The sequence below is a fragment of the Lissotriton helveticus genome, chromosome 1_1 (assembly GCF_964261635.1).
Source record: "Lissotriton helveticus chromosome 1_1, aLisHel1.1, whole genome shotgun sequence".
In the NCBI taxonomy this organism is placed as follows: Eukaryota; Metazoa; Chordata; class Amphibia; order Caudata; family Salamandridae; genus Lissotriton; species Lissotriton helveticus.
The window spans coordinates 1,830,034,818-1,830,945,229 of record NC_136057.1 but is presented as its reverse complement, the minus strand read 5'-3'; the positions used below and the strand labels follow the sequence as shown (position 1 = coordinate 1,830,945,229).

The following is a 910,412-nucleotide window of genomic DNA, read 5'->3' as shown; positions in this document are numbered from 1 at the left end:
TATATAATAAAAACTGCTGCAAAAGTCAGAGGCTTTCATGAATGAGAACGACGGGACAAATGCACCTGGACTCCCGGCTCCTTTATTAACGTCTTTGAGGCTCTTTAAAACCGCTCATAGCGGCCCACGCCATTGAAACTCCGCAAGAACAAGCAAAGCCTTTCCAAAATAAAGAAAATACAGAGTACGCTTTTACGTAAGGTCCGCCGGAGAGGCGCGGAAGCCGTTGGGTCATTTCCGTGTTGTCTCATCGTCGCGTGCACCCTGGTTATTCTCGTGATCTCGTCCAGGCCCAGCTGCAGCGCGCCTGGGCTGCCCGGCGTCTTCCCCGTCCAAGTGAAGTTCGAACCTGCACACTCTGTTATGGAAAACCTACTACGGTACACTAATAACTGCTTAATGCACATATTATTAGCGTGTTAAGCGCTCACAACAGAGGAATGAGGCGACAAGGCGATCATGTGCACATCGCAGGGTGTTCTTCAGCTGTTGTGGAAAGTTGAGTTGCTAGGGTGACCGGGTCTGGTTGAGGGTCAAAGTTGCTGTATATATGTATGTATGCTGTATATATGGAGGTGATTTTGTTACAGGAGAATTCCATGAGCTTGTTGCAGAGGTCTTGAGATGGGGTGATGTTGCTCAAAAATGCAGCAATGGGGACAAAAGTTGCAGACAGAAATAGACATAAAGATTGCAATACATGGGAATTACAATGCCCTTAGAGGCTCGTTTACTGGTAACCACAATACGTGTGGAATGAATGGAAGCACTGTATCTGCTGTGCCTAATACAGTTACGTGTTCTTTAACGGTTAAGGTGGCAAATTACCCAGGACCATCGCCTTTGAGGACAGAATAACAGACACTTTATTTGTACAGCACTGATGTGGAAAGAGGCAGGCTGTGGCGTAAGGGCCAAAGCTGCCAACTCCTCACAACACCGAAGCCACACACATGCCACTGCCCCTATTTATCAACATTTAGCTACTGCTTATTTCAGATTATCTAAAAAAAATATTTATTAATCTTTCTATTGATGACAGGTTTACACATTTTAATGCTACACAAACAAATGATGGACGGAATGCTGAATGAATCATTCATCAATTAATCAATCGGTACATTTATAAAGCGCGCTACATACCCGTGAGGGTCTCAAGGCGCGGGGGGGGGGGGTCCGCTACTGATCGAAGAGCCAGGTCTTGAGGAGTCTTCTGAAGGTCAGCAGGTCCTGGGTTTGTCGTAGGCTGGTGGGTATAGCGTTCCAGGTCTTGGCGGCGAGGTAGGAGAAGGATCTGCCGCCGGCGGTGGCTTTCCCGATCCGAGGAACTGGGGCGAGGTTGGCTGAACGGAGGTTTCGGGTGGGGGTGTGGAAGCTGAGACGGTTGTTGAGGTATGTGGGTCCAGTGTTGTGTAGGGCTTTGTGTGCGTGGATGAGGAGTTTGAAGGTGATCCTCTTGTTGACGGGGAGCCAGTGCAGGCCTCTCAGGTGGAGTGTGATGTGGCTGCGTCGGGGGACGTCGAGGATCAGTCGTGCCGAGGCGTTCTGGATTCGTTGAAGTCGTCTCAGGAGCTTTGTTGTTGTTCCTGAGTAGAGGGCGTTCCCGTAGTAGAGTGCTGGTGACGAGGGTCTGGGTGATGGTTTTTCTCTGGTCTGGAGGGATCCATTTGAAGATCATGCGGAGGGTGTTGAAGCAGGACGCGGAGATGGCGTTGACTTGCCTGGTCATGGATAGGGTGGAGTCGAGGATGACCCCCAGGTTGCGTGAGTGGTCTGTGGGTTCCGGGTCTGTGCCTAGCGATGTGGGCCACCAAAAGTCGTCCAAGGCCGATGGGGTGGGTCCGAGAATGAGGACCTCCTTCTTGTCTGAATTCAGCTACATTCACCCCCAGTCAAGAGATCTGGGTTAAATCCATCGTTCTTTTGCTCGCCCTGCCACCCTATTTAGACCCAGACATATGCAAATCAGTCTTGACCCTATGCCTCATGGGAACAGTCCAGACCGAACTGCCAAGCCAGGTCCTCTCTGGACTGGAAACAAGCATCCTGGGCCTGGTTTCAGGGTATGTCACCCTTCATCAGCCAGGCTAGCTTGAATCCAGTGGCACAGTCAGCAAGGGACATACCCATCCCACATATGGCAAAAAATGCTATGCAAACAAATGATGGACGGAATGCTGAATGAATCATACACTCACCCCCAGTCAAGAGATCTGGGTTAAAGCCATAGTTTGTTTGCTCACTATGCCACACCAATTTAGACCCAGCCATATGCAAATCAGGTTTACACAGTTTAACCACTATACAAACATTAATGTTCAGGGATGCAGTCTTATTGCTACGCTGTAACACCAGCCCCAAATCATTCACACTCTTTGCCAATTCCATGTTCGGCCTATTTCATCGTGAGTTACCCCGGGTCCATCTCCAGCTCCATCTGTGGGGGGTTCACAGATTCCTCCTCTTTAATCATTCAATTTCTCCCAAATCTGTAACCACTTCTTGGGGCATCCTCTGTATTCATATATTGTCTTTTCTGTCACCATGCACCAGTCCATATCCCTCTCCCATTGTAGCAGCGGTGTTTCCTGGGCCCCCACAATTTTGCAATGTTACGTTTGGCTATGATCTGTCCCAATACCACCCATATTATTTCCTTAGGATTTAAGTCACTTGACCCCATATATTTAGGAGGCACATCTTTTTACTGTTTTCTAACTTGTCCCCATCACTTCTTCCATGCATTTCAACACTGCAGCCCAGTAACTTTGTATGTGTGGACAATTCCAAATCACATGTATAAAAGTACCCTCTTGCCCGCAGCGTCTCCTGCACCCTGAATCAGTTCTGTAACCCATCTTTACCAACGCCGAACCCGCAAGATGCATCCTATGGAGCTGCACCAGACTCAACTTGGAGGAGATAGCAATCTCTCTGGGGGAGGCGATTGCCTCTAGCCAGTCTTCCTCCTCCATCTCTGCTACACTTGCTCCAATCTAGCTCGAATCTGTGTGAGAGGGTCAGTCATGTTGTTGATCAACTTCCGGTAGAACTGTGAGATGGATTTACTGGCATGTAGCCATCTAAAATCATATCCTCCAGAGGGGAGGACACCGGGAGTGTTTTCCCTTTTGTAATAGCTGCTTGCAGTGCGTGCTTGACCTGTAAGTACCTAAACTATTCTGTTTTTGCAAGGTTGTATTCAGTTTGTAGCTGGGTGAAAGTCACCACTTCTCCCGCCTTCCATAAATCACATACCTTAGAGATGTCAATCGAGTCCCACCGGTCGAACCCCTTAGTGTTCCTTAAATTAGATAATATGTCTGAGTCCCATAGTGGGGTAAATTGCATGACCCTGCCCTCCCAGCTCAAGCTGTATGTGGCTGTCCGCCATATCTGGCCCGCATACATTGTGGGGCCTGACAGTTTCAATTTATTGGGTTTGGAGTAAAGTACTCTTGTAAAATCTCCCTAGGGTAGTAACCACCTATCCATTTGGTGTTCAGGGTCACCTGGGGGTCTATATTGACTTCGATTAATCGCGAGTTGCGCCGCCCAATAATATCGTTTAATGTCTGGAAGACCAATTCCCCCCTCATACCACCCCCTTGTGAGCTTTAGAGTTGATATCCTGGTTGGTTTCCCTTCCCAAATAAGTTCTCTCTGGGCGGCTTCAATGGCTTTAAAATATTCTGCTTTTACTAGATTTGGGGAGTTCTGCAGGGCGTACAGAAATCGCTGCAGGGACATCATTTTAAAAAGTGCTGCTCTCCCCAGCAGGGACAGTGGGAGTGGTTTCCAGTGATGAATGTCGCTTCTAAGTCTTTGTAGCTGTGGTAGGAGATTTTGCTCATAGAATTTCATCGGGTCTCTAGTGACATAGTTTTCTAATTTTTTGAATCCCTCTAATGCTTCCTTGATAATCGTCCCTCTGGGCAGGGAGGGAAGCTTGCCATTGAGAACAAAGATGACTGATTTAGCCCAATTTATTCTGTACCCCGCATATTTCCCAAAGTTGTTAAAAATATGCAAAGCTTTGTTCAGTGAGGTCTTGGGTGATGCCATGTATAACAGAATGTCATCCAAATATGGCGATATGCTGTCTTCCCATTCCTCAGCCCACTTCAGCCCCCTCATGATTGGGTCCCTCCTTATCCACATCGCCAGTGGCTCTACCATCAAGGCAAAGAGCAACAGTGAGAGGGGGCACCCCTGTCTCGTTCCCCTCCCGAGGGTAAACACTGGAGACTTCCGGTTATTTATGACTTTGTGAGCCAGTGGGTCCCTGTACAGTAATTGGACCCAACTTAAAAATTCGGGTCCGAATTTCTTTAGAACGGTAAATATGTAGGGCCATTCGATCGTGTCGAATGCTATGGCTGCATCAAGGGATACCACCACTGCGTCTTCACATATTGTATCTGCTCGTGCCATCACTCTGTGCAACTGCAGTAGATTAAGAGCCGTGTTTCTGACTGCCATGAAATTGGATTCATCCGGGTGCACCAATTTAGGTATGACCTGAAGCAAGAGGGTGGGCAGTATTTTAGTGAGGATTTTGGCTTCTGCATTGAGCAACGATATTGGTCTGTATGAGGAGCATTTATTCTTAGGCTTCCCACTTTTGTGAATAACTACTATGGTGGCCAGTCTCTGGGCTATAGGGAGTGATCCTTTCTTTTTACTCTCTTGTAACATTGGTATTAGGTATGTTTATGTTTATGTTTTTGCAATTTGTATAGCGCGCAACTACCCTGGGGTGTCTCAGCGCTTAAGGATTCTGAAGTCAAGACAAGTAGGCGCAGGGGTAAATGAGTGAACAACCAGGTTTTGAGTTGTTTCCTGAAAATGATGAGGATGGGGCTGGTTTTAATGATGACGGGGAGGGAGTTCCAGAGTCTGGCTGTAGCAACCACGAAGCACCTATCTCCCCAGGTAGCTTTCTTAGTTTGTTGGATGGGAAGGAGGTGTGCTGAGGCAGAGCGGAGTGACCTGGTGGGTGCGTATAGGAGGAAGGCATTTTTTAGGAACTGAGGGCCAGAATTGTTAATGGCTTTGTAGGCAATACATAAGGCTTTGAATTTTGTCCGGCTTCTGATGGGCAGCCAGTGAAGCTGGCAGATAAAAGGGGAGATGGAACTGAATTTGGGGATACCGAGCAGAATTCTTGCTGAGGAGTTCTGCACCAGTTGGAGTTTGTTTAGGACCTTTTCTTGTGCATTGAGGAGGAGGGTGTTACAATAGTTGGTTCTGGAAAAGATTAGGATAGTGATGAGAGTTTTGCCAGCAGAGGGTGGGAGGAATGGAAGTAGCTTCTTAATTTTTCTTAGGGTGAAGAATGAGGTGGATACGACCGCATTAACGTGGTGATTAAAAAGGAGTTTGTCGTCGAACACGACCCCAAGGTTTCTGACCTTGCTGACGGGTTGCGGTGGGGCGCCCATCTCGCTAGGCCACCAGTAAGGGGACCAACCAGGAGAGAGTTTGCCGAAGGTCATTACCTCCGTTTTATCGGAGTTAAGTTTTAAACAGTTGCTCGTCATCCAGGAGCTGATGGCTAGCATTCCCTCCTGGAATCTGGCAGCAACTGTTTCTCCGTCCTTGTGAACTGATAGTACTAGCTGGGTGTCGTCAGCGTAGGAGGTCAACTTTATGCCGTGTGCTTTGATCACCCTCACCAAGTCCGAAACATAAATGTTAAACAAGGTCGGACTCAGCGAGGACCCCTGCGGCACTCCACAAGGAAGAGAGAAGACAGGTGAGTAAAAAGAACCTAGCTTTACCGATTGTGTCCGATTAGCAAGAAAAGAGGCTAGGAGATCTCTGGCTTTGTGTTTGATGCCCAGGGCTGAGACACGGTCGATCAAGGTGGCATGATCGACCGTGTCGAAAGCCGCGGGCAGATCGAGGAGTATAAGGACTGCTGCGCCGCCTTTGTCTAAGGTCATCCTGATCTCGTCAGCTGCTTTTATAAGGGCGGTTTTGGTTCCGTGACCCTGTCTAAATCCGATTTGTGTGTCGTCCAGGAGATGGTTTATATTGATGAATTCGGATAGTTGTCTGTTCATTAAGTTTTCGAACATTTTGGAAGGAAATGGAAGACATGCAATAGGTCTGTAGCTAGAGGAGGAAGTGGGGTCAAGAGTGGTCTTTTTCAATAGAGGTTTGATAATTGCATTCTTCCATACGGAGGGGTAGGAGCCCGTAAGGAACATCGTGTTGCAAATGTTAGTGATGGAAGGTGTTATGACGTCGGGAATGAGTTTGAGGATGGAAGGTGGACAGGGGTCCAGAGGGGAGCCTGATCTAATGGAGGTAATTAGCTGAGAGATCTGTTCGGGGGGAACCTGGTGGAAGTTTGAAAAGGTAGGGATGTCACTGGTGTGGTAGTGGTCGGAGTTGGTGTGGGTGGGGTAAGGTTGGGAAGCAAAGGCAGAAAAAATGGTGGTGACTGTCAAAAAAGAAGTTGGCAAGGGAATTGCAGAGGGCTTGAGAGGTATTGGCGGGTGGGGCAGGTGGATTGGAGAGATTGTTGACCACTTGAAACAGCTGTTTGGGAGAATTGTTTGCAGAGTTAATTTGTGTTACGTAGTATTTGCTTTTTTCTGAAAAGATGAGGCGTTTGTAGTTGGCCAAGGCGTTTTTATAGGTTAGTTTGTCACAAGGGTTGTAGTGCTTGCGCCAGTGTCTCTCTAGGTTTCTTCAGAATGGTCTCTGTAGCCTAAGGGGTTCAGTAAACCAGGGGGCTGAAGCAGTGCTACGATTGCAGGAAGTAGGCTTCAAAGGTGCCAGGGAACTGAAGGCAGCGGGTAGGTGACTGAGATAGTTATTGGATGGTGTTTCGGGATCAGACTCAAGTTCCTAGAGGGAGTTGGAGAGTGTAGTTGTGAGGAGGGGGATGTCAACGTTTTTCCAGTCTCGTGATCGTAGGGATGGGGGGGATGGACTGCGGAGGGGGGACCCTCTGGGGTTTGATACTGTAAAGGACTGCATCGTGGTCTGTCCAGACGAGAGGGATAGTAGTAAGGAAAGTGATGTCAGAATTATTAGTAAAAATACCATCAAGTGTGTGTCCTGCTTGGTGCGTGGGTGAAGTGACTAGCTGGCTTAGTCAGGCTGATAGTAGGTCGGAGGTAAGAAGGGTGGTGTCGTTGTCAGTAGGAGATTCTAAGTGGAAATTAAAGTGCCCCAGTGTGGTGTAGTCGGGGGGTCTCCCGCTGAAGGCTCGATGAGGTTGTTCAGGCCTGAGAGGAAAGATGTTCGAGGGCCTGGAGGACAGTATAGAAGGGTCCCATTGAAGGACTTATTATTGGAGAGAGCTATGGAGTAAGTAAGTGCCTCACAACCCAGAGAGATAAAGGGTTCGATTTTGGTGAGGTAGAGGTCTCTATGGATGATAGCAATGCCACCTCCCTTTCTAGCGACTCTGTCATGTCTAATAGCACAGAACCCATCTGGTAAAGCAGCCCGGAAATCAGGCCCGGATGAGTTGTCACCCCAAGTTTCCGTTATAAAGAGAAGATCTAAGTTGTGGCTGGTGATTAACTCAAAGATGTCCAGATTGTGCTTTGGAAGGGAGCGAGCGTTAATAAGGGCAGCAAGGGGAGGAGGAGCTTAGCGCGCACCCAAGATGGTCGCGTGAGCTTAGAGCTCCCGGACCTTCGCCACCTCCACCGATTATCCTGTACCCTATCCTGACTTAGAGGACGAGTTCTTAATGGCGCGGCCCTGCTGATCGTTTCTCCATTTTCAGACTTCGATTTGGACCCCGGGAGCCGGAGATATGGACTTTTGAACATTTCCGGCCTGCTCCATGGTACTGCCCCGGGCTTGGTTTCGCTGCCAGCCGGACAGTAATTGAACAACAACGGATCTTGCGATTCTCCCTTGCCCGGTCTTCTACTTTCAGTTTCTCGTGCTTAGGCCACTTTGACTTTGCCTCGACCGCCCTGGTTTATTGCTCTCCACCTAACCAAGAAACACCGTCTGGCGTTCCGGCCGTTCACTACTCGTTGCCTGGTGGTAGGTCCTCATCTTATTCTCCAAATTGCTGCGGGCGCATCGAGTGTAGCCATTTTCACTAGGTCTCAGAATACCCTCCGGGGAGCACGTCCTAAAATGGCCGCCAAGCCCGAGGGAGAAAAACGCAAGACCAAACCGGCACTCTGAGGGGGTCCCGTGCAGTCTAATGTTATGGACAGATATACCCTCGCTAAGGGCTCTCCGGGCGGATCGACTAAACCCCAGGCTGATGTTGGAGAAGACTCCCTGGTGGGTGAAGATCTATCGTTGAGAGACGTAATGGGCGCCATTGCCGGGATGAAGGCCACACTGGGTCAACAGTATGAATCCCTGACCCACAAGTTGGACACGGTTGCAATCGATGTTACCCTGATCAGGGCTGATCTTGCGAAGACTAATGAGAAGGTCAAATCCCTCGATCTAAAGACATCTAGTCTTGTTACCGACGTCTCCGACTTACAGGCAGAGGTTGGTAACCTGCGATCCGCCCGTGACTACCTCTCTCGCAGCTTGGATGATTTTGAGGGCCGTGCACGACGGAACAACGTCCGTCTGGTTGGGGTCCCGGAGACGTTGGAGGCATCACCGGTGGACCTGCTGGTGGAGGACTTAGTCTTGAATCATCTAGCGCCCAAGGGCCTCAGCAAGTTTTTTGCAGTAGAACGTGCTCATAGGGTCCCGGGTGGACCGCCTAAGCTGGGAGCCACTCCGCGTCCCATCATTGCCCGGATCTTTAACTTTCGGGACAGGGATGCGATCCTGCAAGCTTCCCGCCTATCTGGTCCTACGGCTTATGAAAACACCGCAGTTAGTTTCTACCCAGACTTCACCCAGCAGGTTCAGAAACAGAGGCTTGGATTCCAGGGGGTGAAAAAGAGACTGAGGAACAGAGACATGAAATATGCTATGCTTTTCCCGGCCCGGCTACGTGTGGTTTACAATGACCGAACATTTTTCTTTGATCATCCTGGAGCGGCAAGTGACTGGCTGGACACGCTGCCCCCGGGACGAGATCTCTCTGATCTTTCGGGACACTCCGGTGGAGCAGAGGGTGGCCCGGTGGAGCAGGAATAGGGGGCGAAATTGGCTCCCGGACCAACGTATTGACTTTCAACAGTGGTTTGAGGATATGCCACTATTGTTTGCACCATGTTGTCTGATTGGGGTGTGGGTGGGGGTTGGGTGAGTCTTCCTCCTCTGGGGTTCTTTTCGTAGTATAGTTGTATGTTGGGGCGACAGGCACACTGCAAGTTGGGGTGTCTTTTGAGTCTTATGCAGGGGTGCGGGGTGGGGGGTGTGATGTATGAGGTTTCTTGGGGGATTGGGGGGGCAGTTTACGTATCTTTGTTGTTATCAAGGCATAGTATCGATGATCTTCTGTTTTATAGTGTCGCGTCTGGTGTGGGGGGGATGGGGGTGGCCTCTGGGATGGGGGTAGGGGACTAAGGTTACTGTGTTGGAACATTAATGGGTTGGGAGATAGGATCAAGCGGGGTATAGTTTTGCAGCTGCTGCGACGTTTGTCCCCTGATGTGGCTTTGCTCCAGGAGACGCACTTGCCTGGCAATACGTGCCTTGCAATGAATAGGCGTGGCTATCGTCTCATTGCGCACTCAGGTTTCACTTCTGGCTCCAGGGGGGTGGGCATTCTGATTCGAAACTCCCTCCCTCTTGCTGTTGATGATATTATCCTGGATGATAGGGGACGATACGCCGCCATTGTGGGGCGCTGGGAGGGGAGGGTTATCACCCTGCTCTCAGTCTACGTACCGCCCGGTCTCCAGACTACTACCTATGCCGACCTGGGAAGGGTGATCTTGGGATTCCCCGAGGGGTTGCTTGTGGTGGGTGGGGATTTCAACTCTGTGTTGTCTGGGATGTGTGATCGTTACCCTCCCCGTGTACTCGCAAAGTCTCATTCCTGGTTGGGGGACTTCCTGGAGGCTCTGGGGCTTACTGACTGCTGGCGCCTGCTTCACCCTGGGCACTTGCAATATACCTTCCACTCTGGGGCCCACGGCAGTCTTTCGAGACTGGATTACGTGTTGATGCCCTCCTCCCAGGCCTCCTCCATAAGGGAGGTGAAACATCTTGCTAGGGGTATCTCGGATCATTCCCCACTATGGTTGGTCGTGGACGCGCATGTGGGGTCGGAGGGTAGAGTGGCCCCGATAAACCTGTGGTATCTCCGTGATCCCAAGGTCAGAACGGAACTAATTAAAACGATTGACCAATACTTTGCCGAAAATGTTAGTTCTGTGTCCTCCCCTGTCTCGTTGTGGGAAGCATACAAAACTGTTATTCGGGGATAGGCCCTTTCCTTGATCGGCAATGTTAAGAGATGCAGGCGGGAGGAGGTTGTCCGTCTTGAACATGAAATCACTGTTCTTGAAGGGGAGTTGGAGTACGAGGTCACCCCGGAGAGGCTGCACCTTTTGGGTCTGAAACAACTTGACTATAGAGCGTTGGTGACTGACACGGCGAAAGATGAGCAGGGAACAGCAGGGACGTTTGTATGATGTGGGAGATAAGGCAGGTAAATTGATTGCTTGGCTGGATAGGAGGGAATGTGCGAGTCGGGTTGTCCCCGTGATTGTTGATTTGAATGACGTGCGTATCACTGACCCTGCTGATATTATTGAATGTTTCGCTGATTATTTTCGGGAAGTGTACTCCCCTGTGTCCGATAGACCTGAACATGACTCCCACTTGCTTCTGCGCGATATCTCGCTGCCATGCTTGTCCGACCCTGAAAGGGATCTCCTGGAGGCTCCGCCTATGGTTGAGGAGATCGCGACTGCCATACGCTCGGTTCGTTCGGGGAAGGCCTCGGGCCCTAATGGGCTCCCCATTGAGTTTTACAAGCTCCGTCCGGATGTGATAGCACCGTATCTACGGTCGATGTTTTTAGAATCACTGGGGACGGGCTCTCTCCCTCCTGACCAAAGATTGGCTTCCAAAGTGGTTATTCATAAGGATGGTAAGCCACGTGACCGCTGCGACTCCTTCAGGCCCATATCTCTGATTAACGCTGAACCGAAGATCCTGGCCAAAGTGCTTGCCAATCGTTTGGTTTCGGTCATAGGCGATCTGGTTCACCCGGACCAATCCGGATTTATACCACACCGCAACACGGCATTGAACCTCCGGCGCCTGCATGGCGTCCTTGCGTGGGTGGAGACCCTGCGTGAACCGGCCATCTTGGCGTCTTTGGACGCCACCATGGCGTTTGATACGCTGGAGTGGCCATATCTTTGGGCGGTTCTCTCTAAATTCGGTTTCGGCCCCACATTTATTGACTGGGTGAAATTGCTTTACGCTGACCCCTTAGCCCAAGTGGTGGTGAACGGGCGTGTCTCGACCCCCTTTGCTCTCGGTAGGGGAACGCGCCAGGGCTGCCCCTTGTTCCCTCTTTTGTTTGCCCTAGCTTTGGAGCCGCTGGCGGCCTGGCTGAGATGGGAGCCGTCTCTGAGGGGCATTAGATGGACTCCGGAGTTTGAGGATCGTATATCCCTATACGCAGACGACATACTTTTGTATCTTACGTCGCCTCGAAAGTCGTTGATCGTCCTTTTCGACGTTTTGACTTCTTTCCGTAAAAACTCCGGTCTTGTCATCAACTGGTCGAAGTCTTGCGTCTATTTCCTCTCCGGCGAGGCTCCACTCCTGCCTCGTGGCTGTCCTATCTCGGTGGAGCTGGAGGGATTCAAGTACCTGGGTATCTTTATCACCTTGGACCCTGTGCTTCGTTATGAACGCAATTTGCTGCCCCCTCTTCAGCGCCTCCGTGCTGATGTGACTGCATGGGGTAGGCTCCCTCTTTCTCCTCTGGGACGAGCGGCGCTATTTAAGATGATGTCGCTCCCACGGTTTCTTTATGCGCTTCAAAACACACTTGACATTGTACCAGCCAGTTACTTTCGGGAGATTGACAGTCTACAAAGACAATTGATATGGGGGGGCCGTTCTCGTATTGCCCTTTCAAAGCTGACGCTCCCTTGGTACGATGGGGGCATTGCACTCCCGGACATTTGTCGCTACTATTGGGCCTCTCAGCTGGGGGCCATCAACCACGGCACTTATGCTCCTTTGCCGAACCCGGCTTTTGAGATGGATAAATGGCTACTGCCCGGTGGAGATTATAACAGGGCTCTGTACGCGAAATCTGCCGGCAGATCTCTCACGGGCCCCACTAAGACAGCGGTGCAGGTGTGGTATCGTGCTACAGCGGCTATGGGATGGGCTGACAAGCCGACCCGTGCTACTCGCCTTTTTGCGTCGGAAAAACTTGGCTCCCTCTGGAAGTCGAAGGGTTTTGATAGGTGGGATGTGATCGGTATCAGCAGGGTTAATGGTGTATGGATCAAGGGTAGAGTTAAGACGTTTGAGGAGCTGAAAGTTGAGTACGACCTGAGTGATAGAGAATCCTTTCGGTATGCACAAGTCCGACATGCGGTCCTGTCGGTATTTCCCCTGAGTTCGGATATTCCGGAGGCGTCCCCGCTTGAAGATCGGATACTGGATGGACACGTCCCTGATAGCACGATCTCGCTCATATATAAAAAGTTAATTAATACCAGAATTGACCTACTGGGTAGCCTTCGAGAGTTATGGACTCATGATGGTCTAGAACTCGATGATGAAGACTGGCAGGCTGCGATCTCTTCCCCGAAGGAGGTGGCTATCCCGGCACGCCTCCGGTTTGTCCAGCTCAAAATTCTTCATAGGGTATATGTGACTGGTCCCCGTCTGGTACGCATGGGATTCTCGGCGGATGGATTGTGCAGGCATGGATGTGGTATGGTGGGCACGTTTCTCCATATTATTTGGGAATGTCCTGCTGTGCTACGCTATTGGACTCGCGTGCATGAAGTTATGAGTGAGGTCACGGGTGTGCAATCATTGCCTGAAGCGCGGAGATGTCTGTTGAATGTCTGGGAGCCGAATGATTATGACCAGGCGCAGCTTTGCTGGGTGACCTTGGGTAATATGATTGCCAAGAGAGACATTGCCCAGTTATGGGGCGCCCAGAGGCCACCGGCAGTTCTGGTGTGGCAACAGAACATGGACTGGTGCATGTTTAGAGAGAAGACTGTTTATGTTTCCCGTGGCACGCCCCGCAAATGGAGGAAAATTTGGACTCAATGGAACACATACCGTGGTGATATATGTACAAACCCCCCCCCCCCCCCCCCGTCCGGAACTGGATACTGACCTGTCATCCTTCCAACCTGACGTTTCCTCCGCAGGAGTTTAGATGTCTTGTTTGCTTCTTGTCTCCTCCCCCCCCCTCAATCTCATCGTATTCTTCTGACATTTGATTTGCATATGTAACCCCCCCCCGGCAACGAAGTGCCACATTTGTATTATTTTGCCTTGCTTTTGTTTTATTTCTATGTTTCTTGTTATTTGTATTCAATAAAAAGATTTAAAAAAAAAAATAAGGGCAGCAAGACAAGGCTTAGGGGGTTGGGTGGTGGATGGGGAAAGGTACTGTCAGGAGGAGGGGGTTTGGTGTTACATCGGGGGCAGTAGAAAGGACCTGCGATAGGTTCAGAGGTGAGGGCATGAGGAGGAGGGTGGGGTAGGCGAGAGGAGGTGTTAAGCGCTATGAGTTGGGATGAGGTATAGGTTATCCTTGAGTGGTGTAGTGGGGTGAGGTAGGACCCGGGGGTGTGGCCCTGGGCCCAGTCCAGGTGCGGACGGGCGCACACGGGCTTGCCTTCGGCGCACCAGCGGCGCGCCCGCTGAGCGAGAGGGAGGGCATAGGCTTTTATGCAGGGGGAAGGCGAGCAACTAGACAGCTAACCTTCGTGGCAACCGCAAGTGGTAGAGGGACACTTCTGGCTGTGGCGCTAGTTCCCTCCACTCAATCTGAACCTTCAGCGGTGGACTGGGGAACACGCCAGGGCACAGGAGAATAGTGAGTACAAAACAATTATATCAGATTAAAAGAATACAATTACGAGGTAAAGTGCAGTGCGCTAAAATCAGCTAGAAAGCCCTGAGGAGAACTTCCGTCGGCGATTGAAGAGGTACTCTAGTTACCTTTAGCTCGAGTGTGGGGGCCTGACTTGGGCTCAGGAGGTAGTCGCTGCGAGCTCAGAGCGCTCGATTGTCTAAATGAATCCCAAGGTAGGGCACCACCTTGCTGGGAGCTAGCTTAAACAGCTAAATAGGCAAGCCATTTGGGGCAGATACCTTTCCCATTTGCTGCTCTCTAATTGCTCTTTCTACCTCTTAAGTTTTTTAGGTCATTTTCTAGACTTGAACAATAGTCTTCGGAGAGTGCGGGCAGGGGCATGTCAGACAATAAGGAGATTGCTCCTTCCGCTGTTGAGGCTTATGGGACTTTTAGAGTTGGCTGTAGTGTGCCCCAAATTCTTCTGCAATCTCTTGCGGTTTGGTAAGGCGTTTGCTGGAATTGTCTATTAGCTCTACCACTAGTCTGTTGGCTTGCTCTCTCCTATCCAGCCAGGCCAACAGTTTCCCGGCTTTGTCTCTGACTTCGTAGATCCTACTAAGCGTTTCCCTGTATTGTGCTTTTGCTGCATCCGTCACTAGAGCAGCATATTCATTGGTCTTGATTTTTAAGGTGTGTCTAGTTTCGTCTGTAGGCGTTTCCAGGAGTTTTTTCCAATTAAAGTATTTCTGTTTCTAGTTTGATTAGCGCGCCTGCTTTTGTTTCCGGGTTCCTGCAATCAGGGAAATGGCGTGGCCGCTAATAACTACTTTGAATGCCTCCCAAAGTGTTTGTGCTGAATCCACTGATTCTATGTTTTCCCTGAAATAAAGCTCAGTCTCCTTTATGATTTGTTTCCCTATTCAGGGGGCTCCTAAGAAACCATGGGTTTACTGGGGCTACCCTTCCCGCCCGCAGCTCTCCCACCTCTGTCAGAGCCCAAATTGGAGAGTGGTCTGATGTGCCCTTGCTAGGTGGCTCAACTCTTTGATCTGGTCTAGCTGGTCTGCCGGTGTTATGATATAATCTATTCGAGGTATGCTGCGGTGGGCTCCGGAGTAGAATATGTACTGTTTCTCCATAGGATGGAGCACCCTCTAAGTGTCAACCAACCCATCGCTCCCAGGAAGTTGTGGATTTGTGTACGAGTAGATGGTATTTTTTATTTTTTTTTATTTTTTATTTATTCAATTTATAATGTGCGCAGCTACCTAAGTAGGGTTTCCCGGCGCCAAGGGAAAACCTGAAAGAGGAGACAGACTGAGTTTACTGCGAGAAAAGCCATGTCTTAAGGTTCTTCTGGAAACTAGAGTAGGTGGAGGCATTTTTCAGAAATTAGGTAGCGAATTCCACATCTTAGAACCTAGATAGAAAAAGGAATGACCACCCATTCTCACTAGTTTGAATCGAGGGATTACGTAGTGACCGTGAGTGGAACAACGGAGAGTCGAGCTGGAACATAAGGATGAACAAGTTCTTGAAGATAAGATGGCGCGAAGCCTAGTTTTATTTTAAAAATATAACCTAGAGCTTTGAACTTGATTCTACTAGTGAGCCTAAGCCAGTGTAAGTCAAGGAGGGACTGGGAAATGGAGGCACTTCTCGGAACATGGCAGAGGATACGAGCCGCGGAATTCTGCACAACCTGAAGCTTTCTTAAAACCTTCTGGCATGCACCCAAATAAAGAACATTACCATAGTCCGGGCGAGAGGTGATCAAAGCCTGGACTACAGTTCTTTGGGAGGTGACAGGAAGCATCCACAGAATCTTGCGAAGCAATCGAGGGTCAGCAATCTCCCTCGAGGGTCCGCAATCTAGTTGACCTGAGATGACTGAGTTGAAGTTGCCCTGTATAAGGATCCTACCCTCTGGAAGTGCTAGTAAGAGGTCGCCCAGGTCCTTAAGAGCTAGGGCCTGGAGGCCAGGCGGCACGTATACAGATACCAGGTTCAATATGCGTCCCTCCCAGAGATCAACACAAATCTGCCCAGGTTATCTGTTCATACGCGAACAATTGTCATCTGAAAGTTTTTCCACACCATGATTCCCATACCCCTGAACTATTGGTGCGTGGCACAGCCCTGTGCCCGCTTACAATCATTTTGTTGTGAACATAATAACAATTACCAGACGTTTGGAACTTTGACTGTCGGGTCGTTGCGTTTCACCCATGATATGTTCTCGGGGAGAGTCTCTCTTGATTCCACAGGTTTATCTATGCTTACACTCTACTGGGGACTAGTGCTGTAACAAGTTCGAAAAGGGAAACTCTAGTATATCATCCTCTGTAATGATCAAAAGTCCTACCCAATTAGTCATGTCTATCCTCTTCCAAGTGGTCTTCTCCAGACGCAGCCCCTTACTCTGCTCTGATCTTGATTGTCCCGATCTATTCAGTTGGTTTACTTGATTCTTTTTCTTCACAATGCGCCATCCTTCCAGCCAGTCCCAAGTTTCCTCTGGGCTGCCGAAGAACCATACTTTCCCTTCTGCCTCCACATGCAGTTTGGCCGGGAAGATCATTGCATATTTTACTTCTTTCTCTCATAGGGCTCTTTTCACGTCGAGGAAGCTGCACCGTTGACGCTGTACTTTGAGCGTAAAGTCGGGAAAGAAGTTGATTTTACTGTTGTCGAAATCAACTGCCGGTGCCGTTCGGGCCGTTTGCATTACGACGTCTGTCTCGATAGTTAAATACTCGACCCACTATTGGTCTAGGACTGCTCCTGGTTTTGGTCTGCCTCCCGGCACCCTGTGCGCCCGCTCAATAGGAAAAAAAATGGACAAACTTTTGGGTTGTGGGTATTTCCTGACCAGCTCCTCAACAAAAAGGTCAATTGCTTGCCCTTCTGAGCGCTCCGGCACTCCAAGGATTCGCACATTATTCCTTCTGGACCTCCCTTTATACTCATCCAGCAATGTTTCAGTTTTTTCGTTTTGGGTCTTGAAGTCTCTTACTTGCTTCTTGAGGGCCAATGTGTCTTTAACTAGGAAACTTTTTGTTGATTCTACTTCTTTAATTCTAGTGTTCATGTTCCTCATGTCCGCCCTGATCTAAGAAACTTTGGTTGAGACAGAGTTCATTCGGTTCTCCAACGACGTTCTTACCTTGGTAATTACTGTCATAAAATCCTGCAATGTCCGCTCTGATTGCCCATCTGACGCTTGCATTTTCGCTGCCGTTTCGGCAGCGTCTTTCTGATGTGCTCCAGCTCCTTTCTACCAGGCGTATTTTTCTAATTTAGTTTGCATTACCTCTTTGCCACCCTCGCTCCTGCCATCTTGGAACTTGGTGAACCTCATGTCCATCTGAGCGGTGCTCCTGTACCAGCTACTCTCCGCCGCCTGCCCGGAGCTTTCCGCCCTCGTCGGCATGTCGGGTTTCGCTGGTGTACCTCGATTTGCGTTCTATGGCAATGCCTATGTCCGTGTGGTACCTTGGCGCGTCAGTGATTGTAGACGTCTCGATTATGGCCTATGTCTGCTCTCTATTTCCTACAGAACTGCTTCTGGGGGTTCTAGAGTCCCCTTTGTCGCTCCACCTTCTCCTTCGCGTAATGCCAAGCGTATATCGCTGCCTCTCGTTGCCCCTGGGCCCTATCGATTGCCCAGCTCCCCAGGCCGTGTCGGATCTGTCCCACTTATGGCCGTGTTGCTGTGGATTTCTCCCCCTTGTGGCACTGCTTACTTCCCAAGATTACAGGAAGGGATCTTTCAACTACAGCAGCATTTAGTTGCCTCGACAGCACCTTATGCATCACAGTTTACTTCTGTCCCTTGGGACCGCATTAGGAAATCAGCCGTATGCGTTGAGTCTTCCTGGCTCGTCTGCTCGTTGGTCCACTGAGCCATTTTTCTAGTGCCTTGGGGTTATTTCCCCCTTCTAACAGGTGAAATTCCTCACTTATGGGCAAGCTGCAGTAATTTTCTCCGAGCCAGGAGGCCGCCAGGCAACTTCCACCCGCATCTCTTCTAATGCGCACCTTGTTTCCCCACAGCCTCGGCCCAGCGTGGTTCAATTGCGATCACCCTTCTCACTGTGGATCGCACTCCCAGCTCTGTGTGCTCACCCGCTCTCGATTCGGGTCCTGGCTTTATCTGACGGTCGGGGTCATCGTACTGCCGAGTCTCACCACTTTCCGTCTCCACTCACCCGCCGTAAGCTGGCCTTGCGGGCGCCCCATCTCCACATTTTGGTCCTAACTGCTTGGCCTCCCTCTAGCGAACTTGAACTGATCTCAGCGCTCAATTCGCCCGTTTTCTCTCTAAAAGTGATCCCAACAGGTTCCGGTTGCAGCTACAACAGCTTGAGTATCACCGGATACTTATATGGATTTATACAATTAATGGGCGCATTTTGCCGGAGCCGCTCTAGTGAGCGGCCATCTTGCTCGGCTGTTGGCTTGTCTGTTGGCCACGCCCCCCCCCCTTAAAAAACACTATTAATGTGGCAGCCTTTCGATCATAATATCTTAATGAACTGAGCTGGGGTTGCTGACATTTCCATAAGTAGCCACAGAAGCAAGAAGGTGACTCGAGGATTCTGACGTTAATGAAAGGCCTAACCTCCCCCCCCTCCCCTTTAATACAGAAAACATACCCTTCGTCTTGTGAACAATTTTGTATAAAACAATTCAGCTGGAATGCAGTGCAGTCATTTAGTTAAACAACAAGAAGAACCAACATATTAAGTTAATGCTTTACAACAAAGTACAGAACACATGAAGGCTGCAGTTTGGCTTTTAATGTATGTCTCTTCTTCTGAAGCACTGTACTCCTCATAGTTGAATTGAGATTTAGCAGCTATAATTGTGCAGAAGTCTGGCCCCAGCCATATGCCACTGCTTGCTTTTGCACCGGTGGAGAGGATAGGAAGCGTTGTCTCCATAGAGTGAAAAGAAGTTGAGCAAGTGTCCGGATTTAAACTTCTGTATAACATGCTGTCACTCTGGGCAAATCGGGCCTGAAAATGAATGTGACTGTGTAATGGAATCTGGTGTTCATGTAAAGCAATAAGTTTGTGCTATAAAAAAAATGCAAACATACATTTAAAAACCCCACTACTACTGGTTGTTGAGGCGCTTGTGTAGGTGTGTGCTTCTAAGTGCTGACCCGCATAGGCATTTTCTAGGGCATGTATGTGTGCTTGGTACAAAATTGGAGGTGGGCAGACACGAGCCGCTCGGTGCGTCTTCCTGCTTGGGGAAAGGAAACTAGCATTAATGTGTGCTTTAGAGTAATTGTGGAAACTTCATTTTAATAATGAGGGCTTCTCAGGGGTAATCTAGAAACTGACATCATGAAAATATGTCTGAGCAGCTCAATCGACAGGCTAATGAATTCGAGAAGGGCAATCATTAATTTAATTAGTTCCCATGGTTATTTGGCACGCTGCATCAGGGTGCGTACATCATACTGTGATAGTAGGGCCCTGATTTTATATTATAAGCACCCATGCGTATTTGACCATTAGTAAGACCTGCAGCATCACCATGCCATATTCTGGCAGTAGTTCAGTTGGTATTTCAATTTTGACACCAGCATGTTGAGGAAATATTAACTGAGATAGTGACAGTAGCAGCCTTGTATATCCTTAGCTCATATTTAATACTGCTATTCAGTGTTGGTAGTTGGTATGCTGTTTAAGATGTATTTATTTAATGAGTTTTATATAGCGCTGGCTAGACCCGTGGGTATCGGAGCGCTTTACATTAGGTTTCACATTGTTACACAGTTATAACAGTTACCGGTTATATCAGTTATACAAAAAACATTAAAGGAGCATAGAGGAAGGAAAAATAGGGCGGTAAGGGGGAGGGGTGTAGGGGGAAGGAGGGAGATAACGGCAGGAGAGACAAAGGAAGGTCTGTCCAATGACCGGCTGGGTTGGTGACGGCCATGGAGGGGGTCCACAGTCCATCTCCCCTATAGCTATCGAGGTAGCCCCACCGGGCAACGGTCAAAAAACTAGGTCTCACCAGTCGAGGGCAGGATCACAGAATACATGTCTTGATGGGTGAGCAGGATGGGGGTTCTGATCAATGTCGGATGAGGGCTATGATCAGGGTCTGGTAAGACGAGAAAAAAAAATAGTGCGGAGAGGGGTAAGAGGTAGGGAAAAAGGGGGAGGTGGGAGAAAACGGCAGGCAAGACGAAGTAAGGTCTGCCCAATGACTGGCTGGGTAGGTGACGGCTGAAGAGGGAATCCATAGCCCATCTCCCCTATTTATTTATTTAGCTATCGAGGTAGCTCCACCGGGTATCGGTCAGGTAGCAAGGTCTCAGCGGTCGAGGGAAAGTTCACAGCAAAAATGTCCTGAAGGGTGAGCAGGATCCAGGTCGGATGAGGGCTATGATCAAGGTCTGGTCGATGACCAGTTGTTTTATTGTCGAGGAGTAGAAGTACATCGTGGTGAGGTTCACTGTGGCGGCCATCTTGTGGTCAAGCAAGGAGGTTAAGACTGTGCTCTTCCAAAACAGTTAGTACTAATTATTATCTAGGACTCATTAAAGGTTATGCAGACGTGCGGCATGAGGGAAGAGCCAGTGGTCCGTAAGTCTTCTAGTGGGCAAGTGTAGTAGAGTAAAATCCGACAGTAGGAGAGAAGGCTGCCATTTTCAGGTCAGGTGGGGCGCCTCCAGAGTTCTTGCTTATGACAGACGCACATGTCCGTTCCCCTGACATACACAGGGGTGGGTGTTGGGGCGGAGGTAAACTCGCCCCCCCACTACATCGTTTCCATTCGGGGTTCAGTTTCTTCTCCTTCAGCCGCAGCTGGTTTCAGCCTTGAGGCCTGGTCAGGGTCACTGCAGTCTGTTACTGCGTAGTGTCAGGAAATACACGGTTGCCACAGTAATGAGTCAGAATCCATGCAATACATTGAACAAGCATTTACAATGCAATGGTCTCTGCATTATTAAAGGTATTGCTCATTAAAAAAAAATTTTAAATCATAAATAAATGGCACTGTCATTTACATTGCCAATAGCTTAATCGTTAAATAAATGGCATTGTCATTTACAAGGACAATTGTTTAATCGCTCGCAAATGTATGACCTATTGCATTTACACACACCCAGAGCCACACACACCCCCAAAACCACACACACACCCAGAGCCACACACACACACACCCAGAGCCACACACAGGGTTATTTGGCACGCAGGAGAGCAAGCACAGCCAGGGGGCAGGAGAGCAAGCACAGCCAGGGGGCAGGAGAACCAGGGGGCAGGGGAGCAATACACACCCAGAGCCACATACACACCCAGAGCCACATACACACACAGGAGAGCAAGCACAGCGAGGGGGGCAGGAGAGCAAGCACAGCGAGGGGTCAGAAGAACCAGGGTGCAGGGGAGCAAGCACAGCTAGAGCGCAGGAGAACAAGCACAGCTAGGGGGCAGGAGAACAAGCACAGCTAGGGGGCAGGGGAGCAATACACACCCAGAGACACACACACAGGAGAGCAAGCACAGCGAGGGGGCAGGAGAGCAAGCACAGCCAGGGGGCAGGAGAACAAGCACAGCGAGGGGGCAGGAGAACAAGCACAGCGAGGGGGCAGGAGAAACAGGGGGCAGGGGAGCAAGCACAGCCAGGGGGCAGGGGAGCAAGCACAGCCAGGGGGCTGCAAGTGCACTGCAGATATAAGGTGACCTGGGGGCGAGCATTCTCAACACCTATAAGAGGTCAAACAAGTATGGGACAGGGGTCATATTTCCACCGTCAACAGGTCATAGGACATTACGGATAGAACCAGCATAAGCAATACTTTTACGGCAACATGACCCTTAATTCTACGAGCTGAGAAACAAATCTTATTAAAATAAAAAAACAATGTGCACGATCACAGAACACTTCGCAGAGCATATGAAAACACAATTTTTGCACACCCGTTGTTCTCGTTGGGAGCTCATTAACCAAACTACCAGCTTGAGGATTCTGTTGCATTTCTTGGGTAGGTCACAGAGAAATTGCATTGTTATGCGAAGTTAACTGTGAACACTACTTATTTTTCCAATCTATCATCTCACGTTGGAAAGCTTTCTGGACTCACTCTGGAAAGGATATTATGAAGTTTACCACTTCCTGGGTCCCCTTATACTATTGAAATAATGGGTCCAAAAGTACGTCCTTGGCAGCTCTGGGGTTAGCTCCTGCGCGTAGAGTTGGAAAGCTCCTTCGGCCAAAGCCCCAAAACACATTAATTCCCTTCCCGCAATCCCCGATCGCCCACTCTACACCAAAAAGACGGCACCGAGCGGTCACAATTTGCAACGTATAATTAAAAAAAAAACACTGCTTTCGTAACTTTCACATCTCCCCAACCTATATAAAACTGCCCCCATTGCCCCTGCACTACTAAAACAATCCTACACAAGTGACAGACATGACCACTTTCCGGATAGTGGAGGGGGTTAGCAGGGAGGCCGGGCGCGTACACTATTCGTTTTCCTGTCGGGAAGGCACAGGTGACTAAGACGTGGAAACCAGCACAGGAAAGGCAATATGACAGCTATAACTTATAATTTGCCGCTGCGTTCGGGAAACGGCCCCAAGTGCAAATAGGGTCTGGGCAAGGCCTACGCGGAAATTAATGACAGTTGTAGGTCATGAAGACGATAAGGGCCCAGAACATAAGTATCATTTTCTTCCACCCCAACCTTCCTACTTAATACTTACGGGCACATGCCGCAGCAGGACCGCCTTTCAGCAACGGGGCCAGGCCTCTCAGGGCCCCGGCGGAGCAGCGACCTACAGACCCCAACATGGCGACAGCAGAGAGAGGAGAGAGCGGCGAGGGCACTGCAGGAGGAAAGAGAGGGGGCAGGGTCAAGAAGGGCTGGTGAGGCGGGCCCTGAGCGCTTCACTCAGTAAAGCTGAATGCGCGGAGTCTAGGGTAAGTCATACAGAAACAGGATTGGCCAGAAACTAGAGCCTAGGTATTATTGGCGTAGAGTAGGCACGTTCCCAACGCTATTGGGCTAAAAAGATGTCCTACAGAAAAACAGCGCCCGTATTAAGGAAATGTCCGTGAGACGGACACAAGGAAGCGGCCATCCTGGAAAAGGAATTTTGTTTGAACTGCTCGTACAGCGGACAGTCACTGTCATAGGTGCCCATGTTTTCAGTAAGCATATGTGTGGCATTTTCAATCTTTGTAGTATGCCTGTGTATGACATTTACATGCACCACTTGTGAAACTGCATGACAATTTAAACAAAAATATTTAACAAAGAAAATGGTGCAACGCATACTTGCCAATCTCTTGCTTGCTTGTGAATTGAGGCGTTTAAAATGATGGTCCCATTTAGATTAAAAGGGAATGATAAATTTTTTGGGATGGCCGCAAATCTCCAAAAATTTCAGAATCGGGGGCGTGTTTTTTGCGTTCTGTGACGGATGGCGTCACAGGGCGAAAGAACGCAAAAAACACGCCCCCGAATCCGAAAGACGCGGCTTGAACTGAGTGACGCCCCTCTCCTCCAATGGCTGGCTTCCATTTAGGAAGCCAGCCAATGGAGGAGAGAGGCGGGTTCAAGCCCCCATACCTAAAAACATTAAATCTCCCACCGAAGACTGCGCAAGCGCAGCCTTACGGTCCTCGGCCTAAAAAGGCAAGAGTCATTGTTAAACCAAGTTTGGTTAATCTTTGGTATGATTTAGAGTAGGCAAGTGGACATTACAAGATGGCCGCTATATTAGTCGCTGTTATCTGAACACTTAGTGAGCACCTGTTCAGTCTAGTGGTTAAGGAAAGTGCGCACGGTCTCCACTGCACACTTCAACTGAAGTTCCTTAAGAGTACGCACGCTTCTACCATTTCTCCTCAGCTAAGGAGAGAACGGTTTTTGTTTGAGTAATTAGAGTTGCAGTTAGGGATTAAGAAGATTCCCGTTCAAGTATCCTGCGTTTAGCGCTATCCTCCTCAGAGTTCGACTGCATCCATTAACGAGCATTCACTTCATGTCCTGCGGCGCTTCAACTAGGAGTGAACAAGTTTTGGAATTACTATCCTCTTTCAAGTAAGACTCTTCCAAGACAGTAGCGCTAACTATAAAAGTATCTAATGCCAGTTAGCAGAATGCTTCCTACCTGTTGCTAAGTAGTTCTGCTGAACCCTCTCTTGTGCTTACCCCTTTTCTTATCTTCCTCTTTTCCCTCCATGGTACCTTTTTGCGCGCATCTGCACAGAGGATTATCAAACACTGGCCAAAGACAAGAATTTATCAGGAGGACACTACGACCAATCTAAAAGAACTACATTGATTTTAACTATCGTTTATACAATTTGGGATAGAAGGTATATTTAGAAATAGTCGTTATCTTAGTTGATAGAAATGTTTAGTTGAACACAACTCATGTTATCTTCTCTTAGTTGCAGGAATACTCCACTATCTCAGATTGAGCATCCTCATACAGACAATACAATAAATATAGAAGAGAGGCTTAGACTTCTGCTACTGCTGGTAGGGAAAAGGTCCAACTGAGAATCAATAGTCTAACTTAAGCAGTCCGCATGTGTAGTATTTGTTTTATTCCCTTCTGTGTATTAGGCTCCCACTTGGCAGTCAGGAACATCCACATAGAAGATTCCTGAGAGCAGCTCAAGGGTGGTAGCTGAAGAAGGAGTGTCTCTTCTCTCCCATTTCCCCTTTCCTCCCTATTGGTGACGTTGCTCTGTGAGAGCGCGGCGGCAACAGTGGGCGGACATTGAGATCAACGTCCGTTCTGCTTCTGCGAAGTCTACTGGGTTCTGACAGTTTGAAGTGCCCACGAAGCTACTTCGCCCAGGCAGAATGGCGGAGGGATTTAATCTAAAATCATTAGGTGACATGCTAGTAGGAACTCAGAGAGAGATTAGGGAAGTCAGGGAAGAAAATAAAAATGTAAAACAAGAATTAATAGCTTCACGTCAGGAAACCATGTTGCTGTCACAAAAGGTTGATGGGTTGGCCATGGGAGACCCTGCTGCCACTTCCTCCACTTCAGTTAAAACCTCACCAGAGACTGATCCCAGAACAGTAGCACAGGTAATTCATTCGGTATCACCATTAATACCTCTAGCGCCCCCTGAAAGGTTTCAAGGAGATCCTCAGAAGGCCCAATTATTTTTGACTCGATGTTCGTTACATTTTATGTGCTGTCCCACCTTATTTCTAGATGCCCAGTCCCGAGTAGCATTTGTTTTGTCCTATTTGGGGGGAGATGCGGCCAAATGGGCGATGCCATTGGTATCCCGAGATGATCCTTTTCTTTATGATTTTGATTTATTTAAAACCGAGTTTCTCAGAATTTTTGATAGAAGAAGGATATCCCATGTTTTGCTAGAGCTTCGTCAAGGTTCTCGTGACCTAATTTCTTACTTAACTCAATTTAACAAACTGATTGTTGAAACTAACTGGCTGAGGAAAAGAGGGCAGCCCTCTTTTATCGCGGACTACGAGATGATATCAAAGATACTTTGGCACAAATCCCCAACTGTCCTACTGAGCTCTCAGCTCTAGTGGATTTAGTTTTAGAAATTGATTTTCGCTGCTCGGAACGGAAGAGTGAAAAGAAAAAAGAATTTAAGATGAGTTTTCCTCACTTTGATAGAATTAAATCAGGAGGAAGAGTTGCTGGATCCAATTCCGAGGTAGAAGCAATGCAAATTAGAGCCGTCCGTGGCCCTTTGAGTAAAGAAGAAAAGGAACATGGTAGATGAAAAAAGTTATGCTTATATTGTGGATCACCAGGACATTTTGTGAAAGAATGTCCTAAACGACCAAAGACCCCGGTGAAGGGAAACGCCTTGAACCATCAGTAAAAGGTGTCGCTCTGAGGGCAAAAGAAGAAAAGACGATCCCAGATTCTCACTTGATCATTAGCACCCTACAGACATTGGCTCCTCATTTGATTCTGCAAATGACACTTAAGTTTCGAAATCAAACCATCTTTGAAGTGGCCATAATGTTAGAATCAGGAGCTACGGGAAATTTCTGTGACATCAAATATGCTCAACGAATTGGAGTCCAAGCTATCCGGAAGGAAAGAAGTGAACCAGTTAGAGCAGTAGATGGTACTAATTTGTCTTCCGGTCCGATCACTAGTCAAACAGAACCTTTGGAGCTAATTCAGTCTGATGGTCATCAAATTAAATTGTAGAATTTCTCGATCGATGCACCCCAATTCCAACTCATTTTGGGGTTGCCCTGGTTAGCGATTCATAATCCTACCATCGATTGGGAGAATCAAACAGTGAAGATGCAATCTACCTTTTGTTTGGAACATTGCTATTGTCCTACAGATGAGATTCCAGATCCTTCACAAGCTTCGCTGTTATCTTTTGGAGGACAGTCAATTGGGGTGATTGACTCAAATGGAAATTCCAATGGAATATCAAGATTTTGAAGAGGTGTTTAGTGAGCAAGAAGCAGAGCATTTACTTCCACATCGTTCTTATGATTGTGTAATAGACTTGGAACCAGGAACGGTCCTTCCATTTTGCAGAATCTACTCTCTAACAGAAGCTGAAAACCATCATCTTAAGGAATATCTAGATCATTACCTGGCGAATGGATTAATAAGACCCTCACAATCTTCTGTCTCATCTCTGTTATTTTACATTCCAAAGAAAGAAGGAACTCTAAGAACTTGCATAGACTATCGAGCATTGAACAGGGTCACAGTTAAAAATCGTTAACCTCTTCCGTTGATTTCAGTTTTGTTGGATCAAATAAAGGAGGCCCACATTTTTACCAAACTAGATTTGCTCTGGGCTTACCATTTGATGCGCATGAAGGAGTCATGAATGGAAAACAGTCTTCAGAACGAAGTTCGGCTTGTTTGAATATAGAGTGATGCCTATTGGGCTCTGCAATGCTCCCGCAGTATTCCAGTATTTCATCAATGATGTAATGGGAGACTTGATTGATAAGATTGCTGTCATTTATTTGGATGACATATTAATCTATTCTAAAGATCCTTAAGACCACCCTGGGCATGTTAGGACGGTGCTCGAATGTCTTGGTACTCACCGACTCTTCGTCAAACTTGAGAAATGCGTTTTCAGTTCTACCAGTGTGGAATTTTTGGGATTCATCTTATCTTCACAAGGCATAACTATGGATCCTGGAAAAGTGCAAGCAGGGGAGAGTTGGCCTTCCCCAAAAGATGTCAACCAGATTCAGAGATTCCTTGGATTAGCAAGTTTCTATTGGCGGTTTATTAAAGGATTTTCAGAATAGATTGTTCCCATCACTCGTTTGCTAAAGAAAGGAGTGAAATTTCAACAGACATCAGAAGCTGAACAAGCGTTTACGTGCCTGAAGAAAAGCTTTTACTTCAGCCCCAATCTTGTTGCATGCCGATCTCACTGAACCTTTCTTTGTGGAAGCGAATGCTTCCGATCAAGCCATTGGAGTGGTACTTTCACAGCGACATCGGAATACGGGGCAGTTGCATCCAGTCGCATATAGATCTCGGAAATCGAGTCCAGCGGAGATCAATTACACTATAACTGAAAAAGAACTTCTGGCAGTTAAAGGTGCATTTGAAGATTGGAGACATTATTTATTGGGAGCCAAACATACTGTTACAGTATTCTCTGATCATAAAAACCTTCAATTTTTGAAGACTGTGAAAACTCTCACTCCAAGACAATTACGCTGGTCGCTATATTTTGCTGATTTCGATTTTGTTATTACATATCGTCCAGGAAACAAGAATGGAAAAGCGAATCCCTTGTCCCGGTTACAAACTGAGGAGTGTGAACATCCAGTGGAACCGCAGCCAATATTTCCAGAATCCAAAATCATTGGTACCATTTCATTTGGAAATTTCCAAGATGAAGTTCGTGGTTGTCTAACTCCTGAAGAAATGATGCATTGGGCCTCTCAAGGAGCAGAAAGAACAATACAAGCACAGTTACCCTATTATAGAGAAGCCTTGTATCTTCCTACTAAAATTTTTCAAGAAAAGGCGCTTCATGTGTGTCATGATCAACCTTTAGCTAGACACAAGGGAATCTCCAAGACCTTAGATTTGGTGCAGTGTTATTTTCGGTGGCCTGGGTTATCCTCACATGTAAAACAATATGTCAAGACCTGTGAATTGTGTGCTCGAAGTAAACCCAGTCGACAGGCCCCACATTGGATGTTACAACCCTTACCCACTCCACCCCATCCCTGGCATACGGTGACGATGGATCTAATCGTGGAGTTGCCTCCGAGCCTTGGATACAATACTATCCTGGTTTTTGTAGATACCTGCACAGAAATGAGTCAATTGGGGTTCCTTCAGCAAAAGAATTGGCAAAATTATTTAGTGAGCACATTGTGAAATTGCATGGGGTTCCCAAAATAGTAATTTCAGATTGGGGATCTCAGTTTGTGTCCCACTTTTGGAAGGCCTTCTTACATGGATTAGGAGTAGAGGCTAGATATTCTACCAGTTATCATCCTGAGACTGATGGCCAAACCGAGAGGATAGATCAAGAGTTAGAGCAGTATCTTCGTTTGTTCCTCATGGATCAGGGTGGGCAATGGTCAGAATTATTGTGGATGGCTGAATTCGCATTTAATAATGCAAAAACTGTATCCACAGGTTACTCTCCTTTTTATTTGAATTACGGTCGCCATCTTAGCCCTTTTCACACACAGGAAGAATTAGAAGGACCGGCAGTGGGAGATTTAATGAAAAATTTGACTCTTCATAAATCTGCAGAATCTAATTTAACTAAGGCTAAAATAAACTATAAAAGATGTGCAGACAGACATCGAAAACCAGCACCAGAGTATCAAGTGGGAGATCAGGTTTGGTTATCCTCTCGCAATTTTCATTTAAAGGGTAATCGAAAATTTTAAGCCCGCTTTGTTGGCCCCTATGTTATTGAACACATTTTGGGACCCGTCACTGTGAAACTGAAATTGCCACCCAAGTTAGGTGTCCTTCCTGTCTTTCATGTTTTCCTTTTGAAAAAAGCTGCACCACATGTTAGAGTATCAAAACCCCCGGAACCTCTTGAGATCAATGGGCATCCTGAATTTGTAGTGAAAGGAATTTTAGCTTCTAAACTCACTAGAGGAAAACTTTTCTACTTGATTGACTGGAAGAGGTATGGTCCTGAGGATAGATCATGGGAACCTACTGATAATGTTGATGCCCCTCAATTAAAAACAATTTCATTCACAACACCCTCTCAAACCTGGACCGATAAATCGGTCTTTGAGAGGGGGGTACTGTTAGGAAATACACGGTTGCCACAGTAATGAGTCCGAATCCATGCAATACATTGAAAAAAGCAAGAGTCATTGTTAAACCAAGTTTGCTTAATCTTTGGTATGATTTAGGGTAGGCAAGTGGACATTACAAGATGGCCGCTATATTAGTCGCTGTTATCTGAACACTTAGTGAGCACCTGTACAGTCTTTTGGTTAAGGGAAGTGCGCACGGTCTCCACTGCGCACTTCAACTGAAGTTAGTTAAGAGTATGCACGCTTCTACCGTTTCTCCTCAGCTAAGGAGAAAACGGCTTTTGTTTGAGTAATTAGAGTTCCAGTTAGGGATTAAGAAGATTCCCGTTTGTAGATTCAGTTAGTTGTGACGACGTTGTGGAGAGTTCCGTCTCACCTCCTATTCCAGAGAGATATTTCTCTCCTCGTCAGTTCGTCCGAAGTTCCAGAGTTTTCCAGACCAGGTGATGAAATTCCGAGTACCTTCTCGGTTTCTCCTACGGATTCAAGTATCCTGCGTTTAGCGCTATTAACGAGCTTTCACTTCACGTCCTGCGGCGCTTCAACTAGGAGTGAACAAGTTTTGGAACAACTATCCTCTTTCAAGTAAGACTCTTCCAAGATCGTAGCGCTAACTATAAAAGTATCTAATGCCAGTTAGCATAACGCTTCCTACCTGTTGCTAAGTAGTACTGCTGAACCCTCTCTTGCGCTTACCCCTTTTCTTACCTTCCTCTTTTCCCTCCCTGGTACCTTTTTGCCCGCATCTGCACAGAGGATTATCAAGCACTGGCCAAAGACAAGAATTTATCAGGAGGACACTACGACCAAACTAAAAGAACTACATTGTGTTTAACTATCGTTTATACAATTTGGGATAGAAGGTATATTTAGAAATAGGCGTTATCTTAGGTGATAGAAATGTTTAGTTGAACACAACTCATGTTATCTTCTCTTAGTTGCAGGAATACTCCACTATCTCAGATTGAGCATCCTCATACCGACAATACAGTAAATATAGAAGAGAGGCTTAGACTTCTGCTACTGCTGGTAGGGAAAAGGTCCAACTGAGAATCAATAGAGTCTAACATAAGCAGTCCGCATGTGTAGTATTTATGTTTTTATTCCCTTCTGTGTATTAGGCACCCACTTGGCAGTTAGGAACATCCACATAGAAGATTCCTGAGAGCAGCACGAGGGGGGTAGCTGAAGAAGGAATGTCTCTTCTCGTTTCTCCCATTCCCCTTTCTCCCAATGACGTTGCTCTGTGAGAGCGTGGCGGCACCGGTAGGCGGGCATTGGGACCAACGTCCGTTTTGCTTCTGCGAAGTCTACTGGGTTCTGATAGTTAGTCTGTTGTCTCTTTCAGTTCAAGATGTACAGAGATAATCTGGCCGAGACAGTAGCTCACTGTTACAGTCCGTTCACAGTTGCACAGTGGGGGGACAACTGCTGGAGAGCATATGAGCACCCAGGCAGAGACTTGTGGAACATGTGGTGCTGTCCTTGCAGTACCAGGTTTAACTGCAGTCCAGTATGATAGTTCCCCCATGTAACGCTGTGTTTGTACTGGGCATCTCCAAGTATATCTCAAGGCATTAAATACAATAACCAATACGATAACCATAATTCAGTGTGCTTAAAAGTACCATGTGGCATTTCAAGGTAATTTGCAAGTATGCTTGGTATACGTTCAGCCACACCATTCTCTGCAGTGGAACATCCACATGTTTGTATGCACGTGCACATTCCCACAAGTCTCCTTAGAGAAGTAACAGGAAACAAACAGTTGTACTTACCTGGGTGAGCCGTTTATGGGCATTAGTTAAGCAGATGATTTTGTTTGGTGACGATGTGCTACATCACTCCTCTAAAATATGTACCTGACTGTCCCCCCTTTTCTTTCATATATGACATCTGTGAGTGGAGACTACGCACTGACAGCCGAAAGAGGATCTGATCATACCTCCACATAACTGCGAGGACAGAGCACAGCTCATCAGTGCGATTGGGGAAGATTACCGATGAAGTCCACCATACTTCACCCTCCTAGAGCCACGGCTAGTTTTGTCAATCCAGCGCTAAATTTATTTAATTACTTTTTCTTGATGTCATCCTTATGGGTACGGACAACTCCATCCAGTATGTTACTTTTAAATCCGAGCTCATGCTTCTCCAGGCTAAGCACTCATTAAAATTACAATGGCGTACAGAGGATGAATGAATACTACACATTGGAGTCCTTTTTTTATCTTATGTGACATTCCTATATCCTGATTTATAGATAATAGGATTAATTGTCTCTATATTATGCATGTGACATGAAGGGTTCGGACATTCTACTGGGTTATGAGTAGCGCTATGAAACAAGTAAAATTACTTGGGAGGGAGGGGCAAGCGTTGGAGGATGGAAGTGGAGAAATCGCCGAAGAAGCAGGTCGTTGGCGGTGGTAGGCATCGCCAATGTCTAAGCTGGCCCTGGCAGCATCCTATCAATCCTAGTCGAGACTTGATATTGGACACAGCTTTGAAATTAAAAATGTGAGTAGTGATATCGCCTATAATATGAAACACACCTCAAATTACTAACCATATTAATGGAAATAGCTTTGGCAGGTAAGGATTATCTCAACCACAGGTATAAACACCCCTAGCTCTGCCTGAATCGGATGACTGAGCAGGAAGGGAGTAACAAGGATAACCAGTATGCAGTATAACAGATTTGAAAGATATGCGCTTGGTAGTGGTGGCAGCATGTGTTTTTATCCCACATCGCTAACCAGACCTTTTTCCCTGTTCTTTTCTATGGGGGAATGGCCTAAAGGTTGCGCCCATCTTAAGTTCTGTCTAAGCCTTTTGTGGCCAGGATGGTATCCCGTCTCCAACTCAAGAACGGTGTGCTTTGTAACTACCCTGTTTGTACCTTGATCAAAGATGCACCAATGCCTTGTACTATGTGATGAGTATGGACCTAATAAAAAGAGTAACAAAAAAAATACTTATGCAGCCGTGTCCTTAGCTACATTAGGATAACATATATATATATATTGGATAATGTGTGCTAGTAGAGTGTGTGCACTGTGGGAGCGTGAGTAAGTGGAATTATTCTTGGATTGTCACTGAAAGAATGCTGTACAAAATGGACTGAGATAGCCCACAAGACTTGCATTGTGTATTGCTGCATTCCTTAGGGCTTTGTGTGAAAATAAACTGAGTGTTGGAGGATGTAGGCATGGCTTTGTTTAGATGTGCAGAAAACCTTTAACTCGGTCTCACAATCTGTGGATTCTCTAATTAGATAGTTTGGGAATTATGGAGATAGCAGTATACTCTGAAGTGCAGGAATAGTCTTTGTCATGGCCTGCCCCCTGTATTGCCTCAGAGGTCCTGCTTTCAAACTGATGGGTTTCAGGGTGTGAAGGCTTCTCCTCTTTCTGCTTCTGATTTGGGTTACTTCTAATGGAGACAAACAAGTTATTTATGTTCAGTAACGCTCTTTCTGTTTTATACTCTAGCTTACACTCAGGGGTGTGGAATTTAATAAAATATCAACTTGTCCATGTGACAGGTAGCTTCATAAATCTACTTGTCCTGTAACAAAATCCACTTGTCCCTTTTGTGCCACGTAATACGGCAATTCATAATGGAAGCAATCTCATTATATAAGAGCTCTTATAATAGCCTCTCTGATTATGCTAGGGCTCATACAATAGTAGGGATTGAATACTAGCAATTCCCTTATTTCGCCACATTTCCACAGAGCTACATACTGGGTCTGAAGGTAGTGGCAAGCAATAGTTCCAGAGTTGGAATGCCAATTTTGAGTCTATGCAAACCTACTAACTTGCATGTTTTAAGAGTTTTCACCAACTCTTATCTAATCTGTTGCCATACTGAGAGAGGTTGGAAATTTACTCCCGTCAATGGCAGACATAAAATGTCTTCCAGGGCTGGTAAAAACATTTGCTCATATGTAAATGCAGTTGACAAATATTTTCAAATAGTACTACTACTTGGCATACATCTGAAAGTATGTGTTAATTCACGAAAACTATCCATCAGCACTCAATGCACTGACATATACCATAGGTGCAATTTTGAGACTTTTTTAAATTGGGCCCCTAATTAGGTCTAGTGTTAACCATGACCTTTTGTGTTTATTAAAATTCTCTCTCTCTTTATTGGCTGGCTTCATTGTGAGTGACAGTATTCTGCTCTTTCACAAGGAGCGTATCGGCACACAAAGTAGTTTTGTTCAGTGCCAGGAACTACTGTGGTAATGTGTGCTTTTTTGAGCCCAAAAAGTATTTTTGATTTTGCCAATGTTTGTTCTAATGGTGAGAGCTCGGCAGCTCCCACACCAATAAGGATTTACAAAAACCATGCAAAAACAAGATACACAGTGGCAAAACCAAAAGGCTGACCACCAATTTCAGATCTACTGGCTTTGCCAATGTTTGTTTATTTTTTATGTTTCCCATAATCTTATTAAAACTGTTTATACTGATTTTACATTATGAATATTTTTTGGCAAATACTAGCATACATCAACACATGTTACTAAATGATGTTGCAAAAAAATAGTACCTAACATTTTACAGTTATTTAGAGAAATGTTTTTTTCTACTTGCACTTTTTCATGAACATTTTATTTTGAAAGCAAAGAATCATCAGTCTTGCTTTCAAACTTCTGCAAATATTTGCATCTAACCAGGGAGCATTTTGGAAGCATTATACAAAGCCTTTTATTGCTAAACTCTGAAAACGCGTTTACACATTTTTACACTGGAACCGCTGTCAGTATTGGAGTCCAAGCTTACAATATTTACTTAAAGAGCTTTCCCGAATAAATAATCCACATTTGTATAGCGCACAATCACCCGTTAGGGTCTCTAGGCGCTGGGGGCCGTCGGGAAGATTAAGCAAGCTGTTGCCCAGAGTCGCATGGTGCTGGGCTAACCTGCCGCCGGAGCCGGGGATCGAACCCTGATCCCCAGATTCCAGCGTCAGTAGAAAGGCTTTGCATTGATGAACCCATAAATACAAGTTTAAACAGCACTAACACATGGACACGAATATTTCCGTAACTGCAGTCAATGCCCTTGCCTGATCCATAATGATGGACTGTATACTGGCAGTCAAAGGGTTTGTGCTTTAGGGGATTAGGCCCACTTGTCCCAAGGACAAAATACACATGAAAACCTGTTGCCCCTTACCCCAAACAATATGTCCTGGGCGTCGGGCTATAGGAATTTCACATCCCTGTACACTAGATTACTCTCTTTAAGAATTTCCTCAGATGCCTGACTGGGTCTGTACATATTGGCAGCAGTGCTTCAACGTGCCAGTAGATGGTGTCATGTGGCTCTCCAGTGATTCTGCACTGGTCCAGAAGTGGCGGTGTGGCGCCCTATATAAGCAGCAACCCCTCCATGCTGCTATCAGATTCATCAACTTTTTCCTTACAAGCGTGTGTTGAACTATTTGTCGAGATACACAGCTCCCTGAGAATTTTTCAGACAGGCCATATACACTCTTGGTTTACAGTCCTGATGAAGACCCCATAGTGATTTTGGCTACTGTGTTGTGTGTATTATTGATTGATGGTCCTACATTTGAGAAGACAAAGTTATTTCCTTAAAGACATTTCTTACCCCATAGCAGAACCATTGTCCACATATTGTTGATATTCCCCTGGTTTTGGACGATCCTGGGACACCCCTTTATTAGTAGTATTCAGGATATGGGCATTAAACACTGCCTATGTTTCGCCCATATTTTCAATTGGCGCCTCTTCCTTTCCTTTGTAAACGATGGCTTTTGATTTGTCAATAGGCTTAGTAGTCCCTCCTTAGTACCTGCCTCTCTCTTGGTGTTACCTTCCATAAGGACAGCCCCTCTTACACGTGTCCTTACTCTGTAGCTTCATTAATAGTTTAGCAGAGCCATTTACTTAATGTCTTGCAGAAGCAGCACAACATGCTATGTGAGCGCATAGCAATGGCGGCTGCTTCTTTTATACCCAGTGGACACAGCACTGCCTCTTTAAAGCAGCGCCTTGGACTTGTGTCCCCTCCCCCGTGGATTTTAATTAACCATGTTTTTTTTCAACCAGCCCCGCACTTGCGCTTCAGGAGTGGCAGCCGCTTCTTGTGTTTGTTTTCGGGCGCTTTGTTTCACAATGGCAGTACGCACCTTTCATTCTCTGCGGCTTGCCTTTTTTTAAGATCACGGCTCAAGAAGCAGAAGCAGCGTTGGCTCCTCCATATGTGAGGAGATGAGCGGACGTAACGCAGCTCTCTTCGCTCCCACGCTGCTCTCAGGCACCCCACCACTGGTGTTCTGCTAGTTTTTAGGTCTCGCCTTTACCATTCCGCAGGAATGGGAAATGGGGAGAATTATAGTGCTCTATCGACTCTTCAAACTACCGCTTTTCCAGTGGCGTTTTCTTCGAATTCACGTGGGCACATGCACGAGCTTTAGTGCCATAAATTGTTTTCATTGGCTCTTGACTTTGTCCACGCCTCATTCAGGCTGCTTCCTCCGCCCACCATCTCTCTCCCCTGCGCATTCCTCTTGCTTCTTTTAACATCATCCAGTCGTGCACTTTTTGAAACCGTAACACCCTGTCTTTCACTTCCTGAAACACGAACACTCAAACATCTTTCTCTTTCATTCACGCACCGCAAACATGCACCCAAACACGCACAAACGGGCCAGTAGCTTCACAACATCGCGTCGTCCATTTTTTGAAACCGTAACACCCTGTCTTTCACTTCCTGAAACACGAACACTCAAACATCTTTCTCTTTCATTCACGCACCGCAAACATGCACCCAAACACGCACAAACGGGCCAGTAGCTTCACAACATCGCGTCGTCCATTCTTTGAAACCGTAACACCCTGTCTTTCACTTCCTGAAACACGAACACTCAAACATCTTTCTCTTTCATTCACGCACCGCAAACATGCACCCAAACACGCACGAACGTGCCAGTAGCTTCACAACATCGCGTCGTCCATTTTTTGAAACCGTAACACCCTGTCTTTCACTTCCTGAAACACGAACACTCAAACATCTTTCTCTTTCATTCACGCACCGCAAACATGCACCCAAACACGCACAAACGGGCCAGTAGCTTCACAACATCGCGTCGTCCATTTTTTGAAACCGTAACACCCTGTCTTTCACTTCCTGAAACACGAACACTCAAACATCTTTCTCTTTCATTCACGCACCGCAAACATGCACCCAAACACGCACAAACGGGCCAGTAGCTTCACAACATCGCGTCGTCCATTTTTTGAAACCGTAACACCCTGTCTTTCACTTCCTGAAACACGAACACTCAAACATCTTTCTCTTTCATTCACGCACCGCAAACATGCACCCAAACACGCACAAACGGGCCAGTAGCTTCACAACATCGCGTCGTCCATTCTTTGAAACCGTAACACCCTGTCTTTCACTTCCTGAAACACGAACACTCAAACATCTTTCTCTTTCATTCACGCACCGCAAACATGCACCCAAACACGCACGAACGTGCCAGTAGCTTCACAACATCGCGTCGTCCATTTTTTGAAACCGTAACACCCTGTCTTTCACTTCCTGAAACACGAACACTCAAACATCTTTCTCTTTCATTCACGCACCGCAAACATGCACCCAAACACGCACAAACGGGCCAGTAGCTTCACAACATCGCGTCGTCCATTTTTTGAAACCGTAACACCCTGTCTTTCACTTCCTGAAACACGAACACTCAAACATCTTTCTCTTTCATTCACGCTCCGCAAACATGCACCCAAACACGCACGAACAGCCCAGCCCAAAATTGTGATCCTACTCTGTTCCCTGCCTTATATTCACTAGCATTCATTTATCTGGACGTTTCTGCCTTTCTCTGTCGGAAATACGCACCAAAACAACGGACATTTTCTAAAGTCTTTCCACAATTATGCACGACATGGCTGTCTTCTTTTTCCCCTCTGTAAGGTGGGGAGGGGCCGAGAGCAAAACGTCTGGGGCCTAACCACCCCAGGAGGCTGAATTGCTTTCATCACAGTCGTAAAGATTGTAATCTGTTGTCGACCATCCGCTGGGAAATGCAAATGTAAACCAAAGAAACCTAACGTCGCCTTCGCCCTGAAAACTTTAAAACAAGGGAAGCAACTTTCGAAAGTATGTGTCAAGCACGACCTTTTTTTACACATTAGATTACATGCATGTACAATGGTATTTTCTTTATTTTTGCACAGTTTGAAAGTGCAAACTTACACACTAACCATGCATAGCAACATCCGTAAGTGGCTGCTTAAGCCATTCACACACTACACTAATTAGATACGGAATAGACTTTTTACGTTACAAAATTACAATACCACATTCAGTATGCCCCTACAAAATAGCAGTATCTTGAGCCTATTCTGATGCTCCCTCCTAAGGGACACACACATCACACCACTTTGCCACATCTCTAAAACTATGTTGCATCTACATTAAACATTTTGGACAAGAAATACAAAACTTTGACATACTTGACAATACGTATACACATATTGGAAATCACTAAAAAGTGGAAGTGATCCTTAATGTGATGGGGAGCACACAGTGTTATTAAAATGCCCCTCACACACCAACAGGCCCCTTGGTGTCATGCTTCATCATCGGGGCCTTCGCACCCCTCTACGGGATGCGGCGTGCTACGACTCACGTATACGCAGGAGCACTTATAAGTGAACTATGTGTATGTGTGTAAAGGACAAGGTGTGAGTAATAAGGTGAGGTGAAGGTGTGAAGAATAAATACCTTGCTCGTAGGAACAAAACAATTTATTATAACCTCGGCTCTTTCTTAAACAGTAACACTGTCTTTCACTTGCTGAAACACGTACACATTGAGGCGTGCAAAACATCTCTCTGTTCCATTCATGCATCGCAACACGCACACGAATACGCACAAACAGCCCAGTAGCTTAACACAAACAGCCTAGTAGCTTCACAACATTGAGGCGTACAAAACCTCTCTCTGTTCCATTCACGCATTGCAACACGCATCAGAATGGTAAACTTTTATGTGACAGAAATTCTTCAGCCAGAACAATTTAGTGTAACTTCTGCCTCCATAAGGTATGTGTTATTGTTGGGGCACATCCAATACTTAGTGGTGCATTTGCTACATATCAAGCAGACTCCATGTTATTATTGGAATCCTAGGAGGCAGATATGACCAAACTCGCAGTGCACACAGCACTCAGTCACACTGCACGAAGGCCTCACTTGTACTGCATACATCCCTCACTTACACTACACACAGCCCTCACTCACAGTGCACCTAGCACTCAGTTACACTGCACCAAAGCCTCTATGTTGCATGTACATTAAGCATTGTTTTACAAACATCACAATTCACAGCCACTACATTTATACACACATTAGTCACATGCATGCAGAAACTCGTGATACAACTCTGTTCCCTGCCTTATATTCACTATCATTCATTCATCTGGACATTTCTGCCTTTCCCTCGCGGAAATACGCACCAAAACAACGAACATTTTCTAAAGTATTTTCACAATTATGCACGACATGGCTGTCTTCTTTTTCCCCTCTGTAAGGTGGGGAGGGGCCGAGAGCAAAACGTCTGGGGCCTAACCACCCCAGGAGGCTGAATTGCTTTCATCACAGTCGTAAAGATTGTAATCTGTTGTCGACCATCCGCTGGGAAATGCAAATGTAAACCAAAGAAACCTAACGTCGCCTTCGCCCTGAAAACTTTAAAACAAGGGAAGCAACTTTCGAAAGTATGTGTCAAGCACGACTTTTTTTTACACATTAGATTACATGCACGTACAATGGTATTTTCTTTATTTTTGCACAGTTTGAAAGTGCAAACTTACACACCAACCACGCATAGCAACATCCGTAAGTGGCTGCTTAAGCCATTCACACACTACACTAATTAGATACGGAATAGACTTTTTACGTTACAAAATTACAATACCACATTCAGTATGCCCCTACAAAATAGCAGTATCTTGAGCCTATTCTGATGCTCCCTCCTAAGGGACACACACATCACACCACTTTGCCACATCTCTAAAACTATGTTGCATCTACATTAAACATTTTGGAAAAGAAATACAAAACTTTGACATACTTGACAATACGTATACACATATTGGAAATCACTAAAGTGGAAGTGATCCTTAATGTGATGGGGGAGCACACAGTGTTATTAAAATGCCCCTCACACACCAACAGGCCCCTTGGTGTCATGCTTCATCATCGGGGCCTTCGCACCCCTCTACGGGATGCGGCGTGCTACGACTCACGTATACGCAGGAGCACTTATAAGTGAACTATGTGTATGTGTGTAAAGGACAAGGTGTGAGTAATGAGGTGAAGGTGTGAAGAATAAATACCTTGCTCGTAGGAACAAAACAATTTATTATAACCTCGGCTCTTTCTTAAACAGTAACACTCTGTCTTTTACTTGCTGGAACACGTACACATTGAGGCGTGCAAAACATCTCTCTGTTCCATTCATGCATCGCAACACGCACACGAATACGCACAAACAGCCCAGTAGCTTCACACAAACAGCCTAGTAGCTTCACAACATTGAGGCGTACAAAACATCTCTCTGTTCCATTCACGCATCGCAACACGCATCAGAATGGTAAACTTTTATGTGACAGAAATTCTTCTGCCAGAACAATTTAGTGTAACTTCTGCCTCCATAAGGTATGTGTTATTGTTGGGGCACATCCAATACTTAGTGGTGCATTTGCTACATATCAAGCAGACTCCATGTTATTAGTCGAATCCTAGGAGGCAGATATGACCAAACTCGCAGTGCACACAGCACTCAGTCACACTGCACGAAGGCCTCACTTGTACTGCATACATCCTTCACTTACACTACACACAGCTCTCACTCACAGTGCACCTAGCACTCAGTTACACTGCACCAAAGCCTCTATGTTGCATGTACATTAAGCATTGTTTGCAACAATACAAAACTTTTACAAACATCACAATTCACAGACACTACATTTATACACACATTAGTCACATGCATGTACAAACTCGTCATCCAAGTCTGTTCCCTGCCTTATATTCACTATCATTCATTCATCTGGACATTTCTGCCTTTCCCTCGCGGAAATACGGACCAAAACAACCAACATTTTCTAAAGTCTTTTCACAATTATGCACGACATGGCTGTCTTCTTTTTCCCCTCTGTAAGGTGGGGAGGGGCCGAGAGCAAGACGTCTGGGGCCTAACCACCCCAGGAGGCTGAATTGCTTTCATCACAGTCGTAAAGATTGTAATCTGTTGTCGACCATCCGCTCGGAAATGCAAATGTAAACCAAAGAAACCTAACGTCGCCTTCGCCCTGAAAACTATACAACAAGGGAAGCAACTTTCGAAAGTATGTGTCAAGCACGACTTTTTTTTACACATTAGATTACATGCACGTACAATGGTATTTTCTTTATTTTTGCACAGTTTGAAAGTGCAAACTTACACACCAACCACGCATAGCAACATCCGTAAGTGGCTGCTTAAGCCATTCACACACTACACTAATTAGATACGGCATAGACTTGTTACGTTACAAAATTACAATACCACATTCAGTATGCCCCTACAAAATAGCAGTATCTTGAGCCTATTCAGATGCTCCCTCTTAAGGGATACACACATCACACCACTTTGCCACATCTCTAAAACTATGTTGCATCTACATTAAACTTTTTGGACAACAAATACAAAACTTTGACATACTTGACAATACGTATACACATATTGGAATTCACTAAAAAGTGTTACCCTAACAAATAGTTCAACTATTATGCTATTCACTTTTATTTTTGGATAATAGTCTTGTGAGTGGTGCTTAAACATGAAGGCACTTTTTTTTCAACATTTTTTGGGCAACTATAATCGTGCAAACATTACGACATTCAACACACACAGTGCAGAATGCACACACTCAGTGCACACTGCCCTAACTCACACTGCATACAGCAGTCAGCCACCCTGCACCAAGGCCTCAGTGGTACTGCGTACATAAGTTGCAACAAATACAAAACTTTGACAAACATCGAAATACAGCGACACCTTCTTTCTACACACATTACTCACATGCATGTACAAACTCGTGATCCTACTCTGCCGCTCACTCATTTTACGCAGCCAGCTCACACCACTTTGCCACATCTCTTGAACTATTTAACCTGCTATTTATATACGAAACTGCCAAAGACCAGGTCTGCACAGCCTATCGTTCATACTACGCTGCTCCTTCTTTTTGCTAACACACTGGGCACACAATTCCTAAACTTAGTACTAATGCATTTTGAAACAATGATCTACACACAATAACATCCTTCTGTATTTTCCATTAGCACATGCACAAACACTAACACTATACATCGTTTTGTATCACACAGAACTCATTGATACATTACAAAGTAACAATATCTTTTTTTAAACTTAGAGGGTTGCACGTGCTCCTTTATTATACTTTTTTAAAAACTCCTAATTAGGACTTTAAGGCTGATATATTTTTACATTACATGTAGCCGTACGTTGCTTTGACACCCTTATTTGCCTTATTTATTATTGTAAGAAAGCTACATCGTAATATTGCAATATGATAAAAATTTTTTTGGTGTTGCTCGTTTCGTTGTTGCGTCATAGTTTGTAGGCTGTGAAGTCGGTACAGGCGCCACTACCGAAACGACATCTACATACACATTCACATTTTCACACTTGCAAGTTAGACACATTCTCGTAGGAGACATCTCCTGGGGGCAAGGGGATGGTATTTACCCTTTCATCCTTTGTGCACTTCCAAACACCTTGACGGCTACATTTGACACTTCAGCCTATTTAAGATCACGAAAGGGTCATTGGGAGCCATAGCCTATTTCGTCTGTTGACACACTACAGTCCCCGACGGAACGACGCTGTATTTGCTCCGAGGACTACATATTCAAAGACACTACGCTTCCATTAGATCATGTAAGTGCATTTGTGGTTTTTTTTTTTATACAATATTTGCATTTTATTTTACTTTTATACTGACTTATTCGTCTCGACATTTGTATATCTCTTTCTCATATCATCTTCAACATTGCTATTTCTACACATTCTTCACTGTATCTCTCCACTTTCTAAACACATTTCTTTTCTGCTACACTTTTCGGTAGCTTTCACTGCACTCTCTTAACATGTATTTTAGGCTGTGTTTCTGAAACTTTTTATCATTAGTACTCTCTTATTTGCTCTTCCCGTCCTTTTTATGCTTCCTATAACTCCATTCACAGCTCCGGAATTATGTAAAGATATATAGTTTTCTTGACGTCAAACAAATTCTATCGCTCGTACTGGACTTAGCATCAAAAACTAAGGTAATACATGATAATACATTACTCTTTTTCTTTTACAGATACAAGAGACTGTTTTAAAGTCATTCTGTCACAGTTGTGATCGTGTGAAAAAATATTAATTTTAGGTAAGTACATGGGGATGTTAATGTTGTCATAGAATTAACTGTATTCCGGAAACGCTTTTGGAGGGAAGTATTTTTGTGTTGGGTACTATATACTTTTTCTCGCAGGCTGTGTGCTACACATCTCTGAAAATGTACACTACATCTCAACACCTAATTGGCATACACTTTCTTTCCGAAATAGCTCCTCAATCATTTTGGGCAGGCAGCTCACACCACTTCGCCACATCTTACTAACGATTTATCTTGTACATTAGCGGCTAATATTACCGGACCTTTTTAGGGCCATTTGGACCATTCATGCCAAGCTCATCTTTCCTACTACTCCCTTCCATACATTTTATTCACATACAGTTCACAACACTTTGCAACATTTCATTAACGCGTTTCATGCACGCCAACACACACAACATGCACAAACAAGCCACAGACTCAATTTCTTTACCATTCACGCATGTTAAGACGCATACCTTGACAACATTTAGAAGTGCAGCTTGCAAGCATACCCTCCCTCTCTTAGCTTCTGTCTCATTCATTCATCTGCACCTTTCTTCCTTACACTCGCCGAAATACGCACAAACACAAGCAGCACACACACACTCTCTCTTTCACCCCCCCCCCCCAACCAACCCCTAAATACAAGTGTCTCGCACGGAAACACGCACACCATAGCTCGTCTCTCATTCATAGACACGTTCGTACACCCCACCCTCTACTTTTAGTTCCGCACTGTAACACGCACGACAAACAGCTCACACACTATCTTGGAAAGCAACACGTTCTTTTACGCAATATATTACATGCTGGGATATTGGTAGTTTGAAAAGCCTACATTTTTTACGTTCAGTACATTGGCAGGTTAATGCTCTCATCGAATTAACTGTATTCCGGAAACGCTTTAGGAGGAATGCATTTTTTGGGTCTTGGGTACTATAGACTCCTTCTCGATACACATCAAAGAACATGTACAATAGATCTCAACACCTAATTGTCATACACTTTCTTTCCTAAATAGCTGCGAAATCTTTTTGGACAGGCAGCTCACACCACTTCGCCACATCTTACTAACTATTTATCTTGTACATTAGCGGGTAATATTACCGGACCTTTTTAAGGCCATTTGTACCATGCATGGCCAGCTCATCTTTCCTAGTACGCCCTTCCATCCTTTTTATAAACATACAGTTCACAACACTTTGCAACATTTCATTAACGCGTTTCACGCACGCCAACACGCACAACATGCACAAATGGGCCGCAGACTCAATCTCCTTTCCATTCACGCATGTGAACACGCATACCTTCACAACATTTTTAAGTGCAGCTTGCAAGCATACCCTCCCTGTCTTAGCTTCTGTCTCATTCATTCATCTGCACCTTTCTGCCTTACACTCGCGGAAGTACGCACAAACACAAGCAGCACACACACACTCTCTCTCTCTCACACCCCCCCCCCACCCCCCATATACAATACAAGTGTCTCGCACGGAAACACACACACCATAGCTTGTCTCTCATTCATGGACACGATCGGCCACCCCACCCTCTACTTTTTGTTCCGCACTGCAACACGCACGACAAACAGCCCACAGACTTTCTTGGAAAGGAACACATTCTTTAACGCAATATATAACATGCTGGGCTATTGCTAGTTTCAAATGCTTACATTTATTTCGTTAACTACATGGTGATGTTAATGTTAACATCGAATTAACTGTATTGTGGAGACGCTTTTGGAGAAATGCATTTTTGTGTTCGGTACTATAGACTCCTTCTCGCTACACATCACATAACATGTACACTAGATCTCAACACCTAATAGTCATACACTTTTTATTCTAAATAGATGTCATACACTTTCTTTCCTAAATAAATGCTCAATGATTTTGGACAGCCAGCTCACACCACTTCGCCACATCTTACTAAATATTTATCTTGTACATTTACGGCTAATATTTCCGGACTTTTTAAGGCCATTTGTACCATGCATGCCCAGCTCATCTTTCCTACTACGCTCTTCCACACCACTTTGCAACATTTCATTAACGCTTTTCACGCACGCCAACACGCACAACATGCACAAACAGAACATAGACTCAATCTCTTTTCCATTCACGCATGTGAACACGCATACCTTGGCAACATTTAGAAGTGCAGCTTGCAAGCATACACTCCCTGTCTTAGCTTCTGTCTCATTCATTAATCGGCACCGTTCTGCCTTACACTCGTAGAAATACGCACAAACACAACCAGCACACACGCACTCTCTCTCTCGCCCCCCCACCCCCACATTACAAGTGTCTCGCACGGAAACACGCACACCATAGCTTGTCTATCATTCATGGACACGTTCGTACACCACACCCTCTACTTTTAGCTCCTCACTGCAACACGCACCACAACTCACAGACTCTCTTGGGAAGGAACACGTTCTTTTACGCAATATATTACATGCTGTACTATTGGTAGTTTGAAATGCTTACATTAGTTTCTGCAAACTTACACTACAAACATGGCAAATCTGTATTTTAAGCCCATATATATATTACATGGCCAGCCTATTTTTTCGACTACGCTCTTCCCTCATTTATTTAAAACATACACTTCACACCACTTTGCAACTTGTCAATAATAGTTTGGCCTGGGCACACATTTATAACAGCCGGCTTTCATACTATAGACTTCCTCAAGTTCAACGTGTTCTTAAGTAGCACACCCTTCATTCAGACTTTTTATTCACACAGCTAATTGTAACAACTTCATAATAAAACAATAGTTGGCAGATTGACTTTCTCATTGCTCATCTCTCTCGCATGCAAAATATCATCCACTTAATAATAATAATAATACTGGATTTTATACAGCGCGAACAGCTACCTCACAAGGAGGTGTCCCGGCGCTAGTAGAACACAGCAAACCTGGGCCAAAGGTGGGAGAACAAGCGAGGTTGGGTGAAAAGCCAGGTCTTTAGCATCTTCCTAAAACAGGGTTCGGATGGGGCCTGTTGGATTGCTTGTGGCATGGAGTTCCACAGAGCGGAGACATTTGCTGAAAAGGTTCGACCACCAAGTCGGGCCTTTTTTGCTCGTGGGACGACCAGTTGGACACGGTCATTAGACCGTAATACGCGGCTTTGGGAGTATTTTGGAAGGCGTTTTTTTAAGTAATGTGGGCAGGAGCCATGTAAAGATCTGAACGCAAGCGTCAGTGCTTTGAATTTTATACGGTTGGCCACTGGCAGCCAATGCAGGGTTTGAAGATGCGGAGAGACTGACTGCTTGAAAGGGATACGCAGTAACAGTCTCGCAGCCGCATTTTGAACTACCTGTAGCTTGTGAGTCAGGAATTTTGGGAGGCCCAGGTACAAACCATTGGCATAGTCCAGCCGTGAGGTGACAGTTGCATGGACGACCGTTTTCCTGCAGCTCTCCGGTAGAAGTCTAAGAATTTTTCGGAGGTTTCTTAGCTTGCTCAGACAGCATCCGGCCACTTGTTGGATATGGGATGTAAAGGACATTTTATCGTCCCATCTCACTCTGAGGTTTTTTGCCGAGTGACTGCTCACTATCCCTCCTCACCATTTTTTTTTTTGAATGATGCCTGTAGAAAAATGCTTTAAAATAAATGGCAACTTACTTTAACAGGCTTTGACACTTTCATGCTTACAATCTTTCACTTCATACTTCTCAGGCTTCTCTTACTCTCATTCTAGCCAAAATGATTTGGATATTTCTCACTTCATTAATTCTCTCTCTACTTCACGCACTCTACTTATTATGCAGGGCAACAAGCATACACTGTACACATCACACTATTTCTCAATACTAAGTTGATTGTAAAAATACTAACAGACACACACATGCAATATATTATCATGACCTCTGTCACACTCTGAGACATAAGTATCCAACAATTCGAAACTACTATTGCATTCCCTGTTTTGTTTTAGGATTTAAAGTGTTCCTTAATTTAAAGCATATTCTAACAATTAATGTTACTCTCATTTCAGATCAATCTAGTGAGGTTCAATCAACCACAAAGCAAGGTAACTAATATTATTGTTTCTAAATAAAAGTAAGAGTTATTTATTTGGCTTACTTAAGTTAATATACTTTAGAGTAATAAAGTATAGGGAGACTAAAACAATGCATAGATGCTTAAAAGCCAGTTACCATCAAGGTAATACAAGATTTAATTGTAAATCAAAAGGCAAGCAATGCTTACCAAATAGTACCTTTGCTATTTTGCACCATGTATCAAAACCAGTAAATACATGGAAGTCCACCGATCTAAATTATATAATGGACCTTGGAGATGCTTTATATCTACAAATGCATTCTATTAACAAAGAAACACTTATGCATCCAGATGATTTGCCTAAATATATAGAGCACAATAATATGTTTTATTCACTTACGCTCCGCAACCCTTACTATGGTAATGTCCTAAAATCTTTTGATCACAACTATCCAGATATTAGCACGGCATTACATGTAGGTGTTTCAAAGTACTGTGGGGTACTACTTTGTATGAGTGTATATGTTATTTCAATATTTAGACATATGCAAAAATACTATGTTTTCGATTCACATAGCAGGGACAATGAAGGCATGCCTCATTCAAATGGAACATGTATAACGTTAGAAATAAATTCTTTTGAAGGACTTTTGGAATACGTTGTTAATCTTGCAAAAAAATTAGCAAATGCCTCTCAGAGTTGCATACCATTTGAATTAACACCAATAGATATAAAAATAATCTTAAAAAAACATTCCAAAGAGCACTTACAGTGCACATGAAAAATAGTCATTTAACTCCAGTTACTAAAATCTTTGTACATACTACTCAAGGAACTGTCAATTCTATATTCTATGTCTATTTCTATTCTATTCTAATTCTATTCTAATGCCACAAAAACAGAGGTGATGGTTGTCGGGAAGGGAGTGGAGCTCTGGGGCGATCAGTGGTGGCCTTCGGAGCCTAGCCCCACTCCGACCCCAGTGTCGGAGGTGAAGAACCTTGGGGTCTGGCTAGACGCTGGTCTCACATTTATAGGGCACACCAAAAAAATCGCAGCCTGTTGCTTCGGTCTCCTTAGAGGGTTAAGGCCGGTGCTTAAGTTCTTTGATGCCCCGACTAGACAGCTTGTGGTCCAGGCAACCGTCATCTCTCGTCTGGACTACGCCAGCTCTCTGCTGGCGGGGGCTAACCAGGCTGAGTTAACACGCCTGCAGCGGGTGCAGAACGCCGCGGCGAGAGCCATTGTTGGACTTCCTAAGTTCTCCCCGGTGTCTCATGTCATCCGCTCCCTGCACTGGCTCCCGGTTAGGAAGCGTATCCTCTTCAAGGTCCTGTGTCTGACCTTTAAAATCCTTAGAGGCATAGGTCCTGAGATCTTGGCCAACTCTATTTCTTTCTATGTCCCTACCCGCAACCTTCGATCGCAAGGTCAGGCCCTTGCTGTTGTCCCCAGATTTAGGCTCAGCAGGATGGGAGGCCGTTCCTTCAGGGTGAGAGCTGCGTCAATCTGGAACACCCTCCCTGTTGAAATTCGGCTGATAGAGGACTTGCTGTCGTTTCGTAGAGCCATAAAAACTTTCCTATTTTAGCCCCCCTGTTTTAGCACTTTTTTGTAGCATTTTTGCCTTGTTGTGTTATGACTGCTCCGTGTCTCTGCGCCAGGATGCTCCTTCGCTGGAGTCGCTGTGCGCATAACAAATTGTTATAACATAACATAAAATAACATTTCAGAAGCAAGTTCTGTTACTTCGTACGCTTTAGCTCTTCAAAGTAAGGGGACTAATAGCAATACTAGTAAGAAAAATCTTTTGGCAGAGACAATTATTTCCATTTTTGGGACAAATAAACAGTCTCAAATACACTCAGCCAACTTTAGCCTTTCCGAACATAGTGTGCAAAAAAAGAGAAATACTACTGCTGCACTAGGAACTCTTGACAATGTTGGCAACGAAGGTGTTGTAGTGGAAAAATCAACTGTAATTTTGCCTATTGTACTAAAACGCAAAGGAAATAAAGATACTTTTGTTTCTTCAGACACTTTACAGACGCAAAGTAAGGGGACTAATAGCTATACTAGTAAGGAAAGTCATTTGCCAGGAACAAGTACTTCTAATATGGGGCCAAATATAAACTTACAAATAAACGTAGATAACTTTAGCACTTCAGAACCTAGTGTGAAAAAAATGAAAAATACAAATGTTGCACTAGGAGCCATTGCAAATAAAGGCGTTGAAACAAACAGACCAACTGTAAAATTAACGCTGGTACAAAAACGGAAAGCAAATAAAGAAATCCATTTAATTATTAATAAATTCCATCGTGAAATCTTGCATGGGCCAGAGTATGTTTGTACTATTTGCAACCAGTTGTGGCATAAACAAACAATTAAAAATACTCGCACCATTTGTGAAAATGAAATGTTTAAAAGGTGTGACATTAGTAGCAAGAAAACAAATTTAATTTGTATGACTTGCTATGCTTACATCAAAAAAGATAAAATACCACCATGTTCCGTTCTAAATGGCATGTCATTTCCAAAAGTGCTATGCTTACATCAAAAAAGATAAAATACCACCATGTTCCGTTCTAAATGGCATGTCATTTCCAAAAGTACCAATTGAATTAGAATTATACGATTTAGAAGAAAGATTAGTTTCTCCTCGGATACCTTTTTTACAAATTCGTAGTTTACCACGTGGATTTCAAAAATCATTATCAGGTGCTGTAGTTAACGTACCTGCAGATGTAATGACAACTGTTACCATTTTACCAAGGCAAATGAATGATGCAATGACCATCCCAGTCAAATTAAAAAGAAAATTAATCTATAAATCGCACACGCATTATGAAAATATTCGACCAAACACCGTTAAAAAGGCAGCTACATGGCTAGCAACGAATAGTGTCATGTTTAATGAATATGGTGTGACTATTAACCCCGAATGGGAGTATATACCTCCAGAAATGTACAATGTAACTGATAATTCTGAGACAAGCTATTCTTCAGATACATCTGACAACATGGAAGCAGGCAATTTAGATACTATGTTAAATAATGAAACAATTACCAGTAATAGTGTCAATGTATTAAGTTTAGCTCCAGCTGAATATAATACACCAAGAGGTTTATATGAAGATAAAGATTCAGAATTTTTGGCTTTTCCTACCATTTTTTGTGGTGAACGAAGGCCAACCAATAAAGAAAGACATATACCGGTACATTATAGTACAATTTGTCAATGGGAATTAAGAAGTCATGATAGAAGAGTAGCAAAAAATATGTCTAATGTTTACTTTAAACTTAAAAAATTACATATTAAGCAAATTCAAGGAAAAATTAATATTTCTATACGGAAAAAATATACAGATGGTAAAAATATTACTGCTAAAGACATTAAATATAATCTAGAAAATTTGTTCCAGTTTAATGAAGTTTATAAAGTTTTGAAAACTATACGGAGTTCACCTCCATATTGGGAAAGTTGTAAACGAGATCTATTTGCGATGATAAGACAACTTGGAATCCCAACATTTTTTTTAACTTTATCTGCTGCAGAAACAAAATGGCACCATTTAATCAATATATTATTGAGAGTTAAAAACTTAAATGAATGCACAGAAGAGGAATTCAATAACATGTCTTGGGAAACTAAATGTCGATTAATACAAGAAGATCCTATTACATGTGCTAGACAGTTTGACTATCAAGTGAGGCAATTGTTTAATTGTGTTTTGATGAACGGGACAAATCCAATTGGTGAAATAGTTGACTACTTTTACAGAGTCGAATTCCAACAGAGAGGTTCTCCACATATCCATGCATTACTTTGGATTAAAAATGCACCCGTCTATGGTGTGTCACCATTGGAGAATGTCAATGCTTTTATTGAGCAATATATTCAATGTAATAAGTCAGATGACACTATTTTACAGCCTTTAATAAATTTACAAAGGCATGGCCACACTAAAAATTGCCGTAGAAAAGATAAAAGAACATGTAAATATCAATACCCCAAATATCCTATGTCAAATACTCTCATATTAGAGCCATTGACACTTGAAGGTACAGATAGGCAATGGAAAGATAATATTAAACGTATCCATGAAGCAATGAATACTGCAACTTTTTGCACACTTTCTTTTGATGATTTTTTAGGTGTTATTAAGATGGATAATGAAGAATATATAACTTCTATACAAACTAGTTTAGAAAGGACTACCATATTTTTGAAAAGAACACCAGATGAATGCTTTATTAATAACTACAATAGTACAATTTTGAAAGCTTGGCGAGCAAACATAGACTTGCAGTTTATACTAGATGCTTATGCTTGTGCGGTCTATATTATTTCATATATCAGCAAATCGCAAAGAGGAATTAGCAAACTTATTGCACAAGCTGCTAAAGAAGTGAAAAACAATAGTAATGTCAAAGACCAACTTAAACACATAGCAAACAAATTTCTCAACTGCACAGAAATAAGTGCTCAAGAAGCAGCATATCTCATTCTCCAGATCCCATTACGCAAAAGTTCGCGGGGATTTGTTTTTATTAATACTAGCCGTCCAGAAAAAAGAACTTATTTAATGTGCGATATGGCAAGTATTAATTTGTTGCCAGAAAATTCAACTGACATTCAATGTGAACATATTATTGCGAAGTACTGCAAGAGGCCCACAAAATTAGAAATGTGTACTTTAGCTGATTATGCTTCAAACTTTAACTCTGCCATCCAAAAAAAGTATACCAGAGAAATAAATGATTCTGAAGATTTACTTGCTGAAACGAACTTTTTCAGCTCAGATGAGGAAGAAATTGAAATAGAATGTACTGAAGAGGATGTAGGAATGCAGAATATAAATAGCAAGTATTGTTTAAGGAAGCGGAGACGGAGGAAAATTATACGCTATTGCAGATTTAACAAAGACAAGGAGCCTGAAGAATATTATAGAGAACTATTAATGTTGCACTATCCATGGAGAGAAGAACATAAAATTATCCTAAACAATGACACTTACTACCAAAGATATCTACAAGTTAAAAATGTTGTTGATTCACAAGTTAAAATATATAACCATAATCACGGGGATGTTAGGAACATTACCAATGAAGAGTGTAATGAAAATATTATATACCCTCCTCTATCACCTCTATTAATACAAACAGCCAATGTATGTGATGAAGGGAACAATAAAGAAAATTATCATATATATGACGTGTCATTAGTTTTAGGAATTAGAACAATAACTGAAGAACAAAGCTTAACTAACTCCATTCTACCTGATGATAAATACCTAAATATAATGCACAACTTAACTAGTCAACAACTAAATTTTGTTTACCATCACTTGTATTTGTTAAAAACTACAAGTACTCCATGCTATACTTTTTGCACTGGAGGGGCTGGTGTTGGTAAAAGCTTTCTAATAACTGCACTACATCAAACATTACTACGCTACTATAATACAAAGGCAGGTGAAAATCCAGATAATATACATGTCCTACTTACTGCTCCAACAGGCAAAGCAGCACATATTATTCATGGACAAACATTGCATAGTACTTTTAAAATACCTGTCTCACAAAGTTTAAATTATAAACCACTAACTCATGAAAATAGAACTTCTCTGCAAATGAAAATGCTGCATGTTAAAGTTCTCATTATAGATGAAATTTCTATGGTGGGTCAAAATATGTTCAATTTTATACATAACAGACTACAAGAAATAAAATGTTCAAATGAACCGTTTGGAGGAATTTCTATTATAGCTATTGGTGACTTTTACCAATTGAAACCTGTTTGTGACAGATACATTTTTCAGGACTCTAATAATTTGTATGGTCCTTTAAGTATGAACTTATGGAAAGAACATTTTAAACTATTTGAATTGACTAAGATTATGCGTCAAAAAGAAGATCTCCAATTTGCAGAACTACTAAACAGATTAAGAGAAGGAAAGCATACTAAAGAAGATATTCTACTAATTAAGCAAAGAGAAATGCAACCTGATGAGAGTCTATTAGAAACAATACCATATATTATGTCTACTAATGTTGAGGTAAATGAAATTAACAGACTTGTTTTGGATAAACATAGCAAGGAATATCCAGTGTATATTACTGTAGCTAACGATACTGTGAGTTCTGATGTATCAGAAAATGTTAAAAAAACTATACTTAACCAATTGCCTAAGGATCCAACGAAAACTATGGGACTTGCACATACATTACACATTGCTTTACAGCTCCGTTATGATTTAACTTGCAATGTGGATGTAAATGATGGTTTAACTAATGGCGCAACTGGTATAGTACAATTTGTTGACATTATTAACAACACACCTTTTATAGTTTGGGTATCATTTGACAATATTACTGTGGGTCAAAAAGCAAGGCAAGAATATAAGCATTTATATCATGGCCAAATAGAAAAGTCATGGACACCAATACATGCTATAGCTAGACATTTCCAATACACCAAGAAATTTATCACTGTCATACGCAAACAATTTCCTTTACGACAAGCATCAGCACGAACTATACATCGCACACAAGGGGACACTATAGAACCACTTTATATACACTTCAATAAATCCAAAATTCATCATTTACATTATGTTGCCATAAGCAGAGCTAAATGTATACAGAACATATATGTTCGAAATTTTGATGAAAGTAAAATTATAATACACCCAAAAGTTCATGAGGAAATGGAAAGATTAAGGACCGAAATGCTACTTGAAATAACTATACCACAATTAGAGACATACACAGCACATTTCAATATTATAACACACAATATACGATCACTTCAGAAGCATTTCACATCAATGATAGCCAATAGTAACATGATGCAAGCAGACATTATTTGCTTAACTGAAATCAACACGACAAGGAAGTCAACTGTCAATGATTTTATGGTAGAACAATATAATCATATTATATTTGATAAATTTCATACATACAACACTATCCATGGGATGATACTGTACTACAAGAAAGATCTTTGTATCTTACCTATTTATGAAACACACCAAGGGATAGACATTTTACATTACAGATTAATTCGACAGATTACCTTATTATTATAGTCTACAAACCACCACAGAAAAATATTACTGATCTTTTGGAATTTATTACCATTATCACTAATTTTTATCCTGAACACAAATTCATCATTATGGGAGATTTCAATGTGGATGTCTCTCAAAGCAATTCACAAACTCAAAAACTAATTGGATTCTTTGAGACAAAATTGCAATGTATACAACTTATAGACTCTTACACAACAGACTACCAATCTATCTTAGATCATATATATACCAATTACGTACTTCAAAATTATGGAACTTTAGAATACTATTACAGTGATCATAAAGCACTATGGATTTCTATTTAACACTGTTTATAACATTTATTTCTATTTCAGATGATGACTATTGAAGAAATCAATAACATTGCCTCCAATGACAGCAAACCTTATGAAAAACCCATCAGAGTTAATGTGATCAAGTGCTCAAGTAAAACTAATTACAAGAACGCCAAACAAGAAAATAAAGTTCTATTTCATCTGGCTCTAGCAGATAAAACTGGTACAATAAAAGCAACGTGTTACCAAGAAAGTTTATATCAGCAGACACAGTACAACTGTGGGCTACTAATACGCAATTTTATCATTAAAAACAAAACAATTCTGATAACAAAGCAAAGCAAAGTTACAAAATTTCCGGCAATGTCTCTAACTCAATCCCTAATTCAAGACGCTGAAAACATTTTGCAGCCTCCTGCACCATCCGCTTCGCCAATTAAAGAAATAAAGCGTGCATCTGTGAGAACTCTTATGACAGTGTGTGGGACCGTTTCAGAAGTAAGTAGAGGTCTTTTGTGCTGCGTGTCTCGCTGCTTCTGTTGTCAGTTAGTGTGTGTGGTATTGTCAGTGACATTGCCCAGATTTATGTTTGCTTTGTCAGTGTGCTTGTCTCTGTGTGTGTGTGTATGTGTGTACACTATTTAGTGCTTAGATCTTTTTTTTTTTTGAGTGGTTGCTGTTCTGTGTATAGTCTCTGTAACACATTAGATATGCTGTTATGTTTCAGAGGCTTTCTATCAATTATAAATGATCTGTACAGCATCCAAATATTAAAATTTAACAATGCGTGGAAATAGGTGTGCTATATATACTCTGCTATTAGAAATTTTAATTTCTTAGGTTATCAAAGAGGAGCGCTGTACTCAGACATCAAAGTTCTTATTTTTTTTAACATTGTTGGCAACAAGGCCGTTAATTTGAAAATAGCAATAGACCTTAATAACTATGTCTTCAATGCTTGGACAATTATTAAGTCTGACTTCTCTGCTTTTGAATTTTAAACTATAATATTTTGTTTTAGGAAGAGGAAAGTAAACAGGTGCTCATCAATGGACAAAATACTGACATTAAAAGTATTACCTTAAAAGACTCCACTGATGACATCAAAGTCACATTATGGAGAGAAGCTACTCTATTCTCAATAAACATTGGAGAATATGTGATGTTGACTCATGTCACAGTACATGAATTTAATGGACAGAAAATATTGAACACGACAAGGCATAGCAAATTGAAAGTAAGGAACACACCCTCTCTCAGGCACCCCTTACTCTATCACTTCCACACACACACACACTCTCTCTTTCAAGTATACACAGTTTAACTATTCAAGACACTAACTCTCTCCCACACATTATCTCTCTACAACAGCCTCTCTCTACAACAGCCTCTCTCTACAACAGCCTCTCTCTACAACAGCCTCTCTCTACAACAGCCTCTCTGTAGAACACTGTTTCTCTCTAGAAGACACTCTCTCTCTACAACACTCTCTCTTTCAAGTATACACAGTTTAACTATTCAAGACACTAACTCTCTCCCACGCATTATCTCTCTACAACAGCCTCTCTCTACAACAGCCACTCTCTACAACACTCTCTCTCTACAACACTCTCTCTCTACAACACTCTCTCTCTACAACACTCTCTGTCTACTAAACTCTCTCTAACACACACTGTAACATTTCCGTTGAAAAAAATTTAACTATGTATTTCTTTACTACAACAGGTAACAACGCCACCACAAGAAACTATTGATGTTGAAATATATGGAGTGGAAAGCACAAACGGAGATTGGAGCACTATAACAACTAAAATAACCAACACCGATATTTACCAATCAATGGACGTAGAAAATAAAACACTTATACAGTGGTTTATGTTGGATGAAGAGGTGGATGACATTGGTGAAGCCCTAATTCACTATTTGCCTCAAATATGTGAAGTTATATTTTGTAATGGCAAAATTACGAAAATTGTGAAAGAAAAGTCTGAAGATTTAATTTTAAACTGAACAATAAGAAGATAAAAAATGTGTACAAAGTTCAATAAATAAATATTCTTTTGTGTTTAAAAAAAATAAATATACTAACTTGAATATAGCCACTTGCATGGTCATTTTCGTTGGGGGTGGGTATATTTTTAAAAAAAATGAATTAAATATACCACTACAAGATACATTACATTAGCAGTTGCAGCTATGCTTTCACGAAGCATACACACCAACAGCCATTACTGCACCATTTCAACATGCATACACACCACCGGTCGTAAGTGCACTCTTTCAACACATATTTTAACATAACACACACACAATTACAGGTATAAAAGCATGCTTTTTGGCTGATGAGTACTGCAGTAGTGTGCATAAATGAAACTGTTGTTGTGCTACATACGGCTGTGGTGGTGCAGAGTGATGCTGTGTAGTTTTTCAATGGTACTGTGGAGGTGCGGAGTGATAATGTTGTGTCGCTGCGTGTTGCATTGGTGGGGCTCAGTGATGCAGTTGTTGTGAGAAGTGCTACTATTGTGCTGCTGAGTTATGCTGTGGTGGTAATCAATGAACACCATCACAGCAACACTCATCACCAGCACTGCACCACTCATCATCACAACAGCATTACTCAGCACCACACGAACATCACTCGGCAACACAACAGCATCACTCCACACCACCACAACAGTATCATTCAGCAACAACACAATATCACTCTACAACGACACAGCAGCACTATCACCACACCAGCACCACTCAGCAGCACAACAGCATTACTCATCAGACAAATGTCACACAAACACAACATGTACGCTTTCACCAGGCACACACACCAACAGCCATTATTGCACGCTTTCACTAGGCATACACACACACCAACAGCCATTACTGCACACTTTCAACAGGCATACACACCATCGGCCGTAAGTGCACACTTTCACCACATAACACACACACAATTACAGGTATAAAAGCATGCGTTTTGGCTGATGAGTACTGCAGTAAGGTGCAGAAATGAAACTGTTGTTGTGCTACATACTTCTGTGGTGGTGCAGAGTGATGCTGTGTAGTTGTTCAATGGTACTGTGGAGGTGCGGAGTGATAATGTTGTGTCGCTGCGTGTTGCATTGGTGGGGCTCAGTGATGCAGTTGTTGTGAGAAGTGCTACTATTGTGCTGCTGAGTTATGCTGTGGTGGTAATCAATGAACACCAACACAGCAACACTCATCACCAGCACTGCACCACTCATCACCATAACGGCATTACTCAGCACCACACGAACATCACTCGGCAACACTCCACACCACCACAACAGCATCATTCAGCAACAACACAATATCACTCTCCAACGACACAGCAGCACTATCACCACACCAGCACCACTCAGCAGCACAACAGCATTACTCAGCAGACAAATGTCACACAAACACAACATGTACGCTTTCACCAGGCACACACACCAACAGCACACACATCTGTAATTATGTATCTATAATTATCATTGCACGCTTTCACTAGGCATACACACACACCAGCAGCCATTACTGCACTCTTTCAACAGGCATACACACCACCGGCCCTAAGTGCACTCTTTCACATTACTCGGCAACACACCATCATCACTCCACACAACCACACAATATCACTCTACAACGACACAGCAACACTCATCACCGCCACAGCACCTGTCATCACCACGACAGCATTACTCAGCAGACAAACGTCACACAAACAGAACATGTACGCTTTCACCAGGCACACACAACAACAGCTATAAATTCACTCTTTCACAAGGCATACTCCCAATACGCCGATACTACACTACATGACCTGCATCCCAGGACGACACAAGCAAAATAAATGAGTCAATGCATGTCGACATGGACACAAGCAAACTGTGAACACTAGTCGATAATTACATTATCACACAAAAGGTCCTGTATACAACGTACATACTAAAAATCACAAAAGAACGCTTTCATTACATTTGAACAATTTACATTAAAAGCTCGATCGTAGCAGCTCAGTCAGTGAATTCTAATAATAAGACAAACGTGACAAAAAAAGAACTGAGGCAGTGCATACATACTAAGCCAATGGATACCACGACACAAGCCAGATACGGCCCAACAACGATCCAAAGAAGATCCAGGTGCTAAATAAAAATTTTACTAGGTGCGAACTCAGGCGAAACAACACTAAAGGACCCGCATACCATAACGACACGCGCAAACTTGAGTCAAGGCATGCCGAAGAGACAGCATAAATAAGAGCCAGTGATCGCATGAAAAACGGCACTAAGAAGAAAAGAGCCGGACACAAGCACAATTGCAAAATTCTTATTTACATTCAATGCACACTAAAGAACATGATTATATTTTTAATTGTAAATAAAGAAAGGCACTTGTTAAATAAAAAATTAATGGCAATTACCTGTCGATCGGAGCTGCTCAGTCAGTGAAGTGTAGAGATCAGAGAAACACCACACAAATATTACATAGACAGTGCATACATAATAATCTTTACAATAAAAATAAAACATCACAATAAACACGGCAATGCATAGCGGCGACACAAGCCAGATACGGCCCAACAACGATCCAAAGAAGATCCAGGTGCTAAATAAAATTTTTACTAGGTGCGAACTCAGGCGAAACAACACTACAGGACCCAAATACCATAACGACACGCGCAAACATGAGTCAAGGCATGCCGAAGAGACAACCTAAATAAGAGCCAGTGATCGCATGAAAAACGGCATGCGGCACTAAGAAGAAAAGAGCCGGACACAAGCACAATTGCGAAAGAAATAATTGCAAATTTCTTATTTACATTCAATGCACACTAAAGAACATGATTATATTTTTAAGTTTAAATAAACAAGCCACTTTTTAAATAAAAAATTAATGGCAATTACCTGTCGATCGGAGATGCTCAGTCAGTGAAGTGTAGAGATCAGAGAAACACCACACAAATATAACATTGACAGTGCATATATAATAATCTTTACAAGAAAATTAAATAACAATAAACACGGCAATGCATAGCAGCGACACAAGCAAGATACGGGCCCACAACGATCCAAAGAAGAAACAAGATGCGAAATAAACATTTTACTAGGTGCGAACTCAGGCGAAACAACACCACATGACCCGCATACCATAACGACACGCGCAAACATGAGTCAAGGCATGCCGAAGAGACAACCTAAATGCGAGCCAGTGATCGCATGAAAAACGGCACTAAGAAGAAACAAGCCGGACACAAACCAACTGTCAACGAAATTATTTGCAAATTATTTACATTCAATTAAAAAAAAAAAATGTATACATTTTTAAGTGAACAGTCACAGTTACACTTTCAATAAAATATCAAATTAAGCAATTACCTGTCGATCGGAGCAGGTCATTCAGTGAAGTGTAGAAATCAGACAAACAACACACAAAGAGAAGATAAACGTTAATAAACAAAATTGATGTGTGTTGCCGAAAATAGCACTTTGAAGTGACGAAAGATCACAATCAGTACCCAAAAAAAAATAAAGAGACACAGAAGTACTTCGGAAACACAAACATTCCTTAATTAATTCCAAAAATAATTTTTCGTCCTTACCGTTCACATTTCACATAAACTATCGAAACGTCACTTTGACAGAGTCATACAGGAACGGTACAGTCAAAACCTGTAAATTTAAAATTATTATATAAATTTAACGTATTCAAATACAAGCAAAATACAGGATATCACAGCTATCATTTGGCATTACAGCAAGAATTACAGAAAACATATCGATAGCTGACATTTACAGTTCGACATGTTCATATAAACACTGCATCCAATAAATTAATTACAGTTGATCATTATACCATTACCATAATCCAATATTTACAGACGCGCAATAAATACATGACACAATATGTAATTAACTGTAAAATATTATATAAAAAGTAGATATCGTAACGAATAAAGAAGGAAGAATCTCAAAAACGCAATAATACATCTAATAAATTGATCTATTTCATAACAATAGATACACAATAAAAAATAAATTCATATTCATGTTCTAAATACATTTTTTTTAAGCTTACCTGTGAAACGACGCTGGAACAAGAACGGAAGATGAACACGCCTTTCACGGAATAACATTCACACCAATTTGGAAAGTTACACGTTGACGCACGTCAAACGCAACGCTACGTCACCAAAAAGTAGCAATGCGATTGGCTAGAAATTACGTCACACTTAAATTTACATAAAAACAAATAGAAAACTAGAACGCTACATTCTATTACGTAACGGACGTAAAGGGAAAACATAGCCTCCGCCATTTTGAAATACGTAAAATTAGACTTTAATTAAAGTCTATAAACATTAACACATATTAATTGCAAAATAATACTTACCACAGGATAAACACTCACACAGCATCAAATATGTTATTTCACAAAATAATATTTTACTCAATAAATACATGAAAAGTACACTAACAAAAAATGACGAAAATATTGATTTAAAAGTTCATTACTCACATTTCGGAAATACTCAGCACAATTTTACATTTTAGCTAAACCAACACTATTCGCATATTTCAATTCAAACGAAAATAAACATTAAAAACATTCAATAAAAAAATCGACATGTTCATATAAACACTGCATCCAATAAAATATTTAAATTTTATCATACCATTATCACATTTTTACATACGCGCAATAAATAAATTTCACAATATGTCAATAACTAAAATATTATATCAAAAGTAGATATGGTAATGAATTAACAAGGAAAAATACCAGAAACTCAATAATACATCTCAAAATATGATACATTTAATAAAAATAGATACACAATAAAAAATACATTCATATTCATGTAGTAAATACATTTATTTTAAGCTTACCGGTCAAACGACGCAGGAACAAGAACGGAAGAAGAACACGCCTTTCCCGGAATAACATTCGCACCAATCTAGAAAGTTCCACGTTGACGCACGTCAAACGCAACGCTACGTCACAAAAAAGTAGCAATGCGATTGGCTACAAATTACGTCACAATTACATTTACATAAAAACAAATAGAAAACTAGAACGCTCCATTCTCTTACGTAACGGACGTAAAGGGAATACATAGCGTCCGCCATTTTGAAATACGTTACATTTGAAAATTATGACAGTTGATAAACATCAAAAGAAAAATATGTATTAACAAATAATACTTACCACAGGATAAACACTCACACTCACACAGCATCAAATATGTTACTTCACAAAATAATATTTTAGTGACATAGGACATGAAAAGTACACTATCAAAAAAAATATATATAAACTGATAACTTCATTAATATTACATTTCGTAAATACTCCGCACAATTTCACATTTTTGCTAAACAAACAACACTATTCGCATATTTCTGTTCACACGAAAATAAACATTACAATGATTTCATAAACAGTTCGACATGTTCATATAAACACTGCATCGAATCAAAAAATTACATTTTATCATACCATAAGACACTTTTTACATACGCGCGATAAATACATTTCACCAAATGTAAATAACTGACAAATATTAGATACATACATATGACATACATAATGTCAGAAATATTAATTTATTTGGACACACTATCAATACTACATTCCCAAATATAAAAAAAACATACAAATGTACACTTACCTGTCAAACGACGCAGCTACAACACAGGAAACACAACACGCCTTCCTTCCCCTACAATTCTCGATCTTCTGGAAGATTCCCCGGTGACGCACGCCAATTGCAACCCCACGTCAAAAACGTAGCGATGCGATTGGCTGGGAAAAACGTCAATAAGAAATACAACACAGGACTCAAAGGGAAAAAAATTTTGGACGCAAAAAAACATAACGTACATTGCGTCAAGGGGACACATGTAAGTTAAACTTTAACAATTACCTAATAAGAAAACAAAAAACATGCTAAAGGTGGGCCACACAAATAAACATTTTTGGAAGTTGAAAAATGAAATAAAACGCACAGACCATCTCCCTCACAAATATTTAAAACACTTTGTAATATTTGGAAATCGCATTGAGAATGAACAATCACAAACACCATTATAAATTCATAATGTGTCCCAGTCTGCCTCCATTTTATGTTTAATCCAACATACATCCTTTTAAGAAATGACCATCTTACACCTCTAACCTACACAAGTGTAGCTCAAAGTCCTGCTATGTACCAAACCACAAACACAAACCACATTTGTGAATGTCACAAATAACATTCCATAAAAATTAAAATAACAAATGATCTTTTACTCGTTAAAAGAGATGGAAACTACACTATAACCAAATCACCACACTAACCAATAATACGTTCATTTATATCACCTTGAATTATCACTCACAAAATAAAATGAAAAAACATTTAAAAAAAGGACGTCGCAGGATAAATGGGAATAAAGTGAACATTCAGATAAAACGGCACTGCTAACTCAAAGGAACATCCACATTTGCAGTTTTAAAATGTGTTGACTAACATTATTCGCATATTTCATTTACAACGAAAAAAAAAAAAGAAATCACAAATATACATTTAAGCACCTTCATATAAACTATGTGCATCAATTAAAAATTGAACATTTTCAGGTAATAACACCACAATAATTAATTAATTAATTACATACGCGCAATCAAAAAAAAATAACACAATATAGATTACATACAATGCAATATATACAATAATGTAATACACTAAGAAAATATTCATTAAAACATAGCACATCCAATTAATACATGAATAAACTCAAAGTACATACCCCTTCGAAGGGAAAATAAATTTTTTGTACAGAAATCGTCCAATAAAACCAATACATTTTTAAAATTACAGTCCTCAGCAACATATACATAAATATATCACATTTCAAACCATTCAATTACTTTCAAATTAAGTAAATACGCTATTACTAAGACAGTCGCGAACGAAAAACTAAAAAAATAATCGACATTCAGTAATAAACATTAGTAAATTTATTCACACTATCAATAGTACATTCAATTAACTTAAAAAAACACATAAAAATACACTCTTACCTGTCAAACGACGCAGCAACAGGACAGGAACAACAACACGCCTTCCGCGCCCCACCATTCTCGATCTTCTGGGGAATTCCCCGGTGACGCACGCCAATCGCAACGCTACGTCAACAACGGAGCGCTACGATTGGCTGGAAACAAACGTCAATCAAAAATTGAACACGGAACGAGGGAAAAAAAAAAAAAACTAGACCGCTGACCTACTTAACGTAAGCAGCGTCAAGAAGACACATTGCGTCCGCCATTAAAAAAAAAAAACCTCTCTATCACGCCACACAAACAACCAATTAAACACACACCACACACTAAATATTACAACACACACACACACACACATACAAAGTTACATAGACATTACATTTATTACATACTACAATAAAACACTTACACACCTTCAATTCTACACATATACACATAACACACTAACAATAGCAACACTACAATACACTCATACAACACCATCAAAGCATACATTTCAAACACCACAACACAACTCAACACCACCACAATACCACTCAACAAAAATACACCATCACTACAGCGCAACGACAGCAGCACTCAGTGCAACAACATCATCACTCAGCACAACAGCATCACTCAGCATCACCACAGCATCACTCTGCACCACCACAGCAGCACTCAGCACCACCACATAATCACTCTGCACCACCACATTAGCACTCAGCACCACCACATTATCTCTCAGCACCACCACATTATCACTCAGCACCACCACATAATTAAAAAACACATAATTGCACTCTACTAAATGCAACACACACTCCACACAATAACACTCAGTGCCACATAATTAAACACATAATTACAATGCACTCTATGCAACATACACTCAAAATACAAATCAGTGCCACATAATTACACAGCACTCAATGCTACATACACTCAAAATACACCTCAGTGCCACATATTTACACGCAAAATAATTACACTGCACTCAATGCCACATACACTCCAAATAACACTCAGTGCCACATAATTAAAATGCAATCAATGCAACATACATTAGAAATACCGCTCAGTGCCACATAATTAAACACCACAGAATTACACTGCAGTCAATGCAACATACACTCCAAATAACACTCAGTGCCACATAATTACACAGCACTCAATACAACATACAATCCAAATACAACTCTGTGCCACATAATAAAACACCACATAATTACAATACACTCAATGCAACATACACTACAATTACCACTCAGTGCCAAAAAATTACACATCACATAATTACAATGCACTCAATGCCACATACACTCCAAATACCACTCAGTGCCACATAATTACACTCCGAACAATGCAATATACATTACAAATACCGCTCAGTGCCACATAAATAAACGCCACATAGTTACACTACACTCTATGAAACAAACACTCCAAATACCACTCAATGCCACATATTTACACAGCACTCAATGCAACATACACTCAAAATACCACTCAGTGCCACATAATTACACGCCACATAATTCCAATGCGCTCAATGCAACATACACTCCAAATACAACTCTGTGCCACATACTTATATGCAACATACACTCCAAATACAACTCAGTCCCACATAATTACACACCACATAATTAAACTCTACTTGATGCAACACACACTCCACGCAATACCACTCAGTGCCACATATTTATATGCTACATAATTACACTGCACTCCATGCAACATACACTACAAACAATACCACTCAATACCACATAATTACACACCACACAATTACACTCTAAAGAATACAATATAAACTCCCCATATTACCACTCAGTGCCACATAATTATATGCAACATAATTCCACTGTACTCAATGCATCAGACACTCCAAATACCACTTAGTGCCATATAATTACACACCACATAATTATACTATACTGAATGCAACACACACTCTCCATATTACCACTCAGTACCACATCATTACACGCTACATATTTACACTGCAAACAATGCAACATACACTTCAAATTCAAATCATTGTCACATAATTACACGCAACAAAATTACACTCTACTGAATACAATATACACTGCCCTTTTTACAAATCAGTGCCAGACTATTACATGCCACATAATTAGTCTTTTCAATGCAACCTAAATACACTCAAAATATTACCACTCATTGCCATATAATTACACACCTCATAATTACACTCTACTCAATGCAACATAAATACACTTTATCTATCTGTGTATCTATCTCTCACCCTTCTATCTGTCTATATCTCTATCACCCTCACTCTATCTATCTATCCCCCTCACTCTATCTATCGCCCAACCTCTATCTATCTATCACACTCTATCTATCTATCGCATCACCACAGCATCACTCAGCACCACCACAGCATCACTCAGGGGCACCACAACATCACTATGCGCTACCACAGCATCACTGAGCGCCACAGCATCACTCGTCGCCAACACAACATCACTCTACACCACCACAGCACCACCACAGCATCACTCTACACCACCACAGCAACACTCACCAACACCACAACATCACTCAGCGGAACACAGGTTATAGGTGTCACACTTGAAATTGGTAGAACTATTAACATTGTAAATGAGAAAATTATTACTTTAACTAATTTCCAATCCCAAAGTAACAACATTTTTGCTCAATTACAAGACCAATAGCTCAAACTTACCTATTGCGAGACCTATTGCATTGCAAATGCTTGTTTTATTAGTTACTTTATGCATTTATCAATATTGCTTAAATTAACTTGTAAATCATTCCTTTTTTTCCCAACAGCAACCCCCATGGCGTGCATTAACAAATCTCACATAAATTAATGTATAATTTATTTTCTTTTCTTTCAACAGCGCACCATGCAGTGCATTAATGAATACACAAAAAAATCGAGTGTAAGAAATGTAAGTACTGCAAGTAAAAGAAAAAAGTGGAAGGAGAAGTACAGGTGCAGGGAAGAGATTGAAAGTTTTTACATGTGTGCGTACTCGTCTCCCGCTTTTTTCTTTCTGCCGCATCTCGTACACTCTGTTTAATTTTCAACATATCAGTGCTCTCTTGCCTGCAGCAAGGAGAGTGCCTCGCTGCTCAGGACAAGCAGCCACGGCTCCATCACAGCTTATCACTCCCCAAGAAACCCCAGTCTGACTTACCTGCCTGAGGACTCATTTCCGGTCCTAAGCATTTCTTGAGTGTTTAAGCCAGAACGAACTCTCCCCACTGCACAGCCACATTCAGATGCATAACAGACACCCACAGCATGTCAAAAGCAAAGTGCGGCAGCTGGATGGTAAAGTAAGTGACTTAATAATTAAATAGGATCACTGCTTTTCAGCATGTTTATTTCCTTTCCCCCTCTCCATGCCACAGCGCTGCTTTAACTTCACATTCTCCCCTTCTTCCCCCAACACCACCTCCTGCCTGCAGTGTGTATGTCAATATAAATGTTCATGTCATTATGAAATATCCGCCAGCGTGTCCAATTCAGTGTGTAAAACACCAGCTACATGCGACAGCGAACTAAATTTCCTATTAAATAAAAGCATTACTTTTCTTTCGCCCTTTTCCTGACCATGGCGCTGCTTGTTTTAATTACTTTCTCCCCACCCCATGTTTGTTTCTTAACCCCTCTCATCTGCCTTTCCGGTGTCTTCACTCGACCCCTCTCTGCTCATTCTCCTGACAGAAGGAAAAAACAATCATTTGCATTGCTTTAGGTCCCGCATTTGCGAGAGTTTGAGCTATTGGCATTGTACATGACAATGCCATTTATTTATGTGTTTTGAAAACCTGCAAGCGGTGCATAAACACGCACTTTGTACTTATAGTTGTTGCTAACGAGAAGCAAGGCTGGAAGTACCTGCGTTTCTTAGTGCCAGCCTTGCTTCTCATAAGCAAGGACTAGAAGTACAAAGTGCATGCTTACGCACCACATGCAGGTTTTCAAAACACACAAATAAAAGGCATTGTCATTTACAATGTTATGTTATGTTATGTTAATTATTATTTGTTAAGCACGCATACGCCCGAAGGCTTCTTGGCGCTAGAGAGAATCAAACATAACAGTACATAAAAGACACAAATCACTGTTTACAATAAGCCTGAGAAAAGAGAAAAGTTTTAAATGCCTTCCTAAAAGTAAGGAGGTCCCTACTGTGTCGCAGGGTCAGGGGGAGTGAGTTCCACAATGAAGCAGCTAAAAATTGAAAACCGCTACCTCCCTGACGTTTCCTTTTAAAACGAGGGACCTCAAGTAGGTCTTTGTGGGCAGATCTCAAGCAGCGCAGAGGTTGATATTTACGCAGCAATTGTCTAAGAAACATGGGACCCTTACCCTCCAAAGCCTTAAACACAATACAGCCCACCTTGAATGTTGCTCTCTGTTCCACAGGCAGCCAGTGCAAGGTCTCCAGTCCATGTCTAATCGATTCCCACTTCGGGACTTTACAGATAAGTCTCGCAGCTTGATTTTGCAGGTATTGCAATCTTTTCAGTTGGCCAATAGGAGCCCCCAAATAGAGGCCATTTGAAAAATCGATATGAGACAGGACTAGAGCACTGACTGTCTGAATTAAGGCCAAACCTGTGAGGAGATGTGCTATTTTCTTGATCTTCCTCAGTTGGAAAAACCCCGAGGAGACCACTGTTCCAACTTGGCTTTCCAAGGAAAGGTCCTCACTAAGAGTCACTCCCAAACTTTTTATTGTACAGGATTTTTTTGGAGGCGAGCCCATGTCCGGTGGCCAATAGCTCCAACTCTTACAAATGTGAGACCTATTGCATGCTTGTTTATTTATTGACTTTTGTAGCAATGGTGGCAAACCGCTCTTTAGATTTAGATGTTTAAAGCTAAAGGGCGACATGCCGTAATTGCCACAAAAGTCAGAGCTATGTTGTGCAGAAGGGAGGGGTATGCCAGAGCGAGCAATAAATACAAAGCGTTACTGTCGGTAAAGTTACCAAAATACTGTGCTTTATGTCAGCAGCAGCGCAGGAAGGACGGCAACAATGACAGGAGGGAGGGTGTGCGAGCGAGGAGGCAACAGATGGCCAACCAAAAAAAACAAATGGTGATGTCCGATGGGAGGGAACCAAGCATACAAAGGCAGGACAGATGGACAGTATTGACCAACCAGAGTAAAGGAATTTAGAAAGGCAGGCCGGCTAACCAACCGGAAGTGTTGGGCTTGTTGAATACACATATCCTGAATATAGCATGTCTCAAAGAGACAGCGCAGGCACTGTCTAGGTGGGACCTAAAAATGTTCAGTTGCATTAGTAACAGTCTCTCACGCCAAAAGGATCATGTGAGGAGACCACTGAGTCTTTTTTTGGTACAGGGTGGGGGCGATTCAATTGAGTGTCCACTGGTGCATGATTAGAACGTGCTTTTAAAGAGAAATCTTTTTGTGTCATCTTGAGTAGCCCCTGAGATTCCAAGAAATGGTATAGCCTCTGAATGTCCTCTGTATATATTAAGAAGTAGAGATTGTTAACACAGTTTTTTCCGAAACTATTTTATTCAGTTTACATGGAAGGAAGAAATAATTGAGGTGAATTTCAGGAGGACAAAAAACACAAAATTTGAAGTACAAAAACCAAAACTTTGATTCAAAGCTTAGAAAAGTGGAAAATGCAAATGTGAGAGAGAAGAAACTAAGATTAGGAGGAGTGCAGGTAGTCAAGCCATTGATCATATTTTTTAAATGTTTTTCAGATCTGAGCATAAAGATTATTCTGACCGTGACACATCTACATAACCATACGTATTAGAAACGCTTGAGCCAGAAATCTGTATATTAGCTAAATCTAAAAAACTGATCTAAATGACCTACTCTGTCATCAGAACATTGGCATTGTTTCAACAAATGCACAGCTTTTATATCGGCCACAGTTCTGTATGCAGATTCAGTGACCACAAAAGAACACTATTTCAATACAGAAATAGAGCCAAATACAAAATTTCCAAATTACGGTTGTTTATATAGATGTGCATCACATGTACAAAATATATCACCTCAGGCAAAATTCACCCGAGGGGCAGAACCAGCAATAATGATCTTATAGAATATATGCATCAATAGTCTTTAATTGAATATGGATAAAAAGTGCAGACAATATAAACATCAGTGACCTAATGCAGCACTTGAATCTATGACCCTAGGCACTATGGGCCTCATTACACTGTCGGTCAGAAAACCGCAGATCGGCACTGTCTTGGAAATCCGAACTGACCGACGGATTACAATGCGAATGTAAGTCCATGTGGTCGGAGTCCAGTTGTTCCCTATGGGTGCTCATGTTCTGCCTGACAACTGGCTGTGACATAGGCTCCTTAGGGGAAATGTTTTTTTTTGCCAAAACCCCTGCTCCCTGTTGCAGGCACCCCACGGTGCCTGCCACACAGTGCAGGGTTTCACAGGGGGTCTTTTGGGTACCCCCTCGGCCATCAACCTGGGCCTAGGTGGCCCTGCCGGGGATCCCAAAGTCACATCCCAAAAGCCTTTTCTTGTCGGAAAGACAGACTCGGAAAGGCTGTTGGAAATCGGCATCGCAATCCTTCGGTTGGAAACGCTGCCCATTGGGGTGTACGATGCAGTTCCGACTGACAGGAATACTCTGAGGGCCAGTTGGAACTGATTCGGAATAACCACGTGGTTTGCATTCCGACCACGAACATCGTAGCCAGTCGGTCGGAATGCAACGACCTAGTCAATCGGACTGGCTCAGATGTGATCTAGGAGATTCCGACTGTTGGTCGGAGGCTTTCCAACCGACATCGTAATGAGGCCCTATATTTCAAAATAGCTCCAGACAGTATGTGTGTCAATGTCAACAGGCAGTAATGAGCATCATTTACACATACAACACAGTACCTCAGAGGCCCCTGATATTATATGCATCTATGATCTTAGACAAGCTCAAAGAGAGAGTAGTATGTTTACACAAATACCGAGGCACACCAAAAGCAAGCTATCCTGTTTACAGGGCAGTGACCATATTAGTAATCACAAAAATTCATTTCAATTTTCCTTTTCTCTTTATTTTCTGTATTCCTTCTTCTTTAATTAGTACAAAAACACCTGCCGCTCCCCATGCGGCTGGCAAAACCGGAAGGGCCTGGAGGACCGGGGCGCGGCTGCGGCACCGGAGGAGCCCGACTGCATCCGGAGGGCAGCTACAGAAGATTTCCACTGCCACAGAGAAACGGTGAGGCCTGAGTGCGCTCATACCACCGGCGGTGCGGGACGGAACACGGCAGAGGCATACACGGCAAGAACCTGTCGGGGACGAAGCACCCCAGACCACTACTGACGGCGGACGGGAGACGGCTGACCAGGGTCCGGGAGGGCGGCTTTGACTTTGCTCGCTTTGCCCCCCCCTCCCCCGCCACCCCTCTACTCGCGGGCCCACGGCCAGAGAAAGGCATACAGAGGGACCGGCTAAGAGCAGGGAGCCCTGGAGCCCCCCCCCCCCCCTTGAGACAGTAATATCGCGGGCCTCTATGAGATAAGGAAGGCTCCAGGGCCTAGGAAAAGTCGCCGGTCCAGGCATTAAAGGCACCCGACACCTGCACTGGGTACGAACACTAGGAGGGGGCATATGTGAAGCTGCAAGGACAGTGGCAGACGCTGGGAGCTCCCCTCCATCTCCCCCCCCCTCCCTAAACACTGCGAGGGAGTACAGGGTAGTCGGGAGGAGACACTTACCCCCCCCCCCCAGGTGAACTACGCACTGGGACTGCGCTGGGGACTGGGAGTGTGGCCCCCCTGGATTTCCTAACCTGTCGATAGCCGTGTGCCCCACCTGCACCCGGGCCCTGACGGACAGGGTACTGCCGTGCAGCGGCCTCCTTATACGAATTGGTTTCCGGGGAGGTTCACGGGGCGGACTACGAGAGAGCCGTGACTATCGCCCACCATGGTCCGTAGGGGAGTCAAGGCGACTGAAGGCTTGGGGGCCCCACGACGGCCCGTAAATGCAAATCGCCGAGGGAGAGGGAGCCCCGTTGACGTCCTCGGGACAACATCAGGTGGAGGGACAGCAAATGGATAAACAGGACATAATACTACAAGAAATACGAGACTCTAGGATGGTGCTGGAACAACAGATGGGCACCCTGACCACGAATTTGTCTCTACTGAAAGCGGATCACAGTAAATTGTCGGACAGAGTCCAAGACCACGGCCTAGCAATCGGAGAGATCACACCGACAGTGGCGGATCATACCACCTCTATCCAACAGCTCCAAAAACAAGTCACCTCTCTCATGGACCGGGTGGAGGACGCAGAAGGCCGTAACCGCTGCAATAATATCCGCGTTATAGGCCTTTCGGAAAGTTGCGAGGGGGCCCAGGCTGCGGATTTTATGGAGCAATGGCTCCACAACCACGTTGCAGAGGAAGGCCTATCACCACACTTCTGTATAGAGAGGGCGCACAGGATCCCGACGGGTAGGCCCAGACCCGGTCGCCCCCCACGCCCTCTCATAGTGCGAATACTGAACTATCGAGACAGGGATGTCCTACTACAGAAAGCGCGGGAGAAAGCCCTCATCCAATACGATAATCAGAAAATATCCCTCTATCCGGACTACACCAACACCGTCCAGAAACAGCGCTCTTCATATATGGACGTGAAGAAGAAGTTACAAAAAGCAAACCTTAAATACGCATTGCTCTTCCCTGCTTGCTTGAAAATCATACATGGCAGAAAGACACACTTCTTTGAGAGCCCTTCGGATGTCGAGGAATGGCTGGAGGTAATGGGAATTGACAGGAGCCAGGAGATCACCCAGGAACCGACCGTCGATTGATCGAGGGATACCCAGGGGGAGATGGACTCCCCTAAACCGAGACGAGGGGGAAGGCGTCATAGGCCCTCACGGGAACAGCAAAAAGAAAATCAGCTGGACGCCCTGGCGTTGGTAGGCGCTTTTCGGGAAGACCCCAGGAAGATCGCAACGGACTCGGAAGACAGCACTGTCCACTCAGACTCAGACCATAGCATAATTTTGTTCCCCACTGTCACGCCCCGAGCAGCTGAGGATTTGATGGACAATTGTGTGAGAGAGGATCGTGCTGAAACTGGATGAACTGCCTACCAACCGTATTGTATCCTTTGTTTTCCTGACTTGTTCATATAGCGTAACTACTTAGTCGTATTATGAGGGGTGGGGGTATTACAAAATGTGTATTGCTACTATGTAATAATGTTTGGCCTGGATTATTTTACATAACACCAGTAGCACTGACTCCGGTGAGAATGGTGGGGAGGGCTCTCCCCCAACCTTATGTGGTCCCCACCCTCGGCTCCCTGTTCCCCCTTTCCCCATTGGTGAGAGCACTACCCTATGGATGCTGAAGTGGAGTCATACCGTGGAGATTACGTAAGGTGACAAGAGATTATATTTATGTTTTACATTTGTAACATTGCCCTTAAGGACAGAATGCCGTTGAGCCAGCAGAGCCCAACGAGCGGAAGTGAGGACTGGAATGGTGCTAGGCCACCCCCCAAAGGCAAATGCACCGGAATTCGAGAATGTTTGATATTTGTTTTACTGTTGGGCCCAGCTCTGTTAATATGCTGTGCCGTTACTGTTCAGTTCTTTAAGTGGGGAATGGGGTGGGACGTCTCCTGGTGGTTAGTACATAGGGATCGGATCAGAGGGCTTTGGTCGCTACAGAGCCGGTACACCTATGAGTATGGCTGATGCGGTAGGATCCTATAGGCTTACAACTTGGAATGTGCGGGGACTTGGGGCGGTACAGAAGCGACACAGAATACACTCCTTCCTGCTTAGACATCACACGCAGATTGCCTTTCTTCAGGAGTCCCACCTTACTGCTTCTGAGGCCCTTAAAATGCGGAAAAAATGGAGAGGCACAATTTATTCTATGACTTACTCTGCCTTTTCCAGAGGGGCGACAATTTGGGTTAGACACGGTACGCCGTTCGCAGAGCTGGAACGAAAGGTGGATGAGCAAGGCCGCTACATATTAGTGAAGGGTACATTAGATGGTACACTGATAGTGTTAGGTTGTATTTATGCTCCGAACTTTGACCAGGACAAATTTTTAACCACGGTTGGTCTGGCGCTTGCGGACTGGACCGACTTTCCCTGGGTCTTGGGAGGGGACTGGAACATGGTCCTGGATTTGGACCGGGACAGATCGCATCCTCCCCTGCAAGTAGCCGGAGTATCCCGACTGACGGAGTTATTCCAGACGTGGTCGACAGGGGGGGGCCTGAGGGACATATGGTGTGCACTTCACCCGGAGACAAAGGAATATTCTTATTACTCATACATACACAAGCTACACACCAGGATGCATAGGTTCTTCTGCTTCGAATCACTAGTCTCAAAGGTAGGGAACCCGGAGTATCTTGCCAAGACCTTCTCGGATCATAGACCCCTGTCGTTTAGCCTCCTATGGGGCAGAGTCCCGACCCTGGTTCCCACTTGGCACTTAGACCCGCTCCTCCTAGAAGACGCCCACTTTAGGACATCCCTGTCCGGGGTTTGAGTAAATACTTTGCAGAAAACTGGGACTCGGCCTTCACTAATTTGGTGGTGTGGGATGCCATGAAGGTAGTGGTACGCGGCGTAGCAATAGGCCAACTGGTAGGAGCCCGACAGGAAATTCACCAGAAACTCTGCGGTATAGAAGGTAGATTGAAAACACTTGAGAGGGAAGCGAGCACCGACCCTGAAAGCTGCCGAAAGAGAATATAGAACATGCTGACACCCTAGAAACGTTGCGAGTCATAGACCACAAAGAATATCTCCGTCGCCAACACACGAAGGCAGATAGGACAGGGGCACTTTTAGCCCGCCTGGTGCGGGATAACCCGACCCTCCGGTGATAACCCAAATACGAATGGGCGACTTGGTTAGTACACAATCAGAAATTAACAGGGCATTTTACGACCACCTAACCACGCTGTACGCCCAACCTGAACGGGAGGATCTGGACCGTGTGTCCGATTTCCTTGACGACCTTCCTTTTCCGACACTGACAGCGGATGCTCAGAAGGACCTTGAGGGACCTATTACACAACATGAAATTCGGACTGCCATCAAATCCCTTAACGGCAACAAAACACCTGGTATGGATGGGCTCCCAGTGGAGTTCTACGCGACCTAATCTGATACCCTGGTGCCGATTCTAGAAAAATATACCAGACGGCGCTGGAGGAAGGCCACCTACCTGGCTCCACGATGCAGGCACTGGTTGTCTCGCTACCGAAGCCTGGTAGGGTTCACTTGGATATATCAATTTACAGGTCCCTGTCGATGCTCTCCACGGAGTATAAAATACTTAGCAAAGCAATTGCTTTTAGATTGCAGACGTACCTCCCTACCTTGGTTCATAGAGATCAATGCGGGTTCCTCCCGGGAAGGAGCACCTCCATGAATACGCGACGGTTGCATGCTCTTATGGCGACCACTCCACAGGATCTTCCCCGGGCGGGCTGTATAGCATTGGACCTCAGACAGGCATTCGACTCACTGTCTTGGTCGTTCATGTTTGCAACCTTGGAGAAGTTTGGGTTCCCAGTATCCCTCCTGGCATGGATCAGACTGCTTTACACTGCTCCCTCGGCAAGGGCACGTACAGGACGGCATGTCTCTGATAGCTACGCAGTACACCGCGGCACTAGACAGGGCTGCCCCTTGTCCCCACTTTTATTTGTCCTTGCCCTAGAGCCCCTGGCCATAGCCTTACGGACCCGAGAGGAGCAGAGAGGCATCCCGAGCAGAGGCACATATAATTTGCTGTCAATCTACGCAGACAATATTTTATTATACTTAAAAGACCTGGAAGCGGACCACACTGCTATATATGAGATTTTTGACCATTTTGCCAGAATCTGGGGCCTGGCTATAAACCCAGACAAATCCAACGGCTTTTACTTCCATGATACACCAAGCCCAGCTTCCATTCCCTTTGGAGCCTACCTTATCCCGGTGGCTCGGACTACTTTTAAGTACCTGGGGATCCAGGTATATAGGACACAGGAAGACCAGATAGATGGAAATATCAAACGAGCCATCACGCGTCTTCGCAATTCTGTGGGATTCTGGACAGCCTTACCTTTATCTGTGATGGGCAGGATCGCGATTTCTAAGATGGTAATGCTTCCCTGTATACTGTACTTCTTTGTAAATCTCACCATAATCCTGCCGCAGTCCATATTTGATACACTCAATACACTCTTAGTCAGCCTAATATAGGGGGTTGGTAGACGACGGATTGCTCTCCGCAAGTTGCAGTTGGGGACCAGGGCAGGGGGGCTGGGGGCCCCGGATTTTCGGGGCTATTATTATGCTAGCCAGCTCCAGTGGTTATCCTACTGGACGGCAGGACGGAACCTCTACGAAATAGAGTACACGCCAGAGAGAATGAGCCGGGAGGACTACACGTCCTACTACTCCCGAAAAGCCGAATCCCCACAGAATGCCATCCACTCCTACGCACAGCTCTGACGTGCTGGCGGAAAGCCCTGACGTATACATCATCGGCTGTGGCGTACGCGGCTAATATTCCTTTGCTGGAAATCCCGACGCCACAAGGTAGGCTTATTGATAGAGTATTGCACCCTTGGCAGGAGGCTGGGATAACGCGAGTAGGCACATTTTTTGGAGATGACAACCTACTCGATCACTACACCTTCTTACAAGCCACGGGCGCCTCCCGACTGTACCTGCTACACGCCACTGTTACACACTCAAAAACAGATAGGCGCCGCAGCGTCTCCAACTCCCACAACACGAATTAGTTCACTTATTATATTACATGGGCGCAGGGGGGCATCTGGTCCGTTGGTTGTATTCGGGTATTAGGACGCATGCTGCAACCTCGATCTCAACACTTATGCACACTTGGGTCCAAGACACGGACAGACTACTGACGGAGAAAGAATGGCAACTGATCCTAGAACACCCCCGGCGTGTTTCACAAAACATAAAGTTTAGATTTATACAAGTGATGGTCCTGCACAGGGCATACCTAACCCCCAAACGGCTACATAAAATGTTTCCGGACTCCCCTCACAGCTGCCCACGATGTGGAGAGGAAGAGGCTGGATTCTTCCATATGGGTTGGTCTTGCACACGACTTCGAGGGTATTGTTCAGAAGTGTGCCGGACGTTACGGACGGTTACGAACTTGCCAGTGCCAGAAGAAGCATTGCCCTGCCTACTGGGGTTGCGTAGACGATCTAAGTCACTGAAGGCCCAATTGAAATTACTTAACCTAGCGCTCCTATTTGCAATCAGGGCGATAATGATGCGGTGGAAATCTCCCAGACCACCATGCACACCCTTATGGCAGGCAGAGGTGATACAATGGGGACGAGCAGAGTGATTGGCTCTCAGAAGGGAGGAGGCACTGGGCCAGCGGAAATACCCCATATCCCAAGACTGGGAGGTTATGCTATTGGCACTGGAGGGCATAGGCGCAACACTGGCGTCCGGGAGTGGATCGCAGGGATAAGAGAGACAGGACGGGAGCTACCCTGAAAGGATCTGAGAGTTCCCAGGTAACCGCACAACATACCAAGACACAGCACATACTATGTACACATGAGACAGAGGTGACTAAGCCTAGACGGGAGAGATTCTGTGCCCATCAGGAGATAGGGGGAGGGGCTAGAACATGGGTGGAGGGTGGAGGGAGGGAGGCGGGAAGATTAGTGAGTTATTTGTTTAAATCCCATGGAACTGTTGAATAAGGAAACGGGCACATAGCCGGTCTGTAATGCAAGATGTGATGATGTACTATGTTAAAGGCAGAAGATGCTGACGAGTTGCAACGTTACAGTATGCATGTCTTACTGATTACCCTGTAGGGATGGGAAGTTATGTATAGGGGAGAAAAACGGAAAAAAGAAGCTTTTGAAATGATGAAAACGAATGCAACGATAGGTTTCCTGTTATACAGCTGTGAATAAAGAGTTAAAAAATTCTTTTTTTTAAAAAGTAGTACAAAAACACTGGCAGCTGACATGTGTTTCGTCCCATAGACTTTTTCAAGGCCAATCAAAACTTATGGAGGACAGACCAACAGGTCTGGACAAAGTAGGCCGGTAACTGCAGAGAATGGCGGACTCACCCAGTAACGAGCAAATAGAAAATCTGAATAGCTCCCATTTGAGGCAAGGCGATACCCCGTCTATCCTGCTGGAGCAATCGTGTAGCTGATTCAAACAACCGCACGGAGATATCTTGCACTCGAAATTAGTCTATAGGTGCGGTCAAAAGACTGACCCTAGTACGCCTGTATATGTTCGCCCAAGTCCAAGAGGGCCCTCCGTTCAGCAAGTAAATAGTACCTCAGTCTCGTTTCGTCCGGTATGCAGAATATGCACTTGAGATGTACGCAAATTACCCATGTCCTGGAGATCCTTCAAGAATAATGAAAATAAGAAGAGAAGGCTTATTCCCCCAGGCATGCAGAAAATGTAAATTGGCCCTGGGAAGAGCGGTAAGTAGTTGCTGTCTACCCGTGCAGTATCACGGCAAATGGTCAATGCAGGCCTTGATAAGCCTATAGTTCCAAGGAGCAACGAACCACATGTGATTACTAATATGGTCACTGCCCTGTAAACAGTAGGAAGTGGTACAAAAGGGGGTTGTGATGGACGCAGCATCTGAACCAATCAAACGCTCACACCCAGTCAACAGATCTGGGTTTAATCCATCACCGTTCTTTAGCCCACTCTGCCACCCCAGTTCAGACATGGCCATATGCAAATCAGTCTGACCCTGTGGCTCATGGGAACAGTCCAGCCTGAACTGCCAAGCCATGCCTTCCCTGGACCGGAAACAAGCTTCCGAGGACTGGTTTCTGGCATTTCAGCCGTCTTCAGCCCGGCTTGCTTGAATCCAGTGGCAAAGTGAGCAAGGGACTCACATCTGAGCATACCCTGCCAACATATGGCGAACAAAGTGGTACAAGAGGGGGTGGTGATGGACGGATCATCTGAACCAATCAAAGACTCACACCCAGTCAACAGATCTGGGTTTAATCCATCACCGTTCTTTAGCCCACTCTGCCACCCCAGTTCAGACATGGCCACATACAAATCAGTCTGACCCTGTGCCTCATGGGAACAGTCCAGCCCGAACCGCCAAGCCATGCCTTCCCTAGACCGGAAACAAGCTTCCGAGGACCGGTTTCTGGCATTTCATCCGTCTTCAGCCCGGCTTTCTTGAATCCAGTGGCAAAGTGAGCAAGGGACTCACGTCTGAGCATACCCTGCCAACTTATGGCGAACAAAGTGGTACAAAAGGGGGTGGTGATGGACGGAGCATCTGAACCAATCAAACACTCACACCCAGTCAACAGATCTGGGTTTAATCCATCACCGTTCTTTAGCCCACTCTGCCACCCCAGTTCAGACATGACCATATGTAAATCAGTCTGACCCTGTGCCTCATGGAAACAGTCTAGCCCGAACCGCCAAGCCATGCCTTCCCTGGACCGGAAACAAACTTCCGAGGACCGGTTTCTGGCATTTCAGCCGTCTTCAGCCCAGCTTCCTTGAATCCAGTGGCAAAGTGAGCAAGGGACTCACGTCTGAGCATACCTTGCCAACTTATGGCGAACAAAGTGGTACAAAAGGGGGCGGTGATGGACGGAGCATCTGAACCAATCAAACACTCACACCCAGTCAACAGATCTGGGTTTAATCCATCACGTTCTTTAGCCCACTCTGCCACCCCAGTTCAGACATGGCCATATGCAAATCAGTCTGACCCTCTGCCTCATGGGAACAGTCCAGCCCGACCTTTGTACCGCTGTAAACAGTATGGACTGCTTTTGGTGTGCCTCTGCATTTGTGTATACATGTGTATCTCTACAGAGAAGTTTCTCTTTAGAGTGTGTTTCCTCCAAGGTGGCAGTAGGATATTTGCCTGGAGAGCACCAGATTACATGGTAGAATTTTGTTATACTATAATCCGGAGGACCTTACAGATTGATGTGCATTCGTAATTAGGCATTGCCACTGTGGGTGTGTAATATTCAAAGAGAGTAGTATGTTTCAGTACCTTCTGATAGCACTATCCATCTATATCCCAGGCAATGCATCAATAGTGACGGGTAGAAATGCCATCATCGCCTGAAGTAGTGTATACACCACTTATCTCAGACATATGCCTCAGTGGTTACAGGTAGTACATGCATCAGTGGCTCCAGTGAGTCATATGAACCGTTGAACTCCAAGGGACCACTCAATATCTACAAGAGAATGTGGGTACAAGTATAATAACAAGCATTCACTATATCATTCCCAAAGCTACATGTTTAAAAAGATCAATTACTTGGATGATAAGTTAATCGGCTCCTTTACAGTCTTTGCATGATAGCACACTTTGAAACCAGTTCAGATATAACAATACAAAAATCTGCATACAGGTATGGCTGATTGGACACCAAAGATAATTGTTAATGAATATAATATTTAACTGTATAGTTTTCTGATTTTCCTCTTCAGCTATTTTTGTTGACATTTGTTTTGGTTCAGTGCAGTACAGATGTGCACCATCAGCAGGAGGAAATTTCACACACCTGGAAAGACAGCGTCAATAATTAAACATCCTTCTACATAAAAGTGGGAGTGAGTTACAGCCATAAAGAGAAGAATATTTACCAAACTATGCAGAAGCATTGCAAATGACAAATCAATGCCTTGTCAGGTTGTATAATGCATTATTTCAGGTAGTCATGTGGTACAAACAAATTCACTCATGCATCTGCAACAGTACAACAATTTGTAAAGCCAGGAAAGACGTAAACTGTAAGTAGTACCCTGTGGTATGACAAATGTTACTAGCAATGCATATGAACATTCTGCAAGCTTTTAAAAAGATTTAAGTCCGCAAGTACAAACAGTACAATCAGGTTTGCTCATAGGCCCTAAATCACCAGTGATACATAAGTGGTGGTAATATTGAAGAAGCAATTCTTCCAATAAGTGGAGGATCATGCAAGTGCAAAGACTTTATTAGCGGACTGAGGTCAAGGACTGTTGCGTGAAGCAAAATAGTTTACAATAATCAACTCATTCTGCTTAGTATGTAATGAAAACATCAGGACAACTTACTTAATCTTACCTTATTTGAGCATGACCAGTGGTGCAAAAGTCCCCACTTAGCGAAAAATCAAACAATCGAATAATCAAAATGCATGCTTTCTTCCTGCAGTAATTAAGATTGGCTCAGTCAGTATAAGCCAATAACAGGGATATAGACATTAGTTTGATGCAAATCTCCTGGGATACGAAAGCGGTGTAGGAAGATGAATGGCATACTGCAAGGTGTAATGATAACGCCCTGCCAGATCTCAAACTAATGGGTGGTGCTGAGGTATAATTATGTCATATATTTTTGTAATTGGAGAGAAAGGAGAAATACTTTACTTTCAAAACTAATACTGGGTATTCTGGGCTCCCGTAGTCAAAGCTTCTGCATTTTTGAGGTCCTGTCTAATTCCAGATAGCCATGTGCAGAAACAGCCCCTGGCAGTGACTTGCGTTAATGGCAGTAGATATCAAGATCATCAATTGTCTCGTGCCTTAATGAGCATTGAGGGCCTTGGGCTGTAACCAGGATCAATGGTCCCACAATAAATGCACCAGTGGTACCAAGCACCGATGAAGATCAAGAATCCCTGAAAGTTATATGCATCCATGCCGCCAAACTGCAACAATCATTACGCGCACTAGAGTCAATCAAGCGCCAATGGCAGCACACAGTAATGAGCATCAATGGGCCAAGCAATTATGAGCATCCAGAGGCTGTACCAAACATCCAGGCGGTAACCAACATCAATTACCCTAGAGATGACAATCCATGGCCATAACAGTAACCATCATTAATGACCCCAGCCAGTAGTGAGTATTAGAGGTCTCGGGCTGGATCAAAAATCAGTGTATTTAGCAACAATGGACTGTAACTAGTTTTGTCAGCCTTAGGCAGTAACAAGGATCAATGGCCTCCATAAAGTAAATGCATCAGTGCCCCAAGCAAGGAGAATCAGTGGCACCAGGATTGTCCATCAGTGCACCCCATAATTAGCATCAGTGACTGCTGAAATCCACCATCAAAGGCCCCTGTAACAAACATCAATGTGTCAACACAGTACATGCATCAATGGATCCCCCCCCCCAAAAAAAATCAAGAACCCCATGCTTTAATAAGCATCAATGGGCGCAAACAGTAATGAGCGTGGAAAGTTGCACCTATTGCTGAGTCACTCTACTCTCATCTGCTAGGGTCTTGTACATAATTGAAAGAGGCAGCACTTACATCGCCAACGGAAGTCCAGATATTTATATGGTCTGGAACATATGGAAGAGAACATTTTAAGCTTTAAAGCTCTACCCGTCTGCAAATGAAAACACTACCCGAGGGCTGCTCAAAAGCAGGTCACATAGTTTAGATGTGGGTGAGTCCAGCTAGATGGTCACCATCTGATGCGTCTTACTCACCATGATTCACACATTGCTCAGTTGCATCTGATTCAGTTAAGCAGACACCAGTGTCTGGGGTCAGACATATGTGCCATGTGGGAAATAAGAGGCACTCTAAACAGGAGATGGCACCAACCACGGTTTCAGAAGGAGAAGGCTGAGCTACTCGAGAGCCAGTTAGGGTTTCATACATTCACTCTGCAACTAAGGCGTCTGCAAATAACCATAATGACCCTCTTGCTAGACTGCCCATATCAGTAAAGTATAGGACTTTTTTTTAATGGTTTTACAGACACGTAAGGTGCTTTCGGATATAGTTCTACTTATCATTCCATCATCAACACAAAAGTCAATCAATATACAGATTTTATTAGGGTATCTAACTGCCAGGTTAGGAAGAGCTGCCTACCTGCCTTTGTAGGTAATTGTGTCTATATTATGGTAATGGGGGATTGTTATATGCATGTACAATTGATGGGTGGTTTTCCCTTTGCACACAACTCTCACTTTCAATGTATGTGAAAAATGTTTTTGCTCCAACAGATCTATGAGCAAGGTTCGTCAGATTGCTGCAGGAGTACTAAGCCAGTGATGGAGAGAAGATCTTCCCACAAAAAGTCATGCCTATTTTGAAACTACATGTCAGCACAAATTGGTTACGTTTCTCAGCCTTCACCTTCAGGGTGGCACTTCCTGCAGAGAATGGAGCAGTAAGATATGGTGGGGATGTGGCGGGGACACTGGTGTGGGTTGTGAAATGAGGGAATTTGAAGGTATGTGGGTGTTAAATGGCGATAGAGGACAAATTGACTTTTCTGGAAGGGGGAAGAAGGCTTACGAACACTGTGTTGGAGAGGGGCAAGCGCCACACTGGGAAAAGTGCTGCCACAGTGTACTGGTGAAGAGTGTCTGCAGATCACCGGCTATCCCTCGCAACTGTTGGGATTGGTTCCCATTTATGAGAAGGAATGCTAGCCGGTGTGTGGCTTTGTTTTCTAGCACCATGAACACTAGCTAAGGGAATTTGTGGCACAGGCCCTCTTTTATATATCATAATCCTGTACTGGCCAAACACCTCAATCCCTTAACCTGCAAAGGCGATCCAGGACTATATGGTGAGAATTTTTGTTTCCTACAACCTGAACCTGCACTGCTCCAAAGTGATCCAGGATTGTAAGGTGAGGTTTCTGCTGCTTAACTTCAGCAAAGCCCGTATCTTAGCACATTGCCAGCTCACTTGCCTTCTGCTTCTTCTCAGCCTGCTAAAAGATGATATTGCAAACACAACAAGATGGACGTAGTGCTCAAACATTTCAACCACTCACCCCAAGCAAGAGACCTGGGTTGAATACATGGTTCTTTTGCTCACTATGCCACCCAAGTTTGGACCCAGCCATACACAAATCAGTCTTGACCCTGCTCCTCATGAGAACAGCCCAAACTGCCAGGCGAGGTCCTCCCTGGACCGGAAACCAGCATCCAGGAACCGGTTTTGGGGTATCACCTCATAAGCCATCCTAGCTTGAATCCAGTGGCACAGCGAGCAAGGGACCTACGTCTGGGCATACCCTTAGCTACTTTTTCCGAACATAGCAAACACAGCAAGGTGATAGATGGAGTGCTGAAACTTTTCAACCGCTCACCCCCAGGCAAGAGATCTGGGTTGAATCCATCTTTCTTTTGCTTATTATGCCACACCAGTTTGGACCCAGACATATGCAAATCAGTCTTCACCCAGCTCCTCATGGGAACAGTCCAGCCCAAACTGATATTGCACCATGAGTCTAGAAACACTACCCCAATTGGAGGAGGTCACACCCTCCTTCCCTCTGATTGTGGCCTCAACAGTGCCTGTCTCTTATTTGCTGCTGCCACTTTGGGTCTGCCTTCATTTTTAGACTTTTTGAAATATTTATTATAAGCTCAATTTGCTGGTGAAGTCATATTTCTAATAAATATTTTGGAAAGATGACTTTCAGAAAGTTACCTTTTCCCTGCAGAAGTACCTGAAAGCTAACGCTGCATGATTCCCTCCAACTTCTGTCAGCCAGTATTTAGCATTTAAATAGGCATGAATGAAGTTGGAACGTGCTCCCAGAACCAAACAATAGGCTTACCTCAATGGACAGACATTGCCCATCTGAACATGACAGAAATGAAGGGTGGGGCTGTGAGTATCCTTGTTGACAGTAAAGTGGCAAGTCCTGCTTGAATGTCACATCCTGCCTGACCGTTGTGCTGGGTTTTTTCATTGGACACCTGGGGCACATTTCAATGAGGCCTCCTCTGTCACAGGCAAATGGTACCTGACACTTCGGCATGGCCCCTATTTTGTTCCACCACCCAGTCAGGCTGCAATCACAGTGGGCATCTGTTTGACATTACAGTGTCAAAGCCTATTTGAAAACATTGTTGGGTTTACATATGACATCTGGGGCGCACTTCAAAGGAGTTAAACAAGATGTCAAAACAATTCATGTGTATCTACTGTCTGGTTGCTGAAAACTCCACTTTTGTTCTACTAGACGTCTATCTCGGAGGTTGTTGTGGGTACAGGACGTGTCACAAACTAGATTTTAGTGTTTGTTGTGTGAAGACACTAGGAGTACTATAGTACAATCTCCACACATACACACCTCTTACCCTCAGAACATCAGAAGACTGAACCTGCTGTTTGAGACCTGAGAAGAGCCTGGGAGACTAGATGTGCTCTCCTACTTGTACTCAGGGTAAAGAAGTGAACTTCAAGGTTCATAGGGCTGACCTTTTCAATATACAGGGAAACAACAAGCTACAAGAGGCCTTTCCTACAACTGCCTTGCTGATCAGTGGCAACCGATAAGTCCCTCCCCTGAGATCCTATGGTACTTAAGAAATGTACTTGTGTAGTAGATTGGGACTTAAAAGACTAAAGTTAGAAGGTAACATTCTTGACTAGGACAAACCTGGTTGGTGTATCCACTTTGCGTTCCATTGCTGTCAGCATCAAATTGCGCCTAGTTCCCGGTCTACTGTAACCATTGAATATCCTTGGCATACATGCTTCTCAGTGATTTTTTTTACTTAAAAATTAATATCTCTGGTTTCCATTATTTTGTCATTTTTGTGTCATTTTATTTATTAAATTGTATTAATTTTTTTCTAATTGCATTTTAACTTTACTATTGTTTTAGTACTACCAAAACATTGCTTCTAAGTCAAGCCTGTCTGGTCTGTGCCATAGCTACCAGAAGGTTGATCGTAAGTGTATTTAGTGCCTTTTCATCCTGACAAGGACTGTGATTATTACTTGAGGTGGGTACTTACTCCCTTCAACTAATTAATGCTATTATTGTTAAATAACCTATTTCTAGAGGCTCTAGAGGGGTTGCTATCCTACTCAAGAAGCCTTTCCTGTTTATGCTTACTAAGCGTTACTCTGAGTCAGGGTTGATTTGTGATAGTTGCAAACACACTTGGAGGTAGACCTACACATTTATCAATAGCTATGTAACTCCCCATTATCACACGTTAAGTTGAATGAGTTAGGTTCCCTTATCGCTAAGGCACCTCAAGGGACCTTAATATGGGGCAGGGATGTTAATAGTGTAATATGTCATCTGATAGACACATCTAGCCGCAGATTCCGTACCTTTGAAATTCCCAGGCGTCAGACTAAATCGGGAAGATTTTTCTTCGAGCAATACCCCTGCTTGCCTGTAGTTGGCGAAGGCCGGCTCCCTGTAACACCGCCGGCCTCGCAGCGCAGTTGTGAGGTCTGCGTCACCTATATAGGAACCACCTCAGTGTGATGACGTCATTTCTTTTCTTTCCATGCCATCCGGTGCAGATCCGAGAACCACCCTCGGTCACTTTTTGACAGGCGTTTTTGGACATTTTGTGAACCCCTTTTTTGGTGTGTAGGTTTTTCCTCATGTCAAAGAAGACTTCTGGTTTCTAGCCATGTAGTGCCTGTCACAGCTCAATGTCGGTGACAGACCCAAACCTGTTTTTTCTCTGGTGCCTGGAGTGCAACCACGAAGTCGTGCTCCAAATGCCAGGCCATGGCTCTGAAAACTTTGAGGGAGAGGTCCTAAAGCTGCTTGCGGCTCGGTACTCAGCACTACATCGTTCTCCTCAGAGGTCTTGTTTATGGTCGAGAGGAAGTTTGAGCACTGCTCTGGAAATCCTACATTTTCATCCTCCCAATCTAAATTGGTGAGTTGGTTGTGTAAGAAGCACAAAAAACTTAAGAAACATAAGAAGACGAAGACTTCTCCCCATCCTTTGGACAACATGATGGAGGAGTATCAGTGTTCTGGTCTTCGTTCCTCTGAACCTGTGCCCTGGGTCTGCTCTACACTTCCTCGCCTTCCTGAGAGCTGGAGCGACCCCCTCTCAGCTCAAAGAATTTTATGATGCGATGTACCTCATATTCCGGTGGCTTAACCCTGCTGGCCCGCCTTCGGGACCCGGAGGCTCAGAGGGAGTTCCATCGGGTTCCACGCTGACTGCTTTTGCCCTGGCACCGATGGATCCCGACTGACGCTGGTTGTGCCATTGCGACCTTGTGTGCCCCGACATGGAGACTTCTGACACCACCGGCATCCCACGGCGGTGCCAGCCCCATTCTCATTCCCAACAACCCAAAGCCGGATCAGCGCCTACCGCCGCTGATATCAGCTCCTACAAAACTCAGGTCCTAGGTTGGTTCCTCAGCCTTATTCTGAAAGGGCTAGGAATGGAGGAAGATTGGGAGGGGTCGCTAGACCCTTTAGTAAACCAGCCTTATCAAAACATGGATTGTTATAAGGAATTGGGTGAGATCAGTGGACTGGATACCTATCCAGCTTCTGCCCTGCTTTCTCCTGCTACCCTGGCTATGGAGGAGGGAGCTTTCAGCTCCTTTCTGTGTCAGTCAAGACAAATTTCTTGTCAAAGGTCATGCAGCCAAGTGTCTTCTCTGCGGAACCCTTCGTTGAGGCCTTAACTGAATTCCTACAGGAAACCTGGTTCAAGCCTAGCACTGGGGCTCCTCTAAATAGGATAATCGCACGCTGCTCCGGGCGATCCAAATATCCTTACCAGTCACCCTACCACCGAGAACTTGGTGGCCCAAGCCTCTACCTCCCACAGTGCGTTCCCTTCCGCACCCCTGGACAGGGGATCCAAGAAACTGGACATTTGGGGTAAGAAATGTTTTTCTTCCGCAAGGTTTGCATTACGGTTGGTGAATACCGCGTGACTATTGGGCCGTCAGTCACACTTGCTGTGGGAAACGGTTGTGCAAGTGCTGTCCCAGGTCCAGGAGGATGCCCGGGCCATCCTCTCCCAGGCAGTATGAATGGGAGAGATGCAGCAAAGTTCACCATTCTTGTGGTCTTGACACAACCGACTCACTGAGCAGAGTGATTTTATCGATGGTGGCTATTGAACGGCACGCCTAGTTAAGAACTTCTGGCTTTTCAGGGGCTGTCAAGGCCTCTCTCATAGACATGCCCTTTGATGGCACCCGTCTCTTCGGAGACCAGACAGATATGGCGCAGGAGCGCTTTAAAGACTCACAGACTATGGCCAAGTCCTTGGGCTTCTCAGTGGCCACATGTCATTCGTCTGCCTTTTACCCCTTTTATGGCTACAAATCCCCCACCCTCTCTACAGCTTCAGCCCCGAAACCTTCTTAGTCCAGTCCTTGCAGATCACCGGTGGCCAGTTGGGGCAGGATCAGCCATCATTTCGACCAATGGCAGATCATCACTTCGGACAGGTGGGTCTGCGAGATAGTCCGAAGGGGCTACTCCCTCCCCTTCGATAATATCTCTCCCTCCATGCCTCCAACTTATGACTGGCTGACGGAGGATCACCTCATTTTGTTGTAGAAGGAGGTCATGACTGTCTTTGCCAAAGGAGCCACAGAGAAGGTTCCGGCGACAGAAGTAGGCTGTGGTTGTTATTTCCGCTAATTTTTGGTCCCAAAAAGGACAAAAGCCTTTGTCCTAGCCTACATCTGTGAGCCCTCAACTACTTTCTCAAAAAGAAGACTGAATGTTACCGTTGGACTTGCAGGATGCCTATTTTCACATTCCGATCCTGCCTCCTCATCGGCGCTACCTGCAGTTTTCGGTAAGCCATGAGCACTTTGGCCTTACCTGTGCCCCTCGGGTGTTCAACAAGGTGATGTTGTTGTCGCAGCTCATCTGTGCAGATCCCGGGTGGCAGTCTTCCCCTATCTTGAGAACTGGCTGTTGAAGGCGGTCTCTCCCAAGGGCGGCTTTTCCCACCTCCACACCACAGCAAACCTCTTGCATTCAATGGGGTTCACTGTCAACATGCCGAAGTCACACCTGACCTTTCAGACGCTCCCTTTCATTGGATCTATGATACAGATATTTCAGCCTCTATCCTGGATTTCAGTGAGAATGACTCTGAGGCTGCTGGGCCTCATAGCCTACTGCTTTCTGCTAGTGACACATGCCAGATGGCATATGAGAGCTCTGTGGTGGGACTTGAAGTTCCAGTGGGCACAGCATCAGGAGAATCTCCCTGACATGGTCCAGATCTCAGAGGCAACTGCACAGGACCTGCAGTGGTGGCTAATCAACTGTGATTGGGTCAGAGGCAGACCCCTCTCCCTTCTCCAACCAGATCGCGCGGAAATGACAGATATGCCAAACCTGGGACGGGGCGGCCATCTGGCAGAGGTGGAGATCAGAGAACTCTGGTCTCCGGCAGAATCAGGACTCCACATAAACTTGCTAGAGCTCCGAGCATTTCATTTGGCATTGAAAGCCTTTCTTCCTTCAATCAAGGGAAAGTGGGTTCAAGTGTTAATTGACAACACCATTGCCATGTGGTACTGCAACAAACAGGGTGGGCCAATAGGCCCTGTGTCTCTGGACATGGCTGGAACAGCAGGGCGTATCTCTGGTGGTTCAACACCTAGCAGGTTCTGTGAACACCAGGGCGGACAAACTCACCTGTCAATGCCTAGAGGATCTCAAATGGCTTCTCGAATTGGAGGTGGCGCAAGGTCTCTTTCAACAATAGGGAGAGCCTTTGTTAGATCTGTTCGCCTCTCCAGAGAACGTGCAATGTCAGCAGTTTCTCACGCTGCAGTTTCCAAGGCGGCTCTCGCTATGAGACGCTTCTCAACTCGAGCTCAGGCCCCCTATATACCTTTCCGCCCATATCACTCCTATCTAGAGTGTTCAAAAAAATCAGAAGCGACCTGGTCCAAGTCATTTATATGGCTCCGTACTGGGCACAGAAAGTCTGGTATCCTGAGCTTCTCCAATTGAGCATCGATCATCTGATCAGGCTGCCCCTTCGGAAAATCCTCTGTCGCAACAACAGTGGAGGATTCTCCACCCAAACCTGTCAACTCTGCACCTTGTTGTGTGGAGATTTAGCAGCGGCAGTTGATAGCATTCAACCTTCCTCCCGTAATTGTGAATGTTATTTTGGCAGCCAGGCGGCCCACCACCAAACCATGTACTTCTGCTGGTGGAAGAAGTTGTAAAATATTATACAGAAAGGTCTATTGATCCTCTTTCTGCTTCCCTTACTCATGTTTTGCTTTTTATTTTGGCACGAAGAAAGGTCTTGCGGTACAGAAGAGAACTATCTTGTGATGGGTTGTCCTCTGCATCAAAATTTGCTATCCTCCGGCCAAAAAGAAGACTCCTGAAGGCTTAAGGGCTCATTCTACCACAGCTAAAGCTGCTACCACGGTGTTGCAACGTGGAGTTCCATTCCATGACATTTGTCAGGCAGCAGCTTGGGCATCCCTGCACACATTGACCAAACACTACTGCCTAGACAGACAAGTCTGCAAGGACAGCTTTTTTGACTGCTTTGTCCTGCAGGATGTCCTGGCCGAAACTTGTCCGCAGTCCCTCCTCTGGGGATGGCATTGCTTGGGTATCTATTCGAAGGTAAGGAATCTGCGGCTAGATGTCTCTATGAGATGGACAAATTACTTACCTTCAGTAGCGCCTTATTTGGTAGAGACATGATCTAGCCGCAGATTCCCTACCGACCCGCCCATCCTCCCCGCACTACAGACCGGTTTCTCATGTCAGGACCCAAATTGTTCAAAATACACCAATGTCAGTGGTCGATGAATACTTTATTGTTTGATTAATAAAGATCATTACTATAGTGGGCATGCATCAATGATAAAAAAAGACATGTCAAACAATTGCTAACATTTTTACACATAGAACAGTAAACAAGTGTTAACTAACTCTTGTGTTTTTGCTTACATTATTTCATCTTGATTTTTTTAGAATCCGCCTAAATGCATCCACTTAATGCATTAATACCATAGCAAGCAAAATAGAAAAATGTGAAGTTCATCAATAAATAATAAATGAAAAAAACTATCAATCTATATTTATTCATGGTGTTAAAATGTAAACTTCATCTAGACAATTGGGACTTTTTAAGAGCAATGTCAGTGCACTTCATGGCTCCACGCTTCCGGCATGGAAAGTTTTGAAAAGTAACTGACGTCAACACGGCAAGATGATGTTTATATGGGTGATCCAGATGTCACTGTGGTGCAGATGACGCATGTGGAGCTGACCAACGCCACCTACCGGCGCGCAGGGGTATTGCTCGAAGAAAAATCTTCCGGATCCAGTTTGAATCCTCGGAAATTCAAAGGTAAGGAATTTGCTGCGAGATATCTCTATCATATAGTGTAATACACCATTTATACTTGTCCAGCGAGTGTGGTTGGGAAGGAGCCAACCCACCACAGTCTTGTCCTTTATCTAGCTGCACTGTTGCTCTGAGGTAAGAGAGTGACCTTCAGGACAAGGCATTTACCTATTGTTCATCGCAGTATCACAACTCCAACCTGGATTATTTTGTTATGCACACTCCTGATTTGATTTGCGTGACTGGAGTCTGACATCTGCCTTTGGTGCTAGGATCTGAACATGACATTGGTACCTGTACATTGTGCCAGAAGATGCACTGCAAAACATTCAAACATATTGGCTTCCCATGCTTTATGGCCAGAGTGCGTGAGGAACAAGGTGGATGCTGTAAGTCGCCTAATGTTGAAGTCCCCAGAGTCTCCACCTTCTTCCAAATCTTCTAGGAAAACACACTAAAAGACGACATGAATCTCATCATCACAGGTCGAGAAGAAAGTCCCCATGACCGATGACTTAACCATACATGGTATTGGATCACGATTGGAGGAACATATGGAAGTCCCTGCTTCTGTGACTCCATCTGACTCGGTGCCAGAAGATGCACTGCAAAGCACTCAAACATATTGGCTTCTTATTCTTTATGGCCAGAGTGTGTGAGGAACAAGGTGGATGCTGTAAGTCGCCCAGTGTTGAAGTCCCCAGAGTCTCCACCTTCTTCCAAATCTTCTAGGAAAACACACTAAAAGACAACATGAATCTCATCATCACAGGTCGAGAAGCAAGTCCCCATGACGGATGGCTTCACCATATATGGCATTGGATCACGATTGGAGAAACATATGGAAGTCCCTGCTCCTGTGACTCCATCTGACTCGGTGCCAGGTCCGTATACTCGACCAACACCTGGGACAGATTCATTCAATATTTCTGAGTACAGTGTTAAACATATTCAGCAGAGCCATGATCACCTCTGGAGTATACAAAAAAGAGATAAATGGAATGCTTGAATTAATTGCAGCCACTGGTAATTACTCAGGCCTCATCCCTATCCATCGTTATTTTTCACAGCATGCCACCTCAGTTTGGCATTGCCCATATGCAAATCAGTCTTGACCTGGCTCCAGCGGGAACAATCCAGCCTGAATTGCCAGGTCAGGTCCTTCTGAACCGGAACACAAGCAGCCCAGGGCTGGTTTCCCCCTGGTTAGGGTTCATCAGCCAGGTATAGCTTGCTTCCAGTGATGCAGTGTGCACAGGACCCATGTCTGTGCATACCCACTTCACTTAGGATGACACACTAAAGAATACAAAAAAAGAGATTAATAGAATGCTTGAAGTAATCTCAGCCACTGGTAAATACTCAGGCTGCATCCCAGTTCATCTTTATATTGCTTACCATGCCACCTCAGTTTGGATACTGCCATTTGCAAATCAGTGTTGACCCTTGTGAGAGGCTGGCCTGGTATATGATGTCCACTAATGCAAGTAGGCACCTTGCACCAATCCAGACAACCCTTATGGTGATTTAAGAGGTCTCAGACAACCTTAGACAGCTATCCAAGTGGTAGCTGTGGAGAGCAGCCTTCAGGCTTAGTCTTGAAGGAGTGCAAAGCAGCTTGTTTTACCAGAATACAATCTTATAGTATAGGTTAAATGAAGAGAACCACACAGTAGCTATAAAAAATATATATTATATAAGACTAACTAGTACGTTACAGTATCTCCTACATGGAGATAGACATAAAGCACACAATAGTTTGGCAAAGAAATGACAGTAAATAGCACTAACATGCATAGGCCGGGGGGTTGGGGACCAAACTATATACTAACAAAGTGGTATAAGAACCACAACTCAAGTCAGGACAATGTCGAGAGGATGTAGAATTGCTGGGACCCCAAGGAACCAGCCAAGGTGAGTAGACGGGGACCCCATGGAGTGCATGTGCAGTGTGTGAACACGACCGCGTGTTCCGTACAAGTATATGTGCAAGTCACGGTTGGAGCCCACGAAGTCAGGAAGGGCTCGGGATCTGTAAACCGGTCATCTTTGTTGCGGTGCCTGTGAATGCAGGGGAGGGACTCCTTCACTCTTAGAGAGATAACTTTGGTTGTCCTTGATGCTTCACAGGCCTTGGAAGGTTCCTGGAGGATGCACAGGCACAGACGATGCAGCAGACTGGAAGGGAGATGAAGTCAGGCCTAAACGAAGTGCAGCGAAGTCCAGAGTGCCCAGAAAGCAGTGGTTTCTATTCTGAATTTTGTCCTCGACGAATCTAAGGTCCTGCAACCAGGTAAGTCCTTAAGTACTCACAGGAGAGGGTTGGAAAGATTCAGGGGACCCTCCCAAGGAAGGGTTTGTACAGTGGGGAGGTTACTCCCATGTCCTTTGTCCAGTTTCGTGCCAGAGCGGGAGCCAACGGCTCCCAGGACTGGTTTGACTGGACTATGCACAGGAACACAAAATGTGCCCCTCCTGCAGGTTTTCAGGTGCTGGCAAGCACATCCACCCAGCCCTCATACACTAAATCCTGTCTGGGAGGTGGTCACACCTGCCTGTGACAGGATGCCTATTGTTCTGCCTACCCCTGCTCGAGTTTGTTCAGCAGCAGGAAGGCAGAAATGTGTCTCTGGTCGGCAGCAACAGTTTTGTGCTGTTCGTAGCTAGAAGGCTGGTACAAGGAACACTGAGGGCCCCACGAAGGCCTTCCAGGTGGGTGGAATTATACCTCTCACACCGGTATGGTTTCATCATGTTTGACACCAAACACAATAGGGTTGGTTTTAGCCGTTTACGAGATGGTCGTCACGCGGTCGCGTAATGCCACTCTATTTTAGTATATGGCTGCTTCCCTGACAACCGGGTAGAATGGACTCCGTAGGCTACAGGGGTGTCCTGCGCATGCAGGCACCCTCTCACTTAGAACCAAGCACCCTGCCCTCAGGATTGTAAAGGACTGCTATAGGGATGAGTTTAAGTGCAGTGACCCTTAGATATAGTAAACCTATATTTTAAGTAAGTGGTGCATGCACCGATTTATACAGGCTCCAATGGCAGGCCTGTAGTTCCATTTTGAATGGTCTTTCATGGTGCACATAATACATGCTGCCGTCCATGGGAGACCTCTGGGGTACCTATGCCCTGGGTACATGTGTACCATATACTAGGGACCGACAAGCGTACCCCAGTATCCAATCTGGGATGTACCTAAGTACATGCACAATCGTTTAGGGAGAAAGCAGATAGACTGGGATCTTGATTAGCAGGATCCCAGTCAGACTAGTCAAAAACAGCATTTCATCTAGCAAAAAGTGGGGGTAACCATAGGAAGCAGATCCCACAACCCTGCTCCAATAGGAGCAATCCAACCCGAACTGCCAGGCATACCCACTACACAAATAAAGAGGACAAGTCAAAAATCCTCGCCAAATGTCTTGTTAAGGTGATTAATGCCTTGTTACACCCTGATCAAAAGGGCTTTATGCCTCTCAGTGTGTTTACTACCAAAAACAAGAGAGGGGTCCAACAACCCAAAGGGACAGTACACCACAAAGATGCTTAAGTCTAAAAAAGATTCCCTTTGGGATATTCTATTGGCATACAATTTACACATACAACACTTCAGCACACATTCATACTTCACTGTTCAACAATATTGTTAAGCATACAGTGGGTCAGTACCGTCAGTTACCAGAAAGTCAAAATATAAACAGTAAAAAAAAAAAAATTGTTGGAAAAATGTATTTACCTAATTGATATAAAATCATTAAAAAGCACTAAAAATAGCACATCAATATACACAATAAAAACATAACCGAAACCAAGTCACAAAAATACAAAATAATTGTAACGACAACCTTCACATTCATATATCATTATTTGCATATGTTACGAAATAGTGTACAAATACATTTTTACATAAGTAAGCAAAAGACAGCGGCGCGTTTCGGAGGATTATATTGGTCCTACCTCCTTCAGGCTTGCTACAAATGTATTCCAACACTGAGTATCATATTTGGCACAGATTACCCCAACAGTCTTCAAGGGCTCTCGGCTTATTGCCTCCAGAATATGTTGTAAGGACACTTCTTTACAATTGCCACAGCCAATAAGATTCTGGCAAACTTAAGAGGGGATTTTTCAAATTCCACCAATAGTAGACAACCAATCCTGTAGATATTTTATGTTTTTCACACCGTCTTCCTTCTGAATTCCTTTCTGTATTTTACGTTTTATTGTAACCAAGGCATCTAGCAATCCAGCCGGGATTCAACAATCTCCTGCATCGAATGCCACATGACTGTTCAGTGTGTTTAGACACAAGCTGCACACACTACACCTTGTGATCCGACAGGAGCACAACATTTCTGATCCAGCAACTTTTATTTTGATTGACTTCGAAAAAGGTTTAGATTCCCTTTACTGAAGGTACGTCTCAAAGATGCTTCACAGAATTAATTTAGACCCTCGCTTCCTTTCATATAGCCAGCTCCTCTATAAACATTCGATGGCTAGAGGTGTCTCTTCCTTTCCATACTGAGCATCATGTACAGCAGTGATGCCACCTTTTAGCAGCTGCTGTTTTTTGTTCTTGCCATTAAGCTACTTAGATATGTCTAGATGAATTTGTCTAAGGCCAATATTGGGTAATGAGGTGGATTATTGTGTTTCCTCCATGCCGACGACCTGCCTTTATTTGCTAGATGCCCTTGTTGGAAGAACCAAAGAATCAGGGAGTTGTTAATATGTTTGAGAAGACCTCAGGGTTGGTATTTAAGTGGGACAAATCTGTGGTCTCCCCAATATAAGGTAATACACTAGCTGCTACCTGAGAATCTTGGCCAAGTGGCTATTAACAATCTCAAGTATTTTGGAATAAATAGCTGACTAGGCCCACAACAATGCAATAAACTTAATTTGGAGCTTTAACTGAATACTCTATGCAAGGACATTGTGAACTGGAACTCACTTCAGATTGTGATTCATGGTAGAGCGGACCTATTTAAAATTGTTTCCCCACCCCTTTTACTGCATGTACTCCAAAACTGGAATTCTGACAAAATACTGTTTAAAAAGGATTGTGAATATCATGTCAAAATATTGTGATATCAAAAATATTGTCAGACAGAATACAGATAGTAAGATGATTGTTTTTAGGTATTTAATAGTGTTTTGTTTTTTAAATATAGATTTATATAATATCATTTTGCTTAACACAGTTGTAGAAAATATATTTTTTTAATGGTTTGGTAAATATTAGGTATTTTAGTATTAAAAGTTATTCGTTTTTGTGAGAAAGGTGGATTATTTGTTAGGTTAGGTTAGGTTTCTTTAAATTAAACCTTAGTTTAGTCCTTGCTGTGGCACAGAGCAGTAAGGGTTAACTCACATGAAAACTAGGGTGAAGCATTTATGAGTACTATAACAGTTAATAACTAAGGGGCACAGTACAATAAAAACCCCATACCAATTTATAAAAAGTGTTTTTTTTATGTACCAAAAGGTTTCTTTAATCTATTATACATACAAAAAATGAGTATTGAAAACCTATCTTTAAAATGACAAAAATCTGTGAAGGGAACCATAGTTGGACTTTTGCGAGGTTTTCACAAATCACTGCAATTAACTCCAAAACGTTTTCTAAATCACTCCTTTCCACTCTTATCAGTAGTCTATGAGCCTCAAACACTAGGGTTCAGGACAAAGTCAAAGTTTCAGATCGACTATGATTGGAGCATGGGTTTGATGAAGACACAGATTTCGACCTGGTCAAAAATGTACCTACACACTTAGAAAAAACTTAGAGACGGTAGCGGCCTCTGCAACTTGCGTACTGTGTTGGGTTCAACGTCAGCAGACGGGTGAAGTACTTCGGTTCAGTGAAAGCCTTGGTTCTCAATGGTGTTCGAGGGTACCTACAAACTGGCATGTAGCTGCCTGCAGAATATAAGCCTCAGAGTCCGTGCTAAAAAACATTTTGCTTTGCTTTAGGCTTACAAGTTGTAGATCTGTGAGGAGAAAGAGTATACTGTTGCACCAGTCAAGAGTCCACGACCTGTGGGGCACCTTTTGGAGCCTAGCACTTAATCTCACGGGCTACACCAGCACAGTCCAGGACAAGTTCATTGGCAACTGTTCAGCTGGGCACTGTGCAGGGCTTCTTTAGCTTTTCTATCCCCGAAGCTTTTTTTAAAATTATTTATTGGGTTTTTGCAACTTACAGCTTACAGTCTAACGCATAACTCGTCAATTACAATTTAAATGACACAGCATTACATATTGCATCATACAGCTGATTCATTCAAGGTTCTAGCCCATTCGATTGTCTGTTCACTTGATTTATCCACTTCCTATGGGCATATTACATACAATGCATTGACAGTTCCTACCGTAATCATTTTTACTAACATTTATATATCCACAAAGTCCGCCTATCCTCCATTTCCCACATTTGAATGCAAATACTTTATCAGTGGCCCCCAGTAGTCTTTTGGTCTCGATGCCATTGGTTGTTCCTCCACATATATTTCTAATTGCGCCTTGCAATACGCCACATCCTTAAGCCATGCTGCTTTTGTGGGACTCACCTTACTCCCCCAATGCAATGCCCCTCTACGTTTCGCAACTACTAGGCATACTAGTAACAGCTTTTTTGCATGTGACTGGAACAGGCCAAGAAGGCACTCTTCCAGAGTACACTCCACTCTCGCATTGATCATTACAGTTAGTGCACCCGTAACCTGTATCCAGACGTCATTTATACTCAGACAACTCCAGGCTAGATGAAAAAAATAGGTCCCTCCATATTACACCGAGTACAATTTGCGCTGCTCCTTAGTCCATATTTTTAAAATTGTTGTGGTGTATAATACATTTGATGCAAATATTTAAACTGGATTATTCTCAGATTACAATTTGATGTTAACATTCTCAATTGTGAACAACATCTTTTCCATTCCACCTCTTCCATTTTCTTATCCAATGTTTTATTCCAATTCTCTATCGACTTCCCCCCACCCGGCCTACTTTCAGCATGTACCGAATTGTATAGCTTAGTCACCATATGTTTTCTTGTGGTGCTAGCTAACAGTGTTTAGAGAGACTTAAATGTGGGAGGTTCATCTGGGAAACATGGACAGTATGCAATATGGACAGTATGCTCGTGTCGCTGGTCTCAGTCTATAATACAAGAACATGAAAAGTGTCCCTATATCTGATAATGACAAAAACGTTCCATTTATATATAAATCAACCATTTATGTCAACCCAGCCTCTTGTAACACCTTAATTGATTTCTCTTCCGACATTACTGATATGTCCGGGTGGTGCAAGAGCGGCATTTCGGGGTCATACACTGGGTCCCTGTCCTACTCTTTTAGCGATTGCCTTCCATGCTCTCCACGTTGTATATACTGAGTTAATTTCCATGCGTGGAGGGGAGTTTGCTTACTTGTAAGTACAGCTGTGAGTGGTAATGGCGCTACTGTGTCATGTTCATTTGCTATATGTGGTATAAAATCATGTGGCATGTACCAAAAATGTGCAAATTGTGCCTGCGCACATAAATAATATAGTTTTAAGTCTGGTGCACCAAAGCCTCCATCTTCATATGATGGAGCCAATACCTCCCAGCCAATTCTTGGTGTTTTGCCTGCCCATGTCAATGTTATTACATGTGTTCTCAATTGTTTGAAAAAACCTCTGTTAGTACCACCGGTACGTTTGTAAAGAGATATAAGAATTGCAGCTAGATTATCATTTTAATAACCGCTATCCTATCCGCTATGGACAGTGGGAGTGAGGACCAACGTATCACCTGGTCCTCCAGTCTAGACATAGCCTTGCCAAAGTTTTCGCGGAACAGTACCTCCAGATCCCTGTGCAACCATATCCCAAGATACTTGACTGTGTCCGTCGCCCATTCCAGCGGAAAGTCTACAGCACATGGTGTCGTCCCTGTTATGAGAGGCAATATCACCAACTTTGCCCAGTTTATACTTAGCACAGAATGGTAGTCAAATTGTATATATTTGCAAATTATAGCTCCTAAATGCTTCTCTGCATCTCTAATATACAGGGTCATATCGCTTGCATATAATGATATTATCAACGGGCGGGATCCTGCATTTCTCCTGCTGAATCCGCTAACTGGACCCTGAACCGAGACCAAATTCAGGCTGGAACAGTCAAGCACGGAAACGGAGGACCTGAGAGCAACGGAGACCCACCCCGGTGCCGCGTAGAGACAAAACCACACAACGGAACCCCGCCATGGAGGCATGTTAAAATGGCGGCTGCTCCTGGAGTACTGCTAAGGGGGAGATGAGCACAACGAGCTGGTGACACCGTGACAGCAGCGCCTGACCAGACAACACAGCCGCGGAGCGAGGGGGTGCACGGCCGGGAACGCGGTGTCAGAAGTGGAAGCCGAGTCACGCTGAGCCCAGGCGAGCGGAACGGAGCCGGAGGAACTGACCCCTAAAATGGCGGCGACTGTACAATGAGAGCGGGCACTGCGGAGTGCGCGACACGGCCTGGGGAGGAGAAGAGCACTCACTGAGGTCGAGCGTGCAGGACGCCTACCCCCTGAGGATCGCTGCCCGACTCGAATGGGCTGGGACACCATAAACGGAGCGAGTGGTGCAGGATTAGAGCAGGAAGTAGCGGAGACCTACGATCGGGACTGAGAGGCGAACAATCTCCGGAGCACCGCTGGGATACGGAGGAAAAGCGGAGACGGCGGTGGCTGCTGGACTATACACCTGCGGCGGCCCGGGTGGGTGGGGCGCGGTGTGCCTGGGGCCCTGCACAAAAGTGGTGGTAGCGGGGTGCAGGCAGGCCAGCTGACTGGTGGAGGCCTTAGCTGACGTGTGGGAAGCGGTGAGAGCAGTGTTGGGGCCGCCGGCGATCTAAGGAAGGGATAGTGGACACCGTAGGAAGGGCTACCAAGGACTGCCAAGTCTCGTAAGAGCGGGGTGCACAGCGTACTGGAGAGGACACTCTGCGAGCACCCCATAACCAGGGCGCATCTGGAGCGGAGGTTGCGGACACTGGCATGACAGCGGCAGCGCACGCCGAGGTAACGGCCTAGCGCAGGGACACTGGAGGTGGCGTACTACCGGGTGGGGCTGAACTGACCCTGAGTGGGAGTAAGATATCGCCCATAAAGCGACGGAGGGTACTGATTCTCTAGACGCGTGACCACACAGAGGGGACATCAGCGCCAAAGTGGATGGAACTGGGCCACTGCGCACACGGATGAGGGTCAACGGAGCTGCCGTGAGGTCGCGTCACACTGCATAAAGGCGCTTGAGGTTAACGGCGACAGGGTGCGCCGAACAGTGACAGCTGCCGTTCGTGCTACGGTGCAGAAGAACTGGGCACCGACCACACGTGGTCGGTGCCCAGTGACTGCGGCTAAGTGACTGCGGCTACTAATTAAGGCCAGGGAGATAGTGGCATCACCGCGTCACTGCTGATATTGTCCTGCCTCCTCGCCGCGCAACATCGGCGGTTTTGTGGTTAAGCAGCTAAAGACTACGGTAACGAGAGGGGCACAGCACGCAGTTAACTCTACGCGACCTGATAACACTGACTGAAGCCGAGTAGCGACAACTTGAGTATGGTCAAGCCCAAGGAGAAGCCAGACGGAGTCATGGAATCTGAGGCACAGGGCCAGACACTGCAGGGACCTGTAGACCTACAAAAACAGTTGGACCGCATATTGAAGGCTGTCACAGCAACACAAGAGGCCCTACATCAAGATATTGCTCAAGTAGCGACGGGACTGGGGCTCCTACGAGCGGATCATTCCAAACTGACAGACAGAGTAAAGACACACTCCAAGTCCTAACCCCGGCCCAGGCGGCCCTGGAGAACAAAATGACGATCGCCTTGGAACGTATTCAAGCCCTGGAAAAGAGAGCTGAGGAGTCCGAAGGCAGGAACAGGCATAATAATATACGCGTCGTAGGTCTGCCAGAAAGAATTGAAGGGAAAGACATGATTTGATACCTGGAGTCCTGTCTCCAAACAACAGTGGCCCCTGAGGGTTTATCCACTTTCTTCACGCTCGAAAGAGCACATTGTGTCCCTGCGCGGCCTCCGAAGCCAGGCTGCCCGCCAAGGCCTGTAGTTGCACGGCTACTTCACTGTAAGGATAGGGACCTGTTGCTCCAAAAAGCACGCACTGATGGGCCCTTCACAGTAGACAACAACAAAGTGACTTTATTCCCGGACTACACGTACGAGACTCAGAGGCTCAGAGCGTCTTTTCTGTCAGTCAAGCGGGAACTCAGAGCTGAGGGAATTCAATACTCATTGCTTTTCCCAGAAAAGCTAAGGGTCATACTGGACGGCACAACACACTTCTTTAGTACGCCTGACGAGGCTTGGGCGTGGCTGGAAACTTACAAAGCAGGAACGGACCGCAAAGGGAACCGTGACCTGGTACCTCAGAAGCCCACGCAAGTGCGGAAATCGCAGAGAATACACCGGCGATGACAGTAATCGCAGAAACCATCGACTTCCCAGACTGGTGCGGAGAGGCGGGCGGCCTTGCAAGCGCTGCTAGAGCTCTCTGGGGCGCAAAATACGACGTCGACGCAAGGAACTGAATCGGAGGGGCACAAAACGTGCTCAGAAACTGAACTGTCAGAAACGGACAGTTTCAAGGGACCGAAAATCACACCGCGAACGGCAGATGGAGTACTGGATGCGTGAGATGGGGGAGGCCGCACGGCTGATGGACGCTGAAGCTGCTCAGTAATACAGAGACGATGGCCTCATGATTGTTGGAGATAGGGTCCGACTGGCGAGGCCTTCCACTATGGGGTCGTGGCATTGGGGGCTGTGGGAGAGCGTAGCTGCCTGTTGGGCCGGAGTTACACCCCACTTGCCCTTAAGGCACATCCGCAGTGAATACTGCGGAATATAGTTGAGCGTTTGAGTTGTTTTTTGTGTTTGGATGGGAGCTGATACTCTGATATTGGGTCCTGTTCTGGGGGGGGTGGACTGTGGGGAATGTTGTTTTGAAGCAGGGAATGCACGGTGTGGGCGGATGCTTAGAAATCACTAGGGAGGGTTGGCTTGTTAGTGATGGGGGCATTACCTGAATTGATTTACGTTTCCTTGAATGTGCGTGGCCTACACACAATGACGAGACGACACAAAGTACATGCCTATTTACTCAGGAGGGGCGTCCAAATAGCCTTCCTATAAGAAACCCATCTTACCAAAGTGGAAGGGAAAGCGCTACAGCGTAGGTGGAGGGGTCAGGTTTTCTGCATGTCGTACTCGACGTTTGCGAGAGGTACCTTAATTTGGGTGCAAGCTGGGGTTCCTTTTCAGGCTACACAACATGTTGTAGATCCAGGGGGCAGATATGTGGCAGTGGGGGGCCGACTGAATGCAGTATATGTGCACCAAACACGGATCAGGCGCACTTCTTCGAACATCTGTCGGGCGCCCTGGCGCATTATTTGACTAATCCGATCCTGGCGGGAGGAGATTCTATTCAATTACAGATATCGACCTGGATAGGTCTCACCCTCCGCTAGCGGAATCACCGGTACGCTGGCTCACACAGAACAGGTTGAACTAGCAGAACAGGTGGGGCCTGGTAGATGTTTGGCGTAATCAACACCCCCAAGATAGGGACTACTCATTTTTCTCGGCCCTCCACGAGCTCCATGTTCATATAGATACGATTCTGTGCTCAAGACCGTTGGCCGCCAAGGTGGGAAGATCGGAATACCTGGCCAGAACCATATCTGATCACAACCCTTTGCTGATATCTCTTAATTGGGAATTAGAGAGATCGACCATTCCTACTTGGCGTCTACGCCCAGAAACCCTAGAAGATCACGCCTACCAGGCAGCGATAGGGGAAGGCATAGAACAATACTTTGCAGAAAATGAGGGAACGGCGTCATCCAGAGCAGTAGAATGGGACGCCTTCAAGGTGGTGGTCCGAGGGATATGTATTAGCAAATATGCAGGGATGAGGAAAGTGCTGTTGACTGATATAGACAAAGCTGAAAGGACACTGAGGACTCTGGAACAACAGAGGCCGGGGCAGCCGACACTGAACACACAACTGATCGAAGCGAAGGAACAGGTAGCGATAGAAGTAGAAAGATTGCGCAGTTTTGACTATAAGAAGTACACGGCTAGAGTACACGCAGAGGGGGACAAAGTCGGGGCGCTGTTGGCGTGGCTGGCGGACCCAGCACCGAAGGGATGCCCGGTGCTAGCGCTGGAAAAAGAGCCAAACGCTATAGTGCATGCCCAACGCGAGATCCTGTCGTGTATTTCTATAGGTTCTGAATCGATCCCCCTATTCCTGACCCTATTCTGGTTAAACTAACTAGCTAGTTAACTAACAGTCAGCCCATGAGGCAAGAAATCCCCCATGATGCAGATACCGTTATCTGACGCAGTCACACTACGGCACAGGAACGTGTTATCTGATTAGGTCATAACGCTTGAGATCTAATTAGACAAGCGACATTCCTCCAGCCCCTGATAAGGCATACAACGTTCTCATAACAAATCAAACCTATGACAACCTGGAAAATCCGTGCGGCCATTGTTTTGATTTCACAGAGAACTTTTGCAAAAGAATGTGCTAACGAGCAAGTCGTATGACATCTTTATTGACGTACCTATGTCCATCCTTACGTCAATCTCGGCACCTTTAAGGTATAAATATTGCCGACCTTGCCCTATGCAAACACACGCGTGGTGACAAGACGGAGCAGCCATACTTGCCGAAGCCGAGAGCAGAAGCAGACCCCGCTGGCAGCAGCCCCGCCTTCCTGACGCGCTGAGAGACGCGCTGCTATCTCAAGCCGAGAGACCCAGCACCGGCGCTTCTGGGCAGCCCTCGCAGGCAGCCTGGAATATCGAGAGCAGAGAAAGAGATACCATTCCTCATTCATCCTAAATTCCAGGTACAGAACTGAATAACCCCTCCTAGAGAATTCTTTAGTTATTCACTTGGCAAAAACAAACTTAACTTAAACTGTAACTTTCTATTCCCGCCCACGCATTAGACTTAGGTCAGGTACACGGGGTAGGCGTATTTAGAAACACCAGTTGAGTACGTTTAGTCAAATGTATATGTGTATGTAAATATATTTTAATCATTTTAAACATCATATGGCTCAGAAACCATATCAATGTTTTTACAGTATTATTTTATACTATTGCTTTTAATGTATGCACTTTACTTAACTATAAGTATTGCAATAATATCGATCCATTTCTCATGTATGAGAAAAGAGACTGATCAATAAATAACATCTTTTATTGAACACGCCCGTCTCTTCCTTTTCTCTACATTCTGATGAGACTAAGAATGCACGTACTGACTGAGTAAAATAATTGCCTTGTGCTCACACGACTCTTGAGATTGACTCTTGATTAGGGGAGAGCAAAGTTGTCATGTTCTATGGTTGTCAGAAACTAAATCCCTTCTTGTCTAATCAGGGGAGTTAATCCTTCCTTGAACATTCGAGAAAGTTTCTAGCGAACTCTGAGCTTAGCTGGCAAACCCAAAAATTAAGTCTAGTTTCGACAGTAGTAGACCTAGTTAACGTCTGGCCTAGGCCTTTACTGCTGTAGGTACTATTCCAATGCGCAGAGCCTATTGGGAAAATAGGAGCTACACTACATGGCGCCCAACGTGTTTGGAAAGGGCGATAAAACTAACGTAAGACATTTAGAGTAACTCAGTCGTGCTTTCTCACTCAGACCCCTTTTCCCAAATACTCCAAAGACGTCTGGAGTGGGTGAAAGGTTATTATATCCTCCAAAACCTCGCAGGAGGGAACTCCTATGTATGGTTCTTGGTCTAGTCAACGTTGAAGGATAAAACAGTTCCAGAATATTGTGCATCTAATCTCTGTTTCCATAAGAAACCTGATCTGCAAACAAACATAATACCATCCTGTCTGTAAAATGGCAGAGAGTGATGATGAAAGAGAGGCAATTAGATTAGCTACTGAAATAGCAGATGCTGATGCTACCATGCAAACAGCAGACCCGGATATAATACTCATCCAGGTCGCCAAAAGGAGATCTATAACCTTAAAACTTATAGAAAATGGACTGACACCTAGAGGTGGCACAGTCATATTCGTAATTGAGGCACACGAATATCGGCAGACAGAGGTATACTATACATGGATACATTTTCCAGCAGCAAATGCTGTAACAAAGTACTTCCACTATTACAAAGTAGAGGAACCTCCTAATGAGTACACTCCTTTCGAGGAGGTGGAAGTACCACTCAAATTCCAAGAGCATTTGCTCTTATTTGATGGCGCCCTAAAACATAACAATCACATTACAAGGCTCGGTCCTTTAGGAAGACCAGGAGCAACGTGGCCGGTCCTAGCCGGATACACACCACATCCAGACATCGAAAGAATGCCTGCAGCAGAGCTGTTAATACAGCTAAAACAACTACTAAAAATTCACAGACAATTAGTTCAGTATGTAATGCGGACTTCAACAATTCAGCCAGCGATTAAACTTCCACAGCTGACCCCTCACCAGGGGAACACAAATAAAATTACACCACAGAACATCCAATCCTGCCTAGGTAAAGTTCCAGCTAAACGGGAACAAATACCATTCTGGTTGGCACAGAAAATTACCCAAATAGAGGCGGTGTTTCCTGACACCACCCCATTAGAAAAACACAGGATTCGGACTATATGTCTCCCAATGGGAATCGCACCACACATTGAGGACTGTGACACTTGGGGTACAGTCTTTGCTTCCATCTACACAAAAACGCACGGTGTTCCATCCATTTCGGTAATACCAGATGTGCTCAAACAAATTCAAGATGAATACGGTCCAGAACCTGCTTTAACTCTTGGTATGAAATTACTGAAAGACTTCAAGCAGGTCTCGGCTATATTATTAGCCAACATAAAAGGTGAAGCAGCAAACGTGGCGATCCGCCAGAGGTTAAAAGAGACAGATATAGCAGACCAACCAGCTGAAATTGCCAGAATCATAGAAAAATCCTATGAAGAACTAGGCAGAGATAGTCTAGGTGGAATACCAGTAAAACCGCAACTGACTACAAGTCCAGAAAAAATATTTTTTAATAATAATAATTCACCGAAAAAGAACTGGGATGGAAACAAACAATCCAATCCCAAAGAAAAGAAATTCCAGTCCAGAGGAAGGTCTCCTAGGCGAAGAGAGAAATCTCCAAACCCGAGACAAAGGTCACCGCAGAGTGACCCCTCTGGGAATAGATATAACCTTAGAAATAGGGATAATATTAAAAAACCTGATAGATATCAAGACATTGATACACGTCCCTCTCAATCTTTTCAGAATTCCTCGCAGAAATCGGAAAGAAGAGGACGATCAGAAGAGCACGCCAAGTCCAAAGACAAGGAACCTGCTCAACTGAAAAAGAAATTACAATTTCCAAAAAAGAAGGTAGCCAGTATCAAGGTAGTTAACAATGCCGAGAATACTGAGGACACAACTGAAAAACGGAGAGTGGGCTCAGACAATGCTAGACAGCGCAGCAGAGGTGAGCATAGCTCGCAAAGTCCTTATGAATCATCTGGAGACAGTGGACACGAATGAATACCTTCAAGTGGAAACTGCAGATACCAGAGTTAGCAAGCCCCACAAGATATACGAGATAACATTACGTATAGAGGGAGATAAGACTAGGAAAATAAGGGGACTATTTTGGGATAACCTCTCCAAGGGTTATGACATCCTTCTAGCTGAAAAAGACTGGCCACCAGAGTTTGTCAGGGAGTGCCCTCATGGCGAAGAAGTAATTATGCCTGCCTTCTCGAATCAAATCCCGATTCATAAAAAATATACACTTGCTAGAAAGTGGGCAGTGGCCTTAGCACCTGCTTTATATAAAAATCATGTAGGATGGGATGAGGATTCTCCTCCTCACAAAATCCAGTTAAAATCACAACCAACTGCACAAAGGCAGTACCCAATTAAGCAAGAAGCTAAAAAACAAGTAAATGAAATACTAGATCAGCTAGAATACCAGGGGGTGATTGAAACTTGCACCTCACAAATGAACAATCCTTTGTTTCCGGTCTCCAAACCAGACAATTCATATCGCCTAGTTTTGGATTACCGACACCTTAACACATGTTGCAAAACTTTTGCAGTGCAAAACTCACACAGTGCTGCACTAATGAATAACATAGTGCGCAAAAAATACAAAACAACCTTGGACATCTCCAATGGATTCTTTTGTCAAAGCATAGCACCAGAGAGCAGATATTTAACTGCATTCTCAGTAAATGGCACTCAAAAACAATTCTGTCGGTTAGCCCAGGTGTACAAGAACAGCCCGGGGGTATTCTCAGCGAGAGTAACAGAATTACTACAACTATATGATGATGAAGCATTATCTTATGTCGATGACATTTACTTAACAGATGATGACTTGGAGACTCACTTGAAAAGAGTGAACACCATAATACTTGGTGTCGCTGCAGAGGGTTACAAATTCAACTTCAAAAAGTCCAGAATTGCCCATCTGACAGTCCTATTCTTAGGATATGAGCTATCAAGTGAAGGTAAAAGCCTGGCAGACAATTTCCTAGAGAAATGTGCCGTTATCCAAGCTCCTAAAACACTAAAAAACCTACAGTCAATTTTAGGCTTCCTAAATTTCGGAAGAACATACATTGCAAATTACGCAGAAAGGGTGAAACCCCTTTACGATCTAATTAAACCAGACTTTAAAAGATCCAGTTGGACTCAAGCACACACAGAAATTTTGAGATCCTTACAAACAGACATGCTAATTAAAACAAAATTAGAAACACGTGATAACACACGCAATCTTGTGATCCGAGTCATCCCAGGGAGATGCGGATTCACATACCTGACCTCTAATGAGGGAGAAAAGGTACCAATTGCATTCAAATCACACTTGTACACAAAAGCTGAACAGAGATTCAGCAACAAAGGAAAAATTGTTCAAGCAGTTCAAACCGCAATAGCTAGAGAAAAAGACATAGCTGACGGTAGACATATCACAGTCAGAACAGCTGAATCAGCCTTTGAGGCATTAACAACACCGTGTAATTTACCATCATCAACATTGGATCCAGAATGGATACAATGGGTGAATTCAATCACAACGGACAAAGTATACTACTACTTTGATCCAGAACTAGAAGAATTAAAAAATCTAAAATATGAAAAGACGTATCCTCTGCCAATCGACATTCTGCCTCTAAGACATTACGCCTGTGTTATCTATACAGACGGACATGCTCAACCCTCCGTTTGGGGAGAACAAGCATACAATCCCACATGTGAGATTACAAAAGAAGTGTGGCGCGGAGGTAAACTAAGACCTCTATTAACAAAATCACACTCAGTAGAAACTAATTCAGAACTACAAACTGAAATAATAGCTTTGAAAATGGCGCTAGATAATGCGGATCGCGAATTCCCGACACTTATAGTGTCAGATTCATATTTCTGCGTCAAAGCATATAACAAGGATTTGCAGACATGGATTCAGAACGGTTACAAAGATGACACAGATGCACCAATAAAGCAGAGACTGCTCTGGGAACAAGTAGCTCTTTTGAAAAAAGAACTACCAAAGACTCACGTGACACACTCACTGAGTCACCAGCGTGATGGCGTTCACGTTGTAGGGAATTCATTGGCTGAAACAGCCGCAGCGGCAGCCAGTAAACCGGCTCCCGTAGATCGGAAAAAGCGTACATTAAAATACATTGACGGCGAAACATTGCTGGCGGTGAAAACGTCATCAAAAGGCGACTGCTCAGCGTTACCGATCAATTATCCACTCAATTATACATACATAATCGATGCAAACTCCGTCCCTTTTGCTCGAATCCCTGGAGTGGGGGATAGAGTGATTCCAAACATGGACAGGAGAAACTTGTTAATCGCAGACACACACATGGGCGAGGGTCTCAGACACCTTAAATTAAAAGATTCTCTGGAAGAATTACAATCACGGTACTGGTGGCCAGGCATGAGCCTGCACTACACCATGTTTGTAAAAAACTGCCCAAACTGCAACAGAGATCGCAGTGGGGAGAGAAACAGTTTAATACCTCGTCGTATCAAGGCAGATAATATTACCAGCAAAAAGAATGGCTTGCGATTAACATATACAGGCTAGTTTCCACTTATAATGTAGATCACCAGCACTCGGCTGACGTCCGGACTATTATACAAGATTTACGAGTCTAAATGGCATATACGCTAAGAGCATGCTACGTTCGACCATTGTTTTCACTCAGGCAATCCAGCCTGGGGGGGAAACATGGCCAAATGAGCACAGCCCAGCGGGAATCTTCTCACTTCCTTCCTGAGGGTACGGGATGGTGTAAAGAAAAAACCAAGGCAGAAAGCAATCTATAATAGAAAGGATATTAGGTTCGGGAGCTGGGTGGGTCAAACATCTAATAAGTGTCCAACGTAGTCTAAATAACTTGCCAAGAAATTCTCTGAAGGGATTCAGTCCGTACGAATTATTATTCGGAACTAGGATGTTGATCTCTGACCTTGATAGTCAGACTTCAGTGGTAATAGAAAAAACCTTTGATGTCAAAGACCGTTTGGCTATTTTGCAGGACTTAAACAAAACAAGAAAAGACCTGAGCAACATACAGTTGAAACAACAGCCAACAACCACTGAAGAATCACCACCTGTCCCAGCAAGACCTGTCTGGATTCCAAAAGTCGGGGATCTAGTCAGGGAGAAGATCGCGGTAAAGAAGGAATTTGGGCCTTCTTACAGAAAAGCAGTTCCTGTCTTGTCTGTCAACGGGACAAGATCAGTTGTACTACCGCCACTTGCTGGTAAAAAGGAGAACCGAGTTGTATCCATCGACCTGGTAAAACCACAACATGTGGCCGATAACAAACAGTAGGCCAAGTGGACTCCCAATAAGTAGCAGAACACCAAGGTTTGCTACCAGTACAGAGGTCCTAACAAAGAGGCTCATCACATTCGAAACGCCTACAGAAGAACAACAAGGACTATGCAACAATGCAATAGAACTAAGACCTCTGAAAACCCAAATAAAGACATTTAGCAGAGACACACCAATCTACAATGAAGTTCCAAGTGAAAATGCAAGAAACAAAAATCCTGAACCAATTGGAACAATTGACAGAACTGCATCCGGGTACTTCATCAACTTCGATGATTCCTCTGAAGGTTTCAGCGAACAAAAGACACAGCCATCATCAAAATCCTTTAAAGACAAAGCTAAGGAACTTTTGAAACAACTGAAAGAAACATATCTGGTTACTCCATGGATTGAATTTTGGGTGGGTTTTGGTGCATTTATCCTCATACTTTGGCTCATCATGGTATTTACCTTGGGACGCTTCATTGAGGGAAAATATGCTAAAATGGACACAGCAAGTCAGAACATCAACTTGGTCCTCAAACCACACACATCTTCACACGTCGAGAAACGAGAACTTTCTTCAGAACTTTCTTCAGCCAACTTCACAGCAATTCCAATACCTGGTGGGGTAGCCTGGGACAACACTGACTATGAAATTTATGGTCCGGTCGAGTTCCTGAAATATCCACACCAAATCAAGATCTCCTTGAGTGACTTTGCAAAACCAAACTCATTTGCTGATGATTGGGACTTTGAAAGTATAAACAATATGATGTCTGACTTAGTAATGTCTGCTAAATTTACAAAACATGATTATTTGCAAGGTTCTACAAATTATGATAGTATGTATTGCTATAACCATTATGGTAACCATTTCTTGCATAAATCTGCACAACCTAGAAATATTTTAAATTATAATCAATGGGAACATTGTGCTACACCTCCAAAAGGGAGCTCTAGAACCGTTTATGACAAATATTCATATTTTTCAGGTTTTAACATAACTAATGCTGAAACATTTTATTACAAATTGTCAAACAAGACAGGGATGAAAACCATGATAACCAACACGAAATTGATATATTCAGATTCATTCTTTGAAAAAATGAATACTTTTGGATTTGATTATTGGGACAAAAATGTTGATTTGAAAAGTGTTTGGGGTACAAAAGAATGGCAAGTACAGGGTATAGAAGCTTTGTTTAGAGCCTGCATGATCCCAGAACAAATGATATTTTTAAATGACACTGTTCAACAAACCACCTGTCTTGGCTTAGCCAAAATCAAAGATTTAAATAACCTGTCTATTCCAAAGCCAACAATGTTTAGCAATAACTCTGATACAGATGAAGAAATAGACATAAGCCATATACTTAACCAAAACAGAACACATCCTGATTGGAAACAATGGTTGATCTGGCCCACAGATACAAATAACTGTCAAGATAGATTCCTGAATAAAACACAGGGTTTCAAAATGACAAGGCCAGACCCTAGATATCCTCAAAGACATCACCCAGGGATAATAACAACCTACAGTGTGGGCAAATTATGCCTTCAATGGCTACAAACTTCCACACTGCCTGAAATTAAGCAACACCTAACTTTACTTACTGACGGTGCTGACTTGCGTGATTTCATACTGGGACCACGCAAACAGCGTCAAAAGCGTTTCATAGCAGCCTCTGTATATGCAGCATACAATGAGGCCTGGAAGGTTACTCAAATTGAAACAGCAGAGAGAATACGTGAAATTGATCGTATTAATTTGGAGAAATCACTTTCTGTAGTGGACAATGGGTTAATGACTCTGTCCTCCAGAATATTTTCATTGGACAGCATTGTGTCTTCAGCAATCGACATATTATCGCAAGACTTACTGTTATTACAACATGGTCAGTCGCAATTGCGTTCTATTGTACAGCTTGGCTGGACGTTACAAAATCTGCGTTCAGGCTATGTGCCTTGGCGTTTAATCAACACAACGTCACTATTCCAAATCTTTAACCTTACTGATAGACAAATCGGTATGGCGCAGAAGGGTGCTGATTATACAATCTTGAGCATTGAAAAACTAGAAAGATTACCAATGACAATGTCAGAACGACCTGTCAGTGAATGGATAATCCACGGAATCATAAATATTCCAATCTCAACCTTCAGGTTTCAATACTGCCAAAAATATATACAGGCTGGCATGTACAAGAAATTGGGAAAGGGGTACCTTAAAACAACTTGGAACCTGCCCTATTCACATGCATGTGTCAGTAACAAAGGACAGAAAGTGTTTCTTAGTGGCAACAATTGTGCTATGTCACTAAGCGGCACGCTTCTGTGTAACGGTATTAGTTTGCACGGAGCCTGTGAAGGGAATTCATACAACCTTTCATGTCACCAGCAAGGCGCACCTGCAACTGAAATAGAACCATTCTTTCAAAGACTCTATAATGGGAGTTACATTCTTATTGTAGACCGCAGATGTTGTAGTCTTATGCCCGGGACTCCTTATCTCGTCACCACGACGGCGAAGGTCAAGTGCTGTGGACGTTCTTTGTTCCCCAGCTCCTTTCCAGACAGGGAGGCAAGGGCATGGCCCAGTTTGAAAATTACTTCTATTCGAATAGACACTTTAAGCAGAATGAAAACAGTGCTTCTTCAGACGCCTACAAGGCTCACGTCATCAAAAGAAACGTATGATCTACAAGTCGCAAGGACGACTGCAGAGATACATACATTATTATCAACTAATTCCCCCGTACATTTCGCGGAAATCCTAAGCGAAATCTTAAATATTTCTGATACCACTGGGGTCTCAAAGGTATTTAAGACAGTATTTTCGATGGCATTAACACCATTCAAAGCCATACTGGGTATTTTTCCAGATTTCGTCCATTCGATTTTTGGCGGACTTCCCCTGATCCTGGGACTAATTGCAGGAATCCTATTCCTAGTCCTTATTTTTCGTTATGGCAACCCATGTCACAGATCAAACTCTCGCGACAATGGAAGATACGATCCTAGCCATTGGATACCGGGACCGGATATCAAAAATCCTGGGACTCTCCCGGCTTAGAGACCTAAATATGACTTGGTTTCTATCATTTCGACCAATGTGGCAAAGGTGTGTTTTACCTGTACTAAGGTGTCTGCTATGCGGAGAAGAATGCGTGTTAGACACCTGTCTGACGCTACAATCGGATGCGCCGGTGGATGCAGATACACTGTTGGTTCCTACCAAGGTTCACGCACTGTGCTGCCCTCAAAGGCTGCCAATTCTGATGACGGCATTCCTGGAATCTTCACCACTACGATTGAAGAGTAGTGAAGTTCAAGATGAAAGCAGCATCGAACAGGTACGACCTTCTGTCAGCAATGCAAATCAGAATGTCAATGGAGACAATCATGCGCACGAATGCATGGTTACCCCTATTTCCGACTTAGTGGAACTTTCCCATGAAGCTGTTGACAGTTTTTTCGAAAGCCTGAATGATATGATGTTCTCTCCGGAACAGAAATAGAGACTTTTGAGTAAACTCGCACACGGCGTTCCCTGAATTCGGCCTTCAACCTTTAAAAATAAAAGTCACATGAACAATTACAATCCAGTTCACGGACAGCAACTTTTTTCAGCAAGCCCTTAAAATATTTTTCTATATATTTTTTCCCCGGGACACTGATCTTCTGCTTAAAGTAAGAAACTATTCCTAGAGAACTAAGATTTCTATTTTTAGATACTTTATATAGACTTTAGCTGCCCGCTGGTATGTTCACAAATATTTTATTATGTGATGAAATGGTCTCGAACTTCCTTTCTGTATAGCCATATTAAGAGCCATTTCATGTGTATTTCTCATATACCAATAAGCAATAATGCATAACAATGCGTGTTTACTTTTGCATTTAATTCATGGCTTAAGTGCATACAATATATATGACTGCAATTTTTCAGTATATTTGAAAATTTCAAAATGCATTTATGTATTTTGGGGTGGTAAGGTATACACTATACTCTATAGTATGTTGTACTATGTTATACTATGCATAGATTAGTAGATATGACCATAGTTAGCGTGGAGTGGGTGTCGTGTATTTCTATAGGTTCTGAATCGATCCCCCTATTCCTGACCCTATTCTGGTTAAACTAACTAGCTAGTTAACTAACAGTCAGCCCATGAGGCAAGAAATCCCCCATGATGCAGATACCGTTATCTGACGCAGTCACACTACGGCACAGGAACGTGTTATCTGATTAGGTCATAACGCTTGAGATCTAATTAGACAAGCGACATTCCTCCAGCCCCTGATAAGGCATACGACGTTCTCATAACAAATCAAACCTATGACAACCTGGAAAATCCGTGCGGCCATTGTTTTGATTTCACAGAGAACTTTTGCAAAAGAATGTGCTAACGAGCAAGTCGTATGACATCTTTATTGACGTACCTATGTCCATCCTTACGTCAATCTCGGCACCTTTAAGGTATAAATATTGCCGACCTTGCCCTATGCAAACACACGCGTGGTGACAAGACGGAGCAGCCATACTTGCCGAGAGCAGAAGCAGACCCCGCTGGCAGCAGCCCCGCCTTCCTGACGCGCTGAGAGACGCGCTGCTATCTCAAGCCGAGAGACCCAGCACCGGCGCTTCTGGGCAGCCCTCGCAGGCAGCCTGGAATATCGAGAGCAGAGAAAGAGATACCATTCCTCATTCATCCTAAATTCCAGGTACAGAACTGAATAACCCCTCCTAGAGAATTCTTTAGTTATTCACTTGGCAAAAACAAACTTAACTTAAACTGTAACTTTCTATTCCCGCCCACGCATTAGACTTAGGTCAGGTACACGGGGTAGGCGTATTTAGAAACACCAGTTGAGTACGTTTAGTCAAATGTATATGTGTATGTAAATATATTTTAATCATTTTAAACATCATATGGCTCAGAAACCATATCAATGTTTTTACAGTATTATTTTATACTATTGCTTTTAATGTATGCACTTTACTTAACTATAAGTATTGCAATAATATCGATCCATTTCTCATGTATGAGAAAAGAGACTGATCAATAAATAACATCTTTTATTGAACACGCCCGTCTCTTCCTTTTCTCTACATTCTGATGAGACTAAGAATGCACGTACTGACTGAGTAAAATAATTGCCTTGTGCTCACACGACTCTTGAGATTGACTCTTGATTAGGGGAGAGCAAAGTTGTCATGTTCTATGGTTGTCAGAAACTAAATCCCTTCTTGTCTAATCAGGGGAGTTAATCCTTCCTTGAACATTCGAGAAAGTTTCTAGCGAACTCTGAGCTTAGCTGGCAAACCCAAAAATTAAGTCTAGTTTCGACAGTAGTAGACCTAGTTAACGTCTGGCCTAGGCCTTTACTGCTGTAGGTACTATTCCAATGCGCAGAGCCTATTGGGAAAATAGGAGCTACACTACAATCCTGGCATGATTCCGGGGATACTATGAGGTATTGTACGAGAGTGGCTTACGGACAGAGAGGGGCGTAATAGTTGACTATCTGGAGGAATCCCAGCTCCCACAATTGACAGAAGAACAGGCTACACAACTGGGACGGGACATCACGCTAGATGAGATCCGCAGTGCAATCAAGCAAATGGCTCGGAACAAAACTCTGGGTGTAGACGGGTTACCGATTGAGTTCTATGTAAAGTACATTGATTTCCTTGCTCCGCGTTTCCTTGCGGTTTACAAGGAAGCTAAGGTGTTAGGTCGACTACCATCCTCCATGGGAGAGGCGTTGATTATACCTCTCCTAAAACCGGGCAGGAACGGGGTGGACGTCACGTCGTATAGACCGTTATCTATGCTGACGATGGACTATAAGATACTGAGCAGGGTAATAGCTACTAGGCTCTTGCCACACATGACCACTCTCGTGCACCCAGATCAGGCTGGATTTATTCCAACTAGGAACACTTCCACGAATATACGCCGGCTCATGGGGATACTGGACACGGACCATCGTGGCCTGGACGCACTGGCGGTGCTCTCAGTGGACATAGAAAAAGCCTTTGATAGCCTGGAATGATTATATCTTTATACAGTGCTTGATCGCTTCTGTCTGGGTGAGCAGTTTGGAGCCTGGGTAGCAGTTCTATATTCCTCGGCGGTGGCAAGGGTGCAGCTGGGGAAACTGATCTCTGACCAGTATCCGGTCATGAGGGGGACAAGACAGGGGTGTTCATATTCCCCGCTGCTGTTTGCTTTGGAGATAGAACCTCTGGCTGTGCGAGGGAGATTGGGACAGTGCTTTGGAGGGCTCTGGCGGAATGAGATACCGCATCGCATCTCGCTGTATGCAGATGACATGCTCCTATACCTGGAAAACACAGGAGAGGCATTACGGGGGGCGATCGCACTGCTGACTCGGTTTGGGGATCTGTCTGGGCTTAAATTGAACTGGAGTAAGACGAGCCTATTGCCGGTGCGGCCGGGTGCGGTGGCGCCGGCCCTCCCTCAGGAGATAAAATGGGAACCGAGATGCATCACTTATATCGGGGTCAGGGTGTATCATGACGCCGCAGATGTCCTGGAGGGAAATGTAGGGCGGTGTATAAGAGCCTTGAAGGGGAGCATAACATTTTGGTCCACGTTCCCATTATCAGTTATGGGGAGGGTAGCCCTACTTAAAATGGTGGCGTTACCGAGGCTACTTTATTACTTCCGGACACTGCCTGTCTGGGTCCCGCCAGCGATGTTCAGGGAATTACGAACATTGATCATAGGCTTTTTGTGGGGGACCGGTAGGAAACGGATAGCATTGGACAAACTGATGAGGCCGAAGCTGGAGGGAGGACTGGCAGTTCCGGACTTCGAAACCTACTACTTAGCGGCGCAGCTGCAGGTTCTTACGTAGGCGATCGCACTGGAGTTCAGAGGCCCTGAACACATGAGAGGTACAGGGATCCCGAGGCATGTCCTATCGTATATAATTCTACAACAGACGCTCCGATTAAGGGACTTATCCCTAGAGGAACGTACATTGAGATCATGCTGGAATCGTAGCCAGCACAAAGCAGGAGTCATACATCCCTATGCTCCGGAGATCCCTTTGGGGATGCTAACTGCACTTCCCCATGGGAGTGACTGGTCGGCCCTCGAAGAGTGAGAGCGGTTGGGAATCCAGATGGTAGGAGACCTCTAGGAGGAGGGAGAACTGCTGTCCTATCAGGCCTTACAGGAGAGATATGACCTACCGACAGGCGACTTCCTGATTCATGCCGCGATGGTGACGGCGTTCCGGAAACATTGGAGGGAAGGGCAGACGGAACCACAGACGACAATGGCATGCCAGTATGTGGTAATGGCATCAGGGACCTTTAAAGCAGTTACATGCCTCCACTCCAGGATGCTGCGCAAAGGGATACGGCCGCTGACTGATCTGAAGTCAAAATGGGAGGCAGGAATAGGCAGACCAATACCAGACACGACATGGGGGCATATCATCAGAAGAGCATGGAAGGGTACACGGAATGCGAGGCTCCAATTGATACAATTTTTTATACTACATCGGGCCTACCTGACACCGGGGAAAATTCAGAAATACTTCCAGGCGCGGGACGCAGCATGCCCCAGGTGTTTGGAGGGGGGAGCAGAACTGGAACACATGCTCTGGGATTGCCCGAGACTAGGGAGCTATTGGACGGAAGTGGGAGAACTATTAAATGAAATCACAAGTAGGGATCTAACCTATGACATGTGTGTTACTTGGATGTATGACATTACAACGCATGCTTTTACATCGCATGCCTTTACAACGCGGTATTGACAACGAATATCTTTACAACGCATAGTGCTTTTAGGCGCTGGATAGTGAATTGTTTAATTTACTATTCCAACTCCAGTCCCCGTGGATAGTAGGGAAGGTGTTGGATAGTACATTAAACCTATTCCCTATCCTAGAGCGCCCCCCAGCGCAATGCGTTGTAATGGTTTGCGTTGTAAAAGTTGCGTTGTAAAGGCACTGCGTGGTAAAAGTTGCGTTGTAAAGGTTGTTTACCGTGTTACTTTGGTTCCCCCACACACCCAAGACGAAAATAACAAGTAAGTTTATAGATTTTTGGGCTCATATTGGCAAAGAGGGAGATCACCCTACATTGGAAGTCAAAGGAGGGACCGTCCTATGCACGCTGGAAAGCGGAATTTAGCAAATGGGCAAAGGCCGAGAGCACTGTTAGGATGAGGCAGGCGCAGAGTTCAGGTTATGACAAGATCTTAGAGCACGCCAGAGCATGGGAAGCGTTAGTGCAGGCCCTGTCAGACCCACCGACGGATGAGGAGAATTAGAGCACTGGGAAGCGCAGATAGCATGTGGAGTTATTAGGTTGTGCACCCTTAGCTGACGGCTACGCATCACACGACGTATCCTTTTGAATTTGCACGCCCACACTGCTTGAGGGAGGGAGGGGGGTGGGTATTTGAATCTGTTGGGGTATAAATGAAGCGTCAATTAACTATTGAGAGTGCTGAGTATTGCAATATTGCTGTATGATAATTAGCATTCAATAAAATATGTTAAAAAATAAATGATATTATCAACGGGCGTAGTTGAAAGTTTTGTGCCACCACTGCATGTTTCTGCCTTATTTTGAAATCTAGCTGCTCCATTGCAAGTGTAAATAACAATGGGGACAGCGGGCATCCCTGCCTAGTACCCCTGTAAATTCTAAAAGAGTCCGACGTGTGACCATTAACTCTTACCCTTGCTGCTGGAGCTTCATATAGTATTCTGATCCATTTGAGAAAAGATTCAGGTACTCCCATACGGGTGAGCACCGTAAACATATATTTTATTTATTTAGGTCATTTGTAGCGCGCACGAATCATCCCCAAGGGGATCTCTCGGCGCCTGGGAAAGACAAGCAGTCTGTGAGGAGCGACTTAATGTTCATGCATTATTGAAATGTTTTATATAAGCATGTGTACATAATGTTCCTGACATATACGCTTTTGATGAGAATACTTTGATAATGTATGAGTACTTCACTCTGTAAATTAGTAAACTACACAGATTATGTATAGACAATAATTCATGATATGAAGCAAGGAATAGCAGGTAAATAAGGATTTACCATGTTACAATATTGTCATCATCTGTTATGTTATTGTACAGATAGAGGTTGCATGTATCATGACCATCTAGGATATAATCTTATGTATATATTTTTTATGTTTCACTTGCAAATTTACGACAATATACAGGATTACCTCTAAATATAAAACTAAAAATACAAGCTGGGACTCGCATGGCGTCTAGGTTACATATCAAGACACACATTCTTCTCGCGTGTGTATACTACAAGTCCTAGAATTCCCATACGAGGCATTCCGACGGTTGCTCGTTTCGCACGTTGCTTGCACTTATTTAGAGCCGTATGGTATCCTTCCGCGTTTCATTGCTGCCCGAATTCAAGACGTAGAAACATACAGCGTTGAGCAATTCTCGTACACGTCAACACTAGAATCTTAGGTAAGGAGAGAGACTCATCCTTATATTTAGGGGCAGATCTATGAAGGCCTTGCGCCGTCGGTGCGTCATTTTTAACATGGGAAAAAGTGACGCACCGGCGGCGCAAGGCCTTCATAAATCTGCCCCTTAGTCTTCAACTAACAAATTCCTGCACACACACATAGATCGAGTTGTGACACCCCTGTCTTAATTCTATTTACAGCAAGAAGTCTTGTAGCTTCAATATTATCTTGTTCGAGTCTATTTACATTTTCTCGGCCATTCTCCTATCAGGTATGTGACTATGTCTAGCACGGATGATATTGGTCTATTTATCACGTTTCAGCTTAATAGTCTCACGAAAATTATGTATGCACGTTTGTAATGCAACAAAGGATAATGTTTACATATAACGTATCCCCAGTGACAGCTGCACAATAAAATAAATATTAATATTAAGATACTAATTGATCAACACTAAAAGTTGCCTCTCCTATGATTCATTAATTGGATAACTTTTAAATCTTAATTAAAAAATACATATATTGTAAGCAAAGTTAAGTTATCCGCTTCATCTCTAGGAACACCACGTGCGATATATTTAGGATTTTGGAGTTCGTGTATATTTTGAAAGAACTAGAAAGCCAGCATTGTTCTTTCCAGGTATATTTATTGATTAGCACACGAGTGCATGTTCGTTTATTTATCTATATAAGCTGTGACACCTTGATATAGATAGCTATTTATTAGCTACACACGAGCGCATGTTCATTTATTTTTAGATAAACCATGACACTGTTTGAATACATAATCGTGTACTATTTCCTAGATTAATTACTTACGCACAGTTTGCACGCACAGGCATTACTCATATAAACAGAGTAAGAGAGACCGTGTAGCTCTTTACTTGCATGTGTTATTGGGGAGATAAGGTTTCTTATCTTTATCACCAAAAGCCACCCCCGATTGTGTCTCTAATCTGCATTTTAAGTGACAAGCAATAAGATATCTTAAACCATTTGCACTCATCTTTATAGGACATCGCCCCTGATGAAGGGACTAGTTCCCGGAATGCATTGGGCATCGGCCTTAAAAATAGGATCTGCATGAAGAAAAGATTCTTCTGGATTTGTTTTTCTGTAAATAGGTTCAATGAGAAAATAATGTGACATGCTATGAAATGAAATAGTGTCAACCAGAACACGTTTACAAACATTTAAAATGATGTAATGTGAAGTAATATGAATGAAATATGGAATTATGTTACACATACATGACTGATGAAAAATTTGAATAAATGTTAACAATATGTTAAAACTTTAAGACTACATAAACATTGTGGAAATAATTTTCTTTCCAAGGGAACAGTGCGCATTATTTGTAGATTCTTTCTGCATCTTTTTGCCTCGCCAACTCCAGCCACCACACCTCAGAGTGCGGGCTCATTGCTGTAGGTCTCTTGCGCACTTCCATATCCAGCCTCGGTATGCGTCGCAGCTCACCTTTGCACTGGTCGGCTCACATCCCACTTCCTCAGAGCTGCGGTGTTGCCCTGCTTTCAAATAGGGTGCACCCAGTGCCGTCCACCATCTTTTGGGCAGTCAGCCTTTGGCTCTCTCCGCCACTTTTGTTCTGGAGCCCGCCCCGATCTCCGCTGTTGGGCCTCGCCTTTACTTTGCCGCTATTCTTTGGGCAGCACTAACTGGTGGCTGCTCCCACGATGCCTCTAGCTTTTACACAGCAGTACTTTTTATGTGGTTTCTCGTGTCCGATGCGGATATTTGTCAGATATTTAGAACACGGCCGGCGGAGCTGCACTAATGTGCTGCCATCTTGCCGTGGGCCCTCTGGCGCCCCCCACATCCCTGAAGCTTAACAAATACCTCTTGGAGTCCACTCACTGGTTCTTCGCACAAGTGGGTGCAACCCTTGGGGTCTCTCGCAAAAGGTTCAACAGCAGAAGACATTTCTTAGTTCAGCAGGTGCAGGCTTGTCGTACGGTTCCTACTAGTTCAGTAAGATTGTGCATTTGGACAACATACGCATCAAAACTATGAGGGTACTGTATCTGCTCATACTATCAAAATATGTTGACCTAGTTTCTGACTAGCTCACCGTGCGCCTTCTGCACCCCTAAATCTTACAAGGTACCTGATAGTGTCTGCAACCTCAGAACATGACGAACCTGATCCCCCCCCAAGGAAATATTTTTTTATTTCACTTTCTTCTGCTTGTAATATAAAATTGATATTTTTACATTTAAATTTATTTGTCTAATAGTTAATAAATGCATTCTTTTACCTATTTGAAAAAAAATTTTTGGTCTATATTTACGTACGGTTCCTACTAGTTCAGTAAGATTGTGCATTTGGACAACATACGCATCAAAACTATGAGGGTACTGTGTCTGCTCATACTATCAAAATATGTTGACCTAGTTTCTGACTAGCTCACCGTGCGCCTTCTGCACCCCTAAATCTTACAAGGGACCTGATAGTGTCTGCAATCTCAGAACATGAAGAACCTGATCCCCCCCCCCCCAAGGAAATATTTTTTTATTTCACTTTCTTCTGCTTGTAATATAAAATTGATATTTTTACATTTAAATTTATTTGTCTAATAGTTAATAAATGCATTCTTTTACCTATTTGAAAAAACATTTTTGGTCTATATTTATGTACGGTTCCTACTAGTTCAGTAAGATTGTGCATTTGGACAACATACGCATCAAAACTATGAGGGTACTGTGTCTGCTCATACTATCAAAATATGTTGACCTAGTTTCTGACTAGCTCACCGTGCGCCTTCTGCACCCCTAAATCTTACAAGGGACCTGATAGTGTCTACAACCTCAGAACATGACGAACCTGATCCCCCCCCCCCCCCCCCAGGAAATATTTTTTTATTTCACTTTCTTCTGCTTGTAATATAAAATTGATATTTTTACATTTAAATTTATTTGTCTAATAGTTAATAAATGCATTCTTTTACCTATTTGAAAAAACATTTTTGGTCTATATTTATGTACGGTTCCTACTAGTTCAGTAAGATTGTGCATTTGGACAACATACGCATCAAAACTATGAGGGTACTGTGTCTGCTCATACTATCAAAATATGTTGACCTAGTTTCTGACTAGCTCACCGTGCGCCTTCTGCACCCCTAAATCTTACAAGGGACCTGATAGTGTCTGCAACCTCAGAACATGACGAACCTGATCCCCCCCCCCAAGGAAATATTTTTTTATTTCACTTTCTTCTGCTTGTAATATAAAATTGATATTTTTACTTTTAAATTTATTTGTCCAATAGTTAATAAATGCATTCTTTTACCTATTTGAAAAAACATTTTTGGTCTATATTTAAATGTTTTATTAAAAAAATTAGGAGTGGAATAGTAAATCTGACCACTCCAAAGTCTTACACTTTCCCTACTGTTGCTTAGATTGGAGTGGGAATAGTTAATCATGGAAACAGATCTACCCTTTCATTGTTAACTTAGGCATGCCCGAAGACAGACACAAGAAATACACAAATTAGCAATTCAAAGTATTGATTGAAGCAGTTGGATTCTTGTGTAGAATAAGTGTGCAGTATTGATTAGTAGAAGAAAACAAAGCATGGTAACCAGCATTACAAGAATGGTGAAGAAGATGAATAATACAACCATCATAATTATTGCATTAATCATATGAATGCATAGAATTGTACTCCTAGCTAGCACTGCCTATGCTAGAGAGCACAGGATGGATGTGATTCTGCCAGATACATTAAGGTGAACTAACTCCCCATTTACCTGCGTGTGTGTGTCATCTTGTAGCTTGGTACTGTTGATATAATAAAACATGACCCGTTGGTTCTGTGTCTGAGCTCTTGTCTGACTGTTAATTCTACCCACCCAGAGCTCTTGTTGAATTAACAACAACAAACAAGGATAGTTTGCACAGTGTATCCAGTCATTGGACAGAATGTTCTACAGTATGGTAATGTGCCTATGAAGAAATGTATCTATAAGCAGACCTTTCCTGAGTACACTATCTCATATGGGGGCACAAGTAAATGTGTGCTAAAAGTCATTATTTAAAAAGATGTCAACTTTAAATGTAAACATGTAAAAACAAAGTGTTTGTGCACAGGGCATATTAACCTCACAACAGTCTTTCTTGGTGCAACCTTTTCTTCTGAGGTCCACAGGTTCATCAGGTGCAGTCCTTCTTCTGTTCATTCCAAGGGCAGTAGTGTTCTGAGGATGGAGACCAGGGTGCCACTTGTATGCCGAGTTTGAGTTTGTGGGTGGGGAGGACTCCCTAACCAAGGGTGCAAGGCTCCCACAGGGCAACCATACCTACTCGTATATCACTTCTCGTGGTGTTGGCACTAAAACGCCCCAGAGTACCCCTAGCTGCCCAAATCCAAAATGTTGGGAACCTTCTTCCATGGCAAAGAGCTTTGGTCACTCCCCTAAGGTGTGTCCAGTATAATGAGCAACATGCCCTGGAAAATCGGTTTTGCTGCAATGGGTTTTCCCTCTTTAGGAGAGATGCCGGCCTGTCCAGCTGCACAAAGGACACGGCAAGCTACAGTGTGACACACATATGCCTATCACAGGCTGCTGTTCCTTTGAAGCTGGGCCATCTGTGGCTACAGCCCTCTGGCCAATCTGTCAGGAGGAGGTCATACCTCCTCCTACTAACAATCATTTTATACCCTTTACTGGAAACACTTCACACCTCCTGGCAGGAGAGTAGCAGGCTGTCTCAGGTTACAACTGCTGCAGCTAATGAGAAATGGCTACCAAATATTTGAGTCTGGAAAGTCATGATTTTCTAAAATCACCTTGATATTAAAAGTTAGTTTCTCAACCGTAAGTAGGGTTTACTGTAACAGTTAATTTGATACCTTGAAGTAATATATTTAGCTGTCCCAAATGGAAGGTAGCAGTTAATGGTGGGACTACTGTAACCCCATGTTAGCCAGTGGGACCATCAGCCGTGCTATAGTGAAAACGACAATTGCGAGTTTTCATTGTTAGTACATGTAAAACATAAAAGAAGCATGCACTTATTTTTAATATTTCAGACCCTGCCTCATGGGCTACAAGGACCCTCCCTAGGGATGGCTCATATATGATAAAAAGGAAGGTTTGGACTCGGCCAAAAGGGGTTTATTTTGCCATGTTGGAATGACAGTTAAATACTGACAAACTAGGCTGCAGTGGCAGACCTTGAGGTATGTTTTCTCTTTATCACTGCAGTGGTGGCACAACTAAGTGCTGAAGTCCTCTAGTGACATTTAATTTTCTAGCCCTGGGTACACCTTGTACCACATACTAGAGACTCATAGGTAAGTTAAATCTGCCAATTGAAATTGCGAGCTGAAAATCAACTGGCGGAGTCGGAAACGTTTTGTTACTTACAAATCCGCAATGCCCTGTTCTCTGTTATGACCAACGTTGAGGCTCTGCCCAAGCCATCCCCACTGGAGGACCGTCTCCTAACAGACCCCTTGCCACGCAAAGCCATTTCCCTCACGTATCGTAAATGAATGAACAATAAACCTGACCCGTTGGTGCGCCTCCGGCAGCTGTGGGAGTTGGACCTTGGGTACCTAGATGACGATGATTGGCAAGAAGCCCTTGCCTCTCCCAAAGAGGTTGCAATTCCAATCCGATTACGCCTGATCCAACTCAAGACCCTCCACAGAGTTTACTTAGCAGCACAAACACTGGTCAAGATGGGGCGTCGTACGGATCCCGGATGTCTTAGAGGATGCGCAGCTGAGGGTACTGTCTACCTTTTGGGAGTGTTCAGCCCTTCAGCCATACTGGGTGCGGGTCGTCACCACACTTGCTAGGTACGCAAGAAAAACAACACCCACTCCCCGAGATTGTGTTTGCTAAGTGGGTGGGAAGCCACAGATTTGACTCACACGGAGCGCATATGGGTATCGTTGGGGTTCGCTCTCGCCAAAAGTAATACCGCTCAAATGTGGGGGACCAGGGATCTACCGACATTTCAAAAATGGGCTAATGATATGGACACTGCGATGATTACTGAAAAATATGTTTTCAAGCATAGAGTCTTCCCTAAAAAAATTAACCATAAATGGGCTAAATGGAATGTCTCACGTGGTAAATTGTGTGTGTCTTCGACTGTTGAATTACATAGAGCAACTTTGGACATTGACCTCTCCCTACCCGAGTGACATGTAATGTCGATGCTTGCACACCATATTGTCGATAATCCCTTTGTAAAGAATGTTGTTAACCTTGTGGACTCACGGTTGTTTTCTGTACTATCGCAAAGTTTCAATTAAAAAAAAGATTAAAATTGCACATACACTTGGAGGGATCAGAGCACATGCAGTGGGGCCTGATCAGCTGAGGCCATTGCGCTTCAGTGTCTATAATACCATTAGCATCAGTCCAAAAATTTGGGGGCGGCGGTGACTATTAAAAAATGAGCATTTCCCTACAGTTTTACAACAATATTTGTTTTTAATTTGTTTTAGTATAATTTCTAAGATTTTATATTAAATTCATTTTTTATTTAATTAGAAATTGTTAATTTAGTAGCATGTTGTTGGGATTGTAGAGGATTAATCTGGGGTGTTTTTAAAATGTAAATTATGGTATTTCGTTTGTTATTAATTTTTATATAATGTATTTTGTAATTGAATAATAAATTATGTAAATTGATTAATTTAATTTGATTAATTATTTCAATTATTCATTTATTTTTAATTGTTAATTAGATGATCAGTTTATGTAATGATTGCAATTGTGTTAACTGAATGTTGATTAATTGATTTCATTGTAATTGTTATTTAATAATTAGTTTAATATTAATACATTTACAGTTTATATTTATTTTTTATTGTTTGTCTCATTTTTCAGGGCAGCAGGGAGGAAGTTTCACTTTAAAAAACACTTTTTAATAGTTTTTTGTATTTCGCTTTTTTGTGCTTCTAACATACAACTGACATTTTTACATTTAGTTGTATTTGTTTGATAATTAATAAATATATTCTTTTAAATATACGTTTACAATTTTGTTTTTGTTTTTTTGTTGAAATTTTTATTAAATTCAAGACATACATAAACAAATAAAGAAAACCAAACACAAGGCAGTACATTATAGATGTGTCGCTGCGGCGTCGGGGGTGGGAGTACACTAGCAGTACAATCGGCAGGGCCATACATTGTGAAAGGGGGGGAGGGAGACCAGGAGCAAGCAAGAACACCTAATCAATAGTGGAGGAAACAATAGGTTGGGGGGAAGATAGGTCAGTTTGAAAGTCTGTGGGAGGGGGGTACATATATCACCACGGTATGTGTTCCACTGATTCCAGATCATACCCCATTTACGGGGTGTGCCACGGGCAACATAAACTGTCTACTCTCGAAACATGCACCAATCAATGTTTTGTTGCCACAGCAGAACCGTCGGCGGCCTCTGTGCACCCCACAATTGGGCAATGTCCCTCTTAGCAATCATATTACCCAGGGTCACCCAGCGAAGCTGCGCACCGCTGTAATCATTCGGCTCCCAAACATTCAACAGGCATCTCCTCGCCTCAGGCATTGACCGCACACCCGTGACCTCACTCATAACCTCGTGCACCCGAGTCCAGTAGCGCATCACGGCAGGACATTCCCAAATAATATGGAGAAATGTACCCACAAGACCACAGCCACGCCTGCACAGACCATCCACAGAGAATCCCATACACACCAAACGGGGACCAGTCACATACACCCTATGAAGAATTTTGAGCTGCACAAACCGAAGGCGCGCCGGGATCGCCACTTACTTCGGGGAAGAGATCGCCGCCTGCCAGTCCTCATCATCATGTTCCAGACCGTCACTGGTCCAGACCTCTCGAAGATGACAGAGGAGGTCAATCCTGTTGTTGATCAATTTTTTGTATATGAGCGAAATCGTACTGTCCGGGACGTGTCCGTCCAGAATCCGATCCTCCAGCGGGGACGCCTCCGGGATATCCGTGCCAGATGGGAAAACAGATAATATGGCATGTCGAATTTGCGCATAACGAAAAAACTCCCTATCATTCAAATCGTACTCAGCTTTCAACTCCTCAAACGTCTTGACCCTACCCTTGGTCCACACATCATTCACCCTGCTGATGCCGATAACATCCCACCTGTCAAAGCCCTTCGATTTCCAGAGGGACCCAAGCCTATCAGACGCGTAAAGCAGAGTCGCACAAGTCAGTTTATCTGTCCAGCCCAGAGCCGCCGTCGCACTATACCACACCTGCACGGCTGTCATAGTGGGGCCCGTGAGGGTCTTGCAAACAGACCTCACGTACAGTGCCCTGTTATAATCTCCGCCGGGCAACAGCCACTTGTCCATTTCAAACGCCGGGTTCGGCGAAGGACCATAAGTACCATGGTTAATCGCCCCCAGCTGAGAGGCCCAGTAATATCGGCGAATGTCAGGAAGCACGATGCCCCCGTCGTACCACGGCAGCGTCATCTTAGCCAGGGCAATACGGGATCGACCCCCCATATTAATCGCCTTTGTAGACTCTCGACCTCCCGAAAGTAGCTAGCAGGCACAGCGTCGAGAGTGTTTTGAAGCGCATAAAGGAAACGGGGCAGCGACATCATCTTGAACAGTGCAGCTCGTCCCAGGGGGAGAGGGGGAGCTTACCCCACGCTATAACATCAGCGCGAAGGCGCTGGAGCGGAAGCAGCAAATTGCGCTCATAACGAAGTACCGGGTCCAAGGTAATAAAGATCCCCAGATACCTAAACCCCACCCGCACCACCGAAATAGGGCAGCCGCGGGGCAAGAGAGGAGCCTCGCCCGAAAGAACATAGACGCACGACTTAGACCAATTGATGACGAGACCAGAGTTTTTACGGAAGGAGGTCAAGACGTCGAAAAGAACGAGCAACGATTTCCGAGGCGACGTGAGATACAGCAGGATATCGTCAGCATATAAGGACACCCGGTCCTCAAAGTCCGAGTTCCATCTAATGCCCTTCAAAGACGGCTCCCATCGCAACCAGGCCGCCAGTGGTTCCAGAGCGAGGGCAAATAAAAGAGGAGACAAAGGGCAGCCCTGGCGCGTCCCTCTGCCGAGGGCAAATGGGGCGGAGACACGGCCGTTGACGACCACTTGTGCTAAGGGGTCGGTATAAAGCAGTTTCACCCAACTAATAAAGTTCGGGCCGAAGCCAAATTTAGAGAGGACCGCCCAAAGATATGGCCACTCCAGTGTATCAAACGCCATGGTGGCGTCCAGAGACGCCAAAATGGCCGGTTCGCGCAACGTCCCCGCCCGCGCACACCATGCAGGCGCCGGAGGTTCATTGCCGTGTTGCGGTGCGGTATAAACCCGGATTGATCCGGGTGAACCAGATCGCCAATGACAGTCACTAAGCGGTTAGCCAGCAATTTAGCCGGCATTGATCCGAGATATGGGCCTAAAGGAGGTGCAGCGGTCGCGTGGCTTACCATCCTTGTGAATCACAACTATGGTGGCCAATCGTTGGTCAGGGGGAAGGGAACCCGACTCCAACGATTCCAGGAACATCGACCGTAGATACGGGGCTATCGTATCCAGACGGAGCTTGTAGAGCTCAATGGGGAGCCCATTGGGGCCCGAGGCCTTCCCCGAGCGGACCGAGCAGCTGGCAGTAACTACTTCCTCCACCGTGGGCGGTGCCTCGAGGAGCCACCTCTCAGGGTCTGATAAACAAGGCAGCGAGAGGTCTCGCAGAAGTAGCTGGGAATCATACTCGGGTCGATCGGACACGGGGGAATACACATCCCGGAAATAGTCTGCAAAACAATCTACAATGTCGGCGGGGTCAGTGAGACTCTCTCTGTGCACATTCACAACCACAGGGACCACCCGACTCGCGCGCTCCCTCCTATCCAGCCAAGCAAGCAACTTCCCAGCCTTGTCTCCCACATTATACAGACGCCCCTGCTGTTCCCTGCCATTTCTTTTGCAGCATCCGTAACTAGCACTCTGTAATCAAGTTGTTTAAGACTCAATAGGTGCAGTCTATCCGGGGTGACCTCGGACTCCAACTCCCCCTCGAGAACAGTGATTTCCTTCTCGATCCAGACAACCCCTTCCCGTTTAACCTTCCTAACATTGCTAATCAAGGAAAGGGCGTGGCCCCGAATCACAGTTTTGTATGCTTCCCACAGTGTACCAGAGGAGGAGACTGTGCCCACATTATCAGCAAAATAATGGTCAAGCGCTTTAATCAGTTCAGCTCTCACCTTTGGATCACGGAGATACCAGGGGTTAATCGGAGCCACTCGGCCCTCAGTCCCCAGCTGCGTATCTATGACTAACCATAATGGGGAGTGGTCCGATATACCCCTAGCAAGGTGTTTTATCTCCCTGATGGAGGAGGCCTGTGAGGAGGGCATCAACACATAGTCTAGTCTCGAAAGACTGCCGTGAGCCCCAGAGTGGAAAGTGTACTGCGACTGCCCTGGGTGGAGCAGGCGCCAACAATCAGTGAGCCCCAGAGTGTCCAAGAAGTCCCCCAGCCGTGCATTTTCCCGGGGAGGGTAATGGTCACACATCCCCGACACTACAGAATTGAAATCCCCTCCCACTATAAGCTGACCCTCAGGGACCCCCAGGAGTACTCTTCCCAGATCGGCAAAGGTAGTGGCCTGCAGACCAGGCGGGACGTAAACAGAGAGCAGGGTGATGACTTCCCCTCCCAGCGTCCCACAATGGCGGCGTAGCGACCCCTATCATCAAGGATAATGTCGTCAATAGCGAGAGGGAGGGAGCTCCGTACCAGATGCCCGCCCCCCTAGAGCCAGAGGTGAAACCAGAGTGGGCCAGAAGACGGTACCCACGCCTATTCATTGCGTGGCATGTATTGCCAATCAAATGCGTCTCCTGAAGCAACACCACATCAGGGGATAAACGCCGCAACAGTTGCAATACCACTCTCCGTTTTATCCTGTCCCCCAACCCGTTGACGTTCCAACACAACACAACACTTTAAGTCCCCTACCCCCATCCCAGAAACCAACCCCGAACCCACCCCACACCAGACGCAACACTATGTAGCAGGAGCACATCAACACTATGCCTTGAAGAAAACAAAGAAACACAAACTGCAACCCCCCCAGCCCCCAAAAAAACCCTGAACACCTCGCCCCCCACCCTGCACCCCTGCGTAAGACTCAAAAGCCACCCCAACTTGCAGTGTGCCTGTCGCCCCATCATACAACTAGTCTATGAAAAGAACCCCTGGGGAGGAAGACTCACCCAACCCCCGCCCACACCCCGAAAAGATCAAACATTAGCAGGCAGTAGTTGCATAGCATCAAACCACAGCTGAAAGTCAATGCGGTGGCCCGGGAGCCAGCGTCGCTCCCTATTCCCGCTCCACCGGGCCACCCTCTGCCCCTCCGGGATGTCCAAATTGTTCAGAATGTTCCTGCCCGGGGGGCAGCGTGTCAAGCCACTCACTTGCGGCCCCAGGATGGTCGAAGAAGAATGTTCGATCTCTGTACACCACACGTAGTCGGGCCGGGAAGAGCATAGCGTACTTCATGTCTCTGTCTCTCAGCCTCCTCTTCACCCCTTGGAATCTGAGTCTTTGTTTCTGCACCTGCGGGGTGAAGTCTGGGTAGAAACTGACCGTAGAGTTTTCAAAAGCCACAGGACCAGATTGACGCGATGTTTGGAGGATCGCATCCCTGTCTCGAAAATGGAAGATTCGAGCAATGATGGGACGTGGAGTGGCTCCCTGCTTAGGCGGGCCTCCCGGTATCCTATGTGCACGTTCCACGGCAAAGAACTTACTGAGGCCTTTAGGCGCCAGGTGGTTCAGAACAAGGTCCTCCACCAGCAGGTCCACCGAAGAGGCTTCCGACTTCTCCGGGACACCAACCAGACGGATATTGTTCTGCCGTGCACGGCCTTCAAAGTCCTCCAAGCGCCGAGAGAAATAGTCATTGGAGGCTCGCAAGTTGCCGACTTCTGTCTGTAAATCGGAGACGTCAGTAACGAGGCTGGATGTCTTCAGGTCGAGAGATTTGACCTTCTCGTTGGTTTTCGCAAGATCAGCCCTGATCAGGGTAACATCGATGGCAACCGTGTCCAGCTTGTGAGACAAGGCCTCATACTGTTGACCCAATGTGGCCTTCATGCCGGCAATGGCGCCCATAACGTCTTTTAGCGACAAGTCCTCACCCATCGAGGAATCCTCTCCGACATTAATCGGGGATTTGGTTGGTCCTCCCGGGGAGCCTTTGGCGAGGGTGTATCTGTCCATGACGTTGGACTGCACGGCACCCCCCCCCCCCCGGAGAGCCGTCTTGGTCTTGCGTTTTTCGCCCTCAGGTCTGGTGGCCATATTGGATATCGTGCCCCGGAGGGTTGCCCGAGACCTGGTGAAAATGGCTACACTCGGTGCGCCCGCAACAGTTTAAAAGCAGAAAGTGGGCACTCCACACCATTTAGTGAGCCACCTTAGGCAGGTCCGCAAATGTTGAAATATGGTAGGGTGGAGGGCAACTGAGGGAGGCCGATCCGGACAGAGTCAGAGAGGTCGCAGTTCGAGAAACGAAACCGAGAGTAGACGACTGAGCCGAGGTGACTCAGGCGATCCGTTGTTGTTCAATTACCGTCCGGCTAGCAGAGCAGCAGAGCCCGGGGTGGCACCAGGGAGCAGGCCAACAAGATTCAGAAGTCCGTAACTTTGGTTCCCGGAGTCCAAATCAAAATCTGGAAACAGATAAATGATCAGCAGGGCTGTGCCACAAACGACCCGTCCTCTAAGTCAGGATAGGGTACAGGATAAACGACGGAGGTGGCGAAGGTCCGGGAGCCCTGTGCTCACGCGACCATCTTGGTTGCGCGCGAAGCTCCTCCCCTACATTTACAATTTTTTGTCTATATTTAAATGTTTCATTTCAAAGAATTTGGAGTTGAAACAGTAAATCTGACCACTCCAAAGTAAAACTGACCACTCCAAAGTCCTACACTTTCACTACTATTGTTTAAATTGGACTGGGAATAGTTAATCTGATCCCTTCAGTGCACAGCACTTTCCCTAGATTTGCTTAAGTTGGAGCGGGAATAATAAATCAGACTTCTCCAAAGTCCACTACTTTCCCTACTGTAGCTTGGGTTGGAGTGGTAAATCTGACCTCTCCAAAGTCTACCACACAATTCCAGTGTCCCTCGACTTCTCTGGTCCAATAAATACATGCGCACCCGCCTTCTCTATGCTTACTCCTCGTGGATCGCCATAGTTTTATCTCCTTGGCCTTCCTCTACCGCCAACACCCGGTGTCCTACCCCGCCTCCTGCTCTGACACTGAACTCACACACACATAGCCTTGGGTGCCTCGCAACCACCTGCCGTCACGGCGTTCCCGCCTCGGCCCATCTTACCTTTGCCTCAGCCCACGACTTCATACTAGTCAGGGGCCCCCACGATCCACCCGCATATGCTACCTGATGTGAGACATTCCAGCAGTTTCCATGGACTAGTACCATCGCATCGCACACCCCATACCGGGTTGGAATTATCACCGGTCACATGGGGCCCGCTCTTCTTTTGTTTCCAAACACGGAACAGCCCTGAAGAGTCACAGCATCACTCCTTGTGACGAAACAGTTGTCGGCTGGTTGTTTGGTTTAATACAGTCATTACCCTGTGATAAATAACTTTTTCAAAACTTACACTGGTGTCGACCTCCGCATTGTCAATACTTGAAAAGACTTGTACTAACTTTGAAATATCCTCGCCACGTGTGCCCAGGACTGTGCTCATTTTCCAGTGTGGATCTTTCGACTCACACAAATCCGGGGGTTATCTGGTAAATCTCCTGACCTGGCAGCACCGTATTTACTTAGATCCATATAAGACACCACACGCATTAGTCTGAGTACCATTCTTCTTGTCTTCACGAAAAACCCCACCCCTCGTTTTTATTTTCACAAGGTCTACTACTAATCTGAGCACCTCCAGAAGATTTGTCACTGGTGGTCCAGCACTCACAATCTTATTAGCAGTATGTCCAGTTATTGAGAGTCCGGCACATATTCATCAATGATTTATACTTAAAGCATTTCCAAGAGTATGATAAACGACTAAAATCACTGCATCGTATATATCACTGATGATTTTATGCCGTACTCTCAATAACTGGACATACTGCTAATAAGATTATGGGTACTGGACCACCAGTGAAAAATGCTGTTTTGAAAGTTTTTCGATTTGGAGCAGAGAGGGGTTGTACTCCTGGTCCAATGCACCACATATAGAGTAATAATTTGGCCTACTCATTTGGTTGTTAGGTGCAGTAGTGTATTGCCTCGATCTCTTTGTACATAGACCTTCTGAAGATGGTTAGGAGTGTCGGGAGAGGGGCGTGGCTTGACCCCCTACAAGATGGTTGATGATCTCTGAAGCTCCCATTCCCCTGATGCATAACTGAGGATTTCTGCTGCCTTCCTGAAGCAAATGAAGCGGACAGAGGAACGAGGGTGGCAGATATCAGAGGGTGTAGCCCAGTGTATTGTTGCAGGCACATTTGTGACTTTTAACAATTTTTAATTTTGTTTTTCTGCCGCACCTCACATCCTGCCATTGCAGCTGCCATCTGGCTGCATTTGTCTTAGAAACGCATGTTGGGCATGAAATGCCACCAGATGTCTGTTTACAATTGAGCAACTCCTGCTTAAGGGTTTTATTTAAATTCTGCCTATGACTAATGATGCCTCTTCTTAAAGAACTTTTTTCAAATTGCATTATCCCATTTTGAGGCATGATAACTTCATTCTGCTTGTTTTTAATGGAAGATAAATGTTTTCTCATTACATCTAATCTATGCCTGCACACATACTATACTTAAGTTACCTTCGCCCAATTGTGCCCCTTAGTCATTAACTTTTTTGTTTTTATTTCATTTGCTTATTTTGGGGCAGAATATCTTTCTTCTACATGCTTCTGACACATTATAAATCAAGATCAAAAATCCAGTTACTTTCCTGAGCAGGCTCTTTATCATCTTTATGGCACTGTGGTGTTATTATTTCTGTTATGTCAGAGTCTACCTCACCTGTGATGGATACCTTAAAAACCTCTATCTTCACACCTTTCACCTCTCCTGCTTCAGCTGCCCACCCTCGTGCAGATAGTTTAGTTGAATGCAATAAACACCCGAATAAGGACCCAATCTGTACTACCTATGCTCATCTTGGAGGACCTTAATGAGGATGTCCAGAAGTTAAAGCTTTTTGGAGTAGAAAACAATATTAGCCTGCAATAAATTGAAAAGAAATGATGTAGTTTGGGTTTGGGGTAGCGGAAGTTCAACCATACATCAGTGATGCAAAAGATGCCATCCCCAAAGGTAGTCTACATGACTAAGGAAATCACTCTTCTCAAAAAGCAAACCGAGTTGGAGAATCGAAACAGGTGTAACAATCAATGCATATATGGAATTCCTAAAGGAGAAAATTGTTCTGATATCATTAATTGTATCTACTATTCCAAAATTGGTTGGTATTTCGAACACTACTCCTTTAAACATACAAAGAGCACATCGACTTGGCCATTGAGCACCCACATCGGCTCAGTCTGCAAAACCTAGAGGTAACATTGCTGTGTTCTTGCATTATACTGACCATATGATGATACTCTCAGCGGCAAAAGAGAATAAACAGATGTTCTGGCAGGGTTTAAAGGTCTTTTTTACTCAACAAGTGGCAAAGGTCACAGCCGCTCACCATATAGAGTTTCTTGAGATGTGTCCAGCATTGAGATCAATGAACTCCAGATTTGGTCTCTTACATCCTTGTTTATTCAATTACTTTCAAAGACAAGACTACTGACCATGAGGCTCCAGCTCAACTTACAATTTCTCCCTCATCATTGAGGAGATGCTTGATAGTTATTTTGCTATGTACTAAAATTCCCCACACCCGGTTATTTGTCTCTTCATTGACTTTTTGTTCTTCTCTTCTTCACTACAGTTTTCATTCTGTCATGTCGGCTGAAGTGGATAAGATGTCCTCATCATGTCAATGCGTCTTTCACATTTCCCGTCTCCTCATACATTTGTCACTAGCCTCCTTTTGATTGGTAAGTGTTTCCAGTCCCATTCAATTGGCTTTATTTCAACAAAAAATGTCATAAAAGCAAAATAAAAGCCACATAAACAGAAGTAGGAGAAAAGAAAAGCCAATAAAATTGAAATAAAACTTAGGCAACTTGCCACTCATAAACATGAACATCACATTTCTCTCAGCAAGGTGTAATGGCTAAATATAAACTAAATCATACATTAAACATTACAACACATAAAACAAAGCCATTTTATTTAAATGTGCTTAAAATATTTAAACATTAATATAATCTTATAACATTCACTTATTATTAATTCGCTGTCTAATCACCCACATCCATCTCAGGAATCTGGCTGTGGAACATGCAATTGGAAGGTTAAAGTCTGTAATTAAGATTCTCAGTGCTTCACTGCTGCTTCTGGTCCACAGCAATCTGCATGTGGGTGAAAGTAATTTCCTTCAGGGGGCTATTAAGACAAACAACACATGAGTGTGTTTCCTCTCTCGTTTCCTATCAAGGGGGAAAGATATAGCGTCCCAATACCGCTCCAAGAAACAACTGGTTTTAAATTCCAAAAACCTTCCCATCAGAGATGAGCTTAGCACCACACATCTCAGCTGCAATTTTTGCTTGCTAGAACTGCTCTTTTAAAATTGAAACAGGAGGAATAGGAGTTCCCGAAGGGCTATCCCATAACTCCTTCATACTAATGTCTTGTAAGGGTTTTTTAACTTTTTGTAACCACCCTATCTTTTTGGAACAGTCTGCTGCAATAACATCTCTAAGAGCTGTTGTAAAGTCGACCAGTTCTGGGGTGGACCATAATCCACACCAATAGAGTAGAGAATGAAGTCTTACTCTGCTGGCTATTGCTTTCATAATCATACATTCAACACTTCTGCATTATATTACTATCTTTAATACTAATTCTTCTGTTAACTGTGATGATCTGAGTTGTCTTCTCTCTATTAAATATAAATAAAGATCTTACGTAGTTTCGCTGCACATTTTCACAATACGCCAGATAATGTATCAAAAATCTCGCTTTGAAAGCATCCAGTATGAATTCCTTAAAGATCTATACACTTCCCGTTGAAGCCAAATGGTGTATCACCACAAACATCTTCAAGATAAAATATAACATTTAGAATAACATTACCATAGCAGTTGACACCAGAAGCATTTTCTAATTGGTATCCAACAACATCATCACTTGTATTTTCTGCTTCTTTACATCTTTTCTTTTCTGTTGATTGTCTTTCTGGTTTTCAACCATAGTTAACTTTTCAACATGTTTACTTTCTGAACACACACCATGTTTCTCATAAATAGGATATTCACCAAAATGGGGAGCATAAAGCCTTCTCAAACGATTATATTCTCTTACACAATTAACATCAACACTAACCTTGTTCTCATCAAAATCAATTAAATACAAACCAGACAACGTTCTAACTCGAGATAATACAACATATACCATTCCCTCTTCAAACACAGTTCTTCCAACATTTACAAAAGCATTATCTACACTTAAACCTTGTGATTTGTGAATAGTTATTGCAAATGCTAAACAGAAGGGAAACTGTTTTCTACGAACATACAAGTCTTTTACAAGCAAAAAACGTGCGGCAGAACGTTGAATCTGTCTGCAATCTGATCAAATTTAACTTTCAAAAATTCAATTCCAATTCTATTTTGATATTTCACAAAATCAACAACTTTCCCCATTGCTCCATTCACTAAACCTTCTTCTGCATTCAGATTATGCTTCAAAATTACCCGACAGTTTAAACATACATCTAATTTTTTTCCTAAGCCAGCAGTTTTTGATACAGACTTTTCCAAAGAATCCAATTTAGTCTGTAGTTTTTCTGATATAACAACTGTTATTCCTTGATGCTCGATTTTATCAATAGCTTCAATGTGAACTATTTCTTGATTTTCCAATTTCATAAACTCTCTATTACATGTATAACACTCTTCCACTGTAGACATTAAGCAAACTGTAGACTTTTTTTCTTTCATTTTCTTGTACATTACTTCTGCTGGTGAGTTTTCATTTCTAAACAAGTTCTTTAGTAGACGACTTTGAAAAGATTGTTTACCATGTTTGCTTAGAACACCAATTATTACATCTTTTAGAATATTTGCAAAATCTTCATCCCTGGCTTGTCACATATTCTGAGTGTGTTCTTTATATTCAAAATGTAACCACAGATTCACATTTGCAATACTTCCCAAAGATTTCTTTGTGCCTTCATGTAGAAGAGTTTTAAACCCTGGTTCTCCTTTTACAGGGGTTAGTTATAGCAGATCTCCAAATACAATTAAATGTTTTCCCACAAAGAGAACGTCGTAATCTGTTTTAATACCTGTTGCATTGTTAAGTATAAAAAAGCAAGCATTAAGTTTGAGACCATGCTCACCTCATCAATAATTAAAAGTTTCATTTTCTTCAGCACTCTTGACACTTCATCAGAAGCTTCTCCAGACGACTTCTGATATTCTAATTTATTGTCATGCTCCACGTGTAACATCAATAATCTATGCAAAGTAACTCCTTTAACATTGTGTGCACCTAATCCAGTTGGAGCTGTTACCACACAACATAAATGTGAACCAGTAGTTTTTAGAAGATAACTGGTCAAAACTTTCATTAAAAAACATCTTCCTGTCCCAGCTTGACCACTGATGTACATCAGAAGAGGTTTAAAAGATGAACATAGACATTCTTTTTTTTCATGCAACAAACCATGTTCTATCCGTTCTCTCACTTGCACATATATTTCTTTCTGTTCAACATGTAATTGTTCTTCTAACTTTTCCAATGTAATATTCTCCTCGTGTGCTTGTTGCATTGCAATTTTGACTTCATGCATAGCAATCACTGCTTCATTTTCCAGCATTGGTTGTCCAAGAGGATTTTGACTACATGGACCACTACTTTGACTATCTTGAGAACTTTCATGAGCTATTTCAGCTATAATAGTCTTTTCCTGTTCAACTTCATCATTCAACATTTTTAAATATGTAGGGAAAATTGGACATTCAATGCAATCTTTACAAGCATTAAAATAATCTTCGTAGCAGTCAAACTCTCCAAGTAATTCAATTTCACTACGCTATGGTTTAAACAGTTGCAAAAGTGCTAAATAGTAAAATTCTCTTATCTGGAGTTTCACAACTAAGGGGCCGATTATGATCGTGGACGGACTTGAGTCCGTCCGCGACCCCTGAGCAGGAGGGAACGTCCGCAAGGGTTTCGGCGTTCCCTCCGAGCAGATTAGGATGTGACCGCCAGGGTGGCGGTCACATCCTCTATCTTTAACATTGTGGCGGGTGCAGCTTCAAGCTGCACCCTCCGCAAGGTTAAAAATGCATGCATCGGACAAGCCGACGTGGAAAAGCATGCCTTTTACACCATCCTAATATGGCTGGCGGTGTCTGATAGACACCGCCAGCCATGTTAAAGCTTTTCCGCCGCGGTCGGAAGGCGACCGCGGCGGAAAAGCTGCGGATGGAATGCCCGACCCACCAGCCATCCTAATATGGCGGTGGGTCTTTCGAGGCTCCGCGGCGGTTTTCCCGTATCCTCCGGGCCGCGGTGGCTTCCGCCGGCCCGGAGGATGCGGGAAAACCGCAATCATAATAGGCCCCTAAGTTTCTTGTTGTTTATAAGATTACCCTTTGCATGTTTTACTAAACAACCATGATATCCAACTACTGCAAACTTTCCTTCTTTCAAATTCTGTTTAACATTTCTTTTGAAGCTGTAATGTTGAAGTACTTCATACAGACATAGCTGTTCCAGATGTGACTTCTTTTCGGATAGTATGTGTCCAACATATTAGTTTTAAGAATGTCTGTACTATCTGTCTCATTTGCTGCTAATTGTTCAATTTCTTCCAATAATTTCAACACTCTATTTCGTTTGCAGGCAAGACCTAAACTTACCCAAATGATTCCTCGTGACTTTGAATGTACACTTGAAGAGCACAAGTAGTCTGAACATTCATACGATCCAATTTCTTGGTGGGAAAGCATTTTCAAACTAAAGCTGTACAATTTTTTGCTAAGGCTCTTCTCTTGTGCAATTTCTTCCCACATTTGTTTCATCTCTGTTTTTTCAGATTTTGTTATGTACGATGTAACATAACGTGCAACAGCAATTGAGTTATCTGTAACATACTGGATGTCAATGTTCGCGTTCCAGATTTTTAAAATGACTGGATTGCAGTCATTGATATACTTTGACACTTCTGTTCTTTTTAAGTTGTAGGTATTCTTTGGAGATTTACGAGTTATTGTGTGCCTTACAGAAGAAAAAAATGAATTTACTCTTCCTTTAGAAATGACTGGACGGAGAAAACCAAACCGACATTTGGTGTAAAATGTTAATTTATACTTGTATTTTGTTCTGCAATACTTTCCACAACGATGACTTTGGAAACTTTAAACTTGCTGTCTCAAGCTTCTATCTCCTCCTTCTCTTGGAATCTCACATCACATACTGTTCGATGAAAGACAATACTGTTTCATCAGAATCATTTCCAAATTTAGGTGCATCCTTGATCCATACTAGCATATGTATATAAGGTGCACCTCTTGCTTGATACTCCTTTCTCCAAAAGAAATCAGTAACTTCTCCAAGAGGTGGATTCTTTTTATTACAGATAAAAGACATCATAGCTTGAAACTTATGATTAAAATATCTGCACACATTTACAGGATCCAATGAACACAGTTCACCAGGAGTTTTTATTTCAACTTTTTTTATATTGGAATTCGTTTCTCTTAGAAACTCAAGCAAATCTTCCCATGCATACTCTGCACAGCTAAGTGTGACAAACCATGTTGGTAGACCTACGTTCTGTAACATACACTTGAGTTCTCCATGACGACGATACCAATACTCATTTGTTCCACGTTGACATGCCATCAAATTAATTAACTGTGCTTCTAAATTTTCATCTGTTTCTTGAACTTTCTCCACAAATTACATATGAGAGAGAAGACAGAGCACTTTAAAACAAAAGGTGAAATATGTATGGAATGCACTGTCGAAATCTAGGTTCTTCAGAATATAATATTATTGACCGATATTCTGAAGCTGGAATCCATACAGGTCGGTCATCATATCGTCCACCTTCCCCAGTAGGAAACAACTGTGGAAAACAACGAGTTTCCAAGCTTTTCTCCCATACACTCATTGGAGTTCTCTGTGCTTTTTTAATTTGAAATAACTCAACGCTACTTCCTATCACTTCTTTTGACTGCAAAGAACATATTGTGTAATGTTCATAAATCTCTTCAGTCTTTGACTTGTCCACTTTCTCTATTTGACCACTTGAAATTTCAGATTCATCTTCTAAACTTATTACCTGGTTTTTATAATACATATTGTTCTCTATAAAATATAAGGTAGCCTTTTCAACTTTATTAACATCCTTAAACTCTTGCCATATTTTCCGACTCTTTGTTGGTACTCCATTTACTAAAATAACTACTGCCTCATTTTCCTCTTTCTCTCCAGTAATAGTTTCAATGTTTTTCTTAAAATCCAAAGGTAAGTACACCACTCTTCCTTTCAGCCCTCTTTGCAAGTCTGTTGGTGACAGTTTACCTGTTTTAGGCTTCATCCGAATTATAGTTTGAAAAGGATGAACAGATGGAATTAGAACCGACTCATATGTATTCAATTTGGCCAGCTCTGCCGGAATTGCTACTAATTCCAAGTTATTATGTACTGCTCTAGCAGGCATTTTATTCTCTTCTAATGTGTTGTAACAATATTTACATATACGTTGATCACTACCTAACTCAAATCGACCTTCAACAAACAAGTAAGTTGCAAATTCTTCCCACTTACTATTGTTCTCCTTTTCACTTTTCAAATACAAATCAACATTCCTACTTTGACTTTTATAATGAGTACGTCAACAACAAACACAAACATAGTTTGGTATTTCAGAACACACTACATTAAACTTTCCAATTTCCTCTTCAAACTGATCAGTGCTAATCACTTTCTCATCTCCTCCAACATCTGTAATTGTCAAACTTTCACTTTCTATGAACTGCTCTTCTGAACCAAAATATTGCATTTCAATATCATCACACTTTTTTTGAACATCTGATAAAGAACCCTATAAAAGACTTGTATTCAGTTCACTTAAACGTAGTGCAGGACTTTTTACATAGTACAGTTTCTTTACAAACTTCCGCATTTCTGAATGGTGTACTGCTAACATCCTCAAATGATGAAAAACACTTTTACAAACTTTTCTTGAAAGACAAGCCAGAGGATGCCCATACTTCTCAGTATATTTTCTTACATTACATGGATCTAGTCCTTGTAACAACTTCATCTTCTGTTTTATACTTTTCTGAGTACATTCCCGTACCAAATTCTGCATTATATCAATGGATTCCTGTTGAATACTACAAATACTACTACAACTCCACTTATATACAGGAGGTTGTGGACGTTTCCCTTGCACTTCTTCAGCTATGAACTCTTCTGTACTTTTACCAAACATTTCCTCCTTTGGAAGAGGACAACCACCCTGAACTTCGTAGCAACGACCTCCAGTATCAACTGCAAATGTTAAACTATTTTCCTGGAAGTAAATTTCCTCATTAAAAAAAGGCTCAGTAGTAGAAGTATGTCTCCAATGTCCACTAAAATGTTTACAAAAGTTGGTTCTGTTCACAAGTCTCTTTTTTCTACTTTTGTCTTTCAATACTTTGACTATTTTATCCAATATTTTCATTCTCTTTAAAATCAAAATGAATAACTTCTGTTTTAAATTGAAAGCAGTATCCACTATACTTTCAATACGCTGCTTCTCTTTGAATTGCATTACTCACAAAAAGGGAAGAGGGTCAAAAAAATTCTCCACTACCCGGAACCCCATAATATAGCATGTAAACACAGAAAGGGGTAGAGAGGACAACACCCAACACAGATATATAAACAGGCAAGCAGTGACACAAATCCTGAGTTTTGAAAAACTGACCTCACTCACACACAACTGTGTGTGACATGCTTCATCATCGGGTCTGCTAACAAAACGCCCTGGCATAGCCACGCACAGGGCGGAGCATGGGGAGAGGAAACAAAATACAAGACAACACCAAAGTGACAAAACCGTTATAACCAAGTGAGTGTTACCCTGTGACTGGGTATAGTGATAGAAAAAGGTGCACCGGATAGAAAGTGCTTTTAAAACTGTCTCATGGATATCTGTCAGGCCTTTATTCATAGGTTCCACGGTCGGGATTAAAAATAGTGAAGGATGGGAAGTGTTTATAGAGAAAATCAAGTTCCCAAAACACCCCTCCTTAGACTGCAACATTTTTCTTTTATATGTGCAGCATGTTTTCATTAAATTCTGAATCACTCTCGATCGAAAATTACTTGAGTCAGCTTGCAACACAGGAAGAAACTCCAATTATAATGTAGTTGTATTAGGTAATATATTGTGTTGGTGATTATGCTCATGGAACGCCCACTGGAGGGTGATGATACACCAGAAACAATTATCTGAAAATATTATTGGGATTAAATATAACGCAGATAGAAAACCCACTGGAGGGGGATATATCCGGAATATAATGGGACACATGACACAAAATAAGTGTGTAGAGGAAACCCAATAACCCACCGGAGGGTTAATACTGACAAAGAAATTTCTGTTGTGCATAAGCGAAATATAGTTATGTAATGTAAATGTAGGTGTACTTATATAGCGCAAACCTGTCACCCAAAGGGCATCCTGGCGCTTGCTTAGGGAACCCGTCCTGGTATTCCCCTGTGAGAAACCCCAGCAGGGTGTCCACAAGGTGAAAGCCAGGCATCCCGCCGCGAGGGGCCGTAGTGGAGATTAAGCAAGCTATTGCCCAGAGTTGCAGAGTGTGACCCCGTGATTCGAGTAGGCACCGGAGCGAGAATTGTCGAGTCCGTGGAATTTTGAGCCCGAGACCCGCCGAGGCGGGGAATCGAACCCTGGTCCACGGTCGATCTCAGCTTCCGGGTCTGCCGCCTCTAACCACTGAGCCACGCTATGTACGTTATGAATTCAAACACGTGTAACATACCACCACACAACTTCGACAATAGAAAGTAACTTTAGTTTATTGTTGCACAAAACCACATGTACCAGAATGCCTAGCTCTCACACACAGGATGTGATGTCACACTATGTTTGTAAAGTTTTTTTATATATTGCACGAAAAAAAATTGTGGTTCCATGTCAGTCTCGTGAGCAAGGTCTCAGTAGAGACCGAAACGCGTAGAGTTGTTGCTGGCTGAGCTGTAATGAATTAAAGAAAATCTAACCACGCATTGGGAGTGAATCTTTGTACATATCATATCCGGAGTGCAAGAGAATATATAGTCGCTAGTTGTAATGTTTCTTAAAGTTCTTTTCACACTGTTCTGTTAGTTTTCTTTCTATCCGTATTAACGCCTTAAAACAAGCTTTTCTAAATATTTGTCAAGTGCCTTTTTCTTTCTATTATTTGAAATATTTATCTTCACTCTCTCTTATTTTGGTGGTTAGAACTGTCATGCTTATGTTCAAAGTAGTACTATTGAATACTGCTTTCACTTTGTCTTTGTCAAAAGAGGCACTAGTCTCTCACAAAAGAAATGCCTTTTCCAGATTTATGAAGTTTGTACTTCAGACTCTGTTCACTCATAATACCAGGAACACGTTCCTGATGTCTACTGCTAATGCTCTGAAGTCGCTACTCTGAATACTGAATTTTCTCCTCACAGAGTATGTACAGCCAAAGGCACTACCTGCCGCCTCAATAACTACATTTGATGAGCACAGCGCAACGTGCGCACATTAACAGAGGATGAGGCTCTCCATGCTGCTACAACTAGACCGCATCTGGGACTTCAGTTAAGCGGGGGCCACCTTAGGATTCTCGCTACTCATTCCCTGAGAGTAGCGCAACAACACTCACATCATTAGTCTCCAAAAAGGATAGTTCCTTCTCCAACAGGAGTATTTCCTGCCCTTGGACATTTTATGGTTGGTCATGCCAGTACAGGTCAGTGCCCTCTTGACACAGATTCATCACAATTAATTCCAGAATCTTCCTTAACGTTATACATTCTGGATTGTGTAATTTATTACAGATCGCTGCAATTACCCTAGATGCTGAAAAAGACTTTGACCGAGAACACTGACATTTTTTAATGAAAGTATTGCATTGGCATGGATTTGATTAAAATATTCTATGATATATCAAACTGCTTCATTCTGGAACCCCATATTTATTAAATGTTTAGGTGTAAATACTTTCCTTCAAAGAATAAAACTAATGCCCTTAATTTTGAGGAGATCAAGCAGAACCTCCATTCCTTCAGTACAAGATGGCCACCACTATTTGTTTCCTGGTGTGTCAGATTAAACACTGTTAAGATGTTAATGCTAACAATTATTAATTTTCGGTTATCGATACTGCCCATTGAGATTACTCAAACATATTTTAAATCCATTGATTCCACTTTAAGGAAATTTTTATGAAATTGTAAAACACCACCATTTCTTTACACAAACTCAAAAGGCCCAAATCTAACTGTGGGGTTAATTTCCCTGAGTATATAAGCTACATTTTGCCCTAATCCTCAAATAAATCTGTACCTCACTTGCTTTGTTCTCGGATGTTACCCCCACGGTTTGAAGACACATTGAACTTAAATTTATTTTCCCTTTCTATTATAGAGATTTAGGCATAGATTCATCAACCTAAATTGCGATCGCAATAGCTGCGAAACAGCTATTGCGATCGCAATTACGGCTTCCACAATTAATCAAGCAAAAAAACAGTAAATTGCGAATTCGCAAACTTAAATTCGCAGAATCAATGTGGAACCCCCTTAGCGAATCTGTAACAGCGATTTTCCACTTATTCTGCGAATTAATTTGCGAATTCGCAAATAAATCACAAATTCAATTCATCAAATTGCGAAAAAGCCCAAAATGGCTAAATGCGAGTCGCAATTTAAGGAGAAGTCAAACCAGGTGGTAACCATGAAGTTCAATTGGAAAAAAAATATAAAATAATTCTAACAAGAAACAGGGGCGGGGCAAAACAAACACACTTAAGGAGACACAGTAGTAGCATGAGGACATTCACAATGCCAGGTCTATACATCGTGGCAAGGCGGCTGAGGCTCCAGGCTGCATCCCGGAACCAACGCAGGATCCAGGAGCGCATCTTCCGGCTGCGGATAACACTCCTGGGCCAGACTGAAGAGGAGATCTACTCCAAATACAGGCTGAATGGGGCAATGATAACAAAGCTAATCCGCGACCTTGACCCCCTGATGCAGCACCCAACAAGGAGGACCAATGCCGTGCCCACCCATGTCCAGGTCCTGTGCTGCCTGCACCTCCTGGCCTCCGGAAGCTTCCAGGGGATAGTTGCATATTCAGGGGGGATCTCCCAGAGCACACTGTCACGCTGCCTACGGAGTTTCCTGGACGCCATGCTGAGCCGGATACACCACTACATCACCTTCCCAACCACCCAACAGGACTTAAACCAAACAAAGCTTGGCTTCTATAACACCGCGCAATTCCCCCATGTAATTGGCTGCATTGCCTGTACCCACATCCACATCTGCCCACCCTCTGAGACAGAATACATGTACCGGAGCCGCAAGTCCTACCACTCACTAAACATCCAGATGGTCTGCAATACAAAGACATTCATCACCGACATAGTGGCCCAATACCCGGGGAGCACGCATGATTCGTTCATCTTCAGGCACAGCGGCATACACACCCGCTTGGCCAGGGGTGACTTTGGCAAAGGACATCTCCTAGGTAAGTACACATGCCCACATACAGTATGTCAAGACCATGTAGCTGTGCAAAACAGGCACTGACCCTCTGCTCCCATCCTTCAGGTGACAGCGCCTCCGGCCTCCGTGAGTACCTCCTCACACCATACCTCAACCCTGCAACACCACAGGAACGGCATTACAAAGCTGCGCACATTCACACAAGAAATGTCATTGAGCGGACATTTGGGATGTTAAAGAGCCGATTCCGCATCCTACACAAGACTGGTGGGGCCCTCAAATACCAGCCTGAGGTCTTCTGCCACATCGTGGCCGTGTGTGCCATACTGCACAATATTGCTACCAAGCGGAGGATACCTGTGGAGATCTCTGGTAGTGAGTCGGTGGGGGACAACCGGCCACCTGCACATGTGCATCATGCACGCGGGGAGAATCCTGCAGAAGGACACAGGCGCCGCAACAACATTACACAGAACTATTTCTAGTGCACCCATACCCCTCACACAACACTGCACTCATGCATGCCACATGAAATAATGACACGAGTAATATTTGAGTTCAAAATAAATTCTCATTCTATATTTTGAACAAACAACATAACTGCTGTATTGCATTATACAGCCTCTTGAATGCACAGCAGGCGTGCTTGGTATATCAGCATGGCACTGCTGCTAATGTTCAGCCATTCACTGGCGCCTCCTACCGGACGCACCCTGTCGCCTCTCCGAATCCACGTCGGCAGTTTCCGGCCGTGATGCTGCACTGGGTTGGTACTGCGGTGCCGTTCTGGTGCCACCAGCACAGACAGGCTGCTCAGGCTGGATGTGCCCTCACTGGCATCATCACCCACCCTTGCATGGGCATGGCCACACACCTGTTGGTTCTGGATAGCGGTGGTGACCTGCTCCAGGGCCCTTGCAACATCCTGGCTGCATTGCACCATTTGAATTTGCATTGCCAGGGACCGGCGTGACAGTTGGGATGTTGCATTCCCGATCAGGTGGTTTGACCTGGTATATGCTGATAGCCGGGTCAGCAGCTGGCAGTGGCGGTGGCGGGTGATGTCCTGCTGCGACACCATCAGTTGGCTGTTCTCCTTAACAGCAGCAGTCAACTCCTGCACACTTTCGGTGAGCCGATTCACATTGCGTGCAGTCTTGTACAGCTGCAGCTGCATGGCTGCCATGTGCTGTGCCTGCTTGTGGTGCACAGCTAGCATCCGGCGTTCGATCCCTAGCCCTGGATCTTGGGCCTGTTGCTTCCTCTCTGCTCGTGTGCCCCCATTGCGCCTCGGCCTCAACTGGCCGCTTGCCTGCGCCCGCACAGTGGCTGTGCGGCGTGTCTGCCTCCTGGGTGGTGGTGGGGACTGTTCCACTGCCATGCGTGACGCATGGGGTGTTTGCACTCCTCCTGTTGCTGCAGGGGTGGTCCTGTCCACATGTGGAGGTGGTGGCACTGGTGCTGGTGCAGGTGTGTGTGACGGTCCAGGTTGTGGGGCAGGATGGCTCTCTCCCTCCGTCTCCTCTGAGATCTCCTCGATGTGGAGTGCCTCGCTGTCTGTTGTCTCTGCTTCTGCAGCACCTGTGATGTAAATGGGTGCATAATTATTGAAATGAATCTTGCACATGGGATGTTGCAACATGACTGCAGGCTTGCATTCCCTGACTGGCTTTGGGATATGTTTTGCTTGACAGTTCTGGCTGTGTGTGGCCATCAGGGAACTATTGTCATACTACAGGTCCCACAATGCAATAGTGCGTTTCTGATGTGCAGGGACTGCATTACTGGGGTTGTCAAATGGCTAGCTCGGGGGGCATGGGCATTCTTAGGGGACGGGGTCGCAGTTGCATGGCTCTTACCTTGTGATTGTTGTGTGGGTCGGGAGGTGTCCAGCCGAGTGACCCCCATGCAGGGTTGATGGTGTCCTCAACCAGGTCTTCAAGTGGTGTGTTGGCGGCAACTGTGGGGTCTCCTCCTCCCGTGGCATGTTGCTCCCCCAGCCTCTCTGCTATGCGCTCCTTGGCATGCCCTCTGAGGTCATACCACCTCTTCTTCAGGTCATCAATTGACCGCTGGGTCACTCCTACGGCGTTTACCTTCGCCCTGATGCGCAGCCAAATGCACCTTTTGTCGGCCTCAGGCACCTTTCTGGATAGCTTCCCAAAAAGCTTATTATGGTCCCTGCTGACTCCCTCAATCAGGAACTCCAGCTCCTGTTCTGAAAACTTAATTTTTCTTTTCCTGCCCGTTTCAGTGGCTCCTGCTGCCTCCTGGGACATTCTGATGTTGGATGTCTGTTCTGTTTTGGGGCTGCAGGGTGTTTCTTCTAGAGCTCAGGGCTGTGCCTCCTCCTCTCTCCAGCTCTGTGTTCAGAATGAGTAAGGGAACTGCCTACTTCCTGGTTGTGATGTCATCATTGTGCTCAAAATGCGACTTCCCGTTTTTGCGATCTCGCAATTTGCGAGATCGCAATTTGGGATTTTGGTAATTGCGAAATCGTAATTTCAGGTTGGGAGAACAAAAGATTCTGAGAATTTTCAGCGATTTTTGGAAATTCGCATTCGGCGATTGCGGCCTATTGCGAATCGCATTTTTTAATCGCATTTTTTGATGCATCCCATTCTGCGAATTTCAATTTGCGCTTCGGTATTTTTCACAAATTGGAATTCGCAGAATGGGTGCTTGATGCATCTGGGGGTTAGTAGATTTTATTCATAGCCCCCATTTTATTTCCTCACCTATTATAAATCATTACATATTCCTTCACCCTCAATCTCTATTATACACCTTTAGACTTTCCCCCGATGGCATAATAAAAACATCAGAATTGGCAATAAAGTAATATTTGGACAGTATTGGGTTCATAAAGGTATAAAATATATTGGCCAATTCATTACACATAATAAAATTCATGTCCTTCCATGCATTTCACCATACTTATAATGTACCCTGTTATTCACAGTAAAAATGTGACCATTTGATTTACTCCATTATACAAGTCCTACCTATGACATCCTTACAGAACTTACTAATGACCAATCCCTTCTTCACTGTTCACAATTTTGTATTGAATGAAGAGCATCTCAAAATTACACTGCTTTTCTTCACTCCGTCATCCCCAGAGATAAAACCAAAGTGGAATTACAATGGGGAAAATAATTCAGCCACTTCTTTCCAATGCCCTTGTGGAATAGAATTTGGTCTAACATCAACCCCATTTCCGATTCAGCTAGTATCATTCAAATGTTATTTTTCCTTTAAAAACGTTTATTCTTAACCCCTTACTCTTTCTATAAAATGAAACTTTCTATTGATAATGAGTGCTGGTCCTGTAATTCTGATAATAATGATGTTTTACATGTGTTTTTCGGATGCCTGCAAGTTCACCTTTTTTGGTTACAGGTTTGGGTTAAGATTTTTGATAGAACTTTTGTATGATTACAATTCCACAAAGTTGATATTTTTCTAGTAGGATCCTCTAATGCCTGGAATGTTAACACTATGACTGGAAAGTTTGGTAGATCTTCTTATTGCAGCTGCTTTGCAAATAATAACATCATATTGGAAAAACAGTATGCAGGTCGTTTTCACAAAATTGTGGACCTTACATTGTCATAATCATAGACTTGACAGAGCTTTTTCCTCTTCTGTCCAGAACATGATTAAAAGGGACATGCAATGGAGGTCTCTAACTTCCTTCTTGTGTACACAGGCTCTAGGATCATCTCAAGAAAGCAGGGTATTCGATCCCCTTAATGCTTACCAATTGATATACTAGATGTACAAGTTCATTCAGTCAGTCAGTCAGTCAGTCACTTTTATTCGATTTTTAAAAAATCATAAAAAGACACAGGATACATTTCAAATGTTACACGTACAAAAAAATTAAATAACACAGGGAGAATATTTACATAATATATACATAACAATTCATAGTTCATAGCAGCAAAATGTAAAGTGACATGAGCGCACGCAATTCCTATATACAGAAGAAATAAATAAAGAGGTTAAAAAGGTACATTTAAAATATATAAAACATCGCTAAATCTATTTTCATGTGAGAGTTTGATTCTTAAGAACAGTTGCCTTTAAAAAATTTCGTTCATTCATATTACTGATGGTTTAATATATATTTCCATTATTGGTTCTTTGTTAGACCCCCCTTTCTTTATTTTCCCCTTTCTCTTTTCCTTCTTGTTTTTCTTAAACCATAAAAACCATATAAAATGCTTTATATATTTTAATTTAGCAAGTCCAGGATCGTATTGGATTTTGATGTCATCACCTGTATAGCTTTTGTATGGGAACATAGTGTGTAAACAAGGCACGGGAGTTGTATTGTCTCTTGGTTATATTAATAAAGAATTTTCAAACTGAAAAAAGTAGGTCGGAAACTGCTTGAGGTGCTACATTGAAGTCCAAGATTTTCTTCATGTTACATTGGGGAGGGCGGGGGGTGTTATTCAGATTCATCAGCTTCACATATTACAGGTCTTATACGAAGCTAGCAGGTTAACCAGTCTCCCTAGCTTGTAAGTCTGGGTATGAATGAGCAATAGGGATACACAAATAAACTACAAAAGGGCTGGTCTAGGGCTTTTGCTGGCCGAAAGAGATGTACTAAATATTAGAAATCCACCACAGCACTGGATGTTGGAGTGGTTAAGGAGGATAGACCTATTCTCCTTGACTGAATGTTATATGGGAAGATAGTTGGAAATCTTTCCCATTGTAGTGACATAAGCCTTGTATCCATGTCAGAATTATTCCTCCTTTCCAAATATATTCTATTATATTTTCCATAATGTATGTGCTGAACCATATGACTGCTATTACAATACTATTGTTTCACTATTATCTCAGTATCTGAGCCTTTTGATGCTGCTACTAAATGCCAATAAAATGTATTAAAAAAGGCCGCTGAAATGGTCCGTTTTTAAAAAGTTTGTAGGCTCCACACTTCTCAAAACTCAGCAACTTAAAAAAAAAGTGAAGTTTAATTCTGAAAACTCGTCAACATTAAACACCTTGACCAGCTGCCTACGATTATTCGCCTTGTTGGTGAATATTGCAGGCTAAAGGGAGATAATACTTCTGTCTCCTAGCATGGTCTCTGGTGCTCGTCTATCTGTTCTGCCGCTAGAGTAGCATGCATGAGGTGAAACATTGGTGCTGTTCAATTTAACAATCCTTTTAAACATAAACCCTGCACACTGTTTGATAACTGAGCTACAACACTCATTCGATTCTTTCAACTCAGATTTTGTTGTTTGAAATATCTGACAGTGGTAGTCCTTCCAGCACAAAAAATAAATATATAATCTAAGCAGAATAACAGGTACCTTACTCCCACTTTCTGAAAAGGGCCTACTCCTTTTGCGGTACATAATGTGTTCAGTAGCTGGTATCTTACAATAAACTTTCTAAACTGAACTTCGATGTGCTCCTCCCACTGTTGAAATTAAATGTGTGTAGCTTCTGGCGTGTGAAACACTAAATCAGTTCAGTGTAGTCAGTATTCACATTTCCCTCTAGTGTAGTACCCACTCCATATTTGTAGACTTGGGTTAGAGACCAGAGCCCTTATTATACATAAAAAAGAAAAGAATGCATACATCCTAAATAACACATGGAAAGGATTCTGCGTCACCTCCTGTCAAACACAACTTGTTGTAAGTGTAATTCACATTTTACTCAATCCAAAGGACATCATCCTAAAAATGGCCAATATTTTGCCCTCCTTCAGCCATTGCCTTTTTAGGTCGAGCTTAGCGGCAGTGTTCATGCGCTGCTTGCTCTGCGAGGCATGCTGTATTAGAGTATGCACTGGAAGCCCTGCCCACTCTCTGCCCATATTTGTCATTCGCTTGTGTCATTGCCCTTCTTAAATGCTGGCTTCTGATTAGTAAATCGGCTTGTTAGTCCCTCCTTGGTGCCGCCTTGTCTGCATTTGTTACCTCCCATAACGACTGGACCTTTTACTGGTGGTGTTACACGGTCTGCTTTATACGTTGGTGAGCACTATTTTCTTTAATGCTCTTCCCCTATTCTACACATAACATCACAGCACCCGCCCACTTTTATATTATTAATGTATTTATTTACTTTACAGCGCAGTTGCTTCACCTATAGAGGCCCGCATATTTATTTATTTAATTTACAGAGTGGTCTGCTTTGAAGCGTCCATTCGCATTTAATAGTTATTTATTTTGGGTTACGGCGTGGTTGCTTTCAAGCAGCCACTCGCCTTTATTCTCCTATATAAAGTACCGCTTGTCTCCTGCTCACACACAGATGCTCCCACATCCTCACACCCAGCAGTCATTGGTGTTGTAAAGCTCCTGGTACCCCTCCTCAGCTCAGCAGGCATTACTTACTTTCTCTAGTAAGGGGGACTTGCTAGTGGTTAGCATCGCAACCTGAAAACTGCAGGCTGCATGCAGACCTCGGCAGTAAGCACATGAACCTCTTAAGCTATGCCACACTGTTAGGATATTAACCAAAGTATGGTTCTGCGTTTTCACCCTCCCTCCAGGCACCACCAGCTTGACATGCTATCTTCGTGGCTGGGTGACTGCCCTGTAATGCGGTTTAAAAAGCATCAATGGGGGTAGAAGGGTCTGCGGGCCGGTGCATTGGAAGGCGGGCTGTGCATCGAGGAAGTAATGCCTTTTATTTATGTTTTGGTCTTTAAAACATAAATAAAAGGCATTGTCATTTACAATACCAATAACTTAAACTTGTGTAAATGTGAGACCTATTGCATTTCAAATGTTTGTTAGAAGTGGCATTCAGATTTTGGATAAGCTCACAAGACAGCACTTAAGTGTCAATTATCATGAGTGACCACATTTAAGTTCACATTTTGAATTGGGAAGCCCTACCATGGTGCTCTGCATATCAGCCTTACAAAATATAAATAACTGCACCTCAATCCCCTTTTTAAGCAGTGAGCATACCCCCAAGCTAAATTGCAAGTCCTAATCTTGTAAGATGCCAACTCCTTGGAAGTTACATGGACTGTGTCACAACACACTGATGGCTTATGCAGTACTGCAGAATAGACCGTGATTGTTTTTGTTAAGCTACTCTGTTATATCAGTTTTACTTCTTGTCACTATTGTTCAAATCATACAACATTTACATTTAAAACTAATATCTTCATATAATGAATGGTTAGGAACTGAAATCCTAAAACAAAAACTTAGGATGTGATGTAAGTATTTCTTTTATTTCCATTAGGTGAGAAGAGGCATATACAAGTCTCCCCATTCTGGAAATACATGTTTCCTCACATGACTCATCAACTGTCAACCTTTCTTGCTTAAGTCCTCTACTACCATTAGTTAGAGTTGTGATGTCACATACACACCAATGATGGATCCCATCAGCTAAGCCCCTTGCTTCCCAGAAGAAAGCATACATATGCTTACAGTAGAAACAAGCACTAGATACCTCAACAGGAGATACATGGAAGGGGTAGGAAAAGCACTGGCTGCTCGAACACTGGGGTGTCCAGAGAGGCATCTAGCAAGACCTATGGTTGCCAAGCAAAAAGCGGCCCATCTTTCTGCCTATTAAATGTATGCGTCTGGTCTTTAACCAAACGCAATCTGTCCTCAAGCTAGCACCATATACAATTGGGCAGGCACCAATGCTGCCTCCTTGAGCCACCATCTTGGAAAAGGTAAAACCCCACAGAGTCCCAAACTCCAGTTCTGAGCAGAAAACCAGAGAAACCAGCCCACACTCCCACAGTAAGGGTAAGGATGTGGACTTCGGCTCCCAGAAACCATGGTGAATAACTTCACAAGGTCAGACACATGAGCTACAAAGTCCTGGACCAATCAGGTTAGAACATCATGGGCACTACAATTTAGAAGTTTATTAGCTATTTTTGGTCGTTTGCAAGTTACATAAATGGGGACCTCTGCTGCCACATTCCTGCTGTCCACAATGGAGGATTACCAAGAACTCCACACAACATGGGCAGTGCGTCATGCAGAGAGTTTAAGGAGTGTGAAAAGGAAAACAAACAGCAGTGTGAGCAAGGAGATGTGAGACGGGTTGGTCACAGAAGTCCCGCTTGGCAGGACAGATGATCTTACCGCACAGATGAAGTTTCATGTATATTCATGTTCTCATTACTAGCACTCTCTCTCCTTGGGGGTTTGACTACAATATTAAACCGAGAATTGTTGTGATAGAGGCTTGGGGAGGGAGGACCCTAAAGGTTTTATGCACTAAGCTGCAGGAAGTTTGTTGACAATGTAATCCTGAACCCTCATTCTTTTTAGTGTGGATTTTTCTATGATGCACTGAATTTGGAATTTCTTGTCTGTTTATCAATAGTGCTTAGTACTGGCATGGTGTAGCTCTGGCAATGATACAACATGTGGTGTCCTTGAATTTGTGTAACAGCTACGTGGAAAAGCAGGAGCTCTAAGGTTTTTTTAACGTCTGGGCCTTAGCTTTAGCTGTCTCCCAGAGTTTTTGAACTAGGAAACTAAAACAAATGAATAACACATGGAGAAGGCTTTGAGTCCACCAACCACAGCCATTTCTATGTTGAATGTGTTATTTGATTTCATATCAGCCCTCTGAAAAGCCATACAGTGACTGAATTGTCAGTCTGCCATCAGAAAGACTCTGACTCTAGAGAGAGAGAGAGAGACTGAGAAATCCTGGCATCAGAGAGTCTGCCAGATCCTGGCAATTAAAAGAGCCTGTTAGACACTGTCATCAGAGAGAATCTGACAGGCTGTGTCCCAGGGAGGCCATCACACACCTTGGCAGCACCACTCTCCTAAACATTCACATCAGCAGCCACCCCCGAAAAAAACTATTTCTCACAGCATTGACTCAACAGTCTGTTACAAAACATTGCATATCCAAGAATAATTTAATACCTCACAATATAAATTACCACATTACACTTTGACCCAGTGTGTCATGGTCAAAATCATACAACCCTAACTACATAACTCATTGAACAAGATGCTTATAGACCAGGTCAAAGTCAAAAGTTAAGGCAGACCGAGATGGAGAGCATTTCAGATGCAAGAAGTGGATTGGGCCCGGTCAGCCCTTACCTTTACACTTACTCAAAGAAAAAGGCCTGAGAAGGTGGAAGTTCAGCTGGGCAAGGCTGCAGGAGTGTCCGAGAAGGGAGTGTCGTTGCTGGATGGCCGGGGAGTGAAGACGTCGTTTTACCTTTGGACTTAGTTGCTGAACTGGAAGTTGAAAATCTCCAGCAGAACAAGGTAGACAGCTGTAGTATGAAGGTAGCTCCATAAGGTTGGATACCCCTTTGGGAAAGACCTCCTGAAATGGATTTGCTGCATCGTGGAAGAATGTAGCGGATAGATAGGTGAGCAGTTTGGCTCTGGTCTTCCCCTGGTTCTCAGAGCACTTGTTGGGCAAATTTTGGCCAAGTCCTCAGTTTTGGAAATTTACCATCTGGACACCTGAATGCCGCAAACAAGGTTCCAGGGGTGGATGGAGACCACTTGGGGGTTCAATACTCAGGCTGGGTCTGGGTTCAAGATGGTGGGAGCCTGTTACATCCCTGTGGCTCTGAACTGGAGTCCAACAAACCAACCCTTGGATTCACTTCTGGTAGCCCTGGGTGCAGGTGTGGATGTAGGACTCAACAGCATGGCTGACCTCTGGGGGTTTAAGGCAGGCTCCAGGCAGCAAAGCAGTCCTTCCAGGTACAGCAGCAGTCTTGGAGAGTGCACACCAGAAGTCAGTCCTGCAACAAGTCCAGTGGGTCTGAATGTCCTATTTTCATACACTGGTGCCCTACTCCTGGAAGTTGGGAGAAGGTTCTGGAAAGGTTATTTGAAGATCTTGGAATTTCCTGACTCCACTACCCTGGCTCCAAGCTGGCTGCAGTGACAATACATGGTCGTTAGGCCTATTGTGAGGAGACAGGACACCTAATCCTTCTGCTGTGTGACTGTCTTGGAGGAATTCACATAGTCTAATTGTCAGCTACAACGAGTCATGTGACCCAAGACAGGCTGCAGGCACAAAGGGCTATGGGAAGGAAAATGCCATTTTCTAAAAGTGGAAGTTTCACAGTTGTAATGAAAAATCTGACTTTACCATTAAAGAAGGAATGGCGGCAGATCATTTTCTTATTTGGCTCCTGCTTTCTGGAATAAACTCCCTTTACAACTTTGCATGCTTACGGACCACAAACTGTTCCGCAGGAGGCTAAAAACATGTCTCTTTCGACCCCTTCTCCATTACGATCAGTCTGCTCCCTCACCTTTTATTGTTTTTGCCAGCAGTCTAAGACCCCTGCGTGATATGTGCGCTCAACAAATTCTTATGACTTCTTACAATTCCATAAGTACCAAACATGACTTATCTTCCTCCTCTCAATTAGGAGTTACAGCTTCTTAAAGGTGATAAGGAATCCCCAATGGTTTTTAACGGGTGGGGTATGCCTCACAGAAGTGAAAAACTAATTTTGGAGTTTTTCACCACCAAGATATGTACATCTTAAAAGTACATGTCCAACCTTTTAATTACACAGCACCTTGTCCAATGGGCTACCTAGGGCCTATCTTAGTGGTGGCCTATATGGAATAAAAGGGGAGTTCAAGGCTTGGCAAGGAGGTTTAAATGCTAAGTCGACATGGCAGTGTAACACAGCATTCAGATTTCAATAGCAGGCCAGGGATATGTTTTAGATGGCTACTTGAGTGGGTGGCACAATCAGTACTGCAGGCCCACTGGTAGCATTTAATTTACATGCCCTGGGTATATGATATACCAGTCTACAAGGGATTTACAAGTAAATTCAAGATGCCAAACAGGTGTAAGGCAATTATACCCCATTTTAGAGGGGAGAGCACAAGCACTTTAGCACTGGTTAGCAGTGGTAAAGTGCACAGACTCCTAAGGTCAACAAAATCGAATTCAGCAAAAAAGTGGAGGGTAAAGGCAAAAAGTCTGGGGATGACCCTGCAGAGAGGCCCAGGTCCAACAGCTGCTTACTTAGGGGTGGGCCAGTGACTCACCTAGTTCTGCTTCATGGTTGATTGTGGTAAGTCGAGTCTTAACTTGTGGTGGACTGTTTGTGAGACCTGGGAGGTACCTGCAGTGTAAGACTGGAGTTAACACAGATTTGTATAACCTGCAGAATGATTTATTGTGTGAGGACTGAGATAACAATCAAGTTAGATTATCCCTCGAGGCACAGCTCTGCTGTTGAGGGCCAATGACTGTTGGTCTGTGTGTCGTAGCAGTGGTCTGCTGTCCAAGGTCAGATGAGTCACCTCAGCTTTATATCACCTGTGGTTCCATATGTACCATATTTGTGCTTCTACATATCACAGGTCCAACAACAAGCAAGTCACATTGAACAATCAATCAAAGTATGCACAATGCCCCCTGGCGGGATGGCGGTCTCAGGGGAGAGTTATTGGGAGGGGGGGGGGGGAATGGAGGTCCTCATTACCTGTTGAGGAAAGGGCATTCCGGTATCTGGGAATCTACGCTACCAACAGATCTTCTTTGAAAATCATGTGGGCAAGTATAAGTGGGTCGTGGGCTACTGGCGTAGGCTACCAATATCCCGGTTGGTTGTGCTGCCCTGTATAAAATTATATGTCTCCCGAAATTCCTATACACATTTAAAAACTAGCTCTTCATGGTACCGGAGCGCTTTTTCGCACTTATCTATTCCACCACCAGGCTCCTCCTGTGGAATGGAGGTGCCCCATGGATAAAGCTGTCAACACTTAAATGGATGCGCTTTGACGGAGGCATTACACTACCTACCGTGCATGCATCTCTACTACTGGGTGACCCAATTGCTAGTAATAAATTACTGGTCATTCACACAGCAATGCAAGCCCACACTGATGGCGGACCAATGGGCTAGGACCCACAGGGGGACTTGGAACAGCTGTACAGGAGGGGGGAACTGGACTCAATACCTTCCCTAACGGCGATGGTGATCAGGACATGGAGGAAAACCAATAATAAGATCGGTTGGGGAGGCAAAATCATGCTAGAAACGCCCCTGTGGGAGACAGCGGTCTTGGCCCCACTACAGACGATAGAGGGGGTAGAAAGTGGAACCTGCTGGGGATCTCCAAATTGGGGGACATTTGGACGGAGCCAGGCATAATGTCATTTGCAGATCTGCAGGCACAGTATGAGCTCTTGTGGGCGGTATTTACAAGTCAAACTCATCATGCTAAACTGTACTAACACACCAGAGGATGTGCCTGATGAAAGCCCTCTAGAATATAGAGTACTAGGGGCTTCATTCCACCGCCATGCTATCTCGCTAATATATACAACACTGCTGGCCAACAACTCCTCCGAAGGGCACAATGGGGACAAGTGGGAGGGAGATCTGAGGGGGGGTCATCGAAGATGATGACTGTGGTGATGCCTGTAGATACCCACATGAAGTGGCAATCAGGGCAGACTTCAGACTCATCCAGCTTAAAGTACTGTACAGAGAATACTACAAGAGGACACAATTATTCGCCATAGTCAAGGCTGCGACAGATCTATGCTTGAGGGGGTGCACACAACAGGATACTTTGAGACACATACTGTGGGGCTGCCCTGAGTTGCGCCCATTTTGGTGGGAGTACAAAATAATATATCACAAGCCCTTGACCAGCTACTAGAGCTTAACCATACGGTGGTTCTCATGGGAATATGGGGAGAGAAGACATTGTACAGATACACACTTATGTTTTGTAATATTGCCTCAATGGTCGCTCAGTGAGGCATTGTTCAGCTATGGTGGTAACTAGCATATCAACAGTCTCCAGGTGGGAGTCCAGCATTGACTGGTGTTTGATGGCTGAGCGGCAGATCTATAGGGCAAGAGCATGCCTGGGCAAATTCATCAAGATATGGGGCCCCTGGCATAGCCTGATGGAGGACATGGAGTGGGCAACCTCTCCCTGGTGTGGTAGATCTAGCTTCCACAATGCAATAGAGGCTTCTCTGTACTGCAGTAGGGGTTGGAAGCGATGGCAAATTATCCAACACCTACTAAGGGAAGGAGGAGGAATCTGAGAGGTGTGAAGGACTCTGTGGGACTGAATTCTGGCTTATTATGACTTGATGTGCCGGTTCTATCCCTGGCTTGTTGTGGGGGAGGAGGGGTTAAACAATAAAAAAGTGGGGGTCCTTTCTGTTTATACATGTATTAACAAGTAAACTTGAATAAAAAGAGTTTATGAAAAAAAAGGTATGCATGAGTAACCTAACTGGCTGGGTTGGTGGCACATGTGCTGCTGCTGAAATTGTGTATTTAGCAAGTTAATCTGTTTAGCTTGACATGCAGACTGTTGAGCTATAGTTAGATGGAAACCTTTTAAAAGGGCATGATCTTGATCCAGGAAGCTTATTTAGATTAGCTTTCTGGCATATTAAAAGTGAGTGCAAGGGATTTGTATCGTTAATCTTTTATGGGTGCTGCCAATTTCCACATTTTTCAGTTGTGATGTAGTTGAGACATGTTTGTGTTCGCATCGGGAAAACCTGCATGAGTACCGGCAAGGCATGTAAGTTTTAGCCGACGCGTATTTTTTTCGCGATGAATGTATCACTACAACATTTCTCGCACCAACACAGGGCACATTACGTTGCTTTAATGCACACATTTTGTTTCACGAATTTCACGAGTGAATCACAAAATACACTAACACCCAGTATGAAGGATTGTACAAATGGTTAAGTAATGTATCATATATTTTTTTGATCTATGGCGATGCTCCCTGATGAAGGGCTCTATACCCGAAATGCATAGGATCTGAAGCTAGATGGCAACAAATGATGTGAATTTGTGAAGTAAAAGAAATCAAATAAAGTTATGATAATGAAAAGCAAATCTAATGAGTGACTTTGTTTTTGAAGTTCTTGGGCAAACCTGAGAACAGGAAGGTGTGCACAAGGGGATGTGACCAATGACCCATAGGAAACATGTGTGTCGGATATAAAGTAGGCGCCCAGGACAAGAGGCGTTACCCTCGTAGCACCCATAATTTACATAAACTGCTTGAACTTTAATCTAAAAGGAAACCAAGGCTGTGCACTAGTCTCACAATTATACCAATAATATTTTAAAACCATAATTGTAAAGCCAGCATATTTGTGTTTTTACATGGTGCGTTCTCTCAGATACAACAGTGAGAAAGATTACACATACACACAAACACATATACTGACAGAGCAATGCACAGACACCAATGCATGCACAAATCAATGTAACTGCATTACCTGTGCACAGAAAAAAAAATCCTCATGTACACAGACAACCAGATCTAGATGCACTAATGCACATGAGATATGATTCTCAGTCCTTGCTCTGAATCCATGTTTCCAAGTTTGGCAGAGGTCTAGTTGCTTCTTTCCTGATGTGACCAGTTGGATTCTTAGTGCCAGACCGCACTGCAATTGGAACCACGTTCAGTCTCAATGAAATTAAAGTGCTGCTTTGACTTGCTCAAAGAGCTTCATGACCCCTTTTAGAAACATGCCACCAATTGTTGAGCAACCTTTTTCTTTTCACTGGGAAAAAAGCCTTGTCAAGAATGGCTGGGCTAAAGTTTGGGTTAGACCCAATCAGAGTAAAGGCAACGAGTTGAGTCTACTATATGCAGTGACCTTATCCCTTATTGCCATAGCTACTCTCGTCATCAGTGAATTAAAGATTCCTTTTCCAACCTTGGGGCAAGCCAGGGCAGCATGAAGCAGCATGGCCCACGCACCACCAAAGCTTCTTGGTCCTCTATCAACTCAGTTCCTCTATACAGTTCCTCTATAAAGCACAAACGAGAAGCTTGGAAATAGCAAATCATATCCGGGACACCAAGCCCTCTCTGGCAAGGACCTGAATTTGCCCGTCCCCACGTGGCCATCAGAGTTTTCCCTTCCCAGAGGAAATTGTTTAATGCTCCCTGTGTAGGGGCCTGTGAAATGTAAACTTTATTATCGTAATGACAACCCCAAACGACTCTTCACCACTGTCCATTGTTTAATCAACATTGTATTAATCAAAAGTAAGGAAGACCTGAACATCCTAATTTAATTCAGTACCCATTGTTAGTTACACACTGCAGAGAACAATTGTAATAATCTCTCACTTTTACAGGGTGAATGTGTTTTTTAACAAATTAAATGGTGTGTTTTCTAAAAAGTGTCATTTAAATATTTTATCGACACCCAAATAGTATGGTTCAGCATTTCACTGGTGTAAATAAACGTTTCACTGTTTGAACAAAAGAATAATTCAAGCTAACTGGACAAAGAAACATGTTAAATATAAAATACATAATGGGTAACAACTGTAATACAGTCCTATTTACTGAGGTTAATGTTAAAAAAGTACCAACAGACAGTATAGAAACAACAGAACGCTTTGATGCACGCAAGATCAAATAATTACCATAGAGTACAAATTAATTATCTCTTGATATTCAGAATGATACTGTGATAAAAAATATTATAACGAATCATAAATGACAAATGCAAAAATACTTTATCATATTACATGCATTTCATACATATGTAAGCACAGCTACGTATAACAATGACCCCATCATCAAAAAACCTTCCAGAAGTCCGATTAGCCCTTCTCAAATTTTGTTGCCCAGCATAAGTCCTACTAAAAGAGAAAATGGCACAAGTTTGTTATACTTTTGTAGGTCACCAACAATGGATGGTCAGAAAACATCAACATCTGTTTTACTGAAAAAGCGCAGGTACAGCATCCACCTTCTTCAGGACCATTTTAAACATTTTCTGCAGTGGCTGGTGTATGTTTGTTTTGTTTTTGTGCTGCTTTTCTCTTTAAAGCACCCCTCCTTGTGTTGCTTTGGTGTCTTCTACCCTATGCGTTTCATATAGGTAGTATGGACTTTATTTCTGGGTAGGGTAGGATACAGTGGTGGCCTATTTATGATCGATGAGTGTATCTATTCTTTATTCTCAGCTGTGTCGTTGACTGTGTAAATGTTGTACCCCTCTAATTTACAATGGTGTACCCGTCCTAGTTGCATCTTGCTTATAAGGCATGGCTTCCCTCTTGAGGTCGGTCCAAACGCATTTTTTCCTGATGCTGCTAGGCGAACAGAGGGTCTGGTGTCTGGATTTTTATAACGTGACGTGTATACATCTGACACCATCTCCTGATGCAGAGAAGGTATGTATAGAATGAGGGGCACCAAGTTCGCCTTGGTTCCCGTTTATGATGAATTTTCGCCTGTTTTCCTGGGTAGTTTAGATCTTATTGATGGCTTTTTTGTATTTCTCTCCCTTGTTGATAGCCACTGACCGGTTTCTCTAATAGTTGAGTTTGCCAGTACACTGCTTTCTTGTCTCAGGGATTTCCGCCCCGATCATTAGCTGTTGGTGTATTTCCTCTGTTTTTCTTGTATTTACAGCTGGTGGGCCAGTTTCTTTGGTTATGCAATTGTTTTAGCTTTTTTTGTTTTTCAGCAGCATTTCTATTGCATTGCTGGATAGCATGGATCCATTGCTGTAGTGACACCTTCATTAGTTTTTAGGTCTCACGTGACGAACTGCGCACATGCGCAGTTGAGCTCGCGAGATTTTATGTTTTAGAGTGAACTTGACTAGCGAGGTTAAGCCCTGCCCCTCATCTCCATTGGCTGGCGTCCTAAACGGTGGCCAGCCATTGGAGAAGAGGTCCTAGTGACGTTCTTCTTTCTCTGTAAGCCCCGTCCTTTTCAGACTGGCTTACTTGACTTACTGCTGCAGTAAAAGCGTTCTTATCTTCTTTATGGGGTGTAACAGATGGCCCCATAAAGAAGATAAGGATCCTTTTACCCCAGCAGGAAGTCACGGCACCCAGTCTGAAAGGGACGGGGCTTCCCAGAGGTCCAAACAAGAATGCGGCGAAAATACCTCGAAGGGGGCAGAGGCCCCTGCTCAGCAGCCCTGGAAGTGCATCAGTCTGGCTCTGCCGTGTGCCTCCAGCCACTTTCAGCTCAGGAACAATTGTGTCAGCACGGGGCCATGTGCCGGGGGCTGCATCGCACACAGCTGCTCGCTGCAAGCTTTATGTGCCAAGCCAGAGCTCACCCTTGCTGCTGCCTCAGACCAAGAAAAGGTGCTAAGTGCAGCCCTCCGCAGTGTAAGAGGGTGGTGAAACTGCAATCGAGCACTGAAACAGAGGCTCAGGGAAGGAAAAATGCTGCCCCGAATACAAGTGTGAGTGTCATCAAGATTGCTCCCCTCCGCAGTGTACCGCTGGATATACCTTGAGATCGTTTTACAACGAGGAAGAATGCTGCTGCCCTCAGTACACCTGTGAACCGCCGTGTTTCAATGTAAAATGTGATGACCCTCCGAAATGCACAAGATAGGTGAAACTGCAGAAGAAGTGGAAGGTTCTGGGCAAGATGACCAATGTTGTGCTGAATACAACTGTGTATGTCATGATTGTGCTCCTGCACCCGAATGTCCTGCCGGATTCAACTTGACAACGTCCTTCGACCCCAATATAGAGTGCTGTCCTCAGTTTGCCTGCGAGCCACCGTGTTTGGGTGTCACATGTGACGAGCCACCAACCTGCAAGATAGGTGTAATTGCAGTCATTCAGGAAGGTTCCGGGCAGGACCCCTGCTGTCCCGAGCAAGTGTTTTCGGTGTGCTTCAGCCCCTAATTGTGGACCTGGATTTGTTGCTGAACCCGTTGGGTGCCATTGTTCCTATTTGTATTTAATTCCCCACTAGCTAAAGAGCCCTGGGTTGTATCTGCCAAGAGGCGGCCATGCGAGGCGGAACGGAAAGGGAGAAGCAAGCGTTAATTGAAGAGAATGAACCCCCAAGCCCGCACACTGGAGGCCAGGGAGCAGGGGAGAGCCGTGAATAGGCAGGCATTGAAGAGAAAACACTAGCTTTGTTGGGTCGCCTGCTCCTCGCGGTGCTGCCCATTGAGATTCTAATGTCTGAAGCTGGCAGGTCACTTCACCAAAATCAGGGCCTGCGCCCCAGCTCCAAGCTCAGCCTCTGCAGTCAAAGACAAACGCAAATACCTCAGAGACTGAAGTGTTTACGCCCGTTCCTCCCGAGCAAAACACAAACTACACTTACCGAGGAGGGGGAGGGATGTCAGGCCTTCTGCATAGACTCATTTGCGGCTCCGTGTGTGCCACGCCTTAATTACAAATTTTGTAATTTACAATACCAATAGCTCTAACTTTTGCAAAGGCGAGACCATTGCATTGTAAATGCTTATTTCCATATGAAAATCATTGTTGTGGGTATCGGTGTGTGCATAAGGGGGATAAGGTTTGTCTTACGAGGAAGACTCTTATTTATTACCCTTCCTCATTCCTCCACAGTTTTCATACTGCCCGTTTATTTACAGTTGTTTACATCTATGCTTTTTTAGATGTATATCTCCATTTCAGTGTTCTGCATCGTCTGTTGCTATTGCGACACAGGTTACTGTTTTTTTTTATTAATATACCTAAACTAATCCCCTGAAGAAGGCTATATCTAGATCAGATGTTCGAACAAGGAATTGGGTGCTTGATGCAGCAGCCCTACATTTATCAGATAGGGGAAAAACGTCTGGAGTTTGAGCACACGCGCTGTGTCCTGTTAATTTTGGTATTAATACCAGGATTACATCACAGAAAGGGGACATCTCGGGTACGTTTCCTCGGTTCTAGGTATTTGATTTGCATTGGATATTTTTGGGGAACAATTTGGTTCATTGACCGACTTCGATATTTATATGTACTTAATCTTGTGTTTGAGTCTTTCTAGAATCCATGATACTTGGATATGTGGTTTGGAGCGAAAAGGTTTCCATATGCAGCTATCGTACCCTGAAATTTTAATCATGAGTAAGTTAATGACGCCAGTCTATAATGAAACTGGGTTATCATAATGCCAGATTTTGAGTTTTTTAATGCTATATTGTAAAACATATATACTTGCTATGTCTGAGTTTTTTTTCTTACTTATACTGTTACTTAAAATGTTGAGGCATAACATAGGACTGATCAATGAGAATTTTGAAATTGAAGGGTAGTACATATATTGATTTGCAACTGCATTACGTTTTGAAGTTTGATTTGGTTAGCAATGTCATCCCTGCTGCTCATGATGTGAACATGTTTCATGAATTTTAAGTGTAGATAGTTAGATTTATTGATCTTGCACAACTGTTAATAATACAATGTATTGTGAGTAGACTTAGTAAACAAAAACTTTTGTGCTAATAATGAATCATTCTTCGATCTGGCTGAGGCAATCCACACAATGCATGTGTAGGATTTTTAATGAAAGTGAGGTTATTGATATGTCCACTTCATTGACGTTTGTGTAAGATATGGCTCACATATAACATGATATAGGGTTGCTGTGTATTTGCTTGGCCATATCAATTTCCTTCATTATATTTTGTGTTAGACCCCAATATGATTTATTAGATTCAAGAACTCAAAATTGATTAACGTAATCAGATGATCCTGAAGAAGCCTGATTTCATACCAGAGTTTTCCATCGAATCATGTATCAATGTTTTTTTAACCATTCATCATGCTGTCCTACAAATGTGAAACTAAACTTGTGTCTTTTTATCTTTTTTAGTAGGACTTCTGCAATGCAACATGGACCTTGTTTTTAACTTAACTTCAGAAGGATATCAGACTTTTGGTAGGGGTTTTTGTGAAGGGCGTCATTGATATATATATATATATATATATATATATATATATATATATATATATATATCCTGGACCAATTAATACATTTTGCAATACTTGAATTGTATTAAAATAATAAGCTGGAGTTTTATATTTTCACTTATGAAATAATGTATTCACACACAAAATCATAATGGACAGAATTGAGTTTTTCACTGAATATCAGTGACAGTAACTGATATTAGAACTATTGTGTATCAAGAATTATTGAGCATATAGAGAAAAAAAGATGTTTTCTATTTCTATGAATTTTTGTGGCTACACCTTTAAAAGGTGGTATGAGATGAACGCGGGTCATGTGACCAAGAACAACTTGTTGTTCGAAACGCGTTATCCCTCAACTTTTGGTTTTGCCGAATAAAATTTACTTTGGAAGAACTACGGGCTCGTCTGGATTCTCTGACCTGAATTCTGCTTTTGCATGTAACGGTGGCGGCGTCCGCCTGACGAAGCCCTCACTCGCTGGTGGGTGTCCTTTCCGTCCAAATTGGATTCCTGATTGTTTTGCCTTCGTAAAGACACCCGCCGATCAGGAAAGGAAAACAGAGCCAATAAAAGTGGTCTCTTAATCAGGGAGAGAGACGTGAAGACCGAAGGATCTGCAACCTGGTCAATCGTCGGCAGTCACAGGGAGGGAAGCCCGTTCACGGCAACTTTCCCTAGGAAGTCGACGGACCGGTAACAGCGGGACCTGCAAGAGACGTACTGCTTGACTTCCGGGTCAACCAAGTAAAACTCAAGCATCAGATTCCCTTCTGACCAGAGTGCGCATTGGTTAGTGTTAAACAGCCGAAAAACGCGAGTTCAACCAAACGTGGCATTGGAGATTCTCCTAACTTTCACATCAGAGGCATAATCAAGATGTCGAGCGAATTGATGAAGGAACGAGAAAAATCAGCCCAGACTATTTTTCAACCCACCAAGTCTACTACACTGCCACAATTCAACCTGACGTGCCCCAGAGCTGGAGAAGCAAAATTAACTCACTGGAGGGATTGAAAAGGAAAGAGATCAGTCGGTTGTGGGAGGCAACTTCATTAAAAAACTATTTGGAAGTAAATCGCATCCCACGAGGCTTACGCATTTTCATTATTCCAACACTAGCGGCGCCCAAACCTCATGTATTGCAAAACTGAACAGATAACACTAACGCTTGCTCCAGACGCATGATTGAAATTTTGATTGAAAATGCATGGGAGGAACAGGGCGAAATAAATAAACAAATTGACGACATTATGGCAGACCTAGGCAAAGAACTAGATCAGAAGGAGATCAAACCAATACTGAAGAATATGGAGGAAAGACTTAAAAAATACGAGAAAGAGATCATACAAAGAAAACAACGAAAATTTGTACGTGATGAGAGGGATTATGCCGCAGGGCGTATCCTAACATTCGCTGGAAAATATGATAAACCACGCACATATATGCTGAAAGAACAAGCACTGACCACCTTTGACAAACAAAAGAGTGGATCTCAAATGGAACTCACAGATCTAAGTTCAGACACTGATTCCATCGCCAGTGGTTCATCAATAACAAACCCCCAACAGGTTTTTTCAAAGGAACTATTGATTCTCCAGAAAACGAGAGAGCACACAAACAGGGGACGTACAAAAACAAAAACCCAAGAATACGGAGACTTAACCAGAAAAGGAACACCAGGAGAAAAAACTGTGGAAAAGGCCAGTATGGGAACAAGGGGCCAATCGAACAAGAAGCAACAATGATGGACAACGCCACAAAACTCACGGTAATCAATCTCACTAACAAAATATTGTCTGTGAATGAGATTAATGTATTACAATTGGGACTGTAATTTTGCCCCGAGTCAAACTTTGATTATGCTGACGTAAGAGTAGACTTATATAAATTTGAAAGGAAACTGAAACTGTACAAAATACATGCAGGCAAGGACACAATGAAACACACCAGAGAGGAAATGGAACCAAATGTGGGATGACTAGCAATAGGAGACATTCCCACTCTTGCAACTTTAACACTATTAGTAACTGAACAAACTCAGGTTGACCGCCCTAGTATATTGGACCCCTTTGATATTACACATGGGACACAAATAGCACACCTCACAGACGGAGATACAAGGGCCCCGGCTGGGACTACCTTTAGAAGGAAATCAAAATTTGTGCCAATTACTCCCAGAGATAACATTGATGTATTTAGTGATCTAGTCAAAGGGGATTTAGATAAACTACTAGGAAATCGAACAGTTTGCAGAAATGTAAGCAACGATCAATGGAGTGCCATTAAGAGCCTTCAGCAGAACGCTGACATTGTAATTAAGCCCTCAGATAAGGGTTGGAATGTTGTTCTTATGCCTAGAGATCTATACATGGAGGAAGCAAAGAGACAACTTTTGGATGAAACATGCTACTGCAAAGTAGACAAACGATATCTAGCTAATCTACAGGAGACTTATTACAAACAACTAGAGCACTGGCGAGACAAAGGGTTATTAACATGGGATGAAGAAAGATATCTCCATAAAGAAAATCCCAAAACACCAACTTTTTACCTATTGCCGAAAGTGCACAAGAACATGTCAAAGCCACCAGGGAGGCCCATAGTTTAATCCATAGACAGCCTCTTCGAACACACAAGTATATATATAGACCATTTTCTCTTTTCGTATGTAAAGGAACTATCTTCCTATGTGAGAGACACCACTGATTTTATTCACAAAATCTCTGAAATCAGATTGGATGAGCATTGCTGGCTGGTATGTCTTGATGTCGAGTCCCTTTATACCAGCATTAGGCACAATGATGGCATCAAGGCATGCCAGTTTTTTCTGAAACAGCGCAAATTGGAATATCTGGAACATACCCTTATGTTATTGGAAATGATTCGGCTGTGTCTGAACGAAAATGTGTTTGTATTTGACAAAGTACACTACAGACAACAACAGGGGACTTCCATGGGCACCTGCTTTGCACCAAGCTATGTCAACCTCATGATTGGCTGGTGGGAGATGCAGGTGCCCTGGAACGACCTTACAGAGAAATGGGCATTGAATGTGGTTAAATGGATGAGATACATAGACAACGTCTTCTTTATCTGGTGGGGGTCTGAGTGTAATTTGAATTTTTTTTTTGATTGTCTAAATATCAACAATGTAAACTTAAAATTTACGAGACATTACAGCAGACACTCTGTAGATTTCTTAGATGTCAGAGTTACCAAGATAAACAACCAATTGACCACTACACTCTTCCGCAAAGAGACAGCAGGGAACTCGTTACTCCACTCCTCCAGTGCTCACCCCCCAAGCGTTCGATGGGGAATCCCTTTCAGTGAGTTTTTAAGAGCTAAACGCAACTGTTCTACTGAATTACTTTTTCAAAGAACGAAGGAAGAGATGAAAGAGAGATTTAGAGTTAGAGGGTATTCTAAAAAATCACTCATGGAGGCAGAATCTTGAGTTAATAAGATGTCAAGAGAAGAGGCACTAACTCCCAAAACCAGTACTTCTACGACCAGTCTTGAAACCCCTAAAGTAAGATTCATAACAAAATATTGCAGCCAGTCCAACCTAATACGGAAAATACTGAAAAATAGATGGGATATATTAAGGCAAGATTCCATCTTGAGGAATGTCGTCGGTACTACTCCGGGCATTTCGTACAGACGAGGCCAGTCTTTGAAAGACTGTCTAGTACAGAGTCATTTATCCCCGAAAGAAACTGACTGGTTAAAAACTACGAAAGGGTTCAGGAAATGTAGAAATTGTAAGGCGTGCAAGTACAGTCAGAACTGTAACGAGATCTTCCTACATAAAACGAAAATGAAATGGAAGATTAATACCCTAATCACGTGCACTACGGAGTTTGTGGTGTACCTTATTCGCTGCCCTTGTAACTTATGGTACATAGGGTCAACCACAGCATCTGTAAAAAAGCGCATTCTGGAACATTGGCGTGCGATTACCAATCTGGACTTCTCATACAGGACTGGGAGACACTTTAGTCGATTCCACCAGCATGACGTATCAAAAGCAAGTCATATAGGGATTGCCACGATTAAAAGTAATATCAGAGGTGGAGACAGATTGGGAGCACTACGCAAATTAGAATCACGGTTGATTCTATTGGCAGGCACCTGCTTTCCCGATGGTTTAAACATGGATGAGAAGTTACATTCCCACCTTAAAAAATGTACAACATGCGTAGACATTGGAATTGTTAGTAGGAGAGCTGAATTCTCACCATATACATTTAACTTTTAAACTTCCCCTTCCCGCACACCCTCACACCTTTGTCACTTATACCAGCTAGATTAACTATAGAAAATATTCTGTAAGGATGCACGTGTCCTTTGGTCCTCGAAGTATCAATATGGATATCAGAGACTAACCTAATGCTTATCTTTTTCATAGTAAACCAATACTTTTTCCTTTGTGTGTTCCTTTTCTAGGTTTGGAATAGGAGATAACCTAACCAACCTCCAGCTGTACTTGTTCACACCATTAGTTAATTAATCACTGTTTATTGTTACTGTACCAACATTGGCTTAATGTAAATGTACACATATGCATATATTGGATTGTTCAAGCTGGATATATGGTACTACACCGTAATTTGTTTTTGAGATCGGATAGCTAATTCCATATTTTTGCATTGGTACTAAACCATAATCCTGGACCAATTAATGAATGTTTGCAATACTTGAATTGTATTAAAATAATAAGCTGGAGTTTTATATTTTCACTTATGAAATAATGTATTCACACACAACATCACAATAGACAGAATTGAGTGTTTCACTGAATATCAGTGACAGTAACTGATATTAGAACTATTGTGTATCAAGAATTATTGAGCATACAGAGAAAAAAGATGTTTTCTATTTCTATGAATTTGTGTGGCTACACCTTTAAAACCTTTACAACTTGTTGTTCGAAACGCGTTATCCCTAGACTTTTGTTTTTGCCGAATAAAATTTACTTTGGAAGAACTACGGGCTTTCTGGATTCTCTGACCTGAATTCTGCTTTTGCATATATATATAGCCCACGCCCAGCGCCAGACCCCCTGGCCCCCGTACAATCCTCCCCACCCGCATTACATACGCCGCCTCCACCCTCTTAGCCCTTAACCCCGGTCGACTCCCCAGCTGCGCCCAAGCCGCACCTGGACACACCCATGGACCCTTCACATGCTACTCCTGCAAGTTTGACGTCACCAAGACCAACTCCTCATCCACTAACACCAAACAGAGACCTGACACCAACCACCTAAAATGCATCCTGCTCAACACCCGCTCGATCCACAGACACGCCATCGACCTCTGGAATCTACTAGACACCATCTCTCCGGACGTCGCCTTCCTAACAGAAACATGGATGAACGCCTCCTCAGCCCCAGACATCACCATTGCCATCCCAGAAGGCTACAAGAACATCCGAAAAGACCGCCCCAAGCAAACAGGAGGAGGCATCGCCATCGTCCATAAGAATTCCATCCGCATCTCAACCAACTCAGACGTCAACCTCGCTAGCGCCGAACACCTTCACTTCCAGATCCACACCGACCCCAAGACCACACTCAGAGGCACCCTCCTCTACAGGCCATCAGGACCCCGTGCACAATTCTGTGAAGACATCACTGACTTTATCACCCCACACGCCCTCCCCTCCGAGGACTACATTCTATTGGGAGACCTCAATTTTCACCTGGAAAAGAGCAACGACAGCAACACCACCACCCTCCTGGACAATCTCGCCTACCTCGGACTCAAACAACTTGTTAATACCCCCACCCACAATGCTGGTCACACACTCGACCCTATCTTCACCTCCAGCAAACATATTTCCTTCAGTCACACCACAGCCCTCCATTGGACGGACCACAGCTGCGTTCACTTTATCTACAAAAAGACCACAACCCACAACCACCCTCAACCTACTCTGCGAAGAAACTGGAACAAAATCACCATCGACCAGATCTCCTCATCGCTTCTTCAAAACCCCCCTGCCCACTCTTCGAACCCCAACCAAGCAGCCTTTAACCTCACTCAATGGCTAACAAACTGCGCCGACATCCTGGCACCCCTGAAAAAACGTCAAATTAAACTAGGCAACAAAAACGCCCCCTGGTTCAACGATGAGCTTAAGAATTCCAAAAAACTCTGTCGTTCACTTGAGAAGGCCTGGAAAAAAGACCCAAACACCAGCACCAGGGACGCCTTCAAAAACGCCACCCGCATACACCACCAACTGATCCGGACTGCCAAGAAAGCCGCTTTCAAAGACCGACTTGACAACAACGCCCACAATAGCAAGGAATTATTCAACATCGTCAAAGAGTTTACCAACCCCACTGCCAACTCCGACATCACTCCCTCTCAAGCCCTCTGTAACTCCCTAGCTTCGTTCTTCCACGACAAAATCGTAAACATCCACAACAGCTTCCACAACCAACCCGGAAACCAACCCACCCAACCTTCTGCCGTACCTTCACTCCCCTTGAACATCCTTAATGACTGGAACCCAATCTCCACTGAGGACACCATCCGCCTGATGAACTCCATCCACTCAGGATCCCCCACAGACCCATGCCCTCACCACATCTTCAACAAAGCAGATTCCATCATAGCACCACACCTCCGAGACGTCATCAACTGCTCCCTCAACTCCGCCACCTTCCCGGAAAGCTGGAAACACGCCGAACTCAGCGCCCTTCTGAAAAAACCCACAGCAGACCCCACCGAACTCAAAAACTACCGCCCCATCTCGCTCCTTCCATTCCCGGCCAAAGTCATCGAGAAAGCTGTCAACAACCAGCTCGCCGCCTTCCTCGAAACCAACAAATCCCTAGACTTCTCACAGTCCGGCTTCCGAGCCAAACACAGCACTGAGACCGCACTCATCGCAGCAACGGACGACATCCGAACTCTACTGGACAATGGAGACACAGTCGCCCTCATCCTGCTCGACCTCTCCGCAGCCTTCGACACAGTCTGTCACAGCACCCTGTTACAACGCCTCAGAAACATCGGAATCCAAGGAAAAGCACTGGATTGGATCACCTCGTTCCTTGCCGGAAGAACCCAGAGAGTCCGCCTCCCACCATTCAAGTCAGAGGACACTGAAGTCATTTGCGGCGTGCCACAAGGATCCTCACTCAGTCCCACTCTCTTCAACGTATACATGAGCCCCCTCGCGGCCATCGCACGCCAACACAACCTCAACATCATCTCCTACGCTGATGACACTCAACTGATCCTATCACTCACCAAAGACCCTAACACCGCCAAAACCAACCTGCATGAAGGAATGAATGAAGTAGCCGAATGGATGAAGCACAGCCATCTGAAACTGAATTCTGACAAAACAGAAGTCCTTATCTTAGGTACCTCCCCCTCTGCCTGGGACGACTCTTGGTGGCCAGTGTCCCTTGGAAAAGCACCCATCCCGACAGACCACGCAACGAACCTGGGCGTCATTCTGGACTCCTCACTCTCGATGACCAGACAAGTCAACGCCGTTTCATCTTCTTGCTTCAACATTCTTCGCATGCTCAAAAAAACATTTAGCTGGATCCCCACTGAAACTAGAAAAACGGTCACCCACGCACTGGTTACAAGCCGACTGGACTACGGAAACACCCTATACGCCGGCACCACCGCAAAAATTCAGAAAAAACTCCAACGCATCCAGAACGCTTCAGCCAGACTCATACTAGACATCCCGCGTAATGAACACATTTCTGATCACCTGAAAAACCTCCACTGGCTCCCCGCCAATAAGAGGATAACATTCCGCCTCCTAACCCACGCACACAAAGCACTTTACGAACTTGGATCCGAATGCCTAAACACACGACTTTCCTTCTACACCCCCTCCCGCCAGCTACGCTCCTCCAACCAAGCCCTTGCTGCGGTACCTCGCATCAACAAAACCACCATGGGAGGAAGATCCTCCTCCTACCTGGCGGCTAAAACCTGGAACTCTCTCCCCATTCACCTTCGCCTCACTCAGAACCACCTAGCATTCAGAAAGCAACTTAAAACCTGGATATTCGACAAGCAATTCCCCACCCTTCTCCAAGCGCCTTGAGACCCTCTGGGTATGTAGCGCGCTATATAAATTATTTTAATTGAATTGAATTGAATTGAATTATATATATATATATATATATATATATATATATATATATATATATATATATATATATATATATATATATATATATATATATATATATATATTACCTACTGGCGATAGCCAGTAGGTATATATAGTTAGGATTTTTTTCCTATGGGATTTTTGAAAATTCTATGTCGAATAACTTTGGCGTTTGAGGACAGAATTGGCTGAAATTTTCAGGAAAATGGAACATTCTGTTTCTGAGCAGCCCCTGAAAATTTGGGGGGGTTTCGTCAAGGGGGGGGCCGAGAAAAAAGGGGGGTCCCAAAACGTGTTTTTCCCATGCAATTTTCCATAGGGCGGTTGGCCTCACTTTTAGCCTGAACGGCTGAATGGATTTACACCAAACTTGGCAAAATTGTAGGGACTGGTAGCCCGATGTGCCTTTGCTATGTCTCAAGATATAGGCTCCAGTGGTTTTTACGAAAATTAACTTTGAAAAATATATATTGGGCTACATTGGGCTATATATATGTTAGAGCCTAAATGTAGCCCAATGTAGCCCAATGTAGCCCAATGTAGCCCAAAGATGGCCACCAGAGACAAAAAAAACAAATGTAGCCCAAATATCAGCCAGATGTAGCCCAACTATAGCCCAATGACAGAATGTCCCAGAGTGTTCTAAAGAACAACTAGAGTGCTAACAGTCCTACTTATTACAAAGGTATGGCACACCTGAAGCCATCTTGATTAGAATAAAGTGGTAACTCTTAAAACATTTAATTTAAAAAGGAACAAAATGAGGGGGTTCATTTTGCCATAGAAAGCATGATTAGCGAATATATGACGAAATCCCGCATACCATCAGTCCGCAAAAAAAATCCCGCATGTACTATTAGGACGCAAATTAAAATAACGAAAACTTTTAGAACGAATATGCCTTTAGCATACACTAAACAACTAAACTACCCTAAACCCTAATACACTACCCCCAGCATGACCCTACACTACACAAACAGTACAACACTACCCTAAACCCTAAAACACTACCCCCAGCATGACCCTACACTACACAAACACTACAACACTACCCTAAACCCTAAAACACTACCCCCAGCATGACCCTACACTACGCAAACACTACAACACAACCCTAAACCCTAAAACACTACCCCCAGCATGACCCTACACTACGCAAACACTACAACACTACCCTAAACCCTAAAACACTACCCCCAGCATGACCCTACACTACGCAAACACTACAACACTACCCAAAACCCTAAAACACTACACCCCAGCATGACCCTACACTACGCAAACACTACAACACTACCCTAAACCCTAAAACACTACCCCCAGCATGACCCTGCACTACGCAAACACTACAACACTACCCAAAACCCTAAAACACTACACCCCAGCATGACCCTACACTACGCAAACACTACAACACTACCCTAAACCCTAAAACACTACCCCCAGCATGACCCTACACTACGCAAACACTACAACACTACCCTAAACCCTAAAACACTACCCCCAGCATGACCCTACACTACGCAAACACTACAACACTACCCAAAACCCTAAAACACTACACCCCAGCATGACCCTACACTACGCAAACACTACAACACTACCCTAAACCCTAAAACACTACCCCCAGCATGACCCTACACTACACAAACACTACAACACAACCCTAAACCCTAAAACACTACCCCCAGCATGACCCTACACTACGCAAACACTACAACACAACCCTAAACCCTAAAACACTACCCCCAGCATGACCGTACACTACGCAAACACTACAACACTACCCTAAAACACTACCCCCAGCATGACCCTACACTACGCAAACACTACAACACTACCCAAAACCCTAAAACACTACACCCCAGCATGACCCTACACTACGCAAACACTACAACACTACCCAAAACCCTAAAACACTACCCCCAGCATGACCCTGCACTACGCAAACACTACAACACTACCCTAAACCCTAAAACACTACCCCCAGCATGACCCTACACTACGCAAACACTACAACACTACCCTAAACCCTAAAACACTACCCCCAGCATGACCCTACACTACGCAAACACTACAACACTACCCTAAACCCTAAAACACTACCCCCAGCATGACCCTACACTACGCAAACACTACAACACTACCCTAAACCCTAAAACACTACCCCCAGCATGACCCTACACTACGCAAACACTACAACACTACCCAAAACCCTAAAACACTACCCCCAGCATGACCCTACACTACGCAAACACTACCCAAAACCCTAAAACACTACCCCCCAGCATGACCCTACACTACGCAAACACTACAACACTACCCAAAACCCTAAAACACTACCCCCAGCATGACCCTACACTACGCAAACACTACAAACTACCCAAAACCCTAAAACACTACCCCCAGCATGACCCTACACTACGCAAACACTACAACACTACCCAAAACCCTAAAACACTACACCCCAGCATGACCCTACACTACGCAAACACTACAACACTACCCAAAACCCTAAAACACTACACCCCAGCATGACCCTACACTACGCAAACACTACAACACTACCCTAAACCCTAAAACACTACCCCCAGCATGACCCTACACTACGCAAACACTACAACACTACCCTAAACCCTAAAACACTACCCCCAGCATGACCCTACACTACGCAAACACTACAACACTACCCAAAACCCTAAAACACTACACCCCAGCATGACCCTACAATACGCAAACACTACAACACTACCCTAAACCCTAAAACACTACCCCCAGCATGACCCTACACTACACAAACACTACAACACAACCCTAAACCCTAAAACACTACCCCCAGCATGACCCTACACTACGCAAACACTACAACACAACCCTAAACCCTAAAACACTACCCCCAGCATGACCGTACACTACGCAAACACTACAACACTACCCTAAAACACTACCCCCAGCATGACCCTACACTACGCAAACACTACAACACTACCCAAAACCCTAAAACACTACACCCCAGCATGACCCTACACTACGCAAACACTACAACACTACCCAAAACCCTAAAACACTACCCCCAGCATGACCCTGCACTACGCAAACACTACAACACTACCCTAAACCCTAAAACACTACCCCCAGCATGACCCTACACTACGCAAACACTACAACACTACCCTAAACCCTAAAACACTACCCCCAGCATGACCCTACACTACGCAAACACTACAACACTACCCTAAACCCTAAAACACTACCCCCAGCATGACCCTACACTACGCAAACACTACAACACTACCCTAAACCCTAAAACACTACCCCCAGCATGACCCTACACTACGCAAACACTACAACACTACCCTAAACCCTAAAACACTACCCCAGCATGACCCTACACTACGCAAACACTACAACACTACCCAAAACCCTAAAACACTACCCCCAGCATGACCCTACACTACGCAAACACTACAACACTACCCAAAACCCTAAAACACTACCCCCCAGCATGACCCTACACTACGCAAACACTACAACACTACCCAAAACCCTAAAACACTACCCCCAGCATGACCCTACACTACGCAAACACTACAACACTACCCAAAACCCTAAAACACTACCCCCAGCATGACCCTACACTACGCAAACACTACAACACTACCCAAAACCCTAAAACACTACACCCCAGCATGACCCTACACTACGCAAACACTACAACACTACCCAAAACCCTAAAACACTACACCCCAGCATGACCCTACACTACGCAAACACTACAACACTACCCAAAACCCTAAAACACTACCCCCAGCATGACCCTACACTACGCAAACACTACAACACTACCCAAAACCCTAAAACACTACCCCCAGCATGACCCTACACTACGCAAACACTACAACACTACCCTAAACCCTAAAATACTACACCCCAGCATGACCCTACACTACGCAAACACTACAACACTACCCAAAACCCTAAAACACTACCCCCAGCATGACCCTACACTACGCAAACACTACAACACTATCCTAAACCCTAAAACACTATGCCCAGCATGACCCTACACTACGCAAACACTACAACACTACCCTAAACCCTAAAACTCTAGCCCCAGCATGACCCTACACTACGCAAACACTACAACACAACCCTAAACCCTAAAACACTACCCCCAGCATGACCCTACACTACGCAAACACTACAACACTACCCTAAACCCTAAAACACTACCCCCAGCATGACCCTACACTACGCAAACACTACAACACAACCCTAAACCCTAAAACACTACCCCCAGCATGACCCTACACTAAACAACTACCACAACTCTACACTACACTAACACAACACTACACTACACAACACTACACTACACTACACAATCACTAACCCACGAAAAAATTAACACAAACCCACTTACCTCTCTCGTCATCGTGGTTTTCACAACGCAAATGCATTTACCATACATGCCTTTAAAATGTAATTCTTTGTAAAGGCATGCGCGATAAATGCACATGCGTTTTGAAAAAATGCGGGATAATGGTATGCGAGGTCAATGACCTTGCGGGATAATGGTTTGCGGACTGAAAGTCTGCGGGATAAAAAATGCGGGAAAATGGCTGCAAACCATGATTAGCAGCAGACTTCCCTGGTGAGCACTAGCTTTACTACAGTGATCTAATGAGCAACTAGAGTGCTAACATTCAGAATTTATGGCAAATGTGTGACACATCTGAATGCCTTCTTGACAGAACCAAAGTAAACAAGCATTGAAAATGCAATAGATCTCGCCCTCGTTTAAGTTAAAGCCATTCTGTTTGTAATGAGGTGGCTTTTTAGCTTTGCTTTTATTAGTGTTTTTAAAACTTTCATGTAAATAACATGCATATGTATGCATATATGTATATGTATGCATGCATTTATATTTATATAGATATGCAGATTATATATGTTTATATATGTATATTACCTACTGGCGATAGCCAGTGGGTATATATAGTTAGGATTTTTTCTCTATGGGATTTCTGAAAATTCTATGTCTAATAACTTTGGCGTTTGTGGACGGAATTGGCTGAAATTTTCAGGAAAATGGCACATTTTGTTTCTGAGCAGCCCCTGAAAATTTGGGGGGGTTTTGTCAAGGGGGGGCCGAGAAAAAAGGGGGGTCCCAAAACGCGTTTTTCCCATTCATTTTTCCATAGGGCGGTTGGACTCACTTTTAGCTCGAACGGCTGAATAGATTTACATGAAACTTGGCAAAATTGTAGATATGGTTTGCCCGACGTGCCTTTGCTATGTCTCAATATAAGTGCTCCAGTGGATTTTGAGAAATTAACGTTTAAAAATATATATATCTGTGACAGCGCTCCGGTTAGCGCCCCGGTTCGCGTACCTGACGCGTAACGGAACTTCGCGAAGCGAAGCTGATTGGCTCTCCGGTGTCTGTCAACATTCTAAACAGTCCGGAGCGGCCGCCATCTTGTCTCTCGGTACGATCGAGAGACAAGATGTGGTGAAAAACGAAGGGGGAAATGAAGGAAAGGGGGCAAGGTAGACCACTCCTGACCCCCTAGGATTGATGAGGGGGATATTAAAGTGCCCCGCGGGGCAAAAAAAAAAATGTAGAGGCGCGTCCCGGTACGCGAACCGGGCAGCTCACTGGGCAGCTAACCGGCAGCGTAGCTGTCAACATTGTAAACAGTCCGGAGCGGCCGCCATCTTGTCTCTCGGTAGGTTCGAGAGACAAGATGTGGTGAAAAAAGAAGGGGGAAATGAAGGAAAGGGGGCAAGGTAAACCCCTGATTGATGAGGGGGATATTAAAGTCCCCCGCGATTTTTCGTGGTAGAGGCGCTTCCCGGTACGCGAACCGGGCAGCTAACCGGCAGCGTAACGGGAGTCCGCCATCTTGTGTTTTTGGAGCGTCCGGTTCGCGTACCGGGTAGCGTCCCGGTAAGCGTAACAAGGGGAAAACCAAGAGAAACAGTAAAAAAAAAATTAAGGGAATAGATTTCCAGCAAACTTGGCAAAATTGTAGGGACTGTTTGTTTGATGTGCCTTTGCAAGGCCTCAAGATATGTGCACGTGTGGATTTTGTCTAATTAAGGTTAAAAAAACAATATATATATCTGTAAGCGTGCTCCGGCACGCTTAAGTTACCGGTTTTGTTTGCGCTGCAGAGCCGATACGTCACGGTTATGCGACGCGTCATGAGGCGTCTCACGTGGCTACGTGATACGTCACGTAATAAAGAATATATTTTACAGCTATAGATATTAGCTTTTAAAAAACCAATGAAATTCACTGAAAAAACCATAGGTTATAGACCATATATAGTTAGGAATTTGCATTTACAAAACCTTGAAAATTCACTGAAAAAACCATAGGTTAGAGACCATATATAGTTAGCTGGACATTTTATTGACATAAAACCAATGAAATTCCATATATAGTTAGTTGCACTAACTATATATCGCGCACCCGCAATCCACTGCTGATGATGTCACATATTACATCATTCATGACATGGTCAGTGACATCACTGATGACATCACTGATGACATCTCAAATGACATCACTGATGACATCACTGATGACATCTCAAATGACATCACTGATGACATCATGACACACCAATACCAGTTACTACATATGCACTCACTGATTCCTACGTCTACACACACATTCACTCATTCACCCATACAATCACTCATACATACAGTCACTCATTATTACAACTCTATCATATGCACTCATACACCTATGCAGACACTCACACACTGCCACTCATCCATGGAGTTACTCACACACCTAGTCAGTCCTGTAAAGAATCAATCACACTTCCATTTCCTCATCTATACAGTTAAACACAGAACACCATACTTCAGTGACATCACTGATGACATCACTGATGACATCTCAAATGACATCACTGATGACATCTCAAATGACATCACTGATGACATCATGACACACCAATACCAGTTACTACATACGCACTCACTGATTCCTACGTCTACACACACATTCACTCATTCACCCATACAATCACTCATACATACAGTCACTCATTATTACAACACTATCATATGCACTCATACACCTAGTCAGTCCTGTGAAGAATCAATCACACTTCGATTTCCTCATCTATACAGTTAAACACAGAACACCATACTTTTCACACATATACTAACACATACTTACTCTCTTATACAATTACTGATACAAGTACACATTGATATGCACAGAGTCACACACCTCCCAGCCAGCCACACACACACTCAGTCTTCCATACATCCACTCATTCTTCAATATGTAAAACATATTTAAACTTTACAAAAACACACAGACACTAGATGATGTCATCAGTGATGTCATTTGAGATGTCATCAGTGATGTCATCAGTGATGTCATTTGAGATGTCATCAGTGATGTCATCAGTGATGTCACTGACCATGTCATGAATGATGTAATATGTGACATCATCAGCAGTGGATTGCGGGTGCGCGATATATAGTTAGTGCAACTAACTATATATGGAATTTCATTGGTTTTATGTCAATAAAATGTCCAGCTAACTATATATGGTCTCTAACCTATGGTTTTTTCAGTGAATATATATATATATATATATATATATATATATATATATCAGTCCCTGTTCCGTCAGTGGTCGGCGGAACACAACAGGTTTTAGACCTCCAATGGCCCCACAGAGTGCAGCGAAAATCCGGCCCAGAAATCAATTAGACCTCAAGTGAGTTGCAGAATGGAGATTTATTAAATGAAAGGATGACGCGTTTCACTCCACTAGGGAGCTTGTTCACATAGCGCGCTCAGAGCCATTTAGACATATATATAGTAAAAATAAAGGTGGGACAATGAAAAAGGTGTACACGCCCTCTCTGCATTACATGATAGACATAGTGAATAGACTAAATGAAATGCAAGTGCAAAATTAAATTGAAGAAAGACAGACTGGTATATACAAGATCAACACACAATTCATATGTCGAGAGTGTAATAAAAAATTAGCAAACAATGGGATTAAAGCATTAGATGAATAATTCATTAATCAACAATGTAATCAGATGAAAATTCAATCTTTTATTTGAGAAAAAAAAACAAAGTTTCATTTTCACAAAATAACGGCATAGTGCCCTAAATATAGAAAGAATCAAAAAGTATTCACCATAATTCATTGAAAACCATCATAGTGAAATAAGCCAAAGTAAAGCAATGATCACATTGTAATACTCAAACTAAGATCTCCTGTCTGTCTAATGAGAACAATCTAACACAGAGATGTGGTGACAAATAATGTGTGAAAAAAGCAAATAAACCGATTTTGTTTTAAAAACCTTGACATAAAGAAATTCCAAGTCTAAAGAAAGCACACAGCGAAGAAATAATGAGTAAATGACAGTCTTGATATAAATTGATATGAACTGATGTAGAAATGGCACATTTAAACACTTCTATTCCCAAATAAAAATTCATTATGATACTATTTACAAAGTGTACAGGTAGGAAAGTCACCAGCCGGTGACTGAACCAAAATAGTCACACCCTAACGGCCAACAGTAAAGAGTAAACAAGATGGTATCAGTGAAAAGGGACGTCCTAGGAATAGACATAGATTGTGAATAAGGCAGCACAAAAGCCAGATCATAGGAAGTTACTCAGGTCTTCCTTCAGATTAAGACCATTTGGGGCCTTAGTGTCCAAGGACAGTATAAGGTGTGACTCTTTCTGCCTCAGTAGCTTCATCCGGTCACCTCCACGGCTAGGCTAAGGTACCGAGCATAAAACAGTATACTCGAAATCATTGAGTTTTTTATCATGTACAGCACAAAAATGTCTGGCTACAGGATAATTACTGTCGCTATTGACAATTGCACGAATGTGCTGAAGAATACGTTGATGTACAGGGAGCTTAGTGCTTCCGATGTATTCAAGATTGCAAGTGCATCTTAATTTGTACACAACGAAATCAGACCTACATGTGAGGTATTCGCGAATGGGTACCGGTGTTGTACTGAAGGCTGTAACATAATGTGTACTGTTTTTGGCGAATGTGCAAGCGCGACAGGAGGAGCACTTAAAGAAACCCGTTTTGTACACAAGGCTCTTTTTGAGTGGACCTTCTGGCATAGGCCTGTCTAGTGCTTCACGCATGGAGGGCGCCCTTCTGAATGTTATAGTAGGTGTTTTGGAAAGTAATGGTCCAAGGATGACATCAGTCAAGATTATGGGCCATTCTGTGCAGATGATACGTCTGATCTTACGTTCCTGTGAACTGAAATTAGTTATGAGTCTCACAGTACATTCAGAGATTGGAATGTTGGGGACCTTAGGTGCAAGGAGTGTTACGCGTCCAATTAAACAAGCTTTCAGAAGTGCTTGTTCTAAAAGTTGATTAGAGTAACCTCTGTTGAGAAATCGTAGTTTGGACTCTTTAAGGCTCTCATCAAGTGACTCTTTGTCACTGCAAATCCTGCAGATACGAATAAACTCCCCATAGGGGATGCTTCTGATAGTGTGAGCAGGATGGGCGCTCTGAGCATGCAAAATTGCATGCTGTGGATTTGCGGTGAAGACGAGTCTCAATTTTGTTATGTTTAATGAAGACTCGGACATCCAGAAATTCTGCTGCATCAGTTGTGACAGTAGATGTGAATTTGAGATTCAATTCATTTGTATTGATATCACTCACAAATGCATTAGCTTCCACCACTGTACGCCGATATATATATATATATATATATATATATATATATATATATATATATATATATATATATATATATATATATATATATATATAGGATGGTGTCATATATATAGGAGGATGTCATGAGTGATGTCACTGACCATGTCATGAGTGATGTAATATGTGACGTCATCAGCAGTGCATTGCACGCGCATGTTATAGTGAGTCCAACTAACTATAACGTGGGAATTTCAATGGTTTTATGCGAGTAAAATTTCCAGCTAACTATCACTGGTGTGAAACCTATGGTTTTTTCAGTGAATTTAATAGGTTTTTTAAACGCTAATTCCTAACTATAACTGGTGTGAAACCTATGGTTTTTTCAGTGAATATATATATATATATATATATATATATATATATATATATATATATATATATATTACCTACTGGCAGTCGCCAGTAGGTATATATAGTTAGGATTTTTTCTCTATGGGTTTTTTGAAAATTCTATGTCTAATAACTTTGGCGTTTGTGGACGGAATTGGCTGAAATTTTCAGGAAAATGGCACATTTTGTTTCTGAGCAGCCCCTGAAAATTTTGGGGGGGTTCGTCAAGGGGGGGCCGAGAAAAAAGGGGGGTCCCAAAACGTGTTTTTAACATTGAGTTTTCCATAGGGCGGTTGGCCTCACTTTTAGCCCGAACGGCTGAATGGATTTGCACGAAACTTGGCAAAATTGTAGGGACTGGTAGCCCGATGTGCCTTTTGTAGGTCTCAATATATGTGCTCCAGTGGATTTTGAGAAATTAACGTTTAAAAAAATATATATATCTGTAACAGCGGACCGGGCAGCGCTCTGGTTCGCGGACTTTTCGCGCAACGGAGCTTTGTGAAGCGAAGCTGATTGGTTCTCCGGCGTCTGTCAACATTCCAAACAGTCCGTAGCGGCCGCCATCTTGTCTCTCGGTAGGATCGAGAGACAAGAGGAGGCCGAAGCGAAGGGGCAAATGACCATAAGGGGGCATAGTACATTGTCGCTCACCCCCTAGGTTTGATGTGGAGGTTTTAAAAGGGCCCCGCGGGGCAAAAAAAAATAAAAATAATAATAATCGAACAGCTGAATGGATTTGCACGAAAGTTGGCAAAATTGTAGGGACTGGTAGCCCGATGTGCCTTTGCTAGATCTCAATATATGTGCTCCAGTGGATTTTGAGAAATTAACGTTCAAAAAAAGATATATATCTGTAACAGCGCACCGCTTCGCGTACTTTTCGCGTTACGGAGCTTTGCGAAGCGAAGCTGATTGGCTCTCCGGCGTCTGTAAACATTCCAAACAGTCCGTAGCGGCCGCCATCTTGTCTCTCGGTAGGATCAAGAGACAAGAGGAGGCCAAAGCGAAGGGGCAAATGACCATAAGGGGGAATAGTAGATCGTCGGTGACCCCCTACGTTTGATGTGGAGGTTTTAAAAGGGCACCGCGGGGCAAAAAAAATAATAATAATAGTAATCGAACGGCTGAATGGATTTGCACGAAACTTGGCAAAATTGTAGGGACTGGTAGCCCGATGTGCCTTTGCTAGGTCTCAATATATGTGCTCTAGTGGATTTTGAGAAATTAACGTTCAAAAAAAGATATATATCTGTAACAGCGCTCCGCTTCTCGTACTTTTCGTGTTACGGAGGTTTGCGAAGCTGATTGGTTTTTCGGCGTCTGTAAACATTCCAAACAGTCCGTAGCGGCCGCCATCTTGTCTCTCGGTAGGATCGAGAGACAAGAGGAGGCCAAAGCGAAGGGGCAAATGACCATAAGGGGGCATAGTAGATCCTCCCTGACCCCCTAGGTTTGATGTGGAGGCTTTGAAAGGGTCTCGCAGGGCAAAAAAAAAATATACCGTTTTTTTAGTTTTTTTGCGTGGAGTGCGCCCGGTTCGCGAACCGGGAAGCGGTCTGGGGAGCGTACTTTCTTGAAAATTAGTGAAAAAAGTTAGAGTAAAATAATAATTGTGAGTGATCAGATGTAGGGTAGCTCTGAGAAGAGCTTTTGGGTTTATGGTACATTTAGGTACTTATAAGTAGGTACCAATGCACAGTCTTAAATTCAGAGTGAAAACTCTGTTGCCCTCATCTGAGAAGTGAACTCCATCTGCTCTGTAGATATCTTGCATGTAGTAACGCAAGTTATTGTTGTACAGGGAGCCCATTCCATGGTCTCTCATGTAAGCTGAAACAGATTTGTTTACATGCTTCCTCGATTTCTCAATTTGTGGACAAAATTGGTTCGACCACCTCCACTCCATTTCTGTCTTTGGCATATATTTGAATATACCAAGGCAGTCTGAGGAAAAAGTGCCATCAATTGCTCAAAGGTGTCCTTTAAAAGCATTTCCAGACCTACCCCAGTCAAAGTGCCCAAATCATTACCTCCACAGTGCACAATTAACAGGTCAGGTTTTGGCAAATGCATAAAGGTTTTCACCAATGGTATCAATTGGTGACATTTTAATCCTCTGTGGCCAAACCACTTAATTTCCACATCTTGTAAATTGAGGTTAGGTAAATTCCTGTTTTCAGCGTACCTTTGAGCCCAATAGATGTAGCTATGTCCAACAATCCAGACAGAAAACATGGCGAGAGAAGGTTCTCCTGCAGTCAGATGAAGTGTGGCAATGAAATGGCAGTTGAAAAAATGAGAGTGTAAAATGAAAAAAACTGAGGAGTTTCTGTGTTAATGAAGCAGTAAGAGTGATTGGTGGATTTTGATTGCTGAAAACAGAAAGTTAGTGTGCATGGATGAGTTCGTTGAAAGATGTATTTTGAGTGGCGAAGAAAAAATCATTAAATGAAAGAATGCTTTGGATATGCAGGTGCACTGAGAGTTCAGAGTTCAATTGCAACATTGTTGTGTGAGAGGTCTTGCAAGAGGTGGTTGCTATGCAGAAAAAGCAGAGAGGGGGCAGAGGGGGGAAGGGTTTTGCTTTGAAAAAAAGTGAGGGAAGAGTTTTGATTGGGTGACATGAGAGATCTGTGTGAGGAATTACAGCATTTCTGTGCTTTTGATAGCTGCAGACTCTGGAGTGCATACCTTTTGCTCTGCTGAAGACAAATTGGTGTGTTTCTGAGACTGTTTTGAAACTCAAAGTATTTGCTAAGGTGAGAAAAAATTTCTTTAATTTAGATAGAAAATAGTGTGCTTTAAGGAGAAAATTATGAAGAAAGTTGTGTTTTTCAAATGTTGCTTTGTCTCAAGTGTTTCACAAATAGATTTTGTTTCTTTGAGAAATTGTAATTGGAGAAAATGTGAAGTATTAGTACTGACAGGGCTTTTATGTGCATAGGAGCTGTGGAGTGTTTTCAAATTATGACTTGTAAATCGTTTTTGAGAAAAAGCAATGGTTTTAATATTGATGAGAAGGACATAATGGTGTCTGCTTCTTTATAAGGTAATTGAGAGTCTCTGATGTTATTTTTCCCATTTCAATGTAAGAAGTTTGTGTGTGGAGCAAATTGCTTGTAAATATGCTCCCACCTGTGCATGGCAAATTTAGATTTTGAATGTTTCCGTTACATAGGCATGTTAAAGGTGACTGAAACATGCTGCAAAGGCAATCAAAAAATGCTTTTATGTGTCTTAAGGACATTTTAAGTCATTTCCCCATGTGCAGTGTTTTCAAATTATGAGTTGAAAATCGTTTTTGAGGTAAAGGAATGTTTTCAAAATTTATGTGCGCCATATGACCCCAAATTTTTTTTTCAGGGGTGCAGCAGGGTGTTCTTGAGACACCCCTGCACCGTCGGAAAAATTCGTAATTTGCGATGAGGTAATTGCTAATCGCAAATTGCACCTTCATTCCTATGGGCCTCCTGCTGCATGGAAATGAATGGGTAATCTTGCTGAAATGCAAAGTCGAATCTGTATTTAAAAGGGTCTGCACCTCTGTACGGGTGTTCGCTATGTGAAGCACGAAAGTTTCACGGGCCGAACTCAAGGCCACCTCTCTCTGAGACAAAAGAGCTCTTATTCTTGCCATGCTGTTGAAATGTGCTCCCAAGGTTGGTATTTGTGGCCAGATTGAAAACTCCCTATGTTCATGTGTGGGAGGAAATAGAACATTTCTGCAGCAAATAACCCGTTCATTTACTGTTACGATAAAATGAATACTTTTAATTAACCCAGAACAATCTTCATTATTGAGCATCAAATAACTACCATTTTCCAAGAACTTGAACGTGGGGATGATAGCAGGAACTGGCGTGCCTTGCAACACGCAAGCCATATTTGGTCGGTGTTTGTTGCATGAACCGTGTAACTGTATGTGCCTACACATTAGTGAATGATCTGGCGTCTCAGTGCATTCCTCTCCATTCAGATAAAGGTCTTGATCATCTTTGAAAATCTGTATGTGTATGGAAGCGACCAGACCTCATGAAGAAAACCACTACCTAAAGGTTAATAACGACCTATTGGTATATATTTCATACAATTTGAAAACTTATATAAAGCAAAAGGCAGCGTTATTAAACCGTGGATAAGGCACGTTGCCAAAGCAGTGAACCTTTTGGATTTATACTGGAAATGTTAAAGGAAGAATTACGGAGTAGGGCCTGTAAATCTTTAATGGACAACGAGTAAAATTACTCCAACCATCATATTCCTCTAACTCCGGGATAGTAGGGGTGTTTAATTTTTTAGAAGTAGCCAATCCAAAGCATTTGGTCTGGGAAATTGTTTCATTCACAAACAACATATGATTTGGGATGAGACATGCACGGTGGAAAGCCTCAGTGCCTTGTACCTGCCAGGTTCGTGAACCCCAAACTGATGTAGATCCTGGATATTTTTACACTGTGTTACGTTAGCATGGGCTCATTACTGGTTTAAACGCCATTTTTCCTTTTTTGTAACTTCTGCACACGATACTTAGTTGTTGCTTTAGCTTTCAGCCTACCTGCGTCAAGATCTATGCCTGCTTCAAGCAGGCGCAGGGTTTTGATGTAGCTTTGTCCTATCTGATTGTAAATGCGGCACACCGTGGGTGGCAGAGCAGCGGTGCACGTTAACTGGTGCATCCCTGGGGATGTGCTAGTTAATATAAATCTGCCCCTTTACATTTAATTATGTGCAGGGGACACAGAGTAGGTGAGGTTTATCCAAGGTTAAGAAGAGATGAGTCCTGTTCAGTGAAAAATTGGAGATAGGCTTCAGTATATTATATACTTAAGTAGTGTGTTAAGTTTTTGATGACTGTTATTAATTTACTGTTGGGTAATAGTGGTTAATAACATTTTTTATTATATTTTACCACAGATTCAACTGCAGATTATTTCAAGATTTTAGGATGCCTAGCAAAGAAAGAGTAAGAAAGGCTGCAAAACGTCAAAGACAGCAGGACCATGGAAGAATGCAGCAGTCCTCTAACAAAAAGATTTGTCAAGTCACCAAGAAAGCACCGGGTAAGAGTCGAAAAACAGTCATAAGAAATATGTGTAGTAAAAAAAATATTACTACAGAAAATGTTTCACTCCAGAAAAGGAGACAGAATTCAAATGGTAAGGAAAGGCCAATGAGAAATGTTACTGCTAGAGTAAGAGATAACTCTATGCATGAAAGTAGAAGGAAACAAGAGTTTAGGGATATTCGTAAACGAATGTTCCGCAACAGGATAATTGGGAATTTGTTAAAAAATATTAAGAAAGGTCAGCAGAAAGTGGTTTTTTATAAGAGAAAAAAAATTGTTGAGAAAGTTATTGATCAGGCATTTGAAATTAAACGTAAGTTATTTATTTTGACAATCAATAGAATTCGGAAGCTAAACAAGGTAATTTATGATTTCAAAAGAAATAGTAGATGGAAGAGAATAGTTAATCGTAGTAATTTTTGTGAAGTTTTTTCTGGAGAATGGATGCATAGTTCCAGCTCTGAGGCATTTTTTAATGAGGAGAGTTATTTCCAGGATAATGATTTGGTGCATGCAGTTGACACCAGTGGTCGAGCTTATGAAGTGAAAGATGGTTGTCCAGTTGAAAAAGAAAAACTTGTGACAACAGAGATAGAAGAGGTGTTAGGTAATGAGGTTTTAGGGAGACGTCCTAAGGGTCCTGTGTACACCTGGAAGTGTAGTAGTATTTGCAGTGTACGACAGGATTCCATCAATTTGCTTTGTGATTTTATACGGTCATTTAGTAAGAACAGTTTGAAGCAGAAAATGAAGTTGTTGCAAGAATTAGATCCTTGCAGAGTGAGAGAAGTGATAGGTTTGCATGGTCATTCACTGGCTTGTCTTTCCAGGAGAGTATGCCAGAGTGTTTTTCATCATTTCAGGATGCTAGCAGTGCATCATAATAAAGTGAGGAAATTAGTTAGAATGTTGTATTATGCTAAGAGTCCAGCAATTATGCTTAAACAATTATGCGCTGCTCTTTTGCATGGTTCTGAAATAGATGTGAAGAATATATGTGAAGAAATTGAGTTTTGTTACTTTGGAAGTAAAGAGGAGAATGTTGAAATTGACCAAGAAGAAGAGAGTAATGTGGAAGATAGTGTACAGGTTTCCAGTACAGATAATTTCCAGAGGGAAATTGCGACGTTTGAGGTGAAATAAATTTCACTTGTGTGTGTTGTCGACGCACTTATTATAAGAATCAGACTAAGTTAGTGGATTTATATGGAAAAAGTGAAAGGGAAAATAATAGTGAATGGAAGGATTTTACAACATACTTGATGGTAGAAAATTGTTTTGATTTGGGATTGGATCAACGTGTGTGTACTTATTGTTGTAACAAATTAAATCAAAACCAGATGCCTGCTAGAGCAGTTCATAATAATCTGGAATTGGTTGAGATTCCTTCTGAATTGAAGGATTTAAATACTTATGAATCTATTTTGATTCAAAGTATCCATCCCTTTCAGGCTATTGTAAGAATGGAGCCAAAGACAGGGAAATTGCCTCCATCAGATTTACAGAGAGGATTAAAGGGAAGAGTTGTTTATTTGCCTCTAGATTTGAAGAAAAACATTAACACAATTGGAGTAGAAAAAGTGGAAGAGGAACCTCTTGTTATCTTAGTTAATGGGGTTCCGACAAAGAATAAGAAAATATGGCAAGATTTAGTAGATGTTAGGAAAGTCAAAAGGGCAACATTGTATTTGAAAAAATATAATAAGTACTATAAAAATGTATATGTTGCAGAAGAGGAAGTAAGTGAGGAAGAGGATAGCGATTTGTGTGCTGGTCAAATTGAGAAAGTAGAACCCTGTACTAGTGAAGAAATATATGAACATTATAGTGTTCATCCTTTGCATTCCAAGGAAGTCATGGGGAATGCTATTGAGTTGTTTCAAATGAAACAAGCGAAAGGGAGTCCCATTAGTGTTTGGGAGGAAAGTTTGGAAGCTCGGTGTTTCCCACAGCTTTTTCCAACAGGTCAGGGAGGAAGATATGATGAGCGACCTCATCAAATTCCTGCTTCTGAATACCGGACTTTGCGATTGTATGCAGGAGATCCTAGGTTTCGACAATGCATTCCTTATTTGTTTCATCTCCTGTTTGAAAGCGATCTGTCTGGACTGTCATATGCAGTGAACCACATCTTGAAAAGTGGTATACACATGCAAAACATCTCGGCAAGTGACTTTATGGATAAAGTCAATGTCCAAGACAGTATTTTGGATTCTCACCTGATTAATCTCATGGCGTGTCAGCGTGGTACTAATGAGTACTGGTACCGTCGTCATGGTGATTTAAAATGTATGCTAAGGAACTTAGGAACTCCCACATGGTTCCTCACTTTGAGCTGTGCTGAGTATGGCTGGGAAGACTTACTTGAATTTCTACGAGAGGCAAATGCTAACGTAGAAAACATCGAATTCAAGACACCCGGAGAACTGTGCTCTTTGGATCCAGTCAATGTATGTAGGTACTTCAATCATAGATTTGAAGGTATGATGTCTTTCATCATGAATAAGAAGAATCCACCTCTTGGAGAGGTGTTGGATTTCTTCTGGAGGAAGGAGTACCAAGCAAGAGGTGCTCCTCATATACATATGTTGCTGTGGATCAAGGATGCACCTAAATTTGGAACGGATGCAGAAGACTCAGTGATGAGTTTCATAGAACAGTATTCTACGTGTGCTGTTCCAAACGCAAAGGAGAAAAAAAGCCTACGAGAAAAAGTTCTACGTTTCCAAAGCCATCGATGTGGAAAGTACTGTCGTCGTAAATTCCGGAACAAAGACAAGTTCTACACCAAATGTCGTTTCGGCTTTCCACGACCGGTGATTTCTAAAGGAAGAGTGAACAGTTTGATGTCTTCGCTGCGACATAATGTGATGAAGAAATCACCTAAAAACACATACAATTTGAAGAGGAACGAAGAGTCTAAGTACATTAACGACTACAACCCGGTGATTTTGTCCATGTGGAATGCTAACATGGATATACAGTTTGTGGCTGATAACTGTATGGCTGTGGCTCGGTATGTGACATCTTACATCACCAAAAAAGAGAAGACAGAATTGAAGGATATGTGGGAGGACATTTCCCATGAAAAGAGCCTCAGCAAGAAGTTGTACAGTTTCAGTCTGAAGATGTTGTCGCATCGAGAAATCGGAGCTTACGAATGTTCTGACCGGTTGTCTTCAGCAAGTCTCTATGCCAAGTCCAGGAGTATCGTTTGGGCGAGTGTTGGTCTTGCTGCAACGCGTAATCGAGTTCTGAAACCTGTGCGGGAAATTGAGTATTTGGCGGAAAAGGAGCCAAACAGTACCGACATTTTGAAGAGCAACATGTTGGATACATATTATCCAAATCGAAGCAGTCACCTCGAGAATGTTTGTCTGTATGAGGTTCTGCAAAATTACATATTCAAGAGGAACATCAAAGAAGATACTGAGAAAGGAGTGTATGCTGTAATAGGAAGTGAGGGATGTCTGGTCAAGCAAAGAAAATGCCACTTGATAAACCATCGAAAATTGAGTGGCGAATCTCCTGAAAAAAAGGAGTTTTTCTATTTAGCACTTTTGCAACTTTTTAAGCCTTGGCGTGCAGAAGAGGAACTGCTTGGAGATTTCCTTTGTTACGAAGACTCATTCAATGCTGCCAAGGAGACCATAGAATGTCCTGCTTTTCCCAAATATGTAGAAATGTTGAATGTGGAAATTGAGCAGGAAGCAACGATTGCAGCCGAGATTGCCAGAGACAGTTCTCAGGACAGTCAGAGTTCTGCTTCATTGAGTCAGGATCCACTAGGAGGACCTCTTATCGAAAATGAAGCTGCCACTGCTATGAATGAAGTGGAAAGAGCCATGGCACATGCTCAGGAGGATGCGGTTAACTTAGAAGAGTTGGAAAGACAACTCAACGTTGAGCAGAGGAAAATATATGACGAACTTACCATGCAAATTGATCATGGATTAAGTCATGACAAGAAAGAGTGCTCATGTACGTCGTTGAAGCCTGTCCGACTCTACGTGAGTGGAGAAGCGGGAACTGGAAAAAGTTTCCTTATTAAAGCAATTTCATGTTATTTGCAGGAAAGGACAGAGTCATCGCTGTCTTGTGTTGTCACCGCTCCAACTGGACTGGCAGCACATAACATTAAAGGGATTACTTTACATCGTTTACTGATGCTGCCAGTGGAGCATGACAACAAATTAGAATATCACAAGCTATCTGGAGATGCTTGTTTTGAAGTTTCAAGAGTCTTGAGGAAAATGAAACTTCTTATCATTGACGAAGTAAGCATGGTTTCCAATGTCATGCTTGCCTTTGTGCATTTGAGAATGCAAGAAGTTCTCAAAACAGAGTATGATGTGTTATTTGGTGGCAAACACATCATTGTTTTCGGAGATCTTCTGCAGCTGACACCAGTGAAAGGGCAACCTGTGTTCAAAATGCTCACGCATGAAGATACCAGGAAGTGCTGAGGGAGTATTGGCAACGTCAATATATGGTTAAACTTCAATTATGCTGAACTGCATGAAAATATGCGTCAGGCAAAGGATGAAGTTTACAAGACTATTCTACAAGATGTTAGAATTGGAAAAGTGACCGAGCATGGGAAAGAAGCTTTACATGCACGATTACTGACAAATTTATATCCAGACGAAGATGTTGTGCCTGAGAATATTTTTCAGAAAGTTACTGAGAAAAAATCTGGAATATGTTTGATGCCAACTCTTGCAGAATGTGCCAAATTCAACAACAAAATGTTGCATTTAGAAAAGCAAGAGATTGTGAAATTGGAAGCTATTGACAGAGTAGAGCATATGGGATCAACAATTATTTTGTCTGAGAATCTGAAAACAAAATTGGATTCATTAGAGAAGAGTATATCTAAAACTGCGGGTTTTGAAAAGACTCTGAATGTGTGCTTGAACTGCCGTATAATTTTAAGAAGGAATTTACATGTTGAAAGAGGTCTGGTAAATGGATCAATGGGTAATGTTGTTGATTTTGTGAAATACAGAAATAGAGATGGAATTGAATTTTTAAAAATTAAATTTGATGGCATTGAGGAAGTACAGCTAATTGCTCGTTGTTCTGCTAGATTTTTGCTTGTAAAAGACTTATATGTTCGTCGTAAGCAGTTTCCTGTTTGCTTGGCATATGCGGTGACAATTCATAAATCGCAAGGTTTAAGTGTAGACTGTGCATTGGTGAATATTGGCAGTTCTGTGTTCAAGGAGGGTATGGCATATGTGGCATTGTCACGAGTTAGGACTTTATCGGGATTGTACTTGATTGAGTGTGATGTCACAAACATTTGTGCGGATCTAGATTGTGTTAAGGAATACAATAGGTTGAGAAGAGAGTATGCGCCACATTTGCCTCAGTATCCTTTGTTTGAGAAACGTGTGGTAGGCCGGAAACGAAGAAATGTGACCAATACTGGGGAGGTTGTAGCAAAAAGACGAAAAGTCGATGAACCTGAAATTACAAGCAGAAACAAAAAGGATTCTGTTGAAGATGTTGTTGGTTTTCAATTTGAAAACAGTTCTGGTGTCAACTGCTATGCTAATGTAGTAGTTAATGTTTTGTTTTCTCTAGAAAATGTAAAAGAAGAGATTGTGGTCAATTCTGATCAAAGATTTTGCAGTTTGTTAAATTCTGTGTTAGAGAAATGTAGCACTGATAGAACAAACATAGAAAGTGTGTCTGAAATTCGAAATCTGTTAGACAGATGTTCAGGCCAAACACAATTCTCTCAAAATAGTCAGCAAGATTGTCAGGAGTTTTTAATGTACATGCTTGATGTATTGCATGATGAAGGTGTAGATGTAGATCACCTGTTTGGGCTTTCTTATCAATGGCAGCATGACTGCGAGAACTGTAGGGTATCAAGTACTACTAGTGTAGACTCAGAAAGATTTATATATTTAACTTTGCCAGACAGTAAATCAGTCTCTTTTAATAAGCTAGTAAAAGCAGCTGATCACAACATGGAGTGTAGCCAATGTAAATCTGAAATGATGTCCACATTATTTATACGAACATATGGCCAGTATGTCATTTTAATGTTCCAACGATGTAGGCCTGATGGAACAAAATTGACAACTTTAATTAAAAATTTTGTGGCTTCACAGTTGTCAATATCAGGAAGGACTTTTGTAACTGTAGCAATTATATATCATGATGGTCCTTCAATAACATCAGGACATTATACAGCTTATTTAAAGTGTAGAAATGGCTGGTCATTCTGCAATGATTCTGTTTTAATTTTCAAAAAAAATTGCCGTTTGACCTTAAAAACTCTTACCTGGTGTTTTTAAAACCAAAATTTTAGGGAAAGAATCTCGGGATGTGCTCTGAGGAATTTCAAGAAGTTCTCATGGCTCCTACACGATTTGGCCTTGAGGATAAGTGTAGTACAGAGACATAACTTCTTACCATAACACTGGACTTTATGGAGAAATACGTGCACTTTGAATGAGTTCAGAAAAACTGTTTCTTTTTATAAGCTAATTGAAGCAGCCAATCAAAACATGGAGTAGAGGGAATGTAAGTCTGCAATGCTGTCTACTGTTTTACATTGCTTTGTGATTAAAAGTGATGTAGAGAATTAAATAATTGTACTAGTCATAAAGGTAGTGTAAGTCTGCTTCATAGTAAGCAGTATCAGTGTGATAGGAAATGTAGAACATGATTGAGGAAGAAGGGGAAGATATTACTAGTCCAGGATTGTGTAAATGATCTTCAACATTTTAATTCTGAAAGTTGTGGAAATGCGAAAAGACGGGATTGGCTAACAAGAAATCCAAGAGTTATACATGGCTCTGACAAGATTTGGCCTTGTGGAATCTTGTGGTAGAGAGCAAGAAGTCATTTATTGTATGTAACATGTTTTTGAAAACGATGGAGGTTTTCTTTCAGAAAGTGGCGGGTTGAAAGTAATAACAGCACAACAGAGTGTAAGCTGTTCATAGGACATCCTTGGCCGTCATGGAAAGTAAGTTAACTTTAAGGAGTTCTGAATTCTGATTTCTAATGTTGTATGGGTTTTTTAAACACAATCATTTTGATTGTGGTTTTTTTTCCCCGCTGTTATATGATGAATACCTTCAAGTCACTGTTTTAGTGAAATTTGATACATTCTGAGAACAGCAAAAATAAACCATTTAACATGTATAATTAATTCTGTTCTGTTTGCATTTATGATGTACATGTAGAACTGTGTAGGAGGCATGGAGAAGGTGAGGCTTCTGTAAGTGTCAAAGTTGTTGCATACAGTCCTCATATTCTACGTAGTCTTTTATATTTCATTACTTTCACTGTTTCTGACTGATCTAAAAATTTTTTTTTAAAAAGAACAGTAAGTATAAGGGAAGGAAACAGACAGTTATGTTAAAAGAAACACAGCTATAGGGAATAAACTAGGGATACTGTTACCCGCAATCCTCTGCTGATGATGTCACTGAGCATGTCATGAATGATGTAATATGTGACATCATCAGCAGTGGATTACGGGTAATAGTATCTCTAGTTTACTCCCTTATAGCTGTCTTTCTTTTAACATAAGTGTCTGTTTCCTTCCCTTATACTTACTGTTCTTTTTTTAAAAAAAATTTTTTGGGTTCGCTTCCGGTTCGCGTACCGGGGAGCGAACTGGAAAGCGAACTAAGAGAAATAGAGGTTGGCACAGTTGCAAATATTGTACCAATTTTTTAATAACGGGGAGGTAGTTCTGAAAAGAACTTTTTTTTAAATTGTTTTTGTTGTTTTATATTTTTTTTATTATTTTTCTGAACATTTTTTTACTTTTTTTGAATTTTTCTGAACAGTTTTATAATTTTTTTGTTTTTTTTTCGGAGGGGGCAACGAAAACGATTCATTGTAAAGGGCTCAACAGGAGCAAGAAAACAAAAAAAAAGAATTTATTGTTTGGGGAGTTTCGGACAAACATGAGCATGATTGTCAATAGCTCTGTTGATCAGAGTGATGCTACTTTCTGCGTAGCAAATGAATCCACTGCAATGTAGGCAGACTTGTTTTACTTCACGAAATCTCGTTTGTATATTTGGCACCATCTCCCTGCCCTCTGGTCCCGTTACTTCCGGTACAACAGATCTTCTGGCCATAATAGGGAGATTATCTAGGTCGTCCTCTTCCTCTTCTTCGTCTTCTTGCTGAATTATAACTTTAGCAGGTGGTCCACTCTTCCTTGGATGTGGTGGAGGTGGTGGGGAAGCACCAGCTGAAGCTAGTAAAGAAGCCATTGCTCACTGGTAACAAAGGGTCTTTCTCTCACAATGATGAAAGTCAGAGTGAGGAAAGAAGGAGGGATTTTCACCATTTGGGAAAAAAAATAGTTCTCAACCAATGAAAAGTGTTCATTTTAGATCATATGACCTAGTCTTACATCATTAGGAAACCGAAAGTGAAATGAACCAATGAAAAGTGTTATTACCAAGTCACATGACCTGCTGTGTGTATGTTACGCGCTTTGCAGGGCCTCCCGGTTTGCTTCCAGAAACCTGTGCTTTGCGACTCGGTAAGCGTACGAGTTCGCTAACGTAGCACGTCATATGACGTATCACGCGACAACGCGAAACGTCATGCGGACGGGAGGCGTCACGATGTTGTTTTCTAACGCGGCAGTTGCGGTAAAGAAACGTTTACCGGCTCGTGGTCTATTTCGCGGCATCAAGGTCAGCTAACGGGAAGCTTCCCGATTCGCGAAGCGGGAACGAAGAAAAAAAAATATTTAAAAAAAAAGTTATTAATAAACATATAAAATATATTTTTGGATTTAAAGAAGAATACATTTTACAGCTACAGATATTAGCTGTTAAAAAACCAATGAAATTCACTGAAAAAACCATAGGTTATAGACCATATATAGTTAGGAATTTGCATTTACAAAACCTTGAAAATTCACTGAAAAAACCATAGGTTAGAGACCATATATAGTTAGCTGGACATTTTATTGACATAAAACCAATGAAATTCCATATATAGTTAGTTGCACTAACTATATATCGTGCACCCGCAATCCACTGCTGATGATGTCACATATTACATCATTCATGACATGGTCAGTGACATCACTGATGACATCACTGATGACATCTCAAATGACATCACTGATGACATCACTGATGACATCTCAAATGACATCAATGATGACATCATGACACACCAATACCAGTTACTACATACGCACTCACTGATTCCTACGTCTACACACACATTCACTCATTCACCCATACAATCACTCATACATACAGTCACTCATTATTACAACACTATCATATGCACTCATACACCTATGCAGACACTCACACACTGCCACTCATCCATGGAGTTACTCACACACATAGTCAGTCCTGTAAAGAATCAATCACACTTCCATTTCCTCATCTATACAGTTAAACACAGAACACCATACTTCAGTGACATCACTGATGACATCACTGATGACATCTCAAATGACATCACTGATGACATCTCAAATGACATCACTGATGACATCATGAAACACCAATACCAGTTACTACATACGCACTCACTGATTCCTACGTCTACACACACATTCACTCATTCACCCATACAATCACTCATACATACAGTCACTCATTATTACAACACTATCATATGCACTCATACACCTAGTCAGTCCTGTGAAGAATCAATCACACTTCGATTTCCTCATCTATACAGTTAAACACAGACCACCATACTTTTTCACACATATACTAACACATACTTACTCTCTTATACAATCACTGATACAAGTACACATTGATATGCACAGAGTCACACACCTCCCAGCCAGCCACACACACACTCAGTCTTCCATACATCCACTCATTCTTCAATATGTAAAACATATTTAAACTTTACAAAAACACAGACACTAGATGATGTCATCAGTGATGTCATTTGAGATGTCATCAGTGATGTCATCAGTGATGTCATTTGAGATGTCATCAGTGATGTCATCAGTGATGTCACTGACCATGTCATGAATGATGTAATATGTGACATCATCAGCAGTGGATTGCGGGTGCACGATATATAGTTAGTGCAACTAACTATATATGGAATTTCATTGGTTTTATGTCAATAAAATGTCCAGCTAACTATATATGGTCTCTAACCTATGGTTTTTTCAGTGAATTTTCAAGGTTTTGTAAATGCAAATTCCTAACTATATATGGTCTATAACCTATGGTTTTTTCAGTGAATATATATATGTATATATATAGAAAATTTGTGTACATATGTATGAAATGCATTAATGTAATAATTGAAATATTTTTGCATTGGTCAACTGTGATTCGTTATGAAATATTTTTCATCGCAGTATTATTTATTTTGATGATTTTGAATTAATTAATTTGTACTCTGTGATAATTATTTGATCTTGTGGGTACACAAATGTTAAGTTGTTTATATACAATCCTATAAAACTATCTTGGGGTTCTAGTGGCATTTACATACCACGTGGCCTTCTAATTCGTGGTCTAGGATCTAGAGGAACCAAAAGTAAAATTTCTGTGAAATTTGGAAATTATGTGGTAAATGTGTTAAATCCATAAGTATGTGATTAACACTGCAGCCACATAATCAAATAATTTCAATAAACGTCAGCACTGTCATTATTTTATCAACAGTTTATTCATGAAACATAACCTTAACATTCAAATTCCAAACAGTGGTAATTGTTAGATGTACTTTGAAGAAAATTGGTTTTTCAAGCTCTCTACCCCCCAAAAATTTAATATAAAATTCATCATTGGTAACATGGACCTATTTTGCATCACGATGTTCTGGTAAAACAAACCACTCGGCCTGTAGAATCAAGATTCATAAATGTCACCTGAAGTACTAGATGCTACAAAAGGACCTTGTTTCGCAGTTACCCATTCTGTAGCCCCTGTATATGTACAGATATACACATGCATATATATTTTATACTATTTATTGTCATTCTTGAAAGTGGGGAGGTGCAGAAGTTGTATGATGTGATGAGAACAGGTGTTGCTTGATATGTTGATTCTGTGTCAAGACGATTATGCTGAACTTTTAGTACTATATATATCTCCAGCAGACTTCCACATGTAAATAACAAAGTACCTTTCCCAGAAAAACACAGGAAAGGAACCACAAAACATTTGAACCAATCACAGTCTCTATAGTCCATTAAAACGAGCCATTCCTCTTGAAACTTCCTCTTTTTTTCCTGCTCCAGCGGATAGATAAGTGCTTTCGTTTGGAACTCGTTTCGTAAACGACTTAAATGCTCTTTTAATGGTATTGAGGCTTCGTACATTGGTTTTTATGTCGCTGCTGGAACGCATCTCAGCGCTCCTTTTGCAGCCAACTTTCGTGCTATTCCTATTGTGTGGAGGACTGTGCGAGTGCAGTGATTGAGGCGGCCCGCTAGAGGGCTTATAGGTGAACGAGACGCACTACGTGCTTCTTGATGCTTCACAGCTGACACGCATTTGCTTCCTTTCCTTTGAAGCGCCGTCATTGATGCAGAGCCTGTGCCTCAGCAGTCATCACCCAGGACGCCTGGAAGCCATAACGCCCCTGTCAGGTCTGTACTTGCATATTAAAGCGACACGAGGCCTGTTTTTGAGAACAGGTCTGTATTGCAGTCGTTTCCCTACTTTGTGATGAACACGCAATGCTGCTACTAGGGGGCCCATTCCAGGGGCCCAAAATGTAACTCTTGTAGACCCTACAAGGTGCAGAAGGGCCCCAGGGCAAGGCCCATTGTGCGTTATCTAGTGTGGCTAAAATCCATGGGTGCTGTCCAGTATCACAGTGACAGCACTAAGCAGGGCTTTTCAGATATATATGCAATCTTGCAGTGTAGCACAACATTGACAGCTCTACGCAGTGCTCCTTCATATCTACGCAATCCCACATTGCAGTTATAATGTAGGCTGAATACATTTAGGCAGTTAGAACGGTGTTTGCTTCAGATCATTTACTCTTGCCATTTCATCTGAACATTTTGGTTGACCCACTCAAACCCAGGGGTGCCATCACTAAACCTACCCAGGCCACCCAGCGCCAGCCCAAGTGCAAGGCTGACTCTGGGATGGACCTGAGCATAGTTGAACGGTTCAAAAAGGCGTTCTTGTCCAGACCACCCCCTTCTGGCCTTGATGAGGACCCAGGGGAACTCTTGGGTCCGTCAGATGGCCTAACCTTTACGCCCTCCCTCCCGGTTGGGGACGATGACGACTCCCAGGTGATTCTAATGATTAGACGGGCCCTCCAGGCCATTGTGCCCATCCCCCTAAATCCACTCCTGCCCATTCAAATTATGACCCTGAGGGTCCATCGGACATGCTGGATCACACGATCTTGTGCTCCCCAGGTCGGCAGAGTGGGCTCCCTCTGCCAAAGTTTCTAAATATGTAGCGGAGCGCATCTGCCAGCTCCTTGAGAAAGAGGTGCATGCCCGCTTACTGCCTGAATGCCCGCACCTGTCCCTAGTGACAAGGTGGCTCTCATGCCAGATATTGATCCTCGAATGGCACCTTTTGGGCTACTTACATCCGCAACCTTAAAAAGGGCATCAGTAGGTCCTTGATCTGGGTGAGGGGGCAAAGCTTCAGGTATCAGTGTCTCGCTGGAGTCCCTCTCTCGCAAAGTGTGACAATTGTTGTTGAGAATTCTATTCACACACCCCCAGAGTTCCATGGAAACCAGTCAGGTTAGTGTTTGACCTTCTTCCTGACAAAAGGTGGGAAGTTGGTTGGCTTTATTCTTCCACAACTGGTAAGGGTTGACCTTGGACTCATGGGTCCTACAGGCAGTTCAGGGGTTCCACATCCAGTTCTATGGTTCCCCAGTGCATTGCTGCTGTCCACATCCGCTAGTAATTTCTGATGCATAGTGCTTCCTGGTGAAGCAGGAGGTGATGGACTTGTAACACAAAGGCACTATTGCTCCATCTTCTCTGCACCCAAGGTCTTCTTGGTGGAGAAACGGGATGGAGGTCAGCGTCCTGTGATAAACCTCAGGGAGTTCAATAGGTGGCTTGTTTACCACCATTTCAAGATGGAAGGCATCCTTCTGCTACGCAACCAGCTACAACCTGAAGACTGGATGGTTCGCCTCAACCTCAAGGACATGAATATGACCATTCTCATTTTCGCGCCCCATTGCAGATTTATGCAATTGCTGTAGTGCCGTTAACTATTTGTGTTCCAAACTCTACCTTTCGTGGGCACTGTGGTGCTTCACCGAGGTGCTCAAACCAGCGATGGAGTCCCTCCAGGCCCAGGGCTTTCGACTGATTATCTATTTGGGCGACCTTCTCCTTATGAACCAGTGTCTGGTCAGACTGCAGGATAAACTGCAGATGACCATCCATCTGCTGGAAAGCTTGGAATTTGTCATAAACAATCTAAAATCCCTTTTGACCCCATCCAAACAGATGATTTGGGTTTTGTCATCAATTCCACAGACAGAATTCCCAGTCTAGCCTCTCTGAAGACGGCAAAAATTGCCTGAGAGTGGAAAAGCACCCTGTTCCATCTATCGGCGTGCCTGCACCAGGTGGCTTGGGTGGTAGGACTCTTATCGTCTTCCATACAAGTGATCCTCCTGGGCCCATCACATTACAGAGCACTTCAGAGACTTGGGACATTTCACCTACGCAGCAGGCTTCAATATTCAGAGCAGATTCCTCTGAAGCAGGAAGTCCAGGAAGAGATGCATTGGTGGCTAGCCCGCATAGAAATGTGGAATGGTAGAGCCATTTTTGGTTTCAATTCAGATATTGTTATAGAGTCAGTTGCCAATAAATCCGGACGGGGAGGCATGATATGGGGACTCCCTCAGAGGAGCAAAGTGGTCCATGGCAGAGCAGCAGCTTCACATTAATTGACAGGAATTAATGGCAGGTTCCTTTGCGGTCCAATGCTAGTATGTCGGCGGTCTGAGATATCAATCACCTGGGAGCTCCCTGATCAAAACTTCTGGTGGACTTGGCCAAGGAGTTCTGTATGTTTTGCCTCTCCAACAACATATCGGTCACAGCGGAGTATCTAATAGGAGTGTTGAACGAAGTAGCAGATGGGTGCTTGAGAGAGTGGTCTGATTTAAGCCTGTGGCAGCTGGATCTGCAAGTTTTCAAGCAGATCGACAATCAGTAGGGACAATTTACAGTGGATCTTTTTGCATCACGCCTGGAACACCAGGTGGATTGTTAATTCAGTTGGAAATCGGATCCTTTAGCGAAGGACACCTTCTTACAGGACTGGTTGAGGTAGCGGGAGTATGCCTCCCCCTCTCCCCCTGCTTTGCAATGATAATGAGCTTGTCAACTCAGGTGAGGTGTCAATAGGCATGGGTAGTCCTCATCACACTGTATTGGAGGTCGCAAGTCTAGTTTCCAGTTTTTCTGAAACTTTCTTAGTATTCTGTAGGGAATCCTCACCCATTAGTCCTTCAAGGGCGATTACCATTCATGACATGGAAGAATACAGGGAAAGATAGAGTCCCTGGACTTTCAGGAGAAGCTGAAAGGATGTTGTCTGCAGTATGGGCCGACAGTACCAACAAACGATATATGTTAGCATGGTCGAGATGGGTTTGTTGGTACGTACAAAAACGTTGTGATCAACTGTGGTCCGACATTGTCCAGATCTTCAATTTTCTGGCATCCTTGGCTTCGCAAGACCTGGCCTATAGGATGGTAAACATATTTAGCTTGGCTATTTCGGCAGGTCATATCCCAATTCAGGTTTATCAGGTAGGTGAGCATCCTTTAGTATCTAAACTGCTGAGGAGCATCTGCCTCTCCTTACCTCCAGAACCAAAGTTTTCTATTTTAAGGGATGTTAACTAAGTCTTATGCCTCTTTCAATTCTGGCCACTAAATGATCTTCTGTCTCATAGCAGATCTCTGGTAAGCTGGTTATGCTATTATGCTTGATATCCTGCCGCAGAGTCTCAAATGTATGGGCTCTTAATGTGGCAGGTAGAGACATCACCCTGGAAGGTGTGATGTCTCATATTTCCCATAGGACAAAAGAAAATTCTTGGGTGATTTCCTATCCGGTGTTTGATGGGTCACCTAAGCTGTGTGCAGTAAGATGTTTGAAAGCCTATGAGAGTATGACAGAGGAGTTTTGGCCTCCAGGTGAGAGACAATTATCGATATCCCTCAAAAACCTTTCAGAGCGGTGTCTTCTCAAACAGTTGCAAGATGGATTCAATGGATCATCCAAGAAACTGGCATTGATGTGTCACATTTTGGAGCTCGCTTTGTGAGAGGCGCCATGACCTAAAAGGCATTCACTTAGGCTGCCCGTTTAGTTGATATTCTTAATGCAGCTGATTGGTCTTTGGATTCAATGTTCAAATGGTTTTACTTTAAGCGGATCTTGGATATGGCGTCATTCGTGGTTGACAAGTTTTGAAGGAGAATAACCCCCCCCTCCGGAACTGACATAGAATGAAAAAAATCCTAGCATTCAATTCTGTTAATGACACAGAGTCGAGGATTATTTCCAACCATCGTTTCTGGGGATACTGCCCACCCATCTCTGAATGTAATGAAATCATGAATCTTTCAGTTCTTAAGAAATGTTTTCATCGTAAGGTATCAGTTGTTTGAGGCTGGAGGTTTACCTATGTTTCTATGCTTGATTCTCTTTTCCAATGATAATGTAGAGGAATATATATATTGTGATATCTTTCCTGCATGTTAATTGTTTTTTTTCATGTTTTGGGATGTCGATCTCAGTAAGTGTTTTTTTATTTCAGGTTCCGACATCACTAAAGGAGAATAAGAAAATTACAGAGAATGCCTCATGTCACAGGAACAACAGAGGAAGTGTCAAGACGAATGGCTAGTTATAATGGACTAGAGACACTGAGATTGGTTCAAAGCTTTGTGGTTCCTTTCCCATAGTCTGCTTGGAAAGATAGTTTTTTTATTTACATGTTGAAGTCTGCAAGAGATAAATAAAGGATAGAAAGCTGAGCATAATCCTTGCCTCAGTGTCCTTAATAGAATTGAAACTTTTCCTTTACGAATACTAGGACATTTTTCATTATTCTTTCAGATAGCGCAGGATATTGTGGTGTTTGTAGATTAGACAGACTGCTTTCAGAAATGAGCCAATAGAGGTTGGCACAAGTGTAAACTGCTTTGACAGATGCATGTCTATTTTTGCAGGGCTCCCTCAGTAGCTTGTTTCTGTAGTTCAATCTGGACAGGTTTATGTATGTTGACTGTGCAGAGCTCATTTGTGGAGAAGCGTATTTATCTTCTAGAGTAAGTTTAGGCAAAATACTGCTTCATTTTCTCCGTTAATGCTGGCGTGTTCAACACAAACTTAGGAGAATTTGAGTGTAATGGTTGCTGGGATGCCCATTTGCTGTGTATGTGGTCAAATATTTTTGAGTAAAGTGTGAGAAGGGGGTGTTTACAACAAATGCACTTGTTGGCAAAGTGAAGTTGAAGGCAGAAATGTATTTGAGGTAATGCTTGTACATCCCAGATATGAGCGCGCTTGGGTCTCGGGATGGATTCCTTGGGTTAGGAATGGCAGAAGACTAAATGGTTTCTCTTAGGATACTTAGAGCCTGATTACGATTTGGGCAGATGGAATACTCCATCACAAACATGACTGATATCCTGTTCGCCGTTTTACAAGTTCCATTATATCCCATGGAATTTGTAATACGGCAGATGGGATATTCTTTGTTTGTGACAGAGTATCCCATCCGTCAAGAACGTAATCAGGCCCTAAGTGAACATTGATGGCTGACTTTGATTGGCTTTCCCCTCCAGTGGAGGCCTACATTGCAGCTGTGCTTGCTAACCAGCTACTCTCACATGTATGTACTAACATTTTCTGCTGTGGCCACATGAAGATACGGCAGTGTTCCCACTTTAAAGCTCAATTCCTGGACGGGCTCTTGAATACTTATGCATTCCTTTTCCCGCTTCTCCAATGACTCTGCAATCTTCTCTTCAAATTCAGTCTGAAGTCGCTGTTGATTTTCTCTGAAAAAGATACCAAATCATGGGTTATCTTCCATTGCACAGTGCTGCTTCATAACCCTCGTCAGCATCTAAGATGAGATCTTAAATGGTCCGATTCTATCACTAATGACAGATTCTCTGCTGCCAGACGGAGCAATATTGTACTGTGCTTGACAGACAAGGACCCTGCCTTCGGGTCCCAATCTTTTTTTTTTTTTTTTGAAAAATTTGTTTTATTAGCAAGTATGTAAGAACAGTTACAGTCAACACACACTCAAGACCAGACACAAATGGAGTCAAAACCCCTGCATGTGTGATATCATGTTTCACTAACTCAAAAGATCTCTGCTGTTCATCATTCCAATCAAACTTCCTTCCACGTCTCAACAATTCCCTCAACGGCTCAGTCTTTCTTGCAAAATCAAACACAAACTTTGCATAATATTCAACAAGACCCATGAAAGACCTTAATGAATCTCTATCATGAGGGGCCTTAGCATTAACAATCGCACTGACTACATTTTCTTTAGGTTTAATCCCCTCACTTGTGACTAAATGACCCTGGTATTCCACCTCCCTTGTCAAAAATTTACACTTTTCCCTACGCAAGGTTAAGCCAGCCCTATCTATACATTCCAGGACTCTTTTTAAGGAGATGTTATGCTCTTCCTCTGTCGCCCCAAACACCAACACATCATCTTGGAACACCACTGCTTTCTTCACCCCAGAAAGAACTGAATTCATCAACCTCTGAAACACGCTTGCCGCTGAGCATAATCCAAATCCCTCCTGACTCAACTGCCAAGTCTCTTTATACATACTCTGAATACAGGCCTGCACATTGAAAGGGAGACACGATTTTGGTATTATAAACCAATTCTTAAGGAAAAAAACATTTGTTTTAAATGAGTTTTTTTTCTTCTCTATCTTAGGAACAGTATATGAGATAAAGCATCTCCTGCTCTGATCTGTAGGTTTATTGCGTAACCATATGGATATACAAATCTGCTCAGGACGATATCCTTCATATATGTTTGTAATTCTATGGAAATGTGCAACATCGTCACTGAGCATATTTGAGGTTTCTTTATTTCTAATGCAATGTTCTAATTCTGCCATTAAATGTCTGTGTCATGCTTTTTTTCATCTTTTCTCGTGTCATACCTTATCTTTCACTTTGATCGAACCCACCTTCTCAAACTTTCAATTGTTATGCTGCACCCAACACAAAAATCACCTTGTCACTTCTGACAAATCCCCGATGCGATTCTCCCCCTACACCAAAATTGTGGTGTCCGACTCTAGTTCCCCAAAACACTGGTGTTTTGTTCTGTTACCAACAATGATTTGTTTTTATGTCTCATTGACAACAGTGGTGGTAAAAGCAATAGCCCTATGCACCCACTTACCCTCAGGCACCATGGTACTTGGATTTGAAAGATCCATGAAAACATCCAAAGAAAACAAAAATGACCGGTCACTTCCTCCAATCTAATTGTAAACCAATATAATGATTTGAAACAATTTCAGAAAATTCAGACTATAACTGCAAAACATGCTGACAAAAGTTTGGGTATGTATGTATGTTGCATCTGTACAGCCAAAAAGCGGCAGAGAGCTTTAAAGAGTCAAAGGCAAAGATAGAGTTAAAATTGGAGTAGTAGCTGGGTTTGACGTGCAGAATTGGACTGTTACTGCATCATAATACAGTACTCTTTAATGCACCTTGTTTCAGACCTTTGCCAAGTTTGAGCTGGGTTGGGGCAATTCTGATTGGCAGAGGGATTTTGTTCCTGATCATTGGTGAATATATGGTGAGAAACGCTTATTTTATTGTTCTTTTTTCTGTTGCACTCTGTTGCCTCCAGCCTCATGCCACCCTGGCTTCAGGTGTGCTAAGAGCCTCTAAAGATGGTAAGCGCGTTGGCCAATATGCAGGGTGATGGTTGTGATGCCTTTCTAAATGACGCAACTCCCTTTGAAGGTGGTGGGCCGGCAAGGGGAGTCAGTGGGGTTCCATCAGTATAAGGTGATGCGGTGATGTGTCTTCAGGCTCCGGATGAGGTCTGGTGGGGATATGTCAGATGCCCTTAGGAGGGGGGCCAGTGTGGACTTTGGGAGGCAATGGAGCAGGGAGTTACCAACAAACTTTTAAATGCAAGAGTACAAGTGTTTCAACAGCTGTTCTGAAGTCACTTTCTAACAGGAATAGTTTCACTTTAGTTGAGAGCTATGAAACGAGGTCATCATAGCTTTCTTGGCATTGTGTTCCTTTAGGGTGAGGTTGGTGTCCTAGGTGAAACCAAATGACTTGGCGTGGGTGACATTTGGGGTATGAATCTGCCCACGTCCCTGTCATTCATCCAGGCTTGGATTCGTTGTTGATCGTAGTTCGTTGTTCGTCTTAGTCTAAGCATGTAGTTTGTAATGAGGTGCATGAGGTGTTCGAGGAGTGGGTTGTTTGGAGTGGAGGAGAATTTCAAGTAGAGTTGTGTATCGCCAGCATATTGGTGAATTTTGATGAGGTTATCGGTGAGTAGAGCTACATGGGTCTCCATACAGATAGATAATGCATGTTTATTATTGTAATGAAACAGGTATTTAGACAATTAAATGTTGGTATAAGCTATATATCATTACTAAATGATCCATCATTTGTATTATCAAATGAAAATGATTGATTCTGGAAAAAAGTGGTGAATTATATTTACAAAAGATTTTCTCTATCATTATCAATGTTGTTCATGCATCTAAATTCCTTAACACTATTATATAATTTATTTATTGATGCTATTTAGGGAATGAGGTCCTAGCCATAGGGGAAGCAAAGTGATTTTCATAAACACAGTTCAAAGCCTACAATATTTATTAACACTAACTTCCAGTAACAATTTGTTTGACTATTTATGACAGTTATTGTAACTTGGCCTAGCTATAAAGAAGATAGAACTATGGCAGAAAGAGCCTGAAAATGTGGGCTTTTAGATTTTTAAGGAATGTTAGGAGATTTAAGCTTGTAAATATGGATTCAGGTGTCTGTTTCCTTGGTCTGGGAGCCAAGCAAGAGAAGACCTTTTTTGGCCTTGGTCTGCTTCATTTTGGGGCTTTACCATCAGTTTCACTTGTCCTCTTGTTAGTGTAAGTCAACCCTTGGTATGTATTTTTTCTTGCAGATAGCCTAGAAACCTGAGCGTATCACTTTGTGCATTTCGCAGGCAATCTTGTTAATGATACAAACTTCAAGTGGCAGCCAGGGCATTTTCTTAAGGCTTCTGGATATATTATGTGATTGCTTGTATTTGCCACAAACTGTGCTGCAGCATGAAGGGTCGCCACCAGAGGCGTGCTTGTGGATTTGGGTAGCCCTGCTAAAATGGTTTTGCAGCTTTCTATATGGGAGAGTATCAGAGATTACACAGCAGATCTAAAGATTCCTGGTGGAACCGAGTTTTTAATTTCCTTTGAGAGGTGCAGCTGGTACAAAGGCGGTAGTGATGGATTACTTCAATCAATACTGATTTAAATTGACATATTAGTTGAGTTCCTTCAGATCTTTGCTTAACTGGCTGAACTGGAGAAAGGAGAGCTACCTAGGACTATATTTCCAATTCATGAGCAGAGTTTATGTAGCTCAGCCCATCGCAAGGTAACAAGCATTGGCAAAGCCACTATGTCTCACCCACTTAACAGCTATCAGATTTGCCAATGCCATTTAGCCATGTTGTACAACAGCGTGGCTGCTGTTCAGCATGGCTAAAAGTTATGGGTGTAGTGCCGAGTAGAGTGGGGTAGAAGAGAGCTGAGTAGAAGAAAGTGGAACAGAGTGGCATAGAGTGGAGTGGAATGGCATAGAGTAGTGTGTGGTGGTGTGAAGTAGACTGGAGAGATGCAGAGTAGAATGGAGTGGTGTAGAGTGGTGTGACGTGGTTTAGAGTAGAGTAGAGTGGCGTGGAGTTGAATGGAGTGCCATAGAATAGCGCTGCATAAAGTGGATTGGCATGGAGTGGAGTGACGTGGAGGGGCAAGTACAGTGGCGTTTAGTGGAGTGACGCAGAGTAGAGTGGAGTGGCGCACAGCTGAGTGGCACAAAGGGAAGTGGAGTGGCATTTGATAGATTGGGTAGTGTGTGGAGGGGAGTGGCATGGAATAAAGTGGAGTGGCATAGGTTAGAGTGGCATGGAGTGAAGTGGTATGGCATAGAGTGGAGTGACACAGAGTAGCGTACAGTGGATCAGAGTGGAGTGGTGTACAGCAGAGTGTCATACAGTGCAATGCTGCAGATTCGAGTGGCCTATACTGGAGTGAAGTTATGTAAAATGCCATTGTATGGTGCACAGTTGGGTGATGTGGAGCAGATTGGTGTATATTGGCGTGAAGTGGTTTAGAGTAGAAAGGAGTGGCATGGGGTAGAGGTGAGTGGATTAAAGCAGAGAGAATTAAAGTAGAATGGAGTTACGTAGAGTAGAGTAGAGTGGTGTAGCATGGTCTGAAGTGGAGAAGCACAGAGTGGCACAGAGTGATGTAGAGGTGTGTAGAGAGGAGTGGCATAGAGTACCGAGGAGTGGAGTGGCATAGTTTAAGTGGCAAAGAGTAGAGCGGAGTGGTATAGAGTCGAGTGGCATGGAGTGGGGTAGAGTGGAATGGCATAGAATAGAGTGGGGTAGAGTACAGTGGCATGGCGTGGCATAAAGTGGCATTGTGTGGAGTGGCTTGGAGTAGAGCAGCATAGAGTGGAGTAGCGTAGAGTTGCACAGAGTAGAGTGGAGTGGCACAGAGTGGTATAGAGTCAAGTGCTGTAGAGTAGAATGGCATAGAGAAGCGCAGAGTGGCATTAAGTAGAATGTAGCGGTATAGAGTGGAGTAGCAGAATGGCATGGAGTATTACAGTAGTGGGTGTAAGTAACTTAAACAAGAAGCCAAACTTAAAATCAACGCAAAGTTATGAGGCATAAAGAGGATGAATGGTTGAAAAGCAAGGACAATAGGTGTGCAGCAGCAAGCATTATGAAGGTATAAATGTGTTGTTAATGTGGCATGTATACATTATATAACGACATAATCCAACCAACGTAAAAAGTAATTTTCTTTTAGTTGTACGAGTAATCCAAAAGGTGCAAGCAGAGATAAACAATGTTCAAAAATGCATTTGAAAGTAGAATAAATAGAGAAAGCAGCACAAGAACTAGAAAAAGAGAAAGTGTCCTGAAACGTATACATGTACAGGCCCGGACTGGCCGTTGCGGGGGTGGGGGCCGGTTTTGGACCCTGGGGGCCGTTTTTGTTTCAGGACCATTTTTGCAGCATAGCTGCAAAATTGGTCCTGTGAAAAAATCGGCCGAAAACCGGGGGGGCCGGCCGAGCACTTTGCCAGGGCCGGTTTTGGTTCTCAGTCCGGCCCTGTACATGTACAGTGTTACGTGATATAAAAATATTGTAAAAAAGATGTATATAAAAAGACAAGCCACCCAGGACTGGTTTCACCCTCATTTTGGGCTCAGCTTGGTTCCAGTGACACAGTAAGCTAAAGAACGATGAGTTGGAGTGCTACCTCGGTGGTTAGGTTTATTGCAAGCTGCCTCCCATCACCTTTTGTGTGTTTCATGTACCGTTCTAAGTGGTATGGGTATGCCCAGAAGTGGGTCTCATGCTCACTTTGTCACTGGAACCAAGCTATACACAGCTGATCAGCCTATACCTAGGGCAAAACCGGTCCTGGAATGCTTGTTTTCCAGTTCAAGAAGGACCTGGCCTGGCAGTTCGGGCTGGACTGTTCCCAAGAGTGATTTGTGTATGGCTGGGTCCAAAATGAGGTGGCATGGTGAGCAAAAGAACTATAAGCTGGAGTGCTACTCCGAGCTATTGTCAGTGGTTAGACTTATTGGAAGCAGACTCCCATCACCTTTTGTTTGTTGCTGTTTAATGTATGGCACTATATAGTACAGTTGGTATGACAACATAATAACGTATCTTATATGGTGTGTGCTACTGCAGTTTTGCAGCTTACTAGCACATAAATAAGGTGTGACAATTACCTGCCTTAATGACAATTTACTGGGACAAAGAAAGGGTTAACTCCAACTGCTGTGATTCGAACTTTTGGCCTTCAAGTTGCAGATCCCAGCAGCGAGGACATCACCCACTAAGACTAGCACATGAGTTTTTCCTAGTGCATTCTTGTTTGCTCGGCAGATATGTGCAGTGCTACATAAAAAACCATAAAGAAATAATAAATAAAAGGTTTGGGCTTATTTTATCTCATATCAGGGGAACACATGTGTACCAAAACACTACCGGCCTTTCGGGTATTCTACGTACTTGGATATCTGTGGTTTTGCCTGCCGAGGTGCGTTGGTCACTAACTAAAATAAATGCAATCATATACTTAAAAGCATGTGTGAGCTGTTGTAACTGCTAATAATAAAGAACAACAAAACTGCGGCCCAACCAGGGAATCAAAACTAGCTTTGGCAAAAATGCTCAAACCAGCCCGCACCCTTCGTTTACTCGTGCTCGTTCTCTCTTTCCATCTATCCACTCTCTGCTCCCTCTCTGATGGCTTTCTCTCTACCTTCGTCCTGCCTATGTCCCTTTTTTCTTTCTCTCCTGAAGCCTCCCTGTGCCTGCTGCAGTTAACCTCCGAGAGCTGTGGGACAGCAGGGCCGGACTGGGAATCCAATGCAGTCCTGGCAATTATGTTGGCCTAGCAGGGGGTGGGGTGGGGTGGGGTGGGGTGGGGTGGGGTGGTGGGGGGGGTGTGCAAGAAAGGGGGAGAGGAGTTGGCGCTCGACCTCGGACCTGGAGATCTGGGTTCGAATCTCGGTAACGACGCCAAAAACCTCCTGTGATTCTGGGCAAATCACTTAATCTCCCCGTGCCTAAAATGAATGCGTGTCCTCATGTAACGAAACTGGTGCTATGTAAAGTTTCAGTTCGGGTCTAGTTCGCGCTATATATAACTCTGCAAAAAAAATAAAAGAATGAAGCACTGCTGCTTTTGTTACTGGGGGCCGATATTGCAGCACTGCACCCCTCCCCCTCAGGAACAAAACCAGCATCCACTGCTGCAAAATGTGCCCCCCACTCTTTCAGTCTCCCAGGGAAATGCGGCTGCCCGTGACCCCCGCAGTGGTCCACCGAAAAGGGCGGCCCTTTAGTACATTTGGGCACAAACACCACCCCTATGGCCAGGTAGGCTCTGGGGGACAGTTACAGAGGCACCAGGAGCAGCTCTAGGCTTTAAACAAGCCTTCAAGGGCTCACGACAACCGTGGAAATGCCCAGTGGAATAAAAGGCGTTTCCGTCCCTAGACATAACTTCTGGTAGCATATGACGTTGTTATACAAAGTGAGGGATATACGTAAGAGATCGAGGTCAAATGCCATAGGTCACAGGGCCCTTGCACAATACAACAATGTGCGTACTATATTGCTTTGCTCTAATAAGACTAGAAACCACTTCTATTGAGGCGATACGATCGATACCTAGAACACAAACAAATCCGTAAAAGTGGGAAGGCTAAATATTTCCCAACTGACTCTAACATGGTTGATGTGATCTCCAGTCCGGTCCAGCCCTGATCTTCTTGGCCTCATTCTCTATAAGGAGATGTCAGTTGCGGAACTCAATCTTCTTGTGATCATGAAGAACATTAATTCAGATGGAAATTGTCCCTTTCTTCTGGTCCTCCTAAAACACCTCTTCCGAACACTGTGCATTACAAAAGCCCCCTTTGTAATCCTTAACTTGAGCTTATGGTTGCCGGGGCATCCCACCGCCGCACTTTTTTGGAAACTGGTACTTACTTTTCCTCGTCAAACCTTGACCCAGAGCAAAAAATGAGAAAAACTCAGGAAAAAGTGAGAAAGCAAGGCAAAAAAAGAACCTTTAAGTATGATATAAATGGGCTGCGAGTGTATGTAGATGGAAGAAAGAGGCATGAGGTGGAATCAACACAAAGTTGCCTTGGTATATGCCATTCCCGACACGTCATCACCGGCAGCTGATTTCAGTTCGGAGACACTTAATTTACAAATTAGGTAGTGCCTCTTTTCTCACTCTCTCAAACAGTCCCAAAGCTCTACTTACGCAGAGGGTGGTGTCGGCAGATGGTACTCTTTGTCCTTCTCGCCTGTGAGCCAATATGTGGTCTCCAATCCTTTCCCCTGAAACCAAAGTATTTTAGACAGTAAGCAATAGCAGTATCTAATAAAACTTAATATAAATCACTACAAACCCACTGTACTATTTTCTTCAGTTAAGATCCCCTCTTTCTGATTTAGTAGCCAATTAGGATACAGTACTCTACCATTAAAGTGCTATATTTCAGTCGATGTCTTCTATTTGTGCATTGTGTGTACGGATTGCCTTTCCCATGTGTGTTATCTTAAGGTATGCCCTTATCCAGCAAGATTTGTACTCCTAACCGGTCATTATGTCCCTAGCATATTATCTGTAGGAAGGTCTCGCTTAAATAAAGTGGAGCTTGTAGTTAAGATTTCCCTTTCCCTTCTGCAACTCTCTCTTTTATTTATGTGCATTACCTTTTCCGGAATGACATAATCTTTAATATATTTCTCTAAATTTTCGATGGCTGTTTCTGCAGATAGGATTACCTTCTCTAGGAAATCTACTTTTAGGCAGTTCAAATTACCAAGGCTGTCATTTATAGATCATCCTCACATTTCTTAGGTGAATTTCCTTTTTGTAGGGCTTCTACTGTTTGTATCCTGAAAGTAGGTCTCTTATCCTTCCAATGTTGGTCTCCCCAATGCTGGTCTCCCCTCTCTCTTATATGCGCTACCTTTAGGAAGAAACCCACCGTCAAGCAATGTGGCCCGTATATGGTTATGTCCTGTATCACGTGTGATATTTGTATTTAGCTATGCTCACACACAGACATGATAGCTGTTGATAGATCATTATTTCTCGCAGGCTGGTTTTCTGTCTGTAAAGATATTCTATTCAGTGTGTGCTTATGGAAAATTAGACACTTCAGTCTCGGTGGGATTTCTTCACATTGTTTTTTTTCTTTCAATTGTGTACCTTTAGGTAGGTCTCGCCTCACTTGAGTAGGCTGCCTTGTGGTAAGTTTTTCTTCTCCCAGGTTTCTTATTTGTAGGTACATTCTTCCATCTTTCAGTTATCTTCCCTACAGGTAGATCTCTACTCTCTCTAGTGTGTTGCTGTATGTTGTATTGCTACTTAAAGTATATTCCCTACTTGTAGGCATCACATGTTTCAAACATAGTACCCAGAGGTAGGTTTTCTTTATCTAAAATGTGCTGCCTTTAGGTATGTTGCCATATGGAGGTCTTCTCTATGTTTGGCCTGCAGGTAGGTATCTTCTCCCTCAAGTGTGCTATGACCAGTAGCTAGGTATCTCTTCTCTAAAAGTGCTGACTTCAAGATGCTGTTTTGCTTATTGTGATGTCTTATATATAGGTAGCTTTCCCCTCTTTCAAGTGTGTTGTCCATGGGCTGGTCTTTCCTTATGTAGGTATATCATGAGCAGGTAGGTTCTCCTCCCTCCAATAGGACCATCTCCCATCACTTGTGCATGTTACCTAGAAGTAGACCTCTCCAATTTCAGGTGTTCTACAAGTATGTAGATATCACCTTTCTTTGATGAACTATTAGTAACCAGCCTTCCTTTAGCTTTGTGGGCTAGGTGTAGAGGACTTACTTTTCAGATGTGTCTCCCTTCTCTCCAAAAGGTTAAAGGACGTTTCAAGGATATATAAAAAAACACTGACAATCTTCGTATGTGTAATCATGCCAATAAAGAATTATTGTATGTTGTTTAATTGTTGTGTATTACTTGCACTCTCCGTTCTCTCAGGTATGTTATCTGTAGGTTGCATTCTCTTATCTCAGGTGTGCCACCTGTAGGTTGATAACAAGCCAGTGGGAAACCCAATATACCCTTGGAGGCCTGGGCGAAGAAACTAATAATAAGTGATAATGCTTACAAGGGATTTCATAACAATTCCTCATCCATCAGACCATCTTCAGGACATATAGGTAAATGTTAAAAGGAGTCCCCTGTATAAACATAATGTATAAAATTACTTGAATAGTCTTATTACATCTTTGGGTTAAGGTTAAACTGTGCACTTTTGGCAGAACTTAGTTACTGCTATTATCTTTTATTTTACACAGGCTATCTTTTATTTCTTCTTAAAGAAATGTTGGTCATAACAGACCATTCAAGTAATTTTATACATTATGTTCATACAGGGGACTCCTTTTAACATTTACCTATATGTCCTGAAGATGGTCTGACGGATGATTCTGCCACAACAGACCGAAACATCGACTGTTACGTCTATTTCCTTAGCATTTATTGCTTCTGAGGAATTGATCTATTGTTTTAGATTCATTTTCCCTTGACATATTCATTTAGAATAGATGTATACACTTATGATCTGTAGGTTCTTTCATGCTTCCTCCATCATGGTGTTTTATTGTTTCTGAATGTACCCTATACATTTTTCTTCACATAAAAATTGTGTATTTTTGAAAAAAAGATATACCTGTGTTTCGTAAAGTGTCTAGTTGAATATTCATGATATGAATAATTTCATTGATGTTTAGATTCATTCAAGGTTGAGCTACCTATTGGAGTTCAACACCTAAATTATGAGTTGAATCAAAATCAGATTAAGATCAGTAAATGAAATCCCTTGTAGGAATTATCACTTATTATTACCTGTAGGTTGGGCTTTCTTTGCTTGGCTGTGTTAATGATAGGTCATCTCCCTTCTTCCTGGTGTATTACCTATAAGGCAGTACCTCCTCTGACAGTTGTATTAGTTGTCATGATTCTACCATCCTTATGGTGTACTACCAGTGGTGAGGTATATTTATTCAGTTGGTTTACCTGTAGATAGATAAAACCTTCTATCAAGCCAAACCCGAATCGCGAGGATTTTCTTGACCACGTACAGCGCACTTAGCCAGAATCTTATACCTAAAGCTAAGATACAAAAATTACAGATCAATAGCCATGCTGCAAACTGGGGGGGAAAGGAAGACCGTTCTTGCACTTTATGCACTATACACACTTTAGGGTCTATAGATAATACAGAAAACATAGCACATATACTGTTCTTCTGTCCGGCATTCGATAGGGCAAGGGTGAAATGGATCCGACCATTATGTAATTCAATGGGATTCAGAAAGCCCTAAGAGGCACTTAAGGTATTGATAACTAGCACCTTACCACTTGTTATATTTGCCCTATCTAGATATCTGTTTATAGTGGGATTAATAAGGAAGACAGTGGGGTTAAACCTGTGACGCGCTAAAGATTAAGATATCTATGACCGCGGAAACCACTCTGGATTGTATAAATAACCAGATACTTATTCCTTTTAACATATTACCAGAATTTTAATGAACCTTTTTTGGGGTGGTATCAATGGAATGTTATGGTGACCAGTTTATACTGCCTTACATTGATCGAAATTGTTTTATTGAGAACATCTGACCCTTTTTACTGAAATCATGTGATATATGGCTGGATGCATTTTAGATTATTTTATGAACAATTGTATTATTATGAAATCTTTTATGGCCTTTGGCCGAAAAAAAATATTTAAAGAAAGAACCTCTCTGAGGTTTTACACCGGTATGTAGGCATATTGCCTATGATTTTTTTTTACCTATCGGTAGATCTACCTTCTCTCAGATGTGATACCTTAGAATGTTTCTACCGTGTCTGTGGGGTGCAACTTCTAAGTAGGTAAGTCTCCCACTCCTTGTGCACACAGCTTGTGAGTACATATCTCCTATTTATTTTGTACCTACCGCAGGAAATTCACGCCTCTCACATTTGTGCTCTACCTATTAGAAATGATATGTGTAGAGAAGTCTCTGCCCTGTGTTACCTTCAGGTAGGTCTCTCCTCTCAACTCATACTGAAACTGGCATTCTGTCCTCTGCAATATGTCAATGGCTGACTTGCTGACATGGATTCGTAGAGCTGAGAAAGAAAGAAAGAGTGGCACACACTTAAAACAGGTTTATGTTCTGTTGTCTTTTCAGTCACCCATTACCTATTGCCCACTCAGGCTGTGCTACACAAATAGCCCTTTTGCACTCAGACAAAGAAAGATTGGCGAAAACATCAAGGGTGGGCAGAAGAGCCAGAGGAGATGAGCCATGTGTCTGCAGTGATAAGACACTTTACTCTTGGTCTTCTGCGATTAACTTTTTTTTCTCCCACATTTTGTCAACACACTCACCAGGGTTGTCTATAGATGTTGAAATGAGGGGGACTGAGACAGGATGTGCTAAGAGGTTCCCTGTTGCCGCAACAAAGTGATGGACTGAGTGTGCCCCGGGCTCCCACTGGTTCCCTACTCTGGGGCAAAACAGTGATAAAACTGCTAAACTAAAAGGAGCCATGAGGGAAATAGTTTACTGCAGTAGCACTGCAAAGATGAGGAAGGCTGGGGAAGCAGTGGGAGACCCCATGATAAGGCCAAGGAGGTCCTGTGACATCAATGGACTGGTTGAGGTATAGCAACTAGTTGAACCACTTTGATGTAAAATCTCTGATGGCTAGAGCTACAATGGTGGGATGATGTAGGGGCAAGCATGGAGATGACAGCGATCTGCCTTTTGGTATTCTCTCTCTCCACGCCTCCCCCCTCCAAAATTTTCTGGTGAAGAGGGGCCACTCTTGAGGCACCTTTATTTAGAGTATAGGGCCCCTGGCATGCCTGATGCAGGAGTGGAGCATAGTGTTCAAGCAAGCCCTGATGCTGCACGGTCCCCAACCTTGGTTGAAAAAAACTGGTAGCATTGGCAAGCTTTAATTAGTATAATTAATTATTAACCAGTAATGTTATGTTATCTTTGACACAAATGACATCACAGGAAGGGACACCACATGAAGTGTCGTAACAGAAATGATATCAACAAAATGGTTAAACTATGTCCAAAGCAAATGCAAAATGGATACAACTTCAAAAAAACATATAAAAGTTACATTGCCAAAAAGCGCACTGGGTGGATAACCACGACAAAGTGAAAAAATCTCAAGGATGAGGCAAGGTATAAATTCTTCATTAGATAATGTCCTGATGACTCATCAGAATCATTATCAGTCTTAGTCCAACGTGTCACAGTTATTACTCATGGGGTGAACCCACCTCAGGACAAAAAGAAAAAACTGAAGTATGTTATCATCATTGGTGTTATAACCTAGCTAACATCCCAGTATTCCTTCTGACACGTCCAAGCCACCCAAAAGGCAGGACAGTCAAGTGACAGCGGTTTGATCATAATGACTGACAAGGACAAATGGGAGTAAGAGCGATGAAGATTACCAGTAAGTAATCAAGATGTTCCCCGTACGTCCAATGCCCTTGTCATTCCCATGAGAAATACAAAAGCCACATCCCACCATTTAGGCCCCAATAGATAATGCAGAGAAGCCACAAATTCTGCATCACCCAGAAAATTTATTAGTGACATGCATGCAGAAGACAGGATGAAACTCAACATTTCCATAACAAAAGCTAATCTTTCAGCTCTATTCCTTGACGCAATGGTACACAAAGCTATGAGAACATGTCCAAGTAGCTGCACAACAAATCTAAGGTAAAGGATCACCCTTTACGTGCACCCACAAAGCAAGCGAAACCCTACTACTTCTACCCTCAGTATCCTCAGGTAGAGCCATCTCTGCCAGGGAATAAGCCAGAACAATGGTAGCTCATATCCAGCGGCTTATCATTCAATCAATCAATCAGTGTTGGTAAAGCGCAGCTACTCACCCGCGAAGGTCTCAAGACGCTCGAGGGTGTGGTAGGGGGCGGCTCTGTTGAGTGCTCGGGTCATCCGAAGAGCCAGGTTTTGATGTCCTTCCTGAACTGGTGTAGTGAGTTGGATCTAATATGCTATAAATGCACTGTGGGAATGCACAGTTGCTGCCTTTACAGAGCAGTGTCACGGATCGCATTGCATTAGGCACTCGAATTAGATAAACTCTGGAGCGATTGACGTTTCTTTAGTATGGGGGCCTGGACTATCAAAGCTTGAACTTTTGCCCTGAAGAAGTCCTGTGAGAATGGAACGAAATACGTAGGCTGTGTCTTGGATGTATTGTGTCTTTTGTGCAAAAATATGAAGATATATGAATAAAAAGAAAAAGGACTTGAACAGCTTTCATTTTTATGAGAACAGAATTGTTATGCTGTCTCATGTGCAGAAGATATTTCTAATATGAGTGCATGATACATGTCTTAGATATGTAGGACTCTTTGAAGTCAGATGCTAATACTTCAGGTTACTAAGCTTTCCTATCCTTGCAGTTGTCCACTTTGTTAACTCCGGGTTCTGTAATGGTTAACCCGAAGAGTGAGCACTATTTAAGTATTTGGACAAATAGTGTGCAGGCGACATAGGGCACAACCGTTCTTGCTGCTTTATATTGAGAAATACTTCCCCCTACCAGAGTGGTTAAAGTAAGAAGGGAAAGCAGAGGCTCATTGTTTGGAGCCTGTAGAAGGCTTTTCTGCTTGGACAGATTGGTGCTCATCTATTCCCTTCGGTTGACAGCTTTGGTGCTGCTGGAAAGATCTTTGCTGCTTCTGTTGTTGGTGTTCTTTAAACCACTGAGGGGTCTGAACCCTCTATGCATAGAAACACTTTTCATAAAGCTTGTAAGGCTGCTTTCGAGGCACCTTACATTTCTCCAGACCAACTGTCTTCAAGGTCTTTATGCCTTTATGCCTCCCAAACAGAGTATTACTAGAGAAAGGAAGGTTGAGTATTCTCTGTTGAGATTCTTGCTTGAGCACCGTGAGATGAAGCAATGTCACCCGAGTGCCAAAATTTGACAGTAACCATGAGTTGCCAGCAAAGATGAATCAGCAGCAGCGCCTATCACTTGGTTAGAGACCATCATGCCTTTCTTCATGGTTTCAATGAAGTCCTCCTTGCGGTCTCTTGGGAGGTCTTTTACAAAATACTGCAGGGAGTCCCATAGAGATCTATCACACCTGCCTGGGCAGATGCACTCACTGCTTTCATGGTTGTGGCAGCTGTGCCACATACCTTGCATCCCATTTAATCCAGTTTCCTGCTTTTTTTCTATGGTGGAACCGTGGATGAAAGCGTAGTAAAATGAATTTTCTTTGCAGCCAAGATAACAATTGAATCATGGGAAGGATCTGACCGCAGGAATAACAGGTCCTTCTCCGGAGGTTTATATTTTTTCTGAAGCCTAGACAGAGCTGCTTTGGCTGCAGCTGGCGTAAGGAAAAAGTTCCATGGCTGGTCCTAAGTAAACAGGAATTAAGGGTAGAAGGGGTCTTGATGCTGCACATTGGTGAAAAATCTATATAACTGATGTAGCCGTTGATGGACCAGACAATGAAATATTCAATTTTGTAGCTCCTCCTACAAGCACCTCCTGATTTTATCAACTGGTGAGACCCTTGGCTGGGGAGAATCAGTCAGTGATGGTGAGTATATTCCATTGTTAGAAGAAGAGGTGGAATGAAATTACCTCCATCTGGATCGTAACCTAGTTCTGGATCTGGACCTAGGATGATATTTTCGTTTGTACCTAGAGGACCGTCTCAATGAGGAGTGCCAAAATCAATGACAACGCTATGTGGAAGTCACTCTTGGTTGCAATCTATGAGAAATCTGGACTGAGGCAACCTTGATCGCTGAAGGGAAGCTGGAGGCCTTCCCGGAGAAGGAGCTCCCAAAGGTGCCTGTCTGAGAAAGAGGTGGAGGTGAAGTAAGTGGTACAAGCACTGAATTGGCTGGCAGAGGTGGTGGAGAAGGCTGCGGAAAGTCTGGAATAGGGACCTTCTAGATGGGGAGTATGCCCTGGAATATTCTGAGTCAGAAGTTGATGGCAACCTTCTTGATCTCGATCTCCTGACCCTTTCTGCAGGTCTAGTATGTCTCACCCACAACAGGCTTCTCGATGTTGATTTCCCTATATGTCTTGAAATCGACAGATTTTTCCATCGTTTGGAATCTATTGACGTAGACCTCTGGTGTCTTAACACTCGATTTTGTTTCCTTCTCAATGTCGACCATGCTCTCAAGGGTGAGCAACTAGGCACCGTAGTCTGTCTCCACATCAATGTAATTGACCTGGAACTACATTGATTTTGAGGATTTCTTCTCTTATTGGATCTCCCTCTCCTGGAGTCTCCTGAGAAAGATGCAGAACCCTGGTAGTGGATTAACTCTCTCCCCGCTCACATGACATCCCACAGTCAAACTGAGCCTACAGCTGTTTGTGTCTCTCTTCAGCTCCAATAAGGCAAATCTTCTCTCTGTCCCTCAGAGTACACATAGAAAAGGTCTTGCAATGCTGACATCTATCAGGGATGTGACTGTCAGGAAGGCAGATAAAACCCACATCATGAGGATCTGATTTGGCCTTCTTTCTGCCACAGGCAGGACTTTTGTCAAATAAAGATGGCACTTTATTTGACTAGAAAAATAATTTTCCTTTCAGAAAATGGCAGACAAACACTGGAAATGTTGAAAACCGTCATGTGAAGGTGTTGACAAAATGTCCCTAGTTACACTTTTGAAGACAAAAGCCAAAGAAGGTTGAGCTTAATGCTCCAAGATCCTGAGGTAACTGCCAACTACTGGGTATGATGGGATATTGGTGGGCTGTGAGCTCTGAAAGGCACAGAGTCACTTTTCTTATCTGCAGAGCTGCAGCCTATATGTTTACATTGTTCTCTTCCTTCTTCCCCATTTTTCTTTAAAAAAAGGTTTGTGAATGATATTTATAAGGACAAATTACAAATCTCCTCTAGTGTCTATTGTGTGCCACTTTCTACTGCAGTCTTCCAGCAGTTGCCGATGCAGAAGGAATTGTCCCCTGAGGAGATCCATGTCGGCCGCCAGTGATGCAAACGTCTGCAGTTTCCCGTTTGTGTATAAGGAGCCTACCTCCGTGACCGAGCGCTCAGTCCACTCTCACAGCGCTCGCTCCGTGTAGTGTGTGCGACCCCTGGGGAACCGCATTAGCAGCAGGACTGGGGAATACATGGGTACTTTGCGGTGCATTCTATGTACACGGGTTAGGCAAGCGCACGCCACTGTTACCTGGAGGGGACACTACTGTATAGGTGATGCCCCTGGCAACAACATGCGAATTATGGTTGGGATCAGAATAAACCCGGTAGCTGTGGTTGTTTTCCCTAATGCATGGCCTGCTGTCCACCTCGACACCCATTGAAGCTGGGCCGCAAGGAAATATGCCTCAAAGGAAGGAGCACCTAGCCCTCCCAGATTCATGGGTAGCTGCAGCTAAGCAAGGGCAAAGCGCCGCTGTCCTGAGCCCCAGATAAGGTTACAGAGGAGGGTGTCCAGCTCCCGGAGAAGGAGTGTGGGGGAACCACCGGGAGGTTTAGAAATAGTATAGTAATCTCGGAACTAATATCATCTTGGCAACTGCGATTTTGCCAAAGACAGCCAGGGGGAGAGCTCTCCAGAAGTGCACGGAGGACCGTCTACCAGCCATAGCCCGACGATAATTCCCCTCATATAGATCCTGCGGCGTGTGGTGTAAGCGGACACCCAGGTACCTCACTGATTGTGGGCTCCATCATATGCCTTTTCCGCCCAGTCGTAGTGGACAAGGGGGGAGATTGCTGGCGAGAGGGTAGACTGTTGACTTGGACCAAATCACCTTGAGTCCCGCCACCGCCTCAAATTCCCGCAGCATGTGCAATATGGGGGTCAGATCCAACGCAACATCGTGGACGTCGAAGAGCACGTCGTCCGCATACAGTGAGGCGGCGTGAGTAGTTTCTGCAAGTGGGATGCCCCAGCTCTCGCCCTCTTTGCAGAGATGGATCGCCAATGGCTCCATCACCATGGTGAAGAGCAGAGGAGAGCGCGGGCAGCCCAGGCATGTACCTCTAAATATGGGAAACAACGGCAACATATAGGGACCCTAAATGTTGTTGTGGAGTATATAAGCTTGGTGTGTGCAAGTAAATGAGGTCCCGCTCCCATCCGGCGTATGACCTGGAATGTAAGGCCATAGGAGAGTATCAAAGGCCTTCTCGAGGTCCAGGGCCAGACACACTGCACAAGGAAAGCGGTCACGGATCTGGTCCTGAACGTGAAACAGGCGCCGTATGTTGTAGGAAGTATTTCTGCCCGGCACAAACCCACACTGGGTGGATCAGCTTCGGTAGGACTGTGGCGTACCTATCCACTAGTATCTTCCCATATATTTTAGAGTCATCTGGTAACAAGGCTATTGGCCAGTATGAGCCCCTGTGCTGTGGATCCCTGTCAGGTTTGAGGGGTAAGACTATAACCGACTCACACATGGATTGTGGCAACCCATCCTGGTCCAAAGGTGTCTGGAACTGCTTTACTAGTTGGGGGTTCATTGTGCCGCAAAGGTGCGAAAAAATTCTAGTGGGAGGCCATCTAACCCTGGGGCCTTACATGTGGCCAAGGCCTGTAGTGCCTGCTTGACCTCGGTAAAGGTTATGTGCTTGTCGAGGTCTCATCTGTCGCTGCGCGCTATGCGAGGCAGGGGATATCTGCGCAGAAACCAGGTGAGTCGCTCTATGTCCACTGGAGCTGGGGCCGCTGTGTGTAATGGCGGTGAAATGTCTAGAGGATGGCAGCCTGCGAGTGCACCAGAGTGCCCTTTTCGGTGCATATCGCTGTGGTCGGCGGGAGAGTTGTGTCTTGCTGCACCAACTACGCTAAAAGTGTGCCCGCTCTGTCCCCCTCTCCATGTGCACCCAAGCCGCGTATGCCCTAAAATTATATCTGCGGAGGTCCGCTAGCGCCTCTGCGTAAGCGGTTTTGGCATCCGCTACTTGGGATGGTGTGGCCTCATTCCTGTCAGCTGCGCGTGTAAGTGTAGCCAGTGTATGCTCTGTTTCTTGGATGCTACGCTCAAAGGGTTTGTGGACACCTGGATGTGTTGGATACAAACGCCTCTGATAACAACCTTGAATGAGTTCCATTCTGCGGCGCGGTTGGTGGCAGTGCATGTGTTCTCCCAGAAATAGTTTTGTATGTGCTCCGCTTGTGTTTGTCGAAAGACAGGGTCTTCCAAACAGTCTTTGGGCAGAAGCTGAGGTTCTGTAATTCTCGAGTCTGACTCCATTTTGTTCTGTGCCACCATTTTGTGTTGCCCTCACGTAGGCCTGTGAAGGTAGCCTGGTGAATAAAGTGGCCTGGCCTTCTTAGTTCATGTATACATTAACTAAGGTTTCTCTTTTACTCTGAAATGAACTGTAAGAAACTGACCTCGCAAAGCCAATTTCCCTGATCGATCTTTGTCTGAGATTGCCAATCAATGTTCAGGACATCGTTAACTTTTAGTTTCCTTGCACATGCCTTATCTTGTTCATCATCTGTTACTGTTTCTTTTTATGTTTCTTCATTACATGGGTTATGCTTTCAATTATAGGTTTGTCCGGCTTTTGGAGGTTGAATTTGGGACATTCTTAATGATTAACTTTTGGGTTGGGATACTGTACATGTAATCATGCCATGCCCTGCAGTGCCATCTAAATCAGATTAACCTTTGTGAACTATGTAATTATAATGTTTTGCCCATATCCTGCTAAAACCCCAAAGGCTACTCACCTGCTGACTCTCCAGATTTTCCATTTGTTTAGGAATGTAATTGGTACAACTCCCTTACATGCCTGGGGCAGGATAAAGAGTATATAAGACGTGAAGTAAGACCAATCTGGCAGACTGCCTCATTCAGTTGCTAAGGCTTCTGTGTGACGTAGTCTCACTCATTTGAGGTTAATAAAAATTTACTTTTATATTCCAGCTTCTGTGTCAAGTTCTTCTTTGTGAGTTTAAAAGGACTAAGTATCAGTGGAACCCCTGAGAAGTGGATTTCTGATTTCTACAAATGGCGCGACCAACGCGGGCCTCATCAGAGAAGTGGCTATCTGAGGGAGTGATCTTGTCAGAAGACAGAAATCTACTGAGGAGGACAGGACAGGACTCTACTAAGGAGGTACTCTGTGCACGGAGGTTCTGGGGATTCTTTGTCTCTGCAGCCCAGTATATTTCTGATCTTCCTGATTTTGATCCTCCACATGATGTCACTCCTGACTGAGAACCTTTTTGGTGTGAGTATTCTAAAAAAGACCGTTAGGTCATTTAGAACTTGGCAGTTAGAATTTGGACAACCTTTTGATTGGTAAGAGTAAGGTAGTTTAGTAACGCTTACTGTAGCTTTGGAATTTTGGAATTTGTGTTGGCCAACTTTGGATATGTATTTGATATGCAAATTGCAATTTGTGTAGGCAGGTAATGAGGAGACTTTTCTCTACTTTGTATAAAATTTGAACGGTGCACGTACGAAGAGTACTTTAAGCACTACTTGGGGTATAATATTGTATATTCTGCAATATTTTTGGCATGCCTGTTTCAAGCCCACATCAAAGAATGTGTTGCTTTTTTGGAAGGTACCATAGTGAGATGTGAATTAAATTATCCGGCTCCCTTAGAGGAAATACCTAAATAGGTTTAGGTATAAAAACATATTTCTTCCTTGGTGATTTTGTATCCCCAGGGAATTAAAATATGGACATAATACAAACAAGGATCCTTTTTTCTGTGCAATTTTATGAATGGGGATATGCAGGGCAATTTTTGGTGTTCTGCCAGCCAAAGCTAGTGAATTGAGTGTATTTTGGCTTCTTGGACATACAGCAGTCTGTTGGACTGTTTTTGCAGTCTTTCGGAACACTATTGAGAAGCGTTTCTTGTAAATATGACTTACAACTAGTATTTACAAATGGTTTGGTTTAAGTACAGTCTGTGGGCTGTCCTTTGTTTCCGTTCTGAGTGTTGATCTGTGGGTTAAATGTGTGTTTAAATGTTTATGTGATTTTCCCATTAGTGCAACTTCTGTACGTGAATAGCGATGGCGCTATTTATGAAATGTTGTTAAGTGTGCTATATTGTGCGTCCTTAGTGTTTTCACCCCTTTCTGTATATGTCTGATAATGTGCTCAATATGTGTTTGTGGGCTTTCTTGTTGTCTTTAGTCTGTTATGCAAAATGTTAGTTTATTAATATTAGTTAGAAATGAAATAAAATTCAGAAATGAACCATATTATATGCTACAATAGCTATATGTTGTTATTTCATTTATAGAGTAGCAATTGCGCACATGTACAAAACTGTTCAATGCTTAAAAAAAAAAGTTAGAATTAATATTCACTAGGAATGAAAGGCCTCAAAAGGGAAATTGTGTGTTTTGTAGCTGTTTTAAATAAGACTGCCACCGTGCCCACGTTTTCAACACTAAGAAACAGCTGTTGCTGCCGCTAAGTAAGCAACATGAAGCAATTACGAATAGACAGGAATGTTTACTCAGTAAGGACTTTCCCAGTTAAACACAGGTGAACCTTTGCATTTCAGAATGCTGTTTTGAAAAAGGTTACAAAAATAAGGTTCATTATTTTGTATCACAGGAAGACATTTCAAGTGCGGTTTTCTTCTCTTTAAGTATTTTCTGTAAGCATATTCTTGGTTTTAATGTTAAAATAATTGTCCTTTTAAAAAAAAGGTGGGGCAAACATTTGCCATGTTTTAAGTTATGCTTGTGAATGAATGCGTCTAAAAATGATAGGCAAGGGATGCAGCTTGCTTTTCATGTGGAATTATAAAAAATGATTGGTTTTATTGAAGAAGAAGGAATTATTATTAATTATGAAAAAAAATATTAAAAAAATAAAATAATAAGTGCTTCTAAAATCGTTTTTTATTATTCATGAAGCTTACTACTCATACTATGACCTCCTAGCATTAAAATTTAATTTAAGTTGTGTTGAACAGCAAAAACGAGGACATTTGCACATGGAATTTCACTTGGCGCAGGCGTAAAAAACTCATTCATCTAAGGATTTACATGAGAGATGTCCAATGTCCAATCTCTGCAATGTGTAAAGAACATTCTGAGGATGATTAATATGTAATACAATCATAGGATATTAATTTTTAAGTGCCCCAAATACCAAAGTCGAAAATGGGTAAAATAGACTTTTTAAACAGAATTCTTGCTATTTAGAGTAGCTTTTAAGGTGCCTTAAGCTTCAGTAAATGCATACATTTAGGTATAATACAAGTTTCCAGGTTGTTCTTATTTGGGGTTGCTTTCAATGGCTCAGTGAGCCAATGTGCCCGGTGCAGAGGTTTGAGTTTAATATCAGGGTTGAAGGTTCTAACTCTAGCTAGACCTACTGAGACGTTCATCCATTTAAGGTTGATGAAATGAGTACCATTGCATAGTTTGTTAACAAGCATTTGTTCTAAAGCTGGTATGTTGTGTTGTTGAGTTCTGCGAATTATTCACAGTAGATGCTTTTGAGTCTGGGAATAGGAGTAGATTATGGCCCCTAAAGGGAGTAATGTATATGGTATGTGGTATGTGGCTTTGGATAGGGTTGGTTATTGCAGGTTAGAAAGAGTTGGAAAGGCTTTTTTTTCTTTGACAGCCTCAGGGTGAGGAAAAAGGTTTGAGGAGCGCAGAGCGCGAGGCAGATTTTGACCTTAAGGTCAGTGAGGTGGGAGTTAGGAGTGAGTGTAAACAGATGGAGAAATAATTGCTTGGAAAAGCAGGGCCTCAAAGGGGGTGATACATTCATATTTCTGCTTTTGAGAAATAGTGTCCATGTAGTTGCCTTAATTTAAGATGGTTAGTTACAGTTGATATTTTGTGTGTTATGTGAAGTATCAGCAGTATGTTGAAACAAGATGAGTATTTTTGTATGACTCCTTTGAGGGAAAAAAAATGTGTTCGTGTGTTTTTCATTTTTTTTTGCATGTTGTCCTTCTGTGAGTTGTTCCTGCTGGTCCTGTGTGTCAGAAGCGACACAGTAAGTTGTATTTGACAACCGATCACCACTAACTGGTGACCAGCTGTTAAAAGGAGGGAAAGTAAAAGAAAGTGTAATTTTGGTGTGATTTTGATTTTACGCCTGACAAATTAAGCAGGCCCGAATATTGGGTTTTGGGCTGCAGGTTCACAGAGCATGAAGTGCGTGCGTCACCGCTCATTTACATGTGCTATTGTAATTTGTCTATGCTTTTTGTGCTTGGTATACAGCACTTGTATCTGATGGCTTGATATGTGCGTTTTTTTATTTTATGCATGTTTTTGTTTTATGTTGCTGCTTTTGATACTATTACAAGTTCACCTGTGTTGTGAAGGGTTCTACATGACGATGTATATCGCTGCACAACAGTTGGGTGAATTTGCTCTGACACTAAATTTCACAGATATTATATTGTCATGCTGTGAACAAGACAGACAACACTTCATCAGTGTATGTCAAATTTGGCCATAATAGTATTGAAGTAAAATAAAAGAGATATACAGGATCAAAGTGTGTCACCTGCAGTTAGTCATGTTACTGCCCCCTTCCCTTAAGGAACAGGCAGCCCTAGATTTATGTTTCCTTGATTGGACCTAAGGATGAAACTATAGATCTGTGACTCTTGTACAAGGTGACCTAATTTCTATATTGCATTAGTTAATCATGTTCTGCTTCCTAAATAGTGTATGGCTTTGTTCCTCAAAGGGAACCAAGCTTCATTTTTTCCCTGAAAAAGGAACTGGAACATTAGCTGAGATTACCGTATATGGTGTAGGGGCCAGCGGTAGAGTTAAAATTTGTGTAATATTTTGACTTTTGTGCATCACCCATACTCTTGGTATTATGTCACAAACTTGACTATCACCCGAGTAATTTCTTGTTCTTCCTATAGATTTTTATTTTGCCGCTTCTCCCCTTGATCAATGTCGCATTGTGTCTAGTTATTGGGGATTTTAGCTGTGTCCTAGTCCCATTTCCCTTTTTCCATATTCCTTTCACTACTCAGCCAATTTATTATTATTATTGGTGTATTGTTCAGGTTCATACTTCCAGACTGCAGTGATGTACCAAGGACCCCCATATTATGTATAATTCCCATTTGTATGACCAGACTGGTTTTCAAGAATTTTCTTTAGGCCTACTTCGATGTTTTCCAGTCTGACTGTCAGGGTAGTAATAGACTGGTTAATTGACTCAATACTATAGTAAGACAAGTTTTCCACCTCAATAGGAGACACCTTACGTTTTTTTTTTAATATGACAGATTCAATGCCTATTCTAATTTGGTTTTTAGTTTCTTTTTTCTGCTGCTTTAATTTTTGGTGGATCAGATGTGTTCTAATCATGGAAATGCCAGAACTCTCTAGTTCTTGTCTTTCGTCTCCACATTTGATCATTAGCCTGTGTATTGCATAGTGCACCTGATGCACAATTATTAAAGGGAGGTATCTACATGTCTCTGATAATCTGTATCATGTGATTTCTCTTTTGAGGTGTTCTAGATAAGGAATTTAGGAACACCTAGACATAATCATTGAAAAAGAAAGAAATGTTTACCCCATTAGACAATGCCACTATGTGTGAGGACATCCATTCAGATAGAATTCCCATGTAGCTATCTACCCTTAGATGGCAGAGAATAATGAAGAGAACCCAATTGAAGAGGCTAGAGGCACTGTTTTGCCTACTGCCTTTGTCTTTGTATTCTATGAGAATGACAGTGTATTTTAGATCACAATAGTCCCATGGCGTATGGCCATTCCTTTGAAGATTGCAGGCCACTTGCTTGCAGTCCCCTTGTTAAAACACTGAACTGTTTTTGTACTGAATTGAAGGAAACTAACAACTGTGTTACATTTCCTACGTCACTAGGTTCTGCGGGATCGAGTCATGACCTGCAGAACGCTGATAAGCCTAATTCCCATCAGTGACAGCTGCAGATGAATGGCAGAAGTCTTGGCCCTACAGTCCCAGCACCCAGAAAGTAGCAAGGCTGGACAGCGATCGCCAGCGTGCCATCAGTGGTATCTTCAAAGTATTGTGCTTGCTTCATCAGAAGGCGTTGACCATCAAAAAAGAAGGAGGAGCTGGTTTTGCCACAGAACCAGAGTTTCAGTGCAAAAGAGCGAAAGAATTGAGGCTTGAGTCTTCTACCTGTCATGTGCTGGTAACCTCTGACAGTTTGCGGTCCCTTGAGCCCCTTGGCCTGAGTTTTTGGCTACCACCTCTTTTTCTTTGCTCCAAAGGAAGGGCAGTGCACTGGAGTATCTACGGCACTACATTATGGTGTCCATGAAAGAGCAGCTTGAGCGTCCTCTGACACTGAATAATGAGTGTTGGAGCCTGAAAGTGCTGCTGAGTGTGAACGTCTGTTGCTCTTTTCAAATTAATAGTACTTGGGTCTGCACGAGATGATCTGTGCCCATGATCAATGAAGAGCACACTATCTGTAGTGCCTGCCGCAGAGGAGAGATATTGGTGCACTGCCTTGAGACATTGAGACTTTCGAGTGAGCTGTGAGTGTTTGCCAGGAGGGCACTCCAACTAAACAGTATTATTTTCATGAAGAGGCCTGAATCGAGAGGCCCAATGCGGAAGAAGACAATGGAAGCAGATTTGATGGACGATAGAAGCCTGCCAGAGAGGCTTTGAACGGACTTTGGGCACAGTTGCACAAGCGATTCCAGTGCAATTGTATAAAGTAAATGTTAATTAAGTTCTCATTTGACTGAATTGCCATGGAAGAGGAAGTGGCTCCGCCTCTAGCATCCAAAAATGGTCCACCAGAAGCGAGTCTTTGTGCTACTATGTGTGTTCGGAGACCTGTCCCGAGAGAAGTAGAGAATAATAAGATGATGTTACAGCAACACCTTGACGACCTAATGAATATCAATATAGACCTAGATTTAGATTAACATGAGTCTTAGGTTATTGCCTACGTAATGGCAAAAGGAGGGTCTGAGGTTCTGTAATTCTCGAGACTGACTCTATTTTGTTCTGTGCCACCATTTTGTGTTGCCCTCACGTAGGCCTGTGAAGGTAGCCTGGTGAATAAAGTGGCCTGGCCTTCTTAGTTCATGTATACATTAACTAAGGTTTCTTTTTTACTCTGAAATGAACTGTAAGAAACTGACCTTGCAAAGCCAATTTCCCTAATTGATCTTTGTCTGAGATTGCCAATCAATGTTCAGGACATCGTTAACTTTTAGTTTCCTTGCACATGCCTTATCTTGTTCATCATCTGTTACTGTTTCTTTTTATGTTTCTTCATTACATGGGTTATGCTTTCAATTATAGGTTTGTCCGGCTTTTGGAGGTTGAATTTGGGACATTATTAATGATTAACTTTTGGGTTGGGATACTGTACATGTAATCATGCCATGCCCTGCAGTGCCATTTAAATCAGATTAACCTTTGTGAACTATGTAAATATAATGTTTTGCCCATATCCTGCTAAAACCCCAAAGGCTACTCACCTGCTGACTCTCCAGATTGTCCATTTGTTTAGGAATGTAATTGGTACAACTCCCTTACATGCCTGGGGCAGGATAAAGAGTATATAAGACGTGAAGTAAGACCAATCTGGCAGACTGCCTCATTCAGTTGCTAAGGCTTCTGTGTGACGTAGTCTCACTCATTTGAGGTTAATAAAAATGTACTTTTATATTCCAGCTTCTGTGTCAAGTTCTTCTTTGTGAGTTTAAAAGGACTAAGTATCAGTGGAACCCCTGAGAAGTGGATTTTTGATTTCTACAAAGCCATGTTGAGGACTGGTGGCTTGGGTGGGCGCCACGCGAGAGTGATCGTATGGGCCTCATGATCTGAGATGACCCTGCCCAGGTAGTCCGACTCCTGAATGGTGGGCAGAATGGAAGGGGAGCAGAGAAAGAACTCCAATCGCACCTTAAGATCATGTGGAATTGAGTGGAATGAGTATAGCTGTGTATGCAGGTGTTTTGAGCACCAGGCATCCATCAGGGACCAGTGAGTCGCCCCGCTGCGAAATGTTTAGCTTGCACTACAATTTGAGCGGCTGGGTGGGGGGGATATGATCTGTCTAAAGACGTGTTTTGAACACAATTGTAATCTTCTCCCAGGATCCATGGATCTTGGGTATGCAAGCTTAGCGGGAGGGAGAGCGTGTCCCAGAATTTGCACTGATCTGCATTAGGTGCGTAAATGCTCCCTAGAACTACCAGATGGCCATCCAGTGGGCCTTGCATAAGGTCATAACGCCCCTCTGGATCGATTGTCCGAGACAATTCTTAGAAGAGGTTCCCTGGACATACCCAGATAAGGGTCCCCCGAGCATAGGCCGAATATGTGGTAGTACAAAAAATTCCGCACCAGCGCGTGCACAGTTTTGCCAATTCCCCTGTGGTGAGGTGGGTCTCAGCGCGATCTGCGCATTCTGACACTTTATGTATCCGTATAATGAGTATCGCGTGCACGCTGTCTGCATGCCTCGCACATTAAGGGTGAGGATAGTGATGGTACCTGCATGAGCCATTGGGAATCGGGGGATGTTGAGGAAAGGGGCACAATGGAGCCCAGCCCCAAGGAATGACCCACCTTACCCCTCCCAAGCGCATATGTTGGCCCGGTGTAGCTGCAGCCTGCTGTTGGTGCAGACATGTTGACACAGTGTAATGTGGTATGGAAACATGGGGAATAGCGGGGGTAGGGGTACAGCCCCAATACTGGGGACCTATCGTACAGGTGAGACATCCAAGCTGACTCTCATGTAAGAAGAGAGCGTGAACATAATGTAAATGTAAATAAAATGTAAATGTTGGAAACTTGTAAAGCGCACTGTTACTCTACCCGAGTGTCCTGGCGCTGTAGACCGCTGGGGAACCCGTCCTGGTTTTCCCTGTGAGATGGTCCCTTTCTGGGTATCTCCAGGGAGAAACCAGGCATCCCCGGCGTCTGTGGGGGGCCGTTGTAGAGATGAGGCAAGCTTAATGCCCAGAGTTACCGAGTGTGTTCCCTGGTTAGAGTAGGCACAGAGGCGAGAATTATCGAGTCCGTTGACCCTGGTCCAAGACCCTGCCGCGTCGGGAATTGAACCCTGGTCCCGGGCCGTTCTCTGCTTACAGGTCTGCCGCCTCTAACCAGTGAGCCACACCTCTCCACGAGGTGGGGGTGGCATCACTTGCCTGCGAGGTGGTTCTCCGTAAGGGCATTTGTATGATCATTGTGCGCCAGCAGGCCTTTAGTAAAGATGTGTGAATGCTGTGCTGGTGGTGCATGAATACTCATACCGTGAATTGTACCATAGTTCTGCAGGCCTGGAATCCCTGCTTACATGGTCTGCTGAAGTCCAGTTCAAATCAAAGTGTCAGCAGTCTGTGGTGTGACCAGGGGCGGAGTCACCGAGTCCACTCTAGATCGCGTAACCTCGCTGTCGCCTTTGCCATCAGATGAAAAGAGGTGTGGACCTTGGCCTATGTCCGTTGCAGGGGAGGAGGGTCGGAGCTCCACCGCATCTTGCAGGGCTTGGCGACGTTCTCGTATGATTTGTTACAAGTCGGGCGATCCCAAGGAGCGGGACAACGCCGCTGTGTCTCCTGTTCTCTTCCGCTGCCGTGAGCGATGTCTTTTGGAGCGCAGTGTCTTCTGGCGCCGAACGTGTGTGGCCTTTGCGCTAGGGCGCTGTGTGCAATATTGATCCACCCAATCATGGGCCTCCTCCATGACCATGAAGAAGATGATGGAACCTTCGTACATACTTTTGAGACGTGCCGGGAACAGCAAGGAATATTGTATGTTTCATCTCCAAGAACAACGATCTCTGTCGTTGTACGGCCCGGGAGTAGTCAGAGAATAACATGATCTGTTTGTTCTCGACACGGATGGGGACAGACTGCCGGGCTGCTCTGAGTACCCCATCACAATCATGAAAGTGCAGGAATTTGGCTAACATTGGTCGGGGCGTGGCGCCGATCGGTAGCCTACGTGCTGGGACCCGATGGGCACTTTTAATGGAGAAGAATGCAGTATGGTCCGTACGTGGAGTGAAGGACTTAGTCCATGTTTCCATAAACTCCACAGGGTTAGCGCCTTCAATGCCCTCCGGGAGCCCCAGAACGCGGATGTTGCAACGCCTCGAGTGGCCCTCCAGGTCATCTATGCACTCCTCCATGGTGGTCATATGGCCTAGGAGAGTTTGTATTGTCTCTTGATGGGCGCTGACTGAGGGCTGCACAGTGGCCAGCAATTTCTCCTAGTCTGACAGTTTGTCAGCCAGTTTGCAGTGGTAATCCCGGAGTAGGCTGATGTTGGTTGTCAGTGTACCCAGCTGTTCTTGCATGGACACCCTGGAGTGTTCGATGTCTGCCAGGACTTTGTACAGTTTGTCCGATGGGGATGGATCCAATGAGGCTGTAGCTTCTTTATACGATGATGATCCGGCACTCGTGCCATTGTCTAGTGCGTTCTCCGGCACCACCATACTCGTTGTGGCCCTCTGTTTCCCCATTATGCTGGGTGTAGGAATGCGTGGTACTCGGGGAATCATTTGTGCTATTAGTGGCCATAGCTGAACCGCCATTTGGTGTGGCGCGCTGCTGCTGGCCCAAGCGGTCTCCCGGGGGTTGCTGCAGTCTATGGCAGGGAGATGCGTTAGAGGGGGAGGCAAGGAGATGCCGCCAGCAGGGTGCAGTGAAGGCCTACTCAAACCATCTCAGTGATGATCTGCCAGTCTGCGGTCCAACCTCCCTTCTAGAGTGAGGCGGTGCGTGTGGAGAGAGGAGGAGCAAGCGGCCAGGAGCTGGGCACACTGGTGACCCGCAAGCCGCACACAACCTAGGTGGGCCGCTTCCGCAGAATCACTGGGCACACTCTCTGCGGCGGCCGCTAATGGCGGCCACGCTCACTGCACTCAGCTCCCACTTTGGTGTCCACCGCGTGACAACTGCAGCTGATATGGGCTCCCGCTGACGGCCTCCAGGGGGAGTTTGCCAGGTCTGTGCTGGATGAGCAGAGTTTGCGGCTAAGAGCCCCACAGGTCCAGAAACTCAGTGCGCAGGTATGTACCGTGGCCAATAGTAGGCTGGGCAATGGTCCAACTGTAACACTCTGTGGGCGTTTATTCCCCGGCTATTGCAGGCTGTTGCTGACTTCAGTCCGTTTTCCCTCAGTTGATCACCTTCCGTGAGGCTGGGTCTATGGACCCCACGCACACTCAGACAGAAACGCGCCCCGGGGCTCCAGAGGCCGCCATTATAGAGCCCCCCACCATTTTAGAGTCCTGTGCCATCCGGTGAATTGGTAGGTGATGGGTTGTCCTTCGGTCAGCCAGGCCGCTGTTCCTCAGGTGGTGTCCACCTGTGCAGGTCTCGGTCTTGACCCCCCCTTCACCATGCAGCGGCCAAGAGGGGAGAATCTGGTTAGGCAACTTGGCTCAGCGCGATCTTCCTCCACACATGTATGGGGCTGACGAATGCTAGTCCGCGCCTTTACATACCCGAGCACAGCTCACGGCATCCGAGCACCGGTACCAGGGCCAGTGACCGCTCTCGTGGTGTCTCTGCTCTGCATGACCCCAAAATCCTGGCACGGTGGGGGAGCGGGCGATGGGCCCCCTTCAGCACTCCGCCGCAATCAATCGTCACCCCGCTGTCGGCAGCTCTCAGTGGATATATTGCTTCACCTGGGTCAGACTCCGTTTGTGGACCAGGACTCTTGGGCCCCGCTCACTCTTTGGCAGGTTCCAATAGCCGCCATCTTAGAGTCAGGCATGACCCACAATATCCGTCATTCCTGTGTGGTCACTCGGTCACGGAGGGGCCTTAATGTCAGTACACTGACCTCTTCACCACGGCATGGGTCTTCCATCCCCCAATCGGCACCTCCATGATCAGATTCAGGCGCGATCCCTCACTCTCAGCCTAGGGACCGGTCCGGATGGCATGCTCCACTCGGCATGGCCCTGCCTCCACCTGCACGCCGCTATCGGGTAAGTCGCTGGGCATCGGGGCATTTTCCGCAAGTTCCGGAGGTCAATGCAAGGGCTGGTAACCAGTCCCACAGCTCAGTTGTTTAGTGGCGAGCTCCAGGCAGCCATGGCCACCATTTTGTGTGTAGGATCACCGCCGCCATAATCCCTGATTCCTTAAGGATCACTGGGCAGAATATCGGAGAAGGTGTCCGGGGTGAAGTTATCTCGACACGATACACCTGCAAGCTCTATTGCACAGCTTCTAAAGCACAGCGTGATGGGTGAGATTCGTGCCCGGGTACGGAGCCTCAGCTCGGCACGTCTGCCATCATGGGTTGCTTAGCCACGCCCCCCTCAAAGACCACTGATGAAGTTTCACCCAAGACCATTATTGCAGAGCCCACCCCCCATTGGCGGGTTGATATAAGCTTTAGCCACAACCCTGTCTATCAATACCAGTACTTGGAGGCCACTCAGGTAGACCAGAAAATGACAGCAATCTAAAAGAACAGGTCCAATGCACCTGAGTTGAGATGCTCTCTGATGTTGCCCCCTTCCTATGGCACTTGCATTTGTGTTGACAAAAAAGGGTTTGCCCTGGATGACAAGGAAACACCTTTGCCAAGGAAATGGTATCTAGCTACCAGTGAAGTTCCAAGAGAGGGAGACACTAGTGGGCCCAAGGGATGGTAAAATCATGTGCGGCCTTCTGACCAGCCACCTGTAACCAGAGTTGTCTGACTAATCAATGAGGAGAGAGAGTCTCAGTCTCTCTTCTTAGGGTGCAAGAAGGAATACCATCTCCATATCAGTTTGGAAGTCACCCACAATGATATGTCTGTCCAGGGAAGACATCAGCTGACACTTGGGTAGGGTGAGAAGAAAACTGTGCTGAGCTAAACAGGATCGTAGGATGTTCATACCACTCAAAGCCTCCTCTGTAGAAGAACATGCAACAGCTAATTGTCCAAATAGGGCTAAATTGGTTGATGAAGTAGAGACACAGTGAGTGCCAACACCTTTGTGGACGTGTGAGGCAGATCAGAGTCCAAAAAGACAAGTCCCAGAATCAATACTGTTGACCCAGTAGAAATTCCTAATGGCATGCTGCTAATCGAACATTAAAATACCCATCCATGAGATCAAAAGTCACCATGTTAGCTCCCTCTGACATCAGAGGAGTAATCTGGTGCAGGGTATCTTTTTTAATTGGGACTTTCCTTTGCTCGATGATCAACAGAAATTCTCAAGCCACCTTGCCCATCAGGAGATCAGCCCAACTCTCGTATTACTGGTTGACTTTAAGCTTTAATTTGATCATGTACAGTGCGCTGCTGCCTTTTGGCTAGTTTCATGCTACTTATGCCTACTATCCCTCCTGGGGTATAGGCCATCAACAAGGATTCTACAGCCATATCTGTCCTGGCCTGCGCTTTTCTTTCAATATGACTCCAGGTGTAACCCATCTCTTTGCAGTCAGCCTCCAGGACTCTGCACCATGTGTTTCTTGGCCTTACTCTTTTTCTTTAGTTCTTGGCTTGCTTTGTGTTTTACCTATCCAGGCGGGCATCTTTTCATGATTTCTTCAGAAGCAGGGAGTTAGAAAGTCTGCTGCCATAGGTCGTTGTTGCTGATGGTATATGGGCAACGTAAAAAGATGGGCAGCAAATCTGGAGGATTTTCCTCAGACAGGTGTTTATGAAGGCCTGTTCTTTGTTGGTGCTGGTCACTAACGTCCTCCAAGTTTTTGCTCCATACAGAGGAGCTGATTTTATTATATTTTTGTGTTAAAAAGCCTGATCTTGGTTTGCAGTATTAGGTCCTTCGAACTCCAGATCTTCTTTACCTGAATGAAGGCAGTCCATGCTTTGCTGATTCTTGCCTTGACATCGGCGTCTGTGCCGCCCTGCTTGTCTATGACACTACCCAGAAAGGTGACGGCCTCAACCTCTTCTAGTGGAGTGACTGCAGTTGTGCTAGCTGTGTTAGCCTTTAGGTTCTTGGTTTTTTCCCGGTGGATGTTGAGGCAAAGTTGTGCTGACATTGCTGCCACCTTGTTGGCCTTCTCTTGCATCTGGAGATGGGTATGAGAGAGTGGGGCCAATTCATCTGAAAAATCCAGGTCGTCAAGCTGAGTCCAAGGTGCCCCTGGATCCCTTTTCTTCTCCTTGCTGTGGAAGTTTTCCTGACCCAGTCTATAGCCAGAGGAAGAGAAAAGGCAACAGAAAACAACCCTGGCAGACTCCGGCCCTCATCTGGAAGGCTTCTGTGAGTTGTCGTCCATGGACTACCTTCATACCATCATGGTGAAGGAGTTTCCAAAGGGCCTCTCTGGCCACACTGTTGAATGTCTTCTCAAAAAATATGTTGGATAAATAATTTGATAATATCAGTATATGTAGCATCGTATATGTTTCTCCATTTAGAAGCTATTACATCATTCCGGTACTAGATTTTCTTGCACACGCTTGTATTTTTATTGCCTTGCCGACGCTTTTTTCTTCAATTGCAGTGTTCCAATGTGGTCTGTGCAGGATCTCTCTTTTTTAAAATAATATTTATTAAAGTTTTTTTTCCAAACCAATTTAAAGCAGTATATTAGTCACAATTGAATACATTGTTTTTGTACGTTTCAATTCTCATTTTTATGCACAATTGGTGGGGGGGACCGATCATACATGATGCTACAGTCGAATAAAAACAATTGATTCATCACACGATTTCTCAACATATTTGCGTATCGGAGCTGTATCAAATCATAATACAAAAACATAATACAACATAACTAGTGTGTCTGTCCTATCATTACTATACATGTGCAGCTTATTAATAATGCAATCTGTGAGACATACACTCTGATGTGAATTTCAATGACGGGGAGACAGAGGGGGAGTTGCCCAGTTTAGGTACTGTTCAATAACTTGGTGCAACTGGACCTGCTCTAGGGTGTGAGCCAGCTGATTCTGTGTGCTGCATGCGCGTGTACACAGCTTAGCGCCTCCCTCAAGAACATACCTGAGTGAGTGTGCTGAGCGTCTAAGATGTATCTACGGTCTGTGGTGTTAGTACCACTGGTATGCTACAGGTTAGCACGTGTTTCGCTAAGACAGGATTCTATGGTAGTTAAATAATGTTGCCAATCCACAGGTTGTGCCTTAGACATAGACCATGGAGCTTGGGTTGCCGGTATCTCATTTTCGGCCACCAGGGCCCGACATAGGGCCACCAACCAAACCTTGGTGGCGAGGCCCGCTAGGGATTTCCAGGCCTTAACAAGTGTGCGCATGGCTAGGACCAGCACTAGGTCCAGGAATTTGTTGAAATTCTTGCGACGTGCATAAAGTTTTGTAATGTCAAGCAGATAGTGCGTACCCTGGTCTGGGATTGGGGTTCCTGTTGCTGCCGTTAATGTGTCTGAAACTTTCCCCCAGTATTTGTGCAGGATCTATCTTGTTGCAGGGATTCTGCACAAACACAGAACTATACATAGGATTATGGGACCTTAGTGTATAGGGACTGAGTCATCCTACCACCTTAGTACCCATGAGCCCAGAACCGACTAGCTATAGTGTCTCACTTGCTCTCCTACTCACGCACAGAGAAACAAGTGATTAAACACCCCAATAAACAACACTCCTGACTCTCTCAGGAATCGCGGTTGCAAGACACACCCTTTTGCTCAGACTCTTGTACTTGTCCACAATAAGATCTGACAGAGACACAAACAAGTTTAAAATATTTATTTTAACTAACGTGCTTTAATATGCAGTGTACGTGCCACAATAAGCAGGAAACTGCATAACACAAATAAGGTCAGCATAGCAAGTAGTCTGTAAATCCTGAAAGGAGCTGTCATTATGAGAAGACAGAGTAGTCTAATCTCCCTCCCCTTGTATAGAAGCAGAATGACTATATATTAGAAGATCTCTGGCCGTTATATGCAGACCCCATACCTCCGTCTCTAGACGGCAGATCTACATCATAGGCGCTGTCTTGCTCTTCTCCCTGGAAAGGTCCCTCTCCAAATTATGTATTCCCAAACAACAGCTGCATTGATATGTTTTGTCTAGGTGCTAGGGCCTGACCAGAACAGAATAACAAGGGGCATTGCTGATCGACCTTGCTCCCAATGTTCAGACTAAATCCCAGGAACCTGCAGAGTGTGAACACAGCAGTACGTTCTCTTGTGAAAGTGGCAAAAGAGATATTTGCAAAATAAACTTGTGTATTAACATGCGTAAAGCAGCAGGCAGTCTGCAGCGTGCTCATGCTAACTTAGAGAAGACGACAATGTCCCCATGGGCCATGTGACAATTTTTCAGGAATCCAGCTTGCTGGTCTCGCAACTGAAAGTCAACTTATTCCTTCAATCTGTTCAGGATGACTCTGTTGAATACTTTGCTTGGGGTTGGTAGAAAAGTTATCCCTCATTAGCTTGTGCGGTTAGCCAGTCTGATGACACCTTTTCCTCTTGCCAGATCCTTCCAAACATGGAATAGAGCATGCCTACAGATGTTTCAGTGTCTGCCTTCAGTGTCTCTGCTGGAATATTGTCAGGTTCTGCTGTCTTCCCATTTCTCAGATGTTTGATGGGTTGCCGTGTTTCTTCCTTGCTTTGTCTGCTGCATTCTATTGACAATACTTGTCAGCTGGCTGTATGTCTGGTGGAAACTGAGGCACAGGCTGGTTCAGCAGTTCTTCAAAGTGCTCCACCTATGTTCCTTGTTGGCCTTCGTTACCCATGATGGTCTTCCAAGCTTTGTCTTTAACAGGTCATTCTGGCTTCCTGTATCTGCCAGAGAGTTTTCTTGTTATGTCTTTGTAACCTTGAGGGTATACAAGGAGGGACGGAGCCACTATTAAGGTTTTTTTGTAGGTGGGTTTATTGGGATTGTTATACAAGACAGTACATTTACTATACAGTTCCAGGGGACTTGGTGTGACTTCCTGCTTTATCTTTGGGTGTAGTCTCCGCAGATTGGTCTTTGCGGCTTGCCCGGTACCCACAGGAAAACAAAGAAAAGTGGCAATTACTTCACTGCCTGGCTTTACGAATGTAGAAGGGGAAGGGAGTGAGGATAACTAATGTGAGAAGGAGATTGAACCACCATCACCAAAAACGACCTCACGGTTCGAAACCCGAAGTGCTGTGCAGTGCACAAAGTATTTGGTGTGCCCTGGTCCCTCCCGCTTCCTCCGTTACCCGGTTCCCCCTTTCTTAAGGTACAGAAGGTTACGGAAACGACCCTGTACCTGACTGAGCCACGCGTCTTCCTGCGCGTGGCTGGGCGGTGCGTGGGTCCGTTGGCCTCCTGGCTTCTCCCTCGGCGGGGCCGTAGTCGCTCTCTCTGACTCCAATGTTCCGGTGTCGGCTTGCTTCGTCCCGGGTTCTGTGCTTCTTCCGTCCGGCTCGACGTCCACCATTGCTCCTTCTCCACGTCTGCTTCTCCTCACGGGCTCGATGTCTCTTCGGCACAGCAGCAACACCGCGTCTTCTGGGTCCTCCTTTTCATTGACGTCTCCTCCTGGTGATAGGTGGATCTCTGCTGATGTCAGAGGGGCGTAGTATCGATCAAGGGACTCCAGGCTTCCCTTAAAGGGCCCGGACCAATCCTGCAGGGAAGATGGACAATCAGTCACGGGGAACGATCCTGTTGCGTTCGTGACCCGGTGACAAATCTCCCCCCCCTAGCTTTTCCCGTTCGGGGGAAAGAGGATAACGGGACAGGAAATCAGCGTTAGTCTGTAGTGTGCCTTTTCTATGGCGAAGTCATAGGGTTGAAGAGAAAGAAACCAACGCAGTATGCAAGGGTTTCTTCCCTTGTTTTGTTGCAACCAAGTCAATGGGGCATGGTCTGTGAACAGGGTGAAATGGTGGCCCTCCAGATAATAACGGAGTTTGTCTATGCTCCACTTGACCGCCAGACAGTCTTTTTCTATCGTCGAATATGCAACCTCTCTGGGAAACAACTTCCGACTCAGAAATAGGATAGGTTTCTCTCTGCCTTCAATGTCTGATTGAGACAAGACCGCCCCCAGACCTACGCCCGAAGCATCGGTTTGTAGGAAGAACGGTTTCTGGAAGTCCGGAGCTATTAGAACTGGGGCGGAGGATAGGATGTCCTTAAGGTGCTGGAAGGCGGTACAAGCCTGTGGTACTGGGTTTTTGAAGTGTGAGGAAGAGGCCGTTTTTTTAAGCATATCCGTTAAGGGAGCAGAGACTGAAGCGAAGTGGGGAATAAAACGGCGATAGTAGCCGACCAGGCCTAAGAAGGCCGTAAGATCCCTTCTGGTGGTAGGAAAGACCTGTGCTTGGATGGCTTTTATTTTTTCCTGCTGCGGAAATAGATGACCGTTCCCCAACACATACCCCAAGTACTTTACTTGTGTAAACGCCATTCGTGTCTTTTTCGCGTTTATGTGTAACCCTGCACTTTGTAAGGCTCCTAGTATCTGTTCTAGGTGTAGTAGGTGGGTTTCCCAGCTGGGACTATGAACGACTATGTCGTCCAATGAGGCAGCTGCAAACTGGGTGTAGGGTGTCAACACAGTATCCATAAGACGTTGAAACGTCGCTGGAGCCCCATGCAGGCCGAATGGCAGAACGGTGAATTGGAATAGCCCGTCAGGTCTCGAAAAAGCTGTTTTCTCCTGATCTTCGGGGCGAAGAGGCACCTGCCAATAGCCCTTGGTGAGGTCAATAGTTGTTATGTATTGGGCCTCACCAAGGCGCTCAATGAGTTCGTCCACTCTCGGGAGGGGATAACCATCCTGTTCGGAGACCTTGTTGACAGCCTTGAAATCTATACAAAATCTGGTGCTCCCGTCCGGTTTCGGTACTAACACAATGGGAGATGACCAGTTGCTTTTGGAGGGGACTATGATGCCTGCTTCTAACATTTGCTGAACCTCGGCTTTCAACAACGCTCTTCGTGCCTCAGGGACACGATACGGCTTTTGTTTCACTGTCACCCCAGCAATAGTAGGGATGGAATGTGTTGCTAAGCTTGTTCTATATGAACAAAAAGGGGGGACGGAAAAGGGACAATGTTTAAAGGGGTCCAGTGTACCTGTCCTAAGAACATGTAACAAAAAGGGTGTACAAAGTTCCCCTAGGAATAATCCTGTAATAGAGTCTCTCTCTCGGAAATAATTAGTGAAATTAACAATCTGGGAAGTCAGCAAGTTCCTTATCGGAACTAAGGAGCCTCACACAACTAGTAGGCTGGATGACATGTTTCGTTCAGCCTTTGTGGTGTTGTTTGCATCATCGGCTTCCTGCTCCAACGTCAAGCCGGCGCTGCAATGCCTGACGGGTAACAACAAGTGTTACACTTTTATGGAGATCTTTTGTTCCTTGCCGTGGTTTGCTAGCGTGTGAGGGACCTAGAAAAGTGAGGTAGTGAGCAAAGTGTGAGTTTAAAAAAGGTTGGATAGTCCACAAAGTAACCTTTATTCGTGTGGCTAGCCACCTTATTAAAAAGTGCAGAGAGGGGTATTGAGGACCAAGATTTACATTAATATGACCTCATTTCAACCCTCAGATGTGGTCAACATGTTTCATGCCCTAGAGGCAATTCTTCAGGACCAGATAGTGCTCATAAACTCATTGGGTGCCTGGAGGTGGGCTAAGGGGTATAATTTATACAACCTGAAAGGTCTATGACTGGAGCAAGCTAAAAGTCCTGCATCACCGTCAGACCTAGGGATAAAACAAAGATAACCAAACACTGTATGTCAACACGCTAAATTATTATGCGTCGCAATTATCCCAAGTTTAAATATAGCACCCAGGCATCAGTGATCCTCTATGTGCTAAAAATACAAATGTGACTTCGTGCAGAGAGAGAGACTTTTATTACATTCGTGAGTATATGACCCAAAACATTTTTTGGAACATTTATGAATACTAATCATTAACTCGAGGTATGTTTCTTTGTAACAACACGACCTCTCTGGTCAAGAAGTAGTAACTTATTATGAATGGCCAGTGTCCCCCAGATTAGAAGACAGGGACTCAAAGCAATGAGGCAAAGGATGACAACCAGCACGTGCTAGGGCTTACCATTGCAGAACCCTGTGTCAGTCCACACGGCTTGTTCGTGTGGGACCTGCGCTAGCGGTAACTACCTGTAGAGTTAATGAGTAAGGGATCAAGACAGCTTGTCAGAAACAGATCGGAGTAAAGGAGAACTAAATATCTGGACGACCAGTAGCCCTCACGGAGTCCTGGCCCGCCAGGCTGTATTGCATGGTAAGGCATACCACCCGTCAAGACCCGCCGCCCCGCCCGCGGGCGCCGAGCGAATGCGTGGGGGTCAACCGCTGGACCAGCGGTGTGAATGGCTGTAGGTATGGGAGCCCGTGTGAAGGCGCCAATCACCCTACAGGTGGAGCCGCAAGGCCAGGCGGGGGCAGTCCCCAATGACCGCAGCCCAGCGGACAGCAAGGACCCGTGCGGTCTCCATGCGGGGTCCGTCAATAGTCAGCGTCAAAATAATGTGAAAGACACTTTTGGCTTACCTTAATGGCGCGAGGCCAGCGCCATTCATAACCTACCCCCACACACTCAGGCGTGTAACTACACGCGGAACAGCCGGTGGAGTGTTGTGACTCTGCCGCCATTAAATGCAGCGCGTTCGAGTCCCAGGCGGGGGGCGTGTCCATGATGACGTTGCTGACGGGGCGGCCAATCAGGTGCCACTCGTGTTAGTCGATGGGAATTGTAGTCGACTAAGGTGCCACTAACATAAGGGATTAGGAGTCATGAGCTTGGTTAGAGCGGGGAGGGAGATGTCTTAAGTATCGGACCCCAGAGTCCCACTATAACGTACTGTAGGATCTCAATATCGGTCCATCCCTCATAGAAGAGATCCCCGGAGGTAGTATTATACATGGAAGCAGCGGAGTCAGGGGACGTCCCAAAACTAACAAGACCATCAAGGAGCGAGTAGTCCGAATGCGCCCAGTGGGCGTTATCCAAGGAGGTAATCAGCCCCCCGGATGTGTCATACTCTGAAGTGATGGTGGAGCTGTGGTAGTTTGGGTGAGGTGAGGGTGAGGTAGGAGTAGGGAAACCAGAGTGTGCAAAGGGACTAGTTGGGTTTGTCTGTTTGCTCGATAGTGTAGTGTCCAATCTCAGCATCCTCAAGGTCTAGGTAGAGTGTTGATGGAGAGTCATGAGAATCATCTCGCTAGCTGATTCCAAGGGACAGAGTCATTAAGCCCACAGGTGTCTAATTGAAGGTGGTGCACCCACCTCTGTTCCAATCTGTGTAGTGCTTGTTGACTGATGGATGGGTGCCATTCTAAGACCACCCATTTCATGCTTTCTGCTGAGTGGCCAGCTTCTTTGCAATGTTCATATAGCCTTGTGTGTGTCTTAGCACAACTGATATTGCTGTTATGTTCAATTATGCGTATTTTCACAGTGCGCATCGTCATACCTATGTATTTGAGCCCGCAGGGGCATGTGAGCATGTAAATACATCTGCTGCTGTTGCAATTGGTATGTTTGTTTACGTGCCAAGTGAAAGATGCTGATAGAATGATTTCTTTGCTTTGTATGGACTGAGGACAGACGATGCAGTTACCACATCTAAAATGGCCGACCACTGGTGGTAAGTTCCAAAGCGTATTCTGGTGGCGAGTACTCGATTTCTTAGGTCGAGTGTGGGTCAAGGTATCCTTCAGGTTGGCAGTTCTTTTAAAGGCAAAGCGTGGACGAGGGATGTCCAGTCCAGCAGAATTAAGAGTACCCCAGTGGGAATTAATTATCTTCTTGATGAAGGTGGAATTCTTGGTGTAAGTAGTTACACATGTGATGACATCATCTGCAGGCTTTGTATGTGTCTCCAAGAGGGCTTCTCTATTATTGTTAAGTGCTCTTTTGACTGATTGTTTGAGGAGTCTGGTCGGGTAGCCCCTCTCCTGGAGCTTGTGTTGTAAGGTAGATGCTTCGCGTTTGTAATCAGTCACTGACGTGCAGTTTCTACGAATCCGCAGGAATTGCCCGAAAGGTAGATTCTCCCTCAAGGCCCTGGTGTGGTGGCTCTGGTAAAGGAGGAGACTGTTCCTATTGGTCTCTTTCCTGCTAAGCTTGTTCTGCCAGGGTGATCCGAAAAAATGGGATGATGTTTCAATAGAACGTCGCGTAGTTCTTTTGTCATCCCTTCGGTCAGATCAGAGTTCAAAACGGTTTGATCCACTGTGTGTGTAACTGGTGTGGTGACAGACACAGAGTGGCCGGTTCTGGGGGGGTCCCAACCATTTTTTAAAGATATTAATATGGTATATCTGAGTTTTGGAACCTGACAGTTTTAGTGCATAGGTGGTTTTCCCTATTTTCCGGACCACAAGGAAAGGACCTTGCCATTCCTTTCTGATTTTATGAGTAGATGTGGGTAGGAGGACAAGGGCCCAATCGCCTATGACGAGTTCCCTCCATTTCTTACCTTTATCGTAAAAGGTTTTCTGCTTAGTTTGGGCTTTCTCAAGGGTATCCTACGAGAGGGTTCTTAATTTATGCAATCTCGTTTTTAGCTGTTCTGAATAGTCCAGGAGTTCTTGGGCATCCTGGGCCCCTGTTTTTCCCCAACTATCTCGTGTAATCTCTAGCAGAGTGCGGGGTTTTCTCCCAAAAAGGAGCTCAAATTGAGATGCCCCCAGACTACCTTGGGTTTGGCTTCTGAGAACAAAGAGTGCCAGGGGAAGCAACTGGTCCCAGCGTTTCCCATCCCCTGTTAGAAGCTTCTTTAGAGTGGTTTTTAGGAGGCCATTGTACAGCTCGACTAAACCGTCGGTTTGCGGGTGGTAAACCGAGGTGCGAAGATGTTTGATTTTTAGCAGAGCGCAGACCTGCTTCATGAGGCGAGAAACAAAAGGAGTACCCTGGTCAGTGACCATTTCCTTAGGGAAACCCATCCTCGTAAATAACTCTACCAGCCTCTGGGAGATAGCTGTCGTGGTAGCCGCCCTTAAAGGGAACGCCTCCGGGTAACGGGTGGCGTAATCCACGATAACCATTACTTACTGGTAGCCTCCTGTTGTTTTAGGAAGGGGTCCCACTATGTCTACCCCGATCCTATCAAAGGGCTTCCCTATGATCGGGAGGGGTACCAGGGGAACCTTGGGGGGTATATAAGCACTACGCTTCTGGCAAACGTGACACTCTTGGCAGTATCCCCGGCCAAAAGAAATGTTGAGTGATCGAGTCAGTGGTTTTTTCAGCTCCAGAGTGCCCTGCTAGAAGATGGGCATGGGCATAAAACATGACTTGGTCACGAAAGTCGGAGGGCACGATCAGTTGAGGGGAGGCTTGGTCCGAGCCTAATCTATAGAGGAGACCCTTCTTTTCCAGAAAAGCGTGGTAGACTAGTTTCCCTTTGGTTTTATTGTCCTGGGCATTCTGCCAGGCTTGAGCTAAAGAGGCATCGTTCAGTTGAGCAGCTCGGAAGTTAGAATCGATTGCCCAAGGTTCTGATACCAATAACCCGGTTCTACTTATCCCCATGTGCCTACTCTTTTGTAACGCCTCTGCTGAAAGAGTGGAAAAACATTAATTATCGGTACCTATGATAACGAGTTCAGGTAGTTCAGGGAGGACTCCTAAATCACATTGTACTCGAGCGCCGTCTTCGGTAGTGATGCTTACTCTAGCTAAAGGATAGGTACGGGTGTCCCCATGTACACATTTGATTCTGACTGTACGCCCGGACAATAGGAAGGGTTTGTCAATCAGACGTTTCCTAACAACAGAATGGCGACAGCCTGAGTCCAATAAAGCTTTAGTCCTTTGATCGTTAAGAAAGACACCTACGTAAAAAGTGGGACCGGTCTCCTGAGCGTACATGATAGCTCTTGGAACGTATCCTACTTCCATTGGCTCCTCGTCTTTCTCTTTCTTTTTTCGACAAAACCTCGCAATATGCCCCCATTCCCCACACTCATAGCATTGTGGATTGGTCATGAGGGGAGGTTCTAACTTCGGGGGACGGGGCTTGAAGGGAGGTTCTGTAGGGGTCTTGGTTACTTTCTTCTCAAACTTTACCGGGACCTTATTGCTGGTATACTTTTCTACTTCTCTTATGGTAGGGCGGATTTGGGCTCTGGTGTATGAGGTGGCCATTTCTATGGCATGCTCCAAAGTTAGTCCTGCATGCTGTCTGAGCCACCTTTGAGTCCCATATGGCAAAGCTTCAAGGAATTGCTCTAGGTATATTTTACTCATCACGTCGTCCATGGTTGAATCTTGCTGCTTCAGCCACCTGTCGGCCGCCTCTTTTAATTTATAGAACAATGTTTTGGGTGTGTCGTTTGATGCACCTTTTTCTTGGCGAAAACGTAACCTATGGCTCTCATCGTCAACCCCAAGTCTGTCTAATATGATCTGTTTTACATGTCCATAGGCCGCGGTACCGTCTTTATTGGCCAGCTGGTATGCTGCCTGGGCTTCTCCTGATAGAAGAGGGGCAAGATAGAAGGGCCATCTTTCACCTGGCCAAGCGCTGGCCCTAGCAGCCCTTTCAAAGTTTAGAAAGAATGACAGGAGGTCATCACCTGATACATATTTCTGCAGAGGCACCACGGCTCCTGGAGGGGCAGCGGCGTGGGACTGCGTAAGGGCTACTAAGAGTTGGTTTTGCCCCTCAGCTAATTTAGTCAGATTATCAGCCTGCTGTTGTATAGCGGTTGCGAATGCAGTTCTATCGTTGTCAGCTTGTTCGGTGGATTGCCCCACGGCCCATTCCAATTTGGCTTGTCCATCCCTCAACTGTGTAATTATGGTCTCCCTCTTGTCAGACGGAAGGCTCCTATCTGGCTCGCCACTTGTAACCTTGAGGGTATACAAGGAGGGACGGAGCCACTGTTAAGGTTTTTTTGTAGGTGGGTTTATTGGGGTTGTTATACAAGACAGTGCATTTACTATACAGTTCCAGGGGACTTGGTGTGACTTCCTGCTTTATCTTCGGGTGTAGTCTCCGCAGCTTGGTCTTTGCGACTTGCCCGGTACCCACAGGAAAACAAAGAAAAAAGGCAATTACTTCACTGCCTGGCTTTATGAACGTAGAAGGGGAAGGGAGTGAGGATAACTAATGTGAGAAGGAGATTGAACTACCATCACCAAAAACGACCTCACGGTTCGAAACCCGAAGTGCTGTGCAGTGCACAAAGTATTTGGTGTGCCCTGGTCCCTCCCGCTTCCTCCGTTACCCGGTTCCCCCTTTCTTAAGGTGCAGAAGGTTACGGAAACGACCCCTTACCTGACTGAGCCACGCGTCTTCCTGCGCGTGGCTGGGCGGTGCGTGGGTCCGTTGGCCTCCTGGCTTCTCCCTCGGCGGGGCCGTAGTCGCTCTCTCTGACTCCAACGTTCCGGTGTCGGCTTGCTTCGTCCCGGGTTCTGTGCTTCTTCCGTCCGGCTCGACGTCCACCGTTGCTCCTTCTCCATGTCTGCTTCTCCTCACAGGCTCGATGTCTCCTCGGCACAGCAGCAACACCGCGTCTTCCGGGTCCTCCTTTTCATTGACGTCTCCTCCTGGTGATAGGTGGATCTCTGCTGATGTCAGAGGGGCGGAGTCTCAATCAAGGGATTCCAGGCTTCCCTTAAAGGGCCCGGACCAATCCTGCAGGGAAGATGGACAATCAGTCACGGGGAACGATCCTGTTGTGTTCGTGACCCGGTGACAGTCTTAGAGTGCTTTCAATTTTCCTTGGCTTGGTTCTTCCTGGGCTTCTGTGGCAAGACCATCGATGAATCTTCGCTTGTCTGCTCTTAAGCTTATTCTTTGCTTCCTTGTTGTTTTCTGTGTATTCACCTTGAGGTTTCGCTTTCTATGCTATTGTTCAGCTGGTGTTGACTGCAGCTTTCTTTTAATTTCTCTCTTGGATTTCGTGGAGAGTCTTGGTGGAGATCCATTCTTTATGCTGGTGTTTCTTGGGACTCCGTATTTCCTTGCAGGTTGATGTCGCTGTTTCTTTGATATTCTCCACTGACTTTCTACTGGGTCTCTATCGTCCTCTAGTTCTTGCAGGACGTGAACCTGATTACTGTAGGTGACTGAGTATTCACTCCATTTCAATGCATCTTGGAGGAAGGTGGTGTAATATCGATGGCATTGGTTTGTCAGTTCCATCCATTCTTTCTTCAGTTTTAGCTTGAGCCTGATCACTACAAGGTGATTGTCAGATGCCGCCTCTCAATACTCTTACATCCTGTAGGTACCTCTGGTACAATGCAGACATGGTTGATCTAATTTCTCTGCTGAATGGTCTGATGACACCCACATTGCTTTGTATATTCTTTTGTGTGGGAATACACGACTGCTTATCAGCAGACTGTTCAGGGCACAGAGATCCGCAAGCCCTTGACCATTCTCGATCATGTTGTCAAGGCCATGACTTCTTTGTGTTGTTGCTTCCAATCTTGGCATTGAGGTCCCCCATCCGTATGGTGATGTCTCTTTCAAGGTATTTCTCCAGGATGGACTGAAGTTTACGCTATGAAATACCATATACCTACATACAACCATGCATACAGTGAAGTAAACCCTTGTCACATGCTCCTTTAAAGAGACTGATACCACTGCCTACTTTAGTAGCAAGAACTGCACTGCCTGATCAATATTTATATATATTTAGTGGACATTAAGGCCAAGGTGTAAGAATGACACCTAAATCTGGTGGAATGTAAGGCATTTAAAGGGGATACATTTCTCACACCACCTGCGAGTCCCAATCTTCTGTAGTAGGCCATTACAGGTTTCTGCAAACCATTGATTCCATCCACCACAGGCCAGTTGAGGATATGCCATTTTCAGGAGAGGAAAAATAATTTTTCCCATGTAAAATGCCTGGAGAAACCCCTTTCCTCACTGTTTTGGGGTTGGTGGCGGGACTGATCTTCTAGAAGGCTATTGAAAAGTGAATCTTGTCACAGTACCAGAGGTAAAAGTCTGGGGATGCTGCTGAAATGTCAGAGAAAGTTTCCAATCTGCAATTATCAGTAGGGATTTAGGGAGTTTTCATTGTCTTAGGTTAATGGGTAGATTCTCTTGATTTCTCATTGATTGTAAGGGCGATCGCTTCACTACCTCTTGAGAGACTGAAGTACCAGATGAAGAGCCACTGTCTGGTGTAGTAGCTGTGTGAAAAGGGGGTGGTGGTTTAAGAATGAAATGCTCCTACGGCCTCAGCAACTATCTGGAAAGATGTGCATCCTGAAACTCCTCCATATGCCTGCAACCTTTAATAATGTTTGTGGGGTGGAGAGGAAGACTGGGTGCTGGAGAAGTCCTCCAAGTGCCTCTTCTTTTGAAAGTGTTTGCCTATGGTGTCCTTAAATGATACACACACGCCACAAGAAATACCAGAGAACAGCGGTAATCACCAGCAAAAATAGTGCCCTTGAGTAAAACTTCCATCTCCAAAACACACTGGGAGCTGAAAGTCAAATTAAGTATCCAAATTGAAGGCACTTTACCATTTGGCCCAAAGTGCATGCACAAAGCATGACCGCTGATTCCTACTCCTGTAAGTCTCAAAGGTGCAGGCCGAAAGACAAAAAAACTGGCACAAAGGGATACCTTGTGCAAAGGTCCCGAAAAATGATCCCTAGACCTCGAGAGATAACTCCTAGGGTAATTTATGTTTTGTTTTAAAAAAATGAAGGGAGTTTGGTTTTGTAAAAGGAAAAAGGTTTGGTGCACGGTTGCCTGAAACATGGTGGACATGCACCAAACTTTCAGTGCAGCTCATCTAGCACTACCAGGTAACATAGGTGTGCTGCAATTTGGTAGATGCTGACACTACACTAGGGTGGTGTGGACTGTGCTTCTGTTACCATCAGGTGTCTCCTGCTCAGTGGGTGACTACTGAAATTGCAGACTGCTTTATGAAACATTATGGTGCTGCTCAAATGGGGCTTATAGGAATATTAAGGTGGGACTCAATGGGTGCTATCTGAAACATGATTGCAAAAAGAGCAGATGATGCACAGAATGCTAAACCAATCCAACATTCCCCTCCAGTCAAAGATCTGGGTTTCCTTTTGCCTAGTCTTTGACCTACACCAACTACTCAAAGAAGTCTCATAAATAATTTGACAGTTTTATTGAAAGTATGGATGTCCATAAATTAAATACCGGGACCACTACACCACAAATGCATGCTGATGAGTCGCTCTACCCCTTTCTCTTCTGTGTTGATACTGCCTTCCCTTTCTTGGCAGATCCTTCCCTGCCTTAAATTCAATCATTGTCAGATACTCCATCACAGTGCAGGCCTAGTGGCCTGTTAAAGAGAAAGCTATGTTCTTACGCATGCCGGTCGATTCCATCCGCGAGGCAGTGTTTACGGTATCACCAAATAAACAGTAACGGGGCATCTTAATCCCGACTACGCCAGCAGCACATGGTCCTGGAGAAAAAGAGAATCATAGTTTGTTAAAAAGAGGAGAAAGCTCCAAAATGACTTTCAGTTATAAAGGTGTACACAGAGCCTGCAAGGTGACCTGACCAAGGATTAGTAACGACTAAATGAACTCATTTTTATATGGCTATCAGAGCACCATGTAGGCCGCCTGCTATCACACCATTTTCCACCAGAATCCTTTTGATGATCCATTACCAGTGCGTTGGCCTGTTTTTACTGAGGATTATCCAAGCCGTACCCTCACCAGGCAATAGCACTCGGTTTGTAGCAGCGGATGATTAACTAGATGCACATATATTTTTTAACAGAACCGCTGGGAGAAGGGGCCTACCAACTCACTCAATGAAGATCCCTCTCCTCCATAGCTTGTGGACGTTTGCTTCTCAGTGAGCACACATTGTGTGACATGCCTGCAGAATCCTAGTGTGGTTTGGGAATAGTGTCCATTGTGGGAGCATCGTGACTGCAGTATAAGATATAGTCTACCTTTCACCTTGCTTTCATCATGGTGGATTAAAAAAACCCTACACATACCAAATCCTTGGAACTGCCCCTCGGAGACATGTAGGTATCTGAACAAGTCAGGTGAATCCAGATACATATCTTTACCACCCTGGAGATCTACCTGGAATTAGTACCTGGAGAAAAACAATTTGAATCAAGTGAGCAGGGCGCCCCCTGTTCTATTTAATACCAGCCGTACCCTACTTGGGGTGTCACCTGTTTCAACCCATTACACATCCAAGTTGGCCGTTTCACTTGATCGTCCCTCAGCCCTAGAAAAAGCTGAGGCCATCCTAGTTGTTTTGGAATGTCTTATTTTAACTCCCCTACCTTTTCATACCGTAAATAACAGCTTTCTGTGGTGACATGTCCCATTACATCATTGGAATCTTCTCGTGTCACTGAGAATGTCACTCCGTGAGCATTCCCTGCAAGGCACTTCATTACACTTTATCATTCTGTAAACTGGAGTGTTTATTCACAGCGGGTGACTACTGCATCAGGATTCCAAACCTATTACCACCTCTTGTTGCTGACCCAAGCTACCCTTTAAGGGTCAAGAGTTCAAAGGAATTGTTTGATCAACCAAAGAAGACAGTTTAAGGCTTCAGGGCACCGAAACCAAGTTTTAAACACCAGTATATTTGTCAGTAGGAAGTCAGTTCAAAGTTGGCTGACATTCCACACCAGTATAGGAGTCTATGTTTTCAAGGCACATTACCTACCACTTATTGCAGTTGAATGTCAGCTGAAAATAAGCAATTTCAAATATCTGTTTAACATTGTAGGACTCCTGTTGTCACCCCTCTTACCAGAGTGAATCCCGATGCGTATCCACACCGGCAGGCCTGGCAGGTGCTGGAGCTGGAAGGTCCCCATAAAGCTGAGGATGTCCAGTGCCATACGGCAGATATCCACTGTGTGCCGGTTACCGTTCCTATCCGGTAGTCCACTGGCCACCATGTAGGCATCTCCAATGGTCTCCACCTGACGACACAAAACAGACAGTCTAGCACAGAGGGTTTAACGCAACACACTACTTTGAAACAATCTCTCCCAACTGAGTCTATCCTTCTAGACAGAAGTTATCATAAAGACCTAAAAAATCATGGCTGTTCCTTAAAAATACCTGTGCTTTTCATCTTCAGAAAGGAAGTAAAAGGAAAGTAGCAACAAACATTAGGCAGCTCCTTATTAAAAGCTGAACGGTGTGCTGTGGGTTTTCAGTCGTATTTTCTTAGTCATGTACCGTGTCATTGTTAGTGTGAAGTTTTAAGTATGCAAATTCACAGAAAAAATACTCCAAACCCATTTTGTTTTAATATCAAAGTTGAAAAAAGAGGAGGAGACAGGATAGGGAGAGGGTCAAGAGGAGAAATAAGAAAAGGTTACAGATGCTGTCATTTAACAAGTATTGAGTGACGTAATATGTGAGGTCATAAATAGTGCATGGCGGGGGTGGAATTAATCCTCAGCTCAGTAAACTTTACCTGTTGAATATTATCTTTTTTTGCTTTCTAAATGTTAGTTTTTGTGTTATCTTAACACATAACTATAACAGCACTTTAACCTTTGTTTTCTTCAGTGAGTTTCTAGATTTTGTTTAATTTTACGTAAGGTAAACTCATATTACCATACATGACAATAATGTCACTATACCCTTTTTTTTTTTTTAGTAAATATCTGGAGTTCATGAGTGATGTCACTGACCATGTCATGAGTGATGTAATATGTGACGTCATCAGCAGTGCATTGCACGCGCAAGTTATAGTGAGTCCAACTAACTATAACGTGGGAATTTCAATGGTTTTATGCGAGTACAATTTCCACCTAACTATAACTGGTGTGAAACCTATGGTTTTTTCAGTGAATATATATATATATGGCCCGGACATTCTGTGACAACGCTTCGGCAAAGTAACCTCCAAGGTATTGGATTCTGCCTGGGCCCGCCTCGGTGCACAATGAGAGAAAGAGCGGTTGTGAGGACATTGTCCTAGCAGTGGGTGACATACACGGTGATGATTACCCCCGCGAAGTATTGAACTTGAGCATTGGGGTTGAAGCGGTTCTGGGGCACAAGGAGACATTTTACTTACCACTACAAGGCAGATTGGACCCCATCTGCGCAATCTTGCTTCGCCATCCGACCACTGTGTCGAAATTCCGCTCCACCGATTCCTGCATGCAAGGCTTTGCATGCTGGTACTTGCAGTTCTGGACTACTCCCGGATTGTGTTACAGGTAGGGAGAATCACATCTTGGGCGGAGCCTGAGCCACTGGGCTACAGAAAGCAGCAGCACAACTTTGCAGCGCAAGATGGAGGGTTCCCAATCGCTTGTGGCGCTGAGGAAGGCTAAAGAAGTGCCGAAATGCATTCGCCTGTGATCTGTGGAAAATAAATGCCTCCAACAATGTCCCCAGGTGTGGTCTTCGCTCTTTCTTCAGGAGGAGTTGGCAGTGATATATATATATATATATATATATATATATATATATATATACATATATATATATATATATATATATATATATATTACCTACTGGCGGTCGCCAGTAGGTATATAGAGTTAGGATTTTTTCTCTATGGGATTTTTGAAAATTCTATGTCTAATAACTTTAGCGTTTGTGGACGGAATTGGCTGAAATTTTCAGGAAAATGGAACATTTTGTTTCTGAGCAGCCACTGAAAATTTGGGGGGGGTTCGTCAAGGGGGGGCCGAGAAAAAAGGGGGGTCCCAAAACGCGTTTTTCCCATGTTAATTTCCATAGGGCGGTTGGCCTCACTTTTAGCCCGAATGGCTGAATGGATTTGCACGAAACTTGGCAAAATTGTAGGGACTGTTAGCCCGATGTGCCTTTGCTAGGTCTCAAGATATGTGCTCCAGTGGATTTTGAGAAATTAACGTTCAAAAAAATATATATATCTGTAAGCGCGCTCCGGGCAGCGCCCCGGTTCGCGTACTTGACGCGTAACGGAACTTCGCGAAGCGAAGCTGATTGGCTCTCCGGTGTCTGTCAACATTCTAAACAGTCCGGAGCGGCCGCCATCTTGTCTCTCGGTAGGATCGAGAGACAAGAGGAGGTCAAAAGAAAGGGGGAAATGACCATAAGGGGGCATAGTAGATCCTTCCTGACCCCCTAGGTTTGATGTGGAGGCTTTAAAAGGGCCCTGCGGGGCAAAAAAAAAATAATTTTTTTTTTGTTTTTTTTGCGTGGGTAGCGCCCGGTACGCGCACCGGGAAGCGGTCCGGGGAGCGTGCTATAAGGAAAAAAGAATGATAGACTATGATATTTTGAAATATTGTATGTTTATTGATTGTTCTTTTTGTGTTTTTTTTATTTTTTAATTTAAGTAGCAGTATTAATGATTATTAAATATAAATGTATTTTTGAAATTGTGCACAGTATACTATAAGTCTGACTTTACATTATAATCAATTTGGTACTAGTTTATGAATTACATATAAAAATGATTAAAGACTCAAACAATTTTTAAATATTAAATATAATTTTATTTTTCTGATTCTTTTTCAAAATTTAATAGAACGTCTAACATTTGACTGTCCGATATGTCCTCTTGTTGAGTGAACATAACTTCCCACATTTGACCGTCATCATAATGAAGTAAATGATCCACAGATTCTACACATTGTAGAAGTTCATGGTCTCGTGATTCATCCATGAATTCCAAGTCAATGGGTTCAATTATTTCCTCATTATTCATGTCTAGGACAATTTCAAAGGAAACGTTCTGTTCTCTTTGCATTTTTGTGCTGAAATTTGAATAAAAAATAAATATATCAGTAGAGATAGGGCACTGTTGGGTTTAAGTTCAGACAGGTACTTTTGAGGCATGAAGTAGTACTATTAAAAAGTGCCTGTGAGAAAGCCTATGTAAATTCATAATAATACCACAGAAACCTAAATCAATCCATAATTATAATAAACAAGCCTTTCTCAATGTCTAACTGTTACAGAGGGATATTATATAACTATCTGAAAATGTTTTCAAATTTATAAAATAATATCTTACCTTTTAAAAACAAGTTTAAGTTGTGAGTGAAAATGATCTTGCAATGTAGTTCAGGAAGTAGTAGTCAAAATGGCTGTGTTTCTCTCACTTTTTTATATATATTCAGGTACATAACCAATCAAATGTCAGGTAAAAAAAGTAGAAAATGAAAGTAACATTTTAATTGGTTGTCAATACCAACACTTCAGATGTGTTTTGTGAAGTAATTTACCTCAGGGTATTTAGAGAGGTCTACAGGCTAAATGGCTAAATGGAATTCCAACCAAATTTGTGAAAATGGTAGGGATTGGTATGTAGTATGAGTTAATCTATATTTGGTGACATTGTCTCCAGGGTTTTTTCTGTAAATTACTTTCCCACCTTTTTTAATGGAGCGCTTCCCGGTGAGCGACCCGGTACGCGAACGGGGCAGCGTTACGGGAGTCCACCATTTTGTGTTTCGGTCGAATTAAGATACAAGATGGAGGGCAAATAATGTTCAGAATGGGTAGAAGGGGGCACGGTAGACTTATTTTGACCCCCTAGGTTTTCCGAGGGTGGCTGAGGAGGCCCATATGTGCGAAAAAAAAACATTTTTTTAAACAATTTCGCGCGGTTAGCTTCCGGTTCGCGTACCGGGTAGCGCTTCGGGGAGCGTACTTTGTTGAAAATTAGTGAAAAAAGTTAGAGTAAAATAATAATTGTGAGTGATCAGATGTAGGGTAGCTCTGAGAAGAGCTTTTGGGTTTATGGTACATTTAGGTACTTATAAGTAGGTACCAATGCACATTTTTAAATTCAGAATGAAAACTCTGTTCCCTTCATCTGAGAAGTGAACTCCATCTCCTCTGTAGATATCTTGCATGTAGTAACGTAAGTTATTGTTGTAGATGGAGCCCATTCCATGGTCTCTCATGTAAGCTGAAACAGATTTGTTTACATGCTTCCTCGATTTCTCAATTTGTGGACAAAATTGGTTCGACCACCTCCATTTCTGTCTTTGGCATATATTTGAATATACCAAGGCAGTTTGAGGAAAAAGTGCCATCAATTGCTCAAAGGTGTCCTTTAAAAGCATTTCCAGACCTACCCCAGTCAAAGTGCCCAAGTCATTTCCTCCACAGTGCACAATTAACAGGTCAGGTTTAGGCAAATGCATAAAGGTTTTCACCAATGGTATCAATTGGTGACATTTTAATCCTCTGTGGCCAAACCACTTAATTTCCACATCTTGTAAATTGAGGTTAGGTAAATTTCTGTTATCAGCATACCTCTGAGCCCAGTAGATGTAACTATGTCCAACAATCCAGACAGAAAACATGGTGAGAGAAGGTTCTGCTGCAGTCAGATGAAGTGTGGCAATGAAATGGCAGTTGAAAAAATAAGAGTTTAAAATGAAAAAAACTGTGGAGTTTCTGTGTTAATGAAGCAGTAGCAGTGATTGGTGCATTTTGATTGCTGAAAACAGAAAGTTAGGGTGCATGGATGAGTTCTTTGAAAGATGTAATTTGAATGGCCAAGAAAAAATCATTTTATGAAAGATTGCAATGGATACGCAGGTGTACTGAGAGTTCAGAGTTCAATTGAAACATTGTTGTGTGAACTTGCAAACATGAGAGGTCTTTCAGGAGGTGGTTGCTATGGAAAAAAGGCAGAAAGGGCAGAGGGGGGAAGGGTGTTGATTTGAAAAAAGTGATGGAAGAGTTTTGATTGGGTGACATGAGAGATATGTGTGATGAATTACAGCTTTTCTGTGCTTTTTATAGCTGCAGACTCTGGAGTGCATAACTTTTGCTCTGCTAAAGACAATTTGGTGTGTTTCTGAGACTGTTTTGAAACTCATAAAGTATTTGCTAAGGTGAGAAAAGATTCATTTAATTTAGATAGAGAATAGTATGGTTTAGGGAGAAAATTATGAAGAAAGTTGTGTATTTAAAATGTTGCTTTGTGTCAAGTGTTTTACAAATAGATTTTGTTTCTTTGCGATACATAGCCATGTTAAAAATGACGCAAAAATAGTGCAAGGGTCTTACAAAAATGCTTTCATGTGTCCTAGGGTATTTTAAGTCACTTCCCCATGAATGTATGAATATAATTGTTTTAGAAGATGTGTTTAAAAACGTTTTTTGAAATCAATCAGGTTTCTTGATATGTACTGCTAGAGTTTCATAGGTTGCTTGGGGCATATTTTCAAGGCTTTCGACTTCCTTTGATGTAATTTTTCCCATTTTAATTTAAGACCTTTCCCTGTGGTGCAAGGTCCTTGTAAATATGCTCCCATCTGTGCTTGGCAAATTTAGATTTTAATTCTTTGACTAACATAGCCATGTTAAAAGTGACCCAAAAATGTTGCAAGGGCCTTAAAAAAAACGCTTTCATGTGTCTTAGGCCATTTTAAGTCACTTCCCCATGAATGTATGATATAATTGTTTTAGAGGATGTATTTAAAAACGTTTTTTGAAATCAATTAGGTTTCTTGATATGTACTGCTAGAGTTTCATAGGTTGCTTGGGGCATATTTTCAAGGCTTTTGACTTCCTTTGATGTAATTTTTCCCATTTTAATTTAAGACCTTTCCCTGTGGTGCAAGGTCCTTGTAAATATGCTCCCATCTGTGCTTGGCAAATTTAGATTTTAATTCTTTGACTAACATAGCCATGTTAAAAGGGACCCAAAAATGTTGCAAGGGCCTTAAAAAAAACGCTTTAATGTGTCTTAGGCCATTTTAAGTCACTTCCCCATGAATGTATGAATATAATTGTTTTAGAAGATGTGTTTAAAAACGTTTTTTGAAATCAATTAGGTTTCTTGATATGTACTGCTAGAGTTTCATAGGTTGCTTGGGGCATATTTTCAAGGCTTTTGACTTCCTTTGATGTAATTTTTCCCATTTTAATTTAAGACCTTTCCCTGTGGTGCAAGGTCCTTGTAAATATGCTCCCATCTGTGCTTGGCAAATTTAGATTTTAATTCTTTGACTAACATAGCCATGTTAAAAGTGATCTAAAAATGGAGCAAGGGCTTAAAAAAACGCTTTCATGTGTCTTAGGGCATTTTAAGTCACTTCCCCAGGAATGTATGAATATAATTGTTTTAGAAGATGTGTTTAAAAACGATTTTTGAAATCAATTAGGTTTCTTGATATGTAATGCTAGAGCTTCATAGGTTGCTTGGGGCATATTTATAAGGCCTTTGAGTCTCTCTGATGTTATTTTTCCCATTTTAATTTAAGACCTTTTCCTGTGGTGCAAGGTCCTTGTAAATACGCCCCCATCTGTGCTTGGCAAATTTAGATCTTGATTATTTGACTTACATAGCCATGTTAAAAGTGATCTAAAAATGGAGGAAGGGCTTAAAAAAAACGCTTTCATGTGTCTTAGAAAAAAACAAAAAACACAGTTGATGGACAGAATGTAGATCAATGTCATACATTCACCCCAGTACAATGATCTGGGCCTAAATCCATAGTTTTTTTCACTCCACACCACCCTGGGTTAGACACTGGCTATATGCAAATCAGCTCTGACCCTTTGCCTCATGGGAAAAGTCCAGTCCGAACTGCCAAGCCCTGTCTTTCCCAGACCGGAATCAAGCATCCAAGGACCGGTTTCTGGCTATCAGCCTTCATTCAGCCTGGATAGCTTGACTCCAGTGGTGTGGAGAGCCTGGGACTCACGTCTGAGCATACCCAGCCCACTCGGGGTGAAAATTACAAAAAACACAGTTGATGGACAGAATGTAGATCAATGTCATACATTCACCCCAGTACAATGATCTGGGCCTAAATCCATCGTTTTTTTCACTCCACACCACCCTGGGTTAGACACTGGCTATATGCAAATCAGCTCTGACCCTTTGCCTCATGGGAAAAGTCCAGTCCGAACTGCCAAGCCCTGTCTTTCCCAGACCGGAATCAAGCATCCAAGGACCGGTTTCTGGCTATCAGCCTTCATTCAGCCTGGATAGCTTGACTCCAGTGGTGTGGAGAGCCTGGGACTCACGTCTGAGCATACCCAGCCCACTCGGGGTGAAAATTACAAAAAACACAGTTGATGGACAGAATGTAGATCAATGTCATACATTCACCCCAGTACAATGATCTGGGCCTAAATCCATCGTTTTTTTCACTCCACACCACCCTGGGTTAGACACTGGCTATATGCAAATCAGCTCTGACCCTTTGCCTCATGGGAAAAGTCCAGTCCGAACTGCCAAGCCCTGTCTTTCCCAGACCGGAATCAAGCATCCAAGGACCGGTTTCTGGCTATCAGCCTTCATTCACTGGGGATGCTCAGACGTGAGTCCCAGGCACTCCACACCACTGGAATCAAGCTAGCCGGGCTGATGAGAGGTGTTACCTCGAAACCGGGCCGGTCCTCGGATGCTTGTTTCCGTTCTGGGAAGGACATGGCTTTTGTAGTTCGGACTGGACTGTTCCCATGGGGCACAGGGTCAGCACTGATTTGCATATCGCCATTGTCTAACCCAGGGTGGTGTGGAGTGGAAAAACGATGGATTTGGGCCCAGATCTTTGGACTGGGGTGAATGTGTGACATTGATCCACATTCTGTCCATCATTGTTGTGTTTGCAGGTACCGCTCTAAGTGTACTGGGGATGCTCAGACGTGAGTCCCAGGCACTCCACACCACTGGAATCAAGCTAGCCGGGCTGATGAGAGGTGTTACCTCGAAACCAGGCCGGTCCTCGGATGCTTGTCTCCGTTCTGGGAAGGACATGGCTTTTGTAGTTCGGACTGGACTGTTCCCATGGGGCACAGGGTCAGCACTGATTTGCATATCGCCATTGTCTAACCCAGGGTAGTGTGGAGTGGAAAAACGATGGATTTGGGCCGAGATCTTTGGACTGGGGTGAATGTGTGACATTGATCCACATTCTGTCCATCATTGTTGTGTTTGCAGGTACCGCTCTAAGTGTACTGGGGATGCTCAGACGTGAGTCCCAGGCACTCCACACCACTGGAATCAAGCTAGCCGGGCTGATGAGAGGTGTTACCTCGAAACCGGGCCGGTCCTCGGATGCTTGTCTCCGTTCTGGGAAGGACATGGCTTTTGTAGTTCGGACTGGACTGTTCCCATGGGGCACAGGGTCAGCACTGATTTGCATATCGCCATTGTCTAACCCAGGGTGGTGTGGAGTGGAAAAACGATGGATTTGGGCCCAGATCTTTGGACTGGGGTAAATGTGTGACATTGATCCACATTCTGTGCATCATTGTTGTGTTTGCAGGTACCGCTCTAAGTGTACTGGGGATGCTCAGACGTGAGTCCCAGGCACTCCACACCACTGGAATCAAGCTAGCCGGGCTGATGAGAGGTGTTACCTCGAAACCGGGCCGGTCCTCGGATGCTTGTTTCCGTTCTGGGAAGGACATGGCTTTTGTAGTTCGGACTGGACTGTTCCCATGGGGCACAGGGTCAGCACTGATTTGCATATCGCCATTGTCTAACCCAGGGTAGTGTGGAGTGGAAAAACGATGGATTTGGGCCCAGATCTTTGGACTGGGGTGAATGTGTGACATTGATCCACATTCTGTCCATCATTGTTGTGTTTTCATGTGTCTTAGGGCATTTTAAGTCACTTCCCGATGAATGTAGGTATATAATTTATTTAGATGATGTGTTTAAAAACGATTTTTGAAATCAATTATGTTTCTTGATATGTAATGCTAGAGCTTCATAGGTTGCTTGGGGCATATTTATAAGGCCTTTGAATCTCTCTGATGTTATTTTTCCCATTTTAATTTAAGACCTTTCACTGTGGTGCAAGGTCTTTGTAAATACGCCCCCATGTGTGCTTGGCAAATTTAGATTTTGATTATTTGACTTACATAGCCATGTTTCATACAGTTCTAATCTTCTGCGTAGTCTTTGATATGCTAGACTCCATCTGCACTATGAGATACCTAAGTAAAGGAAACACAGGTGATGTGATTGTGAAATGAGAAAAGAAACTCCATATTTTTCAATTACATCATCTGTGTTTCCTAACTTTACGAATAACATTGTGCAGATGAGGTTTAGGTCTGTCCACGGACACAGAAGAGGTCTGGCCTTTGTTCAAGAGTGGAGTGGATATGACTTACTTCATTGGTGGGCCTTCACATGTATTATCTCCTCTGTACTCTTCAACAAGCGTAAATTTCATCTGCAACCCTGAGTAGGCCTCACCTCAAACAAACCTCTGGATAGGCCACACCTTATCGTCATCCTGAATCAATCATTTAAAATGTTAGGGACAGATTTATGATAGGTGTGTGCCTCTTTTGCGCCACTGTGCGTGACTTTTGTGACGCAGCGGCGGTGCAAAAGATTTGCTATGTGGTGACATATTTACAACTTGATGCATCTAGGCAGATGTATCATGCTGTAAAGTCGCGTGCCACATGAAACCGATGCAGCAGTGATGCAAAAGATGCACCATGTTGCAAGACAGGCCTAATTTCATCTCCAACAAGATAAGAAGCTGAATCTTCTGTAAATGTCAAAATTGTTGTATACACTGCTCAACTTATGTGTACTCTTTGATATGCTAGAGTCCATCTGCACTATGAGATACCTAAGCAAAGGAAACACAGGTGATGTAAATTGTGAAATGAGGAAAAGAAACTCCACATTTTTCAATTACATCACCTGTGTTTCCTAAGTTTACGAATGACATTGTGCAGATGAGGTTTAGGTCTGTCCACGGATACAGAAGAGGTTTGACCTTTGTTCAAGAGTGAAGTGGACATGACTTACTTCATTGGTAGGCCTGCACATGTATTATCTCCTCTGTACTCTTTAACAAGCGTAAATTTCATCTGCAACCCTGAGTAGGCCTCATCTCAAATAAACCTCTGGATATGCCACACTTTATCGTCATCCTGAATCAATCATTTAAAATGTTAGGGACAGATTTATGATAGGTGTATGCCTCTTTTGCGTCACTGTGCGTCACTTTTGTGACGCAGCGGCGGTGCAAAAGATTTTCTATGTGGCGACATATTTACAACTTGATACATCTAGTCAGATGTGTCATGCTGTAAAGTCCTGTGCCACATGAAACCTGCGTCAGGTTTCATATAGGTGTTTTGTTGCAGGGTATGCATTTCTTTGCATGAAAGCCCTGTAAAACTAACACAGTGAAATTTAGAAGATTTCACTGAGTCAGCTTTATAGCATTGCTGAATCAAATCCTTACGCCTGTTTGAAACAGGCATAAGGAGTGATGCACCATGCAATGTGAGGCTTCCTCCTGTGCATTGCAGTAGACATGTCGCGCTTATGACGTGATTCCTGCAATGTGCTGCTTTTGCGGCACAGATGCGTGACGCATCTGTGCTGTTTTTGCTCAATGGTGCTCCACATTGTAAATGCGGCACACCATGGGTGGCAGAGCAGCGGTGCACGTTAACTGGTGCATCCGTGGGGATGCGCCAGTTAACATAAATCTGCCCCTTTACATTTAAGTATGAGCAGGGGACACAGAGTCGGTGAGGCTTATCCAAGGTTAAGAAGAGATGAGTCTTGTTCACTGAAAACTTGGACATAGGCCTCACCTCCTCAGCATCGCTGGACATGGCTAAATAATAGCTGCAAAATGTTACTCTTGTTAAACAATTTCACTATTATAATCTCTGAGATTTGTCTCTTACTCTGCAACATCTCATTGTTGTTCTCTTTCTTTAAAGATAACGACAACATCAAGCATGAGTGATAATGAGCAATCTGTTGATCTCGATATTATCATTGAAATTGTGATTGAAACATCAGTGGAAGTAGATCCCTTGGATGATTTAAATCCTGAGGATGATGAAGAACATGATGAGGATGCCGATTTGTCAGAATTGTATGACATAGGGTGGGAAGCTGACCTGCTCGAGCCTATGGAACTATAAACATTTATTTTAAAAATTTACTTGAAATGAAAAGTAAAAATGTAAACTGTTTCATTTAAAATTAAAAACAATTTAAAAAACAGGTTATGTGTAGTGTCTTTAATGAAATAGTAAAATATGCTCATAAAATTAGATCAGATTCACATATAAAACAGAACAGGTAAAATGTAGAATCATTCCATTTCTTTGCTACTATTTGTGATTTCTAAATTTGCCAATGCACTAAAAATTATTCTATGTAAAAATAACAAGTAGTGTGTTAAATTTTTGATGACTGTTATTGATTTACTGTTTGCTAATAGTGGTTAATAACATTTTTTATTATATTTTACCACAGATTCCACTGCAGATCATTTCAAAATTAAAGAATGCCTTCAAAGGACAGAAGGCGAAAGGCTACCAAACATCAAAGACAGCAGGTCCAAAAAATATTGCAGCAGACCTCTACAATAAAAACTTGTCAAGTCACCAAGAAAGGTCCGGGTAAGATAAAGAAATCATTCATAAGAAACATTTGTAGAAAAAAAAGTAGTACTACAGAAAATGTTTTAGTCCAGAAAAAGAGAAGCAATTTAAACGGAAAGAGAAGGCCAATCAAAAATGTTACTGCTAGAGCAGGAGATAACTCTGTGCATGGTAGTAGAAGGAAAAATCAGTTTAGGGACATTCGTAGACGAATGTTCCGCAACAGGATAATTGGCAATTTGTTAAAAAATATTAAGAAAGGTCAGCAGAAAGTGGTTTTTTATAAGAGAAAAAAAAAAATTGAGAAAGTTATTGATCAGGCATTTGAAATTAAGCGAAAGTTATTTATTTTGATAATCAATAGAATTAGGAAGCTAAACAAGACAATTTATGATTTCAAAAGAAATAGTAGATGGAAGAGAACAGTTAATCGTAGTAATTTTTGTGAAGTTTTTTCAGGAGAATGTATGCATAGTTCAAGTTGTGAGGCATTTTTTAATGAGGAGAGTTATTTCCAGGATAATGATTTGGTGCGTGCAGTTGACACCAGTGGTCGAGCTTATGAGGTGAAAGATGGTTGTCCAGTTGAAAAAGAAAAACTTGTGACAACAGAGACAGAAGAGGTGTTAGGTAATGAGGTTTTAGGAAGACGTCCTAAGAGTCCTGTGTACACCTGGAAGTGTAGTAGTATTTGCAGTGTACGACAGGATTCCATCAATTTGCTTTGTGATTTTGTACGGACATTTAATAAGAAAAGTTTGAAGCAGAAAATGATGTTGTTGCAAGAATTAGATCCTTGCAGAGTGAGAGAAGTGACAGGTTTGCATGGTCATTCACTGGCTTGTCTTTCCAGGAGAGTATGCCAGAGTGTTTTTCATCATTTCAGGATGCTAGCAGTGCATCATAATAAAGTGAGGAAATTAGTTAGAATGTTGTATTATGCTAAGAGTCCAGCAATTATGCTTAAACAATTATGCGCTGCTCTTTTGCATGGTTCTGAAATAGATGTGAAAAATATTTGTGAAGAAATTGAGTTTTGTTACTTTGGAAGTAAAGAGGAGAATGTTGAAATTGACCCAGAAGAAGAGGGTAATGTGGAAGATAGTGTACAGGTTTCCAGTACAGATAATTTTCAGAAGGAAATTGCCACGTTTCAGGTGAAATCAAGTGAGAGGCCTAATTTCACTTGTGTGTGTTGTCGACGCAGTTATTATAAGAATCAGACTAAGTTAGTGGATTTATATGCAAAAAGTGAAAGGGAAAATAATAGTGAATGGAAGGATTTTGCAACATACTTGATGGTAGAAAATTGTTTTGATTTGGGATCGGATCAACGTGTGTGTACTTATTGTTGTAACAAATTAAATCAAAACCAGATGCCTGCTAGAGCGGTTCATAATAATCTGGAATTGGTTGAGATTCCTTCTGAATTGAAGGATTTAAATACTTATGAATCTATCTTGATTCAAAGTATCCATCCCTTTCAGGCTATTGTAAGAATGGAGCCAAAGACAGGGAAATTGCCTCCATCAGATTTACAGAGAGGATTAAAGGGAAGAGTTGTTTATTTGCCTCTAGATTTGAAGAAAAACATTAACACAATTGGAGTAGAGAAAGTGGAAGAGGAACCTCTGGTTATCTTAGTTAATGGTGTTCCGATAAAGAGTAAGAAAATATGGCAAGATTTAGTAGATGTTAGGAAAGTCAAAAAGGCAACATTGTATTTGAAAAAAAATAATAAGTACTATAAGAATGTATATGTTGCAGAAGAGGAAGTAAGTGAGGAAGAGGATAGCGATTTGTGTGCTGGTCAAATTGAGAAAGTAGAACCCTCTAAAAGTGAAGAAATATATGAACATTATAGTGTTCATCCTTTGCATTCCAAGGAAGTCATGGGGAATGCTATTGAGTTGTTTCAAATGAAACAAGCCAAAGGGAGTCCCATTAGTGTTTGGGAGGAAAGTTTGGAAGCTCGGTGTTTCCCACAGCTATTTCCAACAGGTCAAGGAGGAAGATATGATGAGCGACCTCATCAAATTCCTGCTTCTGAATACCGGACTTTGCGATTGTATGCAGAAGATGCTAGGTTTCGACAATGCATTCCCTATTTGTTTCATCTCCTGTTTGAAAGCGATCTGTCTGGACTGTCATATGCAGTGAACCACATCTTGAAAAGTGGTATACAGATGCAAAACATCTCAGCAAGTGACTTTATGGATAAAGTCAATGTCCAAGACAGTATTTTGGATTGTCACCTGATTAATCTCATGGCGTGTCAGCATGGTACTAATGAGTACTGGTACCGTCGTCATGGTGATTTAAAATGTATGCTGAGGAACTTGGGAACTCCCACATGGTTCCTCACTCTCAGCTGTGCCGAGTATGGCTGGGAAGACTTACTTGAATTTCTACGAGTGGCAAATGGAAACATTGAAAACATCGAATTCAAGACACCCGGAGAACTGTGCTCCTTGGATCCAGTGAATGTATGCAGGTACTTCAATCATAGATTTGAAGCTATGATGTCTTTCATCATGAACAAGAAGAATCCACCTCTTGGAGAGGTGTTGGATTTCTTCTGGAGAAAGGAGTACCAAGCAAGAGGTGCTCCTCATATACATATGCTGCTGTGGATCAAGGATGCACCTAAATTTGGAACAGATCCAGAAGACTTAGTGATGAGTTTCATAGAACAGTATTCTACATGTGCTGTTCCAAACGCAAAGGAGGACAAAAGCCTAAGAGAACAAGTTCTACGCTTCCAAAGCCATCGTTGCGGAAAGTACTGTCGTCGTAAATTCAGAAACAAGGACAAGTTCTACACCAAATGTCGTTTCGCCTTTCCACGATCGGTGATTTCTAAAGGAAGAGTGAACAGTTTGATGTCTTCGCTGCGACATAATGTGATGAAGAAATCACCTAAAAACACATACAATTTGAAAAGGAACGAAGAGTCCAAGTACATCAACGACTACAACCCAGTGATTTTGTCCATGTGGAATGCTAACATGGATATACAGTTTGTGGCTGATAACTGTATGGCTGTGGCTCGGTATGTGACATCTTACATCACCAAAAAAGAAAAGACAGAATTGAAGGATATGTGGGAGGACATTTCCCATGAAAAGAGCCTCAGTAAGAAGTTGTACAGTTTCAGTCTGAAGATGTTGTCGCATCGAGAAATCGGAGCTTACGAATGTTCTGACCGGTTGTCTTCAGCAAGTCTTTATGCCAAATCCAGGAGTGTCGTTTGGGCGAGTCTTGGTCTTGCTGCAACGCGTAATCGAGTTCTGAAACCTGTGCGGGAAATTGAGTATTTGGCGGAAAAGGAGCCAAACAGTACCGATATTTTGAAGACCAACATGTTGGATACATATTATCCAAATCAAAGCAGTCACCTCGAGAATGTTTGTCTGTATGAGGTTCTACAAAATTACATATTCAAGAGGAACATCAAAGAAGATATTGATAAAGGAGTGTATGCTGTAATTGGAAGTGAGGGATGTCTGATCAAGCAAAGAAAATGCCACTTGGTAAACCATCGAAAATTGAGTGGCGAATCTCCTGAAAAAAAGGAGTTTTTCTATTTAGCACTTTTGCAACTTTTCAAGCCTTGGCGTGCAGAAGAGGAACTGCTTGGAGATTTCCTCTGTTACGAAGACTCTTTCACTGCTGCCAAGGAGACCATAGAATGTCCTGCTTTTCCTAAATATCTAGAAATGTTGAATGCGGAAATCGAGCAGGAAGCAACGATTGCAGCCGAGATTGCCAGAGACAGTTCTCAGGACAGTCAGAGTTCTGTTTCATTGAGTCAGGATCCACTAGGAGGACCTGTTATCGAAAATGAAGCTGCCACTGCCATGAATGAAGTGGAAAGAGCCATGGCACATGCTCAGGAGGATGTGTTTAACTTAGAAGACTTGGAAAGACAACTCAACGTTGAGCAGAGGAAAATATATGACGAAGTTACCAAGCAAATTGATCATGGATTAAGTCATGAGAAGAAAGAGTGCTCATGTACGTCGTTGAAGCCTGTCCGACTGTACGTGAGTGGAGAAGCGGGAACTGGAAAAAGTTTCCTCATTAAAGCAATTTCATGTTATTTGAAGGAAAGGACTGAGTCATTGCTGTCTTGTGTTGTCACCGCTCCAACTGGACTGGCAGCACATAACATTAAAGGTATTACTTTGCATCGTCTACTGATGCTGCCAGTGGAGCATGATAACAAATTACAATACCACAAGTTATCTGGAGATGCTTGTTGTGAAGTTTCAAGAGTCTTGAGGAAAATGAAACTTCTTATCATTGACGAAGTAAGCATGGTTTCTAATGTCATGCTTGCCTTTGTGCATTTGAGAATGCAAGAAGTTCTTAAAACAGAGTATGATGTGTTATTTGGTGGCAAACACATCATTGTTTTCGGAGATCTTCTGCAGCTGACACCAGTGAAAGGACAACCTGTGTTCAAAATGCTTACGCATGAAGATACCAGGAAGTGCCTAGGGAGCATTGGCAACGTCAATATATGGTTAAACTTCAATTATGCTGAACTTCATGAAAATATGCGTCAGGCGAAGGATGAAGATTACAAGAATATTCTACAAGATGTTAGAATTGGAAAAGTGACTGAGCATGGGAAAGAAGCTTTACATGCACGATTACTGTCAAATTTATATCCAGAACAAGACGTTGTGCCTGAGAATATTTTTCAGAAAATTACTGAGAAGAAATCTGGAATATGTTTGATGCCAACTCTTGCAGAATGTGCCATCTTCAATAACAAAATGTTGCATTTAGAAAACCAAGAGATTGTGAAACTGGAAGCTATTGACAGAGTAGAGCATATGGGATCAACAATTATGTTGTCTGAGAATTTGAAAACAAAATTGGATTCATTAGAGAAGACTATATCTAAAACTGCAGGTTTTGAAAAGACTCTGAATGTGTGCTTAAACTGCTGTATAATTTTAAGAAGGAATTTACATGTTGAAAGAGGTCTGGTAAATGGATCAATGGGTAATGTTGTTGATTTTGTGAAATACAGAAATAGAGATGGAATTGAATTTTTAAAAATTAAATTTGATGGCATTGAGAAAGTACAGCTAATTGGTCGTTGCTCTGCTAGGTTTTTGCTTGTAAAAGACTTATATGTTCGCCGTAAGCAGTTTCCTGTTTGCTTGGCATATGCGGTGACAATCCATAAATCGCAAGGTTTAAGTGTAGCATTGGTGAATATTGTCAGTTCTGTGTTCAAGGAGGGTATGCCATATGTGGCATTGTCACGAGTTAGAACTTTATCGGGATTGTACTTGATTGAGTGTGATGTCACAAACATTTGTGCGGATCTAGATTGTGTTAAGGAATACAATAGGTTAAGAAGAGAGTATGCGCCACATTTGCCTCAATATCCTTTGTTTGAGAAACGTGTGGTAGGCCGGAAACGAAGAAATGTGACCAATAGTAGGGAGGTTGTAGCAAAAAGACGAAAAGTCGATGAACCTGAAATTATAAGCAGAAAGAAAAAGGATTCTGTTGAAGATGTTGTTGGTTTTCAATTTGAAAACAGTTCTGGTGTCAACTGCTATGCTAATGTAGTGGTTAATGTTTTGTTTTCTCTAGAAAATGTAAAAGAAGAGATTGTGGTCAATTCTGATCAAAGATTTTGCAGTTTGTTAAATTCTGTGTTAGAGAAATGTAGCACTGATAGAACAAAAATAGAAAGTGTGTCTGAAATTCGAAATCTGTTAGACAGATGTTCAGGTCAAACACAATTCTCTCAAAATATTCAGCAAGATTGTCAGGAGTTTTTAATGTATATGCTTGATGTATTGCATGCTGAAGGTGTAGATGTAGATCACCTGTTTGGGCTTTCTTATCAATGGCAGCATGACTGCGAGAACTGTAGGGTATCAAGTACTACTAGTGTAGACTCAGAAAGATTTATATATTTAACTTTGCCAGACAGTAAATCAGTGTCCTTTAATAAGCTAGTAAAAGCAGCTGATCACAACATGGAGTGTAGCCAATGTAAGTCTGAAATGTTGTCAACATTATTTATACAAACATATGGCCAGTATGTCATTTTAATGTTCCAACGATGTAGGCCTGATGGAACAAAATTGACAACTTTAATTAAAAATGTTGTGGCTTCACAGTTGTCAATATCAGGAAGGACTTTTGTAACTGCAGCAATTATATATCATGACGGTCCTTCAATAACATCAGGACATTACACAGCTTATTTAAAGTCTAGAAATGGCTGGTCATTCTGCAATGATTCTGTTTTAACTTTCCCAAAAAAATTGCCTTTTGACCTTAAAAATTCTTACCTGGTGTTTTTAAAACCAAAATTTTAGGGAAGGAATCTCAGGATTTGCTCTGAGGAATTTCAAGAGGTTCTAATGGCTCCTACACGATTTGGCCTTGAGGATAAGTGTAGTACAGAGTCAAAAGTTATTTATGAGTTTTAAATAGTTCCTGGAAAAAAAGAAGATTTTCTTACAGAAAGTGGTGGGCAGAGATTAGTTGAAGGACAACAGAGTATTTCCCAAAGCAAACGGTGTTCTTACCATAACACTTGACGTCATGGAAAAATAACTGCACTTTGTATGAGTTCAGAAAAACTGTTTCTTTTTATAAGGTAATTCAAGCAGCCAATCAAAACATGGAGTAGAGGGAATGTAAGTCTGCAATGCTGTCTAGATTATTGGTCCAAACTTTTGATTATAATGTCATTTTAAAAATCCAACTATATAAACCTGATGAAAGTAAGTCTTCAACTTTAATTACAAATGTTGTGGCTACACAGTCGTTGATTTTAGGAAGAACATTTGTAACTGCAGCATGTTATATGGCATGATGGTCATTTGACAAGATCCGCTTATTACACAGCTTATTCAAAATGTAAAAAAATTTGCTGTTTCGGAAATTATTCCCATTTGACTACGATACAATGTTGCCTTTTTATTTAAAAATATTCTTACTTTCTGTTTTCAGAAAAGAGAATTTAGGGTAGGTAACTGGCATATAATGATTCTAGGGGTTGATATAATTTTATCTACTGTTTTATATTGCTTTGTGATTAAAAGTGATGTAGAGAATTAAATAATTGTAGTAGTCATAGAGGTAGTGTAAGTCTGCTTCATAGTAAGCAGTATCAGTGTCATAGGAAATGTAGAACATGAGTGAGCAAGAAGGGTAAGATATTACTAGTCCAGGATTGTGAAAGTGATCTTAACGTTTTCTTTCTGAAAGTTGCGGAAATACAAAATGACGGGATTTGCTTACAAGAATTCCAAGAGTTATAAATGGCTCTTACATGATTTGGCCTTGTGGAAACATGTGGTAGAGAGCGAGAACTCATTTATTGTATGTAACATATTTTTCAAAGCGATGGAGGTTTTCTTTCAGAAAGTGGCGGGCTGAAAATAAAAACAGCACAACCGAGTGTAAGCTGTTCATAGGACATCCTTCGACGTCATGGAAAGTAAGTTACTTTTGAGGAGTTCTGATTTCTGATTGGTTATGTTATATGGGTTTTTTAAACACAATCATTTTGATTGTGGTTTTTTTCCCCGCTGTTATATGATGAATACCTTCAAGTCACTGTTTTTAGTGAAATTTGATAAATTCTGAGAACAGCAAAAATAAACCATTTAATGTATAATTAATTCTGTACTTTTTGTACTTATGATCTACATTTAGAAATGTGTAGTAGACATGGAGAAGCTGAGGCTTCTGTAAGTGTCAAAATTGTTGCATACAGTGCTCACATTCTACATAGTCTTTCATATGATAGACTACATTTCCACAATGAGATACCTAAGCTAAGGAAACACAGGTGATGTGATTGTGGAATAAGCAAAAAAAATTGCACGTTTTTCAATTATATTACCTGTGTTTCCTAACATTACACATCACATTGTGTAGATGAGGTTTAGGCCTGTTCCAGGAGACAGAGGAGGTCTGACATTTGTTCAAGAGTGCAGTGGACATGACTCACTTCGTTATTAGGCCTGCACATGTATTATCTCCTCTATACTCTTCAACAAGCCTAAATTTCATCTGCAACCCTGAGTAGGCCTCACCTGAAACCAACGTCTGGATAGGACACACCTTATTGGCATCCTGAAACAATCATTTAAAATGTTAGGAACAGTTTTATGATGATTGTGCACCTCTTTTGCGCTGCCATTGCGTCACTTTTGTGAGACAACAGCAGTGCAAAAGATGCACCATGTTCCAAGATAGGCCTCACTTCATCTGCATCAAGATACTGTTAGTTTAAAATGTATATCTTTAGGACTGTGTAGGGGGCCTGGAGAAGCAGAAGCTTCTGTAAGTGTCAAAGTTGTTGAAAAACTGTTTGTCCTTCAATCTTTTCCCTTGTCTTTTCTAATTTTTAAATACATGTTTTAATATTTTTCAAATGTTTGTTCTCTCTTTCACAGATTGAAAGTATAAAAATAACAAGTGACTAAGTTAACGACAATTATAAGGTAAATGTTTTGTACTCTTTTCGTTACATTTCTATCACATTTAACTACTATTAGTTCCACTGCTTCATTTCTTTAACCATCACTTTCCTGCCTTTGCTACTTCCCTCATTCCTTTCTCTATTACTTACTTACTCTACTACTTCCACTCCTTTTCTCAGTCCCTCTCTTCTCATAGTTCCTCACTCTTGTTCACTCACTCCGTCTCTATTACTCTTAGTGTCTCTGACTGATCACTCTTTCACTACTTGTTCATTATGCTTTCTCTGTGTAGTTGAAGAACAATAAGGGGCATATTATGAACACAGCCAATAAAATTATTGCTGTTTTTATCGGCAGAAAACTGCTGCAAAAGCGGTTTTAGCGGCAGTTTTCTGCCGCAAAAGCGGCTTTAGCGACACATTTCTGCCGATAAAAGCTTCAAAACTTTTATTGCCTATGTTGATAATATGCCCCTATGTTATTTAGATTTCTTTGCTGTTTCAATTATTCTTTTTCTGTTACTTCTTCTTTTCTGCTTTCTGTTTTTTCTCTCTGTTATTCCACATGTTTTAATCTTATTTTGAACATTCACTCACATTCTCTAAGAAACTCTTCTTTGTTATTCTTCTACTCTCCTTTTTTTCTTTCACTTCCTTATCTATTTTGTTTTTCACAATTATATCCTCTTCCATCTTTTCTTCGGTAAATAAATCTATTAAACAGTATCTCTGGTTTAGTCCCTATAGCTGTCTTTCTTTTAACATTACTCTCTGTTTACTTCCCTTATACTTACTCTTCTTTTTTAAAAAAAAAAATTTTTTTTTGGGTTCGCTCCCGGTTCGCGTACCGGGGAGCGAACCGGGAAGCGAACCAAAAGAAATAGATGTTGGCAGATTGCTAACTATTCTACCAATTTTTTTATAAAGGGGAGGTAGTTCTGATAAGAACTTTTTTTTTATTGTTTTTGTTGTTTTATATTTTTTTAATTATTTTTCTGAACATTTTTTTACTTTTTTTTGTATTTTTTGAACGGTTTTATATATTTTTTGTTTTTTTTGGTGGGGGAAATGAAAACAATTCATTGTAAAGGGCTCAACAGGAGCAACAAAACAAAAAAAGAATTTATTCTCTGGGGCGTTTTGGACAATCATGATTGTCGATAGCTCTGTTGATCAGAGTGATGCTACTTTCTCTGTAGCAAATTAATTGGTTACAACGCACGCACACTTGTTTCACTTCCCCGAACCTCATATGTATATTTGGGACCGTCTCCCTCGCCTCTGGTCCCGTCACTTCCTGTACAACTGATCTTCTGGCCATAGAAGGGGGATTATCTTGCTGGTCACGTAACTGTGCAGCACTGTAGTTGATAGGATGCCACCTCTCCATATGGCGATGCATAGTATAATTCCCGTAACTGTACTTCTTATCTGTCCCTCTGGACAAATCCTTCTTACAGATCAGGCAAGTTACGTACCGTGCATTGACTTTTTTTTGGCCCCGAGGATATTTAAAAAATTGCCAAATAAAGTTTTCTTTCAGATGAGACCTCCTGGGCTCCTCACGCAAAAAATGCCTCTCTTCCTGCTGTTCCTCTTCTTCTTCTTCTTCCTCCTCTTGCTGAATGATAACTTCAGCAGGTGGTCCTCTCTTCCTTGAAGGTGGTGGAGGTGGTGGGGGTGCACCAGCTGAAGCTACTAATGAAGCCATTGCTCAGTGATCACAAAGGGTCTTCCTCTCACAAAGATGAAAGTCAGAGTGAGGAAAGAAGGAGGGGTTTTCATCATTTGGGAAAAACAATACTTCTAAACCAATGAAAAGTGTTACTTTTAGGTCACATGACCTAGTCTTACATCATTAGGAAACCAAAAGTGAAATGAACCAATGAAAGGTGTTATTAACAAGTCACATGACCTATTGTGTTTACGTTACGCGCTTTGGGCCGCTTCCCGGATCGCTTCTGGGAAGCTGCGCTTCGCGCCTCGTTCGCGTACCGGTTCACTTCCGGGTACGCTAACGCGGCGCGTCATATGACGTTTCACGCGACAACGCGATACGTCACGCTGACGCGACACGTCACGATGTTGTTTTCTAACGCGGCAGTTGCGCAAACGGAACGTTTACCGGTTCGCGGACCGGGTCGCAGCACCATTTTGAGCTAACGGGAAGCGACCCGGTTCGCGGACCGGGAGCGAAAAAAAAAATAATAATAAAAAAAAATATTAATAAACATATAAAATATTTTTTTTGATTTAAAGAAGAATACATTTTACAGCTATAGATATTAGCTTTTAAAAAACCAATGAAATTCACTGAAAAAACCATAGGTTATAGACCATATATAGTTAGGAATTAGCATTTACAAAACCTTGAAAATTCACTGAAAAAACCATAGGTTATAGACCATATATAGTTAGGAATTAGCATTTACAAAACCTTATTTTACTCACACAAAACCATTGAAATTCCATATATAGTTAGTTGTACTAACTATATATCGCGCACCCGCAATCCACTGCTGATCATGTCACATATTACATCATTCATGACATGGTCAGTGACATCACTGATGACATCACTGATGACATCTCAAATGACATCACTGATGACATCACTGATGACATCTCAAATGACATCACTGATGACATCACTGATGACAACATCCAGTGACTGTATGTTTCTGTAAAGTTAAAATATGTCTTACATATTGAAGAATGAGTGGATGTATAAGTGTCTGGATGAAGGATTTAGTAGGTGCATGACTGACTGTATGAGTGAGTGAATAAATGTGTGTCACTGAGTGTATGGGTTAGTGACTAAACTGTCTTAATTTGTGCATCATTATGTCTGTTGTTCTGTAAACTGCTGCATGTGTTGATCAGTAGCTATATGAGTAACTATATGGGTTATTGATTGGTTGCCCAAGTATTTGTATGGGAGACTGAGTGTGTGTGTGTGTGGGTGGCTGGGAGGTGTATGACTCTGTGCATAGATGTGTGAGCAGTTGATTCACTAGATGTATGGGTTCAAAAGTGCATGTAGAAACACCTGTATGGGCGGTTGACTGAGTGCATTGGTGAGTGAATGGATATCTCAGTGCTACATGTCAAAGTAAGTACATATGTAAAACACAGTACATGTGACAGTTGACATATATAAATAACTGTGCATAAGAGTCAGTGAATGTGTGAGTGGCTGTATGGATCATTGTGAACTTGTATCAGGCATTGTAAAAGAGAGTAAATATGTGTTAGTATATGTTTGAATAAGTAAGGTGTGTATAACTGTATAGTTGAGGAAATGGAGGTGTGATTGATTCTTTGCATGACTGACTAGGTGTGTGAGTAACTCCATGGATGAGTGACAGTCTGTGAGTGTCTGTTTACACTGAGTATATCTAAAGTTATATTAGAGTCTGAAGAGGTTCATCGTATTATCACATGAATGATGTCATCAGTGATGTGATCAGTAATGTCAAATGAGATGTCATCAGTGATGTTATCAGTGATGTCATTTGAGATGTCATCAGTGATGTCATCAGTGATGTCATTTGAGATGTCATCAGTGATGTCATCAGTGATGTCACTGACCATGTCATGAATGATGTCATATGTGACATGATCAGCAGTGGATTGCGGGTGCGCGATATATAGTTAGTACAACTAACTATATATGGAATTTCAATGGTTTTGTGTGAGTAAAATAAGGTTTTGTAAATGCTAATTCCTAACTATATATGGTCTATAACCTATGGTTTTTTCAGTGAATTTTCAAGGTTTTGTAAATGCTAATTCCTAACTATATATGGTCTATAACCTATGGTTTTTTCAGTGAATATATATATATATATATATATATAATTTCTATGGCAAAATGAAACCCCTCATTTTGTTCCTTTTCAAATTAAATGTATTAAGTGTTACCACTTTATTCCAATCAAGATGACTTCAGGTGTGCCATACTTTTGTCATAAGTAAGACTGTTAGCGTTCTAGTTGTTCTTTAGAACACTCTGGGACATTCTGTCATTGGGCTATAGTTGGGCTACATCTGGCTGATATTTGGGCTACATTTGGGCTCTTTTGCCTCTGGTGGCCATCTTGGGAGACTGCATATCAGAATTTTTTTAATGAAATATAAGAGGATTTGAGAAGTCACTCAAAATGTGCCCTAATTTTTCTTTCTTCAGCACTAATCATAATTTCTACGGCAAAATGAACCCCCTCATTTTGTTCCTTTGCAAATTAAATGTTTTAAGTGTTAACACTTTATTCCAATCAAGATGACTTCAGGTGTGCCATACTTTTGTCATAAGTAAGACTGTTAGCGCTCTAGTTATTCTTTAGAACACTCTGGGACATTCTGTCATTGGGCTATAGTTGGGCTACATCTGGCTGATATTTGGGCTACATTTGTTTTTTTTTGTCTCTAGTGGCCATCTTTGGGCTACATTGGGCTACATTGGGCTACATTGGGCTACATTTGGGCTCTAACATATATATAGCCCAATGTAGCCCAATATATATTTTTTCAAAGTTAATTTTCGTAAAAACCACTGGAGCATATATCTTGAGACATAGCAAAGGCACATCGGGGTACCAGTCCCTACAATTTTGCCAAGTTTGGTGGAAATCCATTCAGCCGTTCGGGCTAAAAGTGAGTCCAACCGCCCTATGGAAATTTACATGGGGAAAACACGTTTTGGGACCCCCCTTTTATCTCGGCCCCCGCTTGACGGATCCCCCCCGAAACTTTCAGGGAAGGAGCGGAGCGCAGCGAGGCAAAGTCAAGGAAAATTACAGGCAGATCCCTCATTCGGCGCCAAAGTTATTCCCAATAGAATGTTGCGGATTTCCTATGGAAAACGATCCTAACTATAACTACCTACTGGCGACCGCCAGTAGGTAATTACCTACTGGCGGTCGCCAGTAGGTATATATAGTTAGGATTTTTTCTCTATGGGATTTTTGAAAATTCTATGTCTAATAACTTTGGCGTTTGTGGACGGAATTGGCTGAAATTTTCAGGAAAATGGAACATTTTGTTTCTGAGCAGCCCCTGAAAATTGGGGGGGGGTTCGTCCAGGGGGGGTTGAGAAAAAAGGGGGGTCCCAAAACGTGTTTTTAACATTGAGTTTTCCATAGGGCGGTTGGCCTCACTTTTAGCCCGAACGGCTGAATGGATTTGCACGAAACTTGGCAAAATTGTAGGGACTGTTAGCCCGATGTGCCTTTTGTAGGTCTCAATATATGTGCTCCAGTGGATTTTGAGTAATTTAGGTTCAAAAAAAGATATATATCTGGGCGGAGCCTAACCACACATCTGATCTGATTGGCTGTCAGCACTTCATCCAAGAAGTGTTGGCAGCCATCTTGGGACCAATATACATGATAGCACCTCATTAAAAAGCATTGTAGTTAATAGAGGGTTTTAGGACTTTAGTTACATTATAAATCATTTGTTGATGGTACCATACTCGTTTTAGGAATTGTGGTGGGTTCTAAGGTGATTTTACCATGTGAAAAAACCTTCTGCTGTGATATCATGAATATTGTTTGAAAGAAAACTAATATCTCATGATTTTCCCACAGTGGTTTGGAAGGGGATCTATAAGCTAAACTGAAAGCATATTTTCTGTAAATTCACATTATCTTTCTCAGTCATGTGAAAATGAAGTCAGACATTCTCAGTAAAACATGTACATCCAACAAGGACAGAGACTGTCAGTTGATTCCTTTGTGTTCTACTGCAGCCTCCTAGAGTGTTCTAAAAAACAACTAGAGCGCTAACAGTCCTACTTATTACATAGGTATGGCACACCTGAAGCCATCTTGATTGGAATAAAGTGGTAACTCTTAAAACATTTAATTTAAAAAGAAACAACATGAGGGGGTATATTTTGCCATAGAAAGTATGATTAGTGCTGCAGAATGAAAAATTAGGGCACATTTTGAGTGACTTCTCAAATCCTTTTCTATTTCATTAAAACATTCTGACATGCAGTCTCCCAAAATGGCCACCAGAGACAAAAGAGCCCAAATGTAGCCCAAATATCACCCAGATGTAGCCCAAGTATAGCCCAATGACAGAATGTCCCAGAGTGTTCTAAAGAACAACTAGAGCGCTAACAGTCCTACTTATTACAAAGGTATAGCACACCTGGAGCCATCGTGATGGGAATAAAGTGGTAACTCTTAAAACATTTAATTTAAAAAGGAACAAAATGAGGGGGTATATTATGCAATAGAAGGTATTATTAGTGCTGCAGAAAGAAAAATTAGGGCACATTTTGAGTGACTTTTCAAATCCTCTTCTATTTCATTAAAAAATTCTGACATGCAGTCTCCCAAAATGGCCACCAGAGACAAAAGAGCCCAAATGTAGCCCAAATATCACCCAGATGTAGCCCAAGTATAGCCCAATGACAGAATGTCCCAGAGAGTTCTAAAGAACAACTAGAGCGCTAACAGTCCTACTTATTACAAAGGTATGGCACACCTGAAGCCATCTTGATTGGAATAAAGTGGTAACTCTTAAAACATTTAATTTAAAAAGGAACAAAATGAGGGGGTATATTTTGCCATATGAATTATGATTAGTGCTGCAGAAAGAAAAATTAGGGCACATTTTGAGTGACTTCTCAAACCCTCTTCAATTTCATTAAAAAAATTCTGACATGCAGACTGAAACATGCACTTTGAATACCAGCAGCAGACGTCCCTGGTGAGCAGTAGCTTTACTACAGTGATCTAATGTGCAACTAGAGTGCTAACATTCAGAATTTATGGCAAATGTGTGACACATCTGAATGCCTTCTTGATGGAACCAAAGTAAACAAGCATTGAAAATGCAATAGATCTCGCCCTCGTTTAAGTTAAAGCCATTCTGTTTGTAATGAGGTGGCTTTTTAGCTTTGCTTTTATTAGTGTTTTTTCAACTTTCATGTAAATAACATGCATCTGTATGCATATAAGTATATGTATGCATGCATTTATGTTTGTATTTATATAGATATACAGATGATATATGTTTATATATGTATGTATATATATATATTCACTGAAAAAACCATAGGTTATAGACCATATATAGTTAGGAATTAGCATTTACAAAACCTTGAAAATTCACTGAAAAAACCATAGGTTATAGACCATATATAGTTAGGAATTAGCATTTACAAAACCTTGAAAATTCACTGAAAAAACCATAGGTTATAGACCATATATAGTTAGGAATTCGCATTTACAAAACCTTATTTTACTCACACAAAACCATTGAAATTCCATATATAGTTAGTTGCACTAACTATATATCGCGCACCCGCAATCCACTGCTGATGATGTCACATATTACATCATTCATGACATGGTCAGTGACATCACTGATGACATCACTGATGACATCTCAAATGACATCACTGATGACATCACTGATGACAACATCCAGTGACTGTATGTTTCTGTAAAGTTAAAATATGTCTTACATATTGAAGAATGAGTGGATGTATAAGTGTCTGGATGAAGGATTTAGTAGGTGCATGACTGACTGTATGAGTGAGTGATTAAATGTGTCTCACTGAGTGCATGAGTTAGTGACTAAACTGTCTTAATTTGTGCATCATTATGTCTGTTGTTCTGTAAACTGTTGCATGTGTTGATAAGTAGCTATATGAGTAACTATATGGGTTATTGATTGGTTGCCCAAGTATTTGTATGGGAGACTGAGTGTGTGTGTGGGTGGCTGGGAGGTGTATGACTCTGTGCATAGATGTGTGAGCAGTTGATTCACTAGATGTATGGTTTCAAAAGTGCATGTGGAAACAGCTGTATGGGCGGTTGACTGTGTGCATGAGTGTATTGGTGAGTGAATGGATATCTCAGTGCTACATGTCAAAGTAAGTACATATGTAAAACACAGTACATGTGAGAGTTGACATATATAAATAACTGTGCATAAGAGCCAGTGAATGTGTGAGTGGCGGTATGGATCATTGTGAACTTGTATCAGGGATTGTATAAGAGAGTAAATATGTGTTAGTATATGTTTGAATAAGTAAAGTTTGTATAACTGTATAGTTGAGGAAATGGAGGTGTGATTGATTCTTTGCATGACTGACTAGGTGTGTGAGTAACTCCATGGATGAGTGACAGTCTGTGAGTGTCTGTTTACACTGATTGTATCTAAGGTTATATTAGAGTCTGAAGAGGTTCATCGTATTATCACATGAATGATATCATCAGTGATGTGATCAGTAATGTCAAATGAGATGTCATCAGTGATGTCATTTGAGATGTCATCAGTGATGTCATTTGAGATGTCATCAGTGATGTCATCAGTGATGTCACTGACCATGTCATGAATGATGTAATATGTGACATCATCAGCAGTGGATTGCGGGTGCGCGATATATAGTTAGTGCAACTAACTATATATGGAATTTCAATGGTTTTGTGTGAGTAAAATAAGGTTTTGTAAATGCGAATTCCTAACTATATATGGTCTATAACCTATGGTTTTTTCAGTGAATATATATATATATATATACATACACACACACAAACGCATACCCACACAATTGTACACACATCTCATTTCAAGCATGATTAACTGTGCTTCCTACCTCTAGCGATCACTCTGAAAATCAATATATCACTGTGACCGTAGTATCTTTTGCTCAACATTGAAAGCACACAAATGGAATAGATTTCAAACATATTCCTTATGTTTTATTGTTGCAATAACTCACATGACCATTCTGCAAAGTTATTAAGAAAAGGATTTTCATCATTTCAGCTGATCAGTATATTTATACTCATTTTGGAGACAAATTAAAATTTATTATACCGCCTTATCCTTTACTATATAAAGTTTTCTGGCCCCAAGAGCTGAATCGATTACGCCTCCTTCCACGAACGCCTGGTGTGGGAAATTTTCGAGTTTCTTAATGGATAAGATCCGATCTATACAAGTGTTGTTCATTATCTGCAACTAGGCCACAGCCACGACATTACCCCCGGTGGGTCCGCCTGTTCCACCTCCTTCTTTGGTGGCATTTACACGGATCAATCTGCATGACTCACTTAGGGTCCTGAAGCCTTGAAATCAGGCTCTCCATCTGACCCTTGCGCACTCGACTTCTGACTTTGATCGCAGAGACAGTTAACCCGGAAGTAAACAGGCTCATCAATCTGTCCCCCAGAAGGCACTTGGTCGGCTGCGTGGAAACAGGCTAAGATTCTGCCACTTTTAAAAAAGCCATCATTAGACCCGCTGAACACAGCGAGCTACGGTCCCATCTCTTTTTTACCCAGCATGGCAAAAGTTTGTGAAAAAGTTGTTAATAAACAACTTACTGACTTTATCGAAAGCTCAGACCTACTTCCTCCAACCCAATCTGGATTCAGAGGCTCTTATAGTACAGAGTCAGCTTTAGTCAAAGTCTTGGAAGCCATTTGGGAGTGCTGGACCTTTCGGCAGCATTCAATATCCTTCCCCACTACCTGCTGCTTGCTCGATTTGCGGACACAGGAATATCAGGCACTGCCTGGTGCTGGTTGAAATCATTCTTGGAAGGTTGCACGCAACAGATATGGCTCCCCCCGTTCGCTTCTACACCGCAGAGGGTGTCCATGGGGTGCCGCAGGGGTCCTTTTTGAGCCCCTTCTACTTAACATTTATGTGACTGCCTTGGTTCAGTTGGTGGAGGATCTTGGAGCCAAAATTATTGCTTATGCCGGTGACACACAGCTCCTGTTTACTTGGGAAAAATCTGAGTATTCAACCTCCTCTGCAAAAAACTGTCTGACAACTGTCTTTCATTGGCTTTCCTCTGCCTAACTTAAATGTAACGAGGACAAATTTGAAATCCTCCTTTATGGAAGTTTCCCGCCCCAGTTTAGGGAAGCACTCTGGCCGGCGGACTATACTTTGCCGGCCTCAACAGGGCAACCCGCCAAGAATCTTGGGGTCTGGTTCGAAGAGAACTTGTCTTTCTCCACTCAGATTAAGAAACTTGCTGGGAACTGTTTTGGGATGCTCAAATCCCTCAGAAACCTTTTACCGCTCCTCCCTAGGGCTGCCAAAGAAATGGTTACTCGGGCCTTGATACTTTCACGTATCAACTATGCCAACGCCTTGTACGTTGGCCTAATGGGCTACCTGCTTAACAGACTACAGAAAGTCCAGAATGCTGCAGCCAGGCTTCTTTTCAACATCTCAATAAGAAGCAGTGTAAGGCAGCATTTGCGCACTCCCCACTTGTTGCCTGTAGCCAAACGGGTAAAGTTCAAAGCCCTGGTCCTGGTGCACTGTGCCGTGCATGACTCCGGCCCAATCTATTTAAGGAAATGCTTTATGTTGCACACTCCAGCTAGACAGCTTCGCTCAGATTCTCAGCTACTAAGCTTCTAGCACATATTTCTCGCTTTCGTTTGCAAAGGATGGGTGACAGCTCTGTTTCTTTTAGGGCTGCGGCAGCCTGTAATTCACTTCCATTTGCTCTTCGCAGCATCCAGGACCACCACTCTTTAAAAAAAAAAAATACTGTAAATGTTCCTTTTATTTAACCAGCCACCCTTCACTTTTCAAAGTCTGTGCCGGGACACTCATTGGAATATCCCTGCGCGCTACAAGATCCAATGACGTAACATAACATAACAATTATCCTAGATCGTTTGATAGAGTAGCTAATTGTTTCCCCTCTTATACAAGCTTTCATAGTATTCCAAACTACTGCCGGGGAATCAGTCCCTCTATTTATCTCAAAGAACATTTTAATCCATTCTTTCATCTGGGTGACATATTTAGGGTCCTGTAGCAAAGCTCTCTCAAATGTCCAGTTTGTTACCTGTTTTTGATAATTTGGGATAGATACATCCAAGGTAAGTGGATTGTGATCTGACATCACCCGTGGCAGCTTATTCACTTTAGCAATGGTTATTATCACGGGTGACACCAAGAAATAATCCAACCTTGCTAAAGCTTTATGTGGAGCAGAGTAATAGGTGCTACCCCACCCCGATGCTTTTTTGCTGTTCCCATATGTCAACTAGCCCATTATCTTGCATCAGTTGTATCAATGCCCTATGGCTTTTCCTCTTTCGTCCTGAGAATCTTGCTGGTTCATTTTTCCACAATCCATTCAAGCCATTAATATTCAGATCCCCACAAACTATAATTGGAAAGGGCCAGCTGGTCATTTGTGTGTTAATATGATCAATAACCGCCGGATCATCCACTGTGGGGGCATAGATCGAACAAAGAGTGGAATTAAACCCCTGCACCTGACATTCCACCATGACCCTCCTGCCATGGGCATCTACCTTCTGTCTATTTACTACCACAAACCCTCTTTGCGCCAATACTACCACCCCCGCGTCCTTGTACCTTGTGTTGTATATGCTAATAATTGATAGCCCAGTTGTTCTAATAAGCCCTTTTGAGATACCTCAATGTGAGTTTCCCGCATACATATAAGATCAGCTCGCATTGTCCTTAGATCCTCTTTCAGATCTCTTCGTTTTTTAGCATCATTCAATCCGCATATGTTCATTGTGGCTATCCGCATACATTTTTTTTTTCACATTCGCTCTCCATCTTCCTGCATTTATCACTCTGATCTTTCCTGTTTCCTGTTTCTTGATGTGATGATGTTTTTTTCCCCTTTTTTCCCCACTTGTTCCCCTTATCCCCCACTGTGTCCCCCCCCTCCTCGATGGACCTCCCCCCTTTACCCCCCCTCCCTCCCTGCCTATTAGAGCAAGCAGACCTAAGGTCTCTATGATGGAGTCTGGTCGGCAGCCTCCCTCTGCCACGTATTATATTCTGTGCTTGGTGCATTGTTTGCAAAAGGGACCAACCCTATAGTTTCCACGTACCCCCAATCTTTTCTATATTATATATATATCCTGGTGCTGTCTATTATTCTCGCCCCCCCCCCCCCCCGGTTTCTACCGTGATTGACCCCTGTCGCCCCGTGATCCTTGTTTTCCCCTTTGTCCAAAATTTCCAAAAGTCAATTATCCTTAATCCAGTCATTCAAATACAGCTGGGTAATAGAGCCATCATGGATTATCTCTAGCTGATCCAGCCGATCCACCGGGGCTTAGTGTATCCATATATGCTCTGGCTTGTATTTCAGACATGAAGACTCTAGTAGTATTTTTGTATATTATTTTCAGTCTCGCTGGATTCAATAGATACGCTTGCAGACCCATCCGATGACATGGCTCCAGCAATTCCCTCAGTCTCCATCGCCTTTCGACTGTGCTATGGCAATAATCCGGAGTTGTGAAGAAAGCTTGATTTTCATATGACCGTCTGGCATTGGGTCGGGCTTTAGCATATACCTCCTCCCTTAGTAAGAAATTACCAAAGTATATCAATATGGCTCTCGGCCTCTGCTCTCCTCCCAGAGCCCTCGGGTGGTTCTTCTTCAAAGTCATTGGGAATCTATGCACTCGTTGGACCTCTTTTTCCCAGTCTCAGTGACTCAGCTCAGGGAATGCACCTTTCAGCATCTTTAAGACATAGGCTCTGACATCCTCCCCCTCCACGCCTTCCTCGATGCCCAAGATCCTGAGATTATTTTGCCGCTGTGGGTTCTCTAGGTCTTCTAACTTCCATTGGACATCTACCATTTGTTTTTCATATCCACTTAGCTTAGCCGAGTCCTTTACTTGCTGATCTTCCAAGATGCTAGTGCGGTCCTCCAAATGGGTGACCCTTACAATTGTATCTGTGCAGATTTTAGCAACTTTTTTAATTGCACCTTGTAGGTTCTTAGTAGCGAGTCGATTTTTCTTCCCCTCCATCTTTGTTGCATCTTGCAATTGTTTTATTGAGTTTAAGATCAGCTGTAACGTGGGTTCTTCAGCAACTCCAGCACCCAATACTGCTCCCTGTGCTATATTCTCCGCGTACGTCATCCGAGTAGCTGAATAGTCCCATCTCAGAGCTGCTTCTGTCTCTGCACTAGCCACACTGACTCGTCCATGGCCGCTAGCTGCCTTCTCCTGTGATTGCGAGTCTCTTTGCCGCCTTGACCGACTTTTCTTCCTTGGAACTAGATCTTTTTCTACCGGCGACGCTCTACTATTCCCTTCTGAGCTTAAAGCCAAACTAGTGTCTGTATGGACCCCCCCACCGCTCTCTTCGACATCAGAAGGGGTACCCTTGGAACCATCAGACCCATCCGTGACTGAGTAGAAATTATCAGCTATATCAGCTATATACTGATTGTCTTCCGCACCACTTGGCCCGCTGCTCGCCGTGATCTCTTGTACCAGCAGCTCCGTCGACAGCTCTGCCTCCCTTAAAGTTGCCATGTCTGTGGGACTTAGCTCAGCTTTTTCCTGCTCTAGCATATCCTGGGCATCCATGACTTCCCCCATTGAGCATCGGGTTGAGCCGCATCTGTGCCTGAGATCGGTCGTAGACCCCCCTGCATATTTGTTTTGCTTTTGGGAGTAGCCACCTTCTTCTCAGCGTTCTTTTTAGCTATATTTGCCTGGTTGGCAGGGGAAAAGTAGCCTGTAATATGGAGGTCCCTGTATTTACTGCCGTATTTGTCACCCCCTGCTTCTTTCCCCTGGTCTTGCTCCAGGCACCGGCACCTTCATCATTCATGTTCTTGGTATCTGCCCCACCGCTCTCGCCCCCGCTCTCACCGTTGTCTTTACCCTTAGCCGGCTCCTTCTGGGATACAAGTAGCTTAGAGGGGGGAATTTCAGCATCTGGTACTCTCCCTTTCCCTCCACGAATAATTTTGGGGGCCATTCTAATAGCTTCTATGTAATAGCTCAGTCTCTCTTTGCCTTTATTCTTGTACCTCCGGATCCGTCTGACCCGCCTGTGCAGCCTGCTACGTGATACACGACTACCGATCAGCCCGACCTCGTGGGCTCCCATGTAAATGCCTATGATAGACTGTGTGGGGACCTGTGCAGTAATACAAGGGTCTCGTGCCCCCTTTGATGCAACGATACCAAGTAGGCAGCCTGTTTCCTCACAGCCTGTTTCTTCGCAGCCACTCAGCCTGTACTGTTCTTACCGCTATTGCCGCAGTAACTCTTCCAGAACCCTCGGCCCCCTCTGTGCCGGGAGCCGTGTGCTTCTCTGCATCCGACTCTCTGAACTCCGCTAGCTCGTCTGGCTCCGCGAGCTCCTCTCTGCACACCAGCTCCGGTTCCGCCCCTGTCAGCAGCACTGTCGGCAGCCCCGCCTAAGGACCGGCCGGCTCTGCGTTCTCGCAGCTCCACAGACTCGACAAGCCTCACCACCGCAGCCGCGGCTGTTAGAAGCTCAAGAAGGAGTTTTTCGGCAGCCTTAAGGTAATTATCCTTGCTCCAAACCACATCCTTGGGGTAAACAAGTTCACGGTGCACCGTCCTCTTTATTCTTCATGCCGGCATCGGGAGTGTTCTCACCAGCCGTCAGCCAGACGCCATCTTGCTCTCTATCAGTCACCTCCCTTTTTCAATGTAAGTGAGTGTGATCATCTCCTTTGATGTTTTATGTATAGCGCATTGCAGGAAGCTGCGAGGGAACACCAGCTCTATCCATAGAGGCCAAACACCATGGACCCTACTCATAAAAAAACAATGCTACCTCCCACATTATGATATAAGAAATCCAAACGCAATCTATGGCCAGGCCAGGAGGGAGGCAGTGAGGAAAAAGACTGGCCTATAGGGCAATCTGGCTGTGCCATAGAGGCTGCTCTGAGAGGTCGGTGTGTGGACCGAATTTTGGGTTGTTTGTGTCATTTGTAGAGCGCTTCTGCCCCTGAATTAGGCCATGAAGCGCTCCAATTGCATCAGGAACAGGCGCCCTTCGGAGAGCATTATTAGAAGGGTGTTAGGTCAAGTATGCCCTATGTGGGAGATGTTGGTTGAGGTGCGTGAGATATGGGTGATTGATGTGTGTGACAAAAGGGGGGGTTCCGGTCCTGGATCAGTGGCATTCATGTCAATCTTTATCTTTGGGGCCAGGCAGTATGTTTTTCTTTTTTTTGGTATAAATCTTTATGCCATTCAAGTTTCTCCTCAGTTGTGGAGACGAATGTAGAGAGAAAGGGAGGTAGGATGGAAGCAAGCGAGAGAAAAGTCAAGTGTTGAAAGAGGAGACGAACAAAACAGATGGAGTGATGGAGACAGGGTGTAACAAGCATTTGCAATGCAATAGGTCTTGCATTTACGCAAGTTTAAGCTACTGACATTGTAAATAACAATGTGGATTATTTATGTTTCAAAAACCAAAACATAAATAAAATGCATTGTCATTTACAATGCCAATAGCTCAAACTCGTGTAAATGCGAGACCTGTTGCATTGCAGATTCTTGTTTTTCCAGATATTGTTTCTGAAATTGAAAGTTTAATCTATTGTCTATGTATACCCCCAGGTACATATACGTACTTACTATTCCAAGGCTCGTCTCTCCCAGTTTGAATTGATACTGATACCGCGTGCAGTTGGTGACTGACATAGTTTTTGTTTTAGTATTGTTCATTTCAAATGCATTGGTGTTAGCAAACATTAGGAGCTCATTAAGTGCTCTTTGTAGGCCTATTCGGGTCAGACTAAACAAAACTATATCATCTGCATACGAAAGATACGTTATGGGCACTGTTCCCAAGCGCGGAGGGCGTGTATTTGCCTGATCTAGTTGGGGTGAGAGATCTGCCATAAAGAGGTTAAATAAGTGGGGGAAGGGGGGGCTAATACACTGCCTTGTTTCAGTCCAATCTATGTTTGTATCTTTTGGGACAATTTTGTACCATTCGCTATTTTCACACGGACCCACGTGCACGTATACAGTTGTATAATGGGTCGTACCATTGTTTCCGGAAGACCCAGATTCTGTAGTTTAGTCCATAACAGCCCGCGGTTCACACGATCAAATGCGGCTTTGAAGTCTATAAAACAAAGTTGTAGTGGTCTTCGCTGGCGTTTGCACTTATCTGCTATTGTGGCAAGGGCTAAAATATTTGTGGTTGTGCCACATCCTTTGCAGTACCCTGTTTGGTTAAATGGGATCAGACCTTTTATGTTGGACCATTCTACCAAGTCCTCCAGGATTAATGAGGCAAAATATTTCGCTTCTACATCCATGAGTGCAATTAACCGATAGTTTGACGGGTCTGCCCTGTCACCTCCCTTAAAGATCGGATTAATGATTGACCCTTTCGGACTTGAGGGAAGGGTATTTGTTAGACTGATTTCATTGTAGAGACCTGATAACGATTTTGACAAGTAGTTGGGATCAGCCCTGAAGATGGCCTGGGGGATGCCATTTGGGCCTGGGGCCTCATCGTAACGACTCTGTTTTATAATTCTGGAGATATCTACTACTATGTAGTGTTGACTTTCCAGGACTAGGGTGGTACCGAGATCTTGTGATCCAGGGTGATTCTTCCCAGTGTTTAGGAACAAGAGTTTTGCTGTTACTGTTAGTTATGCTTTTCGAGAATGCTGTGAGAAAATGTTTTACTTAAGTGAACTACCCAACCATTCTCTGATACCGAGGCGTTATTTATCACTTTTTTTAATCTTATTATGCCCTTTACTTATTCCCAGAAGAGCCTGTTGTTCGCTTGCTTGGCACAAAAAAGTAGCTTCGTCCAGAATGTCTCCTGTTGTGCTTTCTGGTCCTTCAAGATTTTATTTTTATACAGCCTCTTGATATTCTTTATTTCCCGCCAGGTGTGATTTGGGACTTTCTGTGTGTAGTTTTTCCTCACCACCTTTCTCAGTTCTTTTCTTAGCGAGTAAGCCTTGCTGGACATATTTGCATTGGGCTTGAACCTTCTGATCTGTGCATAATTAATTTTAGGTTCCTGAATTAGTAGTTTGTTTGTGAAAGTGGACCAGTTCTCTATGAGTTATTGCCGGATATGATCTTTGCTACAATTATTTATTTTGCTAGTGATGGTAGTTCTGGCAGAGTTTCCGCTGACCATCTTATTCGTTTCAGATTTGTTGTAGTCTCTATGGGAGCCGGGTGAGATTTTAGATAGCCTGTTTCCAGTTTGAATACCTGATATGAATGATCACTTCGAGTTGAGTGCTTGATCGTATATTTTATCATGCGGGCGAGTAAAGGAAGCGTTAAAATTGTATAATCTAAGATTGACTAGGAGTGGGCACCCTGATAGGTCCACCGCGGTGGAGTGTCATCTTTTGTTCTACCGGTTAAGACTCGCAAGCCTAGATGTTCTCGTGCTAGAACCAGCTTTTGCCCATTCAAATCATGTCTCTTTATTGAAGAGAATGATTGTGAGGGAACAGACCAGAGCTAGTTGTCCGCTTTCAGCTGGTCATCATCATCTGGTGTGTGGATTAAATATGAATTGAAATCGCCGGTTATTATTATCTCCCAGGCTGGGTTATCAAATCTGATTGAAGTGATTATCGACATCAGTTTGTCAGAATGTGACTTTTTTTTCCCCTGGCATTTGGATGAAAGTAGAGGTTTATTAATATTACTGTTGTATGATTTTTAGGCCCCTGGACTAATTTAATTACTTGTAGATCTGATGTCGTACTCTGTAGCTGTTCAGTTTTTATATTTAGAGCTGTTGATATATATATTGCCAAGCCATCCTTTGGCCTTCCATGTTTATGTGTTCTGGTTGCCGTTACATGGTGGAGTGTGTAGTTGGCCACGTCCTTGCACTCCATCAGCCATGTTTCTTGGAGTGCGATGATGTCATAATACTTCCAATATGCTGGGGCATTGTCTTCCTGTAGTTCTCTTTTTGCACCTGCGATGTTCCAGGATCAAAATTTTAAGGTACTATTATTGGTGCTTTTACCCTTCATGGCAAGTCATTCTAATTTCCGGACATTTAGGGCTGTGACCATCCAATTCCATTTATTACTGTCTTGTTGTGAGGTTTGACTCCCTGTGACGTCTTCGGAAGAGTTTGGTTTTCCTCTTGCGTTTTGAAGTACTGAGTACACTGGGACATTCTGTTCCTCTTTTTTTGGTTTCTTTGGCACAATTAGTAGAGGTGATGGATATTGTTGCTTTGTCGGTCTTGTCATGGTAATGCCCCAACCTTCAAACTCTTGTCTGGCATTCAATATTAAAGCCACTATTTCATCGTTTTTCCATGTCGATAGTGTTTTTTCCGTGCTACTATTTTCTTCTTGAGGAATACATTCAATTGACAGTAGATCTGTGGTGGTCAAATGATTTAAGATCGGAATTTCAGCAATAAGTCTCAATATGTTCCCTCTGTTAAGGAGGTCTTGTTGCCCCTGAGAAAATAAAATGGGGGGTTAATATGATCTGTTTGTTCCAAATGTTTTCTTGATTGTTGTCCGATGTTTTAACTGTAGGTGCTGAACGTTGAAGTACCTCTCTTTGATTGATTCCGTGTCTGTCGCCTGTTTGCGGAGGATTGATTTTGATTATTGAATTTTTCTTTCGATTCATCTTCTTTTAGGAGGTTTCTTTGCTCCATCTCAAGGGTGCCCTTTGTTTGCACTGGGTAGTCACTAAAATCAGATGATCGCTTCACACGAGTCAGTTCTGATACCTCTCTTCGATTGATTCCAGGTATATCCCCTGTTGATTTATTGATTTTACTCGTGAAGTTTTCCTTCCTTTCAATTTCATTTGGGGGGTGTCTTTGCTCCATCTCAGGGCTGCCCATTGTTTGCCCAGGGTTGTTCCTGATATCAGATGGACGCTTCGCGAGAGTTAGTTCCGATGCACATTTCATGTGCTTCTGTCTTTGTTCAATATCCATGCTACCGCCATCTCGTGTTGTGTTGACAACGTCCTCCGTTGCTTGATTTACCATTATTCTATCTTTCTGTACTTCCCGACTTCTATATCTGGGTTCCTGATTTGGTCGAGATTCGTGTTTGTGTTGGGACTGATGGTTTCTTATTTTTGCTTCCAATGGTTCACTATTGGTGGATGCTGGTTGGTTTTGGGTTTGAATTATCTGAATCGTATTAAATGATTTGTCCATTTGTAGATTATGACTTAATGAGGTTGACAGGTATGAAGTCCTTGTTGTTGCTCTTGCTCTACTGTAGACCTTTGATCTATGTGTGTACTTGGCATTTCTGGACCTGTGTGAATTTGTTTGGTTTCAAAGATATGGAACCATTTCCTGCTGGTATTCGTATCTTGTATTATGTTCTGATTGAATCAGATAATACTCATTATGGTGATGAAACCATGACCCGGGACTGACTTCTTTTATAATGTTTGTGAAGCTTCAATATGCATGCACTTCCAATGTTCTCCAATCTTTATGTAGTTCAGAACACACTTAAGGCACAGTACCTATGTATTACTGAACAGGTAGGGAAATATAAGGTTCACAACTGGATCGTGCTCACAAAGCTTTATTTGAACACTGTAGTAAAATTGAGGACTGCAGTCTTCCAGCAAAATGCATTGCTTTGCATCTCTTTGGTGTTGGTTAAGGGTTGTGTCCCGAAAGGTGCACAAATATGTAAGTAACACAGAAAAAACCCCATCATAGTAATTACACTGTCAAAATGTGTGTGTGTTTTCTTTTTGGGCACTCGGGAAGCACTTCTACACCTAGGTGCCAAGATGTACCCAAGGCTACATGCATACTTGGGACCCAGAAATCACCAGTTTGATGGAGGAAGAGGGTGTGCTCCCCCAGTAGATTAACCACCCATCTCACAAGCACCTGTAGCAGTGGAGTTATCGTTCATCCCACCTCAGTCTCCTAGCTAAGGGGTCAGAAGAGCTCCATGGATATGTGTGGGAATCAGTTGTTGTAGTGGTGGAATTTCAAGCAGACTAGCTCCATCTTTGGCTTTCTTTTCTGGTCTTCTTGAGCTGTCTGGGGCCCCCTTGGAGGAGAAAAGACAGGGTTACTTCATCAAAAGATGTCCAGGAAGCTTCCTAGAAGATCCAGCTTGCATTCTATAGCCAGGGAATGTTATGCAGTGTCCAGTGAATCCTTCCAGTTCAAATGTCCTGCAACTCAGGCTGTGCTACTCTGTCCTCAAACCCTAGCAGAGTCTGAGGAAGGTAATCTACCCCTAGGCACTCTCAACCAATGTGCAGAGGCCAAAGCGGACATTTCAGGAGCTGTTCTGGCATTGAACGATGTGAGTACCTAACAGATAGACAGAAAAAAACAAAAACACCTGGAAGAAGTAGGGAATCAGTTTGTCATTCTCATCTTGCAAGCGGCATTTTGTATAGATAAATGTTTGTAGGTTTTAGGCCTCTCCTCCTCCCCCCACCCTCCCAGTGGGTAATTAATAAGGATCCTCTTGGATAGAGGTCAAAAGATGTACATCAACAAGTCTTCAGTCTGTTATCTGGTAATTGGAGCGCCCTGTGTAGCACTGGGAGCCATTATCGGGCAAGGCCACATTTTTCGACCGTCTGCTTATAGACGGGTAGGAGTAGGGATTTGCTGAGGCATTACTGGAGAGTGGTGAGCCAACCCCTGGAATGGAAAATGGGATTCAGTTGGAGATCATACCTGAGTCAGTATGGCCAAGTGGTTCATGCCTCATGGTGTGGTATAACTCAGTGCAAAGTTGGACCCAGCGATATAGAGAAACATTTTCAAACTATTTATCTATTTGGGGCGCAGCTATTAGTACCATCGGGCAAAAAGATGACTCGGGGTTCAAGAATGCAGAGCAATCTGCCAGTTGGGGCGAGGCGGGTCCGGCAGCATCAAGATACAGATAATGCACAATAACACACACTATTTAGAGTGGTTACAAATACAATAACTCGCTGCTTGTAAAGCTGTCTTTTTCTTTATACATGTGTTGTAAATGTTGCTTTGAAAGTGGGAGCACCTGTAACAATGTTAATGTTCACACCGTTCGCACTGTTCTTGTCCATCAACCACTATAGCATACATTTCTTCAAACATCTCATTACTTTGGTTATGAAAGTAGATATTAAACTATATCTTTAACACAACAGCAAGATTTGATCTAAAATAATTCACGATTTTATCTAACGTGTCAATGGAGCGAGAGAGAATGGCGGCCAACGCGAATGGCCTTTACACGTGCACCAAGACTTGTGCTCCCAGAAACAAGAAACTTGTAAACTTGCTGCAAAGAGCTCGTCTGTACATGGAGCGCTTCAATTATCCCTTGTTTTTTTCTAATCACGGCACACTGAAATGAAGGCGCGCTGCGAAAACTGAGAGATTTAATTGTAACATTTATATAGCGGTTTCTACCTCTGTGGGGAGCTAGAAAACTTGTCCTCATATGCAGCACTCTACAACCACAGCCGGGAGAGCAGCAATGAGCAACAATGAGAAATACACATGCACACACTTCAGCACTTTTACTTCCTAGTGAATAAAACCAAGTTAGTCTCACACCTCTACAAATAGAAATACATGCAGTGCATTGTTCCCTAAAAGAGGAACACTTCATCAATTAGGGAAGTCCTCCTTTGCAAAGAAGGGGAAATTATGGCTTCGTTCCTCTTCTAAGAAAAAAACAGTACTTCACATATGTTTCCTCTGGTTTGACAATAAGCACCATCCAACTTAAACATGGTCAAAAAACGAATACTTAAGACAAACAGGAATAAGTTATATCATTCGTTTTCGTCACTCATTAGATTTTCCCTGAGGAATTATGCGATTTAATAGACGCAGAGTCTTCTGCTTAATTAATCAACCACACTACATAATTTACCATCTGCTACAAAATGTGCAGATTTTCAAGAACAACTATTTGTTTCTGGCTCAAACATATCCAAACTACATTTTTAAAAAGTGCCACGTTTGAAGCCAGGGTGGCAGACTCAAGGGTTAACGTTGTCACGTTTCACTTCCTCATTGCTATACACACACTAATGAGTTGATTTTTTTACCCACACATTAATGTGTGTAAAAATAATTAAACAACCAATTAAAATTGTCGCAGACTGTCCCACTTTACGCTACGTAATTTGGCTTTTTTGCTGCATAATTTAGTCAACCCTATCATATAGTTTAGTCCTCCACTGCAGCATAATATCCGGGCCCCACCTATAGGTGAACAGGAGAACTATCTACCTCTGACCCCACACCTGAATATAAGAATGTCATGTTTATCAAGATAGAGGAAGCTTCTCTGGGCAATGGTTGCATGATCATTTCACACGTATGCATGCAATTTGCACTTCTATTTCTTTTTGTGACTCAGACGTATTTCATGTAAGTTTTAAATTACTAATTGTTAGAGGCTGTAAATATTTTTGTAAGAAAGTATTTATTTTCATGGCTGGGTTTTTGCTTTTTATCTTCCTTGAATGCATTTCCGAAAATACCAACTTTTCTCTTGTATGCGTATATTTAATGTATTCATATTTTACACATCCTAATATAGCACTGAGGGCTTGATGTACCATCTTCAGGTCGATGCAGCGTGAGACTGTTTTTGCACTGCTGTGGATATACTAATCCATTTTAGCCCAAAATGCCCACCGAAGTCCTACCTCATGTATATCTATAAAGCAGAGATCCTTCCAAGAAGCTCCCCTCGCTGACGCTTTGCAAACAGATATCACCCCATTTGGGGAGCTTTTATCCCAAACAATTGTTACCTTCGAAAAGAAAGCGTGAGGTCAAACCTTTCACACTTTATTTTCCTTGCGAATTGATAGGAGCCTCAATGTGTTAACTGAGATTTGCTCCCCGCCCTCCCCCCTGCCCAATTGGAGGGTGACGATGCCTTTTTGGTACATTGTGACTGCGTGTTTTCAATTTACCAAGCCTGCAGTTTGGTGCACTGAAGGTACATAATTTCACGGCGTCACTGAAGAGGAGAATTTTTACTCCCAAGTTAGAAGTGAACACATTCTAGATCTGCCTCATGGCCCTGATATGGTAAGATGCCAACTTACTCCAGTAGGGCTACAACTTAGGTTAAACCATCTGCAGTAGTTACCAAGAAACAGATCAGATGACAACCCGGCAAGCATAGGAATGACTGGTTCCTTGGTCACCCAAGCTGGATGTAGAGACCGAATATTGCTCCCTGGACCTTTTGGTTGATAATAAATTGACATGGAAATCAAACTTCTGCTCAAAAACGCTCTGGGCCCTAGTCAAATAACGCCTTCGACCACACCACCGAACTCCACTGGACCGACCACCGCTGCATTCATTTCACCTTCAAGAAACCAACCACGCACCACCGCACCCAACAGCTGCCTCGCCGCTGCTGGAGCAAAGTCACCGAAGACCGGCTGATCACCACCCTCGATCAGAACCCACCCACCGACCCCACCAACCCAGACGCCTCAGCCCGCAACCTCAGACAGTGGATCGACGACTGCGCCAACACCCTCGCCCCGCTCGAGAAACCCTCCAACAGCCAAGCTAGCAAGAGAGCCACCTGGTTCACCAACGAGCTCCAGACCTCCAAACGCGCATGCCGAAAACTGGAGAAAATATGGCTCCACGAACGCACACCGGACAACCACGCAGCCCACAAGGACGCCACCCGCAGACATCACCACCTCATCAGATTAGCCAAGAGATCCTCCTTCAAAGACCGCTTGGATAACAACGCACACGACAGCAAAGAGCTCTTCAGCATCGTAAAGGAACTCTCCAACCCCAGCGCCAACGCCAACGACATCCCACCCTCACAAGAACTGTGCGACTCTCTAGCCATCTTCTTCCACCGCAAGATCGCTGACATCCACGACAGCTTAAACACCACAACCGCCTCCCCTGCGAACACCACCAGCCCCATCCGCCTGACCTCCTGGTCCAACGTCAACGACGATGAGACACGCAAGGTCATGAACTCCATCCACTCAGGATCTCCGTCAGACTCGTGCCCACACCACGTATTCAACAAAGCAGACGCAGTCATCGCACCCCAACTACGGAAGGTCATCAACATCTCCTTCGAAACAGCGACATTCCCGGAAAGCTGGAAGCACGCCAAAATCAACGCCCTCCTCAAGAAGCCCAAGGCGGACCCCAAGGACCTTAAGAACTTCCGGCCTATCTCTCTGCTCCCGTTCCCGGCAAAGGTCATTGAGAAAATAATTAAACAACAAATTAAAATTGTCGCAGACTGTCCCACCTTACGCCACATAATTAGTTTTTTTTGCTGCATAATTTAGTCAACCCTATCATATAGTTTGGTCCTCCACTGCAGCATAATATCCGGGCCCCACCTATAGGTGAACAGGAGAACTATCTACCTCTGACCCCACACCTGAATATAAGAATGTCATGTTTATCAAGCTAGAGGAAGCTTCTCTGGGCAATGGTTGCATGATCATTTCACACGTATGCATGCAATTTGCACTTCTATTTCTTTTTGTGACTCAGACGTATTTCATGTAAGTTTTAAATTACTAATTGTTAGAGGCTGTAAATATTTTTGTAAGAAAGTATTTATTTTCATGGCTGGGTTTTTGCTTTTTATCTTCCTTGAATGCCTTTCCGAAAAAATACCAACTTTTCTCTTGTATGCGTATATTTAATGTATTCATATTTTACACATCCTAATATAGCATTGAGGGCTTGATGTACCATCTTCAGGTCGATGCAGCGTGAGACTGTTTTTGCACTGCTGTGGATATACTAATCCATTTTAGCCCAGAATGCCCACCGAAGTCCTACATCATGTATATCTATAAAGCAGAGATCCTTCCAAGAAGCTCCCCTCGCTGACGCTTTGCAAACAGATATCACCCCATTTGGGGAGCTTTTATCCCAAACAATTGTTACCTTCGAAAAGAAAGCGTGAGGTCAAACCTTTCACACTTTATTTTCCTTGAGAATTGATAGGAGCCTCAATGTGTTAACTGAGATTTGCTCCCCGCCCTCCCCCACGCCCAATTGGAGGGCTACGATGGTTTTTTGGTACATTGTGACTGCGTGTTTTGCATTTACCAAGCCTGCAGTTTGGTGCACTGAAGGTACATAATTTCACGGCGTCACTGAAGAGGAGAATTTTTACTCCCAAGTTAGAAGTGAACACATTCTAGATCTGCCTCATGGCCCTGATATGGTAAGATGCCAACTTACTCCAGTAGGGCTACAACTTAGGTTAAACCGTCTGCAGTAGTTACCAAGAAACAGATCAGATGACAACCCGGCAAGTATAGGAATGACTGGTTCCTTGGTCACGCAAGCTGGATGTAGAGACCGAATATTGCTCCCTGGACCTTTTGGTTGATACTAAATTGACATGGAAATCAAACTTCTGGTCAAAAACGCTCTGGGCCCTAGTCAAATAACGCCTTCGACCACACCACCGAACTCCACTGGACCGACCACCGCTGCATTCATTTCACCTTCAAGAAACTAACCACGCACCACCGCACCCAACAGCTGCCGTGCCGCTGCTGGAGCAAAGTCACCGAAGAACGGCTGATCACCACCCTCGATCAGAACCCACCCACCGACCCCACCAACCCAGACGCCTCAGCCCGCAACCTCAGACAGTGGATCAACGACTGCGCCAACACCCTCGCCCGCTCGAGAAACCCTCCAACAGCCAAGCTAGCAAGAGAGTCACCTGGTTCACCAACGAGCTCCAGACCTCCAAACGCGCATGCTGGAAACTGGAGAAAATATGGCTCCACGAACGCACACCGGACAACCACGCATCCCACAAGGACGCCACCCGCAGACATCACCACCTCATCAGATTAGCCAAGAGATCCTCCTTCAAAGACCGCTTGGATAACAACGCACACGACAGCAAAGAGCTCTTCAGCATCGTAAAGGAACTCTCCAACCCCAGCGCCAACGCCAACGACATCCCGCCCTCACAAGAACTGTGCGACTCTCTAGCCATCTTCTTCCACCGCAAGATCGCTGACATCCACGACAGCTTCAACACCACAACCGCCTCCCCTGCGAACACCACCAGCCCCATCCACCTGACCTCCTGGTCCAACGTCACCGACGACGAGACACGCAAGGTCATGAACTCCATCCACTCAGGATCTCCATCAGACCCGTGCCCACACCACGTATTCAACAAAGCAGACGCAGCCATCGCACCCCAACTACGGAAGGTCATCAACATCTCCGTCGAAACAGCGACATTCCCGGAAAGCTGGAAGCACGCCAAAATCAACGCCCTCCTCAAGAAGCCCAAGGCGGACCCCAAGGACCTTAAGAACTTCCGGCCTATCTCCCTGCTCCCGTTCCCGGCAAAGGTCATTGAGAAAATCGTCAACAGGCAATTGGCCCGCCACCTGGAAGAGAACAACATCTTGGACCCGTCCCAGTCCGGATTCAGACGAAACCACAGCACCGAGACAGCCCCCATCGCCGCCATAGACGACATCAGGCGCAAACTAGACAACGGCGAAACATCAGCCCTCATCCTCCTGGACCTGTCGGCCGCCTTCGACAAGGTCTGCCATCGCACTCTAAAGACGCGCCTCCTAGAAGCCGGAATCCAAGAGAAGGCCCTTGACTGGACCACGTCCTTCCTCTCTGGCAGAACCCAGAGCGTCTGCCTCCCACCCTTCCGAGTCGAAGCCACCAACATCATCTGCGGCGTTCCCCAGGGCTCATCCCTCAGCCCGACGCTGTTCAACATCTACATGGCCCCCCTCGCACAAGTAGCCTGCCAGAACGACCTCAACATCATCTCCTACGCCGACGACACCCAGCTCATCCTCTCCCTCACCAAGGAACCACACACTGCCAAAACCAACCTCCACGAGGGAATGAAGGCCGTCGCCGACTGGATGAGGAGCAACCGTCTGAAGCTGAACTCGGACAAGACCGAGGAACTCATCCTCCGACCCACCCCCTCAGCCTGGGACGACTCCTGGTGGCCAACCACACCCCGGAACAGCACCAACACCCACCAACCATGCACGCAACCTAGGATTCATCCTCGACTCCTCCCTCTCCATGGCTACGCAGGTCAACGCCGTCTCCTCCTCCTGCTACAACACCCTCCGCAGGATCTACAAGTGGATCCGACCGAAACAAGAAGAACGGTGACACAGGCCCTCGTCAGCAGCAGACTGGACTACGGCAACGCACTCTACGCCAGAATCCCAGCCAAACACCTACAACGCATCCAAAACGCCTCCGCCCGACTAATCGTCAACGTCCCCCGCCGCAGCCACATCACCCCCCACCTGAGAGACCTACACTGGCTCCCCGTCGACAAGAGGATCACCTTCCAGCTCCTCACCCACGCACACAAAGCAGTCCACAATGCTGGACCAGACTACCTTAACAGCAGACTCAGCTTCTACACCCCCACGCACCAGCTCCGCTCCGCTTCCCCAGCCTCGCCCTCGCCGCTGTCCCCTGCATTCAACGAGCGACCTCCGGTGGCAGATCCTTCTCCTACCTCGCTGCCAAGACCTGGAACACCCTCCCTACCCACATACGGCCGACCCAAGACCTACTCGCCTTCAGAAGACTCCTCAAGACCTGGCTCTTCGAGCAGTAGCAGCACCCACCCCTCCCCTCAGCGCCTTGAGACCCTCACGGGTAAGTAGCGCGCTCTACAAGTACTCTGATTGATTGATTGATTACAAAAGATACAGTGCTCTTTCTCTTTGTCACGCCAGTCAGGAAAGACTTCAGTGCCAAAAAAGTGGCAGCCACCATTTACGGTGCTGCTGCTTGTGCATTCAGTGAGTGGCAAACTAATAGGCGAGTGGTGGCTCTCTCTGGCTTCCTTTTGTTTTCGGGTGTTCCCCTACATTGAGGAGCTGAGAAGTATAGGAGCTGTCTTGGGTATGTGTTTGCAGCATGCAAGCCTGCATGTGTTTATGAGCGCATGTCTGGCAGTGCGAGTCTCTTCGATTGCCTGTCTGTCTGTGTGTGTAAAGAAGCGTGTACAGGAGTGACTGCCAGTGTCTCTGTGAGTGCGAGTCTCTGTGTATATATGGGAAGAATGTGGGCGTTAGCAGGGCTGGACTGAGAACCCAAAGCAGCCCTAGAAATTTTGAGTGACCAGCCCCCCCCCAACTGCTTTTGGTAGGGGGGCTGATAGAGCAGCACCGCTGCAAAACGTGTCCCCAGTAACAAAAACAGCCCCCACAACTGCAAAATTGGCCTCCTCCCTTCCAGCCTCCTGGGAAAATGCCCGATATCCGCTACGACCATCTGACCCTGGGAGTGTGTCTGCCCACCTCTACTTTTCATTATCTGATTCTAAAGATCCGTCCTCCCGAAAGCCACATTTCTATACAACATGAATGGGATCTCTGGCATGGAGAAGTATCAAGCTAACACCTTCTACTGGTGCCTCCTCACCTCCCTGCACCAGCCTCCTCACATTTAGCTTTTCTTTACACATGCGCAGAGACTGTGAATCATGCGAGAGTGTGGATCTAAGATATGGGACAAGTTGCACTGGGCAATGGGGGCTACAAGGTGTGAATCAAATGGAGTTTTTTGAATTGCGGCACTCTCTATTAAAACAATGTTGTTTTGATTCTTTCAAAAGGCGAACCGGGTGTAAGGTGCCAGTGGGTATAGCCCTATGATCCCGGGCATGAAATCCAACAAGTTGAGTAAATGCATTGTCTAAAATTAGATCAACGTCCCCACTTAGCACACCCAAGGAATATATTAATGGTGACAACTTTTTCAGATGCTTTTAAATTCTTGCACTTTATTGAATCATGACTTTGATATCACGTTCATTGTGTTCAGTATTCACACGCAGAACTGTAAATTGCTTTTCCACTTTTTAAATCAATTCCAATGCATTTTGGGACATCCCTTCATCAGGGTAACTTGTCCTATAATGTAACAAACAACGCATACTTTCAGAGATCCAAACGAAACAATTGTTAGGCAGTCAGATTGGTGTATGGTGTCTGTAAATCAAACAACGTAGAATGTGCTCCCTGTCTCAATGGTGGGAAAGTAAAAAGTGAAAAAACAACTATTTTTAAGAAACCGTGCGACACTGTGCCAAAAAACAAGAAACCCACCCATTCAATAGAGCGATAGAAAGTACATAGAAAGGTCAGTGTTGATTAACCAAGCGTGAGTAGAAAAAGCAAAAAAAAGTGTCAAATGTAGCGGTAGTCTCAAACACGAACCAGCGTCTATTAAGCGTATCCATCTGTAATGGCATGCAGGTCAGTTAAATGCTTAGAAAGGTCAGTGTTGATTAACGGAGCGTAAGAAGAAAAAGCAAAAGAAAGTGTCAAACGTAGTGGTAGCCTACCGTTCAAATATGAACCAGCGTTTGACAAGCGTGACAATCCGCAGTGGCATGCTGGTCATTTAGTTTTGTGACCATTAATCAGCTTGATTCCAGTGAAATAAAAAGTGGACTAGGTGCTAGTGGCCCAAACATATAAGAAAACCTGTGTCGGCCATCTTGAAGAAGGCAAAACGTGCAACAAAAATTTCCAGAAAGTGCTAAATGAAGTGACAGTGGCTAGGATATCCAGACAGTGATAAAAGTTCAAGATTAGACTGAAAGTGCAAAATAAAATGTCAGTGACTAAGATATCAACAATGAAAAAACTGAAAATGAAACAGCTGGAGGTGAACTTCGTGCATCCTTGATGGTGCATCAACAACAGGAACATACAACATAGCGTAATAGGATGGATAAAACAGTACAACGAAAAAACAATACAATGGGAATAAGAAATTGGGAAATAGTACTCAAGAGTTGCGTATTATAAATAACAGCTTAGATCTAATCTTTCATTTAAGCCTTTCAGATTGCATGGGTCAAGTTTGATTATCCAAAATGATTCTCGCTGAAGCAACCATTTTTTATTGTCTCTTCCATCTTGGACAGGTACAGTTTCTAGAATAATAAATCGCAGTTGGCAAACGTTGTGCTTTTGTTTAGAAAAATGTACAGCAACCGGTGATTTTTCATAATGATAGCGGCTATTGCTTTCATGTTCTGTGATCCTTGTTTTTATCTTATGCTCGGTTTTACCCACATAGACCAAACCACATGGGCATTTTAGCATATAAACAACGTTTTTAGAGTCACACGTAGCTGTCGTGTACAATTTGATGCGTTACTTTGAGTAAGGTGAATAACAGTATCGCCCTTAATGATATTATTACAATGCCCACATTTCAAGCAAGGTCTTGTTCCTTTGTAAACTGGGCCGGACGCTTCCCACATGTGTCACGGCTAGAGTGTTTCTCCCTGGCTACGTCCCGCCCCAGAAGTAAACTTGGAGCTGGAGAGGGTGAAGGACGGAGCTCGCGGTTGCAGAGAATCATGGTGTTCCAAGGGAAAAGTTTTGGCAACTAGCGAGGCCCTTAGATGCGATGAAACCGGAAGAAAAGGCAGCGCAATTAGTAGTTGGTCGGTCAGGGACTCCTTGAGACTCCACATCTCGTTGCTGTTAGAAAACGCCAGTGGCAATGGGATCGGTTAAGCCAGGATTGCGGCGGAGTCTTAATGAGGTGAGCTGTTGCTGTGCAAACTCATTATCTCCTCCTCCCATAGTGAGCCAGTCCTACAATAGTGAGTACTGAGTGGCGCACATGGTTCATATGGTTAAAGCAGGTACGGCAGCGCCCTAATCTAAAGTGCAGAAATGCAGGGTGGGGAGAAAGTAGAATCAAAAGAGGGCACTAATGCACCAGCTCTGTCTGTGGAGAAGAAAGGCAAGGGCAGAAAAGCGGGTTCAAGAGGAGAGTGAATAAGAGGACTGCTGACAAAAGGAAGCAGCAAGGTGTGTCTCAGAAGTATGCATACGATTAAACAAAAGAATTGAAGCGCAAGCCCTGTTCCTAGTACTCAATCGGTGACCAGCCACTTGTGACACAGAGAAAGCTTCGTGGTAAACTAGGAGCGGAGAAGAACATGGGCAGCTCTTGCACACTTTGCAACGCACAACAAAGAATGGACTTGAAAGTCCAGCATCTAACTGCACAGGAAAAAACACAGTCTTTGGGGGGCGCACGCAGACTGCTATGTCTGAGAACAGGTCCAGTAGCAATCATCGGATAGTGCTAGAACCCATTCAATCACAAGAGGAGGGCTCCTCAGATCAGAAGAAGTGAACACCAGTATTGGAAGGGCGGTCCCCATAGAAAAGGCCTATGGTAGAATCCTTTTCAACTGCCGTCTGCTGCAAGCAGTTTCCGCTGTTTTCTAAGTCTCACTTCGCAACAACAGCCACTATACCCCCCAGTCAGCCCTCAGTCTTGTTGCTAATGCAAGCCACTCCACCACATGCTCCTGCACCTTTACTTCCCAGCATGCTGCAATTGGATTATACCGAAGAGCCCACAGCTCACCTCTCATCAGCAAGGCTCCCACATAGAAGATTATTTGGGGAAAATTCCAGAATGGTTGAACGAAGTTGAAGAGCGTGTATCTAATCTTGAAGAAAGGATAACCACTTATGATCAGAAATTCTCCCAATTCAAATAAAATACAGAGGCTCTTGAATCCAAATTGCAGGATATGGAAAATTTCAACAGAAGATCTAACCTACGGCTGGTGGGTGTACCCGAGGCAAATGAAGGGCCCCAGGTGCGAGAATGGGTCAATATCCTACTCAAGAAAGCAATTCCGGAACTTGAAGGGGACTTAACCATTACTAGAGGACATAGAGTCCCCTTTCAGCGTTCCCCAAATGCAAAATTTCCTCGCACCATATTACTAAACTTTGCCGATTTCCGAATAAAGGAAAAGATTCTCGCCAAGGCCATCGAGAAAAGAACATTGTCTACACAAGAAGCACCAAATTTTAGAATATTTTCAGATATGTCAGCTGTGGCGGCAAAGAGATGTTGGGAATTCATAAGACCAATTGACTTGTTTAAATCAAAGGACGAGCAAACAACTATTGTCCAACAATCATAACTGAAAGTTTTGGCAAATGTAAAATTCTATATATTGAACAATGTTAACGAAGCAGATTTCGAACCTAGGCTAGGGTTATCAGAATGAAATAAATCATAATCAGTGCACTATAGGCTTGAGGTAAAGGAATTGCTTAGCCTCTTAAGATATAATGATTGTACACCTTCCAAATAAGCATGACAGGGTGAGCCAGGGTTCCAGAAGCAGTTTTAGCCTCTGGCAGGAGAGACGCTCAAGTAGAGGGGTGCAGTCACATGGCATCCAGAGATCTCTAGGGGGGAACGGGAGGAGAAGTGGGCTACTTTTCCACACACAGGGGGGGGGACTTTTCAAGGGTGGGGCGGGTTCACAGGGTGTGAAGGGGAAGCATAGGAAATCGTTTTTTTAAATCTTGAAGTATCCACGAGATGGCAGGGAAAGATACTTGTAAAAATCGAGCACGAGCCTTAGGAAGTACTGTAAGTTTTCTAGGCACTTTAGGCACTATTTACACATTATGGTCACTTTATTTGGACTTTTATCGGATGGACACTTTATTCGTGCCAAATATTTCTAAATTACAAAGTGTATTAATCATTTTGTGGGCGGTCACAAATGTCAAAACTTGCTTTGGATGGCTTAACAACAAACCTATTGTTGCTGACAGGGCCAAATCCTTAGGTGTTAGCCTAGACAAAAGGCTCAACCTACATTCCCATAACAATACCATCGCCAAGAATGCATGTTACCAACTGCGCCTTCTCTGGGGGGTTCGGCGTTTCTTTCCTGAACAAGACCTAAAAACTTTGGTCCAATCATTGGTTTTCTCCAGATTGGACTACTGCAACTCTCTCCTTGCTGGTCTCCCAAAACCCACCTTTCCCCTCTAAAATCCATCCTTCATTCAGCGGCACGTTTCGTCTATGGGGCCAAAAGAAATGATCACATCACACCCATACTGTTTTGTCTTCGCTGGCTTCCCATCGAAGCTAGGTCAATTTACAAGACTGCCTGAGTCACCCACAAAGCCTTGCACACTTCCACCCCTCATTATCTGGCGAATAAACTCTAAAGCTCTGGCGGCTCTAGACATTCACGCAATGCTGAAAACGTACGGCTCGGGTCTCCTACTTTCAAAAGGGAAAGATTTATGTCTCTATCCTTATATTTGGAACTCGCTTCCTCCAATCCTCTGAACCACCTCCTCTATCTGGACTTTTAAAACAGATCTTAAAACTCTTCTCTTTCAAAGACAACTGGCATTCACTTGAGCTCAACTTTGTAAATATGTATTCTATACCTGTATTGATCTAATTTGGCACCTTTTAATTTTTTTATTGTCCTGATTGTATGTGTACCTTGTAAGTGTGTAAATCTCCATATGTAACTTACTTGGCTCCATTGTAAAGTGCTCTGACACCTTTGGGTAAAGTTTGTGCTATATAAAACTGCATTAAATAAAGAAATAAATAAAATGCTTGGCTGAGGGAACACAGCGTGGGATTTGGTATGTGACATAGTGGTTGGTTTTGTTAGAATTTTTTTTTTTTAAACTTTGTTTATTGGTGGTTTTGTAACAAAAGAGAACAAGACAAAACACACATTACGACATTACAGTGGCTGGGGTACAAGGCTCGTGGGTCATCATCTAATTGGAGATAGTAATTATAGCATAGCAAAGTACAATAGTTCGTTCAGAGCATCAACAGTGCAGCAAAAGGCAGGTTCCATACAAAGATCAGGGGTAGTGCAGTGGCATCAATACATAGGAGGTAAGCGAGAGGGTAGAGTACATTGCACTAAGGGGCCAACATAGACATGTAAATAGGCATGAGCAAAATAACAATAATCAATAGCGAAGCGGTAGGGAAGCATAGGAATACAGGCGTCCGTAATGCAGTGCAATAGCAATAATAGCGTAGGCAGTACAGGATCATTAGATGACTGAAGTACATTATATCAGATTATCATTACCATCTCCATTGGCATCCCTCCCCGGCCTGTCATCTCGGGTCATCTGGGCTTGAAGATAGGTAACCAGAGGTCCCCAAATGTCTCTCGGCCTGCTAGACAGTGGGAGCAGGTCAGCAAAAGTCGTATGTTGGTCTTGACTATACGTCATATCAGTAAGCCATTCTTTGAATTTTGCTGCCCTGCCACGACCCCATCTGCATGCTACGCGCCTTTTTGCCAGAAGGTGTGCAATATCTACAAATTTTCTGTATTGCGAGGGAATTTGCAGTGTGTGCCCCAACAGCATTAGTAGCGGGTCTGGTGGTATGGATGACCCGATCATGGATACTAGGGCAGTGTGTACTTGTTGCCAGTAGGTCTGTATAGAGGGGCATTCCCAGGCAAGATGCAAGAAGTCGGCATGTTCTGCGCGGCAACGGTCGCAGCGGTCAGTGTCAGATAAGTGAAACCTATATTTTTTCATGGGGGTATAATACAAGCGCTGCAGGTATTTGTAATGAATTATTTTGAGCCTGCAGCTTGCCGATATACGAGCCGTAAGAGTACAGCAGTATAACCATTGGTCATCAGTGATGTCAATAGCTAGTTCGGTAGCCCAGCGCGTCCTCGCTGAGGCCTCTGGCGACAGGCTACACACTCTTATGTGGCGGTACATTCCCGAGACCAAATGAGAGCCGTCCTGCGAGCTCAGCAGAAATTGAAGCGGGGGCGTAGTGGCAGGTTCTGTTGGGAAGTCAGGAAGTATAGCGCGCATGCCTTGGCGGAGTCGCAGATAGTAAAACACCTCAAGAGGGGTACGAGCATGCATTTTGAAGAACGCATCTGCAGTTTTAAATCGACCCGCAGAGAAGAGGTCACCCCAGCAAGTAATATTTAGGGGCGCACAAAATTTTTGAAATCCTTTCTCCTGTAGGAGTTCAAGCTCAGGATGATATATCAACGGTAGTAGGGGGGAGTACAATAGTCCGCAGTTCAGCCTTTTAGCCAGTCGACGCCATGCGTCAATAGTACATGTGACCGACGTATGAGGTGTCGTTATGGCCGAGGGCTGGCAGTGAAGGAGGCCATTCAAGGGCAGGGGGTTGGCAATCCAGTCCTCCACTGCCAACTGAGGCATAAAGGGAGTAGGGAGAAGCCAGTGATATGCATAGTGCGCCTGTGCGCATAGATAATAGGCTTTGAAATCTGGGAGGTCAAACCCCCCCTTATCATATGGTAGTATCAACATTGACCATTTAAGTCGCGGACCCTTGCCTCCCCAGAAAAGGCGGCAGAGCTCCGACTTCAGAGTCTTGAAGAAATAGGCTCCCGGGTGAAAGGGGATATTGAGAAAAAGGTAGAGAAAGCGCGGGAGCACCACCATTTTAACAAGAGATGCTCTTCCTGGCATGGAAATGGGAAGGGAGATCCAGCGGTCCACCAGGGCAGTAAGTTTGGTCACAGCAACGCCGTCATTTGAGCGAAGAATCTCATCTTTGTCGCGTGAGACCTGTATGCCCAGGTACCGAAGGTCAGACCTGCACCGCTCCAAAGGATAATCCAGGGGAAAGTCGGGTACGGCATCTGTGAGCGGAAAAAACTGGGATTTCGTCCAGTTGATCTGCACCCCCGACATTCTTCCAAAGACCACAAATTCTCTGAGCAGAGGATTCAGGTTGTGCACTGGGTCCTTGACGAACAAAGTCATATCATCTGCATATAATGATACATCAATCTGGCGCTGGAGGCAGCGAATCGCACCCTCACCATGAAGCTGACGGAGCCGGCATGCAAGGGGTTCAATGGCGATCGCAAATAACAGGGGGGACAGTGGCCATCCCTGTCGGGTACCCCTGGAGATATTAAGCGGTGTGGAGAGATGTCCGTTGATCAGGACTCTCGCAGTGGGTTGGGTATATAGTAATTGGACCCAGGAAATGAATATGGTGGGGAACCCCATGCGGGCCAAGACGGTGAACAAATAGGGCCACTCGACAGAGTCAAACGCTTTTGTGGCGTCCCAAAAAATCGCCGCGACAGGGAGGTCAGGGTGGACTGTATGAAGCAGGGAAAAGAGAGTGCGCAGATTATGTGAAGTGGAGCGGCTTGGGACAAAGCCAGATTGGTCAGGCAAAACTATCCGGGTCATAAGGAGAGACAACCTGGTGGCCAGAACTTTGGCCAATATTTTTACATCACAATTTAAGAGCGACAGGGGACGATATGAGTCACAGGATGTGGGATTTGTGCCGGGTTTCAATAAGGAGGTGATGACGACTTCGCGCATGGAGCATGGGAGGATGCCATCCGCAAGGGATTCCTCGAACACCTCTTGGAGGACCGGGGCCATGATGTCTACATAGGTCTTGTAGAATTCTGCGGGAAGTCCGTCCAGTCCAGGCGACTTCCCGTTTTGAAGCGACATAATCGCATCTCTAACTTCATCTAATTCGAAAGGGGCGGCAAGGAATTGCCTGTCTACATCGCTGAGCCAGCACAAGACTAGATCACTTAGAAAGTCATCGTATTGGATATCAGGAGTAGTGACTGTGGTGTACAGTGTGCGATAATGGGAGACAAAGGTGTCTAACAAGTCATCTGAATTCCTGATAGTGTGACCCTGGTGATTGACCACTTCAATGATAGTACTGTCAACGCGCTGCATCCCTGTCAGTATAGCTAACGCTTTGCCAGGCCTATCTCCCTCACAGTATTTCCTCGCTTGCCAGTGTTTACCCTTAAACCTAGTCTCCCTGTTTGCCTCTGCTTCATATTGTGTAAGCTTATCCCTGAATGCAGCGTGTGCGGCAGTGGCATCGCCCTCCACCATCCGCGCCTCCAACACCCTCATCTCGCCCTCGAGCTTCCGGATCGTGCGTTGTATGTCGCGCAATACCCCAAAACTCTTAGACATGCAGTGTCCCCTAATAGTGACTTTGAATGCCTCCCAAATAGTTTCAATAGATTCAACAGATCCCTTGTTTCTTGGGAAGAAAGCAGTTATCTCATCCCCCAGCTCGACAGGGAATACCTCGTCTAGCAAGGCCGCCGGTTGTAGGCGCCAGCGTGGCCTAGGGCTATCCCAGCCAGGGACCAATAAAGTCAGCAAAACCGGGCTATGGTCCGAGTACGATCTCGGGAGGTGAGTTACATTAGTCACTCCAGTAAGCGTTTCTCTGGTCAGGAAAAAATAATCTAGGCGCGCCCATGTACCAGTCTGTGATGTGAAGTGGGTACCCTCCATACGGCCAGGGTGTAGCTGTCGCCAGGGGTCCAACAGGTTACCTTCCGAGAGCACACCTTCTAACGCTTCTCTCAATCTGGGTTTGTAATATGTCGCTCTATCAGCTCTATCCAATTGAGGCACCAATGCTATGTTAAAATCTCCCCCCCAAATGATATGGCGGGACCCTATGTCCAGAATTTTACCCCATAGTGTGGTAAAGAAACAAGGTACATCAAGATTAGGGGCATAGCAGTTAACCAAGGTGACAGTATCGCGGCCTAACCGCCCCCAGAGTAACACATAGCGGCCTTCCACGTCCGCTAGTTCACCACATACCTGAAAGGGAACAGTGCGTTTAATCAAGATAACAACTCCTCTTGCATACGAGGAATATGAGGAGAATGACCGGGTACCGGCCAATTTACAGCCAAAAGAAGGGCGTCCCTGTGAAGCCACGTGCGTTTCCTGTAACATAGCAATTTGTACCTGATGGCGATCTAAACATGCTATAACATTTCTGCATTTTTTAGCATCGTTGAGCCCTCGGACGTTCCAAGACAAGCATTTCAATTGTGCATCAGATCCAAAACTAGCCATAACCCTGATACAATCGGAAAAGAAAGTTTTGCCGCTGCGGGTTCCAGAGTTGCAGCAGCTCATGCATTAGATCACGGAACACTTCTACCATCCATCCAAATGCTGTCTTCAACAAAACAACCTCCCCTGTAACAGATCCCTCCCCCCCACCCACTACTGCATCCCAATCATGCCAGCAGCCATTCAGTCCCTCACCCACCCACCTCCCACTCCCCCAGAACTCCCACAACTGGAATTTAATAGCGGGGTACTCCCGTAGGGGGAACATCAGCAACAGCGCGCAGCCACCCCCCTTCCCGATAGCCTCACATTCGGTACCGTCCACGGTAGAGGCAGGGATAGAGGGGGCGGTTCCTACATATCGCGCACCACTAGAGCAGTTTCAACTCCCAGTAGGTGCAGCAACGCCATCTGAGGCAGCGGGTGTAAGTCAAGTATAGTAAGGCAGTCCCAGGACAAAGACGTCCAGGGAAGGCAGGGTACATCAATCGTCATTGTTCACCGGGGGCAAATCCTCATCGGGATCCGCATGATCATCTCGCCTGCTTCTCTGTGCCCTTCGATGCAGTTTCAAATAATCCTCAACTTTACTCGGGTCCGTGAAAAATCGTTGCTTACCCTGGTGTGTCACCCTCAGCCTCGCTGGGTATAACAGAGCATAATCCATCTGAGCCTCTCTCAGCCTCTTCTTAACAGACAAGAACTTTCGCCTTTCCTCCTGCACAAGGGGAGTGAAATCCGGATAGAGAGAAAAAGCAACGCCATTGTAATGCAGGGTACGTTTGGTTCTGGCAGCTCTTAAGGCGACATCACGGTCACGGTAATTCAATAGGCGAGCAATAATTGGCCTGAGTGGCAACCCAGGCTTCGGAACAGGAGCCAAGGATCTGTGTGCTCTCTCCACAATGAACTGAGGTGAGAAGGCATCCTCCCCTATGGACGCCCGGAGGAGTGACTCAATGTAGATTTCCATTCTACCAGTGTCTGTGGACTCCGGAATACCCGTGACGCGGATGTTATTGCGTCTGCTGCGGGCTTCCAAATCCTTGTTCTTGGCTGCTATGACTCTAAGAAGATTGTCCATACGAGCGAGTTGGGAGGTGTGAGTAGCAGTGAGGTCATCGTTGTCCGAGATACGCTGCTCCGTCGCGGCAATTCTCTCCTCGTGTTGGTCGACTTTGTGTACCAATGCGTCCAGTCTGGAGGACATCCTGTCCACCTTCTCCACCACAGCCCTGGCGCATTTCTTGAAACAGGCCGTGTAGATCCAAGGTAGTCGAGGGTGAAGGTGCAGCGGCAGGATCCGCGCCACTAGGCCCAGGTTCCACCATGCCCGGTTTCGTTCCCTTCTTGGAGCTTTCAAAGCTGAGCTTCGCTTGTCGGTGCTCCGGGCGCACCATCGTGCCCCTGCACCGCTCGTGAGCCACCTTTGCAGGAACTGACAAGGTAGAGAAGGCCTGCTATTTGATCAGGCAGGATGGCAGGTCCCACTCCCCGTGGACCACGCACAGCACGAAGCAATGTAGAGGCGTCTGAGAATGTAGGCCCTGATAACTAGCTGTGCCCGTGACTGGCCGGTCAGTCTAGGGCCGATGGCTGGACGATAGAAAGGAGAGGCAGGGATTAGGGGTATCAGCAGCGCCCGCACGCCACTTACAGGCCGGAGAACCCCAGACCGGTCAATGTGCCCCTCAGGACCTACAGCAGCACACGGCGAGCACAGCGCCACAAGCCCCCAGGTCGACCTGAGCAATGTAGACGGGCCGGCAGTTCCGAGGTGAGGGCCGGGCTCCGGTGAACTGCAGCGGGAGTGGGACAGCGCACCCCCCAGGGAGCACAGGCACCGCCACCCCAGGTATGTCAGCGAGTGGTAGCGTGGTCCGCTACTAATGATCTTCGTTAGCGGGATAGTGCCAAGAGTGTAGCCGATTACTCACTACGCAGTGGCCAAGTCCACTCAGACGGTTGTATCACAGCAGGGGCAGATCTCCCCACACTCGCTGTGTTCTGCGGCCGCCATTGAAGGGTGGACGAGCTCGCCGTGTGTCACCGTTGCAGCGTCGCTCTCAGCCAGACCTCACAGTAATGCAGCGTGCAGGAGGGCAGGTACGTTCAGTCCTATGACGGATTCCGCCGTCGCTGAAGGCAGGATCCGTGGCTCAACCCGTCTGGTGAATCGCGGCGGGCTCCAGCAGCAAGGCTCCCGCCCGGGGCCCTCCGCCTCGTGGTCCGCACCGGCCTCACGTGCGCGCCTGTGGCCAAGTCCCTCACCTCCGCGGGTCCAGGGATTGTGCCGGTGAAAGTTTCAGCGCTGGTATCTGGAAGGAGGAGTCCACCAGCGGTCTGCAATTTGGACCGAGCGTTGTCGAGGCAGCTTCACGTCGGTTCCGCTTAGTTAGGGAGAGCCAACCCTCCAGGCGGTGAGGATTAGTGCAGGATCAGGGCTGTAGGAAACGGGAGCCGTTCAGTTAAGCGGCCATTCCGTTTGCGCGCCAAGCCACGCCCCATTTTTGTTAGAATTTATTAATACTAACAGGAACATATTTGACAAACTTGAAATAGTGAAGGATCAAAATAATAAGAAGAAAAGAGGGTTCTGTGATAGTGGTTTTGAAGTTTCCATGAAGCGCTTTAATGCAGCAGTGTGCCCAGCGACATTCCCTTTGATCTCGGAGTGTCTTTTTGTTTCAGAAGACGAGGCACGATGGACAAGTCCAGCTATCCTGGCTGAAGACGGCTGATAGAAAGAAACCGGTCCTAGGATGCTTGAGGCCGGTCCAGGGAAGACATGGCTTGGCAGTTCGGGCTGGACTGTTCCCATGAGGCACAGGGTCAAGACTGATTTGCAAATGGCCATGTCTGAACTGGGGTGGCTTGGTGAGCAAAATAACGATGGATTAAACCCAGATCTGTGACTGGGGGTGAATGTTTTGCCTTGTGTAACATTCCGTCCATCATCTTGTGTGTTTTACGATGGTCAAGAGGCATCGTTGTGGTCAGAAGACAGGTACAGATTGCACACCTCGTGCTGGTCTGCCCGGGGATACGACATGTGGCAGTGAGTGCAGTTGTGAAAGGGTGTCTGTTTCGTCACCAGCGTAGAATTCTCTGGTGAGGAAAAATTGGAGACTGAGGGGTGCGAGGTCTTCAACACACAGGAATGTCAACGATGGTCTTCAGTGCTGCTCTACGTTCAAGTTTTGCAAGTTCAAGTTTATTTTATTTGTTTTGGTACTCTACTGAGGACCACAAATTTTATACTATAAAATTCAATTATAAATACTTTTAGAGTTCATATTAATACAGAGCTAACAAAGGTTTTAAAAATTTATAAAAGTTAAAACAAACTAATTCGTTAGGGGGAGATTTACATACTTTGATCAAGTCCTTTACAGTAGTGATACGGCATTTAATGTATATAGGTTTCAGATATTTTGTCCTCGCTGCCACTAGTTTTGGATTTGGGCATGTGAATAAAAGATGTTCTATGTCCTGCTCCCCTCCGTAACAGAGGTTACATAATGGTGAACTATTTGTGTTCCATCTTGATGTTAAAGTTAGTGTTGGTAGAATGCCTAATCGTAACAGGGTGATTGTTCTCCTAGCGCCGTGCGAAAGATTAAAGTCTATGTAATTTTGCACTTGCTTAGGTGCAGTTGTTTCAGCAAAGTTTTTATACAAAGACAATTTGGCGCAGTGTGAAAAATCAAGATCGTAACTGAGTCTGGGTGTTAGACATTTTAAAAAAAGTTTCAATTGTGATGGTGTCCACGTAAGCAACAGGTTAACGTTGATCTCAGCTAGTTTAAATGCGGTGGACATGCTGCTGAAGAATACTTGCTTCAAAGCATCACAGTCGAAGGTTTCGGCTTTGAGTAGTGAACGGAGGGTTCCATCCTTTGCGTGTAGCAGATTATATGCCCACCTGATGACATTAGCAATGGCTCTTGAAAATGAACTGGTGATTGAGAATTCGAGGCGGAGAGCTTGCACCGGAATGGATTGTGATACCTTCAGCATTTTCCTCAATATCTTCCCTTCTTTTTGGTCCAGAAATGACCACTGTTTTATTGGGATGTATTCCAAAGCAAATGATAGAACTGGTGGTATCTTTGTACTATATACTTTGAGAAGGGATGAGAAATGTCTATTACCTGAAGCCGTGTATAGTCTTTGGAGGGCTCCAGCATGCACCTCGGATTTCTTTGTCAGGTTGTTAACATGTGAATTGTTATTTAATGTCTTAGTAAAAATCCTGCCCAAGTAAGTATATTCGTCTGTCTCTTCTATTGTTCCGGCGCCGAGTCTCCAGCAGAATTTAGTACTTCTTTTTCTTCCTGAGAAGGAAACTATTTTTGTTTTTGTAAGATTTGGAATTAAAAAGTTTTCCTGAGTGTATTCAAAGTGTCTAAAAGTCTTTGCAGACCAAAGGGCGTAAGATCTAACACTACAATATTGTCTGCGTATAAGAGGACGTGAACGTTTTGAGCAGCGATCTTTGGTGGCAAACTAGGCACTTGTTGCAGATGCTGAGGCAAATCACTAAGGTATAGTGAGAATAACAAGAGGGCTAGGAGACACCCTTGCTTTAGTCCATTTGCTGTTGGAATTGTGTTGGTCAGGCCCTTATCACACCCCATTTGCACTTTGCACCAGGTGTGCGAATGTAGTGTGATTATGATTTGTAATAATTGTTCAGGTATTCTTAGCTTCCTCAGTTTTTTCCAGAGAGATGGTCTGTCTACTCGATCAAATGCGGTAGAAAAATCGATAAAAGCTGCGTATACCGGTTGGGATTTTCCTACAACGTATTTGTCGAGTATTGTTTGTAGTATCCCGATGTTGTCAATAACCGAGTGCTTTGGTCTGAAACCGGCCTGATATAAGGGAATTAGATCCTGTGTAAAAGCCCAGTTTTTAAGTTGGTCCAACACTTCAGCGGCGAAGATTTTCCCCGTAGCATCTTGTAATGCTATTTGGCGATAGTTGCCAGCCTGAAGTCTTGATCCTTTTTTAAAGATCGGTATTATAATACTCCCCTTCCAAGATTTTGGCACTATTCCGAGGTCTACGTATTTTCACATTGGGAAGACGAAGGTACCGGGGCTGGAACAAATCTGACGCAATAGGATAGAAAGGTAAGCGAACAGGGTAGATGAAAACATGTTCACAACATGACAAAATCAGATGGTGGAAAAAGCCAATCTAACACGGTGTCAGTGCCCATGTTCAATGTACGGTAAGAGGAGGAGTCGCACCACATCTCATGACTCGAGAGATTTCTTCGACAAAAAACATTTGCAAATGTCAGAGCTCAACACTAGATGGTAAGAGTATGCTAAGCATGTGTATCTAGTCCATAGTATTTTTATCTGTATTTCTGTATTTTAATTAGGACAGACTCACGTGTCCCCACCAAAAATTGCATTCTCTCCCTGCAACGCCTGGGCTCGATCTTACCGCCTGCCCGCCTCGTTCCGACTGGGCAATTAGTGCCGTTGTGCGGAGGGTGGACAGGCAAGAGCCAGGCAGGCAGCACTTCCGGTTCTGCCGGAGCTGAGGTTAGCGCTCTAGTGGCTACCTCACTCCGGGCTATTTAGGCCGACCTGACCCTCGGGCCAACGCGGTAGGGAGACGGTGGCAGTGTCTCCCAGACCCGCTGCTGTGCCTGTGAGTGTTTTTTCACTGATTGCTGCTATAAGCGAGGGCTGCGAGAAGCGTTTGTACTAGCGGACTGATTTTATAGTCCATAGTATTTTTATCTGTATTTCTGTATTTTAATTAGGACAGACTCACGTGTCCCCACCAAAAATTGCATTCTCTCCCTGCAACGCCTGGGCTCGATCTTACCGCCTGCCCGCCTCGTTCCGACTGGGCAATTAGTGCTGTTGTGCGGAGGGCGGACAGGCAAGAGCCAGGCAGGCAGCACTTCCGGTTCTGCCGGAGCTGAGGTTAGCGCTCTAGTGGCTACCTCACTCCGGGCTATTTAGGCCGACCTGACCCTCGGGCCAACGCGGTAGGGAGACGGTGGCAGTGTCTCCCAGACCCGCTGCTGTGCCTGTGAGTGTTTTTTCACTGATTGCTGCTATAAGCGAGGGCTGCGAGAAGCGTTTGTACTAGCGGACTGATTTTATAGTCCATAGTATTTTTATCTGTATTTCTGTATTTTAATTAGGACAGACTCACGTGTCCCCACCAAAAATTGCATTCTCTCCCTGCAACGCCTGGGCTCGATCTTACCGCCTGCCCGCCTCGTTCCGACTGGGCAATTAGTGCCGTTGTGCGGAGGGCGGACAGGCAAGAGCCAGGCAGGCAGCACTTCCGGTTCTGCCGGAGCTGAGGTTAGCGCTCTAGTGGCTACCTCACTCCGGGCTATTTAGCCACGACCTTCCTCCAAGCGCGCAGCGGTTGCGCGCTGGGGGCGCCTTCGAGCGCGCCTAAGAAGCGCCGAAGAAAAGCCCGTCTGCGCCCGTCCGCGACAGGACGGGGCGATGGACTCTGTAATTGCCCAACGAGTCTCTACCGGTAAGGGTACACGGATAATTACCTACTCTGTCCAAACGCTACTGACTCTCAGACCATCTATGTTATGTAGCACTAAAATTCCATGGCACCGTGTAGAGGGAGGTTTCTCTTGTCTACAATGTCGGCGTCTTTGTAAAAACAGCATACCTCCCTCAGACCCTAAAACTCCCTCATTGGGCCTCAGGAGCTTCTTTCTAAATGTGCGATCACTACCCAAACACCAACATGAGGTTTGGGATTTAATTCATACTATGCAGCCAGATATCTGTTTCCTTGTTGAAACATGGCTAAAACCCCACACAGTCACTGCCATAGCAATGGGGATCCCCTCTGGGTACAAAATCAAACATTTAGATAGAGAAATAAAAACTGGAGGTGGTCTTGCAATTATACATAAAGATTGTATAAAAGTTACTATTAGTGAACAACATATGCACCCACAGCTAGAAATAATGATTTTTAAAAAATGTTTTACTAATCATATAACCTGGAAAGGTGCTTTGGTCTATCGACCCCCAGGACCCAACCCGAAATTTGCACTTACCCTCCAGGAAATTTTAGCCCCTCACATTAAATCCAAAGAAGACTTTCTTCTTTTGGGTGATTTTAACACACATGTTGACCTTCCAACACTCTCTGAATCCACTGCCTTGATTACAGACCTCTCTAACCTAGGTCTAGAATTACAAAATCAAGGACCTACTCATAAAGGAGGACATATGCTGGATTTACTTTTCTGTAATTGTGCCAAAGTAATCTGTTCCCCGGTAAAAGAAATATCATGGACAGATCATTCCATGCTAGAATTTTTATTAGTAACTCCATTAAGAACTGTAAAGAGTGTTTCTCTTCCCCCTACCTGGCGACGACAATGGCACAAAGTCACTGCTAACAGCATCCAGGAATGCTGGAAAAGTCCGGAAATTTTGGCAACAGACACAGCTGATACGGCCTTAGCTAAGCTCAACATTTCTATTAAGCAAGCGATTGACATTGTAGCTCCTTTAAAAAAGCATAGACAGTATCCTGTGTCCAAACAGGATAGCTGGTATACCTACGAATTGAGAGCAGAAACGCAAAACTGTAGGCGAGCTGAGAAAGCTTGGAGAAAAAGGAAAACCGAGAGTAGCAGAGCAGTCTTTTTAGATGCTCAATCAAAGTATTATAAGAATATAAAGCTTGCCAGGAAACAGCACCTAACGCAACAGATAGCACAAGCCGGCAATTGCTCTAAGGAGCTTTTTAATATCCTGCAGAATTTTATTAAACCGACTGCATGTGAGAGCTCAGAGGACTTCTCACAAGACTTATGTGATGAAGTTTCGATATTTTTTGAGGATAAAATAAATAATATCTATGGAAAAATAGTAGCAGCTATCAGCGCTATAAATAAAACCAACAACTGCCATCCTCAGACCCCGGTAATAAACAATAAAACCCCTCTGACATCCTTTCCTCCGATTACCAACACAGAGCTCCTCTCCCTCTGCAGTCATATTAAATCAGGGTCGCCAAGTGACCTTATTCCCGCTAAGATGGTCGGCCCCATGATCTCCCTCCTGGGACCTCCCATATTGGATGTGATTAACATCTCCCTAACAAAAGGCCAGGTCCCAGCAGACTGCAAGAGGGCGGTGGTGAACCCGATTAGAAAAAAAGCATCTTCCCCATGGACAGACCTCTCCAATTTACGACCTATCTCCCTCCTACCCTACCTGGGTAAGGTTACGGAGAGGCACGTGAACACCTATCTCTCTCAACATCTTGAAGCGACGGATGGCCTGGACTATTCACAATCTGGGTTCAGGCCAAACCACAGCACAGAATCAGCCCTTCAGACAGTGACCAATAACATCAAAATGGCACTGGATGATGGCAGCTCAATGATTCTGGTGCTGTTGGACCTTTCCGCCGCTTTTGATACGGTGTCTCACACGGTGCTTCTCAACCGCCTAGGTGAGGTGGGTGTGGAGGGAGAGGCTCTGGCATGGATGGAGAGCTTTCTGACTGGTCGTCTCCAAGAAGTTAGGCTGGGCTACCACAAATCCACTCTTAGGGAGCTCAATAAGGGAGTGCCACAAGGCTCGTGCCTAAGTCCTACACTCTTTAATGTGTATGTGGCCCCCTTAGCCAACTTAGCAAGATCTTTCGGGTTCACCCCGGTGTCGTATGCCGACGACACCCAACTCCCTTTTCCCTTCAAAAACCTCACACCTGCAATAAAAAGATCTTTTGCAGATGGCATGAGAGCCATTGCAGAATGGATGTCATCAAACTGTCTGCAGTGTAATGTGGGGAAAACGGAGGTTATGTGTTTTGGGCAAGCGGCAACACACTGGGCATCTGACTGGTGGCCCTTAGAGCTAGGCCCTGTCCCCATTCCCAAGAGTACAGTCAGGAACTTGGGAGTGCTCTTTGATCAGCAACTTACATTCAAAGGCCACGGAAATCAAGTTGCTGGTACCTGCTTTCGGGCTATTGGGATGTTAAGACGAGTCTTCCCCTACATACCGGACCATCACAGAAAGACGCTTGTACAGGCTCTTGTCATCAGCAGGGTGGATTACTGCAACGGTTTGCTCCTCGGAGCTAACGAGGAGCAACTTAGTAAATTACAGGTAATCCAAAATACAGCAGCAAGGATTATCCTGAATGTTCCACCAAGGACTCCCTCCTGTCCCCTGCTGATGAGACTCCACTGGCTTCCAGTGAGAAAACGAGTCCAGTTCAAAACCCTATGTACTATCCACAAGAGTATGATAGGGGAGGGCCCAAAATACATGACCGAAATCTTCCAGCCTTACATCCCAGGGCGCCTTTTGCGCTCCAGTCACCAGCAGTTACTGCAGATACCCAGAGTAAAAAAGACCAGACAAGGCGGCCGTGCACTAGCCTATGCCGGACCAGCACTGTGGAATTCTTTGCCCCCAGAACTAAGATCTCTCTCCAGTCACTTGACTTTCCGGAAAATTTTAAAAACATATCTGTATCCGGGTAAATAATGCCTTGTAGCCTATATTTCCTCTCTGGACACACAATCAGAATCAGAACACTCTCTTGTTGCAGCAATAGCGCGGAGATACCCCTTCGGGGGTCTAGTCTGGCGCTTTATAAGAATATAAATAATAATAATAATAAATAATATCTACACACGCTATGAACAATATGCTTTTATGACCCTGATGGTTCAGAAATGCCAAGCCTTAGTGAATTCCCTTTAGACATGAGTGTTTCACAGATGCTGCATATTCACATGTCTGGAGGTGATTCGTATCTTTCTGTGGTACACACGTACTTGCTTAGGTGTCAAGTTTGTGTGAGAAGTATGATAGTATGTATGCAGAACACATTATGTTATTTTCCATTGGCATATGGTATGGACTATGTCATACAGATGTGGTTAGAGGAGATGTATTAAGAGGCAAACTAGCTTGCTGAATGTTTGGCTGTATTTCCCCAAATTACTTGGAGGGGCTTGAGATCTTACAGGAAATCTCATCGTAGAAATCGAGGCCGCAGTAGCAGTACCAGTAGAGCGGTAGTAGCAGCAACGACAGTAGCAGTTTTACCAGGGCTAAGTGCTCAGTTTATGTGTTCTTACTTTGTTTTACAATGTTCTTCAGTGCTTGATACAATGTCCCTTAGTTCAGTGTACAAATCATTTGCTTGCAAATGTTCTATTTGAACCTTTCAGCTGTTCTTCCTCCCAAGCATGACTCGTGCTGAAGGAGAACTATTAATAGTACTGTGTAAAAAAAATAAGGGAAGCTATTTCATCAACCTTTCTCAGCTCCTTCTTCCAGGTGCTGCTACTACCCTTCTCGCTGTTTATTTAGTTGTCATTGATTCCATGAATGGCCTGTCTTTAATATTAACAACACAGCTATTGCGTAAACCTTTGCATTCCAAACATACATGCTGTTAGCTGCACCCTAGGCCAGATTTGTTGACTGGAATAGATGCATTCTACTTAGGTGTTGATTGGACATACACAATTCTACTTTCACCATGTCAGATGGTTAATACCCATGCATTGATCTCTACATGCCACAGACCATATGTTGCAAATACCCTCTCATTGAACTATGCAGTGGAAGGTGCCTATACCTTGTAGACGTCATGGTGGTCAAGAATATAATCAAAGTTCTTGTAGATGCTGTTGAGCATGTCCACCACCTCCATGGGCATGCTGTACTTGCAGATTGTGGTGAAGCCCACAATGTCGCTGAAGTAAATGGTAACTTCCTCAAACAGCTCGGGTTCAACTCGCCCTGTCTCCTTCAGGGACTTCACCACTGGCCTTCAAAACGTAAAGACAAACAACCGTCAGATAAGGTGAAGAGATATATACAATATTTAATATTACCCTCTAGCAGAAATGATGGGCGATATACATTGCAGCTTATACTTAAATTTAGGTGGCAATATAAATTGCAGGTTAATTACCTCTAGGTGAGGTTAGGTGGGGCGTAAGAAACAATGCAACTTGTCAACCTACGAACAATGCCGTTTACAAACCTATGGACAAAGTGAAGTGCAATTTACAATGCAGTCTCTTAACACATAGGTAAACTCATGTACAATACAGAATGAGCTATATTAACCTACAGGTTAGACGAGGTGTGAAATATAGTTGTGCTGACACACCCCTAGATAAGGTGAGAAACAATATACAATTAAGATTAAATATGTCACATATATATATATCTAACAGCCTTTTAATCCCTAGTTAACGTGAGGAGTGAAGTATAACGCAATTTATTATCCCTTAGAAAAGGAGAGGTGCAATATAGCATACAGTTCACTATCTCCTAAATACTGTGTACTCAATGAAATAGCTTATAGTCCCGGCTAATGTGGGCACAATATACAATGCAATACAATTTTAAAAATATATATATTTATTGCATTTTCCAAAAATTAACAGAGGAAATGTGCAGTAACACAGAAATGGAGGAGACACATAATGCAATTATGTTACAGCGTGCCAAATGACATGTCACTCCGCCACTGGAATCAAAGCAAGCAAATAAAAAAAAGAAAATACATAACAACAGTGGAGCGCATTCAAACATACAAAGCAATTGTTTAACTCCACTATATTATGTGGGGTGCAATAGACAATTCAGCTTATTCACACGAAGATAATGTGGAGTGCATGTACAATGCAGTTTATGAACCCCTAGAAAAAGGTAAGATGTAATCTAAAATGTATTGATCCAACCCTGAGGCGAAGTTAGGTGTCATCTACAGAGAAGTCTAGCAGCCCTAGGTAAGTTTAGTTTTACTTCACAAGCCAATGTAGCACTGCTCACATAGAGTGAGATGTGATACACAAAGGAGCTTAACTACAATTTGCTTGATTGAGATGCATCCTTAGATGAGATAAGGTGTAGTATATTATGTAGTTTATCCCACCTACGATAGAATGCAGAACAATGCACCATAAGCATTTCCTATCTTAGACAAGATACAGTGCTGTATACAATGTGGACATACCACCTTTAGATGGTGTTATATGTAATACTCGATTCTATCTTAACCACCCTTAGAAAGAGTAAGTGTCAATAAATATATGAGACAGTTCAGCAATCCTTAGATAGAGTGAGGTACAATACACAAAGAAGCTCAGCCACCATTAGATAGCATGAGGTGCAATATTCAATGCATTTCAATCACCCTTACGCAGTGTAACGTTCAATAACAAATCAAAATAATAGCCCTTAGATGGAGAGAGGACCAATATACAATGCAGGTTAACTGCCCTTAGATTGTCTGAGTGTACTATAAGCAGCAGCTTAAACATCCTTAATTGGTGGTGAAGTGCAATGTACAATGCAGTTTATACTCACTTAGATGGGCAGTATAAAGTACAGGTGAATGATCCTTATGTTGTGTGAGGTGCAATATATAGTGCATATTAACTACCGTTAGAAGGGGTGAGATGCAATACATAATGTTAGATGGAATTAGGTGCAACATACAATGCAGCTTTATGCAGTTATTTGATAGCATGAGGGGTAACAGATGAACAAGTTACTTACATTTGGTAACGCCTTATCTGGTAAAGACTCTATCTAGCCACATATTTCTTACCTTAGATTTATCCCCAGGTATCAGATCTGGATCTGGGATTTGTTCAGGAGAGGTACCTCTGAGCACCAATAGGTGGCGTTGCTCGATTCCACGTGGCGTCCTCTGCGACAGAAGTGATGTACACCACCCCAGCACACTGACATCAATTTCTTTTTGCGACTTTCTATGCTAGGAGCGCGGAGCCACGAAGAACACTGACCACTGGGACCACTAGGGCCCTAAAAGGGGAAATACTGTGTCCCTAGAGATCCGTTCACAGTGCAGGGACGATGGGTGGGTGAGAAAGGACTCTGCGGCTAGCTAGAGTGCCTACATGATAAGGCATTACCAAAGGTAAGTAACCTGTTTATATTAAAGAGACTTCTGGCTGCAGTTTCCTTACCTTAGAATAGATACCTAAGCAATACCTCCCGGTGGTGGGTCTGTGGAATGAATTCACACTAGAAAGTCCTGCAGGCCCAAATGGACAAAGTGCACATCCCAATGGACTCGACTGTCCCGGCAGTAGTGGTTTGTAAATGTGTGCAGCACGCCCATGTTGCTACCTGGCAGATGTCCAGGACTAGAACTCTGCATGCTTATGTAGTTGTTGCAGCCTTAGCTCCGATGGAATGAGTCGCATACCCTCAGGGGGTTGCCATTTGGCCAGTGCGTAGCAGATTTTAATGCAGAGCACAATCCATCGGGAGATGGTTTATTTCTGCACAGCCTTCCCCTTCTTGGCTCCGACATATCCCATGAAGAGTTTGCCGTCCACCTGGCACTCTTTACTGCAATCAAGGTAGAATGACAACGTTCTTTGTGGGTCCAGTCAATGGAGTTACTTCTCTTCCTTACAGAAATGTGGCAGAGCATAAAAGGTAGGCAGGGTAATGGCCTGACCTAAATGAAAGGGAGTGACAACTTTTAGCATAAAGGAAACTCTGATGTGAAGAACCAGCTTGTCTGGAAAGATGGTTAGGTATGGAGGGATAGATGGCAAAGCCTGGAGCTCACTGACATTTCTAGCCGGTGTTATCTCCAGTAGGAAGGCAGTATTAATGGTAAGGAGCCTGAGAGGACAGTTATGTAGCATTTAAAAGGGAGCGCACATCAGAAATGTAAATACGAAAAGGAGGTCCCAATCAGGCATGTTAAAGGGAGAAGGTGGAAACATATGTTGGAAACCTTACAAAAACCTGTTTACAAAAGGGAATTTGAAGAAGGATAGCTGATCTGGCAACCGCAGAAAGGCTGAGATGGCAGAAAGATGGCTATTTAAGGCGCCCAAAGCAGAGCCCTGTTAGGCAAGAGAAAAAATAAACAGAAGTATCTGAAAAAGGCTAGCAGTAAGGGGATCAAATTGCTTTTCAGCACACCTTGCCACAAACTTGCCCCAGCGGCAGGAGTATACCGTCTTGGTGGAGGGACGCCTGGCTACCAAGATAACATTGTAGACTTGGGGGGGGGGGGGGGGGGGGGAGGTCAAAAGCTGTCAGCTGTCATCGCTCAGTCTCGATGCATGAAGGTGGAGCATTGCAAGGTTCAGTTGGAGAACACTCCTCTGCTGCTGTAACAGAAGATCCTCCTGAAGAGGTAGTCTGATCATAGGACCGATGGCCATGCTTAACATCTCGGAATACCAAACTCTCTGAGCCCAGTCCAGAGCCAAATGCAAAACTTGGGCCTGGTCATTCCTGATCTTCTTGAGAATTCCAGGCAGAAGTGGTATTTTCTCCACTCAATATGAAAAGCATCTACGAGCGAAAGCCGTCTTAGATTCCAGCACGCAGAAGTGCTGACATTGTGTGTTCTTGGCGGTGGCAAACAGATTTAGACAAAGTTCTTCCCACTGCTGAAAGAAACTTGCACCACCGCCGGATAGATACACCATTCGTAATCCACTAGGCATCTTTGCTGGGTTTGTCCGCCTGGTGTTCAGAGTCCGCCAGGTGTTGAACCACCTGGATATGCCCTGATGTGCCAGCCATATCCAGAGGCACAGGGCATTGTGACAAAGGGTCCACGACCCCACCCCGCCCTGTTTATTACAGTACCACATGGCGGTGGTGTTGTCCTTGAATATCTGCTCTGACCTTCCCTTGATGGAGGGTACAAAGGCTTTCAATGATAGCCAGATCACCCGGAGCTCCAGTCAGTTGATGTGGAGTCCGGATAACGCCGGAAACCAGAGGCCTCTGATCTCCACCTCTCCCAGATGGTGCCCCATCACAGGAGTGACACATCTGTCACCACTGTCAGATCTTGTTGGGGAAAGGAGAGAGGTCTGTCACTAACTCAGTCACGGTTCGTTAACCATCACTGCATATCTTTTTCAGTTCACTCTGAGATCTGGACCACGTCAGAAAGATTCCCCTGCTGCCGTGCCCACTTGAACATTAGGTCCTACTGCAGAGCTCCCATTGCCAGTGGGCATGTGTCACAAGCAGGAGGCCCTGAGTCCTAGCAGCCTCATAGTCAGTCTCACCAAAACCCAGGATAGAGGCTGAAACATCTGTATCATAGCCTGAATATCCTGGACTCAACGTTTGGGGGATAGGCCCAAACCTGCACCGTGTTCAGAACAGCTCAGAAGAAAGGGATTATCTAAGAGGGAGTCGGATGTGACTTCGGCAAGTTTGTTTTTTAAAGATTTATTTATCATTTTCATAAATATACAGTAATACAGAGAAGGCCCAAACGGCACTAGATAGGTAACACATATTTTAACATCATCTGTCCTGGTTCAATTATTAATATACAAGGCACTTTGGTAAGTACTTAATCATTATTCACACATGATGGGATCACTACATGTCATCCTGAGGTTTATCTACCTGAGAGGTTTGCTCCGTCTGTGAGCCCACTGTTGTTTGTGCCAGTAAGTGTGTACCAAAGGGTTAACATATATCTAGTGGTCTGGATGGTGGGGGTTGCAATTTTGCATAAACTTTACTATTGGTATTGCAGTAGGACATACTGAACGTCCATCCCTGTAACGTTGGCAGGCGTTTACTCCCCGAGTTCAATGCTACTTTGTGTTTTGCCAGCAAAAACGCTAGTGCACTGAAGCGCCAAGAGGACTTAGGAATGTCTTGATGGTATCCTAGTAATGCTTGCAGGGGTGAAGGAGAAATGTTCATGTCTATCATGCGAGATAGTTCATTGAACACCCTTGCCCAAAATTGGGCCACCTTGTTACATGTCCATGTCATGTGTGCAAAGACTGCCATCGGGCTTTTGCATCTGGGGCAAGTGTGAGGGAATGCGGGGTCCATTCGGTGCACTTTAGAAGGGGTGAAGTAAGCCCTAAGTAAGAACTTATAATGCAGTATTTTATGCTCTTGATTAAAGGAGACTTTAGATGTTTGTTTGCAACAATATCACCACTGGTTGTCAGTAAGGTGTTATCCCAAGTTCTGCTCCCATGCCCGTCTCGTCTTCTAATCCTTAGTTGGGAGCATTGCGATGGCAGCTCTGTACAGTCTTGACATCAGATGTTCCTCACCACTGTCTTTGATGTGCAGTGTCAAGGGGGGGGGGTTTCTAGTGGGTAGCTAATAACTTGTGATCCGAGCGCCCTCTGCAGCCTACACAATATGAACTGATCCATGAATGTGGCTTCACTAAACCTGGTCTCCTCTAAATGAGAAAAAACGTGTCCACCAGAGAACAAGTGCCTTATTGTGTCCAAGTCATATTTTTTTTAAGTGCGCTGCACCGCCTTCTCCTGCATGATGGAAATCCAGAGATTTCCAGCAAATGGAAGCACAGAGGAGTAAAGGTGCTGCGCCCCGTTCGCCCAGGAGAGATTCTTCCAGGCCCAGCTGGTTGTCGATAATGTTCGCAGGTCCTGTGGGTCTCAGGCCAATCCTGTCGGCAATAATGCCGACAAGGGTGTGGGGTGGGATAGGTCAGCTTCTGGCCGCAAGTATGGGATCCGTGCGTCAAAGTGAAACCAGTGCCACGTGAAGCTACACTGCGCCACTAAGTAATAAATGAGAAACCTCAGGACCCCTAGGCCCCCCCCACACACTAATCATATGAGATGGGAGCAGAGCATTGCAAAGAAATTCCCATACAGAGGTATTGGTATATTCTGAAACAGATAGAGAAACTGTGGGAGGACAACCATTTTATTCAGTACGATTCTGCCTGCCATAGTGACAGGTAGTTTCAGCCAGCGATCAACCCTGTCGCTCAGTTTGTTCATTGCTGGGCCATAGTTAAGTTGAAGGATTTATGACAGGTCTTTATGAATGTGTATGCTTAAGTACTAGACTGAGTCCTCGCACCACATTAACAGGAATTCTATGTTTTGTTCACAGTGGGCCGGTGTCAGTGGGAAGACTTCCGACTTGGACCAATTAATATGAAGACCCGATGGGGTGCTGTACCATGTGATCTCTTGAAGGATGGGCCCTAGGTTTACGTCTGGCTGCCTCACATAGAGAATAATGTCGTTGGCATATAGTGTTATTTAAAGAGGGCCCGTCTTAAACTGTATGCCTCTATGGGAGTGGTTAACATGGAGATGGCACACCAGTGGGTCCATGGCTACTACAAATAACAGCGGTGAGAGCAGGCAACCTTGACGGATCCCCCTCGATAGTGTGAATCAGTTAGTTAGTGAAACAATCAATCTCACACATGCAACCGGTCGTGTGTATAAAAGGGACACCACCAATATGAACCGTGGCGGAAGCCCCAGCCTGATAAGTGTTGCACAAAGGAAGAGCCATTTCAGCGAATCGAAAGCCTTTTTGGCGTCCAGTGGGACTGCCTCTGCTGGGAGTGTGGGGGAGATCCTGTGGAGGGTAGCAAAAAGTCTACGCAAATTCAATGCAGTTGATCTATGCAGGATAAAACCTGCCTGTGCTAGAGATATCATTTGATCGACTATCAGAGCTAATCTGGTAGGTAACATTTTGGCCAAGATTTTATAATCAAAATTTAATAATGACAGCGACCTATATAAGCCGCAGGTCTTTGCCTGATTTGGGGAGAAGCATGACAACTTCTTCACGCAGTGTTGGTGGATGTTCACCAGAGTCTATGGCTTCCTGATAAACATCAATTAAGTATGGGGCTAGTGTTTTCTTAAATGCTTTATAAAAACTGCCCGTGAAGCCATCAAGGCCAGGTGCCTTTGAGCCATCCATGGCCTCTATTGCTTGGACAACATCATCCACTGTGAAGGGTTCAGCTAAAAACTCCCCTTGTGTATCTTCCAGACAGACCAGTGCAACTTCATTCAAATAACAGTTGCTGGCCGTTGTATCTGGAGAGACTTTAGTGGTGTATAGGTCTTTATAATACGCTAATACCCTCTCTTCGATGCCTGTGCAGCTCGCCATCATCGCCAAGCAAGCCTGTGATGTATGTTTGCCCTCTGCTAGGCTGTATGAGTCTAGTGTGAGCCCCGGGCATTCGCCCTCCCCGTATCGCCTCACAACAGCATATTTCCAGAGGATATAGGATTCTTGTTTTGCCGCTTCCTGAAACTTAGTTAGTATTGCCGCCCGGCGTCTCAGATCCACAGTGGTCCAAGACTCCGCCTATATGGCGTTGATCGCCCCAAGCTGGGCCCAATCCGTGCCAGTGTTCATCTTAAATCCCTAAGTATCCGTGTGCCTTTGGAAATGCAAACACCCTCTATGTACGCTTCCCATAGCATGGCCTTAGTTGTCACCGATTCTGCATTTAGCTCAAAGTACTCTTCTATCTCCAAGGTTAGTTCGGCCCCAAAAACTTGGTCTCAGAGGGCCATCTCCGGGAATCGCCATTGTCTCGCCCTCTCTCCAGCCTCAGGGACCTTCAGGCCAGCAACCACTGGTGCATGTTCTGACAAGGTATGTGGTAGGTGAGTTATCTCATGCAGCCACATAACTACGCTGGGAGTAAAAAGCCAATAGTCCAGGCGAGTACATATATTGTGAGCGGCTGAATAATACGTATATGCTGCTTTCTCTAAATAGAAGTGTTGCCATGCATCTGTTAACAGATATGCCTCCCTCAAAGTGATTAATGCACGCTTGGCCTTGGGTTGCTCATTTGGAGTTGTGGCTGTACTGTCTCGGTGTGTGTCTAATAAGATGTTTAAGTCGCCACCCAAGCATACTTGTTCCACTCCTATCCTATCCATGTGAGAGTGAAGTTCATCGAAAAATCTGGATCGTCCACATTAGGGGCATAGTCATTAGCCAGTAATATAGTATTCCCCATTAGACACCCTTTCACCGACAGGTATCTACCTGCCTGATCAACGTATATCTCTACTGCCCTAAATGGCTGTTGCCTATGAACTAAAATCGCCACTCCTTTTCCGTATGCACTAAGGTCTGCAAAATATCGATTCGATCCCCAACTGGCTGCAAAGCTGGGGGGCACTTGAGGTGGTAAATGCGTCTCCTGAAGAAATGCTATATCTATCTGGGGGCGCTGTAAATAATGCAATACCTAGGATATGACAAAGGCCTCACTTTTAACTGCCCACCAAAAAGTAGTGGAAATAAAAATCACAACCTACTTCTGGCATAGGCATCCTCTCTATGGCTCCCTTGGCCAAGAGAGCCGCCACTTCCTGGCGGAGTAAGGATAGATGCACCTTCGACAGCCTGTCACAAATGGTTGGCATGAGTGGAGGGGTGGTCACGAAGAGCAGTGGGTAGCCCCTTCAGAAAATCTGGAGAGCTCAGCGGTATGATGTTATCAACTTCCAGTGGTGCAGGTGATGGTGTATCCTTCCTGCCACTCATTGCCCATGATGGCTGGAGGGCACATTAAAGAGGTTTGGAGGCTGCAGCTGACCAGACCTCTGTCTGCCTGAACCACAAGGTCTAGGAGTGTCGCGCCATTGGCTATGCAGAGGCAGAGAAACTTTCATGCCGTGGTGGTTGGGTAGGTAAAGATTCATCTGGAATACACTTCCGTGTCCATGAAAGGATGAAGGGCGGACTGGGGATGGGGGGTATGGATAGGCTCAAAGACCAGGCCCTAGCTCTGCTATCCTTGAAGCGCTACAGCGTTGAGTCCGCTTTGTCTCTGAAGAGACGGGTCCATCAAAGGGCATGTCCATAAGCAAGGCTTGGACATCCCCTGAAAGCAAGGCTTGGTACTGTAAGGTCACCGACAAAGAAACGGCTCTGCCTAGCGAATTGGTCTTGTCCAGCCCACATCTGAGTGAGAACTTGGCTGCATCTCTCCCGTTTGCCATTGCTTGGGGGAGTATGGCTGGGGCCTCATCAGGGACCATGGGTAGCACCTGTGCAACCAAATCCTACAGTGCATGGGACTAACGGTCCAAAAGACACGTGGCGTTCACGGAATGCAGTGCAAGGCTGGTGGAAGAAAACATCTTCTTGCCTAAGGTGTCCAGCCTCTTGTATTCCCTATCCGGTGGGGTGAAAAGGAATGCGCCAGAGTTTACACAGGTAGGCTTGAACCACCAAACTGTACAAGTTATGTTGTTATGTTGTTTTGAGGAAATTGGGGTCCACTGGAGTGGGGCAATGGTAGTGGGCAATTGTCCTGTTCACAGGAACCCCTCTGCAGGGCTTGGCCAGGTCCCAAGCAGGACGTCTGTAAGTGCTTCACTAAATGGGAGAAGCAGTTCTCAGGGGGTCACTCCCGGCTAAGCACCTCTGTCAAGACATTAGAGGGCAGGCTATGGTCAAGGTCCTTGACTGCCCTACTCAGCACCATAGCAAAAGAAGCTCCCTCCTCTATAGCCACGGTTAGGCGGAGAGACCATGCCAGTATCTGGGGGCGTGTCCAGTCCAGTCTCACACCAGTCCATGTTGGGATATAGGGACTGATATTTCTCAGTCTCTAGTGGCCCCTCCCAATCTTCCCCACATCCTTGCATGTAGGAATAGGGGTCAAGGTCAGGGGTGGAGGGCAACGCTCCAGTTGGCTCCAGAGTCAGCATCGGGTGACGTCCCTCTGGTTTTGTGTCGGAGTCACGGATGAGATTTGGGATGGTGCCTCCAGAGGGCAACTGTGCTGCCGGGAGCATTGGCATTGGGACCTACGTCCGTGAAGGTCGAGGTGGTACAACCAGAGCCTGTCTGGATCCATCCGTGAATCCAAGGGGCCAGACTGGGGCTGTGGGGCAGACCTGCCTGCAGAGAAATAGTGGGGGCCCCTACGAACCCGTGAGGCCCAAGGCGCGACTGCAGGGATGCGCTGCCTACATATGAGGTGCCTGGCTTCATAACATTTTGGAGTTAGGCGAGGGGGGTTGCTCCGGCTACTGGAAACTAGGGGAGGCACAGAGCCGTCCAGGCGCAAATGCGGAGCCAGGACTTGAATGACGCTCCCTTGTCTCGTCGGATGACTTCGACAGACAAGGTGAAGTTGATGACCTCTTTGACTTCTTACTCTTTTTCTTCTTGTGGGACTTACCCGAAGGCCAGGATGACTTCGACTGCAACGAAGATTGACGACTCTGTGACCGATCCCGGGACCTTCCGCTCAAACAGAGGTCTAAAATCCTGCCATAGGGTAAAACTAAGAGCGCAAAATAGGGTGTTTCAAGGTGTCACCGTGGTAAATGTCCCGCACAATTAGATCTAAAACTCTACCAATGGGTAATTATTAATATTAAATGGCAAATAGCACAAGAAGATTACTAGTGTTACCCGCAACTTCAATAAGCGCTCTGACATGACATGTTCACCCATTTACAAAAACCCCACTGAATACTTCACTGCAGTATATACCATTCTTACCACGAACATGTATGATGTATTGGTAGCCACGAACCGCATGAAGGGTAACATAGGATGTCGACTGGAGGCAGCTTGTTAAGCAATTCGTATCTGAATGATGTTTCTTCCAAGTGATGTGCACGGCTAGTGAAACCGTGAGATTTAACCAATCTGGCTGTTCTCAATTACTAATTAACATGCTGAAGCTGTGATTTTTCACTAAGGATTGCTTGAAAAAGTACAGTTGTTATGCAATGTCACTTCTTTTGAGGACATTATTGAACCAGACCTCACCAAACATAAGGGTCCATACTCCATTGAGGGCACATAAAGAGGAGATGGGGAAATAGCTGTTTTTTTAATATCATTAATGGGTTCACTTCCAATCCTGAGTGGAAGTAAGTTGCAAGTAGTAGTTGCAGCACATGCGAAAGAGCAATTCTGAGTAGAGAAGTTTTTTAACATGTATTCTTCACTGTTTAAAGCCTTCCAGCTTTGAAGTTTTCTTCAGACACTGAAGATGGATTGAAGAGTAGCGAGGTAGAGATGGTTAGTGAGATAATTGCTTTATAGGCAATGCAGCAGAGAAGGAAGGTGATCCTAGAATTTAATGATAGCCAATGGAGTAGTCTCAAAATGGAGGAAAAACGTTTGAATTGTTTTAAAAGAGGTAATCATCTGCCTACAGAAATAAAGTTGGATTTGAGTAAGGCCAGAAAAGATTGTGGTGCCTCCGCAAGGACAGAATGCCAATATTCAGCTTGGAGATTACCAGGGCATGCACTGCCTTCTATAGTTGCTCTTAAGAGAATTTTGCTTTTTTGCAAGACTGGAGGCGGTAACTCAGAGCTTTAGAAATGTTACTGATGTGTGGAATCAATGACAAGGAAGAATCCAGGGTGAAACATATTGGCTGTTTTTTGTGAGAGTAGGTGACAGACTCCAGGAGGGTGAGATCCAGCTTGCACTTCTGTGCCAGGAAAATCAGAGGAACTCCTACTTGTCAGCATCAAGTAAGAAGTTTTCTGCTATTCTTTTTTGGAGTGTGTTTAAGCATAGGCACATCATAGCTACATCAGTAACTCATGGTGTTTTAAGGTATATTTGATTGTAAATGGACACTCCTGTAATATGGAGTTTATATAGTGTGGCTACTCACCCGTGAGGGTCTCAAGGCGCTGGGGAGATGAGGGGGGGGGGGGGTGCTGCATATCCGTCTGGATGTAGAGGTTCAGTTGAAGAGCCAGGTTCTTGAATTGGGTCAATGACAGGGATTGCCTGAGGTGGAGGGGCAGGGTGGTCCAGGTCTTGGTGGTGAGTACGGAGGAGGATCTTCCACTGATTCAGGTCTGGTGGATCCGTTGGACAGAGGACAGGGAAAGTTGGGCAGAGCAAGGTTGTCTGGCGGGTATGTGGAATGAGAGGCGGTGGTTCAAATATTCTGATCCTGCGTCGCGGAGAGCTTTACATGCATGTGTGAGAGTTTGAAGGTGATTCTCTTGTTGATTAGGAGCCAGTGGTGTTGTGTTATGTGGCTGCAGCGGGGGATGTCAAAGACCAGTCTGGCTGCTGCGTTTTGGACATTCTGTAGTTTCCTGAGCTGTTTCTGGGTGACACCAGCGTGCAGTGCGTTGCTGTGGTCGTATGCTGGTGATGAGTGCATGGGTGACCGTCTTTCTGGATTCTGTGGGGGGTCTATTTGAATGTCATGCTACATACAGATTTCTTGTGAAGTGTAGCTTTCCCTTCTGCCATGACCCCTAAGTGCTAACAGATACAAAGTATCCAACAGAAACAATAACTATGAATCTACAGAAATAGATAGTAAAATGGTATGGCTTTGGAGGTGTCTAAATGAGGGATAGACATCAGGGAACTTGAACTATAGAAGTGGCAGGTTTTCGAGCTGAGCAGGCAGAATAGAAAACACTGGCCCCCCACCATGTAAGTCCTTTAATTTGGAAATGACCAGACTAAAGCCTAGTTGTCTTTAGCCCAGCGAGGCCTTGCATTGGACACTGTGAAAAGTTCTTTGCCAGCCCTTTTAGTATATTCACATTTGTCAGACCAACTGTCCTTGTAAAAATAACCTCCTGTAAGGAGGTTTATTAAACATTTGACACTTTCCTTCAAAGCCATTTGTTAAGCCCCGGTGCGACCTTAACCTAGTCTTAACATTCCTTATGTGTATGCCCTTTGAGCCTATTCATAACTGCTCATTGGGTCTTCTGACTTTGAAGCCTGTCTTCCTCATTGCGTTCGTTTATATCAGTCTGTCACATGACATGAGTGATTTGCAGACACTTTCAGTGCAACTGCCCTACAACACCTTCTTTCCAGACAAACTGGTGCTGTGGACTCAGGCGTTCTTCTTAGAAAAGTTTTGACTACTTTCCATGTTGGGCGATAGATCACTCTACCAGCATTCTTTGCCCCCTCTCCCTTTGAAAGAAAGGAGAGGCTCCATTGATGGACCCAAAAGGGATTTAAATTTTAACAATGATCGTACCAATGTAAAACTGACAGTCAGCTTTTTGGGGGGTTTTCTGTGGCCCACAGTAGTGAAGGCTGTGCAGAAAAAGACCCTGTTAAGGTGGATAGTTCGCTGCATCACGATCTGCTATGCACTGGCAAAGAAGCATCCCCTGGAATGTATGAGAGTTCATTCCACCAGATCCAAGGCCACTATCACTGTGTTGGTGCAATTTATTTTATACAGCTTGTAAAGCGCATGGTTACACTAGCAAGTGTGTCCCCGCGCTATTGAACTGTTGCCGCTTCAGCTATAGCTTACATCCAGCCTAAGTAGAGTCTTTCTAAGGTATGAGTCTTAGGCTTTGGGGAAGAGAATTGTTTTGAGCTCTCTTCGGAATGTGGGCTCTGACGTCTCCAATCTCAATCTCATTGGCAGTTTGTTCCACTGGATGGCGGTCTGGACTCTAAAGGACCGTCCACCCATTGGCACTCTTTTGAACTTAGGGACCTGAACCTGCCCCGTACCACCAGATCTCAACTGGCAAGAGTATCTGTCCTAGATATCTGCCAAACTGAAACGTGGATGTTGGTGCTTACATTAAAAAAACACTACTGCTTTGACAACCAAGTACAATCGGAAAGACTCTTCACCCTCTTAGTTCTGCAATAATTTTTTGTTTGAGTCCACTACACAGATCCTCCAACTTTGGAAGTAATGCTTTGATAGCTATTCCAAGCGGAGGAACCTGTAGTTAGAAGTATCCATCTGACGTACAATTACTAACCTTTTTAACGCTCCTTCTGGTGGATACTCTATCTAACTGCAGATTAGTTGCTGCTCTCCCACCACCCTGTTCTAAAAAGGTCTCAAGCTTGTGCTCACCGCACTGTTACCAACAATTGTTCAGGCTCCGCATGTGTGAGCAGGGCAAGGAAAGGAAATCAGAGACTGATATCAGCATGCGGGGATGGTGCATATACGCGACTCTATTCCATCACTTTCAGGGCAGTTATAGTTAGTGCAGAGGAGCACAATGCCACCTTTCAACACATGGGTCCACTGCTACAAAATTATTCGGCCCCAGTCTAGCATCTGGGGATATTCTAAGGTGAAAAATCTGCAGTTAAATTATCCACCGGAAAGACTTACTCAAGGTACTTAAACTTGCTCATCTAGTTCATACATTGCAGAGTGGACCTTACAAAAAAATCTGATGCCATTTTAAACCTTTTTTGGGACCTGGAACAAAAGTGACTACAAGACTGAGGGGATACAGTCATTACATTTGAGATGTATTAAAGCATTTAGAGCCTGTTGTAGTATTCCTGTTCAGAAACCAAGGATGTGCAAGTTGCACACCCACCACTCTGATATGAGAATGTACCTATGAACTGGCCGTGAGCATTACAGAGAGCTAATTCACAGGGGTTCAAAAAACAATCTGCCTAATGAATATTGATTAGTAAGATCGCAAGCTGCTACCCCGTAAAAGGCAGCAAATGCAGGGATGGTGGTCTGCAAAGGAAAGGAGATCATCCTCCTTGCTTTTGATTTCCTAAACACGAAACTTTTTTTTAAAGCAACTTGGATCCATAATAAAGAAAAGTGCTGCTTTAAAAAAAAAAATCGAATTTTGGAACACATCTTAGGGCCTAGGCACTTGTCCCCTGGATCAGTGCCTGATCCCACCGAGGCTTCTCAACAAAATTTCCAAAGGTGAACATGCACCTGGTGACAGCTTGCCTTTGCAAATCAGCCCCTCCTTTATGTTGTTGGTAATTTCTTAATGGCTTGCAACCGCATTTATGGCAGGAAAATAGTGATACATTCCATTATAATTCCAGATCGGAGGAAATGCCTCTCTCATGTCCCTTTCTTCTTCCCTTTTCTATTTGTGATTCGGAATTGGTTGCAAAACTCTTTTAAGAGTTTGGGAAAATAGTCCTGACTTGTGAAAGGGTTTTTGTGCAGTTAAAACATTTTTGCAGTCGCACAGCCTGTTTTTCGCACTGCGTATGCATTGTGATAGCCAAGAAGGTTTGTAAATGAGTTCTGCGGTGCTGAGGTTTGAAGGCTTAGTAAAACAGTAAAGCGCTGTTGGGATAGCCAGTTCCTGGCAGCACTAATAGTTTCCTGGTCTTGAAGGGAAAAGATTAGAAAGCCAAATATCTTTTTCACTAACTGAACCTGACTTTAATTCCACTGAAAATGTGGGGTTCTATGGTCAGTTGTGCATCCATGACATTACCCAGATTACCCAAGTTTTTAACCGCAATGAATGGAGTGGTAGAGACTCCTAGCGCCAGATGTACGAAATTGCATGTTTGCGATTTCCTAATAGTGAATTTTAGCGATTCGTTATTAGGGATTTGCAAACTGCGGTGTACAAAGTGTGTATGACACTGTTAGCCATTCGCAGTGGGTCACAAATGGATCTGCCTCATCAATATTCATGAGGCAGGTCGCAATTGGCGACCCATTGTAAATGGCTACAGTCACAGGGATAGTGGCCTGCTAGGGTCAGCAGAACACCATGTCTGTAATTGCTTTTTAAATAAAGCAATATTTTTTTCGCAATGCAGCCCGTTTTCCTTAAAGGAATACGGGATGCGTTTCAAAATTAAAAATTAAAAGCTAACTTTCCATTTTTTAAGAGTAGGCAGTGGTCCATAGGACCACTGCTTGCTCTTAAATAATTTTGGCGCCCTCATCCACAAAGGGGAAGAGGTCCCTTGGGGACCCTTTCTAGTTTGCCAATTGGTTACCACCAACTTGAAGTTGATGGTAACTGCAAATGTTTTGTGACAGCATTCCCAGTCGCAAAACATTCATACATGCCAGTGCTATTCGGTGCTATTCGGTATTAGGACGTGATGCCCTAAACACACCCCTTCCTAATACCGAATCGCACAAGCAAAATGGGATTTATTAACAAGTCACTGAGTCACATTTTACCTTCCATACATGGCAAAATGTTGTTTGCGACTGGTTAATTGCTTCATAGATCTGGCCCCCAGTTGTCATGGCCTAGGTAACAATAGCTCACAGGGTTTTTGGTGCTCCTACCATCGTTATCTCTGTTTACAATGGGTTCAAATTCTTAATATTTAAAGCTCATTTACTCATCAATGACTAGTAGGTCTCATCTTTATGCACCATTCTCTAGAAGAAGGACTAATGTTAAAGTGGAGCCAAGTTTCATAAACTTAATTATAATATTTGATCGCAAAGGAGAAAAGGTGCGTCGTATGTGTGATCATATGTCCATTGAACAAAAATTGAATGAGGCGCAAGATAGGGCGCGGGTCATGGAATAAGGGGCTAATTGATAGGATTGCAGGATAAATAAATGTGTTCTTCTGGATAGAAAAATATGACGCAGCCCAGCACGAGCACTAGTCATTGGAGAACGACAAACAGTGAGACACCAGGACCGTAAACCCCCCAGGATTTTTCTGATCACGGATTCCATGCATGAGACAGGAAAGGTCCATCAGGACTTCGTCAAGAAATCATTGCCATTCTATAAATGACTGTAGTTGGTTAACAGCAATTGGCTCCAGAATCCCAGTTGGGTATAGTAAAGTAGGTACTGAGCTGCAGTTTGTTAAAGGAGTAGGGTCTGATACAAAATCAAAGTTGTTTTGTTTTCAGCGAGGAAGGGACAATACCAATAGTTAAAGAGAAATGTAAGCAATTTCCAAGGGTGCCTGCAATAGCAGATCTTTGAAAATACCTTCTGCTCATACCGAACTGGGTGACCCCAGAGAGTTGAATGTTCTTAATAATGTATTTTAGTGGCTTAGAGGAACTTAATGATATACAAATATTAGGTGTTTGAGTGAAATACGATTTGGGTCTGTGCTCGGACTACAGAAGCCTTGGGTGCCTGTCAGAGGAGCTCTGTTTTGTGAGAGACCACCTGGTACTGAGATAAACTGAGTATCTGAAAAGCCTTGTGATCTAAACAAAATCAAAACCTCCAACTGAAGTCCACTTTCTCCCAGACTTACCATATTGAAGAATTGTTGGATTTCTTTCTGCTAATAAATAGCAATACACTTGCTGGCAGCTAGGCACTTTACTGCCTATGAGGCAAGTGTCTTGCTACACTATTTCAATGTATGCCACATATAGAATATTTTGACGTACTTTTACCCAAAAAGAGCACTGACATGTATTGATGGGGGAAACAATACGAGGTGACTCTTTTCCACATACCCCGGCAGCAACATGAAGTTCAGGCGGTCGGCGCGGTCCCTCTCCGCCTTGAACAGCTCAGTCCGCTCCTCCACCAGGTGCTCCAGGTTCCTGGAGTAGAGCTGCAGTCGTCTTATCAGGGTGTCCATGTAGCTCTCATTGGTCTGGCTGTGTAAATAAGGACATTTAAAACCAATGCCTAGGTGTAAAAACCACAAAGGAAGACAGCGCTCATTGATAAGTCACTGACAGTCATCTGTAAAAGGTGATGTAAAACACAATGGAGGATGCCTTGTTGGCAGACTCTATGAAGATGCATCAATAACTGATTTGCAAACATGTGGTTGGTTAAATGTTATGAAAGGCCAAACTGATGAAGGTATTCTAAGGCACAGCAATGATGCATGCACTGCTCAGCAGTCCAGCAGCATGGTTTAGCTAAGATAATTGTACCTCAGAGGAAGCATTTGGCATACAACCGGTAAACCTATCACTCCCGGGTATTGTAACCTACACACCTCTAGTTGTGGTTGTGAACTTGTGCATGTGTTAAACAGTATGAGAGACGGAGAGGAATTTCGGTCCAGCAGGTTCCCTCTATGTAATGTGTATCAAACTTATGGAGCCTGATTCACAAAGGTAAACATACACTTTTTTGTTAACGATTTTTTGCTATTCACAAAGGTATTTTACTAGTAGTATCTTTTTTAATTTTTACTTAAAAAGATATGACAGTCCTCTCTTTGTGTGTGCTGAGACTCTGCAGTCATAACGATACTATTAATAAAATACCTTTGTGAATAGCATAGAATCATAAACTTACAAAGAAGTGTACGTTTACCTTTGTGAAGAGGCCCCTTGAGTGCAGTTCCCTGGTGAAAGTTCCAGTCTTATCACTTTAGATGCCTGGACCTGTCAGGTTATCAGAGACGTCTTCTTCTTGAAGCCCGAGCCCTCACCCATCAAGAAGCCGCATGCGTCATCATCGGCACCTCCGTGTTGGGATGTCGCTGCAATGCCCAACCACCCCTTGAGAGGACTCTTTGCTGGAGATCTTTTATTTTGCTTTCAAGCCTAGAATAACCAGACCTCCAGAAGTGTGGTTGTGGGGAGGGTATCTAAGTGAGAGATAGCTTGGTTTTTGGTATGGCGATTACAATTGACAAAAGACCCCATATAGAATAATTTATTAATGGGGCCATTGTTAAAAGCTAAAAAACTAGAGAGAATCCTAAGAATATAATGCTTCCAGGATAACTCACACACTGGTCTAAATGTCTCATGCCTTCTATGTCCTACCCTGATCAAAGGCAATTCATCAAGACCAATGTATGAACCTGACCTACTCAAATGGAATTCCTATTTGGTACCCAGTTCTATTCTTATGTCATTAATGTGTGAAATTCAACTCAGAAAGGTGATAACTAAATCTTGTGACTTACGTCCCTGATGTACAGTCTAAACAGACACTCACGAACAATGTTCCCTCTAATTTGTTTCCCTATGTGCAGCAATAAAGGCGCTTCGTGCACTGCAACTAAGGCTGTTCACACTGAAGATAAGCAACAGCTTAATATGCAAGCATGTGCGGTGTGCAAGCTACCGAAATCAGTGGCATATTAAGGGTGCCTTGGGCCCTAATGCAAACAAGTACAAAAAAGACCCCCCCCAAACACACACATCTCTGGGTTGGTATTAAAGGATGCCCATTACTGGGGCGAAGAGGGCTACTGCAATCCGGGCATGGGTGGCACTGCATCATGTTTCCTAATCATTCTACCTATAATTCCTCTCTATTTACGATCTCCATGCCACTCTTATCTCCTCCTCGACCCTTTTCTTACCTCTGTCCACTTCCCCTTGATCTCCTAGCTTGTCCTTATCGCCTTCCTCCCTTTTAATAGTTTTGTCTCTCCTTGCTCTTCCTTACACTCCCACGTTTCTTTCTTTATTTCCGCTCTGCTCCACTTTTGCTTCATTCTGTCTCCTCTCTTCAATCTACGTCTTACTCTCCTCTCTCCCACAAAGTCTCTCTATTCTCCCTGGTCTCTCTCATTTCACTCTTACTCTGTCAAATCTATACCTTAACTATACATCTCTCATCTTATTCCTCTCCTTTGCTCTGACCTCCTTGCCTTGGTCTATCTATCTCCTTTTGGTTATTTTATTGCCCTTTCCTTTTTTCTCTCCCTCCCTTTTTTCTCTCCTTCTATGTTTCACTCCCCTTTCTTTCTTTTCCTCTCCCTTTCTTGCTTTTTATCTCACTTCCATAGCTCTTCATCTCCATATATGTTTCCTTTTCACTCTACACACATATCTGCCTTCTCCCTCACACTCCAAAATCATCTTTCCTCCCCATGTCTCTATTATTTCTGCCCTTGATACTTTTCTCCTTTCCTCTCGATTACCTTTTCTTACTTTCCATATCCCATTCTCATCCTTGCTCTTTTTCTCTGCTCTCAGATCTTTCTGTCCAAACTGCCTTTCACATTTCCTTGTTCATTTTCTTACCCTGTCTCTCCTCTTCCTTTATTCTCACTACTACATATCTCAGTCCCATCCCTCCATTCGTACCCACCTATATCTCATTGCACCCTTTTGTTTTTCTTAATTTCTGCTGCCTTTTCGCCATATTCATCAACTTCCACACTGTCTCCTTGTCTTTTTTCCTACCTCATGACAAGCTCCTTCACAAACCCATTGAATTAAACTTTTATCTCTGCTCTGCTACAGCCTCTGTTCTGAGTTTTACTAGTGCCTGCCTGGGACCGGTTTCACTCTCTGTGATAATGACCCTTCCACAACCCCTCCCAGAGGGAGACCACACAGAGCTAAACCCAGGGAGACACGTCAAAAGAATAATTGCAAAATTGTTCTTGGGTTGCTTGTGTTTTGGTTCAAGTAGGACCTGGCCTGGCAGTTCGGGCTACAATGCCCATATTGGAGCCAAGACTGAATTGTATATGGCTGAGTCCAAACCGAGTTGCCCTGGTGGGCAAAAGAACAGTCGTTTGGAATGCTACCCCAAGTGATTGCCATTGGTTAGACCTACTGCAAGCATCCCCCCCATCACCTTTCATGTGTTTGATGTAATACACTAAGTGGCCAGGGAATGCCCAGACATGAGCTCCTTTCTCACTGTGCTACCGGAACCAAGCTACAGCAGACCAAAGAGCCTCAATCCGTGTGAAACCAGTCTTGGGTTCCTTGAGTTCTGGTTATGGAGAACCTGGCAGTTCAGAGTGGACTGCTCCTATTGGAGCAAGTTTAAGGCTGATTTGCATATGGCTTGTCCAAACTGATGGGCATAAGAAGAATGGGTTAAAATGCCACTTGAGTGACTGCCCATGTTTAGACTTATTGCCAGCATTTTCTATCACCTTTTGTGTCTCAGATGTTATATAAACTGCAGCCAGTGCAGAGAAGCCTGGGCCTCTCTCATGTCTGGCTTGTGGTGCCTGTGCACTGGTTGCAGTAAAAGTTGCCAAGCCCCTGACTAAAATCACATGTTAACATCACAAGTGGAAATCGCTGCCTCCTCTGCCCCATTTGTCTAACCTCCTCTAGAATCCTCAAAAGGTAATGGGACAGGCAGCCTTGGTCAGGCCCGGTGCCATCACCCTTGCTACCCCTAAGTGGCCTGCATCCACACCTCACCACTTGTGACGGCTATAGAACAGGAACACTGATGTGGTTGTTTCGTACTCTTTTATTTATATAGTGCTTAATACTCTGGACAAAGCTGTGAGGTATTCTGATTTGCCTTGTGATTCTAGGTACCCCTTTGGAATGCATGGCTGATAAGGATTTTGGATGTAGTGTATCCTATATGGGAGATGTTGGGTGTGGAGCATGAAGTTCAAAGACATGGTTGAAACATGTTTCGGTGAAAATCGCTGCAGATAAATATGAGGTGCCACAGAGAGAGTGAAAATTGACCTACCATTTTGATAAAAGCACTATTGTGCAGTTAGATGATTTGGCACACCTACATTTTTAGTCACCCCTGAGATTTTAGGTGTTTGTAAATGGTATGATTTAGTACTCTTCAAGAACCAAAAATAAATGATAGCTGTTGGAGCAAGTTTAGACCTTCATTACAATACTGAACGTGTCTACAGACATTTGGCATGCTCAATGTTAGGCACAAACCATTTTTTTTCATGCTCCAGTGGCCCCTTCTCTTTGGCATCTTCATTGCCTTCTGATTTTGCAACATTTGCTCTGTATTGGTCATTTGGTAACCTTACATTAGCTTGCAGGAAGAACACAATTTGTCCTCATAATATTGACAAGTACCTCTTTAGACTCTTTGTGCTGAGTTAGCATTACAAAAGTGATACAAACTCAGCACACAGTGTTGTGGTTGGATTTACTTTCCAACGCAAATCATGATTTATGTAGGAACGTTGCCCACAGTAACGCAAAGTAGCACTATGCCCTAAATTGTGCTACTTTGCATCAAGGGGGCTTACCATAGGTAGTACATGGAAGTTCCTATGCAACCACCCATGGGTTTTGAGGCATATCCCTAGCTAATAACATTTATAGACAGGAATGTCATCCAAAACATCTTAAAGGATATTTTTGACCTGGAAGCATCCCATTCCATTACAAAACCTATGCTTGGCAGAACGCGTACATTCTTGTACCAAGGTCAGGCATCAAAATTATACGATTTTTTTGTTGTGGCCTTTTCTGCATGAGTATGGATTTGCCACATGTGCCACATAACCCATTATCTGCTGTATAATTTGCAGATTGTAATCTCCCAAAATCTGTTTCTAGTTCGAATGGATAAAAAGTTACTAAAAACAGGTCTATCCGTATCGCTGCGAAGTGGAAGCCCCTTTGCAAAGGTTAACTGGTCACTTCTGAAACGTGCAGCATGCCATTCTTCTGTGCAGAACGGCATGCTGCATGTTTCAGAAGTTTAAGGAAATCTGTATTGACGGCCTACACACTGCCAGAGCCACAATACAATACACGGGCTCATGGTGATTCACAGTTGCTGAGTGGGAGCTATACTCTGATGAATTGAACACAGACATTTGATTTTTTCTGCTCCACATGATTCCTAATCCAATTACTGATTGCTTTTGCCATTGTGCTCTGGAAGTATTGGACAATAGTCTGATGAACTGAACATAGATATTGTTTTTTTTCTGCTCCTCTTGATTCCTAATCCTATTACTGATTGCTTTGCCTTTGTCCTCTGGAAGAATTGGACTAGGAGCACAGAGATAGGCCAGACTAAGCTGCTCGTACCGTTGCTTCACTGATCAGACACTTTTGTCAACTTCCATGTGATCTGGGTCTACCTATTTTGCAGCGTCCTAAGCTGTAAAACAGCAGCTTACGCACGTCTGAATCCAGCTGATTGGTACGTTGGATCTCGATTGGATCGATCATTTATGCGTGGTCGGGGATAGGACAAGATATCCAGAAACAGGAGCAGATGTGAAGAACACTTGGGCCTCCAATACGACGACTGGTTCATTGCTGGACTACGAGTTTTTGCACATTGGATAGATATTAGCTGGAATTGAACAGTGCCATTTGATACTTTCTTTGCCCTGAGGAAGCTCTCTTTGTGGGAGCGAAACGCGTTGGCTGATGATTTGAATTAAATGTGCTTTTAAGACGAATAATATGAAATAAAGAAGTGACTTTTTAAAATATTCCTGGTTTTCTGGACTTTTTGAGCTGTGCAACCCCACTTATCATTTTAACCTTTTGATCTGGAGCACAGCAACGCCACTCAACGGCTGGCGTAGAGGTCAGCTGCACAGCATCTGTATACAAAGGAACTGGCACGAGGTGCGGCACTGAAGGTCCGCTGTTACTGTTAGCTCTTTAAATTCACTAGATAAACCCAAACGACCATCACTTAATGAACAAATTATCTAAAATTCCTTGTCTGTTCAACATTGAGAATATATACATCTTATTTCCACTTTGACTGAAACCAGCGAGGTATCAGCTTCATCACTCCTTATCCTGAGATGTGAACTAGGAATTGATACCTCATACACCATGACCGAACATCATAAAAATCAAATTACAAAACCCCCAAAACTTCCGATAGTGAAAAACACATACCATTCGCATGCCGGAAACCTTCCCCAATTCCTCCCCTTGCCTGCACAATAACACCCACCATTCTCAAAGGCAAACCCGGGCATCCGGACATGTTCTCTTCGTCACACAGCTGCCCGTGCCAGACCAGTCTGTTTTTTGATTTTGGTATCTAAACTTGAACTGCACGATGAGGCGTCCCGGCATCCTGCCAACGAATCACCACCTGGACCTTAGAGCCGACTACCTCCGTAACTCGAAATGCACCAAAAATACAACCAAACCATAATCATACCGAACAGGAGTGCCTTCCAATCATCCCTACAAAAATGCGGCAACATTCCAATCACCTGCTTCAATATGTCCAGCATGATGGGGCGCCGCACCCTCTCCCCACTGCCCTTCTTTCTTGACCAATCCTCCAGGATACACATGTCCATTTCCTCTGCTGACGGTTCAAACCCCCACAACAGTTTCCCAAAGAATGCCACTCCTGCCAACTTACATGCTAAAGTGTTGGCCGACAGACCCTTGTAAATCAGAGACATAATGAAGTGTACCACATCATTCTACCTGGCTTGCCTTCTATCCGTGCTGCTATTTTGCACCACCCTGTCTACACAAACTCATCCCATGTAAGCTCATAGGCGCTGCGGGTAGACTCTGACAACAAGCCAAGGATTAGTTGCGCCACGGTTTTTGCCCACCACCACAAATGAGCCTGCACCTCAGTTTTCCTCTTATCTGCCCATATTGCATGCCCACTGGACCTCGTCCACTGTAAACGAGAAAGAGCATCAGCAATTTCATTATTTACTTCCACAATATGTTGTGCTTTGTGTCATTTGCACGCAAACACTCTAACACAAAAACCCCCTACAATTGCCATATCTTCGGGTCCTGTGCTGACTGGCGGTTGACAATGCTCTCCACTGACATGTTGTCCACGCTGCACATGACCGTTCTGTTAGAAAATTGGCACCCCCAAAGATAGACTGCAACCTCCAATGGGAGAAACTCCAGGTCAATGCTCTGTCCCCCGCTTCCATGCCTCCAGCCACTCCTCCTCACACCACAGACCTTGCCAAAAGAGTCTGAAGCCGTGGCCATCTGCTGCCTCTGAAAACAGCTCAACAGACCACTCCACCTGCTCACCCAATCTCACCATGGGAGTACTATTGCAATCACTCAGAAATACTTGCCATAGCCGCAAATCTTCCTTCACTCCAACCTTGAGGCGCACCCTGTGGTGTGGGAGGGGCATCCCTGCCAGAGCCCAACCTCCTACAGAACATCCTGTCTGCCCTTACTGCACTGCACACACAATTCAAATGACCTAGCAGGATCTATATGTCCTTCACCTGCACCTTAACCTTGCCCAAGATCCTATCCAGGAGTTTGAGACAATGCTGCTTTTTCTCTTCTGGCAATCTGATCTCCATCCTGTGGGAATCCAACTCAATGCCCAAAAAAGTAAGCACCTGCACAGGCACAACTGTCTTTTCGGGCACCAAGGGAACACCCACATCATGCATCAAAGCCGGAAACAACAACAAACTTTCTTGACACCAACCATGAAAACGTCATCCAGCAATGCAGAGAAAGTGGTGTTACAGGGGAGAGGCTGCCCAAAGAAGTGTGACAAAATATGGGGAGGCTGGGTACAATACAGAGGACTTTGACTGTCGGCTAGTTAGCCGTGAGTAGGAGTAACAGGAGTGACTGTCCACAGTAACACACTGAATTATACTTAACCTTGCCTTAGTAAACTGCTCTTGTCTAGTATGCAAAAGATGTTAAACAATACAAGAAAAAGAAAACAGATCAAACGAACTGTGCAATGATGCAAATGTATGGAGTGTACTTGTTGGCAGGTTTGTTCATTTAATAAACAGAATCAAAAAATTAATAAAAATATAATGTCATCCAAATAGTGTGTCATTACCTTCCTTCCTGCCACATGTGTGAAACGTTTCTGCAAAAAACAACTGAACGCCTCAATCAATGAACATAAAATTGAACACTCCATAGGCAACTCTTTGTCCACAAAAACCGTCCCCCAAATTGCATGCACATCTCATAGTCCTCAGGGTGAACTGGCAGCAACCGAAACAATGATTTCATGTCACATTTTGCCATCAACCAGCCCAGGCCAAATTTATTCACCAACTGAACAGCTGTGTCCACAAATGCATAGTGCACCCTGCTACACACCTCATGACCTCAGGAATTAAGCTGCTTGACCGGCAGGCCCTCCGGCAATGACAGATGATGAATCAGATGGAACTCCCCAGGCTCTTTCTTAGAAACCACTGAATCAGTGAAATCCTTAAGTTCTCCAGGGGCCAGTCATAGAACGGCCCTTCCATCCTCCCTTCACTTACCTCCTTCAACAGGTTGCCCCAGACCAATTCCTCCTGCCCTTTCATCAACTGTAAATTGTCCGCCCGTTGCTGCACCCTGGGACCATCACAGCACAAATGAAACCCAAATAAACAAAAAAAGCAAAGGTTTTGGAAATTGTCCATCTAGTGGTAACTTAACCCGTTGCGGGCAGAATAATGAGTGGGCGGGGCTCAGACAGCCCCCAGCCATCCTCCGCACATGCCCAATGTGACGTTGGACGACCGGGGGCCGTCCGACGCATGGAAAGGTTTAAACTAGGGAGGCTGGTCAGGAAAACACTTAAATACAACTAGGGCAAATAGAACAGCCAAATAACCTTTTAGAGGGACTGCTGCTAGTCTGTGCTTGGCAAGAGACAGTGCAAAGTGCAGAATTTCGGAAAGACGTTACTGAAATGTGTTTGGAATTTCCAACTTGATCATTAGTCAAATCAATTTCCATGACTCTCATAAATGGATTTCGTGGCATGTGTTGTAGCAGTCAAGATGACTTAAGGTCAAGCAGGACTCTTGCTTACACTGTTCAATCTCCAGGTGTGCAATAGTTGCCCTTTGAGGATTGTACTTAAGGGCATTACCATTCTGATGCAAAAGCCGACCAAGCTGTGCGAGTGCTGAATTCCAACAGCTTGGTGTACCATATCGCCATCATACAGTCAGCTGTTCTCAATCACCCTGTACCTTCTGTAGGACTCTTGGCAGAAGCTTTATTGGTGGGAATGTGTAGCGTAGGCCCATGTCCAATCGAACCTGAAGGTATCCTAAGGGAAACATTCAGAGAAAAGGATATGGGTCAAAGCGGAAGATACTTCCTGTTGTGGTCGGTGGCAAAGAGTTCCGTGAGGTGCGCCACAAATGGGAAAATACCTTGCAGCTGGGCCCACTACGGCAGTCGAACTACAAGGTCCATGCCGCACAATACCTAAAATGGTGATTTGGTAGGCAGTGGTGGTGTAGTCAGACAAAACGTGAATGGCACTCCCTGTGCAGGGTAACTTAGGCTCCATTGAGGAGAAAGGTTGCAAGTTTTCTGTATGACCCCAATCTGTTAGGCATGACAACAGCATCAAAGTCTGACTCAAAGAGTTCCTTCAAGTGGGCAACTCTCTTGTCCCTGTGGACATGTTGTGCTAAAGATTTGTCATCAAAATAGGCCTAAAGTTGTTCTTTCACAGTTCGGATAGTATCCATGAACTTCAGAGTTTCAAAGGAAGCATTGATAATGGCTTTGAGGTTGGTACTGGTATCAACACCATAGGCGGCGCCAATCTCATGGGGTTGACGACTTGGAAGTCATAGACTTTTTCTGGAGCAGTGCCAGGGGCAGAGTCTATGGAGGCACAGAGTTAAGAGGAGTTGGTGTCTGAGCTGCCAGAATCATCCAATCCGCATAATAGCCCTCACCTCTGGAAAACACCTTAGAAGGTTCCAGAGTTATCATAAAATCATCCAGTATGGCAAGCCATAAGGCCAAGACTTGCACATGGTTGGTCGATAGAGTCAGAAATTCCAGCTTCATTTTTTTATTGTTATAATTGACTCCAAGGAAGAGCCTGGCACTGGGAAATTACATCAAGTCCCTGAACGGTCCCAGAAGTGGAACTGTTTCTTTGAGGAAATGACCTCTTCCTTTGGCACCTCTATTTTTTTGTGGGAAGAGCCCTTAGGAAACTATTTCCTATCGAGGGAGTTACCTGAAGGGGAAGGGGAACACTTTGGGGTATCCGTCTGAGCATTTGCCAAAAGTAGCTTTGCTCCCTGTCCCTGAAGGCTTATAGGTGCATCAATAAACAGGAGTCATAGTCCCCCGGTTCATGTTCAGAGGCAAGGTACAACAAGCACATGTTGTGTGGTTCCTACAAAGACATCTTCTTGCAGTTTCTGCAACTGCCTTTTGAACTCTGAAATCACGGGAGAAGACATTTGACCTAGATGCTCATGAAGCAGAGAGATTTATTCTGTGAAGTAGCAAGATGAGCTCTGGACCAAGTTGATGAAGTCCAGAAAAACAGGAACTGTCAGGAGGGCACCACTTGGGACCTTGTAAACTCAAATGTCATCACATTTTGGACTAATGCAAAAAGAACAAATGATGGACAGAATGCAGAGCATTGTCATGCATTCACCCCAGTATAGAGATCTGGGCCTAAATCCATCGTTTTTTTGCTCACCATGCCATTCCAGTTTGGACCCAGCCATATGCAAATCAGTCTTGACTATGCGCCCAATGGGAACAGTCCTGCCCGAACTGCTAGGCCAGGTCCTCCCTGGACTGGAAACAAGCATCCTGGGACCGGTTTCGGGCTTTCAACCCTCATCAGCCAGGATAGCTTGACTCCAGTGGTATAGAGAGCACATCACATTCTGGACTGGCAGAGTTGCTACTGAAGCCACACAATGCCACCTGGCGGTCCTGCAGAGCTGTTGCCTGGGGAAAATATTCTGGATCTAGTCAGATGCCTGGGGGATATTCATAAGATGAGGAATATGCAGGAAGAAGTAGCAATCGGAAACAGCTATCTGCATGCAATGGACATTACAGTACTGTTGTCATGTTAAAGCACAACACCATAATAGCTTCAGCACAGAAGGAGCTGTGACAAAGGAAACTATACTACTGCAGCAGACTTGCCACAATGGACCCTGTTTATATGTATGTGTTTTTTGTAGCGCAAACCTAGCAAAAAGGCAGGAAAGCACTGTACTGGGCCAAAAGCAAAAAAACAGCCAACGAATAATGGGAGGAAACATCACCACAGTAGTCTTTTCACAAGGAGAGATGTCTAAATGGAACACTACTACAAAAACCTTTTCACTTCACATCAGCAACTTTTCAAAGAAAGATCTGCCTTCACAAGAGCTTTTAGTATCAACTGAGCTGTGTCACTGAATCAGATTTCTAACTGTACTCTACAGCAACACAGCTGACTTGTGTCAGCAGAGGCAGCATCTTGGTTCTTAAATATGAGGAAAGGATTGAGGAGAAAGGCTACAACTGTCACAGATCTGCCAAAAACTGAGGATCTTTCCTTGGCTCCTTTCACAGTTATGATTGACATGTATGGCAAAGTTAATTGAGAAGATTATGAGTTGCGGAATGGCTTAAAATACATATAGTTTGGGGAATTTCTGTTCTACATTCACTCCTGTGTGTTTCAGGATGTTTCTTATTTCTGAATTACCCTGCTCAATTCAATCCCCCTCTCACAGGGCCTTATTGTTGAAGGCCTTGCGCCACCGGTGCGTCACTTTTAAAATGGGAAAAAGTGACGCACTGGTGGCGCAAGGCCTTCATAAATAAGGCCCACAGTATTTAGTGCTGTTTTACGTCAGATCCAGTCTCTTTCACCTGAAGATTTTGGCCAAGGTATTCTCAATTTTCTTGAAGTCCGGTCTCTTCTCTGGGTCCTCCTCCCAGCAGCTTCTTATCAATAGGTAGACCTTTGGACAAAAAACCAAGGGTCATTGAACATAAATAATGAGACAGGGATATATGAACACATTGTAAGAATATGAAACAACATGTAAAACTACAAGGCTCAAGAAAGTATTCCGAAGGAGCACTGCTGAAAATTGGCACTGAATCTCGTTTAGTCAGAACTGCCTTGCTCAATAGTTCACAAGCACTGTAATAGACTGTAAAAATGTAAGTGGAAACATAGGTGCGGTTATCACAGCTTAAGTTGTCTATCTCTAGCACAGCCTATCTGAACTTTAGCTGCACCTTATTGTATGCATTACCATTCCTGGGTGGAAGCAAATGTTCTCAACCCGTCAGCCGCTTCGCTTGACACTGCACTCTCCAAAGTCCTAGTTTATCTCTCCCAGACTCTGTGAAAGAAAGGAATTTAATGCACTGCTGAATGACTGTGTAACTCAATTGTATTACCAGAGCCTGCTTGTGGTGCTGTCTTTACATACTTGTAAGCATCAATTTCTAGAGGGCCACTTACTTGTGTATTACTTAGCTCTTAGTTGTAAGAACTGCTACTAACATTACTGTCATTTCCTCATTGTGCTTTAAGCCAAAGCCTGTTTCTTCTCATTTGTGCTTGCTGCTGCAGGTGTTACAGGCACAACCACTGCAGTTGCTAGCTGTTCTCAGCTGGTTGCCATACCACAGGTGCTCTTTTTATTAGGGCCTAATCATTTCTTGTTTCCACTGCCTGGGGAGTGCAGAATCTGTTTGATGAAATGTAAAATACAAGAAGAGAAGCAAAGAAATGAAAGGGAAGGGAAACTATAAAAATAGAACATTCTAAACTAAAGGACTGACCAACCAGCCTGGACACTGAAGAGCACTCATTTTTAGGTGGATGTGAGCATGTGATCAGAAAACGTCAACATTCAGAGGGCAAGATAACCAAAGACTGGTGAGGACTCCACCATTACCCCATGCAGTGATCTGTCATGGATGGAAGCAGAGTGTAAATGACACTCAGAAAGACCAATGGCAGAAGAGGACTGACCCAAATACCCTTTATGTACCTAAATGCATACATATTTATATATGGATGTATTTAATATAATTACTATAATATATTATTATTTTTATTACAAAACCCAAGCAGACTGCTGAGCCGGTCTGGCCTTTCGAAGAGATTCTAGCAAGGCATATTACAGTGCAAACCTACCCCATGAGATTGTCAGAAGGGTAACCACCATCAAAACCCTTTCTGCGAGATTTCAGGTAACAAAATACCTGACTTCAGTCTTTAACACGGTGCAAAATCAATCCACCCCTAAAGGCCTATTTGCTATAACATATGTTGTATTAATAAATAAATTAGGCCTTTTGCCTTTTTCGTAACTTTTCATAATAAACAGGCCCCTTTTTTTCCCCAGGCACTGGTGCAAAAAAGCTGCCTAGAACCAGCGCAGGCACCCTGCCGCCATGTTGCAAGGGGGCCTACACTGCAGGGGCGATTGTTTATTTGCAGGAAGGGACACCTTCCTTCACATAAACAATCAATAATGGCGTGTTGCTCTTTCTATGTGTGCTGCAAGAAAGACACAAAATGAGGAGAAATTTCTATTTTTTCCTTGTATCGCCATCCTAATACCAGTTTTCGCTTGTAAATCTGGGGCAGTGTCAAAAAGCAATGGGTGTTGCAGTGAAACGCCCATTGCAACACCCATTGCACGCTCCTTTGACGCAAAGGACTTTGACGGAAAGGGGCATATTTACAAGGTGGCATTAAGCCAGGCTAAGTGGCTAAGCGCCACCTTGTATATATGGGAAATGCCGCTATGCCACCGGTGCATCACAAAAAGTGATGCTCCAGTTGCAAAAGGGGATTGCAAATATGCCCCCTTATGTATTGAGTTTAAGCTTTTCCAGAAGGTAATCATGAGACATGCAGTCATAAAATTATAAAAGTATGCACAAATATAGATGGTAAGGCAACATAAAATCTCTCCTAAATGAATATGACAAGGATTCACACAGTGCAAATCTTCTAAACCCATGGCTTGGCAGGGGGGTAATCAACACCAACACCCTTGCCTACATGGGTAAATTGTGTGATTCCATCTAATAAAATAAATACCTGCAGGCTGTAATACAGAGTAATAACAATCCACCCTCTTCACTTTATTTTATTTGATTTATTTTAAAGGTTTTATATAGCGCTGGCTAGACCTGGAGGTTTCAGAGCGCTTAACATGAACATCAGATTGTAGTTACCTGTTACATCGTTACAAATGTTACACAGTTATTAGAGCATGGCAACATAGTTACTTGTAAGGTCAAGATAAACAATAAGCACAAATACGAAAGGGGAAAAGCAAGCAAGGGGAAAGATTCAGTGGAGGGGGGAAGGAGCTGGGGAAGTAGATAGGTAATAAAGGCGGGAAAGAGGAGGAGGGTGAAGGACATCGCAAGGAAAGAGGAGGGGAAGGGCGACGGGGACACAAACCGGTAGACGAGTCAAAGCAACGTCCAAAGTCCAGTAAGCTGTGATGTTTATGTTTATGTTTATGTTTAAAGATTTCTAGAGCGCATGGCTGCCCGTGAGCGTCAAAGCGCTAATGATAGGAACGAGCGAGAAAGAAGGAGAATTAAGGGAACAGCCAGGTCTTTAGGAGTCTACGGAAAGAAAGAAGGTTGGACTGAGAACGAATGTCCAGAGGGAGTGAGTTCCACAATTTGGAGGCATTATACGAGAACAGACGGCCTCCTGATCGAGCCCTTTTGATCCTGGGTGTTAAAGTCAGGTGGAGGTGTGTGGACCGAAGTATTTTGTTAGTTGTATAGGGGACAATGAGGTCTTTTAGAATGGGGGGAGCCTTCCCATGCAGAATATTGTGTGTTGTGCAAAGGGCCTTAAAATGGACTCTTTCAAGTATTGGCAGCCAGTGAAGTTCTCTGAGGGCTGGTTTGGCCGAACAGCGGTTGTTGGCGCCTGTGAGAATCCGGGCAGCCGTGTTTTGCACAACCTGAAGTTTGGCTGTCACTTTCTTTGGGGCACCGAGGTGGAGGGTATTGCCATAGTCTAGTCTGGAGAATATTAGGCCCTGAATCAGGAGCTTCCTGGACTGAATGGGGAGCAGAGGTAAGATTTTGCGGGAGGTACGGAGGAGGCCGTAGCAAGCTCCGGCCGTTTTCCTCGCTTGGGTTTTAAGTGTAAGCTCTTGGTCCAGCCAGATCCCAAGGCTTTTGATGTCAGATTTTGGGGTCGGGTGCGGACCCATGCAGGGGGGCCACAAGGTCTCTGGGCGAAAGAGTGACGGGTTGCCCATGACCAGGATCTCCGTCTTATCACCGTTCAGTTTTAGGTGGGACCTGTCCATCCAGCTGGTTATGTCCCTAAGACAGGAATACAGATCGATGGAAGGGTGGTCCTGTTGACTAAGTGACACAACGAGCTGGGTGTCATCGGCATAGGTCAGAAGCTTGATTCCATATAGGGTGACAGTTTTTTCGAGGGGGGACACGTTAAAGAGCGTAGGGCTCAGGGATGAGCCCTGAGGAACTCCACAGTGTACTAGGGTCGTTTTAGAGATGTGATTCCCCTCAGCCACCTGGAACGAGCGGCTGTGTAGAAAAGATCTCAGCCAGGATAGGGCGAGTCCGGAGATACCTAGGTCCCTAAGCCGGTGAACCAGCGTAAGGTGGTTGATGGTGTCAAAGGCCGCACTCAGATCCAGGAGGATCACTGCCACTGATCCTCCTGAATGGATGATCTTCCTGGCCTCTTCAACTACCGCGATCATCGCAGTCTCTGTGCCCTGACCCGGGCGAAAGCCCGTCTGTGAGGGCTTGAGTAGTTCACTTGATTCGAGGAAGGTAGATAGCTGACCGTTGATAAATTTTTCTGCCACCTTGCTGATACCTGGCAGGAGGGAGATAGGCCGGTAATTGTTCAATTCCAAGGGATCAAGGTTAGGCTTTTTAAGTATGGCCTTAACAACAGCCTTCTTCCAGCTTGGAGGTGAGAGGGAGGAATTGATCAGGTTTGCCATCGGGGCAAGGATGGTAGGTGCTACAAGTTTTAGGGCGTTCAATGGGGCTGGGTCTAGCGGGGAGCCACTTTTAATTGACTAGAAAATGGGGGAGAGGATATCCTCTGTAATTGGTGCAAAAGTATCCAGTCCTGGTTTGGCTTTCTGTAATGGTAGCGGGGACAATTCAAGTAGGTCGGCAGGGTTATACAGGGGAAGATGTTTCAGAATATTTTGGATCTTCTGATCAAAAAACTCGGCTAGCTCATTGCAGCGGTTGCCTGAAGGGTCCACAGGGCAAGAGGGTTCCGGAGTTTTGAGAAGTTTTTTCACAATTTGGAAGGTTTCTCTTGACGAGCTGGAGGCGGTTCTTATTTTTTCCTCAAAGAATACAGCTTGCGCCGATTTGAGGGCTTTTTTGTAGTTAAGAATCGTAAGCTTATAGTCCTGCTTGCTGTTGGAGTCATAGTCCTTCCTCCATGCCCTTTCAGACTTTTTACAAAGTTTTTTTAGGAGGCGAACCTCCTTGGTGAACCAGGGCGAGGTGGCTTTTTCCCGGGATGTAAGGGAAAGTTTTTTTGGGAGGATTATGTTCAGGGAGTTTTCAATTCACCCAGAAAACATGGTGTCCGACAATGCAGGGCCTGACTCTGAGGTTGGAGAAGAAAGCTCCAGGACATGCTTCCATTTGTCGGGGTCTAGTTTAGACCAGGGACGTGTGGGCTTACGGAAGACTGGTCTGGGGCGGGGGGTGGTCGGGATACTCCAGCTAAACGGGATAAGCAGGTGGTCGGACCACGGTACCGGGATTGGGACCATCACTTTAAGATCAGAGATATTAGAAAAAATAGGATCCAAGATATGTCCCAGTGAATGAGTGGGTTGATGGCTCCCTAGATGGAGCTGGTGCATTGCTAGGTCCAATGACAGTTCAGAGGCTAGATTATCTTTGCATTGTCAAAATGGATATTTAAATTCCCTAGGATCATAAAGTTGGAAAGGATGCTGGCCAGGGTCATTGAGGTTTCCAAGAGTGAGCTGCAAAATTGTCCAGTAGCACCTGGGGGGAGATAAATAAGAACTCCAGAAAGGGATTTACATGGGGAGACTTGGATGGCAAAATAGACATTTTCACAGTCAGATAAAGGGCTGCAGTGAAGCCGGCACGAGAGGTTGTCTCTGTAGATTATGGCTATCCCCCCTCCCCTCCCCTTTGCTCGGTCCAGATGTTGTATAAGGAAGCCCGAGGGCAACGCCTGAACGATGTCCGGGTCGGAGTCTGGTGATAGCCGCGTCTCTGTTAGAAACAGAATCTCTAGTTTGTGCTCTTCTAAGAGTAAATAGATTTCTAGCGCGTGTTTAGGCAGGGATCGACAGTTTAACATAGCCATGTTAACAACAGTCTGAGCGAGAGGGCAAGGCTCAGGGGAAGATAGTTTATAGGGGCAGTAATCACAGTGATTACAAAGGCCATCAGGTGTAATTGAGTGTGTGCAGAGGGGCAGAGGGGGCTGATTCAGTTGGAATAAGAGGTCCCTAGGATAATCTATAGGGATGTAAGGGTTTGTAGGTAGGAGGCTAGGCCCAGGGCCCGGTCTGGCGTGGACGGGCGCAGACGGGCTTACCTCTGGCACACCTCCAGCGCGCCATCGGCGCACCCGCTGCGCTCGTCCGCTGCGCGTACGAGATATGGAGGGCATTTTGTAGTGGGAGGGCCAAGTCGCCCTCAGCACTAGACCGCCGACCGTTCCTACCCCAAGATGGCGCCTGTGCCAAAGATGCTCGAATGCCTGATCCCGCGGTCCAGGAGACCCAAATCGGCCACCTGAGAGCGCGTGGACCCTCGGGAGGAGTGCGTGGAAGGGTAGGGGTGAGTGAGGTCGTTTGAAAAAAGATGTGCACAAAAACACAACATACTTCAAGTAATTTTTAAAATAACTAAATGTCGCAAAGATCAAAAGTTGTATTAGTTAAAAGTATTCAGCCCCTGACTCAAGAGTCGCAAGTGATCCCAGGGGAAGTGGTATCACTTCCCTATCTCTGTTGCGGGAGGCTCCCTTTACGCAGTGGACTCTCTCAGAGGGGTCTCTGAGACTCCAGGCCTACATACTGGATCCTTCCCCAAAAAGGGGAGAGGGAGTGCTTTAGCAAAGGGTGCAATACCATACCTCAGCTGTGAGTGGCTCCCTTGGAGCAGTGGACTCTCTCAGCGGGTACGCTGAGACTCCAGAGTATAAATATTGGATCTTTCCTCAACAAGGGGAGAAGGAGTGCTTAGTCAAAGGGCACAAAGGACAGGGGGCTAGGCAGACTAGCAGGTAGATTCAGGGGAGAGAGGATAGGAGCTAGAAGCTAGGGAGGTAGACAAAGGGAGAAAGAGTACTAAATGGGAACACATTTAATTAATGAGTTATTATATAGCACTGGCTAGACCCGATGGAATCAGAGCGCTTTACATAAGGGACAATAATGTTGCAAATTACATCAGTTAAAAGTTACATAAGTATCAACAAAAGCATTTAAAGAACATAGGGGAACAAGGTGAATGGAGCAGGAAGGGTAAGGGGATACCAGAAAAAACTTTTTAGGAGCATGGAAGAAAAGGAAAATGGGGTGAGGAATGGAAAGGGGGTGAGGGCAAAAGGGGTAGTGTATAGATACAGCGGAGAGACGAAGGGAAAGTTTGTCCAAGGTCCGGCTGGTTAGGTGACAGCCGAGGGGGAATCCTCGGTCCATCTCCTCTTCAGCTATCAGGTAGGTCTACCGGGCATCGGTCAAATGGCTAGGTCTCAACAGAAAAACATTAAAGGGGAAGAGGGCGAGAAGAAGGGAGCTGTCAGAAGGCTCCAAACTTCGCAGAGGCAGTAGATGCTGTACCCAATCACCCTCCCACCAGTGACTCCGCCACTTGGGCGAATCCACTAGCGAAAGGGAAAAGGGGAAGTGGACAGAGAAGAGACACCTTGAGAACTTCTGGCACCTTCACCGATTGGGTAGATCAGTCTGAACCTTAACTTCGGTTACTGTAGATGCACAGAACAAGGAGGGAAAGAATAAACAACAACTTCCACCTACCAATATTCTCACTCTATGTAATAATCAAATCTTATCCTACCAGTGGTTCCCAGAGGTATTGCTACTCTTCATTAGGATGTGTAGAAACATTCAGGGAGCTTCATGCCTGTGAGACAGAGACTAACATTACTGCATGACCTTTCCTGTGAGTTGCGAACTATAAACTAATACCCTCTCACTCTCTCTTTACCTGTAAGCTCTCTGTATTTGCCCCAACTGGGGTTCTGTAGTGTCTTGCAGCAAACATGCGGCTCCAAGGTCCCAATGCTGAGTGGTCTTTAACGCGCAAAAAGGAACAAGGGAGGCAAGACGGGGAAAGGAAAAGAGCAGGGAAAGCGCAAGAAGGGAATAATTACTCAGTATATAGTTTGCTGGAAAAGGGGGTTCAAGGGGGGAAGCTGCCGCTGGCTTACTGTTTCTCTCGAACACTCCGCAGGAGGTCAAGGAGTCTGTGGAACCTTCTCTGAAGGAAAACCTGTCGAACTTCAGCAGGGCGAATTGACTCCCACGACGACGGCGGATGGAGAAGAACGTAGACTCAGTCACTGCAGCTGACGGAAGAACATTTCTTCCCGAACTGTAAACTGTCTTCAATGAATTTACCCAAAAGTAATCTTTGACAAATGTTCTCGCACTTTGGCGAGTAGCCCGGTTAAGCGGACTCAAGAATTTGACTAAACGAACTCGACCAACTCCTGTCATGAAAAATAGACACGGAGCGTGGAACTCTAGCTGCTCCCTCAGAAACCCGAACAGTTGAAGTGCGCAGTTAGAATGTTGCGCGAGGCACACATCAACTAGCCCTCCCGTGCTAACTTCTAAATGGCTTCAGTGGCCACAGCGGCGGCCATCTTGGGAAGGACCTAAAACCCACTATTACCTGAATCTATTTACATGGTGCTGAAAGGAATCTATTTAGTACTACACGGGTACCAAACATTTACCCGACAAGGCTTCACTATTGTTTTTCCACCATTCACCAATTTAGGAACATAGATAGATGCGATTTGTAAATTCCTGACAGTACCCCCTCTCAAAGACCGATTCATCGGTCCAGGTTTGAGAGGTTTCCGTGCATGGAACTCTTAAGGAGTTGTGGAGCATGAATTTGAGATGCAGGTTCCCACGACCTTTCCTCAGGACCGTACCCCTTCCAATCCACCAGATAAAATAGCTTACCCTTCTTGAGTTTAGAGTCTAGAATGTCATGTACCTCATACTCAGGGTGACCAGAAATAACAAGGGGTTCAGGTGGTTTACCCAACCTCATGTGGAGTTTAGCCTTTTTTAGTACAGAGACGTGGAAGACTGGATGGATCCCCAACTTAGCTGGTAATTTTAATCTCACTGTTACTGGACCCAAAACCTGCTCAACTGAATAGGGACCCACAAATCTTGGTTGGAATTTCCTATTCCCTTTTAAATGGAGGTTCTTTGTAGAGAGCCACACCTGATCTCCTACTTGATAGTGCGGAGCGGGCTTTCTATGTCTGTCTGCACTTTTCTTGTAAGCTTGTTTAGCTTTTATCAAATTTTCCTCTGCAGATCTATGTAAGGTGGACATATCTGTCAACAAGGTCTGAGCTGCTGGGACTTCTAAATCTTCCTGAGGGCAGAATGGATTGGGATGGCGCCCAGAATTCAAATAAAAAGGCGAGTAACCTGTAGAAACACTTTTAGCATTATTACTAGCAAATTCTGCCATCCACAAGTGATCTGACCAGTCACTACCTCTCTCGAGAAGAAACAAACGGAGATACTGTTCCAGTTCTTGGTTAATTCTCTCCGTCTGTCCATCCGACTCAGGGTGATAGCTGGTAGATAACCTCCTCTCAATTCCCAAACCCTTAAGATAGGCTTGCCAGAAACGGGAGATGAACTGAGGACCTCGATCTGAAACCACTATCTTAGGGACCCCATGTAATTTTACAATGTGCTCGCTAAATGCTTGTGCTAACTCTGGAGCAGTAGGGGTACCGGACATGGCAATAAAGTGACTCATCTTGGTGAAGGTATCCACAATCACCAAGATAGAATCGAATCCCTTACTAACTGGTAAATCTACAATCAAATCCATTGATACCGTATGCCATGGATGGGTCGGAGTAGGGAGGGGTTGCAGAAACCCTTGTGGAGCTTGCCGACTAGGTTTACCCCGGGCACACAATTCACAAGATTGTACATATTGCTTGACATGAGAGGACAACCCAGGCCACCAAAAATAGCGCTGAACTAAATCCATAGTCTTAGAAACTCCTTTATGACCGGCCAAAGGATGATCATGGCAGCTTTGCAAGGCCCTTTGTTGAAGAGTAATTGTCGGGAGATACAATGCTCCTTTGTAGTAGGGTAAACTTTGGTTTAACTCTCTCCCTTCACCCGATTGAACCCACTTCTGAATTTCTTCTGGAGATATCCCTTTCCGCACCTCTTCTTGAAAGTTGCTCAGGGAAAGAACACCAATGATCTTAGTCTCAGGAATTATAGGTTGAGATTCAACAGGATGTTCACTATCTTCAGTATTCAACTGGGAAAGTGCATCAGCCTTACCATTCTTTGTTCCAGGGCGAAAAGTGAGCACAAAATCAAAATCTGCAAAGTACAAGGACCAGCGTAGCTGTCGAGGAGTTAGGGTCTTTGCGGATTTCAAGAATTGTAGATTCTTGTGATCAGTAAACACGGTCACAGTATGCTTAGCTCCCAGCAGATAATGCCTCCAATCCTCAAAGGCGTCCTTAATCGCCAACAATTCTTTTTCTGCAATCGTGTAATTCAGTTCCGCTGGATTTAATTTTCGGGAGCGATACGCTACTGGATGCAACTGACCAGTCTGGGAATGTCGTTGGGAAAGAACACCTCCGATTGCCTGATCTGACGCATCTGCTTCTACGAAGAAAGGTTCTTCTGGATTGGCATGCAAAAGGATTGGGGCCGACACAAATCTTTCTTTGAGGTGACCAAATGCTAGAGCTGCCTCTCTGGTCCACTCGAACCGCACCCCTTTCTTGAGTAATCGAGTGATAGGTGCGATCAAGTGCGAAAAACTCTGAATGAAGCGCCGATAGAAGTTAGCGAATCCCAGAAATCGCTGTATCTCCTTGATATTCTGTGGTGCTGGCCAGTCTTTAACAGCTTGCACTTTTCCTTGGTCCATGGTAATTCCATGTGGAGAAAGGACGAATCCTAGAAACTCCACCGTGGTTGCATGAAAGACACACTTTTCCAATTTTACATATAAATGATGTGTTCTCAAACGTTCCAACACCATTCTGACATGCTTGGGATGGTCTCGTGTGTTCTGAGAGTAGATCAAAATATCATCCAGATAGACAATAGCCACCTTGTCAATCAAATCACTTAGAATGTCATTAATGAAATGCTGAAACACAGCAGGTGCGTTACATAGCCCAAAGGGCATTACACAATATTCGAAGAGGCCAAATTTGGTACGAAAGGCCGTCTTCCACTCGTGCCCCTCCTTCATCCGCACCAAGTGGTATGCTCCTCGCAAGTCCAGCTTGGTGAAAATCTGTGCTTCTTTGAGTTGGTCCAGAAGAACAGCAATTAAAGGCAGGGGGTATCGATTCTTGATGGTGACTAAATTCAAGGCACGATAGTCAATACAAGTTCTCAGACTTCCTTCTTGCTTCTTTGGAATGAAAAATAACGGGGAGGATACTGGAGACTGAGAGGGTCTGATGAACCCATTGGCCAGATAACGGTCCAGATACTCCTTGAGATGGTCATTTTCCGCTTCAGTCAGGGCATAAATCCGACTACAAGGCAGTACCGCTCCTGGGACCAGGTCAATCGTACAATCGTAAGAACGATGCGGTGGTAGCACCTCTGCTTCCCGTTCACTAAAAACCATTTCCAAGTCCCGATATTCGGGGGGAATTTCTCCGGCAGCAATTACACAAATTGACTGACCTCCAAAAGATAGTAAAGAAGCGAGGGAAGACTCCACTGAGGGTTCTTGGTGTCCAAAACAATGTTCCAGACAGAAACTTGACTGCATACTGACTGTTTGATTCGCCCAATCAATGGTCGGATTGTGTGTAGCCAGCCAAGGTAATCCCAAGATCAATTGAAACTGAGGGGCGTCAATTAGGTTGAATTGCATCACTTCTCTATGCCCATCCGCTTGAATCAGCTCCAATTCTTCCGTATGACTGATAATTGGCCCAGACGATAAATTGGTTCCATCAACGGCTCTCACAGGTTCTGGTCTTTCCTTTTTTATGGCTTGGATTCCCATGCTTCGAGCATACTTGATATCACAAAAATTTCCTGTGGCCCCGGAGTCTATCATGATAGCCACTCCAGAAACCTGTCGTCCACGGAATTTTAAGGTCATGTGAAGGATTACGTGTGGGATGCACGACTGTAAAGTGTTAAGGATTAAATGAGATTCCGGAGTCGTCTTGTTCTCTTGCACCACCAGAGCGACTCCGCCTACTGATGGCTCACCTTGTTTCCCTTAAAAGGTACTTTTGGGCGTTTAGGGCATTCCTTCACGAAGTGACCAGAGATCCCACAATAAAGACACAATTTCTTTAAACGCCTTTGCTCTTTCTCTTCTTTGCTCAATGGCCCACGAACGGCTCCAATTTGCATGGGTTCAGCTTCATTACTTCCTCCGGAACCTTTCTCAAACCGGGCCCGATCGAACAGAGGAAAATTTACCCTCCAATCTTTCCTCTTTTCTCCCTTACGCTCTGAGTTACGAAAATCCAATTCCAACACTAAATCCACCAATGCGGACAACTCAGTGGGCCGATTTGGAACTTGTGCCAAGGTGTCCTTGATCTCATCTTTCAGACCTCGATAAAATAAAGCAGCCCGTTTCTCTTCTGGCCAATTGGTTTCCACAATTAACTTGTTAAATTGCGTCAGATATGATATCAAGTCTTTAGAGCCCTGACGCAATTCCAGCAACTCATTATCAGTGGCCTGAGAAATCCTTCTCCTGTCAAAAATCCTGAGAAACTCAGTTTTAAATTTAGCAAAATCACAAAGGATTGGGTCATCTTCGCTCACCAAGGGCATGGCCCAATTGGCAGCATCCCCACTGAGATAGGACAAAATAAATGCTACTCTAGATTGAGCATCGGGAAAAAGGGTTGGGCGGCACATGAAGTGAAGGGAGCATTGAGTTAAAAAGAGCTGGGCCTTTTGTGGATCCCCCGAAAATCTCTCTGGGGCTCCTAGAGGAATTAAAGGGGAGACTGAGTGGATTACTTGAGCTACCGACTTAGGATCTGAACTTACAGGACTGATATTGAACGGGGAAGGAACCTGAACGGGATTTCCCATTACTAATCCATCCATCTTCTGAGCCAACACTCTAGTTTCTTGTCGAGAAGCCTCCAATTCTGATTTTAAACTTTTATTTTCCTCCCTTACCGCTCCTATCTCTCTCTGAATCCCCACTAAAATATCTCCCAAGTCTTTTAGATTTAAGCCCTCAGCCATACTGCCTGGGCGAAGTTAACACTTGGGCACTTCAATCTGTCAGAAGGCTCCAAACTTCGCAGAGGCAGTAGATGCTGTACCCAATCACCCTCCCACCAGTGACTCCGCCACTTGGGCGCATCCACTAGCGAAAGGGAAAAGGGGAAGTGGACAGAGAAGAGACACCTTGAGAACTTCTGGCACCTTCACCGATTGGGTAGATCAGTCTGAACCTTAACTTCGGTTACTGTAGATGCCTAATGCACAGAACAAGGAGGGAAAGAATAAACAACAACTTCCACCTACCAATATTCTCACTCTATGTAATAATCAAATCTTATCCTACCAGTGGTTCCCAGAGGTATTGCTACTCTTCATTAGGATGTGTAGAAACATTCAGGGAGCTTCATGCCTGTGAGACAGAGACTAACATTACTGCATGACCTTTCCTGTGAGTTGCGAACTATAAACTAATACCCTCTCACTCTCTCTTTACCTGTAAGCTCTCTGTATTTGCCCCAACTGGGGTTCTGTAGTGTCTTGCAGCAAACATGCGGCTCCAAGGTCCCAATGCTGAGTGGTCTTTAACGCGCAAAAAGGAACAAGGGAGGCAAGACGGGGAAAGGAAAAGAGCAGGGAAAGCGCAAGAAGGGAGTAATTACTCAGTATATAGTTTGCTGGCAAAGGGGGTTCAAGGGGGGAAGCTGCCGCTGGCTTACTGTTTCTCTCGAACACTCCGCAGGAGGTCAAGGAGTCTGTGGAACCTTCTCTGAAGGAAAACCTGTCGAACTTCAGCAGGGCGAATTGACTCCCACGACGACGGCGGATGGAGAAGAACGTAGACTCAGTCACTGCAGCTGACGGAAGAACATTTCTTCCCGAACTGTAAACTGTCTTCAATGAATTTACCCAAAAGTAATCTTTGACAAATGTTCTCGCACTTTGGCGAGTAGCCCGGTTAAGCGGACTCAAGAATTTGACTAAACGAACTCGACCAACTCCTGTCATGAAAAATAGACACGGAGCGTGGAACTCTAGCTGCTACCTCAGAAACCCGAACAGTTGAAGTGCGCAGTTAGAATGTTGCGCGAGGCACACATCAACTAGCCCTCCCGTGCTAACTTCTAAATGGCTTCAGTGGCCACAGCGGCAGCCATCTTGGGAAGGACCTATAACCCACTATTACCTGAATCTATTTACATGGTGCTGAAAGGAATCTATTTAGTACTACACGGGTACCAAACATTTACCCGACAAGGCTTCACTATTGTTTTTCCACCATTCACCAATTTAGGAACATAGATAGATGCGATTTGTAAATTCCTGACAGGAGCGTAGAGGGGGAATGGGGTGGGGTGAAAGGGTAGGAGGGGAAAACGACAGAGAGACGAAGGAAAGTCTGCCCAAAATCCGGGTGGGTAGGTGACGGGCGAGGGTGAATCCACAACGCATCTCCTCTTCAGCTAACAGGTAGCTCCACCGGACATCGGACAAATAGCAGGGTCTCTCCGGTCGAGGGAAGGTTCAGAGTACATGTCCAGGAGGGAGAGCAGGATCAAGGTCAGGTGAGGGATGTGGTTAAGCTCAGGACGCTGACCAGTTCTTTTGTCCAGGAGCATTAGAGCATCGTGGAGAGTCCGACTGAGGCTGCCAACTTAAGGTCAGGCAGGGGGGCTGAGACCTTGGTGTTAAGTTCAGTCGGTCCCCAAAATTCCCAAAGCATAGGGTGTGTAATCTATGCCGTGAAGCGGTAGGAGGACAGGGTCAGTGTCCGCATGTCTTCAGAGGGGGTGAGTGGCAGGTCTGGCGTGGCGTCTCCAGAGTCATTCTGCAATAATCAGTGAGCCCTCCCGTTCTGCAGCCCCATCGTGCATAGAAGCTCCTCGCATACATAATTACATCAAAGAACAGGCACAGTAGCACATAAGGCGAGAACTCTATTCTGCACCAACCTCATAATCCTAAATCTAGTAGACCACAACTCCTAAACATCATTTGCATTAGGAAATAAACTTAGTAACATAACCTGCAGTAGGGAATAAATCAAACCTAGACCACAGTAGAAAACATAAGACAATAGGTAAAACCTAGTAAGCATAAAAGCACATCTATAAGCATAAATCAAGGTGCATAAATCACACTACAAACATTACATTTCCTAGCGCCTATAAAAAGTACACTAGGGCCTTGCGCTCTATAAACCTAATAGTCCCCTGGGCGAACTGGCCATCTGCCAGTGCCTGCTAACATAATATCTCATCGCTCTTTCCTAGGAATGTCCATTTAGTGCCAGGTACATTCAGGATCCATCTAGCACTTTTTAAAAATTTCTGTTGATTGAGGTGTGTTGAGCAAACTTTGAGGTCACTAAACTCAGCCTTGTTGAAGGAGATCAAATGGGCTACTTCAACCCAACAGTCAAACCAAAATGGCTGCTCTGTGGCATAGGACCAATCGGACACAGTAAGAACAGAGCTCTGGCTCGCAGACATGTATTACTCAATGTGCCTGAGTAAGACTACTTCTAAGCTAAACATGAGTCTATTATGGTAAATTTCTAAATGGGTAGAACAAATATTTTTTTTTTGCTGTAATATGATGTAGTCTAATAATGAATTAATCAGAGAACAGGGGGTCACTCACTTAACATAATCAAATAAAAATCTTACAGTATAAGGTTTTTCATATACCTTCAGTTGTCACTGCGTGTTTCTTCCCCATTTCTTGGAGACAGAGCCCATTAACTTGAACCAATTATGATTGGGCTGTTAAATTTCGAGGTGTAAGGTAACTCCTTTAACCACACGTCAGTGGAACACATCAGTCCTCCAGATTTTGCGGTAAACTTTTCCAGGTCAAATGTGTCAAAACGTAGTTAGAGGAAAGTACCAAGCAAACACTAATATATGTCGAATTTAATGAAGTAAGCACCACATTCCATGTTATGCCCCATTTCTAGGAAAGAAATGGGAACAGCAGTTGTTTACAGCATCTGCTAAATACCTCATCCTGTGTTGTTCATACGCACTGGGAGTGTTATGACCCACACACCACCCACCCCACTTGTAATTTTGGCCTAGAACTTTCTTAAAAACTTTACCACAGCTACACATTTCAACAAATCTCTTGATAGGTAGCCACAAGTGCCTCACCTCCAACTCTTCTGTGCGCACCGAGTCTATCTTCAGGTCTGGGCGGAAAGGAATCAGCTCCTTGGCATCATGAACTCTGCACAGTTTCTCTAACATATTGGAAAATTATAAACTTTTTATTTTAAAATACATCATTATCAACGTTTCTCAATTTGGACAGTTATTGTGAACATCGCAAGCATACATCTCCAATCGACAAACTACAAGACAAAGCTGCTTAGATTTCTGGTGTGTTTACATGGAGGTATTGACAATAACTATAACTGACATAGCTGAGAGTTATTTAATTCCTACACCTAACCATAAAGCTCTTTAAAGGATGTCTTGCCCTCATATATAAATGTTTAGGAAATCCCTAAATTTGCTGATGTGGGGTGCCTGGCTGACCAATTTCTGGTCACATCAGTTAATAGTTTCACATCAATTTGGGGTGGAAGGGCACTGGCGGTATCATAGACGCTAAAATTGCTTTGGTATGACTTGCATGTATTTTCCATATTAGATTTAACTTCTTAAGTTGACATCTCTTTTTCATGGTGCTCTTTGCCCCACTTCTCTACTTTTTTACTTTTCTTCTAATGTGTGAATGTGCGTATGTGTATTTGCGATATGCATTGATGCCCTGTAGTCTGTACAGTTAGTTCCAGGGTCGTACATGAAGAACACAATGTCACTATTTTCCTTTCTTTCTGTGCACGTTAGGAGACACTTCCTTTTAGCCAGACAAAACCAAATGAGCTGCTGATAAAACAGTGTTTTGCTATATAAACATCTTCCATGCTAAGGCTGTTTGAGAGGAGCATTCCAATGATGGGAATTATCATGGAACCGCTGCAAACTGTGACTGAGATGCATCTTTGCTGACTCCAACCTCCATCCAGCTAAGGGAGATCACCTGTACACTGCGACCAGCTTCCTGACACCTAAGACCAAGGATTGGGGATTAAACTATCCCAATTGATATGACAGAATAAAGCCATTGCTATGCTCAACAATTAACATGGCTGAGTTGTTCATCCTATTTACCATTCTACCAATGCTGATTGCAGTACCATGGCTCAACTTTCTGATAATCACAGCTCACGCTTTTTATGCAAGAATACGATCATATCAATAAATGTTTGAAAATGCATTGTATCTTTCTTGTGTTTACCTTCGGTGTGCAAGAGTGGCAAACAAAGGGGTTAGCTCAGTTTCCATGGATTCCTTGGGAATCAGAGTGTCATGTTCGAGGTTGCCAACAACATCTGTTACCCTGGTTGGTTTAGGGGTTAGATGTGGTACTGTGAGCTAGCTGAAAACCACTATTGCTCTTGGATGGTATTTGTGGACAGAGTCCCTATATTCTGAAGTTTTTGTTGGTCTAATACACAGTCCTGTTATATTTGCAGGAATCATATAACGTGGCACCACCAACATTTTACGTCAGATACTTATTTAATGGATCTCCAGAGTAGTTTTCTTGCGTGTGCCCAAGGCTCCTTTTCGCCTCTACATGGAGCCGACAGTGGTGAAAATGATCCATCCTCCTCAGCTTAATAGGAAGCATCTATTTATGCCTGTAGGTTGTTCAAGCTTGAACCTTGAAAAGGATCACCCCACTTAAGTGCTTACCTTCTTTGAATTCCATTCATTAAAAATGGCGTTTGCAGTCAAAACAAGCCCCTGAATTATATCGCAATCAAGCAGGCTGGGATAAGGACTCGCCTTATCATATTATACCCACAAGGTCCAGCTCGCAAGTGCAAACACAATATCGAATTAAGCATGAAACTAGACAACCCATTGGGGAAATTCACCATTTGAATATCATGACAAAATTGAGCCTTGCATCCCTCCAATAAATAATCCTCTATTTTCTGTAGCTAATCCTGATCATTCGTATTGTTTAGTCTTAGACTATAGACATTCAAACAGTCACGCATGCACTTTTGCAATACAAAATTCACATAGCACAGCTTTGATGAACAACACTGCGCAAGAAATACAAAACTACATTGAACATTTTCAATGTTTTTTTTCTGTCAAAGTATAGCGCCTGAAAGCAGACATTTTATGGTGTTTAGGACTTTAGGGGCCCAAAGAAACATTTTTAGGCTCCCACAAGGCTATAAGGACAGTCCAGGTCTATTTACTGCCCGTTCAACATCAATTTTACAAGAAACTGACCTAGAAGCGCTATCATAGGTTGATATTTACCTCACAGATGGTTGTTTAAAAACACAATTGACCAGAGTAGATCACATAATTTCGGGATTTGCTGAACATGGCTACAAATGAAATAAAAAGAAAATCTAAAATTGCATTTGTAGTGACCTAATTTTAGGATATGAATTATCAAATGAAGGCCGACACCTTGCCCAGCACTTCCTAGAGAAATGTGCTCTTCTCCCACCGCCAAATGCTTTAAAAAATTTGCAACCACTTTTAGGCTTTCTCAACTATGGTAGAAGAACATACCAGATTATGCACAGAGGGTTGAATGGTTGTACGATTACATTTTTCCAAATTTTTCAGACAAACATTGTACTTCAGATCATACTACTATTCTCAGAACATTGCAAACACACATGCTTGCATCCAAACACCTACATACTCACATAAACAAAACTAATGTAGTCATCCACACCAATGCAGGTTCTACTGGCTATTCATACATTACCTTTAATGAAGGCGGGACAGTGCTGATTGCATGTAAATCACATTTATATTCTAATGCAGAAATGCGCTTTGCATTCATTAAAAAAATTCTGACTGCAGTTCAAATAGATGTCCGTAAGGAGCATCCATTGGTTCAGGGGAAACTTATATTCCAGCCTTAGAGACTGTCACAAAGGCAAGCATTCCTAAGGCTAAAGCCTTACATCCACAATAGATCCAGTGGGACACCTCCTTGATAGCTACTGATGTAGATTATGTCTTTGACTCGAGCACAGAGATTTCTTCAGTATGACCAGGAATACCCCATTTCAAATAAAATGTTACCTCTAGATCAGTACGACTTTATTATCTATAATGATCGTTCAGCTCAGCCAGCAGCATGCGCTGCCGTGAAGAGAGTAATGTAAGATGGTGATTTTCAGGCGCAAAAACCATGTACAGAAACTTTAGGTGACTGTACTGGTCAATTGGCTAAATTGAAAGCTTTGGTTCTGGCACCGCAGAATACGGACCCTGGATTCCTGACACTTAAAGTGTTGGATTCCTATTACTGCGTCCAGGGCTACAATGATAATTTACACTATTGGCGCTTGAATGGAAGTAGAGATTCTAAAGGTAACACACTCAAACATAAGTTGCATCTGGGGAAAAGTGGCAGATCATGTTATTCACACATTGGGCCATCAACGTGTTGGTGTACACATTGTAGGGAATTCACTGGCTGATGAACCTACCAAAGTGGCAGTTAAGACAGTCTTAGTGGCTGCGATTACTCATTCACATACGAGAAAAGATGGGGACATTAAGGCTGTGGTTCCAACTTCAGCTAGTGACATGCCCCTACCTAAAACCTTTCCCCAAAAAATACTCCTGTCTGTTGAGTGCCCAAAACAGTTGATTTGTATGCATTCCCGGGATGGATATCAAGTGATAGCCAACCAGGACAGCAGGTTACAGTTAATAATTGCTGCACACGAGAAACCAGCGTCTGCCCATGCTAATGTGGCGGCTACAGTTTCTTTGATACAGAATCGCTACTGGTGGCAGGGTCTTTATAAACAGACTAAACAATATGCCCTTTGCTGTGACATTTTCCAGCAAGCTAGAAGTTTGATCATAGCCCGTCTATCTCAGACACCCCTTCTAGTATCTAATAAACCACTAAATTGTGTGTATTCGGATCATTGTGGACCACTCTACTCAAATGGTGTGTTTTCATTTATTTTATTGAGTGTTGATTCATGTTCTCGATTTCTATGCGGTGGCAACAGCGATCGGCTGACGTTTAAACTGTTAATAAAGATTTGCAAATCTTTATTGGTACATATGCAGTAGCAGCATTCCACCCAGACCAGGGACCAGCCTTTGCCTCTAAGATTATCAGGATACTATGGGCACCCTGGGTGTTGTTGTGCATTATTCCTCTTCCTATCATCCTGAGGGAAATGTAATAGTGGAGCGGAAAAACTATGACTTAAAGCAGCCCCTCACAGCTAGAGTGTTGGGGCAGGTTGGAGATGGATCCCTCACCTGTATGGAGTCCATAGAGCTTTAAATAATCTGCCTAGATAGAAGTTCTTTTGGTGGTTGTAGCCCCTATGAGCTCCTATTCTGGTTCCAGATATATGTTCCAGATCTTGTTACCCCTGGCACAGCAGCGGTCCATGTGCACTTTGACATCACTGAATATTTTGCTGTCTTGTAGGAATTATAAGACTTCAGAAATGAGCACTCGAATTTGAATACTAAATGTTCTGCCAATGACAAAGTGAAGGAGCAACCAATGACTTCTGGCTGGATCCCTAAAGTTGGGGATCTAGTTCTGCAGAAAATTACAGAAATAAGGGTATTCGGACCATCCTATCATGCCCCGCGCCTGTGCTTGCTGTTCAAGGTACTCAAACTGTGATTTTGCCACTGCTTGCTGGTTGTAAACAGAAACAACACGTTTTCATTAATTTAATTAAGCTCCATCATGTGGCCAGACCTGCACAGTAGACCACAAGGTTATCTGGGTAGTTCCTCATCTCCTCTCTTTACCCTGCCAGGGATCCCTCTCCATGCTCTAAGCCAGTGGTTCCCAATCTGTGTGCCGTGGCTCCTTGGTGCGCCGTCAAAACTAGTCAGGGGAGCCATGCACCAAGCACTTAAATGCATTTAATGTCGAAGGGTTTGTTGGCTTCAGTTAAACTAATTAGACTTAAACGCATGATGTAGATGATTTGTAAGTGACATGCTTAAAGCAGGAAATGTAGTGCTTAATTGATGGCATTTTGAGGGAGATGACCTCCCTATTTCACTGGATTCCCACGTTTCATGCTCCCTAAGTAAGCGAAGGAAATCTGATTAATTTTGTTAGACTTGTTAATGCTTTTGTTTTTTTCCAAATGCATTTTATACCAATGCAAGTTATCAGGAAAGTAAAGCTGTCCTGTCTCTCAAGCACACTATGGGGTCGATTCAGTTGTCGTTCAGAAGGGCTCTGAATCGGATTTGTGTTTGCCGATTCCAATCCAGAACCCTTGTTTACGACCGAATCATACACACTTCCCAATGACCGAGTACGATGTCTGGAAACCGGTAGGGCTGTCTTAATCTGTTCCAAAAGGCATTCAGACAGATTGTGGTTTCGAAGCTGAATCGTACAGCTCTATGGACTCGGTTTCCGAGCGAGCGAGTATGATGACCGATTCGGACAGCCGTTCCGATTCAGTTTCTCCGAACCTGTCTTAGGGGACTCATAGCAGGCCCCCCTTCACCAGGGGCCTTCCGAATCGGGCCTGTGGGGTTACTCATGGGTCCCCCCTTTCCAACCATGCACATTGTGGCAGGCACCATGGGGTGCCCGCCAATGGGTGCAAGGCTTTCCCCAGCCACCCCTTTCTTCAATGGGAGCCTGTGTTCTCGTTCAGAACACAGGCACCGAATCGTACCCGGAAGCATCCGGATTCATCCAAATCGCTTGGTTGGACTCCCCCGATCCAAGTCGTCCAGAGAGCATTCCGGGGCTGATTCAGTAGGAATGCTTTCCGAACGAGATCTGAATTGGGCCCTAAGTGTTATTAAGTATTGACATGTGTACTTGAACCATAGGTATTTAAAGTACACATTTCTTCCAGTACACACATATTTCCAGACAGGCCTGCTCTCTCCATGTGCACAGGGAAGTAAAACATGATATACGTCATAATACCAGCAATTTTAAGCAAGAAAGAGGGACATTTATAAAAAAATCTGAGTAATTTATTTGGCTTGAATTGAATTGGAGGCAATTTTAGGGAAGAGACAGCTAAAATAAAGCTGTCTCTTCCCTAACTTGAGGTTGGTAGGGTTTCCACGTGTGCATATATCACGTTATTCACTACAAAGGGCTGACGTTGTAAAGCCCTTCAGTTGTTTTATTTATTTTGACAAATTGATACTTTATTGCCATTTATTGTATCCATTCCCAGCCCTGAAGAAGTTGCGGAGCAATACTCCATGTGCGACACAACACGTGTCGGCTGGCTTGTTCTACGTGCCTTCACGCTTTAAATGGAATATAAGACTCAACTCGAGTGAACTACACATTGACATTACTTCAAGCCCTTTTTTTCTTCGATCTGGATGATACATTGTGCTTTGTTATATTGCTACTTATATGAATGTTACTCTCTCATATGTGTGCCTAGGCGCCTGTTTTCTGGTTTGCTGTGTGTGGGATTTCTCATACTATAACAAGGGGTTATAGGGCTTATCCCCTTGCCTAGCTTGCACCATATCTTGTTTATTTTGTGACTTTACACACTTTAGCGTGGATTAGCTGAGGGCCTGAAAAAATCCCTGACTTTTAAAAAAAAAACTTTTCTAAGTGCATCTTAAAATAAAGCTGTATTTGGTGTAAAAAATCACGAGTCACCCTGCTGAGACAGATGAGTTGGCATGTCTGATGTGGGTAGAAATGGAAGAGAATGCAAATATTCTTCAAGCACAGAAACACTTTGGCAATGGGGCCTACATGCATAGGGATGCTATCTTGTACTGTAAGCAAGATCCAAAAGTTTGAGAGTGTTCTCTAAAAAAAAAGACATGGGAAAAGAAGTGTAATTAGGAATATTTTATTAGCGGCGTCGGCATAGTAATATGAAACACCCTGCGTATATGATTGTAATGCCTTCATCACCTTTATCTCAATTATATTTAGGGAGAAAAATTGAAGTGCTCCTGAGGCCGTGCTTACATCCCCCCACCCTCCTAAAAAATGTATAGTGGGCAGCGGCGGCCAACGGCCCATAGGTCAAGGGAACCAAAAAAGTTTTGGAACCACTGCTAAGCAGTCCTACTTTAACTGCTCCCCAGCTTGGAACTTCTGCTGCTGAACCTTTGTCTGTTTCTACTGTGGCACCTAACAATGAAGTTATATATTATCAACCACCTTTGGAGTTACCAATGTGCTCTCCTTTGCCCAATAAGGTTCCTGTTTTTTTTCAGACTGCATCTGCTTACTTGGCCGACATTGATGATTTTTCTTCAGATTCTTCATAGTCTACTTTGCATGGTGCACGCACACTAATCTCCTGGTTTAAACAGACTTGTCTGGTTCCTCCAGTTCCTCCATGGTACTTCCGATAGATTTTCCTGCCCTTGGTTTTTCTCTTCATCTGGATTGGATTTGTTACAGTAATTTTCCTACTGTTAAATAGACACTATCTCCCAGAATGATCTTCCCCAGAACAGGAACTGAAGAACTTGCACCCCATTCTTCTTCACATAAGGGCTTAATAGTCTTGTCCCTGGTGAACATTACTGCATTTCCTGTCCATGATGATATTGTTTGGGATGCATTCCCATATGACATTTTCGGTCCCACAGACATTTTACAATCCCATACATTTTTAAAATTGGTATGGACGATATTATAACCCCCGGCTCAATATCTGATGAATGGGACGTTATAACTGTATGCAACATGTTATCTGATTTAGAATCCTATATAGTATTTGAAAATGACTATTTGTATTTAAATTCTCCAAACCATGGTGAAATGTTTTGCTATCATCATTATGCTCATCACTACTTACACAGAGCTAGTACACCACATGTTATTTCTAACTATACATAGTGGGAACACTGCCTAACACCACGCATATGGAGTCCCCAACTGTATTTACATTTTATTTTTTATTTTAACAATCATGTCCCCCAGACCCGGTTTCATTTTATTTTGAAGTTACTCCTTGTCAAGCAATGAAAAACATGCTGACAAAATTAATTTATTCAGATTCTTTCATTTCCAAATTGACAATCCAAGGTTATGATAATTGGGAAAACAATAATGATTTTATATCAATTTGAGGTGCAAGATACTGGCAGGCCTAGGGCATTGATGCCTTATTTGAGGCGTATTTGATCCCTAGACAAATTATATTTTTAAACAAAACATTACAACAGACTGCGTGTGTTGGACTAGTTAATGCTAAAAATTTAAACACATCTAGCATTCCTCAAGTTCCACGTTTTGATAAGTGGCAACAATATATTAATATTACAGAGCAACAACTTAATGAGATGGTGCAGAATGGTACATGTATCTCTTCACTTTATGGTTCACATGGGTTGTTAGTCTTCCTCTTGACACTAATGGCTGCAAAGCATGTTTCATAAACTCCTCTAAGGGTTTTAAAACTAGCAGACCAGACCCCAGATATGTCCAGACACAACCCTCTGGTGTAGTAACTACGTATAGTGTAGGTGGTTATGCCAGCAATGGCCAGAACACTCCACATTGTCTGCTGTTGAGCAACATTTATACATTCTATCAGATAACATAGATTTGCAAGATTTGTTATTAGGTCCCAGATCTCTCCATTCTAAACATTTCATATATGCTACATATAATGAACTGTGGAAGATTTCACAACAAGAAACTACTGAAATGTTGTGACAAATTGATCAAGAAAATTTGGAAAAAGCATTATCTGTTGTCGATATTGTCAGGACCACAATGTGTACATTTATTCATTGAATAATATTGTGTCATCTGCAATTTATATTATACAAAATAACATGCCTGCTCTTTTACATGGACAAAGTCAATTAAGATCAATTTTGCAATTGAATTCAACATTGCAGGTTTTAAAATCAAACTGCGTGCCATGGAAATGTGTGAACAAAACAAAATTGTTCTTGCCTTATAACGTATCATGCATGGAACAGGTCATGGCATAGAAAGAAAAAACCTAAACAATTCTTAATATAGAACATTAGAGAAACTGCTCTTTACTGTAGCTGAAACTCCTTGAGATACATGGCTGGTGCATGGTTTATTTTCTTTGTGAATTTCTACCTTTCATTTCTTGTCATGTCTGAAACACTTTCAAGTGGGCAGATACAAATGGATGGGCGGTAACTTTCTGCATGAGATTTGGTTTCTTCCTTTCGATTACAAATGTGATAGTGGTGAGAGAATGAATACAGAGTTTTCTTGAACCATTCAGTACGTAAAGACGTAACACTGCATGAGGCGTGCAATGCATCCATGGCAAATGTGCAGTGTTATTAGAAGGGAGTTCCCATTCTCATGATCAAGCCAGTTTTCTTGTTACTTTCTAATTAAATTTACTTGATTCTGACTGACCAAGGTTCTTGTGGAATGAAGCCAGGTGTCCCTTACACTAAGAATTTCCAAGGATGTGAGTTGTTGAATGAATGTACTCTATCCATCCACAAACACGGCTGGGGAACTTGTCTTGTGGCCAAAAGTTCCAATTTCAAATATTAACTTTGATAGGTTAAGCCAACTCAGAGCCTTATTGTTTCAAAAGGATGTGGTGCTAGCTTCTGCCCGTGAGACTTTTGATCTCCAAGTTGCAAGGTCTTCCACAGAAGTGCAATTGTTGTTGCGCACTAATTTGCTGCTACATTTTGGTGAACATGTGCACCACATTTTTAATGCTTCGAACACCGCTGGTGCTGTACACTTTTTTTTAAATGATTGGTTCTGGATTTGTTTCTGCATTTCAGACTGTACTTGGAGTGAATCCATCCTTTATACATTCACTCTTTTCAAACATTTTTGGAGGCATTCCTTTGGTATTATTCCTGTTAATTTCTGTTTTGTTTCTAATTGTGTTGCTCCGCAATGGATGTTCCACAACATGCCCAAATGGTAATGGATTTACCACATGTCTGTGTGTGCCATGAATGCATGGTGCAGTACTTTAGATTGTCTCTGGTGCTGGAACTAAGTGACAACTGGTGTTTGTCTTTTCGGCCCACATGGTTTCAGAGTGTACTGCCTGTGGTTGGTTGCCGCTGGTGCTCTTTCTACTGTGCTCTAGACACATGCCTTGCTACACAATTGGCACAAACTATGGACATGGATCAGCTTGAGTATCTGATGAGGGTGGATCTCCAGTGTTGTCCTATGTTGCTACAGTTGCTGCAAAATGCTTCTTATGAGGTGCCTGTGCCAGACTGGATGGATGCTTCCGCTCCAGGATCTATGGCATCTAGCTCCTTATCTGAGGCTACACTCCTTTGCTGACGGGGCTGGTACTGACAAAGTGTGTTTTTTGGAACTTGCAATTCAGGCTGAAGCGGATCTGTCATCTGCGGATGCAGGTTCCTTCCAGGAAGCAAATTACTTTTTGGACACCATCCTGTAGTACGGATGCCTCATTTGACACTTTTTAATTTTGGTCTTTTGCTTTTAAATTGTTTTTTTTTAGTAGTTTACGGAAATGTTTTTATTAGCATATTTTAATGGTTGTTAGTGCACTTGCAGTATTAAGGTTTTATATTATATACTACTATGCTTTCTAAAGGTTTTTATATTGCCTAGTTTTTAGTAAATAAGTCTCCATCACAACGAAGGAGAGGGTGTGGCATGGCTTGTATGTATTCTCCATATCAGATTCAACTCCTTAAGTTGACATCTCTTTCTTGTGGTACCCTTTGCCACACTTCTCTACTTATCGACTTTTCTGCTAACATGTGAATGTGCTGTATCTTTATTTGCGATAGGCACTAACACCCTGTAGTCTGTACATTTAACTCCAGGGTGGTACATGTAGAACGCAATACCACTATTTTCTTTTCTTTCTGTGCTCATTATGAAACACTTCATTTTAGCTAGACAAAACCAAAGGAGTCTCCCTGTGCTTCTGCAACAGTTTTTAAGAACAGTGTTTTATTATATAAACAGCGTCTGTGCTACAGCTCTTTGTGAGGAGCATTTTCATGCTGGGAATTATCACAGTAAAGCTGCAGACTGTGACTGAGATGCTGCCCTCCTGACTCCAACCTCCTTCCGACTAAGGAAGATAACTTGTGCACTGCGACCAGCTTCCTGACACCTAAGACCAAGGTATGAGGGTTAGACTATCCCAATTGATCTGGCAGAATAATACTATCGCTATGCTGTCTTTAATATAGTGTAGCTACAGATAGGAGTAGGCAAACATTAGCAACAATTAACATGGTTGACTTGTTTATCCTGGTTACCATTCTAACAATTCTAATTAAAGTAACATGTCTCATCTTTGTGAGAATCGCAGCTCACGCTTTTTATGCAAGAATATGATCATTTCAATAAATGTTTTGAAATGCATTGTCGTATCTTTCTTGTGTTTACCTTGAGTGTGCAAGAGTGACAAATTAAAGGATTAGATCTGTTTCCACAGATGCCTTGGGATTCAGAGTGTCATGTTCGAGGTTGACAACATCTGTCACAATGGTTGTTTTCGGGCATAGATGCGGTACTGTGAGCTATCTGAAACTCACCAACATTTATGGCTGGTATTTGTGGACTGAGTCCCTATATTCTGAAGTTCTTGTTGGTTTAAAACAGTCCTGCTATATTTTCAGGGACCGTGTAACACTGCCAAACAACAACAACAGAGCATATCACAAACATCACTAAACAGAAGAGCACACTGGTCCCCTTTTTTCCAACTAACATTTTTGTTTGGGAGCCAAAAGACTTTTTATTTTAAGGCTAAAAACCTGTAACGTACATATCTTACATTTGGGAGCTGTCAGGAAAACAGTTCAGCAATTGGTCCTCCTCACACTCAACAACAGAAGGACTCTGTCTGAGAAATCTACCATCTTGAGCACAGAATGTAGAAAGGGTTCAATGGAATCCGTGAAACCAAATAACATGGGGTGTGGGTAAGGATCTGTACAAAAACTGCAGTTTGTGGTAAAATGTGAGATGTGGAATTTCCACTTTATTTCAGATAGTAAATTGCACATGTATGCCATGTCCACGATGCATGCAGACAGCCACTAGATGAACCACACAGATTCACAGGGAAGAATGTAAAGCAGTGGTAACTAACTAAACCATCACACTCTACTGTATTTCCAAATGCATTATGCAAGGATAGACTACACCCACACAGCAATAAAGCTAAAAACTAAGGGCCCGATTCACAAAGGTAAACGTAGACATGTCGTAAAGTTAGACTTTTTGTCTCAGTTAAAGTTACGTTTTGGTCTTAAGTGTAACTGAGACCAGAAATTTTGCTCTCAGTTACACTTAAGACCAAAACTTAGGTTTAACTGAGACGAATGTCTAACTTTACAACTCGTAAATGCCTTTTGTGAATACCGAAAGTTGTAAAGTTAGACTTTCATCTCAGTTTACCGTTGTGAATCGGGCCCTAAGTATTTGCGCTGAGCACATCACCTTGTGTAATTCAGTGCCTGCACAACAGCAAAATAAATACCTGGGATACAAGCCTTGTGAACTTCCGCGTATTAGAAAACGTAGAGGATTTCCAAAATACGAATTTAGTGCTGGAGTTACCAAACCGGGAGAGGCTCCTCTATAGAGTATTTTGCATAATAACCAACCATAATGATTCCCCATGTAAAAATAAGGGGAGCATATTTTTGGTCCTTGTGGTATGAGCCACACTCAGGGGATCCTTAGGACTGATAGACTTGCTGTTCCCATAGCTAGACACTGACCTTGTGATAGAGGTTCTGGTTACCTTTTGGGTCTTGCCAACATTCAGTGTAGAAAGCTTCCTTCCGTTGGATGATCTCTTGAGCGATGATTGCATAGCTGTAGACGTCGCCTTTCTGAGACACTCCTTCCTGACGAAGATGCTCGGGAGCCCTCCACAAGTCTGAAGAAAGAGATAAAGAGATAGGGAATATTGGCAATTAATGCAAGGTATGCTGCACTTCTGGGAGAAATTATGAAAAATTAAATTGTGTGAAAATGTAATGTGACAGCACATCTTGCATTCAAAAGTCATGAGAGTTACAAGTAAGGGGCAGTCAGAGCAGAAAATGCCTGCTGTGAGACATTTTCTGCTCAAACCAATTTTCCACAGAAAATAATTGTGCTCTGATCAACTGGTCAGTCGGATTGCTTGGATTGTCAATGGCTTCGCTGCTTCCACGGTCCAGATGCTGTTCGCAGCGGGTGTTGGTGCTGGCCATGTCGGACCCTGGTGGCCCTTGATGGCCCCTGTCGCCTTTCTGCCTTGCACTCCCCCAAGAGGTACAACTCGAGGCCTCCCTTGCACTGCATGCATTGTGCCTGAAGTGAGAAATACACTAGGTGTCGGGCACGGGAGGTTATTGGCAGGGCACAAGTTGTGGGTACACGATGGGTGGACGGCGTCCACCCACTATTTTCACAGGGTGCTCATCATCCACCATACGAAGAACTTGAGCCCCACTGAAAAATTTGCTGAACTCGTCCCAGTGTAATTTCCAAACAGCAGGACACATTCAGCAGCACCTGCAAGTTGCCTGCCTTTCTTTCAAACAGCAACGTGCAGTCTCCAACAGGGTGATAACAAAAGCCAAATTTAAGGGGTCATCAGGACTTCTTTTGTTGGAGTCTGGTGGCTGGGAGCAATCAGGAGCCTCACACCTGATGCAAAAGCAGTGGAGGGGAAACAAAGGCTCACACCTTGTTAGCTCTTCACACATACTTCAGAGTCAGCTTTTCACTTTGTTCAGTCCCTGTTACGGAGATATGCATGCACTGTGAGAATGTCAGATGTGTTGGTCTTTCCCTGTATTTACACAAAACAAATAGGATTTATATAGCACTTTCTTCCGATGAGGAGGCGTTGAAATAATTTAAATACAACTAATTCTTCTTGACTAGCACTACTCGTCCCAATACAGGGTGTCAGAGTGCTTTACATCACATGTACATATTGCAAATACAATACATCATATGCTTGTAAATCAAAGTACATTATGTGTTACATACAACAGTGGGGGTTACAAGGTGTAGAAGTCACATATCATCTTTCATTGCTCACTGTGCTATATTTGAAAGATTACAATGCAACTGCAAATATCTTCATAAAATACCATCTGTCATTAAAATTTTACATGATGTGCTTTGCAGAAGGCACATTAACCTTCTCTGCTACTTTCAGTCAAGACTGGCCAGACAAAACTTGGATCTTTCCAGCAAGTGAATTAACCTCCAGAGTTATCTTATCATTATTATTCACTTAGATTACTGGGGCCATACAGATTTCTTCAGTAGGTGCTTTTACCCGATAAGAGATTTTAAAATGCAGGGGCAGATCTACAAGGAAGTGCTGCAGTGTGGCACCGCAAGCCCTTCGGCTGCGCCACACTGGGGCACTTCTGAAGCACAGGGATGCAACATAATAACAAGAATATGTCGCACCTCTGTGCTTCTCCCTGCGCTGGCACACAAATTGCAGCCAAGCGCTGGCACAGGCACCCTTGCACCATGGTGCAAGGATGCCAGCGCCGTGGGGAGATTGTTTTTTGCGCAGGAAGGGGTACCTTCCTGCACAAAAACAATCACTAAAGACATTTTCCTGTTTCAATGCATGCTGTAGAATGCAGCACGCATTGAAAGAGGGAAAAACAAGGAGAAATGAAAACATTTCTCCTCCTTGTGCCTTGCTACGCCACCTCTAGGGTGGCGTAGCATTCAGACGCATCTCCAGATTTACGATTTCTCTTAAATCTGGAGATGTGTCTTGTTCCCTGGGTGTTGCTTGGGAACACCCAGAGAAACACCAATGGAACTCCCCTTACAAGCAAAGTGCTGCGTGTGAAGGGGCCATATTTACAAGGAGAGGAAATGTCATGCAGGGTGACTTTTCCTCTCCTTGTAAATATGGAGGAGCCTCCTGCGCCACCAGTATTTCACGAAAAGTGACATACTGGTGGAGCAGTTGGCTTGTAAATCTGCCCCACAGTCTTTGCAAACAATTAAGTAGAACAGATTTAGCTTCAGTTTTCTCCTTGTTTCCCCTTTTTGAGCTGTCAGGTTGCGTCACTAAATGTGAGGGTGTTTGAGATATAGTTATGCCAACAATAAGAACATGAGAGATGTCTTCTGCTAAACGTGGGGGTGAAATTTTGGGGGGCAGTGTGTAATTTATATAAACATAAATGCAGAGCTCTGATTTTTTTTCTTAGGGTCCTATTGCTGAATGCCAAGGTCACTATAACCCTATTCTTTCTCTGCCCTAAAATTTCTTGCAGGTTGGTTTTTCCCCCCCTTTTCTGCCTTCATCATGTTTTTTTTATCTCTCTCCTTTCTTCCCTTTCTGTCTTTCTCTCTTGCTTTGGGTCATGGTCTGTTGGTGAAAAATGAGCTCCAATCTCCTAAATTGAGTGCAGGTGGGTAAGACTGAGTAAGAATACTTTGCATAGGAGAATGGTCTCACCTCCGGAGAGCTCAGGCAGCTAAAGCAGTCACATCTACATGGAAATGTGCTGCACATGGAATATTTTGCCTGGTTGAGTAGGCAGGCGGTAGAGTTAGGTTGTTCAATTCTTGGATAAAGGAAGCTTTACGCTGACAAAAGGCAACATTGGTTTATGTGTAGCTTACAAAAGTTTGAATCTTCTGCCTAAATCAGGAGGGTTGCGTGTATACTCAAATGTACTCATGATAGACCAGTTAAACATACATGTTAGGGCTTAAGACTGCGGTGTCCATTCCTGTGATACCATGGGTGATGTCACGTGCTGTGATGTCACTTGCATACTACCGTACTAGGTTAGTCCCCCCATTTCTTTTTTTAGGATTTGTGCCTTGGTTATAGGGCTAATCTGCAGGTCAGTTAAGCTGAGAACGGGGAGCTGGAAGCTGAGTGCAGACTGAGGGGGGAGTAAAAATAACTTGTGTGTGATGACAAAGCCAGGAGCGTGGGAGGAGCATAGTGTTGCTCCAAGGGTTGAGTCCCTGCTGTGCGCTCCCCTGCACTGGTTCCTGAAATTCAGACTACTCTTGGTCTTTCAGCCCTGCAGAGACCCCTAAGGGAGGACAGTAATAAACTCCAATTGCTGCTGGAGGATATATATTGGAGATATGGCACAATCAAATGCTAAAGCAATACCAGTCTGCAGTAGACGAAAATGTCAATAAACACAAGCAAATCAGCAAAATTCCCACTGCAAAGGAAAGGCACCTGGTGGGACAATAAGGTCACCAGGACAGGAGATCATGAGAGCAGGGTAGATAAGGGTGGTGACAATAAACACGAGGCGCAAGAAGAGGCGTACCTGCGCGCCTAAAAACAATGGTGCTCCTGAATCCACTCTGCAAATGACATGGCAGACACAGCAGGGTGAAGATCTTCTACTTTCTCCTATACCGACACACCAGCTTAATGTACACCTGTCAAGTACCTTGAAGAAATGTAACTTTAAAAAACAAAACAATGGACGTGGTATTCTCACACAATAAGGATGGAAGAGACGTACAAGCGTCCCTGCCGCTGCAACTCCACTCCCTCAATCGCACAACAACCATCAGTTACCCAAGACAACCCATGGCTAAGGAAACCAACAAAAAGGAAGAACAATACACTCTTCCAATGGGAGTAATGGGATAGAAAAGGTATGGAAGCAAGAAAAAAACAGCTGAATTAAGCAGTAGACAACAGCCTACCTGCTGACTTAGTAGTGGAAACATTGGGGACTGGACCTAAGCAGGTACTGTCGGCAAATTCCACAGAAGGGACATCACTCTTTAGTTCCACCACAATATGTTCCAAAGTCACGTCAGCTCAAGCCAAGCAACCTGAAGAAAGGAAAGGAAGGGATGCTTAGCTGTCACTGAGGTGCATAATGTGCTAACACAATCAGCACCAGCCATGGAGCTCTTGAAAACTCCACCTGAAGAAGAAAGAAACCACTGTGCCCCCCCACCCTCCAGCACAATCTACCTGGCCCCTAGAACAGTCACCTAACAAAACAGCAGCAGCTTCTAGGCAACAAAGGAGCAAATCTAGAAAACCCATCTACTTTGTCATTAGAAGCTACTCCACTATTACAAAATAGGAGCCTGACAGCAACCAATCTAAATGAGCACATAGTGGGACTCCTGGTAATCTCTCCCCCTCCGTTTTGGACCAACTCAGTATTAACCTAGATGACATCCACAACTCCTCAATAGGAAAAAAAGAGGGAACAAGGAACACCTGGGACGTATTGCTACACTCATTTCAATCAGTAGTAAATGCATTAACATATCAGTCAAACAAGCTTGATTAGTAGGTGGATCTCCACAACACCATGCCAGTTGATGTCACGGCAATCAACTCTAAAATAGGTGCATTTAAAAACACTGATACAATGTGCGCAGGCTGAAGAAGTACAGCCTGCCTTAGCTTGCTTATGTGATCCAGTGACTGAAAAACGTGCTAGTCTACTTGCTACATTAGGCTCAGTACTAGCAGAAATAAAGCCCCAATTCGCTGGCGTGACGAAACTTGAGGGGGCCTCCATGCAAGGCACGCGGAGGGGCCCCCACTGGGCTCAATCAGGAGCTCTGCAGCCAGAGTGCTGCGCTGAGGGGGCCCCCTGGAGCTTGGCCACCCCCCCACACTGGGGGGGCTGCGGGGGCCTGTGTTACGCCCCTGCCCCAATTAAACCCAGGACTCCCAGTAATACAGGAAACAGCGCCGGGACACCTCCATGTGAGGTAGCTGTTCGCGCTTTTATAAATGCCAGTATTATTATTATTATTAAAATGTTATGCTCAGCGGCCCTAACAGGAAGTAGCACATGGAGATCTCGACTAACCCTTGCCATCAGAACAACCCGAGTATCCGACTTTCCTCAAGAATGGCAGGACATAGTATCGGCCCATCTATCCTTCACCCTAGCGCTAACTTGCCTCCATAAAAAAAACAGCTTAAAAGACTAAGAAAGGCCATAATAAGCCGCTTACAAAAGGAGGGCCAATCAAACAGCATGAAAAAGTGTACTCAGTAGTTAGATCAGTTCCCAAGGCCATATCCACAGTCCTAGAATCTCCAGTGGAAGAAGCTGCTTCTGGATTACAAGGGTACTTGCTTAGTGGAACAACCTCCTTTAACACAGGTAATGGCAATATAGAGATGGTCCATGAACCCCCGTGCAAAACAAACCTTTAACTACACGAACCAATCAACCAGTAGCACAGGCGTCCAAGGAGGAATTGATTAAGCCTGCCAGAACATCGGCCATAGATGGGAGAATGCACTTCTCTGTAGGTGAAGTAAGCTCATCAGGTACTCAAACTTTACAAATGGCCCTATGGGCACCACAGAGGGAAGAACCCTGAAACAAACAGCAGTACCAAACAGACAAAAGAGAAAGCCGGCACTTCAATTAATTGTCATTTGGCTGTCCTCTAGCTACAATCGGTACGACGGAGCTCACAGGCATCATAAAAACTAACCCTCTAGTAGCTATAACATTCATTCCTTTCTCAGAGATCAGTTTGTATCAAGGCGAGAAAAAGGGGTTGAATGTTTATAATACTTCCAAGAGATTAAGTAAAATAATTTTCATGCCAAAATACAAGTCTCACGGGTAGTTTGACGTAATCAACAGAGGCTCAATGCTCCGCATAGTTCAGGAAATCTCGATATTATGACACATTAAATCTGCAGACATTTACAAAGCTGCATTTTCCTATAGTACACTATCTAACACTGAAAAGTCCATGATAACTACCTGAGCAAATCAACTGCTTGGCGAGCAGGTCTGGAAGGAGAAACTGACATTTGAAAAATGGGGCACTGAGATCTCACACCATGAGGAAGTAGCATATCCTCAATTCTGAACATAGGCTTTTGCTCAGAACTTCGCCGAGAGTAAAGTGTAAACAAGCGGAATTGGCACCAGAGCACGAACAAGTCCAGACAACATTGGTTCTCAAAGGGGTAAGGAGTCACTCAGTGTCGAACCAAAACCCTAAGGCTAGCATCAGAGGCAGCAACGGAGAATTGAAGCGGACCCTAAGTTAAGTCCCAACAGACTGGGCATTGCTCCTGGTGTGCTGTAGTGAACTACAAACAGCTACAAAAAACTCCGACAAGAAAAAAGGAATCAGGCAGGCAGTCATAGGAAAGTTTAGCAATTTGCTCATAGACCGTTGAGGGCCTACAAAGTAAAATAGAGGATGAGCACTTTCTAGCCTACATAAACTCCTCCCATTGGCAAAACTACAGGAATCTTGGGCGCTGGTCCAGTTGGATATACCGGCATCTATTGGATTCAATAAGCTGGCTGTAAAAACACATGTGTAATGATGCCCTGCGGGGGGCCTAGACATCTATGCGGCGGCAGGCATTAAGGGTAAAATAGAATCTCTATAAGTGGACCATCCAAGCCGTGAAGCTATTAGAATGCTTCAATGACAACGAAAACACTCTGTTGATAATAAATGTCTATATTCACTTTTCACCTGCAAAGAAGAAGGCATTTTCAGATCTTTTAATGGCATTCATTACTGAACAAATGTCAAACAACCGTTGGCCACTTATTCTCCTGACAGGGGACGTTAACATGAATTTGTTGGAGGAAGCTGGTCAAGTACAAACTTTGGAAATACAAAGTCAAATATGACAAATGCTGATGCTATACCCCTGGATGCAAATTAGGGACAGCTGGAGTTTTGCTCTCATGGACAACCTGGAGCACCTGAGGTTGAGATCTCTAAATGGGCGAATAAGATCTGATGTCCCTGCATAGTTCACTTTTTATTCAGTAATGACTCAATCAATCTTAGATTATACCTTAGTGTCCTATTTCAAATGATCAGCTACTTTAAGATAGGAACCCGACTGGAAAGGGAACACCAACCCTAAAGGATCCAGTAGACCTACACTGCAGGCTCCATTACCAAGCGCATTATCATCTTGGAACTGTCACCACTCTTAACTATAGAAGGCCAAATTGATCAACAAGATCTATTACTCGTATCGAATCCAAAGCAAGCACTCAATGGGAAAGGATCATTAAGTAATCTACAGACCTGTTAGAACAATGATCACATATTTCGGTGCTCCTCCTGGCCGATAAAGGTTGCAGCTCAAAAAGACCAAACTTACAATTAAGTGACTGTCCTAGGAGGCCTTTAGCTGAGCCTACTGTAGCAAAAAAGTAATTAAAATGTGCACTTGGGCTACTTTGAAATAGGTCAAGCTCAAAAGCATGGAGGCCCACCTTAACTAAGCTGAGAAACGTATATAAAAGAGCAACGTGGGAATCAGGTAAGAAGGACATGGAATAGTACTGGCACAAAATTGTTAGCAGCCTCGAGAAGAAAAGAAGCAAGATAATTCTGGAGGCTAGTGGACTGTGCCGCACGACGTAGGTTTTTCCCTGCATCTTCTAAAATATCAGAAGAAGCATGGGTCGCCTATTTGCAAGATATGTTTAGGGGCAGCATGACTGTTCCGGCGAAGCAAGAAAGTACCCAAATAGTAGGTCAAACGACAGCAGAAAGCCATCTCCCTTGCTGGTGTAGCAACAGTAATCTCCTTAGGGTGTCATGATGGAGACCCTGATCCTAACAGACTCCCACAGGACATCTTTAAAGAAAATCCTCAATATTGGGCAAAATCTCCGTGTCCTCTCTTCAACCACGTCCTCCTCCAGCAGGTCATAGCTAACTGTTGGTGGCAGTCAATAATAGCCCAGATTTACAAAGCAGGAAAAGGTCACTGCCAGCAAATTACAGGTTGATTGCTTTGCTAAATGGGGAAGCAAAATATTTTGCTAAAAGTTTGCTGGCAGACCTAACATAATGGGCAGAGGAAAATGCGTTAGTTCCAGTGAATCAATCTGGGTTTATCAAAAATACAGGACAATCATGAATATCCAAATGCTTTACCTATTAATAGAGTAAGTAAAACCCCTCTCTCAGAACTTGCTCCTTCGCTTTGTGAATTTTCGCTCTGCCTTTGATACGGTAAGCAAAATATTCTCTGGTGGACACTTCTGAACTGGGGAATTTCTCCAATGCTCCTCAAAGCTCTACAACTATTATACACCAGCACTTGAACATGAGTCAGGCTAGGATTGGAATAACAGTTCAATGGAAAATATATACCAGCAATGGCTTGAAACAAGTCTGTGTCCTTACTCCTTACCCATTTTCTCTTTGATCTGTATCAAGCAGAACTGACAACAATTCTCAGCAAAGTAAATTGGCAACAGTCAGACTTTAATGCTTCCCATATGTTGTTTGCTGATGATGTACTACTGATAAGTCATATGCAGGTTGGCTTATAAACGCCACAGCAAAGTATGCCCTTGAGCATAGACTCACAGTTAATCTTAAAAAAACAAAAACAAAGCTAGTCAGCACAAGACGAAGCCCAGCACCGAAGTATCATATTGAAGGTTCTGCTCGGTAATCGGTGCCAGAGTACAAGTATTTGGGGATATTATTCGATTCAAGAGGCTCTCTTACAATGCACAGTCCCTCAATATCAAGAAAAAGCAACACCCTAAAACCTGCCTTTTGCTCTTTAAGGGACATATTAAAAGGTCTGGCTCCTCAACCATTAGTGCAAGTCATAGATGCAAACTTGCTCCCTACGTAGCGTATGGAGCAGAAGCACTTGGGGAGAGCAGACAGAGTAATTGACAATGCAGTAATTGGTATTTACCGGTGGGTGTTCTGCCTTCCACAACACAAATCTCGAGCCCAAATAGGGTTAGAGTTTAAATTATGGAGGTAGAACTTGTGTAGATTGGGTGCCTCCTTAAAAACTTGTTCTAAACTAAACAAAGCGCAGGGAGTCACATTAAGCAATGTTTTGTGGCATGTAATATCTGACTCTGGAAATACTCAGGCACATGAATATATGAAACTGGCTACACAAACAGTGCAGGTTGAGCTATTCTGGGAATTAACTCTTATCCAGGTGGCTTACAATAAAGCAACCAACTCAGCAGTTAAGAAGCTTTCTTCTCTTTCAGATTAAGCCCAGCTGGCAAAAAGATCCCATGTCAATTCTTTGTTCGGCTGAACAAATTCTCCTCAGCTGATCTATTCTGTACTGTGTTCCTACTTTTGAATCACTCAGAAGTTATACCGATAGGACGCTGCCCAGCTGGGTGAGGGCTGTATTGAAAATAAATTGCTTCAAGTCATTTGGGATAACTAGTTATGATTTGTTTTATCTAGCCTCCTCCTAGGACACATTATTTACTTTATTACATCATGCTAAATCCATGCTAAATCCAGGCTATTAGTATTTAATTCAGTATTTAGATATCTTCAATCTGTCGTCCTGACATACATGGCTACAGTTCCTTCTTCTACTCAGTCTCGTTTTGGATGAATAGACTGAACACAGATGGACACCTGTGCAAAATCAATCCTTCTCGATATTCATTCAAATGAAGATGGTAACATTTCCCCTTTCAGACAAAATGGAGAGTGGGAACGAAACAGCATTCATTTGCTTAGCCTCTTCACACTCTTTAGGTGGAGTCTCCAAAAAATCTAATGCTTCCACTTCAGTTAAAAGGCCAAAAAGTGATGCAGACTATCGTCCTAAATCTCCTCTTCCACTCACATTGCAGGGTCTTATAGAAGTGATCAGAACATTGAAACCTTTAATGGTGGAAACCATTGCTTCCCTACAAAGAATTTAGGAAAAGTAGCCTACTCATAAGAGAATATTTGCTGTCGAACGAAGGGTGAGTGACACTGAAGACTCTATACCAATTGAGTCAAAAATGAATAAGGAGATTGACCAGCTTAATAAATTGATAGAAGATTTGGAAAAGTCTTCATCTGCATGGTATTCCAGAATGATCAGAATGTTTGAATATGATTCCCATTTTGCAAAAGATCATTACCTTGACTGTACATATGAAAGGTCATGGTCCACTTAGCACCCAAAAACCTCATTGTGTGGTCCCAAAGTTTTCTACATCTAATATAAGACCTAGGGTTAGCATTATACTGTTCTTGCAATTTACTGATGTGATGGATGTCTTCTCAGCTGCCAGGAAAATTGGAAATCTGCAATGGTCAGGAAATATAGTTTTCTTCTAGCAGCATGTCTCAAATATGACTGATGGTCGAAGGAAACAATTTCTTGAGTTACGTCGGCAGACCAAGGCAATCAACACTAGGTATATTCTTGTCTATCCCTGTTTTTAAAAAGTTACCTACAAAGGTTAGACTATTACAATCGAGGATCCCAATCATCTTAGAGATTTCATTCGACAGTATAGATCAGAAGACCTGGAATTGGAATATAAAGTTATTACATGATTGATTGGCTTTTTTCTTGGTGTTTTATTATTTTCAATACAGACATTATCTGTATTCTTTTCTCTGATTATGCCTAGGTGACTGTATTTAGTTTTCATCCTGTGTTTTCATTTGTTTTTCATATTGGAAATCTCATAGTCCTCTTCAGGTTTTGTTGTTCTGAATTCATCATATATGAACTCCCTTATGCTGTTAATTTCCTGATGTTCCTAGACCCACTCACTTTTCAACATTGGTAAATTAATGTCATTGTAACTGTTCTATTACCTTTTTATTTATTATTGAGTCACTGTTTTTCGCATTTCTGATGTTTATTTTTTTTATATAATATGCCATGTCTTCTTATTGCAATTAGTTAGAGTCTGCATTTAGGTATTACCCTTTCTTCGTATCCAGCAGGATGTTCTAATTAATTCAGCTTTTCTGGGTTTCATTAGTGACAAGGATCATTTTCCTTTGCAGTCACCTTTTTAGTTTATGTCTTCATGTTGGGGGTAGTTCTCTCACTCTTCCCTTCTTATTTCTGTTGTTTTTTCTCTTTCTCCACTTTGTCTTATTCTCTATCTCGGGTATTTCTTTTAACTGTGTTTATGGAGACAGCTGTTTAGTATTAACTTTAAATGTAATGAATCTTAGAACAGTTAGGTGGAATGTAAAGGGTCTAAACATTCTCTTAAGAAACAGAGTTTGTCTCATTCAGCTCATTCAGTGGATAAATTAAGGAAACTATTGGTTGGCAACGTATATTCATCAACGTTTTTTTCTAATAAGAACTCTGTTGCTATACCTGTCACAAGATACCAAACAGCGGTGGAAAAGACAAAGAAAATGATCACTTGACAAGATTAAGCAAATATATTTCTCAAGGGAACCTGTTCTACTCGAGGATCTGTTCTAGCATCTAAATCCAAACAGTAGAGTTTGGTAGAAGTGTGAACAGATCTCCATGTAGCTGCTTTACAGATTTCAGCAATTGGTGTATTTCTCTTCCTTCTTATAACATAACAGAATACAAGACACTGTCCATCGTGATATGGAAGGTTTGGACGTGGCTAAACCTGTACGGACTAGCACATAGTTTACAAATAATTGGGCTCACTTGCAAATTTCTTTTGTTTTGCCCAGTATAAACTTTAAGACTTGCCTAATGTATAGAGAATGGAGAGTGCTTTCAGCTGGTGTAGAAGGGTGCTGAAAGAAGGTAGGTAAAGAATTGGCCTGATTAACATGAAAATCCAAAATAACTTTTGGTAGGAATTTGGGATGATTCCTCATAACCACCTTACTAGAATGAAAAACTGTGTATGGTCGATGAGAACGTAACACCTGAATTTCACGAACCCTATGTGCTGATGTGATCATTAAGAGGAAAGCAGCTTTTCAAGGGAGATGTTGCTAAGAGGATTTATGAATGGGTTCAAAAGGGGTCTGCATGAAGCATGAAAGAACTATATTCAACTCCAAGGGAGGAGATGGATGCCGTATGTAATGTAATGTAATGTAAAGTGCACTTGTATAGCGCGGCTGTCACCCCAAGGGTATCCTGGCGCTTAAATTACCAACCATCAAGAACAGAACAAGATAAGCAAGATCTCATTTCTGGGGAACAATCTAGTTTTCAGTTCCTTCTTGAAACGTGACAAGGTATTCAGTGTCCTGAGCTCCAAGGGCAGTGCATTCCACAGCCTGGCTGCCGTAAAGCTAAAGGATCTGCAACCCATTCAAACTTTTTTGACGTGGGGAACACAGACCAGATTACCAGCAGAAGAACACAGAGATCTAGCAGGGAAGTACCATACAAATGCCCTTTGTAGGATTTTAGGCCCGGATTTGTGTACTGCCCTGTAGACAATACAAAGTGCCTTAAAATTGACTCTTTGCTCAACAGGCAGCCAGTGGAGATCCTTTAAGGCCAAAGAGGCCGAGGCTCCACGTGGCCGGGTCAGTGCCAGTTTAGCCGCCATAGTCTGTATTCTTTGCAGCTTCTTTAACAGAGAGACTGGGGCACCCAATACAATCAATTCTAGGTTTCCTGAATTTCGGAAGAACTTACATTATAAATTATGCAGAGAGAGTTAAACCTCTCTATGATCTTATAAAACCAGATTTTAAAAGAATCAATTGGACTCAAAAACACACAGAAATTTTGAGATCTTTACAAACAGATATGTTAGTTAAAACAAAATTACAAACACGTGACAACACATGCAACCTTGTGATTCGAGTCATCCCAGGAAGATGCGGATTCACATACCTGACCTCTAATGAGGGAGAGAAGGTACCAATAGCATACAAATCACATTTGTACACAGAAGCTGAAAATAGGTTCAGCATTAAGGAAAACATTGTTCATGCGGTTCAAACAGCTGTAGCAAAGGAAAAATACCAAGCCGACGGTAGACAGGTTACAGTCAGAACAGAAGAATCAGCTTTTGAGGCATTAACAACACCATGTAATTTACCAACAACGGCACTGAATCCAGAATGGATACAATGGGTAAATTCTGTTGCTACAGACAAAGTAAAATACTATTTTGACCCGGAAATGAAAGAATTAAAATATCTAGAATATGAGAAAGAATACCCTCTGCCAATCAACATTCTGCCTTTACGACAGTACGCCTGTGTAATATATACAGACGGTCATGCTCAACCCTCAGTTTGGGGAGAGCTGGCTTACAACGCCACATGCGAAATTGTAAAAGAAGTGTGGCGCGGAGGTAAATTAAGACCTCTACTTACAAAAACACACTCAGTGGAAAATAATTCAGAACAACAAACTGAAATAATAGCGTTAAAAATGGCGCTAGATAATGCCGATCGCGAATTCCCGACACTTATAGTGTGCGATTCGTATTACTGCGTCAAATCATACAATAACGATTTACAGAAATGGATTCAAAACGTTACAAAGATGACACAGGTGCAACAATAAAGCAAAAAGCGCTTTGGGAACAAGTAGTTCTTTTACAGAAAGAACTACCAAAAACTCACGTGATACATTCACTGAGTCACCAGCGTGATGGCGTTCACGTTGCAGGGAATTCATTGGCTGAGACAGCCACAGCGGTAGCAACTAAATCGGCTTCCGTAGCTACAAAAAAGCGTGCAGTTAAAATACATTGACGGAGAAACTGTGCTGGCAGTAAAAACGTCATCAAAAGGCGACTGCTCAGCGCTACCGATCAATTACCCACTCAATTATACATACATAATCGATGCAAACTCAGTCCCTTTTGCTCGAATCCCTGGAGTGGGGGATAGAGTAATTCCAAACACGGACAGGAGAGGCTTGTTAATAGCAGACGCGCATATGGGTGAGGGTCTCAGACACCTTAAGCTAAAAGATTCTCTGGAAGAATTACAATCAGTTTACTGGTGGCCAGGCATGAGCCTGCATCATCACATTTTTGTAAAAAACTGCCCAGACTGCAATAGAGATCGCAGTGGCGAGAGAAACGGTTTAATACCATGGCGTTTCACTCCAGAATGTATCAAATCACCAAAAAGAATAAAAACCCAGTATGAATAATGCGTCACATTAACATGTAAAGACTATTTTCACTTATATAGTAGACCCCAACTTTCGGCTGACGTCGGAACTGTTATACAAAGATTTGCGAGTCTAGAATGGCATATACGCTAGAAGCATGTTACGTTCTGACCAAAATCTTTCCTTTAGCTCTAAAACAGCTTACCTGGCCAGAATGAACATTGCATTGCGGGACTCTTCTCACTTCCTTCCTGAGGGAAACGGGATGGTGTAAAGAAAAAACCAAGGCATAAAGCAATCTATAACAGCAAAGATATTAGGTTCAGGAGTTGGGTGGGTCAAACATTTAATAAGTGTCCAACGTAGTCTAAATAACCTGCCAAGAAATTCTCTGAAAGGACTCAGTCCGTACGAACTATTGTTTGGGACTAGAATGTTAATCCAGGACTTAGATAGTCAGACTTCAGTGGTTAAAGAAAAATGCTTTGACATCAAAGATCGCTTGGCTATTTTACAGGACTTAAATGAAACAAGAAAAGACCTGAGCAACATAAAGTTGAAACTGCAGCCAACAACCACTGAAGAAAAACCACCTGTCCCAGCAAGGCCTGTCTGGATTCCAAAAGTCAGGGATCTGGTCAGAGAGAAGATCGCGGTAAAGAAGGAATTTGGGCCTTCTTACAGAAAAGCAGTTCCTGTCTTGTCTATCAACGGGACAAGATCAGTAGTACTACCGCCCCTTGCTGGTAAAAAGGAGAACCGAGTCATATCCATCGACCTGGTTAAACCACAATCATGTGGCCGATAACAAATAGTAGGCCAAGTGGACTCCCAAGAAGTAGCAGAACACCAAAGTTTGCTACATCCACAGAGGTTCAAACTGAAAGACTGATCACATTTGGAAAATCGACAGTGAAACAACAAGGACTATGCAACAAAGCAATGGAACTTGAACCTCTTAAAACCCAAATAAAAGCTTTTCATCAAGAAACAACAACCTACGATGATGTAACTACAGACTTTTCTAATGAAACAAAGCAAAAGCCAAAAGCAAGAAGTAATCCAGAAGCAATTGGAACAATTGACAGAACGGCATCCGGCTACTTCATCAACTTCGATGATTCTTCAGAAGAACAAAGCGAACCAGAAGTAAAGCCATCAACAAAAACTTTTAAAGACAAAGCAAAGGAACTTTTTCATCAACTAAAGAGAACCTATCTGACTTCTCCATGGATTGAAATTTGGGTGACCTTAGGTGCATTTATCCTCATACTTTGGCTCATCATGGTACTATGCTTGGGACATTTCATTGAGGGAAAATATGCTAAAATGGACACAGCAAGCCAGAAAATAAACTTGGTCCTTAAACCACACACATCTTCACACGTCAAGGAAAGAGAACTTTCTTCAGTGAACTTCACAGCCAACCCTATACCAGGCGGTGTAGCATGGGACAATACTGATTATGAAATCTATGGCCCGGTTGAAATCCTGGAGTATCCACACCAATTTAAGATCTCGTTAAGTGACTTTGTAAAACCATTTGCTGATGATTGGGACTTTGAAAGTATTAATGATATGATGTCTGACCTAGTAATGTCTGCTAAATTTACAGAACATGATTATTTGCAGGGTTCGTCTAATTATGATCAAATGTTCTGCTATAACCACTATGGTAACCATTATCTCCATAAATCTGCACAACCTAGAAATGTTTTAAATTATAACCAATGGGAACATTGTGCTACTCCTCCAAAGGGTAGTTCTAAAACATTTTATGATAAATATTCATACTTTTCAGGGTTTAACACAAGTAATGCAGAAACATTTTATTTCAAATTGTCAAATAAGACAGGTATGAAGACCATGCTTACAAACACAAAATTGATATATTCAGATTCATTTTTTGAGCAAATGAATACATTTGTTTTGAATTCTGGAACAATAACATTGAAGCAAAAACTGTTTGGGGTACAAAAGATTGGCAAGTACAAGGTATAGAATCATTGTTCAGAGCCTGCATGATCCCAGAACAAATTATATTTTTGAATGACACTATTCAACAAACTACCTGTCTTGGCTTAGCCAAAATCAAAGACTTAAACAAACCGTCTATTCCAAAGCCAACAACGAACAGTAATAGCTCTATAGATGTTGAGATAGACGTGAACCATATTTTAAACCAAAACAGAACACATCCTGATTGGAAACAATGGTTGATCTGGCCCACAGACACTAATAACTGTCAAGACAGATTCCTGAACAAAATACAGGGTTTCAAATTGACCAGGCCAGACCCTAGATATTCCCAAAGACAACATCCAGGGATAGTAACTACTTACAGTGTGGGCAAGCTCTGCCTTCAATGGCTACAAACATCCACACTGGCAGAAATTAAGCAACACCTAACTTTACTTCAAGAAGGTGCTGACTTGCGTGATTTCATTATGGGACCACGCAAACAGCGTCAAAAACGTTTCATAGCGGCCTCTATATATGCAGCTTACAACGAAGCTTGGAAAGTAACTCAAATTGAGACAGCAGAAAAAATACGGGAAATTGACCGTATTAATTTGGAAAAATCACTTTCTGTTGTGGACAATGGGTTAATGACTCTGTCCTCCAGAATATATTCACTGGACAGTATTGTGTCTTCAGCAATCGATATAATATCGCAAGACTTACTGATGTTACAACACGGTCAGTCCCAATTGCGTTCTATTGTACAACTTGGCTGGACGTTACAAAATCTGCGTTCAGGCTATGTGCCTTGGCGTTTAATCAACACAACGTCACTATTTAATATCTTTAACCTTACTGATAAACAAATCAGTTTGGCACAGAAGGGTGCTGACAATACAATTCTGAGCATTGAAAAACTTGAGAGATTACCATTGACAATGTCAGAACGACCTGTCATTGAATGGATAATACATGGGATAATAAATATTCCGATAACAACTTTCCAGTTTCAATACTGCCAAAAATATATACAGGCAAGCCAGTATGAAAGGTTGGGTAAAGGATACATTAAGTCAACATGGAACTTGCCCTATACACACGCATGTGATAGTAATAAAGGACAAAGTGTGTTCCTTAGTGGTAATAATTGTGAAAGGTCACTAAGCGGTACACTTCTGTGTCAGGGTATTAGTTTGCATGGAGCATGTGAAGAGACTTCAAATAACCTTTCATGTCACCAGCTAGGCACACCTGCAACACAAATACAACCATTCTTTAGGAGACTCTCGAACGGGAGTTACATTCTAATTGTAGATCGCAGATGTTGCAGTCTGCTGCCCGGAAAACCTTATCTCATAACCGTGACTACGAAGGTCATGTGCTGTGAACGAGTATTGTTCCCAAACGATGCCCGAGACAGGGAGGCATGGTTATGGCCCAGTTTGAAAATTTCTTCTATTCGAATTGATACTTTAGGCAGAATGAAGACTGTGCTCCTACAGACGCCAACCCAGTTAATGTCATCAAAAGAAACGTATGATCTCCAAGTTGCAAGGACAACTGCTGAGATTCATTCACTGTTATCAACCAATTCCCCCATACATTTCGCAGAAATACTGAGCAAAATCTTAAATATTTCTGATACAAGTGGAATCGCGAGTGTATTTAAGACACTGTTTTCGGGAGCTTTAACCCCATTCAAAGCCATCCTGGGTATTTTTCCTGATTTTGTCCATTCCATCGTTGGCAGGCTTCCTCTCCTTTTGGGACTAGTGGCAGGCATCCTATTTTTGATCCTGTTACTTCGCTATGGCAAACCACGTCACAGACAAGACACCAGCGATAATGGAAGAAACAATCCGAGCTATTGGCTACCGGGACCGCATAACTAAAGTCCTTGGACTAGCACGGCTACGAGATTTAAACATGACTTGGTTTCTTTCATTTAGACCGATGTGGCAAAGTTGTGTTATGCCTGTATTAAGGTGCTTGCTATGCGGCGAAGAATGCGTGTTGGACACCTGTCTGACACTACAATCGGATGTGCCAATGGACGCAGAGACTTTGTTGGGTCCGGTAACGGCTCATGCATTGTGCTGTCCCCAGCGGCTACCAATCCTGATGACGGCATTCGTGGAGACTTCACCACTACGATTGAAGAGTTGTGAAGTACAAGATGAAAGCAGCATCAATCAGGTACGACCTTCTGTCAGCTATGCTGATCGAAACATCGATGAAGGCAATCATGCTCATGAATGCATGTTACAAAATTTTTCCGAGTTAGTGGAACTTTCACAAGAAGCAGTTGACAGTTTTTTTGAAAGTCTCAACAATATGATGTTTTCACCAGAGCAGAAAGAATGACTTTGAACAAACTAGCACACGGCGTTCCATACACCCTGTATTTGGCCTTCAACTTTGAAAATAAAGCAATAAGAAATTTTCTCACCAGTCTTTACAGAGAGCGAGACATTTTTTCCCCATCCATTTCCAAAAATATTTACGATTTTTTGGGACACTTATCTTCTGCTTAAAGTAAAACTATTCTTAGAGAACAAAATTTCTATTTTTAGCTACTCTAGAGACATTAGCTACCCTCTAGCATGTTCACAAGTATTATGATTTTTGTGATGAGATGGTCTCGAATTTTTTCTTCTGTATTAAGAGCCATTTCATGTGTAATTTCCGCATTTCATTCATGCTGATTTCAAAATATGCGTTTAGATTTAGCATTATTATACTGCTTGAAGTGCATATAGTAACTATATTCATCTTTTCGTGTATTTCGCATTTTCCAAATTTCAAAATGCATTTGATTGTATTTTGGGGTGGTTCGGTATACACATGCACTACTAGTTTTGTGTACTATGCCTAGATTTGTAAATATGGACATAGATTACGTGGAGTGGGTGTGATGTATTTACTATGGGTACTATATCGATCCCCCTATTTCTGACCCTTGTCTGGTTAATAATTAACTAGTAGCCATACAACGGCACAGAAGCCCGTTATCTGATTAGGTCATAGCGCATGCCATCTCATTAGGCAAGCACTATTTCTCCAGCCCCCTAATAGGCATACGGTGTTCTCAAAACAAATCAAACCTAACACGACCTGGGAAATCCCCACAGCCATTGTTTTGATTTAGCCGAGAACTTCAGCAAAGAATGTGCGAACGACCAGTTCGTATGACATCCTTATTGACGTATTTATGTCCATCCTTACGTCAATCTCGGCACCTTTCAGGTATAAATAATACCGACATTGCCTTAAGTAAACACACGAGGTGGTGACAAGATTGGAGCAGCGAGACTTGCCGAGGAGCCCAGCTGACAGCAAAGCCCACAGTCGCTGCCCCTCCTTTCTGACGCGCTGAGAGAGAGACGCTGTCTTTTCTCCTGCCGAGAAATCCAGCTCCGGCGCTTCCAAGCCGCCCTCGCAGGCAGCTGGGATATCAAGACCTGAGATAGAGATACCAACCCTCCAGCCTTCTAAATCCCAGGTACTGAACTGAATAACCCTTTGTAGAGAATTCTTGAAGCAGACTCTTGGCAAAGCAAACTTAACTTAAACTGCTACTTAGCTACTCCCGCCCACGTATTAGGCTTAGGTCAGGTACATTGGGGTAGGCGTAGTTAGAAGCACCAGTTGAGTACGATTAGTCAATGTATATATGTATGTATCTATTTTATCCATTTTAAGTATCATATGGCTAAGAAACCATATCAATGCTTTTACAGTATTATTTTATAATTCTGTTATTACTGTATGCACTTTACTTAACAATAAGTATTGCAATAATAGCGATTCATTTCTCTTGTATGAGAAAAGAGACTGATCAATAAATAACATCTTTTTATTGAACACGCCCGTCTCTTCCTTTTCTCTACAATCTGGTGAAACTAAGAATGCACTGAACTGACTGAGTAAAATAAGTTGTCTTTTGTTTTCACACGACTCTAGAGATACACTCTTGATTAGGGGAGAGCAAAGTTGTCATGTTCTATGGTTGTCAGAAACTAAATCCCTTCTTGTCTATCCAGGGAGGTTAAACTCCTCCTTGTCTATTCGAGAAAGTTTCTAGTGAACTCTGAGCTAGCTGGCAAACATTAAACTTTAAGTCTAATATCGACAGTAGAAGACCTAGTTAACCTCTGTCCTACGTCTATACTACTGAAGATATTATTCCAATGCGCAGAGCCTATTGGGATAATAGGAACTACACTACACCTCATCTCCAGGGGATTTAAGACCATTTAAGATTTTATAATTTTTCTCCTCGAAGAATATTGCCAAATCATCACATAGTTCCTGTGATGCTGGAGTGTTAGGCTTAATACATTCTGGATTGGACAGGCCTTTCACTAGACTAAAAAGAGTTTGAGATGTATTAGCCGAGTGGAAAATAGTCTCCTCAAGGTACTTGGCCTTGGCCTTGCCTATCAACTCCTTGTAAGTGTGAAGTAGTTTTTATAAGCCTACTTTATCTGATTCTAGGTAATTCCTCCTCCATTTCCTTTCCGCTTGTTTACAGCTGGTCCTCATTGACCTCAATTCTACGTTGTACCAGGGAGCAGAAGGTTTATTTTTACTTTCGACTTTCCTCAAAGGCGCTAACTGGTCTAACGAACTAGTGATCTGATGGCATAAATTCAGATAATTCACTTCCACTGAGTCGTGCAGAACATAACTGTCATCAACCAGCCGGGGAAGGTCCATCAGTTTTGATATTTTGGACCATTCCCTACTAATACGAGTAGATGACATACCAGCATCGTGTTGTTGAAGACTATCAACTTTCAAGGCGAAAGAGACTAGAAAATGGTCTGTCCAGCATTGAGGAAGTATATCCTTTACAACTATGTTGTTTTCATCAGCAAAAATAGGGTCAAGCACATGGCCCTTCTGGTCGGTAGGATGTAGCACCAACTGTTGTAGTTTGACATTATTACAGGTCTGGCAAAGTTCCTTAGTAGCTGTGTCAAGGGTGCCATTCTTTCAGAGATTAAAATCTCAGAGGATCAGTAGCTTAGAGTGAGAACATGATAAGTAATATATGGCGTCAATCAGTTCTTGATCAACATGAGCAGCACTCACTGGTGGTCTGTAGCACAGTAAGCCTGTGCACAGAGCACCACTGGCATCTTTGAGTGAGAACCCCAGCGACTCAATTCCCGGGATGTCCTCTGCACAGAGGTAATATTCCAGATGTCTTTGTATATATAGCCTACTCCTCCTCCTCTTCCATCCAGCCTGGGCTTATATGGGAGGGAAACCTTTTTCAAACCCTCTAAAAAATCCTTGATAACAGGAATTTTTAAGAGGTTTGTGAAGGGCATTTTCTATAGGCAGTAATTATCACCAAAAGAACTTTTATGGAAGAGAATTGTAAGCCTGATTTGGCCAGATGAAGTAAATATGGAAGAACACATTTATTTGACAGGTCATTGGATTCACCTTATTGTCAGAGCATCATATACAGAATCTCTTCCATTTAAATGAATATGCTGAATGCGTGTAAGGTCGTTCTGCCTACTTCAGAATGTCAATGCATTCCTGTGGAAGACTCAAATATCCATGTTTCAATATCTCAAAAGCCATGCTGACAAACTCAAAGAGGAGAGGCTGGGATGAACCATCTGGCCTCTGAACTTAGTGAGAAGATCCAGTCGGCATAGCAACTTCAGATGTGGACGCTCCAACATGTGGAGAAGGTCTGTGAGCCACCATTGCCGGGTCTACTCTGTAGCAACCAAGATCATTCTGACCCACCTCGAGTAAGACAGCTTGAGAGAAATTATGGAATCAGGGGGATCGGAGGAAAGGCATAGAGAAATTTGCCAGACCAGTCAATCCATTGGGCATTCCCCAGTGTTCCTGGTTGGAAGTACCTTGAGGCGCAGGCTGAGCACTTTTTATTTTCTGCTGTAGAAAATAAATCTATGTGGGGAGTGCTCCATGTGCTGAAAATGCTTTACACAAGTCCGTTGTGAAGGGCCCATTCGTGGTTTTCCTGAAAGACTCTTCTTAGGGAGTCTGCTTGAACATTTTAAATACCTGGGAGATGAGTTGCAGTGATCCACAGGTCTCTTGGTATCAACCAAATCCAAATTGTCTGGGCTTCATGAGACAATGGTCTGGATCTTGTTCCCCCTTGCCTGTTGAGGTACTACATGGTTGTCTTGTTGTCTGTCTAAACAAGCAGGTAGTGTGTCTTGAAGAATGGGAGAAAAGCCTTCAACGCTAGGTGAACAACACATAGCTCGAGGAGATTGATGTGAAAAGTAATCCCTCTCGGAGACCATGTTCCCTGGATTTGAAGGTGATTCATATTTGCTCTCCAACCTAACAGAGAGGCATCTATCACTAATGTCTGTCATGTTCCTCTAAACTCTGACGCGCTACTCCTAACAATGAATAGGGTTACTGTGGTTGTCAGACAGTTTCCTACTCATGCCAACTACTGATGATGTCACTATTGAACTGCTTTATTTAAACTTGGTAATGAGGAAAATACCAAGCTATTTTGGACCTAAGTATGACTGCATTGTTTTCCCCCACGTATTCATTCTTTTGCTCTTATTTTTTTATTTTGTTTAAATACTGCTGATTTTCAGAATATGTTCTCATGTGCAAAAACTCTCCGTTTGTCTTTATGTATAAAAGAGCTTTGTTTATACATATGATAATCACGCTCCAAATGCTCTGTTTGCTTATATGCTAATTACGATCCAAAGTGTTTCTGCCTTTCAAGCTATTTCTTCCTTCAGCATCCTCCGTACTTGTGTTCTCGCTATTTAAGGCGACCGTGCCCTACCACACCCTGCAGGTTATTCCGGTGTCAATTCAAAAGGCGTTTCCCTGCTCTCATGTCTCGCGCCTCTAGCCCTGTTGAAAATAGACATTAATCTACCGGTAAGATTAGCCAGTTATCCAGTTCGAGTTAGTTGTCTCCTCCTGGTAAGGAACGTTGTTTCCTTTTTGATTTAGTGACAGCATTTCCTGGCAGCTCTTCATATTTTCAAAGTTAAAGACATTAAACAAGCATTATTCTCTGTCTTTCCAGTTCCACAAAGGAAGTCATTAATCCTGTTAAATGTCAACGCGTGTTCTGGCTGAAGTATTATTAGAAATCTTACTGGGGAGTATTACTTTGGAACTATTATTTCAAGAAATTTCTTTTATGTAATTAAGAACTATTATTTAAAGACTTTAGATCTACTCATTCCAGCAATTACTAAAACTAATGAGTGCTAATAGCTGAGAAAAGAGTAAATTGTTTTTGGTATTTATTCTTCTTTGTTGAGCCTAATTATAAGAGGATTTATGTGTTTTTTGATCATGGAAAAGTCAGAGTTTACGGACTAAGTTGGATATTTGATGAGAACACATTTTGGGAACTTTTCTAAAAGACTTATAAATATCCTCAAGTACTTTAATCAAAACATCAAAATCAAGACATGCGCATATAAAGATCAAACTCATAATTTTGAAAGCACAATAATCTACAGCAACTACAACAACACTTCGTTTGATCTTTTTTTCTTTTCAGGAAAAGATTGTTACAGACTAACTAATAGACTAACAAACATTTAATGTAATATTATGCCTGTGAATAGAATTAGAGATTGAAGACTTTCACTCAGCATATATTTAATCTCTGTTCAAGATCTCCCTCCCCGCAGTATCCTACCTAATTCCCGTCCCCCCATCTGGCCATCTTGATACTCTGGTGTTTTTGAGCGCAGAGTCAAGGCTGCCTGGAGGTGGGCTTCTTAGGGTACTGCTCCTGAGGAACCAGTCCTGACAGAATAACTTGCCCATGAAAGATCGTTCCTCCTGAGCAGAATCGCCAAGATGGCCACTTTAGGCGATCTATGCAACATTTTAGGTAATATGCAAAAGGAGTTGACTGCAGCTAGACTGGAAACAGCCACCTTGGCAAGCCGAGTCTCACAAATTCAAAGTCAACTTCCAGCTAGTCCAATTAGTCCTACCGGATCCGGAGGTGCTCCCTCAGTTCCTACTCCTACAATCTCAGTAACTGTATCTTCTACCGTACCTTTGGCTTCTCCAGAACGATTCTCAGGTGATTCAAGTAAAGTCCAAACCTTTATGATTCAAATCCAATTACATTTCATGGTCAAACCAACCTCCTTTCCAAATGTACAATCACGTATCGCTTTTCTCATTTCCTATCTTAGTGAAGATGCTGCCATGTGGGCTATGCCCTTAGTGAATTCCGACAATCCTTTGCTTTATAATTGGTCAAATTTTAAAACAGAATTTGAAAAAGTGTTTGATAGACGCACTATCACTGTGTCAGCAGATCGAGAACTCCTCGAACTTAAACAAGGAAATAAAGATTTGATTAGTTATTTGACACATTTTAATCTACTAATTGCTGAAACTAACTGGCCAGAGGAAAAAAGGTCAGCTCTTTTTTTATCAAGGTTTAAAGGACGATCTCAAGGATCAAATAGCTCCCCTTGATCCTCAACCCAGAGACTGTACAGAACTAATTTCTCTTACACTACGATTAGAGCATAGATTAACTGAAAGGAAAGGAGATAAAAAGAAAACAGATTTCAAGATCCCAATACTCTTCAGAATGAGAGTTACTCCACCAACTTCAGACCATAGTGAACCCATGGAAAGTGGAGGATTAAGAAAACCTCTCACTCAAGAAGAGAAAGATTATAGGCGCAAAGCAGGTCTATGCTTATATTGCATAAAGAAGGGTCACTTTGTTAGGGAGTGCCCAATTAAACCCAAAGGTTTCAAAACAACTAATGCTATTGCGTCCAATCAGGAAAACTAGAAGGCTCGAGAAAGAAATAGGGGATCTCCTTGAGTAGGCCTCATGATTCCTCTGGTCAAATCATCGCCAATACTCTCCACAGTAGTTCCCCACATTTGACTCTCAATGCCTTATTTATTGTTCCTGAGGGTTTCAAACGAGAAGTAACCAGTATGGTGGTCTCAGGAGCCAGTGGAAATTTTATCGATGTCAACTTCTGTTCTAAGTTACAAATTCCAACCATCAAAAAGAACAAACCTGAAGCTGTTCTTGCAGTTGATGATTCTATACTTACCTCTGCCATGATTACTCATACCACCGTTACCTTAACCATGATCATTCAATCCACAGAACATGAACATACGGAACTTCTTGTTCTTGATTTGATCGATGCACCACAATTTGGGGTAATTCTTGGTATGCCCTGGTTAACCCAGCATAATCCCACCATAGACTGGGCCAGAGAAACATCACATTTAATACAGAATGGTGTCAACAAGAGTGTCTCACGTCTTTAAAACCCAAAACTCAGGAGTGACAAACAAGAGCACATTTCATAGCGACTGCTGCTGAGCAAAACATTGAGTTACCTACACAATATGTCTCCTTTGATGATGTTTTTTGTGAAAAGAGTGCAGAAATCTTACCCCCACATTGTGAATACGATCGTGAAATTGGGGCTAAGATACCTTGCAGCAGAATATACGCACTCGCCGAAAAAGAAAACCAGTATTTATGGGATTATTTGGATAAATGCCTAAACAATGGGTTTATCAGACCATCTAAATCACACGCCGCCTCTCCTCTTTTCTTCATGCCTAAAGCCAATGGCAATTTCCGCCCTTGTATCGATTATAGAGCACTAAACAACATCCCGGTTAAGAACAGATATCCGTTACCACTCATTCCAGTGCTACTTGATCAGGTTCGAACAGCTCAAGTGTTAAGATTTAAGAGGGGCATACCATCTGGTTAGAGTTCGTCCTGGTGATGAGTGGAAGACTGCCTTCCGCACTAGGTTTGAATACTGCATAATGCCGTTTGGCCTATGCAATGCCCCAGCGGCTTTTCAGTTCTTTTTGAATGACGTATTGAGAGAATTTTTAGACAGGTTTGTCATCGTATATATCGATGACATCCTTATTTAATCTAACTCAAATACTGCACATGAGCTCCATGTTAAGACCATTCTAACCACACTAAGAAAACATGGCCTCTACTGTAAATTGTCTAAATGTGAATTTCACGTTAACAAAGTAGAGTTCCTAGGTTTTATAATTTCTTCTGAAGGAATCATCATGGCAGATCGAAAGGTACACGCCATTCAAGATCTTGCCAGAACCTAAATCAATCAAAGATATACAAAGATTCTTAGAATTCGCCAATTTCTACCGACGATTTATCGAAAAATGTTCTACCAAAGCAACTCCATTAACGAAGCCACTACAAAAGAATTGACCTTTTCAATGGACTTTGGAAGCACAAAAAGCCTTTCAAGAATTAAAGAAGGCCTTCATGACGGCCCCAGTACTAAAACATCCGCATATGTCAAGACCCTTCATTGTGGAAGCTGATGCTTCAAAAACAGCTATAGGGGCTATTCTTTCACAAAGAGAAGAAGGTACCAATCATCTTGATCCAGTAGCCTTCCTCTTAAAAAAGTATCTACCACCCGAAAGAAACTATACTATAGCAGAATAAGAATTGCTGGCTATCAGATTGGCTTTTAAGGAATGGCGACACTATTTGCTAGGTGCTCATCATCCCATCACTGTATACACTGATCATCAAAACTTAAAATTTTTACATTGTGCAAAAGCACTTACCCCTCGGTAGTTACAATGGACTCTTTTTTTTTGCTGAATTTGATTTTACCATTAAATTTAGACCTGGAAGTAACAATAAAAAAGCAGATTCTCTATCTCGCTATGAAGAAGTAACTCAATCTAATCCTCAACAGGAAATTAGATCCATAATACCGAGCAATCATATCATTGGAGTAACCATGTCTAGACAGTTTTTGAACAAAATCAGAGAAATCATGCCTATGAATAAACTCATGTCTTGGAAAGCCTTAGATAAACAGAGAACTATGATTGATGGGCTTCCTTTTCAGGGCCGTTTACTGTACAAACCAAGAAATACACTACAAAAGCAAGTTTTACAGTGGTGTCATACTCATCCTTTAGCTGGTCACCCTGGGTGCACAAAAACCTTAGAGATGGTACATCGAAATTTCTGGTGGCCCAGTTGAAAAAAGATGTTATCAAGGATAGCTTTATTTGGTAACAGGTATCCTTAAAGCAATAACATACATACAATCATCAATAAAAATACTAGTTATCAGATGAACCATGATCTAAAGAAATATACAGTCCATAAAAACAGTCAGTTCAAATTTCCAGAGGAAGATAATGGCAGACTGTTTCAGATAAAAACTTTGTACAACCATAAAATTGATTCAATTCCAGCATGTGTATGTAAAGGAGTATAAAGTGACAGTGCAATAAAAATAAGCAGAGCAGTTTAAGAATATAAAAAGCACAATAATTCATTTAGAGTGTCAGACGTAGGGATTTAAGCCTTACTACGCCACAGGCAAAGAGGATCCGTGTGTCAGTTTTCAAAATGCGTAAAGCAACACTATGTTCATAGGTGCCCAGTAGCCATCTTATTCTTGCCTTCTTATAGGCGGGGCAGGCAAACATAAGATGAGCCACGCTTTCAGTTGGTGCCTTACAGCAGGGGCAGTCCGCTGTTGTCTGATGTGTAAATGTAAATGTACATGTATTTATATAGCGCAAATCACCGACACGGTATCTAAGCGCTTGCTTAGGGAACCCGTCCTGGTATTCCCTGTGAGATATCCCGGCAGGGTATCCACAAGGTGAAAGCCAGGCATCCCACCGCGAGGGGCCGTAGTGGAGATTAAGCAAGCTATTGCCCAGAGTCGCAGAGTGTGACCCCGTGAGTCGAGTAGGCACCGGAGCGAGAATTATCGAGTCCGTGGAATTTTAGAGCCCGAGACCCGCCGAGGCGGGGAATCGAACCCTGGTCCACGGCCGATCTCAGCTTTTGGGTCTGCCGCCTCTAACCACTGAGCCACACTTCTCCAACTGCACTCCACTTTGCAGTTAGCTCTCGTATTGGGAGTGGGCCTACCCTAAACTGAATATAGAGTGCCCTGTCTCGTGGCGTCTGAATAAAATTTAAGTAAGGATCTAAAAGTATGTGCTGCTTGTGAGAATAAAATTCTTCTGTGAGTCTTCCTAATCTCAAATTACTATGCTTTTGGGCATCTACCCATGACCAATATCGCTTTTTGAGGTCGGCCTTACTAGGTGGGGTTTGGGTCTCCCATGACTCCTTCAAGCCGAGCGCAAAAACTGACTTTTTTAGATTAAGGAGCCAGCTGTTTCTTTGATTGCCATCCAGGGCCATCAATTCCGTAAGCGCGGAGGTATAGCTAGCAAGCTCAGGGGGCCGAAGCAGGCTGGCCCAGAATAACAAGGGCCGTAGCCTAGCTATATCTTTAAAAGGGCGCCTACCCATGTCGCTCATCAGGGGTTTTAATGGTACCTTGCTAGGAAGCATCACTAAATCTCTAAAGAATTTGTGTTCTGATCTACTAATTCCATCGACATTGTCGAAGCCCCATACTTCGGCATCATAAAGAGCTGCACTAACTGCTTTGGCTGCATGAATCGTAAGAGTGGGAGCCACGGGTCTGCTCTGTGAGGAGCGATGTTCTTCGAGTAGTGTTCCTACCACACTTTTGTGGTTCAAAAGCATTTTATCCATGTGATGACGCCAATGCATTTTCTCAGCAAGCCAAATACCTAGATAATCGAACGTTGAGACTCGCTCTAAGTGGGCTCCGTCTAATGTAAAATTACCTTTATATGTCCTATAGGGATCAAACACCATAAGCTTAGTTTTGGAGGTGTTAACAACCAGCCCCCTTCACTCACAGAAGAGGTGAAATCTATCTAAGAGCTTCTGGTGCCCAGCCGGAGTTTTAGACATGAGGAGAGTGTTTTCGGCGAAGAGCAGGGTAGGAACCCTGTCTCCTGCCAGGGAAGGAGCATCAGATGGGAGTTCTTGTAGAAAACTAACCACCCCATTGATGTATAGGGAAAACAGGGTGGGCGCCGTTACACAACCCTGGCGCACTCCCCTGTTTACAGGGATACTGTCTGTCTTCTAGTCTTGAGCTCTCCACCTCACTTGGGCATAATTGCCCTCGTGCAGGCATGTGAGCAGATTTAGAACCTTTGGAGGGATCTCCATATCACCTAATAGCTGTCACATCCGGTCACAGGGTACTAGGTCAAAAGCAGTCTTTAGGTCAATAAAGGACAAATAAAGACTGCCCTTGCCAATTAAAACAACCTTCCAACAAATTAAAAGCAATCTAAATGCTTGGTCCACTGTCCTTGTCCACGCCCTGAAACCCGCTTGATACTGGGAGAGGATATCCTTATCATCCACCCAGTGGTGAATTCTCTGAGGCAACACCCTGCCAACTACTTTCGGCATGGCATCAATCAGACTGATTGGGCGGTAGTTGGCGGGGTCATCCCTTGCACCTTAGGTACCACCTCTGCACCTTCCCATGAATCAGGTACTGCGCTACCCTTTGCAATAGAATTGATTAAAAGCATAATATAGTTTGCCCAATTGGGTGGGTCTGCAAGAAAAAGATCTCCCAGAAGACCATCCAAGCCTGAAGCTTTACTGGGACTATTTTTTTAATGGCCGCCTCTATTTCTTTTGTGTTAAAAGGATGAATGACATTGAAAGTGGGACAGCTGCTTAGGTGATTAACTGACCCAACTTGGGGAATTGGACTGGACCCCGAATAAAGTTTCCCAAAGTGGTTAAACCAGTCTTGGTTTGTGATATGGTTAGAATTAAATCAGGATCTTTATTACCTGACCGCCTGACCATATCCCAAAAAAGATTAGGATCCCTGGTTACACTTGCATCCTTTAAGTTTTGCCAGTGTGTCTCATCCCACTCACGCTTTGTTTGGATGACAGCAGTTTTGTAGTCCTTTCCGGTTTTCCTACTTAAGGGATAGTGTCTGCTTTTTATTGCTAAGATCAAAGCCTTTTTCTTCTGTCTACAATCCTCAATGAACCAAGTCCGGCGGTTTTTACGGCACACGACTGGTTTACCAGGATGATTCTCTATAATAAATAGAGACCCCATTTGAGTCATCATACTTCCATATAACTCTGGGACCCTGGACAGACCATCCTTTTCACTCAAGGCCTCTTGCAATTTAAATGTGCTTTCACTGAGTGTGCGCCTAATCTCAACCATTTGAGATTCTTGTGCCTTAACTCTTGGCCTGTCTACAATCCCCATTGAACCAAGTCGGGCAATTTTTACGGCACACGGCTGGTTTACCAGCATGATCCTCTATAATAAATAGAGACCCCCAGCTGAGTCATCATACTTCCATATAACTCTGGGAACCTAGACAGGCCTTCCTTTTCACTCAAGGGCTCTCGCAATTTAAATGTGCTTTCACTGAGTGTGCGCCTAATCTCAACCATTTGAGATTCTTGTGCCTCAACCCGTGGCCATTTAAGGTATCTACTGCAGTTTGAAGGGACCAATTCTTTCGTCCTCATGAGGGGTCCTGTGTCCTGGATTGAGGGAATAGAAAGAGCCCAGGGCGATTCCATAATCAAGGTTAGTGTATTATGGTCACTATCAGTAGAAGGAACCACTTCCATATCTATTATGGATCTCCAAAATCTAACACCAACTAACATGTAATCAATTCGAAAGGGGCAAGACACTCTGTTATATGTGTTAGCTCCTGCGACGTCAGAGGGGGTTCTACCAGTCACAGCCCTTAATCCAGCTTCTAAAGTGAGTGCACTGATCTGAATTGCCACCTGGGACCATTTCTTGATAGGGGGTTTATTTAATAATGGGACACCCCACTCGGCGTCGTCTTCATCTAACGCAAGCAAATCTTCAAAGCTTAAAGGCTTGAAGGTACAGTTAAAATCCCCAGCAATCATAACATATGAATCTGATGGGCTGTTAGATAACTCCTGTTCCAATGATATGACAATATTTGATACTTTGCCCCCTGGGGTCCCCGTTATGTAGACATTAACCAGCTCAAGGGTTTCACCACCACTTGTACCCTGGATCGAGAGCCACATAATATCCGGGCTTTCACATTGGTGTTCATTGATTTTACAGCTCATGTTGATCTAAGCCCAAACAATAAGACCTCCTACCCGTGTGAACAGCAGGGGTAAAGAAACAAATATAGCCAGACTTATATAGTGGTACTAGGCTCCATGTTTCTTGGTATATACAGATGTGGTGTTCCTCAATCAAATTATTCCAATCAGGTAAAGACATTTTATTTTGGAGCCCCACCAAATTCCAGGAAAGAATCTTAAGCTGGGAAGTTGAAACTCCGTTTCTCGAAGGGATTGGTTGGACCAAGGGGGGTAGAGTAGAAGACGGAACTGAAGTATTACAAATTACTGCCACCCCATGATCTCTCGCGCTACAAACAGGGTGACTACTGTTTCTATTGGCTGTTACCCAGGTTTGAGATTGTTTGGAGACAGTACATGATTGAATAGTGTTAGGGGGCTTTGGATGTTAGCGATTGGAGTGGGTTCTTGTTCCTGCCATGGGTGTGAATCATGACATAGTCAATCAACCGCCTCGAGTGAGGACCCTCTGAATGTAGGCAATTATAGCACATCATTATAGGCCCTTGCTGCAGTGATTGTTGGGAAGCGCCTGATCTGGATAGATGAGTCTGGGGGCAGGACCTATTCTCTAATGCCAAAAGATTTTCCGCTAGGTCAGGGATGGTCAGGGTTAGTTCGAAGCAGTCTCTAGGATTATTTTTGGACGTGCATCTCCGTGCCCTAATAATATCTTCCCTGATCCGCGAGCGGCAGCCCCTGACGTGACGTAGCCAATGAATAGATTTATTTTTCAGAGATTCAGCATTTTCAATTCTACTGCTAGGGGAAGTTTTGTGGACATTAACCAAGAAGCATACAGAAAAGCAAATCCCTGTTAAAATAGTCGCAGGCTAGGATTGCTGTAGGAGAGCTGAACAGGGGTGTAGGGCTAGTCTGATACTCAGCACATTGTCCACTGGACACAATAGACAATAATACAGGGCTGAAACTAATCAAATTCACACAACATATAAAGTAAAAAACGCTAGTACTGAAATGATTAAAAATTTGTACACAATTTATTAGGAAACCTCCCAACTGGGTTACAGTCTAAAAAAATATTTTTTTTTTTTTTTTTTTTTTTTGCAGCAGCAGCATATACAGAAATAAAAAACCATTGAAAAATTGGCAACCTTATAAAATTTATACAGTCAAAGTATTGTAAACAAGTCGACGCGGCGTTTCGGTGTTATTGGTCTTGACACCTTCTTCAGGACACAAACATTTGACTTCTTTATCTATAAACAGATAACAAGATTTAACATCATGGTCTATTATCATTACGTTTTCTACATACCCTGTCTATTTTTTATATATATAACATCGATTGTCTAATCTTCTCATATTTATTATGCTCCCCCTTTGCCAGCCTCTCAGTTAGTTATAATCCAGTAAGTCAACACATATAGGGTTTCAAATGTGAATTCAGCCCATGCCCTGTCGGCGGTGAATGAAAAAGAACTGATCTACCTTTTATCTTGATTTGAGGAGGCTTTTCAATTGCGCTCACTCTTTTCTGATTGTCATATCACCAAGGAATCTTCATGATATTCCATACATAAACGAAAAATCTAAGTGCAATAAAAAATGGACAGTGCCACTCTTTAATATTAATACTAATAATCCACTTGCCTAAGTTCATTCGGCAATGACAGGTTAATTTACCTTATGTTGCGGACTGAGGATTGTCGATATGCACGGAGGAACCACCGTATTTGATAAAGGGTGCTCTTTGTGGTGTTTGATATAGCTCATCCCCTTAGAGTCTTTGTCTATAAAATCTCGTCCTGGACATGAGAATAATGCAATTAGGGGACTCCTGTGTTTTAACGATCACACAAATATATATGTAAGGTCCCTATTACATTACTCACCCCATACATGCGGGTAGAGATTCTGGTTAGAACTGTCCGAGAATTCTCAATTGTTCCGGTCTTCTCTCTTGTATAACCCGGAAGAAGCGTAAACTGCAGACATAAACATTAAAAAGGAATTTTTAGCTCTCATTTTAGAGCACACCTCGAGTTGATATTCCTATCCCATACTCCGTAGGTTGTGCTTCTTTTGTCTGCATCCCGCTAATATATTTAAATTGGTAAAGACATTATGACCACTATGTAATCTCAATAGTATGTTTTAGCTTAAAACATGACGCTCATTTTGTATAGTCAGCGTTCTGTTTGGGCGGACTGTCCTAGATCCCAGGTTGTATTACTCTCACTGTCGTGATTACACAACGCTAAATTTAAATCGTAAAGATGGCATAATTTTCCATCTTGTATGATTATCATACAACGGGCTGCCACCTACTTTATATCTAAATACAAGTATCTAGGGGCTCGTCTGTACACATACCTTAATTATTCAGGTCGGCCTCCCTGTTCCTCCGTGTCCTCCTCCTTCGCATCAGTCGAAAGGAATGAACCGGTACCTTACAAAGCACTTATATTCGGTTCCGGACCGGACTAACCCGGAAGTGGTTATATTCAATTACTATGCGGGCTTTCAAAGATACAATTATTTTGTGTAACATAATTTACCACATATTGCACTCGTTCGGGTTTAATTCAGATTATAAGTGCAATCTGTTTCCTTTGATATTAATTCTTTAAGCCACGACCCAGGGCTGTGGTACCGGAAGAATTACAGCTCTGATCGTTCATGGCGGCTCTAGTTAAAGTAATGTTAAGAATAGTTAATATTCGTGATCTTTACAATACTATACATCTCAAAGACCTATTAGGCCTTTTTTCTATGTGCTGGTTATATATTATAGAATACCCGGTCTACTGTAATCACGAACGACTTTATGTGGTGGCCATTTTGGTATGGGAACACATTATCCTATCTGCGGAACAGACCTTCCTATATTGTTCGAGAAATTACTTTGCACTATTAATAGTAATACAGTGTTGTCTACTCTGGCTCCATGGACATAAACTATCTTTAAAAAAATGCCGGCTCGCGGGGTTAGATGTTCACTGTGTTTCCCCGTCGTAATAAGACTATCAGACACCAAATTTGGAGCAAACACGCCAATAATTTGTGGATGTATATACTAAAAGCGTATTTGCAAACAGACACGATCATGCATAACTTTTCTTATATATTACAATGACAATACTTGAACATATTCAAACATTATATAATCATTGATACAGCCAGTTCATAATATTCTTGCAGATGGGAGTTCAGGGTACATGATATTCAAGAAGGAACTTATCATACAGGTTACACTAAATTCCCATTTTTACTTTCAGGATTTCCATTTATCTACAGGATTAGTCTTTCCCACTCCTCTCTGTTATTAAGTCCTGTTCTGAAAGTATTAAAAAGGGACATGTAGAACTGTTCTCTTTTCTTTCTTTTGATATTCTCGTTGCCCCCCCTAAAATTATGGGAGATGGCTTCTACTCCTCCCCATTTTAAATCTTCTATTTTATGATCATGTTTAATCCAATGTTCCACCAGGGGAGCAGTCAGTTTTTTGGTTCGGATTGCAGATTTGTGTTCTGTTATCCTCACCTTTACTTCTCTCGCTGTCTCTCCTATGTATGCCTTATCGCATGGACATTTTATCATGTATACCAAATTTTTGGTTCTACAATTGATAAAACTTTTGATTTTATGATCAATCCCATTGTGGGTGATGCTGTTACCCTTCATCATTGCTTGGCAATTTGTGCACATGTTGCAGCAAAAGTTCCCGGTGGGCAAAGGGTTCCTATCAATAGTTCCCTGACTGCCCTTGATATCATCTTGAAAGGTATGGACTAAGCAATTTTTTATAGTTTTGTTCCGTCGAAAGCTAAACATAGGTTTAGGGATGTTCATTTCTTGCCTGTCATTGAGCAATGCCCAGTTACGGTTAATGATGTTTTTAATCTTGTTACTTGCTGCACTGTAGTTTGTAACGAAAATTAATTTGTCCTGATTCTTGTCATTTCCTTGTTTATCCTTATCGAACAGAGTATCCCTGTTATAATATTTGGCCCGTTTATAGGCTTTTCTAATTAGACTTTTGGGATAGCCTCGAATTTTTAATTTCTCTGACAAGGCATCGGCATGTTTGTTAAAATCAGTTATATTGGTGCAGTTACGCCTAATTCTTAAAAATTGGCCGAATGGTATGTTATCCTTTTGGCATCTTGGATGGTTGCTTTCGTAATGAAGTAAAGTATTTCTATCCGTGGGTTTGGTGTAAAGATCGACACCTAAAGTTGCATTCTCCACACGGATTTTGATATCCAGGAATTCTATGCTTTCCTTATTATAATTAGAGGTAAAGCGAAGATTATTATCGCCTAAATTTAGCCAAGCAATGAACTCAGTAAGAGTTTCAAGATCGCCGGTCCAAATAAAAAAAATATCGTCAATATACCTCGACCAACATGTTACATTCTCGCTAAATGGTGCCATCTCATTAAAAATATGTTGGTCCTCAAAGGCTGCTACATATAGGCATGCCAGGCTTGGGGCACAGGTAGCCCCCATGCTGGTCCCTTTGATTTGTTTATAAAAATCATTTTTGAATAAAAAAATATTATTTTTTAAAATTATTTCAGCACATTCCAAAATGAATGTTGCGTGATTGCTAAGATCTTCATATCCTGTTTGTAAGAGACCCTCTAACATTCTGATGGTATCATCCTGCGGGATATTAGTGTAGAGGGCCTCTATGTCTAAGGTGACTAACCACTGGTTATTTACATCATATACTAACCCTTCAATTTTGTCGATCATGCAGGTGGTATCCTTGATATATGCTTTTTGACTCGTTACCATGGGTTGAAGGAATTTGTCAATGTATTTACTCAGTGGCTCAGTCACAGAGTTAATGCTCGAGACAATGGGGCGCATGGGTGGATTGGATAGGCTCTTATGGACTTTAGGAAGTCCATAGAGTGCTGGAATAACAGGGGCCTCATTTTTTAAAAACCTATATTCGTCAGGACAGATAACTCCGTCTTCCTTGGCGAAATCCAGTAAGTTATTAACTTTTACAATTAACGCATTCCATTCTTGTCTGGAGGATGAACAGTAGTGTTCAGTATTATTTAGAAGGCCCATCATCCTATTATTATAATCATCTGTTTTCATCAGGACAATGCTGCCCCCTTTATCTCCTGGTTTAATAGTTATATTCTTATTATTTTCTAGATTTGTAAGTGCTGATCTTTCAGCAAAGTTTAAATTATTGTGACCTGCCACAGGGTGACTTAAGAGGTTAGAAATATTGCTCTCTACAACTTTTTCAAAAAGGTCTACTTGTTTGTGCACCATATTTATGTTAGGGGTCCATTCTGATTTTGGCTTTAAGCCCGATTTATTTGTGGGGCCCTCTTTAGGGGGTTTATCTCTAAAGTAGTCCTGGAGGCGGATTTTTCTAAAAAATCCCTGTAGGTCTCGTTCTAGGTTATATTTGTCAACTCTAGCACTAATGGCAAATCCCAGCCCTTTTTCTAGAACATCTGTTTCTATTTTATTTAAGGAAAATTCCGAGAGATTTATGATCGCAGCTTTATGATCTAGTCCCACTTGGGTTGGCTCCTTGTATAATACCTCCTCTGCTGTTGAGGTTGAGGGAAAAACTTGCCCCTCCCATTGCCTCGTGACTGGTTTTGGTGATGTTGTGGATTCCCTCTGCCTCTCTGTCCTAAAAAAGATAGTGAGTCTCTGTTAGGTGTTGAGGTTGATTCTCCTGATTTATTCTTATCATGCGGGTTTTCATTTTCAGAATCTGTACTTGTGTAAGATGAATCTGTAAATGTCACCCTTTTCTTGGGATATCTATGCCTAGGTTGTTGCCATTGGTTCCTGTTAGAGTAGTTTTCCCTAGGGCGGTCGAAGAAGTCTTTTTGGGTGTATGGGTAGACTATCTCGGTATTATAATTGGTCACATCTTTATTGAATTTGTTACTTTTTTTACCAAAAAGGTAGTCCCTGTAGCCAGAGACGTCCTTTTGGATCTCATCTAGTTTTTTCTTGGCGTCTTCATACGCAGATGTGTCCAGTTTTGCTTCTAGGTCTTCTATCTCCCTTCTCTCTATTATTAAAATGGCAGTGGCAGTTTCAATTATTAGCAGCATCCAATCCCTGCTGCACCTATTGGCAATCAGGGTCCAGTTTTCAATGAACTTTTCGTGCCATATAAACACTCCAGGTTCATTTTTCACATTAACCAAGAAGACCGTCTGTACCTGAATAGGGGGGAAAGTGGGTTGTTTATTCTGTTGAGCTGGAACATTGATACCCATAAGTGGATCTATTAAAACATTTGTAGGCCTATTATGAGTTGTGGTAACTTGAGAATAAAGTTGCTTTTGTGAGGTGTTGCAAGGATGAACTTCAAAGGGACCTGTCTGCTTGGGAGTTGAAGCATTAGTGGCTCGTCTAGATGGAATTGCAGGAAGGTGTGACTGGCCACTAGTTTTAGGATCTCCTGCTTTAGGTGACTGTTGTGGATTTCATGATAGAGGAACTGCTGGCGTATGAAGTGTACTATTATGAACTAACATTCTAACGATGCCCACAAGGTCCTCAATCATGACTTTCAATGACCCAACCTCCTCTTTAAGTGAGATAACAATCTGGGTAAGGGTCTGTGCTAAAATAGGATGAGTGGAGACTACCTCAATTGAGCTCGTATTGCTGGTGGGGATAGACTGTGGGGTTTGCGCTTCCCCACAATCGATTCGTGCCGATATATTGTGGGCTCAAGGTAGCCTACGGCATCATGAGTGGGAGGTGAGGGCAATGGGGGGAGTATCGGATAGCGAGTCTGATTCAGGACCCGGTGTAGTGGTCTCGTGACCGCTCCCTGCTCCTTTTTTTTAAAGATTTTTGGAACATCTGGGGGACAGTAGTTGGGCGCAAGGGAATAGAATCCTTATTGGTATAATCAGAAGGGACTGGCAATCCAACTCCTAAAAGCCCTTCACATTCCGTGATCAGATTATCAATTCTGTTCATTACACAGTTATTGGTAGCAGTTGCACTCTTTGCTGCTTTCCTTGGCCTTTCCCCTTGCCCACCCTGCTAGCAGGGCAGATAGCCTCGCTGCGCTCTCCATAGTTTTCCTTTTCCCATTCCTAACCTAAAAATAAGCTAACTTGAGTCACCAACAAAGTCACACGTGGGATAATTGTATCAACAAGGAGGAAGCCGAAAGTAGCTTTCACTGCACGTTAAACTGGCTTCTGGAGACAAGAAATTTGCAAGGGGTTTAAAACATAGTCGAGATGGCACATTTTGAAGGTTGTGAAAAAATACCTTCAGCAGCCATCCTTGTGGATCTATTATTAAATCACATAGTACGGTTACATGGATTACCACGTTCCATAACCACTGATCGTAGTTCACAATTTATTTCCAAACTATGGACAGAATGGTGTAAGGCCTTACAAATCCAACGGAACTTGTCCACAAGTTTCCATTCTGAATCAGACAGACAAACTGAATGAATAAATCTAATACTAAAACAATATCTTTGATGTTACTTAGCTCATTCTCCAAAGTCCTGGGTGGATTTATTATGGGAAGCAGAATTCGCATACAACAATTTAATGCATTCATCTACCAAAATGTCAACATTTCTCGCTACACTTGGATGAAATCCAAGTTCTGTGCCTATGTTAGATCAAATCACAGCACAAGTTCCTCATATAACCACCAAATTACAACAAATTAAGAATCTAATGCTAACTCTCTGACAAAATGTAAAATAGGCTAAAGCAACATACAAAAAATTTGCTGATAAAAAATGACAACCAGGTCCCATCTATAGTCCAGGAGACAAAGTAAGGTTATCTACTCGGAATTTACAATGTAAACATAAATATCCTTTTAATCCGCTATTCATAAGACCATTTAAGATTCTCAAATACATTAACCCAGTGTGTTTTAAATTACAACTTCCACAATCAATGCGGATACATCCGGTGTTCCACACATCATTATTAAAACCGGCTACTACGGCTATTCGTCCAAAAACTCCTCCTGTGATAGTTGGAGACCAACAGGAATACGAAATACGACAAATAAAGGACTGCGAATGAAGAAAAGGCACACTTTGGTATTTGATCTTCTGGAAAGGATATGGTCCTGAAGAAGATTTGTGGGAACCTAAGGATGCAATTCATGCACCACGATTACTTCATCTGTTTCACCAACGAAATGCAACGGCACCCCGCTCATAACAGTGTGGGTCTGTTTTTGGTGGGGAGGACTGTCATGGTCCTCTAAACTCTAAACTCTGACGCGCTACTACTAACAATTAACAGGGTTATTGGGGTTGTCAGACACTTTCCTATTCATGCCAACTACTGATGTTGTCTCTATTGTACTGCTTTATTTGAACTTGGTAACAAGAAAAATACCAAGCTATTTTGTACCTAAGTATGACTGGATTGTTTTCCCCCACGTATTCATTCTTTTGCTCTTATTTCTTTACTTTGTTTAAATACTACTGATTTGCAGAATATGTTCTCATGCGCAAAACCGCTCTGTTTGTCTTTATGTATAAAAGCGCTTTGTTTATACATATGAGAATCACACTCCAAATGCTCCGTTTGCTTATTTGCTAATTATGCTCCAAAGCGTTTCTGCCTTTCAAGCTATTTCTTCCTTCAGCGGCCTCCGTACTTGTGTTCTCGCTATTTAAGGGGACCGTGCCCTACCATTCCCTTCTCCCCATCTGGCCCTTTGATACTCTGGTGTTTTTTGAGCACAGAGTCAAGGCTGCCTGGAGTTGGGCTTCTTGAGGGTACTGCTCCTGCTGAACCGGTCCTGACATGTCTGAGAAGGAACATCCTGATGAAATGGCATCCTTGGAATTAGTTGCCCGAGTATTGATTCTACTTATCCTCCAGGCATTCTTGCAGAGGTCTTGTGTGGAGATAGGCCTTTGGAGTCAGAAAAATACACTAAGACATGTAGCCGAGAATAGATGACATTGTTTTCACTGTGGGATGAGAAACTTTCATGAGAGAGTGACACTTCAGATGGATTGATAACAGTCTCTCCTCTGAAGGATACACTCTTTTTTTTCTGGTGCTGATAGTGGTCCCTAAGTAATGCGGAGACTGGACTAGGGTAGAGTTCAATGTGCTGTGATTGACATGCAGTCCTAATCAGTGGAGAAGACGGCTCGTGAACTGACAACAAAGCTGGGCTTCTTGTGGGGTTGACACCTTGATAAGCCAGTTGTCTAGACAGGGCTAGATTAATATTCTGTGTTTTATGAGATGTGCAGCGACCTCTCCGAGGCACTTTGAGAAAGATCGGGGGGCTAATTTGAGGCTGAATGGAAGCACTTTGGCCAGGAAATGATTGTGACCTGCGACAAACCTCAAGAATGTGCGGTGCTTTTTGTCTATAGGAACATGAAAGTATGAACACTGGAGGTCTATCGAACAGAGCCAGTCTCCCTGGTTTATTTGGCCATAGATCTCATGCAGTTCCATCATTCAAAACCTTTCCCTTCTAATCCATTTGCTGGCTAGTTTTAGATCAAGAATGGGTCTGAATTTGTTTTTGGGGCCTTTCTTCTTCACCAGAAAACAACGGAAATAAATACCCATGCCTCTTTTTTGGGGGGGAACAGCCTCCACTGCAGAAGGATGTTTACTTCTGAGCGCAACATCTGTAGATGTTAATTGAATGGTTTTGGTGGGCTGGTTGGTTGAGGACCGGTAAATCTGAGGCAATACCTATTCTTACACTATTTAAACCCCAATCGTCTTTCGTGATGGATTACCTCTCTGTCAGAAAAAGAGAGATACTTTCGCCTACCAGAGTGAGTAATGGAAGAGGGGGAAGTAGAGATTCATTGTTTAGAGCCTGCTGTAAGTTTTCCCCCTTGAGCAGGCTATTGGCTAGCTCTTCCTCTGGGTTGGTGACATTGCTGTTGTTGGTAAGGTCTTTGTTGCTGCTATTGTTGGCAACTTTGGTACCATTGAGGGGTTTGACCCTCTAAACGTTGTTGATAAGTCTTTCAATGTTTTTGTTGTTTCTCAAGACCTACCGCCCTCAGGGTCTCCATCTCAGACTTCATCCAAGACATCTCATCATCGTTATGACTGCCAAATATGGTGTATCCTGAGAACGGAAGATTAAGAATGTGTTGTTGGGATTCTTGTTATGGGCGGTAAGACGAAGGCAAGAGGGCCTTCTTAGGGCCACACCATGACAGTACTCGTGGGCTGCCAATAATGACGAGTTGAAGGCAGCACTAAAGATTTGGTTGGAGACCATCATGCCCTCATTTACTACCTTGAGAAAGTCCTCTCATCAAACTCTGGGGTGGTCGTCTGCAACATTTTTTAAAGAGTCCCACAAGTCTCTTTCATATTTGCCCAGTGGCGCAGGAGCACCTGCTGCTTTCATGCTGGTGGCAGCAGTACCACAAACCTTGCACCCCACTGTATCTAACATATTACTCTCTTTGTCTGGTGGCACTGTAGATGAAGGAGTAGTGAAATGTAGTTTCTTTTCTGCAAGAATAACCACAGAATCAGCAGAGGGTTTGAGCGGAGAAACAGTCAGTCGTACTCATGAGGTCTATATTTCTTTTGTAGAATCAAAAGAGCAGATTTGGCTGAAGCCGGTGTAAAGAACAGCTCCATGGCTGGTTCCAATAGACCCTGAATCAATGGTAGGATTGGTATGGATTCTGTTCGGTGGTGAAGCGTCTCAAAAATCACTGATGCATTGGCACCCTAGCCAACACTAAGGGCTTCAGACAATGGGACTTAATAGGCATTTCAAAGATTGGGGACATGTGGACTCAGGGAGCAATTATCACGTTTGAGGCCCTAAAAGACAAGTACGGAATGGCAGACACCAAACTATACCGATATATACAAATCAGACATGCCCTACAGGGCGCTATTCCCCCAGGGACCACACTAGCGGACTCATCCCCACTGGAAGATAGACTCCTTACTGATCACCTGGACAAAAAGGCAATCTCGTTGACATACCGTAAGCTCATCAATAATCTTCCAAACCCCATGGTAGTACTCCGAAGCAAATGGGAGGTGGAACTGGGAGACATAGACGACGAGGATTGGTTATATGCGCTGGCTTCGGCTAGAGACGCCTCCATACCATCCCGGTTGAAACTTCTACAACTAAAAGTGTTACACAGAGTGTACTATACACGCACACTTCTACACAAACTAGGACGCATACCTCAACCAGACTGCCTGAGAGGTTGTGGAATGCGGGGTACATACTATCACACGATATGGGAATGTCCCTCCATACAAACATACTGGATGGCAGTCATGTCAGATATATCTGAAGCGAGTGAAGTGGAACTAGCACCAGAGCCCAGGTGCTGTCTACTTAATATATGGGCTCCCACGGACCTCAACCGTGGATTGCAAACATGGGCCACACTGGGCATGACTTTAGCAAAGCGGAATATCGCTAAGAACTGGGGATCTAGCTCTACACCCTCACGAACACAATGGGGAAATGATATGGATGCGGCGATGGTGGCGGAAAAAGCCGTTTATATGAATAGGGGATGCCCAAAAAAAAGGTCCCGGATATGGGAGAAATGGAATATATACCGCGGTAACATATGCGAACCCCCACAGGAAATACCAGACCCGGACGTAAGCCCGTAGGGTGAGATGGGGAGTACACGGGGTACATGATATGTCATGATCAAGAATAAAAAGTGAACTGTAAGAAATGTACGTAATGGTTGGATGATATAAATATCCGGTGTGAGAATTAATCGCGGACATGTGATACACACTGTTTAAATAATAGGATACGAACTGGTATCATGAAAACTTGATGACCGAAAATGTGGTACTGAATAAGACTATACACCATAAATCCGAGCAGCGATCACACTTTAATGTAAACGTATATGAAAGAGAGGAAAATGTATGAATGTATTGTAACAATGCTAACAAAAAGCCAAAATAAAATGTTTAAAAAAAAAAAAATCACTGATGCAGATGGACTGTGAGCCGGTATTGGAATGTTCAATTTTGAAGCTCTTCTTACAAGTACCTCCTGAAAGGTGTTTATGTCAGCCACTGGAGAGACCATTGGTTGGAGAAAGTCAGGCAGTGTTGGTGAATATCTGCCAGTACTGGAGGAGGAAAACTAAGAATAGGAAGTTGAATGATGTCTTGACCGTGTTCTAGATCAGGACACATGATGACGATGTGTGCTTCAAGAGGATGATTGTGACGAGGAATGACAGGGCCTGTGGCAATGCCTGTAATGTCAGAAACGATGGCGAGATCTGGAATGTGATTATCAAAGACAAGGTAGAAGCCTTGGGAGAGGGGCTTCCACAGGTTGTGGTTGTGGAAGCAGCGCTGGCGCAGCAGGTGGAAGAGGAGGTGGAGTTGGAGGAGTAGGAGAATCTAGAAGCAGGATAGGTGGACGATGGAGAATATCCCCTGGAGTATTCAGAGTCAGGAGAGGGTGGTAGGTGTCTAGGTCCTGATTTTCTGACTATCTCCACAAGTCTGGGTTGTCTCGACGTCAACAGACTTCTCAACGTCGATTTTCTCCTCTGTCTCAATGTCAACAAACTCCTTGACATCGAACTTCTCCTGTGCCTTGAGGACATTGTCTCCTTCGACGTCGACCTCCTATGTTTCGATGTTGAACATCGTCCCCTCGTCGACATCAACCCAGCCCTTGATGACAAATGTGTAGGGATTGTACCTTGCCTCGACGTCAATGCTCTCGATGTCGACCTGGAACAATGTAATTTTTGATGTAGGCTTCTCTTTTTGGATCTCCCACGTCCTCAGAGGAAGGTGCAAGAGCCCTGCTGAAGGGCTAACCCTCTCCTCGCTTTCTGGGTGTCCCATCTTCTGATTGCGCTTGTTACTTGTGTCGCTCCTCTGTACCATGAAGGCAAATCTTCTTCCTGTCCCTCAGGATGTGCCTAGGAAACTTCAGGAACATGCTCTCAGGAAACCAAATGATGCAGACATCATGACGGTCTGACTTAGCCTTCTTTCTGCAACAGTCAGGACTCTTATCAAATAAAGCAGACATTTAATTTGACCAATGAAAAATTAATTTTGTCAAAAAAAGATAGAAAAACACTAAACCAGATCAAATCCGGTGAATGAAACACTGGTCAAGAATTTCCTAGTGAGATTTGTGAGGAAAAAAGGCCAAAAAGGTTGTGCTCAGTACTCCAAGATCCCGTCACGAGGAGTTGGAAAAAAATAACTAATGCAACTGACTGCCACCTGTTGGGCATGATGAGATACTGGTAGTCTCTGGGCCCTTAAAGTCCAGATATTGTTTTTCACATATACAGAATGGCAGCCTATAGGGCTACACTGCCCTCCTTTTCTTCATCGTTCTTCTTTGAAAAAGGGTTTGTGAACGAGATTTAGGTAGTCAAAAAAAATTCCAGTTAATTTACTTTCAATTTACATGTATATATCAGTCGTGGCTGGTGAACTTTGAAAGTGGTGAGGCATAAATGCCTGCATCAAGATTAGCAGAGCAAGGTAAGCAAGCAAACCGAAGTTCCTCTAGAAGAGTTAGAGAGGCGAGTGTTCTATCCACCCACCCCCTCCCAACAAAAATGACAAAATGCTGCTATATGGATCCAAATGGCACATTACTAACACAAATTCCACACAAATTGCTTTACAATCCAAACATTCTGAAGAGACATTAAGTAAATATTACAATACATTCATGATGTGACAGCAAAGCCCTACACTCCTGAGGACTGTTGGTCGTTCACCATTGCTAAGAAAACTTTCCAGAAACGGGGACACGACATTGTGTTTTCAGCACATTTTCTCTATGTATTCGATTTCTGGAGATTATCCAGGTGACACTACCATCTTTGATCAAAACTTACCTTGTATTGCTGAAAATATGATCAAATGAGAACACTGACTTCTCAGTACTATTAAGTAGAGGCAGAGCTGACCCAATGCTCTGGCTTCACTTGAGAGCCTGTGCAGAGCCATGAAACTGTTTGGCATGTAAATCGTGCAAGAAACATCATGAGCAATATGATAAAGTCGCTTCAGAATTCAAGCAGGTGTATTTCTTTAACAAAGGGAAGCATTTCACCCTAGTATTTTAGATTATATCAGTACACTGAGGGGCGTTTATTAGAAGTGAGAGTTTTAAAAAATATATTCATGTCCCTTCCTCCCCACCGACAATGCCAGTAGTGAACGAAGATGCAGGTAATTTGTCATGCGCAGCTTAAATATGGTGTAAGTTGTTTTCATACAAGGAGAAACATTGTGAAGTAAAGACGAGAGGTAAAAAGGAGGCATGATGAAGTAAAATAATTGCCTGAGATCACACAATTTGGTAAAGCGGAGAAGCCAGGTTTGAGAACAGTGTTTCAGGTTTTACAATGTGCAATTCAGTCACTTGATGAACAGCTTTTTCTCCCACCTATTTTACATCAATAGTTAATGCTCTATCTTTAATTTTGAGAGATGGGTGAGAGCCTGTGTGGGAAGCAGAAGCCAGACACTGTTTTCAACCTCTGCCTCTAGCGGTTTTTAGGTTTCGTAACCTGGCGAGGGGCGAAGCCCCTCCCAGATCGAAATCTGTTGTTTTTAATAGTGAGGTTAGGACAGCCTCTGTTTCCAATTGGCTAGCTCCATAAATGGAGGCTAGCCATTGGGAGGCAGAGGCTGTCAATCGCGTTTTCTCTCGAAAACGCGATTCGGGGGCGTTTCTGGTGCTTTTTTTAAGCCCCGCCCCTTTGTCCCGGGCCGCGCTGCGATTGGCTGCCGGCCCGGGACACCCCCGTGACGTCATTCCCGGGCCGCGCTGTGATTGGCTGGCCGGCCCGGGACCTGACTTGTTTACTCAGGTGCGATACCAAAGCTGTTCATTCATAGTTTGCTTTAAAAGTAAGTGTTCGCGCATACAGGGGAGATGGGACAACTAGAAATCACTAGGCGAAGCAATGTTAAAAATAAATTGTGTTCTTTACAAGGAAATATCCCCTTATTTGCTTTATTAACGAACTCCTCGATCCCATAGGAACAAATAAGACCAAAATATATTTAAAATGCCCGTAAGCTAGAAAAATATACGCATATTACGTTGCCATGAAGCAGATGTGACTTGCAACTGCACACCTCCCATTTTGAATACTTTTTCGACAACTGGGGAAACCTGTTCTTTTATCTGTGCATGCTGATAAGGAGTCCAGTGCCTGCAGCTGAAGGTGGTGGTGACTGCGTGATGTCACTCCGGTACAGCTCAGACTCCTTTTGTTTACTTATGCTGAGAGGCTTCCCCTGTCAGCAGTCGAGATTTTGCCTGGCACCCTGCAAGTTTGTTGTTACAGAGGCCAGGCTGCCCAGGGCAGGGCGCTCGCGCCCGGAGCGGGAGTCTCTATAGGCCGGCGTTGCAGAAGCACGAGAAGAGGGCGGCGCAAGAATTCCTGCAACACTTGGAGAACGGTGAGGGAAGGGCTATGACTGTTGAAACATGGGAAATGCGCGTAGAGTGAACAGGGAAGGTTGGGAGGTGAAGCTTGGGGTCGTGTCAGGGTGGGTTGGTGGCGCAGCCCAGGCTTACTCGTTCAATGCTGTACATTTGTACAACTTAAACTGTAGTTCGGGGGAGGTCTGTTGGGGGCATGGGGTAACCGGAGCGAGGCTAGTATGAGGCACTGCCAATTTTTGTGTTTAAATATTTGTTATTTCCAGTTTTACAGTGTACCTTTGTGTGGCGCTTCCATGTTGTATGCGTGGCATTTTATTGTAAGCTAAACGAATGTCTGCTGCTGTCATTTATTAATGCTAATTTTTTACTAGAAAAATCTAAAAAAGAGACGTAAATATGTGTTCGTCTTCCCGCGCCCCCCCTCCCCCCTCCCCCTCCCCCTCCCGCTGTCCGTGTGCCCGTAGGTGCTTGTCTTTTATATGTATCTACATAAAAAAAAGCTATGCACAGTGCAGGACGTTTTTAAGTGGCACGTTAAAGTGAGGACTGTTGCTTATGCTGGAAAATAACCGTGTGATGTGGTGTTAACAATGATTGTAATTGGTGCACCGTGGATGCTTCAATCGTTACCACCAGCCTCGTTAGTGTTTTAATGGGGCTCTCATTCTGCACTTCTAAATCCCACCTTTATTTCCGAGACTGGCGGGTTCCTCGGCTGTACCGGGAAAACTGAAACGTGTTCTTTGGTGAGAAAGTGACGCCTGCAACGCAACTGGTACTCAAGTTAAGCGCTCTGATGCCTTCGGGACGAGATCACGCTATGTAAAACTGCCAAAAAATTCCTGTCAATTTCATTTTCATTTTAGGAGACGAAGGCAAGGTATGTATGGGTCGTAAGGGGAGTTCAGCCCACCTTGGCAGTTAAGGGAAGGCCTCCGCAGTGTCATCCATGCGTGTACCCGGTGTGGAGACAGGCGGGATTTACTGTCTCTCCCCCCCCCCCCCCATTTTGCAATAAAGGTTCGCAGGGAACAATAACCCCCCGCCCAGCCCCTATTTATTTTTGTACGTGAAAACGGATTCTAAACAGTTATAGACCGCTTTTCTGAAGCCGTGTTGTACATGGCCAAAGTCTCCATGAGCGCTGTAATCCGAAATGCAAATTCCGAGGGCTCCAAGATGGTTTTTGCGCAATTGGTTATTTAATTGCGGGCACTGAGGCGTTGAGCCTCTTTAAAGTTGGTCTGTCAAAGATGACGAGCCATCCGTGTAACGATATGTTTTCTGTTGACGTTACTGCCGCCCCCCTTGAATTGAGAAACGTTTTATGAGGAGCCAGCACCTCAAGGACTGAAATTAAATGGCCCAAAAAAGTCTCAAAGCCCCCGCAAATTTTGCTCCTGCTGCATGAGTTTAGACGGGCATGTTATGTCACTGTTTGATCTTTAGTGTCTGTGGCAACACCTTAAACAGAAAACCCACCTTTAAATCTCATTACTACGCAAATGTGTACAGCAGCATTTTGATGATGTGATAAGTGTATTCATTGAACGCCATATATTATCACTAATGAAATGATGTGGGTTGAATAACTGAACACAACGCAATTACCTTCAGTGTTAAACGGAAGAGATGGCACAACGCTACAAACTCTATGCTGTACAATATGCAACCCTGTACTCCAATCCCACCAGCCCACTAATACATTGTGTGATCCAGGGCCCATCAGTTTATTTGACTGTGTATACCTTTTCTTACTCATCCGGTTTGAGAGCACAGTGAAGTAATTCATTATAGTATATGTGCTCTACAAACACGTCACTGGTAAATGGTTAATATAACATATATCTTCACATTTAATAAAAATATTGGTTATATTAATAGAGAACATGAAAAACACATTTTTGGTGACTTGTGGCAACGTCATCAGAACATCTAGCCCTGCTCCAGACCCCCCCCTTTAAACTCAAACGCTCTGGTGGATGTAGATTTGCAACACTAGCCCCCTGCCTATGGAACACCTTCCCCCTGGAGATTCGATCCTGCCAAGACCTTCTACCTTTTCGGAAAGCACTGAAGACCTGGCTCTTTAGACAAGCTTTTTAATCCATCTTTTCCACCCTGGTTTGTGTTACTGTCAATTCAGCGCCAAGATACTAATCAGTGTTGGCGCGCTCTACAAATGACTTAATAACATAACATAACATGGGGTATCCTTGAGTGTTTCATTAATAAACGTTATTACCCGGTCTGTGATATAGCATGGACTTAAGACACAGATGTTAAAAATACACCTTTTTCATTATAACGTTTTTATCCCTTTTATCACACTTGTTGCCATATGTCCATATTTTTATGGCTTGGGGTTTGCCCCTTGAAGCCAAACCTCCTGCTTGGCTCTCCCTAAGGCAATTTGTGGCCCTCCCTTCTCCATAAGAAATTTAGTGTCTTCTATACCCTTGGTGTAAACCCATTAAAGAGAGTGGCCGATTGGCTGTGTAAAGGCTTGGGGAAGGTAAGTAAAGTGTTTCCAGTCATATCCCTCCTGTGCAGATAGAAGATAACTCTAATGACTAGTATCCTATGTGACTCTTAGATTGTACCCATGTGTATCCCCTCCCTGTGTTTAGAGTTATAGCTGTAACGACTAGTCGCCTGTGTGACTGTTGGAATATAGCCAGATGTATCCCTTCCCCCGTGTGAAGAGATAACCCTACTCACTAGAACAAAAGAAATGCGCTCCTGAAATGTGTACGTAACTGACTCTATGTAAAGTGCTTTGATAACATGTAACGGAACGGGTGCTATGTAAAGCGCTGTGATAACCTAATCGGTTCAAGTTCCTGAAATGTGTAACGTAACTGATGCTATGTAAACTGCTGTGATAACTTGTAACGGAACTGATGCTATGTAAAGCGCTCTGATAACCTAATCGGTTCAAGTTCGCGCTATAGAAAACTCTAAAATAAATAAATAAATAAATCGAATAAAACATCCAAAACACTTTCGTATCTTTGTGCATTCACCGGGGCTTTGCAGATAGAGCATATGGTATGTAGTGATCTCTGTACAGCACAGTCCTGTATCAGGTTTTCCTCTCCATCTTCTTGTTGGGAACAGGTGAAAAATATGAAAACTTTCAAGAACTGAAAGCGCAGCACCGGACAGTTCTAAACAGAAAGAGGCTAGAGTGGAAATGCTGGCTTGCACAGGTGGCGCTGTGGCTTAGTTGGTTAACGCGCCTGTCTAGTAAATCTAGACAATCTATAGAAAACGAATTAACTTAAAACCTCACAAATTATATCAAATTCACGCTTTTTCTATTAAAATTGTGCGGTACACGATAATTCTCCCTCGGACATAAATGATTTTGATCTTAAATTCTACTTGCACTTGATCCGTGTTGCCTATGGCAGCAATTAGGTTTAAGTGGGCACAAGTAGGGGTGATGCTGCTATCTGTATCAAAAGCGTCTGTTTCATAGGCACCGACATGTCTTAGATAATGGGGTATTTTATTGCTTAATACGTTCTAAGTGTGCACAACACCATATGCACTTAAACAACTGTAAATAATTTAAAAGTAGTGGCCCAAGAAGCGATTTTGGCCTACGGATGGATTATATGTCTAACTAGCTGCATTTTACTGACGTCACCATCTGCACTAAAAGCGTCCATTCTAGATGCTTTGCTCAGTTTCGAAATGGGCCCTTCCTACGCCTCAATAAATTATAAATTTGCACTGCACCATATGCACTTTAACTGCTGGGTGACTGCAGATGTTCTAATCGACTCACAAATTAATTTAGGCAGCGATTGCTGGGCATTGGGTTTATGGAAATACTCGCACTAGACGCAAGAATTATACATGTGATGGTTTAAATCATGAAATCTTTTTAATCACCCACGCACGGTAAATGATCGAGTTAATTTTGATGTTAAATTGAGACTATATTGTGTCACCAACTCGAGTACCTTTCACTTTCAATGACCTATTGACAAAGCCAATCAGTTTGGCTTTGTTTAGTGAAAAGATTTTTCCAACATTAACTAACATGAGCAAGCTCATGTTAGTTAATCAGGTGCAGTGCAGTGGGAGTGCAGAGCGAGAGATTAGGCTATTGGCTTTGTAAATGACAATGCCATTTATTTGTTGTCAAAGCCAACACATAAATAAAAATGTTGTCATTTTCCAAAGGCGAAACCGTTGCATTGTAAATGCTTGTTCAATCTGTTGTTACTCATGTTTTTATGACAGTTGATGGGGTTATATTGAAGAATGGAAAGTTTCACTGCAAGTTAAGTCAAATTAAAATCAATCTATAATTATTTTTGCAAATCTTATCTGTGATCAGCTTCAAGAACGGCATCAGGAAGGGGAGTTGAGTTTTTTTGTGTAGGATGGAACATCTGACATAATCAGAATTATGCTCAGCTGTAACGTCCTGTGCCCATGAAGCTTCTGTTATGCTGGTTTGCTTCCCCACCTTATGTCCCAGTCGAGTTTAACGTGTCTCCCTGGGTGATATAGGGATGGTGAAAAGAGCACCCTGACATGCGCAGGTAAGACAGTTTGTTGGTATAAGCTGCAGGTTTAAGCAAAGAGCGAAACACTCTTGACAAAAGAGAGTAATATTACACTTTTTGCTTAAGAAGCGTAGGATGGTTTTCTTAAACAAAACACATTATCCTGCTGCTCCTTAAGCAAAAAGCGTTACAGTACTGTCTTTTCTTAAGAGTGTTGCGCTCTTTGCTTAAACGTAGAGCTTTAAGCACTCTCAGCTGCTCCAGAGGCGTAGCTAGAGCTTGTGGCACCCGGGGCTAACCCTCGGATTGTCGCCCCTGAGGGGGGGGGTGGGGGGGGGGGGGGGCTGCTGGGGGAAAAAAAGACGGCGAGCACTTGAAAGAGGTGCGAGAGACACGTAGTATCGCCGCTAATAGTTACCTCGATCATGCAAGTTACATGCACATACATGACGCGGTCCAAGGCTACACAGTTGAATACACTGGTGACTGGCAGTACGAGAGAGAACACACAGACTGCATGATCTATCTGGGGACTCAGTAAAACCGCACGTGACATCCATCAGAGAGCTGCATAAACAATTGCCTGGTAATCCCCTCAACACAATGCAAACATGCAAATACATGACACTGTTCAAGGATCCATCATCTACAGCTGACATTAAATGACCATACATCATGGTCCCCCCATTAAAGCAGTGGGGACCTGCACAAACGTGATGTGCTCTGGGGACCCAAAACCAACGTAATAGTGTCGAAGGCTGTGATTCTTTAGCTTTCGAAAACAGCAAATTAATTATTCACAGGGAATGACTCACTGTGTGCCCTTAGAACTACACGCAGCACAAAGGAGTCAGCCAGCTCCACTTTGCCAACACAGACCGGATCCAAAGCCCACTCTGGTGGCCCAAAGGCAACAATCAGCGGTCGCACTCTGTTATTACTTCGAAGCAGCAGCAACCAACTCCCTGGGAATGAAAAGACGTGTGCTCCTGGGACCCAAAACCAGCTTGTAATAGTGCATCTCTCCTTCATAGCAGCCTCAGCACACACGTATCAGAAGGTGACCAGTCAACCTTAGGAAAGAACCTTCCACTCAGTGCCAGCACATGTCAATGCAATTTTATAACTTTTGAACCATTTGATCTAAAAACAACCTCTTTAAATATCTGCAGGTTATGCAGAAGATAATGGATTATGTGGCAAATGCGGCAAATCCATAGCTATGCGAAAAATGCCACGCCTGCACAATCACATAATTCCAGTGGCCCTGCCCATAGGTCCCTGCTCAAGGAATCATTCTATCACTTGTAACAATCGACATACAAATTATTGTGGTGTGAATTAATGATGAGTAGAATGTTTTTTCTTTAGCCAATGGAAAGATAATACATATTTTTGTTTTACTTTTTCCATTAATTTATTTTTATGAAATACTGCAAGTGAGTAATGGCCTCAGAGTAGGAAGAAATAAAAAAAAAACCTGAGTAAATCTATATGCTAATTATAATCACATTTTCACTAACTACCCTTTGTTAAATGCAATCTGAAGAAATTGGCCATTGTAACCTTTCTGATAGGCTGCACAATATTCATGTCTTAAGTCACTCTCCAGGCCTTCCTGAGAAAAGGCGAACATCTACACTTAAGAAGACATATTATAGAAGGTGCTCCGGGATGCCCACACGTGGCCGGGACTATTCAGTGCCTATGACTATCCATGGAGATCCCCTGAGAGACAATTGGGATTTATGGGTTAATTAAGCATCTTGAATTATCCTTAATGTGATGACAGTGTAGGACAACTTTGGGAACTTTTTATTTTCAACACGTACCTGCTGTACTACTGAAACAATAAAGATATCAAATAAGACTATGCTGTAAAAAACTGTTAAAGATAAAAAAGTAGATGGAGATAAGAATTTCTGACTAGCTTCCTGCTCTGGCCTGACTCAAAGATAGACGGTAGCTACAGGAGGAAATACCAGGCTCAAAGTTACTGTTTCTGACTAGTATCTCCACTCCAGTTACCAGGCAACATGGGTTGTCGTGTGTGTTTTTATTCTGCTTTCAGCACAAGGCAAATCTTTGCAAAATCACCTCTGATTTTATCAGGTGTGTTTCCACACCTAGTAAAGTTTGGAATATGCTGGGGCATTATCTCTCCTGGAACCAATGGCCCGCTCTGAATCAGATACTCCGTTTTTTAACAGGTTAGAACTAAACACCTCTTAATAACACACATGTTGGCTACAATTCCCTGGACCAACACCCAAGCAATTACTGCGGATTTCTGGCCCTAGAAGAGGCTCATTGCAGTTGGGAGTAAAACAAGCTGTCAACCATATGCTTCTGTACCTCTACTCCAGGGCAGAATGGTATTGTAGCCAAAATCTGTGATCTTTACCACCATGCGGCTGTCCACCACGCAATTTGTTGACTTGAGACGGCCATGGACCTCGGTTTTGCTGGAGTGGAGGTAGGACATGCCCTGTGAGAAAAGAAAGGGAATGAGGTTACTGTATTTGTGTATGTAATGTGCTCTAGCGACATCTGGGTTAAACCAAAACTGGAACAATACGTATAGGAAAAAAACTACCTCCTAAAATGAACACAAATGCTCAAATATACAACCCCTATTTGGAAGAATTTGCAAAGTATAATTATTTTATATACATATGGTAGCTGGACCAACAAATAATTAATCTAAGCCTCTTGAAAACTACACTTGGATGCATTTTAGTCCATTGCTTTCTTCCCTCAATGTGCCACCTCAGACAGGTGCCAGCCTTATTCAAATCAGCCTTGCTCCTACCCTAAGTTGCACTCTCTTTCTACAAAATTCAGGTAGGAACTCAAATTTTACATCTTCCCCTGTTTCTGCCCTGAGCACCTCCAAATCCAAAGGAACTTTACCCCAACTACATCCTACAAAGAAGCTAATCTATATGTCCACTCTCTTGATATTGAACAGCCTTGCATGCAATTTGATGTCTGCATAGCCATAAAAGTATTTCTCTTTCTCTGTGAAGTACTACGCTGTACCCTGGTGCCGAAGTGACGTACAATAAACATATTAAAATTATTGTAATACATGCAGAGTTTGGACCCTACTGCTTGGTCTGCTGGAGTGAGAATTGACCCCCCCAAGCTGTCCTCAAGGTCTGAGACCCTTATTTTTGTCACGGTGGACTGCTCCTAACACCTCCTGAAATCTGGGACTTAATTACTTTTTGGCTCCCATTACCGCAGAAGGATAAACATCAACCTGCCAAGCCGATCCAACAAAAGTGTGTTGTTGCTGGGCTGAAGAATCTGGTTGCTCCCGCTCTGAGCTTTTCTGCAGCAGCAAATCTGATTCAGCTGTACCTCATATTGAAGGTATCTGGCATTGTGGAACCCTATTCAGCTACAAGCTGCAGCCTTGCCTGCTAGAAGAATCTGAGCTACAAAAAAGTGCCTAAATCCGAATGTAGAAATTTCTACCGGGTGAAGGAGTTGACAGTGTCCAGCCGGCAAGAGACCTTCCTTTGGCACGAAATTCAAATTTCTCCTGCTTGGATCTTTTCCGCCAAAAATCAATGTCTTCATTGTCCAAAGGCTATCCCAACTTGTGGAGCCCTTCTCAGCCAAAGCCTGCTGCTTTGTCCCACTGAAGATTTTTTACTTCAATTTCAGAGACTAAGCCAAAGGTAAACCTGACTGGATCGAACCTGATTTCTGTTACCAAACCACACTCCTAGGTATTGGTCACCCGCGAACAGATGACTGCAGTTGGCTCTTAATACTTTCTGGCACTATTTTGAACCTTCAACTTGGAAATTCATATCTCCAGTTCCCTTTATTGAATTTTTGTAATATTGGTGTAATTGTATTAGTTTAAATGTTCTCTATTTTCCTATAGTAGTTTGGGATTCTTCATGTCTTGTGTTTTGACTTAATTACTGTTTTAGTACTACATAAGTACTTTATACATTGCTTCTAAGTTAAGCCTGTCTGCCCTTTCTCTGTGCCATAGCGGCAGTGGACCATTTTAGGGATTCACATATTTTAATATAGACTAAAAGAACAGTATATTCTTTGGGTAGTGGCATAGAACATGTATTCTTTGCATAGTGGCATAGGACATTTAGAGAATGAGTACAAGTAATTCAACAGTCAGACTTGAGTTGTGACTCCATTTATTTATTTCTTAATTTTCGAAGCAGTTAAAATCACTAAATCACACATTCATGTACACTGGTAACTCAGTCTTGAAACAGCCAACACGTGTCTCCGAGAGCACTTCTGATCTTTCAGTGCCAAACCTATTATCTATTTTTGATGCAGAGCAATGTTTTAACTATTATGAGCCTATTTTTGAATCAAGTCGATTTAAGTTTCATATCTTTCTAGTGGGCTGAGCCCTGGAAACTTGTACAGTTTGTCTGAAGTACCCTACTGTTTTAAGGGTTTCAAACTCTAAATCCTCAGAAGCGAGGCTGTGAGATGCAACAGTCATGTAAGTTATTTGTCTCCTCAACCTCAATAGAAGTGGTTGTTCGCAGCAGATCATGTTAGGCTGGTAATTTCATTATTCGATACCACAGAGGTCCTTGCAAAGCCCATGGGGGTCCCTCTTCTTGATGCATAGAAGGCTTTTGCCAGGGTGTCGTGGAGTCATCTCTGGAAGATCTTGGAGGCTAATGGCCTTGGGGCATCTTTTATTAAGGTAGTACTGGTTTTGTACACCAACCCTACTGCCCGATTATGGGAGAAGTATCTGAGCCATTTTCAATCGAAAGGAGAACAAGGAAGTGATGTCCCTCCTCCCCCTTCATGTTTGCACTGTATTTTGACCCCCTCCTTAGACAGCTGGAAGCCTCCATCGACATTATCCCTGTCAGCCTGCAGGGCTGGGACACTAAGACATCGGCTTATGCCGACGATGTGGCTCTAATTACTACCGATCCTGATAGAGAGCTGCGTGCTGTGGAAATCATAGCTGAAAATGTTGGGACTCAATCAGGCTTTTATTGAATAGGGCTAAAGCACAGGTTTTCATAAACAGATTCACCTCTGCCTTCGATAGCAGTATTGTCGAGGATGCAGTCAATCTAGGAATAAACATCACAGCAAAGGTCGAAGCAATAGCTGATTTAAACCTTGCCCCCATAATGGGGAAAATCAAGAAGGATTTCAGCCGATGGGGCAATCTGAAGCTCTCAATAATGGGGAGGTGTAATCCATTCAAAATGATGATCCTGCCAAAACTATTGTATATTTTTCAAATGATCTCCCTGGAGATACCCAATGATTGGTTTAAGCTTATTGAGAGGGCGGTCGCTAAATTCATTTGGTCCTATGGTAGGACCAGGAGGGCCAATGCATTTTTGTGCCACCTCAGGGATAGAGGGGGGTGGGGGCTCCCTAATTTTAGGCTATATTATTTAGCAGCAGCAATGCAATATTATGGGCCTTTATTTAGTAACAAGGCTAGGGAAGCGGATGACAATAGCTATGTCTCCTCAATATTTGAGCTCTTGATTGGGGCAAGGGCTAATGGCTGTCTAGTGACATTTTATTAATCAAATTATTTTTAACAAATGCAGTTTAAGACCTTAATTACTGCATTTTGGAACTGGGCAGGTGTTCGGAAAAGACTTGGGGTGGGTAGATTCAATAGGTATACTCCCTTGCTTAAGAATGATCAGCTTCCAAGGATTCTACAAGATGACTGCTTGGCAAGGTGGGAAAGGGGTTGTTTCTACAGTAAAGTTTTTTCAGCTGAGGGATTTTCTTCTTAAAAAATCAGGAGGCGCGGCAGGTTTTGCACAGGTTCCCTTAATGGAATCGTTAATAAAGGATACAAACCCCTCAATTGCACAACTATATCGAAAAACAAAGAATTACAAACTATATCGAAAAACAAAGAATTACAAGCATTGGACGATATAAGCTGTATCGTCGTCCAATGCTGTCTGGGGCTATCTGTATCATCTTGTAACGCTCTATTTTCAACTTGTGGAGCATTCTTATTAGCTGGAATGTTGGGAATATCTACAAGAATGCTTCTTCCCAAACCATGGAGAACGCCTCCCCATTAACCCTGGATGTGGCCATCTGCTTGCAAATAGGGGATCTAGTTGTTTAGGTGGTTAGAAACATATTCCAATGCGACCTTTGCTGCATGTGAAACACTAAATCCAGTTGCCTGTTGTCTAATTGAAATTCGTGGTTCACTGACACCAGTCTGCCTAAACCAGCTGCTCATGTTGACTGTCTCTAGAATGTCTTCTGCTGAGATGGGTCCAATGTATTGTGTATGACAGAAACACACAGTGTTGAGCTTTTTAGGATAAAGGTACGGATATTGGGCCTCCTGTTTTTAATATAAAACATTGTACTCACAGTGCCTGGATGGACAATCACTTGCTTGTTCCTCTCGAAGGGTAGGAATGCCTTGTGCAACATTCTGGCAGATCTTAGATGCTGTAAATTTACATAAGGTAGAGACTGTTGTTTGCACCAAAGACGACTGGCATATAAATTGCCCAGGTGAGCTTTTCAGACTTTCAAGGATGCATCTGTTATGTGATACTCAAGTATGCATCTTCCAGATCTATTGGCTACAAATAATATTCTTTCACTATGCACACAGCAACATCCTATAAATGCATAGTGTGAGAATGGTTAACACCAATAACTATTGGGTGAGATTCTGTAAATCTAGAACTGGTCTCTATTCTCCATTGCTATTCAGGATGAATAAGAATCTCAAATACAATCCTTAATTTGTTGACTCTTTGGAACCTTTTCTACAACCCCTTCCTTAAGATCTACCTATTTAGCAGTATTTAAGGCCTGCACCTTCTCTACCTTGGTAGTTTCACAGGTTAGTTTCACCAATATGTCCTGCTCCCACGTGTCTGATTTCAAATCTTGCCATTTGTCGAGAGAGTGTAGAATCCCCCACATGTTTGCTTCCCCCCCACCCAATGGCATTTAAACTGTGGTCGCTGGAGATGAAGGGGAGTCAGACGGGCTTTTACTGGAGTTGTGATTTGAGGTTGGTTAGTTGTTCTTCCTTGATTGGTTTGACCCAGTCTGTTTGACACCATCTGCTGCCTTTGTGACTGTTTATATTAAGATTCATAGCTTTCTCCTGGTGGCATGTAGGTTCAAAAACTACCTCCTTTCTGGTAATACCCACTCTGTTGTGATGCACGCTTGTAAGAAGAGTCATTTTAATGAAGATAAAGAGTACCTACAGATCTGGTGACACCTGTATCTGATTTAATTGATTGAATTGCATCAACATGCTTCGCAAATAATTTTCACTTGCACACTCCTTCTAAAGGACATACTTTTTAAGCAACTATTATGTCTTACTGCAGCGGAATACTACCTTCTTCAGGCAATTTCTATAAATATATATGTAAAAATGGTAGCAGAGGTACTGCTGAAAAGTTTCCAGATCCAGTCTGACGCCTGGGAAATATTCAAAAGGTGAGGAATCTGTGGTTAGAAGTCTTGATCAGAATGTAAAGAACACCAACCCCCTAAATTGATTTTTACAGATTGCCATTAACCAAACCTACACAGTTAGACAAAATGTAGATGTTTCATGATACAACCCAAACTTGGAACAGGTAAAATGGGACAATGCCATACCTGAAAAACATGTTTTCGATATTTCTGTGCAGCTTATTACATGGCAATTAAAAAAAGGAAATTATGTAACAGACTGTTAACAAATCACGCAGACGTTTGACTGAAATGTTGCTACTACAGACACCAAAAGGGGCATAACAATGAGGTCACCCAGAATTAAGAATATGTGGTTCACAAGGGCTCTAAAAATGGAATAGTACATCCTACAGAATTGTTTACAATATAAGAAACTACTCAATTTAAAGATAAAAAATATAGAAAATCAGTTTGAACTGCAAAAAAAGGCTATTGAGACAATTTTGGGCAAATATGCACCTCATCATTAAAAAACAGAAAACAAAAGAATTCTATACGATAATAAATAACCTCAATAAAGGTAGCTTCAGATCAACTCATGCAAATATATCCAAGAACTTATGGGAAAACTATTTAAGTACACATTATGACATCTCAAAAAATATTTCCGAAATAAACTGTGTCAATCAAAATATGAGAAGTCTTATGCTAACACAAGACCCCTGGGGAAATTTGACATGGAAACGTTTAAAGGAAAAAACATGTTAAATAATGATAAAAGTCAAAGAATAATTTTAAAAAGCCGCACAGGTGGAGTAGCAGAACCAAATGGCCACCCACAAGCATTTTTTAAGGCAAATCCATTATATTGGTCAACAAAATTAATTCAGCTATGCAATCATACTTTCCGCATTCAACAAATAGCAGAAAGATGGTTGGGGATACTCATTGGAGTTATAGGTGCCAAACCCCTTCCAACAAACACATATGGGTGTGATATGCTACTGTGTAAACAAGCTGTCTTACTAAACAAAATGGTTTGTAATACCTACAGAAAAACTTTTGTCTGTCAAGAAATGCTTCTCAACACTGAATGAGATGGCAGTTTGGCCAGAGAATAGCTCGGTAAGCGTCATTTTTACAAGAATGTAAAGAATTTGGGGGCATATTAGCAAGGGCGATATCGCCGCTTTAGCTGGACTTATTCCCGCGAAAGGGGCAATATTTTTATCGCCCTATTAGCAAGATGTTGCTAACAGCAGTTAGCGACATCTTGTAGGTGATAGCTACAGGTTTGGGGCCCGCTTTGAATGTCAGCGATATTTATCGCTAATGACATGCAAAGTGGGCGTACCCAACCTGATAGCGACTGAAAGCAGTCGCTAACACAGCTATCGCCTATTAGCAAGGCAGGATTTCCAGCAATATTCACACATTGAGCCTCTATCGCTGGATATTTTATCGCTTTGGAGATAAACGTTGCTAATAGCATGTTATCTCTGCAATAATATCCGGCGATAAAAAAAAATGCGCTAAGCACATTTAGCGATAATTATCGCTATTTGTTGCTAATATTCCCCGTGAATCTTTAAGCGACCAAATATTGGATTACCATGCGTGGTTGGAAATAGACTTTGTAAACCTTTCCCAAAACATGTAAAGTACATATTGATGATGTATATCTGTGGGGGTTTTCAACATATGACTGAAATCCATCCTGGATCACACCAACTGTTAATAAGCAAGGACAAAATATTGAAAGAAAAATATCGACAGGTAAGTCTTGATTTTTTTCTACCAAACTCCCCATATATGTACCTACGCAGTACATATATCTTCAAGCTGCGCAGATATAGAGTTAGGAATACTAAATCTTTTCTTCCCTATTTGAATTTACCTTTCGATATTTTGTCCCTTGATATTCGGTCCTCAATAATCTTATATGACGATATTCTGGGGGTCGATATTCAGTAGTCCAATCCTCAAAGCCAACCGGCACGTCTTATGTACATGCCCCACGTCTCTCAAGAGCACAGACACCTGCTTCAACATATATTTAATCAAATGTATTTGTATTTGAATTTATAAACGTGCTTTATGCTCATAGGCTTCAAAGCGCTACCACCGGAAAAGAAGCTGCTAAAAGACGATGCATTTACAGAAGGGAGAATAGCCAAGTTTTCAGTTGCTCACGGAAGCACATGTGAGAAACTACACTGCCAATAAGGATTGGCAGTGTTTTCCACAATTTTGACTCTGCTACTGAAAAGGTGCGACCACCCCATCTAGACTTCCAGAAACTAGGCTTGATCACCCTCGTCAGAGTGGAAGATCTCGGCTGTCTCTTAGGAGGGTACCAGTGAAATACTGACCTCAGGGGTAATGGCTCCTGGATGTACAACGCCCGATGGACCATGCAGAGTGCTGACAGATAGTCAGTGCAGAGAGCGCAAGCCTTCCCTAACTGAAAGGCGCTTAGGTACATTCAACACCAGTTTGAATGACCTGAAGTTTATTGAGAGCTGACTATTAATGTTTAAATATAGTGCATTGCAGTAGACAAGGCGAGACGTAATGAGTACAATAACTACTGCTGTTCTGAGCTCCACTGGTATAAGAATGAAAAATCTTTTTCAAGACCTTGAGGATATAAAAACATAAACTTATTGTGCTATTCACCTGGGTTTCAAATGTGAACTTATTGTCAAAAAATGCCTCATAGGTTTTTAGCGGAAACAAGTGAAGTAGGTAAGGGGCCACATGTCTCTGGTCACCACATTTCCTCTAGTGAGCCTCATGTCAGGTGCATGAGCAGATTTTTTATTTGCATGCATGATGTGGGGGGACAGGTGGGCATAGTTGGGATGGAATCCTGAACAATGGGAGCCTCAGCATCCCAAGGAAGAGGAAGTCTATCCTAATTAAATGGAAATCTATACTTGTTGTCAGGCTTTAATAAAAAATGTAAGTGGTGTAAATAGTCATTTTAACATAGGTTTATTAAACTTCATGATAACAAAGGACAGAAGCTTGTGGGAAAAACACTAAAGTTTACAATGTCCTCTGAGAGGAAACTTTTCTGGAAACAGTATTATACTTTGTAGAAGCAGCTCATCTTGAAAAAAGCAGCGTCCAAGTTTCTTTGTTATCCGATTTTCTCTTTTTTAGTAATGAACCGTGGGGCATATTTACAAGAAACTGGCAGAGCACGCTGTTACGCCAAAATTTTGAATGCCGTCACTTTCAAAATGCTGTCATGCGCTGTATTGACAAGAATATGGTGCACCCCTGCGTTTCCCTAGCGCTGACTCTAAAGAAGCTGCCTAGCGCTTATTGTTTATGTGCAGGACAGGACACCTTCCTGCACATAAACAATATTTACAGGCGATTTGCTGTTTCTATATATGCTGCAGAATGCAGCACGCATGGATAGAGCAAAATACAAGGAGAAATTGCCTCATACCTTGTAAATTTGGGGCAGCATCAAAAAGCAATGGATATTGCGGCGGAACGCCCACTGTAACACCCATTGCACATCCCTTTTACGATAAGGGCTGCGCAAAAAGAGTAATTTTTACAAGGCGGCGTGAAGCCATGTTAAGTTGCTTAACACTGCCTTGTAAACAAGGCGAAGAACATAATGGCACCGGAACATTGGAAAAAGGACGTTCAGGTGGTGTTAACTCCTTGCAAATATGCCCCCTGGTCTCCCAAAACCTAGGAAAAGAGACTCTTGAGGAGACATCTATTTAACTTTGAAAAAGTTTGCTATATTGTTAATAGTGCTATAAATAATTTATATAATTTCATGCTTTTTAGATGAACCCAAGCTTAACATAGTTCTAGTACACTCATATTAAAGACCATTCTATGATTTATATGTTATATTGTAATGGTTTTAATTCACCAAATAATACGGTTTGACTGACTACTAATAAGCTGACTATGGGTATTAAACATTCCAGCAGTTACTGTATTTTCACCTTCTCACAAAAGCAAAAAAATAGAAAATAAGTGACACAACTGAAAGGTACGTATAGAATCTTAAAAACTAATAGCCAGACCTGTCAGAGGGATGGGAACACATAGATGGATATAACGTTTGAGCTATTTAACTAATCTGACAAGGAGCAACTAGCTACTGCTAGTGTTGTAAACAGCATCCTTGACCACAGTACACTTTTATAAAGATTAAAGGATTGCAGGAGTTTCCTGTTGTAAGACTGGATCCATGTATTCCCTTTTTATAGTTGGGAACTAAAAAAACAGAATAAACGCACACCATCCATAAATCTTTAAGAAATGGGGCATCCTTCAAGGATCATCATTTCATCACTGCAGTTTACAACATACTTGTGCATATTAATGTAGGATGAACAAGTTACTTACCTTCAATAACGCTCTTTCTGGTGGATACTCTATCTAACTGCAGATTCCTCACCTTGTGAGTTTCCCCAGGTGCCAGACTGGCTCCAGAAATCTCAAAAGAAGTGCTCCTTCATGTAAGAACGTCATGCCGTTTGACTCCGTGTTGACCCCATTCCACTCCAGAAGTGATGTCCAAAGCTTGATATAATGCACCATCCATGCACGCTGACTTCAGTTTCTTTCTTGAACTCTTTTCTGTCCTCAGATGCAGTCTATTCACAAATTGAATGAATCAGAGAGCAGATTCCTAAATTGGGATCTTTTTAGATGGAAGAGACCAAACCATAGAATGGAGGAGGTGGAAGAGTGATGAGGAATCTGCATTTAAGAGTATCTACCAGAAATATTATTACAGAAGGTAAGTAACTTGTTCTTCTGATGAACATTGCTAGCCGCAGAAATATGAGTACCAGATTTAAGTCTCATTGTGGCATCACAAAGGGCTTAGGTGGAAACATATGCTGTACACCTTTTATGAAATGCATCAACATTGATCTAACCAAGGACGGTTGGTCTGGCAAATGTGAAAAAAGGTGGAAAGGACCGACAGGTAACATTTAACTGTGTCCATAGCAAAACTTTGTTGGGCCAAAAACAAAGCAAGCAAACAACAGATCCAACAGTTTTGCCAGTAACAAGTCTAACACCAAACCACACACCCTTCATACACAGATTTTGTTGACTGACACCTGGTTCCAAAAATGACAATGATGACCTCGGGAGGAAGATCAAACGGGGATGAACTGTCTCTGTTCAGCCTCCACACATGAAGATGCACGTTGTGCAGGCGCTTGTTGAGGACCCTGGCCTGGTGCTACAACACGAGGTCCTCCTAAAGTGGTTAAATTGTTCCTGATCTTCAGACCTTGGGGTATGAGAGGTAGAAGAGGGAAGGCATATAGGAGTTCCAGTGCTCCACTGTCGATGGGATGCATTTCTGATAGAGAACCTTCTTGGGAACTTCAGAGAGCAAGAGTGCTGACATTGCATGTTCTCGGCAGTGGTGAATAGATCGAGCCATCATTTTCCTCATTGTCAGAAGATGCCCTGTGCTACCTCCAGGTGTATTTACAATTCGTGATCTGCAATGTGCTGCTGGCTGAGTTAGTAATCCCTACCATTTAAAGATCTTGCCAAGCAGTGTACAGTGAGGGAAATCCCATGGGAATTCAGCAAGCTCCAAAGGTGTAAAGCCTCTTGGCACAGGACCAAGGATCCCACCCGCCCTACTTGCTGCAGTACCACTTGGTAGTGGCGTTGTCTGTGAGAATCTGCTCCAGCTTTCCCTTGGTGGAGGGCAGGAAAGCCTTCAACATCAAACAAGTTTCTCTTAACTGCGGCCAATTAATGTGGAAGAAGGGCTCTAACAGAGGCCTCTAATCTCCACCTCTCTCAGATGACCTCCCCAACCCAGTAGCAATGCATTTGTTACCACCGGCAATGCTGAGAGGGGGGGGTACAATGTGAGTAAACAGGAGTGGGCCCTGACGCTGGTCCATTTGCTGGTCAGCAACCACCCTTGCAGCTCTTTTGCAGTCTCCTCCGACACCTGAATGGAATCTGACAGGCTCCCCTGGTCCTGGGCCCACTGAGACTTCAGGTCATGCTGAAGAGTTCACATGCACCATCTGCCATGGTCAGCAAGCAGGATGCAAGTGGCTAGAAGGACAAGAAGCCTCAGAGCCATCCTCAGTGAAACCCATGATAAAGGCTAAAACATCAAGATCATAGCTTCAAAAGCACATTGTATCCCGGATGACTCCAATGATGGGGAGCCTTTTCAAAGGAGTCAGGTGTGATTTTAGCAGGTTGATTTAGAATCCCAATGATGTCAAACGTTTACCATCACCTGGAGGTGATTTGGGACTAACTGGGGCAAGCCCGCCTTCAACAGCCAGTGTCGAGTTAGGGGAAGATTAGTACTCCTGGACTCCGAAGATGGGCAGTGACTGCCACGTCACCTTTGTGAATACCAGGAGGGCACTGGTGAGTCTGAAAAGGAACAAGGAAAACTGAAAGTGCTTGTGGCTCACCTTGAAGTGCAGGTAGCATCAGTGGGCCTGCAGGAACGGGGATGTCAAATTAAGCATCCTGCACGTCTAACACCACCATCCCGTCTCCGGGATCCAGGGCAGACACATCCTGAGCATTTTGAATTTGTTCTTGCGCAGAAAGGTGTTGAGGGTGAAGATCTAGGATAGGATGGAGGCCTCCATCCTACTGGGGCATAAGAACGTAGTGGGAATAGAATCCAGTCCCCACCTCCAAAGCCGGTGCCATCTCTAGGGCCACAATGGACAAAAGAGCCTGCACTTAAACGGGCAGATGGTCCTCTGAGAAATGGTCTGACGCAGGTGCCAGGTGCAGTGTGTGACAAAGAACTGGCACAGCATAGTCCTGCCGGACAATTTGCAGAACCCATTTGTCAGATGTAATGTGTTGCCACGAAGGCAAGATTGGCTGATCCTGCCTCCTACTGGATGGCTTTGTGCTGGTAAGGGCACACTAAAGGGGCTTGGAGGTTGTGGCCAGAGGGGTAGAGGCTTGAAATGAGATCTTCCCTCGAAGGGCAGGCTGTTGGGCGCATGACCTGACTTTCAAAAGGGCTGGGAAGTCTGCTGTGCAGGCAGTGTAGGTTGACATTGATGATATGCCAATCCACAGGCAAATTCCTGAAAAGGGTAAAAAGTTACTTTTAAGAGCATGTATTAATAAGATACTGTCACACATTTAAATACAAATAAAAGAGCCAAATGTAGTCTAATTCTCTAAAAGGCTCTAATAGACAACAATTCTAACCATTTAACATTTGTTTTGTCTTGGCAACACACCTCTGATCATTCGCCATCTCATAAGTGGTAAACCACCATCAATGCAAATGATGTGGACCCCTACCACCCATTTTCCCTGGTACAAACCTTGGCAATGTCGTACAGGACCGATATTTTAAACTCCCAGTCCATGAAGGTGCCATCGGGATATGAAATGTTATCATTCAGGACATCCTGAGAGGAAAGAAAACATAATTAAATATGCCCTTGATACCACTTCTGGGTTTTGCCAATTAATGGGTCACAGGTTCTTTTTCCAGGCACATCAATCAAGTAATCATAAGAATGTTCCCAGGTCTTAAGATTAAAGTAAATTCCCTGCCACTAGGAAGTGTAATGGAGATAGCAGTCATCTCAGTTCCTTTTCAGATCTGAGTTGACACAACAGAGGTGCCCAAAGCAGTAAAGGCACAAAGGAAGAGTGAAATGGAAAGTCATAAAAATTCTATATGTGACATGGAGAGAAATATGTTAATTGATTTAGGTATAGCCATGGGATCCCATCTTGGAGAAGTAGGTGTAGGATTCTGCAGGTATTTCTAGATACAGTTTATAAACAGAACGGGCATGGTCCCTACCCTGGCATGTAAAGGTGAGTTTAGCAGTATGCTCCTGATTTATTATCATTGGCTGTGGCAATGCTCCTCAGATGGACTTCTGTCCTCCTGACTGTATTCACAGCCTATCTAAGACATTCAATGAGTGATTGAGCTAAGAAGCAGTGCAGTAAAAAGTGTGCCCCCAATGCAGCTATGATGGGGTGTACCAGTGCTTGTGTCATTGGTGGGCTGCCTGGCATGTAAGGTGCACCAAAACTGCCAAGATATCAATAGGCTTCAGCTAAAATGCTGCATGAGAAACACAAAGATATTTTGGTTGAGGACAGCTACCCAGAAAAGCTTGGAATGGGGCTTTGCGGGGGGTGGCCGGCCGGAGGGAGGCTTGCCACCCCGGGGAATTTGGGGCCCTGGGAGGAAGGGTGGGGGGAAGAATATGGACGGGGACAGGAAGAGCTCTAGGACTGGTTGGGCTAGTTGGTGGGATTTGGGCTCTTTTTGGGCTAGTGCCTTTAAGAGCGGCCATTTTGGGTCACTGTGCACCATTTCGTGGGACAGTGACCCAGCAGCCGGGGGGCTTGTTGATCGTTGTCTGTAGTCTCGTCGTGTGTGCGGTAGCAGTTGTCTGGGCGGGTAGCGTCGGGTTTCTAGGGCAATTGTTGCATGCGGCGTGAGCCTGTAGGACCGGGGTGCCCAGGGTCGGTTGGTGGAGCGGAGAAATTTGAGGCGGTGAAGTGGACGGCGAGGGAGCGTTACCTGTTGTCATGGCGGCGGAGGCGATAGCTGATCCCCGTGTGCGCGAGGCCCTACGCCTCTTGGGGAAGCTGGCAGGACCGATCTCTTGAGAGGCAACGTGAGGGTAAGGCCACCGCGGCGCGCTGCTGATGGCGCCACGGCGGCGGTAGCAGCTTGTGAGCTGCTGCATTCGCGGGTGAGGAGGGAGGAGGGGGTGGGGGCGAGGGGAGGAGCGGCGCACAGAGGCGCGGAGCGCGGTGGCGGCCAGCAGGCGGCTGGGGCGCCGAAGCGAGGAGGAGACGCTAGGAAGAAACGCGGCGGCCGGAGGAAGGTGCCGCTTAAATTTGTCGATGGAGCGGGGGGGTGGGGGGGGGGGGGGCGGGGAGGCGAGCGGGAGGCAGGTGGGAGACGCGGCGAGGGGAAAAGGGCGTAATGAGGATGTGAGGGTTGGAGGGGCCCAGAAGTCGAGGAGGAGTGTCAGGCTGGGGGGGCGCGGGGGGGGGACGGGGGTCACTTACCAAGTGAGCAGGAAGGGGGGGTGAACTGGGGGGGGAGGGGTTGCCGTGGTGATGCCTGCAGGCCAGGAGGGGGAGGGTGGGGGCGGCCCGGGGCGCGGAGGGAGAGGGGGAAGCAGGGGGGTTGGGGGGTGGGGCGGGGGTTTCCCCACTGCTGATTGAGGAATCGGAGGAGGAGGAGGAGGGGGAGGGGGCAGGGGGGAGGGTGTGAGTGGGCTGGACTGGGGTTCATCCTCAGGGGAGGACATGGTGGGGCCGAGTAGGCCGGTGTCGCCGAGGGGAGGGAGGGGCAGGGGAGTGGAGGTACCAGGGGGTTGCGGGGCGGAGGGGGGTTGGGGGAGGGGAGGGGAGAGGGGGCATTTCGGGGGGAGGGGGCATGTCGGGGAGTGGGGGCACGGGAGGGGGGATCGGGGGGTAGGGGGGCGTGGGGGTGCGGGGCTTGCGGGAGTGGGGGGGTAGGGGGTGGGGCGGCTCGGGTGATGTGGGGGGTTGGGGTGGGGAGGGCGACCGGCGCGGCGGGGAGGGCATTCGGCGGCATGGGGGAGAGGTGCGCCAGGATTTTGGGGGGGTGTAGGGGGTGATTTTGCCTCGGCATGCTGGACTTCCCCGCTTTTTTCTTGGCAGGGGCAGTTGATGAGGGGCTCGGGTGAGCAGCATGCGGCTCCAACTCGCCGAGAGGATGGGCCGGCTCTGCCTAGTATGGGCGGTCGCGCTCCAACGTGGGACCACGTGCGTGCTGACAGCGGATGGCAGGGACATAGGTCTCCAACGCCACCCTCCCGATGGGTCGATCCGGCCGCCGGGGGACGGGGATGGAGCGGAAATTTGGCAGGCTAATCTGACTACCAAGCAGAAGATAGGGGAAGGGTGTGTGTGGATTTAGGGACACTGATGACGGAGTGCAGGGACAAGGCAGGTTTGAGTAGGGTGCAGGTAGGAGGGGTCTTGGTGGAGGGAGATGGAGAGCTGGAGTCGGAAGAGGAGGGGAAGCTTCGGAAGGGGGAGGGGGAAGCGAGTAATGTTGTTGACAGTGTTTTACAGGTACGCCCCCGGCAGACGGTGCCGCGAGTGACGGCCCCCCCAGCGGACCTGGTTAGGCGGCGGGATCCGGTGAGGACGCCAGCCTTGACGCCAGGTAAGACCGGTGCACGATTGGGGAGTGGCTTGGGCGGGCCTCATTGAGGCCAGGCGGCTGGGGGTGTGGATGGCGGATGCCAGGTGTCAGTGGGGACGGATGCTGGGGGGGGGGATGAGGTGAGATTGGTGAAGGGCAGGTACGTGATGGATGCCGGGGTGTGTACGGAGGCGTGGGGTGATGCGGCGTCGGTGAGCGCGGGGACGGGAGAAGCTGCGAAGTCCGGCGGGTCGGCGGCGTCCAGCGCCGGGGCGAAAGAAAGCTGTGAGGTGCCGGTCAGGAAGCTGCCGTACATGGGGGTGGCGAAGCCACTGGGGGCGCATTTATCGATGGCGACTCGAGAAAAGATCTGGAAAGGGGAGTATGTGGAGATTTTGAGGTTGCTCCACAGGGAGTTGATGGCCAAGGAGGGGTCGAAGGAGGAGGAGCAGGAGTTGGCGAGGCGGCCTAAGGTGCCGTTAACCATTGAAAACTGGTCGGCGGCTTTCCTGATATATGCCAGTGTGTACTGTGAAAAGTACCCCGACAGGGCGGTCGCACTGTTCAAGTATATGGACGTGGTGCGGCGGGCGCAAGTGACATACGGAGTATTGGACTTGGCCCTTAGGGCAGGTTCACCCCTAATCTTTTTGCTTTTATTTATGAGCCTGTGTAGTGATTTTTGGGTCTCTGCGCACTTTTTCCCTGTGCCCCAGAGTAAAGTGCGTGCGTGTAGTATGCCTGGCCTGCTCTCCCATAGGAATGCATGGGGAATGTGTGTGTCCATGTTAGTTCCTGATGCGTGGGGAGTGCAGGCTCGAGTTTAGTATGTGTGAACTCGTGAGAGTGAATGCTGCGCGATGGTATGTGCGGCTTGTATGTGTCTAGAAGGGAAGTGCTACTTCTGGACATTGATGTATGTGTGCAGTGAGGGTGCTGGAGCGTGATTGGCTGGAGCTGGCTGGCATGCCAGGCTCCAGGAAGTCTGGATGGGTCTGCCCGGTGGTGAGTGTGAGATCAGCATGAGTGATGTGTGGGAGGAGTGCACCTGGGTCCTGGATGGGCTGGGTTTTTCCCCACACAATGCTGGCTCCGCCCCCCTGTGATTTGTCTAACGACCCAAGCCTCCCCAGTGAATGAAAGGGGTGGTTGGGCCATCATGGGTACTCCCAAGCCAGCTGCAACTGGTTTCCTCCCACCCTGCACCCTGAAGACAAAGGAATTTACAGTATAAGAAGGGGCTGTGTCCCCTTACAATTTGTTCTCTCTTCTGCTTTTGGATCCTAGCTGAGGGGGCTGCTGCTGCTGCTGCTGCTGGGGCCAGGAGGACCGCCACTTGGACTGTCTCCCTGCCTGGAGACCCAGTGTGCTGGCTCTGGCCCAGCCTTGCCCCCCTGCCTGCCTCCAGACCCTGCTGGAGCTTTGCTTTTGGCCAGAGCGCCTAGAAGCGCTTTATTTTCTCCCCTCAGCGCTGGGAGCGCTTTGCTTATATTTCTAGCGCTGGGAGCGCTTTATTCAGCCCCTAAGCGCTTGGGAGCGCTTTGTGTGCAGCCGGTGCCCACCCGGCGTCTGCCCGTTGTGTTTTGCCGATTTTCGGCATAGCGAGTGCTTACCTCGCTTTATATTTAATTGCCAAGAACAGGTGCCCACCCTGTTTTATTTAATTATTTAGCGGCTGCCCACGCCGCATCCTTACTCCTCCTTGGATATTTCACGGGAGCCCACCCCGTGTAAACCACTGCGCCGCCATTCTCCAGCGCGTCCCGAAGTCAGGGGCCTGTCCCCAGGGCCGCGCTGCCATAGGCGGCCCGAGGAAGAATTCCCGCGCTGTGATTGGTCCCGACCTCAGGGACTCCCGTCGCGTCATCCCGGGGCCGCAAAGGGATTGGCCAAGCCTCGAGGGCTTCCCCGTGTGCACCCAGGAGACAGCCAAGCCGCCCATAAGGAGAGCCGACCGAGAGTGAGGACGCCGCCGGAGCCACGAGGAGAGGGAGCTCCCGTCCAGCGTCCCTGAGCAGCCGGTGAGTGTGGGTGGGCCTCGTTGGTGCTCCTGGGCGACCCCCATTGCTTCTATGAGCCCGAGAGGCTCCAGGCATCCCGGGGGTGACAGAGCGGCCCCGGTTGGCAGCGGGCCGCTCCGACGTCCATTCCGAGTCCACGAAGGACTCCAACAGCCCAGCATTCGTAATTAGGAGCCCCGAGGCTCCTAGGGGCAAGCTGTTCATCGAGCCCGAGAGGCTCTGAGGTGCCATTTCTTTCCTTCCGAGTCCACGAAGGACTCCAACGACGCCCGCAATTGTGTGTTGAGCCCAGAGAAGGCTCGAGGGGGCAGTTCTTTGTTGTGTGAGCCCACCTTGTTATTTAGAGCCCAGCGAGGCTCTTGAGAGGGCATTTCATCGTTTTAGAGCACTGAAGCTCTTGGGTGCCATCATATTCGTTCAGAGCCCAGAGAAGGCTCACAGCGCCCACATTTGTTTTAGAGCCCCAGAGAGGCTCTTGGGCGCCATTCCTGTGTTCTTGAGCCCACGAGGCTCCAACGTTGCCCAGCATTATTTACAACTGTCCAGCACTTAGTGGACAGTTGCTACGTTTAGGTTTGTGTCTGTGCTGCCTGCGCAGCTTCCCTGACATTGAGACTCAGGGCATTCCAGCCCTTGCGAGGCCAGTTGGCCTGGGGGGACAATTCTAGTGTTGTGCTACGTGCACCCTGCGCAATTTATGATTTACTGCTTATGTGATTTCTGTGCAAAAGTTCTACCTGCACCTCTGAATGTGTTTTAATGTTTCATGTGCAATTGTCTATGTTATTACCTTTGCTAAAAGTGACCTGCTTAGGTGATTCTTTATGTTTTATTCCCCTTTGCTAAAAGTGACCTGCTTAGAGGAATGTTTGTTGTTACCTTTGCTAAAAGTGACCTGCTTAGGTAATTGTTTATGTTTCATCCCCTTTGCTAAAAGTGACCTGCTTAGAGGATTGTTTATGTATTTCCCTTTGCTAAAAGTGACCTGCTTAGAGGAATGTTGATGTTTTATTGCCTTTGCTAAATGTGACTTGCTTAGGTGATTATTTTAGGTTTCCTTCCCTTTGCTAAATGTGACTTGCTTAGGTGATAGGTTTTCCTTCCATAGGTCCTGATGATAAGGTCCTAGTTCCCTGCGTGATTTCCCTACAGTGTTTAGGGTGGCGTAGGAGGTATTTTCCCTTTACCAGTAGTTACTGGTTGTATGCTACATTTACTATTTCTGTGTTACAGTCATTATATGTTTATGTGCTAAGTGTTATACCTACAAGTGCTATTTCTAAAAAGTGCATACCCCTGACAGTGGTCCAGGTGGCCCTGTCCTGTACATAATCCCTTGTAAATCTTGCCCGTGCCTGTTGGCACATTGTAAAGTGTGTGTGTTATCTAATGTGTTTTTTTATTATAATACATAGGCTATTTTTGATGTAACCTTGTGTGGAGTTTCCTTTGTGGGGGCCTAGGGTGTTGTCGCTGGGGTGCGCGCGCAAACGCTTTACACATCGCCTCTGAGATTAGCCTTGCTGCTCGCGCCACGTTACCTAGAGGGTGAGCAGGGGTTATCTTGGTGTGTGACTCCCTTGCCCTGACCTTAGAAATGGTGATCCCTGACTGACTCTGGCGTGAGCTTTGGCCGGCCAGGGGTCCCGTTTCTAACACGGAGGTAACGCTTGATCACATTATGACGAGGAGTTTAGGGCGCGCATGGCATCGGATCCGGAGGCAAAGTGGGGGGAGTTGGATGCAGACTTGTACCAACAGACGATGAGTGGGGCGAAATTTGGCCGCACCATCTATACGGCCAGTGGTTTGCCGCTGGCGCCGCCCCCCTTTTCGGCCCGCCCCACCCGTGGGGGGTGGGGGCGGGGGGATCTGGGAGCATTCACAGCGTCGGGGCCTGCTGGGACTTCAATAAAGGTTCCTGCCTCCGGCAGGTGTGCCGTTTCCGACAAGAATGCTCCACGTGCGGGAGACGCCACCCGGAGGCGCGCTGCTGGGGGACTGGGGGGGGCCCCGCTCAGGGCCAGAACCCGGCTCCCGGGACCAGTAGGGGGAGGGGGGTGGCAGGGGGGGAGTCCCCCGGGAAAAGGCTCATACACCGGTTAGGCTGGACCGACTGGAACCTCTTTTGGAGGCTTATCCGTGGTCGGATGATGCGGCCGTGCTGCGTCGGGGTTTCAGGGAGGGTTTTCGGTTGGGCTACGAGGGTCTGCGGATCGCTCGATGGGCGGAGAACCTGAAGTCCGTGAACGCGCACAGGGGTATCGTCCGGGAGAAGCTTTTCAAGGAGGTGAAGGAAGGGAGGATGGTGGGTCCTTTTGAGGAGGCGCCATTGCCGGATTTGATCATTTCACCAATCGGGGTGGTTCCGAAAAAGGAGCCGGGTCAATTCCGGCTGATTCAGCATCTCTCATGGCCGGAGGGCACGTCAGTGAACGACTTTATCTCAGCGGAGTTGGCGTCGGTGTCATACTCGTCCGTGGACGTCGCGAGGAGGTTAGTGACGACGGCGGGCCGAGGGGCGCTCATGGCAAAATGTGATGTAAAATCGGCTTTTCGGTTGCTGCCAGTACATCCGGCAGATCATCAGTTGCTGGGGATTCAATTTGACGGGCTCATTTTCGTCAATAGAGCGCTTCCCATGGGGTGCTCCGTGTCGTGTGCCTTGTTTGAGAGATTCAGCTCATTCTTGCAGTGGGTTTTTTCCTGGCGCACAGGCTCTGAGGCGATAACGCATTACCTGGACGACTTCTTCCTGGTGGGTCGACCCAGTTCAACGGACTGCCAGCAGCGACTGGACAGTTTTACGGACCTGATGGGTTACCTGGGGGTTCCTTTGGCGCCAGAGAAGACGCAAGGTCCCAGCACGGTGCTGTCGTTCCTCGGGATAGAGCTCGACTCAGCGGCCATGGAAGCACGCCTACCAGAGGAAAAGCGGGCGGTGATGATGGACCTGGTGAAGGGCATGTTGGCCAAGCGAAAGGTGACGGTGCGAGGGGTGCAGGTGTTGCTGGGGCATTTGAACTTCGCGTGTCGCGTGGTGCGGGCGGAGCGGACTTTTTGTCGACGGCTGGGGTTGGCCTTGTCCGGGTTGACGCTGCCCCATCATCATGTGCGCCTGTCGGCGGGCTCGAGAGAGGATCTGAGCATATGGCTGGCTTTTCTGGAGCGTTTTAATGGAGTGCCCATGGCGCCCCCGGAAGACTGGGAGTGAGACGTGACGATGTCGTCGGACGCGGCGGGAGTCGGAGGTTTTGGACTCTACTGGGCAGGCAGGTGGTGCGCGGAGCAATGGCCAGAGCGGTGGCAGGCGGGGGCAGGAGCATTGCGTTCTTGGAGCTGTTCCCGTTGGTGATGGCTGTGACAGTGTGGGTGCAGGAGTTGGCGCACAAGCGTGTTCTGTTCAGAGTGGACAATATGTCGGTGCTGCAGGTGGTGAACCGGCAGTCCGCGAGGGAGCCCCAAGTGTTGAAGCTGATGCGTGTTTTCGTCTTGAGGTGTTTGGAACACGATATTCTGTTCCAGGCTCAACATGTGCTGGGAGTGGACAATGACATTGCGGATGCTTTGTCTCATTCACAGTGGCGGAGATTCCATGGGCTAGCCACGGAGGCAGCAGCGGACAAGACACAGGTGCCGGAGGAGCTGTGGTTGGTGGGAGAGCGCGGGTCGTTCAGTTGGTGAGGTCGTCCCTGGCAACGTCCACGTGGAAGAGTTATGAACAGGCCTGGCTCTAGTTTCTGCGTTTTGGAGCGGTAAGGCAGTAGTGCAAGTGGTGTCGGGAGGAGCATGTGGTGCGGTTCATGCTGGGTTTAATGGACAAAGGACTGGCGAGAGTGACGATCGCGGGGAAACTGGCAGGGGTGGCTTTCATGGGCAAGCTCTGGTGGGGTTATGCTCCGTCGGCGGGTGAATTGGGGGGGCGTCTTCTGGAAGGTTGGGAGAGGGAGAAAGGGGCTCGGGCGCGGAGGAGGCGGCCGATTACGGAGGCGATGTTGGTAGGTTTGGTGGGCCGTTTACCGGTAGTGTGCAGGGACCAGGCGGAGACGGTGTTGTTTTCCACACTGATGTCATGGATGTTTTTCGGAGCATTTTGGGTGTCGGAGTTGGTCGGTTTGGCAGGACGTCCGGGGTTGACCTGGGGGGAGGTGGAGTTGCGCGGCCGGGAGGTTGCGGTGCGGCTTCGGCGGTCCAAGACTGATCAGCGTGGGGAGGGTACTTGGGTGTTGTTGGGTCCGGGGGTATCGGAGGCGGTGTGTCCGGCGGAATGGGGGAGAAGGCTGGCCGACGGAAGGGTGCAGGATGGCGCGGAGGTCTTTGGCAGGAGAGGGGCGAGTCGGGTGACAGCTGCGCAGTTACTGTGGGTCCTGCGGCACGCCCTACGGTCTATGGGTGAGGACCCGAAAGAGTTTGGGACGCATTCCTTTCGCATCGGGGTGGTGACGGAGGCGGCGTGGAAGGGTTGGGGGAAGGAGGAGATTAAGAAGCTGGGACGCTGGAAATCAGACTGCTATAAGACATATGTCAGGATGCGGGGCTAGTGGTGGAGTAGACTTGAATTTTGGGCTCGCTGCTTACACATGTCTCTTTACAGGTGCGGTGGCGGGGCCTACGGCGGCAGCAATGAGCATATACATGGTGGGACATTCTTTTGTAAAGAGAGTGGAGAGGGCCGAATGGGAGAAACACAGGAACCTGAATCTGGAATTGGATGAGCAGTTGTTTAGGTGTCATTGGAGGGGAAAAGGGGGCATGCGTTGGCACGAGTTGGTGCCGGGTTTGAGCAATGTTGTGCGGGGGGGAGTCTGTCCGGATGTGGTAGTCATCCACTTGGGTGAGAACGATTTAGTGCAGTGTAAGGGACTGGCACTGGTGAAACAAACGAGGAGGGATTTGCTGGAGATCAGGAGGCAGTGGGCGGGGTGTTATGTCATCTGGTCGGAATTCATACCCCGGAGGTGTTGGAGGGGGGCGGAGAGACCAGGGGCTATTGACAGGACTAGGAGGAAGATTAACAGGGCCTTTTGTGAGAAGGAAGGAGTGGGTAGAATGGAGCACCCAGAGCTGAGGTATGGGGCGGTTTACTTTTTTCTGGAGGATGGAGTACATTTGTCGAGATATGGGATGGAGCTCTATATTGTGCAGCTGAAGGAGGCGGTAGACCGGGCGGTAGGGGTGCACAGGTATCCAAAGGTGAGGGGTCCTAGGGGGGGGTCGAAAGCCGTATGGGGGGCTTTCGAGTGGTGCTTTTTCCTAGTTAAACGGGGGGGGTAGGATAGGAGGAATGAGTTTTACTGGCAGGGGGGAGGGACTGTACATATGGCAAGTGTTTAAACAGTTGAGGCAGGCGTTTGGGTAATTGGTACTGATTTTTATGTTGTTGGCGGGGAACTGTTTAGGGGTGGGGGTGGGGGGTTTTGGTCAGGTATATGTATATTTAGTTAGGCCTAGTTTTGTACGGCAAAGGCCAAGGATGTGGTATATTTTCAGGATGCACCTGTTTCCCAATAAAAGCGGCCTTTATCACACTTTACATCTGTCTCGGGTCGGTTCTTCCCCTACCCGTCTCCCGATGGGCCCCAGGTTACGGTATAAACTGGTTACTGCATGCTGCCACACTAGCACCATGGCTAGATGTGGGGCGCCTATCTACCACTTTCATGGGTCAGTGTGACCCATCTCCACGCCTTTGCTCTGTGGAAGCCTCTGTCCTAGGAGAACACACAAGTGCTCACCGCTGCACACAACCACTACTTTCCTACAATCTGTTTTTGATTCTGCTAGGTTCAGAGATGCCTCATGCCTACGAACAATCATAACAACACATTTTTCATCAATTCAAGAGGTAGCTCTCAAGGGAAACATCCTGAACAACGAATCATTAACAACTGTTGTATTAAACAACGAATCCTTTACCACGACCTTTACCAGAACCACGACCTTATTAACCACTACTGTTCACGAACAACGACCACCTGAAACACGACTTACTAAAAGAAAGTGTCAAAGTGTAAATAATTAATCTTAAATGCAAATGCAATTATAATTTAATAATTTGGAAGTGGATGTTGATATTTGGATATATTTAATAATTTAGGAATGTGTAATATTATTTTAAAAATAAATTAATTTGATACATTTCCTGATTTTAATTACGATGTAGAAATATTTGAGTTTGTTTTAATTTAGCGTGTTAGGCCAGTAGATGACACTGTTGGTTTGTTTTTCAGTGATGTAATTAACAGCCTGATTCATCATTCTCCCGTTTTGCGAGCCCCTAATAGCGAATCATAAGGAATCGCTATTAAGGACTTGCAAAACGGTATTCATGTAGGAATTGCAAAAAATATTGCGATTCCTACATGTTCCTTATTTGCGATTAGCAAATTGCTAATCGCAAATAAGGAATAACTCCCGATGCATTCCTATGGGCCTACAGGCCCATAGGAATGAATGGGGAGTTATTCCTTATTTGCGATTAGCAATTAGCTAATCGCAAATAAGGATGCGATTTCAAGGGTGCAGGGGTGTCCAAAGGACACCCTGTAGCACCCCTGAAATGTAATCTACATTGGTGTTGCGCACACACATGTCCAAAGGACATGTGTGTGTGTGTAACATGCAACTTAGAAAAATGCATTTAAATGCATTTTTCTAAGTTTTTGCTATTTACCGAGAGGTCTGACCTCTCGGTAAATAGCGGCCCAAAATTGCATTTTTCGCAATTTTAAAATGATTCATGAATTGCATTTAAGGAATCTCAAATAGAGATTCCTTAAATGCAATTCTTCGCAAATGTGCGAATTCTTACCTAGCGAATTTTGCATTTGGGATGATGAATCCCAAATGCAAAAATTGCACTCGCAAAAGGCAAGATTCTGAGAATCTTGCCCTTTGCGAGTGCAATTTAGCTTGATGAATCAGGCTGCTGGATCCATGCTCGATGCGACTGTTACCTATGGTTGTAAAAGTTGAAAGGGTTACAAAATGGTGAATGCCCATTTTTTTCTGTTTCATTTAAGTGAATTGTTTTTACAAATAAAAATATGTACTGCAATCCATTTAAAAAATATATATATGTTCTGTGAGAGCTGTATTTTTGTAAGTACGTCAGTATTTGTAAGTTTAATTTAAAAGTCTTGTTTAATTTAATCAAATTTGTTTTAAAACATGCAATTTTTTATAAAGTAGTGGTACATTCCGGTAAAATGAAAAATAATAAATGTTCTGGGTTTAGTAATTCGTGGTACAAAACGTGGGGGCATATTTACAAGGGCCTTATCTCCGTTTTTTGGCTTTAAAAGCCAAAAAAGCGGAGATAATATTAGGGCCTTATCTACAAAGGGACGCTAACATGCAGTAGCGCATGTTAGCACCCTTTTTCCCGATGCCTCACTTTGCATCTCTAATGAGATGCAAAGTGGGCATCACTGGGCAGTACAACCTGTAAAATATCGCTGATGTACACATCGCGATATTTACAAGGCAGCCCACACATTTTAGCAGACATTAGTTTTGGGCGAAAACCACTGTTTTCGCAAAATCTAACGTCTGCTAAAATCCTGACTCATGTATGTTTAACATGGTGGGTGGATTCTTGTGTTACGACCACAGGGTCGTATCATTAAGCATAGCGCCATTTTGCAGGAAACATCGCTGGAAAACGAGCAATATTCCCTGCAAAACGCCGATTTCACCACTATATTTGGAATTTACAATGCCCTGGAGAAACGCGTTGTTAATAACGCGCTAACAAGGCGATAAATTCCAGCGAATGACGGCAATGAATACAAAAGTGCTAAGCGCGCTTTGCGTTATTTATCGCCGTCCGTTGCTGATATGCCCCGAAGTGGTTTGGCTTTGGTAGTGGTTGAGCCTTTGTGGGTTAGGCATTTGTTGTGTAAGTGGTAGTTGTTTAGTCATTTTAAACGTTCTGTACAACGAATTACTAAACCATGAAAATTAATATTTTTTCATTTTACTGGAATCTACCAATACTTTTAAAAAAATGCATGTTTTAAAAAAAATGTAATTAAATTAAACAAGACTTTTAAATGTAACAATGTTATTTAAATAATCTTTAAACTATCAATCTAATTATAGTGTTTTACAAATACTGACATACTTACAAAAAATACAGCTCTCACAGAAAATTTTAAAAAAATTAAACGGATTGCCGTACATATTTTTATTTGTAAAAATAATTTACGTAAATGAAACATAGATGAATTTTTCAAATATTATTACACATTTCTAAATTATTAAATATATCCAAATATCAACATCCAGTTCCAAATTATTTTATTATAATTGCATTTGAATGTAAGATTAATTATTTACATTTTGACACTTTCCTCTGATTCAGTAAGTCGTGGTTCAGGTGGTCGTTGTTTGTGAACAGAAGTTGTTAATGAGGTCGTGGTTCTGGTAAAGGTCGTGGTTAAGGATTTGTTATTTAATACACTTGTTGTTAAGGATTCGTTGTTCAGGCTGTTTCCCTGTGCCCACATGAGAGTAGATCTTTAGTTGGAGACAGCCACCCTTTGCAAGCTACATAGCAGCTAATGAGATAGTTCTGTATATGGATGGTGAAGATCTTTACCCAGAGTGAGCCACCTCCTGCACCCTGCACACTACAACATCTCATGAAGTTGCACAATGTACCCTACAGAGCAGGAGAGTATGTTCTTACCTGAAGAAAGACATTTCCTGCCAACCGCACACGCTACATCACTTGGATGTACAAGAAGAAGATTCAGCTTTAGGAAACATATGTACTTTCAGGGGTTTTGGAAACTGTAAGAGATTACGAATGGCTTGACAGGAGAGAGCTTCAGGTGTTTCCCACGCAAACTAGGAACGGTCGCAGACCACAATGGACTTTTGCAAAAGAAAGCGTTATGAAAAAATATGCCATTTTCAAACCTGAAAGAACTTTACTCAGAGGGAACCACATCTTATTACTCACACACACTACAGTAGCTCGTGAGATTGTACCAGACACAGGAATGAGAGATCAGGTCCTTACTGTGACGCGCCCATGTCCTTACAATCTCATGCTCCTCAAGATATTTTACAATTTGCAGGCAGGGAAGGCAGCCATGCCTAGTCATTTGTCTACTCTACAGCTGCTTATGTGATTGTCTGACACACATACACGCACATACACACACACACACACACACACACAAACACACGTGAGGAAGTACACATATTTACCCGAAGGGAGCCCCTGTCACCGTATTCAATCACTCCGAATATCTTGGCCTCCATCTTCACTGTCCCATAGAACTTGGTCAGGTTGTAGTAGTCAATCTGTAAAATCTATAGCACAAGAAATCAATCTCTGAAATTATGTAGCCTTATGGTAAACAAGTAGGGGATTGTTCAGAGAAGGGACTGCACTGTACTGCAGCTAAACATTGTAGACCAACTGAAAACTTTACAGTTCTGAACTCAAGGTTGACTTGTCTCATGAAGTGAGACTATTAAGAGGCACACACAATGCTTTAAGTGGGATAAAAAAGGTGGAGACTCTAAAAGTGGTTTGGCTAACAAGTGTATCTAAGAAACCTTCACAAGAGTAGCTGTTGCATGGCACACGTGTAGTGTCCATTTTAGATTCAACTCCTTGGGTTGACATCTCTTTCTCTTAGTGCTCCTTGCCATACTTTTCTGCTAATGTGTGAATGTGCTGTATGTGTGTCTGTGATAGGCACTGACGCCCTGTGGTCTGTACAGTTAGTTCTAGGGTTGTACATGAAGAACACAAAGCCATTGTTTTCCTTTCTTTCTGTGCTTGTTAGGAGACACTTCATTATAGCTAGACAAAACCAAATGACCTGCTCAGCCAAAGTTGATCATTTTAATGTTATTGTGCTACAGCTTTTGGAGAGGGTCATTTCCATACTGGGATAATCACGGAACCACTGCAGACTGTGACTGACATGCAGCTCTACTGACCCTGACCTCCATTCTGCTAAGGAAGATAACCACTATGCTGCGACTGGCTTCCTGACACCCAAGACTAAGGTATGGGGGTAGGCTTTCCCAATTGATCTGGCAGAATGGTGCACCTGCTATGCTGTCTTTAGTATAGTATTAGATACAGATAGGAGAAAGCAAAGATTAGCAACAATTAACATGGTTGAATTGTTAATATTGTTTACTATCCTAACAATGTTGATCACAGTAACATGTCTCATCTTTCTAACTATCGCAGCTCATGCTTTTTATGCAAAAATACGATCATTTCAATAAATGTTTGAAAATGCATTGTCGTACTATGAGCTAACCAAACTTACTGATGGTATACATGGACTAAGTCACTATACTTTGAAGTTTGAGTTGGTCCAATACACAGTCCCATATTTGTAGGAACGGTATAACATGGTGGCCTGTACAATTAAGGTTGCAGACGAATGTATATGCAATATTTTTATCTATACATTTTGCTCTGCTCATCTGTTCAACTTCCCTTACCCTTTTGGACAACTGTGCACACTGACCCCAGTCTTGGTTGTAATGTGCTAGATAAAAATGTAACCTAAAAAACATAAAGATAAAAATATGTGTAAATTGATACATTCATAAATGTACTAACTGGGTAAAAAATAACCGGTCAACGAGCAAGAAGGCAATTATTCGCCCTGCGGTGCCTTTCTAAGGCTCACTGCCTGGAACTGCAAAAGCACCTCCCGCCAGACCAGGAGAAAATCTGGAGGGCGGTCCGCGAACGAGTTTGGTGATGTGGAAGCGGGGCACTGGCATAGCGGCCTAGTCACTCACAGCCAAACTCGTAACCAGGCCTGAAGTTCTGCAGGGAATTCTCTGTCAGGGAAGCGGAGGCCATTGTCTCTGCTGACCTGGTGAAATGATGGATTTTCTGCGGGGGTCTAAATGACCTTGAAAGTATGTCAGCGTTACTTACTCTGACTTATCGGCTCATTTTTACTTTATTCATTTAAATGTGTTTTTGTTCATTTATACTTTGCATTTTAAAGATGCAAGCCTTAGTTGAAGGGCAAGGGAGGCACTGCATGTTTTAAATTAAAACTGTAAAAGAGTGTAAAACATATGAAGCAAATAGAATAGAAAATAGCACAAACACAATAAAATACATAATTCAAACCCCATAGAAAACTATGAAGGTAAAGGAGAAATGCAGAAAAAGGTCAATAACACAGGTCTAATGATAAGTTGAGAGCAGGTGGAGAAGGGAGATGGGTTTGTAGAAAAGGAGACGATGGCTGAAGAAAGAAAGAAGGTGAGGGGTGAAATCGAGATAGGGTGAAAGTGAGATCAGGATACAGAGCATACAGCTAGGGAGACAGTAAGAAAAGAAGCTAGAGAAAGGGTAACAGATGAAATAGAAAAAGAAACCTGTGCATACAGGGATTATACAAATTGGAGCAAAACAATATGAATATCAGATGGCAAGGCATTCCATACATGTGAAGCAGCTGATGAAAAGGTCTAAGAAGAAAACCTCAAACTTAAAAACCTAAAAACATCTTTGCTTTTTGCAGACCCTAGGGGCTACTACTTCAAGGGAGACACTCAGTGGCTACTGTGATCAACTTTTACTGCATCCAATTAGAAATTTGGTATTAAAGAATAAACAACAGCAGAGGGTGGATACTAATAAACTTTCATTAATTATATCCAGGCTAGAGGCAAATACACAGCTCGGACGAAGCATCTGAAATTTGATGGTGAAAAAACGAAGAGAGTTTAAACCTGCAAGATTCTTTTGATTTCAAATAGTTTTTATTGAGTTCTCCAGAAAGAACCAACAAAGTAAACAACCAAAATACAGTGATGAAATGAAATAATCACAGAATTTAGTAATACCACATCGGTATGTAGGAGGATACAGTTGGTGGAGGAAGAAAGCTGTGTATATTCTGCCAATCAAGTCAGTTCTAGCATCAACTGTATTGGTACGCAGATAGTACAGGGATATTCTATACAATTACTAATGCGGCGCTATTCTTTGTAACAACAAATCATATTGTGAGGCATATACACAGGTGAAAAGGAAAGTAGACTGTCGGCAGGCTGTCAGTTCTAAGTTAAGGAGAAAGAGTGGTGTTAGAGTGGCTATCTGACCTGAGTAAGAAGAACCATTAGAATCATTAAAGGGCCCCAGTATTGAGTCCGTGGTTTATAAAGCTCTGTGATAGGGGGATATAGTGTGAAAGTCCCAGGGAAGTGTAATAAGGGCTTGTTCAAGGAGACTTGAAGTTAAAGGAGGAGGCATTAAGTGAGCCCCTCATTTTTCTGAGAGATGAGCGCCAAGGTGTGACGTGGAGTGTTATATTACCAGGACCTCTAAGAAAGGAAAGCCATTTCTGCCACAGTTGGAAAGAAACCACTTTAGAGTTTTTCCAGTTGTTAAGAATTTGCAGGCAATTGTGAGCATCAAGTCTAAAAGGTATCGGTCATTTTCATTTCGTAGTTGAGGATCGAGGTAGCCCAAGAGTATGTATGAGAATTTTCTTGTGGGTTCGATATGGAAAGTGTGTTTTATGCCAGATAAGATCTTGCCCCAGAAGGGTTGTAGGATAGGACAGTAGAATAACATGTGAGCCAAATCTCCTACAAGAGTATTGCAGTTCCAGTACATAGGGTTTGACTGAGGTTAAGCTTGTGCAGTCTGAATGGGGTCCGGTATGTTCTATGAATAATCATATTTTGCTTGGGAAAGCATTGGAGAGATCTTATTTTCAACGGGAGTCATATGTATGCACTTCCAGTCAAATCTGATAATCCTGGTGTTAGGTTCTGTTTCCCATTTCCGTTCGTTCTTAGAATGTGCTTTATGGGGATTTGGGAGAAGCAATTTAGATATTCAAGACACCATGTGCCCTGATTTAATCAGTTGACTCACCCTGGGAGGCATCAAGGCACTAATCAGTCTTATGAGGTGTTTTGAGATCTGGACTTTGAGTTTCAAGAACTTGTATAAGTCTATGTTATCTAAACAAAATTGTTTTTGCAAATTAGAGAAGGGCTTAGGAGAAGTGTCCTCGTAGATGTCTTTGATCATGTTAATACACTTTTTTGGCCAGTCTTGCCATAATGTTAGTTGATCATCTATTTTTAGTTTGGGGTTGTACCAAATTAAGCCATGTTAGAATTGCATATTCTGACATGTGATCGCTTGTCTACACATATTAGAGCTTGGTTGGTATTCTGGATGATGTACTTAGAGTGTGGAAGTTGGGAGGTGTGCATTGTTAAGATTGCGGGAAGTGGGATAATATTTATGAGGCTTTATTCCACGTCCACCCATATTGGTTGGTATTTCAAATCATAGGCAAACAAGGTAGTGCTTTGTTTGCAAAGGAAAGCCATTTTGTATTTTCTGAAACTAGGGAGGCCTACCCTTTCTTTATCTTTGGCCAATTTGAGTTTCATGAGAGAGATTCTAGCTTTCTTTCCTTGCCATAGAACGTTGTAAAAAGCTTTATCTATCTTTTTCAAAAAAATCTTCAGACAGGGTCATAGGGATCATACAGTGATAAGATAGGTAAATAACAGAGTAAAATACGGTGTAATCATAATTTTTTGTGTTTTAACTCTACCCCACCAGGACAGGAATTTCTGCAACCAACTGTCTAGTGGTGAGTAAAAAAATTTCAGAAGGATATTTTCATTCATTTCTAACATGGTGATGAGATTGTGGGTAAACTCTAATCCTAAATATCTAATGCTGCCCAGATGCCAAGGCAATACAAAAGGGGGTGGTGATGGACGGAGCATCTGAACCAATCAAACACTCACACCCAGTCAAAAGATCTGGGTTTAATCCATCACCGTTCTTTAGCCCACTCTGCCACCCCAGTTCAGACATGGCTATATGCAAATCAGTCTGACCCTGTGCCTCATGGGAACAGTCCAGCCCGAACTGCCAAGGCAAGCCTGATTCCCCGATTATTTCTTTGTTGCTCAAGCCGTTAAGTAGTTTGACTTCTGTTTTATCATTAAGCGTGTATCCTGAGATCTCCAAGAAACTTTGTATTGCGTTCATCATAGCTGGAATGGCTGTGCATGCATTTTCGGAGACTATCAAGATATTGTCTGGCATTTCTTGGCCATCTCTCAGGTGGTGTAGGAAAGGTTCTATAGCTAATAGAAATAATGAAGGGGGAGAGAGGGCAGCCTTGTCAGGTGCCGTGTTTTAAATGTAAAAGTGGAGTAGATAGTTCCAACAGTTCTGAATGTTGCCCTTGGTCCGTGATAAAGGGTCATAATCATGTGGATTAGCGTGTCTCCTAGGTTTAATTTTTCTAATACAGATTTTAGGTATGTCCAGTCGACCTTGTGGAATGCTTTTTCTGCGCCCAGTGTGATCGGGCCTATGGGGGGAGGGGTTTATTAGCTTTGCCTTTTCAATTGCGTGGCATAAAATTCTAGTGTTATCACTGGAGTGTCTGTGTTTTAAAAAACCCACCTGAGAGAGGTAGATGAGTTTAGCGATATGTTTTTGTAGATGGTTATTGTGGCATAGATGTTACACAATCAAAATGTATAAACGAGATCAGTCTATAGTTTTTTGGAGAGATGGGTATGATGGCTTCAGCTGAATAATTGTTATGATGGCTTCAGCTGGTGTGCCCGAGACTTGGCCAGTGATTGCGAAGTGATTAAAGAGTTTAAAGAGAAGATGGGATGGGGAAGTGTAGAATGCTTTAAAAAAAGGTAGCATTATATCCATCAGGGTCTGGGGTTTTACGAGTTTTAAGTTTCTTAATAGTTTCTTCAGTTTCCTGGCTGGTGATTGGTCCATTTATGAAGTTCTTTTCTTGCTCTGATAGTGTGGTGAGGTGGTCTTATTTAGGTAATATTTGTGTTTAGTATGATTTAAAGTGGTATTTTCAATGTATAGTTTTTGATCAAAACCTTTGAATATGTCTGCTATTTTATTTGGATTACTATGCACAGACTTGCCCCCATCCTTGATCACGTTGATAGTGGGTTTTTGAAGTTTGTATTTCAAGTAAGACTCTAGGGATTTACCAGCTTTGTTGGCTTGCATAGACGTAGGCTTTTTTGTTTCTTAACCCAAATACCTACCATAGTACTAAAAATGTTGTTGCATTCGTATTTTTTGCTCATTATTTTATTTAAGAGGAGGTGTACTCTGCTGGAGATGTGTTGTTTTCTAGTTTTAAGATTTCTTTTTCTAACACTAGGAGTTTCCCGTTATTGTCTTTATTCATCTTAGATCTTATCTTTAATATCATTCCTGAGAACTATTTCTTCAAAGCTGCCCATCTTATGAGATCTGAGGTCACATTTTATTTGTTCTCAAGATGAAAATTCTTTATTGAATCTTCGATAAGTTGTTTATTGTGTGGGGTTGTAAGGATTTTATCATTAAATCTCCAGAGGGGTTGCTTTAAGGAAGTCGCTGGGTCAGTGATAGATAAAGTTATACATGAGTGGTCTGAGATCACTCTTGGTTCTGTCGCGGTCTGATCGACCTTACTTTTGGAGTTTCCCGATATGAGTAGGTAGTCGATGCACAAGTATGAGTTGTGTGGGAAAGAACAGAACATGTAGTCCTTCTTTGTAGGTTTCTGTAATCTCCATTCCCAATCATGTTAAATTTTCTACATAGATTTCTGAGGTGCTTTATGAGATTTATTAGGGAGGAACGGACATAGTGAGTTTCTATCTATTATGGGGTCAAGAGGTAGATTGAAGTCACCTACAAGAATGAGTGTAGCCAAGTTGGGTATCAACTTAACTTGTGTGGATAAATCATCCCATAATGAGGGGTCATCATAGGTGGGGTGTATGTGTTAACCACATAGAACTCTATGTTGTTTTTGATAGTTTGGAGTTAATCCACCTTCCCTGTTTGTCAGTGTTATTCGAAACTCATTCTATCCTGGCATTCTTGGAGACCCGAGTTAGAACCCCGTCTTTTTTGCCTACCACTGCAGAGCAGGCTATGTCCAAGAATTGGTGAGTCCTAAAGGAATTGGCTAGAGTGGAGTCAATTTTGGTTTCTTGCAGGAGGTTGTTGTCTGGCTTCTGTTTTTGTCTTTAATTAAAGATCTTCTTCCTCCTAATGGGGTGGTTGAGACCTTTAACATTCAATGAGATTTTTTAAATATTTTGTTGTGGTTGGTGCATCACCCAAAATTAGTGTATAGGTTTGTAAACAACATTCTCAATGGTACAAATTTTTATCACATCTATAAACCACGAAACAGTGTGGAGCATAGGCCACGAGCTTGGACTGTTACACATGGGAGCAAGAGCCCCCCGCTGGGGTAAATATGGAGCTTGAGTAAGGGCCCACTATGGTTCTGGAGAAGCTTCAGTTCAGAAAAGTGGTGTGTTGCTAGGTATCTTTTGTGAGACGGGTATGATTTGGTGATTGCTTTCTGTGAAGTAGAACATCCCACCTTAGTGCCGATAAATAATATGAGAACATTAAAGTTATGAGAACAACTAAAAAAAGATAAAATACAAAAAAGTAACACAGTAAATATAACCCTCCCCCTAATGTGCCTCTCACCACCCACCCTCCCCTACCCAAGTATTCAACAGTCTTGGCGATTGTAGGAAGAAATGCTCCTCCAGGGAGATGAAGTATTAGGGCAGTTAAATGTGGCCACAAAACTTAAACATTATGACATCAGGACCAATGAACCAGTGTTCCCAACATGCATTAGTTTCTAAGCTTGGCTAATTAGACTAGATATTATCTTGAGATGGAAAAATTAAGTTATTGCCATCCAAATTGATGGTGTCTCCTGTTTAGAGATAAAAGCCACAATGTAGTTGAACATGTCATACAGAACCTTATTGAAAATTGATCAATTCAATCTATCTGAACCGCCGGGCTAGTAAGTCCATCCCTAGATGTAAGCAGCAACTTGTTAGGAGGACTATTCATCAGGTATCACCTCATGAGCTGTAAAGGAGACAAGGGTCTGGTGATAGCAGGCCTGGGGGGTAGCAACAGGCGCATTGTTCCAGAAATAGTGGATGTATGATACGCACGAAAATTGTATCAGAGATCAAGCTTGAAAAGTTGGTAAGATTAGTGTTTGGGTTGTATAACAGTTTCTCTATGGTTCAAGGTGTCCATCTTTGTTTCTTCTTTGTCATTGAGAAATTTCTTGAGAGTGGTCAGAAAAAATATGTGGAGTGCCTTGAACCACTACTCAATAGTTTGCAGGGCCTGCAAATTGTAACCAGATTACTAATTTGTGTTTGCAAAGAGAACTAGATTTCAAGACTGAAGTCCAAGGAAAGTGAAGAGGAAGCTAGAGTGAGTGTGATACCTTGACCGTATAGTGCAAAACAACCAAAATTCAATGAGCAACATGACAATCTGTTTTGATGACACTGAGACACTCCTTTATGCTTGGCACATCATCCAAAGATCACGCCTTAAAATAGAACAGGGAATCATTCATGCACTTGTGGATAGACCTTCTTAAATCCTACAATATAGTCTGCCCACAGGGGGGCGTGGCCTGGAGCCAATGTGAGAGGATGCGAACTGCCGAGATCCGGCCGGCATACCCCGATAAACAACTATCCTGAGCCCCAGGCGCATCCACTTTGTGGCCATTGAACGACTGACCCAGAAGGGTGCCTCTCCAACTACCGCAGCACGGCAGACCAATTTGCTGTGATGGATCAATAGAATCTGAACTGGCAGCGAGAGGCCCTGTGAAGCGCAAGATGGCGGCTGATGATGGGCGGAGAAATTAACCCTCTGCAGCGCAGCAGTGGTGTATGCAGGCAGAGGCCAGGAACATTTAGCTGTGACTGATAATGGAGGGGTCAAGAGCAGAGACAACGCGCCAAGTAAGCTGACAGCAGAGAAGCTGTCAAAGCCACCGAGCGCATCATGGTGAGATGAAGTCGGGAACGGTGGACACGGCCGAGTGACAGAGAGGCCCGTATCGGCGACATCGCTCACCGGAGAGTGGAAATCCCTGGGCGAGCGCTGTGAGAATTTTCATCGGAGGCCTGCTGGCTCTACTGTCTCTGCCACTGCCCGGTAATGAGCGACCTGAGCAAGGAAGGCATAACTCCACTAGCAGGGGTCACAAGCAAAAAGCAACACAGAAACGGAGCGCTCGAAGGACGGAGAAGGGCTTCCCCTTGCGTCGCCATTTTAGAAGAAAGTACACATGTGTGGGAAACTGGCTGAAGAGTGACCAAATCCCCGGAGGAGTGAGTGAAGCAGGGCAGTACTAGGGAGCAAAAAATAGGTGGAGATTGCCTAGGCCTATATTCCAGCACTGCAGGCCAAGTGACGCAAGAAGGCGGTGGGTGCTGAACTGCGGGAGAGGGGGCACTGGGAGAGGGGCCCTCGTCTCCCCAGTTGCACAGGCATCCTAGATGACTGTATCGGCCCAATATTCAGAGGAAGATAACATTGCCACGGTGAAAGGAAATTGCCTACAGGGCTACCTGCAATCCCTGAGAGATAGTGTCCCTGATCAACTAAGGTGAGATCAACATACGCTGGCGATTCCTGGAAAGACGACGAGAAGAAATCTACAGGGGACTGGGCGATTTGCCTGCTCTGCACCACAGCGTATAATGGGAGAACGAGTGCACCCGACTGACACAATAGTCATTACGTCCTAGGTCCCTGGAGTGCACAAGTCCTGGCCAAACCAGCAATCAATCTGTGCAGTTGGTCGGAACAGCACTTAGAATATGACCTGGGGAAGATCCCCTCATCCAAGAAAAAAGCACGCCCAGTATCTACCAGTGGGTCACATGAATAGAACCCTACAACGATCCGAAGGTGGAAGTACACAGGTAGAGATGGGGAAACCGCTGAATGGGAGTGGTTTTAATGCCCTCAGCACCCGGGGCGCAGGAAACCAAATAGATGAGTAAGAAGATTGAGTGGAATCGGGGAAAGAGATAGATGCTCAATTAATGACATAGTTCGCCTTCGCTATTTTGGGTACGCCTGAGAAGGACACCCGAATTGGCAAACTATGCAGCAGTGTTTGATGAACTTATCAATTTGAACGGCTCAAAGAAAATCGTGTGGCTGAACAAATTGAGACAGTTGGTCATAAACCTGGGGATGGGCGACTTCTGGGTGTCCCAATCTCCCCCATCCAAACAAACTGTTAAGAAAATCTATTGGGAGTGGGCGAAGGCTGAGGAATTACACTGCTCTAAGTGGGGGACTCTAACTGATCAATTTCTAGAGCACAAACCTCTTGGGAAGCTTGAACCCTTTTTAAATTTTATTCAAATCCCAAGAGATAGATCGCTCTTTTTAAAGTTGAGGCCCGGGACACTCCCACCAAATGAATTTACTGAGAGTTGGAAAAAGCCTCGGTCCCATCAAGCTACCTGTCCTGGTTGTTCATGCCCTAGCGAGTCTTTATCACACTTTTTTTTGCCTGTAAAGCTTATAGGGGGGCTAGAAGAAGATGGCTGAAACCAGTATGTAAAGAGTTGGGAGTCAGACAACATAAGATGGCTCTACGCATCCTTACAACAGACACATCATCTTTGACTATCGTATGTGGGGTTGCACAGTACCTGGGAAAGGCCTGGCAGATACGTACAAAGCTGTTAAAGAATAAAATGAACTAGACAACTGTAGTTCAACCAGATTAGTTGTACATGATTACTTTGCCGCAGCACTTTAGGCCCTCTGGGTTTTTCTTTTTATTGTATATAAGTCTTTTTATTGTATTTATTTGTTGTAATTTGGACATATGAATTTTATGGCATGGTTTGTTTTATGAGCGAAAATGTTCCTACTCTTATGATAAATTTTTATCGAATAAAGTATTACAAAGAGATAGTCGCCATGACCCCCACTCTAGTGGACATTATGCAAGCTATTACGGAATCCAGAGAAGCCCTAGAGGCGAAAATCAATTTAATCTTCCTGAAAAGGTAGTGATGCTCCAAAAGTCACTTAGCACGGTCGAGGCCCGAGTCAAAGAGCTTGATGTGCGGGCAGAAGACAGTCAAGGAAGGTCATGCAGAAATAACATAAGGATAATAGGAATGCCAGACACATGGCTTAAGGATGTGAGGGAATGAACACTCGCAGAGGAAACACACATGCAGAACACTAGGAAAGATGAAAAATTGCAAGAAGACCTGCTGGCGTGGCGTGCCATGTGTATGACAGGATTAGCTACGGAAGGGCACTCGTCACACAGTGACTCTGAGGGGACTAGTGGCGAATTATTTTCAGCACATGAATCGGAGTCTGAGGGGGAGAGGGGAGGAGTCCACTGAGGGGTTACTTGCACAGTGCACGGAGTTGGGCCTGGCCTGTTTTCCTCACGATGTCAGTTGTTCACTGATTGTTATTCTGTTGTACCACATAAACTTACGTGTTTCCAGATGTTGTCCTAATCCGTGATGTGCCATAATGAGTCTGTTGATCTGTATACAAATGTTTTTAACAATGCCTTTGGGGGGGTGGGGTGTTCTTTATTTTGTACTTTGCAAATTTGAAAAAAAAAAGTAAAAAAAAAAAAAGGATAATAGGAATGCCAGAACAAGTGGAGGGCACGGACATGGTGAGCTTCCTTGAAGTCTGGATCAAAACAGAAGTAGCACCAGAAGGTCTCTCTCCCTTCTACGCGCTAGAGCGTGCCCACAGAGATCCGGCCAGACCGCCTCGACCAGGAGCACCTCCCCGGCCCATAGTGGCGAGACTACTTCATTTTCGAGGTTGTGACCATGTACTATTTAGGGCTTGTCAAAAACAAGAGCTGCAGATAGACAACAGTAAAATCATGATTTTTCCAGACTTTATAAGACACGTACAGCGTCAAAGGCCTCACTCTTAGCTGTTAAAAAGAAACTGAGGCAACTTCAGATTCCCTACGCAATGCTCTTTCCGGCTCGATTGCGAGTGCCAGACCAAGCGGGACACAGTATTTAACACACCGCAGGAACCATTGGAATGGCTGGAAACTCGGCGAGGCCAGAATGGAGGGGCTACCTCACCGGAACACCCGGAACAGCTCACAGAGAGTAGTAAGACTACCACACGTGCTCCATCCTCTAGAGAGGCCAGGTCTGAGTGGCGCAAGGCGCTGCAAGTGATGGCGGAACTTATCAGACAGGACTCCAGTCCTGGTTCGAGCAAAACTGGACAAGATGAGGATAAGTCAGATGGATCGTTAGCTATTAGTTCTAACGAAAACTCAGATGAGGATTTATCAAAGGTCACACCTCAAACAGCAGATGATATTGCTTAAATAGGACAGATCGAATGGATTAAATGAATGATTAATGATACTACTGATGGGCCTGAGGTCGAAAGGGATGGAGGGATGGGTCGGAACTCCTAGGGGCCGGATCTTTAAAATTGCCATTGAGTTCCGGGCAATGTTTTCCCGGGTATGGCTTGGTGGAATTCTGAGGTCTGCAGAGTACGCTACACAACCCCACCACCAGAAGAGGACATTGTTTTGGAGATTACTCCGAGGTTGGATGGGAACTCGTTTGTTTGGACCTGTCCTGGGGAAGGGGAGTTGGTGTTTTCTTATTGTTCTACCTAGGGGTTTGTTTCTTGGTGCCAGGCGTGTCATAGATAGGGATACCACAGGCCAGATGTTGCAATTAATACAATGGTACCCCCCATAGATCTTAAATGTATTTCTTGAAATGTACGGGGGATGCATACATTGTCGAGACGACATAGGATACAAGCTTACCTAGTAAGGAGGGGAGTACAGATTGTGTTACTCCAAGAAACTCACGTTATAGCAAAAGAGGGAGCTGCACATCAGCACAGATGGAGAGGACAGGTGTTTTATCCTAATTATTCAGGTTTTGCACTTGGGTCCTGATTTGGGTGATAGCAGGGGTGTCCTTCCAATGTACGAGCCAAATGATTGACCCAAAGGGCTGGTACATTTTAGTCTCATGTAAACTGAATGGCAGAGACAGCGCCATGGGCAGCCTCTATAGGCCTAATACGGAGCAGCCTGCATTCCTGGCCAGCTCTCCAGAACCTCAGCCACCGTACTGACAGGCCTGGTAATTTTAGGAGGGGATTTTAACTGTGTCACTGATATTGAGTTGGACCGATCACATCCGCCACTCCCAGATGCTTCTACACACAAAATAGTGGAAGCGCACCTTAACTGGCAACTGAAGTGGGGATGGTGGACTCCTGGAGGGCGCAGCATCCTGGGGATAGGGACTATTCCTTCGTTTCTGAATTACACAAACTCCATATTAGACTGAATTCTATATTATGTTCCCGAGACATTCACGAAAGTGTACAAACTAGCGAATACCTCACTAGAACAATCTCAGATCATAACCCAGTATTACTGGGAATAACTTGGTCCCGTGAGAGGCCTAAAATCCTGACTTGGCAATTGAAACCAGAAGCATTGGAGGATCAGGTCTCCAGAACAACAGTGGGTACTGCTATTAGGCAATATATTGCAGAAAATTCCAACACAGCGTCATCTAAATTAATCGAGTGGGATGCATTTAAGTTGGTTATTCGAGGGCGGTGTATCTCAGAGTCAGTGAGGGCACGCAGGACCTTGCTACAAGACACAATAACTGCAGAGCAGAGATTTCAAGAATTGGAGAGGGAAAGGCCAGAAAGGAGAGAGAAACAAGAGGAACTACAGGCAGCTAGGGAGGCGGTGGTTGAACAAGTTGAACAGCTCTGCTGTTTTGACTCTAAAAACTATATAACTAGGGCCCATTCTGAAAGGGACAAATCTGGAGCCCTGCTGGCCTGGCTGGCCAATCCGGCGAAGAGGGGGTCGGTGATACTAGAACTAAAGGGACGAGGAGAAGAAACATTTTACTGCCAGCAAGACATTAACAATGGATTCTTTGAATTCTATATGAATTTATGTAGGAGCAAGCAGACCCCAACACTTGAAGACTTGGCCGATTTTTTAAATGCTGTAGAACTCCCGGTGGTGTCAGAATAAATAGCAAAGGATCTGGGGGGTGACATAGAGCTGAATGAGGTGAGGGGAGCCATAAAGAATTTGGCCAGAAATAAGATGCCAGGTACAGATTGACTCCCGGTGGTGTTTTACTCATCCTATGCTGACAACTTGCTCCTAAACCGGTAGAACTGTACAATCAGGCAGTGCAGGAGGGACACCTTCCCTGTACAATGAGAGAGGTGGTAATTATTCCATTATTGAAACCAGGAAAACCAGCATGGGACACGGCAGCCTACCAGCTATTGTCTATGCTTAATCTAGACTATAAAATTCTGAGCCGGATACTGGCGACCCGTCTTCTCCATCATATGACAACATTAATTCACCAGGACCAGGCGGGCTTCATTCCCAACAGAAACACTGCGTTAAACATTAGGCGGCTTCTTTGGATCTAAGAGGCGAGATCCAACTGTGAGGATGATGAGACCATCTTTGCAGTAGACATTGAAAAGGCCTTTGATAGTCTTGAATGCGCTTACCTGTTCGAGGTGATGAAGAGATTTGGATTAGGTCTTGCATTCATTAAGTGGATGGCTCAGTTATATGCAGATTCTACTGCCTGGGTCATGATGGGTAGACTGATCTCTTGGAGTTGTAGAATAGAGCGAGGTACGCGACAAGGATGCCCTCTGTTGCCCCTACTGTTTGCCTTGGCCATGGAGCCGCTGGCAGCCAGAGCCTGTACGGGTCAATATTTTCAGCAGTTAGAGGAAGCCGGCCAGATTCATCATATTGCACTATATGCGGATGACCTGCTGTAATTCCTGGCAGATGTGGGAGGAGCACTCAGAGGGGCAAAATAACTTCCTCATGATCTGGGGCAAGTAGCGGGCCTAAAAGTGAACAAGGCATAGTCGTCTCTCTTTCCAGTCAGAGCGGATAGGGCTGGCCCACTAGAAACGGAGGGAGTGCGGTGGGAATCCCACTGCTTGACATACCTAGGCACCTGTAACAATATGGGGTTGTCACAAGTGCGAGACTGTATACAAAATACAAAAGGACACTTGTCTACTACTACCTCTCACTCATTGTACTTCCCACAGAATGTCGAAACTGAAATAGACACGCAGGAAGAACAGTGGCCCTTTAATTCAGAATGGACCTATGACTGGGAGGAGTCTCGTCAGGACGCGGAGACGTCTTATGCCGGAAACGAGGAGTCAGGGGTGTGTCTTTTCACCAGGAGAGAACAGAGTGGAGAGGAAGACAAACGTAGAACGGAGCAGGAGAGCACAGAATACGAGGAAAGAAGACGGGGAGTCGCGGAGGAGAACGCGGAGCCAGAGAAGCCAGGAGGCCACCGACACCACGAGCCGCCCAGCCATACACCCGCGGGAGGTGTATGGCTCAGCCAGGTACGTGAGAGATTATGGGGCTGGGTTTCTCGTAAGACAGCAGCTAACGATTAAAGCCCGGGAAATACTCACGCTTCCTGGTATACCCTTTTCCCTGAGCACAAAACCCAACTCACTACGGCATTAGTTCAGGGGGCTGCACTGTTAGCTGGATCCTCACTCCCTTACCCGTAGGAACTAATATATAAACAATCCGACAACTGATACGCCGTTTGTCTTCTCTTTGTTTTGTTTGAGAGGCAAGACGGAAGCTGAAGGAGAGTCACCTCGGCGGAAACCTGACCGAGGACACAGGGCTGCGTCTACTGAATCCGGGGTCCGAAAGACTGCAAGAAGCCGCTCGCCACGAGGAACCCCCACCAACAGGAAGAAAAGCTCAGACTCGCTATATCTCAAAATAAAACCCTTAAAGACTAAAATTAGTGTGCTGCCTATTCCTCCCGCAACTGTCACAGCACCCAAATCTATCACCCTCCCGGTGACTTATTGGAAGGGGATGTAGGAAGGGCCCTAATTGGAGTTAAGAACAGCTTTGACTTTTCGGGGACCCTGCCTCTATCGGTGGTGGGTAGAGTTGCCCTCCTAAAGATGGTGACGCTCCCAAAGCCACTGTATTAATATGCAGTACTGCCGGTTTGGATCCCAACGTGAATGTTCAACCAACTAAAATGGCTCGTGACGACATTCATTTGGGGACCCGGTAGATGGTAGCACTCAATACCCTTATGAGGCCGAGACCAGAGGAAGGGTTAGCAGCTCCTGATTTTGAAAACTATTGCATAGCAGCACAATTGCAATGGCTCACGAAATGGGTGGTGGAAAAACTTAGGGGGCCAGAAGAGCAGAGGGGAGAAACCCCAAGCTTGCGACTTTTGACGAGAATAATTCTGAGACTTCCTTGCCGAGACCAGGACCTCTCTACAGACCTAAGGACATCACTTAAATGTTGGAAAAAGAGCCTGAGATGGGCCAAGATTACACATCCCTATGCACAGGAAATCCCGTTGATTATATGTGAATCACTCCTTCACTGAGGTGCCTGGCGTAGAGTAGGAGCTTGGGCAAACCTGGGAATATCTACAATGGAAGATCTCTAGGAAGAGAGCACTTTGATCCCATTTAACGATCTCAGGAAATGCTATGATATACCGGGAGAAGACTTTCTGTTACACACAGCCCTTATGACAGCCATGAGGAAACATTGGAGGGAGGGACTCACTGAGCCAGGGACCTCGACAGGATGCCAGTGTATGGTCTCTGCGGCGGGGACCTTAAGGCGGTCACATGTATGTATAGGCGAATCACATATACAAAGCTCCCTCCCCTGACTGAGGTACATAGAGAGTGGGGAGCAGATCTGGACAAACCCATAGCAGACAAGGATTGGGGACACTGATGGAAAGAGCATGGAAAAGTACCAGAAATGCAAGGTTTCAATTGGTAAACTTATACGTGCTGCACAGGGCCTACCTTACGCAAGGTAAGATTAATAAATATTTCAATACGCAAACAGCAGCATGCCCGCGCTGCCATAAAATAGGGACTGAATTCTTACATATGTTCTGGAGCTGTCCGAGCATAAGGGAATTCTGGGAGGAGATAACCACGATAATGGCAGTAATGACTGAAAAAGAGATAGTAAATACTCCTGATTACTGCCTCCTACATTCGTTCCCCATACTGTTAAGATCAAAATAACAAGTAGGTTCCAAGACCTTGGGCTAGCTTGGCTAAAAGAGATATCACGAGTCACTGGAAATCGAGGGATGGCCCTAGCTTGCTTAGGTGGAAAAAGGAGTTCATAAAATGGGCTGAGTGCAAAAGTTCGGTTCAATTGCAAATAGCTAGACGGAAAGTGAGAAGTCGCTGGAGACAGCAAGAGCATGGACAGCGTTGCTGGACTTGTTAAAGAACCCCGAAACCATGGGAGGGAGAGACCAGGAGGGAGAGATCCATGATGAAGTTGACTGATTCTCCTGTATCAGACTTAACGTAAGCAATGACTCCATGATAGACAAACCTCCTTTGGGTCTGAAGAAGACTACTGAGTGTATTCCAGAGACTCACAAATTAGGAGTGAAATGCCTTTAAATCGGCTAGATAGATAGGTGACTAATATGACACACCTGGTTGGGAGAACAAGGTGGGGGTAAAGTTGGGGAACGTTATTGTAACTATATAGGAGCTGCAAAGTTACAAGTAAGTTCATGTGCACATTTTATAATTCTATGCAAGTTAAGAATGCCCTAGTAGCGGGTATTTAGAACGATGATGCGGATATATACACCTATATGCACTACATTTGTGAGATATCCCCTAATAAACTGTAGTAAGGTGTAGACAAATGAAGTTACACTGCCATGGTTTACTCCTGCCATTCTCAAACCTTTGTAGAAAAGTCCATAGTAAGACATTAAGATGCGTTTCAATCTGCCTTTCATGGCCATACAGAACCTATACCATTTGCTCCTTCTCAAACTGTATGCCCCTCACCACACTTTCCAAGGTCTTATTGTCCCTCATGACCAGAAATTAGACTTAAACCCATTCTCTTCCCCTTAGTTTATAGTCCACAGCATGCATTGCCATAGCAGCACTTGTTACTTACAGCAATATGAAACAGCAAATCTGTGAAATGAAATGAAATGAAATGAAAAATTCCACTTATATAGCGCATAACCACCCGGGGGCCTCGCAGCGCTATAGACTGATTACTATGTCCGGCTACAGGGTGAAATTAGTACGCTTTTGAAAACAGGTGAGTTTTTAAATCTCTCCTAAATGACATCAAATTGTTGTTTTGTCTGAGGGATAAAGGCAAGGAGTTCCATGCCTTCGCCACTGAGTGAATAAAGAAGCGGCCACCCCAACGGGCTTTCTTAATTTTTGCCTTGGTTGCTAAATGCAGTGAAGCCGAACGAAGGGTTCTAGGCGGCACACAAGGCAACACTAAGGGGTACAGCACTGCCGGGCCGGTTCGATGAAAAGATTTGTGCAGAATGCACATGGCCTTAAATAGTGTTCTGGCAGCTACTGGGAGCGAGTGAAGCTCTTTTAGGGCAGTCCTCGCTGACTGCCAGCGAGGGATGTTAAACAATAGACGTGCGGCACAATTTTGAGTGACTTGGAGTTTTTTTTTCACTGTTGCCGGGTCCCCTAGATATAAAACATTTCCATAATCCAGGCGAGAGAGTATCAGGGCCTGTACCATGACCCTTCTCGCCTGGAATGGAAGTAAGGGGAGCACTTTCCGGAGCATTTTCATTAGCCGCACACATACGGAGGCAGTTTTAGTGGCTTGGACCGAGAAATCCAGCGCTCTATCCAGCCAGATTCCTAAGCTCTTTATCTGGTATTTAGGAGGAGGGGGAGTGCCGAGACACGAAGGCCAGTTAGATACCAGGGAGGTAGGAGAAGAGTTACCTAGTAACATAATCTCAGTCTTCTCCCCGTTGAGTTTGAGGTGGGAGAGTTGCATCCACCCAGCAACAGCCTCTAGACACGGGCCCAAGGTGTTAGACGAGCCCTCCTCGTGGTCCAAAGAGACCACAAGTTGGGTATCGTCTGCGTAGGTGACAATTCGCACACCAAAAGGGAGGACTATCTTCTCTAGAGGCTGCATATAGACATTGAATAATGTGGGGCTCAGGGAGGAGCCCTGTGGAACCCCACAGCTGAGCGGATGTTTTGATGATGCCACCTCGCCTTCAAATACCTGAAAAAAGCGTTCCTCTAAAAAAGAGGTCAGCCACATCAGGGCCGCGCCCGACACCCCCATACCCTTCAAACGATGTAATAGTGTGGCATGGTTAACAGTGTCGAACGCGGCACTGAGGTCCAGAAGTATAATAGCAGTTTTTCCACCTCGGTCCATTATAGCTCTGGCTGCCTCTGTGACTGCCAGAAGGGCAGTAGTAGTGAATGCTACATAAATAACAAGTAATTGTTCTATGACTCCTTCTTCCTGTGTTAAACATAGCTATGAAATGTGCTCATTCCTTTGCCTTACATTAAAGGATGAATATCGCTCGATGAATCTGATCACAGCGAAAACACAGAATAATTCCATGGCCATCTGGGTTCTAGGTCCATGGTTATCTGGGTTCTAGGTGGTCAGTTACAGCACACTTCTGGGAGTTGAATCTGCCACAAAGAATGGCCAAATATCCTTGAAATACGGTGACTTTTTGATTATAAAAGGAGATGTGTGCATAATTACAGGAATGGCAAGAAGATGGTTTGCCTGTGTATTACAAGAAGGTTTCCAGCAAAGGCATACCTTGCACAGAAAAGAAACTGCAGATACCAGTCGTTGAGTGGGTAGAACAGAAAATATCTCTCGGTGGGACATTTTCCGCTAGAGCCGGTCTTCAGAGGGCGAAAAAACGACGTAAAAGGGCATACTGTGAAATTGCATACATTTTGAGTAGTTCAAAATTTACAAATTTTGCAAATGTCTCAAGCATAATTTGAAAGTGAAAGCATTCCACATTATACCAAAGATACCTGCTACTCTGTTGCCCAGGTATGTAAGACATCAGAGGCTTAGTTTTGACTTAATTTCTAACTCATTATGTCTTCATTGGATTATGTCTCTGATCAGCAATGAACTATTAAGCAGGTTTCAGTCTTGCGACTCCTGCACTGTGCCTTGATTCTTGTTTTGATCTGCATCATTTCTATAAAGCCAAGAAAATGCATTCCAAAATCATCATCAAAAAGAGGGATGAAAAGGAACCAGAAAGAGTGATCTAACAAGACAAGAGATGTTGGGTGTGTGGGTAGAAAGAGGCATGAGGTAGAATGAAAACCTAAGCAAAATCGTTGGGCCATGGCACTTGTTTACTTACAAATTAAGCACTGTGGCTACTGAATTTTTGCATTACAAGTTGTACCTGTAGGTTCCACTAAGGAATGAGGATTTACTGGGGTATCGGTAAGTACATGCTCATCTCTTGATGTAATGCCTCATTTTGGCCCACACTTTCACCCGGACTGATCTGCTGATTTCAGCATCCAAATACTATGCATTAAAGCAAACATCTCATATGGATCCAGTGAATGCTATTACCACCCCATCAGCATTCAGTGGGCACTGGTAATCAAGGAGGTCCTAGTATTTCACATTGAACTGAAACATCTGCTTGTAACATTCATAGGTATGAATTCTGATATTGGACTAGAACTTGGGATCACGGTACTGGAATATCTCAAACGCTAAGTTTTCCCTTACCTTATTCAAGGCAATCGTCTGTCTCTCAGTGAAGTCTCCATCATCGTGTTTGAGCTCCTTCAAAATAACAATCTAGAAGAAATTCATAGTTAGAAAAGTCAGTGAGGTCAAAGAAGCATCATCTGCTAATTCAACCTATTGCCAAGATAGTTCCATGTGATTAGATGTATGACTACATGTTACAAACACAAAGTACAGGCCTTGTGTGAGTCAGTCCCAATACAGGGCTTGATTTATATTTTAGCAGAGAGGGAACTCCATTGCAAAAGCGACTGAGTTTCCCGCCCGCTAGGACTCACATTCGGGTGGAACATAGTTTGACGAAGGCGGAGACTACTCTCTCGCCTTCGTAGTCAAATTCCTTGATGGTATAAGGGCTGTCTGTAGTGTGGCTGTATGTCTAACCGCCAACGTTAGATGGGTGGACATTTAGGCATTTTTTAATGCTCGTCACTGCCAGGAAAAACCTGGCAGTAAGGGGCAGGGAAAGTGCTCAACGCCCACCTGGCCATGGGCGGCAACTCCCATTGTGAAGAGGACAATGGTTTTTTTTTAATTTTCAAAACTAAAAATCTCACTTTGGGATTTATTCTTTTTATGTAACTTTGATGGAGCCGCCCATCAAAGTTATAATGTGTTGGCAGGAACTGCTGTGATGGCGGTTCCTGTCAATGCTTGAAATGTCCGCTGGTTCGGCGCACATTTCATAGTTTGGCGGGTGGCACCTCTGTCAGGTCTACTTTGTAATTAACTCAGTCAAGAGCTGTCCCCCAATTTATGTATGTGGCCCACAGGCCTCAGAAATGAGGCTATGGAAGCCAGATTGTGCTGGGAAGGGTACAAGGCTAATTAATATGAAGAGATGAACAATGAAAGGAGCAGAAAATGAAGGGATTCTTGGAACAGCAGAAAGGAGAGAAAGAACTAGATGAAGATAAAGTGATCAGACTGCTTATGGTGTGGGCTGAGGTAAAGGACATGAACATATGCTAGGCGTGAAAAGCCACGATTACAGGTGGGCAAGATGTGGTTGAAGTATGTACCGCACCCGATAAATGCCGACATCCTGGGTGTTGCGTTCAGTGTTTTCCAGGCTAGGTGAAAATGAGGAATTACAGTGGTGCTTTCCACATGCCTCTGAATTTACCACAGGTCTTCATAAGATAAAGTAATCTCACGACCCCTGTAGATAGTTTAGGTACCCTAACCGTCTCATACAGCAAACCAAAAGAGAAATTGAAACACCTTAGATGTTCACCACTTATTTTTTCTGGAAAACAATACCACGAAAAAAATAGAAAAAAAGTTCTTCACTGAAAAACAACCAAGATTTTCTCACTCGTGTGGCGCTTTGGTACAGCCACAACTAACATATGATACGTTATAAATTGGTTCTGTCGGATTCTCTAAAAAAATACAAATAATTACTTTATAGCAGACATTTGTTAAAGTACTAGTGCAATCCACAATATCATTGTAAAGGCGCTCTGTGTTTGGTGAAAGTGTGCTAGTGCAATGTGTGAAAAAGTGCACCAACAAAAATGGCATATACATTGATGTATTTATTAAGTTTTTGTGTGCATAACTTCTACCTACATGACATCATGAATGTAATCAAGCAAATGGAGAATCATCTTTTCCATCCCATGCAATCTATTAGTCACTATGGATATATCATCCCTCTATAACAATATCGCACAGCAAGCAGCTCAAAATCTCATCAAGGAGGTTCTAGCCACTGGTACCCACTGACTTCATAGTAGTGCTATTGGACATTGCTCTGAGGGTGGGTCTTCCCGAAAACGCAGCGGACAAGATGCAGTGGCCACCTTAGAAGCATGGTTCTGCAGTTAGGTTCCTACTACCACCTGCTCGCACTTCTTCACTATCGACAAGAGCACGGGTTCCGACGAGGAGGCACCTCCATGGTGCCCTGCTGAGACTGCTAGTGGAACGGCTGCTACACTATAAGGACATTGATGTCACCCTGAGAGATGCAAAAAGACCAATTGATAAATGGAATGCTGAACAATGTCAAACATTCACCCCCAGTACAGAGATCTGGGCCTAAATCCATAGTTTTTTTGCTCATTGTGCCATTCCAGTTTTGATCCGCCCATATACAAATCAGTCTTGACCCTGCTCCTCCATGGGAACAGTCCAGCACGAACTGCCAGGCCAGGTCCTCCTTGGACCGGAAAACAAGGATCCATGGACATCTCCACAATAAGGGAATTCCATATAGACAAATACGCAATTCAGTGCAGCAAATAATTAAAAAATAGTTACAAGCATATTGCATTTGTTTATGATAGAGCACATATGAGTACCTCCCTGCTAAACAGAATCCAGTAAGGCAAAAACCTCAGAAAGAATCTGAAAATCAACTCTAGGAGGGCCCGCTATGATAACTGTGATGTCTAGCCTTGTGCATTGGTTCCGGTAGTCATAAAGTGCATAGCGCATAAAGTAAAAATGCTTAAGACATCAATCAAAGCAGCTCTTGTTTCAGTTAAAATTACCATAAAAAGCACACTAGCCTATAGCACTGGATGAAATTACCCACAATTATTTACAATTTTTTGCAGTTCATCATTGTGCGATATAAAAAGGACGAATAGAAGATAAAAAGTAATTTGCAATTTTTTTTTTTATTTCAATCCTTTCTTCCTTCGCATATGACTCATGGCAAGCAAAAATCTGCTTACAACAAATACAATCAATAGTGAACTCTGTTTTCAAAATACTTAGGGCCTCTGAAAATGTTCTAATCCTCAGACCCATACACATTGGTTTTACCCATTTCCTCCAGCATATTGCAGGCAGAAAAATAAAATGTGTGCAATATTTTCTTTGGCATCCAACTCACATAAAGGGCATTTGGTTTCTCTCCCTGCTATTTGACCAGGCGACCGTTTGGCTATGATTGAGTTAATCTGAAGAGTGTCACATCAAAACTTCATGAAAAAGGTTTTTGCTAATTGGGGATAGATTTCTTCACGATAAGGCTCAAAACTTGGCAATGGTTTAAAGCTTACAAACTGTGTAGTGAGTCTACCCATTCTATAATCAAGATGGACTTTATCCAATATAAATTCCCATTAGATGAGCTTTAAGTGATTCTTAGAGTATACAGTCAGTGAACTAGGGGAAGGTCCAGAAAGTACTCAGGCCCAGCTCATGGAACCAGTTTTGCACATGGCGTAACCAAGGAAAGGAGAGCTGGCCCGTAAAGTTCCAGCAGCTGATTAAATCCTTGCCTATAGGGGTTTAGTTCTTCAGTAACCCAAAGTCTTATCCAGTATAATAGGGGTCTTAATACGGCTAGATGTTCCAGTCTCTTAATACCAGTATCATGGAACAGTAGGATCAAAGGTGTATTTTGGGGGAGACACATTAACATCCAGATCATTTTATTTTCTCCGATGACAAGTGAGTTCAAATTCTCCCCACTTCATAGTGCCACCCTGTAGAGGGCTGCTGTCTGAGCTCTATATCTATAAACCTCTTGAGCTGGAGACTGCCTGGGCCTTGGTAGCTTGCTGCTTTTTGACAAATGGCATGGCGTTTTGCAAGATTACCTTTGCCTTATTAATTTGAGGTTTCCATTACAGTTTTGAATCGATTGGTACACCAAGATAGCTCAAATAAGATACATGTTCCAATGGTGTTTGGTCAATCACTATATCATTCTTGAAACTTTTATGTAGTCTAATGGTCATATATCTGGTCTTGCTGGAATTTATTTCGAAACCCTTCAGTCTGCAGTAATTACTAAAGCTATCAAGTAGTCTTTGTAGCCCCCTCTGTCTGAGACAGCAAGATCGTATCATCTGCGAGCAGAAGTGCACATGTGGGGGCCCCTCCTAGTTTTGGTGAATCATGAGTGCAGTTTTGTATGTGCTGGACTACATCATTAACATACAATAAAAAGAGTGTGGGTGCCAAGACGCACCTCTGTCTCACACCCTTCATTACAGGAATAGCCTCTGTAAGTTCGCCCCCGGCCCCCATCACACCTTTGCATAGTTGTCTTGGTGAAGTCTGATTGTCTGTGTCAGGATCTCTTTCGGTACCCCTTGCAGCTTTCAGATCAATGAAAGCAATGTACAAGTGGCTGACCTTTAGTTTGGCATATTTCCAGGCTATACAGGAAAATCTGAACACCTGATCGATCATGCTGGTCTTAGTTCTAAAATCCGCCTGGCATGGATAAGAGAATATAATTATTTTGTATCCAGTAGGTTAATTTATTCAATATCTGCTTTGCGTAGAGTTTTTAGAGAATCTCAATTAAGCTTATAGATCTATAATTGGCTGGGTCTTCCTTGCTGCCCTTCTTGTGGATGGGGACAATTTCGCCCTCCTTCCATGATTCTGGAATAGGCGCACCTGAAGCCACTTCTTTGCTTAGTAAGTTGACATATGGTACCCATATTTCTAAGTCATGCTTTAAAAGGTCCCTGTGTATTCTGTCGGGTCATGGGGCCTTGCCTGATTTCATGGAATCTATGGCTCCCCTCGTCTCTTCTTTACTAAAGTGGTGGATTGGTTCTAGCTGTTGGTGAGATGGGGCCTCAGGGGGTTCAGTTGGATATGTGCAAGGCTCGAGGGACCTAGAATATAATTCAGAAAAGTGTCTACACCAAGTGCCTGGATCCAGATAATGATCTGTATTAGTCCTGCCTTTACACCCATGCGCTAGTATTCTCCAAAAGGTGTTCTGATCTTTAGTTCTGGCTGCAATAATAAGATCATCCCAATTGTCGTCATCCCAGCTCTTTGAAGAAGTTTTTAATACCTTTTTGTATTTTGTCCTAAATTGGCTTATTTGTACCACATTGTTGGTCTTGACTGCCACTAGTAGTGAGCCCTCATTATTATACCAAGGGGTGACAGATAAGCTCCCAGGAGCACTTGAAGTCAGACCAATTTTTTAGGCTTAGTCAGAAAAACTTTCAAGTTCTCAACCAGACAGTGGTGGATTTGCACTATCGGTATATCAACTGGACATACATTAATGAAGGGGATACGAGCATTGTGAAAAGCATTATAAATGCCATCAGGAGCTCAACTCTATTAACAATATAGGACAATTTAACTGACCTGCGAATATTACTAATCAACAGCTGTGAAAGCTTATTCGCATTGGCAACAGCTCAAGCTTCAAACAACCTCTCTGTCACAGTTAAGCACAATGGAAAATGATCACTCTCTACCCTGTTGTCCACCCTGAAATCATTCCGATAGCCCAATGTGCGGCACTCACCATGATATAATCTATTCTAGACTTGATAGCACCCCTTTTGAAAGTGTGGGCACATGGACTATCCAAAGGGAACCTGACACTCACTTTGAACATGCAACTCAGGGTGAGTTGTTTAACACCATGATGACTGATTATAATATGTCTGCTCTGAATGATGGTAATATGAAGTCTGGCTCTAGGAGTATTACGCCTATGTTTATAGGGAGAGGCGCCTTCATTGTAATTGATTTTATTTTCTTCTCTGCTGCATTTGTCTTTTCTCTTATTAAATATAAGGGGGCCGATTCACAGAACTAATCTGAGACAAAATTCTAAACTTACTACTTTTGACATTCACAGAAGGCATTTAGTAGTAGTAAAGTTAGGATTTTGTCGCAAGTTAGGATTTTAAGACCAAAACTTAAGACAAACGTAAGTTTAACTTAAGTTTAACTTAAGACAACATCCTAACTTAAGATAGAATCCCAACTTTACTACTACTAAATGCCTTCTGTGAATACCAAAAGTAGTAAGTTTAGGTTTTTGTCTCAGATTAGTTCTGTGAATCAGCCCCAAGGTTCTTTTGGACACAAGAAGTGACCATAATTATTTGTAAGTTACCTTCCTTTTTGGGTACTACATGGCCCCTGTCACGAATTTGCCCTGTGGGCTGGTAACTCCTCATGACGAGGAGTGCAGACTCAGATGGGAGGATATTAACCCTGACTCTTCTCCTCTTAAATTATTTAGGATTTGCTCTGATGCCCTTTCATCATGTTTTGACACACAGGGGCATATTTACAATAAAGCGGCAAAGCATGTTGTTAAGCCAAGAAGGCTAACAACATGCTTCGTCACTTTAGGAATGCAGGGCTGCACCATATTTACTAGAATATGGTGCAGACCTGTGTTTCTCTCTGCGTTGGCGCTAAATTAAGGGAGACCTTCCTGCACATAAACAAGGCAGCACACATGGAAACAGCAAAAACAAGGAAAAATAAAGCATTTCTCCTCGTTTCACCTGTTTAAGATCAGTTTTTCCCTGATCCTAATGTTGGCGCTGCCTCCTATTTATGCTACCCTTGTAATTAGGGGGCAGCGTCAAAATCAATGGGTGTTGCGGTGGAAAGCCCACCACAACACCCATTGCCTGCCTCTTATTTACAAGGCAGCGTTAAGCCACGTTAACATGGGCGGGCAAGCAAGCACGTATTGAACTGAGAACGCTCACACTACCCTACCTAAAAGGGGGCTTTGTGGTGCCGGATGTTTTACTCTTCTATCTCTGTGCACAGGTGCATAACGCGCATTATTGGTTCTGCCCGGTACGCTATATGAGACATGTAGCGGTAGAAGATGGAGATGCACACCCCATCCCACTTAGTAGCATAGTGACATACCAGGTGCACATATAGCCAAGAATGAAATAAATACCATACGTACAACTAATGCAGCATGGCAGAAAATGGGAAAACTAGCACATAAACTACCATTATATGCACCAGCACTGCCATTGCGACATCATCCCGCTATATCTGTGACACAAGAGGGGAATGGAATGTCTATGCTACAACAAGTTGGTATAGATAGGATGGGAGATATATATATATATAAAGACGGCAGGTTCATCAATACTAATGACTTAAATTACATCAGTATTCAAACTTTATTATTCAAATTTGCATAACATTGACTACGAGGAGCGGTAAAGAACTTATATCCCGTTTTTCACAATGAGCCGCCGACATTAACGGCATTACAAATGATTATTACCAACTCCAATATTGCACGTCTTTTATCAAAACTATATAAACTATTACAAGAAGACATAGCTGGAGACACTGCTAGAAGTGGCAGACTGGTATAACTGCTGTGCATTGACCGAAATGCTCACCCCTACTGGCAACCTACGACTGGTACACTATAAATAGTTACATCAAACATATCACACTCCCATTAAACTACAGAAATGTGGGCTTAGATCAGATACATGTTGCCGAAGATGTGGGGAGGAAAACACGGACTTTATGCATTTAGCATGGAATTGCATCAAAGTTAGGGATTACTGGGTGGAAATAACTGAAATACTAGGCAGAGTGCTAGAAACTATTATCAACTGTACAATACAAACATGGCTGTTGGGCCATGTGACACTTTTGCGCTCTCTAAAAACGAAGTTGTGTACTATAGCGTTGCTATTGGCGAAGAGAAGAATATCAATGTGTTGGGATAGTATAAAATGCCCTAGCAGTAAGAATTGGATACAAGATATGGTATATTGTAAAGATACTCTGAAAACATACGAAGAGGAACTCCCAGCAAACTCCAAACCTAAAGATTACTGGGCACCCCTCACAGATTTTTTAAGGACTCACCCAGATATGTTGAAGTTTTCTGCTGTATGACTATCTATCCACTGTACTGCAATATGTATAACGGATATATAGGTCACTTGCAATGTTGAGACGAGTGACACCAAGGCCTGAATTGTTCTTTTGTTGTATGCGAAATTTGGAATGTAATCAAAAGCCTCAATAAAAAATAAAATGTAAAAAAAAAGATATAATTTACCATGTCACGAGTTGTGTAATATGTGATATTAGGTTATAAGCAGTGCCTGACGAAGTTGCAAGTTATCCATAGTTTACTGACCTGGTTATGGTTTGTTTACCGATCTATAAAGTTCCGTTTTCTCTTTGGTTTTATTTCCTAACCATAACTGCAAGATTGCCTTTCAAGCAGGGAAATTCAGATTGTGTTACCTTTTTGTCATATTTTGCTTGACGGAGCCTCTGAGTCGAGTCTCTTCTCTTTTCCTCTTCAAGCTAAAGAAATACAAAAAACAAATTCAAATTCGCCATTCTCATATTTCCATCCATGGCTGCTGGCTGTGTTGTCAAGTGATCATCTTGAAGTTCCTGATTCACAAAGCTGTGAATAGCTGTAACTTAATTTATGCCTGACAACTATGAGCAAAAGGATACGTTCTAGAGGGCGATTTTACTACTGTATAATTCTCAACCACAACTATGTAGAATTACTCAATAGTATACCCCCTACCAAGGATGGAGAGTAGGCAGACTGAGGATTGGTTTGCTTCATACGTTTTTGAACACCCAGAAACTGGCATTCACAAACTGCTATTCGATCCTTTCCTACCCTGGAAATGATTGGAGTTTGAATCCAGCAAAATATTGAATTAACTCCTCTTCCAGAGTGTAAAGGGGAATGATCATATTCAAATTTGAAGGGGAATAACATACATAACAATTATCATCAGCACGCAAACAGACTTACTTAAATGAGGAACAAATGGCACATCGACATTGGGGACAATGTGGATGATTAGTAGAGGGATACATTACGATTCCCCAGAGAAGTGGCCATGAAAACCAGTTACGTACTAGTGCAACTAAAAATGCTACACACAGTACATTACAGCAGAACACTGCTTAAAACACTTGGTAAGGCAAAGTCGGAGGCATGTTTGAGAAATTGCAGGGGGAGGGGTACATTCTTTCACTTGTGTGGGAGTGCCCCAAAAGGAAAGGTTACATACATATGGTCCTAGATCTGCATGGTAGGTATCTTCATTGAAGTCATAAATATTGAATAATTCCCTCCTGCTTACGTGACCCCTGAACACATTTTTAACATAAATAATCTTTGGAGAAATTTTTACCAGAGAATGTTCCTCATTCAAGGTAATTTCCGATGGATTCTCAGTGTAGTCTGTCCTAGATGTCATTTTCTTTCTGAATGCTGGAAACAACAGCTTTTTGAATGTACACCATTTGTCATGGCCCTGGGCCTGTACACTAAATGCTACTCGTGGGCCTGCAGCAGTGATTGTACTACCCACATAAGTAGCCCTTTAAACATGTCTCAGACCTTCCACGGCTAAGCCTGTGTATACAGTACACACTGCCATGTCGACTTTGCATTTAGAACCCCTTGCCAAGTCTTACACTTCCCTTTTATTGAATATAAGTCACCCTTATGTTAGGCCCTAGGCAGTCCATGAGGCAGGATGCTGTGTAACTAAAATGTAGGACATGTACTTTTTACTTTCAAGTTTTGCATGTCCTGGTAGTGTAAAACACCCATATTCATTTTTCACTATTGCAGGGCCTACTCTTCTGGTAGGTTAACACTGGAGATTCCTTGTTACATCTAATAAGTTTAAGTCCCAAATTGGAAAGGTGTTGATCTGTCAAGTTTGGTAACTATGGACTTGTAATAATAAATCCTTTTTAATGGCTACGTTGGATTTATTATTACAACTTAAAAATTTCACTTTTAGAAAGTTCGCATTTTTATGCTATTAGCTCTGTTGGTCTGCTGCCTGTCTCCCATACACGTCCTGGGTGGGCCACAGCAGGGCCTTGTGCATTTCCTCTATACAGTGACACATAATGGGAGCTTAGGTGTTACTTGATGGACCTTAATGGGCCATTAGGTGGTTTGATGGGTGGGGCGGAACTGAGCACAGCCTCACTTACACCCTAATGGGCAGTGTCCTGTCCCAACACAAAGGGCTGCATACCTCCCTGTTATGTTATTTAATTTTTTTTATATATAGCGCACGGCGACTCAAAAAGAGTATCCCGGCGCTTTTTGGTAAAGGAATGCTGCATCATAATAACATAACACGTTTAAAAGAGGGAAATAAAACAAGGAGGACCTGGAAACAGACAAAAAAAGATCTACTGAGTAAACAGCCAAGTCTTAAGATCTTTTCTAAAAGCCAGTAAACTGGTTGCTCCCCGCAGAGAAAGCGGCAGGGAGTTCCACAGCTGTGGTGCAAGTAAGCCGAAAGAGCGGCCACCCACGCGGGCCTTCTTCACTCGCGGGACAACCGCCAGAAGCAGAGACTCCGACCTCAGGGAGCGAGTTGGATAATAAAAAGACATTCTCTTTTGAAGATATTTTGCTCCCACCGCATGGAGGGCTTTATAAGCCAAGGTCAGAGCCTTAAAGGCAATCCGTTTCCGAACTGGAAGCCAGTAGTGGGTCTGGAGCCATAGCTGGGATGAAGGACTTCTGCGCACTTCAAAACCTTTCTTTGAAGTCACCCCCACTTCAAATGCACAACTGGGTATAAGTACTGGACCTTTGACCCTACCAACTCAGTACACTTCTAGACCCAAAACCAACTTACCAAGAAGAAGAACTGCTGTGCTAAGGACTGCCACTCTACTGGACTGCTACTCTGGAAGACTGCTGCCTTGCTGTGCTGCCATGCTGCCTGTTGCTTTCTCTGACTGGATCTTCATCACTTGACCAAGAGTGACTACAAGGGCTAGCTGACTAGCTTCGGGGTCTTAGAAGACTCAGGACATCAAAGTCTTCCCTCCTGCTCCAGGTTCATTGGAAGTGGACCCAGGTGCTTGCTCCAGTGGGATTGAGGCATCCGCTCTGCTGTGCCTGGAGAATCAAAGCATTGCCGCTATTGGGGAAACAGCACTGGTGCATTGTGCGGAGAACCAGCATATTGGAACCGCTGAATCGGAGCCACCTCAGAAGGATGATGGATGCATCCTTTCGACTGCGTGGCGAAACCTTGAATAGTGGGCTCAGAACCAACGCATCACAGAAGCAGTGGTTTACTTCGGAGCATTGCCATTGTTGCGTGTTGAAAACCAACACATCTCCTTGACTGCCGGATCATCGACACCAACGCATCGCTTGGCTGCACCCCGCATCTTGTTGTTTGCAACCAGGATTTAAGTACGTTTGTTCAGCAGGGCCTGTGTGGGTCATGTATCCGGCCTGTGCTCCATTGTGGTTGGCCAGAACCCTTGACTTTAGCCCAGTACACTGCAACAAATTAAGTCTTTATGCTCTTGTTGCTTCTTAGTGCTATTTTGCATTAAATCTGTAAAGATTCATATCTGGACACCTACTTATTGGGTTTTTGTGATTTTGTTCTTGTTTTATTTATAAAATCATAATCTATTTTTCTAAACTGGAGTGAAATCGTTTTGTGGTGTTTTCACTGTGTTACTGTTTGAAGTGTTACACAAATACTTTATACATTGCCTCTTAAGTTAAACCTGGCTTCTCTGTGCCAAGCTAGTGGGGAGCACAAGTTTATTTATGGTGTGTATCTGACTTACCCTGACTAAGATTCTGGTTACTAGTTGGACAGGATGCATACCGCTGCCAACCAGAAACCCAATTTCCAACTAGTTCTTATCAGTTCCTTTCTGGGGCTCCCTCCTGGTTTTCTCCTGCCATGGGACCCTTGCAGGTTGGGAATTGGGGTGGGGCTGGTGGCCTGTCGGGGTGAGGAATGTTAACTTTGATTTAACGCTCGTGCATGGTGGTATTGTCTAGTCCCTATACCATATCCGTTCCCTATCACTGTACAGTGCTTTCCAGTTCCATTTCCTTTGGATCAGGAACCGTTTTCTCCTCACTTCTGTTGAACGTCATAGATCTCCTTTGAAATAGGCACCAAGGTTTATAGGGCTCAGGGCTTGTGACTTTGGGAGTGCTACTCATCTGACCTTGACCTCTATGATGCACTGTGAGCAGCTCCAAGCTCTGTCTTTTGCCAGGAGTATGACTGCTGTTGCAGCTTATTGATGTGGGATCCTCCTCCTTACATTGTGTCTGAATTCCTTTTCATCAAGCAACACCTGGAGGTTGTGGGAGGGAGAAGGTTCTCCATTGTATTGCACAAGGATATGTGGTTTCTGGGATTCTACATGTAGGAATCCCTATTCACCCTTTACATCCTCCTATTAGCTCCTGTCCTAATGCCAAGGATTCGAACTCGATGGACCACTATTGCCTTCTCAACACTATGTCACTCACACAGGTTAAAGTGTAATCCAGTCCCAAAGGATTGCCCCTCTGGGTTTTCACCGGGGTACAACTTCCATGACTGGTTGCGCATATCATTGGGTCCCATGTTTGACTGAGGTTAATGCCTTACACAAGCTGTTCGCAAGCTCTATGACTTTGACTTGTCATTGGCCACCTTAATTAAACTTCTGCCACTGCCTACCTTCAGGCTGATTGGGCTGGGTGCATGAGTGTCCAGTGGGAGGATTTTATCACTTGGGATGTGGGTCCACTTCTTCAGACGCTGCTCTTTGTCCATCCGGTACTTCCTGTCCTCCCAAAGAAAAATTATGATCAGTGTCACAGGAAAGATGGAGTACAGGTCACCAGTTCCACTCTCTTCAAGGCCCAGGGAAATCAACACTAATTTTATCAGAAGACGTTACAGCAACCATCTACCTGCAGTTCTACTTCTAGATTTCTGTAAACCTCACCAGACCACCTAAACATTAAGCCTGCTTGAAAGTTTCAGTGGCACCTCCTGCAACACCCATGTAAAACATTTTGGTTTACAGAAATAATGTTGGTGCATCAGATATGCTGAGGATCACGAAATGCAATAGCTTGTGGTGCACTGGATCAGTGAAACAAAGTGTTTATGAGCAGTAGGTGATTGTACTGTTCCTATGCATATACAACAACATACATAAAACCTCAAATCTACCTCCAACTATATTCCATAAGGAAGAGATTGTGCTTTGTCCTTCAAGAGTTCACTCTCATTCTTCATGTAGGTGAAGACAAAAAAGTTTCTTACCTTTAGTCATTCATAAGGTGGGGAATCTGATGATCGATACATATATATAATCATAACTGCTTTTCGAAAGGTTATTTTTTATTATGGAGAAGATGATCTGGTTGAAGCACCACTAATGGAGGAATGCACTAACTTTTCAAGGATATCAACCGAAAAACTAAGATAAAAGTATATAGACAAGGATTGTGGGGATCAAGGCAGGGTAATTGTGAGCATTGTGGGACATCAAGGCAGGGTATGCCAGGATGTTCTGCCACACTTTGTCTGTGCCAGGGCAGTCTAGCTCAAAGTCCCAGTGGTGGCATAGTGAAGTCAGTGGCACTGCAGCGTGTGTGCGTGAAAAGATGGAAAGCCATCTCATTAAACGGCGGCCCGTCCCCATGACATGCAAATATTGGATCGTTAGGTGCATTGTGTGTTTATGCTTTATTGCACCTCAGTGTGCTCCCATAGCCCAAATCAGGGAATTGTATAGCAGAAATTTGCCCGGGTGCAGCCCAGCATCTGTGATTAGTTCCTCCAGTGAGATGAGAATGTCATCCTGATAGACATCTCCCAGACTGTGGAGTCCCCTGCCATGCCAAGGGCCCCCCTTTTCCATGGAAGGACCAACCCACCCGGGGTGTTCCGAGCAACGGGAGCGCAGGACCAAATGGCATCACTGACCAAGTAAGGAAAAGACTTCTCCAGGCATGCGACCCACATGCAGGGAGGGTGGGGCAATACTGAAAAAGGACGGAAAAGGTGTAGCAGTCTTGTTAATTCCCATGGGGGGAGGTGGTCACAGTGTCAGCCAGCTGGCAGCCCAATAGCCATCTGGCCACCCATTGTAGCCGAGAGGCTAAATAGTAGTGTCCAAAATTTGGTACTCCGAAGCCTCCATGGTCAGTCAAATGATAAGGATTATTGAGAGCAACCCTACAACGCACAGCATGCCAAATAAAATCCCCTGTTAATAGTTCAAGCCAGCAGAAGAGGGGCTTAGTGACACAAAGGGGAAGATTAGCAAAAAAATCAGTAGGCATGGCAATGTCACCCTTTTTGTGAGTGCTATGTGGCCGCCACTGCAAGAGGTAGTAACCGCGAAAACGTCATTTGAGTCCACAGGGAGATCACCATCTGTGTAAGATTGCCATCCAGGAGATCAGTAGGGCTATGATAAACTCTTATCACCAGGTAGCAAAATGTAATGGGCTGCCATGATAACAGGGTAAAGTTTATTCAAAGAGCAGGATCAATCGCTGTAGTGGTATATGAGAAGAGGTAAGATTTAGCCCAGTTAACCTTGAGGCCTGATACACCCGCAAATCTAAAGAGTGTCAGTGCTATATATGCCTGGATGTCATGAATGTACAGTAGCCTATTGTCCACAAGGAGTGACACTGAGTGGTGTCCGTCACTTAGTGGTATACCCCAATGCTGTCCCTGCATACGGAGAATATGAGCTAATGGTTCTATTGCTAAAGAAAAGAGTAGTGGGGACAGGGGACATCCCAGGCAGGTGCGCCTGTGGACTGGAACCATGTCAGAAATGAGGTAGCCCATTTTTACCCTAGCAGAAGTGTGAGTATAAAGACGTTTAATTAAGTGGATGAATTGGGTCCCCAGGCCACATTAAGGAAGCACCTCAAACAAGGTATGCCCACTCCAGGGAGTCAAAAGCTTTTTCTAAGTCTAGCACCAGACAACCTGCTCAATGCCAAATGGCAGGGTAATACTCCAGTATGTGGAAGAATCTGCATAGGTTGAGGGAAGTATTTCTGGATGACACAAGCCCATTTTGATTGGGGTGGACCAGATGTGCGACCAAGGGGGCTAGACGATCTGCTAGGATTTTAGCGAGTATTTTATAATTTACATTGAGGAGCACTAGTGGTCAATAGGACTCTAGTGCAGTAGAATCTCTTAACAGGTTTTTGTACTGATATAAGAAGCATTTCGCGAAGCGAGGGTGGAAGACAGACCGCTGACATAGCCTTGTCAAATAGAGGTTTCAGAATAGGTCAAGAGGGGAAGGGTAAGCATTCTAGAATTCAGGTGGTAGCTTGTCAGGACCATGAGTCTGGCCCCTGGCGAACGCATATATAGCCTTCTTAAAATTGACGAGTGTGATGTCACTGTTAAGCTCCTCCCTCTCTTCCTGTAACACTCGGGCAGGACACACTAGTTAAGAAGGACTCCGCTGATGCAGAAGACACCAATGCGTATGGGAAAGTGTAATGCCACTTTAATGCAGCATGGATATCCCTCTGTGCGTGTCTGAAAATCCCAGACTGTGTGTATGGCCAATATGGGATGTTGTGTCTGTTCTTGCTGGACAAGCCAGGCAAGTGGCACTCGTGATTTTTTCACCTCAGAGTGTGTTTCCGCTGATTGGGCGGCATAGTTGAGGCAGCAAAGTCTCTGCAGCAACGCAGCGTGCTCACGGTGTGCTTGTTTAAGGTGCTTCCTCTGCAGAAATTGTGCCTGCTTCTCATATCTGAGCAGTGCTCACTTCACCTGAGAGACATCTCAATCAAGCTGATGTGGAAACTCAGGACGCTACCCAGGCAATGTCCTCTGGTCTCCACATTAAAGGCATCCCACACGATCAATCAGGAGGTGGCAGTGTTCGCATTCATGTCGAAATATTCTGATATGTTACTGCTGAGGGAAGCTCGAAAGAGAGAATCTTACAGTGCTGCCACCTGCAAGCGCCACACTAGAATAGGAGGAGGACTGGGGTCCCAGCATAGACACAAGTGATGGGGGTATTGATCTGAGTGGCTGCTGCTGAGATAGTCAATGAGAGCAACATTCGGAACTAAATCCTGCATGCTAACTAGATGATCTAAAAGAACATGGAGGTCATGAGCATGTAAGTTGAATGAATATACTCTTGTAAGGGCATTATGCAATCACCAGACATCTAATAGATTACATTGACTTAGCCAGACAATGTGTGGGCATTTGAAGTGGAGATTGTACGAGGAAGAAGGGGAAAGGAGCGGTCCAAATCAACATTCAGGACACTATTGGAATCTCCACCCAATAACCAGGGGAGTCAAATCCAGCACGTTGGGACCCCAGACAGGGTATCCAGGAAAGCTGTCTGCTCAGAGTTAGGAGTATATATGGCTCCAAACAGTATATAATGACCCTCTGGCCTTCTCTCTACAAAGACGTAGGGCCCCTCTGGGTCCACAGCTGCAGTATCAGCAACAAAGGGGACCGGGCCTTTACCCACACCAGGACCTTACAGGCATATGCAGGATTGTTAGTAGAGTATACCTGACCTCTCCAGCACTTTTGTAACCACACCGCCTCTGCCTGAGTGAGGTGAGATTCCTGCAGGAATGCTATGTGATTCAACCGACGGCGTATGTAAGAGTACTAGCATATCTACAGGAAAGAGTGTGAATGCCTCGAACTTTGTTAAACCCGGGTGTTTCTTGCTAAGAATGCAGTCAATGCAGGTCTGCAGAGAATGGGGCAGAAAGCATAACCCTTGCGTTCCACGGAAGCCACATGATATCAAGCATACTGACCTGCATTGCCTTTTGAAACACCATGAAGCAACTCTTGATCACTCGCTTAACCACTAGTTGCCTCTGGGAGTGACCAAAGACCAGCGGCTCCACTCAGGTAAAGACAACTCTGCTGCCCTTGGCTGTGAGTAGGAGGTTACCAAGATGGTGGCTGAAACAGAGAGTAGTTGAGAGCTCTGCCAGATCTACTACATGGCAGATTGCACACTATCATTCACCTGCCACTGTGGACATGGTGAGTAGCAGCATTCCATGTCAAGCAGTGAATAGAACAGTGTAGAAATGCTGTTGTTACCTTTGCTGCTAAGTAGAGCAAACCAACTTCAGACAAACTACTCTGTGGTGAGAGGGCTCTGTCGAGGAGCAAAATAAAGTACACATGGTGGAGTCCCACCTAATTTACCCTTCTGGTGGATGCCCTGGGGAACAGTGACCAGCCTGAGCATCCACATGTGTGCGGAGCGAAGACCGAGCCCATGAAACCAGAAGATCCCAGAGAATACCCAACCTGCCTGCTGGAAAAAAAGGTAAATGGCAAAGTCAGGGAGCAGCATGAAGGTATGATAGGAGGGGATAGTGTTCCTTGGTACCCTGTTGCTATGAATGTATGACTGATGGCCCAGACTGCACCACATAAGGTGGAGCATAGACAGAAACAGAAGCACCAGGCCTAGAAAAGCTGTGAGCCATGACCCTCCTTTCTGTTCTACCATCATGGAAGGATGCTTGTAAACCTGGGACCTGGATGCGGGTTGTCAGACATTTAACCCAAGAAACTGGAGAGGAGAGAGCTAGTAAATAAGAAAGAAGTGGTGAGTGGAAATGCAACAAGGCAATAAGGGATTGATTGCATGGGTCAGAACCTAAGACTAAGTTTAATGTTGCTGCAGCCAAAGTAACCAATGGACCAATAACAACGGGAAGCACTTCAAGAACAATGTAAACTCTGTGAGGAGGAGCCCTACTGGAAGCAGAAGCATACTGCATGGATAGACAATTAAAGGATCACTAGTATTGTCATCACCTCCTCTAATACTATGGGTGATGGCTTCTACGCCTCCCCATTTCAGATCCTCTATTCTGTGATTATGAGTAATCCAGTGTTCCACTAAGGGAGCTGCAAGTTTTTTGGTTCTAATAGCGGATTTATGATCAGTAATCCTAGTTTTAACTTATCTTGCTGTTTCACCTATGTATGCCTTATTACATGGGCATTTGATTATGTAGATCAAATTTTTAGTTTTACAGTTAATAAAACTTTTGATCCTGTGATTGACTCCATTGTAGGTGATTGTGTTGCCCTTCAACTGTGATGTGCAATTACAGCACATATTACATGTAAAATTTCCTGTTGGTAGTGGATTGTTGTCCATGGTGCCTTGGGTTATACGACTATTTTCTTTAAAAGTATGGACTAGGCAGTTTCTTATTGTTCTATTCCTACGAAATATATTAATTTTTTCGTATTTTTATAAATTGTATGTATCATTGTCAGTTATTCTTTGAGTTGTAGTGTACTGCATACCCCATAGAGCCAGGTAGAGTGTTTTTGTGATATACCCAATTGTAATAGAAGATACACTTTTTCACCTCCCCTTAGTTTCTCTCCAGCGATCCAAGTCTGCCACATTCTAACAGGGACTCTCTTCTTCTGACTGAATTTCCCCCTCCCTGATATATATCTCTCTGGGGAACCTCCCTTTACTTTGAAGATTACTATGAGAAGACCAGTGGAAGTTATCCGACCGAGTCAATCAAATAGAGGATGAATTATCCAAACTTTGTGAGGTTACCTGAATAAGTGGAGCGAAACAACATGCTTTTATTCCTTCAAATATGGCTCAAACTACATTGGCACCACAGGGAATTCCATCTTTCTTCACGCTGGAAGGAGCGCACCGAGAGCAGGTTGTGTGAGCACTGCCAGAGTATCTCCCGCGCTCTCTGGTGATCAGGCTGCTAAACTATCGAAACAGATATACGGTCCTGCAAAAGGCAGACCCCTGGCGAAACTACAAGTACAAAATGAAAATAGAGCTGCCATCTACACCTGGAGCTCCCACCTGGAGACTACTATACTATAATTGACTGATGAATGTATCCTTTAACATGAGTGCACAAAGTACTCCAGTGCAGCACCTAGTAATGAAACAACTATAGTTGATGTGTGGAGTGGTTGGTGAAGGGTATAAATTGGTCACAAGAGGTCATGCCATCAATTCCTTCCTCATCTGTGGGTAAGAGAATTGCATAGTAATGGTTTAGTTGTTAGGATCAGAGGCCTTTGTCTCTCTGTTTAGGGTCTTGGGAGATGGGATTCGTTGTAGCAAGTGGTATGAAAGTAATACTGCTGAATTTTTTCAGAAGGTAGTGAATTGGTACCTAAAAGTGTTTCATACACTCTAAACCCAAAAAGCTAATTGATGAAATACCTGATGGGTATACCAGTCTAAACAACCTTAAAATTAATCGATGTGCGCAAATGAATAAAATACAAGTTAATCACATGGGATATTAGAGGTGTGGGAACACCCTCCAAGTGATTTAAAATACACATCTATATTAAACATAGGGGTACACATATGTGGTGTTTCTTCAAGAAATACATCTAAAAAAACACAGAAATTGAAAGGCCGCAATGTAAATGGGAGGGTCTGTCATTTGCCAATGGATATCCAACATATGCAAGAGGAGCACTGATTTAGTAGAGGCCAGGTATCTCATTTACTGCAACTGGAACTCACACTGATTAGGAGGGGTGATATGTTTTAATATGATGGTGCAGATGTGGCCCAGGGTAGTAAATGCATCCCTAATACAAGACAGCCAGCTTTTTACCAGGCAATTTCTGACATATTTTCTGATTGATCACACATACCACTGATACTAAATGATGACTACAATGGTGTGCTGAACTAGACTCAGACAGCTACAACCACTACCTGATGCCTCAGCGGAATGGGTAGCAAAATGTTTAAATACATGACTGATTAACTGGGATCTCACTGATAACAAGAGGAGTTTACACATAAAGGCTTGGGAACACTCCTTTTAGTTTATAGTACATGACAAAGATTGTATCCTGTGCACTAGCTCACTTCAGCCCTCTTCACTACAGTATGACTATCTAGGGCAGACACTGCCTGGTCATAACCCATTAATATTAGTGATGACATGGGGCAGACAGCATATAACCACCCTCCTGGAAACTGCAAAATAGTATGTTAGAAGATGATCAATTTAGGCAATGATTAAGAGACACAACAGAGAACTACTTTACTCAATATAAAGGAAAAGCCTCTGTCTCCTAAAAGTAGTAGGAGGCCTTCAAAGCTGTAGTAAGAAGGGCTTCAAAACTGTAGTCAAAGGCCATTGTATTAAGAACTTGATGGGAACAAGGAAAGTGCTGGACTGCAAACTGCCTAAACTTGATTATAGTCTACATAAATTAGAACAACTAGTAGTTAAAGACCCCACACAGAAACAGGCTTTATTAACAGAAAAATAAAAATATGCTACAATAGTTGAGAGGTTATTATGATTGCATCATACTGGATATATTACTAGAAGTCATACTGAAACTGCTTCTAAAACTCCCTCTCATCCCATATGAATTATTATTTGATGTTAATGAGGGCTCCACTCCATCTTACTTTTGATCCCGGCAAAAGCAATAGAAACACGCTGGAACTGGAAACATCACAAAGTGATACTGGGGAGCCTGCAGGAGGCAATGTTTTAACATCAATTGGAGTGACAACACCATCCTTGAGATGAAAATTAGCTTTATCAGTATTGACTCCAAAACTGATTTTCTGATGTGATAATTGAATGACATGAATGAGTGATTGGACAACCAACTCACACGCATAAACATGGCGGAACGAAGAATATTTGACATTGAAGATAAATCAATATAGCAGTCCAAGACTATAAAAAAGAGATGGTTAACAAATGGCAAAAATTACACTGAAAAAAGACTTGGAGGCTTGCTCATAAAGGTACAATCTACAAATAACTGGTATCACTGAAACATCAACTGTGGGGCTCACAGAAGATTATATCGAAAAACTGCTGTGTGATATGTTTTGCACAGATCAGTTATCAAAAATTCTGGTGGTTGAAAGGACACATTAATCGTTGACTTCCAGACCTGTGCCATGTTCCCTGCCACGTCCGATAATTGTAAAACTCCTACATTACTGTAACAGGGATAAAATCGTAATGTTAGCCAGGAAGAATAAAGACATTCATTAGGCTGGGATGACTATCTCATTCTATTCTGACCTCACTCAAAACTGCCAAGAAGCCAGAAAGAAAATCACTCCAAAGAAAAAGCTTCAAGAACGCAGAATCCGTATACCAAGCTTTACCTGGCCCACCTACATTTTTCCATGCACAGCGAAACTCGTGTTTTTTTCAGACCCTAAGGAAGCCAATTCCTGAAAAACACCCTAAGCCTGGACAAACTTTACCAGGAAAATACAGCAACCAACCTTACTGATGTGGAATCATGGGTTTAGGACAGTTTAAAGTTTATCACTGCACTAATATTGATTACACCACATGGTAACAAATATATTGATAAAAGTAGATGGTTTATGAACAGCTTGAACTACAAACTGTAAGTTATGATGTGTGTATGATGGACCAGTGTCTCCGGAAGCAATGACTAAGTGCATCGGCTCCCTGTTTGACATAGAGACAAGTTCCTGCAGCTTTAGCCTGGGGGAGATCAGTGCAAATATAAGTTGTAACTCTGGCCCTACTTAGGTACTTGCCTATGTGGCACACTCTATAAATACTTTGTTGTAATTATTTAGAAAATATGATGCACTTATTGGGGATTCCACTTAGAGGTTAGGGCTCTATGTTGGATGGTAGGTATGAGTTCAACAGTCACAGCGGGCTATAATCCAAGATCAGTACAGAGAATACCAAAGCAGATGCTCCTTCTTAGAAGGCATATGAAAATCTCACATGATGGTCCTCATGGGATCTAACAAAGAGCACCACATACAACGAAAAGTTCTGAAAATGATAGTATGGAATATTAGGGGACTGGGTGACCCCAGTAAAGGTAGATAAATGCTAGCATACCCAAATTGGCATGACATAGAAGTTGTATTTCTACAATAGACACACTTATCACCTGACATTCATACTGCCATTACCAGGGCTTGAGGGGAACATTGCTTTTTCACTTCTTATTCCAAGTGGGTGGCAGTCCTGGTCAAAAAGACTGCACAATTTAAACACATTAATACTTAAGTAGTCGAGGAAGGTGGTTACCTTATAGTGCTAGGTATGATCAGGAGAACACACCTTACTTGTACTTACAACACAAAAGCACCCTCATTTGCTGCACAAGCTTTCTTTTACATGGTCTAAGGGCCATATGTACAAAGTGTATTTGCGTTCTCAAATGGCCCAATCGGGCTGTTTTCGAACAAAAAATTGCTTTAACATACGTTCAAAGCTCAAATTATGATTCAGTATTTGGAAGGAACTTGTTTTGGGTGTCTTTTCCAAATACCAAACTTGAATGGGATTGTACTAATGTTCTGCAACTGAATTCTTGTCGCAAAACATTATTAGTTTACCGACTCCTTGAAGGGGGAGGTAACCCATTCGTAAATGGGAGAGAGTCCTAATGGAGCCCTTACCCTTTGAGAAAGGAAATAAATTGAAATGTCAAAGTTTAATTTTCTTTTTGCAAATGCATCCTGTTTTTCTTTAAGGAAAATGGTTGCTTTATTAAAAAGCAATCACAGACATGGTGGTCTGCTGACCTGTACAGGCCACCATCCCTGTGATGCCTATCAGTCCTAATGGGTCACAAACTGCAACCTACCTCATTAATATTTATGAGGGATTTGTGACACACTAGGAATCACTATTTGAAAGATGTACTTTTTCTTACATCAAGAATTGGGATTTCCTAATTGCGATTCAGTAAGAATTGCAATTAGAAAACCTCAATTCTAGATTGTTGTACATGTGGCCATTAATGTGTTACTCAGGGGCTCGAAATATCTCACTTCTCTATATAGTAAATGGAGTAGCATTGGCCCTTCTTATCCTTGTCTGGAAAATTCAAAGGACCTTTGATTATGGAGCACGTTTTTCCAGCAAGTAAAGGAAGGCCACTGAAAGGACACATTTCTGCAAATGTGGAATCTTCTGAATAAACACAGATTTGCTGCTTTTGCCACATAATTCAGCATCTGCTGCATAATTTGCAGATTTTACACACAAAAAAGGTTCTAGTTCAAACATATCAACAAGCATTTACAATGCAATGGCCTCGGCATTGTTAAAGGTAGAGCTATTGGCATTGCTCATAACATTTTTTTTTTTATCATAAATAAATGGCATTGTCATTTACAATGCCAATAGCTTAATAGCTCGCAAATGCATGACCTATTAAACCCCAGTTTATGTTTTCAGGAAGCTGGCAGCTTTGAGCTGCTCTGCAGGTCCCGTTATGATATTTCTTTTGATCATAGTCTAGTACGCTGTCTACTGCACTGGGTTGTCCAGTCTGAAATGCTCTGTCTAGTTTTGTCCCTGAGGAGGCATGTTTGCAGTGTGGAAACACCCAGATAAACTTGGCATGTGTAACATACAGATCTGCCACCCTCCTGTGCGCCAGTTACAGAAGACATGACCCCACTTTTTGAATTAAACACAGGTTAAGTGTATTTTTGCAGTTTCCGAACATGGCAGCCAATGTTCAATCTTCATGCATAGACAAAAAAAATCAAGTTTACCATCAAGCACGAGAACCTCTCAGAAAAGCAAGATTCATTCAATTTACTTGCACTCCATTCTTTCTGGGTCCCGGCAATACCACGCACATCTATTCTGTGGGGTCATCCTGGGAAGCAGCCGACTGGACACAGGACTTCGAGGCACCAATCGCCAATACCAATATATATATATATACATATATATATATATATATATATATATATATATATATATATATATATATATATATATATATATATATATAATATGTGTGTGTGTGTGTGTGTATCTGCACATATAGGCGGGAGGGTGCTGGTCTGTCTCAGACTCTGTCAGTGTATTGAACCCTTCACGAGTTGACCGTTATGAACAGGTTAAGATTTCAAATTTTATGGCAAGACCGGAGGCTCCTATTATGCTTTCTTATCTTGCTTTAATTACACAGCAGCCAAGATAAGTAAAAAACTACAGTTCCCAGAGGGCCAGAGAACAAACTGGGCCATGGGAATGAAAAAACGCGAGAACACCATAACCAATCATAGGTGAGCTATCAGATAAAGACCCTAACTGACTGCGCAGCTTCCTCTTTTCTTGCTGCTCGCAGTCAGATAAGTGCCTTTATCTTTTGCTCCCAGTATTTTATGCTTTGTTTCATATTAATTGTGACCGCTTTTGTAATATTTGCATTCTATTTGTTCAGCGCGTCCTCGCGCTAGTGCTTTTGCGCTACACGCGCGTGTCTACACGAAGCTCCGGCGCTTCGTTTTTCCTCCCCCCCCCCGTTTTTCAGACGCTCTTGGTAGCGTCTTAGCGCGCGCGTCTTCGCGCGTCTTCCTAACCTCTTCAGGGTCTCTCTCTCCGGTCACCGTCTCCTGCGTGTGACTGCTGCTCCAGTCCTGTGCTCCAGCCTCTGTGCCTTCTTAGCTCCGTGTGAGACGTCGCTTCACGCTCTGCCCGGCCCTCCTCTTGTACACGCCCCCGCTCTGACAATTAACCCTCGCCTACCTCCTGTGTGTGATATTTTTGGTCCTCATTCACAGCCTAATTATGGAACGTGATAGTTCCTCAGAGGAAGTCCCTACCCAGGACTCTCATACTTTTAAAAGAGATTTAAATAAATTCATTAATAATTCTGTGGAAACAGCTGTGGAAGTCTCTATGAAGAGAATGTCAAAAAATATGGAAAACTCCATGTTAAGCATCATGTCCAAAATGTTGGCCCAGTCTGCGGGGGAAAGCAGAAAGAAAAAAGTGGAATTCTCTGCTCAATCTCGTGCCCCTAAAAAAGCGTCTTTGATTAGCGAGTCTTCCTCGCACTTGACTGAGGACCCAGTTCCTCCCAGGCCTCCTACTAAGGAGGGGTTTGTTGGCTCCGAGGGTAAACGCAAACAAAAAGAGAAACATGCAGAGTCTCCTAGGAGAAAATGAGTAATTTCCACTATATTGGACACAGATGACAATGATGATGATGCTAATTTCGATGACGCTGATCAATTGTTTGACCTGTTTGATAACACTGACCCTTCCCCCCCCTGCTAAATCTGCCAAATTGGATTCTTTTTCTTTTGAGCCTGTTTTTGACTCCGAGGGTTTTCCCATGTTTGATCCCTCCACTATTCGTCACCCTAATTCTACCGAATGGTTCCCTTCTCACCATGTGGGAGAATATATCTCTGCCAGGTTGCGTCTCCCTTTGGAAGCACCGGTAAGAGCCAGGCTTAAATCTGAATGCCCTAAGCCTTCTCTCCCAGACAAAATTACGATGGTCCCTTCCATCGACCAACCTCTCCTCACATTCTTTTCCAAATTCGGCAAGGACCCCCGCAGAGGGGTGGATAAAGCTTGGACCACTTGCCAAGACAAACTACTGGACATTGTGGGCCCTCTCGCCCGCATCTTTGATTTAGCGGAAGCTTCTCGCTTAGAGGGTTCTGAACTTTCTGCAGAGGACATCTCCATGTGGGCTCAACGCGCCTTCTGCCTTCTAGGAAATGCTAACTCCGCAATCACTCATGAGCGCCGAAAAGGTCTCCTAATCAAATTGGATCCTAAACTTTCAAATCTGGCACCCATGGATCCTGGCCCCAAGGCGAATGGTCTCCTCTTTGGAGAATCTCTGGTTCGTGACCTTAGTAGATTTGTTTCTACTTTTGCTTCTTTGGACAAAGCCCAGCAAACAGTAAAAAAGGTTTTCGCCCCTCGGGTTTTTGGACGGGCCGGCAGAGGCAGGGGTCGCTCTTCCGGCCGTCCCTACAACCAAGGCTCCAGAGGTTCGTTACACAACAACCAGGACTACAAGCCTCAATTCTATCCCCAACGTGGCCGTGGCTTCAGAGGCAAAAGTCAACGAAACTATCGTCAAAACTCCAACCAACAAGGTAAGCCTTTCTTCTTCCCCTCCTGTGGGGGGTCGCTTAAAACTGTTTCTTCAAAAATGGTGCACCCTCAGTTCAGATCCGTGGGTCTTAGACACGGTACAAGGCTACCTGATAGAATTCCTTTCCCCTCCCGTCCAATCTTCTCTTCCCCCCCCTCTCGTCTTTTCAACTCTAATGGCATCTCAAATTTCAAACGAGATCGAGGCTCTTCTCCACAAAAGAGCAATTCAAGTTTTTCCCTTCGACTCCTCAGGCTTTCTAAGCTCCATTTTTCTTGTTCAAAAGAAAAACAAGAAGCTCCGCACGGTCATCAATCTGAAATGGTTCAATCAGTTTGTGGTTTACCGCCATTTCAAAATGGAGACCATTTTACATCTGAGGGACACTCTTCGTCCCAGCGACTGGATGGTCCGTCTGGATCTTCAGGATGCTTACCTCACGGTCCCCATTCATCACTCTCAATGGAAATTTCTTCAGTTCCAGTGGGCAGGTATCAACTATTGTTTCACCTCTCTTCCCTTTGGCCTATCATCCGCGCCCTGGTGCTTCACAAAGCTTTTGAAACCAGTGGTCGCCTATCTTCGCTCTCTTGGCATAAGACTAATTATTTACCTGGACGATATCCTGCTCATGAATTCAGACAAACAGTCTCTCCTATCCGACCTTCTTTTGACTCAGTCCCTTCTCCTGGATCTGGGTTTTCTCATCAACAAGGACAAGTCGTCTTTGACTCCTTCTCAGAACACGGAGTTCTTGGGGTTCCTGGTGGACTCTGCTGCAGCGTCCCTTCGCCTTCCCCTATCCAAAGTTTCCAAGATCAAAGCGGAGATCTTATCTGTTCTTCAGTCCTCTCTTTTGTCGCTCCGATCTCTTGCACGGATTGTCGGCCTCCTCTCCTCCTCCATTCAGGCCATCTTTCCGGGCCCTCTCCATTATCGTGCTCTTCAGCGCCTAAAAATCCGTCACCTTCGACAAGGCCTCGCATATTCAGATCTCGTGGCGCTAGACCCCGAGTCCCGCACCGAGCTTCAATGGTGGATAGACCATTTAGATGCGTGGAACGGGCGCACTATCTTCGCCACGGCCCCAGATCTAGTCTTAGAATCAGATGCAAGCCTGTCGGGTTGGGGCGCCCGGTGTGGACCAATCTCGACTGGAGGTTCATGGTCCGCCGAGGAGTCGAAGTTGCACATCAACTGTTTAGAGATGCTTGCAGGTTCCTTTGCGATCAAAAGCCTTTCCAAAAACAGGATTCACTGTTCTATTCTCCTCCGCATGGACAATGTTTCTGCGGTCCGCTACATCAACCATCTTGGCGGAACAAGGTCCAAACCCCTGGCGGACTTGGCAAAGAGTCTATGGGAATTTTGCCTCGCCCATCATCTTTCTCTGACAGCCGAGTATCTCCCTAGAGATCTCAACAGCGTGGCGGATTGGCACTCGAGATTTCTTCGAGACTCCAGCGATTGGAAGCTTTGTCCATCCGTCTTCCTCTCTCTTTCCCATCTTTGGGGCCCTTTCTCTATCGATCTTTTTGCTTCCCGTCTCAATTCCCAATTGCCCCGGTTCTACAGTTGGCGCCCGGATCCCCTGGCTTTGGCGACAGACGCTTTCCTGCAAGATTGGTCTCGTCATCTTCATTATGCCTTCCCTCCTTTTCTGATGATCAACAGGGTTCTTTCTCAAGTTCGCCGCCAGTCTTCGTCCCTGGTTCTAGTTGCCCCCTTCTGGCAAGCCCAGGTTTGGTTTCCGACTCTTCTCGAAATGGCAGTGGACTTCCCGGTCCTTCTTCCCTCTTTCGGAGATCTACTTCTCAATCCTCAGGGCGAATAACACAGTCTCATTCTCGACTCCTCCCTGCAACTCTCGGCCTGGAAAGTTTCCGGCCTTCCTCTTCTGACCTCCTCATTTCACAAGAGGCTTCGATCTTCATCAGCCAGGCTTGGGCTCCGGGAACATCCAAAGCATACAGATCCGCCTGGTCTCTTTGGACAAGCTGGTGTTTGGAAAGGGACCTCGATCCCATTTCAGCCTCTCTGAATTTCATAATTAATTTCCTTGGTTCACAAGCCAGTGCCGGTAAGGCTTACCGCACCATCAATCTCTATCGCTCTGCCATCTCCCTCTACCATTCCCAAATCGATGGTAAACCAGTTGGTGCTCACCCTATGATTTGTCGTCTACTCAAGGGTGTACGTTGTGCGAAACCTCCGTTGGCTAAGTATACCTCTTTATGGGATGTTACAGTGATATTTAAATTGTTTAATAGTTGGCCAGACAATGCTGTTCTTTCACTAAAAATGCTATCTGCTAAACTCACCATGTTACTGTGTCTAGTTTCCATTAAGAGAGTTTCTGATGTTAAGGCTCTAGATGTTTCTACCCGCCAATATTCTCCTTCAGGTGTGCTGTTTCAGATACGCAGACGTACTAAGACTAATTTGGATTCAGTGTTTTACCCCTACTTTCCAGCTCATCCCAAACTGTGTGTGGGACAATGTTTAAAAGTGTACGAACACCGAACTGCTGATCTCAGAACGCCCTCTCTTTCTCAACTCCTTATTTCCTTTCGGAAACCCCATCTCCCTGTCTCTTCTCCTACCCTTGCCCGTTGGGTCCGTTGGATCATGTCTCTTGCCGGAATTGATGTCTCCGTTTTCGGGGCTCATTCGGCCAGGGGAGCCATGGCTTCTACAGCCTTTTGGTCTGGCTCTCGTCTAGAAGACATTCTGAGATCAGCAGACTGGTCAAATGACAGTATATTTCGTATGTTCTACTGTAAACCTGTTCATACGGTGGCTTCTGATGTTATTAATATGCTTTGAACAAGCATAATAGGAGCCTCCGGTCTTGCCATAAAATGTAGATTTTTCTAGTATTCATGACGGAAAATCTTAATTTTATTAAAGACACGGAGGCGAGTATTATCCCGCCGCAACATTGTTAACATTTGTTCTCCCTCCCTACAGCGAATCCAGCCCTGCCACCGGCTTCGTCTTAGAAGATCTACCCTTCAAATCCTTCGATCTTCTCCTTCGAGTTCTCCAGTTCCAACGCTCCTGGATCCTCCTCCTGGACTCCTGTTTGGTCTTCTTCCTTGGATTCCCCTGATACAAGACTTATGTTCCTGGACTTTGGCTATATCCTTAATTTTATTCATTTTCCCTTTGTTTAATGACTATACTTGATCTGCTCGCCAGCGAAAAGAGGAAGCTGCGCAGTCAGTTAGGGTCTTTATCTGATAGCTCACCTATGATTGGTTATGGTGTTCTCGCGTTTTTTCATTCCCATGGCCCAGTTTGTTCTCTGGCCCTCTGGGAACTGTAGTTTTTTACTTATCTTGGCTGCTGTGTAATTAAAGCAAGATAAGAAAGCATAATACTCGCCTCCGTGTCTTTAATAAAATTAAGATTTTCCGTCATGAATACTAGAAAAATCTACATTATATGGCACAGAACATTCATAGACGGGACAAGAAACCCCTACCAGCACGTCCCGCCACCAATCTCCACTAAGTCGTGTTTCACACCCAACGCTTCCAAAGGTAGGTGTGAAGTGAAGAACCCAGAGGCCTCCCTCAAGGTCAGGCCCAGAGACGTCTTATGTCTGTGTCAGGCCTTTGAGGTCAGACACCGGCGCCACATGACCTGCGGGAACTTGGCGGCCTTTAGCAGGTGCAAGTTGTGCCCACGCCCAGGGCGCCGACCTCCAGCTGGGTGCAGGAGCTGCCTGCAGAAGTCTCGCGCCGACCTGGGACACATAGATAATTAAATAGGACACATGTGGTTTGGCCCGGGACATAATCGGAGCAAAGGGCAGCTGTGTGTAGGGAACCATGGGGCACCCGCTCGGCTGGTGGAGCTCGTTGGGCCTTTCATAAAAGCTGCTGCACTATGCTCACAGCAGCTGGAGGGCAGTGTTGATAGTTTGTGCGTACTATATTCGTGTGTGTGGCTTACATAGCACCAGACAGACCCGGTCGAGGATAAGGGTGCTTTGAATAGGAAGGCATCATTCAAATTCTGTTTTTCCTCTGTCCGGTCCTCCGAATACCTATTCACCCTTCCCCTGATCCCTCCTCCCATGCTTTTTTCTCTCCTTCGTACGTTTTTTCTCCTCTTCCTATCTGTAGTCTCTTCCTGTTTCTGGGTTTCTTTCAGCCCCCGCATCTTGTGAACTTTCTCATTACCTAACAGCCGCTGGGGCTTTCTCTTTTTTGCTTTTATTCTCTCTCTCTCCCTAGTCTCTTTTCCCATTGTTCTGCCTTCCTCTGCACCTGCCCTCTTCCCCCTGCCTTGTTACACCCGCGCCTCGCCCCTTTCTGTCAGGAGAGCAGAGATAAGGAGAACATTGAGAGAAAGAGGGGGTGGTGAGAGGGACGGTGTGAAAGGCATATCTCCTGCTGTCACTAAAGGGTAGACGAGTCTTATTGATAAAGTGGTTTCTGCAGGTGTTCTGTTTCAATGCACTGTATGCTGCTGCGGTGCTGCCTGCTTGTGCCCTGAATCGTCACACATGCTGACAGGGCCCCGCTTATTTTTTGCATTGGATTCTGAAGACCGAGCTGCAGCTCTGAGGACTTGCAGAATGCGCCACATCCGCGTGAGATTACAAAGGATGTCGGTAATCCCTCTGCCTGGAAGGGACATTATATCACCGACTAATGTCCTGATAACGCCGAGTGTGGTGTCTCTCATGCACGTGTTAACTAAAGCGCAGCGTGCACAGCCGGCATGACCCCGCTTCAGATCTTAGTAAAACCGCGCTGTACTTTAAATGCTCCCCTTCAACCGCGAAGCCTGTTAACCAAAAGCCCTGGGATGCAGAACATAGCTCAAGAGGCGAAGGCGCCTGCTGCAGGGAGTAACATAGCTCAGCGAGTTAAGCCCCGTGTGGGGCGATCTGATCACAAACTGTAGGACTCGGGTACTTTACTTATTGGACATACTTATTTTTCAATCCTTTTTGATGAAAAGAGTACAATTGGGTTATGTAAGCAGCGGCTACAACCTTAATGTTAAAGGACAGTATATTTTCTTCTAAGGCGCACACATTTCTACCATAAATACACCTGACTGCAACACATAATTTCTTTAAATACCACCGCAATAATATTGTCGCCAGTGGCACCGCAGACAGCTGTTGTAAATCATCACAGAGCCTTGACAGGGGCCAGTGAGTGGTTCTCACTTTCAAGGTATGCGTATCCCACCCACCTATCTACTGAAGTTCAAAGGCCCCATAGTGGGACGGCCTTCTGGGTAAAATGATGCCGCTGAACCAAGAACAACTTTATCTAATCTAACCGCGCATACTTTCCCCTTCAACACACTCTGTGATCTTGGCCAAGTGACTTGCTGTTCGGTTCTCGCATCTGACAAAACCGGAGAGAGCATGCAAACCATCTGAACAAATGAACATTTGACTTTTTCTGGGAAATAGATGAAGTGGCGGGCTTACTTTTTGCTACCAGGCTCCTGAGGACGTCTGCGTTCTGTCCGAGTGGCGTGTGCTTTTTAGCCCTCTTGCCTCCTGGCTGCAACCATTTACTGATGCCTTGTCCTGTAAAGGCGAATTATCTGAAATCGCTCTTGGAATAAGTGAAAATGTGAACTCAGTTGCAGAACACAACAACGGATGCCTTGTCCTGTAAAGGCGAATTATCTGAAATCGCTCTTGGAATAAGTGAAAATGTGAACTCAGTTGCAGAACACAACAATGTAATTGAGTTGAGCAGTTGGGCCATGGATTTGTGAAACTTGAACATAAGGTCAGTTTGCGATTGGGTCCTCGACCCTGACCTGGGAATGACCCTTTGCTCACAAAAGTCACATTTACTGTCTCAACAAGCGCTTTCTATCCCTCAATTGCATTTTATCAGGGACCGAAAAAAACTCCTATCTTAAAGTGGGCCATTTTTTTGTTTGCTTTTGGATTTGAGGGCGGGGGCCGGGGAGCGGCAGAGCATGACGGAGGAGAGCTGCAGCAGAGAGAGGGGGGGGGAGGCGAAAGCACGACCGTCGGAGGATGCAGTTTCCGGAGTGGCCCTGTCTGGACCATTTTGAGCCGGACTTTCCTGGGCGCTGTGTTTGAGAGTTGTGCGCACCTGGCAGGAGGAGTCCAGGGCAAACATTGCATGGGACACCTGCTCCTATACCGCATCGCTGGACAGCGCGCCTCCGGCGTACCTCTAGTGGGGCACAGCGCCTGACAGGTGAGTAGACTGCGGGTTCCCTGACCTGCTGAAAGTCTTCTGGCTTGGAGCCAAAACTAGCCTCTCCGTGAAGAAGTGGACCAAATGCGGTCCGATGTGATTTTTATTTATATATTGCACTGCAACCATTTACTGATGCCTTGTCCTGTAAAGGCGAATTATCTGAAATCGCCCTTGGAATAAGTGAAAATGTGAACTCAGTTGCAGAACACAACAATGGATGCCTTGTCCTGTAAAGGCGAATTATCTGAAATCGCTCTTGGAATAAGTGAAAATGTGAACTCAGTTGCAGAACACAACAATGTAATTGAGTTGAGCAGTTGGGCCATGGATTTGTGAAACTTGAACATAAGGTCAGTTTGCGATTGGGTCCTCGACCCTGACCTGGGAATGACTCTTTGCTCTCAAAAGTCACATTTACTGTCTCAACAAGCGCTTTCTATCCCTCAATTGCATTTTATTAGGGACCGAAAAAAACTCCTATCTTAAAGTGGGCCATTTTTTTGTTTGCTTTTGGATTTGAGGGCGGGGGCCGGGGAGCGGCAGAGCACAATGGAGGAGAGCTGCAGCAGAGGGAGGGGGGGAGGTGAGAGCGCGACGGAGGAGGCCAGAGGGAAGGGAGGAGGCGAGCGGAGCCGAGCAGCTCCTAGGGAGGCGAGCAGCTCCGAAAACACCACCACGTTTCTCCGAGGCAAGGAGAAAATGCCTCGGAGAAACGCACGGCCATTTTCGGATTCGAGGCGTGTTTTTGCTGTTTTGAGTGACAGACAACGTCACTGTCTAAAGAACAGCAAAACTTACGCCCCCAGATCCGAAAAAGACGGAGCCTATTCGGAGGGACAGCTCTCTCCTCCAATGGCTGGCCTCTGTTTAGGAAGCCAGCCAATGGGAGAGAGGCAAAAATAGAGGCGGGACAAATAGTCCCACTAAGAAACATTAGATCTCGGTACTTCCGGTTCTGCCTTCGGCAGACCGGATATTACCTCGACCTAAAAATGACTAAATAAAGAGTGCTGGACTGAGTTCTGCACAGTGGCAGATCATGTGCAATGGTTAACAGATCACCTTTGAGTTGCTGATTCCTCTACAGGTGTTAGACTGACACTATGTAGTTTCAATTATATCCAAGCAGTATTAATAGTTGTTAAAATGAAAATATAATTATATAATACTGCTACAGAACCTGCTGCATTACTTGCCTCTCCTTGCCATGTAATTTTGTCACAGTAGTTTGTTCCTGCATGACTAAGATTTTTTACCAGTAAATACTTTGAGGCCTTAAACGTTTTATCAAATGATTGTATGTAACACTATTGTGACGGTTTTTATTAACTTATAACAACAAACTTTATATGTACTGTGAAACCTATGTGCGGAAGTGACAGGATTACATTTGAAGCTCCTTCATTTTGCTCTGTTTAACTACTATTGAGAAAAAGAACTTCCTTCTGGTAGGTTTCCTGCTTTAGCATCGGCAGGGAACCCAGCGGTTGTGAAACAGTTTGCACTGGAGCGACATTTATCAGACACCTGACTCAGAGCAGTGACGGATGCCCCTTCAAACAGTGGAGTAGGAAGCCTGAAGTGGGCTGGGTGCAAGTAAGGCAAATGGACTCCAATACTGCTGGAGGGCTGCAATAAAACGGGGTCGGTAGGCCCCAAAAGCCTCCGGGACCTGGTGCCACTGCACCTGCTGCACCACTGGTAGCTATGCCCTTGTCTTCAAAATCTCTTTGGTGATCACAAGTTGGGTCAAGTGCAGTCTATTTTGGTAGAAAGTACTCCACCTGATTTCAAGTCCCTTGATTTCACCTGGCCCTAACATACTGGGAGCCAGATTTACAAAGCCCCTGCATTGGCCTTGTGTCAAGCAAGGCGATGCACGTGAGGTTTACTAAGCCACGCAAAGCCACCTTGCGTGATTCTGTATGGCTTGGTAAACAGAGAGTAATGCAAGGTAGCGCAAATCGCTGCCTTGCGTTAATCTGCATTTGGAAGGCATTCCATGAGCAAGTGTTCCCAAGCATCCAAGCATAGATGTTGGCACATTCCCAAATTTACAAAGACTTGTGACACTTTTCCAACAGAGGCGTGAGGAGAAATATCTTTATTTCTCCTCGTGATTTCCTTTTTTTACATGTGCTGCAGCACACATAAAAAGTAGAAAGAACAAAATTCCTCAAATTATTGTTTTTGTGCAGAAAGGTGGTTCCTCCCCAAAAGTAATTCTGCCAGTAACGCAGGCACAATTGCACCACGGCGCAAGGGGGCCTGCTTTGTTGTAAATATGCTTTGGCGCTAGGCAGCGCTCCTGGGCGCATACTATTTTGTAGAAATGGCACGTTCCTGCTCTCGCTGTGTCACACAGTGCAGCACGTTGTCATGTTGCGTTTTGTGACTTTTTCATAAATCTGGCCCTGGGGGTGGTCGAAGGAGAGCTGAATTTCCCCTGGGTCGCTGGGTCTCACAGCTGGAAAAACACGTGCGTAAATCAGGGCGGTAAATCCAGGCCTGTGAGGTATGTCCCAATTCTGGGCCACTATCTCGTCATGGCAAGATAAAGCGCAGATTTTTCTGGAACTTAGTCTTAAATACTGACCACCACACGACAGTCAAATAAAGCACACATTACATATCTACTCCCAAAACACACTGTAATAATAGATCGAAAATATGTTGAACGTACCTGAGTAGGATCAAAGCAACAACGAGGGCAACCATCACTGTGATAGTCAGGGCAAAAGTGGCGATTGTCAGAATGTGAGGACCTGAAAAGAATATAAGGCGAACGTGAGGTACGTCATAATGCAGTGACACACAAAGGAGAACCTGATGCAGGGCCTGATCTCACTTCTCGTAAACAGATGATATAAACCCGCGTCATGCTAAAGGTTTTTTATGTTTATTTTTATCCAAATAATATGCATATGGGACAAAATTAGAAATCGTTTGTTCAGTCCCACGAGGAAATGTATGTCATTTTCCCATCCTGTATATTTTAAATTGCTTAACTTTACGTCAGTTAAATAATTTATCTAGAATGTTTTTTTTTATTGTTTATTGTGCAAAATACCCATTCTTAACTACACAAGTTCTTCCACAAGTAATTTCCACCCACCTGCAAACCAGTATCCAGGATGTGCACACTGACATGTTGGCGCATTAATGTGCAATCTGTATACAGCCTGTGTATCAACAGGTCACATTGCAAATTCTACATTCAGTTGCTTTCAAACCTACCTGCCTATTGAAGGTCAATTAGGCAGGTCGGAGGATGCCAGCCCTCTGATTGGCTCCCAATGGAGGAAGGATGCAGGCAAGAGACAGCAGATCTCAATCCTGCATTAGCATTCTTAAATGCGTTTTTTAAGTACCATTAGTCTCTTAAAGGTGCAGGTGGTAGTTTAGAAACAAAAAAAGGTTCCTGTTTGGGAAGACTTCAAGGGAGGAATGGTGATGGTGAGTAGCACTCTGGGGAATGCTGCCTGAACCACTGGACTGTCCACCAACTTCTCAAGAGAGAATCTGTTCCACACGGCACGGACAGCTCCCCCTTTGAGAACCAGGTAGCACTCCAAGTCGAGGCCGGTAATTCATCAATGGTTCGTGATTGTAATTGCGGTTACTAACCATTGTTAGATATACCTTTCAGAATCACAAATGGAGAGGAAACGCCTCTGTCATTTCCCCTCTTGCTTGTGATGCAAACAGAGGTCGAGAAGCACTTTTACAAGTCAGAAAAAGTTTTCCGACTAAGGGCCATATGTATCAACATTTCGTTTTGCGATTCCTAAATAGCGATTTTTAAGGAATCGCTATTTAGAAATCGCAAAATGGTATGTATGTAGGAAATCGCTTCTTTTTAGCAATTCTTTAAAATTCCTTAATTGCGATTAGCAAATTGCTAATCGCAATTAAGGAATAATTTCCCATTCATTTCTATGGGCCAGGAGGCCCATAGGAATGAAGGGGAAATTTGCGAATCGCAATTTGCTAATCGCAAATTGTGAATATTTTCAAGGGTGCAGGGGTGTCTCAAGAACACCCTGCTGCACCCCTGAAAATGACATGTGTGCCCATATGGCGCACATACATGCCCTAAGGGCATGTATGAGCTTCACATGGCACCTTTTGATTTTAAAAAAAATGCTTTTTTAAAAGAATTCGCAATTTACCACCAACTAGAAGTTGGTGGTAATTTGCGATTCCTTAATGGCATTTTGGAATGTTTTTTTCCTTGACAGATTGCATTTAAGGAATCGCAAAATTTGCAATTCCTTAAATGCAATCGCAAAATAAGGAATGGCAAATTAAGCGATTCCTTATTTTGCACCAAAAATGTTTCATACATACCATTTAGCGAAAATGGGTTCGCAAACGCCGGAATTCTGCGAATTTCGGCGTTTGCGAACCCATTTTGCCTTGATACATATGGCCCTAAGCCCTTTGTGGTCGCAAAAACGGTTCTGTAGGAAATCGCAGGGTTTACAACCTAAAGAAGCTTTGTACACAATGCACTATGGGCCAGATGCATCAAGCTAAAAACCGGTCGCAAAGGGGCAGATTCTCAGAATCTGCCCCTTTGCGACCGGTATTTTTGCATTTGGGATGCATCAACCCAAATGCAAAAATCGCAAATAGAGAATTCGCTAAATTGCGATTGTTTGCATTTAAGGAATCTCAAATTGAGATTCCTTAAATGCAATGCATGAAAGTTTCTAAAATAGCGAATTCGCTAATAGGGCATGCAAATTACCACGAAGTACAACTTCATGGTAATTTGCAAAAACTTTGAAAAATGCACTTTTGTGCATATTTCAAAGTTTCATGTTGCGCACACACATGCCCTAAGGGCATGTGTGTGCGCAACATATGTGCACAGATCAAAATCAGGGGTGCAACAGGGTGTCCTTTGGACACCCCTGCACCCTTGAACTCGCAATCTCAATTTGCGAATCACTAATTGCGATTCGCAAATTGAGATTGTCTTCCCATTCATTCCTATGGGCCTCTGGGCCCATAGGAATGAATGGGGAGGTATTCCTTAATTGCGACTCGCAATTTGCGAGTCGCAATTAAGGAATTCTAAGGAATCGCTATTTTTGTAGTGATTGCTTGATGCATTCCATTTTGCTATTCCTTATTAGCGATTCCTTATTTTTCGCTAATAAGGAATCGCAAAATGGATGCTTGATGCATCTGGCCCCATGTCCTCTAAATATATGTCTAAAAATACATTTAATTTGTCTTTGATGTTTCTTTCTACAATTATTCTGCAATTCATGAAATTATTCGAGAAAAACCAGATATAACAAAGTGTGAAAAAAGTGCAAAGAAATAGTGGTGAGTCGTGAAAAGGTCAAACATGATCTTATTCTTGTCACCCAATAAATTGCATTAACTCAGCGAATTGTAGATGTGTTACCTTAAATTATGACATTTTCTTATTTAGAGGTTTGTATGGCATATACACTCCAAAGCTAAGAATTAATCGGACAGCAGAGCTTCAAAACACTCTGTTCCATAAGTTTTCTTGGTCAGAATCGAGGGCTAGAAGTGGGACACCCCGTAAAAGGGTAAGTTGACTTATACTGGGTATATTAAAAAACTTTCATGCCATACATGTAAATTGAATTGAATGATCTTCATTCATAACTATTTATACAAGTTTTGGAGACAAAGCCTCAATTCGTCTTCACTATTTCATAATGGAGTGGTGTGGCACACTGGTTAGAGGCGGCAGACCCGGAAGCAAGAGTCGGCCCGGGACCAGGGTTCAATTCTCGACGCGGCAGGGTCGTGGACCAGGGTAGCAGACTTGATAATTCTCGCCTCGGTGCCTACTCTAACCAGGGGTCCCATTCGGCAACTCTGGGCATTAGCTTGCCTAATCTCCACAACGGCCCCATCAATGCCAGGGATGCCTGGCTTCACCTTGGGGACTCCCAGTAGGGACCATCCCACAGAGAAAGCCAGGATGGGTTCCCCAGCGGTATACCGCGCCAGGATACTCCGGTAGTAATTGAGCGCGTTACAAAACAGCTTATAACATAACATAACATAATTGTAATAGTCTCGAATCAATAGTTGACTCTAATACTGGACCAATGAAAACCCTAATAGTGTAATTTACAGTTTAGTGGGTGCCCACGAGCCTACAGGCCTGCGAAGGCTTCGACCTCCATTCCCGACAGATGGCAGGCTGCCAGGAGGGGGTCAAAGTTTTATCCGTCGATACAGCGGATGCACTTATGTCACTGATAATGCAGAGCACACACATATTCTTTTTTAAAAACTGTTTGTCAATTTTTCCTTTTTTAGAAATAAACCCCCAATGCTTGCAGCAGAAATAAACAATCTCAATGGCACTTGTGTGCAAGGAGATTTGTTCCCTAAGCCCAGGGGGCACTGAGAGTTTTCTCTGCATGAGTGTGCTGTGCCTTTCGAGGTGGACTTGGCAGGGGAAATCATTGATGGTAATCCAGCACTTCACAGGGTGTGGCAATTGTCCTCCTGACCTAGTGGCACACTGGCTGTGAGTTCAGGGGTTTCTGATGACAGAGCGGGCTGTGGATCCATGGGTGGAAAGTCAAAAGCGTCCACACCTCTAAATGGGGTAAGGGAACCATAAGGTTTGCGTTCATGACATCTGCCCACCTCTACCTGACCCCATATGACATTGAAATTGATGCCCACACATAATTTACCAATGGATTGTGCCACTGAAACTAAATTTAGGAAACTCTTGAAGACCTACTTGTATACCCTCTAGTTTCCAGCTTCTCACTAGCATCTGCCTCTCTCTCCACAGCGCGGGGACACGCCGGGATGGCGTCACCATGCGCTTTATAAACCCCTTTATTATTATTATTATTAATATTATTATTATTATTATTAATATCCACATAAAAGTTTGGAGTCATATCTTCTTTCAGATGATAATAGGAGCATAATGTTTGAAAGAAAGCTATTGATCAAAGTTGGGGCTGAGCAAAATATGACTTTGGTGGTTTTATTCCTAGAGCTTGGAATAAGGAAAGGTATATAGACATCATTTATTTTGTTATCAGTGATATTTATGTGATTGCACTCCATTAGAAGAGATCAGTTTTTTGCTCAGTATATACTGTGGCACAGGGGTTTCCAACTTTTTTAGTAACAAGAGCTACTTATGCTCGATGAAAATCATCCTGAGCTACTAACATTATTAGTATTCTAATAGTGTCCAAGTCACACAAGATTGCATTTCTGGCCACAAATACATCATTTGATCATCTCTGTGCATTGGACACAGTTGCCAGCAGTAATGTAAAAAATGGTGTTGTTAATTTTAAATGCAATTACTGAAGTAATACCTAATAGCTGTGGCTGCAATGTCCCTGACACCAAAGTAATTAAGTTAGTTACAAGTCTCATCAATGCCACATGATTTTCACTCAAATATCAGATCTGAATACATTTTGGAATTTTACCAGTTTTATCCGAACATCATTCATGAGTTCTGAAAATACACACATTTGTATCGTGGATACACTCAATTTTGGTATACTTAAATTAATTAATTCAACCATGCAAACCATTCTAAATAAATATGGCGGACTACACACAGAAGAACTAGTTACAGGTAACTGGAGAGCTAGTCATTGGATAAGTCTGCTTTGGCACTTTTTACTTTAGTTAGATCATTGTGTAAGGTTATAACTTGTATACCAAGGTATGGAGGGTATGTAGTTTAACCAGTACCTTGTGTCAACTGTAGGTCATACAATACATACAGAAAACACCAAATGAGATATAAAAAACAATTAAAACATCCAAAACATACACATCATAAGAAGATCTAACAATACAAATAGAATGCAGAGGTGCTAAACTCTCAAAGTCTGCACACGAAATTACACCTAACATCTTGTGTTATTAATGAAGGTAGACAGGACACTAATGAGTGATAAACTGCTGCTGCTGAATCAGGCCTTTAGCATAATGCCAAAACTCCTTTACATCTCTTAATGTCATAGGACTTAAACAGATATATCAACCTTCTTCTGCTCAATATTTGATTTCTACATGAACATTAAAGAACTCTGCCAAAGGGCTGTGTCATAGGTTGTTAAGAATAGCCCCAATGACCAGCTGATACTGGACATTATAGTACAGTTGATGATGAACAAATGAATGGGTTCACATTTCATCCAGGTGGCACATCAATGCAAATATGAAAGAAATGTGATATTGTTTCAGAGCTGCTGGTCAGAGAGTTGAACTTTACTTCTAGAATTAAACTTTCAGATACAGCTATATCTCAGAGTTGAACTCAAGCCAGATGCCACCCAGAGTAACTGTTGAAAACATACAATGGCTAACTTCATACTATTAATGGATCTCTCCATAGCAAGCAAATAAACCCTGGTCCATATCACAATAGCATATTGGGACAGTCCTGGATTATCTTTTTATGCGAACTAAAAGGAGTCCGCATACCACCGTAGACTGTGGGTGTCCAAGTTGGACTGGTATCGTCAGGGGCATGCCAGAATTTGAGGATATCCTCTTAGGACAAATGTACATACAAATATTATGAATAGGAACCATTTACACTGTCACTCAGTGTCATCAATATATGGGATAGAGCCATCCTTCATATATCAGCATTGAAAAAATCTGCTTTAGACCTACTGAGCAAACAGGGAATCATGTCACACATCCACCTAAAGACAGATGACACACCTGCAGAAACAATGGCTCATCACATGCTTAATGAATAATTCTATTTTCATCTAACAACATTTAAAGAAACAAGGGATGACATTTTAACAGCTACTGAACGAGCCTGTGACAAGTAAAAAAGACAGCGGTCACTTTGTGGTTCCTAATGCGACCTACAGTGGTCTTCTCTGCACTCCTTCTGAAGAAGCAGGGGTTCACTTGACAGTTTTTACTGGCTCATTGGATGGTTACTGATGAAGAAATAAAGGCCCATCCAGATTGTTCTTGATGGTCCAATGGGTCCACAGAAAACATTCAGTATTAGAGATACTTCCACAAACTTTTGAATTCTATTGCAGGGGCTCTAAAAAATGAAATACCATCATTGGTATAGTTACTATTGGGATTACTCACCTCCATTAGGAATGTCACTGGGTAGCTGGTGGTTATTCCAGATAAAGGACGGCTGGCTGTTTAATACTGTTGTTTCATTGGTGCTTGTGTCAAACTGCAGTAATGGGGTGAACTGAAGAGAGTGAACAAGCAAAAAAGTTAGTGCTCCTGTCTCAAGCAACCTTCACTCACTCAGGTTTTACAAAAAGTAAGGGATCATGGTACAAGAATACTGAGGGACAAAATATCAAAAGGTACGTTCATATAGGGAAGTATAGATTTACTAAACCTAACTTCACATCTACGTACCTTAACGGCATTTATATCGCTAAGGTACATATGTGGAGTTGGGTATAGAAAATCTAGACCTATTTACCTGTTGACATTTTATTTTCAATATTTTGTCATCCATATTGGGTCCCATCGACATTCTGATGTCAGTATTCAGCGTGCACATCCTCTCTGGCTCAGGGACAAAGAAGAAGTCTCCACCATCTTACGAGGTAAAGTCAAACAACAAGGAGAAATGATCCTAACGTTATCACAGGAACGAACAGTGGTCTTTACTTTATGAACCCCAAAGACAGTTTACAGAGTTATAAAAATGTGCAAGTGCAAGGGACCCAATGGATTATTTTGTTCAACCTCCTGCTATGGTAAATCATGGCGACTCTGCTATCACACTCACTAGTTACTTTCTGAATTGTAATTTCTATTGAAAAATTATACTTGCATCTTTGGAGTAATAAGAAAATATAAAACAATTAAACATTTGAAAAGACAAATTCGTTTGATACATACAAATGATTAAGTACAATAAAAATATACTCAAAAAATACAATATTAACACAACGATAACATCTAATTATTAACACATCTCATTCAAATGTAAAAAATGCATTATTTTTTAAGATTTTGAACGTGTTTGTACGGAAAAGAAATTGCAAAATAATACAAAAATAATATTCCATCATTCATACTTGTACTGAATATTTCTGCACTTTTAAAGGATTCAAAGTATTGAAGTAACCACACCATGGGCATGATATTACATGACCTTTGATTCATTCTATCACAGGAGTTGTCATTATGTGAACCATGACCCCAATGCCTTACACAAAGTGATTTTGGAAGAAAAGGGAAAGCTTATTCAGCTTTCCTTTGTAGTGCGAGTGGATTTATATTGATGGACAGGTAGCTATTTGTAGCCAAATAACATACTTAGGGCCTGAATTACAGTTTGTTAGACAGGGTACTCTGTTGCAAATGCGATAAATGACCCTGCCCGGCAAAGTATTGCGTTGAAGGAGCCCCTGTTGTCTCTGGCAATGGAAGGTAGATGCCATCAGAGGTAGTACGTTGCACCGCCCGCCCTGCTTAGAGTGCATGGTGTACTACTTTTTTTTCCTGTCTGTCAACACTAGGAACATCTGGCAGTGAGGTAAAGGAAATAAGCTTTAATGACCCCCCCCACACCCAGGGGGAAAAACTCCCCTTTTTGGTTGGGGGGGGGGCATTCGTTTTTTCCTTTTTTCAAAAACAACCTCTGACTTTGGGAGTTTATTTTGAAAAAACAAAAAAAAACGTTTAAAGCTTGGTTGCCAGTTGTTGCAACTTATGTCCACCACTCTTTCAGTACATTGAAAGGAACTGCAGTGGCATTGGTTCCTATTAATGTACAGAGATGACTGCTGGGCTGGCAGTCATCTCTAAATTGGGAGGGCAGTATTCTTCAGGACGACAGACTGTATTTCGCGTCTCAAACCCTAAATCAGGCTGTTAATTCTTTGGATTGTATCCATTTCCTCAAATTACATCTGGAAAAAATATTTATAATCTGAGTTTAAAAAGCTAAAGCAGACAGTTGTCTTTTAGGACAGATTAGTTAATGTTAACCGAGGAAAGCAAACGAGAAATATAGAGAAAATGTCAAAAGTTATGGGAATTTTGCACATGGTGAGGAGATATTAACAAAATCATTAATGACAACACTAACTCAAAGAATCAGCTCAAAAGAAAGATTATTCCTGAAATATATTCACGTAAAAGTGTTGTTTGTAAATATATGCAAAACTTCACTTTAACTCATATTGTAAGATTGTTTTATATTTCGCTGTAATTAGTTGTATACATGTATGGCTTCATAAACATAATGATTGTGTCAAAATGGCTTAAAAGAGATATTTCTGGGTTAATTACAGTGAATTAAGAGCTCACTCTCATGGTTGTACAGCTTGTAAAACGTCCTGAACAACAGCAGAAAATAATATCTATTCATGATCAGTGGATGCTGGAAAGAGGCCGGGGGTTGAATAACCAATGGGAGCAGCAGCTGCTACCTGTGCCGACCATTATTCAGGCCTCTAAATATCATAAACATTTTACTAGACTTGCAGGTCGAGTAACTTGAATAAACCTACTCGACCTAATTCTACTGTACTTGACCCACAAACTGGTCTCAAACTGTGTGATCAATGGCAAATATTTTATTTTACAGAGTCGCCTTTTTCTTTATTCTCACACAAGTGCACCTTCAAATATGCGAGTTCAGTATTTCGGCTGTACAAAACAAAACTCTTTTGTTTGATTAAAATGGCCTAAGTGTTTGCTCCATGTGTAATAAGAATCTAGCCCACATATAAGATACACATGATCCCTAACTTTCCTCTCAGTTTACTGATATCATTGCCATCAGGGCAGGGGCAGGAGTGCTTCTCAGTTTATGTTTAAACAATCACTTTTACTAAATATATTACAAAAGCATTATGTTTTAGCGCATTGTAATTTACAGACAATAGATTTCCTAGAGATGGCCAAAAACCTTCGCCCTACCTTGCAGTTTTACTGATATAACTATATAGTGGACTAGCAGCCCGTCCCGACGTTGTCCAGGTATGAATTGCTGCCGGCCAGTAGTATATTGTTTTGTAGGATTTCGTTTTGATAGCATTTCTTATCTGTGACAGGCCTGTGAAACACTGCGCTTCACAGTGCACTGCTGATGCACTCAAGAGTGCGCGTTCAGTAGTGTGTGAACTCGAGTTTCCCTTCTTTATTTTTCCTTGCAATATTATATAGCGCGAACTCGACAACATGGCATGAGCACAATTTACATTACAGAAGAACACATTCATTTGTGGTAGGCACGGGGAGACAAAGCAATTTGCCTGGAATCACAGGATGTTGAGCTGATGCCGAGATTCGAACGTAGCTCCCCAGCTCTAAAGTTCGCAATTCTAGAACTTGTGGCGGGAGGTGTGTCTAAAAGTGTATGTCAGTGCTGGCCATCAATGAGAGAGGCCTGTGCATTTTTCAAATGGGTGGTGAAAAAATATGAGTATGTTGCGGGAGATGTGGGCTGCCGTGCCACCAATGTACTTATCGGGGGAGGGTAAACACCCATTATTCCACAACTTTCTTTCCGCATAATAACACTCCGCATACTTTCATTACGAAAGTACCATGACTCCGCAATGCCATTATAACGCATGGCATTACATTTTATATGCTTTTACCATGCATACATTTACAACGAAATTTGTTGTAAATGCATGAATGGTAAAAGCATGTTTTTTTTAATGTTTGGATAAGGTAAGTATGGGTATAGGGGTATATGTTTTGGGGTACTGAGGTATATGTTTTGGGGTGCTTGGGTATTTTAAGGGTACAGATATAGTTTGGGGTTATGGGGTACAGGGGTAGTTTTAGGGTTTAGGGATAGGTATGGGTTTTAGGGTACAGGGGTACTTTTAGGGTTCAGGGCTAGGTTTGGGTTTTGGGGTATAGGGGTATTTTTAGGGTTCAGGGGTAGGTTTGGCTTTTGGGGTGCAGGGGAATTTTAAGGGTTCAGGGCTAGGTTTGGGTTTTGGGGTACAGGGGTATTTTTAGGGTTCAGGGCTAGGTTTGGGTTTTGGGGTACAGGGGTATTTTAGGGTTCAAGGGTAGGTTTGGGTTTTGGGGTACAGGGTGATTTTTAGGGTTCAGGGCTAGGTTTGGGTTTTGGGGTACAGGGGTATTTTTAGGGTTTAGGGATAGGTTTGGGTTTTGGGGTACAGGGTATATTTATAGGGTTAAGATGGGTTTGTGTTTAAGGGTGTTGGGGTATTTTAAGGAGTAAGAGTGGGTTATGATTATGGGGTACAGAGGTATTTACAGGGAGCAGGGTGGGATCAGCACATGATATGAGACATGGCATGAAGGGCGGAACGTACCACACGCCCCCAGCTTTTGTCAAGCCCCCAGCACACGCCCACAGCACAACGCAGTCATGCCCACAAGGGACTACTTTGCTGGCACGGTTCTTTTACCTTTTAAATGTATATGGTGGGCGTCTGCTTAGCCTATGTCCTTCTGCTGCAACTGCCCTTTCCAACGCTGTATTGGGTGTTGTGATTGGTGCTGTGGTTCCTGAGATTACCCGCCTCAAAAGTTTGGGCTCTCTCTTTATTATATTAGTATGGATTAACAATAATCTGTGAAAATTGGGTTTCAGGAAGCATATTTATCATTTGCACCAAAAAAGTTTTCTGATTTGTTTTTCATCCTATAACAAAAAAAAATTCATCACTAAAATACTAGAACAAATAGGCTTTCACAAACTACTGAAATGTATTTTGATATGTTTGTACAGTTGACTTGTTATTTATCTAAAGTGTGTTAGGAAAATCTGATACCCTCCAGCCTTTCATTTCACACTTCATACAGCTGGTCAAACAATTTGCTTTACAAAATCCTGGAACTCTGTAGTCAGAGAAGGAAAAGTAATTGTAAACTGACTTCTGACCTCTGTCTCTGAACACAGAGCAAATGAAACACGATAAAACAAGACTTAAAGGCATCTTGATTGCTCCTTCACTTTCTGACTCAACAGAACAACGTGCCAGAACGGGCGAGAAGGTCCTAAAGATAGCTCAATCTGATCCAATCTGACTCGCCATAGCGAGTGGGCGAGTAGATTTTTTGAGGGCAGGATCCAGGGGTGAGCATCAAATGGCCAAGGCTTTCAATATATTTTATGTCATAAACATTAAGGATAATAGTTTTAAAAAGATGCATATCCCTGAGAAATGAATTAATGGAATATAGATAAATAGTTCAAAAGGACTAGAAAACCCAATCTAATAGAATATAGATAAATAATACACAAATCAATCTATACTAGTAGAATTGTCTGTCAAGGATGATTAGGTATCTATAGTGGAGCAGCGTCATTTTGGCTCTAACTTTTTGTTTGATTAGGCCACATATATGTTTATGTATACCTCATGAATTTGTGTGATGTAACATTATTAATGTAATGTAGTGCACTTGAAGAGATACAGAACATGCATTTACTGTGTAATCTTGATATATGTGTGTATATTACAATTTTCTTTGCAGTAACATCGAATTGCAGTTCTCATATATATCTGCATTTGTGTAGATTGAATAATATTGTTAATTCTTATGTATTCGCGTACTCATTTGAATAATGCTCTGCATTTATTTATAACTGAAAATGTATCCATTTGAATATTACTCTACAGATACATATATGGTTACAGTATAGATGTAATCATGTATTTAAACATGTATAGAGATGCTTACCACACTGACTCCATCAAAGGCCATAAGCATTTGGATTTCTTACTGTTTAACTTTCAACATGAAAGATTGCTTTAGAATCAATGTTATTTTCTCCTCTGCAGGTGCAGTCATGGGATCTTATTAATAGAGAAGGCCCATTGTGTGAAAGAGATAGTGAGGTTCAGGAGGAGTATTTTTGGCATGGATGAGAGCTTTAAAAAGCAAAGGGAGGACTGCTGCCCATGCGGAATGAGGAGATGGGAGGAATCCAAGGGCGTTCTGATGTGTGGACCAAAGGAAAGGAGTTTCAAAGTGTAGTTGCCAAGTTTTACTGTTTAAAGATGGAAATAATGAGATGTGAAATGGGATTCTCAAAGGTTCCTTAATGAGAGTTTCCCCATCCAGCATCATTTAGAGCAGGCTACGGTCACGAGATTTAGATTATCCTAGTGCATACCAGGCAAGAGAAACCCAAATCGGATACGAATCATCAGATCTTCTTTTTAAAATTTTGCATTGCGATCACCAAATTTCTTGTAGATTTCATGTTGCTGCGGCTTAACTTTATTAATAATTTTGGCCTGCCTGTAGTAATCCTGTATTGTTACAGTATATTACTGAGACGTGTGTATTTCAGTCTCGCTTTGAATTTGTAATAAATCCATGCTTAATCCCATCCATCAACTCTGAGCTTTCCTGTGTGGCAGATGGGTGACACTGTAATCATTAAATTATAATTGATCCTAACTCCATATATTATTTAGGCAACTAGCAAGTTCCATCACAGGGGACAAGGGAAAAGGGGCTCAAACATGATGAGTTAGCAATGGTATTAAAGGATTTTAGAATCTTTGAAATGAGGTGAAGCACTTAGATCTCTTGCCATAGCACTTCTCACCTCTGAGTTTGGCATGCTCAATTTTACCAGCTTTGATATGTTATGGTTCAAGCATTGTTTGACTTTAAGGTCCTCATTTTTCCACTCTTATGTTAGAAGCATTGCAACTTTCAACCACCTCAATGGGAAGTATTCAACTTAATAAATGATCAACGAGTTCATCTAGGCCATCATTTTCAAATATAAGGTATAATTCCATCCTTTGATAGCATGTCCACTGTTTTGGGCTTCATGCTTTGAAGCGCTGTAACTATCAGGTGCTATCATTAGGTTATTTTGTATTACGCAGTTATGGGTGGATGTAAGAAAATGCCTCTTTTTGCATGATCACCCCCAACGTTTTGGCCTGATGCTGCTGTTTTTTTGACTCGGAGTGCACTGAGGCCTGCTAGCCAGACCTCAGTGTAAGTGTTCTGACCCCTTGCAAAGTGTATGCTACATTGGCTACTCCCAATAGGCATAAGCTGACTTACTCCTAAGTCCCTAGTACATGGTACCAAAGGTACCCAGGGCAGGTAAGACAAGAGTGTCCCAGGGGCTGCAGCACTGGATATGCTACCCTAGGTGCCCCAGGAGGGACAAAGTACAGAATGTCTCCCAGCTTGCCATTGCACCCTGGTAGAGCAGTTTTAAACTGCTAGTTTGACTTTGCTATTTAAACCAATAGCAAAGCCCCCACTGCCCTTAATAATATATATGTCTTCCCTAAGGAAGGCATATGGAGCCCTGAGTCAGGGAGCTATATTATTAAGTAAGGCATATACGTTTTACATCTCTTAACATAAAAACATTCAAATTGACGTTTTTGCTGAGGAAACGTTAATATCCCCATTGGCTAACACAGAGTTATCGGATGACCACTCAATCCGGCTAACTACTGAATGTGACTACTAAAATGGGTACTACGAGGTATCAAATTAATTGTGACATTATACCCAGTTTAATGCCCAAGTTGAATTTAATGTCACTTTTATGGAAAAGCAACTTTTAGAAAGATCCCACTCAGTAGCCCAGTTCATCCAGTGGCCTCACATGATCGCTGGCCACTAGACAGCCTCCTGCCATCCTGGGGAGTAGTGTGAACAACTCTCAGGCTCAGGAAAAATAGTAGCCTGCCACTGAGGGAGGTATTACCCGCCTCTTGCAATGAGCCATTCAGGATGTGGTCCAAAAGGCCAGCTTCAAAGGTGAAGCCGCCTTTAGTGGGCAAATGGCAATCCCACTCCTGTAGGGGTGCCCCTTTGTTTAGATAGACAGGCTGGTGGCTGGAAGAGAGAGGGGAGACCAGTGCCCAAACCGGTTTTCTCATGGGTGTGTAGCTCGCAGGTACCCACACCTCTATGGTGGGCTTCCAAGCTCCTGGCATGTAAGGTAAAGTTTAGACATCTTGGGAGTGGGCAGAATAGAGCACTCTGGGATTTTTAGATGCGGGAAGTCATCATAGGGCAGGAGGGATCCTGGTAACCCATTGGCTATTGACCACATCATTCCCCCATGGCACTTTCTGGACATAGGGATGGCACCCCTGACACCCTGAACCTCAGATCCCGGCAGAATCGGAGAAAGGACCGAAGGACTACCTTGCTGACCCCTAGCAAAAGATGCTGCACAGACTGCTGGACTATGCAACTTAAGCTAGCAAATTGAAGACTATGCCTATGGCTCTGCCTTAAAGAAAAGTTGCTTTTGAGCCCCAGACCAAAGAAGTGACTCCAAGAGTCAGTCGGACAATCCTCTGGAACCAGCACCAGGGCCATCAAAACTGAAGAAGCACCATCCAGCAAGTTGGTGGCCACTTTCCTGGAATCATCGTCAACTGCCGCTGGGCATCCCAAGACACTGATCCTCAATGGTCAAAAGTTATCTCGAGTCCCGCTGCACCCCGGAGTATCATCTGAGTTCAAATTGGTCACACCCAATGGGCACAAACCTCCATTAAAGGATACCACTGGACCCCTGTGTGTGGAGACTGATCGCACAACAGCAGCTGGCCTGCTATTGACTCAAAGAGGACTTTGAGGGACCCTGACCCCTGTGGCTAAAGTCACCCCACATCAACCATGGACCGTGAAATTTCCACAAGGACACCTCCATCAACAGCACAGTACCCAGAGCATCTTCAGCAACCTCAGCATCCTGCATCCCCAGCATCTGGACAACTCCATTAAGGTCTTCAAAAGTAACACCTGAGGGTTCCTGGAAACGGATAAAGTGAGAGGTAGGTAGGGAAATTGGCATTTCGATATTTGTGTCTACATTGTTGAACTTATTCTCCCTTGCTGAGTTTACCTTTGGAGACGCTGCCTCCTATATATTTATCTACACGAATGGGAACCGACGTTTAGTCCGTACACTATATAACTGGGTAGTCCGTCCCCTGTATCAGTGTTCCATCCACCTTCCCATATGCCGAGGGACTGAATGAATTACACTCGGCCTCTAGACTCGTGCCATCCTTCTTAAGATAGGATTTGGGTTCAGATTATTTTCCTGAATTTTGATTGTACCCTGCATGACCCTAACATTGGAGGGAAAATTTTGCATCCTCAAATCAAGAATAAGAAATATATGTATTGAAACAATGATGTATTTGCGCCCTGACAAAGGAATTTAGGACCAAGAGTTCCTTTCCGAAATGCGCGTCGGCGCTTCTTCTTCTTTTTCCTGTGTCTTTGTATTGTATATTGATATGATTTGTTTTTTGTAATTTCTTAGTTGTTTATTTTTTAATTGTTGTTGTGAGCTTGTGATATCGGTGAGACTGAGTGGTCGGATGAAATGTATTAGTGGTCTTGACTGACTGGGTATGTTTGCTTGTTATCATTTGGTTGGGGGTCTGTGTGTATATATTATAAATATGTATATATAGAACATTTGTATTATATTGTGGTCACGAGTATGAGCTTATGTTGCTATTATGTTCTTATGCATCAGATAAAAGTGTAAATAAAAATATGACAATATCTTTTCAATAATTTCTGTCTGTGGGACAATGTTATTTTTAATGTGAATGTAGGATATATTACCTAGTTTAAAGAATATCTCAGTGAGGGGTTCTGTTCTTGTTGCAACTCCATTAAAGTCTACATGGTTTTGATATAATGAGTGGAACTGGATTTGAGACTGCTTTTGTGACCAGGTAACTATCAACATACTGCTTAGTGGCCCTCATGACCTTCTCCCTGCTGGATTTGGTCACCCCTCTTAGGCATGAGTAGCCAAACACAACTCTTCCAAACTTTTAAAAAGTTTCTAAACTTTACGGTCACCAATTTTTGTTTTCAATTTGGACTAAAAAGTTGAGATTTAGGTTTTACTCTAAAATCTATATATCCGGAAACCTCCATGTATTTTTCTCATCATGGTGTTTAAAAATTCATAAAAATATCATCTTTTTTTATAAATTGGATTTAGATTTCTTACATGGTTTGTGACTTTCTTATTTTGAAATATGGTGCTTCTAAATGCTTTACACTAGTTTGTTTCTTTAAGTCTTACCCCTCAAAGGCACAGCTACCCAGGGTTGAGCTTAGGGATTTACAAAAGGCCCGAGTGGACCCAAGGCAGTTTTGAGAGTGCATTACACAGTAAGGTTGCACAACCACAGTGAACATACTGAGACATATACCTGTGCCCTTCATAGTAGATGGTTATTTCTGTAGTGCAAACCTAGCCAAAGGCAGTGCACCGTACATAGTCAAAGGCAAGCTTAAATTGGGTGAGTAATGTGAGAGGATGCTGAGTTGTGGGCTGTTAATGCATTGTGCTGGAGTGTTCTTAAAATGGGTAAGCCTTAACTCTTTCCTAAACTGGATCAGCGTTGGAATGTTGTTCCAGATCATGGATGCATATTTGAAAAAGTTCCCTTTTCTTTTTTCTTTTTTACACTTCTTAAGTCTGCAGTCTGATGGTATACTGGCTGCAGGTGTGACGAGTTGGTGAGCTTCTCTACAAGGTAATCGGGGCTGTTGGTTGTGCTGCCTTTGTAAATGCTGTTGCTGGTTTTGAAGTTAGCTGGCAAGTGGAGCCAGTGATCATGTTTCTTCAGGCCCTGGATGAGATGTGCTTGGTGTGTAGGATGCCTCCAAGGGGTGCTGGTGGCGAGTTTGACATGCCAAAGAATAGGGCATTACCAACATGCAGGTCTTTGGCTGGTACCACCAGTCTTCCATGGTTCCACCATAGTTGCCAATGGTATCAGATATAGGACTGAGACGGTCTATAGGACAACCCCTGTACAATCACGCAGAGTTCCATAGGGATTGTTAAAGCTGCTTTTTCAAAATGGACCATCTTGCTCTGCAGGGACGCATTGGACTGGGCTCCTTTACTGATAAGTTCACCATTCATAAGCTATCTCTCAGGTATGAAGCATGTGTGGATTTTATTCAACCACTGTTGGCTAGGATACTGTTCATGAAGATGCGTTTTGGAGTCCTCAAAATCAATATTCATATGGCTAAAGTGGGCCAACGGCTCAGACGATGCAGCCTTATATGATCTGTGCACTAATAATGTTGTTAATGTCCTATTGTGTTGTCCAATGTATGTAAAACCCAGACGCAAACGGATTAGACCTCTGTGCCTTACTTTGGGTTTCAACACTTTCAAACCAGCACTTAGTTTACTTTTAACTGATACTGCGCCTCTTGTTGTCTTTGGCCTGGGCTGATTTTTTCAAATTGTACATTTAATTAGAAAGATGAAAGGAAAATAGTTTTAATTTTTTCTAGCACATGGTGGGGCCTTTGAATAGATGTTTTATTGAAAGTATTTGTATCATTTTATGAAATGTATATATTAGTTTATATTTTGAATGCGCTATTTGATATTTATTTCTGTATGTTATTCGTCTCACTCTTGCTGTATACAGTTTGTCGCATTGTTACTGATTGAATGTCACTCACTTATGTTTGGGCATGAGGGGGGGTATCCTTTAGGACACCAGGTTTATAGGTTCTACCGGTAGATGTTGAGCATAGGTGGACTGTTTTCTAAGTTTTTGTCTCAGCTGCGCTTCCTTTTTTTTCCTCCCCCCCTATGCTATGAAGTGCATTGTTGATATTATGGCAATGAATTGTGTGATATTGCATGTTTGTATCATGGCATCTTTTTAAGGTTTTTACCCTAAATGAAGTATTTTAAGATAAAGGAATAATGTGCAAGGAGTGTTTGAGCTTTTGGATGTCTGAAACACAGAAGACCTTCAAGTGGATTTGTATATCAACAGCATATTGTTGAATCTTTTTGCTGTTTTCTGTGAGTAGAGCACCATGCAGTTCAATGTAAAGGTTGAAGATTACAGGAGACAATATGGAACTCTGGAGTACTCCACATCTTTTGAGACATGGAGGTGGCCATGTGAACAAATAGTTATCAGTTGGAAAGGTAGGAGGAGAATCAGTGAAGGACATTGCAGGTGAATCCTATTTGCGACTCGAAGGTGCACATAAGGGTGGGGTGGTCGACTGTGTTGAAGCCAGTTAAAAAGTCCAGCAATATCAGGAGGTCATCTGTGGTTAAGAGGACATCGTTTATGATGAGTAAGGTGAACATAGACTACTTTTTCTATGACCTTGCAGATGAATGGTAGGTGTGTGATGAGCTGATAGGTGGCGTGCCAGTGACTCTCTGATGAGTCTCTGGGGGGACGGACCCTCAGCTCCTTTTAGTCACTCTGGAAGTCAGCACCTTCAGCAGGGTTGTCTCTCTCCTTCCCTCTTCTTCACAGGCAGGTCTGCTTCCAGGAGGTCAGAACATAGAGACAGCTTTTGCTTCCAAGTCAGATTCCAGGCCATGTCCGCTCACCTCTGAGAGTATGGTTGTCAACTGACAACAGCCCTGGTTACACAACATACTCTTGGTACTCTCGTAGCATCCCCTCTCCTAATCAAAGAGAATCACCAACTGGAATAACACCAAAGGACTCCTACATATCAACTAAGCCCTAACACCCATCCTCAACACATCCATCGACTCTGCACCATTCCTGGACACCTGGAAGCATGCTAAAATCATGCCCCTGCTCAAGAAACTATTTGGTGACCCAGCCATGCTTTCCAACTACAGACCCATCAACCTCCATCCATACCCGCAAAGGTCTTTGGGGTACTAATAAACTGACAGCTCACTGACCACCTCTACAACCACGAGCTCCTCTACACCACAAAGTCCGGATTCAGGCCCAACCACAGTACAGAAACAGCACTTGCTGCTACCACAGATGACATCTTCATGATCCCTGATAGAGACCCCATTCTCCTGGACTTCTCTGCAGCATTTGACACGGTCTCTCAATCCATCCTCATCAGGCGCTTAATTGAGATTTAATATACCAAAGAGAATGAAAGGTCTATGATGCGTGGTTGTACAAGTGGCTGTGAGATCAGGCTAAAGCAAGTGTTGGAATAGCAGTAGGCTGAGATATTCCCATCATTGATTGAGATTGGCATCCAAGGACCTGCCCTCCGCTGGATCTGCTCCTTCTTAACAGACAGAACACAAGCTGTAACCCTGGCCCCTTATTTCTTTGAAGCCCGCAAACTAATCTTCATCGCACAGCTCCAACCTCTTCAAAGCATACTTAATGAATTAACATAAAATTACATTAAATAGATTTTAATTTACGTTCCACCTTGTTCCCCCACAAACCCAACAAGCCACTACCAAAATATAAATTACTAACATAAAATAAACTTAAGCACATAAACACAGATTGCCTCATATCATCTATCACTTCACCACTAAAAGAGCTCTCTGCCTGAAATAGATGTCATAGTTACAGTTCAAGAGATAGCTGCCAACATCTGGGCAATTTCAACATCATGCTCACTTGGATTTCTGACTCTACCGTGCCTTGCCTTGCTGTGTCATATCTCGAAGCTTAGAAACAGAGAAAAGCCTCAGGGGATTGTTTTTGTGCAGGAAGGTGTCCATTCCAGCCCAAACACATTCCTGCCTGCAATGAAGGCGCCCTTGCACGATGGGGCAAAGGTGCCTGCGTTGGCACTAGGCAGCAGGTTGGGCGCCAGCGTAGGTAGAGAGCAGGAATGCGCCATGCCTTGATAGATATGGCGCATTCCTGCCCTCTCCCTTTCATGCAGCCCAGTGTAACAAGTTGTCTTGCTGCTTTTTGTGAAAGAATTATAAATCTGGCCAAGTTTATTGCCATCTGCCTAAACCCAAAGGACTTAGCCTATTTCCGTCTTGTAGACCAACCTAAGGAACATCAGCCATAAAGTTCTCATGCAGTCCCTCATCAAAAGATGCTGCTTGACAGAATAATTTTAGAAAGAGGGGGGTTTGGGCCCTTTGGGAAAGAGGGTAGGTTGGGCCTCTATGTCTGCAAAAAACGGGGGATTTTACCTATGCCTCTATTTTTAATTTCAAGTGGTTACTCTTTATAAGGATAAACCAAGATTCAATTAGTTATCCTGACATGTTTATTATGTCATTTTATTTATCCGTCGTACATTTTTTTTGTGATTCATCAGAGAAAGTACAATATCAACTCAACGTTTTGCCATACATTTTTTCAAAAAATTCAAAAACAATAATAGACATTACAAAAAACAATTCACAAACACAATACTAGTTGTATACAAATTGTGATCAAAAAACAACTTCATACAGTTACCAAGGGACAATTGGACACACAAAATTGTTTATGCAATGGTAAATCAATGACCATCATTTGTTGCTTAATGCGGAGCAACAAAGTTTTTTTCAACGTGAACAATGCCCCTACACTCTGAACTATATCATATTTCATCAAAATAAATCAGAGTGTAAAATGCCAAATAAATCAGAGCATGAATGCCAAATAAATCAAAGCATGGTGGCTCAAAGTGAATCAGAGCGCGGATGCCGACGCGTTTCGAATCCTGCTGTGTGCATCACAGGATTCTCATCAGGGCTGGACGAGTCAAATCCTTGGGGAACTTATTTATTATCAAGGAATGCGCTTTTCTTTAAAATGTCGTCTATGTGGTGGGTGTCGTGTTCTTTTAGAAATTGAAGCAGCGACTTAGTGTTAAACCGTCCTATTTTCAAATGAACTTCAAGTGCTGTTTGGTTAAGAAATGCATCTCTGAAACAATCAATCAAAGAGCTGGCGGGGAACAGGAAACAATCCCGCTACTCGTCACTTCTACCGTGGTCTTGAGACCTTATTATTTTCCGATATCAGGCGCTAAAGGTCGTGTTCCACTCTCAGGTTTGTTTGTGAGAAAAGCGAAAAGAGAAAAGCCTCAGGGGATTGTTTTTGTGCAGGAAGGTGTCCATTCCAGCCCAAACACATTCCTGCCTGCAATGACGGCGCCCTTGCACGATGGGGCAAAGGTGCCTGCGTTGGCACTAGGCAGCAGGTTGGGTGCCAGCGTAGGTAGAGAGCAGGAATGCGCCATGCCTTGATAGATATGGCGCATTCCTGCCCTCTCCCTTTCATGCAGCCCAGTGTAACAAGTTGTCTTGCTGCTTTTTGTGAAAGAATTATAAATCTGGCCAAGTTTATTGCCATCTGCCTAAACCCAAAGGACTTAGCCTATTTCCGTCTTGTAGACCAACCTAAGGAACATCAGCCATAAAGTTCTCATGCAGTCCCTCATCAAAAGATGCTGCTTGACAGAATAATAGCATAATTAACATCTGATGTATAAAAAGAGTCCCCTCCAACCAACCAAGACCCACAAAAATTTACACGGAAGTCAAATAGGTGAGCTTTTACCCAATCAGTAATTATAAGGTGGACTGTCTACGCACTATATGAAGAAGATTATCTAAAGCCAATGAAACCAAAAGACAGCAGGATTGGCATGCAAACAGAAAAACTTAAGGTCAGATGTACGACCCTTCTAATTTGCGATTCATTAATTGCATTGTTTTGCGACTTGCAATTTGCGCCTCACAAATTGGAATTTACAACAGTGCCTCAGACACTGTTTGCAATTCCTAATAGGGTCGCATATTTCCTGCCTCATTAATATTCATGAGGGAAGTGCAATTTGTGACCCCCATTGGGAGTTGCTAGCACTCCCAGGGATGGTGGCCTGCTGGCGTCAGCAGACCGCCATGTCTGTGACTGCTTTTTAAATAAAGCTGGTATTTTTTTTTAAATGCAGGCCTTTTTCCTTCAAGAAACAACTTATTATAAAAGGAAAGACCGCAGCACTAATGGGACCGCTACACCATGTGTATGTGCACTCCTCCCACAGTTAGTTTTCATGAACCTTACATCATGTCATGCATACTTGATGAGCACTTATCTGTGTCTGTGCAGAGCGCCATTGGATGCAGTCAGTAAGCAGTGTCCCAGTACTGTTCATAGTTCAGGAAACGCTGTCATTTATTCAACATCTGAAGTGTGTCCCTGTTACTCCTCTGCACCTCTCGGCGATCTTCTACATGGTTACTGGGTGCTCTTGAGCTGCAGGAATTTGAGGACATCTTCATGGTCATTATAGATCTTACTTTTCCCCCATCAGTGATCCAGAGCCGGGCTGGGTAAATCATTGCGTACGGAATGTTCTGGTCCTGCAGTGTTTTCTTGACTGCTACAAACTTTGTTTGCCCTCCTGGACTTGTTGCGTGAAACCTGGATAAATGGAAATGTTCATCCCATTGTGCGTTAAGTTTCCCAGCTCTCTGGCATTCCGGAGTGCTGCATTGCGATCTCTATAGTTCAAGAGTCTTGCTATGATTGGAAGCGGTCTGGCCCCCAGTGGAGGCGGTGGAGCGAGTGATCTGTGCGCTCTCTCAATGATGAAAACAGCTGAGAAAGTGTCTTTGCCAAATAGAGTCACTAGCAAATTCTCGATGTTGCGCTCCATATTGCCCGTGTTTGTCGTCTCCGCTATGCCCATAACGCGTAAGTTATTACGGCAGGATCTCGCTTACAAATCTTCTGACTTCGCCATAATAGCAGCACGTGTTTTTTTGGTAAACAGTCAAAATATCGACTACAAAATATCGAATGGACATAATATCGAGTTTTAAATATCGAATGGACAAAATATCGACTGGACAGAATATAGGCATAAAAAATATCGTTTTTAAGGTAAGTAATGTAATATCGAATGTTAAAAATATAGACAGTTAAAATATCGAAGTATATAATATAGGTTATTAAAATTATCTAATTTTTAATAATATCGAATTTTTTATAGTGTTTTTTATGTTATTATATGTGTGAAAAGTGTGTATTTATGTTTTCAATTTTTGCGTAATTTAATTCTGTAGCGGGTTGTGGGTTTATAGGGGAATAGGGTGGGAAGTAATTTAATTATAATTAATCAAATATGTAAATTTATTTATTGGTATTCATTTTTAATTAATTGTGAATTAATTTATATTTGGTAATTAATTAAAATTTAATTGGCAATTAATTTTAATTAATTGATTAATTGTTAATTATGTTAATTTTACTAATTTATTTTCTGTAGCGGGTTGTTGGTGTATAGGGGAATAGGGTGGGAAGTAATTTAATTCTAATTAATTAAATATGTAAATTTATTTATTGGTATTCATTTTAATTAATTGTTAATTAATTGATATTTGGTAATTAATTAAATTTTAATGGGCAATTATTTTAATTAATTGATTAATTGCTAGTTATGTTAATTTTACTAATTTATTTTCTGTAGCGGGTTGTGGGTTTATAGGGGAATTGGGTGGGAAGTAATTTATTTATAATTAATTAAATATGTTAAAATATTTATTGGTATTGTTTTAGAATTAATTGTTCATTAATTTTTTATGGGTAATTAATTAAATTGGAATTGCCAATTAATTTTCTTTAATTGATTAATTGCTAATTATGTTAATTTTACTAATTTATTTTCTGTAGTGGGTTGTGGGTTTATAGGGGAATAGGGTGGGAAGTAATTTATTTATAATTAATTAAATAAATCAATTTATTTAATTGTATTTAATTTGAATTAATTGTTAATGAATTTTTAAATGTTACATTATTAATTGTTAATTTGTAATTAATTTGTATTAATAGGTAAATAATTGTAATAATTAATTTTTATTTGTAATTTTAATTGATTAATTATTATATTATATTAAATTGTTAATTACTTTTAATTAATTTTTCTAGATATTAATTTATATTTATTGAAATAATATATGAAGTATTTAATTTCCCTACTATTGCACTCTCTGGAGTGGGAATAGTAATTTTAACCCCTACGCTATCCAACGCTTTCCCTACTGTTGCACTCTTTGGAGTTGGAATAGTAATTTTTACCCCTACGCTATCCAACGCTTTCCCTACTGTTGCACCCACTGGAGTGGGAATAGTAATTTTTACCCCTACGCTATCCAACGCTTTCCCTACTGTTGCACCGACTGGAGTGGGAATAGTAATTTTTACCCCTACGCTATCCAACGCTTTCTCTACTGTTGCACCCACTGGAGTGGGAATAGTAATTTTTACCCCTACGCTATCTAACGCTTTCCCTACTGTTGCACTCTTTGGAGTGGGAATAGTCATTTTAACCCCTCGGCTATCCAACGCTTTCCCTACTGTTGCACTATTTGGAGTGGGAATAGTAATTTTTACCCCTACGCTATCCAACGCTTTCCCTACTGTTGCACTCTTTGGAGTTGGAATAGTAATTTTTACCCCTACGCTATCCAACGCTTTCCCTACTGTTGCACCCACTGGAGTGGGAATAGTAATTTTTACCCCTACACTATCCAACGCTTTCCCTACTGTTGCACCCACTGGAGTGGGAATAGTAATTTTTACCCCTACGCTATCCAACGCTTTCTCTACTGTTGCACCCACTGGAGTGGGAATAGTAATTTTTACCCCTACTCTATCCAACGCTTTCCCTACTGTTGCACCCGCTAGAGTGGGAATAGTAATTTTAACCCCTATGCTATCCAACGCTTTCCCTACTGTTGCACCCACTGGAGTGGAAATAGTAAATTTAACCCCTACGCTATCCAACGCTTTCCCTACTGTTGCACCCACTGGAGTGGGAATAGTAATTTTTACCCCTACGCTATCCAACGCTTTCCCTACTGTTGCACTCACTGGAGTGGGAATAGTAATTTTTAGCCCTACGCTATGTAACGCTTTCCCTACTGTTGCACTCTTTGAAGTGGGAATAGTAATTTTAACCCCTACGCTATCCAACGCTTTCCCTACTGTTGCACTATTTGGAGTGGGAATAGTAATTTTTACCCCTACGCTATCCAACGCTTTCCCTACTGTTGCACTCACTGGAGTGGGAATAGTAATTTTTACCCGTACGCTATCCAACGCTTTCCCTACTGTTGCACTCTCTGGAGTGGGAATAGTATTTTTTACACTTCTGCTATTGTACGGTAATAATATTGGATATTATTTAATTATATTATGTTACTATATATATATATGTTTTAACAAATATGATTGTAAAAAAACATTTTGTAACTTTCATTAATTATTTAATTATTATAAGTTAATTTAAGTATTTTTAAGTATATTTTAGTAATTAATTTTTACTATTAATTTAATTTAACACTGTTTTTAATAAAGTCGATATTTTTTTAAACTATATTTTTGCAAACGATATTTTGTACTCAATATTTTTGTACTTACCTGTTTGTAGATACAAACTCGATATTCTGTCTGTCGATATTTTGTCATCGATATTTTTGCTAGTCGATATTCTGTCCGTCGATATTATGTCAGTGATCCGTTTTTTTTACCTTCTCCTGTTTTGTTTCCGTTTGGCGTTGTGTGTCTTCTGAGTCCAAGATCTGCCTTTCCGCCATATTTATTATCTCTGTGTGGTGATCCCAACGTTCAGACATCCGATCTACTCTATAGGTCAGGGTGACGATCTTCCCATCTATGTTAGTCAGTGTAGCTTGAATCGTCACGAACATTGACTGGAAGTACACTGACCCAGTGGAGTTAGCATCCACCGTAGTTTTTTGAGTGGAAGACTGTTCTGCCATGCCATTTTCTGTTGTTTTCTTAGCTTGCTCAAAATGTATTTTTGGCTGAGTTTTATCTGCTTTCCCTATCGTTCAGCCCTGTGTTCTGTCTAGTGTTGTGCTGAAATGGTGCGTCTCGTGGGGGCAAGGCTCTGCAACTTGGTGGGTGGCATGGGTAGCCGGTCCAGAGCAATATCCGCCCTGCCGCTCTTGCAATTTATTCTATACAGTTATGGAGTCCAGTGAGCCCTCGATCAGCACGTGTATACCAGGCCAGAAGCTACTGTGTGAGGCTGCGAGAGTTTAGGCGTTGCGCAGCAAGTTTTTTAAGAAGTGGGGCCGCCAGAGTTCAGAGCGGTAGCGTGCTTGCACCATATGATGCCTGTTAGTCTCTGGGTATAACATGCGGGCACAGCCAACCCTCTTGGTGTGTTTAACGCAAGCCCCAGCAATGCACAGTCAAGTACGAAGTGGGGGGGAGGGCTCCAACTTGACACTCCCCAGCCGACCGATGGAAGTCCTCCCCCAACGTGCACACCTTAATAGCTTCAGCAGAGGTTGCATGCCATTGTGAAGGCCCTCAAACACATGCCGCTCAGCCCAGCTCAGATTGCAGCTGCCTCTTACCCTGCATGTAGCCTCAGCCAGGGGGGAATCACTGATAGAGAAAGTTAATATGCCTCCTGCTGGCACCCAAGACGTCTCGGACAGATTGGATTCCACGGTGCAGACCATCAGCGCATCGGTTGCTTTCAGCAGGCAGTCGCAGCAGCCGCTGCGTGAAGATCGCGGATTTTCCCGGGCATCCACCCGCACGCATGCCGCACGGTGATCACCTCCAGGGACACAGGTCCGCGTGTCAGATGGCACTGACCTCCTTCCTGTCGAGCCACCCGACCTCCGCAGTAGACACTATACCGGCATCGGGCTCTCCGCTTCCTGGGGGCACAGCACAAGCGCTCTATCGCTGCCGCCCGGTTCCAGTCACAGAAGCGCTCCCGGGGCCTCCGCACCACGGCCTCTCCAGCAACGCCACCACGGGTCGCGGGCTCTTGCGCATGTGCTCCTTCCAGGCCTCGCATTGGCCTCGATGCAACAACATGTTTTCAGGTATTGCATGAGCGATTTTGTGCACCTTTGTTGGTTTATCTCATCGCTGCGGCCTTCCGGTGCCGATATCTGTGTATCACAACACATGAAACAGGCTATTACTGCAGGTTATATGAAGGATTGTGAAGTGACTGCAAGAGCTCACTTATAAAGCACCCATTAGCAGGCGTGGCTAGCTCCGCCTCATTTATGCAATGAAACTTAATACTATACAGTATTAAAAAAACTGAACACTCTCTATCTGAATTGTAATTTCGACTTTCATTTAAAAACCCATATAAAGGCTATGAAACGTATGCTATTACAATATTAATGAACTTGTTTAGAAAATGTCTCAATATGAGAGTAAGAAGAACTGAGGAGATAGCAAATCTGAACACGAATACTGTTGCATTACTGTCTTACAGTCCCAAACTTTTTTAAAGAAACATTTTGCAAAGTGTACACCCTTTCCTGTTCCGTAACAATACAAAAGTAATTCCCTTTTAGAATAATGTCCACACACAGGATATATTATTCAGTTACTCTACCATGCATACAGTTAAAAAAAAAAACTTTTCAAGGAAAAGCTAGAAATTAACTGTAAAAAGCAAAGGTTACAGTAACGTTATAATTTGGTGCATTTGTTAGTGTCAAGATTAACATTTTGAACTAAAAAAACCCACAGAAAATCACCAGTTATAGTTAGCAGCACTAACTATAACTTGCGCCCCGCCACGCACTGCTTATGACCTTACATATGACCTCACTCATGACATATTCTATGACATCATTATGGCAAAACTAATGATATATATATATATATATATATATATATATATATATATATATATATATATATATATATATATATATATATATTCAGTGAAAAAACCATAGGTTTCAGGGGCGTTATAGTTAGTTGGACATTTCACTTGTACAAAACCATAGAAATTCCTCAGATATAGTTAGTTCAGCTAACTATAACTCACGAGCCCGCAATGCACTGCTGATGACGTCACATATTACATCACTCATGGCCTGGTCAGTGATATCACTGATGACATCTCAAATCACGTCACTGATGACATCATCCAGTGAATGTGTGTTTTTCTGAAAACTAAATATGTTTTATATATGTATATCTCAAGGTCGATGGAAAAATAAATGGGTATATAAGTACCTAAATGGATGATTTGTTTTTGTAAAATTGATTGTATAACTGACTGATTACGTGTATCTTAGTGAATACATGGGTTACAAGTAATGTTTAAATATGTACATATCTGTATTAGTCTCTCACTTTGTGTATAAGTGGCTGCATGGGTTGGTGAGTAGCTACATGAGTGTCTATATGTGTTATTAGTTGTTTTTTGAGTGTCTGAGTGTCTGTATGGTTTGGTGGGGGGTATTACTTAGCGCATAGATGCATGAATGAGTGACTCACTGTTTGTATGTGTTGAAGACAGCATGTGTGCAGAACTGTATGGGCGGATGAGTGTGTCTATGGGTGTGTTAGTGAGTGAATGACGGTCTCAATAGTGTCTTTATGAGTATGTTTTAAACTAGTATATGTGAGTTTAGATGTATATAAGTGAGTATATATGAAAGTGAGAGATTGGAAGAGTATGTATAAATAAATATGTGTTTCTATAAGTGATTGTTTAAGAGAGTAAGTATGTGTAAGTTTCTGTAGAAGTAAGTGTGGTGCTGTGTATATAACTGTATATGCAAGTTAATGGCTGTTTGACACTTTATTTGCATGTGTGACTGTGTGTGAGTAACTCTATTGATGAGTGGCAGTGTGTAACAGAATGTATAGGTTTATGAGTACATATGATGAGTGAGTACATGTATGAGTGACTGTATAGAACTGTTGCTGAATGAGTGGATGTGTGTGTAGATCTTAGAATTACTGAATAGGTGTGTTGTAACTGGTATTGGTGTGTCCATTGTTTTGAAAATGTTAGTTTCTATTTTTTGAATGTGTGCATCAAATGTTATAATAGGGTGAGAGGAGGTCTGCCACTCTATCACAAGGATGATGTCATCATTGGTGTCATCAGTGATGCCATTTGAGATGTCATCTGTGATGTCATGAGTGATGTCACTGACCATGTCATGAGTGATGTAATATGTGATGTCATCAGCAGTGCATTGCGGGCGTGCGAGTTATAGTTAGCTGAACTAACTATAACAGGGGAATTTCTATGGTTTTGTACAAGTGAAATGTCGAACTAACTATAAGGTGCCTGGTTTTTTAAGTGAATTTCTAAGGCTTTTTAAATGCTAGTTTCTAACTATGCCTACAGGGGTAGGACATGTGAAGAAATAAGAAAAAGGAACAGAAAGAAGCAAAAGAAATGCAGAAAGAAGCAACAGAATTCCTCGAAGATGAAGAAAAGTGCAGGAAGAAGCAAGACATGTGCAAAAAGAACCAACAAAGGAGCAGAAAGAGGCCTTGTTACAAAATCATCCTGTGCCCACAACTTTTTCAGATGGGTACTGGTGTTAACTGACTCTGACTAACCAGGCCTAGAGCCAGTGGTATGCTAAAAGACACTTACAATACAGTGAAAACACCTACATACACTAGGGAACACTATGCATTGGGGTACACCTGTGATTAGCATGACCTTCTTCGTAAGCCCCTAGTGCATAACAGGGCAGGGGGTTTAAATCTACCTCTTAAAATGTGCTACGGGGTGCGTTTGCACACTGGTGAAGGGAGGGGTGCAACCTGAAGTGACATGTGTGCAAACACGGCCTGTGGGCGTTTTAAGTTGGGGGGGTAGAGTTCCCTTGAATTCTGAGGGTCCCTGGGCGCCAACTAACCCACCAGGTATGTCCAGTAAGTGCCACAGAGTTGCATTGCAGAGAGGTGTAAAATGGGGCATGGTCTCGGACAATCTCTCTGCAACGCAGCTCTGTGGTGCTTACTGGAAGTACATGGTGGGCTAGTTGGACCCATGGACTCTCAGGATTAAAACGCACCACAGGGTGTGTTTGCACACATCACCTCAGGCCCCATCCCCTCCCTTCACCATTGTGTAAACACGCCCTGTAGCCGTTTTAAGTTGGGAGATTAAGTCCTGAGGGTCCATAGGGTCCAACTAGCATACTAGGTACCTTCAGTAAGTGCCACAGAGCTTTGTTGCATAGAGGTGTAAAAAGGGGCATGGCCTGGACCACCTCTCTGCAACACAGTGCAGTGGTGCTTACTGGAAGCACCTGGTGGGCTAGTTGGCCCCCAGGGGCCATAAGGATTGAAGGGGAATTATTTCCACAGCAAACAACGGTGTCCCAGGGGTAGGCACCCCGGGACACTGCAAGAGCCGGCCTTGGGGTGTGGAAGTCCCCAGGGCCATCACAGGCTCCAGGAGGGGGGCCGCGCGGGCCCCCTCCCAACATTTCCAAAGCCTTGGGGGTGGTGGTCCCCGGTGCTTGGGGGTCCGTCCCGGACCCCCCAATTAAAATAATTAGAGCCCCATGGAGGTGGCGGTACCCGGGGTGTGTGGGGGGTTTGAGCCCTCCCCACACAGGTAGTTATTATTTTTTTCAAAACAAGCCCCGGGCGTTGGCGGTCCCCAGGGCTGGGGGGCCCCTGGGAGCCCCTCATTATAATATAAACATTGCCCCCGGGACTTGGCCCACCCGGGGGATAATTAATAATGAAGCGCGGGAACCCGCGTTTTGTTTTTTTAATTTTCGAGTTTTTTTTACTGTTTTCTGAGGCACAAGATAGCTGCCAACACTTCCTGGTTTGGAGTATTGACGGCCAATTAGCATGAAGCCCGTGATCGGGAGGGTGTGCGGATCCTCTGCGGTCATCGATTTTGAAACTTTTTTAATTTTGATTTTCTCAGCAAGTACTGAACGGATTTACACCATTTAACAAAAAGGTCTCTTTCTGAAACAAGGGCTACCTTTTTGCTAAATTTGGTGTAATTCCGTTCAGCAGTTTGGGCTGTAGCCGTGTCTAAAGTTTCCTATGGAAAATTGCATGGGGAAAACAAGTTTTGGAACCCCCCTTTTTTTCTCGGACCCTGTTTGCCGAATCACCCTAAAACGTTCAAAATAGGAGCGGACCAGAGTGCCCCACAAGTGTCGGCGAAGGTTCGTCAACTGGCGCCAAAGTTATTGGGAATAGAATGTTGCGATTTTCCTCTGTATATATATATGAACAGAAAGTGCCTCACGGGTCAGTTTAGCACAAAGGAGATTGCACTCAGTGTACTTCTTTCAACAGAGTGTATTCCAGGCAACACGTTTCAACCTCAACAGGTCTTCGTCACGGCCATATTACTAATGCAAGTATAAGAAAATAAAATGTCAATTCTAATTTACAAATTAAAATAAAATAACAAATAAATAAACAATTTAAATTATTAGTCATCACAATCTTAATTTACAATGAATAATTAATTAACATACAGAATAAATTATAAACATTTTAATTTACTTCCTACCCTGTTCCCCACAAACCCAGAAGTCCACTACTAAAATATAAATTACTAACATAAATTAAACTTAAGCACATAAACTTATAACTAAAAAGTAATCAATTTACATTATTAATGATGAGTTAAATATCTAATTAATGATAAAAAACATTAAAATGTAATTTATTGTAATTTAATTTACTTCCCAGTCTATTCTCTTACAAATCCAGAATCCAGTGACCAGCTACTACACTATAAATTACAAATTAAATTTAAAAATAAGATAAATGACACATTAAAATTGCAAACTATACACTGTATGAAAAATTCATAACCATTGTACTAACAATAGTAGCACATAAAATCAATATACTAATATAAAAAAATAATAATATGTTGGCTATAATAAAGTAAACAATATTAAATATGATATTCCTCAAAAAACAATGTTATATACCCAAAAAAATATTGTTAATTTAAATATTCTTTTCCACAATAATTTGGTAATCACAATATTTTTGACACAATATGCATATCATATGATATATTATTTTTACTAGAAATCTGTTTATTGAAGTTTTATAATGACGTAAAATAAGGCATGGTAACAAAGTCAATTCCACAACTCTAACACACAGCATACCACGCTAGGAACCAACGCAACAGGAATGCTACAATATTAAATTAGAGCAGCTGATGTGGAGCACATTACAGCTGTGAGCAACCAGCAAGTCTACATGTCAAAAAACAGCTAACAGCAAAATGAAGAAAACAACAAGTACCAGGTCATACCACACTCTCGGGAGGGCCAATCCCACATTACTCCATTTGGGAGATGTGAGTCAGTACCATTGCACGGAATGTGCAGGGTGTGTAGGTCCAGTACATTTGTTACAGCCACATTGAAGAATGAGCCTCTTACCCAAAGAGTTTCAGAGCTTTGAGCTTGGTCGAGGTGAAACAGATATGCTCAGTTTGAGAGAGGTAGTCACATACGGATTGCCAGACACAGTGAAGTTTTATCAGTGTAGGCCAGATTGTGGGACAACTGCTCCATTGCTAGCACATTCCAGAGACGTGTGAACCAGAGGACTATGGGAGGGGCTGTGGATTTCTTCTATACGAAGATAATCTGCTGTCTAGCAGCATCAAACATATGATTATTAAGCCTCCATTCTGCATGTGCCATAGCCTCTAGTGTAAGAGGTCGTATGCCTAACATGACAGTGAGATACGACGCAGGAATTGGAAATCCTATAGAGCATGTTAAGTGCCTAAGAATCTCCTTCCAATAAGTGCTGATAAGGGAGCAAGACCACCATATGTGGTCGAAGTTGCTTAATGCCGATTCGAATCCCCAGAGGTGTGGAAAATTACATGCTGGCATGTTGAAGTGTAGTACCATAATTTTATAAGCTGTCTCTTGTTGGGATATACTTTTGTATATCTTGAGTATGTTGCGCCTGAGTGTTTCCCATTGTTTTTGCAAGATACCCTGTCACACAATATTTTTAATTTGATACTTTGGTCATTCATCTGGCCCTTTTCAGTCACATTGATGCACTAAGGCGATGGCCCTTATTCTTCCCTGCGGCCCTCACGTGTAAGCGACAATCAACAGCACATTTGACAATGATCTCTCCGGTATGGGGGTCCCAACGTGGACTGGAATCTCACACTACACTTTAGAGATCCACTCAATAGGATCCCCACTAAACCTATCTCTTTACAGGCACTCTCCTCCTCACAGGGTGTTCTGGTCTCGGCAAGCAGTCATATGATGGTAAGTCCAGTGGGTCGCTCACTACTTATCCTACCAGCGTGTAGCCCCGATGCGTTGTGGTCCTTGTAGTCAGCATCAGCGGGTGCGCCTCTGCCTGGGTCTTGAGGAAAAATCAGTCGCGTTGGCCATCCCTGGACACCGGTGTTTCGAGGTTGTTGCCTCTCGTCAGCAGGGAGTAGGAAAGTGGGAAGGGGTGCTGCGTAGGCTGCCAAAAATATTTTCAGGTTTGGTACCGCTCGTGGCACGTAGGAGCGCAACCCGGGCTCGTCAGCCCCACCGGCTCAAGGGAGCCTGAATGTACAAGTAAGTCCAGTGGGTCGCTCACTACTTATCCTACCAGCGTGTAGCCCCGATGCGTTGTGGTCCTTGTAGTCAGCATCAGCGGGTGCGCCTCTGCCTGGGTCTTGAGGAAAAATCAGTCGCGTTGGCCATCCCTGGACACCGGTGTTTCGAGGTTGTTGCCTCTCGTCAGCAGGGAGTAGGAATGTGTGAAGGGGTGCTGCGTAGGCTGCCAAAAATATTTTCAGGTGTGGTACCGCTCGTGGCACGTAGGAGCGCAACCCGGGCTCGTCAGCCCCACCGGCTCAAGGGAGCCTGAATGTACAAGTAAGTCCAGTGGGTCGCTCACTACTTATCCTACCAGCGTGTAGCCCCGATGCGTTGTGGTCCTTGTAGTCAGCATCAGCGGGTGCGCCTCTGCCTGGGTCTTGAGGAAAAATCAGTCGCGTTGGCCATCCCTGGACACCGGTGTTTCGAGGTTGTTGCCTCTCGTCAGCAGGGAGTAGGAAAGTGGGAAGGGGTGCTGCGTAGGCTGCCAAAAATATTTTCAGGTTTGGTACCGCTCGTGGCACGTAGGAGCGCAACCCGGGCTCGTCAGCCCCACCGGCTCAAGGGAGCCTGAATGTACAAGTAAGTCCAGTGGGTCGCTCACTACTTATCCTACCAGCGTGTAGCCCCGATGCGTTGTGGTCCTTGTAGTCAGCATCAGCGGGTGCGCCTCTGCCTGGGTCTTGAGGAAAAATCAGTCGCGTTGGCCATCCCTGGACACCGGTGTTTCGAGGTTGTTGCCTCTCGTCAGCAGGGAGTAGGAAAGTGGGAAGGGGTGCTGCGTAGGCTGCCAAAAATATTTTCAGGTTTGGTACCGCTCGTGGCACGTAGGAGCGCAACCCGGGCTCGTCAGCCCCACCGGCTCAAGGGAGCCTGAATGTACAAGTAAGTCCAGTGGGTCGCTCACTACTTATCCTACCAGCGTGTAGCCCCGATGCGTTGTGGTCCTTGTAGTCAGCATCAGCGGGTGCGCCTCTGCCTGGGTCTTGAGGAAAAATCAGTCGCGTTGGCCATCCCTGGACACCGGTGTTTCGAGGTTGTTGCCTCTCGTCAGCAGGGAGTAGGAAAGTGGGAAGGGGTGCTGCGTAGGCTGCCAAAAATATTTTCAGGTTTGGTACCGCTCGTGGCACGTAGGAGCGCAACCCGGGCTCGTCAGCCCCACCGGCTCAAGGGAGCCTGAATGTACAAGTAAGTCCAGTGGGTCGCTCACTACTTATCCTACCAGCGTGTAGCCCCGATGCGTTGTGGTCCTTGTAGTCAGCATCAGCGGGTGCGCCTCTGCCTGGGTCTTGAGGAAAAATCAGTCGCGTTGGCCATCCCTGGACACCGGTGTTTCGAGGTTGTTGCCTCTCGTCAGCAGGGAGTAGGAAAGTGGGAAGGGGTGCTGCGTAGGCTGCCAAAAATATTTTCAGGTTTGGTACCGCTCGTGGCACGTAGGAGCGCAACCCGGGCTCGTCAGCCCCACCGGCTCAAGGGAGCCTGAATGTACAAGTAAGTCCAGTGGGTCGCTCACTACTTATCCTACCAGCGTGTAGCCCCGATGCGTTGTGGTCCTTGTAGTCAGCATCAGCGGGTGCGCCTCTGCCTGGGTCTTGAGGAAAAATCAGTCGCGTTGGCCATCCCTGGACACCGGTGTTTCGAGGTTGTTGCCTCTCGTCAGCAGGGAGTAGGAAAGTGGGAAGGGGTGCTGCGTAGGCTGCCAAAAATATTTTCAGGTTTGGTACCGCTCGTGGCACGTAGGAGCGCAACCCGGGCTCGTCAGCCCCACCGGCTCAAGGGAGCCTGAATGTACAAGTAAGTCCAGTGGGTCGCTCACTACTTATCCTACCAGCGTGTAGCCCCGATGCGTTGTGGTCCTTGTAGTCAGCATCAGCGGGTGCGCCTCTGCCTGGGTCTTGAGGAAAAATCAGTCGCGTTGGCCATCCCTGGACACCGGTGTTTCGAGGTTGTTGCCTCTCGTCAGCAGGGAGTAGGAAACGCTGGTAGGATAAGTGGTGAGCGACCCACTGGACTTACTTGTATATTCAGGCTCCCTTGAGCCGGTGGGGCTGACGAGCCCGGGTTGCGCTCCTACGTGCCACGAGCGGTACCACACCTGAAAATATTTTTGGCAGCCTACGCAGCACCCCTTCACACATTCCTACTCCCTGCTGACGAGAGGCAACAACCTCGAAACACCGGTGTCCAGGGATGGCCAACGCGACTGATTTTTCCTCAAGACCCAGGCAGAGGCGCACCCGCTGATGCTGACTACAAGGACCACAACGCATCGGGGCTACACGCTGGTAGGATAAGTGGTGAGCGACCCACTGGACTTACTTGTATATTCAGGCTCCCTTGAGCCGGTGGGGCTGACGAGCCCGGGTTGCGCTCCTACGTGCCACGAGCGGTACCACACCTGAAAATATTTTTGGCAGCCTACGCAGCACCCCTTCACACATTCCTACTCCCTGCTGACGAGAGGCAACAACCTCGAAACACCGGTGTCCAGGGATGGCCAACGCGACTGATTTTTCCTCAAGACCCAGGCAGAGGCGCACCCGCTGATGCTGACTACAAGGACCACAACGCATCGGGGCTACACGCTGGTAGGATAAGTGGTGAGCGACCCACTGGACTTACTTGTATATTCAGGCTCCCTTGAGCCGGTGGGGCTGACGAGCCCGGGTTGCGCTCCTACGTGCCACGAGCGGTACCACACCTGAAAATATTTTTGGCAGCCTACGCAGCACCCCTTCACACATTCCTACTCCCTGCTGACGAGAGGCAACAACCTCGAAACACCGGTGTCCAGGGATGGCCAACGCGACTGATTTTTCCTCAAGACCCAGGCAGAGGCGCACCCGCTGATGCTGACTACAAGGACCACAACGCATCGGGGCTACACGCTGGTAGGATAAGTGGTGAGCGACCCACTGGACTTACTTGTATATTCAGGCTCCCTTGAGCCGGTGGGGCTGACGAGCCCGGGTTGCGCTCCTACGTGCCACGAGCGGTACCACACCTGAAAATATTTTTGGCAGCCTACGCAGCACCCCTTCACACATTCCTACTCCCTGCTGACGAGAGGCAACAACCTCGAAACACCGGTGTCCAGGGATGGCCAACGCGACTGATTTTTCCTCAAGACCCAGGCAGAGGCGCACCCGCTGATGCTGACTACAAGGACCACAACGCATCGGGGCTACACGCTGGTAGGATAAGTGGTGAGCGACCCACTGGACTTACTTGTATATTCAGGCTCCCTTGAGCCGGTGGGGCTGACGAGCCCGGGTTGCGCTCCTACGTGCCACGAGCGGTACCACACCTGAAAATATTTTTGGCAGCCTACGCAGCACCCCTTCACACATTCCTACTCCCTGCTGACGAGAGGCAACAACCTCGAAACACCGGTGTCCAGGGATGGCCAACGCGACTGATTTTTCCTCAAGACCCAGGCAGAGGCGCACCCGCTGATGCTGACTACAAGGACCACAACGCATCGGGGCTACACGCTGGTAGGATAAGTGGTGAGCGACCCACTGGACTTACTTGTATATTCAGGCTCCCTTGAGCCGGTGGGGCTGACGAGCCCGGGTTGCGCTCCTACGTGCCACGAGCGGTACCACACCTGAAAATATTTTTGGCAGCCTACGCAGCACCCCTTCACACATTCCTACTCCCTGCTGACGAGAGGCAACAACCTCGAAACACCGGTGTCCAGGGATGGCCAACGCGACTGATTTTTCCTCAAGACCCAGGCAGAGGCGCACCCGCTGATGCTGACTACAAGGACCACAACGCATCGGGGCTACACGCTGGTAGGATAAGTGGTGAGCGACCCACTGGACTTACTTGTATATTCAGGCTCCCTTGAGCCGGTGGGGCTGACGAGCCCGGGTTGCGCTCCTACGTGCCACGAGCGGTACCACACCTGAAAATATTTTTGGCAGCCTACGCAGCACCCCTTCACACATTCCTACTCCCTGCTGACGAGAGGCAACAACCTCGAAACACCGGTGTCCAGGGATGGCCAACGCGACTGATTTTTCCTCAAGACCCAGGCAGAGGCGCACCCGCTGATGCTGACTACAAGGACCACAACGCATCGGGGCTACACGCTGGTAGGATAAGTGGTGAGCGACCCACTGGACTTACTTGTATATTCAGGCTCCCTTGAGCCGGTGGGGCTGACGAGCCCGGGTTGCGCTCCTACGTGCCACGAGCGGTACCACACCTGAAAATATTTTTGGCAGCCTACGCAGCACCCCTTCACACATTCCTACTCCCTGCTGACGAGAGGCAACAACCTCGAAACACCGGTGTCCAGGGATGGCCAACGCGACTGATTTTTCCTCAAGACCCAGGCAGAGGCGCACCCGCTGATGCTGACTACAAGGACCACAACGCATCGGGGCTACACGCTGGTAGGATAAGTGGTGAGCGACCCACTGGACTTACCAGTCATATGATGGTGCTCCCGGTTCCAGGGCCAGTAGTCTTGGTTCTCCTAGGTGATGTCCCCTCACCAGCAAGGAGATTAAAAGGCCTTGGTCCCAAGCTCTGGTCATAACACGCAGAAGTTGAGCTGAGGTTCTCCATGCTGATGTACAGCTACAGTCTGACAGGCTCCCCTTTTTAAACCCACTTCCAGGTACAAATGTGAATTAGGCCCTGATTACGATGCCGGTCGGACGAGCGTCCGACTGGCATCGTGTCAGAATGGAAACAGAGCGACTAGTAGTCGGCGGTACCATCCGACGAATTTGAATGTAACCTCTCAGGAGGCAGTCAGAAACATCAATTTTTCCTTTGCGGCTTGTGCTGTGGTCCGAAAAGGCAGCTTTACTAATTATTTGATCAACCAGGCAGCATGTCTACAGAGCCTGTAGAAGTATACAAACTCATCACTAATCTCATCCAGAAAGCATACATGTAGTTGTCTTGTGTCAATGGAGGTGCAAGAGAGGGGGACGTGTATATCCCCTCTCTACCACAGAGCACATATGAATGTCACTATTGCCTAGATAGGTGTGCAAGAAGGGGACGCTCACACCTCCTCCCACCCGGACAACACACACGTACTGGACTGGTTTCAGTCGAGTGTGCACAATAAGATGAATTCAGCTCTCCTCCCCCCAAACAGAATGCATGTAATTGACTGCTATCAGTTAAGATGCACAAAAGAAAAGTTCATGTCTCTACCAATCAAACAACACACAAGTACTTGACTGGAGCCTGCTGTGGTCCACAAGAGAGTGAAGTTCACTTCTTCTGCCACCTGAAAAGCATGTACGTCCTTGAGTAGTGTCGGTCGACGGACAAAAGAGGATGAAGTTCACATCTCCTCCCAGTCAAAAAGCAAGCTTTTGCTTCAGTGATGTCTGTGAAGATACACAAAGTAGAATGTCATGCCCCGCCCCTGCCTCAAAATGCACGCTTGTCCTGGACTGGTGTCGGACAATTAGCACAATAGGGTGAGTTCAGGTGTCTTCCACCCCAAGGAGTATGCATCTACCTGACTGGAGTGTGTTCCAAGTGACAAGCAGGGCAAGTTCATGTCATCTACATAGAGCATATATGTACCTGATTATTGACTGTCGAGGTGTACAAGAGGGTGAAGTTCGTGTCTCGATCTCCAACGTCGTCCAAGATCAGGTTTCCCCATACTCCTAGAAATCAAATGCATTAAGATGAATATCGTCACTTAGTGTACACATGGTACTGGTTTCTCAGACCACCTCTTGTTTCTTCTTGCGGTGTGTACAGAATACCTTGAGCTGCGTTTGTATAAGAAGTATACAATACAGCTAAAATGGGGTTTATAGCTTTTACAAGGCAGTCATTACAACGCACTACATTTACAACGCAGTCATTACATCGCAACATCCTTTACAAAGCATGTCACTACAACGCAGCCATTACATTGCATGTCACTACAATACATGACACTACATGCGTGTAGTGTCACTACAACGCAGGCATTACATTGCATGTCATTACAACGCATACCATTACAACGCATAGTACCCCTACACTATCCAACACTTACACTACTGTTGCACCCCCTGGAGTTAGAATACAAATATTTACCCCAACACTATCCAACACTTACCCTACTGTTGCACCCCCTGGAGTTAGAATAGTAATTTTTATCCCTACACTATCCAACACTTACCATAAAAGCATGTAATGGTATGCATTGTAATGGTATGGATTGCAATGGTATGCGTTGTAAAGGTATAATGCGATGTAAAGGAATGCGTTGTAAATGTAGTTTAAAAACATTCGTTGTAATGGCATGCAATGTAAATGTATGCATTGTAAAAGATGTTGCAATGTAAAAACGGCTTTGTAAAGGCATATGTTGTAAATGCATGCATTGTAACGCCATACATTCGTGCCTGGTTATTCTTGTGAATTGTAGTATGCTTTAGTAGAAAGCTGTATGTTTATAAGTGTGCATGGAAGAAAGAGGGACGTGAAGAATGTGTCATGTGGCAGGGAGACAGAGCTACTAGACAGGAAACTGTGCGTCGCCACACTTAAATGCCCCCGAGATGAAAAATAAAATGGTATTTCATCATACCATCTTATTTTTCATACTGACATCCCCCAGTCCTGGGCGAGTGTCAGGATGGGGGGGGGTGCTGCTCAATCACAGCAGCAGGGACTATGAGGAGGGTGGGTTGTATGTGCGCTTTTCAAAGTGTGCACTTTCTTTTTGGCCAGCCGCCTTGCAATAGCCAGCCAGACATGCACACTTTGAAACCTCTAACCCAGCTGTCTCAAGATAGCTGGGTTAGAGTAACTGCAGGCCTCCATAGCGATGTGGAGTGCCGAGACAGGCCGTTCCCTCCAATCAGAGCGCTGCTCTCATGTTGGTGAGAGCAGCACCCTAATTGGTCAAGGAAGGTTCCTGGGGTCCAGGATGTAGCGTGACAAGGTCTGGAGGTGGAGGTTCTGTTGTCAGGTAAGTGTTTCTTTTAATATATTTTAAGTTTATATTTGCACGCGCACATCCATTTATTGTGATTGTTTTTTTATTTTATTGGAGCTCAAGTCCACCCCCTCCCGTTGATGCTACCTGCCATTGGTGACAAGGTCTACTAGACAAGAATCTGTGACAGGTTCTATGAAACAAGGACACAGGGCTTTGAAACACACAGACACCCATGGGGTTAGCTCAGGGAAAAGGAAACACTGTGAGGGATGTACCTCGGTTAGGGAGCCATTATTGGTGAGGTCAGAAAACGGCAACAAAGGAGGAGCCAAGATGGCGATCGGAACAGTCGCATGAACGCTTAGCTCCGAGATCCTTTCCTCCCCGCTTCGATATCCTGTCGATAATCCTGTTCGAGGCCCGCTGTCTCTGCTACTAGAGAAAAATTGCTCACTTACCGTCTGATTTTGGTGCTCCAGCGTGCGGTGGTCCCCGCGATCTGCCTCCGTCTGCGGGTCGGCCTTCCTGGCCCTGACGCCGGGGCCTCGAGTGCTGCGTCTGCCCGGCGGTGTTCGGAGTGTTGGTGGCACTGGTCCGGGAGAGAAGCCTGTTGTGGGAACCTGAGAGACGGGTGAGAGGGTGCGGACCCGCCCCCAATAGCGGGTCGCCCCGTATTCCCGAGTGGTCGGTGAGCCGGAGAGGGGCCGTGTGGTCCGGTCCCCCTTGGGGGGACGATCGCTCCTGTTCGTGGTCCCGTCTGAGAACCGGTGCCCGGCTCCCGGAGAGCTGCTGGGAGCGAGCCCGGCCTTCTGGTGACTCTCCCTTCTTCGCCGAGCGCCGCCCGACACTGATCGGCTCTTGGTCCTGTTGCCTCTGGCGGTCGGGGTGGACCTGGAGGTGGAAGGGGCAATGGCGGCGAATGATGTCCTCAAGATGGCGGACGGCCCCTTGAAGTGCGTACCTCCCGGAGTTGGTGACATTGCTACGTTTAAGACCCCCGGTCCACGGTTACTTGGGGCGGCGCCTACACGAAGTCATGTGCTGTTTGCGCTGGAGACTCTACGGTCCGACCTGCGCTGGAGGTCCCGGGACTTGGAGTTGCGGATCGCTGCCATTATTGATCCGCCATCTTGTGGCGCAGTACGCTCTCCCCGAGTTGATCTCGTTGACTCTCCTCCGGTTCCTGAGCCGGGGTCCCTGGATGTGTCTCGGACTTTGGGGGGGACAGATGGACCTGGCGCCAGTGCTGCACCGTTTCCCATATTCTGTGATCTCCACTCCGTGCTGGGCAGACCTGACTTTGGATTTTGCCGCGTTGGTGCTTGGCGTATTGTTGCATGCTGGCAGCTGCCATGTATCGTTGACCACCTCTTGGTGGCTGGGGCGATGTTGCATGAAGATACCGCCTGCCCTATTTAACCGGTATGGACTACTTGTGTTGTACTGTCTCCTGATTGCCCGGATGCTTGGCGGTTCTACTATTCACAGAAGTGGCCAGGGGTGACCTTGCTTAGGTCCTGGCGGGACTTTCTCTGAATTAATGACGTATCCTGGACTAGTCTTGTGGCCTTGTGAGTTGGTTGTTCTCTGTATCCTTTCTGGCCTTGATCTGTAAGCCTGTTGCGGGGAGGGGGGAACCGAGTGTTTCCGTCGCCGGCTCCTCTCCTCATTCTCTCTTTTTCTTTTTCTTTCTTTCTTAAATTGCCTTCTTCTTTCTTACATTTCTTCCTGTTGGGTGTTTCTGGGGCGACAGACACGCTGTTAGTGGGGTAGGCCATAGCCATTACAGTGATGTAGGGTGGTGGGTGAGGGGGGGGGGTTTATTTTAATTTGTTTTGTTCTATGGTCCCTTTTTCTCTCCTTTTGAGGGGGTGGGCTATGTCTTCTTTCTTTTCCTTTATTTCCCCGGTGTCTGCACTTGTCTTTCTTCTTATTGTTTTGGGCGGGTGGGTTTTTTGCACGACATCTTATTATATTGGTTTTTGTGGCTTGTTCTATCCTTTTGGCTCGCCTTCGGTGGGCTTAGGGTGTATTTTGTTACATTACTCCTTATTGCATTTTGTTTGTGTGGGAGGATATTCCCTTCCCGTCTCTCTTTCTCCGATTATGTTGCATGACGCCTTGGTTGATGTAGCCGCTGCCTCCTCTTAAAATCATAAAATTAAACCTCTTTTATCCTCGCGCCTTCCTGTGTAACGATCACAATTTGCGACTGTACTGTACTTGACTTCTATTGTATACGTATAAATTGCTTCATCTTTTTGATCTCCTGATTTTGCGGCCGGCCCTTGTGGTTGTAGGCCTGCGCTTGTATTGATCGGCTTCTACTAATAAAGGTTTAAAAAAAAAAAAAAAAAAAATGGCAACAAAGGGAGTTGGAAGTCTTGCCCTCTCTTCAATGCCTTCTCAACCATTTGCCTACTGCCAGGATTTCAATTCTGGAGTCTTGGACAACAGAAAGTTCAAAGACCTGACCACCCACTGAGCCACCTGCAATCAAAATCCACAACAAGAAGATAGCATCCGTGGAACGGACACAACCCAACTAAGATGTCAAATATCCAGAATCAAGGGAACATGTATCCAGCAATTAGGGATAAAATAAATTCAGGATCATACAGCACTCTTCAGAGAGTGGTATGAACACCTGGGCACTGGTTAAGGCAAAATGTTGTTTGATCAGGTCCCCCACTGGAATATCCCTCTGCATTGGAGGAGCTAATAGGGAGGCTAAGGATGCCATGGCCACTCTGGCTTGCTTTCGTTTCTGATGTGCCCTGTGCCTAGCGTTCGTGATCAGAATGTTTGCTTACATTTTACAATTGAAATGCAAGCACGTCATTTGATTAAGCATCACACAATGGCCCAGATTTACCAAACCGTACCAAACCAAACCAATGAAAGTTGCTGTGCTGGGTGACAGGGAGAGATCAGAAAAAGCATCATATCGACCGGGATATGGCACTATCCTGCTCTCTCCTCAGCGCTGGCGCACAGTCACTGTCCCCCCACACACAAACACACACACACAAGCACACATACCCACAAAAACACACACCTTTGCACCATAGTGCAAATATGTCTGCATGAGTCTTCTATAAGATTTACACTGGAAAGGTACGCTCTCTATACAAAATACTATGCTTAGACTAACTTTAGAGCTTTTCACATTTTGGATGCATACTGTACAGTTCAGCACACATGCAAAGTGGGAAATGTTTATAGAAATAAAAGCACTTCTCCTTTTTATTGCCTGCTCCAGAGTGTCATTACTTATTGGTGTAAACCCCTTTCTAGTATTTTTTGTAGTTATGGATGTGTGCCAAAAACCATAGCTGGTTACATGGGAAGCCCATATACCAGAGAATTATTTAACTTTGTTTGCAATTAAACATCCACTGCCCCCCTTAAATTTACTGCCTCAACTAATAGATGTGTGGAACTTCTTCTCGGATAAATTCACCAAAATTGATCACTCCTTCCATCTAACTCAGATCCCACCCAATTCCCCTTTTGTCGATGACATTACATTAAATGATCATCCCGTCCTGACTCTGCCTCCTTACTCTTCCACTCTCCATCACGCTGCTACCCCTCCAGAACCCAGCCTTCCCCTCCTGCAACTCAAAAACAATGCATCCTTGGCTAACTTCCCCCTGTGACTGAGCTCGAAGTGTATAACATCATGGCCAAACTTAAGCCGAACTCACACACCAAAGACCCTATCCCCTCTAACCTTATCCAGAATCTTAACCACATTATTGCCCCTTATAGGACCACCATCATCAACAGCTCCTTCTCCACCCGATGTGTCCCGGACTCACTTCAACTCGGTCAAATTACGCCTGTCCCAAAAAATCCCACATCAGACCTCAAATGACCCGAACAATCTCGGCCCCATCTCGAACCTACCATTTCTTTCCAATGCCCTTGAAAATGTGCTTTGCTTCAATTGTATAAACACATTAACAACTTCAACCTTCTAGACTCCCTGCAATCCGGCTTCAGAAAAGGCTGCAGAACTGAAACCGCCATGCTAAATATAGTCGATGACTTCCAATCATCGACATTCGAATGGGTTTTCCAATCCCTGGTACTCTCTAAAATCAACTATGGTAACACTATCCTCACAGGAACCCCCAAAGTCCACCTAGCCCCACTCAGATCTGTGCTTCACCTATCAGCCAGGGTTAACACTGACTGCAAAGGTTTTGACCACATCACCCCAGTCCTGAAGGCTCTCAACCGGCTTCCCGTTGAAGGTAGATCCTCATACATGACAGCATGCAACAAGCATAAAGCTCTACACCAGAATGCTCCTCTGTACCTCACAAATAAACTCAAGGCGACTCCAGACCGATGAGGAGCACTAACACAATCTTGCTCCTTCTCTGGAAATGTGCAGATCATCTGGAATGCCCTCCCCAAGGAATTGCGTTGCAACCCCTCCTACATTGGCTTTAAAAAAGAACTTAAACTGCATCTCCTCAGTAAATACTGGGGCTTTTAACCTGGTATCTGACCCAACACTCTGCCTCCACCATCCTTATCTCCTCTACTTCACTCCTTTTTCTCACTTCTCCCCTCCCCCCTTTTCTCTCTCTCCTTGTACACCCCTTCTTCTTTCCCCTCTCCTCCCTCCCACTTCCCTTACCTCCTTCCTCCAAAAACCCCTTCCGGTTGACCATCCCACTCCCCTCCCCCCCAACTTGGTTTTCCCTAGCCAATCCTTATATAATTATTGCTTCACCCACAGCTCAGCCAAGAATCTCTTTCCTCCCTCTGCCACTCTTTACGTAAATGTATCTGTTTTTTGCTGTTACTTTGTTTAATAGACCTCAGTGTGTGCCTTTTTCATGTATTTGCCCTCGGATAATTTCAGGTTGATTTTACTTACTGTTATTCTCTGCTTTTGAACAAATCCTCTCTCTGTCCTGTAATCTTGTGTGTGCACATGTAAAGTGCTCTGATACCCCCGGGTCTAGCCAGCACTATATAAAACCTTTCAAATAAATAAATAAATAAATACCACCCATGGAACGCCATCTTGATGCAGAGTAAGGCATAACAGTGCTTTGCACTGCTTAGTGTTACTGTATTGTGCCGGAAATGCAATCCACCCAAAAACATTTTGCACAGGTTTGTTTCTGTTTTGTGATACAAGCCCAGCGGGAAAAGCTTGTAAATCTTGTACTAAGTGGATGACTTTCTAAAATAATGAATTACACTTCAGAAGTAAAATGCATCACAATTCATGCTGCTTAACTTTAATTGAAGGGGGCCAAACATGGTCATAAAACAAAGAAACAGATTTATCAAGACTTTGAACTGCAGCAAAGTCACACCAAGTGACATAAAGCTGTACAAAGTCTTGATGGGGGATTTACGTTAAAAAATGTTTTGTGCTGGAATGTTTCAATATTTGTAGCCCAAAGAGCGCAGGTTACTGGTTTGCACTACATTGCATTAAAGTGGCATGCTATGGGTAGTAGTTACGTCTTCCAACACTACCAACACTGTTTTTTGGTGCAAAGGTTGTCAGACCTGGCTTTGTGTGAAAAAATAATGCCTCCTTGAGAGAGTCATAAAACAATAATTTTTTCTTTATTTCATCCTTTCACACATTGCCTTTGTGCTGCTCTATACAACACACATCCAATATGTGGAATGTTAAAACATTGTTTAAGCACAGTATGTTATACTCCTAGAATACCCTTCCGGTACAAAACTTGTGCTAAACATCTCACGCACCTTTCATGGTGCAAATGGTGCTTTGCACATGCTGCAAAGGAGTGTGCCTTGCTCTGGGTTGCCAGTTTGTGAGCAGCAGAAGAGAGCAGCAGGTCATATTTAGTAAATATGGCTCTACACTGTTTTCTCTCCAGTGCAACAAAGTGCGGCAACTTTGGCTGGTGTGCCGCATCTCACAATAATCCAAAATATCTGCCCCAAAGTGTTATTAACCCGCATGGTAAGCAAATCGGAAGGGTACTGTTAAGCCCCAATAGTTCACACATGCAAAGTGCACAGATATGGAGAAAGACAATGGGGGGACTTACTAATAATTTACACAACGGAGCGCAGCAATCAAAGTTGCTGCATTGTGTAAGAGACCAGGACAGCCACATATCTAATTAGCTGGTGCAAGTTTTAGTTCCTAGCGTCCCCCCACTCCCCACACATTTTAACCAATAATACAAAGGTGTGTATATGTGTGTGCACATATGTTTTTGGACTGGAAGGGTACCCTTCCAGTACAAAATGCTATGCTCAGACATACTTTAAAACTTTTTCCACTTTGCGCCTCATTCAAGGAGGAGTACTTTTTATTTATTTATTTATTTATTTGAACTTTTACCGCGCACAGCTACCCACAGTGGGTTTCCCGGCGCTAGGGACAGACTGGAGAAGAAGATGTCAAATAAGCCAGCAATACTGGAACCAGCTACTTATGTGAACAACAGCGTTTTCAGTGCTCTACGAAAGCGAAGAAGACTGGTCTCTAATTTAATGGCTGTGGGCAGGGCATTCCAATATTTGGGACCAAGGTAGGAAAAAGAACGTCCCCCCATCCTTACCAGCTTAAATCTTGGTATGATGAAGTTCCCAATTTCCGAAGATCTTAAGGCACGTTTGGGCCTGTAAGGTTGCACCAGCTTTTGTAGGTATGTGGGTGCAATGCCTTGCTTGATTCTAAACATGTAGCACAGTGTCTTAAACTTTATGCGGCTAGAGATCTTAAGCCAATGAAGATCATGCAAGGCAGATAATGCCGAAGTTCTTCTAGGAACATTCTTCAGAAGTCGCGCAGCTGCATTTTGTACAACCTGCAATACTTTAACAGTGGCTACATCAGCGCCCAGATATAATATATTGCCATAGTCCAGGCGAGATGTTATCAATGCCTGGACAACCGTCCTACGGGAGGGAATGGGAAGCATCCATAAGATCTTTTGTAGCCACCTAAGAGTAGAAAAACAGGTTGCTGCGACCTTAGTGGCTTGCTGCTTCATTGTTAGCTTGTCGTCAATTTGGACACCCAAATTACGTACAGCATGTGTGGGTACAGGGAGTGAACCCATCTCATTTGGCCAGTGCTGCGGGCCCCAGAGGTTCTTATTTTGACCCAGAATGACCACCTCTGTCTTCTCCCCATTCAGTTTGAGACAGTTCCTCTGCATCCAGTCAGCCACAAGAGCGAGGCCCGACTTTAGTGCAGAGGGGTTATTCTCGTCTCGCCCTGATAGGGAAAAGACGATCTGGGTGTCATCCGCGTAAGAGAACAGAGTCAGCCCCGCCTGCTCTACGATGTTAGCCAAGGGTTTTACATAAAGATTGAACAATAGGGGGCTGAGTATTGACCCTTGGGGGACACCCCGCACTGATGGACAAACCGCTGATGCAGCCTTAGGGGAGAACACTTGAAAGGTTCGCTCACAAAGGAAGGAGGCCACCCAGGCTAAGGCCATACCAGTCACACCGAGAGACCGCAGAGAGTCGAGAAGGATGGAATGTGACACGGTGTCAAAAGCTGCGCTCAAATCCAACAGGATGAGCGCCATAGTTTCACCCTGATCGACACCGTGTCGGAGACTCTCTGTTACCCCAAGAAGGGCAGTCTGGGTCGAGTGGCGGGACCGGAAACCAGACTGGGATGAGTGTAAGAAGCCAGAACTTTCCACCAGTTCAGTAAGCTGGGTATTAATGTGTCTCTCTAACACTTTAGAAAAGATGGGTAACAAGGATATGGGGCGAAAGTTAGCAGGATTCAAAATATCAGCACCAGTCTTCTTTAACAAGGGCACTACCATACCGTGTTTCCATGGCTGGGGGACATATGCCTCAGTAAGTGAGGTATTTAACAATTTAACAAAGATCTGATGGATGGAGGAATCTAGTTGTTTCAGTATTTTCACTGGAAGTGCATCGCACGGAGAACCAGAGCGCACACTATTTAGACAAGAAGAAAAAGAAACATCCTGTTGGATTTGAGCGCAGCTTTTGACACCGTGTCACATTCCATCCTTCTCGACTCTCTGCGGTCTCTCGGTGTGACTGGTATGGCCTTAGCCTGGGTGGCCTCCTTCCTTGGTGAGCGAACCTTTCAAGTGTTCTCCCCTAAGGCTGCATCAGCGGTTTGTCTATCAGTGCGGGGTGTCCCCCAAGGGTCAATACTCAGCCCCCTATTGTTGTGACGGGGGAAAACATGGCGGCCGGCTAATCAGCGGGTCGCGGATGTCGGAATAGTGGTGGTGTCAGTTTGAAGAGAAAGGTCGATTGTCGGTGTTTTACTGAGGGTTTGCACGTACCGGGGTGTAAGGCAGACCTGGTGGAAGTCACGGCGAGCTACCGGCAGATCCTGGAGGCTGTCTGCCGGCTGGGTTCGGGAGACCAGCAGCAGCGGCAGCGGCGGATGGCGGAGAACCCAGCCCTGCAAGCTGCCGAGACTGAGAGTGAGGGGGCGGAGTCGCGTTACTTGCCGGCCGGGAGCTGGGAGCGAGCGGCGCAGGGGGTCAGTAGAGGACGCCGAGTGCTTGCGAAAATCGGCACTCCAACAAGCGGAGGAAGGGGTCGAGGGCTGGAAGCTATCACGATCAATCCCAACCCCAAAAGTATACCGCAAAGGACCCGTGCGGAGCAAGTAAGCAGGGGGGTGAACGAGGGAGGTAACCCCACAAGATACCAGTTGAGGAGTAAGAGGTTGGGAAAAGACATTCTTGTGGGGTTAAATAAAAGCGATAGTACACAAGGGGGGGTGAAAAACGCTGAGACAGAGGAAAAAGCTTTCCCTAAGTCTACAGCATATAAATCTAAGGTTTCACCTTCAAAGAGAGAAAAGAAAAAAAGACAAAAAAAAGAAACTGGATTTAAGACCCCAATAACTCCTTCACTTAACCTCTATTTTAAGCCAGTCCCGAAGGTGCTGGTGTTGAAGCCTGACTCTACCCCTCAGCCTCAAGTTAGGGCTGGTGAGGCAGTAGAGCTCGAGGAAAAAATTGAATATATATCAAAATCTATGGAAGAAGAGGAACGTGAACAGGACTGGTCAACTCTTTCAACACCAAACCCATTTCAGGTTTTGGATACAGAGATGGAGGCAGATAAGGGGGCTAGTTCTGATGCAGAGGTATCTATGGAGCAGATATTCCAATCTACGACATCAGTTACATTAAATACGTTAGCTGAAAGTTCACTTGCTGTCTCTGCTGAATTGGGAGAGAAGGCGGTAGAGGATATATTTACAAGGAGGGATGAAACCCTTAGTAATGAAAAGACGATGTTCTCCATAATTGAGTTGGGCTCAGGACAGCAAGAGAGATCTGCCTCATCAGAGGTGTCCGTCATGGAACTCTTAAGAAAACTGGAACAGGATATCCATTTAGGTTTCGAAGCCTCTAGGAAGAATCAAGAGCGTATTAGTGCCACATGCGCGCTGTTAGAGGATAAGATAGATAAATTAACGACACGTGCAGGAGAGATGGAATCCGCAATGAAAGTTGTGCAGGGAAGAGTTCTGGATAACCGTAAGGAGATAGAGACTCTATATTCTAAAGACAGGCAAATGGATGAAAGGTTAGAAAGGCTGGAAAATATGCAAAGGCGCAACAACCTAAAAATTCTCAAACTTCCAGAAGGAAAAGAGGGGACAGATATAAAGACTTTTGTAGTGCAGTTGCTGAAGAAGGAGTTAGCACTAGAGGAAACTGAGGAAAATTTAGTCCGTGATATTCAACGAATACATCGAGATCCTTTTAGGTTGAAGCCAGACCGGGCTAAGCCAAGAAAAATTTTGATTAATTTTGCGACATACTCATTAAAGGAGAAAATTCTGTCACTTGCTTTAAAGAAAAAATCTATTGTGATAGATGGAGTAACAGTTGATATCAGGTCTGATTTGTCACCAGCTACAGCAAACAGGCAATGGGAGATGGGAAAGCGATTGACACCCTTAAGAGAGATAGGAGCTACGGCTCAATTAAAATTTCCCGCCTTTCTAAAAGTCATGTGGCACAATAAAATGTATACATTCCGTACAGTGGACGAGGTAGATGCTTTTTTGGATGTTATTCATAATGAAAAGGAATAGAAATAGAATATCGGCCATAATATTTGTAAAATAATAAAAAGATACACCACCACTGAGACATCCACAGGCCTAGGCCATGGGAGTAATGGATGGGTTTTCCAGGGAGGGAAGTGAGTGTAGGGAGAGGGGAGGGATAGGGGCAAGGGAGAAAATAAAAAAAAACATTCCTCATGAGCGGTCTTGCTGTGACTTAATCAGAAAGAAAAAATGGGCAGTATGGGACAAGTATGACAAGTATGATGAGCAGGGCTAGAAATAAGGAGTTAAGGTTCCTTACATGGAATGTCAATGGGCTCCGAGTTAAATCTAGGAGATTACTGATTTTGAAATATTTAGAAGATTCACCAGCGCAGATCATCATCTTGCAAGAAACACATTTAACACAAAAGGAAAGCAAAGAGATATTTAGTACTCAAAAATGGATTGCAAATGCTACCTTTACATCCCAAGACTTGGTTACAAAGGGAGTAGCTATTTTGATTAGAAAAGGATCTGATATAGTAGTCGAAAATAGTGTAGTAGATGGTAGAGGAAGATGGGTGATTTGTAGATTACGACTGTCGAGTGAAGTGCTGACAGTTGTAGGCTATTATGGTCCGAATATAGATGATCCCACAGTTTTAGAGAAAGTGGAATTGGAGTTATTGGATTTTCCAGGTAAAATCATTATGGCAGGGGATTTTAATACAGTATTAGACGGTAAGCTGGATAGAGCGGGCAACGCCAGAGCAATAATGAATAGTAAAATGACGGCCAAAGTTAAGTCAATGATGGGGCAACTAGGACTCTGTGATGTTTGGAGATTTAAATTTGCACAACAGCTAGGGTTTACTTTCTACAATAAAAAGTATAAACACAACTCACGGATAGATTTTTTTCTGATTGATAATAGACTGAAAGAGAGAGTTATAGGCGTAGATCACATAGGGGCGCATTTATCAGATCATTCTGGTGTGAGTCTAAATTTGAGGTTGGAAGCAGAAGAAATCATTTCAGTTTGGAGACTAGATCGGACAATTTTAGCTGATGCAGAGGTCCTAGAAACTCTCAAAGAAGAGATACAAGTTTTTCTAGAAGTAAATGTGGGCTCAGCTAAGGAAGACACAGTATGGGAAGCGTGTAAAGCCTTCATGAGAGGTAGAATGGGAGCTCAAGGGGCAAAGAAACGAAGACTGTATTATAGTCAGGTCTCAAAGTTAGAAAAAGAGATTCGAGAGTGCGAAATCAATCGAATCCCCCAGGATGTGAATACTTCAGATGGCCCATGGGAGAAAAATCTTTTAGACTTAAAGGTTCAACTTACTGCAATACTTACACAACGAGTTAAAGAGAGATGGGAAGCTAGTCAGTTGGCACATTTTTCATATGGAGAGGGATGTGGCAAGTTACTAGCGTGGAAAGCCAAGAAAGATGTCGTACGGAATCATATTAAAGAGATCAAGAAACCGGGCATAGATCAAACTATAACAGAAAACAAACAGATTGTAGAAGCATTTCAGGAATACTTTACGAATGTTTATACAGAAGACCTTTGTCCAGATAAAGATGAGATTGAGACCTGGCTACCCCTAATAAAACCACTGTCAGATGAGGATATGCTTGGGCTTAATAAGGAAAGTACTCAAGAAGAGCTGATGAAAGTGATTAAGGATAGCAAAAGAGGGAAAGCCCCTGGACCAGACGGTCTACCCGCAGAAGTGTATAAAGCCCTAGGAAATACGTTGGCCCCCACTCTGTGCCACTGTATAATAGAATTTTTAGGGGGGAAGTGAAAATTCCAAGCTCTTGGAATGAGGCAAATATTGTTTTAATACTTAAACCAGGGAAATCTCCAAAAAACATGGATGCCTATAGGCCGATTTCACTTTTAAATTGTGATTATAAATTCTTTTCTAAAATTTTGGCTGACAGGCTTGGTAAAATCATCCATAAATTGATACATGAAGATCAAAGGGGTTTCATTAAGAGGAGGTACTTAAAAGACCTTACCTACTCTTTGATAGGTTTGATAGATTTAGCCTCTAAATATGAATATCCCTTGGCAGTGATAGCATTAGACGCTGCCAAGGCCTTTGATCGAGTTAATTTTGTATACTTAAAAACTCTCCTGCAATATCTCAACTTGGGAGATAAATTTACGCAATCCATTTTTTCATTATATTGTTCCCCGACTTCGCGAGTACTTATAAATGGAATTCTTACACTTCCTATCAGGGTAATGCGGGGCACCCGGCAAGGATGTCCCTTATCACCTTTACTTTTTAATATATATATAGAGCCTCTCGCTTGTAAAATTAGAGCCTCAGAAGAGATACCTCCTTTCGCTGTGATGGGCTGGGCAAAGAAATTAGGTTTATATGCGGATGATATTATTGTTTATTCTACTAATTTAGTTAGATCTTTGGAAAACTTAGTAAACACAACAAAAGACTTTGGTAGGATTTCTGGTTACCACTTAAATCAAGAAAAGACCGAGATAATGACTTGGAATCTTAACACGAGAGGGATAAAAACTACAGCAGAAATGAGATATCTTGGTGTTAGGATTACACAGAAGATTGAGGACTTGGCTAAAACTAATTTTGATAGAGTGAAAAAAGAGGTTGGTGATATGCTAAAAGGCTGGATAAACATACCTTTGTCAATATATGGGGGATCTAACCTTGTAAAGATGGTGATTATACCAAAAATTACTTTTTTGTTTGAGACTATTCCGTTGTGCTTTAAAAAGGAATGGTTGGCGAAGATACAAAGTATGATAACTTCATTTATTTGGGCGTCAAAAACCTCTCGAATTTCATGGAAGAAAATAAGAAGAAGTGTAAATAAAGGAGGGTTGGCAGCTCCAGATTTACAAATATATGCATGGGCTTTTTGTTTAAAAAAATTGCAGGATGTTATTGGGTACCCTTGTTCAATCTCAGATCGGCGGACTTTTTGGGATAATGCTGAAGATATCAGGTTATCACGAGTTTGGATACTTATATAAGTTTGGAGATCCCAAGTTTTTTAAAAAGGTGAAACTCAAGACTCTGAGGGACCTGGCCAAGATTTGGTATAAAATAAGAAAAGTATCTAAGATCCCCTATCTAAGTTATATGGCTCCGATATGGGAATCGCCGGGAGCTCCTTCCTGGACAAGAGACGCGTTAGCTTTAAATTTGATAAAGGAGCCCGCCTTGCAAAGATGGAAAGATTTATTTCTAGACGGAAATTTAATTTCTTGGAGTTCTTGCCAACAAAAGTGGGGCCCAGTTTTTTCAAAATACAAGTACTTACAGATCCAAAGTTGGGCAAATCAGTTAGAATCTGGGATTGGACGGGAAAATGATTTTGAACTAAAGTTGGAGTCAATGGTTTTTAAGAAGGAAGTTGCTTGCTGGTACTGGCGAATATTGGAAATGGAGGATGGAACATTTGATTTACCAGAGACCCTGTGGAAGAAAAGCTTGCCAAGGATCGCGACAGAAGACCAATGGCAAGTAACTATGAGCATGCTATACAGAATTGTTAAACCTGCAAACCTAAGGCGAAATGTTTTATTTATCATTCACAGGGCATACTGGTCCCCGCACAGGCTCTCTAAATTTAAGGATGGAGGAATAGTCGAATGTCCAAAATGTAAAGCTCCAAATGTCGATGATTTACACATGTTTGTATCGTGTCCGAATATCAAACAATTCTGGATTGAAGTGAGTAACTCCCTTTCCAAAGCATTGAACCAACCCATTGAGGTAAGCCCTGAATTAATTATTACTGGGAGATATGATTTACAAAATAGAGTTTTGGGTAACAATGTTAGACTTATTTGTTATGCTATGTTATTAGCACGCCGAGAGATATGTAAATTATGGGTCTCACCACTCAGTCCTACTTTATTGGACTGGATCTTAGCCATGAGATACATGGCTAAGCTTGATATGTTAGATCGCTCTAAAAGAAATAGAGGTTTTTGGATACCCTTCCTGCTAAATTTTGGTTAAAGTTATATTTATGTTAAAAGTCCGATGATTAAGCCCGTGCCTGTCTAGCTGGTATATGGATCACCCGAGGACGAGGAATAGAGATGGTGGAGGATACACATCTTGGGTCGGATGGTCAAGAAGGACAGTTGAGAGGAGACCAGAACCAAAAATATGTGTTGTCTACGCCCCATAACTCTAGACCAGCCTAATAGACAATAACAGCCCAGTGGTGGATAGGTACGAAGTTATGGGCGGCAAGACGGCAAATGAGGATAAAAAAAAAAGAAAAAAAAAAAAAGAAGAAAAAGAAACATTGTCTAGTGGCTGCCATACAGAGAGTTTGGTGCCGTCATCGACACTAGCAGATGACTGAACAGAGCCAGATGCAGAAGATGTTACCACCGGTGACGGGGTGAAAAGATCATAAATCATGTCGACTTTCTTGATGAAAAAGTCAGCTAAGGATTGACATTGAACCGCATCAAGCGCGGGGGGGCGCAGGAATAGAGTCTGCTCCTGTCAGTTTTTTTACAACTGAGAAGAGCACCTTAGGGCAGTTTTGTGCATCTGCAACTATTTTTTTAGTAAAGTCTGCTCTGGCTGTTTTGCAGCTTTTATAATAGCCCTTCAGAGCTTCTCTATATGCTACTTTGCGAGTAGGGGAATAATTATACCTCCACTTTCTTTCTAGAGTCTTACATTGAGTGCGAAGGCACTTAAGCTTGTCGGAAAACCATGGTGCAGGAGGGTGATGAGGCATAGTTTTCTTAGATGTCAAAGGAAGCGTGAGATCAACAGCATTATTTAACCACTGACCAACTGCGCAGTTTAGTGCAGAGAGAGGTAGGTCAGTGTTAGGAAGTGTCCTCAATAATTGTTTATTAAGTTCTGGCATATTAATTTTCCCCCAACTGCGTGTCCGTTTATCTGTACCCTTTCTGGTCTGTGATACTATCCTGGTAGTATCTAGTGAAAAAGGAACAGCAAAGTGGTCAGACCATTCTATTGGACGTGCTTTCTGAGAGCAGTACAACTGCATATTTGACAGGATGGGATCTAATAAATGACCAGCATGGTGTGTAGGGGCAGAGTTCAGTAGCTGAATGTTGAAGACTTCAAGAATAGAAATAAGCTGTTTACTAGACGTACAATCAGAATCTTCAAGATGGATATTTAAATCCCCAAGAATCGTGAAGTTGGCTGCTCTAAGCAGCAAAGGGGCAAGGAAATCTGGCAAAGAAGAAACCCAGGAATTAGCATTCCCAGGAGGGCGATAGATTAATAAACCTGTCATTGTAAACTGAGGACTAATAGTTAACCTAAACAGGGCTGCCTCGCAACCTTTAAGAGAAATGTCTTCAAATTTGCAGGTGTACTTAGATTTAAAGGACATGGCTATCCCCCCCCCCCTTTACCAGAGACCCTATCCTTTCTTACGATGACATAATTAGGGGGAATTGCAGCGGCAATATCGGGGCCAGAACTGTCATGTAGCCAGGTTTCCGTAAGAAACACCGCATCCGGTTGCTCATCAGTGATGAAGTCAAAGATATTATTCTTGTGTTGTGGGAGAGATCTGCAATTAACACTCCAGAACTGTAAAGAGGAGTGTGAAGGGACAGTTTTTAATGAGACAGGCCTACTGCGTCTGCAGTGGCGCTTGAGCGATCTGCAGCTCGCTGGCATTCCCAGAGCAAATCCGCATTGGTGACATTTGAATTTGGGGAAGGGCAGTGTACATACAGTGCAGTTCTTGTTAGAAGTACAGCGCCATAAATATAGTTCCTCTGCAGAATAGGAGAGGACCATGGTGTGAAAAGAAAAACAAAACACAAGTTACTCACAAATGTAAATAGGGAACTGGCCAGAGCCCAAAGCCCGTCAGAGCGCGGACGGGCGCAGACGGGCTGACTCAGGCAAGACTCCGGCGCTAGGGACGGCGCTTCCGCAAACGCGACCGCTAGCGCGATAGGGTAACCGTTTCCTTTAATATGTTCCACTAGAGCGCTCACACCGCTCTGGGCCACACTAAAGATGGCCGCCGTGGGATGAAATTCCCTAACCCCAATTTAGCCCAAAACGGCCGCTAGAACCGTCAAATGTTGGCGAAAATGTGTGCAGGTGGCCTAGGAGTATGCTGTCTGCAAATACAGAGTGGAAATGTACAATTTTAAAAAACGAGTAAAACGAGTAAAATGACTCGAAAACAGCTAACAGAGACTGAATAAATGTTGTCCCTTCACAAATAACGTTTCCAAGTGGTTGCAGGCAAGAATCACAAGAGCACTGTCACAGGGCTCCTTTATATGTTCCACTAGAGCGCTCACACCGCTCTGGGCCACACTAAAGATGGCCGCCGTGGGATGAAATTCCCTAATCCCAATTTAGCCCAAAATGGCCGCTAGAACCGTCAAATGTTGGCGAAAATGTGTGCAGGTGGCCTAGGAGTATGCTGTCTGCAAATACAGAGTGGAAATGTACAATTTTAAAAAACGAGTAAAATGACTCGAAAACAGCTAACAGAGACTGAATAAATGTTGTCCCTTCACAAATAACGTTTCCAAGTGGTTCAAAGCCCTGTCTACCATTGTTAGTAGATAGAGATTTGAGTTAAATACCATGGATGGTAGGATGGGAACACCTAAATACCGCTCATGGGATGCTCCCTTGACGCAAAGTTATGCAAAGTAATTCAAAGCCCTACTCTGCATAACTTAAGGTAGCTTTCGTGTGCAGAAAAAGTTTTGTGCTCGAAAGTAATCCCAAATCAACACTTTCTGCTGATTTACATCGCATTTGGTGTCTCTACAGCATTGCAACGTGTCAACACATCTGTCTGAGAGTGCCAGGGTGGTCTGCAGTACATCTCACTAACAGGAATGTTGCAGTATGCCTCCCTACCTTAAACTTGAATTCTCCACAGGTCTACCGCTTGTCAGGATCAGGTATGAAGAGGTTATTAGCAGGGCCAGACTGGGAACAGCAACCAGCCCTGGCAGATTGCTGCTTGACCGGCCCTGGGAGCTTGAACGGGGTGGGTAGGGAGTGGTGAAGGGGCAGCTAGCACCGCTCCCGCTTTTATTACCAGCCCCCAGTGACATAAGCGACCCCCGTGGGCCCAAACCCAGCCCCCACCCCTCCTGCCCACCGGGTAAATGTCCGGTGCCTGCTACAGCCAGTCCGGCCATGGTTATTAGTGTAGATCTAAAGAGGCTGTATGAGATGTAAATGTTGTTTCCAATGGCGAGGTAGCCAGATGTGCCAATAGGCTTTTCTTCTCATTCAAATACTAAGAGCTCTGATGCAATTTAATCAGTTAATACGAAGCAGATTTGAGTGAAACAATATGTATTGAATCCTGACGCTCTCATATCTGAGATCCCTGGCACATGCCTCAATGCTGTAATTTTCACAAAAGTTGAGGTACTGACGCAAGGGATAATGATAAGTATAAAAAGTAGCAATTTTTATCCTTTTAGGCGAATAACAGAATGTATTAAGTGCAGCGTTTGTAAGAGCTCGGTGACTTAATGAGGGGTAGAGGGGCGGTTGCCTCAGGCACAAAATTCTAAGGGGGGGCACAACATTTTAAAAGAATAAAAATGTGTCCTACTTTTTTATTTCTTTTAAAATTTGCCCCAAAAAGTGCCTGCAGGCCACGGTCCGGGGGGAGCAATACTTGCCTTGCCCCTGGTGCTGACAACCCACGCTACGCTGCTGGAAGAACTGTAACATATCTATGTTATTATTTGTAATCCTATGTGCATTTTAGCCATCAGCAGGGGGTCGTAGATTTTTATGAAGAATTGCCAACTCTGGCAAATATTTGAACAAATGTTCATATTTGTTCACTTTGTTCTAATTCTTTTTCACTCTTACCAAACAATAGCAATGCAATGTTTTGCAGAAAAAGTGGTAAGAAAATGCACACAAATTCAAGCAGTATAAAAGGTACAACTCCGTTGACAATCTCCATGCCAGATTCCTTTACAGCCCTTTTTAGGTCGAGTTTAGCGCAGCGCGCATGCAGTGCTCTATGGGGAGGTTTCTTGTAAGCACTCCAAACTTCCCAGAGACTTCTCGGTGTGGGTCGGGCAACTCCCACACATTCCATTGGCCTTTGCGTGTGACTTTCAATAATGAAAGCATGCACATGGCCAAAGACGGGTGCATGTCCCGCCTTTTCATTAAACGTTCACTCCCACAGTGTTTGGGTCTCTGGAGCAGGGTGCCAGCTGCATTCCTGGATCATGTTACTAAGTAACACAGCACAGTGCTTTCACTTTCGCGGCAGCGCTTATTTTTCTTTGTTCCTTGGCACCCACAAGCCTGACCTGACATGTTCATTGACTCGATGGTGGCCCTCGTGGCATTAATGACATTCTAGCTCCACTCATATCTTGAATATGAGGGAAACAAGCACGAACAAAACAACTGGCAGCAAAACGATTAATACTTTACCGCCCAGAAGTGTTGAGGATCACACCTACACTCTAAACAAAAATGATTTCATGCATATTTTAGAAAGGTTTAAAGGCTATGGTCTACCATTGTTTGAATCAAATGGTCAAAATAAGAGTGGGCCATAGGTTTACTAACTAAACAACTTATGCATATGTGGCTTAATTACAATATTCTTTATTGTAATTAGGCCACATATGTGACTATACAAGACTTCATATGTTAGCACAGACTTAGCGGTATTGTCAAAACGTCAATAAGTATTCTACCCATCCAACTACACACCACACACCTCAGTTCTCTGGTTAGAGGAAGGCCGTACAGTCTCATAAATCTTTTTATTGGAATACTGAAAATGGCACGTGCACTCCCTGCAAAAAATACACCCTCGCCTATCAAATTAGTAGATATGATAGTCTACAGTAGGTTCACTATATAACGTAAATTCAGCTCAGCAAATGTCTCAACATATTTTATCTTTAAACATGTTTGCTTAATTATATGATCGGTTGTTGATTAAAATTTATGAGAGACTTTTTAAGTGTTTTATGACACGCATAAACAAATGCAGCTTTATACTTGTCAGGTCATTTTACATCAAGAACACAACAATAAAGTTTCTAGCACTAGGACAAGACAGCAAGAGAATTACAATGAAAAATGTATTTGGCATTCGAATGATCTTTAGTATACGTAATTGTATGTTTTTTTCATTATAAATTCTGGAATTGCTGTCTTTTGCCAGACATTACTGTTGTGCATAATTGTGATCAATTATTGTTAAGGTGACAGTATTGCTTTACATAATTCAATGGCAAAGCAGGGAAAAAGACAACAATGATTTTTCTGGTATATCAATTTTTGGTGATTGGGCTGGGCTCAGCAAAGTTGCTTTATTGCAGACATTATTTAGTGCAGTATGCAGTATTATGCAAGTTGTATTGGAGTAACTTATGTGAATTGAGTCCAAGTTACACTTTTTTGCTTTCATTGTATTTGGATTGCCGTCCTCGTGTCAATCCTTGTTACACCCACTTTGGCAGCGAATGCTCTCTTATAAGATCCCAAAGGCGAGACCTATTGTCTATGCCAATGCTTGTTAAGCAAAGGATTTCTCAGTAGGATTGATACAGCGCATACAGCATTCTACATTATAGGGATGCATTATACTCATAGGTTAGAGACGCTCCTTTATATTTTATCGTGTGCAGTGTATTATTTTATCAAATGCATTTATTTAATATCATAATTTTAGGATTATAATGTGTATCTTTATATTAGGATTAAGATGTATTAGAAGACACCATTATTTTGTATACACAGGTGCAGAAAGACATTATATTCATAATAATGTAACTGTGTAGTGTTAAAGTTGCCTGAACCGTAGGCCCAAAGTTAGAAGTTGTTTACAGTTTCAAAAGCCTCAGCTACTAAAAAATTAATTAAATGTATCTTTGTATGTGCCAGAACAGTATGCTCTCATCCCATTGCAGGTATAAGGAATTTACCATCATTATTTTTAGTTTAAGGAGATAACTGGAATGTCTTTGAACAGTCTGAGAAGCGAGAGGGGAGGATATCTTCTGTGCCTGGCCTATCTACACTCAAAGGGCACAAGAAGCAAGGAAGGTTTAAGTAAGGAAGTCATGGAAAATCACCGCAGTACTGGAGAAGTGAAATAACTGGTCACGTGATACTTTTAGGAGGGGGCTGAATTATTTCTTTTTGTATTATGCACAGGGACAGAAAGTCAAGACTTCTAGATTTTCGGAGGAGAAGGAGTATCTTAAGAGCGAGCTCTATAGCTTTAATCTATTTGACCCATTTGACGTGAGTAATTCTAAGGAAGTCTACGACGTGCTGACACCGTTGAGAACTGAGAAAAGGGAACCAGCCAGAACCATCATCTATGAGAGTAGTGTAGGGAAAGATATTTCATGCTTTCCTTCCTAATGAAAAAGGATTTGGATTCCGCCTCCATTTTGGATTGTGTACTAATCTTGGAGTTTATTATTCTTTGTCTCCTTTGCCACATCAATTATATTCGTAGATTTGGCTTTGTATTAATTTTTCTCTACTTATACGCGCTGATTTTGCGGTGTGTATCCAATCAGCTATTTTTGCCCTTATAATAAAACCCATAAATTAGAATTTGGAGTCTGTGGTCTTTAACTCATGACAACATGGTAAGTATAATCTTGATGTGTTTATTCCCCTCAACAACTTTTAGCAGGCAAATAAAAGACCATCAGTGCCAAATTTGGAAGGCAAGGCGAGGTCCAAATTTGGCTCAATCAAATGGTAGCAGGGGATGGTTTGCCTCTAAAGTGATGGGAAATTGAGGGATTTAGAGTATTCTGGCTCTCGACTTGGCGTAGAAGGCGGCGGAGGAACGACGATAGATGGAGATCAGCGGATACTGACAATGTGGCAGAAGCAGTGGTAGAGTGAGTATGAAACTGTGTGGCGTGTTAGATTGTGGTGATGATTTAAGCGTGTTGTCTTGCAAAGTGAGAATGCAAGTTGAGTGATTGTGGGTTAATCGGTTTACTGGTCTAGACACGTGCAGGTCCGGAAGTTGTGGTGAGCGGACTCAAGAGAAGTCCATGATCCCTGGATAGTTGTGTAAGTAAGTGTCTGATTGAATTGTGGGTATCGTGAAGTGCTATCGACGATCCACTTGTTGAAGGGAACTTTGTGTGAATGAAAAGTAACGTCTCTGTGGAAAGCCTCAGGTACCAGGGGTTGACTACAGTGAATGGGTGACCAACGCAGGTAAGGGGGTCACAGCGGATGTTCTTGTAAGAGTGTTCTATCGATCTTTTAGTAGAAGGACAATTACTTGTTTATGTGCCTGTTAGTTATTGTGGCTGTAGTAGGAAGCAACTACTTGGTTAATAACTTTGGTTATGCAGTTACTTGTGTATGAATGTGGGAGCGAGAGTGTAAGAAGAGAAATTGTAAAGATGGTGAGCTGCTGCAAGGAGGGATTTGTGACGTCAGTGCGAGCCACGCTGGAATTGGTCAGTTGGTGTAATGCCGCGCTGGGATTGGTTGATGTTCATTCATAGCTTTAATATTTAATTCAGAATTGTAATTAATTGATTTTAGAATGAGGTGTTTTAAGGTGTTGCGCGATATGTGTAGAGGTGACACAGAAGTGGTAACTAGGGTGGGAGAGGAAGCTCCACCAGAGGATACTCCAGCACATTATATGGCAACCAATGTAGGGCTCCATACTACAGTGTGGTTACAAAACTGGCACAAGATTACAGAGAAAGAGGGAGAATTAGCTTTTCCTCGTTATGGGTCATTTCGGATGGAGGTGTTGTATCAGTCAAGAGGAGTGATGTCTTCTCTAAAGCCTCCACCCAGACCAAAGCAATTTGAGGCTTTGGATGCATGGATTTGAGCAGCAATGGCAAAGAGAAGAGAAGCTACACAGGGAAGGATAAAGAGGGCAGTGAAGGCATATCAGGATGCTAGGTGGGACGCACAGTTGAAGAGGAGGAGAGTAGACACCATAGAGGGAGAACGCCTATATCCATTTAGGTTGTTAAAAGGAGGATCTGAAAGACAGAGTATGACAGAAGAAGATAGTGATACAGATGATAGCTTTCTAGAGAGACTGTTAGCAGATCGTCCTCCACCTAGTGACTCCAGGTCAGAGCAAGAAGGAATGCAGCAGCCTGGGGGAATATCAGAAGTAGATCGAATAGGTTCAGAAGAGCAGACCGCAGGAGTACAAGGGAGAGTGGCAGTAGGAATCAGAATTCCAGGAGGTTCTGGAGAACCCGGATATGTAGATACCGAGCACAATAGAAGTGCATGTGCTGGACAGTTGCCAGACTCTCAAACAGTACCAATCACAGTTGGACCTGTGGTTTCGAATTTTAACCCAAACGAGAAGGAAGATGAAAGACTACAACAATAGATCAGAGAGCGGGAAGAGACTATGACAGGGGGAAGTCTAACCATGAGTGGGACAGGTATGGTTCAGAGGCCAGTGGAAGCTAGCACTCAGGCCTGGTGTGTCCATTGGGGCGTGGGGGCGTAGCCCCCCCCGCCCGCAGCTCCCTCGACGTCTTTGAACTTGAGTAAACTGAGCAGGTTACTCAAGTTCAAAGACGCCGAGGGAGAACTCACTGACAATCATGTCAATCAGCATGACGTTGGACCGCCCACCCCTTCAGAGTCTGAAGGGGTGGGCGGTCAGGCGGCATGTTGATTGATATGAAAGTCACCAGGGCCAGCACGCAGCAACTCAAGTGCGCATGAGTGGGGATGGAGGGCGAATTTTTTACCCGTGCCCACTCATGCGCACTTGTGTTTTCGCTTAATTGCGCATGCCCATTAGGAGCCCTTCGGTCTCCTAATGGGCGTGCTGCGGGCGAAGAGAAACCTGTGCCCCAAGCCAATCCTGGCGCTGCTGGCAGCGCCAGGATTGGCTGAGAGATACTGCCAGTCCCCTCCAGAGGCCCGTTGGTGAAGGTGCCAAGCCAGGGGACCAGCAGAAGTAGCGCGGACCGGCGGCTGTAAGGTAAGTTTAAAGTTTTCCTTTTCATACTTATTCCCTCGCAGTCTCGCACCCACCCCCGCATGACCCCCAAAAGGAACAGCGTAAGCATTTGTTTTATATTATGCGAGGTGGCTCAGTGGGTTCACAGCCTGCTGCTGTGATTCTGGCTGCTGAGCTGGGAACCGATGGCCTTGCGGTATTGGCTGTGTAAATTTGAAACAGGTTTTGAGAAAAGCAGTGGTGGTGGATATGTGACCGAATTCGACAAAACACAGTATGCAAGATTTACGTTCTATTGTGTTTTCTATTACAAGCAGGTTTCAATATGCTTTGCCTAGCTTTAAAATGACAAATTTTACTGTTACATCTACGGTTCACTCCATGAGATTGAAAATTTCACATAATACAATTGTTAAAATAAAGCGAAAGGTAGGTATGGCCTTCGTGGTGAAATAATTATTAGAGTGCAGGGGGAAAGAGAGCCGCGAGCCGCTACCTCGCACCAACGCAGGAGACGCTGACACAACAAGCACAGACACTGAAGTGGCGCAACACACTGCTCTCTTCTTCTCCGCCATGGCAGCAGTGCCACATAATTGAAATGCTATTCAGCTGCATTTAACCCCGTATGCATCATCCGATGGCACATGGCGTGAAACAGTTCTTCAGTGTGCTGGCATATTCTCGACAGCACCCAGCATGGCTTCCGTGCGAATTACTTCAAGGAAACTGCTCTACTGATGACAGCTGAGGAAATTCGGAAGGGGATGGATGAGGGAGGCAGGGTCACATTGGTTCTGCTGGATCTTACAGCGGCCTTTGACACCGTAAATCGCGAGGTACTCATCCAACGGCTGCAGGATATTGGTGTCAAAGGCCTAGCGTTAGATCTCCTCTCTTCCTTCCTGTCTGACAGGGAACAAGTCATCTTCTGGAACGGACTTCAGTCAGACAAATTTTCCCTTCCAGGAGGAGTTCCCCAGGGTTCGGCGTTTATCGCCTACTCTGTTCAACATCTATGTCTCCCCCCTGGCCAAGCTAATAAAGAATCTGGGTTTCAAGCTGGTGTCATATGCTGATGACACTCAGCTGATCGTTTCCGTGTCCCACCCCGTGAATTCCATGGCTGCTGACTTCGCCGGCTGTATGTCCGAAGTCATGCAATGGATGAACTCGAACTTCTTAAAATTAAACACTGAAAAGACGGAAGTCCTAGAGTTCGGACAGAAAGAGTCTATCTGAAACCACAACTGGTGGCCCACATCGGCAGGAGTCTGTCCGGTCCCAGTGGCGAAAGCAAGGAACCTGGGGTTTATCTTTGATAAAGATCTGTCATGGAAGCCCCAGGTGAATCAGGTGGTTTCTGCCTTTTTTTTATGCTTAAGGGGCTGAGAAAGATCCTGCCGTTTATTCCTTACCATCTCAGGAAAACGGTTATCATTGCCACTATCTGTTCCAGATTAGACTATGGAAACGCCCTCTATTTAGGAGCAGGGTGTGCTCAACTGGCCAAGATGCTATCAATCCAGAATGCAGCAGCCAGGATGTTTCTCCACCTGCCTAAATACCATTCCACCTCACAGGTTATCAGGCAGCTACATTGGCTCCCTGTACAGAGGCGGATAGACTTCAAAGCGCTCTGTCTGGTGCATAAAGCCTTGGCTGGTGTGGGGGCCTCAGATCTTCAACACCTAGTCATGAGGTACCTGCCAACTCGACCCCTGAGGTCTGCCTTGCAAGGGCTGGCTTTGGTCTCTAAGATCAATAAACAACGAAGGGGCGGGAAGGGCGGGTAGGGATTCTCCCATCTAGCCTCAAGGCTTTGGAATTCATTACCTCAGCAGACAAATTGCCGACCACAGGAGGTTCAGGAAGGAGGTTAAGACCTGGCTTTTTACTCGATAGGACAGTGGCCAGCGCAATCTCAGTTTACCCTGCACAGCGCCAAGACACCTCGGCATTAGTGCGCTTTAGAAATACCATCACTCACTCACTCACAAAGAGTTAAAGACAGGCTTTCAAAGCCAGTGCAGCAGGTGGGAACGTGTGCTCCTCTGCACTTATGACCATTCTCTCTGTAAGCAAGCGGGAGTGCTAGGCACAGACTGTGCTTTTTAAATGCATGCCGAAGGTGCTGTTCTTGTTTGATTCATCTGAGCCTGACAGTATTTCAATGAACTCATAGATACTTGTGTAGATGTTACATTGCCTCATTACATTGGCTTAGCATCTTCTCAACAGTAAACCATTTGTTTTCGTGTCATTTCCCCCCCGTTAAATGTGATTTTTAGTATGTGTTTTTGTTCCTGTGTGAAGTGATTTATGCCCGACCACGGGTGGCACTCTTTTGCGAACTGTAGTGGATTGTGCAGTTCACACTGTGACACAGACTATAATTACAGCAGGGTCCTTTTGTGTTTTATTATTACTTTCCTCCTGAGTTAGACCACCCCTGCTGGGGGGTGGGGGGGAGGGGAGGGCTCCTTTCATCCTGACAGCAGAAGGAGGTGTGTGCTAACTTGGCATTGTTATCTTCAGTCTGTTGTGAAGTTCTGTAGTTATACTGAATAAGCAGCTTCCTACGTCATTAAGAAGTTTTTTTTTTTACTTGATGTTATTAGTACACTTTCACAATTCCTTTATCAACCTTCTTGCTTTCTCTAATTTGCTTAAAAATAGACCATTTGTCCACTCTTTTTTCAGAAATTTTTGGGGGTGGGGAACCCCGCAAGCCACCCTTATGACAGTCATGCTTGCTCTCTACTCTCCCTCGCCACCGAGAACTCAACCAGAACTTTTACGCCCCACTACTTACAAATGTCACCAGCCGCCCCTGCTAGCACTCCATTACCAGCTGCTGATCCGTCAAGGATGGACAGTGGGTCAGAACAAAGACGCACAGGAGCTTTGGCCAATTTGAGGTCAAACCTCAGTATGTGGGTCCAACCAATGAGAGAGTCAATGCTCCCGAAAGAAGAGCGGGATATGTGACAGGAAACCCCTAGAGTAACGTTTCCACCGCAAGGTTTGTGTGAGGGTAACCATTGGAGAAGTCGAAGTTGTGAAAGGGAAAGTCGTCCAGTGTTGAGAATGGAGGAATGTGTAAGTCCAAGAAGGGCACAAAGTTGTAGCAGGGAAGACTTTGGAAGTGAGCAGAGTCAGAGAATGATACAAGTGGCAATAAAGGCACCATTGTTAGATGTAGTCAGATTGAAAATTGAAATAGACAAAGTGATAGAAGGGAATCTGCCGTTGGAAAGAATTGAAACATATGATCCCAGTGAATTGCTTTTTCTAGCTAAGGATGTTAGTAAAAAGGCAAAGCGAGCTCATGAAGCATTGGTACAATTGGCAAGACGGTATGAGGTGGATTTGACCAAAACAAAATTGGATTCGGATTTCAAAGCTTTATTCGAGCAATATACTCCTAAAAGCACAACATACATTTAAAAAATACAGGACATTAAAATTAACCCATTTATACATTCAATAGTAAAAAACGTTGTGCCAGCTTTGACAAATAAGGAAAATATACAGTTAAAATACACACTTACACAAAAATCAATGTTCATTAAAAGAGATAGCCCTCCGTCTGATAGATCAAGCCCACCCGAGATATTTTGCTGTTCCCAAAACAATTGGCAAATCAGTAGAGGTACAAATAATTCTTAACGCCTCAACACCACTAGATGTCCCCAAATTCCTACAAATGGGTACTAGCCATACTCTTCGAGGGGTTGCATATGCCTTGCAGAGAAATAAAAAATGGCCTATGCTTTCCTTGGCTGCACCACACACCGGGCAGCACGAGGTGGTCGTGCTCCTCCACCTGCCTGTCAGAGATCTCAGGGGGAGAGAACCAGATCTCAACTGGAACATTAGCTTCCTGTCTCCTGGGACGGTGATACTGTCCCAGTATAATTCTAGCAGTGGACACTGTTTAATTTCCAAGAAGCGCCCCCCATCGTGTCAGATCTCGATCTACTCCAGAGCCTACCGCCAATCCTACCCCAATATAAATTTTTGATGGTATTTTTACTGGGAACAACTTCCCCAGAAGGATTGTTCCAAAAATTGAAAAGGCCGAGGTTGCCTAAAGCAGCCCTAAGGTGTTTGAGCCATACTATCTTGTGAAAAACATCCGCTTTAATTATAGCAAGAAACCCATCGGCATAGTGCCGTATTTCTGGGGTGGTCCAGAGGCGTCGCCAATAAAGGATTGGGCGCAATCTTACTCGGTCACTGACTGATCTTCTTCCAAGATCAAGACCAAGCGGGATTAGTGGGGTGCTCTGGGGAAGTCCCGTTATACCCCTAATAAACCTGCAAGGGGAGAACCTTGTTGAAACCCCATAATTTCGCCCCATACAGGGCAGACCCAATGGCCTTTGCGTCGTAAACTGCCAAGACTGGTTTAATAGGTTTAGATTTTGATTTTTTTGTGTTCAACCCTTAATGCTCCCGCGATCTGTTGGTGTTTCAGGACCGCCTTTTCTATATGGTAAGACCACTTTAAATTATTGGTGATCTGGACCCCAAGGTAAGTAAATACACTAACTACCTCTAGCTCGCTGTTATTGAAAAGTATTTTTGGGCGGGTTCTGCGCTTAGGCGAGAAAGTCATCCGCTTGGTCTTGCCCACATTTACTTCCAAGCCGTGTTCTCCGCAAAAGCGGTCGAAGATATGCAAGGCGCGCTGCAGGCCACCCGGTGTTTTGATCAGAATCAATGTGTCGTCGGCGAACATCAGGATCGGGACCCTGAGGCCCGCCAACGAGGGTGCATCGACACAGGCATCCAACAACTGAGCCACAATTCCGTTAATAAATAACGAAAAGAGCAAGGGTGCCATATGCGCATTCCTGGCGAACACCACGTTCAACGGGGAACTCGGCGGAAGATTCACTGTTCGTGGCCCATTGGACCCTGCCAAAATTAGCCTCATGCAGCCTCATAATCAGAGTGAGTAACTCGGCCGGGAGGCCAATTTCACTCAGGACAGCCCAAAGTTTTCCTCTTGGGACCAGGTCGAAGGCAGCCCGCAAGTCGACAAAAGCGACATACAGGCTGCCCTCGCCAAGCACCACCGTTCCCCATTGAAGTAAAGCAAACCGAAACACCTGGTCTACCGTACTTGTGGCCCGCCTAAAACCTGCCTGGTAAGGGGACAATGCACTATTCTCTTCAACCCAATCCATTAGCTTGTTTACCATCATTCTCCCCACCACTTTTTGAATGGTGGCAATCAAGCTTATCGGCCTATAGTTAGCCGGGAGGGACCTATCCCCTTTTTTATATATAGGTAAAATTATCGCCCCCTTCCATACTTCCGGGACTTCAGCCCCTTTGGCAATTGAGTTTCCCAGTAGGGAAACATACCTGGCCCACCGACCTGTGTCATTTTTAAAAATGTCAGAGGGTATCCCGTCAAGACCCGGGGCCCTTCCCCCTTGGGCAGCACATATTGCAGCTTCTGATTCTTTAAAAGAAAATAAATTCCCAATTGCAAACACAACTGTAATCGTTTTCGCAAACCCAGCCTCCTTGGACTCTGCATATTGGGGTTTAAAGTATTCTACCCAGGCACCATCGGCGACATTATTATCGGGTTTGTTCGGAGTGCCACCTCTTCCCCACTTTAATAATCTCCAGAACAACTTGGAGTCCTTGGCCCCTGACGCTTCCTTCAATTCTGCCCAATACTCCTCCTCCCATGTTTTTTCGCTAGTAAGATACTAGCCTTGTAGTGCTTCCTGGCCTTACTAGTGGCTTCCCTGTCCTTGTTCCTAATAGCGCTACCTAAGGCTAACCTGGCTTCCCTACACTGGTGGTTGAACCACCTAGCTAGCTTAGGTGATTGTTTCCTGTTTGACTTACGCGCTCTCATAAAGTGTGGTCCTATAAGGGTAAAGAGCTTGTTGTGTATATCCGTTATTTCCCTAGACCCTGGGTTAACGGAATTTTCAGATTCCATTGCAGCAATTGCAGCATCCAACTCGGAACTTATAAAGTCCATTGAATCTGCATTCGCCAAGACACTTGGCCAATTGAGTCTAAGCATATCGTTGGTCATTATGGGCATTAGATCGTTATTCGATTGCTGGCTACCAGACGTTATTGACCACCAATTATGGGTCACACAGAGGGGATTGTGATCACTTTCCAATCTACCCTCAACTTTCATGTCCCATACCCACTGCCATAGACTAAGGCTGCAAATGACATAGTCTATCCTACTATGGTTAAGACCATTGTCAAAGGTAGAAGCACCTTCCCTATCACCTTTCGTTCTCCCGTTGAGAGCTCTCAACCCATGTTCCAGGCAGATAGCATTCATTAATAGGGTATCTTTCGTCCATCGTTTGACAGGAGCCAAGGATAGGGTCGGGCCACCCCATTGTGTGTCCTCATCCTGCCCCAATGGATCATCCATACTATCGAGTGGCTCGAAAGTCCTATTCAGGTCACCAGCTACTATAATTTTGTTCCCCAAGGACTGCGATTCTAGGAATGTGGACAGGGCCTCTAGGATGGGAGAGCTTCCTAAGTTGGTACCCCTAGCAAAGATATTATAAATATCTATCACTCCCCCCTTTTCTGAAGCTAATCTTAACAATTGTATATTCCTACAGACCAAATCAACCATTTTTGCTTCAATTTGTGAGCTTTGTTTCACCCAAATTGTGAGGCCACCCATTGGTCGACCCCTAGCACCTTTACTTGCCGGGATTGAGAAGTTTAAGTAGCCATGGAGGAAAATAGGATCACATGCCCATGTCTCCTGGAATAGACAGACTTCAAACCCGTTAACAAAATCTATCCAATCCTGGGACATCAACTTGCCGGGCAGGCCAGCAATATTCCACGAAAAGAACTTCCCTATACTTGGGCTGTCCTTGGGCACTGATCCTACAGGGGACCCCATTGTTGGATTTTTCAGAGTTGTATCTGTTCCCCTCCTGTGCCATGTAACGTCTGCATTATTATGCTCAAACCCCTGATTAGTTAGGGTGCTTAAAATCGTTGAATCCTCACCCCCAGAAATTTGGTTAAATTCCTCACGTAGATTGTCTGAAGTCCCAGACCCCAAACCAGTGCTCATTCCGTTTGGTTCCACATTTTGGTCCTTAACAAGTTTGACAAGATTACAACATTGGTTCCGGCTATTCATGCCCTCTACTTTGTTCGTGCAATTATCAAACATCTGTCAATACCCCCACCCCGGCTCCCTCAATGATCCAAAGCAATTGATATTTGTGCCACCATAGTAGCTATTCGATGAAAAAGGTGCAGTGAAGGGGGCAAACCCTAGAGGCGGGACACTGGTTAGGGATCTTGGGTACATTGTCATAACGGATTCAACACCCCCTGGTCTCAGATAAGAGAAAGTGAGGTCTACAATACCAATTCCCCCACAGCTAGTACCCCCATCATGTTTCGTTATCAAATTTACCACCCTAGGATCTTGAAAATTGACAACTATACAATCACCGCCCAGGTGCTTGGAAGTACAACCTATCCACTCCGTCCTTCGGACTCCAATAATCAATCCATCAACTTCCCCGGGCAATGGTCTGTTTACCCTTAGCCAATGCATTACCTTATTTTTTAACATTTGGAAGGATTCCTTTTGCCCAGCCAATAGCGGTGGCACATTTATAAGGACAGCCACGTAGGGAAAAGAATCTGGAGTAAGATTCATGGGAGGTATCCTGCGTGGCACCTTCACCAGTAATGGTTTGAGCAAGCAATAGGGAGGGACAACAAATCCGGATGAAGGGATGTCATGTAGCGGATGGGAGCTATTCGATAGAGTGTTTTTATTCCCAAGAGTTGGTTCTACTACTGCTGGCTGTGGTGCTATTACAGGGTATTAGGTTATTCGATGAGGCTTGAGGGGCATTGGGTGGGGGGCTAACACTGCTAGAACAATCTTTTGTACCCGTAACAACTATAACAGGGAGCTTAACTTCTTTAGCGATCTTACCACTTGGGTTGTTCGCTAGCTCCGAATTGTTCTTTTTCGTTTTTCCTTTTTCCTGAGGCCTACTTGGAATACCCTCCACAGGTAAAAGGGATACAACAGCCGACACACCTTTCCCCTTCCCCCCAGGTTGGTGACAGTTACTACACCCCCCTATCCTTGGGTGGGACTTAATTAATAATTTCGTAACGAAAAAATTGTCCAAGGTTACCTGCTCAAAGTGGTCTAGCCTATCCGCTAGTTTTTTGACTTGTTCCTCTAGTGGATACAAAAGAGACCTCATTAACTTCTCCAACTCAAGTAACAGGTTAGGGGTGACGTGTAGAGACTCAACCACTCCCAGTTGTGGGGAGTCGTTGGTCTTAGAGCTGGGACTAACTGGCACACTACCCTCCTCAGGAGGCAGGAGGGGAGCTGCGGGTGGAAGCTCTGGCAAACCCGTAACTAGTGGGTAGATGACATTTGAGCCAGAACTAGCCGCCTCAAAAGCAGCCCCCTCCTCACATGTCATTTCCCCGTTGGGGCCAGCCCCGATAGATTCCTGGGAGGAGCGGGAACATGCTGTGACTTTCCTTAGTTTTTTCGGAGGTTTGGGCAGATAGCACTTCTTTGGAGCAGGACATCTCTTCCTTTTGGAGCCTGACTTTGCTCTTGCTATTTGGTTTAACACACTCCGTTGGGCCGGGTTCGACTGCCCTTTTGGTGGATCAATAGATAAAGGAGGTGTACTTACAAGGAGAGAGCAAATATCAGAGTCCACATGCGAATCAGTCAACAACTCCACCGTAGGGGGAAATGCATAAGGTGTTTCAGCTACCTCTGGCAGAATTAGAGATGACCTGGGGGGAACCAATCCCGGGAAAACCTGCGGTTGTCTTTTTTCCATCGGTATTTTAAGAAGTTCAATAGACAACCTACGCTCAGCGCGTCTCTCCGCCAATGCAATCTCTTTGTCGATGTCGTTGGCTACCCAACAAAAATATTTGTCCAAAGGGCCCGAGGTTACTGGCCCCACCTCAGCCGGAAAAGGGATACCGGTGGTGGCGATTGCAGTTGATGTCATATTTGATGACCTAAGTGCTATGTTATACAAGTAACAATACCTACGATCTATGTAAACACACAAACGCAAAATAAAAAAAGGAAACCTAAATGTCATAATTACAATATGTCAGAGGGGGGGCCCGACCCGGCCTCCTTCGGCCCCTGACGGCCACAGATGGTTCCGCCCTTGTCCCGGGCTTCTCCCGGGATGCTCCAGCGCAGCGGGGAAAGCTGCTCCAATTATAGGAGGGAGGTGTTCGGGGGGCAGGGCAAACAGGGAGAGCGTCCAGGTGCAGGTGATGACAGCGCAGGGGCTCCTGGGCAATGGAGTCCCTGTCCCTCACCTGGCGCTCGCAGCCCTGTTAGTCCGCTCTCAACCCAGGTTTCTGGTCCAAAGTTCTAGCCCCAACAACACAAAGCACCCAGACAGACGGGCGATGCGGGACCCGCGCAGCGGGTTCCGCGAGGTTCCTCGGTGGCAGAAGCAGTCCGCAGCAGAGGCAGAAGCGGCAAACAAAGGGCTCTCCCACTACCAAACGGTAAGGCGTCTCCCAACGATGCAGGGGGAGGCAGGCACCTTTCACTCGGTGCTCGGGGGCGGGGCAAACAGGGAGAGCGTCCAAGTGCAGGTGATGACAGCGCAGGGGCTCCTGGGCAATGGAGTCCCTGTCCCTCACCTGGCGCTCGCAGCCCTGTTAGTCCGCTCTCAACCCAGGTCTCTGGTCCAAAGTTCTAGCCCCAACAACACGAAGCGCCCAGACAGACGGGCGATGCGGGACCCGCGCAGCTGGTTCCGCGAGGTTCCTTGGTGGCAGAAGCAGTCAGCAGCAGAGGCAGAAGCGGCAAACAAAGGGCTCTCCCACTACCAAACGGTAAGGCGTCTCCCTTATTAATTGATGCAGGGAAGTTGAAGATTGAATTACACTGATCAGGATTTAGAGGAAAAACGAATGACAGGATTGAAAGCGCAGATTAGAGACTTGATTATAGCAATGCGACCATGGAGAGAATTGGATAAATGGGAAGAAAGATGGGCTAAAAAGAAAAGTGCCAATAAGGTGATAGGAGATATTCTGCCTCCAGGTGGAGGGACTGGAGCAGCAGGAAATTTCCCTCAACGAGTTTTGAATGGAGGGTATGTACATGTGCCTTGGAGCCGGGGTGACTTGGCTGCTTTCACTAATGATTTTCCTCAGCTAAGGGTAAAGCCTGCCGATTGGTCTAAACAAATTGATTGGTTTGTCAAGATCTCGAAGGTGTTGTGGATTGATTTGAATACTTTGTTTGATATAGTTGTTCCGGGTGATTTGTGGACTGCATGTAAGGTTGTCGTTGTGGAATCAACTAGAGATGCGTTAACAAATGGTCCTTCAGAGGAAGTGATGGACAAATATGAACAAGTGATTACATGGTTGCAGTCTGAATTAGCTCCGCAAATTGTCGACTGGCTTAAAATTGATTGAACTACACAAGATCCTAAAGAATCAGTACATGATTATTATGAGAGACTTTTAGTGGCATTTAAACAACATAGTGGATTGGATACTGATGAGCCAAAAGATATGGGACAGTTTGTGTCTAAATTTGTGTTAGGATTGAGAACCGATATCAGTTTAATGATACAACACCACTTGATATGTTGGCAGAATAGGTCTGTTGACGAAATTTTGCGATATGCAAAATATTGCAGTGAACAGGTAGAATCAGCACAAAAGAAAACAAAGGAAAAGTTGATGTTAGTACAGTTTAGAAATGCTGAACGGCCAGATTGGGGGCAAGGAGGTGGAGGAGCAATAAGTTGAGGACAAAGAAGTGGTGGAGGAATGTACCAACAACAGATTGTGCCACAACCTGGACAGGTTAGAGGAAGGGGTGCAGATGTCGGTGTGGAAGCTGAGTGGGTGGCAAATAAAAAACGAGTGACAGCGTGTCATTATTGTCACAAAATCGGGCATTGGAAGCGCGATTGTAGATTAAATCCAGAAAATCAACTGCAATATGAAAGAGAGGGACAAATGTCAGAAGGGGTGAATACTGTGACAAGACCCAGATCCATGTATGGAGGCAATTGTGAGTCTCAAATGCAGATACCACAACCTCCAAGAACACCTATGAATAATCAAACATATCATCAAATGCTTTACTTTGAGATAAAAGACATATTAGATCAAACACAGGACCCTCATGAGTATCAGAGGGGGGAGCAGGGAGAATGCACTTTGGGTGCTGCCCTGGAAGTGGATCAAAATGGACCGTTTGTAGATGCAAAGGTGAATGGACATCCTGTTACCTTTTTGCTAGACACCTGAGCTGCGCGCTCCACAGTTTGGACAGAAGTGGTCCCGGATCTAACCCTATCAGGAAAGTTGATCCAAGCGGTAGGAGTAACCAATTTGAACATGACTAACCCATTGACAAATGAATTATCAGTGAAAATAGGCCCATTTCAGGATAAACACCAATTTGTGGTATGTGATTCCAGCCCAGTCTGTCTATTGGGACGAGACCTTTTGTGTAAACTAAATTGTACCATATCATGCACTCCGAGGGGCGTGAAGTTGCAAACATATGATGACGATGCTGATTTTAAAATGGCCAACATGAGTTTGTGTACAGAACTGTTTGTGATTCTCACAATAGACGATTTACCATATGATTTGAGAGATTCCGTTTCACCGAAGGTCTGGGATTTAACAGGTGAGGAGATTGGATTAATTCGAGGTGTTGAACCTGTGAAGGCACAGGTCAAACCCAATGCTGAATTTCCACAAATTCCGCAGTATAAATTGACTCCAGAAACTATGGCTGGAATAAGACCTGTAATCGAATCCATGATTGCACAAGGCATTCTGAAGGAGATAAGGGGAAGTCCTTGTAATTCACCTATAATGGGACTGCAGAAGGCCAGTCGCAAGTACAGGATAGTGCAGGATTTACGCAGGGTTAATGAAATCGTGATCCCATATTGTCCTGTGGTGCCGAATCCAGCTGTATATTATTTCAATTACCATCTGAAGCCGAATGGTTCACAGTCATTGATTTGTGTCAGGAATTTTTCTCTATATCATTGCACAAATATAGCCAGTACATGTTTGCGTTTAGGATAGATGACCGTGTGTTTAAATGGAGCAGGATCCCACATGGGTATACAGAAAGCCCCTCTAGCGTTAGCCAATGTTGGAAAAAGAATCTTGAAGGATTGGTAATGCCCCAAAACTCAGTCCTGCTTCAATACACTAATGACCTGTTGGTCGCATCAGAGACTGAGGATACTTACAGGATTGATACAGAAAACAGACACAAAGTGTCTCCAAATAAGCTCCAATATTGTCAGACAAAAGTGCAGTATCTAGAACATCGAATTGAGAAAGGAAAACGAAGGATGTCACCAGATTGTATAGAGATGATTCTGCAAATGGGAACTCCGAAAACACAAAAAGAAGTCTGCACATTTTTGGGAATGGTCAGCTATTGTCGACAGTGGATCCCAAACTTTTCCTTGCAAGCAAAGCCACTTTTGAGATTGACTCGAAAAGACATTAGCCTATGTCGCGCACCAGAACTGGGAATGCCAGATTACAATAAAGCGTTTTCACTCTTTTGCTGTGAGAAAGAAGGATGTGCATTAGCGGTCCTCGTACAGACACATGAAGGTGCCCGCAGACCAGTGGCTTATTTTTCAGCTACACTAGATCCTGTAGCTTCTGCGCTGCCCGGATGTCTTAAATCCGTTGCTGCAACAGGTGTCAGCGTTGAAAGGTGTGAAAGTTTAGTAATGGGTCATCCACTTGTAGTATATGTGCCACATTCAATAGAATTGTTAATGACAAGAACCAAAACTCATCACCTCACAAATAATAGGCTTACCAAATATGAACAAGTCATTTTGGCTGCTGAAAATGTTAATCTAAAGCGCTGTGCTACTCTGAATCCTGTTACATTGTTGCCTCTTCCACAAGAGGAAGGAGAAGATTGTGAAGAGCATGACTCTCTGGATGTTACTGAACTGTCTACCAACCCCAGATCTGACATTGTTGATGAACTGCTTCCCAAATCTGATTTGAACCTTTTTGTTGACGGTTCATGCTTAAGAGACAATGAAGGGTATTTGAGAGCAGCTTTTGCTGTATGTACCATTTTGGGAGTGGTTGAAGCTGCCTGTTTAACTAGAGTATATTCTGCTCAAGTGGCCGAAATTGTTGACCTGACACGTGCCTGTACCATTGCAGATGGAGTTCGAGTGACCATTTATACAGATAGCCAATACGGGTTTGAAGTAGTTTACGACTTCAAACAGTTATGGTCTCAGAGGGGATTCTTAACGTCATCAGGATCCCCTATACGTAATGGAGAATATGTGCACCATTTATTGGAAACCTTACAGAAACCGAAGACTATAGCAGTTGTTAAAGGTACAGCCCATGGGAAAGGAGAAGATTTTGTCACCAAGGGTAACAATTATGCTGATGAAGTAGCTCATTTTTGTGCACTACATGTTTGTATATTCAATGGAGGATATGTAGGAGAAAGTGCAGAAGAGACCGAGCTTAACATGATGTTGGCTGTGGCCGATACATGGGATGAGGTTAAGCGACTGCAGGATGAGATCAACAAAAGATCATTTCAGCACTCTAAGAACAGTAAGAAAAATATCATTCCAGTATTGCATTCAAGGTTTTTTTTAACTATTGACAACAAGCACATAAGATAGGAAGAAATCCAAAATGAGTCGATGTGTTTTCTTGTTCCAAATTTTTTCTCTTTTTTATTGTTCATGAAACAGACACTTCTTCCAAAGTTAAAATCATCAAAGATATAGCCAACGCGTTTCGTTTTACTAGGAGACTTCTTCAGGGCTTCAAATCAATAATGTATGTAATCCTCAAATCACATAATTGAAAGAAATTCTCAACAATAGTTCCACTGAAGTATTCATTCAGTATATTCTTATCATCTTAAGCAGTGGCATAGTAACCACGTAATCTTCCATATGTTCAGAGGTAGCGTTGCAGGATGAGGTCCCAGAGGAGGAAGCAGCTTCATGGGTTAGAGCAGGCTGTCAAAAGAGAGAGGATGGCATCTGGGTATCGTCAGAAGAAAGGGCAGTATTACCTAACTGTTTATTGAGCCCAATGGCAAGGCAGATTCACGGGGCAGTTCATCTTGGAAGAGATGCAATGGTGCGAGTGTTTAGGCAAACATGATTCAACCCCCGATTTCGTGTGCATGCTGTAGCAGTTTGTCACAGGTATGTTACATGTTAACAAATGAATGCGGGAAAGAGAACTGTAGTTGCATTGAGTCACATTGGAAGATCAGGAGGTCCTTTCAATAGAATACAGTTGGATTTCATTGAGATGCCAAGATGCAATAGGTTGAGATATGTCTTGGTGGTGGTCTGTACCTTTTCACATTGGGTTGAGGCATATCCAACTAGGCGATGTGACAGTCTCACAGTGGCAAAACTGCTCTTAAGGGAACTAATATCGCGGTTTGGAATTCCGACCTCGGTGGAGACAGATAGAGGATCACATTTCCGTAGTGAACTCATGAAATTGTTATGTGCAGCCTTAAAAATCGACCAAATATTACATTGCAGCTACAGGCCCAAGGCTTCTGGTCTAGTGGAATAAATAAATGGCACAATCAAAATGAGGGTGTCAAAGGTGTTTTTGTCAACTTCATTGAAATGGCCTGATGCGCTCCCCTTAGTTCTAATGAGCCTGCGAAGTACACCTGATAGGAGAACAGGACTCTCTCCCCACGAGATATTGATGGGAAGAGCTATGCGACTGCCTATGGTGCCAATTACAGCAGTGATAAACATTACAGATGATTTGGTTATGGATTATTGTAAAGGACTGCTGATGTTGTTAATTCTGTGTCCCACCAGGTTGAGGCTGTCACTGCATCCACCTCGAGAGACCTGCTGCATGATCTAAGCCCTGGTGATTGCGTCGTTGTTCGAAAGCACGTGAGGAAGAGCTGCCTTGATGTCCGTTGTCGAAGACCATACCAGGTGCTTCTAGTCACAAGTACAGCGGTGAAGTTTGGAGGATTGCCAAATTGGATCCACGCTTCCCATACTCGCAAATTCCCAGAAACTTTAGATGAGATGACTCCTCTTGTTCCGAGACATGCAATCGAGAAAGCAACAGAAACAGAAAGTAAAAGCCCAACCGTGAGAACTCTTGATGAAGCGGACAAACCAACCGAGTAAGACAGGATAAATGAGACAACTCCTGAAGTGAATGCAGACTCAGAGATTGATGATATTGTAGAAGTGAACTTCGAACCAGAACAGAGTGAACCGTCTGGTGCAGAAGGATCTGATCAAGAGGAAGAACATAGAGCAGATGTTGTAACAGCAAAGTGGCCAACAAATAAAGAAAGGCTGAATCTAAGGCTTACATCTGAGAAATATCTTGCTCCGATTCCTGAAACATCTGAATCTGAACAAGTGAAACCGAAGAAAGACCGGATGGTCTGAGACGATCCAGAAGGGAGAGAGTACCGTCTCGAAGGTACGCTTCTCCTGAGTGGATGTACCTGGCTGCAGATGCAGAGCCCGGGAGCATCTGGGAGACTGGGGACAGGCACAGTGAGTCAAGGAGAGAATACCCTGACAATTGATCTTCAGATAATAGTCCTTGGAATCGATGCATTCGGAATCCTGACTCTGACAGTTCCCGATCAACCAAGGCTGAGTGGGTTGCGCTTTTTGATCCTCAATCAAGTTCATTTCCCTACTTTTGGTCGTCAGCCAACTGCACAAGAAATGGGAGAAATTTGTGCTGAAATACTGCAACTTGTTCTTGCTATGCTTGGATCAAATATGATAAATGACGAAGAGTGAACTTGAAAAATAACTTTTATTAGCCTTAGAAAGAAGATAACCTTGCCCCAAGAGGAAGAAGATTTAAAATTAGGGACTTTTCAATAGAGAGAAGAATTGAGGGTTTGGGCTGACTACATCTCTTCAATAGGTTTAGCATTGTTAAACTGAATATTGAGAAACCAATCAAATGGAGAAAAGACAATAGGCACATTGTAAAGAACTCAAAAGAAGCAAAAGTAAAGAAAACAGAGATTTTGTTGACTTCAGTTACGTTTCAAGGCAACACAGTGATTCAAGATGGAGTCCGAGAAATCAGGACGCAAACAAAAGTGCATAATTGGTACCCTTATAGTTGTGGTGCTTATTTTCACAACTGTGGTGATTGTTACATCGTTGGTGGGGTCTCTCGGTGTTGAAAAGAATGAAATGACACCTAACCCAACTACAGCAGACATAGAAGAGGATGCATCAGCTAAGGATAGAGATATGATTAGAGAAACTAGTCGAATGTTACACGTAGATTTGTCAAAAGGAGATTTTACCCTGAATGCATATGTTTGTTTATTGTATGAGTATGTGGACACAATGGAAGCGAAAGATTTGTATGTGTGCATGCAATTACCTGCATCAGTAGAAGAGGGCATCCGATACCATCACTTACCTTTGACTTACGGCATCACATGTAATGTGTTGCTAAGCATGTTTTATAGTAAGGCCCACTTTGAGTACTACTTCTCCAATTATGAGGTGGTACTCTCGGAAGTCCCAGTTCTAAAGTACATGAGTAAGTATGATTATTATAAGGCTGTAGAGAAGATGTCTACATATTTCGTGCCTACTATTACATTTGATACTTCGTATGCTCACAGGCACATCTTAACCTGCATGCTAATTGATATTGAAAAGAAATTTGTGGATCAGATAGAAGATCGACATAGACAGACCTTATTTTGACCAGACCCAAAGCATAAGGTTATTCCATGGACAAAGAAAGAACTAGATCATAAGGCAAAGGGAACTTGCTGGTCCCATAGCTTTAGACTTTCAGCAAAAGGGGAAGTTATGCATTAGACACCCGTCAACTTATTATAATAAAATATTTGTGGGTGAGAGTGAGTGTAAACATATTTTCCTAATTGAAGAAGCAATAAGGAAAGCATTACTGGATAAGTTGACCATAGTACCAAATGTGTATTTTGTGTGTGGAGAAAGTGCTTAGGTGAAATTGCCCAAAAAGTGGTATGGTACCTGCTACTTAGCAGTGGTATTCCCCAAAATCTTCCATGTAGAGGATCTATGGCCCTTAGAGGAAAAAGCGTTCACAGAGGAAAGAGTGGTGTAAGTGCTGGAGAAGTTGTTGGTGATATATTTCGAGCCATGATACCGAGTGTGGGTGTAATTTTGAATGATGTGAAAATTAGAAAACTGGCAACAATAGTAGATAAACTCTCTGCGAATACAGCCGAAATCTTATTAATTGTTGATGGGGAGATGGTGTCGATAAGGGCTATGGTTCTTCAAGATCGACTTGCTTTAGAGGTTCTCCTAACAAAAGCTGGAGGAGTCTGTAGATTATTGAAAGTCCAACAATGTTGCACGTATATTCCAGACAATAGTTGGGATATACGAAAATATATCAGCAACATTTCAGAGATACATCAAGATTTGCATGATTTTGCTGCAGATCGCCTATGGGAACAAATTGGCAAGGGCTTTGGGAAGATTGGAAACTGTTTTGGAAGCCTGGGACAAGGGATAATAGGATACATCTTGAAACCCATCATAATAGCAATCGTTTGTATCATTTTGCTATTGGCAGCCATTAAGGCTGAGAAATGGCAAAAGGCACGTCATAATGAAAACTCCTTAAAGAAATGAGAGCAGCAGTTAGAAAGACTGCAGGACAGTCATTATCTGCATCTTAAGGGGTTAGGGTAATTCAGACAGGGACGGCAGGCTACAACTTCTGTTTAGGCTGATCTCTTCTGAGAAGAAAGACCTGTAAGAGAATAAGATGTTGGTGTTATGACACTAGTCATAAGAGAGGGGAACTGTTAGAGCACATACAGCATTCTACGTCATAGGGATGCATTATACTCATAGGTTAGAGGTGTTCCTTTATATTTTATCGTGTGCAGTGTATTATTTTATCGAATGCATTTATTCAATATCCTAATTTTAGGATTATAATGCGTATCTTTATATTAGGATTAAGATATATTAAAAGACACCATTATTTTGTATACAAAGGTGCAGAAAGACATTATATTCATAATAATGTAACTGTTTGTTAAAGTTGCCTGCACCGTAGGCCCAAAGTTAGAAGTTGTTTACTGTTCAAAAGCCTCAGCTACTGAAGAAATAATTAAATGTATTTTTGGATGTGCCGGAACAGTATGCTCTCATCCCATTGCAGGTATAAGGAATTTACAATCATTACTTTTAGTTTAAGGAGAAAACTGGAATGCCTTTGAACAGTCTGAGAAGCGAGAGGGGAGGATATCTTCTGTGCCTGGCCTATCTACACTCCAAGGTCACAAGAAGCTAGGAAGATTTAATTAAAGAAGTCATGGAAAATCACTGCAGTACTGGAGAAGTGAAATAACTTGTCAAGTGATACATTTAGGAGGGGGCTAAATTATTCCTTTTTGTATTGTGCACAGGGACAGAAAGTCAGACTTCTAGATTTTTGGAGGAGAAGGAGTATCTTAAGAGCGAGCTCTATAGCTTTAAACTATTTGACCCATTTGACGTGAGTACTTCTAAGGAAGTCTACCACGTGCTGACACCTTTGAGAACTGAGAAAAGGGAACCAGCCAGAACCATCATCTATGAGAGTAGTGTAGGGAAAGATAGTTCATTATTTCCTTCCCAATAAAAAAGGATTTGGATTCCGCCTCCATTTTGGGTTGTGTACTAATCTTGGAGTTTATTATTCTTTGTCTACTTTGCCGCATCAATTATATGCATAGATATGGCTCTATATTAATTTTTCTGTACTTATACTCACTGATTTTGCAGTGTGTATACATTCAGCTATTTTTGGCCTTATAATAAAACCCATAAACTAGAATTTTGAGACTGTGGTCTTTAAAGCATGACTACATTGTAAGTATAATCTTGATGTGGTTATTCCCCTCAACAACTTTTAGCAGGCAAATAAAAGACCATCAGTGATAAATTTGGAAGGCAAGGCAAGGCCCAAATTTGGCTCAATCAGGATCCAGCACAGAGAGAAAATGAAAGAAAACTATTTCTCTGCAACAAATAGTGCTCTTAGGTGTTACTATGCTTCCGTTCTTCCAACCTTTCACAAGTCCTACAGTGTAAGGTCCATATTTCACCACATTTCACTGCTCTGTATAGCAAAGTAACTAAGTGACTCTTTTTCTTGAAAGACAACCAGTTAGGCTTGAGAGGGCTGAGCCGGAAACGGCAAACAGAGTGGAAACAAGAGGAGTTGGAAAGAAAGAGGTGTCACGTAGAGCCTCATGTACTCACCCAACACCTGAATAAGTTCAAACCTTAAGGCACAGTCTGAATTCTGAAAAGAAGCCAAAAACCTGATGTTGGTGGGAGCACTTTGTGGCTTCACTGTGAGTATAAAGTGCTATATAAATTATGTAATGCAATAAAATACTAAAGAATGAACTGCTAAAAAGTAGTGGCTGGAAGATGAATGCAGCTCAGGTGCCTCTTTCTGGGAAGTGAGTGTTGTGTCAATGTAGTGAGTCGGGCAATTTGCATTGCTATCAGGAGGCCCTTCTTCAGCCCATCTTACTTTTGGACAATACTGCTTTGTAATCTTGGACTTATAGCCCATTCTTAAGTGATAAAGAATCCCAACACGCAAAGTGCTGCTAACTACAAAGACAGATCTGGCTGCAAGTGCCCCACATGACTCCTGGCCACTTGACGGTTTTTCATTTGTAGAGAGCATGTGGCAGACAAGACATGGTGTGAAGTTTTCCGGTGTTGGTATAGCAGGGACGTTATAGAATCCTGGGAGCGGTGCTTAATTTGAGCCAATGGTTTCTGGTGCTCAGCACCAGCACTTAATTGGTTATCGGTCCTCTGCACCAGCACTTAATTGTCAGCACCACATCTGTGATAGTCTGCAACATGTTGGTGCTGCTCATCTAATTTAGAGAGGAGCAGAACAACTGTTGTTTGTGAATAGAATGTACTAAAAAATTACTAATACCTGCCTCCCCAGTCATTCCTTTAGCTTTGGGGACCTGGAATAATCCTAACTGCCCAACTTCCAAGTGAGAGAGATGATTAGTAGCTGTTTGGTACCACCAGTGGCAATGATGAAAGGGGCGGTGGGTGGTGCAGATGCTCCTGGTCAGGGTCCTGGCCCTTAATATTTTACACATTAAGCACTGCCTGGGAGGGTATGATATAAAAGAAAGGTGGCTGATCACAGAGTAGTTGCTAGTGTTGTGTAGGTGAGGTGGCTATCTCACTCACTATGTTATAACAGACACCATTTCCAACCCTGATTATTCATCTGGAAATCATTGCTATTAGGAGTTACAGTCTAAATAGATAAATGGAAGTGGACCAAGCCTAAAACAGAGATACTGCATTTCAAAAGATCAAACGTGGCAGCAGTATCTGTACTGATATAAAGTGAGATTGCACTCTATTGTAAAGTGAAGGGCACTTGTGAGAATGTGTTTGGATGTGATAGAAGGGATTCAGGATGTATGCTAGTAATTGATAATATTAAGGTGTGTTGAAGGCTAGTTATGTGCATGAGGTGTGAAAACTCATCTCTTCAAGCAACACTATCTCAGGCTGAATTCTCAAAACGTTACCCAGCTCCATCTGCTCGCTCTGTCCCCTGCCCCCCTCACTAAGGCTTGCCTCTGTACAGTGCTCTGTTGATAGACAGCTAGGATCACATTCTAGAAATACCAAAACATACATGCATGTGTTGCTAACTGGCATAGAAACAGTGGTGGCATTTTTCCGAGACACACTATTTAATACCAGTGGTATTCCTCCTGATGCTTTCTCTCTCCAAAGTGTAGCTGAAAAAGGGAACGATTAAACGTAGATTGTTTACGTTTTATTTATCTTTCATGAATACGTTGCTGAGAAAACAACAGACAGTTGCACTGGCCAGTAGTTTTATGCGATTACCTCAGTTGAGACGGGAATGTTCCCTGCATGATGTACAGTCATGTCCCCTGCCCTGCCTGTCTGAACTGCATTACTGTGATTCTGTTTTTTAGTTTTTTTTATGTATGGCCATGATACACACTGATGACGAGTGTGCATTGACCTAGGCCCAGTCTGATGACAATGATAGACTCTATACCTAGTCCCAAATTGGAAGGAGTGCACCAAGTGAACTCTCATAGTGACGGAGAACAACATTTCCTGTTGCTGGTTGAACGTGTTGAGCTCTGTGGTGGCAGCATACTGTGTAAATGAATTATAATAACAGGCCGTTTTACCTTAGCCTGAGTAGCCCACACTAACATCACTAAGAAGCCTGTGACTGCTTGTGCACACTACTACAGGGAGCCAAGTGCGGAAATAGTTATACTTGGTTCAGTAAGAAGAGGCCTCTTTGCACTGGTCCTGGGAAAGCCACAGTAAAAGGCCTCAACCCTCGCGGTTATTGTCCAGTATCCCCTGCCTGCCCCAGGCCTCCCTAAAGGAGTCTGACAACCAAATAATCTATTTACTGCATTTACAACATAATTTTCCACATAATTTGCAGATTTTCAAAAAATATATTACAGCTAGAATGGATAAAATAATACTGTTAGAGAACGAGCCACATGGTTTGTGTTTTTTCACCTAATTTAGATAACTTTGCTTCAAATGTGATCCTCCGTGCTGCATGATCTCAGTAATCCTGTTAGATGGTAAATCTCTACAAACTGGTTTTGAAGGCTGTCAACATATTATGACAAAATACCTATTTCACAGGGAACCATGAAATATTTTCCATATTCTGTGGTTTCTTTGTGTGTGTATATGTGTGTGTGTGTGTGTGTGTGTGTGTGTATGTGTGTATGTGTGTGTGTGTGTGTGTGTGTAGTTTGTGTGTCCGTATGCCATTTCTCAGTGTTGAGAAATGGTCTAGGCTTGTGCCCGCAATGAGGCACCATACAACACTAAGGAGCCTTTGAAAGTGGTGGACATAAAACAGCATATCATAAGATAACACAGATTGTGTAAACTTGGAAATTGGCTCACCCTTTCAGGAAAGGGCACATTACACATTCAATTTTCTTGCTGTGCCAGAAGGAAATGTAGATGGTGCTGCGGTGTAGCAAATACTAAATACTCAAGCCCCAAGAGGACATTTGTACCAAAGAAGTACCTCACAGCTTCTTATGCAATGGCACTACATTGCATACCTTGCCCTCTAGTAAGGACAAGCATTTACAATGCAACGGTCTCGCCTTTGCAAAGGTTGGAGCTATTGGCATTGTTAATGACAATTTTTTTAATGTATGTGTTTGTTTTGAAAACAGATAAATAAATGGCATTGTCATTTATAATGCCAGTAGCTTAATCTCTCGCAAATGTGAGACCTTTTGCATTTGCAACCACACACACACACACACACACCCAGCCACACACACACACAGAGCCACACACACACACACACACACACACATAAATGTGGTGGATGTGGATCTGGTGGATGTGGTGGTGTTGGATGTAGTGGTGGTGGATGATGTGGTGGTGGTGGATGTGGTGGTGGGTGTGGTGGATGTGGTGGTGGTGGATGTGGTGGTGGTGGATGTGGATGTGGTGGATGGGGTTGTGGTGGATGTGGTGGTGGTGGATGTGGTGGTGGTGGATGTGGTGGGTGTGGTGGTGGTGGATGTGGTGGTGTTGGATGTGGCGGTGGATGTGGTGGTGGATGATGTGGTGGATGTGGTGGTGGATGTGGTGGTGGATGTTGTGGTGGATGTGGTGGTGGATGTGGTGGTGGATGTGGTGGTGGTGGATGTGGTGGTGGATCTGGTGGTGGTGGTGGATGTGGTGGTGGTGGATGTGGTGGTGGATGTGGTGGTGGTGGATGTGGTGGTGGATGTGGTGGACGTGGTGGTGGTGGACATGGTGGTGGTGGACATGGGGGTGGTGGATGTGGTGGTGGTGGACGTGGTGGTGGTGGACGTGGTGGTGGTGGATGTGGTGGTGGTGGATGTGGTGGTGGTGGATGTGGTGGCGGTGGATGTGGTGGATGTGGTGGATGTGGTGGATGTGGTGGTGGTGGATGTGGTGGTGGTGGTGGATATGGTGGTGGGGGATGTGGTGGTGGATGTGGTGATGGTGTTGGATGTGGTGGTGGTGGTGGTGGATGTAGTGGATGTGGATGTGGTGGATGTGCTGGTGAATGTGGTGGTGGTGGATGTAGTGGATGTGGTGGTGGATGTTGTGGTGAATGTGGTGATGGTGGATGTAGTGGATGTGGTGGTGGATGTGGTGGAGGTGGTGGTGGATGTGGTGGTGGATGTGGTGGTGGATGTGGTGGTGGTGGATTTGGTGGTGGATGTGGTTGTGGTGGTGGTGATGTGGTGGTGGATGTGGTGGTGGATGTGGTGGTGGATGTGGTGGTGGATGTGGTCGTGGTGGATGTGGTAGTGGTGGACGTGGTGGTGGTGGATGTGGTGGTGGATGTGGTGGTGGATGTGGTGGTGGTGGCTGTGGTGGCTGTGGTGGATGTGGTGGTGGATGTGGTGAATGTGGTGGTGAATGTGGTGGTGTTGGATGTAGTGAATGTGGTGGTGGTGGTGGATGTGGTGGTGGTGGTGGTGGATGTGGTGGTGGTCTTTTAATTACTTAAAGTTCCGCCATACATTGACAACAATGTGCGTGTCGAGTGGGAAGTCCGCTGAAAGTTTACTTCCCAGACCATTAACAATAACAGAGCCTGTCACCCTCATTGAAATAGGCACGTGCTGGTGGCAGTAACAAAGCCACCTGTCCGTAAACACTGAACGCACCTGGTTTTAAACCCAACCCATATTTAACCTCCCAGACACATACAGCCATTAAACGTGCAATATTTACAGCAGCCTATTTTTCTATGATCTCAAGTGACGGTTTGCCACAGAAAAGATTGTTTGTTTCCCTATTGGTTTTCACCGGGTTGAGCAGTGAGCTAAGATGGGCCAAACGAGAAATACAAACGTTTGACCCAAGGGGCCATTGGGAACAGCTGGTTGTTGAAAAATAACTTCGCTCTGCAAAAACAACACGAGACTTTTAATTTTCACAGCTGTGAGAGCAGGGTGGAGCTCGCCGCCGATCTTGGGGTAAAACCAATGGAGCTGACGAGACCAGGCAGTGAGTGATCAGCACTTCGAGCCGAGCTAGCCGCACACTGCTCTTGGGGTGAAAGCACTGAGGATGACAAGAGCGGGTGCCTATAAAATGAAGACATCCATCAAGCAGAGACTGTGTATACTTACTCGTGCCAGCCTGGCAGACTGAAGGCTCTGAAGCAGGGAAGGGGCAGGGATCCTCCAGGGGCCAGGACTCTCGCAGATCACCCCCACCGTGCCACGTGCAGAGTCTGGACACCTAACTCCCCGGTTAAGTTGGTTCGTGTAAGCAACCGAGAGGAGGGGAGAGTCGTGGCTGCCTGCAGCCAGCGTTGCTCTGCTGTTACTGCCCGAGCTCAGGTTTCCTGCAGCCTGCCTGCCTGCTGCAGGAGCTCTCACAGGACACAACCTGCAAAAACTTGTTTAGAGTGGCGCTGAAGAGGGGGCGCATAGTAATGCATAAAATGAGTTAGTAGAAAAGTGACGGGTAGGAAGAGCAGTCAATGTTACCAACAAGTCGGCCTGGAGCGAGCCTTGGAAGAGACGGGGGAGGGCAGAAGCGTGACGCCGTGAGCGTGCACATTGGTGTTCCCTGCGGCTCGCGCGTTCACAGACCGGTGTCTGCTCGTGCACCGGTCTGTACCACTTGGGGAGGCAACACAGCGACAATAAGGCTCGCTAGCGGCAGCGCTTTGCGCTGCAACACCAGGCGAGCCCTAAATATGGGGAAAGATGGCGTCAAGGGCGCTCTTGACAGAGGGTATGGATTTTCATAGGAGGCCGCGGGAGCGCGCCGGCTTCAGCACCTGCGTTTCTGTTGCTCGTGCATGTCCACTAAGAATAGCTGGACGGGGAGGTTTGCATTGGATATTTACATTGAGGGTTGTGTCAGTGGAATGGGGTCGGCCAGGAGGGGTGCTTTTGCTGCAACACGTAATGCAAATAAAGAGAGATAGGAGGAGCAGGGGACTGAGGACCTGAGCGTCCCACTCACGGCCTATTGGTTTTGCCCGACTCTGCCTCAGCCGATACTGCTAAACTGGACCAGAAAGAAGCAGCCTTCTGATTCAACGGTTCCTACTCCTGGATGCAGAGGGGAGGTGCATTGTGGGAAGCTCCCAAGCTCAGAGCATCCTTGCTGGCAAGGTGGGACCGAGGCAGGAGCAGCATCCTGGAGAGAGCAGGTAGGGAACCTGAGAAAGAGGAGGAACAAAGTGAGTGCTGGGAAGGACTACATAAAGGCGAGGGAAGGGAGGTAGGGGCAGGGCTGCATCAGGGGGGAAATAATGGATGTACTGGAGCTGAGGAGAGCAGTTATGGTCGTCATCTAAGGCTGCTGGGAAAGAAGTAGAATTGGCTGAAGCGGCGGGAGTGATAAGTGCAGCCCAGGAAGGTATTATATGTGCTACAGGAAGGAGTATATAGAAGGAGTGGGAGGGGCGCCCACTGCAACCTGGAGAGGAGCAGGTTTGGGCTACAGCACGGGAAGGAGGGGGCGGACGCGGGACTGCGGCCGAGGGCTGCTGGGCCAGGGAGGAGGAAGATGCTGGCGGACTGCAGTTTAAAAAGCTGAGGGGAGGCGAGGGAAGGGGCTAGAATAGACGGAAAGCATACGGGGGGAAGCAGGAACTGACTGATGAAGTGATGTCTTAAAGGGCGGGGAGGGGTCGGGGTTACTACAGGTGTAGATAGTGGCCTGGGGGAAGTGACTGACATGGACAGTAGTTAAGGAGGGCATGAGCACGGAGCGATGTAGTGCAGTGTGGGAGAGTGGAGTGCAGTATGGGAGAGTGGAGTGCAGTGTGGGAGAGAGTGGAGTGCAGTGTGGGGGAGAGTGGAGTGCAGTGTGGGGGAGAGTGGAGTGCAGTGTGGGAGAGAGTGGAGTGGAGTGCAGTGTGGAGAGAGTGGAGTGCAGTGTGGGGGAGAGTGGAGTGCAGTGTGGAGAGAGTGGAGTGCAGTGTGGGAGAGTGTGGAGTGCAGTGTGGGGGTGAGTGGAGTGCAGTGTGGGAGAGAGTGGAGTGCAGTGTGGGAGAAAGTGGAGTGCAGTATGGGAGAGTGGAGTGCAGTGTGGAGAGAGTGGAGTGCAGTATGGGGGAGAGTGGAGTGCAGTGGGGGAGATTGGAGTGCAGTGTGGAGAGAGTGCAGTGTGGGGTAGAGTGGAGTGCAGTGTGGAGAGAGTGGAGTGCAGTGTGGAGAGAGTGGAGTGCAGTGTGGAGAGAGTGGAGTGCAGTGTGGGAGAGAGTGCAGTGTGGTTTGGGAAAAATTGGGTTGCAGTCTTGGAAAAACGGTAACCTGAGCCCAGGCGGGATATATTGGAAGTCATGGTCTGCGTATTATTTACTGATTGTGGGCAAGCGCAGGTGTGTGAGGCGCACCATCGCACGTGCGTATTTGAGGGATGCGACCCACTTTAAAATACAAATTATGTATATGCTTCAGTCACTCGTAAGCACTCCGAATTCCCCAGGGTTGAGTTCCATCGCACAAGGGGGAACAACCGTTTTCAAATCCTTTTTTTACTACTCGAGAAGGAGTGCAGACCGAACTGCTGAGATCACACGGTGCGATTTCTGCAGATACCTCACGCTGGGATTTTCACTGAAGTGCAGGGGTCGCAAATGTCTGGCAATATCTTGTGCCCAGGCCTGGTAACGTTCAGTGCTTGTACTGCACTTAACCCATGCCAACGCTGCCAGGGGCGACTCCCTCCCTGAACACCCCCGCAGGTCTGCAGACGGCACTGCAGCTCCGTTCCAAGTGCGCAGCAGCTCTCTGCTAATAATGACCGTTTGCATAACCCCTACCGGAGAGAAGCATTATCTTGACTGGTCTTTACCGAATAGTTAACGGTGTCGATATTAATATAAAATAAACACATATCTCTGAGTGGGTTGACCATTTGCTGCAGAAGTCTATGCTTAATCTGCATTTTACAGTTTAGAATCAAGGCGTGCGGCCATTCCTGCGAGCACGATGGACAGATCGCTATTGGCTCAGTAATATTTATTTCTATTATGAAAAACTAAAATATTGTGGGCAACAGTGGTAGTGTGTTTGCGTACGCTGAGCCTACAGCAGTCTCTGAGCTGAGATATATTTGACGTGAAGCACAGCGTAGCTTTAGAAACAGCACCGACGATGCCTTATTTTCAGGGTCGTTTGCGTGCAGTACACCTCGAATGCATTTTACTAATACTGTTAAAGGAGGACGCGATCTCTGTTTGAAGGTAATTTCCAGTCGGTATATCTACAAATCTCGCATGGATGGACGACACAGGCTACGCGCGGATTATTACGTCACTAATGCACAAACTGGGCTGCAGAACTCTTATTGCATTCAGAATATCTGCAAACCAAAACAAGTCGGCCTGGAGCGCGCCTTGGAAGAGACGCGGGAGGGCAGGAGCGTGACGCCGTAAGCTTGCACATTGGCGTTCCCTGCGGCTCGCGCGTTCACAGACCGGTGTCTGCTCGAGCACCGGTCTGTACCACTTGGGAAGGCAATACAGCGACAATAAGGCTCGCTAGCGGCAGCGCTTCGTGCTGCAACGCCAGGCGAGCCCGAAAAAATGGAAGCACATTCCTCCATAATCTCCAATTTCTTCATGAGATGAGATAAATAAGTCATATCTGACCCTCTAGTAGTGGAACGTGGTAATGCAGTAGAGACAACCCTTAGCAAAAATCATGTTACCTATTCTTTGTTGTTTATTGCTGGACCTGGCCCTTTCAGCAGAGTCTCCTGAAAGTTTTTATTTTCCTCCTCCCCTTTTTGCTGACTTTGTTCTTGTTGGCTTTAGGACTCTGGGCACTTTACCACTGCTAACCAGTGCTAAAGTGCATGTGCTCTCTCCCTAAAATGTGGTAAAATTGGCCTATCCACAATTAGCATATTGAAGTATAATTCACTAATAAAGTGCACTACATATGCCCAAGGCCTGTAAATTAAATGCTACTAGTGTAGTATGTTTATCTAGGGACCTGTATCGATACTCCTATTCCTGACCCTTGTCCGGTTATAAATCACTAATATCCATACAACGGCACAGAAACCCGTTTCATAAATTAGTCATAGCGCATGCTGTCACATTAAGCAAGCACTATTCCTCCAGCCCCCTAGAAAGCACACCGAGTTCTTAAACAAATCCAAGCCTCCCGCAACCTGGGAAATCCCCGCCTGCTATGTTTTGATTTAGTCCGAGAACTCCTGTAAAGCACTGCAAGAACGATCAGTTCTTAGTGACATCTTTATTGACGTCTTATGTCCATCCTTACGTCAAACCCAGCACCTCTCAGGTATAAATATACCAACGCTGCCCTAAGCAAACACACGGTGGTGATGAATCGGGAGCAGTGACTACTTGCCGGAGAGCCCAGCTGATGCGAGAGCCCACGGACGCTGCCCCTCCCCTTTTGACGCGCTGAGGAAGACGCTGTCTTTTCTCTTGCCGAGAAATCCAGCCTCCAGCGTTTCCAGCCCACCTTCGCGGGTGACTGGGATACCGAGTCCTGAGAAAGACATACCAGCCCTCCAGCCTTCTAAATCCCAGGTACTGAACTGACTAAACCCTTACAGAGAATTCTTGAGTCAAATTCTTGGCAAAACAAACGTAACTTAAACTGCTACTTACTTACTCCCTCCCACGTATTAGGCTTAGGTCAGGTACACCGGGGTAGGCATAGTTAGAAGCACCAGTTGAGTACGATTAGTCAATGTATATATGTATGTATATCTTTTATCCATTTTAAAGTATCATATGGCTAAGAAACCATATCAATGCTTTTACAGTATTATTTTATAATCCTGCTTTTACTATATGCATTCTACTTAACCCTAAGTATTGCAATTGTAGCGATTCATTTCTCTTGTATGAGAAAAGAGACTGATCAATAAATAACACCTTTTATTGAAAACGCCCGTCTCTTCTTTTCTCTACAATCTGGTGAAACTAAGTATGCACGTATTGACTGAGTAAAATAGCTGTCTTTTGTTTTCACACAACTCTAGAGATATACTCTTGATCAGGGAGAGCAAAGTTGTCATGTTCTATGGTTGTCAGAAACTAAATCCCTTGTTGTCTATCCAGGGAGGTTAAAATCCTCCTCGCCTATTCGAGAAAGTTTCTAGTGAACTCTGAGCTAGCTGGCACACAAAACTTAAGTCTAATATCAACAGTAGAAGACCTAGTTAACCTCTGTCCTACGTCTATACTATTGAAGATATTATTCCAATGCGCAGAGCCTATTGGGAATATAGGAACTACACTACATGGCGCCCAACGGTTTGGTAAGGCGATAAATCCAACGCAAGGCATTAGAGTAACTCAGTCGTGCTTTTTCACACAGACCCTTTCTCCCGTAAATACTCCAAAGACGTCTGGAGTGGGTAAAAGGTTAAAATCCGCCAAACTTAGTAGGAGGAGACTCCTATGTAGGGTTTTAGGTTTATTCAACGTTGAAGGATACAGTGTTCCAAAATATTGTGCACCTAATCTTTGTTTCCTTGGAAACCTGATCTACAACAAAAAACCTTCCTGTCAGTAAAATGTCAGACAGCGAGGGAGAAAGGGAGGCAGCTAGAATAGCAGCTCAACTCCTAGCAGACGACACAGGTCTCCTGCAAACTGACCCGGAAGCAATACTCATCCCGGTCAACATAAGAAAAACTATAACTTTAAAACTTATAGAAAATGGACTGACATCGAGAGGTGGTACAATCATATTCGTAATTGAGGCACATGAATATCGGCAGACTGAGGTATTCTATTCATGGATAAACTTTCCAGCAGCAAACGCTGTAACAAAGGAATTCCACTATTACAAAATAGAGGAACCTCCGAATGAGTACCTTCCTTTCGAGGAGGTGGAAATACCATTAAAATACCAAGAGCATCTCCTCTGGTTTAAAGGCGCCCTAAAACATAATAATCACATCACCAGGCTCGGTCCACTAGGTAGACCAGGAGCAACGTGGCCGGTTCTAGCCAGCTACACACCACATCCAGACATTGAAAAAATGTCTATACCAGAACTTTTAACACAGCTTAAAATAATGTTTAAAATACATAGACAATTAGTCCAATATGTATTGCGGACTTCAACAGTCCAACCAACTATTAATGTTCCACAGCTGACCCCTCACCAGGGGAACACAAATAAAATCACACCACAGAACATACAGTCCTGTCTATGTAAAGTACCCGCAAAACGGGAACAAATTCCATTCTGGTTAGCACAAAAATCACTCAAATAGAGGCGGTATTTCCGGATACTACCCCTGTTGAGAAACACAGAATTCTGACTATCTGTCTTCCAATGGGGATCGCACCACATGTGGAGGACTGTGACACTTGGGGCACAGTCTTTGCTTCCATTTACACAAAAACCCATGGTGTTCCGTCCATGGCGGTAATACCAGATGTACTAAGACAGATTCAAAATGAATACGGTCCAGAACCTGCTTTAACTCTGGGTATGAAACTACTGAAGGACTTCAAGCAGGTCTCAGCTATATTACTAGCCAACATAAAAGGGGAAGCAGCATCTGTAGCGAACCGCCAGAAGTTGAAAGAAACAGATATAGCAGAACAGCCATTTGAACTTGCCCGAATCATAGAAAAATCCTATGAAGAACTAGGAAGAGATAGTTTGGGTGGGAAACCAGTGAAACCCCAACTAACTGAAAATCCTGAAAAGGTATTTATTAAAAATAATCTAAACACTCCAAAAAAGAGCTGGGATGGAAATAAACAATCCACTCCCAAAGAAAAAAGATTTCAGTCCAGAGGAAGGTCTCCTCGACGGAGAGAAAGATCTCCGGACCAAGGACACAAGTCTCCCCAGAGGGAGCCCTCTGAGAGAAGATACAACCTTAGAAATAGGGATAATTTGAAGAAACCTTATAGATATCAAGATATTGATACACGTCCCTCTCGATCTTTTCAGACTTCCTCGCAGAAATCGGAAAGTAGAGGACGGTCAGAACACAGGGAAGAGCACGTCAAGTCCAAAGACAAGGAACCTGCTCATCAAAGTAAAAAGTTACAATTTCCAAAGAAGAAGGTAGCCAGTATTAAAGTAATCAAACATGCCGAGGATACTGAGGACACAGCTGAAAAACGGAGAATGGGCTCAGACAATGCTAGACAGCGCAGCAGAAGTGAGCATAGCTCGCAAGATCCTGATGAATCATCTGGAGACAGTGGACACAAATGAATACATTCAGGTGGAAAGTGCAGATACCAGAGTTAGCAAACCTCATAAAATATACGAAATAACCTTACGTATAGAGGGGGATAAGACTAGGAAAATAAGGGGTCTATTTTGGGATAATCTCTCCAAAGGCTATGACATCCTTTTAGCTGAAAAAGACTGGCCACCGGAGTTTGTCAGAGAATGCCCTCATGGCGAAGAAATGATTATGCCTGCCTTCTCAAATCACATTCCAATACATAAAAAATATACACTTGCAAGAAAGTGGGCAGTAGCCCAAGCTCCTGCATTACATAAAAACCATGTGGGATGGGATGAGGACTCTCCTCCTCACAAAATCCAGTTAAAATCTCAACCAACTGCACAAAGGCAGTACCCAATTAAGCAAGAAGCTAAAAAACAGGTCAGGGAGATCTTAGATCAACTTGAATACCAGGGGGTGATTGAAACTTGCACCTCACAAATGAACAATCCTTTGTTTCCTGTCTCCAAGCCAGACGATTCACATCGTCTAGTTTTGGACTACAGACACCTAAACTCATGTTGCAAAACTTTTGCAGTACAAAACTCACACAGTGCAGCACTAATGAATAGCATAGTGCGCAAAAAATACAAAACAACATTAGACATTTCTAATGGATTCTTTTGTCAAAATATAGCACCTGAAAGCAGATATTTGACCGCGTTCTCAATAAATGGCTCGCGGAAAAATTTCTGTCGTTTGCCACAGGGGTTCAAGAACAGCCCAGGATTATTCTCAGCTAGAGTAACAGAGTTACTACAAATGTATGATGATGAGGCATTATCTTATGTCGATGACATCTATCTAACAGATGATGACTTGGATACTCACTTGAAAAGAGTGAACACCATAATACTTGGGTTCGCAGCAGAGGGTTACAAATTCAACTTCAAAAAGTCAAGAATTGCCCATTTAACTGTCCTGTTTTTAGGATATGAATTAGCAAGTGAAGGCAAAAGCCTGGCTGACAATTTCCTAGAGAAATGTGCTGTAATCCAAGCACCAAGAACGCTGAAAAACTTACAATCAATTCTAGGTTTCCTGAATTTCGGAAGAACATACATTATAAATTATGCAGAGAGGGTTAAACCTCTCTATGACCTAATAAGACCAGATTTTAAAACAATTAATTGGACTCAAAAACACACAGAAATTTTGAGATCATTACAAACAGACATGTTAGCTAAAACAAAACTGAAAACACGCGATAACACACGCAACCTTGTGATTCGAGTCATCCCAGGAAGATGCGGATTCACATACCTAACCTCTAATGAGGGAGAAACGGTACCAATAGCATACAAATCTCATTTGTACACAGAAGCTGAAAAAACATTCAGTATAAAGGAAAACATTGTACATGCGGTTCAAACATCTATAGCAAAGTAAACAGCCCAGGCCCAAGGCAGACGGATTACTGTAATAACAGCAGAATCAGCCTTTGAGGCATTAACAAGCCTGTGTAATCTAACTACCGTGGCACTAAATCCAAAATGGATACAATGGGAAAATTCCCTTGCTACAGACAAAGTAAATTACTACTTTGGACCGAACATGAAAAAATTAAAAAATCTAGAATATGAAAGAGAATACCCTCTGCCAATCGACATTCTGCCCATACGACAGTACGCCTGTGTAATATATACAGACGGACATGCTCAACCCTCAGTTAGGGGAAAGCAAGCCTACAACGCCACATGTGAGATTGTAAAAGACGTGTGGCGCGGAGGTAAATTGAGACCTCTGTTAACAAAAACACACTCAGTGGAAAATAATTCAGAACAACAAACTGAAATAATAGCGTTAAAAATGGCGCTAGATAATGCCGATCGCGAATTCCCGACACTAATAGTGTGCGATTCGTATTACTGCGTCAAATCATACAATAACGATTTACAGAAATGGATTCAAAACGGTTACAAAGATGACACAGGTGCCACAATCAAGCAAAAATTTCTTTGGGAACAAGTAGTTCTTTTACAGAAAGAACTACCAAAGACTCACGTGATACACTCACTGAGTCATCAGCGTGATGGCGTTCATGTTGCAGGGAATTCATTGGCTGAAACAGCCACAGCGGAAGCAACTAAATCGGCTTCCGTAGCTACAAAAAATACATTGACGGGGAAACAATGCTGGCGGTGAAAACGTCATCAAAAGGCGACTGCTCAGCGCTACCCATCAACTATCCACTCAATTATACATACATAATCGATGCAAACTCAGTTCCTTTTGCTCAAATCCCTGGAGTGGGGGATAGAGTAATTCCAAACACGAACAGGAGAGTCTTGTTAATAGCAGACGCACATATGGGTGAGGGTCTTAGACACCTTAAGCTTAAGGATTCTCTGGAAGAATTACAATCAATATACTGGTGGCCAGGAATGAGCCTGCAACATCACAGTTTTGCGAAAAACTGCCCAGACTGCAATAGAGATCGCAGTGGCGACCGAGACGGTGTATTGCCATGGCGTTTCCCTCAAGATGGGATTAAGCAATAAATATAAAAATACCCAGTATGAATAATGCGTCATATTAACATGTAGAGACTATCTTCACTTAAAATGTAGACCCCAGCTCTCGGCTGACGTCTGAACTGTTATGAAAAGATTTGCGAGTCTAAAATGGCATATACGCAAGGAGCATGCTACATTCTGACCAGGGTCCTGCTTTTAGCTCTCGAGCTTATGGGGGGGCATGGCCAGCATGGGCATTGCATTGTGGAACTCTTATCACTTCCTTCCTGAGGGAAACGGGATGGTGTAAAGAAAAAACCAAGGCATAGAGCAATCTATAATGGTGAAGGTATTAGGTTCGGGGGCTGGGTGGGTCAAACATTTAATAAGTGTCCAACGTAGTCTTAACAATCTGCCAAGAAATTCTCTGAGAGGTCTCAGTCCGTACGAACTATTGTTCGGGACTAGAATGTTAATCCAGGACCTCGATAGTCAAACTTCAGTGGTGAAAGAAAAATGCTTTGATATCAAAGACCATTTGGCTATTTTACAGGACTTAAACGAAAAAAGAAAAGACCTGAGCAACCAATGAAGAGAAACCACCTGTCCCAGCAAGGCCTGTCTGGATTCCAAAAGTCGGGGATCTGGTCAGAGAGAAGATCGCGGTAAAGAAGGAATTTGGGCCTTCTTACAGAAAAACAGTAGCTGTCTTGGCTATTAACGGGACAAGATCAGTTGTATTACCGCCCCTTGCTGGTAAAAAGGAGAACCGAGTTGTATCAATCGACCTGGTTAAACCACAATCATGTGGCCAATAATAAGTAGTAGGCCAAGTGGACTCCCAAGAAGTAGCAGAGCACCAAAGTTTGCTACAAACACAGAGGTTCAAACTGAGAGACTAATCACATTTGATAAACCTACAGTGAATCAACTAGGACTATGCAACAAAGCCATGGAACTTAAATCTCTTGAAACCCAAATCGCAATAATGCATCAAGAAACACCAATCTACAATGATGTAACCACTGACTATGCTAATGAAACAAAGCAAATTCCAAAAGCAAAAAGGAATCCAGAAACAATTGAAACAATTGACAGAACTGCATCAGGCTACTTCATCAACTTCGATGATTTTTCTGAGGATCCGAGCGAACCTGAGGAACAGCCAACAACATCCAAGGCTTTTAAAGACAAAGCAAAAGAACGCTTTCATCAACTACAAGAAACCTATCTGATTTCTCCATGGATTGAATTTTCGGTGGCTCAAGGTGTATTTGTCCTCATACTTTGGCTCATCATGGTACTATGCTTGGGACATTTCATTGAGGGAAAATATGTTACAATGGACACAGCAAGTCAGAATATCAACTTGGTCCTGAAACCACACAAGTCTTCACACATCGAGAAAAGAGAACTTTCTTCAGTAAACTTCACAGCCAATCCTATACCCGGTGCGGTAGCATGGGACAAAACAGATTACGAAATCTATGGACCGGTCGAGCTCTTGAAGTATCCTCATCAATTTAAGATTTCATTAAGTGACTTTGTAAAACCGAGCACATTCGCTGATGATTGGGACTTTGAAAGTATTAATGATATGATGTCAGATCTAGTGATGTCAGCTAAATTTACAGAACATGATTATTTACAGGGTTCATCTAATTATGACCAGATGTACTGTTACAACCACTATGGTAACCATTATCTGCATAAATCTGCTCAACCTAGAAATGTTTTTAATTATAATCAATGGGAACATTGTGCAACTCCACCAAAAGACAGTTCAAAAACATTTTATGAAAAATTTCCATACTTCTCAGGGTTTAACACAAGTAATGCAGAAACATTTTATTTTAGAATGTTAAATAAGACAGGAATGAAAACAATGCTTACAAATACAAAATTAATCTATTCAGAGACATTTTTTGAAAAAATGAATACATTTGGGTTTGATTTCTGAAACAATAATATTGAAACGAAAACAATCTGGGGTACAAAAGATTGGCAGGTCCAAGGTTTAGAATCATTATTTAGAGCCTGCATGATCCCAGAACAAATTATATTTTTGAATGATACAATTCAACAGACAACCTGTCTTGGCCTAGCCCAAATTAAAGACTTAAACAAACCGTCTATTCCAAAGCCAACACATGAGAATAATAGCACTACAGATGTTGAGATAGACGAATCCCATATTTTAGACCAAAACAGAACACATCCTGATTGGAAAAAATGGTTGATCTGGCCCACAGACACAAATAACTGTCAAGATAGATTCCTGAACAAAATACAGGGGTTCAAATTGACCAGGCCAGACCCTAGATACTCCCAGAGACAACATCTAGGGATTGTAACAACATACAGTGTAAATAAACTCTGCCTCGAATGGCTATAAACATCCAAACTGGTTGAAATTAAGCAACACTTGACTTTACTTAAAGAAGGTGCTGACTTGCGCGATTTCATTATGGGACCACGCAAACAGCGTCAAAAACGTTTCATAGCGGCCTTTATATATGCAGCTTACAACGAAGCTTGGAAAGAAACTCAAATTGAGTAAATACGGGAAATTGACCGTGTTAATTTGGAAAAATCACTTTCTGTAGTGGATAATGGGTTAATGACTCTGTCTTCCAGAATATATTCACTGGACAGTATTGTATCATCTGCAATCGATATAATAGAGCAAGACTTACTGATGTTGCAACACGGTCAGTCCCAATTGCGTTCTATTGTACAGCTTGGCTGGACGTTACAAAATCTGCATTCAGGCTACGTGCCTTGGCGTTTAATCAACACAACGTCATTATTCACTATCTTTAACCTTATTGATACACAAATCAGCTTGGCACAAAAGGGTGCAGAATATACAATTCTGAGCATTGAAAAACTTGAGAGATTACCATTGACAATGTCAGAACGACCTGTCATTGAATGGATAATACACGGAATCATAACTATTCCGATAACAACTTTCCAATTTCGATACTGCCAAAAATATATACAGGCAGGCCAGTATGAAAGGTTGGGTAAAGGATACATTAAGTCAACATGGAACCTACCTTATACACACACATGTTATAGTAATACAGGACAGAGTGTATTTCTTAGTGGTAATAATTGTGAAAAATCACTAAGTGGTATACTTCTGTGTCAGGGTATAAGTTTGCATGGGGCCTGTGAGGGGACTTCAAATAACCTTTCATGTCACCAGCTCGGCACACCTGCAACGCGAATAGAGCCATTCTTTAGACGGCTTTCTAACGGGAGCTACATTCTAATTGTGGATCACAGATGTTGTGGCTTGCTGCCAGGAAAACCTTATCTAGTAAGCGTGAGCTCCATGGTCACTTGTTGTGAGCGAGTATTGTTTCCGAATGACACTCCAGACAGGGAGGGAAAAATTTGGCCAAATTGAAAAAATCTCTTCTATTCGAATTGATACTTTAAGCAGAATGAAGACTGTGCTCCTAGAGACGCCAGTTCACTTGACGTCATCAAAAGAAACGTATGATCTCCAAGTTGCAAGGACAACTGCAGAGATACACACATTATTATCAACAAATTGCCCCCTACACTTCGCAGAAATGCTAAACAAAATCTTAAATATTTCTGATACGAATGGTATCGCGAGTGTATTTAAGACTGTTTTTTCGGGACTATTAACGCCATTCAAAGCAGTCCTGGGTATTTTTCCCAATTTTGTCCATTCTGTCTTTGGCGGACTTCCACTCCTGTTGGGACTCGTAGCAGGCATCTTATTTTTGCTACTCCTGCTTCGTTATGGCAAGCCATGTCACAGACAAGACTCCAGCAACAATGGAAGAAACGATCCTAGCTATACGCTATCGGGACCGCATAACTAAAGTCCTTGGATTAGCCCGGCTAAGAGATCTGAACATGACCTGGTTTCTTTCATTCAGACCCATATGGCAGAATTGTGTCTTACCTGTGTTAAGATGTATGCTATGCGGCGAGGAATGCGTGTTGGACACCTGTCTTACACTACAATCAGAAGTACCATTGGATACAGATACTTTGTTGGGTCCAGTAAAGGCTCATGCATCGTGTTGTCCCCAGCGGTTACCTATCCTGATGACGGCATTCGTGGAAACTTCACCACTACGATTGAAGGTTAGTGAAGTACAAGATGAGAGCAGCATCAACCAGGTACGACCTTCTGTAAGCAATGCTGATCGAAACATCATTGAAAGCGATCATGCGCACGACTGCATGGTAGCAACATTCTCCAACCTGGTCGAACTTTCACCTGAGGCAGTAAACAGTTTTTTTGAAAGTCTGTCTGATATGATGTTTTCACCCGGACAGAAAGAATAACTTTAAGCAAACAAGCACACAGCGTTCCCTGAACTCTGAATTTGGCCTTCAGCTTTAAAAAACAAAGCTACTGAGAACTATTTTTTTCTTCTTCCCCTGAAAACGAAAACTTTTTTCCGAAATCCAAAATATTTACCTTTTTGGCACTTATCTTCTGCTTAAAGTAGAACTATTCTTAGAGAACAGAGCTTCTATTTTTAGGAACTCTAGAGACAATACATTACCTCAGCCTCTAGCGTATTTACAAGTAACTGTATTTATATGTGATGGAGTGGTCTCGCACTTTTTCTTCTGTATTAAGAGCCATTTCATGTGTAATTTCGCAGATAATTCATGCTGATATAAATGTGCATCTTTTTTGAATGATTACACTGCTTGAATGCATACAGTACCTATACTCATTTTCGTGTATTTCGCATATGCCATTTTTCAAATGCAAAAAACTTATTTTGGGGTGGTTCGGTATACACATGCACTATTAGTTATGTTTACTATTGCTTAGGTTAGTAAATATGGACATGAATTCGTGGAGTGGGTGTAGTATGTTTATCTAGGGACCTGTATCGATACTCCTATTTCTGACCCTTGTCCGGTTATAAATCACTAATATCCATACAACGGCACAGAAACCCGTTTCATAAATTAGTCATAGCGCATGCTGTCACATTAAGCAAGCACTATTCCTCCAGCCCCCTAGAAAGCACACCGAGTTCTTAAACAAATCCAAGCCTCCCGCAACCTGGGAAATCCCCGCCTGCTATGTTTTGATTTAGTCCGAGAACTCTTGTAAAGCACTGCAAGAACGATCAGTTCTTAGTGACATCTTTATTGACGTCTTATGTCCATCCTTACGTCAAACCCAGCACCTCTCAGGTATAAATATACCAACGCTGCCCTAAGCAAACACACGGTGGTGATGAATCGGGAGCAGTGACTACTTGCCGGAGAGCCCAGCTGATGCGAGAGCCCACGGACGCTGCCCCTCCCCTTTTGACGCGCTGAGGAAGACGCTGTCTTTTCTCTTGCCGAGAAATCCAGCCTCCAGCGTTTCCAGCCCACCTTCGCGGGTGACTGGGATACCGAGTCCTGAGAAAGAGATACCAGCCCTCCAGCCTTCTAAGTCCCAGGTACTGAACTGACTAAACCCTTACAGAGAATTCTTGAGTCAGATTCTTGGCAAAACAAACGTAACTTAAACTGCTACTTACTTACTCCCTCCCACGTATTAGGCTTAGGTCAGGTACACCGGGGTAGGCGTAGTTAGAAGCACCAGTTGAGTACGATTAGTCAATGTATATATGTATGTATATCTTTTATCCATTTTAAAGTATCATATGGCTAAGAAACCATATCAATGCTTTTACAGTATTATTTTATAATCCTGCTTTTACTATATGCATTCTACTTAACCCTAAGTATTGCAATTGTAGCGATTCATTTCTCTTGTATGAGAAAAGAGACTGATCAATGAATAACACCTTTTATTGAAAACGCCCGTCTCTTCTTTTCTCTACAATCTGGTGAAACTAAGTATGCACGTATTGACTGAGTAAAATAGCTGTCTTTTGTTTTCACACGACTCTAGAGATATACTCTTGATCAGGGAGAGCAAAGTTGTCATGTTCTATGGTTGTCAGAAACTAAATCCCTTCTTGTCTATCCAGGGATGTTAAAATCCTCCTCGCCTATTCGAGAAAGTTTCTAGTGAACTCTGAGCTAGCTGGCACACAAAACCTACGTCTAATATCAACAGTAGAAGACCTAGTTAACCTCTGTCCTACGTCTATACTATTGAAGATATTATTCCAATGCGCAGAGCCTATTGGGAATATAGGAACTACACTACACTAGTGGGCCTGCAGCACTGATTGTACCACCTGCTTTAGTAGCCCTTTAAACATGTCTCAGACCTTCCACTGCAAAGCCTGTGTGTGCAGTTTGTAACTGACATTTAGACCTGGAAAGTACCTACTTGCCAGGCTCAAACCTTACTTTTTTTTACATGTAAGTCACCCCTAAGGTAGGCCCTATCCAGGCCTGAGGGCAGGGGGCAATGTATGTAAAAAGTAGGACATGCACTTTTCATGTTACAATTATAAGTGTAATGTCCAAATGGGAAAAGATAAGAAATTTGGAGTTTACTGTCTCTGGAATCACAGTTTAAAATCTTTACTTATGTTGAAGTCGGGTTTTAGATTGTAAGCCTGAAACTGCCACTTTTAGAAGTTGGCATTTTAACTTACTTTAATCACTCTGTGCCTCTGCCTGTCTCTGAATACACGTCTAGGGTGGGTTACAGCTGGGCTTTGTGTATTCCTTTTAGACAGTCACACACAAAGGGAGATGGGGTGTGTCATCCAAAGGCTAATGGGCCTTCCTGAGTTTGATTGGGAGGAAGGAGTTGACACTTGCACCTGAACAGGGCTGTGTCCGATCCCCACACAAAGAGCTGCATACCCCCCTGTAGTGAGTCTGGAGCCAGGGAAGAAAAGGCAGGGGCCTTGTGTTCTTTAAAGGCCTCTTTAAAGTCTCCTCCACTTCAAAAGCACAGCTAGGTATAAGTACTGGACCCTGACACCGCCATGTCAGTACACTTCTGGATCTGAGGACATTCTGCCAAGAAGAAGGGCTGCTGAGCTGTCAGGAGAGACTGCCACTCTGCTTTGCTGTGTTGGCCTGCTGCTTCTTGCCTGGGAGTGAGAAGGACTGGATTTGCATCTTTACATCCTCCACGAACTTAAGTGACTCCACATGTTTGGTGGCTTGCCTCCTGTGTTGAAGTCTCAGGGCCATCAAAGACTTCCTTCAACTCTGCTTCAGTTGCTGGATTCTGTCAGCTGTGTGTCCTGCCCTATCAAGAGGTGACAATCCAGCCCTGGGCCTTGAAAGTGGGTTCTGCAGCTATTTTTCCACAAAATTCAACACAGTGGCGACTTTCCACCAATTGGAACCAACGCAGTGCCCTTCAATGCCAATGCGGCACTGCTTCAAGGACATCCCTGCACAGCTCGACAATGATGCGAGACCTGAATGTGGGGCTCAATGAGGATGCACTGCCTGCATCGTAATGAGTTTGATGATGACATGGGACACGACTGCGAGGCTCGAGGATGATGCAGCCCTTTCATCATAAGGGGTTCGATGACAAAGTAGGACCCGACTGCGAGGCTTGATGGAGAAGGATCTAACCAACTGCGTGGATCGGAACCAACGCATCAAGTCTTCAACGCCGATGCTTGCTTCATCCAAAGTACATTTTCAGAAGGCCCTGCCTGGGTCATGTATCCGGCGTTCCCTCCAAAGCAGTTGGTATGAACTTTGGATTCATCCCGGTCCAGCGCGACTGAAAGTAACCCCAAGTTGCTATTTTCTTTTAACACTTTCTGTGCTTATGACGAGCTCAGCTCATCATGAGGGACGGTTGCGCTGTGCTCATGACGAGCTCAGCTCTTCATGACCGTTAGAACGCTCGCACGCGGGGATAATTTCCCCGCTGTGCTGAACGTTCGAAAACGGGTGTGGTCATGACGAGCGGCTCGTCATGAGCACAGCGCCGCCATGCAGCGTGAGGAGCCAAGCTCATCACAAGCACGGCGGCGCAGCGCGCGGCCACCCCACCCGCCGCGCAGCAGGTGAAAAAGCCCCACAGCGAAGGGGTTAAGCACTATATTGCAGTTTATTCTTTAAAAATTCATAACTCAAGTTCTACTTATTGGATTTTTGTTGTCTTGTTTTACTCTTAAAAATATTCTATATTCTTCTAAACTGTTGTGGAGTTTTTTTGTGGTGTTCTCACTGTGCTACTGTAATTAAAGAGTTGTACAAATACTTTACACATTGTCTTTTAAACTAGGCCTGACAGCGCTGTGCCAAGCTATCAGAGCGTGAGCACAGGTTAATTTAGGTTGCGTGTCTGACTTACACTGATAAGGATTGTGGTCCCTACTTTCCACAGAGTTCATACCTCTGTCAAGCAGTGACCCAATTTCAAACAGTGGTGATCAGCGGTGAGGTTAGGATTTGTGTTTGTGCAGTACCTTACAGTAATTTGGTGTACACTACTATCCACTTATAGACGAATTCGAATCAATTGTCTTCTATTGTTATTGTTCTTCCTACTCGCTTTGATTGGCATTTTTAATCTTTCTATTTTCACTGACCAAGGGTTCTAGAAAGTCAGTTTGATTGACATGTCTAGTTTGGTTGTAAACTTTTTATGGTGAGCTACTAGTGGCAATGGGTGTAGAGAGAGGACAGGAACTGCTCTGTACCCAAGTACAAGTTAAGGGTTTACAGTCTTTATCATTCATCCAAAGCTAGAGATAGCTTCACAGAGGGAATTTGTTTTGCAGACAAACCTGAGGGAAAGGGTCTGGAAACATTATGTATACGTGTGTGCAATCAGAGAACATTATGCATACGTACCAGAGAACTCTCACATCTTTCACCCTGAGTTGCAGGGACCTTGCCCACTTCTCAGGATGTCGGGGACATTGGAAATTTTCTTAGGGTAACTCAAATATCTTCCAAACTAATAGTAATTCTGGCTGCTACACATCTTTGCAGCTTTGTAAATTTGTTAATGGGTGTTTCATAGGAATCCCATACATCAATTTGTTACACATACTCTAATTAACTGACTATATTGCAGAGTTTAGTGTGATGTACGTTAGTTAGAATAGGCTGCTCTTTCTCGTTGTTATGGTATCACCTGCCACTCAAAAGTATCTAAAAGGGAAACATTAGAACACGCTTCCAGGTGTATGTAGATAACTTAGCCTTAGAAGTCGTTGCTGCAGAACAAGCACACGAGTCAAACTTGCAACAATTCACATGCACACAACCTATGTCAATTAGAACCACAAGTGCCTATGGACATTCATTGCTTCTGGTTATTTTGGGAACAAACATATCTGTATAACAATCCTAGAACTCTCAGGATTTAGTCACAAGCAACGTGTGGCTCGATGTCATTCCTTAGTGCTGGGAATGACGGAGACAGACACTGGACATATAGGTTAACGCACACTGGGTGAATGCTCCTTCAACGAGTGTGAGACACATACGCAGAGCTGGTGAACTGAGGCTAACTTTGGCTGAAGGAACATGGACGTGGCATAACAAAGGCCCCTGGCAGCCCCTGATGTACGGGAGGGCCCCGAGCTCCAGGGGGTCCCCTCAGCACAGTACCGTGAGAGCTCCTGAGTGAGTCCGGAGGGGGGCACCTCAATGTATTTTGCAGGACCTCTCCTCAAAATTTGTTATGCCACTGGAACATGGCAGACAGGACACGCACTGGCAGAGCTACCCTTAATCTGTGGAGCTAGTTTATATGTTTTCGCTTAGAATTTTTCTTAAAGACTCAGTCAAATAAAGAAAGTGTAATGTTTAACATGTCAGCACTGTAGAACCTTACAAACCTTGGTGTGACCAATGCTGACAATGCCATCATTATATCTCACCTTGGATTGACAAGTTACGGAATTTATTGAGGAAGGCGTTGGGCGTAATCACAATCTTGTCTTCTAGAAGACTCTGAAGCACGTGTTCAAATACCAGGACACCCTCCAAGTAACCTGAGACATACTGGTTCTTGAGCTGCAAGAGAAGGAAAACTGTGAGGCGGCAAACATGGGAATAACTCATCAAAATGTTACCACAAAACGTTGTATGATGTTTTATACTCAGAAACTAGCTACTTAACCATTGCACTTACACCCTGAACATGTAGTGGGTGAATAAGAGATAGATCACCAATTCGAATGAAGCACAAATATATTTCTGGAAGGATCACAAGCAAAGGTGAGCTGGGAGCTCTCTCTAAAGGTAAGGGGCTAAATATTTGGACACATTCAATGACTGATTTCTGTTATAATTAGTTTCTTTAATTAAGATCTTATAGATGTTACCCTTTTGGGTTGTACAGGCTTGCATTTCCCTTCCATTCCTTTCACGCTTCCCATCCCTTCCCTTGCCCTCTAGATGATATCTCCTGATTTATTCCAATGAATTTCCTGTGGGAGAAATGATGTTTAGGGATGAGATGGAAACAACCGGGTCTATACTCCTTTACTATCTGATTGGGGACGGATCAACTTTTGAAATGATCAAAATACTTTCTCGGTTCCATGCAAAAATGTGAGAAACAGGGTAATACATTTCAATGCTTTTTTTCAGGGATTTCCTATTTTTTCTGTCTGGGGTGGAATTTTTCTTCTTACTTCTGATTTTCATGACCCTCAGGCCCATAGAATTCACTGTCAAAGGTGCCATATAACACTCAACATTTTTCTGTTGAATTTAACACCATTATAACATGCCCACTCAACAACATGAACGCACTACTACCACCTTTATGGTTAATGGGAGAAAAATATATAATTAGTGATGTTACTTCTTTTCACAAATGCAATTTATTTACACCACAAGCCTAAAGATACTGTCTCTAGATGGGACATAACATTTTCCTCACATAAGTGATGACATTGAAAATGCAATGATTAATAATATTATGCAGAGGCAAGCCATACACCTCCTCAACAAAATGACCTGTGAATTTACCCACATTTAAGGGGCTAGACCCTAGCAGTTACACAAATAGGCCATGGAATGTTGCTAATCTAAACAACACACGTTTCATGCCCCCACTATTGGCATTCTTTGCCTCTCCTCAAGATGAATACATGGAATAGTTTCCAAGCGAGGTACAAAGGTGCCTCTACAAGTCAAGTATGCCATAAAATGCATGAAAGTACCACTATTGGGCTGATAACATTGCCCCACAAGGCCAACATATAGAATTATACATGAGTAACAATTAATTAGATAAAAGATTCCCACCAAGGTGTTCTGAGTGACATCAAATATTAAACGAGAGTGAAGCCTATCTATAATTGTATGTTATGTATGGCCCCCAAAATTATCTCCCCCTGCTTTCAAGAGCTACGCAGGGACAGAGATGTAATGTGGAAGTTGAATATCAGACTCTTCTCCTTGTTTCATATAAATAAAATACATGGCCTCCTACAACCCACACCCACCACTGTCTGTGCCTTTCCTTTGTTTCCATCCACAAGCTGTATTCCATGCTTTCCATCACTGCTCTGACAGGCCCTTGCAGAGCCCAGCCACAGCAGTCTGGAATTCCTTAATGACACAGCTACAGTGGTTAACACAGTTCTTTTACCCTTGAGACTGGCCGCCTGCCAGATTCCACCATTCAAGCACTGGTCACGTCCATACCCAAACCAGGGCGATACAATTTAGAGATGTCTAATTACAGACCCCTGTCTATGTTATCCACTGAATATAAAATCCTAAGCAAGGCCCTTGCCAATCGCATACAACCACACCTTAATACCTTTATTCACAGTGACCAATGCGTTTTTCTACCAAATCACAGCACCTCTCTGAACACCAGACGGCTAAATTATGTAATGAAGGCCATCCCACAAGCTTACCAATACGCAGGATGGGAAACAACCTTTACAACGCAACTTTTACAACGAACTGCCATTACAACGAAATTTTTACAACGCAAAAACTTTTACAACGCATACCATTACAACGCAGGATTTTACAACGCAAGTACCTTTACAACGCATACCATTACAACGTAAGTATTGGTAAGTATATAATTATTTTTAATATATTATATGTTTGTGTTTTTGGGTATGGGGTATTTTTAGGGTTCAGGGTCAGTTTGGGGTTTTTGGGTAAAGGGGTATTTTCAGGGTTCAGGGTCAGTTTTCAGTTTTTGGGTAAAGGGGTATTTTTAGGGTTCAGGATCAGTTTTCAGTTTTTGGGTAAAGGGGTATTTTTAGGGTTCAGGGTCAGTTTTCAGTTTTTGGGTAAAGGGGTATTTTTAGGGTACAGGGTCAGTTTTCAGTTTTTGGGTAAAGGGGTATTTTTAGGGTTCAGGGTCAGTTTTCAGTTTTTGGGTAAAGGGGTATTTTTAGGGTTCAGGGTCAGTTTTCAGTTTTTGGGTAAAGGGGTATTTTTAGGGTTCAGGGTCAGTTTTCAGTTTTTGGGTAAAGGGGTATTTTTAGGGTACAGGGTCAGTTTTCAGTTTTTGGGTAAAGGGGTATTTTTAGGGTTCAGGGTTAGTTTTCAGTTTTTGGGTAAAGGGGTATTTTTAGGGTTCAGGGTCAGTTTTCAGTTTTTGGGTAAAGGGGTATTTTTAGGGTTCAGGGTCAGTTTTCAGTTTTTGGGGTACAGGGTTAATTTGTAAAAATAAATTAAAATGATTTTTAAATTAAATTAATTAAATTAAATTAAATAAAATTTAATTATATTTTAATAATTTAAATTAATTTATATTAAAAAAAATTATATACTTAGCAATATTTACGTTGTAATGGTATGCGTTGTAAAGGTACTTGCGTTGTAAAATCCTGCATTGTAATTGTATGCGTTGTAAAAGTTTTTGCGTTGTAAAAAATGCGTTGTAATGGTAGTCGTTGTAAAAGTATGCGTTGTAACGTCATACATCCACTCAGGATGTGTAGCACTGGAACTTAGACAGGCATTCGATTCCCAATCCTGGAACTTCATGTTTGCAACATTGAGACGGTTTGGATTCCCGGACACATACCTTAAATGGGTTCGCTTATTATATACGTCCCCTACGGCCAGGGCTCGCACAGGTCGCTACATCTCAGACCAATATAATATTCACAGAGGCACGAGGCAGGGGTGCCCTTTGTCTCCCCTGTTGTTTGTACTTGAATTAGAACCCCTGGCTCTGGCCCTTTGGGACTCGGCAGGCCGGCTTGGCATTCATATCGATGGAGTACATCATCTAATATTCATCTATGCAGATGACATACTCCTATACCTGCGGGACCTGACTGCTGACAATGCCCTTCTCCCTAATATATTCGCCATCTTTGAACGCTTATCAGGCCTGGCCATAAACCCAGAGAAATTGACAAGTTAATTCTTCCAAAAGACACCACACCTAACCCACCTGCAGTTCGGCACTTACACCCACCACTCCCACCACATTTAAATACCTAGGCATTCACGTCTACAGAACACAAGAGGATCAAATAGAGGGCAATAATTAGCGGGCAATAACACAGCTCCATGCTATTGTAGGGTTCTGGTCTTCTCTACCCTTATTGGTGATGGGACGGATCACTATCTCAAAAATGGTGATGCTGCCTCGCATATTATACTACTTTGTGAATCTGCCAGTTGTCCTCCCACAGTCCATTTTTAATACATTGAACACCATACTGGTGAATCTTATCTGGGGCGCTGGCCGTGGAGGAATAAGTCTTCGGAAGCTCCAACTGGAGACACAAAATGGCGGCCTGGGAGTCTCCAACTTCCGAGGTTACTAATACGCTAGTCAGCTCCAGTGCTATCATACTGGACCGCAGGAAGGAATTTGCAAGAAATTGGGTTTACGCCGCAGAGGTTAGATCGAGGTGAGCTGCCTTCTTTGCTACTGCCGAGGGCTAGGATCCCTCCAGATTTCCCTCCCCTGTTGAGGACTGCCCTACTCTGTTGGAGGAAGGCTCTATCCTACACATCTACAGGGATCCCATACACCACAAACATTCCAATACTAGGCATCCCTACACCACAGGGGGGACTTACGAAGACCAGAATACAGGACTGGATGGACAATGGGGTAGAGGAGGTAGGAGCGTTCTTTGGTGATGGCCCTATGTTTGGTCACAACTCCTTTTTGCAGGCCACAGGGGCACCACTGCACCTATATCTTTTACACGCTAATGTGACACATTATATCAGAACCACATGGGCCCCACAGAGGAATGATCCTCCACAACATAACTTGGTACACCTCTTATACTACATCGGACCTGGGGGGCATTTAGTACACTGGCTATACACTGGAGTTTGGGCACATGCAGCAATTGCACTTCCCTTAGGGCACACTGGGCAGAGGACTCTAGAGTTGAGATCACGGACAAAGCATGGAAATGTATGTTGGAACATCCCAAAAAAGTAGCGCTTAATGCGAAACTCAAATTTATCCAGACGATGATACTTTATAGGTCATACCTTACCCCGAAAAAGATACACCATATGTTTCTGGACTCCCCCCACTGCTGCCCCCATTGTAAAGGAGACGAGGCGGACTTTATCCACATGCTCTGGTCTTGCCCTTGCCTGCGGGGCTACTGGGGGGGAGTCCGCCACTCTTTAACAGTAGTGACGCAACTCCCGGTTCTGGATGAGGTCCTAAACAGCCTTGTAGGCCTTCGTAGACGCTCAAAGGTACAAAAGGTGCGGTTAAAGTTCTTGGACCTAGAACTCAACTTGGCGATCAGGGTTCTCGCTATGAGGTGGAAGTCCCCCAGATGCCCGGCGGTCACTACTTGGCAAACTGACATGCTTCAATGGGGAAGGGCGGAGGGTGCAGCTCTTCGAAGGGCGGAAGAGAGAGGGCTGAGGAAGCAACCCGTCTCCCTGGATTGGGAGGCTATGATAATTGAACTGGAAGCACTTTATTTGTCCCCCACACAAGCTACCGCGACCCAGTAACATACAAGGGCGCCTTGTGACTTTCCGCCATTAGGCTCTGAAGACCCGAGAAATTGTGACTTCACCATGGAAACTACATTCTCTAGAAGGATATCTATATATAGACCTCCTTCGACTACCGTGTAAGTTGAAGTAAGACTGATCAGGAGAGGAATAGGCAGGGTTAGGGTGGGGGGGAGAATGGGTTTGTATAAGTTCTCATTAGTTGAATGTAAATATACACAACTTTGTAATGACGCTAATGATATAACATGTCCACTGCTCGCTTGGTAGCATTGTCAATACAGAATACGACCTTCGTTTTCCTTTTATATCAGAATGAATAATGAGAACAGAATTTCTATGTAACACATATACTGTGATTGTTGTAATAGAAAAAGGACTGTATCTAGAGAATTCTCCTTCCAATGCACATTCTTTAATGCGGTCATCAATAAAGTGTGTTAAAAAAAAACACAGTTCTTTTACCCACCGTTCCTACATCATAGCAGCAAAATACTCGTTTTAGAATCCAGTCATTCATGCTTATGGTTCTCTATGAGAGTCAAGCATAACATATAGAATCATAAATGGGTAACAGTGAATAACATGGATGTTCTTTACCGAGGGTTTCTGAGTGACATCAAATAGACAAAGAGAACAAAGTACAAATGAACACTTCTCAGGATTTTTCTCGGTACATGCCAATGAATGCACAGCCCTAGGTTGGATGGAACAAGCCTGTGCAGACGTTTAGAAACCCGGCACCATTCATTAAACTGGATCCAGTCATTTATGGGTAACCAATACAGTAGCAGCAGGTTCTCTTCGGATGAAACAAACATCCAATATGCAGTTGTTTTTTTGGTTAAGTGGCAGAGTTCTGCTGAGGGTGGCGTTTTTGACACTGTGCTGGCTCTGACATATGCATAGGGAGACTATTGTGATAACGTATCACTAAACTGTAAATAAATATCACAGTACCACAGTCACATAATTTTCTTATTACAAGTGATTATTCATATTACAGCGGGCCTATAATAAGGAAAGTATGGAGTTATAGGCCTTATGGAATTGCAGACGCTTATACATATATTTAGGACATTCATACATTATATTACCATTTCTTTCTGTCCTTGTCCAACCAGGCGAGAGTTATAATTGGATTTAGGTGGTAACGTCAAGACCAGCACGTGCTGCATATATGTGGACGAGGTCGTATTCTTGAAGTAGGCCTCACTGCAAACGTAAAACACAGGAGAAGGTAAGGAAATTACTCTGATAAGTCTTTATCAATCAATCAATCCATAGTTATTAACGTAAGCAATTTTCCATAAAACATATACATAATTTCATTTTCATAATAAAAACTCATACACAAAATCAAAGTGTTCATAGTAAAATCCAAAAGTACCTAACATTTATCAATATTAATCAATATTGTAAAAACATTATCAGCTAAAAATAGTAAAAAGTAAGATTATCATAAAATAATTTCAGCTAAGGAAGATATCACAAAAAACACAGTTGATGGACAGAATGTACAGCAATGTCATACATTCACCCCAGTACAAGGATCTGGGCCTAAATCCATCGTTTTTTTGCACTCCACACCACCCTGGGTTAGACACTGGCTATATGCAAATCAGCTCTGACCCTGTGCCTCATGGGAACAGTCCAGTCCGAACTACCAAGCCATGTCTTTCCCAGACCGGAATCAAGCATCCAAGGACCGGTTTCTGGCTATCAGCCTTCATTCAGCCTGGATAGCTTGATACCCAGCCCACTCGGGGTGAAAATTGCAAAAAACACAGTTGATGCACAGAATGTAGAACAATGCCATACATTCACCCCAGTACAAGGATCTGGGCCTAAATCCATCGTTTTTTTGCACTCCACACCACCCTGGGTTAGACACTGGCTATATGCAAATCAGCTCTGACCCTGTGCCTCATGGGAACAGTCCAGTCCGAACTACCAAGCCATGTCGTTCCCAGACCGAAATCATGCATCCAAGGACCGGTTTCTGGCTATCCGCCTTCATTCAGCCTGGATAGCTTGACTCCAGTGGTGTGGAGAGCCTGGGACTCACGTCTGAGCATACCCAGCCCACTCAGGGTGAAAATTGCAAAAAACACAGTTGATGGACAGAATGTAGAATAATGTCATACATTCACCCCAGTACAAGGATCTGGGCCAAACTCCATCGTTTTTTTGCATTCCACACCACCCTGGGTTAGACACTGGCTATATGCAAATCAGCTCTGACCCTGTGCCTCATGGGAACAGTCCAGTCCGAACTACCAAGCCATGTTTTTCCCAGACCGGAATCAAGCATCCAAGGACCGGTTTCTGGCTATCAGCCTTCATTCAGCCTGGATAGCTTGACTCCAGTGGTGTGGAGAGCCTGGGACTCACGTCTGAGCATACCCAGCCCACTCGGGGTGAAAATTGCAAAAAACACAGTTGATGGACAGAATGTGGAACAATGTCATACATTCACCCCAGTACAAGGATCTGGGCCTAAATCCATCATTTGTTTGCACTCCACACCACCCTGGGTTAGACACTGGCTATATGCAAATCAGCTCTGACCCTGTGCCTCATGGGAACAGTCCAGTCCGAACTACCAAGCCATGTCTTTCCCAGACCGGAATCAAGCATCCAAGGACCGGTTTCTGGCTATCAGCCTTCATTCAGCCTGGATAGCTTGACTCCAGTGGTGTGGAGAGCCTGGGACTCACGTCTGAGCATACCCAGCCCACTCAGGGTGAAAATTGCAAAAAACACAGTTGATGGACAGAATGTAGAACAATGTCATACATTCACCCCAGTACAAGGATCTGGGCCTAAATCCATCGTTTTTTTTGCACTCCACACCGTCTGGGAAAGACATGGCTTGGTAGTTCGGACTGGACTGTTCCCATGAGGCACAGGGTCAGAGCTGATTTGCATATAGCCAGTGTCTAACCCAGGGTGGTGTGGAGTGCAAAACAATGATGGATTTAGGCCCAGATCCTTGTACTGGGGTGAATGTATGACATTGTTCTACATTCTGTCCATCAACTGTGTTTTTTGCAATTTTCACCCCGAGTGGGCTGGGTATGCTCAGACGTGAGTCCCAGGCTCTCCACACCACTGGAGTCAAGCTATCCAGGCTGAATGAAGGCTGATAGCCAGAAACCGGTCCTTGGATGCTTGATTCCGGTCTGGGAAAAACATGGCTTGGTAGTTCGGACTGGACTGTTCCCATGAGGCACAGGGTCAGAGCTGATTTGCATATAGCAAGTGTCTAACCCAGGGTGGTGTGGAGTGCAAAAAAACGATGGATTTAGGCCCAGATCCTTGTACTGGGGTGAATTTATGACATTGTTCTACATTCTGTCCATCAACTGTGTTTTTTGCAATTTTCACCCCGAGTGGGCTGGGTATGCTCAGACGTGAGTCCCAGGCTCTCCACACCACGGGAGTCAAGCTATCCAGGCTGAATGAAGGCTGATAGCCAGAAACCGGTCCTTGGATGCTTGATTCCGGTCTGGGAAAGACATGGCTTGGTAGTTCGGACTGGACTGTTCCCATGAGGCACAGGGTCAGAGCTGATTTGCATATAGCCAGTGTCTAACCCAGGGTGGTGTGGAGTGAAAAAAAACGATGGATTTAGGCCCAGATCCTTGTACTGGGGTGAATGTATGACATTGTTCTACATTCTGTCCATCAACTGTGTTTTTTGCAAGGAAGATATCACAGCACATTTCGTCTGAAACAATAATTAAGTTCAAACAAAAAACACAATCTAGTAAATACAGAAATACCCTCGCTGGCACTCAATAAAACTAATATCTACGAATGAGTAAGACATCCAAAATGTAAGTGCTGAGCAGAAAACTGATATTTAGAAATAGCAAACATATCTTGCACAGTGTCTGATTTACATAATCTTAGGGCAACCCTATGGTGCTCTAAACCTACATTAATAGGCCAGGTAGTAAGAATTGATAATACAACTCCTACATAATAGACTGAGAATAGAAAATGGCTTTTAGTTTCCAATAGACAGGGAAAATGGACAATATTGAGTGGAAGTAAGATTCTGATGACCAGAACTTTGTTACATTAGTTCCTTGCGTAATTGCAATAGATTGTTTCCAACTAGCTTCAACCGTAGATCATGGGAACTCACAAACTTTCTCTCGGGGGCCAAATTTACAGTGTGGGTTGTGGCCGAGGGCCGCACTGGTGGGGTGGGGTCAGTGGGGGTGGGGCGGGACAAGAGCAACAAAAACAACTGTGGACATGAGGTTGAACACAGGCCCTGCAGCGGACGCCTTCGTCCACTGAGCCACCAGACCCGGCATACACACATCTTTCTCTCTCTCTCTCTCTCTCTCTCTCTCTCTCTCTCTCTCTCTCTCTCTCTCTCTCTCTCTCTCTCTCTCTCTCTCTCTCTTAATCTCTGTCTCCCTCCCTCTCTCTATCTTTCCCTCCCTCTCTCTGTCTCCCTCTCTCTCTCTTTCTCCCTCCCTCTCTCTGTCTCCCTCTCTCTCCCTCTCTCTTCCTTCCTCTCTCTCTGTCTCCCTCTGTCTCACTCACTCTGTCTGTCTCTCTCTCTGTCTACCTCTCTCTCTCTCTCTCTCGCTCTCTGTCTTCCTCCCTCTGTCTCCCTCCATCTGTCTCCCTTCCTCTTTCTCCCTCTATCTCCCTCCCTCTGTCTCCCTCACTCTGTCTTCCTCCCTCTGTCTCCTCCAGCCTCCCTCTGTCTCCCTCTCTCTCGGTTTCCCTCACTCTCTGTCTCCCTCTCCCTGTCTCCCTCTGTTCCCTCTCTCTCTGTCTCCCTTCCTCTGTCTGCCTCCCTCTGTCTGTTGCCCTCCGTCTCCATCTGTCTGCCTCCCTCTGTCTCCCTCCCTCTGTCTCCCACCCTCTGTCTCCCTTTCACTCTGTCTCCCTCCCTCCATCTTCCTCCCTCCATCTTCCTCCTCTATCTTCCTTCCTCTATCTTCCTCCCTCTATCCTCCTCCATCTTCCTCCCTCTATCTTCCTTCCTCTATCTTCCTCCCTCTATCCTCCTCCCTCTATCTGTCACCCTCTGTCTGTCACCCTCTGTCACCTCACCCCAGCTTCCCAGACACACACGGCTGCACCCGAGAACTTCACAGGTCTTTAAAAGACCATTTACTTGTTAATGAGGCTTTGTTGTGAATCGCCCGGCCCCGTAGAGCAGAGTGTCTCGGAGTCAGCGCTGCTGCGGCAGTGTTTGCTGACACATTTAATTTTTTTTTTTTTTAAACTCAGGTACAATGTCTGCAAGGTCCGCGGGCCACCAAGGAAGGCTTGCCGGGCCACTGGTGGCCTGCGGGCCGTATTAAGAGTACCCTTGCTGATGTGCGATGTGATGTGAAAGATTCTTATATAGCGCGACTAACACCTGAAGGTTTTTTGGCGCTTGTGTGGGGAAAGCGGAGAAGAAAAAGGGTAGAGAGCTAATTGTAGGCTTCAGTGAACAAAAAGGTTTTAAGGAGAGATCTAAACCTGGTGTAAGTGGAGGGTAGCCTTAGAGAGAGGGGAAGGGCATTCCAGAAAGAAGGAGCTAAAAAAGAAAACCTGAGGCCGCCATGTTTCTTCCTCTTAAATCTGGGGACTGTCAGCAAAGCCAGCTGGGACGAATGAAGGCTACGAGAGGGAACATAAGGGTGAAGAAGGGAAGAGATAAATGAGGGGCCTCCGCCTGCAAGGGATTTGAAAATTATGCAGCCTAGTTTAAACTTGCAGCGAGCAGTGACCGGAAGCCAATGTAGGCTTTTCAAAAGGGGACGGACGTGTTGATGTCTGGGTTGGTGAAAAATAAGGCGGGCGGCCTGGTTTTGGATCAGCTGCAATCTTTTGGCTTGGTAGTCAGGGATGCCTACATAGAGTGCATTTGCGTAGTCGATTCGTGAGATGACTAGCGCCAGCAAAGCCAGAGTGAGGGCCTCGGAGGTGAGGAGGCGGGAGATTTTACGGATCTTCCTAAGCTGGAAATGGCAGGAAGATACTACCGCACTGATCTGGGACTTCATTGAGAGGTCACTGCTAATAATGACCCCCAGGCTTTTTGCAGAATTGACTGGGCAAGGAGGACTGCCCAGTCTTGTCGGCCAAAAGGAAGGTTGCCAAGGGTTAGGGGATCCCCCGACAAGAACCAGCTCGGTCTTGTCGGGGTTGAGCTTAAGATGGTTTGAGCTCATCCAATCACTGATAAAACAGAGGGTGGTTTGGAAAGTGGAGATTGACTGATCCGAAGGGTCGATGGTAAAGACCAGTTGAATGTCATCCGCGTAATTAAACGCGGTGACATTCAGGCTGCGGAGGGAGCGGATCAGGGGAGCCAGGTATAAATTAAAAAGAAGTGGGGACAGGGAAGATCCCTGGGGGACGCCACAGGTTAGCCCAACCTGGCCAGCTGAGAACTGAGACAGCCTGACCGCTTGTTTGCGATCAGACAAGAAAGAGTGGACCCAGTCAAGGGCAGTGCCCCGAATGCCGGCTTCTCTGACACGGTCCACAAGGATACCATGGTCGACCGTGTCAAAGGCGGCCGACAGGTCCAGCAGGACCAGGGCTTGACAGATGTTAGCGTCGGCCCCTCTGCGCAATACCTCCATAACAGAGAGTATGACAGCCTCTGTGGAGTGCGCAGGTCTAAACCCGGCCTGCTGGGAGTCCAGAAAATGTAGATTAAAGATATGGGGCCATATGTACAAAGGTATTTTGCATTTCCTAATGGTGCAAATCGCACTTTAGGGAAATTAGGAAATGCAAAATGCCATTTTGGTTTGTAAGTAAGGCATTTACCCAGTAGAAATAGCATTTTGGAAATCGCTAAATAGAAAATCGCAAATAGGGATTTCTAAATTTCAAATTACTTACTGCATGTGCATAGGATTTCCTCCTACTTGTGACTAGTCGCAAAAAGCCATTTAGGAAATGCAATTACCATCAAGGCGTATCTGGTGGCAACCAGCTGCAACCTATAAAAAGGCACCTAAAATATACAATGGCATTCCTGTATGTTTTGGCAAGGAGGATGAGGAATTTGGCTGGTAGGCAGAGAAGGATGAGGAGACAGGGGAGGATATTTAGGGTGAGGGTCCTCCTGTTTGAACAGACAGAGGAGGAGATTTAAGAGAAGTACAGGCTCAGTAGTGAGGTAATGCTGGATTTAATGACTAAATTACAACCCCAGCTTCAGACCCCAACACTCAGGAAGAATGCAATCCCAGCACAGGTACAGGTATTGTGTTTCCTACACCTCTTAACTTCTGGCAGTTACCAGGGGGTCATATCAGTGGCAGGGGGGTGATATAAAGTGCCTTTTCGAGGTTCTTTAACAAGTTCCTGGACGAATCACTGTCAAAATATCGACCTACAAAATATCGACCTAAAGGAATATCGATGCAGAAATATCGAAGGCAAGACTATCGACATCCTATCTACAACATGGTAAGTACAAAAATATCGAGAAAAAAAATATAGATGTTAAAAATATCGATGTTAAAAATATCGTTTTTTTCTGTAAAAATATAAATGTTAAATAAAGTAAATACCACTAATAAATAAAATAAACATAATAAAAAATATCTAATAATGTTTAAAATTAATAAATAATGCATATATAATAATAATACATTAATTAAAGATATACATAAAATATATAATATATACATACTTAATAAGTTGTAATAATTATTAATAAATTAATAAAAAAATATTATAAATTACAAATACATTTACAAACATAAATAAAAATTAAAGAATTACGTTTAATAAATTAAAAAAATTAAATATATACTTTTAATATTTTTAAAATTAATTATATACTACATTATCTAAATTTATACAAAAAAATTAAATAACTAAATAAATAAAAATACTATTCATAATCAATAAGTAAAAAAAATACAGTAATAAAAATGTTGGATAGCATAGAACTTAAAATTACCATTCCCACTCCAAAGAGCGCAACAGTAGAGAAACTGTTGTATAGCGTAGGGGTAAAAATTACTATTCCAACTCCAGAGAGTGCAACAGTAGGGAAAGCACAGTAGGGAAAGCGTTGGATAGTGCAGCGTAGGGGTTAAAATTACTATTCCAACTCCAGAGAGTGCAACAGTAGGGAAAGCGTTGGATAGCGTAGGGTCAAAAATTACTATTCCCACTCCAGAGAGTGCAACAGTAGGGAAAACATTGGATAGCGTAGGGGTAAAAATTACTATTCCAACTCCAGAGAGTGCAACAGTAGGGAAAGCATTGGATAGCGTAGGGGTAAAAATTACTATTCCAACTTCAGAGAGTGCAACAGTAGGGAAAGCGTTGGATAGCAGAGGCGTAAAAATTACTATTCCCACTCCAGAGAGTGCAACAGTAGGGAAAGCGTTGGATAGCATAGGGGTAAAAATTACTATTCCAACTCCAGAGAGTGCAACAGTAGGGAAAGCGTTGGATAGCGTAGGGGTAAAAATTACTATTCCAACTCTTGAGAGTGCAACAGTAGGGAAAGCGTTGGATAGCGTAGGGGTACAAATTACTATTCCAACTCCAGAGAGTGCAACAGTAGGGAAAGTGTTGGATAGCGTAGGGTTAAAAATTAATATTCCCACTCCAGAGAGTGCAACAGCAGGGAAAGCGTTGGATAGCGCAGGGGTAACATTTACTATTCCGACTCCAGAGAGTGCAACAGTATGGAAAGCGTTGGATAGAGTAGGGGTAAAAATTACTATTCCCAATCCAGAGAGTGCAACAGTAGGGAAAGCATCGGATAGCGTAGAAGTTAAATATAACATACTTATAAATAATTGTTGTAAATAAAATATTTAAAAATGTAATTTTTAAATAACTCTACATCATTTGCAAATACCCATTTATAATTACTAAAACATATTTAAAATTGAATAATTAATTAACACTAAATTAACATTAAATACCAATAAATATGAATTAATAAATATAAATTACCAAATAATAAATATTGAACACTAAAATATTTTTCAAAAGAAAAAACATATTGATAATTAAAAATTGATTAACAATTAAAAAATGGTAAACAATACATTTATTTTTAAATAAAAACATTTTTATGAAAAATGAATTACCAATTAATAAAATTAATTTACAATTAATACAAAGTAATTAATTAGAAATATCAATTACCAATTGTAAAAAATTAATTACCAATTAAAAAAATTCATTGCCAATTAAAACATTTCATTTCCAATCAAAAACCTTAATTACCAATTAAAAAGAGTAATTGCAAATTAAAAAATGTAATTTTCAATTAAAAACCTTAATTACCAATTAAAAAAATGAATTGCCGATTACAAAATGTAATTACCAATTAAAAACCTTAATTACCAATTAAAAAAATTTATTAGCAATTAAAATAATTTACCAATTAATAATTAATTAGAAATAAAAAAAATATCAATACCAATAAAAAATAAATAATTACTTAATTACAACTAAATTACTTCCCACCCAATTCCCCTATAAACCCACAACCCGCTACAGAACTTAAACGAAAAAATTAATTAAATTAAATTACAATTACTAAAAATGAATAATTAATTTACTATAATTAAATTACTTCCCACCCTATTGTTCCGCCTGTTAACCGGTCCAACACCGCAGGAGTGAAGAATGTACCAATCCCCTACCCCCGCCGTAGCCCCCCAACACCCACAAGTATAACTCCAGGTGATGGGAAACCACTACGCAGGGAGAGGGTGGGTTAACAAAACAGGGAAACATAAGGTCCTGGGTAATGCAGCGTGTCTCTTCGGATCCCCCGGCAGTGGACTACTCGACCCCAGCCGAGACCTTAAAAACAAAAAGGGGAACAAGATTAAACACACCGGACCCGCCTAATACGTACCAAGTACACACAAGAACCCACCAACTTTCCAGCTTATCCTAGTCGCTGCTCAGGAGTAGCTCAAACAAAACAGGAAAAAAAACGTCTGTTTCCTGAATAAAAGCTCCACTTGGTAACCCAGACCAACCATGCACGGTCGGAAAGACACTGAAAGTAACAAAGGGGGTGGCGTAAACAAGAGAAAGGAAAAAATAGGGTAAGGTAGGGGGAAAAAAAGGTGTCCACAAGACTAGGAAAGCACCAAAAAAACCCTGTGATCTAAAAACACAAAGGTAGCACAAAAAACGGCCGTTATTCAGCCCCTTCGTGAAACCGCCCAAAAGATACACAACAAGGCGGTTGGTCTGCAAAGACCAGGAAGTCGAGACGCCAAGTTCTTGATGGAACACGCAGCCGCGTGTCCCCTGGCATCACCCGTTATCAGAAATGGTCCCAACTGACTGTTCCGAAAAGCCAAAAGCCCAGGATAACAAAAAAAAGGAGAGAAGAAGGGGATGTCGGCAAACAGCCCACTAGAGGCCAACAGCCGTAGACCTCACTAGAGAAGGAACAAGGTAAGGAAACAGGAACAGGAAATCCCAAGGCAAGGGACCATCATAGAAACCAAGCACCGGTTTCCTGGAGGCAGGCCCATTTAAAGCGAGCCCAAGGGAGCGTCCATAAATTCATGCATGCACTTGGTACGCAGAAGAAGCCGGAGGACGGGAAACTAGACAGAAGGCACCGCTCCCCCTGAATCCCAACAGTACCCACCCCCAAAAGCCTTCCCACTGGCCTAGGCTTCCCAGGGTGCTGACGATGGAACAAACGCACCAACCGGGCTGTTTGCACCTGACTCGCCGGTTCCCAGGAGCGATCCTCGGGGGCATACCCCTTCCAGTCTATAAGATAATACAACCTCCCCCCTCTCCTCCTAGAGTCCAGAACTGCATTGACCTCATACTCCTCGTTATCATCAATCAAGACAGGAGGAGGAGGTGGTACGTCCTGAGTAGTGGTGACATACGGCTTCAACAAAGATATATGAAACACCGGATGGATACTATAGTCATCCGGTAGAGTCAGCCTCATCGCAACAGGATTCACCACCTTCTGGATATCAAAGGGACCCACAAACCGAGGCTGTAATTTCCTCGGTCCCGGCAATCTCAGATGTTGGCTGAGTGCATACTGTTATTATAGGCAAACTCAGCCACAAGAAGAGCACGTACCCAACTGCCTGTCAACGATACAAACAAACATCGCAGGTACTGTTCCATGGTTTGGTTGGTACGTTCCGTTTGCCCGTCACTTTGTGGATGATAGGCCGATGACAGCCTTACGTCCATTTGCAGAGACAGGCATAAGGCAGACTAAAAGTGAGACACGAACTGTGCCCCCCTATCCGACACAATGGCAGAAGGCACCCCATGTAGCCTCAACACTTGAGCGATGAACACTTCAGCCAACTCCCTAGATGTTGGCAGCTTGAGTAAGGGAATAAAATGCGCCGTCTTAGTGAAAAGATCCACTACTACCAGAATGGTCGTAAACCCCGAGTCAGGTGGCAAATCGGTCACGAAATCCATACTGATAGTATGCCAGGGGGAGGGAGGCACTGGCAATGGATGCAACAACCCAGATGGGGACATGTGCGAGGACTTACTAACAGCACACACCGGACATGAGGCCACAAATACCTGCACGTCATGTGCTAAGGACTTCCACCAGAACCAACGCAAACACATCTCCTTGGTCTTATTGACCCCAGGATGCCCAACCAGAGACGAAGAATGACAATAGGTAAGAACCAGTGTACGCAACTAAGGGGGCACAAACAACTTGTCTGCCGGGTACAACAACCTGTTCTTTAGAGTAAACCCTGGTTCTGACAACCACGGAGACAGATCTAACCGTCCCACTTCTTCCTGTACTTTAACCAAAAATTCGTCCATGGAGGCACATCCTACAATCTTTTCTGTAGGTATCATAAATTGGGTCTCACTAACCCGCCCTCCCTCTGATGGACTTACATAGATCCGGGACAAGGCATCAGATTTCCCCTGTTGGGCTGCTGGCCTATAAGTGCTATACGTGATGGTAAAATCGTATTTGTTGAAAAACAACACCCACCTCATGTGCCTTAGTGTCAAGGCCCTGGCAGAACGAAAAAATTCCAAGTTCTTGTGATTGGTATATATTGTAATGGGGTGCCGAGCCCCCCAGAGGTAGTGACGCCATTCCTCAAATGATAGCTTTATGGCCAGTAACTCCCTCTCCGCCACAGTGTAATTCTGCTCCGCAGGTAACAGCGTCTTCGAGAAGAACGCGATAGGATGCATAAACCCTGTTACACTGTCGCGCTGGGACAATACACTCCCTACTGCCAATTGAGATGCATCCGCCTCCACGTAAAACAGGGGGCTGGATCAGGATGCATCAACACCGGGGCAGATGTAAATTGCCCGATCAATAGTTCTAACGCTGACTGCGCCGCCAATGTCCAAACAAAAGCCACTCCCTTCTTCAACAAAGATGTCATAGGTGAAACTATTTCCGAGAAATGACTAATAAAACGCCTATAGAAGTTGGAAAATCCAAGGAGGACCTGTATATCCTTTGCACATGCGGGCATAGGCCAGTTGATAATGGCGTCTATTTTCCGGGGGTCCATCTTTATTCCATCCGCCGAAATCAAGAAACCCAAAAACTCCACGTGTGTCGCACCAAAAGTGCACTTGTCCAACTTAACGAATAAACGGTGTTCCTGCAACTTAGACAAAACTTGAGAAACATGAGTATCATGTTCCTCAGGGGACTGGGAAAAAACCAAAATATCGTCAATGTAAACGATCACACTAATATCCAAAAATTCAGCAAAACCTCATTAATAAAGAACTGAAAAGCGGCAGGGGCATTACATAAACCAAAAGGCATAACGCAGTACTCAAATAAACCAAACTTAGTGCGGAACGCCGTTTTCCATTCGTCGCCCTCTCGGAAGCGAATGAGATGGTAAGCACCTCTCAGATCAAGCTTCGTAAAAACCCTGGCATGTCGCAGCTGGTCTAACAACACCGGTATGAGAGGCAGTGGGTTCTTGTTTTTAATCGTTACCATATTCAATGCCCTGTAATCCACGCATGCGCGGAGATCTCCCTCCTTTTTAGGTATGAAAAAGATGGAGGAGGAAACAGGCGAAGAAGAAGGTCGAATGGAACCAAAACCCAACATTTCGTCCAAGTACTGCCATAAGTGCTTCTCCTCCGGCTCCGACAGCGCATATACCCGACTACAGGGCAATACAGCCCCCGGTACCAAATCGATGCGACAATCAAAAACATCCTTGTAAGCAACAAAGGAAGAAGGCAGACTATTCTGAACGTTACCACTCGCCGCACAAGACAAAGGAGTCACCCAATCGGTCGCCTCACAGTAACAGTGCAGAAGGCAATATTCCAAATCTAGCGTGGCCAACCTCCGTGCCCAATCGATCCTAGGATTATGGGCCTGTAACTAAGGCACCCCAAGAACCACTCCAAACGCAAGTGCGTCTATAAGATCGAAACAAATGGTCTCGGAATGCCAGTTATCGAAGGTCATCAACAAAGGTTCTGTCTGCCGAACGATTGAACCAGAGGAAAGTTCCGTCCCGTCGATAGCCCTCACTGGTTCGGGTTGTCTCTTCATAACACATGGAACCATCAACTTCTCGGCCAATCTAATATCCATGAAGTTCCCTGTGGCCCCACAGTCCAATAACACCGACAGAGTGGCTCTACTGCTAGATGAAAACGCAAAGCAGGCTGACACAGTGAAATGGCGTGGGACCCTCTGAACTACCCCTTGTACGTCATAAGGATTGCTGCTGCTACTCTCTAGGACAGAAGGCCTCTCACACCCCCCTCCTACGAAAGCCACAGCCTTGTTCATATTTAACCGAGACGGCTTCACTGGACACTCTCGGGCATAATGCCCGCTCCGCCCACAATATAAACACAATTGCAGCAGCCATCTCCGCTCCTTTTCCTCCTTAGTCAAGGGACCTCGTACCCCACCTAGCTGCATCGGTTCTGGATCCGACTTTGAATCCCCAGCCTCAGGTATCTCTCTTTTGGTCACAATCACCCGTGATGGTTGAAACCTAGTCCTCTCCCCCTTCCTCTCGGACAACCTATGGTTGAGCTTATTAACCAAATCGATTAACTCAACACATTCCTCGGGGGGGGATCCACCACCTGCGAGACTATATCTTTTAGTTCCTCGCACAGGCCCTGATAGAACAAAGACGTTCTTTTAGCAAGAGGCCATTGGGTTTCCGCTACTAGGCAGTTAAAGGTGGCCACATACACAAGGAGTTCCTGCTTTCCCTGCCTCAGTTTTAATAACTCTGCATCACTTGCTTGCATAAACGCATGCTTAGCAAACAAACTGTGCATCTGGTTTTTAAATGCTGGAAAGCTACTCAGTACAGGGTCATTTCCTTCAACTAAGGGGACCGCCCAACTGGCTGCAGTACCTGAGAGATATGAAATCACAAAAGCGACTTTCGAGGTGTCATCGGGAAAAGCAGCTGGCCGACACATAAAGTGCAGATGACACTGATTCATAAAAATGGCATATCTGCTGCTGTCCCCGGAAAACCTCTCAGGAGCTGCCAGTGGCACCGGCACAGGAGTGTTAACGGTAACAGACAAAGGAGGCCCACTCTGACCCACACCCCGCTCATACTGAAAGGTAGCAGGCTGTAGCACCGGGGACTTGGGTTTGACCGAGGGATTCCCCCCTTTCCCCCAAGTATTCTCCTTAGCGCTAACACTACTCAAAGCCACCTGTAACCCATGGTTTTCCTGTCTAAGGGACTGAACCTCAGCCTGGAAGGCCGCGATGGCCTGCATCAGGCCCTGCACAGAAGGAACCCCTCCTCCGGCCTCTTCTTCCATTCTTCACTCGGGCAGTGTGCAAATACGTGGGCTTGGTATTCTGTTCTGCCTGCCAACTGGCCCAACACAGCAGGAGTGAAGAATGTCCCAATCCCCTACCCCCGTCGTAGCTCTCCAACACCCACAAGTATAACTCCAGGTGATGGGAAACCACGACGCAGGGAGAGGGTGGGTAAACAAAACAGGGAAACACAAGGTCCTGGGTAATGCAGCGTATCTCTTTGGATCCCCCGGCAGTGGACTACTAGACCCCAGCCGAGACCTTAAAAACAAAAAGGGGAACAAGATTAAACACACCGGACCCGCCTAATACGTACCAAGTACACACAAGAACCCAGCAACTTCCCAGCTTACCCTAGTCGCTTCTCATGAGTAGCTCAAGCAAAACAGGGAAAAAAACGTCTGTTTCCTGAATAAAAACTCCACTTGGTAACCCAGACCAACCACGCACCCTCGGAAAGACACTGAGAGTAACAAAGGGGGTGGCGTAAACAAGAGAAAGGAAAAAGTAGGGTAAGGTAGGGGGAAAAAAAGGTGTCCACAAGACTAGGAAAGCACCAAAAAAAAACCTGTGATATAAAAACACGAAGGTAGCACAAAAAACGGCCATTATTCAGCCCCTTCGTGAAACCGCCCAAAAGATACACAACAAGGCGGTTGGTCTGCAAAAGACCAGGAAGTCGAGATGCCAAGCTCTTGATGGAACACGCAGCCACGTGTACCCTGGCGTCACCCGTTATCAGAAATGGTCCCAACTGACTGTTCCGAAAAGCCAAAAGCCCAGGATAACAAAAAAAAGGAGAGAAGAAGGGGATGTCCGCAAACAGCCCACTAGAGGCCAACAGCCGTAGACCTCACTAGAGAAGGAATAAGGTTAGTAAACAGGAACAGGAAATCCCAAGGCAAGGGACCATCATAGAAACCAAGCACCAGTTTCCTGGAGGCAGGCCCATTTAAAGCGAGCCCAAGGGAGCGTCCATAAATTCATGCATGCACTTGGTTCGCAGAAGAAGCCGGAGGACGGGAAACTAGACAGAAGGCACCCGCCCCTCCTGAATCCCAACACCTATTCCCCTATAAACCCACAATCCGCTCCAATACTAAAACATAAAATTAAATTAAAAATAATATTTTCAATATACAAAAAATAGTGCACATATAATTTAAAACAAATAAAATACTTTAAAAAAACATATAACACATACATATAAAATACATAATAAAATACATAACAACAAACATATATCGATATTAGTAACATTAAAATTAGTAACATCGATATAATTGATATTGATATTACTAACTTCGATATTACTTACATTACTTACAGATATAAAAATTACTTACCTTAGGGTCGATATTCTGTCCAAAGATATTCTTGACCTCGATATTCTTCACCTTCGATGTTTTAAACTCGATATTAATGTAAGTCGATAATTAGGAATCGATATTTTGACTGTGCACCTTCCTGAACATCATGGTTAGCAAGTTAACCAAATACATATATTGCACAAATACACCCCAAACATTGCAACAGACCAAATTAATGTTCTACCGGGTAGCACAGTTCCCCAATGACATTGGCTGTGCTGATGGCACACATATTGCCCTATGTCACCCCTCAGCTACTGAATTCATATACAGAAACAAGAAAGCTCACACTCAATCAATGTGCAGGTAGTGTAGATGTCTCCTGTATCATAACAGACCTTATGGCCAGTTCCTAGGCAGCACCCATGACTCCTTCATGTTCCACCACAGTGGAATACAAAACCGACTGCCACAGGGTGAATTTGGTGATGGTTTTCTACTAGGTAAAACAATTGCAGACTCAATGAATACAGTGCCCGCTGCTTGTGTAATGTGACCTAATGGTTTTCCTTCTTATGCTCTTAAAGAAACAGTGCATATGCCTTGCGTCCCTGGATACTCACACCATACCTGACTCCAAGGACAAGAATTGAAAGGCAGTACAACAGGGCACACAGGAAAACACGTTCAATCATAGGGAGGACTTTGGGATACCAAAGTCAAGGTTCCACTGCTTCCACAAGAGCAGTGGAGCACTTATGTATAGATGCGCTGTAAGATCATCACCACATGTACCATCCTGCAAAATATCGCAATGAGGAAGGATCTGCACAGCATCACCATTGAGGGCAAATCTGACTCAGATTTTGAATTACCATCACTACAGGTGTAGCAGGACGGGACATGTGCAGCAGAGGGATGAACAAGATGCACAGAGATCAACAACAACTATTTTTGAGATAAGAGTGAGTACAACATCTAATAAATAGACATCACATATGGGGGAAGGGCTAGAGGGTGCCAAGCAAGATGGTCGCAACTCAGTGAGGCTCCTGCTGCTTGGGACATGATCCATCTGCCATCCTCTTCTGATCCAGCCCCACATGCCTGAAAACAAACTATTGAGGCAGCTCTAGTCCTCTGCTACCTCCCGTAGCAACTATTGAGCAGCAAATAGCCCGGCAGCTCCAGCAACGGCCTCCCTCTGTGCCACACCGAGCTACATCAAAATGGCGGCTGTGACGGACGGGCCGCTTAAGCAACCTGTGGCGGCGTGATCCGCTGGTTCCTGCTGCATACTGAGCCTGGTGGAACACACTGCATACATCACTTCGATGGCATGATCATAGGGCAGGCCTTGTCGACTGCAGTGTGTCGAGCCCCTGCTGCCGGCTCATCGCTCGGCTCCCACTGAAACTCGGAGGATCCAGACGGGTGCTGACGGGAGGCACGCCTGTGACCCGTGCTTCCACCGAGATGCCTTCTTGCCCTGGAGATCCTGGACTGCGGGCCCGCTGGCGGGGGAAATGTGGTGAGCGCCTGCACTGCTTTCGTGTCTCGTGGCGGGGGCTCTTTCCCAGATCTGGCGCGGTCTTGCCTGGGTCTGGGAGCGGGCCGGTGGGGCATACGCCGTTTAAGTGCACATCCTATGGACGGGGAGCTGCCCACACCGGAGAAGTGGCGCCCTGCCTTCGAGACCCTGATGAGTCTGCTACGGTGATTTGCTGTCCTCATCTGCCGCCCCGCGCCCTTCTGACATTCCCCGCTTGAGACAAGTGGCCCGCCGACTTTCCCCAGCGCAGGCTGATTGCAGTAGGCCGCTGCCGGCCTGCAAACTCTCCCTCTGTTTATACCTGATCCCTGCCGGCTGCTGACGCTGCCTGGAGCGGCCCTTATACCATTCTGCCCGGCTCTCGATGGAGATCTCACCGCTCACGTAAGCTGCTGAGCATAGGCACTGACAGACACTGCTTGTGTGCGCTTTTGGGTCCCATGGGGCACTGGTGGCGCTACTCTCCTGGCGCTCTCCCCACCGGTCTGCCCAACCGGGAGGAGTGGGTGGCTTGACCCCTCAGAATTAGGAGGCCGCAGACTCTTCCAACCTGCACACAGTTGTGCCATTAGGCTCCGCTGCGACAGGTAGGGGCACTGTGTGCGGCAATCAATGCCCTCCCTTTCTTGACTAACTCACGACTGCCTTTCTAGCCTGATCAGGCGCTACCTGTCCCCCCACGGAGCCAACACCCCACCATGGGCCACACAGACAACCCAAACTTACCTTCGAAGCCAGGAAATCTTCACGCTTCCAGGCAGAAATGGAGGGCGAACAATCCACCGCCTCTGATCAACCCAAGTCCACAGATGATCTGAAGGCCCTTCTTCTCTCCATACAATCCAGCCTAGCCTCCATCGATCCTAAAATGGACACTATGAAGGCGTGCATTGACACCGCACAAAAGCGACCAACATGAAGAGACGCTCATGGAAACTGAACAACATATTTCTAACTTAGATGATGCCTCCGCCACCACCATTACTAAAACACTGGCTATGGAGAAAGTTCTGAAGCTCATAGCCACAAAAAACTAGGACTTGGAATCATGCTCCAGGTGCAACAATTTACGAATCCTAGGAGTACCAGAATCCACCGCCACTGGTAGAATGGAGGACTATGTAGAATGTATGCTCTAAGCCGCCTTTGGCAGAGAGGCGTTCTCCTCGGTGTTCATCGTAGAGAGAGCACATCGCTCACTGGCCCCCAGCCCAGTGCTTGGCGCCCCTCTTCGCCCTATTATTGCGAGACTACTTAACTATCGGGATTGCGGCGCTGCCCTCTGACTCGCCAGGGAACACAAAAAGGCACTCTTTGCGGGCATAGAGGTCCCATTATACCCGGACTTCACACTGGGTGTTCAGGAGGGGCGCAGAAAATTCGCCGTGGAAAAGCAGTTTTACACATCCATCCTAATATGGCGGACGGTGTCTCATAGACACCGCCTGCCATGTTATAGCTTTTCCGCCGCGGTCGGAAGCCGACCGCGGCGGAAAAGCGGCGGACGGAATTCCAGACCCACCAGCCATCCTAATTTGGCGGTGGGTCTTTGGAGCCTCCGCAGAGGATTTTCCGCCTCCTCCGGGCCGGAGGTGGCTTCCGCCGGCCCGGAGGAGGCGGAAAATCCTCCATCCTAATCGGCCCCTTGATGTGGGGGGGGGGAGATTTTAATGTCACCTTGGATCCGACAATGGACCGGTCACACCCACAACCCCATCACTAACGCACAATACACCCTCAACCGCATTGTAGGGGATCATGATCTAATGGACGCCTGGCGAGCCCTTCATCCGCAGGCTCGTGAGGGCTCCTGCTTCTCCACTGCTCACTCCTCCTGGTCGCACATCAATGGGTGGCTGCTGACTAATGGATTAGCACCCTGGCTGTCACACGCTTCTCACCTCTTGCGTACATACTCCGATCACTCACCTGTCCTCCTCACCCTTGTGCCGCCTCATGAGGAATCACCTTATATCTCCTGGTGCCTTGCCCCACAGACCCTATTAGATCCTGTCTTTAAGGAGGAGCTAGAGCAAGAAATAACAGATTTTTCCCCCAGAATGACAACTCTGTCCCACAATATTCCACGGTGTGGGAGGTCTTTAAGGTCACCATATGCGGAATTTGAATCCCGAAAAGTGGAGAGGTCTTGAAGGATATTTGCGCCACACTTCGGACTTTAGAACTTGGGCTTAGGAAAACAGAATTGCTGATACAGGCTACACCCACCTCTGAATTTAAAGCACACTTGCAAGACCTACTTACGGACTACCAGGAGACGGCTGAATGGGAATGTAAATGCAGGGGAAAATACCACCAAGCGCGCCGCTATGGAAAAGGGGAAAGGCCGTACAAAGCGCTAGCCTCCGTGATTTGCTTCTCCAGTACCGTCCTAGAAATCGTTGACGAGGACGGCCAACTACATAGAAACACCCCAGACATAGTAGACGTCTTCAAACGCTTTTACAAAACCCTGTACAAGACACACAGAACGAAGCCTGTAGACTTCACCCCTTTCTTTGAATACACTGCCATAACCTGGCTGGGAGACAACCAAAGAGAATTCCTCCTTGCGCATCATGAGGACGAGGAGATCATATCCGCTATAATGCAACTACAATCAGGCAAGGCCCCAGGGCCTGATGGCCTCCCGGCCTAATTTTACAAAACATACCGTCACTTACTCATCCCTGTGCTGCAGCATGTCTTCAAAGAAGCCCATGAGACGGGCATCCCACCCCAAACAATGCGAGAAGCGCTCATTATCTCCCTACCAAAATCGGGTAAGCCAACTTTGCAGTGTGACTCGTACAGGCCCCTATCCCTCATTAACGTTGACACCAAGATCCTAGCTAAGCTGATTGCGAATCGCTTCAGTCCCCTTATGCCCGCATTGGTCCCCAACGACCAGTCGGGGTTTGTACCGATCAGAGGCACATCTCACAACCTGCGTACCCTGTTTGCGGTCCTCCATGATATCGACCCTGACATGAATGCTGCAGCCATTTTCCTCGACGCCACTAAGGCAGTTGATTACCTGGAATGGATCTATCTTGCCTTTGTCCTGCACGGTGTGGGATTCCCCACCCCTTTTTGGCCTGGATAAATCTATTATACACTGGCCTGCGGACCACCATGATGCTCAATGGTGCTTGATCCTCCCCCTTCACAGAGGCACTCGACAGGGGTGCCTTCTTTTGCCCCTTCTCTTTGCTCTGGCTATTGAACCTCTGGCCGCTAAGGTCCGGTAGCACTTCCGGGATCATGCTCTCATTTATCCAGAGAGACAAATACTAATCTCCTTATATGCGGATGACCTCACCCTTTATTTACGGAACCCGGGTGAAAACCTCAACCCCATTCTCAGGTTGTTATCCTATTTGGTTGCCTCTCCGGGGTCAATATCAATTGGGGGAAGTCTCAGATATATCCCCTCACCGAAGCCACTCCGCACTTTGAGCCTGAGTATCCCCTTATGTGGTGCGACGACACACTTACCTACCTTGGTATAGTCATCTCTCGCAATTGAGAGGAGTTGATGAAGGCCAACAATGGTCGTGCACTTGACCTACTAACCGTGAAAATTGCCAGATGGATCGCGCTACCCCTCTCCCTGGCAGGGAGAGCTGCCCTTATAAAAATGGTGGTCCTACCCAAACTGCTCTACCTCTTCACTAATATCCCCTACGCCCCCAGCCGACACTTTTTCAAAGCTGCTAAAACTCAACTCATACACCGCATTTGGGGTGGGAAACTAACCAGGCTGCACTGGGACACTCTCACACGACCCTTTGACGCTAGAGGATTTGATGTACCGGATCTGGAGTTATACCTCACTTGCGCTCAAGCTCACTTTGCATCATATTGGATAAATCCCCCCCTTACATGCCCCATCTTGCAATAAAGAACGGATACATGGCCCGACTCCGTGCCCTGCCTATATGAGCACCCCTGCTGTCCCGCTGCGCTTCGCCTCCACCACTGTACAATGCACTACCAGTGCTTGGCACGATCTAGCTAGATTGCTGCAATGCACCCTGCTATACTCCCCCCTCCTTCCTCTCCTCGGTAGACATGACCTCCCGGTCACACAAGGGGGAGGCTGTCTTCGACTCCTTCAGAAATTGTCCATCCAGACCTGGGGGCAACTCTACATTGGTTGCAATTTTTGCACCAGCGAAAACTTTTTTGGCTTCATATCTCCTACCCCACTAGAGTGGTTTTACTATGTCAGTCTACGTCAGGATGTGAAGGCCCTCACTCCCTGCTTTCTACCCGAGCCCCCATCATGTCTCCCCTGCATGCCCTTCTGCAGTAAACTGCACCTACACATGTTGTGTCACTACTATATCGCACTGTACAGAGACAGGACACACGACCCCCCCTCAGCCAAGGATAGATGGGAGGAGGAAATGGGTTTCCCACTTACTGAAGACAAATGGTCCTTCTGCTGCAGACAAACGGGCATTTCCCCCTTTGTTGTTGTACTAAAAAAAAACATATCAGTGTTGGCATTTCCCCCTTTGTTGTTGTACTAAAAAAAACGTATCAGTGTTGGCATTTCCCCCTTTGTTGTTGTACTAAAAAAACATATCAGTGTTGGCATTTCCCCCTTTGTTGTTGTACTAAAAAAACATATCAGTGTTGGCATTTCCCCCTTTGTTGTTGTGCAGACAAACGGGAGGCATCTCTGCCAGCAGCACATTGTGTATCATTCATTACAAATATATTCACATCTTTACTACACGCCAGCATGCTTGAACCCCCTACGCCTCCGAGATAGTAACCGGTGTGATCGCTGCGGAGGTGAAGGAGCAGACTTTAGGCACGTTGCCTGGGACTGCGCGCCCATTCGCAGTTTCTGGACGGAGGTGCTAGCAGCGCTGGACCTCATGATAGGGCTACATTTTCCTGACGACACCCCTAACCACACTTTTAGGATACACTGAGTCACTAGCCGTCAAGGTGCTGGGATACGTTTCCCTAGCACTGCTCCTCGCCAAAAGGCGAATTGCTTGTAGATGGGGAAGAGGGAGGGCACCCAAATGCAAAGACTGGCTCCAAGATATTATCTACTGTCAATAGCAATTACACATCTATGCAGAGCTCCTGCCTCCCTCCTCCCGCCCCCGGGATATATGGGCCCCCCTCCAAATATACTTATTGCAACACACCACCCCCACAGACTTACCTGCTGACCCTCGCATCAACAAGGATTGGTCACACACCAGAGAGGTGAACTGATGCATGAGGGACCTCACTCAGGCCAGGGTATACAGCCGAAGGGGGGCGACAGAATACCGGGTAACATCATTCCATAGCTCAGCGATCCGAATATGTCAGCATCTCCCACCTGCAAATGTGCTTAAGTGGTACTGTTGTTCTTTTGTTTGTTGTTTAGGAGCAAAATGCTTATGACCTTATTCTGATACTAACTCAACTTGTCCCAATTGACGTGGCCTGCCCGAAGTGGTTGTAGGTGGCTTGCCGTGTATCCCTTCCCCGTCTATAATGCTTTGAAAAACAATGCTTTGCGATGCCGGCCCATCCAGGGATGTAGGCACCATGCTGTGGTCAATACTTCTTGCCTCTAATAAAGGGTTTTGAAAAATCCAAAAAAAAATAGACATCACATATAATGGTAATACAGGGAAACATCCTTAACAACGAAGTTTTAATTACGACTTACCTAAACAACGACTTTCCTAAACCACGACTTTTCTTGAACAACGAAGCCCAAACACTGAGGAATGCACAATGCATGGCACGTTACTCCTCTCCGCCCCCACCCCTCATCGACCCTTGGAAGCATTCTTTCAGCAGTGCATAGGATTGCCAAGTCCTGACCTTGCGTACTCTTTGCCCCCTGGCACAATGAGTGACATGTCACTCCTGTCTGTCCCCACCCCTCATCGACCCTTGGAATTTGCCTTCACCAACCAGCACCACTTAATTATCTGCCATATATAATAGAGTGAAAACTGGGGAAAACACCCATGCACAATTTAATGCAGACTAAGACAAGCCATACTACACGGCAAAGTATGGAATCAGATCGACGAGGAAGGAGAAACTGAAGTAGCCATCGCACAGAAAAAAAGTTATATGGAAAAGAAGTTTTGTTCTACATTATTGCGAAAATCACATAATTATTTTGTGTAGAAAAGCGATTACATGTCATGCTGATTAAAGTGGTTAATAACCCAAAGCAACTTTGTTCAATTTGGTAGTTTTGCTTCATAAGAAAGTCATAGATATTTTAGTCAGTCACTGTCTTTTTATAACCCATTAATCTAACGTGCTTGGCCCTCAATTTTTATTTGACAGACACACACTGTTTCAGTATAAAAAATAACAAGATTCTTGGTTCTTCATCTACGATCTCAACTTTCAGTAAAATGTTATAAATCTTTTTTTTCTGTAAGATGAAATGTAGCTCAAGAACAGTCGACATGCCACTAGATTGCGCCTGTGAGTTACAATTCAAAACTTAAATAATTCATTATGATAGCGTGGAATATAACCGTTTTCACAACATTGATGTTGGGAGTATTGAAATGCAGGACAATATTCAAGCATGCATGTGAATAGATATCCACAAATGGGTTAAGAGTAGCATCCGAGAGGGGTGTAACACTGACATTGCACTTAGAAGAGGTTACCTGTCCTGTCCTGCACCTGTCCTGACCTGTTGGCTCCTGTCTAGTCGGGAACCCTTTGTTTCCAGCCCTTGGCTGGGGTTGGTCCTTGCACCATTCTAGGTAAATATAAATCTGTGTGGTATGTCCTTGTACGGTTTTTCCTTTTTCACCCTTCCCAGGTACCCATGTCTAGAAATGTAACTAAGGGGCACATTAGGATGGCGGGCGGATTGCCCCTGGCGGGTCGGCGGTAGCTACCGCCAGCCCGGTGGGGGCAATCCGATCCCCATCCTCAACAAAATGACCCCGCCACATTAGGATGGCTGAACGTCCACGGCGGACGGAAAATCCGTCTGCCGCATTACCGCCGGTCGCACGCGGAGGACGGAAAGTCCGTCCGCCGCATTTCCGCCGGTCGACTTCCCGACCGCCGGAAAAAGTGCTTTTCTATGGTGTCTGCGAGACACCGCCAACCATATTACGATGAGGGCGGTCCGATGAAGCATGCAGTCGTTACCTTGGGGGCCCATTGCAGGCCCCCATGGTGAAGGCGAGGTGGGGGGTGCACATGGGGGGTACCTGTGGTACCCCCCTGCATTTGCATACACAATGCGGCAGGCACCGCGCGGTGCCTGCCGCTTTGTGTATGCAACATTGTAACATGCATGCATTGGTAACATTGCGGCGGGTGCTGGTGTAAACACCGCCCGCCGCAATGTTACAAATGCATGATGCGCCCGACAGTGTTGCGGGCGCATCATAATGGGCATGGCGGGACCACCACTCAGATCGCGAGCGGTCTTAATTTGCCCCTAAGTCTCTAAAGATTTTTTGCTTTGATCATTATTTTAATTCTTGAGAAACTATTGATTAGTATGTATTGGCACTTGACTCACAAAAAAAGTCTGTGGTCATTCTATAAAATTAAAAGCAATTTGTTTTATTTATGCCTATTCTAACTACTTGATCCATTTCCCAAATTAACTTAAAATTGCAGCGACAAGGAATTGGTAAGTTATGGTGTACAGGTATAAGTCGATATAAGGTAAATAATTCCTGATCGAGAGCGGCAAATAGATTACCGGCTTACTGTGTGTATGTTTATGGGCCCAGGTGAGTATGTTGTGATATGAGTAAACCAAGCTGGTAATCTCGTGTCATCAGTAAGTTCTTGGTAGCAGAATGATGGTTAAGTTTTAGTTAAGATAGGTAGTTAGTAGTAATTTGTATATATTATTGATTTTATGTAATTAACCAAACCCGTTTGTATTGTTATTTGTCCAGAATTCCCGGGGATATTGAATAGCAGGTGGTAAATGGAAGCCACACTGCAGTGAAGTTACTTGCCTTGATGAAGTAAGTGTGGAAAGTTAGGTAAAACTTGAAGCACTAGTTAGGGATATTTCCTTGTGCAAAAGTGAAAGTGATTGCTGGTGAAATTTTGGTCTTAAATCACCTAGAAAGGGTAAGTCTAAAGTAGTAGCAAGTTCTTAAATGCTTGAGTCAAGGGTAAGCGGAAGAGGTTTTACTCGTAGTATGTGATGGGTAAACGGAAAAGCATTAACCCGCCGTGAAAGAAATGGACTTTTCTTTGAATTTAGTCAATCAGGCACAGTAGCAAATGTTTTTATGTTGTTAATTAATGAAATGCGTAAGAAATTGAGTTTTTGCATTATCTTGCAAAGGAGGGGTCAGTCGTGGGTGCTGTACTGACGTCACTGAGAGCCAAGCTGAGATTGGTAGAAACAGCGGGTGGGTAGTCGAGGCAAAATTGTAAAGGTGGGGTGAGTGCAGAGAGTAAAAACTCACATCACAGGAAAGCCGCGCAAGAATTGGTTAAAAGTGTTTCTGTAAATCAAATGTTGATTGATCGATTAGAATAAGAGACTGATTGATTAGAATAAGATTGATTGATTAGAATAAGAGACACGCTGGTATTGGAAAAGCATTTAAAGTGAAATAAACAATTGATTATTTGACAAAATAGAATTTACAGTATTAATAGATGGTGGAGATTATGGGGCCCATTATGATGTCAGGCGGATTGCCCCCGCCAGCCTGGTGGGGGCAATCCGCCCGACATCCGCATTTGTTTCCCCCCCCGCCATATTAGTATGGCGGGGGGACCTCGGCGGACGGAAACACAGTCCGGCGCTTTTCCGCACCGGTCGCCTTGTGGCCGGGGCGGAAAAGGAATAATATGGTGGCGGTGTCTATCAAACACCACCAGCCATATTATGATGGCCAATTGTGGATGCCTTTCCGTGGCAGCAATGCTGCCACGGAGAGGCATGCGGAGAATCCCTGCGGGGGCCCGTTGCGGGCCCCCAGGGACTCCGGGGGGGGTGGGGGGTGCACATGGGGGGTACCATGTACCCCCCAGCAGTTCCATGCACAGCATTGCAGGCACCGCGCAGTGCCTGCCATGCTGTGCATGGAAGTGCATAGCATGCTTTCCTGCCATTGTGGCGGGCGGTGCTAAGTGCACCGCTCGCCACAATGGTAGGAATGCGGGATGCACCCGCCACTGTGGCGGGCGCATCCTAATCCTGCCAACTGGACCCCCACCCTTATTGCGGGCGGTCTCTACTACCGCAAGGATGGCGGGCGGGCAAAGGCCGCCCGCCATCCTAATGAGGCCCTATATGTGGAACCCTGATCCAACTATAATAGGGTCCCGACCAGAGAGAAGAATGATAGGTTTTGCCCATGAGCAGCATATCCGAGGAAAACCAAGAACCATGTACGGAGAGAAAAGAAAAATGTCATTCATGCAGAAAATAAAGAATTATTTTTAAAAAGATAAACCCATTTAAACTAGAGAAGGAATTATTATTCCTCCCCCGAATACAGCTGCATCATATATGATGATAGAAAGAGGTTACCACATTTGTGCATGGTTAGAAAATTGAATAGAACACACAAAATATGATGGGATATTAGCATTCCCAGAGTAGAAAACATTTAATAGTAGAATATTGCACAATTTACGAACTTGCATGAATGAATTAGAACCAAGACCTAGATTAATTCAGTATGAAGCTTTAGAAGAATGGGAGACTGAGGCTTTTGAACGTGACAGACCACGAAGTAACAGAAATTTGAGTACGTTTTATCCCAGATTTCCCGGAGAAACTAGAGATAAGCTGATGAAGCAATGGAGACAGGCCATGGTAGTAAAAGGGTTGTATCCTGTACTGACCACCGACGAAATGACAGGAAATAAATGTACAGAGAAGACCAAGCACTTACTGACTGGTAGTGGAGATTCTGAGGATGATTATCTTGAAGACTTTTTAATGAAAAATTCTCCACCTTACCAGGAAGAAACAAATTGAATTACCCCTAGTGCCCCAGTTCCAAAAACTCCCTTGGTTCCGCAGATTGTACATGAACATACTATAGAGAAGGTGTTACAAGAAAAAGAAAGAGAAGCAATAAATAAAAACAGAAGTGAGTTAATTCAGAAAATAACTCAATTGAAGCATTAACGATCCCAGTGACTATAGGTCCTGTAGTTCCCTTATATGGGGATAAGCAAATTGGTCCTAAAACTCCTGTTCTGACTACTCCAATCATGCAAACCAGAAAAGAACATATAATAATTGATGACCAGGTAAGTGAGTGTGAGACAGTGATTTCTTTAATGGATTTACTTATAAGAGAGCCAATAAGAGAACCAATAAATTATTAATTTAGAAACAATACCCCTGGGTGCTTAAGAGAGGTTCAGATTGAAACATCCACAGGAACGAGGCGTGCCACTGTAGTAACCCCTGAAGAAATAGAGAGATGGATACGAACAATAGAAAGGCCAAATGCACAGCTAAAGATATTAGATATCTTTAAATTAAGGGTAGAATTGGAAGAAATGATAGCAGGGAATGTAGGGTTAGAGAGATTAAATTCTTTTAGCGAAGAGGAATTGTTATTCATATGCAGAAGTATCACTTGAAATGCAAAAGTATTCCATGAAAAATTGATGAATTTGGCATCAGAAATGGGAATTGACATAGGTAAATCTAAAGTATTGCAAAAACCATATTGAGCAGAATTTTCTGACAACATGAATGTGTCAGAAAGAAAATTACAGATTAAGGAATTATTGACATTGTTACAGAAATTGGGAGACTTAGATAGATGGAAAGCCAGAGGGCCAAAGAAAAAGGAGGAAGCACATTCAAATCGAATGACATCTGAGTATGTAATGAAAGAAACAGAAAAGGTTGAAAGGTTGTGCCCAATGAGAGAAGTTCCTGGAGGAGGTTATGTACATGTTCCATGATCCGGACAGGATATTTTGTCATTTACAAACGATTTCCCAAAGCTTAGAGAAAAACCAGTAGAATGGTATAGGCAAGTTGAAAGCTTTGTTAAGGTTTCGAAAGAGCTACTAAAAGATTTAGATGGTTTGTTTGACATAGTTTTTCCTGCTGACTTATGGACAGAATGTAAACTTTCAGTAGATTGGCCTAATGATGAATACCCAGGAGATGCAAAAACAGGAGCCCCAACAGATGATGTAATGAAAAAATATCACCAAGTAATAACTTACTGTACATGCATATTATGAATGCCTTTTACAGGTATTCAAACAGTACAGTGGGTTGGAAAACATTGATAATAAAGACATGACACATTGTATATATCTTTTGTATCTGGGTTGAGGTCAGACATAACTCAAATGATTAAAGAGCATAAGTTATGTTGGCAGACAAAACCTATTGATGAAATCCTCAAGTATGCAAAATACTGTGGGGATGAAATTGATAACAGATGAAAGAAATTGGAAGAAAAGGTAATGTGGGCCCAAGTAAAATTAGCAGAACAACAAGAACTCCAACTCAGTAATCAGGCAAGTAATCAAGGAAAATGAGAAGGACAAGGCGAAGGTAGTGGGGGCAAACTAAGAAGGCGAATGAGCATAGAAGATGCAAATAAAAAGTTTCTCTGTCACGGGTGCGGAAAATTGGGGCATTGGAAAAACAAGTGTAAATTTGTACAGAATAATAATGTCCAAAATCCAAACTTAAATCCACAGACGCAGAATGAGAAGTTAATGAGATCCTCGCAACAGGTAATACAGAACCAATTGCCACCTGCTCCTATGACAGATTTTGTGAGTCAAGCCAAGTACAGTGTGGACACCAGATTCCAGGAAGAAAGTGGTAAGAAAAATTCTGTAACCCAACAGTTACTTTTACAGGACACATTTTTTGAAGAAGAGACTTTATGACGGTGCCTGAGAGTGGGAAAGAGGAATGCACACTTGGTGCATCCTTGCCGGTAGACCAGTCAGGCCCATACATAGAGGGTAAAGTTGAGGGAAATTATATTACCTTTTTATTGGACACTGGTGCTACCCGTTTTACTGTGAAAACAGCAGACATCCCAAGCCTAGCCCTCTTGGGAGAAGCGATCCAAGTAGTGGGCATTTCCAATAAACAGAATAGGAACCCAATTACTGAACCAATGAAGGTAAGTTTGTAGTCTGTGACTCAAGTCCCGTAAACTTGCTAGGAAGGGATTTGTTGTGCAAAATGAATTACACAATATTTTGCACACCGGATGGCATTGCAATTCAAACTCCTGATAAAGGCGGAGTATATAAGATCATGTTAGCCAGACAAGGAACTGCAGTAAATGACACCGTTAAAAAGATGACCCCCGATGAATTACCAGAAGAGATCCAAAATACCGTAAATCCTGATGTATGGGATTTTACCGGAAAAGAAGTAGAATTTTTGGCAACTGTAGACCCTGTAAAAGTAGCTGTGAAAGAAGGTGCAGTCTAACCAAATACTCGACAATACAAGATGAGCCCAGAAATAAAAGCAGGTGTTGCGGCAGAGATTGAACGACTGGTCGAACAGGGCATATTAAAAGAAATCATGAGTAGCCCCTGTAATTCACCTTTAATTGGCATAAAGAAACCAAACGAAAAATATAGGGTGGTTCAAGATTTGCACAAAATAAATTAAATAGTTGTATCATGTTGCCCAATAGTACCAAATCCACCAGTGATTCTATATCAGATACCCTGGAGTGCAGAATGGTTCACTGTAATTGATTTATGTCATGCCTTTTTCTCCATCCCATTGCATCCAGACAATTTTTATTTTCGTTCAAATTTGACGAGCATGTTTATGTTTGGAATCGTGTTCCACAAGAGTACACAGAAAGTCCATTGATCTTTAATCAGATTTTGAAAAAGTGTCTTGAACCGTTGGTGTTGCTCAGACAATCTGTCTTGGTGCAGTACATAGACAACTTATTAGTCGCCTCCAAGACCCAAGATGATTGTGCCATTGATTCAATTGCATTGTTGAATCACCTGGCTGAAAGTGGACATAAAGTGTCACCTGAGAAACTACAATTCTGTACCACTTCAGTCAAATATTTGGGACACCAAATAGAAAGGGGGGTCAGAAGAGTGACTACAGAAAGAATCAAAATAATCAGAAATATGAAACTACCTCAGACTCAGAAAGAAATCAGGATGTTTCTCGGAGTGGTAGGATATTGCAGGCAATGGATTGTGGGATTTGCAGAACTTGCTACACCGTTGATACAAATGACAAAGAAATGAGCAAGGGATCCAGTAGAATTGGATTATGAAAGCATGACAGCTTTTGTGAAATTACGAAACTGCCTATGCGAAGCACCTGCATTAGGTATGCCAGATTATTCTAAAGAATTCGCATTATTCTGTGATGCAAGAGACAATTGTGCTCTCTCAGTTCTAACGCAGAGACTTGGCCTGATGCGACGTCTTGTGGCATACTTTTCTGCCACTTTGGACCCAGTGGCATCGGCATTACCAGGGTGCCTAAAATCTGTAGCTGCAACTTGCATGAGTTTGGAACAAAGTGAATTCATTGTAATGGGACACCCTGTAACGGTATTTGTCCCACATGCAGTTGTGATTCTGCTAACATGAACTCGTACCCAATATCTTACTCCTAGTCGGCTGACTATGTATGAGCAAGTTATACTAGGTGCAGAAAATGTAACTATAGTCAGATGTACTGTCTTAAACCCAGCAACTCTGTTGCCTACTTCACCTTTCAAGAAAGTAAAAGAAGAGGTTGAACATGATTGCCTTGATGTTACTGAATTGAGTACCAACCACGCCCAGATATACAGGAAGAACCTTTAAAGGATGCAGAACATGAGCTGTTTGTGAATTGCTCGTGCATGCGTCATGAGGAAGGAGGATTGAGTGCTGCTTACGCTGTGTGCACATTGGCTGGATTAGTCAAAGCATCCTATTTACCAGGAGTCAAGTCTGCACAAGTAGCCGAATTGGTCGCTTTAATCAAAGCTTGCAAAATTGGGAAAAATCAGAAAGTAACCATTTACACTTACAGTCAGTATGGTTACGGGGTTGCGTATGACTTTGGCCAGCTCTGGATGCAAAGGGATTTCATGACTTCTTCAAGAACCCCTATTAAAAATTGACATTTTGTAAAAGAATGAATTGAAACAATTCAATTGCCAAAAGAAGTGGCCGTGGTCAAGTGTGCTGCTCACCAATCTGGAACCGATAAAGTGACAGCTGGTAATTGTTATGCTGACCAAGTGGCCCAACATTGTGCTAAATATAAAATAGCAGTAAACAAGAAAATTGATGCATCTGGAATCAGCTGCCAACTAATGCTACTTGGGGGCATAAGAACATGGGAGGAAGTAAGAGATTTACAAAATGAAGCAGAACCAAAAGAGAAAGAGGAATGGGAGAAAAGAGGTTGTCAGAGAAGAATTGATGATGGTGCAATGATATATTTAGATGGGAGACCTGTGTTACCAGACTGTATGCTTGCACCCATGGCTAGAATGTATCATGGAGACACACACATAGGCAGAGATGCAATGATTCGACTTTTCCAACAAGATTGATTTAATGCAGGGTTCTGGAATGTCGCAGAGAGTCTTTGCCAAATATGCTTAACTTGCCAACAAGTGAATCCAGGCAGAAAAACTGTAGTTTGTCCCGGGAAAATTTGGTCCATTTATCAGACTCCAGATTGATTTCATTCAGTTACCTGCTTGCCGTGGGTTGAAATATGTACTTGTCAATGTTTGTTTATTTTCCAAGTGGGTGGAGGCATTCCAGACCAGAAGAAATGACAGTTTGACTGTGGCCAAACTCCTTTTGAGAGAGCTCATTCCTAGATTCGGTTTTCCAGTAACGATTGAGTCAGACCGAGGGTCTCATTTTAATAATGTAATAATTTGATTAATTTGTGAAGCATTTAAAATTGAGCAAAAGCTGCACTGTGCAAACCGCCCAGAGGCTTCTGGAGTGGTAGAACAATTAAATGGCACAATCAAGTCAAGAGTGGGAAAGGTGTGTGCATCCACCCCACTGGAGTGGCCTGATGCTTTACCTCTTGACTCAGAATCATTCCAGACAAGAATACAGGCTTGAGTACCCATGAGATACTCATGGGAAGGGCAATGAGGCAAACATGTATACCAGGACACAAGCTGTTGAATATGTCTGATGATTTGGTACTAGAATATTGCAAAGAGTTGGCTGACCAAGTGCGTTCTATCTCTCACCAGGTTGGGGAAGACGCTGTTGCCAGGCAGCCGAACCATGCACATGACCTGAATCCTGGTGATTGGGTAGTAGTGAAAGAGCACACTTGAGAATCTTGCCTAGCACCAAGGTGGGGAAAACCACATCAAGTTATATTGGTTACGACAACAGCTGTAAAATGCGCAGGATTGCCTAATTGGATACATGGAAAGATAAAACGTGCCTTCAAGGGGATTTGTTTTGAAAATATATTTAGGTTTGTTAGAAAATCTAAAGGACAAATGAATGGTCCTATAGTAGAATGAATCTAAAGAGAAGAATTCTTTCAATTATACAAAATATACAAACTGTTAAACAACATAAAACAAATACTAAAAAACAAACACTAGACGGGTGTATAAGCAAAAAATTGAATTTTAAAAAAGTCAATCTGTTGGAGATACAAATATATATAAACAGGCCTACAGGGAATATGGTAATACACAAATAAATAACTCTGTAGGTCCTGATGACACCTTTCCTGATTTTGATTTTGATAAATGTTGATATCAGTCTGTAATTCTTTATATCATTCTGTGAATTAGATGAACTTCTGTGTCTTGAGCTATCACAATTCAATTGAGATGTGTATTAGATAAGATCACGATAATATGACATGTGATGTACGCCAATTTTTTTGTGTTTTATATCCATCCATGAATTTAAACGTTTTCTCCAAGTTTTACAGATAGGATTATTACCTTATTGAAATCCTAAAAACCATGGCCCCTCAATATAAGCCATGAATAAATGTGAACATCTCTATGTTCTATATATGTATTTTGTGTATGTTTAGGTTTGTTTTCTATTTTATTGTTATGTATGTTGTCATGTTTAAAAACACGGGTGATATATACAAATTTAGATCTTAATCATGGATAACATTGTAATTGTAAATATTTTTGTTTCATATTACATTAGGGCATTACAAATATAGATCCAACAGTCCTGAAGATGGTCTCGCAGATAAAGACATCGGAGACCGAAACGTCGACCAACGCCTTTTTCCTATTCATTTATCAAAATCAAAATCAGGAAAGGTGTCATCAGGACCTACAGAGTTATTTATTTGTGTATTACCAATTTTCCTGTAGGCCTGTTTATATATATTTGTATCTCCAACAGATTGCCTTTTTTTACCTGACGATAAATTAAATTTTTTGCTTATACACCCGTCTAGTGTTTGTTTTTTAGTATTTGTTTTATGTTGTTTAACAGTTTGTATATTTTGTATAATTGAAAGAATTCTTCTCTTTAGATTCATTCTACTATAGGACCATTCATTTGTCCTTTAGATTTTCTAACCAACCTAAATATATTTTCAAAACAAATCCCCTTGAAGGCACGTTTTACCTTTCCATATACTTTTACCCAAGCCCTCAAGGGTATTTTGGGTTGCTCACTGATATAAATCTAATTGGATACATGCCAGCCACACAAAGCGGATACCAGCACCTGATGAAACTGAATCACCCGAGCTAAAGTGATTGAAAGGGCAGATGGTTGTACAGCTGAGGAATCACAAGTAATAGATTCTGGAGTAGCTGTTCAAGAACAACCTAGCACTAGTCAGGATGATTGGATCCTAATAGTGGACATACCTGAAATAACTGTGAGGACAAGAAGCCAAACATATCTAGACAGACAGAGTGATAGTGAGGACGAAACAGGAATAGAAAAACGCACTCAGATTACAGAAAACAAAGCTAACACCAAATCTGAGGAGGACCAGATAAGGAAAGAGCAACACACTCAGACAGACGAAAATAGAAGCCACACTCGCGAGATTGAGGAGGGACAGATAGGCACTAGAGAAAACGCCCAGGCAGAAGACAATCAAAAATGAGTACGATCTGAGCAGGACCAGTTAGGACCAGAAAAACAAGTTCAGGAAGAAGGAGAACATAGTCAAAGTAAACAAATTCCTGAACAGGGTAAGAATAGAGTAGAAGAGCAAATACAGGCAGAAATGGCAAAAGTAATAAGCCCTGGACAAGGTCAGATAGAGAGGAATACTGAAGACGGAAGTAAACAAATTGTGCCACAAATCAACGAAAACAAAAGATCATCTGAAGAAAGTGAAAGCACGGTGCCAGCTAAAAGACTCGGAAAAGGTGATACTTGGCCTAGAATTATTAAAAGACTGAAATATCGCCTAAAAACAGTAACTGAAGAACCAGACCAAGTAGATGAAATAACAAGTCAAACTGGACCATCAACCGAAAAACCTAAAAGGAGAAGTCGACGTTTGAAAAGACTGAATAATAAATTCAAGGGTCCTGAATGGACATATGTGATTCTTGAGGACTTTGAAAATCTAGAAATAAGTAGAGACAGTGATGAAGAATTAAGTGCTGATCGAATTGACGAAGAAGTGAGACCAACTTGAAATAATGAAACATTTATAATTTGTATTCCATACAAGTTACAAAGAGGGGAATACATCTCCTTAATCAGAAATGGCTGATAATAGAGCTGCTGGAAAACCGAAAAGAAATTGTATAAAGACATGTTGTAGAATATGCATATGTAGTATATTCATAGTGCTCATAGCATGGTTAGGACTGACAATAGCCATACCTTATTTAATGACTGCAAGTAAACAGAATGACACTAATACACATGGAAAGGTAGCTAACCTTAAACATGACAGAGTACAATTAGAAGCACCAGATGAGACAAAATTACACCACAGTATAAATAGAAATGAGATGGATTTAAATGTTTTCGCTAATCTGTTAGTACATTATGCAGAAAAGTATGGTGTGATGACCTCTCCCCGTCCCACTGTCCAATCAAATGAAGGGAATACACAATATTGAAACATTGGGGGGTGGTACATACCCTGGAAATTGGTATAACGAAGGCAGGCTCAGTCAGTTAGATTGTCCAACTTGCCATAGACCTGTCACTGACCTGTCACTGACCCAACCTATGCTGAAAAAGATCGTGGATGTAATCGAGAGCAGAGGGCTGGTCGAGCACTCTGACGGAAGAATCGGGAAATTGCTGAAGGAGAAGAATCGATCCACCTAGAGGAGTCCGAGAGTAGCATCAGAGAGGGTGTAACGCTGGTGTTGCATTTAGAAGAGGTTACCTGTCCTGTCCTGACCTGTTGGCTCCTGTCTAGTCGGGAACCCTTTCTTTCCAGCCCTTGGTCCTCGCACCATTCTAGGTAAATATAAATCTGTGTGGGTTGTCCTTGTACTGTTTTCTCTTTTTCACCCTTCCCAGGTAACAATGTCTAGAAATGTAACTAAGTCTCTAAAGATTTTTTGCTTTGATCATTATTTTTATTCTTGAGAAACTATTGATTAGTATGTATTGGCATTTGACTCACAAAATATGGCATAGATGAAGGTTTTAAAACTTTCCCGAGTCTGTGGTCATTCCATAAAATTAAAAGCAATTTGTTTTATTTATACCTATTATTCCAACTACTTGATCCATTTCCCTAATTAACTTAAATTTGCAGCGACAAGGAATTGGTAAGTTATGGTGTACAGGTATAAGTCGATATAAGGTAAATAATTCCTGTTCGGCAGCGGCAAATAGATTACCGGCTTATTGTGTGTATGGTTATAGGCCCAGGTGAGTATGTTTTGATATGAGTAAACCAAGCTGGTAATCTCGCATCATCAATATCATTGCTACCCTTAATTGATAAAAAAAGAATTCTTGAAAAACAGCTCTACAGTTTTCAAAGTCAACTCTTCTACATAGGCCTTAATCATAGCCCGAACTCAAAATGGATGGGAACATAAGGTTTGCTCTACGGTAAACAAAATTAAGTTTTCAAGAATCTAGTTTCCATCATTGATAGCACTTAAACATTGGCAGGCTTTAATGGGACATAGAAGGCAAGATAGCTCTGCCCCTGTGTTCTGACAAATGGAGTAACAACACCTGCTCCTTGTGGGTGAATTATGTCACTTCTTTGGATTTGATCATTCCCATTTCTAATAGGATTAAACCTAACTGCTAGATGATCAAAATCCATTACGCTTTCCATAGTACTATTATTCAATGTTTAAATGGCACTAAAGGATTTCTAAGGGGTATACATCAGGATTTTCAATATAGCCTGGTTAATTATTACAATTTAACACTGATCGGTCTTTATCACAAGTCACTTCTTGTTTAGACTGCAAAATGGCAAAAAAACAGATTACTGGTAATATTTCCAAGGTACTGCCCCTGAGAGACATATAGAATTTACAGAGTGACTCTAAATATAGCAATCAAAAATGGTGATTTTACCCCCACAAATTATTAGTTCAACCAAATCTCATTAGCATGTGCATGGGTATTTGTCATTTAAATCTCAATATTACAATAGCTGTAAGTGTATTATTAAAGAATTATTGACATTATACACCTTCAATATCTCTCTCTAATTTACCTTCATGGTATATCTTTAGACAAAGATTTATTTTAAACATTAACCCTAGCCATGAGTACCGGCTCGCCCATCCCCAAGCACTCCAAAAGGGGAAGAAACATGTGACACTGCAACGAAGAACGTTGAATGGGTGGGACTTGCAGGTTCGAGTCGCCCTAATGGATAACGATGTGGGACTATATGTGATGCGGATTGTATATGTACGCCTCTGCACAACTGTAACTGATTGTGATATGCTTTCTTTCGTTTATTGTTTGGTACAAAATACAATTAAAAACATTTATAAAAAATAAAGATTTATTTCAAACAATGCTATAAACAATGTATTCAATATGTGTGAGGGTACAGTAAAACTGAAAGGATTGCTTACTTTAAGTTTCCTCTAAATTAAATATTTTATTATAAGAAACTTCAATCTACTACAGTGCAATAAATATTCAGAATTAACATAAATACGGTTGTCCAAATACTCAACTGTTTTATGTAGGCCTGAGAGCTGAAGTGATTTTGAAAGCACATGATGATTTACTTGAAAATGTTGACATATTATGGTGTCATTATCAGATTTTTTCAAGAGATAAAGAGTGTTTTCATTTCAGGTGGTGATTATTCGAAGGATGCTAGCTTCAGTAAACAAATTATGTAAACTTATTGTTACAGACTCAAAATGTATTTAGGATCAATTTCTGTTTCACACCGTTAATGTAGATCACTTGTAAATGGAAGTTAGTAGAAAGGAGTTAAATTCAGTTACAAAATTAGGTGAAGTTGAACAAAAAGATACTTACCTTTGATTATGTTGTTTTTGGCAGATACTGTATCTACCTGCAGATTCCTCATCATTCTGGATCTGGAAACTCTTCAAACGTTCTCCCATGCAACTAGGGGATCCCGGCTCCACTTCATGATTCAATGGAGCCACAAAGCACCCGCATCAGGGTGATGATGTCAATTACCATCCATTCCTTTTAAAGTGCCTTCGAGGAAATCATTTCAAAATAAAATCCATAGGGCAGGTGCAATTTTTGTATTATGTTGAGGCCACATCAAAATAACATTTGTTATTACGAGCCATGCAGTGGGGAGGTAAGAAAGCTGGTGAGGATTCTGCAGGTAATTATAGTATCCACCAGAAGGAGTGTTACCAATGGCAAGTAACTTTTTCTTCTGGTGGTGATTTCTACCTGCATATTCCTTGTCTTTTGAATAGATTCCCCAAGCAGTCCCCCTGGAGCTTTGTTGGGGAAAATTCCCCTAATTACCAAATGTATTTCCACCACTTAAATGTCCGTGGACTCCTCTTCTTGTGAATAGGTAATGGGTCCTGTGGGGACAATCTTGGGACTCACTACACCTTGTACAAGCGACTGGTGGTTTTACCCAACCCCCAACTGTCTCCCTGTGGTATCTTGCTGATCTCCCTTCTGCGTGCATATACTGGAGACGTATGCCACCCAGTCCTTAACTTCAGTTGTATGATTCTATGATGCTATATCCATTCCTGCTTCCTGTTCTACCACGTTCGAGAAGGAACATTGGTCTTTCGTATTGGCAGCATCTAGGAGAGCCTCCCAAATTCCCTGCTCCTATTCCATTTTGGCCTTCAATAAGACAAGCTTATAGCTCTGCCTGGCGGCCTGGATCAGTAGTCTATCACTCTGTCTGATCGTAATGACTAGAGCAGACTTAGATTCCCAACATTATTTGTTACCTCCCCAAATGACTCAGGAGTACTCCCTGTGCTAATCAATGGAACCATACCCTCCATACCTACTGCAACCGTCCTGTAGATCTCACTGATAGTCTCCTGAGAATATTCTATTATACTCCATTTGATGCTACGGCTGTTGCTAGTAACTATCAGATGCAGCCTTCAGGGGTGCCATCAAGTCATTTCCCAAGAGGAGTGCTTTGACGAAGGTGTGACTACAAACCCTCTACCCCTGCGGATCATGAGGCATATTTCTGCCTAAACAAAAATACAGCGTGTCAGTGTACAACCGTATGTATCAAGAATCAGGTGAACACACATTAGGTGTGCACTGCATTGTTTCCTATTCACAGGATACTTTAGGAGCGATAAGCATGAGGCTGGCTCTTTTGTAGTCCTGAAGAAGGGCTTTAGGGGAAAGCTCGAAACATGTCGACCCAGTACTAGGGACACCATACTCATTACAGTTATGCCTTTCCCTAGTATTAACCCCTGATTTACCATACCGACTAGGAGCAGGAATAAAGTTTTAGCTCACTAGCTAGTTATTTTAAACCTATTTTTCCCACTCCACATTACTGCACCACACACATATATATATAATTGCTCCTGCATAGTTCGCAAGTCGCAGCACAACTCAATCCGCAGCAGATTGAGAGGACCCCAATGATGAAGCATGCCACCTAGAGGTAACCCTGGTGGGTGAGGGGACTCTAGAAAAGATTTTTTCTTTCTGGAAGGAGAGTTTTTTACACATGTTCAGTGGAATCCCTGCTCTTCCTATGGTTAGGTTTCTAATTCCGGTATTCCGGATATTGTGGAACTGCATTCAGTAAGGAGGGTGAAACTAACCTTAACCTGTACCTCCCACCGTTTTTTGATTGTAGTAACTATCAGGGTCAGATTATGGATCTGGCGGTCCTCAGACTGCTAGATGCATGGTGGTGCGGCAGTGGCGGATCCAGCCACCGTTGCACCCGCGGCCCGACCGCTCGATTACGACTCGGGCAGTCGGACCACACTATGACAGCTGGCAAGCATACCATGAGTTTTTACTCTGCTAGGCTTTTCATGACCGTTTCACTGCCATGAAAAGCCTGGTGGAGAGGAAACAAAGGGGGCCCTACAGGGCCCCCTGTGCGTCAGAAATTTGTGGATGCACACAGGGGATATAACATGTCCATTCCGTGCAGGAACCTTGTGAGTTGTTCCCATTACTGTGCCTTTTGAAAAGGCACTGCCACCTTTAAAAGGGCACCGCAATGGGAACCGCCACGACGCCCACTCACCAGACTACGAATAAGTTGTAATCTGGAGGCTGGGCAGGGTGAGCTTTGGCGGAGCTGTGGCGCAGGGGGGCAAACCGCCGTGCCACCGTTCCGCCAAATTCTTGTCATTTGAGCCTCAGTCTTCTATCGAAGGGGTCCACAGAGGAGTTATGTTGTACACTAAGCAACAGACTTAGCTTGAGAGTCATGGCATTGTGGTTGCTGTTCAATCATGGTATTTCTACCATATCCACAAAAAAGGGCAAAAGCTTAATGTTCAACATTATGTAATGAATTAAGCTGGTGTGATTCACCTGGTTAAATGTGTGCTTACCTGATTTACCAGAGACTGACCTGTCATTACGAGCATTGAAACCCTGGTTTAAAGTAAGGGCATTTATTTGGACTGCAAATTCTATTTCTGATAGGTCTACAGCATACATTGTATATGTAATATGTCACATCCGGGTGGGTGGCTAAGCTAAAGCATGTGATGTCTGGGAAATTGACTGTAACCTCCTTTACCAGGCCTGTGATGGGGGTTTTAATCTATGTCGTAAGACCCCTTGAAGGCCTTCCTGCTCCTGTGAATGTGGCTGCCTTGAAAAAAATTCACATAGCATGTGTGGTAGAAAGGCTGCAGAGACCAAGGGCCCCATTAGGACGTCGGGCCAGTGGTAGTCATCGCGGCCCGGTGGGGGCGATCCGCCCGCCATCCTCGCAGCAAAGACCCCCCCCGCCATATTACAATGGCTGGGGGGTCCACGGCGGACGGAAAGACTGTCCGCGGCTTTTCCGCCCGGTCGACAAGTCGACCGGGCGGAAAAGGGTTCAATATGGTGGCGGTGTCTGTTTGACACTGCCAGCCATATTAAAATGTGTGCTGGGATATGCCTTTACATGGTGGCATTGCTGCCACGGAAAGGCATGCAGAGTCTGCCTCGGGGGGCCCATTGCGGGCCGCCAGAGACTCTGGGGGTGGGGCATGCACATGGGGGGTGCCTATGGTACCCCCTGCAGTTCCATGCACAACATGGCAGGCACTGCGCGGTGCCTGCAATGTTGTGCATGGAAGTGCACGACATGCCTTCCTGGCATTGTGGCGGACAGTGCTGAGTGCACCGCCCCCACAATATTAGGAATGCAGGATGCGCCCATCAGTGTGGCGAGCGCATCCTAATCACTGCAACGGGACCCCTGTACCTATGATGGGCAGTCCCATTCCATGGGAGGATCCGCCCACCATCCTAATGACCCCCCAAGTCTCTTGAAAGAGACAGATGTCATATTGTCCAATAAAATCACACAATTCTGGAAAGACTAATTTTGATGCCAAACCAGTTACATTTCAGGACAAAAATCAACATACAAATGAATTAAGGGAGCAATCGGGGGGGCACAGTATGATCTAATATTCCTGGTGAGTTGTGGTAAGTAACTTGCTTAATTTGAATACTGTGATTACTAAGGGTAATCCCTGTAAATGATGAACCATCAAACCGTTTGCATACAGCATGGCATACAGCAGCTTCCCTTGCCGTGTTCAGCACAGTGTTAGGGGAGAGTCAGTCATTATTGTCCAGCCCAGATAATGGTGTAAATCTGTCGCTAGTTGGTATGGTGTAACCTCCTGCAGCATTTTGTTGTTGTCTTATAGACTTTACTCTACTAGGCTGACTGGGGGGATTCAGTCTATAAAAGAATCCAAGTGGAACAGTGCTGATTACGGCATCTGTCTCGCTCAACCTACAACCAAATTTAATCAATCGATATAAGCCTGGATACCAGCAGTTTATAATCATATACCCTATAGTTTTGGGGGTATGTCTAGTCCAACTAATTCTCCTTATTAGTAGGATGTCATCATACTCAGTGATGGAAAATGTAATGTTCCGGGATATCCAGTGGCACACTCTGTTCTTCAATTTGCAACGGCTCTCCTCTCTATCGCCGGAAAATGTAGAAAGTCCAACCAGGACTGCCAAATAAGGGCAGCAATCTGGTGGTAAATTGAGTTTGGGCAGGGGCCAACGAGGATGGGAATGTGTTGACCTGTCCTGTGACATCCACCTGCCTCCTCTATTGGCCTCATCTTGGTCCAAATTTCCCCTCCTTACACGGGAGAATACAGATAGGTCCAATCTGACCGACGTGGATGGATTTACATGTGAACCTGATGGTAGCGCTGGGTTCTGAGGCAGCTGAGATATCTGATACACTGGGGTGAAGGCGATGTTTTTACTGCTCCCCACATTGGCCAGCGCTTGATCAAAGAAATGTTTAAAAGCTGGGAGTGCAAGCAGGGGCTCTATTTTAGATGACAAGTCCCTTTCTGCTCCTTCCAAGGCCTATCCAGTAGAGGAGCAATGACGGTTCTCACCATAGTAGATACTTGATCCCGGACACTGTACCATCCTGGTATCGCCTCCCCTTTTTCCCCACTGTCAGTGGGAGCGAGTGCTTACTCAACCTCTACGGCGCTTGGGCCTGTTGGTTTGCTGGCATGAGTAGATGGACAAGAAGTGGTCCTCGGCATTTTACGTTGCCTGTTATTTAGGCCATGTTTAGCCTTCCTCTTCACCCAGACCACTGTCTCACTAGGTGATTTTTTCGCATTTTACACAAGGATTTTGGCCCCTTCTATCATCACTGATTTGTCTTGACTATTTATCTTGTGCCCCTCCATGTGCGGTGGCCTTTCCTTGGTCAAGGAGAGTGGATGGTCTACAACTTCAGACGTGGGTTGAGGTGGTGAAGGACAGTCTGTGCAATCCTTTGCTGGTGATGCCATCTGTGTGTGTTCCCCTCTCCGAGAGGGAAGGCTGAGTGCCTCCCCTACACCAAGGGATAATCGTTTCTCTGACAGGTCTATCTCCTTAGCGGCAACGCTCACTGCCAACGCCAAAAAGGAATCCAAGGTGGTTCCACTTCTTGATCCGCTGACCTCTTTTTTCTTGCCCATTTTTTGGGAGACCGGAAACCAGATCAATGGGCAGTGAGCAATCTTTTTGGTTTTGGGTTGCCAATGTTTATCAATATCACTGTCAATATCAATGCCAGTGTCAACAACAGCCAAGTCGATGTTCAATGAATATTTTTCCAGGAGGGTCAGCAGGGGCCAGCGGCTCACTACTCTCTTCAGGGTTTAACTTGTACAAAATCCCCGAAGACACCAGGCGGTAGCTGTGCTGCAACCCTCTACAGCTTTCCAACCTGCCAACCAGAGGTAGACTGAGGAGGTGCTGACGTGGTGTCCTGTCCCAGCCCCAACTAGGGAAGATCTATCAGACGGTCAGTAACTTCCCCATAGATCAATAACTTTCCTATAACTTTCCAATGGCTTTTCCAGGAGATGGCTAACCATAAGTTCAGCAGTATGATGCTTTAGCAGCAGCAAGCAGCGAACAGCAGCAGCAAATCAGAAACAAATATGCTGCATGTGTGGCATCAACACAAAAACAATGGTTCTGTCGGGTGTTGGACAAACAACGTCGACGTTTCGACCCTAAGATGTAGTGCAGATTCATAAGCATCTATGGCGGGTCTTCATCAGGACAGGGAAGGAAATGACAGCCTAATAACACAGGAAGTGTAGTAATTTGCTTCCGTGTGTCCTACTTGTGGGGGTGTCAGCCAACACCTTTCATGCACTTTGGGAAGGTCTGTTCTTTACAGACACTAGAAACTTTAATCACCAGCCGGTGGAATAAATAAGGTGGGTTGCCGCCATAGCGATCACCAAAGATTGATAGATTTCAAGCAGTAGATGTCCTCTCACTGAATGACAGCTCGTACGAGAGATCAGTCAGTATAAGTTCAATGTTATAGTGATAGGGTGGTGTAACAACTGTCTCTGCAGCTCACCGACATAGGCGCAGCTCAGGTGTATCATCCACGGGTGAACAATGGTGTACAAGGAGGCATGTCTCTGCACAGCTCAGCTCCGGCAACCCTTCTAACAACTCATCCACTCCTCTTTACTAAGCTGCCCTGCCGCACACACGCACCCGTCCCCCAGCCAGGCACAGTGACAGCAAAGAGGAAACAGACAGGAGCCGGCGCAGCCAAACCGGGATGAGCGGCAATAGCATGTCCATGTACACAGGCCTGGGAATCGAGGGGCATGAGTCAATCGCTCCTCCCTAGACACACCGGCAATTTTTTAATAGGTAATTAATTTTTATTAATTGGTAGTTTTTTGTAATTAACTTGTTTGGGTATTGATAATTAATTTAATTTAATTTTAATATTAAATCATTACTTTCTCTACTGTTGCACTCTCTGGAGTGGGAATAGTAATTTTTACCCCTACGCTATCCATCGCTTTCCCTACTGTTGCTCTCACTGGAGTGGGAATAGTAATTTTTACCCTCCCACTATCCAACGCTTTTCCTACTGTTGCACTCACTGGAGTGGGAATAGTAATTTTACCCCTACGCTATCCAACGCTTTCACTACTGTTGCACTCAATATTAATTAACATAAAAATTATTATTGTAATTATTTAAGTTATTATATTTTAGTTATTTTTATATTTAAAGAATGTTTATTTATATATTTATGTCAATATATTTTAATTAATTTTATAAATATTTTATAATTAAGATGAATAAATATTATTAAGTAAATATGTATTAAAAAAATGTATATTTAATTTATTATTTTTACATTTTAAGCTTTTTGTTACATTATTTTAATGATATTTTATTTAATTGTATTCATTATTTAATTACATTTGTAGTATTTTTATTACATTTAAAAAATTTGATATTTTAGTTAACTATATTTTAACATTCTATATTTTGGAATCGATATTTTAGTACTTACCTGTTTGTAGATAGGCATTCTATATTCTGTCCCTCGATATTTCGATACTGAACCCTGATATAAACTGTTTTCTTTAAAGGTTGAGGCTTCAAGGATTCCATTGTTGCCTCATTAGCACTTGCATAATGGCCTCCAAAACTCTAAAGGCTTAAGTTACAAAGCTATTTATGCCTGAAAGGTAACCAACAATAAAGTGATAAAGTTATTTTCAAGGATTGGATAATTGCTGAGCACCTTATACTGCTACTGGGTATTATTTGGGGGAGCAGTGGACACAATTAGGTGTAAATCAACCAAAATGCCTTCTCACAAATCAATCACTGTGTGCTGATTCTGAATGTCAGAGAATACGAAAAAAGTAAGTTACTTGCCATGGCATGTATTAAGAACTGGGACACTGCAGCTCAGAGAGAAAGCAGTCCAAATTCAAGATGAGAAGTTACTTACCTTAAGTAACACTCTTTCTAGTAGAGACTCTGGGTCTCATTATGATGTCGGGTGGAAACTTTCCGCCCAATACTGATTCAGAATCAGGACCGACCGACTTGCGGTTGGTGGTTTCCCCAGCCCCATTACGATGCAATTGAACACTGTTCGGTCGGATTCCCTTTGTTTCCTAAGGGAGCTTTTGTTCCACCCGACAACTGGCCATAACCCAGGCTCCTATGGGGAAATGAAGTGTTTGTGGAAAATCCTACACCCTATTGCGGGCACCCCACAATGCCTACCACACAGTGCAGGGTTTTACAGGGGGGTCCCTTAAGTATCCCTTCTGCCCCCAACCTGAGGCCGCAGTATGAAGAGGGCCCTGTCAGGGGCCCCCAAAGTCACTTTCCGACAGCCTTTCGTGTCGGACAGACCGACGCAGAAATGCTGTTGGAAAACGACATTGTAATCCCAAAGTCGGAAACACTGTTTAATGGGGTGTACGATGTGGTTCTGACCGACACGAATCCTCCGAGAATCAGTCAGATGATAGAAGGGGCCAAAATCCTTGTGTAAAATGCGACAAGGTTGGTGTAAATACTGGCCAAAACCAGTAACTCTAAGCCTAGTATCTTGACTTTTAATTACTGGCCAACTTGTATTAGTCTTTGTATGGTTGTAAATCTGAAGGTGGCACACTTTCTCTGTATCAAAAAGGTGTCCTCGATGAGCTGGCATTTTAAAGTCTGACCTTTGAGACAGCTTTAGATTTCTTGCCAGACTCGTTTGTCCAAACATATACATAATACACATACATTGAGTGGTTTTGGATGAGTTGTCTACACATCTTGGTCAGTCAAACTGTTATTCACATTTTGCTGTCACCGTTCAAAGAATGCACCATGGGACACTGAGTCAGCCTACTTCAGTCAATTGCTCTCTTTATTTTTAGTGACTGCATTTTTTTGGTGCATTTGTGCACATTCTCTCAAAAAAAAAAAGTATTCTTCAATCCTAGGGTTGGTGGGATATTATGATGGATACTTCTAACTATAGATTCCTCACCTTCTGAATACGCCCAGGCACCACATTGGATCCAGAGATGTGAGCAAGTCCTTTGTATTTCCTTAGGTGGCATTGTGCAGCTCCCAGTCAGGTCCATACTGCCCTCTTGTGACGTTAGTGCCCATACATAACTGCCTGACCTCAGTTCCTTTCTTTCCACGCCTTATGATGATGATCCGGAGCTTGCTCCACCAAATTCTGTTAGGCGTGACAGCCATTTATCTTCAAACTTTTCCAGTGTGCAAGGGATATGTCCCCCCTTAAAATGACAATGTTTAAACCTTGTAAGGGTTGCTACAAACCGATGCTGGTGATGGACCCTCACAAGTTCTCTCTCTAGTGTATGGGCTCCTCACATGATTCCATGCTATGCCTGAAGTGTGTGAAGACAAATCTGAATGCCATACAGGTTCACAAAGTCATGTTAGACATTGTAGAACAATGACAAAAAGCTAGGAAGGCCTTTCCCTTCTTAAAGTTGAGCATGCAGATGCATTCCTGATCCCAAGGCCGATCCAGTGACCAATCTTCTTCAAGGTCCAAGTAAATGTAAATGTACCGGTATTTATAGAGCGCACAGCTACTTCCCTGAGGTAGTGTCCCGGCGCTGTCTGTATACCGATTAGGAACCCTTCCTGGATTTCCATGTGAGTGTCCACTCCTGGGCACCCCCCAGGGTGAAACCAGGCATCCCAGCGCTTTTGGGGCAGTTGTGGAGATTAAGCAAGCTATTGCCCAGAGTCGCAGAGTGGGACCAATGATTAGAATAGGCACCGAGGCGAGAATTGAAAGGTCCGAGGAAATTGAGCCCAAGACCCGTCAAGGCGGGTATTGAATCCTGGTCAGGGTCTGCCGCTCTAACCATTTGAGCCACACTTCTCCACAGTCATCAGGTAAGTCAAAAAAGAAGGACACAAGGGGCCCAAGCATAGTTCCCCTTCATTCTGCCACCCCCACCAAGCGAAGTGGTACAACGCCACAGGTACCTCCAAGCTGCAAACCTAGACTCTGTCTTCGAAACTTTGCAGGTCCATCCACGACACTGCAACTGATTAAAGAATTTAGGGATGCCATGTTGCAGCTCTTCCTTACTCTACTGGATCCCTCTGGTGTGTCTATGGTTCCTAAAGGTCCAAGGGGGTCTCCAGTCAGGTTACCATGGGTGCATGCATCCCAGACACTGACTGTGCCCTTGACCTCGCTTTGAGGGTCAGTCCCCACTTCGGGACCTGATTCACGGCTAATTCAGCTCCAAGACTGATGCCGGCATCCTGTGTGTTGAATCTGGCACCAACAGCGCTGACGTAGGAGGGGAAGCTGATAGTTCTTTCACCCTCTGAAGTGAATCCACTGCAACCTTCACCGAAATCACAACCTTCACACACATTACCCTTCCCTGATTCAGAGACGCTTCTGCTCCATTATGACTTGCCTGACTCTGATGATGTCAACAGTCATGTTTATGATGATTTACAATTATTTTCTGTATTCATAAGATGCCAGTGGGCTTGATACCTCACCTAACAATGGCCTACACTCCCCCACTCCAGGCCCAGCCACTGAACAGTCAGCCTTTTTTTGCGATAGTGATTAGAAGGGCAGCAGAGGTCCTTGACTTGCAGCTTCCTGCCACTGAGGTCAAAACTTACACCATTGCAGAGGTACTACAACAAGGACATGCAACACCGTAGCTTCTCCTGAAATGTAATGGGACCCTGACTGATACCCTGCTGGGCACCTGGGTAAAGCCAGGATCTTGCCCTCCTGTGAACCGCCAAAAAGTGAAGAGACACAGACCTGCTCCAGGAGGATCCTACCTTTCTAAACCAACACCCACACCAGAAAGGCTTGTATTCCAGGCATCTATGAGCAGGCTGCACCCAAATGCATTTTCCGTCCACCCAGCCAGATAGAGTCAAAAAAGGGGAAGCTTTTTATCAATAAACCTGTGTGCAGGCAGGATGCAGCATGTGGCTTCACATTGACGCCATTCTGCTCTGGAAAGGATGTGTGGAGCATACATAGGTGCCACTCCTGTATGATGAAGTCAGTTCCTTTTTTCCTGTGCCAGCAGACTGGATCTGGTGCTCTCTCTCATTTCTCAGAGACACTTACATCAACAATTGAGCCATGGAGTCCAAAGGGAATGGGAATAGCGTCCCAGGAGACAGTTGGCATTCATGGTGGGAGAGAAAACTCGCTTCCCAAATGTCTCTACCTATTTGGACTTCCTACTAGGGAAAGTAGTTGGAAAAGGATTGGGGTTAGATCTGCTCATGGACGCCTGCACCACTAAACGTGATGAAAATGATTGATTTAAGTGCTTTAAGCTCTTTGTTATCTCGTATGAGAGATCAGTCAGTATAAGTTCAATGTTATAGTGATAGGGTGGTGTAACAACTGTCTCTGCAGCTCACCGACATAGGCGCAGTTCAGGTGTATCATCCACGGGTGAACAATGGTGTACAAGGAGGCATGTCTCTGCACAGCTCAGCTCCGGCAACCCTTCTAACAACTCATCCACTCCTCTTTACTAAGCTGCCCTGCCGCACACACGCACCCGTCCCCCAGCCGGGCACAGTGACGGCAAAGAGGAAACAGACAGGAGCCGGCGCAGCCAAACCGGGATGAGCAGCAATAGCATGTCCATGTACACAGGCCTGGGAATCGAGGGGCATGAGTCAATCGCTCCTCCCTAGACACACCGGCAATTTTTTAATAGGTATTTAATTTTTATTAATTGGTAGTTATTTGTAATTAACTTGTTTGGGTATTGATAATTAATTTAATTTAATTTTAATATTAAATCATTACTTTCTCTACTGTTGCACTCTCTGGAGTGGGAATAGTAATTTTTACCCCTACGCTATCCATCGCTTACCCTACTGTTGCTCTCACTGGAGTGGGAATAGTAATTTTTACCCTCCCACTATCCAACGCTTTTCCTACTGTTGCACTCACTGGAGTGGGAATAGTAATTTTTACCCCTACGCTATCCAACGCTTTCACTACTGTTGCACTCAGTATTAATTAACATAAAAATTATTATTGTAATTATTTTAGTTATTATATTTTAGTTATTTTTATATTTAAAGAATGTTTATTTATATATTTATGTCAATATATTTTAATTAATGTTATAAATATTTTATAATTAAGATGAATAAATATTATTAAGTAAATATGTATTAAAAAAATGTATATTTAATTTATTATTTTTACATTTTAAGCTTTTTGTTACATTATTTTAATGATATTTTATTTAATTATATTCATTATTTAATTACATTTGTAGTATTTTTATTACATTTAAAAAATGTGATATTTTAGTTAACTATATTTTAACATTCTATATTTTGGAATCGATATTTTAGTACTTACCTGTTTGTAGATAGGCATTCTATATTCTGTCCTTCGATATTTCGATACTGAACCCTGATATGAACTGTTTTCTTTAAAGGTTGAGGCTTCAAGGATTCCATTGTTGCCTCATTAGCACTTGCATAATGGCCTCCAAAACTCTAAAGGCTTAAGTTACAAAGCTATTTATGCCTGAAAGGTAACCAACAATAAAGTGATAAAGTTATTTTCAAGGATTGGATAATTGTTGAGCACCTTATACTGCTACTGGGTATTATTTGGGGGAGCAGTGGACACAATTAGGTGTAAATCAACCAAAATGCCTTCTCACAAATCAATCACTGTGTGCTGATTCTGAATGTCAGAGAATACGAAAAAAGTAAGTTACTTGCCATGGCATGTATTAAGAACTGGGACACTGCAGCTCAGAGAGAAAGCAGTCCAAATTCAAGATGAGAAGTTACTTACCTTAAGTAACACTCTTTCTAGTAGAGACTCTGGGTCTCATTATGATGTCGGGTGGAAACTTTCCGCCCAATACTGATTCAGAATCAGGACCGACCGACTTGCGGTTGGTGGTTTCCCCAGCCCCATTACGATGCAATTGAACACTGTTCGGTCGGATTCCCTTTGTTTCCTAAGGGAGCTTTTGTTCCACCCGACAACTGGCCATAACCCAGGCTCCTATGGGGAAATGAAGTGTTTGTGGAAAATCCTACACCCTATTGCGGGCACCCCACAATGCCTACCACACAGTGCAGGGTTTTACAGGGGGGTCCCTTAAGTATCCCTTCTGCCCCCAACCTGAGGCCGCAGTATGAAGAGGGCCCTGTCAGGGGCCCCCAAAGTCACTTTCCGACAGCCTTTCGTGTCGGACAGACCGACGCAGAAATGCTGTTGGAAAACGACATTGTAATCCCAAAGTCGGAAACACTGTTTAATGGGGTGTACGATGTGGTTCTGACCGACACGAATCCTCCGAGAATCAGTCAGAACCGATGCAGAATGACTGTGCAGTTTACGTTACGACCACAAACATCGTTATTGGTCGGGCGGGTTGTAAACCGACCGAGTCGGTCGGAAGGACTCTGACACCCTCAAGGAGAATCTGACTGTCGGGAGGAGGCCTTCTGTCCGACATCCTGATCAGCCCCTCTATATAGCTGCAAATTCCTCACCTTTAAATATTCCAAAGGTTACAGACTGGATCTGGACCCTTTTCAGCAGTACTTCTGCGTGTGGGCAGATGGCAGCATGCAGCTCCACACTGACACTGTTCTGCTCTGGAAATGATGGGCAGAGCCTGGTGTTTAGACAAAATGTAGAATAAAAAATAGTGTGATACAAAAATATTGTGTCAAGAATATTGGGATACCAAATATCCTCGACATGAATATCGAGCTAAGAATGTCGTTTTAAGAATTGTTTTTACAATCGTTGCAAAAAATATTGATTTAGAAAATATTGTTGTATGTAATATCATTTGTGTTATTTTGTATGGGTTTCTTAATGTGTTTATATTATGTATGTTCATTCGCTTTTTTATTTCTGTTTTTAGTAAGATAATTTATTAATTATGAAATTGTTTAAATTTGTCTTTTTAGTTGTATTAATGTCTTAAATCAATGGATTTATATATTTTTGCTGCAGCAGGATATTGGGTTTTTATGGAATAAGGATTGGGAGATCTTAAAAATGTGGATATTTTAATGTGCATTATCTTAACGATATGCAAATGAAAACTGTAAAACTTTTAAGTGTACATTACATTAACAATTGGTATAAATAATAATGTATAATTCATTAGAATATATTAATTCTGTCACAGTAAAAAAAAATTGTTGAAAATATTAAAATAAATATTTGAATTACAAAAAAGAAAACAATTATACACATTTAATTTAATTAAGCATAATAATGTCAACATTTTTAAAAATAAAATATTTCATTTTACAATAATTTTTTTAGTTAAAATGCAAAAATTTGTAAGCTAATTTTATATTGAAAATTATGCTGCTGTAAAATTATTTTTGATACACTTTAATTTTTGTATTCATTCATAAGTCTTTATTGTGATTCGTCATCAGAAAAAGACAGTAGTTAACAAAATAATACATTATTACACATATCATCCATTGATAATACTCCAAGGTTATAAACATATAAATTCACAATGATTACACCATCACAATAATAAATACATACATATACAATAACATTAGCATTATTAAAATCAGTTAAAAGTGTATTAACTGATTTTAATTAATTTATTTATATTTGCATTTGTTTCAGACATTTTTAAAATGTTGCACAAGTAAATTATGCAAATATATTATATATATGTATTATATATGATGTTGAAATTTGTATTTTGTTGTATTTTTATTTGTTATTAGGGGCACAAGATAAATAGTCAAGACAAATCAGTGATGATAGAAGGGGCCAAAATCCTTGTGTAAAATGCGACAAGGTTGGTGTAAATACTGGCCAAAACCAGTAACTCTAAGCCTAGTATCTTGACTTTTAATTACTGGCCAACTTGTATTAGTCTTTGTATGGTTGTAAATCTGAAGGTGGCACACTTTCTCTGTATCAAAAAGGTGTCCTCGATGAGCTGGCATTTTAAAGTCTGACCTTTGAGACAGCTTTAGATTTCTTGCCAGACTCGTTTGTCCAAACATATACATAATACACATACATTGAGTGGTTTTGGATGAGTTGTCTACACATCTTGGTCAGTCAAACTGTTATTCACATTTTGCTGTCACAGTTCAAAGAATGCACCATGGGACACTGAGTCAGCCTACTTCAGTCAATTGCTCTCTTTATTTTTAGTGACTGCATTTTTTTGGTGCATTTGTGCACATTCTCTCAAAAAAAAAAGTATTCTTCAATCCTAGGGTTGGTGGGATATTATGATGGATACTTCTAACTATAGATTCCTCACCTTCTGAATACGCCCAGGCACCACATTGGATCCAGAGATGTGAGCAATTCCTTTGTATTTCCTTAGGTGGCATTGTGCAGCTCCCAGTCAGGTCCATACTGCCCTCTTGTGATGTTAGTGCCCATACATAACTGCCTGACCTCAGTTCCTTTCTTTCCACGCCTTATGATGATGATCCGGAGCTTGCTCCACCAAATTCTGTTAGGCGTGACAGCCATTTATCTTCAAACTTTTCCAGTGTGCAAGGGATATGTCCCCCCTTAAAATGAAGGACACAAGGGGCCCAAGCATAGTTCCCCTTCATCCTGCCACCCCCACCAAGCGAAGTGGCACAACGCCACAGGTACCTCCAAGCTGCAAACCTAGACTCTGTCTTCGAAACTTTGCAGGTCCATCCACGACACTGCAACTGATTAAAGAATTTAGGGATGCCATGTTGCAGCTCTTCCTTACTCTACTGGATCCCTCTGGTGTGTCTATGGTTCCTAAAGGTCCATGGGGGTCTCCAGTCAGGTTACCATGGGTGCATGCATCCCAGACACTGACTGTGCCCTCGACCTCGCTTTGAGGGTCAGTCCCCACTTCGGGACCTGATTCACGGCTAATTCAGCTCCAAGACTGATGCCGGCATCCTGTGTGTTGAATCTGGCACCAACAGCACTGACGTAGGAGGGGAAGCTGATAGTTCTTTCACCCTCTGAAGTGAATCCACTGCAACCTTCACCGAAATCACAACCTTCACACACATTACCCTTCCCTGATTCAGAGACGCTTCTGCTCCATTATGACTTGCCTGACTCTGATGATGTCAACAGTCATGTTTATGATGATTTACAATTATTTTCTGTATTCATAAGATGCCAGTGGGCTTGATACCTCACCTAACAATGGCCTACACTCCCCCACTCCAGGCCCAGCCACTGAACAGTCAGCCTTTTTTTGCGATAGTGATTAGAAGGGCAGCAGAGGTCCTTGACTTGCAGCTTCCTGCCACTGAGGTCAAAACTTACACCATTGCAGAGGTACTACAACAAGGACATGCAACACCGTAGCTTCTCCTGAAATGTAATGGGACCCTGACTGATACCCTGCTGGGCACCTGGGTAAAGCAAGGATCTTGCCCTCCTGTGAACCGCCAAAAAGTGAAGAGACACAGACCTGCTCCAGGAGGATCCTACCTTTCTAAACCAACACCCACACCAGAAAGGCTTGTATTCCAGGCATCTATGAGCAGGCTGCACCCAAATGCATTTTCCGTCCACCCAGCCAGATAGAGTCAAAAAAGGGGAAGCTTTTTATCAATAAACCTGTGTGCAGGCAGGATGCAGCATGTGGCTTCACATTGACGCCATTCTGCTCTGGAAAGGATGTGTGGAGCATACATAGGTGCCACTCCTGTATGATGAAGTCAGTTCCTTTTTTCCTGTGCCAGCAGACTGGATCTGGTGCTCTCTCTCATTTCTCAGAGACACTTACATCAACAATTGAGCCATGGAGTCCAAAGGGAATGGGAATAGCGTCCCAGGAGACAGTTGGCATTCATGGTGGGAGAGAAAACTCGCTTCCCAAATGTCTCTACCTATTTGGACTTCCTACTAGGGAAAGTAGTTGGAAAAGGATTGGGGTTAGATCTGCTCATGGACGCCTGCACCACTAAACGTGATGAAAATGATTGATTTAAGTGCTTTAAGCTCTTTGTTATCTCGTACGAGAGATCAGTCAGTATAAGTTCAATGTTATAGTGATAGGGTGGTGTAACAACTGTCTCTGCAGCTCACCGACATAGGCGCAGCTCAGGTGTATCATCCACGGGTGAACAATGGTGTACAAGGAGGCATGTCTCTGCACAGCTCAGCTCCGGCAACCCTTCTAACAACTCATCCACTCCTCTTTACTAAGCTGCCCTGCCGCACACACGCACCCGTCCCCCAGCCGGGCACAGTGACGGCAAAGAGGAAACAGACAGGAGCCGGCGCAGCCAAACCGGGATGAGCAGCAATAGCATGTCCATGTACACAGGCCTGGGAATCGAGGGGCATGAGTCAATCGCTCCTCCCTAGACACACCGGCAATTTTTTAATAGGTAATTAATTTTTATTAATTGGTAGTTATTTGTAATTAACTTGTTTGGGTATTGATAATTAATTTAATTTAATTTTAATATTAAATCATTACTTTCTCTACTGTTGCACTCTCTGGAGTGGGAATAGTAATTTTTACCCCTACGCTATCCATCGCTTTCCCTACTGTTGCTCTCACTGGAGTGGGAATAGTAATTTTTACCCTCCCACTATCCAACGCTTTTCCTACTGTTGCACTCACTGGAGTGGGAATAGTAATTTTTACCCCTACGCTATCCAACGCTTTCACTACTGTTGCACTCAGTATTAATTAACATAAAAATTATTATTGTAATTATTTTAGTTAATATATTTTAGTTATTTTTATATTTAAAGAATGTTTATTTATATATTTATGTCAATATATTTTAATTAATGTTATAAATATTTTATAATTAAGATGAATAAATATTATTAAGTAAATATGTATTAAAAAAATGTATATTTAATTTATTATTTTTACATTTTAAGCTTTTTGTTACATTATTTTAATGATATTTTATTTAATTATATTCATTATTTAATTACATTTGTAGTATTTTTATTACATTTAAAAAATGTGATATTTTAGTTAACTATATTTTAACATTCTATATTTTGGAATCGATATTTTAGTACTTACCTGTTTGTAGATAGGCATTCTATATTCTGTCCTTCGATATTTCGATACTGAACCCTGATATGAACTGTTTTCTTTAAAGGTTGAGGCTTCAAGGATTCCATTGTTGCCTCATTAGCACTTGCATAATGGCCTCCAAAACTCTAAAGGCTTAAGTTACAAAGCTATTTATGCCTGAAAGGTAACCAACAATAAAGTGATAAAGTTATTTTCAAGGATTGGATAATTGTTGAGCACCTTATACTGCTACTGGGTATTATTTGGGGGAGCAGTGGACACAATTAGGTGTAAATCAACCAAAATGCCTTCTCACAAATCAATCACTGTGTGCTGATTCTGAATGTCAGAGAATACGAAAAAAGTAAGTTACTTGCCATGGCATGTATTAAGAACTGGGACACTGCAGCTCAGAGAGAAAGCAGTCCAAATTCAAGATGAGAAGTTACTTACCTTAAGTAACACTCTTTCTAGTAGAGACTCTGGGTCTCATTATGATGTCGGGTGGAAACTTTCCGCCCAATACTGATTCAGAATCAGGACCGACCGACTTGCGGTTGGTGGTTTCCCCAGCCCCATTACGATGCAATTGAACACTGTTCGGTCGGATTCCCTTTGTTTCCTAAGGGAGCTTTTGTTCCACCCGACAACTGGCCATAACCCAGGCTCCTATGGGGAAATGAAGTGTTTGTGGAAAATCCTACACCCTATTGCGGGCACCCCACAATGCCTACCACACAGTGCAGGGTTTTACAGGGGGGTCCCTTAAGTATCCCTTCTGCCCCCAACCTGAGGCCGCAGTATGAAGAGGGCCCTGTCAGGGGCCCCCAAAGTCACTTTCCGACAGCCTTTCGTGTCGGACAGACCGACGCAGAAATGCTGTTGGAAAACGACATTGTAATCCCAAAGTCGGAAACACTGTTTAATGGGGTGTACGATGTGGTTCTGACCGACACGAATCCTCCGAGAATCAGTCAGAACCGATGCAGAATGACTGTGCAGTTTACGTTACGACCACAAACATCGTTATTGGTCGGGCGGGTTGTAAACCGACCGAGTCGGTCGGAAGGACTCTGACACCCTCAAGGAGAATCTGACTGTCGGGAGGAGGCCTTCTGTCCGACATCCTGATCAGCCCCTCTATATAGCTGCAAATTCCTCACCTTTAAATATTCCAAAGGTTACAGACTGGATCTGGACCCTTTTCAGCAGTACTTCTGCGTGTGGGCAGATGGCAGCATGCAGCTCCACACTGACACTGTTCTGCTCTGGAAATGATGGGCAGAGCCTGGTGTTTAGACAAAATGTAGAATAAAAAATAGTGTGATACAAAAATATTGTGTCAAGAATATTGGGATACCAAATATCCTCGACATGAATATCGAGCTAAGAATGTCGTTTTAAGAATTGTTTTTACAATCGTTGCAAAAAATATTGATTTAGAAAATATTGTTGTATGTAATATCATTTGTGTTATTTTGTATGGGTTTCTTAATGTGTTTATATTATGTATGTTCATTCGCTTTTTTATTTCTGTTTTTAGTAAGATAATTTATTAATTATGAAATTGTTTAAATTTGTCTTTTTAGTTGTATTAATATCTTAAATCAATGGATTTATATATTTTTGCTGCAGCAGGATATTGGGTTTTTATGGAATAAGGATTGGGAGATCTTAAAAATGTGGATATTTTAATGTGCATTATCTTAACGATATGCAAATGAAAACTGTAAAACTTTTAAGTGTACATTACATTAACAATTGGTATAAATAATAATGTATAATTCATTAGAATATATTAATTCTGTCACAGTAAAAAAAAATTGTTGAAAATATTAAAATAAATATTTGAATTACAAAAAAGAAAACAATTATACACATTTAATTTAATTAAGCATAATAATGTCAACATTTTTAAAAATAAAATATTTCATTTTACAATAATTTTTTTAGTTAAAATGCAAAAATTTGTAAGCTAATTTTATATTGAAAATTATGCTGCTGTAAAATTATTTTTGATACACTTTAATTTTTGTATTCATTCATAAGTCTTTATTGTGATTCGTCATCAGAAAAAGACAGTAGTTAACAAAATAATACATTATTACACATATCATCCATTGATAATACTCCAAGGTTATAAACATATAAATTCACAATGATTACACCATCACAATAATAAATACATACATATACAATAACATTAGCATTATTAAAATCAGTTAAAAGTGTATTAACTGATTTTAATTAATTTATTTATATTTGCATTTGTTTCAGACATTTTTAAAATGTTGCACAAGTAAATTATGCAAATATATTATATATATGTATTATATATGATGTTGAAATTTGTATTTTGTTGTATTTTTATTTGTTATTAGGGGCACAAGATAAATAGTCAAGACAAATCAGTGATGATAGAAGGGGCCAAAATCCTTGTGTAAAATGCGACAAGGTTGGTGTAAATACTGGCCAAAACCAGTAACTCTAAGCCTAGTATCTTGACTTTTAATTACTGGCCAACTTGTATTAGTCTTTGTATGGTTGTAAATCTGAAGGTGGCACACTTTCTCTGTATCAAAAAGGTGTCCTCGATGAGCTGGCATTTTAAAGTCTGACCTTTGAGACAGCTTTAGATTTCTTGCCAGACTCGTTTGTCCAAACATATACATAATACACATACATTGAGTGGTTTTGGATGAGTTGTCTACACATCTTGGTCAGTCAAACTGTTATTCACATTTTGCTGTCACAGTTCAAAGAATGCACCATGGGACACTGAGTCAGCCTACTTCAGTCAATTGCTCTCTTTATTTTTAGTGACTGCATTTTTTTGGTGCATTTGTGCACATTCTCTAAAAAAAAAAAGTATTCTTCAATCCTAGGGTTGGTGGGATATTATGATGGATACTTCTAACTATAGATTCCTCACCTTCTGAATACGCCCAGGCACCACATTGGATCCAGAGATGTGAGCAAGTCCTTTGTATTTCCTTAGGTGGCATTGTGCAGCTCCCAGTCAGGTCCATACTGCCCTCTTGTGACGTTAGTGCCCATACATAACTGCCTGACCTCAGTTCCTTTCTTTCCACGCCTTATGATGATGATCCGGAGCTTGCTCCACCAAATTCTGTTAGGCGTGACAGCCATTTATCTTCAAACTTTTCCAGTGTGCAAGGGATATGTCCCCCCTTAAAATGACAATGTTTAAACCTTGTAAGGGTTGCTACAAACCGATGCTGGTGATGGACCCTCACAAGTTCTCTCTCTAGTGTATGGGCTCCTCACATGATTCCATGCTATGCCTGAAGTGTGTGAAGACAAATCTGAATGCCATACAGGTTCAGAAAGTCATGTTAGACATTGTAGAACAATGACAAAAAGCTAGGAAGGCCTTTCCCTTCTTAAAGTTGAGCATGCAGATGCATTCCTGATCCCAAGGCCGATCCAGTGACCAATCTTCTTCAAGGTCCAAGTAAATGTAAATGTACCGGTATTTATAGAGCGCACAGCTACTTCCCTGAGGTAGTGTCCCGGCGCTGTCTGTATACCGATTAGGAACCCTTCCTGGATTTCCATGTGAGTGTCCACTCCTGGGCACCCCCCAGGGTGAAACCAGGCATCCCAGCGCTTTTGGGGCAGTTGTGGAGATTAAGCAAGCTATTGCCCAGAGTCGCAGAGTGGGACCAATGATTAGAATAGGCACCGAGGCGAGAATTGAAAGGTCCGAGGAAATTGAGCCCAAGACCCGTCAAGGCGGGTATTGAATCCTGGTCAGGGTCTGCCGCTCTAACCATTTGAGCCACACTTCTCCACAGTCATCAGGTAAGTCAAAAAAGAAGGACACAAGGGGCCCAAGCATAGTTCCCCTTCATTCTGCCACCCCCACCAAGCGAAGTGGTACAACGCCACAGGTACCTCCAAGCTGCAAACCTAGACTCTGTCTTCGAAACTTTGCAGGTCCATCCACGACACTGCAACTGATTAAAGAATTTAGGGATGCCATGTTGCAGCTCTTCCTTACTCTACTGGATCCCTCTGGTGTGTCTATGGTTCCTAAAGGTCCAAGGGGGTCTCCAGTCAGGTTACCATGGGTGCATGCATCCCAGACACTGACTGTGCCCTTGACCTCGCTTTGAGGGTCAGTCCCCACTTCGGGACCTGATTCACGGCTAATTCAGCTCCAAGACTGATGCCGGCATCCTGTGTGTTGAATCTGGCACCAACAGCACTGACGTAGGAGGGGAAGCTGATAGTTCTTTCACCCTCTGAAGTGAATCCACTGCAACCTTCACCAAAATCACAACCTTCACACACATTACCCTTCCCTGATTCAGAGACGCTTCTGCTCCATTATGACTTGCCTGACTCTGATGATGTCAACAGTCATGTTTATGATGATTTACAATTATTTTCTGTATTCATAAGATGCCAGTGGGCTTGATACCTCACCTAACAATGGCCTACACTCCCCCACTCCAGGCCCAGCCACTGAACAGTCAGCCTTTTTTTGCGATAGTGATTAGAAGGGCAGCAGAGGTCCTTGACTTGCAGCTTCCTGCCACTGAGGTCAAAACTTACACCATTGCAGAGGTACTACAACAAGGACATGCAACACCGTAGCTTCTCCTGAAATGTAATGGGACCCTGACTGATACCCTGCTGGGCACCTGGGTAAAGCAAGGATCTTGCCCTCCTGTGAACCGCCAAAAAGTGAAGAGACACAGACCTGCTCCAGGAGGATCCTACCTTTCTAAACCAACACCCACACCAGAAAGGCTTGTATTCCAGGCATCTATGAGCAGGCTGCACCCAAATGCATTTTCCGTCCACCCAGCCAGATAGAGTCAAAAAAGGGGAAGCTTTTTATCAATAAACCTGTGTGCAGGCAGGATGCAGCATGTGGCTTCACATTGACGCCATTCTGCTCTGGAAAGGATGTGTGGAGCATACATAGGTGCCACTCCTGTATGATGAAGTCAGTTCCTTTTTTCCTGTGCCAGCAGACTGGATCTGGTGCTCTCTCTCATTTCTCAGAGACACTTACATCAACAATTGAGCCATGGAGTCCAAAGGGAATGGGAATAGCGTCCCAGGAGACAGTTGGCATTCATGGTGGGAGAGAAAACTCGCTTCCCAAATGTCTCTACCTATTTGGACTTCCTACTAGGGAAAGTAGTTGGAAAAGGATTGGGGTTAGATCTGCTCATGGACGCCTGCACCACTAAACGTGATGAAAATGATTGATTTAAGTGCTTTAAGCTCTTTGTTATCTCGTACGAGAGATCAGTCAGTATAAGTTCAATGTTATAGTGATAGGGTGGTGTAACAACTGTCTCTGCAGCTCACCGACATAGGCGCAGCTCAGGTGTATCATCCACGGGTGAACAATGGTGTACAAGGAGGCATGTCTCTGCACAGCTCAGCTCCGGCAACCCTTCTAACAACTCATCCACTCCTCTTTACTAAGCTGCCCTGCCGCACACACGCACCCGTCCCCCAGCCGGGCACAGTGACGGCAAAGAGGAAACAGACAGGAGCCGGCGCAGCCAAACCGGGATGAGCAGCAATAGCATGTCCATGTACACAGGCCTGGGAATCGAGGGGCATGAGTCAATCGCTCCTCCCTAGACACACCGGCAATTTTTTTATAGGTAATTAATTTTTATTAATTGGTAGTTATTTGTAATTAACTTGTTTGGGTATTGATAATTAATTTAATTTAATTTTAATATTAAATCATTACTTTCTCTACTGTTGCACTCTCTGGAGTGGGAATAGTAATTTTTGCTGCAGCAGGATATTGGGTTTTTATGGAATAAGGATTGGGAGATCTTAAAAATGTGGATATTTTAATGTGCATTATCTTAACGATATGCAAATGAAAACTGTAAAACTTTTAAGTGTACATTACATTAACAATTGGTATAAATAATAATGTATAATTCATTAGAATATATATTAATTCTGTCACAGTAAAAAAAAATTGTTGTAAATATTAAAATAAATATTTGAATTACAAAAAAGAAAACAATTATACACATTTAATTTAATTAAGCATAATAATGTCAACATTTTTCGAAAATTAAATATTTCATTTTACAATAATTTTTTTAGTTAAAATGCAAAAATTTGTAAGCTAATTTTATATTGAAAATTATGCTGCTGTAAAATTATTTTTGATACACTTTAATTTTTGTATTCATTCATAAGTCTTTATTGTGATTCGTCATCAGAAAAAGACAGTAGTTAACAAAATAATACATTATTACACATATCATCCATTGATAATACTCCAAGGTTATAAACATATAAATTCACAATGATTACACCATCACAATAATAAATACATACATATACAATAACATTAGCATTATTAAAATCAGTTAAAAGTGTATTAACTGATTTTAATAATTTTTTTTATATTTGCATTTGTTTCAAACATTTTTAAAATGTTGCACAAGTAAATTATGCAAATATATTATATATATGTATTATATATGATGTTGAAATTTGTATTTTGTTGTATTTTTATTTGTTATTGGGTTGTTAGTGAAAACATTTGATAACAAAACTCAAATAATCAGATTTCTACCATATTTAGGGGTCGATTCCGATTTGGGAAACAAATCCGTACGACGATTCGAATTCGTAGCCTTTTCTGTACGAATCGTACAAATCCGTCTGAATCGCGTAGTATGATCCATAGTAAAAAAATAAGTCCGAATCGTTGCGAACCGTACGAAAAGCAAGGGAAAATCCGTACGATACGGACCCTGAAAGTGAACCGTACGAATCGTAAACATGCCGTACAACCCGACAAGTACGATACGGACCGGGGAATGAGTACGGGATTCATACGGTAAACGTTGCGTATGAGCAATTCGTACGGAGAGCCACACAATCACATAGGGTACGGTTCGTACACCGTAGGGGTACGGTTCGTACACCCCATGATCATAGGAGTACGGTTTGTGCACCCCATGATCGTACGGACATCACGTACTGCGCGTTCCGAATGCGATTCATACGGATTATTGAGTCGTACGGGCTTTGGTACGATTCAGAAGGAGAAGTGCTTTGGGTACGCATCGTACTACATCGTACGTACGGGGGGTTTGAGGATATGATTCGTACGGGAAAAATGCTCTGTACGGCTATTCGTACGGGATTTTACCGAATCGGAATCCACCCCTTAATATTTGAGTATATTTTCTAAAATGTATTCATTTTCATTAGTTTATGAAAAACATGTTATTTTAAAATGTCGTTTTATTTGTTTTTCTAATTTTTTATTGTTAATTTTGGACAATGATTTTATTTTTAATTTTATGGTTCAATGTGTAGAAATGGTAGTAAATATTCTACTATACACATTAATTATTATTAGTAATATTCTATTTTAGGTTAATGTTCAATTGTGAATATATAGGTTTGTAGTTGCGATTACTGTGTTTTAGGTACATTTTAGTTTATATTATGGATCAAAAATGATGTGTGAGTATGGAATATTGATTGTGTATATTAAATGTTAAGTACATAGCACCTTGCATAAAATGTTTTCGATTGCAGTGGAAATAGTAAATTTTACCCCTTTAGTGTCCAACACCTTCCCTAAATTGGTTTAGATTAAAGTGAGAATAGTAAATGTCACCCTTTAGTGTCCATCATTTTGGGAATGGGCTGCACACCATAATTACGTCAATTTTTTGTTCGTCCTAAGTTTTACAAGCGTGCTCATTGGTAACGCGCCCAGCTCCAGTGGCACGTGATACTTCAAGTTACAACGCAGGGACACTGTGGAACTGCCCCAAACCATGGCACAATCGCTGCTGCATCTGCAAATATTAATCCATTGTCATCCATTAAGTCATTTGTAATCACTTATAATCCATCTTTTGATTTTCTTCACTTATGTTTTCGTTCTCAAACCACATGCAGGAAAATGCAAATTTTCATATATTTCTCATATTCGTGATGGGCCATCCGAACCTCTTCACTCAAGAATACGTACTAAGGCATATTTCATCAAGAGCAGTTTATTAAAAAACCCAATGCATTTCGGGCCTCAACGGGCCCTTCGTCAGGGGTACTGCAAAATCAATTAAACATACATTAATATACAATGCGCCATAATTTTCACACTCACGTAATTGTAAAATCTAGTTTGTAAAAAGCCATGATAATACATTTCTGTGATTCACTGTGCACTTAGAGATCTGTTAGTTTTTACCATAATTGATACTTTTTACCATAATTGATACATTTGCATACTTCGGTTAAATCCTAAAAAATATTGATTTGTGTTCCTGTATAATCACAACTCCGTTTGTGCATTCAAATGACTCCCATCATATAAACCCACCCCTCCTTTCAGGCACATAACTGTCTTCTTATTTACCTACTTTACTCCCTCCGACTGTTCCCTTCGTCTGCTAACAGAAACGTGTTACCCACCCATGCACTTCAAAGATCAGCTGCTACTACAAACGTGCTCATTCAGCCATCAATCTTAATTTTAAAATGCAGACTGCATGCACAAGTGCTCCGAGGCTCTGTGAGAATACATCACTGCTGCTTTAACCTGACGTCTTAAACCAACTCCTTTCTGTTTATTCACCCCCCAGGATTCAGTTCTTGCAGACTAGTGAGGAGGACGGATGTTTTTTTAGCAGGTACGTGACAAGAGGGGTGAATAAACAGAAAGGAGTTGGTTTAAGACGTCAGGTTAAAGCAGCAGTGATGTATTCTCACAGAGCCTCGGAGCACTTGTGCATGCAGTCTGCATTTTAAAATTAAGATTGATGGCTGAATGAGCACGTTTGTAGTAGCAGCTGATCTTTGAAGTGCATGGGTGGGTAACACGTTTCTGTTAGCAGACGAAGGGAACAGTCGGAGGGAGTAAAGTAGGTAAATAAGAAGACAGTTATGTGCCTGAAAGGAGGGGTGGGTTTATATGATGGGAGTCATTTGAATGCACAAACGGAGTTGTGATTATACAGGAACACAAATCAATATTTTTTAGGATTTAACCGAAGTATGCAAATGTATCAATTATGGTAAAAAGTATCAATTATGGTAAAAACTAACAGATCTCTAAGTGCACAGTGAATCACAGAAATGTATTATCATGGCTTTTTACAAACTAGATTTTACAATTACGTGAGTGTGAAAATTATGGCGCATTGTATATTAATGTATGTTTAATTGATTTTGCAGTACCCCTGACGAAGGGCCCGTTGAGGCCCGAAATGCATTGGGTTTTTTAATAAACTGCTCTTGATGAAATATGCCTTAGTACGTATTCTTGAGTGAAGAGGTTCGGATGGCCCATCACGAATATGAGAAATATATGAAAATTTGCATTTTCCTGCATGTGGTTTGAGAACGAAAACATAAGTGAAGAAAATCAAAAGATGGATTATAAGTGATTACAAATGACTTAATGGATGACAATGGATTAATATTTGCAGATGCAGCAGCGATTGTGCCATGGTTTGGGGCAGTTCCACAGTGACCCTTTAGTGTCCAGCACCTTCCCCAAACTGGTATAGTTTGAAGTGGAAATAGTAAATGTCACCACTTTAGTGTCCAACGCTTTCTTCAAAATTGCTTACTTTGGAGTGGGAGTAGTAAACGTCTCCAAGTTTCACTTAGCAGCCGCTTCTTTTTTACCGCTACCTTCTATTTGTAGTTTGTGTCATTTTTAGTCTACTTTCTTTGATCAGAACAGGTAAGTCCTTTTTAAAGGTTATTTCAGGGTTTTGAGTTTAGGGGGTGTAAGAGGGACATCTAAAGGTTAGTTCTAGAGTTGTTTGTGGGTTGTTTTTAATGTTAAGTTGTATTAATAGGAGTGTTTTAACTAGTGTGTAGTTTTGGATTTTCGTACACTGTACTTTGATAGTTTTGAATAATATGTTATTTATGTATACATTTATGAATATTTAGATTGTTTTATGAATGTTTTTAGTTAATGCAAATATGTTGTTGTCAGATTGTTATTAGTTTAGTTATATATTTTAGTGGGGTGAAATGTAAGTATTAAGGTGATGTCATAATTTTTTATTCAGACGTCTATATACTGTTTAATGTTAGTTTTAAATACTTGTTTAACCTAAAAAGTGGTATTTTTTAATGATAATGTAATTACTTTGGCTATATAATTTTAGTTGATATTGTGTGATTCTATATTTTTAACATATTATGGGGCCGATAACGATGCGTCCAGGATCTGGGCTGCATCGTAATCGTACTTTCCGACCGCTGCATTACAATGCTGGCGGTCAGAAAATAAACCTGCCGGTCATTCCAGCTGGCTTCCAACGGGCTCATGTTGCCAGCTCGTAAGAGCCTTTTGGCCTTGGGACTACGATGCATGGGTTCCGGCATGGTTTTCATGCGGGCCTGTCCAACATGGAAACCATGCCGGAAAGCGTGTTTGGAGGGAGCACCCACAGGGCCCCCTTGTGCGTGCAGCCTCCTGTTGGGGGCCCTGTTGATCCATGCACCTTGTGGCATGCACTTTAAGGTGCCTGCCATGGGGTTCAAGGATGAACAACACCTCTGATTCCACAATGGGAGCTTGTGTTACGGCTGTTTTATGGGAGAAATGGGAGTATGCTACCAAACAGTGTTTGGTCGCATTGTAATTAGCTGGGCAGGACCGCCGACCAAAGGTCAGTCGGTCCCAGAATCAAAACAGTGTCGGGCAGATGCAAGTCTGCATGACATCAAAATCAGGCCCAATATGTTTATTTAAAGGTGGCAATATTTTCAATATAAGTAAAAAAAGATATTTTTAACAATGTTGATGTTTTTGATGTTTGTGGTTTTATTAGATAAGCATAGGAAGGCAATATTTGTTTCCAATTTTTTGTATTTCAATATTGTATGCATTGATAATATGTCAGTGATCTGCAGAGCTTTCATAGGCCACTCCAGCTCGCTGACGTCAATTGCTTTCGAGATTGTCCCAGACGCGGCGCCCCTAAAGCAAATTGGTGTGACCAATGTGCAGATTCCTAGACTTTGGATCTTATTAATGAATATGGTCCAACCACAGAAGGGAAGGATGGAAGGGTCAGTGAGGAATCAGAGGCTAGTTAGTCTCTACCAGCAAAGAGTGTTCTCCAAGGTAAGTCACTTGTTCTGGCAGAGACTTTTAGATGCAGATTACTCACCTTTTGAATAGAAACCAAAGCAGTACCTATTTGGAGGTGGGTCTGTTTGTGGACTCCAACCAGAAAGTCCTGCAGTAACAAGCGGGCATAATGCCCATTTCAGCGGACATGACTGTCCACATGAAAGTGCTTTATGAACATAGGGAGGGACGCCTACATAGCTGCCTGGCAAATTGCTAGTACAATTACTTTGTGTGCTAACACAATGGTAGCAGCTTTTGCCCTGGTAGAATGTGCACCTCGCCATTCCGGAGGCTGCTTTTTAGCTAGTGCATAGCAGTTCCTAATGCAGAGTATGATCTAGCAGGAGATGGTTTTCTTCCTCACTGCCTTGCCTTTTTTCACTCCAGACAACGTCACAAAGAGCTGGTCGTCAACCGGTATTCTTTGGTACAATGCATGTAAAAGCTTAACCCTCCCTAGCGGTCCCAGCAATGTAGTCTCTCCTTAGAAGGGTGAGATGCAGCTCAGAATGCCAATACGATGTTCTGGCAGATGTAGTACAGAGTCACAACTTTAGGCAAGAAAGATGCTAGTGTCTTCAATACCAGGTTACCTGGGAAGAAGGTGTTGTACTGCTGGTTGACAGGAAGAGCTTAAAGCACTTAAATCAATCATTTTCATCACGTTTAGTGGTGCAGGCGTCCATGAGCAGATCTAACCCCAATCCTTTTCCAACTACTTTCCCTAGTAGGAAGTCCAAATAGGTAGAGACATTTGGGAAGCGAGTTTTCTCTCCCACCATGAATGCCAACTGTCTCCTGGGACGCTATTCCCATTCCCTTTGGCTCCATGGCTCAATTGTTGATGTAAGTGTCTCTGAGAAATGAGAGAGAGCACCAGATCCAGTCTGCTGGCACAGGAAAAAAGGAACTGACTTCAGCATACAGGAGTGGCACCTATGTATGCTCCACACATCCTTTCCAGAGCAGAATGGCGTCAATGTGAAGCCACATGCTGCATCCTGCCTGCACACAGGTTTATTGATAAAAAGCTTCCCCTTTTTTGACTCTATCTGGCTGGGTGGACGGAAAATGCATTTGGGTGCAGCCTGCTCATAGATGCCTGGAATACAAGCCTTTCTGGTGTGGGTGTTGGTTTAGAAAGGTAGGATCCTCCTGGAGCAGGTCTGTGTCTCTTCACTTTTTGGCGGTTCACAGGAGGGCAAGATCCTGGCTTTACCCAGGTGCCCAGCAGGGTATCAGTCAGGGTCCCATTACATTTCAGGAGAAGCTACGGTGTTGCATGTCCTTGTTGTAGTACCTCTGCAATGGTGTAAGTTTTGACCTCAGTGGCAGGAAGCTGCAAGTCAAGGACCTCTGCTGCCCTTCTAATCACTATCGCAAAAAAAGGCTGACTGTTCAGTGGCTGGGCCTGGAGTGGGGGAGTGTAGGCCATTGGTAGGTGAGGTATCAAGCCCACTGGCATCTTATAAATACAGAAAATAATTGTAAATCATCATAAACATGACTGTTGACATCATCAGAGTCAGGCAAGTCATAATGGAGCAGAAGCGTCTCTGAATCAGGGAAGGGTAATGTGTGTGAAGGTTGTGATTTCGGTGAAGGTTGCAGTGGATTCACTTCAGAGGGTGAAAGAACTATCAGCTTCCCCTCCTACGTCAGCGCTGTTGGTGCCAGATTCAACACACAGGATGCCGGCATCAGTCTTGGAGCTGAATTAGCCGTGAATCAGGTCCCGAAGTGGGGACTGACCCTCAAAGCGAGGTCAAGGGCACAGTCAGTGTCTGGGATGCATGCACCCATGGTAACCTGACTGGAGACCCCCTTGGACCTTTAGGAACCATAGACACACCAGAGGGATCCAGTAGAGTAAGGAAGAGCTGCAACATGGCATCCCTAAATTCTTTAATCAGTTGCAGTGTCGTGGATGGACCTGCAAAGTTTCGAAGACAGAGTCTAGGTTTGCAGCTTGGAGGTACCTGGGGCGTTGTACCACTTCGCTTGGTGGGGGTGGCAGGATGAAGGGGAACTATGCTTGGGCCCCTTGTGTCCTTCTTTTTTGACTTACCTGATGACTGTGGAGAAGTGTGGCTCAAATGGTTAGAGCGGCAGACCCTGACCAGGGTTCAATACCCGCCTTGACGGGTCTTGGGCTCAATTTCCTCGGACCTTTCAATTCTCGCCTCGGTGCCTATTCTAGTCACACATGAGGCAGCCGCCACACTGATAGTGACCCACAATCTTCTCAAGCCCCCACATTGAAGTCAAAGTTGGTGCTTCAATCCTTGGTATTGTGGCCACTAATTAAGGAGGACACATTGTTTTGTGTACTGGAGTTCTTATATGTTTCTTTGAACTCTTTTGTTTATGTAACCTCTGTGTGTCTGCCACTTGTTTGGTTTTATATGTCTTCTTAATGTTCTTTGCCGTACCAACAAAAAATCTGAGCTTTACATATTTTTAAATTTCAATAAATTTTGTATTTTTCTATAATCACCTGTACACTTTTCCACTTTCTGTTCATGGGCCGAATTAATTCTTTTACTGTTGTTAATGTTGATTGTATTCATTTGAACCTTTGTTTGCTGAAATCAATATAGCCCCTGGTTCAGGTGGTTAGGGCTGCCCCTGTGGTGGTAAATATTCTAATCATTGGTCCCACTCTGCGACTCTGGGCAATAGCTTGCTTAATCTCCACAACTGCCCCAAAAGCGCTGGGATGCCTGGTTTCACCCTGGGGGGTGCCCAGGAGTGGACACTCACATGGAAATCCAGGAAGGGTTCCTAATCGTATACAGACAGCGCCGGGACACTACCTCAGGGAAGTAGCTGTGCCCTCTATAAATACCGGTACATTTACATTTACTTGGACCTTGAAGAAGATTGGTCACTGGATCAGCCTTGGGATCAGGAATGCATCTGCATGCTCGACTTTAAGAAGGGAAAGGCCTTCCTAGCTTTTTGTCATTGTTCTACAATGTCTAACATGACTTTGTGAACCTGTATGGCATTCAGATTTGTCTTCACACACTTCAGGCATAGCATGGAATCATGTGAGGAGCCCATACACAAGAGAGAGAACTTGTGAGGGTCCATCACCAGCATCGGTTTGTAGCAACCCTTACAAGGTTTAAACATTGTCATTTTAAGGGGGGACATATCCCTTGCACACTGGAAAAGTTTGAAGATAAATGGCTGTCACGCCTAACAGAATTTGGTGGAGCAAGCTTCGGATCATCATCAGAAGGCGTGGAAAGAAAGGAACTGAGTTCAGGCAGTTATGTATGGGCACTAACATCACAAGAGGGCAGTATGGACCTGACTGGGAGCTGCACAATGCCACCTAAGGAAATACAAAGGAATTGCTCACATCTCTGGATCCAATGTGGTGCCTGGGCGTATTCAGAAGGTGAGGAATCTATGGTTAGAAGTATCCATCATAATATCCCACCAAAACTGGGATTGAAGAAGACTTTTTTTTTTGAGAGAATGTGCACAAATGCACCAAAAAAATGCAGTCACTAAAAATAAAGAGAGCAATTGACTGAAGTAGGCTGACTCAGTGTCCCATGTTGCATTCTTTGAACGGTGACAGCAAAATGTGAATAACAGTTTGACTGACCAAGATGTATAGACAACTCATCCAAAACCACTCAATGTATGTGTATTATGTATATGTTTGGACAAACGAGTCTGGCAAGAAATCTAAAGCTGTCTCAAAGGTCAGACTTTAAAATGCCAGCTCATCGAGGACACCTTTTTGATACAGAGAAAGTGTGCCACCTTCAGATTTACAACCATACAAAGACTAATACAAGTTGGCCAGTAATTAAAAGTCAAGATACTAGGCTTAGAGTTACTGGTTTTGGCCAGTATTTACACCAACCTAAGGTACTGGTCTTTGTGAGTTACTGAGCCAGAATAGGCAATAACCCTCTGTACCTGGAATTATCAGGTCCATTATTGAAAGTCGCTCTTGATTCAAGGTCCTTTCCACCTACACTTTTCTAACCCTGGGCGGTGACCTCTGCTCTGCTCGCGGAGTTTGCAGAGTTTTCCGCACTCCACGTTACAGAGGAGAGGTTTTTTTCTCACTCGCGGTCGTGCACGTCAAGTTGTCAAGCGAGGAAAATCCACCTCCCGGCTAGATTTTTCCTCGTTCGCGATCATCAACTTCAAGTTGAGGAGCGCGAGCGTGGAAAATCAAACTCCTAGCAAGATTTCTCAACAGGGTGGTCGGATTTCCCATTGCAAGTGGTCGCATATGCTCCCAACCGCTCACGTTGAGAAACCATCCGTTCGCATTGAGAAAGCTGCCACTCGAGTAAAAAATCAACTCCAGATGCAGAAAGGAAGAAGCACCCTCTTGCACTGTGCATGGTGCCATTTGCGATGATTGCACAGTGTGGACAAACACCTGTCACTAAAAATCGCCACGAACGGCATTTCTCTAACGTACTCTGCCGTTCTGCATAGCGTGGCAACACTTTGTGGAGTTCCATGTAGCGGAACTCTGCGAACTCCGCCCAGGCTTACACTTTCCCACAGCTTTCAGCAGAGAGAAAACATTCAAGAAAACACATTAGGTTTTACAGAATCCTTTGCTGCACCCAGTAAAATTCATAATTGGATGGGATGGTTGCTCCAACGGAAATACCACTCTGTACAGCTCATAATGGGTCCCTTTGTCATGTTTCAGCATCTAATTAGCAATACAATTGGCGTCTATGGCTGATATACATGTAGAGGGATCTTTTCCAGCTGTAACATTGTTCTCTGTTAATGAAAAGCATGGTGAGATTTCAGTTAGCAAAACCTTTCTTATAAACTTAAAGTAAGCTTACGTTTTTGGGAATAGAGTACTGCATTTTTGCCACAAAACTAGCACTAATTATCACTACACCAAACAGTAAATTGGCACTCGTTAATTTCAACAAACTCAAACAAGGAAACATGAAAAACATCTAGAACTTACTTTGATATATCAATGAGGATAATCACGATTTCTGGGGAAATGTTTCCCATGTTCAAAAGCTGCTGCAGGTTCTCCGGTTTCCCGCACAAAATTATTACTACAGGAGAAACAAGAAACGACAAGCATGCTAGAGATTAAAAAAACAATGGGTGAAGCAAAAGAGATCCCTGCATACGGACACAATGTAAGGTTAGGATTATGATCAAAGAGAGTCAAAAGTTCCTATGCAGATTACGTTTTATTAGTCTTTGCATCGTTTTCATTAATGTTTTCATTGTACAATTCTTACATTGTTTTTATAATGCCCGCACTTTAAATATATAGAAAAGAACATCTTGTCATCATTGATTTAATTGCAAATGTTGCAGCAATGTTATCAATAGTGTTATGGACCATGTCATAAGTGATGTAATATGTTGGGGAATTAGCTGTGCATGGCCAGGGCACAAGTTATATTTACTAGAGATAACTATAACAGTATTTTTCTGAGTTAAGTTGTCATTGACATATTCCGTTTTTTTTACATAAAGTAAAATGTTATTACCGTACATAAAGTCAACTCGCTGCCTTTGGCCACGCGCAGCAGAGTGTTGGCAGGTGGGCCTACTCCCACAGGCAGCCAACCCCACGTCATGCATGGCCTTTTGCAACACCAAGGTATAAAAAGTGAGCCTACTGGCTTAGTGAAGGGGTGAGCATATCAATATTAGGGTTGGATGGAACTTGTGGAGTTTTACCCCGTGGAATTCCGTGGAGTTACATAGAAACTCTGTGTGATTTTAAAGAGTTTCACGAGCGGGCAGAAGTTGGAACGTTGTGCTGCCTGTGCTGATTTTTAGTGCCTGCAGCTTATTCCGCCTGATTTTACAGAATGGAATACCCTAATGACACCATACAGCGCTCTAGAGGGCACTTCTTCTTTCTGCTGCTCGAGTAGATTTTCTACTTGAGAAGCAGCTTTTCAACGCGAGCGCTCGCGACCTGCCGCTACAGCCTGCAAAGGAAAATCTTGCCAGATGACGTTCTAGCACCCGAAAAGCATGCTAGGCGATGCAAATTCTCATTCGCAATCAGCAACTTAATATTGGCAAGCCGTGCACACAAAAAAAATGATGGAGATTCCCGGAAGTCTGTGTTCCACGCGGAGTGGGCAAAACGCTGCAAACTTTGCAGGCAGAGCGCAAATATTCACCCACCCCTGATCAATGTATTCAAAGCAGATCTATGATCTTTCTCCAAAAATCACCAATATTTTAAATCAAATGTATATTTCAACAATTCCCACAATGCAATGTGTATTGTAAAAATGTTTAATACATTTTTTGAAAAAAAAGACATTGGGCCCGATTTACAAAGGTAAACTGAACCAAAAGTCTAACTTTACGACTTTCCGTATTCACAAAAGGCATTTACGAGAAGTAAAGTTAGACTTTTGTCTCAGTTAAACTTAAGTTTTGGCTTCATTTAAACATAAGACCAAAACATAAGTTTAATTGAGACAAAAGTCTAACCTTAATACTCTTAAATACCCTGTGTGAATACCGAAAGTCGTAAAGTTAGACTTTCATCTCAGCTTACCTTTGTGAATCAGGCCCTTTGTCTATGACTCTTTCATTTACATAGTTTTTATCATTGCATTTTGTGGATGAAAAATTTCAAAATAAAAAATAAATAAAATAAACATGTCTCTGGGTTTATCTTTTAACATTTTTCAGCCCAAAAAATGCAATTATAAATACAACCACAAGAGGGCCTTGCACTCCAGCTGAAGAGCATAGAGCTCCAGCTAGCAGTGCTTCAAAAAAATATAGTAAGTTCTCCTCAGGTCGTGGATTTAATGACCCAGAAGACTTAAGGGGTCATTAGGATGTCCGCCCGCCACCCTAACGGAGATCGGGACCGCCCGCCATAAGGGCGGGGGTCCCGTAGGGGGAATTAGGATGTGCCCGCCACAGTGGCGGGCACATCCTACATGTATATCATTGTGGCGGGCGGTGCACTCAGCACCGCCCGCCACAATGAGAAACATTTCAGCACGCATTTGCATATGCAAAGCGGCAGGCACCGCGCGGTGCCTGCAGCCTTGCATATGCAAATGTGGAGGGGTACCATAGGTACCCCCCATGTCCCCCTCCACCTCTGCCATCACCTGGGGGCCCCGCAGGGGGCCCCCGCATCAATCGCCGCCTGCCTTTCCGTGGCGGCATTGCCGCCGCTGAAAGGCCCCTACATTTTGCCATTGTAATATGGCTGGTGGTGTCCATTGGACACCACCACCATATTAATCTATCACCGCCACGGTCGCAGGGCGACTGCGGCGGTAAAGCGGTGGAGGGTCTTTCCGTCCGCCGCTGTCCCCTCCGCCATCCTAATCTGGCGGGGGGGAATCAGGACATGGATGTCGGGCGGATTGCCTCTGCCAGGCTGGCGGTGGCCACCGCCAGCCTGGCGGAGGCAATCCACCCGATATCATAATGACCCCCTTAATGTTTTATTTTTTTTTAATGTTACTGAAGTGCTGCTGCGTTCCCAGCAGCCCTCCACAACATTAACGAAATGGTTGGTGGTGCCCTATCCCCTTCTAGGGGCACCATTAGGATCCAAAAATATTATTAAAAAGCCGTTGCAGGGTGCTCCTTGCATGGAACAGTGAAGAATAAATGGGTAGCTCCTGACACTTATTTATTCTTTCTATTTTTGTTTATTTATAATGTGGGTATCCTGGTTCAACCTGGGACAACCAAACTTTAAGTTTTATTATCTTGGGCATCGGAGGGGAGCCACGTGTCCCTTGCAAACTGCTCAACTAGCACCTATAGTGTGTGCTGGTGGAAGCCCAATATTATTTTAAAGTGAGTGCCCCAGTTCCCACCTAATGTGCTCATAAAAAAGCAGTGGGGAACCCAATGCCCTCACAACCCCTGCCGGCTCCCCAGCCAGTACCCGTAGTGGGTGCAAGCAGGAGCGGGCTAATATTTTTAAGTGGGTGTCCCAGTACCCATCTAGTCTGAAAACAGACATTGATGCAGAGGAACACATACACATATATTTCTACAATGAAAAAACAAATTAGTCCCTATCTATGATTCCTTAATCACTACACTTATTTCCTTTATACTAATCCAATACACGCTCCAAAACAGTTATTAAAGAGTATATTTTATGTTTTATACCACAAAACACACACAAAAACACATACAGAAAAACCCATGTACATAAATAAATACATACGCGTTGTCATTACATACACATGCTGAAAATAAACAGAAAACGTAATTCAAGAAAAGCAATCCGGAAAATAAAGAGGTACTCCATTACACACTCCAGGGGATAAATCAACCCTCCACTTGGTACAAGGAACGTGTAATCAAAATCTTTAATGCATTAATCATAATCTGTCATGACTACTGCATGATGTAAGGTCGACGCATTTCGGTCCATTCATTCGGGCCTCATCAGGACAGGCGAGACAAGAAATGACAATGTCTACAAAAAATTTGTCATACAAATCAATACCAACTCCTATGTATTATTTAAAAACACAAAACTAGAGTGAGCATGACAGTACCACACCTTTATAGAGCATATGACCTTGGGTGCTAGACTCAGTTACACCAGCCGAAATGATGGATTTGAAAAGAAAATCAAGTGGAAAAAGAAATCAAGTGGAAAGCCCACAGGTAACAACGCAAAACAGTTATAGTTATATATTTATCACATTCCACCAGCCGTGTGACGTAGAGAGGCTGGAATATACAGACCAAGGTACGCACCGAGGAAGAATCAATAATCAAGCACTGCCAAAATCCAAGGGTCTTCGATATGTACGAAATGCAGTGGGTGCTCCTCTAAAAGACTTTCGTATTGTCATATTAAATAACCAATGGTAAGTCAATGAATCCCCAATAACTACAAAAACAATAACAATTCTAATACAGGTAAAGACGGGGACAAACCTGAAAATAATTTGAAAATATGAGCGTTGCGGTCCCTGCACAATAAATGAAAAAGGTCCACTTCTGCTGGGCAAATGTCCTATATGTTCAAGCTGCACAGAAGCAAGCAGAGGCACAAATGAAGCAATGCTTGGCAAAGTTTAGAATAAAGGTACACAGGAATACTAATGCGGCACACTTACTTGGGAGCTCAAGAAAGTTCCTCAAAGCCGCCCATCCTCCATCGTATTGCCGCTAATTAAAATGAAGGGTTGGTGGCTGTTCAAATTCATGGGTGCTCTTGTCGGCGTCTTCCGTGTCGGAATTGCGATCACATGAAGCTGGGAGACGCCCGCCTAACGTTCTAATAATGACGGGTCTAAACATAGAGAGAGTACTAAGAAAATTGCCGGTCCTCCACCTAATGAACATACAGGATGGACAAGTGGAGCGCCTGACTAGTGTGAGGCCTGCTCCAAGGTTTATAAGTACGGGCCTCACAACACCGAGAGAGGGCTAGTTTATGGTTGAGCCTCTCACCCTGGTAACCGCTGAGGAACAGATCTCGTGCCCAACTTTGAAAAGGACAAAAGCCCTCAACCTAAACAAGCATTTGCAATGCAATAGGTCTCGCATTAGGAAAGTTTGAGCTATTGGTATTGTAAATGACAAATATTTTATTTATGTGTTGGTTTTGAAAATAGCAAACTTAATAGCTTTGTCATTTACAATGCCGATAGTTGTAAGTTTTGCAAATGTGACACCTATAGTATTTGTAATGCAAAATGTGTTATATTTACGTGCCTTAGATGTATTGATATTACAAATAACAATGGCTTTTAATTTTTTTAAATAATTAATACTTAAATAAAAGTTATTGTAATTTATAATGGCAATAGCTTTAACTTTTGTAAATAACTTTTGTGAACATTATGTTCGTTTATGTACCAATTTTAATTAATTGACATATTTAAATAAAGACTTAGGCAATAACAGCAGCTGCCGATTGGCTGCCCTGTAACAAAGCACACATCGTTCGAGTCTCCCACATCCTCTTGAACTTGGCCCATGGGATGCAAACCACAGAAAGAGACAGTGGTAACAGTCTGCACCAGGAGCCAGTAAGTACCAGGAGGGTTCAGCGCGCAGCACGACAGCCTACTCGCAATCCGAAAATCTCAGATTATGGCACAGCAAATGGATTAGGGACCCACACAACCTAATCTTCACATCTTCTTGTGACTCACTAATCTGTACGGTGGACGCGCGTGGTTGGTGTTTCCTGTTTGAAGAAATCTGTACCTGAAAGATGTGATAAACGGAGGTGGACAGGCGGGCCAAAGAGTCCTTTAGTGCTAGACATATGCCCTGGGTGTAGCATTGGGATACGTTTTAATGGCAGCATTAGTAAGAAGCAGAAATCATCTTATCAAAAGCTGGCGGCCCAGAAAGGTCCTTCCTCTGTGATCAGAACGTCACACAAACCTGGTCTGTCCACAAACCTGGTTGAAGTACATTCTATCCTGGAGCTTTCAGAACATGAATGAGACTGCCCGCTACATGCTACAGTTCAACTCAAAGGGACCTCATTCGACGTCCAGTATTCGCTCAACAAAGGACTGTATTAGAGTGGAATCAAGTTGCATCACCAACAATGCTACTGAATACGAAAAACAACTGCCCTCCTGGCAGCAGCGGTGCTGGAACAAGCAGAGCGGTAGGTACTGCAGCACCCCCATAAAACTTTAAAGAGTCTGATGGAGAATGAACAATAAAGTTGCCCTTTAAATGTTTTCCTCCTGGTTTTCTTCTGGCACCTTTTTTTGAATTTTTGCAGAAAACACCATCAAATACTTCCCATGCCTTTTTTGTGGTGTCCTTATTGGAAAGCACCCCCATTCTAAAAATTGTTCCCGCACCACTACCTGGCAGAAAAACTTGCAATTTGTTGTGATATTCACAAAATCAGGAACCAAAGCTTGGCAAGGATGCAACTACAAGTGTGAACTATGAAAATCTAAACGAAAAAAGACGTGTTCTACATTCCAACAGTGTGAAACATCCCACTCCTGATCGGGAAGGCTGAACCATCCTACACTTCAGCAAGGAGACCCAATACCATCCTTTTCTATCACACCACTGAGGTCAAACCTACCCTTGTTCCCAAATCTTGGAAAACAAGCTGTCTACCCCTCCCCATTTAGCACCCCTACTCTAAGAACCCATCTTCAATATACCTCATGTACCTTATGCTTTGCCTGATATTGTATACAATCCCTTTACTAAATACATTGCTTCACTGTTTTTTCAAACTTAAATAATGCTTTATAAGTGGTGCAAAAGAAACCTTTAAATAATAATTACATGTGTATTTAGTGTTAGCTTGGTCTTCTTGTAGTACCCTAAACAGATAAATCCATTATTCAACTTAATGGTACCAAATTTTTTGACCTTAGACGTCTTAAGCACTTTATAGTCAGTTTACGAAATGGCGAATATTTAAACAAGGACGCCCCATTGAATAGGCACATCAGCTGTGGAGTACTGTTAGCCCTTTCTTACAAGAAACAAAGATTCGAAAATTGGAGTGCAGAATCAGCGAGGAAAAATGCAAGACAAATCTGGGGACTGGACAGCAGATACACATCATGGTAACTCGGCTTCATAACGAAGCTGTCGGCAGGGCGGAGACCATCGGATCTGCGTCTTGGTGGATAGGGCATGTGCAGACAAGGTGCACGCCCACATCTTTACCAAGTTACATGCAATGTCTTAAGGCAGCCCTAAACAATGCAACGTGTGCCTGGCAGCCAGTCTGTAGTGAATGCTTCGAATGTTGTCCATGTTAGTCTGCAAAGTGGCGGGTCTGAGCCCTGTATGAGTGAAGTCAATTGGCGGCACTGCAAGGACAGGGAAGCTATCCCACTTCCTGAAGGACAGGGAAGCTTTCCAGCTTCCCGAGGGGGGTCCTCTTTGTACCTTAATACTTATATCAGCATTACCTTCTGAAGCTACCAGCTTGTATCTGAAGTGTCTGTCTGCTGCACATTGTTCTACTACAGGATTCCTCCTGGATTCAACACGTCCAGACTAAAAAGGGTTAAAAGACTGGACAGAAGGGCTCTAGCAATCAAGAGATTAGCACAATAGAATGTTTGCATCAGATGTCCAGACTCGAGAGATGAAAGACTGAATCTCCATCATCACCTCCCCTGGTACAGGTCACATGCGCTCTCCTGTGCACGTGCCTGATACTGGAAACTAGGGCCTTTGCATGGCAACAATACCTGAGCAATGAGCGTGAGGTTGATGTCCCTATCTCCAGGCTGTCATATGAATGGCGGCTGAATTCACTCGTCATTGGCTTCCTTTCGTGCTTGATCATATAAGCTGCTCTCTTATCTCCGGCGAGAGCCTTAGCTTTTTTTTAATGTAGTCATAAACGAGCGGAAGCCTGATGGAGCAAGGATCGCACATAAAGCGACTTGCTTGTATCAAGAACCTCAAATAATGTTAATAAGTATAATCAACCTGTTCGTGTTACTAATATTACACATGTTACATTACACGGGGTGTGCCAGCAAAGCTTGCATATGTGTTTACTCATCCTAAAACGCTTGCCACTAAAATGGCTGCTGCTACGCGGGAATTTCTTCTGCGCATGCGTCGGTCATACCCATGTGACGTGACGTACTCGCAGTTCTGGTGGGAATCTTTTGCGCTTGCGCATTGGCAATAAGATGGCTGCTTTATGTTCTCACATGCCGAAGCTTGCACTGCAGCTATTGCAATGCTGTTCGTTTTGCACTAATCCTAATGCTATAGTTATTATAGAGTAATGGGAGTCATATAGGGATTCCTGGTATACAGTGTACTCATTTATTTCTATGTTCTAAATTGTTTTCCTTTACTTTTCATGTGACGAATCTTTTGGGCCTGGGAGGTGCTTATTACTCCATCTTTGAAGTCCCTACTGCGCATGTCACCCTAGCAGAGGGGAGAAAAACCTTGTACCAGTGGAACCCAGCCAGCTGGCAGCCACAGCCAAGATGCTCCTGGGAACCGACCTGTAACCCAGCAAGACGAAGCTGAACTGTACTGCATTTGAAACAATTGTAATAAGATTTGTATTAGCCATTGTTAGGTGAAAAGTAGATGTCATGGGAACCCCGAAATTCAATGGGAGGTCCCAGTAATGTAAATTTGTGGCTTGAGAAAGTCAAATCCTAGTTGGTGTGATGACCTGTCCTTTCTTTTGACCAATCGAAATTGGGGATTCTTACACTTGCAACATTTGGGGGGTGGTACACTGACCTGAAAACAGTATAACTAGCCTAGGTTTAGCTAGAGAAATTGTCCGACTTGTCCGAATAGCTGACCTGTCACTGACCCAACGCACTCAATAGCTGATCCTGAAACAGAGGTGCTGCGGAGCACTCTGTCCGTAATTTCCAGAGACCCAAGCGGGGTTTTGGAAACTTTAAGTCCTGGTGGAGCACTTTGCTGGGGAATTCGATAACCCAATCGGGGTTCTGACTGATAGCTGCAGAGAAGGTGTAGCGCAGGCGTTGCAACTGAACTGCGGGTGCTGGTCTTACCTTGGTGGTCCTGTCCTGATCCTAATCTGGTTTTCCTGTCCTGTCCTGGGTTCCATTCTGCACCTGGTGGCCTACTGGCGACTGTCTTTTCTTGGGTTCCTACTGTCCTTAACTGACCCGTGGCCAGGGTTGGTCTCCACACCGTGCTAGGTAAATATAAAACTGTTAGGGAAACACACTTGCATCCTTTATCCTTATCCTTGCCTGAGCTTTTGCTAAATCGTAATTGCATATGTCCCTTGTTCTTACCCTACCTTTTTATAAAATATTGAAATCGTGAAAGTCCTTTCATTTGCTTGTTCCATTTTTCCCCTACCTTATAGGTGAATAAATACTGTCTCTGAATAAATAGATGTTCCTTCTTTTTACTCACCCTTTACTGAATTAAAAGTAATTACTCTGAATCACTGTACCCAATAAGCCGCGCGGCTGAGCGCCCGCGCACTACTGTATTACTGAGCGCGCAGTGCAATGTGTGGAGCGCGCACACACAGCACATCCCACGAGAGTATTCGCGCCGCCGCTTTTAAAAGGCGAGCGGCGCGAAATACGGGGATTTCCTGATTGCGCAGTACGGCAAAAGTGACCACCTTGAAGTGAACACTCGGGAGCGGCAGGCAAGTTTTACAATGAGGGCACTTGCTGTCTTTTGTTTCTTTCCCCAGTAGCGAGACCTGCCGTGTGTTCTTTTCGATGGACGTGAATCGCATGCATTGTTTGCATACTTATATTAGTAAAGCAAGGCTGCGGGGGAGATGACCTGCTTTTATTTAAGAATTTATGGTAATTGTAGCCCCTTTACAAACTGCGATTAACATGAATACTCTAAACAAAAGCGCACCATCTCCCCCGCAGCCTCGCGTTACTAACACAACAATACAGCAAGTCTGCAGCGGCTGGTGAATGTACTAAGTACTAGTGGGGTGAAAACATGCATAATAAATTGCTCTGAGTGAGCAATCGACTTGAACTAGTATTTCTCTCCCATTTGGGATTAGTGAGGCGTCTGGCATTCACCTGTACAGTAGCGCCAGTGGCAAAATGCATTACACGCCTGGCTTTAAAAGGGCCTCAACTGCTCCGAATTTCTGTCTCTCGCTGATGCTTTTCCTTTGCAGCGAGAAGCCAGTACTGGTTTCTGTGGCAGGGTGAGATCCCGCGATGCCCGACTCTGGATTCCAGGTATAGAAGCGACGAGAAAACACTACTCAGCGAGGTTTGCTAAGGGCCATGCCACGAGAGTCAGTGTGTACAGAGGCATTAAGTGCACCAATTACAGCGGCGAGAGAGTGCAGCGTCTGACCCGTCACAGGAAGGGGAATATGTTAAGTTATCAGCATGAAAGGAAAGGCAAAATTGTCATAGTAAAGCCAGTATTACAGAGCACCACACAGAGAGGGAGTTAAATCACAAATACAACATGTGACACCAGGGTCCGATTAACAGACAATTTACAGAAGCTTCACCTGGAGGTAACAGCACTTCTTTACAGCGTAAACGTGACCCGAACATATTGAAGCGCTTTACATGGGCACAAGTTAAATTACACAGAGTTTCAGACACTGGTGGATTGAGTGATTTGCCCAGAATCTTAGGCTCTTGAGGCCCCGGAAGTGTCTGTGTATGGTATGGATAAACCGCAGGCTGCACGGTCCATGCTGAGTCTGGGAACTGAGCCCATACAGCGATTTGCACCTCAGCACAAGTCCCTCCCGCCTCAACTGGCTTTTAATCTGTCTGCTGCCTTTGAATAGTGTGTTCTGTGCGACGCACTTAACTTCCCCCTAGAAATAGAATGTTTACATGAGACTGAACACCCAGACTGCCTTAGTTAGCTGATTGCTTTTTGTTTTCTTTACTGATGAAGTGATGATACCCGTTCGTGTTTTCATGTGTCACTAGGATGGGTGTGAAATTGAAAACCAGCACCGCCTCACAAGTGAAAGGCTGTTATGTCCATGCAGATTCCACTTGGTATGCACAGAGTCCTCAAATAATTGGCACCATCCAGACCGCTAAATGTCCGGATTTACGAGGAGCATTTACACACAGGGACGAGTAAAGACTCGCGCCAATGGTGCCTGTTTGACTTTGTGCTTCCTTCTGTGTATTGGGTGGCTCGCAATACTCGCAGGGGGTGGGGGGGTGGGGAGGTTGGTGGTGTTTAGAATAAAAGAAAATGTACCTGTCCGTGCCGCCTCAGCTCCTTGGCAGGGATCCAGGTCTTTTCTTATTGCAACTCTTTTTCTTATAACACAGTAATTTTCATTGGCTGGATCATTTGCAGTCCTGGTTTGTGGAAATGTTCTACGTGGCCCATTTACTGGTCTGGCCAGTTCTGTCGTTCTTGCTTTCATTCCACCATGGGAAAGACATGGTACTTTGAGCAACACAGCTTTATGATGGGCTCTGGGAATTTCTTTCCCTTGACAATCTACCTTCCAGGCCTGCATAGCATTTAAGCCACAATACTATAAGTCTTAATCAACAACTGCATTAATAATAAACAGTGTCAAAAATACAGAGCCGTCTGCTGTATACCGAGGAAGTGAAAGAACAATTCCTCACAAGAGCACCAAGGCTAGACAAGCGGGTCAGCAATGCACCAAAACTCTCTGTATCATTAGAGTCTCTCTCAGCTACAGTGTGCTAAAGGCACTGGTTCTCGGTGTTTTGAAGGGGGGGGGAAGGGGGGGAGCATTTGTTTTATTACAATTTTTTTCCCCAAACAGTTTTCTCCTGTGCAGTCAATACCCAAGCTCTGGAATTGGCTGCAACAGTGCCATTGAGGTGACTTTCAAACTTGTCTCTTACAAATATGTTCTTTACTCACCCACTCTGATGGTAGTCTGTTTTGCATATAAGGATTGCATCTTCTGAATATGCTTTAATCCATTAACTAAACCCTGAGGTGTAACATGATTTTCTTTAAGGTAGCCTAACTGAGTGTTCAGTGCTAACCATGCACCCTTCCCAACCACTTTCACTGCTGTTGGTATTCTCTTCCCCAGCAAGTTTTTTTCTTCCCCGCCCCCTTGCACCAAGGTTTTTCCATTTCTGCCACCTCCTGATCTGTGACTGCACTACTCCCCTACCCACTTGTAGCAATGTTGCCTGTTCTGTCACTGAACTTCGTCCCTGCATACCTGCAGCAATGTGTCGATTTCCTGCCAGCTTGCATTTTTTAGCTGAAAGTCTTGCGCGGTCTGGTTTGCTAAAGACATTTTGGAGACATTCAGAAAGCTGACCTAGGAATGCATTCTGCCCTTTGCTTACCGTTGGCTTAGGGGTTTGTAACTCACATTTTCATGCTTTTTATTAGCTGGCTTTATTTGCTTTAGGCTGTTCAGCTTGAGTTTGTCCCTCCTGTTGCCCAAACTTTGATTACTGTATTATTCCGCAAACTCACTTTCTGTAAACAGGCCTTTACATCTTGGTCTTATCTTGTCACATTTGCTGTGCATTCAAAGACAGAGGTCGAAAGTCAAGCTCTCTCTTCAGAGGGGACTTGGTTTTTACTTTTTTTTCTCTAACTTCAAAGTGAGTGAATGTATGCGACAATCCTGCTGAATGAAGCAATTTCTTTTGTTATTCTAAAGTGTGCTGGAAACAAATATTTGATTATGATAAAATCACATCAATACACTAGGTGATGACTTATGCACACATTATTGTTTGAGTTTTACCCTATTTTGATATACATGTAATGTTCATTTAAATTGAAAATGTGTTGTCTGTAATGGTAGTTCGCTACCACACCATGCATACTCCACTTTATACCACTCTACTTTGCTCTATGCCCTTCCACTCTGACACGCCACTCCATTCAACGCCACTCCACTGTACAACATGCTACTCCACTCCAAGGCACTCCACAACATGCCATGACACTCCACTCCCCTCCACACCACTTACCCCACACTACTCTACCCCACCCCACCCCAATCTATTACACTCAAATTCACCCAATCTACCCCGCTCCTACCCAATCTACCAGTTGGAGTCTTGTGCTTTTCTAAACCTGAAATGTACTTGCCTGTATAACCAATTCATGTAATGGTGTGTTTATCCAATTTGCAAACTGGCCTTAAGACCCTTAACGTGGAGCTCCGTGTGAAAATGTACCATCTTTTCACTTTTTTAAGTAAACGTTTGGAGTGACATTTGTTGCTGCACACGCGCGCGGTCTGGTTCCTGGCGCACATAGCCATGGTTGTAGCGCTCAGAGACCCTCCAATGCCGCACACAGAGAAAAAAAATTAGAGGGAACACTGCTCTGAATGTTAGCATGCTCCAGTCTTACCTTCCCTATAGCTACATGTTATCTTCGAATTTCCTATAGACTGATTAACGTTCTTTTGCCTTATCCACCTTCGAGGGGTAAATTTAAACTGTGACATTCTAGCATGTTCCTGGAAAGGGGCGACCACTCGGTCCCCCCGAACGTATGGATGGGTGCCTCGAACCTCCCGGGAAACCATTTTGGGCGGGGTGGGCGTAGCCCGGCTGGTATGCCCGAAGCGGCGTAGCCGGGGCGCGCCTTCCCCCGCCCAAGAGGGGTTGTCCTAGACACCTCAACGGAAGACGACCACGCCCCGTAGGCGTACCGGGGACGGGTACACGCCCTCCCGCAGAAGAATAAAGGAGCGGGAATCCAGAGGAGCGTCCTCTTGTTCCTCGGATCGGAAGGCTGCACCCACTCGTTGCCCGTGAGCCCTCGACGGAACAAGCAGCAATTTTGAACTTGGTAATCGTGTTTTTTCTCTTTCAGTTTCGAGGCTCACAGATTTCAGGACCTCGGGGATCGACCAAGGGCGGGAGACTCGAAACCATGCCTAACAAGAAAGCAGTAAAGGGTTCCGAGACGGAGAGGGTGTTACGCCTGTTGTCGAACCGGATGGCTTGTATGGACCGAAAGCTCGGACAAGTCCAATCGCTCGGGAGAGGTTTAGCGGAAGTGAAGAAGCAATTGGCCGCATTGAACGACCCAGGTCAGCCGAAAAAGGTAATAGGCCCGGCCTTGCCGGGAGTCGTCCCCGGGGTAAGAGGGAAGCGGGTCAAAGAAAGGGCGGTTTCGGGGGGGGTCCCGGTCCCAGAGGTACCCCCCATCGCCCCCCTCGTACCGGCTGGTAACCCGGTTCAGAAACCAGATTTAGGCCAGCCTATCCTGGTGGTGATCACCTCGACCGAGGATGATGAAATGCCCCCTGAATTGGCCGCACAGTTGACGGCATGGCTCAAAACAAAGGTGGGGGGCACAGTGACCCCGGGTGATCTGGCCGAAGAAGCCAGAGTATTAATGAAGCAGTTGCGGCAATCGAGAGATGTCGCAAAGGCGAGTGTTCCTCTTGTTCCCCCACAGGTGGCACCTGGAGTACCAGCAGCTGGTCAGGAAAAGACGGCGGCAGCAACGGCCGATCCGGGTAAGCTCGCTTTGCCGATGGCGGGGGAGGGCTCAATACCCTCAAGGCGGGAAAAGGTTGCACAGCACATTCCCATGGCCACGAAAGAGTTAATATGGGGAGACAAGTATGTCAACATGTTTTCATTGTTAACTGACCATCGCGAGATGGAGTATGCTAAAACGCAGAAAGATTTGTGGCACCCGAGTGTCTGGCGCGCCAAGATGGCCGAGTTCAGGGTGGACGAGACAGTGACGAACTGGGTTAAGGCCTTCTCTATATTTACCGCAGTGATGGGGGAACGTAAACCCGAGGTTATGACTGATTTGATTTGCTATCAGAATCGCGTTATGGATTTCTATTCAATGTATGAGGGGGAAGAGTGGAAAGGCTATGACATGAAATTCCGTAAAGCAAAAGAATATGATGCTTCTTTGTCTTGGGATTGTTTGGACTCGGTGTCATGGCACAAACAGCTCCTGCCAGGGGCGACAGGTACGTCCTCGCCAGGCGGGAGCGGGTCCGGAGTGGTCCGCCAAAAGCCCGGGGTGCCCTTTCGAGCAGGCACAGGGGGGGGCTACCAGCCTAGAGTTGGCGGGAATGGCGGAAAAGGGGGGGTCTGTTGGGGCTTCAATAGAGGCAACTGTAACAGACCACAGGGGACATGCAAGTTTAAGCATGTGTGTGCCGGCTGTGGGAATTCCTCACACCCAGAAAGTGCATGTAGATCGAAAATTAGCGGGACGGGGGGTAAAGGCGGGTCTAAGCAGGAGTAAGGTAGAGTTTTGTGACCGATTGCCTACACCCGTTGATCTCATGGTTATGATTCCTTGGTTAAACAAATACCCTGATCATGTATCCGCTGGGGTGTTGAGGAAGGGATTCTTACATGGCTTCCACATCCCGGCGGGGGATTTTCGGGGGAACTCCTTTTGTAGAAACCAGTTATCGGTACAGCACAACCCAGGCGTGGCAGAAAAGAAAATAGCAAAAGAAGTCAGTTTAGGGCGAGTGGCTGGGCCCTTTCGTTGCCCGCCGGTGGCTGAGTTCATCTGTTCCCCGTTGGGGGTTGTCCCGAAGAAGGACCCAGGGGAGTTTAGACTCATACATAACCTTTCTGCTCCTAGGGGTTCCTCGGTGAATGATGCCATTGACCCAGAAGTTTGTGCAGTACGATATGCATCGTTCGACGATGCCGTGGCCATGTTGAACCACCTAGGCCCTGGGGCGCTGATGGCGAAATCTGATATCGAATCAGCGTTCCGGTTGCTTCCGGTGCACCCGCAGGATCAGCGCCTGCTAGGTTTTGCATTTCAGGGAAGTTATTACATGGATAAATGCATGCCCATGGGTTGCTCCATTTCTTGTGCGTATTTTGAAATGTTTAGCTGTTTTTTAGAATGGGCATTCACCGAGGCTACAGGGCATAGACATGTTATGCATTATCTGGATGACTTCCTGTTTTTGGGGGCAGCCGGTGATACGAACTGCGCGCAGGCGCTGTATGATTTCTGCATCCTCATGAGTGAATTTGGAGTCCCATTGGCACCAGGTAAGACGGTTGGACCATCTACTTCACTGGAGTTTCTGGGAATTGAACTCGATTCTGTGGAGGGGTGTTTCCGATTGCCGATGGAAAAAGTGGTCAAGTTTAGGGCTTCCTTGATGCAATGCCTGAGTGGGGAAAAAGTGACCCTGCACCAGTTACAACAAACAGTGGGTCAGCTTAATTTTGCCTTAAGGGTGATGCCTATGGCCCGCCCCTTTTCGCGCTCTATCGCGCAAGCCATGGTAGGTCTCAAGGAGGGTCACCACCGTACGAGACTGTCAGGGGAGGTTCGCCAGGATATGCGTATTTGGATGGCATTTCTGGCGGACTTCAAAGGTCGAGTCGTGTGGAACTCCCCGCCGGAATCTTCAGATGAACTAGGTCTATGGACCGACTCAGCAGGGAGTGTGGGTTTTGGCGCCATCTTAGGTAATCGATGGTCGGCACAAACATGGCCAACATGGTGGCACTCCAACGGTCTCACAAGTAACATTGGGTTCCTGGAGTTATTCCCCATCTGGGTTGCTCTGATGACATGGTCTGACGACTTCAGGGACCGCTCAGTGGTGTTTTGGTCTGATAATATGACTGTTGTCGAGTGCATTAACCAACAGGCAGCACGCTGCAAATTGATCTTGAGATTGTTGAAAGAAATTGTGCTGCTTTGCATGAGATTGAATGTACAGTTCAGGGCGAAACATGTGCCGGGTGTACTGAATCATGCGGCTGATGCACTCTCTCGTTCACATATGCAGGCATTCAGGGGTTATATACCCACAGCGGACCTAGAGGCAGCACCATTCCCCGAAACAATATGGCTAATCGGTGCCCCGGATTACAAGACCTCGTGGCAGCGAGTTTAGCCCCCAGGACAAGGAAAGCATACGAAGGAGCGTTTCGTTCCTATTGCACATATTTGGGTCCCACAGAGAGTCAGAACTGGGGTCAGGAGGAATCCTTCCTGGGGTACTTGGTAGCGCTGCACAGAGAGGGCCGATCAGCGGCAACGGCCAGTAGGCATAGGGCGGCCATTTCATTCATGGCCCAGGTGAACGGCATAAAAGACCCTACAGTTTCCGTTTTGGTGAAAAAAGCCCTTCGCGGCTGGCAGCGCCTTGAGGGTCGCAAGCTAGATACGAGGCACCCGATTGGCTTAGACAGACTGTCTCTGCTTTTAGCAAAGCTGGATGAGACGTGTTCCTCCCATTTTGAAGCAGTTCTGTTCCGGGCAGCGTTCACATTGGCATTCCATGGGGCTATGAGGGTGAGCGAACTTGTCGCAAGGAACAAGAAAGATATGGAGGGAGGCTTGTGCAGGGATCACATCCAAATAAGGGGTGATTCGATGGTGATCGTGATAGCCAGGTCCAAGACTGACCAGGGGGCTATGGGAAACAGTGTGGTCGTACAGCGCAAACGTGGGTCCCCCATCTGCCCGTTGAAGTGTGTGGAAGACTATTTGGCGCTAAGGGCGGCCGCATGGGGGGGGAGTTTGCTCCGACACAAGGATGGCACTCCACTGACGAGATTTCAGTTTCAGAGGGTGCTAGCACTGTCAATCGCTGACGCGGGCATGGACCCGTGCGATTTTGGGACCCACTCCTTTAGGATAGGGGCTGCTACTGAGGCTACAGCCAGGGGTCAGAGTGCTGAGGAAGTGAAACAATTGGGCCGTTGGTCCTCGAATTGCTTCAAGAGGTATGTGCGATTGCACATGTTGTGAGTGATCAATTGACATGCACTCACGTTTTCTGTCTTTTGTTTACTTTACAGTTTCGCGAGCCTGCAACGCGGGGCGGAATTTGAGGTCGACCCGGCACCAGGAGACCAGCGGTCAGAGGCCACCGACTGGAGAGAGGATGGTATGGGTCGTGGGCCACTCATACGTGAGGCGCGCCGGCGTCGTATTCAAGGAAGGTGACGCGATTCACGCACCTGGGGAATACGGGTTCAGAGTGGCCTTCCATGGGAAGGGCGGGCTCGTTTTTGACCACTTTGAATCATTTTTCGAAGGGCTTCTAGGGCGGTATAGGTCACCGCCATCTGTAGTCATAGTACACCTGGGAGGCAACGACTTGGTGACACTGGGTAGACGAGTGTTACTCGAACGAATTTTGTCGGCGGTTAGCTGGTTGGCTAAAAGAGTCCCGGGGTGTACGATTGCCTGGTCCCACATGATTCCTAGGAAGATGTGGCAGGGGGGGCCTTTCGGTGTCAGCACTGAACCATTCAGTTAAACGGGTCAATAATAAAATAGGTAGATTGTTCCGTTCTGCGCAGTTGCATAACATTCCTCATGGGTGTATTCGGGGTGATCAAATGTATCTGAACGATGGGGTTCACCTGTCCAGGGAGGGGAATGACTTATTCATAGGAGACTTCGTTGCATGGCTAAGGGGTTTGAGGAAGCATGACCTATAGGAGGAGTAGGGGGGACCGGCTAGTCGGTCAAGTATCCGGTCTGTGGCGGTAAGGTCATGATCGGTGAGCAGTAATTTCAAGGTCCCTAGAGTGGGGCGCCACCCACAATGGATGGGAGCGCCCGGGGGAAGACGGCCATTGGCCCCTTCCACGGGGAGGCGGCACCCACTAAGGATGGGGCGCCTAGGGGGAGATGGCCATGGGCCCCTCCCAGGGGGGGAGGCGGTTAGATGCCCCTCCTACTAATTTCCCGGGGCCGGATATCCGCAACGGCGGATAGAGAGTGTGGGGATGGGGGGAGAGTCCACGCTGTCCTTCCTACAGAGACCTCATACGGGTACTCGGACGACCCTTAAGATGGCGTCGAGTAGAAAGGGGGCCCCCACCACGACAAGGGAAGTTACAGTTGGCAATGAGGGTACAGTCCTCTGCGCATGCGCCGCTCACACCGTGAGGGCGGGAGTCTGGTAGTAGGGATCTAACACCGGTTAGGACCTTGCCGTTGGCCCTTAATGCTAGGATGTACAATTTGAGTTAGAGTGTATGCATTTTCAGGATGTTAGCCAAAAGTACATGACTGCATCGAAATGTAATAAATAACAAATTGTACATAATGCATAATGATGAAACTTTTATTTAATGTTTTAAATTTTGTTTCATATTTTAATAAATACGGCCGGGAGGGTGACTCCCTCCCGCCTTCCAAAAGTTCAACTATTGTCCGACTTCCCATTCTTGGGGAAATGTGTTGGGAGGGGGTGGCGGGCATCCCGGCCATATGGAAAGGGGCGACCACTCGGTCCCCCCGAACGTATGGATGGGTGCCCCGAACCACCCGGGAAACCATTTTGGGCGGGGTGGGCGTAGCCCGGCTGGTATGCCCGAAGCGGCGTAGCCGGGGCGCCTTCCCCCGCCCAAGAGGGGTTGTCCTAGACACCTCAACGGAAGACGACCACGCCCCGTAGGCGTACCGGGGACGGGTACACGCCCTCCCGCAGAAGAATAAAGGAGCGGGAATCCAGAGGAGCGTCCTCTTGTTCCTCGGATCGGAAGGCTGCACCCACTCGTTGCCCGTGAGCCCTCGACGGAACAAGCAGCAATTTTGACCCACCCACCAGCCCCTTATGGCAAATGTTTGGAGAAATAAAGTCTTGCAGAGAGATGGAAGTATAGGCCTTTTTTCCTTGATAGAACGAATAAAGGAATGTTGAGAATAAAGATTGACCTTTTGCAAAGATGTCTTCTTGCAGGAAAGAGCAATTGATGGCACAGTAGGATGATGTCGAGTTTTTTTTCTTTCCTTAGTAGGTAAACAACTGTAGTATTTATTTGTCGGGCGGTAAGGTCATGATCGGTGAGTAGTAATTTCAAGGTCCCTAGAGTGGGGCGCCACCCACAATGGATGGGAGCGCCCGGGGGAAGACGGCCATTGGCCCCTTCCACGGGGAGGAGGCACCCACTAAGGATGGGGCGCCTAGGGGGAGATGGCCATGGGCCCCTCCCAGGGGGGGGAGGCGGTTAGATGCCCCTCCTACTAATTTCCCGGGGCCGGATATCCGCGACGACGGATAGAGAGTGTGGGGATGGGGGGAGAGTCCACGCTGTCCTTCCTACAGAGACCTCATACGGGAACTCGGACGACCCTTAAGATGGCGTCGAGTAGAAAGGGGGCCCCCACCACGACAAGGGAAGTTACAGTTGGCAATGAGGGTACAGTCCTCTGCGCATGCGCCGCTCACACCGTGAGGGCGGGAGTCTGGTAGTAGGGATCTGACACCGGTTAGGACCTTGCCGTTGGCCCTTAATGCTAGGATGTACAATTTGAGTTAGAGTGTATGCATTTTCAGGATGTTAGCCAAAAGTACATGACTGCATCGAAATGTAATAAATGACAAATTGTACATAATGCATAATGATGAAACTTTTATTTAATGTTTTAAATTTTGTTTCATATTTTAATAAATACGGCCGGGAGGGTGACTCCCTCCCGCCTTCCAAAAGTTCAACTATTGTCCGACTTCCCATTCTTGGGGAAATGTGTTGGGAGGGGGTGGCGGGCATCCCGGCCATATTATCTTTCCCGTCCTTTAGACATCATACTGAGTCTAAGCTCTGAAATCCTTATTAGCATGTTCCTTGTTCTCACCTTCCCGTTAAAGTTCTAATGATTGGCCTAATCTATTACTTGCAAAGTTACACGATATTCATGATCTTGGTTATTGATAGTTTAATTGCTGTAAATCTTTTACTTTCTGACTTTGAAGAAGATTAGATAAAGACTTTGAAAACTTCCCGTGTCTCTGGTTATTACATGAGTGCAAATATAGTAAATGGTATTTTGTATTTGGTGCCTGCCTTTCTTTTACAGCTAGCTCCCTGCTCCATTGTGATCATAGGTACCCGTAACAGTGGATTGGTAAGTCGGGTACATTGGAAATAAATAGGAAGGAACTGGGTTACTGGTAGTAGATTGTAAGGTTACCCGATTAATAAATATGGTGAATTGAATTTATGGGCCCAATGTGTATATGGTAAAATTATAGTCGGGTGACCTGCGCGCTCTATCAGTAATTTTCTGGTAGCAGAGGAAATGGTTAGGGAGTAGTTAAAGTTAGGTAGGACTAGTTAAGATAGGTAGATAGGTTATTTGCTGCTAAACTGTGAAAATGTTATTGCTGCTAAAAATATCGATTGATCAAATGTAAAAGTGTTTATTGCTTTGAAAAAATTATGAAATGTTTTAAATTGTTTTTCTTGCTGTTATATTGATATATGTACTAATACACTTGTTAGTGATTTGTTACATGTTTGTCTGGAATCCCCCGGGGCAGAATAGCGGGTGGTGAGGAGAATCCACGCCGTAGTGAGGTCACTTACCTGAGGAAAATTGGTGCAGGTTAGGCAGAACTGGAAGCACTAATTAGGGTTTTCTGAATAAATGTCTGAATAAATGGTAGCAAAGAGTTTGCTGGCAAAACTTCTATTGTGATATAACCTAGTAAGGGTCACACGGAAGGAGTAGCAGGTTCGTCTGAGCTTGATCGATAGCAAAGGGATTCACTGGTGAAACTTTTGGCTTAGTATATATCCCAAAGTGGATGAGTCAAAGAAGTAGCAGGTTCTCTAATGCTAGTGTGAAGAGTAGGCAGAAAGGTTCTACTGGCAGTATTTGAAAAGTAAATAGAAGAAGTTTACTAGCAGTGAAACAAATCTTTTCTTTCTAGACACTCGAGTACAGTGGCGAATGTGTTTGCGTTGTAAATTAAACAGAGCACTTGCACTTTAAAAAGGTAGAAATTGAGTTTTCCGTTACCTTGTGAAGGAGGGAGTCATTTGCGGAGCTGCGCTGACGTCACTCAGTGCCGCGCTGGTATTGGTCGAGACAGCGGGCGTGTAGCTGAGACAGCATTGTAAAGGAGGGGTGAGCACAGGAGCGTGGGAACTCGTTTACGAGAAACGCCGCGTACCCATTGGTTGAATTATTTTGAAATCGCGCAGTTGGTTGGTTGCAGAAAAATAGAAGACGCATTTGGATTGGAAGTGATTTTTGTAAACAAAAAGTAATTTGCGAAAAGGTATATGTGGTATTCGAGACATCCAGAATCCCGACCGGATCCTAGATATCAAGGGTTTGTAAGGGATCAGTGAAGAACATCTAGAAATTGTATTATGTATGGAAGCAAGAGGAAAATGACTCTTGTAAACAAAGTAAAGAATTATTTTAAGAAAGACAAGCCTATCAAAACTAGAGAAGGAGTTATCATTCCACCTCCTAATACTCCCGCATCATTCATGATGTTCGATAGAGGCTACCATTCTTGTGTGTGGTTAGAAAATTGGGTGGAATACACTAAAAATTATGGATATTGGCATTTCCGTTAGAAGGTACATTTAATGGCAGGATTTTGTTCAATTTGAGGACCCGAATGAATGATTTACATCCCAGACCCAGACTGACGCAATATGAGGCCTTAGAAGAGTGGGAAATAGAGGCTTTTGAGCGAGACAGACCCAGAAATGACAAAGGGTTGACAAAATTTTACCTGAAAGTAAATAGAGAGACCCGAGAAAAGAGAATGAAAGAATGGAGACAGAACATGATGGTAGAAGGACTGTACCCTGTAATAACAGTAGAAGAGCCCATGGGAGGGAAAAGGACAGAGAAAACTAAACATTTGATGACCAGTGGGGATTCAGATGATGATTATCTAGAGGAATTGTTAATGAAGAATCCACCACCTTATAATGAAGGATCAAGATCCTTAAGTGCACGAGATACATGTCTAAGACCTCCTCATCAGGAGGAACCAAGACCCTTAAGTACGGGAAATCCATTCCTGAAACCTAATTATGGTGATGGACCAAGTATGACACACCCAACTGCCCCGAATTTTAGTCCTCCATTAGTTCCGCAAATAGTACATGAAACCTCCATGGAAAGGGTACTGCAGGATAGAGAACGAGAAGCTCTAGTTAAACAAAGAACAGAATTAATTCAGAAAATAGCCCAACTGAATACCAGTCCTGAAGTTTTGACAATTCCAGTAACTATTGGCCCAGTTGTTCCTTTGTACGGGGATAAACAGGGGAGTCCAAAGACTCCAATTATTACCCCATCTGTAGTACAATCGAGAAAAGAGCCCTTAATTGTAGATGATCAGGCGAGTGAATGTGAATCTGTGATTTCCTTGATGCATTTACCGATAAGGGAACCAGAAGGGGGTTCACAGAGGATGAACACTCCTTTCACTTCGAGAGAGGTGCAGATTGAGTCCTCTACGGGTACTAGAAGTGCCACGGTAGTGACTCCTGAAGAAATTGAAAGATGGAGCCGAGAATTAGATAAACAAAATCCTCAGCCGAAACCATTAGATATTTACAAACTGAGAATAGAATTGGAAGAACTGATGGCTGGAAATGTGGGTTTAGACAGACTGAACTCCCTGACCGAGGAAGAACTGCTATTTATTTGCAAAAGTATCACCCGTAATACCAGAGTGTTCCATGAGAAATTAATGGACACTGCGGCTAGTATGGGAATAGATATTGGAAAATCTAAAGTGTTGCAAAAGCCCTACAGAGCAGAGTTCTCAGACAAAGATTTGGAAAACATGAATGTGTCAGGGAAAAAGGTACAGATCAGAGAATTGTGAAACCTATTACAAAAATGGGGAGAATTAGAAAAATGGAAAGCCAGGTGGGCAAAGAAAAAGGAGGAAATTAGATCCAAACAAATGGCTTCTGAGTATGTCTTAAAAGAAGAAGATAAGGCAGAAAAATTATATCCTATGCGAGAAGTGGCAGGTGGAGGATATGTACATGTTCCATGGTCCAGACAAGATATTGTGTCCTTTACAAATGACTTCCCAAAATTACGGGAAAAACCTGTAGATTGGTATAGACCGGTCGAGAGATTTGTGAAGGTTCAGAAATGTCTCTGGAAAGATTTGGATGGTTTCTTTGACATTGTAGTTCCTGTAGATTTGTGGACAGAATGTAAAATTGCTATTGATTGGCCTAGTGAAGAATTCCCGAGGGACCCAAAGACAGGGGCTCCTTCAGGGGATGTCATGAAAAAGTACAACCAGGTAATGTTCTATTTGAAGAAGAAAGTGCCTGCAAAAGAAACTGATTGGACCCGAATAGACAGAACTACCCAGAATCGAGATGAAACTGTACACTCTTATTATGAACGACTGTTACAGGTGTTCAAGACATACAGTGGTCTGAACAACATTGAGATGAAGGACATGACCCACTTCATTTATCGATTTGTGCTAGGGTTAAGGCCTGACATTTCTCAGTGGATCAAAGACAATAAAATTTGCTGGCAATCTAAACCAATTGATGAGGTCCTGAAGTATGCTAAATATTGCGTGGATGAGCTGGCAGATAAACGAAAAGAGTTAAAAGAAAAAGTCATGTGGGCTCAGGTAAAATTAGCAGAACACCAGGAACAGCAGCTAAATAAATTGACCAGTAATCAGAATCAAGGCCCCGGGGTGGAGGAAAGCCCAGGGTAAAGATGAGCCGAGAGGAGGCCAAAAAGAAGTTTCCATGTCACGGGTGCGGACAAATAGGGCACTGGAGAGACGAGTGTAAGGCTGTGCAGAATGGAAACGTGCAAATTAATGATTTAAATCCACAGATGCAGAATGAGAAACCACGGAAGACCCAACAACAGGTCAAACAGAATCAGTTACCTCGTGCACCTAGACCCAATTATAGGAGCAAACCACAACAGGGTGAAGACACCGAAGTGTGGGAAGGAAGAGAGGATAGAAATGCAGCAACTTCACAATTTCTGTTAAATGACACGTTTCTCTGTGATGACACCTACTGATGGTGCCTGAGGGGGGAGGACGAGGAGTACATGCTTGGCGCCTCCTTGCCGGTGGACCAGTCAGGGCCATACATTGAAGGAAAGGTTGAAGGAAATGACGTCACCTTTCTGTTGGACACTGGTGCTACCCGATCTACTGTGAGAACAGCAGACGTTCCAAACCTATCCCTCTCGGGAGAAGCGATCCAAGTAGTGGGCGTTTCTAATCAGTTAATTAGTACCCCTGTTACACAACCTATGGAGATCAAAATAGGAAATTTTAAAGAAATGCATAGATTTGTTGTTTGTGATTCCAGTCCTGTAAACCTTCCAGGACGAGATTTGTTGTGTAAAATGAACTGTACTATCTTTTGCACACCAAATGGCGTCGAAATTCAGACCCCAGACGAAGACGGAATATACAAATTAATGTTGGCAAGACCTGATTCAGAAATTAAAAGACTGACAATGCAAGACTTACCTGAAGAACTGCAAGAGACAGTGAAACCGGAAGTATGGGATTTTACTGGAAAAGATGAAGGATTAATGGCAAATGTTGACCCAATTAAAATAGCCATAAAAGAAGATGCAGTCTACCCAAATACTAGACAGTACAAAATGAGTGCAGAAGTAAAGGTAGGAGTTGCTATTGAAATAAAAAGATTACTGGAAGCAGGAATATTGCAAGAAATATTGAGCAGTCCTTGTAACTCACCGATAATTGGCATAAAGAAACCTAGTGGTAGGTACAGGGTAGTACAGGATCTGCGCAAGGTTAACAAAATTGTGGTTCCTTGTTGTCCTGTTGTGCCAAACCCTGCAGTGATTTTATACCAAATTCCATGGAATGCTGGATGGGTTACCGTCATTGACCTATGTCATGCATTCTTTTCAATTCCATTGCATCCAGACAGCAAATTTCTTTTCTCATTTGAGTTCGACAGTCATGTCTACGTCCGGAATAGCGTCCCTCAGGGGTACACAGAAAGTCCCTCAATTTTTAATCAGATTCTAAAAAAATGCCTTGAAACCCTAATATTGCCCGGAAAATCAGTTTTGGTGCAATACATAGACGACCTCTTGGTGGTGTCTAAAAGTCGAAGAGACTGTGTAACTGACACAATTGCCTTGCTGAACCATTTAGGCGAGGGTGGACATAAAGTGTCACCAGAAAAGCTGCAATTCTGTACCACATCAGTAAAATATCTGGGGCACCAGATAGAGAGAGGTATCAGGAAAGTCACCACAGAAATAATTAGGATAATTCGAAACATGGAATTGCCAAATACCCTGAAGGAAATCAGAATGTTCCTTGGAGTTGTAGGGTACTGTAGGCAGTGGATTGTGGGATTTGCAGTCTTAGCAAGACCATTTATAAAAATGACAAAGAAAGGAGCAAAGGATCCTGTAGAATGGGATGACGAAAGCATGACTGCTTTTGTAAAATTGCGAGAATGTCTCTGTACTGCTCCTGCATTAGGAATGCCTGACTATTCAAAGGATTTTGCACTGTTCTGTGACACACGAGATAATTGTGCACTTTCAGTCCTGACCCAAATTCATGGTTTGACTCGACGTCCAGTGGCATACTTTTCTTCCACATTGGACCCAGTAGCAGCTGGATTACCTGGATGCTTGAAAGCAGTGGCTGCTACATGCACGAGTCTTGAACAGAGTGAGTCCATTGTTATGGGACATCCAGTAACCGTGTATGTTCCACATTCGGTTGTAATTTTACTGACGAGAACAAAAACACAGTATCTCACACCTAGTCGGCTGACTAAGTATGAGAGAATCCTTGTAGGTGCAGGACAGGTGACCATTGAACAATGTAACATTCTGAATCCAGCTACCTTACTACCTAGCTCATTCGCAGCAGAGGTAAGGGAAGAATTTGCACATGATTGCGTTGATTTAACTGAGTTCAGTACCAAGCCACGCCCGGACTTAAAGGAGAACCCTCTGATTAGTGAAGATTATGAGCTGTTTGTAGATGGCTCATGTATGAGGCAGGAGGAGGGTGGCCTAAGCGCTGCCTACTCAGTGTTCACTCTAGAGCTGCCAACTTTTGATGCTAGAGGGAGTGAATACATGGGAGGAAGTGAGAGACTTACAGGAAGCAGCAGAGCCACAGGAAAAACAAAGATGGAGAAACTTTGGTTGTCGAAGGAGAAATGAAGATGGTGTCATTGTTTACCTTGATGATATGCCTGTGTTGCCAGACTGTATGCTTGCTCCAATGGCTAGGTTAATACATGGAGACACACATGTAGGCAGAGATGCGATGATTCACATGTTCCGCCAGACATGGTTCAATTCGAAATTCAGAAACGTAGCAGAAGCACTCTGCCAGAGGTGTTTGATTTGTCAACAATTTAACCCTGGAAAGAAAACTGTAGTGTTACCAGGGAAAATTGGAAAAGCAGAAGGCCCTTTCATTAGATTACAACTTGACTTCATTCAGTTGCCCCCTTGTCGAGGAATGAAATACCTACTTGTCATTGTCTGCCTATTTTCAAAATGGGTAGAAGCTTACCCTGCACGTAGAAATGACAGCATCACAGTAGCAAAATTATTGCTTAGGGAACTTATACCTCGTTATGGTTTCCCAGTCTTAATTGAATCTGACAGAGGAAGTCATTTTCAGAATGAAATAATTAAGCAAATCTGTGAAGCATTCAAAATCACGCAAAAACTGCACTGTGCATATCGCCCAGAGGCTTCTGGAGTGGTAGAACAGATAAATGGCACAATCAAATCAAGATTGGGAAAGATGTGTGAATACACTCAATTGGAATGGCCAGATGCTCTGCCTCTCGTGTTGATGGGACTCAGAAGTATTCCAGATCGGAACACGGGCTTGAGTCCCCACGAGATTGTGATGGGAAGAGTAATGCGGCAAGCATGAGTACCAGGATACAAAATAATAAGCATATCTGATGATTTGGTACTGGAATACTGTAAAGAGCTGGCTGACCAAGTGCGTTCTATCTCTCACCAGGTTGGGGGAGATGCCGTCGCCAGGCCGACGACTCCAGCACATGACCTGAATCCAGGTGACTCGGTCGTAATAAAGAAGCACACTCGGAAAAGTTGCCTTGAACCAAGGTGGGGAAAGCCACGACAGGTGATCCTGGTAACCACCACCGCTGTAAAGTGTGCAGGAGTACCTCGCTGGATCCATGCCAGCCACACGAGGAAAGTGACTGAACCTGACGAAACTGAGGCTGAAGGTTGCGCAGCTGAAGGATCCCAAGATATCGGTCCTGAAGTAGCTGAAGGAGAACAACCGAGCTCCAGTCAAGAAGATTCGGTCCCAATAATCGATCTGACAATCGACCCTATACGAACCAGAAGACAGACCTATTTAGATAGACAGTGGGATAGTGAGGACGAGACAGGTAAAAAAGAAGCTACTCAGATCATCGAAATCCATGTTAAATCTGATTCTGAGGAGGACCAGATAGGGAGAGAGCAGGTAATTGACACTCCACCAAGAACACCTGCACCAGAAGAGGGACAGATAGAGATTAGGGCGGAGGTTCAAGCGGAAGAAAATCAAGAGTTCAAAGAGCTTGAGCAGGAACAGATAGGACTAGACAATTATGTTCAGGAAGAAGAGATCGAAACAGATCAAAGCCAAAATTAGCATACACCTGAACAAGGCCAGTTTAGGGACCAGGCAGAAGAAACAGATGAAAGACCTAGACCTAGTCAGTTAGGGAACAATACATAAGACGAATTTGATCCCAATGTGCCACAACTAAACAAAAACAAAAGAGTGTTTGAAGAAGGACAAGACACAGTGCCAGTTAAAAGACTCAGAAAAGGTGACTCAGTGCCTAGATTTGTGAAAAGACTGAGATTGCGTCTAAAGACGATAAACGAAGAGCCTGAACAGATAAATGAGGTCTCAAGTCAGACTAACCCAATTGTAGTAAAAACCAAAGAGAAGAAGTGCTCGCATCAAGAAACTGAATAACAAGTACTCGAGCCCTGAATGGACTTACTTTGTATTGGAGGAATTTGAGAATCTGGAAATAAGTGACGAAAGTGATGAAGAATTGATTGCTGAACAGACCGAAGAAGAAGCAGAACCAACCTGAAAAGTTGCTCGAGTAAGCAAGCTGTGCAGAGTTACAAAGAGGGGTTAAAGCTTCTTTAAAGCCAAAATGTCTAATTCTTCCGTGAATGGGAGACCGAGACGAAGTTGTTGTAAAACATGCTGCCAAGTATGTTTATGTAGTATAGCAATAGTACTGATACTTTGGATAGGACTAACTATAACTATTCCTTCTATGATGAGTAAAAACCCGAGTCTGTACCCAAATAATAACCTACCTGATGACACTGTAGAATCACCCACTAGAAGTACACCACAAAGAGTAGACGTACTAGACAAACCACTTAGCCTGAAACAAACAAAGCTAGACTTAGAAGCACCAGATGAGGAAGGATTACACTTTAACAAGATTAAGAACAAAACTAATTTAAATGTTTTCGCAATCCTGTTAGTAAATTATGTAGAAACTATGGAAATAGACGACTGTTATGTCTGCATGAATCTACCTACTTCTGTAGCTGAAGGTGTGACTTACCACCACTTGCCCTTAACCTATGGAATTTCCTCTAGTATACTAACTAGTTTATTTTATAAAAGAGGACCTTTACAGTATTATTACTCAAACCTTGATGTAACATTTTCTGAACTTCCTGTTCGAAGAAACCTGAACCCTGTACATACAACTAGAGACGTAGCTAAATACATGAGTGATTATTTTCTGACTGTAGGAAAAATAAATATAGATGACGCACACAAAAATAACTTGACCTGTTCTTTACATGAAAAGGAAAAAAAAATCTGGATATGGTAGAAAAGAGAGGAGAAAGTTTCCAAAAGAAAGCCAAAGACAAAAACCAAAAAGTTGATAAATGGGCAGAGAGTATAGGGAGCACCTCAAATGGTGGAGCTAACGCTGCAATGTTGCTGGATTTCGAAAAGAAAGGGAAACTTTGTCTTCATAGAGAAATGACTAGTTTTTATAACAATATTTTCATTGGTTCCAGTGAATGCGAACATAATTACAAGGTAATTGGGGGATGGGGTTTCAAAGATTGGTCAGAGCCTGTATTTCCGAGAATTTATTTTAAATGTGGAAATAAGGCTTATTTCAAATTGCTCGACCACTGGTATGGAAGCTGTTATTTTGGTATTGTCTTCCCAAAGATATACCATGTGGGGAAAATCACTGGAAGCACTGAAAAGACTAATCAATTAGTACGCACTAAAAGAGAAAGTGCTGGTGAAATAGTAGGAGATATTTTTAGTGCACTGATACCTACAATGGGAGTGGTTCTGAATACACACAGAATTTGCAGATTGTCAACAGTTGTGGATCGGTTATCAACTGACACTGCTGGAGGTTTCCTGATGGTCAATACCGAATTGGTTGCGGTGAGATCAATGGTTTTACAGAATAGACTTGCTCTTGATACCCTATTGGCAAAAGAGGGCGGAGTCTGCAGAATGTTGAAAGCGCAACATTGTTGCACTTACATACCTGACAAAAGTGTGGAAATCAAAAGGTATCTGAGGAACATTACAAATTTGGAAAAAGAGCTCAAACCACTTGAGGTTGACAGTGCCTGGAAGAGACTTACTGATGGTCTCTCCGCCGTAGGTCATTGGTTTTCTAACCTAGGAAAAGGTATTTTGAGTAAAGTACTGATGCCAATTGCAGGGATAGGTATAGCAGTATTCATCATATTCATCTGCTGTAAATGTCGCAAACACCAAAAGAAGTACACTGTGAACAAGAGAGGAGTAAAGAGAAATGTGGATGAACTTGAATTAGAGGAACTGAATAATCAGATTTATAAAAGGGTGAAAAATTCTAACCCTAATAAAGAGACTAAAGAAAAACTGAATAGAATGTTTGAAGAGATTGAACTGGGAAAAATTTGAAAAGTTGGCATCTGGTTCTATGAATTTGTGATGTTATAAAATATCATCAAAGAGGGGATTGATGGAGCAAGGATTCGCACGTAAAGTGACTTGCTTGTATCAAGAACCTCAAATAATGTTAATAAGTATAATCAACCTGCTCGTGTTACTAATATTGCACATTTTACATTACACGGGGTGTCCCAGCAAAGCTTGCATATGTGTTTACTCATCCTAAAACGCTTGCCACTAAAATGGCTGCTGCTACGCGGGAATTTCTTCTGCGCATGCGTCGGTCATACCCATGTGACGTGACGTACTCGCAGTTCTGGTGGGAATCTTTTGCGCTTGCGCATTGGCAATAAGATGGCTGCTTTATGTTCTCACATGCCGAAGCTTGCACTGCAGCTATTGCAATGCTGTTCGTTTTGCACTAATCCTAATGCTATAGTTATTATAGAGTAATGGGAGTCATATAGGGATTCCTGGTATACAGTGTACTCATTTATTTCTATGTTCTAAATTGTTTTCCTTTACTTTTCATGTGACAAATCTTTTGGGCCTGGGAGGTGCTTATTACTCCATCTTTGAAGTCCTCAAGCCTTGATCAAAATGGAGAGGGGAAATCATGAGTAAAGTATACAAACAAACCAACTCTCGAACCGACATTACTAGGGTCGGAATGGGAACGAAATTAGGCCCAGGCACCAACATAAAAATGTCTGCTATTAGTGAATCAGATATCTTAAATACATTTTAAACAAGCATTACGGGCACTCTATTAAATAAATAAGTCAGGTATTGCGAAACTCACCGCTGCAGCCCGGCTCGGACAGGAAGCCAGGCAACCTGTGTTGGGACGGGGGCGGGGCCGCAAAAAAGACAGGAAACAGACGATAGCCTACCCCGCGCTCCTGTGCCTGTGAAGCCAACTGGAAGTGAGCGTGTGAGCTAGCGGGTCTCCCGTGCTCATGTAGAGCCCCGCATGCTGCCAAGACTGACCCGCTGCCGAGGGAGAGAGGAACACGAGGAAAGAGCCCGGTGAGTGGAGGGGGTGGGGAGGGTGGGAGAGGGGATGTGTGCGCATGTGTGTGCGTGTGTGTGTGTGTGTGTGCGCGTGTGTCTTTGTTCGCGTGTGTCTGTGTGTGCACGTGTGTGTGTGCCTGCGTGTGTGTGCATGCGTGTGTGTGTGCGCGTGTGTGCCTGCGTGTGTGTGCATGCGTGTGTGTGCCTGCGTGTGTGAGTGTGTGTGTGTGCACGCGTGCGTGTATGTGTTATCCACTTCCTGGCAATGTAGGACAGAAGATGTGCACGGCGTGTGGGTGATCGTGCACACTCACATGGGGGAATCTCCTGCGCGTGCACATCCCCTGTCTCACATTCTCAGGAAGTGGATGGCAAAAGATGCTTCGCTGGACGCAGTGCTTCGCACTGCTTACACCAGCTCGACCTAAAAAACGAGAGTGTAACAAATAAGAAATAGTAAAAAATATAAATAGTGGAAGAAAAAGCAAGAACCAAGTAAGAAAAAAGCCATAATATGCTCCAGTGATCCCATCACCCATCATGTCGCCCAAGGTGGGTGGTCTGAGTGCATATAGGAGAATAATCAGCCATAAAATTTAAAAGCATAGGATGAAAGCGTCAAATATTTTACAGACTCTGTAAACAAGGTAGCAATGTTTAGCAGAGAGAAAAGCAGTACCCATCTAGGGCACCCACAACATTGCCACATGTTGGGGTCACAGGGGGGAACCCCAATACCCCACAGCACCTATCTTCTCCCCTGCCGGCATGCATGGCCCCGTCCCTGAGCCGTAGATCCTCTCCGGGGACCCCATCTCCCAGGCCTGATGAGAAAAGTATCCTGGGGACCCCATCTCCAGAGACACTGCTGTGTTTCCTGCCCGGGAGAGTGTGGGCAGGGAATATAAACTCTCTGTACTCTCCCTGGCAGGATCAAAACTTTGCTCCCACCTGATGGGAGCACAACAATAAGTTGTGCCCGCCAGGGCGGGAGCAAAGGAATCAAGCCAGCTCCCACTGGCACACACGAAGGGAGCTGGCTGGAAGCTGACAGAGGTGGGGGCCATGAGGCACCCCTCGAGGCCCCCAGGGATTGGGTTGTTGTGGGTACCCTGGGTGGTCACCCACTGTAAGATAATAGCTCGAACCCCCGCCATGCACAGTATTGTCAATAATTATTGCATTTCAGAAGTGATTAGGGATGTTATAAATGCAATCAATTAATATGTCATGAATGATTTAAAATGTAAAAGTAAAAGCAGTGCATGGTAAGGGCATGAGATATAGTTACTTTGGAGCATGAGTTATAGTTGCTTGAGGTAACTATAACGGGTGAATTTTGTTACTTTCAACCTGTTCGTTTAAGTGACACTTTCACCTAACATCCCTTTATCCTTTGTTTTTTTCAATGAATTTCTAAGTTTATTTAATGTAAAGTTAGTTATTCTTATAATTCCTAACTATAACTTCAGTTTAACCTTTGTTTTTTTCAGTGAATGTCTATGTTTTTTAACGTAAAGTAAGATGTCCATCACCGTTCCCGGTGACGAGTTGGATGCAGGACCAGTCCATACTCCTGGTCCCTTACTCCAGTTCTGTGTGGTCTTGAACTATGACTGCCCTTCTCGCCTGCCCTACATGGTTAGCTTGCTGCCCCTACAAACCTTCTCCCTGCCCTCCGTTGTCCGCATCCATGCACCTACTCCCTCCCTCCTGCCCTGTATGATTAGATTGTTGGCCCTTCCCATTCCACCTGACTTTCTTTGCCCACGTCTATGCCCCTGTCACTGACCTGCTGCTAAACCTCTGTGCTTAGATTTATTTTATTTTTTTACGGCATTTTATATAACGCAAACTTGATCCGAAGGTATCGGGTATCAGAGGACTTTACACAAGCTCCAGCTGCGTTACATGAGGACACATTAATTTTCGTTAGGCATCTGGAGATTAAGTGATTGGCCCAGAATCACAGGACGTTGCCCTTCCCTGCCAAGGCTCAAACCTGGTTCCCCAGCTCCAAGGTCAACCGCCTTAGCCGTTAGGCCAACTCCTGCTTCCCCCACCCTCCAACATCTGTATGCATTCCCCATGTTCCATTGAGCTGTCACCGCCCCTCTTGTCAACTCTATGTGTTCCGTTCCACTGCCCCTTACGCCGGCCCAGCATGGTCAGATTGCTGCCCCTGCCCCCTCCACCCTGCTTTCTATTGTCAGAGTCCGCCAGATGCACGATCTCTCTTGCCCTCCATGGTCCATTTTGCTAACCCTCCCTCCTGCCCTCCATGCTCTGTTTTGCTGTAACTGCCCCTTCCGCCATCCTGCATAGTCTGTTGTGAAGCCCCACCCCTTCCCCTGCCCTATGTTTTCTGTGTCCAGAACCTACCCCTCCCTTTTGTCCTCTATGGCCCTTTGTGCATGCTCCTGCCCCTTCCCTCTTGCCCACCATGGTCCGTTGTGCTGGCACTAACACTACCACCTGCAATTCTTGGTCTTTTGTGCTGCCGCTGCCCTTTCCACCTGGCCTGTGTGGTTAGTTTGCTGCCCTTGCCCTCCTCCCTCCTTTCCTCAGTTTTCCGTGTGTATGCTCTTGTAGTCTTCCTTTCGCCCTGTGTATTGTGCTTCCACTGCCCATCCTGCTTTCCCTGCATGGTTAGCTTGCTTCCTCCGTCTTTCTGCCGTATCTCTCTCCTACCCCTTTACCCTTACCCCCTTCCCCTCTACACTTCACTTATCTCGTCTTCTATGATCTTGTTATTGTTTGTCTAGTAACTGATGTAAATTGGAACTGATGTAATCTTGTAACTTTGTGGAACCTCATGTAAAGCGCTCTGATACCTCCGGGTCTAGCCAGCACTATATAAAACTCTTAAATAAAAATAAAATTAAAATAAATGTGCAGGCCCCTATCCTCTCCCTCCTGCCTTCCATGGTCTGTTGGTATACTGCTGCGCCTCCCTCCTCCCTTCCATGGACCGTAGTGCTGCAACTGCCCTTGCTGCTTGTACTTTATGGTCAGCTTGCTGCCCTTGTCTCCATTCCCCTCTGCTACCTGTGTGCATGCCTCTATCCCCTCCCAATTGCTTTCCGTGATCTGTTGTACTACACAGCCCTCCAGTTTGCCCTCTGTGGTGTAGTGTGCTGCCGCTTCCCCTAACACATGCCTTGTGAGGCCAGTTTGGTGCCTCTGCCACTTCCTATGGTCACACCTAGAGGGAGCACTTTGAAAGCTCCTGTTAGATTGGAGCAGACTAGCCTCCCTGCCCGCGCTCTTGAGTGGAGGAAAATAGAGTCATGAGAGTGGGCTCCCTGGACACCATAGTAGAGCCACCCACAGGCTACGGGCCCCCTCCCCTATACCTGTATATGTCAGCCTCAGGGGATAGGGACCACGGGGGCTTTTCGTGCTTGGGTAGGGGAACGTGCACCCTACTCCCCTTCAACTTTATCCAGGCCTGGGGAATAGGGTCCTTTGGGCCTCAGTAATGGAGGTGGAGGGGGACCACTTGTCCACCTTCCCTTTAAAATAGTGCCGGGCCCTAAGGGATGGGGACTTGATTGGCTATGTACCTCCCTCCCTAATTATTACATTTTGTTCCCAGGGGATCGAGCCCCCTCCCTTATGTTGCAGACGGTGTGCCCCAGCTCTGATTTTGAAAAGAAATTTGTATATATGATGCAATCCCATGGGATTCCCTTGGGATCATAGCTTTAATAATTTCTTGCATTTATTTTGCCCCCACCACAAGAGCCTGGAGGGTAGTGCATCCCTACCGAGGCCTCTTATATCTTTTTTTTTTAATACTCTCAGCACAGGGAAATACGTCCACAAGTTCAGTAATGGCTTAATGGCTGCCTGCAACTTTTTCTTATGTTGCAGACAGCCAATCAGAGTGCTCGCCCCTGTGGGAGCAAGTTTGCATAAGAGAATAAAAAAAAAGCCCCCTAGGCCAATCAAAATGCTCTATTTTTTTTAACTGGGTTTGAGGGACTCTCGCGAGAGTACTCAAACCTAAATGTCCAGATATATTATTATTTTTTATCCCTAATATCTCAAAAACAGTTACAGTTTTTGCACTATCGCTGTTCAAAAAATCTATGGAAAATGCTGGGGATTTTGGGCCTTGAGACCCTCCCTTTTTCTTGGCTCACACTTGATGGATCACCCCGAAACTTTCCATGTAGACAGTAGATAAAAAAAGAGTACTGTTTTGGAAGGTTGTGGGAAGATTCGTCCAAAGGCACCACTTATTAGCAAACCAAAAACGGCATTTCCTATGGAAACACAGACCTAGCTATCTGCACAGTGACATCCGCCACTGGGTAATATATACAAATACAAATTCCAGCTCTGCGTGGCTGGCACTGGGCTAATGCTATGCTTAAAAATTCTGATAGAAAAACAGAAGACATTTGAGGTGAGCAGATTCAGAGTGTCACTGGTGTTTTAGGGTGCTCCATATAAAGGAGCTCCTCTCTGTCTAAGCTTGGGAACAACCCATAGTTCCTTGCTTCCTGTTTTGCATAATTTATGCAGCACTCTAAATCTGAAAAGGGATTGTCTTAAATTATACTGGGCACTCCTTTATGTCTGGTTAAAGCAATATGAAACACGTCAGGGGTTGCTTTTATTCATTACAGGTTGCCTGGCGTCCTGTACAAACCAGCGCTAAAGGTTAGACATTCAGTGGCCAGTGGTCAAACCCTTTTCTTTCCCAATCCTAGAAAGTCACATTGGTAACTCAAGACAAACATAAGTGCTGTGTGAAGCTAATGCTGGGCTTTCACAATTCAACATGCTTTGTGTTAACCGGTTACACAATTTTCTAATGGGTCAAAAATTTATTTCCTGTTGCAGAGGAACTATTCTCCTAAATCACTGGGCATTCGAATATATGAACAGCTCTACTTCTGAACCGTTTTCAAAATCTGAGGCTTTTTTCAATACTGTACCAGGGTAAAACGATTCACAAGACATACCTTGGCCATATTTGTTTTTGTAATAAAAGCCTTGGGACAAAAGCCGTAAAACAAGCTTTGTAAAAGTATGTCTGTGGATGCGCTTGACTTCATTGTTATATGGAAGTTGTTTACTACCCCTAAAATGTAGGTGAATTATTACCAGTGATGGGGTCCATCGAGACATGCGCCTTACCGTTGCTTTTACGCTTTGGGTCTGAAAGTATTCTTTTGAAATCTTTCTCTGTTCGCAGGATCTCCTTGAATGTCAACATCTGGCTAAAGTAGGCAGGTCCGGCCTCCAGAGAATTAATGTACCTGGAAAAGCAAGTGCTTTGTTCAGGGAGCAACAAGGACACGAATTAGGATCTAAAGAAATTGGGATGTAGAGGAGTGAAGCAGTGATATAATATGGGAAACAGCAGGATGCACCATACAAATGGAATAGGCATTCATAGGTACATTCGAGATTCCGAAACATAGACAACCCATGAACTCTTACCTTAGTACACCAGAATGTATGATTTTAATACAATCACTGCATGCATGCTTCATGACACTCAGTTAAATCCTTCAAGATCTGCAGGAAAGTTGGTGTTAGAGTCACATTTAAACCAAGTGTATGTCGAATGAATTCTTCAATACCCTTTCGTAAATTATCTAATTGAGGACAGAGTGCAAAAATATGAATACTATCTGCTGCCGGAGCGTCGCAGCGAGCACAAGTTGTCCCTGTAATCGCACCCCACTGTGCAATGCGGTCCGGTGTATGATAAAGTTGATATAAAGTTTTAAAATGCTGCGATTGAAGAGAAGCAGAGCACAAAGCAGAACAACCTAAATCCAATGAATCCAAAAAGCACTGATTCTGTACCCCTAATTTTCCTGCCCACTTATCCCCGAATTTCCCAGTGTCATCCTTCTTTAATTCTGCTAAACTAGCATAAAAAAATCGTATAGAGCACTCTCCACCCTGATCTATGGATTCCATAAGATTATTTTTCCGAAATCCACATTCTCCTCCTTTTTTCTTCTCCAAAAAGCTCCTAACTTGCAAATATTTAAAAAAGCTATTTCTTGTTATATCAAATTTCGCGATCAAATCTGAAAATTGTAAGATGTTCCCATCCATCCCCATCAGGTCCCCTATTTTCTTTATACCTTTCATATTCCAGTCTGCCATTATAGAGTCAGAGAAGATCAAGGGTGGTAGTGTTCTATTCCTATATATTCTAGTATACCTATTGTATCTTCCCAATCCGCATTTTTTTACTACCGCTATCCAGATATTATATGCAGCTTTAACTGTTTTAAAACGTGTATGTTTATAGTAAAGGAAATCCGCACAATTTAGAAAAGCATTTGAAGCATCTGCCCCCAATACGATAGAGTATACCATTGTCGAAAATGATCTAACATTCAAATCTAAATCGCCTGCACCCAGCAAGCCCTGAGTGAATTGTAGTACAGATGCCCAATAATACAACCTGAAATCCGGGACCCCCCATCCTCCAGTAGCCCTCGGCAAAGTCATAAACTTATAGGCCCTTCTAGTCTTCCCATATGACCATATAAATTTATTTAGTATCGATTCCAACTTATTAAACCAGATTGATTAAAAAAAAAGAGGGATGGTGCGAAAGAGATAAAGGAATTTGGGGAGTATAATCATTTTTATAACATTTGTACGCCCGACTAACGTAAGCCTAAGATTATTTATTCTGACCAATTCTGTGCTTACGTTCCTAATTAAAGGGGAGATATTCCGTTCTACCACGGTGTCCAGATTAGGTGAGATCTCGACTCCTAAATACACTGCTGCTGGAACCACCCGTGTATCGATATATTGAACCTTTGTATTTTTAATAATCTGTGTTTTTGCGCTATTTAATTTGTATCCAGATATTCTGCCAAATTTACTAGCCTCCAGCTCAACCTCCCCCATTGCTTTAGATGGATCTGGGGTGATTATAGCAACGTCGTCTGCATACGCTAATACGTTAACCTCTAATCCGTTTGAGACAAGAGGTATGATATTAGGATTCAACTTCAGATAACGCAAATACGGATCCATATATAGTGCAAATAGGAGAGGAGAACTAGGACAGCCCTGTCTAGTACCTCTTTTTATTTGTACAGGTGCGGTTAAATCTCGATTTACTTTAATTCTAGCTGTAGGTGCCTTGTATAGAGCCTGGATTGCCCTAATATATTTGTTGCCAAAGCCATATAATTTCATTATTTCCCACATATAATCCCATGCGACCCTGTCAAAGGCCTTCTCGGCATCGAGGAATAAGGCTGCCACAGGGCCGCCGGCAACTTCCATAGCATCAAAGCAAGTAATCACTGTTCTAACATGTGTTGTGGTGCCTTTCCCGGGGATAAAGCCATGTTGTTCCGGCAAAACTAATTTGTCTATGACAGTGGACAGCCTTGTTGCCAAAATTTTTGAATACAGTTTCACATCTGCATTCATAAGGGCGATTGGTCGATATGACCCTGGGGCTGTGGATGGCTTGCCTTTTTTTAAAATAACTATAATCTCAGTGCCTCCCCAGGAATCTGGGACTGACACTTCCCTCTGTGCTTGTAAAAGGGTATCCAATAACTCCAGACTTATAGATGAGGAAAGGCTACACTACTAGCAAATAAGAAATTGGGTAATTAATCCTAAAATCAGACTAGCAGCCATAAGATATAAGATGACCTGCCAAAAAACTATTCTCTTTCTACTCTGGTCCTAAGGGCAAAAGTTTTAAAACATTGTAGAGTGCTATTTTAATCGCAGACAACACATTCTTGATCTTGCAAAGTGAAGTGGGAGCTCTACCTGAGCGGAGAAGTTACTAACGCAGACGAGGAAACGTTACTTGTAGACATCACTCAGGGTAAGATCAGTATATAAATTAAAGAGGTCCACCACCATTTACTTTATGGTTGATACTGTATATCTCAACCGTATGTATCATACAATCAGCCCTAGATGCTGGAGGGGATGCAGCCAAAGGGGAGATTTCACTACACATCTAGTGGTCATGATCTGGTCTAGCTGGGTTTTGCAAAGATCTACAGGCAGAAAACAATATAATATTTTTTAAGCATCATAAACGTCTGTAGTTTGTTACATGTACATACTTCTGTTTGCCAATCAAACTGGGTGCTGAGCAGAAAATACCTTGGTTTGAATGGACTTTAGAATCAAGCCTGGGCATGACACTTTGATTCGCTTGCACTGCACTACGGTTGGTCTCCAAAGATCTGGAGGGACGGTACAATGACTGGGGTCACAGGGCTTCAGGGAGCTGGAAGGTTTACACATTGGAAGCGTTCTTTAGCACCTTGCAAAATAGTTAGTGTTTTGAACTTTATTGTAAAGAGTGTGCAGTATGCTTTCACTGTGTTCGGCTGTATTGAATCCAGGGGTAGAAAAATGTTTATGAGCAGCATCAGGTAGCTCTAAGTATTTATATTTGGAAAATGACTTTTTATTACAGAGGATGTAGAATCTTCGAGGTCAGTATTTGGGTGTTCGTAATAGAATAAGTGTTTTGATTTAAGGGGACATAGAGCCTCAAATTGTTGTTGAATAAAGGGTACTTCATTTTGTAGAACAAGTGAACTCGCTTGAAAGCGCCAGTGCAACACAAGTTGTTTTAAACATAGTTTTCTTTTGTAGAAAAATGTCAACTTGTGGGATAGTAATATTCCTCAGTGCGACAGGACATTTGAAAATCTTGAAACAATATGTTAATGAGTATTTCTTGGTAAACAACCTTTACAACGCAACTTTTACCACGCAGTGCCTTTACAATGCAACTTTTACAACGCAAACCATTACAACGCATTGCGCTGGGGGGCGCTCTAGGATAGGGAATAGGTTTAATGTACTATCCAACACCTTCCCTGCTATTCACGGGGACTGGAGTTGGAATAGTAAATTAAACAATTCACTATCCAGCGCCTAAAAGCACTATGTGTTGTAATGGGATGCATCGTAAAAACCGCGTTGTAAAAGCATGCGATGTAAAAGCATGCGTTGTAATGTCATACATCCGTATTTCTTTTCTGTCCCACCTGAACAGTTTTTCTGAACATGTTTGAATGTACCCACATATTCCCTGCCAAACCTAAGAGTCCCTTAATTCAAGATTTTATTGTTGTGGTATTGGTATTCCAAAAACGAATAATGCCTGACTGTATAAATCACTTTAAAAATGAATCTTTTCTTACTTCTCTGCTTTCAAGTTTTGCTTTCATATTCCACCCATTTTTTGATGCAAAGTTGAACTTTCGTGAAAAAAAACAGTGATTGAACAAGATGATGTCATATATATGAAGCCAAATAATATTTCTGTTTAAGGACCTGATTTAGAGTTGGATGGTAACTGAAGCTGGCTCTGGTGGCTCAGTTGACTAATGCATCCACTGCAAGGGCCTGTATTTGACCTTATGGTCACAGGTTCAAATCTTGATGGGTCCTCTCAACCTTTCATCCATCTGAGGTCGATAAAATGAGTACCATTGAGTTGGGTAACAATAGACATCTGGTATTCAGCGCCAAGATACCCCGTTAGAGTTGAACCTATGCTTTACAAATACATGTTATGTTAAAATCTCCAATATGTGGAGGAAGTGGTAAGTCTTCCCCTGAGGTAGTCTCATCCGGTGGGAAATGCGCTGGCGCTGGGGTAATTAAGTCTGTCATACCATTCTTGTAATGGCAGGAATTCTGCTTGCAGAGTCTACACCTGCCTAAAAAAATCCAATGCCACGCATACCATTTCCACGGTAAATATTACTGATTTAGTATTATGGATTAAAGCTAGCCTGGCTGATGAGGGGTGTTACCCCGAAACCTGTCCCAGGATGCTTGTTTCCGGTTCAGGGAAGACCTGCCTTGGCAGTTCGGGCTGGACTGTTCCCATGAGTCACAGGATCAAGACTGATTTGCATATAGCTGGGTCTGAACTGAGGTGGCGAAGTGGGCTAAAGAACAATGATGGATCAAACCCAGATCTGTGACTGGGGGTGAGTGTCTGAAAAGTATCAGTGCTCTGTCTATCATCTCTTTGTGCTTGCTTTGTTTACCCTAAATTGGCAAGGTATGCCCAGACATGGGTCCCTTACTCACTTTGCCACTGGATTCAAGATAGAGTGGCTGATGAGGGGTGTTACCCCATAACTGGTCCGAGGATGCTTGTTTCCGGTTCAGGGAAGACCTGGCTTGGCAGTTCGGGCTGGACTGTTCCAATGAGGCACCAGGTCAAGACTTATTTCCATATAGCTGGGTCTGAACTGAGGTGGCGAAGTGAGCTAAAGAATGATTATGGATTCAACCCAGATCTGTGACTTGGTCTGAGAGTCTGAAAAGTTTCTGGGTGTGAGTTTCTGAAAAGTTTCAGTGCTCCGTCTATCATCTTGTTGTGTTTGCTAAATAATAGCAGGACATCATTACACTATGACTTGTTAAGAAAATGGCAAGCGGGTCGTGTAGTCATGGGTTTCCAATATATCTTTTTACCAATGGATGTATATGTTATGATTTCTGTATATGTTTGAATCAACCTTATTCTGCTTGATATTGTTGGGGAGGAGGAGCTGTGTGATTACCTTTCCAGATTATTTAAACATGCCATAGGTAAGTCCGACAGAACCACCATTTGTTTCTCTGTACAGTTATCCAACACAACATATCAAAATTCTTAGCTTGCATCTTTGCATGGAGAAAACTGGACGGGCGCTTTATACTTTGACATTTGCAAATCAGCATGTCCTGGCAAAATCTAAGAAGGTGCTACATGTATGTATTGCACCATCTCTCCTTACCCCTAATGCACTGCAAACATCAAATACTCCCAAGAACCCCTACATTTCCCCTGACATTTCTGTTACCTAGAACATCTATGGATGTATGACTTATATGGACCCCAACACCTTTTCCGACCCATAATGCCCTGCAAACGACAAGGCATTGCTAAATAAATACAATTCCCTTGCATCTTGGTGATTTTGTGTCCAATAGCATTCAGCTTTACCGTCAATTATTCCCACACTTCTGCTGAATAGAACAGTAGCCAAAAGGGGTGGGTGGGCCTAGAGACACAAAACGAAAGGCAAGAATAGTGACTATGTGAAGTCAATGAAAGTCTTTACATGGGAGTAAGCTGCAGTGTTTGGGCCCAGATTAGTTATAATTCTGGGAACCCTACAATCTCAGGCCTTTGGAAAAAAGAGATCCTGCAGAGGTGTGGCTTGTGTAGATCTCACATTATTTTCATACCCTGGGTATGGTAAACACAATTTATTAATAATTCACATGGGCAAATGGGCCTGTGGTTGAATGACACCCAGAGAAATCAAAAAACTCCTTGCATTTCAGAAAAGTAGAGATCCCGGATAATGGTGGATCCTACCAGTTTCCATGGATACCGCTAGTTATATTTAATCAGAATACACTGCAAATGTCAAACAATGGTTCAAAACCAATATTCTCCCAATTCTCCTGAGGGAGAGGGATAACTGCCATATTTGAGCCCAGTCTGCTGGCAGCCAGAGAACACTACTAAATATGGGCACTAGAGACCAGAGGGAATTCAGGAGGATGTGACTTTTGCAGATCCCACTTTTTAATACCCAGAATGCGCTTCAAGTATGGATAAAAAAACAAACTTTTTTGTCAAATTTTGGTGCCATAGAACCGTTAAATATGCAGCCAACAAAAGCAATCCTAAGATTCTGATTTCCCATATTTAAAAAAAGGTGTCAACACTGTATTCATGTGGTTATTTTTTGCCCTTTGCTGTACCTTTTGATAAGCCCACCAAAACATGTGAGAAGCTGTTTTTATCAGAGGGTATACGTGAATGCCTGATCTTGGTACTGTTGCAGCTGCCAATAAATTCTGTTGTTCACCACTGGGTAAATGTGAGTATTGAGTGATTTTCTAAAATGTTTGATGTGTGCAGGACAAGGAGAGATTGTGTGATGCACTGAAATCACATATCCTCAGATTCTCCCAGATATCTACTTTTCAAAATGGTGTGGTGATGGCATGTTTCTCTGGGTCTCATGCAAAGGCCAAAAGGGGTAAACGTATTACTTTTCAAATTGTAAATGACAAACTGTATATCTTAACTTTTCAATGCAGAAATGCAGTTTTTGTGTGCTCATCTCCAACGTGGTACAGCCCACCATATATGTGGTTTCATTATGCCAACGTAATGTATGGGAGAGCCATGTGGGGGTCCTCAGATGGCCAGATACTAGATCATGGTGTAGTATCCCTGCAAATTCTCCAGGTATACAGAGGGATAGGACTTGCCGGTGTCTAAGAAAGGCTGCAAGTCTTGTGTGCTCTGGTGCAGCTCTACCTTTGCTGCCACTTCTGGACCTGTAGAGACTAAAACAAGCGTGAGATTGGCTTCTCTAGGGAGAGGGGCTAGTGGTACCCAAATCAGATGGCTCTGTGATGGCTGGGGGCTGAATGCCAGCGTGGACAATCCGAAGTCCCCACCCCATTGGGAAACAGTGGTGATTGCTGCGGGGACCTGCTGACCCATACTGGGTGGGGAGTAGCACAGCAGACCACTGTGTTCTATATGTGAGGTCTGGTGTGTGGAGGAGTACTCGGGTTGGAGCTGCACCATGAGAGTCTTCCAGGGACCAGCAGTGACTGTGGCATAAAAGGTGTATGGAGTCGGTGCCACAAGAGGGGTGCAGGAGATTATGCCGGGCGAGCCCTTGTTTTCTGTCCCTCCACCAATGTGCTGACTAGACACCATAGCACCCAATGAGAAAAGTCTGGGGCTGTACTGTGCAGGGAGAATATGCATCCACAGGACCAGAGATCGAAGCACTGGAAGAATCCTAGGAACTTTTTCTCCCAGAAACTGCCCCCTCCAGAGACTTTTCAAATGGATGATGGGGAACGGCCAAGAGAGAGCGAAGTATCGATGACATAAGGTGAAGCGCTGATGAAGACGGCTTTGTAAGAGATGTAAGGTTCTAAACAACACATGGAGGGCAGAATGTCATCTATAGAGGGTGGTGGGATTCCCTCATAAGCTCTATCTCCAAGACCGAAAGGGAGGCTGGAGGCTTGGACTGGAAGGTGGCCTTGACGGAGATCAAGATGCAGGAATAAAAGACTCTTTCCCAGCATAGTTAACCATTTGAAAACAACACAATGACTGCCATCATCTTATTTTAAACGAAAGTTGAAAACTCGAGAATTATTCGTGAGGGCATATAGCAGAGTTCTGGGATTCCCAGCAGCATCTAGACACAGAGTTCAACACCAGAGAGCTTTTTAAAAGCAGAGGCCCTGTATGGCACAAAGGTGCGATCTGTGAAACTGATCAAAGAATCTAATTTGCCTGCCAATGAGAGCTACTCATATTACTCTTCTGGTAGAGTTGGGTAACGTGCATCAGAGAGAAACTGTGAACTAACTGACAGCTAAGAAAGGAGTCATGCTGGTTAAGGGGGCAAAAGTTCACGGAGTTACGGATCCGAGCCGTTCAGCCTTACCGAGGAGGCAAAACCCGCAACATTCAAAGAAGGACTGTGTCTGTGGCGAAAAAAGTTAGTTGTTTTACTCTCCACGCTTGAGTGTAGTAGATTGTGAGGCAACATGTGTTCCAGCACCAGTGCAGTGAGGAACTACTTAAACTCTGTGGGGCTTATTTACAAGCCCCTTGCGGCACCGGTGAGTCACTTTTAATATCTGTGTCTGTAGCGCAGTCAGAGGGAGGTGCTCCCTGCGGAGATCTGACTGGTGTCCTCTGGTCCGATGCTTGTCGTGTGGTGGTATGTCTCAGATGGACGGTCAAAACTGAGAGGTCGTCCCACTTTAGGCAGAAGGATTAGCGATATATGTTTGGCCTTTTTTTATTTTTGTAATACATGTTTGAGTTAACTGGGGCGTTGTATATTATACAAGTGTGATTGTTGACATAGCCTCTGTTCCCTACTCGTCCAATCTGAGTATATCTTTATTGAGAATAATTTTCTGTGTGGCTAGCATGCCGAATAGCAAAATGTAAAGGAGACAGACTATACAAATAGTTTATCTTTGTTGTAAATTAAGCTGCTTGCAACATTTGTTATATGTGTGGGATTTTGCTGTTGCATAGCCCATTGATGCTGCCTTTCTTATTCTGATAACAAACAAATTTAAAGCTAAAGGGGCACATGCATCAATGGAAATTGCATTCGCAAATGGTGCGAATCGCAAAAATCGTCCGTTTGCGAATGCAATTCCAATTTTTGGGATGCATTATAATTTTTGTAATTTTCGCAATTTAAGAAATCGCAAAATTGTGATTTCTTAAATTGCGATTGCATTTAAGGAATCTCAAATTGAGATTACTTAAATGCAATGCATCAAACTTTTAAAATTTGCGAATTCGCAAATAAGGGGAGCAAATTACCATGAAGTTGACCTTCATGGTAATTTGCGAAAACTTTGAAAAATGCACTACAGTGCATTTTTCAAAGTTCCATTTTACACACACACATGCCCTTGGGGCATGTGTGTGTGCAAAATGTACTTATAGGCAGATTTCAGGGGTGCAACAGGGTGACCTTTCTCAATTTGCGAATTTCTAATGGTGAATCGCAGATTAAGAATGTCTTCCCATTCATTCCTATGGGCCTCTAGGCCCATAGGAATGGATGGGGAGGTATTCTTTAATTGCGATTCTCAATTAGAGAATCGCAATTAAGGAATTTTAAGAAATCGCTATTTTTTTGCGATTTCTTGATGCATTGCAGTTTACAATTCCTTAATTGCGATTCCTTATTTTTCACAATTAAGGAATCGCAAAATGCAATATTGATGCATGTGCCCCAAAGTCTCCAGTTATTGAAAACACATGATCATTGTCGCTAGCGGGCCTTGGCTTCTCTTTGGAGCAGTATGGGGGGTGAAGGCTACGATCTAATCGCACAAGAGACCTGAAAGGCAGAAGGAAGTAGAAGCCAAAAAGAGCCACAAGGGTTGCCAGGGCACTCTGCTCCCCGTTACTAGGAATCAATTTTGGTCAACATCCGAAATGAGACATATCAGGGGTAACCCTGGGTCTGCTCCAATTCCTATAAGCACCTCCCAAAATGAATCCTACTCTGGGATTATTAGAGAACCCAGAACACTGAGGAGCAATCCTGCCAAATTGGCATTGGTGCCCTGCCCAATAAGTTATATGCTCGGGATCATGCTCCTGTCGCAGTCTTTCCAAGTAGTATCACTGACACAGAAGGAGTCTCCACATTCTAAGAGTACATCTCACTCTATCTTTGTGCCTGGGATTCTGTAATCAGGGCCACTTTCTTTGGCAGCTATGTGGCTAAAATAACTTGCCGCCTAATGGGCTTTCCCCTCCCATACGGGTAGGGGCAATTTACTCTCCTGGCATGGAAAAACTCTGTTTGCTGCTGTGTGGAGTCTGGCTCTGTGCCATGGGGCCTGCTTCTCCAGTGAAGGTCTCTGGTACAAGTGTGAAACAAGCTTGGACATTGCAACTGGACCACAGAGCCCTATCAGAAATCTTCTTTACCACTCCACCACAGACTCCCAAAGTGGGTGGCATGAACTGGAGTATAGTTCCTCCGATCTGCTCCCCAGAACAATAGAAATAACTAAGCTTTACTATAGTAGGGGTAAGCCAGTTTTACTCAGGGGTGGCACTCCCCTCATTTCATTCTTCACTGGTGACCAGTTGGCTTTACCTGCCGCTGGTCGCCCAGTCAGGGGAGTAACTTCCCAATTGGTCCCACATAAGTGGAAAAATCACGGGGTAATTTATGCCCTCAGGGGAATTAACCGCTAGGCATTTCATACATCTAGGGTGTTTAGTGGTATTTCCTCCCTTGGCGGTCTGTTAGGAGAGAGTGCTATTCCCATCTCACTGTGCTCCCAGGGGTGTGTGTAAAACACAGGGATTGTTTTTGCTCTGTGGGAAGACTTGATCTTGTTGTCAGAGAGGGGTACTTTGTACAATTCTAACACATTATAATGTGTTCAGTGGGCTTCGACTATCCCTGGATGCCCCAAATAGGTGCCCAAGGGGTTGAAGAAGCTTACTGGACAAGAGGAAGATATGAATTGGCCCTGGCGTAATGAGATGATTGTCCCAGGGCACATTTTCCCTTAAGATTCTCTCCATGAATGGGAACTGATTGGAGGGGGTGCTTCCCCCCAGTTTTTTCGCATGGCATGGAAAAGCCTATGGACTCCAGAAAATAACCAAAAGGTGGAGAAATCTCCCCAACCTCGGTGGTAATTGCTCTCTAAGTGTAAAAATCATCCCCAAGCCTTTCCTGTCAGTAGTTGTGACCAGTCAATTGGGATTATCTCTGATCAGTCCAGGGTATGCAGGAAGACACGAAGGTTTATTTTGGCTGAAACAAAAATTATACCCTGTGCCAAAGAGGCCACTCTCGCTTTTATAATCCCAGTCGCCCAATGGGAGGATACTGGCTTAAGGACCGTAGTGGTGATGTATTTCTGTTTGGTATGTTTTGTTAATGCTTGCTTTATTGCGCAACTTAGAATGTAATTCTTAATACAGAATGTTTTCCTTTGAATGTATGGAGTCTTCTTCAGTCTTGTATTTGATGGGCTTCAGCAGTTGCCTGTTGGACTCTGGACTGAAGAGGCACTCCTCCTGTGGGTGAAACAGTTTGGAATAAATCTACTTAATTCAACTTTCGTGGTCTTCTGGATTGTGTGCCTTCCTACCTCTAAAGGGACCATGGTCTTTTTTACAATCGATGAGCAGGAAAGCATTCAGGAGGGGGGGGGTCTCTCTCTGTTCCATTGATGGCTTTCCTGTGGAACTCGGGCCAGTGAGCAGTATTATTGTGCCAGAGCTGCCCTGCATGGTAGTGTTTTCATAGTCAGATGAGGTATCTCTAGATTTCTGGTTGTGTCACAAATCTGATGCCTGAAGTGCTTTGGGGCGGGCACAGAAGTGCTTCTGCTGACAGCACATGCTGTCACATGCAGCACGGAAGCAGCCAGTCTAAGTATCAGGGTCTCCCCTGAACCCTGATACCAGGATATGACGTCCTTGTCCTTAGCACTGATATCACATTCTTTGCACTTGAGGGATTGAAGGACAAATACCTCACCTTGGTACTGTGCTACTCTTTTAAGAAGGGCTGCTAAAGCACCAAAGAGAGCTTCCTGCCAGAAATACTGACCGAGAATCCAATCAGAAAAGGGTAAATTACAGTTGAGGCACAACAGTGGTTCCACATATTGGTGGAGGAAACAGTATAAGCACAAGCAGAATTATTGCTAAAATAAGGCTACTAGACAGAGATAATTCCACCAGTGGATTTTTCACCGGCAGACAAGACTCCCACCCCCAATGGAGCACTCCCACTTCCTCCCCAAACCATTAATTACATTTGTCATCTAACTCTAAGCTTCTTAAAGTTAAAATAATTGCAGCTTCACATGTAAGACATGGTCTTCTTCTTCAACCACTATTTTTCACAATGGTTAAGGTTTGCATCAAACCATGAGAAGAAAATGCAAATTTAGAGAAATCTGATTTTAAAGTGATTCATTTGGTCGGAAACAGAAAAATGTTATTTATTGTTCCGATATGAATTTTAGTAGATTGCAATGTTGAAATATCAGGCACTTGGAGTAAGGAAGTATAAAAGGATTATTTCCCCTTTTAAATGCATTCAAAATAAATCCTTAGGCGAGTCAAAAGAGGGAAAGGACATTAATAGTTTCTAAATCTAGGTTTTCAATTGGTGACTATTCCACAAAGGCATCATTACTAGCAAAAGAGTTAAAAAAGACATGTGAAATCCTTTCATGCAGCACTTTGCCTAAAGGGGCGTTCCATGGGTGTTGCTGTGGGTGTTCCTACGCAACACCCATGGATTCTGCTGTAATCCCAGATTAACAATGTTTCATAAACCTGGGAATGTGTCAGAATCCTAGGCCTCCCCAGGGGAGGCGTAAGGATGCACAACGAGGAGAAATACTTTTGTTTCTCATGGTTTTTCCTCTATCTATGCGTTGAAAGAGAAAAACACCTCTTGTGATTGTTTTTGTGCAGGAAGGTATCCTTTCCTGCACAAAAACAATCATCCCCGCAACGCAGGCAGCCTTGCACCATGGTGCACGGCTGCATGCGTTGGCGCATGGCATCCAATTGTGTGCCAGGCAGGGGAGAGCTCAGGGATTCGTCATATTGTTGATAATACGACGCATCCCTTTGCTTTGAAAGTAACACAGCGCAATGCAGGGAAATGGATTGCGGCATCGTGCTGCGTTACTTTCTTGTGAATAAGGCTCCAAGTGTTTATGGAACTAAGATAAAAAATGCAGTATTATTGTTGAGACCATACTATTGTTTTATTGTTTATCATAGCCAATGGAGCCTGGGAGTATATGCTGTTTCATGTGCTGAATATGCTTAGTGGACCAGAGTAAATATGTAGTACTTTTTAGCAGGGCATTGGTTCTCCTGTTTTAATAATTGTAGGAGATAAGCCCTGGTGTCTTGATACAATCACACAGAGGTTTTTGGGGGGCTTCTTTGTCGCACATAGCATCAGTAACTGGTTTAGTGGATATTGTAGTTGTTTTGGTGGACAGTTTATATCTTTTCTAATTTTTAGAGTTGTTTTTTTCTTTTGATAAATTTTTTCTGTACGCGATCAGCATTGCACTTTGCACTTTAGGGAAATAGGTTCCTAACTGAGTCACGTGCTGCTATATTTATTGAACAATAATGCTATGTTCTGCTTTATCTTGACTGTGGTTTTTAGATTGTGATGGTTTTTAATAACTTGAAACAATAAAATTGTATCTATCATTTGCCTTATCACACAAATCAATGTGCATGAAAGATGGACCAATGATTTACTTATGCATTAACCTGATACCACAAACCAATTGGATTGTATACAAACCAGCTTAGTACATGCAAACTAATGTAACTTCTGTAAACTAATGCACTATGCACATCCACTATGTTTCATACACAAGGCAACGTATTGTTATGTGAACCTGTGGTTGATATAAACCAATATGGGTCTGTTTTTGAGATGTGCAAGCTGCTTCTCTCAGGTGGGATAGCACTCTGCTTAAGTTTAACTAGCCTGATGTTCCCACAACTGGATTTTCTGCAAAGGTTGAGTGTGGGGAGTTAGAAGTAGAAGTAAGTTTATTGTTGATTAATTAAAATCTTACAATATACATTCATAAAAAGCATGTTAAAAAATAAAAGTTGGGGAGTTTAATGCCAGCTAAAAAGTGAGTGGTTGCATTGTGGAGACACAGCTATCTTAGGTCAGAGCACACTGAGGATGAATGTCCGAGCACCGTTGGGTCTCAGCTCAGAAAAAAGAGGGGCAAAAAGTCAGCATGAGCCAAGAGACAGGCCAAAGCTAAGGCGACATGAAGATGAAGAAACAATAGGCAGCGTTTGCAGGCCAGGTCACACGATGCCCTGAAGCCTAAAAACAGTGGATCCACAGGAGAAAGGCCAGTGGGATTACTGGGAGTTTTTAAGAAGGCTGCAGGTCACAGGATCAAAGCAAAAGGGAATCTAATTTTTCCAACCACCACCCACCCAAATCATCCTCTGAAATCAAAATGAAGAGACAAAAGTCACTAGCCAATAACATCACTGTTAAGGTTCTCACCACATGCAGTCCTCCGTGTTTTCAGGCTTCTTATAAATGTAGACGGACTCCCATTTATAAGGCTTCACCGGGTGGCCATTGTACTGCCAGAGCTCATAAAAGAAGTACACCAGCTTTCTGGCGGGTGTCAGAACTCGAGTCAGGTTGGCATAGTAGTCACAGGACAACGCAAAGCTTCCCGCCGAGATCAACGGCACGCCTTTCTTGGCACCAAGTCTAATAACAATAATCAGAAAAGAGGTTAGAATTGCTGTTAGAACTGACACAACCAAGATAGTGGTCACACAAAGTGACATCACACCAAACCGAATTAGAATACAGATCCCTTTCTAGGGTTACAGTCTTAGGATAGATGCCATTTCTGTGGGAGATTGGTTTGATGAGGTAGGCAAGAGATCTGAAAAGGTGCTAAATAATCAACTGAGTGATGGTATGAAGAAGGATTGTGTAGCAGCAGGCTTCATTAAGTCAGTGGCGGAATGCCATATGTGTCTGGTTAAAAATAACAAAAGGACAGCCTTTCAGCCAACTTGAAGTGATTTAAGGTATGTTAATTTACATAACGATAAAAGTCAATTACTAGTGGGTATGTGGTTCAGGGGCTGCTAGTTGAAACTGTAAACTACAAAGAGTTCTGTCGGGTAGCTGAATTCTTTGAGAATTTGTGAAGAATGTTGAACATTCGGCATCACTGACAAAGGGTCAATAAATGATCCCTTTAGAGAAAAGAATGAGAGTTTTTTTTAATAGACACAAATTATACCCCAAACATGACACAAAGGACGCTTTCTAAGTTGGCATATTCAGCGTCATATATCAAATCCTACATCTAGCATAATATTTTTTTACTCTACGCTTCTTTTTCACAATAAGCTGGCCATAACACTTCAAAACATACAGTAAATCAAAAAACACGACTCAGTGAAAAAGTGATAAATGGTGAAAATGGAATAATCACAATATACACACATACATAACATACAAATTTGAAAACATGAACTGTCTGATGCCCAAGACTCAAGGTTCAAACTATGCTTTATCCTAATCTTATTTTCTGTTTTAGGATAGCTGGCGCGGACATAAAACGATGCCATTGACGTTTCGACCCTATGGTCGAAAATCTAGGTAGCTCCTTACCTAGATTTTTGGTCTGGTTTCTTAGTACATTTTTTTTCCTACCTTAAGTTAAAAGGACAAGGGAAATTAGCCTACCATTCCACTTTGAAGCCTGTAAACTCCAGAATGGTCAACAGGGAGAACAAATTTCAGGTTGTACGTCGGTTCTCCATCAAAACTATAAGGTTATAACATTTCAATTTAATGTCTCATGGCACATATTTACACCTAAGAATTAAAGGATTTCTAGTTGAACGGAACCCTTCCATCATCCCAAAGTATGTGTAATTCTGTTCAGCCTGATTCACAAGCTGGTGTTCGCACGCTCGATACAATTTCACACTTAGTTTAACAAACAAAAAAGTCTCACTATGCAAATCTTAAATTAACAAGCATTTACAATGCAACAGTTTCGCCTTAGCAATGCCTCGGCACTGTCAGGTCGTGCATCTAAGGATGGAACGAGTAGTACAGAAGAATTCACTTTAATAAACGTTTACTTCGACTCAAGGTGAAGATTTTAGATGCAGTTGAGGGGCACTGGTCATGGTCCCCACGCAAGAAGACAAACTAACCTCCTACCTCTGGTTTTAGCTACAGGCGGCCATAAATGCCAGTACCTGCTGTGCTTATGACAGCTACGTCCCTAAACATTTGATTTAATGGCCACACTCAGCTTGATTGATGTGGTTCCCCGACTCATTTTCAAATGCCTTTCCGTCACGTGTGATCCTCGACCAATAAAGCGGAACACGCGCTCAGTGTCTTGCTGCATGTGTGTCGTTTTCTTGCGGGTCACTCTTTGATGTTGGTTGCCCTTATGGTAAATGGTTCTCGCGTCTTTGGTGCATTTGTGCATATTTATCAACACTTAATTAGCAACACAACCCTGTGTGAGGGGAAAGGGTTCAGATATATATGCGTGTCAAAGTTGTAAAGGCCGGTGCACGAAGGGGCAGGGAAGGGTACCGAAGATACAGGTGCGTCCGTGCCTGTGACACCTGTTGCAGCGGTGACATGGGAGGCTGTCGGAAAAGTTGCACTGTGCCCAGATAGAAGCTGTGTGTCACCTTCCCTCTAAAGGACGGTGGGGGGTGGGGCGGTGCTGTCACTAGCACAAGGTGACCGCTGTCACTGTAAGCAACGTGTTCACACACCCGATGCGCTCCATCCCTCTCGGCGCAGATGTTCCTTCCATAGTACATGACAGTATGAACATAGAGCTATTCGTCGCCGCGATCCATTGGTGCAGCAGGTGCAGTGGCACCGAGGCCCAGTGCCTTAGTGTGGTGGGGGGGTGCATTTCCTCTCTAGCACTAGGGCTCGTGACACACTGGGTGCTCTAATGAGTGCACGCATGTTTATTCCACCTCAACCATGAGCGTAGTGGAAAAGGTATGTGGCCACTGTCACCCAGAAGTGTGAGAGGTCGACACTACTCAACCAGGAGGCAGGGGGAAAATGTACCTCTTTTGCCCTGGGACTCAAGGAACCATTGCTACTCCAAAGCATCTGTCCTACGCATGGGTAGTAAAATATATCAATAAGTGGGGTACAGAGGGCCCATCACACGTGCCCCCCGCTCCGTGACACACTGATGCACTAATGATGTCGCCTCTGTCGCTGGCCAAGAAGAGCCATGTAGAAGCGACGGGGGGGGGTATTGGGGTGGCTCTTCAGTGCCAATCCAAACGCATTTGAAAACCCCCTGAAACCAGGCGGCCGCAGAGGGACTTTGATGGGGCCATACTGTTTCTGGTAGAACCGTGTTAATGATGACAGTGAACTGCACAGCGCTGCATGGTAAGTATCGGCCAGAGAAATGACTGGAAATGCAACTGGCCCAAAGAGGATAGAGCGATTATTAAGGAAGAGGGAACAGATACGGGGCACTGAGGCGTGTGTCCTGGTTGTCAGGCCTCGTTACTGGTTGCGCAGCGCCTCCGTCACCGCGCATAAATAACGGGACCCAAGGACACACTGCGTGGTCTCCGCGTGGTCCGGAATAGCCCCGTGACCACGCCTTCTTTATTTATACATCACGCGGTCGTGACGTAGCACGACCGCACTAACGCACGGCTGCGTGCGTAACAACTAGACTGCCACCGGCAGTCTTTAAACATTACACTCCTTTCAACCTTTATTAAAGCAAAAGAAAACTTGAGTCCACAGTCTATTAAAAAAAACACTTGCTTCACCTGGACATGTGAACAAAACCAAAATTGGCCGGCAGGCCTGTTACCAGTCTGATGATCAGGTTCCGCAGGTTCACCCTACAGCAAAGTCTGCCAGCTGCGAGGAGGGGGCTGGGTTCCTCCTCAGTCCGTAACCGGCAGCCTCTCCTCGGAACAGGATTCTTCGTGGGGTGTCTTGTCTGGCTCGAGTGGGTGACGGCCTGCCTTCAGAGGGGAGAGAGTGCTCCTCACTGGGCCTCTCAGGATTCGGCGGGCTTCCCATGGATTGTTCCTCAGTGTTTCCATGCCCACTCGCCGGGGAGATGGTACCGGGTGTTGCAGTACTTGGTGTCGCTCTGCTCGGTTCCTGACTGGGCTGATCTCCGGGTGGGCCAGAGGCCCGCTTAAATAAGGACACATTGCGTGTGACAGTTTCTCCGTCTAGTTGCGCCGTTACCATTGTACCTGATCGGCGTGTGACTGTCCAGGGTCGGGGTTCGAACGGGAGCCTGAACTTACTTCCTGGGTATCGGTCTCTTACATAGACACGATCTCTTTCCCAGATGGATGATTCCTTGGCTCGACGTCTGAAGCTGGCGTATTCGTTTGAGCGTTTCCTGTTGAGCAGAGTTTGCCGGGAGTCCGCTTCAGTTGGGGTCCAGGTGTGATGGTGAGGAATGGTGTCTCGGACTATTCTACCCATGGCTGACGGCCCCGGGGCGGCTGTGGTAGTGCGATGAGGCGTGAGCCGGTATTCCCTCAGGAACGTATAGATGGCTTTTTCCAGGGGTGCTTCTTCCGCGTGGGCAATCCGAATTACCTTATTGAGGGTCCTCATGAATCTCTCTGCCTCGCCGTTGGCTTGAGGCCATCTGGGGGTGATTTTCTTGTGCTGGATCCCCCACTCCTGGAGATAGTCAGCAAACTCCTGACTTTGGAACGGCGGTCCGTTGTTGGTCTTGACCAGTTCGAAAATGCCGTGGGTGGCGATGATTTTCTCGAACTTTGCAGTTACTTCTTTGGCAGTAAGCGATGTTAGTATTTCTACCTCTGGGTACTTGGTCAGGTCGTCAATGACAACGAGCATGTAGCGTCCATCCGGGAGATGCTCGAAGTTGGCACTCACTTGCTCCCAGGGCCTTTCCGGGTTCTCGTCGGTGACTACTGAAGGAGGTGGTTCGGGTGGACCTGCCGCTTGGCACCAGCGGCACTCCTTGACCAATTGCTCGACTCTCGTGTCCATTTCCGGGAACCACACTTTTGCCCTGAGTCTGCTCTTCGTTTTCACCATTCCCTGGTGGCCACTGTGCGCTAACTCGATTGCCTGTTGTGTCAGGCTCGCTGGCATCACAATTCTAGGTCCACGGAGGACGCATCCTTGGCTGTCCACTGACAGTTCGTCCTTTACCTTGAGGATGGTGTCCAGCGTCCGCTTAGCTTCGGAGGTTCTCTGACTTAGCGATGCCTGGAGTGTTCTCCAGTCATTTTGTCTCAGGGCGGTTATCACCAGCTGTAGAACTTCATCATTTCGGGTCGCGTCCACAATCATATTGATGCTCATGGGCAGTGCTCGTGTTCGCTCCAGGATGATCTTCACGTACTCCTCCGTGTCTTCGGCATCTTCTTTTTCCTGGGTGGTTGCCGCTCGGGGATGCCTGGAGAGGTAGTCGGCCGGGTTATTTGCACCAGGCTTGAACTCCAGCTTGTAATCATATTCTTGGAGTTGTAGAATCCACTTTTCAATTCTGGGGGTCGGCTTGGAGACTGATCCTCTGAATAAAGGGAGCAGAGGCTTATGATCGGTGGAGACAGTGAACGGATGTCCGTAGACGTACACATGGAAGTGCCTGCAGGCCCAGTGGATCGCGATGACTACCCTCTCAGTTTGTGAGTAGCGTTGTTCTGTTTCCGTGAGTGACCGGCTTGCATAGGCTATGGGTGCCCAGTTGTCACCACCTTGGCTCTGTGTCAGTACCGCTCCGAGTCCATACGGGCTGGCGTCTACTGCTATGTTAGTTGCCTTGGTAGGGTCGAAGTATGATAAGGTCATGTTAGCTGACAGGGCCGCCTTGGTGTTCTGAAATGCCTGCTCCTGGTCTTCTCCCCACTGCCATGGGGTGGTAGACTTTGTGAGCTCTCTCAGTGGCCTGGTGAGATTGGAGAGGTCTGGGATGAATCGCCCGCAGAAATTCACCATTCCGAGGAAACTCCGAACCTCTGACGTGTTGTTCGGCGCTGGGGCTGCTTGCACGTGGCGAGGACGGGTGCACCATGAGGCCAGACACGTCGGCCCTTCTGACAGCGGCCGTCCAAAGCACAGCCAGCACGGGGGGACAGCCGTTCCGGGGAAGAGCAGCAAGCCTACCTTTGATCCTCCCTTTGGGCCCACAGCGTCACTGAGCCACCCCTCTTTTCACTATGGCGACCATTCCGCCAATAGAGCCCTTCACTGTCGATGGAGCACCTGCGTCCCTAGCCCCGAGATGGAAGGACTGGGCTGATCTCCGGGTGGGCCAGATGCCCGCTTGAAGAAGGACACATTGCGTGTGACAGTTTCTCCGTCTCGTTGCGCCGTTACCATTGTACCTGATCGGCGTGTGACTGTCCAGGGTCGGGGTTCGAACGGGAGCCTGAACTTACTTCCTGGGTATCGGTCTCTTACATAGACACGATCTCTTTCCCAGATGGATGATTCCTTGGCTCGACGTCTGAAGCTGGCGTTTTTGTTTGAGCGTTTCCTGTTGAGCAGAGTTTGCCGGGAGTCCGCTTCAGTTGGGGTCCAGGTGTGATGGTGAGGAATGGTGTCTCGGACTATTCTACCCATGGCTGTGGTAGTGGCTTGCTGCTCTTCCCCGGAACGGATGTCCCCCCGTGCTGGCTGTGCTTTGGACGGCCGCTGTCAGAAGGGCCGACGTGTCTGGCCTCATGGGAATGCACCCTCTCAACCCGCCGAGCTGATGTGGCGGTAGAGGATGAGTAAGTCCACAGGACGCAGGGCAGCGCCAGTACCTGAATCCCGAGTCTGGGCTCCTCTAGGACTGGGATCACGCACTGAGTAGCCCTTGTTGAGCAGGCTCAAAATCGTCCCCTGTGAGGTCCGACTGCCAGGCTGCCTGGCGCGTGTTGCCGCTTACACGTGGCGAGGACAGGTGCACCATGAGGCGCGGGCCGCGTGATCTGCCTGGGACGGGATCGCCGAAGGGAGGGTGGCGGAGCGTGGCAGAGAGTGCTTCGAGGCACTGCCTGGGCTCGTCAGGCCCTCGTCGCCATTGTCAGGCCTCGTTACTGGTTGCGCAGCGCATCCGTCGCCGCGCATAAATAACGGGACCCAAGGACACACTGCGTGGTCTCCGCGTGGTCCGGAATAGCCCCGTGACCACGCCTTCTTTATTTATACATCACGCGGTCGTGACGTATCACGACCGCACTAACGCACGGCTGCGTGCGTAACAACTAGACTGCCACCGGCAGTCTTTAAACATTACACTGGTATATCCAGAAGCCCATCGGGCTGAGGGACGTGTGTCTGTCGCGCACCCTCTATTCCCATAGCAGATATTAAACGGAAGGAAGGACGTGTCTGCAGCTGTCACGCTTCCCCACCCGCCCCCGCCTCGTCTCTTCTGCCCTCTCAGGCACTCTCCTCCCCCGACTCCCACATAAACATTCGCTCATGCTGAACGGCCCGAATAAGTGATGGCGGTGGGGCCAGAGTTCAGCTCCACCTTGAACGGCGGAGCTAAAGGCCACGGGGCCTGTGATCAGCGAGATGAGTAATAACGCCTGGCGAGCCATGCTGCATTCAATCACAAGGAGCGCCCGGGGCTGCGCCGCCTCTGGAGGCCCCGCCGCTGGACACTGCTCTGACAGCCTGATCCAGAGAACGTGTGTAAATTAGCAACACGTCCGAGGCGCGGAGATTCAGAGTTTACACACATCTTAAGACAGCATTGCAGATGTTATCAAAGCGCAGCAGCTCGCAAGCCCAGACCTGGACTGCTATACACAGATTAGAACGCTTTTGTCTTTGTTGCAGATGTCTGTGGTCCTGTTTCAAATGGAAAGTATCCACTCCAGTACCATTGCAAGGGCTGACATTTCAGGGCTGCAATTATTTTTGACCTTTTATTTCCATAATTGAAGTAAAACCAGCATGGGGAGAGTGAGCTCTGTACACATCTTCCCCTCCACACGGACAGCGGGAGGGGGGGCGGGAATGGACAGTGGGAGGGGGGGCGGGAACACGACCAGCGGGAGGGGGGGCAGGAACGGGAACACGAACAGCGGGAGGGGGGGGCAGGAACGGACAGTGGGACATCACGCAACCCACCCCTGCAAACGACGCGTTAAAAATGGCCAACACAAACATTTAAAAAAAAAAACACCCGCCCACCGCCGCATGACGTGCGAAAAGGGGCAGGATGAGAAAAAGATCGACGGAACGCCCACAAATCGCCTCGGACCCTGACGGACAGATCTCAATTCCAATGGCTAGCCTCCATTTATGGAGCTAGCCAATGGAAGTGAGAGGCGGTGACCAAGCCACATACTCTTCTCAAAAGTTTTCGCCTGGGCCGAAAAGCTGCGCGGCGCAGCTTTTGACGAGGCGAAACCTAAAAAGGGGTTGTTTATAAAAATAAAAACGGCAAGTGGTGCTTGGCATACGCACAGAACCCACTTGACACAACCTGTACTGGGCACACCTGGTTGTGACAGCAAGGGTACAATGAATAAGGCATAACTGAAGGTCATGCCCTTTGTCCACCTTCTGCTGGAATAACCCCATTCCGTTTCCTGTGGAATTTGTGGCAGAGAGCCAGGGAATATGGCAAGGGCATCTTTTGACCAAGCAGTCGTGAAGTAAAATCCTAAAATTGGCAGCAATACTGTGTGCATGGCATAACCAAAGGCCAAGTCCTGTGCCCAGTATCATAAAAGCATGGCCTACTGGCCCAGCAGGTGATATTGTCACAGATGCCGAGTTCAGCGCATGACCCATGGCCCAGCCCTGGCACTGATGGGGGCTCAGCTCCAGCGTTCTCAATAGTGCCACATCATGTTGTATGTTGTAGTACTTGTATAGCGCCCGAATCACCCCACATGGGGTCTCTCCGGCGCTTGTACAAATACCGCTGTGGAACCCTTCCTGGCTTTTCCCTGTGAGGCGCCCACTCCTGGGCACCCCCAAGTTACAGCCAGGCATTCTAGCGCTGTGGGGGCCGTTGTGGAGATTAAGAAAGCTATTGCCCATAGTTGCAGAGTGGGACCCATGATTAGAATAGGCACCGAGGCGAGAATTATCAGGTCCGAGGAAATTGAGACCAAGACCCGCCAAGGCGGGAATTGAACCCTGGTCCCGGGCCAGACCTTTGCATCAGGGTCTGCCGCTCTAACCATTGAGCCACACTTCTCCACCTAACCATTGAGCCACATTTCTCCACACCCTCAACAAACTGAGCTCACCCAGATAGACATGTCGAGGCAAGTAGGAACTGTTGAACAAATTTAATGTAGTGCAATAGGGAGCAATCTTTAATGCTTTAAATATTTCAAGATGACACATTTAGAATTGCATTATAAACCTTGCTTTTCACCACAAATTTTTGTATTAAAATTATCTTCAAAGTGTGCCATTTGCCCATTTTTTCAAACTTTTCTCAGGCGAACAACCCCCGAAACCCACCCTAATGTCAGTGGGCTCCTTCGTTTGTTGGCTTACTACTTAAAACTCATCCACAACTTTAACGCCCTACCACTTTCAAATGTCACCTGCCGCCTATACCCATGTTGAGTATCCTAGAGCATTGCCACTGTCCATTCCAGATGGGTACAGTGGGCATGAGTACTGGCTTCAGGCGGATAAAGGCAGTGAGCTGCAACCAGTATCTCTACATGTAATATTCATAATCTCACAAATGACATCACATATGTCATCACAAGTGATGTCAATGAAATCACATCTGCAAAAATAACAGTTGTTGGACAGAATGCAGAACGATGTCCTACATTCACCCCAGTACAGAGAACTGGGCCTAAATCCATCGTTTATTTGCTAACCATGCCATTCCAGTTTGGACCCAGACTTATGCAAATCAGTCTTGACCCTGCGCCCAATGGGAACAGTCCAGCTCAAATGCTAGGCCAGGTCCTCCCTGGACTGGAAACAAGCATCCTAGGACCAGCTTCGGGCTTTCAGCCCTCATCAGCCAGCACCACTTGACTCCAGTCAAACTGGAATGGCACGGTGAGCAAAAAAACTATGGATTTAGGCCCAGATTTCTGTACTGGGGCGGATGTATGACATTGTTCTGCTTTTTGTCTATCAATTGTTCTTTTTGCATGAAATTACCTCGAACATCACATTCTGACATTTGGAATGGCATCACTGATGCTGCATAAAATTGCACTTTTCACATATTATAGAACATGATGATGGAACATTCAAAACGCTTGCCAACTATTAGCCATCTACAGTGTGCATTACATTCTGGGAACAGAGATCAGCTTGCAACCAAGCTCTGAATCAGCTGTGTATGGCCACTTGTACATGGGGGGGGGGGGGCTGGGGGGAGGGGTATCTAGCAGCAGAGCATGGCCTGCAGCCCTGTACACGAGCCAGCTGCACAAAGTGCCGGATTACCAAATAGGCAAAGTAGGCACCGGCCAATGAGCCCCACTCCTTTTAGGGGCCCCAAAACAACGGATCAAAGTAATATTGATTTGTTCTTGAAAGAAATTACAATCAACTTTGCTTACATTTTTTCCAAAAGATATTAAAAAAATGCATCAACTGAAGGACACGAAAACTCTACATTAAAAGTTTCTATAGAAAATAGAAAATATTGTATTAAAATTGTTGGTTGGTAAGATTAAAAACTTATTTGGAGATAATTTGTGGGGGCAACATTTCGACTGCCTAAGAGCCTACACAGGGTTTAACCTGGCACTGCCTGCACACAGGACACAACATATCCTTTACAATACGCCTCAGTACTTACGTGACCATTTGGTAGGTTGCATAGGAGCAGGTGGGGCCGAGGATTGCGCAGCCCAGTTGACCTGTACTCTGTGGGGGGAAAACAACACAAGTTTTTATCAAGATACTGCATTTGCTAATCAAAAGGTATTTACAAGATTCACTGTTATTTTAAGACATTAGCCAGTGTGCACTGCCCTCTGCTACGGTTCAGGAAGAAGCTACGTAGTGGTAGGTAACAGGGAGTTTCTCTTTAAAGCGCTTTTAGGGTTTCATTAAGGGCATTTTTTTGTCCGAGGCAGGCACGTCTCTGGATTTCACACTACTGACACTAGGCTTTCTGTATCTTATCTTTGTTCCACTGGATTCTCGAAATAGCATAGCTCAATAACTTAATACCTCCCTAAAGTAATACTCTCCTAGTGCCCAAGGGGTGTCCAGTGCACACACAGGAGGGCTGAGCTCTACTAGATTTTGAGGATACACACATGAAATACATTAAATTACTATTTGGGCTCCCAGTTTCATGGTATTTATTATTTTAACATTTCCCTCTGTATGTATCTATATTTATTTTTTCCTCATTATATTGTTGTTTATCCATATTTATTTTATTTTTTGAGAATAAATGGAGTCGTAAAATGGTATATTTCCACATTTATTTAACTGATAAACATGCACTCATACTTTGATGCCTGTTGCGTTTTAGCAAATTAAGCAGGCAAATATAACAAAGCTCTACTCCGGCAGGTAAATTAACATTGTATGCAAATATATGCTAACATATACCTGTGTTTAAGGGAATCTCATCCTGTTTTAAATACCCATGGTGACTATCTGCTTAGCAGTTGGTCTGGAATTCATGAAGGACAACAAGGAAGTCACTCACAAGAAGCATAATTTTCTGTATTTTTCAGTTTTCGAAAAAAACAAACTGAGAGGAACTATATTGTTTTCGGTCTGTATTTATCTGTAAAAATCAGTAAAAACAGAAAAAAGGAAACTTTACAATTCATCTCGAAGGACATCCTTTAGATTGTAAGTGGTTATGTTGAAAATCTGGAATCAATTTCTCCTTGTGGCCCTACACTGGACAGCTCAGCTGCAACACCTCTCGACTTTTCTCTGCACTGAGAATGCTTTGAGACTTGAATCCACATTCTCTGAAGCAGTCTTAGGGATACATGGTTGCAGGGCCAGCTTTAGCACTAGTGGCACCTGGTGCGACATTCTTTTTGGGCACTCCCATTACCTCCTCTTTGGATTCCCTCACTACCACCTTGAAAAATGGTCCCTCTTCTCTCCATAGCCCCTCTCTCACATACATTTCATTTGTTTTAAAGGGCCAGTAAAGGCTGGCTTTACTAACCCATTCGGCTAGCCACATAAAATATAGATCTGTTCTTTGCAGCACGCATAAGAACCCTCTGAACTATTTTATGGCCACTAGACAAAAATCAGATCTCTCTCTTTAGCAGGAACATTAATCACAAGTTATCTTGAAATATTTTTTTTACTGCCTGAAAGGTGGATGAACAAAGAACTCTGCAGCAGGTGTTAAATGTAAGTTATGCTAAACACAGTGCCCCCCTGAGGTCAGCCCCCCCCTTCCAGGTCAGCGCCCAGTGCAACCGCACCAGTCGCACTGCCCTAAAGACGACCCTGTATGGTTGCACAGTATATGAACGGATAACGATGACACCAGGGCTTTAAGTACCCAGGGTCTCACTGGTGCTGAGCACCAGCAGTTTTTTAAAGGGGGCCTCGAAACTGGTCTCTATCGGGCTCTGTTTTGTTCCCTGGCAAAGGCGGTCCGTGTTTTTCTGGACCGCAGTGACAGCAGTCACATTTATGTGCACATGCTCACACTACTCACTTCTCACTAGTAGAGAATTTACGGCATGACAGGTGAAAGGTGTAGGGAAAGGGAAATCCTTTAAAAAGAGTTATTTTCTCTTTGGATTTCCCTTTTTAAAACGCAGGAGCAGCAATATTGTTGTGGTGTCACCAGGGCTTTAAGTTAAAGATTTTTCATGATTATATACAAACCATAGTTGCTGCTTATTTATCTTATGCAACTAACAACCATTGGCAAAGCCAATAGTCCTGACTTGTAGGTATGATGTTACTTTTTGTATCATATATCTGAATGCAATAACAGAAACAGCAAAATACAAGTCGGGCGGCACACTATGCTAAGCACTGATTTCGAGCTTGCATGTTTTTAAGCCACGTCCTTAATTTCATTGGCCACGCCCCTTTGAGAGACCCATGCCCCCCGTTTTTTCATCCCATTAAAATCACTGAAGATGACTATAATACTATTCATACAACGACTGCTGTGGCATTCGTCTGTATGAATATCAATAAATATGTTGTTCGTTTTTCCATTTACATTACACTCTGACTATCTGTATGTGGACTTTGTATGGTGTCATCTTTGCGACAGTCATTTCGCTGCCTGCACTGCAGCGCCTAATTAAAAGAGCCCTGCAGTTGTAGTTGGCGAAATGCCCATTCTGCAAGGTGAAAGGCAGAACCGGGGCACATCCATAAAAAATAATTAAAATAAAAAGCGGCAAACTCTGCAGGGCAGACACTTGAGTCAAGAGTGTTATACGGAACCCCTGGAGCAGGGCTTTAAGTGGGCCGGGTCTCACCGGTGCTGAGCACTGGCAGTTTTTCAAAGGGGGCCTCGAAACGGTTACCTATTGGGCTCTGTTTTGTGCCCTGGCACAGGAGGTCCATTTTTTTCTGGACTGCAGTGACAGCAGGCACATCATGTGTGCGTGCTCACACTGCTCACTTCTCACTTGTGGAGGTTACGTCATGACACCTTGCCAGGTGAGCTTTGTAGGGGAAGTGAAATCCTTTAAAGAGAGTCATTTTCTCTCTGGATTTCCCTTCTCTTTTTGAAACCTCAGGAGCAGCAACATTGTCGGAGTTAATATCACAAATGGAAGCGTTTTCAATACTATTAACAAGCCATAGTTGCTGCTTATTTATGTTATGCAACTAACAACCATAGACAAAGCCTATACCCCTGACTTGTTGTAGGAAGTGCTTTAAATGGGAAAAATAAGTTCAGGTACACATTAATATGAGCTAGAGGTGTGACAAGTGGGCCGGGCTAGGGGCAGGGCTAAGGGCAAGATATAATAATACAAAATGACTTCTGTACCAGTTGAAGCACATATCAAAACGCATGAGAAATGCATTCATGTAAACAAAACAGGTTAACTCATTACAGAAAATGAAAGCCAAACAGGATGATATGTTAACAGTTCATTGCTTTGTAATATTTGTTGCTTCTTAATGCCATACTGTTATTTGCTGTTGTGTGGCACAATACTATATACTCCCAAGCGTGCGCACACACACACACACACACACACAGAAACAAGCAGACATGTACACAAAGATATGCCACACATTCCCTTTAAAATATCACCTGAGAGTGCCCTGATTCTCTTCCTCTTTCTCTCACTTTTCTCACATTCAAAAACAGACACACGCAAGTTGGCAAGCACACAGTTATAAACAAATACTCACACAAAGTCCCAGGTGGGATTAAAGCCATTTTAAACCACTTGCCTCCCACAGCTTTCTAAATTGCCACTGTCAGTGTGCTGCCTCCATACCTGTGTATAGAGTTAATGTGATTAACCGCATAGGATCTAAATGGGACCTCCACTGTCAAACACAGTGTGATGGTGAACACAGGGACATCAAATTTCAAACCTTTATTTCGATCGGAAAGATCATAAAAGATATACAATAGCACATCATTTTTAAAAATTTCAAATCATCAATAATTCATTTGTATTAAGTACATAAATTTAAAAGATGTTAAAATGTGAATAACAATATATCAAGGAGAAAAATTTTTCAAGAGTCTCCTGCCACCTTTAAATAGCGAATTCGAGCATACCACATTGCTGTTAAAAATTTGGCTAGGGCGAACACAGTTGGTGGGGATAAATCTGTTTTTAGGACTCTAAATGCGGGGAGATATGTTCTGAAACCCAAGTTTCTAAGCAGGGGGACAAGCCAGAATTGCCTGCTTTTTCGGTAGGCTTGACAGAAAAAGATAACATGTACTTCGTTCTCCTTGGTGTGAGCACAAGCAGGGCACTTCTCGTTTGGGGGCCGGCCAGACCATGCTGAGGTGAAAGACATTAGAGGTAATATCCCATACCTCCATAGCAGGAATAGTTTTCTTGTTAAAGCAGGAGACATTCCGTCCAGGACACTTTCAAAATTGTAAAAATCTTTGATTGTGATAAAACGATGTGTCAGGGAACCCTCTCGTGCACTGTCCAGGACTCTGGAAAGCATTTTGTCATAATATACTCTAGAGAGTACTTTCCTTGGGATCCTGGTGCTTGTTCGTTCTGGGTCGGACCACAGTTCTGGTATTCCAATGGTCTCGCATGTTCTCTTGATGTATTTTAACCAAGGGACCATGGTTGCATTAGGTAGAGATAAATATTCCTTAAGCTCAGCTCGATATGAGGTGAGGTCTTGGCTACTCCAAATGCGACGCTAGAATGATAAGGGTTTGAGCCCTAGTTCCTCCGTGATGGGCCTCAGGCCCAGGTCCAATCTTAGTGGTAGGAGTGGGGTGCTTGGCGGAAGAGCGGTCAACTGCCTTAAAAATTTGTTTTCTGTAGTTTGCAAATTGGAGGATGAGGTGTAGCCCCATAACTCTCCCCCATAAATTACTCCCGCCCGCGCCTGGGCTTTGTATATTTGAATGGCAGGGGTCAGGGGGCGATAGGTTGACTTAGTCGCGATTCTCATAATGCCACCCACCTTCTGGGCCAGCTTCATATTCGCTTTGGTCTGATGAGCCCCCCACGTGAGGTTTTGGTTTAGGGTAATCCCCAGATATTCTATTGTAAGAACCCTTTCCAGTCGTACTGTGCCGAGCATGGGATTTGGGCGTTTCGGGGACTTAGGATTTAAGATCATGAATTTTGTTTTATGTGGGTTGATTTCAAGACCCCTTTCTGTGCAGAACTCTAGAAAGCCATCAAGCATCCTCTGTATGCCCATAGGGGTTTTGGACAGCAGCAGGGTGTCATCCGCAAACATAATTGCGGGCACCCTGCTGCCAGTCAGTTTTGGGGCATCGGTATTGGCGATCCCGGTCAGGTGTGCGATTACACCGTTCACAAAGAGGCAGAACAGGGTCGTGCGAGCACACAGCCCTGCCTCACCCCTCTGCAAACGGTAAATCTTTCGGTTAGTTTACCACTTCTCCCACACCTGACCCTTGCAAAGTTGTTATGGTGTAGTTTTATCAGAATTGCAAGAATGTCTTTTGGGACGCCTAGCTCGGCCATTACCTCCCACAGTTTTGATCTTGGCACTAAATCGAAGGCGGCACGCAAATCCACAAAAACCGTGTATAACGTGCCGCCCTCGATAAGTGCAGTCCTCCAGTACATGAGGTTCAGTCTAAGGACTTGGTCGATTGTGGAAACCCCCCTCCTAAATCCTGCCTGTTATGGACTAAGAGTGTCCGTCTCCTCCAACCAATTCTGCAGCCGATCCAATATTAGCCTACCGAAGAGTTTCTGTGAAACATCGATAAGGCTTATCGGACGATAGTTGGCTGGGAGCAGAGGGGATCCCTTTTTAAATATTGGGACCACCTCTGTGCCCAGCCAAGTATCGGGGACCTCCATGCCCTTGAGAACCGCGTTGAATATCAACAGGAGGTACGGGGCCCATATCCCTGGTTCCTGCTTAAAAAGATCTCCTGGGACCCCGTCCAGCCCTGGAGCTTTCCCTCCTGCCAACCCCGCAATTGCAACACGGACTTCTTTTTCTGTGAAGGGATCACCCTCCTGATCACTCAGAATGGTGAAATGGGGGGTGCTCTGGGACGCATCCGCCATTGCATATAGGGATTGGTAATGCTCCTGCCATATGCCAGGGGCTATGTTGGGTTCAATTGCTGGGGGGAGATCTTCTGATCCATGATTAACCAGCCGCCAAAATTTGCGGGAATCTTTAATGGCTAATGCACCAGAGAAGTCCTACCAATATTTATGATCCCATTCGGCCTTAGCGTTTGCCAACAATGTCTTGTGGGCCCGTCTTTTGGCTTGTATCAACTCCCGACATCCCCGCGCTTTAATTGCGAGTAGGAGCTCTCGCTTTGAATCCCGGCATGTGGCATTATACCAGGACTTTTTGTATATCTCCTTGGTTTTGCCTGCTCCTTTAAGAAATAGGTCTAACTCCAGGGTGTTTATTAGTTCTTCATGGATTTGCCACAATTGTTCTCTATTTTCCTCCTTATCTAATTCTTTTGCATGAGTAAATGCTTTTTCAAGCACTGGGGTGATTCTATCATAAAGCATAGGAAGCTTAACGTCACTTGAGGCCAATTTTGCCCACCTCACTCTCCTCCTGTTATTCTCCAGGAGTAATCCTGTGGTTAAATTCTCTTTATCCAGTCCCATGTCCTCGATGCCTGGCATGGCATATTCAAGTTCGAGGGCGTTATGGTCACTGTCCTCTCTATCCAATACCCTAAAGTCAATAATACGTGACCAACATGACAATTGGACTAGGATGTAATCAAGTCTGGATTCACTCCCTAGTTTATTAAAAGTGTGGTTACTTGGGTTATCTGATTTTGTGTGCCCATTACATGCTCTTATGCCGTGGTTGAGGGTCAGTGCAGTTATCTGGAGAGCAAGGGGAGTCCAGGCTCTTGGTGGGGGTGCCACCGTAGCTGGTATCAGCCATCTTGAGTCCTCCTCTTGAGAGAGTCCATCAAGCAGGCCAGGCAGTGGCTCGAAATGTGAGTTGAAATCCCCTGCGACCACGTGGGGGAGGTCCCTTGGGATTTCACTCAAAAAGGCTGAAAGCTCATCAATGGTATTCGATTCACACGATATGGCAACCGGTCTCACAAATAAACATTTATAACCATCAGCTTTGCGAGGTTAGGCCATTCTAACAGGACAGGTAATATATCCTCGGAGTCGACAGCTGAGCACCTAGCCTTGCAGCCCAAGTGGGATGCAATCATGGTTATCAGCCCTCCTGACGGACGTCCCCTTCCCGCCCATTTAGCTTTTTTTGTAAACACTGCAAACCCCGGACATAAGTACTCCTCTCTTGCCCAGGTTTCTTGGAAGAGGCAGATACTTTTTGAGCTAACGGACGACAGCCACTCCGGGCATTCCGTTTTGTTACCAAGGCCAGCTATGTTCCATGAAATCATGTTAAGTGCGGCAGGTCTTAAAGATGGTAACTCAGTACTGGAGAGGTTGTACTCCGTAATGGCAGGATTTGGGCTTGGAATTATGTTTTGTGACAGTTCCCCCATTCTAGCCACTATATTACTAACATTACCCTCTAGCTCTGCTGTGGGATTTCCGAGGTCTTGGGCCAGGGTATTCTCTTTGGCAACAATTGTCAGTTCTATTGGGGATTGGATTTGTTCCCAGGGGACGGAACTATTCTCTATGTGGTCTGTTAAGTGGGGACAGTCCTTGGCCCTAGCATTAGAGTAAGATAGTCAGTCAACCATTTCGAGGCTGCTGTATCTATTGGAAGTTGAGAGGTAGGCAGGGTGGTGCATTCTATGTGGCCCTGGAACTCCTCTCGGTCTTCCACCCCAACCACCCCTCCTCTTAGTGCTATACTCTCACCCTTCATCATCTCCATAGGTTGGTAAGTATTCAAGCAGCGTACTCCTCTGATAATGAGGCTCCCTCCTGGCTACATTATTACTCTCCCAATCTCCCAATAACTCCTGATGATACCCCCATCTTGGATCTTCTGTTATATACATGCATGATGGGTAGAAGAATGAGAGATGGAGAGCCTGAATGAGGTTCCCTTGGTCATCAGGGGGCCAGCTATAGATGTACGAGGCTGTCCTCGGTTCCCTGAAACTGACCACGATGCAGTCGCCTCTAGTTGTCTTTCTCCGATTTCCCACCCAGGCGACACGTCTCACCATAAGAACATCGCTGGTTGTGCCTTGCGGAAGAGGTCTATATAAAGACAACCAGTTAATGACTTTGTTCTTTAGTGAGGCAGTCGACTCTATGGCAGTGGGAGATAATTCAGGTGCGCCCACCAGGATCACTGTATAGGGGGACGCCTCGGGTGGTAGGTTCACAGTTTTGATATTGCGAGATTTATTTTGCATATTATCTGGAGGTCTTGTATCGCACTTTGTTTTATCCGGAGGGTTAGGATTTTCTATGGGCTTTATGGATATGTTTGGTGGTGGTGGTTTCAGCATCTGAGTTTGTATGGATGGTGGAGTTTCATTTGGAATAACAAGTGATTGCGGAGTATTGTTTTGACTCGGTTTGTGTTGTGGATTTAGAGGAATGGATGACCCCGTTTTCTTCACTAGAGTTGTGGGGTCTGTGCTCTTATTGGGCTTTTGAACTGAGCCCCCTTTGGCTCCCTTGATTTCTGTTTTGAGGCTGTCTGCCAGCTGAATTGTGGATTTTTCGATGTTCACCAGCCTGGCTTCGATCTTTATCAGCCGAGCTTCTAGTGGGCTTAGGAGTGATCTTAACAGCGTGCCTATATCTGCAAGTGTAATATCCTCGTTGGAAGATACTATAGAGATGTTGGAATGAAAGAGTGTGTCTGCTGGTAGAGTAGCTATTGGTTGTAACTCCATAACGTTCTTAGATGATAGGCCCAGGGTATTCCCACCAGAGCTAGCAAAACTCTTAGCAGGGTCGGGTTTAGATGTTTTAACCTTGCTACCTCCTTTGGTTTGTCCCCCTTTCTTCCTTTTTTGGACGGCTCCATCCCTTTCCCCCCACAAGATATCAGAGGGATTCTCACTAGTGCTAGGTGTGGCCTTGTCCTTGCTAGGGATTGGGAGTGGGGCAGATGGTACTTGGGCTGTTGGTAGAGTCATGAGGCTCATATCCTCAAAATCATTGGAGTCCTCTATAGTGAGGTCTGGGATGGTAACTACCTGATTTGTCTCTGGACCCTCCTGGTCGATGTTGTTGGGTTCTGGCCTTCCTTCAGGAGTCTTAGCCAGAGCCATTGGGCCCAACGATGATCTTCTTACCCACTCGATTTCTTGGGAAATGCGCCTTTCGAGAACAGTGATTTCATCTATCAGGAGTAAACCAGCTTTGACAAAGTAGTTGTCGATGGGACCTTTAGTGGCTCCAACCACAGCCTGAGCGGATTTGCTCCTCGTTTCCCTGGTGCACATCCCTGTGTCTGGTGGTCAAAATCTGTAGCAGGCAAGTGGGGCGATAGAACGGATCCGACCAGGGGGAATGGCCGGGTCCCGGTCTCTCAGGTCCTGGAACGGCCTCAAACGGCCCGCCCTTTGCCCGGGCTTCGCTCCGCGCTTTGCCCCACGCACGTCCCGCGTGCGCGTCAGCCGCTGTCTGGATATAACGGGAGGGGGGCGGGAAGAGGACCAGCTGCGGCGAGTCTGCAGGCGCGGCGCCCGCTGATCCTCGCAGTCCCGCAGGGGCAAAAGCGTCTTCAGGCGGCTCCTCTCGCTGTCAGGGAGTCACCCGGTGGTCGTAGCCTCGAGGGGCCGCGAGGAGTGGGGGTAAAGCAGAAGGAGAACCACTTGGCAGTAAAGCAGGCAAACCACGTCGTCCCTCAGTTATCAGTGATACCCCTCAGTTACAGGGACATCATTTACACACCTGATGGAGCTGGGAGGGGGGGAGGCTAAAGCACTTAAGTGAAGTGAAGTGAATGGACGTTGTGTCCCTGATCAACGGTGCAACGGTGCAGAGTCTGTCTAGTTAATCACAGCATGACGCAAGACAAGTCCTCTCAGACCCCTGCAGTCTCAGGGCATTCAAATAGATGCTGCTGGAATCTCCAGCAGGGACTCTGTTAAAGGCTACTGCGCTTACACGCTTACAAGCTCCCGAGAAGCTTGTCCTAGAAGAGTATCTCTTCTAGCACAAGCTTCTCGGGAGCTTGTAAGCCTAACAGGAGCCTGCAGAGCCGTGTATTAGCCTACCAGTACTCTCCCTGGCTAAAGAGAAGTGCCGGTACTGACGGCCAGATAATTCGGCTCAGTACCGGTGAGTACCGGCCCATTTAAAGCACTGGTTGTAGGTATGATGTTACTTGTTGTATCATATATCTGGATGACAGAAACAGCAAAATACAAGTCAGGCGGCACACTACGCTAAGCACAGATTTTTAAGCCTATGTGTCTTTAAGCCACGCCTTTAATTACATTAGCCACGCCCCCATGAGAGCTCCAAAGTTTTTTCATCCCACTTTAAGCTCTGCCCTGGAGAGACTACCGGGGGCCTACCATAGTCCTATCTACATGACACAGATCACGCGTGCAATACATTTCATCCGGCTAAATGGTGGAGGGGGAGGGATACGGGACTTATATCATTGTACTACCTATATGATTATACTGGGTTAAGCGCCGCATTTTACCAGCAGTAAGGTTTCTTTCTTACAATTTAATTAAGAGAACATTTATTAAAAAAATTAGTGATTTGTTGTCTGCCTTATGGTGAAATGTCCGACATCCTGGTTATCAATATATTTCACCCTCTGAAAAGCAACTCTCTCGCAAATGTAAACTTTGGTACACCAAGCCCTCTAAATATTATTCCTGTGATGCTAGTTATCCTGAAAACCTCCAGACACTGCATATATGCAAATACACTATGCAATTTATTACCACTTCTAATTGTCGGGGGAGGCCATGACACTAGAGCCGAGGCTTGGAGTGAATCATGCTGCCTCTCTCCTCCCTCATCAATGGTCATAAATAGCATGTTACCTAATGAATTTCATTAAACAAAAAAGGAATTTAACTAAAACCTGAAATCAAGGAGTTAAAGTCATGTAGTGAGATAAAATCACGTTGAAGAGGCTTCATGACTTTTACAAGAGTAGGTAACATGCTATTAGTGTTGTAATAAAGTGTTTTTCTCATGCCAATTTCGCTGAACTGTGCTAAATTGACTTTTGCACTGTGAATGTGTCTATGTGCGCTTATTTAGTAGCCCTAATTATCGTTTCATTGTGCCAAAGTAATGTTTACGGACATGGCATCAAATACATTATACGACCCGAATACTATTCCTTCAATCAATCAATCATATCACTTGTATAGCGCGCTACTCACCCGGATGGGTCTCAAGGCGCTTGGGGGAAGGGGGACGCTACTGCTCGAACAGCCAGGTCTTGAGTTGTTTCCTGAAGGCGAGGTGGTCCTGGGTCATCCAAAGGTGGATGGGGAGGGAGTTCCATGTCTTGTCTGCCAGGTAGGAGAAGGATCTGCCTCCGGCGGTGGCTCTTCAGATACGTGGAACGGTGGCGAGGGCGAGGCTAGCTGAACGTAGCTGGCGGGTGGGCGCGTGGAAGGTCAGGCGGTCGTTGAGGTACTTGAGGCCCAGGTTGTGGAGAGACTTGTGTGCGTGGGTGAGGAGCCTGAACGTGATCCTCTTGTTGACGGGGAGCCAGTGCAGGTTCCTCAGGTGGCCGGAGATGTGGCTGCGTCGAGGGATGTCCAGGCTGAGTCGGGCGGAGGCGTTCTGGATGCGTTGAAGTCTTCTCTGTAGCTTGGCTGTGGTTCCGGCGTAGAGGGTGTTACCGTAGTCCAGCTGGCTGGTGACGAGGGCCTGGGTAACCATCTTCCTGGTTTCGATCGGGATCCATTGGAAGATCTTGCGGAGCATGCGCAGGGTGTGGAAGCATGAAGAGGAGACGGCGTTGACTTGTCTGGTCATGGAGAGGGAGGAGTCCAGGATGAAGGCCAGGTTGCGTGCGTGGTCTGTCGGCTTGGGGGCGGTGCCCAGGGCAGGGGGCCACCAGGAGTCGTCCCAGGCGGAGGGTGATGGTCCAAGGATGAGGACTTCCATCTTGTCTGAGTTCAGTTTCAAGCGGCTGTTCTTCATCCACTCGGCGACGTCTTTCATCCCTTCGTGGAGGCTGGTTCTGGTGGTGTGAGGGTCTCTGGTGAGGGAGAGGATCAGCTGGGTGTCGTCGGTGTAGGAGATGATGTTGAGGTTGTGTTGGCGAGCGATGGCTGCGAGGGGTCTCATGTAGACGTTGAAGAGGGTGGGGCTGAGTGATGATCGTTGCGGGACGCCGCAGATGACTTCGGTGGCCTCGGAACGAAACGGGGGGAGGTGGACTCTCTGTGTTCTTCCAGCTAGGAACGAGACGATCCACTTCAGTGCCTTCTCTTGGATGCCGGTGTTGCTGAGGCGTTGGACTAGGGTGTGGTGGCAGACAGTGTCGACCGCGGCGGAGAGGTCCAGGAGGATGAGTGCCGCTGTTTCCCCGTTGTCGAGGAGGGCTCGGATGTCGTCGGTGGCTGCAATGAGGGCGGTTTCGGTGCTGTGGTTGGCTCTGAAACCGGACTGCGAGGGGTCGAGGGATCCATTCGTCTCGAGGAAGGCGGCAAGCTGTCTGTTGGCGATCTTCTCGATGACTTTGGCAGGAAATGGCAGGAGCGAGATGGGGCGGAAGTTCTTGAGGTCGGTGGGGTCCGCTGTTGGTTTCTTCAGTAGGGCGTTGAGCTCGGCGTGCTTCCAGTTCTCCGGGAAGGTGGCGGTGTCGAAGGAGGTGTTGATGATGTCTCGGAGTTGGGGTGCGATGGAGGAGTCGGCCTTGTTGAAGATGTGGTGGGGGCAGGGGTCAGTCGGCGATCCAGAGTGGATGGTGTTCATCGTGCGGGCTGTGTCTTCGGTGGTCACTGCGGTCCAGGTGCGAAGGGTGGCAGTGTGGTGCGTTGGTTCGATGGTAGGGTGCGAGGATGGTGTGTCGAAGCTGTTGTGGATGTCGGCGATCTTGCGGTGGAAGAACGAGGCGAGGGAGTCGCAGAGATCTTGTGAAGGGGTGATGTTGTTGTTGCCGGTGCTGGGGTTGGAGAATTCCTTGACGATGCTGAAGAGTTCCTTGCTGTCGTGGGCGTTGTTGTCCAGACGGTCCTTCAGTGATTTCTTCTTGGTGGTGCGGATGAGCTGGTGGTGCTTGCGGGTCGCGTGTTTGAGGGCGGTCATGTTGTCAGTGGTCCTGTCGAGGAGCCAGGCTTTCTCGAGGGTGCGGCAGGTCTTCTTGGAATCCTTGAGTTCTTAGGTGAACCAGGGGGCCTTCTTGCTTCTGGGTTTGCTGGGGGGGTTCCTGAGGGGTGCGAGGTCGTCGGCGCAGGCGGTCAGCCATTGCGTGAAGTTGCGGGCTGCTTCGTTGGGGTCCGGTGTGCTGGCAGGTGGGTTCTGGCTGAGGGAGGCGGTGAGCTGGTCGGCGGTGATCTTGTTCCAGCTCCTGTGAGGAACCTGTTGCGGGTGGTGGTGGGTAGTGGATTTTCTGAAGCTGAAGTGGACGCAGCTGTGGTCGGTCCAGTGGAGTCCGGTGGAGTGGCTGAAGGTGATGTGCTTGCTGGATGAGAAGATGGGATCAAGCGTGTGGCCGGCGTAGTGGGTGGGGGTGTTGACCAGTTGCTCGAGTCCGAGGTTGGCGAGGTTGTCCAGCAGGGTGGTGGTGTTGCGGTTTCCTTAATGTTAGTCATGTTTTACAAAGAGCATAACAAACAATATCATACATAGTCAATGATAAAACCTCTTCCACTTCCATCTATTCAGACATTCCAACATGCCCGAATACCAAAGCGTGGACTTAAGTATGTCTGAATACAGGAACAAAATACTCCCTGATGAGTTATAATGGAGCTCCGTGCAGGGTAGTGACCCCTCCATTCTTCGGGCCTATGAAAATCTGTGAGATATGGGAGATTTTAGGGGCCTTCAAGACACTCTGCAAGGGGGCTGCACCAATGTTCGCTACAGTACTGCCTATATTACAAATGTCATCTAACTGAAACGGGTCTACACTGTGATAATATCCCTACTTAATAGGCTGTGAGGAACATCAGTTGCCATATTATGTAGGTCACCCTGCCCTGGTCTGTGCATGCCACGGTGTAACTTTAAATTGGTACACCAGAGGCTGACGTGGTCAGTGTGGCCTCTTATGCATAATGTGCTACTCTCAATCCAGCCTCAAAATCAGGCCTGCCCTGGGGAATCCTCTAAAGGTAGACTATCCATTGAAGCTGTTAACCCGTCTTTCAAAGGGCAGGCCGAACCTAGCCTGCTCGGAGATCTCCTTGCAGGTGGTTGCAGTGAGTGACTATACATAGTACGAAGGGCATGTCTGGGGGGCCATGGGACCCCCTTGCAAGGCTCACCCCTGGGGGGGAAAGGGGCACACTGACTGTGCACCCCTTCTTTGGTACCACTCTGTATTATGTGTGCAGACACAGAGGTAAAATGTGTCCCCATGCTAATGAGGGAAGGCCCATTTAGTATCGTACTAGAGCTGCATGTGTGCCAGCGTGATTTGTAATAAGGAAGGGGTAATGCTAGCATCTGCAGTCTCTTCTGTACTACAAAAGTGCATCGGGATGGAGTGGGGACATTTACCCATCGTGCCCCTAGGCACTTCATGCAATATGATTGAATTTGAAAGACTGGCAGGTAGATTCATGAAGCCGAAATCGGCTCGCAAAGGGCCAGATTCCGAGAATCTGGCCCTTTGCGAGCGCAAATTTTGCATTTGGGATTCTTCATCCCAAATGCAAAATTCGATATTATAGAATTCGCAAATCTGCGAGGAATTGCATTTAAGGAATCTCTATTTGAGATTCCTTAAATGCAATTCATGAAACATTTAAAAATTGCGAATTCGCAATATTGGGCCGCTATTTACCGCGCAGTCAAACCTCGTGGTAAATAGCGGAAACCTAGAAAAATGCACTTAAGTGCATTTTTCTAAGTTGCATGTTACACACACACATGTCCTTGGGACATGTGTGTGCGTAACACCAGCATCCAATATCATTTCAGGGGTGCAACAGGGTATCCTTTGGACACCCCTGCACCCTTGAAATCGCAAACTCAAAATACGAATCGCTAATAGCGATTCGCACATTGATATGTCTTCCCATTCATTCCTTATTTGCAATTAGCAATTAGCTAATCGCAAATAAGGAAGCTGTAGGAATCGCAATAAATATTGCGATTTTTACATGAATCCCATTTTGCGAGTCTGTAATAGCGATTCCTTAATAATCGCTATTACAGACTCGCAAAACATGCCGATGATGAATCTACCTGATAGTGACTCTCTACTTTCGTTGTTGGAACACCATCATAGTTGTGTTTGATGCTTTGCAGACAGTGCATTAACCCTTTCACTCCCTGAATGGAACAAACTCAATAAAAACATTATATAATCTGAACTCCCCCTTTAACTCTCCTTACTTACAAACCTCATATCCACCTTGTAGAAACAGACTGGCAGTAGAGGATTCAATCCACAAACAAGGATAGTAGGATTTTCAATTCTATAGGCAAAGTGATATTTTGCTGCTGTGTTCCCCTAGCCAAGTGTCTCGTGAACGCTAGACACATTACGTTGCTCCCACAGAGTGCAGTTAGAATCCTTTTGCTCTCAAACCATAGCCTCGGACAGGGCGGTGCCACAGGTATCCTCCTTGAATCTCACCCTCTCCACTGGCTCAAGTGATAACATCTTTTGGTTTCGATGTCATCTCATATACAGACGCCACTCAACTAGTTATCACAATGGGACCTAATCAAGCCTCTACCAAAGTAAGATCCGTGACTGTATGGAAAATATCGCCTCTTGGATGTAGTTCAATTGTCTTCCACTAAATAAGGGCAAAACAGTGATTGTGCTCTTTGGGAAGGCCCACTCGGTGTAGTCGGAGTACTGGTGGCCCCAGCATCTGGATCAAGCTCCCACCCTGAAATCAGTAGTGAGAAACTTGTGTATCATGGTGGATGAAAATCTTTCCATGAGAGAAAATATGAATGCCATATCAGGTTCCTGAGTTGGAACAATGCACCTTCTCATGAAAGCTTTCCAATGGCTACCACTCCAGTCAAGAAAATCACTAGTCCAGGCTCTCATAGTCAGCAGCCTGGACTATGGTAATGCACTTTGATACACACATCCCTGCATCGAAGTGAGCATCTCTATCTGCAGGGTAAACTGCAGTTGTATGCCCCCACTCGAAATCTCAAATCCAGTGGTTAAACTTCCTTTACACCCTCATGCATCCGCACTACCAGAGTACGGGGGTTGGTCATTCTCATACATGGCCCCCCAGCACTGGAATCAGCTTCCGCTACATCTACGTGCATGTACAGATTTCAACCAATTAAAAAGTCTCTTAAAACATGTCTTTTTAAGTTTCACTTGATTCATGTATCTATCTTAATTTGTCAACCTTAGGACCTGTAGAGATGCAATAGTGCAGAGCGAACCTACCTAGGGTGATACGCAGCACTTAACAAGTAACTTTAACATAACATAACACACAACATACTGGCAATGCCTACTCACCAAGCCAACAACCTTACTTTGAACTTATCATGATTAACCAACAATTTAGTCTATCTACCAAGCATATTAATATTGTAACTCTTACAAGAACTGAAATTCTCCCTCTACAGCAAGTACGGATGATTGTCCTGGAATAGCCCACACACAGACACATACTGGACACGCGTTGTCATTGTTCACTGATTCGTAGGCCTCCGGCTTCTTCAGGGCACTGATTTCTCTTTTCATTTAAATGCTACCTGGGTTCAGAGGGTCACTTACATGCAGCTGCTTCAGCTTCTCTATTCCTTCACAGGTTGTAGTGCCGCATCCCTTAAACTCATAGAGCGAGGTGTCAAATCCATGGTAAGTTGCATTCAATGTGACATTCCTGTCTAAAAAGACAGAGTTGAGAAAATGAACATGCAGAAGGCATCAGAAGTGATTACAGATAATAGTATTCAGGCTAGAGAGGAATCAACTTATGGGGTGGAGAAATCTACCACTAGGCTGCATTGAGATATGCAGTCTAGATGCCTGAGATTACCCTCTGGCAGAGAGGTGAATGAACAGAAAGAATACAAGCTCCTCAGACTGTTGTTGTACATCACAGCCCTGCTCTGAGCGACCAGACTCAGCCCAATAATGAAATCATCAGCAATACTGTATCCATCATACATCATCGTAAGCAATCCGTAGACGGTACACCTCTGCCTATTTAAACATAAAATGGTTAAAGATATCTCCTTCAAAGTGTGCCTACGAAGAGACTCCTCAATAAAGAAACCTCCTGTTTTGCCTACCTCATTTGGGAGGCAGCCTCCTGTGTTTCCCATTTCTGGATGGGAATTCCTGCTTACCATTTGAGGCCCTGGTTGGACCTGTTCACCATGCTGCTGGAAGTTTGTTTCAGTAGTGGATTGTGTTGCTGCTTTTCTGGCTTTTTGGGACGCTTTTAGTCTTCTAGTCTGAGTTCTTTTGTGACCTCTGCACCACAGCCTTCATGTTGGCTTTGCTTGGGGTTGTGTGGTGCTGGTTCCTGTGTTTGGTCTGTTCTTCCCTGGCTCCCTGGAGGGCTTGGGGCTGGGGCTGTGGTTACTGTCTTTGAAGCTGCTTTGGGTTTTAGTAGATTTATGTGGATTAACCCCTTTCCACTCAGGCTAGGGGCTAGAGGGGGGAGCTGCAGGAAAAGGGGTCTCAGCCTGACTTCAGGGAAGCAGTGTAGCCTCCTTGGGGGTAAGGCAATGTATTGATATACAGCACATTTTGAGAGAGAGAAGCCTTCTCCCATGTTGTCCTCTCCTTCTTTTCATTTTAATGGGTATGCTTGAGGGATCAGATCTGGTATCTGAGGGGACACTGTAACAGCATTTAAATGCTAGCACTGCCAGCCACCTCATATGTGAATTGATTGCCTGCAAGAGCATGCCCACCGTCTCCCTAGACTGGGATACGGCCAAACGGGCCCAACATTGTCAATGTACTGCAGACCTCATCAAGTTTGTCTTTCCTGCAGCTGGTGTGCTATTGAGAACTGATCATCAACATAATACACTTCACAATTTGATTGCTTGTCAGTTATTGATAGGTGTTAATTCATACCCAGCTTCATGGTACCCATTTTATTGACATCAAAAGAATGAACATTTGAGATAACCTTACCATATAACCAACTGAGCTACTATGGCAGGATCTGAGCTTGCTACCAGAAAATTATACACAAATCACGGCGACGGAAACATAAATCCAATGACCTCTCTTACTGGGTTTAAAATGTAGACCACAACTTTTATACTGTGTTCTGAAGCAGGCTTGTTTATCCTCTGAACTATTTTATGATGATGTATCATCAAGGGATATGTCACAATAGTGCGGTAATTGATGATAGTAGATATGACACTGGAAAGAGTGCTGGGTCCTAACACTCTGCGTTGCAACATGCGGCTGGCGCGATTAAATGCGATCGCGCTGAATACCACGGTTGCATAAACCTAAAACCACCTCAGACTTCTTAAATCCACCAACAGACACTCTCTCTGCCCCTTCAGCTCACTCTTGCAGGTCCCTGCTGTCTCCCTCAGGCAGTTTTTCATCTTTCTCCATCTTTCCCATTTTTGTGTTTCCCTCTTTTGTTCTTGGTAAATATCTAATGCAGAAAAATAATTGCTGGTTCCCAAAAATAAGTGCTGGTGCCCCCCATTGGCTCAAATTAATCACTGAGGTGTGGTACTCCCACCCTCCGCCTCCTCTCTCACTGAAGCATCTAGACAACAGGATTTTCTCACTGTGGCAAAGCCCATTGACCAGTGATGGCTGGCATCTACAGGGAGGGGATACCAAACGCAACGTCCTCGCTCCTGACCTCTTTCCAGAAACTGGAACTGGATGCTGAAATTCTCTTGCCCAATCCTGGCGCTGCTCACATGCAACATGTGAACAGCACCCTGATTGGAGGGAGCAGCTTCACTCGGCGCTCCACAGCGCACTGGAGGCCTGCACTTACTCTCAACCCAGCTGTCATAAGACAGCCGATTTGAGAGGTTTAAAGGAATATGTCTCTTTACTCCGCAAACGTTTACAACACGTGCCATTACCCCGCATTTTTTACTCCGCAAAACTTTTAAAATGCAGGGCTTTACAACTCATTTCATTACAACGCATTATTCATTACAATGCAATTTAGTATTCTTACACCATTGGGGCGTTGTAATGGGGAATGAGTTGTAATGGTCTGCGGTGTAAAGCCCTGCGATGTAAAAGTTTTCATGGAGTAAAACATGCGGGGTAATTGACTTCCTTGTCACGCAGTCGTTGTAAGTGATGTTTACCGGTTTAAAGTACACATGTGTGGCTGGCTGTGGCAAGTAGGCCGGCCAAAAAGACATGCACACTTTAAACAGTATATTAGACAGCCCACCCTCCTCCCTGCTGCTGTCAATCAGCAGCGGCCCCACCCCGGTCCAGACACACGTCTCGGGATGGGGGATGAAAAATAAAATGTTAATGAACTACCATTTTATTTTTCAACTCTGAGGCTTTGTGGAGATTTTAACTGGGGCGACGCTCCTCTGCTCCAACAGAGGAGCCGCCCGTGCCATTGACAGACTAGGTTCACTCAGACGGAGGTGTACTTTAGCACCTACCTCTGAAAGAACATCTTGGCATGCCTATACTTGGTGGATTTTGAATATTTTGAGAATATAAAAATACTAAAATTATAAAAATGCAATAATCTTCCAGTTGCATATTCATTTGACTAGATAAGTACTAATGGTGCAACAGTGAAAAATGCAGCCTAAACATCATCACCCTGTGGAAGCAATTTTATTACTGACACAGTAACAACTAAGGAAGTTAGTAATGTATCTGCTCGGACCAGGGCACAAGTCGGGGATTCATGCAGGTACACCGCGTCCATCCACTCTTTTCCCAAGGTGGACGCCGTTCCTCCTGCCAAAAAGTTGGGCCCCACAGGAATATGCTGAACTTGTCCCGGTGTAATTTTCAGACACCGGAACACGTTTAGCAGCGCCTGCACTTTGCTTTCAATTCCCAGCAGCAACGTGCAGGCAGGGAGGGGGCTTTTTTCACCTCCAGCTGTGCCGAAGTTAAGGGGTCATCAGGCCTCCTTTTGTTTGAATATCCTGACTTGAGGCTGCCTGGAACCTCACACTTAAATGTAAATGTCACGGAGGGTAAACAAAGGCACACCGCCTGTTATTTCTTCACAGGTACATTAAGAGAGGCAAGCTTTTGCCTTTGTTCAGTCCCTGTATATAAGTGATGCATGCACTATAAGAATGTTGGGTGTGTTGGTCTGTCTCAGTATTTACACAAATTACAATTTCAATAGCACTATTTTATTTCTTTTATAGCGTTAAGCAAACAAATGCAGGGTATCACAGCTCTTTATATAGGATACACATTATACATTTACAATAAATCATGTACATGTGTAAATTAATGTACAAGCTGAGTTACATGAGAATGTGAGGGTTACAAGGTGTAGGAGCCACATGTCCTTCATGCCTCACTGTGGTATTTTAGAAGGATTACAATTTATGAACTTCGGGTATCAAAAGGATCTCTGTGTTAAAACACAGTAACCCACTTTACTATCTATATAAAATAAAAATCTGTCATCTGCGTGTTAGATGATGTGCTTTGCAGGAGACACATTTACCTTCTCTACTACTTTAATTCAAATCTGGGACTTTACAAAACACAGATCTCTCCTTCAAGTGCATTAACCACCAGAGTTAACTCGCCATTATTAATATTCCCCTAGATTTACTGGGCACCTTCACAGCAGAGGCCTTAACCCCATCAAATAATTTAAAATGTTGACTTTGCAACCAATTAAGCATAATAGATCTACTACCATGCCTCTCCTTTTTGCCAAATTCTTTGTGGCTGGGTTTTAAAAAAAATGCATTAGTTGATGCCCAGATTCTGAGTCCGGATTGCGCCACTTTTTTGGCACAAACCCAACACGAAATCTCATTTGTTAAATCTCATAATGTGCTTAAATGTACTCATGATGTACCTGATAAACATATGTGTGAGGTCTTAATATCTGATGTCACTTCTTGTGATGTCATTTCCAGTGAGGTCACTTCCTGTGATGTAACATGCAATGTCACGCATCGTGACATCATGCTCTGTGATGGCACGCGTCATGATATCACTTGCATACTGCCTAACCTTGTTAGTCCCCCCATTTCTTTTTTTAGGACTTGTGCCCTGGCTAGGACAGGGTGCAGAAAATGTGCATATTGAATTCCACCTTTATGTTCATTTATTTGCTGTCTGGCGACCTCGATTGTAATTGTTGTTCGTATTCAGTAATGTGGTTCAATGCAGTTGCAGCAGAAAATTTGCTAAACGAAATTCAATAGATGAAAGTAAACTGATTAAGTAAGCTAGGACCTGAATCCCAGGCTTGTAGATGAGGTATCAAAGAACATTTCAATATTATCTACCTGCAAACATATCTTAATCCACTATCGTTCACTTGTGTTCAAATTTAAGCAAATCGCCCAACATGATGGGGGTAAGCCTGACTGAATTTAGGGATTTTTAATATGTGATTTTTGTATAAGGTACCTTTTTATGGTCTTTATTTTTGCAGTAGGATTTTTTCAAGCTTTATTGTGGTGGGATATGGGCCCGATTCAAAAAGAAAGTCAGCAAATGAAGGGCAGAGACTTCAGTCTCCATTCGCACATAATATCCCAATGTTTTAGACTTAACAGACATTCCCAGAAGTATATCTGGAAAGCTGTGCTAGGCACAGCTTTTCAGGCGTACTTCATTGATTTCCTTGAGGGGGACAGGAGCGCCTGTGTTCCCTTCCTCTCTTGTTGTTGCAATTGTACTTCTAGGAATGTCTCGTGACATTCCCAGCACAATCTTATCCCTGCTCTGTGGAGTTTTCCACAGCAGCGATGACTATGGGATCCCCTGTACAAAGGCACGCATTTTACGTTTTTTTTCCTTCTTAGTGTAGGAAATACATTTCCCCCCGTGGAGAAAGCACCTTCCCTACACCCTCAATAAATCCGGGGGTAATGTGTGCCCATTCCCACATTGGAGGGGGAGTTACATCAGACCTGTGCTAGACGAACTTCACAACTTTGTCAAGGCTGGAAAATGGAGAGAATGGAGTTTGTAAATAATGTCAATTGTCCGTTGCCCCAGTACAAATTTGTCATGTTGATCGTATCACTGATCAATGACTGCCTTTGCTCCAGTACAGACTGGCCATAGTACCTTTATTCAGACCACAGATACCCTTTGTGCAAATACATGATGGTTATGCACTGTTAATGCAGGTCCACACCTCCTTATCCACATGGCTTCCCCATTACAGACTGGCCATAGTACCTTTACTTACACCACAGATACCCTTACAGGGTTATTATGTACTGTTAATGCAGATCCACACCTCTGTTTCCCTGTAGCTTCCCCATTTCAGGTTGGTCCTGACCCAAATACTGCCCTCTCCTCTCTACCCCATTTCAGGTTGGTCAGGGTTCGGTTATAAATAGGATTCTGGTTTTATGGTATTCATTTTTTTGTACTCTTCCTTCTTTTTTTGTCCATACTTATTTTGCAATGAAATAATGAAGCTGTAACTCGCATATTTCCCCTTTTAATTAACTGATAAAGGCACTCTAACTAGGACATCTGGTGGTTTTTAGAGATATAAGAAGACATATACGATGGATTAAACTATACAATATGGCCATACGAAGACATTAGCATGTTAGAACAAACACATGCACCCGTACAACTGTTTAAAGCTTCATTAGGAAACCTTATCTCTTTTGTAACTCTCCTTTCTGTAAGTAGGCACAGACGCTGGCCTGGCAGTCATGATTGAAAGCATGAAAAAGCTCAAAAGAAGACTTATTTTCCGGTTTTTCGCTCCCATAAATAAATACAGAGAAACAGGTTGGTTTCTGTCTTTATTTATCTGTAAAATAATGAGTAAAAATAAAAAACTGAGATCTCTAATTTTAAATGAGCCATGGCAGACCTTGCCCTTTCCTAATTCAGTGCTAGATAATCACGGTACATTTATTCTCATCTCCACTCCCCCAATACAGGTTGGTCAGGGTACCTTTTTCCTTGAGCCAATCGTTCACCTTCTCAACTCCCAGCTCGATGGCCGGCTTCACCTTCGCCAAAGTCCACTCGGACGCGTTGTCGTCCAGGAGGACCACATTGAGTGTCACCGAGTTGCCCATGCACTTGCCCTCCCCAGTGGGCATCAGGAGAAGGAGGGAGATGCAGATCGCGGCGAGTGGTCCTCCAGGGCCCATCTCTTCTGATTTCAGAGCCTCTTCACCTTTCCTGCAGAATGGAATGGTCCAGCAGGAGAGGACAATGGAGTGGCATGGAGGACACAACAAGTGAAGGGGTCTTATGCGTGAATGAAACACGTTTCCCCCACACCTCTGCTGTTCCTAAATCATTACCAATGGCCAAAGGTCGCTATGGTGCACAGCCTGTGTTTGTTCCTGATTAGGGCCATAATATGAGATTCCGCTTTGACACTATACTCTGTCTGATTACATTGTTTACAGAAGCAGCGGTTGTGACCAGAGAAGGCGGGTGCGAGTTTGCTAATATGCAGACTACTCTCATATTATCTTACTCAATGTAAATTCTGCTTGGACAGACATGTCTCCATGTATTCATTTACTCAGTCATATATGCACTTACTCCATTCACCCAAACATTCATCCATCCATGCATTAAATCATCGATGCATCCACCCCTCTCTACCCACTGCCTCATCTTCACATTCACCCGTCCCAACAACGGAAAATTTCCAGTGTTCTTTCATTTACAAATTAAAGCCAGATCAATTGGCAGCAGGTGTTCAGAAATTGCTGGTGCCTTCATTGAAAGTAAAAATTGGCGCATTTGAGCTATAAAGGTGAGGTATATCCAGCAGCCAAGATATTTCCTTCACAAATCTGACACTACAACCAGGAGAACTTACAGGCGTTGCTGTGTGTACTGTTGGCTGCACACCTTAGGTGTGTAGCCTACAAGCAAATCCGGGGTCTGTAACCACCGCCACAGGACATTCCCAAGTCACATCTTCCTGTAGACGGTGATCTATTTCAACATTTTTTTAATCTGGAAATACAATTTATCATAATGATACAAGACAAACCTATAGACAAATGGTCATCTGTGCCATCCACTGTTTATCAGATAATTACTAGCTTGTTAACGAATCAACAGTGTCAGTCTAATGGGGATAAAGGCAGTTGAACTCAAGCTAACCTCAAGTTAACCTACTCCATGTGTGGCAGGCTTAGGACATGAGACTCAATTTTAGATGACATTTCTAAATTATTACCATGGTAAAGTATGCAAACATGTCTTCTGCAAGTCTAATTGGAAACAAAGGCCTCTCGAAAAGCACTGTATGAGACAGTTGAGGCAAAGGGGGTAAGCAAGAGCTTCACACCAATGCATCATTTGTAAATAACTTAGTAAATAGGTCCGTTCAAGTGCAGTCTCTTCTGCCTGAGTGGGCACTGAACACAGTCTGGTGCAATACCTGATCTGAAACAAGTGAAGTTAGCAAGCCCCCCTTCCTGCAGAGGAGCTCGTGGTGAAGGGGAGGTTCTTTCACAGAAAAACAATATAAAATGGAGTACAATCATGCATTTTAAAGCCAGTTTTCACTTACATTTGCTTAACCGCCTAAGTTGTTGAAATGGCCCTTATGAAATATTCCAGTACTTTCAAGATCTGCATTGCGGTGAGTGAAATGGGTTAATCTAGCTCACTACTGGTGAAAATCGCTGACCATTTTCAGGATGGGAAAAGGTTAGAAGAATGTGTTCATGCCCACAAACATATATGCTTGTCTGGGTTCACAAATCTTCAAGTGAAGCGATGCCTTGAACTGTTCACTCTCCATTTCATGTATGGGATTTACTCCCAGTAATATTCTGGAAACATAGGATAATATTATGCAAGAGTAACTGCAGGGTTTTTTGGGGGGTTTATTTTTAGAATGCCTAGCAGTCACACATCCAGCCATTTACGCATGTAACGTAATTTTACATGTGCAAATGATTTTGTGAATCAGACCCTGTATTTCACTGTCCAGACGATGAAGTCATCAATTGGTTTGGGGAAGAAGGCCTGAAATAAGATCCAAGCGGTTCCAGGGGATATGCGTCCCTCAAACCGCCCCTGCCCAAGTGGTTGGGCCGTGTAAACTATGGCATTTTATGAGGTGCTTGTAACTGGCAACACAGATAGCTGGTGTTTGTTTTCGTAAATTGTTCCGTCAATATGCTCCGGGAAAAGTCAACATTCATTACAAAACGGAAATTAACCAATTAGGTAAGGTGGTCACAGATGCCGTTACCAGATGACAGGTACCACTTGCAACCAGCCCGGGGCTTCCATTTAGCAAAGCAGTGCAAGCCAGGAGTTGTAGTTTGGGTTCAATGCAAAAGAACGAAACAGTTTTAGTTCAGGTGAAAATAATGATTTGTAAAATAGAAGCACAGTCTTGTAAAAATCCAAATAACATTGAGTCATATTGTAACCCTGACAGCGTGCCATAAAATATGGGCATAAAAAGCAAGTTTGCATTTGTATGCGTAGATTTGAATCCGTACCATTAAAAAAGTGTTTAAAAAAATCGGATTCTTCCGAATAGTAATAGGCGCACCTCCACCAGGCCCTTGAAATGAGTCAATGAGGGCCCGGCCTCATTGAGGGGGGTATTAGACGTATATCGCGAAGGTTTCTACAAGGAATCCATCATTATTAAAGTGTATCTCCACCAAACACATTGCGACAGGTCTCCGCCTGGTATAAATCCAGGTGTAGGCAGAGAGTGAGCAAGTCACACCTGATCACAATTGCTCGCACCAGGAATCGAGCACAATCTGAAGCAGTATGTATACACCCCTCAGCGGATGATCAGTCCCCCCCCACCCCCTGTGCTGTGTCATTTAGAGTGAGAGGCTTGGCAGATTCAGCATGACGCAGACCACCCCCTCAAGAGAAGCTTCACTTGAGGAGAAAGACAGGCATTGTAGTCAAATATGTAACTGATCACTATGCTGAACTACCAATGGTGTCACGAGACTTGAGGGGGGGCCCTGCAAAGTACAAGGAAGCCCCCCACCCCACCCCCAGTACTCCTCCCCCCGTACCGCGGGGGCAGCAGGGTGTAATGTTACACCACAGTGAACTACATGGTTTGACTCCACTCGTCCTCAGTGGACTGGACTCTGGAGATGGGCCATTTGACAGGATATCACTGACAAGGTGAATGTATTAGGGGTGGAGGCAGGCTCGCAACGCCCATAGGGCTGAAGCAGCTTCAGTACCCCCTGCCGTGTGTCTCAGCCCGGGCTGCTACAGCTCGAACTGCTGTGGGCTCGGCTGGGCAGTGTCTGGAGTCTTATCTCCGGCACGCTTGAGTTTTTCACAGGTCTTTAAAGACCATTTGTATATTTACATACCTTTTGTGAGCAGCTGGTTTGGTATATGGTGTACTCTTATGTAAGTGGGCACCTTGCGCCAATCCAGACAACCGTTGTGGTGATTTTAGGGGTCTTAGACAACTTTAGAACATTCTCTAAGCGGTCGCTGTAAAGAGCAGCCTTCAGGCTTAGCCAAGAAGGAGTGTAAAGCACCTTGTTTTACCAGAACATAATCTTATTGATATAGATTGAGTGAAAAAAAAACACACAGTGTATTTATAAAAATATGTATTTATAGTATAACACTCGCTAACGCATACAGGTATCTCCTAGCTGGACATACACACAATACATTTAGATAGAAACAGGTAAGTAGCACGTAATACACAGTAGTCACCAGGAGGAGAGCACACCATTTACTAAAATAGTGGTATGCGAACCATGACTCAAGTCAAGACTATACCCAGAAGACGTAGAAGTGTCGGCCCCAAGGAACCACCCAAGATAAGTAACCAGGAGCCCCACGGAGGATGTGTGTAGAGTGGTAACACAACCATGGGATTAATGCAAATCAATGGGTAGTCGCTGTTGCAATTTTAAAGAAGAAGGATCCTTCCCAGTGGACGCTGAAGAAACCCAATGGAAGATAGTGTAGTGTAGTTCCTATCATCCCAATAGGCTCTGCACATTGGAATAATACCTACAGCAGTAAAGGCCTAGACCAGACGTTAACTAGGTCTACTACTGTCGATACTAGACTTAAAGTTTTGGGTGTGCCAGCTTAGCTCAGAGTTCACTAGAAACTTTCTCGAATGTTCAAGGAGGACTTAACTTCCCTGATTAGACAAGAAGGGATTTAGTTTCTGACAACCATAGAACATGACAACTTTGCTCTCCCCTAATCAAGAGTATATCTCGAGAGTCGTGTGAACAAAAGGCAATTTATTTTACTCAGTCAGTACGTGCATTCTTAGTCTCATCAGATTGTAGAGAAAAGGAAGAGACGGGCGTGTTCAATAAAAAGGTGTTATTTATTGATCAGTCTCTTTTCTCATACAAGAGAAATGGATCGATATTATTGCAATACTTATAGTTAAGTAAAGTGCATACATTAAAAGCAGCAGTATAAAATAATACTGTAAAAACATTGATATGGTTTCTAAGCCATAAGATGTTTAAAATGAATAAAATATATTACATACACATATACATTTGACTAAACGTACTCAACTGGTGTTTCTAGATACGCCTACCCCGTGTACCTGACCTAAGTCTAATGCGTGGGCGGGAATAGAAAGTTACAGTTTAAGTTAAGTTTGTTTTTGCCAAGCGAATAACTAAAGAATTCTCTGTGAGGGGTTATTCAGTTCTGTACCTGGAATCTAGGTTGAATGAGGGATGGTATCTCTCGTCTCTGGTCTCGATATTCCAGGCTGCCTGCGAGGGCTACCCAGAAACGCCGGTGCTGGATTTCTCGGCAGGAGAAAGCAGCTTCTCTCAGCGCGTCAGAAAGGCGGGGCTGCGCCAGCGGGGTCTGCTCTGCTCTTCGCTTCGGCAAGTATGGCTGCTCCGTCTCGTCACCACGCGTGTTTGCATAGGGCAATATCGGTAATATTTATACCTTTAAGGTGCCGAGATTGACGTAAGGATGGACATAGATACGTCAATAAGGATGTCATACGACTTGCTCGTTAGCACATTCTTTTACTGAAGTTCTCGGTGAAATCAAAACAATGGCCGCAGGGTTTTGCCCAGGTTGTCATAGGTTTGATTTGTTATGAGAACTCCGTATGCCTTATCAGGGGCTGGAGGAATATCGCTTGTCTAATTAGATCGCAAGCGTTATGACCTAATCAGATAACACGTTCCTGTGCCGTAGTGTGACTGCGTCAGATAACGGTATCTGCATCATGGGGGTTTTCTGCCTCATGGGCTGATTACTTAGTTAACTTGTTAGTTTGCTAACCAGAATAGGGTCAGGAATAGGGGGATCGATTCAGAACCTATAGGAATACATCACACCCACTCCACGCTAACTATGGTCATATTTACTAATCTATGCATAGTATAACATAGTACAACATACTATAGAGTATAGTGTATACCTTACCACCCCAAAATACATAAACGTATTTGGAAATTTTCAAATATACGGAAAAATATTGCAGTCATATGTATTGTATGCACTCAAGCTGTAGAATAATGCCAAAGTAATCGCATTTGTATACATTATTGCTATTCGGTATATGAGAATTTACACATGAAATGGCTCTTAATACAGAAAAAAGGTTCGAGACCATTCCATCACAGAATAAAATATATATATGTGAACATACCAGCGGGCAGCTAATGTCTATAAACTATCTAAAATTTAGAAACCTTAGTTCTCTAAGAATAGTTCTTACTTTAAGCAGAAGATAGTGTCCCGGAAAATATGCAAAAATATTTTGGGGCTGCTGAAAAACTTGCTGTCCGTGAACTGGAGGGAAAATTGTTCATGTGACTTTATTTTTAAAGTTGAAGGCCGAATTCAGGGAACGCTGTGTGCGAGCTTGCTCAAAAGTCTCTATTTCTGCTCTGGTGAGAACATCATATCATTTAGGCTTTCGAAAAAGCTGTCAACAGCTTCCTGGGAAAGTTCCACTAACTCGGAAATAGGTGTAACCATGCATTCGTGCGCATGATTTTCTCCATTGACATTCTGATTTGCATTGCTGACAGAAGGTCGTACCTGATCGATGCTGCTTTCATCTTGAACTTCACTACCCATCAATCGTAGTGGTGAAGCTTCCACGAATGCCGTCATCAGGATTGGTAGCCTTTGAGGGCAGCACAAAGCGTGAACCTTGATCGGGCTCAACAATGTTTCTGCATCCATTGGCGCATCCGATTGTAGCGTCAGACAGGTGTCTAACACGCATTCTTCTCCGCATAGCAGACATCTTAATACAGGTAAAACACATCTTTGCCACATTGGTCGAAATGATAGAAACCAAGTCATGTTCAGGTCTCTAAGCCGGGAGAGTCCCGGGATTTTTGATATCCGGTCCCGGTATCCAATGGCTAGGATTGTTTCTTCCCTTGTCGCAAGAGTTTTGTCTGTGACATGGGTTGCCATACCGAAAAATAAGGACCAAGAATAGGATTCCTGCAATTAGTCCCAAGATCAGTGGAAGTCCGCCAAAAATCGAATGGACGAAATCTGGAAAAATACCCAGTATGGCTTTGAATGGTGTTAATGCCATCGAAAATACTGTCTTAAATACCTTTGAGACCCCATTGGTATCAGAAATATTTAAGATTTCGTTTAGAATTTCCGCGAAATGTATGGGGGAATTAGTTGATAACAATGAATGTATCTCTGCAGTCGTCCTTGCGACTTGTAGATCATACGTTTCTTTTGATGACGTGAGCCTTGTAGGCGTCTGAAGAAGCACTGTTTTCATTCTGCTTAAAGTATCTATTCGAATAGAAGTAATTTTCAAATTGGGCCATGCCCTTGCCTCCCTGTCTGGAAAGGAGCTGGGGAACAACGAGCGTCCACAGCACTTGACCTTCGCAGTCGTAGTTACTAGATAAGGAGTCCCGGGCATAAGACTACAACATCTGCGGTCTACAATTAGAATGTAACTCCCATTATAGAGTCTTTGAAAGAATGGTTCTATTTCTGTTGCAGGTGCGCCTTGCTGGTGACATGAAAGGTTGTATGAATTCCCTTCACAGGCTCCATGCAAACTAATACCGTTACACAGAAGTGTGCCACTTAGTGACATCGCACAATTGTTGCCACTAAGAAACACTTTCTGTCCTTTATTACTGACACATGCATGTGAATAGGGCAGGTTCCATGTTGTTTTAAGGTACCCCTTTCCCAATTTCTCGTACATGCCAGCCTGTATATATTTTTGGCAGTATTGAAACCTGAAGGTTGAGATAGGAATATGTATTATCCCATGTATTATCCATTCACTGACAGGTCGTTCTGACATTGTCACTGGTAATCTTTCTAGTTTTTCAATGCTCAAGATTGTGTAATCAGCACCCTTTTGTGCCATACTGATTTGTCTATCAGTAAGGTTAAAGATTTGGAATAGTGACGTTGTGTTGATTAAACGCCAAGGCACATAGCCTGAACGCAGGTTTTGTAACGTCCAGCCAAGCTGTACAATAGAGCGCAATTGTGACTGACCGTGTTGTAATAACAGTAAGTCTTGCGACAATATGTCGATTGCTGAAGACACAATGCTGTCCAAAGAGAAAATTCTGGAGGACAGAGTCATTAACCCATTGTCCACTACAGAAAGTGATTTTTCCAAATTAATACGGTCAATTTCCCGTATTCTCTCTGCTGTTTCAATTTGAGTAACCTTCCAGGCCTCATTGTATGCTGCATATACAGAGGCTGCTATGAAACATTTTTGACGCTGTTTGCGTGGTCCCATTATGAAATCACGCAAGTCAGCACCATCAGTAAGTAAAGTTAGGTGTTGCTTAATTTCTGCCAGTGTGGAAGTTTGTAGCCATTAAAGGCATAATTTGCCCACACTGTAGGTGGTTATTATCCCTGGGTGATGTCTTTGGGGATATCTAGGGTCTGGCCTGGTCATTTTGAACCCCTGTGTTTTGTTCAGGAATCTGTCTTGACAGTTATTAGTATCTGTGGGCCAGATCAACCACTGTTTCCAATCAGGATGTGTTCTGTTTTGGTTTAATATATTGTTTACGTCTGTTTCTTCATCTGTAGAAGTGTTGCTAAACATTGTTGGCTTTGGAATAGACGGTTTATTTAAATCTTTGATTTTGGCTAGGCCAAGACAGGTAGTTTGTTGAACAGTGTCATTTAAAAATATCATTTGTTCTGGGATCATGCAGGCTCTAAACAAAGATTCTATGCCCTGCACTTGCCAATCTTTTGTACCCCAAACACTTTTCAATTCAACATTTTTGTCCCAATAATCGAAACCAAAAGTATTCATTTGTTCAAAAAATGAGACTGAATATATCAATTTTGTGTTGGTTATCATGGTCTTTGTCCCTGTCTTGTTTGACAATTTAAAATAGAATGCTTCAGCATTACTTGTGTTAAAACCTGAAAAGTATGAATATTTGTCATAGAAGGTCCTTGAGCTTCCTTTTGGAGGGGTTGCACAATGTTCCCATTGATTATAATTTAAAACATTTCTAGGTTGTGCAGACCTATGTAAAAAATGGTTACCATAGTGGTTATAACAGTACATACTATCATAATTTGTAGAACCCTGCAAATAATCATGTTTGGTAAATTTAGCAGACATTACTAAGTCAGACATCATATTATTAATGCTTTCGAAGTCCCAATCATCAGCAAATGAGCTTGGTTTTGCAAAGTCACTCAAGGAGATCTTAATTTGGTGTGGATATTTCAGGATTTCGACCGGACCATAAATTTCATAGTCAGTGTTGTCCCATGCTACCCCACCCGGTATAGGATTGGCTGTGAAGTTGGCTGAAGAAAGTTCTCTTTTCTCGACGTGTGAAGATGTGTGTGGTTTGAGGATCAAGTTGATTTTCTGACTTGCTGTGTCCATTTTAGCATATTTTCCCTCAATGAAGCGTCCCAAAGTTAGTATCATGATGAGCCAAAGTATGAGGATAAATGCACCAAAACCCACCCAAAATTCAATCCATGGGGAAATCAGATATGTTTCTTTCAGTTGTTTCAAAAGTTCTTTAGCTTTATCTTTAAAGGTTTTTGATGATGGCTGTGTCTTTGATTCACTGAAGCCTTCAGAGGAATCATCGAAGTTTATGAAGTAGCCGGATGCAGTTCTGTCAATTGTTCCAATTGGTTCAGGATTTCTGTTTCTTGCATTTTCACTTGGTACTTCATTATAGATTGGTGTGTCTCTGCTAAATGTTTTTATTTGGGTTTTCAAAGGTCTGAGTTCTATTGCATTGCTGCATAGTCCTTGTTGTTCTTCTGTAGGCGTTTCGAATGTGATGAGCCTCTTTGTGAGGACCTCTGTACTGGTAGCAAACCTTGGTGTTCTGCTACTTATTGGGAGTCCACTTGTCCTACTGTTTGTTATCGGCCACATGTTGTGGTTTTACTAGGTCGATGGATACAACTCGGTTCTCCTTTTTTCCAGCAAGTGGCGGTAGCACAACTGATCTTGTCCCGTTGACAGACAAGACAGGAACTGCTTTTCTGTAAGAAGGCCCAAATTCCTTCTTTACCGCGATCTTCTCCCTGACTAGATCCCCGACTTTTGGAATCCAGACAGGTCTTGCTGGGACAGGTGGTGGTTCTTCAGTGGTTGTTGGCTGTTGTTTCAACTTTATGTTGCTCAGGTCTTTTCTTGTTTTGTTTAAGTCCTGCAAAATAGCCAAACGGTCTTTGATATCAAAGCTTTTTTCTTCTACCACTGAAGTCTGACTATCAATGTCAGAGATCAACATCCTAGTTCCAAATAATAATTCGTACGCACTGAATCCCTTCAGAGAATTTCTTGGCAAGTTATTTAGACTACGTTGGACACTTATTAGATGTTTGACCCACCCAGCTCCCGAACCTAATATCCTTTCCGCTATAGATTGCTTTATGCCTTGGTTTTTTCTTTACACCATCCCGTACCCTCAGGAAGGAAGTGAGAAGATTCCCGCTGGGCTATGCTCATTTGGTCATGTTTCCCATCAGGCTGTTCGGCTAGAGTGAAGACAATGGTCAAACGTAGCATGCTCTTAGCGTATATGCCATTTAGACTCGCAAATCTTTGTATAACAGTCCAGACGTCAGCCGAGTGCTGGTGATCTACATTATAAGTGGAAACTAGCCTGTATATGTTAATCGCAAGCCTTCTTTTTTACTCTTGCTTTTTTCTGGAGTAAAACGACGAGGTATTAAACTGTTTTTCTCCCCACTGCGATCTCTGTTGCAGTTTGGGCAGTTTTTTACAAACATGGTGTGACGCAGGCTCATGCCTGGCCACCAGTACCGTGATTGTAATTCTTCCAGAGAATCTTTTAGTTTGAGGTGTCTGAGACCCTCGCCCATATGTGCGTCTGCGATTAACAAGTTTCTCCTGTCCATGTTTGGAATCACCCTATCCCCCACTCCAGGGATTCGAGCAAAAGGGACGGAGTTTGCATCGATTATGTATGTATAATTGAGTGGATAATTGATCGGTAACGCTGAGCAGTCGCCTTTTGATGACGTTTTCACTGCCAGCACTGTTTCACCGTCAATGTATTTTAATGTACGCTTTTCTCGAACTACGGGAGCCGACTTAGTGGCTGCCGCTGTGGCTGTCTCAGCCAATGAATTCCCTGCAACGTGAACGCCATCACGCTGATGACTCAGTGAGTGTGTCACGTGAGTCTTTGGTAGTTCTTTTTGTAAAAGAGCTATTTGTTCCCAGAGCAATTTCTGCTTTATTGGTGCATCTGTGTCATCTTTGTAACCGTTTCGAATCCATGTCTGCAAATCCTTGTTATATGATTTGACGCAGTAATATGAATCTGACACTATAAGTGTCGGGAATTCGCGATCCGCATTATCTAGCGCCATTTTCAAAGCTAATATTTCAGTTTTTTGTTCTGAATTAGTTTCTACTGAGTGTGTTTTTGTTAATAGAGGTTTTAGTTTACCTCCGCGCCACACTTCTTTTGTAATCCCACATGTGGGGTTGTATGCCTGTTCGCCCCAAACGGGGGGTTGAGCATGTCCGTCTGTATAAATTACACAGGCGTAATGTCGTAAAGGCAGAATATCGATTGGCAGAGAATATGTCTTTTCATAATCTAGATTTTTTAATTCTTCTAGTTCTGGATCAAAGTAGTAGTACACTTTGTCCGTTGTGATTGAATTCACCCATTGTATCCATTCTGGATTCAATGTTGTTGTTGGTAAATTACACGGTGTTGTTAGTGCCTCAAAGGCTGATTCTGCTGTTCTGACTGTGATATGTCTACCGTCAGCTTGATCTTTTTCTCTAGCTATTGCGGTTTGAACTGCATGAACAATTTTTTCTTTGTTGCTGAATTTCTGTTCAGCTTCTGTGTACAAGTGTGATTTGAATGCAATTGGTACCTTTTCTCCCTCATTAGAGGTCAGGTATGTGAATCCGCATCTCCCTGGGATGACTCGAATCACAAGATTGCGTGTGTTATCACGTGTTTCTAATTTTGTTTTAATTAGCATGTCTGTTTGTAGAGATCTCAAAATTTCTGTGTGTATTTGAGTCCAATTAGATCTTTTAAAATCTGGTTTTATCAGATCATAAAGGGGTTTGACCCTTTCTGCGTAATTTGCAATGTATGTTCTTCCGAAGTTTAGGAAGCCTAGAATCGACTGTAGGTTTTTTAGTGTTCTAGGTGCTTGGATTACGGCACATTTCTCTAGGAAATTGTCAGCCAGGCTTTTACCTTCACTTGATAATTCATATCCTAAGAACAGGACTGTCAGATGGGCAATTCTGGATTTTTTAAAGTTGAATTTGTAACCCTCTGCAGCGAACCCAAGTATTATGGTGTTCACTCTTTTCAAGTGAGTCTCCAAGTCATCATCTGTTAAATAAATGTCATCGACATAAGATAATGCTTCATCATCATATAGTTGTAGTAATTCTGTTACTCTCGCTGAGAATACTCCCGGGCTGTTCTTGTACCCCTGGGCTAACCGACAGAATTGTTTTTGAGTGCCATTTATTGAGAATGCAGTTAAATATCTGCTCTCTGGTGCTATGTTTTGACAAAAGAATCCATTAGAGATGTCCAATGCTGTTTTGTATTTTTTGCGCACTATGTTATTCATTAGTGCAGCACTATGTGAGTTTTGCACTGCAAAGGTCTTGCAACATGTGTTAAGGTGTCGGTAATCCAAAACTAGACGATATGAATTGTCTGGTTTGGAGACCGGAAACAAAGGGTTGTTCATTTGTGAGGTGCAAGTTTCAATCACCCCCTGGTATTCTAGCTGATCTAGTATTTCATTTACCTGTTTTTTAGCTTCTTGCTTAATTGGGTACTGCCTTTGTGCAGTAGGTTGTGATTTTAACTGGATTTTGTGAGGAGGAGAGTCCTCATCCCATCCCACGTGATTTTTATATAAAGCAGGAGCTAGAGCTACTGCCCACTTTCTGGCAAGTGTGTATTTTTTATGAATTGGGATATGATTTGAGAAGGCAGGCATAATTACTTCTTCGCCATGAGGGCACTCCCTGACAAACTCTGGTGGCCAGTCTTTTTCAGCTAGAAGGATATCATAGCCCTTGGAGAGATTATCCCAAAATAGTCCCCTTATTTTCCTAGTCTTATCTCCCTCTATACGCAATGTTATTTCGTATATTTTGTGAGGTTTGCTAACTCTGGTGTCCGCAGTTTCCACTTGAAGATATTCATTCGTGTCCACTGTCTCCAGATGATTCATAAGGACTTTGCGAGCTATGCTCACTTCTGCTGCGCTGTCTAGCATTGTCTGAGCCCATTCTCCATTTTTCAGTTGTGTCCTCAGTATTCTCTGCATTGTTAACTACCTTGATACTGGCTACCTTCTTTTTTGGAAATTGTAATTTCTTTTTTAGCTGAGCAGGTTCCTTGTCTTTGGACTTGGTGTGCTCTTCTCTTTGTTCTGATCGTCCTCTTCTTTCCGATTTCTGCGAGGAAGTCTGAAAAGATTGAGAGGGACGTGTATCAATGTCTTGATATCTATCAGGCTTTTTAATATTATCCCTATTTCTAAGGTTATATCTTTTCCCAGAGGGGTCACTCTGTGGTGACCTGTGTCTTTGGTTCGGAGATTTTTCTCTTCGCCTAGGAGACCTTCCTCGGGACTGGAATTTCTTTTCTTTAGGATTGGATTGTTTGTTTCCATCCCAGTTCTTTTTTGGTGATGTAGAATTATTATTAAAAAATATTTTTTCAGGACTTTCAATCAGTTGCGGTTTTACTGGTATTCCACCTAAACTATCTCTACCTAGTTCCTCATAGGATTTTTCTATGATTCTGGCAATTTCAGCTGGTTGGTCTGCTATATCTGGCTCCTTTAACCTCTGGCGGATCGCCACATTTGCTGCTTCTCCCTTTATGTTGGCTAATAGTATAGCCGAGACCTGCTTGAAGTCTTTTAGTAATTTCATACCAAGAGTTAAAGCGGGTTCAGGACCATATTCATCTTGAATTTGTTTTAGCACATCTGGTATTACCGAAATGGATGGAACACCGTGCGTTTTTGTGTAGATGGAAGCAAAGACTGTACCCCAAGTGTCACAGTCCTCAATGTGTGGTGCGATTCCCATTGGAAGACAGATAGTCAGAATCCTGTGCTTTTCTAGCGGGGTGGTGTCTGGAAACACCGCCTCTATTTGGGTGATTTTCTGCGCTAGCCAAAATGGTATTTGTTCCCGTTTAGCCGGTACTTTACCTAGGCAGGACTGGATGTTCTGTGGTGTAATTTTATTTGTGTTCCCCTGGTGAGGGGTCAGCTGTGGGAGTTTAATCGCTGGCTGAATTGTTGAAGTCCGCATCACATATTGGACTAATTGTCTGTGTATTTTTATTAGTTGTTTTAGCTGTGTTAAAAGGTTTGGTGCAGACATCCCATCGATGTCTGGATGTGGTGTGTATCCGGCTAGGACCGGCCACGTTGCTCCTGGTCTACCTAAAGGACCGAGCCTGGTGATGTGATTATTATGTTTTAGGGCGCCATCAAATAAGAGCAAATGCTCTTGAAATTTGAGTGGTACTTCCACCTCCTCGAAAGGAGTGTACGTTTCAGGAGGTTCCTCTATTTTGTAATAGTGGAAGTACTTTGTTACAGCATTTGCTGCCGGAAAATGTATCCATGAATAGTATACCTCTGTCTGACGATATTCGTGTGCCTCAATTACGAATATGACTGTGCCACCTCTAGGTGTCAGTCCATTTTCTATAAGTTTTATGGTTATAGGTTTCCTTTTGATGACCGGGATGAGTATTATATCCGGGTCTACGTCTTGCATGGTAGCATCAGCTGCTGCGAGTTCAGTTGCTAATCTAACTGCCTCTCTTTCTTCATCACTGTCCATTTTACCGACAGGATGGTTATTTCTTTTGTTTGCAGATCAGGTTTCTTATGGAAACGAAAGATTAGATGCACAATATTTTGGAACAGTGTATCCTTCAACGTTGACTTGTACCAAGAACCATACATAGGAGTTCCCTCCTGCGAGGTCTGGCGGATATAACCTTTCACCCACTCCAGACGTCTTTGGAGTATTTGGGAAAAGGGGTCTGAATGAGAAAGCACGACTGAGTTACTCTAAATGTCTTACGTTAGTTTTATCGTCCTTTCCAAACACGTTGGGCGCCATGTAGTGTAGTTCCTATCATCCCAATAGGCTCTGCGCATTGGAATAATACCTACAGCAGTAAAGGCCTAGACCAGACGTTAACTAGGTCTACTACTGTCGATACTAGACTTAAAGTTTTGGGTTTGCCAGCTTAGCTCAGAGTTCACTAGAAACTTTCTCGAATGTTCAAGGAGGACTTAACTTCCCTGATTAGACAAGAAGGGATTTAGTTTCTGACAACCATAGAACATGACAACTTTGCTCTCCCCTAATCAAGAGTATATCTCGAGAGTCGTGTGAACAAAAGGCAATTTATTTTACTCAGTCAGTACGTGCATTCTTAGTCTCATCAGATTGTAGAGAAAAGGAAGAGACGGGCGTGTTCAATAAAAAGGTGTTATTTATTGATCAGTCTCTTTTCTCATACAAGAGAAATGGATCGATATTATTGCAATACTTATAGTTAAGTAAAGTGCATACATTAAAAGCAGCAGTATAAAATAATACTGTAAAAACATTGATATGGTTTCTAAGCCATAAGATGTTTAAAATGAATAAAATATATTACATACACATATACATTTGACTAAACGTACTCAACTGGTGTTTCTAGATACGCCTACCCCGTGTACCTGACCTAAGTCTAATGCGTGGGCGGGAATAGAAAGTTACAGTTTAAGTTAAGTTTGTTTTTGCCAAGCGAATAACTAAAGAATTCTCTGCGAGGGGTTATTCAGTTCTGTACCTGGAATCTAGGTTGAATGAGGGATGGTATCTCTCGTCTCTGGTCTCGATATTCCAGGCTGCCTGCGACGGCTACCCAGAAACGCCGGTGCTGGATTTCTCGGCAGGAGAAAGCAGCTTCTCTCAGCGCGTCAGAAAGGCGGGGCTGCGCCAGCGGGGTCTGCTCTGCTCTTCGCTTCGGCAAGTATGGCTGCTCCGTCTCGTCACCACGCGTGTGTTTGCATAGGGCAATATCGGTAATATTTATACCTTTAAGGTGCCGAGATTGACGTAAGGATGGACATAGATACGTCAATAAGGATGTCATACGACTTGCTCGTTAGCACATTCTTTTACTGAAGTTCTCGGTGAAATCAAAACAATGGCCGCAGGGTTTTGCCCAGGTTGTCATAGGTTTGATTTGTTATGAGAACTCCGTATGCCTTATCAGGGGCTGGAGGAATATCGCTTGTCTAATTAGATCGCAAGCGTTATGACCTAATCAGATAACACGTTCCTGTGCCGTAGTGTGACTGCGTCAGATAACGGTATCTGCATCATGGGGGTTTTCTGCCTCATGGGCTGATTACTTAGTTAACTTGTTAGTTAATAGGGTCAGGAATAGGGGGATCGATTCAGAACCTATAGGAATACATCACAATAGAAGGTTGGAGAGCCATCACATTAGTGGATACTTTAGGAACCAGGATACCTGCCCTAGGGTTGCCAGTTGCATAGGTGTGAAGTGGCGTCAGAAACCACAGTCGAACCCAAGGGAGGACTTCAGGAAGATGCCACTGCTGGAGAAGGTGAAAGTGTCCAGTGGAACCCAAAGGTGGATTCAAGTCGTGAAGTACCTGAAAGCAAAGGGGACAGAGTCTATGCCACTTGGAAGTGACCAGGAGGCTCAGAAGACGAATGCCAACCAATGTCGGGTGCTGCAGGAGAGTTGATAGTGACCTTGGAGCTGCAGCTGTCAGGACCAGGCGATGCGGTGGAAGACCAGGAGCCATTCACAAGCTGTCCCACTTTGGATTTCGAAAGTTATGGGGTTGGTGTCCGTCGGGAGCACCAACAAGGCATCGCAACTGCAAACAACGTTGAAAGAGCAGAAGGTACAAAGTCGGGACCAGCAAGATCCAGGTGACCCCCCACAACTAGGGGAGTCAGGGCAGGCCCAGAGCAAACAGGGGAGCCCAAAGAATTTCAATATGACCCTCAAGAGGACCAACAGGCCAGAGACATTGGAGTCGTGAGAAGACCTTGAGTAGCTCACCAAAGAAGCAGGCCCACAATACAAGTGTTGTGGTGAGGACAAATATCTGTGTCACTGGAGATGCTTGAAGTTGGGGCTGCTTGAAGCCTAAAGATCTTGGTGGAAGGAAGCCAACAAGCCTTTGAAACTGGAAGTCAATGAGGTGCACAGGGGTTCAGTTCCTGCGGTTCTGATGAGGGATACTGGCCTCAAAACCTCAAACTTGGTGAGAGGACAGGGCAGGCCTCGATGGATGTGAAGAACCACCACCTGTGTTGCTGAGCCTTTCAGGGGCCGTGGGAGCCCAGGATCAGCAGACCGGTCAGCTTAGTTGCAGTGCCTGCAGATGCAGGGAAGTGACTCTTTCACTTCAAGGGAGAGTCATTCAGGTGTCTTGAATGCCCATAGGCTTTGGAAGGTTCCTCTATGGTGCATAGGCACGGACGTTGCAGCAGACGAGCAGGGCGAGGAGATCAGGAGCAGCAGGAGTCTTCCTGGTTGCAGCCTTGATGCCCAGAGCGAAGTCCAGAGAGCCCAGACGGTCGAAGAAGTGGTGTCTGAAATTAATCATGTCCCACGATGAATCTAGGGACCCAACATCAGGTAAGCCCTTAAGTACCTAAGGAAAGGTTTGGGACGATTAAGGGGTCCCTCCCTAAGGAGGGGCTGGACAAGGGGAAGGATACTCCCCTGTTCTTTGTCCAGTTTCGCACTAGAGCAGGAGCCAACGGCTACCTGAACTGGTTTGGCCTGGACTATGCATGGAGGTCACCAAGTGTGCCCTGCACGCAGACTATGTGGCGCTGGCAAGCTCCCCCACCCTGCCCCAATACACTAAACCCTGTCTGAAAGGTGATCACACCTCCCTGTGACAGGATGCCTATTGTTCTGCCTTCCCCTACTCGAGCTTGGCTCAGCAGCAGGAGGGCAAAAACGTGTCTCTGACCGGCAGCAGCCCTAGCTTGATGTCCGGGTCTAGAAGACTGATACCAGGAGCACCGAAGGCCTCCCAAAGTAGCTTTACGGTGCATGGAATCATACGCCCCCACCATTTACAGTCTGGAGGTATGATGCCAAACAAGACAGGGTTCGTTACAGCCAGTTTTGAGGTGGTCATCGCGTAATCACGTGGTGCCCCTCTATATGTCCTATGGCTGTCTCCCTTACAACCCAGGAGAATGGACTCCATGGGCTGTAGGGTGTGTCATGCTCATGCCGGATCACCCTCACCCTTAGAACCAAGCACCCTGCTTTCAGGATTGTAAAGCCTGCTGTAGGGGTGACTTATAGGTTTTAAGGGCAGTGACCTTAGATATAGGTAAACCTATATCTTTTGTAAGTGGTGCTAGCACCAGCTTACACCGGCTGCAATGGCAGGCCTGTAGTTATAAAGTGAGGTTTTTCCCAGGGGTGGCATAATACATGTTGCAGCCCCTGGGGGGACCCCTGGTGTACCTATGCCCTGGGTACCTTAGTACCATATTCTAGGGACTGATAAGGTTGCACCAGTGTCCAATCTGGGATGTACCTAAGGACTTACAAAACCAATTTAGGGGAGAAAGCACAGAGACTGGGGTCCTGATTATCAGGATCCCAGTCGAATGTAGCACGTTACAACCTGTGCTTTTACCACGTGGTAGGTAACAACGCGGTTGTTACAATGACCGCGTTGTAACCACACTTGGCATTACATCGCAAGTCCTTTCAACGACTTGTGCTAGGTGGCGCAACAGCAGTGAAGGTGTTGGATTTAAAATCCAACACATTTGCTGGTGTTGCACGCCACTTAGCGCAAGCCGTTGAAACGTCTTGCGATGTAAAGGCACGCGTGGTAACAACGCAGTCGTTGTAACGACTTCATTGTTATATACCTGCGTGGTATTGACAGCATTGTAAACACTGTTTCCCTCCCAGTCAGGCTAGTCATAAACAGCATTACATCGAGCAAAAAGTGGGGGAAACCATAGAAGCAGATCCTACTTTCCTACACCTTTGTAAACTGATTACTGAGGCTTAGATTTTTTTCTGGTTCCAGTACCCTTTGGGACCCCACTCTGCCTATTCCTTACATTTGGATTTTACGTTTACTGCTGTAGTGTGAGAATGCATTTCATGAAAAGAAATAGAAAGTAGGGTTGTTAAAAGAAAACTGCCAGCCATCTGTTGTTTGAAGAGCCTGCAAAGGCCTTGTCTTGACACCAAATAGGGTTATACATAAAATCATATGTATTCACTTGTAATATGACTTTTCTGTCTTTGTTCCCTTTAATTATCAGTCATGGATCATTCAGGCAACCCTAGAACACAATTAAAAATGTGTTCTATTTATATTTGCTGTTCCAAGTATGCACAGATAAGTGCTGAAAATAGGCTTTAGGTGACTGCTAATTTTTGTAATGTCTGGGACATCAATATAATGAGCTGGCAACCCTAATTACAAGACTGGAAGTTTGTCGCAGGATGAGCACAATATTTATTTCCTCCACCCTCAATCCCTGAACAGGGCTGGACTGGAACACAAACCGGCATTGGCAATTGAGTCAGACCAGCTGCAGGGGAGGAGGGGTGCGGCCTGGGGTGAAAAAGGGGTGTACGTGGAAAACACGGCCCCTGCTTTTGGTACAAGTGACCGATATTGCAGAACTGCTGCAAAACTGGACCCCTGTACCAAAAACAGCCCCCACCAGTCCAAAACCGGCCACCACCCTTCCGGCCCACCGAAAAAAAAAACTGTGCCCGCTACGGCTAGTACAGCCCTGTCTCTGAATAATGCCATAATAGCAATAGTTTAACTTGTATCTGAAACCCTACTCCAGCCCTCAATAACATGCTGAGTTACTTCAAGTGTCAGGGAATGCACCTTGCATTCCGACAACTCACTCCTCATTCTTGCCCTTCACTTTCATACTCATCCTGCACTCACAGCGATCACAATGTACTCACACTGATCACCATGCACTCACCCCATTCACCCTGCACTCACAATGACCACACAGCACTTATGCTACTGAGCATGAACTCACACCACTCTCTCTCCACTTACCCTGCGGTCACATGAGCACACCGCTCCCTCTGCACTCACAGTGATCACTCTGCACTCACAATACACTTGCGCTGTTCACCCTGTACTTCACCCTGCAGTCACACGAGCACACTACTTACTCTGCACTCATGTGACACTTCACTCACCTATCCCCCTCACTGCTCACTCTTCAATCTCACTCAAACAAGCCCATCACTAACCATGCATTCATTTGTTCTAATCTGCACTTACATCTGCACCCAAATTCATATGTTCACCTCACTCACCCTGCAGTCACTCCTCTCACTGTCGCATCACTCACCGTGCACTCACATGGGCACTACTGTCACCCACATAGCGCAGAGGGTTAATGTGCCTGCTACAAAGAACGTGTACCTTGCAGATCACAGAACTAAGTGTGGGTAAACTACGAGTATACCTATAAAAAAATGAAATTTTTGTCAAAAAGGGGCAATAGCGAGATAAGGTTCATTGTTGGCGAGTGGTAGTGAGGGAATTCATGGAGAAGGAGGAAATGGGGGAGGGGCGCCAAAAAAGACTGTTGCACCGTGCGCGACCTGTGCTAGGGCCAGGCCTGGCTGAGTCTTAGCCCCCCTAACCCCCGAAGTTCGGGCCTAGTTGCGCCCCTTGGTGGAGGTACACACTGTGTGGAACATCAAGGCAAAATGGCAGTAAGAGAGGAGCCATGGGAAAGACACCCTTTGCCAAGATATAGGTGGCGGCTCTATGACTCAGCAGAAGACTCCGATTACCTCTTCATCTCCCTCCCGTGGACCAACACATTTCCCACCACACATCCTCACAAGCAACTTGGCTTACCTGTTCCGGAAACAACCATCTGCAGGTCGGGGAAGATGCATGCAGTGTCACACATAGCAATGCATCACACCCAATGCAGATGTCACTGTGTCCACAGAGTGCACATGTCAGACACCCATACACATGCACATAATTCCACTGTTCCTGCTCTGTCTGCAGGGCCAGGTGGACTGGCCATTCAGAGAGAGTCTGCTAAGTCTATTTCCACACGACCAATTAAATGTCACTTCACATCTTGCTTTGCACGCTATTATTCGTGAATACACCCCCATATTATTCCTTCACATAAAAGTACATTGCCTCTATCAAAGATGATACTGTGGGTGACTGAACATGTCTCTCATCTACACTGGGCTCAGAACACACCCCTTTGACATTACAACCAGGACAAACACCAACCCCAGGTCTCCAATTAACGAATGTGAGTCTACACAAGGTATATATCACAACATTGGTGTGCAGTGTAGCAATTCTCGTGGGGCCCACAGAATGCTAACCTGCCATTGCCTTTTTTGTCACCGCTTGCTGAACCCATCATCAGTCACCAAAGGTAGTTTTTTGCCATACTGTTCCAGAATCTTCCATGGGCCCCCAGTTGCCAGAATCTGTCAACCAGGACACAACAATGAGAGGGGTCAATGGCTTAAATCAATGATTTTTTCCCCTAGCACAACACACTCCTGGATCTTGTAATGGTAACGTGGGTGAGTGTGAGTGTATTCATAGTTGCATTTACCCAACATCACCTGGTAGCAGCACTATGGCCCACCCATCGCGTAGGCTCAGAGGACACTCTTCCTGCAAGACAGCAGCCTTCTGTGGTCTGCCAGCCAGGTACATTCAGCTCACCATCTGCTTTACTATTCCATTCAGAAATTAGGAATGCATGGATATAGATTCATAAAACAAAAACGCCCCTATCACAGAACTAAATTCTAAAATATGTGAACAAATTAATGTCACATAAATCAGAGCTAGAACGGGAACACTAGTGCCACACGAAATTCGACCAGAGATAGGTCTACACTGTGTATTTAAATCCCGCCGTAATTGCCCGTTTTTTAGGTCTCGGCTATTAAATTCCGCAGGAATTAATAGCTCAAGACTATTGGGGCTAAACTAAGAGCTAAACTAAGCTCTCAAAAAATGCGGACTCCCAGAAGTGCATGTGTTCCGTGCACGCTCACGCGCTTCTATCCGCCTATCCGCCTGCCTGCCTGCCTCGTATCACCACATCAAAGCCAGCCATCTGTTGCTCCAGCCTCCTGCCTGCCTCCTGCCTTTTAAGTGAAGCTTAGCTTCACTTCAAAGGGATCCGCTCCCCCGCCCCCTGCTTCACACTTTTCACGGCTGCCAGGCCATGTCTCGCCTTTCTCCTCCCTCCCTCCCCACAGCAATGCCAAGAGCTTGTATTTCCCACTACCTGTATTTCATGTTTTGTTTGTGGGATCTGCCGTTTTGCTGAGGAAATGCCGTTTCCAACTCTTTTACAATTGTAAAATTGTAAACAATGTGGAGAAAAGGAAATAATAATGTCCCCCGCCGCAAATCAAATGCTCCAGGCTGTTTCACTTTCACGGCCGCGAGGCCCTGCTTTGTATGTGCGCGCAGCGACGACACACTGCCACAAGCAGTGGACGCACGGACTGGAAAGCGTGCTACACGTTTAAGACTATCTCCTGATGCGTGCTTGTTTATCAATGGCGGATATGTTTAATATGTTCTCTTGTTTGTTTCTATCACACAAGTCCAGCCTCCTTCACAGTGAAGGGACCATGTCTCCTCGCAGAGGGCTCGTACTGAAAGCTTGTTCGTGCCTCCATGTCCCCAGCATATCTCACGCTGCCTCTTCTCTGCGCGGAATAAGTTCGTTTTCCGTTGCACCCTGGCCTCGCTTAATTTAAAGTCCAAACGGGTCAACCAACAAACTGTTCTCCAGAAAATCCGCGCACAGGACTGCACAGGATGCAATCGGCTGGGGTTGGCAGAACCTCGGACCCAGCTCTTCGGAACAGCTGTGGATCACACCTATCTGAACCTTCTCCACTAGGGTGACCAACTGTCCGTAAATTTCACGGACAGTCCGTAATTTCGTCCGTCTGTCCGTTGTCCGTGAAGGATTCTTTAACGGACGCCATTTGTCCGTCATTTTAACAGGGCACCGGTCGCACCACCCTAAAGCCGGCACAGCTTGCACCCACCTCCCTTCTTCACTCCGATGCTGCACCAAAGCTCCTCAGATACTCAGCAGCATTGGAGAGGCACAGCGGGATGGCAACCCTCACACCTCCAGCCCTTGATGACCTGTTAAGAGGTGCTTCGAAGGTGACTGAGAGGGAGGGGCTGCAGGTTCAGGAGCAGCGACATCTATTCACATGCAATCAGCCCTGAATGCATCATGTCTCTACTATTTAGAGGGTGGCTCACAGATTCCATTTCTACCCAGGGCCCCAAGCATTCTAGACTCGGCCAGATTACACCCCTGATTACACCGAGGCAGCATGTGCTTCTCTTCACCGAGCTTAATTACTGTCACTAAATCGTAAGCAAACCTCGGTTCTTCAAACATGCAGTCTATAATGTAATACAATAAAGAAATGGCACAATTGCACCCACACCGATTAACAAAGTATGGAGGACAATCAGTTCAATCAGTTCTCTTAGAGGGGGGCGAGGAGCCCAAGATGATACTAGAATACTGCATGCCCACCCCTGTGCCCACTCTGGTGGATCCTGTTCCCTCTCCTGTGATGGCTCCTGTCCCCCCATGTTGTGGCTCCAGTCCACCCCCGCCATGGGTGAATGAAAGATTGAATACATGGATAATGAGAGAGGATGGATGGATTGATGAGTGAGGGGAAGGATGGAGAGGAAATGTAAATAGCTGGATGTATGGGTGGAAGGGTAGCTGGATGATGGATGAGGGGAAGGATGATGGATGAGAAGGATGGATAGATGGTTGGAGGGGAAGGATGGATGGATGAGGGGAAGGATAAATGGATGGATGGATGGATGGATGGATGGGTAAGGGGAAGGATGGATGATGGATGAAAGGAAGGATGGATGAGGGGAAGGATGGATGGATGAGGGAAGGATGGATGGATGAGGGGAAGGATGGATGGATGAGGGGATGGATGGATGAGGGGAAGGAAGGATGGATGGATGAGGGGATGGATGGAGGGGAAGGATGGGTGAGGGGAAGGATGGATGAGGGGATGGATGGAGGGGAAGGATGGATGGATGGGTGGGTGAAAGGATGGATGGATGGATGATGAGGGGAAGGATGGATGATGAGGGGATGGATGGATGGATGGATGATGAGGGGAAGGATGGATGGATGGATGGATGGATGGTGAGGGGGTGGGTGAAAGGATGGATGAGGGGAAGGGTGGATGGATGGATGGTGAGGGGAAGGGTGGATGGATGGATGATGAGGGGGTGGGTGAAAGAATGGATGGATGGATGATGAGGGAATGGATTGATGATGAGGGGGTGGGTGAAAGGATGGATGGATGGATGATTAGGGGAAGGATGGATGGATGATGAGGGGAAGGATGGATGGATGATGAGTGGGTGGGTAGAAGGATGGATGGATGGATAAGGAGGGAAAAGGATGGATGGATGGTGAGGGGAAGGATGGATGGAAGATGAGTGGGTGGGTAGAAGGATGGATGGATGGATGATGAGGGGAAATGATGGCTGGATGATGAGGGAAAAGGATGGATGGATGATGAGGGGAAGGACAGATGGATGGATGGATGGATGATGGGTTGGTGAAAGGATGGATGGATGGAGAGTGGGTGGGTGAAAGGATGGATGGAAGGATGATGAGTGGGTGGGTGAAAGGATGGATGGATGATGAGTGGGTGGGTGAAAGGATGGATGGATGGATGAGTGGGTGGGTGAAAGGATGGTGGGTGAAAAGATGTATCAGTGGATTAGATGGTGGGTGGGTGAAAGGATGGATGAGTGGGTGGGTGGATGGTGGGTGGGTGGATGGTTGGGTGGATGATGGGTGGGTAGGTGGATGAGTGAAATGATGGATGGATTGATGGATTGATAAGTGCAAGGGTGAATGAATGGACATATGAGTGAAAGGGTGGATGTAAGGATGGATGAGTGAGTGAAAGGGAGGGTAGATGGACAAAAGGATGAATAGATGTGTGAAGGAGTGAAATGATGGATGAGTGATAGGGTCAATGGATGGATTCATGAGTGGATGAGTAGATGGATGGATGGGTGGGTGGATGGATGGATGGAAGGAAGGATGGCTAAGTGAAAGGGTCGATGGAGAGAGAAAGGGAGGATGGATGGATGACTAAAAGAGTGGATGGGTGGAAGGATTAGTAAGTGAAAGGATGGCTGGATTGGTGAAAGGGTAAATGGCTGAATGGATGAGTGAATGGATGGATGGGATGAAGAGTGGATGGATAAGTGCACAGATGGATAGGGTGAAAGGGTGGATGGATGGATGGATAATGGAGGATGAGTGAAAGGATGGATGAGGGGATGGATGAAGGGATGGATGAGTGAAATGATAGATGGAAGGATACATGATGGATAGGTTTGCAAATGGTTGAATATGTTTGGATATGGCTGGGCTTACTTATATACTATTGCACGACCTCTGATGTGTCTGTAAAACGTACCTATTGTCCTGGAGTTTTGTCCTGAATTTTGACCTCCTATCCTGAATTTGTGTCCTGAATTTTGACCCTTTGTCCTGAATTTTTACACTCACCGTCCTGAATTTGCACCAATGCCAGTTGGTCACCCTATTCTCCACATGTCTCCTGCTCGAATTCTCATAGCGCCTAGAGGCAGAACGGATTGTATTACTAGCTGGATAAATAATAAATGCAAACACAACAAAGAATCGCCTCCTTTCTTGTACTGGGCTTGACTTTCAGGTGGGACATAAAAGAATAAAATCAAGAACTGGAAGGATTCCCGTAATAACCTAAGAAATGTGAGCGCGCTACGAGTCTGTTAGGGTTGGGGCTTCTGGGAGCTGGGTACTGCAGTGAACAACTACGGGCCAGATGCATAGGTGGGCTGTGTCCTTGCCAAGCCTTGGAGGAGCATCATACCATGTGGGAGCAGTTTGTGAATAAAATGTTATTTTAATTGTATTATTCATAGCAGTGCATGCCCTTCATTTATAATTGTATGTTGCCGTTTGGAAACTAAAGAAATTAATTACTTTGATGCATTTGGTGAAATTATTTTAAATTCATAAGATGACCTCTCAAGTGGGCCGATTCCAACTTTGACGTGCCAGGCAGTCTCAACTTGGCATCATTCATGACGTCACCGTTGCACATGTGTTGCGGCTAGACTTAAGGTGTTCTAATGGTTGACGCCCAGTCACACTGCATAGATGCTGATAATATGTAGCTGCAGCGATGTGGACATGTATGTACCTTGTGTCTACCACCCCCGAATAGATTATCCGTGCGAAGAGTAGTGTGACCTCCTCACGCAGCACAGGTCACCAGCCAGGCTATGAATGCAGATAGAACAGTAAGGTGACTCTCTCCTGGAATATTCTCAAATTGAGGTTTGCTTTTATTCACATTCTTTATTTACATAAATATATTTTGGTTAATATATGAGGTGTGCACCAGAACATTATTTCAGTTCAAATTGCTGCTAATTTGTAGAAGGTCTAACATCCAGATTACACTTTTATGGCACAGCGTGCGTTTCAGTGGAAAATCCGTGCATGTGTGAACAGCATGGACTGTTCTGCCCTCGGGCGAATCTCGGGTTATCAAACTTTGCTCGATTGTTATTAAAAAAAACAGACCACCAAATTCTGTTTCTATGTTTTTTTTCTCACAAAAGTGTCATTGTGCACGACAATGCGGCACAGTGCAACCTGTGACAGTGCGTTTTCACCATTGTGTCGCCTAAGCACACATTAATACCAACTGGGCAAAAACCTTTTAGTACCAGTTTACTAACTTCCTATAGCCCCTGGCAACCTGAAAGGTAACCACTTTCTTCTTTGGAAAGGGTGTGCCACTATTGTGCGTCACCAAACGCGGCACTTTGTGGTAACTTTGTATCCACCTGAGACAGATTTTATTTTAGTGTAATCTGGAAAATTATGCGGCAGAGGGTGTAATATGTATAGTGCTTAATGCTGATGCTGGCCAGCTTTTAAGTGCTCAAATGATGCCAGACACGGGAACTAATGCAGAAGGTGTGTCCAGAATCACACACGTAGCACTTAGGTAACGGGCGGTGCTTTTCTGTACTATACGAGCATGTCATTGCGGGAACCCCGAAACATCACGACATTTAGGGATGTTTAATTTGAGAGTCGTAACAATATTCTCATCTGGGGATCAATGTCACAAGGTTTCTCTGCAGAGCAGGAGGAGGGCACGTCACTGTGTCACTGCTTCAAATTACCTATAATCTCCTAACGAGTCTTCCTTCTCCCGCATGTGACCCTACTTGCACCCCACTCGGATCCATCTTCATTCTTTTCTGCTTTTCCCTGTTACCGCCACACTCCACTCCGTTGTGTCTCCTTTCTGGCCTCTTTCCTACTTAACTTTTCATCCTTTCTCCTTTAATCCCATTTCCACCTTCTCACAACCCCTTCGAGCACTGTTATCTTAACATTTGTGTTTCTCTCTGTTTTATGATGTCTGCCCTGCCACCATTTACTTCGGACCCTCACACACCCTCACCCTCACTCCTCCTCATCCTCACACACCCTCTCACACCCTCACCCTCACACCTCCTCACCCTCACACACCCTCACACCCTCTTACCCTCACACAACCTCACTCACCCTCACACACCCTCACCCTCACACACCCTCCCTCACCCTCACACACCCTTACCCTCACATACCCTCACTCACCCTCACACCCTCACCCACCCTCACACACCCTCACTCACCCTTACCCTCACACACCCTCACACACCCTCTCACCCTCACACACCTTCACACACCCTCACTCACCCTCTCACCCTCACCCACCCTCACACACCCACCCTCACCCTCACTCCTCCTCGCCGTCACACACCCTCTCACCCTCACACACCTTCACACACCCTCACTCACCCTCTACCCCTCACCCTCACTCACCCTCACCCTCACTCACCCTCACCCCCACACCCCTCAACCTCACACACTCTCACCCTCACACACCCTCACCCCCTCACCCTCACACCCCCTCCCTCACCCTCACACACCTTCACACACCCTCACCCACCCTCACACATCCTCACTCACCCTCATCCTCACACCACTCCCCCTCACACACCTTCACTCACCCTCACCCACCCTCACACACCCTCACTCACCCTCACCCTCACACCCCTCACCCTCACACACACTCCCCCTCACCCCCCTCACCCTCACACACCCTCCCTCACCCTCACACACCTTCACACACCCTCACTCACCCTCACACACCCTCACACTCACACACCCTCACACACCCTCACACCCCCCTCACACACCCTCACACACCCTCACCAGCATAGCATAGCAAAACATAGCATGGCATAACAAAACACAACAAAACATAGCATAGCGTAACAAAACACAACATAGCATAGCATAACAAAACAAAGCTTAGCATAGCATAACAAAACATAGCATAACAAAACAAAGCATAGCATAGCATAACAAAACAAAACATAGAATAGCAAAACACAACAAAAAAGCATAGCATAACAAAACACAACAAAAAAGCATAGCATAACGAAACACAACACAACATAGCATAGCTTAACAAAGCATAGCATAGCAATAGACAACAAAACATAACATAGCATAACAAAACACAAAACATAGCATAGCATAACAAAACAAAGCATAGGATAGCAAAACTAAACATAGCATAGCATAACAAAACAATGCATAGGATGGCAAAACAAAACATAGCATAACAAAACATAGCATATCATAACAAAATATAGCAAAACAAAACACAACAGCACATAGCATAACAAAGCATAGCAAAATTCAACAAAACATAACATAGCCTTACAAAACACAACAAAACATAGCATAGCAAAACAAAACATATAATAGCATAGCAAAACATAGTATAGCATGCCAAACACAACAAATCATAGCATAGTATAAAAAAACATAGCATAGCAAAACAAAGCATAGCACAATAAAACACAACAAAACATAGCATAGCATAACAAAACATAGCATAGCATAACAAAACATAGCATAGCATAACAAAGCATAGCATAGCAAAACATAGCATAGCCTAACAAAATATAGCATAGCATAACAAAACACAGCATAGCATAGCATAACAAATCAAAGCATAGGACAGCAAAACATAGCAGCACAGCATAACAAAACAAAACATAGGATAGTAAAACAAAACATAGCATAGCATACAGCATACCTCAGCACCACCACAGCATCACTCAGGGGCACCACAACATCGCTATGTGCTACCACCGCATCACTGAACGCCACAGTATCACTCGTTCGCCACCACAACATCACTCAGCGTCACCACAGCATCAATCTGTGCAACCATTCAACAACAACTGGTTCAAATATGTTCTCTCAATGTTTCAAGCTTTATTACAAATGTAACAAAAAGATGTTAATATTTCACTTCTGTTCTTGGATTTTCGTCACAATAAAATACACTGAACATCATCTTCACAAAAGTTATTTACAAAAGTTTAAGCGATTGGCATTATAAATTACAATAACTTTTAGTTAAGTATTAATTATTTAAAAAAATGTAAAGCCATTGTTATTTGTAATATGAATACATGTAAGTCACGTAAATACAACACATATTGCATTACTAATGCTATAGGTGTCACATTTGCGAAAGTTATAACTATTGGCATTGTAAATGATTTAGCTATTAATTTCGCTATTTTCAAAAACAAAACATAAGTAAAAAATGTGATATTTACAATACCAATAGCTCAAACTTTCCTAATGCGAGACCTATTGCATTGCAAATGCTTGTTTCGCTTCTCATCTGAACGAAGAACGCACATACGGAGCTGGGAGGCCGTACAATAACTAACGGGTAAGCTTTAATCACGGCAGTGGCAGCGCTTTAATAGTATAAAGTTCTCGTTGAGAATGTAGTTTACACTTATTACTGGAAGTGCCATACTATTGCCAGTCAAGACTCCAACTATATAACATTGCGACTGCGGCAGCGTTTCTAATGCAGTAAGTTTCCCGTCAAAAATGTAGGTGACATTAACTATCTACAGTGCTACGTTGTTGCAAGTCAGGGCTCTAAGTATAAAAACACGCGGTTTTAAGCACAAATGTATCCGCATGTGAGTCAGATTAGGCTCTAGATCGAAGGAGCAAAATGAGTAAACAGATATTTAGTCAATAATAGAGGCTATATGTTTTTATTACTGTATGTTTTGCCGACTGCATTACTATTACTAAGAACAGAGGGCTTGTGGCATAAACACGTGGCAGTATGGAAAATGCACCCGTATGAGTGCTCAATTTAATATGCGTGAAGTGCTAAGAACCAAGCATTAACGGATATCTATTAGGACAAAATAAGTCCGGGAGCATAGACTATTATATTATTGCTTGAAAGTGGCTAAAACCTTTGATAATAAGATGTAAAATAAATATTGATTTATTATTAAAACAAGAATTTTTCATTTTTAGATAGGCATATTCCTTCCCAGGAGGACATCATCTGAAAATTGTGGATTGCGAATAATTGTAAAAGTCGGATCTTATATGCATCGGGTTATTGCCATGCTCAAATGTCTATCGGTAAGTTCTGGATTAAAACCTTTGGGTATAATTCAACAATGTATAGTACAGGGCCAGATCGTTGACATTGTGTATATTCATTCTTTTTTAGAAAATCCTTTTTAATTGATGATAACGGTGGCTCCAGTGTACAAGTACAAACCTTGGAAATTTGATTAGACCCAAGGTAACCAATATAAATTCTTCATCCGATTGATAAAACTCAGTAAATCTAAATTTGGAAGAGACACACAGTTTGATGTTTTGAACATCATTTTTTCTCTGAAGGCTATTGGTCTTAAGTGAAGATTGGTATCTTTAGAATACGTATCCTACCAATAAAGAACCAGAAGACAGGTTGGACACAAACTTAGTACCTTTCGAACTTTATATTTCAGGTATGTGAAAGTACTGGATGCTGTGTAGAATTAAAGTTAATAAACATCACAATAGTAAGCACACAAAATGAATATATTTAATAAATAAATGACGAACAGAAATGCTATCTTTTCATGTTTGTAGTGAAGTTTGTTTCATGTCACAGAGTTTAGAACTAACTGTTGTGTCTATAGATAAATAAGTAGGGGACCCGAATAACTATTGTACATAAATCTGATGTTATTTACTTCATATGTTTTAGAAAAACCCTTTTCCTAAAAAAGAGATTAATTATATGTTTTTCACCATTCAGAAAATAACTGTCCTGAAGAAGTTGTTTTACCGAAACGCTGCGTCGACAACTACTGTTATGCTCAATCAAGAAAATGTATTTTTAACCAAATGTTTTTATTGGTATTGTTTTTTATGAAATTGTACCACATAATGGGTTGTATTGAATAAATGATGATGTTTTAGTGACCATTTTTGTTTTTAATTTTTTTCTTTATGATTTTTTGGGATATCATGTTGTAGATACTGTGGCACTAGTGTTCCTGTTCGAGCTCTGATTTATGTGACATTAATTTGTTCAAATTTTTTAGAATTGAGTTCTGTGATAGGGACGTTTTTGTTTTATGTACCTTTACCCTGTCCCGTATTGGATTAAAAGGGGACCTCCCTCTTTTTTCTTGGATATAGATTCAAACAGCTGGTCAGGGCTTCGGTTTCAGCTGTATCCATTTGTAAGGAACATACGTCATCAAAGCAATGTCTGCTGTCAACAATCACACTGTGCTCACCGACACTCTGTTTCTCACTTTTCTATTTGACAGCTGCTTTGTCTGGACCCATCCAGAGAAGCATCACTCATGGCGCTAAGAGGTGAATTATATCATTCTGTGTTGTCACTGCTAGCACCATGAACTCAGTGACTTTCTTTTTTATAAATGATTTTTATTGATTTTAAAAAAGTAACATCCAGAGCGTTTGCATAACAATTGTAGCATACTATTGACAATATAGATTAGCAAGACAATTGAATGGCTTAGGAAGGAGCAGAAGGAAACTCTCAGTCAATTAGCATTTCCATGGCTACTGGGCTGGGTGGCTCACTGCTTCACTACGCAGCGACGCACAGCCGAACATAGGCAAATTACAGCAAAATTATCAAAAGGAGAATCGGGCATTGCTCCGCAAATCCAGTTCTGCAATAGACCGCATACCTCTGAAAGAGACAATATCAATTCAGACACAAGAAGCACAACAAACGAAGACATTAAAAAAATAATTTACACGTAACGTGAATAAGAGAACAAGAGCCGATCTCTATATATAAAGCTCATTACAACTACAATCGCCAGTCAGGTGCGATAGAAAGTGAAGTGGATACAGTGCTTTAAATGGGCCGGTACTCACCGGTACTGAGTACCGGCACTTCCGAATTTTTGGACCGTCAGTACCGGCACTTCTCTGTAGACAGGGAGATTACCGGTTCCCTGATCGACGGCAGGCTCAGGTTAGGCATCTCCTCCAGGACAGAGCTTCTGTGCAACTTGTAAGTTAATGAGCTGTTAAGTAGACGCCCATTCGCCGAGTTGCTGCTCAAGATTCCATTTCATTGTTCCCAAACTGCAGGGGTTTGAGTGGGCTCTTGTCACACTGTGATTAACAAGGCAGGGTCTCTAGACAGACCCTGCCCTGTCAAGCAGCTGTGCAGCGACCATTTGGATGAAAGAGCTTTAGCCCAGTGCGATTCCTCCATGGGGGCGTTTGGGCGCCGCCCCCCCTGCTTTCTCGCCGTGCGAGAAGGTAGAAACAAATGGTAGTTAATTATTGCAGTAATAATATAACAACTATTTGTTTCTGCCTTCTCGCACGGCGAGAAAGCAGAACTTCCTGGTTTTGGTTTACAGTGGGCGGTGTTACTCGAGGGCAGGGGGGAGTGGCTTGGGGGAGTGGCTTGCTGACTGTTGTTAATACTAACTGTTTGGGCAGCCTGAGGTCACCCAAACAGACAGTATTAACAACAGTGGGAAAGCCACTCCCCCAAGCCACTCCCCCCTGCCCTTGAGTAACACCACCCACTCAATCTCCCTGTTCTCTCTGTATGCTGCAGCAGCTGCTAATTCCTAACTATAACTGATGTGAAACCTATGGTTTTTTCAGTGAATTTCAATGGTTTTTTAATAGCAAATCTCTATAGGTATGAAAAGTAATATTTTTTATAACAAATTTTATATTGTATAATTATGTAATATTTTATTTTTTATTTTTATTTTTTGCCCTGGGGTGCTCCCGGGGCGCGTACCGGTGAACGCACGGGTAAGCGCAATGTTACGGCGCGCCCCGGGACGCGTACCGGGGAGCGTCCCGTTAGCGCTATTCCCGCGAACGAAAACAACATCGTGACGTTTCGCGTAGCCGCGTGATGCGTCATATGACGCACTGCGTAAGCGCACCCGGAAGCACGCGAACACATACGATCGCGCAACGTCCTGACGCGCTTACGCTACGTGCCCCGGGGCGCGACTACGGGCGCGCCCCGGGGCGCGTAGCGTAAGCGCGTCGGGTCATGTGATCTGAAAATAACACTTTTCATCGGTGCAGATCAGTTTTGGTTTCCAAATGATGAAAGCCCGGATCATGTGACTTGAAAATAACACTTTTCATTGGTCAAGAACAGTTCTGTTTTCCAAATGATGAAAGACTCCACCTTTTTTCCTTATTCTGACTTTGTCCTTTGACTGAGGAAGACCTGTTTCAACAACAAAGAGAATTATTTTGTACTTTAAAATGGCTACAGTAGCAGCAGCAGCTGGAGCATCTGCACCACCACCACCACCACCACCACCACCACCAAGAGGACCACCCCAACAGTACATTGGTGGTCAAGAAGAGGAGGAGGAGGAAGAGGAAGAGGAGGAGAGGAGAAGATGGCTGGCTGAAGACAATACCCCATACCAGCCAAGGCCACACATTGTATGGGAGTTTTTTTCAATCCCAGAGGGCAAGAAAAAAGTCAATGCGGCCAAGGTAACTTGCCTAATCTTTGGCACGGAACTCTCAAGGGGCAACCCAAACAAAAAATATTCTTTTGGTAATAATACCATGATTAGACATATGACCCACAAGCATCCAAACAACTATTCTCGTGCAGAGATCAAGGAACTGGCCAGTAACCTCCCCCAGTCTTCAAGGACCACCTCCAAAAGAAAGCAACCCACTCCATTGGGACCAGAAACAACGGAGACGATGCTTTGTATTCAACCTCGATTTGCAGATTTTAGAATCACATGTATTGAATGTGGCAAGCTCATCGCCTATGGTGAAAAGAGCGTAAAGCTCGTCGTCCTTGCTGGTGACAATCACAATTGCCCCCAAAAAAGTAATTTTTTCCATTTTTTATTTTTTGCTCCAGTTGAGCCATTTTCAATTCCCTTTTTTTTGTTTCTCCCCATAAAAAATACAAAAAAATATATAAAACTGTTTTGAAAAGCCAAAAAAAGTACAAAATGTTCAAAAAAAACATTAAAAAAATGTAAAACAACAAAAAGAATGAATCTCTGTCAATTTTTTTTTCTTAGGGAACGCGTACCGGGGCGCACCCCCAAAAAAAATAGAATTTTTTTTTATGAAGGAGTTAGCATGAGGGAAGAACACAAAGAGAGTAATGTTAAGAGAAAGAGAGCTACAGGATGAACACAGTGGGATTGTTTATTACATAGTAAAAAACAGAGAAGGTGTAATAGAGTGAAAGTGAGAAAAGTAAAATGACTAAAGGAGCGAAAGAAGGGAAGAGAGAGGAAGAAGACTAAAGTAGAGATAGTGGGAGAATGTGAGTGGGTGTTGAAAGAAAAATAAAGGACAGTAAAAAATTGAGAATGAAGGGTAGTGGCGTAACCGGGATAAATGAAGAACGGTGAGGGAGGCTAAGAAAAGACCTGTTAGTATAAGTAAAGAGGGGTGAAAGAGGGTGAAAAATTGAATTAGGATAAGACATGGGGAGTGACAAAGAGAAAGGACAAAGAGAGTAAAGGAAACAGTACCTGAATGGGTTTGAGTGAAACAGCAAAGAAAGATAAGTAATGCAGTGTATGTGACTTATAGGGAGTCAGTGGGTGTGGGTGTGTAAGGTGTGTCTGTGGGTATGGCTGTGTGGGGTGTTTTGGTGTGGGTGGAGGTGAGGGTGTGTGAAGTATGTGTGAGGAGTACATGGGTGTGGGGTGTATATGTGTGCGATGTATGTGTGTGTATGGAATGTGTGTGTATGTGAAGAGTGTGTGTGGGGGGATTTTTTGTGTGTATGAGGTGTGTGTGTGGTGTGTGTGTGGGGTGTATGTTAGAGGTGTGTGTATGTGTTGAGAGGGGGATGAGGTGTGTGTGTAGGAGTAAGGTAAATAATTAAGAAAAACAGAATGAGTGAAGAAGCAAAGGAAGGGAACAGAGGGTAAGTGAAGTAAAGAATAGGGATTGAAAGAAGTTGAATATGAGAGGGGAAATAGGGAAATTGGAGTAAACATGGAGAATAAGAATAAGTGAGGGAAGCAGAATAAAGACACAGGAGTGAGGTTGGTTAAGAAAATATTAGTGAGCTTAAAGCAAAGGGTGATGACAAAATACATTTTTATAGTCATACTTACCATATAATAAATGTAACTTTAATTACATTTTTTTACTACACTTTGTATCTGTGAAAGAGAGAAGAAAAAATAAGTTATAATTAGTCAAATGTGTATTTTAAATTAAAAGATATAAATGAAGAGGTTAAAAATCGTAACAGTGTATTTAGAAATACAGTAAGAGTGAAGGACACAGAAAGGGAAATAAAGTAAGGTAGAAGGATAAAAAGAGAAAAAAAGAAATAGAATGAGAGCAAATTACTAAGAGTAAGGCATATAGATTCACTGACACAGAGGAAGAGAAGAACAGAGAAATGAACTGAAGGTAAGAAAGATACTAAAACAATGTGAGTTAGCAAAACTAAGTCAGGAAACAGTAGTAAGTAAAAAGATAATAACAGAGACGGAAAAGAGTCTAATTAAGGATGCATTTAGAAGATTGAGAAATAGAAGATAACTGAGAGTAAGTGAAGAACAGTCAAAGTGAAGGGATGAAGGGAGAGAGGATAATATACAACGATTGAGGGAAATGGAGTGAGGAAGTTAGTAGACAGACACACTAAGAGAAAAACTGAGTGAGGTGGAGTACAATGAGTGACAAAAGGAAATGAGTAAGGGAGCAAAAAAAGGAAAGAGAGGAGAAGACGACTAAAACAGTGGTACTGAGAGAAAATAATTTGGTGATGAAAGTAAAGAGAAGGACATTGAAAGAAAGGAAATGAGGCATAGTAATGGAACCAGAGTAAAAGAAATGGGATGAAGAACGATGAGAGAGGAGCAGTGAAGTTGTTGTAAAAGAAATGATAGAAGGTAGATAAACACAAGTGAACATAACACAAGGAGAGTGAGGCACTGAGGACATAGAGGTAGTGAATGAAAAATAGAGAGAAGAGGTCAAAAGAAAGGAGCAAACAAAGATAAGCGAGGGAGAGTGGGTGAGTTATAGTGATAGAGTGCGACAATACTGCTCAGTGAGTAAAGAGGAATTACTAAAAGAGCAAAGGAGGAAAAGACGGAAAAGGGAAGTAAAGCAGAGAGACTGAAAGCTAAAAAGTGGTGCAAGGGAGAGAGGGGATGCAGACAGTTGAAATGAGAATGAGGGGTTGGGAAAGAAGTGGAGTAAACGAATGGGTGTGAAACAGAGTGAGAGAAAGGCAGTGTGAGTGAGTAAAGAGAGCTGAAAGAGAGAGGAAAAAGGAAAGTGAGTATCAGAGAATGGGAATACAATTTAATTTACACAATCCAAAGTATAGAATAACTTGTACAACATGTTACATAGTTTAATTTTTGCTGTTCTCAGAATATATTGAATTTCACAGTGAGTTCAAATTACTCATCATATGACAGCGGGAAAAAAAACACAATCTAAAAGATTGTGTTTTAAAAAAAAACTTAGATACTGACAAATGACAAATGTACACTAATCTTTGATTGACTTACTTTTCCTTGAGGCCAAATAGTATATCATGGAGGTCCTCGTTGCAAAGTACTCTGCTGTTCACTAAAAAATCAATTTCATCGACTTTCTAGAAGAAAAGCTCCAAGAACATCTGAAATATTTTCATTATTTTCATATACTCTCTTTTTTTTCAGTCATGACTCTTTACTCATTCATGTACCTTTCCTTTTGGCCAAATAGTGTCAGATGTATGAGTATATTTTCAAATTAATTCTAAGAAACTCTGAAATTACCTTTTTTCCGATGTTCTGAAAGAAAGGCTCATACAACATTTTCACAATATTTAAGTATTTGTAAAACCATCTCTGACTCACTCATGTTCATCATTTTGTATAATACTAATATCACTTACTATGAGATCCACTTACAGTACCGATATGACAAGTCAATTTTTTATATTACCTGGATCACTTTTACTCAGAATATATTTTTAAACAGCAAAATAACCTTTATTAACTGCTCCCGTCTTCATAGGCCAATTACCTTTACTTAAATTTTGGTTGTAAAAACACTAGGTATGAATTTTTTAAGCCAAAAGGCAAATGTTGTTTGAAAGTCAAATGAGTGTCGTTACAGTGGGTCCAACCTTTACAACTTTTTAAATAGCATGTGTAATGCCCTGATGTTGTAGAAGGACCGTCATGAAAAATAATAGCTACAGTTGCAAAGGTTCTTCCTGATATTGATAACTGAGAAGCAACTACATTTTTAATAGAAGTTGTCAATTTAGTTCCATCAGGTCTACATCCTTGGAACATTAAAATGACATACTGACCATAATTTTGTAGAAATAATGTGGACAGCATTGTAGACTTACATTGGGTACACACCATATTGTGATCCGCTGCTTTAACTAGATTATTAAAAGGCACTGATTTGCAGTCTGGTAAAGTCAAATATATAAATCTTTCAGTGTCTATTCTAGTAGTACTTGATAAAGTACAGTTGTCGCAGTCATGCTGCCATTGATAAGAAAGGCTAAAAAGATTTTTTATATCTACACCTTCATCTTCCAATACATCAAACATATACATTAAAAATTCCTGACAATCCTGCTGAATATTCTGTGAAAATTGATTTTGACCAGAACATATGTCTAGAAGATTTCGAATTTCTGAAACAATTTCTATTTTTGCTCTATCACTGCTACATTTCTCAAACACGGAATTCAACAAACATCAATATCTTTGATCCCGATTTTCAACAATCTGTTCTTGTATATTTTGAAGAAAAAAAACAACATTAACCACTACATTAGCATAGCAGTTGACACCAGAACTGTTTTCAAACTGAAATCCAACAACATCTTCAACAGAATCATTTTTCTTTCTCCTTACAATTACAGTTTCATCTACTTTTTGTCTTTTTGCTACTACCTCACTGCAATTATTCTCATTTCTTCTTTTTCGGCCTACCACACGTTTTTCAAACAGAGGATATTGAGGCAAATGTGGAGCATACTCTCTTCTTAACCTATTGTATTCTTTAACACAATGTAGATCTGCACAAATCTTTGTTTCATCACACTCAATCAAGTACAATCCTGATAAAGTTCTGACTCGTGATAATGCCACATATGCCATACCCTCTTTAAACACAGAACTTCCAATGTTCACCAAAGCGCTATCTACACTTAAACCTTAAGATTTATGAATTGTCATCGCATATGCCAAACAAATAGGAAACTGTTTTCGGCGAACATATAAGTCTTTCACAAGCAAAAATCTAGCTGAACAACGACAAATTTGTTCTATTTCATCAATGCCATCAAATTTAATTTTAAAAATTTCAATTCCATCTCTATTTTTGTAATTCACAAAACCAACAACATGACCCACTGCTCCATTTACCAGACCTCTTTCAACATTTAAATTCCTTCTCAAAATGATACGACAATTTAAACACACATTCAGAGTCTTTTCAAAACCAGCAGTTTTAGATATAGTCTTCTCTAATGAATCCAATTTTCATTTCAAATTTTCAGACAAAATAATTGTTGCTCCCATATGTTCAATTTTATCTATAGCTTCCAGTTTCACTATCTCTTCATTTTCTAACTTTAACATTTTGTTGTTGAACATGGAACATTCTTTCAGAGTTGGCATCAAACATATGCCAGATTTCTTCTCGTTAATTTTCTTAAAAATATTCTCTGGAAGAATGTTTTCATTTGGGTACAAATTTGAAATTAATCGTCCATGTAAAGCTTCTTTCCCTTGCTGACTTACTTTTCCGATTCTTACATCTTGTAGAATATTTTTATAATCTTCATCCGTTGCCTGCCGCATATTTTGAAGCAGTTCTGCATATTTGAAGTTTAACCATATATTAACGTTTCCAATGCTTCCTAGGCACTTCCTGGTATCTTCATGCATGAGCATTTTGAACACAGGTTGTCTTTCACTGGAGTCAACTTCAGTAGATCTCCAAAAACAATAATATGTTTTCCTCCAAATAAGACATCATAGTCTGTTCTAAGAATTTCTTGCATTCTCAAATGCACAAAAGCAAGCATTATATTTGACACCATGCTTACTTCATCAATGATAAGAAGTTTCATTTTCTTAAGGACTCTCGAACCTTCGGATCACGCATCTCCAGATAGCTTGTGATGTTGCAATTTGTTATCATGCTCCACTGGCAGCATCAGTAAACGATGTAAAGTAATCCCTTTAATGTTATGTGCTGCCAGCCCAGTTGGAGCGGTAACAACACAAGATAGCGGTGATTCAGTCCTTTTCTGCAGATAAGTTGCAATTGCTTTAATCAGAAAACTTTTTCCAGTTCCCGCTTCTCCACTTACGGACAGTTGGACTGGTTTAAATGATGTACATGAGCACTCTTTTTTCTCATGAGTGAATCCATGTTCAATCTGATCTGTGACTTCGTCATATATCTGTTTCTGCTCAAGGTTTAGTTGTTTCACCAAATCTTCTCAGTTAACTACATCATCTTGAGCTTGTTCCATAGCTCTTTCCACCTCATCCATGGCAGTGGCAGCTTCATTTTCAATAATTGGTCCTCCAAGTGGATCCTGACTCAATGAAGCAGAACTCTGACTGTCTTGAGAACTGTCTCTAGCAATCTCTGCAGCAATTGTGGCTTCTTGCTCTATTTCTTCGTTCAACATTTGCAGATAATTTGGAAAAACAGGACATTCTATGGTATCCTTGGTTGCATTAAAAGAATCTTTGTAACAGAGAAAATCTCCAAGTAGTTCCTCTTCTGTACGCCATGGCTTAAAGAGTTGCAAAAGAGCTAAATAGTAAAATTCCCTTTTCTCTGGATTTTCGCAACTCAATTTTCGATGATTAATCAAATGGCCTTTTTTCTGTCTCACTAGACATCCTTCACACCCAATGATAGCATATATTCCATTGTTGATATCTTCTCTGATGGTTCTCTTATAAATATAGCTTTGAAGAACTTCATAGAGACAAGCGTTCTCAAGGTGAGGACTTCTATTTGGATAGTATGTATCCAACATGTTTGTCTTCAAAATATCTGTACTTTCTGGTTCTTTCTCCGCCAAATACTCTATCTCTTGTACAGATTTCAAAACTCGGTTTCGTGTTGCAGCAAGACCTAGACTTATCCAAATGATGGTTCTAGATTTGACATAGAGACTTGCTGATGACAATCGATCAGAACATTCATATGCTCCAATTTCTCGATGCAACAACATCTTCAGACTGTAACTGTATAATTTCTTGCTTAGACTCTTTTCATGTGAAATGTCATCCCACATTTCCTTCAGTTCTGTCTTTTCTTTTTTTGTGATGTAAGACGTCGCATATCGAGCCACAGCAATAGAGTTGTCAGCAACAAATTGAATATCCATGTTAGCATTCCACATGGACAAAATCACTGGGTTGTAGTCGTTGATGTACTTGGACTCTTCGTTTCTTTTTAAATTGTATGTATTTTTGGGTGATTTCCTCGTCACAGTATGTCGTAGAGAAGACATCAAATTATTGACTCTTCCTTTAGAAATCACTGGTCGTGGAAAGCCGAAACGACATTTTGTGTAGAACTTGTCCTTGTTTCTGAATTTTCGACGACAGTACTTTCCACAACGATGGGATTGAAAGCGTAAAACTTGTTGCCTTAAACTGTTTTCTTCGGTAGTTTTCGGAACAGCACATGTTGAATACTCTTCAATGAAGCTCATCACTGTCTCATCCGAATCTGTTCCAAATTTGGGTGCATCTTTAATCCACAACAACATATGTATGTGAGGAGCACCTCTCGCTTGATACTCCTTTCTCCAAAAGAAATCCAAAACCTCTCCAGGGGAGGATTTTTTTGTTGGTAATAAAAGACATCATAGCTTCAAATCTATGATTGAAATATCTGCATACATTCACTGGATCCAAAGAACACAGTTCTCCAGGTGTTTTGAATTCTATATTTTGTATATTTGCATTTGCCTCTCGTAGAAATTGAAGTAAGTCGTCCCATGCATACTCGGCACAGCTAAGAGTGAGGAACCATGTAGGAGTTCCTAAGTTTCTTAGCATACATTTCAATTCCCCATGACGACGGTACCAATACTCGTTTGTACCTCGCTGACATGCCATGAGATTCATTAAATGAGATTCCAAAATATTATCTTGCAGATTCACTTTCTCCATAAAGTCCCTCGCCGAAACATTTTGCAGATGTGCTCCACTTTTCAGTATATGGTTTACTGCATAAGAAAGCCCAGACAAGTCACTTTCATACAGTAAATGAAACAAATAGGGAATGCATTGACGAAACCTTGGATCTTCAGCATATAATCTTACAGTTAGATATTCAGATGCAGGAATTTGAAGTGGTCGATCGTCATATCGTCCACCTCGACCTGTTGAAAATAGCTGTGGAAAACAACGAGCTTCCAAACTTTCTTCCCATACACTAATGGGACTTCCTTTTGCTGCTTTCATTTGAAACAATTCAATTGCATTCCCCATTACTTCTTTGGAATGCAAAGGATGAACAGTATAAGGTTCATATATTTCTTCACTTCTAGACACATCACCTTTTTCAATTTGGCCGCCTGAACAATCACTGTCTTCATCTGCAGCTGTTTCCTCTGCTGCAACACATACATCTTTGTAATACTCATTGTTTTTAACTAAATACAACGTTGCCTTTTTGACTTTCCTAACATCCACTAAATCTTGCCAGATTTTCTTACTCTTTGTCGGAACCCCATTAACTAGAATAACTAAAGGTTCCTCTTCTACTTTTTCTATACCAATTGTATCAATATTTTTTTTGAAATCTAGAGGCAAATAAACAACTCTTCCCTTTAATCCTCTCTGCAAATCTGTAGGAGGCAATTTCCCTATCTTAGGCTCCATGCGAACAATTGCCTGAAAAGGATGGACACATTGAATCAAAATAGACTCATATGTATTTAAATCCATCAATTCACGGGGAATGTCTACCAACTCCAGATTATTATGAACTGCTCTAGCAGGCATTCTGTTTTGATTTAATTTATCATAACAATATTTACAAATACGCTGATCAGAACTCAAATCAAAACAATTCTCCACCCACAAATAAGTTGCAAAATCCTTCACTCATAATTATTCATCTTTTCACTTTTTACGTATAAATCAACTAATCTAGTTTGATGTTTATAATGACTTCGTCGACAACACACAAAAGTAAAATTCGGCCTTTCACTTGATTTCCCCTTAAACCTGGTAATTTCCTGCTCAAACTTTCTGTACTTGAAATCTGTACATTGTCTTCCACATTACCTTGAATTGCTGTGTCAATTTCTACACTGTCCTCTTTTTCACCAAAATAACAAATCTCAATTTCTTCACAAATCTTCTTCACATCTAATTCAGTTCCATGCAAAAGAGCACTGTTTAATTGTTTAAGCTTAAGTGCTGGACTTTTTGCATAATACAACATTCTCACTAATTTCTTCATTTTGGTATGATGCACTGCTAACATCCTAAAATGATGAAAAACACTCTGACAGACTTTTCTAGAAAGACAAGCCAGTGAATGCCCTTGCAAACCTGTGTTTTCTCTCACTCTGCAAGGATCCAAGGGCCAGATGTAGGTCGGTCGGTAACGGCCGAAAATTGGTATTTTCGGCCGTTACCGACCGGTATATGGGTGACAGGTATGTAGGGGGCATTATTTTAACGAATCGGTAATTTTACCGATTCGGTAAAATAAAAAATCGGTAAATTTACCGATTCTGAGGCACCGAGATGTAGGTGGGACTCTTCAGAGTCCCAGAGGCCTTACAGAATCTGTATTTTACCATCAAATCCAATTTGATGGTAAAATACCGATTCCGGTGTGCATGCACATGTGTGCATGCACACCTATGCCATGTGACAGGCAGACCTGCCCTTAGGGCATGTATGCCTGCCACATGGCACCCGAGCCTGTTTTGGGGGTGCCAGAGGGTGTCAAAGTGACACCCCCTGCACCCTTGTGCAAATCGGTATTTACCGATTCGGTAAATACCGAATCGGTAATGCCCATTCATTCCTTTGGGCTTCAAAGCCCATAGGAATGAATGGGCATTACCGATTCGGTATTTAACGAATCGGTAAATACCGAATTCTTCAGAATCGGTATTCCAGCACATCTGGAATACCTACATATCCACCCCTTAGATTTACCGATTTTTAATTACCGAATCGGTAAAATTCGGTAATTAAAAATCGGTAAATCTATTTTACCTACATCTGGGCCCAAGTCTTGCAACAACTTCACTTTCTGCTTTAGACTTTTCTTACTATATATACGTAAGAAATTACAAAACAAATCAATTGATTCCTGTCGCACACTACAAATACGACTACACTTCCAAGTGTACACTGGACCCTTAGTACGTCTCCCTAAAACTTCATCAGTTAACACCTCTTCTGGTTCTCTAGGCACAAGTTTCTCTTTTTTAATCGGACAACCGTCTTTCACTTCATACGCTCGACCACTGCTGTCAACTGCATGCACTAAATCATTCTCCTGGAAGTAACTCTCCTCATTAAAACATGGCTCACAACTTGAACTGTGCATCCATTCTCCTGAAAAAACTTTACAAAAATGAGTCCGATTAATTACTCTTTTCCATCTACTGTTTGATTTGAAAACATCAATTGTCTTGTTAAGTGTCCTAATTCTATTGATTATTAAAATAAATAATTTTTTCTTAACTTCAAAAGCCTGATCAACAATCTTCTCTACACTTTTCTTTTTCTTATAAAAAGCAGCTCTCTGTTTACCTTTCCACCCTATTGCGAAACATTAGTTTACGAATGTCTCTAAACTGATTCTGCCTTCTATTCCTATACATATTATTCTCTCCTGCTCCAGTTGTAGGATTCTTTGAGGTTCTCTCCTTCCTTTTCAAATTTACTCTCTCATTCTCTTTTTCTACATGCTGTCCAACATTTTTTTTTGATCTACATATGTTCCGTAAGAAAGACTTAGTTGTCTTACCAGGAGCTTTGTTCCTGTTTTTTGAAGTATTTGTTGTGGAAGAGTGCTGTAATTCCGTTGCTATTTTTGTTTTTTTGCGGTTATCATGTTTTCTTCTCCTTTGCCTTGAGGGCATCTTTCCTTACTCTTGAAATCTTGATTTCAATCTGTGTTAAAGAAAAAAATAGCACATTATAGACCACTATTACCAAACAACAAAGCAATGACAAAAAGCAAACGGTCTATTCAGGGTTACAGATCAGGTGAGGATTCTCCAGGGGTGCAGAAGAGGTGAGGCCTGTATTGAAGAGTGTAGTGGAAGACAGCTCTGTCCACAGGTACAAAGAAGATGAGACCTGCGTCTAAGAGTGCAGTAGGGGATAGGCTTCATGAAGTCTAGTCCACTGCACTCTTATACACAGGCTTCACCACCTATGCTTCCCAGGAAAGGCCTCTCTCCCACTACAGTCTTGAACATAGGCCTCACCTCCTCTGTCCCTCTGGACATGCCTCACCTCATCTGCACAATCTACTTCCTAATCTGAAGTAACACAGGTGACATTATTGTGAAAGGATGAAATATATGTATTTAATCATGCAGACATTATTTATTCCTTCTCACTAATCTAAAACTCATTGATTTGCACCAAAATCGTTTTTAAATAACATTTTAGACACACACTGCAGGTCCTATGTACAAGCATTCAGTGTCCATGAGTACAGTGGAGAGGACTGACCTCCTCTCACCCTTGGACAAGCCTTACCTCATCTGTGTCCTCTGGACAGGCCTCAATGTATTGAGTATAAATGATGGTAACTGGGTGCACATGAGGTGACGCATGTCCAAGGGTGTAAATAAGCTCAGGCCTGTCTAAGGATACAGATTAGTTGAAGTCCATTCAGAGTTGCAGATAAGGTGAGGATTGTCTAGGGGTGCAGGAGAGGTGAGGTCTGTATTAAAGAGTGTAGTGGAAGAGAGGTCTGTCCACGGGTACAAAGAAGGTGAGACCTGTGTTTAAGAGTGCAGTGGGGGATAGGCTTCATAAAGACTAGTCCACTGCACTCTTAAACACAGGCCTCACCACCTATACTCCCCAGGAAAAGCCTCTCTCCCACTAAAGTCTTGAACACAGACCTCACCTCCTCTGTCCCTCTGGACATGTCTCACCTCATCTGCACAATCTACTTCCTAATCTGAGGCAACACAGGTGACATGATTGTGAAAAGGTCAAAACATTTTATGTAATCATGCACACACTATTTATTCTTTCTCAAAAATGTAAAATACATTAATTTGCCCCAAAAATGTTTCAGTAGTGTAATGAAAAGATTGTACATATGACCTTTTCTCTGTTTTTCAAATGTTATTCTAAAAAAAGATTATGAGGCCTAAGCAGGAGATGAAGCCTGTCCAGGGGAGCACAAAAGGTGAGGCTTCTGTCCAAGAGTGCAGTGGACAGGACTAAACTGGAGTAGTCTGCAAAAAAAAGATGATCCTCATTTATAAATCCCTGCATCAGTTTTCCACTGCTGATGCGTCACTTTTTGTGACGCATCGGCGACATAAAACATGCGCCTTGTTCCGCCATATTTAAAAGGTGACGCATGTAGGTAGATGCGTCACTTTTTAAACCTCTGTACCACATTATACCTCTGTCAGGTGTAATGTACACAGAGGGGTCATTTCTCTGCAGAAAGCCTCGTAATAGTGACGCAGTGAAATCTATGAGATTTCACTGTGTCACTATTAGGACACTGTTACATCAAAATCTTGCGCCTGCCTCACAGCACACATAAGACTGAGGCAAACGCTTTCACATGGAGCTTTCCCCATGTGAAAGGATGCATTGCTGGAGTACAAGCATTCCATTTCAGTACTGAAAACTCACTATTTTACAAAATACATTTCCTCTCTCTTGCAAACAATCCTACCAAGCATTACCAAAAAAATGACACAATCCAACAGCAAAGAAGCTCAGTGTGCTTCCTAATCTGAGGTAAAACAGGTGACATGATTGTGAAAAGTTCAAATTTTTTTATGTAATCATGCACACACTATTTATTCTTTCTCAAAAATGTAAAACTCATTGATTTCCCCAAAAATGTTTTAGTAGTGTAATGAAAAGCTTATACATATGACCTTTTCTCAGTTTTTCAAATGTTATTCTAAAAAAAGATTATGAGGCCTAAGCAGGAGTGCAGATGTGATGACGCCTGTCCAGGGGAGCACAAAAGGTGAAGCTTGAGTCCAAGAGTGCAGTGGACAGGACTAAACTGGAGTAGTGTGCAAAAAAATAGATGAGCCTCATTTATAAAGCCCTGCGTCAGTTTTGCGCTACTGATGCGTCACTTTTTGTGACGTATCGGCGGCATAAAACATGTGCCTTGTTGCGCCATATTTAAAAAGTGACGCATGTAGGTAGATGCGTCACTTTTTAAACCTCTGCGCCACATTATACCTCTTTCAGGTGTAATGTACACAGAGGGGTCATTTCTCCACAAAAAGCCTCATAATAGTGATGCAGTGAAATCTATGAGATTTCACTGCGTCACTTTTAGGACACTGTTACGTCAAAATCTTGCACCTGCCTCACAGCAGATATAAGACTGAGGCAAACGCTTTCACATGCAGCTTTCCCCATGTGAAAGGATGCATTGCTGGAGTACAAGCATTCCATTTCAGTACAGAAAACTCACTATTTTACAAAATACATTTCCTCTCTCTTGCAAACAATCCTACCAAGCATTACCAAAAAAATAACACAAACCAACAGCAAAGAAGCTCAGTGTGCTTCCTAATCTGAGGTAACACAGGTGACATGATTGTGAAAAGTTCAAAATTTTTTATGTAATCATGCACACACTATTTATTCTTTCTCAAAAATGTAGAAGCCATTGATTTGTCCCCAAATCGATTTTTCAATAACATTTTAGAAACACAGTGCAGGCCCTACTATTTATTCTTTCTCAAAAATGTAAAACTCATTAATATGCCCCAAAAATATTTTAGTAGTGTAATGAAAAGCTTATACATATGACTTTTTCTCTGTTTTTCAAATGTTATTCTAAAAAAAGATTATGAGGCCTAAGCAGGAGTGCTGATGTGATAAAGCCTGTCCAGGGGAGCACAAAAGGTGAGGCTTTTGTCCAAGAGCGCAGTGGACAGGACTAAACTGGAGTAGTGTGCAAAAAAAAGATGAGCCTCATTTATAAAGCCCTGCGTCAGTTTTGCGCTACTGATGCGTCACTTTTTGTGACGCATTGGCGGCATTAAACATGTGCCTTGTTGCGCCATATTTAAAAAGTGACGCATGTAGGTAGATGCGTCATTTTTTAAACCTCTGCGCCACATTATACCTCTGTCAGGTGTAATGTACACAGAGGGGTCATTTCTCCGCAGAAAGCCTCGTAATAGTGACACAGTGAAATCTATGAGATTTCACTGCGTCACTTTTAGGACACTGTTACGTCAAAATCTTGCACCTGCCTCACAGCAGGCGTAAGACTGAGGCAAACACTTTCACATGGGGCTTTCCCCATGTGAAAGGATGCATTGCTGGAGTTGCGTCATTTTTGTGACACACTCCAGCAATTCGTCACTTTTGCGCTTACAGATACATCAGAAATACTGACTTATCTGTAAGTCCTACAAACATGATGAATCATACATTAAATATAATGCATCATTGGTGTCACAAGGAGTGCACAGTTAAAAGTGACGCATTGCTGTTTTCATAAATAAGGCTCTCAGTGTGCTTCCTAATCTGAGGTAACACAGGTGACATGATTGTGAAAGCTTCAAATTATTTTATTTAATCATGCACACACTTTTTTTATTCTTTCTCAAAAATGTAAAAGCTATTAATTTGTCCCAAAATCAATTTTTCAATAACATTTTAGAAACACAGTGCAGGTCCTATGTACAATAATTCCATTTCAGTACTGAAAACTCACTATTTTACAAAATACATTTCCTATCTCTTGCAAACATTCCTACCAAGCATTACCCAAAAAATGAAACAAACCAACAACAAAGAAACTCAGTCTGCTTCCCAATCTGAGGTAAAACAGATAACATGTTTGTAAAAGATTCAAATATTTTTATATAATTATGCACACACTATTTATTCCTTCTTAAAAATGTTAAAGCCATGGATTTGCATTAAAATCGTTTTTCAATTACCATTTTAGGAACAGAACACAGGTCCTATGTACAAGCATTCATTTTCACTACTGAAAGCCATTAATTTGCCCTAAAATCGTTTTTTATTTAATATTTTATGAACAGAGCACAGATCCTATTTACAAGCATTCATTTTCACTACTAAAACCGATTGTTTTGCACTAAAATCGTTTTTCAATTAACATTTTAGAAACACAGCACAGATCCTATATACAAGCATTCATTTTCACTACTGAAACCCATTGATTTGCACTAAAATCGTTTTTCAATTACCATTTTAGGAACAGAACACAGGTCCTATGTACAAGCATTCATTTTCACTACTGAAACCCATTGATTTACCCTAAAATTGATTTTTAAAATAACATTTTAGATACAGAGTGCAAGTCCTATGTACAACCATTCAACTTCACTACTGAAACATCACTATTTCACAAAATACAAATCCTCTATTTTACAAATATAGAAACCATGCATTTTTAAAAAGCATCACACAAACCAACAGCAAAGAAAATCAATGTGCTTCTTAATCTGAACTCTCTATCTAAATGAATCATAACTCACCTTTACAAATGCTTTAGGAGATTCAGAACAGTGTCAGATACACACACCAATATTTCTTTAGCAGAGCAAAAGGTATGTTCTCCAGGCACTGCAACCATTAATGGCACAGAAAACCTCTAATTCTACACACATATTCCTCATGGTAACCAATCAAAACTCTTCCCTCTCTATTTTCAAATCAACACCCTTCCCCCCCCCCCTCAGCCCTTTCTACCTGTTACCATAGCAACTCCCTCCTCACTGAGCTCCCAGGGTTAAAAGTTTATTCTACAATGTTGCAAATGAAATCAGCAAGCATGTTTGACCTCTCAATACACCAGCTTATCCACTGCAATCTTTCTTTAAATGACTTTTTCTTAACCATTCAAATTACTTCTTTCACATAACAGAACCATGCACCCTAACTTTCAGTTTTCAACTATCTGAATCCACCAATCATTGCTTGTGATTCAAGAGCACTGAAACTCCACAGTTTTTTTTGTTGCAAACTCCTACTGTTCCAACTGCCATTTCATTCCTACACTTCATCTGACTGCACCAGAACCTCCTCTCACCATGTACTCTGTCTGGATTATTGGACATAGCTACATTCACTGGGCTCAAAGGTATGCAGCTACCAGAAATTTTCACAACCTTGATTTACCAAATGTGCACATAAAATGGATTGGCCAAAGAGGATTGAGATGTCATCAATTGATACCATTGGTGAAAACCTTTTACCATCTGCCACACCCTGACCTCATAATTTTGCACTGTGGTGGAAATGACCTAGGCACTTTGATTGGGGTAGGTCTAGAGATGCTTTTAAAGGACACCTTTGGGCAATTGATGACAATTTTTCCACAAACTGCCATGGTATATTCCAATATATGCCAAAGACAGAAATGGAACTGGTCCAACCAATTTTGTCCACAATTTGAGAAAGCACGGAAACATGTGAATAAATCTGTTTCTGCTTACATGAGAGACTATGGAATGGGTTCAATATACAACAACAACTTGCGTTACAACATGCAAGATATCTACAGAGCAGATGGTGTGCACTTCTCAGATGAGGGGAATAGAATATTCCTCCTGAATTTAAGACTGTGCATTGGTACCTACTTGTAGGTACCTAAATCAGCCACAGAACCCAAAAGCTCTTTTCAGGGCTACCCTACCTCTGATCACTCCAAATGATTATCTTTTTCTAACTTTTTCCACTATTTTTCACCAAAGTACGCTCCCCAGTACGCTTCCCGGTGCGCGTACCGGGCGCTCCCCCCGCGAAAAATTAAAAAAAATTTTTTTCGCCTACATGGGCATTCTAAGACCCCCTCAGAAAACCTAGAGTGTCAGGGAGTGCCTACCATGCCCCCTTATACCCATTCCCAACATTGTTTCTCCTCCATTTTCTGTCTCAAATCTACCGAAACACAAAATGGAGGACTCCCGTAGCGCTGCCGGTACGCGTACCGGGGCGCGCACCGGGAAGCGCTCCCAAAAATTTTAAAAGTTAATTTACACAAAAACCACTGAAGACACTTTCACCAAATATAGAATAGGCCATACTACATACCAGTCCCTACCATTTTCCCAAATTTGGTGGAATTCCATTGAGCCATTTGGCCTGTAGCCCTCTTTAAATATCCTGAGGTGAATTACTTGACAAAAACACATCTGAAGTGTTTAAATTTACAACCAATTAAAATGTTACTTTCATTTTCTACTATTATTTCATGACATTTGATTGGTTATGTACATGAATATATATAAAGAAAGATAGGGAAACACAGCCATTTTGACTACTACTTCCTAAAGTACATTTCAAAAGGATTTTCACTGAGAACTTAAACTTCTTTTTCAAAGGTAAGATGTTATTTTGAAAACTGAGGAATGTTGTGCACTTTAAGTTAATTTGGAAAACATTTTCTGATAGTTATATACTATCTCTCTGTAATAGTTATAGATTGAGATAGGCTTCTCTGTTATAGTTATGGACGGAGTTAGGCTTGTCTTGTATAATTATGAATTTACTTAGGCTTTATGATATACACTATTTTATATTTCTACTTACAGCCTGATACCATACACTGCCCAAAGATAACTTCACTGTTAAAAAATCAAAACGACCTGTCTGAACTTAAACCCAACAGTGCCTTATCTCTACTGATATATTTATTTTTTATGCAAATTACAGCAAGAAAATGGAAGGAGAGCAGAATATTTCCTTCAAAATTGTTCTGGAGAACAACGCTGAATTTTTTTTGTAGATAATGAAGACTTAGATTTCATGGATGAATCACGGGACTATGAATTAGTTCAATGTGTAGAAGCAGTAGTTTCGCTGATTGAAAATGAGGACATTTCCGACAATGTGTTGTTAGAAGTTCTGTTAAATTTGGAAAAAGAATCAGAAAAATAAATTTATATTTAATAATCAAAAATTGTTCGAGACATTATTCATTTTTATATGTAATTCATAAACTAGTACCAAATTGATTATAATGTAAATTCAGAGTTATAGTATACTGTGCAACTTTTTTATGTTACATAGTAATTTTGCTCATAGTTACTTCCTTTCTCCAACTATATTATATCCAATGTGTATTTGACATCTCTTTTTTATCTCCTGCCTCCATGTTCTTTCTGCTTTCCTGACAGACTATGATATGGATTCCATATACCACAATAACTTCTGTAACAACATGCAAGATATCTACAGAGGAAACGGTGTACATTAAATTTAAGACTCAGCATTGGTACCTACGTGTTGGTACTTAAATCACCCACACAACACAACAACTCTATTCAGAGCTACCCTACCTCTAAGCACTTTAAATTATTATTTTACTGTTTCACTGAGTTTTCCCCATGTGTGGGGGGAGGTGTGTGTGGTGGATGTGTGGGGTGTGTCTGTGAGGTGTGTGTGTGTGTGTGTGTGTGTGTGTGTGTGTGTGTCTGGAGGGATGAGGTGTATAGGTGTGTGTGTGGGTGTGGGTGTGTGGGGTGTTTGGGTGTAGGTGGGGGTGTGGGTGTGTGAGGTGTGTGTGGGGTGTGTGTGGGTGTGGGGGGTATGTGTGTAGGATGTATGTATATGTGTGGGATGTGTGGGTGTGTCTGTGAGGTGTGTGTGTGTGTGGGGGGGGAGGTGTGTGTGTGGGATGTGTGGGGTGTGTCTGTGAGATATCTGTGTGTGCGTGTGTGTGTGTGTGTTGGGGGGGTGAGGTGTGTGTGTGAGTGTGGGTGTGTGGGATGTGTGGGTGTGGGTGTGGATGTGTAAGGTGTCGGTGTGGGGGTGTGGGGTGTTTGGGTGTGGGTGGAGGTGTGCATGTGTGAGATGTGTGTGGGGAGTATGTGGGGGTGGGGGTGTGGGGTTGTGTGTGTTTGGGTGTGTGTGAGACGTACTTGTAGGTACGTAAAACAGCCACAGAACCCAAAAGCTCTTTTCAGAGCTACCCTCCCTGTAATCACTCAAAATGATTATTTTACACTATTATTTTCACTATTTTTCACCAAAGTACGCTCCCTGGTACGCTCCCCGGTACGCTCCCCGGTCCGCGTACCGGGCGCTCCCCCCACGAAAATCGAAAAAAAAAATTTACAAAAAATTCCCCCGCGGGACCCTTTTATGGCCCCCACATCAAACCTAGGGGATCAGGGGGGGTCTACCCTGCCCCCTTTTGGTTATTTCCCCCTTTGTTTTTGCCACTTCTTGCGTCTCGATCCTACCGAGACACAAGATGGCGGCCGCTCCGGACTGTTTGGAATGTTTACAGACACCCGAGAGCCAATCAGCTTTCCGTGCGCAAGTCGCGTGGCGCGCCCGGAGCGCTCCCCGGTGCGCGTACCGGGGCGCGGCTATAGATATATATATTTTTTTAAACCCAAATTACTCAAAATCCTCTGGAGCACATATCTTGAGACATAGCAAAGGCACATTGGGCTACCAGTCCCTACAATTTTGCCAAGTTTGGTGAAAATCCATTCAGCCGTTCGAGCTAAAAGTGAGTCCGACCGCCCTATGGAAATTAACATGGGGAAAACACGTTTTGGGACCCCCCTTTTATCTTGGCCCCCGATTGACGAATCCCCCCAAGCTTTCAGGGAAGGAGCGGAGAGCTGCAAGGCAAAGTTGAGGAAAAATTCAAGCAGATTCCTCAACCGGCGCCAAAGTTATTCCCAATAGAATGTTGCGATTTCCCTATGGAAAACAATCCTAACCATAACTACCTACTGGCGACCGCCAGTAGGTAATATATGAGTGTATGTGTATATATGTGTGTGTGTGTGTATATATATATATATATATATATATATATATATATATATATATATATATATATATATATATATATATTACTCCAACCGGTCACTGTGCATTCAACCTCATGCACGCTCACCAGTACGCAGACGACAGTATACACGTCACAAAGCCAGTCTTCAGTATATGATTTTTTTATTTGCTAAATCATAAAGTGCAGGGGTGCAAAAATCGTCGGACAGACGCGTTTCGGGCGTGAACGCCCTTGCTCACTGTTGACGGGAAAAAGGACTTTGTACATACTTAAGTATCAATCAATTTGAAAACGCGCGCCCAATCCAAAGTTAGAATACATCAACATAAACGAGGGACTTGAATCAGTGTCTTGTATGTTATATACAATGTCTATGGGGGCCATTTTGGAGTGGTGTTACCTATTGTAAAAACTATAACAGTGCAAATACAGAATGAATATGAACACGGATGATAATCATTAAACAAAAAATCAATTGTCTCGAAAATAGCATCAAATCTGATATTTGTACTTCATCATACAATATGAATCATAATATAAAGTCTAAATACTTATTATGGACAATTCTTGCCTAGTAAATGAATGCATCTGTACAAATACAGTGTAACGATACGCGTAATCACAAGGTTAATTCATCCAACATATGTGCATTCCTCGATATATAAGAAATGCCATAGAAAATTATAAATGGTCACATGTGTCCAATACAAAATCTGGAAATGGCTGCCCCGCGGCGGAACTCGCATAATATTTAGATCAAAGTATGTGGTAAACAAATTAATTGCACACAATCGTGCTGATCAATAGTCCATTATATACAAACTCATAAATCAAATAAATTAATAGTGGAGAAGTGTTCAGAATGTGAATAACTGACAATAGATTATCATAATGTGCGTTAGAAGACAAATATGGCGTTAAAATCTTGATCTTAAGATGTTACTTCACATCTTAATTTGCAACAGTATCTGACAAAGTGGAATGGAAAAATATTAGACTAAATAACACATGGCTGGTATTGGAATTTTAGTACATAGCATATTGTTCAGAAATCTGCATGATAAAGTAACTATTCGTGTATAGATGAAGGATTGGAATATCTTCAATAGTCACAGAATGTACTAATTTGAAAACTCCGTGTACTAGCGATAGTATACTCACTAAGTTTGGAGCACAGATTGTAAAGAAATACATTAAATTACAAAAAGTTGCTCAAATCCTCTCCCATATTTAAACCTCCCGGGGTTTTACTATTTAGTCGTACAATGTATAGTGACTCTAGTTGTCTAAGTCTTTTTTCATAGTCGCCACCTTTCTTGCTGGTTTTCACGGCATCAATCACAAAGTAATTTAGGTGTGACAAATTCCTATTGTGATGTAGGTCAAAATGTCGTGCTACCGGGTAGCTCTGGTCACAATTGACTATGGCCCTCAGGTGCTGGAGGATGCGCTGGTGCACTGGAAGTTTCGTGCTACCCACGTAACGCAGATTACACGTGCAAGTGAGAACATATACCGCTAGCTCAGTTTTACATGTGTAGTGGGCCTTGATGGTAACCGGTTTAGAGTCAAAAGGAGTCAGATATGTTTTGGTGTTCACACCAAATTTGCAGGCACGGCATGTAATGCATCGAAAAAAACCTTTTCTGGGTGATAGCCAATCATCATTTTTGGGTACCTCAGGTGAACTTGAGACAAGTTCATTACGCATACTGAAAGCCCTTCTATAGGTCACAATTGGTCTACTGGGCAAAATGTCTTTAAGGACAGGGTCTGTAAGAAAAATAGACCACTGACCTCTGACTAGGTTGAAGATTTGACGTGCTTGACGGCTATAGCTTGTGATCAGTCTTATGGCACTATTGTTATCATTAGGTTTTTCTGACTGGGGGTCAGTGATGGGTGCCCTTAATAGACTATTCCGATCTGCTCTGTTGGCTCTCAGTTTAGCTTTGTGGAGTGCGCTAAGTTTGTAGCCTCTGGCTTGAAGCCGTTGAGTTGCTTCCTTTTGGTGTTGGTCCCTGAGTTCCACCGAGCTGCATGTTCTGTGAATTCTGAGAAATTCCCCATAAGGGATTGCTCTAATGGTGTGCTCAGGGTGAAAGCTACGTGCATGCAGGATAGAATTACCTGCCGTGTTCTTCCTAAACAGGCTCGTGGTAAGTGTGTTATTAATTATTTCTACCTGCACGTCCAAAAAGCTGATCTTTTTATCACTTATTTCAGCACTGAATGTCAAATTAAATTTATTGATATTGATAGTTTCCACAAAGTGTTGTGCATCTGTCAGACTTCCTCTCCAAATGATGAAAATATCATCTATATACCTCATATACTTCACAATATTGGTGTTCCAAGCCTCCGCGTGTTGGACCCTGAGGACATGTTCCTCCCACCAGCCCATATGCAATGCCGCATAGCTGGGGGAGAAACATGCCCCCATGGCCACACCTCTTAGTTGTCTATATACTTTGTTGTTAAACAAAAAAACATTGTTATTCAGACAACGTTCCACCATACTAATTAGCATGGCATTGTGCCTATAAAGCTCTATCGGTCTTTTATCTAAGTAGAACTTAATAGCTTTGAGGCCATCTGTGTGTGAAATACTAGTATACAGACTAGCAATGTCCATTGTCATTAACAAATAATCAGCTGACCACACGCATTGGTTAATTTCCCTCAAAAATTCAGTTGTATCCTTAATGTAGGCCGGGAGGGTGGTGACAAAGTCCTGTAAATGATGGTCAATGTACTTGGAGGTATTTTCAAATAGACTGTTAATTGCTGACACTATGGGTCTACCCGGGATGGGTGTAGTATTTTTATGAACTTTGGGGATGAAATATATGTTTGGCAGCACAGGATGGTCTTTGTGCAGAAATTTCATCTCATCCCTAGACAAAAGGCCTTCACGTTTCCACCCATTTAGTTCTTTATGATATAATTGTTGAATGGATTTCGCAGTTCTTAGATCAGTCTCAGCATAGCAGGTAGTGTCATTCAAATGTCTCAAAGTTTCTTCCATATAGTGTGCCTTGCCCCACAGCACCACATTCCCCCCCTTGTCAGATTGATTGATGATTATTGCTTGGTTAGTTTTCAGCTTCTTCATCAAAATGTTATAAGGCCGCATGTTGGCATTGGTAAAGCTTTGTTGCTTTCTGACCTGGGTGTGCAGTTTCTTTAAACCATCCGTTAGAAGTTCTGCATATGTGTCTATGGCGTCTTTGGGCATTTGTGGTATGAAAGTAGAAGGGACTTTGAAAGCGCTTGCCGTTGTTTGGCTTATGTCGATATCATCCTCTTGGGCAATGTCTTGGGTGCTCTGACTGGATGTATTCACATTGCGTAATGAATGTAGCGTTTTCATTAACGGTATGTCCTTAGCCTGGAGCCCACTTCTCTTGGGTGTGTGGGTTATGTTTGTAGATTTGTTTGCTAGGCCTCCCTTGATGGCATAATATTTACGCAATTTGAGCTTTCTGATAAATTTGAATACATCTACTCTGGTGTTTTCGTAATTGAAATTACTCTCAGGGCAGTAGGAAAGTCCCAAAGTAAGTAGTTGTACTTCAGCCTGTTCAAGTTCGATGTCAGTAAGGTTAACAATAGTGTTATCAATGCCTATTTTTTGTTCCCCAATTCTTCTTTTTCTGTTGTCGCCCTCTTCCTCTTGGTGCATTTCCTGCGTTGCCGCCGCCTTGCATTCCTGCGTTGTTTGTTTGCACGTTTCTGGAGCGTAGAGTGCTCTTCCTTTGTAGTCGCATGAATTCTAGTTCTTCTCGCAGTGTCAGTTGGCCCATATCCCCTTCCTCTGCACCTGGGCCCCCACCGCTTGATTCCTCACTGCTCGGCACTAAGCTCTCATTGGAGATTGAGGCGATGGAGTCGCATAAGCCTCCTGTTGTGGACTGGACTTGAGGTCGCATCTGTGTTTGTTTAGGCATATTGCCTCCAGTTATCCGTTGTTTACGTAAATGATCGTATTTTCTCGCAAAAGTATAAATTTGCCCCAATTTGTAGTCCTGTTCATCGCGAGCAAATTTATAGACCTTTCTCATTTTGATAGTGTTTTCATGCTTACTGAGACGTTCTTTTATGTCTTTCCTTGTTTGCATGATCAGATCTTTGTCTTTCGAAAAAAGTTCTTTGCTTAATTCCTCATTAATGCGAGCTATTTCAATGAGGTCTTTGTCACGGTCAATTTTGGCATATTTGACTAGGAGACATAGCAATCTCATAGACGCCTCCAGGTTACTTTTGGCCCAGTCCTTAAGTAATAAGGGGTTCGGATTTTCAAAACATGGTACCAACATTATCCGCAAGCCTCTTGGGACCCTGTTCACCTCGCGGTATTTTTCCAACGAACGAATTTCCCACCACTTAGTGAGTTCGCTCCGCATATGTTTTTCCAACTCCTTGAGTAGTTTTTTTACATCACTGTCCTTATCCACTGTAATGTTTTTATTTTTGTTGCCATTGTCACTTTGACGTACTGTTGGCAAATGCAAAAACAGTTGGTCGAACGCCTCCTCCCGATCCCGTTCCTCCGACATTACAACCCCTGAAAAGATATGCACTGTTCGATATGTGAAAATTAAGGGAACGGCACAAATTTCGAATGCCTCTCCTTACCGCTGGCTTGAAGGACACCTTTCCAACCTGTCTCGGGATACACATGCTCCAATGTCCGGAAATCGATGTTCCCCGCTGGATAACTCCGTCCTCCGACGGTCAATTCAGCAGCAACAAAATCCGATCGCCGGAACTTCGTCCCGTGTAAATCCTCAAAGGCAGGGGGATGACGCAATTTGCTTCCCAGCAAACACTCCTTTTCGGTCCGTTTTGATCGTCAGCCAACTCACAAGGAAAAGGGTCTGCGTAAACAGGAGCCAACCTCGTCCTGTGTTGAATATTACTCCAACCGGTCACTGTGCATTCAACCTCATGCACGCTCACCAGTACGCAGACGACAGTATACACGTCACAAAGCCAGTCTTCAGTATATGATTTTTTTATTTGCTAAATCATAAAGTGCAGGGGTGCAAAAATCGTCGGACAGACGCGTTTCGGGCGTGAACGCCCTTGCTCACTGTTGACGGGAAAAAGGACTTTGTACATACTTAAGTATCAATCAATTTGAAAACGCGCGCCCAATCCAAAGTTAGAATACATCAACATAAACGAGGGACTTGAATCAGTGTCTTGTATGTTATATACAATGTCTATGGGGGCCATTTTGGAGTGGTGTTACCTATTGTAAAAACTATAACAGTGCAAATACAGAATGAATATGAACACGGATGATAATCATTAAACAAAAAATCAATTGTCTCGAAAATAGCATCAAATCTGATATTTGTACTTCATCATACAATATGAATCATAATATAAAGTCTAAATACTTATTATGGACAATTCTTGCCTAGTAAATGTATATACACACACACACATATATATATACATATACACACACACACACACACACACACAAAAAGTGAAATATAGCAGGACAAAATAGTGGCCAGGTGGCAAACTGAGGAGATGAGTACAGCATGGAAGGGAGAACTGGAGTCAAGTAGGGAAAAAACAGTGAGAAAATGTAAGAGACTTGTTGAGAGAGTAAGGCCGAAGTGATAGTAAGAGAGACAGAACTCGCGAGAGAAGGTTAGAGGCTAGAGGCTGGGTAAAGATGAGAGGCAAGTAGAGAGGATATATGTGAATGTAAAAACACAAAACCAGGAAGAGCCTGGTCGTAGGGGAAAGGGCAATGGCAGCGCTTTGGATGGGCCAGCACTCACAGGTACTGAGTACTGGCACTTCTAATGTTTATCACTATAAGTACTGACCTTCTCTATTGTGAAGAGCGTACCGGTATTCATGAAAGGTAGGCTGATTGGCTGCAAGTGCTGGTGAGCACTAGGTTGTCAGTGTTGGAACCTATCTGACAGCCAAAACCCACTGTATTCCTGAGCTGCAGCTGAACTATTCAGCATGGTCTTTTTTTTTTTGCATGATGCCCCTGTGTTCACCATCACACTGTGTTTGACAGTGGAGGCCCCATTTAGGCCCTGTGCTGTTAATCGCATTCACACTATTGTGTGGATTTGTGCAAACACAGGAAGGAGGCAGCAGGCTGACAGCGACTATTAAAAAAGCGATTGGAGGTAAGGAGTTTAAAATGGTTTTAATCCCACCCGAGACTTTGTGTGAGTGTTTGCATATGGCTGTGTGCTTGCCTGCTTGTGTGTGCCTGTTCTTCTGTGAGAGAAAGAGGGAGAGAATTAGAACACGCTCAAGACATATTTTAAGGGGACTGTGTGGAATGCTTTTGTGTACATGTGTGCTTGTTTCTTTGTGTGTGTGTGTGTGTGTGTGTGTGTGTGTGTGTGTGTGTGCGCGCACGCTTGAGAAGTTATAGTATTGTGCCAAATAATAACAAATAATAGAATGGCATGAAGAAGCAGCAAATATTACAAAACAAGGAAATGTTAACATATCATCCTGTTTGGCTTTCATTTTGTGTGATGAGTGAATCCGTTTTGTTGACATAAATGCATTTCTCATGTGTTTGATATGTGCTGCAATTGGTACAGAAGTTATTATGTATGATTATATCTTCCTGTAGCCCTGTCCCTAGCCCCGCCCACTTGCCACACCTCAAGCTCATTTGAATGAGTACCTGCACTTATTTTTTTCCATTTAAAGCACTGAGTGGATATAAGCATAGGAACGTGGTGGGTTGTGTACTGTCATGTTGTGCACCTTGGGGATGAACATAAGAGTAAATGGAAGAGGGGGGGGAGTAGGCACGCAGGGCCTGGGGAGATGATAATAAGGCAAGTGGGGGAAAGCAACCCAGAAACCCTGTCAATGTAGGAAAAAGTTCAGGGGGAGGAACGCCCGCAGCAGCTCTAGCTTCGATTACTGTTAAATATCCCTTCCACTGCGCAGGGGTTTGCCGCAGGGGGAGTGGCGCCCGCGCCTCAGCCTTGCTCTGATTTATGCATTCCGAAACCAGTGCCCTCCGCAGATCCAGCAGCCACACAGCAATCCCGGGGCACGCCTGCGCCTTCCAGGCCAAGGCAATCCTCGGTTTAGCCAAACCCAGGGCGAGATACAGGAATTTGTTCACACTCTTGCGAGTCAAGTTACGTCTATTAACTCCCAACAGGAAGTGGAAGGGTTCTAGCTCCACCCACGCATCTGCCGCTGCTGTAAGCACAGTAGCAACCTCCAGCCAAAATACACGAATGGAGGGTGCAAGTCCAGACCATGTATGTAAAAGTAGCTTCCTGAGCCCTACATCTGGGGCAGATGTCCATGTCAGTTGGGTACATGCGTGCCAGTCTGTGTGGGGGGGAGGGGGTGATAGGTATGGTGAAGGTAATTCAATTGATTATATTTCATCTTGGCGTTAGTCAAGATAATTTTGGGGTGGGTAAGACATTGTTGCCATTGTTTATCCGACAGGGTAGTGGACAATTCGCCATCCGAGTATGCTCGCAGTGTTATCAATGCAGGAGGGTTGTCTAATCTAATGGAGGTGTATATGGTTGTTATGGCATGACGACCGCGGCCATGTGTGAGCAGGGTGTGCAATAAGTGCAAAGTAACAGGTTCTACCCCCTCAGCGTCCCAGGTCTGCAAGGACAGGCGAGTCAGTAGGGCATGTAGTAAAAAGGAGCCCTGTTGCACCCCATACGTTTCCACTAGGCCCTCAAACATCAGTAGCTGCGAGTCAGCAAACATATTCCCCCATGTGTTCAGTCCACTCTCCCTCCACGCCCCCCAGCTCCGGGCGTCCATGGCATGAGTACGTGCCAGGGAGCTGCTGCAAGGCTAGACTAGGAGTGTAGGGTGGTGGTCGGCCCCTGGGCGTCATGTACCTAACCCAATGCCGTCTGGCTGCTGTCATTAACAGATTGCCTCATTGCCTCTGGGTTGGCGTAGCCGTTCCCGAGAGCCACTCCAGGAGTGTTGGGAGGTCCCAGGTCACGGCACCAGTGATCAACTCAGTAAGGTTTCTTTTGGCGAGCCACCGCATTGGCCACTATAGCGGTGCTGCTGCATAGGACCACTCATAATTTGGTGCGCCCAGGCCACCGTCCGACAGCGGCAAGTATAAGTTATGGAGTGCCACTCTAGCCCGTGAAGCACCCCATATCAGTAATACCAGCAGTGATTCCAGGTCTCAGAAGAGTTTCTGGGGTAGTTGATACGGGAGTACGCAGAAAAAATATAAAAGACGAGGAAGAACTAACATCTTGGATATTGCTACCCGGCCCATTGGAGACAAAGGGAGACCCGTCCAAAACGGGAGGGTCGAGCGAGCTCGCGTTATTGCTCGGCCTAGTTTCCCATCAATTGTGTCTGATTCCAAGTGGTAAATCTGAACCCCCAGGTATTTAAAGGTGTCGAACACCCACTTCAGCGAAGTAAGCGGCGCCAACTGTATTTGCGCCGGTGTCATTGAAAACTTCACCAATTTAGCCCAGTTAACCTGGAGTCCAGAGACGCCCGCGTCAGCATTTAAGAGAGCCATGATGAATTGTAATATCTCAGCCTCGCCACGGAGGTAAATGAACGTGTCATCGGGTACAACGAGATAATGTGCCATCGTTGATCGACCCAGTCCCCCACCCACAACATTTATTCACCTGCTAGCGGCTCTACGGCTGTGGCGTGTCTTCCTCGCTATCGATAAAAGCGGTGAGTAAGTGCAACCCGTTTTCACCCTAGTCTGTGGTCCAGAGTACAGTAGTCTTATCCATTTTAGGAATTGGGGGCCTATGCCAAACCCTGCCAGTATCGCCTCAAGGTAAGCCCAGCTTAAGGCGTCAAACGCCTTTTCTATATCAAGTGCGGTGATCCAAGGCCGTTCCCCCCCACTCCGTGCCCACTCCAGGAGCATGAATAACCGCCACAGGTTTAGTCCCGTATTGCAGCTTGGGATGAAGCCATTTTTGTCCTTGTGGACCAGCAGGTGGACAGTAACGATTAGTTGGTTAGCTAGTAATTGCCCCAGGATCTTATAGGCGATGGTTAGCATCGACAGGGTACGATAAGAGGCCATGAGAAGGGGGTCTCTAGTCTCGACCTGGTTTAGGTAAGATAACCAGCGTCACTTCTCTCATAGTGGGCGGTAACTCTACCGCCTCAAAGGCCTCAGCATACACCTTGGCCAGTGTAGGTGCTAACTGTGCAGAAAAGGTACAATAGAATTCTGCTGGCCACCCATCCGTCCCCGGCGTCTTGCCCGTGGCCAGCAGTCGGATGGCATCCATGATCTCATTCAGCACAATGGGCTGTTCAAGGGCATCACAGTAGGCCGCGGTGATCTGTGGGAGCTAGACTCCCGCCAAGAATTCCCGAATGGGAGCAGGGTTGTGTGGGGCAGGGGTTGCGTTCAACGTAGTGTAGTACTCATAAAAAGAAGAGGTTGATAGGTGCCTGTGTGTTCATCATGGTCCCAGCGCTGGTGTAAATGGTAGTAATGGAATGCTGGGTAGTGTCGATCAAAGGAGCCATGCCAGGAGCTTCCCCACCTTGTCTCCCTCTCCATGCCTACGTGCCAAATACATTCTGTAGTCCAAGGCACACAGGCCAACCATTGTGTTCTTATATGCCAATCGAGCCTGGGCAAGGGAGGGGGCAGGCCGGGGATCATTCGGAATACGCTGCTCATGGTGACAAAGTCCTGTAAATGATGGTCAATGTACTTGGAGGTATTTTCAAATAGACTGTTAATTGCTGACACTATGGGTCTACCCGGGATGGGTGTAGTATTTTTATGAACTTTGGGGATGAAATATATGTTTGGCAGCACAGGATGGTCTTTGTGCAGAAATTTCATCTCATCCCTAGACAAAAGGCCTTCACGTTTCCACCCATTTAGTTCTTTATGATATAATTGTTGAATGGATTTCGCAGTTCTTAGATCAGTCTCAGCATAGCAGGTAGTGTCATTCAAATGTCTCAAAGTTTCTTCCATATAGTGTGCCTTGCCCCACAGCACCACATTCCCCCCCTTGTCAGATTGATTGATGATTATTGCTTGGTTAGTTTTCAGCTTCTTCATCAAAATGTTATAAGGCCGCATGTTGGCATTGGTAAAGCTTTGTTGCTTTCTGACCTGGGTGTGCAGTTTCTTTAAACCATCCGTTAGAAGTTCTGCATATGTGTCTATGGCGTCTTTGGGCATTTGTGGTATGAAAGTAGAAGGGACTTTGAAAGCGCTTGCCGTTGTTTGGCTTATGTCGATATCATCCTCTTGGGCAATGTCTTGGGTGCTCTGACTGGATGTATTCACATTGCGTAATGAATGTAGCGTTTTCATTAACGGTATGTCCTTAGCCTGGAGCCCACTTCTCTTGGGTGTGTGGGTTATGTTTGTAGATTTGTTTGGTAGGCCTCCCTTGATGGCATAATATTTACGCAATTTGAGCTTTCTGATAAATTTGAATACATCTACTCTGGTGTTTTCGTAATTGAAATTACTCTCAGGGCAGTAGGAAAGTCCCAAAGTAAGTAGTTGTACTTCAGCCTGTTCAAGTTCGATGTCAGTAAGGTTAACAATAGTGTTATCAATGCCTATTTTTTGTTCCCCAATTCTTCTTTTTCTGTTGTCGCCCTCTTCCTCTTGGTGCATTTCCTGCGTTGCCGCCGCCTTGCATTCCTGCGTTGTTTGTTTGCACGTTTCTGGAGCGTAGAGTGCTCTTCCTTTGTAGTCGCATGAATTCTAGTTCTTCTCGCAGTGTCAGTTGGCCCATATCCCCTTCCTCTGCACCTGGGCCCCCACCGCTTGATTCCTCACTGCTCGGCACTAAGCTCTCATTGGAGATTGAGGCGATGGAGTCGCATAAGCCTCCTGTTGTGGACTGGACTTGAGGTCGCATCTGTGTTTGTTTAGGCATATTGCCTCCAGTTATCCGTTGTTTACGTAAATGATCGTATTTTCTCGCAAAAGTATAAATTTGCCCCAATTTGTAGTCCTGTTCATCGCGAGCAAATTTATAGACCTTTCTCATTTTGATAGTGTTTTCATGCTTACTGAGACGTTCTTTTATGTCTTTCCTTGTTTGCATGATCAGATCTTTGTCTTTCGAAAAAAGTTCTTTGCTTAATTCCTCATTAATGCGAGCTATTTCAATGAGGTCTTTGTCACGGTCAATTTTGGCATATTTGACTAGGAGACATAGCAATCTCATAGACGCCTCCAGGTTACTTTTGGCCCAGTCCTTAAGTAATAAGGGGTTCGGATTTTCAAAACATGGTACCAACATTATCCGCAAGCCTCTTGGGACCCTGTTCACCTCGCGGTATTTTTCCAACGAACGAATTTCCCACCACTTAGTGAGTTCGCTCCGCATATGTTTTTCCAACTCCTTGAGTAGTTTTTTTACATCACTGTCCTTATCCACTGTAATGTTTTTATTTTTGTTGCCATTGTCACTTTGACGTACTGTTGGCAAATGCAAAAACAGTTGGTCGAACGCCTCCTCCCGATCCCGTTCCTCCGACATTACAACCCCTGAAAAGATATGCACTGTTCGATATGTGAAAATTAAGGGAACGGCACAAATTTCGAATGCCTCTCCTTACCGCTGGCTTGAAGGACACCTTTCCAACCTGTCTCGGGATACACATGCTCCAATGTCCGGAAATCGATGTTCCCCGCTGGATAACTCCGTCCTCCGACGGTCAATTCAGCAGCAACAAAATCCGATCGCCGGAACTTCGTCCCGTGTAAATCCTCAAAGGCAGGGGGATGACGCAATTTGCTTCCCAGCAAACACTCCTTTTCGGTCCGTTTTGATCGTCAGCCAACTCACAAGGAAAAGGGTCTGCGTAAACAGGAGCCAACCTCGTCCTGTGTTGAATATTACTCCAACCGGTCACTGTGCATTCAACCTCATGCACGCTCACCAGTACGCAGACGACAGTATACACGTCACAAAGCCAGTCTTCAGTATATGATTTTTTTATTTGCTAAATCATAAAGTGCAGGGGTGCAAAAATCGTCGGACAGACGCGTTTCGGGCGTGAACGCCCTTGCTCACTGTTGACGGGAAAAAGGACTTTGTACATACTTAAGTATCAATCAATTTGAAAACGCGCGCCCAATCCAAAGTTAGAATACATCAACATAAACGAGGGACTTGAATCAGTGTCTTGTATGTTATATACAATGTCTATGGGGGCCATTTTGGAGTGGTGTTACCTATTGTAAAAACTATAACAGTGCAAATACAGAATGAATATGAACACGGATGATAATCATTAAACAAAAAATCAATTGTCTCGAAAATAGCATCAAATCTGATATTTGTACTTCATCATACAATATGAATCATAATATAAAGTCTAAATACTTATTATGGACAATTCTTGCCTAGTAAATGTATATACACACACACACATATATATATACATATACACACACACACACACACACACACACAAAAAGTGAAATATAGCAGGACAAAATAGTGGCCAGGTGGCAAACTGAGGAGATGAGTACAGCATGGAAGGGAGAACTGGAGTCAAGTAGGGAAAAAACAGTGAGAAAATGTAAGAGACTTGTTGAGAGAGTAAGGCCGAAGTGATAGTAAGAGAGACAGAACTCGCGAGAGAAGGTTAGAGGCTAGAGGCTGGGTAAAGATGAGAGGCAAGTAGAGAGGATATATGTGAATGTAAAAACACAAAACCAGGAAGAGCCTGGTCGTAGGGGAAAGGGCAATGGCAGCGCTTTGGATGGGCCAGCACTCACAGGTACTGAGTACTGGCACTTCTAATGTTTATCACTATAAGTACTGACCTTCTCTATTGTGAAGAGCGTACCGGTATTCATGAAAGGTAGGCTGATTGGCTGCAAGTGCTGGTGAGCACTAGGTTGTCAGTGTTGGAACCTATCTGACAGCCAAAACCCACTGTATTCCTGAGCTGCAGCTGAACTATTCAGCATGGTCTTTTTTTTTTTGCATGATGCCCCTGTGTTCACCATCACACTGTGTTTGACAGTGGAGGCCCCATTTAGGCCCTGTGCTGTTAATCGCATTCACACTATTGTGTGGATTTGTGCAAACACAGGAAGGAGGCAGCAGGCTGACAGCGACTATTAAAAAAGCGATTGGAGGTAAGGAGTTTAAAATGGTTTTAATCCCACCCGAGACTTTGTGTGAGTGTTTGCATATGGCTGTGTGCTTGCCTGCTTGTGTGTGCCTGTTCTTCTGTGAGAGAAAGAGGGAGAGAATTAGAACACGCTCAAGACATATTTTAAGGGGACTGTGTGGAATGCTTTTGTGTACATGTGTGCTTGTTTCTTTGTGTGTGTGTGTGTGTGTGTGTGTGTGTGTGTGCGCGCACGCTTGAGAAGTTATAGTATTGTGCCAAATAATAACAAATAATAGAATGGCATGAAGAAGCAGCAAATATTACAAAACAAGGAAATGTTAACATATCATCCTGTTTGGCTTTCATTTTGTGTGATGAGTGAATCCGTTTTGTTGACATAAATGCATTTCTCATGTGTTTGATATGTGCTGCAATTGGTACAGAAGTTATTATGTATGATTATATCTTCCTGTAGCCCTGTCCCTAGCCCCGCCCACTTGCCACACCTCAAGCTCATTTGAATGAGTACCTGCACTTATTTTTTTCCATTTAAAGCACTGAGTGGATATAAGCATAGGAACGTGGTGGGTTGTGTACTGTCATGTTGTGCACCTTGGGGATGAACATAAGAGTAAATGGAAGAGGGGGGGGAGTAGGCACGCAGGGCCTGGGGAGATGATAATAAGGCAAGTGGGGGAAAGCAACCCAGAAACCCTGTCAATGTAGGAAAAAGTTCAGGGGGAGGAACGCCCGCAGCAGCTCTAGCTTCGATTACTGTTAAATATCCCTTCCACTGCGCAGGGGTTTGCCGCAGGGGGAGTGGCGCCCGCGCCTCAGCCTTGCTCTGATTTATGCATTCCGAAACCAGTGCCCTCCGCAGATCCAGCAGCCACACAGCAATCCCGGGGCACGCCTGCGCCTTCCAGGCCAAGGCAATCCTCGGTTTAGCCAAACCCAGGGCGAGATACAGGAATTTGTTCACACTCTTGCGAGTCAAGTTACGTCTATTAACTCCCAACAGGAAGTGGAAGGGTTCTAGCTCCACCCACGCATCTGCCGCTGCTGTAAGCACAGTAGCAACCTCCAGCCAAAATACACGAATGGAGGGTGCAAGTCCAGACCATGTATGTAAAAGTAGCTTCCTGAGCCCTACATCTGGGGCAGATGTCCATGTCAGTTGGGTACATGCGTGCCAGTCTGTGTGGGGGGGAGGGGGTGATAGGTATGGTGAAGGTAATTCAATTGATTATATTTCATCTTGGCGTTAGTCAAGATAATTTTGGGGTGGGTAAGACATTGTTGCCATTGTTTATCCGACAGGGTAGTGGACAATTCGCCATCCGAGTATGCTCGCAGTGTTATCAATGCAGGAGGGTTGTCTAATCTAATGGAGGTGTATATGGTTGTTATGGCATGACGACCGCGGCCATGTGTGAGCAGGGTGTGCAATAAGTGCAAAGTAACAGGTTCTACCCCCTCAGCGTCCCAGGTCTGCAAGGACAGGCGAGTCAGTAGGGCATGTAGTAAAAAGGAGCCCTGTTGCACCCCATACGTTTCCACTAGGCCCTCAAACATCAGTAGCTGCGAGTCAGCAAACATATTCCCCCATGTGTTCAGTCCACTCTCCCTCCACGCCCCCCAGCTCCGGGCGTCCATGGCATGAGTACGTGCCAGGGAGCTGCTGCAAGGCTAGACTAGGAGTGTAGGGTGGTGGTCGGCCCCTGGGCGTCATGTACCTAACCCAATGCCGTCTGGCTGCTGTCATTAACAGATTGCCTCATTGCCTCTGGGTTGGCGTAGCCGTTCCCGAGAGCCACTCCAGGAGTGTTGGGAGGTCCCAGGTCACGGCACCAGTGATCAACTCAGTAAGGTTTCTTTTGGCGAGCCACCGCATTGGCCACTATAGCGGTGCTGCTGCATAGGACCACTCATAATTTGGTGCGCCCAGGCCACCGTCCGACAGCGGCAAGTATAAGTTATGGAGTGCCACTCTAGCCCGTGAAGCACCCCATATCAGTAATACCAGCAGTGATTCCAGGTCTCAGAAGAGTTTCTGGGGTAGTTGATACGGGAGTACGCAGAAAAAATATAAAAGACGAGGAAGAACTAACATCTTGGATATTGCTACCCGGCCCATTGGAGACAAAGGGAGACCCGTCCAAAACGGGAGGGTCGAGCGAGCTCGCGTTATTGCTCGGCCTAGTTTCCCATCAATTGTGTCTGATTCCAAGTGGTAAATCTGAACCCCCAGGTATTTAAAGGTGTCGAACACCCACTTCAGCGAAGTAAGCGGCGCCAACTGTATTTGCGCCGGTGTCATTGAAAACTTCACCAATTTAGCCCAGTTAACCTGGAGTCCAGAGACGCCCGCGTCAGCATTTAAGAGAGCCATGATGAATTGTAATATCTCAGCCTCGCCACGGAGGTAAATGAACGTGTCATCGGGTACAACGAGATAATGTGCCATCGTTGATCGACCCAGTCCCCCACCCACAACATTTATTCACCTGCTAGCGGCTCTACGGCTGTGGCGTGTCTTCCTCGCTATCGATAAAAGCGGTGAGTAAGTGCAACCCGTTTTCACCCTAGTCTGTGGTCCAGAGTACAGTAGTCTTATCCATTTTAGGAATTGGGGGCCTATGCCAAACCCTGCCAGTATCGCCTCAAGGTAAGCCCAGCTTAAGGCGTCAAACGCCTTTTCTATATCAAGTGCGGTGATCCAAGGCCGTTCCCCCCCACTCCGTGCCCACTCCAGGAGCATGAATAACCGCCACAGGTTTAGTCCCGTATTGCAGCTTGGGATGAAGCCATTTTTGTCCTTGTGGACCAGCAGGTGGACAGTAACGATTAGTTGGTTAGCTAGTAATTGCCCCAGGATCTTATAGGCGATGGTTAGCATCGACAGGGTACGATAAGAGGCCATGAGAAGGGGGTCTCTAGTCTCGACCTGGTTTAGGTAAGATAACCAGCGTCACTTCTCTCATAGTGGGCGGTAACTCTACCGCCTCAAAGGCCTCAGCATACACCTTGGCCAGTGTAGGTGCTAACTGTGCAGAAAAGGTACAATAGAATTCTGCTGGCCACCCATCCGTCCCCGGCGTCTTGCCCGTGGCCAGCAGTCGGATGGCATCCATGATCTCATTCAGCACAATGGGCTGTTCAAGGGCATCACAGTAGGCCGCGGTGATCTGTGGGAGCTAGACTCCCGCCAAGAATTCCCGAATGGGAGCAGGGTTGTGTGGGGCAGGGGTTGCGTTCAACGTAGTGTAGTACTCATAAAAAGAAGAGGTTGATAGGTGCCTGTGTGTTCATCATGGTCCCAGCGCTGGTGTAAATGGTAGTAATGGAATGCTGGGTAGTGTCGATCAAAGGAGCCATGCCAGGAGCTTCCCCACCTTGTCTCCCTCTCCATGCCTACGTGCCAAATACATTCTGTAGTCCAAGGCACACAGGCCAACCATTGTGTTCTTATATGCCAATCGAGCCTGGGCAAGGGAGGGGGCAGGCCGGGGATCATTCGGAATACGCTGCTCATGACTTTGGTTCACGGACTCATGCGTGGCAAGCGCCGCAGTCAGGGCTTTACGAGCCCCATACGTGGTCTTGATGGCATGGCCTCTAAGAACAGACTTGAAGGCGTCCCATTCCACCCCTACCGATAAGGCAGCCCCCTCATTCTCTTCAAAGTAGGAGGTAATGGACTCCAGCAGGGTGGCCCGATAGGAGGAATCAGCAAGTGCTGCCACAGGCAAGCGCCAAGTCGAGATCGCAGGACGTTGAGCACCCCTGGTCGGATGTATGACGGCACAATGCGTGGTATTACCACGCGTACCGTTACAACGCGTCTTTTACAACGCAAGTCGTTACCACGACTTGCGCTGTAAGGGTGCGGACTTAGGAATAGTTAAATTTACTATTCCAACACCAGCCTACGTACAGTAGGGAAGGTGTTGGAATAGTAAATCTACTATTCCTTATCCTTGAGCGCCCTCCAGCGCAAGTCGTGGTTACGACTTGCGTTGTAAAAGACGCGTTGTAACGGTACTGTGGGGTAACATCCACATTGTAAAGGATGTTCCCCCCCAGGTCAGGTTCAGAAGTAAGGGAGTATGGTCAGAAAGCGAGCGCGCCAAATACTCAGCGTGAACCTCACTGTGTAGAGCATTGTCCGAGCAAAACACCATGTCGATCCGTGTATGTAAATCATTCAGTGTCGAGTAATGAGAGTACACGCACGTCTCTGTAATCTGTGCCATACATCGTGTACCTGCAGTTGAAGCGCCCATTCCTGCATATGGTGTGCTAGTGTAATAGATTGCGTCCCTGTGGGAGGGGGGCGGGAGTGATCCAAGGCGAGATCCCATACTCCTTTAAAATCACCTCCCCAATATGTGGGGCTGTAGGGTCCATAAGCAGCAAGGGTATGAGAACTCGCAAGAAATTGGATTGACCCAAGTTTGGGGCATACAGGGAGACCAGCACCAAGGGGAAACCATTCAACATGCCCTCCATGGTGGCATAACGGCCCTGTGAGTCCACCCTGGAGTGTGTGATTTGAAGAGGAGTCACAGGAGCCACCCAAAAAAGCACTCCCCTGGCGTAACCAGAGTACATCGTGCCCAGGACTGTGCCTCGCCAGCGCTTGCGGAGCGACGCTAGTGTCTGTGTCGTGAGATGCACCTCCTGAAGCAACGCAAACGTGATCTTGTGACTGCGTAGGTATTGGTACACTTTGTGACGCTTGGCACATCCCGCTAGCCCCCTTACATTCCAGGTCCAAAAGGAGTAATCTCTGTGTGCCATCTACATAGGTGTGTAGAAGGACATTGCATAGAGCCTCCCATTGTGTGACAGCCCGCACTCCCATTGATACACTCACAGTCTCATAGTACCGGACCACCCTAGGCCTGGATGTCAACGGGCAATTCGCACTGAACTGCAAATGCAAGAACAAACAAATTAAAACATATGGCCAAGGAAAAAACCAAGTGAGTTGCTGTATCAGCTAGTTATCACTCGTTGGGGAGGGTACCACAAAGTTCATGTGCAACATCCATTCCACCTCCCATGAATCAGTCTGGCCCTAAGCGGGCGTGTGATGGGCGTCCGTCCCCACATCAAAGAACAGGCCCAACCTAGTGTGTCTGCCATTTGTGGGCTGAGGGCCGGGCCGCCCCCGCCAATGCCTCGATCTGTGAGTCCGTGGGTCGCTGCGTGCGGTCCATTTGGGCATCAGGTCCGAGTCCTGTCAAAGAGATGAGCCAGGAGAGCCCAATTGTTCCACCAACCTGACGGCCCACGCCCGTTCCTGCGCAACATGTGTCTTCGTTGGGCGCTGTGTTCGAATCCCTCCCCCCCGGCCCCTACGTGCTGCCATCAAGCTCCACGGCTGTGTGGAGACCTCCTGTGGCGTAGGAGGGTCATGTGCCATACCCTGCTGAGTTACAGATGACCGTGCCCTCCTTGTGATGAATACATAGGTGTGCGGGGTACTGTAGGGCGTATTGGATATCATGGTCTCTCAAGCCCCTCTTGTCCTCCAAGTAGGAGGAGCCGTGGCATTGCACGGCCGGGTAGATGTGGACTGTAGTGTTGTCGACCCGCCAAGAGCCCCTAGTCCTGGTGACCTGCAGCACGTGGTCTCTGTCGTGATAATTTAAGAACCTGGCCACCACTGGCCGAGGGAACGCGCCCGGGGGCAGGGCCCCCCCTGGGACCCTGTGCGCTTGTTCGATGGAGAAAAATGTCAACATCTTGCCCTGTAGGAATTCATGTGAGAACCAGTCGTCCAAGAAAAGCTCCATGCTGGGACCCTCCGGCCGCTAGGGGAGACCCACAAGGCGCACATTATTGCGGCGCGAGCGCCCTTCCTGCAATGAACTCAGTGACTTTGATGTAATGTCCAATTAGTCCCTGCCAATGAATCCTGTTTACTACACAGTTATACCATGTTATGTATATCAGTAGGAGCCAGTCCTTGTCCAAATCCCATTAGACTTTCTCTGAAACAATTCCGAAAACAATGAGGCCAAATTGTCCATTTTGCATTTCGATTTTCAAAGAATGTGGCCAAAAAAGCAAGGCCTTTAGGCAGCTCTGCATGGGAACGCCTCAAATAATAATATCCATCACCTACTGTGGCTGGCATTCCTCAAAGATTAATGCCATGTCTCAATTCAGAGAAACTTTTGAAAAAAACAGGGGCACAGTGTGCATTTTACAGAACAATTATCAAATAAATTAGATAAAAAGGTTACAAGTTTCACAGGTAGTTCTAAAGAGGCCCTCATGTGCAAGCCAAGGCTTATCCACAAGAGGGATGTTCCCCCCAATAGATCTTTCCTTATTTCCATCTTTCTATCATTTATCTTTCATCTTGCCTTCCATCTGCCTTTCCTTGTTCCGATTTTCTTACCTTCTGTACTTTCCTCCTTTCTATTTTTCCGGCGTTGAAGTAAAGAGGAGTTCATTGTGGTGTATACAGTAATCAATTCTCCCAAACACCATTTGATTAATAATTTAACAGTTGAAATTAATGCATGTAGGTGTAATTTTGCATATAAAAAGTGTTGAAATTTTCACTGTGAAACTACTCATTTTGTACATTCCACGGGAACCATGGGTGTCCATATGTTAGTGATCTGTTGCGACATGAGATGTCTTCAGATGGCCATGTTTGCTTGTGATTGCGCCAGATCCTTTTGTCTATTTTATCTGATCTTACCCTTTATGAGGATCTCGACTGGATCTTTTTATCTGGTAAGAAGTGTAAAAGGGAGAAATCCAATAAAGTCACCTTCATCAATAAACTCCTCAATGTAAACTCGGAAAAATCACTGACTCTATCTTAAATGTAAGAGTTTTATTACAAAGCCAAAAATAACTGAACATACAAGCACCTCATTAGGAATTTGAAGAAATACATAGGCACTACTACAAAGTTCATTCTCCTGATTAACCTAATTCGATGGAAAGTGAAAAGAATAAGCAATTCTAAAAAGATTAAACAAGTGACAATTGATAAAATATCCAAAGTAGTCTTCATCAGATTACAGAAAGCAAATTAATTTGGTTAATTCTGTCCCTACTCTAACTCAAAGATGATATCCCTACATAACATCCTTCTAGCAAAATCGAAAAAAGGTGTCAGCTTGTGAAGACTTCCTCAGAAGCGCATTCACATTGGAAATTAGTCAAACTGTCTAAATCTTCACTCCTAGATTCGAACCCTTCTCTTACCCTTCTAATGGCTCTCAACTCTCGTCAACCCTCCCTGCCTCTTCTGCCTCTCCTCCCTTGGGGCACTGTCCCTAGTACAATAATGCACAACTCCTAAAATACACCCCGACACACCTCCTCTGGACGCACATCTTCGGCAGGTGATTTTCCACAACTTTTGCTTCATCCAAGAACGGTTGAGCTGTCCTTGAGTCCCAAGCATCTTCAGCAAGAATGCTTCAGTATCACATACCACTGTAACTATGTGTCAGGTCTCCTCAATACCTAACTCCTAAAACAATGAGCATCTGTCTAGCTAACGAGGAAAATGTCCTTGCACCTGAAGTGGAAAACATGTAAACAGAACAACTTTGCACGTACAAATTTTGCTGACTACATTCTATTGAGAGCCTTCCCAAGGAAAAATACATTTCAGGCCTTTTCTGCTCTGCTAACATAAGAAACCACGAACATGCCTTTCATGGCAAAACGTGGATATTCATTTAATGCAGGCCTTTATACATTCAAACTTACACAATGTTAATAATATTACATTTCTAAGCATTGCATTTCTCATATTTAAGGCACTATAATCATTCCTACACATGCAGACTTTTATATTGCACGTTTAAATCTACTAACTACATTAAACATGGATTACTTCCTGAAGCACTAGCAACTAACAGTCATATTTTATAGGTCGATTACATTTTCAATTAATATGAGCTAATTTTCTAGGAATACAGGTACACAATTCATTATTACATTTACATTCTCTAATGATTGTCAAATTCAATCTGGGTTACACATGGGTGCGGACTAACGGAGATGTTGATGCACCCCCACAAATGTCAGACTAACATGATGCTCTATCACTTGTCACGTCATAGTGTAGCCTAAAATGGAGCCTTAGAATGTCATGTGTGCAGTGTCATAGCGCACCCTACATCTTTGATTCAACACTGCCCTAAAACACAAACTTGCTGCTGGAGTCAAGTGTGTAGACACATTTTGACCACGTATATGCAGAGCCTGAAGTGATCAATGGCCCAGTCCATGGTCGTGGTTGGAGCCACAGAGCAGGGGGTGGGTCTGTGTAAGCCCTGATGCAAAGCGATATTATACAACACGCATTACATATCATTTACCCTTCCTATTCCTTAGATATCCCAAAGAGAGTGATCCTTCATCTGAAAGTCCTCTCTCTTCTGCATTAGTAGTTGTTCCTCAGAACAAAGGATGCTATAAATACATTTATCACCACTGTTGGAGAAGGGATATATATGTGGCTTGCTTTCTTTTTTAGTGCCACTGTGTGTGATGTGCTGTTGGTCTATTGAGCCCTAGATGTTGATGGGTGTAATGCCGGTGTGGTCATTGGTCTTCACCCCTTCCCTTGCATAGACAGGTGTCTGCTAATGTAGATATGAAATGATAACATTCTTTTTTTTGATTTCTGATTCTGGGACAAAATATTCCTGTGCAAAATTTGAGCTGTGTGCTGAAGTGAGGGTGTGTGTGTCTTTTTCATGTTTTGGTGTGGAGGCGAGTGTATCTGTATGTTTATGTCCTGTTGTGGTCATATGTAGCACGTCTCCTGTGCTAATCTATTTTTTTAACTATATTTTACCACTTTTTGGGACATATTGTGTAGGCTTTTGAAGTTTATTTTTCATTGCCCTTATGTTATCCCTTTGTCCCCAGTGGTATTCGTGCCTTTATATGTGTCTGTGTGAATCCCCTGCCATTCCTCTGAGTGGCCTGCTGTGGTGTGGGACTTTGTGAGTCTGGGTTGAGGTAGATGTGAGCTCATTTTACTTGTTGTGCTAGTTAAGTAGATTGAGTGTATTTTTTAAGTTGGCAGTGACTTACTCTTTTGTAGGTGGGTTTTTCCATTAGCACAGCGCCCCATGTGTCCTCCTTGATACACCCCCTTGCCTCTCTTCATTTAATGAAGATCTGCCCCATTTTTTAATGACTCCACATGAACACACCCACATTCAGTCATTAACAATTCTTGTAACCTGCACAACTACCCCCATGCAGCAACGGAGTAGCCAGAAAATGAAATACCCCCTCCCACTTTGAACCATATTCAAAACAGTACTAAGCAAGTGAGTGGCGCTAGGGAGCGTGGCACTCGTTCTGGGGGCTGCCATCTTTCTTTTTTTCTTCTTTCAATCCTCCTTTATGTTTTCTTTCCATCCAACCATCCATCCGTTCATGATTTTTTTGTGTATTGTATCCCCCTTATCTCATACCTTTCCTTCATCCGTCATCCATCCACCCATCTATTTATCTTGCATGCTACTTTTTCCTTAAATTACACATATTTTCCCGGTAACACTCCGCCTCATTGAAGCTGCTGAAGTGAGTGGTTGATGATGCCCTTATTATGCAGGATGTAGTTTTAAGTTAAAGTTAAAAGATTTATAAAGCGCTCGTAGATCAGGCGGTTTCTTGGCGCTGAGGACGGAAGTAAGTGGAGAGTAGAGAGACAGCCTACTCTGCAAAAGCTTGCAAGAAAAGCCAGGTCTTCAGAGCCCTGCGGAAGTCCATGTAAGAAGCAGTCATCCTAATACTGAGGGGTAGAGAATTCCAAAAAGAGGGGGGCCAAGAAGGAGAAACTCATGCCGCCATGTTTCTTCCTTCTACAACGGGGAATGCACAAAAGGTGTTTGGAGGAAGACCGAAGGTCGCGGGTGGGGACGTAAACCTTACGTTTAGCGGCTGTAAAGGCAGGAGCTGTACCGGCTAAAGCCTTAAAAATCAAACAGCCGAGTTTAAAAAAAGAGCGTTCAGAGAGAGGTAACCAATGTAAAGCTTTTAAAAGCGGGGTAACATGGTAGTGTTTGGGGAATTTGTCGACTAGCCTGGCAGCCTGGTTCTGGATTAGTTGGAGGCGGTGAAGCTCCTACGCCGGGATACCGACGTACAGAGCATTTCCGTAATCCAGACGTGATATGACCATGGCTAGCAAGATTAATTTGAGTGCCGCATTAGAAAAGAAACGAGAGATTTTACGTATGATACGTAAGTTAAGAAAACAAGATGAAACCACCGCACTGACTTGAGAGTGCATGGAGAGGTCACTGCTGACTCTAATACCAAGACTTTTGACAGAAGCTGAGGGAGAGGGGGGGGCAAGAGAAAAGGGCCAAAAAGAGGAGGACCAGGGGCTGGAGGCACCACCAGTAAGCAATAGCTCGGTCTTATCAGGATTGAGCTTAAGGTGGTGGAAATTCATCCAGTCGCTGATGAAAGTCATAACTGATTGAAAGTTAAGGACAGAAGAAGGAGAAGAAGAAGAGATGTTGAAAATAAATTGGATGTCATCAGCGTAATTAAATACTGTGACGTCCAACTTTCGAAGAGCAGAGATGAGAGGGAGAATGTACAGATTGAAAAGGAGGGGAGAAAGAGAAGAACTTTGGGGGACACCGCAGGTGATGTGGCAGGCAGCAGCGGAAAAGCCGGCCAGCTGAACGGCCTGCTGGAGATCCAAGGCAGGGAGGATCCCCGGAGACCAGCACCTTTAACACGATCGATCAGGATGGTGTGATCGACCGTGTCAAAGGCGGCTGAAAGATTCAGGAGGACCAAGGCCTGAGAAGAGTTGGTGTCGGCTCCGCATCTGAGTTCATCCAACACAGAGAGGATGACAGACTCTGTGAATGCGCAGGACGAAAGCCTGCCTGATGGGGGTCTAGAAAATGCGTGTTCTCTATGAAGGAACTAAGGCAAGCTGTAACATTACTCTCCAAGATTTTCCCCAAAAAGGGAAGCAAGGAAATGGGGCGAAAATTGCAAGGAGAGGACAGATCGGCCCCTGCCTTCTTCAGGATGGGGATCATTTTAGCAGATTTGAAGTGGTCAGGGGCCGTCCCCAATAAAAGGGAATTGTTAAGAAGTAATAACGGGGGATCAGGACAGGCAGAGAAGACCTCTTTTAATAGGTGAACAGGACAACTGTCAGAAGGAGAGCCAGATTTGACTTTGGTGAGTAAAGAGAAGAAAGTTTCCCTGGATATGTGGGGGAACTGTTCCAGAAAGTAAGGGTTAGAGGAAGGGTCAGGGCAAGAGAAATTAGGTGAGGGAGGAGGGATGTTTGCTTTGATTATACTGATTTTATCAATGAAATACTCGTTGAGAGAGTTGCAGAGGGCTTGTGAAGGGGAAGGCTTAAGGGTGGCTCTTGCAGAAGTGGACAGGTCGTGGACAATCGAAAAAACGTTTTGGAGGTAAAGTAATCCGATTTAGCCTGAAGAATAGATTTCTTATAATCATGTAGCAAAGTGAGGTACAGCGATTTTAAAGTAGGGCAGTACCTAAGCCTCCAATGACGTTCAGCCTGCCTGAGAGCCAACTTTTTAGATTTTATCTCAGGAGTAAACCATCTATTGGAGTCATGAAGGCAGCGAGTCCTGAGGCGTTTTAGAGGGGCCAACTGATCGCAGGCTGAAGATAGCCAGTTGTTAATTGCGATGGCCTAGGAATGAGGGGAAAGGTCAAGTAGGGTAGGACGTGAGGATGAGAGGGAAGAGCAAAGGAGGGGTATGTCCACTCATGCCCAATTTTGAGCCCAGATGTTAGAAGGGAGCAGGGGTTTACTAGCCTCCACAAGGTCAAAGGAAAATGAGATGAAGGAGTGGTCAGACGAAGGACATGGGCTGATGGTAGGAGTAGGGGTGTTCAAATTAATTGACCAAACCTGGTCCAGGATGTGACCATGAATATGAGTCGGGAAGTGTAGGTGCTGGGAAAGATTCAGATTGCAGAGCAGGTCAGTGAACTCTTTAGAGTGGGGATCCTCCCGTGGGTCAGAGGGCCAGAAATTGAAATTGCCCAACACCAATAAGCAAGAGTTGTTTACAACAAGCGTAGCCAACAGTTCCTCAACTGCCTGAAGAAAAAGGGGCATGGACTGCGGTGGGCGATAAAAAAGAACGCAGGTTAAAGGAGCAGTGGTGGAGGTGGAACGGACAACGAGGAAATCAACCGCTATAATAGTGGGGAAGGGCATAGGCAGAGACTGAAAATTTGAATGAATAATTATCACAACGCCACCTCCGGCTTTCCCATCCGGACGGTCTGAGCGTAGAATGTAGTAAGGGTCGGGATTGCCGCTAATATGTCTGGTGAGGAATCAGAGGAAAGCCATGTTTCAGTGAGAAACAACACGTCAGGCTTAACAGTATCCAAAAATGTAAAAAGTTCAAGCTGATGTTTGACTACAGAACGAGTATTAAGGAGATAGGCTGACACTATCGTGGAGGAGGCTGGGCCAAGGGTGGCTGGAAAGGCACAGATGCCGTAGCATAGGGCGGGGAGGGAACCAACTGACCTATGTGAAGTGGAAGGGATGCAGTGGGGCTGGGGTTTAGAATACCAGTATCTTTCATGCGTAAAAGAATATGACCAGGAAGAACCCAGTTGCCCTGAAGCACAACTAGTACTTGGGAAGCATACGCATAAAAATGGGAATAGTGCCTGGCCCCTAGCCCCGGCCGGCCGCGGACGGGCGCAGACGGGCTTGTCTTTGGCAGCCCGCTGCGCGTGCGCATGGGCAAGAAATTAAATAGGTCTGGGTGCGCAGAGGCTAGATCGCCGACCCAACAGGAAGTGAGGCTGAACTCCCCGGAAGCCCTCCGAACAATCGGCACTCAGCCGCGTCGGACCGAGGCTAGGGGGTAGAGCAGGTAAGCACAGATAAAAGGATGTGAATTAAAATAACAATTCCTCACATGCAAAATGGTAAACCAAACATGAGCAGCCGCACGAGCAGCTAGCGTCAGCCCTCTGCCACTGGGAACTGATCGTGTTAAGGGTTTGGGGAATTCACCTACACTCCCATTACTAGACCGAGGAAGCTGTGCTAATTACAGGTTTCAAGGTGTGCAACTGGGAATGTCACGTGACATTTGCCAACTCCCCAATGCTGAGTTGTACACACAATACAACACGGTACAGGAAAAAGGCAGCCTATGATTATACAGACACATACAGATTCAGCAGCTTTGGTTATACTTATGTTAAGATTCTATAACTCATGGCATAAAGTTACTTAATGGCACAAGTTATGATTTCTTCAGATAAGTATAACTATAAGTATAACTGCTGAATTTCTATGGATTTGTGTGGGTAAATCTAACTATAACATACATGCCAACATTTTAGAAGTAGACAGTGGGAGATTCTAGAAAAAGAATCAAGAGATTGTTTTTCCTCCCATTGACTTCTATAGAGGCCTGAATTGGTTTGATTGTTATGTATGGGGCTGGAAAGTCTGCTGCTGCAAGATCGGATATCAGAAATGCAGACATGTTTTTCCCCTAACCTGTCAGGAGCATGGAGAAAGCGCTATATGGCAGGCAGAAAATGTGTGACAGAAAGGTTGTGCACTAGCCTGCAGGAGAAGGTTACCGGCAGTGAATACTATGTGTTCCAATAGACCAACCCTGCTGAAGCCCTCAGAGGAATTGGGTCTTTGAATGCAAAAAACAGGAGGTGGGAGACGAGATTAGAAATCGGTAGACTCCCATCTGAATCGGAAGGATTGGCATGTATGCTATAGTGCCCCTGTAACCTTTGGTTTTTTTTGGTGAATTTCTATGTTATTTTTAACATAAAGTAATAGTGGGTGAGTTTTTTTCCCAATTGGGCTTCAGATCCACATCCCTAGCTATCGATACATTTACTTCTTTAATAACTACCAAACTACTGAACGGATTTACACCAAATTATAAAAAGGTCACTTTGTGGACCAAAATCTACCATTCTAGCAAATTTTGTGTAATTCCGATCAGCGGTTCAGGTAGTAGTCGTGTTCAAAAAATGCAAAATCCCCCTAGACATTGCATGGGGAAAAACCATTTTGGGACCCCCCTTTTTTCTTGGACTGTGCTTGACCAATCACCCCAAAACTTTCCAAATAGCAGCTAAAGTAGTTGGGACACTAGTTTTGAAACTTTTGTGAAGATTCGTCAAACAGCGCCAATGTTTTTAGCAAAACAATAAATGCTTCATCTTTGCGAAAAGCTGATCCTAGCTATAACTACCTAAGGCTACCACCAGTCGGTAATTTGATATATATACTGCCAGTAGGTAGTTATAGTTAGGCAGTCAACTAGGATTCCCTGGGTATATACTCACTATCCTTTCATACCACGGTAGGTTAGCATACACACTTAGGCAGGGAATACTGGTACAGTACAATAAGTAAATATTAATTTCCACAACAAAATTGGGACGTTCACAGTCTAATTTTAATAAAAATGTGTACATAAATTTTTTTTTAGCGCTTTACAACACAATTTAAAATTTTCAAAGAAAGGGCTCTTTGAAAAGGGTAAAATTACAGCATTTAATTACAACATTCCATTACATATACATGTCAAATTCAAATTCAAATTAAGAGGCAAAAGAGAGATTCATACATACCACTTCATCACATCAAAGAATACACATGAAAACAGTTTGTCAAACACCTATTGGTGAAAGTAAGAGAAACCCCCTCAATAAATTGTGGCCTCTTGCTATCTCTGCCACTGCTCGTATCTAGATCCAAAGGTCTATAGTTTTATACAACAATGGACAACAGTAACAGTAGTGCTTGTATATCAGTTGTTCATTAGACCTAGTTGGATTCTCTATGTGAAAAAATGCGTCGACGCGTTTCGGTGCAGTTCAAAAGATGTTGTGGCACCTTCTTCAGGACTTTCGTTTTTGGGGTTATTCGCTCCAATGCGTGGTGGCTTACACCCTCTCCTTTATTTATGTGGACAAGTATCCGCATCGATATATTTATAGTGCTCGGAATACTTCTTCTGTTTCCCACTCAGAAAAGTGAATGATCCTCTATTATGTATGGTCGACCCCCCGATGTGGGGTATCTTCTCTGTTTGTCAACCCTTTGCAGTACTTGGTTGCTTATCTCTTAAAACTTTATACAACTTTTCTCGGACGGGCATAGATATATGTTTCTCCTTCACAGAACTGGATATGTTCTTGTTGTTTGCGGAGTCGCGTCTCTGCCTCGTCTTAACACCCTCCACCCAGGAGGGTGTTAAGGAGAAACATATATCTATGCCCGTCCGAGAAAAGTTGTATAAAGTTTTAAGAGATAAGCAACCAAGTACTGCAAAGGGTTGACAAACAGAGAAGATACCCCACATCGGGGGGTCGACCATACATAATAGAGGATCATTCACTTTTCTGAGTGGGAAACAGAAGAAGTATTCCAAGCACTATAAATATATCGATGCGGATACTTGTCCACATAAATAAAGGAGAGGGTGTAAGCCACCACGCATTGGAGCGAATAACCCCAAAAACGAAAGTCCTGAAGAAGGTGCCACAACATCTTTTGAACTGCACCGAAACGCGTCGACGCATTTTTTCACACAGAGAATCCAACTAGGTCTAATGAACAACTGATATACAAGCACTACTGTTACTGTTGTCCATTTTTGTATAAAACTATAGACCTTTGGATCTAGATACGAGCAGTGGCAGAGATAGCAAGAGGCCACAATTTATTGAGGGGGTTTCTCTTACTTTCACCAATAGGTGTTTGACAAACTGTTTTCATGTGTATTCTTTGATGTGATGAAGTGGTATGTATGTATCTCTCTTTTGCCTCTCAATTTGAATTTGAATTTGACATGTATATGTAATGGAATGTTGTAATTAAATGCTGTAATTTTACCCTTTTCAAAGAGCCCTTTCTTTGAAAATTTTAAATTGTGTTGTAAAGCGCTAAAAAAAATTTATGTACACATTTTTATTAAAATTAGACTGTGAACGTCCCAATTTTGTTGTGGAAATTAATATTTACTTATTGTACTGTACCAGTATTCCCTGCCTAAGTGTGTATGCTAACCTACCGTGGTATGAAAGGATAGTGAGTATATACCCAGGGATTCCTAGTTGACTGACTGTCACTGTACCCTGTTCCCTGGAAGCTAGTGGGGTACCCTCTCTCTTGATACCTAGTTATAGTTAGGACCTAGTTTTCATAGACGGAGTGTATTTTCTTATGCCAATAACTTTGAAGCCGTTTGACAAATCTTCACAAAAGTTTCAAAACTAGTTTGCCACTCACTTCAGAATCTGTCTGGAAAGTTTTGGGGTGATTCGTCTAGCCGAGGTAGAGAAAAAGGGGGCATTGAAACATGTTTTCCCCATGCAATTTCCCATATGGATTTTAGACACAACTGCAGCGTGAGCTGCTGAAAAGAATTGCACCAACTTTGGCAGACAGCTAGATATTGGTCCTGAAAGAGTGCTTTTTGTATTTTGGTGTGAATCTGTTCAGTAGTTTTGAAGTTATTTAGGAAAGAAAGATGTATGTATATTTAGAGAAGTGAATTCACTGTGGAGGATTTGCAGAGCCACATGCCAACAGTACTCCTTTGATTGTGAGACAGCAACCTGAGAGAAAAGTCGTCGACCCTTATACAACAAGGAACTCTTTTTATTGTTTAAATTAGACTCAGGAGCTTCTGTCTTTGTTGTCAATGCGATGTATATATTTTAAAAGTCACCTTCACTTGTCACATCACGCTTGCTGTCACCCTCTTGTGAGCACTTGAACTATAATTTCAGAAAAAAAGTTGCAATATTGTTTATAAATAAATACTACACAATGTAAAAGCCCATCTGTGTCCCTGCCTACATTTAAATAACTGCCTACTATTGCTCTGTCCGGCATTAATTGCCATTATATGCCTTTTGTTACAGGCATATTGATTAACACTGCTTTAAACCCAACTGCTCTCATTTTGTTGGAAAAGATCCAGCCCTGCATGAACTACATACTCCCACTCACAGACCCACAAAACCACTCTCACTCATACAGCCACTCTCACCCCCACTCACAAACCCAAAAAATGCTCACACACCCATTTACATACCCACACAACCACTCACACATCCATACCGCCACTTACAGAACCACAAAACCACTAACACACCCATTCACACATCTACTTTCATACCCACTTACACACCCACACAGCCACTCACACACCTACTTACACACCAACAAAACCACTCATATACCCATTCACACAACCATGGAGCCATTCACACAAACACTCAAAGACTCACACAGCCGCTCAAACACCCAGTTGCACAACCACTCACACACCGATACAGCCACACTCATGGACCCATAAAACCACTACCACACCCACTCACATACCCACACAGCCACTTACAAACCCATTCATACATTCTTGCATCTACTTACACACCCATACAATCACTCACACACTCGCTCACAGTCCCATCCAACCACTCACAGACCCACATAGCCACTTACACACCCACTCACACACCCTCTTAAACATTCACACACCTGCCTATACATCCACACAACCACGCACACACCCACTCACACATCCATACACCTACTTTCACACCCACTTACACACCCACACAACTTCTCACATACCCACCGACAGACCAACAAAACCACTCACACACCCATACAGTCACTAACACACCCATGCAGTCACTCACATACCCACTCACAGACCCACAAAACCACTCACACACCCACTCATAGACCCACACAGCTATTCCCACACCAACTCACACACCCAGTCACACACTCACAAACCCAAATACACACCCAAGCAACAACTCACACAACCACTCATAGACCCACAAAAGCACTCACACACCCACTCACAGACCCACACACACCCACTCACACCCCCACACAACCACTCACACAACCACTTGCACATTCATTCACCCACTCACAAACCCATACAGTCACTCACACACCCATTCACAGACCCACACATTTATTAATTTAAGAGTCTTATATAGTGCTGGCCAGATCTGAAGGTATCAGAGCACTTTACAAAATTTATCATGATGTAATCGGACACACATTATTTCAATAAACAGCATTGTTTCCTGTTGAATTCTATTAAGGCCTGGAGGGGATCATAGGAGTGAATCAAAAGGTAGGCGATGTAAATGCCTTCTTATTGAAGTGTCTATATTATCCGCTGGATTCCTGTGGCAGAGGAACTCTGTCTCGTTGGGTGGAAGCTATCCATTCGGATGAGTTTGGTTGGGGAAGAGGTCTTTGAGCTGTCTTTTGAAGTTTATGAAGGAGGGGTTAGCCCTGATAGGGACTGGGATGGAGTTTCAAATGTTAGGCGCATTTCTGGAGAAGAAGCGTGATAAGGTTTTTTGTTTGCGAGGAATGAGGAGTAGTGTGTTAGTGCTCCTGAGATTCCTCGTCTGGCCTGCCTTTTTGAGTTTGGAAGCCAGATAGGCAGGTTTACTGGTGTGAAGAGCTTTGTGTGAGACATGCAGTTCTGAAGTTGGAACACGCTTCAATTGGGAGCCATTTTAGTTCTCTTAGACAGTGAGAGATGTGGTCGTATTTATTTACTCCGGTGACCATCCTACCAGCTACATTTAGAGTTGTTCCGAGGGGAACTAAGTGAGATTTTGCTGTGCCTGTGAGGGTTGCATTCCATAGTCCAATATGGAAAGAACCAAATATTGTGTGGCCTATTTAAGGTCATTGGGAGGGATGAAGGGTTTCATTTTGTTCATTAGTTTGAGGTTGAAGAATGCGCTCTTCACAGTGCTCTTAATATGTTTGCTCATGTTTAGACGTCCAGAGTAATTCCCAGGGATTTTACAGAGTCGGCCAGGGTAAAATTGCAATTAAGAGCATCGATGGATTTTAGGCATTCTGTGACTTGCGGAGTCTGCTCATTGTTTGATATGAGAAAGATTTCTGTCTTATCTTGGTTGAGTTTCAGGTGGTTGTGAGATAGCCAGGGCTGGATTTCTCTTAGAGTGTCATTTAGTCTCTGTATGTCTCCAATTGAGAATGTTTCTAGGTAGATCTGGGTATTGTCCGCATAGAGGTGGAAGGGGATGTTGGCTTTTTTGAGTATGGCGGTGAGGGGCTCCATGTAGATTTTGAACAGTTATGGGGAGAGAATTGATCCTTGTGGGACACCCCTGGTTATGGGGAGTAGGTCAGAAGTGTAGTTGTTAATTTTTATTTGTTGAGAGCGGTTCTGTAGGAAGGAGGTAAACCATTGTAGAACCACCTCATCCGCTCCAATCCTTGGAGTACATTTATGAGCAGTTTGTGGTCAACCGTATCGAAGGCTGCTGATAGGTCAAGGAGTATGAGTAGACAGCATCGGTCTGCATTGAGTGATTTGTTGAAATCATCTATGACATTCAGGATCGTTGTCTCGGTGCTGCATCCTTTTCTGAAGCCCGATTGGTGAGTATCCAAAAGGTTGTTGTTTTCAATGTGTTGGTTAAGTTGGAGGCGAACACCTCTTTCCAGGATTTTGTCTAAGAAGGGGAGATTGGAGACAGGCCTGAAGTTATTGGGGTGGTTTGGGTCTGTACCCGTTTTTTTTAGTAATCGGGTGACTTGGCTGATTTTAAGACAGTCTGGCATGACTCTGGTTCTCAGGGAGCTATTTATAATCTTGGCCCAGAGAGGGGCTAAGGCGAGGTTGAGCTTTTTTATTAGTTGAGCAGGAATAGGGTCAGCTATGTGTGAGGAGGGTTTGAACCTGTTAATAATGTCAGTGATTTCTGCTTCTGAGATGGGGTTAAATGTCTTCCAGCTGTTGAGGGGATGCATGGGGATGTTTTTTCCTTCTTTGCTGGGAGGCGGGCTTTTGCTGGGTGACAGGAGGTGTTCATCAAAGGAGCACTTAATCTTGGTGATTTTCTCATTTAAGAAATTGGCAAAGTTGTCACATAGATCTTTGGAGGCCTGAACGGTTCTGGTGGGAGGCTTGGATGTTTGTTGTTTAATGATATTGAAGAGTTCTTTGGGATGGTTTTTAGCATTGTCTAATGCATTGCGGAAGAAGGTAGTTTTTACATTCTTGATGTGTTTTTTATAATTCATGCATTCTGTTATGAGTTGGTCAAGGTGGATTGCGAAGGTGTTATTCCGCCAAAATCTTTTGGCAGTTCTAAGTTTTCTTCTTTCAGAGTTTAGGTCTGTATTGAACCAGGATCTCGATGGGTTGTGCCTACTCTTTTTTGTTTCAAGGGGGCTACTTGGTCTAGTATGGTTGTCATTGTTGCGTTGTAGTGTGTAGTAAGTTCGATTGTAGAGGTCACTCGTAGTGGGAGGAAGTAGTATCCTCACCCTTTCTTCCAGGTTGGCAAGGGGAATCTGTCTTAACTTTCTTGCCCAATGAAGGTATTCCTGTGTACCGGGTAGGCGATGAGTCAATTGGTTAATGTGAAATAGTATGATGTGGTGATCTGCAGGAAGGATGTGGTCGATAGTAACTGTAGCTTCATGAGCTATAATGGCGTCAAGGGTTGAGCCTCGGTTATGAGTTTGCTCCGTGCAGTGTTGGATAAAATTATTATTGGGTAGAGGTCCGTTTAAGGATTGGATCAGAGTATTGTTTTTGTCGTTCCAATGAAGGTTGAGGTCACCTAGTATTATGTGTCCAAGAGTGAACAGTGTGTTATCAAGTCGGAAAGGTGTTCTCTGAATGTGAGTGTGTTGCCTGGCGTATGGTAGAGGAGAGGACAGTATAGCATTTTGTTGTCATTCTTCTTAATGGTGGAGGTTAGATATTCAAATGTGTTATAAGTGATCCACTCACACACCCACTCACAGTCCCACACAGTCATTCGCACACCCACTTACACATCTACTTAAACACCCACACAACCACACAACCACATACACATCCACTCACACACCCAATCATAGACCCACAATACCACTCACACACCCACTCACAAACCCACACAGCCAATCACTCACCCACTAGTACATCCATATACCAACTCACATACCTACTCACACACCCATACAGCTACTTACATACCCGCTCACAGATCTAGTAAAACCGCTCACATGCCCGCAGACGCACTACATAGCTATTGGTACACCCACACAGCCACTCTTACACCTAGTTATACACAGTCACTAACGCATCCACTCACACACCCATGTAACCCCTCACACACAGAAACTTGCACAGCTACTCACACACCCACACACAGGCAGTGATACAGTTATATAATTGTTATGGGACATGTTTGCATTAAATGTGTTGCTGTTTTGTATTGAATGTATGCTTTGGGTTTGGAACGGATACGCGGATCCATCACGGATCTGCATGCAGCATAGCTGGCAGAACCCTTATTTGATAAAACACATGTAAGGTACTAAAAGTCTGAAGAGAAAAGTCAGTAACAAATCTCTCTCTGGAACCTAATAGTGTCCCATTTTATACCCAGACCACACAGTTGATCTAGAAAGTTAACATTGTTATGCCCAGAGACATGAAAGGTAGAGAAGATACAGAATCTGAGAAAAAGTGGGTACTTTTTCTCAGATTCTGTATCTTCTCTACCTTTCATGTCTCTGGGCATAACAATGTTAACTTTCTAGATCAACTGTGTGGTCTGGGTATAAAATGGGACACTATTAGGTTCCAGAGAGAGATTTGTTACTGACTTTTCTCTTCAGACTTTTAGTACCTTCCATGTGTTTTATTGATTAGTTGGGGGACTAGGTACTATTGGGTCTATAAAAATTTCTCCCCTTGGACCCTCCTCCACTTGTTTGTCTCTCTGCAGAACCCTTATTTGGCCAAATGCGGATCCGAGTAAGAAATTTGAAAGAAAAAAAAAGAATCAGTGTTTGGAAAAAGGGTTGGCTCTGAAAAGAAGATTTTTGTTTATGGGTGTGTAGATGATAATTACAAATAGAACAGGATGCAGTCTTTTTAGTTACTGGGGAACACCCTGTTGCCTGTGTCTGTGACATGTATTCTGTCTTTTCAATATATTCCATCCATGTCGAAGCGTATATTTTTATGGTATATGTAGCCCATGTTGAAGTCTCGGAGAAAAACAGAAACAGCCTTATTGACACGTTTCTTGGTTTTCTCTATCTGCGCACAAAATTGGGTTGACCGCTGCCACTTCTGTCTTTGGAAAAACTTGGAGAACATCAAGGCAGTAAGTTGAAAAAGTGATATTGATTTACCAAAGGTAGCCTTCAATAGGATTTCCAGTTCTATCCCAGTAATTGTGCATAGGTCATTGGCACCACAGTGCACAAACATGAGGTCCAGAAGTTGGCAATCCGCAATGCTTTCAACCAAAGGCAGCAATTGATGCCACTCTCTCGCCAACCAAAGAAATGTCTACATTAGTTAAACCTTGGTCCCTCGAAATGCCACTCTTTCTATCACTCTTTCTGTACCAAAACACAAAACTATGGTCCACAATCCAGACTCTGACCATTTTGCAGACAAGCAAGAGTAGCACGCAGGAAAAAGCTGCAGTATAATGAGGCAGTTTTGAAGATGAAAGTTAGTTACAACAGAGGACGGCAAGTCAAATATAAAAGAACATACTTGATTGGATGGTGGAGATATGCAGGGAACTACAATTAGGTAGAGACGTTAAGAAAAAAGTGGCTAACTGTGATTGGCTTTGGAAAAATAAAAAAACTTTATGTTGTTTGGGATGAGCTAGTATGCTGTTGAGAGAAAGGCTTGTGTACCTTTGACCTACTAGCAGGCAGAGACTATTGGAAACATGGTTACTATGGAAACAGAGCAAAAAGAGTGTGGGGTAGAGAACAAAAGAGACTGCAGTGGGAAACTAAAAACCAATCTGGTGTACAAAAATTGCTCAGCAGGGAGGGCATGTCTTGTGCTTGACAATATATTATAAAATAAAAATATAAATGAAAAGCATTAACAGCAGATTGTTGAATGCTTTTAAGGGCTATCATGTGGATTCACAGATCCGCCATGGATTTACATGGGGGGCTGAGCTCCACAATGGATCCGTGATTCACAAAAAAATAATCAAATTGGGCTTCTTTACAGGGAACATGGAATGGAAAGGTTTAGAAAATAGTGACCATTTAGAAGTGGTATAACAAAAATAAAATATGAAAGAATGCCTGTGATTTGCTAATTACAGAAGTAAGAGTGAAAGCACAGTGGGAGGAGTATTCATTATTGGTACTTTTGTATTGAGACTTGACGAGGATTGCCATATATCTGACTTGAGATTTGCAGTGGAAAACAGATGTTAACAAATATTAAAATAAAAGTTGGACAACAGCAAAGATATTTTACAGGTATTTCATTAGTTTGTACTATAAAAACGTATATTTAAAAAACAATGTATGAGTGTGTATCTTCGAGACACTATAGTAAAGGCACAATACCGAGGGAGGTAAGATGAGAACATGAATTGAAAATGTTGTGAGCAGCAAAGGAGGAAGAGGGGTTGCTATACTGAACACGTTATTTTATTAAGCCACTATGAATGAATGCGTTTGAAATTAGACGTGGGTGGTTGCTTATAGTATGTTATTTAATAGTATGTAATTTTCACCCACTCAGTCAGGCAGGCACTTACACATCCAGTTACTCTCCCACAAAAGGGCACTTATGTAACCATCACACATATAGCCAGACAGTCGTGGACAAGCTCAATCACATTTCCTTAAATCCCTTCACACACCCATTTACTCACCTAGGCATCCAATTACATAGTCATTCACACACCCATGCATGCACTGTCACACCCACTCACACACCTACACAGCCGTTCATGTACTCAGCAGTAATACAGTCAGTTACACACGCACTTACACATCCATTACACCCAGATATTTACCCAGTCACCCACCCACCCATGGAACCACTCACATACCTATTTACAAAACCATAGAGCCACTCACACACCCAGTCATAGGCACTTACACATCCACTCACACAGCACTTGTGTATCCACCATTAACAGATCAACTTCCACACCCAGTTACACATCAGAAAACCCACTAGCACAGCCAGTTACCAATCCATACTGCCACTTACATATCTATTTAGTCACCCATACAGTCACTAACATACCCAGTCACACATCCACACACCTACATATACACCCACAGAGGCACTGATACACTCAATCACCTATGCACTCAACCACTTACACACCCAGTCACCAACGCATATACCCATGTATCTACCCATACTCAGACAGTTACACAGTCTCTTACACACTGACATAACCACTTATGTAGTTTGTTAGACATTGGATCTCTAGTTGGCAGAGGTATGCACCCTATCCAAGTAGGGACTACAGTCCTGGTCAGGGTAAGTCACAACACAATCCTAAATTATCATGTGCTCACCCCCTGATAGCTTGGCACAGAGCAGGCAGGTTTAACTTAGCAGACAATGTGTAAAGTATTTGTGCAATAACCCATACAACAACACAGAAAATACAGCACATAAAGACTCCATAACAGTTTAGAATAATAGAGAACACAAGACCAAATTGATAACAATCTATCAAGTAGAAGTGAAGATGTTGAACTTATTAGAAATAAATGCAATGAAGCGCTTAGAAGCAGGTAACTTTTAAAAAGTTACTTCAGGCCGTGAGGTACCGGTGCAAATTCAAAATTCAGGCCGACCGTGATGGAGTGCAGGCTGGCTACAGGGACCCACTTAAGCCCACTGAACACAGCACCATGGATCCTGGGGGGCAGTCTGAGCAGTGAGGCTTTGCGCTGCCCGGCGTTGGTTATGGGAGGCTGTGCAGCGAGACTTTGCAAAGCTTCACATTGCTTTTGGATTTGGCAGAAGCTCAACTGCAGAACCCTCTCCTGAGGCCCTGAACTTGGAGGGGCACCTCGGGCAAGAGTAGGACTAACATAAGGCAGAGTCTAGCAGCACCAGCAGAACTGCGGGAAGTATTTTGTGCCCCTAAGACTTCAGAAACAGGAGGCAAACTAACAAACCCTTGGAGATTACTTTGGAGGGAAGGCAGAATCCAGCTCTCCTTCATGCAGAGTCAGAGAGCAGCAGGCAGCAGAGCAACAAGAAGGAAAGCAGTCCTTCCAGAAAAACAGTCCAGTTGAATCATTTGAGCAGCACCACAGTTCATCTTACAGAAGTTCAGTGTAGGTCCAGAAGTGTCTGATTTGGAAGGGTCAGAGGCCCGGTACTTATAACCAAATGTGCCTTTGATGTGGAGGAAACCTCAAAGAGTGGTTTTAAACTGCAAAAGCACCCCTTTCAAGCTAGTCCTATCTGCCAGGTTATCTATGGGGATCACCAGCCATTTGGGTGGGGTCAGGTCATTGCTCCTTGATGTCCTGGTGTGAGCCCCCTTTCCTCCTGTCTGCCCAGGCCAGTCATCAGAATGCAGATTTATTCAGGGGGTGTTCAGTCACCTGGGTTTATGACTGTCAGGAAGGAATGCACAAATGGGATTTGTCACCCCGTTCAGATGGGTATTGGAGATAGGTGGAGGTCACATAGAGCAAAGTTAAGAGCTGAAAAAGGCTCACTGTCTGAAACTGGCATTTCTGCATTAGTAGTGTTAAATCCAACCTTACTAGCAAAGTGCATTTATCACTAAAATTCCACCTATACCAAAAATGATGAAGCTACTCACCTGAGAGCCAGTTTTACAATTTAGAAGCACATAAGGGAATTCCCAAAGCTAATCTGTGAGGGGAGTAGGGCCCCCCATAGTGAAAAGAGATATAGGCTGTTTTTCACTACCAGGACATGTAAAGCATACAAACACATGTCCTCCCCTTTGTTACATAGCACCCTGCCCTCTGGGTTGCCAAGGGCGGTCCTTGGGGGTGACATATGTAATAAAAGGGGGAGTTCAGGACTGGACAAGTAGTTTTACCTGCCAAGTCACAGTGACAGTGAACTGCACATTCAGGCCCTGCCATGGCAGACTGAGACATGGTTTGGGGATACCTACGTGGGCGACATAATCAATGATGCGGGCCCACTAGTAGCATTCATTTACAGGCCCTGGGCACCTGCAGTGCATGTTACTGGGGACTTATAATTAAATTAAATATGCTAATTTGATCAAATCCAAGGTTATGTTTTAGGAGAGACAGCACAAGCACATTAGCACTGATTAGCTGCGCCAAAGTATGCAGAGTCCTAGAGGCAGAAAAAATTAGCACAGGCAAGGTGAAAAAAATTGGGGAAAGATCCTCCCAAGGATGTCAAGTCTAACATAGCTACTCAATTGCTTATAGTATGTAATCTAATAGTATGTAATGTAAATGTACATGTATTCTATATTTGCTTTTCAGATATCTTCTTGTGTTTAAAGTGAAATGGAAAATGGAACGTTAAGGTAAAACAAAAATCAATAATTATGCTTGTTTACGGCATCCATAAACTGGACAACCAATGACATTTTTAGTGCAAATGGTGTATGAGATTTGCCACAATGAGTAAAAATGTCTTACAATTTTGGTGAATCAACAGAGATGGCAACCATCTGGTCAGGTGGCAAGGGTTCCACAGATGGGCCATCTGCTGATGATAATGCACCACCTTCCCTTTCTCTCCTCGTCCTGTGACTCGCCTTTGTATGTGCGGCATTCAGGTATTTCCACATAGAAGCTGTGCCATGTGAACACTTCTTTCCCACACCTCTTGACAGTTTTTTGCTGCATATATTGCATTGGACAATTTTTGGTACAACTTTGTGTTACCCTGAAGGGAGGGAGAATTACTTTCACATGTTTGAGGTATTCTTTGGAGGTGGTAAGTCTTCTTCTTCATCCTGCTCTTCCCCTTCTCTTCTATCTTCACCAGAAGACATCTTAACTTTAAAACTCTGTTTATTTGTAGAAAAGCCAAAAACAGCATGGAGCTGTGGTTTTCAGCCTGTCTCTAGAGAGATGTGAAACTCAAAGAACTGATTTAGAGTGTGGTTTGCAGTGTTGATGGATGGAGACTTACTGTATCCAATGAGAAGCTAAGGTTTGGGTGTGTTCCTGGAATCACTGCAGATTTGTGGTGGCATCACGGCGGATCCATGGAACCATAAAATGAATATGAAAAGGAGAAAGACTTGCATTTACAGAAAGACTACGTTACCTTACGTTAATTAACTTTTTACTTTTAAAATGTACAATAACAATAAATGTTTGAATTAAATATCTTTATAAATGTGTAAAAATGTATATTACTAAATTGAACTTATAGGTGAAATTGTAGTATAATTTATATGAGAAAAACCGATGAAAATCACTAAAAAAACAAAGGTTATTGAGACGTTATAGTTAGGAAATAGCACTAAAAAACTTAGAAACTCACTGAAAAAATCAAAGGTTACAGGGACCTTATAGTTAGGAAATAGAATATAAAAAACATAGAAATTCACTTTAAAAAAAACAAGGTTACAGGGACGTTATAGTTAGGCTGAGATTTTGCACATACAAAACCATAAAAAGTTGGCAGTTATAGTTACCTGATATGACTACAAAGTGTGCCTCTACAATGCACTTCTAATGACCTCATATATTACATCACTCATGACATGGTCAGTGACATCACTGGTGACATCTCAAATCACACGTTATCGTTATTAATCCCTTTGGTGCTCATGACGGAATGGCACGAAATCCCTCTGCTGCAGACAGCAGAGGGATTTATTTCCCTTTTTTTATTGGCCTCGGGAGGTTGGGGAAGAGCTTCCCAACCTCCTGAGGCCAATTTGCATTTTCATTGCATTGGTGCGCTGTCATCATTGCAATTAAAATGAAACTTAGTTTCAGTTTCATTGTTTCGGTGCTCGTGGGGCTATCTCAGCCCCCTGAGCACCGTAACAGATGGGAGAGGTATCGCTGGAAAGGGGAGAATCTCCCCTTTCCAATGGTACCCCTCCTAGTGGATCCCTGCTTGGGGATCTACCCACTAGGCACCAGGGATGGGGGAGCGGCCCCTTGGGCAAGGGCCTTTGCTCCCCCATATGTTTTGGCCTAATTCAGCCTTTCTGCCTACTCCCTGGGAGGCAGATGGAGACTGCAGCCCCCAATCTGCCCCGCCAGAGGGGGAGAAAGGCCACTAGACCCAAGGAATTTTTATACTATGTAAATTAGGGGTGGGGGCTGCTCATTATGAGCACGCCAGTGCCCTCACCGCATAATTAGAGTCTTTCTGCCCCCAAGATGGGCATGCCAATGCCCCCACCCCTCCTCCACGAAATTCCATTCTTTCTGCCCCCCGGGGCCAGAAAGCCCACTAGAAACCAGGGATTTATTTTATTATGTAAATTAGGGGTGGGGGCTGCCCAATATGGCATGCCAAAGCCCCCAACCCCCCTTGCACAATAACAGTCTTTGTGCCCCCCCTGGGTGCAGATGGGGGCGGTAGGGATTATTTTCTTAATGGGCCCGGGGTGGGGGCTGCCTAGAATGGGCATGCAAATGCCCCTACCCTACCCCCCCAAAGAAAACGAAATACTTGCTGCCCCTCCAGGAGGAAGATGGGGTCAATAGCCCTTTATCTGCCCCCCCCCCGGGTGGGACAGAAAGCCCACTAGCCACCAGGGATTTGTTTTTCTCCAAAGTTCGGGGTGGGGATTGCCCAGAATGGGCATACCAATGCCCTCACCCCCCCAAAAAAAGTTGCCACAGCCTTTCTGTCCCCCGGCAGTAGCCCCTGATATGCCCCCCGGGGGGGAGCAGACTGTCAACTAGGCGCCAGCGATTATGCTGGCTTTTCTATTAGTAAGGGTGGGAGCTTCCCAGAATGACCATCCCAATGCCCCCATCCCATATAGCCACAGTCTTTCTGCCCCCTTGGGGGAATATTGGTGCAATAGCCCTTGATTTCCCCCTCCCCAGGTTGGCAGCAAGCCCACTAGGCACTGAATTTTATTTAGGCTGTGCCTACCTATGGATTTTGGGCCCTAGCACAGCCGGCATATAGGGAAACCTAGCAAACCTGTATATTTTTGGTAACTAGACACCAAGGGGAATCCAGGATGGGGTGACTTGTGTGCCTCTCACCAGTTTCTGTTACAAAGAATCCCTTGCAAACCTCAAACTTTGTCAGAAAACCTCACATTTTTGTGGTGGGAAGTTCTGGAATCTGTGTGGATCCACAAAATTCCACCCACTCCGCGTTCCCCAAAGTCTTCAGAGAAAAATGGTACCTCACTTTTGTGGGTAGGCCTTGTGCCAGTGACAAGAAACAGCCCAAAACGCAACATTTTCTCAGTGAAAACTGACTCTTTTTTTGCAGAGTGCCTAGCTGTAGATTTAGAACCCTAGCTTTGCTGGCACCTAGGGAAACCTAGCAAACCTATACATTTTGTTAAGACTAGACACCCAGGGGAATCCAGGATTGGGTGACTTGTCTGACTCTCACCAGGTTCTGTTTTTGCCGCCATTTAGGAAGTGAATGGCATCTTCCTGGATCAAGACTACAATTCCCATGGAGCCTAGCACTAGCTGTGTGTGACGACGGCCCATAAAGTTCATCACACAACAGGAAATGCCGTCTGATATTCCACCGCGTCCTTTGTGCAGGCAGAATTTTTCCTGTTTATTTCAAATGGCATTTTCGGCCGCTTCCTGGGTCTGCCCTCTGTTGGTAGGCTCCTGGCTAGGAGTCCGTGCGGAGGACGGCTGTTCTTAATTCCGATCGGCATTGTCGGACGATTCTGTAATTGCCCCCCATTGATGAGTGCCCGATGTAGCGCTCGTGCGGGGGACAGTTTGCTTTTCTCTTGTGGTGCACATCGATCGACATTTTTGGCCGATTCTGGAATTGCCCCCGTTGGTGAGAACCCGGCGCAGCGCTCGTGCGGGGGACGGTTTGCTTTTCTCTTGTGGTGCGCATCGATCTGCATTGTCGTCCGATTCTGATTATCTTACGGTAACGTTTACTTTACTTGTTTGGCATCATTGGCCGATATCACTTCCTGATTCCCGTTGGAGAGTGCCCGGCGCGGCGCTCGTGCAGAGGCAGGAGTGGGGATTCAACCTATAGGTAACCCTGCTTCTTTTTGGCTACTCTGTGCATTACCATAGTTATCCGTGGGTGATACTAACCCGGAGGAATCTTACTCAAGCACTTTATACTTTTCCTTGGTTTTATCACCGGACTCAACCCATGGAGCATCAGTGCTTATACTCATACCCTGTACTGTTTGTTGTTGCATCGGCACTATGGTTAATAATAGTTTCCAGTAGGATTCACCAGGTTACAGACAGAGGGTAGGTTTTGCATGTTCTCAGCTTCTTGGGGAGTGTGGGAGCACTAGAATATTTAGCACAATATTTATGGTGTGCCTTTGGTTGTGTTTCTGTTTCCCTTCTACAGTCAGAGTTTACCATGGATTATATCATTGTTCGCAACAGGTCTCTAGCACAGTAGTCTGCCCTTTTTGTTACAGGTGTTGACCTAGTAGTAGATTAACCAATTATGTGTATGTTCTGGTTGAATACCTGGTGTATGATTGGTTATTCTTTGTTGTTTTAGGTCTCCTTCCTTGCTGTCCCCTTCCTTTCCTTCTCTCACCTGATCCTGCCACTGACCTGTGCCATTACGGCTAGTAGGCTTGGTTAGATCAAGAGATGGACCAATTCTGGCATCAAACCGATCCTGAGGACTGGCGAAGTACCAGTTACCCAGAATGTCTTGCAAACCTCAAAATTTGTATAGAAACACATTTTCCTCACATTTCTGTGGTGGAACGTTCTGGAGTCTGTGTGGATCCACAAAATTCCACTCACCCCGCATTCCCCAAAGTCTTCCAAGAAAAATGGTACCTCACTTGTATGGGTGGGTCAAGTACTCACGACAGGCAATGGCGCAAAACCTAGTGAGGTGACATCAAAATTGCCTATCACAAAATGACCTGGTTTTTCAAGGGGGGTCACTTGCGGCCAGCTAGGGAAACCTACCAAACCCACACATTTCTACAAACTAGACACTCAGGGTATTATAGGGAGGTATGGCTTGCGTGGATCACCCAACTTTTTCTTACATAGAATCCTCTGCAAACCTCAAATGTAGCTGAAAAAGTCACTTTTCCCACACATTTTTGTTTCGGAAAGTTGTGGCATCACCAGGCTGACACAAATTTCCTACCACCCAGCGTTCCCCAAGGTCTCCCAATAAAAATTATGCCTCACTCATGTGGGAGGCCCAAGTACTCGCGACAGACAAGGGCCCAAAACATATTGAGGCGACATCAAAATTGCCTATCACAAAACGACTTGGTTTTGCAAAGGGGGTCACCTGGCTTTTTGGCCCCGTGCTCACTGTAAAAAAAAAGTGTGTCCAAGTTGCGTTTTGAGTTGTTTCCTGTCGCTGGCAATAGGCCTACCCACACAAGTGAGGTACCATTTTTATCGGGAGACTTAGGGTAATACAGAATTGTAGAGCAACCGTTATTACTTATTGATTTTCGATGCGTTTCTGCCTTCCAAATGAAAGACAATGTGTTAAAAAGAAGTCATTTTGAAAAATGACCTATAATTCTCATGCTAGTATGCGTACTCACAATTTGGGAAATGTGCAAATATCTACTGTTTCTAAACTCTATATTTTGTTCCAATTTCAGAAATACAGAGGTGTCTTTCATACCGATCCATGTATATATTTTACCAAATTAATTGCTATATACCTGGTACATAAATAAAAAACCATTGCAAGACGCTGCTCAGTTATTGGCTCTGGGTTCATCGGGTACTTGGTGAACCTGCAAGTCCTGATTAACACCACAACCAGAAAGGTCCGGCGGATGTAACAGTATATTGCTTTCAAACAGTTGTCATACTTAGAAGAAGTTACAGGTGAAAACGTTGACACAAATGGCTGTTTTTTTCAACAAATTTTCAATTTTTCCCATATTCAACAGTTAGTTTCTATAAAGAAACCTTAAAGTACCTACACAAATGACCCCTTGCTGAATTCAGAATGTTGTCTAATTTTCTAAAATGTATAGCCTTTTAGGATTCATTATTGCTTTCATACCCATTTTTACCATTAACTGGAAAGAGGTTGAAAGAACAAAAAATAGCAAAAATAGGCTATGTCCCAGAAAAATGCAAAAACGGTGTACAAAATGTTGGTTTTCAGACAAAAGTCTGCTTGTCCATGAAAACTGGGAAGCACCACAACCTCTTTTTTTATACCATTTGCAGGGAAAAATCCAGACGCTTTCATCTGTAGCCCTTTTTTACAATTTAAAAAAAATACAAAGTTTAGCTGTATTTTGGCTAGTTTCTGTGTCCCCTCCAGGGGAATCCACAAACCCTGGATACCTTTGGAATCCCCATAATGTTGACAGAAAAGGACGCAAATTTGGCGTGGATACCTCATGTGGTCAAAAGGTTACAGGGGCCTAAGAGCGAACTACCCCAAATAGCCAAAAAAAGGCTTAGCACAGGCAGGGGGTGGGGGAGGCCTAGCAGCGAAGGGGTTAAGGCCATGGGGCAAAAACACATTGCAGAGGTTGAAGTACCTTCAATAAATCACATTTGGATGATCTATCCTGAGTGCGCTTGACTCGTGTTTTCATATTGTTTTCTTTATATATATATATATATATAAATATATATATATATATATATATATATATATATATATATATATATATATATATATATATATATATATATATATATATATATATATATATATATATATATATATGTGTGTGTATGAGTGTGTGTGTGTGTGTGTGGGTTTGTGTGTGTGTATGTGTGTGTGTGTGTGTGTGTGTATGTGTGTGTGTGGGTTTGTGTGTGGGTGTGTGTGTGTGTATATGTGTGTGTATAATATATATTCGGTCAGTTAGATTTAAGGTGTGATGAGTGTATTAATTTATCCTTGAAGAGGGAAGTGTGGTAAATAAAATATTACCCTGGCTGAATTTCTAGGCATTAACAATTAGCATGCATCAAGTGAGAAGCAGAGTCCGTGGTATCTGAGTTAAAATGGGCTTTATTCCAATAACTCGAGTCAAAGGGAGAATATGTTCCATCACCTCTGAGGTTCAGGAAGAGTCTTCTAATCATTTAATAACAAAACATCATATATATACTTTTTACTCCTTGTACATAGGGAGCTCGAGGCAGAGCAAGACAGAAAATGAGATAAGAACATGTGGGTGTACACTTGATGAGTCATAGGTGTGTGATAGGTAGGTGTCATAGGTGGGTGGGTACTTAGAGGAGGAGTTGGCATGACCAGCTCGAACTGTGTCCTAATTGTGCAATTTGAGCATGACGTGCAATTGACGTGTAACTGGGAGGAGAGCTGACTTTCAACCTAGTAGAGAGATCTCTTATGTCAAGGCGACCAGCACATCTAGTACAACTGATATCTAGAGTCAGGGGATGTATTATCTGAAGAAAAGGTTGTTCGTCACTAAAAGACAGAGAGGGCATATTTATTCGTTCATTGCATGAGCTTTCTATGGGTGCAAGCACTGTAATTCACTTAAATGGAGACAGAATGGCTATCGGACGGGTCTGTTTACTTTTCCTCACCGGGCAGGGATGCCACTCTGTACAGCAGACGGATAACTGTTATTCATAATACTGTCTTGGCAGACTTCTTGCTGACGTGACTGCAGCTCAGTATGCCAAGAGTCATGTAAACATTAATTCAGAAAGTGGTTTCAGGCTCAACCAGTACGATATTTATTTAAAAGAGCACAATGCAAAATGCAAATACAAGGGCCTTCATTTTAGCTTAACGTTTGGGAGACTTGATGACTTGACTTGCAGGACATGTTTGCAGAGGCCTAGTGATTCAGGCCACTACGGGAAATATGCATGGGTGACATGCACATGACATGTAACATAGGGTATATGTAGTGGACATATTTGGTCAGGCAAAATATCATTTTCCTCATTCCCTCCTTGTCACCTACATAACCCTTCAGGATACATCTATATTCATGAGACCGTATAGTTGATCATACAGCATCATTTCTTCTTCTTTTAGCCTTTGTTTACGTGGATGTGGAATGCAGGCAGTAGCACACAAGCCGCAAATGGCCGGACCACACTGCAGACAGAGACAGCAACCAAATACCATAAGTAGGGCCATTCCTAGGAAGGACATAACTTTCCACCCCCATGCAGATATTACACCCCAGAACCAACTGGACCAAGTCCATGTGCCTGGATCTCGATGTATGGCATTAGCAATTTTGTGGAGTCTTGTTATTGCTTCGTACACAGATGGTGCATTATCTGGGATGAAAATGCAACAACTAGATCGGATGACTCTACAAGCTCCGCCCCTATCCGCCAAGATGACGTCTAGAACGAGGCGGTTTTGAAGAACGACAAGTCTAATAGCAGACTGTTCCTGGGTCAAGTTCGCCAGGGCAGATGCAGTTATATTTACAACTGTTTCAAGAGTCCTTGTTAACCTGCGTATCAGTTTACTGTTTTGGACGGGACCTATGAAGAAAAAGAATCCTCTGTTGAAATCTGTATATTGCTCCCAAGCTGTTTCAGTCTGATCGATCCCTGCAGAATCTGTCTCTCTCTTTTGTCTAACATGTTCTAGTCGTGAATCTCTGTGATAATTGGATGGGGCTAGAAAAACGGGTGGCAATAAGAATGCTATATAACAAGTCCCACCCCAGTCTAAGGGCAGATGTACATAGGCTGTCTGACCACAAATGAAATAGGTATGGCGTGATGTTTTGAAAGAAGAAAGTCCGTTATCATCAAACTCTACTACAGTGTAACACTTGCTGTGTCCCATATGTACTGAGCCTTTCTTACTAACACATAAATCACCTTTTGCTGGCAGGACTGATATAAACGGTGGACCTGTATTTTGCTTGGGCTGAACGTTTAACATTATAAAATTAACAGATGCATTTCCCTGTTCGTACTCTTCATTCTCTAAATCGGTTCTCTTTCTTTGGGGGAATCCGTCTTTGTCTGGAAAGCATGCTTCATTCATCACTTTATTCAGGTTTCCATATATCCAGCCACCTGGATAAGCTATGTACCTTCTATCTATTGATGTCATTAGAGCAAACCATGCTCCACACGAACCATTGTGTGAGAACGGTAAAGGGTAGAAGGGCAGAACTCCCTTCGTTTCTTGATAAGGAGGCAGTTGGCCACATACCCAGCAATCGGTCGCATTGCTGGTCTGATGAGAATGGTGTAACATTCGAATAAATGTATTGTTACGCAGTGCAAGTCGATATGACAGTTCATGGGGTGGCAGGTCACTAAATGTATGCTCTGCGGAACTGTTACTGGAAGAGTGTATATGTGAGGAAATAGGAAGGAAAACATGTAGCAATAAACTAACACCAATTATAACAATGCACAGAATAAAAAGGATGATCAAAGTAACTATACATCTACTGCGTAATACCTTGCAGTACTTTTCCTTCTTATCTCTCTTCTTGCTATTCTCATATGTGATCTTATGCATGTCAGAATCGAGTCTAACCGATTCACCACCGGGTGGGCTTAAACAATTAAACTACGTCTGACTTGCTAGTTCTCAATCTAGACCTATACTCTTGCTGAGGGGTATTTTTTAGCAAAGGTCAGTGTTCTTTATTAAAAGTTTCAAAGTTCCAAAGTTCCAAAGTGTCTTTTGTAGTGATGAAGGTGAGTTCGGCCTTTATGTCCTTCCACCAACTTCGGCGTCTTCCAACGTGGCTCAAGGGGACTTGAACGATCAAAGATCCTGAGGAGTCCAAATTCGCCTGGTGCTATGGCATGTTCCTTGACCTGGGTGTTGTCTGGGAAGGCGGCAGCAACCTGTGAACAACAAGAGAGTAGTGCAGAAATCAAGGAAGCCAGGTAATCTGTCAGCATGTTACTGTCAACATCAGTTATTTTCTTTGGCATAGGCGTACCCCACATATATCACCACATAATTATGTGGTAAATAAAATATAGTTCATAAGGAGATAGGCCTGTTCTGGAATGAGCTACCATACGCATGTAAAAGAGGGCAACCGGCAAGGCCACCATCCAATCCACGCCTTTTTCTGTACAGATCTCAGCAACTTTTGTCTTAATTGTCTGATTTTGCCTTTCTACAAGGCCTGCGGCTTCTGGGTGTCTGACACAATGGAATTTCCATGTATAACCTAACAGAAGGGACACTTGTTCCATTAGTTCAGAGGAGAATGGCTGACTGTTATCAGAATAGATCACATGAGGTAGATCACATGAGGTAATTCATAGCTGGGGAAGTACTGCGCACTAATTGTCTGGCTGTTGTAAGAGCAGTATAATCTGGAACTGGATATGCTTCTGTCCATCTAGACAGTGCACACACAACTACTAGGACATACTTGTTAAACCTCTACATCTGTCCATTTGGGTATAATCCATCTGGAGAACTTCAAAAGGGTGGTCAGGAGGATGAAATCCGCCTTGTTCCACCGGAATGCCTTTACCTGGATTGAACTGGTAATAGATCATACATGTTCGCTGCTTGTTAAACCAAATGTTCTGTAAGCTGTCTAGCATTGCCTTCTCTCCCAAGTGTGTTGGACTATGTGCTGAGAAGAAAACAATGTACCTTTTCCCCTAGTCATCTAACCTTGGTTAGTCTGGACCCCTCCTTGTTCAGTCCAATTCTTTATCTCATCTGTTGTGGCATGTGTCTGTATGTCAAGTACATCTTGAGTGGGATCCCTGACTGTCATACATGTTGTCAGTAATGGTACCTCTGTCCTTGTCGTGTCTGTTGGTGTCTGGGCTGTCTGAGCTGTTCGGTCTGCCAGGTCATTACCCTGGGAAATGGTGTCTGTAACTTTGGTGTGAGCTTTATATTTCAGGATAGAAATGGCTGTAGGTAAATGTATGGCCTCTAACAGGGCCTGAATAAGCTGGCTGTGCTGAATCTTGGTCCCATGGGAGGTCTCAAGAAACCTCTCTCTTTCTCCTCAGAACCCCGAAATCATGAACAACGTCAAAAGCGTATTGTGAGTCAGTATAAATGTTTACTTTCAAGTGCTTAGCTCTTATGCAGGCTTGTGTCAGAGCAATGAGCTCTGCTGCTTGTGCAGACAGTGTGTCTATTTCCTGTGGCTCTATGACTTCTGTGGTCACGGCATACGCTGCTACTAAGTCTCCTGTACTTGTTCTCATGCATGATCCATCTACATAGAGTGTCAGGTCTGGGTCTAGAAGTGCAATATCTGTCAGGTCTTGTTTTGGTCACTATATTCATAACGTCCACACAGTCATGTGGTGGTGTATTTACTGTACTTGAGGGCAAAAGTGTTGCAGGATTCAGAATATTACAACGTCTGATCTCTATGTGTGGTTGAAATAATGTCAGTCCATATCCTGTCAGTCTCGCTACAGTCAAATGTAAAAATAAATAAAAATAAAAAAGCATAAAATGTTTACTGCAACATGGAGTCGCTTAAAACTGGCGCTTGACATAATGCTCTTTTTAATTCCTCAAATGCCAAGGTGTGTTCTTGTGTCCTAGGGAGAACAGTCAAAATGGCTGCCTTCTGTGTAGTTAACTGTATGAGCGGTTTGCTAGATATGCATACTGGGGAATCCATTGCCTACAGTAAGAAGTGAGGCCAATAAAGGCACGTACTTCCTTTTGTGTCCTGGGCTGTGAAAGGTTAGTAATGAGCTGTATGATTCTTGTGTTAGCTGTCTACCGTGTTAGCTGTATACCTGGTGTACCCTCCTTGGAAAGCAAGTGTTGTACACCACTTGCTTTACACAGAAAGTATAAGACTGTCAGAGATGCAATGTCACAGGCTGGTTCTGATCTTGCTGTAATTAGAATGTCGTTTATGTACTGTATCAGTGCTGTGTTGGCAGGCATGTAAACACTGTCCAGCCGTTCCTTTAGTGTCTGACTGTAAATGCTAGGGCTCACTGTCATCAATCTAGCAAAAATAAATTACATAGAAATAAATAAATAAAGAAAAATGAATTTTCAATTCAAAAGCTCTGCAGTTTTACAATAAATCCTACTCTAAATCCTGGTAATAGTATGACCATACTACCTACAATATGTTCTCTAAATGTATCTGAATAGAATCCACATTATTCTTTGTCATAAACAGAAGGCCTAGAAGCCTCGATACTCCTCACTCCTTTGAGAAGCAGCCCCTCCCTCTAGAATTATGTTCGCGCTCGGAGCTTTGAATCAACTCCAAGCCGGGCTACACTGAGATCTACAATTGAATGACTGCCAGATGCTGAACTCATTGCAAGAGCAAGACTCCTGCCAATTATTCTGTTTACACTACTGAGGGACAAACTTATACATTTGCAAGCGTGACTTATCTGAAGTCAATGAAGCTCTCAATGTTGACCGTTTCAGAGGAGCAACTTGGCCCCCCTTTACATAAACATTGTCTCCGAGGCTCGTCAAGTATTTTTTATTCTGTTCGCGAAGGAAGCCTGACTTAGCTGGAGAACAGCCAATAATCGTCCGCGGAAAGGAATTGGAGGATGGCCAATGTCAACAAGACAGGCACTCCAAGAGAGAAAAAGCCCTCCCTTTACATAAACATCATTTACTGGGAACCAGGCCATCTCGGACGGACTGAGTCTCAAGGTCAAAAAAACACATTCCTTGTACGTCATAACATATCTGTTCCCAGGCCAGAGCTTTTCTAACTTTAACTGAAGCAAAATTTAAAACGTGGTAAAAAGTAAATTAATAAAGACATATATTTTTCTGTAACTGAGTGACATGCTAGCATTTTAAAATCATTCTGTACTGCTACTAAAAAGCTCCACTTTCTAAAAAACACTTTTGTCTAACTAATTCAGCTAGAAGGCAAGACATTTGAAACATGGGCATTTGTTTAGCATGCAAATTACCACACAAAAAAAGAAAGGGACAATTTGCTTCTGCACACAATGCTAAGCACTTTGCAGTTGAGAGAAAAAAAAACGAATTATCATGGACTGTTGCGTTGGGACTGTTCTCTGCATATATCAATGGAGCCTTCTCCACTTAATGTTGATCTGAAACCATGTGTGTAAGTATTGTAGCCCTGAATCAGACATAATAAATCCTATTTTCCAAGTCTTGTTTAATGAACACTGCTTTTACCGTGCAATATATCACCATTCTATCAGCAGCCTGTCAAAGTACATAGGTGAGCCTTGAAACTAAATGAATGCAAACTAAACTAATGTAGGGGACTCTTAGCAATGCACTAAGATGGTAGTGTATTGTAGCTATCAAAAAGGGCCACGTTCATTAATTTCACAAATAGCCACTTTCCTAAGTGAGTGTGCTAACATTCACACGCTATTCTAAAGGGCAGCTTGCATTGGGAAAAATATTCTGTAGAAACATTCCTATTTAAAACAAAAAACACTGTTGCATTACACTAATTAAAAGCACATTCTAAGATGGGTCTGTTTCATATTTTCTTGTCAACCCTGAAAACATTGAAGCACTCTTTGTGCAAACCCTTATCTCAATTAGACTGGTCTATTTACAACTATACCGACCTCTGAGCCAAACACATTAAATCAAGCGTTCCAAGGCATTTACCATTCAATCTGCAAACTGAATACGCCCATTGGATAACATGGCAAATCGCACCTCCACACAAAACATGCTTTTTCCACCACTTCCACAGCTCAGATCCTTTTCAAATTTTGCATCACAGTAGTCCAAGCTATTCCCTAAATCCTCACCAAAAAGCAACCAAATCCCTCCACTGGAACAGGTACGAATTTCCGCTCAAAAACACGCCCCCCCCGCAAACACCAAAAAAAAGCCAAAATTCCTCAACACCTTGTTAAAACAAATACTGCCTTCTCAATAAAAGATATTAACTCTTTGGCAGCCGAAGCACAATCATTCCCCAATGACTGCAGTACATGGGAAAGTCATGAACTCATCTCTCCACGTTATCACATAACACATACGCACATCTTCAAAACATTTTCTCTAAGCACTTGAAAGAGATCCAGCTCTCTCCTGACTAACGTAATGGCTAGGGACCTGATGATAACATGCTCTGCACAAGCCATAACTACATGGCGCTATTCACAAGCCATATTTACAAGAAACTCAACAAGTCACAAAAATGACACGCTATTCACAAGGCATATTTACAAGGAGCTATACTTAGGAAAATTCAACAAACTACTCACAAGTCTTAATCACAAGGCGCTATGTACAAGGAACTACAAGCCACTCACAAAGCGTTACACACATGGATGTAACAAACTTATTCACAAGTCTTAAGCACAAAGCGCAATTCACAAATAAACCAACTAGTTACTCACAAGGCACTTGCGCAGTCCAGAAGGGACTTGTCTAGATACAAGGAAATGAACACTTCAGATGCTGTCGACTTATTTTACATACTCTAAAGGGTACAGGTGGTGGCGTTCTCTACCTACTGGGTCTTTCTGAGGTGGTCACTTGAACTAGTTCTTCTGACAGGGTGGGATAAATATCAGTAATGACGGAATTTCTTTCTCTAACAGTCTGTTCTGTCTTGACCTGTTCCCCCTTATCCCGTAGTTCTTTTTTCTTTGGCTTTTTCCTCTGCTAGTTTGTTTCTCTCTACTTTGTTGAATTCTTTCTCTGATCACCTATGTGACTCTTTGTGCCATAACTCAATGGCATCTTTCTGAGAGGGTCTTGACTTCTTTCTCCAAATGGCGTTTAGCCCATGCTTATTATACATAAAATGACCAGGTGTGTCTCTAGGCCGGATTTTAACTGTCTATTCTAGTAAACCTCTTCTGGTCCCTATCTGACGTAATTTTGAAAACATAAACCAATACAATGGAAACACAATACACAAAAATAGACTGTAACAATCAACAATCATTCACACTAAAACAACATAACATTGAAACACTAAAACAGATACAATTACAGAGAGTTAAACATGTACTTGAAAAACAGTTTTGTGCACTGAAAATACAGTGCAACCATACCGGTCTCAAAAAATTGAGACACGTCTTTACCGGGCCCACAGTGGACACGTCTTGACCGTTCTCATCTAAAATGAGCCCGTCTTGAAACTTGATACATTTCCCATAGTGGTACTCACCGGGAAAGCAGAACTTGAAACTTGAAGGCCTCGGAAACTTGACTTGACTACGCTTGCGCCTTGGAACAGGTGGACCTCTGGAGACCTCGGACCTTGCTCTCTCACGGGCTGGGCCTCTGGTTGAGACGATCCGCGATTCTCACCGCCTCACATGGATGCCTGGTCGCAGTCCGTCCTCCTCCGTGGGCCTGAGGGAGTGGCAGGAAGTCCTGCTGGTGCGCTTTGAAGTCCGTCATGGCTGTAGAAGGGGGCAAAGACTAGACCGACAACTCCGGCGAGTGGGGAAAGGGATATGTCCCTATTCGGGCGCCAAATTATGTGGTAAATAAAATATTACCCTGGCTGAAATTCTAGGCATTAACAATTAGCATGCATCAAGTGAGAAGCAGAGTCCGTGGTATCTGAGTTAAAATGGGCTTTATTCCAATAACTCGAGTCAAAGGGAGAATATGTTCCATCACCTCTGAGGTTCAGGAAGAGTCTTCTAATCATTTAATAACAAAACATCATATATATACTTTTTACTCCTTGTACATAGGGAGCTCGAGGCAGAGCAAGACAGAAAATGAGATAAGAACATGTGGGTGTACACTTGATGAGTCATAGGTGTGTGATAGGTAGGTGTCATAGGTGGGTGGGTACTTAGAGGAGGAGTTGGCATGACCAGCTCGAACTGTGTCCTAATTGTGCAATTTGAGCATGACGTGCAATTGACGTGTAACTGGGAGGAGAGCTGACTTTCAACCTAGTAGAGAGATCTCTTATGTCAAGGCGACCAGCACATCTAGTACAACTGATATCTAGAGTCAGGGGATGTATTATCTGAAGAAAAGGTTGTTCGTCACTAAAAGACAGAGAGGGCATATTTATTCGTTCATTGCATGAGCTTTCTATGGGTGCAAGCACTGTAATTCACTTAAATGGAGACAGAATGGCTATCGGACGGGTCTGTTTACTTTTCCTCACCGGGCAGGGATGCCACTCTGTACAGCAGACGGATAACTGTTATTCATAATACTGTCTTGGCAGACTTCTTGCTGACGTGACTGCAGCTCAGTATGCCAAGAGTCATGTAAACATTAATTCAGAAAGTGGTTTCAGGCTCAACCAGTACGATATTTATTTAAAAGAGCACAATGCAAAATGCAAATACATGGGCCTTCATTTTAGCTTAACGTTTGGGAGACTTGATGACTTGACTTGCAGGACATGTTTGCAGAGGCCTAGTGATTCAGGCCACTACGGGAAATATGCATGGGTGACATGCACATGACATGTAACATAGGGTATATGTAGTGGACATATTTGGTCAGGCAAAATATCATTTTCCTCAGAAGGATGTAATCCTGCAGTCTGTAAACTGCACAATATTCAATCCTCGATTCAAGTCCCTGCTTCCTCACTAAACTAAACTGTGTGATTCACGGCCCAAATCTTTACTTCACTATGTATGATTTTCCTTAAGCATACAGCATACATTCCTTAAGCACAAGGATACAGCATACATTAAGCAACATACCTTTACACCCCAGCCCAAGGCAATATTATTTTCCAATAATTGCAGGTCATTAGTTAAACATAAAGTGGAAATACATGATTTTCTGGAAGAGCATCATCCAGATGCTGTCTTCCTCACAGAGTCGTGGCTCATGCAGTACACCTCTCCTGGTCTTCTTCAAGCTATCCATAAATGTTTTGCCATTGTGAGAATGGGTAGGCATAGAGAGGAGGGGAGAGCGCAATAATTTTCAAGCAAACAATACAGTGTACCCTCTCTGAACTGCGAATTGAAGGCAGTGAAGCAGCTCTCTTCTCGTTGGCATTGACCAACAACTTCTCGATATCAGGTACCTTGATCTATCGTCCACCAGGTCCTGCCTCTAAGTTTGTTTCACAATTAGCAGACGTAGTATGTCCCTTGGTTCTGTGGTATTCCAACTTTACAGTCATGGGAGACCTCAACCTGCATTTTGATGATGCCACCTGTTCGACAGAAATGTCAGTGGTTGCAGATCTGGAGAGGATGGAGTTGTTCCAGTGTGTGACTTGCCCCACACATAGATTAGGGCATATTCTTGACCCTGTCTTTTCTAGACTGGCTGGTTTAGTCACTGAGCACGCTATCCCTCTCATTTGGTCTGATCATATGGCCTTTCCTTTTCAGTTTCTTATGAGACCTCAGCGACAAGGGTGAGGAGGTGAGAAAAAGTTACTATCCCAAACTTTTGTGATGCTCTGGGCCCTAGTCGGCCCGCTTTAGAGAGTTATACAGATAGAGCAGAGGCACAAGTGGACAATTGGATTAATGGAGTGCTAGATACAACAGCCCCTTTAGAGAACCAGACCTTTCGTAGATTAAATCTATCAGCCAACTGGTTCAATGAAGATTTGCTGGTTCTAAAAAAGAAGTGCAGGGGGCGTGGCTACGGCGGCTGTCATGGCGGATGCGGCTTTGTAGAGCTCCGTCCCGCCGCATCACTTTCTTGCAATTTATCCTGCCTTCCCCTATGCCTGTGCCCACCCCGCGACATTGAAGGATGGCGGAAGGTGTCCGGCAGATGTGAAGTGATTCCTGGCCGCGCCGGAGGTGCGGATCGGGTGCGGCGGGCCCCGGGGGCGGAGCGGCCTGTGCCGGCGGCTGCAGCCGGGACTTAAATTTTGGCGACGCCCGAGGAGTGAGCGGGCGGGCAGCAGACAAGGAGGGGCGGCGGGCTGCGGCCCGGCCCCACTTGGACCACAGACACTGCCGAGGGGCCGCCGGCGGAGCTCCAAGTCGGACCTAGTGAAGCCCCCTAGGGGACCGAAGAGCTGCCGAGAGGCTGCGGCCGTTGCGGAGCCATTCGCCTGACTGCTGGTGGCGGCGGGGACCCCGAGTGCGGCCTGGACCCAGAGACGTGACCCCGGTGGTGAGTGTACACTGGGGGCGCGAAGCGGCGAGTGTGCAGAGCGGAGGAGGGACCGTGGGGATTCCGGCGGTCAGGTCGGACCGCAGCTGACCTGGTCCCTGGGGTGTGGGTACGCCACCCTTGACCAGAGGTGCTTGGTGGGTACCTGATCCGCTGCCATAGAGGCCTACGACTCGGCGGCTGACTCGAGCCACGGCGATCCCCCCCCCCCCTTAGGAGCCCCCTTGCCGCGGAGCAGCGACTCGGGGCTTTGGAAACGTGGTGCGATACGCCACCCACGATACTGGCCTTCCTGACCACGCGGGGATATCCGGGGCGGCGCGGGGCCTAGTGATTGCACCGCCGCGTCCTGACCACGGGCTTGTGGAGCTATGTGGAGGCTCGAGGCGAGCCGCGGAGACATTTGGGGCCTGCACAACACGGTGAGGGAGGGCTGCCTGCCCCGGTGCGCCGGACTGTGGAATACCTGACCGCTTGTGCCCGAAACTTCACGGGGGGACTGACAGGTGGGCCTGCCGGCGGGCGGCTGGCGGGGGGTCCCCCCGGACCGCGGCGGTAAACCCTGGTGGATTGAAAGAGGCATTTTCCTACCGCGCAGACCCCCCCGGCTGTGGACCATGACCAGAGGGGGAGGAGGCAGCGGATCCTCGAAACAAGGTACCCTCGATAAATTTACGGGGCGGCTGGGGCCGCCGGGGGCCCTCCGCCCCAGGGGACGGACAATGCTGCGATATTAGCGGCAATCACCCAGTCTAGAGATGCCTTGGACGCCAAGATAGGGGCAGTCGGAACTGATGTCACGCTGCTGCGCCAGGACCTACGAAACGCGGTGGCGAGCATCACCGAGGCCGAAACAAGGATCACCGGGGTGGAAGACGACGTGGCCATCTTGAAGAAGAAAGTCGCCGCCATGGAGGGGATCCAGAAAGGCCTGGCGCTTCCAGCGGAGGATGCCGAAGGACGGGCCTGGCGCAACAACCTACAGTTCGTCGGTTTTCCGGAGGATTGTGAGAAAGGAAACATGGAGGCTTTCCTCACTCAATGGCTGGAGGGATGGTTGCCGCCGGAGTCCCTCTCTCGCTGCTTTGTCATTGAGCGGGCGCACAGGGCGCTTGCTCCGAAGCCACCGGTTGGAGAGCGTCCACGACCGGTCATAGCCAAACTGCTTAATTATCACGATAGGGACACTGTTTTAAAGCAAGCTCGGCTGAAGGAACCTCTCATGTGTGACAATCATCGGATTATGATATTCCCGGACTACACTAAGCTGGTACAGCGTCAACGGCAATCCTTCACAGAGGCCAAGGCTCGCTTGAGGGGACTCAAAATCCAGTATGCCCTCCTCTACCCGGCCCGCCTGAGAGTGATTTATCAATCTCGAACCATGTTCTTCAATTCTCCGGAAGAGGTGTTTATTTACATGGACTGACGAGACGGTTCGGGTTCGACTGCACACTCCACCGGCCCGGGACTCTGCTTCATCCTCCTCGACGGAGCCGCGACAGACCCACCGACGCTCACGTAGTAGGAGCAACTGGCGATCCCGCTCCGCTAAGGGGTCCCCGGCCAAGAAGATCGCAGCGGAGGAGACTGCTCCTCGAACTCCCAGGAGACAGCTTCTTGAATGGAGAAGAGTCATGCGGTTCTTATTTGTGTTGGGTTGCGGAATGGACTCTGCAGGTGACTGAGAGTGGCCCGGCCTGAGATGTCGGACGATGGCCGAAGCACTGTTAACCTGCGTTACGTAATGGAGACATAGTTATGAGATGCGGGGTGGGAGGGGCTTGGGGGGGGGGAAGCGGACTACTGCCCCAGGGTAGCGGCAGTACAGTCGCCCGCAGACGTTCCTTGCCCCCTAGTGGGGCTAGTTGGGGGTTGAGGGAGTGGTTAATGGGGATCCATTGGAGTGGGTGGCCGCTGACCTCCCGTTGGGGGTTAGGGCACTCCTGCACCGCGACAGATACTTCAATGTTGTTGAGGTATAGGGGAGGGGGGAGGCCAGTTTTCAGGGAGTTGGGTTGGGGCTGGGTTCGGGGGTGGAGGGTGGGGGGATGCGTAATGTTTGGGTCCACAGGGGTAACTTGTTCACACATGATGGTCCATCGGGTTCGGTACATGTTCTATGGCTTAATGCACCCACATACACCCTGGCGATTGCTGCTCTATCTGGTTGATGGCGGCTAGAGGTTCTGCTTCTGAGCTCCCCAGAGCTGCGCTGCGCATTGTGAGTTGGAATGTGAGGGGCATGCTAGATAAAATTAAACGAGGCGCTGTGCTGCGACAGGGGAAAAAGGAGAAGGCTGATGTCCTACTGTTGCAGGAGACTCATCTCCTAGGTACCAAGACTTTGCAGCGATATGGGTATCATCAGGTGTTCCATGCTGGTTTTGTCCGGGGATCCCGGGGTGTGGCGGTCTTGGTTCACCGCAGGGTGTCCTATGTTCATTCTACGCATTGGATAGATGCCCAGGACAGATATGTTTTTATCAAAGGAATGATTGATGGGGAACAGGTGGTCTTTGGTAGTGTGTACGCTCCCCCCCCCTGCAATGGTCTCTGGTGGAGAAGCTGTTCACAGTTTGGGCCGAGATTCCAGACGCGCTTGCGGTGATAGGAGGTGATTGGAATGACGGTATGGATGGAACCGTGGATCGCTACAGGCCGGACGGCGGACAGCTGGCGGCTGCTCCTACGAAACTGAATGATTTGGAGAGAGGCATGGGATGGATGGATGCCTGGCGCTATCAGCACGCACACAGTCGGGAATATACCTATGTTTCGGCGGTCCATCGGTCCTTCTCACGGTTAGACTACTTATTTGTCCCGTGCGCCATGATGGGAAGAGTGACATCGACGGCCATACTGCCACGTGGGCTCTCTGACCACTCCCCCGTTGCGATTGATATCCTCCTTGACAGGAGGCGGCAGCCGTTCCGATGGCGCCTCTCAACTTGGCACCTGCAGCAGGACGACAACCAGTCCCATATGCGGAAGACCATCGCTCACTACTGGGGGGACAATGAACGGTCGGATTCGGACGTGGTGACCCTCTGGGAGGCCATGAAGCCTACACTCAGGGGAGTGGATATAGCCTGGTGCGCAGGGGCCCGTAGGGCGCGAGGGGAGGACCTGGAGCGGGCGGCGGGTCGCGTTTGCACTTTAGAGGCGCGGTCCACGGAGACTGGGGTGGAGGAAGACATACGACGGCTACTGCAGGCGCAGAGCGATGCTGCTTCCCTACAACTTGAGGAGTCACGCCATATATGGCTTGCAACACAGAGTAGAATATACCAATGGGGGGACAAGTCCAGCTCAATGTTGTATAGGCTGTGCCAGAGCGAGTTCCAAGCTCAGACGCTGCCGGCGCTGATGGATGAGGTCGGGAATTCTATAACTGACCCAGGGGCCATTGCTGACAGCTTTGCGCGCTATTATGAAGCACAGTACGCCCCCAGAGACTCTCTCCCAGCGGAGGCTGTGGACAAATTTCTGGCGGACCTCCCACCACGGGGGATCTCCGATGAGGAGCGTGATAGTCTCGAGCTTCCTTTGTCCGCGGAGGAATTAGGTGAGGCACTCGGTGAGTTGAAGGCCGGGAAGGCCCCAGGGCCGAACGGTTTCCCGTGCGAGTTTTTTCGGAAATACCATCTTCAGTTAGGGCCCCGTTTCAAGAGAGCATTGGATGCGGCTAGAGAGTTGGGTCAGCTGCCGCCGGATTGGAGGCACGCCGAGATCGTGGTGTTCTGCAAACCGGGAAGACCGCCGGAACGCCATGAATCGTACGGCCCTATCTCACTTCTGAATATCGAGGCGAAGATACTGGCGAAGGCGCTCGCCAACCGTCTCCTCCCGTTGATTACTGCCCTGGTCCACCCGGACCAGGCTGGCTTTATGCCACACAGGGCCACTAGACACAACATAAGACGGGCCCAGGTGGCCTTGGAGATGATGCGGGCCACAGGCTCCCAGGCGGCGCTTCTTTTGGCGGATATCGATAGAGCCTTTGATTCACTGAGCTGGGCCTATTTGCAGGCACTCCTACCCCGTCTAAATCTCGGTCCTCATTTCCTCTCGTATGTCCGGCTGCTATATAGTGATTTGACTGCGTCGGTGCGGGTGGCCGGCGCGACTTCAGACGTCTTCCCCATCGGGCGGGGTACCCGACAGGGATGCCCGCTCTCACCGTACTTATTCGCGCTCGCGATGGAACCTCTTGCGGCATGGGTGCGAATAGACGTGCAGATGAAGGGATTCGAATGGGAGGCTGGGCCGTCAGACCGAATCGCGCTTTACGCGGACGACGTGCTGTTCTTTCTTACGAATCTCAACAGGTCAGGCCCAAGAGTTCTTGACATCATGAGGGTTTTTGGCGAGGTTTCAGGGCTTAATCTCAACGTAAAGAAATCCGTCTTGTGGACCCTAGGCAGCGGTGTGGCACTGGGTACTTGGGCATCCACTTTACAGAGGGCGACAGGAGGCTTTAAATATCTTGGGGTCTTCCTGACAGATATCCCTGGAGTCTCGTGGGAGCGCAATATTGTTCCGGTCTGGGACAGGGTCCGGTCGGATATGAAAACATGGTCCCGTATGCCCTTGAACTTGTATGGCCGGTCGGCCATCTTTAAGATGGTTGCTCTCCCTCGTCTGCTATATCAACTACAGAACCATCCCTATCCTATCCCACCACAATGGTTTCGCCAAGTTAACTCGGCGCTGGGCCGCTTCCTCTGGCCTGGGCGTGCTATTCTTGGCCCTCCGCACCTGTTTCCTCTCTACGTACTGCGGTGGCCTGGCGTGTTCGAACATCCTCTCCTACTATCAAGCGTCCCATTTATTGGTACTCAACGAATGGTGGTATGGGGATCGGTGTGACCCGGCGTATGCCCTGGAGAGGTACCTAATGGAACCAGATACTTTGCATACGTTGCTGTATTCGGCGGGGAAGAGGAAGAGGCTCCCGGTGGTCACACAGGTTGTCTTCCAGGTTTGGCGTCGAGCACTTAGTCGTATGGGATGGTGGAATAAGCTGACTAGGGAGACCCCGATGTGGCAGAACGGCCGCCTGGCGGCCTTGTCGAATTTGCAGGGGTTTCGCGGCAGGGACTTGATAGGGATCTCGGCGCTGGGGCATGTCATGAGGTGCACGACCCTTAAATCCTTTCAGGAGCTGAGAGACGAATATGATATGCCACGTACCCAGTTCTTTAAATACCTGCAGTTCCGCCACGCTATCTCCCCCGCCTTGGAGGGGTTAGACTCCCTGCCGGAATTTAGTCCGATTGAAGCTAAACTGTTTATGGGAGACTTGACTGAAAAGAAAATATCCTGCATCTACCAATCCCTTGGTACTCATTGTTCGTCCTCCCTAGATGGCCTGCGGTCCAAGTGGGAGAGGGATGTTGGAGACATTGACGATGAGGGGTGGAGGGAGGCCCTTGCGGCTCCGAGGGAGGCGGCCGTAGCCGTTCGACTGCGCTTTATCCAATTTAAATACTTGCATAGGGCTTACTACACGAGAGAGAGGCTGGGGCGAGCCGGATTGATTGCCTCCCCTGATTGTCTGAGATGTGGCAGAGAGGTAGGCACGTTCCTTCATACCGTGTGGACCTGTGGGGCGCTGGGGAGATTTTGGAGGTGTATATGGGACTGTTTGGATGAGGTTCTGGGTTGGCAGCTCCCACGTACACCACAGCTAGGCCCCCTGCATGTTTTGGAGCAGGTGGGAGGCAACATCTATAAACTGCACTTGTTACTCTTGGGCCTTACATTGGCCAAGAGGGATGTGGCCCGCGCCTGGAAAGACCCTAGGGCTCCCCGATTGAGGTATGGAAACGGGGCATGGATTATTGTATGGGACTGGAACGCCCGGTGTTTGAGGCCCGTGGTTGCCCCAGAAAGCACTATAAAATTTGGAAGAGGTGGGCGGATTACAGGGGACTGTGGCTGGAGCCGCCGCCGCGGCAGGTTGCAACTGAAGACCAATTGTCCTGTAAACCGGGGTGAGTGTGTGAGTGTATTACCATTATTGTGTAGACTGATTTGCACAGATCCAGGTAACCATCGTGAACAGGGCTGGGGTGGGACCCGGGAGGGGGTGGTTCTATGGGGTTGGGGGGGTTCTGGTAATTCAATGTTACTGTCTTATTGATTGCTTTGCAGTACCTCTTGATTATATGCTCACAGCCCCTCCAGTGTTCGGAGTGCTGTGGATGTCTTGCAATCATATCTGAAATGTCAATAAAATCTAGTTCTGAAAAAAAAAAGAAGTGCAGGCTTCTCGAGCACTGGTGGCTAGGAGAGTACGACTGTGGTCTATGTGGCTGTACAAAACATTGATCACTGCCATAACAAGCCCACTGCAAATTTGACACAAATAAAATTCAAAAAGCACAAGGTTCGTCCCATGAAATATTTGCAGTAGTAAAATCATTCTCATCTCTATCTCGAGTTTCAGCATCAATTGCACCCTCTGAAGAGGGGTGCAATGTCTTGGCCCAATTCTTTATGGGAAAAGTGGCCAAAATATATGAGTCTTTTCCTGAGAAAGTTAGAGATGCCCGTGCTCGAGCTCTTGGTTCAATTGCCCAGAGGATAGCTCTAAGCTACAGAACTTCAGGCCTGTAGAGCTTGAGGAGCTGCCCCCCTCTTTGTGCTGTGGCCTCTCCATCCAATCTGGAAGGAGGGGTGGCAGTAATTCTACCTGTAGTAGGTGAATTTATCAATGTATCCCTGGCCGAGGGATGCTGTGGTGGTCCCAGTATTAAAATACAACGATGCTGCCTACCACTAAGCAGGAGAATTTCCATCCAATTTCACTAACTTTTTTCTTGAAAATCACGGAGACGTTTGTTAACAGACAGCTGTCGCCCTTCATAGAGAGTTGCAACTTACTACACGTGATGCAATCAGGCAATCCCGTATCACACAGTAGTGAGTCTGCCTTGTTGTTGGTAACAGAGCCGATCTGAAAGAATTTGGATGCAGGCGACACAGCAGGATTGCTATTATTAGATCTTAGTGCTGCGTTCTATCCTGTGTCCCATAGCACCCTGCTGGAGAGACTCTTGAACTGTGGAGTGGGCAATAAAGCGTTGAGCTGGGTCCCCTCCTTTTGGCATGGGCGCACATTTCAGGTAGCACAAAAGTTGTTCTAGTCATAAGTGTTTCCAGTGAGCCAAGAAGTGCCTCAGGGCACGTCTTTGAGCCCTGCATTGTTTAATCTGTACATGGAACCGCTTCTGGAGGTCAAAGAATGCTATGGCTACCACCATCTCATATGCGGATGACAGGCAACTTATCCTCTCGCTGTCAAACAACCCTTTCAACATGGCCTCATCCATGTGTCTTTGCCTTGCAAAATGTGATGGATGGACTGGAACTGCCTTAAGCTCAATGAAGGAAAGAATGAAGTGCTGATTCTGGCCATGCTATCCAACATCTGGCCATTGGCTTGGTGGCTTGTGGAGCTGGACCCGCTACCTGAACCTAAAGCTAAGGTTAAGAACCTGGACATTTAGCTGGAGAGTAAGCTGTCTTTTGATAGCCAAATCACTACAGTGGTGGGGAAATGCTTTGGAATTTTTAAGATGCTAAGAAAGATTCTTATTCAGGCTCTGATTGTGTCAAAGCTTGATTAGTGTAATATGATGTGCCTGAGGACTACACAGGGTCAGATCAAGAGACTCCAAAGAGTGAAGAACACTGCTGCTCATCTTCTTTGGAACCTTCCTAAGCATGCATCGATGGGGGATGCAGTTAAGAAGTTGCATTGGTTGCCGGTTAGGCATAGGTCCTCTTTTTAAAGCCTTGTGCTATTGTCACAAAGCATTTTTTTAAAAAGGACCACATTACCTTCAATCTCTGATCAGACTATACATACCAACTAGAAATCTAAGATCAGCTGAAGAAAGGCTGGTGGCTGTTCCTAACATTACAAGAACACAGTGAGGTGGGAGTTCCTTTGGCTATCTGGCACGAAAACTATGGAACTCTCTGCCTCTGAGGATTCATCAAACTCAATCAGAGTGTGTTTTTAGGAAACAACTCAAAACTTGTTTTTTTAAGGGTGGGAGCTAGGGGAGCTTAATTACTACATCTAGAGCTGTGGACACCTGTCCGTAGCACTGGGACACTTCATTGAGGTAGCTACGCACTTTATAAAGTGTGTTATTATTTTTATTATTAATATTATTATTTATTATTTGAGAGCACACTGAAGTAATTCAGTACATATTCTGTTCTCTATGTCTTTTATATATAGTTAATCTAAAATAATCTTGCTTGACATTTAATAACAGTATTGGCTATGCAAATAGAGACCATAACAAGCTGATAAAAAAAAACGATGGATTTAACCCAGATCTGTGACTGGGGTGAATGTTTGATTTGTTCAGCAATCTGTCCATCATCTGTTCTTTTTGCATTTGTTGCCCTAAGTGGGAAGGGTATGCCTAGACATGGGTCACGGGCTCGCTATGCCACCAGATTCAAGCTAGCCTGGCTGATGAGGGGGTGATACCTTGCAAACTTTCCCAGGAGGGTTGTTTCTGGTCCTTGGAAGACCTGGCCTGACAGTTCGACTGGACTGTTCCCATGGGGAACAGGGTCAATACTGATTTACATATGGGGCGTGGCCAACAGCATGGCCGGTTAGGAAGTGCCTTGTCGGAGCTCTCGTCGAGCTGATGCCAAATCCGTCGAAAAACTATCACCCAGGGCACAAAATCTGTCAACGGGAGCAGCAACACCCCTAGAGCCAGCGAGGAAGACCCCCCGGCTAAGTAATCGCCGAGACACTGCAAAATACCGACTCGGTTTGGTGACCGAGAGAAACCCCGGCGCGGACAAGATGGCGGCCGCGGCACCCGTGAGTCGACTGCGGGATTAAACTCTGGCTAGCGAACACCTGGTGCCCAGCGGAGTCCGCAAATCACCTGGAGCGCCCTTGCAAGGGGGCTTGAGCGTGGATCCGGGAGCCCGGCGGGGGGACCGCGACACATCGGACACCGACCGCCTTTACCAAGATGGCGGCCGAAGTTGGGCAGTGCCGGTGAACTGTGCCCGGTGCCTCTCCGGGTGTGATTCTGGCTACAAGGATAGGGGAGCGAGAGAGATCTGACGCGATCCCTGGAGGTGCGGCGATGGATAGGGGGGCGGGACACACTACCGCATCGCGACGCCCCCCCCCCCCCGGGGAGGAGCCGCATTACTGCACTAACATGGTGGCCGGAGCCGAGATACAGCGCCTGAAGGACGCCCGTCTGGGCCACTGACCCTGCTGTGGGCCTGGAGGCTGGTGAGCGGAATAACCCTGCCCTGATGACCCCCCCCCCCCCCCCTGAGGCGGACTTCTGACCCGCCGAGCACTCTTTGTCATCTGGGGCTTGGTGTGGGGACCTCCGGGTCGGGGACAGACACTCATGCAGCATACAGGGGAGGCCCCGCTCCTCAGGGGATATCCTCTTTGGCCGGAGGCCTGTGCTGGGGAACCACTTCCACTCGGGGTACTCCCTCCCTTCCCCGGGGGAGCCCATGGGCAGGCCCAGACGGCGGTGGAAGTGAGAGGCTGCAGCCAGGCAACTACATGACGTGGTGACCTCGTCAACGGCCCATAGGAGGAGGGCCTGCTCGACGTGGGACATCAAGGGGCTGTGCAAAGAGAACAGTGGTCCAGCATCAGGGGTAGAGCATACGGTTTCCCCCCTCCCCCCCCTTTTCCGCCACAGGAGCGGATCTGCTCACTGGGGGGACAAGAACCACGGGCGGACACGGGGGTGAGCCCCGGAGACGTGAACTGCCATGGGGAAAAGAGACACGATCCCTAAAACACAGAAACAGGGACCCATGGACAATTTTGCGGCGCCAAGACACCTGCCGGAGTCGCTGCCTGCGGCCTCCGGGGTGCGGACAAACACGGCCTTGCTGATGGAGGCCATCCAGGCATCCAGGACGGATATACAGGAGTCTCGAGTGGCCCTGGAGGTTAAGATCGGGGAAGTGGGATCCGAGGTGACACTGCTCCGGCAAGATTTCCGAAAATTGTCCGATAGGGTGACGGCGACCGAAACGAGGATCGGCGAAAACGAAGACTCGATCTCCACCCTGAAAAGAGACATGGCAGAGCTGTAAGCATCCCATCGACAGCTGCTGTGGAAGGTGGATGATGCTGAAAATAGAGAGAGATGCAACAACCTTTGCTTCGTGGGTTTTAGAGAAGGAATCGAAGGGACGAGCATGATTTCATTCCTCCACACCTGGTTGACTAAGACCTTCCCAGCGGGACAGTTCTCCCCTTGCTTTATCATCGAGAGAGCGCATAGGGCCCTCTTGGCTAAACCTCCTGAAAGTGCGAGACCGAGACCGGTCATTGCGCGCTTCCTGAACTTCGCAGATTGAGACCGGATCCTGAGAGAGGCCAGGAAACTGGGGGAGATCCGATTTGAAAATGCGACCATAATGATATTCCCGGATTACAGCCAAGAAGTCCAGAAGCAGCGCCGCTCTTTCGATGCAGTGAAGGCGAAACTAAGAACCTTAAACATCTTATAGATGCTCCTCTTTACCGCAAAGCTCAAGGTGTTGTATAAGGACAAGTCCATCTTCTTCACTCATCCGGATGATGCGTGGCAGTGGCTTGAAGAGCGCCCTATCCTGAACAGCAGGGAGGCTGTGGGGCGAGAAGAGATGGACAGAACACTACGACGAAAGTCTCAGTGGGAACTACCGAGGCCGCAGCGGCGGAAGTCGCGTAGAGTGAAGAACCCAACCCCGGCGACACCGTACCGGGGCCAAGGCGCAGGAGACATGCGGAGAGGAAGATCGGCATCACCGGGAGACAAATCCGTGGCAGGATCCAGGTTTAGCTGTCTTCGGAACGAGATCCGCTCGGAAGGCGACGACGAGGAGGAGTCGGAGAGCCGTGCGTCTGGGGGAGACGGAGAGGGGGGGACAGGACTCCGTTCACCCACTGGTAGAGGCGATCCGGCACCTGGAGCATGAATCTTCGGGGCAGACCAGCGCTCCCGCAATGGACACACAAGACTCTCACTCATGATAGATGGTGTACCGGGACATTGGGGAAGGCAGCTCGACACAGGGAAGCACGCGAGTTGACACGCCCGTCTTTGTTCTTTAAGTTTTACTGTTTTTCGGTTTTTGAAGGGAGGGATGAGTGGGCGGGCGACAGGCCTACTCCTGCGGATAGTTCTATCCTACGTTAGGATGCGACTGGATGGGGAGGGAGGTGTGAAGTGGGGTGGGCTGGGGGGTTTCTGTGAATTTTCTCAGGTTGGGGAGCAGGAGGGGGAAGTTGGGGGGGCAACAGTTGGGACAAGGCAGCAGTACACATTGAACCTACACACCGCAAGGACACGCCAGAGACTAACCATATGCAGCTATGGCATCCTAGTGAAGGGGATACATCTGGGCAGGCGGCGACTGGGCACGGCACGGATATGGAGGGTAATGCCCGCATACAAATACCTTGGACCCAATGACACATACGTGAGATACCACGCACCTAGGAGATAGAGGAGTTAGCATCCTGACATGGAATGTCAATGGGTTGGGTGCCAAGGTTAAGAGAGGGCTTGTGAACGCCTACATCAAACGGGTAGACCCAGATATCACCCTCTTGCAAGAAACTCATCTAAAAGGAAATCATTGTGCTTTTATAGCCAGGGGTCGCTATAGAGTGCTGGCTCATGCGGGCTATACGTCAGACTCCAGAGGGGTTGCGGTCATTGTAAAAAAGGTCTCACCATTCAATATTACACGCACCTGGGTAGATCCACTAGGTACATACGTGGGTGTACAGGGGACATGGAATAGAAGCGTCTACACGATAATTTCGGTGTACGCACCGCCCAAACTGCAGGCACGTACACTTACAGCTCTTGCCAACATTCTGCTGGACACAGCTGACACGATTCAAATTGTGGGAGGGGATTTCAATGATGTCATGGAGGTAGAGTTGGGCAGATCAGGGGGGGCAGGTAGAGGGGGGAGCCAGACCGCGCTAGCGCGCCAGATGCATACTTTAGGACTTATGGATATGTGGAGATGGCTACACCCCACCCAAAGAGCGTACTCGTATTACTCAGGGGCACATAAGGTATTCTCAAGGCTAGACTATATTTTTATGTCCAGACAATACTTGGGGGCGCAGGACACGGCAGAATATAAGGCCAGAGGTGTGTCTGACCACTCGCCCTTGCTCGTTGGGGTGGGCCGGTACGGGGGAGGCATGGGTGCCTCCTGGCGCCTCGCGGCCTGGGACCTGCAGAACGCGGCGATAGTCTGTGGCCTAAGAGCGGACATTAGGGTCTACGTGGCTGAAAACGAGGGTACGGTGGACTCTAGGGTCACCTTCTGGGAAGCCCTAAAACCGGTCCTGAGAGATAGGATACAAAGCAGGCTAGGGGAGGAGAGGCGTAAGGTCCAGTCTGAAGTTGCGGCCGTGGAACAAACGATACTGGAACTGGAGAGGGATCACCAGACCACGAAGACTACTGAGACTCTGAGAAGGCTGTTAGACGCCCAGCGGCGTTACAGAGAGATGGTAACAAATGAGGCAAAGACACAGTCCCTGGCCACCCTCCACCGTCTATATGATGTGGGAGACAAGTCTGGCAAACTTCTGCCGTGGCTTAGTAAGAAGGAGAGAGCGGCGAGATGGATAGACAGTATTAGAAACACTGACGGGGAGTTAGTTTGTGTGGAAGCGGAGATAACCAATGTTTATGCCACGCATTATGAAAGCTTCTATGCACCGCGGGCCCTGGGGACATGCGAAGAGGCGCTGTCCTACATGTCTCAGATAGACTTGCCGGTGTTGTCCCCGGAGGACCTTTTGGGTTTGGAGGCGGACATTTCGATAGATGATATATCCAAAGCTATTGCAAAATTGAAACCGGGAAAGACTCCGGGACCTAACGGTTTCTCCTCTGAATTTTTTAAGCGCACGACGGACCTCCTGTCGCGCCACCTCAGGGGCCTTTTCGCTGACACGTATCAGGAAGGGGAGCTCCCCCCGGACCTCTCCTTGGCCACGATAGTTCCGATCTACAAAGAGGGCAAGCCATGGGAGGATTGTGCGTCCTACCGCCCAATCTCCCTCCTCAACACGGAAGTGAAGATCCTAGCGACCATCCTGGCAGACTGCCTGAGAAAGGTCATATCAAATCTTATACACTTAGACCAATCCGGTTTCCTACCAGACAGGGCGACCAAGCTGAATCTCAGACAGACACACAACTGGTTACAGGAGGTGAAAGGGCGAGAGGAACCTCACTGGTTCCTCTCCCTTGACGCTGAAAAAGCGTTCGACGCGGTACATTGGCCGTTTCTCACGGCGGTACTCAAAAAGTTTGGCTTTGGCCAGATTTTCCAAAAGTGGGTCCACCTCCTTTACACCTCTCCTAGAGCTAGAGTGCGGGTGAACGGCAGGCTGTCCCGGGAATTTCAGATCCGGAGGGGTACCCGTCAGGGGTGCCCCCTGTCTCCCCTCCTCTTTACGCTTACCATCGAGGTACTGGCAGCCAGGATCCGACAGAACGAGGACATTTCCTGCTTTATGAGGCCGGGAGCCGATCAGGCACAAGAAAAGATCTCGCTATATGCGGATGATGTCCTCCTCTACATAACGAGACCGGAGACCACCATCCCGGAGCTATTCCGGGAACTGGCACGATATGGCGGACGGGCCGGGCACACCATAAACTGGCACAAACCCATCCTTTACGACCCGGGGGGTCGAGACAGCTGGGGACGGCTACCGGAGCAACTGTTGACTACCACAGAAGGTTTCCAGTATCTCGGGATCTACATTACCTTGGATGTGGCTTTATCATTCCAGAGGAATCTGGAGCGTATTACAGTAAATGCGGTAGCGGACATGGACCGATGGAGACTGCTCCCACTTACACTCCTTGGCAGGGCAGCCATGTACAAGATGATTATCCTACCCAAATTTCTGTATGCTCTGCAAAATGAATACTATCCGCTACCTAACGCGGTAATCGCTCGAATCCACTCCTGACCTGCGAACTTTTTTGTGGCTTAGTAAGCAACCCCGGGTGGCTCTGACCACGCTTCAGAGACACCAGTACAGTGGGGGCATTTCACTGCCTAACTTGGAGGCCTATTATTGGGCGGAACATTTGACGCCGATCAATGCATGGATTCATGCGCCGGCGGACAACTCGACCTATGCCGTAGAGAGACAAAAATTGTCACCTAAGAACCTACTGTCTTATTTGTACAGCGGGGCGGGACGGGCTTCACTCCTCCCGGCGACTATCTTTACACTCAATGCCTGGACTAAGGCCACGAGATGTATGGGGTTGGAAAAGAAGCCCACAAGACAGACCCCGTTTTGGCATTGTCCCTGGTTGACGGAGCTTCATACACTGCGTGGATTCCACCGATGGGATGATATAGGCGTCTCCACGATAGGAGATGTGATAGCCAAGGGGGAACTAAAGTCCTTTGGGGCTCTACAGCGGGATTTCGGCCTTCACAAATCACAGTTGTTTAAATACTTGCAGTTCCGTAGCGCGTGGCGGGTTCAGAAGGTCCCGCTGAAAGATATCTCGGAGTACGCCCCGCTAGAGGGGCGGCTCCTCCAAGAGCAGATGATGGGACAGGCTGTTTCCCTCACCTACAAAACGCTAACCAACAATATGCTGGGGGACCTAGCAAAGCTCAGGGGCGTATGGGAGGCGGAGGTAGGAGAGATGGAAGACCTAGACTGGGAGATAGTTCTGATGCACCCCAGGGAGGTGGCGATCAAATCGAGATTACGCCTGATTCAATTCAATGTGCTCCATAGAACATACTATGATAGAAAACGTCTCCGCCGAATGGGGAAAGTGGAGGACTCCCGATGCCTTAGGTGGCTACAGCAAGAGGGGGACTTCTATCACACTCTCTGGGCCTGTGCCACGATACAAACCTATTGGACACATATATTTGTAGAACTGGGAGAGGTATTGGGGGTTTCACTCCAACTATGTCCGAAGTTGGCGCTGTTGGGCATGACGAACGATGAACGATGTTGACCTTCCGCGACCACTCCTCACTTTCTTAGTTCTTGCATTGGTGGTAGCGAAAAGGGACATAGCAAAACACTGGGGAGCACCGGCGCCGCCGGACATAGAGGAATGGAGGAGAGGGTTAGACCTCTACATGGCAGCCGAAAGAGTGCCGTACAAGGCAAGGGGATGTCCTAAGAAATTCCGCAGAGTCTGGGCGAAATGGCGACACTACCATGGGCTAGACGGCGGGCTGTGAGGGAGGGAAGCATGGGGCGGGTATACCTAATTGTTGGGGGGCGGGGGATAGGGAGGGGACTGGGTTGATCCAAGTTCTTCACAGGGGGTGCTGGAGGCACTGAATATGCGAGGCTCCAAGTGGTGATGGATCGTTTGGACTTTGGGGTGGGTGGAGAAGGGTACAGATGTGCAGCTGCTGCCTTTTTATGACTTTATTGTTGAATGTTGGAATATGCTAATGTATATATTCTTAAGAAACAAAAGTTAAAGGAAAAAAGTGATGATCATTTCCACATTGATTGTAAGGTACGGTTTGCTGGCGATGCTCCCGTGCAGCAGTAGTCGGAGGATAGAAATGGATGTTGCCGCCCGGCCCCCGGGATGTGGGCTGAACGGCTGTGTGGGACGCTGCATGGTTCTGGACATTTGGCGATATGTTCCCTCGTAAGAGGCACTGTACGGAGTAACTTACTTCCATCACAATAAAAATAATTAATTTATTTTTTTAAAAGACTGATTTACATATGGATGATTCTAGACTGGAATGGCATGGCATGCAAAAAGATGATATATTTAACCTAGATCTGTGACTGAGGGTGAATGATTTGTTCAGCATTCCGTCCATCATCTGTTCTTTTTGCATTTAAAGACCTAAGTGGGAAGGGCATGTCCTGTGCTCGCTACGGCACCAGATTCAAGCTCGCCTGGCTGATGAGGGGGGATACTCCAAAACCAGTCCCAGGATGCTTGTTTCTTCCATCCATCATCTGTCCTTTTCACATTTTGGGTAATGTTTGGCAATGTCATCAGGGCCAGATGAAAATTCTTGAATGTTTTTGGTTGAATATTTTTTTTAGAAATATTACTTTCAATAAATGTCACTCAATTAATATAACTCTATGTACACTGAGAAATGCCAAAAACGATTTGTTTTAAATTTTCAAATCTTCTACATAATTTTTCATGACATTTATTTCCTGATGTACATCTTTTGATGAACAAATTGAAACAGAAGTGCTTGTATCCAAATATATCAATCCTAACTTTAAGATATTCAAGAAACAATATGTATGTTGTCTCCTCCTATCAATACCAATTCAATTAAAATCAGATTGAAATATCATGTTACAACGTGGTCATGTATTCATGTTGTAAATTCTTCTTTCATTTCGCTTTAAGGTTTTAAGTCAATCAGCCCAGCTAACACGTTTCGTCCATAAGGACTTTATCAGGGTTGAAAATTAAAAAATATATATAACATATATATTGCACATTCCATACAAAGTTTACTTGACTCATTTGGTGCTACAACCCATGCTATTTGACTCCAAAAAGACAACCTACTCACATCAAGTTTGACAAAGACCAATACTGATGCAACACTATGCACTGATCAAAAAGTGTTTTATGTATATGATTGATATAGACAAATGGATGGGTAAATCACTCCTGGTAATATCTTTTAGAATCCTGCAACTGCACTCTAAATTGTCACCCAGAGCAAAACTGTTCCTTTTGAATCTTCAAACTGAAAAAATATATAACTATATAATATTCCAACCTCTATGTGGATAAATGATAGCTGTCTCTATTAAGATGTGTACTCACTCCGTAAATATGCATGAAAGTACACACGCCCATTCCTATCCGTGTTGGGAAGAGGTGCTGATTCCATATTCTGAAACAAAGGCCGATCTGTCATTGCAAACTGGTGGGTGCACACTGGTGTCTATCCTGAGTAAACTCATGGGCAGCATGCCACTGTAGGCCGCTGTGAGTACGCATCCGCACCTATGGTGCCCATGATTGCATGTGCCGCCTACCAATGCAGGCTTGTGCGTACACACAGACAAGCGTATTAGTTAAACCCATGTCCAGTCTGCTATGCTGACTCTGGCAGGCACACTTGCACCACTGGGGCAGGGACTATGTGTCCCTCCTGCTATTGCAGGTATGTGCATCCAGGTAATGAACAATACCTATGTATATTTTCACTATCAATGAGGCAAGCTCTTCCATAGAGTAACATGAGGAAGTGGTTGACATTACGGACTGCATTAGTGGATTGCATTGGAGCAGCCTCATGATGCTACATATCAATGGGTTCACAGTGCCAAACCCGCTCCATTGGTAAAGAGGGTTATAGCATAACTTGCTTAAAAATACCAGTTATACAGTAT

General features: G+C 44.0%; 1 protein-coding gene and 3 long non-coding RNA genes across 4 annotated transcripts; 1 reads left to right on the top strand and 3 right to left on the bottom strand.

Moving 5' to 3' along the window:
- The first annotated feature begins 118,673 nt into the window (after positions 1 to 118,673).
- On the top strand, positions 118,674 to 204,596 carry LOC144774961 (uncharacterized). The gene is made up of 4 exons (XR_013600541.1): positions 118,674 to 118,741; positions 118,944 to 119,014; positions 134,725 to 134,833; positions 204,466 to 204,596. It is a non-coding gene; the product is annotated as an uncharacterized LOC144774961 (long non-coding RNA).
- A 943-nt stretch (positions 204,597 to 205,539) lies between these two features.
- Positions 205,540 to 783,001, bottom strand: LOC144765655 (guanylyl cyclase C-like). The gene is made up of 27 exons (XM_078650332.1): positions 782,667 to 783,001; positions 776,324 to 776,436; positions 759,696 to 759,763; positions 749,408 to 749,623; positions 734,925 to 735,046; positions 698,577 to 698,673; positions 627,924 to 628,041; positions 621,768 to 621,903; positions 553,720 to 553,805; positions 521,139 to 521,250; positions 514,705 to 514,786; positions 492,553 to 492,658; positions 488,300 to 488,362; positions 480,290 to 480,361; positions 459,951 to 460,055; positions 445,877 to 445,963; positions 433,440 to 433,572; positions 380,089 to 380,226; positions 367,448 to 367,536; positions 351,673 to 351,764; positions 339,862 to 340,008; positions 322,486 to 322,678; positions 254,261 to 254,435; positions 252,831 to 252,929; positions 217,583 to 217,677; positions 213,780 to 213,856; positions 205,540 to 205,714 (listed from the first exon to the last, which is right to left on the bottom strand). The coding sequence occupies exons 1-27, from the start codon at positions 782,866 to 782,868 to the stop codon at positions 205,540 to 205,542; spliced, it is 3,198 nt and encodes a 1,065-aa protein (XP_078506458.1). The 5' UTR covers positions 782,869 to 783,001.
- On the bottom strand, positions 412,225 to 412,854 carry LOC144774950 (uncharacterized). The gene is made up of 3 exons (XR_013600540.1): positions 412,789 to 412,854; positions 412,594 to 412,694; positions 412,225 to 412,361 (listed from the first exon to the last, which is right to left on the bottom strand). It is a non-coding gene; the product is annotated as an uncharacterized LOC144774950 (long non-coding RNA).
- On the bottom strand, positions 412,860 to 413,537 carry LOC144774938 (uncharacterized). The gene is made up of 3 exons (XR_013600539.1): positions 413,479 to 413,537; positions 412,998 to 413,090; positions 412,860 to 412,910 (listed from the first exon to the last, which is right to left on the bottom strand). It is a non-coding gene; the product is annotated as an uncharacterized LOC144774938 (long non-coding RNA).
- Positions 783,002 to 910,412: the final 127,411 nt, after the last annotated feature.

Bases quoted from the DNA above. Each gene is read 5' to 3' on its own strand.
- LOC144765655 (XM_078650332.1), bottom strand. From the start codon at position 782,868: ATGGGCCCTGGAGGACCACTCGCCGCGATCTGCATCTCCCTCCTTCTC. The intron at 628,042-698,576 runs GTAAGTTCTAGA...TTACGTTTGCAG, and splicing joins ATCCTCATTGATATATCAAA to TGAGGCCTACTTCAAGAATA. The intron at 460,056-480,289 runs GTAAGGGAAAAC...CTTGTGCTATAG, and splicing joins AGACGATTGCCTTGAATAAG to ATTTTACAGATTGACTACTA.